Source organism: Ascaphus truei, chromosome 5 (genome assembly GCF_040206685.1).
Source record: "Ascaphus truei isolate aAscTru1 chromosome 5, aAscTru1.hap1, whole genome shotgun sequence".
Taxonomy (NCBI): Eukaryota; Metazoa; Chordata; class Amphibia; order Anura; family Ascaphidae; genus Ascaphus; species Ascaphus truei.
This window is the reverse complement of record NC_134487.1, coordinates 230,338,718-231,492,150: the sequence shown is the minus strand read 5'-3', so window position 1 is coordinate 231,492,150 and position 1,153,433 is coordinate 230,338,718.

Below are 1,153,433 nucleotides of genomic sequence, written 5' to 3'. Positions count from 1 at the left end.
ACCGGGTCAATGGTTCTGGCCGTATACTGGGGGGACGGGGACGACTCCCATTGTCCCCTGACTATACCGGGGATACGCTTATCACAATGCCTTTCTGGTCTGTGCTGAAGCAGGGCATTCTGGCAGCCAAGTGGCTTGACCTTTATTAGTGAGCCTGGTTACCCCCTCTCGGAACCACAGACTTAGAAATCGCCAGCTCATATACAGTGCATAAAATATATTTATATATATATACCCTTATACACCATTTTAATAAAAAATATCACAAAATTCTTCTAAGTCCCTCGGGAAGAGTGAAAGACGCGCACGTTCATTTTCAGAGCTCCTAGACCTTCCTATAAGAAGTTAGCCAAAAAGTAGCTTCGAAAAACGCTTAGGTTAAGTTTCAGAGTTGCTTCTAATGTACCAAAGCTGGACTTAGACATAATTTCACTCTCACAACATTATGGCTGGTTGGAGACAGTCCGAACCACAAGTACCGGGTCCATGGTTCTGGCCGTATACTGGGGGGACGGGGACGACTCCCATTAACCTCTGACTATACCGGGGATACGCTTATCACAATGCCTTTCTGGTCTGTGCTGAAGCAGGGCATTCTGGCAGCCAAGTGGCTTGACCTTTATTAGTGAGCCTGGTTACCCCCTCTCGGAACCACAGACTTAGAAATCGCCAGCTCATATACAGTGCATAAAATATATTTATATATATACCCTTATACACCATTTTAATAAAAAATATCACAAAATTCTTCTAAGTCCCTAGGGAAGAGTGAAAGACGCGTACGTTCATTTTCAGAGCTCCTAGACCTTCCTATAAGAAGTTAGCCAAAAAGTAGCTTCGAAAAACGCTTAGGTTAAGTTTCAGAGTTGCTTCTAATGTACCAAAGCTGGACTTAGACATAATTTCACTCTCACAACATTATGGCTGGTTGGAGACAGTCCGAACCACAAGTACCGGGTCCATAGTTCTGGCCGTATACTGGGGGGACGGGGACGACTCCCATTAACCCCTGACTATACCGGGGATACGCTTATCACAATGCCTTTCTGGTCTGTGCTGAAGCAGGGCATTCTGGCAGCCAAGTGGCTTGACCTTTATTAGTGAGCCTGGTTACCCCCTCTCGGAACCACAGACTTAGAAATCGCCAGCTCATATACAGTGCATAAAATATATTTATATATATACCCTTATACACCATTTTAATAAAAAAATATCACAAAATTCTTCTAAGTCCCTCGGGAAGAGTGAAAGACGCGCACGTTCATTTTCAGAGCTCCTAGACCTTCCTATAAGAAGTTAGCCAAAAAGTAGCTTCGAAAAACGCTTAGGTTAAGTTTCAGAGTTGCTTCTAATGTACCAAAGCTGGACTTAGACATAATTTCACTCTCACCACATTATGGCTGGTTGGAGACAGTCCGAACCACAAGTACCGGGTCAATGGTTCTGGCCGTATACTGGGGGGACGGGGACGACTCCCATTGTCCCCTGACTATACCGGGGATACGCTTATCACAATGCCTTTCTGGTCTGTGCTGAAGCAGGGCATTCTGGCAGCCAAGTGGCTTGACCTTTATTAGTGAGCCTGGTTACCCCCTCTCGGAACCACAGACTTAGAAATCGCCAGCTCATATACAGTGCATAAAATATATTTATATATATATACCCTTATACACCATTTTAATAAAAAATATCACAAAATTCTTCTAAGTCCCTCGGGAAGAGTGAAAGACGCGCACGTTCATTTTCAGAGCTCCTAGACCTTCCTATAAGAAGTTAGCCAAAAAGTAGCTTCGAAAAACGCTTAGGTTAAGTTTCAGAGTTGCTTCTAATGTACCAAAGCTGGACTTAGACATAATTTCACTCTCACAACATTATGGCTGGTTGGAGACAGTCCGAACCACAAGTACCGGGTCCATGGTTCTGGCCGTATACTGGGGGGACGGGGACGACTCCCATTAACCTCTGACTATACCGGGGATACGCTTATCACAATGCCTTTCTGGTCTGTGCTGAAGCAGGGCATTCTGGCAGCCAAGTGGCTTGACCTTTATTAGTGAGCCTGGTTACCCCCTCTCGGAACCACAGACTTAGAAATCGCCAGCTCATATACAGTGCATAAAATATATTTATATATATACCCTTATACACCATTTTAATAAAAAATATCACAAAATTCTTCTAAGTCCCTAGGGAAGAGTGAAAGACGCGTACGTTCATTTTCAGAGCTCCTAGACCTTCCTATAAGAAGTTAGCCAAAAAGTAGCTTCGAAAAACGCTTAGGTTAAGTTTCAGAGTTGCTTCTAATGTACCAAAGCTGGACTTAGACATAATTTCACTCTCACAACATTATGGCTGGTTGGAGACAGTCCGAACCACAAGTACCGGGTCCATAGTTCTGGCCGTATACTGGGGGGACGGGGACGACTCCCATTAACCCCTGACTATACCGGGGATACGCTTATCACAATGCCTTTCTGGTCTGTGCTGAAGCAGGGCATTCTGGCAGCCAAGTGGCTTGACCTTTATTAGTGAGCCTGGTTACCCCCTCTCGGAACCACAGACTTAGAAATCGCCAGCTCATATACAGTGCATAAAATATATTTATATATATACCCTTATACACCATTTTAATAAAAAAATATCACAAAATTCTTCTAAGTCCCTCGGGAAGAGTGAAAGACGCGCACGTTCATTTTCAGAGCTCCTAGACCTTCCTATAAGAAGTTAGCCAAAAAGTAGCTTCGAAAAACGCTTAGGTTAAGTTTCAGAGTTGCTTCTAATGTACCAAAGCTGGACTTAGACATAATTTCACTCTCACCACATTATGGCTGGTTGGAGACAGTCCGAACCACAAGTACCGGGTCAATGGTTCTGGCCGTATACTGGGGGGACGGGGACGACTCCCATTGTCCCCTGACTATACCGGGGATACGCTTATCACAATGCCTTTCTGGTCTGTGCTGAAGCAGGGCATTCTGGCAGCCAAGTGGCTTGACCTTTATTAGTGAGCCTGGTTACCCCCTCTCGGAACCACAGACTTAGAAATCGCCAGCTCATATACAGTGCATAAAATATATTTATATATATATACCCTTATACACCATTTTAATAAAAAATATCACAAAATTCTTCTAAGTCCCTCGGGAAGAGTGAAAGACGCGCACGTTCATTTTCAGAGCTCCTAGACCTTCCTATAAGAAGTTAGCCAAAAAGTAGCTTCGAAAAACGCTTAGGTTAAGTTTCAGAGTTGCTTCTAATGTACCAAAGCTGGACTTAGACATAATTTCACTCTCACAACATTATGGCTGGTTGGAGACAGTCCGAACCACAAGTACCGGGTCCATGGTTCTGGCCGTATACTGGGGGGACGGGGACGACTCCCATTAACCTCTGACTATACCGGGGATACGCTTATCACAATGCCTTTCTGGTCTGTGCTGAAGCAGGGCATTCTGGCAGCCAAGTGGCTTGACCTTTATTAGTGAGCCTGGTTACCCCCTCTCGGAACCACAGACTTAGAAATCGCCAGCTCATATACAGTGCATAAAATATATTTATATATATACCCTTATACACCATTTTAATAAAAAATATCACAAAATTCTTCTAAGTCCCTAGGGAAGAGTGAAAGACGCGTACGTTCATTTTCAGAGCTCCTAGACCTTCCTATAAGAAGTTAGCCAAAAAGTAGCTTCGAAAAACGCTTAGGTTAAGTTTCAGAGTTGCTTCTAATGTACCAAAGCTGGACTTAGACATAATTTCACTCTCACAACATTATGGCTGGTTGGAGACAGTCCGAACCACAAGTACCGGGTCCATAGTTCTGGCCGTATACTGGGGGGACGGGGACGACTCCCATTAACCCCTGACTATACCGGGGATACGCTTATCACAATGCCTTTCTGGTCTGTGCTGAAGCAGGGCATTCTGGCAGCCAAGTGGCTTGACCTTTATTAGTGAGCCTGGTTACCCCCTCTCGGAACCACAGACTTAGAAATCGCCAGCTCATATACAGTGCATAAAATATATTTATATATATACCCTTATACACCATTTTAATAAAAAATATCACAAAATTCTTCTAAGTCCCTCGGGAAGAGTGAAAGACGCGCACGTTCATTTTCAGAGCTCCTAGACCTTCCTATAAGAAGTTAGCCAAAAAGTAGCTTCGAAAAACGCTTAGGTTAAGTTTCAGAGTTGCTTCTAATGTACCAAAGCTGGACTTAGACATAATTTCACTCTCACAACATTATGGCTGGTTGGAGACAGTCCGAACCACAAGTACCGGGTCCATGGTTCTGGCCGTATACTGGGGGGACGGGGACGACTCCCATTAACCTCTGACTATACCGGGGATACGCTTATCACAATGCCTTTCTGGTCTGTGCTGAAGCAGGGCATTCTGGCAGCCAAGTGGCTTGACCTTTATTAGTGAGCCTGGTTACCCCCTCTCGGAACCACAGACTTAGAAATCGCCAGCTCATATACAGTGCATAAAATATATTTATATATATACCCTTATACACCATTTTAATAAAAAATATCACAAAATTCTTCTAAGTCCCTAGGGAAGAGTGAAAGACGCGTACGTTCATTTTCAGAGCTCCTAGACCTTCCTATAAGAAGTTAGCCAAAAAGTAGCTTCGAAAAACGCTTAGGTTAAGTTTCAGAGTTGCTTCTAATGTACCAAAGCTGGACTTAGACATAATTTCACTCTCACAACATTATGGCTGGTTGGAGACAGTCCGAACCACAAGTACCGGGTCCATGGTTCTGGCCGTATACTGGGGGGACGGGGACGACTCCCATTAACCTCTGACTATACCGGGGATACGCTTATCACAATGCCTTTCTGGTCTGTGCTGAAGCAGGGCATTCTGGCAGCCAAGTGGCTTGACCTTTATTAGTGAGCCTGGTTACCCCCTCTCGGAACCACAGACTTAGAAATCGCCAGCTCATATACAGTGCATAAAATATATTTATATATATACCCTTATACACCATTTTAATAAAAAATATCACAAAATTCTTCTAAGTCCCTCGGGAAGAGTGAAAGACGCGCACGTTCATTTTCAGAGCTCCTAGACCTTCCTATAAGAAGTTAGCCAAAAAGTAGCTTCGAAAAACGCTTAGGTTAAGTTTCAGAGTTGCTTCTAATGTACCAAAGCTGGACTTAGACATAATTTCACTCTCACAACATTATGGCTGGTTGGAGACAGTCCGAACCACAAGTACCGGGTCCATGGTTCTGGCCGTATACTGGGGGGACGGGGACGACTCCCATTAACCTCTGACTATACCGGGGATACGCTTATCACAATGCCTTTCTGGTCTGTGCTGAAGCAGGGCATTCTGGCAGCCAAGTGGCTTGACCTTTATTAGTGAGCCTGGTTACCCCCTCTCGGAACCACAGACTTAGAAATCGCCAGCTCATATACAGTGCATAAAATATATTTATATATATACCCTTATACACCATTTTAATAAAAAATATCACAAAATTCTTCTAAGTCCCTAGGGAAGAGTGAAAGACGCGTACGTTCATTTTCAGAGCTCCTAGACCTTCCTATAAGAAGTTAGCCAAAAAGTAGCTTCGAAAAACGCTTAGGTTAAGTTTCAGAGTTGCTTCTAATGTACCAAAGCTGGACTTAGACATAATTTCACTCTCACAACATTATGGCTGGTTGGAGACAGTCCGAACCACAAGTACCGGGTCCATGGTTCTGGCCGTATACTGGGGGGACGGGGACGACTCCCATTAACCTCTGACTATACCGGGGATACGCTTATCACAATGCCTTTCTGGTCTGTGCTGAAGCAGGGCATTCTGGCAGCCAAGTGGCTTGACCTTTATTAGTGAGCCTGGTTACCCCCTCTCGGAACCACAGACTTAGAAATCGCCAGCTCATATACAGTGCATAAAATATATTTATATATATACCCTTATACACCATTTTAATAAAAAATATCACAAAATTCTTCTAAGTCCCTAGGGAAGAGTGAAAGACGCGTACGTTCATTTTCAGAGCTCCTAGACCTTCCTATAAGAAGTTAGCCAAAAAGTAGCTTCGAAAAACGCTTAGGTTAAGTTTCAGAGTTGCTTCTAATGTACCAAAGCTGGACTTAGACATAATTTCACTCTCACAACATTATGGCTGGTTGGAGACAGTCCGAACCACAAGTACCGGGTCCATAGTTCTGGCCGTATACTGGGGGGACGGGGACGACTCCCATTAACCCCTGACTATACCGGGGATACGCTTATCACAATGCCTTTCTGGTCTGTGCTGAAGCAGGGCATTCTGGCAGCCAAGTGGCTTGACCTTTATTAGTGAGCCTGGTTACCCCCTCTCGGAACCACAGACTTAGAAATCGCCAGCTCATATACAGTGCATAAAATATATTTATATATATACCCTTATACACCATTTTAATAAAAAATATCACAAAATTCTTCTAAGTCCCTCGGGAAGAGTGAAAGACGCGCACGTTCATTTTCAGAGCTCCTAGACCTTCCTATAAGAAGTTAGCCAAAAAGTAGCTTCGAAAAACGCTTAGGTTAAGTTTCAGAGTTGCTTCTAATGTACCAAAGCTGGACTTAGACATAATTTCACTCTCACAACATTATGGCTGGTTGGAGACAGTCCGAACCACAAGTACCGGGTCCATGGTTCTGGCCGTATACTGGGGGGACGGGGACGACTCCCATTAACCCCTGACTATACCGGGGATACGCTTATCACAATGCCTTTCTGGTCTGTGCTGAAGCAGGGCATTCTGGCAGCCAAGTGGCTTGACCTTTATTAGTGAGCCTGGTTACCCCCTCTCGGAACCACAGACTTAGAAATCGCCAGCTCATATACAGTGCATAAAATATATTTATATATATACCCTTATACACCATTTTAATAAAAAATATCACAAAATTCTTCTAAGTCCCTCGGGAAGATGAAAGACGCGCACGTTCATTTTCAGAGCTCCTAGACCTTCCTATAAGAAGTTAGCCAAAAAGTAGCTTCGAAAAACGCTTAGGTTAAGTTTCAGAGTTGCTTCTAATGTACCAAAGCTGGACTTAGACATAATTTCACTCTCACAACATTATGGCTGGTTGGAGACAGTCCGAACCACAAGTACCGGGTCCATGGTTCTGGCCGTATACTGGGGGGACGGGGACGACTCCCATTAACCCCTGACTATACCGGGGATACGCTTATCACAATGCCTTTCTGGTCTGTGCTGAAGCAGGGCATTCTGGCAGCCAAGTGGCTTGACCTTTATTAGTGAGCCTGGTTACCCCCTCTCGGAACCACAGACTTAGAAATCGCCAGCTCATATACAGTGCATAAAATATATTTATATATATACCCTTATACACCATTTTAATAAAAAATATCACAAAATTCTTCTAAGTCCCTCGGGAAGAGTGAAAGACGCGCACGTTCATTTTCAGAGCTCCTAGACCTTCCTATAAGAAGTTAGCCAAAAAGTAGCTTCGAAAAACGCTTAGGTTAAGTTTCAGAGTTGCTTCTAATGTACCAAAGCTGGACTTAGACATAATTTCACTCTCACAACATTATGGCTGGTTGGAGACAGTCCGAACCACAAGTACCGGGTCCATGGTTCTGGCCGTATACTGGGGGGACGGGGACGACTCCCATTAACCCCTGACTATACCGGGGATACGCTTATCACAATGCCTTTCTGGTCTGTGCTGAAGCAGGGCATTCTGGCAGCCAAGTGGCTTGACCTTTATTAGTGAGCCTGGTTACCCCCTCTCGGAACCACAGACTTAGAAATCGCCAGCTCATATACAGTGCATAAAATATATTTATATATATACCCTTATACACCATTTTAATAAAAAAATATCACAAAATTCTTCTAAGTCCCTCGGGAAGAGTGAAAGACGCGCACGTTCATTTTCAGAGCTCCTAGACCTTCCTATAAGAAGTTAGCCAAAAAGTAGCTTCGAAAAACGCTTAGGTTAAGTTTCAGAGTTGCTTCTAATGTACCAAAGCTGGACTTAGACATAATTTCACTCTCACCACATTATGGCTGGTTGGAGACAGTCCGAACCACAAGTACCGGGTCAATGGTTCTGGCCGTATACTGGGGGGACGGGGACGACTCCCATTGTCCCCTGACTATACCGGGGATACGCTTATCACAATGCCTTTCTGGTCTGTGCTGAAGCAGGGCATTCTGGCAGCCAAGTGGCTTGACCTTTATTAGTGAGCCTGGTTACCCCCTCTCGGAACCACAGACTTAGAAATCGCCAGCTCATATACAGTGCATAAAATATATTTATATATATATACCCTTATACACCATTTTAATAAAAAATATCACAAAATTCTTCTAAGTCCCTCGGGAAGAGTGAAAGACGCGCACGTTCATTTTCAGAGCTCCTAGACCTTCCTATAAGAAGTTAGCCAAAAAGTAGCTTCGAAAAACGCTTAGGTTAAGTTTCAGAGTTGCTTCTAATGTACCAAAGCTGGACTTAGACATAATTTCACTCTCACAACATTATGGCTGGTTGGAGACAGTCCGAACCACAAGTACCGGGTCCATGGTTCTGGCCGTATACTGGGGGGACGGGGACGACTCCCATTAACCTCTGACTATACCGGGGATACGCTTATCACAATGCCTTTCTGGTCTGTGCTGAAGCAGGGCATTCTGGCAGCCAAGTGGCTTGACCTTTATTAGTGAGCCTGGTTACCCCCTCTCGGAACCACAGACTTAGAAATCGCCAGCTCATATACAGTGCATAAAATATATTTATATATATATACCCTTATACACCATTTTAATAAAAAATATCACAAAATTCTTCTAAGTCCCTAGGGAAGAGTGAAAGACGCGTACGTTCATTTTCAGAGCTCCTAGACCTTCCTATAAGAAGATAGCCAAAAAGTAGCTTCGAAAAACGCTTAGGTTAAGTTTCAGAGTTGCTTCTAATGTACCAAAGCTGGACTTAGACATAATTTCACTCTCACAACATTATGGCTGGTTGGAGACAGTCCGAACCACAAGTACCGGGTCCATAGTTCTGGCCGTATACTGGGGGGACGGGGACGACTCCCATTAACCCCTGACTATACCGGGGATACGCTTATCACAATGCCTTTCTGGTCTGTGCTGAAGCAGGGCATTCTGGCAGCCAAGTGGCTTGACCTTTATTAGTGAGCCTGGTTACCCCCTCTCGGAACCACAGACTTAGAAATCGCCAGCTCATATACAGTGCATAAAATATATTTATATATATACCCTTATACACCATTTTAATAAAAAATATCACAAAATTCTTCTAAGTCCCTCGGGAAGAGTGAAAGACGCGCACGTTCATTTTCAGAGCTCCTAGACCTTCCTATAAGAAGTTAGCCAAAAAGTAGCTTCGAAAAACGCTTAGGTTAAGTTTCAGAGTTGCTTCTAATGTACCAAAGCTGGACTTAGACATAATTTCACTCTCACAACATTATGGCTGGTTGGAGACAGTCCGAACCACAAGTACCGGGTCCATGGTTCTGGCCGTATACTGGGGGGACGGGGACGACTCCCATTAACCCCTGACTATACCGGGGATACGCTTATCACAATGCCTTTCTGGTCTGTGCTGAAGCAGGGCATTCTGGCAGCCAAGTGGCTTGACCTTTATTAGTGAGCCTGGTTACCCCCTCTCGGAACCACAGACTTAGAAATCGCCAGCTCATATACAGTGCATAAAATATATTTATATATATACCCTTATACACCATTTTAATAAAAAATATCACAAAATTCTTCTAAGTCCCTCGGGAAGATGAAAGACGCGCACGTTCATTTTCAGAGCTCCTAGACCTTCCTATAAGAAGTTAGCCAAAAAGTAGCTTCGAAAAACGCTTAGGTTAAGTTTCAGAGTTGCTTCTAATGTACCAAAGCTGGACTTAGACATAATTTCACTCTCACAACATTATGGCTGGTTGGAGACAGTCCGAACCACAAGTACCGGGTCCATGGTTCTGGCCGTATACGGGGGGGACGGGGATGACTCCCATTAACCCCTGACTATACCGGGGATACGCTTATCACAATGCCTTTCTGGTCTGTGCTGAAGCAGGGCATTCTGGCAGCCAAGTGGCTTGACCTTTATTAGTGAGCCTGGTTACCCCCTCTCGGAACCACAGACTTAGAAATCGCCAGCTCATATACAGTGCATAAAATATATTTATATATATACCCTTATACACCATTTTAATAAAAAAATATCACAAAATTCTTCTAAGTCCCTCGGGAAGAGTGAAAGACGCGCACGTTCATTTTCAGAGCTCCTAGACCTTCCTATAAGAAGTTAGCCAAAAAGTAGCTTCGAAAAACGCTTAGGTTAAGTTTCAGAGTTGCTTCTAATGTACCAAAGCTGGACTTAGACATAATTTCACTCTCACCACATTATGGCTGGTTGGAGACAGTCCGAACCACAAGTACCGGGTCAATGGTTCTGGCCGTATACTGGGGGGACGGGGACGACTCCCATTGTCCCCTGACTATACCGGGGATACGCTTATCACAATGCCTTTCTGGTCTGTGCTGAAGCAGGGCATTCTGGCAGCCAAGTGGCTTGACCTTTATTAGTGAGCCTGGTTACCCCCTCTCGGAACCACAGACTTAGAAATCGCCAGCTCATATACAGTGCATAAAATATATTTATATATATATACCCTTATACACCATTTTAATAAAAAATATCACAAAATTCTTCTAAGTCCCTCGGGAAGAGTGAAAGACGCGCACGTTCATTTTCAGAGCTCCTAGACCTTCCTATAAGAAGTTAGCCAAAAAGTAGCTTCGAAAAACGCTTAGGTTAAGTTTCAGAGTTGCTTCTAATGTACCAAAGCTGGACTTAGACATAATTTCACTCTCACAACATTATGGCTGGTTGGAGACAGTCCGAACCACAAGTACCGGGTCCATGGTTCTGGCCGTATACTGGGGGGACGGGGACGACTCCCATTAACCTCTGACTATACCGGGGATACGCTTATCACAATGCCTTTCTGGTCTGTGCTGAAGCAGGGCATTCTGGCAGCCAAGTGGCTTGACCTTTATTAGTGAGCCTGGTTACCCCCTCTCGGAACCACAGACTTAGAAATCGCCAGCTCATATACAGTGCATAAAATATATTTATATATATACCCTTATACACCATTTTAATAAAAAATATCACAAAATTCTTCTAAGTCCCTAGGGAAGAGTGAAAGACGCGTACGTTCATTTTCAGAGCTCCTAGACCTTCCTATAAGAAGTTAGTCAAAAAGTATCTTCGAAAAACGCTTAGGTTAAGTTTCAGAGTTGCTTCTAATGTACCAAAGCTGGACTTAGACATAATTTCACTCTCACAACATTATGGCTGGTTGGAGACAGTCCGAACCACAAGTACCGGGTCCATAGTTCTGGCCGTATACTGGGGGGACGGGGACGACTCCCATTAACCCCTGACTATACCGGGGATACGCTTATCACAATGCCTTTCTGGTCTGTGCTGAAGCAGGGCATTCTGGCAGCCAAGTGGCTTGACCTTTATTAGTGAGCCTGGTTACCCCCTCTCGGAACCACAGACTTAGAAATCGCCAGCTCATATACAGTGCATAAAATATATTTATATATATACCCTTATACACCATTTTAATAAAAAATATCACAAAATTCTTCTAAGTCCCTCGGGAAGAGTGAAAGACGCGCACGTTCATTTTCAGAGCTCCTAGACCTTCCTATAAGAAGTTAGCCAAAAAGTAGCTTCGAAAAACGCTTAGGTTAAGTTTCAGAGTTGCTTCTAATGTACCAAAGCTGGACTTAGACATAATTTCACTCTCACAACATTATGGCTGGTTGGAGACAGTCCGAACCACAAGTACCGGGTCCATGGTTCTGGCCGTATACTGGGGGGACGGGGACGACTCCCATTAACCCCTGACTATACCGGGGATACGCTTATCACAATGCCTTTCTGGTCTGTGCTGAAGCAGGGCATTCTGGCAGCCAAGTGGCTTGACCTTTATTAGTGAGCCTGGTTACCCCCTCTCGGAACCACAGACTTAGAAATCGCCAGCTCATATACAGTGCATAAAATATATTTATATATATACCCTTATACACCATTTTAATAAAAAATATCACAAAATTCTTCTAAGTCCCTCGGGAAGAGTGAAAGACGCGCACGTTCATTTTCAGAGCTCCTAGACCTTCCTATAAGAAGTTAGCCAAAAAGTAGCTTCGAAAAACGCTTAGGTTAAGTTTCAGAGTTGCTTCTAATGTACCAAAGCTGGACTTAGACATAATTTCACTCTCACAACATTATGGCTGGTTGGAGACAGTCCGAACCACAAGTACCGGGTCCATGGTTCTGGCCGTATACTGGGGGGACGGGGACGACTCCCATTAACCCCTGACTATACCGGGGATACGCTTATCACAATGCCTTTCTGGTCTGTGCTGAAGCAGGGCATTCTGGCAGCCAAGTGGCTTGACCTTTATTAGTGAGCCTGGTTACCCCCTCTCGGAACCACAGACTTAGAAATCGCCAGCTCATATACAGTGCATAAAATATATTTATATATATACCCTTATACACCATTTTAATAAAAAATATCACAAAATTCTTCTAAGTCCCTCTGGAAGAGTGAAAGACGCGCACGTTCATTTTCAGAGCTCCTAGACCTTCCTATAAGAAGTTAGCCAAAAAGTAGCTTCGAAAAACGCTTAGGTTAAGTTTCAGAGTTGCTTCTAATGTACCAAAGCAGGACTTAGACATAATTTCACTCTCACAACATTATGGCTGGTTGGAGAGAGTCCGAACCACAAGTACCGGGTCCATGGTTCTGGCCGTATACTGGGGGGACGGGGACGACTCCAATTAACCCCTGACTATACCGGGGATACGCTTATCACAATGCCTTTCTGGTCTGTGCTGAAGCAGGGCATTCTGGCAGCCAAGTGGCTTGACCTTTATTAGTGAGCCTGGTTACCCCCTCTCGGAACCACAGACTTAGAAATCGCCAGCTCATATACAGTGCATAAAATATATTTATATATATATACCCTTATACACCATTTTAATAAAAAATATCACAAAATTCTTCTAAGTCCCTCGGGAAGAGTGAAAGACGCGCACGTTCATTTTCAGAGCTCCTAGACCTTCCTATAAGAAGTTAGCCAAAAAGTAGCTTCGAAAAACGCTTAGGTTAAGTTTCAGAGTTGCTTCTAATGTACCAAAGCTGGACTTAGACATAATTTCACTCTCACAACATTATGGCTGGTTGGAGACAGTCCGAACCACAAGTACCGGGTCCATGGTTCTGGCCGTATACTGGGGGGACGGGGACGACTCCCATTAACCTCTGACTATACCGGGGATACGCTTATCACAATGCCTTTCTGGTCTGTGCTGAAGCAGGGCATTCTGGCAGCCAAGTGGCTTGACCTTTATTAGTGAGCCTGGTTACCCCCTCTCGGAACCACAGACTTAGAAATCGCCAGCTCATATACAGTGCATAAAATATATTTATATATATACCCTTATACACCATTTTAATAAAAAATATCACAAAATTCTTCTAAGTCCCTAGGGAAGAGTGAAAGAAGCGTACGTTCATTTTCAGAGCTCCTAGACCTTCCTATAAGAAGTTAGCCAAAAAGTAGCTTCGAAAAACGCTTAGGTTAAGTTTCAGAGTTGCTTCTAATGTACCAAAGCTGGACTTAGACATAATTTCACTCTCACAACATTATGGCTGGTTGGAGACAGTCCGAACCACAAGTACCGGGTCCATAGTTCTGGCCGTATACTGGGGGGACGGGGACGACTCCCATTAACCCCTGACTATACCGGGGATACGCTTATCACAATGCCTTTCTGGTCTGTGCTGAAGCAGGGCATTCTGGCAGCCAAGTGGCTTGACCTTTATTAGTGAGCCTGGTTACCCCCTCTCGGAACCACAGACTTAGAAATCGCCAGCTCATATACAGTGCATAAAATATATTTATATATATACCCTTATACACCATTTTAATAAAAAATATCACAAAATTCTTCTAAGTCCCTCGGGAAGATGAAAGACGCGCACGTTCATTTTCAGAGCTCCTAGACCTTCCTATAAGAAGTTAGACAAAAAGTAGCTTCGAAAAACGCTTAGGTTAAGTTTCAGAGTTGCTTCTAATGTACCAAAGCTGGACTTAGACATAATTTCACTCTCACAACATTATGGCTGGTTGGAGACAGTCCGAACCACAAGTACCGGGTCCATGGTTCTGGCCGTATACTGGGGGGACGGGGACGACTCCCATTGTCCCCTGACTATACCGGGGATACGCTTATCACAATGCCTTTCTGGTCTGTGCTGAAGCAGGGCATTCTGGCAGCCAAGTGGCTTGACCTTTATTAGTGAGCCTGGTTACCCCCTCTCGGAACCACAGACTTAGAAATCGCCAGCTCATATACAGTGCATAAAATATATATATATATATATATACCCTTATACACCATTTTAATAAAAAATATCACAAAATTCTTCTAAGTCCCTAGGGAAGAGTGAAAGACGCGTACGTTCATTTTCAGAGCTCCTAGACCTTCCTATAAGAAGTTAGTCAAAAAGTAGCTTCGAAAAACGCTTAGGTTAAGTTTCAGAGTTGCTTCTAATGTACCAAAGCTGGACTTAGACATAATTTCACTCTCACAACATTATGGCTGGTTGGAGACAGTCCGAACCACAAGTACCGGGTCCATAGTTCTGGCCGTATACTGGGGGGACGGGGACGACTCCCATTAACCCCTGACTATACCGGGGATACGCTTATCACAATGCCTTTCTGGTCTGTGCTGAAGCAGGGCATTCTGGCAGCCAAGTGGCTTGACCTTTATTAGTGAGCCTGGTTACCCCCTCTCGGAACCACAGACTTAGAAATCGCCAGCTCATATACAGTGCATAAAATATATTTATATATATACCCTTATACACCATTTTAATAAAAAATATCACAAAATTCTTCTAAGTCCCTCGGGAAGAGTGAAAGACGCGCACGTTCATTTTCAGAGCTCCTAGACCTTCCTATAAGAAGTTAGCCAAAAAGTAGCTTCGAAAAACGCTTAGGTTAAGTTTCAGAGTTGCTTCTAATGTACCAAAGCTGGACTTAGACATAATTTCACTCTCACAACATTATGGCTGGTTGGAGACAGTCCGAACCACAAGTACCGGGTCCATGGTTCTGGCCGTATACTGGGGGGACGGGGACGACTCCCATTAACCCCTGACTATACCGGGGATACGCTTATCACAATGCCTTTCTGGTCTGTGCTGAAGCAGGGCATTCTGGCAGCCAAGTGGCTTGACCTTTATTAGTGAGCCTGGTTACCCCCTCTCGGAACCACAGACTTAGAAATCGCCAGCTCATATACAGTGCATAAAATATATTTATATATATACCCTTATACACCATTTTAATAAAAAATATCACAAAATTCTTCTAAGTCCCTCGGGAAGAGTGAAAGACGCGCACGTTCATTTTCAGAGCTCCTAGACCTTCCTATAAGAAGTTAGCCAAAAAGTAGCTTCGAAAAACGCTTAGGTTAAGTTTCAGAGTTGCTTCTAATGTACCAAAGCAGGACTTAGACATAATTTCACTCTCACAACATTATGGCTGGTTTTAGAGAGTCCGAACCACAAGTACCGGGTCCATGGTTCTGGCCGTATACTGGGGGGACGGGGACGACTCCAATTAACCCCTGACTATACCGGGGATACGCTTATCACAATGCCTTTCTGGTCTGTGCTGAAGCAGGGCATTCTGGCAGCCAAGTGGCTTGACCTTTATTAGTGAGCCTGGTTACCCCCTCTCGGAACCACAGACTTAGAAATCGCCAGCTCATATACAGTGCATAAAATATATTTATATATATATACCCTTATACACCATTTTAATAAAAAATATCACAAAATTCTTCTAAGTCCCTCGGGAAGAGTGAAAGACGCGCACGTTCATTTTCAGAGCTCCTAGACCTTCCTATAAGAAGTTAGCCAAAAAGTAGCTTCGAAAAACGCTTAGGTTAAGTTTCAGAGTTGCTTCTAATGTACCAAAGCTGGACTTAGACATAATTTCACTCTCACAACATTATGGCTGGTTGGAGACAGTCCGAACCACAAGTACCGGGTCCATGGTTCTGGCCGTATACTGGGGGGACGGGGACGACTCCCATTAACCTCTGACTATACCGGGGATACGCTTATCACAATGCCTTTCTGGTCTGTGCTGAAGCAGGGCATTCTGGCAGCCAAGTGGCTTGACCTTTATTAGTGAGCCTGGTTACCCCCTCTCGGAACCACAGACTTAGAAATCGCCAGCTCATATACAGTGCATAAAATATATTTATATATATACCCTTATACACCATTTTAATAAAAAATATCACAAAATTCTTCTAAGTCCCTCGGGAAGAGTGAAAGACGCGTACGTTCATTTTCAGAGCTCCTAGACCTTCCTATAAGAAGTTAGCCAAAAAGTAGCTTCGAAAAACGCTTAGGTTAAGTTTCAGAGTTGCTTCTAATGTACCAAAGCTGGACTTAGACATAATTTCACTCTCACAACATTATGGCTGGTTGGAGACAGTCCGAACCACAAGTACCGGGTCCATAGTTCTGGCCGTATACTGGGGGGACGGGGACGACTCCCATTAACCCCTGACTATACCGGGGATACGCTTATCACAATGCCTTTCTGGTCTGTGCTGAAGCAGGGCATTCTGGCAGCCAAGTGGCTTGACCTTTATTAGTGAGCCTGGTTACCCCCTCTCGGAACCACAGACTTAGAAATCGCCAGCTCATATACAGTGCATAAAATATATTTATATATATATACCCTTATACACCATTTTAATAAAAAATATCACAAAATTCTTCTAAGTCCCTCGGGAAGAGTGAAAGACGCGCACGTTCATTTTCAGAGCTCCTAGACCTTCCTATAAGAAGTTAGCCAAAAAGTAGCTTCGAAAAACGCTTAGGTTAAGTTTCAGAGTTGCTTCTAATGTACCAAAGCTGGACTTAGACATAATTTCACTCTCACAACATTATGGCTGGTTGGAGACAGTCCGAACCACAAGTACCGGGTCCATGGTTCTGGCCGTATACTGGGGGGACGGGGACGACTCCCATTAACCTCTGACTATACCGGGGATACGCTTATCACAATGCCTTTCTGGTCTGTGCTGAAGCAGGGCATTCTGGCAGCCAAGTGGCTTGACCTTTATTAGTGAGCCTGGTTACCCCCTCTCGGAACCACAGACTTAGAAATCGCCAGCTCATATACAGTGCATAAAATATATTTATATATATACCCTTATACACCATTTTAATAAAAAATATCACAAAATTCTTCTAAGTCCCTCGGGAAGAGTGAAAGACGCGTACGTTCATTTTCAGAGCTCCTAGACCTTCCTATAAGAAGTTAGCCAAAAAGTAGCTTCGAAAAACGCTTAGGTTAAGTTTCAGAGTTGCTTCTAATGTACCAAAGCTGGACTTAGACATAATTTCACTCTCACAACATTATGGCTGGTTGGAGACAGTCCGAACCACAAGTACCGGGTCCATAGTTCTGGCCGTATACTGGGGGGACGGGGACGACTCCCATTAACCCCTGACTATACCGGGGATACGCTTATCACAATGCCTTTCTGGTCTGTGCTGAAGCAGGGCATTCTGGCAGCCAAGTGGCTTGACCTTTATTAGTGAGCCTGGTTACCCCCTCTCGGAACCACAGACTTAGAAATCGCCAGCTCATATACAGTGCATAAAATATATTTATATATATACCCTTATACACCATTTTAATAAAAAATATCACAAAATTCTTCTAAGTCCCTCGGGAAGAGTGAAAGACGCGCACGTTCATTTTCAGAGCTCCTAGACCTTCCTATAAGAAGTTAGCCAAAAAGTAGCTTCGAAAAACGCTTAGGTTAAGTTTCAGAGTTGCTTCTAATGTACCAAAGCTGGACTTAGACATAATTTCACTCTCACAACATTATGGCTGGTTGGAGACAGTCCGAACCACAAGTACCGGGTCCATGGTTCTGGCCGTATACTGGGGGGACGGGGACGACTCCCATTAACCCCTGACTATACCGGGGATACGCTTATCACAATGCCTTTCTGGTCTGTGCTGAAGCAGGGCATTCTGGCAGCCAAGTGGCTTGACCTTTATTAGTGAGCCTGGTTACCCCCTCTCGGAACCACAGACTTAGAAATCGCCAGCTCATATACAGTGCATAAAATATATTTATATATATACCCTTATACACCATTTTAATAAAAAATATCACAAAATTCTTCTAAGTCCCTCGGGAACAGTGAAAGACGCGCACTTTCATTTTCAGAGCTCCTAGACCTTCCTATAAGAAGTTAGCCAAAAAGTAGCTTCGAAAAACGCTTAGGTTAAGTTTCAGAGTTGCTTCTAATGTACCAAAGCAGGACTTAGACATAATTTCACTCTCACAACATTATGGCTGGTTGGAGACAGTCCGAACCACAAGTACCGGGTCCATGGTTCTGGCCGTATACTGGGGGGACGGGGACGACTCCCATTAACCCCTGACTATACCGGGGATACGCTTATCACAATGCCTTTCTGGTCTGTGCTGAAGCAGGGCATTCTGGCAGCCAAGTGGCTTGACCTTTATTAGTGAGCCTGGTTACCCCCTCTCGGAACCACAGACTTAGAAATCGCCAGCTCATATACAGTGCATAAAATATATTTATATATATACCCTTATACACCATTTTAATAAAAAATATCACAAAATTCTTCTAAGTCCCTCTGGAAGAGTGAAAGACGCGCACGTTCATTTTCAGAGCTCCTAGACCTTCCTATAAGAAGTTAGCCAAAAAGTAGCTTCGAAAAACGCTTAGGTTAAGTTTCAGAGTTGCTTCTAATGTACCAAAGCAGGACTTAGACATAATTTCACTCTCACAACATTATGGCTGGTTTTAGAGAGTCCGAACCACAAGTACCGGGTCCATGGTTCTGGCCGTATACTGGGGGGACGGGGGGGACTCCAATTAACCCCTGACTATACCGGGGATACGCTTATCACAATGCCTTTCTGGTCTGTGCTGAAGCAGGGCATTCTGGCAGCCAAGTGGCTTGACCTTTATTAGTGAGCCTGGTTACCCCCTCTCGGAACCACAGACTTAGAAATCGCCAGCTCATATACAGTGCATAAAATATATTTATATATATATACCCTTATACACCATTTTAATAAAAAATATCACAAAATTCTTCTAAGTCCCTCGGGAAGAGTGAAAGACGCGCACGTTCATTTTCAGAGCTCCTAGACCTTCCTATAAGAAGTTAGCCAAAAAGTAGCTTCGAAAAACGCTTAGGTTAAGTTTCAGAGTTGCTTCTAATGTACCAAAGCTGGACTTAGACATAATTTCACTCTCACAACATTATGGCTGGTTGGAGACAGTCCGAACCACAAGTACCGGGTCCATGGTTCTGGCCGTATACTGGGGGGACGGGGACGACTCCCATTAACCTCTGACTATACCGGGGATACGCTTATCACAATGCCTTTCTGGTCTGTGCTGAAGCAGGGCATTCTGGCAGCCAAGTGGCTTGACCTTTATTAGTGAGCCTGGTTACCCCCTCTCGGAACCACAGACTTAGAAATCGCCAGCTCATATACAGTGCATAAAATATATTTATATATATACCCTTATACACCATTTTAATAAAAAATATCACAAAATTCTTCTAAGTCCCTCGGGAAGAGTGAAAGACGCGTACGTTCATTTTCAGAGCTCCTAGACCTTCCTATAAGAAGTTAGCCAAAAAGTAGCTTCGAAAAACGCTTAGGTTAAGTTTCAGAGTTGCTTCTAATGTACCAAAGCTGGACTTAGACATAATTTCACTCTCACAACATTATGGCTGGTTGGAGACAGTCCGAACCACAAGTACCGGGTCCATGGTTCTGGCCGTATACTGGGGGGACGGGGACGACTCCCATTAACCCCTGACTATACCGGGGATACGCTTATCACAATGCCTTTCTGGTCTGTGCTGAAGCAGGGCATTCTGGCAGCCAACCCTTGACCTTTATTAGTGAGCCTGGTTACCCCCTCTCGGAACCACAGACTTAGAAATCGCCAGCTCATATACAGTGCATAAAATATATTTATATATATACCCTTATACACCATTTTAATAAAAAATATCACAAAATTCTTCTAAGTCCCTCTGGAAGAGTGAAAGACGCGCACGTTCATTTCCAGAGCTCCTAGACCTTCCTATAAGAAGTTAGCCAAAAAGTAGCTTCGAAAAACGCTTAGGTTAAGTTTCAGAGTTGCTTCTAATGTACCAAAGCAGGACTTAGACATAATTTCACTCTCACAACATTATGGCTGGTTTTAGAGAGTCCGAACCACAAGTACCGGGTCCATGGTTCTGGCCGTATACTGGGGGGACGGGGACGACTCCAATTAACCCCTGACTATACCGGGGATACGCTTATCACAATGCCTTTCTGGTCTGTGCTGAAGCAGGGCATTCTGGCAGCCAAGTGGCTTGACCTTTATTAGTGAGCCTGGTTACCCCCTCTCGGAACCACAGACTTAGAAATCGCCAGCTCATATACAGTGCATAAAATATATTTATATATATATACCCTTATACACCATTTTAATAAAAAATATCACAAAATTCTTCTAAGTCCCTCGGGAAGAGTGAAAGACGCGCACGTTCATTTTCAGAGCTCCTAGACCTTCCTATAAGAAGTTAGCCAAAAAGTAGCTTCGAAAAACGCTTAGGTTAAGTTTCAGAGTTGCTTCTAATGTACCAAAGCTGGACTTAGACATAATTTCACTCTCACAACATTATGGCTGGTTGGAGACAGTCCGAACCACAAGTACCGGGTCCATGGTTCTGGCCGTATACTGGGGGGACGGGGACGACTCCCATTAACCTCTGACTATACCGGGGATACGCTTATCACAATGCCTTTCTGGTCTGTGCTGAAGCAGGGCATTCTGGCAGCCAAGTGGCTTGACCTTTATTAGTGAGCCTGGTTACCCCCTCTCGGAACCACAGACTTAGAAATCGCCAGCTCATATACAGTGCATAAAATATATTTATATATATACCCTTATACACCATTTTAATAAAAAATATCACAAAATTCTTCTAAGTCCCTCGGGAAGAGTGAAAGACGCGTACGTTCATTTTCAGAGCTCCTAGACCTTCCTATAAGAAGTTAGCCAAAAAGTAGCTTCGAAAAACGCTTAGGTTAAGTTTCAGAGTTGCTTCTAATGTACCAAAGCTGGACTTAGACATAATTTCACTCTCACAACATTATGGCTGGTTGGAGACAGTCCGAACCACAAGTACCGGGTCCATAGTTCTGGCCGTATACTGGGGGGACGGGGACGACTCCCATTAACCCCTGACTATACCGGGGATACGCTTATCACAATGCCTTTCTGGTCTGTGCTGAAGCAGGGCATTCTGGCAGCCAAGTGGCTTGACCTTTATTAGTGAGCCTGGTTACCCCCTCTCGGAACCACAGACTTAGAAATCGCCAGCTCATATACAGTGCATAAAATATATTTATATATATACCCTTATACACCATTTTAATAAAAAATATCACAAAATTCTTCTAAGTCCCTCGGGAAGAGTGAAAGACGCGCACGTTCATTTTCAGAGCTCCTAGACCTTCCTATAAGAAGTTAGCCAAAAAGTAGCTTCGAAAAACGCTTAGGTTAAGTTTCAGAGTTGCTTCTAATGTACCAAAGCTGGACTTAGACATAATTTCACTCTCACAACATTATGGCTGGTTGGAGACAGTCCGAACCACAAGTACCGGGTCCATGGTTCTGGCCGTATACTGGGGGGACGGGGACGACTCCCATTAACCTCTGACTATACCGGGGATACGCTTATCACAATGCCTTTCTGGTCTGTGCTGAAGCAGGGCATTCTGGCAGCCAAGTGGCTTGACCTTTATTAGTGAGCCTGGTTACCCCCTCTCGGAACCACAGACTTAGAAATCGCCAGCTCATATACAGTGCATAAAATATATTTATATATATACCCTTATACACCATTTTAATAAAAAATATCACAAAATTCTTCTAAGTCCCTCGGGAAGAGTGAAAGACGCGTACGTTCATTTTCAGAGCTCCTAGACCTTCCTATAAGAAGTTAGCCAAAAAGTAGCTTCGAAAAACGCTTAGGTTAAGTTTCAGAGTTGCTTCTAATGTACCAAAGCTGGACTTAGACATAATTTCACTCTCACAACATTATGGCTGGTTGGAGACAGTCCGAACCACAAGTACCGGGTCCATAGTTCTGGCCGTATACTGGGGGGACGGGGACGACTCCCATTAACCCCTGACTATACCGGGGATACGCTTATCACAATGCCTTTCTGGTCTGTGCTGAAGCAGGGCATTCTGGCAGCCAAGTGGCTTGACCTTTATTAGTGAGCCTGGTTACCCCCTCTCGGAACCACAGACTTAGAAATCGCCAGCTCATATACAGTGCATAAAATATATTTATATATATACCCTTATACACCATTTTAATAAAAAATATCACAAAATTCTTCTAAGTCCCTCGGGAAGAGTGAAAGACGCGCACGTTCATTTTCAGAGCTCCTAGACCTTCCTATAAGAAGTTAGCCAAAAAGTAGCTTCGAAAAACGCTTAGGTTAAGTTTCAGAGTTGCTTCTAATGTACCAAAGCTGGACTTAGACATAATTTCACTCTCACAACATTATGGCTGGTTGGAGACAGTCCGAACCACAAGTACCGGGTCCATGGTTCTGGCCGTATACTGGGGGGACGGGGACGACTCCCATTAACCCCTGACTATACCGGGGATACGCTTATCACAATGCCTTTCTGGTCTGTGCTGAAGCAGGGCATTCTGGCAGCCAAGTGGCTTGACCTTTATTAGTGAGCCTGGTTACCCCCTCTCGGAACCACAGACTTAGAAATCGCCAGCTCATATACAGTGCATAAAATATATTTATATATATACCCTTATACACCATTTAAAAAAAAATATCACAAAATTCTTCTAAGTCCCTCGGGAAGAGTGAAAGACGCGCACGTTCATTTTCAGAGCTCCTAGACCTTCCTATAAGAAGTTAGCCAAAAAGTAGCTTCGAAAAACGCTTAGGTTAAGTTTCAGAGTTGCTTCTAATGTACCAAAGCAGGACTTAGACATAATTTCACTCTCACAACATTATGGCTGGTTGGAGACAGTCCGAACCACAAGTACCGGGTCCATGGTTCTGGCCGTATACTGGGGGGACGGGGACGACTCCCATTAACCCCTGACTATACCGGGGATACGCTTATCACAATGCCTTTCTGGTCTGTGCTGAAGCAGGGCATTCTGGCAGCCAAGTGGCTTGACCTTTATTAGTGAGCCTGGTTACCCCCTCTCGGAACCACAGACTTAGAAATCGCCAGCTCATATACAGTGCATAAAATATATTTATATATATACCCTTATACACCATTTTAATAAAAAATATCACAAAATTCTTCTAAGTCCCTCGGGAAGAGTGAAAGACGCGCACGTTCATTTTCAGAGCTCCTAGACCTTCCTATAAGAAGTTAGCCAAAAAGTAGCTTCGAAAAACGCTTAGGTTAAGTTTCAGAGTTGCTTCTAATGTACCAAAGCTGGACTTAGACATAATTTCACTCTCACAACATTATGGCTGGTTGGAGACAGTCCGAACCAGAAGTACCGGGTCCATGGTTCTGGCCGTATACTGGGGGGACGGGGACGACTCCCATTAACCCCTGACTATACCGGGGATACGCTTATCACAATGCCTTTCTGGTCTGTGCTGAAGCAGGGCATTCTGGCAGCCAAGTGGCTTGACCTTTATTAGTGAGCCTGGTTACCCCCTCTCGGAACCACAGACTTAGAAATCGCCAGCTCATATACAGTGCATAAAATATATTTATATATATACCCTTATACACCATTTTAATAAAAAATATCACAAAATTCTTCTAAGTCCCTCGGGAAGAGTGAAAGACGCGCACGTTCATTGTCAGAGCTCCTAGACCTTCCTATAAGAAGTTAGCCAAAAAGTAGCTTCGAAAAACGCTTAGGTTAAGTTTCAGAGTTGCTTCTAATGTACCAAAGCTGGACTTAGACATAATTTCACTCTCACAACATTATGGCTGGTTGGAGACAGTCCGAACCACAAGTACCGGGTCCATGGTTCTGGCCGTATACTGGGGGGACGGGGACGACTCCCATTAACCCCTGACTATACCGGGGATACGCTTATCACAATGTCTTTCTGGTCTGTGCTGAAGCAGGGCATTCTGGCAGCCAAGTGGCTTGACCTTTATTAGTGAGCCTGGTTACCCCCTCTCGGAACCACAGACTTAGAAATCGCCAGCTCATATACAGTGCATAAAATATATTTATATATATACCCTTATACACCATTTTAATAAAAAATATCACAAAATTCTTCTAAGTCCCTCGGGAAGAGTGAAAGACGCGCACGTTCATTTTCAGAGCTCCTAGACCTTCCTATAAGAAGTTAGCCAAAAAGTAGCTTCGAAAAACGCTTAGGTTAAGTTTCAGAGTTGCTTCTAATGTACCAAAGCTGGACTTAGACATAATTTCACTCTCACAACATTATGGCTGGTTGGAGACAGTCCGAACCACAAGTACCGGGTCCATGGTTCTGGCCGTATACTGGGGGGACGGGGACGACTCCCATTAACCCCTGACAATACCGGGGATACGCTTATCACAATGCCTTTCTGGTCTGTGCTGAAGCAGGGCATTCTGGCAGCCAAGTGGCTTGACCTTTATTAGTGAGCCTGGTTACCCCCTCTCGGAACCACAGACTTAGAAATCGCCAGCTCATATACAGTGCATAAAATATATTTATATATATATAACCTTATACACCATTTTAATAAAAAATATCACAAAATTCTTCTAAGTCCCTCTGGAAGAGTGAAAGACGCGCACGTTCATTTTCAGAGCTCCTAGACCTTCCTATAAGAAGTTAGCCAAAAAGTAGCTTCGAAAAACGCTTAGGTTAAGTTTCAGAGTTGCTTCTAATGTACCAAAGCTGGACTTAGACATAATTTCACTCTCACAACATTATGGCTGGTTGGAGACAGTCCGAACCACAAGTACCGGGTCCATGGTTCTGGCCGTATACTGGGGGGACGGGGACGACTCCCATTAACCCCTGACAATACCGGGGATACGCTTATCACAATGCCTTTCTGGTCTGTGCTGAAGCAGGGCATTCTGGCAGCCAAGTGGCTTGACCTTTATTAGTGAGCCTGGTTACCCCCTCTCGGAACCACAGACTTAGAAATCGCCAGCTCATATACAGTGCATAAAATATATTTATATATATATAACCTTATACACCATTTTAATAAAAAATATCACAAAATTCTTCTAAGTCCCTCTGGAAGAGTGAAAGACGCGCACGTTCATTTTCAGAGCTCCTAGACCTTCCTATAAGAAGTTAGCCAAAAAGTAGCTTCGAAAAACGCTTAGGTTAAGTTTCAGAGTTGCTTCTAATGTACCAAAGCTGGACTTAGACATAATTTCACTCTCACAACATTATGGCTGGTTGGAGACAGTCCGAACCACAAGTACCGGGTCCATGGTTCTGGCCGTATACTGGGGGGACGGGGACGACTCCCATTAACCCCTGACTATACCGGGGATACGCTTATCACAATGCCTTTCTGGTCTGTGCTGAAGCAGGGCATTCTGGCAGCCAAGTGGCTTGACCTTTATTAGTGAGCCTGGTTACCCCCTCTCGGAACCACAGACTTAGAAATCGCCAGCTCATATACAGTGCATAAAATATATTTATATATATAACCTTATACACCATTTTAATAAAAAATATCACAAAATTCTTCTAAGTCCCTCTGGAAGAGTGAAAGACGCGCACGTTCATTTTCAGAGCTCCTAGACCTTCCTATAAGAAGTTAGCCAAAAAGTAGCTTCGAAAAACGCTTAGGTTAAGTTTCAGAGTTGCTTCTAATGTACCAAAGCTGGACTTAGACATAATTTCACTCTCACAACATTATGGCTGGTTGGAGACAGTCCGAACCACAAGTACCGGGTCCATGGTTCTGGCCGTATACTGGGGGGGCGGGGACGACTCCCATTAACCCCTGACTATACCGGGGATACGCTTATCACAATGCCTTTCTGGTCTGTGCTGAAGCAGGGCATTCTGGCAGCCAAGTGGCTTGACCTTTATTAGTGAGCCTGGTTACCCCCTCTCGGAACCACAGACTTAGAAATCGCCAGCTCATATACAGTGCATAAAATATATTTATATATATACCCTTATACACCATTTTAATAAAAAATATCACAAAATTCTTCTAAGTCCCTCGGGAAGAGTGAAAGACGCGCACGTTCATTTTCAGAGCTCCTAGACCTTCCTATAAGAAGTTAGCCAAAAAGTAGCTTCGAAAAACGCTTAGGTTAAGTTTCAGAGTTGCTTCTAATGTACCAAAGCTGGACTTAGACATAATTTCACTCTCACAACATTATGGCTGGTTGGAGACAGTCCGAACCACAAGTACAGGGTCCATGGTTCTGGCCGTATACTGGGGGGACGGGGACGACTCCCATTAACCCCTGACTATACCGGGGATACGCTTATCACAATGTCTTTCTGGTCTGTGCTGAAGCAGGGCATTCTGGCAGCCAAGTGGCTTGACCTTTATTAGTGAGCCTGGTTACCCCCTCTCGGAACCACAGACTTAGAAATCGCCAGCTCATATACAGTACAGTGCATAAAATATATTTATATATATACCCTTATACACCATTTTAATAAAAAATATCACAAAATTCTTCTAAGTCCCTCGGGAAGAGTGAAAGACGCGCACGTTCATTTTCAGAGCTCCTAGACCTTCCTATAAGAAGTTAGCCAAAAAGTAGCTTCGAAAAACGCTTAGGTTAAGTTTCAGAGTTGCTTCTAATGTACCAAAGCTGGACTTAGACATAATTTCACTCTCACAACATTATGGCTGGTTGGAGACAGTCCGAACCACAAGTACCGGGTCCATGGTTCTGGCCGTATACTGGGGGGACGGGGACGACTCCCATTAACCCCTGACTATACCGGGGATACGCTTATCACAATGCCTTTCTGGTCTGTGCTGAAGCAGGGCATTCTGGCAGCCAAGTGGCTTGACCTTTATTAGTGAGCCTGGTTACCCCCTCTCGGAACCACAGACTTAGAAATCGCCAGCTCATATACAGTGCATAAAATATATTTATATATATAACCTTATACACCATTTTAATAAAAAATATCACAAAATTCTTCTAAGTCCCTCTGGAAGAGTGAAAGACGCGCACGTTCATTTTCAGAGCTCCTAGACCTTCCTATAAGAAGTTAGCCAAAAAGTAGCTTCGAAAAACGCTTAGGTTAAGTTTCAGAGTTGCTTCTAATGTACCAAAGCTGGACTTAGACATAATTTCACTCTCACAACATTATGGCTGGTTGGAGACAGTCCGAACCACAAGTACCGGGTCCATGGTTCTGGCCGTATACTGGGGGGACGGGGACGACTCCCATTAACCCCTGACTATACCGGGGATACGCTTATCACAATGCCTTTCTGGTCTGTGCTGAAGCAGGGCATTCTGGCAGCCAAGTGGCTTGACCTTTATTAGTGAGCCTGGTTACCCCCTCTCGGAACCACAGACTTAGAAATCGCCAGCTCATATACAGTGCATAAAATATATTTATATATATAACCTTATACACCATTTTAATAAAAAATATCACAAAATTCTTCTAAGTCCCTCTGGAAGAGTGAAAGACGCGCACGTTCATTTTCAGAGCTCCTAGACCTTCCTATAAGAAGTTAGCCAAAAAGTAGCTTCGAAAAACGCTTAGGTTAAGTTTCAGAGTTGCTTCTAATGTACCAAAGCTGGACTTAGACATAATTTCACTCTCACAACATTATGGCTGGTTGGAGACAGTCCGAACCACAAGTACCGGGTCCATGGTTCTGGCCGTATACTGGGGGGACGGGGACGACTCCCATTAACCCCTGACTATACCGGGGATACGCTTATCACAATGCCTTTCTGGTCTGTGCTGAAGCAGGGCATTCTGGCAGCCAAGTGGCTTGACCTTTATTAGTGAGCCTGGTTACCCCCTCTCGGAACCACAGACTTAGAAATCGCCAGCTCATATACAGTGCATAAAATATATTTATATATATAACCTTATACACCATTTTAATAAAAAATATCACAAAATTCTTCTAAGTCCCTCTGGAAGAGTGAAAGACGCGCACGTTCATTTTCAGAGCTCCTAGACCTTCCTATAAGAAGTTAGCCAAAAAGTAGCTTCGAAAAACGCTTAGGTTAAGTTTCAGAGTTGCTTCTAATGTACCAAAGCTGGACTTAGACATAATTTCACTCTCACAACATTATGGCTGGTTGGAGACAGTCCGAACCACAAGTACCGGGTCCATGGTTCTGGCCGTATACTGGGGGGGCGGGGACGACTCCCATTAACCCCTGACTATACCGGGGATACGCTTATCACAATGCCTTTCTGGTCTGTGCTGAAGCAGGGCATTCTGGCAGCCAAGTGGCTTGACCTTTATTAGTGAGCCTGGTTACCCCCTCTCGGAACCACAGACTTAGAAATCGCCAGCTCATATACAGTGCATAAAATATATTTATATATATACCCTTATACACCATTTTAATAAAAAATATCACAAAATTCTTCTAAGTCCCTCGGGAAGAGTGAAAGACGCGCACGTTCATTTTCAGAGCTCCTAGACCTTCCTATAAGAAGTTAGCCAAAAAGTAGCTTCGAAAAACGCTTAGGTTAAGTTTCAGAGTTGCTTCTAATGTACCAAAGCTGGACTTAGACATAATTTCACTCTCACAACATTATGGCTGGTTGGAGACAGTCCGAACCACAAGTACCGGGTCCATGGTTCTGGCCGTATACTGGGGGGGCGGGGACGACTCCCATTAACCCCTGACTATACCGGGGATACGCTTATCACAATGCCTTTCTGGTCTGTGCTGAAGCAGGGCATTCTGGCAGCCAAGTGGCTTGACCTTTATTAGTGAGCCTGGTTACCCCCTCTCGGAACCACAGACTTAGAAATCGCCAGCTCATATACAGTGCATAAAATATATTTATATATATAACCTTATACACCATTTTAATAAAAAATATCACAAAATTCTTCTAAGTCCCTCGGAAGAGTGAAAGACGCGCACGTTCATTTTCAGAGCTCCTAGACCTTCCTATAAGAAGTTAGCCAAAAAGTAGCTTCGAAAAACGCTTAGGTTAAGTTTCAGAGTTGCTTCTAATGTACCAAAACTGGACTTAGACATAATTTCACTCTCACAACATTATGGCTGGTTGGAGACAGTCCGAACCACAAGTACCGGGTCCATGGTTCTGGCCGTTTACTGGGGGGACGGTGGGGACTCCCATTAACCCCTGACTATACCGGGGATACGCTTATCACAATGCCTTTCTGGTCTGTGCTGAAGCAGGGCATTCTGGCAGCCAAGTGGCTTGACCTTTATTAGTGAGCCTGGTTACCCCCTCTCGGAACCACAGACTTAGAAATCGCCAGCTCATATACAGTGCATAAAATATATTTATATATATAACCTTATACACCATTTTAATAAAAAATATCACAAAATTCTTCTACAGTAAGTCCCTCTGGAAGAGTGAAAGACGCGCACGTTCATTTTCAAAGCTCCTAGACCTTCCTATAAGAAGTTAGCCAAAAAGTAGCTTCGAAAAACGCTTAGGTTAAGTTTCAGAGTTGCTTCTAATGTACCAAAGCTGGACTTAGACATAATTTCACTCTCACAACATTATGGCTGGTTGGAGACAGTCCGAACCACAAGTACCGGGTCCATGGTTCTGGCCGTATACTGGGGGGACGGGGACGACTCCCATTAACCCCTGACTATACCGGGGATACGCTTATCACAATGTCTTTCTGGTCTGTGCTGAAGCAGGGCATTCTGGCAGCCAAGTGGCTTGACCTTTATTAGTGAGCCTGGTTACCCCCTCTCGGAACCACAGACTTAGAAATCGCCAGCTCATATACAGTGCATAAAATATATTTATATATATACCCTTATACACCATTTTAATAAAAAATATCACAAAATTCTTCTAAGTCCCTCGGGAAGAGTGAAAGACGCGCACGTTCATTTTCAGAGCTCCTAGACCTTCCTACTGTATAAGAAGTTAGCCAAAAAGTAGCTTCGAAAAACGCTTAGGTTAAGTTTCAGAGTTGCTTCTAATGTACCAAAGCTGGACTTAGACATAATTTCACTCTCACAACATTATGGCTGGTTGGAGACAGTCCGAACCACAAGTACCGGGTCCATGGTTCTGGCCGTATACTGGGGGGACGGGGACGACTCCCATTAACCCCTGACTATACCGGGGATACGCTTATCACAATGCCTTTCTGGTCTGTGCTGAAGCAGGGCATTCTGGCAGCCAAGTGGCTTGACCTTTATTAGTGAGCCTGGTTACCCCCTCTCGGAACCACAGACTTAGAAATCGCCAGCTCATATACAGTGCATAAAATATATTTATATATATACCCTTATACACCATTTTAATAAAAAATATCACAAAATTCTTCTAAGTCCCTCTGGAAGAGTGAAAGACGCGCACGTTCATTTTCAGAGCTCCTAGACCTTCCTATAAGAAGTTAGCCAAAAAGTAGCTTCGAAAAACGCTTAGGTTAAGTTTCAGAGTTGCTTCTAATGTACCAAAGCTGGACTTAGACATAATTTCACTCTCACAACATTATGGCTGGTTGGAGACAGTCCGAACCACAAGTACCGGGTCCATGGTTCTGGCCGTATACTGGGGGGACGGGGACGACTCCCATTAACCCCTGACTATACCGGGGATACGCTTATCACAATGCCTTTCTGGTCTGTGCTGAAGCAGGGCATTCTGGCAGCCAAGTGGCTTGACCTTTATTAGTGAGCCTGGTTACCCCCTCTCGGAACCACAGACTTAGAAATCGCCAGCTCATATACAGTGCATAAAATATATTTATATATATAACCTTATACACCATTTTAATAAAAAATATCACAAAATTCTTCTAAGTCCCTCTGGAAGAGTGAAAGACGCGCACGTTCATTTTCAGAGCTCCTAGACCTTCCTATAAGAAGTTAGCCAAAAAGTAGCTTCGAAAAACGCTTAGGTTAAGTTTCAGAGTTGCTTCTAATGTACCAAAGCTGGACTTAGACATAATTTCACTCTCACAACATTATGGCTGGTTGGAGACAGTCCGAACCACAAGTACCGGGTCCATGGTTCTGGCCGTATACTGGGGGGACGGGGACGACTCCCATTAACCCCTGACTATACCGGGGATACGCTTATCACAATGCCTTTCTGGTCTGTGCTGAAGCAGGGCATTCTGGCAGCCAAGTGGCTTGACCTTTATTAGTGAGCCTGGTTACCCCCTCTCGGAACCACAGACTTAGAAATCGCCAGCTCATATACAGTGCATAAAATATATTTATATATACTGTATAACCTTATACACCATTTTAATAAAAAATATCACAAAATTCTTCTAAGTCCCTCTGGAAGAGTGAAAGACGCGCACGTTCATTTTCAGAGCTCCTAGACCTTCCTATAAGAAGTTAGCCAAAAAGTAGCTTCGAAAAACGCTTAGGTTAAGTTTCAGAGTTGCTTCTAATGTACCAAAGCTGGACTTAGACATAATTTCACTCTCACAACATTATGGCTGGTTGGAGACAGTCCGAACCACAAGTACCGGGTCCATGGTTCTGGCCGTATACTGGGGGGGCGGGGACGACTCCCATTAACCCCTGACTATACCGGGGATACGCTTATCACAATGCCTTTCTGGTCTGTGCTGAAGCAGGGCATTCTGGCAGCCAAGTGGCTTGACCTTTATTAGTGAGCCTGGTTACCCCCTCTCGGAACCACAGACTTAGAAATCGCCAGCTCATATACAGTGCATAAAATATATTTATATATATACCCTTATACACCATTTTAATAAAAAATATCACAAAATTCTTCTAAGTCCCTCGGGAAGAGTGAAAGACGCGCACGTTCATTTTCAGAGCTCCTAGACCTTCCTATAAGAAGTTAGCCAAAAAGTAGCTTCGAAAAACGCTTAGGTTAAGTTTCAGAGTTGCTTCTAATGTACCAAAGCTGGACTTAGACATAATTTCACTCTCACAACATTATGGCTGGTTGGAGACAGTCCGAACCACAAGTACCGGGTCCATGGTTCTGGCCGTATACTGGGGGGACGGGGACGACTCCCATTAACCCCTGACTATACCGGGGATACGCTTATCACAATGCCTTTCTGGTCTGTGCTGAAGCAGGGCATTCTGGCAGCCAAGTGGCTTGACCTTTATTAGTGAGCCTGGTTACCCCCTCTCGGAACCACAGACTTAGAAATCGCCAGCTCATATACAGTGCATAAAATATATTTATATATATAACCTTATACACCATTTTAATAAAAAATATCACAAAATTCTTCTAAGTCCCTCGGAAGAGTGAAAGACGCGCACGTTCATTTTCAGAGCTCCTAGACCTTCCTATAAGAAGTTAGCCAAAAAGTAGCTTCGAAAAACGCTTAGGTTAAGTTTCAGAGTTGCTTCTAATGTACCAAAACTGGACTTAGACATGATTTCACTCTCACAACATTATGGCTGGTTGGAGACAGTCCGAACCACAAGTACCGGGTCCATGGTTCTGGCCGTTTACTGGGGGGACGGTGGGGACTCCCATTAACCCCTGACTATACCGGGGATACGCTTATCACAATGCCTTTCTGGTCTGTGCTGAAGCAGGGCATTCTGGCAGCCAATTGGCTTGACCTTTATTAGTGAGCCTGGTTACCCCCTCTCGGAACCACAGACTTAGAAATCGCCAGCTCATATACAGTGCATAAAATATATTTATATATATAACCTTATACACCATTTTAATAAAAAATATCACAAAATTCTTCTAAGTCCCTCTGGAAGAGTGAAAGACGCGCACGTTCATTTTCAGAGCTCCTAGACCTTCCTATAAGAAGTTAGCCAAAAAGTAGCTTCGAAAAACGCTTAGGTTAAGTTTCAGAGTTGCTTCTAATGTACCAAAGCTGGACTTAGACATAATTTCACTCTCACAACATTATGGCTGGTTGGAGACAGTCCGAACCACAAGTACCGGGTCCATGGTTCTGGCCGTATACTGGGGGGACGGGGACGACTCCCATTAACCCCTGACTATACCGGGGATACGCTTATCACAATGCCTTTCTGGTCTGTGCTGAAGCAGGGCATTCTGGCAGCCAAGTGGCTTGACCTTTATTAGTGAGCCTGGTTACCCCCTCTCGGAACCACAGACTTAGAAATCGCCAGCTCATATACAGTGCATAAAATATATTTATATATATAACCTTATACACCATTTTAATAAAAAATATCACAAAATTCTTCTAAGTCCCACGGAAGAGTGAAAGACGCGCACGTTCATTTTCAGAGCTCCTAGACCTTCCTATAAGAAGTTAGCCAAAAAGTAGCTTCGAAAAACGCTTAGGTTAAGTTTCAGAGTTGCTTCTAATGTACCAAAACTGGACTTAGACATAATTTCACTCTCACAACATTATGGCTGGTTGGAGACAGTCCGAACCACAAGTACCGGGTCCATGGTTCTGGCCGTTTACTGGGGGGACGGTGGGGACTCCCATTAACCCCTGACTATACCGGGGATACGCTTATCACAATGCCTTTCTGGTCTGTGCTGAAGCAGGGCATTCTGGCAGCCAAGTGGCTTGACCTTTATTAGTGAGCCTGGTTACCCCCTCTCGGAACCACAGACTTAGAAATCGCCAGCTCATATACAGTGCATAAAATATATTTATATATATAACCTTATACACCATTTTAATAAAAAATATCACAAAATTCTTCTAAGTCCCTCTGGAAGAGTGAAAGACGCGCACGTTCATTTTCAAAGCTCCTAGACCTTCCTATAAGAAGTTAGCCAAAAAGTAGCTTCGAAAAACGCTTAGGTTAAGTTTCAGAGTTGCTTCTAATGTACCAAAGCTGGACTTAGACATAATTTCACTCTCACAACATTATGGCTGGTTGGAGACAGTCCGAACCACAAGTACCGGGTCCATGGTTCTGGCCGTATACTGGGGGGACGGGGACGACTCCCATTAACCCCTGACTATACCGGGGATACGCTTATCACAATGTCTTTCTGGTCTGTGCTGAAGCAGGGCATTCTGGCAGCCAAGTGGCTTGACCTTTATTAGTGAGCCTGGTTACCCCCTCTCGGAACCACAGACTTAGAAATCGCCAGCTCATATACAGTGCATAAAATATATTTATATATATACCCTTATACACCATTTTAATAAAAAATATCACAAAATTCTTCTAAGTCCCTCGGGAAGAGTGAAAGACGCGCACGTTCATTTTCAGAGCTTCTAGACCTTCCTATAAGAAGTTAGCCAAAAAGTAGCTTTGAAAAACGCTTAGGTTAAGTTTCAGAGTTGCTTCTAATGTACCAAAGCTGGACTTAGACATAATTTCACTCTCACAACATTATGGCTGGTTGGAGACAGTCCGAACCACAAGTACCGGGTCCATGGTTCTGGCCGTATACTGGGGGGACGGGGACGACTCCCATTAACCCCTGACTATACCGGGGATACGCTTATCACAATGCCTTTCTGGTCTGTGCTGAAGCAGGGCATTCTGGCAGCCAAGTGGCTTGACCTTTATTAGTGAGCCTGGTTACCCCCTCTCGGAACCACAGACTTAGAAATCGCCAGCTCATATACAGTGCATAAAATATATTTATATATATATACCCTTATACACCATTTTAATAAAAAATATCACAAAATTCTTCTAAGTCCCTCGGGAAGAGTGAAAGACGCGCACGTTCATTTTCAGAGCTCCTAGACCTTCCTATAAGAAGTTAGCCAAAAAGTAGCTTCGAAAAACGCTTAGGTTAAGTTTCAGAGTTGCTTCTAATGTACCAAAGCTGGACTTAGACATAATTTCACTCTCACAACATTATGGCTGGTTGGAGACAGTCCGAACCACAAGTACCGGGTCCATGGTTCTGGCCGTATACTGGGGGGACGGGGACGACTCCCATTAACCCCTGACTATACCGGGGATACGCTTATCACAATGCCTTTCTGGTCTGTGCTGAAGCAGGGCATTCTGGCAGCCAAGTGGCTTGACCTTTATTAGTGAGCCTGGTTACCCCCTCTCGGAACCACAGACTTAGAAATCGCCAGCTCATATACAGTGCATAAAATATATTTATATATATAACCTTATACACCATTTTAATAAAAAATATCACAAAATTCTTCTAAGTCCCTCTGGAAGAGTGAAAGACGCGCACGTTCATTTTCAGAGCTCCTAGACCTTCCTATAAGAAGTTAGCCAAAAAGTAGCTTCGAAAAACGCTTAGGTTAAGTTTCAGAGTTGCTTCTAATGTACCAAAGCTGGACTTAGACATAATTTCACTCTCACAACATTATGGCTGGTTGGAGACAGTCCGAACCACAAGTACCGGGTCCATGGTTCTGGCCGTATACTGGGGGGACGGGGACGACTCCCATTAACCCCTGACTATACCGGGGATACGCTTATCACAATGCCTTTCTGGTCTGTGCTGAAGCAGGGCATTCTGGCAGCCAAGTGGCTTGACCTTTATTAGTGAGCCTGGTTACCCCCTCTCGGAACCACAGACTTAGAAATCGCCAGCTCATATACAGTGCATAAAATATATTTATATATATAACCTTATACACCATTTTAATAAAAAATATCACAAAATTCTTCTACAGTAAGTCCCTCTGGAAGAGTGAAAGACGCGCACGTTCATTTTCAGAGCTCCTAGACCTTCCTATAAGAAGTTAGCCAAAAAGTAGCTTCGAAAAACGCTTAGGTTAAGTTTCAGAGTTGCTTCTAATGTACCAAAGCTGGACTTAGACATAATTTCACTCTCACAACATTATGGCTGGTTGGAGACAGTCCGAACCACAAGTACCGGGTCCATGGTTCTGGCCGTATACTGGGGGGACGGGGACGACTCCCATTAACCCCTGACTATACCGGGGATACGCTTATCACAATGCCTTTCTGGTCTGTGCTGAAGCAGGGCATTCTGGCAGCCAAGTGGCTTGACCTTTATTAGTGAGCCTGGTTACCCCCTCTCGGAACCACAGACTTAGAAATCGCCAGCTCATATACAGTGCATAAAATATATTTATATATATAACCTTATACACCATTTTAATAAAAAATATCACAAAATTCTTCTAAGTCCCTCTGGAAGAGTGAAAGACGCGCACGTTCATTTTCAGAGCTCCTAGACCTTCCTATAAGAAGTTAGCCAAAAAGTAGCTTCGAAAAACGCTTAGGTTAAGTTTCAGAGTTGCTTCTAATGTACCAAAGCTGGACTTAGACATAATTTCACTCTCACAACATTATGGCTGGTTGGAGACAGTCCGAACCACAAGTACCGGGTCCATGGTTCTGGCCGTATACTGGGGGGGCGGGGACGACTCCCATTAACCCCTGACTATACCGGGGATACGCTTATCACAATGCCTTTCTGGTCTGTGCTGAAGCAGGGCATTCTGGCAGCCAAGTGGCTTGACCTTTATTAGTGAGCCTGGTTACCCCCTCTCGGAACCACAGACTTAGAAATCGCCAGCTCATATACAGTGCATAAAATATATTTATATATATACCCTTATACACCATTTTAATAAAAAATATCACAAAATTCTTCTAAGTCCCTCGGGAAGAGTGAAAGACGCGCACGTTCATTTTCAGAGCTCCTAGACCTTCCTATAAGAAGTTAGCCAAAAAGTAGCTTCGAAAAACGCTTAGGTTAAGTTTCAGAGTTGCTTCTAATGTACCAAAGCTGGACTTAGACATAATTTCACTCTCACAACATTATGGCTGGTTGGAGACAGTCCGAACCACAAGTACCGGGTCCATGGTTCTGGCCGTATACTGGGGGGACGGGGACGACTCCCATTAACCCCTGACTATACCGGGGATACGCTTATCACAATGCCTTTCTGGTCTGTGCTGAAGCAGGGCATTCTGGCAGCCAAGTGGCTTGACCTTTATTAGTGAGCCTGGTTACCCCCTCTCGGAACCACAGACTTAGAAATCGCCAGCTCATATACAGTGCATAAAATATATTTATATATATAACCTTATACACCATTTTAATAAAAAATATCACAAAATTCTTCTAAGTCCCTCGGAAGAGTGAAAGACGCGCACGTTCATTTTCAGAGCTCCTAGACCTTCCTATAAGAAGTTAGCCAAAAAGTAGCTTCGAAAAACGCTTAGGTTAAGTTTCAGAGTTGCTTCTAATGTACCAAAACTGGACTTAGACATAATTTCACTCTCACAACATTATGGCTGGTTGGAGACAGTCCGAACCACAAGTACCGGGTCCATGGTTCTGGCCGTTTACTGGGGGGACGGTGGGGACTCCCATTAACCCCTGACTATACCGGGGATACGCTTATCACAATGCCTTTCTGGTCTGTGCTGAAGCAGGGCATTCTGGCAGCCAATTGGCTTGACCTTTATTAGTGAGCCTGGTTACCCCCTCTCGGAACCACAGACTTAGAAATCGCCAGCTCATATACAGTGCATAAAATATATTTATATATATAACCTTATACACCATTTTAATAAAAAATATCACAAAATTCTTCTAAGTCCCTCTGGAAGAGTGAAAGACGCGCACGTTCATTTTCAAAGCTCCTAGACCTTCCTATAAGAAGTTAGCCAAAAAGTAGCTTCGAAAAACGCTTAGGTTAAGTTTCAGAGTTGCTTCTAATGTACCAAAGCTGGACTTAGACATAATTTCACTCTCACAACATTATGGCTGGTTGGAGACAGTCCGAACCACAAGTACCGGGTCCATGGTTCTGGCCGTATACTGGGGGGACGGGGACGACTCCCATTAACCCCTGACTATACCGGGGATACGCTTATCACAATGCCTTTCTGGTCTGTGCTGAAGCAGGGCATTCTGGCAGCCAAGTGGCTTGACCTTTATTAGTGAGCCTGGTTACCCCCTCTCGGAACCACAGACTTAGAAATCGCCAGCTCATATACAGTGCATAAAATATATTTATATATATAACCTTATACACCATTTTAATAAAAAATATCACAAAATTCTTCTAAGTCCCTCGGAAGAGTGAAAGACGCGCACGTTCATTTTCAGAGCTCCTAGACCTTCCTATAAGAAGTTAGCCAAAAAGTAGCTTCGAAAAACGCTTAGGTTAAGTTTCAGAGTTGCTTCTAATGTACCAAAACTGGACTTAGACATAATTTCACTCTCACAACATTATGGCTGGTTGGAGACAGTCCGAACCACAAGTACCGGGTCCATGGTTCTGGCCGTTTACTGGGGGGACGGTGGGGACTCCCATTAACCCCTGACTATACCGGGGATACGCTTATCACAATGCCTTTCTGGTCTGTGCTGAAGCAGGGCATTCTGGCAGCCAATTGGCTTGACCTTTATTAGTGAGCCTGGTTACCCCCTCTCGGAACCACAGACTTAGAAATCGCCAGCTCATATACAGTGCATAAAATATATTTATATATATAACCTTATACACCATTTTAATAAAAAATATCACAAAATTCTTCTAAGTCCCTCTGGAAGAGTGAAAGACGCGCACGTTCATTTTCAAAGCTCCTAGACCTTCCTATAAGAAGTTAGCCAAAAAGTAGCTTCGAAAAACGCTTAGGTTAAGTTTCAGAGTTGCTTCTAATGTACCAAAGCTGGACTTAGACATAATTTCACTCTCACAACATTATGGCTGGTTGGAGACAGTCCGAACCACAAGTACCGGGTTCATGGTTCTGGCCGTATACTGGGGGGACGGGGACGACTCCCATTAACCCCTGACTATACCGGGGATACGCTTATCACAATGCCTTTCTGGTCTGTGCTGAAGCAGGGCATTCTGGCAGCCAAGTGGCTTGACCTTTATTAGTGAGCCTGGTTACCCCCTCTCGGAACCACAGACTTAGAAATCGCCAGCTCATATACAGTGCATAAAATATATTTATATATATAACCTTATACACCATTTTAATAAAAAATATCACAAAATTCTTCTAAGTCCCTCGGGAAGAGTGAAAGACGCGCACGTTCATTTTCAGAGCTCCTAGACCTTCCTATAAGAAGTTAGCCAAAAAGTAGCTTCGAAAAACGCTTAGGTTAAGTTTCAGAGTTGCTTCTAATGTACCAAAGCTGGACTTAGACATAATTTCACTCTCACAACATTATGGCTGGTTGGAGACAGTCCGAACCACAAGTACCGGGTCCATGGTTCTGGCCGTATACTGGGGGGACGGGGACGACTCCCATTAACCCCTGACTATACCGGGGATACGCTTATCACAATGCCTTTCTGGTCTGTGCTGAAGCAGGGCATTCTGGCAGCCAAGTGGCTTGACCTTTATTAGTGAGCCTGGTTACCCCCTCTCGGAACCACAGACTTAGAAATCGCCAGCTCATATACAGTGCATAAAATATATTTATATATATAACCTTATACACCATTTTAATAAAAAATATCACAAAATTCTTCTAAGTCCCTCTGGAAGAGTGAAAGACGCGCACGTTCATTTTCAGAGCTCCTAGACCTTCCTATAAGAAGTTAGCCAAAAAGTAGCTTCGAAAAACGCTTAGGTTAAGTTTCAGAGTTGCTTCTAATGTACCAAAGCTGGACTTAGACATAATTTCACTCTCACAACATTATGGCTGGTTGGAGACAGTCCGAACCACAAGTACCGGGTCCATGGTTCTGGCCGTATACTGGGGGGGCGGGGACGACTCCCATTAACCCCTGACTATACCGGGGATACGCTTATCACAATGCCTTTCTGGTCTGTGCTGAAGCAGGGCATTCTGGCAGCCAAGTGGCTTGACCTTTATTAGTGAGCCTGGTTACCCCCTCTCGGAACCACAGACTTAGAAATCGCCAGCTCATATACAGTGCATAAAATATATTTATATATATACCCTTATACACCATTTTAATAAAAAATATCACAAAATTCTTCTAAGTCCCTCTGGAAGAGTGAAAGACGCGCACGTTCATTTTCAGAGCTCCTAGACCTTCCTATAAGAAGTTAGCCAAAAAGTAGCTTCGAAAAACGCTTAGGTTAAGTTTCAGAGTTGCTTCTAATGTACCAAAGCTGGACTTAGACATAATTTCACTCTCACAACATTATGGCTGGTTGGAGACAGTCCGAACCACAAGTACCGGGTCCATGGTTCTGGCCGTATACTGGGGGGGCGGGGACGACTCCCATTAACCCCTGACTATACCGGGGATACGCTTATCACAATGCCTTTCTGGTCTGTGCTGAAGCAGGGCATTCTGGCAGCCAAGTGGCTTGACCTTTATTAGTGAGCCTGGTTACCCCCTCTCGGAACCACAGACTTAGAAATCGCCAGCTCATATACAGTGCATAAAATATATTTATATATATACCCTTATACACCATTTTAATAAAAAATATCACAAAATTCTTCTAAGTCCCTCGGGAAGAGTGAAAGACGCGCACGTTCATTTTCAGAGCTCCTAGACCTTCCTATAAGAAGTTAGCCAAAAAGTAGCTTCGAAAAACGCTTAGGTTAAGTTTCAGAGTTGCTTCTAATGTACCAAAGCTGGACTTAGACATAATTTCACTCTCACAACATTATGGCTGGTTGGAGACAGTCCGAACCACAAGTACCGGGTCCATGGTTCTGGCCGTATACTGGGGGGGCGGGGACGACTCCCATTAACCCCTGACTATACCGGGGATACGCTTATCACAATGCCTTTCTGGTCTGTGCTGAAGCAGGGCATTCTGGCAGCCAAGTGGCTTGACCTTTATTAGTGAGCCTGGTTACCCCCTCTCGGAACCACAGACTTAGAAATCGCCAGCTCATATACAGTGCATAAAATATATTTATAAATATAACCTTATACACCATTTTAATAAAAAATATCACAAAATTCTTCTAAGTCCCTCTGGAAGAGTGAAAGACGCGCACGTTCATTTTCAGAGCTCCTAGACCTTCCTATAAGAAGTTAGCCAAAAAGTAGCTTCGAAAAACGCTTAGGTTAAGTTTCAGAGTTGCTTCTAATGTACCAAAGCTGGACTTAGACATAATTTCACTCTCACAACATTATGGCTGGTTGGAGACAGTCCGAACCACAAGTACCGGGTCCATGGTTCTGGCCGTATACTGGGGGGGCGGGGACGACTCCCATTAACCCCTGACTATACCGGGGATACGCTTATCACAATGCCTTTCTGGTCTGTGCTGAAGCAGGGCATTCTGGCAGCCAAGTGGCTTGACCTTTATTAGTGAGCCTGGTTACCCCCTCTCGGAACCACAGACTTAGAAATCGCCAGCTCATATACAGTGCATAAAATATATTTATAAATATAACCTTATACACCATTTTAATAAAAAATATCACAAAATTCTTCTAAGTCCCTCTGGAAGAGTGAAAGACGCGCACGTTCATTTTCAGAGCTCCTAGACCTTCCTATAAGAAGTTAGCCAAAAAGTAGCTTCGAAAAACGCTTAGGTTAAGTTTCAGAGTTGCTTCTAATGTACCAAAGCTGGACTTAGACATAATTTCACTCTCACAACATTATGGCTGGTTGGAGACAGTCCGAACCACAAGTACCGGGTCCATGGTTCTGGCCGTATACTGGGGGGGCGGGGACGACTCCCATTAACCCCTGACTATACCGGGGATACGCTTATCACAATGCCTTTCTGGTCTGTGCTGAAGCAGGGCATTCTGGCAGCCAAGTGGCTTGACCTTTATTAGTGAGCCTGGTTACCCCCTCTCGGAACCACAGACTTAGAAATCGCCAGCTCATATACAGTGCATAAAATATATTTATATATATACCCTTATACACCATTTTAATAAAAAATATCACAAAATTCTTCTAAGTCCCTCGGGAAGAGTGAAAGACGCGCACGTTCATTTTCAGAGCTCCTAGACCTTCCTATAAGAAGTTAGCCAAAAAGTAGCTTCGAAAAACGCTTAGGTTAAGTTTCAGAGTTGCTTCTAATGTACCAAAGCTGGACTTAGACATAATTTCACTCTCACAACATTATGGCTGGTTGGAGACAGTCCGAACCACAAGTACCGGGTCCATGGTTCTGGCCGTATACTGGGGGGACGGGGACGACTCCCATTAACCCCTGACTATACCGGGGATACGCTTATCACAATGCCTTTCTGGTCTGTGCTGAAGCAGGGCATTCTGGCAGCCAAGTGGCTTGACCTTTATTAGTGAGCCTGGTTACCCCCTCTCGGAACCACAGACTTAGAAATCGCCAGCTCATATACAGTGCATAAAATATATTTATATATATAACCTTATACACCATTTTAATAAAAAATATCACAAAATTCTTCTAAGTCCCTCGGAAGAGTGAAAGACGCGCACGTTCATTTTCAGAGCTCCTAGACCTTCCTATAAGAAGTTAGCCAAAAAGTAGCTTCGAAAAACGCTTAGGTTAAGTTTCAGAGTTGCTTCTAATGTACCAAAACTGGACTTAGACATAATTTCACTCTCACAACATTATGGCTGGTTGGAGACAGTCCGAACCACAAGTACCGGGTCCATGGTTCTGGCCGTTTACTGGGGGGACGGTGGGGACTCCCATTAACCCCTGACTATACCGGGGATACGCTTATCACAATGCCTTTCTGGTCTGTGCTGAAGCAGGGCATTCTGGCAGCCAATTGGCTTGACCTTTATTAGTGAGCCTGGTTACCCCCTCTCGGAACCACAGACTTAGAAATCGCCAGCTCATATACAGTGCATAAAATATATTTATATATATAACCTTATACACCATTTTAATAAAAAATATCACAAAATTCTTCTAAGTCCCTCTGGAAGAGTGAAAGACGCGCACGTTCATTTTCAAAGCTCCTAGACCTTCCTATAAGAAGTTAGCCAAAAAGTAGCTTCGAAAAACGCTTAGGTTAAGTTTCAGAGTTGCTTCTAATGTACCAAAGCTGGACTTAGACATAATTTCACTCTCACAACATTATGGCTGGTTGGAGACAGTCCGAACCACAAGTACCGGGTCCATGGTTCTGGCCGTATACTGGGGGGACGGGGACGACTCCCATTAACCCCTGACTATACCGGGGATACGCTTATCACAATGCCTTTCTGGTCTGTGCTGAAGCAGGGCATTCTGGCAGCCAAGTGGCTTGACCTTTATTAGTGAGCCTGGTTACCCCCTCTCGGAACCACAGACTTAGAAATCGCCAGCTCATATACAGTGCATAAAATATATTTATATATATAACCTTATACACCATTTTAATAAAAAATATCACAAAATTCTTCTAAGTCCCTCGGAAGAGTGAAAGACGCGCACGTTCATTTTCAGAGCTCCTAGACCTTCCTATAAGAAGTTAGCCAAAAAGTAGCTTCGAAAAACGCTTAGGTTAAGTTTCAGAGTTGCTTCTAATGTACCAAAACTGGACTTAGACATAATTTCACTCTCACAACATTATGGCTGGTTGGAGACAGTCCGAACCACAAGTACCGGGTCCATGGTTCTGGCCGTTTACTGGGGGGACGGTGGGGACTCCCATTAACCCCTGACTATACCGGGGATACGCTTATCACAATGCCTTTCTGGTCTGTGCTGAAGCAGGGCATTCTGGCAGCCAATTGGCTTGACCTTTATTAGTGAGCCTGGTTACCCCCTCTCGGAACCACAGACTTAGAAATCGCCAGCTCATATACAGTGCATAAAATATATTTATATATATAACCTTATACACCATTTTAATAAAAAATATCACAAAATTCTTCTAAGTCCCTCTGGAAGAGTGAAAGACGCGCACGTTCATTTTCAAAGCTCCTAGACCTTCCTATAAGAAGTTAGCCAAAAAGTAGCTTCGAAAAACGCTTAGGTTAAGTTTCAGAGTTGCTTCTAATGTACCAAAGCTGGACTTAGACATAATTTCACTCTCACAACATTATGGCAGGTTGGAGACAGTCCGAACCACAAGTACCGGGTCCATGGTTCTGGCCGTATACTGGGGGGACGGGGACGACTCCCATTAACCCCTGACTATACCGGGGATACGCTTATCACAATGCCTTTCTGGTCTGTGCTGAAGCAGGGCATTCTGGCAGCCAAGTGGCTTGACCTTTATTAGTGAGCCTGGTTACCCCCTCTCGGAACCACAGACTTAGAAATCGCCAGCTCATATACAGTGCATAAAATATATTTATATATATAACCTTATACACCATTTTAATAAAAAATATCACAAAATTCTTCTAAGTCCCTCGGAAGAGTGAAAGACGCGCACGTTCATTTTCAGAGCTCCTAGACCTTCCTATAAGAAGTTAGCCAAAAAGTAGCTTCGAAAAACGCTTAGGTTAAGTTTCAGAGTTGCTTCTAATGTACCAAAACTGGACTTAGACATAATTTCACTCTCACAACATTATGGCTGGTTGGAGACAGTCCGAACCACAAGTACCGGGTCCATGGTTCTGGCCGTTTACTGGGGGGACGGTGGGGACTCCCATTAACCCCTGACTATACCGGGGATACGCTTATCACAATGCCTTTCTGGTCTGTGCTGAAGCAGGGCATTCTGGCAGCCAATTGGCTTGACCTTTATTAGTGAGCCTGGTTACCCCCTCTCGGAACCACAGACTTAGAAATCGCCAGCTCATATACAGTGCATAAAATATATTTATATATATAACCTTATACACCATTTTAATAAAAAATATCACAAAATTCTTCTAAGTCCCTCTGGAAGAGTGAAAGACGCGCACGTTCATTTTCAAAGCTCCTAGACCTTCCTATAAGAAGTTAGCCAAAAAGTAGCTTCGAAAAACGCTTAGGTTAAGTTTCAGAGTTGCTTCTAATGTACCAAAGCTGGACTTAGACATAATTTCACTCTCACAACATTATGGCTGGTTGGAGACAGTCCGAACCACAAGTACCGGGTCCATGGTTCTGGCCGTATACTGGGGGGACGGGGACGACTCCCATTAACCCCTGACTATACCGGGGATACGCTTATCACAATGCCTTTCTGGTCTGTGCTGAAGCAGGGCATTCTGGCAGCCAAGTGGCTTGACCTTTATTAGTGAGCCTGGTTACCCCCTCTCGGAACCACAGACTTAGAAATCGCCAGCTCATATACAGTGCATAAAATATATTTATATATATAACCTTATACACCATTTTAATAAAAAATATCACAAAATTCTTCTAAGTCCCTCGGGAAGAGTGAAAGACGCGCACGTTCATTTTCAGAGCTCCTAGACCTTCCTATAAGAAGTTAGCCAAAAAGTAGCTTCGAAAAACGCTTAGGTTAAGTTTCAGAGTTGCTTCTAATGTACCAAAGCTGGACTTAGACATAATTTCACTCTCACAACATTATGGCTGGTTGGAGACAGTCCGAACCACAAGTACCGGGTCCATGGTTCTGGCCGTATACTGGGGGGACGGGGACGACTCCCATTAACCCCTGACTATACCGGGGATACGCTTATCACAATGCCTTTCTGGTCTGTGCTGAAGCAGGGCATTCTGGCAGCCAAGTGGCTTGACCTTTATTAGTGAGCCTGGTTACCCCCTCTCGGAACCACAGACTTAGAAATCGCCAGCTCATATACAGTGCATAAAATATATTTATATATATAACCTTATACACCATTTTAATAAAAAATATCACAAAATTCTTCTAAGTCCCTCTGGAAGAGTGAAAGACGCGCACGTTCATTTTCAGAGCTCCTAGACCTTCCTATAAGAAGTTAGCCAAAAAGTAGCTTCGAAAAACGCTTAGGTTAAGTTTCAGAGTTGCTTCTAATGTACCAAAGCTGGACTTAGACATAATTTCACTCTCACAACATTATGGCTGGTTGGAGACAGTCCGAACCACAAGTACCGGGTCCATGGTTCTGGCCGTATACTGGGGGGGCGGGGACGACTCCCATTAACCCCTGACTATACCGGGGATACGCTTATCACAATGCCTTTCTGGTCTGTGCTGAAGCAGGGCATTCTGGCAGCCAAGTGGCTTGACCTTTATTAGTGAGCCTGGTTACCCCCTCTCGGAACCACAGACTTAGAAATCGCCAGCTCATATACAGTGCATAAAATATATTTATATATATACCCTTATACACCATTTTAATAAAAAATATCACAAAATTCTTCTAAGTCCCCCTGGAAGAGTGAAAGACGCGCACGTTCATTTTCAGAGCTCCTAGACCTTCCTATAAGAAGTTAGCCAAAATGTAGCTTCGAAAAACGCTTAGGTTAAGTTTCAGAGTTGCTTCTAATGTACCAAAGCTGGACTTAGACATAATTTCACTCTCACAACATTATGGCTGGTTGGAGACAGTCCGAACCACAAGTACCGGGTCCATGGTTCTGGCCGTATACTGGGGGGGCGGGGACGACTCCCATTAACCCCTGACTATACCGGGGATACGCTTATCACAATGCCTTTCTGGTCTGTGCTGAAGCAGGGCATTCTGGCAGCCAAGTGGCTTGACCTTTATTAGTGAGCCTGGTTACCCCCTCTCGGAACCACAGACTTAGAAATCGCCAGCTCATATACAGTGCATAAAATATATTTATATATATACCCTTATACACCATTTTAATAAAAAATATCACAAAATTCTTCTAAGTCCCTCGGGAAGAGTGAAAGACGCGCACGTTCATTTTCAGAGCTCCTAGACCTTCCTATAAGAAGTTAGCCAAAAAGTAGCTTCGAAAAACGCTTAGGTTAAGTTTCAGAGTTGCTTCTAATGTACCAAAGCTGGACTTAGACATAATTTCACTCTCACAACATTATGGCTGGTTGGAGACAGTCCGAACCACAAGTACCGGGTCCATGGTTCTGGCCGTATACTGGGGGGGCGGGGACGACTCCCATTAACCCCTGACTATACCGGGGATACGCTTATCACAATGCCTTTCTGGTCTGTGCTGAAGCAGGGCATTCTGGCAGCCAAGTGGCTTGACCTTTATTAGTGAGCCTGGTTACCCCCTCTCGGAACCACAGACTTAGAAATCGCCAGCTCATATACAGTGCATAAAATATATTTATAAATATAACCTTATACACCATTTTAATAAAAAATATCACAAAATTCTTCTAAGTCCCTCTGGAAGAGTGAAAGACGCGCACGTTCATTTTCAGAGCTCCTAGACCTTCCTATAAGAAGTTAGCCAAAAAGTAGCTTCGAAAAACGCTTAGGTTAAGTTTCAGAGTTGCTTCTAATGTACCAAAGCTGGACTTAGACATAATTTCACTCTCACAACATTATGGCTGGTTGGAGACAGTCCGAACCACAAGTACCGGGTCCATGGTTCTGGCCGTATACTGGGGGGACGGGGACGACTCCCATTAACCCCTGACTATACCGGGGATACGCTTATCACAATGCCTTTCTGGTCTGTGCTGAAGCAGGGCATTCTGGCAGCCAAGTGGCTTGACCTTTATTAGTGAGCCTGGTTACCCCCTCTCGGAACCACAGACTTAGAAATCGCCAGCTCATATACAGTGCATAAAATATATTTATATATATAACCTTATACACCATTTTAATAAAAAATATCACAAAATTCTTCTAAGTCCCTCTGGAAGAGTGAAAGACGCGCACGTTCATTTTCAGAGCTCCTAGACCTTCCTATAAGAAGTTAGCCAAAAAGTAGCTTCGAAAAACGCTTAGGTTAAGTTTCAGAGTTGCTTCTAATGTACCAAAGCTGGACTTAGACATAATTTCACTCTCACAACATTATGGCTGGTTGGAGACAGTCCGAACCACAAGTACCGGGTCCATGGTTCTGGCCGTATACTGGGGGGGCGGGGACGACTCCCATTAACCCCTGACTATACCGGGGATACGCTTATCACAATGCCTTTCTGGTCTGTGCTGAAGCAGGGCATTCTGGCAGCCAAGTGGCTTGACCTTTATTAGTGAGCCTGGTTACCCCCTCTCGGAACCACAGACTTAGAAATCGCCAGCTCATATACAGTGCATAAAATATATTTATATATATACCCTTATACACCATTTTAATAAAAAATATCACAAAATTCTTCTAAGTCCCTCGGGAAGAGTGAAAGACGCGCACGTTCATTTTCAGAGCTCCTAGACCTTCCTATAAGAAGTTTGCCAAAAAGTAGCTTCGAAAAACGCTTAGGTTAAGTTTCAGAGTTGCTTCTAATGTACCAAAGCTGGACTTAGACATAATTTCACTCTCACAACATTATGGCTGGTTGGAGACAGTCCGAACCACAAGTACCGGGTCCATGGTTCTGGCCGTATACTGGGGGGACGGGGACGACTCCCATTAACCCCTGACTATACCGGGGATACGCTTATCACAATGCCTTTCTGGTCTGTGCTGAAGCAGGGCATTCTGGCAGCCAAGTGGCTTGACCTTTATTAGTGAGCCTGGTTACCCCCTCTCGGAACCACAGACTTAGAAATCGCCAGCTCATATACAGTGCATAAAATATATTTATATATATAACCTTATACACCATTTTAATAAAAAATATCACAAAATTCTTCTAAGTCCCTCGGAAGAGTGAAAGACGCGCACGTTCATTTTCAGAGCTCCTAGACCTTCCTATAAGAAGTTAGCCAAAAAGTAGCTTCGAAAAACGCTTAGGTTAAGTTTCAGAGTTGCTTCTAATGTACCAAAACTGGACTTAGACATAATTTCACTCTCACAACATTATGGCTGGTTGGAGACAGTCCGAACCACAAGTACCGGGTCCATGGTTCTGGCCGTTTACTGGGGGGACGGGGGGGACTCCCATTAACCCCTGACTATACCGGGGATACGCTTATCACAATGCCTTTCTGGTCTGTGCTGAAGCAGGGCATTCTGGCAGCCAATTGGCTTGACCTTTATTAGTGAGCCTGGTTACCCCCTCTCGGAACCACAGACTTAGAAATCGCCAGCTCATATACAGTGCATAAAATATATTTATATATATAACCTTATACACCATTTTAATAAAAAATATCACAAAATTCTTCTAAGTCCCTCTGGAAGAGTGAAAGACGCGCACGTTCATTTTCAAAGCTCCTAGACCTTCCTATAAGAAGTTAGCCAAAAAGTAGCTTCGAAAAACGCTTAGGTTAAGTTTCAGAGTTGCTTCTAATGTACCAAAGCTGGACTTAGACATAATTTCACTCTCACAACATTATGGCTGGTTGGAGACAGTCCGAACCACAAGTACCGGGTCCATGGTTCTGGCCGTATACTGGGGGGACGGGGACGACTCCCATTAACCCCTGACTATACCGGGGATACGCTTATCACAATGCCTTTCTGGTCTGTGCTGAAGCAGGGCATTCTGGCAGCCAAGTGGCTTGACCTTTATTAGTGAGCCTGGTTACCCCCTCTCGGAACCACAGACTTAGAAATCGCCAGCTCATATACAGTGCATAAAATATATTTATATATATACCCTTATACACCATTTTAATAAAAAATATCACAAAATTCTTCTAAGTCCCTCTGGAAGAGTGAAAGACGCGCACGTTCATTTTCAGAGCTCCTAGACCTTCCTATAAGAAGTTAGCCAAAAAGTAGCTTCGAAAAACGCTTAGGTTAAGTTTCAGAGTTGCTTCTAATGTACCAAAGCTGGACTTAGACATAATTTCACTCTCACAACATTATGGCTGGTTGGAGACAGTCCGAAACACAAGTACCGGGTCCATGGTTCTGGCCGTATACTGGGGGGGCGGGGACGACTCCCATTAACCCCTGACTATACCGGGGATACGCTTATCACAATGCCTTTCTGGTCTGTGCTGAAGCAGGGCATTCTGGCAGCCAAGTGGCTTGACCTTTATTAGTGAGCCTGGTTACCCCCTCTCGGAACCACAGACTTAGAAATCGCCAGCTCATATACAGTGCATAAAATATATTTATATATATACCCTTATACACCATTTTAATAAAAAATATCACAAAATTCTTCTAAGTCCCTCGGGAAGAGTGAAAGACGCGCACGTTCATTTTCAGAGCTCCTAGACCTTCCTATAAGAAGTTAGCCAAAAAGTAGCTTCGAAAAACGCTTAGGTTAAGTTTCAGAGTTGCTTCTAATGTACCAAAGCTGGACTTAGACATAATTTCACTCTCACAACATTATGGCTGGTTGGATACAGTCCGAACCACAAGTACCGGGTCCATGGTTCTGGCCGTATACTGGGGGGACGGGGACGACTCCCATTAACCCCTGACTATACCGGGGATACGCTTATCACAATGCCTTTCTGGTCTGTGCTGAAGCAGGGCATTCTGGCAGCCAAGTGGCTTGACCTTTATTAGTGAGCCTGGTTACCCCCTCTCGGAACCACAGACTTAGAAATCGCCAGCTCATATACAGTGCATAAAATATATTTATATATATACCCTTATACACCATTTTAATAAAAAATATCACAAAATTCTTCTAAGTCCCTCGGGAAGAGTGAAAGACGCGCACGTTCATTTTCAGAGCTCCTAGACCTTCCTATAAGAAGTTAGCCAAAAAGTAGCTTCGAAAAACGCTTAGGTTTAGTTTCAGAGTTGCTTCTAATGTACCAAAGCTGGACTTAGACATAATTTCACTCTCACAACATTATGGCTGGTTGGAGACAGTCCGAACCACAAGTACCGGGTCCATGGTTCTGGCCGTATACTGGGGGGGCGGGGACGACTCCCATTAACCCCTGACTATACCGGGGATACGCTTATCACAATGCCTTTCTGGTCTGTGCTGAAGCAGGGCATTCTGGCAGCCAAGTGGCTTGACCTTTATTAGTGAGCCTGGTTACCCCCTCTCGGAACCACAGACTTAGAAATCGCCAGCTCATATACAGTGCATAAAATATATTTATATATATACCCTTATACACCATTTTAATAAAAAATATCACAAAATTCTTCTAAGTCCCTCGGGAAGAGTGAAAGACGCGCACGTTCATTTTCAGAGCTCCTAGACCTTCCTATAAGAAGTTAGCCAAAAAGTAGCTTCGAAAAACGCTTAGGTTAAGTTTCAGAGTTGCTTCTAATGTACCAAAGCTGGACTTAGACATAATTTCACTCTCACAACATTATGGCTGGTTGGATACAGTCCGAACCACAAGTACCGGGTCCATGGTTCTGGCCGTATACTGGGGGGACGGGGACGACTCCCATTAACCCCTGACTATACCGGGGATACGCTTATCACAATGCCTTTCTGGTCTGTGCTGAAGCAGGGCATTCTGGCAGCCAAGTGGCTTGACCTTTATTAGTGAGCCTGGTTACCCCCTCTCGGAACCACAGACTTAGAAATCGCCAGCTCATATACAGTGCATAAAATATATTTATATATATACCCTTATACACCATTTTAATAAAAAATATCACAAAATTCTTCTAAGTCCCTCGGGAAGAGTGAAAGACGCGCACGTTCATTTTCAGAGCTCCTAGACCTTCCTATAAGAAGTTAGCCAAAAAGTAGCTTCGAAAAACGCTTAGGTTAAGTTTCAGAGTTGCTTCTAATGTACCAAAGCTGGACTTAGACATAATTTCACTCTCACAACATTATGGCTGGTTGGAGACAGTCCGAACCACAAGTACCGGGTCCATGGTTCTGGCCGTATACTGGGGGGACGGGGACGACTCCCATTAACCCCTGACTATACCGGGGATACGCTTATCACAATGCCTTTCTGGTCTGTGCTGAAGCAGGGCATTCTGGCAGCCAAGTGGCTTGACCTTTATTAGTGAGCCTGGTTACCCCCTCTCGGAACCACAGACTTAGAAATCGCCAGCTCATATACAGAGCATAAAATATATTTATATATATACCCTTATACACCATTTTAATAAAAAATATCACAAAATTCTTCTAAGTCCCTCTGGAAGAGTGAAAGACGCGCACATTCATTTTCAGAGCTCCTAGACCTTCCTATAAGAAGTTAGCCAAAAAGCAGCTTCGAAAAACGCTTAGGTTAAGTTTCAGAGTTGCTTCTAATGTACCAAAGCTGGACTTAGACATAATTTCACTCTCACAACATTATGGCTGGTTGGAGACAGTCCGAACCACAAGTACCGGGTCCATGGTTCTGGCCGTATACTGGGGGGACGGGGACGACTCCCATTAACCCCTGACTATACCGGGGATACGCTTATCACAATGCCTTTCTGGTCTGTGCTGAAGCAGGGCATTCTGGCAGCCAAGTGGCTTGACCTTTATTAGTGAGCCTGGTTACCCCCTCTCGGAACCACAGACTTAGAAATCGCCAGCTCATATACTGTGCATAAAATATATTTATATATATACCCTTATACACCATTTTAATAAAAAATATCACAAAATTCTTCTAAGTCCCTCGGGAAGAGTGAAAGACGCGCACGTTCATTTTCAGAGCTCCTAGACCTTCCTATAAGAAGTTAGCCAAAAAGTAGCTTCGAAAAACGCTTAGGTTAAGTTTCAGAGTAGCTTCTAATGTGCCAAAGTAGGACTTAGACATAATTTCACTCTCACAACATTATGGCTGGTTGGAGACAGTCCGAACCACAAGTACCGGGTCCATGGTTCTGGCCGTATACTGGGGGGACGGGGACGACTCCCATTAACCCCTGACTATACCGGGGATACGCTTATCACAATGCCTTTCTGGTCTGTGCTGAAGCAGGGCATTCTGGCAGCCAAGTGGCTTGACCTTTATTAGTGAGCCTGGTTACCCCCTCTCGGAACCACAGACTTAGAAATCGCCAGCTCATATACAGTGCATAAAATATATTTATATATATACACTTATACACCATTTTAATAAAAAATATCACAAAATTCTTCTAAGTCCCTCGGGAAGAGTGATAGACGCGCACGTTCATTTTCAGAGCTCCTAGACCTTCCTATAAGAAGTTAGCCAAAAAGTAGCTTCGAAAAACGCTTAGGTTAAGTTTCAGAGTTGCTTCTAATGTACCAAAGTAGGACTTAGACATAATTTCACTCTCACAACATTATGGCTGGTTGGAGACAGTCCGAACCACAAGTACCGGGTCCATGGTTCTGGCCGTATACTGGGGGGACGGGGACGACTCCCATTAACCCCTGACTATACCGGGGATACGCTTATCACAATGCCTTTCTGGTCTGTGCTGAAGCAGGGCATTCTGGCAGCCAAGTGGCTTGACCTTTATTAGTGAGCCTGGTTACCCCCTCTCGGAACCACAGACTTAGAAATCGCCAGCTCATATACAGTGCATAAAATATATTTATATATATACCCTTATACACCATTTTAATAAAAAATATCACAAAATTCTTCTAAGTCCCTCGGGAAGAGTGATAGACGCGCACGTTCATTTTCAGAGCTCCTAGACCTTCCTATAAGAAGTTAGCCAAAAAGTAGCTTCGAAAAACGCTTAGGTTAAGTTTCAGAGTAGCTTCTAATGTGCCAAAGTAGGACTTAGACATAATTTCACTCTCACAACATTATGGCTGGTTGGAGACAGTCCGAACCACAAGTACCGGGTCCATGGTTCTGGCCGTATACTGGGGGGACGGGGACGACTCCCATTAACCCCTGACTATACCGGGGATACGCTTATCACAATGCCTTTCTGGTCTGTGCTGAAGCAGGGCATTCTGGCAGCCAAGTGGCTTGACCTTTATTAGTGAGCCTGGTTACCCCCTCTCGGAACCACAGACTTAGAAATCGCCAGCTCATATACAGTGCATAAAATATATTTATATATATACACTTATACACCATTTTAATAAAAAATATCACAAAATTCTTCTAAGTCCCTCGGGAAGAGTGATAGACGCGCACGTTCATTTTCAGAGCTCCTAGACCTTCCTATAAGAAGTTAGCCAAAAAGTAGCTTCGAAAAACGCTTAGGTTAAGTTTCAGAGTTGCTTCTAATGTACCAAAGTAGGACTTAGACATAATTTCACTCTCACAACATTATGGCTGGTTGGAGACAGTCCGAACCACAAGTACCGGGTCCATGGTTCTGGCCGTATACTGGGGGGACGGGGACGACTCCCATTAACCCCTGACTATACCGGGGATACGCTTATCACAATGCCTTTCTGGTCTGTGCTGAAGCAGGGCATTCTGGCAGCCAAGTGGCTTGACCTTTATTAGTGAGCCTGGTTACCCCCTCTCGGAACCACAGACTTAGAAATCGCCAGCTCATATACAGTGCATAAAATATATTTATATATATACCCTTATACACCATTTTAATAAAAAATATCACAAAATTCTTCTAAGTCCCTCGGGAAGAGTGATAGACGCGCACGTTCATTTTCAGAGCTCCTAGACCTTCCTATAAGAAGTTAGCCAAAAAGTAGCTTCGAAAAACGCTTAGGTTAAGTTTCAGAGTTGCTTCTAATGTACCAAAGCTGGACTTAGACATAATTTCACTCTCACAACATTATGGCTGGTTGGAGAGAGTCCGAACCACAAGTACCGGGTCCATGGTTCTGGCCGTATACTGGGGGGACGGGGACGACTCCAATTAACCCCTGACTATACCGGGGATACGCTTATCACAATGCCTTTCTGGTCTGTGCTGAAGCAGGGCATTCTGGCAGCCAAGTGGCTTGACCTTTATTAGTGAGCCTGGTTACCCCCTCTCGGAACCACAGACTTAGAAATCGCCAGCTCATATACAGTGCATAAAATATATTTATATATATACCCTTATACACCATTTTAATAAAAAATATCACAAAATTCTTCTAAGTCCCTCGGGAAGAGTGAAAGACGCGCACGTTCATTTTCAGAGCTCCTAGACCTTCCTATAAGAAGTTAGCCAAAAAGTAGCTTCGAAAAACGCTTAGGTTAAGTTTCAGAGTTGCTTCTAATGTACCAAAGCTGGACTTAGACATAATTTCACTCTCACAACATTATGGCTGGTTGGAGAGAGTCCGAACCACAAGTACCGGGTCCATGGTTCTGGCCGTATACTGGGGGGACGGGGACGACTCCAATTAACCCCTGACTATACCGGGGATACGCTTATCACAATGCCTTTCTGGTCTGTGCTGAAGCAGGGCATTCTGGCAGCCAAGTGGCTTGACCTTTATTAGTGAGCCTGGTTACCCCCTCTCGGAACCACAGACTTAGAAATCGCCAGCTCATATACAGTGCATAAAATATATTTATATATATACCCTTATACACCATTTTAATAAAAAATATCACAAAATTCTTCTAAGTCCCTCGGGAAGAGTGAAAGACGCGCACGTTCATTTTCAGAGCTCCTAGACCTTCCTATAAGAAGTTAGCCAAAAAGTAGCTTCGAAAAACGCTTAGGTTAAGTTTCAGAGTTGCTTCTAATGTACCAAAGCTGGACTTAGACATAATTTCACTCTCACAACATTATGGCTGGTTGGAGACAGTCCGAACCACAAGTACCGGGTCCATGGTTCTGGCCGTATACTGGGGGGACGGGGACGACTCCCATTAACCCCTGACTATACCGGGGATACGCTTATCACAATGCCTTTCTGGTCTGTGCTGAAGCAGGGCATTCTGGCAGCCAAGTGGCTTGACCTTTATTAGTGAGCCTGGTTACCCCCTCTCGGAACCACAGACTTAGAAATCGCCAGCTCATATACAGTGCATAAAATATATTTATATATATACCCTTATACACCATTTTAATAAAAAATATCACAAAATTCTTCTAAGTCCCTCTGGAAGAGTGAAAGACGCGCACGTTCATTTTCAGAGCTCCTAGACCTTCCTATAAGAAGTTAGCCAAAAAGCAGCTTCGAAAAACGCTTAGGTTAAGTTTCAGAGTTGCTTCTAATGTACCAAAGCTGGACTTAGACATAATTTCACTCTCACAACATTATGGCTGGTTGGAGACAGTCCGAACCACAAGTACCGGGTCCATGGTTCTGGCCGTATACTGGGGGGACGGGGACGACTCCCATTAACCCCTGACTATACCGGGGATACGCTTATCACAATGCCTTTCTGGTCTGTGCTGAAGCAGGGCATTCTGGCAGCCAAGTGGCTTGACCTTTATTAGTGAGCCTGGTTACCCCCTCTCGGAACCACAGACTTAGAAATCGCCAGCTCATATACTGTGCATAAAATATATTTATACAGTATATATACCCTTATACACCATTTTAATAAAAAATATCACAAAATTCTTCTAAGTCCCTCGGGAAGAGTGAAAGACGCGCACGTTCATTTTCAGAGCTCCTAGACCTTCCTATAAGAAGTTAGCCAAAAAGTAGCTTCGAAAAACGCTTAGGTTAAGTTTCAGAGTTGCTTCTAATGTACCAAAGTAGGACTTAGACATAATTTCACTCTCACAACATTATGGCTGGTTGGAGACAGTCCGAACCACAAGTACCGGGTCCATGGTTCTGGCCGTATACTGGGGGGACGGGGACGACTCCCATTAACCCCTGACTATACCGGGGATACGCTTATCACAATGCCTTTCTGGTCTGTGCTGAAGCAGGGCATTCTGGCAGCCAAATGGCTTGACCTTTATAAGTGAGCCTGGTTACCCCCTCTCGGAACCACAGACTTAGAAATCGCCAGCTCATATACAGTGCATAAAATATATTTATATATATACCCTTATACACCATTTTAATAAAAAATATCACAAAATTCTTCTAAGTCCCTCGGAAGAGTGAAAGACGCGCACATTCATTTTCAGAGCTCCTAGACCTTCCTATAAGAAGTTAGCCAAAAAGTAGCTTCGAAAAACGCTTAGGTTAAGTTTCAGAGTTGCTTCTAATGTACCAAAGCTGGACTTAGACATAATTTCACTCTCACAACATTATGGCTGGTTGGAGACAGTCCGAACCACAAGTACCGGGTCCATGGTTCTGGCCGTATACTGGGGGGACGGGGACGACTCCCATTAACCCCTGACTATACCGGGGATACGCTTATCACAATGCCTTTCTGGTCTGTGCTGAAGCAGGGCATTCTGGCAGCCAAGTGGCTTGACCTTTATTAGTGAGCCTGGTTACCCCCTCTCGGAACCACAGACTTAGAAATCGCCAGCTCATATACTGTGCATAAAATATATTTATATATATACCCTTATACACCATTTTAATAAAAAATATCACAAAATTCTTCTAAGTCCCTCGGGAAGAGTGAAAGACGCGCACGTTCATTTTCAGAGCTCCTAGACCTTCCTATAAGAAGTTAGCCAAAAAGTAGCTTCGAAAAACGCTTAGGTTAAGTTTCAGAGTTGCTTCTAATGTACCAAAGTAGGACTTAGACATAATTTCACTCTCACAACATTATGGCTGGTTGGAGACAGTCCGAACCACAAGTACCGGGTCCATGGTTCTGGCCGTATACTGGGGGGGCGGGGACGACTCCCATTAACCCCTGACTATACCGGGGATACGCTTATCACAATGCCTTTCTGGTCTGTGCTGAAGCAGGGCATTCTGGCAGCCAAGTGGCTTGACCTTTATTAGTGAGCCTGGTTACCCCCTCTCGGAACCACAGACTTAGAAATCGCCAGCTCATATACTGTGCATAAAATATATTTATATATATACCCTTATACACCATTTTAATAAAAAATATCACAAAATTCTTCTAAGTCCCTCGGGAAGAGTGAAAGACGCGCACGTTCATTTTCAGAGCTCCTAGACCTTCCTATAAGAAGTTAGCCAAAAAGTAGCTTCGAAAAACGCTTAGGTTAAGTTTCAGAGTTGCTTCTAATGTACCAAAGTAGGACTTAGACATAATTTCACTCTCACAACATTATGGCTGGTTGGAGACAGTCCGAACCACAAGTACCGGGTCCATGGTTCTGGCCGTATACTGGGGGGGCGGGGACGACTCCCATTAACCCCTGACTATACCGGGGATACGCTTATCACAATGCCTTTCTGGTCTGTGCTGAAGCAGGGCATTCTGGCAGCCAAGTGGCTTGACCTTTATTAGTGAGCCTGGTTACCCCCTCTCGGAACCACAGACTTAGAAATCGCCAGCTCATATACAGTGCATAAAATATATTTATATATATACCCTTATACACCATTTTAATAAAAAATATCACAAAATTCTTCTAAGTCCCTCTGGAAGAGTGAAAGACGCGCACGTTCATTTTCAGAGCTCCTAGACCTTCCTATAAGAAGTTAGCCAAAAAGCAGCTTCGAAAAACGCTTAGGTTAAGTTTCAGAGTTGCTTCTAATGTACCAAAGCTGGACTTAGACATAATTTCACTCTCACAACATTATGGCTGGTTGGAGACAGTCCGAACCACAAGTACCGGGTCCATGGTTCTGGCCGTATACTGGGGGGACGGGGACGACTCCCATTAACCCCTGACTATACCGGGGATACGCTTATCACAATGCCTTTCTGGTCTGTGCTGAAGCAGGGCATTCTGGCAGCCAAGTGGCTTGACCTTTATTAGTGAGCCTGGTTACCCCCTCTCGGAACCACAGACTTAGAAATCGCCAGCTCATATACAGTGCATAAAATATATTTATATATATATACCCTTATACACCATTTTAATAAAAAATATCACAAAATTCTTCTAAGTCCCTCGGGAAGAGTGAAAGACGCGCACGTTCATTTTCAGAGCTCCTAGACCTTCCTATAAGAAGTTAGCCAAAAAGTAGCTTCGAAAAACGCTTAGGTTAAGTTTCAGAGTTGCTTCTAATGTACCAAAGTAGGACTTAGACATAATTTCACTCTCACAACATTATGGCTGGTTGGAGACAGTCCGAACCACAAGTACCGGGTCCATGGTTCTGGCCGTATACTGGGGGGGCGGGGACGACTCCCATTAACCCCTGACTATACCGGGGATACGCTTATCACAATGCCTTTCTGGTCTGTGCTGAAGCAGGGCATTCTGGCAGCCAAGTGGCTTGACCTTTATTAGTGAGCCTGGTTACCCCCTCTCGGAACCACAGACTTAGAAATCGCCAGCTCATATACAGTGCATAAAATATATTTATATATATACCCTTATACACCATTTTAATAAAAAATATCACAAAATTCTTCTAAGTCCCTCTGGAAGAGTGAAAGACGCGCACGTTCATTTTCAGAGCTCCTAGACCTTCCTATAAGAAGTTAGCCAAAAAGCAGCTTCGAAAAACGCTTAGGTTAAGTTTCAGAGTTGCTTCTAATGTACCAAAGCTGGACTTAGACATAATTTCACTCTCACAACATTATGGCTGGTTGGAGACAGTCCGAACCACAAGTACCGGGTCCATGGTTCTGGCCGTATACTGGGGGGACGGGGACGACTCCCATTAACCCCTGACTATACCGGGGATACGCTTATCACAATGCCTTTCTGGTCTGTGCTGAAGCAGGGCATTCTGGCAGCCAAGTGGCTTGACCTTTATTAGTGAGCCTGGTTACCCCCTCTCGGAACCACAGACTTAGAAATCGCCAGCTCATATACAGTGCATAAAATATATTTATATATATATACCCTTATACACCATTTTAATAAAAAATATCACAAAATTCTTCTAAGTCCCTCGGGAAGAGTGAAAGACGCGCACGTTCATTTTCAGAGCTTCTAGACCTTCCTATAAGAAGTTAGCCAAAAAGTAGCTTCGAAAAACGCTTAGGTTAAGTTTCAGAGTTGCTTCTAATGTACCAAAGCAGGACTTAGACATAATTTCACTCTCACAACATTATGGCTGGTTGGAGACAGTCCGAACCACAAGTACCGGGTCCATGGTTCTGGCCGTATACTGGGGGGACGGGGACGACTCCCATTAACCCCTGACTATACCGGGGATACGCTTATCACAATGCCTTTCTGGTCTGTGCTGAAGCAGGGCATTCTGGCAGCCAAATGGCTTGACCTTTATTAGTGAGCCTGGTTACCCCCTCTCGGAACCACAGACTTAGAAATCGCCAGCTCATATACAGTGCATAAAATATATTTATATATATACCCTTATACACCATTTTAATAAAAAATATCACAAAATTCTTCTAAGTCCCTCGGAAGAGTGAAAGACGCGCACGTTCATTTTCAGAGCTCCTAGACCTTCCTATAAGAAGTTAGCCAAAAAGTAGCTTCGAAAAACGCTTAGGTTAAGTTTCAGAGTTGCTTCTAATGTACCAAAGCTGGACTTAGACATAATTTCACTCTCACAACATTATGGCTGGTTGGAGACAGTCCGAACCACAAGTACCGGGTCCATGGTTCTGGCCGTATACTGGGGGGACGGGGACGACTCCCATTAACCCCTGACTATACCGGGGATACGCTTATCACAATGCCTTTCTGGTCTGTGCTGAAGCAGGGCATTCTGGCAGCCAAGTGGCTTGACCTTTATTAGTGAGCCTGGTTACCCCCTCTCGGAACCACAGACTTAGAAATCGCCAGCTCATATACTGTGCATAAAATATATTTATATATATACCCTTATACACCATTTTAATAAAAAATATCACAAAATTCTTCTAAGTCCCTCGGGAAGAGTGAAAGACGCGCACGTTCATTTTCAGAGCTCCTAGACCTTCCTATAAGAAGTTAGCCAAAAAGTAGCTTCGAAAAACGCTTAGGTTAAGTTTCAGAGTTGCTTCTAATGTACCAAAGTAGGACTTAGACATAATTTCACTCTCACAACATTATGGCTGGTTGGAGACAGTCCGAACCACAAGTACCGGGTCCATGGTTCTGGCCGTATACTGGGGGGGCGGGGACGACTCCCATTAACCCCTGACTATACCGGGGATACGCTTATCACAATGCCTTTCTGGTCTGTGCTGAAGCAGGGCATTCTGGCAGCCAAGTGGCTTGACCTTTATTAGTGAGCCTGGTTACCCCCTCTCGGAACCACAGACTTAGAAATCGCCAGCTCATATACAGTGCATAAAATATATTTATATATATACCCTTATACACCATTTTAATAAAAAATATCACAAAATTCTTCTAAGTCCCTCTGGAAGAGTGAAAGACGCGCACGTTCATTTTCAGAGCTCCTAGACCTTCCTATAAGAAGTTAGCCAAAAAGCAGCTTCGAAAAACGCTTAGGTTAAGTTTCAGAGTTGCTTCTAATGTACCAAAGCTGGACTTAGACATAATTTCACTCTCACAACATTATGGCTGGTTGGAGACAGTCCGAACCACAAGTACCGGGTCCATGGTTCTGGCCGTATACTGGGGGGACGGGGACGACTCCCATTAACCCCTGACTATACCGGGGATACGCTTATCACAATGCCTTTCTGGTCTGTGCTGAAGCAGGGCATTCTGGCAGCCAAGTGGCTTGACCTTTATTAGTGAGCCTGGTTACCCCCTCTCGGAACCACAGACTTAGAAATCGCCAGCTCATATACAGTGCATAAAATATATTTATATATATATACCCTTATACACCATTTTAATAAAAAATATCACAAAATTCTTCTAAGTCCCTCGGGAAGAGTGAAAGACGCGCACGTTCATTTTCAGAGCTCCTAGACCTTCCTATAAGAAGTTAGCCAAAAAGTAGCTTCGAAAAACGCTTAGGTTAAGTTTCAGAGTTGCTTCTAATGTACCAAAGTAGGACTTAGACATAATTTCACTCTCACAACATTATGGCTGGTTGGAGACAGTCCGAACCACAAGTACCGGGTCCATGGTTCTGGCCGTATACTGGGGGGGCGGGGACGACTCCCATTAACCCCTGACTATACCGGGGATACGCTTATCACAATGCCTTTCTGGTCTGTGCTGAAGCAGGGCATTCTGGCAGCCAAGTGGCTTGACCTTTATTAGTGAGCCTGGTTACCCCCTCTCGGAACCACAGACTTAGAAATCGCCAGCTCATATACAGTGCATAAAATATATTTATATATATACCCTTATACACCATTTTAATAAAAAATATCACAAAATTCTTCTAAGTCCCTCTGGAAGAGTGAAAGACGCGCACGTTCATTTTCAGAGCTCCTAGACCTTCCTATAAGAAGTTAGCCAAAAAGCAGCTTCGAAAAACGCTTAGGTTAAGTTTCAGAGTTGCTTCTAATGTACCAAAGCTGGACTTAGACATAATTTCACTCTCACAACATTATGGCTGGTTGGAGACAGTCCGAACCACAAGTACCGGGTCCATGGTTCTGGCCGTATACTGGGGGGACGGGGACGACTCCCATTAACCCCTGACTATACCGGGGATACGCTTATCACAATGCCTTTCTGGTCTGTGCTGAAGCAGGGCATTCTGGCAGCCAAGTGGCTTGACCTTTATTAGTGAGCCTGGTTACCCCCTCTCGGAACCACAGACTTAGAAATCGCCAGCTCATATACAGTGCATAAAATATATTTATATATATATACCCTTATACACCATTTTAATAAAAAATATCACAAAATTCTTCTAAGTCCCTCGGGAAGAGTGAAAGACGCGCACGTTCATTTTCAGAGCTTCTAGACCTTCCTATAAGAAGTTAGCCAAAAAGTAGCTTCGAAAAACGCTTAGGTTAAGTTTCAGAGTTGCTTCTAATGTACCAAAGCAGGACTTAGACATAATTTCACTCTCACAACATTATGGCTGGTTGGAGACAGTCCGAACCACAAGTACCGGGTCCATGGTTCTGGCCGTATACTGGGGGGACGGGGACGACTCCCATTAACCCCTGACTATACCGGGGATACGCTTATCACAATGCCTTTCTGGTCTGTGCTGAAGCAGGGCATTCTGGCAGCCAAATGGCTTGACCTTTATTAGTGAGCCTGGTTACCCCCTCTCGGAACCACAGACTTAGAAATCGCCAGCTCATATACAGTGCATAAAATATATTTATATATATACCCTTATACACCATTTTAATAAAAAATATCACAAAATTCTTCTAAGTCCCTCGGAAGAGTGAAAGACGCGCACGTTCATTTTCAGAGCTCCTAGACCTTCCTATAAGAAGTTAGCCAAAAAGTAGCTTCGAAAAACGCTTAGGTTAAGTTTCAGAGTTGCTTCTAATGTACCAAAGCTGGACTTAGACATAATTTCACTCTCACAACATTATGGCTGGTTGGAGACAGTCCGAACCACAAGTACCGGGTCCATGGTTCTGGCCGTATACTGGGGGGACGGGGACGACTCCCATTAACCCCTGACTATACCGGGGATACGCTTATCACAATGCCTTTCTGGTCTGTGCTGAAGCAGGGCATTCTGGCAGCCAAGTGGCTTGACCTTTATTAGTGAGCCTGGTTACCCCCTCTCGGAACCACAGACTTAGAAATCGCCAGCTCATATACTGTGCATAAAATATATTTATATATATACCCTTATACACCATTTTAATAAAAAATATCACAAAATTCTTCTAAGTCCCTCTGGAAGAGTGAAAGACGCGCACGTTCATTTTCAGAGCTCCTAGACCTTCCTATAAGAAGTTAGCCAAAAAGTAGCTTCGGAAAACGCTTAGGTTAAGTTTCAGAGTTGCTTCTAATGTACCAAAGCTGGACTTAGACATAATTTCACTCTCACAACATTATGGCTGGTTGGAGACAGTCCGAACCACAAGTACCGGGTCCATGGTTCTGGCCGTATACTGGGGGGACGGGGACGACTCCCATTAACCCCTGACTATACCGGGGATACGCTTATCACAATGCCTTTCTGGTCTGTGCTGAAGCAGGGCATTCTGGCAGCCAAGTGGCTTGACCTTTATTAGTGAGCCTGGTTACCCCCTCTCGGAACCACAGACTTAGAAATCGCCAGCTCATATACAGTGCATAAAATATATTTATATATATACCCTTATACACCATTTTAATAAAAAATATCACAAAATTCTTCTAAGTCCCTCTGGAAGAGTGATAGACGCGCACGTTCATTTTCAGAGCTCCTAGACCTTCCTATAAGAAGTTAGCCAAAAAGCAGCTTCGAAAAACGCTTAGGTTAAGTTTCAGAGTTGCTTCTAATGTACCAAAGCTGGACTAAGACATAATTTCACTCTCACAACATTATGGCTGGTTGGAGACAGTCCGAACCACAAGTACCGGGTCCATGGTTCTGGCCGTATACTGGGGGGACGGGGACGACTCCCATTAACCCCTGACTATACCGGGGATACGCTTATCACAATGCCTTTCTGGTCTGTGCTGAAGCAGGGCATTCTGGCAGCCAAGTGGCTTGACCTTTATTAGTGAGCCTGGTTACCCCCTCTCGGAACCACAGACTTAGAAATCGCCAGCTCATATACTGTGCATAAAATATATTTATATATATACCCTTATACACCATTTTAATAAAAAATATCACAAAATTCTTCTAAGTCCCTCTGGAAGAGTGAAAGACGCGCACGTTCATTTTCAGAGCTCCTAGACCTTCCTATAAGAAGTTAGCCAAAAAGTAGCTTCGGAAAACGCTTAGGTTAAGTTTCAGAGTTGCTTCTAATGTACCAAAGCTGGACTTAGACATAATTTCACTCTCACAACATTATGGCTGGTTGGAGACAGTCCGAACCACAAGTACCGGGTCCATGGTTCTGGCCGTATACTGGGGGGACGGGGACGACTCCCATTAACCCCTGACTACACCGGAGATACGCTTATCACAATGCCTTTCTGGTCTGTGCTGAAGCAGGGCATTCTGGCAGCCAAGTGGCTTGACCTTTATTAGTGAGCCTGGTTACCCCCTCTCGGAACCACAGACTTAGAAATCGCCAGCTCATATACTGTGCATAAAATATATTTATATATATACCCTTATACACCATTTTAATAAAAAATATCACAAAATTCTTCTAAGTCCCTCTGGAAGAGTGAAAGACGCGCACGTTCATTTTCAGAGCTCCTAGACCTTCCTATAAGAAGTTAGCCAAAAAGTAGCTTCGGAAAACGCTTAGGTTAAGTTTCAGAGTTGCTTCTAATGTACCAAAGCTGGACTTAGACATAATTTCACTCTCACAACATTATGGCTGGTTGGAGACAGTCCGAACCACAAGTACCGGGTCCATGGTTCTGGCCGTATACTGGGGGGACGGGGACGACTCCCATTAACCCCTGACTATACCGGGGATAAGCTTATCACAATGCCTTTCTGGTCTGTGCTGAAGCAGGGCATTCTGGCAGCCAAGTGGCTTGACCTTTATTAGTGAGCCTGGTTACCCCCTCTCGGAACCACAGACTTAGAAATCGCCAGCTCATATACAGTGCATAAAATATATTTATATATATACCCTTATACACCATTTTAATAAAAAATATCACAAAATTCTTCTAAGTCCCTCTGGAAGAGTGATAGACGCGCACGTTCATTTTCAGAGCTCCTAGACCTTCCTATAAGAAGTTAGCCAAAAAGCAGCTTCGAAAAACGCTTAGGTTAAGTTTCAGAGTTGCTTCTAATGTACCAAAGCTGGACTAAGACATAATTTCACTCTCACAACATTATGGCTGGTTGGAGACAGTCCGAACCACAAGTACCGGGTCCATGGTTCTGGCCGTATACTGGGGGGACGGGGACGACTCCCATTAACCCCTGACTATACCGGGGATACGCTTATCACAATGCCTTTCTGGTCTGTGCTGAAGCAGGGCATTCTGGCAGCCAAGTGGCTTGACCTTTATTAGTGAGCCTGGTTACCCCCTCTCGGAACCACAGACTTAGAAATCGCCAGCTCATATACTGTGCATAAAATATATTTATATATATACCCTTATACACCATTTTAATAAAAAATATCACAAAATTCTTCTAAGTCCCTCTGGAAGAGTGAAAGACGCGCACGTTCATTTTCAGAGCTCCTAGACCTTCCTATAAGAAGTTAGCCAAAAAGTAGCTTCGGAAAACGCTTAGGTTAAGTTTCAGAGTTGCTTCTAATGTACCAAAGCTGGACTTAGACATAATTTCACTCTCACAACATTATGGCTGGTTGGAGACAGTCCGAACCACAAGTACCGGGTCCATGGTTCTGGCCGTATACTGGGGGGACGGGGACGACTCCCATTAACCCCTGACTACACCGGGGATACGCTTATCACAATGCCTTTCTGGTCTGTGCTGAAGCAGGGCATTCTGGCAGCCAAGTGGCTTGACCTTTATTAGTGAGCCTGGTTACCCCCTCTCGGAACCACAGACTTAGAAATCGCCAGCTCATATACTGTGCATAAAATATATTTATATATATACCCTTATACACCATTTTAATAAAAAATATCACAAAATTCTTCTAAGTCCCTCTGGAAGAGTGAAAGACGCGCACGTTCATTTTCAGAGCTCCTAGACCTTCCTATAAGAAGTTAGCCAAAAAGTAGCTTCGGAAAACGCTTAGGTTAAGTTTCAGAGTTGCTTCTAATGTACCAAAGCTGGACTTAGACATAATTTCACTCTCACAACATTATGGCTGGTTGGAGACAGTCCGAACCACAAGTACCGGGTCCATGGTTCTGGCCGTATACTGGGGGGACGGGGACGACTCCCATTAACCCCTGACTATACCGGGGATACGCTTATCACAATGCCTTTCTGGTCTGTGCTGAAGCAGGGCATTCTGGCAGCCAAGTGGCTTGACCTTTATTAGTGAGCCTGGTTACCCCCTCTCGGAACCACAGACTTAGAAATCGCCAGCTCATATACAGTGCATAAAATATATTTATATATATACCCTTATACACCATTTTAATAAAAAATATCTCAAAATTCTTCTAAGTCCCTCTGGAAGAGTGATAGACGCGCACGTTCATTTTCAGAGCTCCTAGACCTTCCTATAAGAAGTTAGCCAAAAAGCAGCTTCGAAAAACGCTTAGGTTAAGTTTCAGAGTTGCTTCTAATGTACCAAAGCTGGACTAAGACATAATTTCACTCTCACAACATTATGGCTGGTTGGAGACAGTCCGAACCACAAGTACCGGGTCCATGGTTCTGGCCGTATACTGGGGGGACGGGGACGTCTCCCATTAACCCCTGACTATACCGGGGATACGCTTATCACAATGCCTTTCTGGTCTGTGCTGAAGCAGGGCATTCTGGCAGCCAAGTGGCTTGACCTTTATTAGTGAGCCTGGTTACCCCCTCTCGGAACCACAGACTTAGAAATCGCCAGCTCATATACTGTGCATAAAATATATTTATATATATACCCTTATACACCATTTTAATAAAAAATATCACAAAATTCTTCTAAGTCCCTCTGGAAGAGTGAAAGACGCGCACGTTCATTTTCAGAGCTCCTAGACCTTCCTATAAGAAGTTAGCCAAAAAGTAGCTTCGGAAAACGCTTAGGTTAAGTTTCAGAGTTGCTTCTAATGTACCAAAGCTGGACTTAGACATAATTTCACTCTCACAACATTATGGCTGGTTGGAGACAGTCCGAACCACAAGTACCGGGTCCATGGTTCTGGCCGTATACTGGGGGGACGGGGACGACTCCCATTAACCTCTGACTATACCGGGGATACGCTTATCACAATGCCTTTCTGGTCTGTGCTGAAGCAGGGCATTCTGGCAGCCAAGTGGCTTGACCTTTATTAGTGAGCCTGGTTACCCCCTCTCGGAACCACAGACTTAGAAATCGCCAGCTCATATACAGTGCATAAAATATATTTATATATATACCCTTATACACCATTTTAATAAAAAATATCACAAAATTCTTCTAAGTCCCTCTGGAAGAGTGAAAGACGCGCACGTTCATTTTCAGAGCTCCTAGACCTTCCTATAAGAAGTTAGCCAAAAAGCAGCTTCGAAAAACGCTTAGGTTAAGTTTCAGAGTTGCTTCTAATGTACCAAAGCTGGACTTAGACATAATTTCACTCTCACAACATTATGGCTGGTTGGAGACAGTCCGAACCACAAGTACCGGGTCCATGGTTCTGGCCGTATACTGGGGGGACGGGGACGACTCCCATTTACCTCTGACTATACCGGGGATACGCTTATCACAATGCCTTTCTGGTCTGTGCTGAAGCAGGGTATTCTGGCAGCCAAGTGGCTTGACCTTTATTAGTGAGCCTGGTTACCCCCTCTCGGAACCACAGACTTAGAAATCGCCAGCTCATATACAGTGCATAAAATATATTTATATATATACCCTTATACACCATTTTAATAAAAAATATCACAAAATTCTTCTAAGTCCCTCTGGAAGAGAGAAAGACGCGCACGTTCATTTTCAGAGCTCCTAGACCTTCCTATAAGAAGTTAGCCAAAAAGTAGCTTCGAAAAACGCTTAGGTTAAGTTTCAGAGTTGCTTCTAATGTACCAAAGCTGGACTTAGACATAATTTCACTCTCACAACATTATGGCTGGTTGGAGACAGTCCGAACCACAAGTACCGGGTCCATGGTTCTGGCCGTATACTGGGGGGACGGGGACGACTCCCATTAACCCCTGACTACACCGGGGATACGCTTATCACAATGCCTTTCTGGTCTGTGCTGAAGCAGGGCATTCTGGCAGCCAAGTGGCTTGACCTTTATTAGTGAGCCTGGTTACCCCCTCTCGGAACCACAGACTTAGAAATCGCCAGCTCATATACTGTGCATAAAATATATTTATATATATACCCTTATACACCATTTTAATAAAAAATATCACAAAATTCTTCTAAGTCCCTCTGGAAGAGTGAAAGACGCGCACGTTCATTTTCAGAGCTCCTAGACCTTCCTATAAGAAGTTAGCCAAAAAGTAGCTTCGGAAAACGCTTAGGTTAAGTTTCAGAGTTGCTTCTAATGTACCAAAGCTGGACTTAGACATAATTTCACTCTCACAACATTATGGCTGGTTGGAGACAGTCCGAACCACAAGTACCGGGTCCATGGTTCTGGCCGTATACTGGGGGGACGGGGACGACTCCCATTAACCCCTGACTATACCGGGGATACGCTTATCACAATGCCTTTCTGGTCTGTGCTGAAGCAGGGCATTCTGGCAGCCAAGTGGCTTGACCTTTATTAGTGAGCCTGGTTACCCCCTCTCGGAACCACAGACTTAGAAATCGCCAGCTCATATACAGTGCATAAAATATATTTATATATATACCCTTATACACCATTTTAATAAAAAATATCACAAAATTCTTCTAAGTCCCTCTGGAAGAGTGATAGACGCGCACGTTCATTTTCAGAGCTCCTAGACCTTCCTATAAGAAGTTAGCCAAAAAGCAGCTTCGAAAAACGCTTAGGTTAAGTTTCAGAGTTGCTTCTAATGTACCAAAGCTGGACTAAGACATAATTTCACTCTCACAACATTATGGCTGGTTGGAGACAGTCCGAACCACAAGTACCGGGTCCATGGTTCTGGCCGTATACTGGGGGGACGGGGACGTCTCCCATTAACCCCTGACTATACCGGGGATACGCTTATCACAATGCCTTTCTGGTCTGTGCTGAAGCAGGGCATTCTGGCAGCCAAGTGGCTTGACCTTTATTAGTGAGCCTGGTTACCCCCTCTCGGAACCACAGACTTAGAAATCGCCAGCTCATATACTGTGCATAAAATATATTTATATATATACCCTTATACACCATTTTAATAAAAAATATCACAAAATTCTTCTAAGTCCCTCTGGAAGAGTGAAAGACGCGCACGTTCATTTTCAGAGCTCCTAGACCTTCCTATAAGAAGTTAGCCAAAAAGTAGCTTCGGAAAACGCTTAGGTTAAGTTTCAGAGTTGCTTCTAATGTACCAAAGCTGGACTTAGACATAATTTCACTCTCACAACATTATGGCTGGTTGGAGACAGTCCGAACCACAAGTACCGGGTCCATGGTTCTGGCCGTATACTGGGGGGACGGGGACGACTCCCATTAACCTCTGACTATACCGGGGATACGCTTATCACAATGCCTTTCTGGTCTGTGCTGAAGCAGGGCATTCTGGCAGCCAAGTGGCTTGACCTTTATTAGTGAGCCTGGTTACCCCCTCTCGGAACCACAGACTTAGAAATCGCCAGCTCATATACAGTGCATAAAATATATTTATATATATACCCTTATACACCATTTTAATAAAAAATATCACAAAATTCTTCTAAGTCCCTCTGGAAGAGTGAAAGACGCGCACGTTCATTTTCAGAGCTCCTAGACCTTCCTATAAGAAGTTAGCCAAAAAGCAGCTTCGAAAAACGCTTAGGTTAAGTTTCAGAGTTGCTTCTAATGTACCAAAGCTGGACTTAGACATAATTTCACTCTCACAACATTATGGCTGGTTGGAGAGAGTCCGAACCACAAGTACCGGGTCCATGGTTCTGGCCGTATACTGGGGGGACGGGGACGACTCCCATTTACCTCTGACTATACCGGGGATACGCTTATCACAATGCCTTTCTGGTCTGTGCTGAAGCAGGGTATTCTGGCAGCCAAGTGGCTTGACCTTTATTAGTGAGCCTGGTTACCCCCTCTCGGAACCACAGACTTAGAAATCGCCAGCTCATATACAGTGCATAAAATATATTTATATATATACCCTTATACACCATTTTAATAAAAAATATCACAAAATTCTTCTAAGTCTCTCGGGAAGAGTGAAAGACGCGCACGTTCATTTTCAGAGCTCCTAGACCTTCCTATAAGAGGTTAGCCAAAAAGTAGTTTCGAAAAACGCTTAGGTTAAGTTTCAGAGTTGCTTCTAATGTACCAAAGCTGGACTTAGACATAATTTCACTCTCACAACATTATGGCTGGTTGGAGAGAGTCCGAACCACAAGTACCGGGTCCATGGTTCTGGCCGTATACTGGGGGGACGGGGACGACTCCAATTAACCCCTGACTATACCGGGGATACGCTTATCACAATGCCTTTCTGGTCTGTGCTGAAGCAGGGCATTCTGGCAGCCAAGTGGCTTGACCTTTATTAGTGAGCCTGGTTACCCCCTCTCGGAACCACAGACTTAGAAATCGCCAGCTCATATACTGTGCATAAAATATATTTATATATATACCCTTATACACCATTTTAATAAAAAATATCACAAAATTCTTCTAAGTCCCTCGGGAAGAGTCAAAGACGCGCACGTTCATTTTCAGAGCTCCTAGACCTTCCTATAAGAAGTTAGCCAAAAAGTAGCTTCGGAAAACGCTTAGGTTAAGTTTCAGAGTTGCTTCTAATGTACCAAAGCTGGACTTAGACATAATTTCACTCTCACAACATTATGGCTGGTTGGAGACAGTCCGAACCACAAGTACCGGGTCCATGGTTCTGGCCGTATACTGGGGGGACGGGGACGACTCCCATTAACCCCTGACTATACCGGGGATACGCTTATCACAATGCCTTTCTGGTCTGTGCTGAAGCAGGGCATTCTGGCAGCCAAGTGGCTTGACCTTTATTAGTGAGCCTGGTTACCCCCTCTCGGAACCACAGACTTAGAAATCGCCAGCTCATATACAGTGCATAAAATATATTTATATATATACCCTTATACACCATTTTAATAAAAAATATCACAAAATTCTTCTAAGTCCCTCTGGAAGAGTGAAAGACGCGCACGTTCATTTTCAGAGCTCCTAGACCTTCCTATAAGAAGTTAGCCAAAAAGCAGCTTCGAAAAACGCTTAGGTTAAGTTTCAGAGTTGCTTCTAATGTACCAAAGCTGGACTTAGACATAATTTCACTCTCACAACATTATGGCTGGTTGGAGACAGTCCGAACCACAAGTACCGGGTCCATGGTTCTGGCCGTATACTGGGGGGACGGGGACGACTCCCATTAACCCCTGACTATACCGGGGATACGCTTATCACAATGCCTTTCTGGTCTGTGCTGAAGCAGGGCATTCTGGCAGCCAAGTGGCTTGACCTTTATTAGTGAGCCTGGTTACCCCCTCTCGGAACCACAGACTTAGAAATCGCCAGCTCATATACTGTGCATAAAATATATTTATATATATACCCTTATACACCATTTTAATAAAAAATATCACAAAATTCTTCTAAGTCCCTCTGGAAGAGTGAAAGACGCGCACGTTCATTTTCAGAGCTCCTAGACCTTCCTATAAGAAGTTAGCCAAAAAGTAGCTTCGGAAAACGCTTAGGTTAAGTTTCAGAGTTGCTTCTAATGTACCAAAGCTGGACTTAGACATAATTTCACTCTCACCACATTATGGCTGGTTGGAGACAGTCCGAACAACAAGTACCGGGTCCATGGTTCTGGCCGTATACTGGGGGGATGGGGACGACTCCCATTAACCCCTGACTATACCGGGGATACGCTTATCACAATGCCTTTCTGGTCTGTGCTGAAGCAGGGCATTCTGGCAGCCAAGTGGCTTGACCTTTATTAGTGAGCCTGGTTACCCCCTCTCGGAACCACAGACTTAGAAATCGCAAGCTCATATACAGTGCATAAAATATATTTATATATATACCCTTATACACCATTTTAATAAAAAATATCACAAAATTCTTCTAAGTCCCTCTGGAAGAGAGAAAGACGCGCACGTTCATTTTCAGAGCTCCTAGACCTTCCTATAAGAAGTTAGCCAAAAAGTAGCTTCGAAAAACGCTTAGGTTAAGTTTCAGAGTTGCTTCTAATGTACCAAAGCTGGACTTAGACATAATTTCACTCTCACAACATTATGGCTGGTTGGAGACAGTCCGAACCACAAGTACCGGGTCCATGGTTCTGGCCGTATACTGGGGGGACGGGGACGACTCCCATTAACCCCTGACTACACCGGGGATACGCTTATCACAATGCCTTTCTGGTCTGTGCTGAAGCAGGGCATTCTGGCAGCCAAGTGGCTTGACCTTTATTAGTGAGCCTGGTTACCCCCTCTCGGAACCACAGACTTAGAAATCGCCAGCTCATATACTGTGCATAAAATATATTTATATATATACCCTTATACACCATTTTAATAAAAAATATCACAAAATTCTTCTAAGTCCCTCTGGAAGAGTGAAAGACGCGCACGTTCATTTTCAGAGCTCCTAGACCTTCCTATAAGAAGTTAGCCAAAAAGTAGCTTCGGAAAACGCTTAGGTTAAGTTTCAGAGTTGCTTCTAATGTACCAAAGCTGGACTTAGACATAATTTCACTCTCACAACATTATGGCTGGTTGGAGACAGTCCGAACCACAAGTACCGGGTCCATGGTTCTGGCCGTATACTGGGGGGACGGGGACGACTCCCATTAACCCCTGACTATACCGGGGATACGCTTATCACAATGCCTTTCTGGTCTGTGCTGAAGCAGGGCATTCTGGCAGCCAAGTGGCTTGACCTTTATTAGTGAGCCTGGTTACCCCCTCTCGGAACCACAGACTTAGAAATCGCCAGCTCATATACAGTGCATAAAATATATTTATATATATACCCTTATACACCATTTTAATAAAAAATATCACAAAATTCTTCTAAGTCCCTCTGGAAGAGTGATAGACGCGCACGTTCATTTTCAGAGCTCCTAGACCTTCCTATAAGAAGTTAGCCAAAAAGCAGCTTCGAAAAACGCTTAGGTTAAGTTTCAGAGTTGCTTCTAATGTACCAAAGCTGGACTAAGACATAATTTCACTCTCACAACATTATGGCTGGTTGGAGACAGTCCGAACCACAAGTACCGGGTCCATGGTTCTGGCCGTATACTGGGGGGACGGGGACGTCTCCCATTAACCCCTGACTATACCGGGGATACGCTTATCACAATGCCTTTCTGGTCTGTGCTGAAGCAGGGCATTCTGGCAGCCAAGTGGCTTGACCTTTATTAGTGAGCCTGGTTACCCCCTCTCGGAACCACAGACTTAGAAATCGCCAGCTCATATACTGTGCATAAAATATATTTATATATATACCCTTATACACCATTTTAATAAAAAATATCACAAAATTCTTCTAAGTCCCTCTGGAAGAGTGAAAGACGCGCACGTTCATTTTCAGAGCTCCTAGACCTTCCTATAAGAAGTTAGCCAAAAAGTAGCTTCGGAAAACGCTTAGGTTAAGTTTCAGAGTTGCTTCTAATGTACCAAAGCTGGACTTAGACATAATTTCACTCTCACAACATTATGGCTGGTTGGAGACAGTCCGAACCACAAGTACCGGGTCCATGGTTCTGGCCGTATACTGGGGGGACGGGGACGACTCCCATTAACCTCTGACTATACCGGGGATACGCTTATCACAATGCCTTTCTGGTCTGTGCTGAAGCAGGGCATTCTGGCAGCCAAGTGGCTTGACCTTTATTAGTGAGCCTGGTTACCCCCTCTCGGAACCACAGACTTAGAAATCGCCAGCTCATATACAGTGCATAAAATATATTTATATATATACCCTTATACACCATTTTAATAAAAAATATCACAAAATTCTTCTAAGTCCCTCTGGAAGAGTGAAAGACGCGCACGTTCATTTTCAGAGCTCCTAGACCTTCCTATAAGAAGTTAGCCAAAAAGCAGCTTCGAAAAACGCTTAGGTTAAGTTTCAGAGTTGCTTCTAATGTACCAAAGCTGGACTTAGACATAATTTCACTCTCACAACATTATGGCTGGTTGGAGAGAGTCCGAACCACAAGTACCGGGTCCATGGTTCTGGCCGTATACTGGGGGGACGGGGACGACTCCCATTTACCTCTGACTATACCGGGGATACGCTTATCACAATGCCTTTCTGGTCTGTGCTGAAGCAGGGTATTCTGGCAGCCAAGTGGCTTGACCTTTATTAGTGAGCCTGGTTACCCCCTCTCGGAACCACAGACTTAGAAATCGCCAGCTCATATACAGTGCATAAAATATATTTATATATATACCCTTATACACCATTTTAATAAAAAATATCACAAAATTCTTCTAAGTCTCTCGGGAAGAGTGAAAGACGCGCACGTTCATTTTCAGAGCTCCTAGACCTTCCTATAAGAGGTTAGCCAAAAAGTAGTTTCGAAAAACGCTTAGGTTAAGTTTCAGAGTTGCTTCTAATGTACCAAAGCTGGACTTAGACATAATTTCACTCTCACAACATTATGGCTGGTTGGAGAGAGTCCGAACCACAAGTACCGGGTCCATGGTTCTGGCCGTATACTGGGGGGACGGGGACGACTCCAATTAACCCCTGACTATACCGGGGATACGCTTATCACAATGCCTTTCTGGTCTGTGCTGAAGCAGGGCATTCTGGCAGCCAAGTGGCTTGACCTTTATTAGTGAGCCTGGTTACCCCCTCTCGGAACCACAGACTTAGAAATCGCCAGCTCATATACTGTGCATAAAATATATTTATATATATACCCTTATACACCATTTTAATAAAAAATATCACAAAATTCTTCTAAGTCCCTCGGGAAGAGTCAAAGACGCGCACGTTCATTTTCAGAGCTCCTAGACCTTCCTATAAGAAGTTAGCCAAAAAGTAGCTTCGGAAAACGCTTAGGTTAAGTTTCAGAGTTGCTTCTAATGTACCAAAGCTGGACTTAGACATAATTTCACTCTCACAACATTATGGCTGGTTGGAGACAGTCCGAACCACAAGTACCGGGTCCATGGTTCTGGCCGTATACTGGGGGGACGGGGACGACTCCCATTAACCCCTGACTATACCGGGGATACGCTTATCACAATGCCTTTCTGGTCTGTGCTGAAGCAGGGCATTCTGGCAGCCAAGTGGCTTGACCTTTATTAGTGAGCCTGGTTACCCCCTCTCGGAACCACAGACTTAGAAATCGCCAGCTCATATACAGTGCATAAAATATATTTATATATATACCCTTATACACCATTTTAATAAAAAATATCACAAAATTCTTCTAAGTCCCTCTGGAAGAGTGAAAGACGCGCACGTTCATTTTCAGAGCTCCTAGACCTTCCTATAAGAAGTTAGCCAAAAAGCAGCTTCGAAAAACGCTTAGGTTAAGTTTCAGAGTTGCTTCTAATGTACCAAAGCTGGACTTAGACATAATTTCACTCTCACAACATTATGGCTGGTTGGAGACAGTCCGAACCACAAGTACCGGGTCCATGGTTCTGGCCGTATACTGGGGGGACGGGGACGACTCCCATTAACCCCTGACTATACCGGGGATACGCTTATCACAATGCCTTTCTGGTCTGTGCTGAAGCAGGGCATTCTGGCAGCCAAGTGGCTTGACCTTTATTAGTGAGCCTGGTTACCCCCTCTCGGAACCACAGACTTAGAAATCGCCAGCTCATATACTGTGCATAAAATATATTTATATATATACCCTTATACACCATTTTAATAAAAAATATCACAAAATTCTTCTAAGTCCCTCTGGAAGAGTGAAAGACGCGCACGTTCATTTTCAGAGCTCCTAGACCTTCCTATAAGAAGTTAGCCAAAAAGTAGCTTCGGAAAACGCTTAGGTTAAGTTTCAGAGTTGCTTCTAATGTACCAAAGCTGGACTTAGACATAATTTCACTCTCACAACATTATGGCTGGTTGGAGACAGTCCGAACCACAAGTACCGGGTCCATGGTTCTGGCCGTATACTGGGGGGACGGGGACGACTCCCATTTACCTCTGACTATACCGGGGATACGCTTATCACAATGCCTTTCTGGTCTGTGCTGAAGCAGGGCATTCTGGCAGCCAAGTGGCTTGACCTTTATTAGTGAGCCTGGTTACCCCCTCTCGGAACCACAGACTTAGAAATCGCCAGCTCATATACTGTGCATAAAATATATTTATATATATACCCTTATAAACCATTTTAATAAAAAATATCACAAAATTCTTCTAAGTCCCTCGGGAAGAGTCAAAGACGCGCACGTTCATTTTCAGAGCTCCTAGACCTTCCTATAAGAAGTTAGCCAAAAAGTAGCTTCGGAAAACGCTTAGGTTAAGTTTCAGAGTTGCTTCTAATGTACCAAAGCTGGACTTAGACATAATTTCACTCTCACAACATTATGGCTGGTTGGAGACAGTCCGAACCACAAGTACCGGGTCCATGGTTCTGGCCGTATACTGGGGGGACGGGGACGACTCCCATTAACCCCTGACTATACCGGGGATACGCTTATCACAATGCCTTTCTGGTCTGTGCTGAAGCAGGGCATTCTGGCAGCCAAGTGGCTTGACCTTTATTAGTGAGCCTGGTTACCCCCTCTCGGAACCACAGACTTAGAAATCGCCAGCTCATATACAGTGCATAAAATATATTTATATATATACCCTTATACACCATTTTAATAAAAAATATCACAAAATTCTTCTAAGTCCCTCTGGAAGAGTGAAAGACGCGCACGTTCATTTTCAGAGCTCCTAGACCTTCCTATAAGAAGTTAGCCAAAAAGCAGCTTCGAAAAACGCTTAGGTTAAGTTTCAGAGTTGCTTCTAATGTACCAAAGCTGGACATAGACATAATTTCACTCTCACAACATTATGGCTGGTTGGAGACAGTCCGAACCACAAGTACCGGGTCCATGGTTCTGGCCGTATACTGGGGGGACGGGGACGACTCCCATTAACCCCTGACTATACCGGGGATACGCTTATCACAATGCCTTTCTGGTCTGTGCTGAAGCAGGGCATTCTGGCAGCCAAGTGGCTTGACCTTTATTAGTGAGCCTGGTTACCCCCTCTCGGAACCACAGACTTAGAAATCGCCAGCTCATATACTGTGCATAAAATATATTTATATATATACCCTTATACACCATTTTAATAAAAAATATCACAAAATTCTTCTAAGTACCACGGGAAGAGTCAAAGACGCGCACGTTCATTTTCAGAGCTCCTAGACCTTCCTATAAGAAGTTAGCCAAAAAGCAGCTTCGAAAAACGCTTAGGTTAAGTTTCAGAGTTGCTTCTAATGTACCAAAGCTGGACTTAGACATAATTTCACTCTCACAACATTATGGCTGGTTGGAGAGAGTCCGAACCACAAGTACCGGGTCCATGGTTCTGGCCGTATACTGGGGGGACGGGGACGACTCCCATTTACCTCTGACTATACCGGGGATACGCTTATCACAATGCCTTTCTGGTCTGTGCTGAAGCAGGGCATTCTGGCAGCCAAGTGGCTTGACCTTTATTAGTGAGCCTGGTTACCCCCTCTCGGAACCACAGACTTAGAAATCGCCAGCTCATATACAGTGCATAAAATATATTTATATATATACCCTTATACACCATTTTAATAAAAAATATAACAAAATTCTTCTAAGTCCCTCGGGAAGAGTGAAAGACGCGCACGTTCATTTTCAGAGCTCCTAGACCTTCCTATAAGAAGTTAGCCAAAAAGCAGCTTCGAAAAACGCTTAGGTTAAGTTTCAGAGTTGCTTCTAATGTACCAAAGCTGGACTTAGACATAATTTCACTCTCACAACATTATGGCTGGTTGGAGACAGTCCGAACCACAAGTACCGGGTCCATGGTTCTGGCCGTATACTGGGGGGACGGGGACGACTCCCATTAACCCCTGACTATACCGGGGATACGCTTATCACAATGCCTTTCTGGTCTGTGCTGAAGCAGGGCATTCTGGCAGCCAAGTGGCTTGACCTTTATTAGTGAGCCTGGTTACCCCCTCTCGGAACCACAGACTTAGAAATCGCCAGCTCATATACTGTGCATAAAATATATTTATATATATACCCTTATACACCATTTTAATAAAAAATATCACAAAATTCTTCTAAGTCCCTCTGGAAGAGTGAAAGACGCGCACGTTCATTTTCAGAGCTCCTAGACCTTCCTATAAGAAGTTAGCCAAAAAGTAGCTTCGGAAAACGCTTAGGTTAAGTTTCAGAGTTGCTTCTAATGTACCAAAGCTGGACTTAGACATAATTTCACTCTCACAACATTATGGCTGGTTGGAGAGAGTCCGAACCACAAGTACCGGGTCCATGGTTCTGGCCGTATACTGGGGGGACGGGGACGACTCCCATTTACCTCTGACTATACCGGGGATACGCTTATCACAATGCCTTTCTGGTCTGTGCTGAAGCAGGGCATTCTGGCAGCCAAGTGGCTTGACCTTTATTAGTGAGCCTGGTTACCCCCTCTCGGAACCACAGACTTAGAAATCGCCAGCTCATATACAGTGCATAAAATATATTTATATATATACCCTTATACACCATTTTAATAAAAAATATAACAAAATTCTTCTAAGTCCCTCGGGAAGAGTGAAAGACGCGCACGTTCATTTTCAGAGCTCCTAGACCTTCCTATAAGAAGTTAGCCAAAAAGCAGCTTCGAAAAACGCTTAGGTTAAGTTTCAGAGTTGCTTCTAATGTACCAAAGCTGGACTTAGACATAATTTCACTCTCACAACATTATGGCTGGTTGGAGACAGTCCGAACCACAAGTACCGGGTCCATGGTTCTGGCCGTATACTGGGGGGACGGGGACGACTCCCATTAACCCCTGACTATACCGGGGATACGCTTATCACAATGCCTTTCTGGTCTGTGCTGAAGCAGGGCATTCTGGCAGCCAAGTGGCTTGACCTTTATTAGTGAGCCTGGTTACCCCCTCTCGGAACCACAGACTTAGAAATCGCCAGCTCATATACTGTGCATAAAATATATTTATATATATACCCTTATACACCATTTTAATAAAAAATATCACAAAATTCTTCTAAGTCCCTCTGGAAGAGTGAAAGACGCGCACGTTCATTTTCAGAGCTCCTAGACCTTCCTATAAGAAGTTAGCCAAAAAGTAGCTTCGGAAAACGCTTAGGTTAAGTTTCAGAGTTGCTTCTAATGTACCAAAGCTGGACTTAGACATAATTTCACTCTCACAACATTATGGCTGGTTGGAGACAGTCCGAACCACAAGTACCGGGTCCATGGTTCTGGCCGTATACTGGGGGGACGGGGACGACTCCCATTAACCTCTGACTATACCGGGGATACGCTTATCACAATGCCTTTCTGGTCTGTGCTGAAGCAGGGCATTCTGGCAGCCAAGTGGCTTGACCTTTATTAGTGAGCCTGGTTACCCCCTCTCGGAACCACAGACTTAGAAATCGCCAGCTCATATACAGTGCATAAAATATATTTATATATATACCCTTATACACCATTTTAATAAAAAATATCACAAAATTCTTCTAAGTCCCTCTGGAAGAGTGAAAGACGCGCACGTTCATTTTCAGAGCTCCTAGACCTTCCTATAAGAAGTTAGCCAAAAAGCAGCTTCGAAAAACGCTTAGGTTAAGTTTCAGAGTTGCTTCTAATGTACCAAAGCTGGACTTAGACATAATTTCACTCTCACAACATTATGGCTGGTTGGAGACAGTCCGAACCACAAGTACCGGGTCCATGGTTCTGGCCGTATACTGGGGGGACGGGGACGACTCCCATTAACCCCTGACTATACCGGGGATACGCTTATCACAATGCCTTTCTGGTCTGTGCTGAAGCAGGGCATTCTGGCAGCCAAGTGGCTTGACCTTTATTAGTGAGCCTGGTTACCCCCTCTCGGAACCACAGACTTAGAAATCGCCAGCTCATATACTGTGCATAAAATATATTTATATATATACCCTTATACACCATTTTAATAAAAAATATCACAAAATTCTTCTAAGTCCCTCTGGAAGAGTGAAAGACGCGCACGTTCATTTTCAGAGCTCCTAGACCTTCCTATAAGAAGTTAGCCAAAAAGTAGCTTCGGAAAACGCTTAGGTTAAGTTTCAGAGTTGCTTCTAATGTACCAAAGCTGGACTTAGACATAATTTCACTCTCACAACATTATGGCTGGTTGGAGACAGTCCGAACCACAAGTACCGGGTCCATGGTTCTGGCCGTATACTGGGGGGACGGGGACGACTCCCATTAACCTCTGACTATACCGGGGATACGCTTATCACAATGCCTTTCTGGTCTGTGCTGAAGCAGGGCATTCTGGCAGCCAAGTGGCTTGACCTTTATTAGTGAGCCTGGTTACCCCCTCTCGGAACCACAGACTTAGAAATCGCCAGCTCATATACAGTGCATAAAATATATTTATATATATACCCTTATACACCATTTTAATAAAAAATATCACAAAATTCTTCTAAGTCCCTCTGGAAGAGTGAAAGACGCGCACGTTCATTTTCAGAGCTCCTAGACCTTCCTATAAGAAGTTAGCCAAAAAGCAGCTTCGAAAAACGCTTAGGTTAAGTTTCAGAGTTGCTTCTAATGTACCAAAGCTGGACTTAGACATAATTTCACTCTCACAACATTATGGCTGGTTGGAGAGAGTCCGAACCACAAGTACCGGGTCCATGGTTCTGGCCGTATACTGGGGGGACGGGGACGACTCCCATTAACCCCTGACTATACCGGGGATACGCTTATCACAATGCCTTTCTGGTCTGTGCTGAAGCAGGGCATTCTGGCAGCCAAGTGGCTTGACCTTTATTAGTGAGCCTGGTTACCCCCTCTCGGAACCACAGACTTAGAAATCGCCAGCTCATATACTGTGCATAAAATATTTTTATATATATACCCTTATACACCATTTTAATAAAAAATATCACAAAATTCTTCTAAGTCCCACGGGAAGAGTGAAAGACGCGCACGTTCATTTTCAGAGCTCCTAGACCTTCCTATAAGAAGTTAGCCAAAAAGTAGCTTCGGAAAACGCTTAGGTTAAGTTTCAGAGTTGCTTCTAATGTACCAAAGCTGGACTTAGACATAATTTCACTCTCACAACATTATGGCTGGTTGGAGACAGTCCGAACCACAAGTACCGGGTCCATGGTTCTGGCCGTATACTGGGGGGACGGGGACGACTCCCATTAACCTCTGACTATACCGGGGATACGCTTATCACAATGCCTTTCTGGTCTGTGCTGAAGCAGGGCATTCTGGCAGCCAAGTGGCTTGACCTTTATTAGTGAGCCTGGTTACCCCCTCTCGGAACCACAGACTTAGAAATCGCCAGCTCATATACAGTGCATAAAATATATTTATATATATACCCTTATACACCATTTTAATAAAAAATATCACAAAATTCTTCTAAGTCCCTCTGGAAGAGTGAAAGACGCGCACGTTCATTTTCAGAGCTCCTAGAACTTCCTATAAGAAGTTAGCCAAAAAGCAGCTTCGAAAAACGCTTAGGTTAAGTTTCAGAGTTGCTTCTAATGTACCAAAGCTGGACTTAGACATAATTTCACTCTCACAACATTATGGCTGGTTGGAGACAGTCCGAACCACAAGTACCGGGTCCATGGTTCTGGCCGTATACTGGGGGGACGGGGACGACTCCCATTAACCCCTGACTATACCGGGGATACGCTTATCACAATGCCTTTCTGGTCTGTGCTGAAGCAGGGCATTCTGGCAGCCAAGTGGCTTGACCTTTATTAGTGAGCCTGGTTACCCCCTCTCGGAACCACAGACTTAGAAATCGCCAGCTCATATACTGTGCATAAAATATATTTATATATATACCCTTATACACCATTTTAATAAAAAATATCACAAAATTCTTCTAAGTCCCACGGGAAGAGTCAAAGACGCGCACGTTCATTTTCAGAGCTCCTAGACCTTCCTATAAGAAGTTAGCCAAAAAGTAGCTTCGAAAAACGCTTAGGTTAAGTTTCAGAGTTGCTTCTAATGTACGAAAGTAGGACTTAGACATAATTTCACTCTCACAACATTATGGCTGGTTGGAGACAGTCCGAACCACAAGTACCGGGTCCATGGTTCTGGCCGTATACTGGGGGAACGGGGACGACTCCCATTAACCTCTGACTATACCGGGGATACGCTTATCACAATGCCTTTCTGGACTGTGCTGAAGCAGGGCATTCTGGCAGCCAAGTGGCTTGACCTTTATTAGTGAGCCTGGTTACCCCCTCTCGGAACCACAGACTTAGAAATCGCCAGCTCATATACAGTGCATAAAATATATTTATATATATACCCTTATACACCATTTTAATAAAAAATATCACAAAATTCTTCTAAGTCCCTCTGGAAGAGAGAAAGACGCGCACGTTCATTTTCAGAGCTCCTAGACCTTCCTATAAGAAGTTAGCCAAAAAGTAGCTTCGAAAAACGCTTAGGTTAAGTTTCAGAGTTGCTTCTAATGTACCAAAGCTGGACTTAGACATAATTTCACTCTCACAACATTATGGCTGGTTGGAGAGAGTCCGAACCACAAGTACCGGGTCCATGGTTCTGGCCGTATACTGGGGGGACGGGGACGACTCCAATTAACCCCTGACTATACCGGGGATACGCTTATCACAATGCCTTTCTGGTCTGTGCTGAAGCAGGGCATTCTGGCAGCCAAGTGGCTTGACCTTTATTAGTGAGCCTGGTTACCCCCTCTCGGAACCACAGACTTAGAAATCGCCAGCTCATATACTGTGCATAAAATATATTTATATATATACCCTTATACACCATTTTAATAAAAAATATCACAAAATTCTTCTAAGTCCCTCTGGAAGAGAGAAAGACGCGCACGTTCATTTTCAGAGCTCCTAGACCTTCCTATAAGAAGTTAGCCAAAAAGCAGCTTCGAAAAACGCTTAGGTTAAGTTTCAGAGTTGCTTCTAATGTACCAAAGCTGGACTTAGACATAATTTCACTCTCACAACATTATGGCTGGTTGGAGACAGTCCGAACCACAAGTACCGGGTCCATGGTTCTGGCCGTATACTGGGGGGACGGGGACGACTCCCATTAACCCCTGACTATACCGGGGATACGCTTATCACAATGCCTTTCTGGTCTGTGCTGAAGCAGGGCATTCTGGCAGCCAAGTGGCTTGACCTTTATTAGTGAGCCTGGTTACCCCCTCTCGGAACCACAGACTTAGAAATCGCCAGCTCATATACAGTGCATAAAATATATTTATATATATACCCTTATACACCATTTTAATAAAAAATATCACAAAATTCTTCTAAGTCCCTCTGGAAGAGTGAAAGACGCGCACGTTCATTTTCAGAGCTCATAGACCTTCCTATAAGAAGTTAGCCAAAAAGCAGCTTCGAAAAACGCTTAGGTTAAGTTTCAGAGTTGCTTCTAATGTACCAAAGCTGGACTTAGACATAATTTCACTCTCACAACATTATGGCTGGTTGGAGACAGTCCGAACCACAAGTACCGGGTCCATGGTTCTGGCCGTATACTGGGGGGACGGGGACGACTCCCATTAACCCCTGACTATACCGGGGATACGCTTATCACAATGCCTTTCTGGTCTGTGCTGAAGCAGGGCATTCTGGCAGCCAAGTGGCTTGACCTTTATTAGTGAGCCTGGTTACCCCCTCTCGGAACCACAGACTTAGAAATCGCCAGCTCATATACAGTGCATAAAATATATTTATATATATACCCTTATACACCATTTTAATAAAAAATATCACAAAATTCTTCTAAGTCCCTCGGGAAGAGTGAAAGACGCGCACGTTCATTTTCAGAGCTCCTAGACCTTCCTATAAGAAGTTAGCCAAAAAGTAGCTTCGAAAAACGCTTAGGTTAAGTTTCAGAGTTGCTTCTAATGTACCAAAGCTGGACTTAGACATAATTTCACTCTCACAACATTATGGCTGGTTGGAGACAGTCCGAACCACAAGTACCGGGTCCATGGTTCTGGCCGTATACTGGGGGGACGGGGACGACTCCCATTAACCCCTGACTATACCGGGGATACGCTTATCACAATGCCTTTCTGGTCTGTGCTGAAGCAGGGCATTCTGGCAGCCAAGTGGCTTGACCTTTATTAGTGAGCCTGGTTACCCCCTCTCGGAACCACAGACTTAGAAATCGCCAGCTCATATACAGTGCATAAAATATATTTATATATATACCCTTATACACCATTTTAATAAAAAATATCACAAAATTCTTCTAAGTCCCTCGGGAAGAGTGAAAGACGCGCACGTTCATTTTCAGAGCTCCTAGACCTTCCTATAAGAAGTTAGCCAAAAAGTAGCTTCGAAAAACGCTTAGGTTAAGTTTCAGAGTTGCTTCTAATGTACCAAAGCTGGACTTAGACATAATTTCACTCTCACAACATTATGGCTGGTTGGAGACAGTACGAACCACAAGTACTGGGTCCATGGTTCTGGCCGTATACTGGGGGGACGGGGACGACTCCCATTAACCCCTGACTATACCGGGGATACGCTTATCACAATGCCTTTCTGGTCTGTGCTGAAGCAGGGCATTCTGGCAGCCAAGTGGCTTGACCTTTATTAGTGAGCCTGGTTACCCCCTCTCGGAACCACAGACTTAGAAATCGCCAGCTCATATACAGTGCATAAAATATATTTATATATATACCCTTATACACCATTTTAATAAAAAATATCACAAAATTCTTCTAAGTCCCTCGGGAAGAGTGAAAGACGCGCACGTTCATTTTCAGAGCTCCTAGACCTTCCTATAAGAAGTTAGCCAAAAAGTAGCTTCGAAAAACGCTTAGGTTAAGTTTCAGAGTTGCTTCTAATGTACCAAAGCTGGACTTAGACATAATTTCACTCTCACAACATTATGGCTGGTTGGAGACAGTCCGAACCACAAGTACCGGGTCCATGGTTCTGGCCGTATACTGGGGGGGCGGGGACGACTCCCATTAACCCCTGACTATACCGGGGATACGCTTATCACAATGCCTTTCTGGTCTGTGCTGAAGCAGGGCATTCTGGCAGCCAAGTGGCTTGACCTTTATTAGTGAGCCTGGTTACCCCCTCTCGGAACCACAGACTTAGAAATCGCCAGCTCATATACAGTGCATAAAATATATTTATATATATACCCTTATACACCATTTTAATAAAAAATATCACAAAATTCTTCTAAGTCCCTCGGGAAGAGTGAAAGACGCGCACGTTCATTTTCAGAGCTCCTAGACCTTCCTATAAGAAGTTAGCCAAAAAGTAGCTTCGAAAAACGCTTAGGTTAAGTTTCAGAGTTGCTTCTAATGTACCAAAGCTGGACTTAGACATAATTTCACTCTCACAACATTATGGCTGGTTGGAGACAGTACGAACCACAAGTACTGGGTCCATGGTTCTGGCCGTATACTGGGGGGACGGGGACGACTCCCATTAACCCCTGACTATACCGGGGATACGCTTATCACAATGCCTTTCTGGTCTGTGCTGAAGCAGGGCATTCTGGCAGCCAAGTGGCTTGACCTTTATTAGTGAGCCTGGTTACCCCCTCTCGGAACCACAGACTTAGAAATCGCCAGCTCATATACAGTGCATAAAATATATTTATATATATACCCTTATACACCATTTTAATAAAAAATATCACAAAATTCTTCTAAGTCCCTCGGGAAGAGTGAAAGACGCGCACGTTCATTTTCAGAGCTCCTAGACCTTCCTATAAGAAGTTAGCCAAAAAGTAGCTTCGAAAAACGCTTAGGTTAAGTTTCAGAGTTGCTTCTAATGTACCAAAGCTGGACTTAGACATAATTTCACTCTCACAACATTATGGCTGGTTGGAGACAGTCCGAACCACAAGTACCGGGTCCATGGTTCTGGCCGTATACTGGGGGGGCGGGGACGACTCCCATTAACCCCTGACTATACCGGGGATACGCTTATCACAATGCCTTTCTGGTCTGTGCTGAAGCAGGGCATTCTGGCAGCCAAGTGGCTTGACCTTTATTAGTGAGCCTGGTTACCCCCTCTCGGAACCACAGACTTAGAAATCGCCAGCTCATATACAGTGCATAAAATATATTTATATATATACCCTTATACACCATTTAAAAAAAAAATATCACAAAATTCTTCTAAGTCCCTCGGGAAGAGTGAAAGACGCGCACGTTCATTTTCAGAGCTCCTAGACCTTCCTATAAGAAGTTAGCCAAAAAGTAGCTTCGAAAAACGCTTAGGTTAAGTTTCAGAGTTGCTTCTAATGTACCAAAGTAGGACTTAGACATAATTTCACTCTCACAACATTATGGCTGGTTGGAGACAGTCCGAACCACAAGTACCGGGTCCATGGTTCTGGCCGTATACTGGGGGGACGGGGACGACTCCCATTAACCCCTGACTATACCGGGGATACGCTTATCACAATGCCTTTCTGGTCTGTGCTGAAGCAGGGCATTCTGGCAGCCAAGTGGCTTGACCTTTATTAGTGAGCCTGGTTACCCCCTCTCGGAACCACAGACTTAGAAATCGCCAGCTCATATACAGTGCATAAAATATATTTATATATATACCCTTATACACCATTTTAATAAAAAATATCACAAAATTCTTCTAAGTCCCTCGGGAAGAGTGAAAGACGCGCACGTTCATTTTCAGAGCTCCTAGACCTTCCTATAAGAAGTTAGCCAAAAAGTAGCTTCGAAAAACGCTTAGGTTAAGTTTCAGAGTTGCTTCTAATGTACCAAAGCTGGACTTAGACATAATTTCACTCTCACAACATTATGGCTGGTTGGAGACAGTACGAACCACAAGTACTGGGTCCATGGTTCTGGCCGTATACTGGGGGGACGGGGACGACTCCCATTAACCCCTGACTATACCGGGGATACGCTTATCACAATGCCTTTCTGGTCTGTGCTGAAGCAGGGCATTCTGGCAGCCAAGTGGCTTGACCTTTATTAGTGAGCCTGGTTACCCCCTCTCGGAACCACAGACTTAGAAATCGCCAGCTCATATACAGTGCATAAAATATATTTATATATATACCCGTATACACCATTTTAATAAAAAATATCACAAAATTCTTCTAAGTCCCTCGGGAAGAGTGAAAGACGCGCACGTTCATTTTCAGAGCTCCTAGACCTTCCTATAAGAAGTTAGCCAAAAAGTAGCTTCGAAAAACGCTTAGGTTAAGTTTCAGAGTTGCTTCTAATGTACCAAAGCTGGACTTAGACATAATTTCACTCTCACAACATTATGGCTGGTTGGAGACAGTCCGAACCACAAGTACCGGGTCCATGGTTCTGGCCGTATACTGGGGGGGCGGGGACGACTCCCATTAACCCCTGACTATACCGGGGATACGCTTATCACAATGCCTTTCTGGTCTGTGCTGAAGCAGGGCATTCTGGCAGCCAAGTAGCTTGACCTTTATTAGTGAGCCTGGTTACCCCCTCTCGGAACCACAGACTTAGAAATCGCCAGCTCATATACAGTGCATAAAATATATTTATATATATACCCTTATACACCATTTAAAAAAAAAATATCACAAAATTCTTCTAAGTCCCTCGGGAAGAGTGAAAGACGCGCACGTTCATTTTCAGAGCTCCTAGACCTTCCTATAAGAAGTTAGCCAAAAAGTAGCTTCGAAAAACGCTTAGGTTAAGTTTCAGAGTTGCTTCTAATGTACCAAAGCTGGACTTAGACATAATTTCACTCTCACAACATTATGGCTGGTTGGAGAGAGTCCGAACCACAAGTACCGGGTCCATGGTTCTGGCCGTATACTGGGGGGACGGGGACGACTCCAATTAACCCCTGACTATACCGGGGATACGCTTATCACAATGCCTTTCTGGTCTGTGCTGATGCAGGGCATTCTGGCAGCCAAGTGGCTTGACCTTTATTAGTGAGCCTGGTTACCCCCTCTCGGAACCACAGACTTAGAAATCGCCAGCTCATATACAGTGCATAAAATATATTTATATATATACCCTTATACACCATTTTAATAAAAAATATCACAAAATTCTTCTAAGTCCCTCGGGAAGAGTGAAAGACGCGCACGTTCATTTTCAGAGCTCCTAGACCTTCCTATAAGAAGTTAGCCAAAAAGTAGCTTCGAAAAACGCTTAGGTTAAGTTTCAGAGTTGCTTCTAATGTACCAAAGCTGGACTTAGACATAATTTCACTCCCCCAACATTATGGCTGGTTGGAGACAGTCCGAACCACAAGTACCGGGTCCATGGTTCTGGCCGTATACTGGGGGGACGGGGACGACTCCCATTAACCCCTGACTATACCGGGGATACGCTTATCACAATGCCTTTCTGGTCTGTGCTGAAGCAGGGCATTCTGGCAGCCAAGTGGCTTGACCTTTATTAGTGAGCCTGGTTACCCCCTCTCGGAACCACAGACTTAGAAATCGCCAGCTCATATACAGTGCATAAAATATATTTATATATATAACCTTATACACCATTTTAATAAAAAATATCACAAAATTCTTCTAAGTCCCTCTGGAAGAGTGAAAGACGCGCACGTTCATTTTCAGAGCTCCTAGACCTTCCTATAAGAAGTTAGCCAAAAAGTAGCTTCGAAAAACGCTTAGGTTAAGTTTCAGAGTTGCTTCTAATGTACCAAAGCTGGACTTAGACATAATTTCACTCTCACAACATTATGGCTGGTTGGAGACAGTCCGAACCACAAGTACCGGGTCCATGGTTCTGGCCGTATACTGGGGGGACGGGGACGACTCCCATTAACCCCTGACTATACCGGGGATACGCTTATCACAATGCCTTTCTGGTCTGTGCTGAAGCAGGGCATTCTGGCAGCCAAGTGGCTTGACCTTTATTAGTGAGCCTGGTTACCCCCTCTCGGAACCACAGACTTAGAAATCGCCAGCTCATATACAGTGCATAAAATATATTTATATATATACCCTTATACACCATTTTAATAAAAAATATCACAAAATTCTTCTAAGTCCCTCGGGAAGAGTGAAAGACGCGCACGTTCATTTTCAGAGCTCCTAGACCTTCCTATAAGAAGTTAGCCAAAAAGTAGCTTCGAAAAACGCTTAGGTTAAGTTTCAGAGTTGCTTCTAATGTACCAAAGCTGGACTTAGACATAATTTCACTCTCACAACATTATGGCTGGTTGGAGACAGTACGAACCACAAGTACTGGGTCCATGGTTCTGGCCGTATACTGGGGGGACGGGGACGACTCCCATTAACCCCTGACTATACCGGGGATACGCTTATCACAATGCCTTTCTGGTCTGTGCTGAAGCAGGGCATTCTGGCAGCCAAGTGGCTTGACCTTTATTAGTGAGCCTGGTTACCCCCTCTCGGAACCACAGACTTAGAAATCGCCAGCTCATATACAGTGCATAAAATATATTTATATATATACCCGTATACACCATTTTAATAAAAAATATCACAAAATTCTTCTAAGTCCCTCGGGAAGAGTGAAAGACGCGCACGTTCATTTTCAGAGCTCCTAGACCTTCCTATAAGAAGTTAGCCAAAAAGTAGCTTCGAAAAACGCTTAGGTTAAGTTTCAGAGTTGCTTCTAATGTACCAAAGCTGGACTTAGACATAATTTCACTCTCACAACATTATGGCTGGTTGGAGACAGTACGAACCACAAGTACTGGGTCCATGGTTCTGGCCGTATACTGGGGGGACGGGGACGACTCCCATTAACCCCTGACTATACCGGGGATACGCTTATCACAATGCCTTTCTGGTCTGTGCTGAAGCAGGGCATTCTGGCAGCCAAGTGGCTTGACCTTTATTAGTGAGCCTGGTTACCCCCTCTCGGAACCACAGACTTAGAAATCGCCAGCTCATATACAGTGCATAAAATATATTTATATATATACTCGTATACACCATTTTAATAAAAAATATCACAAAATTCTTCTAAGTCCCTCGGGAAGAGTGAAAGACGCGCACGTTCATTTTCAGAGCTCCTAGACCTTCCTATAAGAAGTTAGCCAAAAAGTAGCTTCGAAAAACGCTTAGGTTAAGTTTCAGAGTTGCTTCTAATGTACCAAAGCTGGACTTAGACATAATTTCACTCTCACAACATTATGGCTGGTTGGAGACAGTCCGAACCACAAGTACCGGGTCCATGGTTCTGGCCGTATACTGGGGGGGCGGGGACGACTCCCATTAACCCCTGACTATACCGGGGATACGCTTATCACAATGCCTTTCTGGTCTGTGCTGAAGCAGGGCATTCTGGCAGCCAAGTGGCTTGACCTTTATTAGTGAGCCTGGTTACCCCCTCTCGGAACCACAGACTTAGAAATCGCCAGCTCATATACAGTGCATAAAATATATTTATATATATACCCTTATACACCATTTAAAAAAAAAATATCACAAAATTCTTCTAAGTCCCTCGGGAAGAGTGAAAGACGCGCACGTTCATTTTCAGAGCTCCTAGACCTTCCTATAAGAAGTTAGCCAAAAAGTAGCTTCGAAAAACGCTTAGGTTAAGTTTCAGAGTTGCTTCTAATGTACCAAAGCTGGACTTAGACATAATTTCACTCTCACAACATTATGGCTGGTTGGAGAGAGTCCGAACCACAAGTACCGGGTCCATGGTTCTGGCCGTATACTGGGGGGACGGGGACGACTCCAATTAACCCCTGACTATACCGGGGATACGCTTATCACAATGCCTTTCTGGTCTGTGCTGAAGCAGGGCATTCTGGCAGCCAAGTGGCTTGACCTTTATTAGTGAGCCTGGTTACCCCCTCTCGGAACCACAGACTTAGAAATCGCCAGCTCATATACAGTGCATAAAATATATTTATATATATACCCTTATACACCATTTTAATAAAAAATATCACAAAATTCTTCTAAGTCCCTCGGGAAGAGTGAAAGACGCGCACGTTCATTTTCAGAGCTCCTAGACCTTCCTATAAGAAGTTAGCCAAAAAGTAGCTTCGAAAAACGCTTAGGTTAAGTTTCAGAGTTGCTTCTAATGTACCAAAGCTGGACTTAGACATAATTTCACTCCCCCAACATTATGGCTGGTTGGAGACAGTCCGAACCACAAGTACCGGGTCCATGGTTCTGGCCGTATACTGGGGGGACGGGGACGACTCCCATTAACCCCTGACTATACCGGGGATACGCTTATCACAATGCCTTTCTGGTCTGTGCTGAAGCAGGGCATTCTGGCAGCCAAGTGGCTTGACCTTTATTAGTGAGCCTGGTTACCCCCTCTCGGAACCACAGACTTAGAAATCGCCAGCTCATATACAGTGCATAAAATATATTTATATATATAACCTTATACACCATTTTAATAAAAAATATCACAAAATTCTTCTAAGTCCCTCTGGAAGAGTGAAAGACGCGCACGTTCATTTTCAGAGCTCCTAGACCTTCCTATAAGAAGTTAGCCAAAAAGTAGCTTCGAAAAACGCTTAGGTTAAGTTTCAGAGTTGCTTCTAATGTACCAAAGCTGGACTTAGACATAATTTCACTCTCACAACATTATGGCTGGTTGGAGACAGTCCGAACCACAAGTACCGGGTCCATGGTTCTGGCCGTATACTGGGGGGACGGGGACGACTCCCATTAACCCCTGACTATACCGGGGATACGCTTATCACAATGCCTTTCTGGTCTGTGCTGAAGCAGGGCATTCTGGCAGCCAAGTGGCTTGACCTTTATTAGTGAGCCTGGTTACCCCCTCTCGGAACCACAGACTTAGAAATCGCCAGCTCATATACAGTGCATAAAATATATTTATATATATACCCTTATACACCATTTTAATAAAAAATATCACAAAATTCTTCTAAGTCCCTCGGGAAGAGTGAAAGACGCGCACGTTCATTTTCAGAGCTCCTAGACCTTCCTATAAGAAGTTAGCCAAAAAGTAGCTTCGAAAAACGCTTAGGTTAAGTTTCAGAGTTGCTTCTAATGTACCAAAGCTGGACTTAGACATAATTTCACTCTCACAACATTATGGCTGGTTGGAGACAGTCCGAACCACAAGTACTGGGTCCATGGTTCTGGCCGTATACTGGGGGGACGGGGACGACTCCCATTAACCCCTGACTATACCGGGGATACGCTTATCACAATGCCTTTCTGGTCTGTGCTGAAGCAGGGCATTCTGGCAGCCAAGTGGCTTGACCTTTATTAGTGAGCCTGGTTACCCCCTCTCGGAACCACAGACTTAGAAATCGCCAGCTCATATACCGTGCATAAAATATATTTATATATATACCCTTATACACCATTTTAATAAAAAATATCACAAAATTCTTCTAAGTCCCTCGGCAAGAGTGAAAGACGCGCACGTTCATTTTCAGAGCTCCTAGACCTTCCTATAAGAAGTTAGCCAAAAAGTAGCTTCGAAAAACGCTTAGGTTAAGTTTCAGAGTTGCTTCTAATGTACCAAAGCTGGACTTAGACATAATTTCACTCTCACAACATTATGGCTGGTTGGAGACAGTCCGAACCACAAGTACTGGGTCCATGGTTCTGGCCGTATACTGGGGGGACGGGGACGACTCCCATTAACCCCTGACTATACCGGGGATACGCTTATCACAATGCCTTTCTGGTCTGTGCTGAAGCAGGGCATTCTGGCAGCCAAGTGGCTTGACCTTTATTAGTGAGCCTGGTTACCCCCTCTCGGAACCACAGACTTAGAAATCGCCAGCTCATATACAGTGCATAAAATATATTTATATATATACCCTTATACACCATTTTAATAAAAAATATCACAAAATTCTTCTAAGTCCCTCGGGAAGAGTGAAAGACGCGCACGTTCATTTTCAGAGCTCCTAGACCTTCCTATAAGAAGTTAGCCAAAAAGTAGCTTCGAAAAACGCTTAGGTTAAGTTTCAGAGTTGCTTCTAATGTACCAAAGCTGGACTTAGACATAATTTCACTCTCACAACATTATGGCTGGTTGGAGACAGTCCGAACCACAAGTACCGGGTCCATGGTTCTGGCCGTATACTGGGGGGACGGGGACGACTCCCATTAACCCCTGACTATACCGGGGATACGCTTATCACAATGCCTTTCTGGTCTGTGCTGAAGCAGGGCATTCTGGCAGCCAAGTGGCTTGACCTTTATTAGTGAGCCTGGTTACCCCCTCTCGGAACCACAGACTTAGAAATCGCCAGCTCATATACAGTGCATAAAATATATTTATATATATACCCTTATACACCATTTTAATAAAAAATATCACAAAATTCTTCTAAGTCCCTCGGGAAGAGTGAAAGACGCGCACGTTCATTTTCAGAGCTCCTAGACCTTCCTATAAGAAGTTAGCCAAAAAGTAGCTTCGAAAAACGCTTAGGTTAAGTTTCAGAGTTGCTTCTAATGTACCAAAGCTGGACTTAGACATAATTTCACTCTCACAACATTATGGCTGGTTGGAGACAGTCCGAACCACAAGTACCGGGTCCATGGTTCTGGCCGTATACTGGGGGGACGGGGACGACTCCCATTAACCCCTGACTATACCGGGGATACGCTTATCACAATGCCTTTCTGGTCTGTGCTGAAGCAGGGCATTCTGGCAGCCAAGTGGCTTGACCTTTATTAGTGAGCCTGGTTACCCCCTCTCGGAACCACAGACTTAGAAATCGCCAGCTCATATACAGTGCATAAAATATATTTATATATATACCCTTATACACCATTTTAATAAAAAATATCACAAAATTCTTCTAAGTCCCTCGGGAAGAGTGAAAGACGCGCACGTTCATTTTCAGAGCTCCTAGACCTTCCTATAAGAAGTTAGCCAAAAAGTAGCTTCGAAAAACGCTTAGGTTAAGTTTCAGAGTTGCTTCTAATGTACCAAAGCTGGACTTAGACATAATTTCACTCTCACAACATTATGGCTGGTTGGAGACAGTCCGAACCACAAGTACCGGGTCCATGGTTCTGGCCGTATACTGGGGGGACGGGGACGACTCCCATTAACCCCTGACTATACCGGGGATACGCTTATCACAATGCCTTTCTGGTCTGTGCTGAAGCAGGGCATTCTGGCAGCCAAGTGGCTTGACCTTTATTAGTGAGCCTGGTTACCCCCTCTCGGAACCACAGACTTAGAAATCGCCAGCTCATATACAGTGCATAAAATATATTTATATATATAACCTTATACACCATTTTAATAAAAAATATCACAAAATTCTTCTAAGTCCCTCTGGAAGAGTGAAAGACGCGCACGTTCATTTTCAGAGCTCCTAGACCTTCCTATAAGAAGTTAGCCAAAAAGTAGCTTCGAAAAACGCTTAGGTTAAGTTTCAGAGTTGCTTCTAATGTACCAAAGCTGGACTTAGACATAATTTTACTCTCACAACATTATGGCTGGTTGGAGACAGTCCGAACCACAAGTACTGGGTCCATGGTTCTGGCCGTATACTGGGGGGACGGGGACGACTCCCATTAACCCCTGACTATACCGGGGATACGCTTATCACAATGCCTTTCTGGTCTGTGCTGAAGCAGGGCATTCTGGCAGCCAAGTGGCTTGACCTTTATTAGTGAGCCTGGTTACCCCCTCTCGGAACCACAGACTTAGAAATCGCCAGCTCATATACAGTGCATAAAATATATTTATATATATACCCTTATACACCATTTTAATAAAAAATATCACAAAATTCTTCTAAGTCCCTCGGGAAGAGTGAAAGACGCGCACGTTCATTTTCAGAGCTCCTAGACCTTCCTATAAGAAGTTAGCCAAAAAGTAGCTTCGAAAAACGCTTAGGTTAAGTTTCAGAGTTGCTTCTAATGTACCAAAGCTGGACTTAGACATAATTTTACTCTCACAACATTATGGCTGGTTGGAGACAGTCCGAACCACAAGTACTGGGTCCATGGTTCTGGCCGTATACTGGGGGGACGGGGACGACTCCCATTAACCCCTGACTATACCGGGGATACGCTTATCACAATGCCTTTCTGGTCTGTGCTGAAGCAGGGCATTCTGGCAGCCAAGTGGCTTGACCTTTATTAGTGAGCCTGGTTACCCCCTCTCGGAACCACAGACTTAGAAATCGCCAGCTCATATACAGTGCATAAAATATATTTATATATATACCCTTATACACCATTTTAATAAAAAATATCACAAAATTCTTCTAAGTCCCTCGGGAAGAGTGAAAGACGCGCACGTTCATTTTCAGAGCTCCTAGACCTTCCTATAAGAAGTTAGCCAAAAAGTAGCTTCGAAAAACGCTTAGGTTAAGTTTCAGAGTTGCTTCTAATGTACCAAAGCTGGACTTAGACATAATTTCACTCTCACAACATTATGGCTGGTTGGAGACAGTCCGAACCACAAGTACCGGGTCCATGGTTCTGGCCGTATACTGGGGGGACGGGGACGACTCCCATTAACCCCTGACTATACCGGGGATACGCTTATCACAATGCCTTTCTGGTCTGTGCTGAAGCAGGGCATTCTGGCAGCCAAGTGGCTTGACCTTTATTAGTGAGCCTGGTTACCCCCTCTCGGAACCACAGACTTAGAAATCGCCAGCTCATATACAGTGCATAAAATATATTTATATATATAACCTTATACACCATTTTAATAAAAAATATCACAAAATTCTTCTAAGTCCCTCTGGAAGAGTGAAAGACGCGCACGTTCATTTTCAGAGCTCCTAGACCTTCCTATAAGAAGTTAGCCAAAAAGTAGCTTCGAAAAACGCTTAGGTTAAGTTTCAGAGTTGCTTCTAATGTACCAAAGCTGGACTTAGACATAATTTCACTCTCACAACATTATGGCTGGTTGGAGACAGTCCGAACCACAAGTACTGGGTCCATGGTTCTGGCCGTATACTGGGGGGACGGGGACGACTCCCATTAACCCCTGACTATACCGGGGATACGCTTATCACAATGCCTTTCTGGTCTGTGCTGAAGCAGGGCATTCTGGCAGCCAAGTGGCTTGACCTTTATTAGTGAGCCTGGTTACCCCCTCTCGGAACCACAGACTTAGAAATCGCCAGCTCATATACAGTGCATAAAATATATTTATATATATACCCTTATACACCATTTTAATAAAAAATATCACAAAATTCTTCTAAGTCCCTCGGGAAGAGTGAAAGACGCGCACGTTCATTTTCAGAGCTCCTAGACCTTCCTATAAGAAGTTAGCCAAAAAGTAGCTTCGAAAAACGCTTAGGTTAAGTTTCAGAGTTGCTTCTAATGTACCAAAGCTGGACTTAGACATAATTTCACTCTCACAACATTATGGCTGGTTGGAGACAGTCCGAACCACAAGTACCGGGTCCATGGTTCTGGCCGTATACTGGGGGGGCGGGGACGACTCCCATTAACCCCTGACTATACCGGGGATACGCTTATCACAATGCCTTTCTGGTCTGTGCTGAAGCAGGGCATTCTGGAAGCCAAGTGGCTTGACCTTTATTAGTGAGCCTGGTTACCCCCTCTCGGAACCACAGACTTAGAAATCGCCAGCTCATATACAGTGCATAAAATATATTTATATATATACCCTTATACACCATTTTAATAAAAAATATCACAAAATTCTTCTAAGTCCCTCGGGAAGAGTGAAAGACGCGCACGTTCATTTTCAGAGCTCCTAGACCTTCCTATAAGAAGTTAGCCAAAAAGTAGCTTCGAAAAACGCTTAGGTTAAGTTTCAGAGTTGCTTCTAATGTACCAAAGCTGGACTTAGACATAATTTCACTCTCACAACATTATGGCTGGTTGGAGACAGTCCGAACCACAAGTACCGGGTCCATGGTTCTGGCCGTATACTGGGGGGACGGGGACGACTCCCATTAACCCCTGACTATACCGGGGATACGCTTATCACAATGCCTTTCTGGTCTGTGCTGAAGCAGGGCATTCTGGCAGCCAAGTGGCTTGACCTTTATTAGTGAGCCTGGTTACCCCCTCTCGGAACCACAGACTTAGAAATCGCCAGCTCATATACAGTGCATAAAATATATTTATATATATACCCTTATACACCATTTTAATAAAAAATATCACAAAATTCTTCTAAGTCCCTCGGGAAGAGTGAAAGACGCGCACGTTCATTTTCAGAGCTCCTAGACCTTCCTATAAGAAGTTAGCCAAAAAGTAGCTTCGAAAAACGCTTAGGTTAAGTTTCAGAGTTGCTTCTAATGTACCAAAGCTGGACTTAGACATAATTTCACTCTCACAACATTATGGCTGGTTGGAGACAGTCCGAACCACAAGTACCGGGTCCATGGTTCTGGCCGTATACTGGGGGGACGGGGACGACTCCCATTAAACCCTGACTACACCGGGGATACGCTTATCACAATGCCTTTCTGGTCTGTGCTGATGCAGGGCATTCTGGCAGCCAAGTGGCTTGACCTTTATTAGTGAGCCTGGTTACCCCCTCTCGGAACCACAGACTTAGAAATCGCCAGCTCATATACAGTGCATAAAATATATTTATATATATACCCTTATACACCATTTTAATAAAAAATATCACAAAATTCTTCTAAGTCCCTCGGGAAGAGTAAAAGACGCGCACGTTCATTTTCAGAGCTCCTAGACCTTCCTATAAGAAGTTAGCCAAAAAGTAGCTTCGAAAAACGCTTAGGTTAAGTTTCAGAGTTGCTTCTAATGTACCAAAGCTGGACTTAGACATAATTTCACTCTCACAACATTATGGCTGGTTGGAGACAGTCCGAACCACAAGTACCGGGTCCATGGTTCTGGCCGTATACTGGGGGGACGGGGACGACTCCCATTAACCCCTGACTATACCGGGGATACGCTTATCACAATGCCTTTCTGGTCTGTGCTGAAGCAGGGCATTCTGGCAGCCAAGTGGCTTGACCTTTATTAGTGAGCCTGGTTACCCCCTCTCGGAACCACAGACTTAGAAATCGCCAGCTCATATACAGTGCATAAAATATATTTATATATATACCCTTATACACCATTTTAATAAAAAATATCACAAAATTCTTCTAAGTCCCTCGGGAAGAGTGAAAGACGCGCACGTTCATTTTCAGAGCTCCTAGACCTTCCTATAAGAAGTTAGCCAAAAAGTAGCTTCGAAAAACGCTTAGGTTAAGTTTCAGAGTTGCTTCTAATGTACCAAAGCTGGACTTAGACATAATTTCACTCTCACAACATTATGGCTGGTTGGAGACAGTCCGAACCACAAGTACCGGGTCCATGGTTCTGGCCGTATACTGGGGGGACGGGGACGACTCCCATTAACCCCTGACTATACCGGGGATACGCTTATCACAATGCCTTTCTGGTCTGTGCTGAAGCAGGGCATTCTGGCAGCCAAGTGGCTTGACCTTTATTAGTGAGCCTGGTTACCCCCTCTCGGAACCACAGACTTAGAAATCGCCAGCTCATATACAGTGCATAAAATATATTTATATATATAACCTTATACACCATTTTAATAAAAAATATCACAAAATTCTTCTAAGTCCCTCTGGAAGAGTGAAAGACGCGCACGTTCATTTTCAGAGCTCCTAGACCTTCCTATAAGAAGTTAGCCAAAAAGTAGCTTCGAAAAACGCTTAGGTTAAGTTTCAGAGTTGCTTCTAATGTACCAAAGCTGGACTTAGACATAATTTCACTCTCACAACATTATGGCTGGTTGGAGACAGTCCGAACCACAAGTACCGGGTCCATGGTTCTGGCCGTATACTGGGGGGACGGGGACGACTCCCATTAACCCCTGACTATACCGGGGATACGCTTATCACAATGCCTTTCTGGTCTGTGCTGAAGCAGGGCATTCTGGCAGCCAAGTGGCTTGACCTTTATTAGTGAGCCTGGTTACCCCCTCTCGGAACCACAGACTTAGAAATCGCCAGCTCATATACAGTGCATAAAATATATTTATATATATACCCTTATACACCATTTTAATAAAAAATATCACAAAATTCTTCTAAGTCCCTCGGGAAGAGTGAAAGACGCGCACGTTCATTTTCAGAGCTCCTAGACCTTCCTATAAGAAGTTAGCCAAAAAGTAGCTTCGAAAAACGCTTAGGTTAAGTTTCAGAGTTGCTTCTAATGTACCAAAGCTGGACTTAGACATAATTTCACTCTCACAACATTATGGCTGGTTGGAGACAGTCCGAACCACAAGTACCGGGTCCATGGTTCTGGCCGTATACTGGGGGGACGGGGACGACTCCCATTAACCCCTGACTATACCGGGGATACGCTTATCACAATGCCTTTCTGGTCTGTGCTGAAGCAGGGCATTCTGGCAGCCAAGTGGCTTGACCTTTATTAGTGAGCCTGGTTACCCCCTCTCGGAACCACAGACTTAGAAATCGCCAGCTCATATACAGTGCATAAAATATATTTATATATATAACCTTATACACCATTTTAATAAAAAATATCACAAAATTCTTCTAAGTCCCTCTGGAAGAGTGAAAGACGCGCACGTTCATTTTCAGAGCTCCTAGACCTTCCTATAAGAAGTTAGCCAAAAAGTAGCTTCGAAAAACGCTTAGGTTAAGTTTCAGAGTTGCTTCTAATGTACCAAAGCTGGACTTAGACATAATTTCACTCTCACAACATTATGGCTGGTTGGAGACAGTCCGAACCACAAGTACCGGGTCCATGGTTCTGGCCGTATACTGGGGGGACGGGGACGACTCCCATTAACCCCTGACTATACCGGGGATACGCTTATCACAATGCCTTTCTGGTCTGTGCTGAAGCAGGGCATTCTGGCAGCCAAGTGGCTTGACCTTTATTAGTGAGCCTGGTTACCCCCTCTCGGAACCACAGACTTAGAAATCGCCAGCTCATATACAGTGCATAAAATATATTTATATATATACCCTTATACACCATTTTAATAAAAAATATCACAAAATTCTTCTAAGTCCCTCGGGAAGAGTGAAAGACGCGCACGTTCATTTTCAGAGCTCCTAGACCTTCCTATAAGAAGTTAGCCAAAAAGTAGCTTCGAAAAACGCTTAGGTTAAGTTTCAGAGTTGCTTCTAATGTACCAAAGCTGAACTTAGACATAATTTCACTCTCACAACATTATGGCTGGTTGGAGACAGTCCGAACCACAAGTACCGGGTCCATGGTTCTGGCCGTATACTGGGGGGACGGGGACGACTCCCATTAACCCCTGACTATACCGGGGATACGCTTATCACAATGCCTTTCTGGTCTGTGCTGAAGCAGGGCATTCTGGCAGCCAAGTGGCTTGACCTTTATTAGTGAGCCTGGTTACCCCCTCTCGGAACCACAGACTTAGAAATCGCCAGCTCATATACAGTGCATAAAATATATTTATATATATAACCTTATACACCATTTTAATAAAAAATATCACAAAATTCTTCTAAGTCCCTCTGGAAGAGTGAAAGACGCGCACGTTCATTTTCAGAGCTCCTAGACCTTCCTATAAGAAGTTACCCAAAAAGTAGCTTCGAAAAACGCTTAGGTTAAGTTTCAGAGTTGCTTCTAATGTACCAAAGCTGGACTTAGACATAATTTCACTCTCACAACATTATGGCTGGTTGGAGACAGTCCGAACCACAAGTACCGGGTCCATGGTTCTGGCCGTATACTGGGGGGACGGGGACGACTCCCATTAACCCCTGACTATACCGGGGATACGCTTATCACAATGCCTTTCTGGTCTGTGCTGAAGCAGGGCATTCTGGCAGCCAAGTGGCTTGACCTTTATTAGTGAGCCTGGTTACCCCCTCTCGGAACCACAGACTTAGAAATCGCCAGCTCATATACAGTGCATAAAATATATTTATATATATACCCTTATACACCATTTTAATAAAAAATATCACAAAATTCTTCTAAGTCCCTCGGGAAGAGTGAAAGACGCGCACGTTCATTTTCAGAGCTCCTAGACCTTCCTATAAGAAGTTAGCCAAAAAGTAGCTTCGAAAAACGCTTAGGTTAAGTTTCAGAGTTGCTTCTAATGTACCAAAGCTGGACTTAGACATAATTTTACTCTCACAACATTATGGCTGGTTGGAGACAGTCCGAACCACAAGTACTGGGTCCATGGTTCTGGCCGTATACTGGGGGGACGGGGACGACTCCCATTAACCCCTGACTATACCGGGGATACGCTTATCACAATGCCTTTCTGGTCTGTGCTGAAGCAGGGCATTCTGGCAGCCAAGTGGCTTGACCTTTATTAGTGAGCCTGGTTACCCCCTCTCGGAACCACAGACTTAGAAATCGCCAGCTCATATACAGTGCATAAAATATATTTATATATATACCCTTATACACCATTTTAATAAAAAATATCACAAAATTCTTCTAAGTCCCTCGGGAAGAGTGAAAGACGCGCACGTTCATTTTCAGAGCTCCTAGACCTTCCTATAAGAAGTTAGCCAAAAAGTAGCTTCGAAAAACGCTTAGGTTAAGTTTCAGAGTTGCTTCTAATGTACCAAAGCTGGACTTAGACATAATTTTACTCTCACAACATTATGGCTGGTTGGAGACAGTCCGAACCACAAGTACTGGGTCCATGGTTCTGGCCGTATACTGGGGGGACGGGGACGACTCCCATTAACCCCTGACTATACCGGGGATACGCTTATCACAATGCCTTTCTGGTCTGTGCTGAAGCAGGGCATTCTGGCAGCCAAGTGGCTTGACCTTTATTAGTGAGCCTGGTTACCCCCTCTCGGAACCACAGACTTAGAAATCGCCAGCTCATATACAGTGCATAAAATATATTTATATATATACCCTTATACACCATTTTAATAAAAAATATCACAAAATTCTTCTAAGTCCCTCGGGAAGAGTGAAAGACGCGCACGTTCATTTTCAGAGCTCCTAGACCTTCCTATAAGAAGTTAGCCAAAAAGTAGCTTCGAAAAACGCTTAGGTTAAGTTTCAGAGTTGCTTCTAATGTACCAAAGCTGGACTTAGACATAATTTCACTCTCACAACATTATGGCTGGTTGGAGACAGTCCGAACCACAAGTACCGGGTCCATGGTTCTGGCCGTATACTGGGGGGACGGGGACGACTCCCATTAACCCCTGACTATACCGGGGATACGCTTATCACAATGCCTTTCTGGTCTGTGCTGAAGCAGGGCATTCTGGCAGCCAAGTGGCTTGACCTTTATTAGTGAGCCTGGTTACCCCCTCTCGGAACCACAGACTTAGAAATCGCCAGCTCATATACAGTGCATAAAATATATTTATATATATAACCTTATACACCATTTTAATAAAAAATATCACAAAATTCTTCTAAGTCCCTCTGGAAGAGTGAAAGACGCGCACGTTCATTTTCAGAGCTCCTAGACCTTCCTATAAGAAGTTAGCCAAAAAGTAGCTTCGAAAAACGCTTAGGTTAAGTTTCAGAGTTGCTTCTAATGTACCAAAGCTGGACTTAGACATAATTTCACTCTCACAACATTATGGCTGGTTGGAGACAGTCCGAACCACAAGTACTGGGTCCATGGTTCTGGCCGTATACTGGGGGGACGGGGACGACTCCCATTAACCCCTGACTATACCGGGGATACGCTTATCACAATGCCTTTCTGGTCTGTGCTGAAGCAGGGCATTCTGGCAGCCAAGTGGCTTGACCTTTATTAGTGAGCCTGGTTACCCCCTCTCGGAACCACAGACTTAGAAATCGCCAGCTCATATACAGTGCATAAAATATATTTATATATATACCCTTATACACCATTTTAATAAAAAATATCACAAAATTCTTCTAAGTCCCTCGGGAAGAGTGAAAGACGCGCACGTTCATTTTCAGAGCTCCTAGACCTTCCTATAAGAAGTTAGCCAAAAAGTAGCTTCGAAAAACGCTTAGGTTAAGTTTCAGAGTTGCTTCTAATGTACCAAAGCTGGACTTAGACATAATTTCACTCTCACAACATTATGGCTGGTTGGAGACAGTCCGTACCACAAGTACCGGGTCCATGGTTCTGGCCGTATACTGGGGGGGCGGGGACGACTCCCATTAACCCCTGACTATACCGGGGATACGCTTATCACAATGCCTTTCTGGTCTGTGCTGAAGCAGGGCATTCTGGAAGCCAAGTGGCTTGACCTTTATTAGTGAGCCTGGTTACCCCCTCTCGGAACCACAGACTTAGAAATCGCCAGCTCATATACAGTGCATAAAATATATTTATATATATACCCTTATACACCATTTTAATAAAAAATATCACAAAATTCTTCTAAGTCCCTCTGGAAGAGTGAAAGACGCGCACGTTCATTTTCAGAGCTCCTAGACCTTCCTATAAGAAGTTAGCCAAAAAGTAGCTTCGAAAAACGCTTAGGTTAAGTTTCAGAGTTGCTTCTAATGTACCAAAGCTGGACTTAGACATAATTTCACTCTCACAACATTATGGCTGGTTGGAGACAGTCCGAACCACAAGTACCGGGTCCATGGTTCTGGCCGTATACTGGGGGGACGGGGACGACTCCCATTAACCCCTGACTATACCGGGGATACGCTTATCACAATGCCTTTCTGGTCTGTGCTGAAGCAGGGCATTCTGGCAGCCAAGTGGCTTGACCTTTATTAGTGAGCCTGGTTACCCCCTCTCGGAACCACAGACTTAGAAATCGCCAGCTCATATACAGTGCATAAAATATATTTATATATATACCCTTATACACCATTTTAATAAAAAATATCACAAAATTCTTCTAAGTCCCTCGGGAAGAGTGAAAGACGCGCACGTTCATTTTCAGAGCTCCTAGACCTTCCTATAAGAAGTTAGCCAAAAAGTAGCTTCGAAAAACGCTTAGGTTAAGTTTCAGAGTTGCTTCTAATGTACCAAAGCTGGACTTAGACATAATTTCACTCTCACAACATTATGGCTGGTTGGAGACAGTCCGAACCACAAGTACCGGGTCCATGGTTCTGGCCGTATACTGGGGGGACGGGGACGACTCCCATTAAACCCTGACTACACCGGGGATACGCTTATCACAATGCCTTTCTGGTCTGTGCTGAAGCAGGGCATTCTGGCAGCCAAGTGGCTTGACCTTTATTAGTGAGCCTGGTTACCCCCTCTCGGAACCACAGACTTAGAAATCGCCAGCTCATATACAGTGCATAAAATATATTTATATATATACCCTTATACACCATTTTAATAAAAAATATCACAAAATTCTTCTAAGTCCCTCGGGAAGAGTAAAAGACGCGCACGTTCATTTTCAGAGCTCCTAGACCTTCCTATAAGAAGTTAGCCAAAAAGTAGCTTCGAAAAACGCTTAGGTTAAGTTTCAGAGTTGCTTCTAATGTACCAAAGCTGGACTTAGACATAATTTCACTCTCACAACATTATGGCTGGTTGGAGACAGTCCGAACCACAAGTACCGGGTCCATGGTTCTGGCCGTATACTGGGGGGACGGGGACGACTCCCATTAACCCCTGACTATACCGGGGATACGCTTATCACAATGCCTTTCTGGTCTGTGCTGAAGCAGGGCATTCTGGCAGCCAAGTGGCTTGACCTTTATTAGTGAGCCTGGTTACCCCCTCTCGGAACCACAGACTTAGAAATCGCCAGCTCATATACAGTGCATAAAATATATTTATATATATACCCTTATACACCATTTTAATAAAAAATATCACAAAATTCTTCTAAGTCCCTCGGGAAGAGTGAAAGACGCGCACGTTCATTTTCAGAGCTCCTAGACCTTCCTATAAGAAGTTAGCCAAAAAGTAGCTTCGAAAAACGCTTAGGTTAAGTTTCAGAGTTGCTTCTAATGTACCAAAGCTGGACTTAGACATAATTTCACTCTCACAACATTATGGCTGGTTGGAGACAGTCCGAACCACAAGTACCGGGTCCATGGTTCTGGCCGTATACTGGGGGGACGGGGACGACTCCCATTAACCCCTGACTATACCGGGGATACGCTTATCACAATGCCTTTCTGGTCTGTGCTGAAGCAGGGCATTCTGGCAGCCAAGTGGCTTGACCTTTATTAGTGAGCCTGGTTACCCCCTCTCGGAACCACAGACTTAGAAATCGCCAGCTCATATACAGTGCATAAAATATATTTATATATATAACCTTATACACCATTTTAATAAAAAATATCACAAAATTCTTCTAAGTCCCTCTGGAAGAGTGAAAGACGCGCACGTTCATTTTCAGAGCTCCTAGACCTTCCTATAAGAAGTTAGCCAAAAAGTAGCTTCGAAAAACGCTTAGGTTAAGTTTCAGAGTTGCTTCTAATGTACCAAAGCTGGACTTAGACATAATTTCACTCTCACAACATTATGGCTGGTTGGAGACAGTCCGAACCACAAGTACCGGGTCCATGGTTCTGGCCGTATACTGGGGGGACGGGGACGACTCCCATTAACCCCTGACTATACCGGGGATACGCTTATCACAATGCCTTTCTGGTCTGTGCTGAAGCAGGGCATTCTGGCAGCCAAGTGGCTTGACCTTTATTAGTGAGCCTGGTTACCCCCTCTCGGAACCACAGACTTAGAAATCGCCAGCTCATATACAGTGCATAAAATATATTTATATATATACCCTTATACACCATTTTAATAAAAAATATCACAAAATTCTTCTAAGTCCCTCGGGAAGAGTGAAAGACGCGCACGTTCATTTTCAGAGCTCCTAGACCTTCCTATAAGAAGTTAGCCAAAAAGTAGCTTCGAAAAACGCTTAGGTTAAGTTTCAGAGTTGCTTCTAATGTACCAAAGCTGAACTTAGACATAATTTCACTCTCACAACATTATGGCTGGTTGGAGACAGTCCGAACCACAAGTACCGGGTCCATGGTTCTGGCCGTATACTGGGGGGACGGGGACGACTCCCATTAACCCCTGACTATACCGGGGATACGCTTATCACAATGCCTTTCTGGTCTGTGCTGAAGCAGGGCATTCTGGCAGCCAAGTGGCTTGACCTTTATTAGTGAGCCTGGTTACCCCCTCTCGGAACCACAGACTTAGAAATCGCCAGCTCATATACAGTGCATAAAATATATTTATATATATAACCTTATACACCATTTTAATAAAAAATATCACAAAATTCTTCTAAGTCCCTCTGGAAGAGTGAAAGACGCGCACGTTCATTTTCAGAGCTCCTAGACCTTCCTATAAGAAGTTACCCAAAAAGTAGCTTCGAAAAACGCTTAGGTTAAGTTTCAGAGTTGCTTCTAATGTACCAAAGCTGGACTTAGACATAATTTCACTCTCACAACATTATGGCTGGTTGGAGACAGTCCGAACCACAAGTACCGGGTCCATGGTTCTGGCCGTATACTGGGGGGACGGGGACGACTCCCATTAACCCCTGACTATACCGGGGATACGCTTATCACAATGCCTTTCTGGTCTGTGCTGAAGCAGGGCATTCTGGCAGCCAAGTGGCTTGACCTTTATTAGTGAGCCTGGTTACCCCCTCTCGGAACCACAGACTTAGAAATCGCCAGCTCATATACAGTGCATAAAATATATTTATATATATACCCTTATACACCATTTTAATAAAAAATATCACAAAATTCTTCTAAGTCCCTCGGGAAGAGTGAAAGACGCGCACGTTCATTTTCAGAGCTCCTAGACCTTCCTATAAGAAGTTAGCCAAAAAGTAGCTTCGAAAAACGCTTAGGTTAAGTTTCAGAGTTGCTTCTAATGTACCAAAGCTGGACTTAGACATAATTTTACTCTCACAACATTATGGCTGGTTGGAGACAGTCCGAACCACAAGTACTGGGTCCATGGTTCTGGCCGTATACTGGGGGGACGGGGACGACTCCCATTAACCCCTGACTATACCGGGGATACGCTTATCACAATGCCTTTCTGGTCTGTGCTGAAGCAGGGCATTCTGGCAGCCAAGTGGCTTGACCTTTATTAGTGAGCCTGGTTACCCCCTCTCGGAACCACAGACTTAGAAATCGCCAGCTCATATACAGTGCATAAAATATATTTATATATATACCCTTATACACCATTTTAATAAAAAATATCACAAAATTCTTCTAAGTCCCTCGGGAAGAGTGAAAGACGCGCACGTTCATTTTCAGAGCTCCTAGACCTTCCTATAAGAAGTTAGCCAAAAAGTAGCTTCGAAAAACGCTTAGGTTAAGTTTCAGAGTTGCTTCTAATGTACCAAAGCTGGACTTAGACATAATTTTACTCTCACAACATTATGGCTGGTTGGAGACAGTCCGAACCACAAGTACTGGGTCCATGGTTCTGGCCGTATACTGGGGGGACGGGGACGACTCCCATTAACCCCTGACTATACCGGGGATACGCTTATCACAATGCCTTTCTGGTCTGTGCTGAAGCAGGGCATTCTGGCAGCCAAGTGGCTTGACCTTTATTAGTGCGCCTGGTTACCCCCTCTCGGAACCACAGACTTAGAAATCGCCAGCTCATATACAGTGCATAAAATATATTTATATATATACCCTTATACACCATTTTAATAAAAAATATCACAAAATTCTTCTAAGTCCCTCGGGAAGAGTGAAAGACGCGCACGTTCATTTTCAGAGCTCCTAGACCTTCCTATAAGAAGTTAGCCAAAAAGTAGCTTCGAAAAACGCTTAGGTTAAGTTTCAGAGTTGCTTCTAATGTACCAAAGCTGGACTTAGACATAATTTCACTCTCACAACATTATGGCTGGTTGGAGACAGTCCGAACCACAAGTACCGGGTCCATGGTTCTGGCCGTATACTGGGGGGACGGGGACGACTCCCATTAACCCCTGACTATACCGGGGATACGCTTATCACAATGCCTTTCTGGTCTGTGCTGAAGCAGGGCATTCTGGCAGCCAAGTGGCTTGACCTTTATTAGTGAGCCTGGTTACCCCCTCTCGGAACCACAGACTTAGAAATCGCCAGCTCATATACAGTGCATAAAATATATTTATATATATAACCTTATACACCATTTTAATAAAAAATATCACAAAATTCTTCTAAGTCCCTCTGGAAGAGTGAAAGACGCGCACGTTCATTTTCAGAGCTCCTAGACCTTCCTATAAGAAGTTAGCCAAAAAGTAGCTTCGAAAAACGCTTAGGTTAAGTTTCAGAGTTGCTTCTAATGTACCAAAGCTGGACTTAGACATAATTTCACTCTCACAACATTATGGCTGGTTGGAGACAGTCCGAACCACAAGTACTGGGTCCATGGTTCTGGCCGTATACTGGGGGGACGGGGACGACTCCCATTAACCCCTGACTATACCGGGGATACGCTTATCACAATGCCTTTCTGGTCTGTGCTGAAGCAGGGCATTCTGGCAGCCAAGTGGCTTGACCTTTATTAGTGAGCCTGGTTACCCCCTCTCGGAACCACAGACTTAGAAATCGCCAGCTCATATACAGTGCATAAAATATATTTATATATATACCCTTATACACCATTTTAATAAAAAATATCACAAAATTCTTCTAAGTCCCTCGGGAAGAGTGAAAGACGCGCACGTTCATTTTCAGAGCTCCTAGACCTTCCTATAAGAAGTTAGCCAAAAAGTAGCTTCGAAAAACGCTTAGGTTAAGTTTCAGAGTTGCTTCTAATGTACCAAAGCTGGACTTAGACATAATTTCACTCTCACAACATTATGGCTGGTTGGAGACAGTCCGAACCACAAGTACCGGGTCCATGGTTCTGGCCGTATACTGGGGGGGCGGGGACGACTCCCATTAACCCCTGACTATACCGGGGATACGCTTATCACAATGCCTTTCTGGTCTGTGCTGAAGCAGGGCATTCTGGAAGCCAAGTGGCTTGACCTTTATTAGTGAGCCTGGTTACCCCCTCTCGGAACCACAGACTTAGAAATCGCCAGCTCATATACAGTGCATAAAATATATTTATATATATACCCTTATACACCATTTTAATAAAAAATATCACAAAATTCTTCTAAGTCCCTCGGGAAGAGTGAAAGACGCGCACGTTCATTTTCAGAGCTCCTAGACCTTCCTATAAGAAGTTAGCCAAAAAGTAGCTTCGAAAAACGCTTAGGTTAAGTTTCAGAGTTGCTTCTAATGTACCAAAGCTGGACTTAGACATAATTTCACTCTCACAACATTATGGCTGGTTGGAGACAGTCCGAACCACAAGTACCGGGTCCATGGTTCTGGCCGTATACTGGGGGGACGGGGACGACTCCCATTAACCCCTGACTATACCGGGGATACGCTTATCACAATGCCTTTCTGGTCTGTGCTGAAGCAGGGCATTCTGGCAGCCAAGTGGCTTGACCTTTATTAGTGAGCCTGGTTAACCCCTCTCGGAACCACAGACTTAGAAATCGCCAGCTCATATACAGTGCATAAAATATATTTATATATATAACCTTATACACCATTTTAATAAAAAATATCACAAAATTCTTCTAAGTCCCTCTGGAAGAGTGAAAGACGCGCACGTTCATTTTCAGAGCTCCTAGACCTACCTATAAGAAGTTAGCCAAAAAGTAGCTTCGAAAAACGCTTAGGTTAAGTTTCAGAGTTGCTTCTAATGTACCAAAGCTGGACTTAGACATAATTTCACTCTCACAACATTATGGCTGGTTGGAGACAGTCCGAACCACAAGTACTGGGTCCATGGTTCTGGCCGTATACTGGGGGGACGGGGACGACTCCCATTAACCCCTGACTATACCGGGGATACGCTTATCACAATGCCTTTCTGGTCTGTGCTGAAGCAGGGCATTCTGGCAGCCAAGTGGCTTGACCTTTATTAGTGAGCCTGGTTACCCCCTCTCGGAACCACAGACTTAGAAATCGCCAGCTCATATACAGTGCATAAAATATATTTATATATATACCCTTATACACCATTTTAATAAAAAATATCACAAAATTCTTCTAAGTCCCTCGGGAAGAGTGAAAGACGCGCACGTTCATTTTCAGAGCTCCTAGACCTTCCTATAAGAAGTTAGCCAAAAAGTAGCTTCGAAAAACGCTTAGGTTAAGTTTCAGAGTTGCTTCTAATGTACCAAAGCTGGACTTAGACATAATTTCACTCTCACAACATTATGGCTGGTTGGAGACAGTCCGAACCACAAGTACCGGGTCCATGGTTCTGGCCGTATACTGGGGGGACGGGGACGACTCCCATTAACCCCTGACTATACCGGGGATACGCTTATCACAATGCCTTTCTGGTCTGTGCTGAAGCAGGGCATTCTGGCAGCCAAGTGGCTTGACCTTTATTAGTGAGCCTGGTTAACCCCTCTCGGAACCACAGACTTAGAAATCGCCAGCTCATATACAGTGCATAAAATATATTTATATATATAACCTTATACACCATTTTAATAAAAAATATCACAAAATTCTTCTAAGTCCCTCTGGAAGAGTGAAAGACGCGCACGTTCATTTTCAGAGCTCCTAGACCTACCTATAAGAAGTTAGCCAAAAAGTAGCTTCGAAAAACGCTTAGGTTAAGTTTCAGAGTTGCTTCTAATGTACCAAAGCTGGACTTAGACATAATTTCACTCTCACAACATTATGGCTGGTTGGAGACAGTCCGAACCACAAGTACTGGGTCCATGGTTCTGGCCGTATACTGGGGGGACGGGGACGACTCCCATTAACCCCTGACTATACCGGGGATACGCTTATCACAATGCCTTTCTGGTCTGTGCTGAAGCAGGGCATTCTGGCAGCCAAGTGGCTTGACCTTTATTAGTGAGCCTGGTTACCCCCTCTCGGAACCACAGACTTAGAAATCGCCAGCTCATATACAGTGCATAAAATATATTTATATATATACCCTTATACACCATTTTAATAAAAAATATCACAAAATTCTTCTAAGTCCCTCGGGAAGAGTGAAAGACGCGCACGTTCATTTTCAGAGCTCCTAGACCTTCCTATAAGAAGTTAGCCAAAAAGTAGCTTCGAAAAACGCTTAGGTTAAGTTTCAGAGTTGCTTCTAATGTACCAAAGCTGGACTTAGACATAATTTCACTCTCACAACATTATGGCTGGTTGGAGACAGTCCGAACCACAAGTACCGGGTCCATGGTTCTGGCCGTATACTGGGGGGGCGGGGACGACTCCCATTAACCCCTGACTATACCGGGGATACGCTTATCACAATGCCTTTCTGGTCTGTGCTGAAGCAGGGCATTCTGGAAGCCAAGTGGCTTGACCTTTATTAGTGAGCCTGGTTACCCCCTCTCGGAACCACAGACTTAGAAATCGCCAGCTCATATACAGTGCATAAAATATATTTATATATATACCCTTATACACCATTTTAATAAAAAATATCACAAAATTCTTCTAAGTCCCTCGGGAAGAGTGAAAGACGCGCACGTTCATTTTCAGAGCTCCTAGACCTTCCTATAAGAAGTTAGCCAAAAAGTAGCTTCGAAAAACGCTTAGGTTAAGTTTCAGAGTTGCTTCTAATGTACCAAAGCTGGACTTAGACATAATTTCACTCTCACAACATTATGGCTGGTTGGAGACAGTCCGAACCACAAGTACCGGGTCCATGGTTCTGGCCGTATACTGGGGGGACGGGGACGACTCCCATTAACCCCTGACTATACCGGGGATACGCTTATCACAATGCCTTTCTGGTCTGTGCTGAAGCAGGGCATTCTGGCAGCCAAGTGGCTTGACCTTTATTAGTGAGCCTGGTTAACCCCTCTCGGAACCACAGACTTAGAAATCGCCAGCTCATATACAGTGCATAAAATATATTTATATATATAACCTTATACACCATTTTAATAAAAAATATCACAAAATTCTTCTAAGTCCCTCTGGAAGAGTGAAAGACGCGCACGTTCATTTTCAGAGCTCCTAGACCTACCTATAAGAAGTTAGCCAAAAAGTAGCTTCGAAAAACGCTTAGGTTAAGTTTCAGAGTTGCTTCTAATGTACCAAAGCTGGACTTAGACATAATTTCACTCTCACAACATTATGGCTGGTTGGAGACAGTCCGAACCACAAGTACCGGGTCCATGGTTCTGGCCGTATACTGGGGGGGCGGGGACGACTCCCATTAACCCCTGACTATACCGGGGATACGCTTATCACAATGCCTTTCTGGTCTGTGCTGAAGCAGGGCATTCTGGAAGCCAAGTGGCTTGACCTTTATTAGTGAGCCTGGTTACCCCCTCTCGGAACCACAGACTTAGAAATCGCCAGCTCATATACAGTGCATAAAATATATTTATATATATACCCTTATACACCATTTTAATAAAAAATATCACAAAATTCTTCTAAGTCCCTCGGGAAGAGTGAAAGACGCGCACGTTCATTTTCAGAGCTCCTAGACCTTCCTATAAGAAGTTAGCCAAAAAGTAGCTTCGAAAAACGCTTAGGTTAAGTTTCAGAGTTGCTTCTAATGTACCAAAGCTGGACTTAGACATAATTTCACTCTCACAACATTATGGCTGGTTGGAGACAGTCCGAACCACAAGTACCGGGTCCATGGTTCTGGCCGTATACTGGGGGGACGGGGACGACTCCCATTAACCCCTGACTATACCGGGGATACGCTTATCACAATGCCTTTCTGGTCTGTGCTGAAGCAGGGCATTCTGGCAGCCAAGTGGCTTGACCTTTATTAGTGAGCCTGGTTAACCCCTCTCGGAACCACAGACTTAGAAATCGCCAGCTCATATACAGTGCATAAAATATATTTATATATATAACCTTATACACCATTTTAATAAAAAATATCACAAAATTCTTCTAAGTCCCTCTGGAAGAGTGAAAGACGCGCACGTTCATTTTCAGAGCTCCTAGACCTACCTATAAGAAGTTAGCCAAAAAGTAGCTTCGAAAAACGCTTAGGTTAAGTTTCAGAGTTGCTTCTAATGTACCAAAGCTGGACTTAGACATAATTTCACTCTCACAACATTATGGCTGGTTGGAGACAGTCCGAACCACAAGTACTGGGTCCATGGTTCTGGCCGTATACTGGGGGGACGGGGACGACTCCCATTAACCCCTGACTATACCGGGGATACGCTTATCACAATGCCTTTCTGGTCTGTGCTGAAGCAGGGCATTCTGGCAGCCAAGTGGCTTGACCTTTATTAGTGAGCCTGGTTACCCCCTCTCGGAACCACAGACTTAGAAATCGCCAGCTCATATACAGTGCATAAAATATATTTATATATATACCCTTATACACCATTTTAATAAAAAATATCACAAAATTCTTCTAAGTCCCTCGGGAAGAGTGAAAGACGCGCACGTTCATTTTCAGAGCTCCTAGACCTTCCTATAAGAAGTTAGCCAAAAAGTAGCTTCGAAAAACGCTTAGGTTAAGTTTCAGAGTTGCTTCTAATGTACCAAAGCTGGACTTAGACATAATTTCACTCTCACAACATTATGGCTGGTTGGAGACAGTCCGAACCACAAGTACCGGGTCCATGGTTCTGGCCGTATACTGGGGGGGCGGGGACGACTCCCATTAACCCCTGACTATACCGGGGATACGCTTATCACAATGCCTTTCTGGTCTGTGCTGAAGCAGGGCATTCTGGAAGCCAAGTGGCTTGACCTTTATTAGTGAGCCTGGTTACCCCCTCTCGGAACCACAGACTTAGAAATCGCCAGCTCATATACAGTGCATAAAATATATTTATATATATACCCTTATACACCATTTTAATAAAAAATATCACAAAATTCTTCTAAGTCCCTCGGGAAGAGTGAAAGACGCGCACGTTCATTTTCAGAGCTCCTAGACCTTCCTATAAGAAGTTAGCCAAAAAGTAGCTTCGAAAAACGCTTAGGTTAAGTTTCAGAGTTGCTTCTAATGTACCAAAGCTGGACTTAGACATAATTTCACTCTCACAACATTATGGCTGGTTGGAGACAGTCCGAACCACAAGTACCGGGTCCATGGTTCTGGCCGTATACTGGGGGGACGGGGACGACTCCCATTAACCCCTGACTATACCGGGGATACGCTTATCACAATGCCTTTCTGGTCTGTGCTGAAGCAGGGCATTCTGGCAGCCAAGTGGCTTGACCTTTATTAGTGAGCCTGGTTAACCCCTCTCGGAACCACAGACTTAGAAATCGCCAGCTCATATACAGTGCATAAAATATATTTATATATATAACCTTATACACCATTTTAATAAAAAATATCACAAAATTCTTCTAAGTCCCTCTGGAAGAGTGAAAGACGCGCACGTTCATTTTCAGAGCTCCTAGACCTACCTATAAGAAGTTAGCCAAAAAGTAGCTTCGAAAAACGCTTAGGTTAAGTTTCAGAGTTGCTTCTAATGTACCAAAGCTGGACTTAGACATAATTTCACTCTCACAACATTATGGCTGGTTGGAGACAGTCCGAACCACAAGTACTGGGTCCATGGTTCTGGCCGTATACTGGGGGGACGGGGACGACTCCCATTAACCCCTGACTATACCGGGGATACGCTTATCACAATGCCTTTCTGGTCTGTGCTGAAGCAGGGCATTCTGGCAGCCAAGTGGCTTGACCTTTATTAGTGAGCCTGGTTACCCCCTCTCGGAACCACAGACTTAGAAATCGCCAGCTCATATACAGTGCATAAAATATATTTATATATATACCCTTATACACCATTTTAATAAAAAATATCACAAAATTCTTCTAAGTCCCTCGGGAAGAGTGAAAGACGCGCACGTTCATTTTCAGAGCTCCTAGACCTTCCTATAAGAAGTTAGCCAAAAAGTAGCTTCGAAAAACGCTTAGGTTAAGTTTCAGAGTTGCTTCTAATGTACCAAAGCTGGACTTAGACATAATTTCACTCTCACAACATTATGGCTGGTTGGAGACAGTCCGAACCACAAGTACCGGGTCCATGGTTCTGGCCGTATACTGGGGGGGCGGGGACGACTCCCATTAACCCCTGACTATACCGGGGATACGCTTATCACAATGCCTTTCTGGTCTGTGCTGAAGCAGGGCATTCTGGAAGCCAAGTGGCTTGACCTTTATTAGTGAGCCTGGTTACCCCCTCTCGGAACCACAGACTTAGAAATCGCCAGCTCATATACAGTGCATAAAATATATTTATATATATACCCTTATACACCATTTTAATAAAAAATATCACAAAATTCTTCTAAGTCCCTCGGGAAGAGTGAAAGACGCGCACGTTCATTTTCAGAGCTCCTAGACCTTCCTATAAGAAGTTAGCCAAAAAGTAGCTTCGAAAAACGCTTAGGTTAAGTTTCAGAGTTGCTTCTAATGTACCAAAGCTGGACTTAGACATAATTTCACTCTCACAACATTATGGCTGGTTGGAGACAGTCCGAACCACAAGTACCGGGTCCATGGTTCTGGCCGTATACTGGGGGGACGGGGACGACTCCCATTAACCCCTGACTATACCGGGGATACGCTTATCACAATGCCTTTCTGGTCTGTGCTGAAGCAGGGCATTCTGGCAGCCAAGTGGCTTGACCTTTATTAGTGAGCCTGGTTACCCCCTCTCGGAACCACAGACTTAGAAATCGCCAGCTCATATACAGTGCATAAAATATATTTATATATATACCCTTATACACCATTTTAATAAAAAATATCACAAAATTCTTCTAAGTCCCTCGGGAAGAGTGAAAGACGCGCACGTTCATTTTCAGAGCTCCTAGACCTTCCTATAAGAAGTTAGCCAAAAAGTAGCTTCGAAAAACGCTTAGGTTAAGTTTCAGAGTTGCTTCTAATGTACCAAAGCTGGACTTAGACATAATTTCACTCTCACAACATTATGGCTGGTTGGAGACAGTCCGAACCACAAGTACCGGGTCCATGGTTCTGGCCGTATACTGGGGGGGCGGGGACGACTCCCATTAACCCCTGACTATACCGGGGATACGCTTATCACAATGCCTTTCTGGTCTGTGCTGAAGCAGGGCATTCTGGAAGCCAAGTGGCTTGACCTTTATTAGTGAGCCTGGTTACCCCCTCTCGGAACCACAGACTTAGAAATCGCCAGCTCATATACAGTGCATAAAATATATTTATATATATACCCTTATACACCATTTTAATAAAAAATATCACAAAATTCTTCTAAGTCCCTCGGGAAGAGTGAAAGACGCGCACGTTCATTTTCAGAGCTCCTAGACCTTCCTATAAGAAGTTAGCCAAAAAGTAGCTTCGAAAAACGCTTAGGTTAAGTTTCAGAGTTGCTTCTAATGTACCAAAGCTGGACTTAGACATAATTTCACTCTCACAACATTATGGCTGGTTGGAGACAGTCCGAACCACAAGTACCGGGTCCATGGTTCTGGCCGTATACTGGGGGGACGGGGACGACTCCCATTAACCCCTGACTATACCGGGGATACGCTTATCACAATGCCTTCCTGGTCTGTGCTGAAGCAGGGCATTCTGGCAGCCAAGTGGCTTGACCTTTATTAGTGAGCCTGGTTAACCCCTCTCGGAACCACAGACTTAGAAATCGCCAGCTCATATACAGTGCATAAAATATATTTATATATATAACCTTATACACCATTTTAATAAAAAATATCACAAAATTCTTCTAAGTCCCTCTGGAAGAGTGAAAGACGCGCACGTTCATTTTCAGAGCTCCTAGACCTACCTATAAGAAGTTAGCCAAAAAGTAGCTTCGAAAAACGCTTAGGTTAAGTTTCAGAGTTGCTTCTAATGTACCAAAGCTGGACTTAGACATAATTTCACTCTCACAACATTATGGCTGGTTGGAGACAGTCCGAACCACAAGTACTGGGTCCATGGTTCTGGCCGTATACTGGGGGGACGGGGACGACTCCCATTAACCCCTGACTATACCGGGGATACGCTTATCACAATGCCTTTCTGGTCTGTGCTGAAGCAGGGCATTCTGGCAGCCAAGTGGCTTGACCTTTATTAGTGAGCCTGGTTACCCCCTCTCGGAACCACAGACTTAGAAATCGCCAGCTCATATACAGTGCATAAAATATATTTATATATATACCCTTATACACCATTTTAATAAAAAATATCACAAAATTCTTCTAAGTCCCTCGGGAAGAGTGAAAGACGCGCACGTTCATTTTCAGAGCTCCTAGACCTTCCTATAAGAAGTTAGCCAAAAAGTAGCTTCGAAAAACGCTTAGGTTAAGTTTCAGAGTTGCTTCTAATGTACCAAAGCTGGACTTAGACATAATTTCACTCTCACAACATTATGGCTGGTTGGAGACAGTCCGAACCACAAGTACCGGGTCCATGGTTCTGGCCGTATACTGGGGGGGCGGGGACGACTCCCATTAACCCCTGACTATACCGGGGATACGCTTATCACAATGCCTTTCTGGTCTGTGCTGAAGCAGGGCATTCTGGAAGCCAAGTGGCTTGACCTTTATTAGTGAGCCTGGTTACCCCCTCTCGGAACCACAGACTTAGAAATCGCCAGCTCATATACAGTGCATAAAATATATTTATATATATACCCTTATACACCATTTTAATAAAAAATATCACAAAATTCTTCTAAGTCCCTCGGGAAGAGTGAAAGACGCGCACGTTCATTTTCAGAGCTCCTAGACCTTCCTATAAGAAGTTAGCCAAAAAGTAGCTTCGAAAAACGCTTAGGTTAAGTTTCAGAGTTGCTTCTAATGTACCAAAGCTGGACTTAGACATAATTTCACTCTCACAACATTATGGCTGGTTGGAGACAGTCCGAACCACAAGTACTGGGTCCATGGTTCTGGCCGTATACTGGGGGGACGGGGACGACTCCCATTAACCCCTGACTATACCGGGGATACGCTTATCACAATGCCTTTCTGGTCTGTGCTGAAGCAGGGCATTCTGGCAGCCAAGTGGCTTGACCTTTATTAGTGAGCCTGGTTACCCCCTCTCGGAACCACAGACTTAGAAATCGCCAGCTCATATACAGTGCATAAAATATATTTATATATATACCCTTATACACCATTTTAATAAAAAATATCACAAAATTCTTCTAAGTCCCTCGGGAAGAGTGAAAGACGCGCACGTTCATTTTCAGAGCTCCTAGACCTTCCTATAAGAAGTTAGCCAAAAAGTAGCTTCGAAAAACGCTTAGGTTAAGTTTCAGAGTTGCTTCTAATGTACCAAAGCTGGACTTAGACATAATTTCACTCTCACAACATTATGGCTGGTTGGAGACAGTCCGAACCACAAGTACCGGGTCCATGGTTCTGGCCGTATACTGGGGGGGCGGGGACGACTCCCATTAACCCCTGACTATACCGGGGATACGCTTATCACAATGCCTTTCTGGTCTGTGCTGAAGCAGGGCATTCTGGAAGCCAAGTGGCTTGACCTTTATTAGTGAGCCTGGTTACCCCCTCTCGGAACCACAGACTTAGAAATCGCCAGCTCATATACAGTGCATAAAATATATTTATATATATACCCTTATACACCATTTTAATAAAAAATATCACAAAATTCTTCTAAGTCCCTCGGGAAGAGTGAAAGACGCGCACGTTCATTTTCAGAGCTCCTAGACCTTCCTATAAGAAGTTAGCCAAAAAGTAGCTTCGAAAAACGCTTAGGTTAAGTTTCAGAGTTGCTTCTAATGTACCAAAGCTGGACTTAGACATAATTTCACTCTCACAACATTATGGCTGGTTGGAGACAGTCCGAACCACAAGTACCGGGTCCATGGTTCTGGCCGTATACTGGGGGGACGGGGACGACTCCCATTAACCCCTGACTATACCGGGGATACGCTTATCACAATGCCTTTCTGGTCTGTGCTGAAGCAGGGCATTCTGGCAGCCAAGTGGCTTGACCTTTATTAGTGAGCCTGGTTACCCCCTCTCGGAACCACAGACTTAGAAATCGCCAGCTCATATACAGTGCATAAAATATATTTATATATATACCCTTATACACCATTTTAATAAAAAATATCACAAAATTCTTCTAAGTCCCTCGGGAAGAGTGAAAGACGCGCACGTTCATTTTCAAAGCTCCTAGACCTTCCTATAAGAAGTTAGCCAAAAAGTAGCTTCGAAAAACGCTTAGGTTAAGTTTCAGAGTTGCTTCTAATGTACCAAAGCTGGACTTAGACATAATTTCACTCTCACAACATTATGGCTGGTTGGAGACAGTCCGAACCACAAGTACCGGGTCCATGGTTCTGGCCGTATACTTGGGGGACGGGGACGACTCCCATTAACCCCTGACTATACCGGGGATACGCTTATCACAATGCCTTTCTGGTCTGTGCTGAAGCAGGGCATTCTGGCAGCCAAGTGGCTTGACCTTTATTAGTGAGCCTGGTTACCCCCTCTCGGAACCACAGACTTAGAAATCGCCAGCTCATATACAGTGCATAAAATATATTTATATATATACCCTTATACACCATTTTAATAAAAAATATCACAAAATTCTTCTAAGTCCCTCGGGAAGAGTGAAAGACGCGCACGTTCATTTTCAGAGCTCCTAGACCTTCCTATAAGAAGTTAGCCAAAAAGTAGCTTCGAAAAACGCTTAGGTTAAGTTTCAGAGTTGCTTCTAATGTACCAAAGCTGGACTTAGACATAATTTCACTCTCACAACATTATGGCTGGTTGGAGACAGTCCGAACCACAAGTACCGGGTCCATGGTTCTGGCCGTATACTTGGGGGACGGGGACGACTCCCATTAACCCCTGACTATACCGGGGATACGCTTATCACAATGCCTTTCTGGTCTGTGCTGAAGCAGGGCATTCTGGCAGCCAAGTGGCTTGACCTTTATTAGTGAGCCTGGTTACCCCCTCTCGGAACCACAGACTTAGAAATCGCCAGCTCATATACAGTGCATAAAATATATTTATATATATACCCTTATACACCATTTTAATAAAAAATATCACAAAATTCTTCTAAGTCCCTCGGGAAGAGTGAAAGACGCGCACGTTCATTTTCAGAGTTCCTAGACCTTCCTATAAGAAGTTAGCCAAAAAGTAGCTTCGAAAAACGCTTAGGTTAAGTTTCAGAGTTGCTTCTAATGTACCAAAGCTGGACTTAGACATAATTTCACTCTCACAACATTATGGCTGGTTGGAGACAGTCCGAACCACAAGTACCGGGTCCATGGTTCTGGCCGTATACTGGGGGGACGGGGACGACTCCCATTAACCCCTGACTATACCGGGGATACGCTTATCACAATGCCTTTCTGGTCTGTGCTGAAGCAGGCCATTCTGGCAGCCAAGTGGCTTGACCTTTATTAGTGAGCCTGGTTACCCCCTCTCGGAACCACAGACTTAGAAATCGCCAGCTCATATACAGTGCATAAAATATATTTATATATATACCCTTATACACCATTTTAATAAAAAATATCACAAAATTCTTCTAAGTCCCTCGGGAAGAGTGAAAGACGCGCACGTTCATTTTCAGAGCTCCTAGACCTTCCTATAAGAAGTTAGCCAAAAAGTAGCTTCGAAAAACGCTTAGGTTAAGTTTCAGAGTTGCTTCTAATGTACCAAAGCTGGACTTAGACATAATTTCACTCTCACAACATTATGGCTGGTTGGAGACAGTCCGAACCACAAGTACCGGGTCCATGGTTCTGGCCGTATACTGGGGGGACGGGGACGACTCCCATTAACCCCTGACTATACCGGGGATACGCTTATCACAATGCCTTTCTGGTCTGTGCTGAAGCAGGGCATTCTGGCAGCCAAGTGGCTTGACCTTTATTAGTGAGCCTGGTTACCCCCTCTCGGAACCACAGACTTAGAAATCGCCAGCTCATATACAGTGCATAAAATATATTTATATATATAACCTTATACACCATTTTAATAAAAAATATCACAAAATTCTTCTAAGTCCCTCTGGAAGAGTGAAAGACGCGCACGTTCATTTTCAGAGCTCCTAGACCTTCCTATAAGAAGTTAGCCAAAAAGTAGCTTCGAAAAACGCTTAGGTTAAGTTTCAGAGTTGCTTCTAATGTACCAAAGCTGGACTTAGACATAATTTCACTCTCACAACATTATGGCTGGTTGGAGACAGTCCGAACCACAAGTACCGGGTCCATGGTTCTGGCCGTATACTGGGGGGACGGGGACGACTCCCATTAACCCCTGACTATACCGGGGATACGCTTATCACAATGCCTTTCTGGTCTGTGCTGAAGCAGGGCATTCTGGCAGGCAAGTGGCTTGACCTTTATTAGTGAGCCTGGTTACCCCCTCTCGGAACCACAGACTTAGAAATCGCCAGCTCATATACAGTGCATAAAATATATTTATATATATACCCTTATACACCATTTTAATAAAAAATATCACAAAATTCTTCTAAGTCCCTCGGGAAGAGTGAAAGACGCGCACGTTCATTTTCAGAGCTCCTAGACCTTCCTATAAGAAGTTAGCCAAAAAGTAGCTTCGAAAAACGCTTAGGTTAAGTTTCAGAGTTGCTTCTAATGTACCAAAGCTGGACTTAGACATAATTTCACTCTCACAACATTATGGCTGGTTGGAGACAGTCCGAACCACAAGTACCGGGTCCATGGTTCTGGCCGTATACTGGGGGGACGGGGACGACTCCCATTAACCCCTGACTATACCGGGGATACGCTTATCACAATGCCTTTCTGGTCTGTGCTGAAGCAGGGCATTCTGGCAGCCAAGTGGCTTGACCTTTATTAGTGAGCCTGGTTACCCCCTCTCGGAACCACAGACTTAGAAATCGCCAGCTCATATACAGTGCATAAAATATATTTATATATATACCCTTATACACCATTTTAATAAAAAATATCACAAAATTCTTCTAAGTCCCTCGGGAAGAGTGATAGACGCGCACGTTCATTTTCAGAGCTCCTAGACCTTCCTATAAGAAGTTAGCCAAAAAGTAGCTTCGAAAAACGCGTAGGTTAAGTTTCAGAGTTGCTTCTAATGTACCAAAGCTGGACTTAGACATAATTTCACTCTCACAACATTATGGCTGGTTGGAGACAGTCCGAACCACAAGTACTGGGTCCATGGTTCTGGCCGTATACTGGGGGGACGGGGACGACTCCCATTAACCCCTGACTATACCGGGGATACGCTTATCACAATGCCTTTCTGGTCTGTGCTGAAGCAGGGCATTCTGGCAGCCAAGTGGCTTGACCTTTATTAGTGAGCCTGGTTACCCCCTCTCGGAACCACAGACTTAGAAATCGCCAGCTCATATACAGTGCATAAAATATATTTATATATATACCCTTATACACCATTTTAATAACAAATATCACAAAATTCTTCTAAGTCCCTCGGGAAGAGTGAAAGACGCGCACGTTCATTTTCAGAGCTCCTAGACCTTCCTATAAGAAGTTAGCCAAAAAGTAGCTTCGAAAAACGCTTAGGTTAAGTTTCAGAGTTGCTTCTAATGTACCAAAGCTGGACTTAGACATAATTTCACTCTCACAACATTATGGCTGGTTGGAGACAGTCCGAACCACAAGTACCGGGTCCATGGTTCTGGCCGTATACTGGGGGGACGGGGACGACTCCCATTAACCCCTGACTATACCGGGGATACGCTTATCACAATGCCTTTCTGGTCTGTGCTGAAGCAGGGCATTCTGGCAGGCAAGTGGCTTGACCTTTATTAGTGAGCCTGGTTACCCCCTCTCGGAACCACAGACTTAGAAATCGCCAGCTCATATACAGTGCATAAAATATATTTATATATATACCCTTATACACCATTTTAATAAAAAATATCACAAAATTCTTCTAAGTCCCTCGGGAAGAGTGAAAGACGCGCACGTTCATTTTCAGAGCTCCTAGACCTTCCTATAAGAAGTTAGCCAAAAAGTAGCTTCGAAAAACGCTTAGGTTAAGTTTCAGAGTTGCTTCTAATGTACCAAAGCTGGACTTAGACATAATTTCACTCTCACAACATTATGGCTGGTTGGAGACAGTCCGAACCACAAGTACCGGGTCCATGGTTCTGGCCGTATACTGGGGGGACGGGGACGACTCCCATTAACCCCTGACTATACCGGGGATACGCTTATCACAATGCCTTTCTGGTCTGTGCTGAAGCAGGGCATTCTGGCAGCCAAGTGGCTTGACCTTTATTAGTGAGCCTGGTTACCCCCTCTCGGAACCACAGACTTAGAAATCGCCAGCTCATATACAGTGCATAAAATATATTTATATATATACCCTTATACACCATTTTAATAAAAAATATCACAAAATTCTTCTAAGTCCCTCGGGAAGAGTGATAGACGCGCACGTTCATTTTCAGAGCTCCTAGACCTTCCTATAAGAAGTTAGCCAAAAAGTAGCTTCGAAAAACGCGTAGGTTAAGTTTCAGAGTTGCTTCTAATGTACCAAAGCTGGACTTAGACATAATTTCACTCTCACAACATTATGGCTGGTTGGAGACAGTCCGAACCACAAGTACTGGGTCCATGGTTCTGGCCGTATACTGGGGGGACGGGGACGACTCCCATTAACCCCTGACTATACCGGGGATACGCTTATCACAATGCCTTTCTGGTCTGTGCTGAAGCAGGGCATTCTGGCAGCCAAGTGGCTTGACCTTTATTAGTGAGCCTGGTTACCCCCTCTCGGAACCACAGACTTAGAAATCGCCAGCTCATATACAGTGCATAAAATATATTTATATATATACCCTTATACACCATTTTAATAAAAAATATCACAAAATTCTTCTAAGTCCCTCGGGAAGAGTGAAAGACGCGCACGTTCATTTTCAGAGCTCCTAGACCTTCCTATAAGAAGTTAGCCAAAAAGTAGCTTCGAAAAACGCTTAGGTTAAGTTTCAGAGTTGCTTCTAATGTACCAAAGCTGGACTTAGACATAATTTCACTCTCACAACATTATGGCTGGTTGGAGACAGTCCGAACCACAAGTACCGGGTCCATGGTTCTGGCCGTATACTGGGGGGACGGGGACGACTCCCATTAACCCCTGACTATACCGGGGATACGCTTATCACAATGCCTTTCTGGTCTGTGCTGAAGCAGGGCATTCTGGCAGCCAAGTGGCTTGACCTTTATTAGTGAGCCTGGTTACCCCCTCTCGGAACCACAGACTTAGAAATCGCCAGCTCATATACAGTGCATAAAATATATTTATATATATACCCTTATACACCATTTTAATAAAAAATATCACAAAATTCTTCTAAGTCCCTCGGGAAGAGTGAAAGACGCGCACGTTCATTTTCAGAGCTCCTAGACCTTCCTATAAGAAGTTAGCCAAAAAGTAGCTTCGAAAAACGCTTAGGTTAAGTTTCAGAGTTGCTTCTAATGTACCAAAGCTGGACTTAGACATAATTTCACTCTCACAACATTATGGCTGGTTGGAGACAGTCCGAACCACAAGTACCGGGTCCATTGTTCTGGCCGTATACTGGGGGGGCGGGGACGACTCCCATTAACCCCTGACTATACCGGGGATACGCTTATCACAATGCCTTTCTGGTCTGTGCTGAAGCAGGGCATTCTGGAAGCCAAGTGGCTTGACCTTTATTAGTGAGCCTGGTTACCCCCTCTCGGAACCACAGACTTAGAAATCGCCAGCTCATATACAGTGCATAAAATATATTTATATATATACCCTTATACACCATTTTAATAAAAAATATCACAAAATTCTTCTAAGTCCCTCGGGAAGAGTGAAAGACGCGCACGTTCATTTTCAGAGCTCCTAGACCTTCCTATAAGAAGTTAGCCAAAAAGTAGCTTCGAAAAACGCTTAGGTTAAGTTTCAGAGTTGCTTCTAATGTACCAAAGCTGGACTTAGACATAATTTCACTCTCACAACATTATGGCTGGTTGGAGACAGTCCGAACCACAAGTACCGGGTCCATGGTTCTGGCCGTATACTGGGGGGGCGGGGACGACTCCCATTAACCCCTGACTATACCGGGGATACGCTTATCACAATGCCTTTCTGGTCTGTGCTGAAGCAGGGCATTCTGGAAGCCAAGTGGCTTGACCTTTATTAGTGAGCCTGGTTACCCCCTCTCGGAACCACAGACTTAGAAATCGCCAGCTCATATACAGTGCATAAAATATATTTATATATATACCCTTATACACCATTTTAATAAAAAATATCACAAAATTCTTCTAAGTCCCTCGGGAAGAGTGAAAGACGCGCACGTTCATTTTCAGAGCTCCTAGACCTTCCTATAAGAAGTTAGCCAAAAAGTAGCTTCGAAAAACGCTTAGGTTAAGTTTCAGAGTTGCTTCTAATGTACCAAAGCTGGACTTAGACATAATTTCACTCTCACAACATTATGGCTGGTTGGAGACAGTCCGAACCACAAGTACCGGGTCCATGGTTCTGGCCGTATACTGGGGGGACGGGGACGACTCCCATTAACCCCTGACTATACCGGGGATACGCTTATCACAATGCCTTTCTGGTCTGTGCTGAAGCAGGGCATTCTGGAAGCCAAGTGGCTTGACCTTTATTAGTGAGCCTGGTTACCCCCTCTCGGAACCACAGACTTAGAAATCGCCAGCTCATATACAGTGCATAAAATATATTTATATATATACCCTTATACACCATTTTAATAAAAAATATCACAAAATTCTTCTAAGTCCCTCGGGAAGAGTGAAAGACGCGCACGTTCATTTTCAGAGCTCCTAGACCTTCCTATAAGAAGTTAGCCAAAAAGTAGCTTCGAAAAACGCTTAGGTTAAGTTTCAGAGTTGCTTCTAATGTACCAAAGCTGGACTTAGACATAATTTCACTCTCACAACATTATGGCTGGTTGGAGACAGTCCGAACCACAAGTACCGGGTCCATGGTTCTGGCCGTATACTGGGGGGACGGGGACGACTCCCATTAACCCCTGACTATACCGGGGATACGCTTATCACAATGCCTTTCTGGTCTGTGCTGAAGCAGGGCATTCTGGCAGCCAAGTGGCTTGACCTTTATTAGTGAGCCTGGTTACCCCCTCTCGGAACCACAGACTTAGAAATCGCCAGCTCATATACAGTGCATAAAATATATTTATATATATACCCTTATACACCATTTTAATAAAAAATATCACAAAATTCTTCTAAGTCCCTCGGGAAGAGTGAAAGACGCGCACGTTCATTTTCAGAGCTCCTAGACCTTCCTATAAGAAGTTAGCCAAAAAGTAGCTTCGAAAAACGCTTAGGTTAAGTTTCAGAGTTGCTTCTAATGTACCAAAGCTGGACTTAGACATAATTTCACTCTCACAACATTATGGCTGGTTGGAGACAGTCCGAACCACAAGTACCGGGTCCATGGTTCTGGCCGTATACTGGGGGGACGGGGACGACTCCCATTAACCCCTGACTATACCGGGGATACGCTTATCACAATGCCTTTCTGGTCTGTGCTGAAGCAGGGCATTCTGGCAGCCAAGTGGCTTGACCTTTATTAGTGAGCCTGGTTACCCCCTCTCGGAACCACAGACTTAGAAATCGCCAGCTCATATACAGTGCATAAAATATATTTATATATATAACCTTATACACCATTTTAATAAAAAATATCACAAAATTCTTCTAAGTCCCTCTGGAAGAGTGAAAGACGCGCACGTTCATTTTCAGAGCTCCTAGACCTTCCTATAAGAAGTTAGCCAAAAAGTAGCTTCGAAAAACGCTTAGGTTAAGTTTCAGAGTTGCTTCTAATGTACCAAAGCTGGACTTAGACATAATTTCACTCTCACAACATTATGGCTGGTTGGAGACAGTCCGAACCACAAGTACTGGGTCCATGGTTCTGGCCGTATACTGGGGGGACGGGGACGACTCCCATTAACCCCTGACTATACCGGGGATACGCTTATCACAATGCCTTTCTGGTCTGTGCTGAAGCAGGGCATTCTGGCAGCCAAGTGGCTTGACCTTTATTAGTGAGCCTGGTTACCCCCTCTCGGAACCACAGACTTAGAAATCGCCAGCTCATATACAGTGCATAAAATATATTTATATATATACCCTTATACACCATTTTAATAAAAAATATCACAAAATTCTTCTAAGTCCCTCGGGAAGAGTGAAAGACGCGCACGTTCATTTTCAGAGCTCCTAGACCTTCCTATAAGAAGTTAGCCAAAAAGTAGCTTCGAAAAACGCTTAGGTTAAGTTTCAGAGTTGCTTCTAATGTACCAAAGCTGGACTTAGACATAATTTCACTCTCACAACATTATGGCTGGTTGGAGACAGTCCGAACCACAAGTACCGGGTCCATGGTTCTGGCCGTATACTGGGGGTGCGGGGACGACTCCCATTAACCCCTGACTATACCGGGGATACGCTTATCACAATGCCTTTCTGGTCTGTGCTGAAGCAGGGCATTCTGGAAGCCAAGTGGCTTGAACTTTATTAGTGAGCCTGGTTACCCCCTCTCGGAACCACAGACTTAGAAATCGCCAGCTCATATACAGTGCATAAAATATATTTATATATATACCCTTATACACCATTTTAATAAAAAATATCACAAAATTCTTCTAAGTCCCTCGGGAAGAGTGAAAGACGCGCACGTTCATTTTCAGAGCTCCTAGACCTTCCTATAAGAAGTTAGCCAAAAAGTAGCTTCGAAAAACGCTTAGGTTAAGTTTCAGAGTTGCTTCTAATGTACCAAAGCTGGACTTAGACATAATTTCACTCTCACAACATTATGGCTGGTTGGAGACAGTCCGAACCACAAGTACCGGGTCCATGGTTCTGGCCGTATACTGGGGGGACGGGGACGGCTCCCATTAACCCCTGACTATACCGGGGATACGCTTATCACAATGCCTTTCTGGTCTGTGCTGAAGCAGGGCATTCTGGCAGCCAAGTGGCTTGACCTTTATTAGTGAGCCTGGTTACCCCCTCTCGGAACCACAGACTTAGAAATCGCCAGCTCATATACAGTGCATAAAATATATTTATATATATAACCTTATACACCATTTTAATAAAAAATATCACAAAATTCTTCTAAGTCCCTCTGGAAGAGTGAAAGACGCGCACGTTCATTTTCAGAGCTCCTAGACCTTCCTATCAGAAGTTAGCCAAAAAGTAGCTTCGAAAAACGCTTAGGTTAAGTTTCAGAGTTGCTTCTAATGTACCAAAGCTGGACTTAGACATAATTTCACTCTCACAACATTATGGCTGGTTGGAGACAGTCCGAACCACAAGTACCGGGTCCATGGTTCTGGCCGTATACTGGGGGGACGGGGACGACTCCCATTAACCCCTGACTATACCGGGGATACGCTTATCACAATGCCTTTCTGGTCTGTGCTGAAGCAGGGCATTCTGGCAGCCAAGTGGCTTGACCTTTATTAGTGAGCCTGGTTACCCCCTCTCGGAACCACAGACTTAGAAATCGCCAGCTCATATACAGTGCATAAAATATATTTATATATATACCCTTATACACCATTTTAATAAAAAATATCACAAAATTCTTCTAAGTCCCTCGGGAAGAGTGAAAGACGCGCACGTTCATTTTTAGAGCTCCTAGACCTTCCTATAAGAAGTTAGCCAAAAAGTAGCTTCGAAAAACGCTTAGGTTAAGTTTCAGAGTTGCTTCTAATGTACCAAAGCTGGACTTAGACATAATTTCACTCTCACAACATTATGGCTGGTTGGAGACAGTCCGAACCACAAGTACTGGGTCCATGGTTCTGGCCGTATACTGGGGGGACGGGGACGACTCCCATTAACCCCTGACTATACCGGGGATACGCTTATCACAATGCCTTTCTGGTCTGTGCTGAAGCAGGGCATTCTGGCAGGCAAGTGGCTTGACCTTTATTAGTGAGCCTGGTTACCCCCTCTCGGAACCACAGACTTAGAAATCGCCAGCTCATATACAGTGCATAAAATATATTTATATATATACCCTTATACACCATTTTAATAAAAAATATCACAAAATTCTTCTAAGTCCCTCGGGAAGAGTGAAAGACGCGCACGTTCATTTTCAGAGCTCCTAGACCTTCCTATAAAAGTTAGCCAAAAAGTAGCTTCGAAAAACGCTTAGGTTAAGTTTCAGAGTTGCTTCTAATGTACCAAAGCTGGACTTAGACATAATTTCACTCTCACAACATTATGGCTGGTTGGAGACAGTCCGAACCACAAGTACCGGGTCCATGGTTCTGGCCGTATACTGGGGGGACGGGGACGACTCCCATTAACCCCTGACTATACCGGGGATACGCTTATCACAATGCCTTTCTGGTCTGTGCTGAAGCAGGGCATTCTGGCAGCCAAGTGGCTTGACCTTTATTAGTGAGCCTGGTTACCCCCTCTCGGAACCACAGACTTAGAAATCGCCAGCTCATATACAGTGCATAAAATATATTTATATATATAACCTTATACACCATTTTAATAAAAAATATCACAAAATTCTTCTAAGTCCCTCTGGAAGAGTGAAAGACGCGCACGTTCATTTTCAGAGCTCCTAGACCTTCCTATAAGAAGTTAGCCAAAAAGTAGCTTCGAAAAACGCTTAGGTTAAGTTTCAGAGTTGCTTCTAATGTACCAAAGCTGGACTTAGACATAATTTCACTCTCACAACATTATGGCTGGTTGGAGACAGTCCGAACCACAAGTACCGGGTCCATGGTTCTGGCCGTATACTGGGGGGACGGGGACGACTCCCATTAACCCCTGACTATACCGGGGATACGCTTATCACAATGCCTTTCTGGTCTGTGCTGAAGCAGGGCATTCTGGCAGCCAAGTGGCTTGACCTTTATTAGTGAGCCTGGTTACCCCCTCTCGGAACCACAGACTTAGAAATCGCCAGCTCATATACAGTGCATAAAATATATTTATATATATACCCTTATACACCATTTTAATAAAAAATATCACAAAATTCTTCTAAGTCCCTCGGGAAGAGTGAAAGACGCGCACGTTCATTTTCAGAGCTCCTAGACCTTCCTATAAGAAGTTAGCCAAAAAGTAGCTTCGAAAAACGCTTAGGTTAAGTTTCAGAGTTGCTTCTAATGTACCAAAGCTGGACTTAGACATAATTTCACTCTCACAACATTATGGCTGGTTGGAGACAGTCCGAACCACAAGTACCGGGTCCATGGTTCTGGCCGTATACTGGGGGGACGGGGACGACTCCCATTAACCCCTGACTATACCGGGGATACGCTTATCACAATGCCTTTCTGGTCTGTGCTGAAGCAGGGCATTCTGGCAGCCAAGTGGCTTGACCTTTATTAGTGAGCCTGGTTACCCCCTCTCGGAACCACAGACTTAGAAATCGCCAGCTCATATACAGTGCATAAAATATATTTATATATATAACCTTATACACCATTTTAATAAAAAATATCACAAAATTCTTCTAAGTCCCTCTGGAAGAGTGAAAGACGCGCACGTTCATTTTCAGAGCTCCTAGACCTTCCTATAAGAAGTTAGCCAAAAAGTAGCTTCGAAAGACGCTTAGGTTAAGTTTCAGAGTTGCTTCTAATGTACCAAAGCTGGACTTAGACATAATTTCACTCTCACAACATTATGGCTGGTTGGAGACAGTCCGAACCACAAGTACCGGGTCCATGGTTCTGGCCGTATACTGGGGGGACGGGGACGACTCCCATTAACCCCTGACTATACCGGGGATACGCTTATCACAATGCCTTTCTGGTCTGTGCTGAAGCAGGGCATTCTGGCAGCCAAGTGGCTTGACCTTTATTAGTGAGCCTGGTTACCCCCTCTCGGAACCACAGACTTAGAAATCGCCAGCTCATATACAGTGCATAAAATATATTTATATATATACCCTTATACACCATTTTAATAAAAAATATCACAAAATTCTTCTAAGTCCCTCGGGAAGAGTGAAAGACGCGCACGTTCATTTTTAGAGCTTCTAGACCTTCCTATAAGAAGTTAGCCAAAAAGTAGCTTCGAAAAACGCTTAGGTTAAGTTTCAGAGTTGCTTCTAATGTACCAAAGCTGGACTTAGACATAATTTCACTCTCACAACATTATGGCTGGTTGGAGACAGTCCGAACCACAAGTACTGGGTCCATGGTTCTGGCCGTATACTGGGGGGACGGGGACGACTCCCATTAACCCCTGACTATACCGGGGATACGCTTATCACAATGCCTTTCTGGTCTGTGCTGAAGCAGGGCATTCTGGCAGGCAAGTGGCTTGACCTTTATTAGTGAGCCTGGTTACCCCCTCTCGGAACCACAGACTTAGAAATCGCCAGCTCATATACAGTGCATAAAATATATTTATATATATACCCTTATACACCATTTTAATAAAAAATATCACAAAATTCTTCTAAGTCCCTCGGGAAGAGTGAAAGACGCGCACGTTCATTTTCAGAGCTCCTAGACCTTCCTATAAGAAGTTAGCCAAAAAGTAGCTTCGAAAAACGCTTAGGTTAAGTTTCAGAGTTGCTTCTAATGTACCAAAGCTGGACTTAGACATAATTTCACTCTCACAACATTATGGCTGGTTGGAGACAGTCCGAACCACAAGTACCGGGTCCATGGTTCTGGCCGTATACTGGGGGGACGGGGACGACTCCCATTAACCCCTGACTATACCGGGGATACGCTTATCACAATGCCTTTCTGGTCTGTGCTGAAGCAGGGCATTCTGGCAGCCAAGTGGCTTGACCTTTATTAGTGAGCCTGGTTACCCCCTCTCGGAACCACAGACTTAGAAATCGCCAGCTCATATACAGTGCATAAAATATATTTATATATATAACCTTATACACCATTTTAATAAAAAATATCACAAAATTCTTCTAAGTCCCTCTGGAAGAGTGAAAGACGCGCACGTTCATTTTCAGAGCTCCTAGACCTTCCTATAAGAAGTTAGCCAAAAAGTAGCTTCGAAAAACGCTTAGGTTAAGTTTCAGAGTTGCTTCTAATGTACCAAAGCTGGACTTAGACATAATTTCACTCTCACAACATTATGGCTGGTTGGAGACAGTCCGAACCACAAGTACCGGGTCCATGGTTCTGGCCGTATACTGGGGGGACGGGGACGACTCCCATTAACCCCTGACTATACCGGGGATACGCTTATCACAATGCCTTTCTGGTCTGTGCTGAAGCAGGGCATTCTGGCAGCCAAGTGGCTTGACCTTTATTAGTGAGCCTGGTTACCCCCTCTCGGAACCACAGACTTAGAAATCGCCAGCTCATATACAGTGCATAAAATATATTTATATATATACCCTTATACACCATTTTAATAAAAAATATCACAAAATTCTTCTAAGTCCCTCGGGAAGAGTGAAAGACGCGCACGTTCATTTTCAGAGCTCCTAGACCTTCCTATAAGAAGTTAGCCAAAAAGTAGCTTCGAAAAACGCTTAGGTTAAGTTTCAGAGTTGCTTCTAATGTACCAAAGCTGGACTTAGACATAATTTCACTCTCACAACATTATGGCTGGTTGGAGACAGTCCGAACCACAAGTACCGGGTCCATGGTTCTGGCCGTATACTGGGGGGACGGGGACGACTCCCATTAACCCCTGACTATACCGGGGATACGCTTATCACAATGCCTTTCTGGTCTGTGCTGAAGCAGGGCATTCTGGCAGCCAAGTGGCTTGACCTTTATTAGTGAGCCTGGTTACCCCCTCTCGGAACCACAGACTTAGAAATCGCCAGCTCATATACAGTGCATAAAATATATTTATATATATAACCTTATACACCATTTTAATAAAAAATATCACAAAATTCTTCTAAGTCCCTCTGGAAGAGTGAAAGACGCGCACGTTCATTTTCAGAGCTCCTAGACCTTCCTATAAGAAGTTAGCCAAAAAGTAGCTTCGAAAAACGCTTAGGTTAAGTTTCAGAGTTGCTTCTAATGTACCAAAGCTGGACTTAGACATAATTTCACTCTCACAACATTATGGCTGGTTGGAGACAGTCCGAACCACAAGTACCGGGTCCATGGTTCTGGCCGTATACTGGGGGGACGGGGACGACTCCCATTAACCCCTGACTATACCGGGGATACGCTTATCACAATGCCTTTCTGGTCTGTGCTGAAGCAGGGCATTCTGGCAGCCAAGTGGCTTGACCTTTATTAGTGAGCCTGGTTACCCCCTCTCGGAACCACAGACTTAGAAATCGCCAGCTCATATACAGTGCATAAAATATATTTATATATATACCCTTATACACCATTTTAATAAAAAATATCACAAAATTCTTCTAAGTCCCTCGGGAAGAGTGAAAGACGCGCACGTTCATTTTTAGAGCTCCTAGACCTTCCTATAAGAAGTTAGCCAAAAAGTAGCTTCGAAAAACGCTTAGGTTAAGTTTCAGAGTTGCTTCTAATGTACCAAAGCTGGACTTAGACATAATTTCACTCTCACAACATTATGGCTGGTTGGAGACAGTCCGAACCACAAGTACTGGGTCCATGGTTCTGGCCGTATACTGGGGGGACGGGGACGACTCCCATTAACCCCTGACTATACCGGGGATACGCTTATCACAATGCCTTTCTGGTCTGTGCTGAAGCAGGGCATTCTGGCAGGCAAGTGGCTTGACCTTTATTAGTGAGCCTGGTTACCCCCTCTCGGAACCACAGACTTAGAAATCGCCAGCTCATATACAGTGCATAAAATATATTTATATATATACCCTTATACACCATTTTAATAAAAAATATCACAAAATTCTTCTAAGTCCCTCGGGAAGAGTGAAAGACGCGCACGTTCATTTTCAGAGCTCCTAGACCTTCCTATAAGAAGTTAGCCAAAAAGTAGCTTCGAAAAACGCTTAGGTTAAGTTTCAGAGTTGCTTCTAATGTACCAAAGCTGGACTTAGACATAATTTCACTCTCACAACATTATGGCTGGTTGGAGACAGTCCGAACCACAAGTACCGGGTCCATGGTTCTGGCCGTATACTGGGGGGACGGGGACGACTCCCATTAACCCCTGACTATACCGGGGATACGCTTATCACAATGCCTTTCTGGTCTGTGCTGAAGCAGGGCATTCTGGCAGCCAAGTGGCTTGACCTTTATTAGTGAGCCTGGTTACCCCCTCTCGGAACCACAGACTTAGAAATCGCCAGCTCATATACAGTGCATAAAATATATTTATATATATAACCTTATACACCATTTTAATAAAAAATATCACAAAATTCTTCTAAGTCCCTCTGGAAGAGTGAAAGACGCGCACGTTCATTTTCAGAGCTCCTAGACCTTCCTATAAGAAGTTAGCCAAAAAGTAGCTTCGAAAAACGCTTAGGTTAAGTTTCAGAGTTGCTTCTAATGTACCAAAGCTGGACTAAGACATAATTTCACTCTCACAACATTATGGCTGGTTGGAGACAGTCCGAACCACAAGTACCGGGTCCATGGTTCTGGCCGTATACTGGGGGGACGGGGACGACTCCCATTAACCCCTGACTATACCGGGGATACGCTTATCACAATGCCTTTCTGGTCTGTGCTGAAGCAGGGCATTCTGGCAGCCAAGTGGCTTGACCTTTATTAGTGAGCCTGGTTACCCCCTCTCGGAACCACAGACTTAGAAATCGCCAGCTCATATACAGTGCATAAAATATATTTATATATATACCCTTATACACCATTTTAATAAAAAATATCACAAAATTCTTCTAAGTCCCTCGGGAAGAGTGAAAGACGCGCACGTTCATTTTCAGAGCTCCTAGACCTTCCTATAAGAAGTTAGCCAAAAAGTAGCTTCGAAAAACGCTTAGGTTAAGTTTCAGAGTTGCTTCTAATGTACCAAAGCTGGACTTAGACATAATTTCACTCTCACAACATTATGGCTGGTTGGAGACAGTCCGAACCACAAGTACCGGGTCCATGGTTCTGGCCGTATACTGGGGGGACGGGGACGACTCCCATTAACCCCTGACTATACCGGGGATACGCTTATCACAATGCCTTTCTGGTCTGTGCTGAAGCAGGGCATTCTGGCAGCCAAGTGGCTTGACCTTTATTAGTGAGCCTGGTTACCCCCTCTCGGAACCACAGACTTAGAAATCGCCAGCTCATATACAGTGCATAAAATATATTTATATATATAACCTTATACACCATTTTAATAAAAAATATCACAAAATTCTTCTAAGTCCCTCTGGAAGAGTGAAAGACGCGCACGTTCATTTTCAGAGCTCCTAGACCTTCCTATAAGAAGTTAGCCAAAAAGTAGCTTCGAAAAACGCTTAGGTTAAGTTTCAGAGTTGCTTCTAATGTACCAAAGCTGGACTTAGACATAATTTCACTCTCACAACATTATGGCTGGTTGGAGACAGTCCGAACCACAAGTACCGGGTCCATGGTTCTGGCCGTATACTGGGGGGACGGGGACGACTCCCATTAACCCCTGACTATACCGGGGATACGCTTATCACAATGCCTTTCTGGTCTGTGCTGAAGCAGGGCATTCTGGCAGCCAAGTGGCTTGACCTTTATTAGTGAGCCTGGTTACCCCCTCTCGGAACCACAGACTTAGAAATCGCCAGCTCATATACAGTGCATAAAATATATTTATATATATACCCTTATACACCATTTTAATAAAAAATATCACAAAATTCTTCTAAGTCCCTCGGGAAGAGTGAAAGACGCGCACGTTCATTTTTAGAGCTCCTAGACCTTCCTATAAGAAGTTAGCCAAAAAGTAGCTTCGAAAAACGCTTAGGTTAAGTTTCAGAGTTGCTTCTAATGTACCAAAGCTGGACTTAGACATAATTTCACTCTCACAACATTATGGCTGGTTGGAGACAGTCCGAACCACAAGTACTGGGTCCATGGTTCTGGCCGTATACTGGGGGGACGGGGACGACTCCCATTAACCCCTGACTATACCGGGGATACGCTTATCACAATGCCTTTCTGGTCTGTGCTGAAGCAGGGCATTCTGGCAGGCAAGTGGCTTGACCTTTATTAGTGAGCCTGGTTACCCCCTCTCGGAACCACAGACTTAGAAATCGCCAGCTCATATACAGTGCATAAAATATATTTATATATATACCCTTATACACCATTTTAATAAAAAATATCACAAAATTCTTCTAAGTCCCTCGGGAAGAGTGAAAGACGCGCACGTTCATTTTCAGAGCTCCTAGACCTTCCTATAAGAAGTTAGCCAAAAAGTAGCTTCGAAAAACGCTTAGGTTAAGTTTCAGAGTTGCTTCTAATGTACCAAAGCTGGACTTAGACATAATTTCACTCTCACAACATTATGGCTGGTTGGAGACAGTCCGAACCACAAGTACCGGGTCCATGGTTCTGGCCGTATACTGGGGGGACGGGGACGACTCCCATTAACCCCTGACTATACCGGGGATACGCTTATCACAATGCCTTTCTGGTCTGTGCTGAAGCAGGGCATTCTGGCAGCCAAGTGGCTTGACCTTTATTAGTGAGCCTGGTTACCCCCTCTCGGAACCACAGACTTAGAAATCGCCAGCTCATATACAGTGCATAAAATATATTTATATATATAACCTTATACACCATTTTAATAAAAAATATCACAAAATTCTTCTAAGTCCCTCTGGAAGAGTGAAAGACGCGCACGTTCATTTTCAGAGCTCCTAGACCTTCCTATAAGAAGTTAGCCAAAAAGTAGCTTCGAAAAACGCTTAGGTTAAGTTTCAGAGTTGCTTCTAATGTACCAAAGCTGGACTAAGACATAATTTCACTCTCACAACATTATGGCTGGTTGGAGACAGTCCGAACCACAAGTACCGGGTCCATGGTTCTGGCCGTATACTGGGGGGACGGGGACGACTCCCATTAACCCCTGACTATACCGGGGATACGCTTATCACAATGCCTTTCTGGTCTGTGCTGAAGCAGGGCATTCTGGCAGCCAAGTGGCTTGACCTTTATTAGTGAGCCTGGTTACCCCCTCTCGGAACCACAGACTTAGAAATCGCCAGCTCATATACAGTGCATAAAATATATTTATATATATACCCTTATACACCATTTTAATAAAAAATATCACAAAATTCTTCTAAGTCCCTCGGGAAGAGTGAAAGACGCGCACGTTCATTTTCAGAGCTCCTAGACCTTCCTATAAGAAGTTAGCCAAAAAGTAGCTTCGAAAAACGCTTAGGTTAAGTTTCAGAGTTGCTTCTAATGTACCAAAGCTGGACTTAGACATAATTTCACTCTCACAACATTATGGCTGGTTGGAGACAGTCCGAACCACAAGTACCGGGTCCATGGTTCTGGCCGTATACTGGGGGGACGGGGACGACTCCCATTAACCCCTGACTATACCGGGGATACGCTTATCACAATGCCTTTCTGGTCTGTGCTGAAGCAGGGCATTCTGGCAGCCAAGTGGCTTGACCTTTATTAGTGAGCCTGGTTACCCCCTCTCGGAACCACAGACTTAGAAATCGCCAGCTCATATACAGTGCATAAAATATATTTATATATATAACCTTATACACCATTTTAATAAAAAATATCACAAAATTCTTCTAAGTCCCTCTGGAAGAGTGAAAGACGCGCACGTTCATTTTCAGAGCTCCTAGACCTTCCTATAAGAAGTTAGCCAAAAAGTAGCTTCGAAAAACGCTTAGGTTAAGTTTCAGAGTTGCTTCTAATGTACCAAAGCTGGACTTAGACATAATTTCACTCTCACAACATTATGGCTGGTTGGAGACAGTCCGAACCACAAGTACCGGGTCCATGGTTCTGGCCGTATACTGGGGGGACGGGGACGACTCCCATTAACCCCTGACTATACCGGGGATACGCTTATCACAATGCCTTTCTGGTCTGTGCTGAAGCAGGGCATTCTGGCAGCCAAGTGGCTTGACCTTTATTAGTGAGCCTGGTTACCCCCTCTCGGAACCACAGACTTAGAAATCGCCAGCTCATATACAGTGCATAAAATATATTTATATATATACCCTTATACACCATTTTAATAAAAAATATCACAAAATTCTTCTAAGTCCCTCGGGAAGAGTGAAAGACGCGCACGTTCATTTTTAGAGCTCCTAGACCTTCCTATAAGAAGTTAGCCAAAAAGTAGCTTCGAAAAACGCTTAGGTTAAGTTTCAGAGTTGCTTCTAATGTACCAAAGCTGGACTTAGACATAATTTCACTCTCACAACATTATGGCTGGTTGGAGACAGTCCGAACCACAAGTACTGGGTCCATGGTTCTGGCCGTATACTGGGGGGACGGGGACGACTCCCATTAACCCCTGACTATACCGGGGATACGCTTATCACAATGCCTTTCTGGTCTGTGCTGAAGCAGGGCATTCTGGCAGGCAAGTGGCTTGACCTTTATTAGTGAGCCTGGTTACCCCCTCTCGGAACCACAGACTTAGAAATCGCCAGCTCATATACAGTGCATAAAATATATTTATATATATACCCTTATACACCATTTTAATAAAAAATATCACAAAATTCTTCTAAGTCCCTCGGGAAGAGTGAAAGACGCGCACGTTCATTTTCAGAGCTCCTAGACCTTCCTATAAGAAGTTAGCCAAAAAGTAGCTTCGAAAAACGCTTAGGTTAAGTTTCAGAGTTGCTTCTAATGTACCAAAGCTGGACTTAGACATAATTTCACTCTCACAACATTATGGCTGGTTGGAGACAGTCCGAACCACAAGTACCGGGTCCATGGTTCTGGCCGTATACTGGGGGGACGGGGACGACTCCCATTAACCCCTGACTATACCGGGGATACGCTTATCACAATGCCTTTCTGGTCTGTGCTGAAGCAGGGCATTCTGGCAGCCAAGTGGCTTGACCTTTATTAGTGAGCCTGGTTACCCCCTCTCGGAACCACAGACTTAGAAATCGCCAGCTCATATACAGTGCATAAAATATATTTATATATATAACCTTATACACCATTTTAATAAAAAATATCACAAAATTCTTCTAAGTCCCTCTGGAAGAGTGAAAGACGCGCACGTTCATTTTCAGAGCTCCTAGACCTTCCTATAAGAAGTTAGCCAAAAAGTAGCTTCGAAAAACGCTTAGGTTAAGTTTCAGAGTTGCTTCTAATGTACCAAAGCTGGACTAAGACATAATTTCACTCTCACAACATTATGGCTGGTTGGAGACAGTCCGAACCACAAGTACCGGGTCCATGGTTCTGGCCGTATACTGGGGGGACGGGGACGACTCCCATTAACCCCTGACTATACCGGGGATACGCTTATCACAATGCCTTTCTGGTCTGTGCTGAAGCAGGGCATTCTGGCAGCCAAGTGGCTTGACCTTTATTAGTGAGCCTGGTTACCCCCTCTCGGAACCACAGACTTAGAAATCGCCAGCTCATATACAGTGCATAAAATATATTTATATATATACCATTATACACCATTTTAATAAAAAATATCACAAAATTCTTCTAAGTCCCTCGGGAAGAGTGAAAGACGCGCACGTTCATTTTCAGAGCTCCTAGACCTTCCTATAAGAAGTTAGCCAAAAAGTAGCTTCGAAAAACGCTTAGGTTAAGTTTCAGAGTTGCTTCTAATGTACCAAAGCTGGACTTAGACATAATTTCACTCTCACAACATTATGGCTGGTTGGAGACAGTCCGAACCACAAGTACCGGGTCCATGGTTCTAGCCGTATACTGGGGGGACGGGGACGACTCCCATTAACCCCTGACTATACCGGGGATACGCTTATCACAATGCCTTTCTGGTCTGTGCTGAAGCAGGGCATTCTGGCAGCCAAGTGGCTTGACCTTTATTAGTGAGCCTGGTTACCCCCTCTCGGAACCACAGACTTAGAAATCGCCAGCTCATATACAGTGCATAAAATATATTTATATATATAACCTTATACACCATTTTAATAAAAAATATCACAAAATTCTTCTAAGTCCCTCTGGAAGAGTGAAAGACGCGCACGTTCATTTTCAGAGCTCCTAGACCTTCCTATAAGAAGTTAGCCAAAAAGTAGCTTCGAAAAACGCTTAGGTTAAGTTTCAGAGTTGCTTCTAATGTACCAAAGCTGGACTTAGACATAATTTCACTCTCACAACATTATGGCTGGTTGGAGACAGTCCGAACCACAAGTACCGGGTCCATGGTTCTGGCCGTATACTGGGGGGACGGGGACGACTCCCATTAACCCCTGACTATACCGGGGATACGCTTATCACAATGCCTTTCTGGTCTGTGCTGAAGCAGGGCATTCTGGCAGCCAAGTGGCTTGACCTTTATTAGTGAGCCTGGTTACCCCCTCTCGGAACCACAGACTTAGAAATCGCCAGCTCATATACAGTGCATAAAATATATTTATATATATACCCTTATACACCATTTTAATAAAAAATATCACAAAATTCTTCTAAGTCCCTCGGGAAGAGTGAAAGACGCGCACGTTCATTTTTAGAGCTCCTAGACCTTCCTATAAGAAGTTAGCCAAAAAGTAGCTTCGAAAAACGCTTAGGTTAAGTTTCAGAGTTGCTTCTAATGTACCAAAGCTGGACTTAGACATAATTTCACTCTCACAACATTATGGCTGGTTGGAGACAGTCCGAACCACAAGTATTGGGTCCATGGTTCTGGCCGTATACTGGGGGGACGGGGACGACTCCCATTAACCCCTGACTATACCGGGGATACGCTTATCACAATGCCTTTCTGGTCTGTGCTGAAGCAGGGCATTCTGGCAGGCAAGTGGCTTGACCATTATTAGTGAGCCTGGTTACCCCCTCTCGGAACCACAGACTTAGAAATCGCCAGCTCATATACAGTGCATAAAATATATTTATATATATACCCTTATACACCATTTTAATAAAAAATATCACAAAATTCTTCTAAGTCCCTCGGGAAGAGTGAAAGACGCGCACGTTCATTTTCAGAGCTCCTAGACCTTCCTATAAGAAGTTAGCCAAAAAGTAGCTTCGAAAAACGCTTAGGTTAAGTTTCAGAGTTGCTTCTAATGTACCAAAGCTGGACTTAGACATAATTTCACTCTCACAACATTATGGCTGGTTGGAGACAGTCCGAACCACAAGTACCGGGTCCATGGTTCTGGCCGTATACTGGGGGGACGGGGACGACTCCCATTAACCCCTGACTATACCGGGGATACGCTTATCACAATGCCTTTCTGGTCTGTGCTGAAGCAGGGCATTCTGGCAGCCAAGTGGCTTGACCTTTATTAGTGAGCCTGGTTACCCCCTCTCGGAACCACAGACTTAGAAATCGCCAGCTCATATACAGTGCATAAAATATATTTATATATATAACCTTATACACCATTTTAATAAAAAATATCACAAAATTCTTCTAAGTCCCTCTGGAAGAGTGAAAGACGCGCACGTTCATTTTCAGAGCTCCTAGACCTTCCTATAAGAAGTTAGCCAAAAAGTAGCTTCGAAAAACGCTTAGGTTAAGTTTCAGAGTTGCTTCTAATGTACCAAAGCTGGACTAAGACATAATTTCACTCTCACAACATTATGGCTGGTTGGAGACAGTCCGAACCACAAGTACCGGGTCCATGGTTCTGGCCGTATACTGGGGGGACGGGGACGACTCCCATTAACCCCTGACTATACCGGGGATACGCTTATCACAATGCCTTTCTGGTCTGTGCTGAAGCAGGGCATTCTGGCAGCCAAGTGGCTTGACCTTTATTAGTGAGCCTGGTTACCCCCTCTCGGAACCACAGACTTAGAAATCGCCAGCTCATATACAGTGCATAAAATATATTTATATATATACCCTTATACACCATTTTAATAAAAAATATCACAAAATTCTTCTAAGTCCCTCGGGAAGAGTGAAAGACGCGCACGTTCATTTTCAGAGCTCCTAGACCTTCCTATAAGAAGTTAGCCAAAAAGTAGCTTCGAAAAACGCTTAGGTTAAGTTTCAGAGTTGCTTCTAATGTACCAAAGCTGGACTTAGACATAATTTCACTCTCACAACATTATGGCTGGTTGGAGACAGTCCGAACCACAAGTACTGGGTCCATGGTTCTGGCCGTATACTGGGGGGACGGGGACGACTCCCATTAACCCCTGACTATACCGGGGATACGCTTATCACAATGCCTTTCTGGTCTGTGCTGAAGCAGGGCATTCTGGCAGGCAAGTGGCTTGACCTTTATTAGTGAGCCTGGTTACCCCCTCTCGGAACCACAGACTTAGAAATCGCCAGCTCATATACAGTGCATAAAATATATTTATATATATACCCTTATACACCATTTTAATAAAAAATATCACAAAATTCTTCTAAGTCCCTCGGGAAGAGTGAAAGACGCGCACGTTCATTTTCAGAGCTCCTAGACCTTCCTATAAGAAGTTAGCCAAAAAGTAGCTTCGAAAAACGCTTAGGTTAAGTTTCAGAGTTGCTTCTAATGTACCAAAGCTGGACTTAGACATAATTTCACTCTCACAACATTATGGCTGGTTGGAGACAGTCCGAACCACAAGTACCGGGTCCATGGTTCTGGCCGTATACTGGGGGGACGGGGACGACTCCCATTAACCCCTGACTATACCGGGGATACGCTTATCACAATGCCTTTCTGGTCTGTGCTGAAGCAGGGCATTCTGGCAGCCAAGTGGCTTGACCTTTATTAGTGAGCCTGGTTACCCCCTCTCGGAACCACAGACTTAGAAATCGCCAGCTCATATACAGTGCATAAAATATATTTATATATATAACCTTATACACCATTTTAATAAAAAATATCACAAAATTCTTCTAAGTCCCTCTGGAAGAGTGAAAGACGCGCACGTTCATTTTCAGAGCTCCTAGACCTTCCTATAAGAAGTTAGCCAAAAAGTAGCTTCGAAAAACGCTTAGGTTAAGTTTCAGAGTTGCTTCTAATGTACCAAAGCTGGACTAAGACATAATTTCACTCTCACAACATTATGGCTGGTTGGAGACAGTCCGAACCACAAGTACCGGGTCCATGGTTCTGGCCGTATACTGGGGGGACGGGGACGACTCCCATTAACCCCTGACTATACCGGGGATACGCTTATCACAATGCCTTTCTGGTCTGTGCTGAAGCAGGGCATTCTGGCAGCCAAATGGCTTGACCTTTATTAGTGAGCCTGGTTACCCCCTCTCGGAACCACAGACTTAGAAATCGCCAGCTCATATACAGTGCATAAAATATATTTATATATATACCCTTATACACCATTTTAATAAAAAATATCACAAAATTCTTCTAAGTCCCTCGGGAAGAGTGAAAGACGCGCACGTTCATTTTCAGAGCTCCTAGACCTTCCTATAAGAAGTTAGCCAAAAAGTAGCTTCGAAAAACGCTTAGGTTAAGTTTCAGAGTTGCTTCTAATGTACCAAAGCTGGACTTAGACATAATTTCACTCTCACAACATTATGGCTGGTTGGAGACAGTCCGAACCACAAGTACTGGGTCCATGGTTCTGGCCGTATACTGGGGGGACGGGGACGACTCCCATTAACCCCTGACTATACCGGGGATACGCTTATCACAATGCCTTTCTGGTCTGTGCTGAAGCAGGGCATTCTGGCAGCCAAGTGGCTTGACCTTTATTAGTGAGCCTGGTTACCCCCTCTCGGTTACCACAGACTTAGAAATCGCCAGCTCATATACAGTGCATAAAATATATTTATATATATACCCTTATACACCATTTTAATAAAAAATATCACAAAATTCTTCTAAGTCCCTCGGGAAGAGTGAAAGACGCGCACGTTCATTTTCAGAGCTCCTAGACCTTCCTATAAGAAATTAGCCAAAAAGTAGCTTCGAAAAACGCTTAGGTTAAGTTTCAGAGTTGCTTCTAATGTACCAAAGCTGGACTTAGACATAATTTCACTCTCACAACATTATGGCTGGTTGGAGAGAGTCCGAACCACAAGTACCGGGTCCATGGTTCTGGCCGTATACTGGGGGGACGGGGATGACTCCAATTAACCCCTGACTATACCGGGGATACGCTTATCACAATGCCTTTCTGGTCTGTGCTGAAGCAGGGCATTCTGGCAGCCAAGTGGCTTGACCTTTATTAGTGAGCCTGGTTACACCCTCTCGGAACCACAGACTTAGAAATCGCCAGCTCATATACAGTGCATAAAATATATTTATATATATACCCTTATACACCATTTTAATAAAAAATATCACAAAATTCTTCTAAGTCCCTCGGGAAGAGTGAAAGACGCGCACGTTCATTTTCAGAGCTCCTAGACCTTCCTATAAGAAGTTAGCCAAAAAGTAGCTTCGAAAAACGCTTAGGTTAAGTTTCAGAGTTGCTTCTAATGTACCAAAGCTGGACTTAGACATAATTTCACTCTCACAACATTATGGCTGGTTGGAGACAGTCCGAACCACAAGTACCGGGTCCATGGTTCTGGCCGTATACTGGGGGGACGGGGACGACTCCCATTAACCCCTGACTATACCGGGGATACGCTTATCACAATGCCTTTCTGGTCTGTGCTGAAGCAGGGCATTCTGGCAGCCAAATGGCTTGACCTTTATTAGTGAGCCTGGTTACCCCCTCTCGGAACCACAGACTTAGAAATCGCCAGCTCATATACAGTGCATAAAATATATTTATATATATACCCTTATACACCATTTTAATAAAAAATATCACAAAATTCTTCTAAGTCCCTCGGGAAGAGTGAAAGACGCGCACGTTCATTTTCAGAGCTCCTAGACCTTCCTATAAGAAGTTAGCCAAAAAGCAGCTTCGAAAAACGCTTAGGTTAAGTTTCAGAGTTGCTTCTAATGTACCAAAGCTGGACTTAGACATAATTTCACTCTCACAACATTATGGCTGGTTGGAGACAGTCCGAACCACAAGTACCGGGTCCATGGTTCTGGCCGTATACTGGGGGGACGGGGACGACTCCCATTAACCCCTGACTATACCGGGGATACGCTTATCACAATGCCTTTCTGGTCTGTGCTGAAGCAGGGCATTCTGGCAGCCAAGTGGCTTGACCTTTATTAGTGAGCCTGGTTACCCCCTCTCGGAACCACAGACTTAGAAATCGCCAGCTCATATACAGTGCATAAAATATATTTATATATATACCCTTATACACCATTTTAATAAAAAAATATCACAAAATGCTTCTAAGTACCTCGGGAAGAGTGAAAGACGCGCACGTTCATTTTCAGAGCTCCTAGACCTTCCTATAAGAAGTTAGCCAAAAAGTAGCTTCGAAAAACGCTTAGGTTAAGTTTCAGAGTTGCTTCTAATGTACCAAAGCTGGACTTAGACATAATTTCACTCTCACAACATTATGGCTGGTTGGAGACAGTCCGAACCACAAGTACGGGTCCATGGTTCTGGCCGTATACTGGGGGGACGGGGACGACTCCCATTAACCCCTGACTATACCGGGGATACGCTTATCACAATGCCTTTCTGGTCTGTGCTGAAGCAGGGCATTCTGGCAGCCAAGTGGCTTGACCTTTATTAGTGAGCCTGGTTACCCCCTCTCGGAACCACAGACTTAGAAATCGCCAGCTCATATACAGTGCATAAAATATATTTATATATATACCCTTATACACCATTTTAATAAAAAATATCACAAAATTCTTCTAAGTCCCTCTGGAAGAGTGAAAGACGCGCATGTTCATTTTCAGAGCTCCTAGACCTTCCTATAAGAAGTTAGCCAAAAAGCAGCTTCGAAAAACGCTTAGGTTAAGTTTCAGAGTTGCTTCTAATGTACCAAAGCTGGACTTAGACATAATTTCACTCTCACAACATTATGGCTGGTTGGAGACAGTCCGAACCACAAGTACCGGGTCCATGGTTCTGGCCGTATACTGGGGGGACGGGGACGACTCCCATTAACCCCTGACTATACCGGGGATACGCTTATCACAATGCCTTTCTGGTGTGTGCTGAAGCAGGGCATTCTGGCAGCCAAGTGGCTTGACCTTTATTAGTGAGCCTGGTTACCCCCTCTCGGAACCACAGACTTAGAAATCGCCAGCTCATATACAGTGCATAAAATATATTTATATATATACCCTTATACACCATTTTAATAAAAAATATCACAAAAATCTTCTAAGTCCCTCGGGAAGAGTGAAAGACGCGCACGTTCATTTTGAAAGCTCCTAGACCTTCCTATAAGAAGTTAGCCAAAAAGTAGCTTCGAAAAACGCTTAGGTTAAGTTTCAGAGTTGCTTCTAATGTACCAAAGCTGGACTTAGACATAATTTCACTCTCACAACATTATGGCTGGTTGGAGACAGTCTGAACCACAAGTACCGGGTCCATGGTTCTGGCCGTATACTGGGGGGACGGGGACGACTCCAATTAACCCCTGACTATACCGGGGATACGCTTATCACAATGCCTTTCTGGTCTGTGCTGAAGCAGGGCATTCTGGCAGCCAAGTGGCTTGACCTTTATTAGTGAGCCTGGTTACCCCCTCTCGGAACCACAGACTTAGAAATCGCCAGCTCATATACAGTGCATAAAATATATTTATATATATACCCTTATACACCATTTTAATAAAAAATATCACAAAATTCTTCTAAGTCCCTCGGGAAGAGTGAAAGACGCGCACGTTCATTTTCAGAGCTCCTAGACCTTCCTATAAGAAGTTAGCCAAAAAGTAGCTTCGAAAAACGCTTAGGTTAAGTTTCAGAGTTGCTTCTAATGTACCAAAGCTGGACTTAGACATAATTTCACTCTCACAACATTATGGCTGGTTGGAGACAGTCTGAACCACAAGTACCGGGTCCATGGTTCTGGCCGTATACTGGGGGGACGGGGACGACTCCAATTAACCCCTGACTATACCGGGGATACGCTTATCACAATGCCTTTCTGGTCTGTGCTGAAGCAGGGCATTCTGGCAGCCAAGTGGCTTGACCTTTATTAGTGAGCCTGGTTACCCCCTCTCGGAACCACAGACTTAGAAATCGCCAGCTCATATACAGTGCATAAAATATATTTATATATATAACCTTATACACCATTTTAATAAAAAATATCACAAAATTCTTCTAAGTCCCTCTGGAAGAGTGAAAGACGCGCACGTTCATTTTCAGAGCTCCTAGACCTTCCTATAAGAAGTTAGCCAAAAAGTAGCTTCGAAAAACGCTTAGGTTAAGTTTCAGAGTTGCTTCTAATGTACCAAAGCTGGACTTAGACATAATTTCACTCTCACAACATTATGGCTGGTTGGAGACAGTCCGAACCACAAGTACCGGGTCCATGGTTCTGGCCGTATACTGGGGGGACGGGGACGACTCCCATTAACCCCTAACTATACCGGGGATACGCTTATCACAATGCCTTTCTGGTCTGTGCTGAAGCAGGGCATTCTGGCAGCCAAGTGGCTTGACCTTTATTAGTGAGCCTGGTTACCCCCTCTCGGAACCACAGACTTAGAAATCGCCAGCTCATATACAGTGCATAAAATATATTTATATATATATACCCTTATACACCATTTTAATAAAAAATATCATAAAATTCTTCTAAGTCCCTCTGGAAGAGTGAAAGACGCGCATGTTCATTTTCAGAGCTCCTAGACCTTCCTATAAGAAGTTAGCCAAAAAGCAGCTTCGAAAAACGCTTAGGTTAAGTTTCAGAGTTGCTTCTAATGTACCAAAGCTGGACTTAGACATAATTTCACTCTCACAACATTATGGCTGGTTGGAGACAGTCCGAACCACAAGTACCGGGTCCATGGTTCTGGCCGTATACTGGGGGGACGGGGACGACTCCCATTAACCCCTGACTATACCGGGGATACGCTTATCACAATGCCTTTCTGGTCTGTGCTGAAGCAGGGCATTCTGGCAGCCAAGTGGCTTGACCTTTATTAGTGAGCCTGGTTACCCCCTCTCGGAACCACAGACTTAGAAATCGCCAGCTCATATACAGTGCATAAAATATATTTATATATATACCCTTATACACCATTTTAATAAAAAATATCACAAAATTCTTCTAAGTCCCTCGGGAAGAGTGAAAGACGCGCACGTTCATTTTCAGAGCTCCTAGACCTTCCTATAAGAAGTTAGCCAAAAAGTAGCTTCGAAAAACGCTTAGGTTAAGTTTCAGAGTTGCTTCTAATGTACCAAAGCTGGACTTAGACATAATTTCACTCTCACAACATTATGGCTGGTTGGAGACAGTCCGAACCACAAGTACCGGGTCCATGGTTCTGGCCGTATACTGGGGGGACGGGGACGACTCCCATTAACCCCTGACTATACCGGGGATACGCTTATCACAATGCCTTTCTGGTCTGTGCTGAAGCAGGGCATTCTGGCAGCCAAGTGGCTTGACCTTTATTAGTGAGCCTGGTTACCCCCTCTCGGAACCACAGACTTAGAAATAGCCAGCTCATATACAGTGCATAAAATATATTTATATATATACCCTTATACACCATTTTAATAAAAAATATCACAAAATTCTTCTAAGTCCCTCGGGAAGAGTGAAAGACGCGCACGTTCATTTTGAAAGCTCCTAGACCTTCCTATAAGAAGTTAGCCAAAAAGTAGCTTCGAAAAACGCTTAGGTTAAGTTTCAGAGTTGCTTCTAATGTACCAAAGCTGGACTTAGACATAATTTCACTCTCACAACATTATGGCTGGTTGGAGACAGTCTGAACCACAAGTACCGGGTCCATGGTTCTGGCCGTATACTGGGGGGACGGGGACGACTCCAATTAACCCCTGACTATACCGGGGATACGCTTATCACAATGCCTTTCTGGTCTGTGCTGAAGCAGGGCATTCTGGCAGCCAAGTGGCTTGACCTTTATTAGTGAGCCTGGTTACCCCCTATCGGAACCACAGACTTAGAAATCGCCAGCTCATATACAGTGCATAAAATATATTTATATATATAACCTTATACACCATTTTAATAAAAAATATCACAAAATTCTTCTAAGTCCCTCTGGAAGAGTGAAAGACGCGCACGTTCATTTTCAGAGCTCTTAGACCTTCCTATAAGAAGTTAGCCAAAAAGTAGCTTCGAAAAACGCTTAGGTTAAGTTTCAGAGTTGCTTCTAATGTACCAAAGCTGGACTTAGACATAATTTCACTCTCACAACATTATGGCTGGTTGGAGACAGTCCGAACCACAAGTACCGGGTCCATGGTTCTGGCCGTATAATGGGGGGGCGGGGACGACTCCCATTAACCCCTGACTATACCGGGGATACGCTTATCACAATGCCTTTCTGGTCTGTGCTGAAGCAGGGTATTCTGGCAGCCAAGTGGCTTGACCTTTATTAGTGAGCCTGGTTACCCCCTCTCGGAACCACAGACTTAGAAATCGCCAGCTCATATACAGTGCATAAAATATATTTATATATATACCCTTATACACCATTTTAATAAAAAATATCACAAAATTCTTCTAAGTCCCTCTGGAAGAGTGAAAGACGCGCATGTTCATTTTCAGAGCTCCTAGACCTTCCTATAAGAAGTTAGCCAAAAAGCAGCTTCGAAAAACGCTTAGGTTAAGTTTCAGAGTTGCTTCTAATGTACCAAAGCTGGACTTAGACATAATTTCACTCTCACAACATTATGGCTGGTTGGAGACAGTCTGAACCACAAGTACCGGGTCCATGGTTCTGGCCGTATACTGGGGGGACGGGGACGACTCCAATTAACCCCTGACTATACCGGGGATACGCTTATCACAATGCCTTTCTGGTCTGTGCTGAAGCAGGGCATTCTGGCAGCCAAGTGGCTTGACCTTTATTAGTGAGCCTGGTTACCCCCTCTCGGAACCACAGACTTAGAAATCGCCAGCTCATATACAGTGCATAAAATATATTTATATATATAACCTTATACACCATTTTAATAAAAAATATCACAAAATTCTTCTAAGTCCCTCTGGAAGAGTGAAAGACGCGCACGTTCATTTTCAGAGCTCCTAGACCTTCCTATAAGAAGTTAGCCAAAAAGTAGCTTCGAAAAACGCTTAGGTTAAGTTTCAGAGTTGCTTCTAATGTACCAAAGCTGGACTTAGACATAATTTCACTCTCACAACATTATGGCTGGTTGGAGACAGTCCGAACCACAAGTACCGGGTCCATGGTTCTGGCCGTATACTGGGGGGACGGGGACGACTCCCATTAACCCCTAACTATACCGGGGATACGCTTATCACAATGCCTTTCTGGTCTGTGCTGAAGCAGGGCATTCTGGCAGCCAAGTGGCTTGACCTTTATTAGTGAGCCTGGTTACCCCCTCTCGGAACCACAGACTTAGAAATCGCCAGCTCATATACAGTGCATAAAATATATTTATATATATACCCTTATACACCATTTTAATAAAAAATATCATAAAATTCTTCTAAGTCCCTCTGGAAGAGTGAAAGACGCGCATGTTCATTTTCAGAGCTCCTAGACCTTCCTATAAGAAGTTAGCCAAAAAGCAGCTTCGAAAAACGCTTAGGTTAAGTTTCAGAGTTGCTTCTAATGTACCAAAGCTGGACTTAGACATAATTTCACTCTCACAACATTATGGCTGGTTGGAGACAGTCTGAACCACAAGTACCGGGTCCATGGTTCTGGCCGTATACTGGGGGGACGGGGACGACTCCAATTAACCCCTGACTATACCGGGGATACGCTTATCACAATGCCTTTCTGGTCTGTGCTGAAGCAGGGCATTCTGGCAGCCAAGTGGCTTGACCTTTATTAGTGAGCCTGGTTACCCCCTCTCGGAACCACAGACTTAGAAATCGCCAGCTCATATACAGTGCATAAAATATATTTATATATATACCCTTATACACCATTTTAATAAAAAATATCACAAAATTCTTCTAAGTCCCTCGGGAAGAGTGAAAGACGCGCACGTTCATTTTCAGAGCTCCTAGACCTTCCTATAAGAAGTTAGCCAAAAAGTAGCTTCGAAAAACGCTTAGGTTAAGTTTCAGAGTTGCTTCTAATGTACCAAAGCTGGACTTAGACATAATTTCACTCTCACAACATTATGGCTGGTTGGAGACAGTCTGAACCACAAGTACCGGGTCCATGGTTCTGGCCGTATACTGGGGGGACGGGGACGACTCCAATTAACCCCTGACTATACCGGGGATACGCTTATCACAATGCCTTTCTGGTCTGTGCTGAAGCAGGGCATTCTGGCAGCCAAGTGGCTTGACCTTTATTAGTGAGCCTGGTTACCCCCTCTCGGAACCACAGACTTAGAAATCGCCAGCTCATATACAGTGCATAAAATATATTTATATATATAACCTTATACACCATTTTAATAAAAAATATCACAAAATTCTTCTAAGTCCCTCTGGAAGAGTGAAAGACGCGCACGTTCATTTTCAGAGCTCCTAGACCTTCCTATAAGAAGTTAGCCAAAAAGTAGCTTCGAAAAACGCTTAGGTTAAGTTTCAGAGTTGCTTCTAATGTACCAAAGCTGGACTTAGACATAATTTCACTCTCACAACATTATGGCTGGTTGGAGACAGTCCGAACCACAAGTACCGGGTCCATGGTTCTGGCCGTATACTGGGGGGACGGGGACGACTCCCATTAACCCCTAACTATACCGGGGATACGCTTATCACAATGCCTTTCTGGTCTGTGCTGAAGCAGGGCATTCTGGCAGCCAAGTGGCTTGACCTTTATTAGTGAGCCTGGTTACCCCCTCTCGGAACCACAGACTTAGAAATCGCCAGCTCATATACAGTGCATAAAATATATTTATATATATACCCTTATACACCATTTTAATAAAAAATATCATAAAATTCTTCTAAGTCCCTCTGGAAGAGTGAAAGACGCGCATGTTCATTTTCAGAGCTCCTAGACCTTCCTATAAGAAGTTAGCCAAAAAGCAGCTTCGAAAAACGCTTAGGTTAAGTTTCAGAGTTGCTTCTAATGTACCAAAGCTGGACTTAGACATAATTTCACTCTCACAACATTATGGCTGGTTGGAGACAGTCCGAACCACAAGTACCGGGTCCATGGTTCTGGCCGTATACTGGGGGGACGGGGACGACTCCCATTAACCCCTGACTATACCGGGGATACGCTTATCACAATGCCTTTCTGGTCTGTGCTGAAGCAGGGCATTCTGGCAGCCAAGTGGCTTGACCTTTATTAGTGAGCCTGGTTACCCCCTCTCGGAACCACAGACTTAGAAATCGCCAGCTCATATACAGTGCATAAAATATATTTATATATATACCCTTATACACCATTTTAATAAAAAATATCACAAAATTCTTCTAAGTCCCTCGGGAAGAGTGAAAGACGCGCACGTTCATTTTCAGAGCTCCTAGACCTTCCTATAAGAAGTTAGCCAAAAAGTAGCTTCGAAAAACGCTTAGGTTAAGTTTCAGAGTTGCTTCTAATGTACCAAAGCTGGACTTAGACATAATTTCACTCTCACAACATTATGGCTGGTTGGAGACAGTCCGAACCACAAGTACCGGGTCCATGGTTCTGGCCGTATACTGGGGGGACGGGGACGACTCCCATTAACCCCTGACTATACCGGGGATACGCTTATCACAATGCCTTTCTGGTCTGTGCTGAAGCAGGGCATTCTGGCAGCCAAGTGGCTTGACCTTTATTAGTGAGCCTGGTTACCCCCTCTCGGAACCACAGACTTAGAAATAGCCAGCTCATATACAGTGCATAAAATATATTTATATATATACCCTTATACACCATTTTAATAAAAAATATCACAAAATTCTTCTAAGTCCCTCGGGAAGAGTGAAAGACGCGCACGTTCATTTTGAAAGCTCCTAGACCTTCCTATAAGAAGTTAGCCAAAAAGTAGCTTCGAAAAACGCTTAGGTTAAGTTTCAGAGTTGCTTCTAATGTACCAAAGCTGGACTTAGACATAATTTCACTCTCACAACATTATGGCTGGTTGGAGACAGTCTGAACCACAAGTACCGGGTCCATGGTTCTGGCCGTATACTGGGGGGACGGGGACGACTCCAATTAACCCCTGACTATACCGGGGATACGCTTATCACAATGCCTTTCTGGTCTGTGCTGAAGCAGGGCATTCTGGCAGCCAAGTGGCTTGACCTTTATTAGTGAGCCTGGTTACCCCCTATCGGAACCACAGACTTAGAAATCGCCAGCTCATATACAGTGCATAAAATATATTTATATATATAACCTTATACACCATTTTAATAAAAAATATCACAAAATTCTTCTAAGTCCCTCTGGAAGAGTGAAAGACGCGCACGTTCATTTTCAGAGCTCTTAGACCTTCCTATAAGAAGTTAGCCAAAAAGTAGCTTCGAAAAACGCTTAGGTTAAGTTTCAGAGTTGCTTCTAATGTACCAAAGCTGGACTTAGACATAATTTCACTCTCACAACATTATGGCTGGTTGGAGACAGTCCGAACCACAAGTACCGGGTCCATGGTTCTGGCCGTATAATGGGGGGGCGGGGACGACTCCCATTAACCCCTGACTATACCGGGGATACGCTTATCACAATGCCTTTCTGGTCTGTGCTGAAGCAGGGTATTCTGGCAGCCAAGTGGCTTGACCTTTATTAGTGAGCCTGGTTACCCCCTCTCGGAACCACAGACTTAGAAATCGCCAGCTCATATACAGTGCATAAAATATATTTATATATATACCCTTATACACCATTTTAATAAAAAATATCACAAAATTCTTCTAAGTCCCTCTGGAAGAGTGAAAGACGCGCATGTTCATTTTCAGAGCTCCTAGACCTTCCTATAAGAAGTTAGCCAAAAAGCAGCTTCGAAAAACGCTTAGGTTAAGTTTCAGAGTTGCTTCTAATGTACCAAAGCTGGACTTAGACATAATTTCACTCTCACAACATTATGGCTGGTTGGAGACAGTCTGAACCACAAGTACCGGGTCCATGGTTCTGGCCGTATACTGGGGGGACGGGGACGACTCCAATTAACCCCTGACTATACCGGGGATACGCTTATCACAATGCCTTTCTGGTCTGTGCTGAAGCAGGGCATTCTGGCAGCCAAGTGGCTTGACCTTTATTAGTGAGCCTGGTTACCCCCTCTCGGAACCACAGACTTAGAAATCGCCAGCTCATATACAGTGCATAAAATATATTTATATATATAACCTTATACACCATTTTAATAAAAAATATCACAAAATTCTTCTAAGTCCCTCTGGAAGAGTGAAAGACGCGCACGTTCATTTTCAGAGCTCCTAGACCTTCCTATAAGAAGTTAGCCAAAAAGTAGCTTCGAAAAACGCTTAGGTTAAGTTTCAGAGTTGCTTCTAATGTACCAAAGCTGGACTTAGACATAATTTCACTCTCACAACATTATGGCTGGTTGGAGACAGTCCGAACCACAAGTACCGGGTCCATGGTTCTGGCCGTATACTGGGGGGACGGGGACGACTCCCATTAACCCCTAACTATACCGGGGATACGCTTATCACAATGCCTTTCTGGTCTGTGCTGAAGCAGGGCATTCTGGCAGCCAAGTGGCTTGACCTTTATTAGTGAGCCTGGTTACCCCCTCTCGGAACCACAGACTTAGAAATCGCCAGCTCATATACAGTGCATAAAATATATTTATATATATACCCTTATACACCATTTTAATAAAAAATATCATAAAATTCTTCTAAGTCCCTCTGGAAGAGTGAAAGACGCGCATGTTCATTTTCAGAGCTCCTAGACCTTCCTATAAGAAGTTAGCCAAAAAGCAGCTTCGAAAAACGCTTAGGTTAAGTTTCAGAGTTGCTTCTAATGTACCAAAGCTGGACTTAGACATAATTTCACTCTCACAACATTATGGCTGGTTGGAGACAGTCCGAACCACAAGTACCGGGTCCATGGTTCTGGCCGTATACTGGGGGGACGGGGACGACTCCCATTAACCCCTGACTATACCGGGGATACGCTTATCACAATGCCTTTCTGGTCTGTGCTGAAGCAGGGCATTCTGGCAGCCAAGTGGCTTGACCTTTATTAGTGAGCCTGGTTACCCCCTCTCGGAACCACAGACTTAGAAATCGCCAGCTCATATACAGTGCATAAAATATATTTATATATATACCCTTATACACCATTTTAATAAAAAATATCACAAAATTCTTCTAAGTCCCTCGGGAAGAGTGAAAGACGCGCACGTTCATTTTCAGAGCTCCTAGACCTTCCTATAAGAAGTTAGCCAAAAAGTAGCTTCGAAAAACGCTTAGGTTAAGTTTCAGAGTTGCTTCTAATGTACCAAAGCTGGACTTAGACATAATTTCACTCTCACAACATTATGGCTGGTTGGAGACAGTCCGAACCACAAGTACCGGGTCCATGGTTCTGGCCGTATACTGGGGGGACGGGGACGACTCCCATTAACCCCTGACTATACCGGGGATACGCTTATCACAATGCCTTTCTGGTCTGTGCTGAAGCAGGGCATTCTGGCAGCCAAGTGGCTTGACCTTTATTAGTGAGCCTGGTTACCCCCTCTCGGAACCACAGACTTAGAAATCGCCAGCTCATATACAGTGCATAAAATATATTTATATATATAACCTTATACACCATTTTAATAAAAAATATCACAAAATTCTTCTAAGTCCCTCTGGAAGAGTGAAAGACGCGCACGTTCATTTTCAGAGCTCCTAGACCTTCCTATAAGAAGTTAGCCAAAAAGTAGCTTCGAAAAACGCTTAGGTTAAGTTTCAGAGTTGCTTCTAATGTACCAAAGCTGGACTTAGACATAATTTCACTCTCACAACATTATGGCTGGTTGGAGACAGTCCGAACCACAAGTACCGGGTCCATGGTTCTGGCCGTATACTGGGGGGACGGGGACGACTCCCATTAACCCCTAACTATACCGGGGATACGCTTATCACAATGCCTTTCTGGTCTGTGCTGAAGCAGGGCATTCTGGCAGCCAAGTGGCTTGACCTTTATTAGTGAGCCTGGTTACCCCCTCTCGGAACCACAGACTTAGAAATCGCCAGCTCATATACAGTGCATAAAATATATTTATATATATACCCTTATACACCATTTTAATAAAAAATATCATAAAATTCTTCTAAGTCCCTCTGGAAGAGTGAAAGACGCGCATGTTCATTTTCAGAGCTCCTAGACCTTCCTATAAGAAGTTAGCCAAAAAGCAGCTTCGAAAAACGCTTAGGTTAAGTTTCAGAGTTGCTTCTAATGTACCAAAGCTGGACTTAGACATAATTTCACTCTCACAACATTATGGCTGGTTGGAGACAGTCCGAACCACAAGTACCGGGTCCATGGTTCTGGCCGTATACTGGGGGGACGGGGACGACTCCCATTAACCCCTGACTATACCGGGGATACGCTTATCACAATGCCTTTCTGGTCTGTGCTGAAGCAGGGCATTCTGGCAGCCAAGTGGCTTGACCTTTATTAGTGAGCCTGGTTACCCCCTCTCGGAACCACAGACTTAGAAATCGCCAGCTCATATACAGTGCATAAAATATATTTATATATATACCCTTATACACCATTTTAATAAAAAATATCACAAAATTCTTCTAAGTCCCTCGGGAAGAGTGAAAGACGCGCACGTTCATTTTCAGAGCTCCTAGACCTTCCTATAAGAAGTTAGCCAAAAAGCAGCTTCGAAAAACGCTTAGGTTAAGTTTCAGAGTTGCTTCTAATGTACCAAAGCTGGACTTAGACATAATTTCACTCTCACAACATTATGGCTGGTTGGAGACAGTCCGAACCACAAGTACCGGGTCCATGGTTCTGGCCGTATACTGGGGGGACGGGGACGACTCCCATTAACCCCTGACTATACCGGGGATACGCTTATCACAATGCCTTTCTGGTCTGTGCTGAAGCAGGGCATTCTGGCAGCCAAGTGGCTTGACCTTTATTAGTGAGCCTGGTTACCCCCTCTCGGAACCACAGACTTAGAAATCGCCAGCTCATATACAGTGCATAAAATATATTTATATATATACCCTTATACACCATTTTAATAAAAAATATCACAAAATTCTTCTAAGTCCCTCGGGAAGAGTGAAAGACGCGCACGTTCATTTTCAGAGCTCCTAGACCTTCCTATAAGAAGTTAGCCAAAAAGTAGCTTCGAAAAACGCTTAGGTTAAGTTTCAGAGTTGCTTCTAATGTACCAAAGCTGGACTTAGACATAATTTCACTCTCACAACATTATGGCTGGTTGGAGACAGTCCGAACCACAAGTACCGGGTCCATGGTTCTGGCCGTATACTGGGGGGACGGGGACGACTCCCATTAACCCCTGACTATACCGGGGATACGCTTATCACAATGCCTTTCTGGTCTGTGCTGAAGCAGGGCATTCTGGCAGCCAAGTGGCTTGACCTTTATTAGTGAGCCTGGTTACCCCCTCTCGGAACCACAGACTTAGAAATCGCCAGCTCATATACAGTGCATAAAATATATTTATATATATAACCTTATACACCATTTTAATAAAAAATATCACAAAATTCTTCTAAGTCCCTCTGGAAGAGTGAAAGACGCGCACGTTCATTTTCAGAGCTCCTAGACCTTCCTATAAGAAGTTAGCCAAAAAGTAGCTTCGAAAAACGCTTAGGTTAAGTTTCAGAGTTGCTTCTAATGTACCAAAGCTGGACTTAGACATAATTTCACTCTCACAACATTATGGCTGGTTGGAGACAGTCCGAACCACAAGTACCGGGTCCATGGTTCTGGCCGTATACTGGGGGGACGGGGACGACTCCCATTAACCCCTAACTATACCGGGGATACGCTTATCACAATGCCTTTCTGGTCTGTGCTGAAGCAGGGCATTCTGGCAGCCAAGTGGCTTGACCTTTATTAGTGAGCCTGGTTACCCCCTCTCGGAACCACAGACTTAGAAATCGCCAGCTCATATACAGTGCATAAAATATATTTATATATATACCCTTATACACCATTTTAATAAAAAATATCATAAAATTCTTCTAAGTCCCTCTGGAAGAGTGAAAGACGCGCATGTTCATTTTCAGAGCTCCTAGACCTTCCTATAAGAAGTTAGCCAAAAAGCAGCTTCGAAAAACGCTTAGGTTAAGTTTCAGAGTTGCTTCTAATGTACCAAAGCTGGACTTAGACATAATTTCACTCTCACAACATTATGGCTGGTTGGAGACAGTCCGAACCACAAGTACCGGGTCCATGGTTCTGGCCGTATACTGGGGGGACGGGGACGACTCCCATTAACCCCTGACTATACCGGGGATACGCTTATCACAATGCCTTTCTGGTCTGTGCTGAAGCAGGGCATTCTGGCAGCCAAGTGGCTTGACCTTTATTAGTGAGCCTGGTTACCCCCTCTCGGAACCACAGACTTAGAAATCGCCAGCTCATATACAGTGCATAAAATATATTTATATATATACCCTTATACACCATTTTAATAAAAAATATCACAAAATTCTTCTAAGTCCCTCGGGAAGAGTGAAAGACGCGCACGTTCATTTTCAGAGCTCCTAGACCTTCCTATAAGAAGTTAGCCAAAAAGTAGCTTCGAAAAACGCTTAGGTTAAGTTTCAGAGTTGCTTCTAATGTACCAAAGCTGGACTTAGACATAATTTCACTCTCACAACATTATGGCTGGTTGGAGACAGTCCGAACCACAAGTACCGGGTCCATGGTTCTGGCCGTATACTGGGGGGACGGGGACGACTCCCATTAACCCCTGACTATACCGGGGATACGCTTATCACAATGCCTTTCTGGTCTGTGCTGAAGCAGGGCATTCTGGCAGCCAAGTGGCTTGACCTTTATTAGTGAGCCTGGTTACCCCCTCTCGGAACCACAGACTTAGAAATAGCCAGCTCATATACAGTGCATAAAATATATTTATATATATACCCTTATACACCATTTTAATAAAACATATCACAAAATTCTTCTAAGTCCCTCGGGAAGAGTGAAAGACGCGCACGTTCATTTTGAAAGCTCCTAGACCTTCCTATAAGAAGTTAGCCAAAAAGTAGCTTCGAAAAACGCTTAGGTTAAGTTTCAGAGTTGCTTCTAATGTACCAAAGCTGGACTTAGACATAATTTCACTCTCACAACATTATGGCTGGTTGGAGACAGTCTGAACCACAAGTACCGGGTCCATGGTTCTGGCCGTATACTGGGGGGACGGGGACGACTCCAATTAACCCCTGACTATACCGGGGATACGCTTATCACAATGCCTTTCTGGTCTGTGCTGAAGCAGGGCATTCTGGCAGCCAAGTGGCTTGACCTTTATTAGTGAGCCTGGTTACCCCCTATCGGAACCACAGACTTAGAAATCGCCAGCTCATATACAGTGCATAAAATATATTTATATATATAACCTTATACACCATTTTAATAAAAAATATCACAAAATTCTTCTAAGTCCCTCTGGAAGAGTGAAAGACGCGCACGTTCATTTTCAGAGCTCTTAGACCTTCCTATAAGAAGTTAGCCAAAAAGTAGCTTCGAAAAACGCTTAGGTTAAGTTTCAGAGTTGCTTCTAATGTACCAAAGCTGGACTTAGACATAATTTCACTCTCACAACATTATGGCTGGTTGGAGACAGTCCGAACCACAAGTACCGGGTCCATGGTTCTGGCCGTATAATGGGGGGGCGGGGACGACTCCCATTAACCCCTGACTATACCGGGGATACGCTTATCACAATGCCTTTCTGGTCTGTGCTGAAGCAGGGTATTCTGGCAGCCAAGTGGCTTGACCTTTATTAGTGAGCCTGGTTACCCCCTCTCGGAACCACAGACTTAGAAATCGCCAGCTCATATACAGTGCATAAAATATATTTATATATATACCCTTATACACCATTTTAATAAAAAATATCACAAAATTCTTCTAAGTCCCTCTGGAAGAGTGAAAGACGCGCATGTTCATTTTCAGAGCTCCTAGACCTTCCTATAAGAAGTTAGCCAAAAAGCAGCTTCGAAAAACGCTTAGGTTAAGTTTCAGAGTTGCTTCTAATGTACCAAAGCTGGACTTAGACATAATTTCACTCTCACAACATTATGGCTGGTTGGAGACAGTCCGAACCACAAGTACCGGGTCCATGGTTCTGGCCGTATACTGGGGGGACGGGGACGACTCCCATTAACCCCTGACTATACCGGGGATACGCTTATCACAATGCCTTTCTGGTCTGTGCTGAAGCAGGGCATTCTGGCAGCCAAGTGGCTTGACCTTTATTAGTGAGCCTGGTTACCCCCTCTCGGAACCACAGACTTAGAAATCGCCAGCTCATATACAGTGCATAAAATATATTTATATATATACCCTTATACACCATTTTAATAAAAAATATCACAAAATTCTTCTAAGTCCCTCGGGAAGAGTGAAAGACGCGCACGTTCATTTTCAGAGCTCCTAGACCTTCCTATAAGAAGTTAGCCAAAAAGTAGCTTCGAAAAACGCTTAGGTTAAGTTTCAGAGTTGCTTCTAATGTACCAAAGCTGGACTTAGACATAATTTCACTCTCACAACATTATGGCTGGTTGGAGACAGTCCGAACCACAAGTACCGGGTCCATGGTTCTGGCCGTATACTGGGGGGACGGGGACGACTCCCATTAACCCCTGACTATACCGGGGATACGCTTATCACAATGCCTTTCTGGTCTGTGCTGAAGCAGGGCATTCTGGCAGCCAAGTGGCTTGACCTTTATTAGTGAGCCTGGTTACCCCCTCTCGGAACCACAGACTTAGAAATAGCCAGCTCATATACAGTGCATAAAATATATTTATATATATACCCTTATACACCATTTTAATAAAAAATATCACAAAATTCTTCTAAGTCCCTCGGGAAGAGTGAAAGACGCGCACGTTCATTTTGAAAGCTCCTAGACCTTCCTATAAGAAGTTAGCCAAAAAGTAGCTTCGAAAAACGCTTAGGTTAAGTTTCAGAGTTGCTTCTAATGTACCAAAGCTGGACTTAGACATAATTTCACTCTCACAACATTATGGCTGGTTGGAGACAGTCTGAACCACAAGTACCGGGTCCATGGTTCTGGCCGTATACTGGGGGGACGGGGACGACTCCAATTAACCCCTGACTATACCGGGGATACGCTTATCACAATGCCTTTCTGGTCTGTGCTGAAGCAGGGCATTCTGGCAGCCAAGTGGCTTGACCTTTATTAGTGAGCCTGGTTACCCCCTATCGGAACCACAGACTTAGAAATCGCCAGCTCATATACAGTGCATAAAATATATTTATATATATAACCTTATACACCATTTTAATAAAAAATATCACAAAATTCTTCTAAGTCCCTCTGGAAGAGTGAAAGACGCGCACGTTCATTTTCAGAGCTCTTAGACCTTCCTATAAGAAGTTAGCCAAAAAGTAGCTTCGAAAAACGCTTAGGTTAAGTTTCAGAGTTGCTTCTAATGTACCAAAGCTGGACTTAGACATAATCTCACTCTCACAACATTATGGCTGGTTGGAGACAGTCCGAACCACAAGTACCGGGTCCATGGTTCTGGCCGTATAATGGGGGGGCGGGGACGACTCCCATTAACCCCTGACTATACCGGGGATACGCTTATCACAATGCCTTTCTGGTCTGTGCTGAAGCAGGGTATTCTGGCAGCCAAGTGGCTTGACCTTTATTAGTGAGCCTGGTTACCCCCTCTCGGAACCACAGACTTAGAAATCGCCAGCTCATATACAGTGCATAAAATATATTTATATATACCCTTATACACCATTTTAATAAAAAATATCACAAAATTCTTCTAAGTCCCTCTGGAAGAGTGAAAGACGCGCATGTTCATTTTCAGAGCTCCTAGACCTTCCTATAAGAAGTTAGCCAAAAAGCAGCTTCGAAAAACGCTTAGGTTAAGTTTCAGAGTTGCTTCTAATGTACCAAAGCTGGACTTAGACATAATTTCACTCTCACAACATTATGGCTGGTTGGAGACAGTCCGAACCACAAGTACCGGGTCCATGGTTCTGGCCGTATACTGGGGGGACGGGGACGACTCCCATTAACCCCTGACTATACCGGGGATACGCTTATCACAATGCCTTTCTGGTCTGTGCTGAAGCAGGGCATTCTGGCAGCCAAGTGGCTTGACCTTTATTAGTGAGCCTGGTTACCCCCTCTCGGAACCACAGACTTAGAAATCGCCAGCTCATATACAGTGCATAAAATATATTTATATATATACCCTTATACACCATTTTAATAAAAAATATCACAAAATTCTTCTAAGTCCCTCGGGAAGAGTGAAAGACGCGCACGTTCATTTTCAGAGCTCCTAGACCTTCCTATAAGAAGTTAGCCAAAAAGTAGCTTCGAAAAACGCTTAGGTTAAGTTTCAGAGTTGCTTCTAATGTACCAAAGCTGGACTTAGACATAATTTCACTCTCACAACATTATGGCTGGTTGGAGACAGTCCGAACCACAAGTACCGGGTCCATGGTTCTGGCCGTATACTGGGGGGACGGGGACGACTCCCATTAACCCCTGACTATACCGGGGATACGCTTATCACAATGCCTTTCTGGTCTGTGCTGAAGCAGGGCATTCTGGCAGCCAAGTGGCTTGACCTTTATTAGTGAGCCTGGTTACCCCCTCTCGGAACCACAGACTTAGAAATAGCCAGCTCATATACAGTGCATAAAATATATTTATATATATACCCTTATACACCATTTTAATAAAAAATATCACAAAATTCTTCTAAGTCCCTCGGGAAGAGTGAAAGACGCGCACGTTCATTTTGAAAGCTCCTAGACCTTCCTATAAGAAGTTAGCCAAAAAGTAGCTTCGAAAAACGCTTAGGTTAAGTTTCAGAGTTGCTTCTAATGTACCAAAGCTGGACTTAGACATAATTTCACTCTCACAACATTATGGCTGGTTGGAGACAGTCTGAACCACAAGTACCGGGTCCATGGTTCTGGCCGTATACTGGGGGGACGGGGACGACTCCAATTAACCCCTGACTATACCGGGGATACGCTTATCACAATGCCTTTCTGGTCTGTGCTGAAGCAGGGCATTCTGGCAGCCAAGTGGCTTGACCTTTATTAGTGAGCCTGGTTACCCCCTATCGGAACCACAGACTTAGAAATCGCCAGCTCATATACAGTGCATAAAATATATTTATATATATAACCTTATACACCATTTTAATAAAAAATATCACAAAATTCTTCTAAGTCCCTCTGGAAGAGTGAAAGACGCGCACGTTCATTTTCAGAGCTCTTAGACCTTCCTATAAGAAGTTAGCCAAAAAGTAGCTTCGAAAAACGCTTAGGTTAAGTTTCAGAGTTGCTTCTAATGTACCAAAGCTGGACTTAGACATAATTTCACTCTCACAACATTATGGCTGGTTGGAGACAGTCCGAACCACAAGTACCGGGTCCATGGTTCTGGCCGTATAATGGGGGGGCGGGGACGACTCCCATTAACCCCTGACTATACCGGGGATACGCTTATCACAATGCCTTTCTGGTCTGTGCTGAAGCAGGGTATTCTGGCAGCCAAGTGGCTTGACCTTTATTAGTTAGCCTGGTTACCCCCTCTCGGAACCACAGACTTAGAAATCGCCAGCTCATATACAGTGCATAAAATATATTTATATATATACCCTTATACACCATTTTAATAAAAAATATCACAAAATTCTTCTAAGTTCCTCGGGAAGAGTGAAAGACGCGCACGTTCATTTTCAGAGCTCCTAGACCTTCCTATAAGAAGTTAGCCAAAAAGTAGCTTCGAAAAACGCTTAGGTTAAGTTTCAGAGTTGCTTCTAATGTACCAAAGCTGGACTTAGACATAATTTCACTCTCACAACATTATGGCTGGTTGGAGACAGTCCGAACCACAAGTACCGGGTCCATGGTTCTGGCCGTATTCTGGGGGGGCGGGGACGACTCCCATTAACCCCTGACTATACCGGGGATACGCTTATCACAATGCCTTTCTGGTCTGTGCTGAAGCAGGGCATTCTGGAAGCCAAGTGGCTTGACCTTTATTAGTTAGCCTGGTTACCCCCTCTCGGAACCACAGACTTAGAAATCGCCAGCTCATATACAGTGCATAAAATATATTTATATATATACCCTTATACACCATTTTAATAAAAAATATCACAAAATTCTTCTAAGTCCCTCGGGAAGAGTGAAAGACGCGCACGTTCATTTTCAGAGCTCCTAAACCTTCCTATAAGAAGTTAGCCAAAAAGTAGCTTCGAAAAACGCTTAGGTTAAGTTTCAGAGTTGCTTCTAATGTACCAAAGCTGGACTTAGACATAATTTCACTCTCACAACATTATGGCTGGTTGGAGACAGTCCGAACCACAAGTACCGGGTCCATGGTTCTGGCCGTATACTGGGGGGATGGGGACGACTCCCATTAACCCCTGACTATACCGGGGATACGCTTATCACAATGCCTTTCTGGTCTGTGCTGAAGCAGGGTATTCTGGCAGCCAAGTGGCTTGACCTTTATTAGTTAGCCTGGTTACCCCCTCTCGGAACCACAGACTTAGAAATCGCCAGCTCATATACAGTGCATAAAATATATTTATATATATACCCTTATACACCATTTTAATAAAAAATATCACAAAATTCTTCTAAGTTCCTCGGGAAGAGTGAAAGACGCGCACGTTCATTTTCAGAGCTCCTAGACCTTCCTATAAGAAGTTAGCCAAAAAGTAGCTTCGAAAAACGCTTAGGTTAAGTTTCAGAGTTGCTTCTAATGTACCAAAGCTGGACTTAGACATAATTTCACTCTCACAACATTATGGCTGGTTGGAGACAGTCCGAACCACAAGTACCGGGTCCATGGTTCTGGCCGTATACTGGGGGGGCGGGGACGACTCCCATTAACCCCTGACTATACCGGGGATACGCTTATCACAATGCCTTTCTGGTCTGTGCTGAAGCAGGGCATTCTGGAAGCCAAGTGGCTTGACCTTTATTAGTTAGCCTGGTTACCCCCTCTCGGAACCACAGACTTAGAAATCGCCAGCTCATATACAGTGCATAAAATATATTTATATATATACCCTTATACACCATTTTAATAAAAAATATCACAAAATTCTTCTAAGTTCCTCGGGAAGAGTGAAAGACGCGCACGTTCATTTTCAGAGCTCCTAGACCTTCCTATAAGAAGTTAGCCAAAAAGTAGCTTCGAAAAACGCTTAGGTTAAGTTTCAGAGTTGCTTCTAATGTACCAAAGCTGGACTTAGACATAATTTCACTCTCACAACATTATGGCTGGTTGGAGACAGTCCGAACCACAAGTACCGGGTCCATGGTTCTGGCCGTATACTGGGGGGGCGGGGACGACTCCCATTAACCCCTGACTATACCGGGGATACGCTTATCACAATGCCTTTCTGGTCTGTGCTGAAGCAGGGCATTCTGGAAGCCAAGTGGCTTGACCTTTATTAGTTAGCCTGGTTACCCCCTCTCGGAACCACAGACTTAGAAATCGCCAGCTCATATACAGTGCATAAAATATATTTATATATATACCCTTATACACCATTTTAATAAAAAATATCACAAAATTCTTCTAAGTCCCTCGGGAAGAGTGAAAGACGCGCACGTTCATTTTCAGAGCTCCTAAACCTTCCTATAAGAAGTTAGCCAAAAAGTAGCTTCGAAAAACGCTTAGGTTAAGTTTCAGAGTTGCTTCTAATGTACCAAAGCTGGACTTAGACATAATTTCACTCTCACAACATTATGGCTGGTTGGAGACAGTCCGAACCACAAGTACCGGGTCCATGGTTCTGGCCGTATACTGGGGGGATGGGGACGACTCCCATTAACCCCTGACTATACCGGGGATACGCTTATCACAATGCCTTTCTGGTCTGTGCTGAAGCAGGGTATTCTGGCAGCCAAGTGGCTTGACCTTTATTAGTTAGCCTGGTTACCCCCTCTCGGAACCACAGACTTAGAAATCGCCAGCTCATATACAGTGCATAAAATATATTTATATATATACCCTTATACACCATTTTAATAAAAAATATCACAAAATTCTTCTAAGTTCCTCGGGAAGAGTGAAAGACGCGCACGTTCATTTTCAGAGCTCCTAGACCTTCCTATAAGAAGTTAGCCAAAAAGTAGCTTCGAAAAACGCTTAGGTTAAGTTTCAGAGTTGCTTCTAATGTACCAAAGCTGGACTTAGACATAATTTCACTCTCACAACATTATGGCTGGTTGGAGACAGTCCGAACCACAAGTACCGGGTCCATGGTTCTGGCCGTATACTGGGGGGGCGGGGACGACTCCCATTAACCCCTGACTATACCGGGGATACGCTTATCACAATGCCTTTCTGGTCTGTGCTGAAGCAGGGCATTCTGGAAGCCAAGTGGCTTGACCTTTATTAGTTAGCCTGGTTACCCCCTCTCGGAACCACAGACTTAGAAATCGCCAGCTCATATACAGTGCATAAAATATATTTATATATATACCCTTATACACCATTTTAATAAAAAATATCACAAAATTCTTCTAAGTCCCTCGGGAAGAGTGAAAGACGCGCACGTTCATTTTCAGAGCTCCTAAACCTTCCTATAAGAAGTTAGCCAAAAAGTAGCTTCGAAAAACGCTTAGGTTAAGTTTCAGAGTTGCTTCTAATGTACCAAAGCTGGACTTAGACATAATTTCACTCTCACAACATTATGGCTGGTTGGAGACAGTCCGAACCACAAGTACCGGGTCCATGGTTCTGGCCGTATACTGGGGGGATGGGGACGACTCCCATTAACCCCTGACTATACCGGGGATACGCTTATCACAATGCCTTTCTGGTCTGTGCTGAAGCAGGGCATTCTGGCAGCCAAGTGGCTTGACCTTTATTAGTGAGCCTGGTTACCCCCTCTCGGAACCACAGACTTAGAAATCGCCAGCTCATATACAGTGCATAAAATATATTTATATATATACCCTTATACACCATTTTAATAAAAAATATCACAAAATTCTTCTAAGTCCCTCTGGAAGAGTGAAAGACGCGCATGTTCATTTTCAGAGCTCATAGACCTTCCTATAAGAAGTTAGCCAAAAAGCAGCTTCGAAAAACGCTTAGGTTAAGTTTCAGAGTTGCTTCTAATGTACCAAAGCTGGACTTAGACATAATTTCACTCTCACAACATTATGGCTGGTTGGAGACAGTCCGAACCACAAGTACCGGGTCCATGGTTCTGGCCGTATACTGGGGGGACGGGGACGACTCCCATTAACCCCTGACTATACCGGGGATACGCTTATCACAATGCCTTTCTGGTCTGTGCTGAAGCAGGGCATTCTGGCAGCCAAGTGGCTTGACCTTTATTAGTGAGCCTGGTTACCCCCTATCGGAACCACAGACTTAGAAATCGCCAGCTCATATACAGTGCATAAAATATATTTATATATATAACCTTATACACCATTTTAATAAAAAATATCACAAAATTCTTCTAAGTCCCTCTGGAAGAGTGAAAGACGCGCACGTTCATTTTCAGAGCTCTTAGACCTTCCTATAAGAAGTTAGCCAAAAAGTAGCTTCGAAAAACGCTTAGGTTAAGTTTCAGAGTTGCTTCTAATGTACCAAAGCTGGACTTAGACATAATTTCACTCTCACAACATTATGGCTGGTTGGAGACAGTCCGAACCACAAGTACCGGGTCCATGGTTCTGGCCGTATAATGGGGGGGCGGGGACGACTCCCATTAACCCCTGACTATACCGGGGATACGCTTATCACAATGCCTTTCTGGTCTGTGCTGAAGCAGGGTATTCTGGCAGCCAAGTGGCTTGACCTTTATTAGTTAGCCTGGTTACCCCCTCTCGGAACCACAGACTTAGAAATCGCCAGCTCATATACAGTGCATAAAATATATTTATATATATACCCTTATACACCATTTTAATAAAAAATATCACAAAATTCTTCTAAGTTCCTCGGGAAGAGTGAAAGACGCGCACGTTCATTTTCAGAGCTCCTAGACCTTCCTATAAGAAGTTAGCCAAAAAGTAGCTTCGAAAAACGCTTAGGTTAAGTTTCAGAGTTGCTTCTAATGTACCAAAGCTGGACTTAGACATAATTTCACTCTCACAACATTATGGCTGGTTGGAGACAGTCCGAACCACAAGTACCGGGTCCATGGTTCTGGCCGTATACTGGGGGGGCGGGGACGACTCCCATTAACCCCTGACTATACCGGGGATACGCTTATCACAATGCCTTTCTGGTCTGTGCTGAAGCAGGGCATTCTGGAAGCCAAGTGGCTTGACCTTTATTAGTTAGCCTGGTTACCCCCTCTCGGAACCACAGACTTAGAAATCGCCAGCTCATATACAGTGCATAAAATATATTTATATATATACCCTTATACACCATTTTAATAAAAAATATCACAAAATTCTTCTAAGTCCCTCGGGAAGAGTGAAAGACGCGCACGTTCATTTTCAGAGCTCCTAAACCTTCCTATAAGAAGTTAGCCAAAAAGTAGCTTCGAAAAACGCTTAGGTTAAGTTTCAGAGTTGCTTCTAATGTACCAAAGCTGGACTTAGACATAATTTCACTCTCACAACATTATGGCTGGTTGGAGACAGTCCGAACCACAAGTACCGGGTCCATGGTTCTGGCCGTATACTGGGGGGATGGGGACGACTCCCATTAACCCCTGACTATACCGGGGATACGCTTATCACAATGCCTTTCTGGTCTGTGCTGAAGCAGGGTATTCTGGCAGCCAAGTGGCTTGACCTTTATTAGTTAGCCTGGTTACCCCCTCTCGGAACCACAGACTTAGAAATCGCCAGCTCATATACAGTGCATAAAATATATTTATATATATACCCTTATACACCATTTTAATAAAAAATATCACAAAATTCTTCTAAGTTCCTCGGGAAGAGTGAAAGACGCGCACGTTCATTTTCAGAGCTCCTAGACCTTCCTATAAGAAGTTAGCCAAAAAGTAGCTTCGAAAAACGCTTAGGTTAAGTTTCAGAGTTGCTTCTAATGTACCAAAGCTGGACTTAGACATAATTTCACTCTCACAACATTATGGCTGGTTGGAGACAGTCCGAACCACAAGTACCGGGTCCATGGTTCTGGCCGTATACTGGGGGGGCGGGGACGACTCCCATTAACCCCTGACTATACCGGGGATACGCTTATCACAATGCCTTTCTGGTCTGTGCTGAAGCAGGGCATTCTGGAAGCCAAGTGGCTTGACCTTTATTAGTTAGCCTGGTTACCCCCTCTCGGAACCACAGACTTAGAAATCGCCAGCTCATATACAGTGCATAAAATATATTTATATATATACCCTTATACACCATTTTAATAAAAAATATCACAAAATTCTTCTAAGTTCCTCGGGAAGAGTGAAAGACGCGCACGTTCATTTTCAGAGCTCCTAGACCTTCCTATAAGAAGTTAGCCAAAAAGTAGCTTCGAAAAACGCTTAGGTTAAGTTTCAGAGTTGCTTCTAATGTACCAAAGCTGGACTTAGACATAATTTCACTCTCACAACATTATGGCTGGTTGGAGACAGTCCGAACCACAAGTACCGGGTCCATGGTTCTGGCCGTATACTGGGGGGGCGGGGACGACTCCCATTAACCCCTGACTATACCGGGGATACGCTTATCACAATGCCTTTCTGGTCTGTGCTGAAGCAGGGCATTCTGGAAGCCAAGTGGCTTGACCTTTATTAGTTAGCCTGGTTACCCCCTCTCGGAACCACAGACTTAGAAATCGCCAGCTCATATACAGTGCATAAAATATATTTATATATATACCCTTATACACCATTTTAATAAAAAATATCACAAAATTCTTCTAAGTCCCTCGGGAAGAGTGAAAGACGCGCACGTTCATTTTCAGAGCTCCTAAACCTTCCTATAAGAAGTTAGCCAAAAAGTAGCTTCGAAAAACGCTTAGGTTAAGTTTCAGAGTTGCTTCTAATGTACCAAAGCTGGACTTAGACATAATTTCACTCTCACAACATTATGGCTGGTTGGAGACAGTCCGAACCACAAGTACCGGGTCCATGGTTCTGGCCGTATACTGGGGGGATGGGGACGACTCCCATTAACCCCTGACTATACCGGGGATACGCTTATCACAATGCCTTTCTGGTCTGTGCTGAAGCAGGGTATTCTGGCAGCCAAGTGGCTTGACCTTTATTAGTTAGCCTGGTTACCCCCTCTCGGAACCACAGACTTAGAAATCGCCAGCTCATATACAGTGCATAAAATATATTTATATATATACCCTTATACACCATTTTAATAAAAAATATCACAAAATTCTTCTAAGTTCCTCGGGAAGAGTGAAAGACGCGCACGTTCATTTTCAGAGCTCCTAGACCTTCCTATAAGAAGTTAGCCAAAAAGTAGCTTCGAAAAACGCTTAGGTTAAGTTTCAGAGTTGCTTCTAATGTACCAAAGCTGGACTTAGACATAATTTCACTCTCACAACATTATGGCTGGTTGGAGACAGTCCGAACCACAAGTACCGGGTCCATGGTTCTGGCCGTATACTGGGGGGGCGGGGACGACTCCCATTAACCCCTGACTATACCGGGGATACGCTTATCACAATGCCTTTCTGGTCTGTGCTGAAGCAGGGCATTCTGGAAGCCAAGTGGCTTGACCTTTATTAGTTAGCCTGGTTACCCCCTCTCGGAACCACAGACTTAGAAATCGCCAGCTCATATACAGTGCATAAAATATATTTATATATATACCCTTATACACCATTTTAATAAAAAATATCACAAAATTCTTCTAAGTCCCTCGGGAAGAGTGAAAGACGCGCACGTTCATTTTCAGAGCTCCTAAACCTTCCTATAAGAAGTTAGCCAAAAAGTAGCTTCGAAAAACGCTTAGGTTAAGTTTCAGAGTTGCTTCTAATGTACCAAAGCTGGACTTAGACATAATTTCACTCTCACAACATTATGGCTGGTTGGAGACAGTCCGAACCACAAGTACCGGGTCCATGGTTCTGGCCGTATACTGGGGGGATGGGGACGACTCCCATTAACCCCTGACTATACCGGGGATACGCTTATCACAATGCCTTTCTGGTCTGTGCTGAAGCAGGGCATTCTGGCAGCCAAGTGGCTTGACCTTTATTAGTGAGCCTGGTTACCCCCTCTCGGAACCACAGACTTAGAAATCGCCAGCTCATATACAGTGCATAAAATATATTTATATATATACCCTTATACACCATTTTAATAAAAAATATCACAAAATTCTTCTAAGTCCCTCTGGAAGAGTGAAAGACGCGCATGTTCATTTTCAGAGCTCATAGACCTTCCTATAAGAAGTTAGCCAAAAAGCAGCTTCGAAAAACGCTTAGGTTAAGTTTCAGAGTTGCTTCTAATGTACCAAAGCTGGACTTAGACATAATTTCACTCTCACAACATTATGGCTGGTTGGAGACAGTCCGAACCACAAGTACCGGGTCCATGGTTCTGGCCGTATACTGGGGGGACGGGGACGACTCCCATTAACCCCTGACTATACCGGGGATACGCTTATCACAATGCCTTTCTGGTCTGTGCTGAAGCAGGGCATTCTGGCAGCCAAGTGGCTTGACCTTTATTAGTGAGCCTGGTTACCCCCTCTCGGAACCACAGACTTAGAAATCGCCAGCTCATATACAGTGCATAAAATATATTTATATATATACCCTTATACACCATTTTAATAAAAAATATCACAAAATTCTTCTAAGTCCCTCGGGAAGAGTGAAAGACGCGCACGTTCATTTTCAGAGCTCCTAGACCTTCCTATAAGAAGTTAGCCAAAAAGTAGCTTCGAAAAACGCTTAGGTTAAGTTTCAGAGTTGCTTCTAATGTACCAAAGCTGGACTTAGACATAATTTCACTCTCACAACATTATGGCTGGTTGGAGACAGTCCGAACCACAAGTACCGGGTCCATGGTTCTGGCCGTATACTGGGGGGACGGGGACGACTCCCATTAACCCCTAACTATACCGGGGATACGCTTATCACAATGACTTTCTGGTCTGTGCTGAAGCAGGGCATTCTGGCAGCCAAGTGGCTTGACCTTTATTAGTGAGCCTGGTTACCCCCTCTCGGAACCACAGACTTAGAAATCGCCAGCTCATATACAGTGCATAAAATATATTTATATATATACCCTTATACACCATTTTAATAAAAAATATCACAAAATTCTTCTAAGTCCCTCTGGAAGAGTGAAAGACGCGCACGTTCATTTTCAGAGCTCCTAGACCTTCCTATAAGAAGTTAGCCAAAAAGCAGCTTCGAAAAACGCTTAGGTTAAGTTTCAGAGTTGCTTCTAATGTACCAAAGCTGGACTTAGACATAATTTCACTCTCACAACATTATGGCTGGTTGGAGACAGTCCGAACCACAAGTACCGGGTCCATGGTTCTGGCCGTATACTGGGGGGACGGGGACGACTCCCATTAACCCCTGACTATACCGGGGATACGCTTATCACAATGCCTTTCTGGTCTGTGCTGAAGCAGGGCATTCTGGCAGCCAAGTGGCTTGACCTTTATTAGTGAGCCTGGTTACCCCCTCTCGGAACCACAGACTTAGAAATCGCCAGCTCATATACAGTGCATAAAATATATTTATATATATACCCTTATACACCATTTTAATAAAAAATATCACAAAATTCTTCTAAGTCCCTCGGGAAGAGTGAAAGACGCGCACGTTCATTTTCAGAGCTCCTAGACCTTCCTATAAGAAGTTAGCCAAAAAGTAGCTTCGAAAAACGCTTAGGTTAAGTTTCAGAGTTGCTTCTAATGTACCAAAGCTGGACTTAGACATAATTTCACTCTCACAACATTATGGCTGGTTGGAGACAGTCCGAACCACAAGTACCGGGTCCATGGTTCTGGCCGTATACTGGGGGGACGGGGACGACTCCCATTAACCCCTAACTATACCGGGGATACGCTTATCACAATGACTTTCTGGTCTGTGCTGAAGCAGGGCATTCTGGCAGCCAAGTGGCTTGACCTTTATTAGTGAGCCTGGTTACCCCCTCTCGGAACCACAGACTTAGAAATCGCCAGCTCATATACAGTGCATAAAATATATTTATATATATACCCTTATACACCATTTTAATAAAAAATATCACAAAATTCTTCTAAGTCCCTCTGGAAGAGTGAAAGACGCGCACGTTCATTTTCAGAGCTCCTAGACCTTCCTATAAGAAGTTAGCCAAAAAGCAGCTTCGAAAAACGCTTAGGTTAAGTTTCAGAGTTGCTTCTAATGTACCAAAGCTGGACTTAGACATAATTTCACTCTCACAACATTATGGCTGGTTGGAGACAGTCCGAACCACAAGTACCGGGTCCATGGTTCTGGCCGTATACTGGGGGGGCGGGGACGACTCCCATTAACCCCTGACTATACCGGGGATACGCTTATCACAATGCCTTTCTGGTCTGTGCTGAAGCAGGGCATTCTGGCAGCCAAGTGGCTTGACCTTTATTAGTTAGCCTGGTTACCCCCTCTCGGAACCACAGACTTAGAAATCGCCAGCTCATATACAGTGCATAAAATATATTTATATATATACCCTTATACACCATTTTAATAAAAAATATCACAAAATTCTTCTAAGTCCCTCGGGAAGAGTGAAAGACGCGCACGTTCATTTTCAGAACTCCTAAACCTTCCTATAAGAAGTTAGCCAAAAAGTAGCTTCGAAAAACGCTTAGGTTAAGTTTCAGAGTTGCTTCTAATGTACCAAAGCTGGACTTAGACATAATTTCACTCTCACAACATTATGGCTGGTTGGAGACAGTCCGAACCACAAGTACCGGGTCCATGGTTCTGGCCGTATACTGGGGGGATGGGGACGACTCCCATTAACCCCTGACTATACCGGGGATACGCTTATCACAATGCCTTTCTGGTCTGTGCTGAAGCAGGGCATTCTGGCAGCCAAGTGGCTTGACCTTTATTAGTGAGCCTGGTTACCCCCTCTCGGAACCACAGACTTAGAAATCGCCAGCTCATATACAGTGCATAAAATATATTTATATATATACCCTTATACACCATTTTAATAAAAAATATCACAAAATTCTTCTAAGTCCCTCTGGAAGAGTGAAAGACGCGCATGTTCATTTTCAGAGCTCCTAGACCTTCCTATAAGAAGTTAGCCAAAAAGCAGCTTCGAAAAACGCTTAGGTTAAGTTTCAGAGTTGCTTCTAATGTACCAAAGCTGGACTTAGACATAATTTCACTCTCACAACATTATGGCTGGTTGGAGACAGTCCGAACCACAAGTACCGGGTCCATGGTTCTGGCCGTATACTGGGGGGACGGGGACGACTCCCATTAACCCCTGACTATACCGGGGATACGCTTATCACAATGCCTTTCTGGTCTGTGCTGAAGCAGGGCATTCTGGTAGCCAAGTGGCTTGACCTTTATTAGTGAGCCTGGTTACCCCCTCTCGGAACCACAGACTTAGAAATCGCCAGCTCATATACAGTGCATAAAATATATTTATATATATACCCTTATACACCATTTTAATAAAAAATATCACAAAATTCTTCTAAGTCCCTCGGGAAGAGGGAAAGACGCGCACGTTCATTTTCAGAGCTCCTAGACCTTCCTATAAGAAGTTAGCCAAAAAGTAGCTTCGAAAAACGCTTAGGTTAAATTTCAGAGTTGCTTCTAATGTACCAAAGCTGGACTTAGACATAATTTCACTCTCACAACATTATGGCTGGTTGGAGACAGTCCGAACCACAAGTACCGGGTCCATGGTTCTGGCCGTATACTGGGGGGACGGGGACGACTCCCATTAACCCCTGACTATACCGGGGATACGCTTATCACAATGCCTTTCTGGTCTGTGCTGAAGCAGGGCATTCTGGCAGCCAAGTGGCTTGACCTTTATTAGTGAGCATGGTTACCCCCTCTCGGAACCACAGACTTAGAAATCGCCAGCTCATATACAGTGCATAAAATATATTTATATATATACCCTTATACACCATTTTAATAAAAAATATCACAAAATTCTTCTAAGTCCCTCGGGAAGAGTGAAAGACGCGCACGTTCATTTTCAGAGCTCTTAGACCTTCCTATAAGAAGTTAGCCAAAAAGCAGCTTCGAATAACGCTTAGGTTAAGTTTCAGAGTTGCTTCTAATGTACCAAAGCTGGACTTAGACATAATTTCACTCTCACAACATTATGGCTGGTTGGAGACAGTCCGAACCACAAGTACCGGGTCCATGGTTCTGGCCGTATACTGGGGGGATGGGGACGACTCCCATTAACCCCTGACTATACCGGGGATACGCTTATCACAATGCCTTTCTGGTCTGTGCTGAAGCAGGGCATTCTGGCAGCCAAGTGGCTTGACCTTTATTAGTGAGCCTGGTTACCCCCTCTCGGAACCACAGACTTAGAAATCGCCAGCTCATATACAGTGCATAAAATATATTTATATATATACCCTTATACACCATTTTAATAAAAAATATCACAAAATTCTTCTAAGTCCCTCTGGAAGAGTGAAAGACGCGCATGTTCATTTTCAGAGCTCCTAGACCTTCCTATAAGAAGTTAGCCAAAAAGCAGCTTCGAAAAACGCTTAGGTTAAGTTTCAGAGTTGCTTCTAATGTACCAAAGCTGGACTTAGACATAATTTCACTCTCACAACATTATGGCTGGTTGGAGACAGTCCGAACCACAAGTACCGGGTCCATGGTTCTGGCCGTATACTGGGGGGACGGGGACGACTCCCATTAACCCCTGACTATACCGGGGATACGCTTATCACAATGCCTTTCTGGTCTGTGCTGAAGCAGGGCATTCTGGCAGCCAAGTGGCTTGACCTTTATTAGTGAGCCTGGTTACCCCCTCTCGGAACCACAGACTTAGAAATCGCCAGCTCATATACAGTGCATAAAATATATTTATATATATACCCTTATACACCATTTTAATAAAAAATATCACAAAATTCTTCTAAGTCCCTCGGGAAGAGGGAAAGACGCGCACGTTCATTTTCAGAGCTCCTAGACCTTCCTATAAGAAGTTAGCCAAAAAGTAGCTTCGAAAAACGCTTAGGTTAAGTTTCAGAGTTGCTTCTAATGTACCAAAGCTGGACTTAGACATAATTTCACTCTCACAACATTATGGCTGGTTGGAGACAGTCCGAACCACAAGTACCGGGTCCATGGTTCTGGCCGTATACTGGGGGGACGGGGACGACTCCCATTAACCCCTGACTATACCGGGGATACGCTTATCACAATGCCTTTCTGGTCTGTGCTGAAGCAGGGCATTCTGGCAGCCAAGTGGCTTGACCTTTATTAGTGAGCATGGTTACCCCCTCTCGGAACCACAGACTTAGAAATCGCCAGCTCATATACAGTGCATAAAATATATTTATATATATACCCTTATACACCATTTTAATAAAAAATATCACAAAATTCTTCTAAGTCCCTCGGGAAGAGTGAAAGACGCGCACGTTCATTTTCAGAGCTCTTAGACCTTCCTATAAGAAGTTAGCCAAAAAGCAGCTTCGAATAACGCTTAGGTTAAGTTTCAGAGTTGCTTCTAATGTACCAAAGCTGGACTTAGACATAATTTCACTCTCACAACATTATGGCTGGTTGGAGACAGTCCGAACCACAAGTACCGGGTCCATGGTTCTGGCCGTATACTGGGGGGAAGGGGACGACTCCCATTAACCCCTAACTATACCGGGGATACGCTTATCACAATGACTTTCTGGTCTGTGCTGAAGCAGGGCATTCTGGCAGCCAAGTGGCTTGACCTTTATTAGTGAGCCTGGTTACCCCCTCTCGGAACCACAGACTTAGAAATCGCCAGCTCATATACAGTGCATAAAATATATTTATATATATACCCTTATACACCATTTTAATAAAAAATATCACAAAATTCTTCTAAGTCCCTCTGGAAGAGTGAAAGACGCGCACGTTCATTTTCAGAGCTCCTAGACCTTCCTATAAGAAGTTAGCCAAAAAGCAGCTTCGAAAAACGCTTAGGTTAAGTTTCAGAGTTGCTTCTAATGTACCAAAGCTGGACTTAGACATAATTTCACTCTCACAACATTATGGCTGGTTGGAGACAGTCCGAACCACAAGTACCGGGTCCATGGTTCTGGCCGTATACTGGGGGGGCGGGGACGACTCCCATTAACCCCTGACTATACCGGGGATACGCTTATCACAATGCCTTTCTGGTCTGTGCTGAAGCAGGGCATTCTGGCAGCCAAGTGGCTTGACCTTTATTAGTTAGCCTGGTTACCCCCTCTCGGAACCACAGACTTAGAAATCGCCAGCTCATATACAGTGCATAAAATATATTTATATATATACCCTTATACACCATTTTAATAAAAAATATCACAAAATTCTTCTAAGTCCCTCGGGAAGAGTGAAAGACGCGCACGTTCATTTTCAGAGCTCCTAAACCTTCCTATAAGAAGTTAGCCAAAAAGTAGCTTCGAAAAACGCTTAGGTTAAGTTTCAGAGTTGCTTCTAATGTACCAAAGCTGGACTTAGACATAATTTCACTCTCACAACATTATGGCTGGTTGGAGACAGTCCGAACCACAAGTACCGGGTCCATGGTTCTGGCCGTATAATGGGGGGGCGGGGACGACTCCCATTAACCCCTGACTATACCGGGGATACGCTTATCACAATGCCTTTCTGGTCTGTGCTGAAGCAGGGCATTCTGGCAGCCAAGTGGCTTGACCTTTATTAGTTAGCCTGGTTACCCCCTCTCGGAACCACAGACTTAGAAATCGCCAGCTCATATACAGTGCATAAAATATATTTATATATATACCCTTATACACCATTTTAATAAAAAATATCACAAAATTCTTCTAAGTCCCTCGGGAAGAGTGAAAGACGCGCACGTTCATTTTCAGAGCTCCTAGACCTTCCTATAAGAAGTTAGCCAAAAAGTAGCTTCGAAAAACGCTTAGGTTAAGTTTCAGAGTTGCTTCTAATGTACCAAAGCTGGACTTAGACATAATTTCACTCTCACAACATTATGGCTGGTTGGAGACAGTCCGAACCACAAGTACCGGGTCCATGGTTCTGGCCGTATACTGGGGGGACGGGGACGACTCCCATTAACCCCTGACTATACCGGGGATACGCTTATCACAATGCCTTTCTGGTCTGTGCTGAAGCAGGGCATTCTGGCAGCCAAGTGGCTTGACCTTTATTAGTGAGCATGGTTACCCCCTCTCGGAACCACAGACTTAGAAATCGCCAGCTCATATACAGTGCATAAAATATATTTATATATATACCCTTATACACCATTTTAATAAAAAATATCACAAAATTCTTCTAAGTCCCTCGGGAAGAGTGAAAGACGCGCACGTTCATTTTCAGAGCTCCTAGACCTTCCTATAAGAAGTTAGCCAAAAAGTAGCTTCGAAAAACGCTTAGGTTAAGTTTCAGAGTTGCTTCTAATGTACCAAAGCTGGACTTAGACATAATTTCACTCTCACAACATTATGGCTGGTTGGAGACAGTCCGAACCACAAGTACCGGGTCCATGGTTCTGGCCGTATACTGGGGGGAAGGGGACGACTCCCATTAACCCCTAACTATACCGGGGATACGCTTATCACAATGACTTTCTGGTCTGTGCTGAAGCAGGGCATTCTGGCAGCCAAGTGGCTTGACCTTTATTAGTGAGCCTGGTTACCCCCTCTCGGAACCACAGACTTAGAAATCGCCAGCTCATATACAGTGCATAAAATATATTTATATATATACCCTTATACACCATTTTAATAAAAAATATCACAAAATTCTTCTAAGTCCCTCTGGAAGAGTGAAAGACGCGCACGTTCATTTTCAGAGCTCCTAGACCTTCCTATAAGAAGTTAGCCAAAAAGCAGCTTCGAAAAACGCTTAGGTTAAGTTTCAGAGTTGCTTCTAATGTACCAAAGCTGGACTTAGACATAATTTCACTCTCACAACATTATGGCTGGTTGGAGACAGTCCGAACCACAAGTACCGGGTCCATGGTTCTGGCCGTATACTGGGGGGGCGGGGACGACTCCCATTAACCCCTGACTATACCGGGGATACGCTTATCACAATGCCTTTCTGGTCTGTGCTGAAGCAGGGCATTCTGGCAGCCAAGTGGCTTGACCTTTATTAGTTAGCCTGGTTACCCCCTCTCGGAACCACAGACTTAGAAATCGCCAGCTCATATACAGTGCATAAAATATATTTATATATATACCCTTATACACCATTTTAATAAAAAATATCACAAAATTCTTCTAAGTCCCTCGGGAAGAGTGAAAGACGCGCACGTTCATTTTCAGAGCTCCTAAACCTTCCTATAAGAAGTTAGCCAAAAAGTAGCTTCGAAAAACGCTTAGGTTAAGTTTCAGAGTTGCTTCTAATGTACCAAAGCTGGACTTAGACATAATTTCACTCTCACAACATTATGGCTGGTTGGAGACAGTCCGAACCACAAGTACCGGGTCCATGGTTCTGGCCGTATAATGGGGGGGCGGGGACGACTCCCATTAACCCCTGACTATACCGGGGATACGCTTATCACAATGCCTTTCTGGTCTGTGCTGAAGCAGGGCATTCTGGCAGCCAAGTGGCTTGACCTTTATTAGTTAGCCTGGTTACCCCCTCTCGGAACCACAGACTTAGAAATCGCCAGCTCATATACAGTGCATAAAATATATTTATATATATACCCTTATACACCATTTTAATAAAAAATATCACAAAATTCTTCTAAGTCCCTCGGGAAGAGTGAAAGACGCGCATGTTCATTTTCAGAGCTCCTAGACCTTCCTATAAGAAGTTAGCCAAAAAGTAGCTTCGAAAAACGCTTAGGTTAAGTTTCAGAGTTGCTTCTAATGTACCAAAGCTGGACTTAGACATAATTTCACTCTCACAACATTATGGCTGGTTGGAGACAGTCCGAACCACAAGTACCGGGTCCATGGTTCTGGCCGTATACTGGGGGGACGGGGACGACTCCCATTAACCCCTAACTATACCGGGGATACGCTTATCACAATGCCTTTCTGGTCTGTGCTGAAGCAGGGCATTCTGGCAGCCAAGTGGCTTGACCTTTATTAGTGAGCCTGGTTACCCCCTCTCGGAACCACAGACTTAGAAATCGCCAGCTCATATACAGTGCATAAAATATATTTATATATATACCCTTATACACCATTTTAATAAAAAATATCACAAAATTCTTCTAAGTCCCTCTGGAAGAGTGAAAGACGCGCACGTTCATTTTCAGAGCTCCTAGACCTTCCTATAAGAAGTTAGCCAAAAAGCAGCTTCGAAAAACGCTTAGGTTAAGTTTCAGAGTTGCTTCTAATGTACCAAAGCTGGACTTAGACATAATTTCACTCTCACAACATTATGGCTGGTTGGAGACAGTCCGAACCACAAGTACCGGGTCCATGGTTCTGGCCGTATACTGGGGGGGCGGGGACGTCTCCCATTAATCCCTGACTATACCGGGGATACGCTTATCACAATGCCTTTCTGGTCTGTGCTGAAGCAGGGCATTCTGGCAGCCAAGTGGCTTGACCTTTATTAGTTAGCCTGGTTACCCCCTCTCGGAACCACAGACTTAGAAATCGCCAGCTCATATACAGTGCATAAAATATATTTATATATATACCCTTATACACCATTTTAATAAAAAATATCACAAAATTCTTCTAAGTCCCTCGGGAAGAGTGAAAGACGCGCACGTTCATTTTCAGAGCTCCTAAACCTTCCTATAAGAAGTTAGCCAAAAAGTAGCTTCGAAAAACGCTTAGGTTAAGTTTCAGAGTTGCTTCTAATGTACCAAAGCTGGACTTAGACATAATTTCACTCTCACAACATTATGGCTGGTTGGAGACAGTCCGAACCACAAGTACCGGGTCCATGGTTCTGGCCGTATACTGGGGGGGCGGGGACGACTCCCATTAACCCCTGACTATACCGGGGATACGCTTATCACAATGCCTTTCTGGTCTGTGCTGAAGCAGGGCATTCTGGCAGCCAAGTGGCTTGACCTTTATTAGTTAGCCTGGTTACCCCCTCTCGGAACCACAGACTTAGAAATCGCCAGCTCATATACAGTGCATAAAATATATTTATATATATACCCTTATACACCATTTTAATAAAAAATATCACAAAATTCTTCTAAGTCCCTCGGGAAGAGTGAAAGACGCGCACGTTCATTTTCAGAGCTCCTAAACCTTCCTATAAGAAGTTAGCCAAAAAGTAGCTTCGAAAAACGCTTAGGTTAAGTTTCAGAGTTGCTTCTAATGTACCAAAGCTGGACTTAGACATAATTTCACTCTCACAACATTATGGCTGGTTGGAGACAGTCCGAACCACAAGTACCGGGTCCATGGTTCTGGCCGTATAATGGGGGGGCGGGGACGACTCCCATTAACCCCTGACTATACCGGGGATACGCTTATCACAATGCCTTTCTGGTCTGTGCTGAAGCAGGGCATTCTGGCAGCCAAGTGGCTTGACCTTTATTAGTTAGCCTGGTTACCCCCTCTCGGAACCACAGACTTAGAAATCGCCAGCTCATATACAGTGCATAAAATATATTTATATATATACCCTTATACACCATTTTAATAAAAAATATCACAAAATTCTTCTAAGTCCCTCGGGAAGAGTGAAAGACGCGCACGTTCATTTTCAGAGCTCCTAGACCTTCCTATAAGAAGTTAGCCAAAAAGTAGCTTCGAAAAACGCTTAGGTTAAGTTTCAGAGTTGCTTCTAATGTACCAAAGCTGGACTTAGACATAATTTCACTCTCACAACATTATGGCTGGTTGGAGACAGTCCGAACCACAAGTACCGGGTCCATGGTTCTGGCCGTATACTGGGGGGGCGGGGACGACTCCCATTAATCCCTGACTATACCGGGGATACGCTTATCACAATGCCTTTCTGGTCTGTGCTGAAGCAGGGCATTCTGGCAGCCAAGTGGCTTGACCTTTATTAGTTAGCCTGGTTACCCCCTCTCGGAACCACAGACTTAGAAATCGCCAGCTCATATACAGTGCATAAAATATATTTATATATATACCCTTATACACCATTTTAATAAAAAATATCACAAAATTCTTCTAAGTCCCTCGGGAAGAGTGAAAGACGCGCACGTTCATTTTCAGAGCTCCTAGACCTTCCTATAAGAAGTTAGCCAAAAAGTAGCTTCGAAAAACGCTTAGGTTAAGTTTCAGAGTTGCTTCTAATGTACCAAAGCTGGACTTAGACATAATTTCACTCTCACAACATTATGGCTGGTTGGAGACAGTCCGAACCACAAGTACCGGGTCCATGGTTCTGGCCGTATACTGGGGGGAAGGGGACGACTCCCATTAACCCCTAACTATACCGGGGATACGCTTATCACAATGACTTTCTGGTCTGTGCTGAAGCAGGGCATTCTGGCAGCCAAGTGGCTTGACCTTTATTAGTGAGCCTGGTTACCCCCTCTCGGAACCACAGACTTAGAAATCGCCAGCTCATATACAGTGCATAAAATATATTTATATATATACCCTTATACACCATTTTAATAAAAAATATCACAAAATTCTTCTAAGTCCCTCTGGAAGAGTGAAAGACGCGCACGTTCATTTTCAGAGCTCCTAGACCTTCCTATAAGAAGTTAGCCAAAAAGCAGCTTCGAAAAACGCTTAGGTTAAGTTTCAGAGTTGCTTCTAATGTACCAAAGCTGGACTTAGACATAATTTCACTCTCACAACATTATGGCTGGTTGGAGACATTCCGAACCACAAGTACCGGGTCCATGGTTCTGGCCGTATACTGGGGGGGCGGGGACGACTCCCATTAACCCCTGACTATACCGGGGATACGCTTATCACAATGCCTTTCTGGTCTGTGCTGAAGCAGGGCATTCTGGCAGCCAAGTGGCTTGACCTTTATTAGTTAGCCTGGTTACCCCCTCTCGGAACCACAGACTTAGAAATCGCCAGCTCATATACAGTGCATAAAATATATTTATATATATACCCTTATACACCATTTTAATAAAAAATATCACAAAATTCTTCTAAGTCCCTCGGGAAGAGTGAAAGACGCGCACGTTCATTTTCAGAGCTCCTAAACCTTCCTATAAGAAGTTAGCCAAAAAGTAGCTTCGAAAAACGCTTAGGTTAAGTTTCAGAGTTGCTTCTAATGTACCAAAGCTGGACTTAGACATAATTTCACTCTCACAACATTATGGCTGGTTGGAGACAGTCCGAACCACAAGTACCGGGTCCATGGTTCTGGCCGTATAATGGGGGGGCGGGGACGACTCCCATTAACCCCTGACTATACCGGGGATACGCTTATCACAATGCCTTTCTGGTCTGTGCTGAAGCAGGGCATTCTGGCAGCCAAGTGGCTTGACCTTTATTAGTTAGCCTGGTTACCCCCTCTCGGAACCACAGACTTAGAAATCGCCAGCTCATATACAGTGCATAAAATATATTTATATATATACCCTTATACACCATTTTAATAAAAAATATCACAAAATTCTTCTAAGTCCCTCGGGAAGAGTGAAAGACGCGCACGTTCATTTTCAGAGCTCCTAGACCTTCCTATAAGAAGTTAGCCAAAAAGTAGCTTCGAAAAAAGCTTAGGTTAAGTTTCAGAGTTGCTTCTAATGTACCAAAGCTGGACTTAGACATAATTTCACTCTCACAACATTATGGCTGGTTGGAGACAGTCCGAACCACAAGTACCGGGTCCATGGTTCTGGCCGTATACTGGGGGGACGGGGACGACTCCCATTAACCCCTGACTATACCGGGGATACGCTTATCACAATGCATTTCTGGTCTGTGCTGAAGGAGGGCATTCTGGCAGCCAAGTGGCTTGACCTTTATTAGTGAGCCTGGTTACCCCCTCTCGGAACCACAGACTTAGAAATCGTCAGCTCATATACAGTGCATAAAATATATTTATATATATACCCTTATAAACCATTTTAATAAAAAATATCACAAAATTATTCTAAGTCCCTCGGGAAGAGTGAAAGACGCGCACGTTCAGTTTCAGAGCTCCTAGACCTTCCTATAAGAAGTTAGCCATAAAGTAGCTTCGAAAAACGCTTAGGTTAAGTTTCAGAGTTGCTTCTAATGTACCAAAGCTGGACTTAGACATAATTTCACTCTCACAACATTATGGCTGGTTGGAGACAGTCCGAACCACAAGTACCGGGTCCATGGTTCTGGCCGTATACTGGGGGGACGGGGACGACTCCCATTAACCCCTGACTATACCGGGGATACGCTTATCACAATGCCTTTCTGGTCTGTGCTGAAGGAGGGCATTCTGGCAGCCAAGTGGCTTGACCTTTATTAGTGAGCCTGGTTACCCCCTCACGGAACCACAGACTTAGAAATCGCCAGCTCATTTACAGTGCATAAAATATATTTATATATATACCCTTATACACCATTTTAATAAAAAATATCACAAAATTCTTCTAAGTCCCTCGGGAAGAGTGAAAGACGCGCACGTTCATTTTCAGAGCTCCTAGACCTTCCTATAAGAAGTTAGCCAAAAAGTAGCTTCGAAAAACGCTTAGGTTAAGTTTCAGAGTTGCTTCTAATGTACCAAAGCTGGACTTAGACATAATTTCACTCACAACTTTATGGCTGGTTGGAGACAGTCCGAACCACAAGTACCGGGTCCATGGTTCTGGCCGTATACTGGGGGGACGGGGACGACTCCCATTAACCCCTGACTATACCGGGGATACGCTTATCACAATGCCTTTCTGGTCTGTGCTGAAGGAGGGCATTCTGGCAGCCAAGTGGCTTGACCTTTATTAGTGAGCCTGGTTACCCCCTCACGGAACCACAGACTTAGAAATCGCCAGCTCATTTACAGTGCATAAAATATATTTATATATATACCCTTATACACCATTTTAATAAAAAATATCACAAAATTCTTCTAAGTCCCTCGGGAAGAGTGAAAGACGCGCACGTTCATTTTCAGAGCTCCTAGACCTTCCTATAAGAAGTTAGCCAAAAAGTAGCTTCGAAAAACGCTTAGGTTAAGTTTCAGAGTTGCTTCTAATGTACCAAAGCTGGACTTAGACATAATTTCACTCACAACTTTATGGCTGGTTGGAGACAGTCCGAACCACAAGTACCGGGTCCATGGTTCTGGCCGTATACTGGGGGGACGGGGACGACTCCCATTAACCCCTGACTATACCGGGGATACGCTTATCACAATGCCTTTCTGGTCTGTGCTGAAGGAAAGCATTCTGGCAGCCAAGTGGCTTGACCTTTATTAGTGAGCCTGGTTACCCCTCTCGGAACCACAGACTTAGAAATCGCCAGCTCATATACAGTGCATAAAATATATTTATATATATACCCTTATACACCATTTTAATAAAAAATATCACAAAATTCTTCTAAGTCCCTCGGGAAGAGTGAAAGACGCGCACGTTCATTTTCAGAGCTCCTAGACCTTCCTATAAGAAGTTAGCCAAAAAGTAGCTTCGAAAAACGCTTAGGTTAAGTTTCAGAGTTGCTTCTAATGTACCAAAGCTGGACTTAGACATAATTTCACTCTCACAACATTATGGCTGGTTGGAGACAGTCCGAACCACAAGTACCGGGTCCATGGTTCTGGCCGTATACTGGGGGGACGGGGACGACTCCCATGAACCCCTGACTATACCGGGGATACGCTTATCACAATGCCTTTCTGGTCTGTGCTGAAGGAGGGCATTCTGGCAGCCAAGTGGCTTGACCTTTATTAGTGAGCCTGGTTACCCCCTCTCGGAACCACAGACTTAGAAATCGCCAGCTCATATACAGTGCATAAAATATATTTATATATATACCCTTATACACCATTTTAATAAAAAATATCACAAAATACTTCTAAGTCCCTCGGGAAGAGTGAAAGACGTGCACGTTCATTTTCAGAGCTCCTAGACCTTCCTATAAGAAGTTAGCCAAAAAGTAGCTTCGAAAAAAGCTTAGGTTAAGTTTCAGAGTTGCTTCTAATGTACCAAAGCTGGACTTAGACATAATTTCACTCTCACAACATTATGGCTGGTTGGAGACAGTCCGAACCACAAGTACCGGGTCCATGGTTCTGGCCGTATACTGGGGGGACGGGGACGACTCCCATTAACCCCTGACTATACCGGGGATACGCTTATCACAATGCCTTTCTGGTCTGTGCTGAAGGAGGGCATTCTGGCAGCCAAGTGGCTTGACCTTTATTAGTGAGCCTGGTTACCCCCTCTCGGAACCACAGACTTAGAAATCGTCAGCTCATATACAGTGCATAAAATATATTTATATATATACCCTTATAAACCATTTTAATAAAAAATATCACAAAATTATTCTAAGTCCCTCGGGAAGAGTGAAAGACGCGCACGTTCATTTTCAGAGCTCCTAGACCTTCCTATAAGAAGTTAGCCAAAAAGTAGCTTCGAAAAACGCTTAGGTTAAGTTTCAGAGTTGCTTCTAATGTACCAAAGCTGGACTTAGACATAATTTCACTCTCACAACATTATGGCTGGTTGGAGACAGTCCGAACCACAAGTACCGGGTCCATGGTTCTGGCCGTATACTGGGTGGACGGGGACGACTCCCATTAACCCCTGACTATACCGGGGATACGCTTATCACAATGCCTTTCTGGTCTGTGCTGAAGGAGGGCATTCTGGCAGCCAAGTGGCTTGACCTTTATTAGTGAGCCTGGTTACCCCCTCACGGAACCACAGACTTAGAAATCGCCAGCTCATTTACAGTGCATAAAATATATTTATATATATACCCTTATACACCATTTTAATAAAAAATATCACAAAATTCTTCTAAGTCCCTCGGGAAGAGTGAAAGACGCGCACGTTCATTTTCAGAGCTCCTAGACCTTCCTATAAGAAGTTAGCCAAAAAGTAGCTTCGAAAAACGCTTAGGTTAAGTTTCAGAGTTGCTTCTAATGTACCAAAGCTGGACTTAGACATAATTTCACTCACAACTTTATGGCTGGTTGGAGACAGTCCGAACCACAAGTACCGGGTCCATGGTTCTGGCCGTATACTGGGGGGACGGGGACGACTCCCATTAACCCCTGACTATACCGGGGATACGCTTATCACAATGCCTTTCTGGTCTGTGCTGAAGGAAAGCATTCTGGCAGCCAAGTGGCTTGACCTTTATTAGTGAGCCTGGTTACCCCCTCTCGGAACCACAGATTTAGAAATCGCCAGCTCATATACAGTGCATAAAATATATTTATATATATACCCTTATACACCATTTTAATAAAAAATATCACAAAATTCTTCTAAGTCCCTCGGGAAGAGTGAAAGACGCGCACGTTCATTTTCAGAGCTCCTAGACCTTCCTATAAGAAGTTAGCCAAAAAGTAGCTTCGAAAAACGCTTAGGTTAAGTTTCAGAGTTGCTTCTAATGTACCAAAGCTGGACTTAGACATAATTTAACTCTCACAACATTATGGCTGGTTGGAGACAGTCCGAACCACAAGTACCGGGTCCATGGTTCTGGCCGTATACTGGGGGGACGGGGACGACTCCCATTAACCCCTGACTATACCGGGGATACACTTATCACAATGCCTTTCTGGTCTGTGCTGAAGCAGGGCATTCTGGCAGCCAAGTGGCATGACCTTTATTAGTGAGCCTGGTTACCCCCTCACGGAACCACAGACTTAGAAATCGCCAGCTCATTTACAGTGCATAAAATATATTTATATATATACCCTTATACACCATTTTAATAAAAAATATCACAAAATTCTTCTAAGTCCCTCGGGAAGAGTGAAAGACGCGCACGTTCATTTTCAGAGCTCCTAGACCTTCCTATAAGAAGTTAGCCAAAAAGTAGCTTCGAAAAACGCTTAGGTTAAGTTTCAGAGTTGCTTCTAATGTACCAAAGCTGGACTTAGACATAATTTCACTCACAACTTTATGGCTGGTTGGAGACAGTCCGAACCACAAGTACCGGGTCCATGGTTCTGGCCGTATACTGGGGGGACGGGGACGACTCCCATTAACCCCTGACTATACCGGGGATACGCTTATCACAATGCCTTTCTGGTCTGTGCTGAAGGAGGGCATTCTGGCAGCCAAGTGGCTTGACCTTTATTAGTGAGCCTGGTTACCCCCTCACGGAACCACAGACTTAGAAATCGCCAGCTCATTTACAGTGCATAAAATATATTTATATATATACCCTTATACACCATTTTAATAAAAAATATCACAAAATTCTTCTAAGTCCCTCGGGAAGAGTGAAAGACGCGCACGTTCATTTTCAGAGCTCCTAGACCTTCCTATAAGAAGTTAGCCAAAAAGTAGCTTCGAAAAACGCTTAGGTTAAGTTTCAGAGTTGCTTCTAATGTACCAAAGCTGGACTTAGACATAATTTCACTCACAACTTTATGGCTGGTTGGAGACAGTCCGAACCACAAGTACCGGGTCCATGGTTCTGGCCGTATACTGGGGGGACGGGGACGACTCCCATTAACCCCTGACTATACCGGGGATACGCTTATCACAATGCCTTTCTGGTCTGTGCTGAAGGAAAGCATTCTGGCAGCCAAGTGGCTTGACCTTTATTAGTGAGCCTGGTTACCCCCTCTCGGAACCACAGACTTAGAAATCGCCAGCTCATATACAGTGCATAAAATATATTTATATATATACCCTTATACACCATTTTAATAAAAAATATCACAAAATTCTTCTAAGTCCCTCGGGAAGAGTGAAAGACGCGCACGTTCATTTTCAGAGCTCCTAGACCTTCCTATAAGAAGTTAGCCAAAAAGTAGCTTCGAAAAACGCTTAGGTTAAGTTTCAGAGTTGCTTCTAATGTACCAAAGCTGGACTTAGACATAATTTAACTCTCACAACATTATGGCTGGTTGGAGACAGTCCGAACCACAAGTACCGGGTCCATGGTTCTGGCCGTATACTGGGGGGACGGGGACGACTCCCATTAACCCCTGACTATACCGGGGATACACTTATCACAATGCCTTTCTGGTCTGTGCTGAAGCAGGGCATTCTGGCAGCCAAGTGGCATGACCTTTATTAGTGAGCCTGGTTACCCCCTCTCGGAACCACAGACTTAGAAATTGCCAGCTCATATACAGTGCATAAAATATATTTATATATATACCTTTATACACCATTTTAATAAAAAATATCACAAAATTATTCTAAGTCCCTCGGGAAGATTGAAAGACGCGCACGTTCATTTTCAGAGCTCCTAGACCTTCCTATAAGAAGTTAGCCAAAAAGTAGCTTCGAAAAAAGCTTAGGTTAAGTTTCAGAGTTGCTTCTAATGTACCAAAGCTGGACTTAGACATAATTTCACTCTCACAACATTATGGCTGGTTGGAGACAGTCCGAACCACAAGTACCGGGTCCATGGTTCTGGCCGTATACTGGGGGGACGGGGACGACTCCCATTAACCCCTGACTATACCGGGGATACGCTTATCACAATGCCTTTCTGGTCTGTGCTGAAGGAGGGCATTCTGGCAGCCAAGTGGCATGACCTTTATTAGTGAGCCTGGTTACCCCCTCTCGGAACCACAGACTTAGAAATCGCCAGCTCATATACAGTGCATAAAATATATTTATATATATACCTTTATACACCATTTTAATAAAAAATATCACAAAATTATTCTAAGTCCCTCGGGAAGATTGAAAGACGCGCACGTTCATTTTCAGAGCTCCTAGACCTTCCTATAAGAAGTTAGCCAAAAAGTAGCTTCGAAAAAAGCTTAGGTTAAGTTTCAGAGTTGCTTCTAATGTACCAAAGCTGGACTTAGACATAATTTCACTCTCACAACATTATGGCTGGTTGGAGACAGTCCGAACCACAAGTACCGGGTCCATGGTTCTGGCCGTATACTGGGGGGACGGGGACGACTCCCATTAACCCCTGACTATACCGGGGATACGCTTATCACAATGCCTTTCTGGTCTGTGCTGAAGGAGGGAATTCTGGCAGCCAAGTGGCTTGACCTTTATTAGTGAGCCTGGTTACCCCCTCTCGGAACCACAGACTTAGAAATCGTCAGCTCATATACAGTGCATAAAATATATTTATATATATACCCTTATACACCATTTTAATAAAAAATATCACAAAATTATTCTAAGTCCCTCGGGAAGAGTGAAAGACGCGCACGTTCATTTTCAGAGCTCCTAGACCTTCCTATAAGAAGTTAGCCATAAAGTAGCTTCGAAAAACGCTTAGGTTAAGTTTCAGAGTTGCTTCTAATGTACCAAAGCTGGACTTAGACATAATTTCACTCTCACAACATTATGGCTGGTTGGAGACAGTCCGAACCACAAGTACCGGGTCCATGGTTCTGGCCGTATACTGGGGGGACGGGGACGACTCCCATTAACCCCTGACTATACCGGGGATACGCTTATCACAATGCCTTTCTGGTCTGTGCTGAAGGAGGGCATTCTGGCAGCCAAGTGGCTTGACCTTTATTAGTGAGCCTGGTTACCCCCTCACGGAACCACAGACTTAGAAATCGCCAGCTCATTTACAGTGCATAAAATATATTTATATATATACCCTTATACACCATTTTAATAAAAAATATCACAAAATTCTTCTAAGTCCCTCGGGAAGAGTGAAAGACGCGCACGTTCATTTTCAGAGCTCCTAGACCTTCCTATAAGAAGTTAGCCAAAAAGTAGCTTCGAAAAACGCTTAGGTTAAGTTTCAGAGTTGCTTCTAATGTACCAAAGCTGGACTTAGAAATAATTTCACTCACAACTTTATGGCTGGTTGGAGACAGTCCGAACCACAAGTACCGGGTCCATGGTTCTGGCCGTATACTGGGGGACGGGGACGACTCCCATTAACCCCTGACTATACCGGGGATACGCTTATCACAATGCCTTTCTGGTCTGTGCTGAAGCAGGGCATTCTGGCAGCCAAGTGGCTTGACCTTTATTAGTGAGCCTGGTTACCCCCTCTCGGAACCACAGACTTAGAAATCGCCAGCTCATATACAGTGCATAAAATATATTTATATATATACCCTTATACACCATTTTAATAAAAAATATCACAAAATTCTTCTAAGTCCCTCGGGAAGAGTGAAAGACGCGCACGTTCATTTTCAGAGCTCCTAAACCTTCCTATAAGAAGTTAGCCAAAAAGTAGCTTCGAAAAAAGCTTAGGTTAAGTTTCAGAGTTGCTTCTAATGTACCAAAGCTGGACTTAGACATAATTTCACTCTCACAACATTATGGCTGGTTGGAGACAGTCCGAACCACAAGTACCGGGTCCATGGTTCTGGCCGTATACTGGGGGGACGGGGACGACTCCCATTAACCCCTGACTATACCGGGGATACGCTTATCACAATGCTTTTCTGGTCTGTGCTGAAGGAGGGCATTCTGGCAGCCAAGTTGCTTGACCTTTATTAGTGAGCCTGGTTAACCCCTCTCGGAACCACAGACTTAGAAATCGCCAGCTCATATACAGTGCATAAAATATATTTATATATATACCCTTATAGACCATTTTAATAAAAATTATCACAAAATTCTTCTAAGTCCCTCGGGAAGAGTGAAAGACGCGCACGTTCATTTTCAGAGCTCCTAGACCTTCCTATAAGAAGTTAGCCAAAAAGTAGCTTCGAAAAACGCTTAGGTTAAGTTTCAGAGTTGCTTCTAATGTACCAAAGCTGGACTTAGACATAATTTCACTCTCACAACATTATGGCTGGTTGGAGACAGTCCGAACCACAAGTACCGGGTCCATGGTTCTGGCCGTATACTGGGGGGACGGGGACGACTCCCATTAACCCCTGACTATACCGGGGATACGCTTATCACAATGCCTTTCTGGTCTGTGCTGAAGGAGGGCATTCTGGCAGCCAAGTGGCTTGACCTTTATTAGTGAGCCTGGTTACCCCCTCTCGGAACCACAGACTTAGAAATCGCCAGCTCATATACAGTGCATAAAATATATTTATATATATACCCTTAAACACCATTTTAATAAAAAATATCACAAAATTCTTCTAAGTCCCTCGGGAAGAGTGAAAGACGCGCTCGTTCATTTTCAGAGCTCCTAGACCTTCCTACTGTATAAGAAGTTAGCCAAAACGTAGCTTCGAAAAACGCTTAGGTTAAGTTTCAGAGTTGCTTCTAATGTACCAAAGCTGGACTTAGACATAATTTCACTCACAACATTATGGCTATTTGGAGACAGTCCGAACCACAAGTACCGGGTCCATGGTTCTGGCCGTATACTGGGGGGACGGGGACGACTCCCATTAACCCCTGACTATACCGGGGATACGCTTATCACAATGCCTTTCTGGTCTGTGCTGAAGGAAAGCATTCTGGCAGCCAAGTGGCTTGACCTTTATTAGTGAGCCTGGTTACCCCCTCTCGGAACCACAGATTTAGAAATCGCCAGCTCATATACAGTGCATAAAATATATTTATATATATACCCTTATACACCATTTTAATAAAAAATATCACAAAATTCTTCTAAGTCCCTCGGGAAGAGTGAAAGACGCGCACGTTCATTTTCAGAGCTCCTAGACCTTCCTATAAGAAGTTAGCCAAAAAGTAGCTTCGAAAAACGCTTAGGTTAAGTTTCAGAGTTGCTTCTAATGTACCAAAGCTGGACTTAGACATAATTTAACTCTCACAACATTATGGCTGGTTGGAGACAGTCCGAACCACAAGTACCGGGTCCATGGTTCTGGCCGTATACTGGGGGGACGGGGACGACTCCCATTAACCCCTGACTATACCGGGGATACACTTATCACAATGCCTTTCTGGTCTGTGCTGAAGCAGGGCATTCTGGCAGCCAAGTGGCATGACCTTTATTAGTGAGCCTGGTTACCCCCTCACGGAACCACAGACTTAGAAATCGCCAGCTCATTTACAGTGCATAAAATATATTTATATATATACCCTTATACACCATTTTAATAAAAAATATCACAAAATTCTTCTAAGTCCCTCGGGAAGAGTGAAAGACGCGCACGTTCATTTTCAGAGCTCCTAGACCTTCCTATAAGAAGTTAGCCAAAAAGTAGCTTCGAAAAACGCTTAGGTTAAGTTTCAGAGTTGCTTCTAATGTACCAAAGCTGGACTTAGACATAATTTCACTCACAACTTTATGGCTGGTTGGAGACAGTCCGAACCACAAGTACCGGGTCCATGGTTCTGGCCGTATACTGGGGGGACGGGGACGACTCCCATTAACCCCTGACTATACCGGGGATACGCTTATCACAATGCCTTTCTGGTCTGTGCTGAAGGAGGGCATTCTGGCAGCCAAGTGGCTTGACCTTTATTAGTGAGCCTGGTTACCCCCTCACGGAACCACAGACTTAGAAATCGCCAGCTCATTTACAGTGCATAAAATATATTTATATATATACCCTTATACACCATTTTAATAAAAAATATCACAAAATTCTTCTAAGTCCCTCGGGAAGAGTGAAAGACGCGCACGTTCATTTTCAGAGCTCCTAGACCTTCCTATAAGAAGTTAGCCAAAAAGTAGCTTCGAAAAACGCTTAGGTTAAGTTTCAGAGTTGCTTCTAATGTACCAAAGCTGGACTTAGACATAATTTCACTCACAACTTTATGGCTGGTTGGAGACAGTCCGAACCACAAGTACCGGGTCCATGGTTCTGGCCGTATACTGGGGGGACGGGGACGACTCCCATTAACCCCTGACTATACCGGGGATACGCTTATCACAATGCCTTTCTGGTCTGTGCTGAAGGAAAGCATTCTGGCAGCCAAGTGGCTTGACCTTTATTAGTGAGCCTGGTTACCCCCTCTCGGAACCACAGACTTAGAAATCGCCAGCTCATATACAGTGCATAAAATATATTTATATATATACCCTTATACACCATTTTAATAAAAAATATCACAAAATTCTTCTAAGTCCCTCGGGAAGAGTGAAAGACGCGCACGTTCATTTTCAGAGCTCCTAGACCTTCCTATAAGAAGTTAGCCAAAAAGTAGCTTCGAAAAACGCTTAGGTTAAGTTTCAGAGTTGCTTCTAATGTACCAAAGCTGGACTTAGACATAATTTAACTCTCACAACATTATGGCTGGTTGGAGACAGTCCGAACCACAAGTACCGGGTCCATGGTTCTGGCCGTATACTGGGGGGACGGGGACGACTCCCATTAACCCCTGACTATACCGGGGATACACTTATCACAATGCCTTTCTGGTCTGTGCTGAAGCAGGGCATTCTGGCAGCCAAGTGGCATGACCTTTATTAGTGAGCCTGGTTACCCCCTCTCGGAACCACAGACTTAGAAATTGCCAGCTCATATACAGTGCATAAAATATATTTATATATATACCTTTATACACCATTTTAATAAAAAATATCACAAAATTATTCTAAGTCCCTCGGGAAGATTGAAAGACGCGCACGTTCATTTTCAGAGCTCCTAGACCTTCCTATAAGAAGTTAGCCAAAAAGTAGCTTCGAAAAAAGCTTAGGTTAAGTTTCAGAGTTGCTTCTAATGTACCAAAGCTGGACTTAGACATAATTTCACTCTCACAACATTATGGCTGGTTGGAGACAGTCCGAACCACAAGTACCGGGTCCATGGTTCTGGCCGTATACTGGGGGGACGGGGACGACTCCCATTAACCCCTGACTATACCGGGGATACGCTTATCACAATGCCTTTCTGGTCTGTGCTGAAGGAGGGCATTCTGGCAGCCAAGTGGCATGACCTTTATTAGTGAGCCTGGTTACCCCCTCTCGGAACCACAGACTTAGAAATCGCCAGCTCATATACAGTGCATAAAATATATTTATATATATACCTTTATACACCATTTTAATAAAAAATATCACAAAATTATTCTAAGTCCCTCGGGAAGATTGAAAGACGCGCACGTTCATTTTCAGAGCTCCTAGACCTTCCTATAAGAAGTTAGCCAAAAAGTAGCTTCGAAAAAAGCTTAGGTTAAGTTTCAGAGTTGCTTCTAATGTACCAAAGCTGGACTTAGACATAATTTCACTCTCACAACATTATGGCTGGTTGGAGACAGTCCGAACCACAAGTACCGGGTCCATGGTTCTGGCCGTATACTGGGGGGACGGGGACGACTCCCATTAACCCCTGACTATACCGGGGATACGCTTATCACAATGCCTTTCTGGTCTGTGCTGAAGGAGGGAATTCTGGCAGCCAAGTGGCTTGACCTTTATTAGTGAGCCTGGTTACCCCCTCTCGGAACCACAGACTTAGAAATCGTCAGCTCATATACAGTGCATAAAATATATTTATATATATACCCTTATACACCATTTTAATAAAAAATATCACAAAATTATTCTAAGTCCCTCGGGAAGAGTGAAAGACGCGCACGTTCATTTTCAGAGCTCCTAGACCTTCCTATAAGAAGTTAGCCATAAAGTAGCTTCGAAAAACGCTTAGGTTAAGTTTCAGAGTTGCTTCTAATGTACCAAAGCTGGACTTAGACATAATTTCACTCTCACAACATTATGGCTGGTTGGAGACAGTCCGAACCACAAGTACCGGGTCCATGGTTCTGGCCGTATACTGGGGGGACGGGGACGACTCCCATTAACCCCTGACTATACCGGGGATACGCTTATCACAATGCCTTTCTGGTCTGTGCTGAAGGAGGTCATTCTGGCAGCCAAGTGGCTTGACCTTTATTAGTGAGCCTGGTTACCCCCTCACGGAACCACAGACTTAGAAATCGCCAGCTCATTTACAGTGCATAAAATATATTTATATATATACCCTTATACACCATTTTAATAAAAAATATCACAAAATTCTTCTAAGTCCCTCGGGAAGAGTGAAAGACGCGCACGTTCATTTTCAGAGCTCCTAGACCTTCCTATAAGAAGTTAGCCAAAAAGTAGCTTCGAAAAACGCTTAGGTTAAGTTTCAGAGTTGCTTCTAATGTACCAAAGCTGGACTTAGAAATAATTTCACTCACAACTTTATGGCTGGTTGGAGACAGTCCGAACCACAAGTACCGGGTCCATGGTTCTGGCCGTATACTGGGGGACGGGGACGACTCCCATTAACCCCTGACTATACCGGGGATACGCTTATCACAATGCCTTTCTGGTCTGTGCTGAAGCAGGGCATTCTGGCAGCCAAGTGGCTTGACCTTTATTAGTGAGCCTGGTTACCCCCTCTCGGAACCACAGACTTAGAAATCGCCAGCTCATATACAGTGCATAAAATATATTTATATATATACCCTTATACACCATTTTAATAAAAAATATCACAAAATTCTTCTAAGTCCCTCGGGAAGAGTGAAAGACGCGCACGTTCATTTTCAGAGCTCCTAAACCTTCCTATAAGAAGTTAGCCAAAAAGTAGCTTCGAAAAAAGCTTAGGTTAAGTTTCAGAGTTGCTTCTAATGTACCAAAGCTGGACTTAGACATAATTTCACTCTCACAACATTATGGCTGGTTGGAGACAGTCCGAACCACAAGTACCGGGTCCATGGTTCTGGCCGTATACTGGGGGGACGGGGACGACTCCCATTAACCCCTGACTATACCGGGGATACGCTTATCACAATGCTTTTCTGGTCTGTGCTGAAGGAGGGCATTCTGGCAGCCAAGTTGCTTGACCTTTATTAGTGAGCCTGGTTAACCCCTCTCGGAACCACAGACTTAGAAATCGCCAGCTCATATACAGTGCATAAAATATATTTATATATATACCCTTATAGACCATTTTAATAAAAATTATCACAAAATTCTTCTAAGTTCCTCGGGAAGAGTGAAAGACGCGCACGTTCATTTTCAGAGCTCCTAGACCTTCCTATAAGAAGTTAGCCAAAAAGTAGCTTCGAAAAACGCTTAGGTTAAGTTTCAGAGTTGCTTCTAATGTACCAAAGCTGGACTTAGACATAATTTCACTCTCACAACATTATGGCTGGTTGGAGACAGTCCGAACCACAAGTACCGGGTCCATGGTTCTGGCCGTATACTGGGGGGACGGGGACGACTCCCATTAACCCCTGACTATACCGGGGATACACTTATCACAATGCCTTTCTGGTCTGTGCTGAAGCAGGGCATTCTGGCAGCCAAGTGGCATGACCTTTATTAGTGAGCCTGGTTACCCCCTCACGGAACCACAGACTTAGAAATCGCCAGCTCATTTACAGTGCATAAAATATATTTATATATATACCCTTATACACCATTTTAATAAAAAATATCACAAAATTCTTCTAAGTCCCTCGGGAAGAGTGAAAGACGCGCACGTTCATTTTCAGAGCTCCTAGACCTTCCTATAAGAAGTTAGCCAAAAAGTAGCTTCGAAAAACGCTTAGGTTAAGTTTCAGAGTTGCTTCTAATGTACCAAAGCTGGACTTAGACATAATTTCACTCACAACTTTATGGCTGGTTGGAGACAGTCCGAACCACAAGTACCGGGTCCATGGTTCTGGCCGTATACTGGGGGGACGGGGACGACTCCCATTAACCCCTGACTATACCGGGGATACGCTTATCACAATGCCTTTCTGGTCTGTGCTGAAGGAGGGCATTCTGGCAGCCAAGTGGCTTGACCTTTATTAGTGAGCCTGGTTACCCCCTCACGGAACCACAGACTTAGAAATCGCCAGCTCATTTACAGTGCATAAAATATATTTATATATATACCCTTATACACCATTTTAATAAAAAATATCACAAAATTCTTCTAAGTCCCTCGGGAAGAGTGAAAGACGCGCACGTTCATTTTCAGAGCTCCTAGACCTTCCTATAAGAAGTTAGCCAAAAAGTAGCTTCGAAAAACGCTTAGGTTAAGTTTCAGAGTTGCTTCTAATGTACCAAAGCTGGACTTAGACATAATTTCACTCACAACTTTATGGCTGGTTGGAGACAGTCCGAACCACAAGTACCGGGTCCATGGTTCTGGCCGTATACTGGGGGGACGGGGACGACTCCCATTAACCCCTGACTATACCGGGGATACGCTTATCACAATGCCTTTATGGTCTGTGCTGAAGGAAAGCATTCTGGCAGCCAAGTGGCTTGACCTTTATTAGTGAGCCTGGTTACCCCCTCTCGGAACCACAGACTTAGAAATCGCCAGCTCATATACAGTGCATAAAATATATTTATATATATACCCTTATACACCATTTTAATAAAAAATATCACAAAATTCTTCTAAGTCCCTCGGGAAGAGTGAAAGACACGCACGTTCATTTTCAGAGCTCCTAGACCTTCCTATAAGAAGTTAGCCAAAAAGTAGCTTCGAAAAACGCTTAGGTTAAGTTTCAGAGTTGCTTCTAATGTACCAAAGCTGGACTTAGACATAATTTAACTCTCACAACATTATGGCTGGTTGGAGACAGTCCGAACCACAAGTACCGGGTCCATGGTTCTGGCCGTATACTGGGGGGACGGGGACGACTCCCATTAACCCCTGACTATACCGGGGATACACTTATCACAATGCCTTTCTGGTCTGTGCTGAAGCAGGGCATTCTGGCAGCCAAGTGGCATGACCTTTATTAGTGAGCCTGGTTACCCCCTCTCGGAACCACAGACTTAGAAATTGCCAGCTCATATACAGTGCATAAAATATATTTATATATATACCTTTATACACCATTTTAATAAAAAATATCACAAAATTATTCTAAGTCCCTCGGGAAGATTGAAAGACGCGCACGTTCATTTTCAGAGCTCCTAGACCTTCCTATAAGAAGTTAGCCAAAAAGTAGCTTCGAAAAAAGCTTAGGTTAAGTTTCAGAGTTGCTTCTAATGTACCAAAGCTGGACTTAGACATAATTTCACTCTCACAACATTATGGCTGGTTGGAGACAGTCCGAACCACAAGTACCGGGTCCATGGTTCTGGCCGTATACTGGGGGGACGGGGACGACTCCCATTAACCCCTGACTATACCGGGGATACGCTTATCACAATGCCTTTCTGGTCTGTGCTGAAGGAGGGCATTCTGGCAGCCAAGTGGCATGACCTTTATTAGTGAGCCTGGTTACCCCCTCTCGGAACCACAGACTTAGAAATCGCCAGCTCATATACAGTGCATAAAATATATTTATATATATACCTTTATACACCATTTTAATAAAAAATATCACAAAATTATTCTAAGTCCCTCGGGAAGATTGAAAGACGCGCACGTTCATTTTCAGAGCTCCTAGACCTTCCTATAAGAAGTTAGCCAAAAAGTAGCTTCGAAAAAAGCTTAGGTTAAGTTTCAGAGTTGCTTCTAATGTACCAAAGCTGGACTTAGACATAATTTCACTCTCACAACATTATGGCTGGTTGGAGACAGTCCGAACCACAAGTACCGGGTCCATGGTTCTGGCCGTATACTGGGGGGACGGGGACGACTCCCATTAACCCCTGACTATACCGGGGATACGCTTATCACAATGCCTTTCTGGTCTGTGCTGAAGGAGGGAATTCTGGCAGCCAAGTGGCTTGACCTTTATTAGTGAGCCTGGTTACCCCCTCTCGGAACCACAGACTTAGAAATCGTCAGCTCATATACAGTGCATAAAATATATTTATATATATACCCTTATACACCATTTTAATAAAAAATATCACAAAATTATTCTAAGTCCCTCGGGAAGAGTGAAAGACGCGCACGTTCATTTTCAGAGCTCCTAGACCTTCCTATAAGAAGTTAGCCATAAAGTAGCTTCGAAAAACGCTTAGGTTAAGTTTCAGAGTTGCTTCTAATGTACCAAAGCTGGACTTAGACATAATTTCACTCTCACAACATTATGGCTGGTTGGAGACAGTCCGAACCACAAGTACCGGGTCCATGGTTCTGGCCGTATACTGGGGGGACGGGGACGACTCCCATTAACCCCTGACTATACCGGGGATACGCTTATCACAATGCCTTTCTGGTCTGTGCTGAAGGAGGTCATTCTGGCAGCCAAGTGGCTTGACCTTTATTAGTGAGCCTGGTTACCCCCTCACGGAACCACAGACTTAGAAATCGCCAGCTCATTTACAGTGCATAAAATATATTTATATATATACCCTTATACACCATTTTAATAAAAAATATCACAAAATTCTTCTAAGTCCCTCGGGAAGAGTGAAAGACGCGCACGTTCATTTTCAGAGCTCCTAGACCTTCCTATAAGAAGTTAGCCAAAAAGTAGCTTCGAAAAACGCTTAGGTTAAGTTTCAGAGTTGCTTCTAATGTACCAAAGCTGGACTTAGAAATAATTTCACTCACAACTTTATGGCTGGTTGGAGACAGTCCGAACCACAAGTACCGGGTCCATGGTTCTGGCCGTATACTGGGGGACGGGGACGACTCCCATTAACCCCTGACTATACCGGGGATACGCTTATCACAATGCCTTTCTGGTCTGTGCTGAAGCAGGGCATTCTGGCAGCCAAGTGGCTTGACCTTTATTAGTGAGCCTGGTTACCCCCTCTCGGAACCACAGACTTAGAAATCGCCAGCTCATATACAGTGCATAAAATATATTTATATATATACCCTTATACACCATTTTAATAAAAAATATCACAAAATTCTTCTAAGTCCCTCGGGAAGAGTGAAAGACACGCACGTTCATTTTCAGAGCTCCTAAACCTTCCTATAAGAAGTTAGCCAAAAAGTAGCTTCGAAAAAAGCTTAGGTTAAGTTTCAGAGTTGCTTCTAATGTACCAAAGCTGGACTTAGACATAATTTCACTCTCACAACATTATGGCTGGTTGGAGACAGTCCGAACCACAAGTACCGGGTCCATGGTTCTGGCCGTATACTGGGGGGACGGGGACGACTCCCATTAACCCCTGACTATACCGGGGATACGCTTATCACAATGCTTTTCTGGTCTGTGCTGAAGGAGGGCATTCTGGCAGCCAAGTTGCTTGACCTTTATTAGTGAGCCTGGTTAACCCCTCTCGGAACCACAGACTTAGAAATCGCCAGCTCATATACAGTGCATAAAATATATTTATATATATACCCTTATAGACCATTTTAATAAAAATTATCACAAAATTCTTCTAAGTTCCTCGGGAAGAGTGAAAGACGCGCACGTTCATTTTCAGAGCTCCTAGACCTTCCTATAAGAAGTTAGCCAAAAAGTAGCTTCGAAAAAAGCTTAGGTTAAGTTTCAGAGTTGCTTCTAATGTACCAAAGCTGGACTTAGACATAATTTCACTCTCACAACATTATGGCTGGTTGGAGACAGTCCGAACCACAAGTACCGGGTCCATGGTTCTGGCCGTATACTGGGGGGACGGGGACGACTCCCATTAACCCCTGACTATACCGGGGATACGCTTATCACAATGCCTTTCTGGTCTGTGCTGAAGGAGGGCATTCTGGCAGCCAAGTGGCTTGACCTTTATTAGTGAGCCTGGTTACCCCCTCTCGGAACCACAGACTTAGAAATCGCCAGCTCATATACAGTGCATAAAATATATTTATATATATACCCTTAAACACCATTTTAATAAAAAATATCACAAAATTCTTCTAAGTCCCTCGGGAAGAGTGAAAGACGCGCTCGTTCATTTTCAGAGCTCCTAGACCTTCCTACTGTATAAGAAGTTAGCCAAAACGTAGCTTCGAAAAACGCTTAGGTTAAGTTTCAGAGTTGCTTCTAATGTACCAAAGCTGGACTTAGACATAATTTCACTCACAACATTATGGCTATTTGGAGACAGTCCGAACCACAAGTACCGGGTCCATGGTTCTGGCCGTATACTGGGGGGACGGGGACGACTCCCATTAACCCCTGACTATACCGGGGATACGCTTATCACAATGCCTTTCTGGTCTGTGCTGAAGGAAAGCATTCTGGCAGCCAAGTGGCTTGACCTTTATTAGTGAGCCTGGTTACCCCCTCTCGGAACCACAGACTTAGAAATCGCCAGCTCATATACAGTGCATAAAATATATTTATATATATACCCTTATACACCATTTTAATAAAAAATATCACAAAATTCTTCTAAGTCCCTCGGGAAGAGTGAAAGACGCGCACGTTCATTTTCAGAGCTCCTAGACCTTCCTATAAGAAGTTAGCCAAAAAGTAGCTTCGAAAAACGCTTAGGTTAAGTTTCAGAGTTGCTTCTAATGTACCAAAGCTGGACTTAGACATAATTTAACTCTCACAACATTATGGCTGGTTGGAGACAGTCCGAACCACAAGTACCGGGTCCATGGTTCTGGCCGTATACTGGGGGGACGGGGACGACTCCCATTAACCCCTGACTATACCGGGGATACACTTATCACAATGCCTTTCTGGTCTGTGCTGAAGCAGGGCATTCTGGCAGCCAAGTGGCATGACCTTTATTAGTGAGCCTGGTTACCCCCTCTCGGAACCACAGACTTAGAAATTGCCAGCTCATATACAGTGCATAAAATATATTTATATATATACCTTTATACACCATTTTAATAAAAAATATCACAAAATTATTCTAAGTCCCTCGGGAAGATTGAAAGACGCGCACGTTCATTTTCAGAGCTCCTAGACCTTCCTATAAGAAGTTAGCCAAAAAGTAGCTTCGAAAAAAGCTTAGGTTAAGTTTCAGAGTTGCTTCTAATGTACCAAAGCTGGACTTAGACATAATTTCACTCTCACAACATTATGGCTGGTTGGAGACAGTCCGAACCACAAGTACCGGGTCCATGGTTCTGGCCGTATACTGGGGGGACGGGGACGACTCCCATTAACCCCTGACTATACCGGGGATACGCTTATCACAATGCCTTTCTGGTCTGTGCTGAAGGAGGGCATTCTGGCAGCCAAGTGGCATGACCTTTATTAGTGAGCCTGGTTACCCCCTCTCGGAACCACAGACTTAGAAATCGCCAGCTCATATACAGTGCATAAAATATATTTATATATATACCTTTATACACCATTTTAATAAAAAATATCACAAAATTATTCTAAGTCCCTCGGGAAGATTGAAAGACGCGCACGTTCATTTTCAGAGCTCCTAGACCTTCCTATAAGAAGTTAGCCAAAAAGTAGCTTCGAAAAAAGCTTAGGTTAAGTTTCAGAGTTGCTTCTAATGTACCAAAGCTGGACTTAGACATAATTTCACTCTCACAACATTATGGCTGGTTGGAGACAGTCCGAACCACAAGTACCGGGTCCATGGTTCTGGCCGTATACTGGGGGGACGGGGACGACTCCCATTAACCCCTGACTATACCGGGGATACGCTTATCACAATGCCTTTCTGGTCTGTGCTGAAGGAGGGAATTCTGGCAGCCAAGTGGCTTGACCTTTATTAGTGAGCCTGGTTACCCCCTCTCGGAACCACAGACTTAGAAATCGTCAGCTCATATACAGTGCATAAAATATATTTATATATATACCCTTATACACCATTTTAATAAAAAATATCACAAAATTATTCTAAGTCCCTCGGGAAGAGTGAAAGACGCGCACGTTCATTTTCAGAGCTCCTAGACCTTCCTATAAGAAGTTAGCCATAAAGTAGCTTCGAAAAACGCTTAGGTTAAGTTTCAGAGTTGCTTCTAATGTACCAAAGCTGGACTTAGACATAATTTCACTCTCACAACATTATGGCTGGTTGGAGACAGTCCGAACCACAAGTACCGGGTCCATGGTTCTGGCCGTATACTGGGGGGACGGGGACGACTCCCATTAACCCCTGACTATACCGGGGATACGCTTATCACAATGCCTTTCTGGTCTGTGCTGAAGGAGGGCATTCTGGCAGCCAAGTGGCTTGACCTTTATTAGTGAGCCTGGTTACCCCCTCACGGAACCACAGACTTAGAAATCGCCAGCTCATTTACAGTGCATAAAATATATTTATATATATACCCTTATACACCATTTTAATAAAAAATATCACAAAATTCTTCTAAGTCCCTCGGGAAGAGTGAAAGACGCGCACGTTCATTTTCAGAGCTCCTAGACCTTCCTATAAGAAGTTAGCCAAAAAGTAGCTTCGAAAAACGCTTAGGTTAAGTTTCAGAGTTGCTTCTAATGTACCAAAGCTGGACTTAGACATAATTTCACTCTCACAACATTATGGCTGGTTGGAGACAGTCCGAACCACAAGTACCGGGTCCATGGTTCTGGCCGTATACTGGGGGGACGGGGACGACTCCCATTAACCCCTGACTATACCGGGGATACGCTTATCACAATGCTTTTCTGGTCTGTGCTGAAGGAGGGCATTCTGGCAGCCAAGTTGCTTGACCTTTATTAGTGAGCCTGGTTAACCCCTCTCGGAACCACAGACTTAGAAATCGCCAGCTCATATACAGTGCATAAAATATATTTATATATATACCCTTATAGACCATTTTAATAAAAATTATCACAAAATTCTTCTAAGTCCCTCGGGAAGAGTGAAAGACGCGCACGTTCATTTTCAGAGCTCCTAGACCTTCCTACTGTATAAGAAGTTAGCCAAAACGTAGCTTCGAAAAACGCTTAGGTTAAGTTTCAGAGTTGCTTCTAATGTACCAAAGCTGGACTTAGACATAATTTCACTCACAACATTATGGCTATTTGGAGACAGTCCGAACCACAAGTACCGGGTCCATGGTTCTGGCCGTATACTGGGGGGACGGGGACGACTCCCATTAACCCCTGACTACACCGGGGATACGCTTATCACAATGCCTTTCTGGTCTGTGCTGAAGGAGGGCATTCTGGCAGCCAAGTGGCTTGACCTTTATTAGTGAGCCTGGTTACCCCCTCTCGGAACCACAGACTTAGAAATCGCCAGCTCATATACAGTGCATAAAATATATTTATATATATACCCTTATACACCATTTTAATAAAAATTATCACAAAATTCTTCTAAGTCCCTCGGGAAGAGTGAAAGACGCGCTCGTTCATTTTCAGAGCTCCTAGACCTTCCTACTGTATAAGAAGTTAGCCAAAACGTAGCTTCAACAAACGCTTAGGTTAAGTTTCAGAGTTGCTTCTAATGTACCAAAGCTGGACTTAGACATAATTTCACTCTCACAACATTATGGCTGGTTGGAGACAGTCCGAACCACAAGTACCGGGTAGATGGTTCTGGCCGTATACTGGGGGGAAGGGGACGACTCCCATTAACCCCTGACTATACCGTGGATACGCTTATCACAATGCCTTTCTGGTCTGTGCTGAAGGAGGGCATTCTGGCAGCCAAGTGGCTTGACCTTTATTAGTGAGCCTGGTTACCCCCTCTCGGAACCACAGACTTAGAAATCGCCAGCTCATATACAGTGCATAAAATATATTTATATATATACCCTTATACACCATTTTAATAAAAAATATCACAAAATTCTTCTAAGTCCCTCGGGAAGAGTGAGAGACGCGCACGTTTATTTTCAGAGCTCCTAGACCTTCCTATAAGAAGTTAGCCAAAAAGTAGCTTCGAAAAAAGCTTAGGTTAAGTTTCAGAGTTGCTTCTAATGTACCAAAGCTGGACTTAGACATAATTTCACTCACAACATTATGGCTATTTGGAGACAGTCCGAACCACAAGTACCGGGTCCATGGTTCTGGCCGTATACTGGGGGGACGGGGACGACTCCCATTAACCCCTGACTATACCGGGGATACGCTTATCACAATGCCTTTCTGGTCTGTGCTGAAGCAAGGCATTCTGGCAGCCAAGTGGCTTGACCTTTATTAGTGAGCCTGGTTACCCTCTCTCGGAACCACAGACTTAGAAATCGCCAGCTCATATACAGTGCATAAAATATATTTATATATATACCCTTATACACCATTTTAATAAAAATTATCACAAAATTCTTCTAAGTCCCTCGGGAAGAGTGAAAGACGCGCACGTTCATTTTCAGAGCTCCTAGACCTTCCTACTGTATAAGAAGTTAGCCAAAAAGTAGCTTCGAAAAACGCTTAGGTTAAGTTTCAGAGTTGCTTCTAATGTACCAAAGCTGGACTTAGACATAATTTCACTCACAACATTATGGCTGGTTGGAGACAGTCCGAACCACAAGTACCGGGTCCATGGTTCTGGCCGTATACTGGGGGGACGGGGACGACTCCCATTAACCCCTGACTATACCGGGGATACGCTTATCACAATGCCTTTCTGGTCTGTGCTGAAGCAGGGCATTCTGGCAGCCAAGTGGCTTGACCTTTATTAGTGAGCCTGGTTACCCCCTCTCGGAACCACAGACTTAGAAATCGCCAGGTCATATACAGTGCATAAAATATATTTATATATATATACCCTTATACACCATTTTAATAAAAATTATCACAAAATTCTTCTAAGTCCCTCGGGAAGAGTGAAAGACGCGCACGTTCATTTTCAGATTTCCTAGACCTTCCTATAAGAAGTTAGCCAAAAAGTAGTTTCGAAAAACGCTTAGGTTAAGTTTCAGAGTTGCTTCTAATGTACCAAAGCTGGACTTAGACATAATTTCACTCTCACAACATTATGGCTGGTTGGAGACAGTCCGAACCACAAGTACCGGGTCCATGGTTCTGGCCGTATACTGGGGGGACGGGGACGACTCCCATTAACCCCTGACTATACCGGGGATACGCTTATCACAATGCCTTTCTGGTCTGTGCTGAAGCAGGGCATTCTGGCAGCCAAGTGGCTTGACCTTTATTAGTGAGCCTGGTTACCCCCTCTCGGAACCACAGACTTAGAAATCGCCAGCTCATATACAGTGCAAAAATATATTTATATATATATATACCCTTATACTGTACACCATTTTAATAAAAATTATCACAAAATTCTTCTAAGTCCCTCGGGAAGAGTGAAAGACGCGCACGTTCATTTTCAGAGCTCCTAGACCTTCCTATAAGAAGTTAGCCAAAAAGTAGCTTCGAAAAACGCTTAGGTTAAGTTTCAGAGTTGCTTCTAATGTACCAAAGCTGTACTTAGACATAATTTCACTCTCACAACATTATGGCTGGTTGGAGACAGTCCGAACCACAAGTACCGGGTCCATGGTTCTGGCCGTATACTGGGGGGACGGGGACGACTCCCATTAACCCCTGACTATACCGGGGATACGCTTATCACAATGCCTTTCTGGTCTGTGCTGAAGGAGGGCATTCTGGCAGCCAAGTGGCTTGACCTTTATTAGTGAGCCTGGTTACCCCCTCTCGGAACCACAGACTTAGAAATCGCCAGCTCATATACAGTGAATAAAATATATTTATATATATATATATATATACCCTTATACACCATTTTAATAAAAATTATCACAAAATTCTTCTAAGTCCCTCGGGAAGAGTGAAAGACGCGCACGTTCATTTTCAGAGCTCCTAGACCTTCCTATAAGAAGTTAGCCAAAAAGTAGCTTCGAAAAACGCTTACAGTAGGTTAAGTTTCAGATTTGCTTCTAATGTACCAAAGCTGGACTTAGACATAATTTCACTCACAACATTATGGCTGGTTGGAGACAGTCCGAACCACAAGTACCGGGTCCATGGTTCTGGCCGTATACTGGGGGGACGGGGACGACTCCCATTAACCCCTGACTATACCGGGGATACGCTTATCACAATGCCTTTCTGGTCTGTGCTGAAGGAGGGCATTCTGGCAGCCAAGTGGCTTGACCTTTATTAGTGAGCCTGGTTACCCCCTCTCGGAACCACAGACATAGAAATCGCCAGCTCATATACAGTGCATAAAATATATTTATATATATACCCTTATACACCATTTTAATAAAAAATATCACAAAATTCTTCTAAGTCCCTCGGGAAGAGTGAAAGACGCGCACGTTCATTTTCAGAGCTCCTAGACCTTCCTATAAGAAGTTAGCCAAAAAGTAGCTTCGAAAAACGCTTAGGTTAAGTTTCAGAGTTGCTTCTAATGTACCAAAGCTGGACTTAGACATAATTTCACTCACAACATTATGGCTGGTTGGAGACAGTCCGAACCACAAGTACCGGGTCCATGGTTCTGGCCGTATACTGGGGGGACGGGGACAACTCCCATTAACCCCTGACTATGCCGGGGATACGCTTATCACAATGCCTTTCTGGTCTGTGCTGAAGCAGGGCATTCTGGCAGCCAAGTGGCTTGACCTTTATTAGTGAGCCTGGTTACCCCCTCTCGGAACCACAGACTTAGAAATCGCCAGCTCATATACAGTGCATAAAATATATTTATATATATACCCTTATACACCATTTTAATAAAAAATATCACAAAATTCTTCTAAGTCCCTCGGGAAGAGTGAAAGACGCGCACGTTCATTTTCAGAGCTCCTAGACCTTCCTATAAGAAGTTAGCCAAAAAGTAGCTTCGAAAAACGCTTAGGTTAAGTTTCAGAGTTGCTTCTAATGTACCAAAGCTGGACTTAGACATAATTTCACTCTCACAACATTATGGCTGGTTGGAGACAGTCCGAACCACAAGTACCGGGTCCATGGTTCTGGCCGTATACTGGGGGGAAGGGGACGACTCCCATTAACCCCTGACTATACCGGGGATACGCTTATCACAATGCCTTTCTGGTCTGTGCTGAAGGAGGGCATTCTGGCAGCCAAGTGGCTTGACCTTTATTAGTGAGCCTGGTTACCCCCTCTAGGAACCACAGACTTAGAAATCGCCAGCTCATATACAGTGCATAAAATATATTTATATATATACCCTTATACACCATTTTAATAAAAAATATCACAAAAGTCTTCTAAGTCCCTCGGGAAGAGTGAAAGACGCGCACGTTCATTTTCAGAGCTCCTAGACCTTCCTATAAGAAGTTAGCCAAAAAGTAGCTTCGATAAACGCTTAGGTTAAGTTTCAGATTTGCTTCTAATGTACCAAAGCTGGACTTAGACATAATTTCACTCACAACATTATGGCTGGTTGGAGACAGTCCGAACCACAAGTACCGGGTCCATGGTTCTGGCCGTATACTGGGGGGACGGGGACGACTCCCATTAACCCCTGACTATACCGGGGATACGCTTATCACAATGCCTTTCTGGTCTGTGCTGAAGCAGGGCATTCTGGCAGCCAAGTGGCTTGACCTTTATTAGTGAGCCTGGTTACCCCCTCTCGGAACCACAGACTTAGAAATCGCCAGGTCATATACAGTGCATAAAATATATTTATATATATATACCCTTATACACCATTTTAATAAAAATTATCACAAAATTCTTCTACGTCCCTCGGGAAGAGTGAAAGACGTGCACGTTCATTTTCAGAGCTCCTAGACCTTCCTATAAGAAGTTAGCCAAAAAGTAGTTTCGAAAAACGCTTAGGTTAAGTTTCAGAGTTGCTTCTAATGTACCAAAGCTGGACTTAGACATAATTTCACTCTCACAACATTATGGCTGGTTGGAGACAGTCCGAACCACAAGTACCGGGTCCATGGTTCTGGCCGTATACTGGGGGGACGGGGACGACTCCCATTAACCCCTGACTATACCGGGGATACGCTTATCACAATGCCTTTCTGGTCTGTGCTGAAGCAGGGCATTCTGGCAGCCAAGTGGCTTGACCTTTATTAGTGAGCCTGGTTACCCCCTCTCGGAACCACAGACTTAGAAATCGCCAGCTCATATACAGTGCATAAAATATATTTATATATATACCCTTATACACCATTTTAATAAAAAATATCACAAAATTCTTCTAAGTCCCTCGGGAAGAGTGAAAGACGCGCACGTTCATTTTCAGAGCTCCTAGACCTTCCTATAAGAAGTTAGCCAAAAAGTAGCTTCGAAAAACGCTTAGGTTAAGTTTCAGATTTGCTTCTAATGTACCAAAGCTGGACTTAGACATAATTTCACTCACAACATTATGGCTGGTTGGAGACAGTCCGAACCACAAGTACCGGGTCCATGGTTCTGGCCGTATACTGGGGGGATGGGGACGACTCCCATTAACCCCTGACTATACCGGGGATACGCTTATCACAATGCCTTTCTGGTCTGTGCTGAAGCAGGGCATTCTGGCAGCCAAGTGGCTTGACCTTTATTAGTGAGCCTGGTTACCCCCTCTCGGAACCACAGACTTAGAATCGCCAGCTCATATACAGTGCATAAAATATATTTATATATATACCCTTATACACCATTTTAATAAAAAATATCACAAAATTCTTCTAAGTCCCTCGGGAAGAGTGAAAGACGCGCACGTTCATTTTCAGAGCTCCTAGACCTTCCTATAAGAAGTTAGCCAAAAAGTAGTTTCGAAAAACGCTTAGGTTAAGTTTCAGAGTTGCTTTTAATGTACCAAAGCTGGACTTAGACATAATTTCACTCTCACAACATTATGGCTGGTTGGAGACAGTCCGAACCACAAGTACCGGGTCCATGGTTCTGGCCGTATACTGGGGGGACGGGGACGACTCCCATTAACCCCTGACTATACCGGGGATACGCTTATCACAATGCCTTTCTGGTCTGTGCTGAAGCAGGGCATTCTGGCAGCCAAGTGGCTTGACCTTTATTAGTGAGCCTGGTTACCCCCTCTCGGAACCACAGACTTAGAAATCGCCAGCTCATATACAGTGCAAAAATATATTTATATATATATATACCCTTATACTGTACACCATTTTAATAAAAATTATCACAAAATTCTTCTAAGTCCCTCGAGAAGAGTGAAAGACGCGCACGTTCATTTTCAGAGCTCCTAGACCTTCCTATAAGAAGTTAGCCAAAAAGTAGCTTCGAAAAACGCTTAGGTTAAGTTTCAGAGTTGCTTCTAATGTACCAAAGCTGTACTTAGACATAATTTCACTCTCACAACATTATGGCTGGTTGGAGACAGTCCGAACCACAAGTACCGGGTCCATGGTTCTGGTCGTATACTGGGGGGACGGGGACGACTCCCATTAACCCCTGACTATACCGGGGATACGCTTATCACAATGCCTTTCTGGTCTGTGCTGAAGGAGGGCATTCTGGCAGCCAAGTGGCTTGACCTTTATTAGTGAGCCTGGTTACCCCCTCTCGGAACCACAGACTTAGAAATCGCCAGCTCATATACAGTGAATAAAATATATTTATATATATATATATACCCTTATACACCATTTTAATAAAAATTATCACAAAATTCTTCTAAGTCCCTCGGGAAGAGTGAAAGACGCGCACGTTCATTTTCAGAGCTCCTAGACCTTCCTATAAGAAGTTAGCCAAAAAGTAGCTTCGAAAAACGCTTACAGTAGGTTAAGTTTCAGATTTGCTTCTAATGTACCAAAGCTGGACTTAGACATAATTTCACTCACAACATTATGGCTGGTTGGAGACAGTCCGAACCACAAGTACCGGGTCCATGGTTCTGGCCGTATACTGGGGGGACGGGGACGACTCCCATTAACCCCTGACTATACCGGGGATACGGTTATCACAATGCCTTTCTGGTCTGTGCTGAAGGAGGGCATTCTGGCAGCCAAGTGGCTTGACCTTTATTAGTGAGCCTGGTTACCCCCTCTCGGAACCACAGACATAGAAATCGCCAGCTCATATACAGTGCATAAAATATATTTATATATATACCCTTATACACCATTTTAATAAAAAATATCACAAAATTCTTCTAAGTCCCTCGGGAAGAGTGAAAGACGCGCACGTTCATTTTCAGAGCTCCTAGACCTTCCTATAAGAAGTTAGCCAAAAAGTAGCTTCGAAAAACGCTTAGGTTAAGTTTCAGATTTGCTTCTAATGTACCAAAGCTGGACTTAGACATAATTTCACTCACAACATTATGGCTGGTTGGAGACAGTCCGAACCACAAGTACCGGGTCCATGGTTCTGGCCGTATACTGGGGGGACGGGGACGACTCCCATTAACCCCTGACTATACCGGGGATACGCTTATCACAATGCCTTTCTGGTCTGTGCTGAAGGAGGGCATTCTGGCAGCCAAGTGGCTTGACCTTTATTAGTGAGCCTGGTTACCCCCTCTCGGAACCACAGACTTAGAAATCGCCAGCTCATATACAGTGCATAAAATATATTTATATATATACCCTTATACACCATTTTAATAAAAAATATCACAAAATTCTTCTAAGTCCCTCGGGAAGAGTGAAAGACGCGCACGTTCATTTTCAGAGCTCCTAGACCTTCCTATAAGAAGTTAGCCAAAAAGTAGCTTCGAAAAACGCTTAGGTTAAGTTTCAGAGTTGCTTCTAATGTACCAAAGCTGGACTTAGACATAATTTCACTCTCACAACATTATGGCTGGTTGGAGACAGTCCGAACCACAAGTACCGGGTCCATGGTTCTGGCCGTATACTGGGGGGACGGGGACGACTCTCATTAACCCCTGACTATACCGGGGATACGCTTATCACAATGCCTTTCTGGTCTGTGCTGAAGGAGGGCATTCTGGCAGCCAAGTGGCTTGACCTTTATTAGTGAGCCTGGTTACCCCCTCTCGGAACCACAGACTTAGAAATCGCCAGCTCATATACAGTGCATAAAATATATTTATATATATACCCTTATACACCATTTTAATAAAAAATACCACAAAATTCTTCTAAGTCCCTCGGGAAGAGTGAAAGACGCGCTCGTTCATTTTCAGAGCTCCTAGACCTTCCTACTGTATAAGAAGTTAGCCAAAAAGTAGCTTCGAAAAACGCTTAGGTTAAGTTTCAGAGTTGCTTCTAATGTACCAAAGCTGGACTTAGACATAATTTCACTCACAACATTATGGCTGGTTGGAGACAGTCCGAACCACAAGTACCGGGTCCATGGTTCTGGCCGTATACTGGGGGGACGGGGACAACTCCCATTAACCCCTGACTATGCCGGGGATACGCTTATCACAATGCCTTTCTGGTCTGTGCTGAAGCAGGGCATTCTGGCAGCCAAGTGGCTTGACCTTTATTAGTGAGCCTGGTTACCCCCTCTCGGAACCACAGACTTAGAAATCGCCAGCTCATATACAGTGCATAAAATATATTTATATATATACCCTTATTCACCATTTTAATAAAAAATATCACAAAATTCTTCTAAGTCCCTCGGGAAGAGTGAAAGACGCGCACGTTCATTTTCAGAGCTCCTAGACCTTCCTATAAGAAGTTAGCCAAAAAGTAGCTTCGAAAAACGCTTAGGTTAAGTTTCAGAGTTGCTTCTAATGTACCAAAGCTGGACTTAGACATAATTTCACTCTCACAACATTATGGCTGGTTGGAGACAGTCCGAACCACAAGTACCGGGTCCATGGTTCTGGCCGTATACTGGGGGGAAGGGGACGACTCCCATTAACCCCTGACTATACCGGGGATACGCTTATCACAATGCCTTTCTGGTCTGTGCTGAAGGAGGGCATTCTGGCAGCCAAGTGGCTTGACCTTTATTAGTGAGCCTGGTTACCCCCTCTAGGAACCACAGACTTAGAAATCGCCAGCTCATATACAGTGCATAAAATATATTTATATATATACCCTTATACACCATTTTAATAAAAAATATCACAAAATACTTCTAAGTCCCTCGGGAAGAGTGAAAGACGCGCACGTTCATTTTCAGAGCTCCTAGACCTTCCTTTAAGAAGTTAGCCAAAAAGTAGCTTCGAAAAACGCTTAGGTTAAGTTTCAGATTTGCTTCTAATGTACCAAAGCTGGACTTAGACATAATTTCACTCACAACATTATGGCTGGTTGGAGACAGTCCGAACCACAAGTACCGGGTCCATGGTTCTGGCCGTATACTGGGGGGACGGGGACGACTCCCATTAACCCCTGACTATACCGGGGATACGCTTATCACAATGCCTTTCTGGTCTGTGCTGAAGCAGGGCATTCTGGCAGCCAAGTGGCTTGACCTTTATTAGTGAGCCTGGTTACCCCCTCTCGGAACCACAGACTTAGAAATCGCCAGGTCATATACAGTGCATAAAATATATTTATATATATATATACCCTTATACACCATTTTAATAAAAATTATCACAAAATTCTTCTAAGTCCCTCGGGAAGAGTGAAAGACGCGCACGTTCATTTTCAGAGCTCCTAGACCTTCCTATAAGAAGTTAGCCAAAAAGTAGCTTCGAAAAACGCTTAGGTTAAGTTTCAGATTTGCTTCTAATGTACCAAAGCTGGACTTAGACATAATTTCACTCACAACATTATGGCTGGTTGGAGACAGTCCGAACCACAAGTACCGGGTCCATGGTTCTGGCCGTATACTGGGGGGACGGGGACGACTCCCATTAACCCCTGACTATACCGGGGATACGCTTATCACAATGCCTTTCTGGTCTGTGCTGAAGCAGGGCATTCTGGCAGCCAAGTGGCTTGACCTTTATTAGTGAGCCTGGTTACCCCCTCTCGGAACCACAGACTTAGAAATCGCCAGCTCATATACAGTGCATAAAATATATTTATATATATATACCCTTATACACCATTTTAATAAAAAATATCACAAAATTCTTCTAAGTCCCTCGGGAAGAGTCAAAGACGCGCACGTTCATTTTCAGAGCTCCTAGACCTTCCTATAAGAAGTTAGCCAAAAAGTAGTTTCGAAAAACGCTTAGGTTAAGTTTCAGAGTTGCTTTTAATGTACCAAAGCTGGACTTAGACATAATTTCACTCTCACAACATTATGGCTGGTTGGAGACAGTCCGAACCACAAGTACCGGGTCCATGGTTCTGGCCGTATACTGGGGGGACGGGGACGACTCCCATTAACCCCTGACTATACCGGGGATACGCTTATCACAATGCCTTTCTGGTCTGTGCTGAAGCAGGGCATTCTGGCAGCCAAGTGGCTTGACCTTTATTAGTGAGCCTGGTTACCCCCTCTCGGAACCACAGACTTAGAAATCGCCAGCTCATATACAGTGCATAAAATATATTTATATATATATATACCCTTATACACCATTTTAATAAAAATTATCACAAAATTCTTCTAAGTCCCTCGGGAAGAGTGAAAGACGCGCACGTTCATTTTCAGAGCTCCTAGACCTTCCTATAAGAAGTTAGCCAAAAAGTAGCTTCGAAAAACGCTTAGGTTAAGTTTCAGAGTTGCTTCTAATGTACCAAAGCTGTACTTAGACATAATTTCACTCTCACAACATTATGGCTGGTTGGAGACAGTCCGAACCACAAGTACCGGGTCCATGGTTCTGGCCGTATACTGGGGGGACGGGGACGACTCCCATTAACCCCTGACTATACCGGGGATACGCTTATCACAATGCCTTTCTGGTCTGTGCTGAAGGAGGGCATTCTGGCAGCCAAGTGGCTTGACCTTTATTAGTGAGCCTGGTTACCCCCTCTCGGAACCACAGACTTAGAAATCGCCAGCTCATATACAGTGCATAAAATATATTTATATATATACCCTTATACACCATTTTAATAAAAAATATCACAAAATTCTTCTAAGTCCCTCGGGAAGAGTGAAAGACGCGCACGTTCATTTTCAGAGCTCCTAGACCTTCCTACTGTATAAGAAGTTAGCCAAAAAGTAGCTTCGAAAAACGCTTAGGTTAAGTTTCAGAGTTGCTTCTAATGTACCAAAGCTGGACTTAGACATAATTTCACTCACAACATTATGGCTGGTTGGAGACAGTCCGAACCACAAGTACCGGGTCCATGGTTCTGGCCGTATACTGGGGGGACGGGGACAACTCCCATTAACCCCTGACTATGCCGGGGATACGCTTATCACAATGCCTTTCTGGTCTGTGCTGAAGCAGGGCATTCTGGCAGCCAAGTGGCTTGACCTTTATTAGTGAGCCTGGTTACCCCCTCTCGGAACCACAGACTTAGAAATCGCCAGCTCATATACAGTGCATAAAATATATTTATATATATACCCTTATTCACCATTTTAATAAAAAATATCACAAAATTCTTCTAAGTCCCTCGGGAAGAGTGAAAGACGCGCACGTTCATTTTCAGAGCTCCTAGACCTTCCTATAAGAAGTTAGCCAAAAAGTAGCTTCGAAAAACGCTTAGGTTAAGTTTCAGAGTTGCTTCTAATGTACCAAAGCTGGACTTAGACATAATTTCACTCTCACAACATTATGGCTGGTTGGAGACAGTCCGAACCACAAGTACCGGGTCCATGGTTCTGGCCGTATACTGGGGGGAAGGGGACGACTCCCATTAACCCCTGACTATACCGGGGATACGCTTATCACAATGCCTTTCTGGTCTGTGCTGAAGGAGGGCATTCTGGCAGCCAAGTGGCTTGACCTTTATTAGTGAGCCTGGTTACCCCCTCTAGGAACCACAGACTTAGAAATCGCCAGCTCATATACAGTGCATAAAATATATTTATATATATACCCTTATACACCATTTTAATAAAAAATATCACAAAATTCTTCTAAGTCCCTCGGGAAGAGTGAAAGACGCGCACGTTCATTTTCAGAGCTCCTAGACCTTCCTATAAGAAGTTAGCCAAAAAGTAGCTTCGAAAAACGCTTAGGTTAAGTTTCAGATTTGCTTCTAATGTACCAAAGCTGGACTTAGACATAATTTCACTCACAACATTATGGCTGGTTGGAGACAGTCCGAACCACAAGTACCGGGTCCATGGTTCTGGCCGTATACTGGGGGGACGGGGACGACTCCCATTAACCCCTGACTATACCGGGGTTACGCTTATCACAATGCCTTTCTGGTCTGTGCTGAAGCAGGGCATTCTGGCAGCCAAGTGGCTTGACCTTTATTAGTGAGCCTGGTTACCCCCTCTCGGAACCACAGACTTAGAAATCGCCAGGTCATATACAGTGCATAAAATATATTTATATATATATATACCCTTATACACCATTTTAATAAAAATTATCACAAAATTCTTCTAAGTCCCTCGGGAAGAGTGAAAGACGCGCACGTTCATTTTCAGAGCTCCTAGACCTTCCTATAAGAAGTTAGCCAAAAAGTAGCTTCGAAAAACGCTTAGGTTAAGTTTCAGATTTGCTTCTAATGTACCAAAGCTGGACTTAGACATAATTTCACTCACAACATTATGGCTGGTTGGAGACAGTCCGAACCACAAGTACCGGGTCCATGGTTCTGGCCGTATACTGGGGGGACGGGGACGACTCCCATTAACCCCTGACTATACCGGGGATACGCTTATCACAATGCCTTTCTGGTCTGTGCTGAAGCAGGGCATTCTGGCAGCCAAGTGGCTTGACCTTTATTAGTGAGCCTGGTTACCCCCTCTCGGAACCACAGACTTAGAAATCGCCAGCTCATATACAGTGCATAAAATATATTTATATATATATACCCTTATACACCATTTTAATAAAAAATATCACAAAATTCTTCTAAGTCCCTCGGGAAGAGTCAAAGACGCGCACGTTCATTTTCAGAGCTCCTAGACCTTCCTATAAGAAGTTAGCCAAAAAGTAGTTTCGAAAAACGCTTAGGTTAAGTTTCAGAGTTGCTTTTAATGTACCAAAGCTGGACTTAGACATAATTTCACTCTCACAACATTATGGCTGGTTGGAGACAGTCCGAACCACAAGTACCGGGTCCATGGTTCTGGCCGTATACTGGGGGGACGGGGACGACTCCCATTAACCCCTGACTATACCGGGGATACGCTTATCACAATGCCTTTCTGGTCTGTGCTGAAGCAGGGCATTCTGGCAGCCAAGTGGCTTGACCTTTATTAGTGAGCCTGGTTACCCCCTCTCGGAACCACAGACTTAGAAATCGCCAGCTCATATACAGTGCATAAAATATATTTATATATATATATACCCTTATACACCATTTTAATAAAAATTATCACAAAATTCTTCTAAGTCCCTCGGGAAGAGTGAAAGACGCGCACGTTCATTTTCAGAGCTCCTAGACCTTCCTATAAGAAGTTAGCCAAAAAGTAGCTTCGAAAAACGCTTAGGTTAAGTTTCAGAGTTGCTTCTAATGTACCAAAGCTGTACTTAGACATAATTTCACTCTCACAACATTATGGCTGGTTGGAGACAGTCCGAACCACAAGTACCGGGTCCATGGTTCTGGCCGTATACTGGGGGGACGGGGACGACTCCCATTAACCCCTGACTATACCGGGGATACGCTTATCACAATGCCTTTCTGGTCTGTGCTGAAGGAGGGCATTCTGGCAGCCAAGTGGCTTGACCTTTATTAGTGAGCCTGGTTACCCCCTCTCGGAACCACAGACTTAGAAATCGCCAGCTCATATACAGTGAATAAAATATATTTATATAGATATATATACCCTTATACACCATTTTAATAAAAATTATCACAAAATTCTTCTAAGTCCCTCGGGAAGAGTGAAAGACGCGCACGTTCATTTTCAGAGCTCCTAGACCTTCCTATAAGAAGTTAGCCAAAAAGTAGCTTCGAAAAACGCTTAGGTTAAGTTTCAGATTTGCTTCTAATGTACCAAAGCTGGACTTAGACATAATTTCACTCACAACATTATGGCTGGTTGGAGACAGTCCGAACCACAAGTACCGGGTCCATGGTTCTGGCCGTATACTGGGGGGACGGGGACGACTCCCATTAACCCCTGACTATACCGGGGATACGCTTATCACAATGCCTTTCTGGTCTGTGCTGAAGGAGGGCATTCTGGCAGCCAAGTGGCTTGACCTTTATTAGTGAGCCTGGTTACCCCCTCTCGGAACCACAGACATAGAAATCGCCAGCTCATATACAGTGCATAAAATATATTTATATATATACCCTTATACACCATTTTAATAAAAAATATCACAAAATTCTTCTAAGTCCCTCGGGAAGAGTGAAAGACGCGCACGTTCATTTTCAGAGCTCCTAGACCTTCCTATAAGAAGTTAGCCAAAAAGTAGCTTCGAAAAACGCTTAGGTTAAGTTTCAGATTTGCTTCTAATGTACCAAAGCTGGACTTAGACATAATTTCACTCACAACATTATGGCTGGTTGGAGACAGTCCGAACCACAAGTACCGGGTCCATGGTTCTGGCCGTATACTGGGGGGACGTGGACGACTCCCATTAACCCCTGACTATACCGGGGATACGCTTATCACAATGCCTTTCTGGTCTGTGCTGAAGGAGGGCATTCTGGCAGCCAAGTGGCTTGACCTTTATTAGTGAGCCTGGTTACCCCCTCTCGGAACCACAGACTTAGAAATCGCCAGCTCATATACAGTGCATAAAATATATTTATATATATACCCTTATACACCATTTTAATAAAAAATATCACAAAATTCTTCTAAGTCCCTCGGGAAGAGTGAAAGACGCGCACGTTCATTTTCAGAGCTCCTAGACCTTCCTATAAGAAGTTAGCCAAAAAGTAGCTTCGAAAAACGCTTAGGTTAAGTTTCAGAGTTGCTTCTAATGTACCAAAGCTGGACTTAGACATAATTTCACTCTCACAACATTATGGCTGGTTGGAGACAGTCCGAACCACAAGTACCGGGTCCATGGTTCTGGCCGTATACTGGGGGGACGGGGACGACTCCCATTAACCCCTGACTATACCGGGGATACGCTTATCACAATGCCTTTCTGGTCTGTGCTGAAGGAGGGCATTCTGGCAGCCAAGTGGCTTGACCTTTATTAGTGAGCCTGGTTACCCCCTCTCGGAACCACAGACTTAGAAATCGCCAGCTCATATACAGTGCATAAAATATATTTATATATATACCCTTATACACCATTTTAATAAAAAATATCACAAAATTCTTCTAAGTCCCTCGGGAAGAGTGAAAGACGCGCTCGTTCATTTTCAGAGCTCCTAGACCTTCCTACTGTATAAGAAGTTAGCCAAAAAGTAGCTTCGAAAAACGCTTAGGTTAAGTTTCAGAGTTGCTTCTAATGTACCAAAGCTGGACTTAGACATAATTTCACTCACAACATTATGGCTGGTTGGAGACAGTCCGAACCACAAGTACCGGGTCCATGGTTCTGGCCGTATACTGGGGGGACGGGGACAACTCCCATTAACCCCTGACTATACCGGGGATACGCTTATCACAATGCCTTTCTGGTCTGTGCTGAAGCAGGGCATTCTGGCAGCCAAGTGGCTTGACCTTTATTAGTGAGCCTGGTTACCCCCTCTCGGAACCACAGACTTAGAAATCGCCAGCTCATATACAGTGCATAAAATATATTTATATATATATACCCTTATACACCATTTTAATAAAAAATATCACAAAATTCTTCTAAGTCCCTCGGGAAGAGTGAAAGACGCGCACGTTCATTTTCAGAGCTCCTAGACCTTCCTATAAGAAGTTAGCCAAAAAGTAGCTTCGAAAAACGCTTAGGTTAAGTTTCAGAGTTGCTTCTAATGTACCAAAGCTGGACTTAGACATAATTTCACTCTCACAACATTATGGCTGGTTGGAGACAGTCCGAACCACAAGTACCGGGTCCATGGTTCTGGCCGTATACTGGGGGGAAGGGGACGACTCCCATTAACCCCTGACTATACCGGGGATACGCTTATCACAATGCCTTTCTGGTCTGTGCTGAAGGAGGGCATTCTGGCAGCCAAGTGGCTTGACCTTTATTAGTGAGCCTGGTTACCCCCTCTAGGAACCACAGACTTAGAAATCGCCAGCTCATATACAGTGCATAAAATATATTTATATATATACCCTTATACACCATTTTAATAAAAAATATCACAAAATTCTTCTAAGTCCCTCGGGAAGAGTGAAAGACGCGCACGTTCATTTTCAGAGCTCCTAGACCTTCCTATAAGAAGTTAGCCAAAAAGTAGCTTCGAAAAACGCTTAGGTTAAGTTTCAGAGTTGCTTCTAATGTACCAAAGCTGTACTTAGACATAATTTCACTCTCACAACATTATGGCTGGTTGGAGACAGTCCGAACCACAAGTACCGGGTCCATGGTTCTGGCCGTATACTGGGGGGACGGGGACGACTCCCATTAACCCCTGACTATACCGGGGATACGCTTATCACAATGCCTTTCTGGTCTGTGCTGAAGGAGGGCATTCTGGCAGCCAAGTGGCTTGACCTTTATTAGTGAGCCTGGTTACCCCCTCTCGGAACCACAGACTTAGAAATCGCCAGCTCATATACAGTGAATAAAATATATTTATATAGATATATATACCCTTATACACCATTTTAATAAAAATTATCACAAAATTCTTCTAAGTCCCTCGGGAAGAGTGAAAGACGCGCACGTTCATTTTCAGAGCTCCTAGACCTTCCTATAAGAAGTTAGCCAAAAAGTAGCTTCGAAAAACGCTTAGGTTAAGTTTCAGATTTGCTTCTAATGTACCAAAGCTGGACTTAGACATAATTTCACTCACAACATTATGGCTGGTTGGAGACAGTCCGAACCACAAGTACCGGGTCCATGGTTCTGGCCGTATACTGGGGGGACGGGGACGACTACCATTAACCCCTGACTATACCGGGGATACGCTTATCACAATGCCTTTCTGGTCTGTGCTGAAGGAGGGCATTCTGGCAGCCAAGTGGCTTGACCTTTATTAGTGAGCCTGGTTACCCCCTCTCGGAACCACAGACATAGAAATCGCCAGCTCATATACAGTGCATAAAATATATTTATATATATACCCTTATACACCATTTTAATAAAAAATATCACAAAATTCTTCTAAGTCCCTCGGGAAGAGTGAAAGACGCGCACGTTCATTTTCAGAGCTCCTAGACCTTCCTATAAGAAGTTAGCCAAAAAGTAGCTTCGAAAAACGCTTAGGTTAAGTTTCAGATTTGCTTCTAATGTACCAAAGCTGGACTTAGACATAATTTCACTCACAACATTATGGCTGGTTGGAGACAGTCCGAACCACAAGTACCGGGTCCATGGTTCTGGCCGTATACTGGGGGGACGTGGACGACTCCCATTAACCCCTGACTATACCGGGGATACGCTTATCACAATGCCTTTCTGGTCTGTGCTGAAGGAGGGCATTCTGGCAGCCAAGTGGCTTGACCTTTATTAGTGAGCCTGGTTACCCCCTCTCGGAACCACAGACTTAGAAATCGCCAGCTCATATACAGTGCATAAAATATATTTATATATATACCCTTATACACCATTTTAATAAAAAATATCACAAAATTCTTCTAAGTCCCTCGGGAAGAGTGAAAGACGCGCACGTTCATTTTCAGAGCTCCTAGACCTTCCTATAAGAAGTTAGCCAAAAAGTAGCTTCGAAAAACGCTTAGGTTAAGTTTCAGAGTTGCTTCTAATGTACCAAAGCTGGACTTAGACATAATTTCACTCTCACAACATTATGGCTGGTTGGAGACAGTCCGAACCACAAGTACCGGGTCCATGGTTCTGGCCGTATACTGGGGGGACGGGGACGACTCCCATTAACCCCTGACTATACCGGGGATACGCTTATCACAATGCCTTTCTGGTCTGTGCTGAAGGAGGGCATTCTGGCAGCCAAGTGGCTTGACCTTTATTAGTGAGCCTGGTTACCCCCTCTCGGAACCACAGACTTAGAAATCGCCAGCTCATATACAGTGCATAAAATATATTTATATATATACCCTTATACACCATTTTAATAAAAAATATCACAAAATTCTTCTAAGTCCCTCGGGAAGAGTGAAAGACGCGCTCGTTCATTTTCAGAGCTCCTAGACCTTCCTACTGTATAAGAAGTTAGCCAAAAAGTAGCTTCGAAAAACGCTTAGGTTAAGTTTCAGAGTTGCTTCTAATGTACCAAAGCTGGACTTAGACATAATTTCACTCACAACATTATGGCTGGTTGGAGACAGTCCGAACCACAAGTACCGGGTCCATGGTTCTGGCCGTATACTGGGGGGACGGGGACAACTCCCATTAACCCCTGACTATACCGGGGATACGCTTATCACAATGCCTTTCTGGTCTGTGCTGAAGCAGGGCATTCTGGCAGCCAAGTGGCTTGACCTTTATTAGTGATCCTGGTTACCCCCTCTCGGAACCACAGACTTAGAAATCGCCAGCTCATATACAGTGCATAAAATATATTTATATATATACCCTTATACACCATTTTAATAAAAAATATCACAAAATTCTTCTAAGTCCCTCGGGAAGAGTGAAAGACGCGCACGTTCATTTTCAGAGCTCCTAGACCTTCCTATAAGAAGTTAGCCAAAAAGTAGCTTCGAAAAACGCTTAGGTTAAGTTTCAGAGTTGCTTCTAATGTACCAAAGCTGGACTTAGACATAATTTCACTCTCACAACATTATGGCTGGTTGGAGACAGTCCGAACCACAAGTACCGGGTCCATGGTTCTGGCCGTATAATGGGGGGGCGGGGACGACTCCCATTAACCCCTGACTATACCGGGGATACGCTTATCACAATGCCTTTCTGGTCTGTGCTGAAGCAGGGCATTCTGGCAGCCAAGTGGCTTGACCTTTATTAGTGAGCCTGGTTACCCCCTCTCGGAACCACAGACTTAGAAATCGCCAGCTCATATACAGTGCATAAAATATATTTATATATATACCCTTATACACCATTTTAATAAAAAATATCACAAAATTCTTCTAAGTCCCTCGGGAAGAGTGAAAGACGCGCTCGTTCATTTTCAGAGCTCCTAGACCTTCCTACTGTATAAGAAGTTAGCCAAAAAGTAGCTTCGAAAAACGCTTAGGTTAAGTTTCAGAGTTGCTTCTAATGTACCAAAGCTGGACTTAGACATAATTTCACTCACAACATTATGGCTGGTTGGAGACAGTCCGAACCACAAGTACCGGGTCCATGGTTCTGGCCGTATACTGGGGGGACGGGGACAACTCCCATTAACCCCTGACTATACCGGGGATACGCTTATCACAATGCCTTTCTGGTCTGTGCTGAAGCAGGGCATTCTGGCAGCCAAGTGGCTTGACCTTTATTAGTGAGCCTGGTTACCCCCTCTCGGAACCACAGACTTAGAAATCGCCAGCTCATATACAGTGCATAAAATATATTTATATATATATACCCTTATACACCATTTTAATAAAAAATATCACAAAATTCTTCTAAGTCCCTCGGGAAGAGTGAAAGACGCGCACGTTCATTTTCAGAGCTCCTAGACCTTCCTATAAGAAGTTAGCCAAAAAGTAGCTTCGAAAAACGCTTAGGTTAAGTTTCAGAGTTGCTTCTAATGTACCAAAGCTGGACTTAGACATAATTTCACTCTCACAACATTATGGCTGGTTGGAGACAGTCCGAACCACAAGTACCGGGTCCATGGTTCTGGCCGTATACTGGGGGGAAGGGGACGACTCCCATTAACCCCTGACTATACCGGGGATACGCTTATCACAATGCCTTTCTGGTCTGTGCTGAAGGAGGGCATTCTGGCAGCCAAGTGGCTTGACCTTTATTAGTGAGCCTGGTTACCCCCTCTAGGAACCACAGACTTAGAAATCGCCAGCTCATATACAGTGCATAAAATATATTTATATATATACCCTTATACACCATTTTAATAAAAAATATCACAAAATTCTTCTAAGTCCCTCGGGAAGAGTGAAAGACGCGCACGTTCATTTTCAGAGCTCCTAGACCTTCCTATAAGAAGTTAGCCAAAAAGTAGCTTCGAAAAACGCTTAGGTTAAGTTTCAGATTTGCTTCTAATGTACCAAAGCTGGACTTAGACATAATTTCACTCACAACATTATGGCTGGTTGGAGACAGTCCGAACCACAAGTACCGGGTCCATGGTTCTGGCCGTAAACTGGGGGGACGGGGACGACTCCCATTAACCCCTGACTATACCGGGGATACGCTTATCACAATGCCTTTCTGGTCTGTGCTGAAGCAGGGCATTCTGGCAGCCAAGTGGCTTGACCTTTATTAGTGAGCCTGGTTACCCCCTCTCGGAACCACAGACTTAGAAATCGCCAGGTCATATACAGTGCATAAAATATATTTATATATATATACCCTTATATACCATTTTAATAAAAATTATCACAAAATTCTTCTAAGTCCCTCGGGAAGAGTGAAAGACGTGCACGTTCATTTTCAGAGCTCCTAGACCTTCCTATAAGAAGTTAGCCAAAAAGTAGTTTCGAAAAACGCTTAGGTTAAGTTTCAGAGTTGCTTCTAATGTACCAAAGCTGGACTTAGACATAATTTCACTCTCACAACATTATGGCTGGTTGGAGACAGTCCGAACCACAAGTACCGGGTCCATGGTTCTGGCCGTATACTGGGGGGATGGGGACGACTCCCATTAACCCCTGACTATACCGGGGATACGCTTATCACAATGCCTTTCTGGTCTGTGCTGAAGCAGGGCATTCTGGCAGCCAAGTGGCTTGACCTTTATTAGTGAGCCTGGTTACCCCCTCTCGGAACCACAGACTTAGAAATCGCCAGCTCATATACAGTGCATAAAATATATTTATATATATATACCCTTATACACCATTTTAATAAAAATTATCACAAAATTCTTCTAAGTCCCTCGGGAAGAGTGAAAGACGCGCTCGTTCATTTTCAGAGCTCCTAGACCTTCCTACTGTATAAGAAGTTAGCCAAAAAGTAGCTTCGAAAAACGCTTAGGTTAAGTTTCAGAGTTGCTTCTAATGTACCAAAGCTGGACTTAGACATAATTTCACTCACAACATTATGGCTGGTTGGAGACAGTCCGAACCACAAGTACCGGGTCCATGGTTCTGGCCGTATACTGGGGGGACGGGGACAACTCCCATTAACCCCTGACTATACCGGGGATACGCTTATCACAATGCCTTTCTGGTCTGTGCTGAAGCAGGGCATTCTGGCAGCCAAGTGGCTTGACCTTTATTAGTGAGCCTGGTTACCCCCTCTCGGAACCACAGACTTAGAAATCGCCAGCTCATATACAGTGCATAAAATATATTTATATATATACCCTTATACACCATTTTAATAAAAAATATCACAAAATTCTTCTAAGTCCCTCGGGAAGAGTGAAAGACGCGCACGTTCATTTTCAGAGCTCCTAGACCTTCCTATAAGAAGTTAGCCAAAAAGTAGCTTCGAAAAACGCTTAGGTTAAGTTTCAGAGTTGCTTCTAATGTACCAAAGCTGGACTTAGACATAATTTCACTCTCACAACATTATGGCTGGTTGGAGACAGTCCGAACCACAAGTACCGGGTCCATGGTTCTGGCCGTAAACTGGGGGGACGGGGACGACTCCCATTAACCCCTGACTATACCGGGGATACGCTTATCACAATGCCTTTCTGGTCTGTGCTGAAGCAGGGCATTCTGGCAGCCAAGTGGCTTGACCTTTATTAGTGAGCCTGGTTACCCCCTCTCGGAACCACAGACTTAGAAATCGCCAGGTCATATACAGTGCATAAAATATATTTATATATATATACCCTTATATACCATTTTAATAAAAATTATCACAAAATTCTTCTAAGTCCCTCGGGAAGAGTGAAAGACGCGCTCGTTCATTTTCAGAGCTCCTAGACCTTCCTACTGTATAAGAAGTTAGCCAAAAAGTAGCTTCGAAAAACGCTTAGGTTAAGTTTCAGAGTTGCTTCTAATGTACCAAAGCTGGACTTAGACATAATTTCACTCACAACATTATGGCTGGTTGGAGACAGTCCGAACCACAAGTACCGGGTCCATGGTTCTGGCCGTATACTGGGGGGACGGGGACAACTCCCATTAACCCCTGACTATACCGGGGATACGCTTATCACAATGCCTTTCTGGTCTGTGCTGAAGCAGGGCATTCTGGCAGCCAAGTGGCTTGACCTTTATTAGTGAGCCTGGTTACCCCCTCTCGGAACCACAGACTTAGAAATCGCCAGCTCATATACAGTGCATAAAATATATTTATATATATACCCTTATACACCATTTTAATAAAAAATATCACAAAATTCTTCTAAGTCCCTCGGGAAGAGTGAAAGACGCGCACGTTCATTTTCAGAGCTCCTAGACCTTCCTATAAGAAGTTAGCCAAAAAGTAGCTTCGAAAAACGCTTAGGTTAAGTTTCAGAGTTGCTTCTAATGTACCAAAGCTGGACTTAGACATAATTTCACTCTCACAACATTATGGCTGGTTGGAGACAGTCCGAACCACAAGTACCGGGTCCATGGTTCTGGCCGTATACTGGGGGGAAGGGGACGACTCCCATTAACCCCTGACTATACCGGGGATACGCTTATCACAATGCCTTTCTGGTCTGTGCTGAAGGAGGGCATTCTGGCAGCCAAGTGGCTTGACCTTTATTAGTGAGCCTGGTTACCCCCTCTAGGAACCACAGACTTAGAAATCGCCAGCTCATATACAGTGCATAAAATATATTTATATATATACCCTTATACACCATTTTAATAAAAAATATCACAAAATTCTTCTAAGTCCCTCGGGAAGAGTGAAAGACGCGCACGTTCATTTTCAGAGCTCCTAGACCTTCCTATAAGAAGTTAGCCAAAAAGTAGCTTCGAAAAACGCTTAGGTTAAGTTTCAGATTTGCTTCTAATGTACCAAAGCTGGACTTAGACATAATTTCACTCACAACATTATGGCTGGTTGGAGACAGTCCGAACCACAAGTACCGGGTCCATGGTTCTGGCCGTAAACTGGGGGGACGGGGACGACTCCCATTAACCCCTGACTATACCGGGGATACGCTTATCACAATGCCTTTCTGGTCTGTGCTGAAGCAGGGCATTCTGGCAGCCAAGTGGCTTGACCTTTATTAGTGAGCCTGGTTACCCCCTCTCGGAACCACAGACTTAGAAATCGCCAGGTCATATACAGTGCATAAAATATATTTATATATATATACCCTTATATACCATTTTAATAAAAATTATCACAAAATTCTTCTAAGTCCCTCGGGAAGAGTGAAAGACGTGCACGTTCATTTTCAGAGCTCCTAGACCTTCCTATAAGAAGTTAGCCAAAAAGTAGTTTCGAAAAACGCTTAGGTTAAGTTTCAGAGATGCTTCTAATGTACCAAAGCTGGACTTAGACATAATTTCACTCTCACAACATTATGGCTGGTTGGAGACAGTCCGAACCACAAGTACCGGGTCCATGGTTCTGGCCGTATACTGGGGGGATGGGGACGACTCCCATTAACCCCTGACTATACCGGGGATACGCTTATCACAATGCCTTTCTGGTCTGTGCTGAAGCAGGGCATTCTGGCAGCCAAGTGGCTTGACCTTTATTAGTGAGCCTGGTTACCCCCTCTCGGAACCACAGACTTAGAAATCGCCAGCTCATATACAGTGCATAAAATATATTTATACAGTATATATATACCCTTATACACCATTTTAATAAAAATTATCACAAAATTCTTCTAAGTCCCTCGGGAAGAGTGAAAGACGCGCTCGTTCATTTTCAGAGCTCCTAGACCTTCCTACTGTATAAGAAGTTAGCCAAAAAGTAGCTTCGAAAAACGCTTAGGTTAAGTTTCAGAGTTGCTTCTAATGTACCAAAGCTGGACTTAGACATAATTTCACTCACAACATTATGGCTGGTTGGAGACAGTCCGAACCACAAGTACCGGGTCCATGGTTCTGGCCGTATACTGGGGGGACGTGGACAACTCCCATTAACCCCTGACTATACCGGGGATACGCTTATCACAATGCCTTTCTGGTCTGTGCTGAAGCAGGGCATTCTGGCAGCCAAGTGGCTTGACCTTTATTAGTGAGCCTGGTTACCCCCTCTCGGAACCACAGACTTAGAAATCGCCAGCTCATATACAGTGCATAAAATATATTTATATATATACCCTTATACACCATTTTAATAAAAAATATCACAAAATTCTTCTAAGTCCCTCGGGAAGAGTGAAAGACGCGCACGTTCATTTTCAGAGCTCCTAGACCTTCCTATAAGAAGTTAGCCAAAAAGTAGCTTCGAAAAACGCTTAGGTTAAGTTTCAGAGTTGCTTCTAATGTACCAAAGCTGGACTTAGACATAATTTCACTCTCACAACATTATGGCTGGTTGGAGACAGTCCGAACCACAAGTACCGGGTCCATGGTTCTGGCCGTATACTGGGGGGAAGGGGACGACTCCCATTAACCCCTGACTATACCGGGGATACGCTTATCACAATGCCTTTCTGGTCTGTGCTGAAGGAGGGCATTCTGGCAGCCAAGTGGCTTGACCTTTATTAGTGAGCCTGGTTACCCCCTCTAGGCACCACAGACTTAGAAATCGCCAGCTCATATACAGTGCATAAAATATATTTATATATATATACCCTTATACACCATTTTAATAAAAAATATCACAAAATTCTTCTAAGTCCCTCGGGAAGAGTGAAAGACGCGCACGTTCATTTTCAGAGCTCCTAGACCTTCCTATAAGAAGTTAGCCAAAAAGTAGCTTCGAAAAACGCTTAGGTTAAGTTTCAGATTTGCTTCTAATGTACCAAAGCTGGACTTAGACATAATTTCACTCACAACATTATGGCTGGTTGGAGACAGTCCGAACCACAAGTACCGGGTCCATGGTTCTGGCCGTAAACTGGGGGGACGGGGACGACTCCAATTAACCCCTGACTATACCGGGGATACGCTTATCACAATGCCTTTCTGGTCTGTGCTGAAGCAGGGCATTCTGGCAGCCAAGTGGCTTGACCTTTATTAGTGAGCCTGGTTACCCCCTCTCGGAACCACAGACTTAGAAATCGCCAGGTCATATACAGTGCATAAAATATATTTATATATATATACCCTTATATACCATTTTAATAAAAATTATCACAAAATTCTTCTAAGTCCCTCGGGAAGAGTGAAAGACGTGCACGTTCATTTTCAGAGCTCCTAGACCTTCCTATAAGAAGTTAGCCAAAAAGTAGTTTCGAAAAACGCTTAGGTTAAGTTTCAGAGTTGCTTCTAATGTACCAAAGCTGGACTTAGACATAATTTCACTCTCACAACATTATGGCTGGTTGGAGACAGTCCGAACCACAAGTACCGGGTCCATGGTTCTGGCCGTATACTGGGGGGATGGGGACGACTCCCATTAACCCCTGACTATACCGGGGATACGCTTATCACAATGCCTTTCTGGTCTGTGCTGAAGCAGGGCATTCTGGCAGCCAAGTGGCTTGACCTTTATTAGTGAGCCTGGTTACCCCCTCTCGGAACCACAGACTTAGAAATCGCCAGCTCATATACAGTGCATAAAATATATTTATATATATATACCCTTATACACCATTTTAATAAAAATTATCACAAAATTCTTCTAAGTCCCTCGGGAAGAGTGAAAGACGCGCTCGTTCATTTTCAGAGCTCCTAGACCTTCCTACTGTATAAGAAGTTAGCCAAAAAGTAGCTTCGAAAAACGCTTAGGTTAAGTTTCAGAGTTGCTTCTAATGTACCAAAGCTGGACTTAGACATAATTTCACTCACAACATTATGGCTGGTTGGAGACAGTCCGAACCACAAGTACCGGGTCCATGGTTCTGGCCGTATACTGGGGGGACGGGGACAACTCCCATTAACCCCTGACTATACCGGGGATACGCTTATCACAATGCCTTTCTGGTCTGTGCTGAAGCAGGGCATTCTGGCAGCCAAGTGGCTTGACCTTTATTAGTGAGCCTGGTTACCCCCTCTCGGAACCACAGACTTAGAAATCGCCAGCTCATATACAGTGCATAAAATATATTTATATATATACCCTTATACACCATTTTAATAAAAAATATCACAAAATTCTTCTAAGTCCCTCGGGAAGAGTGAAAGACGCGCACGTTCATTTTCAGAGCTCCTAGACCTTCCTATAAGAAGTTAGCCAAAAAGTAGCTTCGAAAAACGCTTAGGTTAAGTTTCAGAGTTGCTTCTAATGTACCAAAGCTGGACTTAGACATAATTTCACTCTCACAACATTATGGCTGGTTGGAGACAGTCCGAACCACAAGTACCGGGTCCATGGTTCTGGCCGTATACTGGGGGGAAGGGGACGACTCCCATTAACCCCTGACTATACCGGGGATACGCTTATCACAATGCCTTTCTGGTCTGTGCTGAAGGAGGGCATTCTGGCAGCCAAGTGGCTTGACCTTTATTAGTGAGCCTGGTTACCCCCTCTAGGAACCACAGACTTAGAAATCGCCAGCTCATATACAGTGCATAAAATATATTTATATATATACCCTTATACACCATTTTAATAAAAAATATCACAAAATTCTTCTAAGTCCCTCGGGAAGAGTGAAAGACGCGCACGTTCATTTTCAGAGCTCCTAGACCTTCCTATAAGAAGTTAGCCAAAAAGTAGCTTCGAAAAACGCTTAGGTTAAGTTTCAGATTTGCTTCTAATGTACCAAAGCTGGACTTAGACATAATTTCACTCACAACATTATGGCTGGTTGGAGACAGTCCGAACCACAAGTACCGGGTCCATGGTTCTGGCCGTATACTGGGGGGACGGGGACGACTCCCATTAACCCCTGACTATACCGGGGATACGCTTATCACAATGCCTTTCTGGTCTGTGCTGAAGCAGGGCATTCTGGCAGCCAAGTGGCTTGACCTTTATTAGTGAGCCTGGTTACCCCCTCTCGGAACCACAGACTTAGAAATCGCCAGGTCATATACAGTGCATAAAATATATTTATATATATATACCCTTATATACCATTTTAATAAAAATTATCACAAAATTCTTCTAAGTCCCTCGGGAAGAGTGAAAGACGTGCACGTTCATTTTCAGAGCTCCTAGACCTTCCTATAAGAAGTTAGCCAAAAAGTAGTTTCGAAAAACGCTTAGGTTAAGTTTCAGAGTTGCTTCTAATGTACCAAAGCTGGACTTAGACATAATTTCACTCTCACAACATTATGGCTGGTTGGAGACAGTCCGAACCACAAGTACCGGGTCCATGATTCTGGCCGTATACTGGGGGGATGGGGACGACTCCCATTAACCCCTGACTATACCGGGGATACGCTTATCACAATGCCTTTCTGGTCTGTGCTGAAGCAGGGCATTCTGGCAGCCAAGTGGCTTGACCTTTATTAGTGAGCCTGGTTACCCCCTCTCGGAACCACAGACTTAGAAATCGCCAGCTCATATACAGTGCATAAAATATATTTATATATATATACCCTTATACACCATTTTAATAAAAATTATCACAAAATTCTTCTAAGTCCCTCGGGAAGAGTGAAAGACGCGCACGTTCATTTTCAGAGCTCCTAGACCTTCCTATAAGAAGTTAGCCAAAAAGTAGTTTCGAAAAACGCTTAGGTTAAGTTTCAGAGTTGCTTCTAATGTACCAAAGCTGGACTTAGACATAATTTCACTCTCACAACATTATGGCTGGTTGGAGACAGTCCGAACCACAAGTACCGGGTCCATGGTTCTGGCCGTATACTGGGGGGATGGGGACGACTCCCATTAACCCCTGACTATACCGGGGATACGCTTATCACAATGCCTTTCTGGTCTGTGCTGAAGCAGGGCATTCTGGCAGCCAAGTGGCTTGACCTTTATTAGTGAGCCTGGTTACCCCCTCTCGGAACCACAGACTTAGAAATCGCCAGCTCATATACAGTGCATAAAATATATTTATATATATATACCCTTATACACCATTTTAATAAAAATTATCACAAAATTCTTCTAAGTCCCTCGGGAAGAGTGAAAGACGCGCACGTTCATTTTCAGAGCTCCTAGACCTTCCTATAAGAAGTTAGCCAAAAAGTAGCTTCGAAAAACGCTTAGGTTAAGTTTCAGATTTGCTTCTAATGTACCAAAGCTGGACTTAGACATAATTTCACTCACAACATTATGGCTGGTTGGAGACAGTCCGAACCACAAGTACCGGGTCCATGGTTCTGGCCGTATACTGGGGGGACGGGGACGACTCCCATTAACCCCTGACTATACCGGAGATACGCTTATCACAATGCCTTTCTGGTCTGTGCTGAAGCAGGGCATTCTGGCAGCCAAGTGGCTTGACCTTTATTAGTGAGCCTGGTTACCCCCTCTCGGAACCACAGACTTAGAAATCGCCAGCTCATATACAGGGCATAAAATATATTTATATATATACCCTTATACACCATTTTAATAAAAAATATCACAAAATTCTTCTAAGTCCCTCGGGAAGAGTGAAAGACGCGCACGTTCATTTTCAGAGCTCCTAGACCTTCCTATAAGAAGTTAGCCAAAAAGTAGCTTCGAAAAACGCTTAGGTTAAGTTTCAGATTTGCTTCTAATGTACCAAAGCTGGACTTAGACATAATTTCACTCACAACATTATGGCTGGTTGGAGACAGTCCGAACCACAAGTACCGGGTCCATGGTTCTGGCCGTATACTGGGGGGACGGGGACGACTCCCATTAACCCCTGACTATACCGGGGATACGCTTATCACAATGCCTTTCTGGTCTGTGCTGAAGCAGGGCATTCTGGCAGCCAAGTGGCTTGACCTTTATTAGTGAGCCTGGTTACCCCCTCTCGGAACCACAGACTTAGAAATCGCCAGGTCATATACAGTGCATAAAATATATTTATATATATATACCCTTATATACCATTTTAATAAAAATTATCACAAAATTCTTCTAAGTCCCTCGGGAAGAGTGAAAGACGTGCACGTTCATTTTCAGAGCTCCTAGACCTTCCTATAAGAAGTTAGCCAAAAAGTAGTTTCGAAAAACGCTTAGGTTAAGTTTCAGAGTTGCTTCTAATGTACCAAAGCTGGACTTAGACATAATTTCACTCTCACAACATTATGGCTGGTTGGAGACAGTCCGAACCACAAGTACCGGGTCCATGATTCTGGCCGTATACTGGGGGGATGGGGACGACTCCCATTAACCCCTGACTATACCGGGGATACGCTTATCACAATGCCTTTCTGGTCTGTGCTGAAGCAGGGCATTCTGGCAGCCAAGTGGCTTGACCTTTATTAGTGAGCCTGGTTACCCCCTCTCGGAACCACAGACTTAGAAATCGCCAGCTCATATACAGTGCATAAAATATATTTATATATATATACCCTTATACACCATTTTAATAAAAATTATCACAAAATTCTTCTAAGTCCCTCGGGAAGAGTGAAAGACGCGCACGTTCATTTTCAGAGCTCCTAGACCTTCCTATAAGAAGTTAGCCAAAAAGTAGTTTCGAAAAACGCTTAGGTTAAGTTTCAGAGTTGCTTCTAATGTACCAAAGCTGGACTTAGACATAATTTCACTCTCACAACATTATGGCTGGTTGGAGACAGTCCGAACCACAAGTACCGGGTCCATGGTTCTGGCCGTATACTGGGGGGATGGGGACGACTCCCATTAACCCCTGACTATACCGGGGATACGCTTATCACAATGCCTTTCTGGTCTGTGCTGAAGCAGGGCATTCTGGCAGCCAAGTGGCTTGACCTTTATTAGTGAGCCTGGTTACCCCCTCTCGGAACCACAGACTTAGAAATCGCCAGCTCATATACAGTGCATAAAATATATTTATATATATATACCCTTATACACCATTTTAATAAAAATTATCACAAAATTCTTCTAAGTCCCTCGGGAAGAGTGAAAGACGCGCACGTTCATTTTCAGAGCTCCTAGACCTTCCTATAAGAAGTTAGCCAAAAAGTAGCTTCGAAAAACGCTTAGGTTAAGTTTCAGATTTGCTTCTAATGTACCAAAGCTGGACTTAGACATAATTTCACTCACAACATTATGGCTGGTTGGAGACAGTCCGAACCACAAGTACCGGGTCCATGGTTCTGGCCGTATACTGGGGGGACGGGGACGACTCCCATTAACCCCTGACTATACCGGGGATACGCTTATCACAATGCCTTTCTGGTCTGTGCTGAAGCAGGGCATTCTGGCAGCCAAGTGGCTTGACCTTTATTAGTGAGCCTGGTTACCCCCTCTCGGAACCACAGACTTAGAAATCGCCAGCTCATATACAGTGCATAAAATATATTTATATATATACCCTTATACACCATTTTAATAAAAAATATCACAAAATTCTTCTAAGTCCCTCGGGAAGAGTGAAAGACGCGCACGTTCATTTTCAGAGCTCCTAGACCTTCCTATAAGAAGTTAGCCAAAAAGTAGCTTTGAAAAACGCTTAGGTTAAGTTTCAGAGTTGCTTCTAATGTACCAAAGCTGGACTTAGACATAATTTCACTCTCACAACATTATGGCTGGTTGGAGACAGTCCGACCCACAAGTACAGGGTCCATGGTTCTGGCCGTATACTGGGGGGACGGGGACGACTCCCATTAACCCCTGACTATACCGGGGATACGCTTATCACTATGCCTTTCTGGTCTGTGCTGAAGCAGGCCATTCTGGCAGCCAAGTGTTTTGACCTTTATTAGTGAGCCTGGTTACCCCCTCTCGGAACCACAGACTTAGAAATCGCCAGCTCATATACAGTGCATTAAATATATTTATATATATACCCTTATACACCATTTTAATAAAAAATATCACAAAATTCTTCTAATTCCCTCGGGAAGAGTGAAAGACGCGCACGTTCATTTTCAGAGCTCCTAGACCTTCCTATAAGAAGTTAGCCAAAAAGTAGCTTCGAAAAACGCTTAGGTTAAGTTTCAGAGTTGCTTCTAATGTACCAAAGCTGGACTTAGACATAATTTCACTCTCATAACATTATGGCTGGTTGGAGACAGTCCGAACGACAAGTACCGGGTCCATGGTTCTGGCCGTATACTGGGGGGAAGGGGACGACTCCCATTAACCCCTGACTATACCGGGGATACGCTTATCACAATGCCTTTCTGGTCTGTGCTGAAGGAGGGCATTCTGGCAGCCAAGTGGCTTGACCTTTATTAGTGAGCCTGGTTACCCCCTCTCGGAACCACAGACTTAGAAATCGCCAGCTCATATACAGTGCATAAAATATATTTATATATATACCCTTATACACCATTTCAATAAAAAATATCACAAAATTCTTCTAAGTCCCTCGGGAAGAGTGAAAGACGCGCACGTTCATTTTCAGAGCTCCTAGACCTTCCTATAAGAAGTTAGCCAAAAAGTAGCTTCGAAAAACGCTTAGGTTAAGTTTCAGAGTTGCTTCTAATGTACCAAAGCTGGACTTAGACATAATTTCACTCTCACAACATTATGGCTGGTTGGAGACAGTCCGACCCACAAGTACAGGGTCCATGGTTCTGGCCGTATACTGGGGGGACGGGGACGACTCCCATTAACCCCTGACTATACCTGGGATACGCTTATCACAATGCCTTTCTTATCTGTGCTGAAGCAGGCCATTCTGGCAGCCAAGTGGCTTGACCTTTATTAGTGAGCCTGGTTACCCCGTCTCGGAACCACAGACATAGAAATCGCCAGCTCATATACAGTGCATAAAATATATTTATATATATACACTTATACACCATTTTAATAAAAAATATCACAAAATTCTTCTAAGTCCCTCGGGAAGAGTGAAAGATGCGCTCGTTCATTTTCAGAGCTCCTAGACCTTCCTACTGTATAAGAAGTTAGCCAAAAAGTAGCTTCGAAAAACGCTTAGGTTAAGTTTCCGAGTTGCTTCTAATGTACCAAAGCTGGACTTAGACATAATTTCACTCACAACATTATGGCTGGTTGGAGACAGTCCGAACCACAAGTACCGGGTCCATGGTTCTGGCCGTATACTGGGGGGACGGGGACTACTCCCATTAACCCCTGACTATACCGGGGATACGCTTATCACAATGCCTTTCTGGTCTGTGCTGAAGCAGGGCATTCTGGCAGCCAAGTGGCTTGACCTTTATTAGTGAGCCTGGTTACCCCCTCTCGGAACCACAGACTTAGAAATCGCCAGGTCATATACAGTGCATAAAATATATTTATATATATATACCCTTATACACCATTTTAATAAAAATTATCACAAAATTCTTCTAAGTCCCTCGGGAAGAGTGAAAGACGCGCACGTTGATTTTCAGAGCTCCTAGACCTTCCTATAAGAAGTTAGCCAAAAAGTAGTTTCGAAAAACGCTTAGGTTAAGTTTCAGAGTTGCTTCTAATGTACCAAAGCTGGACTTAGACATACAGTAATTTCACTCTCACAACATTATGGCTGGTTGGAGACAGTCCGAACCACAAGTACCGGGTCCATGGTTCTGGCCGTATACTGGGGGGATGGGGACGACTCCCATTAACCCCTGACTATACCGGGGATACGCTTATCACAATGCCTTTCTGGTCTGTGCTGAAGCAGGGCATTCTGGCAGCCAAGTGGCTTGACCTTTATTAGTGAGCCTGATTACCCCCTCTCGGAACCACAGACTTAGAAATCGCCAGGTCATATACAGTGCATAAAATATATTTATATATATACCCTTATACACCATTTTAATAAAAATTATCACAAAATTCTTCTAAGTCCCTCGGGAAGAGTGAAAGACGCGCACGTTCATTTTCAGAGCTCCTAGACCTTCCTATAAGAAGTTAGCCAAAAAGTAGCTTCGAAAAACGCTTAGGTTAAGTTTCAGATTTGCTTCTAATGTACCAAAGCTGGACTTAGACATAATTTCACTCACAACATTATGGCTTATTGGAGACAGTCCGAACCACAAGTACCGGGTCCATGGTTCTGGCCGTATACTGGGGGGACGGGGACGACTCCCATTAACCCCTGACTATACCGGGGATACGCTTATCACAATGCCTTTCTGGTCTGTGCTGAAGCAGGGCATTCTGGCAGCCAAGTGGCTTGACCTTTATTAGTGAGCCTGGTTACCCCCTCTCGGAACCACAGACTTAGAAATCGCCAGCTCATATACAGTGCATAAAATATATTTATATATGTAGCCATGTGTAAGATTGGTGTACATATCTCTTTCTCATGCTGGCAGTAAACCTGGTAAGTATGCAGGAATGCCAGTAGTTATCATGGAGGTTTGCCCTCACACCCTGGTGAGGTGTCATATGTCCCCAAAGGAAGTGACAACATGCATTGTGCCCCCACTTAGTGGTACAGAGCAGGTTTGTTCTCTGGGGGGTGATATAAGACACAGCACTGCCTAAAGTTAGGAGTTCAGTTCCTGTTGTTGTGCTGCTCTGTTCACTGAGAGGCACCTGAAGGTTTGCAACATTGTTGCAGTGTCTCCTGCTAGCTGTGAGTCAGTAAGCATACGCAGCAGAGTAAGGAGACGCAGCAGAGTTAGAGGAGCTGGCAGAGTTAGAGGAGCTGGCAGAGTTAGAGGAGCTGACAGACAGAGCAGCTCAAAAGAGAGACAAAGCAGCTCAGGAGAGGAGATTACAGCAGCCAGAGAAGCTGGGGAATCTCTCTCTGAGAGTAAAGGTGGAAAGCAGCTCTATTAGGGACAAGGGACCTTCCTAAGAGAGTGCTGCAAAGAGATGAGTGGCTGAGCTGTTATCTGTGAGGGGCAGCTTGCCCATACCACCATGCAAATAAAGATGCCCTTGTTAAAGATACCTCCACTGGGTGAGTGTGAAGTTACTCAGCAGTGGATGGCACCACCAAGAAGGAGTTCCTCACCAGGACCATCTCCCTGCGGAAGCACAGATCCTGATGAGGTGGAGGCGCTGCACATGAAGTAAGTTGGACTCGCACCCACTACCTCAGCTACCTGTCCTGATGACATCCCCTAATAACACCCAGCGGGAGACTCAAGAGTCCTGTTACTTGCAGGTGCACCACCACACACGCCTTGTAATGGGGGACTGGTTAGACTACACGGGCCAATATGAGATTGGGTGGGTCAGGCCAGAGGGAGCACCCGTTACAATTGGAGGCGCTGCTGAGAGACCTGTTAACAGGACAGGCTTTTGCTAGGCACACATTAGGAAACAGGGAGAGTGTCTGCTGCCACTTTGTGCTGCGTGGGACGGAGCCAGGGGTAGTCAGGGAGATGCTGGATATGCATGCCGCAAAGACGCCTTGGGATCCGTTAGGGGTTAGTGAGTCTGGAGCCGGGGGCTATTGCTGTTCTAGTCGCCTTGAGGTAGCGCTAGCGGGGGACGCCTGAAGGGGTAAACTGGTAACTGAGAGCAGGAATTCTGGAAGGGTCCGCACTAGGCTAGCCAAAAGTAGGTCGACGCCCAAAGTACTATATGGAAGAGCCAGAGTATTCTAGTCTCCATTCCAGATCACTTACCAAGGAGCACAGACTGGAGGAAAGCGTTACAGTAGACACAGAAAGAGTGAGCCTAGCCTGAGGTAGTGCAAACACGAGTCAGATCTACATTAGGTACACAAGGTGGTGCACAAGGCATTTTATTGCATCGGTGTGGCAGCTGCCCCGCAGAGAGAAGCTCCATGTGCGATAACAGAAATTATAACAGAGAAAAGAATGGCGACCGCAAGAATGGAGGCTCTCTCAAGCAGTGAGTCACACCAAAGATGGCGGCTCCCGCCAAGTCGGGAGAGCACCAGGACTGTGCAAGAAATTGTTGCAGAGTATTGTCCGGGTTGGGTGTGGGTGCCAAAACCTGAAACCCGCCCCTGCACTGTGAGTAGTTCAGCACAGAGTCAGAACCACTCCTTGGTAGAAAGTGTCCCTTCTCGAGAGAGCCCCGTCAGAATGGAGGATCTGCAGAGCGCAGAAGGTCCAGGATGGCAGGGGGCAGAGAGAACCGTCAGAATGGAGGATCTGCACAGAGTAGAAGGTCCAGGATGGCAGGGGGCAGAGAGAACCGTCAGAATGGAGGATCTGCAGAGCGCAGAAGGTCCAGGAAGGCGGGTAACCGAGGAACATGCATATGACCTGTGCGTGGAAGAAGAACAAGCTACAGAAGAGACTTCTGTGAGCCTGTTGGAGACTGGCGTGACAGCCGTGGCTGCGCCGGGTTTGTCCTGTCTATGCTCTCGGGAAAGTACCCTCGAGACTAGTGAGGACGACAGTGTTGCTAGATGGGAGGAACGAAATGGACTTTGTTATCATTCAATATACAAACAGCCACACGCTACCTCAAATGTGATGAAGAAAGATAATACGACCCAAAATGGCGGTTCCCGCGTTCCCGGGACACCGCGTGGGCCAGCTGCAGAAAGTCTTGCAACTTTGCAGTTTGCTAATTGTTGGCCAGGATTGGCGCCAACGAGAAAACTCCACCCCGTTGGGGAGTTTGGCGCGAAAGCTGGAGCCGCGCCCTCATGGACTATGACTGACTACGCCCCTGTGCTGGGTCAGCCTACAAGTCTACGAGACCCTCCTCTAGAGTCCACCAGGGGGAGTGAGCACATTGAACTGCCCGTAGCAACTTCTGTTTCCCCTAAGAACGAAACAGAATGCAGCAAAGCACAACCTCAGCTACAAGGGGCATGGCGGGCCAAAAGAGTGACTTACCCCTTTCTTTTGTGCCCGTGTATACATAAAAGGAGGAGGGGTGATAGGATCTTTGCCAGTTATTCATTGCCTAAAGGATTCCGGGAAGTATCCAATGACGGAATCACCAGCTTGAGGTGTGAGGACTCTGATTGTGTATCTCTGGGAAAAGAACTTGTTTGGGGAGCTACTTTCTTTGCAAAAGGAGCAATCCTGCTTGTGTCTAGCTGTTATCTGCCTAAGCGTGAGGAGTTCCAAGCTCCGATGACAGAGACGGGTCCAGATCCGGTTCCAATACCGGAACCCCAGATGATGGAACCATTCCTGACGGAATCAACGAAGGGTAAGGTGACTGCCCAGGGAGAAGGGGGATCGCTACCACTGGTACCGGCGGAGCAGGACCGCTTCAGGCCGATGGCCATCAGCGAATGCGAAGCGCCCCGATGCTGTTCCCCTGCGGAGATGTCCCTATCCCCATCCTGTACTACTGAAGACAGTAGTCAACCAGCTGTGGTGATGCGCCAGCCGGCGGACCACACAAGTGAAGCTGAAGATAAAGAGACATTTATCCCATCGGCTGCGGACCATGATGTAGGCCCGTGTGCCCTACAACAGCCAGTCTGGCCTACCACAGAGGAACCTCCTAACCCCCCACAGGTGCCGGTGGTGGCAACGGCGGAGAAAGGCCTAGCCCAGGCCCAAACGGAGCGGGGAGCAGAACCATCACTTCCGGTGGCGGATGTCGTTCTGGAGGAAGAGGTTCCGGTTGGGAACCCAACGCAAGATGGCGGCGAGTCCAGCGAGATGGCCGTGTCCTCTCGGCCAAGCAGCTGTACCTGGTTGCCTGGGTCCGAGAAGAGCCAGCAGGCCCTGCGGAAGCCTGGGAGTAAGGAGGCGAGTGAACCGGAGTGCCAGTCCGATGGTACTGGGCAAGGTAGCGAGAAGTTGCGGGTCGTAGCCCCGCGTATGCCGGCGGTGTTTCCCTATGCCCAACCCCAGGCCATAGTTAAAACCCCTGCCCCTGTCACTTTTTCCTATGGGTCCCAGCCTAGCCAAGGGTTGTCTGGGGAGTCCCGAGCCACTTTGGAAGAATGGACTGGGGAAAATCTGGACTGGGGTGACTGTTTTGTCTCCGATGAGGGGTCGGGGAGGGAAATGTCTATGCAACGAATGTTATACTGCACTAATGATGACAATCGTACTGTTGGGGTGGGATGTGATCCTAAGAGCATTGGGTCAAACTTTGGGTCTCCAGGAACATTGGGAGTTTCATCTGGGGATTTGGGTAATGTTGCTCATATGGTGCCTATTGCCCGGAGAGCCCCCTATGTGCCTTCACTGTCAGGAAGAGTTATTAGGGATCGCCAAAAGTTGGTACGTAATTTTCATCGTCCCTGGGAGAACGAACTTATGTTTGAAATGGGTTCCCTTGATTCAGAAAATTGGGATCCTGGCGGGTTAGATGAGACGTGGTGTAGTCAAGAGGGGGTAGTCTACATCTCCCAGAGAGGCCTTAGGGAGGTGTATGGGCATGATCCTCTCAGTCCACTAGCATCCAGGCCAGAGTTATGGGCTGATGGTGGGTGTACAGTATGTCCCCTAGAGTGTTACAGCATTGATGCTCTAAGCCCAGTGGACCATGTTCTGCGCAAGCCACCTTAAGAGGGTAGAGTAGTCCCAGTAATGGATACTCCAGCATGGGGTAATCCTAGTTGTTATACATCTAAAGTTAGGATGTATCTGTTATTGTATGATGAAAAGATATGTACTGTAATGTGTTGTTATGTTTTGCAGTGCTACCTGAAGGAAGGTTCCGCAAATTTAGATCCCAGCCGGGACGTTGGGGTTCCACCAGGGGGAGAATGTAGCCATGTGTAAGATTGGTGTACATATCTCTTTCTCATGCTGGCAGTAAACCTGGTAAGTATGCAGGAATGCCAGTAGTTATCATGGAGGTTTGCCCTCACACCCTGGTGAGGTGTCATATGTCCCCAAAGGAAGTGACAACATGCATTGTGCCCCCACTTAGTGGTACAGAGCAGGTTTGTTCTCTGGGGGGTGATATAAGACACAGCACTGCCTAAAGTTAGGAGTTCAGTTCCTGTTGTTGTGCTGCTCTGTTCACTGAGAGGCACCTGAAGGTTTGCAACATTGTTGCAGTGTCTCCTGCTAGCTGTGAGTCAGTAAGCATACGCAGCAGAGTAAGGAGACGCAGCAGAGTTAGAGGAGCTGGCAGAGTTAGAGGAGCTGGCAGAGTTAGAGGAGCTGACAGACAGAGCAGCTCAAAAGAGAGACAAAGCAGCTCAGGAGAGGAGATTACAGCAGCCAGAGAAGCTGGGGAATCTCTCTCTGAGAGTAAAGGTGGAAAGCAGCTCTATTAGGGACAAGGGACCTTCCTAAGAGAGTGCTGCAAAGAGATGAGTGGCTGAGCTGTTATCTGTGAGGGGCAGCTTGCCCATACCACCATGCAAATAAAGATGCCCTTGTTAAAGATACCTCCACTGGGTGAGTGTGAAGTTACTCAGCAGTGGATGGCACCACCAAGAAGGAGTTCCTCACCAGGACCATCTCCCTGCGGAAGCACAGATCCTGATGAGGTGGAGGCGCTGCACATGAAGTAAGTTGGACTCGCACCCACTACCTCAGCTACCTGTCCTGATGACATCCCCTAATAACACCCAGCGGGAGACTCAAGAGTCCTGTTACTTGCAGGTGCACCACCACACACGCCTTGTAATGGGGGACTGGTTAGACTACACGGGCCAATATGAGATTGGGTGGGTCAGGCCAGAGGGAGCACCCGTTACATATATATACCCTTATACACCATTTTAATAAAAAATATCACAAAATTCTTCTAAGTCCCTCGGGAAGAGTGAAAGACGCGCACGTTCATTTTCAGAGCTCCTAGACCTTCCTATAAGAAGTTAGCCAAAAAGTAGTTTCGAAAAACGCTTAGGTTAAGTTTCAGAGTTGCTTCTAATGTACCAAAGCTGGACTTAGACATAATTTCACTCTCACAACATTATGGCTGGTTGGAGACAGTCCGAACCACAAGTACCGGGTCCATGGTTCTGGCCGTATACTGGGGGGACGGGGACGACTCCCATTAACCCCTGACTATACCGGGGATACGCTTATCACAATGCCTTTCTGGTCTGTGCTGAAGCAGGGCATTCTGGCAGCCAAGTGGCTTGACCTTTATTAGTGAGCCTGGTTACCCCCTCTCGGAACCACAGACTTAGAAATCGCCAGCTCATATACAGTGCATAAAATATATTTATATATATATACCCTTATACACCATTTTAATAAAAATTATCACAAAATTCTTCTAAGTCCCTCGGGAAGAGTGAAAGACGCGCACGTTCATTTTCAGAGCTCCTAGACCTTCCTATAAGAAGTTAGCCAAAAAGTAGTTTCGAAAAACGCTTAGGTTAAGTTTCAGAGTTGCTTCTAATGTACCAAAGCTGGACTTAGACATAATTTCACTCACAACATTATGGCTGGTTGGAGACAGTCCGAACCACAAGTACCGGGTCCATGGTTCTGGCCGTATACTGGGGGGACGGGGACGACTCCCATTAACCCCTGACTATACCGGGGATACGCTTATCACAATGCCTTTCTGGTCTGTGCTGAAGGAGGGCATTCTGGCAGCCAAGTGGCTTGACCTTTATTAGTGAGCCTGGTTACCCCCTCTCGAAACCACAGACTTAGAAATCGCCAGCTCATATACAGTGCATAAAATATATTTATATATATACCCTTATACACCATTTTAATAAAAAATATCACAAAATTCTTCTAAGTCCCTCGGGAAGAGTGAAAGACGCGCACGTTCATTTTCAGAGCTCCTAGACCTTCCTATAAGAAGTTAGCCAAAAAGTAGCTTCGAAAAACGCTTAGGTTAAGTTTCAGAGTTGCTTCTAATGTACCAAAGCTGGACTTAGACATAATTTCACTCACAACATTATGGCTGGTTGGAGACAGTCCGAACCACAAGTACCGGGTCCATGGTTCTGGCCGTATACTGGGGGGACGGGGACGACTCCCATTAACCCCTGACTATACCGGGGATACGCTTATCACAATGCCTTTCTGGTCTGTGCTGAAGCAGGGCATTCTGGCAGCCAAGTGGCTTGACCTTTATTAGTGAGCCTGGTTACCCCCTCTCGGAACCACAGACTTAGAAATCGCCAGCTCATATACAGTGCATAAAATATATTTATATATATATACCCTTATACACCATTTTAATAAAAATTATCACAAAATTCTTCTAAGTCCCTCGGGAAGAGTGAAAGACGCGCACGTTCATTTTCAGAGCTCCTAGACCTTCCTATAAGAAGTTAGCCAAAAAGTAGCTTCGAAAAACGCTTAGGTTAAGTTTCAGAGTTGCTTCTAATGTACCAAAGCTGGACTTTGACATAATTTCACTCACAACATTATGGCTGGTTGGAGACAGTCCGAACCACAAGTACCGTGTCCATGGTTCTGGCCGTATACTGGGGGGACGGGGACGACTCCCATTAACCTCTGACTATACCGGGGATACGCTTATCACAATGCCTTTCTGGTCTGTGCTGAAGCAGGGCATTCTGGCAGCCAAGTGGCTTGACCTTTATTAGTGAGCCTGGTTACCCCCTCTCGAAACCACAGACTTAGAAATCGCCAGCTCATATACAGTGCATAAAATATATTTATATATATACCCTTATACACCATTTTAATAAAAAATATCACAAAATTCTTCTAAGTCCCTCGGGAAGAGTGAAAGACGCGCACGTTCATTTTCAGAGCTCCTAGACATTCCTATAAGAAGTTAGCCAAAAAGTAGCTTCGAAAAACGCGTAGGTTAAGTTTCAGAGTTGCTTCTAATGTACCAAAGCTGGACTTAGACATAATTTCACTCTCACAACATTATGGCTGGTTGGAGACAGTCCGAACCACAAGTACCGGGTCCATGGTTCTGGCCGTATACTGGGGGGATGGGGACGACTCCCATTAACCCCTGACTATACCGGGGATACGCTTATCACATTGCCTTTCTGGTCTGTGCTGAAGGAGGGCATTCTGGCAGCCAAGTGGCTTGACCTTTATTAGTGAGCCTGGTTACCCCCTCTCGGAACCACAGACTTAGAAATCGCCAGCTCATATACAGTGCATAAAATATATTTATATATATACCCTTATACACCATTTTAATAAAAAATATCACAAAATTCTTCTAAGTCCCTCGGGAAGAGTGAAAGACGCGCACGTTCATTTTCAGAGCTCCTAGACCTTCCTATAAGAAGTTAGCCAAAAAGTAGCTTCGAAAAACGCTTAGGTTAAGTTTCAGAGTTGCTTCTAATGTACCAAAGCTGGACTTAGACATAATTTCACTCACAACATTATGGCTGGTTGGAGACAGTCCGAACCACAAGTACCGGGTCCATGGTTCTGGCCGTATACTGGGGGGACGGGGACGACTCCCATTAACCCCTGACTATACCGGGGATACGCTTATCACAATGCCTTTCTGGTCTGTGCTGAAGCAGGGCATTCTGGCAGCCAAGTGGCTTGACCTTTATTAGTGAGCCTGGTTACCCCCTCTCGGAACCACAGACTTAGAAATCGCCAGCTCATATACAGTGCATAAAATATATTTATATATATACCCTTATACACCATTTTAATAAAAAATATCACAAAATTCTTCTAAGTCCCTCGGGAAGAGTGAAAGACGCGCACGTTCATTTTCAGAGCTCCTAGACATTCCTATAAGAAGTTAGCCAAAAAGTAGCTTCGAAAGACGCTTAGGTTAAGTTTCAGAGTTGCTTCTAATGTACCAAAGCTGGACTTAGACATAATTTCACTCACAACATTATGGCTGGTTGGAGACAGTCCGAACCACAAGTACCGGGTCCATGGTTCTGGCCGTATACTGGGGGGACGGGGACGACTCCCATTAACCCCTGACTATACCGGGGATACGCTTATCACAATGCCTTTCTGGTCTGTGCTGAAGCAGGGCATTCTGGCAGCCAAGTGGCTTGACCTTTATTAGTGAGCCTGGTTACCCCCTCTCGAAACCACAGACTTAGAAATCGCCAGCTCATATACAGTGCATAAAATATATTTATATATATACCCTTATACACCATTTTAATAAAAAATATCACAAAATTCTTCTAAGTCCCTCGGGAAGAGTGAAAGACGCGCACGTTCATTTTCAGAGCTCCTAGACATTCCTATAAGAAGTTAGCCAAAAAGTAGCTTCGAAAGACGCTTAGGTTAAGTTTCAGAGTTGCTTCTAATGTACCAAAGCTGGACTTAGACATAATTTCACTCTCACAACATTATGGCTGGTTGGAGACAGTCCGAACCACAAGTACCGGGTCCATGGTTCTGGCCGTATACTGGGGGGATGGGGACGACTCCCATTAACCCCTGACTATACCGGGGATACGCTTATCACAATGCCTTTCTGGTCTGTGCTGAAGGAGGGCATTCTGGCAGCCAAGTGGCTTGACCTTTATTAGTGAGCCTGGTTACCCCCTCTCGGAACCACAGACTTAGAAATCGCCAGCTCATATACAGTGCATAAAATATATTTATATATATACCCTTATACACCATTTTAATAAAAATTATCACAAAATTCTTCTAAGTCCCTCGGGAAGAGTGAAAGACGCGCACGTTCATTTTCAGAGCTCCTAGACCTTCCTATAAGAAGTTAGCCAAAAAGTAGCTTCGAAAAACGCTTAGGTTAAGTTTCAGAGTTGCTTCTAATGTACCAAAGCTGGACTTTGACATAATTTCACTCACAACATTATGGCTGGTTGGAGACAGTCCGAACCACAAGTACCGGGTCCATGGTTCTGGCCGTATACTGGGGGGACGGGGACGACTCCCATTAACCTCTGACTATACCGGGGATACGCTTATCACAATGCCTTTCTGGTCTGTGCTGAAGCAGGGCATTCTGGCAGCCAAGTGGCTTGACCTTTATTAGTGAGCCTGGTTACCCCCTCTCGAAACCACAGACTTATAAATCGCCAGCTCATATACAGTGCATAAAATATATTTATATATATACCCTTATACACCATTTTAATAAAAAATATCACAAAATTCTTCTAAGTCCCTCGGGAAGAGTGAAAGACGCGCACGTTCATTTTCAGAGCTCCTAGACATTCCTATAAGAAGTTAGCCAAAAAGTAGCTTCGAAAGACGCGTAGGTTAAGTTTCAGAGTTGCTTCTAATGTACCAAAGCTGGACTTTGACATAATTTCACTCACAACATTATGGCTGGTTGGAGACAGTCCGAACCACAAGTACCGGGTCCATGGTTCTGGCCGTATACTGGGGGGACGGGGACGACTCCCATTAACCTCTGACTATACCGGGGATACGCTTATCACAATGCCTTTCTGGTCTGTGCTGAAGCAGGGCATTCTGGCAGCCAAGTGGCTTGACCTTTATTAGTGAGCCTGGTTACCCCCTCTCGAAACCACAGACTTAGAAATCGCCAGCTCATATACAGTGCATAAAATATATTTATATATATACCCTTATACACCATTTTAATAAAAAATATCACAAAATTCTTCTAAGTCCCTCGGGAAGAGTGAAAGACGCGCACGTTCATTTTCAGAGCTCCTAGACCTTCCTATAAGAAGTTAGCCAAAAAGTAGCTTCGAAAAACGCTTAGGTTAAGTTTCAGAGTTGCTTCTAATGTACCAAAGCTGGACTTAGACATAATTTCACTCACAACATTATGGCTTGTTGGAGACAGTCCGAACCACAAGTACCGGGTCCATGGTTCTGGCCGTATACTGGGGGGACGGGGACGACTCCCATTAACCCCTGACTATACCGGGGATACGCTTATCACAATGCCTTTCTGGTCTGTGCTGAAGCAGGGCATTCTGGCAGCCAAGTGGCTTGACCTTTATTAGTGAGCCTGGTTACCCCCTCTCGGAACCACAGACTTAGAAATCGCCAGCTCATATACAGTGCATAAAATATATTTATATATATACCCTTATACACCATTTTAATAAAAAATATCACAAAATTCTTCTAAGTCCCTCGGGAAGAGTGAAAGACGCGCACGTTCATTTTCAGAGCTCCTAGACCTTCCTATAAGAAGTTAGCCAAAAAGTAGCTTCGAAAAACGCTTAGGTTAAGTTTCAGAGTTGCTTCTAATGTACCAAAGCTGGACTTAGACATAATTTCACTCTCACAACATTATGGCTGGTTGGAGACAGTCCGAACCACAAGTACCGGGTCCATGGTTCTGGCCGTATACTGGGGGGAAGGGGACGACTCCCATTAACCCCTGACTATACCGGGGATACGCTTATCACAATGCCTTTCTGGTCTGTGCTGAAGGAGGGCATTCTGGCAGCCAAGTGGCTTGACCTTTATTAGTGAGCCTGGTTACCCCCTCTCGGAACCACAGACTTAGAAATCGCCAGCTCATATACAGTGCATAAAATATATTTATATATATACCCTTATACACCATTTTAATAAAAAATTATCACAAAATTCTTCTAAGTCCCTCGGGAAGAGTGAAAGACGCGCACGTTCATTTTCAGAGCTCCTAGACCTTCCTATAAGAAGTTAGCCAAAAAGTAGCTTCGAAAAACGCTTAGGTTAAGTTTCAGAGTTGCTTCTAATGTACCAAAGCTGGACTTAGACATAATTTCACTCTCACAACATTATGGCTTTTTGGAGACATTCCGAACCACAAGTACCGGGTCCATGGTTCTGGCCGTATACTGGGGGGACGGGGACGACTCCCATTAACCTCTGACTAGACCGGGGATACGCTTATCACAATGCCTTTCTGGTCTGTGCTGAAGCAGGGCATTCTGGCTGCCAAGTGGCTTGACCTTTATTAGTGAGCCTGGTTACCCCCTCTCGGAACCACAGACTTAGAAATCGCCAGCTCATATACAGTGCATAAAATATATTTATATATATACCCTTATACACCATTTTAATAAAAAATATCACAAAATTCTTCTAAGTCCCTCGGGAAGAGTGAAACACGCGCACGTTCATTTTCAGAGCTCCTAGACCTTCCTATAAGAAGTTAGCCAAAAAGTAGCTTCGAAAAACGCTTAGGTTAAGTTTCAGAGTTGCTTCTAATGTACCAAAGCTGGACTTAGACATAATTTCACTCACAACATTATGGCTGGTTGGAGACAGTCCGAACCACAAGTACCGGGTCCATGGTTCTGGCCGTATACTGGGGGGACGGGGACGACTCCCATTAACCCCTGACTATACCGGGGATACGCTTATCACAATGCCTTTCTGGTCTGTGCTGAAGCAGGGCATTCTGGCAGCCAAGTGGCTTGACCTTTATTAGTGAGCCTGGTTACCCCCTCTCGGAACCACAGACTTAGAAATCGCCAGCTCATATACAGTGCATAAAATATATTTATATATATACCCTTATACACCATTTTAATAAAAAATATCACAAAATTCTTCTAAGTCCCTCGGGAAGAGTGAAAGACGCGCACGTTCATTTTCAGAGCTCCTAGACCTTCCTATAAGAAGTTAGCCAAAAAGTAGCTTCGAAAAACGCTTAGGTTAAGTTTCAGAGTTGCTTCTAATGTACCAAAGCTGGACTTAGACATAATTTCACTCTCACAACATTATGGCTGGTTGGAGACAGTCCGAACCACAAGTACCGGGTCCATGGTTCTGGCCGTATACTGGGGGGAAGGGGACGACTCCCATTAACCCCTGACTATACCGGGGATACGCTTATCACAATGCCTTTCTGGTCTGTGCTGAAGGAGGGCATTCTGGCAGCCAAGTGGCTTGACCTTTATTAGTGAGCCTGGTTACCCCCTCTCGGAACCACAGACTTAGAAATCGCCAGCTCATATACAGTGCATAAAATATATTTATATATATACCCTTATACACCATTTTAATAAAAAATTATCACAAAATTCTTCTAAGTCCCTCGGGAAGAGTGAAAGACGCGCACGTTCATTTTCAGAGCTCCTAGACCTTCCTATAAGAAGTTAGCCAAAAAGTAGCTTCGAAAAACGCTTAGGTTAAGTTTCAGAGTTGCTTCTAATGTACCAAAGCTGGACTTAGACATAATTTCACTCTCACAACATTATGGCTTTTTGGAGACATTCCGAACCACAAGTACCGGGTCCATGGTTCTGGCCGTATACTGGGGGGACGGGGACGACTCCCATTAACCTCTGACTAGACCGGGGATACGCTTATCACAATGCCTTTCTGGTCTGTGCTGAAGCAGGGCATTCTGGCTGCCAAGTGGCTTGACCTTTATTAGTGAGCCTGGTTACCCCCTCTCGGAACCACAGACTTAGAAATCGCCAGCTCATATACAGTGCATAAAATATATTTATATATATACCCTTATTCACCATTTTAATAAAAAATATCACAAAATTCTTCTAAGTCCCTCGGGAAGAGTGAAAGACGCGCACGTTCATTTTCAGAGCTCCTAGACCTTCCTATAAGAAGTTAGCCAAAAAGTAGCTTCGAAAAACGCTTAGGTTAAGTTTCAGAGTTGCTTCTAATGTACCAAAGCTGGACTTAGACATAATTTCACTCACAACATTATGGCTGGTTGGAGACAGTCCGAACCACAAGTACCGGGTCCATGGTTCTGGCCGTATACTGGGGGGACGGGGACGACTCCCATTAACCCCTGACTATACCGGGGATACGCTTATCACAATGCCTTTCTGGTCTGTGCTGAAGCAGGGCATTCTGGCAGCCAAGTGGCTTGACCTTTATTAGTGAGCCTGGTTACCCCCTCTCGGAACCACAGACTTAGAAATCGCCAGCTCATATACAGTGCATAAAATATATTTATATATATACCCTTATACACCATTTTAATAAAAAATATCACAAAATTCTTCTAAGTCCCTCGGGAAGAGTGAAAGACGCGCACGTTCATTTTCAGAGCTCCAAGACCTTCCTATAAGAAGTTAGCCAAAAAGTAGCTTCGAAAAACGCTTAGGTTAAGTTTCAGAGTTGCTTCTAATGTACCAAAGCTGGACTTAGACATAATTTCACTCTCACAACATTATGGCTGGTTGGAGACAGTCCGAACCACAAGTACCGGGTCCATGGTTCTGGCTGTATACTGGGGGGAAGGGGACGACTCCCATTAACCCCTGACTATACCGGGGATACGCTTATCACAATGCCTTTCTGGTCTGTGCTGAAGGAGGGCATTCTGGCAGCCAAGTGGCTTGACCTTTATTAGTGAGCCTGGTTACTCCCTCTCGGAACCACAGACTTAGAAATCGCCAGCTCATATACAGTGCATAAAATATATTTATATATATACCCTTATACACCATTTTAATAAAAAATATCACAAAATTCTTCTAAGTCCCTCGGGAAGAGTGAAAGACGCGCACGTTCATTTTCAGAGCTCCTAGACCTTCCTATAAGAAGTTAGCCAAAAAGTAGCTTCGAAAAACGCTTAGGTTAAGTTTCAGAGTTGCTTCTAATGTACCAAAGCTGGACTTAGACATAATTTCACTCACAACATTATGGCTGGTTGGAGACAGTCCGAACCACAAGTACCGGGTCCATGGTTCTGGCCGTATACTGGGGGGACGGGGACGACTCCCATTAACCCCTGACTATACCGGGGATACGCTTATCACAATGCCTTTCTGGTCTGTGCTGAAGCAGGGCATTCTGGCAGCCAAGTGGCTTGACCTTTATTAGTGAGCCTGGTTACCCCCTCTCGGAACCACAGACTTAGAAATCGCCAGCTCATATACAGTGCATAAAATATATTTATATATATACCCTTATACACCATTTTAATAAAAAATATCACAAAATTCTTCTAAGTCCCTCGGGAAGAGTGAAAGACGCGCATGTTCATTTTCAGAGCTCCTAGACCTTCCTATAAGAAGTTAGCCAAAAAGTAGCTTCGAAAAACGCTTAGGTTAAGTTTCAGAGTTGCTTCTAATGTACCAAAGCTGGACTTAGACATAATTTCACTCTCACAACATTATGGCTGGTTGGAGACAGTCCGAACGACAAGTACCGGGTCCATGGTTCTGGCCGTATACTGGGGGGAAGGGGACGACTCCCATTAACCCCTGACTATACCGGGGATACGCTTATCACAATGCCTTTCTGGTCTGTGCTGAAGGAGGGCATTCTGGCAGCCAAGTGGCTTGACCTTTATTAGTGAGCCTGGTTACCCCCTCTCGGAACCACAGACTTAGAAATCGCCAGCTCATATACAGTGCATAAAATATATTTATATATATATACCCTTATACACCATTTTAATAAAAAATATCACAAAATTCTTCTAAGTCCCTCGGGAAGAGTGAAAGACGCGCACGTTCATTTTCAGAGCTCCTAGACCTTCCTATAAGAAGTTAGCCAAAAAGTAGCTTCGAAAAACGCTTAGGTTAAGTTTCAGAGTTGCTTCTAATGTACCAAAGCTGGACTTAGACATAATTTCACTCTCACAACATTATGGCTGGTTGGGGACAGTCCGAACCACAAGTACCGGGTCCATGGTTCTGGCCGTATACTGGGGGGAAGGGGACGACTCCCATTAACCCCTGACTATACCGGGGATACGCTTATCACAATGCCTTTCTGGTCTGTGCTGAAGGAGGGCATTCTGGCAGCCAAGTGGCTTGACCTTTATTAGTGAGCCTGGTTACCCCCTCTCGGAACCACAGACTTAGAAATCGCCAGCTCATATACAGTGCATAAAATATATTTATATACAGTATATACCCTTATACACCATTTTAATAAAAAATTATCACAAAATTCTTCTAAGTCCCTCGGGAATAGTGAAAGACGTGCACGTTCATTTTCAGAGCTCCTAGACCTTCCTATAAGAAGTTAGCCAAAAAGTAGCTTCGAAAAACGCTTAGGTTAAGTTTCAGAGTTGCTTCTAATGTACCAAAGCTGGACTTAGACATAATTTCACTCACAACATTATGGCTGGTTGGAGACAGTCCGAACCACAAGTACCGGGTCCATGGTTCTGGCCGTATACTGGGGGGACGGGGACGACTCCCATTAACCCCTGACTATACCGGGGATACGCTTATCACAATGCCTTTCTTGTCTGTGCTGAAGCAGGGCATTCTGGCAGCCAAGTGGCTTGACCTTTATTAGTGAGCCTGGTTACCCCCTCTCGGAACCACAGACTTAGAAATCGCCAGCTCATATACAGTGCATAAAATATATTTATATATATATACCCTTATACACCATTTTAATAAAAATTATCACAAAATTCTTCTAAGTCCCTCGGGAAGAGTGAAAGACGCGCACGTTCATTTTCAGAGCTCCTAGACCTTCCTATAAGAAGTTAGCCAAAAAGTAGCTTCGAAAAACGCTTAGGTTAAGTTTCAGAGTTGCTTCTAATGTACCAAAGCTGGACTTAGACATAATTTCACTCACAACATTATGGCTGGTTGGAGACAGTCCGAACCACAAGTACCGGGTCCATGGTTCTGGCCGTATACTGGGGGGACGGGGACGACTCCCATTAACCCCTGACTATACCGGGGATACGCTTATCACAATGCCTTTCTTGTCTGTGCTGAAGCAGGGCATTCTGGCAGCCAAGTGGCTTGACCTTTATTAGTGAGCCTGGTACCCCCTCTCGGAACCACAGACTTAGAAATCGCCAGCTCATATACAGTGCATAAAATATATTTATATATATATACCCTTATACACCATTTTAATAAAAATTATCACAAAATTCTTCTAAGTCCCTCGGGAAGAGTGAAAGACGCGCACGTTCATTTTCAGAGCTCCTAGACCTTCCTATAAGAAGTTAGCCAAAAAGTAGCTTCGAAAAACGCTTAGGTTAAGTTTCAGAGTTGCTTCTAATGTACCAAAGCTGGACTTAGACATAATTTCACTCACAACATTATGGCTGGTTGGAGACAGTCCGAACCACAAGTACCGGGTCCATGGTTCTGGCCGTATACTGGGGGGACGGGGACGACTCCCATTAACCTCTGACTAGACCGGGGATACGCTTATCACAATGCCTTTCTGGTCTGTGCTGAAGCAGGGCATTCTGGCAGCCAAGTGGCTTGACCTTTATTAGTGAGCCTGGTTACCCCCTCTCGGAACCACAGACTTAGAAATCGCCAGCTCATATACAGTGCATAAAATATATTTATATATATACCCTTATACACCATTTTAATAAAAAATATCACAAAATTCTTCTAAGTCCCTCGGGAAGAGTGAAAGACGCGCACGTTCATTTTCAGAGCTCCTAGACCTTCCTATAAGAAGTTAGCCAAAAAGTAGCTTCGAAAAACGCTTAGGTTAAGTTTGAGAGTTGCTTCTAATGTACCAAAGCTGGACTTAGACATAATTTCACTCACAACATTATGGCTGGTTGGAGACAGTCCGAACCACAAGTACCGGGTCCATGGTTCTGGCCGTATACTGGGGGGACGGGGACGACTCCCATTAACCCCTGACTATACCGGGGATACGCTTATCACAATGCCTTTCTGGTCTGTGCTGAAGCAGGGCATTCTGGCAGCCAAGTGGCTTGACCTTTATTAGTGAGCCTGGTTACCCCCTCTCGGAACCACAGACTTAGAAATCGCCAGCTCATATACAGTGCATAAAATATATTTATATATATATACCCTTATACACCATTTTAATAAAAATTATCACAAAATTCTTCTAAGTCCCTCGGGAAGAGTGAAAGACGCGCACGTTCATTTTCAGAGCTCCTAGACCTTCCTATAAGAAGTTAGCCAAAAAGTAGCTTCGAAAAACGCTTAGGTTAAGTTTCAGAGTTGCTTCTAATGTACCAAAGCTGGACTTAGACATAATTTCACTCTCACAACATTATGGCTGGTTGGAGACAGTCCGACCCACAAGTACAGGGTCCATGGTTCTGGCCGTATACTGGGGGGACGGGGACGACTCCCATTAACCCCTGACTATACCGGGGATACGCTTATCACAATGCCTTTCTGGTCTGTGCTGAAGCAGGGCATTCTGGCAGCCAAGTGGTTTGACCTTTATTAGTGAGCCTGGTTACCCCCTCTCGGAACCACAGACTTAGAAATCGCCAGCTCATAAACAGTGCATAAAATATATTTATATATATATACCCTTATACACCATTTTAATAAAAATTATCACAAAATTCTTCTAAGTCCCTCGGGAAGAGTGAAAGACGCGCAAGTTCATTTTCAGAGCTCCTAGACCTTCCTATAAGAAGTTAGCCAAAAAGTAGTTTCGAAAAACGCTTAGGTTAAGTTTCAGAGTTGCTTCTAATGTACCAAAGCTGGACTTAGACATAATTTCACTCTCACAACATTATGGCTGGTTGGAGACAGTCCGACCCACAAGTACAGGGTCCATGGTTCTGGCCGTATACTGGGGGGACGGGGACGACTCCCATTAACCCCTGACTATACCGGGGATACGCTTATCACAATGCCTTTCTGGTCTGTGCTGAAGCAGGCCATTCTGGCAGCCAAGTGGCTTGACCTTTATTAGTGAGCCTGGTTACCCCCTCTCGGAACCACAGACTTAGAAATCGCCAGCTCATATACAGTGCATAAAATATATTTATATATATACCCTTATACACCATTTTAATAAAAAATATCACAAAATTCTTCTAAGTCCCTCGGGAAGAGTGAAAGACGCGCATGTTCATTTTCAGAGCTCCTAGACCTTCCTATAAGAAGTTAGCCAAAAAGTAGCTTCGAAAAACGCTTAGGTTAAGTTTCAGAGTTGCTTCTAATGTACCAAAGCTGGACTTAGACATAATTTCACTCTCACAACATTATGGCTGGTTGGAGACAGTCCGAACGACAAGTACCGGGTCCATGGTTCTGGCCGTATACTGGGGGGAAGGGGACGACTCCCATTAACCCCTGACTATACCGGGGATACGCTTATCACAATGCCTTTCTGGTCTGTGCTGAAGGAGGGCATTCTGGCAGCCAAGTGGCTTGACCTTTATTAGTGAGCCTGGTTACTCCCTCTCGGAACCACAGACTTAGAAATCGCCAGCTCATATACAGTGCATCAAATATATTTATATATATACCCTTATACACCATTTTAATAAAAAATATCACAAAATTCTTCTAAGTCCCTCGGGAAGAGTGAAAGACGCGCACGTTCATTTTCAGAGCTCCTAGACCTTCCTATAAGAAGTTAGCCAAAAAGTAGCTTCGAAAAACGCTTAGGTTAAGTTTCAGAGTTGCTTCTAATGTACCAAAGCTGGACTTAGACATAATTTCACTCTCACAACATTATGGCTGGTTGGAGACAGTCCGACCCACAAGTACAGGGTCCATGGTTCTGGCCGTATACTGGGGGGACGGGGACGACTCCCATTAACCCCTGACTATACCGGGGATACGCTTATCACAATGCCTTTCTGGTCTGTGCTGAAGCAGGCCATTCTGGCAGCCAAGTGGCTTGACCTTTATTAGTGAGCCTGGTTACCCCCTCTCGGAACCACAGACTTAGAAATCGCCAGCTCATATACAGTGCATAAAATATATTTATATATATACCCTTATACACCATTTTAATAAAAAATATCACAAAATTCTTCTAAGTCCCTCGGGAAGAGTGAAAGACGCGCATGTTCATTTTCAGAGCTCCTAGACCTTCCTATAAGAAGTTAGCCAAAAAGTAGCTTCGAAAAACGCTTAGGTTAAGTTTCAGAGTTGCTTCTAATGTACCAAAGCTGGACTTAGACATAATTTCACTCTCACAACATTATGGCTGGTTGGAGACAGTCCGAACGACAAGTACCGGGTCCATGGTTCTGGCCGTATACTGGGGGGAAGGGGACGACTCCCATTAACCCCTGACTATACCGGGGATACGCTTATCACAATGCCTTTCTGGTCTGTGCTGAAGGAGGGCATTCTGGCAGCCAAGTGGCTTGACCTTTATTAGTGAGCCTGGTTACCCCCTCTCGGAACCACAGACTTAGAAATCGCCAGCTCATATACAGTGCATAAAATATATTTATATATATACCCTTATACACCATTTTAATAAAAAATATCACAAAATTCTTCTAAGTCCCTCGGGAAGAGTGAAAGACGCGCACGTTCATTTTCAGAGCTCCTAGACCTTCCTATAAGAAGTTAGCCAAAAAGTAGCTTCGAAAAACGCTTAGGTTAAGTTTCAGAGTTGCTTCTAATGTACCAAAGCTGGACTTAGACATAATTTCACTCACAACATTATGGCTGGTTGGAGACAGTCCGAACCACAAGTACCGGGTCCATGGTTCTGGCCGTATACTGGGGGGACGGGGACGACTCCCATTAACCCCTGACTATACCGGGGATACGCTTATCACAATACCTTTCTGGTCTGTGCTGAAGCAGGGCATTCTGGCAGCCAAGTGGCTTGACCTTTATTAGTGAGCCTGGTTACCCCCTCTCGGAACCACAGACTTAGAAATCGCCAGCTCATATACAGTGCATAAAACATATTTATATATATACCCTTATACACCATTTTTATAAAAAATATCACAAAATTCTTCTAAGTCCCTCGGGAAGAGTGAAAGACGCGCACGTTCATTTTCAGAGCTCCTAGACCTTCCTATAAGAAGTTAGCCAAAAAGTAGCTTCGAAAAACGCTTAGGTTAAGTTTCAGAGTTGCTTCTAATGTACCAAAGCTGGACTTAGACATAATTTCACTCTCACAACATTATGGCTGGTTGGAGACAGTCCGACCCACAAGTACAGGGTCCATGGTTCTGGCCGTATACTGGGGGGACGGGGACGACTCCCATTAACCCCTGACTATACCGGGGATACGCTTATCACAATGCCTTTCTGGTCTGTGCTGAAGCAGGGCATTCTGGCAGCCAAGTGGCTTGACCTTTATTAGTGAGCCTGGTTACCCCCTCTCGGAACCACAGACTTAGAAATCGCCAGCTCATAAACAGTGCATAAAATATATTTATATATATATACCCTTATACACCATTTTAATAAAAATTATCACAAAATTCTTCTAAGTCCCTCGGGAAGAGTGAAAGACGTGCACGTTCATTTTAAGAGCTCCTAGACCTTCCTATAAGAAGTTAGCCAAAAAGTAGCTTCGAAAAACGCTTAGGTTAAGTTTCAGAGTTGCTTCTAATGTACCAAAGCTGGACTTAGACATAATTTCACTCTCACAACATTATGGCTGGTTGGAGACAGTCCGACCCACAAGTACAGGGTCCATGGTTCTGGCCGTATACTGGGGGGACGGGGACGACTCCCATTAACCCCTGACTATACCGGGGATACGCTTATCACAATGCCTTTCTGGTCTGTGCTGAAGCAGGCCATTCTGGCAGCCAAGTGGCTTGACCTTTATTAGTGAGCCTGGTTACCCCCTCTCGGAACCACAGACTTAGAAATCGCCAGCTCATATACAGTGCATAAAATATATTTATATATATACCCTTATACACCATTTTAATAAAAATTATCACAAAATTCTTCTAAGTCCCTCGGGAAGAGTGAAAGACGCGCACGTTCATTTTCAGAGCTCCTAGACCTTCCTATAAGAAGTTAGCCAAAAAGTAGCTTCGAAAAACGCTTAGGTTAAGTTTCAGAGTTGCTTCTAATGTACCAAAGCTGGACTTAGACATAATTTCACTCTCACAACATTATGGCTGGTTGGAGACAGTCCGAATCACAAGTACAGGGTCCATGGTTCTGGCCGTATACTGGGGGGACGGGGACGACTCCCATTAACCCCTGACTATACCGGGGATACGCTTATCACAATGCCTTTCTGGTCTGTGCTGAAGCAGGCCATTCTGGCAGCCAAGTGGCTTGACCTTTATTAGTGAGCCTGGTTATCCCCTCTCGGAACCACAGACTTAGAAATCGCCAGCTCATATACAGTGCATAAAATATATTTATATATATACCCTTATACACCATTTTAATAAAAAATATCACAAAATTCTTCTAAGTCCCTCGGGAAGAGTGAAAGACGCGCACGTTCATTTTCAGAGCTCCTAGACCTTCCTATAAGAAGTTAGCCAAAATGTAGCTTCGAAAAACGCTTAGGTTAAGTTTCAGAGTTGCTTCTAATGTACCAAAGCTGGACTTAGACATAATTTCACTCTCACAACATTATGGCTGGTTGGAGACAGTCCGACCCACAAGTACCGGGTCCATGGTTCTGGCCGTATACTGGGGGGACGGGGACGACTCCCATTAACCCCTGACTATACCGGGGATACGCTTATCACAATGCCTTTCTGGTCTGTGCTGAAGCAGGCCATTCTGGCAGCCAAGTGGCTTGACCTTTATTAGTGAGCCTGGTTACCCCCTCTCGGAACCACAGACTTAGAAATCGCCAGCTCATATACAGTGCATCAAATATATTTATATATATACCCTTATACACCATTTTAATAAAAAATATCACAAAATTCTTCTAAGTCCCTCGGGAAGAGTGAAAGACGCGCACGTTCATTTTCAGAGCTCCTAGACCTTCGTATAAGAAGTTAGCCAAAAAGTAGCTTCGAAAAACGCTTAGGTTAAGTTTCAGAGTTGCTTCTAATGTACCAAAGCTGGACTTAGACATAATTTCACTCTCACAACATTATGGCTGGTTGGAGACAGTCCGACCCACAAGTACAGGGTCCATGGTTCTGGCCGTATACTGGGGGGACGGGGACGACTCCCATTAACCCCTGACTATACCGGGGATACGCTTATCACAATGCCTTTCTGGTCTGTGCTGAAGCAGGCCATTCTGGCAGCCAAGTGGCTTGACCTTTATTAGTGAGCCTGGTTACCCCCTCTCGGAACCACAGACTTAGAAATCGCCAGCTCATATACAGTGCATAAAATATATTTATATATATACCCTTATACACCATTTTAATAAAAATTATCACAAAATTCTTCTACAGTAAGTCCCTCGGGAAGAGTGAAAGACGCGCACGTTCATTTTCAGAGCTCCTAGACCTTCCTATAAGAAGTTAGCCAAAAAGTAGCTTCGAAAAACGCTTAGGTTAAGTTTCAGAGTTGCTTCTAATGTACCAAAGCTGGACTTAGACATAATTTCACTCTCACAACATTATGGCTGGTTGGAGACAGTCCGAATCACAAGTACAGGGTCCATGGTTCTGGCCGTATACTGGGGGGACGGGGACGACTCCCATTAACCCCTGACTATACCGGGGATACGCTTATCACAATGCCTTTCTGGTCTGTGCTGAAGCAGGCCATTCTGGCAGCCAAGTGGCTTGACCTTTATTAGTGAGCCTGGTTATCCCCTCTCGGAACCACAGACTTAGAAATCGCCAGCTCATATACAGTGCATAAAATATATTTATATATATACCCTTATACACCATTTTAATAAAAAATATCACAAAATTCTTCTAAGTCCCTCGGGAAGAGTGAAAGACGCGCACGTTCATTTTCAGAGCTCCTAGACCTTCCTATAAGAAGTTAGCCAAAATGTAGCTTCGAAAAACGCTTAGGTTAAGTTTCAGAGTTGCTTCTAATGTACCAAAGCTGGACTTAGACATAATTTCACTCTCACAACATTATGGCTGGTTGGAGACAGTCCGACCCACAAGTACCGGGTCCATGGTTCTGGCCGTATACTGGGGGGACGGGGACGACTCCCATTAACCCCTGACTATACCGGGGATACGCTTATCACAATGCCTTTCTGGTCTGTGCTGAAGCAGGCCATTCTGGCAGCCAAGTGGCTTGACCTTTATTAGTGAGCCTGGTTACCCCCTCTCGGAACCACAGACTTAGAAATCGCCAGCTCATATACAGTGCATCAAATATATTTATATATATACCCTTATACACCATTTTAATAAAAAATATCACAAAATTCTTCTAAGTCCCTCGGGAAGAGTGAAAGACGCGCACGTTCATTTTCAGAGCTCCTAGACCTTCCTATAAGAAGTTAGCCAAAAAGTAGCTTCGAAAAACGCTTAGGTTAAGTTTCAGAGTTGCTTCTAATGTACCAAAGCTGGACTTAGACATAATTTCACTCTCACAACATTATGGCTGGTTGGAGACAGTCCGACCCACAAGTACAGGGTCCATGGTTCTGGCCGTATACTGGGGGGACGGGGACGACTCCCATTAACCCCTGACTATACCGGGGATACGCTTATCACAATGCCTTTCTGGTCTGTGCTGAAGCAGGCCATTCTGGCAGCCAAGTGGCTTGACCTTTATTAGTGAGCCTGGTTACCCCCTCTCGGAACCACAGACTTAGAAATCGCCAGCTCATATACAGTGCATAAAATATATTTATATATATACCCTTATACACCATTTTAATAAAAAATATCACAAAATTCTTCTAAGTCCCTCGGGAAGAGTGAAAGACGCGCATGTTCATTTTCAGAGCTCCTAGACCTTCCTATAAGAAGTTAGCCAAAAAGTAGCTTCGAAAAACGCTTAGGTTAAGTTTCAGAGTTGCTTCTAATGTACCAAAGCTGGACTTAGACATAATTTCACTCTCACAACATTATGGCTGGTTGGAGACAGTCCGAACGACAAGTACCGGGTCCATGGTTCTGGCCGTATACTGGGGGGAAGGGGACGACTCCCATTAACCCCTGACTATACCGGGGATACGCTTATCACAATGCTTTTCTGGTCTGTGCTGAAGGAGGGCATTCTGGCAGCCAAGTGGCTTGACCTTTATTAGTGAGCCTGGTTACCCCCTCTCGGAACCACAGACTTAGAAATCGCCAGCTCATATACAGTGCATAAAATATATTTATATATATACCCTTATACACCATTTTAATAAAAAATATCACAAAATTCTTCTAAGTCCCTCGGGAAGAGTGAAAGACGCGCACGTTCATTTTCAGAGCTCCTAGACCTTCCTATAAGAAGTTAGCCAAAAAGTAGCTTCGAAAAACGCTTAGGTTAAGTTTCAGAGTTGCTTCTAATGTACCAAAGCTGGACTTAGACATAATTTCACTCACAACATTATGGCTGGTTGGAGACAGTCCGAACCACAAGTACCGGGTCCATGGTTCTGGCCGTATACTGGGGGGACGGGGACGACTCCCATTAACCCCTGACTATACCGGGGATACGCTTATCACAATACCTTTCTGGTCTGTGCTGAAGCAGGGCATTCTGGCAGCCAAGTGGCTTGACCTTTATTAGTGAGCCTGGTTACCCCCTCTCGGAACCACAGACTTAGAAATCGCCAGCTCATATACAGTGCATAAAACATATTTATATATATACCCTTATACACCATTTTTATAAAAAATATCACAAAATTCTTCTAAGTCCCTCGGGAAGAGTGAAAGACGCGCACGTTCATTTTCAGAGCTCCTAGACCTTCCTATAAGAAGTTAGCCAAAAAGTAGCTTCGAAAAACGCTTAGGTTAAGTTTCAGAGTTGCTTCTAATGTACCAAAGCTGGACTTAGACATAATTTCACTCTCACAACATTATGGCTGGTTGGAGACAGTCCGACCCACAAGTACAGGGTCCATGGTTCTGGCCGTATACTGGGGGGACGGGGACGACTCCCATTAACCCCTGACTATACCGGGGATACGCTTATCACAATGCCTTTCTGGTCTGTGCTGAAGCAGGGCATTCTGGCAGCCAAGTGGCTTGACCTTTATTAGTGAGCCTGGTTACCCCCTCTCGGAACCACAGACTTAGAAATCGCCAGCTCATAAACAGTGCATAAAATATATTTATATATATATACCCTTATACACCATTTTAATAAAAATTATCACAAAATTCTTCTAAGTCCCTCGGGAAGAGTGAAAGACGTGCACGTTCATTTTAAGAGCTCCTAGACCTTCCTATAAGAAGTTAGCCAAAAATTAGCTTCGAAAAACGCTTAGGTTAAGTTTCAGAGTTGCTTCTAATGTACCAAAGCTGGACTTAGACATAATTTCACTCTCACAACATTATGGCTGGTTGGAGACAGTCCGACCCACAAGTACAGGGTCCATGGTTCTGGCCGTATACTGGGGGGACGGGGACGACTCCCATTAACCCCTGACTATACCGGGGATACGCTTATCACAATGCCTTTCTGGTCTGTGCTGAAGCAGGCCATTCTGGCAGCCAAGTGGCTTGACCTTTATTAGTGAGCCTGGTTACCCCCTCTCGGAACCACAGACTTAGAAATCGCCAGCTCATATACAGTGCATAAAATATATTTATATATATACCCTTATACACCATTTTAATAAAAATTATCACAAAATTCTTCTAAGTCCCTCGGGAAGAGTGAAAGACGCGCACGTTCATTTTCAGAGCTCCTAGACCTTCCTATAAGAAGTTAGCCAAAAAGTAGCTTCGAAAAACGCTTAGGTTAAGTTTCAGAGTTGCTTCTAATGTACCAAAGCTGGACTTAGACATAATTTCACTCTCACAACATTATGGCTGGTTGGAGACAGTCCGACCCACAAGTACCGGGTCCATGGTTCTGGCCGTATACTGGGGGGACGGGGACGACTCCCATTAACCCCTGACTATACCGGGGATACGCTTATCACAATGCCTTTCTGGTCTGTGCTGAAGCAGGCCATTCTGGCAGCCAAGTGGCTTGACCTTTATTAGTGAGCCTGGTTACCCCCTCTCGGAACCACAGACTTAGAAATCGCCAGCTCATATACAGTGCATAAAATATATTTATATATATACCCTTATACACCATTTTAATAAAAAATATCACAAAATTCTTCTAAGTCCCTCGGGAAGAGTGAAAGACGCGCACGTTCATTTTCAGAGCTCCTAGACCTTCCTATAAGAAGTTAGCCAAAAAGTAGCTTCGAAAAACGCTTAGGTTAAGTTTCAGAGTTGCTTCTAATGTACCAAAGCTGGACTTAGACATAATTTCACTCTCACAACATTATGGCTGGTTGGAGACAGTCCGAACGACAAGTACCGGGTCCATGGTTCTGGCCGTATACTGGGGGGAAGGGGACGACTCCCATTAACCCCTGACTATACCGGGGATACGCTTATCACAATGCCTTTCTGGTCTGTGCTGAAGGAGGGCATTCTGGCAGCCAAGTGGCTTGACCTTTATTAGTGAGCCTGGTTACCCCCTCTCGGAACCACAGACTTAGAAATCGCCAGCTCATATACAGTGCATAAAATATATTTATATATATACCCTTATACACCATTTTAATAAAAAATATCACAAAATTCTTCTAAGTCCCTCGGGAAGAGTGAAAGACGCGCATGTTCATTTTCAGAGCTCCTAGACCTTCCTATAAGAAGTTAGCCAAAAAGTAGCTTCGAAAAATGCTTAGGTTAAGTTTCAGAGTTGCTTCTAATGTACCAAAGCTGGACTTAGACATAATTTCACTCTCACAACATTATGGCTGGTTGGAGACAGTCCGAACGACAAGTACCGGGTCCATGGTTCTGGCCGTATACTGGGGGGAAGGGGACGACTCCCATTAACCCCTGACTATACCGGGGATACGCTTATCACAATGCCTTTCTGGTCTGTGCTGAAGGAGGGCATTCTGGCAGCCAAGTGGCTTGACCTTTATTAGTGAGCCTGGTTACCCCCTCTCGGAACCACAGACTTAGAAATCGCCAGCGCATATACAGTGCATAAAATATATTTATATATATACCCTTATACACCATTTTAATAAAAAATATCACAAAATTCTTCTAAGTCCCTCGGGAAGAGTGAAAGACGCGCACGTTCATTTTCAGAGCTCCTAGACCTTCCTATAAGAAGTTAGCCAAAAAGTAGCTTCGAAAAACGCTTAGGTTAAGTTTCAGAGTTGCTTCTAATGTACCAAAGCTGGACTTAGACATAATTTCACTCACAACATTATGGCTGGTTGGAGACAGTCCGAACCACAAGTACCGGGTCCATGGTTCTGGCCGTATACTGGGGGGACGGGGACGACTCCCATTAACCCCTGACTATACCGGGGATACGCTTATCACAATGCCTTTCTGGTCTGTGCTGAAGCAGGGCATTCTGGCAGCCAAGTGGCTTGACCTTTATTAGTGAGCCTGGTTACCCCCTCTCGGAACCACAGACTTAGAAATCGCCAGCTCATAAACAGTGCATAAAATATATTTATATATATATACCCTTATACACCATTTTAATAAAAATTATCACAAAATTCTTCTAAGTCCCTCGGGAAGAGTGAAAGACGTGCACGTTCATTTTCAGAGCTCCTAGACCTTCCTATAAGAAGTTAGCCAAAAAGTAGCTTCGAAAAACGCTTAGGTTAAGTTTCAGAGTTGCTTCTAATGTACCAAAGCTGGACTTAGACATAATTTCACTCTCACAACATTATGGCTGGTTGGAGACAGTCCGACCCACAAGTACAGGGTCCATGGTTCTGGCCGTATACTGGGGGGACGGGGACGACTCCCATTAACCCCTGACTATACCGGGGATACGCTTATCACAATGCCTTTCTGGTCTGTGCTGAAGCAGGCCATTCTGGCAGCCAAGTGGCTTGACCTTTATTAGTGAGCCTGGTTACCCCCTCTCGGAACCACAGACTTAGAAATCGCCAGCTCATATACAGTGCATAAAATATATTTATATATATACCCTTATACACCATTTTAATAAAAAATATCACAAAATTCTTCTAAGTCCCTCGGGAAGAGTGAAAGACGCGCACGTTCATTTTCAGAGCTCCTAGACCTTCCTATAAGAAGTTAGCCAAAAAGTAGCTTCGAAAAACGCTTAGGTTAAGTTTCAGAGTTGCTTCTAATGTACCAAAGCTGGACTTAGACATAATTTCACTCTCACAACATTATGGCTGGTTGGAGACAGTCCGAACGACAAGTACCGGGTCCATGGTTCTGGCCGTATACTGGGGGGAAGGGGACGACTCCCATTAACCCCTGACTATACCGGGGATACGCTTATCACAATGCCTTTCTGGTCTGTGCTGAAGGAGGGCATTCTGGCAGCCAAGTGGCTTGACCTTTATTAGTGAGCCTGGTTAACCCCTCTCGGAACCACAGACTTAGAAATCGCCAGCTCATATACAGTGCATAAAATATATTTATATATATACCCTTATACACCATTTTAATAAAAAATATCACAAAATTCTTCTAAGTCCCTCGGGAAGAGTGAAAGACGCGCATGTTCATTTTCAGAGCTCCTAGACCTTCCTATAAGAAGTTAGCCAAAAAGTAGCTTCGAAAAACGCTTAGGTTAAGTTTCAGAATTGCTTCTAATGTACCAAAGCTGGACTTAGACATAATTTCACTCTCACAACATTATGGCTGGTTGGAGACAGTCCGAACCACAAGTACCGGGTCCATGGTTCTGGCCGTATACTGGGGGGACGGGGACGACTCCCATTAACCCCTGACTATACCGGGGATACGCTTATCACAATGCCTTTCTGGTCTGTGCTGAAGCAGGGCATTCTGGCAGCCAAGTGGCTTGACCTTTATTAGTGAGCCTGGTTACCCCCTCTCGGAACCACAGACTTAGAAATCGCCAGCTCATATACAGTGCATAAAATATATTTATATATATACCCTTATACACCATTTTAATAAAAAATATCACAAAATTCTTCTAAGTCCCTCGGGAAGAGTGAAAGACGCGCACGTTCATTTTCAGAGCTCCTAGACCTTCCTATAAGAAGTTAGCCAAAAAGTAGCTTCGAAAAACGCTTAGGTTAAGTTTCAGAGTTGCTTCTAATGTACCAAAGCTGGACTTAGACATAATTTCACTCACAACATTATGGCTGGTTGGAGACAGTCCGAACCACAAGTACCGGGTCCATGGTTCTGGCCGTTTACTGGGGGGACGGGGACGACTCCCATTAACCCCTGACTATACCGGGGATACGCTTATCACAATGCCTTTCTGGTCTGTGCTGAAGCAGGGCATTCTGGCAGCCAAGTGGCTTGACCTTTATTAGTGAGCCTGGTTACCCCCTCTCGGAACCACAGACTTAGAAATCGCCAGCTCATATACAGTGCATAAAATATATTTATATATATATACCCTTATACACCATTTTAATAAAAATTATCACAAAATTCTTCTAAGTCCCTCGGGAAGAGTGAAAGACGCGCACGTTCATTTTCAGAGCTCCTAGACCTTCCTATAAGAAGTTAGCCAAAAAGTAGCTTCGAAAAACGCTTAGGTTAAGTTTCAGAGTTGCTTCTAATGTACCAAAGCTGGACTTAGACATAATTTCACTCACAACATTATGGCTGGTTGGAGACAGTCCGAACCACAAATACCGGGTCCATGGTTCTTGCCGTATACTGGGGGGACGGGGACGACTCCCATTAACCTCTGACTATACCGGGGATACGCTTATCACAATGCCTTTCTGGTCTGTGCTGAAGGAGGGCATTCTGGCAGCCAAGTGGCTTGACCTTTATTAGTGAGCCTGGTTACCCCCTCTCGGAACCACAGACTTAGAAATCGCCAGCTCATATACAGTGCATAAAATATATTTATATATATACCCTTATACACCATTTTAATAAAAAATATCACAAAATTCTTCTAAGTCCCTCGGGAAGAGTGAAAGACGCGCACGTTCATTTTCAGAGCTCCTAGACCTTCCTATAAGAAGTTAGCCAAAAAGTAGCTTCGAAAAACGCTTAGGTTAAGTTTCAGAGTTGCTTCTAATGTACCAAAGCTGGACTTAGACATAATTTCACTCTCACAACATTATGGCTGGTTGGAGACAGTCCGACCCACAAGTACAGGGTCCATGGTTCTGGCCGTATACTGGGGGGAAGGGGACGACTCCCATTAACCCCTGACTATACCGGGGATACGCTTATCACAATGCCTTTTTGGTCTGCGCTGAAGGAGGGCATTCTGGCAGCCAAGTGGCTTGACCTTTATTAGTGAGCCTGGTTACCCCCTCTCGGAACCACAGACTTAGAAATCGCCAGCTCATATACAGTGCATAAAATATATTTATACATATACCCTTATACACCATTTTAATAAAAATATCACAAAATTCTTCTAAGTCCCTCGGGAAGAGTGAAAGACGCGCATGTTCATTTTCAGAGCTCCTAGACCTTCCTATAAGAAGTTAGCCAAAAAGTAGCTTCGAAAAACGCTTAGGTTAAGTTTCAGAGTTGCTTCTAATGTACCAAAGCTGGACTTAGACATAATTTCACTCTCACAACATTATGGCTGGTTGGAGACAGTCCGACCCACAAGTACAGGGTCCATGGTTCTGGCCGTATACTGGGGGGACGGGGACGACTCCCATTAACCCCTGACTATACCGGGGATACGCTTATCACAATGCCTTTCTGGTCTGTGCTGAAGCAGGGCATTCTGGCAGCCAAGTGGCTTGACCTTTATTAGTGAGCCTGGTTACCCCCTCTCGGAACCACAGACTTAGAAATCGCCAGCTCATAAACAGTGCATAAAATATATTTATATATATATACCCTTATACACCATTTTAATAAAAATTATCACAAAATTCTTCTAAGTCCCTCGGGAAGAGTGAAAGACGCGCACGTTCATTTTCAGAGCTCCTAGACCTTCCTATAAGAAGTTAGCCAAAAAGTAGCTTCGAAAAACGCTTAGGTTAAGTTTCAGAGTTGCTTCTAATGTACCAAAGCTGGACTTAGACATAATTTCACTCTCACAACATTATGGCTGGTTGGAGACAGTCCGACATACAAGTACAGGGTCCATGGTTCTGGCCGTATACTGGGGGGACGGGGACGACTCCCATTAACCCCTGACTATACCGGGGATACGCTTATCACAATGCCTTTCTGGTCTGTGCTGAAGCAGGCCATTCTGGCAGCCAAGTGGCTTGACCTTTATTAGTGAGCCTGGTTACCCCCTCTCGGAACCACAGACTTAGAAATCGCCAGCTCATATACAGTGCATAAAATATATTTATATATATACCCTTATACACCATTTTAATAAAAAATATCACAAAATTCTTCTAAGTCCCTCGGGAAGAGTGAAAGACGCGCACGTTCATTTTCAGAGCTCCTAGACCTTCCTATAAGAAGTTAGCCAAAAAGTAGCTTCGAAAAACGCTTAGGTTAAGTTTCAGAGTTGCTTCTAATGTACCAAAGCTGGACTTAGACATAATTTCACTCTCACAACATTATGGTTGGTTGGAGACAGTCCGAACGACAAGTACCGGGTCCATGGTTCTGGCCGTATACTGGGGGGAAGGGGACGACTCCCATTAACCCCTGACTATACCGGGGATACGCTTATCACAATGCCTTTCTGGTCTGTGCTGAAGGAGGGCATTCTGGCAGCCAAGTGGCTTGACCTTTATTAGTGAGCCTGGTTACCCCCTCTCGGAACCACAGACTTAGAAATCGCCAGCTCATATACAGTGCATAAAATATATTTATATATATACCCTTATACACCATTTTAATAAAAAATATCACAAAATTCTTCTAAGTCCCTCGGGAAGAGTGAAAGACGCGCATGTTCATTTTCAGCTCAGAGCTCCTAGACCTTCCTATAAGAAGTTAGGCAAAAAGTAGCTTCGAAAAACGCTTAGGTTAAGTTTCAGAGTTGCTTCTAATGTACCAAAGCTGGACTTAGACATAATTTCACTCTCACAACATTATGGCTGGTTGGAGACAGTCCGAACGACAAGTACCGGGTCCATGGTTCTGGCCGTATACTGGGGGGAAGGGGACGACTCCCATTAACCCCTGACTATACCGGGGATACGCTTATCACAATGCCTTTCTGGTCTGTGCTGAAGGAGGGCATTCTGGCAGCCAAGTGGCTTGACCTTTATTAGTGAGCCTGGTTACCCCCTCTTGGAACCACATACTTAGAAATCGCCAGCTCATATACAGTGCATAAAATATATTTACAGTATATATATACCCTTATACACCATTTTAATAAAAAATATCACAAAATTCTTCTAAGTCCCTCGGGAAGAGTGAAAGACGCGCACGTTCATTTTCAGAGCTCCTAGACCTTCCTATAAGAAGTTAGCCAAAAAGTAGCTTCGAAAAACGCTTAGGTTAAGTTTCAGAGTTGCTTCTAATGTACCAAAGCTGGACTTAGACATAATTTCACTCACAACATTATGGCTGGTTGGAGACAGTCCGAACCACAAGTACCGGGTCCATGGTTCTGGCCGTATACTGGGGGGACGGGGACGACTCCCATTAACCCCTGATTATACCGGGGATACGCTTATCACAATGCCTTTCTGATCTGTGCTGAAGCAGGGCATTCTGGCAGCCAAGTGGCTTGACCTTTATTAGTGAGCCTGGTTACCCCCTCTCGGAACCACAGACTTAGAAATCGCCAGCTCATATACAGTGCATAAAATATATTTATATATATACCCTTATACACCATTTTAATAAAAAATATCACAAAATTCTTCTAAGTCCCTCGGGAAGAGTGAAAGACGCGCATGTTCATTTTCAGAGCTCCTAGACCTTCCTATAAGAAGTTAGCCAAAAAGTAGCTTCGAAAAACGCTTAGGTTAAGTTTCAGAGTTGCTTCTAATGTACCAAAGCTGGACTTAGACATAATTTCACTCTCACAACATTATGGCTGGTTGGAGACAGTCCGAACGACAAGTACCGGGTCCATGGTTCTGGCCGTATACTGGGGGGAAGGGGACGACTCCCATTAACCCCTGACTATACCGGGGATACGCTTATCACAATGCCTTTCTGGTCTGTGCTGAAGGAGGGCATTCTGGCAGCCAAGTGGCTTGACCTTTATTAGTGAGCCTGGTTACCCCCTCTCGGAACCACAGACTTAGAAATCGCCAGCTCATATACAGTGCATAAAATATATTTATATATATACCCTTATACACCATTTTAATAAAAAATATCACAAAATTCTTCTAAGTCCCTCGGGAAGAGTGAAAGACGCGCACGTTCATTTTCAGAGCTCCTAGACCTTCCTACAGTATAAGAAGTTAGCCAAAAAGTAGCTTCGAAAAACGCTTAGGTTAAGTTTCAGAGTTGCTTATAATGTACCAAAGCTGGACTTAGACATAATTTCACTCACAACATTATGGCTGGTTGGAGACAGTCCGAACCACAAGTACCGGGTCCATGGTTCTGGCCGTATACTGGGGGGACGGGGACGACTCCCATTAACCCCTGACTATACCGGGGATACGCTTATCACAATGCCTTTCTGGTCTGTGCTGAAGCAGGGCATTCTGGCAGCCAAGTGGCTTGACCTTTATTAGTGAGCCTGGTTACCCCCTCTCGGAACCACAGACTTAGAAATCGCCAGCTCATATACAGTGCATAAAATATATTTATATATATACCCTTATACACCATTTTAATAAAAAATATCACAAAATTCTTCTAAGTCCCTCGGGAAGAGTGAAAGACGCGCACGTTCATTTTCAGAGCTCCTAGACCTTCCTATAAGAAGTTAGCCAAAAAGTAGCTTCGAAAAACGCTTAGGTTAAGTTTCAGAGTTGCTTCTAATGTACCAAAGCTGGACTTAGACATAATTTCACTCACAACATTATGGCTGGTTGGAGACAGTCCGAACCACAAGTACCGGGTCCATGGTTCTGGCCGTATACTGGGGGGACGGGGACGACTCCCATTAACCCCTGACTATACCGGGGATACGCTTATCACAATGCCTTTCTGGTCTGTGCTGAAGCAGGGCATTCTGGCAGCCAAGTGGCTTGACCTTTATTAGTGAGCCTGGTTACCCCCTCTCGGAACCACAGACTTAGAAATCGCCAGCTCATATACAGTGCATAAAATATATTTATATATATATACCCTTATACACCATTTTAATAAAAATTATCACAAAATTCTTCTAAGTCCCTCGGGAAGAGTGAAAGACGCGCACGTTCATTTTCAGAGCTCCTAGACCTTCCTATAAGAAGTTAGCCAAAAAGTAGCTTCGAAAAACGCTTAGGTTAAGTTTCAGAGTTGCTTCTAATGTACCAAAGCTGGACTTAGACATAATTTCACTCACAACATTATGGCTAGTTGGAGACAGTCCGAACCACAAGTACCGGGTCCATGGTTCTGGCCGTATACAGGGGGGACGGGGACGACTCCCATTAACCTCTGACTATACCGGGGATACGCTTATCACAATGCCTTTCTGGTCTGTGCTGAAGCAGGGCATTCTGGCAGCCAAGTGGCTTGACCTTTATTAGTGAGCCTGGTTACCCCCTCTCGGAACCACAGACTTAGAAATCGCCAGCTCATATACAGTGCATAAAATATATTTATATATATACCCTTATACACCATTTTAATAAAAAATATCACAAAATTCTTCTAAGTCCCTCGGGAAGAGTGAAAGACGCGCACGTTCATTTTCAGAGCTCCTAGACCTTCCTATAAGAAGTTAGCCAAAAAGTAGCTTCGAAAAACGCTTAGGTTAAGTTTCAGAGTTGCTTCTAATGTACCAAAGCTGGACTTAGACATAATTTCACTCTCACAACATTATGGCTGGTTGGAGACAGTCCGAATCACAAGTACCGGGTCCATGGTTCTGGCCGTATACTGGGGGGAAGGGGACGACTCCCATTAACCCCTGACTATACCGGGGATACGCTTATCACAATGTCTTTCTGGTCTGTGCTGAAGCAGGGCATTCTGGCAGCCAAGTGGCTTGACCTTTATTAGTGAGCCTGGTTACCCCCTCTCGGAACCACAGACTTAGAAATCGCCAGCTCATATACAGTGCATAAAATATATTTATATATATATACCCTTATACACCATTTTAATAAAAATTATCACAAAATTCTTCTAAGTCCCTCGGGAAGAGTGAAAGACGCGCACGTTCATTTTCAGAGCTCCTAGACCTTCCTATAAGAAGTTAGCCAAAAAGTAGCTTCGAAAAACGCTTAGGTTAAGTTTCAGAGTTGCTTCTAATGTACCAAAGCTGGACTTAGACATAATTTCACTCACAACATTATGGCTAGTTGGAGACAGTCCGAACCACAAGTACCGGGTCCATGGTTCTGGCCGTATACTGGGGGGACGGGGACGACTCCCATTAACCTCTGACTATACCGGGGATACGCTTATCACAATGCCTTTCTGGTCTGTGCTGAAGCAGGGCATTCTGGCAGCCAAGTGGCTTGACCTTTATTAGTGAGCCTGGTTACCCCCTCTCGGAACCACAGACTTAGAAATCGCCAGCTCATATACAGTGCATAAAATATATTTATATATATACCCTTATACACCATTTTAATAAAAAATATCACAAAATTCTTCTAAGTCCCTCGGGAAGAGTGAAAGACGCGCACGTTCATTTTCAGAGCTCCTAGACCTTCCTATAAGAAGTTAGCCAAAAAGTAGCTTCGAAAAACGCTTAGGTTAAGTTTCAGAGTTGCTTCTAATGTACCAAAGCTGGACTTAGACATAATTTCACTCACAACATTATGGCTGGTTGGAGACAGTCCGAACTCAAGTACCGGGTCCATGGTTCTGGCCGTATACTGGGGGGACGGGGACGACTCCCATTAACCCCTGACTATACCGGGGATACGCTTATCACAATGCCTTTCTGGTCTGTGCTGAAGCAGGGCATTCTGGCAGCCAAGTGGCTTGACCTTTATTAGTGAGCCTGGTTACCCCCTCTCGGAACCACAGACTTAGAAATCGCCAGCTCATATACAGTGCATAAAATATATTTATATATATATACCCTTATACACCATTTTAATAAAAATTATCACAAAATTCTTCTAAGTCCCTCGGGAAGAGTGAAAGACGCGCACGTTCATTTTCAGAGCTCCTAGACCTTCCTATAAGAAGTTAGCCAAAAAGTAGCTTCGAAAAACGCTTAGGTTAAGTTTCAGAGTTGCTTCTAATGTACCAAAGCTGGACTTAGACATAATTTCACTCACAACATTATGGCTGGTTGGAGACAGTCCGAACCACAAATACCGGGTCCATGGTTCTGGCCGTATACTGGGGGGAAGGGGACGACTCCCATTAACCCCTGACTATACCGGGGATACGCTTATCACAATGCCTTTCTGGTCTGTGCTGAAGGAGGGCATTCTGGCAGCCAAGTGGCTTGACCTTTATTAGTGAGCCTGGTTACCCCCTCTCGGAACCACAGACTTAGAAATCGCCAGCTCATATACAGTGCATAAAATATATTTATATATATACCCTTATACACCATTTTAATAAAAAATATCACAAAATTCTTCTAAGTCCCTCGGGAAGAGTGAAAGACGCGCACGTTCATTTTCAGAGCTCCTAGACCTTCCTATAAGAAGTTAGCCAAAAAGTAGCTTCGAAAAACGCTTAGGTTAAGTTTCAGAGTTGCTTCTAATGTACCAAAGCTGGACTTAGACATAATTTCACTCTCACAACATTATGGCTGGTTGGAGACAGTCCGAACGACAAGTACCGGGTCCATGGTTCTGGCCGTATACTGGGGGGAAGGGGACGACTCCCATTAACCCCTGACTATACCGGGGATACGCTTATCACAATGCCTTTCTGGTCTGTGCTGAAGGAGGGCATTCTGGCAGCCAAGTGGCTTGACCTTTATTAGTGAGCCTGGTTACCCCCTCTCGGAACCACAGACTTAGAAATCGCCAGCTCATATACAGTGCATAAAATATATTTATACATATACCCTTATACACCATTTTAATAAAAATATCACAAAATTCTTCTAAGTCCCTCGGGAAGAGTGAAAGACGCGCATGTTCTATTTCAGAGCTCCTAGACCTTCCTATAAGAATTTAGCCAAAAAGTAGCTTCGAAAAACGCTTAGGTTAAGTTTCAGAGTTGCTTCTTGTGTACCAAAGCTGGACTTAGACATAATTTCACTCTCACAACATTATGGCTGGTTGGAGACAGTCCGACCCACAAGTACAGGGTCCATGGTTCTGGCCGTATACTGGGGGGACGGGGACGACTCCCATTAACCCCTGACTATACCGGGGATACGCTTATCACAATGCCTTTCTGGTCTGTGCTGAAGCAGGGCATTCTGGCAGCCAAGTGGCTTGACCTTTATTAGTGAGCCTGGTTACCCCCTCTCGGAACCACAGACTTAGAAATCGCCAGCTCATAAACAGTGCATAAAATATATTTATATATATATATACCCTTATACACCATTTTAATAAAAATTATCACAAAATTCTTCTAAGTCCCTCGGGAAGAGTGAAAGACGCGCACGTTCATTTTCAGAGCTCCTAGACCTTCCTATAAGAAGTTAGCCAAAAAGTAGCTTCGAAAAACGCTTAGGTTAAGTTTCAGAGTTGCTTCTAATGTACCAAAGCTGGACTTAGACATCATTTCACTCTCACAACATTATGGCTGGTTGGAGACAGTCCGACCCACAAGTACAGGGTCCATGGTTCTGGCCGTATACTGGGGGGACGGGGACGACTCCCATTAACCCCTGACTATACCGGGGATACGCTTATCACAATGCCTTTCTGGTCTGTGCTGAAGCAGGCCATTCTGGCAGCCAAGTGGCTTGACCTTTATTAGTGAGCCTGGTTACCCCCTCTCGGAACCACAGACTTAGAAATCGCCAGCTCATATACAGTGCATAAAATATATTTATATATATACCCTTATACACCATTTTAATAAAAAATATCACAAAATTCTTCTAAGTCCCTCGGGAAGAGTGAAAGACGCGCACGTTCATTTTCAGAGCTCCTAGACCTTCCTATAAGAAGTTAGCCAAAAAGTAGCTTCGAAAAACGCTTAGGTTAAGTTTCAGAGTTGCTTCTAATGTACCAAAGCTGGACTTAGACATAATTTCACTCTCACAACATTATGGCTGGTTGGAGACAGTCCGAACGACAAGTACCGGGTCCATGGTTCTGGCCGTATACTGGGGGGAAGGGGACGACTCCCATTAACCCCTGACTATACCGGGGATACGCTTATCACAATGCCTTTCTGGTCTGTGCTGAAGGAGGGCATTCTGGCAGCCAAGTGGCTTGACCTTTATTAATGAGCCTGGTTACCCCCTCTCGGAACCACAGACTTAGAAATCGCCAGCTCATATACAGTGCATAAAATATATTTATATATATACCCTTATACACCATTTTAATAAAAAATATCACAAAATTCTTCTAAGTCCCTCGGGAAGAGTGAAAGACGCGCACGTTCATTTTCAGAGCTCCTAGACCTTCCTATAAGAAGTTAGCCAAAAAGTAGCTTCGAAAAACGCTTAGGTTAAGTTTCAGAGTTGCTTCTAATGTACCAAAGCTGGACTTAGACATAATTTCACTCTCACAACATTATGGCTGGTTGGAGACAGTCCGAACGACAAGTACCGGGTCCATGGTTCTGGCCGTATACTGGGGGGAAGGGGACGACTCCCATTAACCCCTGACTATACCGGGGATACGCTTATCACAATGCCTTTCTGGTCTGTGCTGAAGGAGGGCATTCTGGCAGCCAAGTGGCTTGACCTTTATTAATGAGCCTGGTTACCCCCTCTCGGAACCACAGACTTAGAAATCGCCAGCTCATATACAGTGCATAAAATATATTTATATATATACCCTTATACACCATTTTAATAAAAAATATCACAAAATTCTTCTAAGTCCCTCGGGAAGAGTGAAAGACGCGCATGTTCATTTTGAGAGCTCCTAGACCTTCCTATAAGAAGTTAGGCAAAAAGTAGCTTCGAAAAACGCTTAGGTTAAGTTTCAGAGTTGCTTCTAATGTACCAAAGCTGGACTTAGACATAATTTCACTCTCACAACATTATGGCTGGTTGGAGACAGTCCGATCGACAAGTACCGGGTCCATGGTTCTGGCCGTATACTGGGGGGAAGGGGACGACTCCCATTAACCCCTGACTATACCGGGGATACGCTTATCACAATGCCTTTCTGGTCTGTGCTGAAGGAGGGCATTCTGGCAGCCAAGTGGCTTGACCTTTATTAGTGAGCCTGGTTACCCCCTCTTGGAACCACAGACTTAGAAATCGCCAACTCATATACAGTGCATAAAATATATTTACAGTATATATATATACCCTTATACACCATTTTAATAAAAATTATCACAAAATTCTTCTAAGTCCCTCGGGAAGAGTGAAAGACGCGCACGTTCATTTTCAGAGCTCCTAGACCTTCCTATAAGAAGTTAGCCAAAAAGTAGCTTCGAAAAACGCTTAGGTTAAGTTTCAGAGTTGCTTCTAATGTACCAAAGCTGGACTTAGACATAATTTCACTCACAACATTATGGCTGGTTGCAGACAGTCCGAACCACAAGTACCGGGTCCATGGTTCTGGCCGTATACTGGGGGGACGGGGACGACTCCCATTAACCTCTGACTATACCGGGGATACGCTTATCACAATGCCTTTCTGGTCTGTGCTGAAGCAGGGCATTCTGGCAGCCAAGTGGCTTGACCTTTATTAGTGAGCCTGGTTACCCCCTCTCGGAACCACAGACTTAGAAATCGCCAGCTCATATACAGTGCATAAAATATATTTATATATATACCCTTATACACCATTTTAATAAAAAATATCACAAAATTCTTCTAAGTCCCTCGGGAAGAGTGAAAGACGCGCACGTTCATTTTCAGAGCTCCTAGACCTTCCTATAAGAAGTTAGCCAAAAAGTAGCTTCGAAAAACGCTTAGGTTAAGTTTCAGAGTTGCTTCTAATGTACCAAAGCTGGACTTAGACATAATTTCACTCTCACAACATTATGGCTGGTTGGAGACAGTCCGAACGACAAGTACCGGGTCCATGGTTCTGGCCGTATACTGGGGGGAAGGGGACGACTCCCATTAACCCCTGACTATACCGGGGATACGCTTATCACAATGCCTTTCTGGTCTGTGCTGAAGGAGGGCATTCTGGCAGCCAAGTGGCTTGACCTTTATTAGTGAGCCTGGTTACCCCCTCTCGGAACCACAGACTTAGAAATCGCCAGCTCATATACAGTGCATAAAATATATTTATATATATACCCTTATACACCATTTTAATAAAAAATATCACAAAATTATTCTAAGTCCCTCGGGAAGAGTGAAAGACGCGCATGTTCATTTTCAGAGCTCCTAGACCTTCCTATAAGAAGTTAGGCAAAAAGTAGCTTCGAAAAACGCTTAGGTTAAGTTTCAGAGTTGCTTCTAATGTACCAAAGCTGGACTTAGACATAATTTCACTCTCACAACATTATGGCTGGTTGGAGACAGTCCGATCGACAAGTACCGGGTCCATGGTTCTGGCCGTATACTGGGGGGAAGGGGACGACTCCCATTAACCCCTGACTATACCGGGGATACGCTTATCACAATGCCTTTCTGGTCTGTGCTGAAGCAGGGCATTCTGGCAGCCAAGTGGCTTGACCTTTATTAGTGAGCCTGGTTACCCCCTCTCGGAACCACAGACTTAGAAATCGCCAGCTCATATACAGTGCATAAAATATATTTATATATATACCCTTATACACCATTTTAATAAAAATATCACAAAATTCTTTCTTAGTCCCTCGGGAAGAGTGAAAGACGCGCATGTTCATTTTCAGAGCTCCTAGACCTTCCTATAAGAAGTTAGCCAAAAAGTAGCTTCGAAAAACGCTTAGGTTAAGTTTCAGAGTTGCTTCTAATGTACCAAAGCTGGACTTAGACATAATTTCACTCTCACAACATTATGGCTGGTTGGAGACAGTCCGACCCACAAGTACAGGGTCCATGGTTCTGGCCGTATACTGGGGGGACGGGGACGACTCCCATTAACCCCTGACTATACCGGGGATACGCTTATCACAATGCCTTTCTGGTCTGTGCTGAAGCAGGGCATTCTGGCAGCCAAGTGGCTTGACCTTTATTAGTGAGCCTGGTTACCCCCTCTCGGAACCACAGACTTAGAAATCGCAAGCTCATAAACAGTGCATAAAATATATTTATATATATATACCCTTATACACCATTTTAATAAAAATTATCACAAAATTCTTCTAAGTCCCTCGGGAAGAGTGAAAGACGCGCACGTTCATTTTCAGATCTCCTAGACCTTCCTATAAGAAGTTAGCCAAAAAGTAGCTTCGAAAAACGCTTAGGTTAAGTTTCAGAGTTGCTTCTAATGTACCAAAGCTGGACTTAGACATAATTTCACTCACAACATTATGGCTGGTTGCAGACAGTCCGAACCACAAGTACCGGGTCCATGGTTCTGGCCGTATACTGGGGGGACGGGGACGACTCCCATTAACCTCTGACTATACCGGGGATACGCTTATCACAATGCCTTTCTGGTCTGTGCTGAAGCAGGGCATTCTGGCAGCCAAGTGGCTTGACCTTTATTAGTGAGCCTGGTTACCCCCTCTCGGAACCACAGACTTAGAAATCGCCAGCTCATATACAGTGCATAAAATATATTTATATATATACCCTTATACACCATTTTAATAAAAAATATCACAAAATTCTTCTAAGTCCCTCGGGAAGAGTGAAAGACGCGCATGTTCATTTTCAGAGCTCCTAGACCTTCCTATAAGAAGTTAGCCAAAAAGTAGCTTCGAAAAACGCTTAGGTTAAGTTTCAGAGTTGCTTCTAATGTACCAAAGCTGGACTTAGACATAATTTCACTCTCACAACATTATGGCTGGTTGGAGACAGTCCGAACGACAAGTACCGGGTCCATGGTTCTGGCCGTATACTGGGGGGAAGGGGACGACTCCCATTAACCCCTGACTATACCGGGGATACGCTTATCACAATGCCTTTCTGGTCTGTGCTGAAGGAGGGCATTCTGGCAGCCAAGTGGCTTGACCTTTATTAGTGAGCCTGGTTACCCCCTCTCGGAACCACAGACTTAGAAATCGCCAGCTCATATACAGTGCATAAAATATATTTATATATATACCCTTATACACCATTTTAATAAAAATATCACAAAATTCTTTCTTAGTCCCTCGGGAAGAGTGAAAGACGCGCATGTTCATTTTCAGAGCTCCTAGACCTTCCTATAAGAAGTTAGCCAAAAAGTAGCTTCGAAAAACGCTTAGGTTAAGTTTCAGAGTTGCTTCTAATGTACCAAAGCTGGACTTAGACATAATTTCACTCTCACAACATTATGGCTGGTTGGAGACAGTCCGACCCACAAGTACAGGGTCCATGGTTCTGGCCGTATACTGGGGGGACGGGGACGACTCCCATTAACCCCTGACTATACCGGGGATACGCTTATCACAATGCCTTTCTGGTCTGTGCTGAAGCAGGGCATTCTGGCAGCCAAGTGGCTTGACCTTTATTAGTGAGCCTGGTTACCCCCTCTCGGAACCACAGACTTAGAAATCGCAAGCTCATAAACAGTGCATAAAATATATTTATATATATATACCCTTATACACCATTTTAATAAAAATTATCACAAAATTCTTCTAAGTCCCTCGGGAAGAGTGAAAGACGCGCACGTTCATTTTCAGAGCTCCTAGACCTTCCTATAAGAAGTTAGCCAAAAAGTAGCTTCGAAAAACGCTTAGGTTAAGTTTCAGAGTTGCTTCTAATGTACCAAAGCTGGACTTAGACATAATTTCACTCTCACAACCTTATGGCTGGTTGGAGACAGTCCGACCCACAAGTACAGGGTCCATGGTTCTGGCCGTATACTGGGGGGACGGGGACGACTCCCATTAACCCCTGACTATACCGGGGATACGCTTATCACAATGCATTTCTGGTCTGTGCTGAAGCAGGCCATTCTGGCAGCCAAGTGGCTTGACCTTTATTAGTGAGCCTGGTTACCCCCTCTCGGAACCACAGACTTAGAAATCGCCAGCTCATATACAGTGCATAAAATATATTTATATATATACCCTTATACACCATTTTAATAAAAATATCACAAAATTCTTTCTTAGTCCCTCGGGAAGAGTGAAAGACGCGCATGTTCATTTTCAGAGCTCCTAGACCTTCCTATAAGAAGTTAGCCAAAAAGTAGCTTCGAAAAACGCTTAGGTTAAGTTTCAGAGTTGCTTCTAATGTACCAAAGCTGGACTTAGACATAATTTCACTCTCACAACATTATGGCTGGTTGGAGACAGTCCGACCCACAAGTACAGGGTCCATGGTTCTGGCCGTATACTGGGGGGACGGGGACGACTCCCATTAACCCCTGACTATACCGGGGATACGCTTATCACAATGCCTTTCTGGTCTGTGCTGAAGCAGGGCATTCTGGCAGCCAAGTGGCTTGACCTTTATTAGTGAGCCTGGTTACCCCCTCTCGGAACCACAGACTTAGAAATCGCAAGCTCATAAACAGTGCATAAAATATATTTATATATATATACCCTTATACACCATTTTAATAAAAATTATCACAAAATTCTTCTAAGTCCCTCGGGAAGAGTGAAAGACGCGCACGTTCATTTTCAGAGCTCCTAGACCTTCCTATAAGAAGTTAGCCAAAAAGTAGCTTCGAAAAACGCTTAGGTTAAGTTTCAGAGTTGCTTCTAATGTACCAAAGCTGGACTTAGACATAATTTCACTCTCACAACCTTATGGCTGGTTGGAGACAGTCCGACCCACAAGTACAGGGTCCATGGTTCTGGCCGTATACTGGGGGGACGGGGACGACTCCCATTAACCCCTGACTATACCGGGGATACGCTTATCACAATGCATTTCTGGTCTGTGCTGAAGCAGGCCATTCTGGCAGCCAAGTGGCTTGACCTTTATTAGTGAGCCTGGTTACCCCCTCTCGGAACCACAGACTTAGAAATCGCCAGCTCATATACAGTGCATAAAATATATTTATATATATACCCTTATACACCATTTTAATAAAAAATATCACAAAATTCTTCTAAGTCCCTCGGGAAGAGTGAAAGACGCGCACGTTCATTTTCAGAGCTCCTAGACCTTCCTATAAGAAGTTAGCCAAAAAGTAGCTTCGAAAAACGCTTAGGTTAAGTTTCAGAGTTGCTTCTAATGTACCAAAGCTGGACTTAGACATAATTTCACTCTCACAACATTATGGCTGGTTGGAGACAGTCCGACCCACAAGTACAGGGTCCATGGTTCTGGCCGTATACTGGGGGGACGGGGACGACTCCCATTAACCCCTGACTATACCGGGGATACGCTTATCACAATGCCTTTCTGGTCTGTGCTGAAGCAGGGCATTCTGGCAGCCAAGTGGCTTGACCTTTATTAGTGAGCCTGGTTACCCCCTCTCGGAACCACAGACTTAGAAATCGCCAGCTCATAAACAGTGCATAAAATATATTTATATATATATACCCTTATACACCATTTTAATAAAAATTATCACAAAATTCTTCTAAGTCCCTCGGGAAGAGTGAAAGACGCGCACGTTCATTTTCAGAGCTCCTAGACCTTCCTATAAGAAGTTAGCCAAAAAGTAGCTTCGAAAAACGCTTAGGTTAAGTTTCAGAGTTGCTTCTAATGTACCAAAGCTGGATTTAGACATAATTTCACTCTCACAACATTATGGCTGGTTGGAGACAGTCCGAACGACAAGTACCGGGTCCATGGTTCTGGCCGTATACTGGGGGGAAGGGGACGACTCCCATTAACCCCTGACTATACCGGGGATACGCTTATCACAATGCCTTTCTGGTCTGTGCTGAAGGAGGGCATTCTGGCAGCCAAGTGGCTTGACCTTTATTAGTGAGCCTGGTTACCCCCTCTCGGAACCACAGACTTAGAAATCGCCAGCTCATATACAGTGCATAAAATATATTTATACATATACCCTTATACACCATTTTAATAAAAATATCACAAAATTCTTCTAAGTCCCTCGGGAAGAGTGAAAGACGCGCATGTTCATTTTCAGAGCTCCTAGACCTTCCTATAAGAAGTTAGCCAAAAAGTAGCTTCGAAAAACGCTTAGGTTAAGTTTCAGAGTTGCTTCTAATGTACCAAAGCTGGACTTAGACATAATTTCACTCTCACAACATTATGGCTGGTTGGAGACAGTCCGACCCACAAGTACAGGGTCCATGGTTCTGGCCGTATACTGGGGGGACGGGGACGACTCCCATTAACCCCTGACTATACCGGGGATACGCTTATCACAATGCCTTTCTGGTCTGTGCTGAAGCAGGGCATTCTGGCAGCCAAGTGGCTTGACCTTTATTAGTGAGCCTGGTTACCCCCTCTCGGAACCACAGACTTAGAAATCGCCAGCTCATAAACAGTGCATAAAATATATTTATATATATATACCCTTATACACCATTTTAATAAAAATTATCACAAAATTCTTCTAAGTCCCTCGGGAAGAGTGAAAGACGCGCACGTTCATTTTCAGAGCTCATAGACCTTCCTATAAGAAGTTAGCCAAAAAGTAGCTTCGAAAAACGCTTAGGTTAAGTTTCAGAGTTGCTTCTAATGTACCAAAGCTGGACTTAGACATAATTTCACTCTCACAACATTATGGCTGGTTGGAGACAGTCCGACCCACAAGTACAGGGTCCATGGTTCTGGCCGTATACTGGGGGGACGGGGGGGACTCCCATTAACCCCTGACTATACCGGGGATACGCTTATCACAATGCCTTTCTGGTCTGTGCTGAAGCAGGCCATTCTGGCAGCCAAGTGGCTTGACCTTTATTAGTGAGCCTGGTTACCCCCTCTCGGAACCACAGACTTAGAAATCGCCAGCTCATATACAGTGCATAAAATATATTTATATATATACCCTTATACACCATTTTAATAAAAAATATCACAAAATTCTTCTAAGTCCCTCGGGAAGAGTGAAAGACGCGCACGTTCATTTTCAGAGCTCCTAGACCTTCCTATAAGAAGTTAGCCAAAAAGTAGCTTCGAAAAACGCTTAGGTTAAGTTTCAGAGTTGCTTCTAATGTACCAAAGCTGGACTTAGACATAATTTCACTCTCACAACATTATGGCTGGTTGGAGACAGTCCGAACGACAAGTACCGGGTCCATGGTTCTGGCCGTATACTGGGGGGAAGGGGACGACTCCCATTAACCCCTGACTATACCGGGGATACGCTTATCACAATGCCTTTCTGGTCTGTGCTGAAGGAGGGCATTCTGGCAGCCAAGTGGCTTGACCTTTATTAGTGAGCCTGGTTACCCCCTCTCGGAACCACAGACTTAGAAATCGCCAGCTCATATACAGTGCATAAAATATATTTATATATATACCCTTATACACCATTTTAATAAAAAATATCACAAAATTATTCTAAGTCCCTCGGGAAGAGTGAAAGACGCGCATGTTCATTTTCAGAGCTCCTAGACCTTCCTATAAGAAGTTAGCCAAAAAGTAGCTTCGAAAAACGCTTAGGTTAAGTTTCAGAGTTGCTTCTAATGTACCAAAGCTGGACTTAGACATAATTTCACTCTCACAACATTATGGCTGGTTGGAGACAGTCCGAACGACAAGTACCGGGTCCATGGTTCTGGCCGTATACTGGGGGGAAGGGGACGACTCCCATTAACCCCTGACTATACCGGGGATACGCTTATCACAATGGCTTTCTGGTCTGTGCTGAAGCAGGGCATTCTGGCAGCCAAGTGGCTTGACCTTTATTAGTGAGCCTGGTTACCCCCTCTCGGAACCACAGACTTAGAAATCGCCAGCTCATATACAGTGCATAAAATATATTTATATATATATACCCTTATACACCATTTTAATAAAAATTATCACAAAATTCTTCTAAGTCCCTCGGGAAGAGTGAAAGACGCGCACGTTCATTTTCAGAGCTCCTAGACCTTCCTATAAGAAGTTAGCCAAAAAGTAGCTTCGAAAAACGCTTAGGTTAAGTTTCAGAGTTGCTTCTAATGTACCAAAGCTGGACTTAGACATAATTTCACTCACAACATTATGGCTGGTTGCAGACAGTCCGAACCACAAGTACCGGGTCCATGGTTCTGGCCGTATACTGGGGGGACGGGGACGACTCCCATTAACCTCTGACTATACCGGGGATACGCTTATCACAATGCCTTTCTGGTCTGTGCTGAAGCAGGGCATTCTGGCAGCCAAGTGGCTTGACCTTTATTAGTGAGCCTGGTTACCCCCTCTCGGAACCACAGACTTAGAAATCGCCAGCTCATAAACAGTGCATAAAATATATTTATATATATACCCTTATACACCATTTTAATAAAAAATATCACAAAATTCTTCTAAGTCCCTCGGGAAGAGTGAAAGACGCGCATGTTCATTTTCAGAGCTCCTAGACCTTCCTATAAGAAGTTAGCCAAAAAGTAGCTTCGAAAAACGCTTAGGTTAAGTTTCAGAGTTGCTTCTAATGTACCAAAGCTGGACTTAGACATAATTTCACTCTCACAACATTATGGCTGGTTGGAGACAGTCCGAACGACAAGTACCGGGTCCATGGTTCTGGCCGTATACTGGGGGGAAGGGGACGACTCCCATTAACCCCTGACTATACCGGGGATACGCTTATCACAATGCCTTTCTGGTCTGTGCTGAAGGAGGGCATTCTGGCAGCCAAGTGGCTTGACCTTTATTAGTGAGCCTGGTTACCCCCTCTCGGAACCACAGACTTAGAAATCGCCAGCTCATATACAGTGCATAAAATATATTTATATATATACCCTTATACACCATTTTAATAAAAAAATATCACAAAATTCTTCTAAGTCCCTCGGGAAGAGTGAAAGACGCGCACGTTCATTTTCAGAGCTCCTAGAACTTCCTATAAGAAGTTAGCCAAAAAGTAGCTTCGAAAAACGCTTAGGTTAAGTTTCAGAGTTGCTTCTAATGTACCAAAGCTGGACTTAGACATAATTTCACTCTCACAACATTATGGCTGGTTGGAGACAGTCCGACCCACAAGTACAGGGTCCATGGTTCTGGCCGTATACTGGGGGGACGGGGACGACTCCCATTAACCCCTGACTATACCGGGGATACGCTTATCACAATGCCTTTCTGGTCTGTGCTGAAGCAGGCCATTCTGGCAGCCAAGTGGCTTGACCTTTATTAGTGAGCCTGGTTACCCCCTCTCGGAACCACAGACTTAGAAATCGCCAGCTCATATACAGTGCATAAAATATATTTATATATATACCCTTATACACCATTTTAATAAAAAATATCACAAAATTCTTCTAAGTCCCTCGGGAAGAGTGAAAGACGCGCATGTTCATTTTCAGAGCTCCTAGACCTTCCTATAAGAAGTTAGCCAAAAAGTAGCTTCGAAAAACGCTTAGGTTAAGTTTCAGAGTTGCTTCTATTGTACCAAAGCTGGACTTAGACATAATTTCACTCTCACAACATTATGGCTGGTTGGAGACAGTCCGAACGACAAGTACCGGGTCCATGGTTCTGGCCGTATACTGGGGGGAAGGGGACGACTCCCATTAACCCCTGACTATACCGGGGATACGCTTATCACAATGCCTTTCTGGTCTGTGCTGAAGGAGGGCATTCTGGCAGCCAAGTGGCTTGACCTTTATTAGTGAGCCTGGTTACCCCCTCTCGGAACCACAGACTTAGAAATCGCCAGCTCATATACAGTGCATAAAATATATTTATATATATACCCTTATACACCATTTTAATAAAAAATATCACAAAATTCTTCTAAGTCCCTCGGGAAGAGTGAAAGACGCGCACGTTCATTTTCAGAGCTCCTAGACCTTCCTATAAGAAGTTAGCCAAAAAGTAGCTTCGAAAAACGCTTAGGTTAAGTTTCAGAGTTGCTTCTAATGTACCAAAGCTGGACTTAGACATAATTTCACTCTCACAACATTATGGCTGGTTGGAGACAGTCCGAACGACAAGTACCGGGTCCATGGTTCTGGCCGTATACTGGGGGGAAGGGGACGACTCCCATTAACCCCTGACTATACCGGGGATACGCTTATCACAATGCCTTTCTGGTCTGTGCTGAAGGAGGGCATTCTGGCAGCCAAGTGGCTTGACCTTTATTAGTGAGCCTGGTTACCCCCTCTCGGAACCACAGACTTAGAAATCGCCAGCTCATATACAGTGCATAAAATATATTTATATATATACCCTTATACACCATTTTAATAAAAAATATCACAAAATTCTTCTAAGTCCCTCGGGAAGAGTGAAAGACGCGCACGTTCATTTTCAGAGCTCCTAGACCTTCCTATAAGAAGTTAGCCAGAAAGTAGCTTCGAAAAACGCTTAGGTTAAGTTTCAGAGTTGCTTCTAATGTACCAAAGCTGGACTTAGACATAATTTCACTCTCACAACATTATGGCTGGTTGGAGACAGTCCGAACCACAAGTACCGGGTCCATGGTTCTGGCCGTATACTGGGGGGACGGGGACGACTCCCATTAACCCCTGACTATACCGGGGATACGCTTATCACAATGCCTTTCTGGTCTGTGCTGAAGGAGGGCATTCTGGCAGCCAAGTGGCTTGACCTTTATTAGTGAGCCTGGTTACCCCCTCTCGGAACCACAGACTTAGAAATCGCCAGCTCATATACAGTGCATAAAATATATTTATATATATACCCTTATACACCATTTTAATAAAAAATATCACAAAATTCTTCTAAGTCCCTCGGGAAGAGTGAAAGACGCGCACGTTCATTTTCAGAGCTCCTAGACCTTCCTATAAGAAGTTAGCCAAAAAGTAGCTTCGAAAAACGCTTAGGTTAAGTTTCAGAGTTGCTTCTAATGTACCAAAGCTGGACTTAGACATAATTTCACTCTCACAACATTATGGCTGGTTGGAGACAGTCCGAACGAAAAGTACCGGGTCCATGGTTCTGGCCGTATACTGGGGGGAAGGGGACGACTCCCATTAACCCCTGACTATACCGGGGATACGCTTATCACAATGCCTTTCTGGTCTGTGCTGAAGGAGGGCATTCTGGCAGCCAAGTGGCTTGACCTTTATTAGTGAGCCTGGTTACCCCGTCTCGGAACCACAGACTTAGAAATCGCCAGCTCATATACAGTGCATAAAATATATTTATATATATACACTTATACACCATTTTAATAAAAAATATCACAAAATTCTTCTAAGTCCCTCGGGAAGAGTGAAAGACGCGCACGTTCATTTTCAGAGCTCCTAGACCTTCCTATAAGAAGTTAGCCAAAAAGTAGCTTCGAAAAACGCTTAGGTTAAGTTTCAGAGTTGCTTCTAATGTACCAAAGCTGGACTTAGACATAATTTCACTCTCACAACATTATGGCTGGTTGGAGACAGTCCGAACGAAAAGTACCGGGTCCATGGTTCTGGCCGTATACTGGGGGGAAGGGGACGACTCCCATTAACCCCTGACTATACCGGGGATACGCTTATCACAATGCCTTTCTGGTCTGTGCTGAAGGAGGGCATTCTGGCAGCCAAGTGGCTTGACCTTTATTAGTGAGCCTGGTTACCCCGTCTCGGAACCACAGACTTAGAAATCGCCAGCTCATATACAGTGCATAAAATATATTTATATATATACACTTATACACCATTTTAATAAAAAATATCACAAAATTCTTCTAAGTCCCTCGGGAAGAGTGAAAGACGCGCACGTTCATTTTCAGAGCTCCTAGACCTTCCTATAAGAAGTTAGCCAGAAAGTAGCTTCGAAAAACGCTTAGGTTAAGTTTCAGAGTTGCTTCTAATGTACCAAAGCTGGACTTAGACATAATTTCACTCTCACAACATTATGGCTGGTTGGAGACAGTCCGACCCACAAGTACCGGGTCCATGGTTCTGGCCGTATACTGGGGGGACGGGGACGACTCCCATTAATCCCTGACTATACCGGGGATACGCTTATCACAATGCCTTTCTGGTCTGTGCTGAAGGAGGGCATTCTGGCAGCCAAGTGGCTTGACCTTTATTAGTGAGCCTGGTTACCCCCTCTCGGAACCACAGACTTAGAAATCGCCAGCTCATATACAGTGCATAAAATATATTTATACTGTATATATACCCTTATACACCATTTTAATAAAAAATATCACAAAATTCTTCTAAGTCCCTCGGGAAGAGTGAAAGACGCGCACGTTCATTTTCAGAGCTCCTAGACCTTCCTATAAGAAGTTAGCCAAAAAGTAGCTTCGAAAAACGCTTAGGTTAAGTTTCAGAGTTGCTTCTAATGTACTGTACCAAAGCTGGACTTAGACATAATTTCACTCTCACAACATTATGGCTGGTTGGAGACAGTCCGAACGAAAAGTACCGGGTCCATGGTTCTGGCCGTATACTGGGGGGAAGGGGACGACTCCCATTAACCCCTGACTATACCGGGGATACGCTTATCACAATGCCTTTCTGGTCTGTGCTGAAGGAGGGCATTCTGGCAGCCAAGTGGCTTGACCTTTATTAGTGAGCCTGGTTACCCCCTCTCGGAACCACAGACTTAGAAATCGCCAGCTCATATACAGTGCATAAAATATATTTATATATATACCCTTATACACCATTTTAATAAAAAATATCACAAAATTCTTCTAAGTCCCTCGGGAAGAGTGAAAGACGCGCACGTTCATTTTCAGAGCTCCTAGACCTTCCTATAAGAAGTTAGCCAAAAAGTAGCTTCGAAAAACGCTTAGGTTAAGTTTCAGAGTTGCTTCTAATGTACCAAAGCTGGACTTAGACATAATTTCACTCTCACAACATTATGGCTGGTTGGAGACAGTCCGAACGAAAAGTACCGGGTCCATGGTTCTGGCCGTATACTGGGGGGAAGGGGACGACTCCCATTAACCCCTGACTATACCGGGGATACGCTTATCACAATGCCTTTCTGGTCTGTGCTGAAGGAGGGCATTCTGGCAGCCAAGTGGCTTGACCTTTATTAGTGAGCCTGGTTACCCCCTCTCGGAACCACAGACTTAGAAATCGCCAGCTCATATACAGTGCATAAAATATATTTATATATATACCCTTATACACCATTTTAATAAAAAATATCACAAAATTCTTCTAAGTCCCTCGGGAAGAGTGAAAGACGCGCACGTTCATTTTCAGAGCTCCTAGACCTTCCTATAAGAAGTTAGCCAAAAAGTAGCTTCGAAAAACGCTTAGGTTAAGTTTCAGAGTTGCTTCTAATGTACCAAAGCTGGACTTAGACATAATTTCACTCTCACAACATTATGGCTGGTTGGAGACAGTCCGAACGAAAAGTACCGGGTCCATGGTTCTGGCCGTATACTGGGGGGAAGGGGACGACTCCCATTAACCCCTGACTATACCGGGGATACGCTTATCACAATGCCTTTCTGGTCTGTGCTGAAGGAGGGCATTCTGGCAGCCAAGTGGCTTGACCTTTATTAGTGAGCCTGGTTACCCCGTCTCGGAACCACAGACTTAGAAATCGCCAGCTCATATACAGTGCATAAAATATATTTATATATATACACTTATACACCATTTTAATAAAAAATATCACAAAATTCTTCTAAGTCCCTCGGGAAGAGTGAAAGACGCGCACGTTCATTTTCAGAGCTCCTAGACCTTCCTATAAGAAGTTAGCCAGAAAGTAGCTTCGAAAAACGCTTAGGTTAAGTTTCAGAGTTGCTTCTAATGTACCAAAGCTGGACTTAGACATAATTTCACTCTCACAACATTATGGCTGGTTGGAGACAGTCCGACCCACAAGTACCGGGTCCATGGTTCTGGCCGTATACTGGGGGGACGGGGACGACTCCCATTAATCCCTGACTATACCGGGGATACGCTTATCACAATGCCTTTCTGGTCTGTGCTGAAGGAGGGCATTCTGGCAGCCAAGTGGCTTGACCTTTATTAGTGAGCCTGGTTACCCCCTCTCGGAACCACAGACTTAGAAATCGCCAGCTCATATACAGTGCATAAAATATATTTATACTGTATATATACCCTTATACACCATTTTAATAAAAAATATCACAAAATTCTTCTAAGTCCCTCGGGAAGAGTGAAAGACGCGCACGTTCATTTTCAGAGCTCCTAGACCTTCCTATAAGAAGTTAGCCAAAAAGTAGCTTCGAAAAACGCTTAGGTTAAGTTTCAGAGTTGCTTCTAATGTACTGTACCAAAGCTGGACTTAGACATAATTTCACTCTCACAACATTATGGCTGGTTGGAGACAGTCCGAACGAAAAGTACCGGGTCCATGGTTCTGGCCGTATACTGGGGGGAAGGGGACGACTCCCATTAACCCCTGACTATACCGGGGATACGCTTATCACAATGCCTTTCTGGTCTGTGCTGAAGGAGGGCATTCTGGCAGCCAAGTGGCTTGACCTTTATTAGTGAGCCTGGTTACCCCCTCTCGGAACCACAGACTTAGAAATCGCCAGCTCATATACAGTGCATAAAATATATTTATATATATACCCTTATACACCATTTTAATAAAAAATATCACAAAATTCTTCTAAGTCCCTCGGGAAGAGTGAAAGACGCGCACGTTCATTTTCAGAGCTCCTAGACCTTCCTATAAGAAGTTAGCCAAAAAGTAGCTTCGAAAAACGCTTAGGTTAAGTTTCAGAGTTGCTTCTAATGTACCAAAGCTGGACTTAGACATAATTTCACTCTCACAACATTATGGCTGGTTGGAGACAGTCCGAACGAAAAGTACCGGGTCCATGGTTCTGGCCGTATACTGGGGGGACGGGGACGACTCCCATTAATCCCTGACTATACCGGGGATACGCTTATCACAATGCCTTTCTGGTCTGTGCTGAAGGAGGGCATTCTGGCAGCCAAGTGGCTTGACCTTTATTAGTGAGCCTGGTTACCCCCTCTCGGAACCACAGACTTAGAAATCGCCAGCTCATATACAGTGCATAAAATATATTTATACTGTATATATACCCTTATACACCATTTTAATAAAAAATATCACAAAATTCTTCTAAGTCCCTCGGGAAGAGTGAAAGACGCGCACGTTCATTTTCAGAGCTCCTAGACCTTCCTATAAGAAGTTAGCCAAAAAGTAGCTTCGAAAAACGCTTAGGTTAAGTTTCAGAGTTGCTTCTAATGTACTGTACCAAAGCTGGACTTAGACATAATTTCACTCTCACAACATTATGGCTGGTTGGAGACAGTCCGAACGAAAAGTACCGGGTCCATGGTTCTGGCCGTATACTGGGGGGAAGGGGACGACTCCCATTAACCCCTGACTATACCGGGGATACGCTTATCACAATGCCTTTCTGGTCTGTGCTGAAGGAGGGCATTCTGGCAGCCAAGTGGCTTGACCTTTATTAGTGAGCCTGGTTACCCCCTCTCGGAACCACAGACTTAGAAATCGCCAGCTCATATACAGTGCATAAAATATATTTATATATATACCCTTATACACCATTTTAATAAAAAATATCACAAAATTCTTCTAAGTCCCTCGGGAAGAGTGAAAGACGCGCACGTTCATTTTCAGAGCTCCTAGACCTTCCTATAAGAAGTTAGCCAAAAAGTAGCTTCGAAAAACGCTTAGGTTAAGTTTCAGAGTTGCTTCTAATGTACCAAAGCTGGACTTAGACATAATTTCACTCTCACAACATTATGGCTGGTTGGAGACAGTCCGAACGAAAAGTACCGGGTCCATGGTTCTGGCCGTATACTGGGGGGAAGGGGACGACTCCCATTAACCCCTGACTATACCGGGGATACGCTTATCACAATGCCTTTCTGGTCTGTGCTGAAGGAGGGCATTCTGGCAGCCAAGTGGCTTGACCTTTATTAGTGAGCCTGGTTACCCCCTCTCGGAACCACAGACTTAGAAATCGCCAGCTCATATACAGTGCATAAAATATATTTATATATATACCCTTATACACCATTTTAATAAAAAATATCACAAAATTCTTCTAAGTCCCTCGGGAAGAGTGAAAGACGCGCACGTTCATTTTCAGAGCTCCTAGACCTTCCTATAAGAAGTTAGCCAAAAAGTAGCTTCGAAAAACGCTTAGGTTAAGTTTCAGAGTTGCTTCTAATGTACCAAAGCTGGACTTAGACATAATTTCACTCTCACAACATTATGGCTGGTTGGAGACAGTCCGAACGAAAAGTACCGGGTCCATGGTTCTGGCCGTATACTGGGGGGAAGGGGACGACTCCCATTAACCCCTGACTATACCGGGGATACGCTTATCACAATGCCTTTCTGGTCTGTGCTGAAGGAGGGCATTCTGGCAGCCAAGTGGCTTGACCTTTATTAGTGAGCCTGGTTACCCCGTCTCGGAACCACAGACTTAGAAATCGCCAGCTCATATACAGTGCATAAAATATATTTATATATATACACTTATACACCATTTTAATAAAAAATATCACAAAATTCTTCTAAGTCCCTCGGGAAGAGTGAAAGACGCGCACGTTCATTTTCAGAGCTCCTAGACCTTCCTATAAGAAGTTAGCCAGAAAGTAGCTTCGAAAAACGCTTAGGTTAAGTTTCAGAGTTGCTTCTAATGTACCAAAGCTGGACTTAGACATAATTTCACTCTCACAACATTATGGCTGGTTGGAGACAGTCCGACCCACAAGTACCGGGTCCATGGTTCTGGCCGTATACTGGGGGGACGGGGACGACTCCCATTAATCCCTGACTATACCGGGGATACGCTTATCACAATGCCTTTCTGGTCTGTGCTGAAGGAGGGCATTCTGGCAGCCAAGTGGCTTGACCTTTATTAGTGAGCCTGGTTACCCCCTCTCGGAACCACAGACTTAGAAATCGCCAGCTCATATACAGTGCATAAAATATATTTATACTGTATATATACCCTTATACACCATTTTAATAAAAAATATCACAAAATTCTTCTAAGTCCCTCGGGAAGAGTGAAAGACGCGCACGTTCATTTTCAGAGCTCCTAGACCTTCCTATAAGAAGTTAGCCAAAAAGTAGCTTCGAAAAACGCTTAGGTTAAGTTTCAGAGTTGCTTCTAATGTACTGTACCAAAGCTGGACTTAGACATAATTTCACTCTCACAACATTATGGCTGGTTGGAGACAGTCCGAACGAAAAGTACCGGGTCCATGGTTCTGGCCGTATACTGGGGGGAAGGGGACGACTCCCATTAACCCCTGACTATACCGGGGATACGCTTATCACAATGCCTTTCTGGTCTGTGCTGAAGGAGGGCATTCTGGCAGCCAAGTGGCTTGACCTTTATTAGTGAGCCTGGTTACCCCCTCTCGGAACCACAGACTTAGAAATCGCCAGCTCATATACAGTGCATAAAATATATTTATATATATACCCTTATACACCATTTTAATAAAAAATATCACAAAATTCTTCTAAGTCCCTCGGGAAGAGTGAAAGACGCGCACGTTCATTTTCAGAGCTCCTAGACCTTCCTATAAGAAGTTAGCCAAAAAGTAGCTTCGAAAAACGCTTAGGTTAAGTTTCAGAGTTGCTTCTAATGTACCAAAGCTGGACTTAGACATAATTTCACTCTCACAACATTATGGCTGGTTGGAGACAGTCCGAACGAAAAGTACCGGGTCCATGGTTCTGGCCGTATACTGGGGGGAAGGGGACGACTCCCATTAACCCCTGACTATACCGGGGATACGCTTATCACAATGCCTTTCTGGTCTGTGCTGAAGGAGGGCATTCTGGCAGCCAAGTGGCTTGACCTTTATTAGTGAGCCTGGTTACCCCCTCTCGGAACCACAGACTTAGAAATCGCCAGCTCATATACAGTGCATAAAATATATTTATATATATACCCTTATACACCATTTTAATAAAAAATATCACAAAATTCTTCTAAGTCCCTCGGGAAGAGTGAAAGACGCGCACGTTCATTTTCAGAGCTCCTAGACCTTCCTATAAGAAGTTAGCCAAAAAGTAGCTTCGAAAAACGCTTAGGTTAAGTTTCAGAGTTGCTTCTAATGTACCAAAGCTGGACTTAGACATAATTTCACTCTCACAACATTATGGCTGGTTGGAGACAGTCCGAACGAAAAGTACCGGGTCCATGGTTCTGGCCGTATACTGGGGGGAAGGGGACGACTCCCATTAACCCCTGACTATACCGGGGATACGCTTATCACAATGCCTTTCTGGTCTGTGCTGAAGGAGGGCATTCTGGCAGCCAAGTGGCTTGACCTTTATTAGTGAGCCTGGTTACCCCCTCTCGGAACCACAGACTTAGAAATCGCCAGCTCATATACAGTGCATAAAATATATTTATATATATACCCTTATACACCATTTTAATAAAAAATATCACAAAATTCTTCTAAGTCCCTCGGGAAGAGTGAAAGACGCGCACGTTCATTTTCAGAGCTCCTAGACCTTCCTATAAGAAGTTAGCCAAAAAGTAGCTTCGAAAAACGCTTAGGTTAAGTTTCAGAGTTGCTTCTAATGTACCAAAGCTGGACTTAGACATAATTTCACTCTCAGAACATTATGGCTGGTTGGAGACAGTCCGACCCACAAGTACAGGGTCCATGGTTCTGGCCGTATACTGGGGGGACGGGGACGACTCCCATTAACCCCTGGCTATACCGGGGATACGCTTATCACAATGCCTTTCTGGTCTGTGCTGAAGCAGGCCATTCTGGCAGCCAAGTGGCTTGACCTTTATTAGTGAGCCTGGTTACCCCCTCTCGGAACCACAGACTTAGAAATCGCCAGCTCATATACAGTGCATAAAATATATTTATATATATACCCTTATACACCATTTTAATAAAAAATATCACAAAATTCTTCTAAGTCCCTCGGGAAGAGTGAAAGACGCGCACGTTCATTTTCAGAGCTCCTAGACCTTCCTATAAGAAGTTAGCCAAAAAGTAGCTTCGAAAAACGCTTAGGTTAAGTTTCAGAGTTGCTTCTAATGTACCAAAGCTGGACTTAGACATCATTTCACTCTCACAACATTATGGCTGGTTGGAGACAGTCCGAACGAAAAGTACCGGGTCCATGGTTCTGGCCGTATACTGGGGGGAAGGGGACGACTCCCATTAACACCTGACTATACCGGGGATACGCTTATCACAATGCCTTTCTGGTCTGTGCTGAAGGAGGGCATTCTGGCAGCCAAGTGGCTTGACCTTTATTAGTGAGCCTGGTTACCCCCTCTCGGAACCACAGACTTAGAAATCGCCAGCTCATATACAGTGCATAAAATATATTTATATATATACCCTTATACACCATTTTAATAAAAAATATCACAAAATTCTTCTAAGTCCCTCGGGAAGAGTGAAAGACGCGCACGTTCATTTTCAGAGCTCCTAGACCTTCCTATAAGAAGTTAGCCAAAAAGTAGCTTCGAAAAACGCTTAGGTTAAGTTTCAGAGTTGCTTCTAATGTACCAAAGCTGGACTTAGACATAATTTCACTCTCACAACATTATGGCTGGTTGGAGACAGTCCGAACGAAAAGTACCGGGTCCATGGTTCTGGCCGTATACTGGGGGGAAGGGGACGACTCCCATTAACCCCTGACTATACCGGGGATACGCTTATCACAATGCCTTTCTGGTCTGTGCTGAAGGAGGGCATTCTGGCAGCCAAGTGGCTTGACCTTTATTAGTGAGCCTGGTTACCCCCTCTCGGAACCACAGACTTAGAAATCGCCAGCTCATATACAGTGCATAAAATATATTTATATATATACCCTTATACACCATTTTAATAAAAAATATCACAAAATTCTTCTAAGTCCCTCGGGAAGAGTGAAAGACGCGCACGTTCATTTTCAGAGCTCCTAGACCTTCCTATAAGAAGTTAGCCAAAAAGTAGCTTCGAAAAACGCTTAGGTTAAGTTTCAGAGTTGCTTCTAATGTACCAAAGCTGGACTTAGACATAATTTCACTCTCACAACATTATGGCTGGTTGGAGACAGTCCGACCCACAAGTACAGGGTCCATGGTTCTGGCCGTATACTGGGGGGACGGGGACGACTCCCATTAACCCCTGACTATACCGGGGATACGCTTATCACAATGCCTTTCTGGTCTGTGCTGAAGGAGGGCATTCTGGCAGCCAAGTGGCTTGACCTTTATTAGTGAGCCTGGTTACCCCCTCTCGGTACCACAGACTTAGAAATCGCCAGCTCATATACAGTGCATAAAATATATTTATATATATACCCTTATACACCATTTTAATAAAAAATATCACAAAATTCTTCTAAGTCCCTCGGGAAGAGTGAAAGACGCGCATGTTCATTTTCAGAGCTCCTAGACCTTCCTATAAGAAGTTAGCCAAAAAGTAGCTTCGAAAAACGCTTAGGTTAAGTTTCAGAGTTGCTTCTAATGTACCAAAGCTGGACTTAGACATAATTTCACTCTCACAACATTATGGCTGGTTGGAGACAGTCCGAACGAAAAGTACCGGGTCCATGGTTCTGGCCGTATACTGAGGGGAAGGGGACGACTCCCATTAACCCCTGACTATACCGGGGATACGCTTATCACAATGCCTTTCTGGTCTGTGCTGAAGGAGGGCATTCTGGCAGCCAAGTGGCTTGACCTTTATTAGTGAGCCTGGTTACCCCCTCTCGGAACCACAGACTTAGAAATCGCCAGCTCATATACAGTGCATAAAATATATTTATATATATACCCTTATACACCATTTTAATAAAAAATATCACAAAATTCTTCTAAGTCCCTCGGGAAGAGTGAAAGACGCGCACGTTCATTTTCAGAGCTCCTAGACCTTCCTATAAGAAGTTAGCCAAAAAGTAGCTTCGAAAAACGCTTAGGTTAAGTTTCAGAGTTGCTTCTAATGTACCAAAGCTGGACTTAGACATAATTTCACTCTCACAACATTATGGCTGGTTGGAGACAGTCCGACCCACAAGTACAGGGTCCATGGTTCTGGCCGTATACTGGGGGGACGGGGACGACTCCCATTAACCCCTGACTATACCGGGGATACGCTTATCACAATGCCTTTCTGGTCTGTGCTGAAGCAGGCCATTCTGGCAGCCAAGTGGCTTGACCTTTATTAGTGAGCCTGGTTACCCCCTCTCGGAACCACAGACTTAGAAATCGCCAGCTCATATACTGTGCATAAAATATATTTATATATATACCCTTATACACCATTTTAATAAAAAATATCACAAAATTCTTCTAAGTCCCTCGGGAAGAGTGAAAGACGCGCACGTTCATTTTCAGAGCTCCTAGACCTTCCTATAAGAAGTTAGCCAAAAAGTAGCTTCGAAAAACGCTTAGGTTAAGTTTCAGAGTTGCTTCTAATGTACCAAAGCTGGACTTAGACATAATTTCACTCTCACAACATTATGGCTGGTTGGAGACAGTCCGAACGAAAAGTACCGGGTCCATGGTTCTGGCCGTATACTGGGGGGAAGGGGACGACTCCCATTAACCCCTGATTATACCGGGGATACGCTTATCACAATGCCTTTCTGGTCTGTGCTGAACGAGGGCATTCTGGCAGCCAAGTGGCTTGACCTTTATTAGTGAGCCTGGTTACCCCCTCTCGGAACCACAGACTTAGAAATCGCCAGCTCATATACAGTGCATAAAATATATTTATATATATACCCTTATACACCATTTTAATAAAAAATATCACAAAATTCTTCTAAGTCCCTCGGGAAGAGTGAAAGACGCGCACGTTCATTTTCAGAGCTCCTAGACCTTCCTATAAGAAGTTAGCCAGAAAGTAGCTTCGAAAAACGCTTAGGTTAAGTTTCAGAGTTGCTTCTAATGTACCAAAGCTGGACTTAGACATAATTTCACTCTCACAACATTATGGCTGGTTGGAGACAGTCCGACCCACAAGTACCGGGTCCATGGTTCTGGCCGTATACTGGGGGGACGGGGACGACTCCCATTAACCCCTGACTATACCGGGGATACGCTTATCACAATGCCTTTCTGGTCTGTGCTGAAGCAGGCCATTCTGGCAGCCAAGTGGCTTGACCTTTATTAGTGAGCCTGGTTACCCCCTCTCGGAACCACAGACTTAGAAATCGCCAGCTCATATACAGTGCATAAAATATATTTATATATATACACTTATACACCATTTTAATAAAAAATATCACAAAATTCTTCTAAGTCCCTCGGGAAGAGTGAAAGACGCGCACGTTCATTTTCAGAGCTCCTAGACCTTCCTATAAGAAGTTAGCCAAAAAGTAGCTTCGAAAAACGCTTAGGTTAAGTTTCAGAGTTGCTTCTAATGTACCAAAGCTGGACTTAGACATAATTTCACTCTCACAACATTATGGCTGGTTGGAGACAGTCCGAACGACAAGTACCGGGTCCATGGTTCTGGCCGTATACTGGGGGGAAGGGGACGACTCCCATTAACCCCTGACTATACCGGGGATACGCTTATCACAATGCCTTTCTGGTCTGTGCTGAAGGAGAGCATTCTGGCAGCCAAGTGGCTTGACCTTTATTAGTGAGCCTGGTTACCCCCTCTCGGAACCACAGACTTAGAAATCGCCAGCTCATATACAGTGCATAAAATATATTTATATATATACCCTTATACACCATTTTAATAAAAAATATCACAAAATTCTTCTAAGTCCCTCGGGAAGAGTGAAAGACGCGCACGTTCATTTTCAGAGCTCCTAGCCCTTCCTATAAGAAGTTAGCTAAAAAGTAATTTCGAAAAACGCTTAGGTTAAGTTTCAGAGTTGCTTCTAATGTACCAAAGCTGGACTTAGACATAATTTCACTCTCACAACATTATGGTTGGTTGGAGACAGTCCGAACCACAAGTACCGGGTCCATGGTTCTGGCCGTATACTGGGGGGACGGGGACGACTCCCATTAATCCCTGACTATACCGGGGATACGCTTATCACAATGCCTTTCTGGTCTGTGCTGAAGCAGGGCATTCTGGCAGCCAAGTGGCTTGACCTTTATTAGTGAGCCTGGTTACCCCCTCTCGGAACCACAGACTAAGAAATCGCCAGCTCATATACAGTGCATAAAATATATTTATATATATACCCTTATACACCATTTTAATAAAAAATATCACAAAATTCTTCTAAGTCCCTCGGGAAGAGTGAAAGACGCGCACATTTATTTTCAGAGCTCCTAGACCTTCCTATAAGAAGTTAGCCAAAAAGTAGCTTCGAAAAAGCTTAGGTTAAGTTTCAGAGTTGCTTCTAATGTACCAAAGCTGGACTTAGACATAATTTCACTCTCACAACATTATGGCTGGTTGGAGACAGTCCGACCCACAAGTACCGGGTCCATGGTTCTGGCCGTATACTGGGGGGACGGGGACGACTCCCATTAACCCCTGACTATACCGGGGATACGCTTATCACAATGCCTTTCTGGTCTGTGCTGAAGCAGGCCATTCTGGCAGCCAAGTGGCTTGACCTTTATTAGTGAGCCTGGTTACCCCCTCTCGGAACCACAGACTTAGAAATCGCCAGCTCATATACAGTGCATAAAATATATTTATATATATACCCTTATACACCATTTTAATAAAAAATATCACAAAATTCTTCTAAGTCCCTCGGGAAGAGTGAAAGACGCGCACGTTCATTTTCAGAGCTCCTAGACCTTCCTATAAGAAGTTAGCCAACAAGTAGCTTCGAAAAACGCTTAGGTTAAGTTTCAGAGTTGTTTCTAATGTACCAAAGCTGGACTTAGACATAATTTCACTCTCACAACATTATGGCTGGTTGGAGACAGTCCGAACCACAAGTACCTGGTCCATGGTTCTGGCCGTATACTGGGGGGAAGGGGACGACTCCCATTAACCCCTGACTATACCGGGGATACGCTTATCACAATGCCTTTCTGGTCTGTGCTGAAGGAGGGCATTCTGGCAGCCAAGTGGCTTGACCTTTATTAGTGAGCCTGGTTACCCCCTCTCGGAACCACAGACTTAGAAATCGCCAGCTCATATACAGTGCATAAAATATATTTATATATATACCCTTATACACCATTTTAATAAAAAATATCACAAAATTTCTTCTAAGTCCCTCGGGAAGAGTGAAAGACGCGCACGTTTATTTTCAGAGCTCCTAGACCTTCCTATAAGAAGTTAGCCAAAATGTAGCTTCGAAAAAAGCTTAGGTTAAGTTTCAGAGTTGCTTCTAATGTACCAAAGCTGGACTTAGACATAATTTCACTCTCACAACATTATGGCTGGTTGGAGAGAGTCCGAACCACAAGTACCGGGTCCATGGTTCTGGCCGTATACTGGGGGGACGGGGACGACTCCCATTAACCCCTGACTATACCGGGGATACGCTTATCACAATGCCTTTCTGGTCTGTGCTGAAGGAGGGCATTCTGGCAGCCAAGTGGCTTGACCTTTATTAGTGAGCCTGGTTACCCCCTCTCGGAACCACAGACTTAGAAATCGCCAGCTCATATACAGTGCATAAAATATATTTATATATATACCCTTATACACCATTTTAATAAAAATTATCACAAAATTCTTCTAAGTCCCTCGGGAAGAGTGAAAGACGCGCTCGTTCATTTTCAGAGCTCCTAGACCTTCCTATTGTATAAGAAGTTAGCCAAAAAGTAGCTTCGAAAAACGCTTAGGTTAAGTTTCAGAGTTGCTTCTAATGTACCAAAGCTGGACTTAGACATAATTTCACTCACAACATTATGGCTGGTTGGAGACAGTCCGTACCACAAGTACCGGGTCCATGGTTCTGGCCGTATACTGGGGGGACGGGGACGACTCCCATTAACCCCTGACTATACCGGGGATACGCTTATCCCAATGCCTTTCTGGTCTGTGCTGAAGCAGTGCATTCTGGCAGCCAAGTGGCTTGACCTTTATTAGTGAGCCTGGTTACCCCCTCTCGGAACCACAGACTTAGAAATCGCCAGCTCATATACAGTGCATAAAATATATTTATATATATACCCTTATACACCATTTTAATAAAAAATATCACAAAATTCTTCTAAGTCCCTCGGGAAGAGTGAAAGACGCGCACGTTCATTTTCAGAGCTCCTAGACCTTCCTATAAGAAGTTAGCCAAAAAGTAGCTTCGAAAAACGCTTAGGTTAAGTTTCAGAGTTGCTTCTAATGTACCAAAGCTGGACTTAGACATAATTTCACTCTCACAACATTATGGCTGGTTGGAGACAGTCCGAACCACAAGTACCGGGTCCATGGTTCTGGCCGTATACTGGGGGGACGGGGACGACTCCCATTAACCCCTAACTATACCGGGGATACGCTTATCACAATGACTTTCTGGTCTGTGCTGAAGCAGGGCATTCTGGCAGCCAAGTGGCTTGACCTTTATTAGTGAGCCTGGTTACCCCCTCTCGGAACCACAGACTTAGAAATCGCCAGCTCATATACAGTGCATAAAATATATTTATATATATACCCTTATACACCATTTTAATAAAAAATATCACAAAATTCTTCTAAGTCCCTCTGGAAGAGTGAAAGACGCGCACGTTCATTTTCAGAGCTCCTAGACCTTCCTATAAGAAGTTAGCCAAAAAGCAGCTTCGAAAAACGCTTAGGTTAAGTTTCAGAGTTGCTTCTAATGTACCAAAGCTGGACTTAGACATAATTTCACTCTCACAACATTATGGCTGGTTGGAGACAGTCCGAACCACAAGTACCGGGTCCATGGTTCTGGCCGTATACTGGGGGGGCGGGGACGACTCCCATTAACCCCTGACTATACCGGGGATACGCTTATCACAATGCCTTTCTGGTCTGTGCTGAAGCAGGGCATTCTGGCAGCCAAGTGGCTTGACCTTTATTAGTTAGCCTGGTTACCCCCTCTCGGAACCACAGACTTAGAAATCGCCAGCTCATATACAGTGCATAAAATATATTTATATATATACCCTTATACACCATTTTAATAAAAAATATCACAAAATTCTTCTAAGTCCCTCGGGAAGAGTGAAAGACGCGCACGTTCATTTTCAGAGCTCCTAGACCTTCCTATAAGAAGTTAGCCAAAAAGTAGCTTCGAAAAACGCTTAGGTTAAGTTTCAGAGTTGCTTCTAATGTACCAAAGCTGGACTTAGACATAATTTCACTCTCACAACATTATGGCTGGTTGGAGACAGTCCGAACCACAAGTACCGGGTCCATGGTTCTGGCCGTATACTGGGGGGACGGGGACGACTCCCATTAACCCCTAACTATACCGGGGATACGCTTATCACAATGACTTTCTGGTCTGTGCTGAAGCAGGGCATTCTGGCAGCCAAGTGGCTTGACCTTTATTAGTGAGCCTGGTTACCCCCTCTCGGAACCACAGACTTAGAAATCGCCAGCTCATATACAGTGCATAAAATATATTTATATATATACCCTTATACACCATTTTAATAAAAAATATCACAAAATTCTTCTAAGTCCCTCTGGAAGAGTGAAAGACGCGCACGTTCATTTTCAGAGCTCCTAGACCTTCCTATAAGAAGTTAGCCAAAAAGCAGCTTCGAAAAACGCTTAGGTTAAGTTTCAGAGTTGCTTCTAATGTACCAAAGCTGGACTTAGACATAATTTCACTCTCACAACATTATGGCTGGTTGGAGACAGTCCGAACCACAAGTACCGGGTCCATGGTTCTGGCCGTATACTGGGGGGGCGGGGACGACTCCCATTAACCCCTGACTATACCGGGGATACGCTTATCACAATGCCTTTCTGGTCTGTGCTGAAGCAGGGCATTCTGGCAGCCAAGTGGCTTGACCTTTATTAGTTAGCCTGGTTACCCCCTCTCGGAACCACAGACTTAGAAATCGCCAGCTCATATACAGTGCATAAAATATATTTATATATATACCCTTATACACCATTTTAATAAAAAATATCACAAAATTCTTCTAAGTCCCTCGGGAAGAGTGAAAGACGCGCACGTTCATTTTCAGAGCTCCTAAACCTTCCTATAAGAAGTTAGCCAAAAAGTAGCTTCGAAAAACGCTTAGGTTAAGTTTCAGAGTTGCTTCTAATGTACCAAAGCTGGACTTAGACATAATTTCACTCTCACAACATTATGGCTGGTTGGAGACAGTCCGAACCACAAGTACCGGGTCCATGGTTCTGGCCGTATACTGGGGGGATGGGGACGACTCCCATTAACCCCTGACTATACCGGGGATACGCTTATCACAATGCCTTTCTGGTCTGTGCTGAAGCAGGGCATTCTGGCAGCCAAGTGGCTTGACCTTTATTAGTGAGCCTGGTTACCCCCTCTCGGAACCACAGACTTAGAAATCGCCAGCTCATATACAGTGCATAAAATATATTTATATATATACCCTTATACACCATTTTAATAAAAAATATCACAAAATTCTTCTAAGTCCCTCGGGAAGAGTGAAAGACGCGCACGTTCATTTTCAGAGCTCCTAGACCTTCCTATAAGAAGTTAGCCAAAAAGTAGCTTCGAAAAACGCTTAGGTTAAGTTTCAGAGTTGCTTCTAATGTACCAAAGCTGGACTTAGACATAATTTCACTCTCACAACATTATGGCTGGTTGGAGACAGTCCGAACCACAAGTACCGGGTCCATGGTTCTGGCCGTATACTGGGGGGACGGGGACGACTCCCATTAACCCCTAACTATACCGGGGATACGCTTATCACAATGACTTTCTGGTCTGTGCTGAAGCAGGGCATTCTGGCAGCCAAGTGGCTTGACCTTTATTAGTGAGCCTGGTTACCCCCTCTCGGAACCACAGACTTAGAAATCGCCAGCTCATATACAGTGCATAAAATATATTTATATATATACCCTTATACACCATTTTAATAAAAAATATCACAAAATTCTTCTAAGTCCCTCTGGAAGAGTGAAAGACGCGCACGTTCATTTTCAGAGCTCCTAGACCTTCCTATAAGAAGTTAGCCAAAAAGCAGCTTCGAAAAACGCTTAGGTTAAGTTTCAGAGTTGCTTCTAATGTACCAAAGCTGGACTTAGACATAATTTCACTCTCACAACATTATGGCTGGTTGGAGACAGTCCGAACCACAAGTACCGGGTCCATGGTTCTGGCCGTATACTGGGGGGGCGGGGACGACTCCCATTAACCCCTGACTATACCGGGGATACGCTTATCACAATGCCTTTCTGGTCTGTGCTGAAGCAGGGCATTCTGGCAGCCAAGTGGCTTGACCTTTATTAGTTAGCCTGGTTACCCCCTCTCGGAACCACAGACTTAGAAATCGCCAGCTCATATACAGTGCATAAAATATATTTATATATATACCCTTATACACCATTTTAATAAAAAATATCACAAAATTCTTCTAAGTCCCTCGGGAAGAGTGAAAGACGCGCACGTTCATTTTCAGAGCTCCTAAACCTTCCTATAAGAAGTTAGCCAAAAAGTAGCTTCGAAAAACGCTTAGGTTAAGTTTCAGTGTTGCTTCTAATGTACCAAAGCTGGACTTAGACATAATTTCACTCTCACAACATTATGGCTGGTTGGAGACAGTCCGAACCACAAGTACCGGGTCCATGGTTCTGGCCGTATACTGGGGGGATGGGGACGACTCCCATTAACCCCTGACTATACCGGGGATACGCTTATCACAATGCCTTTCTGGTCTGTGCTGAAGCAGGGCATTCTGGCAGCCAAGTGGCTTGACCTTTATTAGTGAGCCTAGTTACCCCCTCTCGGAACCACAGACTTAGAAATCGCCAGCTCATATACAGTGCATAAAATATATTTATATATATACCCTTATACACCATTTTAATAAAAAATATCACAAAATTCTTCTAAGTCCCTCGGGAAGAGTGAAAGACGCGCACGTTCATTTTCAGAGCTCCTAGACCTTCCTATAAGAAGTTAGCCAAAAAGCAGCTTCGAAAAACGCTTAGGTTAAGTTTCAGAGTTGCTTCTAATGTACCAAAGCTGGACTTAGACATAATTTCACTCTCACAACATTATGGCTGGTTGGAGACAGTCCGAACCACAAGTACCGGGTCCATGGTTCTGGCCGTATACTGGGGGGACGGGGACGACTCCCATTAACCCCTGACTATACCGGGGATACGCTTATCACAATGCCTTTCTGGTCTGTGCTGAAGCAGGGCATTCTGGCAGCCAAGTGGCTTGACCTTTATTAGTGAGCCTGGTTACCCCCTCTCGGAACCACAGACTTAGAAATCGCCAGCTCATATACAGTGCATAAAATATATTTATATATATACCCTTATACACCATTTTAATAAAAAATATCACAAAATTCTTCTAAGTCCCTCGGGAAGAGTAAAAGACGCGCACGTTCATTTTCAGAGCTCCTAGACCTTCCTATAAGAAGTTAGCCAAAAAGTAGCTTCGAAAAACGCTTAGGTTAAGTTTCAGAGTTGCTTCTAATGTACCAAAGCTGGACTTAGACATAATTTCACTCTCACAACATTATGGCTGGTTGGAGACAGTCCGAACCACAAGTACCGGGTCCATGGTTCTGGCCGTATACTGGGGGGGCGGGGACGACTCCCATTAACCCCTGACTATACCGGGGATACGCTTATCACAATGCCTTTCTGGTCTGTGCTGAAGCAGGGCATTCTGGCAGCCAAGTGGCTTGACCTTTATTAGTTAGCCTGGTTACCCCCTCTCGGAACCACAGACTTAGAAATCGCCAGCTCATATACCGTGCATAAAATATATTTATATATATACCCTTATACACCATTTTAATAAAAAATATCACAAAATTCTTCTAAGTCCCTCGGGAAGAGTGAAAGACGCGCACGTTCATTTTCAGAACTCCTAAACCTTCCTATAAGAAGTTAGCCAAAAAGTAGCTTCGAAAAACGCTTAGGTTAAGTTTCAGAGTTGCTTCTAATGTACCAAACCTGGACTTAGACATAATTTCACTCTCACAACATTATGGCTGGTTGGAGACAGTCCGAACCACAAGTACCGGGTCCATGGTTCTGGCCGTATACTGGGGGGATGGGGACGACTCCCATTAACCCCTGACTATACCGGGGATACGCTTATCACAATGCCTTTCTGGTCTGTGCTGAAGCAGGGCATTCTGGCAGCCAAGTGGCTTGACCTTTATTAGTGAGCCTGGTTACCCCCTCTCGGAACCACAGACTTAGAAATCGCCAGCTCATATACAGTGCATAAAATATATTTATATATATATACCCTTATACACCATTTTAATAAAAAATATCACAAAATTCTTCTAAGTCCCTCTGGAAGAGTGAAAGACGCGCATGTTCATTTTCAGAGCTCCTAGACCTTCCTATAAGAAGTTAGCCAAAAAGCAGCTTCGAAAAACGCTTAGGTTAAGTTTCAGAGTTGCTTCTAATGTACCAAAGCTGGACTTAGACATAATTTCACTCTCACAACATTATGGCTGGTTGGAGACAGTCCGAACCACAAGTACCGGGTCCATGGTTCTGGCCGTATACTGGGGGGACGGGGACGACTCCCATTAACCCCTGACTATACCGGGGATACGCTTATCACAATGCCTTTCTGGTCTGTGCTGAAGCAGGGCATTCTGGCAGCCAAGTGGCTTGACCTTTATTAGTGAGCCTGGTTACCCCCTCTCGGAACCACAGACTTAGAAATCGCCAGCTCATATACAGTGCATAAAATATATTTATATATATACCCTTATACACCATTTTAATAAAAAATATCACAAAATTCTTCTAAGTCCCTCGGGAAGAGTGAAAGACGCGCACGTTCATTTTCAGAGCTCCTAGACCTTCCTATAAGAAGTTAGCCAAAAAGTAGCTTCGAAAAACGCTTAGGTTAAGTTTCAGAGTTGCTTCTAATGTACCAAAGCTGGACTTAGACATAATTTCACTCTCACAACATTATGGCTGGTTGGAGACAGTCCGAACCACAAGTACCGGGTCCATGGTTCTGGCCGTATACTGGGGGGACGGGGACGACTCCCATTAACCCCTGACTATACCGGGGATACGCTTATCACAATGCCTTTCTGGTCTGTGCTGAAGCAGGGCATTCTGGCAGCCAAGTGGCTTGACCTTTATTAGTGAGCATGGTTACCCCCTCTCGGAACCACAGACTTAGAAATCGCCAGCTCATATACAGTGCATAAAATATATTTATATATATACCCTTATACACCATTTTAATAAAAAATATCACAAAATTCTTCTAAGTCCCTCGGGAAGAGTGAAAGACGCGCACGTTCATTTTCAGAGCTCTTAGACCTTCCTATAAGAAGTTAGCCAAAAAGCAGCTTCGAAAAACGCTTAGGTTAAGTTTCAGAGTTGCTTCTAATGTACCAAAGCTGGACTTAGACATAATTTCACTCTCACAACATTATGGCTGGTTGGAGACAGTCCGAACCACAAGTACCGGGTCCATGGTTCTGGCCGTAAACTGGGGGGACGGGGACGACTCCCATTAACCCCTGACTATACCGGGGATACGCTTATCACAATGCCTTTCTGGTCTGTGCTGAAGCAGGGCATTCTGGCAGCCAAGTGGCTTGACCTTTATTAGTGAGCCTGGTTACCCCCTCTCGGAACCACAGACTTAGAAATCGCCAGCTCATATACAGTGCATAAAATATATTTATATATATACCCTTATACACCATTTTAATAAAAAATATCACAAAATTCTTCTAAGTCCCTCGGGAAGAGTGAAAGACGCGCACGTTCATTTTCAGAGCTCCTAGACCTTCCTATAAGAAGTTAGCCAAAAAGTAGCTTCGAAAAACGCTTAGGTTAAGTTTCAGAGTTGCTTCTAATGTACCAAAGCTGGACTTAGACATAATTTCACTCTCACAACATTATGGCTGGTTGGAGACAGTCCGAACCACAAGTACCGGGTCCATGGTTCTGGCCGTATACTGGGGGGAAGGGGACGACTCCCATTAACCCCTAACTATACCGGGGATACGCTTATCACAATGACTTTCTGGTCTGTGCTGAAGCAGGGCATTCTGGCAGCCAAGTGGCTTGACCTTTATTAGTGAGCCTGGTTACCCCCTCTCGGAACCACAGACTTAGAAATCGCCAGCTCATATACAGTGCATAAAATATATTTATATATATACCCTTATACACCATTTTAATAAAAAATATCACAAAATTCTTCTAAGTCCCTCTGGAAGAGTGAAAGACGCGCACGTTCATTTTCAGAGCTCCTAGACCTTCCTATAAGAAGTTAGCCAAAAAGTAATTTCGAAAAACGCTTAGGTTAAGTTTCAGAGTTGCTTCTAATGTACCAAAGCTGGACTTAGACATAATTTCACTCTCACAACATTATGGTTGGTTGGAGACAGTCCGAACCACAAGTACCGGGTCCATGGTTCTGGCCGTATACTGGGGGGACGGGGACGACTCCCATTAATCCCTGACTATACCGGGGATACGCTTATCACAATGCCTTTCTGGTCTGTGCTGAAGCAGGGCATTCTGGCAGCCAAGTGGCTTGACCTTTATTAGTGAGCCTGGTTACCCCCTCTCGGAACCACAGACTAAGAAATCGCCAGCTCATATACAGTGCATAAAATATATTTATATATATACCCTTATACACCATTTTAATAAAAAATATCACAAAATTCTTCTAAGTCCCTCGGGAAGAGTGAAAGACGCGCACATTTATTTTCAGAGCTCCTAGACCTTCCTATAAGAAGTTAGCCAAAAAGTAGCTTCGAAAAAGCTTAGGTTAAGTTTCAGAGTTGCTTCTAATGTACCAAAGCTGGACTTAGACATAATTTCACTCTCACAACATTATGGCTGGTTGGAGACAGTCCGACCCACAAGTACCGGGTCCATGGTTCTGGCCGTATACTGGGGGGACGGGGACGACTCCCATTAACCCCTGACTATACCGGGGATACGCTTATCACAATGCCTTTCTGGTCTGTGCTGAAGCAGGCCATTCTGGCAGCCAAGTGGCTTGACCTTTATTAGTGAGCCTGGTTACCCCCTCTCGGAACCACAGACTTAGAAATCGCCAGCTCATATACAGTGCATAAAATATATTTATATATATACCCTTATACACCATTTTAATAAAAAATATCACAAAATTCTTCTAAGTCCCTCGGGAAGAGTGAAAGACGCGCACGTTCATTTTCAGAGCTCCTAGACCTTCCTATAAGAAGTTAGCCAACAAGTAGCTTCGAAAAACGCTTAGGTTAAGTTTCAGAGTTGTTTCTAATGTACCAAAGCTGGACTTAGACATAATTTCACTCTCACAACATTATGGCTGGTTGGAGACAGTCCGAACCACAAGTACCTGGTCCATGGTTCTGGCCGTATACTGGGGGGAAGGGGACGACTCCCATTAACCCCTGACTATACCGGGGATACGCTTATCACAATGCCTTTCTGGTCTGTGCTGAAGGAGGGCATTCTGGCAGCCAAGTGGCTTGACCTTTATTAGTGAGCCTGGTTACCCCCTCTCGGAACCACAGACTTAGAAATCGCCAGCTCATATACAGTGCATAAAATATATTTATATATATACCCTTATACACCATTTTAATAAAAAATATCACAAAATTCTTCTAAGTCCCTCGGGAAGAGTGAAAGACGCGCACGTTTATTTTCAGAGCTCCTAGACCTTCCTATAAGAAGTTAGCCAAAATGTAGCTTCGAAAAAAGCTTAGGTTAAGTTTCAGAGTTGCTTCTAATGTACCAAAGCTGGACTTAGACATAATTTCACTCTCACAACATTATGGCTGGTTGGAGAGAGTCCGAACCACAAGTACCGGGTCCATGGTTCTGGCCGTATACTGGGGGGACGGGGACGACTCCCATTAACCCCTGACTATACCGGGGATACGCTTATCACAATGCCTTTCTGGTCTGTGCTGAAGGAGGGCATTCTGGCAGCCAAGTGGCTTGACCTTTATTAGTGAGCCTGGTTACCCCCTCTCGGAACCACAGACTTAGAAATCGCCAGCTCATATACAGTGCATAAAATATATTTATATATATACCCTTATACACCATTTTAATAAAAATTATCACAAAATTCTTCTAAGTCCCTCGGGAAGAGTGAAAGACGCGCTCGTTCATTTTCAGAGCTCCTAGACCTTCCTATTGTATAAGAAGTTAGCCAAAAAGTAGCTTCGAAAAACGCTTAGGTTAAGTTTCAGAGTTGCTTCTAATGTACCAAAGCTGGACTTAGACATAATTTCACTCACAACATTATGGCTGGTTGGAGACAGTCCGTACCACAAGTACCGGGTCCATGGTTCTGGCCGTATACTGGGGGGACGGGGACGACTCCCATTAACCCCTGACTATACCGGGGATACGCTTATCCCAATGCCTTTCTGGTCTGTGCTGAAGCAGTGCATTCTGGCAGCCAAGTGGCTTGACCTTTATTAGTGAGCCTGGTTACCCCCTCTCGGAACCACAGACTTAGAAATCGCCAGCTCATATACAGTGCATAAAATATATTTATATATATACCCTTATACACCATTTTAATAAAAAATATCACAAAATTCTTCTAAGTCCCTCGGGAAGAGTGAAAGACGCGCACGTTCATTTTCAGAGCTCCTAGACCTTCCTATAAGAAGTTAGCCAAAAAGTAGCTTCGAAAAACGCTTAGGTTAAGTTTCAGAGTTGCTTCTAATGTACCAAAGCTGGACTTAGACATAATTTCACTCTCACAACATTATGGCTGGTTGGAGACAGTCCGAACCACAAGTACCGGGTCCATGGTTCTGGCCGTATACTGGGGGGACGGGGACGACTCCCATTAACCCCTAACTATACCGGGGATACGCTTATCACAATGACTTTCTGGTCTGTGCTGAAGCAGGGCATTCTGGCAGCCAAGTGGCTTGACCTTTATTAGTGAGCCTGGTTACCCCCTCTCGGAACCACAGACTTAGAAATCGCCAGCTCATATACAGTGCATAAAATATATTTATATATATACCCTTATACACCATTTTAATAAAAAATATCACAAAATTCTTCTAAGTCCCTCTGGAAGAGTGAAAGACGCGCACGTTCATTTTCAGAGCTCCTAGACCTTCCTATAAGAAGTTAGCCAAAAAGCAGCTTCGAAAAACGCTTAGGTTAAGTTTCAGAGTTGCTTCTAATGTACCAAAGCTGGACTTAGACATAATTTCACTCTCACAACATTATGGCTGGTTGGAGACAGTCCGAACCACAAGTACCGGGTCCATGGTTCTGGCCGTATACTGGGGGGGCGGGGACGACTCCCATTAACCCCTGACTATACCGGGGATACGCTTATCACAATGCCTTTCTGGTCTGTGCTGAAGCAGGGCATTCTGGCAGCCAAGTGGCTTGACCTTTATTAGTTAGCCTGGTTACCCCCTCTCGGAACCACAGACTTAGAAATCGCCAGCTCATATACAGTGCATAAAATATATTTATATATATACCCTTATACACCATTTTAATAAAAAATATCACAAAATTCTTCTAAGTCCCTCGGGAAGAGTGAAAGACGCGCACGTTCATTTTCAGAGCTCCTAGACCTTCCTATAAGAAGTTAGCCAAAAAGTAGCTTCGAAAAACGCTTAGGTTAAGTTTCAGAGTTGCTTCTAATGTACCAAAGCTGGACTTAGACATAATTTCACTCTCACAACATTATGGCTGGTTGGAGACAGTCCGAACCACAAGTACCGGGTCCATGGTTCTGGCCGTATACTGGGGGGACGGGGACGACTCCCATTAACCCCTAACTATACCGGGGATACGCTTATCACAATGACTTTCTGGTCTGTGCTGAAGCAGGGCATTCTGGCAGCCAAGTGGCTTGACCTTTATTAGTGAGCCTGGTTACCCCCTCTCGGAACCACAGACTTAGAAATCGCCAGCTCATATACAGTGCATAAAATATATTTATATATATACCCTTATACACCATTTTAATAAAAAATATCACAAAATTCTTCTAAGTCCCTCTGGAAGAGTGAAAGACGCGCACGTTCATTTTCAGAGCTCCTAGACCTTCCTATAAGAAGTTAGCCAAAAAGCAGCTTCGAAAAACGCTTAGGTTAAGTTTCAGAGTTGCTTCTAATGTACCAAAGCTGGACTTAGACATAATTTCACTCTCACAACATTATGGCTGGTTGGAGACAGTCCGAACCACAAGTACCGGGTCCATGGTTCTGGCCGTATACTGGGGGGGCGGGGACGACTCCCATTAACCCCTGACTATACCGGGGATACGCTTATCACAATGCCTTTCTGGTCTGTGCTGAAGCAGGGCATTCTGGCAGCCAAGTAGCTTGACCTTTATTAGTTAGCCTGGTTACCCCCTCTCGGAACCACAGACTTAGAAATCGCCAGCTCATATACAGTGCATAAAATATATTTATATATATACCCTTATACACCATTTTAATAAAAAATATCACAAAATTCTTCTAAGTCCCTCGGGAAGAGTGAAAGACGCGCACGTTCATTTTCAGAGCTCCTAAACCTTCCTATAAGAAGTTAGCCAAAAAGTAGCTTCGAAAAACGCTTAGGTTAAGTTTCAGAGTTGCTTCTAATGTACCAAAGCTGGACTTAGACATAATTTCACTCTCACAACATTATGGCTGGTTGGAGACAGTCCGAACCACAAGTACCGGGTCCATGGTTCTGGCCGTATACTGGGGGGATGGGGACGACTCCCATTAACCCCTGACTATACCGGGGATACGCTTATCACAATGCCTTTCTGGTCTGTGCTGAAGCAGGGCATTCTGGCAGCCAAGTGGCTTGACCTTTATTAGTGAGCCTGGTTACCCCCTCTCGGAACCACAGACTTAGAAATCGCCAGCTCATATACAGTGCATAAAATATATTTATATATATACCCTTATACACCATTTTAATAAAAAATATCACAAAATTCTTCTAAGTCCCTCGGGAAGAGTGAAAGACGCGCACGTTCATTTTCAGAGCTCCTAGACCTTCCTATAAGAAGTTAGCCAAAAAGTAGCTTCGAAAAACGCTTAGGTTAAGTTTCAGAGTTGCTTCTAATGTACCAAAGCTGGACTTAGACATAATTTCACTCTCACAACATTATGGCTGGTTGGAGACAGTCCGAACCACAAGTACCGGGTCCATGGTTCTGGCCGTATACTGGGGGGACGGGGACGACTCCCATTAACCCCTAACTATACCGGGGATACGCTTATCACAATGACTTTCTGGTCTGTGCTGAAGCAGGGCATTCTGGCAGCCAAGTGGCTTGACCTTTATTAGTGAGCCTGGTTACCCCCTCTCGGAACCACAGACTTAGAAATCGCCAGCTCATATACAGTGCATAAAATATATTTATATATATACCCTTATACACCATTTTAATAAAAAATATCACAAAATTCTTCTAAGTCCCTCTGGAAGAGTGAAAGACGCGCACGTTCATTTTCAGAGCTCCTAGACCTTCCTATAAGAAGTTAGCCAAAAAGCAGCTTCGAAAAACGCTTAGGTTAAGTTTCAGAGTTGCTTCTAATGTACCAAAGCTGGACTTAGACATAATTTCACTCTCACAACATTATGGCTGGTTGGAGACAGTCCGAACCACAAGTACCGGGTCCATGGTTCTGGCCGTATACTGGGGGGGCGGGGACGACTCCCATTAACCCCTGACTATACCGGGGATACGCTTATCACAATGCCTTTCTGGTCTGTGCTGAAGCAGGGCATTCTGGCAGCCAAGTGGCTTGACCTTTATTAGTTAGCCTGGTTACCCCCTCTCGGAACCACAGACTTAGAAATCGCCAGCTCATATACAGTGCATAAAATATATTTATATATATACCCTTATACACCATTTTAATAAAAAATATCACAAAATTCTTCTAAGTCCCTCGGGAAGAGTGAAAGACGCGCACGTTCATTTTCAGAGCTCCTAAACCTTCCTATAAGAAGTTAGCCAAAAAGTAGCTTCGAAAAACGCTTAGGTTAAGTTTCAGAGTTGCTTCTAATGTACCAAAGCTGGACTTAGACATAATTTCACTCTCACAACATTATGGCTGGTTGGAGACAGTCCGAACCACAAGTACCGGGTCCATGGTTCTGGCCGTATACTGGGGGGATGGGGACGACTCCCATTAACCCCTGACTATACCGGGGATACGCTTATCACAATGCCTTTCTGGTCTGTGCTGAAGCAGGGCATTCTGGCAGCCAAGTGGCTTGACCTTTATTAGTGAGCCTGGTTACCCCCTCTCGGAACCACAGACTTAGAAATCGCCAGCTCATATACAGTGCATAAAATATATTTATATATATACCCTTATACACCATTTTAATAAAAAATATCACAAAATTCTTCTAAGTCCCTCGGGAAGAGTGAAAGACGCGCACGTTCATTTTCAGAGCTCCTAGACCTTCCTATAAGAAGTTAGCCAAAAAGTAGCTTCGAAAAACGCTTAGGTTAAGTTTCAGAGTTGCTTCTAATGTACCAAAGCTGGACTTAGACATAATTTCACTCTCACAACATTATGGCTGGTTGGAGACAGTCCGAACCACAAGTACCGGGTCCATGGTTCTGGCCGTATACTGGGGGGACGGGGACGACTCCCATTAACCCCTAACTATACCGGGGATACGCTTATCACAATGACTTTCTGGTCTGTGCTGAAGCAGGGCATTCTGGCAGCCAAGTGGCTTGACCTTTATTAGTGAGCCTGGTTACCCCCTCTCGGAACCACAGACTTAGAAATCGCCAGCTCATATACAGTGCATAAAATATATTTATATATATACCCTTATACACCATTTTAATAAAAAATATCACAAAATTCTTCTAAGTCCCTCTGGAAGAGTGAAAGACGCGCACGTTCATTTTCAGAGCTCCTAGACCTTCCTATAAGAAGTTAGCCAAAAAGCAGCTTCGAAAAACGCTTAGGTTAAGTTTCAGAGTTGCTTCTAATGTACCAAAGCTGGACTTAGACATAATTTCACTCTCACAACATTATGGCTGGTTGGAGACAGTCCGAACCACAAGTACCGGGTCCATGGTTCTGGCCGTATACTGGGGGGGCGGGGACGACTCCCATTAACCCCTGACTATACCGGGGATACGCTTATCACAATGCCTTTCTGGTCTGTGCTGAAGCAGGGCATTCTGGCAGCCAAGTGGCTTGACCTTTATTAGTTAGCCTGGTTACCCCCTCTCGGAACCACAGACTTAGAAATCGCCAGCTCATATACAGTGCATAAAATATATTTATATATATACCCTTATACACCATTTTAATAAAAAATATCACAAAATTCTTCTAAGTCCCTCGGGAAGAGTGAAAGACGCGCACGTTCATTTTCAGAGCTCCTAAACCTTCCTATAAGAAGTTAGCCAAAAAGTAGCTTCGAAAAACGCTTAGGTTAAGTTTCAGTGTTGCTTCTAATGTACCAAAGCTGGACTTAGACATAATTTCACTCTCACAACATTATGGCTGGTTGGAGACAGTCCGAACCACAAGTACCGGGTCCATGGTTCTGGCCGTATACTGGGGGGATGGGGACGACTCCCATTAACCCCTGACTATACCGGGGATACGCTTATCACAATGCCTTTCTGGTCTGTGCTGAAGCAGGGCATTCTGGCAGCCAAGTGGCTTGACCTTTATTAGTGAGCCTAGTTACCCCCTCTCGGAACCACAGACTTAGAAATCGCCAGCTCATATACAGTGCATAAAATATATTTATATATATACCCTTATACACCATTTTAATAAAAAATATCACAAAATTCTTCTAAGTCCCTCGGGAAGAGTGAAAGACGCGCACGTTCATTTTCAGAGCTCCTAGACCTTCCTATAAGAAGTTAGCCAAAAAGCAGCTTCGAAAAACGCTTAGGTTAAGTTTCAGAGTTGCTTCTAATGTACCAAAGCTGGACTTAGACATAATTTCACTCTCACAACATTATGGCTGGTTGGAGACAGTCCGAACCACAAGTACCGGGTCCATGGTTCTGGCCGTATACTGGGGGGACGGGGACGACTCCCATTAACCCCTGACTATACCGGGGATACGCTTATCACAATGCCTTTCTGGTCTGTGCTGAAGCAGGGCATTCTGGCAGCCAAGTGGCTTGACCTTTATTAGTGAGCCTGGTTACCCCCTCTCGGAACCACAGACTTAGAAATCGCCAGCTCATATACAGTGCATAAAATATATTTATATATATACCCTTATACACCATTTTAATAAAAAATATCACAAAATTCTTCTAAGTCCCTCGGGAAGAGTAAAAGACGCGCACGTTCATTTTCAGAGCTCCTAGACCTTCCTATAAGAAGTTAGCCAAAAAGTAGCTTCGAAAAACGCTTAGGTTAAGTTTCAGAGTTGCTTCTAATGTACCAAAGCTGGACTTAGACATAATTTCACTCTCACAACATTATGGCTGGTTGGAGACAGTCCGAACCACAAGTACCGGGTCCATGGTTCTGGCCGTATACTGGGGGGGCGGGGACGACTCCCATTAACCCCTGACTATACCGGGGATACGCTTATCACAATGCCTTTCTGGTCTGTGCTGAAGCAGGGCATTCTGGCAGCCAAGTGGCTTGACCTTTATTAGTTAGCCTGGTTACCCCCTCTCGGAACCACAGACTTAGAAATCGCCAGCTCATATACCGTGCATAAAATATATTTATATATATACCCTTATACACCATTTTAATAAAAAATATCACAAAATTCTTCTAAGTCCCTCGGGAAGAGTGAAAGACGCGCACGTTCATTTTCAGAACTCCTAAACCTTCCTATAAGAAGTTAGCCAAAAAGTAGCTTCGAAAAACGCTTAGGTTAAGTTTCAGAGTTGCTTCTAATGTACCAAACCTGGACTTAGACATAATTTCACTCTCACAACATTATGGCTGGTTGGAGACAGTCCGAACCACAAGTACCGGGTCCATGGTTCTGGCCGTATACTGGGGGGATGGGGACGACTCCCATTAACCCCTGACTATACCGGGGATACGCTTATCACAATGCCTTTCTGGTCTGTGCTGAAGCAGGGCATTCTGGCAGCCAAGTGGCTTGACCTTTATTAGTGAGCCTGGTTACCCCCTCTCGGAACCACAGACTTAGAAATCGCCAGCTCATATACAGTGCATAAAATATATTTATATATATATACCCTTATACACCATTTTAATAAAAAATATCACAAAATTCTTCTAAGTCCCTCTGGAAGAGTGAAAGACGCGCATGTTCATTTTCAGAGCTCCTAGACCTTCCTATAAGAAGTTAGCCAAAAAGCAGCTTCGAAAAACGCTTAGGTTAAGTTTCAGAGTTGCTTCTAATGTACCAAAGCTGGACTTAGACATAATTTCACTCTCACAACATTATGGCTGGTTGGAGACAGTCCGAACCACAAGTACCGGGTCCATGGTTCTGGCCGTATACTGGGGGGACGGGGACGACTCCCATTAACCCCTGACTATACCGGGGATACGCTTATCACAATGCCTTTCTGGTCTGTGCTGAAGCAGGGCATTCTGGCAGCCAAGTGGCTTGACCTTTATTAGTGAGCCTGGTTACCCCCTCTCGGAACCACAGACTTAGAAATCGCCAGCTCATATACAGTGCATAAAATATATTTATATATATACCCTTATACACCATTTTAATAAAAAATATCACAAAATTCTTCTAAGTCCCTCGGGAAGAGTGAAAGACGCGCACGTTCATTTTCAGAGCTCCTAGACCTTCCTATAAGAAGTTAGCCAAAAAGTAGCTTCGAAAAACGCTTAGGTTAAGTTTCAGAGTTGCTTCTAATGTACCAAAGCTGGACTTAGACATAATTTCACTCTCACAACATTATGGCTGGTTGGAGACAGTCCGAACCACAAGTACCGGGTCCATGGTTCTGGCCGTATACTGGGGGGACGGGGACGACTCCCATTAACCCCTGACTATACCGGGGATACGCTTATCACAATGCCTTTCTGGTCTGTGCTGAAGCAGGGCATTCTGGCAGCCAAGTGGCTTGACCTTTATTAGTGAGCATGGTTACCCCCTCTCGGAACCACAGACTTAGAAATCGCCAGCTCATATACAGTGCATAAAATATATTTATATATATACCCTTATACACCATTTTAATAAAAAATATCACAAAATTCTTCTAAGTCCCTCGGGAAGAGTGAAAGACGCGCACGTTCATTTTCAGAGCTCTTAGACCTTCCTATAAGAAGTTAGCCAAAAAGCAGCTTCGAAAAACGCTTAGGTTAAGTTTCAGAGTTGCTTCTAATGTACCAAAGCTGGACTTAGACATAATTTCACTCTCACAACATTATGGCTGGTTGGAGACAGTCCGAACCACAAGTACCGGGTCCATGGTTCTGGCCGTAAACTGGGGGGACGGGGACGACTCCCATTAACCCCTGACTATACCGGGGATACGCTTATCACAATGCCTTTCTGGTCTGTGCTGAAGCAGGGCATTCTGGCAGCCAAGTGGCTTGACCTTTATTAGTGAGCCTGGTTACCCCCTCTCGGAACCACAGACTTAGAAATCGCCAGCTCATATACAGTGCATAAAATATATTTATATATATACCCTTATACACCATTTTAATAAAAAATATCACAAAATTCTTCTAAGTCCCTCGGGAAGAGTGAAAGACGCGCACGTTCATTTTCAGAGCTCCTAGACCTTCCTATAAGAAGTTAGCCAAAAAGTAGCTTCGAAAAACGCTTAGGTTAAGTTTCAGAGTTGCTTCTAATGTACCAAAGCTGGACTTAGACATAATTTCACTCTCACAACATTATGGCTGGTTGGAGACAGTCCGAACCACAAGTACCGGGTCCATGGTTCTGGCCGTATACTGGGGGGAAGGGGACGACTCCCATTAACCCCTAACTATACCGGGGATACGCTTATCACAATGACTTTCTGGTCTGTGCTGAAGCAGGGCATTCTGGCAGCCAAGTGGCTTGACCTTTATTAGTGAGCCTGGTTACCCCCTCTCGGAACCACAGACTTAGAAATCGCCAGCTCATATACAGTGCATAAAATATATTTATATATATACCCTTATACACCATTTTAATAAAAAATATCACAAAATTCTTCTAAGTCCCTCTGGAAGAGTGAAAGACGCGCACGTTCATTTTCAGAGCTCCTAGACCTTCCTATAAGAAGTTAGCCAAAAAGCAGCTTCGAAAAACGCTTAGGTTAAGTTTCAGAGTTGCTTCTAATGTACCAAAGCTGGACTTAGACATAATTTCACTCTCACAACATTATGGCTGGTTGGAGACAGTCCGAACCACAAGTACCGGGTCCATGGTTCTGGCCGTATACTGGGGGGGCGGGGACGACTCCCATTAACCCCTGACTATAGCGGGGATACGCTTATCACAATGCCTTTCTGGTCTGTGCTGAAGCAGGGCATTCTGGCAGCCAAGTGGCTTGACCTTTATTAGTTAGCCTGGTTACCCCCTCTCGGAACCACAGACTTAGAAATCGCCAGCTCATATACAGTGCATAAAATATATTTATATATATACCCTTATACACCATTTTAATAAAAAATATCACAAAATTCTTCTAAGTCCCTCGGGAAGAGTGAAAGACGCGCACGTTCATTTTCAGAGCTCCTAAACCTTCCTATAAGAAGTTAGCCAAAAAGTAGCTTCGAAAAACGCTTAGGTTAAGTTTCAGAGTTGCTTCTAATGTACCAAAGCTGGACTTAGACATAATTTCACTCTCACAACATTATGGCTGGTTGGAGACAGTCCGAACCACAAGTACCGGGTCCATGGTTCTGGCCGTATACTGGGGGGGCGGGGACGACTCCCATTAACCCCTGACTATACCGGGGATACGCTTATCACAATGCCTTTCTGGTCTGTGCTGAAGCAGGGCATTCTGGCAGCCAAGTGGCTTGACCTTTATTAGTTAGCCTGGTTACCCCCTCTCGGAACCACAGACTTAGAAATCGCCAGCTCATATACAGTGCATAAAATATATTTATATATATACCCTTATACACCATTTTAATAAAAAATATCACAAAATTCTTCTAAGTCCCTCGGGAAGAGTGAAAGACGCGCACGTTCATTTTCAGAGCTCCTAAACCTTCCTATAAGAAGTTAGCCAAAAAGTAGCTTCGAAAAACGCTTAGGTTAAGTTTCAGAGTTGCTTCTAATGTACCAAAGCTGGACTTAGACATAATTTCACTCTCACAACATTATGGCTGGTTGGAGACAGTCCGAACCACAAGTACCGGGTCCATGGTTCTGGCCGTATACTGGGGGGATGGGGACGACTCCCATTAACCCCTGACTATACCGGGGATACGCTTATCACAATGCCTTTCTGGTCTGTGCTGAAGCAGGGCATTCTGGCAGCCAAGTGGCTTGACCTTTATTAGTGAGCCTGGTTACCCCCTCTCGGAACCACAGACTTAGAAATCGCCAGCTCATATACAGTGCATAAAATATATTTATATATATACCCTTATACACCATTTTAATAAAAAATATCACAAAATTCTTCTAAGTCCCTCGGGAAGAGTGAAAGACGCGCACGTTCATTTTCAGAGCACTTAGACCTTCCTATAAGAAGTTAGCCAAAAAGCAGCTTCGAAAAACGCTTAGGTTAAGTTTCAGAGTTGCTTCTAATGTACCAAAGCTGGACTTAGACATAATTTCACTCTCACAACATTATGGCTGGTTGGAGACAGTCCGAACCACAAGTACCGGGTCCATGGTTCTGGCCGTAAACTGGGGGGACGGGGACGACTCCCATTAACCCCTGACTATACCGGGGATACGCTTATCACAATGCCTTTCTGGTCTGTGCTGAAGCAGGGCATTCTGGCAGCCAAGTGGCTTGACCTTTATTAGTGAGCATGGTTACCCCCTCTCGGAACCACAGACTTAGAAATCGCCAGCTCATATACAGTGCATAAAATATATTTATATATATACCCTTATACACCATTTTAATAAAAAATATCACAAAATTCTTCTAAGTCCCTCGGGAAGAGTGAAAGACGCGCACGTTCATTTTCAGAGCTCTTAGACCTTCCTATAAGAAGTTAGCCAAAAAGCAGCTTCGAAAAACGCTTAGGTTAAGTTTCAGAGTTGCTTCTAATGTACCAAAGCTGGACTTAGACATAATTTCACTCTCACAACATTATGGCTGGTTGGAGACAGTCCGAACCACAAGTACCGGGTCCATGGTTCTGGCCGTAAACTGGGGGGACGGGGACGACTCCCATTAACCCCTGACTATACCGGGGATACGCTTATCACAATGCCTTTCTGGTCTGTGCTGAAGCAGGGCATTCTGGCAGCCAAGTGGCTTGACCTTTATTAGTGAGCCTGGTTACCCCCTCTCGGAACCACAGACTTAGAAATCGCCAGCTCATATACAGTGCATAAAATATATTTATATATATACCCTTATACACCATTTTAATAAAAAATATCACAAAATTCTTCTAAGTCCCTCGGGAAGAGTGAAAGACGCGCACGTTCATTTTCAGAGCTCCTAGACCTTCCTATAAGAAGTTAGCCAAAAAGTAGCTTCGAAAAACGCTTAGGTTAAGTTTCAGAGTTGCTTCTAATGTACCAAAGCTGGACTTAGACATAATTTCACTCTCACAACATTATGGCTGGTTGGAGACAGTCCGAACCACAAGTACCGGGTCCATGGTTCTGGCCGTATACTGGGGGGAAGGGGACGACTCCCATTAACCCCTAACTATACCGGGGATACGCTTATCACAATGACTTTCTGGTCTGTGCTGAAGCAGGGCATTCTGGCAGCCAAGTGGCTTGACCTTTATTAGTGAGCCTGGTTACCCCCTCTCGGAACCACAGACTTAGAAATCGCCAGCTCATATACAGTGCATAAAATATATTTATATATATACCCTTATACACCATTTTAATAAAAAATATCACAAAATTCTTCTAAGTCCCTCTGGAAGAGTGAAAGACGCGCACGTTCATTTTCAGAGCTCCTAGACCTTCCTATAAGAAGTTAGCCAAAAAGCAGCTTCGAAAAACGCTTAGGTTAAGTTTCAGAGTTGCTTCTAATGTACCAAAGCTGGACTTAGACATAATTTCACTCTCACAACATTATGGCTGGTTGGAGACAGTCCGAACCACAAGTACCGGGTCCATGGTTCTGGCCGTATACTGGGGGGGCGGGGACGACTCCCATTAACCCCTGACTATAGCGGGGATACGCTTATCACAATGCCTTTCTGGTCTGTGCTGAAGCAGGGCATTCTGGCAGCCAAGTGGCTTGACCTTTATTAGTTAGCCTGGTTACCCCCTCTCGGAACCACAGACTTAGAAATCGCCAGCTCATATACAGTGCATAAAATATATTTATATATATACCCTTATACACCATTTTAATAAAAAATATCACAAAATTCTTCTAAGTCCCTCGGGAAGAGTGAAAGACGCGCACGTTCATTTTCAGAGCTCCTAAACCTTCCTATAAGAAGTTAGCCAAAAAGTAGCTTCGAAAAACGCTTAGGTTAAGTTTCAGAGTTGCTTCTAATGTACCAAAGCTGGACTTAGACATAATTTCACTCTCACAACATTATGGCTGGTTGGAGACAGTCCGAACCACAAGTACCGGGTCCATGGTTCTGGCCGTATACTGGGGGGGCGGGGACGACTCCCATTAACCCCTGACTATACCGGGGATACGCTTATCACAATGCCTTTCTGGTCTGTGCTGAAGCAGGGCATTCTGGCAGCCAAGTGGCTTGACCTTTATTAGTTAGCCTGGTTACCCCCTCTCGGAACCACAGACTTAGAAATCGCCAGCTCATATACAGTGCATAAAATATATTTATATATATACCCTTATACACCATTTTAATAAAAAATATCACAAAATTCTTCTAAGTCCCTCGGGAAGAGTGAAAGACGCGCACGTTCATTTTCAGAGCTCCTAAACCTTCCTATAAGAAGTTAGCCAAAAAGTAGCTTCGAAAAACGCTTAGGTTAAGTTTCAGAGTTGCTTCTAATGTACCAAAGCTGGACTTAGACATAATTTCACTCTCACAACATTATGGCTGGTTGGAGACAGTCCGAACCACAAGTACCGGGTCCATGGTTCTGGCCGTATACTGGGGGGATGGGGACGACTCCCATTAACCCCTGACTATACCGGGGATACGCTTATCACAATGCCTTTCTGGTCTGTGCTGAAGCAGGGCATTCTGGCAGCCAAGTGGCTTGACCTTTATTAGTGAGCCTGGTTACCCCCTCTCGGAACCACAGACTTAGAAATCGCCAGCTCATATACAGTGCATAAAATATATTTATATATATACCCTTATACACCATTTTAATAAAAAATATCACAAAATTCTTCTAAGTCCCTCGGGAAGAGTGAAAGACGCGCACGTTCATTTTCAGAGCACTTAGACCTTCCTATAAGAAGTTAGCCAAAAAGCAGCTTCGAAAAACGCTTAGGTTAAGTTTCAGAGTTGCTTCTAATGTACCAAAGCTGGACTTAGACATAATTTCACTCTCACAACATTATGGCTGGTTGGAGACAGTCCGAACCACAAGTACCGGGTCCATGGTTCTGGCCGTAAACTGGGGGGACGGGGACGACTCCCATTAACCCCTGACTATACCGGGGATACGCTTATCACAATGCCTTTCTGGTCTGTGCTGAAGCAGGGCATTCTGGCAGCCAAGTGGCTTGACCTTTATTAGTGAGCCTGGTTACCCCCTCTTGGAACCACAGACTTAGAAATCGCCAGCTCATATACAGTGCATAAAATATATTTATATACTGTATATACCCTTATACACCATTTTAATAAAAAATATCACAAAATTCTTCTAAGTCCCTCGGGAAGAGTGAAAGACGCGCACGTTCATTTTCAGAGCTCCTAGACCTTCCTATAAGAAGTTAGCCAAAAAGTAGCTTCGAAAAACGCTTAGGTTAAGTTTCAGAGTTGCTTCTAATGTACCAAAGCTGGACTTAGACATAATTTCACTCTCACAACATTATGGCTGGTTGGAGACAGTCCGAACCACAAGTACCGGGTCCATGGTTCTGGCCGTATACTGGGGGGAAGGGGACGACTCCCATTAACCCCTAACTATACCGGGGATACGCTTATCACAATGACTTTCTGGTCTGTGCTGAAGCAGGGCATTCTGGCAGCCAAGTGGCTTGACCTTTATTAGTGAGCCTGGTTACCCCCTCTCGGAACCACAGACTTAGAAATCGCCAGCTCATATACAGTGCATAAAATATATTTATATATATACCCTTATACACCATTTTAATAAAAAATATCACAAAATTCTTCTAAGTCCCTCTGGAAGAGTGAAAGACGCGCACGTTCATTTTCAGAGCTCCTAGACCTTCCTATAAGAAGTTAGCCAAAAAGCAGCTTCGAAAAACGCTTAGGTTAAGTTTCAGAGTTGCTTCTAATGTACCAAAGCTGGACTTAGACATAATTTCACTCTCACAACATTATGGCTGGTTGGAGACAGTCCGAACCACAAGTACCGGGTCCATGGTTCTGGCCGTATACTGGGGGGGCGGGGACGACTCCCATTAACCCCTGACTATACCGGGGATACGCTTATCACAATGCCTTTCTGGTCTGTGCTGAAGCAGGGCATTCTGGCAGCCAAGTGGCTTGACCTTTATTAGTTAGCCTGGTTACCCCCTCTCGGAACCACAGACTTAGAAATCGCCAGCTCATATACAGTGCATAAAATATATTTATATATATACCCTTATACACCATTTTAATAAAAAATATCACAAAATTCTTCTAAGTCCCTCGGGAAGAGTGAAAGACGCGCACGTTCATTTTCAGAGCTCCTAGACCTTCCTATAAGAAGTTAGCCAAAAAGTAGCTTCGAAAAACGCTTAGGTTAAGTTTCAGAGTTGCTTCTAATGTACCAAAGCTGGACTTAGACATAATTTCACTCTCACAACATTATGGCTGGTTGGAGACAGTCCGAACCACAAGTACCGGGTCCATGGTTCTGGCCGTATACTGGGGGGACGGGGACGACTCCCATTAACCCCTAACTATACCGGGGATACGCTTATCACAATGACTTTCTGGTCTGTGCTGAAGCAGGGCATTCTGGCAGCCAAGTGGCTTGACCTTTATTAGTGAGCCTGGTTACCCCCTCTCGGAACCACAGACTTAGAAATCGCCAGCTCATATACAGTGCATAAAATATATTTATATATATACCCTTATACACCATTTTAATAAAAAATATCACAAAATTCTTCTAAGTCCCTCTGGAAGAGTGAAAGACGCGCACGTTCATTTTCAGAGCTCCTAGACCTTCCTATAAGAAGTTAGCCAAAAAGCAGCTTCGAAAAACGCTTAGGTTAAGTTTCAGAGTTGCTTCTAATGTACCAAAGCTGGACTTAGACATAATTTCACTCTCACAACATTATGGCTGGTTGGAGACAGTCCGAACCACAAGTACCGGGTCCATGGTTCTGGCCGTATACTGGGGGGGCGGGGACGACTCCCATTAACCCCTGACTATACCGGGGATACGCTTATCACAATGCCTTTCTGGTCTGTGCTGAAGCAGGGCATTCTGGCAGCCAAGTGGCTTGACCTTTATTAGTTAGCCTGGTTACCCCCTCTCGGAACCACAGACTTAGAAATCGCCAGCTCATATACAGTGCATAAAATATATTTATATATATACCCTTATACACCATTTTAATAAAAAATATCACAAAATTCTTCTAAGTCCCTCGGGAAGAGTGAAAGACGCGCACGTTCATTTTCAGAGCTCCTAAACCTTCCTATAAGAAGTTAGCCAAAAAGTAGCTTCGAAAAACGCTTAGGTTAAGTTTCAGAGTTGCTTCTAATGTACCAAAGCTGGACTTAGACATAATTTCACTCTCACAACATTATGGCTGGTTGGAGACAGTCCGAACCACAAGTACCGGGTCCATGGTTCTGGCCGTATACTGGGGGGATGGGGACGACTCCCATTAACCCCTGACTATACCGGGGATACGCTTATCACAATGCCTTTCTGGTCTGTGCTGAAGCAGGGCATTCTGGCAGCCAAGTGGCTTGACCTTTATTAGTGAGCCTGGTTACCCCCTCTCGGAACCACAGACTTAGAAATCGCCAGCTCATATACAGTGCATAAAATATATTTATATATATACCCTTATACACCATTTTAATAAAAAATATCACAAAATTCTTCTAAGTCCCTCGGGAAGAGTGAAAGACGCGCACGTTCATTTTCAGAGCACTTAGACCTTCCTATAAGAAGTTAGCCAAAAAGCAGCTTCGAAAAACGCTTAGGTTAAGTTTCAGAGTTGCTTCTAATGTACCAAAGCTGGACTTAGACATAATTTCACTCTCACAACATTATGGCTGGTTGGAGACAGTCCGAACCACAAGTACCGGGTCCATGGTTCTGGCCGTAAACTGGGGGGACGGGGACGACTCCCATTAACCCCTGACTATACCGGGGATACGCTTATCACAATGCCTTTCTGGTCTGTGCTGAAGCAGGGCATTCTGGCAGCCAAGTGGCTTGACCTTTATTAGTGAGCCTGGTTACCCCCTCTTGGAACCACAGACTTAGAAATCGCCAGCTCATATACAGTGCATAAAATATATTTATATACTGTATATACCCTTATACACCATTTTAATAAAAAATATCACAAAATTCTTCTAAGTCCCTCGGGAAGAGTGAAAGACGCGCACGTTCATTTTCAGAGCTCCTAGACCTTCCTATAAGAAGTTAGCCAAAAAGTAGCTTCGAAAAACGCTTAGGTTAAGTTTCAGAGTTGCTTCTAATGTACCAAAGCTGGACTTAGACATAATTTCACTCTCACAACATTATGGCTGGTTGGAGACAGTCCGAACCACAAGTACCGGGTCCATGGTTCTGGCCGTATACTGGGGGGAAGGGGACGACTCCCATTAACCCCTAACTATACCGGGGATACGCTTATCACAATGACTTTCTGGTCTGTGCTGAAGCAGGGCATTCTGGCAGCCAAGTGGCTTGACCTTTATTAGTGAGCCTGGTTACCCCCTCTCGGAACCACAGACTTAGAAATCGCCAGCTCATATACAGTGCATAAAATATATTTATATATATACCCTTATACACCATTTTAATAAAAAATATCACAAAATTCTTCTAAGTCCCTCTGGAAGAGTGAAAGACGCGCACGTTCATTTTCAGAGCTCCTAGACCTTCCTATAAGAAGTTAGCCAAAAAGCAGCTTCGAAAAACGCTTAGGTTAAGTTTCAGAGTTGCTTCTAATGTACCAAAGCTGGACTTAGACATAATTTCACTCTCACAACATTATGGCTGGTTGGAGACAGTCCGAACCACAAGTACCGGGTCCATGGTTCTGGCCGTATACTGGGGGGGCGGGGACGACTCCCATTAACCCCTGACTATACCGGGGATACGCTTATCACAATGCCTTTCTGGTCTGTGCTGAAGCAGGGCATTCTGGCAGCCAAGTGGCTTGACCTTTATTAGTTAGCCTGGTTACCCCCTCTCGGAACCACAGACTTAGAAATCGCCAGCTCATATACAGTGCATAAAATATATTTATATATATACCCTTATACACCATTTTAATAAAAAATATCACAAAATTCTTCTAAGTCCCTCGGGAAGAGTGAAAGACGCGCACGTTCATTTTCAGAGCTCCTAGACCTTCCTATAAGAAGTTAGCCAAAAAGTAGCTTCGAAAAACGCTTAGGTTAAGTTTCAGAGTTGCTTCTAATGTACCAAAGCTGGACTTAGACATAATTTCACTCTCACAACATTATGGCTGGTTGGAGACAGTCCGAACCACAAGTACCGGGTCCATGGTTCTGGCCGTATACTGGGGGGACGGGGACGACTCCCATTAACCCCTAACTATACCGGGGATACGCTTATCACAATGACTTTCTGGTCTGTGCTGAAGCAGGGCATTCTGGCAGCCAAGTGGCTTGACCTTTATTAGTGAGCCTGGTTACCCCCTCTCGGAACCACAGACTTAGAAATCGCCAGCTCATATACAGTGCATAAAATATATTTATATATATACCCTTATACACCATTTTAATAAAAAATATCACAAAATTCTTCTAAGTCCCTCTGGAAGAGTGAAAGACGCGCACGTTCATTTTCAGAGCTCCTAGACCTTCCTATAAGAAGTTAGCCAAAAAGCAGCTTCGAAAAACGCTTAGGTTAAGTTTCAGAGTTGCTTCTAATGTACCAAAGCTGGACTTAGACATAATTTCACTCTCACAACATTATGGCTGGTTGGAGACAGTCCGAACCACAAGTACCGGGTCCATGGTTCTGGCCGTATACTGGGGGGGCGGGGACGACTCCCATTAACCCCTGACTATACCGGGGATACGCTTATCACAATGCCTTTCTGGTCTGTGCTGAAGCAGGGCATTCTGGCAGCCAAGTGGCTTGACCTTTATTAGTTAGCCTGGTTACCCCCTCTCGGAACCACAGACTTAGAAATCGCCAGCTCATATACAGTGCATAAAATATATTTATATATATACCCTTATACACCATTTTAATAAAAAATATCACAAAATTCTTCTAAGTCCCTCGGGAAGAGTGAAAGACGCGCACGTTCATTTTCAGAGCTCCTAAACCTTCCTATAAGAAGTTAGCCAAAAAGTAGCTTCGAAAAACGCTTAGGTTAAGTTTCAGAGTTGCTTCTAATGTACCAAAGCTGGACTTAGACATAATTTCACTCTCACAACATTATGGCTGGTTGGAGACAGTCCGAACCACAAGTACCGGGTCCATGGTTCTGGCCGTATACTGGGGGGATGGGGACGACTCCCATTAACCCCTGACTATACCGGGGATACGCTTATCACAATGCCTTTCTGGTCTGTGCTGAAGCAGGGCATTCTGGCAGCCAAGTGGCTTGACCTTTATTAGTGAGCCTAGTTACCCCCTCTCGGAACCACAGACTTAGAAATCGCCAGCTCATATACAGTGCATAAAATATATTTATATATATACCCTTATACACCATTTTAATAAAAAATATCACAAAATTCTTCTAAGTCCCTCTGGAAGAGTGAAAGACGCGCATGTTCATTTTCAGAGCTCCTAGACCTTCCTATAAGAAGTTAGCCAAAAAGCAGCTTCGAAAAACGCTTAGGTTAAGTTTCAGAGTTGCTTCTAATGTACCAAAGCTGGACTTAGACATAATTTCACTCTCACAACATTATGGCTGGTTGGAGACAGTCCGAACCACAAGTACCGGGTCCATGGTTCTGGCCGTATACTGGGGGGACGGGGACGACTCCCATTAACCCCTGACTATACCGGGGATACGCTTATCACAATGCCTTTCTGGTCTGTGCTGAAGCAGGGCATTCTGGCAGCCAAGTGGCTTGACCTTTATTAGTGAGCCTGGTTACCCCCTCTCGGAACCACAGACTTAGAAATCGCCAGCTCATATACAGTGCATAAAATATATTTATATATATACCCTTATACACCATTTTAATAAAAAATATCACAAAATTCTTCTAAGTCCCTCGCGAAGAGTGAAAGACGCGCACGTTCATTTTCAGAGCTCCTAGACCTTCCTATAAGAAGTTAGCCAAAAAGTAGCTTCGAAAAACGCTTAGGTTAAGTTTCAGAGTTGCTTCTAATGTACCAAAGCTGGACTTAGACATAATTTCACTCTCACAACATTATGGCTGGTTGGAGACAGTCCGAACCACAAGTACCGGGTCCATGGTTCTGGCCGTATACTGGGGGGATGGGGACGACTCCCATTAACCCCTGACTATACCGGGGATACGCTTATCACAATGCCTTTCTGGTCTGTGCTGAAGCAGGGCATTCTGGCAGCCAAGTGGCTTGACCTTTATTAGTGAGCCTGGTTACCCCCTCTCGGAACCACAGACTTAGAAATCGCCAGCTCATATACAGTGCATAAAATATATTTATATATATACCCTTATACACCATTTTAATAAAAAATATCACAAAATTCTTCTAAGTCCCTCTGGAAGAGTGAAAGACGCGCATGTTCATTTTCAGAGCTCCTAGACCTTCCTATAAGAAGTTAGCCAAAAAGCAGCTTCGAAAAACGCTTAGGTTAAGTTTCAGAGTTGCTTCTAATGTACCAAAGCTGGACTTAGACATAATTTCACTCTCACAACATTATGGCTGGTTGGAGACAGTCCGAACCACAAGTACCGGGTCCATGGTTCTGGCCGTATACTGGGGGGGCGGGGACGACTCCCATTAACCCCTGACTATACCGGGGATACGCTTATCACAATGCCTTTCTGGTCTGTGCTGAAGCAGGGCATTCTGGCAGCCAAGTGGCTTGACCTTTATTAGTTAGCCTGGTTACCCCCTCTCGGAACCACAGACTTAGAAATCGCCAGCTCATATACAGTGCATAAAATATATTTATATATATACCCTTATACACCATTTTAATAAAAAATATCACAAAATTCTTCTAAGTCCCTCGGGAAGAGTGAAAGACGCGCACGTTCATTTTCAGAGCTCCTAGACCTTCCTATAAGAAGTTAGCCAAAAAGTAGCTTCGAAAAACGCTTAGGTTAAGTTTCAGAGTTGCTTCTAATGTACCAAAGCTGGACTTAGACATAATTTCACTCTCACAACATTATGGCTGGTTGGAGACAGTCCGAACCACAAGTACCGGGTCCATGGTTCTGGCCTTATACTGGGGGGACGGGGACGACTCCCATTAACCCCTAACTATACCGGGGATACGCTTATCACAATGACTTTCTGGTCTGTGCTGAAGCAGGGCATTCTGGCAGCCAAGTGGCTTGACCTTTATTAGTGAGCCTGGTTACCCCCTCTCGGAACCACAGACTTAGAAATCGCCAGCTCATATACAGTGCATAAAATATATTTATATATATACCCTTATACACCATTTTAATAAAAAATATCACAAAATTCTTCTAAGTCCCTCTGGAAGAGTGAAAGACGCGCACGTTCATTTTCAGAGCTCCTAGACCTTCCTATAAGAAGTTAGCCAAAAAGCAGCTTCGAAAAACGCTTAGGTTAAGTTTCAGAGTTGCTTCTAATGTACCAAAGCTGGACTTAGACATAATTTCACTCTCACAACATTATGGCTGGTTGGAGACAGTCCGAACCACAAGTACCGGGTCCATGGTTCTGGCCGTATACTGGGGGGGCGGGGACGACTCCCATTAACCCCTGACTATACCGGGGATACGCTTATCACAATGCCTTTCTGGTCTGTGCTGAAGCAGGGCATTCTGGCAGCCAAGTGGCTTGACCTTTATTAGTTAGCCTGGTTACCCCCTCTCGGAACCACAGACTTAGAAATCGCCAGCTCATATACAGTGCATAAAATATATTTATATATATACCCTTATACACCATTTTAATAAAAAATATCACAAAATTCTTCTAAGTCCCTCGGGAAGAGTGAAAGACGCGCACGTTCATTTTCAGAGCTCCTAAACCTTCCTATAAGAAGTTAGCCAAAAAGTAGCTTCGAAAAACGCTTAGGTTAAGTTTCAGAGTTGCTTCTAATGTACCAAAGCTGGACTTAGACATAATTTCACTCTCACAACATTATGGCTGGTTGGAGACAGTCCGAACCACAAGTACCGGGTCCATGGTTCTGGCCGTATACTGGGGGGATGGGGACGACTCCCATTAACCCCTGACTATACCGGGGATACGCTTATCACAATGCCTTTCTGGTCTGTGCTGAAGCAGGGCATTCTGGCAGCCAAGTGGCTTGACCTTTATTAGTGAGCCTAGTTACCCCCTCTCGGAACCACAGACTTAGAAATCGCCAGCTCATATACAGTGCATAAAATATATTTATATATATACCCTTATACACCATTTTAATAAAAAATATCACAAAATTCTTCTAAGTCCCTCTGGAAGAGTGAAAGACGCGCATGTTCATTTTAAGAGCTCCTAGACCTTCCTATAAGAAGTTAGCCAAAAAGCAGCTTCGAAAAACGCTTAGGTTAAGTTTCAGAGTTGCTTCTAATGTACCAAAGCTGGACTTAGACATAATTTCACTCTCACAACATTATGGCTGGTTGGAGACAGTCCGAACCACAAGTACCGGGTCCATGGTTCTGGCCGTATACTGGGGGGACGGGGACGACTCCCATTAACCCCTGACTATACCGGGGATACGCTTATCACAATGCCTTTCTGGTCTGTGCTGAAGCAGGGCATTCTGGCAGCCAAGTGGCTTGACCTTTATTAGTGAGCCTGGTTACCCCCTCTCGGAACCACAGACTTAGAAATCGCCAGCTCATATACAGTGCATAAAATATATTTATATATATACCCTTATACACCATTTTAATAAAAAATATCACAAAATTCTTCTAAGTCCCTCGCGAAGAGTGAAAGACGCGCACGTTCATTTTCAGAGCTCCTAGACCTTCCTATAAGAAGTTAGCCAAAAAGTAGCTTCGAAAAACGCTTAGGTTAAGTTTCAGAGTTGCTTCTAATGTACCAAAGCTGGACTTAGACATAATTTCACTCTCACAACATTATGGCTGGTTGGAGACAGTCCGAACCACAAGTACCGGGTCCATGGTTCTGGCCGTATACTGGGGGGGCGGGGACGACTCCCATTAACCCCTGACTATACCGGGGATACGCTTATCACAATGCCTTTCTGGTCTGTGCTGAAGCAGGGCATTCTGGCAGCCAAGTGGCTTGACCTTTATTAGTTAGCCTGGTTACCCCCTCTCGGAACCACAGACTTAGAAATCGCCAGCTCATATACAGTGCATAAAATATATTTATATATATACCCTTATACACCATTTTAATAAAAAATATCACAAAATTCTTCTAAGTCCCTCGGGAAGAGTGAAAGACGCGCACGTTCATTTTCAGAACTCCTAAACCTTCCTATAAGAAGTTAGCCAAAAAGTAGCTTCGAAAAACGCTTAGGTTAAGTTTCAGAGTTGCTTCTAATGTACCAAAGCTGGACTTAGACATAATTTCACTCTCACAACATTATGGCTGGTTGGAGACAGTCCGAACCACAAGTACCGGGTCCATGGTTCTGGCCGTATACTGGGGGGGCGGGGACGACTCCCATTAACCCCTGACTATACCGGGGATACGCTTATCACAATGCCTTTCTGGTCTGTGCTGAAGCAGGGCATTCTGGAAGCCAAGTGGCTTGACCTTTATTAGTTAGCCTGGTTACCCCCTCTCGGAACCACAGACTTAGAAATCGCCAGCTCATATACAGTGCATAAAATATATTTATATATATACCCTTATACACCATTTTAATAAAAAATATCACAAAATTCTTCTAAGTCCCTCGGGAAGAGTGAAAGACGCGCACGTTCATTTTCAGAGCTCCTAAACCTTCCTATAAGAAGTTAGCCAAAAAGTAGCTTCGAAAAACGCTTAGGTTAAGTTTCAGAGTTGCTTCTAATGTACCAAAGCTGGACTTAGACATAATTTCACTCTCACAACATTATGGCTGGTTGGAGACAGTCCGAACCACAAGTACCGGGTCCATGGTTCTGGCCGTATACTGGGGGGACGGGGACGACTCCCATTAACCCCTGACTATACCGGGGATACGCTTATCACAATGCCTTTCTGGTCTGTGCTGAAGCAGGGCATTCTGGCAGCCAAGTGGCTTGACCTTTATTAGTGAGCCTGGTTACCCCCTCTCGGAACCACAGACTTAGAAATCGCCAGCTCATATACAGTGCATAAAATATATTTATATATATATACCCTTATACACCATTTTAATAAAAAATATCACAAAATTCTTCTAAGTCCCTCGGGAAGAGTGAAAGACGCGCACGTTCATTTTCAGAGCTCCTAGACCTTCCTATAAGAAGTTAGCCAAAAAGTAGCTTCGAAAAACGCTTAGGTTAAGTTTCAGAGTTGCTTCTAATGTACCAAAGCTGGACTTAGACATAATTTCACTCTCACAACATTATGGCTGGTTGGAGACAGTCCGAACCACAAGTACCGGGTCCATGGTTCTGGCCGTATACTGGGGGGACGGGGACGACTCCCATTAACCCCTGACTATACCGGGGATACGCTTATCACAATGCCTTTCTGGTCTGTGCTGAAGCAGGGCATTCTGGCAGCCAAGTGGCTTGACCTTTATTAGTGAGCCTGGTTACCCCCTCTCGGAACCACAGACTTAGAAATCGCCAGCTCATATACAGTGCATAAAATATATTTATATATATACCCTTATACACCATTTTAATAAAAAATATCACAAAATTCTTCTAAGTCCCTCGCGAAGAGTGAAAGACGCGCACGTTCATTTTCAGAGCTCCTAGACCTTCCTATAAGAAGTTAGCCAAAAAGTAGCTTCGAAAAACGCTTAGGTTAAGTTTCAGAGTTGCTTCTAATGTACCAAAGCTGGACTTAGACATAATTTCACTCTCACAACATTATGGCTGGTTGGAGACAGTCCGAACCACAAGTACCGGGTCCATGGTTCTGGCCGTATACTGGGGGGGCGGGGACGACTCCCATTAACCCCTGACTATACCGGGGATACGCTTATCACAATGCCTTTCTGGTCTGTGCTGAAGCAGGGCATTCTGGCAGCCAAGTGGCTTGACCTTTATTAGTTAGCCTGGTTACCCCCTCTCGGAACCACAGACTTAGAAATCGCCAGCTCATATACAGTGCATAAAATATATTTATATATATACCCTTATACACCATTTTAATAAAAAATATCACAAAATTCTTCTAAGTCCCTCGGGAAGAGTGAAAGACGCGCACGTTCATTTTCAGAACTCCTAAACCTTCCTATAAGAAGTTAGCCAAAAAGTAGCTTCGAAAAACGCTTAGGTTAAGTTTCAGAGTTGCTTCTAATGTACCAAAGCTGGACTTAGACATAATTTCACTCTCACAACATTATGGCTGGTTGGAGACAGTCCGAACCACAAGTACCGGGTCCATGGTTCTGGCCGTATACTGGGGGGGCGGGGACGACTCCCATTAACCCCTGACTATACCGGGGATACGCTTATCACAATGCCTTTCTGGTCTGTGCTGAAGCAGGGCATTCTGGAAGCCAAGTGGCTTGACCTTTATTAGTTAGCCTGGTTACCCCCTCTCGGAACCACAGACTTAGAAATCGCCAGCTCATATACAGTGCATAAAATATATTTATATATATACCCTTATACACCATTTTAATAAAAAATATCACAAAATTCTTCTAAGTCCCTCGGGAAGAGTGAAAGACGCGCACGTTCATTTTCAGAGCTCCTAAACCTTCCTATAAGAAGTTAGCCAAAAAGTAGCTTCGAAAAACGCTTAGGTTAAGTTTCAGAGTTGCTTCTAATGTACCAAAGCTGGACTTAGACATAATTTCACTCTCACAACATTATGGCTGGTTGGAGACAGTCCGAACCACAAGTACCGGGTCCATGGTTCTGGCCGTATACTGGGGGGATGGGGACGACTCCCATTAACCCCTGACTATACCGGGGATACGCTTATCACAATGCCTTTCTGGTCTGTGCTGAAGCAGGGCATTCTGGCAGCCAAGTGGCTTGACCTTTATTAGTGAGCCTGGTTACCCCCTCTCGGAACCACAGACTTAGAAATCGCCAGCTCATATACAGTGCATAAAATATATTTATATATATACCCTTATACACCATTTTAATAAAAAATATCACAAAATTCTTCTAAGTCCCTCTGGAAGAGTGAAAGACGCGCACGTTCATTTTCAGAGCTCCTAGACCTTCCTATAAGAAGTTAGCCAAAAAGCAGCTTCGAAAAACGCTTAGGTTAAGTTTCAGAGTTGCTTCTAATGTACCAAAGCTGGACTTAGACATAATTTCACTCTCACAACATTATGGCTGGTTGGAGACAGTCCGAACCACAAGTACCGGGTCCATGGTTCTGGCCGTATACTTGGGGGGCGGGGACGACTCCCATTAACCCCTGACTATACCGGGGATACGCTTATCACAATGCCTTTCTGGTCTGTGCTGAAGCAGGGCATTCTGGCAGCCAAGTGGCTTGACCTTTATTAGTTAGCCTGGTTACCCCCTCTCGGAACCACAGACTTAGAAATCGCCAGCTCATATACAGTGCATAAAATATATTTATATATATACCCTTATACACCATTTTAATAAAAAATATCACAAAATTCTTCTAAGTCCCTCGGGAAGAGTGAAAGACGCGCACGTTCATTTTCAGAGCTCCTAAACCTTCCTATAAGAAGTTAGCCAAAAAGTAGCTTCGAAAAACGCTTAGGTTAAGTTTCAGAGTTGCTTCTAATGTACCAAAGCTGGACTTAGACATAATTTCACTCTCACAACATTATGGCTGGTTGGAGACAGTCCGAACCACAAGTACCGGGTCCATGGTTCTGGCCGTATACTGGGGGGATGGGGACGACTCCCATTAACCCCTGACTATACCGGGGATACGCTTATCACAATGCCTTTCTGGTCTGTGCTGAAGCAGGGCATTCTGGCAGCCAAGTGGCTTGACCTTTATTAGTGAGCCTAGTTACCCCCTCTCGGAACCACAGACTTAGAAATCGCCAGCTCATATACAGTGCATAAAATATATTTATATATATACCCTTATACACCATTTTAATAAAAAATATCACAAAATTCTTCTAAGTCCCTCTGGAAGAGTGAAAGACGCGCATGTTCATTTTCAGAGCTCCTAGACCTTCCTATAAGAAGTTAGCCAAAAAGCAGCTTCGAAAAACGCTTAGGTTAAGTTTCAGAGTTGCTTCTAATGTACCAAAGCTGGACTTAGACATAATTTCACTCTCACAACATTATGGCTGGTTGGAGACAGTCCGAACCACAAGTACCGGGTCCATGGTTCTGGCCGTATACTGGGGGGACGGGGACGACTCCCATTAACTCCTGACTATACCGGGGATACGCTTATCACAATGCCTTTCTGGTCTGTGCTGAAGCAGGGCATTCTGGCAGCCAAGTGGCTTGACCTTTATTAGTGAGCCTGGTTACCCCCTCTCGGAACCACAGACTTAGAAATCGCCAGCTCATATACAGTGCATAAAATATATTTATATATATACCCTTATACACCATTTTAATAAAAAATATCACAAAATTCTTCTAAGTCCCTCGGGAAGAGTGAAAGACGCGCACGTTCATTTTCAGAGCTCCTAGACCTTCCTATAAGAAGTTAGCCAAAAAGTAGCTTCGAAAAACGCTTAGGTTAAGTTTCAGAGTTGCTTCTAATGTACCAAAGCTGGACTTAGACATAATTTCACTCTCACCACATTATGGCTGGTTGGAGACAGTCCGAACCACAAGTACCGGGTCCATGGTTCTGGCCGTATACTGGGGGGGCGGGGACGACTCCCATTAACCCCTGACTATACCGGGGATACGCTTATCACAATGCCTTTCTGGTCTGTGCTGAAGCAGGGCATTCTGGCAGCCAAGTGGCTTGACCTTTATTAGTTAGCCTGGTTACCCCCTCTCGGAACCACAGACTTAGAAATCGCCAGCTCATATACAGTGCATAAAATATATTTATATATATACCCTTATACACCATTTTAATAAAAAATATCACAAAATTCTTCTAAGTCCCTCGGGAAGAGTGAAAGACGCGCACGTTCATTTTCAGAACTCCTAAACCTTCCTATAAGAAGTTAGCCAAAAAGTAGCTTCGAAAAACGCTTAGGTTAAGTTTCAGAGTTGCTTCTAATGTACCAAAGCTGGACTTAGACATAATTTCACTCTCACAACATTATGGCTGGTTGGAGACAGTCCGAACCACAAGTACCGGGTCCATGGTTCTGGCCGTATACTGGGGGGATGGGGACGACTCCCATTAACCCCTGACTATACCGGGGATACGCTTATCACAATGCCTTTCTGGTCTGTGCTGAAGCAGGGCATTCTGGCAGCCAAGTGGCTTGACCTTTATTAGTGAGCCTGGTTACCCCCTCTCGGAACCACAGACTTAGAAATCGCCAGCTCATATACAGTGCATAAAATATATTTATATATATATACCCTTATACACCATTTTAATAAAAAATATCACAAAATTCTTCTAAGTCCCTCTGGAAGAGTGAAAGACGCGCATGTTCATTTTCAGAGCTCCTAGACCTTCCTATAAGAAGTTAGCCAAAAAGCAGCTTCGAAAAACGCTTAGGTTAAGTTTCAGAGTTGCTTCTAATGTACCAAAGCTGGACTTAGACATAATTTCACTCTCACAACATTATGGCTGGTTGGAGACAGTCCGAACCACAAGTACCGGGTCCATGGTTCTGGCCGTATACTGGGGGGACGGGGACGACTTCCATTAACCCCTGACTATACCGGGGATACGCTTATCACAATGCCTTTCTGGTCTGTGCTGAAGCAGGGCATTCTGGCAGCCAAGTGGCTTGACCTTTATTAGTGAGCCTGGTTACCCCCTCTCGGAACCACAGACTTAGAAATCGCCAGCTCATATACAGTGCATAAAATATATTTATATATATACCCTTATACACCATTTTAATAAAAAATATCACAAAATTCTTCTAAGTCCCTCGGGAAGAGTGAAAGACGCGCACGTTCATTTTCAGAGCTCCTAGACCTTCCTATAAGAAGTTAGCCAAAAAGTAGCTTCGAAAAACGCTTAGGTTAAGTTTCAGAGTTGCTTCTAATGTACCAAAGCTGGACTTAGACATAATTTCACTCTCACAACATTATGGCTGGTTGGAGACAGTCCGAACCACAAGTACCGGGTCCATGGTTCTGGCCGTAAACTGGGGGGACGGGGACGACTCCCATTAACCCCTGACTATACCGGGGATACGCTTATCACAATGCCTTTCTGGTCTGTGCTGAAGCAGGGCATTCTGGCAGCCAAGTGGCTTGACCTTTATTAGTGAGCCTGGTTACCCCCTCTCGGAACCACAGACTTAGAAATCGCCAGCTCATATACAGTGCATAAAATATATTTATATATATACCCTTATACACCATTTTAATAAAAAATATCACAAAATTCTTCTAAGTCCCTCGGGAAGAGTGAAAGACGCGCACGTTCATTTTCAGAGCTCCTAGACCTTCCTATAAGAAGTTAGCCAAAAAGTAGCTTCGAAAAACGCTTAGGTTAAGTTTCAGAGTTGCTTCTAATGTACCAAAGCTGGACTTAGACATAATTTCACTCTCACAACATTATGGCTGGTTGGAGACAGTCCGAACCACAAGTACCGGGTCCATGGTTCTGGCCGTATACTGGGGGGAAGGGGACGACTCCCATTAACCCCTAACTATACCGGGGATACGCTTATCACAATGACTTTCTGGTCTGTGCTGAAGCAGGGCATTCTGGCAGCCAAGTGGCTTGACCTTTATTAGTGAGCCTGGTTACCCCCTCTCGGAACCACAGACTTAGAAATCGCCAGCTCATATACAGTGCATAAAATATATTTATATATATACCCTTATACACCATTTTAATAAAAAATATCACAAAATTCTTCTAAGTCCCTCTGGAAGAGTGAAAGACGCGCACGTTCATTTTCAGAGCTCCTAGACCTTCCTATAAGAAGTTAGCCAAAAAGCAGCTTCGAAAAACGCTTAGGTTAAGTTTCAGAGTTGCTTCTAATGTACCAAAGCTGGACTTAGACATAATTTCACTCTCACAACATTATGGCTGGTTGGAGACAGTCCGAACCACAAGTACCGGGTCCATGGTTCTGGCCGTATAATGGGGGGGCGGGGACGACTCCCATTAACCCCTGACTATACCGGGGATACGCTTATCACAATGCCTTTCTGGTCTGTGCTGAAGCAGGGCATTCTGGCAGCCAAGTGGCTTGACCTTTATTAGTTAGCCTGGTTACCCCCTCTCGGAACCACAGACTTAGAAATCGCCAGCTCATATACAGTGCATAAAATATATTTATATATATACCCTTATACACCATTTTAATAAAAAATATCACAAAATTCTTCTAAGTCCCTCTGGAAGAGTGAAAGACGCGCACGTTCATTTTCAGAGCTCCTAGACCTTCCTATAAGAAGTTAGCCAAAAAGCAGCTTCGAAAAACGCTTAGGTTAAGTTTCAGAGTTGCTTCTAATGTACCAAAGCTGGACTTAGACATAATTTCACTCTCACAACATTATGGCTGGTTGGAGACAGTCCGAACCACAAGTACCGGGTCCATGGTTCTGGCCGTAAACTGGGGGGACGGGGACGACTCCCATTAACCCCTGACTATACCGGGGATACGCTTATCACAATGCCTTTCTGGTCTGTGCTGAAGCAGGGCATTCTGGCAGCCAAGTGGCTTGACCTTTATTAGTGAGCCTGGTTACCCCCTCTCGGAACCACAGACTTAGAAATCGCCAGCTCATATACAGTGCATAAAATATATTTATATATATACCCTTATACACCATTTTAATAAAAAATATCACAAAATTCTTCTAAGTCCCTCGGGAAGAGTGAAAGACGCGCACGTTCATTTTCAGAGCTCCTAGACCTTCCTATAAGAAGTTAGCCAAAAAGTAGCTTCGAAAAACGCTTAGGTTAAGTTTCAGAGTTGCTTCTAATGTACCAAAGCTGGACTTAGACATAATTTCACTCTCACAACATTATGGCTGGTTGGAGACAGTCCGAACCACAAGTACCGGGTCCATGGTTCTGGCCGTATACTGGGGGGAAGGGGACGACTCCCATTAACCCCTAACTATACCGGGGATACGCTTATCACAATGACTTTCTGGTCTGTGCTGAAGCAGGGCATTCTGGCAGCCAAGTGGCTTGACCTTTATTAGTGAGCCTGGTTACCCCCTCTCGGAACCACAGACTTAGAAATCGCCAGCTCATATACAGTGCATAAAATATATTTATATATATACCCTTATACACCATTTTAATAAAAAATGTCACAAAATTCTTCTAAGTCCCTCTGGAAGAGTGAAAGACGCGCACGTTCATTTTCAGAGCTCCTAGACCTTCCTATAAGAAGTTAGCCAAAAAGCAGCTTCGAAAAACGCTTAGGTTAAGTTTCAGAGTTGCTTCTAATGTACCAAAGCTGGACTTAGACATAATTTCACTCTCACAACATTATGGCTGGTTGGAGACAGTCCGAACCACAAGTACCGGGTCCATGGTTCTGGCCGTATAATGGGGGGGCGGGGACGACTCCCATTAACCCCTGACTATACCGGGGATACGCTTATCACAATGCCTTTCTGGTCTGTGCTGAAGCAGGGCATTCTGGCAGCCAAGTGGCTTGACCTTTATTAGTTAGCCTGGTTACCCCCTCTCGGAACCACAGACTTAGAAATCGCCAGCTCATATACAGTGCATAAAATATATTTATATATATACCCTTATACACCATTTTAATAAAAAATATCACAAAATTCTTCTAAGTCCCTCGGGAAGAGTGAAAGACGCGCACGTTCATTTTCAGAGCTCCTAGACCTTCCTATAAGAAGTTAGCCAAAAAGTAGCTTCGAAAAACGCTTAGGTTAAGTTTCAGAGTTGCTTCTAATGTACCAAAGCTGGACTTAGACATAATTTCACTCTCACAACATTATGGCTGGTTGGAGACAGTCCGAACCACAAGTACCGGGTCCATGGTTCTGGCCGTATACTGGGGGGACGGGGACGACTCCCATTAACCCCTAACTATACCGGGGATACGCTTATCACAATGCCTTTCTGGTCTGTGCTGAAGCAGGGCATTCTGGCAGCCAAGTGGCTTGACCTTTATTAGTGAGCCTGGTTACCCCCTCTCGGAACCACAGACTTAGAAATCGCCAGCTCATATACAGTGCATAAAATATATTTATATATATACCCTTATACACCATTTTAATAAAAAATATCACAAAATTCTTCTAAGTCCCTCTGGAAGAGTGAAAGACGCGCACGTTCATTTTCAGAGCTCCTAGACCTTCCTATAAGAAGTTAGCCAAAAAGCAGCTTCGAAAAACGCTTAGGTTAAGTTTCAGAGTTGCTTCTAATGTACCAAAGCTGGACTTAGACATAATTTCACTCTCACAACATTATGGCTGGTTGGAGACAGTCCGAACCACAAGTACCGGGTCCATGGTTCTGGCCGTATACTGGGGGGGCGGGGACGACTCCCATTAACCCCTGACTATACCGGGGATACGCTTATCACAATGCCTTTCTGGTCTGTGCTGAAGCAGGGCATTCTGGCAGCCAAGTGGCTTGACCTTTATTAGTTAGCCTGGTTACCCCCTCTCGGAACCACAGACTTAGAAATCGCCAGCTCATATACAGTGCATAAAATATATTTATATATATACCCTTATACACCATTTTAATAAAAAATATCACAAAATTCTTCTAAGTCCCTCGGGAAGAGTGAAAGACGCGCACGTTCATTTTCAGAGCTCCTAAACCTTCCTATAAGAAGTTAGCCAAAAAGTAGCTTCGAAAAACGCTTAGGTTAAGTTTCAGAGTTGCTTCTAATGTACCAAAGCTGGACTTAGACATAATTTCACTCTCACAACATTATGGCTGGTTGGAGACAGTCCGAACCACAAGTACCGGGTCCATGGTTCTGGCCGTATACTGGGGGGACGGGGACGACTCCCATTAACCCCTAACTATACCGGGGATACGCTTATCACAATGCCTTTCTGGTCTGTGCTGAAGCAGGGCATTCTGGCAGCCAAGTGGCTTGACCTTTATTAGTGAGCCTGGTTACCCCCTCTCGGAACCACAGACTTAGAAATCGCCAGCTCATATACAGTGCATAAAATATATTTATATATATACCCTTATACACCATTTTAATAAAAAATATCACAAAATTCTTCTAAGTCCCTCTGGAAGAGTGAAAGACGCGCACGTTCATTTTCAGAGCTCCTAGACCTTCCTATAAGAAGTTAGCCAAAAAGCAGCTTCGAAAAACGCTTAGGTTAAGTTTCAGAGTTGCTTCTAATGTACCAAAGCTGGACTTAGACATAATTTCACTCTCACAACATTATGGCTGGTTGGAGACAGTCCGAACCACAAGTACCGGGTCCATGGTTCTGGCCGTATACTGGGGGGGCGGGGACGACTCCCATTAACCCCTGACTATAGCGGGGATACGCTTATCACAATGCCTTTCTGGTCTGTGCTGAAGCAGGGCATTCTGGCAGCCAAGTGGCTTGACCTTTATTAGTTAGCCTGGTTACCCCCTCTCGGAACCACAGACTTAGAAATCGCCAGCTCATATACAGTGCATAAAATATATTTATATATATACCCTTATACACCATTTTAATAAAAAATATCACAAAATTCTTCTAAGTCCCTCGGGAAGAGTGAAAGACGCGCACGTTCATTTTCAGAGCTCCTAAACCTTCCTATAAGAAGTTAGCCAAAAAGTAGCTTCGAAAAACGCTTAGGTTAAGTTTCAGAGTTGCTTCTAATGTACCAAAGCTGGACTTAGACATAATTTCACTCTCACAACATTATGGCTGGTTGGAGACAGTCCGAACCACAAGTACCGGGTCCATGGTTCTGGCCGTATACTGGGGGGATGGGGACGACTCCCATTAACCCCTGACTATACCGGGGATACGCTTATCACAATGCCTTTCTGGTCTGTGCTGAAGCAGGGCATTCTGGCAGCCAAGTGGCTTGACCTTTATTAGTGAGCCTGGTTACCCCCTCTCGGAACCACAGACTTAGAAATCGCCAGCTCATATACAGTGCATAAAATATATTTATATATATACCCTTATACACCATTTTAATAAAAAATATCACAAAATTCTTCTAAGTCCCTCGGGAAGAGTGAAAGACGCGCACGTTCATTTTCAGAGCTCCTAGACCTTCCTATAAGAAGTTAGCCAAAAAGTAGCTTCGAAAAACGCTTAGGTTAAGTTTCAGAGTTGCTTCTAATGTACCAAAGCTGGACTTAGACATAATTTCACTCTCACAACATTATGGCTGGTTGGAGACAGTCCGAACCACAAGTACCGGGTCCATGGTTCTGGCCGTATACTGGGGGGACGGGGACGACTCCCATTAACCCCTAACTATACCGGGGATACGCTTATCACAATGCCTTTCTGGTCTGTGCTGAAGCAGGGCATTCTGGCAGCCAAGTGGCTTGACCTTTATTAGTGAGCCTGGTTACCCCCTCTCGGAACCACAGACTTAGAAATCGCCAGCTCATATACAGTGCATAAAATATATTTATATATATACCCTTATACACCATTTTAATAAAAAATATCACAAAATTCTTCTAAGTCCCTCTGGAAGAGTGAAAGACGCGCACGTTCATTTTCAGAGCTCCTAGACCTTCCTATAAGAAGTTAGCCAAAAAGCAGCTTCGAAAAACGCTTAGGTTAAGTTTCAGAGTTGCTTCTAATGTACCAAAGCTGGACTTAGACATAATTTCACTCTCACAACATTATGGCTGGTTGGAGACAGTCCGAACCACAAGTACCGGGTCCATGGTTCTGGCCGTATACTGGGGGGGCGGGGACGACTCCCATTAACCCCTGACTATACCGGGGATACGCTTATCACAATGCCTTTCTGGTCTGTGCTTAAGCAGGGCATTCTGGCAGCCAAGTGGCTTGACCTTTATTAGTTAGCCTGGTTACCCCCTCTCGGAACCACAGACTTAGAAATCGCCAGCTCATATACAGTGCATAAAATATATTTATATATATACCCTTATACACCATTTTAATAAAAAATATCACAAAATTCTTCTAAGTCCCTCGGGAAGAGTGAAAGACGCGCACGTTCATTTTCAGAGCTCCTAAACCTTCCTACAGTATAAGAAGTTAGCCAAAAAGTAGCTTCGAAAAACGCTTAGGTTAAGTTTCAGAGTTGCTTCTAATGTACCAAAGCTGGACTTAGACATAATTTCACTCTCACAACATTATGGCTGGTTGGAGACAGTCCGAACCACAAGTACCGGGTCCATGGTTCTGGCCGTATACTGGGGGGATGGGGACGACTCCCATTAACCCCTGACTATACCGGGGATACGCTTATCACAATGCCTTTCTGGTCTGTGCTGAAGCAGGGCATTCTGGCAGCCAAGTGGCTTGACCTTTATTAGTGAGCCTGGTTACCCCCTCTCGGAACCACAGACTTAGAAATCGCCAGCTCATATACAGTGCATAAAATATATTTATATATATACCCTTATACACCATTTTAAAAAAAAATATCACAAAATTCTTCTAAGTCCCTCTGGAAGAGTGAAAGACGCGCATGTTCATTTTCAGAGCTCCTAGACCTTCCTATAAGAAGTTAGCCAAAAAGCAGCTTCGAAAAACGCTTAGGTTAAGTTTCAGAGTTGCTTCTAATGTACCAAAGCTGGACTTAGACATAATTTCACTCTCAACCCATTATGGCTGGTTGGAGACAGTCCGAACCACAAGTACCGGGTCCATGGTTCTGGCCGTATACTGGGGGGACGGGGACGACTCCCATTAACCCCTGACTATACCGGGGATACGCTTATCACAATGCCTTTCTGGTCTGTGCTGAAGCAGGGCATTCTGGCAGCCAAGTGGCTTGACCTTTATTAGTGAGCCTGGTTACCCCCTCTCGGAATCACAGACTTAGAAATCGCCAGCTCATATACAGTGCATAAAATATATTTATATATATACCCTTATACACCATTTTAATAAAAAATATCACAAAATTCTTCTAAGTCCCTCGGGAAGAGTGAAAGACGCGCACGTTCATTTTCAGAGCTCCTAGACCTTCCTATAAGAAGTTAGCCAAAAAGTAGCTTCGAAAAACGCTTAGGTTAAGTTTCAGAGTTGCTTCTAATGTACCAAAGCTGGACTTAGACATAATTTCACTCTCACAACATTATGGCTGGTTGGAGACAGTCCGAACCACAAGTACCGGGTCCATGGTTCTGGCCGTATACTGGGGGGACGGGGACGACTCCCATTAACCCCTAACTATACCGGGGATACGCTTATCACAATGCCTTTCTGGTCTGTGCTGAAGCAGGGCATTCTGGCAGCCAAGTGGCTTGACCTTTATTAGTGAGCCTGGTTACCCCCTCTCGGAACCACAGACTTAGAAATCGCCAGCTCATATACAGTGCATAAAATATATTTATATATATACCCTTATACACCATTTTAATAAAAAATATCACAAAATTCTTCTAAGTCCCTCTGGAAGAGTGAAAGACGCGCACGTTCATTTTCAGAGCTCCTAGACCTTCCTATAAGAAGTTAGCCAAAAAGCAGCTTCGAAAAACGCTTAGGTTAAGTTTCAGAGTTGCTTCTAATGTACCAAAGCTGGACTTAGACATAATTTCACTCTCACAACATTATGGCTGGTTGGAGACAGTCCGAACCACAAGTACCGGGTCCATGGTTCTGGCCGTATACTGTGGGGGCGGGGACGACTCCCATTAACCCCTGACTATACCGGGGATACGCTTATCACAATGCCTTTCTGGTCTGTGCTTAAGCAGGGCATTCTGGCAGCCAAGTGGCTTGACCTTTATTAGTGAGCCTGGTTACCCCCTCTCGGAACCACAGACTTAGAAATCGCCAGCTCATATACAGTGCATAAAATATATTTATATATATACCCTTATACACCATTTTAAAAAAAAATATCACAAAATTCTTCTAAGTCCCTCTGGAAGAGTGAAAGACGCGCATGTTCATTTTCAGAGCTCCTAGACCTTCCTATAAGAAGTTAGCCAAAAAGCAGCTTCGAAAAACGCTTAGGTTAAGTTTCAGAGTTGCTTCTAATGTACCAAAGCTGGACTTAGACATAATTTCACTCTCACAACATTATGGCTGGTTGGAGACAGTCCGAACCACAAGTACCGGGTCCATGGTTCTGGCCGTATACTGGGGGGACGGGGACGACTCCCATTAACCCCTGACTATACCGGGGATACGCTTATCACAATGCCTTTCTGGTCTGTGCTGAAGCAGGGCATTCTGGCAGCCAAGTGGCTTGACCTTTATTAGTGAGCCTGGTTACCCCCTCTCGGAACCACAGACTTAGAAATCGCCAGCTCATATACAGTGCATAAAATATATTTATATATATACCCTTATACACCATTTTAATAAAAAATATCACAAAATTCTTCTAAGTCCCTCGGGAAGAGTGAAAGACGCGCACGTTCATTTTCAGAGCTCCTAAACCTTCCTATAAGAAGTTAGCCAAAAAGTAGCTTCGAAAAACGCTTAGTTTAAGTTTCAGAGTTGCTTCTAATGTACCAAAGCTGGACTTAGACATAATTTCACTCTCACAACATTATGGCTGGTTGGAGACAGTCCGAACCACAAGTACCGGGTCCATGGTTCTGGCCGTATAATGGGGGGGCGGGGACGACTCCCATTAACCCCTGACTATACCGGGGATACGCTTATCACAATGCCTTTCTGGTCTGTGCTGAAGCAGGGCATTCTGGCAGCCAAGTGGCTTGACCTTTATTAGTGAGCCTGGTTACCCCCTCTCGGAACCACAGACTTAGAAATCGCCAGCTCATATACAGTGCATAAAATATATTTATATATATACCCTTATACACCATTTTAATAAAAAATATCACAAAATTCTTCTAAGTCCCTCTGGAAGAGTGAAAGACGCGCACGTTCATTTTCAGAGCTCCTAGACCTTCCTATAAGAAGTTAGCCAAAAAGCAGCTTCGAAAAACGCTTAGGTTAAGTTTCAGAGTTGCTTCTAATGTACCAAAGCTGGACTTAGACATAATTTCACTCTCACAACATTATGGCTGGTTGGAGACAGTCCGAACCACAAGTACCGGGTCCATGGTTCTGGCCGTATACTGGGGGGGCGGGGACGACTCCCATTAACCCCTGACTATACCGGGGATACGCTTATCACAATGCCTTTCTGGTCTGTGCTGAAGCAGGGCATTCTGGCAGCCAAGTGGCTTGACCTTTATTAGTTAGCCTGGTTACCCCCTCTCGGAACCACAGACTTAGAAATCGCCAGCTCATATACAGTGCATAAAATATATTTATATATATACCCTTATACACCATTTTAATAAAAAATATCACAAAATTCTTCTAAGTCCCTCTGAAAGAGTGAAAGACGCGCACGTTCATTTTCAGAGCTCCTAGACCTTCCTATAAGAAGTTAGCCAAAAAGCAGCTTCGAAAAACGCTTAGGTTAAGTTTCAGAGTTGCTTCTAATGTACCAAAGCTGGACTTAGACATAATTTCACTCTCACAACATTATGGCTGGTTGGAGACAGTCCGAACCACAAGTACCGGGTCCATGGTTCTGGCCGTATACTGGGGGGGCGGGGACGACTCCCATTAACCCCTGACTATACCGGGGATACGCTTATCACAATGCCTTTCTGGTCTGTGCTGAAGCAGGGCATTCTGGCAGCCAAGTGGCTTGACCTTTATTAGTTAGCCTGGTTACCCCCTCTCGGAACCACAGACTTAGAAATCGCCAGCTCATATACAGTGCATAAAATATATTTATATATATACCCTTATACACCATTTTAATAAAAAATATCACAAAATTCTTCTAAGTCCCTCGGGAAGAGTGAAAGACGCGCACGTTCATTTTCAGAGCTCCTAAACCTTCCTATAAGAAGTTAGCCAAAAAGTAGCTTCGAAAAACGCTTAGGTTAAGTTTCAGAGTTGCTTCTAATGTACCAAAGCTGGACTTAGACATAATTTCACTCTCACAACATTATGGCTGGTTGGAGACAGTCCGAACCACAAGTACCGGGTCCATGGTTCTGGCCGTATACTGGGAGGATGGGGACGACTCCCATTAACCCCTGACTATACCGGGGATACGCTTATCACAATGCCTTTCTGGTCTGTGCTGAAGCAGGGCATTCTGGCAGCCAAGTGGCTTGACCTTTATTAGTGAGCCTGGTTACCCCCTCTCGGAACCACAGACTTAGAAATCGCCAGCTCATATACAGTGCATAAAATATATTTATATATATACCCTTATACACCATTTTAATAAAAAATATCACAAAATTCTTCTAAGTCCCTCGGGAAGAGTGAAAGACGCGCATGTTCATTTTCAGAGCTCCTAGACCTTCCTATAAGAAGTTAGCCAAAAAGCAGCTTCGAAAAACGCTTAGGTTAAGTTTCAGAGTTGCTTCTAATGTACCAAAGCTGGACTTAGACATAATTTCACTCTCACAACATTATGGCTGGTTGGAGACAGTCCGAACCACAAGTACCGGGTCCATGGTTCTGGCCGTATACTGGGGGGACGGGGACGACTCCCATTAACCCCTGACTATACCGGGGATACGCTTATCACAATGCCTTTCTGGTCTGTGCTGAAGCAGGGCATTCTGGCAGCCAAGTGGCTTGACCTTTATTAGTGAGCCTGGTTACCCCCTCTCGGAATCACAGACTTAGAAATCGCCAGCTCATATACAGTGCATAAAATATATTTATATATATACCCTTATACACCATTTTAATAAAAAATATCACAAAATTCTTCTAAGTCCCTCGGGAAGAGTGAAAGACGCGCACGTTCATTTTCAGAGCTCCTAGACCTTCCTATAAGAAGTTAGCCAAAAAGTAGCTTCGAAAAACGCTTAGGTTAAGTTTCAGAGTTGCTTCTAATGTACCAAAGCTGGACTTAGACATAATTTCACTCTCACAACATTATGGCTGGTTGGAGACAGTCCGAACCACAAGTACCGGGTCCATGGTTCTGGCCGTATACTGGGGGGACGGGGACGACTCCCATTAACCCCTAACTATACCGGGGATACGCTTATCACAATGCCTTTCTGGTCTGTGCTGAAGCAGGGCATTCTGGCAGCCAAGTGGCTTGACCTTTATTAGTGAGCCTGGTTACCCCCTCTCGGAACCACAGACTTAGAAATCGCCAGCTCATATACAGTGCATAAAATATATTTATATATATACCCTTATACACCATTTTAATAAAAAATATCACAAAATTCTTCTAAGTCCCTCTGGAAGAGTGAAAGACGCGCACGTTCATTTTCAGAGCTCCTAGACCTTCCTATAAGAAGTTAGCCAAAAAGCAGCTTCGAAAAACGCTTAGGTTAAGTTTCAGAGTTGCTTCTAATGTACCAAAGCTGGACTTAGACATAATTTCACTCTCACAACATTATGGCTGGTTGGAGACAGTCCGAACCACAAGTACCGGGTCCATGGTTCTGGCCGTATACTGTGGGGGCGGGGACGACTCCCATTAACCCCTGACTATACCGGGGATACGCTTATCACAATGCCTTTCTGGTCTGTGCTTAAGCAGGGCATTCTGGCAGCCAAGTGGCTTGACCTTTATTAGTGAGCCTGGTTACCCCCTCTCGGAACCACAGACTTAGAAATCGCCAGCTCATATACAGTGCATAAAATATATTTATATATATACCCTTATACACCATTTTAAAAAAAAATATCACAAAATTCTTCTAAGTCCCTCTGGAAGAGTGAAAGACGCGCACGTTCATTTTCAGAGCTCCTAGACCTTCCTATAAGAAGTTAGCCAAAAAGTAGCTTCGAAAAACGCTTAGGTTAAGTTTCAGAGTTGCTTCTAATGTACCAAAGCTGGACTTAGACATAATTTCACTCTCACAACATTATGGCTGGTTGGAGACAGTCCGAACCACAAGTACCGGGTCCATGGTTCTGGCCGTATAATGGGGGGGCGGGGACGACTCCCATTAACCCCTGACTATACCGGGGATACGCTTATCACAATGCCTTTCTGGTCTGTGCTGAAGCAGGGCATTCTGGCAGCCAAGTGGCTTGACCTTTATTAGTGAGCCTGGTTACCCCCTCTCGGAACCACAGACTTAGAAATCGCCAGCTCATATACAGTGCATAAAATATATTTATATATATACCCTTATACACCATTTTAATAAAAAATATCACAAAATTCTTCTAAGTCCCTCTGGAAGAGTGAAAGACGCGCACGTTCATTTTCAGAGCTCCTAGACCTTCCTATAAGAAGTTAGCCAAAAAGCAGCTTCGAAAAACGCTTAGGTTAAGTTTCAGAGTTGCTTCTAATGTACCAAAGCTGGACTTAGACATAATTTCACTCTCACAACATTATGGCTGGTTGGAGACAGTCCGAACCACAAGTACCGGGTCCATGGTTCTGGCCGTATACTGGGGGGGCGGGGACGACTCCCATTAACCCCTGACTATACCGGGGATACGCTTATCACAATGCCTTTCTGGTCTGTGCTGAAGCAGGGCATTCTGGCAGCCAAGTGGCTTGACCTTTATTAGTTAGCCTGGTTACCCCCTCTCGGAACCACAGACTTAGAAATCGCCAGCTCATATACAGTGCATAAAATATATTTATATATATACCCTTATACACCATTTTAATAAAAAATATCACAAAATTCTTCTAAGTCCCTCTGGAAGAGTGAAAGACGCGCACGTTCATTTTCAGAGCTCCTAGACCTTCCTATAAGAAGTTAGCCAAAAAGCAGCTTCGAAAAACGCTTAGGTTAAGTTTCAGAGTTGCTTCTAATGTACCAAAGCTGGACTTAGACATAATTTCACTCTCACAACATTATGGCTGGTTGGAGACAGTCCGAACCACAAGTACCGGGTCCATGGTTCTGGCCGTATACTGGGGGGGCGGGGACGACTCCCATTAACCCCTGACTATACCGGGGATACGCTTATCACAATGCCTTTCTGGTCTGTGCTGAAGCAGGGCATTCTGGCAGCCAAGTGGCTTGACCTTTATTAGTTAGCCTGGTTACCCCCTCTCGGAACCACAGACTTAGAAATCGCCAGCTCATATACAGTGCATAAAATATATTTATATATATACCCTTATACACCATTTTAAAAAAAAATATCACAAAATTCTTCTAAGTCCCTCTGGAAGAGTGAAAGACGCGCATGTTCATTTTCAGAGCTCCTAGACCTTCCTATAAGAAGTTAGCCAAAAAGCAGCTTCGAAAAACGCTTAGGTTAAGTTTCAGAGTTGCTTCTAATGTACCAAAGCTGGACTTAGACATAATTTCACTCTCACAACATTATGGCTGGTTGGAGACAGTCCGAACCACAAGTACCGGGTCCATGGTTCTGGCCGTATACTGGGGGGACGGGGACGACTCCCATTAACCCCTGACTATACCGGGGATACGCTTATCACAATGCCTTTCTGGTCTGTGCTGAAGCAGGGCATTCTGGCAGCCAAGTGGCTTGACCTTTATTAGTGAGCCTGGTTACCCCCTCTCGGAACCACAGACTTAGAAATCGCCAGCTCATATACAGTGCATAAAATATATTTATATATATACCCTTATACACCATTTTAATAAAAAATATCACAAAATTCTTCTAAGTCCCTCGGGAAGAGTGAAAGACGCGCACGTTCATTTTCAGAGCTCCTAAACCTTCCTATAAGAAGTTAGCCAAAAAGTAGCTTCGAAAAACGCTTAGTTTAAGTTTCAGAGTTGCTTCTAATGTACCAAAGCTGGACTTAGACATAATTTCACTCTCACAACATTATGGCTGGTTGGAGACAGTCCGAACCACAAGTACCGGGTCCATGGTTCTGGCCGTATAATGGGGGGGCGGGGACGACTCCCATTAACCCCTGACTATACCGGGGATACGCTTATCACAATGCCTTTCTGGTCTGTGCTGAAGCAGGGCATTCTGGCAGCCAAGTGGCTTGACCTTTATTAGTGAGCCTGGTTACCCCCTCTCGGAACCACAGACTTAGAAATCGCCAGCTCATATACAGTGCATAAAATATATTTATATATATACCCTTATACACCATTTTAATAAAAAATATCACAAAATTCTTCTAAGTCCCTCTGGAAGAGTGAAAGACGCGCACGTTCATTTTCAGAGCTCCTAGACCTTCCTATAAGAAGTTAGCCAAAAAGCAGCTTCGAAAAACGCTTAGGTTAAGTTTCAGAGTTGCTTCTAATGTACCAAAGCTGGACTTAGACATAATTTCACTCTCACAACATTATGGCTGGTTGGAGACAGTCCGAACCACAAGTACCGGGTCCATGGTTCTGGCCGTATACTGGGGGGGCGGGGACGACTCCCATTAACCCCTGACTATACCGGGGATACGCTTATCACAATGCCTTTCTGGTCTGTGCTGAAGCAGGGCATTCTGGCAGCCAAGTGGCTTGACCTTTATTAGTTAGCCTGGTTACCCCCTCTCGGAACCACAGACTTAGAAATCGCCAGCTCATATACAGTGCATAAAATATATTTATATATATACCCTTATACACCATTTTAATAAAAAATATCACAAAATTCTTCTAAGTCCCTATGAAAGAGTGAAAGACGCGCACGTTCATTTTCAGAGCTCCTAGACCTTCCTATAAGAAGTTAGCCAAAAAGCAGCTTCGAAAAACGCTTAGGTTAAGTTTCAGAGTTGCTTCTAATGTACCAAAGCTGGACTTAGACATAATTTCACTCTCACAACATTATGGCTGGTTGGAGACAGTCCGAACCACAAGTACCGGGTCCATGGTTCTGGCCGTATACTGGGGGGGCGGGGACGACTCCCATTAACCCCTGACTATACCGGGGATACGCTTATCACAATGCCTTTCTGGTCTGTGCTGAAGCAGGGCATTCTGGCAGCCAAGTGGCTTGACCTTTATTAGTTAGCCTGGTTACCCCCTCTCGGAACCACAGACTTAGAAATCGCCAGCTCATATACAGTGCATAAAATATATTTATATATATACCCTTATACACCATTTTAATAAAAAATATCACAATATTCTTCTAAGTCCCTCGGGAAGAGTGAAAGACGCGCACGTTCATTTTCAGAGCTCCTAAACCTTCCTATAAGAAGTTAGCCAAAAAGTAGCTTCGAAAAACGCTTAGGTTAAGTTTCAGAGTTGCTTCTAATGTACCAAAGCTGGACTTAGACATAATTTCACTCTCACAACATTATGGCTGGTTGGAGACAGTCCGAACCACAAGTACCGGGTCCATGGTTCTGGCCGTATACTGGGAGGATGGGGACGACTCCCATTAACCCCTGACTATACCGGGGATACGCTTATCACAATGCCTTTCTGGTCTGTGCTGAAGCAGGGCATTCTGGCAGCCAAGTGGCTTGACCTTTATTAGTGAGCCTGGTTACCCCCTCTCGGAACCACAGACTTAGAAATCGCCAGCTCATATACAGTGCATAAAATATATTTATATATATACCCTTATACACCATTTTAATAAAAAATATCACAAAATTCTTCTAAGTCCCTCGGGAAGAGTGAAAGACGCGCATGTTCATTTTCAGAGCTCCTAGACCTTCCTATAAGAAGTTAGCCAAAAAGCAGCTTCGAAAAACGCTTAGGTTAAGTTTCAGAGTTGCTTCTAATGTACCAAAGCTGGACTTAGACATAATTTCACTCTCACAACATTATGGCTGGTTGGAGACAGTCCGAACCACAAGTACCGGGTCCATGGTTCTGGCCGTATACTGGGGGGACGGGGACGACTCCCATTAACCCCTGACTATACCGGGGATACGCTTATCACAATGCCTTTCTGGTCTGTGCTGAAGCAGGGCATTCTGGCAGCCAAGTGGCTTGACCTTTATTAGTGAGCCTGGTTACCCCCTCTCGGAATCACAGACTTAGAAATCGCCAGCTCATATACAGTGCATAAAATATATTTATATATATACCCTTATACACCATTTTAATAAAAAATATCACAAAATTCTTCTAAGTCCCTCGGGAAGAGTGAAAGACGCGCACGTTCATTTTCAGAGCTCCTAGACCTTCCTATAAGAAGTTAGCCAAAAAGTAGCTTCGAAAAACGCTTAGGTTAAGTTTCAGAGTTGCTTCTAATGTACCAAAGCTGGACTTAGACATAATTTCACTCTCACAACATTATGGCTGGTTGGAGACAGTCCGAACCACAAGTACCGGGTCCATGGTTCTGGCCGTATACTGGGGGGACGGGGACGACTCCCATTAACCCCTAACTATACCGGGGATACGCTTATCACAATGCCTTTCTGGTCTGTGCTGAAGCAGGGCATTCTGGCAGCCAAGTGGCTTGACCTTTATTAGTGAGCCTGGTTACCCCCTCTCGGAACCACAGACTTAGAAATCGCCAGCTCATATACAGTGCATAAAATATATTTATATATATACCCTTATACACCATTTTAATAAAAAATATCACAAAATTCTTCTAAGTCCCTCTGGAAGAGTGAAAGACGCGCACGTTCATTTTCAGAGCTCCTAGACCTTCCTATAAGAAGTTAGCCAAAAAGCAGCTTCGAAAAACGCTTAGGTTAAGTTTCAGAGTTGCTTCTAATGTACCAAAGCTGGACTTAGACATAATTTCACTCTCACAACATTATGGCTGGTTGGAGACAGTCCGAACCACAAGTACCGGGTCCATGGTTCTGGCCGTATACTGTGGGGGCGGGGACGACTCCCATTAACCCCTGACTATACCGGGGATACGCTTATCACAATGCCTTTCTGGTCTGTGCTTAAGCAGGGCATTCTGGCAGCCAAGTGGCTTGACCTTTATTAGTGAGCCTGGTTACCCCCTCTCGGAACCACAGACTTAGAAATCGCCAGCTCATATACAGTGCATAAAATATATTTATATATATACCCTTATACACCATTTTAAAAAAAAATATCACAAAATTCTTCTAAGTCCCTCTGGAAGAGTGAAAGACGCGCACGTTCATTTTCAGAGCTCCTAGACCTTCCTATAAGAAGTTAGCCAAAAAGTAGCTTCGAAAAACGCTTAGGTTAAGTTTCAGAGTTGCTTCTAATGTACCAAAGCTGGACTTAGACATAATTTCACTCTCACAACATTATGGCTGGTTGGAGACAGTCCGAACCACAAGTACCGGGTCCATGGTTCTGGCCGTATAATGGGGGGGCGGGGACGACTCCCATTAACCCCTGACTATACCGGGGATACGCTTATCACAATGCCTTTCTGGTCTGTGCTGAAGCAGGGCATTCTGGCAGCCAAGTGGCTTGACCTTTATTAGTGAGCCTGGTTACCCCCTCTCGGAACCACAGACTTAGAAATCGCCAGCTCATATACAGTGCATAAAATATATTTATATATATACCCTTATACACCATTTTAATAAAAAATATCACAAAATTCTTCTAAGTCCCTCTGGAAGAGTGAAAGACGCGCACGTTCATTTTCAGAGCTCCTAGACCTTCCTATAAGAAGTTAGCCAAAAAGCAGCTTCGAAAAACGCTTAGGTTAAGTTTCAGAGTTGCTTCTAATGTACCAAAGCTGGACTTAGACATAATTTCACTCTCACAACATTATGGCTGGTTGGAGACAGTCCGAACCACAAGTACCGGGTCCATGGTTCTGGCCGTATACTGGGGGGGCGGGGACGACTCCCATTAACCCCTGACTATACCGGGGATACGCTTATCACAATGCCTTTCTGGTCTGTGCTGAAGCAGGGCATTCTGGCAGCCAAGTGGCTTGACCTTTATTAGTTAGCCTGGTTACCCCCTCTCGGAACCACAGACTTAGAAATCGCCAGCTCATATACAGTGCATAAAATATATTTATATATATACCCTTATACACCATTTTAATAAAAAATATCACAAAATTCTTCTAAGTCCCTCTGGAAGAGTGAAAGACGCGCACGTTCATTTTCAGAGCTCCTAGACCTTCCTATAAGAAGTTAGCCAAAAAGCAGCTTCGAAAAACGCTTAGGTTAAGTTTCAGAGTTGCTTCTAATGTACCAAAGCTGGACTTAGACATAATTTCACTCTCACAACATTATGGCTGGTTGGAGACAGTCCGAACCACAAGTACCGGGTCCATGGTTCTGGCCGTATACTGGGGGGGCGGGGACGACTCCCATTAACCCCTGACTATACCGGGGATACGCTTATCACAATGCCTTTCTGGTCTGTGCTGAAGCAGGGCATTCTGGCAGCCAAGTGGCTTGACCTTTATTAGTTAGCCTGGTTACCCCCTCTCGGAACCACAGACTTAGAAATCGCCAGCTCATATACAGTGCATAAAATATATTTATATATATACCCTTATACACCATTTTAATAAAAAATATCACAAAATTCTTCTAAGTCCCTCGGGAAGAGTGAAAGACGCGCACGTTCATTTTCAGAGCTCCTAAACCTTCCTATAAGAAGTTAGCCAAAAAGTAGCTTCGAAAAACGCTTAGGTTAAGTTTCAGAGTTGCTTCTAATGTACCAAAGCTGGACTTAGACATAATTTCACTCTCACAACATTATGGCTGGTTGGAGACAGTCCGAACCACAAGTACCGGGTCCATGGTTCTGGCCGTATACTGGGAGGATGGGGACGACTCCCATTAACCCCTGACTATACCGGGGATACGCTTATCACAATGCCTTTCTGGTCTGTGCTGAAGCAGGGCATTCTGGCAGCCAAGTGGCTTGACCTTTATTAGTGAGCCTGGTTACCCCCTCTCGGAACCACAGACTTAGAAATCGCCAGCTCATATACAGTGCATAAAATATATTTATATATATACCCTTATACACCATTTTAATAAAAAATATCACAAAATTCTTCTAAGTCCCTCGGGAAGAGTGAAAGACGCGCATGTTCATTTTCAGAGCTCCTAGACCTTCCTATAAGAAGTTAGCCAAAAAGTAGCTTCGAAAAACGCTTAGGTTAAGTTTCAGAGTTGCTTCTAATGTACCAAAGCTGGACTTAGACATAATTTCACTCTCACAACATTATGGCTGGTTGGAGACAGTCCGAACCACAAGTACCGGGTCCATGGTTCTGGCCGTATACTGGGAGGATGGGGACGACTCCCATTAACCCCTGACTATACCGGGGATACGCTTATCACAATGCCTTTCTGGTCTGTGCTGAAGCAGGGCATTCTGGCAGCCAAGTGGCTTGACCTTTATTAGTGAGCCTGGTTACCCCCTCTCGGAACCACAGACTTAGAAATCGCCAGCTCATATACAGTGCATAAAATATATTTATATATATACCCTTATACACCATTTTAATAAAAAATATCACAAAATTCTTCTAAGTCCCTCTGGAAGAGTGAAAGACGCGCACGTTCATTTTCAGAGCTCCTAGACCTTCCTATAAGAAGTTAGCCAAAAAGCAGCTTCGAAAAACGCTTAGGTTAAGTTTCAGAGTTGCTTCTAATGTACCAAAGCTGGACTTAGACATAATTTCACTCTCACAACATTATGGCTGGTTGGAGACAGTCCGAACCACAAGTACCGGGTCCATGGTTCTGGCCGTATACTGGGGGGGCGGGGACGACTCCCATTAACCCCTGACTATACCGGGGATACGCTTATCACAATGCCTTTCTGGTCTGTGCTGAAGCAGGGCATTCTGGCAGCCAAGTGGCTTGACCTTTATTAGTTAGCCTGGTTACCCCCTCTCGGAACCACAGACTTAGAAATCGCCAGCTCATATACAGTGCATAAAATATATTTATATATATACCCTTATACACCATTTTAATAAAAAATATCACAAAATTCTTCTAAGTCCCTCTGGAAGAGTGAAAGACGCGCACGTTCATTTTCAGAGCTCCTAGACCTTCCTATAAGAAGTTAGCCAAAAAGCAGCTTCGAAAAACGCTTAGGTTAAGTTTCAGAGTTGCTTCTAATGTACCAAAGCTGGACTTAGACATAATTTCACTCTCACAACATTATGGCTGGTTGGAGACAGTCCGAACCACAAGTACCGGGTCCATGGTTCTGGCCGTATACTGGGGGGGCGGGGACGACTCCCATTAACCCCTGACTATACCGGGGATACGCTTATCACAATGCCTTTCTGGTCTGTGCTGAAGCAGGGCATTCTGGCAGCCAAGTGGCTTGACCTTTATTAGTTAGCCTGGTTACCCCCTCTCGGAACCACAGACTTAGAAATCGCCAGCTCATATACAGTGCATAAAATATATTTATATATATACCCTTATACACCATTTTAATAAAAAATATCACAAAATTCTTCTAAGTCCCTCGGGAAGAGTGAAAGACGCGCACGTTCATTTTCAGAGCTCCTAAACCTTCCTATAAGAAGTTAGCCAAAAAGTAGCTTCGAAAAACGCTTAGGTTAAGTTTCAGAGTTGCTTCTAATGTACCAAAGCTGGACTTAGACATAATTTCACTCTCACAACATTATGGCTGGTTGGAGACAGTCCGAACCACAAGTACCGGGTCCATGGTTCTGGCCGTATACTGGGAGGATGGGGACGACTCCCATTAACCCCTGACTATACCGGGGATACGCTTATCACAATGCCTTTCTGGTCTGTGCTGAAGCAGGGCATTCTGGCAGCCAAGTGGCTTGACCTTTATTAGTGAGCCTGGTTACCCCCTCTCGGAACCACAGACTTAGAAATCGCCAGCTCATATACAGTGCATAAAATATATTTATATATATACCCTTATACACCATTTTAATAAAAAATATCACAAAATTCTTCTAAGTCCCTCGGGAAGAGTGAAAGACGCGCATGTTCATTTTCAGAGCTCCTAGACCTTCCTATAAGAAGTTAGCCAAAAAGCAGCTTCGAAAAACGCTTAGGTTAAGTTTCAGAGTTGCTTCTAATGTACCAAAGCTGGACTTAGACATAATTTCACTCTCACAACATTATGGCTGGTTGGAGACAGTCCGAACCACAAGTACCGGGTCCATGGTTCTGGCCGTATACTGGGGGGGCGGGGACGACTCCCATTAACCCCTGACTATACCGGGGATACGCTTATCACAATGCCTTTCTGGTCTGTGCTGAAGCAGGGCATTCTGGCAGCCAAGTGGCTTGACCTTTATTAGTTAGCCTGGTTACCCCCTCTCGGAACCACAGACTTAGAAATCGCCAGCTCATATACAGTGCATAAAATATATTTATATATATACCCTTATACACCATTTTAATAAAAAATATCACAAAATTCTTCTAAGTCCCTCGGGAAGAGTGAAAGACGCGCACGTTCATTTTCAGAGCTCCTAAACCTTCCTATAAGAAGTTAGCCAAAAAGTAACTTCGAAAAACGCTTAGGTTAAGTTTCAGAGTTGCTTCTAATGTACCAAAGCTGGACTTAGACATAATTTCACTCTCACAACATTATGGCTGGTTGGAGACAGTCCGAACCACAAGTACCGGGTCCATGGTTCTGGCCGTATACTGGGAGGATGGGGACGACTCCCATTAACCCCTGACTATACCGGGGATACGCTTATCACAATGCCTTTCTGGTCTGTGCTGAAGCAGGGCATTCTGGCAGCCAAGTGGCTTGACCTTTATTAGTGAGCCTGGTTACCCCCTCTCGGAACCACAGACTTAGAAATCGCCAGCTCATATACAGTGCATAAAATATATTTATATATATACCCTTATACACCATTTTAATAAAAAATATCACAAAATTCTTCTAAGTCCCTCGGGAAGAGTGAAAGACGCGCATGTTCATTTTCAGAGCTCCTAGACCTTCCTATAAGAAGTTAGCCAAAAAGCAGCTTCGAAAAACGCTTAGGTTAAGTTTCAGAGTTGCTTCTAATGTACCAAAGCTGGACTTAGACATAATTTCACTCTCACAACATTATGGCTGGTTGGAGACAGTCCGAACCACAAGTACCGGGTCCATGGTTCTGGCCGTATACTGGGGGGACGGGGACGACTCCCATTAACCCCTGACTATACCGGGGATACGCTTATCACAATGCCTTTCTGGTCTGTGCTGAAGCAGGGCATTCTGGCAGCCAAGTGGCTTGACCTTTATTAGTGAGCCTGGTTACCCCCTCTCGGAATCACAGACTTAGAAATCGCCAGCTCATATACAGTGCATAAAATATATTTATATATATACCCTTATACACCATTTTAATAAAAAATATCACAAAATTCTTCTAAGTCCCTCGGGAAGAGTGAAAGACGCGCACGTTCATTTTCAGAGCTCCTAGACCTTCCTATAAGAAGTTAGCCAAAAAGTAGCTTCGAAAAACGCTTAGGTTAAGTTTCAGAGTTGCTTCTAATGTACCAAAGCTGGACTTAGACATAATTTCACTCTCACAACATTATGGCTGGTTGGAGACAGTCCGAACCACAAGTACCGGGTCCATGGTTCTGGCCGTATACTGGGGGGACGGGGACGACTCCCATTAACCCCTAACTATACCGGGGATACGCTTATCACAATGCCTTTCTGGTCTGTGCTGAAGCAGGGCATTCTGGCAGCCAAGTGGCTTGACCTTTATTAGTGAGCCTGGTTACCCCCTCTCGGAACCACAGACTTAGAAATCGCCAGCTCATATACAGTGCATAAAATATATTTATATATATCCCCTTATACACCATTTTAATAAAAAATATCACAAAATTCTTCTAAGTCCCTCTGGAAGAGTGAAAGACGCGCACGTTCATTTTCAGAGCTCCTAGACCTTCCTATAAGAAGTTAGCCAAAAAGCAGCTTCGAAAAACGCTTAGGTTAAGTTTCAGAGTTGCTTCTAATGTACCAAAGCTGGACTTAGACATAATTTCACTCTCACAACATTATGGCTGGTTGGAGACAGTCCGAACCACAAGTACCGGGTCCATGGTTCTGGCCGTATACTGGGGGGACGGGGACGACTCCCATTAACCCCTGACTATACCGGGGATACGCTTATCACAATGCCTTTCTGGTCTGTGCTGAAGCAGGGCATTCTGGCAGCCAAGTGGCTTGACCTTTATTAGTGAGCCTGGTTACCCCCTCTCGGAACCACAGACTTAGAAATCGCCAGCTCATATACAGTGCATAAAATATATTTATATATATACCCTTATACACCATTTTAATAAAAAATATCACAAAATTCTTCTAAGTCCCTCGGGAAGAGTGAAAGACGCGCACGTTCATTTTCAGAGCTCCTAAACCTTCCTATAAGAAGTTAGCCAAAAAGTAGCTTCGAAAAACGCTTAGGTTAAGTTTCAGAGTTGCTTCTAATGTACCAAAGCTGGACTTAGACATAATTTCACTCTCACAACATTATGGCTGGTTGGAGACAGTCCGAACCACAAGTACCGGGTCCATGGTTCTGGCCGTATAATGGGGGGGCGGGGACGACTCCCATTAACCCCTGACTATACCGGGGATACGCTTATCACAATGCCTTTCTGGTCTGTGCTGAAGCAGGGCATTCTGGCAGCCAAGTGGCTTGACCTTTATTAGTGAGCCTGGTTACCCCCTCTCGGAACCACAGACTTAGAAATCGCCAGCTCATATACAGTGCATAAAATATATTTATATATATACCCTTATACACCATTTTAATAAAAAATATCACAAAATTCTTCTAAGTCCCTCTGGAAGAGTGAAAGACGCGCACGTTCATTTTCAGAGCTCCTAGACCTTCCTATAAGAAGTTAGCCAAAAAGCAGCTTCGAAAAACGCGTAGGTTAAGTTTCAGAGTTGCTTCTAATGTACCAAAGCTGGACTTAGACATAATTTCACTCTCACAACATTATGGCTGGTTGGAGACAGTCCGAACCACAAGTACCGGGTCCATGGTTCTGGCCGTATACTGGGGGGGCGGGGACGACTCCCATTAACCCCTGACTATACCGGGGATACGCTTATCACAATGCCTTTCTGGTCTGTGCTGAAGCAGGGCATTCTGGCAGCCAAGTGGCTTGACCTTTATTAGTGAGCCTGGTTACCCCCTCTCGGAACCACAGACTTAGAAATCGCCAGCTCATATACAGTGCATAAAATATATTTATATATATACCCTTATACACCATTTTAATAAAAAATATCACAAAATTCTTCTAAGTCCCTCGGGAAGAGTGAAAGACGCGCACGTTCATTTTCAGAGCTCCTAAACCTTCCTATAAGAAGTTAGCCAAAAAGTAGCTTCGAAAAACGCTTAGGTTAAGTTTCAGAGTTGCTTCTAATGTACCAAAGCTGGACTTAGACATAATTTCACTCTCACAACATTATGGCTGGTTGGAGACAGTCCGAACCACAAGTACCGGGTCCATGGTTCTGGCCGTATAATGGGGGGGCGGGGACGACTCCCATTAACCCCTGACTATACCGGGGATACGCTTATCACAATGCCTTTCTGGTCTGTGCTGAAGCAGGGCATTCTGGCAGCCAAGTGGCTTGACCTTTATTAGTGAGCCTGGTTACCCCCTCTCGGAACCACAGACTTAGAAATCGCCAGCTCATATACAGTGCATAAAATATATTTATATATATACCCTTATACACCATTTTAATAAAAAATATCACAAAATTCTTCTAAGTCCCTCTGGAAGAGTGAAAGACGCGCACGTTCATTTTCAGAGCTCCTAGACCTTCCTATAAGAAGTTAGCCAAAAAGCAGCTTCGAAAAACGCGTAGGTTAAGTTTCAGAGTTGCTTCTAATGTACCAAAGCTGGACTTAGACATAATTTCACTCTCACAACATTATGGCTGGTTGGAGACAGTCCGAACCACAAGTACCGGGTCCATGGTTCTGGCCGTATACTGGGGGGGCGGGGACGACTCCCATTAACCCCTGACTATACCGGGGATACGCTTATCACAATGCCTTTCTGGTCTGTGCTGAAGCAGGGCATTCTGGCAGCCAAGTGGCTTGACCTTTATTAGTGAGCCTGGTTACCCCCTCTCGGAACCACAGACTTAGAAATCGCCAGCTCATATACAGTGCATAAAATATATTTATATATATACCCTTATACACCATTTTAATAAAAAATATCACAAAATTCTTCTAAGTCCCTCGGGAAGAGTGAAAGACGCGCACGTTCATTTTCAGAGCTCCTAGACCTTCCTATAAGAAGTTAGCCAAAAAGTAGCTTCGAAAAACGCTTAGGTTAAGTTTCAGAGTTGCTTCTAATGTACCAAAGCTGGACTTAGACATAATTTCACTCTCACAACATTATGGCTGGTTGGAGACAGTCCGAACCACAAGTACCGGGTCCATGGTTCTGGCCGTATACTGGGGGGACGGGGACGACTCCCATTAACCCCTGACTATACCGGGGATACGCTTATCACAATGCCTTTCTGGTCTGTGCTGAAGCAGGGCATTCTGGCAGCCAAGTGGCTTGAACTTTATTAGTGAGCCTGGTTACCCCCTCTCGGAACCACAGACTTAGAAATCGCCAGCTCATATACAGTGCATAAAATATATTTAAAAATATACCCTTATACACCATTTTAATAAAAAATATCACAAAATTCTTCTAAGTCCCTCTGGAAGAGTGAAAGACGCGCACGTTCATTTTGAAAGCTCCTAGACCTTCCTATAAGAAGTTAGCCAAAAAGTAGCTTCGAAAAACGCTTAGGTTAAGTTTCAGAGTTGCTTCTAATGTACCAAAGCTGGACTTAGACATAATTTCACTCTCACAACATTATGGCTGGTTGGAGACAGTCTGAACCACAAGTACCGGGTCCATGGTTCTGGCCGTATACTGGGGGGACGGGGACGACTCCCATTAACCCCTGACTATACCGGGGATACGCTTATCACAATGCCTTTCTGGTCTGTGCTGAAGCAGGGCATTCTGGCAGCCAAGTGGCTTGACCTTTATTAGTGAGCCTGGTTACCCCCTCTCGGAACCACAGACTTAGAAATCGCCAGCTCATATACAGTGCATAAAATATATTTATATATATACCCTTATACACCATTTTAATAAAAAATATCACAAAATTCTTCTAAGTCCCTCGGGAAGAGTGAAAGACGCGCACGTTCATTTTCAGAGCTCCTAGACCTTCCTATAAGAAGTTAGCCAAAAAGTAGCTTCGAAAAACGCTTAGGTTAAGTTTCAGAGTTGCTTCTAATGTACCAAAGCTGGACTTAGACATAATTTCACTCTCACAACATTATGGCTGGTTGGAGACAGTCCGAACCACAAGTACCGGGTCCATGGTTCTGGCCGTATAATGGGGGGGCGGGGACGACTCCCATTAACCCCTGACTATACCGGGGATACGCTTATCACAATGCCTTTCTGGTCTGTGCTGAAGCAGGGCATTCTGGCAGCCAAGTGGCTTGACCTTTATTAGTGAGCCTGGTTACCCCCTCTCGGAACCACAGACTTAGAAATCGCCAGCTCATATACAGTGCATAAAATATATTTATATATATACCCTTATACACCATTTTAATAAAAAATATCACAAAATTCTTCTAAGTCCCTCTGGAAGAGTGAAAGACGCGCACGTTCATTTTCAGAGCTCCTAGACCTTCCTATAAGAAGTTAGCCAAAAAGCAGCTTCGAAAAACGCGTAGGTTAAGTTTCAGAGTTGCTTCTAATGTACCAAAGCTGGACTTAGACATAATTTCACTCTCACAACATTATGGCTGGTTGGAGACAGTCCGAACCACAAGTACCGGGTCCATGGTTCTGGCCGTATACTGGGGGGGCGGGGACGACTCCCATTAACCCCTGACTATACCGGGGATACGCTTATCACAATGCCTTTCTGGTCTGTGCTGAAGCAGGGCATTCTGGCAGCCAAGTGGCTTGACCTTTATTAGTGAGCCTGGTTACCCCCTCTCGGAACCACAGACTTAGAAATCGCCAGCTCATATACAGTGCATAAAATATATTTATATATATACCCTTATACACCATTTTAATAAAAAATATCACAAAATTCTTCTAAGTCCCTCGGGAAGAGTGAAAGACGCGCACGTTCATTTTCAGAGCTCCTAGACCTTCCTATAAGAAGTTAGCCAAAAAGTAGCTTCGAAAAACGCTTAGGTTAAGTTTCAGAGTTGCTTCTAATGTACCAAAGCTGGACTTAGACATAATTTCACTCTCACAACATTATGGCTGGTTGGAGACAGTCCGAACCACAAGTACCGGGTCCATGGTTCTGGCCGTATACTGGGGGGACGGGGACGACTCCCATTAACCCCTGACTATACCGGGGATACGCTTATCACAATGCCTTTCTGGTCTGTGCTGAAGCAGGGCATTCTGGCAGCCAAGTGGCTTGAACTTTATTAGTGAGCCTGGTTACCCCCTCTCGGAACCACAGACTTAGAAATCGCCAGCTCATATACAGTGCATAAAATATATTTAAAAATATACCCTTATACACCATTTTAATAAAAAATATCACAAAATTCTTCTAAGTCCCTCTGGAAGAGTGAAAGACGCGCACGTTCATTTTGAAAGCTCCTAGACCTTCCTATAAGAAGTTAGCCAAAAAGTAGCTTCGAAAAACGCTTAGGTTAAGTTTCAGAGTTGCTTCTAATGTACCAAAGCTGGACTTAGACATAATTTCACTCTCACAACATTATGGCTGGTTGGAGACAGTCTGAACCACAAGTACCGGGTCCATGGTTCTGGCCGTATACTGGGGGGACGGGGACGACTCCCATTAACCCCTGACTATACCGGGGATACGCTTATCACAATGCCTTTCTGGTCTGTGCTGAAGCAGGGCATTCTGGCAGCCAAGTGGCTTGACCTTTATTAGTGAGCCTGGTTACCCCCTCTCGGAACCACAGACTTAGAAATCGCCAGCTCATATACAGTGCATAAAATATATTTATATATATACCCTTATACACCATTTTAATAAAAAATATCACAAAATTCTTCTAAGTCCCTCGGGAAGAGTGAAAGACGCGCACGTTCATTTTCAGAGCTCCTAGACCTTCCTATAAGAAGTTAGCCAAAAAGTAGCTTCGAAAAACGCTTAGGTTAAGTTTCAGAGTTGCTTCTAATGTACCAAAGCTGGACTTAGACATAATTTCACTCTCACAACATTATGGCTGGTTGGAGACAGTCCGAACCACAAGTACCGGGTCCATGGTTCTGGCCGTATACTGGGGGGACGGGGACGACTCCCATTAACCCCTGACTATACCGGGGATACGCTTATCACAATGCCTTTCTGGTCTGTGCTGAAGCAGGGCATTCTGGCAGCCAAGTGGCTTGACCTTTATTAGTGAGCCTGGTTACCCCCTCTCGGAACCACAGACTTAGAAATCGCCAGCTCATATACAGTGCATAAAATATATTTATATATATACCCTTATACACCATTTTAATAAAAAATATCACAAAATTCTTCTAAGTCCCTCGGGAAGAGTGAAAGACGCGCACGTTCATTTTGAAAGCTCCTAGACCTTCCTATAAGAAGTTAGCCAAAAAGTAGCTTCGAAAAACGCTTAGGTTAAGTTTCAGAGTTGCTTCTAATGTACCAAAGCTGGACTTAGACATAATTTCACTCTCACAACATTATGGCTGGTTGGAGACAGTCTGAACCACAAGTACCGGGTCCATGGTTCTGGCCGTATACTGGGGGGACGGGGACGACTCCCATTAACCCCTGACTATACCGGGGATACGCTTATCACAATGCCTTTCTGGTCTGTGCTGAAGCAGGGCATTCTGGCAGCCAAGTGGCTTGACCTTTATTAGTGAGCCTGGTTACCCCCTCTCGGAACCACAGACTTAGAAATCGCCAGCTCATATACAGTGCATAAAATATATTTATATATATAACCTTATACACCATTTTAATAAAAAATATCACAAAATTCTTCTAAGTCCCTCGGGAAGAGTGAAAGACGCGCACGTTCATTTTCAGAGCTCCTAGACCTTCCTATAAGAAGTTAGCCAAAAAGTAGCTTCGAAAAACGCTTAGGTTAAGTTTCAGAGTTGCTTCTAATGTACCAAAGCTGGACTTAGACATAATTTCACTCTCACAACATTATGGCTGGTTGGAGACAGTCTGAACCACAAGTACCGGGTCCATGGTTCTGGCCGTATACTGGGGGGACGGGGACGACTCCCATTAACCCCTAACTATACCGGGGATACGCTTATCACAATGCCTTTCTGGTCTGTGCTGAAGCAGGGCATTCTGGCAGCCAAGTGGCTTGACCTTTATTAGTGAGCCTGGTTACCCCCTCTCGGAACCACAGACTTAGAAATCGCCAGCTCATATACAGTGCATAAAATATATTTATATATATACCCTTATACACCATTTTAATAAAAAATATCACAAAATTCTTCTAAGTCCCTCTGGAAGAGTGAAAGACGCGCACGTTCATTTTCAGAGCTCCTACACCTTCCTATAAGAAGTTAGCCAAAAAGCAGCTTCGAAAAACGCTTAGGTTAAGTTTCAGAGTTGCTTCTAATGTACCAAAGCTGGACTTAGACATAATTTCACTCTCACAACATTATGGCTGGTTGGAGACAGTCCGAACCACAAGTACCGGGTCCATGGTTCTGGCCGTATACTGGGGGGGCGGGGACGACTCCCATTAACCCCTGACTATACCGGGGATACGCTTATCACAATGCCTTTCTGGTCTGTGCTGAAGCAGGGCATTCTGGCAGCCAAGTGGCTTGACCTTTATTAGTTAGCCTGGTTACCCCCTCTCGGAACCACAGACTTAGAAATCGCCAGCTCATATACAGTGCATAAAATATATTTATATATATACCCTTATACACCATTTTAATAAAAAATATTACAAAATTCTTCTAAGTCCCTCGGGAAGAGTGAAAGACGCGCACGTTCATTTTCAGAGCTCCTAAACCTTCCTATAAGAAGTTAGCCAAAAAGTAGCTTCGAAAAACGCTTAGGTTAAGTTTCAGAGTTGCTTCTAATGTACCAAAGCTGGACTTAGACATAATTTCACTCTCACAACATTATGGCTGGTTGGAGACAGTCCGAACCACAAGTACCGGGTCCATGGTTCTGGCCGTATACTGGGGGGATGGGGACGACTCCCATTAACCCCTGACTATACCGGGGATACGCTTATCACAATGCCTTTCTGGTCTGTGCTGAAGCAGGGCATTCTGGCAGCCAAGTGGCTTGACCTTTATTAGTGAGCCTGGTTACCCCCTCTCGGAACCACAGACTTAGAAATCGCCAGCTCATATACAGTGCATAAAATATATTTATATATATACCCTTATACACCATTTTAATAAAAAATATCACAAAATTCTTCTAAGTCCCTCGGGAAGAGTGAAAGACGCGCACGTTCATTTTGAAAGCTCCTAGACCTTCCTATAAGAAGTTAGCCAAAAAGTAGCTTCGAAAAACGCTTAGGTTAAGTTTCAGAGTTGCTTCTAATGTACCAAAGCTGGACTTAGACATAATTTCACTCTCACAACATTATGGCTGGTTGGAGACAGTCTGAACCACAAGTACCGGGTCCATGGTTCTGGCCGTATACTGGGGGGACGGGGACGACTCCCATTAACCCCTGACTATACCGGGGATACGCTTATCACAATGCCTTTCTGGTCTGTGCTGAAGCAGGGCATTCTGGCAGCCAAGTGGCTTGACCTTTATTAGTGAGCCTGGTTACCCCCTCTCGGAACCACAGACTTAGAAATCGCCAGCTCATATACAGTGCATAAAATATATTTATATATATACCCTTATACACCATTTTAATAAAAAATATCACAAAATTCTTCTAAGTCCCTCGGGAAGAGTGAAAGACGCGCACGTTCATTTTCAGAGCTCCTAGACCTTCCTATAAGAAGTTAGCCAAAAAGTAGCTTCGAAAAACGCTTAGGTTAAGTTTCAGAGTTGCTTCTAATGTACCAAAGCTGGACTTAGACATAATTTCACTCTCACAACATTATGGCTGGTTGGAGACAGTCCGAACCACAAGTACCGGGTCCATGGTTCTGGCCGTATACTGGGGGGACGGGGACGACTCCCATTAACCCCTGACTATACCGGGGATACGCTTATCACAATGCCTTTCTGGTCTGTGCTGAAGCAGGGCATTCTGGCAGCCAAGTGGCTTGACCTTTATTAGTGAGCCTGGTTACCCCCTCTCGGAACCACAGACTTAGAAATCGCCAGCTCATATACAGTGCATAAAATATATTTATATATATACCCTTATACACCATTTTAATAAAAAATATCACAAAATTCTTCTAAGTCCCTCGGGAAGAGTGAAAGACGCGCACGTTCATTTTGAAAGCTCCTAGACCTTCCTATAAGAAGTTAGCCAAAAAGTAGCTTCGAAAAACGCTTAGGTTAAGTTTCAGAGTTGCTTCTAATGTACCAAAGCTGGACTTAGACATAATTTCACTCTCACAACATTATGGCTGGTTGGAGACAGTCTGAACCACAAGTACCGGGTCCATGGTTCTGGCCGTATACTGGGGGGACGGGGACGACTCCCATTAACCCCTGACTATACCGGGGATACGCTTATCACAATGCCTTTCTGGTCTGTGCTGAAGCAGGGCATTCTGGCAGCCAAGTGGCTTGACCTTTATTAGTGAGCCTGGTTACCCCCTCTCGGAACCACAGACTTAGAAATCGCCAGCTCATATACAGTGCATAAAATATATTTATATATATAACCTTATACACCATTTTAATAAAAAATATCACAAAATTCTTCTAAGTCCCTCGGGAAGAGTGAAAGACGCGCACGTTCATTTTCAGAGCTCCTAGACCTTCCTATAAGAAGTTAGCCAAAAAGTAGCTTCGAAAAACGCTTAGGTTAAGTTTCAGAGTTGCTTCTAATGTACCAAAGCTGGACTTAGACATAATTTCACTCTCACAACATTATGGCTGGTTGGAGACAGTCTGAACCACAAGTACCGGGTCCATGGTTCTGGCCGTATACTGGGGGGACGGGGACGACTCCCATTAACCCCTAACTATACCGGGGATACGCTTATCACAATGCCTTTCTGGTCTGTGCTGAAGCAGGGCATTCTGGCAGCCAAGTGGCTTGACCTTTATTAGTGAGCCTGGTTACCCCCTCTCGGAACCACAGACTTAGAAATCGCCAGCTCATATACAGTGCATAAAATATATTTATATATATACCCTTATACACCATTTTAATAAAAAATATCACAAAATTCTTCTAAGTCCCTCTGGAAGAGTGAAAGACGCGCACGTTCATTTTCAGAGCTCCTACACCTTCCTATAAGAAGTTAGCCAAAAAGCAGCTTCGAAAAACGCTTAGGTTAAGTTTCAGAGTTGCTTCTAATGTACCAAAGCTGGACTTAGACATAATTTCACTCTCACAACATTATGGCTGGTTGGAGACAGTCCGAACCACAAGTACCGGGTCCATGGTTCTGGCCGTATACTGGGGGGGCGGGGACGACTCCCATTAACCCCTGACTATACCGGGGATACGCTTATCACAATGCCTTTCTGGTCTGTGCTGAAGCAGGGCATTCTGGCAGCCAAGTGGCTTGACCTTTATTAGTTAGCCTGGTTACCCCCTCTCGGAACCACAGACTTAGAAATCGCCAGCTCATATACAGTGCATAAAATATATTTATATATATACCCTTATACACCATTTTAATAAAAAATATTACAAAATTCTTCTAAGTCCCTCGGGAAGAGTGAAAGACGCGCACGTTCATTTTCAGAGCTCCTAAACCTTCCTATAAGAAGTTAGCCAAAAAGTAGCTTCGAAAAACGCTTAGGTTAAGTTTCAGAGTTGCTTCTAATGTACCAAAGCTGGACTTAGACATAATTTCACTCTCACAACATTATGGCTGGTTGGAGACAGTCCGAACCACAAGTACCGGGTCCATGGTTCTGGCCGTATACTGGGGGGATGGGGACGACTCCCATTAACCCCTGACTATACCGGGGATACGCTTATCACAATGCCTTTCTGGTCTGTGCTGAAGCAGGGCATTCTGGCAGCCAAGTGGCTTGACCTTTATTAGTGAGCCTGGTTACCCCCTCTCGGAACCACAGACTTAGAAATCGCCAGCTCATATACAGTGCATAAAATATATTTATATATATACCCTTATACACCATTTTAATAAAAAATATCACAAAATTCTTCTAAGTCCCTCGGGAAGAGTGAAAGACGCGCACGTTCATTTTCAGAGCTCCTAGACCTTCCTATAAGAAGTTAGCCAAAAAGTAGCTTCGAAAAACGCTTAGGTTAAGTTTCAGAGTTGCTTCTAATGTACCAAAGCTGGACTTAGACATAATTTCACTCTCACAACATTATGGCTGGTTGGAGACAGTCCGAACCACAAGTACCGGGTCCATGGTTCTGGCCGTATACTGGGGGGACGGGGACGACTCCTATTAACCCCTGACTATACCGGGGATACTCTTATCACAATGCCTTTCTGGTCTGTGCTGAAGCAGGGCATTCTGGCAGCCAAGTGGCTTGACCTTTATTAGTGAGCCTGGTTACCCCCTCTCGGAACCACTGACTTAGAAATCGCCAGCTCATATACTGTACAGTGCATAAAATATATTTATATATATACCCTTATACACCATTTTAATAAAAAATATCACAAAATTCTTCTAAGTCCCTTGGGAAGAGTGAAAGACGCGCACGTTCATTTTGAAAGCTCCTAGACCTTCCTATAAGAAGTTAGCCAAAAAGTAGCTTCGAAAAACGCTTAGGTTAAGTTTCAGAGTTGCTTCTAATGTACCAAAGCTGGACTTAGACATAATTTCACTCTCACAACATTATGGCTGGTTGGAGACAGTCTGAACCACAAGTACCGGGTCCATGGTTCTGGCCGTATACTGGGGGGACGGGGACGACTCCCATTAACCCCTAACTATACCGGGGATACGCTTATCACAATGCCTTTCTGGTCTGTGCTGAAGCAGGGCATTCTGGCAGCCAAGTGGCTTGACCTTTATTAGTGAGCCTGGTTACCCCCTCTCGGAACCACAGACTTAGAAATCGCCAGCTCATATACAGTGCATAAAATATATTTATATATATACCCTTATACACCATTTTAATAAAAAATATCACAAAATTCTTCTAAGTCCCTCTGGAAGAGTGAAAGACGCGCACGTTCATTTTCAGAGCTCCTACACCTTCCTATAAGAAGTTAGCCAAAAAGTAGCTTCGAAAAACGCTTAGGTTAAGTTTCAGAGTTGCTCCTAATGTACCAAAGCTGGACTTAGACATAATTTCACTCTCACAACATTATGGCTGGTTGGAGACAGTCCGAACCACAAGTACCGGGTCCATGGTTCTGGCCGTATACTGGGGGGGCGGGGACGACTCCCATTAACCCCTGACTATACCGGGGATACGCTTATCACAATGCCTTTCTGGTCTGTGCTGAAGCAGGGCATTCTGGCAGCCAAGTGGCTTGACCTTTATTAGTTAGCCTGGTTACCCCCTCTCGGAACCACAGACTTAGAAATCGCCAGCTCATATACAGTGCATAAAATATATTTATATATATACCCTTATACACCATTTTAATAAAAAATATCACAAAATTCTTCTAAGTCCCTCGGGAAGAGTGAAAGACGCGCACGTTCATTTTCAGAGCTCCTAAACCTTCCTATAAGAAGTTAGCCAAAAAGTAGCTTCGAAAAACGCTTAGGTTAAGTTTCAGAGTTGCTTCTAATGTACCAAAGCTGGACTTAGACATAATTTCACTCTCACAACATTATGGCTGGTTGGAGACAGTCCGAACCACAAGTACCGGGTCCATGGTTCTGGCCGTATACTGGGGGGATGGGGACGACTCCCATTAACCCCTGACTATACCGGGGATACGCTTATCACAATGCCTTTCTGATCTGTGCTGAAGCAGGGCATTCTGGCAGCCAAGTGGCTTGACCTTTATTAGTGAGCCTGGTTACCCCCTCTCGGAACCACAGACTTAGAAATCGCCAGCTCATATACAGTGCATAAAATATATTTATATATATACCCTTATACACCATTTTAATAAAAAATATCACAAAATTCTTCTAAGTCCCTTGGGAAGAGTGAAAGACGCGCACGTTCATTTTGAAAGCTCCTAGACCTTCCTATAAGAAGTTAGCCAAAAAGTAGCTTCGAAAAACGCTTAGGTTAAGTTTCAGAGTTGCTTCTAATGTACCAAAGCTGGACTTAGACATAATTTCACTCTCACAACATTATGGCTGGTTGGAGACAGTCTGAACCACAAGTACCGGGTCCATGGTTCTGGCCGTATACTGGGGGGACGGGGACGACTCCCATTAACCCCTAACTATACCGGGGATACGCTTATCACAATGCCTTTCTGGTCTGTGCTGAAGCAGGGCATTCTGGCAGCCAAGTGGCTTGACCTTTATTAGTGAGCCTGGTTACCCCCTCTCGGAACCACAGACTTAGAAATCGCCAGCTCATATACAGTGCATAAAATATATTTATATATATACCCTTATACACCATTTTAATAAAAAATATCACAAAATTCTTCTAAGTCCCTCTGGAAGAGTGAAAGACGCGCACGTTCATTTTCAGAGCTCCTACACCTTCCTATAAGAAGTTAGCCAAAAAGCAGCTTCGAAAAACGCTTAGGTTAAGTTTCAGAGTTGCTCCTAATGTACCAAAGCTGGACTTAGACATAATTTCACTCTCACAACATTATGGCTGGTTGGAGACAGTCCGAACCACAAGTACCGGGTCCATGGTTCTGGCCGTATACTGGGGGGGCGGGGACGACTCCCATTAACCCCTGACTATACCGGGGATACGCTTATCACAATGCCTTTCTGGTCTGTGCTGAAGCAGGGCATTCTGGCAGCCAAGTGGCTTGACCTTTATTAGTTAGCCTGGTTACCCCCTCTCGGAACCACAGACTTAGAAATCGCCAGCTCATATACAGTGCATAAAATATATTTATATATATACCCTTATACACCATTTTAATAAAAAATATCACAAAATTCTTCTAAGTCCCTCGGGAAGAGTGAAAGACGCGCACGTTCATTTTCAGAGCTCCTAAACCTTCCTATAAGAAGTTAGCCAAAAAGTAGCTTCGAAAAACGCTTAGGTTAAGTTTCAGAGTTGCTTCTAATGTACCAAAGCTGGACTTAGACATAATTTCACTCTCACAACATTATGGCTGGTTGGAGACAGTCCGAACCACAAGTACCGGGTCCATGGTTCTGGCCGTATACTGGGGGGATGGGGACGACTCCCATTAACCCCTGACTATACCGGGGATACGCTTATCACAATGCCTTTCTGATCTGTGCTGAAGCAGGGCATTCTGGCAGCCAAGTGGCTTGACCTTTATTAGTGAGCCTGGTTACCCCCTCTCGGAACCACAGACTTAGAAATCGCCAGCTCATATACAGTGCATAAAATATATTTATATATATACCCTTATACACCATTTTAATAAAAAATATCACAAAATTCTTCTAAGTCCGCTCGGGAAGAGTGAAAGACGCGCACGTTCATTTTCAGAGCTCCTAGACCTTCCTATAAGAAGTTAGCCAAAAAGTAGCTTCGAAAAACGCTTAGGTTAAGTTTCAGAGTTGCTTCTAATGTACCAAAGCTGGACTTAGACATAATTTCACTCTCACAACATTATGGCTGGTTGGAGACAGTCCGAACCACAAGTACCGGGTCCATGGTTCTGGCCGTATACTGGGGGGGCGGGGACGACTCCCATTAACCCCTGACTATACCGGGGATACGCTTATCACAATGCCTTTCTGGTCTGTGCTGAAGCAGGGCATTCTGGCAGCCAAGTGGCTTGACCTTTATTAGTTAGCCTGGTTACCCCCTCTCGGAACCACAGACTTAGAAATCGCCAGCTCATATACAGTGCATAAAATATATTTATATATATACCCTTATACACCATTTTAATAAAAAATATTACAAAATTCTTCTAAGTCCCTCGGGAAGAGTGAAAGACGCGCACGTTCATTTTCAGAGCTCCTAAACCTTCCTATAAGAAGTTAGCCAAAAAGTAGCTTCGAAAAACGCTTAGGTTAAGTTTCAGAGTTGCTTCTAATGTACCAAAGCTGGACTTAGACATAATTTCACTCTCACAACATTATGGCTGGTTGGAGACAGTCCGAACCACAAGTACCGGGTCCATGGTTCTGGCCGTATACTGGGGGGATGGGGACGACTCCCATTAACCCCTGACTATACCGGGGATACGCTTATCACAATGCCTTTCTGGTCTGTGCTGAAGCAGGGCATTCTGGCAGCCAAGTGGCTTGACCTTTATTAGTGAGCCTGGTTACCCCCTCTCGGAACCACAGACTTAGAAATCGCCAGCTCATATACAGTGCATAAAATATATTTATATATATACCCTTATACACCATTTTAATAAAAAATATCACAAAATTCTTCTAAGTCCCTCGGGAAGAGTGAAAGACGCGCACGTTCATTTTCAGAGCTCCTAGACCTTCCTATAAGAAGTTAGCCAAAAAGTAGCTTCGAAAAACGCTTAGGTTAAGTTTCAGAGTTGCTTCTAATGTACCAAAGCTGGACTTAGACATAATTTCACTCTCACAACATTATGGCTGGTTGGAGACAGTCCGAACCACAAGTACCGGGTCCATGGTTCTGGCCGTATACTGGGGGGACGGGGACGACTCCTATTAACCCCTGACTATACCGGGGATACTCTTATCACAATGCCTTTCTGGTCTGTGCTGAAGCAGGGCATTCTGGCAGCCAAGTGGCTTGACCTTTATTAGTGAGCCTGGTTACCCCCTCTCGGAACCACTGACTTAGAAATCGCCAGCTCATATACTGTACAGTGCATAAAATATATTTATATATATACCCTTATACACCATTTTAATAAAAAATATCACAAAATTCTTCTAAGTCCCTTGGGAAGAGTGAAAGACGCGCACGTTCATTTTGAAAGCTCCTAGACCTTCCTATAAGAAGTTAGCCAAAAAGTAGCTTCGAAAAACGCTTAGGTTAAGTTTCAGAGTTGCTTCTAATGTACCAAAGCTGGACTTAGACATAATTTCACTCTCACAACATTATGGCTGGTTGGAGACAGTCTGAACCACAAGTACCGGGTCCATGGTTCTGGCCGTATACTGGGGGGACGGGGACGACTCCCATTAACCCCTGACTATACCGGGGATACGCTTATCACAATGCCTTTCTGGTCTGTGCTGAAGGAGGGCATTCTGGCAGCCAAGTGGCTTGACCTTTATTAGTGAGCCTGGTTACCCCCTCTCGGAACCACAGACTTAGAAATCGCCAGCTCATATACAGTGCATAAAATATATTTATATATATATACCCTTATACACCATTTTAATAAAAAATATCACAAAATAATTCTAAGTACCTCGGGAAGAGTGAAAGACACGCACGTTCATTTTCAGAGCTCCTAGACCTTCCTATAAGAAGTTAGCCAAAAAGTAGCTTCGAAAAACGCTTAGGTTAAGTTTCAGAGTTGCTTCTAATGTACCAAAGCTGGACTTAGACATAATTTCACTGTCACAACATTATGGCTGGTTGGAGACAGTCCGAACCACCAGTACCGGATCCATGGTTCTGGCCGTATACTGGGGGGACGGGGACGACTCCCATTAACCCCTGACTAAACCGGGGATACGCTTATCACAATGCCTTTCTGGTCTGTGCTGAAGGAGGGCATTCTGGCAGCCAAGTGGCTTGACTTTTATTAGTGAGCCTGGTTACCCCCTCTCGGAACCACAGACTTAGAAATCGCCAGCTCATATACAGTGCATAAAATATATTTATATATATACCCTTATACACCATTTTAATAAAAAATATCACAAAATTCTTCTAAGTCCCTCGGGAAGAGTGAAAGACGCGCACGTTCATTTTCAGAGCTCCTAGACCTTCCTATAAGAAGTTAGCCAAAAAGTTGCTTCGAAAAACGCTTAGGTTAAGTTTCAGAGTTGCTTCTAATGTACCAAAGCTGGACTTAGACATAATTTCACTCTCACAACATTATGGCTGGTTGGAGACAGTCCGAACCACAAGTACCGGGTCCATGGTTCTGGCCGTATACTGGGGGGACGGGGACGACTCCCATTAACCCCTGACTATACCGGGGATACGCTTATCACAATGCCTTTCTGGTCTGTGCTGAAGGAGGGCATTCTGGCAGCCAAGTGGCTTGACCTTTATTAGTGAGCCTGGTTACCCCCTCTCGGAACAACAGACTTAGAAATCGCCAGCTCATATACAGTGCATAAAATATATTTATATATACCCTTATACACCATTTTAATAAAAAAAATCACAAAATTCTTCTAAGTCCCTCGGGAAGAGTGAAAGACGCGCACGTTCATTTTCAGAGCTCCTAGACCTTCCTATAAGAAGTTAGCCAAAAAGTAGCTTCGAAAAACGCTTAGGTTAAGTTTCAGAGTTGCTTCTAATGTACCAAAGCTGGACTTAGATATAATTTCACTCTCACAACATTATGGCTGGTTGGAGAGGGTCCGAACCACAAGTACCGGGTCCATGGTTCTGGCCGTATACTGGGGGGACGGGGACGACTCCCATTAACCCCTGACTATACCGGGGATACGCTTATCACAATGCCTTTCTGGTCTGTGCTGAAGCAGGGCATTCTGGCAGCCAAGTGGCTTGACCTTTATTAGTGAGCCTGGTTACCCCCTCTCGGAACCACAGACTTAGAAATCGCCAGCTCATATACAGTGCATAAAATATATTTATATATATACCCTTATACACCATTTTAATAAAAAATATCACAAAATAATTCTAAGTACCTCGGGAAGAGTGAAAGACACGCACGTTCATTTTCAGAGCTCCTAGACCTTCCTATAAGAAGTTAGCCAAAAAGTAGCTTCGAAAAACGCTTAGGTTAAGTTTCAGAGTTGCTTCTAATGTACCAAAGCTGGACTTAGACATAATTTCACTGTCACAACATTATGGCTGGTTGGAGACAGTCCGAACCACCAGTACCGGGTCCATGGTTCTGGCCGTATACTGGGGGGACGGGGACGACTCCCATTAACCCCTGACTAAACCGGGGATACGCTTATCACAATGCCTTTCTGGTCTGTGCTGAAGCAGGGCATTCTGGCAGCCAAGTGGCTTGACCTTTATTAGTGAGCCTGGTTACCCCCTCTCGGAACCACAGACTTAGAAATCGCCAGCTCATATACAGTGCATAAAATATATTTATATATATACCCTTATACACCATTTTAATAAAAAATATCACAAAATTCTTCTAAGTCCCTCGGGAAGAGTGAAAGACGCGCACGTTCATTTTCAGAGCTCCTAAACCTTCCTATAAGAAGTTAGCCAAAAAGTAGCTTCGAAAAACGCTTAGGTTAAGTTTCAGAGTTGCTTCTAATGTACCAAAGCTGGACTTAGACATAATTTCACTCTCACAACATTATGGCTGGTTGGAGACAGTCCGAACCACAAGTACCGGGTCCATGGTTCTGGCCGTATAATGGGGGGGCGGGGACGACTCCCATTAACCCCTGACTATACCGGGGATACGCTTATCACAATGCCTTTCTGGTCTGTGCTGAAGCAGGGCATTCTGGCAGCCAAGTGGCTTGACCTTTATTAGTGAGCCTGGTTACCCCCTCTCGGAACCACAGACTTAGAAATCGCCAGCTCATATACAGTGCATAAAATATATTTATATATATACCCTTATACACCATTTTAATAAAAAATATCACAAAATTCTTCTAAGTCCCTCTGGAAGAGTGAAAGACGCGCACGTTCATTTTCAGAGCTCCTAGACCTTCCTATAAGAAGTTAGCCAAAAAGCAGCTTCGAAAAACGCGTAGGTTAAGTTTCAGAGTTGCTTCTAATGTACCAAAGCTGGACTTAGACATAATTTCACTCTCACAACATTATGGCTGGTTGGAGACAGTCCGAACCACAAGTACCGGGTCCATGGTTCTGGCCGTATACTGGGGGGGCGGGGACGACTCCCATTAACCCCTGACTATACCGGGGATACGCTTATCACAATGCCTTTCTGGTCTGTGCTGAAGCAGGGCATTCTGGCAGCCAAGTGGCTTGACCTTTATTAGTGAGCCTGGTTACCCCCTCTCGGAACCACAGACTTAGAAATCGCCAGCTCATATACAGTGCATAAAATATATTTATATATATACCCTTATACACCATTTTAATAAAAAATATCACAAAATTCTTCTAAGTCCCTCGGGAAGAGTGAAAGACGCGCACGTTCATTTTCAGAGCTCCTAAACCTTCCTATAAGAAGTTAGCCAAAAAGTAGCTTCGAAAAACGCTTAGGTTAAGTTTCAGAGTTGCTTCTAATGTACCAAAGCTGGACTTAGACATAATTTCACTCTCACAACATTATGGCTGGTTGGAGACAGTCCGAACCACAAGTACCGGGTCCATGGTTCTGGCCGTATAATGGGGGGGCGGGGACGACTCCCATTAACCCCTGACTATACCGGGGATACGCTTATCACAATGCCTTTCTGGTCTGTGCTGAAGCAGGGCATTCTGGCAGCCAAGTGGCTTGACCTTTATTAGTGAGCCTGGTTAACCCCTCTCGGAACCACAGACTTAGAAATCGCCAGCTCATATACAGTGCATAAAATATATTTATATATATACCCTTATACACCATTTTAATAAAAAATATCACAAAATTCTTCTAAGTCCCTCTGGAAGAGTGAAAGACGCGCACGTTCATTTTCAGAGCTCCTAGACCTTCCTATAAGAAGTTAGCCAAAAAGCAGCTTCGAAAAACGCGTAGGTTAAGTTTCAGAGTTGCTTCTAATGTACCAAAGCTGGACTTAGACATAATTTCACTCTCACAACATTATGGCTGGTTGGAGACAGTCCGAACCACAAGTACCGGGTCCATGGTTCTGGCCGTATACTGGGGGGGCGGGGACGACTCCCATTAACCCCTGACTATACCGGGGATACGCTTATCACAATGCCTTTCTGGTCTGTGCTGAAGCAGGGCATTCTGGCAGCCAAGTGGCTTGACCTTTATTAGTGAGCCTGGTTACCCCCTCTCGGAACCACAGACTTAGAAATCGCCAGCTCATATACAGTGCATAAAATATATTTATATATATACCCTTATACACCATTTTAATAAAAAATATCACAAAATTCTTCTAAGTCCCTCGGGAAGAGTGAAAGACGCGCACGTTCATTTTCAGAGCTCCTAGACCTTCCTATAAGAAGTTAGCCAAAAAGTAGCTTCGAAAAACGCTTAGGTTAAGTTTCAGAGTTGCTTCTAATGTACCAAAGCTGGACTTAGACATAATTTCACTCTCACAACATTATGGCTGGTTGGAGACAGTCCGAACCACAAGTACCGGGTCCATGGTTCTGGCCGTATACTGGGGGGACGGGGACGACTCCCATTAACCCCTGACTATACCGGGGATACGCTTATCACAATGCCTTTCTGGTCTGTGCTGAAGCAGGGCATTCTGGCAGCCAAGTGGCTTGAACTTTATTAGTGAGCCTGGTTACCCCCTCTCGGAACCACAGACTTAGAAATCGCCAGCTCATATACAGTGCATAAAATATATTTAAAAATATACCCTTATACACCATTTTAATAAAAAATATCACAAAATTCTTCTAAGTCCCTCTGGAAGAGTGAAAGACGCGCACGTTCATTTTGAAAGCTCCTAGACCTTCCTATAAGAAGTTAGCCAAAAAGTAGCTTCGAAAAACGCTTAGGTTAAGTTTCAGAGTTGCTTCTAATGTACCAAAGCTGGACTTAGACATAATTTCACTCTCACAACATTATGGCTGGTTGGAGACAGTCTGAACCACAAGTACCGGGTCCATGGTTCTGGCCGTATACTGGGGGGACGGGGACGACTCCCATTAACCCCTGACTATACCGGGGATACGCTTATCACAATGCCTTTCTGGTCTGTGCTGAAGCAGGGCATTCTGGCAGCCAAGTGGCTTGACCTTTATTAGTGAGCCTGGTTACCCCCTCTCGGAACCACAGACTTAGAAATCGCCAGCTCATATACAGTGCATAAAATATATTTATATATATACCCTTATACACCATTTTAATAAAAAATATCACAAAATTCTTCTAAGTCCCTCGGGAAGAGTGAAAGACGCGCACGTTCATTTTCAGAGCTCCTAGACCTTCCTATAAGAAGTTAGCCAAAAAGTAGCTTCGAAAAACGCTTAGGTTAAGTTTCAGAGTTGCTTCTAATGTACCAAAGCTGGACTTAGACATAATTTCACTCTCACAACATTATGGCTGGTTGGAGACAGTCCGAACCACAAGTACCGGGTCCATGGTTCTGGCCGTATAATGGGGGGGCGGGGACGACTCCCATTAACCCCTGACTATACCGGGGATACGCTTATCACAATGCCTTTCTGGTCTGTGCTGAAGCAGGGCATTCTGGCAGCCAAGTGGCTTGACCTTTATTAGTGAGCCTGGTTACCCCCTCTCGGAACCACAGACTTAGAAATCGCCAGCTCATATACAGTGCATAAAATATATTTATATATATACCCTTATACACCATTTTAATAAAAAATATCACAAAATTCTTCTAAGTCCCTCTGGAAGAGTGAAAGACGCGCACGTTCATTTTCAGAGCTCCTAGACCTTCCTATAAGAAGTTAGCCAAAAAGCAGCTTCGAAAAACGCGTAGGTTAAGTTTCAGAGTTGCTTCTAATGTACCAAAGCTGGACTTAGACATAATTTCACTCTCACAACATTATGGCTGGTTGGAGACAGTCCGAACCACAAGTACCGGGTCCATGGTTCTGGCCGTATACTGGGGGGGCGGGGACGACTCCCATTAACCCCTGACTATACCGGGGATACGCTTATCACAATGCCTTTCTGGTCTGTGCTGAAGCAGGGCATTCTGGCAGCCAAGTGGCTTGACCTTTATTAGTGAGCCTGGTTACCCCCTCTCGGAACCACAGACTTAGAAATCGCCAGCTCATATACAGTGCATAAAATATATTTATATATATACCCTTATACACCATTTTAATAAAAAATATCACAAAATTCTTCTAAGTCCCTCGGGAAGAGTGAAAGACGCGCACGTTCATTTTCAGAGCTCCTAGACCTTCCTATAAGAAGTTAGCCAAAAAGTAGCTTCGAAAAACGCTTAGGTTAAGTTTCAGAGTTGCTTCTAATGTACCAAAGCTGGACTTAGACATAATTTCACTCTCACAACATTATGGCTGGTTGGAGACAGTCCGAACCACAAGTACCGGGTCCATGGTTCTGGCCGTATACTGGGGGGACGGGGACGACTCCCATTAACCCCTGACTATACCGGGGATACGCTTATCACAATGCCTTTCTGGTCTGTGCTGAAGCAGGGCATTCTGGCAGCCAAGTGGCTTGAACTTTATTAGTGAGCCTGGTTACCCCCTCTCGGAACCACAGACTTAGAAATCGCCAGCTCATATACAGTGCATAAAATATATTTAAAAATATACCCTTATACACCATTTTAATAAAAAATATCACAAAATTCTTCTAAGTCCCTCTGGAAGAGTGAAAGACGCGCACGTTCATTTTGAAAGCTCCTAGACCTTCCTATAAGAAGTTAGCCAAAAAGTAGCTTCGAAAAACGCTTAGGTTAAGTTTCAGAGTTGCTTCTAATGTACCAAAGCTGGACTTAGACATAATTTCACTCTCACAACATTATGGCTGGTTGGAGACAGTCTGAACCACAAGTACCGGGTCCATGGTTCTGGCCGTATACTGGGGGGACGGGGACGACTCCCATTAACCCCTGACTATACCGGGGATACGCTTATCACAATGCCTTTCTGGTCTGTGCTGAAGCAGGGCATTCTGGCAGCCAAGTGGCTTGACCTTTATTAGTGAGCCTGGTTACCCCCTCTCGGAACCACAGACTTAGAAATCGCCAGCTCATATACAGTGCATAAAATATATTTATATATATACCCTTATACACCATTTTAATAAAAAATATCACAAAATTCTTCTAAGTCCCTCGGGAAGAGTGAAAGACGCGCACGTTCATTTTCAGAGCTCCTAGACCTTCCTATAAGAAGTTAGCCAAAAAGTAGCTTCGAAAAACGCTTAGGTTAAGTTTCAGAGTTGCTTCTAATGTACCAAAGCTGGACTTAGACATAATTTCACTCTCACAACATTATGGCTGGTTGGAGACAGTCCGAACCACAAGTACCGGGTCCATGGTTCTGGCCGTATACTGGGGGGACGGGGACGACTCCCATTAACCCCTGACTATACCGGGGATACGCTTATCACAATGCCTTTCTGGTCTGTGCTGAAGCAGGGCATTCTGGCAGCCAAGTGGCTTGACCTTTATTAGTGAGCCTGGTTACCCCCTCTCGGAACCACAGACTTAGAAATCGCCAGCTCATATACAGTGCATAAAATATATTTATATATATACCCTTAAACACCATTTTAATAAAAAATATCACAAAATTCTTCTAAGTCCCTCGGGAAGAGTGAAAGACGCGCACGTTCATTTTGAAAGCTCCTAGACCTTCCTATAAGAAGTTAGCCAAAAAGTAGCTTCGAAAAACGCTTAGGTTAAGTTTCAGAGTTGCTTCTAATGTACCAAAGCTGGACTTAGACATAATTTCACTCTCACAACATTATGGCTGGTTGGAGACAGTCTGAACCACAAGTACCGGGTCCATGGTTCTGGCCGTATACTGGGGGGACGGGGACGACTCCCATTAACCCCTGACTATACCGGGGATACGCTTATCACAATGCCTTTCTGGTCTGTGCTGAAGCAGGGCATTCTGGCAGCCAAGTGGCTTGACCTTTATTAGTGAGCCTGGTTACCCCCTCTCGGAACCACAGACTTAGAAATCGCCAGCTCATATACAGTGCATAAAATATATTTATATATATAACCTTATACACCATTTTAATAAAAAATATCACAAAATTCTTCTAAGTCCCTCGGGAAGAGTGAAAGACGCGCACGTTCATTTTCAGAGCTCCTAGACCTTCCTATAAGAAGTTAGCCAAAAAGTAGCTTCGAAAAACGCTTAGGTTAAGTTTCAGAGTTGCTTCTAATGTACCAAAGCTGGACTTAGACATAATTTCACTCTCACAACATTATGGCTGGTTGGAGACAGTCTGAACCACAAGTACCGGGTCCATGGTTCTGGCCGTATACTGGGGGGACGGGGACGACTCCCATTAACCCCTAACTATACCGGGGATACGCTTATCACAATGCCTTTCTGGTCTGTGCTGAAGCAGGGCATTCTGGCAGCCAAGTGGCTTGACCTTTATTAGTGAGCCTGGTTACCCCCTCTCGGAACCACAGACTTAGAAATCGCCAGCTCATATACAGTGCATAAAATATATTTATATATATACCCTTATACACCATTTTAATAAAAAATATCACAAAATTCTTCTAAGTCCCTCTGGAAGAGTGAAAGACGCGCACGTTCATTTTCAGAGCTCCTACACCTTCCTATAAGAAGTTAGCCAAAAAGCAGCTTCGAAAAACGCTTAGGTTAAGTTTCAGAGTTGCTTCTAATGTACCAAAGCTGGACTTAGACATAATTTCACTCTCACAACATTATGGCTGGTTGGAGACAGTCCGAACCACAAGTACCGGGTCCATGGTTCTGGCCGTATACTGGGGGGGCGGGGACGACTCCCATTAACCCCTGACTATACCGGGGATACGCTTATCACAATGCCTTTCTGGTCTGTGCTGAAGCAGGGCATTCTGGCAGCCAAGTGGCTTGACCTTTATTAGTTAGCCTGGTTACCCCCTCTCGGAACCACAGACTTAGAAATCGCCAGCTCATATACAGTGCATAAAATATATTTATATATATACCCTTATACACCATTTTAATAAAAAATATTACAAAATTCTTCTAAGTCCCTCGGGAAGAGTGAAAGACGCGCACGTTCATTTTCAGAGCTCCTAAACCTTCCTATAAGAAGTTAGCCAAAAAGTAGCTTCGAAAAACGCTTAGGTTAAGTTTCAGAGTTGCTTCTAATGTACCAAAGCTGGACTTAGACATAATTTCACTCTCACAACATTATGGCTGGTTGGAGACAGTCCGAACCACAAGTACCGGGTCCATGGTTCTGGCCGTATACTGGGGGGATGGGGACGACTCCCATTAACCCCTGACTATACCGGGGATACGCTTATCACAATGCCTTTCTGGTCTGTGCTGAAGCAGGGCATTCTGGCAGCCAAGTGGCTTGACCTTTATTAGTGAGCCTGGTTACCCCCTCTCGGAACCACAGACTTAGAAATCGCCAGCTCATATACAGTGCATAAAATATATTTATATATATACCCTTATACACCATTTTAATAAAAAATATCACAAAATTCTTCTAAGTCCCTCGGGAAGAGTGAAAGACGCGCACGTTCATTTTGAAAGCTCCTAGACCTTCCTATAAGAAGTTAGCCAAAAAGTAGCTTCGAAAAACGCTTAGGTTAAGTTTCAGAGTTGCTTCTAATGTACCAAAGCTGGACTTAGACATAATTTCACTCTCACAACATTATGGCTGGTTGGAGACAGTCTGAACCACAAGTACCGGGTCCATGGTTCTGGCCGTATACTGGGGGGACGGGGACGACTCCCATTAACCCCTGACTATACCGGGGATACGCTTATCACAATGCCTTTCTGGTCTGTGCTGAAGCAGGGCATTCTGGCAGCCAAGTGGCTTGACCTTTATTAGTGAGCCTGGTTACCCCCTCTCGGAACCACAGACTTAGAAATCGCCAGCTCATATACAGTGCATAAAATATATTTATATATATACCCTTATACACCATTTTAATAAAAAATATCACAAAATTCTTCTAAGTCCCTCGGGAAGAGTGAAAGACGCGCACGTTCATTTTCAGAGCTCCTAGACCTTCCTATAAGAAGTTAGCCAAAAAGTAGCTTCGAAAAACGCTTAGGTTAAGTTTCAGAGTTGCTTCTAATGTACCAAAGCTGGACTTAGACATAATTTCACTCTCACAACATTATGGCTGGTTGGAGACAGTCCGAACCACAAGTACCGGGTCCATGGTTCTGGCCGTATACTGGGGGGACGGGGACGACTCCCATTAACCCCTGACTATACCGGGGATACGCTTATCACAATGCCTTTCTGGTCTGTGCTGAAGCAGGGCATTCTGGCAGCCAAGTGGCTTGACCTTTATTAGTGAGCCTGGTTACCCCCTCTCGGAACCACAGACTTAGAAATCGCCAGCTCATATACAGTGCATAAAATATATTTATATATATACCCTTATACACCATTTTAATAAAAAATATCACAAAATTCTTCTAAGTCCCTCGGGAAGAGTGAAAGACGCGCACGTTCATTTTGAAAGCTCCTAGACCTTCCTATAAGAAGTTAGCCAAAAAGTAGCTTCGAAAAACGCTTAGGTTAAGTTTCAGAGTTGCTTCTAATGTACCAAAGCTGGACTTAGACATAATTTCACTCTCACAACATTATGGCTGGTTGGAGACAGTCTGAACCACAAGTACCGGGTCCATGGTTCTGGCCGTATACTGGGGGGACGGGGACGACTCCCATTAACCCCTGACTATACCGGGGATACGCTTATCACAATGCCTTTCTGGTCTGTGCTGAAGCAGGGCATTCTGGCAGCCAAGTGGCTTGACCTTTATTAGTGAGCCTGGTTACCCCCTCTCGGAACCACAGACTTAGAAATCGCCAGCTCATATACAGTGCATAAAATATATTTATATATATAACCTTATACACCATTTTAATAAAAAATATCACAAAATTCTTCTAAGTCCCTCGGGAAGAGTGAAAGACGCGCACGTTCATTTTCAGAGCTCCTAGACCTTCCTATAAGAAGTTAGCCAAAAAGTAGCTTCGAAAAACGCTTAGGTTAAGTTTCAGAGTTGCTTCTAATGTACCAAAGCTGGACTTAGACATAATTTCACTCTCACAACATTATGGCTGGTTGGAGACAGTCTGAACCACAAGTACCGGGTCCATGGTTCTGGCCGTATACTGGGGGGACGGGGACGACTCCCATTAACCCCTAACTATACCGGGGATACGCTTATCACAATGCCTTTCTGGTCTGTGCTGAAGCAGGGCATTCTGGCAGCCAAGTGGCTTGACCTTTATTAGTGAGCCTGGTTACCCCCTCTCGGAACCACAGACTTAGAAATCGCCAGCTCATATACAGTGCATAAAATATATTTATATATATACCCTTATACACCATTTTAATAAAAAATATCACAAAATTCTTCTAAGTCCCTCTGGAAGAGTGAAAGACGCGCACGTTCATTTTCAGAGCTCCTACACCTTCCTATAAGAAGTTAGCCAAAAAGCAGCTTCGAAAAACGCTTAGGTTAAGTTTCAGAGTTGCTTCTAATGTACCAAAGCTGGACTTAGACATAATTTCACTCTCACAACATTATGGCTGGTTGGAGACAGTCCGAACCACAAGTACCGGGTCCATGGTTCTGGCCGTATACTGGGGGGGCGGGGACGACTCCCATTAACCCCTGACTATACCGGGGATACGCTTATCACAATGCCTTTCTGGTCTGTGCTGAAGCAGGGCATTCTGGCAGCCAAGTGGCTTGACCTTTATTAGTTAGCCTGGTTACCCCCTCTCGGAACCACAGACTTAGAAATCGCCAGCTCATATACAGTGCATAAAATATATTTATATATATACCCTTATACACCATTTTAATAAAAAATATTACAAAATTCTTCTAAGTCCCTCGGGAAGAGTGAAAGACGCGCACGTTCATTTTCAGAGCTCCTAAACCTTCCTATAAGAAGTTAGCCAAAAAGTAGCTTCGAAAAACGCTTAGGTTAAGTTTCAGAGTTGCTTCTAATGTACCAAAGCTGGACTTAGACATAATTTCACTCTCACAACATTATGGCTGGTTGGAGACAGTCCGAACCACAAGTACCGGGTCCATGGTTCTGGCCGTATACTGGGGGGATGGGGACGACTCCCATTAACCCCTGACTATACCGGGGATACGCTTATCACAATGCCTTTCTGGTCTGTGCTGAAGCAGGGCATTCTGGCAGCCAAGTGGCTTGACCTTTATTAGTGAGCCTGGTTACCCCCTCTCGGAACCACAGACTTAGAAATCGCCAGCTCATATACAGTGCATAAAATATATTTATATATATACCCTTATACACCATTTTAATAAAAAATATCACAAAATTCTTCTAAGTCCCTCGGGAAGAGTGAAAGACGCGCACGTTCATTTTCAGAGCTCCTAGACCTTCCTATAAGAAGTTAGCCAAAAAGTAGCTTCGAAAAACGCTTAGGTTAAGTTTCAGAGTTGCTTCTAATGTACCAAAGCTGGACTTAGACATAATTTCACTCTCACAACATTATGGCTGGTTGGAGACAGTCCGAACCACAAGTACCGGGTCCATGGTTCTGGCCGTATACTGGGGGGACGGGGACGACTCCTATTAACCCCTGACTATACCGGGGATACTCTTATCACAATGCCTTTCTGGTCTGTGCTGAAGCAGGGCATTCTGGCAGCCAAGTGGCTTGACCTTTATTAGTGAGCCTGGTTACCCCCTCTCGGAACCACTGACTTAGAAATCGCCAGCTCATATACTGTACAGTGCATAAAATATATTTATATATATACCCTTATACACCATTTTAATAAAAAATATCACAAAATTCTTCTAAGTCCCTTGGGAAGAGTGAAAGACGCGCACGTTCATTTTGAAAGCTCCTAGACCTTCCTATAAGAAGTTAGCCAAAAAGTAGCTTCGAAAAACGCTTAGGTTAAGTTTCAGAGTTGCTTCTAATGTACCAAAGCTGGACTTAGACATAATTTCACTCTCACAACATTATGGCTGGTTGGAGACAGTCTGAACCACAAGTACCGGGTCCATGGTTCTGGCCGTATACTGGGGGGACGGGGACGACTCCCATTAACCCCTAACTATACCGGGGATACGCTTATCACAATGCCTTTCTGGTCTGTGCTGAAGCAGGGCATTCTGGCAGCCAAGTGGCTTGACCTTTATTAGTGAGCCTGGTTACCCCCTCTCGGAACCACAGACTTAGAAATCGCCAGCTCATATACAGTGCATAAAATATATTTATATATATACCCTTATACACCATTTTAATAAAAAATATCACAAAATTCTTCTAAGTCCCTCTGGAAGAGTGAAAGACGCGCACGTTCATTTTCAGAGCTCCTACACCTTCCTATAAGAAGTTAGCCAAAAAGTAGCTTCGAAAAACGCTTAGGTTAAGTTTCAGAGTTGCTCCTAATGTACCAAAGCTGGACTTAGACATAATTTCACTCTCACAACATTATGGCTGGTTGGAGACAGTCCGAACCACAAGTACCGGGTCCATGGTTCTGGCCGTATACTGGGGGGGCGGGGACGACTCCCATTAACCCCTGACTATACCGGGGATACGCTTATCACAATGCCTTTCTGGTCTGTGCTGAAGCAGGGCATTCTGGCAGCCAAGTGGCTTGACCTTTATTAGTTAGCCTGGTTACCCCCTCTCGGAACCACAGACTTAGAAATCGCCAGCTCATATACAGTGCATAAAATATATTTATATATATACCCTTATACACCATTTTAATAAAAAATATCACAAAATTCTTCTAAGTCCCTCGGGAAGAGTGAAAGACGCGCACGTTCATTTTCAGAGCTCCTAAACCTTCCTATAAGAAGTTAGCCAAAAAGTAGCTTCGAAAAACGCTTAGGTTAAGTTTCAGAGTTGCTTCTAATGTACCAAAGCTGGACTTAGACATAATTTCACTCTCACAACATTATGGCTGGTTGGAGACAGTCCGAACCACAAGTACCGGGTCCATGGTTCTGGCCGTATACTGGGGGGATGGGGACGACTCCCATTAACCCCTGACTATACCGGGGATACGCTTATCACAATGCCTTTCTGATCTGTGCTGAAGCAGGGCATTCTGGCAGCCAAGTGGCTTGACCTTTATTAGTGAGCCTGGTTACCCCCTCTCGGAACCACAGACTTAGAAATCGCCAGCTCATATACAGTGCATAAAATATATTTATATATATACCCTTATACACCATTTTAATAAAAAATATCACAAAATTCTTCTAAGTCCCTTGGGAAGAGTGAAAGACGCGCACGTTCATTTTGAAAGCTCCTAGACCTTCCTATAAGAAGTTAGCCAAAAAGTAGCTTCGAAAAACGCTTAGGTTAAGTTTCAGAGTTGCTTCTAATGTACCAAAGCTGGACTTAGACATAATTTCACTCTCACAACATTATGGCTGGTTGGAGACAGTCTGAACCACAAGTACCGGGTCCATGGTTCTGGCCGTATACTGGGGGGACGGGGACGACTCCCATTAACCCCTAACTATACCGGGGATACGCTTATCACAATGCCTTTCTGGTCTGTGCTGAAGCAGGGCATTCTGGCAGCCAAGTGGCTTGACCTTTATTAGTGAGCCTGGTTACCCCCTCTCGGAACCACAGACTTAGAAATCGCCAGCTCATATACAGTGCATAAAATATATTTATATATATACCCTTATACACCATTTTAATAAAAAATATCACAAAATTCTTCTAAGTCCCTCTGGAAGAGTGAAAGACGCGCACGTTCATTTTCAGAGCTCCTACACCTTCCTATAAGAAGTTAGCCAAAAAGCAGCTTCGAAAAACGCTTAGGTTAAGTTTCAGAGTTGCTCCTAATGTACCAAAGCTGGACTTAGACATAATTTCACTCTCACAACATTATGGCTGGTTGGAGACAGTCCGAACCACAAGTACCGGGTCCATGGTTCTGGCCGTATACTGGGGGGGCGGGGACGACTCCCATTAACCCCTGACTATACCGGGGATACGCTTATCACAATGCCTTTCTGGTCTGTGCTGAAGCAGGGCATTCTGGCAGCCAAGTGGCTTGACCTTTATTAGTTAGCCTGGTTACCCCCTCTCGGAACCACAGACTTAGAAATCGCCAGCTCATATACAGTGCATAAAATATATTTATATATATACCCTTATACACCATTTTAATAAAAAATATCACAAAATTCTTCTAAGTCCCTCGGGAAGAGTGAAAGACGCGCACGTTCATTTTCAGAGCTCCTAAACCTTCCTATAAGAAGTTAGCCAAAAAGTAGCTTCGAAAAACGCTTAGGTTAAGTTTCAGAGTTGCTTCTAATGTACCAAAGCTGGACTTAGACATAATTTCACTCTCACAACATTATGGCTGGTTGGAGACAGTCCGAACCACAAGTACCGGGTCCATGGTTCTGGCCGTATACTGGGGGGATGGGGACGACTCCCATTAACCCCTGACTATACCGGGGATACGCTTATCACAATGCCTTTCTGATCTGTGCTGAAGCAGGGCATTCTGGCAGCCAAGTGGCTTGACCTTTATTAGTGAGCCTGGTTACCCCCTCTCGGAACCACAGACTTAGAAATCGCCAGCTCATATACAGTGCATAAAATATATTTATATATATACCCTTATACACCATTTTAATAAAAAATATCACAAAATTCTTCTAAGTCCGCTCGGGAAGAGTGAAAGACGCGCACGTTCATTTTCAGAGCTCCTAGACCTTCCTATAAGAAGTTAGCCAAAAAGTAGCTTCGAAAAACGCTTAGGTTAAGTTTCAGAGTTGCTTCTAATGTACCAAAGCTGGACTTAGACATAATTTCACTCTCACAACATTATGGCTGGTTGGAGACAGTCCGAACCACAAGTACCGGGTCCATGGTTCTGGCCGTATACTGGGGGGACGGGGACGACTCCCATTAACCCCTGACTATACCGGGGATACTCTTATCACAATGCCTTTCTGGTCTGTGCTGAAGCAGGGCATTCTGGCAGCCAAGTGGCTTGACCTTTATTAGTGAGCCTGGTTACCCCCTCTCGGAACCACAGACTTAGAAATCGCCAGCTCATATACAGTGCATAAAATATATTTATATATATACCCTTATACACCATTTTAATAAAAAATATCACAAAATTCTTCTAAGTCCCTTGGGAAGAGTGAAAGACGCGCACGTTCATTTTGAAAGCTCCTAGACCTTCCTATAAGAAGTTAGCCAAAAAGTAGCTTCGAAAAACGCTTAGGTTAAGTTTCAGAGTTGCTTCTAATGTACCAAAGCTGGACTTAGACATAATTTCACTCTCACAACATTATGGCTGGTTGGAGACAGTCTGAACCACAAGTACCGGGTCCATGGTTCTGGCCGTATACTGGGGGGACGGGGACGACTCCAATTAACCCCTGACTATACCGGGGATACGCTTATCACAATGCCTTTCTGGTCTGTGCTGAAGCAGGGCATTCTGGCAGCCAAGTGGCTTGACCTTTATTAGTGAGCCTGGTTACCCCCTCTCGGAACCACAGACTTAGAAATCGCCAGCTCATATACAGTGCATAAAATATATTTATATATATAACCTTATACACCATTTTAATAAAAAATATCACAAAATTCTTCTAAGTCCCTCTGGAAGAGTGAAAGACGCGCACGTTCATTTTCAGAGCTCTTAGACCTTCCTATAAGAAGTTAGCCAAAAAGTAGCTTCGAAAAACGCTTAGGTTAAGTTTCAGAGTTGCTTCTAATGTACCAAAGCTGGACTTAGACATAATTTCACTCTCACAACATTATGGCTGGTTGGAGACAGTCCGAACCACAAGTACCGGGTCCATGGTTCTGGCCGTATACTGGGGGGGCGGGGACGACTCCCATTAACCCATGACTATACCGGGGATACGCTTATCACAATGCCTTTCTGGTCTGTGCTGAAGCAGGGCATTCTGGCAGCCAAGTGGCTTGACCTTTATTAGTTATCCTGGTTACCCCCTCTCGGAACCACAGACTTAGAAATCGCCAGCTCATATACAGTGCATAAAATATATTTATATATATACCCTTATACACCATTTTAATAAAAAATATCACAAAATTCTTCTAAGTCCCTCGGGAAGAGTGAAAGACGCGCACGTTCATTTTCAGAGCTCCTAGACCTTCCTATAAGAAGTTAGCCAAAAAGTAGCTTCGAAAAACGCTTAGGTTAAGTTTCAGAGTTGCTTCTAATGTACCAAAGCTGGACTTAGACATAATTTCACTCTCACAACATTATGGCTGGTTGGAGACAGTCCGAACCACAAGTACCGGGTCCATGGTTCTGGCCGTATACTGGGGGGACGGGGACGACTCCCATTAACCCCTAACTATACCGGGGATACGCTTATCACAATGCCTTTCTGGTCTGTGCTGAAGCAGGGCATTCTGGCAGCCAAGTGGCTTGACCTTTATTAGTGAGCCTGGTTACCCCCTCTCGGAACCACAGACTTAGAAATCGCCAGCTCATATACAGTGCATAAAATATATTTATATATATACCCTTATACACCATTTTAATAAAAAATATCACAAAATTCTTCTAAGTCCCTCTGGAAGAGTGAAAGACGCGCACGTTCATTTTCAGAGCTCCTAGACCTTCCTTTAAGAAGTTAGCCAAAAAGCAGCTTCGAAAAACGCTTAGGTTAAGTTTCAGAGTTGCTTCTAATGTACCAAAGCTGGACTTAGACATAATTTCACTCTCACAACATTATGGCTGGTTGGAGACAGTCCGAACCACAAGTACCGGGTCCATGGTTCTGGCCGTATACTGGGGGGACGGGGACGACTCCCATTAACCCCTGACTATACCGGGGATACGCTTATCACAATGCCTTTCTGGTCTGTGCTGAAGCAGGGCATTCTGGCAGCCAAGTGGCTTGACCTTTATTAGTGAGCCTGGTTACCCCCTCTCGGAACCACAGACTTAGAAATCGCCAGCTCATATACAGTGCATAAAATATATTTATATATATACCCTTATACACCATTTTAATAAAAAATATCACAAAATTCTTCTAAGTCCCTCGGGAAGAGTGAAAGACGCGCACGTTCATTTTCAGAGCTCCTAGACCTTCCTATAAGAAGTTAGCCAAAAAGTAGCTTCGAAAAACGCTTAGGTTAAGTTTCAGAGTTGCTTCTAATGTACCAAAGCTGGACTTAGACATAATTTCACTCTCACAACATTATGGCTGGTTGGAGAGAGTCCGAACCACAAGTACCGGGTCCATGGTTCTGGCCGTATACTGGGGGGACGGGGACTACTCCCATTAACCCCTGACTATACCGGGGATACGCTTATCACAATGCCTTTCTGGTCTGTGCTGAAGCAGGGCATTCTGGCAGCCAAGTGGCTTGACCTTTATTAGTGAGCCTGGTTACCCCCTCTCGGAACCACAGACTTAGAAATCGCCAGCTCATATACAGTGCATAAAATATATTTATATATATAACCTTATACACCATTTTAATAAAAAATATCACAAAATTCTTCTAAGTCCCTCTGGAAGAGTGAAAGACGCGCATGTTCATTTTCAGAGCTCCTAGACCTTCCTATAAGAAGTTAGCCAAAAAGTAGCTTCGAAAAACGCTTAGGTTAAGTTTCAGAGTTGCTTCTAATGTACCAAAGCTGGACTTAGACATAATTTCACTCTCACAACATTATGGCTGGTTGGAGACAGTCCGAACCACAAGTACCGGGTCCATGGTTCTGGCCGTATACTGGGGGGACGGGGACGACTCCCATTAACCCCTGACTATACCGGGGATACGCTTATCACAATGCCTTTCTGGTCTGTGCTGAAGCAGGGCATTCTGGCAGCCAAGTGGCTTGACCTTTATTAGTGAGCCTGGTTACCCCCTCTCGGAACCACAGACTTAGAAATCGCCAGCTCATATACAGTGCATAAAATATATTTATATATATACCCTTATACACCATTTTAATAAAAAATATCACAAAATTCTTCTAAGTCCCTCGGGAAGAGTGAAAGACGCGCACGTTCATTTTCAGAGCTCCTAGACCTTCCTATAAGAAGTTAGCCAAAAAGTAGCTTCGAAAAACGCTTAGGTTAAGTTTCAGAGTTGCTTCTAATGTACCAAAGCTGGACTTAGACATAATTTCACTCTCACAACATTATGGCTGGTTGGAGACAGTCCGAACCACAAGTACCGGGTCCATGGTTCTGGCCGTATACTGGGGGGACGGGGACGACTCCCATTAACCCCTGACTATACCGGGGATACGCTTATCACAATGCCTTTCTGGTCTGTGCTGAAGCAGGGCATTCTGGCAGCCAAGTGGCTTGACCTTTATTAGTGAGCCTGGTTACCCCCTCTCGGAACCACAGACTTAGAAATCGCCAGCTCATATACAGTGCATAAAATATATTTATATATATAACCTTATACACCATTTTAATAAAAAATATCACAAAATTCTTCTAAGTCCCTCTGGAAGAGTGAAAGACGCGCACGTTCATTTTCAGAGCTCTTAGACCTTCCTATAAGAAGTTAGCCAAAAAGTAGCTTCGAAAAACGCTTAGGTTAAGTTTCAGAGTTGCTTCTAATGTACCAAAGCTGGACTTAGACATAATTTCACTCTCACAACATTATGGCTGGTTGGAGACAGTCCGAACCACAAGTACCGGGTCCATGGTTCTGGCCGTATACTGGGGGGGCGGGGACGACTCCCATTAACCCATGACTATACCGGGGATACGCTTATCACAATGCCTTTCTGGTCTGTGCTGAAGCAGGGCATTCTGGCAGCCAAGTGGCTTGACCTTTATTAGTTATCCTGGTTACCCCCTCTCGGAACCACAGACTTAGAAATCGCCAGCTCATATACAGTGCATAAAATATATTTATATATATACCCTTATACACCATTTTAATAAAAAATATCACAAAATTCTTCTAAGTCCCTCGGGAAGAGTGAAAGACGCGCACGTTCATTTTCAGAGCTCCTAGACCTTCCTATAAGAAGTTAGCCAAAAAGTAGCTTCGAAAAACGCTTAGGTTAAGTTTCAGAGTTGCTTCTAATGTACCAAAGCTGGACTTAGACATAATTTCACTCTCACAACATTATGGCTGGTTGGAGACAGTCCGAACCACAAGTACCGGGTCCATGGTTCTGGCCGTATACTGGGGGGACGGGGACGACTCCCATTAACCCCTAACTATACCGGGGATACGCTTATCACAATGCCTTTCTGGTCTGTGCTGAAGCAGGGCATTCTGGCAGCCAAGTGGCTTGACCTTTATTAGTGAGCCTGGTTACCCCCTCTCGGAACCACAGACTTAGAAATCGCCAGCTCATATACAGTGCATAAAATATATTTATATATATACCCTTATACACCATTTTAATAAAAAATATCACAAAATTCTTCTAAGTCCCTCTGGAAGAGTGAAAGACGCGCACGTTCATTTTCAGAGCTCCTAGACCTTCCTTTAAGAAGTTAGCCAAAAAGCAGCTTCGAAAAACGCTTAGGTTAAGTTTCAGAGTTGCTTCTAATGTACCAAAGCTGGACTTAGACATAATTTCACTCTCACAACATTATGGCTGGTTGGAGACAGTCCGAACCACAAGTACCGGGTCCATGGTTCTGGCCGTATACTGGGGGGACGGGGACGACTCCCATTAACCCCTGACTATACCGGGGATACGCTTATCACAATGCCTTTCTGGTCTGTGCTGAAGCAGGGCATTCTGGCAGCCAAGTGGCTTGACCTTTATTAGTGAGCCTGGTTACCCCCTCTCGGAACCACAGACTTAGAAATCGCCAGCTCATATACAGTGCATAAAATATATTTATATATATACCCTTATACACCATTTTAATAAAAAATATCACAAAATTCTTCTAAGTCCCTCGGGAAGAGTGAAAGACGCGCACGTTCATTTTCAGAGCTCCTAGACCTTCCTATAAGAAGTTAGCCAAAAAGTAGCTTCGAAAAACGCTTAGGTTAAGTTTCAGAGTTGCTTCTAATGTACCAAAGCTGGACTTAGACATAATTTCACTCTCACAACATTATGGCTGGTTGGAGAGAGTCCGAACCACAAGTACCGGGTCCATGGTTCTGGCCGTATACTGGGGGGACGGGGACTACTCCCATTAACCCCTGACTATACCGGGGATACGCTTATCACAATGCCTTTCTGGTCTGTGCTGAAGCAGGGCATTCTGGCAGCCAAGTGGCTTGACCTTTATTAGTGAGCCTGGTTACCCCCTCTCGGAACCACAGACTTAGAAATCGCCAGCTCATATACAGTGCATAAAATATATTTATATATATAACCTTATACACCATTTTAATAAAAAATATCACAAAATTCTTCTAAGTCCCTCTGGAAGAGTGAAAGACGCGCACGTTCATTTTCAGAGCTCCTAGACCTTCCTTTAAGAAGTTAGCCAAAAAGCAGCTTCGAAAAACGCTTAGGTTAAGTTTCAGAGTTGCTTCTAATGTACCAAAGCTGGACTTAGACATAATTTCACTCTCACAACATTATGGCTGGTTGGAGACAGTCCGAACCACAAGTACCGGGTCCATGGTTCTGGCCGTATACTGGGGGGACGGGGACGACTCCCATTAACCCCTGACTATACCGGGGATACGCTTATCACAATGCCTTTCTGGTCTGTGCTGAAGCAGGGCATTCTGGCAGCCAAGTGGCTTGACCTTTATTAGTGAGCCTGGTTACCCCCTCTCGGAACCACAGACTTAGAAATCGCCAGCTCATATACAGTGCATAAAATATATTTATATATATACCCTTATACACCATTTTAATAAAAAATATCACAAAATTCTTCTAAGTCCCTCGGGAAGAGTGAAAGACGCGCACGTTCATTTTCAGAGCTCCTAGACCTTCCTATAAGAAGTTAGCCAAAAAGTAGCTTCGAAAAACGCTTAGGTTAAGTTTCAGAGTTGCTTCTAATGTACCAAAGCTGGACTTAGACATAATTTCACTCTCACAACATTATGGCTGGTTGGAGAGAGTCCGAACCACAAGTACCGGGTCCATGGTTCTGGCCGTATACTGGGGGGACGGGGACTACTCCCATTAACCCCTGACTATACCGGGGATACGCTTATCACAATGCCTTTCTGGTCTGTGCTGAAGCAGGGCATTCTGGCAGCCAAGTGGCTTGACCTTTATTAGTGAGCCTGGTTACCCCCTCTCGGAACCACAGACTTAGAAATCGCCAGCTCATATACAGTGCATAAAATATATTTATATATATAACCTTATACACCATTTTAATAAAAAATATCACAAAATTCTTCTAAGTCCCTCTGGAAGAGTGAAAGACGCGCATGTTCATTTTCAGAGCTCCTAGACCTTCCTATAAGAAGTTAGCCAAAAAGTAGCTTCGAAAAACGCTTAGGTTAAGTTTCAGAGTTGCTTCTAATGTACCAAAGCTGGACTTAGACATAATTTCACTCTCACAACATTATGGCTGGTTGGAGACAGTCCGAACCACAAGTACCGGGTCCATGGTTCTGGCCGTATACTGGGGGGACGGGGACGACTCCCATTAACCCCTGACTATACCGGGGATACGCTTATCACAATGCCTTTCTGGTCTGTGCTGAAGCAGGGCATTCTGGCAGCCAAGTGGCTTGACCTTTATTAGTGAGCCTGGTTACCCCCTCTCGGAACCACAGACTTAGAAATCGCCAGCTCATATACAGTGCATAAAATATATTTATATATATACCCTTATACACCATTTTAATAAAAAATATCACAAAATTCTTCTAAGTCCCTCTGGAAGAGTGAAAGACGCGCACGTTCATTTTCAGAGCTCCTAGACCTTCCTATAAGAAGTTAGCCAAAAAGCAGCTTCGAAAAACGCTTAGGTTAAGTTTCAGAGTTGCTTCTAATGTACCAAAGCTGGACTTAGACATAATTTCACTCTCACAACATTATGGCTGGTTGGAGACAGTCCGAACCACAAGTACCGGGTCCATGGTTCTGGCCGTATACTGGGGGGGCGGGGACGACTCCCATTAACCCCTGACTATACCGGGGATACGCTTATCACAATGCCTTTCTGGTCTGTGCTGAAGCAGGGCATTCTGGCAGCCAAGTGGCTTGACCTATATTAGTTAGCCTGGTTACCCCCTCTCGGAACCACAGACTTAGAAATCGCCAGCTCATATACAGTGCATAAAATATATTTATATATATACCCTTATACACCATTTTAATAAAAAATATCACAAAATTCTTCTAAGTCCCTCGGGAAGAGTGAAAGACGCGCACGTTCATTTTCAGAGCTCCTAAACCTTCCTATAAGAAGTTAGCCAAAAAGTAGCTTCGAAAAACGCTTAGGTTAAGTTTCAGAGTTGCTTCTAATGTACCAAAGCTGGACTTAGACATAATTTCACTCTCACAACATTATGGCTGTTTGGAGACAGTCCGAACCACAAGTACCGGGTCCATGGTTCTGGCCGTATACTGGGGGGACGGGGACGACTCCCATTAACCCCTGACTATACCGGGGATACGCTTATCACAATGCCTTTCTGGTCTGTGCTGAAGCAGGGCATTCTGGCAGCCAAGTGGCTTGACCTTTATTAGTGAGCCTGGTTACCCCCTCTCGGAACCACAGACTTAGAAATCGCCAGCTCATATACAGTGCATAAAATATATTTATATATATACCCTTATACACCATTTTAATAAAAAATATCACAAAATTCTTCTAAGTCCCTCTGGAAGAGTGAAAGACGCGCACGTTCATTTTCAGAGCTCCTAGACCTTCCTATAAGAAGTTAGCCAAAAAGCAGCTTCGAAAAACGCTTAGGTTAAGTTTCAGAGTTGCTTCTAATGTACCAAAGCTGGACTTAGACATAATTTCACTCTCACAACATTATGGCTGGTTGGAGACAGTCCGAACCACAAGTACCGGGTCCATGGTTCTGGCCGTATACTGGGGGGGCGGGGACGACTCCCATTAACCCCTGACTATACCGGGGATACGCTTATCACAATGCCTTTCTGGTCTGTGCTGAAGCAGGGCATTCTGGCAGCCAAGTGGCTTGACCTATATTAGTTAGCCTGGTTACCCCCTCTCGGAACCACAGACTTAGAAATCGCCAGCTCATATACAGTGCATAAAATATATTTATATATATACCCTTATACACCATTTTAATAAAAAATATCACAAAATTCTTCTAAGTCCCTCGGGAAGAGTGAAAGACGCGCACGTTCATTTTCAGAGCTCCTAAACCTTCCTATAAGAAGTTAGCCAAAAAGTAGCTTCGAAAAACGCTTAGGTTAAGTTTCAGAGTTGCTTCTAATGTACCAAAGCTGGACTTAGACATAATTTCACTCTCACAACATTATGGCTGGTTGGAGACAGTCCGAACCACAAGTACCGGGTCCATGGTTCTGGCCGTATACTGGGGGGATGGGGACGACTCCCATTAACCCCTGACTATACCGGGGATACGCTTATCACAATGCCTTTCTGGTCTGTGCTGAAGCAGGGCATTCTGGCAGCCAAGTGGCTTGACCTTTATTAGTGAGCCTGGTTACCCCCTCTCGGAACCACAGACTTAGAAATCGCCAGCTCATATACAGTGCATAAAATATATTTATATATATACCCTTATACACCATTTTAATAAAAAATATCACAAAATTCTTCTAAGTCCCTCGGGAAGAGTGAAAGACGCGCACGTTCATTTTCAGAGCTCCTAGACCTTCCTATAAGAAGTTAGCCAAAAAGTAGCTTCGAAAAACGCTTAGGTTAAGTTTCAGAGTTGCTTCTAATGTACCAAAGCTGGACTTAGACATAATTTCACTCTCACAACATTATGGCTGGTTGGAGACAGTCCGAACCACAAGTACCGGGTCCATGGTTCTGGCCGTATACTGGGGGGACGGGGACGACTCCCATTAACCCCTGACTATACCGGGGATACGCTTATCACAATGCCTTTCTGGTCTGTGCTGAAGCAGGGCATTCTGGCAGCCAAGTGGCTTGACCTTTATTAGTGAGCCTGGTTACCCCCTCTCGGAACCACAGACTTAGAAATCGCCAGCTCATATACAGTGCATAAAATATATTTATATATATACCCTTATACACCATTTTAATAAAAAATATCACAAAATTCTTCTAAGTCCCTCGGGAAGAGTGAAAGACGCGCACGTTCATTTTGAAAGCTCCTAGACCTTCCTATAAGAAGTTAGCCAAAAAGTAGCTTCGAAAAACGCTTAGGTTAAGTTTCAGAGTTGCTTCTAATGTACCAAAGCTGGACTTAGACATAATTTCACTCTCACAACATTATGGCTGGTTGGAGACAGTCTGAACCACAAGTACCGGGTCCATGGTTCTGGCCGTATACTGGGGGGACGGGGACGACTCCAATTAACCCCTGACTATACCGGGGATACGCTTATCACAATGCCTTTCTGGTCTGTGCTGAAGCAGGGCATTCTGGCAGCCAAGTGGCTTGACCTTTATTAGTGAGCCTGGTTACCCCCTCTCGGAACCACAGACTTAGAAATCGCCAGCTCATATACAGTGCATAAAATATATTTATATATATACCCTTATACACCATTTTAATAAAAAATATCACAAAATTCTTCTAAGTCCCTCTGGAAGAGTGAAAGACGCGCACGTTCATTTTCAGAGCTCCTAGACCTTCCTATAAGAAGTTAGCCAAAAAGCAGCTTCGAAAAACGCTTAGGTTAAGTTTCAGAGTTGCTTCTAATGTACCAAAGCTGGACTTAGACATAATTTCACTCTCACAACATTATGGCTGGTTGGAGACAGTCCGAACCACAAGTACCGGGTCCATGGTTCTGGCCGTATACTGGGGGGATGGGGACGACTCCCATTAACCCCTGACTATACCGGGGATACGCTTATCACAATGCCTTTCTGGTCTGTGCTGAAGCAGGGCATTCTGGCAGCCAAGTGGCTTGACCTTTATTAGTGAGCCTGGTTACCCCCTCTCGGAACCACAGACTTAGAAATCGCCAGCTCATATACAGTGCATAAAATATATTTATATATATACCCTTATACACCATTTTAATAAAAAATATCACAAAATTCTTCTAAGTCCCTCGGGAAGAGTGAAAGACGCGCACGTTCATTTTCAGAGCTCCTAGACCTTCCTATAAGAAGTTAGCCAAAAAGTAGCTTCGAAAAACGCTTAGGTTAAGTTTCAGAGTTGCTTCTAATGTACCAAAGCTGGACTTAGACATAATTTCACTCTCACAACATTATGGCTGGTTGGAGACAGTCCGAACCACAAGTACCGGGTCCATGGTTCTGGCCGTATACTGGGGGGACGGGGACGACTCCCATTAACCCCTGACTATACCGGGGATACGCTTATCACAATGCCTTTCTGGTCTGTGCTGAAGCAGGGCATTCTGGCAGCCAAGTGGCTTGACCTTTATTAGTGAGCCTGGTTACCCCCTCTCGGAACCACAGACTTAGAAATCGCCAGCTCATATACAGTGCATAAAATATATTTATATATATACCCTTATACACCATTTTAATAAAAAATATCACAAAATTCTTCTAAGTCCCTCGGGAAGAGTGAAAGACGCGCACGTTCATTTTGAAAGCTCCTAGACCTTCCTATAAAAAGTTAGCCAAAAAGTAGCTTCGAAAAACGCTTAGGTTAAGTTTCAGAGTTGCTTCTAATGTACCAAAGCTGGACTTAGACATAATTTCACTCTCACAACATTATGGCTGGTTGGAGACAGTCCGAACCACAAGTACCGGGTCCATGGTTCTGGCCGTATACTGGGGGGACGGGGACGACTCCCATTAACCCCTGACTATACCGGGGATACGCTTATCACAATGCCTTTCTGGTCTGTGCTGAAGCAGGGCATTCTGGCAGCCAAGTGGCTTGACCTTTATTAGTGAGCCTGGTTACCCCCTCTCGGAACCACAGACTTAGAAATCGCCAGCTCATATACAGTGCATAAAATATATTTATATATATACCCTTATACACCATTTTAATAAAAAATATCACAAAATTCTTCTAAGTCCCTCGGGAAGAGAGAAAGACGCGCACGTTCATTTTGAAAGCTCCTAGACCTTCCTATAAGAAGTTAGCCAAAAAGTAGCTTCGAAAAACGCTTAGGTTAAGTTTCAGAGTTGCTTCTAATGTACCAAAGCTGGACTTAGACATAATTTCACTCTCACAACATTATGGCTGGTTGGAGACAGTCTGAACCACAAGTACCGGGTCCATGGTTCTGGCCGTATACTGGGGGGACGGGGACGACTCCAATTAACCCCTGACTATACCGGGGATACGCTTATCACAATGCCTTTCTGGTCTGTGCTGAAGCAGGGCATTCTGGCAGCCAAGTGGCTTGACCTTTATTAGTGAGCCTGGTTACCCCCTCTCGGAACCACAGACTTAGAAATCGCCAGCTCATATACAGTGCATAAAATATATTTATATATATACCCTTATACACCATTTTAATAAAAAATATCACAAAATTCTTCTAAGTCCCTCTGGAAGAGTGAAAGACGCGCACGTTCATTTTCAGAGCTCCTAGACCTTCCTATAAGAAGTTAGCCAAAAAGCAGCTTCGAAAAACGCTTAGGTTAAGTTTCAGAGTTGCTTCTAATGTACCAAAGCTGGACTTAGACATAATTTCACTCTCACAACATTATGGCTGGTTGGAGACAGTCCGAACCACAAGTACCGGGTCCATGGTTCTGGCCGTATACTGGGGGGATGGGGACGACTCCCATTAACCCCTGACTATACCGGGGATACGCTTATCACAATGCCTTTCTGGTCTGTGCTGAAGCAGGGCATTCTGGCAGCCAAGTGGCTTGACCTTTATTAGTGAGCCTGGTTACCCCCTCTCGGAACCACAGACTTAGAAATCGCCAGCTCATATACAGTGCATAAAATATATTTATATATATACCCTTATACACCATTTTAATAAAAAATATCACAAAATTCTTCTAAGTCCCTCGGGAAGAGTGAAAGACGCGCACGTTCATTTTCAGAGCTCCTAGACCTTCCTATAAGAAGTTAGCCAAAAAGTAGCTTCGAAAAACGCTTAGGTTAAGTTTCAGAGTTGCTTCTAATGTACCAAAGCTGGACTTAGACATAATTTCACTCTCACAACATTATGGCTGGTTGGAGACAGTCCGAACCACAAGTACCGGGTCCATGGTTCTGGCCGTATACTGGGGGGACGGGGACGACTCCCATTAACCCCTGACTATACCGGGGATACGCTTATCACAATGCCTTTCTGGTCTGTGCTGAAGCAGGGCATTCTGGCAGCCAAGTGGCTTGACCTTTATTAGTGAGCCTGGTTACCCCCTCTCGGAACCACAGACTTAGAAATCGCCAGCTCATATACAGTGCATAAAATATATTTATATATATACCCTTATACACCATTTTAATAAAAAATATCACAAAATTCTTCTAAGTCCCTCGGGAAGAGTGAAAGACGCGCACGTTCATTTTGAAAGCTCCTAGACCTTCCTATAAGAAGTTAGCCAAAAAGTAGCTTCGAAAAACGCTTAGGTTAAGTTTCAGAGTTGCTTCTAATATACCAAAGCTGGACTTAGACATAATTTCACTCTCACAACATTATGGCTGCTTGGAGACAGTCCGAACAACAAGTACCGGGTCCATGGTTCTGGCCGTATACTGGGGGAACGGGGACGAACGACTCCCATTAACCCCTGACTATACCGGGGATACGCTTATCACAATGCCTTTCTGGTTTGTGCTTAAGGAGGGCATTCTGGCAGCCAAGTGGCTTGACCTTTATTAGTGAGCCTGGTTACCCCCTCTCGGAACCACAGACTTAGAAATCGCCAGCTCATATACAGTGCATAAAATATATTTATATATATACCCTTATACACCATTTTAATAAAAAATATCACAAAATTCTTCTAAGTCCCTCGGGAAGAATGAAAGACGCGCACGTTCATTTTCAGAGCTCCTAGACCTTCCTATAAGAAGTTAGCTTAAAAGTAGCTTCGAAAAACGCTTAGGTTAAGTTTCAGAGTTGCTTCTAATGTACCAAAGCTGGACTTAGACATAATTTCACTCTCACAACATTATGGCTGGTTGGAGACAGTCCGAACCACAAGTACCGGGTCCATGGTTCTGGCCGTATACTGGGGGGACGGGGACGAACGACTCCCATTAACCCCTGACTATACCGGGGATACGCTTATCACAATGCCTTTCTGGTTTGTGCTGAAGGAGGGCATTCTGGCAGCCAAGTGGCTTGACCTTTATTAGTGAGCCTGGTTACCCCCTCTCGGAACCACAGACTTAGAAATCGCCAGCTCATATACAGTGCATAAAATATATATATATATATACCCTTATACACCATTTTAATAAAAAATATCACAAAATTCTTCTAAGTCCCTCGGGAAGAGTGAAAGACGCGCACGTTCATTTTCAGAGCTCCTAGACCTTCCTATAAGAAGTTAGCCAAAAAGTAGCTTCGAAAAACGCTTAGGTTAAGTTTCAGAGTTGCTTCTAATGTACCAAAGCTGGACTTAGACATAATTTCACTCTCACAACATTATGGCTGGTTGGAGAGAGTCCGAACCACAAGTACCGGGTCCATGGTTCTGGCCGTATACTGGGGGGACGGGGACGACTCCAATTAACCCCTGACTATACCGGGGATACGCTTATCACAATGCCTTTCTGGTCTGTGCTGAAGCAGGGCATTCTGGCAGCCAAGTGGCTTGACCTTTATTAGTGAGCCTGGTTACCCCCTCTCGGAACCACAGACTTAGAAATCGCCAGCTCATATACAGTGCATAAAATATATTTATATATATACCCTTATACACCATTTTAATAAAAAATATCACAAAATTCTTCTAAGTCCCTCTGGAAGAGTGAAAGACGCGCACGTCCATTTTCAGATCTCCTAGACCTTCCTATAAGAAGTTAGCTTAAAAGTAGCGTCGAAAAACGCTTAGGTTAAGTTTCAGAGTTGCTTCTAATGTACCAAAGCTGCACTTAGACATAATTTCACTCTCACAACATTATGGCTGGTTGGAGACAGTCCGAACCACAAGTACCGGGTCCATGGTTCTGGCCGTATACTGGGGGGACGGGGACGAACGACTCCCATTAACCCCTGACTATACCGGGGATACGCTTATCACAATGCCTTTCTGGTCTGTGCTGAAGGAGGGCATTCTGGCAGCCAAGTGGCTTGACCTTTATTAGTGAGCCTGGTTACCCCCTCTCGGAACCACAGACTTAGAAATCGCCAGCTCATATACAGTGCATAAAATATATTTATATATATACCCTTATACACCATTTTAATAAAAAATATCACAAAATTCTTCTAAGTCCCTCGGGAAGAGTGAAAGACCCGCACGTCCATTTTCAGATCTCCTAGACCTTCCTATAAGAAGTTAGCTTAAAAGTAGCTTCGAAAAACGCTTAGGTAAAGTTTCAGAGTTGCTGCTAATGTACCAAAGCTGGACTTAGACATAATTTCACTCTCACAACATTATGGCTGCTTGGAGACAGTCCGAACCACAAGTACCGGGTCCATGGTTCTGGCCGTATACTGGGGGGACGGGGACGAACGACTCCCATTAACCCCTGACTATACCGGGGATACGCTTATCACAATGCCTTTCTGGTCTGTGCTGAAGGAGGGCATTCTGGCAGCCAAGTGGCTTGACCTTTATTAGTGAGCCTGGTTACCCCCTCTCGGAACCACAGACTTAGAAATCGCCAGCTCATATACACTGGCGACACACTTTATTCGAGCTCGGCTAGTCCCACGAATTCGGGTATACCCGGGTGTATTGAGGTTTGTGACTGTTTTCTGCCCAAGTGCATTGGGTTATTTTCCAGGCAGGGATTGAAGCATTTTATTCCCGCTGGCTGCAATACTGCACAGTATATATATATATACTGCATTACAATTCATAAATTTATGCCATCTGGTAGACACGCGAAGCATTGCAGCCTATTAAATCCTAATCATTATAATTTAACAGATCAGCCGCCCGTCAGCCAGGCATGAACCCAGGCTGGGAAGGCAAACGCAACGGGGCTTGTCAGAGGTGAGGAGCGGCGCATTCCAGGTATCTGCCAGGTACATACTGGGTATTTGCTCGAATAAAGTGTGTCGGTGAAGTACAGTGCATAAAATATATTTATATATATACCCTTATACACCATTTTAATAAAAAATATCACAAAATTCTTCGAAGTCCCTCGGGAAGAGTGAAAGACGCGCACGTTCATTTTCAGAGCTCCTAGACCTTCCTATAAGAAGTTAGCCAAAAAGTAGCTTCGAAAAACGCTTAGGTTAAGTTTCAGAGTTGCTTCTAATGTACCAAAGCTGGACTTATACATAATTTCACTCTCACAACATTATGGCTGGTTGGAGAGAGTCCGAACCACAAGTACCGGGTCCATGGTTCTGGCCGTATACTGGGGGGACGGGGACGACTCCAATTAACCCCTGACTATACCGGGGATACGCTTATCACAATGCCTTTCTGGTCTGTGCTGAAGCAGGGCATTCTGGCAGCCAAGTGGCTTGACCTTTATTAGTGAGCCTGGTTACCCCCTCTCGGAACCACAGACTTAGAAATCGCCAGCTCATATACAGTGCATAAAATATATTTATATATATACCCTTATACACCATTTTAATAAAAAATATCACAACATTCTTCTAAGTCCCTCGGGAAGAGTGAAAGACGCGCACGTTCATTTTCAGAGCTCCTAGACCTTCCTATAAGAAGTTAGCCAAAAAGTAGCTTCGAAAAACGCTTAGGTTAAGTTTCAGAGTTGCTTCTAATGTACCAAAGCTGGACTTAGACATAATTTCACTCTCACAACATTATGGCTGGTTGGAGACAGTCCGAACCACAAGTACCGGGTCCATGGTTCTGGCCGTATACTGGGGGGACGGGGACGACTCCAATTAACCCCTGACTATACCGGGGATACGCTTATCACAATGCCTTTCTGGTCTGTGCTGAAGCAGGGCATTCTGGCAGCCAAGTGGCTTGACCTTTATTAGTGAGCCTGGTTACCCCCTCTCGGAACCACAGACTTAGAAATCGCCAGCTCATATACAGTGCATAAAATATATTTATATATATACCCTTATACACCATTTTAATAAAAAATATCACAAAATTCTTCTAAGTCCCTCGGGAAGAGTGAAAGACCCGCACGTCCATTTTCAGATCTCCTAGACCTTCCTATAAGAAGTTAGCTTAAAAGTAGCTTCGAAAAACGCTTAGGTAAAGTTTCAGAGTTGCTTCTAATGTACCAAAGCTGGACTTATACATAATTTCACTCTCACAACATTATGGCTGCTTGGAGAGAGTCCGAACCACAAGTACCGGGTCCATGGTTCTGGCCGTATACTGGGGGGACGGGGACGAACGACTCCCATTAACCCCTGACTATACCGGGGATACGCTTATCACAATGCCTTTCTGGTCTGTGCTGAAGGAGGGCATTCTGGCAGCCAAGTGGCTTGACCTTTATTAGTGAGCCTGGTTACCCCCTCTCGGAACCACAGACTTAGAAATCGCCAGCTCATATACAGTGCATAAAATATATTTATATATATACCCTTATACACCATTTTAATAAAAAATATCACAAAATTCTTCGAAGTCCCTCGGGAAGAGTGAAAGACGCGCACGTTCATTTTCAGAGCTCCTAGACCTTCCTATAAGAAGTTAGCCAAAAAGTAGCTTCGAAAAACGCTTAGGTTAAGTTTCAGAGTTGCTTCTAATGTACCAAAGCTGGACTTATACATAATTTCACTCTCACAACATTATGGCTGGTTGGAGAGAGTCCGAACCACAAGTACCGGGTCCATGGTTCTGGCCGTATACTGGGGGGACGGGGACGACTCCAATTAACCCCTGACTATACCGGGGATACGCTTATCACAATGCCTTTCTGGTCTGTGCTGAAGCAGGGCATTCTGGCAGCCAAGTGGCTTGACCTTTATTAGTGAGCCTGGTTACCCCCTCTCGGAACCACAGACTTAGAAATCGCCAGCTCATATACAGTGCATAAAATATATTTATATATATACCCTTATACACCATTTTAATAAAAAATATCACAAAATTCTTCTAAGTCCCTCGGGAAGAGTGAAAGACGCGCACGTTCATTTTCAGAGCTCCTAGACCTTCCTATAAGAAGTTAGCCAAAAAGTAGCTTCGAAAAACGCTTAGGTTAAGTTTCAGAGTTGCTTCTAATGTACCAAAGCTGGACTTAGACATAATTTCACTCTCACAACATTATGGCTGGTTGGAGACAGTCCGAACCACAAGTACCGGGTCCATGGTTCTGGCCGTATACTGGGGGGACGGGGACGACTCCCATTAACCCCTGACTATACCGGGGATACGCTTATCACAATGCCTTTCTGGTCTGTGCTGAAGCAGGGCATTCTGGCAGCCAAGTGGCTTGACCTTTATTAGTGAGCCTGGTTACCCCCTCTCGGAACAACAGACTTAGAAATCGCCAGCTCATATACAGTGCATAAAATATATTTATATATATACCCTTATACACCATTTTAATAAAAAATATCACACAATTCTTCTAAGTCCCTCGGGAAGAGTGAAAGACGCGCACGTTCATTTTCAGAGCTCCTAGACCTTCCTATAAGAAGTTAGTTAAAAAGTAGCATCGAAAAACGCTTAGGTTAAGTTTCAGAATTGCTTCTAATGTACCAAAGCTGGACTTAGACATAATTTCACTCTCACAACATTATGGCTGGTTGGAGAGAGTCCGAACCACAAGTACCGGGTCCATGGTTCTGGCCGTATACTGGGGGGACGGGGACGAACGACTCCCATTAACCCCTGACTATACCGGGGATACGCTTATCACAATGCCTTTCTGGTTTGTGCTGAAGGAGGGCATTCTGGCAGCCAAGTGGCTTGACCTTTATTAGTGAGCCTGGTTACCCCCTCTCGGAACCACAGACTTAGAAATCGCCAGCTCATATACAGTGCATAAAATATATATATATATATACCCTTATACACCATTTTAATAAAAAATATCACAAAATTCTTCTAAGTCCCTCGGGAAGAGTGAAAGACGCGCACGTTCATTTTCAGAGCTCCTAGACCTTCCTATAAGAAGTTAGCCAAAAAGTAGCTTCGAAAAACGCTTAGGTTAAGTTTCAGAGTTGCTTCTAATGTACCAAAGCTGGACTTAGACATAATTTCACTCTCACAACATTATGGCTGGTTGGAGAGAGTCCGAACCACAAGTACCGGGTCCATGGTTCTGGCCGTATACTGGGGGGACGGGGACGACTCCAATTAACCCCTGACTATACCGGGGATACGCTTATCACAATGCCTTTCTGGTCTGTGCTGAAGCAGGGCATTCTGGCAGCCAAGTGGCTTGACCTTTATTAGTGAGCCTGGTTACCCCCTCTCGGAACCACAGACTTAGAAATCGCCAGCTCATATACAGTGCATAAAATATATTTATATATATACCCTTATACACCATTTTAATAAAAAATATCACAAAATTCTTCTAAGTCCCTCTGGAAGAGTGAAAGACGCGCACGTCCATTTTCAGATCTCCTAGACCTTCCTATAAGAAGTTAGCTTAAAAGTAGCGTCGAAAAACACTAAGGTTAAGTTTCAGAGTTGCTTCTAATGTACCAAAGCTGCACTTAGACATAATTTCACTCTCACAACATTATGGCTGGTTGGAGACAGTCCGAACCACAAGTACCGGGTCCATGGTTCTGGCCGTATACTGGGGGGACGGGGACGAACGACTCCCATTAACCCCTGACTATACCGGGGATACGCTTATCACAATGCCTTTCTGGTCTGTGCTGAAGGAGGGCATTCTGGCAGCCAAGTGGCTTGACCTTTATTAGTGAGCCTGGTTACCCCCTCTCGGAACCACAGACTTAGAAATCGCCAGCTCATATACAGTGCATAAAATATATTTATATATATACCCTTATACACCATTTTAATAAAAAATATCACAAAATTCTTCTAAGTCCCTCGGGAAGAGTGAAAGACGCGCACGTTCATTTTCAGAGCTCCTAGACCTTCCTACTGTATAAGAAGTTAGCCAAAAAGTAGCTTCGAAAAACGCTTAGGTTAAGTTTCAGAGTTGCTTCTAATGTACCAAAGCTGGACTTAGACATAATTTCACTCTCACAACATTATGGCTGGTTGGAGACAGTCCGAACCACAAGTACCGGGTCCATGGTTCTGGCCGTATACTGGGGGGACGGGGACGACTCCCATTAAACCCCTGACTATACCGGGGATACGCTTATCACAATGCCTTTCTGGTCTGTGCTGAAGGAGGGCATTCTGGCAGCCAAGTGGCTTGACCTTTATTAGTGAGCCTGGTTACCCCCTCTCGGAACCACAGACTTAGAAATCGCCAGCTCATATACAGTGCATAAAATATATTTATATATATACCCTTATACACCATTTTAATAAAAAATATCACAAAATTCTTCGAAGTCCCTCGGGAAGAGTGAAAGACGCGCACGTTCATTTTCAGAGCTCCTAGACCTTCCTATAAGAAGTTAGCCAAAAAGTAGCTTCGAAAAACGCTTAGGTTAAGTTTCAGAGTTGCTTCTAATGTACCAAAGCTGCACTTAGACATAATTTCACTCTCACAACATTATGGCTGGTTGGAGAGAGTCCGAACCACAAGTACCGGGTCCATGGTTCTGGCCGTATACTGGGGGGACGGGGACGACTCCAATTAACCCCTGACTATACCGGGGATACGCTTATCACAATGCCTTTCTGGTCTGTGCTGAAGGAGGGCATTCTGGCAGCCAAGTGGCTTGACCTTTATTAGTGAGCCTGGTTACCCCCTCTCGGAACCACAGACTTAGAAATCGCCAGCTCATATACAGTGCATAAAATATATTTATATATATACCCTTATACACCATTTTAATAAAAAATATCACAAAATTCTTCTAAGTCCCTCGGGAAGAGTGAAAGACCCGCACGTCCATTTTCAGATCTCCTAGACCTTCCTATAAGAAGTTAGCTTAAAAGTAGCTTCGAAAAACGCTTAGGTAAAGTTTCAGAGTTGCTGCTAATGTACCAAAGCTGGACTTAGACATAATTTCACTCTCACAACATTATGGCTGCTTGGAGACAGTCCGAACCACAAGTACCGGGTCCATGGTTCTGGCCGTATACTGGGGGGGACGGGGACGACTCCCATTAACCCCTGACTATACCGGGGATACGCTTATCACAATGCCTTTCTGGTCTGTGCTGAAGCAGGGCATTCTGGCAGCCAAGTGGCTTGACCTTTATTAGTGAGCCTGGTTACCCCCTCTCGGAACCACAGACTTAGAAATCGCCAGCTCATATACAGTGCATAAAATATATTTATATATATACCCTTATACAACATTTTAATAAAAAATATCACACAATTCTTCTAAGTCCCTCGAGAAGAGTGAAAGACGCGCACGTTCATTTTCAGAGCTCCTAGACCTTCCTATAAGAAGTTAGCCAAAAAGTAGCATCGAAAAACGCTTAGGTTAAGTTTCAGAATTGCTTCTAATGTACCAAAGCTGGAATTATAAATAATTTCACTCTCACAACATTATGGCTGGTTGGAGAGAGTCCGAACCACAAGTACCGGGTCCATGGTTCTGGCCGTATACTGGGGGGACGGGGACGACTCCAATTAACCCCTGACTATACCGGGGATACGCTTTTCACAATGCCTTTCTGGTCTGTGCTGAAGGAGGGCATTCTGGCAGCCAAGTGGCTTGACCTTTATTAGTGAGCCTGGTTACCTCCTCTCGGAACCACAGACTTAGAAATCGCCAGCTCATATACAGTGCATAAAATATATTTATATATATACCCTTATACACCATTTTAATAAAAAATATCACAAAATTCTTCTAAGTCCCTCGGGAAGAGTGAAAGACGCGCACGTTCATTTTCAGAGCTCCTAGACCTTCCTATAAGAAGTTAGCCAAAAAGTAGCTTCGAAAAACGCTTAGGTTAAGTTTCAGAGTTGCTTCTAATGTACCAAAGCTGGACTTAGACATAATTTCACTCTCACAACATTATGGCTGCTTGGAGACAGTCCGAACCACAAGTACCGGGTCCATGGTTCTGGCCGTATACTGGGGGGACGGGGATGACTCCCATTAACCCCTGACTATACCGGGGATACGCTTATCACAATGCCTTTCTGGTCTGTGCTGAAGCAGGGCATTCTGGCAGCCAAGTGGCTTGACCTTTATTAGTGAGCCTGGTTACCCCCTCTCGGAACCACAGACTTAGAAATCGCCAGCTCATATACAGTGCATAAAATATATTTATATATATACCCTTATACACCATTTTAATAAAAAATATCACACAATTCTTCTAAGTCCCTCGAGAAGAGTGAAAGACGCGCACGTTCATTTTCAGAGCTCCTAGACCTTCCTATAAGAAGTTAGCCAAAAAGTAGCATCGAAAAACGCTTAGGTTAAGTTTCAGAATTGCTTCTAATGTACCAAAGCTGGAATTATAAATAATTTCACTCTCACAACATTATGGCTGGTTGGAGAGAGTCCGAACCACAAGTACCGGGTCCATGGTTCTGGCCGTATACTGGGGGGACGGGGACGACTCCAATTAACCCCTGACTATACCGGGGATACGCTTATCACAATGCCTTTCTGGTCTGTGCTGAAGGAGGGCATTCTGGCAGCCAAGTGGCTTGACCTTTATTAGTGAGCCTGGTTACCTCCTCTCGGAACCACAGACTTAGAAATCGCCAGCTCATATACAGTGCATAAAATATATTTATATATATACCCTTATACACCATTTTAATAAAAAATATCACACAATTCTTCTAAGTCCCTCGAGAAGAGTGAAAGACGCGCACGTTCATTTTCAGAGCTCCTAGACCTTCCTATAAGAAGTTAGCCAAAAAGTAGCTTCGAAAAACGCTTAGGTTAAGTTTCAGAGTTGCTTCTAATGTACCAAAGCTGGACTTAGACATAATTTCACTCTCACAACATTATGGCTGGTTGGAGAGAGTCCGAACCACAAGTACCGGGTCCATGGTTCTGGCCGTATACTGGGGGGACGGGGACGACTCCAATTAACCCCTGACTATACCGGGGATACGCTTATCACAATGCCTTTCTGGTCTGTGCTGAAGGAGGGCATTCTGGCAGCCAAGTGGCTTGACCTTTATTAGTGAGCCTGGTTACCCCCTCTCGGAACCACAGACTTAGAAATCGCCAGCTCATATACAGTGCATAAAATATATTTATATATATACCCTTATACACCATTTTAATAAAAAATATCACAAAATTCTTCTAAGTCCCTCGGGAAGAGTGAAAGACCCGCACGTCCATTTTCAGATCTCCTAGACCTTCCTATAAGAAGTTAGCTTAAAAGTAGCTTCGAAAAACGCTTAGGTAAAGTTTCAGAGTTGCTGCTAATGTACCAAAGCTGGACTTAGACATAATTTCACTCTCACAACATTATGGCTGCTTGGAGACAGTCCGAACCACAAGTACCGGGTCCATGGTTCTGGCCGTATACTGGGGGGGACGGGGACGACTCCCATTAACCCCTGACTATACCGGGGATACGCTTATCACAATGCCTTTCTGGTCTGTGCTGAAGCAGGGCATTCTGGCAGCCAAGTGGCTTGACCTTTATTAGTGAGCCTGGTTACCCCCTCTCGGAACCACAGACTTAGAAATCGCCAGCTCATATACAGTGCATAAAATATATTTATATATATACCCTTATACAACATTTTAATAAAAAATATCACACAATTCTTCTAAGTCCCTCGAGAAGAGTGAAAGACGCGCACGTTCATTTTCAGAGCTCCTAGACCTTCCTATAAGAAGTTAGCCAAAAAGTAGCATCGAAAAACGCTTAGGTTAAGTTTCAGAATTGCTTCTAATGTACCAAAGCTGGAATTATAAATAATTTCACTCTCACAACATTATGGCTGGTTGGAGAGAGTCCGAACCACAAGTACCGGGTCCATGGTTCTGGCCGTATACTGGGGGGACGGGGACGACTCCAATTAACCCCTGACTATACCGGGGATACGCTTTTCACAATGCCTTTCTGGTCTGTGCTGAAGGAGGGCATTCTGGCAGCCAAGTGGCTTGACCTTTATTAGTGAGCCTGGTTACCTCCTCTCGGAACCACAGACTTAGAAATCGCCAGCTCATATACAGTGCATAAAATATATTTATATATATACCCTTATACACCATTTTAATAAAAAATATCACAAAATTCTTCTAAGTCCCTCGGGAAGAGTGAAAGACGCGCACGTTCATTTTCAGAGCTCCTAGACCTTCCTATAAGAAGTTAGCCAAAAAGTAGCTTCGAAAAACGCTTAGGTTAAGTTTCAGAGTTGCTTCTAATGTACCAAAGCTGGACTTAGACATAATTTCACTCTCACAACATTATGGCTGCTTGGAGACAGTCCGAACCACAAGTACCGGGTCCATGGTTCTGGCCGTATACTGGGGGGACGGGGATGACTCCCATTAACCCCTGACTATACCGGGGATACGCTTATCACAATGCCTTTCTGGTCTGTGCTGAAGCAGGGCATTCTGGCAGCCAAGTGGCTTGACCTTTATTAGTGAGCCTGGTTACCCCCTCTCGGAACCACAGACTTAGAAATCGCCAGCTCATATACAGTGCATAAAATATATTTATATATATACCCTTATACACCATTTTAATAAAAAATATCACACAATTCTTCTAAGTCCCTCGAGAAGAGTGAAAGACGCGCACGTTCATTTTCAGAGCTCCTAGACCTTCCTATAAGAAGTTAGCCAAAAAGTAGCATCGAAAAACGCTTAGGTTAAGTTTCAGAATTGCTTCTAATGTACCAAAGCTGGAATTATAAATAATTTCACTCTCACAACATTATGGCTGGTTGGAGAGAGTCCGAACCACAAGTACCGGGTCCATGGTTCTGGCCGTATACTGGGGGGACGGGGACGACTCCAATTAACCCCTGACTATACCGGGGATACGCTTATCACAATGCCTTTCTGGTCTGTGCTGAAGGAGGGCATTCTGGCAGCCAAGTGGCTTGACCTTTATTAGTGAGCCTGGTTACCTCCTCTCGGAACCACAGACTTAGAAATCGCCAGCTCATATACAGTGCATAAAATATATTTATATATATACCCTTATACACCATTTTAATAAAAAATATCACACAATTCTTCTAAGTCCCTCGAGAAGAATGAAAGACGCGCACGTTCATTTTCAGAGCTCCTAGACCTTCCTATAAGAAGTTAGCCAAAAAGTAGCATCGAAAAACGCTTAGGTTAAGTTTCAGAATTGCTTCTAATGTACCAAAGCTGGAATTATAAATAATTTCACTCTCACAACATTATGGCTGGTTGGAGAGAGTCCGAACCACAAGTACCGGGTCCATGGTTCTGGCCGTATACTGGGGGGACGGGGACGACTCCAATTAACCCCTGACTATACCGGGGATACGCTTATCACAATGCCTTTCTGGTCTGTGCTGAAGGAGGGCATTCTGGCAGCCAAGTGGCTTGACCTTTATTAGTGAGCCTGGTTACCTCCTCTCGGAACCACAGACTTAGAAATCGCCAGCTCATATACAGTGCATAAAATATATTTATATATATACCCTTATACACCATTTTAATAAAAAATATCACAAAATTCTTCTAAGTCCCTCGGGAAGAGTGAAAGACGCGCACGTTCATTTTTAGAGCTCCTAGACCTTCCTATAAGAAGTTAGCCAAAAAGTAGCTTCGAAAAACGCTTAGGTTAAGTTTCAGAGTTGCTTCTAATGTACCAAAGCTGGACTTAGACATAATTTCACTCTCACAACATTATGGCTGGTTGGAGAGAGTCCGAACCACAAGTACCGGGTCCATGGTTCTGGCCGTATACTGGGGGGACGGGGACGACTCCAATTAACCCCTGACTATACCGGGGATACGCTTATCACAATGCCTTTCTGGTCTGTGCTGAAGCAGGGCATTCTGGCAGCCAAGTGGCTTGACCTTTATTAGTGAGCCTGGTTACCCCCTCTCGGAACCACAGACTTAGAAATCGCCAGCTCATATACAGTGCATAAAATCTATTTATATATATACCCTTATACACCATTTTAATAAAAAATATCACAAAATTCTTCTAAGTCCCTCGGGAAGAGTGAAAGACCCGCACGTCCATTTTCAGATCTCCTAGACCTTCCTATAAGAAGTTAGCTTAAAAGTAGCTTCGAAAAACGCTTAGGTAAAGTTTCAGAGTTGCTGCTAATGTACCAAAGCTGGACTTAGACATAATTTCACTCTCACAACATTATGGCTGCTTGGAGACAGTCCGAACCACAAGTACCGGGTCCATGGTTCTGGCCGTATACTGGGGGGACGGGGACGACTCCCATTAACCCCTGACTATACCGGGGATACGCTTATCACAATGCCTTTCTGGTCTGTGCTGAAGGAGGGCATTCTGGCAGCCAAGTGGCTTGACCTTTATTAGTGAGCCTGGTTACCCCCTCTCGGAACCACAGACTTAGAAATCGCCAGCTCATATACAGTGCATAAAATATATTTATATATATACCCTTATACACCATTTTAATAAAAAATATCACAAAATTCTTCGAAGTCCCTCGGGAAGAGTGAAAGACGCGCACGTTCATTTTCAGAGCTCCTAGACCTTCCTATAAGAAGTTAGCCAAAAAGTAGCTTCGAAAAACGCTTAGGTTAAGTTTCAGAGTTGCTTCTAATGTACCAAAGCTGGACTTATACATAATTTCACTCTCACAACATTATGGCTGGTTGGAGAGAGTCCGAACCACAAGTACCGGGTCCATGGTTCTGGCCGTATACTGGGGGGACGGGGACGACTCCAATTAACCCCTGACTATACCGGGTATACGCTTATCACAATGCCTTTCTGGTCTGTGCTGAAGCAGGGCATTCTGGCAGCCAAGTGGCTTGACCTTTATTAGTGAGCCTGGTTACCCCCTCTCGGAACCACAGACTTAGAAATCGCCAGCTCATATACAGTGCATAAAATATATTTATATATATACCCTTATACACCATTTTAATAAAAAATATCACAAAATTCTTCGAAGTCCCTCGGGAAGAGTGAAAGACGCGCACGTTCATTTTCAGAGCTCCTAGACCTTCCTATAAGAAGTTAGCCAAAAAGTAGCTTCGAAAAACGCTTAGGTTAAGTTTCAGAGTTGCTTCTAATGTACCAAAGCTGGACTTAGACATAATTTCACTCTCACAACATTATGGCTGGTTGGAGACAGTCCGAACCACAAGTACCGGGTCCATGGTTCTGGCCGTATACTGGGGGGACGGGGACGACTCCCATTAACCCCTGACTATACCGGGGATACGCTTATCACAATGCCTTTCTGGTCTGTGCTGAAGCAGGGCATTCTGGCAGCCAAGTGGCTTGACCTTTAATAGTGAGCCTGGTTACCCCCTCTCGGAACCACAGACTTAGAAATCGCCAGCTCATATACAGTGCATAAAATATATTTATATATATACCCTTATACACCATTTTAATAAAAAATATCACACAATTCTTCTAAGTCCCTCGGGAAGAGTGAAAGACGCGCACGTTCATTTTCAGAGCTCCTAGACCTTCCTATAAGAAGTTTCAGCACAGACCAGAAAGGCATTGTGATAAGCGTATCACCGGTATAGTCAGGGGTTAATTGGAGTCGTCCCCGTCCCCCCAGTATACGGCCAGAACCATGGACCCGGTACTTGTGGTTCGGACTCTCTCCAACCAGCCATAATGTTGTGAGAGTGAAATTATGTCTAAGTCCAACTTTGGTACATTAGAAGCAACTCTGAAACTTAACCTAAGCGTTTTTCGAAGCTACTTTTTGGCTAACTTCTTATAGGAAGGTCTAGGAGCTCTGAAAATGAACGTGCGCGTCTTTCACTCTTCCCGAGGGACTTAGAAGAATTTTGTGATATTTTTTATTAAAATGGTGTATAAGGGTATATATATAAATATATTTTATGCACTGTATATGAGCTGGCGATTTCTAAGTCTGTGGTTCCGAGAGGGGGTAACCAGGCTCACTAATAAAGGTCAAGCCACTTGGCTGCCAGAATGCCCTCCTTCAGCACAGACCAGAAAGGCATTGTGATAAGCGTATCCCCGGTATAGTCAGGGGTTAATGGGAGTCGTCCCCGTCACCCCAGTATACGGCCAGAACCATGGACCCGGTACTTGTGGTTCGGACTGTCTCCAACCAGCCATAATGTTGTGAGAGTGAAATTATGTCTAAGTCCAGCTTTGGTACATTAGAAGCAACTCTGAAACTTAACCTAAGCGTTTTTCGAAGCTACTTTTTGGCTAACTTCTTATAGGAAGGTCTAGGAGCTCTGAAAATGAACGTGCGCGTCTTTCACTCTTCCCGAGGGACTTAGAAGAATTTTGTGATATTTTTTATTAAAATGGTGTATAAGGGTATATATATATAAATATATTTTATGCACTGTATATGAGCTGGCGATTTCTAAGTCTGTGGTTCCGAGAGGGGGTAACCAGGCTCACTAATAAAGGTCAAGCCACTTGGCTGCCAGAATGCCCTGCTTCAGCACAGACCAGAAAGGCATTGTGATAAGCGTATCCCCGGTATAGTCAGGGGTTAATGGGAGTCGTCCCCGTCCCCCCAGTATACGGCCAGAACCATGGACCCGGTACTTGTGGTTCGGACTGTGTCCAACCAGCCATAATGTTGTGAGAGTGAAATTATGTGTAAGTCCAGCTTTGGTACATTAGAAGCAACTCTGAAACTTAACCTAAGCGTTTTTCGAAGCTACTTTTTGGCTAACTTCTTATAGGAAGGTCTAGGAGCTCTGAAAATGAACGTGCGCGTCTTTCACTCTTCCCGAGGGACTTAGAAGAATTTTGTGATATTTTTTATTAAAATGGTGTATAAGGGTATATATATAAATATATTTTATGCACTGTATATGAGCTGGCGATTTCTAAGTCTGTGGTTCCGAGAGGGGGTAACCAGGCTCACTAATAAAGGTCAAGCCACTTGGCTGCCAGAATGCCCTCCTTCAGCACAGACCAGAAAGGCATTGTGATAAGCGTATCCCCGGTATAGTCAGGGGTTAATGGGAGTCGTCCCCGTCCCCCCAGTATACGGCCAGAACCATGGACCCGGTACTTGTGGTTCGGACTGTCTCCAGCCAGCCATAATGTTGTGAGATTGAAATAATGTATAAGTGCAGCTTTGGTACAATAGAAGCAACTCTGAAACTTAACCTAAGCGTTTTTCGATGCTACTTTTTGGCTAACTTCTTATAGGAAGGTCTAGGAGCTCTGAAAATGAACGTGCACGTCTTTCACTTTTCCCTAGGGACTTAGAAGAATTTTGTGATATTTTTTATTAAAATGGTGTATAAGGGTATATATATAAATATATTTTATGCACTGTATATGAGCTGGCGATTTCTAAGTCTGTGGTTCCGAGAGGGGGTAACCAGGCTCACTAATAAAGGTCAAGCCACTTGGCTGCCAGAATGCCCTGCTTCAGCACAGACCAGAAAGGCATTGTGATAAGCGTATCACCGGTATAGTCAGGGGTTAATTGGAGTCGTCCCCGTCCCCCCAGTATACGGCCAGAACCATGGACCCGGTACTTGTGGTTCGGACTGTCTCCAACCAGCCATAATGTTGTGAGAGTGAAATTATGTCTAAGTCCAGCTTTGGTACATTAGAAGCAACTCTGAAACTTAACCTAAGCGTTTTTCGAAGCTACTTTTTGGCTAACTTCTTATAGGAAGGTCTAGGAGCTCTGAAAATGAACGTGCGCGTCTTTCCCTCTTCCAGAGGGACTTAGAAGAATTTTGTGATATTTTTTATTAAAATGGTGTATAAGGGTATATATATAAATATATTTTATGCACTGTATATGAGCTGGCGATTTCTAAGTCTGTGGTTCCGAGAGGGGGTAACCAGGCTCACTAATAAAGGTCAAGCCACTTGGCTGCCAGAATGCCCTCCTTCAGCACAGACCAGAAAGGCATTGTGATAAACGTATCCCCGGTATAGTCAGGGGTTAATGGGAGTCGTCCCCGTCCCCCCAGTATACGGCCAGAACCATGGACCCGGTACTTGTGGTACGGACTGTCTCAAACCAGCCATAATGTTGTGAGAGTGAAATTATGTCTAAGTGCAGCTTTGGTACATTAGAAGCAACTCTGAAACTTAACCTAAGCGTTTTTCGAAGCTACTTTTTGGCTAACTTCTTATAGGAAGGTCTAGGAGCTCTGAAAATGAACGTGCACGTCTTTCACTTTTCCCTAGGGACTTAGAAGAATTTTGTGATATTTTTTATTAAAATGGTGTATAAGGGTATATATATAAATATATTTTATGCACTGTATATGAGCTGGCGATTTCTAAGTCTGTGGTTCCGAGAGGGGGTAACCAGGCTCACTAATAAAGGTCAAGCCACTTGGCTGCCAGAATGCCCTCCTTCAGCACAGACCAGAAAGGCATTGTGATAAGCGTATCCCCGGTATAGTCAGGGGTTAATGGGAGTCATCCCCGTCCCCCCAGTATACGGCCAGAACCATGGACCCGGTACTTGTGGTTCGGACTGTCTCCAGCCAGCCATAATGTTGTGAGAGTGAAATAATGTATAAGTGCAGCTTTGGTACATTAGAAGCAACTCTGAAACTTAACCTAAGCGTTTTTCGAAGCTACTTTTTGGCTAACTTCTTATAGGAAGGTCTAGGAGCTCTGAAAATGAACGTGCACGTCTTTCACTTTTCCCTAGGGACTTAGAAGAATTTTGTGATATTTTTTATTAAAATGGTGTATAAGGGTATATATATAAATATATTTTATGCACTGTATATGAGCTGGCGATTTCTAAGTCTGTGGTTCCGAGAGGGGGTAACCAGGCTCACTAATAAAGGTCAAGCCACTTGGCTGCCAGAATGCCCTGCTTCAGCACAGACCAGAAAGGCATTGTGATAAGCGTATCACCGGTATAGTCAGGGGTTAATTGGAGTCGTCCCCGTCCCCCCAGTATACGGCCAGAACCATGGACCCGGTACTTGTGGTTCGGACTGTCTCCAACCAGCCATAATGTTGTGAGAGTGAAATTATGTCTAAGTCCAGCTTTGGTACATTAGAAGCAACTCTGAAACTTAACCTAAGCGTTTTTCGAAGCTACTTTTTGGCTAACTTCTTATAGGAAGGTCTAGGAGCTCTGAAAATGAACGTGCGCGTCTTTCCCTCTTCCAGAGGGACTTAGAAGAATTTTGTGATATTTTTTATTAAAATGGTGTATAAGGGTATATATATAAATATATTTTATGCACTGTATATGAGCTGGCGATTTCTAAGTCTGTGGTTCCGAGAGGGGGTAACCAGGCTCACTAATAAAGGTCAAGCCACTTGGCTGCCAGAATGCCCTCCTTCAGCACAGACCAGAAAGGCATTGTGATAAACGTATCCCCGGTATAGTCAGGGGTTAATGGGAGTCGTCCCCGTCCCCCCAGTATACGGCCAGAACCATGGACCCGGTACTTGTGGTTCGGACTGTCTCCAACCAGCCATAATGTTGTGAGAGTGAAATTATGTCTAAGTCCAGCTTTGGTACATTAGAAGCAACTCTGAAACTTAACCTAAGCGTTTTTCGAAGCTACTTTTAAGCTAACTTCTTATAAGAAGGTCTAGGAGATCTGAAAATGGACGTGCGCGTCTTTCACTCTTCCCGAGGGACTTAGAAGAATTTTGTGATATTTTTTATTAAAATGGTGTATAAGGGTATATATATAAATATATTTTATGCACTGTATATGAGCTGGCGATTTCTAAGTCTGTGGTTCCGAGAGGGGGTAACCAGGCTCACTAATAAAGGTCAAGCCACTTGGCTGCCAGAATGCCCTGCTTCAGCACAGACCAGAAAGGCATTGTGATAAGCGTATCACCGGTATAGTCAGGGGTTAATTGGAGTCGTCCCCGTCCCCCCAGTATACGGCCAGAACCATGGACCCGGTACTTGTGGTTCGGACTGTCTCAAACCAGCCATAATGTTGTGAGAGTGAAATTATGTCTAAGTGCAGCTTTGGTACATTAGAAGCAACTCTGAAACTTAACCTAAGCGTTTTTCGAAGCTACTTTTTGGCTAACTTCTTATAGGAAGGTCTAGGAGCTCTAAAAATGAACGTGCACGTCTTTTACTCTTCCCTAGGGACTTAGAAGAATTTTGTGATATTTTTTATTAAAATGGTGTATAAGGGTATATATATAAATATATTTTATGCACTGTATATGAGCTGGCGATTTCTACGTCTGTGGTTCCGAGAGGGGGTAACCAGGCTCACTAATAAAGGTCAAGCCACTTGGCTGCCAGAATGCCCTGCTTCAGCACAGACCAGAAAGGCATTGTGATAAGCGTATCACCGGTATAGTCAGGGGTTAATTGGAGTCGTCCCCGTCCCCCCAGTATACGGCCAGAACCATGGACCCGGTACTTGTGGTACGGACTGTCTCAAACCAGCCATAATGTTGTGAGAGTGAAATTATGTCTAAGTGCAGCTTTGGTACATTAGAAGCAACTCTGAAACTTAACCTAAGCGTTTTTCGAAGCTACTTTTTGGCTAACTTCTTATAGGAAGGTCTAGGAGCTCTGAAAATGAACGTGCACGTCTTTCACTTTTCCCTAGGGACTTAGAAGAATTTTGTGATATTTTTTATTAAAATGGTGTATAAGGGTATATATATATAAATATATTTTATGCACTGTATATGAGCTGGCGATTTCTAAGTCTGTGGTTCCGAGAGGGGGTAACCAGGCTCACTAATAAAGGTCAAGCCACTTGGCTGCCAGAATGCCCTCCTTCAGCACAGACCAGAAAGGCATTGTGATAAACGTATCCCCGGTATAGTCAGGGGTTAATGGGAGTCGTCCCCGTCCCCCCAGTATACGGCCAGAACCATGGACCCGGTACTTGTGGTTCGGACTGTCTCCAACCAGCCATAATGTTGTGAGAGTGAAATTATGTCTAAGTCCAGCTTTGGTACATTAGAAGCAACTCTGAAACTTAACCTAAGCGTTTTTCGAAGCTACTTTTAAGCTAACTTCTTATAAGAAGGTCTAGGAGATCTGAAAATGGACGTGCGCGTCTTTCACTCTTCCCGAGGGACTTAGAAGAATTTTGTGATATTTTTTATTAAAATGGTGTATAAGGGTATATATATAAATATATTTTATGCACTGTATATGAGCTGGCGATTTCTAAGTCTGTGGTTCCGAGAGGGGGTAACCAGGCTCACTAATAAAGGTCAAGCCACTTGGCTGCCAGAATGCCCTGCTTCAGCACAGACCAGAAAGGCATTGTGATAAGCGTATCACCGGTATAGTCAGGGGTTAATTGGAGTCGTCCCCGTCCCCCCAGTATACGGCCAGAACCATGGACCCGGTACTTGTGGTTCGGACTGTCTCAAACCAGCCATAATGTTGTGAGAGTGAAATTATGTCTAAGTGCAGCTTTGGTACATTAGAAGCAACTCTGAAACTTAACCTAAGCGTTTTTCGAAGCTACTTTTTGGCTAACTTCTTATAGGAAGGTCTAGGAGCTCTAAAAATGAACGTGCACGTCTTTTACTCTTCCCTAGGGACTTAGAAGAATTTTGTGATATTTTTTATTAAAATGGTGTATAAGGGTATATATATAAATATATTTTATGCACTGTATATGAGCTGGCGATTTCTACGTCTGTGGTTCCGAGAGGGGGTAACCAGGCTCACTAATAAAGGTCAAGCCACTTGGCTGCCAGAATGCCCTGCTTCAGCACAGACCAGAAAGGCATTGTGATAAGCGTATCACCGGTATAGTCAGGGGTTAATTGGAGTCGTCCCCGTCCCCCCAGTATACGGCCAGAACCATGGACCCGGTACTTGTGGTACGGACTGTCTCAAACCAGCCATAATGTTGTGAGAGTGAAATTATGTCTAAGTGCAGCTTTGGTACATTAGAAGCAACTCTGAAACTTAACCTAAGCGTTTTTCGAAGCTACTTTTTGGCTAACTTCTTATAGGAAGGTCTAGGAGCTCTGAAAATGAACGTGCACGTCTTTCACTTTTCCCTAGGGACTTAGAAGAATTTTGTGATATTTTTTATTAAAATGGTGTATAAGGGTATATATATATAAATATATTTTATGCACTGTATATGAGCTGGCGATTTCTAAGTCTGTGGTTCCGAGAGGGGGTAACCAGGCTCACTAATAAAGGTCAAGCCACTTGGCTGCCAGAATGCCCTCCTTCAGCACAGACCAGAAAGGCATTGTGATAAACGTATCCCCGGTATAGTCAGGGGTTAATGGGAGTCGTCCCCGTCCCCCCAGTATACGGCCAGAACCATGGACCCGGTACTTGTGGTTCGGACTGTCTCCAACCAGCCATAATGTTGTGAGAGTGAAATTATGTCTAAGTCCAGCTTTGGTACATTAGAAGCAACTCTGAAACTTAACCTAAGCGTTTTTCGAAGCTACTTTTAAGCTAACTTCTTATAGGAAGGTCTAGGAGCTCTGAAAATGAACGTGCACGTCTTTCACTCTTCCCTAGGGACTTAGAAGAATTTTGGGATATTTTTTATTAAAATGGTGTATAAGGGTATATATATAAATATATTTTATGCACTGTATATGAGCTGGCGATTTCTAAGTCTGTGGTTCCGAGAGGGGGTAACCAGGCTCACTAATAAAGGTCAAGCCACTTGGCTGCCAGAATGCCCTGCTTCAGCACAGACCAGAATGGCATTGTGATAAGCGTATCACCGGTATAGTCAGGGGTTAATTGGAGTCGTCCCCGTCCCCCCAGTATACGGCCAGAACCATGGACCCGGTACTTGTGGTACGGACTGTCTCAAACCAGCCATAATGTTGTGAGAGTGAAATTATGTCTAAGTGCAGCTTTGGTACATTAGAAGCAACTCTGAAACTTAACCTAAGCGTTTTTCGAAGCTACTTTTTGGCTAACTTCTTATAGGAAGGTCTAGGAGCTCTGAAAATGAACGTGCACGTCTTTCACTTTTCCCTAGGGACTTAGAAGAATTTTGTGATATTTTTTATTAAAATGGTGTATAAGGGTATATATATAAATATATTTTATGCACTGTATATGAGCTGGCGATTTCTAAGTCTGTGGTTCCGAGAGGGGGTAACCAGGCTCACTAATAAAGGTCAAGCCACTTGGCTGCCAGAATGCCCTGCTTCAGCACAGACCAGAAAGGCATTGTGATAAGCGTATCACCGGTATAGTCAGGGGTTAATTGGAGTCGTCCCCGTCCCCCCAGTATACGGCCAGAACCATGGACCCGGTACTTGTGGTTCGGACTGTCTCCAACCAGCCATAATGTTGTGAGAGTGAAATTATGTCTAAGTCCAGCTTTGGTACATTAGAAGCAACTCTGAAACTTAACTTAAGCGTTTTTCGAAGCTACTTTTTGGCTAACTTCTTATAGGAAGGTCTAGGAGCTCTGAAAATGAACGTGCGCGTCTTTCACTCTTCCCGAGGGACTTAGAAGAATTTTGTGATATTTTTTATTAAAATGGTGTATAAGGGTATATATATAAATATATTTTATGCACTGTATATGAGCTGGCGATTTCTAAGTCTGTGGTTCCGAGAGGGGGTAACCAGGCTCACTAATAAAGGTCAAGCCACTTGGCTGCCAGAATGCCCTCCTTCAGCACAGACCAGAAAGGCATTGTGATAAACGTATCCCCGGTATAGTCAGGGGTTAATGGGAGTCGTCCCCGTCCCCCCAGTATACGGCCAGAACCATGGACCCGGTACTTGTGGTTCGGACTGTCTCCAACCAGCCATAATGTTGTGAGAGTGAAATTATGTCTAAGTCCAGCTTTGGTACATTAGAAGCAACTCTGAAACTTAACCTAAGCGTTTTTCGAAGCTACTTTTAAGCTAACTTCTTATAGGAAGGTCTAGGAGATCTGAAAATGGACGTGCGCGTCTTTCACTCTTCCCGAGGGACTTAGAAGAATTTTGTGATATTTTTTATTAAAATGGTGTATAAGGGTATATATATAAATATATTTTATGCACTGTATATGAGCTGGCGATTTCTAAGTCTGTTGTTCCGAGAGGGGGTAACAAGGCTCACTAATAAAGGTCAAGCCACTTGACTGCCAGAATGCCCTCCTTCAGCACAGACCAGAAAGGCATTGTGATAAGCGTATCCCCAGTATAGTCAGGGGTTAATGGGAGTCGTCCCCGTCCCCCCAGTATACGGCCAGAACCATGGACCCGGTACTTGTGGTTCGGACTGTCTCCAACCAGCCATAATGTCGTGAGAGTGAAATTATGTCTAAGTCCAGCTTTGGTACATTAGAAGCAACTCTGAAACTTAACCTAAGTGTTTTTCGAAGCTACTTTTTGGCTAACTTCTTATAGGAAGGTCTAGGAGCTCTGAAAATGAACGTGCGCGTCTTTCACTCTTCCCGAGGAACTTAGAAGAATTTTGTGATATTTTTTATTAAAATGGTGTATAAGGGTATATATATAAATATATTTTATGCACTGTATATGAGCTGGCGATTTCTAAGTCTGTGGTTCCGAGAGGGGGTAACCAGGCTCACTAATAAAGGTCAAGCCACTTGGCTGCCAGAATGCCCTCCTTCAGCACAGACCAGAAAGGCATTGTGATAAACGTATCCCCGGTATAGTCAGGGGTTAATGGGAGTCGTCCCCGTCCCCCCAGTATACGGCCAGAACCATGGACCCGGTACTTGTGGTTCGGACTGTCTCCAACCAGCCATAATGTTGTGAGAGTGAAATTATGTCTAAGTCCAGCTTTGGTACATTAGAAGCAACTCTGAAACTTAACCTAAGCGTTTTTCGAAGCTACTTTTAAGCTAACTTCTTATAAGAAGGTCTAGGAGATCTGAAAATGGACGTGCGCGTCTTTCACTCTTCCCGAGGGACTTAGATGAATTTTGTGATATTTTTTATTAAAATGGTGTATAAGGGTATATATATAAATATATTTTATGCACTGTATATGAGCTGGCGATTTCTAAGTCTGTGGTTCCGAGAGGGGGTAACCAGGCTCACTAATAAAGGTCAAGCCACTTGGCTGCCAGAATGCCCTGCTTCAGCACAGACCAGAAAGGCATTGTGATAAGCGTATCCCCAGTATAGTCAGGGGTTAATGGGAGTCGTCCCCGTCCCCCCAGTATACGGCCAGAACCATGGACCCGGTACTTGTGGTTCGGACTGTCTCCAACCAGCCATAATGTTGTGAGAGTGAAATTATGTCTAAGTCCAGCTTTGGTACATTAGAAGCAACTCTGAAACTTAACCTAAGCGTTTTTCGAAGCTACTTTTTGGCTAACTTCTTATAGGAAGGTCTAGGAGCTCTGAAAATGAACGTGCGCGTCTTTCCCTCTTCCAGAGGGACTTAGAAGAATTTTGTGATATTTTTTATTAAAATGGTGTATAAGGGTATATATATAAATATATTTTATGCACTGTATATGAGCTGGCGATTTCTAAGTCTGTGGTTCCGAGAGGGGGTAACCAGGCTCACTAATAAAGGTCAAGCCACTTGGCTGCCAGAATGCCCTCCTTCAGCACAGACCAGAAAGGCATTGTGATAAACGTATCCCCGGTATAGTCAGGGGTTAATGGGAGTCGTCCCCGTCCCCCCAGTATACGGCCAGAACCATGGACCCGGTACTTGTGGTTCGGACTGTCTCCAACCAGCCATAATGTTGTGAGAGTGAAATTATGTCTAAGTCCAGCTTTGGTACATTAGAAGCAACTCTGAAACTTAACCTAAGCGTTTTTCGAAGCTACTTTTAAGCTAACTTCTTATAAGAAGGTCTAGGAGATCTGAAAATGGACGTGCGCGTCTTTCACTCTTCCCGAGGGACTTAGAAGAATTTTGTGATATTTTTTATTAAAATGGTGTATAAGGGTATATATATAAATATATTTTATGCACTGTATATGAGCTGGCGATTTCTAAGTCTGTGGTTCCGAGAGGGGGTAACCAGGCTCACTAATAAAGGTCAAGCCACTTGGCTGCCAGAATGCCCTGCTTCAGCACAGACCAGAAAGGCATTGTGATAAGCGTATCACCGGTATAGTCAGGGGTTAATTGGAGTCGTCCCCGTCCCCCCAGTATACGGCCAGAACCATGGACCCGGTACTTGTGGTTCGGACTGTCTCAAACCAGCCATAATGTTGTGAGAGTGAAATTATGTCTAAGTGCAGCTTTGGTACATTAGAAGCAACTCTGAAACTTAACCTAAGCGTTTTTCGAAGCTACTTTTTGGCTAACTTCTTATAGGAAGGTCTAGGAGCTCTAAAAATGAACGTGCACGTCTTTTACTCTTCCCTAGGGACTTAGAAGAATTTTGTGATATTTTTTATTAAAATGGTGTATAAGGGTATATATATAAATATATTTTATGCACTGTATATGAGCTGGCGATTTCTACGTCTGTGGTTCCGAGAGGGGGTAACCAGGCTCACTAATAAAGGTCAAGCCACTTGGCTGCCAGAATGCCCTGCTTCAGCACAGACCAGAAAGGCATTGTGATAAGCGTATCACCGGTATAGTCAGGGGTTAATTGGAGTCGTCCCCGTCCCCCCAGTATACGGCCAGAACCATGGACCCGGTACTTGTGGTACGGACTGTCTCAAACCAGCCATAATGTTGTGAGAGTGAAATTATGTCTAAGTGCAGCTTTGGTACATTAGAAGCAACTCTGAAACTTAACCTAAGCGTTTTTCGAAGCTACTTTTTGGCTAACTTCTTATAGGAAGGTCTAGGAGCTCTGAAAATGAACGTGCACGTCTTTCACTTTTCCCTAGGGACTTAGAAGAATTTTGTGATATTTTTTATTAAAATGGTGTATAAGGGTATATATATATAAATATATTTTATGCACTGTATATGAGCTGGCGATTTCTAAGTCTGTGGTTCCGAGAGGGGGTAACCAGGCTCACTAATAAAGGTCAAGCCACTTGGCTGCCAGAATGCCCTCCTTCAGCACAGACCAGAAAGGCATTGTGATAAACGTATCCCCGGTATAGTCAGGGGTTAATGGGAGTCGTCCCCGTCCCCCCAGTATACGGCCAGAACCATGGACCCGGTACTTGTGGTTCGGACTGTCTCCAACCAGCCATAATGTTGTGAGAGTGAAATTATGTCTAAGTCCAGCTTTGGTACATTAGAAGCAACTCTGAAACTTAACCTAAGCGTTTTTCGAAGCTACTTTTAAGCTAACTTCTTATAAGAAGGTCTAGGAGATCTGAAAATGGACGTGCGCGTCTTTCACTCTTCCCGAGGGACTTAGAAGAATTTTGTGATATTTTTTATTAAAATGGTGTATAAGGGTATATATATAAATATATTTTATGCACTGTATATGAGCTGGCGATTTCTAAGTCTGTGGTTCCGAGAGGGGGTAACCAGGCTCACTAATAAAGGTCAAGCCACTTGGCTGCCAGAATGCCCTGCTTCAGCACAGACCAGAAAGGCATTGTGATAAGCGTATCACCGGTATAGTCAGGGGTTAATTGGAGTCGTCCCCGTCCCCCCAGTATACGGCCAGAACCATGGACCCGGTACTTGTGGTTCGGACTGTCTCAAACCAGCCATAATGTTGTGAGAGTGAAATTATGTCTAAGTGCAGCTTTGGTACATTAGAAGCAACTCTGAAACTTAACCTAAGCGTTTTTCGAAGCTACTTTTTGGCTAACTTCTTATAGGAAGGTCTAGGAGCTCTAAAAATGAACGTGCAAGTCTTTTACTCTTCCCTAGGGACTTAGAAGAATTTTGTGATATTTTTTATTAAAATGGTGTATAAGGGTATATATAAAAATATATTTTATGCACTGTATATGAGCTGGCGATTTCTACGTCTGTGGTTCCGAGAGGGGGTAACCAGGCTCACTAATAAAGGTCAAGCCACTTGGCTGCCAGAATGCCCTGCTTCAGCACAGACCAGAAAGGCATTGTGATAAGCGTATCACCGGTATAGTCAGGGGTTAATTGGAGTCGTCCCCGTCCCCCCAGTATACGGCCAGAACCATGGACCCGGTACTTGTGGTACGGACTGTCTCAAACCAGCCATAATGTTGTGAGAGTGAAATTATGTCTAAGTGCAGCTTTGGTACATTAGAAGCAACTCTGAAACTTAACCTAAGCGTTTTTCGAAGCTACTTTTTGGCTAACTTCTTATAGGAAGGTCTAGGAGCTCTGAAAATGAACGTGCACGTCTTTCACTTTTCCCTAGGGACTTAGAAGAATTTTGTGATATTTTTTATTAAAATGGTGTATAAGGGTATATATATATAAATATATTTTATGCACTGTATATGAGCTGGCGATTTCTAAGTCTGTGGTTCCGAGAGGGGGTAACCAGGCTCACTAATAAAGGTCAAGCCACTTGGCTGCCAGAATGCCCTCCTTCAGCACAGACCAGAAAGGCATTGTGATAAACGTATCCCCGGTATAGTCAGGGGTTAATGGGAGTCGTCCCCGTCCCCCCAGTATACGGCCAGAACCATGGACCCGGTACTTGTGGTTCGGACTGTCTCCAACCAGCCATAATGTTGTGAGAGTGAAATTATGTCTAAGTCCAGCTTTGGTACATTAGAAGCAACTCTGAAACTTAACCTAAGCGTTTTTCGAAGCTACTTTTAAGCTAACTTCTTATAGGAAGGTCTAGGAGCTCTGAAAATGAACGTGCACGTCTTTCACTCTACCCTAGGGACTTAGAAGAATTTTGGGATATTTTTTATTAAAATGGTGTATAAGGGTATATATATAAATATATTTTATGCACTGTATATGAGCTGGCGATTTCTAAGTCTGTGGTTCCGAGAGGGGGTAACCAGGCTCACTAATAAAGGTCAAGCCACTTGGCTGCCAGAATGCCCTGCTTCAGCACAGACCAGAAAGGCATTGTGATAAGCGTATCACCGGTATAGTCAGGGGTTAATTGGAGTCGTCCCCGTCCCCCCAGTATACGGCCAGAACCATGGACCCGGTACTTGTGGTACGGACTGTCTCAAACCAGCCATAATGTTGTGAGAGTGAAATTATGTCTAAGTGCAGCTTTGGTACATTAGAAGCAACTCTGAAACTTAACCTAAGCGTTTTTCGAAGCTACTTTTTGGCTAACTTCTTATAGGAAGGTCTAGGAGCTCTGAAAATGAACGTGCACGTCTTTCACTTTTCCCTAGGGACTTAGAAGAATTTTGTGATATTTTTTATTAAAATGGTGTATAAGGGTATATATATAAATATATTTTATGCACTGTATATGAGCTGGCGATTTCTAAGTCTGTGGTTCCGAGAGGGGGTAACCAGGCTCACTAATAAAGGTCAAGCCACTTGGCTGCCAGAATGCCCTGCTTCAGCACAGACCAGAAAGGCATTGTGATAAGCGTATCACCGGTATAGTCAGGGGTTAATTGGAGTCGTCCCCGTCCCCCCAGTATACGGCCAGAACCATGGACCCGGTACTTGTGGTTCGGACTGTCTCCAACCAGCCATAATGTTGTGAGAGTGAAATTATGTCTAAGTCCAGCTTTGGTACATTAGAAGCAACTCTGAAACTTAACTTAAGCGTTTTTCGAAGCTACTTTTTGGCTAACTTCTTATAGGAAGGTCTAGGAGCTCTGAAAATGAACGTGCGCGTCTTTCACTCTTCCCGAGGGACTTAGAAGAATTTTGTGATATTTTTTATTAAAATGGTGTATAAGGGTATATATATAAATATATTTTATGCACTGTATATGAGCTGGCGATTTCTAAGTCTGTGGTTCCGAGAGGGGGTAACCAGGCTCACTAATAAAGGTCAAGCCACTTGGCTGCCAGAATGCCCTCCTTCAGCACAGACCAGAAAGGCATTGTGATAAACGTATCCCCGGTATAGTCAGGGGTTAATGGGAGTCGTCCCCGTCCCCCCAGTATACGGCCAGAACCATGGACCCGGTACTTGTGGTTCGGACTGTCTCCAACCAGCCATAATGTTGTGAGAGTGAAATTATGTCTAAGTCCAGCTTTGGTACATTAGAAGCAACTCTGAAACTTAACCTAAGCGTTTTTCGAAGCTACTTTTAAGCTAACTTCTTATAGGAAGGTCTAGGAGATCTGAAAATGGACGTGCGCGTCTTTCACTCTTCCCGAGGGACTTAGAAGAATTTTGTGATATTTTTTATTAAAATGGTGTATAAGGGTATATATATAAATATATTTTATGCACTGTATATGAGCTGGCGATTTCTAAGTCTGTTGTTCCGAGAGGGGGTAACAAGGCTCACTAATAAAGGTCAAGCCACTTGACTGCCAGAATGCCCTCCTTCAGCACAGACCAGAAAGGCATTGTGATAAGCGTATCCCCAGTATAGTCAGGGGTTAATGGGAGTCGTCCCCGTCCCCCCAGTATACGGCCAGAACCATGGACCCGGTACTTGTGGTTCGGACTGTCTCCAACCAGCCATAATGTCGTGAGAGTGAAATTATGTCTAAGTCCAGCTTTGGTACATTAGAAGCAACTCTGAAACTTAACCTAAGTGTTTTTCGAAGCTACTTTTTGGCTAACTTCTTATAGGAAGGTCTAGGAGCTCTGAAAATGAACGTGCGCGTCTTTCACTCTTCCCGAGGAACTTAGAAGAATTTTGTGATATTTTTTATTAAAATGGTGTATAAGGGTATATATATAAATATATTTTATGCACTGTATATGAGCTGGCGATTTCTAAGTCTGTGGTTCCGAGAGGGGGTAACCAGGCTCACTAATAAAGGTCAAGCCACTTGGCTGCCAGAATGCCCTCCTTCAGCACAGACCAGAAAGGCATTGTGATAAACGTATCCCCGGTATAGTCAGGGGTTAATGGGAGTCGTCCCCGTCCCCCCAGTATACGGCCAGAACCATGGACCCGGTACTTGTGGTTCGGACTGTCTCCAACCAGCCATAATGTTGTGAGAGTGAAATTATGTCTAAGTCCAGCTTTGGTACATTAGAAGCAACTCTGAAACTTAACCTAAGCGTTTTTCGAAGCTACTTTTAAGCTAACTTCTTATAAGAAGGTCTAGGAGATCTGAAAATGGACGTGCGCGTCTTTCACTCTTCCCGAGGGACTTAGATGAATTTTGTGATATTTTTTATTAAAATGGTGTATAAGGGTATATATATAAATATATTTTATGCACTGTATATGAGCTGGCGATTTCTAAGTCTGTGGTTCCGAGAGGGGGTAACCAGGCTCACTAATAAAGGTCAAGCCACTTGGCTGCCAGAATGCCCTGCTTCAGCACAGACCAGAAAGGCATTGTGATAAGCGTATCCCCAGTATAGTCAGGGGTTAATGGGAGTCGTCCCCGTCCCCCCAGTATACGGCCAGAACCATGGACCCGGTACTTGTGGTTCGGACTGTCTCCAACCAGCCATAATGTTGTGAGAGTGAAATTATGTCTAAGTCCAGCTTTGGTACATTAGAAGCAACTCTGAAACTTAACCTAAGCGTTTTTCGAAGCTACTTTTTGGCTAACTTCTTATAGGAAGGTCTAGGAGCTCTGAAAATGAACGTGCGCGTCTTTCACTCTTCCCGAGGGACTTAGAAGAATTTTGTGATATTTTTTATTAAAATGGTGTATAAGGGTATATATATAAATATATTTTATGCACTGTATATGAGCTGGCGATTTCTAAGTCTGTGGTTCCGAGAGGGGGTAACCAGGCTCACTAATAAAGGTCAAGCCACTTGGCTGCCAGAATGCCCTCCTTCAGCACAGACCAGAAAGGCATTGTGATAAACGTATCCCCGGTATAGTCAGGGGTTAATGGGAGTCGTCCCCGTCCCCCCAGTATACGGCCAGAACCATGGACCCGGTACTTGTGGTTCGGACTGTCTCCAACCAGCCATAATGTTGTGAGAGTGAAATTATGTCTAAGTCCAGCTTTGGTACATTAGAAGCAACTCTGAAACTTAACCTAAGCGTTTTTCGAAGCTACTTTTAAGCTAACTTCTTATAAGAAGGTCTAGGAGATCTGAAAATGGACGTGCGCGTCTTTCACTCTTCCCGAGGGACTTAGAAGAATTTTGTGATATTTTTTATTAAAATGGTGTATAAGGGTATATATATAAATATATTTTATGCACTGTATATGAGCTGGCGATTTCTAAGTCTGTGGTTCCGAGAGGGGGTAACCAGGCTCACTAATAAAGGTCAAGCCACTTGGCTGCCAGAATGCCCTGCTTCAGCACAGACCAGAAAGGCATTGTGATAAGCGTATCCCCAGTATAGTCAGGGGTTAATGGGAGTCGTCCCCGTCCCCCCAGTATACGGCCAGAACCATGGACCCGGCACTTGTGGTTCGGACTGTCTCCAACCAGCCATAATGTTGTGAGAGTGAAATTATGTCTAAGTCCAGCTTTGGTACATTAGAAGCAACTCTGAAACTTAACCTAAGCGTTTTTCGAAGCTACTTTTAAGCTAACTTCTTATAAGAAGGTCTAGGAGATCTGAAAATGGACGTGCGCGTCTTTCACTCTTCCCGAGGGACTTAGAAGAATTTTGTGATATTTTTTATTAAAATGGTGTATAAGGGTATATATATAAATATATTTTATGCACTGTATATGAGCTGGCGATTTCTAAGTCTGTGGTTCCGAGAGGGGGTAACCAGGCTCACTAATAAAGGTCAAGCCACTTGGCTGCCAGAATGCCCTGCTTCAGCACAGACCAGAAAGGCATTGTGATAAGCGTATCCCCAGTATAGTCAGGGGTTAATGGGAGTCGTCCCCGTCCCCCCAGTATACGGCCAGAACCATGGACCCGGCACTTGTGGTTCGGACTGTCTCCAACCAGCCATAATGTTGTGAGAGTGAAATTATGTCTAAGTCCAGCTTTGGTACATTAGAAGCAACTCTGAAACTTAACCTAAGCGTTTTTCGAAGCTACTTTTAAGCTAACTTCTTATAAGAAGGTCTAGGAGATCTGAAAATGGACGTGCGCGTCTTTCACTCTTCCCGAGGGACTTAGAAGAATTTTGTGATATTTTTTATTAAAATGGTGTATAAGGGTATATATATAAATATATTTTATGCACTGTATATGAGCTGGCGATTTCTAAGTCTGTGGTTCCGAGAGGGGGTAACCAGGCTCACTAATAAAGGTCAAGCCACTTGGCTGACAGAATGCCCTCCTTCAGCACAGACCAGAAAGGCATTGTGATAAGCGTATCCCCGGTATAGTCAGGGGTTAATGGGAGTCGTCCCCGTCCCCCCAGTATACGGCCAGAACCATGGACCCGGTACTTGTGGTTCGGACTGTCTCCAAGCAGCCATAATGTTGTGAGAGTGAAATTATGTCTAAGTCCAGCTTTGGTACATTAGAAGCAACTCTGAAACTTAACCTAAGCGTTTTTCGAAGCTACTTTTTGGCTAACTTCTTATAGGAAGGTCTAGGAGCTCTGAAAATGAACGTGCGCGTCTTTCACTCTTCCCGAGGGACTTAGAAGAATTTTGTGATATTTTTTATTAAAATGGTGTATAAGGGTATATATATAAATATATTTTATGCACTGTATATGAGCTGGCGATTTCTAAGTCTGTGGTTCCGAGAGGGGGTAACCAGGCTCACTAATAAAGGTCAAGCCACTTGGCTGCCAGAATGCCCTGCTTCAGCACAGACCAGTAAGTCATTGTGATAAGCGTATCCCCGGTATAGTCAGGGGTTAATTGGAGTCGTCCCCGTCCCTCCAGTATACGGCCAGAACCATGGACCCGGTACTTGTGGTTCGGACTGTCTCCATCCAGCCATAATGTTGTGAGAGTGAAATTATGTCTAAGTGCAGCTTTGGTACATTAGAAGCAACTCTGAAACTTAACCTAAGCGTTTTTCGAAGCTACTTTTAAGCTAACTTCTTATAGGAAGGTCTAGGAGATCTGAAAATGGACGTGCGCGTCTTTCACTCTTCCCGAGGGACTTAGAAGAATTTTGTGATATTTTTTATTAAAATGGTGTATAAGGGTATATATATAAATATATTTTATGCACTGTATATGAGCTGGCGATTTCTAAGTCTGTGGTTCCGAGAGGAGGTAACCAGGCTCACTAATAAAGGTCAAGCCACTTGGCTGCCAGAATGCCCTCTTTCAGCACAGACCAGAAAGGCATTGTGATAAGCGTATCCCCGGTATAGTCAGGGGTTAATGGGAGTCGTCCCCGTCCCCCCAGTATACGGCCAGAACCATGGACCCGGTACTTGTGGTTCGGACTGTCTCCAACCAGCCATAATGTTGTGAGAGTGAAATTATGTCTAAGTCCAGCTTTGGTACATTAGAAGCAACTCTGAAACTTAACCTAAGCGTTTTTCGAAGCTACTTTTTGGCTAACTTCTTATAGGAAGGTCTAGGAGCTCTGAAAATGAACGTGCGCGTCTTTCACTCTTCCCGAGGGACTTAGAAGAATTTTGTGATATTTTTTATTAAAATGGTGTATAAGGGTATATATATAAATATATTTTATGCACTGTATATGAGCTGGCGATTTCTAAGTCTGTGGTTCCGAGAGGGGGTAACCAGGCTCACTAATAAAGGTCAAGCCACTTGGCTGCCAGAATGCCCTGCTTCAGCACAGACCAGTAAGTCATTGTGATAAGCGTATCCCCGGTATAGTCAGGGGTTAATTGGAGTCGTCCCCGTCCCTCCAGTATACGGCCAGAACCATGGACCCGGTACTTGTGGTTCGGACTGTCTCCATCCAGCCATAATGTTGTGAGAGTGAAATTATGTCTAAGTGCAGCTTTGGTACATTAGAAGCAACTCTGAAACTTAACCTAAGCGTTTTTCGAAGCTACTTTTAAGCTAACTTCTTATAGGAAGGTCTAGGAGATCTGAAAATGGACGTGCGCGTCTTTCACTCTTCCCGAGGGACTTAGAAGAATTTTGTGATATTTTTTATTAAAATGGTGTATAAGGGTATATATATAAATATATTTTATGCACTGTATATGAGCTGGCGATTTCTAAGTCTGTGGTTCCGAGAGGAGGTAACCAGGCTCACTAATAAAGGTCAAGCCACTTGGCTGCCAGAATGCCCTCTTTCAGCACAGACCAGAAAGGCATTGTGATAAGCGTATCCCCGGTATAGTCAGGGGTTAATGGGAGTCGTCCCCGTCCCCCCAGTATACGGCCAGAACCATGGACCCGGTACTTGTGGTTCGGACTGTCTCCAACCAGCCATAATGTTGTGAGAGTGAAATTATGTCTAAGTCCAGCTTTGGTACATTAGAAGCAACTCTGAAACTTAACCTAAGCGTTTTTCGAAGCTACTTTTTGGCTAACTTCTTATAGGAAGGTCTAGGAGCTCTGAAAATGAACGTGCGCGTCTTTCACTCTTCCCGAGGGACTTAGAAGAATGTTGTGATGTTTTTTATTAAAATGGTGTATAAGGGTATATATATAAATATATTTTATGCACTGTATATGAGCTGGCGATTTCTAAGTCTGTGGTTCCGAGAAGGGGTAACCAGGCTCACTAATAAAGGTCAAGCCACTTGGCTGCCAGAATGCCCTGCTTCAGCACAGACCAGAAAGGCATTGTGATAAGCGTATCCCCGGTATAGTCAGGGGTTAATTGGAGTCGTCCCCGTCCCCCCAGTATACGGCCAGAACCATGGACCCGGTACTTGTGGTTCGGACTCTCTCCAACCAGCCATAATGTTGTGAGAGTGAAATTATGTCTAAGTCCAGCTTTGGTACATTAGAAGCAACTCTGAAACTTAACCTAAGCGTATTTCGAAGCTACTTTTTGGCTAACTTCTTATAGGAAGGTCTAGGAGCTCTGAAAATGAACGTGCGCGTCTTTCACTCTTCCCGAGGGACTTAGAAGAATTTTGTGATATTTTTTATTAAAATGTTGTATAAGGGTATATATATAAATATATTTTATGCACTGTATATGAGCTGGCGATTTCTAAGTCTGTGGTTCCGAGAGGGGGTAACCAGGCTCACTAATAAAGGTCAAGCCACTTGGCTGCCAGAATGCCTTGCTTCAGCACAGACCAGTAAGTCATTGTGATAAGCGTATCCCCGGTATAGTCAGGGGTTAATTGGAGTCGTCCCCGTCCCCCCAGTATACGGCCAGAACCATGGACCCGGTACTTGTGGTTCGGACTCTCTCCAACCAGCCATAATGTTGTGAGAGTGAAATTATGTCTAAGTCCAGCTTTGGTACATTAGAAGCAACTCTGAAACTTAACCTAAGCGTTTTTCGATGCCACTTTTTGGCTAACTTCTTATAGGAAGGTCTAGGAGCTCTGAAAATGAACGTGCGCGTCTTTCACTCTTCCCGAGGGACTTAGAAGAATTTTGTGATATTTTTTATTAAAATGGTGTATAAGGGTATATATATAAATATATTTTATGCACTGTATATGAGCTGGCGATTTCTAAGTCTGTGGTTCCGAGAGGGGGTAACCAGGCTCACTAATAAAGGTCAAGCCACTTGGCTGCCAGAATGCCCTCCTTCAGCACAGACCAGAAAGGCATTGTGATAAGCGTATCCCCGGTATAGTCAGGGGTTAATGGGAGTCGTCCCCGTCCCCCCAGTATACGGCCAGAACCATGGACCCGGTACTTGTGGTTCGGACTGTCTCCAAGCAGCCATAATGTTGTGAGAGTGAAATTATGTCTAAGTCCAGCTTTGGTACATTAGAAGCAACTCTGAAACGTAACCTAAGCGTTTTTCGAAGCTACTTTTTGGCTAACTTCTTATAGGAAGGTCTAGGAGCTCTGAAAATGAACGTGCGCGTCTTTCACTCTTCCCGAGGGACTTAGAAGAATTTTGTGATATTTTTTATTAAAATGGTGTATAAGGGTATATATATAAATATATTTTATGCACTGTATATGAGCTGGCGATTTCTAAGTCTGTGGTTCCGAGAGGGGGTAACCAGGCTCACTAATAAAGGTCAAGCCACTTGGCTGCCAGAATGCCCTGCTTCAGCACAGACCAGTAAGTCATTGTGATAAGCGTATCCCCGGTATAGTCAGGGGTTAATTGGAGTCGTCCCCGTCCCTCCAGTATACGGCCAGAACCATGGACCCGGTACTTGTGGTTCGGACTGTCTCCATCCAGCCATAATGTTGTGAGAGTGAAATTATGTCTAAGTGCAGCTTTGGTACATTAGAAGCAACTCTGAAACTTAACCTAAGCGTTTTTCGAAGCTACTTTTAAGCTAACTTCTTATAGGAAGGTCTAGGAGATCTGAAAATGGACGTGCGCGTCTTTCACTCTTCCCGAGGAAATTAGAAGAATTTTGTGATATTTTTTATTAAAATGTTGTATAAGGGTATATATATAAATATATTTTATGCACTGTATATGAGCTGGCGATTTCTAAGTCTGTGGTTCCGAGAGGGGGTAACCAGGCTCACTAATAAAGGTCAAGCCACTTGGCTGGCAGAATGCCCTCCTTCAGCACAGACCAGAAAGGCATTGTGATAAGCGTATCCCCGGTATAGTCAGGGGTTAATGGGAGTCGTCCCCGTCCCCCCAGTATACGGCCAGAACCATGGACCCGGTACTTGTGGTTCGGACTGTCTCCAACCAGCCATAATGTTGTGAGAGTGAAATTATGTGTAAGTCCAGCTTTGGTACATTAGAAGCAATTCTGAAACTTAACCTAAGCGTTTTTCGAAGATACTTTTTGGCTAACTTCTAATAGGAAGGTCTAGGAGCTCTGAAAATGAACGTGCGCGTCTTTCACGCTTCCCGAGGGACTTAGAAGAATTTTGTGATATTTTTTATTAAAATGGTGTATAAGGGTATATATATAAATATATTTTATGCACTGTATATGAGCTGGCGATTTCTAAGTCTGTGGTTCCGAGAGGAGGTAACCAGGCTCACTAATAAAGGTCAAGCCACTTGGCTGCCAGAATGCCCTCCTTCAGCACAGACCAGAAAGGCATTGTGATAAGCGTATCCCCGGTATAGTCAGGGGTTAATGGGAGTCGTCCCCGTCCCCCCAGTATACGGCCAGAACCATGGACCCGGTACTTGTGGTTCGGACTGTCTCCAACCAGCCATAATGTTGTGAGAGTGAAATTATGTCTAAGTCCAGCTTTGGAACATTAGAAGCAACTCTGAAACTTAACCTAAGCGTTTTTCGAAGCTACTTTTTGGCTAACTTCTTATAGGAAGGTCTAGGAGCTCTGAAAATGAAAGTGCTCGTCTTTCACTCTTCCCGAGGGACTTAGAAGAATTTTGTGATATTTTTTATTAAAATGGTGTATAAGGGTATATATATAAATATATTTTATGCACTGTATATGAGCTGGCGATTTCTAAGTCTGTGGTTCCGAGAGGGGGTAACCAGGCTCACTAATAAAGGTCATGCCACTTGGCTGCCAGAATGCCCTCCTTCAGCACAGACCAGAAAGGCATTGTGATAAGCGTATCCCCGGTATAGTCAGGGGTTAATGGGAGTCGTCCCCGTCCCCCCAGTATACGGCCAGAACCATGGACCCGGTACTTGTGGTTCGGACTGTCTCCAACCAGCCATAATGTTGTGAGAGTGAAATTATGTCTAAGTCCAGCTTTGGTACATTAGAAGCAACTCTGGAACTTAACCTAAGCGTTTTTCGAAGATACTTTTTGGCTAACTTCTAATAGGAAGGTCTAGGAGCTCTGAAAATGAACGTGCGCGTCTTTCACTCTTCCCGAGGGACTTAGAATAATTTTGTGATATTTTTTATTAAAATGGTGTATAAGGGTATATATATAAATATATTTTATGCACTGTATATGAGCTGGCGATTTCTAAGTCTGTGGTTCCGAGAGGAGGTAACCAGGCTCACTAATAAAGGTCAAGCCACTTGGCTGCCAGAATGCCCTCCTTCAGCACAGACCAGAAAGGCATTGTGATAAGCGTATCCCCGGTATAGTCAGGGGTTAATGGGAGTCGTCCCCGTCCCCCCAGTATACGGCCAGAACCATGGACCCGGTACTTGTGGTTCGGACTGTCTCCAACCAGCCATAATGTTGTGAGAGTGAAATTATGTCTAAGTCCAGCTTTGGTACATTAGAAGCAACTCTGAAACTTAACCTAAGCGTTATTCGAAGCTACTTTTTGGCTAACTTCTTATAGGAAGGTCTAGGAGCTCTGAAAATGAACGTGCGCGTCTTTCACTCTTCCCGAGGGACTTAGAAGAATTTTTGTGATATTTTTTATTAAAATGGTGTATAAGGGTATACAGTATATATAAATATATTTTATGCACTGTATATGAGCTGGCGATTTCTAAGTCTGTGGTTCCGAGAGGGGGTAACCAGGCTCACTAATAAAGGTCAAGCCATTTGGCTGCCAGAATGCCCTGCTTCAGCACAGACCAGAAAGGCATTGTGATAAGCGTATCCCCGGTATAGTCAGGGGTTAATGGGAGTCGTCCCCGTCCCCCCAGTATACGGCCAGAACCATGGACCCGGTACTTGTGGTTCGGACTCTCTCCAACCAGCCATAATGTTGTGAGAGTGAAATTATGTCTAAGTCCAGCTTTGGTACATTAGAAGCAACTCTGAAACTTAACCTACGCGTTTTTCGAAGCTACTTTTTGGCTAACTTCTTATAGGAAGGTCTAGGAGCTCTGAAAATGAACGTGCGCGTCTTTCACTCTTCCCGAGGGACTTAGAAGAATTTTGTGATATTTTTTATTAAAATGGTGTATAAGGGTATATATATAAATATATTTTATGCACTGTATATGAGCTGGCGATTTCTTAGTCTGTGGTTCCGAGAGGGGGTAACCAGGCTCACTAATAAAGGTCAAGCCACTTGGCTGCCAGAATGCCCTACTTCAGCACAGACCAGAAAGGCATTGTGATAAGCGTATCCCCGGTATAGTCAGGGGTTAATTGGAGTCGTCCCCGTCCCCCCAGTATACGGCCAGAACCATGGACCCGGTACTTGTGGTTCGGACTCTCTCCAACCAGCCATAATGTTGTGAGAGTGAAATTATGTCTAAGTCCAGCTTTTGAACATTAGAAGCAACTCTGAAACTTAACCTAAGCGTTTTTCGAAGCTACTTTTAAGCTAACTTCTTATAGGAAGGTCTAGGAGATCTGAAAATGGACGTGCGCGTGTTTCACTCTTCCCGAGGGACTTAGAAGAATTTTGTGATATTTTTTATTAAAATGGTGTATAAGGGTATATATCTTATACTATATTAGTGAAAGCACTGTATGTTTGCCTGCCTGCCTGCATGCCTGCCTGCTGGATGTCCGGTGTCCCTAGCGGCAATCTCATTGGTCCCTTGGCCCGCCCGCCCCCGCACACCTCTCATTGGCCTCACACACTCACACCACCCCCTTGGCCCGCCCCCCACACCTCTCATTGGCCTGAGGCGGAGTGACGGGCCAAAGGTCCAAAAAAATAAATAAAACACACACACACACACACACACACACACACACACACACACACACACACACACACACACACACACACACACACACACACACACACACACACACACACACACACCTCTCTCCCCTCTCCAAATCACCTCTTCCCCCTCCCCAGCGGCATCACCTCTTCCCCCTCCCCAGCGGCATCACCTCTTCCCCCTCCCCAGCGGCATCACCTCTTCCCCCTCCCCAGCGGCATCACCTCTCCCCCCTCACCGCTCCAAATCACCTCTCCCCGCTCCAAATCACCTCTCCCCCCTCCCCGCTCCAAATCACCTCGCCCCCCTCCCCGCTCCAAATCACCTCGCTTCCCGCAGCTGCCACGCGGCGCGTAAGATGGCGGACCCCCTTCCTCCCTCGCGGCGCCGAGTCAGACGGTGGCGGCGCCCGGAAGTACAGGTAGGTGTCGCTCCCCACCTCGGGCGCCAAACGGAACTGAGAAAGGGCGCATCAACTGAGGTGTGTGTGTGTGTGTGTGTGTGTGTGTGTGTGTGTGTGTGTGTGTGTGTGTGTGTGTGTGTGTGTGTGTGTGTCACTGTCCACTGCCCCCCCTCCTATCCACTGCCCCCCCCTCCTGTCCACTGCCCCCCCCCTCCTGTCCACTGCCCCCCCCCTCCTGTCCACTGCCCCCCCCCTCCTGTCCACTGCCCCCCCCTCCTGTCCACTGCCCCCCCCTCCTGTCCACTGCCCCCCCCCTCCTGTCCACTGCCCCCCCCCTCCTGTCCACTGCCCCCCCTCCTGTCCACTGCCCCCCCCTCCTGTCCACTGCCCCCTCCCTCCTGTCCACTGCCCCCCCCCTCCTGTCCACTGCCCCCCCCCTCCTGTCCACTGCCCCCCCCTCCTGTCCACTGCCCCCCCCTCCTGTCCACTGCCCCCCCCCTCCTGTCCACTGCCCCCCCCTCCTGTCCACTGCCCCCCCCTCCTGTCCACTGCCCCCCCTCCTGTCCACTGCCCCCCCCTCCTGTCCACTGCCCCCCCCTCCTGTCCACTGCCCCCCCCTCCTGTCCACTGCCCCCCCCTCCTGTCCACTGCCCCCCCCTCCTGTCCACTGCCCCCCCCTCCTGTCCACTGCCCCCTCCCTCCTGTCCACTGCCCCCCCCCCTCCTGTCCACTGCCCCCCCCCCTCCTGTCCACTGCCCCCCCCCCTCCTGTCCACTGCCCCCCCCCTCCTGTCCACTGCCCCCCCCTCCTGTCCACTGCCCCCCCCCCTCCTGTCCACTGCCCCCCCCCCTCCTGTCCACTGCCCCCCCCCTCCTGTCCACTGCCCCCCCCCCTCCTGTCCACTGCCCCCCCCCTCCTGTCCACTGCCCCCCCCCCTCCTGTCCACTGCCCCCCCCCCTCCTGTCCACTGCCCCCTCCCTCCTGTCCACTGCCCCCTCCCTCCTGTCCACTGCCCCCTCCCTCCTGTCCACTGCCCCCTCCCTCCTGTCCACTGCCCCCTCCCTCCTGTCCACTGCCCCCCCCCTCCTGTCCACTGCCCCCCCCCCTCCTGTCCACTGCCCCCCCCCTCCTGTCCACTGCCCCCCCCCTCCTGTCCACTGCCCCCCCCCTCCTGTCCACTGCCCCCCCCCTCCTGTCCACTGCCCCCCCCCCTCCTGTCCACTGCAGGAAATGCAGGGGGAGGAATCCATGCCTTTGAGGCGCCCCCCCCCTCCCTTTGACGCCCCCCCCCCCCTCCCTTTGACGCCCCCCCCCCCCCCTCCCTTTGACGCCCCCCCCCCTCCCTTTGACGCCCCCCCCCCCTCCCTTTGACGCCCCCCCCCCCTCCCTTTGACGCCCCTCCCTTTGACGCCCCCCCCCCTCCCTTTGACGCCCCCCCCCCCTCCCTTTGACGCCCCCCCCCCTCCCTTTGACGCCCCCCCCCTCCCTTTGACGCCCCCCCCCCTCCCTTTGACGCCCCCCCCCTCCCTTTGACGCCCCCCCCCTCCCTTTGACGCCCCCCCCCTCCCTTTGACGCCCCCCCCCTCCCTTTGACGCCCCCCCCCCTCCCTTTGACGCCCCCCCCCTCCCTTTGACGCCCCCCCCCCTCCCTTTGACGCCCCCCCCCTCCCTTTGACGCCCCCCCCCTCCCTTTGACGCCCCCCCCCTCCCTTTGACGCCCCCCCCCCTCCCTTTGACGCCCCCCCCCCTCCCTTTGACGCCCCCCCCTGCCTTTGACGCCCCCCCCTGCCTTTGACGCCCCGCGCGCACACACTGACTGACTGCCGCACGCACGCACACACTGACTGACGCGCACACAAAGCCTGACTGACGCACGCACAAACTGACTGAGGCACACACTGACTGTGTGTGCGTCAGTCAGTCTGTGTGTGTTTGTGTTTCTGCCTCAGACTCACTGACGCGCGAGCAAACACACAGTGACTGACGCACACACGCTACATGAAGCTGTAAAGGAGGGAGGGAGGGGGGGGGACTGGATTGATGTGAATGGGGGACAAACAGAGAGAGGGGGGAGGAGAGAGAGGAACGGGAACATTACATCCCGGGCAACGCCGGGTCTCTCAGCTAGTATAAATATATTTTATGCACTGTATATGAGCTGGCGATTTCTAAGTCTGTGGTTCCGAGAGGGGGTAACCAGGTTCACTAATAAAGGTCAAGCCACTTGGCTGCCAGAATGCCCTGCTTCAGCACAGACCAGAAAGGCATTGTGATAAGCGTATCCCCGGTATAGTCAGGGGTTAATGGGAGTCGTCCCCGTCCCCCCAGTATACGGCCAGAACCATGGACCCGGTACTTGTGGTTCGGACTCTCTCCAACCAGCCATAATGTTGTGAGAGTGAAATTATGTCTAAGTCCAGCTTTGGTACATTAGAAGCAACTCTGAAACTTAACCTAAGCGTTTTTCGAAGCTACTTTTTGGCTAACTTCTTATAGGAAGGTCTAGGAGCTCTGAAAATGAACGTGCGCGTCTTTCACTCTTCCCGAGGGACTTAGAAGAATTTTGTGATATTTTTTATTAAAATGGTGTATAAGGGTATATATATAAATATATTTTATGCACTGTATATGAGCTGGCGATTTCTAAGTCTGTGGTTCCGAGAGGGGGTAACCAGGCTCACTAATAAAGGTCAAGCCACTTGGCTGCCAGAATGCCCTGCTTCAGCACAGACCAGAAAGGCATTGTGATAAGCGTATCCCCGGTATAGTCAGGGGTTAATGGGAGTCGTCCCCGTCCCCCCAGTATACGGCCAGAACCATGGACCCGGTACTTGTGGTTCGGACTCTCTCCAACCAGCCATAATGTTGTGAGAGTGAAATTATGTCTAAGTCCAGCTTTGGTACATTAGAAGCAACTCTGAAACTTAACCTACGCGTTTTTCGAAGCTACTTTTTGGCTAACTTCTTATAGGAAGGTCTAGGAGCTCTGAAAATGAACGTGCGCGTCTTTCACTCTTCCCGAGGGACTTAGAAGAATTTTGTGATATTTTTTATTAAAATGGTGTATAAGGGTATATATATAAATATATTTTATGCACTGTATATGAGCTGGCGATTTCTTAGTCTGTGGTTCCGAGAGGGGGTAACCAGGCTCACTAATAAAGGTCAAGCCACTTGGCTGCCAGAATGCCCTACTTCAGCACAGACCAGAAAGGCATTGTGATAAGCGTATCCCCGGTATAGTCAGGGGTTAATTGGAGTCGTCCCCGTCCCCCCAGTATACGGCCAGAACCATGGACCCGGTACTTGTGGTTCGGACTCTCTCCAACCAGCCATAATGTTGTGAGAGTGAAATTATGTCTAAGTCCAGCTTTTGAACATTAGAAGCAACTCTGAAACTTAACCTAAGCGTTTTTCGATGCTACTTTTTGGCTAACTTCTTATAGGAAGGTCTAGGAGCTCTGAAAATGAACGTGCGCGTCTTTCACTCTTCCCGAGGGACTTAGAAGAATTTTGTGATATTTTTTATTAAAATGGTGTATAAGGGTATATATACTGTATATATAAATATATTTTATGCACTGTATATGAGCTGGCGATTTCTAAGTCTGTGGTTCCGAGAGGGGGTAACCAGGTTCACTAATAAAGGTCAAGCCACTTGGCTGCCAGAATGCCCTGCTTCAGCACAGACCAGAAAGGCATTGTGATAAGCGTATCCCCGGTATAGTCAGGGGTTAATGGGAGTCGTCCCCGTCCCCCCAGTATACGGCCAGAACCATGGACCCGGTACTTGTGGTTCGGACTCTCTCCAACCAGCCATAATGTTGTGAGAGTGAAATTATGTCTAAGTCCAGCTTTGGTACATTAGAAGCAACTCTGAAACTTAACCTAAGCGTTTTTCGAAGCTACTTTTTGGCTAACTTCTTATAGGAAGGTCTAGGAGCTCTGAAAATGAACGTGCGCGTCTTTCACTCTTCCCGAGGGACTTAGAAGAATTTTGTGATATTTTTTATTAAAATGGTGTATAAGGGTATATATATAAATATATTTTATGCACTGTATATGAGCTGGCGATTTCTAAGTCTGTGGTTCCGAGAGGGGGTAACCAGGCTCACTAATAAAGGTCAAGCCACTTGGCTGCCAGAATGCCCTGCTTCAGCACAGACCAGAAAGGCATTGTGATAAGCGTATCCCCGGTATAGTCAGGGGTTAATGGGAGTCGTCCCCGTCCCCCCAGTATACGGCCAGAACCATGGACCCGGTACTTGTGGTTCGGACTCTCTCCAACCAGCCATAATGTTGTGAGAGTGAAATTATGTCTAAGTCCAGCTTTGGTACATTAGAAGCAACTCTGAAACTTAACCTACGCGTTTTTCGAAGCTACTTTTTGGCTAACTTCTTATAGGAAGGTCTAGGAGCTCTGAAAATGAACGTGCGCGTCTTTCACTCTTCCCGAGGGACTTAGAAGAATTTTGTGATATTTTTTATTAAAATGGTGTATAAGGGTATATATATAAATATATTTTATGCACTGTATATGAGCTGGCGATTTCTAAGTCTGTGGTTCCGAGAGGGGGTAACCAGGCTCACTAATAAAGGTCAAGCCACTTGGCTGCCAGAATGCCCTGCTTCAGCACAGACCAGAAAGGCATTGTGATAAGCGTATCCCCGGTATAGTCAGGGGTTAATGGGAGTCGTCCCCGTCCCCCCAGTATACGGCCAGAACCATGGACCCGGTACTTGTGGTTCGGACTCTCTCCAACCAGCCATAATGTTGTGAGAGTGAAATTATGTCTAAGTCCAGCTTTGGTACATTAGAAGCAACTCTGAAACTTAACCTACGCGTTTTTCGAAGCTACTTTTTGGCTAACTTCTTATAGGAAGGTCTAGGAGCTCTGAAAATGAACGTGCGCGTCTTTCACTCTTCCCGAGGGACTTAGAAGAATTTTGTGATATTTTTTATTAAAATGGTGTATAAGGGTATATATATAAATATATTTTATGCACTGTATATGAGCTGGCGATTTCTTAGTCTGTGGTTCCGAGAGGGGGTAACCAGGCTCACTAATAAAGGTCAAGCCACTTGGCTGCCAGAATGCCCTACTTCAGCACAGACCAGAAAGGCATTGTGATAAGCGTATCCCCGGTATAGTCAGGGGTTAATTGGAGTCGTCCCCGTCCCCCCAGTATACGGCCAGAACCATGGACCCGGTACTTGTGGTTCGGACTCTCTCCAACCAGCCATAATGTTGTGAGAGTGAAATTATGTCTAAGTCCAGCTTTTGAACATTAGAAGCAACTCTGAAACTTAACCTAAGCGTTTTTCGATGCTACTTTTTGGCTAACTTCTTATAGGAAGGTCTAGGAGCTCTGAAAATGAACGTGCGCGTCTTTCACTCTTCCCGAGGGACTTAGAAGAATTTTGTGATATTTTTTATTAAAATGGTGTATAAGGGTATATATACTGTATATATAAATATATTTTATGCACTGTATATGAGCTGGCGATTTCTAAGTCTGTGGTTCCGAGAGGGGGTAACCAGGCTCACTAATAAAGGTCAAGCCACTTGGCTGCCAGAATGCCCTGCTTCAGCACAGACCAGAAAGGCATTGTGATAAGCGTATATCCGGTATAGTCAGGGGTTAATGGGAGTCGTCCCCGTCCCCCCAGTATACGGCCAGAACCATGGACCCGGTACTTGTGGTTCGGACTCTCTCCAACCAGCCATAATGTTGTGAGAGTGAAATTATGTCTAAGTCCAGCTTTGGTACATTAGAAGCAACTCTTAAACTTAACCTAAGCGTTTTTCGAAGCTACTTTTTGGCTAACTTCTTATAGGAAGGTGTAGGAGCTCTGAAAATGAACGTGCGCGTCTTTCACTCTTCCCGAGGGACTTAGAAGAATTTTGTGATATTTTTTATTAAAATGGTGTATAAGGGTATATATATAAATATATTTTATGCACTGTATATGAGCTGGCGATTTCTAAGTCTGTGGTTCCGAGAGGGGGTAACCAGGCTCACTAATAAAGGTCAAGCCACTTGGCTGCCAGAATGCCCTGCTTCAGCACAGACCAGAAAGGCATTGTGATAAGCGTATCCCCGGTATAGTCAGGGGTTAATGGGAGTCGTCCCCGTCCCCCCAGTATACGGCCAGAACCATGGACCCGGTACTTGTGGTTCGGACTCTCTCCAACCAGCCATAATGTTGTGAGAGTGAAATTATGTCTAAGTCCAGCTTTGGTACATTAGAAGCAACTCTGAAACTTAACCTACGCGTTTTTCGAAGCTACTTTTTGGCTAACTTCTTATAGGAAGGTCTAGGAGCTCTGAAAATGAACGTGCGCGTCTTTCACTCTTCCCGAGGGACTTAGAAGAATTTTGTGATATTTTTTATTAAAATGGTGTATAAGGGTATATATATAAATATATTTTATGCACTGTATATGAGCTGGCGATTTCTAAGTCTGTGGTTCCGAGAGGGGGTAACCAGGCTCACTAATAAAGGTCAAGCCACTTGGCTGCCAGAATGCCCTGCTTCAGCACAGACCAGAAAGGCATTGTGATAAGCGTATCCCCGGTATAGTCAGGGGTTAATGGGAGTCGTCCCCGTCCCCCCAGTATACGGCCAGAACCATGGACCCGGTACTTGTGGTTCGGACTCTCTCCAACCAGCCATAATGTTGTGAGAGTGAAATTATGTCTAAGTCCAGCTTTGGTACATTAGAAGCAACTCTGAAACTTAACCTACGCGTTTTTCGAAGCTACTTTTTGGCTAACTTCTTATAGGAAGGTCTAGGAGCTCTGAAAATGAACGTGCGCGTCTTTCACTCTTCCCGAGGGACTTAGAAGAATTTTGTGATATTTTTTATTAAAATGGTGTATAAGGGTATATATATAAATATATTTTATGCACTGTATATGAGCTGGCGATTTCTTAGTCTGTGGTTCCGAGAGGGGGTAACCAGGCTCACTAATAAAGGTCAAGCCACTTGGCTGCCAGAATGCCCTACTTCAGCACAGACCAGAAAGGCATTGTGATAAGCGTATCCCCGGTATAGTCAGGGGTTAATTGGAGTCGTCCCCGTCCCCCCAGTATACGGCCAGAACCATGGACCCGGTACTTGTGGTTCGGACTCTCTCCAACCAGCCATAATGTTGTGAGAGTGAAATTATGTCTAAGTCCAGCTTTTGAACATTAGAAGCAACTCTGAAACTTAACCTAAGCGTTTTTCGATGCTACTTTTTGGCTAACTTCTTATAGGAAGGTCTAGGAGCTCTGAAAATGAACGTGCGCGTCTTTCACTCTTCCCGAGGGACTTAGAAGAATTTTGTGATATTTTTTATTAAAATGGTGTATAAGGGTATATATACTGTATATATAAATATATTTTATGCACTGTATATGAGCTGGCGATTTCTAAGTCTGTGGTTCCGAGAGGGGGTAACCAGGTTCACTAATAAAGGTCAAGCCACTTGGCTGCCAGAATGCCCTGCTTCAGCACAGACCAGAAAGGCATTGTGATAAGCGTATCCCCGGTATAGTCAGGGGTTAATGGGAGTCGTCCCCGTCCCCCCAGTATACGGCCAGAACCATGGACCCGGTACTTGTGGTTCGGACTCTCTCCAACCAGCCATAATGTTGTGAGAGTGAAATTATGTCTAAGTCCAGCTTTGGTACATTAGAAGCAACTCTGAAACTTAACCTAAGCGTTTTTCGAAGCTACTTTTTGGCTAACTTCTTATAGGAAGGTCTAGGAGCTCTGAAAATGAACGTGCGCGTCTTTCACTCTTCCCGAGGGACTTAGAAGAATTTTGTGATATTTTTTATTAAAATGGTGTATAAGGGTATATATATAAATATATTTTATGCACTGTATATGAGCTGGCGATTTCTAAGTCTGTGGTTCCGAGAGGGGGTAACCAGGCTCACTAATAAAGGTCAAGCCACTTGGCTGCCAGAATGCCCTGCTTCAGCACAGACCAGAAAGGCATTGTGATAAGCGTATCCCCGGTATAGTCAGGGGTTAATGGGAGTCGTCCCCGTCCCCCCAGTATACGGCCAGAACCATGGACCCGGTACTTGTGGTTCGGACTCTCTCCAACCAGCCATAATGTTGTGAGAGTGAAATTATGTCTAAGTCCAGCTTTGGTACATTAGAAGCAACTCTGAAACTTAACCTACGCGTTTTTCGAAGCTACTTTTTGGCTAACTTCTTATAGGAAGGTCTAGGAGCTCTGAAAATGAACGTGCGCGTCTTTCACTCTTCCCGAGGGACTTAGAAGAATTTTGTGATATTTTTTATTAAAATGGTGTATAAGGGTATATATATAAATATATTTTATGCACTGTATATGAGCTGGCGATTTCTTAGTCTGTGGTTCCGAGAGGGGGTAACCAGGCTCACTAATAAAGGTCAAGCCACTTGGCTGCCAGAATGCCCTACTTCAGCACAGACCAGAAAGGCATTGTGATAAGCGTATCCCCGGTATAGTCAGGGGTTAATTGGAGTCGTCCCCGTCCCCCCAGTATACGGCCAGAACCATGGACCCGGTACTTGTGGTTCGGACTCTCTCCAACCAGCCATAATGTTGTGAGAGTGAAATTATGTCTAAGTCCAGCTTTTGAACATTAGAAGCAACTCTGAAACTTAACCTAAGCGTTTTTCGATGCTACTTTTTGGCTAACTTCTTATAGGAAGGTCTAGGAGCTCTGAAAATGAACGTGCGCGTCTTTCACTCTTCCCGAGGGACTTAGAAGAATTTTGTGATATTTTTTATTAAAATGGTGTATAAGGGTATATATACTGTATATATAAATATATTTTATGCACTGTATATGAGCTGGCGATTTCTAAGTCTGTGGTTCCGAGAGGGGGTAACCAGGCTCACTAATAAAGGTCAAGCCACTTGGCTGCCAGAATGCCCTGCTTCAGCACAGACCAGAAAGGCATTGTGATAAGCGTATATCCGGTATAGTCAGGGGTTAATGGGAGTCGTCCCCGTCCCCCCAGTATACGGCCAGAACCATGGACCCGGTACTTGTGGTTCGGACTCTCTCCAACCAGCCATAATGTTGTGAGAGTGAAATTATGTCTAAGTCCAGCTTTGGTACATTAGAAGCAACTCTTAAACTTAACCTAAGCGTTTTTCGAAGCTACTTTTTGGCTAACTTCTTATAGGAAGGTGTAGGAGCTCTGAAAATGAACGTGCGCGTCTTTCACTCTTCCCGAGGGACTTAGAAGAATTTTGTGATATTTTTTATTAAAATGGTGTATAAGGGTATATATATAAATATATTTTATGCACTGTATATGAGCTGGCGATTTCTAAGTCTGTGGTTCCGAGAGGGGGTAACCAGGCTCACTAATAAAGGTCAAGCCACTTGGCTGCCAGAATGCCCTGCTTCAGCACAGACCAGAAAGGCATTGTGATAAGCGTATCCCCGGTATAGTCAGGGGTTAATGGGAGTCGTCCCCGTCCCCCCAGTATACGGCCAGAACCATGGACCCGGTACTTGTGGTTCGGACTCTCTCCAACCAGCCATAATGTTGTGAGAGTGAAATTATGTCTAAGTCCAGCTTTGGTACATTAGAAGCAACTCTGAAACTTAACCTACGCGTTTTTCGAAGCTACTTTTTGGCTAACTTCTTATAGGAAGGTCTAGGAGCTCTGAAAATGAACGTGCGCGTCTTTCACTCTTCCCGAGGGACTTAGAAGAATTTTGTGATATTTTTTATTAAAATGGTGTATAAGGGTATATATATAAATATATTTTATGCACTGTATATGAGCTGGCGATTTCTAAGTCTGTGGTTCCGAGAGGAGGTAACCAGGCTCACTAATAAAGGTCAAGCCACTTGGCTGCCTGAATGCCCTCCTTCAGCACAGACCAGAAAGGTATTGTGATAAGCGTATCCCCGGTATAGTCAGGGGTTAATGGGAGTCGTCCCCGTCCCCCCAGTATACGGCCAGAACCATGGACCCGGTACTTGTGGTTCGGACTCTCTCCAACCAGCCATAATGTTGTGAGAGTGAAATTATGTCTAAGTCCAGCTTTGGAACATTAGAAGCAACTCTGAAACTTAACCTAAGCGTTTTTCGATGCTACTTTTTGGCTAACTTCTTATAGGAAGGTCTAGGAGCTCTGAAAATGAACGTGCGCGTCTTTCACTCTTCCCGAGGGACTTAGAAGAATTTTGTAATATTTTTTATTAAAATGGTGTATAAGGGTATATATAAAAATATATTTTATGCACTGTATATGAGCTGGCGATTTCTAAGTCTGTGGTTCCGAGAGGAGGTAACCAGGCTCACTAATAAAGGTCAAGCCACTTGGCTGCCAGAATGCCCTCCTTCAGCACAGACCAGAAAGGCATTGTGATAAGCGTATCCCCGGTATAGTCAGGGGTTAATGGGAGTCGTCCCCGTCCCCCCAGTATACGGCCAGAACCATGGACCCGGTACTTGTGGTTCGGACTGTCTCCAACCAGCCATAATGTTGTGAGTGTGAAATTATGTCTAAGTCCAGCTTTGGTACATTAGAAGCAACTCTGAAACTTAACCTAAGCGTTTTTCGAAGCTACTTTTTGGCTAACTTCTTATAGGAAGGTCTAGGAGCTCTGAAAATGAACGTGCGCGTCTTTCACTCTTCCCGAGGGACTTAGAAGAATGTTGTGATATTTTTTATTAAAATGGTGTATAAGGGTATATATATAAATATATTTTATGCACTGTATATGAGCTGGCGATTTCTAAGTCTGTGGTTCCGAGAGGGGGTAACCAGGCTCACTAATAAAGGTCAAGCCACTTGGCTGCCAGAATGCCCTGCTTCAGCACAGACCAGAAAGGCATTGTGATAAGCGTATATCCGGTATAGTCAGGGGTTAATGGGAGTCGTCCCCGTCCCCCCAGTATACGGCCAGAACCATGGACCCGGTACTTGTGGTTCGGACTGTCTCCAACCAGCCATAATGTTGTGAGAGTGAAATGATGTCTAAGTCCAGCTTTGGTACATTAGAAGCAACTCTGAAACTTAACCTAAGCGTTTTTCGAAGCTACTTTTTGGCTAACTTCTTATAGGAAGGTCTAGGAGCTCTGAAAATGAACGTGCGCGTCTTTCACTCTTCCCGAGGGACTTAGAAGAATTTTGTGATATTTTTTTATTAAAATGGTGTATAAGGGTATATATATAAATATATTTTATGCACTGTATATGAGCTGGCGATTTCTAAGTCTGTGGTTCCGAGAGGGGGTAACCAGGCTCACTAATAAAGGTCAAGCCACTTGGCTGCCAGAATGCCCTGCTTCAGCACAGACCAGAAAGGCATTGTGATAAGCGTATCCCCGGTATAGTCAGGGGTTAATTGGAGTCGTCCCCGTCCCCCCAGTATACGGCCAGAACCATGGACCCGGTACTTGTGGTTCGGACTCTCTCCAACCAGCCATAATGTTGTGAGAGTGAAATTATGTCTAAGTCCAGCTTTGGTACATTAGAAGCAACTCTGAAACTTAACCTAAGCGTTTTTCGAAGCTACTTTTTGGCTAACTTCTTATAGGAAGGTCTAGGAGCTCTGAAAATGAACGTGCGCGTCTTTCACTCTTCACGAGGGACTTAGAAAAATTTTGTGATATTTTTTATTAAAATGGTGTATAAGGGTATATATATAAATATATTTTATGCACTGTATATGAGCTGGCGATTTCTAAGTCTGTGTTTCCGAGAGGGGGTAACCAGGCTCACTAATAAAGGTCAAGCCACTTGGCTGCCAGAATGCCCTGCTTCAGCACAGAACAGAAAGGCATTGTGATAAGCGTATCCCCGGTATAGTCAGGGGTTAATGGGAGTCGTCCCCGTCCCCCCAGTATACGGCCAGAACCATGGACCCGGTACTTGTGGTTCGGACTCTCTCCAACCAGCCATAATGTTGTGAGAGTGAAATTATGTCTAAGTCCAGCTTTGGTACATTAGAAGCAACTCTGAAACTTAACCTAAGCGTTTTTCGAAGCTACTTTTTGGCTAACTTCTTATAGGAAGGTCTAGGAGCACTGAAAATGAACGTGCGCGTCTTTCACTCTTCCCGAGGGACTTAGAAGAATTTTGTAATATTTTTTATTAAAATGGTGTATAAGGGTATATATAAAAATATATTTTATGCACTGTATATGAGCTGGCGATTTCTAAGTCTGTGGTTCCGAGAGGAGGTAACCAGGCTCACTAATAAAGGTCAAGCCACTTGGCTGCCAGAATGCCCTCCTTCAGCACAGACCAGAAAGGCATTGTGATAAGCGTATCCCCGGTATAGTCAGGGGTTAATGGGAGTCGTCCCCGTCCCCCCAGTATACGGCCAGAACCATGGACCCGGTACTTGTGGTTCGGACTGTCTCCAACCAGCCATAATGTTGTGAGTGTGAAATTATGTCTAAGTCCAGCTTTGGTACATTAGAAGCAACTCTGAAACTTAACCTAAGCGTTTTTCGAAGCTACTTTTTGGCTAACTTCTTATAGGAAGGTCTAGGAGCTCTGAAAATGAACGTGCGCGTCTTTCACTCTTCCCGAGGGACTTAGAAGAATGTTGTGATATTTTTTATTAAAATGGTGTATAAGGGTATATATATAAATATATTTTATGCACTGTATATGAGCTGGCGATTTCTAAGTCTGTGGTTCCGAGAGGGGGTAACCAGGCTCACTAATAAAGGTCAAGCCACTTGGCTGCCAGAATGCCCTGCTTCAGCACAGACCAGAAAGGCATTGTGATAAGCGTATATCCGGTATAGTCAGGGGTTAATGGGAGTCGTCCCCGTCCCCCCAGTATACGGCCAGAACCATGGACCCGGTACTTGTGGTTCGGACTGTCTCCAACCAGCCATAATGTTGTGAGAGTGAAATGATGTCTAAGTCCAGCTTTGGTACATTAGAAGCAACTCTGAAACTTAACCTAAGCGTTTTTCGAAGCTACTTTTTGGCTAACTTCTTATAGGAAGGTCTAGGAGCTCTGAAAATGAACGTGCGCGTCTTTCACTCTTCCCGAGGGACTTAGAAGAATTTTGTGATATTTTTTTATTAAAATGGTGTATAAGGGTATATATATAAATATATTTTATGCACTGTATATGAGCTGGCGATTTCTAAGTCTGTGGTTCCGAGAGGGGGTAACCAGGCTCACTAATAAAGGTCAAGCCACTTGGCTGCCAGAATGCCCTGCTTCAGCACAGACCAGAAAGGCATTGTGATAAGCGTATCCCCGGTATAGTCAGGGGTTAATTGGAGTCGTCCCCGTCCCCCCAGTATACGGCCAGAACCATGGACCCGGTACTTGTGGTTCGGACTCTCTCCAACCAGCCATAATGTTGTGAGAGTGAAATTATGTCTAAGTCCAGCTTTGGTACATTAGAAGCAACTCTGAAACTTAACCTAAGCGTTTTTCGAAGCTACTTTTTGGCTAACTTCTTATAGGAAGGTCTAGGAGCTCTGAAAATGAACGTGCGCGTCTTTCACTCTTCACGAGGGACTTAGAAAAATTTTGTGATATTTTTTATTAAAATGGTGTATAAGGGTATATATATAAATATATTTTATGCACTGTATATGAGCTGGCGATTTCTAAGTCTGTGTTTCCGAGAGGGGGTAACCAGGCTCACTAATAAAGGTCAAGCCACTTGGCTGCCAGAATGCCCTGCTTCAGCACAGAACAGAAAGGCATTGTGATAAGCGTATCCCCGGTATAGTCAGGGGTTAATGGGAGTCGTCCCCGTCCCCCCAGTATACGGCCAGAACCATGGACCCGGTACTTGTGGTTCGGACTCTCTCCAACCAGCCATAATGTTGTGAGAGTGAAATTATGTCTAAGTCCAGCTTTGGTACATTAGAAGCAACTCTGAAACTTAACCTAAGCGTTTTTCGAAGCTACTTTTTGGCTAACTTCTTATAGGAAGGTCTAGGAGCTCTGAAAATGAACGTGCGCGTCTTTCACTCTTCCCGAGGGACTTAGAAGAATTTTGTGATATTTTTTTATTAAAATGGTGTATAAGGGTATATATATAAATATATTTTATGCACTGTATATGAGCTGGCGATTTCTAAGTCTGTGGTTCCGAGAGGGGGTAACCAGGCTCACTAATAAAGGTCAAGCCACTTGGCTGCCAGAATGCCCTGCTTCAGCACAGACCAGAAAGGCATTGTGATAAGCGTATCCCCGGTATAGTCAGGGGTTAATTGGAGTCGTCCCCGTCCCCCCAGTATACGGCCAGAACCATGGACCCGGTACTTGTGGTTCGGACTCTCTCCAACCAGCCATAATGTTGTGAGAGTGAAATTATGTCTAAGTCCAGCTTTGGTACATTAGAAGCAACTCTGAAACTTAACCTAAGCGTTTTTCGAAGCTACTTTTTGGCTAACTTCTTATAGGAAGGTCTAGGAGCTCTGAAAATGAACGTGCGCGTCTTTCACTCTTCACGAGGGACTTAGAAAAATTTTGTGATATTTTTTATTAAAATGGTGTATAAGGGTATATATATAAATATATTTTATGCACTGTATATGAGCTGGCGATTTCTAAGTCTGTGTTTCCGAGAGGGGGTAACCAGGCTCACTAATAAAGGTCAAGCCACTTGGCTGCCAGAATGCCCTGCTTCAGCACAGAACAGAAAGGCATTGTGATAAGCGTATCCCCGGTATAGTCAGGGGTTAATGGGAGTCGTCCCCGTCCCCCCAGTATACGGCCAGAACCATGGACCCGGTACTTGTGGTTCGGACTCTCTCCAACCAGCCATAATGTTGTGAGAGTGAAATTATGTCTAAGTCCAGCTTTGGTACATTAGAAGCAACTCTGAAACTTAACCTAAGCGTTTTTCGAAGCTACTTTTTGGTTAACTTCTTATAGGAAGGTCTAGGAGCACTGAAAATGAACGTGCGCGTCTTTCACTCTTCCCGAGGGACTTAGAAGAATTTTGTAATATTTTTTATTAAAATGGTGTATAAGGGTATATATAAAAATATATTTTATGCACTGTATATGAGCTGGCGATTTCTAAGTCTGTGGTTCCGAGAGGAGGTAACCAGGCTCACTAATAAAGGTCAAGCCACTTGGCTGCCAGAATGCCCTCCTTCAGCACAGACCAGAAAGGCATTGTGATAAGCGTATCCCCGGTATAGTCAGGGGTTAATGGGAGTCGTCCCCGTCCCCCCAGTATACGGCCAGAACCATGGACCCGGTACTTGTGGTTCGGACTGTCTCCAACCAGCCATAATGTTGTGAGTGTGAAATTATGTCTAAGTCCAGCTTTGGTACATTAGAAGCAACTCTGAAACTTAACCTAAGCGTTTTTCGAAGCTACTTTTTGGCTAACTTCTTATAGGAAGGTCTAGGAGCTCTGAAAATGAACGTGCGCGTCTTTCACTCTTCCCGAGGGACTTAGAAGAATGTTGTGATATTTTTTATTAAAATGGTGTATAAGGGTATATATATAAATATATTTTATGCACTGTATATGAGCTGGCGATTTCTAAGTCTGTGGTTCCGAGAGGGGGTAACCAGGCTCACTAATAAAGGTCAAGCCACTTGGCTGCCAGAATGCCCTGCTTCAGCACAGACCAGAAAGGCATTGTGATAAGCGTATCCCCGGTATAGTCAGGGGTTAATTGGAGTCGTCCCCGTCCCCCCAGTATACGGCCAGAACCATGGACCCGGTACTTGTGGTTCGGACTCTCTCCAACCAGCCATAATGTTGTGAGAGTGAAATTATGTCTAAGTCCAGCTTTGGTACATTAGAAGCAACTCTGAAACTTAACCTAAGCGTTTTTCGAAGCTACTTTTTGGCTAACTTCTTATAGGAAGGTCTAGGAGCTCTGAAAATGAACGTGCGCGTCTTTCACTCTTCCCGAGGGACTTAGAAGAATTTTGTAATATTTTTTATTAAAATGGTGTATAAGGGTATATATATAAATATATTTTATGCACTGTATATGAGCTGGCGATTTCTAAGTCTGTGGTTCCGAGAGGAGGTAACCAGGCTCACTAATAAAGGTCAAGCCACTTGGCTGCCAGAATGCCCTCCTTCAGCACAGACCAGAAAGGCATTGTGATAAGCGTATCCCCGGTATAGTCAGGGGTTAATGGGAGTCGTCCCCGTCCCCCCAGTATACGGCCAGAACCATGGACCCGGTACTTGTGGTTCGGACTGTCTCCAACCAGCCATAATGTTGTGAGTGTGAAATTATGTCTAAGTCCAGCTTTGGTACATTAGAAGCAACTCTGAAACTTAACCTAAGCGTTTTTCGAAGCTACTTTTTGGCTAACTTCTTATAGGAAGGTCTAGGAGCTCTGAAAATGAACGTGCGCGTCTTTCACTCTTCCCGAGGGACTTAGAAGAATGTTGTGATATTTTTTATTAAAATGGTGTATAAGGGTATATATATAAATATATTTTATGCACTGTATATGAGCTGGCGATTTCTAAGTCTGTGGTTCCGAGAGGGGGTAACCAGGCTCACTAATAAAGGTCAAGCCACTTGGCTGCCAGAATGCCCTGCTTCAGCACAGACCAGAAAGGCATTGTGATAAACGTATCCCCGGTATAGTCAGGGGTTAATGGGAGTCGTCCCCGTCCCCCCAGTATACGGCCAGAACCATGGACCCGGTACTTGTGGTTCGGACTGTCTCCAACAAGCCATAATGTTGTGAGAGTGAAATTATGTCTAAGTCCAGCTTTGGTACATTAGAAGCAACTCTGAAACTTAACCTAAGCGTTATTCGAAGCTACTTTTTGGCTAACTTCTTATAGGAAGGTCTAGGAGCTCTGAAAATGAACGTGCGCGTCTTTCACTCTTCCCGAGGGACTTAGAAGAATTTTTGTGATATTTTTTATTAAAATGGTGTATAAGGGTATATATATAAATATATTTTATGCACTGTATATGAGCTGGCGATTTCTAAGTCTGTGGTTCCGAGAGGGGGTAACCAGGCTCACTAATAAAGGTCAAGCCACTTGGCTGCCAGAATGCCCTGCTTCAGCACAGACCAGAAAGGCATTGTGATAAGCGTATCCCCGGTATAGTCAGGGGTTAATGGGAGTCGTCCCCGTCCCCCCAGTATACGGCCAGAACCATGGACCCGGTACTTGTGGTTCGGACTGTCTCCAAGCAGCCATAATGTTGTGAGAGTGAAATTATGTCTAAGTCCAGCTTTGGTACATTAGAAGCAACTCTGAAACTTAACCTAAGCGTTTTTCGAAGCTACTTTTTGGCTAACTTCTTATAGGAAGGTCTAGGAGCTCTGAAAATGAACGTGCGCGTCTTTCACTCTTCCCGAGGGACTTCGAAGAATTTTGTGATATTTTTTATTAAAATGGTGTATAAGGGTATATATATATAAATATATTTTATGCACTGTATATGAGCTGGCGATTTCTAAGTCTGTGGTTCCGAGAGGGGGTAACCAGGCTCACTAATAAAGGTCAAGCCACTTGGCTGCCAGAATGCCCTGCTTCAGCACAGACCAGAAAGGCATTGTGATAAGCGTATCCCCGGTATAGTCAGGGGTTAATGGGAGTCGTCCCCGTCCCCCCAGTATACGGCCAGAACCATGGACCCGGTACTTGTGGTTCGGACTCTCTCCAACCAGCCATAATGTTGTGAGAGTGAAATTATGTCTAAGTCCAGCTTTGGTACATTAGAAGCAACTCTGAAACTTAACCTACGCGTTTTTCGAAGCTACTTTTTGGCTAACTTCTTATAGGAAGGTCTAGGAGCTCTGAAAATGAACGTGCGCGTCTTTCACTCTTCCCGAGGGACTTAGAAGAATTTTGTGATATTTTTTATTAAAATGGTGTATAAGGGTATATATATAAATATATTTTATGCACTGTATATGAGCTGGCGATTTCTTAGTCTGTGGTTCCGAGAGGGGGTAACCAGGCTCACTAATAAAGGTCAAGCCACTTGGCTGCCAGAATGCCCTACTTCAGCACAGACCAGAAAGGCATTGTGATAAGCGTATCCCCGGTATAGTCAGGGGTTAATTGGAGTCGTCCCCGTCCCCCCAGTATACGGCCAGAACCATGGACCCGGTACTTGTGGTTCGGACTCTCTCCAACCAGCCATAATGTTGTGAGAGTGAAATTATGTCTAAGTCCAGCTTTTGAACATTAGAAGCAACTCTGAAACTTAACCTAAGCGTTTTTCGATGCTACTTTTTGGCTAACTTCTTATAGGAAGGTCTAGGAGCTCTGAAAATGAACGTGCGCGTCTTTCACTCTTCCCGAGGGACTTAGAAGAATTTTGTGATATTTTTTATTAAAATGGTGTATAAGGGTATATATATATAAATATATTTTATGCACTGTATATGAGCTGGCGATTTCTAAGTCTGTGGTTCCGAGAGGGGGTAACCAGGCTCACTAATAAAGGTCAAGCCACTTGGCTGCCAGAATGCCCTGCTTCAGCACAGACCAGAAAGGCATTGTGATAAGCGTATATCCGGTATAGTCAGGGGTTAATGGGAGTCGTCCCCGTCCCCCCAGTATACGGCCAGAACCATGGACCCGGTACTTGTGGTTCGGACTCTCTCCAACCAGCCATAATGTTGTGAGAGTGAAATTATGTCTAAGTCCAGCTTTGGAACATTAGAAGCAACTCTGAAACTTAACCTAAGCGTTTTTCGATGCTACTTTTTGGCTAACTTCTTATAGGAAGGTCTAGGAGCTCTGAAAATGAACGTGCGCGTCTTTCACTCTTCCCGAGGGACTTAGAAGAATTTTGTGATATTTTTTATTAAAATGGTGTATAAGGGTATATATATATAAATATATTTTATGCACTGTATATGAGCTGGCGATTTCTAAGTCTGTGGTTCCGAGAGGGGGTAACCAGGCTCACTAATAAAGGTCAAGCCACTTGGCTGCCAGAATGCCCTGCTTCAGCACAGACCAGAAAGGCATTGTGATAAGCGTATATCCGGTATAGTCAGGGGTTAATGGGAGTCGTCCCCGTCCCCCCAGTATACGGCCAGAACCATGGACCCGGTACTTGTGGTTCGGACTGTCTCCAACCAGCCATAATGTTGTGAGAGTGAAATTATGTCTAAGTCCAGCTTTGGTACATTAGAAGCAACTCTGAAACTTAACCTAAGCGTTTTTCGAAGCTACTTTTTGGCTAACTTCTTATAGGAAGGTCTAGGAGCTCTGAAAATGAACGTGCGCGTCTTTCACTCTTCCCGAGGGACTTAGAAGAATTTTGTGATATTTTTTATTAAAATGGTGTATAAGGGTATATATATAAATATATTTTATGCACTGTATATGAGCTGGCGATTTCTAAGTCTGTGGTTCCGAGAGGGGGTAACCAGGCTCACTAATAAAGGTCAAGCCACTTGGCTGCCAGAATGCCCTGCTTCAGCACAGACCAGAAAGGCATTGTGATAAGCGTATCCCCGGTATAGTCAGGGGTTAATGGGAGTCGTCCCCGTCCCCCCAGTATACGGCCAGAACCATGGACCCGGTACTTGTGGTTCGGACTCTCTCCAACCAGCCATAATGTTGTGAGAGTGAAATTATGTCTAAGTCCAGCTTTGGTACATTAGAAGCAACTCTGAAACTTAACCTAAGCGTTTTTCGAAGCTACTTTTTGGTTAACTTCTTATAGGAAGGTCTAGGAGCTCTGAAAATGAACGTGCGCGTCTTTCACTCTTCCTGAGGGACTTAGAAGAATTTTGTAATATTTTTTATTAAAATGGTGTATAAGGGTATATATAAAAATATATTTTATGCACTGTATATGAGCTGGCGATTTCTAAGTCTGTGGTTCCGAGAGGAGGTAACCAGGCTCACTAATAAAGGTCAAGCCACTTGGCTGCCAGAATGCCCTCCTTCAGCACAGACCAGAAAGGCATTGTGATAAGCGTATCCCCGGTATAGTCAGGGGTTAATGGGAGTCGTCCCCGTCCCCCCAGTATACGGCCAGAACCATGGACCCGGTACTTGTGGTTCGGACTGTCTCCAACCAGCCATAATGTTGTGAGTGTGAAATTATGTCTAAGTCCAGCTTTGGTACATTAGAAGCAACTCTGAAACTTAACCTAAGCGTTTTTCGAAGCTACTTTTTGGCTAACTTCTTATAGGAAGGTCTAGGAGCTCTGAAAATGAACGTGCGCGTCTTTCACTCTTCCCGAGGGACTTAGAAGAATGTTGTGATATTTTTTATTACAATGGTGTATAAGGGTATATATATAAATATATTTTATGCACTGTATATGAGCTGGCGATTTCTAAGTCTGTGGTTCCAAGAGGGGGTAACCAGGCTCACTAATAAAGGTCAAGCCACTTGGCTGCCAGAATGCCCTGCTTCAGCACAGACCAGAAAGGCATTGTGATAAGCGTATCCCCGGTATAGTCAGGGGTTAATTGGAGTCGTCCCCGTCCCCCCAGTATACGGCCAGAACCATGGACCCGGTACTTGTGGTTCGGACTCTCTCCAACCAGCCATAATGTTGTGAGAGTGAAATTATGTCTAAGTCCAGCTTTGGTACATTAGAAGCAACTCTGAAACTTAACCTAAGCGTTTTTCGAAGCTACTTTTTGGCTAACTTCTTATAGGAAGGTCTAGGAGCTCTGAAAATGAACGTGCGCGTCTTTCACTCTTCCCGAGGGACTTAGAAGAATTTTGTAATATTTTTTATTAAAATGGTGTATAAGGGTATATATATAAATATATTTTATGCACTGTATATGAGCTGGCGATTTCTAAGTCTGTGGTTCCGAGAGGAGGTAACCAGGCTCACTAATAAAGGTCAAGCCACTTGGCTGCCAGAATGCCCTCCTTCAGCACAGACCAGAAAGGCATTGTGATAAGCGTATCCCCGGTATAGTCAGGGGTTAATGGGAGTCGTCCCCGTCCCCCCAGTATACGGCCAGAACCATGGACCCGGTACTTGTGGTTCGGACTGTCTCCAACCAGCCATAATGTTGTGAGTGTGAAATTATGTCTAAGTCCAGCTTTGGTACATTAGAAGCAACTCTGAAACTTAACCTAAGCGTTTTTCGAAGCTACTTTTTGGCTAACTTCTTATAGGAAGGTCTAGGAGCTCTGAAAATGAACGTGCGCGTCTTTCACTCTTCCCGAGGGACTTAGAAGAATGTTGTGATATTTTTTATTAAAATGGTGTATAAGGGTATATATATAAATATATTTTATGCACTGTATATGAGCTGGCGATTTCTAAGTCTGTGGTTCCGAGAGGGGGTAACCAGGCTCACTAATAAAGGTCAAGCCACTTGGCTGCCAGAATGCCCTGCTTCAGCACAGACCAGAAAGGCATTGTGATAAGCGTATCCCCGGTATAGTCAGGGGTTAATTGGAGTCGTCCCCGTCCCCCCAGTATACGGCCAGAACCATGGACCCGGTACTTGTGGTTCGGACTCTCTCCAACCAGCCATAATGTTGTGAGAGTGAAATTATGTCTAAGTCCAGCTTTGGTACATTAGAAGCAATTCTGAAACTTAAGCCACTTGACCTTTATTAGTGAGCCTGGTTACCCCCTCTCGGAACCACAGACTTAGAAATCGCCAGCTCATATACAGTGCATAAAATATATTTATATATATACCCTTATACACCATTTTAATAAAAAATATCACAAAATTCTTCTAAGTCCCTCGGGAAGAGTGAAAGACGCGCACGTTCATTTTCAGAGCTCCTAGACCTTCCTATAAGAAGTTAGCCAAAAAGTAGCTTCGAAAAACGCTTAGGTTAAGTTTCAGAGTTGCTTCTAATGTACCAAAGCTGGACTTAGACATAATTTCACTCTCACAACATTATGGCTGGTTGGAGACAGTCCGAACCACAAGTACCGGGTCCATGGTTCTGGCCGTATACTGGGGGGACGGGGACGACTCCAATTAACCCCTGACTATACCGGTGATACGCTTATCACAATGCCTTTCTGGTCTGTGCTGAAGCAGGGCATTCTGGCAGCCAAGTGGCTTGACCTTTATTAGTGAGCCTGGTTACCCCCTCTCGGAACCACAGACTTAGAAATCGCCAGCTCATATACAGTGCATAAAATATATTTATATATATACCCTTATACACCATTTTAATAAAAAATATCACAAAATTCTTCTAAGTCCCTCGGGAAGAGTGAAAGACGCGCACATCCATTTTCAGATCTCCTAGACCTTCCTATAAGAAGTTAGCTTAAAAGTAGCTTCGAAAAACGCTTAGGTTAAGTTTCAGAGTTGCTTCTAATGTACCAAAGCTGGACTTAGACATAATTTCACTCTCACAACATTATGGCTGGTTGGAGACAGTCCGAACCACAAGTACTGGGTCCATGGTTCTGGCCGTATACTGGGGGGACGGGGACGACTCCCATTAACCCCTGACTATACCGGGGATACGCTTATCACAATGCCTTTCTGGTCTGTGCTGAAGGAGGGCATTCTGGCAGCCAAGTGGCTTGACCTTTATTAGTGAGCCTGGTTACCCCCTCTCGGAACCACAGACTTAGAAATCGCCAGCTCATATACAGTGCATAAAATATATTTATATATATACCCTTATACACCATTTTAATAAAAAATATCACAAAATTCTTCTAAGTCCCTCGGGAAGAGTGAAAGACGCGCACGTTCATTTTCAGAGCTCCTAGACCTTCCTATAAGAAGTTAGCCAAAAAGTAGCTTCGAAAAACGCTTAGGTTAAGTTTCAGAGTTGCTTCTAATGTACCAAAGCTGGACTTAGACATAATTTCACTCTCACAACATTATGGCTGGTTGGAGACAGTCCGAACCACAAGTACCGGGTCCATGGTTCTGGCCGTATACTGGGGGGACGGGGACGACTCCCATTAACCCCTGACTATACCGGGGATACGCTTATCACAATGCCTTTCTGGTCTGTGCTGAAGCAGGGCATTCTGGCAGCCAAGTGTCTTGACCTTTATTAGTGAGCCTGGTTACCCCCTCTCGGAACCACAGACTTAGAAATCGCCAGCTCACATACAGTGCATAAAATATATTTATATATATACCCTTATACACCATTTTAATAAAAAATATCACAAAATTCTTCTAAGTCCCTCTGGAAGAGTGAAAGACGCGTACGTTCATTTTCAGAGCTCCTAGACCTTCCTATAAGAAGTTAGCCAAACAGTAGCTTCGAAAAACGCTTAGGTTAAGTTTCAGAGTTGCTTCTAATGTACCAAAGCTGGACTTAGACATAATTTCACTCTCACAACATTATGGCTGGTTGGAGACAGTCCGAACCACAAGTACCGGGTCCATGGTTCTGGCCGTATACTGGGGGGACGGGGACGACTCCCATTAACCCCTGACTATACCGGGGATACGCTTATCACAATGCCTTTCTGGTATGTGCTGAAAGAGGGCATTCTGGCAGCCAAGTGGCTTGACCTTTATTAGTGAGCCTGGTTACCCCCTCTCGGAACCACAGACTTTGAAATCGCCAGCTCATATACAGTGCATAAAATATATTTATATATATACCCTTATACACCATTTTAATAAAAAATATCACAAAATTATTCTAAGTCCCTCGGGAAGAGTGAAAGACGCGCACGTCCATTTTCAGATCTCCTAGACCTTCCTATAAGAAGTTAGCTTAAAAGTAGCTTCGAAAAACGCTTAGGTTAAGTTTCAGAGTTGCTTCTAATGTACCAAAGCTGGACTTAGACATAATTTCACTCTCACAACATTATGGCTGGTTAGAGACAGTCCGAACCACAAGTACCGGGTCCATGGTTCTTGCCGTATACTGGGGGGACGGGGACGACTCCCATTAACCCCTGACTATACCGGGGATACGCTTATCACAATGCCTTTCTGGTCTGTGCTGAAAGAGGGCATTCTGGCAGCCAAGTGGCTTGACCTTTTTTAGTGAGCCTGGTTACCCCCTCTCGGAACCACAGACTTAGAAATCGCCAGCTCATATACAGTGCATAAAATATATTTATATATATACCCTTATACACCATTTTAATAAAAAATATCACAAAACTCTTCTAAGTCACTCGGGAAGAGTGAAAGACGCGCACGTCCATTTTCAGATCTCCTAGACCTTCCTATAAGAAGTTAGCTTAAAAGTAGCTTCGAAAAACGCTTACTGTAGGTTAAGTTTCAGAGTTGCTTCTAATGTACCAAAGCTGGACTTAGACATAATTTCACTCTCACAACATTATGGCTGGTTGGAGACAGTCCGAACCACAAGTACCGGGTCCATGGTTCTGGCCGTATACTGGGGGGACGGGGACGACTCCCATTAACCCCTGACTATACCGGGGATACGTTTATCACAATGCCTTTCTGGTCTGTGCTGAAGGAGGGCATTCTGGCAGCCAAGTGGCTTGACCTTTATTAGTGAGCCTGGTTACCCCCTCTCGGAACCACAGACTTAGAAATCGCCAGCTCATATACAGTGCATAAAATATATTTATATATATACCCTTATACACCATTTTAATAAAAAATATCACAAAATTCTTCTAAGTCCCTCGGGAAGAGTGAAAGACGCGCACGTTCATTTTCAGAGCTCCTAGACCTTCCTATAAGAAGTTAGCCAAAAAGTAGCTTCGAAAAACGCTTAGGTTAAGTTTCAGAGTTGCTTCTAATGTACCAAAGCTGGACTTAGACATAATTTCACTCTCACAACATTATGGCTGGTTGGAGACAGTCCGAACCACAAGTACCGGGTCCATGGTTCTGGCCGTATACTGGGGGGACGGGGACGACTCCCATTAACCCCTGACTATACCGGGGATACGCTTATCACAATGCCTTTCTGGTCTGTGCTGAAGCAGGGCATTCTGGCAGCCAAGTGGCTTGACCTTTATTAGTGAGCCTGGTTACCCCCTCTCGGAACCACAGACTTTGAAATCGCCAGCTCATATACAGTGCATAAAATATATTTATATATATACCCTTATACACCATTTTAATAAAAAATATCACAAAATTCTTCTAAGTCCCTCGGGAAGAGTGAAAGACGCGCACGTCCATTTTCAGATCTCCTAGACCTTCCTATAAGAAGTTAGCTTAAAAGTAGCTTCGAAAAACGCTTAGGTTAAGTTTCAGAGTTGCTTCTAATGTACCAAAGCTGGACTTAGACATAATTTCACTCTCACAACATTATGGCTGGTTGGAGACAGTCCGAACCACAAGTACCGGGTCCATGGTTCTGGCCGTATACTGGGGGGACGGGGACGACTCCCATTAACCCCTGACTATACCGGGGATACGCTTATCACAATGCCTTTCTGGTCTGTGCTGAAGGAGGGCATTCTGGCAGCCAAGTGGCTTGACCTTTATTAGTGAGCCTGGTTACCCCCTCTCGGAACCACAGACTTAGAAATCGCCAGCTCATATACAGTGCATAAAATATATTTATATATATACCCTTATACACCATTTTAATAAAAAATATCACAAAATTCTTCTAAGTCCCTCGGGAAGAGTGAAACACGCGCACGTCCATTTTCAGATCTCCTAGACCTTCCTATAAGAAGTTAGCTTAAAAGTAGCTTCGAAAAACGCTTAGGTTAAGTTTCAGAGTTGCTTCTAATGTACCAAAGCTGGACTTAGACATAATTTCACTCTCACAACATTATGGCTGGTTGGAGACAGTCCGAACCACAAGTACCGGGTCCATGGTTCTGGCCGTATACTGGGGGGACGGGGACGACTCCAATTAACCCCTGACTATACCGGTGACACGCTTATCACAATGCCTTTCTGGTCTGTGCTGAAGCAGGGCATTCTGGCAGCCAAGTGGCTTGACCTTTATTAGTGAGCCTGGTTACCCCCTCTCGGAACCACAGACTTTGAAATCGCCAGCTCATATACAGTGCATAAAATATATTTATATATATACCCTTATACACCATTTTAATAAAAAATATCACAAAATTCTTCTAAGTCCCTCGGGAAGAGTGAAAGACGCGCACGTCCATTTTCAGATCTCCTAGACCTTCCTATAAGAAGTTAGCTTAAAAGTAGCTTCGAAAAACGCTTAGGTTAAGTTTCAGAGTTGCTTCTAATGTACCAAAGCTGGACTTAGACATAATTTCACTCTCACAACATTATGGCTGGTTGGAGACAGTCCGAACCACAAGTACCGGGTCCATGGTTCTGGCCGTATACTGGGGGGACGGGGACGACTCCCATTAACCCCTGACTATACCGGGGATACGCTTATCACAATGCCTTTCTGGTCTGTGCTGAAAGAGGGCATTCTGGCAGCCAAGTGGCTTGACCTTTTTTAGTGAGCCTGGTTACCCCCTCTCGGAACCACAGACTTAGAAATCGCCAGCTCATATACAGTGCATAAAATATATTTATATATATACCCTTATACACCATTTTAATAAAAAATATCACAAAATTCTTCTAAGTCACTCGGGAAGAGTGAAAGACGCGCACGTCCATTTTCAGATCTCCTAGACCTTCCTATAAGAAGTTAGCTTAAAAGTAGCTTCGAAAAACGCTTACTGTAGGTTAAGTTTCAGAGTTGCTTCTAATGTACCAAAGCTGGACTTAGACATAATTTCACTCTCACAACATTATGGCTGGTTGGAGACAGTCCGAACCACAAGTACCGGGTCCATGGTTCTGGCCGTATACTGGGGGGACGGGGACGACTCCCATTAACCCCTGACTATACCGGGGATACGTTTATCACAATGCCTTTCTGGTCTGTGCTGAAGGAGGGCATTCTGGCAGCCAAGTGGCTTGACCTTTATTAGTGAGCCTGGTTACCCCCTCTCGGAACCACAGACTTAGAAATCGCCAGCTCATATACAGTGCATAAAATATATTTATATATATACCCTTATACACCATTTTAATAAAAAATATCACAAAATTCTTCTAAGTCCCTCGGGAAGAGTGAAAGACGCGCACGTTCATTTTCAGAGCTCCTAGACCTTCCTATAAGAAGTTAGCCAAAAAGTAGCTTCGAAAAACGCTTAGGTTAAGTTTCAGAGTTGCTTCTAATGTACCAAAGCTGGACTTAGACATAATTTCACTCTCACAACATTATGGCTGGTTGGAGACAGTCCGAACCACAAGTACCGGGTCCATGGTTCTGGCCGTATACTGGGGGGACGGGGACGACTCCAATTAACCCCTGACTATACCGGTGACACGCTTATCACAATGCCTTTCTGGTCTGTGCTGAAGCAGGGCATTCTGGCAGCCAAGTGGCTTGACCTTTATTAGTGAGCCTGGTTACCCCCTCTCGGAACCACAGACTTTGAAATCGCCAGCTCATATACAGTGCATAAAATATATTTATATATATACCCTTATACACCATTTTAATAAAAAATATCACAAAATTCTTCTAAGTCCCTCGGGAAGAGTGAAACACGCGCACGTCCATTTTCAGATCTCCTAGACCTTCCTATAAGAAGTTAGCTTAAAAGTAGCTTCGAAAAACGCTTAGGTTAAGTTTCAGAGTTGCTTCTAATGTACCAAAGCTGGACTTAGACATAATTTCACTCTCACAACATTATGGCTGGTTGGAGACAGTCCGAACCACAAGTACCGGGTCCATGGTTCTGGCCGTATACTGGGGGGACGGGGACGACTCCCATTAAACCCTGACTATACCGGGGATACGCTTATCACAATGCCTTTCTGGTCTGTGCTGAAGGAGGGCATTCTGGCAGCCAAGTGGCTTGACCTTTATTAGTGAGCCTGGTTACCCCCTCTCGGAACCACAGACTTAGAAATCGCCAGCTCATATACAGTACAGTGCATAAAATATATTATATATATACCCTTATACACCATTTTAATAAAAAATATCACAAAATTCTTCTAAGTCCCTCGGGAAGAGTGAAAGACGCGCACGTCCATTTTCAGATCTCCTAGACCTTCCTATAAGAAGTTAGCTTAAAAGTAGCTTCGAAAAACGCTTAGGTTAAGTTTCAGAGTTGCTTCTAATGTACCAAAGCTGGACTTAGACATAATTTCACTCTCACAACATTATGGCTGGTTGGAGACAGTCCGAACCACAAGTACCGGGTCCATGGTTCTGGCCGTATACTGGGGGGACGGGGACGACTCCCATTAACCCCTGACTATACCGGGGATACGTTTATCACAATGCCTTTCTGGTCTGTGCTGAAGGAGGGCATTCTGGCAGCCAAGTGGCTTGACCTTTATTAGTGAGCCTGGTTACCCCCTCTCGGAACCACAGACTTAGAAATCGCCAGCTCATATACAGTGCATAAAATATATTTATATATATACCCTTATACACCATTTTAATAAAAAATATCACAAAATTCTTCTAAGTCCCTCGGGAAGAGTGAAAGACGCGCACGTTCATTTTCAGAGCTCCTAGACCTTCCTATAAGAAGTTAGCCAAAAAGTAGCTTCGAAAAACGCTTAGGTTAAGTTTCAGAGTTGCTTCTAATGTACCAAAGCTGGACTTAGACATAATTTCACTCTCACAACATTATGGCTGGTTGGAGACAGTCCGAACCACAAGTACCGGGTCCATAGTTCTGGCCGTATACTGGGGGGACGGGGACGACTCCAATTAACCCCTGACTATACCGGTGATACGCTTATCACAATGCCTTTCTGGTCTGTGCTGAAGCAGGGTATTCTGGCAGCCAAGTGGCTTGACCTTTATTAGTGAGCCTGGTTACCCCCTCTCGGAACCACAGACTTAGAAATCGCCAGCTCATATACAGTGCATTAAATATATTTATATATATACCCTTATACACCATTTTAATAAAAAATATCACAAAATTCTTCTAAGTCCCTCGGGAAGAGTGAAAGACGCGCACGTTCATTTTCAGAGCTCCTAGACCTTCCTATAAGAAGTTCGCCAAAAAGTAGCTTCGAAAAACGCTTAGGTTAAGTTTCAGAGTTGCTTCTAATGTACCAAAGCTGGACTTAGACATAATTTCACTCTCACAACATTATGGCTGGTTGGAGACAGTCCGAACCACAAGTACCGGGTCCATGGTTCTGGCCGTATACTGGGGGGACGGGGACGACTCCCATTAACCCCTGACTATACCGGGGATACGTTTATCACAATGCCTTTCTGGTCTGTGCTGAAGGAGGGCATTCTGGCAGCCAAGTGGCTTGACCTTTATTAGTGAGCCTGGTTACCCCCTCTCGGAACCACAGACTTAGAAATCGCCAGCTCATATACAGTGCATAAAATATATTTATATATATACCCTTATACACCATTTTAATAAAAAATATCACAAAATTCTTCTAAGTCCCTCGGGAAGAGTGAAAGACGCGCACGTTCATTTTCAGAGCTCCTAGACCTTCCTATAAGAAGTTAGCCAAAAAGTAGCTTCGAAAAACGCTTAGGTTAAGTTTCAGAGTTGCTTCTAATGTACCAAAGCTGGACTTAGACATAATTTCACTCTCACAACATTATGGCTGGTTGGAGACAGTCCGAACCACAAGTACCGGGTCCATGGTTCTGGCCGTATACTGGGGGGACGGGGACGACTCCAATTAACCCCTGACTATACCGGTGATACGCTTATCACAATGCCTTTCTGGTCTGTGCTGAAGCAGGGCATTCTGGCAGCCAAGTGGCTTGACCTTTATTAGTGAGCCTGGTTACCCCCTCTCGGAACCACAGACTTAGAAATCGCCAGCTCATATACAGTGCATTAAATATATTTATATATATACCCTTATACACCATTTTAATAAAAAATATCACAAAATTCTTCTAAGTCCCTCGGGAAGAGTGAAAGACGCGCACGTCCATTTTCAGATCTCCTAGACCTTCCTATAAGAAGTTAGCTTAAAAGTAGCTTCGAAAAACGCTTAGGTTAAGTTTCAGAGTTGCTTCTAATGTACCAAAGCTGGACTTAGACATAATTTCACTCTCACAACATTATGGCTGGTTGGAGACAGTCCGAACCACAAGTACCGGGTCCATGGTTCTGGCCGTATACTGGGGGGACGGGGACGACTCCAATTAACCCCTGACTATACCGGTGATACGCTTATCACAATGCCTTTCTGGTCTGTGCTGAAGCAGGGCATTCTGGCAGCCAAGTGGCTTGACCTTTATTAGTGAGCCTGGTTACCCCCTCTCGGAACCACAGACTTAGAAATCGCCAGCTCATATACAGTGCATTAAATATATTTATATATATACCCTTATACACCATTTTAATAAAAAATATCACAAAATTCTTCTAAGTCCCTCGGGAAGAGTGAAAGACGCGCACGTCCATTTTCAGATCTCCTAGACCTTCCTATAAGAAGTTAGCTTAAAAGTAGCTTCGAAAAACGCTTAGGTTAAGTTTCAGAGTTGCTTCTAATGTACCAAAGCTGGACTTAGACATAATTTCACTCTCACAACATTATGGCTGGTTGGAGACAGTCCGAACCACAAGTACCGGGTCCATGGTTCTGGCCGTATACTGGGGGGACGGGGACGACTCCAATTAACCCCTGACTATACCGGTGATACGCTTATCACAATGCCTTTCTGGTCTGTGCTGAAGCAGGGCATTCTGGCAGCCAAGTGGCTTGACCTTTATTAGTGAGCCTGGTTACCCCCTCTCGGAACCACAGACTTAGAAATCGCCAGCTCATATACAGTGCATTAAATATATTTATATATATACCCTTATACACCATTTTAATAAAAAATATCACAAAATTCTTCTAAGTCCCTCGGGAAGAGTGAAAGACGCGCACGTCCATTTTCAGATCTCCTAGACCTTCCTATAAGAAGTTAGCTTAAAAGTAGCTTCGAAAAACGCTTAGGTTAAGTTTCAGAGTTGCTTCTAATGTACCAAAGCTGGACTTAGACATAATTTCACTCTCACAACATTATGGCTGGTTGGAGACAGTCCGAACCACAAGTACCGGGTCCATGGTTCTGGCCGTATACTGGGGGTACGGGGACGACTCCCATTAACCCCTGACTATACCGGGGATACGCTTATCACAATGCCTTTCTGGTCTGTGCTGAAGCAGGGCATTCTGGCAGCCAAGTGGCTTGACCTTTATTAGTGAGCCTGGTTACCCCCTCTCGGAACCACAGACTTAGAAATCGCCAGCTCATATACAGTGCATAAAATATATTTATATATATACCCTTATACACCATTTTAATAAAAAATATCACAAAATTCTTCTAAGTCCCTCGGGAAGAGTGAAAGACGCGCACGTTCATTTTCAGAGCTCCTAGACCTTCCTATAAGAAGTTAGCCAAAAAGTAGCTTCGAAAAACGCTTAGGTTAAGTTTCAGAGTTGCTTCTAATGTACCAAAGCTGGACTTAGACATAATTTCACTCTCACAACATTATGGCTGGTTGGAGACAGTCCGAACCACAAGTACCGGGTCCATGGTTCTGGCCGTATACTGGGGGGATGGGGACGACTCCCATTAACCCCTGACTATACCGGTGATACGCTTATCACAATGCCTTTCTGGTCTGTTTTGAAGCAGGGCATTCTGGCAGCCAAGTGGCTTGACCTTTACTAGTGAGCCTGGTTACCCCCTCTCGGAACCACAGACTTAGAAATCGCCAGCTCATATACAGTGCATAAAATATATTTATATATATACCCTTATACACCATTTTAATAAAAAATATCACAAAATTCTTCTAAGTCCCTCGGGAAGAGTGAAAGACGCGCACGTTCATTTTCAGAGCTCCTAGACCTTCCTATAAGAAGTTAGCCAAAAAGTAGCTTCGAAAAACGCTTAGGTTAAGTTTCAGAGTTGCTTCTAATGTACCAAAGCTGGACTTAGACATAATTTCACTCTCACAACATTATGGCTGGTTGGAGACAGTCCGAACCACAAGTACCGGGTCCATGGTTCTGGCCGTATACTGGGGGGACGGGGACGACTCCAATTAACCCCTGACTATACCGGTGATACGCTTATCACAATGCCTTTCTTGTCTGTGCTGAAGCAGGGCATTCTGGCAGCCAAGTGGCTTGACCTTTATTAGTGAGCCTGGTTACCCCCTCTCGGAACCACAGACTTAGAAATCGCCAGCTCATATACAGTGCATAAAATATATTTATATATATACCCTTATACACCATTTTAATAAAAAATATCACAAAATTCTTCTAAGTCCCTCGGGAAGAGTGAAAGACGCGCACGTTCATTTTCAGAGCTTCTAGACCTTCCTATAAGAAGTTAGCCAAAAAGTAGCTTCGAAAAACGCTTAGGTTAAGTTTCAGAGTTGCTTCTAATGTACCAAAGCTGGACTTAGACATAATTTCACTCTCACAACATTATGGCTGGTTGGAGACAGTCCGAACCACAAGTACCGGGTCCATGGTTCTGGCCGTATACTGGGGGGACGGGGACGACTCCCATTAACCCCTGACTATACCGGGGATACGCTTATCACAATGCCTTTCTGGTCTGTGCTGAAGGAGGGCATTCTGGCAGCCAAGTGGCTTGACCTTTATTAGTGAGCCTGGTTACCCCCTCTCGGAACCACAGACTTAGAAATCGCCAGCTCATATACAGTGCATAAAATATATTTATATATATACCCTTATACACCATTTTAATAAAAAATATCACAAAATTCTTCTAAGTCCCTCGGGAAGAGTGAAAGACGCGCACGTTCATTTTCAGAGCTCCTAGACCTTCCTATAAGAAGTTAGCCAAAAAGTAGCTTCGAAAAACGCTTAGGTTAAGTTTCAGAGTTGCTTCTAATGTACCAAAGCTGGACTTAGACATAATTTCACTCTCACAACATTATGGCTGGTTGGAGACAGTCCGAACCACAAGTACCGGGTCCATGGTTCTGGCCGTATACTGGGGGGACGGGGACGACTCCAATTAACCCCTGACTATACCGGTGATACGCTTATCACAATGCCTTTCTGGTCTGTGCTGAAGCAGGGCATTCTGGCAGCCAAGTGGCTTGACCTTTATTAGTGAGCCTGGTTACCCCCTCTCGGAACCACAGACTTAGAAATCGCCAGCTCATATACAGTGCATTAAATATATTTATATATATACCCTTATACACCATTTTAATAAAAAATATCACAAAATTCTTCTACTGTAAGTCCCTCGGGAAGAGTGAAAGACGCGCACGTCCATTTTCAGAGCTCCTAGACCTTCCTATAAGAAGTTAGCTTAAAAGTAGCTTCGAAAAACGCTTAGGTTAAGTTTCAGAGTTGCTTCTAATGTACCAAAGCTGGACTTAGACATAATTTCACTCTCACAACATTATGGCTGGTTGGAGACAGTCCGAACCACAAGTACCGGGTCCATGGTTCTGGCCGTATACTGGGGGGATGGGGACGACTCCCATTAACCCCTGACTATACCGGTGATACGCTTATCACAATGCCTTTCTGGTCTGTGCTGAAGCAGGGCATTCTGGCAGCCAAGTGGCTTGACCTTTATTAGTGAGCCTGGTTACCCCCTCTCGGAACCACAGACTTAGAAATCGCCAGCTCATATACAGTGCATAAAATATATTTATATATATACCCTTATACACCATTTTAATAAAAAATATCACAAAATTCTTCTAAGTCCCTCGGGAAGAGTGAAAGACGCGCACGTTCATTTTCAGAGCTCCTAGACCTTCCTATAAGAAGTTAGCCAAAAAGTAGCTTCGAAAAACGCTTAGGTTAAGTTTCAGAGTTGCTTCTAATGTACCAAAGCTGGACTTACACATAATTTCACTCTCACAACATTATGGCTGGTTGGACACAGTCCGAACCACAAGTACCGGGTCCATGGTTCTGGCCGTATACTGGGGGGACGGGGACGACTCCAATTAACCCCTGACTATACCGGTGATACGCTTATCACAATGCCTTTCTGGTCTGTGCTGAAGCAGGGCATTCTGGCAGCCAAGTGGCTTGACCTTTATTAGTGAGCCTGGTTACCCCCTCTCGGAACCACAGACTTAGAAATCGCCAGCTCATATACAGTGCATTAAATATATTTATATATATACCCTTATACACCATTTTAATAAAAAATATCCCAAAATTCTTCTAAGTCCCTCGGGAAGAGTGAAAGACGCGCACGTCCATTTTTAGAGCTCCTAGACCTTCCTATAAGAAGTTAGCTTAAAAGTAGCTTCGAAAAACGCTTAGGTTAAGTTTCAGAGTTGCTTCTAATGTACCAAAGCTGGACTTAGACATAATTTCACTCTCACAACATTATGGCTGGTTGGAGACAGTCCGAACCACAAGTACCGGGTCCATGGTTCTGGCCGTATACTGGGGGGATGGGGACGACTCCCATTAACCCCTGACTATACCGGTGATACGCTTATCACAATGCCTTTCTGGTCTGTGCTGAAGCAGGGCATTCTGGCAGCCAAGTGGCTTGACCTTTATTAGTGAGCCTGGTTACCCCCTCTCGGAACCACAGACTTAGAAATCGCCAGCTCATATACAGTGCATAAAATATATTTATATATATACCCTTATACACCATTTTAATAAAAAATATCACAAAATTCTTCTAAGTCCATCGGGAAGAGTGAAAGACGCGCACGTTCATTTTCAGAGCTCCTAGACCTTCCTATAAGAAGTTAGCCAAAAAGTAGCTTCGAAAAACGCTTAGGTTAAGTTTCAGAGTTGCTTCTAATGTACCAAAGCTGGACTTAGACATAATTTCACTCTCACAACATTATGGCTGGTTGGAGACAGTCCGAACCACAAGTACCGGGTCCATGGTTCTGGCCGTATACTGGGGGGACGGGGACGACTCCAATTAACCCCTGACTATACCGGTGATACGCTTATCACAATGCCTTTCTGGTCTGTGCTGAAGCAGGGCATTCTGGCAGCCAAGTGGCTTGACCTTTATTAGTGAGCCTGGTTACCCCCTCTCGGAACCACAGACTTAGAAATCGCCAGCTCATATACAGTGCATTAAATATATTTATATATATACCCTTATACACCATTTTAATAAAAAATATCACAAAATTCTTCTAAGTCCCTCGGGAAGAGTGAAAGACGCGCACGTCCATTTTCAGATCTCCTAGACCTTCCTATAAGAAGTTAGCTTAAAAGTAGCTTCGAAAAACGCTTAGGTTAAGTTTCAGAGTTGCTTCTAATGTACCAAAGCTGGACTTAGACATAATTTCACTCTCACAACATTATGGCTGGTTGGAGACAGTCCGAACCACAAGTACCGGGTCCATGGTTCTGGCCGTATACTGGGGGGATGGGGACGACTCCCATTAACCCCTGACTATACCGGTGATACGCTTATCACAATGCCTTTCTGGTCTGTGCTGAAGCAGGGCATTCTGGCAGCCAAGTGGCTTGACCTTTATTAGTGAGCCTGGTTACCCCCTCTCGGAACCACAGACTTAGAAATCGCCAGCTCATATACAGTGCATAAAATATATTTATATATATACCCTTATACACCATTTTAATAAAAAATATCACAAAATTATTCTAAGTCCCTCGGGAAGAGTGAAAGACGCGCACGTTCATTTTCAGAGCTCCTAGACCTTCCTATAAGAAGTTCGCCAAAAAGTAGCTTCGAAAAACGCTTAGGTTAAGTTTCAGAGTTGCTTCTAATGTACCAAAGCTGGACTTAGACATAATTTCACTCTCACAACATTATGGCTGGTTGGAGACAGTCCGAACCACAAGTACCGGGTCCATGGTTCTGGCCGTATACTGGGGGGACGGGGACGACTCCCATTAACCCCTGACTATACCGGGGATACGTTTATCACAATGCCTTTCTGGTCTGTGCTGAAGGAGGGCATTCTGGCAGCCAAGTGGCTTGACCTTTATTAGTGAGCCTGGTTACCCCCTCTCGGAACCACAGACTTAGAAATCGCCAGCTCATATACAGTGCATAAAATATATTTATATATATACCCTTATACACCATTTTAATAAAAAATATCACAAAATTCTTCTAAGTCCCTCGGGAAGAGTGAAAGACGCGCACGTTCATTTTCAGAGCTCCTAGACCTTCCTATAAGAAGTTAGCCAAAAAGTAGCTTCGAAAAACGCTTAGGTTAAGTTTCAGAGTTGCTTCTAATGTACCAAAGCTGGACTTAGACATAATTTCACTCTCACAACATTATGGCTGGTTGGAGACAGTCCGAACCACAAGTACCGGGTCCATGGTTCTGGCCGTATACTGGGGGGACGGGGACGACTCCAATTAACCCCTGACTATACCGGTGATACGCTTATCACAATGCCTTTCTGGTCTGTGCTGAAGCAGGGCATTCTGGCAGCCAAGTGGCTTGACCTTTATTAGTGAGCCTGGTTACCCCCTCTCGGAACCACAGACTTAGAAATCGCCAGCTCATATACAGTGCATTAAATATATTTATATATATACCCTTATACACCATTTTAATAAAAAATATCACAAAATTCTTCTAAGTCCCTCGGGAAGAGTGAAAGACGCGCACGTTCATTTTCAGAGCTCCTAGACCTTCCTATAAGAAGTTAGCCAAAAAGTAGCTTCGAAAAACGCTTAGGTTAAGTTTCAGAGTTGCTTCTAATGTACCAAAGCTGGACTTAGACATAATTTCACTCTCACAACATTATGGCTGGTTGGAGACAGTCCGAACCACAAGTACCGGGTCCATGGTTCTGGCAGTATACTGGGGGGACGGGGACGACTCCCATTAACCCCTGACTATACCGGGGATACGCTTATCACAATGCCTTTCTGGTCTGTGCTGAAGGAGGGCATTCTGGCAGCCAAGTGGCTTGACCTTTATTAGTGAGCCTGGTTACCCCCTCTCGGAACCACAGACTTAGAAATCGCCAGCTCATATACAGTGCATAAAATATATTTATATATATACCCTTATACACCATTTTAATAAAAAATATCACAAAATTCTTCTAAGTCCCTCGGGAAGAGTGAAAGACGCGCACGTTCATTTTCAGAGCTCCTAGACCTTCCTATAAGAAGTTAGCCAAAAAGTAGCTTCGAAAAACGCTTAGGTTAAGTTTCAGAGTTGCTTCTAATGTACCAAAGCTGGACTTAGACATAATTTCACTCTCACAACATTATGGCTGGTTGGAGACAGTCCGAACCACAAGTACCGGGTCCATGGTTCTGGCCGTATACTGGGGGGACGGGGACGACTCCAATTAACCCCTGACTATACCGGTGATACGCTTATCACAATGCCTTTCTGGTCTGTGCTGAAGCAGGGCATTCTGGCAGCCAAGTGGCTTGACCTTTATTAGTGAGCCTGGTTACCCCCTCTCGGAACCACAGACTTAGAAATCGCCAGCTCATATACAGTGCATTAAATATATTTATATATATACCCTTATACACCATTTTAATAAAAAATATCACAAAATTCTTCTAAGTCCCTCGGGAAGAGTGAAAGACGCGCACGTCCATTTTCAGATCTCCTAGACCTTCCTATAAGAAGTTAGCTTAAAAGTAGCTTCGAAAAACGCTTAGGTTAAGTTTCAGAGTTGCTTCTAATGTACCAAAGCTGGACTTAGACATAATTTCACTCTCACAACATTATGGCTGGTTGGAGACAGTCCGAACCACAAGTACCGGGTCCATGGTTCTGGCCGTATACTGGGGGGATGGGGACGACTCCCATTAACCCCTGACTATACCGGTGATACGCTTATCACAATGCCTTTCTGGTCTGTGCTGAAGCAGGGCATTCTGGCAGCCAAGTGGCTTGACCTTTATTAGTGAGCCTGGTTACCCCCTCTCGGAACCACAGACTTAGAAATCGCCAGCTCATATACAGTGCATAAAATATATTTATATATATACCCTTATACACCATTTTAATAAAAAATATCACAAAATTCTTCTAAGTCCCTCGGGAAGAGTGAAAGACGCGCACGTTCATTTTCAGAGCTCCTAGACCTTCCTATAAGAAGTTAGCCAAAAAGTAGCTTCGAAAAACGCTTAGGTTAAGTTTCAGAGTTGCTTCTAATGTACCAAAGCTGGACTTAGACATAATTTCACTCTCACAACATTATGGCTGGTTGGAGACAGTCCGAACCACAAGTACCGGGTCCATGGTTCTGGCAGTATACTGGGGGGACGGGGACGACTCCCATTAACCCCTGACTATACCGGGGATACGCTTATCACAATGCCTTTCTGGTCTGTGCTGAAGGAGGGCATTCTGGCAGCCAAGTGGCTTGACCTTTATTAGTGAGCCTGGTTACCCCCTCTCGGAACCACAGACTTAGAAATCGCCAGCTCATATACAGTGCATAAAATATATTTATATATATACCCTTATACACCATTTTAATAAAAAATATCACAAAATTCTTCTAAGTCCCTCGGGAAGAGTGAAAGACGCGCACGTTCATTTTCAGAGCTCCTAGACCTTCCTATAAGAAGTTCGCCAAAAAGTAGCTTCGAAAAACGCTTAGGTTAAGTTTCAGAGTTGCTTCTAATGTACCAAAGCTGGACTTAGACATAATTTCACTCTCACAACATTATGGCTGGTTGGAGACAGTCCGAACCACAAGTACCGGGTCCATGGTTCTGGCCGTATACTGGGGGGACGGGGACGACTCCCATTAACCCCTGACTATACCGGGGATACGTTTATCACAATGCCTTTCTGGTCTGTGCTGAAGGAGGGCATTCTGGCAGCCAAGTGGCTTGACCTTTATTAGTGAGCCTGGTTACCCCCTCTCGGAACCACAGACTTAGAAATCGCCAGCTCATATACAGTGCATAAAATATATTTATATATATACCCTTATACACCATTTTAATAAAAAATATCACAAAATTCTTCTAAGTCCCTCGGGAAGAGTGAAAGACGCGCACGTTCATTTTCAGAGCTCCTAGACCTTCCTATAAGAAGTTAGCCAAAAAGTAGCTTCGAAAAACGCTTAGGTTAAGTTTCAGAGTTGCTTCTAATGTACCAAAGCTGGACTTAGACATAATTTCACTCTCACAACATTATGGCTGGTTGGAGACAGTCCGAACCACAAGTACCGGGTCCATGGTTCTGGCCGTATACTGGGGGGACGGGGACGACTCCAATTAACCCCTGACTATACCGGTGATACGCTTATCACAATGCCTTTCTGGTCTGTGCTGAAGCAGGGCATTCTGGCAGCCAAGTGGCTTGACCTTTATTAGTGAGCCTGGTTACCCCCTCTCGGAACCACAGACTTAGAAATCGCCAGCTCATATACAGTGCATTAAATATATTTATATATATACCCTTATACAGCATTTTAATAAAAAATATCACAAAATTCTTCTAAGTCCCTCGGGAAGAGTGAAAGACGCGCACGTCCATTTTCAGATCTCCTAGACCTTCCTATAAGAAGTTAGCTTAAAAGTAGCTTCGAAAAACGCTTAGGTTAAGTTTCAGAGTTGCTTCTAATGTACCAAAGCTGGACTTAGACATAATTTCACTCTCACAACATTATGGCTGGTTGGAGACAGTCCGAACCACAAGTACCGGGTCCATGGTTCTGGCCGTATACTGGGGGGATGGGGACGACTCCCATTAACCCCTGACTATACCGGTGATACGCTTATCACAATGCCTTTCTGGTCTGTGCTGAAGCAGGGCATTCTGGCAGCCAAGTGGCTTGACCTTTATTAGTGAGCCTGTTTACCCCCTCTCGGAACCACAGACTTAGAAATCGCCAGCTCATATACAGTGCATAAAATATATTTATATATATATACCCTTATACACCATTTTAATAAAAAATATCACAAAATTCTTCTAAGTCCCTCGGGAAGAGTGAAAGACGCGCACGTTCATTTTCAGAGCTCCTAGACCTTCCTATAAGAAGTTAGCCAAAAAGTAGCTTCGAAAAACGCTTAGGTTAAGTTTCAGAGTTGCTTCTAATGTACCAAAGCTGGACTTAGACATAATTTCACTCTCACAACATTATGGCTGGTTGGAGACAGTCCGAACCACAAGTACCGGGTCCATGGTTCTGGCCGTATACTGGGGGGACGGGGACGACTCCAATTAACCCCTGACTATACCGGTGATACGCTTATCACAATGCCTTTCTGGTCTGTGCTGAAGCAGGGCATTCTGGCAGCCAAGTGGCTTGACCTTTATTAGTGAGCCTGGTTACCCCCTCTCGGAACCACAGACTTAGAAATCGCCAGCTCATATACAGTGCATAAAATATATTTATATATATACCCTTATACACCATTTTAATAAAAAATATCACAAAATTCTTCTAAGTCCCTCGGGAAGAGTGAAAGACGCGCACGTTCATTTTCAGAGCTCCTAGACCTTCCTATAAGAAGTTCGCCAAAAAGTAGCTTCGAAAAACGCTTAGGTTAAGTTTCAGAGTTGCTTCTAATGTACCAAAGCTGGACTTAGACATAATTTCACTCTCACAACATTATGGCTGGTTGGAGACAGTCCGAACCACAAGTACCGGGTCCATGGTTCTGGCCGTATACTGGGGGGACGGGGACGACTCCCATTAACCCCTGACTATACCGGGGATACGTTTATCACAATGCCTTTCTGGTCTGTGCTGAAGGAGGGCATTCTGGCAGCCAAGTGGCTTGACCTTTATTAGTGAGCCTGGTTACCCCCTCTCGGAACCACAGACTTAGAAATCGCCAGCTCATATACAGTGCATAAAATATATTTATATATATACCCTTATACACCATTTTAATAAAAAATATCACAAAATTCTTCTAAGTCCCTCGGGAAGAGTGAAAGACGCGCACGTTCATTTTCAGAGCTCCTAGACCTTCCTATAAGAAGTTAGCCAAAAAGTAGCTTCGAAAAACGCTTAGGTTAAGTTTCAGAGTTGCTTCTAATGTACCAAAGCTGGACTTAGACATAATTTCACTCTCACAACATTATGGCTGGTTGGAGACAGTCCGAACCACAAGTACCGGGTCCATGGTTCTGGCCGTATACTGGGGGGACGGGGACGACTCCAATTAACCCCTGACTATACCGGTGATACGCTTATCACAATGCCTTTCTGGTCTGTGCTGAAGCAGGGCATTCTGGCAGCCAAGTGGCTTGACCTTTATTAGTGAGCCTGGTTACCCCCTCTCGGAACCACAGACTTAGAAATCGCCAGCTCATATACAGTGCATTAAATATATTTATATATATACCCTTATACACCATTTTAATAAAAAATATCACAAAATTCTTCTAAGTCCCTCGGGAAGAGTGAAAGACGCGCACGTCCATTTTCAGATCTCCTAGACCTTCCTATAAGAAGTTAGCTTAAAAGTAGCTTCGAAAAACGCTTAGGTTAAGTTTCAGAGTTGCTTCTAATGTACCAAAGCTGGACTTAGACATAATTTCACTCTCACAACATTATGGCTGGTTGGAGACAGTCCGAACCACAAGTACCGGGTCCATGGTTCTGGCCGTATACTGGGGGGATGGGGACGACTCCCATTAACCCCTGACTATACCGGTGATACGCTTATCACAATGCCTTTCTGGTCTGTGCTGAAGCAGGGCATTCTGGCAGCCAAGTGGCTTGACCTTTATTAGTGAGCCTGGTTACCCCCTCTCGGAACCACAGACTTAGAAATCGCCAGCTCATATACAGTGCATAAAATATATTTATATATATACCCTTATACACCATTTTAATAAAAAATATCACAAAATTCTTCTAAGTCCCTCGGGAAGAGTGAAAGACGCGCACGTTCATTTTCAGAGCTCCTAGACCTTCCTATAAGAAGTTAGCCAAAAAGTAGCTTCGAAAAACGCTTAGGTTAAGTTTCAGAGTTGCTTCTAATGTACCAAAGCTGGACTTAGACATAATTTCACTCTCACAACATTATGGCTGGTTGGAGACAGTCCGAACCACAAGTACCGGGTCCATGGTTCTGGCAGTATACTGGGGGGACGGGGACGACTCCCATTAACCCCTGACTATACCGGGGATACGCTTATCACAATGCCTTTCTGGTCTGTGCTGAAGGAGGGCATTCTGGCAGCCAAGTGGCTTGACCTTTATTAGTGAGCCTGGTTACCCCCTCTCGGAACCACAGACTTAGAAATCGCCAGCTCATATACAGTGCATAAAATATATTTATATATATACCCTTATACACCATTTTAATAAAAAATATCACAAAATTCTTCTAAGTCCCTCGGGAAGAGTGAAAGACGCGCACGTTCATTTTCAGAGCTCCTAGACCTTCCTATAAGAAGTTCGCCAAAAAGTAGCTTCGAAAAACGCTTAGGTTAAGTTTCAGAGTTGCTTCTAATGTACCAAAGCTGGACTTAGACATAATTTCACTCTCACAACATTATGGCTGGTTGGAGACAGTCCGAACCACAAGTACCGGGTCCATGGTTCTGGCCGTATACTGGGGGGACGGGGACGACTCCAATTAACCCCTGACTATACCGGTGATACGCTTATCACAATGCCTTTCTGGTCTGTGCTGAAGCAGGGCATTCTGGCAGCCAAGTGGCTTGACCTTTATTAGTGAGCCTGTTTACCCCCTCTCGGAACCACAGACTTAGAAATCGCCAGCTCATATACAGTGCATAAAATATATTTATATATATACCCTTATACACCATTTTAATAAAAAATATCACAAAATTCTTCTAAGTCCCTCGGGAAGAGTGAAAGACGCGCACGTTCATTTTCAGAGCTCCTAGACCTTCCTATAAGAAGTTAGCCAAAAAGTAGCTTCGAAAAACGCTTAGGTTAAGTTTCAGAGTTGCTTCTAATGTACCAAAGCTGGACTTAGACATAATTTCACTCTCACAACATTATGGCTGCTTGGAGACAGTCCGAACCACAAGTACCGGGTCCATGGTTCTGGCCGTATACTGGGGGGACGGGGACGAACGACTCCCATTAACCCCTGACTATACCGGGGATACGCTTATCACAATGCCTTTCTGGTCTGTGCTGAAGGAGGGCATTCTGGCAGCCAAGTGGCTTGACCTTTATTAGTGAGCCTGGTTACCCCCTCTCGGAACCACAGACTTAGAAATCGCCAGCTCATATACAGTGCATAAAATATATTTATATATATACCCTTATACACCATTTTAATAAAAAATATCACAAAATTCTTCTAAGTCCCTCGGGAAGAGTGAAAGACGCGCACCTTCATTTTCAGAGCTCCTAGACCTTCCTATAAGAAGTTAGCCAAAAAGTAGCTTCGAAAAACGCTTAGGTTAAGTTTCAGAGTTGCTTCTAATATACCAAAGCTGGACTTAGACATAATTTCACTCTCACAACATTATGGCTGGTTGGAGACAGTCCGAACAACAAGTACCGGGTCCATGGTTCTGGCCGTATACTGGGGGAACGGGGACGAACGACTCCCATTAACCCCTGACTATACCGGGGATACGCTTATCACAATGCCTTTCTGGTTTGTTCTTAAGGAGGGCATTCTGGCAGCCAAGTGGCTTGACCTTTATTAGTGAGCCTGGTTACCCCCTCTCGGAACCACAGACTTAGAAATCGCCAGCTCATATACAGTGCATAAAATATATTTATATATATACCCTTATACACCATTTTAATAAAAAATATCACAAAATTCTTCTAAGTCCCTCGGGAAGAGTGAAAGACGCGCACCTTCATTTTCAGAGCTCCTAGACCTTCCTATAAGAAGTTAGCCAAAAAGTAGCTTCGAAAAACGCTTAGGTTAAGTTTCAGAGTTTCTTCTAATGTACCAAAGCTGGACTTAGACATAATTTCACTCACAACATTATGGCTGGTTGGAGACAGTCCGAACCACAAGTACCGGGTCCATGGTTCTGGCCGTATACTGGGGGGACGGGGACGACTCCAATTAACCCCTGACTATACCGGTGATACGCTTATCACAATGCCTTTCTGGTCTGTGCTGAAGCAGGGCATTCTGGCAGCCAAGTGGCTTGACCTTTATTAGTGAGCCTGGTTACCCCCTCTCGGAACCACAGACTTAGAAATCGCCAGCTCATATACAGTGCATTAAATATATTTATATATATACCCTTATACACCATTTTAATAAAAAATATCACAAAATTCTTCTAAGTCCCTCGGGAAGAGTGAAAGACGCGCACGTCCATTTTCAGATCTCCTAGACCTTCCTATAAGAAGTTAGCTTAAAAGTAGCTTCGAAAAACGCTTAGGTTAAGTTTCAGAGTTGCTTCTAATGTACCAAAGCTGGACTTAGACATAATTTCACTCTCACAACATTATGGCTGGTTGGAGACAGTCCGAACCACAAGTACCGGGTCCATGGTTCTGGCCGTATACTGGGGGGATGGGGACGACTCCCATTAACCCCTGACTATACCGGTGATACGCTTATCACAATGCCTTTCTGGTCTGTGCTGAAGCAGGGCATTCTGGCAGCCAAGTGGCTTGACCTTTATTAGTGAGCCTGGTTACCCCCTCTCGGAACCACAGACTTAGAAATCGCCAGCTCATATACAGTGCATAAAATATATTTATATATATACCCTTATACACCATTTTAATAAAAAATATCACAAAATTCTTCTAAGTCCCTCGGGAAGAGTGAAAGACGCGCACGTTCATTTTCAGAGCTCCTAGACCTTCCTATAAGAAGTTAGCCAAAAAGTAGCTTCGAAAAACGCTTAGGTTAAGTTTCAGAGTTGCTTCTAATGTACCAAAGCTGGACTTAGACATAATTTCACTCTCACAACATTATGGCTGCTTGGAGACAGTCCGAACCACAAGTACCGGGTCCATGGTTCTGGCCGTATACTGGGGGAACGGGGACGAACGACTCCCATTAACCCCTGACTATACCGGGGATACGCTTATCACAATGCCTTTCTGGTTTGTGCTTAAGGAGGGCATTCTGGCAGCCAAGTGGCTTGACCTTTATTAGTGAGCCTGGTTACCCCCTCTCGGAACCACAGACTTAGAAATCGCCAGCTCATATACAGTGCATAAAATATATTTATATATATACCCTTATACACCATTTTAATAAAAAATATCACAAAATTCTTCTAAGTCCCTCGGGAAGAGTGAAAGACGCGCACCTTCATTTTCAGAGCTCCTAGACCTTCCTATAAGAAGTTAGCCAAAAAGTAGCTTCGAAAAACGCTTAGGTTAAGTTTCAGAGTTTCTTCTAATGTACCAAAGCTGGACTTAGACAATTTCACTCTCACAACATTATGGCTGGTTGGAGACAGTCCGAACCACAAGTACCGGGTCCATGGTTCTGGCCGTATACTGGGGGGACGGGGACGACTCCAATTAACCCCTGACTATACCGGGGATACGCTTATCACAATGCCTTTCTGGTCTGTGCTGAAGCAGGGCATTCTGGCAGCCAAGTGGCTTGACCTTTATTAGTGAGCCTGGTTACCCCCTCTCGGAACCACAGACTTAGAAATCGCCAGCTCATATACAGTGCATTAAATATATTTATATATATACCCTTATACACCATTTTAATAAAAAATATCACAAAATTCTTCTAAGTCCCTCGGGAAGAGTGATAGACGCGCACCTTCATTTTCAGAGCTCCTAGACCTTCCTATAAGAAGTTAGCCAAAAAGTAGCTTCGAAAAACGCTTAGGTTAAGTTTCAGAGTTTCTTCTAATGTACCAAAGCTGGACTTAGACATAATTTCACTCTCACAACATTATGGCTGGTTGGAGACAGTCCGAACCACAAGTACCGGGTCCATGGTTCTGGCCGTATACTGGGGGGACGGGGACGACTCCAATTAACCCCTGACTATACCGGTGATACGCTTATCACAATGCCTTTCTGGTCTGTGCTGAAGCAGGGCATTCTGGCAGCCAAGTGGCTTGACCTTTATTAGTGAGCCTGGTTACCCCCTCTCGGAACCACAGACTTAGAAATCGCCAGCTCATATACAGTGCATAAAATATATTTATATATATACCCTTATACACCATTTTAATAAAAAATATCACAAAATTCTTCTAAGTCCCTCGGGAAGAGTGAAAGACGCGCACCTTCATTTTCAGAGCTCCTAGACCTTCCTATAAGAAGTTAGCCAAAAAGTAGCTTCGAAAAACGCTTAGGTTAAGTTTCAGAGTTTCTTCTAATGTACCAAAGCTGGACTTAGACATAATTTCACTCTCACAACATTATGGCTGGTTGGAGACAGTCCGAACCACAAGTACCGGGTCCATGGTTCTGGCCGTATACTGGGGGGATGGGGACGACTCCCATTAACCCCTGACTATACCGGTGATACGCTTATCACAATGCCTTTCTGGTCTGTGCTGAAGCAGGGCATTCTGGCAGCCAAGTGGCTTGACCTTTATTAGTGAGCCTGGTTACCCCCTCTCGGAACCACAGACTTAGAAATCGCCAGCTCATATACAGTGCATAAAATATATTTATATATATACCCTTATACACCATTTTAATAAAAAATATCACAAAATTCTTCTAAGTCCCTCGGGAAGAGTGAAAGACGCGCACGTTCATTTTCAGAGCTCCTAGACCTTCCTATAAGAAGTTAGCCAAAAAGTAGCTTCGAAAAACGCTTAGGTTAAGTTTCAGAGTTGCTTCTAATGTACCAAAGCTGGACTTAGACATAATTTCACTCTCACAACATTATGGCTGGTTGGAGACAGTCCGAACCACAAGTACCGGGTCCATGGTTCTGGCAGTATACTGGGGGGACGGGGACGACTCCCATTAACCCCTGACTATACCGGGGATACGCTTATCACAATGCCTTTCTGGTCTGTGCTGAAGGAGGGCATTCTGGCAGCCAAGTGGCTTGACCTTTATTAGTGAGCCTGGTTACCCCCTCTCGGAACCACAGACTTAGAAATCGCCAGCTCATATACAGTGCATAAAATATATTTATATATATACCCTTATACACCATTTTAATAAAAAATATCACAAAATTCTTCTAAGTCCCTCGGGAAGAGTGAAAGACGCGCACGTTCATTTTCAGAGCTCCTAGACCTTCCTATAAGAAGTTCGCCAAAAAGTAGCTTCGAAAAACGCTTAGGTTAAGTTTCAGAGTTGCTTCTAATGTACCAAAGCTGGACTTAGACATAATTTCACTCTCACAACATTATGGCTGGTTGGAGACAGTCCGAACCACAAGTACCGGGTCCATGGTTCTGGCCGTATACTGGGGGGACGGGGACGACTCCCATTAACCCCTGACTATACCGGGGATACGTTTATCACAATGCCTTTCTGGTCTGTGCTGAAGGAGGGCATTCTGGCAGCCAAGTGGCTTGACCTTTATTAGTGAGCCTGGTTACCCCCTCTCGGAACCACAGACTTAGAAATCGCCAGCTCATATACAGTGCATAAAATATATTTATATATATACCCTTATACACCATTTTAATAAAAAATATCACAAAATTCTTCTAAGTCCCTCGGGAAGAGTGAAAGACGCGCACGTTCATTTTCAGAGCTCCTAGACCTTCCTATAAGAAGTTAGCCAAAAAGTAGCTTCGAAAAACGCTTAGGTTAAGTTTCAGAGTTGCTTCTAATGTACCAAAGCTGGACTTAGACATAATTTCACTCTCACAACATTATGGCTGGTTGGAGACAGTCCGAACCACAAGTACCGGGTCCATGGTTCTGGCCGTATACTGGGGGGACGGGGACGACTCCAATTAACCCCTGACTATACCGGTGATACGCTTATCACAATGCCTTTCTGGTCTGTGCTGAAGCAGGGCATTCTGGCAGCCAAGTGGCTTGACCTTTATTAGTGAGCCTGGTTACCCCCTCTCGGAACCACAGACTTAGAAATCGCCAGCTCATATACAGTGCATTAAATATATTTATATATATACCCTTATACACCATTTTAATAAAAAATATCACAAAATTCTTCTAAGTCCCTCGGGAAGAGTGAAAGACGCGCACGTCCATTTTCAGATCTCCTAGACCTTCCTATAAGAAGTTAGCTTAAAAGTAGCTTCGAAAAACGCTTAGGTTAAGTTTCAGAGTTGCTTCTAATGTACCAAAGCTGGACTTAGACATAATTTCACTCTCACAACATTATGGCTGGTTGGAGACAGTCCGAACCACAAGTACCGGGTCCATGGTTCTGGCCGTATACTGGGGGGATTGGGACGACTCCCATTAACCCCTGACTATACCGGTGATACGCTTATCACAATGCCTTTCTGGTCTGTGCTGAAGAAGGGCATTCTGGCAGCCAAGTGGCTTGACCTTTATTAGTGAGCCTGGTTACCCCCTCTCGGAACCACAGACTTAGAAATCGCCAGCTCATATACAGTGCATAAAATATATTTATATATATACCCTTATACACCATTTTAATAAAAAATATCACAAAATTCTTCTAAGTCCCTCGGGAAGAGTGAAAGACGCGCACGTTCATTTTCAGAGCTCCTAGACCTTCCTATAAGAAGTTAGCCAAAAAGTAGCTTCGAAAAACGCTTAGGTTAAGTTTCAGAGTTGCTTCTAATGTACCAAAGCTGGACTTAGACATAATTTCACTCTCACAACATTATGGCTGGTTGGAGACAGTCCGAACCACAAGTACCGGGTCCATGGTTCTGGCCGTATACTGGGGGGACGGGGACGACTCCAATTAACCCCTGACTATACCGGGGATACGCTTATCACAATGCCTTTCTGGTCTGTGCTGAAGCAGGGCATTCTGGCAGCCAAGTGGCTTGACCTTTATTAGTGAGCCTGGTTACCCCCTCTCGGAACCACAGACTTAGAAATCGCCAGCTCATATACAGTGCATAAAATATATTTATATATATACCCTTATACACCATTTTAATAAAAAATATCACAAAATTCTTCTAAGTCCCTCGGGAAGAGTGAAAGACGCGCACCTTCATTTTCAGAGCTCCTTGATCTTCCTATAAGAAGTTAGCCAAAAAGTAGCTTCGAAAAACGCTTAGGTTAAGTTTCAGAGTTGCTTCTAATGTACCAAAGCTGGACTTAGACATAATTTCACTCTCACAACATTATGGCTGGTTGGAGACAGTCCGAACCACAAGTACCGGGTCCATGGTTCTGGCAGTATACTGGGGGGACGGGGACGACTCCCATTAACCCCTGACTATACCGGGGATACGCTTATCACAATGCCTTTCTGGTCTGTGCTGAAGGAGGGCATTCTGGCAGCCAAGTGGCTTGACCTTTATTAGTGAGCCTGGTTACCCCCTCTCGGAACCACAGACTTAGAAATCGCCAGCTCATATACAGTGCATAAAATATATTTATATATATACCCTTATACACCATTTTAATAAAAAATATCACAAAATTCTTCTAAGTCCCTCGGGAAGAGTGAAAGACGCGCACGTTCATTTTCAGAGCTCCTAGACCTTCCTATAAGAAGTTCGCCAAAAAGTAGCTTCGAAAAACGCTTAGGTTAAGTTTCAGAGTTGCTTCTAATGTACCAAAGCTGGACTTAGACATAATTTCACTCTCACAACATTATGGCTGGTTGGAGACAGTCCGAACCACAAGTACCGGGTCCATGGTTCTGGCCGTATACTGGGGGGACGGGGACGACTCCCATTAACCCCTGACTATACCGGGGATACGTTTATCACAATGCCTTTCTGGTCTGTGCTGAAGGAGGGCATTCTGGCAGCCAAGTGGCTTGACCTTTATTAGTGAGCCTGGTTACCCCCTCTCGGAACCACAGACTTAGAAATCGCCAGCTCATATACAGTGCATAAAATATATTTATATATATACCCTTATACACCATTTTAATAAAAAATATCACAAAATTCTTCTAAGTCCCTCGGGAAGAGTGAAAGACGCGCACGTTCATTTTCAGAGCTCCTAGACCTTCCTATAAGAAGTTAGCCAAAAAGTAGCTTCGAAAAACGCTTAGGTTAAGTTTCAGAGTTGCTTCTAATGTACCAAAGCTGGACTTAGACATAATTTCACTCTCACAACATTATGGCTGGTTGGAGACAGTCCGAACCACAAGTACCGGGTCCATGGTTCTGGCCGTATACTGGGGGGACGGGGACGACTCCAATTAACCCCTGACTATACCGGTGATACGCTTATCACAATGCCTTTCTGGTCTGTGCTGAAGCAGGGCATTCTGGCAGCCAAGTGGCTTGACCTTTATTAGTGAGCCTGGTTACCCCCTCTCGGAACCACAGACTTAGAAATCGCCAGCTCATATACAGTGCATTAAATATATTTATATATATACCCTTATACACCATTTTAATAAAAAATATCACAAAATTCTTCTAAGTCCCTCGGGAAGAGTGAAAGACGCGCACGTCCATTTTCAGATCTCCTAGACCTTCCTATAAGAAGTTAGCTTAAAAGTAGCTTCGAAAAACGCTTAGGTTAAGTTTCAGAGTTGCTTCTAATGTACCAAAGCTGGACTTAGACATAATTTCACTCTCACAACATTATGGCTGGTTGGAGACAGTCCGAACCACAAGTACCGGGTCCATGGTTCTGGCCGTATACTGGGGGGATGGGGACGACTCCCATTAACCCCTGACTATACCGGTGATACGCTTATCACAATGCCTTTCTGGTCTGTGCTGAAGAAGGGCATTCTGGCAGCCAAGTGGCTTGACCTTTATTAGTGAGCCTGGTTACCCCCTCTCGGAACCACAGACTTAGAAATCGCCAGCTCATATACAGTGCATAAAATATATTTATATATATACCCTTATACACCATTTTAATAAAAAATATCACAAAATTCTTCTAAGTCCCTCGGGAAGAGTGAAAGACGCGCACGTTCATTTTCAGAGCTCCTAGACCTTCCTATAAGAAGTTAGCCAAAAAGTAGCTTCGAAAAACGCTTAGGTTAAGTTTCAGAGTTGCTTCTAATGTACCAAAGCTGGACTTAGACATAATTTCACTCTCACAACATTATGGCTGGTTGGAGACAGTCCGAACCACAAGTACCGGGTCCATGGTTCTGGCCGTATACTGGGGGGACGGGGACGACTCCAATTAACCCCTGACTATACCGGGGATACGCTTATCACAATGCCTTTCTGGTCTGTCCTGAAGCAGGGCATTCTGGCAGCCAAGTGGCTTGACCTTTATTAGTGAGCCTGGTTACCCCCTCTCGGAACCACAGACTTAGAAATCGCCAGCTCATATACAGTGCATAAAATATATTTATATATATACCCTTATACACCATTTTAATAAAAAATATCACAAAATTCTTCTAAGTCCCTCGGGAAGAGTGAAAGACGCGCACCTTCATTTTCAGAGCTCCTAGACCTTCCTATAAGAAGTTAGCCAAAAAGTAGCTTCGAAAAACGCTTAGGTTAAGTTTCAGAGTTGCTTCTAATGTACCAAAGCTGGACTTAGACATAATTTCACTCTCACAACATTATGGCTGCTTGGAGACAGTCCGAACCACAAGTACCGGGTCCATGGTTCTGGCAGTATACTGGGGGGACGGGGACGACTCCCATTAACCCCTGACTATACCGGGGATACGCTTATCACAATGCCTTTCTGGTCTGTGCTGAAGGAGGGCATTCTGGCAGCCAAGTGGCTTGACCTTTATTAGTGAGCCTGGTTACCCCCTCTCGGAACCACAGACTTAGAAATCGCCAGCTCATATACAGTGCATAAAATATATTTATATATATACCCTTATACACCATTTTAATAAAAAATATCACAAAATTCTTCTAAGTCCCTCGGGAAGAGTGAAAGACGCGCACGTTCATTTTCAGAGCTCCTAGACCTTCCTATAAGAAGTTCGCCAAAAAGTAGCTTCGAAAAACGCTTAGGTTAAGTTTCAGAGTTGCTTCTAATGTACCAAAGCTGGACTTAGACATAATTTCACTCTCACAACATTATGGCTGGTTGGAGACAGTCCGAACCACAAGTACCGGGTCCATGGTTCTGGCCGTATACTGGGGGGACGGGGACGACTCCCATTAACCCCTGACTATACCGGGGATACGTTTATCACAATGCCTTTCTGGTCTGTGCTGAAGGAGGGCATTCTGGCAGCCAAGTGGCTTGACCTTTATTAGTGAGCCTGGTTACCCCCTCTCGGAACCACAGACTTAGAAATCGCCAGCTCATATACAGTGCATAAAATATATTTATATATATACCCTTATACACCATTTTAATAAAAAATATCACAAAATTCTTCTAAGTCCCTCGGGAAGAGTGAAAGACGCGCACGTTCATTTTCAGAGCTCCTAGACCTTCCTATAAGAAGTTAGCCAAAAAGTAGCTTCGAAAAACGCTTAGGTTAAGTTTCAGAGTTGCTTCTAATGTACCAAAGCTGGACTTAGACATAATTTCACTCTCACAACATTATGGCTGGTTGGAGACAGTCCGAACCACAAGTACCGGGTCCATGTTTCTGGCCGTATACTGGGGGGACGGGGACGACTCCAATTAACCCCTGACTATACCGGTGATACGCTTATCACAATGCCTTTCTGGTCTGTGCTGAAGCAGGGCATTCTGGCAGCCAAGTGGCTTGACCTTTATTAGTGAGCCTGGTTACCCCCTCTCGGAACCACAGACTTAGAAATCGCCAGCTCATATACAGTGCATTAAATATATTTATATATATACCCTTATACACCATTTTAATAAAAAATATCACAAAATTCTTCTAAGTCCCTCGGGAAGAGTGAAAGACGCGCACGTCCATTTTCAGATCTCCTAGACCTTCCTATAAGAAGTTAGCTTAAAAGTAGCTTCGAAAAACGCTTAGGTTAAGTTTCAGAGTTGCTTCTAATGTACCAAAGCTGGACTTAGACATAATTTCACTCTCACAACATTATGGCTGGTTGGAGACAGTCCGAACCACAAGTACCGGGTCCATGGTTCTGGCCGTATACTGGGGGGATGGGGACGACTCCCATTAACCCCTGACTATACCGGTGATACGCTTATCACAATGCCTTTCTGGTCTGTGCTGAAGAAGGGCATTCTGGCAGCCAAGTGGCTTGACCTTTATTAGTGAGCCTGGTTACCCCCTCTCGGAACCACAGACTTAGAAATCGCCAGCTCATATACAGTGCATAAAATATATTTATATATATACCCTTATACACCATTTTAATAAAAAATATCACAAAATTCTTCTAAGTCCCTCGGGAAGAGTGAAAGACGCGCACGTTCATTTTCAGAGCTCCTAGACCTTCCTATAAGAAGTTAGCCAAAAAGTAGCTTCGAAAAACGCTTAGGTTAAGTTTCAGAGTTGCTTCTAATGTACCAAAGCTGCACTTAGACATAATTTCACTCTCACAACATTATGGCTGGTTGGAGACAGTCCGAACCACAAGTACCGGGTCCATGGTTCTGGCCGTATACTGGGGGGACGGGGACGACTCCAATTAACCCCTGACTATACCGGGGATACGCTTATCACAATGCCTTTCTGGTTTGTGCTGAAGGAGGGCATTCTGGCAGCCAAGTGGCTTGACCTTTATTAGTGAGCCTGGTTACCCCCTCTCGGAACCACAGACTTAGAAATCGCCAGCTCATATACAGTGCATAAAATATATTTATATATATACCCTTATACACCATTTTAATAAAAAATATCACAAAATTCTTCTAAGTCCCTCGGGAAGAGTGAAAGACGCGCACGTTCATTTTCAGAGCTCCTAGACCTTCCTATAAGAAGTTAGCCAAAAAGTAGCTTCGAAAAACGCTTAGGTTAAGTTTCAGAGTTGCTTCTAATATACCAAAGCTGGACTTAGACATAATTTCACTCTCACAACATTATGGCTGCTTGGAGACAGTCCGAACCACAAGTACCGGGTCCATGGTTCTGGCCGTATACTGGGGGGACGGGGACGACTCCCATTAACCCCTGACTATACCGGGGATACGCTTATCACAATGCCTTTCTGGTCTGTGCTGAAGGAGGGCATTCTGGCAGCCAAGTGGCTTGACCTTTATTAGTGAGCCTGGTTACCCCCTCTCGGAACCACAGACTTAGAAATCGCCAGCTCATATACAGTGCATAAAATATATTTATATATATACCCTTATACACCATTTTAATAAAAAATATCACAAAATTCTTCTAAGTCCCTCGGGAAGAGTGAAAGACGCGCACGTTCATTTTCAGATCTCCTAGACCTTCCTATAAGAAGTTAGCTTAAAAGTAGCTTCGAAAAACGCTTAGGTTAAGTTTCAGAGTTGCTTCTAATGTACCAAAGCTGGACTTAGACATAATTTCACTCTCACAACATTATGGCTGGTTGGAGACAGTCCGAACCACAAGTACCGGGTCCATGGTTCTGGCCGTATACTGGGGGGACGGGGACGAACGACTCCCATTAACCCCTGACTATACCGGGGATACGCTTATCACAATGCCTTTCTGGTTTGTGCTGAAGGAGGGCATTCTGGCAGCCAAGTGGCTTGACCTTTATTAGTGAGCCTGGTTACCCCCTCTCGGAACCACAGACTTAGAAATCGCCAGCTCATATACAGTGCATAAAATATATATATATATATATACCCTTATACACCATTTTAATAAAAAATATCACAAAAATCTTCTAAGTCCCTCGGGAAGAGTGAAAGACGCGCACGTTCATTTTCAGAGCTCCTAGACCTTCCTATAAGAAGTTAGCCAAAAAGTAGCTTCGAAAAACGCTTAGGTTAAGTTTCAGAGTTGCTTCTAATGTACCAAAGGTGGACTTAGACATAATTTCACTCTCACAACATTATGGCTGGTTGGAGAGAGTCCGAACCACAAGTACCGGGTCCATGGTTCTGGCCGTATACTGGGGGGACGGGGACGACTCCAATTAACCCCTGACTATACCGGGGATACGCTTATCACAATGCCTTTCTGGTCTGTGCTGAAGCAGGGCATTCTGGCAGCCAAGTGGCTTGACCTTTATTAGTGAGCCTGGTTACCCCCTCTCGGAACCACAGACTTAGAAATCGCCAGCTCATATACAGTGCATAAAATATATTTATATATATACCCTTATACACCATTTTAATAAAAAATATCACAAAATTCTTCTAAGTCCCTCTGGAAGAGTGAAAGACGCGCACGTCCATTTTCAGATCTCCTAGACCTTCCTATAAGAAGTTAGCTTAAAAGTAGCGTCGAAAAACGCTTAGGTTAAGTTTCAGAGTTGCTTCTAATGTACCAAAGCTGCACTTAGACATAATTTCACTCTCACAACATTATGGCTGGTTGGAGACAGTCCGAACCACAAGTACCGGGTCCATGGTTCTGGCCGTATACTGGGGGGACGGGGACGAACGACTCCCATTAACCCCTGACTATACCGGGGATACGCTTATCACAATGCCTTTCTGGTTTGTGCTGAAGGAGGGCATTCTGGCAGCCAAGTGGCTTGACCTTTATTAGTGAGCCTGGTTACCCCCTCTCGGAACCACAGACTTAGAAATCGCCAGCTCATATACAGTGCATAAAATATATTTATATATATACCCTTATACACCATTTTAATAAAAAATATCACAAAATTCTTCTAAGTCCCTCGGGAAGAGTGAAAGACGCGCACGTTCATTTTCACAGCTCCTAGACCTTCCTATAAGAAGTTAGCCAAAAAGTAGCTTCGAAAAACGCTTAGGTTAAGTTTCAGAGTTTCTTCTAATATACCAAAGCTGGACTTAGACATAATTTCACTCTCACAACATTATGGCTGCTTGGAGACAGTCCGAACCACAAGTACCGGGTCCATGGTTCTGGCCGTATACTGGGGGGACGGGGACGAGTCCCATTAACCCCTGACTATACCGGGGATACGCTTATCACAATGCCTTTCTGGTCTGTGCTGAAGGAGGGCATTCTGGCAGCCAAGTGGCTTGACCTTTATTAGTGAGCCTGGTTACCCCCTCTCGGAACCACAGACTTAGAAATCGCCAGCTCATATACAGTGCATAAAATATATTTATATATATACCCTTATACACCATTTTAATAAAAAATATCACAAAATTCTTCTAAGTCCCTCGGGAAGAGTGAAAGACGCGCACGTTCATTTTCAGAGCTCCTAGACCTTCCTATAAGAAGTTAGCCAAAAAGTAGCTTCGAAAAACGCTTAGGTTAAGTTTCAGAGTTGCTTCTAATGTACCAAAGCTGGACTTAGACATAATTTCACTCTCACAACATTATGGCTGGTTGGAGACAGTCCGAACCACAAGTACCGGGTCCATGGTTCTGGCCGTATACTGGGGGGACGGGGACGACTCCCATTAAACCCCTGACTATACCGGGGATACGCTTATCACAATGCCTTTCTGGTCTGTGCTGAAGGAGGGCATTCTGGCAGCCAAGTGGCTTGACCTTTATTAGTGAGCCTGGTTACCCCCTCTCGGAACCACAGACTTAGAAATCGCCAGCTCATATACAGTGCATAAAATATATTTATATATATACCCTTATACACCATTTTAATAAAAAATATCACAAAATTCTTCGAAGTCCCTCGGGAAGAGTAAAAGACGCGCACGTTCATTTTCAGAGCTCCTAGACCTTCCTATAAGAAGTTAGCCAAAAAGTAGCTTCGAAAAACGCTTAGGTTAAGTTTCAGAGTTGCTTCTAATGTACCAAAGCTGGACTTATACATAATTTCACTCTCACAACATTATGGCTGGTTGGAGAGAGTCCGAACCACAAGTACCGGGTCCATGGTTCTGGCCGTATACTGGGGGGATGGGGACGACTCCAATTAACCCCTGACTATACCGGGGATACGCTTATCACAATGCCTTTCTGGTCTGTGCTGAAGCAGGGCATTCTGGCAGCCAAGTGGCTTGACCTTTATTAGTGAGCCTGGTTACCCCCTCTCGGAACCACAGACTTAGAAATCGCCAGCTCATATACAGTGCATAAAATATATTTATATATATACCCTTATACACCATTTTAATAAAAAATATCACAAAATTCTTCTAAGTCCCTCGGGAAGAGTGAAAGACGCGCACGTTCATTTTCAGAGCTCCTAGACCTTCCTATAAGAAGTTAGCCAAAAAGTAGCTTCGAAAAACGCTTAGGTTAAGTTTCAGAGTTGCTTCTAATGTACCAAAGCTGGACTTAGACATAATTTCACACTCACAACATTATGGCTGGTTGGAGACAGTCCGAACCACAAGTACCGGGTCCATGGTTCTGGCCGTATACTGGGGGGATGGGGACGACTCCCATTAACCCCTGACTATACCGGGGATACGCTTATCACAATGCCTTTCTGGTCTGTGCTGAAGGAGGGCATTCTGGCAGCCAAGTGGCTTGACCTTTATTAGTGAGCCTGGTTACCTCCTCTCGGAACCACAGACTTAGAAATCGCCAGCTCATATACAGTGCATAAAATATATTTATATATATACCCTTATACACCATTTTAATAAAAAATATCACAAAATTCTTCTAAGTCCCTCGGGAAGAGTGAAAGACGCGCACGTTCATTTTCAGAGCTCCTAGACCTTCCTATAAGAAGTTAGCCAAAAAGTAGCTTCGAAAAACGCTTAGGTTAAGTTTCAGAGTTGCTTCTAATGTACCAAAGCTGGACTTAGACATAATTTCACTCTCACAACATTATGGCTGGTTGGAGAGAGTCCGAACCACAAGTACCGGGTCCATGGTTCTGGCCGTATACTGGGGGGACGGGGACGACTCCAATTAACCCCTGACTATACCGGGGATACGCTTATCACAATGCCTTTCTGGTCTGTGCTGAAGCAGGGCATTCTGGCAGCCAAGTGGCTTGACCTTTATTAGTGAGCCTGGTTACCCCCTCTCGGAACCACAGACTTAGAAATCGCCAGCTCATATACAGTGCATAAAATATATTTATATATATACCCTTATACACCATTTTAATAAAAAATATCACAAAATTCTTCTAAGTCCCTCGGGAAGAGTGAAAGACGCGCACGTTCATTTTCAGAGCTCCTAGACCTTCCTATAAGAAGTTAGCCAAAAAGTAGCTTCGAAAAACGCTTAGGTTAAGTTTCAGAGTTGCTTCTAATGTACCAAAGCTGGACTTAGACATAATTTCACTCTCACAACATTATGGCTGGTTGGAGACAGTCCGAACCACAAGTACCGGGTCCATGGTTCTGGCCGTATACTGGGGGGACGGGGACGACTCCCATTAACCCCTGACTATACCGGGGATACGCTTATCACAATGCCTTTCTGGTCTGTGCTGAAGGAGGGCATTCTGGCAGCCAAGTGGCTTGACCTTTATTAGTGAGCCTGGTTACCCCCTCTCGGAACCACAGACTTAGAAATCGCCAGCTCATATACAGTGCATAAAATATATTTATATATATACCCTTATACACCATTTTAATAAAAAATATCACAAAATTCTTCGAAGTCCCTCGGGAAGAGTGAAAGACGCGCACGTTCATTTTCAGAGCTCCTAGACCTTCCTATAAGAAGTTAGCCAAAAAGTAGCTTCGAAAAACGCTTAGGTTAAGTTTCAGAGTTGCTTCTAATGTACCAAAGCTGGACTTAGACATAATTTCACTCTCACAACATTATGGCTGGTTGGAGAGAGTCCGAACCACAAGTACCGGGTCCATGGTTCTGGCCGTATACTGGGGGGACGGGGACGACTCCAATTAACCCCTGACTATACCGGGGATACGCTTATCACAATGCCTTTCTGGTCTGTGCTGAAGCAGGGCATTCTGGCAGCCAAGTGGCTTGACCTTTATTAGTGAGCCTGGTTACCCCCTCTCGGAACCACAGACTTAGAAATCGCCAGCTCATATACAGTGCATAAAATATATTTATATATATACCCTTATACACCATTTTAATAAAAAATATCACAAAATTCTTCTAAGTCCCTCGGGAAGAGTGAAAGACGCGCACGTTCATTTTCAGATCTCCTAGACCTTCCTATAAGAAGTTAGCTTAAAAGTAGCTTCGAAAAACGCTTAGGTTAAGTTTCAGAGTTGCTTCTAATGTACCAAAGCTGGACTTAGACATAATTTCACTCTCACAACATTATGGCTGGTTGGAGACAGTCCGAACCACAAGTACCGGGTCCATGGTTCTGGCCGTATACTGGGGGGACGGGGACGACTCCCATTAACCCCTGACTATACCGGGGATACGCTTATCACAATGCCTTTCTGGTCTGTGCTGAAGCAGGGCATTCTGGCAGCCAAGTGGCTTGACCTTTATTAGTGAGCCTGGTTACCCCCTCTCGGAACCACAGACTTAGAAATCGCCAGCTCATATACAGTGCATAAAATATATTTATATATATACCCTTATACACCATTTTAATAAAAAATATCACAACATTCTTCTAAGTCCCTCGGGAAGAGTGAAAGACGCGCACGTTCATTTTCAGAGCTCCTAGACCTTCCTATAAGAAGTTAGCCAAAAAGTAGCTTCGAAAAACGCTTAGGTTAAGTTTCAGAGTTGCTTCTAATGTACCAAAGCTGGACTTAGACATAATTTCACACTCACAACATTATGGCTGGTTGGAGACAGTCCGAACCACAAGTACCGGGTCCATGGTTCTGGCCGTATACTGGGGGGACGGGGACGACTCCCATTAACCCCTGACTATACCGGGGATACGCTTATCACAATGCCTTTCTGGTCTGTGCTGAAGGAGGGCATTCTGGCAGCCAAGTGGCTTGACCTTTATTAGTGAGCCTGGTTACCTCCTCTCGGAACCACAGACTTAGAAATCGCCAGCTCATATACAGTGCATAAAATATATTTATATATATATATACCCTTATACACCATTTTAATAAAAAAATATTACAAAATTCTTCTAAGTCCCTCGGGAAGAGTGAAAGACGCGCACGTTCATTTTCAGAGCTCCTAGACCTTCCTATAAGAAGTTAGCCAAAAAGTAGCTTCGAAAAACGCTTAGGTTAAGTTTCAGAGTTGCTTCTAATGTACCAAAGCTGGACTTAGACATAATTTCACTCTCACAACATTATGGCTGGTTGGAGAGAGTCCGAACCACAAGTACCGGGTCCATGGTTCTGGCCGTATACTGGGGGGACGGGGACGACTCCCATTAACCCCTGACTATACCGGGGATACGCTTATCACAATGCCTTTCTGGTCTGTGCTGAAGTAGGGCATTCTGGCAGCCAAGTGGCTTGACCTTTATTAGTGAGCCTGGTTACCCCCTCTCGGAACCACAGACTAAGAAATCGCCAGCTCATATACAGTGCATAAAATATATTTATATATATACCCTTATACACCATTTTAATAAAAAATATCACAAAATTCTTCTAAGTCCCTCGGGAAGAGTGAAAGACGCGCACGTTCATTTTCAGAGCTCCTAGACCTTCCTATAAGAAGTTAGCCAAAAAGTAGCTTCGAAAAACGCTTAGGTTAAGTTTCAGAGTTGCTTCTAATGTACCAAAGCTGGACTTAGACATAATTTCACTCTCACAACATTATGGCTGGTTGGAGACAGTCCGAACCACAAGTACCGGGTCCATGGTTCTGGCCGTATACTGGGGGGACGGGGACGACTCCCATTAACCCCTGACTATACCGGGGATACGCTTATCACAATGCCTTTCTGGTCTGTGCTGAAGCAGGGCATTCTGGCAGCCAAGTGGCTTGACCTTTATTAGTGAGCCTGGTTACCCCCTCTCGGAACCACAGACTTAGAAATCGCCAGCTCATATACAGTGCATAAAATATATTTATATATATACCCTTATACACCATTTTAATAAAAAATATCACAACATTCTTCTAAGTCCCTCGGGAAGAGTGAAAGACGCGCACGTTCATTTTCAGAGCTCCTAGACCTTCCTATAAGAAGTTAGCCAAAAAGTAGCTTCGAAAAACGCTTAGGTTAAGTTTCAGAGTTGCTTCTAATGTACCAAAGCTGGACTTAGACATAATTTCACACTCACAACATTATGGCTGGTTGGAGACAGTCCGAACCACAAGTACCGGGTCCATGGTTCTGGCCGTATACTGGGGGGACGGGGACGACTCCCATTAACCCCTGACTATACCGGGGATACGCTTATCACAATGCCTTTCTGGTCTGTGCTGAAGGAGGGCATTCTGGCAGCCAAGTGGCTTGACCTTTATTAGTGAGCCTGGTTACCTCCTCTCGGAACCACAGACTTAGAAATCGCCAGCTCATATACAGTGCATAAAATATATTTATATATATATATATACCCTTATACACCATTTTAATAAAAAAATATTACAAAATTCTTCTAAGTCCCTCGGGAAGAGTGAAAGACGCGCACGTTCATTTTCAGAGCTCCTAGACCTTCCTATAAGAAGTTAGCCAAAAAGTAGCTTCGAAAAACGCTTAGGTTAAGTTTCAGAGTTGCTTCTAATGTACCAAAGCTGGACTTAGACATAATTTCACTCTCACAACATTATGGCTGGTTGGAGAGAGTCCGAACCACAAGTACCGGGTCCATGGTTCTGGCCGTATACTGGGGGGACGGGGACGACTCCCATTAACCCCTGACTATACCGGGGATACGCTTATCACAATGCCTTTCTGGTCTGTGCTGAAGCAGGGCATTCTGGCAGCCAAGTGGCTTGACCTTTATTAGTGAGCCTGGTTACCCCCTCTCGGAACCACAGACTTAGAAATCGCCAGCTCATATACAGTGCATAAAATATATTTATATATATACCCTTATACACCATTTTAATAAAAAATATCACAACATTCTTCTAAGTCCCTCGGGAAGAGTGAAAGACGCGCACGTTCATTTTCAGAGCTCCTAGACCTTCCTATAAGAAGTTAGCCAAAAAGTAGCTTCGAAAAACGCTTAGGTTAAGTTTCAGAGTTGCTTCTAATGTACCAAAGCTGGACTTAGACATAATTTCACTCTCACAACATTATGGCTGGTTGGAGAGAGTCCGAACCACAAGTACCGGGTCCATGGTTCTGGCCGTATACTGGGGGGACGGGGACGACTCCCATTAACCCCTGACTATACCGGGGATACGCTTATCACAATGCCTTTCTGGTCTGTGCTGAAGTAGGGCATTCTGGCAGCCAAGTGGCTTGACCTTTATTAGTGAGCCTGGTTACCCCCTATCGGAACCACAGACTTAGAAATCGCCAGCTCATATACAGTGCATAAAATATATTTATATATATATATACCCTTATACACCATTTTAATAAAAAATATCACAAAATTCTTCTAAGTCCCTCGGGAAGAGTGAAAGACGCGCACGTTCATTTTCAGAGCTCCTAGACCTTCCTATTAGAAGTTAGCCAAAAAGTATCTTCGAAAAACGCTTAGGTTAAGTTCCAGAGTTGCTTCTAATGTACCAAAGCTGGACTTAGACATAATTTCACTCTCACAACATTATGGCTGGTTGGAGAGAGTCCGAACCACAAGTACCGGGTCCATGGTTCTGGCCGTATACTGGGGGGACGGGGACGACTCCCATTAACCCCTGACTATACCGGGGATACGCTTATCACAATGCCTTTCTGGTCTGTGCTGAAGCAGGGCATTCTGGCAGCCAAGTGGCTTGACCTTTATTAGTGAGCCTGGTTACCCCCTCTCGGAACCACAGACTTAGAAATCGCCAGCTCATATACAGTGCATAAAATATATTTATATATATACCCTTATACACCATTTTAATAAAAAATATCACAAAATTCTTCTAAGTCCCTCGGGAAGAGTTAAAGACGCGCACGTTCATTTTCAGAGCTCCTAGACCTTCCTATAAGAAGTTAGCCAAAAAGTAGCTTCGAAAAACGCTTAGGTTAAGTTTCAGAGTTGCTTCTAATGTACCAAAGCTGGACTTAGACATAATTTCACTCTCACAACATTATGGCTGGTTGGAGACAGTCCGAACCACAAGTACCGGGTCCATGGTTCTGGCCGTATACTGGGGGGACGGGGACGACTCCCATTAACCCCTGACTATACCGGATATACGCTTATCACAATGCCTTTCTGGTCTGTGCTGAAGCAGGGCATTCTGGCAGCCAAGTGGCTTGACCTTTATTAGTGAGCCTGGTTACCCCCTCTCGGAACCACAGACTTAGAAATCGCCAGCTCATATACAGTGCATAAAATATATTTATATATATATACCCTTATACACCATTTTAATAAAAAATATCACAAAATTCTTCTAAGTCCCTCTGGAAGAGTGAAAGACGCGCACGTTCATTTTCAGAGCTCCTAGACCTTCCTATAAGAAGTTAGCCAAAAAGTAGCATCGAAAAACGCTTAGGTTAAGTTTCAGAGTTGCTTCTAATGTTCCAAAGCTGGACTTAGACATAATTTCACTCTCACAACATTATGGCTGGTTGGAGAGAGTCCGAACCACAAGTACCGGGTCCATGGTTCTGGCCGTATACTGGGGGGACGGGGACGACTCCAATTAACCCCTGACTATACCGGGGATACGCTTATCACAATGCCTTTCTGGTCTGTGCTGAAGTAGGGCATTCTGGCAGCCAAGTGGCTTGACCTTTATTAGTGAGCCTGGTTACCCCCTCTCGGAACCACAGACTAAGAAATCGCCAGCTCATATACAGTGCATAAAATATATTTATATATATACCCTTATACACCATTTTAATAAAAAATATCACAAAATTCTTCTAAGTCCCTCGGGAAGAGTGAAAGATGCGCACGTTCATTTTCAGAGCTCCTAGACCTTCCTATAAGAAGTTAGCCAAAAAGTAGCTTCGAAAAACGCTTAGGTTAAGTTTCAGAGTTGCTTCTAATGTACCAAAGCTGGACTTAGACATAATTTCACTCTCACAACATTATGGCTGGTTGGAGACAGTCCGAACCACAAGTACCGGGTCCATGGTTCTGGCCGTATACTGGGGGGACGGGGACGACTCCAATTAACCCCTGACTATACCGGGGATACGCTTATCACAATGCCTTTCTGGTCTGTGCTGACGTAGGGCATTCTGGCAGCCAAGTGGCTTGACCTTTATTAGTGAGCCTGGTTACCCCCTCTCGGAACCACAGACTAAGAAATCGCCAGCTCATATACAGTGCATAAAATATATTTATATATATACCCTTATACACCATTTTAATAAAAAATATCACAAAATTCTTCTAAGTCCCTCGGGAAGAGTGAAAGACGCGCACGTTCATTTTCAGAGCTCCTAGACCTTCCTATAAGAAGTTAGCCAAAAAGTAGCTTCGAAAAACGCTTAGGTTAAGTTTCAGAGTTGCTTCTAATGTACCAAAGCTGGACTTAGACATAATTTCACTCTCACAACATTATGGCTGGTTGGGGACAGTCCGAACCACAAGTACCGGGTCCATGGTTCTGGGCGTATACTGGGGGGACGGGGACGACTCCCATTAACCCCTGACTATACCGGGGATACGCTTATCACAATACCTTTCTGGTCTGTGCTGAAGGAGGGCATTCTGGCAGCCAAGTGGCTTGACCTTTATTAGTGAGCCTGGTTACCTCCTCTCGGAACCACAGACTTAGAAATCGCCAGCTCATATACAGTGCATAAAATATATTTATATATATACCCTTATACACCATTTTAATAAAAAATATCACAAAATTCTTCTAAGTCCCTCGGGAAGAGTGAAAGACGCGCACGTTCATTTTCAGAGCTCCTAGACCTTCCTATAAGAAGTTAGCCAAAAAGTAGCATCGAAAAACGCGTAGGTTAAGTTTCAGAGTTGCTTCTAATGTACCAAAGCTGGACTTAGACATAATTTCACTCTCACAACATTATGGCTGGTTGGAGAGAGTCCGAACCACAAGTACCGGGTCCATGGTTCTGGCCGTATACTGGGGGGACGGGGACGACTCCCATTAACCCCTGACTATACCGGGGATACGCTTATCACAATGCCTTTCTGGTCTGTGCTGAAGCAGGGCATTCTGGCAGCCAAGTGGCTTGACCTTTATTAGTGAGCCTGGTTACCCCCTCTCGGAACCACAGACTTAGAAATCGCCAGCTCATATACAGTGCATAAAATATATTTATATATATACCCTTATACACCATTTTAATAAAAAATATCACAAAATTCTTCTAAGTCCCTCGGGAAGAGTTAAAGACGCGCACGTTCATTTTCAGAGCTCCTAGACCTTCCTATAAGAAGTTAGCCAAAAAGTAGCTTCGAAAAACGCTTAGGTAAAGTTTCAGAGTTGCTTCTAATGTACCAAAGCTGGACTTAGACATAATTTCACTCTCACAACATTATGGCTGGTTGGAGAGAGTCCGAACCACAAGTACCGGGTCCATGGTTCTGGCCGTATACTGGGGGGACGGGGATGACTCCCATTAACCCCTGACTATACCGGGGATACGCTTATCACAATGCCTTTCTGGTCTGTGCTGAAGCAGGGCATTCTGGCAGCCAAGTGGCTTGACCTTTATTAGTGAGCCTGGTTACCCCCTCTCGGAACCACAGACTTAGAAATCGCCAGCTCATATACAGTGCATAAAATATATTTATATATATACCCTTATACACCATTTTAATAAAAAATATCACAAAATTCTTCTAAGTCCCTCGGGAAGAGTGAAAGACGCGCACGTTCATTTTCAGAGCTCCTAGACCTTCCTATAAGAAGTTAGCCAAAAAGTAGCTTCGAAAAACGCTTAGGTTAAGTTTCAGAGTTGCTTCTAATGTACCAAAGCTGGACTTATACATAATTTCACTCACAACATTATGGCTGGTTGGAGAGAGTCCGAACCACAAGTACCGGGTCCATGGTTCTGGCCGTATACTGGGGGGACGGGGACGACTCCAATTAACCCCTGACTATACCGGGGATACGCTTATCACAATGCCTTTCTGGTCTGTGCTGAAGCAGGGCATTCTGGCAGCCAAGTGGCTTGACCTTTATTAGTGAGCCTGGTTACCCCCTCTCGGAACCACAGACTTAGAAATCGCCAGCTCATATACAGTGCATAAAATATATTTATATATATACCCTTATACACCATTTTAATAAAAAATATCACAACATTCTTCTAAGTCCCTCGGGAAGAGTGAAAGACGCGCACGTTCATTTTCAGAGCTCCTAGACCTTCCTATAAGAAGTTAGCCAAAAAGTAGCTTCGAAAAACGCTTAGGTTAAGTTTCAGAGTTGCTTCTAATGTACCAAAGCTGCACTTAGACATAATTTCACTCTCACAACATTATGGCTGGTTGGAGACACTCCGAACCACAAGTACCGGGTCCATGGTTCTGGCCGTATACTGGGGGGACGGGGACGACTCCCATTAACCCCTGACTATACCGGGGATACGCTTATCACAATGCCTTTCTGGTCTGTGCTGAAGGAGGGCATTCTGGCAGCCAAGTGGCTTGACCTTTATTAGTGAGCCTGGTTACCTCCTCTCGGAACCACAGACTTAGAAATCGCCAGCTCATATACAGTGCATAAAATATATTTATATATATACCCTTATACACCATTTTAATAAAAAATATCACAAAATTCTTCTAAGTCCCTAGGGAAGAGTGAAAGACGCGCACGTTCATTTTCAGAGCTCCTAGACCTTCCTATAAGAAGTTAGCCAAAAAGTAGCTTCGAAAAACGCGTAGGTTAAGTTTCAGAGTTGCTTCTAATGTACCAAAGCTGGACTTAGACATAATTTCACTCTCACAACATTATGGCTGGTTGGAGAGAGTCCATGTACCGGGTCCATGGTTCTGGCCGTATACTGGGGGGACGGGGATGACTCCCATTAACCCCTGACTATACCGGGGATACGCTTATCACAATGCCTTTCTGGTCTGTGCTGAAGCAGGGCATTCTGGCAGCCAAGTGGCTTGACCTTTATTAGTGAGCCTGGTTACCCCCTCTCGGAACCACAGACTTAGAAATCGCCAGCTCATATACAGTGCATAAAATATATTTATATATATACCCTTATACACCATTTTAATAAAAAATATCACAAAATTCTTCTAAGTCCCTCGGGAAGAGTGAAAGACGCGCACGTTCATTTTCAGAGCTCCTAGACCTTCCTATAAGAAGTTAGCCAAAAAGTAACTTCGAAAAACGCGTAGGTTAAGTTTCAGAGTTGCTTCTAATGTACCAAAGCTGGACTTAGACATAATTTCACTCTCACAACATTATGGCTGGTTGGAGAGAGTCCGAACCACAAGTACCGGGTCCATGGTTCTGGCCGTATACTGGGGGGATGGGGACGACTCCCATTAACCCCTGACTATACCGGGGATACGCTTATCACAATGCCTTTCTGGTCTGTGCTGAAGCAGGGCATTCTGGCAGCCAAGTGGCTTGACCTTTATTAGTGAGCCTGGTTACCCCCTCTCGGAACCACAGACTTAGAAATCGCCAGCTCATATACAGTGCATAAAATATATTTATATATATACCCTTATACACCATTTTAATAAAAAATATCACAAAATTCTTCTAAGTCCCTCGGGAAGAGTGAAAGACGCGCACGTTCATTTTCAGAGCTCCTAGACCTTCCTATAAGAAGTTAGCCAAAAAGTAGCTTCGAAAAACGCTTAGGTTAAGTTTCAGAGTTGCTTCTAATGTACCAAAGCTGGACTTAGACATAATTTCACTCTCACAACATTATGGCTGGTTGGAGACAGTCCGAACCACAAGTACCGGGTCCATGGTTCTGGCCGTATACTGGGGGGACGGGGACGACTCCCATTAACCCCTGACTATACCGGGGATACGCTTATCACAATGCCTTTCTGATCTGTGCTGAAGGAGGGCATTCTGGCAGCCAAGTGGCTTGACCTTTATTAGTGAGCCTGGTTACCCCCTCTCGGAACCACAGACTTAGAAATCGCCAGCTCATATACAGTGCATAAAATATATTTATATATATACCCTTATACACCATTTTAATAAAAAATATCACAAAATTCTTCTAAGTCCCTCGGGAAGAGTGAAAGACGAGCACGTTCATTTTCAGAGCTCCTAGACCTTCCTATAAGAAGTTAGCCAAAAAGTAGCTTCGAAAAACGCTTAGGTTAAGTTTCAGAGTTGCTTCTAATGTACCAAAGCTGGACTTAGACATAATTTCACTCTCACAACATTATGGCTGGTTGGAGAGAGTCCGAACCACAAGTACCGGGTCCATGGTTCTGGCCGTATACTGGGGGGACGGGGACGACTCCAATTAACCCCTGACTATACCGGGGATACGCTTATCACAATGCCTTTCTGGTCTGTGCTGAAGCAGGGCATTCTGGCAGCCAAGTGGCTTGACCTTTATTAGTGAGCCTGGTTACCCCCTCTCGGAACCACAGACTTAGAAATCGCCAGCTCATATACAGTGCATAAAATATATTTATATATATACCCTTATACAACATTTTAATAAAAAATATCACAAAATTCTTCTAAGTCCCTCGGGAAGAGTGAAAGACGCGCACGTCCATTTTCAGATCTCCTAGACCTTCCTATAAGAAGTTAGCTTAAAAGTAGCTTCGAAAAACGCTTAGGTTAAGTTTCAGAGTTGCTTCTAATGTACCAAAGCTGCACTTAGACATAATTTCACTCTCACAACATTATGGCTGGATGGAGACAGTCCGAACCACAAGTACCGGGTCCATGGTTCTGGCCGTATACTGGAGGGACGGGGACGACTCCAATTAACCCCTGACTATACCGGGGATACGCTTATCACAATGACTTACTGGTCTGTGCTGAAGCAGGGCATTCTGGCAGCCAAGTGGCTTGACCTTTATTAGTGAGCCTGGTTACCCCCTCTCGGAACCACAGACTTAGAAATCGCCAGCTCATATACAGTGCATAAAATATATTTATATATATACCCTTATACACCATTTTAATAAAAAATATCACAAAATTCTTCTAAGTCCCTCGGGAAGAGTGAAAGACGCGCACGTTCATTTTCAGAGCTCCTAGACCTTCCTATAAGAAGTTAGCCAAAAAGTAGCTTCGAAAAACGCTTAGGTTAAGTTTCAGAGTTGCTTCTAATGTACCAAAGCTGGACTTAGACATAATTTCACTCTCACAACATTATGGCTGCTTGGAGACAGTCCGAACCACAAGTACCGGGTCCATGGTTCTGGCCGTATACTGGGGGGACGGGGACGACTCCCATTAACCCCTGACTATACCGGGGATACGCTTATCACAATGCCTTTCTGGTCTGTGCTGAAGGAGGGCATTCTGGCAGCCAAGTGGCTTGACCTTTATTAGTGAGCCTGGTTACCCCTCTCGGAACCACAGACTTAGAAATCGCCAGCTCATATACAGTGCATAAAATATATTTATATATATACCCTTATACACCATTTTAATAAAAAACATCACAACATTCTTCTAAGTCCCTCGGGAAGAGTGAAAGACGCGCACGTTCATTTTCAGAGCTCCTAGACCTTCCTATAAGAAGTTAGCCAAAAAGTTGCTTCGAAAAACGCTTAGGTTAAGTTTCAGAGTTGCTTCTAATGTACCAAAGCTGGACTTAGACATAATTTCACTCTCACAACATTATGGCTGGTTGGAGACAGTCCGAACCACAAGTACCGGGTCCATGGTTCTGGCCGTATACTGGGGGGACGGGGACGACTCCCATTAACCCCTGACTATACCGGGGATACGCTTATCACAATGCCTTTCTGGTCTGTGCTGAAGGAGAGGATTCTGGCAGCCAAGTGGCTTGACCTTTATTAGTGAGCCTGGTTACCTCCTCTCGGAACCACAGACTTAGAAATCGCCAGCTCATATACAGTGCATAAAATATATTTATATATATACCCTTATACACCATTTTAATAAAAAATATCACAAAATTCTTCTAAGTCCCTCGGGAAGAGTGAAAGACGCGCACGTTCATTTTCAGAGCTCCTAGACCTTCCTATAAGAAGTTAGCCAAAAAGTAGCTTCGAAAAACGCTTAGGTTAAGTTTCAGAGTTGCTTCTAATGTACCAAAGCTGGACTTAGACATAATTTCACTCTCACAACATTATGGCTGCTTGGAGACAGTCCGAACCACAAGTACCGGGTCCATGGTTCTGGCCGTATACTGGGGGGACGGGGACGACTCCCATTAACCCCTGACTATACCGGGGATACGCTTATCACAATGCCTTTCTGGTCTGTGCTGAAGGAGGGCATTCTGGCAGCCAAGTGGCTTGACCTTTATTAGTGAGCCTGGTTACCCCCTCTCGGAACCACAGACTTAGAAATCGCCAGCTCATATACAGTGCATAAAATATATTTATATATATACCCTTATACACCATTTTAATAAAAAACATCACAACATTCTTCTAAGTCCCTCGGGAAGAGTGAAAGACGCGCACGTTCATTTTCAGAGCTCCTAGACCTTCCTATAAGAAGTTAGCCAAAAAGTAGCTTCGAAAAACGCTTAGGTTAAGTTTCAGAGTTGCTTCTAATGTACCAAAGCTGGACTTAGACATAATTTCACTCTCACAACATTATGGCTGGTTGGAGACAGTCCGAACCACAAGTACCGGGTCCATGGTTCTGGCCGTATACTGGGGGGACGGGGACGACTCCAATTAACCCCTGACTATACCGGTGATACACTTATCACAATGCCTTTCTGGTCTGTGCTGAAGGAGGGCATTCTGGCAGCCAAGTGGCTTGACCTTTATTAGTGAGCCTGGTTACCCCCTCTCGGAACCACAGACTTAGAAATCGCCAGCTCATATACAGTGCATAAAATATATTTATATATATACCCTTATACACCATTTTAATAAAAAATATCACAAAATTCTTCTAAGTCCCTCGGGAAGAGTGAAAGACGCGCACGTCCATTTTCAGATCTCCTAGACCTTCTTATAAGAAGTTAGCTTAAAAGTAGCTTCGAAAAACGCTTAGGTTAAGTTTCAGAGTTGCTTCTAATGTACCAAAGCTGGACTTAGACATAATTTCACTCTCACAACATTATGGCTGGTTGGAGACAGTCCGAACCACAAGTGCCGGGTCCATGGTTCTGGCCGTATACTGGGGGGACGGGGACGACTCCCATTAACCCCTGACTATACCGGGGATACGTTTATCACAATGCCTTTCTGGTCTGTGCTGAAGGAGGGCATTCTGGCAGCCAAGTGGCTTGACCTTTATTAGTGAGCCTGGTTACCCCCTCTCGGAACCACAGACTTAGAAATCGCCAGCTCATATACAGTGCATAAAATATATTTATATATATACCCTTATACACCATTTTAATAAAAAATATCACAAAATTCTTCTAAGTTCCTCGGGAAGAGTGAAAGACGCGCACGTTCATTTTCAGAGCTCCTAGACCTTCCTATAAGAAGTTAGCCAAAAAGTAGCTTCGAAAAACGCTTAGGTTAAGTTTCAGAGTTGCTTCTAATGTACCAAAGCTGGACTTAGACATAATTTCACTCTCACAACATTATGGCTGGTTGGAGAGAGTCCGAACCACAAGTACCGGGTCCATGGTTCTGGCCGTATACTGGGGGGACGGGGACGACTCCAATTAACCCCTGACTATACCGGGGATACGCTTATCACAATGCCTTTCTGGTCTGTGCTGAAGCAGGGCATTCTGGCAGCCAAGTGGCTTGACCTTTATTAGTGAGCCTGGTTACCCCTTCTCGGAACCACAGACTTAGAAATCGCCAGCTCATATACAGTGCATAAAATATATTTATATATATACCCTTATACACCATTTTAATAAAAAATATCACAACATACTTCTAAGTCCCTCGGGAAGAGTGAAAGACGCGCACGTTCATTTTCAGAGCTCCTAGACCTTCCTATAAGAAGTTAGCCAAAAAGTTGCTTCGAAAAACGCTTAGGTTAAGTTTCAGAGTTGCTTCTAATGTACCAAAGCTGGACTTAGACATAATTTCACTCTCACAACATTATGGCTGGTTGGAGACAGTCCGAACCACAAGTACCGGGTCCATGGTTCTGGCCGTATACTGGGGGGACGGGGACGACTCCCATTAACCCCTGACTATACCGGGGATACGCTTATCACAATGCCTTTCTGGTCTGTGCTGAAGGAGAGGATTCTGGCAGCCAAGTGGCTTGACCTTTATTAGTGAGCCTGGTTACCTCCTCTCGGAACCACAGACTTAGAAATCGCCAGCTCATATACAGTGCATAAAATATATTTATATATATACCCTTATACACCATTTTAATAAAAAATATCACAAAATTCTTCTAAGTCCCTCGGGAAGAGTGAAAGACGCGCACGTTCATTTTCAGAGCTCCTAGACCTTCCTATAAGAAGTTAGCCAAAAAGTAGCTTCGAAAAACGCTTAGGTTAAGTTTCAGAGTTGCTTCTAATGTACCAAAGCTGGACTTAGACATAATTTCACTCTCACAACATTATGGCTGGTTGGAGACAGTCCGAACCACAAGTACCGGGTCCATGGTTCTGGCCGTATACTGGGGGGACGGGGACGACTCCAATTAACCCCTGACTATACCGGTGATACGCTTATCACAATGCCTTTCTGGTCTGTGCTGAAGGAGGGCATTCTGGCAGCCAAGTGGCTTGACCTTTATTAGTGAGCCTGGTTACCCCCTCTCGGAACCACAGACTTAGAAATCGCCAGCTCATATACAGTGCATAAAATATATTTATATATATACCCTTATACACCATTTTAATAAAAAATATCACAAAATTCTTCTAAGTCCCTCGGGAAGAGTGAAAGACGCGCACGTCCATTTTCAGATCTCCTAGACCTTCTTATAAGAAGTTAGCTTAAAAGTAGCTTCGAAAAACGCTTAGGTTAAGTTTCAGAGTTGCTTCTAATGTACCAAAGCTGGACTTAGACATAATTTCACTCTCACAACATTATGGCTGGTTGGAGACAGTCCGAACCACAAGTACCGGGTCCATGGTTCTGGCCGTATACTGGGGGGACGGGGACGACTCCAATTAACCCCTGACTATACCGGTGATACGCTTATCACAATGCCTTTCTGGTCTGTGCTGAAGGAGGGCATTCTGGCAGCCAAGTGGCTTGACCTTTATTAGTGAGCCTGGTTACCCCCTCTCGGAACCACAGACTTAGAAATCGCCAGCTCATATACAGTGCATAAAATATATTTATATATATACCCTTATACACCATTTTAATAAAAAATATCACAAAATTCTTCTAAGTTCCTCGGGAAGAGTGAAAGACGCGCACGTTCATTTTCAGAGCTCCTAGACCTTCCTATAAGAAGTTAGCCAAAAAGTAGCTTCGAAAAACGCTTAGGTTAAGTTTCAGAGTTGCTTCTAATGTACCAAAGCTGGACTTAGACATAATTTCACTCTCACAACATTATGGCTGGTTGGAGAGAGTCCGAACCACAAGTACCGGGTCCATGGTTCTGGCCGTATACTGGGGGGACGGGGACGACTCCAATTAACCCCTGACTATACCGGGGATACGCTTATCACAATGCCTTTCTGGTCTGTGCTGAAGCAGGGCATTCTGGCAGCCAAGTGGCTTGACCTTTATTAGTGAGCCTGGTTACCCCTTCTCGGAACCACAGACTTAGAAATCGCCAGCTCATATACAGTGCATAAAATATATTTATATATATACCCTTATACACCATTTTAATAAAAAATATCACAACATACTTCTAAGTCCCTCGGGAAGAGTGAAAGACGCGCACGTTCATTTTCAGAGCTCCTAGACCTTCCTATAAGAAGTTAGCCAAAAAGTAGCTTCGAAAAACGCTTAGGTTAAGTTTCAGAGTTGCTTCTAATGTACCAAAGCTGGACTTAGACATAATTTCACTCTCACAACATTATGGCTGGTTGGAGACAGTCCGAACCACAAGTACCGGGTCCATGGTTCTGGCCGTATACTGGGGGGACGGGGACGACTCCAATTAACCCCTGACTATACCGGTGATACGCTTATCACAATGCCTTTCTGGTCTGTGCTGAAGGAGGGCATTCTGGCAGCCAAGTGGCTTGACCTTTATTAGTGAGCCTGGTTACCCCCTCTCGGAACCACAGACTTAGAAATCGCCAGCTCATATACAGTGCATAAAATATATTTATATATATACCCTTATACACCATTTTAATAAAAAATATCACAAAATTCTTCTAAGTCCCTCGGGAAGAGTGAAAGACGCGCACGTCCATTTTCAGATCTCCTAGACCTTCTTATAAGAAGTTAGCTTAAAAGTAGCTTCGAAAAACGCTTAGGTTAAGTTTCAGAGTTGCTTCTAATGTACCAAAGCTGGACTTAGACATAATTTCACTCTCACAACATTATGGCTGGTTGGAGACAGTCCGAACCACAAGTGCCGGGTCCATGGTTCTGGCCGTATACTGGGGGGACGGGGACGACTCCCATTAACCCCTGACTATACCGGGGATACGTTTATCACAATGCCTTTCTGGTCTGTGCTGAAGGAGGGCATTCTGGCAGCCAAGTGGCTTGACCTTTATTAGTGAGCCTGGTTACCCCCTCTCGGAACCACAGACTTAGAAATCGCCAGCTCATATACAGTGCATAAAATATATTTATATATATACCCTTATACACCATTTTAATAAAAAATATCACAAAATTCTTCTAAGTTCCTCGGGAAGAGTGAAAGACGCGCACGTTCATTTTCAGAGCTCCTAGACCTTCCTATAAGAAGTTAGCCAAAAAGTAGCTTCGAAAAACGCTTAGGTTAAGTTTCAGAGTTGCTTCTAATGTACCAAAGCTGGACTTAGACATAATTTCACTCTCACAACATTATGGCTGGTTGGAGAGAGTCCGAACCACAAGTACCGGGTCCATGGTTCTGGCCGTATACTGGGGGGACGGGGACGACTCCAATTAACCCCTGACTATACCGGGGATACGCTTATCACAATGCCTTTCTGGTCTGTGCTGAAGCAGGGCATTCTGGCAGCCAAGTGGCTTGACCTTTATTAGTGAGCCTGGTTACCCCTTCTCGGAACCACAGACTTAGAAATCGCCAGCTCATATACAGTGCATAAAATATATTTATATATATACCCTTATACACCATTTTAATAAAAAATATCACAACATACTTCTAAGTCCCTCGGGAAGAGTGAAAGACGCGCACGTTCATTTTCAGAGCTCCTAGACCTTCCTATAAGAAGTTAGCCAAAAAGTAGCTTCGAAAAACGCTTAGGTTAAGTTTCAGAGTTGCTTCTAATGTACCAAAGCTGGACTTAGACATAATTTCACTCTCACAACATTATGGCTGGTTGGAGACAGTCCGAACCACAAGTACCGGGTCCATGGTTCTGGCCGTATACTGGGGGGACGGGGACGACTCCAATTAACCCCTGACTATACCGGTGATACGCTTATCACAATGCCTTTCTGGTCTGTGCTGAAGGAGGGCATTCTGGCAGCCAAGTGGCTTGACCTTTATTAGTGAGCCTGGTTACCCCCTCTCGGAACCACAGACTTAGAAATCGCCAGCTCATATACAGTGCATAAAATATATTTATATATATACCCTTATACACCATTTTAATAAAAAATATCACAAAATTCTTCTAAGTCCATCGGGAAGAGTGAAAGACGCGCACGTCCATTTTCAGATCTCCTAGACCTTCTTATAAGAAGTTAGCTTAAAAGTAGCTTCGAAAAACGCTTAGGTTAAGTTTCAGAGTTGCTTCTAATGTACCAAAGCTGGACTTAGACATAATTTCACTCTCACAACATTATGGCTGGTTGGAGACAGTCCGAACCACAAGTGCCGGGTCCATGGTTCTGGCCGTATACTGGGGGGATGGGGACGACTCCCATTAACCCCTGACTATACCGGGGATACGTTTATCACAATGCCTTTCTGGTCTGTGCTGAAGGAGGGCATTCTGGCAGCCAAGTGGCTTGACCTTTATTAGTGAGCCTGGTTACCCCCTCTCGGAACCACAGACTTAGAAATCGCCAGCTCATATACAGTGCATAAAATATATTTATATATATACCCTTATACACCATTTTAATAAAAAATATCACAAAATTCTTCTAAGTTCCTCGGGAAGAGTGAAAGACGCGCACGTTCATTTTCAGAGCTCCTAGACCTTCCTATAAGAAGTTAGCCAAAAAGTAGCTTCGAAAAACGCTTAGGTTAAGTTTCAGAGTTGCTTCTAATGTACCAAAGCTGGACTTAGACATAATTTCACTCTCACAACATTATGGCTGTTTGGAGACAGTCCGAACCACAAGTACCGGGTCCATGGTTCTGGCCGTATACTGGGGGGACGGGGACGACTCCAATTAACCCCTGACTATACCGGTGATACGCTTATCACAATGCCTTTCTGGTCTGTGCTGAAGCAGGGCATTCTGGCAGCCAAGTGGCTTGACCTTTATTAGTGAGCCTGGTTACCCCCTCTCGGAACCACAGACTTAGAAATCGCCAGCTCATATACAGTGCATAAAATATATTTATATATATACCCTTATACACCATTTTAATAAAAAATATCACAAAATTCTTCTAAGTCCCTCGGGAAGAGTGAAAGACGCGCACGTCAATTTTCAGATCTCCTAGACCTTCTTATAAGAAGTTAGCTTAAAAGTAGCTTCGAAAAACGCTTAGGTTAAGTTTCAGAGTTGCTTCTAATGTACCAAAGCTGGACTTAGACATAATTTCACTCTCACAACATTATGGCTGGTTGGAGACAGTCCGAACCACAAGTACCGGGTCCATGGTTCTGGCCGTATACTGGGGGGACGGGGACGACTCCCATTAACCCCTGACTATACCGGGGATACGTTTATCACAATGCCTTTCTGGTCTGTGCTGAAGGAGGGCATTCTGGCAGCCAAGTGGCTTGACCTTTATTAGTGAGCCTGGTTACCCCCTCTCGGAACCACAGACTTAGAAATCGCCAGCTCATATACAGTGCATAAAATATCTTTATATATATACCCTTATACACCATTTTAATAAAAAATATCACAAAATTCTTCTAAGTCCCTCGGGAAGAGTGAAAGACGCGCACGTTCATTTTCAGAGCTCCTAGACCTTCCTATAAGAAGTTAGCCAAAAAGTAGCTTCGAAAAACGCTTAGGTTAAGTTTCAGAGTTGCTTCTAATGTACCAAAGCTGGACTTAGACATAATTTCACTCTCACAACATTATGGCTGGTTGGAGACAGTCCGAACCACAAGTACCGGGTCCATGGTTCTGGCCGTATACTGGGGGGACGGGGACGACTCCCATTAACCCCTGACTATACTGGGGATACGCTTATCACAATGCCTTTCTGGTCTGTGCTGAAGGAGGGCATTCTGGCAGCCAAGTGGCTTGACCTTTATTAGTGAGCCTGGTTACCCCCTCTCGGAACCACAGACTTAGAAATCGCCAGCTCATATACAGTGCATAAAATATATTTATATATATACCCTTATACACCATTTTAATAAAAAATATCACAAAATTCTTCTAAGTTCCTCGGGAAGAGTGAAAGACTTGCACGTTCATTTTCAGAGCTCCTAGACCTTCCTATAAGAAGTTAGCCAAAAAGTAGCTTCGAAAAACGCTTAGGTTAAGTTTCAGAGTTGCTTCTAATGTACCAAAGCTGGACTTAGACATAATTTCACTCTCACAACATTATGGCTGGTTGGAGAGAGTCCGAACCACAAGTACCGGGTCCATGGTTCTGGCCGTATACTGGGGGGACGGGGACGACTCCCATTAACCCCTGACTATACTGGGGATACGCTTATCACAATGCCTTTCTGGTCTGTGCTGAAGGAGGGCATTCTGGCAGCCAAGTGGCTTGACCTTTATTAGTGAGCCTGGTTACCCCCTCTCGGAACAACAGACTTAGAAATCGCCAGCTCATATACAGTGCATAAAATATATTTATATATATACCCTTATACACCATTTTAATAAAAAATATCACAAAATTCTTCTAAGTCCCTCGGGAAGAGTGAAAGACGCGCACGTCCATTTTCAGATCTCCTAGACCTTCCTATAAGAAGTTAGCTTAAAAGTAGCTTCGAAAAACGCTTAGGTTAAGTTTCAGAGTTGCTTCTAATGTACCAAAGCTGGACTTAGACATAATTTCACTCTCACAACATTATGGCTGGTTGGAGACAGTCCGAACCACAAGTACCGGGTCCATGGTTCTGGCCGTATACTGGGGGGACGGGGACGACTCCCATTAACCCCTGACTATACCGGGGATACGTTTATCACAATGCCTTTCTGGTCTGTGCTGAAGGAGGGCATTCTGGCAGCCAAGTGGCTTGACCTTTATTAGTGAGCCTGGTTACCCCCTCTCGGAACCACAGACTTAGAAATCGCCAGCTCATATACAGTGCATAAAATATATTTATATATATATACCCTTATACACCATTTTAATAAAAAATATCACAAAATTCTTCTAAGTCCCTCGGGAAGAGTGAAAGACGCGCACGTTCATTTTCAGAGCTCCTAGACCTTCCTATAAGAAGTTAGCCAAAAAGTAGCTTCGAAAAACGCTTAGGTTAAGTTTCAGAGTTGCTTCTAATGTACCAAAGCTGGACTTAGACATAATTTCACTCTCACAACATTATGGCTGGTTGGAGACAGTCCGAACCACAAGTACCGGGTCCATGGTTCTGGCCGTATACTGGGGGGACGGGGACGACTCCAATTAACCCCTGACTATACCGGTGATACGCTTATCACAATGCCTTTCTGGTCTGTGCTGAAGCAGGGCATTCTGGCAGATAAGTGGCTTGACCTTTATTAGTGAGCCTGGTTACCCCCTCTCGGAACCACAGACTTAGAAATCGCCAGCTCATATACAGTGCATAAAATATATTTATATATATACCCTTATACACCATTTTAATAAAAAATATCACAAAATTCTTCTAAGTCCCTAGGAAAAAGTGAAAGACGTGCACATTCATTTTCAGAGCTCCTAGACCTTCCTATAAGAAGTTAGCCAAAAAGTAGCTTCGAAAAACGCTTAGGTTAAGTTTCAGAGTTGCTTCTAATGTACCAAAGCTGCACTTAGACATAATTTCACTCTCACAACATTATGGCTGGTTTGAGACAGTCCGAACCACAAGTACCGGGTCCATGGTTCTGGCCGTATACTGGGGGGACGGGGACGACTCCAATTAACCCCTGACTATACCGGTGATACGCTTATCACAATGCCTTTCTGGTCTGTGCTGAAGCAGGTCATTCTGGCAGCCAAGTGGCTTGACCTTTATTAGTGAGCCTGGTTACCCCCTCTCGGAACCACAGACTTAGAAATCGCCAGCTCATATACAGTGCATAAAATATATTTATATATATACCCTTATACACCATTTTAATAAAAAATATCACAAAATTCTTCTAAGTCCCTAGGGAAGAGTGAAAGACGTGCACGTTCATTTTCAGAGCTCCTAGACCTTCCTATAAGAAGTTAGCCAAAAAGTAGCTTCGAAAAACGCTTAGGTTAAGTTTCAGAGTTGCTTCTAATGTACCAAAGCTGCACTTAGACATAATTTCACTCTCACAAAATTATGGCTGGTTTGAGACAGTCCGAACCACAAGTACCGGGTCCATGGTTCTGGCCGTATACTGGGGGGACGGGGACGACTCCAATTAACCCCTGACTATACCGGTGATACGCTTATCACAATGCCTTTCTGGTCTGTGCTGAAGCAGGGCATTCTGGCAGCCAAGTGGCTTGACCTTTATTAGTGAGCCTGGTTACCCCCTCTCGGAACCACAGACTTAGAAATCGCCAGCTCATATACAGTGCATAAAATATATTTATATATATACCCTTATACACCATTTTAATAAAAAATATCACAAAATTCTTCTAAGTTCCTCGGGAAGAGTGAAAGACGCGCACGTTCATTTTCAGAGCTCCTAGATCTTCCTATAAGAAGTTAGCCAAAAAGTAGCTTCGAAAAACGCTTAGGTTAAGTTTCAGAGTTGCTTCTAATGTACCAAAGCTGGACTTAGACATAATTTCACTCACAACATTATGGCTGGTTGGAGACAGTCCGAACCACAAGTACCGGGTCCATGGTTCTGGCCGTATACTGGGGGGACGGGGACGACTCCCATTAACCCCTGACTATACTGGGGATACGCTTATCACAATGCCTTTCTGGTCTGTGCTGAAGGAGGGCATTCTGGCAGCCAAGTGGCTTGACCTTTATTAGTGAGCCTGGTTACCCCCTCTCGGAACCACAGACTTAGAAATCGCCAGCTCATATACAGTGCATAAAATATATTTATATATATACCCTTATACACCATTTTAATAAAAAATATCACAAAATTCTTCTAAGTCCCTCGGGAAGAGTGAAAGACGCGCACGTCCATTTTCAGATCTCCTAGACCTTCCTATAAGAAGTTAGCTTAAAAGTAGCTTCGAAAAACGCTTAGGTTAAGTTTCAGAGTTGCTTCTAATGTACCAAAGCTGGACTTAGACATAATTTCACTCTCACAACATTATGGCTGGTTGGAGACAGTCCGATCCACAAGTACCGGGTCCATGGTTCTGGCCGTATACTGGGGGGACGGGGACGACTCCCATTAACCCCTGACTATACCGGGGATACGTTTATCACAATGCCTTTCTGGTCTGTGCTGAAGGAGGGCATTCTGGCAGCCAAGTGGCTTGACCTTTATTAGTGAGCCTGGTTACCCCCTCTCGGAAGCACAGACTTAGAAATCGCCAGCTCATATACAGTGCATAAAATATATTTATATATATACCCTTATACACCATTTTAATAAAAAATATCACAAAATTCTTCTAAGTCCCTCTGGAAGAGTGAAAGACGCGCACGTTCATTTTCAGAGCTCCTAGACCTTCCTATAAGAAGTTAGCCAAAAAGTAGCTTCGAAAAACGCTTAGGTTAAGTTTCAGAGTTGCTTCTAATGTACTGTACCAAAGCTGCACTTAGACATAATTTCACTCTCACAACATTATGGCTGGTTGGAGACAGTCCGAACCACAAGTACCGGGTCCATGGTTCTGGCCGTATACTGGGGGGACGGGGACGACTCCCATTAACCCCTGACTATACCGGGGATACGCTTATCACAATGCCTTTCTGGTCTGTGCTGAAGGAGGGCATTCTGGCAGCCAAGTGGCTTGACCTTTATTAGTGAGCCTGGTTACCCCCTCTCGGAACCACAGACTTAGAAATCGCCAGCTCATATACAGTGCATAAAATATATTTATATATATACCCTTATACACCATTTTAATAAAAAATATCACAAAATTCTTCTAAGTCCCTCGGGAAGAGTGAAAGACGCGCACGTTCATTTTCAGAGCTCCTAGACCTTCCTATAAGAAGTTAGCCAAAAAGTAGCTTCGAAAAACGCTTAGGTTAAGTTTCAGAGTTGCTTCTAATGTACCAAAGCTGGACTTAGACATAATTTCACTCTCACAACATTATGGCTGGTTGGAGACAGTCCGAACCACAAGTACCGGGTCCATGGTTCTGGCCGTATACTGGGGGGACGGGGACGACTCCCATTAACCCCTGACTATACCGGGGATACGCTTATCACAATGCCTTTCTGGTCTGTGCTGAAGCAGGGCATTCTGGCAGCCAAGTGGCTTGACCTTTATTAGTGAGCCTGGTTACCCCCTCTCGGAACCACAGACTTAGAAATCGCCAGCTCATATACAGTGCATAAAATATATTTATATATATACCCTTATACACCATTTTAATAAAAAATATCACAAAATTCTTCTAAGTCCCTCGGGAAGAGTGAAAGACGCGCACGTTCATTTTCAGAGCTCCTAGACCTTCCTATAAGAAGTTAGCCAAAAAGTAGCTTCGAAAAACGCTTAGGTTAAGTTTCAGAGTTGCTTCTAATGTACCAAAGCTGGACTTAGACATAATTTCACTCTCACAACATTATGGCTGGTTGGAGACAGTCCGAACCACAAGTACCGGGTCCATGGTTCTGGCCGTATACTGGGGGGACGGGGACGACTCCCATTAACCCCTGACTATACCGGGGATACGCTTATCACAATGCCTTTCTGGTCTGTGCTGAAGCAGGGCATTCTGGCAGCCAAGTGTCTTGACCTTTATTAGTGAGCCTGGTTACCCCCTCTCGGAACCACAGACTTAGAAATCGCCAGCTCATATACAGTGCATAAAATATATTTATATATATACCCTTATACACCATTTTAATAAAAAATATCACAAAATTCTTCTAAGTCCCTCGGGAAGATTGAAAGACGCGCACGTTCATTTTCAGAGCTCCTAGACCTTCCTATAAGAAGTTAGCCAAAAAGTAGCTTCGAAAAACGCTTAGGTTAAGTTTCAGAGTTGCTTCTAATGTACCAAAGCTGGACTTAGACATAATTTCACTCTCACAACATTATGGCTGGTTTGAGACAGTCCGAACCACAAGTACCGGGTCCATGGTTCTGGCCGTATACTGGGGGGACGGGGACGACTCCAATTAACCCCTGACTATACCGGTGATACGCTTATCACAATGCCTTTCTGGTCTGTGCTGAAGCAGGGCATTCTGGCAGCCAAGTGGCTTGACCTTTATTAGTGAGCCTGGTTACCCCCTCTCGGAACCACAGACTTAGAAATCGCCAGCTCATATACAGTGCATAAAATATATTTATATATATACCCTTATACACCATTTTAATAAAAAATATCACAAAATTCTTCTAAGTCCCTAGGGAAGAGTGAAAGACGTGCACGTTCATTTTCAGAGCTCCTAGACCTTCCTATAAGAAGTTAGCCAAAAAGTAGCTTCGAAAAACGCTTAGGTTAAGTTTCAGAGTTGCTTCTAATGTACCAAAGCTGCACTTAGACATAATTTCACTCTCACAAAATTATGGCTGGTTTGAGACAGTCCGAACCACAAGTACCGGGTCCATGGTTCTGGCCGTATACTGGGGGGACGGGGACGACTCCAATTAACCCCTGACTATACCGGTGATACGCTTATCACAATGCCTTTCTGGTCTGTGCTGAAGCAGGGCATTCTGGCAGCCAAGTGGCTTGACCTTTATTAGTGAGCCTGGTTACCCCCTCTCGGAACCACAGACTTAGAAATCGCCAGCTCATATACAGTGCATAAAATATATTTATATATATACCCTTATACACCATTTTAATAAAAAATATCACAAAATTCTTCTAAGTTCCTCGGGAAGAGTGAAAGACGCGCACGTTCATTTTCAGAGCTCCTAGACCTTCCTATAAGAAGTTAGCCAAAAAGTAGCTTCGAAAAACGCTTAGGTTAAGTTTCAGAGTTGCTTCTAATGTACCAAAGCTGGACTTAGACATAATTTCACTCACAACATTATGGCTGGTTGGAGACAGTCCGAACCACAAGTACCGGGTCCATGGTTCTGGCCGTATACTGGGGGGACGGGGACGACTCCCATTAACCCCTGACTATTCTGGGGATACGCTTATCACAATGCCTTTCTGGTCTGTGCTGAAGGAGGGCATTCTGGCAGCCAAGTGGCTTGACCTTTATTAGTGAGCCTGGTTACCCCCTCTCGGAACCACAGACTTAGAAATCGCCAGCTCATATACAGTGCATAAAATATATTTATATATATACCCTTATACACCATTTTAATAAAAAATATCACAAAATTCTTCTAAGTCCCTCGGGAAGAGTGAAAGACGCGCACGTCCATTTTCAGATCTCCTAGACCTTCCTATAAGAAGTTAGCTTAAAAGTAGCTTCGAAAAACGCTTAGGTTAAGTTTCAGAGTTGCTTCTAATGTACCAAAGCTGGACTTAGACATAATTTCACTCTCACAACATTATGGCTGGTTGGAGACAGTCCGATCCACAAGTACCGGGTCCATGGTTCTGGCCGTATACTGGGGGGACGGGGACGACTCCCATTAACCCCTGACTATACCGGGGATACGTTTATCACAATGCCTTTCTGGTCTGTGCTGAAGGAGGGCATTCTGGCAGCCAAGTGGCTTGACCTTTATTAGTGAGCCTGGTTACCCCCTCTCGGAACCACAGACTTAGAAATCGCCAGCTCATATACAGTGCATAAAATATATTTATATATATACCCTTATACACCATTTTAATAAAAAATATCACAAAATTCTTCTAAGTCCCTCTGGAAGAGTGAAAGACGCGCACGTTCATTTTCAGAGCTCCTAGACCTTCCTATAAGAAGTTAGCCAAAAAGTAGCTTCGAAAAACGCTTAGGTTAAGTTTCAGAGTTGCTTCTAATGTACTGTACCAAAGGTGCACTTAGACATAATTTCACTCTCACAACATTATGGCTGGTTGGAGACAGTCCGAACCACAAGTACCGGGTCCATGGTTCTGGCCGTATACTGGGGGGACGGGGACGACTCCCATTAACCCCTGACTATACCGGGGATACGCTTATCACAATGCCTTTCTGGTCTGTGCTGAAGGAGGGCATTCTGGCAGCCAAGTGGCTTGACCTTTATTAGTGAGCCTGGTTACCCCCTCTCGGAACCACAGACTTAGAAATCGCCAGCTCATATACAGTGCATAAAATATATTTATATATATACCCTTATACACCATTTTAATAAAAAATATCACAAAATTCTTCTAAGTCCCTCGGGAAGAGTGAAAGACGCGCACGTTCATTTTCAGAGCTCCTAGACCTTCCTATAAGAAGTTAGCCAAAAAGTAGCTTCGAAAAACGCTTAGGTTAAGTTTCAGAGTTGCTTCTAATGTACCAAAGCTGGACTTAGACATAATTTCACTCTCACAACATTATGGCTGGTTGGAGACAGTCCGAACCACAAGTACCGGGTCCATGGTTCTGGCCGTATACTGGGGGGACGGGGACGACTCCCATTAACCCCTGACTATACCGGGGATACGCTTATCACAATGCCTTTCTGGTCTGTGCTGAAGCAGGGCATTCTGGCAGCCAAGTGGCTTGACCTTTATTAGTGAGCCTGGTTACCCCCTCTCGGAACCACAGACTTAGAAATCGCCAGCTCATATACAGTGCATAAAATATATTTATATATATACCCTTATACACCATTTTAATAAAAAATATCACAAAATTCTTCTAAGTCCCTCGGGAAGAGTGAAAGACGCGCACGTTCATTTTCAGAGCTCCTAGACCTTCCTATAAGAAGTTAGCCAAAAAGTAGCTTCGAAAAACGCTTAGGTTAAGTTTCAGAGTTGCTTCTAATGTACCAAAGCTGGACTTAGACATAATTTCACTCTCACAACATTATGGCTGGTTGGAGACAGTCCGAACCACAAGTACCGGGTCCATGGTTCTGGCCGTATACTGGGGGGACGGGGACGACTCCCATTAACCCCTGACTATACCGGGGATACGCTTATCACAATGCCTTTCTGGTCTGTGCTGAAGCAGGGCATTCTGGCAGCCAAGTGTCTTGACCTTTATTAGTGAGCCTGGTTACCCCCTCTCGGAACCACAGACTTAGAAATCGCCAGCTCATATACAGTGCATAAAATATATTTATATATATACCCTTATACACCATTTTAATAAAAAATATCACAAAATTCTTCTAAGTCCCTCGGGAAGATTGAAAGACGCGCACGTTCATTTTCAGAGCTCCTAGACCTTCCTATAAGAAGTTAGCCAAAAAGTAGCTTCGAAAAACGCTTAGGTTAAGTTTCAGAGTTGCTTCTAATGTACCAAAGCTGGACTTAGACATAATTTCACTCTCACAACATTATGGCTGGTTTGAGACAGTCCGAACCACAAGTACCGGGTCCATGGTTCTGGCCGTATACTGGGGGGACGGGGACGACTCCAATTAACCCCTGACTATACCGGTGATACGCTTATCACAATGCCTTTCTGGTCTGTGCTGAAGCAGGGCATTCTGGCAGCCAAGTGGCTTGACCTTTATTAGTGAGCCTGGTTACCCCCTCTCGGAACCACAGACTTAGAAATCGCCAGCTCATATACAGTGCATAAAATATATTTATATATATACCCTTATACACCATTTTAATAAAAAATATCACAAAATTCTTCTAAGTCCCTCGGGAAGAGTGAAAGACGCGCACGTTCATTTTCAGAGCTCCTAGACCTTCCTATAAGAAGTTAGCCAAAAAGTAGCTTCGAAAAACGCTTAGGTTAAGTTTCAGAGTTGCTTCTAATGTACCAAAGCTGGACTTAGACATAATTTCACTCTCACAACATTATGGCTGGTTGGAGACAGTCCGAACCACAAGTACCGGGTCCATGGTTCTGGCCGTATACTGGGGGGACGGGGATGACTCCCATTAACCCCTGACTATACCGGGGATACGCTTATCACAATGCCTTTCTGGTCTGTGCTGAAGCAGGGCATTCTGGCAGCCAAGTGTCTTGACCTTTATTAGTGAGCCTGGTTACCCCCTCTCGGAACCACAGACTTAGAAATCGCCAGCTCATATACAGTGCATAAAATATATTTATATATATACCCTTATACACCATTTTAATAAAAAATATCACAAAATTCTTCTAAGTCCCTCTGGAAGAGTGAAAGACGCGTACGTTCATTTTCAGAGCTCGTAGACCTTCCTATAAGAAGTTAGCCAAACAGTAGCTTCGAAAAACGCTTAGGTTAAGTTTCAGAGTTGCTTCTAATGTACCAAAGCTGGACTTAGACATAATTTCACTCTCACAACATTATGGCTGGTTGGAGACAGTCCGAACCACAAGTACCGGGTCCATGGTTCTGGCCGTATACTGGGGGGACGGGGACGACTCCAATTAACCCCTGACTATACCGGTGATACGCTTATCACAATGCCTTTCTGGTCTGTGCTGAAGCAGGGCATTCTGGCAGCCAAGTGGCTTGACCTTTATTAGTGAGCCTGGTTACCCCCTCTCGGAACCACAGACTTAGAAATCGCCAGCTCATATACAGTGCATAAAATATATTTATATATATACCCTTATACACCATTATAATAAAAAATATCACAAAATTCTTCTAAGTCCCTAGGGAAGAGTGAAAGACGTGCACGTTCATTTTCAGAGCTCCTAGACCTTCCTATAAGAAGTTAGCCAAAAAGTAGCTTCGAAAAACGCTTAGGTTAAGTTTCAGAGTTGCTTCTAATGTACCAAAGCTGGACTTAGACATAATTTCACTCTCACAACATTATGGCTGGTTGGAGACAGTCCGAACCACAAGTACCGGGTCCATGGTTCTGGCCGTATACTGGGGGGACGGGGACGACTCCCATTAACCCCTGACTATACCGGGGATACGCTTATCACAATGCCTTTCTGGTCTGTGCTGAAGGAGGGCATTCTGGCAGCCAAGTGGCTTGACCTTTATTAGTGAGCCTGGTTACCCCCTCTCGGAACCACAGACTTAGAAATCGCCAGCTCATATACAGTGCATAAAATATATTTATATATATACCCTTATACACCATTTTAATAAAAAATATCACAAAATTCTTCTAAGTCCCTCGGGAAGAGTGAAAGACGCGCACGTCCATTTTCAGATCTCCTAGACCTTCCTATAAGAAGTTAGCTTAAAAGTAGCTTCGAAAAACGCTTACTGTAGGTTAAGTTTCAGAGTTGCTTCTAATGTACCAAAGCTGGACTTAGACATAATTTCACTCTCACAACATTATGGCTGGTTGGAGACAGTCCGAACCACAAGTACCGGGTCCATGGTTCTGGCCGTATACTGGGGGGACGGGGACGACTCCCATTAACCCCTGACTATACCGGGGATACGTTTATCACAATGCCTTTCTGGTCTGTGCTGAAGGAGGGCATTCTGGCAGCCAAGTGGCTTGACCTTTATTAGTGAGCCTGGTTACCCCCTCTCGGAACCACAGACTTAGAAATCGCCAGCTCATATACAGTGCATAAAATATATTTATATATATACCCTTATACACCATTTTAATAAAAAATATCACAAAATTCTTCTAAGTCCCTCGGGAAGAGTGAAAGACGCGCACGTTCATTTTCAGAGCTCCTAGACCTTCCTATAAGAAGTTAGCCAAAAAGTAGCTTCGAAAAACGCTTAGGTTAAGTTTCAGAGTTGCTTCTAATGTACCAAAGCTGGACTTAGACATAATTTCACTCTCACAACATTATGGCTGGTTGGAGACAGTCCGAACCACAAGTACCGGGTCCATGGTTCTGGCCGTATACTGGGGGGACGGGGACGACTCCCATTAACCCCTGACTATACCGGGGATACGCTTATCACAATGCCTTTCTGGTCTGTGCTGAAGGAGGGCATTCTGGCAGCCAAGTGGCTTGACCTTTATTAGTGAGCCTGGTTACCCCCTCTCGGAACCACAGACTTAGAAATCGCCAGCTCATATACAGTGCATAAAATATATTTATATATATACCCTTATACACCATTTTAATAAAAAATATCACAAAATTCTTCTAAGTCCCTCGGGAAGAGTGAAAGACGCGCACGTCCATTTTCAGATCTCCTAGACCTTCCTATAAGAAGTTAGCTTAAAAGTAGCTTCGAAAAACGCTTAGGTTAAGTTTCAGAGTTGCTTCTAATGTATCAAAGCTGGACTTAGACATAATTTCACTCTCACAACATTATGGCTGGTTGGAGACAGTCCGAACCACAAGTACCGGGTCCATGGTTCTGGCCGTATACTGGGGGGACGGGGACGACTCCATTTAACCCCTGACTATACCGGTGATACGCTTATCACAATGCCTTTCTGGTCTGTGCTGAAGCAGGGCATTCTGGCAGCCAAGTGGCTTGACCTTTATTAGTGAGCCTGGTTACCCCCTCTCGGAACCACAGACTTAGAAATTGCCAGCTCATATACAGTGCATAAAATATATTTATATATATACCCTTATACACCATTTTAATAAAAAATATCACAAAATTCTTCTAAGTACCTCGGGAAGAGTGAAAGACGCGCACGTCCATTTTCAGATCTCCTAGACCTTCCTATAAGAAGTTAGCTTAAAAGTAGCTTCGAAAAACGCTTAGGTTAAGTTTCAGAGTTGCTTCTAATGTACCAAAGCTGGACTTAGACATAATTTCACTCTCACAACATTATGGCTGGTTGGAGACAGTCCGAACCACAAGTACCGGGTCCATGGTTCTGGCCGTATACTGGGGGGACGGGGACGACTCCCATTAACCCCTGACTATACCGGGGATACGCTTATCACAATGCCTTTCTGGTCTGTGCTGAAGGAGGGCATTCTGGCAGCCAAGTGGCTTGACCTTTATTAGTGAGCCTGGTTACCCCCTCTCGGAACCACAGACTTAGAAATCGCCAGCTCATATACAGTGCATAAAATATATTTATATATATACCCTTATACACCATTTTAATAAAAAATATCACAAAATTCTTCTAAGTCCCTCGGGAAGAGTGAAAGACGCGCACGTTCATTTTCAGAGCTCCTAGACCTTCCTATAAGAAGTTAGCCAAAAAGTAGCTTCGAAAAACGCTTAGGTTAAGTTTCAGAGTTGCTTCTAATGTACCAAAGCTGGACTTAGACATAATTTCACTCTCACAACATTATGGCTGGTTGGAGACAGTCCGAACCACAAGTACCGGGTCCATGGTTCTGGCCGTATACTGGGGGGACGGGGATGACTCCAATTAACCCCTGACTATACCGGTGATACGCTTATCACAATGCCTTTCTGGTCTGTGCTGAAGCAGGGCATTCTGGCAGCCAAGTGGCTTGACCTTTATTAGTGAGCCTGGTTACCCCCAGTCGGAACCACAGACTTAGAAATCGCCAGCTCATATACAGTGCATAAAATATATTTATATATATACCCTTATACACCATTTTAATAAAAAATATCACAAAATTCTTCTAAGTCCCTCGGGAAGAGTGAAAGACGCGCACGTTCATTTTCAGAGCTCCTAGACCTTCCTATAAGAAGTTAACCAAAAAGTAGCTTCGAAAAACGCTTAGGTTAAGTTTCAGAGTTGCTTCTAATGTACCAAAGCTGGACTTAGACATAATTTCACTCTCACAACATTATGGCTGGTTGGAGACAGTCCGAACCACAAGTACCGGGTCCATGGTTCTGGCCGTATACTGGGGGGACGGGGACGACTCCCATTAACCCCTGACTATACTGGGGATACGCTTATCACAATGCCTTTCTGGTCTGTGCTGAAGGAGGGCATTCTGGCAGCCAAGTGGCTTGACCTTTATTAGTGAGCCTGGTTACCCCCTCTCGGAACCACAGACTTAGAAATCGCCAGCTCATATACAGTGCATAAAATATATTTATATATATACCCTTATACACCATTTTAATAAAAAATATCACAAAATTCTTCTAAGTCCCTCGGGAAGAGTGAAAGACGCGCACGTCCATTTTCAGATCTCCTAGACCTTCCTATAAGAAGTTAGCTTAAAAGTAGCTTCGAAAAACGCTTAGGTTAAGTTTCAGAGTTGCTTCTAATGTACCAAAGCTGGACTTAGACATAATTTAACTCTCACAACATTATGGCTGGTTGGAGACAGTCCGAACCACAAGTACCGGGTCCATGGTTCTGGCCGTTTACTGGGGGGACGGGGACGACTCCCATTAACCCCTGACTATACCGGGGATACGTTTATCACAATGCCTTTCTGGTCTGTGCTGAAGGAGGGCATTCTGGCAGCCAAGTGGCTTGACCTTTATTAGTGAGCCTGGTTACCCCCTCTCGGAACCACAGACTTAGAAATCGCCAGCTCATATACAGTGCATAAAATATATTTATATATATACCCTTATACACCATTTTAATAAAAAATATCACAAAATTCTTCTAAGTCCCTCGGGAAGAGTGAAAGACGCGCACGTTCATTTTCAGAGCTCCTAGACCTTCCTATAAGAAGTTAGCCAAAAAGTAGCTTCGAAAAACGCTTAGGTTAAGTTTCAGAGTTGCTTCTAATGTACCAAAGCTGGACTTAGACATAATTTCACTCTCACAACATTATGGCTGGTTGGAGACAGTCCGAACCACAAGTACCGGGTCCATGGTTCTGGCCGTATACTGGGGGGACGGGGATGACTCCCATTAACCCCTGACAATACCGGGGATACGCTTATCACAATGCGTTTCTGGTCTGTGCTGAAGCAGGGCATTCTGGCAGCCAAGTGGCTTGACCTTTATTAGTGAGCCTGGTTACCCCCTCTCGGAACCACATACTTAGAAATCGCCAGCTCATATACAGTGCATAAAATATATTTATATATATACCCTTATACACCATTTTAATAAAAAATATCACAAAATTCTTCTAAGTCCCTCGGGAAGAGTGAAAGAAGCGCACGTTCATTTTCAGAGCTCCTAGACCTTCCTATAAGAAGTTAGCCAAAAAGTAGCTTCGAAAAACGCTTAGGTTAAGTTTCAGAGTTGCTTCTAATGTACCAAAGCTGGACTTAGACATAATTTCACTCTCACAACATTATGGCTGGTTGGAGACAGTCCGAACCACAAGTACCGGGTCCATGGTTCTGGCCGTATACTGGGGGGACGGGGACGACTCCCATTAACCCCTGACTATACCGGGGATACGCTTATCACAATGCCTTTCTGGTCTGTGCTGAAGCAGGGCATTCTGGCAGCCAAGTGGCTTGACCTTTATTAGTGAGCCTGGTTACCCCCTCTCAGAACCACAGACTTAGAAATCGCCAGCTCATATACAGTGCATAAAATATATTTATATATATACCTTTATACACCATTTTAATAAAAAATATCACAAAATTCTTCTAAGTCCCTCGGGAAGAGTGAAAGACGTGCACGTTCATTTTCAGAGCTCCTAGACCTTCCTATAAGAAGTTAGCCAAAAAGTAGCTTCGAAAAACGCTTAGGTTAAGTTTCAGAGTTGCTTCTAATGTACCAAAGCTGGACTTAGACATAATTTCACTCTCACAACATTATGGCTGGTTGGAGACAGTCCGAACCACAAGTACCGGGTCCATGGTTCTGGCCGTATACTGGGGGGACGGGGACGACTCCCATTAACCCCTGACTATACCGGGGATACGTTTATCACAATGCCTTTCTGGTCTGTGCTGAAGGAGGGCATTCTGGCAGCCAAGTGGCTTGACCTTTATTAGTGAGCCTGGTTACCCCCTCTCGGAACCACAGACTTAGAAATCGCCAGCTCATATACAGTGCATAAAATATATTTATATATATACCCTTATACACCATTTTAATAAAAAATATCACAAAATTCTTCTAAGTCCCTCGGGAAGAGTGAAAGACGCGCACGTTTATTTTCAGAGCTCCTAGACCTTCCTATAAGAAGTTAGCCAAAAAGTAGCTTCGAAAAACGCTTAGGTTAAGTTTCAGAGTTGCTTCTAATGTACCAAAGCTGGACTTAGACATAATTTCACTCTCACAACATTATGGCTGGTTGGAGACAGTCCGAACCACAAGTACCGGGTCCATGGTTCTGGCCGTATACTGGGGGGACGGGGACGACTCCCATTAACCCCTGACTATACCGGGGATACGCTTATCACAATGCCTTTCTGGTCTGTGCTGAAGGAGGGCATTCTGGCAGCCAAGTGGCTTGACCTTTATTAGTGAGCCTGGTTACCCCCTCTCGGAACCACAGACTTAGAAATCGCCAGCTCATATACAGTGCATAAAATATATTTATATATATACCCTTATACACCATTTTAATAAAAAATATCACAAAATTCTTCTAAGTCCCTCGGGAAGAGTGAAAGACGCGCACGTCCATTTTCAGATCTCCTAGACCTTCCTATAAGAAGTTAGCTTAAAAGTAGCTTCGAAAAACGCTTAGGTTAAGTTTCAGAGTTGCTTCTAATGTATCAAAGCTGGACTTAGACATAATTTCACTCTCACAACATTATGGCTGGTTGGAGACAGTCCGAACCACAAGTACCGGGTCCATGGTTCTGGCCGTATACTGGGGGGACGGGGACGACTCCATTTAACCCCTGACTATACCGGTGATACGCTTATCACAATGCCTTTCTGGTCTGTGCTGAAGCAGGGCATTCTGGCAGCCAAGTGGCTTGACCTTTATTAGTGAGCCTGGTTACCCCCTCTCGGAACCACAGACTTAGAAATTGCCAGCTCATATACAGTGCATAAAATATATTTATATATATACCCTTATACACCAATTTAATAAAAAATATCACAAAATTCTTCTAAGTACCTCGGGAAGAGTGAAAGACGCGCACGTCCATTTTCAGATCTCCTAGACCTTCCTATAAGAAGTTAGCTTAAAAGTAGCTTCGAAAAACGCTTAGGTTAAGTTTCAGAGTTGCTTCTAATGTACCAAAGCTGGACTTAGACATAATTTCACTCTCACAACATTATGGCTGGTTGGAGACAGTCCGAACCACAAGTACCGGGTCCATGGTTCTGGCCGTATACTGGGGGGACGGGGACGACTCCCATTAACCCCTGACTATACCGGGGATACGCTTATCACAATGCCTTTCTGGTCTGTGCTGAAGGAGGGCATTCTGGCAGCCAAGTGGCTTGACCTTTATTAGTGAGCCTGGTTACCCCCTCTCGGAACCACAGACTTAGAAATCGCCAGCTCATATACAGTGCATAAAATATATTTATATATATACCCTTATACACCATTTTAATAAAAAATATCACAAAATTCTTCTAAGTCCCTCGGGAAGAGTGAAAGACGCGCACGTTCATTTTCAGAGCTCCTAGACCTTCCTATAAGAAGTTAGCCAAAAAGTAGCTTCGAAAAACGCTTAGGTTAAGTTTCAGAGTTGCTTCTAATGTACCAAAGCTGGACTTAGACATAATTTCACTCTCACAACATTATGGCTGGTTGGAGACAGTCCGAACCACAAGTACCGGGTCCATGGTTCTGGCCGTATACTGGGGGGACGGGGATGACTCCAATTAACCCCTGACTATACCGGTGATACGCTTATCACAATGCCTTTCTGGTCTGTGCTGAAGCAGGGCATTCTGGCAGCCAAGTGGCTTGACCTTTATTAGTGAGCCTGGTTACCCCCAGTCGGAACCACAGACTTAGAAATCGCCAGCTCATATACAGTGCATAAAATATATTTATATATATACCCTTATACACCATTTTAATAAAAAATATCACAAAATTCTTCTAAGTCCCTCGGGAAGAGTGAAAGACGCGCACGTTCATTTTCAGAGCTCCTAGACCTTCCTATAAGAAGTTAACCAAAAAGTAGCTTCGAAAAACGCTTAGGTTAAGTTTCAGAGTTGCTTCTAATGTACCAAAGCTGGACTTAGACATAATTTCACTCTCACAACATTATGGCTGGTTGGAGACAGTCCGAACCACAAGTACCGGGTCCATGGTTCTGGCCGTATACTGGGGGGACGGGGACGACTCCCATTAACCCCTGACTATACCGGGGATACGCTTATCACAATGCCTTTCTGGTCTGTGCTGAAGGAGGGCATTCTGGCAGCCAAGTGGCTTGACCTTTATTAGTGAGCCTGGTTACCCCCTCTCGGAACCACAGACTTAGAAATCGCCAGCTCATATACAGTGCATAAAATATATTTATATATATACCCTTATACACCATTTTAATAAAAAATATCACAAAATTCTTCTAAGTCCCTCGGGAAGAGTGAAAGACGCGCACGTCCATTTTCAGATCTCCTAGACCTTCCTATAAGAAGTTAGCTTAAAAGTAGCTTCGAAAAACGCTTAGGTTAAGTTTCAGAGTTGCTTCTAATGTACCAAAGCTGGACTTAGACATAATTTAACTCTCACAACATTATGGCTGGTTGGAGACAGTCCGAACCACAAGTACCGGGTCCATGGTTCTGGCCGTTTACTGGGGGGACGGGGACGACTCCCATTAACCCCTGACTATACCGGGGATACGTTTATCACAATGCCTTTCTGGTCTGTGCTGAAGGAGGGCATTCTGGCAGCCAAGTGGCTTGACCTTTATTAGTGAGCCTGGTTACCCCCTCTCGGAACCACAGACTTAGAAATCGCCAGCTCATATACAGTGCATAAAATATATTTATATATATACCCTTATACACCATTTTAATAAAAAATATCACAAAATTCTTCTAAGTCCCTCGGGAAGAGTGAAAGACGCGCACGTTCATTTTCAGAGCTCCTAGACCTTCCTATAAGAAGTTAGCCAAAAAGTAGCTTCGAAAAACGCTTAGGTTAAGTTTCAGAGTTGCTTCTAATGTACCAAAGCTGGACTTAGACATAATTTCACTCTCACAACATTATGGCTGGTTGGAGACAGTCCGAACCACAAGTACCGGGTCCATGGTTCTGGCCGTATACTGGGGGGACGGGGATGACTCCCATTAACCCCTGACAATACCGGGGATACGCTTATCACAATGCGTTTCTGGTCTGTGCTGAAGCAGGGCATTCTGGCAGCCAAGTGGCTTGACCTTTATTAGTGAGCCTGGTTACCCCCTCTCGGAACCACATACTTAGAAATCGCCAGCTCATATACAGTGCATAAAATATATTTATATATATACCCTTATACACCATTTTAATAAAAAATATCACAAAATTCTTCTAAGTCCCTCGGGAAGAGTGAAAGACGCGCACGTTCATTTTCAGAGCTCCTAGACCTTCCTATAAGAAGTTAGCCAAAAAGTAGCTTCGAAAAACGCTTAGGTTAAGTTTCAGAGTTGCTTCTAATGTACCAAAGCTGGACTTAGACATAATTTCACTCTCACAACATTATGGCTGGTTGGAGACAGTCCGAACCACAAGTACCGGGTCCATGGTTCTGGCCGTATACTGGGGGGACGGGGACGACTCCCATTAACCCCTGACTATACCGGGGATACGCTTATCACAATGCCTTTCTGGTCTGTGCTGAAGCAGGGCATTCTGGCAGCCAAGTGGCTTGACCTTTATTAGTGAGCCTGGTTACCCCCTCTCAGAACCACAGACTTAGAAATCGCCAGCTCATATACAGTGCATAAAATATATTTATATATATACCTTTATACACCATTTTAATAAAAAATATCACAAAATTCTTCTAAGTCCCTCGGGAAGAGTGAAAGACGTGCACGTTCATTTTCAGAGCTCCTAGACCTTCCTATAAGAAGTTAGCCAAAAAGTAGCTTCGAAAAACGCTTAGGTTAAGTTTCAGAGTTGCTTCTAATGTACCAAAGCTGGACTTAGACATAATTTCACTCTCACAACATTATGGCTGGTTGGAGACAGTCCGAACCACAAGTACCGGGTCCATGGTTCTGGCCGTATACTGGGGGGACGGGGATGACTCCCATTAACCCCTGACTATACCGGGGATACGCTTATCACAATGCCTTTCTGGTCTGTGCTGAAGCAGGGCATTCTGGCAGCCAAGTGGCTTGACCTTTATTAGTGAGCCTGGTTACCCCCTCTCGGAACCACATACTTAGAAATCGCCAGCTCATATACAGTGCATAAAATATATTTATATATATACCCTTATACACCATTTTAATAAAAAATATCACAAAATTCTTCTAAGTCCCTCGGGAAGAGTGAAAGACGCGCACGTTCATTTTCAGAGCTCCTAGACCTTCCTATAAGAAGTTAGCCAAAAAGTAGCTTCGAAAAACGCTTAGGTTAAGTTTCAGAGTTGCTTCTAATGTACCAAAGCTGGACTTAGACATAATTTCACTCTCACAACATTATGGCTGGTTGGAGACAGTCCGAACCACAAGTACCGGGTCCATGGTTCTGGCCGTATACTGGGGGGAAGGGGACGACTCCCATTAACCCCTGACTATACCGGGGATACGCTTATCACAATGCCTTTCTGGTCTGTGCTGAAGCAGGGCATTCTGGCAGCCAAGTGGCTTGACCTTTATTAGTGAGCCTGGTTACCCCCTCTCGGAACCACAGACTTAGAAATCGCCAGCTCATATACAGTGCATAAAATATATTTATATATATACCCTTATACACCATTTTAATAAAAAATATCACAAAATTCTTCTACTGTAAGTCCCTCGGGAAGAGTGAAAGACGTGCACATTCATTTTCAGAGCTCCTAGACCTTCCTATAAGAAGTTAGCCAAAAAGTAGCTTCGAAAAACGCTTAGGTTAAGTTTCAGAGTTGCTTCTAATGTACCAAAGCTGGACTTAGACATAATTTCACTCTCACAACATTATGGCTGGTTGGAGACAGTCCGAACCACAAGTACCGGGTCCATGGTTCTGGCCGTATACTGGGGGGACGGGGACGACTCCCATTAACCCCTGACTATACCGGGGATACGCTTATCACAATGCCTTTCTGGTCTGTGCTGAAGCAGGGCATTCTGGCAGCCAAGTGGCTTGACCTTTATTAGTGAGCCTGGTTACCCCCTCTCGGAACCACAGACTTAGAAATCGCCAGCTCATATACAGTGCATAAAATATATTTATATATATACCCTTATACACCATTTTAATAAAAAATATCACAAAATTCTTCTAAGTCCCTCGGGAAGAGTGAAAGACGTGCACGTTCATTTTCAGAGCTCCTAGACCTTCCTATAAGAAGTTAGCCAAAAAGTAGCTTCGAAAAACGCTTAGGTTAAGTTTCAGAGTTGCTTCTAATGTACCAAAGCTGGACTTAGACATAATTTCACTCTCACAACATTATGGCTGGTTGGAGACAGTCCGAACCACAAGTACCGGGTCCATGGTTCTGGCCGTATACTGGGGGGACGGGGTTGACTCCCATTAACCCCTGACTATACCGGGGATACGCTTAACACAATGCCTTTCTGGTCTGTGCTGAAGCAGGGCATTCTGGCAGCCAAGTGGCTTGACCTTTATTAGTGAGCCTGGTTACCCCCTCTCGGAACCACATACTTAGAAATCGCCAGCTCATATACAGTGCATAAAATATATTTATATATATACCCTTATACACCATTTTAATAAAAAATATCACAAAATTCTTCTAAGTCCCTCGGGAAGAGTGAAAGACGCGCACGTTCATTTTCAGAGCTCCTAGACCTTCCTATAAGAAGTTAGCCAAAAAGTAGCTTCGAAAAACGCTTAGGTTAAGTTTCAGAGTTGCTTCTAATGTACCAAAGCTGGACTTAGACATAATTTCACTCTCACAACATTATGGCTGGTTGGAGACAGTCCGAACCACAAGTACCGGGTCCATGGTTCTGGCCGTATACTGGGGGGACGGGGACGACTCCCATTAACCCCTGACAATACCGGGGATACGCTTATCACAATGCCTTTCTGGTCTGTGCTGAAGCAGGGCATTCTAGCAGCCAAGTGGCTTGACCTTTATTAGTGAGCCTGGTTACCCCCTCTCGGAACCACATACTTAGAAATCGCCAGCTCATATACAGTGCATAAAATATATTTATATATATACCCTTATACACCATTTTAATAAAAAATATCACAAAATTCTTCTAAGTCCCTCGGGAAGAGTGAAAGACGCGCACGTTCATTTTCAGAGCTCCTAGACCTTCCTATAAGAAGTTAGCCAAAAAGTAGCTTCGAAAAACGCTTAGGTTAAGTTTCAGAGTTGCTTCTAATGTACCAAAGCTGGACTTAGACATAATTTCACTCTCACAACATTATGGCTGGTTGGAGACAGTCCGAACCACAAGTACCGGGTCCATGGTTCTGGCCGTATACTGGGGGGACGGGGATGACTCCCATTAACCCCTGACTATACCGGGGATACGCTTATCACAATGCCTTTCTGGTCTGTGCTGAAGCAGGGCATTCTGGCAGCCAAGTGGCTTGACCTTTATTAGTGAGCCTGGTTACACCCTCTCGGAACCACATACTTAGAAATCGCCAGCTCATATACAGTGCATAAAATATATTTATATATATACCCTTATACACCATTTTAATAAAAAATATCACAAAATTCTTCTAAGTCCCTCGGGAAGATTGAAAGACGCGCACGTTCATTTTCAGAGCTCCTAGACCTTCCTATAAGAAGTTAGCCAAAAAGTAGCTTCGAAAAACGCTTAGGTTAAGTTTCAGAGTTGCTTCTAATGTACCAAAGCTGGACTTAGACATAATTTCACTCTCACAACATTATGGCTGGTTGGAGACAGTCCGAACCACAAGTACCGGGTCCATGGTTCTGGCCGTATACTGGGGGGACGGGGACGACTCCCATTAACCCCTGACTATACCGGGGATACGCTTATCACAATGCCTTTCTGGTCTGTGCTGAAGCAGGGCATTCTAGCAGCCAAGTGGCTTGACCTTTATTAGTGAGCCTGGTTACCCCCTCTCGGAACCACAGACTTAGAAATCGCCAGCTCATATACAGTGCATAAAATATATTTATATATATACCCTTATACACCATTTTAATAAAAAATATCACAAAATTCTTCTAAGTCCCTCGGGAAGAGTGAAAGACGCGCACGTTCATTTTCAGAGCTCCTAGACCTTCCTATAAGAAGTTAGCCAAAAAGTAGCTTCGAAAAACGCTTAGGTTAAGTTTCAGAGTTGCTTCTAATGTACCAAAGCTGGACTTAGACATAATTTCACTCTCACAACATTATGGCTGGTTGGAGACAGTCCGAACCACAAGTACCGGGTCCATGGTTCTGGCCGTATACTGGGGGGACGGGGACGACTCCAATTAACCCCTGACTATACCGGTGATACGCTTATCACAATGCCTTTCTGGTCTGTGCTGAAGCAGGGCATTCTGGCAGCCAAGTGGCTTGACCTTTATTAGTGAGCCTGGTTACCCCCTCTCGGAACCACAGACTTAGAAATCGCCAGCTCATATACAGTGCATTAAATATATTTATATATATACCCTTATACACCATTTTAATAAAAAATATCACAAAATTCTTCTAAGTCCCTCGGGAAGAGTGAAAGACGCGCACGTTCATTTTCAGAGCTCCTAGACCTTCCTATAAGAAGTTAGCCAAAAAGTAGCTTCGAAAAACGCTTAGGTTAAGTTTCAGAGTTGCTTCTAATGTACCAAAGCTGGACTTAGACATAATTTCACTCTCACAACATTATGGCTGGTTGGAGACAGTCCGAACCACAAGTACCGGGTCCATGGTTCTGGCCGTATACTGGGGGGACGGGGATGACTCCCATTAACCCCTGACTATACCGGGGATACGCTTATCACAATGCCTTTCTGGTCTGTGCTGAAGCAGGGCATTCTGGCAGCCAAGTGGCTTGACCTTTATTAGTGAGCCTGGTTACACCCTCTCGGAACCACATACTTAGAAATCGCCAGCTCATATACAGTGCATAAAATATATTTATATATATACCCTTATACACCATTTTAATAAAAAATATCACAAAATTCTTCTAAGTCCCTCGGGAAGAGTGAAAGACGCGCACGTTCATTTTCAGAGCTCCTAGACCTTCCTATAAGAAGTTAGCCAAAAAGTAGCTTCGAAAAACGCTTAGGTTAAGTTTCAGAGTTGCTTCTAATGTACCAAAGCTGGACTTAGACATAATTTCACTCTCACAACATTATGGCTGGTTGGAGACAGTCCGAACCACAAGTACCGGGTCCATGGTTCTGGCCGTATACTGGGGGGACGGGGACGACTCCCATTAACCCCTGACTATACCGGGGATACGCTTATCACAATGCCTTTCTGGTCTGTGCTGAAGCAGGGCATTCTAGCAGCCAAGTGGCTTGACCTTTATTAGTGAGCCTGGTTACCCCCTCTCGGAACCACAGACTTAGAAATCGCCAGCTCATATACAGTGCATAAAATATATTTATATATATACCCTTATACACCATTTTAATAAAAAATATCACAAAATTCTTCTAAGTCCCTCGGGAAGAGTGAAAGACGTGCACTTTCATTTTCAGAGCTCCTAGACCTTCCTATAAGAAGTTAGCCAAAAAGTAGCTTCGAAAAACGCTTAGGTTAAGTTTCAGAGTTGCTTCTAATGTACCAAAGCTGGACTTAGACATAATTTCACTCTCACAACATTATGGCTGGTTGGAGAGAGTCCGAACCACAAGTACCGGGTCCATGGTTCTGGCCGTATACTGGGGGGACGGGGATGACTCCCATTAACCCCTGACAATACCGGGGATACGCTTATCACAATGCGTTTCTGGTCTGTGCTGATGCAGGGCATTCTGGCAGCCAAGTGGCTTGACCTTTATTAGTGAGCCTGGTTACCCCCTCTCGGAACCACAGACTTAGAAATCGCCAGCTCATATACAGTGCATAAAATATATTTATATATATACCCTTATACACCATTTTAATAAAAAATATCACAAAATTCTTCTAAGTCCCTCGGGAAGAGTGAAAGACGCGCATGTTCATTTTCAGAGCTCCTAGACCTTCCTATAAGAAGTTAGCCAAAAAGTAGCTTCGAAAAACGCTTAGGTTAAGTTTCAGAGTTGCTTCTAATGTACCAAAGCTGGACTTAGACATAATTTCACTCTCACAACATTATGGCTGGTTGGAGACAGTCCGAACCACAAGTACCGGGTCCATGGTTCTGGCCGTATACTGGGGGGACGGGGACGACTCCCATTAACCCCTGACTATACCGGGGATACGCTTATCACAATGCCTTTCTGGTCTGTGCTGAAGCAGGGCATTCTGGCAGCCAAGTGGCTTGACCTTTATTAGTGAGCCTGGTTACCCCCTCTCGGAACCACAGACTTAGAAATCGCCAGCTCATATACAGTGCATAAAATATATTTATATATATACCCTTATACACCATTTTAATAAAAAATATCACAAAATTCTTCTAAGTCCCTCGGGAAGAGTGAAAGACGCGCACGTTCATTTTCAGAGCTCCTAGACCTTCCTATAAGAAGTTAGCCAAAAAGTAGCTTCGAAAAACGCTTAGGTTAAGTTTCAGAGTTGCTTCTAATGTACCAAAGCTGGACTTAGACATAATTTCACTCTCACAACATTATGGCTGGTTGGAGACAGTCCGAACCACAAGTACCGGGTCCATGGTTCTGGCCGTATACTGGGGGGACGGGGACGACTCCCATTAACCCCTGACTATACCGGGGATACGCTTATCACAATGCCTTTCTGGTCTGTGCTGAAGCAGGGCATTCTGGCAGCCAAGTGGCTTGACCTTTATTAGTGAGCCTGGTTACCCCCTCTCGGAACCACAGACTTAGAAATCGCCAGCTCATATACAGTGCATAAAATATATTTATATATATACCCTTATACACCATTTTAATAAAAAATATCACAAAATTCTTCTAAGTGCCTCGGGAAGAGTGAAAGACACGCACGTTCATTTTCAGAGCTCCTAGACCTTCCTATAAGAAGTTAGCCAAAAAGTAGCTTCGAAAAACGCTTAGGTTAAGTTTCAGAGTTGCTTCTAATGTACCAAAGCTGGACTTACACATAATTTCACTCTCACAACATTATGGCTGGTTGGACACAGTCCAAACCACAAGTACCGGGTCCATGGTTCTGGCCGTATACTGGGGGGACGGGGACGACTCCCATTAACCCCTGACTATACCGGGGATACGCTTATCACAATGCCTTTCTGGTCTGTGCTGAAGCAGGGCATTCTGGCAGCCAAGTGGCTTGACCTTTATTAGTGAGCCTGGTTACCCCCTCTCGGAACCACAGACTTAGAAATCGCCAGCTCATATACAGTGCATAAAATATATTTATATATATACCCTTATACACCATTTTAATAAAAAATATCACAAAATTCTTCTAAGTCCCTCGGGAAGAGTGAAAGACGCGCACGTTCATTTTCAGAGCTCCTAGACCTTCCTATAAGAAGTTAGCCAAAAAGTAGCTTCGAAAAACGCTTAGGTTAAGTTTCAGAGTTGCTTCTAATGTACCAAAGCTGGACTTAGACATAATTTCACTCTCACAACATTATGGCTGGTTGGAGACAGTCCGAACCACAAGTACCGGGTCCATGGTTCTGGCCGTATACTGGGGGGACGGGGACGACTCCCATTAACCCCTGACTATACCGGGGATACGCTTATCACAATGCCTTTCTGGTCTGTGCTGAAGCAGGGCATTCTGGCAGCCAAGTGGCTTGACCTTTATTAGTGAGCCTGGTTACCCCCTCTCGGAACCACAGACTTAGAAATCGCCAGCTCATATACAGTGCATAAAATATATTTATATATATACCCTTATACACCATTTTAATAAAAAATATCACAAAATTCTTCTAAGTGCCTCGGGAAGAGTGAAAGACACGCACGTTCATTTTCAGAGCTCCTAGACCTTCCTATAAGAAGTTAGCCAAAAAGTAGCTTCGAAAAACGCTTAGGTTAAGTTTCAGAGTTGCTTCTAATGTACCAAAGCTGGACTTACACATAATTTCACTCTCACAACATTATGGCTGGTTGGACACAGTCCAAACCACAAGTACCGGGTCCATGGTTCTGGCCGTATACTGGGGGGACGGGGACGACTCCCATTAACCCCTGACTATACCGGGGATACGCTTATCACAATGCCTTTCTGGTCTGTGCTGAAGCAGGGCATTCTGGCAGCCAAGTGGCTTGACCTTTATTAGTGAGCCTGGTTACCCCCTCTCAGAACCACAGACTTAGAAATCGCCAGCTCATATACAGTGCATAAAATATATTTATATATATACCTTTATACACCATTTTAATAAAAAATATCACAAAATTCTTCTAAGTCCCTCGGGAAGAGTGAAAGACGTGCACGTTCATTTTCAGAGCTCCTAGACCTTCCTATAAGAAGTTAGCCAAAAAGTAGCTTCGAAAAACGCTTAGGTTAAGTTTCAGAGTTGCTTCTAATGTACCAAAGCTGGACTTAGACATAATTTCACTCTCACAACATTATGGCTGGTTGGAGACAGTCCGAACCACAAGTACCGGGTCCATGGTTCTGGCCGTATACTGGGGGGACGGGGATGACTCCCATTAACCCCTGACTATACCGGGGATACGCTTATCACAATGCCTTTCTGGTCTGTGCTGAAGCAGGGCATTCTGGCAGCCAAGTGGCTTGACCTTTATTAGTGAGCCTGGTTACCCCCTCTCGGAACCACATACTTAGAAATCGCCAGCTCATATACAGTGCATAAAATATATTTATATATATACCCTTATACACCATTTTAATAAAAAATATCACAAAATTCTTCTAAGTCCCTCGGGAAGAGTGAAAGACGCGCACGTTCATTTTCAGAGCTCCTAGACCTTCCTATAAGAAGTTAGCCAAAAAGTAGCTTCGAAAAACGCTTAGGTTAAGTTTCAGAGTTGCTTCTAATGTACCAAAGCTGGACTTAGACATAATTTCACTCTCACAACATTATGGCTGGTTGGAGACAGTCCGAACCACAAGTACCGGGTCCATGGTTCTGGCCGTATACTGGGGGGACGGGGACGACTCCCATTAACCCCTGACTATACCGGGGATACGCTTATCACAATGCCTTTCTGGTCTGTGCTGAAGCAGGGCATTCTGGCAGCCAAGTGGCTTGACCTTTATTAGTGAGCCTGGTTACCCCCTCTCGGAACCACAGACTTAGAAATCGCCAGCTCATATACAGTGCATAAAATATATTTATATATATACCCTTATACACCATTTTAATAAAAAATATCACAAAATTCTTCTAAGTCCCTCGGGAAGAGTGAAAGACGTGCACGTTCATTTTCAGAGCTCCTAGACCTTCCTATAAGAAGTTAGCCAAAAAGTAGCTTCGAAAAACGCTTAGGTTAAGTTTCAGAGTTGCTTCTAATGTACCAAAGCTGGACTTAGACATAATTTCACTCTCACAACATTATGGCTGGTTGGAGACAGTCCGAACCACAAGTACCGGGTCCATGGTTCTGGCCGTATACTGGGGGGACGGGGACGACTCCCATTAACCCCTGACTATACCGGGGATACGCTTATCACAATGCCTTTCTGGTCTGTGCTGAAGCAGGGCATTCTGGCAGCCAAGTGGCTTGACCTTTATTAGTGAGCCTGGTTACCCCCTCTCGGAACCACAGACTTAGAAATCGCCAGCTCATATACAGTGCATAAAATATATTTATATATATACCCTTATACACCATTTTAATAAAAAATATCACAAAATTCTTCTAAGTCCCTCGGGAAGAGTGAAAGACGCGCATGTTCATTTTCAGAGCTCCTAGACCTTCCTATAAGAAGTTAGCCAAAAAGTAGCTTCGAAAAACGCTTAGGTTAAGTTTCAGAGTTGCTTCTAATGTACCAAAGCTGGACTTAGACATAATTTCACTCTCACAACATTATGGCTGGTTGGAGACAGTCCGAACCACAAGTACCGGGTCCATGGTTCTGGCCGTATACTGGGGGGACGGGGACGACTCCCATTAACCCCTGACTATACCGGGGATACGCTTATCACAATGCCTTTCTGGTCTGTGCTGAAGCAGGGCATTCTGGCAGCCAAGTGGCTTGACCTTTATTAGTGAGCCTGGTTACCCCCTCTCGGAACCACAGACTTAGAAATCGCCAGCTCATATACAGTGCATAAAATATATTTATATATATACCCTTATACACCATTTTAATAAAAAATATCACAAAATTCTTCTAAGTCCCTCGGGAAGAGTGAAAGACGCGCACGTTCATTTTCAGAGCTCCTAGACCTTCCTATAAGAAGTTAGCCAAAAAGTAGCTTCGAAAAACGCTTAGGTTAAGTTTCAGAGTTGCTTCTAATGTACCAAAGCTGGACTTAGACATAATTTCACTCTCACAACATTATGGCTGGTTGGAGAGAGTCCGAACCACAAGTACCGGGTCCATGGTTCTGGCCGTATACTGGGGGGACGGGGACGACTCCCATTAACCCCTGACTATACCGGGGATACGCTTATCACAATGCCTTTCTGGTCTGTGCTGAAGCAGGGAATTCTGGCAGCCAAGTGGCTTGACCTTTATTAGTGAGCCTGGTTACCCCCTCTCGGAACCACAGACTTAGAAATCGCCAGCTCATATACAGTGCATAAAATATATTTATATATATACCCTTATACACCATTTTAATAAAAAATATCACAACATTCTTCTAAGTCCCTCGGGAAGAGTGAAAGACGCGCACGTTCATTTTCAGAGCTCCTAGACCTTCCTATAAGAAGTTAGCCAAAAAGTAGCTTCGAAAAACGCTTAGGTTAAGTTTCAGAGTTGCTTCTAATGTACCAAAGCTGGACTTAGACATAATTTCACTCTCACAACATTATGGCTGGTTGGAGACAGTCCGAACCACAAGTACCGGGTCCATGGTTCTGGCCGTATACTGGGGGGACGGGGACGACTCCCATTAACCCCTGACTATACCGGGGATACGCTTATCACAATGCCTTTCTGGTCTGTGCTGAAGCAGGGCATTCTGGCAGCCAAGTGGCTTGACCTTTATTAGTGAGCCTGGTTACCCCCTCTCGGAACCACAGACTTAGAAATCGCCAGCTCATATACAGTGCATAAAATATATTTATATATATACCCTTATACACCATTTTAATAAAAAATATCACAAAATTCTTCTAAGTGCCTCGGGAAGAGAGAAAGACACGCACGTTCATTTTCAGAGCTCCTAGACCTTCCTATAAGAAGTTAGCCAAAAAGTAGCTTCGAAAAACGCTTAGGTTAAGTTTCAGAGTTGCTTCTAATGTACCAAAGCTGGACTTACACATAATTTCACTCTCACAACATTATGGCTGGTTGGACACAGTCCAAACCACAAGTACCGGGTCCATGGTTCTGGCCGTATACTGGGGGGACGGGGACGACTCCCATTAACCCCTGACTATACCGGGGATACGCTTATCACAATGCCTTTCTGGTCTGTGCTGAAGCAGGGCATTCTGGCAGCCAAGTGGCTTGACCTTTATTAGTGAGCCTGGTTACCCCCTCTCAGAACCACAGACTTAGAAATCGCCAGCTCATATACAGTGCATAAAATATATTTATATATATACCCTTATACACCATTTTAATAAAAAATATCACAAAATTCTTCTAAGTCCCTCGGGAAGAGTGAAAGACGTGCACGTTCATTTTCAGAGCTCCTAGACCTTCCTATAAGAAGTTAGCCAAAAAGTAGCTTCGAAAAACGCTTAGGTTAAGTTTCAGAGTTGCTTCTAATGTACCAAAGCTGGACTTAGACATAATTTCACTCTCACAACATTATGGCTGGTTGGAGACAGTCCGAACCACAAGTACCGGGTCCATGGTTCTGGCCGTATACTGGGGGGACGGGGATGACTCCCATTAACCCCTGACTATACCGGGGATACGCTTATCACAATGCCTTTCTGGTCTGTGCTGAAGCAGGGCATTCTGGCAGCCAAGTGGCTTGACCTTTATTAGTGAGCCTGGTTACCCCCTCTCGGAACCACATACTTAGAAATCGCCAGCTCATATACAGTGCATAAAATATATTTATATATATACCCTTATACACCATTTTAATAAAAAATATCACAAAATTCTTCTAAGTCCCTCGGGAAGAGTGAAAGACGCGCACGTTCATTTTCAGAGCGCCTAGACCTTCCTATAAGAAGTTAGCCAAAAAGTAGCTTCGAAAAACGCTTAGGTTAAGTTTCAGAGTTGCTTCTAATGTACCAAAGCTGGACTTAGACATAATTTCACTCTCACAACATTATGGCTGGTTGGAGAGAGTCCGAACCACAAGTACCGGGTCCATGGTTCTGGCCGTATACTGGGGGGACGGGGACGACTCCCATTAACCCCTGACTATACCGGGGATACGCTTATCACAATGCCTTTCTGGTCTGTGCTGAAGCAGGGAATTCTGGCAGCCAAGTGGCTTGACCTTTATTAGTGAGCCTGGTTACCCCCTCTCGGAACCACAGACTTAGAAATCGCCAGCTCATATACAGTGCATAAAATATATTTATATATATACCCTTATACACCATTTTAATAAAAAATATCACAACATTCTTCTAAGTCCCTCGGGAAGAGTGAAAGACGCGCACGTTCATTTTCAGAGCTCCTAGACCTTCCTATAAGAAGTTAGCCAAAAAGTAGCTTCGAAAAACGCTTAGGTTAAGTTTCAGAGTTGCTTCTAATGTACCAAAGCTGGACTTAGACATAATTTCACTCTCACAACATTATGGCTGGTTGGAGACAGTCCGAACCACAAGTACCGGGTCCATGGTTCTGGCCGTATACTGGGGGGACGGGGACGACTCCCATTAACCCCTGACTATACCGGGGATACGCTTATCACAATGCCTTTCTGGTCTGTGCTGAAGCAGGGCATTCTGGCAGCCAAGTGGCTTGACCTTTATTAGTGAGCCTGGTTACCCCCTCTCGGAACAACAGACTTAGAAATCGCCAGCTCATATACAGTGCATAAAATATATTTATATATATACCCTTATACACCATTTTAATAAAAAATATCACAAAATTCTTCTAAGTCCCTCGGGAAGAGTGAAAGACGTGCACGTTCATTTTCAGAGCTCCTAGACCTTCCTATAAGAAGTTAGCCAAAAAGTAGCTTCGAAAAACGCTTAGGTTAAGTTTCAGAGTTGCTTCTAATGTACCAAAGCTGGACTTAGACATAATTTCACTCTCACAACATTATGGCTGGTTGGAGACAGTCCGAACCACAAGTACCGGGTCCATGGTTCTGGCCGTATACTGGGGGGACGGGGATGACTCCCATTAACCCCTGACTATACCGGGGATACGCTTATCACAATGCCTTTCTGGTCTGTGCTGAAGCAGGGCATTCTGGCAGCCAAGTGGCTTGACCTTTATTAGTGAGCCTGGTTACCCCCTCTCGGAACCACATACTTAGAAATCGCCAGCTCATATACAGTGCATAAAATATATTTATATATATACCCTTATACACCATTTTAATAAAAAATATCACAAAATTCTTCTAAGTCCCTCGGGAAGAGTGAAAGACGCGCACGTTCATTTTCAGAGCGCCTAGACCTTCCTATAAGAAGTTAGCCAAAAAGTAGCTTCGAAAAACGCTTAGGTTAAGTTTCAGAGTTGCTTCTAATGTACCAAAGCTGGACTTAGACATAATTTCACTCTCACAACATTATGGCTGGTTGGAGACAGTCCGAACCACAAGTACCGGGTCCATGGTTCTGGCCGTATACTGGGGGGACGGGGACGACTCCCATTAACCCCTGACTATACCGGGGATACGCTTATCACAATGCCTTTCTGGTCTGTGCTGAAGCAGGGTATTCTGGCAGCCAAGTGGCTTGACCTTTATTAGTGAGCCTGGTTACCCCCTCTCGGAACCACAGACTTAGAAATCGCCAGCTCATATACAGTGCATAAAATATATTTATATATATACCCTTATACACCATTTTAATAAAAAATATCACAAAATTCTTCTAAGTCCCTCGGGAAGAATGAAAGACGTGCACGTTCATTTTCAGAGCTCCTAGACCTTCCTATAAGAAGTTAGCCAAAAAGTAGCTTCGAAAAACGCTTAGGTTAAGTTTCAGAGTTGCTTCTAATGTACCAAAGCTGGACTTAGACATAATTTCACTCTCACAACATTATGGCTGGTTGGAGACAGTCCAAACCACAAGTACCGGGTCCATGGTTCTGGCCGTATACTGGGGGGACGGGGACGACTCCCATTAACCCCTGACTATACCGGGGATACGCTTATCACAATGCCTTTCTGGTCTGTGCTGAAGCAGGGCATTCTGGCAGCCAAGTGGCTTGACCTTTATTAGTGAGCCTGGTTACCCCCTCTCAGAACCACAGACTTAGAAATCGCCAGCTCATATACAGTGCATAAAATATATTTATATATATACCCTTATACACCATTTTAATAAAAAATATCACAAAATTCTTCTAAGTCCCTCGGGAAGAGTGAAAGACGTGCACGTTCATTTTCAGAGCTCCTAGACCTTCCTATAAGAAGTTAGCCAAAAAGTAGCTTCGAAAAACGCTTAGGTTAAGTTTCAGAGTTGCTTCTAATGTACCAAAGCTGGACTTAGACATAATTTCACTCTCACAACATTATGGCTGGTTGGAGACAGTCCGAACCACAAGTACCGGGTCCATGGTTCTGGCCGTATACTGGGGGGACGGGGATGACTCCCATTAACCCCTGACTATACCGGGGATACGCTTATCACAATGCCTTTCTGGTCTGTGCTGAAGCAGGGCATTCTGGCAGCCAAGTGGCTTGACCTTTATTAGTGAGCCTGGTTACCCCCTCTCGGAACCACATACTTAGAAATCGCCAGCTCATATACAGTGCATAAAATATATTTATATATATACCCTTATACACCATTTTAATAAAAATATCACAAAATTCTTCTAAGTCCCTCGGAAAGAGTGAAAGACGCGCACGTTCATTTTCAGAGCTCCTAGACCTTCCTATAAGAAGTTAGCCAAAAAGTAGCTTCGAAAAACGCTTAGGTTAAGTTTCAGAGTTGCTTCTAATGTACCAAAGCTGGACTTAGACATAATTTCACTCTCACAACATTATGGCTGGTTGGAGACAGTCCGAACCACAAGTACCGGGTCCATGGTTCTGGCCGTATACTGGGGGGACGGGGACGACTCCCATTAACCCCTGACTATACCGGGGATACGCTTATCACAATGCCTTTCTGGTCTGTGCTGAAGCAGGGCATTCTGGCAGCCAAGTGGCTTGACCTTTATTAGTGAGCCTGGTTACCCCCTCTCGGAACCACAGACTTAGAAATCGCCAGCTCATATACAGTGCATAAAATAAATTTATATATATACCCTTATACACCATTTTAATAAAAAATATCACAAAATTCTTCTAAGTCCCTCGGGAAGAGTGAAAGACGTGCACGTTCATTTTCAGAGCTCCTAGACCTTCCTATAAGAAGTTAGCCAAAAAGTAGCTTCGAAAAACGCTTAGGTTAAGTTTCAGAGTAGCTTCTAATGTACCAAAGCTGGACTTAGACATAATTTCACTCTCACAACATTATGGCTGGTTGGAGACAGTCCGAACCACAAGTACCGGGTCCATGGTTCTGGCCGTATACTGGGGGGACGGGGATGACTCCCATTAACCCCTGACTATACCGGGGATACGCTTATCACAATGCCTTTCTGGTCTGTGCTGAAGCAGGGCATTCTGGCAGCCAAGTGGCTTGACCTTTATTAGTGAGCCTGGTTACCCCCTCTCGGAACCACATACTTAGAAATCGCCAGCTCATATACAGTGCATAAAATATATTTATATATATTCCCTTATACACCATTTTAATAAAAAATATCACAAAATTCTTCTAAGTCCCTCGGGAAGAGTGAAAGACGCGCACGTTCATTTTCAGAGCTCCTAGACCTTCCTATAAGAAGTTAGCCAAAAAGTAGCTTCGAAAAACGCTTAGGTTAAGTTTCAGAGTTGCTTCTAATGTACCAAAGCTGGACTTAGACATAATTTCACTCTCACAACATTATGGCTGGTTGGAGACAGTCCGAACCACAAGTACCGGGTCCATGGTTCTGGCCGTATACTGGGGGGACGGGGACGACTCCCATTAACCCCTGACTATACCGGGGATACGCTTATCACAATGCCTTTCTGGTCTGTGCTGAAGCAGGGCATTCTGGCAGCCAAGTGGCTTGACCTTTATTAGTGAGCCTGGTTACCCCCTCTCGGAACCACAGACTTAGAAATCGCCAGCTCATATACAGTGCATAAAATATATTTATATATATATACCCTTATACACCATTTTAATAAAAAATATCACAAAATTCTTCTAAGTCCCTCGGGAAGAGTGAAAGACGTGCACTTTCATTTTCAGAGCTCCTAGACCTTCCTATAAGAAGTTAGCCAAAAAGTAGCTTCGAAAAACGCTTAAGTTAAGTTTCAGTGTTGCTTCTAATGTACCAAAGCTGGACTTAGACATAATTTCACTCTCACAACATTATGGCTGGTTGGAGAGAGTCCGAACCACAAGTACCGGGTCCATGGTTCTGGCCGTATACTGGGGGGACGGGGATGACTCCCATTAACCCCTGACAATACCGGGGATACGCTTATCACAATGCGTTTCTGGTCTGTGCTGAAGCAGGGCATTCTGGCAGCCAAGTGGCTTGACCTTTATTAGTGAGCCTGGTTACGCATGTTCATTTTCAGAGCTCCTAGACCTTCCTATAAGAAGTTAGCCAAAAAGTAGCTTCGAAAAACGCTTTGGTTAAGTTTCAGAGTTGCTTCTAATGTACCAAAGCTGGACTTAGACATAATTTCACTCTCACAACATTATGGCTGGTTGGAGACAGTCCGAACCACAAGTACCGGGTCCATGGTTCTGGCCGTATACTGGGGGGACGGGGACGACTCCCATTAACCCCTGACTATACCGGGGATACGCTTATCACAATGCCTTTCTGGTCTGTGCTGAAGCAGGGCATTCTGGCAGCCAAGTGGCTTGACCTTTATTAGTGAGCCTGGTTACCCCCTCTCGGAACCACAGACTTAGAAATCGCCAGCTCATATACAGTGCATAAAATATATTTATATATATACCCTTATACACCATTTTAATAAAAAATATCGCAAAATTCTTCTAAGTCCCTCGGGAAGAGTAAAAGACGCGCACGTTCATTTTCAGAGCTCCTAGACCTTCCTATAAGAAGTTAGCCAAAAAGTAGCTTCGAAAAACGCTTAGGTTAAGTTTCAGAGTTGCTTCTAATGTACCAAAGCTGGACTTACACATAATTTCACTCTCACAACATTATGGCTGGTTGGAGACAGTCCGAACCACAAGTACCGGGTCCATGGTTCTGGCCGTATACTGGGGGGACGGGGACGACTCCCATTAACCCCTGACTATACCGGGGATACGCTTATCACAATGCCTTTCTGGTCTGTGCTGAAGCAGGGCATTCTGGCAGCCAAGTGGCTTGACCTTTATTAGTGAGCCTGGTTACCCCCTCTCGGAACCACAGACTTAGAAATCGCCAGCTCATATACAGTGCATAAAATATATTTATATATATACCCTTATACACCATTTTAATAAAAAAGATCACAAAATTCTTCTAAGTCCCTCGGGAAGAGTGAAAGACACGCACGTTCATTTTCAGAGCTCCTAGACCTTCCTATAAGAAGTTAGCCAAAAAGTAGCTTCGAAAAACGCTTAGGTTAAGTTTCAGAGTTGCTTCTAATGTACCAAAGCTGGACTTACACATAATTTCACTCTCACAACATTATGGCTGGTTGGACATAGTCCGAACCACAAGTACCGGGTCCATGGTTCTGGCCGTATACTGGGGGGACGGGGACGACTCCCATTAACCCCTGACTATACCGGGGATACGCTTATCACAATGCCTTTCTGGTCTGTGCTGAAGCAGGGCATTCTGGCAGCCAAGTGGCTTGACCTTTATTAGTGAGCCTGGTTACCCCCTCTCGGAACCACAGACTTAGAAATCGCCAGCTCATATACAGTGCATAAAATATATTTATATATATATACCCTTATACACCATTTTAATAAAAAATATCACAAAATTCTTCTAAGTCCCTCGGGAAGAGTGAAAGACGCGCACGTTCATTTTCAGAGCTCCTAGACCTTCCTATAAGAAGTTAGCCAAAAAGTAGCTTCGAAAAACGCTTACTGTAGGTTAAGTTTCAGAGTTGCTTCTAATGTACCAAAGCTGGACTTACACATAATTTCACTCTCACAACATTATGGCTGGTTGGACACAGTCCGAACCACAAGTACCGGGTCCATGGTTCTGGCCGTATACTGGGGGGACGGGGACGACTCCCATTAACCCCTGACTATACCGGGGATACGCTTATCACAATGCCTTTCTGGTCTGTGCTGAAGCAGGGCATTCTGGCAGCCAAGTGGCTTGACCTTTATTAGTGAGCCTGGTTACCCCCTCTCGGAACCACAGACTTAGAAATCGCCAGCTCATATACAGTGCATAAAATATATTTATATATATACCCTTATACACCATTTTAATAAAAAATATCACAAAATTCTTCTAAGTCCCTCGGGAAGAGTGAAAGACGTGCACGTTCATTTTCAGAGCTCCTAGACCTTCCTATAAGAAGTTAGCCAAAAAGTAGCTTCGAAAAACGCTTAGGTTAAGTTTCAGAGTTGCTTCTAATGTACCAAAGCTGGACTTACACATAATTTCACTCTCACAACATTATGGCTGGTTGGACACAGTCCGAACCACAAGTACCGGGTCCATGGTTCTGGCCGTATACTGGGGGGACGGGGACGACTCCCATTAACCCCTGACTATACCGGGGATAAGCTTATCACAATGCCTTTCTGGTCTGTGCTGAAGCAGGGCATTCTGGCAGCCAAGTGGCTTGACCTTTATTAGTGAGCCTGGTTACCCCCTCTCGGAACCACAGACTTAGAAATCGCCAGCTCATATACAGTGCATAAAATATATTTATATATATACCCTTATACACCATTTTAATAAAAAATATCACAAAAGTCTTCTAAGTCCCTCGGGAAGAGTGAAAGACGCGCACGTTCATTTTCAGAGCTCCTAGACCTTCCTATAAGAAGTTAGCCAAAAAGTAGCTTCGAAAAACGCTTAGGTTAAGTTTCAGAGTTGCTTCTAATGTACCAAAGCTGGACTTAGACATAATTTCACTCTCACAACATTATGGCTGGTTGGAGACAGTCCGAACCACAAGTACCGGGTCCATGGTTCTGGCCATATACTGGGGGGACGGGGACGACTCCCATTAACCCCTGACTATACCGGGGATAAGCTTATCACAATGCCTTTCTGGTCTGTGCTGAAGCAGGGCATTCTGGCAGCCAAGTGGCTTGACCTTTATTAGTGAGCCTGGTTACCCCCTCTCGGAACCACAGACTTAGAAATCGCCAGCTCATATACAGTGCATAAAATATATTTATATATATACCCTTATACACCATTTTAATAAAAAATATCACAAAAGTCTTCTAAGTCCCTCGGGAAGAGTGAAAGACGCGCACGTTCATTTTCAGAGCTCCTAGACCTTCCTATAAGAAGTTAGCCAAAAAGTAGCTTCGAAAAACGCTTACTGTAGGTTAAGTTTCAGAGTTGCTTCTAATGTACCAAAGCTGGACTTACACATAATTTCACTCTCACAACATTATGGCTGGTTGGACACAGTCCGAACCACAAGTACCGGGTCCATGGTTCTGGCCGTATACTGGGGGGGCGGGGACGACTCCCATTAACCCCTGACTATACCGGGGATACGCTTATCACAATGCCTTTCTGGTCTGTGCTGAAGCAGGGCATTCTGGCAGCCAAGTGGCTTGACCTTTATTAGTGAGCCTGGTTACCCCCTCTCGGAACCACAGACTTAGAAATCGCCAGCTCATATACAGTGCATAAAATATATTTATATATATACCCTTATACACCATTTTAATAAAAAATATCACAAAATTCTTCTAAGTCCCTCGGGAAGAGTGAAAGACGCGCACGTTCATTTTCAGAGCTCCTAGACCTTCCTATAAGAAGTTAGCCAAAAAGTAGCTTCGAAAAACGCTTAGGTTAAGTTTCAGAGTTGCTTCTAATGTACCAAAGCTGGACATAGACATAATTTCACTCTCACAACATTATGGCTGGTTGGAGACAGTCCGAACCACAAGTACCGGGTCCATGGTTCTGGCCGTATACTGGGGGGACGGGGACGACTCCCATTAACCCCTGACTATACCGGGGATACGCTTATCACAATGCCTTTCTGGTCTGTGCTGAAGCAGGGCATTCTGGCAGCCAAGTGGCTTGACCTTTATTAGTGAGCCTGGTTACCCCCTCTCGGAACCACAGACTTAGAAATCGCCAGCTCATATACAGTGCATAAAATATATTTATATATATACCCTTATACACCATTTTAATTAAAAATATCACAAAATTCTTCTAAGTCCCTCGGGAAGAGTGAAAGACGCGCACGTTCATTTTCAGAGCTCCTAGACCTTCCTATAAGAAGTTCGCCAAAAAGTAGCTTCGAAAAACGCTTAGGTTAAGTTTCAGAGTTGCTTCTAATGTACCAAAGCTGGACTTAGACATAATTTCACTCTCACAACATTATGGCTGGTTGGAGACAGTCCGAACCACAAGTACCGGGTCCATGGTTCTGGCCGTATACTGGGGGGACGGGGACGACTCCCATTAACCCCTGACTATACCGGGGATACGCTTATCACAATGCCTTTCTGGTCTGTGCTGAAGCAGGGCATTCTGGCAGCCAAGTGGCTTGACCTTTATTAGTGAGCCTGGTTACCCCCTCTCGGAACCACAGACTTAGAAATCGCCAGCTCATATACAGTGCATAAAATATATTTATATATATACCCTTATACACCATTTTAATAAAAAATATCACAAAATTCTTCTAAGTCCCTCGGGAAGAGTGAAAGACACGCACGTTCATTTTCAGAGCTCCTAGACCTTTCTATAAGAAGTTAGCCAAAAAGTAGCTTCGAAAAACGCTTAGGTTAAGTTTCAGAGTTGCTTCTAATGTACCAAAGCTGGACTTACACATAATTTCACTCTCACAACATTATGGCTGGTTGGACACAGTCCGAACCACAAGTACCGGGTCCATGGTTCTGGCCGTATACTGGGGGGACGGGGACGACTCCCATTAACCCCTGACTATACCGGGGATACGCTTATCACAATGCCTTTCTGGTCTGTGCTGAAGCAGGGCATTCTGGCAGCCAAGTGGCTTGACCTTTATTAGTGAGCCTGGTTACCCCCTCTCGGAACCACAGACTTAGAAATCGCCAGCTCATATACAGTGCATAAAATATATTTATATATATACCCTTATACACCATTTTAATAAAAAATATCACAAAATTCTTCTAAGTCCCTCGGGAAGAGTGAAAGACGTGCACGTTCATTTTCAGAGCTCCTAGACCTTCCTATAAGAAGTTAGCCAAAAAGTAGCTTCGAAAAACGCTTACTGTAGGTTAAGTTTCAGAGTTGCTTCTAATGTACCAAAGCTGGACTTACACATAATTTCACTCTCACAACATTATGGCTGGTTGGACACAGTCCGAACCACAAGTACCGGGTCCATGGTTCTGGCCGTATACTGGGGGGACGGGGACGACTCCCATTAACCCCTGACTATACCGGGGATACGCTTATCACAATGCCTTTCTGGTCTGTGCTGAAGCAGGGCATTCTGGCAGCCAAGTGGCTTGACCTTTATTAGTGAGCCTGGTTACCCCCTCTCGGAACCACAGACTTAGAAATCGCCAGCTCATATACAGTGCATAAAATATATTTATATATATACCCTTATACACCATTTTAATAAAAAATATCACAAAATTCTTCGAAGTCCCTCGGGAAGAGTGAAAGACGTGCACGTTCATTTTCAGAGCTCCTAGACCTTCCTATAAGAAGTTAGCCAAAAAGTAGCTTCGAAAAACGCTTAGGTTAAGTTTCAGAGTTGCTTCTAATGTACCAAAGCTGGACTTACACATAATTTCACTCACAACATTATGGCTGGTTGGAGACAGTCCGAACCACAAGTACCGGGTCCATGGTTCTGGCCGTATACTGGGGGGACGGGGACGACTCCCATTAACCCCTGACTATACCGGGGATAAGCTTATCACAATGCCTTTCTGGTCTGTGCTGAAGCAGGGCATTCTGGCAGCCAAGTGGCTTGACCTTTATTAGTGAGCCTGGTTACCCCCTCTCGGAACCACAGACTTAGAAATCGCCAGCTCATATACAGTGCATAAAATATATTTATATATATACCCTTATACACCATTTTAATAAAAAATATCACAAAAGTCTTCTAAGTCCCTCGGGAAGAGTGAAAGACGCGCACGTTCATTTTCAGAGCTCCTAGACCTTCCTATAAGAAGTTAGCCAAAAAGTAGCTTCGAAAAACGCTTAGGTTAAGTTTCAGAGTTGCTTCTAATGTACCAAAGCTGGACTTAGACATAATTTCACTCTCACAACATTATGGCTGGTTGGAGACAGTCCGAACCACAAGTACCGGGTCCATGGTTCTGGCCATATACTGGGGGGACGGGGACGACTCCCATTAACCCTTGACTATACCGGGGATACGCTTATCACAATGCCTTTCTGGTCTGTGCTGAAGCAGGGCATTCTGGCAGCCAAGTGGCTTGACCTTTATTAGTGAGCCTGGTTACCCCCTCTCGGAACCACAGACTTAGAAATCGCCAGCTCATATACAGTGCATAAAATATATTTATATATATACCCTTATACACCATTTTAATAAAAAATATCACAAAATTCTTCTAAGTCCCTCGGGAAGAGAGAAAGACACGCACGTTCATTTTCAGAGCTCCTAGACCTTCCTATAAGAAGTTAGCCAAAAAGTAGCTTCGAAAAACGCTTAGGTTTAGTTTCAGAGTTGCTTCTAATGTACCAAAGCTGGACTTACACATAATTTCACTCTCACAACATTATGGCTGGTTGGACATAGACCGAACCACAAGTACCGGGTCCATGGTTCTGGCCGTATACTGGGGGGACGGGGACGACTCCCATTAACCCCTGACTATACCGGGGATACGCTTATCACAATGCCTTTCTGGTCTGTGCTGAAGCAGGGCATTCTGGCAGCCAAGTGGCTTGACCTTTATTAGTGAGCCTGGTTACCCCCTCTCGGAACCACAGACTTAGAAATCGCCAGCTCATATACAGTGCATAAAATATATTTATATATATACCCTTATACACCATTTTAATAAAAAATATCACAAAATTCTTCTAAGTCCCTCGGGAAGAGTGAAAGACGCGCACGTTCATTTTTAGAGCTCCTAGACCTTCCTATAAGAAGTTAGCCAAAAAGTAGCTTCGAAAAACGCTTAGGTTAAGTTTCAGAGTTGCTTCTAATGTACCAAAGCTGGACTTAGACATAATTTCACTCTCACAACATTATGGCTGGTTGGAGACAGTCCGAACCACAAGTACCGGGTCCATGGTTCTGGCCGTATACTGGGGGGACGGGGACGACTCCCATTAACCCCTGACTATACCGGGGATACGCTTATCACAATGCCTTTCTGGTCTGTGCTGAAGCAGGGCATTCTGGCAGCCAAGTGGCTTGACCTTTATTAGTGAGCCTGGTTACCCATTCTGGCAGCCAAGTGGCTTGACCTTTATTAGTGAGCCTGGTTACCCCCTCTCGGAACCACAGACTTAGAAATCGCCAGCTCATATACAGTGCATAAAATATATTTATATATATACCCTTATACACCATTTTAATAAAAAATATCACAAAATTCTTCTAAGTCCCTCGGGAAGAGTGAAAGACGCGCACGTTCATTTTCAGAGCTCCTAGACCTTCCTATAAGAAGTTAGCCAAAAAGTAGCTTCGAAAAACGCTTAGGTTAAGTTTCAGAGTTGCTTCTAATGTACCAAAGCTGGACTTAGACATAATTTCACTCTCACAACATTATGGCTGGTTGGAGACAGTCCGAACCACAAGTACCGGGTCCATGGTTCTGGCCGTATACTGGGGGGACGGGGACGACTCCCATTAACCCCTGACTATACCGGGGGATACGCTTATCACAATGCCTTTCCGGTCTGTGCTGAAGCAGGGCATTCTGGCAGCCAAGTGGCTTGACCTTTATTAGTGAGCCTGGTTACCCCCTCTCGGAACCACAGACTTAGAAATCGCCAGCTCATATACAGTGCATAAAATATATTTATATATATACCCTTATACACCATTTTAATAAAAAATATCACAAAATTCTTCTAAGTCCCTCGGGAAGAGAGAAAGACACGCACGTTCATTTTCAGAGCTCCTAGACCTTCCTATAAGAAGTTAGCCAAAAAGTAGCTTCGAAAAACGCTTAGGTTAAGTTTCAGAGTTGCTTCTAATGTACCAAAGCTGGACTTACACATAATTTCACTCTCACAACATTATGGCTGGTTGGACATAGACCGAACCACAAGTACCGGGTCCATGGTTCTGGCCGTATACTGGGGGGACGGGGACGACTCCCATTAACCCCTGACTATACCGGGGATACGCTTATCACAATGCCTTTCTGGTCTGTGCTGAAGCAGGGCATTCTGGCAGCCAAGTGGCTTGACCTTTATTAGTGAGCCTGGTTACCCCCTCTCGGAACCACAGACTTAGAAATCGCCAGCTCATATACAGTGCATAAAATATATTTATATATATACCCTTATACACCATTTTAATAAAAAAATATCACAAAATTCTTCTAAGTCCCTCGGGAAGAGTGAAAGACGCGCACGTTCATTTTCAGAGCTCCTAGACCTTCCTATAAGAAGTTAGCCAAAAAGTAGCTTCGAAAAACGCTTAGGTTAAGTTTCAGAGTTGCTTCTAATGTACCAAAGCTGGACTTACACATAATTTCACTCTCACAACATTATGGCTGGTTGGACACAGTCCGAACCACAAGTACCGGGTCCATGGTTCTGGCCGTATACTGGGGGGACGGGGACGACTCCCATTAACCCCTGACTATACCGGGGATACGCTTATCACAATGCCTTTCTGGTCTGTGCTGAAGCAGGGCATTCTGGCAGCCAAGTGGCTTGACCTTTATTAGTGAGCCTGGTTACCCCCTCTCGGAACCACAGACTTAGAAATCGCCAGCTCATATACAGTGCATAAAATATATTTATATATATACCCTTATACACCATTTTAATAAAAAATATCACAAAATTCTTCTAAGTCCCTCGGGAAGAGTGAAAGACGCGCACGTTCATTTTTAGAGCTCCTAGACCTTCCTATAAGAAGTTAGCCAAAAAGTAGCTTCGAAAAACGCTTAGGTTAAGTTTCAGAGTTGCTTCTAATGTACCAAAGCTGGACTTAGACATAATTTCACTCTCACAACATTATGGCTGGTTGGAGACAGTCCGAACCACAAGTACCGGGTCCATGGTTCTGGCCGTATACTGGGGGGACGGGGACGACTCCCATTAACCCCTGACTATACCGGGGATACGCTTATCACAATGCCTTTCTGGTCTGTGCTGAAGCAGGGCATTCTGGCAGCCAAGTGGCTTGACCTTTATTAGTGAGCCTGGTTACCCATTCTGGCAGCCAAGTGGCTTGACCTTTATTAGTGAGCCTGGTTACCCCCTCTCGGAACCACAGACTTAGAAATCGCCAGCTCATATACAGTGCATAAAATATATTTATATATATACCCTTATACACCATTTTAATAAAAAATATCACAAAATTCTTCTAAGTCCCTCGGGAAGAGTGAAAGACGCGCACGTTCATTTTCAGAGCTCCTAGACCTTCCTATAAGAAGTTAGCCAAAAAGTAGCTTCGAAAAACGCTTAGGTTAAGTTTCAGAGTTGCTTCTAATGTACCAAAGCTGGACTTAGACATAATTTCACTCTCACAACATTATGGCTGGTTGGAGACAGTCCGAACCACAAGTACCGGGTCCATGTTTCTGGCCGTATACTGGGGGGACGGGGACGACTCCCATTAACCCCTGACTATACCGGGGGATACGCTTATCACAATGCCTTTCTGGTCTGTGCTGAAGCAGGGCATTCTGGCAGCCAAGTGGCTTGACCTTTATTAGTGAGCCTGGTTACCCCCTCTCGGTACCACAGACTTAGAAATCGCCAGCTCATATACAGTGCATAAAATATATTTATATATATACCCTTATACACCATTTTAATAAAAAATATCACAAAATTCTTCTAAGTCCCTCGGGAAGAGTGAAAGACGCGCACGTTCATTTTCAGAGCTCCTAGACCTTCCTATAAGAAGTTAGCCAAAAAGTAGCTTCGAAAAACGCTTAGGTTAAGTTTCAGAGTTGCTTCTAATGTACCAAAGCTGGACTTAGACATAATTTCACTCTCACAACATTATGGCTGGTTGGAGACAGTCCGAACCACAAGTACCGGGTCCATGGTTCTGGCCGTATACTGGGGGGACGGGGACGACTCCCATTAACCCCTGACTATACCGGGGATACGCTTATCACAATGCCTTTCTGGTCTGTGCTGAAGCAGGGCATTCTGGCAGCCAAGTGGCTTGACCTTTATTAGTGAGCCTGGTTACCCCCTCTCGGAACCACAGACTTAGAAATCGCCAGCTCATATACAGTGCATAAAATATATTTATATATATACCCTTATACACCATTTTAATAAAAAATATCACAAAATTCTTCTAAGTCCCTCGGGAAGAGTGAAAGACGCGCACGTTCATTTTCAGAGCTCCTAGACCTTCCTATAAGAAGTTAGCCAAAAAGTAGCTTCGAAAAACGCTTAGGTTAAGTTTCAGAGTTGCTTCTAATGTACCAAAGCTGGACTTACACATAATTTCACTCTCACAACATTATGGCTGGTTGGACACAGTCCGAACCACAAGTACCGGGTCCATGGTTCTGGCCGTATACTGGGGGGACGGGGACGACTCCCATTAACCCCTGACTATACCGGGGGATACGCTTATCACAATGCCTTTCTGGTCTGTGCTGAAGCAGGGCATTCTGGCAGCCAAGTGGCTTGACCTTTATTAGTGAGCCTGGTTACCCCCTCTCGGAACCACAGACTTAGAAATCGCCAACTCATATACAGTGCATAAAATATATTTATATATATACCCTTATACACCATTTTAATAAAAAATATCACAAAATTCTTCTAAGTCCCTCGGGAAGAGTGAAAGACACGCACGTTCATTTTCAGAGCTCCTAGACCTTCCTATAAGAAGTTAGCCAAAAAGTAGCTTCGAAAAACGCTTAGGTTAAGTTTCAGAGTTGCTTCTAATGTACCAAAGCTGGACTTACACATAATTTCACTCTCACAACATTATGGCTGGTTGGACATAGTCCGAACCACAAGTACCGGGTCCATGGTTCTGGCCGTATACTGGGGGGACGGGGACGACTCCCATTAACCCCTGACTATACCGGGGATACGCTTATCACAATGCCTTTCTGGTCTGTGCTGAAGCAGGGCATTCTGGCAGCCAAGTGGCTTGACCTTTATTAGTGAGCCTGGTTACCCCCTCTCGGAACCACAGACTTAGAAATCGCCAGCTCATATACAGTGCATAAAATATATTTATATATATACCCTTATACACCATTTTAATAAAAAATATCACAAAATTCTTCTAAGTCCCTCGGGAAGAGTGAAAGACGCGCACGTTCATTTTCAGAGCTCCTAGACCTTCCTATAAGAAGTTAGCCAAAAAGTAGCTTCGAAAAACGCTTAGGTTAAGTTTCAGAGTTGCTTCTAATGTACCAAAGCTGGACTTACACATAATTTCACTCTCACAACATTATGGCTGGTTGGAGACAGTCCGAACCACAAGTACCGGGTCCATGGTTCTGGCCATATACTGGGGGGACGGGGACGACTCCCATTAACCCTTGACTATACCGGGGATACGCTTATCACAATGCCTTTCTGGTCTGTGCTGAAGCAGGGCATTCTGGCAGCCAAGTGGCTTGACCTTTATTAGTGAGCCTGGTTACCCCCTCTCGGAACCACAGACTTAGAAATCGCCAGCTCATATACAGTGCATAAAATATATTTATATATATACCCTTATACACCATTTTAATAAAAAATATCACAAAATTCTTCTAAGTCCCTCGGGAAGAGAGAAAGACACGCACGTTCATTTTCAGAGCTCCTAGACCTTCCTATAAGAAGTTAGCCAAAAAGTAGCTTCGAAAAACGCTTAGGTTTAGTTTCAGAGTTGCTTCTAATGTACCAAAGCTGGACTTACACATAATTTCACTCTCACAACATTATGGCTGGTTGGACATAGACCGAACCACAAGTACCGGGTCCATGGTTCTGGCCGTATACTGGGGGGACGGGGACGACTCCCATTAACCCCTGACTATACCGGGGATACGCTTATCACAATGCCTTTCTGGTCTGTGCTGAAGCAGGGCATTCTGGCAGCCAAGTGGCTTGACCTTTATTAGTGAGCCTGGTTACCCCCTCTCGGAACCACAGACTTAGAAATCGCCAGCTCATATACAGTGCATAAAATATATTTATATATATACCCTTATACACCATTTTAATAAAAAATATCACAAAATTCTTCTAAGTCCCTCGGGAAGAGTGAAAGACGCGCACGTTCATTTTTAGAGCTCCTAGACCTTCCTATAAGAAGTTAGCCAAAAAGTAGCTTCGAAAAACGCTTAGGTTAAGTTTCAGAGTTGCTTCTAATGTACCAAAGCTGGACTTAGACATAATTTCACTCTCACAACATTATGGCTGGTTGGAGACAGTCCGAACCACAAGTACCGGGTCCATGGTTCTGGCCGTATACTGGGGGGACGGGGACGACTCCCATTAACCCCTGACTATACCGGGGATACGCTTATCACAATGCCTTTCTGGTCTGTGCTGAAGCAGGGCATTCTGGCAGCCAAGTGGCTTGACCTTTATTAGTGAGCCTGGTTACCCATTCTGGCAGCCAAGTGGCTTGACCTTTATTAGTGAGCCTGGTTACCCCCTCTCGGAACCACAGACTTAGAAATCGCCAGCTCATATACAGTGCATAAAATATATTTATATATATACCCTTATACACCATTTTAATAAAAAATATCACAAAATTCTTCTAAGTCCCTCGGGAAGAGTGAAAGACGCGCACGTTCATTTTCAGAGCTCCTAGACCTTCCTATAAGAAGTTAGCCAAAAAGTAGCTTCGAAAAACGCTTAGGTTAAGTTTCAGAGTTGCTTCTAATGTACCAAAGCTGGACTTAGACATAATTTCACTCTCACAACATTATGGCTGGTTGGAGACAGTCCGAACCACAAGTACCGGGTCCATGTTTCTGGCCGTATACTGGGGGGACGGGGACGACTCCCATTAACCCCTGACTATACCGGGGGATACGCTTATCACAATGCCTTTCTGGTCTGTGCTGAAGCAGGGCATTCTGGCAGCCAAGTGGCTTGACCTTTATTAGTGAGCCTGGTTACCCCCTCTCGGAACCACAGACTTAGAAATCGCCAACTCATATACAGTGCATAAAATATATTTATATATATACCCTTATACACCATTTTAATAAAAAATATCACAAAATTCTTCCAAGTCCCTCGGGAAGAGTGAAAGACACGCACGTTCATTTTCAGAGCTCCTAGACCTTCCTATAAGAAGTTAGCCAAAAAGTAGCTTCGAAAAACGCTTAGGTTAAGTTTCAGAGTTGCTTCTAATGTACCAAAGCTGGACTTACACATAATTTCACTCTCACAACATTATGGCTGGTTGGACATAGTCCGAACCACAAGTACCGGGTCCATGGTTCTGGCCGTATACTGGGGGGACGGGGACGACTCCCATTAACCCCTGACTATACCGGGGATACGCTTATCACAATGCCTTTCTGGTCTGTGCTGAAGCAGGGCATTCTGGCAGCCAAGTGGCTTGACCTTTATTAGTGAGCCTGGTTACCCCCTCTCGGTACCACAGACTTAGAAATCGCCAGCTCATATACAGTGCATAAAATATATTTATATATATACCCTTATACACCATTTTAATAAAAAATATCACAAAATTCTTCTAAGTCCCTCGGGAAGAGTGAAAGACGCGCACGTTCATTTTTAGAGCTCCTAGACCTTCCTATAAGAAGTTAGCCAAAAAGTAGCTTCGAAAAACGCTTAGGTTAAGTTTCAGAGTTGCTTCTAATGTACCAAAGCTGGACTTAGACATAATTTCACTCTCACAACATTATGGTTGGTTGGAGACAGTCCGAACCACAAGTACCGGGTCCATGGTTCTGGCCGTATACTGGGGGGACGGGGACGACTCCCATTAACCCCTGACTATACCGGGGATACGCTTATCACAATGCCTTTCTGGTCTGTGCTGAAGCAGGGCATTCTGGCAGCCAAGTGGCTTGACCTTTATTAGTGAGCCTGGTTACCCCCTCTCGGAACCACAGACTTAGAAATCGCCAGCTCATATACAGTGCATAAAATATATTTATATATATACCCTTATACACCATTTTAATAAAAAATATCACAAAATTCTTCTAAGTCCCTCGGGAAGAGTGAAAGACGCGCACGTTCATTTTCAGAGCTCCTAGACCTTCCTATAAGAAGTTAGCCAAAAAGTAGCTTCGAAAAACGCTTAGGTTAAGTTTCAGAGTTGCTTCTAATGTACCAAAGCTGGACTTACACATAATTTCACTCTCACAACATTATGGCTGGTTGGACATAGTCCGAACCACAAGTACCGGGTCCATGGTTCTGGCCGTATACTGGGGGGACGGGGACGACTCCCATTAACCCCTGACTATACCGGGGATACGCTTATCACAATGCCTTTCTGGTCTGTGCTGAAGCAGGGCATTCTGGCAGCCAAGTGGCTTGACCTTTATTAGTGAGCCTGGTTACCCCCTCTCGGTACCACAGACTTAGAAATCGCCAGCTCATATACAGTGCATAAAATATATTTATATATATACCCTTATACACCATTTTAATAAAAAATATCACAAAATTCTTCTAAGTCCCTCGGGAAGAGTGAAAGACGCGCACGTTCATTTTCAGAGCTCCTAGACCTTCCTATAAGAAGTTAGCTAAAAAGTAGCTTCGAAAAACGCTTAGGTTAAGTTTCAGAGTTGCTTCTAATGTACCAAAGCTGGACTTAGACATAATTTCACTCTCACAACATTATGGCTGGTTGGAGACAGTCCGAACCACAAGTACCGGGTCCATGGTTCTGGCCGTATACTGGGGGGACGGGGACGACTCCCATTAACCCCTGACTATACCGGGGATACGCTTATCACAATGCCTTTCTGGTCTGTGCTGAAGCAGGGCATTCTGGCAGCCAAGTGGCTTGACCTTTATTAGTGAGCCTGGTTACCCCCTCTCGGAACCACAGACTTAGAAATCGCCAGCTCATATACAGTGCATAAAATATATTTATATATATACCCTTATACACCATTTTAATAAAAAATATCACAAAATTCTTCTAAGTCCCTCGGGAAGAGTGAAAGACGCGCACGTTCATTTTCAGAGCTCCTAGACCTTCCTATAAGAAGTTAGCCAAAAAGTAGCTTCGAAAAACGCTTAGGTTAAGTTTCAGAGTTGCTTCTAATGTACCAAAGCTGGACTTACACATAATTTCACTCTCACAACATTATGGCTGGTTGGACACAGTCCGAACCACAAGTACCGGGTCCATGGTTCTGGCCGTATACTGGGGGGACGGGGACGACTCCCATTAACCCCTGACTATACCGGGGGATACGCTTATCACAATGCCTTTCTGGTCTGTGCTGAAGCAGGGCATTCTGGCAGCCAAGTGGCTTGACCTTTATTAGTGAGCCTGGTTACCCCCTCTCGGAACCACAGACTTAGAAATCGCCAACTCATATACAGTGCATAAAATATATTTATATATATACCCTTATACACCATTTTAATAAAAAATATCACAAAATTCTTCTAAGTCCCTCGGGAAGAGTGAAAGACACGCACGTTCATTTTCAGAGCTCCTAGACCTTCCTATAAGAAGTTAGCCAAAAAGTAGCTTCGAAAAACACTTAGGTTAAGTTTCAGAGTTGCTTCTAATGTACCAAAGCTGGACTTACACATAATTTCACTCTCACAACATTATGGCTGGTTGGACATAGTCCGAACCACAAGTACCGGGTCCATGGTTCTGGCCGTATACTGGGGGGACGGGGACGACTCCCATTAACCCCTGACTATACCGGGGATACGCTTATCACAATGCCTTTCTGGTCTGTGCTGAAGCAGGGCATTCTGGCAGCCAAGTGGCTTGACCTTTATTAGTGAGCCTGGTTACCCCCTCTCGGAACCACAGACTTAGAAATCGCCAGCTCATATACAGTGCATAAAATATATTTATATATATACCCTTATACACCATTTTAATAAAAAATATCACAAAATTCTTCTAAGTCCCTCGGGAAGAGTGAAAGACGCGCACGTTCATTTTCAGAGCTACTAGACCTTCCTATAAGAAGTTAGCCAAAAAGTAGCTTCGAAAAACGCTTAGGTTAAGTTTCAGAGTTGCTTCTAATGTACCAAAGCTGGACTTACACATAATTTCACTCTCACAACATTATGGCTGGTTGGAGACAGTCCGAACCACAAGTACCGGGTCCATGGTTCTGGCCGTATACTGGGGGGACGGGGACGACTCCCATTAACCCCTGACTATACCGGGGATAAGCTTATCACAATGCCTTTCTGGTCTGTGCTGAAGCAGGGCATTCTGGCAGCCAAGTGGCTTGACCTTTATTAGTGAGCCTGGTTACCCCCTCTCGGAACCACAGACTTAGAAATCGCCAGCTCATATACAGTGCATAAAATATATTTATATATATACCCTTATACACCATTTTAATAAAAAATATCACAAAAGTCTTCTAAGTCCCTCGGGAAGAGTGAAAGACGCGCACGTTCATTTTCAGAGCTCCTAGACCTTCCTATAAGAAGTTAGCCAAAAAGTAGCTTCGAAAAACGCTTAGGTTAAGTTTCAGAGTTGCTTCTAATGTACCAAAGCTGGACTTAGACATAATTTCACTCTCACAACATTATGGCTGGTTGGAGACAGTCCGAACCACAAGTACCGGGTCCATGGTTCTGGACATATACTGGGGGGACGGGGACGACTCCCATAAACCCTTGAATATACCGGGGATACGCTTATCACAATGCCTTTCTGGTCTGTGCTGAAGCAGGGCATTCTGGCAGCCAAGTGGCTTGACCTTTATTAGTGAGCCTGGTTACCCCCTCTCGGAACCACAGACTTAGAAATCGCCAGCTCATATACAGTGCATAAAATATATTTATATATATACCCTTATACACCATTTTAATAAAAAAATATCACAAAATTCTTCTAAGTCCCTCGGGAAGAGAGAAAGACACGCACGTTCATTTTCAGAGCTCCTAGACCTTCCTATAAGAAATTAGCCAAAAAGTAGCTTCGAAAAAAGCTTAGTTTTAGTTTCAGAGTTGCTTCTAATGTACCAAAGCTGGACTTACACATAATTTCACTCTCACAACATTATGGCTGGTTGGACATAGACCGAACCACAAGTACCGGGTCCATGGTTCTGGCCGTATACTGGGGGGACGGGGACGACTCCCATTAACCCCTGACTATACCGGGGATACGCTTATCACAATGCCTTTCTGGTCTGTGCTGAAGCAGGGCATTCTGGCAGCCAAGTGGCTTGACCTTTATTAGTGAGCCTGGTTACCCCCTCTCGGAACCACAGACTTAGAAATCGCCAGCTCATATACAGTGCATAAAATATATTTATATATATACCCTTATACACCATTTTAATAAAAAATATCACAAAATTCTTCTAAGTCCCTCGGGAAGAGTGAAAGACGCGCACGTTCATTTTCAGAGCTCCTAGACCTTCCTATAAGAAGTTAGCCAAAAAGTAGCTTCGAAAAACGCTTAGGTTAAGTTTCAGAGTTGCTTCTAATGTACCAAAGCTGGACTTACACATAATTTCACTCTCACAACATTATGGCTGGTTGGACACAGTCCAAACCACAAGTACCGGGTCCATGGTTCTGGCCGTATACTGGGGGGACGGGGACGACTCCCATTAACCCCTGACTATACCGGGGATACGCTTATCACAATGCCTTTCTGGTCTGTGCTGAAGCAGGGCATTCTGGCAGCCAAGTGGCTTGACCTTTATTAGTGAGCCTGGTTACCCCCTCTCGGAACCACAGACTTAGAAATCGCCAGCTCATATACAGTGCATAAAATATATTTATATATATACCCTTATACACCATTTTAATAAAAAATATCACAAAATTCTTCTAAGTCCCTCGGGAAGAGTGAAAGACGCGCACGTTCATTTTTAGAGCTCCTAGACCTTCCTATAAGAAGTTAGCCAAAAAGTAGCTTTGAAAAACGCTTAGGTTAAGTTTCAGAGTTGCTTCTAATGTACCAAAGCTGGACTTAGACATAATTTCACTCTCACAACATTATGGCTGGTTGGAGACAGTCCGAACCACAAGTACCGGGTCCATGGTTCTGGCCGTATACTGGGGGGACGGGGACGACTCCCATTAACCCCTGACTATACCGGGGATACGCTTATCACAATGCCTTTCTGGTCTGTGCTGAAGCAGGGCATTCTGGCAGCCAAGTGGCTTGACCTTTATTAGTGAGCCTGGTTACCCCCTCTCGGAACCACAGACTTAGAAATCGCCAGCTCATATACAGTGCATAAAATATATTTATATATATACCCTTATACACCATTTTAATAAAAAATATCACAAAATTCTTCTAAGTCCCTCGGGAAGAGTGAAAGACGCGCACGTTCATTTTCAGAGCTCCTAGACCTTCCTATAAGAAGTTAGCCAAAAAGTAGCTTCGAAAAACGCTTAGGTTAAGTTTCAGAGTTGCTTCTAATGTACCAAAGCTGGACTTACACATAATTTCACTCTCACAACATTATGGCTGGTTGGACATAGTCCGAACCACAAGTACCGGGTCCATGGTTCTGGCCGTATACTGGGGGGACGGGGACGACTCCCATTAACCCCTGACTATACCGGGGATACGCTTATCACAATGCCTTTCTGGTCTGTGCTGAAGCAGGGCATTCTGGCAGCCAAGTGGCTTGACCTTTATTAGTGAGCCTGGTTACCCCCTCTCGGTACCACAGACTTAGAAATCGCCAGCTCATATACAGTGCATAAAATATATTTATATATATACCCTTATACACCATTTTAATAAAAAATATCACAAAATTCTTCTAAGTCCCTCGGGAAGAGTGAAAGACGCGCACGTTCATTTTCAGAGCTCCTAGACCTTCCTATAAGAAGTTAGCTAAAAAGTAGCTTCGAAAAACGCTTAGGTTAAGTTTCAGAGTTGCTTCTAATGTACCAAAGCTGGACTTAGACATAATTTCACTCTCACAACATTATGGCTGGTTGGAGACAGTCCGAACCACAAGTACCGGGTCCATGGTTCTGGCCGTATACTGGGGGGACGGGGACGACTCCCATTAACCCCTGACTATACCGGGGATACGCTTATCACAATGCCTTTCTGGTCTGTGCTGAAGCAGGGCATTCTGGCAGCCAAGTGGCTTGACCTTTATTAGTGAGCCTGGTTACCCCCTCTCGGAACCACAGACTTAGAAATCGCCAGCTCATATACAGTGCATAAAATATATTTATATATATACCCTTATACACCATTTTAATAAAAAATATCACAAAATTCTTCTAAGTCCCTCGGGAAGAGTGAAAGACGCGCACGTTCATTTTCAGAGCTCCTAGACCTTCCTATAAGAAGTTAGCCAAAAAGTAGCTTCGAAAAACGCTTAGGTTAAGTTTCAGAGTTGCTTCTAATGTACCAAAGCTGGACTTACACATAATTTCACTCTCACAACATTATGGCTGGTTGGACACAGTCCGAACCACAAGTACCGGGTCCATGGTTCTGGCCGTATACTGGGGGGACGGGGACGACTCCCATTAACCCCTGACTATACCGGGGGATACGCTTATCACAATGCCTTTCTGGTCTGTGCTGAAGCAGGGCATTCTGGCAGCCAAGTGGCTTGACCTTTATTAGTGAGCCTGGTTACCCCCTCTCGGAACCACAGACTTAGAAATCGCCAACTCATATACAGTGCATAAAATATATTTATATATATACCCTTATACACCATTTTAATAAAAAATATCACAAAATTCTTCTAAGTCCCTCGGGAAGAGTGAAAGACACGCACGTTCATTTTCAGAGCTCCTAGACCTTCCTATAAGAAGTTAGCCAAAAAGTAGCTTCGAAAAACACTTAGGTTAAGTTTCAGAGTTGCTTCTAATGTACCAAAGCTGGACTTACACATAATTTCACTCTCACAACATTATGGCTGGTTGGACATAGTCCGAACCACAAGTACCGGGTCCATGGTTCTGGCCGTATACTGGGGGGACGGGGACGACTCCCATTAACCCCTGACTATACCGGGGATACGCTTATCACAATGCCTTTCTGGTCTGTGCTGAAGCAGGGCATTCTGGCAGCCAAGTGGCTTGACCTTTATTAGTGAGCCTGGTTACCCCCTCTCGGAACCACAGACTTAGAAATCGCCAGCTCATATACAGTGCATAAAATATATTTATATATATACCCTTATACACCATTTTAATAAAAAATATCACAAAATTCTTCTAAGTCCCTCGGGAAGAGTGAAAGACGCGCACGTTCATTTTCAGAGCTACTAGACCTTCCTATAAGAAGTTAGCCAAAAAGTAGCTTCGAAAAACGCTTAGGTTAAGTTTCAGAGTTGCTTCTAATGTACCAAAGCTGGACTTACACATAATTTCACTCTCACAACATTATGGCTGGTTGGAGACAGTCCGAACCACAAGTACCGGGTCCATGGTTCTGGCCGTATACTGGGGGGACGGGGACGACTCCCATTAACCCCTGACTATACCGGGGATAAGCTTATCACAATGCCTTTCTGGTCTGTGCTGAAGCAGGGCATTCTGGCAGCCAAGTGGCTTGACCTTTATTAGTGAGCCTGGTTACCCCCTCTCGGAACCACAGACTTAGAAATCGCCAGCTCATATACAGTGCATAAAATATATTTATATATATACCCTTATACACCATTTTAATAAAAAATATCACAAAAGTCTTCTAAGTCCCTCGGGAAGAGTGAAAGACGCGCACGTTCATTTTCAGAGCTCCTAGACCTTCCTATAAGAAGTTAGCCAAAAAGTAGCTTCGAAAAACGCTTAGGTTAAGTTTCAGAGTTGCTTCTAATGTACCAAAGCTGGACTTAGACATAATTTCACTCTCACAACATTATGGCTGGTTGGAGACAGTCCGAACCACAAGTACCGGGTCCATGGTTCTGGACATATACTGGGGGGACGGGGACGACTCCCATAAACCCTTGAATATACCGGGGATACGCTTATCACAATGCCTTTCTGGTCTGTGCTGAAGCAGGGCATTCTGGCAGCCAAGTGGCTTGACCTTTATTAGTGAGCCTGGTTACCCCCTCTCGGAACCACAGACTTAGAAATCGCCAGCTCATATACAGTGCATAAAATATATTTATATATATACCCTTATACACCATTTTAATAAAAAAATATCACAAAATTCTTCTAAGTCCCTCGGGAAGAGAGAAAGACACGCACGTTCATTTTCAGAGCTCCTAGACCTTCCTATAAGAAATTAGCCAAAAAGTAGCTTCGAAAAAAGCTTAGTTTTAGTTTCAGAGTTGCTTCTAATGTACCAAAGCTGGACTTACACATAATTTCACTCTCACAACATTATGGCTGGTTGGACATAGACCGAACCACAAGTACCGGGTCCATGGTTCTGGCCGTATACTGGGGGGACGGGGACGACTCCCATTAACCCCTGACTATACCGGGGATACGCTTATCACAATGCCTTTCTGGTCTGTGCTGAAGCAGGGCATTCTGGCAGCCAAGTGGCTTGACCTTTATTAGTGAGCCTGGTTACCCCCTCTCGGAACCACAGACTTAGAAATCGCCAGCTCATATACAGTGCATAAAATATATTTATATATATACCCTTATACACCATTTTAATAAAAAATATCACAAAATTCTTCTAAGTCCCTCGGGAAGAGTGAAAGACGCGCACGTTCATTTTCAGAGCTCCTAGACCTTCCTATAAGAAGTTAGCCAAAAAGTAGCTTCGAAAAACGCTTAGGTTAAGTTTCAGAGTTGCTTCTAATGTACCAAAGCTGGACTTACACATAATTTCACTCTCACAACATTATGGCTGGTTGGACACAGTCCAAACCACAAGTACCGGGTCCATGGTTCTGGCCGTATACTGGGGGGACGGGGACGACTCCCATTAACCCCTGACTATACCGGGGATACGCTTATCACAATGCCTTTCTGGTCTGTGCTGAAGCAGGGCATTCTGGCAGCCAAGTGGCTTGACCTTTATTAGTGAGCCTGGTTACCCCCTCTCGGAACCACAGACTTAGAAATCGCCAGCTCATATACAGTGCATAAAATATATTTATATATATACCCTTATACACCATTTTAATAAAAAATATCACAAAATTCTTCTAAGTCCCTCGGGAAGAGTGAAAGACGCGCACGTTCATTTTTAGAGCTCCTAGACCTTCCTATAAGAAGTTAGCCAAAAAGTAGCTTTGAAAAACGCTTAGGTTAAGTTTCAGAGTTGCTTCTAATGTACCAAAGCTGGACTTAGACATAATTTCACTCTCACAACATTATGGCTGGTTGGAGACAGTCCGAACCACAAGTACCGGGTCCATGGTTCTGGCCGTATACTGGGGGGACGGGGACGACTCCCATTAACCCCTGACTATACCGGGGATACGCTTATCACAATGCCTTTCTGGTCTGTGCTGAAGCAGGGCATTCTGGCAGCCAAGTGGCTTGACCTTTATTAGTGAGCCTGGTTACCCCCTCTCGGAACCACAGACTTAGAAATCGCCAGCTCATATACAGTGCATAAAATATATTTATATATATACCCTTATACACCATTTTAATAAAAAATATCACAAAATTCTTCTAAGTCCCTCGGGAAGAGTGAAAGACGCGCACGTTCATTTTCAGAGCTCCTAGACCTTCCTATAAGAAGTTAGCCAAAAAGTAGCTTCGAAAAACGCTTAGGTTAAGTTTCAGAGTTGCTTCTAATGTACCAAAGCTGGACTTACACATAATTTCACTCTCACAACATTATGGCTGGTTGGACACAGTCCGAACCACAAGTACCGGGTCCATGGTTCTGGCCGTATACTGGGGGGACGGGGACGACTCCCATTAACCCCTGACTATACCGGGGATACGCTTATCACAATGCCTTTCTGGTCTGTGCTGAAGCAGGGCATTCTGGCAGCCAAGTGGCTTGACCTTTATTAGTGAGCCTGGTTACCCCCTCTCGGAACCACAGACTTAGAAATCGCCAGCTCATATACAGTGCATAAAATATATTTATATATATACCCTTATACACCATTTTAATAAAAAATATCACAAAATTCTTCTAAGTCCCTCGGGAAGAGTGAAAGACGCGCACGTTCATTTTTAGAGCTCCTAGACCTTCCTATAAGAAGTTAGCCAAAAAGTAGCTTCGAAAAACGCTTAGGTTAAGTTTCAGAGTTGCTTCTAATGTACCAAAGCTGGACTTAGACATAATTTCACTCTCACAACATTATGGCTGGTTGGAGACAGTCCGAACCACAAGTACCGGGTCCATGGTTCTGGCCGTATACTGGGGGGACGGGGACGACTCCCATTAACCCCTGACTATACCGGGGATACGCTTATCACAATGCCTTTCTGGTCTGTGCTGAAGCAGGGCATTCTGGCAGCCAAGTGGCTTGACCTTTATTAGTGAGCCTGGTTACCCCCTCTCGGAACCACAGACTTAGAAATCGCCAGCTCATATACAGTGCATAAAATATATTTATATATATACCCTTATACACCATTTTAATAAAAAATATCACAAAATTCTTCTAAGTCCCTCGGGAAGAGTGAAAGACACGCACGTTCATTTTCAGAGCTCCTAGACCTTCCTATAAGAAGTTAGCCAAAAAGTAGCTTCGAAAAACGCTTAGGTTAAGTTTCAGAGTTGCTTCTAATGTACCAAAGCTGGACTTACACATAATTTCACTCTCACAACATTATGGCTGGATGGACATAGTCCGAACCACAAGTACCGGGTCCATGGTTCTGGCCGTATACTGGGGGGATGGGGACGACTCCCTTTAACCCCTGACTATACCGGGGATACGCTTATCACAATGCCTTTCTGGTCTGTGCTGAAGCAGGGCATTCTGGCAGCCAAGTGGCTTGACCTTTATTAGTGAGCCTGGTTACCCCCTCTCGGAACCACAGACTTAGAAATCGCCAGCTCATATACAGTGCATAAAATATATTTATATATATACCCTTATACACCATTTTAATAAAAAATATCACAAAATTCTTCTAAGTCCCTCGGGAAGAGTGAAAGACGTGCACGTTCATTTTCAGAGCTCCTAGACCTTCCTATAAGAAGTTAGCCAAAAAGTAGCTTCGAAAAACGCTTAGGTTAAGTTTCAGAGTTGCTTCTAATGTACCAAAGCTGGACTTAGACATAATTTCACTCTCACAACTTTATGGCTGGTTGGAGACAGTCCGAACCACAAGTACCGGGTCCATGGTTCTGGCCGTATACTGGGGGGACGGGGACGACTCCCATTAACCCCTGACTATACCGGGGATACGCTTATCACAATGCCTTTCTGGTCTGTGCTGAAGCAGGGCATTCTGGCAGCCAAGTGGCTTGACCTTTATTAGTGAGCCTGGTTACCCCCTCTCGGAACCACAGACTTAGAAATCGCCAGCTCATATACAGTGCATAAAATATATTTATATATATACCCTTATACACCATTTTAATAAAAAATATCACAACATTCTTCTAAGTCCCTCGGGAAGAGTGAAAGACGCGCACGTTAATTTTCAGAGCTCCTAGACCTTCCTATAAGAAGTTAGCCAAAAAGTAGCTTCGAAAAACGCTTAGGTTAAGTTTCAGAGTTGCTTCTAATGTACCAAAGCTGGACTTAGACATAATTTCACTCTCACAACATTATGGCTGGTTGGAGACAGTCCGAACCACAAGTACCGGGTCCATGGTTCTGGCCGTATACTGGGGGGACGGGGACGACTCCCATTAACCCCTGACTATACCGGGGATACGCTTATCACAATGCCTTTCTGGTCTGTGCTGAAGCAGGGCATTCTGGCAGCCAAGTGGCTTGACCTTTATTAGTGAGCCTGGTTACCCCCTCTCGGAACCACAGACTTAGAAATCGCCAGCTCATATACAGTGCATAAAATATATTTATATATATACCCTTATACACCATTTTAATAAAAAATATCACAAAATTCTTCTAAGTCCCTCGGGAAGAGTGAAAGACGCGCACGTTCATTTTTAGAGCTCCTAGACCTTCCTATAAGAAGTTAGCCAAAAAGTAGCTTCGAAAAACGCTTAGGTTAAGTTTCAGAGTTGCTTCTAATGTACCAAAGCTGGACTTAGACATAATTTCACTCTCACAACATTATGGCTGGTTGGAGACAGTCCGAACCACAAGTACCGGGTCCATGGTTCTGGCCGTATACTGGGGGGACGGGGACGACTCCCATTAACCCCTGACTATACCGGGGATACGCTTATCACAATGCCTTTCTGGTCTGTGCTGAAGCAGGGCATTCTGGCAGCCAAGTGGCTTGACCTTTATTAGTGAGCCTGGTTACCCCCTCTCGGAACCACAGACTTAGAAATCGCCAGCTCATATACAGTGCATAAAATATATTTATATATATACCCTTATACACCATTTTAATAAAAAATATCACAAAATTCTTCTAAGTCCCTCGGGAAGAGTGAAAGACACGCACATTCATTTTCAGAGCTCCTAGACCTTCCTATAAGAAGTTAGCCAAAAAGTAGCTTCGAAAAACGCTTAGGTTAAGTTTCAGAGTTGCTTCTAATGTACCAAAGCTGGACTTACACATAATTTCACTCTCACAACATTATGGCTGGATGGACATAGTCCGAACCACAAGTACCGGGTCCATGGTTCTGGCCGTATACTGGGGGGATGGGGACGACTCCCTTTAACCCCTGACTATACCGGGGATACGCTTATCACAATGCCTTTCTGGTCTGTGCTGAAGCAGGGCATTCTGGCAGCCAAGTGGCTTGACCTTTATTAGTGAGCCTGGTTACCCCCTCTCGGAACCACAGACTTAGAAATCGCCAGCTCATATACAGTGCATAAAATATATTTATATATATACCCTTATACACCATTTTAATAAAAAATATCACAAAATTCTTCTAAGTCCCTCGGGAAGAGAGAAAGACGTGCACGTTCATTTTCAGAGCTCCTAGACCTTCCTATAAGAAGTTAGCCAAAAAGTAGCTTCGAAAAACGCTTAGGTTAAGTTTCAGAGTTGCTTCTAATGTACCAAAGCTGGACTTAGACATAATTTCACTCTCACAACATTATGGCTGGTTGGAGACAGTCCGAACCACAAGTACCGGGTCCATGGTTCTGGCCGTATACTGGGGGGACGGGGACGACTCCCATTAACCCCTGACTATACCGGGGATACGCTTATCACAATGCCTTTCTGGTCTGTGCTGAAGCAGGGCATTCTGGCAGCCAAGTGGCTTGACCTTTATTAGTGAGCCTGGTTACCCCCTCTCGGAACCACAGACTTAGAAATCGCCAGCTCATATACAGTGCATAAAATATATTTATATATATACCCTTATACACCATTTTAATAAAAAATATCACAACATTCTTCTAAGTCCCTCGGGAAGAGTGAAAGACGCGCACGTTAATTTTCAGAGCTCCTAGACCTTCCTATAAGAAGTTAGCCAAAAAGTAGCTTCGAAAAACGCTTAGGTTAAGTTTCAGAGTTGCTTCTAATGTACCAAAGCTGGACTTAGACATAATTTCACTCTCACAACATTATGGCTGGTTGGAGACAGTCCGAACCACAAGTACCGGGTCCATGGTTCTGGCCGTATACTGGGGGGACGGGGACGACTCCCATTAACCCCTGACTATACCGGGGATACGCTTATCACAATGCCTTTCTGGTCTGTGCTGAAGCAGGGCATTCTGGCAGCCAAGTGGCTTGACCTTTATTAGTGAGCCTGGTTACCCCCTCTCGGAACCACAGACTTAGAAATCGCCAGCTCATATACAGTGCATAAAATATATTTATATATATACCCTTATACACCATTTTAATAAAAAATATCACAACATTCTTCTAAGTCCCTCGGGAAGAGTGAAAGACGCGCACGTTAATTTTCAGAGCTCCTAGACCTTCCTATAAGAAGTTAGCCAAAAAGTAGCTTCGAAAAACGCTTAGGTTAAGTTTCAGAGTTGCTTCTAATGTACCAAAGCTGGACTTAGACATAATTTCACTCTCACAACATTATGGCTGGTTGGAGACAGTCCGAACCACAAGTACCGGGTCCATGGTTCTGGCCGTATACTGGGGGGACGGGGACGACTCCCATTAACCCCTGACTATACCGGGGATACGCTTATCACAATGCCTTTCTGGTCTGTGCTGAAGCAGGGCATTCTGGCAGCCAAGTGGCTTGACCTTTATTAGTGAGCCTGGTTACCCCCTCTCGGAACCACAGACTTAGAAATCGCCAGCTCATATACAGTGCATAAAATATATTTATATATATACCCTTATACACCATTTTAATAAAAAATATCACAAAATTCTTCTAAGTCCCTCGGGAAGAGTGAAAGACGCGCACGTTCATTTTCAGAGCTCCTAGACCTTCCTATAAGAAGTTAGCCAAAAAGTAGCTTCGAAAAACGCTTAGGTTAAGTTTCAGAGTTGCTTCTAATGTACCAAAGCTGGACTTAGACATAATTTCACTCTCACAACATTATGGCTGGTTGGAGATAGTCCGAACCACAAGTACCGGGTCCATGGTTCTGGCCGTATACTGGGGGGACGGGGACGACTCCAATTAACCCCTGACTATACCGGGGATACGCTTATCACAATGCCTTTCTGGTCTGTGCTGAAGCAGGGCATTCTGGCAGCCAAGTGGCTTGACCTTTATTAGTGAGCCTGGTTACCCCCTCTCGGAACCACAGACTTAGAAATCGCCAGCTCATATACAGTGCATAAAATATATTTATATATATACCCTTATACACCATTTTAATAAAAAATATCACAAAATTCTTCTAAGTCCCTCGGGAAGAGTGAAAGACGCGCACGTTCATTTTCAGAGCTCCTAGACCTTCCTATAAGAAGTTAGCCAAAAAGTAGCTTCGAAAAACGCTTAGGTTAAGTTTCAGAGTTGCTTCTAATGTACCAAAGCTGGACTTAGACATAATTTCACTCTCACAACATTATGGCTGCTTGGAGACAGTCCGAACCACAAGTACCGGGTCCATGGTTCTGGCCGTATACTGGGGGGACGGCGACGACTCCCATTAACCCCTGACTATACCGGGGATACGCTTATCACAATGCCTTTCTGGTCTGTGCTGAAGCAGGGCATTCTGGCAGCCAAGTGGCTTGACCTTTATTAGTGAGCCTGGTTACCCCCTCTCGGAATCACAGACTTAGAAATCGCCAGCTCATATACAGTGCATAAAATATATTTATATATATACCCTTATACACCATTTTTATAAAAAATATCACAAAATTCTTCTAAGTCCCTCGGGAAGAGTGAAAGACGCGCACGTTCATTTTCAGAGCTCCTAGACCTTCCTATAAGAAGTTAGCCAAAAAGTAGCTTCGAAAAACGCTTAGGTTAAGTTTCAGAGTTGCTTCTAATGTACCAAAGCTGGACTTAGACATAATTTCACTCTCACAACATTATGGCTGGTTGGAGACAGTCCGAACCACAAGTACCGGGTCCATGGTTCTGGCCGTATACTGGGGGGACGGCGACGACTCCCATTAACCCCTGACTATACCGGGGATACGCTTATCACAATGCCTTTCTGGTCTGTGCTGAAGCAGGGCATTCTGGCAGCCAAGTGGCTTGACCTTTATTAGTGAGCCTGGTTACCCCCTCTCGGAACCACAGACTTAGAAATCGCCAGCTCATATACAGTGCATAAAATATATTTATATATATACCCTTATACACCATTTTAATAAAAAATATCACAAAATTCTTCTAAGTCCCTCGGGAAGAGTGAAAGACGCGCACGTTCATTTTCAGAGCTCCTAGACCTTCCTATAAGAAGTTAGCCAAAAAGTAGCTTCGAAAAACGCTTAGGTTAAGTTTCAGAGTTGCTTCTAATGTACCAAAGCTGGACTTAGACATAATTTCACTCTCACAACATTATGGCTGGTTGGAGACAGTCCGAACCACAAGTACCGGGTCCATGGTTCTGGCCGTATACTGGGGGGACGGGGACGACTCCCATTAACCCCTGACTATACCGGGGATACGCTTATCACAATGCCTTTCTGGTCTGTGCTGAAGCAGGGCATTCTGGCAGCCAAGTGGCTTGACCTTTATTAGTGAGCCTGGTTACCCCCTCTCGGAACCACAGACTTAGAAATCGCCAGCTCATATACAGTGCATAAAATATATTTATATATATACCCTTATACACCATTTTAATAAAAAATATCACAAAATTCTTCTAAGTCTCTCGGGAAGAGTGAAAGACGTGCACGTTCATTTTCAGAGCTCCTAGACCTTCCTATAAGAAGTTAGCCAAAAAGTAGCTTCGAAAAACGTTTAGGTTAAGTTTCAGAGTTGCTTCTAATGTACCAAAGCTGGACTTAGACATAATTTCACTCTCACAACATTATGGCTGGTTGGAGAGAGTCCGAACCACAAGTACCGGGTCCATGGTTCTGGCCGTATACTGGGGGGACGGCGACGACTCCCATTAACCCCTGACTATACCGGGGATACGCTTATCACAATGCCTTTCTGGTCTGTGCTGAAGCAGGGCATTCTGGCAGCCAAGTGGCTTGACCTTTATTAGTGAGCCTGGTTATCCCCTCTCGGAACCACAGACTTAGAAATCGCCAGCTCATATACAGTGCATAAAATATATTTATATATATACCCTTATACACCATTTTAATAAAAAATATCACAAAATTCTTCTAAGTCCCTCGGGAAGAGTGAAAGACGAGCACGTTCATTTTCAGAGCTCCTAGACCTTCCTATAAGAAGTTAGCCAAAAAGTAGCTTCGAAAAACGCTTAGGTTAAGTTTCAGAGTTGCTTCTAATGTACCAAAGCTGGACTTAGACATAATTTCACTCTCACAACATTATGGCTGGTTGGAGACAGTCCGAACCACAAGTACCGGGTCCATGGTTCTGGCCGTATACTGGGGGGACGGGGACGACTCCCATTAACCCCTGACTATACCGGGGATACGCTTATCACAATGCCTTTCTGGTCTGTGCTGAAGCAGGGCATTCTGGCAGCCAAGTGGCTTGACCTTTATTAGTGAGCCTGGTTACCCACTCTCGGAACCACAGACTTAGAAATCGCCAGCTCATATACAGTGCATAAAATATATTTATATATATACCCTTATACACCATTTTAATAAAAAATATCACAAAATTCTTCTAAGTCCCTCGGGAAGAGTGAAAGACGCGCACGTTCATTTTCAGAGCTCCTAGACCTTCCTATAAGAAGTTAGCCAAAAAGTATCTTCGAAAAACGCTTAGGTTAAGTTTCAGAGTTGCTTCTAATGTACCAAAGCTGGACTTAGACATAATTTCACTCTCACAACATTATGGCTGGTTGGAGACAGTCCGAACTACAAGTACCGGGTCCATGGTTCTGGCCGTATACTGGGGGGACGGGGACGACTCCCATTAACCCCTGACTATACCGGGGATACGCTTATCACAATGCCTTTCTGGTCTGTGCTGAAGGAGGGCATTCTGGCAGCCAAGTGGCTTGACCTTTATTAGTGAGCCTGGTTACCCCCTCTCGGAACCACAGACTTAGAAATCGCCAGCTCATATACAGTGCATAAAATATATTTATATATATACCCTTATACACCATTTTAATAAAAAATATCACAAAATTCTTCTAAGTCCCTCGGGAAGAGTGAAAGACGCGCACGTTCATTTTCAGAGCTCCTAGACCTTCCTATAAGAAGTTAGCCAAAAAGTAGCTTCGAAAAACGCTTAGGTTAAGTTTCAGAGTTGCTTCTAATGTACCAAAGCTGGACTTAGACATAATTTCACTCTCACAACATTATGGCTGGTTGGAGACAGTCCGAACCACAAGTACCGGGTCCATGGTTCTGGCCGTATACTGGGGGGACGGGGACGACTCCAATTAACCCCTGACTATACCGGGGATACGCTTATCACAATGCCTTTCTGGTCTGTGCTGAAGCAGGGCATTCTGGCAGCCAAGTAACTTGACCTTTATTAGTGAGCCTGGTTACCCCCTCTCGGAACCACAGACTTAGAAATCGCCAGCTCATATACAGTGCATAAAATATATTTATATATATACCCTTATACACCATTTTAATAAAAAATATCACAAAATTCTTCTAAGTCCCTCGGGAAGAGTGAAAGACGCGCACGTTCATTTTCAGAGCTCTTAGACCTTCCTATAAGAAGTTAGCCAAATAGTAGCTTCGAAAAACGCTTAGGTTAAGTTTCAGAGTTGCTTCTAATGTACCAAAGCTGGACTTAGACATAATTTCACTCTCACAACATTATGGCTGGTTGGAGACAGTCCGAACCACAAGTACCGGGTCCATGGTTCTGGCCGTATACTGGGGGGACGGGGACGACTCCCATTAACCCCTGACTATACCGGGGATACGCTTATCACAATGCCTTTCTGGTCTGTGCTGAAGGAGGGCATTCTGGCAGCCAAGTGGCTTGACCTTTATTAGTGAGCCTGGTTACCCCCTTTCGGAACCACAGACTTAGAAATCGCCAGCTCATATACAGTGCATAAAATATATTTATATATATACCCTTATACACCATTTTAATAAAAAATATCACAAAATTCTTCTAAGTCCCTCGGGAAGAGTGAAAGACGCGCACGTTCATTTTCAGAGCTCCTAGACCTTCCTATAAGAAGTTAGCCAAAAAGTAGCTTCGAAAAACGCTTAGGTTAAGTTTCAGAGTTGCTTCTAATGTACCAAAGCTGGACTTAGACATAATTTCACTCTCACAACATTATGGCTGGTTGGAGACAGTCCGAACCACAAGTACCGGGTCCATGGTTCTGGCCGTATACTGGGGGGACGGGGACGACTCCCATTAACCCCTGACTATACCGGGGATACGCTTATCACAATGCCTTTCTGGTCTGTGCTGAAGCAGGGCATTCTGGCAGCCAAGTGGCTTGACCTTTATTAGTGAGCCTGGTTACCCCCTCTCGGAACCACAGACTTAGAAATCGCCAGCTCATATACAGTGCATAAAATATATTTATATATATACCCTTATACACCATTTTAATAAAAAATATCACAAAATTCTTCTAAGTCCCTCGGGAAGAGTGAAAGACGCGCACGTTCATTTTCAGAGCTCCTAGACCTTCCTATAAGAAGTTAGCCAAAAAGTAGCTTCGAAAAACGCTTAGGTTAAGTTTCAGAGTTGCTTCTAATGTACCAAAGCTGGACTTAGACATAATTTCACTCTCACAACATTATGGCTGGTTGGAGACAGTCCGAACCACAAGTACCGGGTCCATGGTTCTGGCCGTATACTGGGGGGACGGGGACGACTCCCATTAACCCCTGACTATACCGGGGATACGCTTATCACAATGCCTTTCTGGTCTGTGCTGAAGCAGGGCATTCTGGCAGCCAAGTGGCTTGACCTTTATTAGTGAGCCTGGTTACCCCCTCTCGGAACCACAGACTTAGAAATCGCCAGCTCATATACAGTGCATAAAATATATTTATATATATACCCTTATACACCATTTTAATAAAAAATATCACAAAATTCTTCTAAGTCCCTCGGGAAGAGTGAAAGACGCGCACGTTCATTTTCACAGCTCCTAGACCTTCCTATAAGAAGTTAGCCAAAAAGTAGCTTCGAAAAACGCTTAGGTTAAGTTTCAGAGTTGCTTCTAATGTACCAAAGCTGGACTTAGACATAATTTCACTCTCACAACATTATGGCTGGTTGGAGACAGTCCGAACCACAAGTACCGGGTCCATGGTTCTGGCCGTATACTGGGGGGACGGGGACGACTCCCATTAACCCCTGACTATACCGGGGATACGCTTATCACAATGCCTTTCTGGTCTGTGCTGAAGGAGGGCATTCTGGCAGCCAAGTGGCTTGACCTTTATTAGTGAGCCTGGTTACCCCCTCTCGGAACCACAGACTTAGAAATCGCCAGCTCATATACAGTGCATAAAATATATTTATATATATACCCTTATACACCATTTTAATAAAAAATATCACAAAATTCTTCTAAGTACCTCGGGAAGAGTGAAAGACACGCACGTTCATTTTCAGAGCTCCTAGACCTTCCTATAAGAAGTTAGCCAAAAAGTAGCTTCGAAAAACGCTTAGGTTAAGTTTCAGAGTTGCTTCTAATGTACCAAAGCTGGACTTAGACATAATTTCACTCTCACAACATTATGGCTGGTTGGAGACAGTCCGAACTACAAGTACCGGGTCCATGGTTCTGGCCGTATACTGGGGGGACGGGGACGACTCCCATTAACCCCTGACTATACCGGGGATACGCTTATCACAATGCCTTTCTGGTCTGTGCTGAAGCAGGGCATTCTGGCAGCCAAGTGGCTTGACCTTTATTAGTGAGCCTGGTTACCCCCTCTCGGAACCACAGACTTAGAAATCGCCAGCTCATATACAGTGCATAAAATATATTTATATATATACCCTTATACACCATTTTAATAAAAAATATCACAAAATTCTTCTAAGTACCTCGGGAAGAGTGAAAGACACGCACGTTCATTTTCAGAGCTCCTAGACCTTCCTATAAGAAGTTAGCCAAAAAGTAGCTTCGAAAAACGCTTAGGTTAAGTTTCAGAGTTGCTTCTAATGTACCAAAGCTGGACTTAGACATAATTTCACTGTCACAACATTATGGCTGGTTGGAGACAGTCCGAACCACCAGTACCGGGTCCATGGTTCTGGCCGTATACTGGGGGGACGGGGACGACTCCCATTAACCCCTGACTATACCGGGGATACGCTTATCACAATGCCTTTCTGGTCTGTGCTGAAGGAGGGCATTCTGGCAGCCAAGTGGCTTGACTTTTATTAGTGAGCCTGGTTACCCCCTCTCGGAACCACAGACTTAGAAATCGCCAGCTCATATACAGTGCATAAAATATATTTATATATATACCCTTATACACCATTTTAATAAAAAATATCACAAAATTCTTCTAAGTACCTCGGGAAGAGTGAAAGACACGCACGTTCATTTTCAGAGCTCCTAGACCTTCCTATAAGAAGTTAGCCAAAAAGTAGCTTCGAAAAACGCTTAGGTTAAGTTTCAGAGTTGCTTCTAATGTACCAAAGCTGGACTTAGACATAATTTCACTGTCACAACATTATGGATGGTTGGAGACAGTCCGAACCACCAGTACCGGGTCCATGGTTCTGGCCGTATACTGGGGGGACGGGGACGACTCCCATTAACCCCTGACTATACCGGGGATACGCTTATCACAATGCCTTTCTGGTCTGTGCTGAAGGAGGGCATTCTGGCAGCCAAGTGGCTTGACTTTTATTAGTGAGCCTGGTTACCCCCTCTCGGAACCACAGACTTAGAAATCGCCAGCTCATATACAGTGCATAAAATATATTTATATATATACCCTTATACACCATTTTAATAAAAAATATCACAAAATTCTTCTAAGTCCCTCGGGAAGAGTGAAAGACGCGCACGTTCATTTTCAGGGCTCCTAGACCTTCCTATAAGAAGTTAGCCAAAAAGTAGCTTCGAAAAACGCTTAGGTTAAGTTTCAGAGTTGCTTCTAATGTACCAAAGCTGGACTTAGACATAATTTCACTCTCACAACATTATGGCTGGTTGGAGAGAGTCCGAACCACAAGTACCGGGTCCATGGTTCTGGCCGTATACTGGGGGGACGGGGACGACTCCCATTAACCCCTGACTATACCGGGGATACGCTTATCACAATGCCTTTCTGGTCTGTGCTGAAGCAGGGCATTCTGGCAGCCAAGTGGCTTGACCTTTATTAGTGAGCCTGGTTACCCCCTCTCGGAACCACAGACTTAGAAATCGCCAGCTCATATACAGTGCATAAAATATATTTATATATATACCCTTATACACCATTTTAATAAAAAATAACACAAAATTCTTCTAAGTCCCTCGGGAAGAGTGAAAGACGTGCACGTTCATTTTCAGAGCTCCTAGACCTTCCTATAAGAAGTTAGCCAAAAAGTAGCTTCGAAAAACGCTTAGGTTAAGTTTCAGAGTTGCTTCTAATGTACCAAAGCTGGACTTAGACATAATTTCACTCTCACAACATTATGGCTGGTTGGAGACAGTCCGAACTACAAGTACCGGGTCCATGGTTCTGGCCGTATACTGGGGGGACGGGGACGACTCCCATTAACCCCTGACTATACCGGGGATACGCTTATCACAATGCCTTTCTGGTCTGTGCTGAAGCAGGGCATTCTGGCAGCCAAGTGGCTTGACCTTTATTAGTGAGCCTGGTTACCCCCTCTCGGAACCACAGACTTAGAAATCGCCAGCTCATATACAGTGCATAAAATATATTTATATATATACCCTTATACACCATTTTAATAAAAAATATCACAAAATTCTTCTAAGTACCTCGGGAAGAGTGAAAGACACGCACGTTCATTTTCAGAGCTCCTAGACCTTCCTATAAGAAGTTAGCCAAAAAGTAGCTTCGAAAAACGCTTAGGTTAAGTTTCAGAGTTGCTTCTAATGTACCAAAGCTGGACTTAGACATAATTTCACTGTCACAACATTATGGCTGGTTGGAGACAGTCCGAACCACCAGTACCGGGTCCATGGTTCTGGCCGTATACTGGGGGGACGGGGACGACTCCCATTAACCCCTGACTATACCGGGGATACGCTTATCACAATGCCTTTCTGGTCTGTGCTGAAGGAGGGCATTCTGGCAGCCAAGTGGCTTGACTTTTATTAGTGAGCCTGGTTACCCCCTCTCGGAACCACAGACTTAGAAATCGCCAGCTCATATACAGTGCATAAAATATATTTATATATATACCCTTATACACCATTTTAATAAAAAATATCACAAAATTCTTCTAAGTACCTCGGGAAGAGTGAAAGACACGCACGTTCATTTTCAGAGCTCCTAGACCTTCCTATAAGAAGTTAGCCAAAAAGTAGCTTCGAAAAACGCTTAGGTTAAGTTTCAGAGTTGCTTCTAATGTACCAAAGCTGGACTTAGACATAATTTCACTGTCACAACATTATGGCTGGTTGGAGACAGTCCGAACCACCAGTACCGGGTCCATGGTTCTGGCCGTATACTGGGGGGACGGGGACGACTCCCATTAACCCCTGACTATACCGGGGATACGCTTATCACAATGCCTTTCTGGTCTGTGCTGAAGGAGGGCATTCTGGCAGCCAAGTGGCTTGACTTTTATTAGTGAGCCTGGTTACCCCCTCTCGGAACCACAGACTTAGAAATCGCCAGCTCATATACAGTGCATAAAATATATTTATATATATACCCTTATACACCATTTTAATAAAAAATATCACAAAATTCTTCTAAGTCCCTCGGGAAGAGTGAAAGACGCGCACGTTCATTTTCAGGGCTCCTAGACCTTCCTATAAGAAGTTAGCCAAAAAGTAGCTTCGAAAAACGCTTAGGTTAAGTTTCAGAGTTGCTTCTAATGTACCAAAGCTGGACTTAGACATAATTTCACTCTCACAACATTATGGCTGGTTGGAGAGAGTCCGAACCACAAGTACCGGGTCCATGGTTCTGGCCGTATACTGGGGGGACGGGGACGACTCCCATTAACCCCTGACTATACCGGGGATACGCTTATCACAATGCCTTTCTGGTCTGTGCTGAAGCAGGGCATTCTGGCAGCCAAGTGGCTTGACCTTTATTAGTGAGCCTGGTTACCCCCTCTCGGAACCACAGACTTAGAAATCGCCAGCTCATATACAGTGCATAAAATATATTTATATATATACCCTTATACACCATTTTAATAAAAAATAACACAAAATTCTTCTAAGTCCCTCGGGAAGAGTGAAAGACGTGCACGTTCATTTTCAGAGCTCCTAGACCTTCCTATAAGAAGTTAGCCAAAAAGTAGCTTCGAAAAACGTTTAGGTTAAGTTTCAGAGTTGCTTCTAATGTACCAAAGCTGGACTTAGACATAATTTCACTCTCACAACATTATGGCTGGTTGGAGAGAGTCCGAACCACAAGTATCGGGTCCATGGTTCTGGCCGTATACTGGGGGGACGGGGACGACTCCAATTAACCCCTGACTATACCGGGGATACGCTTATCACAATGCCTTTCTGGTCTGTGCTGAAGCAGGGCATTCTGGCAGCCAAGTGGCTTGACCTTTATTAGTGAGCCTGGTTACCCCCTCTCGGAACCACAGACTTAGAAATCGCCAGCTCATATACAGTGCATAAAATATATTTATATATATACCCTTATACACCATTTTAATAAAAAATATCACAAAATTCTTCTAAGTCCCTCGGGAAGAGTGAAAGACGTGCACGTTCATATTCAGAGCTCCTAGACCTTCCTACAGTATAAGAAGTTAGCCAAAAAGTAGCTTCGAAAAACGTTTAGGTTAAGTTTCAGAGTTGCTTCTAATGTACCAAAGCTGGACTTAGACATAATTTCACTCTCACAACATTATGGCTGGTTGGAGACAGTCCGAACCACAAGTACCGGGTCCATGGTTCTGGCCGTATACTGGGGGGACGGGGACGACTCCCATTAACCCCTGACTATACCGGGGATACGCTTATCACAATGCCTTTCTGGTCTGTGCTGAAGGAGGGCATTCTGGCAGCCAAGTGGCTTGACCTTTATTAGTGAGCCTGGTTACCCCCTCTCGGAACCACAGACTTAGAAATCGCCAGCTCATATACAGTGCATAAAATATATTTATATATATACCCTTATACACCATTTTAATAAAAAATATCACAAAATTCTTCTAAGTACCTCGGGAAGAGTGAAAGACACGCACGTTCATTTTCAGAGCTCCTAGACCTTCCTATAAGAAGTTAGCCAAAAAGTAGCTTCGAAAAACGCTTAGGTTAAGTTTCAGAGTTGCTTCTAATGTACCAAAGCTGGACTTAGACATAATTTCACTGTCACAACATTATGGCTGGTTGGAGACAGTCCGAACCACCAGTACCGGGTCCATGGTTCTGGCCGTATACTGGGGGGACGGGGACGACTCCCATTAACCCCTGACTATACCGGGGATACGCTTATCACAATGCCTTTCTGGTCTGTGCTGAAGGAGGGCATTCTGGCAGCCAAGTGGCTTGACTTTTATTAGTGAGCCTGGTTACCCCCTCTCGGAACCACAGACTTAGAAATCGCCAGCTCATATACAGTGCATAAAATATATTTATATATATACCCTTATACACCATTTTAATAAAAAATATCACAAAATTCTTCTAAGTACCTCGGGAAGAGTGAAAGACACGCACGTTCATTTTCAGAGCTCCTAGACCTTCCTATAAGAAGTTAGCCAAAAAGTAGCTTCGAAAAACGCTTAGGTTAAGTTTCAGAGTTGCTTCTAATGTACCAAAGCTGGACTTAGACATAATTTCACTGTCACAACATTATGGCTGGTTGGAGACAGTCCGAACCACCAGTACCGGGTCCATGGTTCTGGCCGTATACTGGGGGGACGGGGACGACTCCCATTAACCCCTGACTATACCGGGGATACGCTTATCACAATGCCTTTCTGGTCTGTGCTGAAGGAGGGCATTCTGGCAGCCAAGTGGCTTGACTTTTATTAGTGAGCCTGGTTACCCCCTCTCGGAACCACAGACTTAGAAATCGCCAGCTCATATACAGTGCATAAAATATATTTATATATATACCCTTATACACCATTTTAATAAAAAATATCACAAAATTCTTCTAAGTCCCTCGGGAAGAGTGAAAGACGCGCACGTTCATTTTCAGGGCTCCTAGACCTTCCTATAAGAAGTTAGCCAAAAAGTAGCTTCGAAAAACGCTTAGGTTAAGTTTCAGAGTTGCTTCTAATGTACCAAAGCTGGACTTAGACATAATTTCACTCTCACAACATTATGGCTGGTTGGAGAGAGTCCGAACCACAAGTACCGGGTCCATGGTTCTGGCCGTATACTGGGGGGACGGGGACGACTCCCATTAACCCCTGACTATACCGGGGATACGCTTATCACAATGCCTTTCTGGTCTGTGCTGAAGCAGGGCATTCTGGCAGCCAAGTGGCTTGACCTTTATTAGTGAGCCTGGTTACCCCCTCTCGGAACCACAGACTTAGAAATCGCCAGCTCATATACAGTGCATAAAATATATTTATATATATACCCTTATACACCATTTTAATAAAAAATAACACAAAATTCTTCTAAGTCCCTCGGGAAGAGTGAAAGACGTGCACGTTCATTTTCAGAGCTCCTAGACCTTCCTATAAGAAGTTAGCCAAAAAGTAGCTTCGAAAAACGCTTAGGTTAAGTTTCAGAGTTGCTTCTAATGTACCAAAGCTGGACTTAGACATAATTTCACTCTCACAACATTATGGCTGGTTGGAGACAGTCCGAACTACAAGTACCGGGTCCATGGTTCTGGCCGTATACTGGGGGGACGGGGACGACTCCCATTAACCCCTGACTATACCGGGGATACGCTTATCACAATGCCTTTCTGGTCTGTGCTGAAGCAGGGCATTCTGGCAGCCAAGTGGCTTGACCTTTATTAGTGAGCCTGGTTACCCCCTCTCGGAACCACAGACTTAGAAATCGCCAGCTCATATACAGTGCATAAAATATATTTATATATATACCCTTATACACCATTTTAATAAAAAATATCACAAAATTCTTCTAAGTACCTCGGGAAGAGTGAAAGACACGCACGTTCATTTTCAGAGCTCCTAGACCTTCCTATAAGAAGTTAGCCAAAAAGTAGCTTCGAAAAACGCTTAGGTTAAGTTTCAGAGTTGCTTCTAATGTACCAAAGCTGGACTTAGACATAATTTCACTGTCACAACATTATGGCTGGTTGGAGACAGTCCGAACCACCAGTACCGGGTCCATGGTTCTGGCCGTATACTGGGGGGACGGGGACGACTCCCATTAACCCCTGACTATACCGGGGATACGCTTATCACAATGCCTTTCTGGTCTGTGCTGAAGGAGGGCATTCTGGCAGCCAAGTGGCTTGACTTTTATTAGTGAGCCTGGTTACCCCCTCTCGGAACCACAGACTTAGAAATCGCCAGCTCATATACAGTGCATAAAATATATTTATATATATACCCTTATACACCATTTTAATAAAAAATATCACAAAATTCTTCTAAGTACCTCGGGAAGAGTGAAAGACACGCACGTTCATTTTCAGAGCTCCTAGACCTTCCTATAAGAAGTTAGCCAAAAAGTAGCTTCGAAAAACGCTTAGGTTAAGTTTCAGAGTTGCTTCTAATGTACCAAAGCTGGACTTAGACATAATTTCACTGTCACAACATTATGGCTGGTTGGAGACAGTCCGAACCACCAGTACCGGGTCCATGGTTCTGGCCGTATACTGGGGGGACGGGGACGACTCCCATTAACCCCTGACTATACCGGGGATACGCTTATCACAATGCCTTTCTGGTCTGTGCTGAAGGAGGGCATTCTGGCAGCCAAGTGGCTTGACTTTTATTAGTGAGCCTGGTTACCCCCTCTCGGAACCACAGACTTAGAAATCGCCAGCTCATATACAGTGCATAAAATATATTTATATATATACCCTTATACACCATTTTAATAAAAAATAACACAAAATTCTTCTAAGTCCCTCGGGAAGAGTGAAAGACGTGCACGTTCATTTTCAGAGCTCCTAGACCTTCCTATAAGAAGTTAGCCAAAAAGTAGCTTCGAAAAACGCTTAGGTTAAGTTTCAGAGTTGCTTCTAATGTACCAAAGCTGGACTTAGACATAATTTCACTCTCACAACATTATGGCTGGTTGGAGACAGTCCGAACTACAAGTACCGGGTCCATGGTTCTGGCCGTATACTGGGGGGACGGGGACGACTCCCATTAACCCCTGACTATACCGGGGATACGCTTATCACAATGCCTTTCTGGTCTGTGCTGAAGCAGGGCATTCTGGCAGCCAAGTGGCTTGACCTTTATTAGTGAGCCTGGTTACCCCCTCTCGGAACCACAGACTTAGAAATCGCCAGCTCATATACAGTGCATAAAATATATTTATATATATACCCTTATACACCATTTTAATAAAAAATATCACAAAATTCTTCTAAGTACCTCGGGAAGAGTGAAAGACACGCACGTTCATTTTCAGAGCTCCTAGACCTTCCTATAAGAAGTTAGCCAAAAAGTAGCTTCGAAAAACGCTTAGGTTAAGTTTCAGAGTTGCTTCTAATGTACCAAAGCTGGACTTAGACATAATTTCACTCTCACAACATTATGGCTGGTTGGAGACAGTCCGAACCACAAGTACCGGGTCCATGGTTCTGGCCGTATACTGGGGGGACGGGGACGACTCCCATTAACCCCTGACTATACCGGGGATACGCTTATCACAATGCCTTTCTGGTCTGTGCTGAAGGAGGGCATTCTGGCAGCCAAGTGGCTTGACTTTTATTAGTGAGCCTGGTTACCCCCTCTCGGAACCACAGACTTAGAAATCGCCAGCTCATATACAGTGCATAAAATATATTTATATATATACCCTTATACACCATTTTAATAAAAAATATCACAAAATTCTTCTAAGTACCTCGGGAAGAGTGAAAGACACGCACGTTCATTTTCAGAGCTCCTAGACCTTCCTATAAGAAGTTAGCCAAAAAGTAGCTTCGAAAAACGCTTAGGTTAAGTTTCAGAGTTGCTTCTAATGTACCAAAGCTGGACTTAGACATAATTTCACTGTCACAACATTATGGCTGGTTGGAGACAGTCCGAACCACCAGTACCGGGTCCATGGTTCTGGCCGTATACTGGGGGGACGGGGACGACTCCCATTAACCCCTGACTATACCGGGGATACGCTTATCACAATGCCTTTCTGGTCTGTGCTGAAGGAGGGCATTCTGGCAGCCAAGTGGCTTGACTTTTATTAGTGAGCCTGGTTACCCCCTCTCGGAACCACAGACTTAGAAATCGCCAGCTCATATACAGTGCATAAAATATATTTATATATATACCCTTATACACCATTTTAATAAAAAATATCACAAAATTCTTCTATGTCCCTCGGGAAGAGTGAAAGACGCGCACGTTCATTTTCAGGGCTCCTAGACCTTCCTATAAGAAGTTAGCCAAAAAGTAGCTTCGAAAAACGCTTAGGTTAAGTTTCAGAGTTGCTTCTAATGTACCAAAGCTGGACTTAGACATAATTTCACTCTCACAACATTATGGCTGGTTGGAGAGAGTCCGAACCACAAGTACCGGGTCCATGGTTCTGGCCGTATACTGGGGGGACGGGGACGACTCCCATTAACCCCTGACTATACCGGGGATACGCTTATCACAATGCCTTTCTGGTCTGTGCTGAAGCAGGGCATTCTGGCAGCCAAGTGGCTTGACCTTTATTAGTGAGCCTGGTTACCCCCTCTCGGAACCACAGACTTAGAAATCGCCAGCTCATATACAGTGCATAAAATATATTTATATATATACCCTTATACACCATTTTAATAAAAAATAACACAAAATTCTTCTAAGTCCCTCGGGAAGAGTGAAAGACGTGCACGTTCATTTTCAGAGCTCCTAGACCTTCCTATAAGAAGTTAGCCAAAAAGTAGCTTCGAAAAACGTTTAGGTTAAGTTTCAGAGTTGCTTCTAATGTACCAAAGCTGGACTTAGACATAATTTCACTCTCACAACATTATGGCTGGTTGGAGAGAGTCCGAACCACAAGTATCGGGTCCATGGTTCTGGCCGTATACTGGGGGGACGGGGACGACTCCAATTAACCCCTGACTATACCAGGGATACGCTTATCACAATGCCTTTCTGGTCTGTGCTGAAGCAGGGCATTCTGGCAGCCAAGTGGCTTGACCTTTATTAGTGAGCCTGGTTACCCCCTCTCGGAACCACAGACTTAGAAATCGCCAGCTCATATACAGTGCATAAAATATATTTATATATATACCCTTATACACCATTTTAATAAAAAATATCACAAAATTCTTCTAAGTCCCTCGGGAAGAGTGAAAGACGTGCACGTTCATATTCAGAGCTCCTAGACCTTCCTACAGTATAAGAAGTTAGCCAAAAAGTAGCTTCGAAAAACGTTTAGGTTAAGTTTCAGAGTTGCTTCTAATGTACCAAAGCTGGACTTAGACATAATTTCACTCTCACAACATTATGGCTGGTTGGAGAGAGTCCGAACCACAAGTACCGGGTCCATGGTTCTGGCCGTATACTGGGGGGACGGGGACGACTCCAATTAACCCCTGACTATACCGGGGATACGCTTATCACAATGCCTTTCTGGTCTGTGCTGAAGCAGGGCATTCTGGCAGCCAAGTGGCTTGACCTTATTAGTGAGCCTGGTTACCCCCTCTCGGAACCACAGACTTAGAAATCGCCAGCTCATATACAGTGCATAAAATATATTTATATATATACCCTTATACACCATTTTAATAAAAAATATCACAAAATTCTTCTAAGTCCCTCGGGAAGAGTGAAAGACGCGCACGTTCATTTTCAGAGCTCCTAGACCTTCCTATAAGAAGTTAGCCAAAAAGTAGCTTCGAAAAACGCTTAGGTTAAGTTTCAGAGTTGCTTCTAATGTACCAAAGCTGGACTTAGACATAATTTCACTCTCACAACATTATGGCTGGTTGGAGACAGTCCGAACTACAAGTACCGGGTCCATGGTTCTGGCCGTATACTGGGGGGACGGGGACGACTCCCATTAACCCCTGACTATACCGGGGATACGCTTATCACAATGCCTTTCTGGTCTGTGCTGAAGCAGGGCATTCTGGCAGCCAAGTGGCTTGACCTTTATTAGTGAGCCTGGTTACCCCCTCTCGGAACCACAGACTTAGAAATCGCCAGCTCATATACAGTGCATAAAATATATTTATATATATACCCTTATACACCATTTTAATAAAAAATATCACAAAATTCTTCTAAGTCCCTCGGGAAGAGTGAAAGACGCGCACGTTCATTTTCAGAGCTCCTAGACCTTCCTATAAGAAGTTAGCCAAAAAGTAGCTTCGAAAAACGCTTAGGTTAAGTTTCAGAGTTGCTTCTAATGTACCAAAGCTGGACTTAGACATAATTTCACTCTCACAACATTATGGCTGGTTGGAGACAGTCCGAACTACAAGTACCGGGTCCATGGTTCTGGCCGTATACTGGGGGGACGGGGACGACTCCCATTAACCCCTGACTATACCGGGGATACGCTTATCACAATGCCTTTCTGGTCTGTGCTGAAGCAGGGCATTCTGGCAGCCAAGTGGCTTGACCTTTATTAGTGAGCCTGGTTACCCCCTCTCGGAACCACAGACTTAGAAATCGCCAGCTCATATACAGTGCATAAAATATATTTATATATATACCCTTATACACCATTTTAATAAAAAATATCACAAAATTCTTCTAAGTCCCTCGGGAAGAGTGAAAGACGTGCACGTTCTTTTTCAGAGCTCCTAGACCTTCCTATAAGAAGTTAGCCAAAAAGTAGCTTCGAAAAACGTTTAGGTTAAGTTTCAGAGTTGCTTCTAATGTACCAAAGCTGGACTTAGACATAATTTCACTCTCACAACATTATGGCTGGTTGGAGAGAGTCCGAACCACAAGTACCGGGTCCATGGTTCTGGCCGTATACTGGGGGGACGGGGACGACTCCAATTAACCCCTGACTATACCGGGGATACGCTTATCACAATGCCTTTCTGGTCTGTGCTGAAGCAGGGCATTCTGGCAGCCAAGTGGCTTGACCTTTATTAGTGAGCCTGGTTACCCCCTCTCGGAACCACAGACTTAGAAATCGCCAGCTCATATACAGTGCATAAAATATATTTATATATATACCCTTATACACCATTTTAATAAAAAATATCACAAAATTCTTCTAAGTCCCTCGGGAAGAGTGAAAGACGCGCACGTTCATTTTCAGAGCTCCTAGACCTTCCTATAAGAAGTTAGCCAAAAAGTAGCTTCGAAAAACGCTTAGGTTAAGTTTCAGAGTTGCTTCTAATGTACCAAAGCTGGACTTAGACATAATTTCACTCTCACAACATTATGGCTGGTTGGAGACAGTCCGAACTACAAGTACCGGGTCCATGGTTCTGGCCGTATACTGGGGGGACGGGGACGACTCCCATTAACCCCTGACTATACCGGGGATACGCTTATCACAATGCCTTTCTGGTCTGTGCTGAAGCAGGGCATTCTGGCAGCCAAGTGGCTTGACCTTTATTAGTGAGCCTGGTTACCCCCTCTCGGAACCACAGACTTAGAAATCGCCAGCTCATATACAGTGCATAAAATATATTTATATATATACCCTTATACACCATTTTAATAAAAAATATCACAAAATTCTTCTAAGTCCCTCGGGAAGAGTGAAAGACGTGCACGTTCTTTTTCAGAGCTCCTAGACCTTCCTATAAGAAGTTAGCCAAAAAGTAGCTTCGAAAAACGTTTAGGTTAAGTTTCAGAGTTGCTTCTAATGTACCAAAGCTGGACTTAGACATAATTTCACTCTCACAACATTATGGCTGGTTGGAGAGAGTCCGAACCACAAGTACCGGGTCCATGGTTCTGGCCGTATACTGGGGGGACGGGGACGACTCCAATTAACCCCTGACTATACCGGGGATACGCTTATCACAATGCCTTTCTGGTCTGTGCTGAAGCAGGGCATTCTGGCAGCCAAGTGGCTTGACCTTTATTAGTGAGCCTGGTTACCCCCTCTCGGAACCACAGACTTAGAAATCGCCAGCTCATATACAGTGCATAAAATATATTTATATATATACCCTTATACACCATTTTAATAAAAAATATCACAAAATTCTTCTAAGTCCCTCGGGAAGAGTGAAAGAAGCGCACGTTAATTTTCAGAGCTCCTAGACCTTCCTATAAGAAGTTAGCCAAAAAGTAGCTTCGAATAACACTTAGGTTAAGTTTCAGAGTTGCTTCTAATGTACCAAAGCTGTACTTAGACATAATTTCACTCTCACAACATTATGGCTGCTTGGAGACAGTCCGAACCACAAGTACCGGGTCCATGGTTCTGGCCGTATACTGGGGGGACGGGGACGACTCCCATTAACCCCTGACTATACCGGGGATACGCTTATCACAATGCCTTTCTGGTCTGTGCTGAAGGAGGGCATTCTGGCAGCCAAGTGGCTTGACCTTTATTAGTGAGCCTGGTTACCCCCTCTCGGAACCACAGACTTAGAAATCGCCAGCTCATATACAGTGCATAAAATATATTTATATATATACCCTTATACACCATTTTAATAAAAAATATCACAAAATTCTTCTAAGTCCCTCGGGAAGAGTGAAAGACGCGCACGTTCATTTTCAGAGCTCCTAGACCTTCCTATAAGAAGTTAGCCAAAAAGTAGCTTCGAAAAACGCTTAGGTTAAGTTTCAGAGTTGCTTCTAATGTACCAAAGCTGGACTTAGACATAATTTCACTCTCACAACATTATGGCTGGTTGGAGAGAGTCCGAACCACAAGTACCGGGTCCATGGTTCTGGCCGTATACTGGGGGGACGGGGACGACTCCCATTAACCCCTGACTATACCGGGGATACGCTTATCACAATGCCTTTCTGGTCTGTGCTGAAGCAGGGCATTCTGGCAGCCAAGTGGCTTGACCTATATTAGTGAGCCTGGTTACCCCCTCTCGGAACCACAGACTTAGAAATCGCCAGCTCATATACAGTGCATAAAATATATTTATATATATACCCTTATACACCATTTTAATAAAAAATATCACAAAATTCTTCTAAGTCCCTCGGGAAGAGTGAAAGACGCGCACGTTCATTTTCAGAGCTCCTAGACCTTCCTATAAGAAGTTAGCCAAAAAGTAGCTTCGAAAAACGCTTAGGTTAAGTTTCAGAGTTGCTTCTAATGTACCAAAGCTGGACTTAGACATAATTTCACTCTCACAACATTATGGCTGGTTGGAGACAGTCCGAACCACAAGTACCGGGTCCATGGTTCTGGCCGTATACTGGGGGGACGGGGACGACTCCAATTAACCCCTGACTATACCGGGGATACGCTTATCACAATGCCTTTCTGGTCTGTGCTGAAGCAGGGCATTCTGGCAGCCAAGTGGCTTGACCTTTATTAGTGAGCCTGGTTACCCCCTCTCGGAACCACAGACTTAGAAATCGCCAGCTCATATACAGTGCATAAAATATATTTATATATATACCCTTATACACCATTTTAATAAAAAATATCACAAAATTCTTCTAAGTCCCTCGGGAAGAGTGAAAGACGCGCACGTTCATTTTCAGAGCTCCTAGACCTTCCTATAAGAAGTTAGCCAAAAAGTAGCTTCGAAAAACGCTTAGGTTAAGTTTCAGAGTTGCTTCTAATGTACCAAAGCTGGACTTAGACATAATTTCACTCTCACAACATTATGGCTGGTTGGAGACAGTCCGAACCACAAGTACCGGGTCCATGGTTCTGGCCGTATACTGGGGGGACGGGGACGACTCCCATTAATCCCTGACTATACCGGGGATACGCTTATCACAATGCCTTTCTGGTCTGTGCTGAAGCAGGGCATTCTGGCAGCCAAGTGGCTTGACCTTTATTAGTGAGCCTGGTTACCCCCTCTCGGAACCACAGACTTAGAAATCGCCAGCTCATATACAGTGCATAAAATATATTTATATATATACCCTTATACACCATTTTAATAAAAAATATCACAAAATTCTTCTAAGTCCCTCGGGAAGAGTGAAAGACGCGCACGTTCATTTTCAGAGCTCTTAGACCTTCCTATAAGAAGTTAGCCAAAAAGTAGCTTCGAAAAACGCTTAGGTTAAGTTTCAGAGTTGCTTCTAATGTACCAAAGCTGGACTTAGACATAATTTCACTCTCACAACATTATGGCTGGTTGGAGACAGTCCGAACCACAAGTACCGGGTCCATGGTTCTGGCCGTATACTGGGGGGACGGGGACGACTCCCATTAACCCCTGACTATACCGGGGATACGCTTATCACAATGCCTTTCTGGTCTGTGCTGAAGGAGGGCATTCTGGCAGCCAAGTGGCTTGACCTTTATTAGTGAGCCTGGTTACCCCCTCTCGGAACCACAGACTTAGAAATCGCCAGCTCATATACAGTGCATAAAATATATTTATATATATACCCTTATACACCATTTTAATAAAAAATATCACAAAATTCTTCTAAGTCCCTCGGGAAGAGTGAAAGACGCGCACGTTCATTTTCAGAGCTCCTAGACCTTCCTATAAGAAGTTAGCCAAAAAATAGCTTCGAAAAACGCTTAGGTTAAGTTTCAGAGTTGCTTCTAATGTACCAAAGCTGGACTTAGACATAATTTCACTCTCACAACATTATGGCTGGTTGGAGACAGTCCGAACCACAAGTACCGGGTCCATGGTTCTGGCCGTATACTGGGGGGACGGGGACGACTCCCATTAACCCCTGACTATACCGGGGATACGTTTATCACAATGCCTTTCTGGTCTGTGCTGAAGCAGGGCATTCTGGCAGCCAAGTGGCTTGACCTTTATTAGTGAGCCTGGTTACCCCCTCTCGGAACCACAGACTTAGAAATCGCCAGCTCATATACAGTGCATAAAATATATTTATATATATACCCTTATACACCATTTTAATAAAAAATATCACAAAATTCTTCTAAGTCCCTCGGGAAGAGTGAAAGACGCGCACGTTCATTTTCACAGCTCCTAGACCTTCCTATAAGAAGTTAGCCAAAAAGTAGCTTCGAAAAACGCTTAGGTTAAGTTTCAGAGTTGCTTCTAATGTACCAAAGCTGGACTTAGACATAATTTCACTCTCACAACATTATGGCTGGTTGGAGACAGTCCGAACCACAAGTACCGGGTCCATGGTTCTGGCCGTATACTGGGGGGACGGGGACGACTCCCATTAATTCCTGACTATACCGGGGATACAATTATCACAATGCCTTTCTGGTCTGTGCTGAAGCAGGGCATTCTGGCAGCCAAGTGGCTTGACCTTTATTAGTGAGCCTGGTTACCCCCTCTCGGAACCAATGACTTAGAAATCGCCAGCTCATATACAGTGCATAAAATATATTTATATATATACCCTTATACACCATTTTAATAAAAAATATCACAAAATTCTTCTAAGTCCCTCGGGAAGAGTGAAAGACGCGCACGTTGATTTTCAGAGCTCCTAGACCTTCCTATAAGAAGTTAGCCAAAAAGTAGCTTCGAAAAACGCTTAGGTTAAGTTTCAGAGTTGCTTCTAATGTACCAAAGCTGGACTTAGACATAATTTCACTCTCACAACATTATGGCTGGTTGGAGAGAGTCCGAACCACAAGTACCGGGTCCATGGTTCTGGCCGTATACTGGGGGGACGGGGACGACTCCAATTAACCCCTGACTATACCGGGGATACGCTTATCACAATGCCTTTCTGGTCTGTGCTGAAGCAGGGCATTCTGGCAGCCAAGTGGCTTGACCTTTATTAGTGAGCCTGGTTACCCCCTCTCGGAACCACAGACTTAGAAATCGCCAGCTCATATACAGTGCATAAAATATATTTATATATATACCCTTATACACCATTTTAATAAAAAATATCACAAAATTCTTCTAAGTCCCTCGGGAAGAGTGAAAGAAGCGCACGTTAATTTTCAGAGCTCCTAGACCTTCCTATAAGAAGTTAGCCAAAAAGTAGCTTCGAAAAACACTTAGGTTAAGTTTCAGAGTTGCTTCTAATGTACCAAAGCTGGACTTAGACATAATTTCACTCTCACAACATTATGGCTGGTTGGAGACAGTCCGAACCACAAGTACCGGGTCCATGGTTCTGGCTGTATACTGGGGGGACGGGGACGACTCCCATTAACCCCTGACTATACCGGGGATACGCTTATCACAATGCCTTTCTGGTCTGTGCTGAAGGAGGGCATTCTGGCAGCCAAGTGGCTTGACCTTTATTAGTGAGCCTGGTTACCCCCTCTCGGAACCACAGACTTAGAAATCGCCAGCTCATATACAGTGCATAAAATATATTTATATATATACCCTTATACACCATTTTAATAAAAAATATCACAAAATTCTTCTAAGTCCCTCGGGAAGAGTGAAAGACGCGCACGTTCATTTTCACAGCTCCTAGACCTTCCTATAAGAAGTTAGCCAAAAAGTAGCTTCGAAAAACGCTTAGGTTAAGTTTCAGAGTTGCTTCTAATGTACCAAAGCTGGACTTAGACATAATTTCACTCTCACAACATTATGGCTGGTTGGAGACAGTCCGAACCACAAGTACCGGGTCCATGGTTCTGGCCGTATACTGGGGGGACGGGGACGACTCCCATTAACCCCTGACTATACCGGGGATACGCTTATCACAATGCCTTTCTGGTCTGTGCTGAAGGAGGGCATTCTGGCAGCCAAGTGGCTTGACCTTTATTAGTGAGCCTGGTTACCCCCTCTCGGAACCACAGACTTAGAAATCGCCAGCTCATATACAGTGCATAAAATATATTTATATATATACCCTTATACACCATTTTAATAAAAAATATCACAAAATTCTTCTAAGTACCTCGGGAAGAGTGAAAGACACGCACGTTCATTTTCAGAGCTCCTAGACCTTCCTATAAGAAGTTAGCCAAAAAGTAGCTTCGAAAAACGCTTAGGTTAAGCTTCAGAGTTGCTTCTAATGTACCAAAGCTGGACTTAGACATAATTTCACTGTCACAACATTATGGCTGGATGGAGACAGTCCGAACCACCAGTACCGGGTCCATGGTTCTGGCCGTATACTGGGGGGACGGGGACGACTCCCATTAACCCCTGACTATACCGGGGATACGCTTATCACAATGCCTTTCTGGTCTGTGCTGAAGGAGGGCATTCTGGCAGCCAAGTGGCTTGACCTTTATTAGTGAGCCTGGTTACCCCCTCTCGGAACCACAGACTTAGAAATCGCCAGCTCATATACAGTGCATAAAATATATTTATATATATACCCTTATACACCATTTTAATAAAAAATATCACAAAATTCTTCTAAGTCCCTCGGGAAGAGTGAAAGACGTGCACGTTCATTTTCAGAGCTCCTAGACCTTCCTACTGTATAAGAAGTTAGCCAAAAAGTAGCTTCGAAAAACGTTTAGGTTAAGTTTCAGAGTTGCTTCTAATGTACCAAAGCTGGACTTAGACATAATTTCACTCTCACAACATTATGGCTGGTTGGAGAGAGTCCGAACCACAAGTACCGGGTCCATGGTTCTGGCCGTATACTGGGGGGACGGGGACGACTCCAATTAACCCCTGACTATACCGGGGATACGCTTATCACAATGCCTTTCTGGTCTGTGCTGAAGCAGGGCATTCTGGCAGCCAAGTGGCTTGACCTTTATTAGTGAGCCTGGTTACCCCCTCTCGGAACCACAGACTTAGAAATCGCCAGCTCATATACAGTGCATAAAATATATTTATATATATACCCTTATACACCATTTTAATAAAAAATATCACAAAATTCTTCTAAGTCCCTCGGGAAGAGTGAAAGACGCGCACGTTCATTTTCAGAGCTCCTAGACCTTCCTATAAGAAGTTAGCCAAAAAGTAGCTTCGAAAAACGCTTAGGTTAAGTTTCAGAGTTGCTTCTAATGTACCAAAGCTGGACTTAGACATAATTTCACTCTCACAACATTATGGCTGGTTGGAGACAGTCCGAACTACAAGTACCGGGTCCATGGTTCTGGCCGTATACTGGGGGGACGGGGACGACTCCCATTAACCCCTGACTATACCGGGGATACGCTTATCACAATGCCTTTCTGGTCTGTGCTGAAGCAGGGCATTCTGGCAGCCAAGTGGCTTGACCTTTATTAGTGAGCCTGGTTACCCCCTCTCGGAACCACAGACTTAGAAATCGCCAGCTCATATACAGTGCATAAAATATATTTATATATATACCCTTATACACCATTTTAATAAAAAATATCACAAAATTCTTCTACACTGGCGACACACTTTATTCGAGCTTGGCTAGTCCCACGAATTCGGGTATACCCGGGTGTATTGAGGTTTGTGACTGTTTTCTGCCCGAGTGCATTGAGTTATTTTCCAAGCAGGGATTGAAGCATTTTATTCCCGCTGGCTGCAATACTGCACAGTATATATATATAAACTGCATTACAATTCATGAATTTATGCCATCTGGTAGACACGCGAAGCATTGCAGCCTATTAAATCCTAATCATTATCATTTAACAGATCAGCCGCCCATCAGCCAGGCATGAACCCAGGCTGGGAAGGCAAATGCAACAGGGCTTGTCAGAGGTTAGGAGTGGCGCATTCCAGGTATCTGCCAGGTACATACCGGGTATTTGCTCGAATAAAGTGTGTCGGTGCAGTAAGTCCCTCGGGAAGAGTGAAAGACGTGCACGTTCATTTTCAGAGCTCCTAGACCTTCCTACAGTATAAGAAGTTAGCCAAAAAGTAGCTTCGAAAAACGTTTAGGTTAAGTTTAAGAGTTGCTTCTAATGTACCAAAGCTGGACTTAGACATAATTTCACTCTCACAACATTATGGCTGGTTGGAGAGAGTCCGAACCACAAGTACCGGGTCCATGGTTCTGGCCGTATACTGGGGGGACGGGGACGACTCCAATTAACCCCTGACTATACCGGGGATACGCTTATCACAATGCCTTTCTGGTCTGTGCTGAAGCAGGGCATTCTGGCAGCCAAGTGGCTTGACCTTTATTAGTGAGCCTGGTTACCCCCTCTCGGAACCACAGACTTAGAAATCGCCAGCTCATATACAGTGCATAAAATATATTTATATACTGTATATACCCTTATACACCATTTTAATAAAAAATATCACAAAATTCTTCTAAGTCCCTCGGGAAGAGTGAAAGACGCGCACGTTCATTTTCAGAGCTCCTAGACCTTCCTATAAGAAGTTAGCCAAAAAGTAGCTTCGAAAAACGCTTAGGTTAAGTTTCAGAGTTGCTTCTAATGTACCAAAGCTGGACTTAGACATAATTTCACTCTCACAACATTATGGCTGGTTGGAGACAGTCCGAACTACAAGTACCGGGTCCATGGTTCTGGCCGTATACTGGGGGGACGGGGACGACTCCCATTAACCCCTGACTATACCGGGGATACGCTTATCACAATGCCTTTCTGGTCTGTGCTGAAGCAGGGCATTCTGGCAGCCAAGTGGCTTGACCTTTATTAGTGAGCCTGGTTACCCCCTCTCGGAACCACAGACTTAGAAATCGCCAGCTCATATACAGTGCATAAAATATATTTATATATATACCCTTATACACCATTTTAATAAAAAATATCACAAAATTCTTCTAAGTCCCTCGGGAAGAGTGAAAGACGTGCACGTTCTTTTTCAGATCTCCTAGACCTTCCTATAAGAAGTTAGCCAAAAAGTAGCTTCGAAAAACGTTTAGGTTAAGTTTCAGAGTTGCTTCTAATGTACCAAAGCTGGACTTAGACATAATTTCACTCTCACAACATTATGGCTGGTTGGAGAGAGTCCGAACCACAAGTACCGGGTCCATGGTTCTGGCCGTATACTGGGGGGACGGGGACGACTCCAATTAACACCTGACTATACCGGGGATACGCTTATCACAATGCCTTTCTGGTCTGTGCTGAAGCAGGGCATTCTGGCAGCCAAGTGGCTTGACCTTTATTAGTGAGCCTGGTTACCCCCTCTCGGAACCACAGACTTAGAAATCGCCAGCTCATATACAGTGCATAAAATATATTTATATATATACCCTTATACACCATTTTAATAAAAAATATCACAAAATTCTTCTAAGTCCCTCGGGAAGAGTGAAAGAAGCGCACGTTAATTTTCAGAGCTCCTAGACCTTCCTATAAGAAGTTAGCCAAAAAGTAGCTTCGAAAAACACTTAGGTTAAGTTTCAGAGTTGCTTCTAATGTACCAAAGCTGGACTTAGACATAATTTCACTCTCACAACATTATGGCTGGTTGGAGACAGTCCGAACGACAAGTACCGGGTCCATGGTTCTGGCCGTATACTGGGGGGACGGGGACGACTCCCATTAACCCCTGACTATACCGGGGATACGCTTATCACAATGCCTTTCTGGTCTGTGCTGAAGCAGGGCATTCTGGCAGCCAAGTGGCTTGACCTTTATTAGTGAGCCTGGTTACCCCCTCTCGGAACCACAGACTTAGAAATCGCCAGCTCATATACAGTGCATAAAATATATTTATATATATACCCTTATACACCATTTTAATAAAAAATATCACAAAATTCTTCTAAGTCCCTCGGGAAGAGTGAAAGACGTGCACGTTCATTTTCAGAGCTCCTAGACCTTCCTACAGTATAAGAAGTTAGCCAAAAAGTAGCTTCGAAAAACGTTTAGGTTAAGTTTCAGAGTTGCTTCTAATGTACCAAAGCTGGACTTAGACATAATTTCACTCTCACAACATTATGGCTGGTTGGAGAGAGTCCGAACCACAAGTACCGGGTCCATGGTTCTGGCCGTATACTGGGGGGACGGGGACGACTCCAATTAACCCCTGACTATACCGGGGAAACGCTTATCACAATGCCTTTCTGGTCTGTGCTGAAGCAGGGCATTCTGGCAGCCAAGTGGCTTGACCTTTATTAGTGAGCCTGGTTACCCCCTCTCGGAACCACAGACTTAGAAATCGCCAGCTCATATACAGTGCATAAAATATATTTATATACTGTATATACCCTTATACACCATTTTAATAAAAAATATCACAAAATTCTTCTAAGTCCCTCGGGAAGAGTGAAAGACGCGCACGTTCATTTTCAGAGCTCCTAGACCTTCCTATAAGAAGTTAGCCAAAAAGTAGCTTCGAAAAACGCTTAGGTTAAGTTTCAGAGTTGCTTCTAATGTACCAAAGCTGGACTTAGACATAATTTCACTCTCACAACATTATGGCTGGTTGGAGACAGTCCGAACTACAAGTACCGGGTCCATGGTTCTGGCCGTATACTGGGGGGACGGGGACGACTCCCATTAACCCCTGACTATACCGGGGATACGCTTATCACAATGCCTTTCTGGTCTGTGCTGAAGCAGGGCATTCTGGCAGCCAAGTGGCTTGACCTTTATTAGTGAGCCTGGTTACCCCCTCTCGGAACCACAGACTTAGAAATCGCCAGCTCATATACAGTGCATAAAATATATTTATATATATACCCTTATACACCATTTTAATAAAAAATATCACAAAATTCTTCTAAGTCCCTCGGGAAGAGTGAAAGACGTGCACGTTCTTTTTCAGATCTCCTAGACCTTCCTATAAGAAGTTAGCCAAAAAGTAGCTTCGAAAAACGTTTAGGTTAAGTTTCAGAGTTGCTTCTAATGTACCAAAGCTGGACTTAGACATAATTTCACTCTCACAACATTATGGCTGGTTGGAGAGAGTCCGAACCACAAGTACCGGGTCCATGGTTCTGGCCGTATACTGGGGGGACGGGGACGACTCCAATTAACACCTGACTATACCGGGGATACGCTTATCACAATGCCTTTCTGGTCTGTGCTGAAGCAGGGCATTCTGGCAGCCAAGTGGCTTGACCTTTATTAGTGAGCCTGGTTACCCCCTCTCGGAACCACAGACTTAGAAATCGCCAGCTCATATACAGTGCATAAAATATATTTATATATATACCCTTATACACCATTTTAATAAAAAATATCACAAAATTCTTCTAAGTCCCTCGGGAAGAGTGAAAGAAGCGCACGTTAATTTTCAGAGCTCCTAGACCTTCCTATAAGAAGTTAGCCAAAAAGTAGCTTCGAAAAACACTTAGGTTAAGTTTCAGAGTTGCTTCTAATGTACCAAAGCTGGACTTAGACATAATTTCACTCTCACAACATTATGGCTGCTTGGAGACAGTCCGAACCACAAGTACCGGGTCCATGGTTCTGGCCGTATACTGGGGGGACGGGGACGACTCCCATTAACCCCTGACTATACCGGGGATACGCTTATCACAATGCCTTTCTGGTCTGTGCTGAAGGAGGGCATTCTGGCAGCCAAGTGGCTTGACCTTTATTAGTGAGCCTGGTTACCCCCTCTCGGAACCACAGACTTAGAAATCGCCAGCTCATATACAGTGCATAAAATATATTTATATATATACCCTTATACACCATTTTAATAAAAAATATCACAAAATTCTTCTAAGTCCCTCGGGAAGAGTGAAAGACGCGCACGTTCATTTTCAGAGCTCCTAGACCTTCCTATAAGAAGTTAGCCAAAAAGTAGCTTCGAAAAACGCTTAGGTTAAGTTTCAGAGTTGCTTCTAATGTACCAAAGCTGGACTTAGACATAATTTCACTCTCACAACATTATGGCTGGTTGGAGACAGTCCGAACCACAAGTACCGGGTCCATGGTTCTGGCCGTATACTGGGGGGACGGGGACGACTCCCATTAACCCCTGACTATACCGGGGATACGCTTATCACAATGCCTTTCTGGTCTGTGCTGAAGCAGGGCATTCTGGCAGCCAAGTGGCTTGACCTTTATTAGTGAGCCTGGTTACCCCCTCTCGGAACCACAGACTTAGAAATCGCCAGCTCATATACAGTGCATAAAATATATTTATATATATACCCTTATACACCATTTTAATAAAAAATATCACAAAATTCTTCTAAGTCCCTCGGGAAGAGTGAAAGACGCGCACGTTCATTTTCAGAGCTCCTAGACCTTCCTATAAGAAGTTAGCCAAAAAGTAGCTTCGAAAAACGCTTAGGTTAAGTTTCAGAGTTGCTTCTAATGTACCAAAGCTGGACTTAGACATAATTTCACTCTCACAACATTATGGCTGGTTGGAGACAGTCCGAACCACAAGTACCGGGTCCATGGTTCTGGCCGTATACTGGGGGGACGGGGACGACTCCAATTAACCCCTGACTATACCGGGGATACGCTTATCACAATGCCTTTCTGGTCTGTGCTGAAGCAGGGCATTCTGGCAGCCAAGTGGCTTGACCTTTATTAGTGAGCCTGGTTACCCCCTCTCGGAACCACAGACTTAGAAATCGCCAGCTCATATACAGTGCATAAAATATATTTATATATATACCCTTATACACCATTTTAATAAAAAATATCACAAAATTCTTCTAAGTCCCTCGGGAAGAGTGAAAGACGCGCACGTTCATTTTCAGAGCTCCTAGACCTTCCTATAAGAAGTTAGCCAAAAAGTAGCTTCGAAAAACGCTTAGGTTAAGTTTCAGAGTTGCTTCTAATGTACCAAAGCTGGACTTAGACATAATTTCACTCTCACAACATTATGGCTGGTTGGAGACAGTCCGAACCACAAGTACCGGGTCCATGGTTCTGGCCGTATACTGGGGGGACGGGGACGACTACCATTAACCCCTGACTATACCGGGGATACGCTTATCACAATGCCTTTCTGGTCTGTGCTGAAGGAGGGCATTCTGGCAGCCAAGTGGCTTGACCTTTATTAGTGAGCCTGGTTACCCCCTCTCGGAACCACAGACTTAGAAATCGCCAGCTCATATACAGTGCATACAATATATTTATATATATACCCTTATACACCATTTTAATAAAAAATATCACAAAATTCTTCTAAGTCCCTCGGGAAGAGTGAAAGACGCGCACGTTCATTTTCACAGCTCCTAGACCTTCCTATAAGAAGTTAGCCAAAAAGTAGCTTCGAAAAACGCTTAGGTTAAGTTTCAGAGTTGCTTCTAATGTACCAAAGCTGGACTTAGACATAATTTCACTCTCACAACATTATGGCTGGTTGGAGACAGTCCGAACCACAAGTACCGGGTCCATGGTTCTGGCCGTATACTGGGGGGACGGGGACGACTCCCATTAACCCCTGACTCTACCGGGGATACGCTTATCACAATGCCTTTCTGGTCTGTGCTGAAGGAGGGCATTCTGGCAGCCAAGTGGCTTGACCTTTATTAGTGAGCCTGGTTACCCCCTCTCGGAACCACAGACTTAGAAATCGCCAGCTCATATACAGTGCATAAAATATATTTATATATATACCCTTATACACCATTTTAATAAAAAATATCACAAAATTCTTCTAAGTCCCTCGAGAACAGTGAAAGACGCGCACGTTCATTTTCAGAGTTCCTAGACCTTCCTATAAGAAGTTAGCCAAAAAGTAGCTTCGAAAAACGCTAAGGTTAAGTTTCAGAGTTGCTTCTAATGTACCAAAGCTGGACTTTGACATAATTTCACTCTCACAACATTATGGCTGGTTGGAGACAGTCCGAACCACAAGTACCGGGTCCATGGTTCTGGCCGTATACTGGGGGGACGGGGACGACTCCCATTAACCCCTGACTATACCGGGGATACGCTTATCACAATGCCTTTCTGGTCTGTGCTGAAGGAGGGCATTCTGGCAGCCAAGTGGCTTGACCTTTATTAGTGAGCCTGGTTACCCCCTCTCGGAACCACAGACTTAAAAATCGTCAGCTCATATACAGTGCATAAAATATATTTATATATATACCCTTATACACCATTTTAATAAAAAATATCACAAAATTCTTCTAAGTCCCTCGGGAAGAGTGAAAGACGCGCACGTTCATTTTCAGAGCTCCTAGACCTTCCTATAAGAAGTTAGCCAAAAAGTAGCTTCGAAAAACGCTTAGGTTAAGTTTCAGAGTTGCTTCTAATGTACCAAAGCTGGACTTAGACATAATTTCACTCTCAATCATTATGGCTGGTTGGAGACAGTCCGAACCACAAGTACCGGGTCCATGGTTCTGGCCGTATACTGGGGGGACGGGGACGACTCCCATTAACCCCTGACTATACCGGGTATACGCTTATCACAATGCCTTTCTGGTCTGTGCTGAAGCAGGGCATTCTGGCAGCCAAGTGGCTTGACCTTTATTAGTGAGCCTGGTTACCCCCTCTCGGAACCACAGACTTAGAAATCGCCAGCTCATATACAGTGCATAAAATATATTTATATATATACCCTTATACACCATTTTAATAAAAAATATCACAAAATTCTTCTAAGTCCCTCGGGAAGAGTGAAAAACGCGCACGTTCATTTTCAGAGCTCCTAGACCTTCCTATAAGAAGTTAGCCAAAAAGTAGCTTCGAAAAACGCTTAGGTTAAGTTTCAGAGTTGCTTCTAATGTACCAAAGCTGGACTTAGACATAATTTCACTCTCACAACATTATGGCTGGTTGGAGACAGTCCGAACCACAAGTACCGGGTCCATGGTTCTGTCCGTATACTGGGGGGACGGGGACGACTCCCATTAACCCCTGACTATACCGGGGATACGCTTATCACAATGCCTTTCTGGTCTGTGCTGAAGGAGGGCATTCTGGCAGCCAAGTGGCTTGACCTTTATTAGTGAGCCTGGTTACCCCCTCTCGGAACCACAGACTTAGAAATCGCCAGCTCATATACAGTGCATAAAATATATTTATATATATACCCTTATACACCATTTTAATAAAAAATATCACAAAATTCTTCTAAGTACCTCGGGAAGAGTGAAAGACACGCACGTTCATTTTCAGAGCTCCTAGACCTTCCTATAAGAAGTTAGCCAAAAAGTAGCTTCGAAAAACGCTTAGGTTAAGTTTCAGAGTTGCTTCTAATGTACCAAAGCTGGACTTAGACATAATTTCACTGTCACAACATTATGGCTGGTTGGAGACAGTCCGAACCACCAGTACCGGGTCCATGGTTCCGGCCGTATACTGGGGGGACGGGGACGACTCCCATTAACCCCTGACTATACCGGGGATACGCTTATCACAATGCCTTTCTGGTCTGTGCTGAAGGAGGGCATTCTGGCAGCCAAGTGGCTTGACTTTTATTAGTGAGCCTGGTTACCCCCTCTCGGAACCACAGACTTAGAAATCGCCAGCTCATATACAGTGCATAAAATATATTTATATATATACCCTTATACACCATTTTAATAAAAAATATCACAAATTCTACTAAGTCCCTCGGGAAGAGTGAAAGACGCGCACGTTCATTTTCAGAGCTCCTAGACCTTCCTACTGTATAAGAAGTTAGCCAAAAAGTAGCTTCGAAAAACGCTTAGGTTAAGTTTCAGAGTTGCTTCTAATGTACCAAAGCTGGACTTAGACACAATTTCACTCTCACAACATTATGGCTGGTTGGAGACAGTCCGAACCACAAGTACCGGGTCCATGGTTCTGGCCGTATACTGGGGGGACGGGGACGACTCCCATTAACCCCTGACTATACCGGGGATACGCTTAACACAATGCCTTTCTGGTCTGTGCTGAAGCAGGGCATTCTGGCAGCCAAGTGGCTTGACCTTTATTAGTGAGCCTGGTTACCCCCTCTCGGAACCACAGACTTAGAAATCGCCAGCTCATATACAGTGCATAAAATATATTTATATATATACCCTTATACACCATTTTAATAAAAAATATCACAAAATTCTTCTAAGTCCCTCGGGAAGAGTGAAAGACGCGCACGTTCATTTTCAGAGCTCCTAGACCTTCCTATAAGAAGTTAGCCAAAAAGTAGCTTCGAAAAACGCTTAGGTTAAGTTTCAGAGTTGCTTCTAATGTACCAAAGCTGGACTTAGACATAATTTCACTCTCACAACATTATGGCTGGTTGGAGACAGTCCGAACCACAAGTACCGGGTCCATGGTTCTGGCCGTATACTGGGGGGACGGGGACGACTCCCATTAACCCCTGACTATACCGGGGATACGCTTATCACAATGCCTTTCTGGTCTGTGCTGAAGGAGGGCATTCTGGCAGCCAAGTGGCTTGACCTTTATTAGTGAGCCTGGTTACCCCCTCTCGGAACCACAGACTTAGAAATCGCCAGCTCATATACAGTGCATAAAATATATTTATATATATACCCTTATACACCATTTTAATAAAAAATATCACAAAATTCTTCTAAGTCCCTCGGGAAGAGTGAAAGACGCGCACGTTCATTTTCAGTGCTCCTAGACCTTCCTATAAGAAGTTAGCCAAAAAGTAGCTTCGAAAAACGCTTAGGTTAAGTTTCAGAGTTGCTTCTAATGTACCAAAGCTGGACTTAGACATAATTTCACTCTCACAACATTATGGCTGGTTGGAGACAGTCCGAACCACAAGTACCGGGTCCATGGTTCTGGCCGTATACTGGGGGGACGGGGACGACTCCCATTAACCCCTGACTATACCGGGGATACGCTTATCACAATGCCTTTCTGGTCTGTGCTGAAGGAGGGCATTCTGGCAGCCAAGTGGCTTGACCTTTATTAGTGAGCCTGGTTACCCCCTCTCGGAACCACAGACTTAGAAATCGCCAGCTCATATACAGTGCATAAAATATATTTATATATATACCCTTATACACCATTTTAATAAAAAATATCACAAAATTCTTCTAAGTACCTCGGGAAGAGTGAAAGACACGCACGTTCATTTTCAGAGCTCCTAGACCTTCCTATAAGAAGTTAGCCAAAAAGTAGCTTCGAAAAACGCTTAGGTTAAGTTTCAGAGTTGCTTCTAATGTACCAAAGCTGGACTTAGACATAATTTCACTCTCACAACATTATGGCTGGTTGGAGACAGTCCGAACCACCAGTACCGGGTCCATGGTTCTGGCCGTATACTGGGGGGACGGGGACGACTCCCATTAACCCCTGACTATACCGGGGATACGCTTATCACAATGCCTTTCTGGTCTGTGCTGAAGGAGGGCATTCTGGCAGCCAAGTGGCTTGACTTTTATTAGTGAGCCTGGTTACCCCCTCTCGGAACCACAGACTTAGAAATCGCCAGCTCATATACAGTGCATAAAATATATTTATATATATACCCTTATACACCATTTTAATAAAAAATATCACAAAATTCTTCTAAGTCCCTCGGGAAGAGTGAAAGACGCGCACGTTCATTTTCAGATCTTCTAGACCTTCCTATAAGAAGTTAGCCAAAAAGTAGCTTCGAAAAACGCTTAGGTTAAGTTTCAGAGTTGCTTCTAATGTACCAAAGCTGGACTTAGACATAATTTCACTCTCAATCATTATGGCTGGTTGGAGACAGTCCGAACCACAAGAACCGGGTCCATGGTTCTGGCCGTATACTGGGGGGACGGGGACGACTCCCATTAACCCCTGACTATACCGGGGATACGCTTATCACAATGCCTTTCTGGTCTATGCTGAAGGAGGGCATTCTGGCAGCCAAGTGGCTTGACCTTTATTAGTGAGCCTGGTTACCCCCTCTCGGAACCACAGACTTAGAAATCGCCAGCTCATATACAGTGCATAAAATATATTTATATATATACCCTTATACACCATTTTAATAAAAAATATCACAAAATTCTTCTAAGTCCCTCGGGAAGAGTGAAAGACGCGCACGTTCATTTTCAGAGCTCCTAGACCTTCCTATAAGAAGTTAGCCAAAAAGTAGCTTCGAAAAACGCTTAGGTTAAGTTTCAGAGTTGCTTCTAATGTACCAAAGCTGGACTTAGACATAATTTCACTCTCAATCATTATGGCTGGTTGGAGACAGTCCGAACCACAAGTACCGGGTCCATGGTTCTGGCCGTATACTGGGGGGACGGGGACGACTCCCATTAACCCCTGACTATACCGGGGATACGCTTATCACAATGCCTTTCTGGTCTGTGCTGAAGCAGGGCATTCTGGCAGCCAAGTGGCTTGACCTTTATTAGTGAGCCTGGTTACCCCCTCTCGGAACCACAGACTTAGAAATCGCCAGCTCATATACAGTGCATAAAATATATTTATATATATACCCTTATACACCATTTTAATAAAAAATATCACAAAATTCTTCTAAGTCCCTCGGGAAGAGTGAAAGACACGCACGTTCATTTTCAGAGCTCCTAGACCTTCCTATAAGAAGTTAGCCAAAAAGTAGCTTCGAAAAACGCTTAGGTTAAGTTTCAGAGTTGCTTCTAATGTACCAAAGCTGGACTTAGACATAATTTCACTCTCACAACATTATGGCTGGTTGGAGACAGTCCGAACCACAAGTACCGGGTCCATGGTTCTGGCCGTATACTGGGGGGACGGGGACGACTCCCATTAACCCCTGACTATACCGGGGATACGCTTATCACAATGCCTTTCTGGTCTGTGCTGAAGGAGGGCATTCTGGCAGCCAAGTGGCTTGACCTTTATTAGTGAGCCTGGTTACCCCCTCTCGGAACCACAGACTTAGAAATCGCCAGCTCATATACAGTGCATAAAATATATTTATATATATACCCTTATACACCATTTTAATTAAAAATTTCACAAAATTCTTCTAAGTACCTCGGGAAGAGTGAAAGACACGCACGTTCATTTTCAGAGCTCCTAGACCTTCCTATAAGAAGTTAGCCAAAAAGTAGCTTCGAAAAACGCTTAGGTTAAGTTTCAGAGTTGCTTCTAATGTACCAAAGCTGGACTTAGACATAATTTCACTGTCACAACATTATGGCTGGTTGGAGACAGTCCGAACCACCAGTACCGGGTCCATGGTTCCGGCCGTATACTGGGGGGACGGGGACGACTCCCATTAACCCCTGACTATACCGGGGATACGCTTATCACAATGCCTTTCTGGTCTGTGCTGAAGGAGGGCATTCTGGCAGCCAAGTGGCTTGACTTTTATTAGTGAGCCTGGTTACCCCCTCTCGGAACCACAGACTTAGAAATCGCCAGCTCATATACAGTGCATAAAATATATTTATATATATACCCTTATACACCATTTTAATAAAAAATATCACAAAATTCTTCTAAGTCCCTCGGGAAGAGTGAAAGACGCGCACGTTCATTTTCAGAGCTCCTAGACCTTCCTATAAGAAGTTAGCCAAAAAGTAGCTTCGAAAAACGCTTAGGTTAAGTTTCAGAGTTGCTTCTAATGTACAAAAGCTGGACTTAGACATAATTTCACTCTCAATCATTATGGCTGGTTGGAGACAGTCCGAACCACAAGTACCGGGTCCATGGTTCTGGCCGTATACTGGGGGGACGGGGACGACTCCCATTAACCCCTGACTATACCGGGGATACGCTTATCACAATGCCTTTCTGGTCTGTGCTGAAGCAGGGCATTCTGGCAGCCAAGTGGCTTGACATTTATTAGTGAGCCTGGTTACCCCCTCTCGGAACCACAGACTTAGAAATCGCCAGCTCATATACAGTGCATAAAATATATTTATATATATACCCTTATACACCATTTTAATAAAAAATATCACAAATTCTTCTAAGTCCCTCGGGAAGAGTGAAAGACGCGCACGTTCATTTTCAGAGCTCCTAGACCTTCCTATAAGAAGTTAGCCAAAAAGTAGCTTCGAAAAACGCTTAGGTTAAGTTTCAGAGTTGCTTCTAATGTACCAAAGCTGGACTTAGACATAATTTCACTCTCAATCATTATGGCTGGTTGGAGACAGTCCGAACCACAAGTACCGGGTCCATGGTTCTGGCCGTATACTGGGGGGACGGGGACGACTCCCATTAACCCCTGACTATACCGGGGATACGCTTATCACAATGCCTTTCTGGTCTGTGCTGAAGCAGGGCATTCTGGCAGCCAAGTGGCTTGACCTTTATTAGTGAGCCTGGTTACCCCCTCTCGGAACCACAGACTTAGAAATCGCCAGCTCATATACAGTGCATAAAATATATTTATATATATACCCTTATACACCATTTTAATAAAAAATATCACAAAATTCTTCTAAGTCCCTCGGGAAGAGTGAAAGACACGCACGTTCATTTTCAGAGCTCCTAGACCTTCCTATAAGAAGTTAGCCAAAAAGTAGCTTCGAAAAACGCTTAGGTTAAGTTTCAGAGTTGCTTCTAATGTACCAAAGCTGGACTTAGACATAATTTCACTCTCACAACATTATGGCTGGTTGGAGACAGTCCGAACCACAAGTACCGGGTCCATGGTTCTGGCCGTATACTGGGGGGACGGGGACGACTCCCATTAACCCCTGACTATACCGGGGATACGCTTATCACAATGCCTTTCTGGTCTGTGCTGAAGGAGGGCATTCTGGCAGCCAAGTGGCTTGACCTTTATTAGTGAGCCTGGTTACCCCCTCTCGGAACCACAGACTTAGAAATCGCCAGCTCATATACAGTGCATAAAATATATTTATATATATACCCTTATACACCATTTTAATTAAAAATTTCACAAAATTCTTCTAAGTACCTCGGGAAGAGTGAAAGACACGCACGTTCATTTTCAGAGCTCCTAGACCTTCCTATAAGAAGTTAGCCAAAAAGTAGCTTCGAAAAACGCTTAGGTTAAGTTTCAGAGTTGCTTCTAATGTACCAAAGCTGGACTTAGACATAATTTCACTGTCACAACATTATGGCTGGTTGGAGACAGTCCGAACCACCAGTACCGGGTCCATGGTTCCGGCCGTATACTGGGGGGACGGGGACGACTCCCATTAACCCCTGACTATACCGGGGATACGCTTATCACAATGCCTTTCTGGTCTGTGCTGAAGGAGGGCATTCTGGCAGCCAAGTGGCTTGACTTTTATTAGTGAGCCTGGTTACCCCCTCTCGGAACCACAGACTTAGAAATCGCCAGCTCATATACAGTGCATAAAATATATTTATATATATACCCTTATACACCATTTTAATAAAAAATATCACAAATTCTTCTAAGTCCCTCGGGAAGAGTGAAAGACGCGCACGTTCATTTTCAGAGCTCCTAAACCTTCCTATAAGAAGTTAGCCAAAAAGTAGCTTCGAAAAACGCTTAGGTTAAGTTTCAGAGTTGCTTCTAATGTACCAAAGCTGGACTTAGACATAATTTCACTCTCACAACATTATGGCTGGTTGGAGACAGTCCGAACCACAAGTACCGGGTCCATGGTTCTGGCCGTATACTGGGGGGACGGGGACGACTCCCATTAACCCCTGACTATACCGGGGATACGCTTAACACAATGCCTTTCTGGTCTGTGCTGAAGCAGGGCATTCTGGCAGCCAAGTGGCTTGACCTTTATTAGTGAGCCTGGTTACCCCCTCTCGGAACCACAGACTTAGAAATCGCCAGCTCATATACAGTGCATAAAATATATTTATATATATACCCTTATACACCATTTTAATAAAAAATATCACAAAATTCTTCTAAGTCCCTCGGGAAGAGTGAAAGACGCGCACGTTCATTTTCAGAGCTCCTAGACCTTCCTATAAGAAGTTAGCCAAAAAGTAGCTTCGAAAAACGCTTAGGTTAAGTTTCAGAGTTGCTTCTAATGTACCAAAGCTGGACTTAGACATAATTTCACTGTCACAACATTATGGCTGGTTGGAGACAGTCCGAACCACAAGTACCGGGTCTATGGTTCTGGCCGTATACTGGGGGGACGGGGACGACTCCCATTAACCCCTGACTATACCGGGGATACGCTTATCACAATGCCTTTCTGGTCTGTGCTGAAGGAGGGCATTCTGGCAGCCAAGTGGCTTGACCTTTATTAGTGAGCCTGGTTACCCCCTCTCGGAACCACAGACTTAGAAATCGCCAGCTCATATACAGTGCATAAAATATATTTATATATATACCCTTATACACCATTTTAATAAAAAATATCACAAAATTCTTCTAAGTACCTCGGGAAGAGTGAAAGACACGCATGTTCATTTTCAGATCTCCTAGACCTTCCTATAAGAAGTTAGCCAAAAAGTAGCTTCGAAAAACGCTTAGGTTAAGTTTCAGAGTTGCTTCTAATGTACCAAAGCTGGACTTAGACATAATTTCACTGTCACAACATTATGGCTGGTTGGAGACAGTCCGAACCACCAGTACCAGGTCCATGGTTCTGGCCGTATACTGGGGGGACGGGGACGACTCCCATTAACCCCTGACTATACCGGGGATACGCTTATCACAATGCCTTTCTGGTCTGTGCTGAAGGAGGGCATTCTGGCAGCCAAGTGGCTTGACTTTTATTAGTGAGCCTGGTTACCCCCTCTCGGAACCACAGACTTAGAAATCGCCAGCTCATATACAGTGCATAAAATATATTTATATATATACCCTTATACACCATTTTAATAAAAAATATCACAAAATTCTTCTAAGTCCCTCGAGAACAGTGAAAGACACGCACGTTCATTTTAAGAGCTTTTAGACCTTCCTATAAGAAGTTAGCCAAAAAGTAGCTTCGAAAAACGCTAAGGTTAAGTTTCAGAGTTGCTTCTAATGTACCAAAGCTGGACTTAGACATAATTTCACTCTCACAACATTATGGCTGGTTGGAGACAGTCCGAACCACAAGTACCGGGTCCATGGTTCTGGCCGTATACTGGGGGGACGGGGACGACTCCCATTAACCCCTGACTATACCGGGGATACGCTTATCACAATGCCTTTCTGGTCTGTGCTGAAGGAGGGCATTCTGGCAGCCAAGTGGCTTGACCTTTATTAGTGAGCCTGGTTACCCCCTCTCGGAACCACAGACTTAGAAATCGCCAGCTCATATACAGTGCATAAAATATATTTATATATATACCCTTATACACCATTTTAATAAAAAATATCACAAAATTCTTCTAAGTCCCTCGGGAAGAGTGAAAGACGCGCACGTTCATTTTCAGAGCTCCTAGACCTTCCTATAAGAAGTTAGCCAAAAAGTAGCTTCGAAAAACGCTTAGGTTAAGTTTCAGAGTTGCTTCTAATGTACCAAAGCTGGACTTAGACATAATTTCACTCTCAATCATTATGGCTGGTTGGAGACAGTCCGAACCACAAGTACCGGGTCCATGGTTCTGGCCGTATACTGGGGGGACGGGGACGACTCCCATTAACCCCTGACTATACCGGGGATACGCTTATCACAATGCCTTTCTGGTCTGTGCTGAAGGAGGGCATTCTGGCAGCCAAGTGGCTTGACCTTTATTAGTGAGCCTGGTTACCCCCTCTCGGAACCACAGACTTAGAAATCGCCAGCTCATATACAGTGCATAAAATATATTTATATATATACCCTTATACACCATTTTAATTAAAAATATCACAAAATTCTTCTAAGTACCTCGGGAAGAGTGAAAGACACGCACGTTCATTTTCAGAGCTCCTAGACCTTCCTATAAGAAGTTAGCCAAAAAGTAGCTTCGAAAAACGCTTAGGTTAAGTTTCAGAGTTGCTTCTAATGTACCAAAGCTGGACTTAGACATAATTTCACTGTCACAACATTATGGCTGGTTGGAGACAGTCCGAACCACCAGTACCGGGTCCATGGTTCCGGCCGTATACTGGGGGGACGGGGACGACTCCCATTAACCCCTGACTATACCGGGGATACGCTTATCACAATGCCTTTCTGGTCTGTGCTGAAGGAGGGCATTCTGGCAGCCAAGTGGCTTGACTTTTATTAGTGAGCCTGGTTACCCCCTCTCGGAACCACAGACTTAGAAATCGCCAGCTCATATACAGTGCATAAAATATATTTATATATATACCCTTATACACCATTTTAATAAAAAATATCACAAAATTCTTCTAAGTCCCTCGGGAAGAGTGAAAGACGCGCACGTTCATTTTCAGAGCTCCTAGACCTTCCTATAAGAAGTTAGCCAAAAAGTAGCTTCGAAAAACGCTTAGGTTAAGTTTCAGAGTTGCTTCTAATGTACAAAAGCTGGACTTAGACATAATTTCACTCTCAATCATTATGGCTGGTTGGAGACAGTCCGAACCACAAGTACCGGGTCCATGGTTCTGGCCGTATACTGGGGGGACGGGGACGACTCCCATTAACCCCTGACTATACCGGGGATACGCTTATCACAATGCCTTTCTGGTCTGTGCTGAAGCAGGGCATTCTGGCAGCCAAGTGGCTTGACCTTTATTAGTGAGCCTGGTTACCCCCTCTAGGAACCACAGACTTAGAAATCGCCAGCTCATATACAGTGCATAAAATATATTTATATATATACCCTTATACACCATTTTAATAAAAAATATCACAAATTCTTCTAAGTCCCTCGGGAAGAGTGAAAGACGCGCACGTTCATTTTCAGAGCTCCTAAACCTTCCTATAAGAAGTTAGCCAAAAAGTAGCTTCGAAAAACGCTTAGGTTAAGTTTCAGAGTTGCTTCTAATGTACCAAAGCTGGACTTAGACATAATTTCACTCTCACAACATTATGGCTGGTTGGAGACAGTCCGAACCACAAGTACCGGGTCCATGGTTCTGGCCGTATACTGGGGGGACGGGGACGACTCCCATTAACCCCTGACTATACCGGGGATACGCTTATCACAATGCCTTTCTGGTCTGTGCTGAAGGAGGGCATTCTGGCAGCCAAGTGGCTTGACCTTTATTAGTGAGCCTGGTTACCCCCTCTCGGAACCACAGACTTAGAAATCGCCAGCTCATATACAGTGCATAAAATATATTTATATATATACCCTTATACACCATTTTAATAAAAAATATCACAAAATTCTTCTAAGTACCTCGGGAAGAGTGAAAGACACGCACGTTCATTTTCAGAGCTCCTAGACCTTCCTATAAGAAGTTAGCCAAAAAGTAGCTTCGAAAAACGCTTAGGTTAAGTTTCAGAGTTGCTTCTAATGTACCAAAGCTGGACTTAGACATAATTTCACTGTCACAACATTATGGCTGGTTGGAGACAGTCCGAACCACAAGTACCGGGTCCATGGTTCTGGCCGTATACTGGGGGGACGGGGACGACTCCCATTAACCCCTGACTATACCGGGGATACGCTTATCACAATGCCATTCTGGTCTGTGCTGAAGGAGGGCATTCTGGCAGCCAAGTGGCTTGACCTTTATTAGTGAGCCTGGTTACCCCCTCTCGGAACCACAGACTTAGAAATCGCCAGCTCATATACAGTGCATAAAATATATTTATATATATACCCTTATACACCATTTTAATAAAAAATATCACAAAATTCTTCTAAGTCCCTCGGGAAGAGTGAAAGACGCGCACGTTCATTTTCAGAGCTCCTAGACCTTCCTATAAGAAGTTAGCCAAAAAGTAGCTTCGAAAAACGCTTAGGTTAAGTTTCAGAGTTGCTTCTAATGTACCAAAGCTGGACTTAGACATAATTTCACTCTCACAACATTATGGCTGGTTGGAGACAGTCCGAACCACAAGTACCGGGTCCATGGTTCTGGCAGTATACTGGGGGGACGGGGACGACTCCCATTAACCCCTGATTATACCGGGGATACGCTTATCACAATGCCTTTCTGGTCTGTGCTGAAGCAGGGCATTCTGGCAGCCAAGTGGCTTGACCTTTATTAGTGAGCCTGGTTACCCCCTCTCGGAACCACAGACTTAGAAATCGCCAGCTCATATACAGTGCATAAAATATATTTATATATATACCCTTATACACCATTTTAATAAAAAATATCACAAAATTCTTCTAAGTCCCTCGGGAAGAGTGAAAGACGCGCACGTTCATTTTCAGAGCTCCTAGACCTTCCTATAAGAAGTTAGCCAAAAAGTAGCTTCGAAAAACGCTTAGGTTAAGTTTCAGAGTTGCTTCTAATGTACCAAAGCTGGACTTAGACATAATTTCACTCTCACAACATTATGGCTGGTTGGAGACAGTCCGAACCACAAGTACCGGGTCCATGGTTCTGGCCGTATACTGGGGGGACGGGGACGACTCCCATTAACCCCTGACTATACCGGGGATACGCTTATCACAATGCCTTTCTGGTCTGTGCTGAAGCAGGGCATTCTGGCAGCCAAGTGGCTTGACCTTTATTAGTGAGCCTGGTTACCCCCTCTCGGAACCACAGACTTAGAAATCGCCAGCTCATATACAGTGCATAAAATATATTTATATATATATACCCTTATACACCATTTTAATAAAAAATATCACAAAATTCTTCTAAGTCCCTCGGGAAGAGTGAAAGACGCGCACGTTCATTTTCAGAGCTCCTAGACCTTCCTATAAGAAGTTAGCCAAAAAGTAGCTTCGAAAAACGCTTAGGTTAAGTTTCAGAGTTGCTTCTAATGTACCAAAGCTGGACTTAGACATAATTTCACTGTCACAACATTATGGCTGGTTGGAGACAGTCCGAACCACCAGTACCGGGTCCATGGTTCTGGCCGTATACTGGGGGGACGGGGACGACTCCCATTAACCCCTGACTATACCGGGGATACGCTTAACACAATGCCTTTCTGGTCTGTGCTGAAGCAGGGCATTCTGGCAGCCAAGTGGCTTGACCTTTATTAGTGAGCCTGGTTACCCCCTCTCGGAACCACAGACTTAGAAATCGCCAGCTCATATACAGTGCATAAAATATATTTATATATATACCCTTATACACCATTTTAATAAAAAATATCACAAAATTCTTCTAAGTCCCTCGGGAAGAGTGAAAGACGCGCACGTTCATTTTCAGAGCTCCTAGACCTTCCTATAAGAAGTTAGCCAAAAAGTAGCTTCGAAAAACGCTTAGGTTAAGTTTCAGAGTTGCTTCTAATGTACCAAAGCTGGACTTAGACATAATTTCACTCTCACAACATTATGGCTGGTTGGAGACAGTCCGAACCACAAGTACCGGGTCCATGGTTCTGGCCGTATACTGGGGGGACGGGGACGACTCCCATTAACCCCTGACTATACCGGGGATACGCTTATCACAATGCCTTTCTGGTCTGTGCTGAAGGAGGGCATTCTGGCAGCCAAGTGGCTTGACCTTTATTAGTGAGCCTGGTTACCCCCTCTCGGAACCACAGACTTAGAAATCGCCAGCTCATATACAGTGCATAAAATATATTTATATATATACCCTTATACACCATTTTAATAAAAAATATCACAAAATTCTTCTAAGTCCCTCGGGAAGAGTGAAAGACGCGCACGTTCATTTTCAGAGCTCCTAGACCTTCCTATAAGAAGTTAGCCAAAAAGTAGCTTCGAAAAACGCTTAGGTTAAGTTTCAGAGTTGCTTCTAATGTACCAAAGCTGGACTTAGACATAATTTCACTCTCACAACATTATGGCTGGTTGGAGACAGTCCGAACCACAAGTACCGGGTCCATGGTTCTGGCCGTATACTGGGGGGACGGGGACGACTCCCATTAACCCCTGACTATACCGGGGATACGCTTATCACAATGCCTTTCTGGTCTGTGCTGAAGGAGGGCATTCTGGCAGCCAAGTGACTTGACCTTTATTAGTGAGCCTGGTTACCCCCTCTCGGAACCACAGACTTAGAAATCGCCAGCTCATATACAGTGCATAAAATATATTTATATATATACCCTTATACACCATTTTAATAAAAAATATCACAAAATTCTTCTAAGTACCTCGGGAAGAGTGAAAGACACGCACGTTCATTTTCAGAGCTCCTAGACCTTCCTATAAGAAGTTAGCCAAAAAGTAGCTTCGAAAAACGCTTAGGTTAAGTTTCAGAGTTGCTTCTAATGTACCAAAGCTGGATTTAGACATAATTTCACTGTCACAACATTATGGCTGGTTGGAGACAGTCCGAACCACCAGTACCGGGTCCATGGTTCTGGCCGTATACTGGGGGGACGGGGACGACTCCCATTAACCCCTGACTATACCGGGGATACGCTTATCACAATGCCTTTCTGGTCTGTGCTGAAGGAGGGCATTCTGGCAGCCAAGTGGCTTGACTTTTATTAGTGAGCCTGGTTACCCCCTCTCGGAACCACAGACTTAGAAATCGCCAGCTCATATACAGTGCATAAAATATATTTATATATATACCCTTATACACCATTTTAATAAAAAATATCACAAAATTCTTCTAAGTCCCTCGGGAAGAGTGAAAGACGCGCACGTTCATTTTCAGATCTCCTAGACCTTCCTATAAGAAGTTAGCCAAAAAGTAGCTTCGAAAAACGCTTAGGTTAAGTTTCAGAGTTGCTTCTAATGTACCAAAGCTGGACTTAGACATAATTTCACTGTCACAACATTATGGCTGGTTGGAGACAGTCCGAACCACCAGTACCGGGTCCATGGTTCTGGCCGTATACAGGGGGGACGGGGACGACTCCCATTAACCCCTGACTATACCGGGGATACGCTTATCACAATGCCTTTCTGGTCTGTGCTGAAGGAGGGCATTCTGGCAGCCAAGTGGCTTGACTTTTATTAGTGAGCCTGGTTACCCCCTCTCGGAACCACAGACTTAGAAATCGCCAGCTCATATACAGTGCATAAAATATATTTATATATATATACCCTTATACACCATTTTAATAAAAAATATCACAAAATTCTTCTAAGTCCCTCGGGAAGAGTGAAAGACGCGCACGTTCATTTTCAGATCTCCTAGACCTTCCTATAAGAAGTTAGCCAAAAAGTAGCTTCGAAAAACGCTTAGGTTAAGTTTCAGAGTTGCTTCTAATGTACCAAAGCTGGACTTAGACATAATTTCACTCTCACAACATTATGGCTGGTTGGAGACAGTCCGAACCACAAGTACCGGGTCCATGGTTCTGGCCGTATACTGGGGGGACGGGGACGACTCCCATTAACCCCTGACTATACCGGGGATACGCTTATCACAATGCCTTTCTGGTCTGTGCTGAAGGAGGGCATTCTGGCAGCCAAGTGGCTTGACCTTTATTAGTGAGCCTGGTTACCCCCTCTCGGAACCACAGACTTAGAAATCGCCAGCTCATATACAGTGCATAAAATATATTTATATATATACCCTTATACACCATTTTAATAAAAAATATCACAAAATTCTTCTAAGTCCCTCGGGAAGAGTGAAAGACGCGCACGTTCATTTTCAGATCTCCTAGACCTTCCTATAAGAAGTTAGCCAAAAAGTAGCTTCGAAAAACGCTTAGGTTAAGTTTCAGAGTTGCTTCTAATGTACCAAAGCTGGACTTAGACATAATTTCACTGTCACAACATTATGGCTGGTTGGAGACAGTCCGAACCACCAGTACCGGGTCCATGGTTCTGGCCGTATACAGGGGGGACGGGGACGACTCCCATTAACCCCTGACTATACCGGGGATACGCTTATCACAATGCCTTTCTGGTCTGTGCTGAAGGAGGGCATTCTGGCAGCCAAGTGGCTTGACTTTTATTAGTGAGCCTGGTTACCCCCTCTCGGAACCACAGACTTAGAAATCGCCAGCTCATATACAGTGCATAAAATATATTTATATATATACCCTTATACACCATTTTAATAAAAAATATCACAAAATTCTTCTAAGTCCCTCGGGAAGAGTGAAAGACGCGCACGTTCATTTTCAGAGCTCCTAGACCTTCCTATAAGAAGTTAGCCAAAAAGTAGCTTCGAAAAACGCTTAGGTTAAGTTTCAGAGTTGCTTCTAATGTACCAAAGCTGGACTTAGACATAATTTCACTCTCACAACATTATGGCTGGTTGGAGACAGTCCGAACCACAAGTACCGGGTCCATGGTTCTGGCCGTATACTGGGGGGACGGGGACGACTCCCATTAACCCCTGACTATACCGGGGATACGCTTATCACAATGCCTTTCTGGTTTGTGCTGAAGGAGGGCATTCTGGCAGCCAAGTGGCTTGACCTTTATTAGTGAGCCTGGTTACCCCCTCTCGGAACCACAGACTTAGAAATCGCCAGCTCATATACAGTGCATAAAATATATTTATATATATACCCTTATACACCATTTTAATAAAAAATATCACAAAATTCTTCTAAGTCCCTCGGGAAGAGTGAAAGACGCGCACGTTCATTTTCAGAGCTCCTAGACCTTCCTATAAGAAGTTAGCCAAAAAGTAGCTTCGAAAAACGCTTAGGTTAAGTTTCAGAGTTGCTTCTAATGTACCAAAGCTGGACTTAGACATAATTTCACTCTCACAACATTATGGCTGGTTGGAGACAGTCCGAACCACAAGTACCGGGTCCATGGTTCTGGCCGTATACTGGGGGGACGGGGACGACTCCCATTAACCCCTGACTATACCGGGGATACGCTTATCACAATGCCTTTCTGGTCTGTGCTGAAGCAGGGCATTCTGGCAGCCAAGTGGCTTGACCTTTATTAGTGAGCCTGGTTACCCCCTCTCGGAACCACAGACTTAGAAATCGCCAGCTCATATACAGTGCATAAAATATATTTATATATATACCCTTATACACCATTTTAATAAAAAATATCACAAAATTCTTCTAAGTCCCTCGGGAAGAGTGAAAGACGCGCACGTTCATTTTCAGAGCTCCTAGACCTTCCTATAAGAAGTTAGCCAAAAAGTAGCTTCGAAAAACGCTTAGGTTAAGTTTCAGAGTTGCTTCTAATGTACCAAAGCTGGACTTAGACATAATTTCACTCTCACAACATTATGGCTGGTTGGAGACAGTCCGAACCACAAGTACCGGGTCCATGGTTCTGGCCGTATACTGGGGGGACGGGGACGACTCCCATTAACCCCTGACTATACCGGGGATACGCTTATCACAATGCCTTTCTGGTCTGTGCTGAAGGAGGGCATTCTGGCAGCCAAGTGGCTTGACCTTTATTAGTGAGCCTGGTTACCCCCTCTCGGAACCACAGACTTAGAAATCGCCAGCTCATATACAGTGCATAAAATATATTTATATATATACCCTTATACACCATTTTAATAAAAAATATCACAAAATTCTTCTAAGTCCCTCGGGAAGAGTGAAAGACGCGCACGTTCATTTTCAGAGCTCCTAGACCTTCCTATAAGAAGTTAGCCAAAAAGTAGCTTCGAAAAACGCTTAGGTTAAGTTTCAGAGTTGCTTCTAATGTACCAAAGCTGGACTTAGACATAATTTCACTCTCACAACATTATGGCTGGTTGGAGACAGTCCGAACCACAAGTACCGGGTCCATGGTTCTGGCCGTATACTGGGGGGACGGGGACGACTCCCATTAACCCCTGACTATACCGGGGATACGCTTATCACAATGCCTTTCTGGTCTGTGCTGAAGGAGGGCATTCTGGCAGCCAAGTGACTTGACCTTTATTAGTGAGCCTGGTTACCCCCTCTCGGAACCACAGACTTAGAAATCGCCAGCTCATATACAGTGCATAAAATATATTTATATATATACCCTTATACACCATTTTAATAAAAAATATCACAAAATTCTTCTAAGTACCTCGGGAAGAGTGAAAGACACGCACGTTCATTTTCAGAGCTCCTAGACCTTCCTATAAGAAGTTAGCCAAAAAGTAGCTTCGAAAAACGCTTAGGTTAAGTTTCAGAGTTGCTTCTAATGTACCAAAGCTGGACTTAGACATAATTTCACTGTCACAACATTATGGCTGGTTGGAGACAGTCCGAACCACCAGTACCGGGTCCATGGTTCTGGCCGTATACTGGGGGGACGGGGACGACTCCCATTAACCCCTGACTATACCGGGGATACGCTTATCACAATGCCTTTCTGGTCTGTGCTGAAGGAGGGCATTCTGGCAGCCAAGTGGCTTGACTTTTATTAGTGAGCCTGGTTACCCCCTCTCGGAACCACAGACTTAGAAATCGCCAGCTCATATACAGTGCATAAAATATATTTATATATATACCCTTATACACCATTTTAATAAAAAATATCACAAAATTCTTCTAAGTCCCTCGGGAAGAGTGAAAGACGCGCACGTTCATTTTCAGATCTCCTAGACCTTCCTATAAGAAGTTAGCCAAAAAGTAGCTTCGAAAAACGCTTAGGTTAAGTTTCAGAGTTGCTTCTAATGTACCAAAGCTGGACTTAGACATTATTTCACTGTCACAACATTATGGCTGGTTGGAGACAGTCCGAACCACCAGTACCGGGTCCATGGTTCTGGCCGTATACAGGGGGGACGGGGACGACTCCCATTAACCCCTGACTATACCGGGGATACGCTTATCACAATGCCTTTCTGGTCTGTGCTGAAGGAGGGCATTCTGGCAGCCAAGTGGCTTGACTTTTATTAGTGAGCCTGGTTACCCCCTCTCGGAACCACAGACTTAGAAATCGCCAGCTCATATACAGTGCATAAAATATATTTATATATATACCCTTATACACCATTTTAATAAAAAATATCACAAAATTCTTCTAAGTCCCTCGGGAAGAGTGAAAGACGCGCACGTTCATTTTCAGATCTCCTAGACCTTCCTATAAGAAGTTAGCCAAAAAGTAGCTTCGAAAAACGCTTAGGTTAAGTTTCAGAGTTGCTTCTAATGTACCAAAGCTGGACTTAGACATAATTTCACTCTCACAACATTATGGCTGGTTGGAGACAGTCCGAACCACAAGTACCGGGTCCATGGTTCTGGCCGTATACTGGGGGGACGGGGACGACTCCCATTAACCCCTGACTATACCGGGGATACGCTTATCACAATGCCTTTCTGGTCTGTGCTGAAGGAGGGCATTCTGGCAGCCAAGTGGCTTGACCTTTATTAGTGAGCCTGGTTACCCCCTCTCGGAACCACAGACTTAGAAATCGCCAGCTCATATACAGTGCATAAAATATATTTATATATATACCCTTATACACCATTTTAATAAAAAATATCACAAAATTCTTCTAAGTCCCTCGGGAAGAGTGAAAGACGCGCACGTTCATTTTCAGAGCTCCTAGACCTTCCTATAAGAAGTTAGCCAAAAAGTAGCTTCGAAAAACGCTTAGGTTAAGTTTCAGAGTTGCTTCTAATGTACCAAAGCTGGACTTAGACATAATTTCACTCTCACAACATTATGGCTGGTTGGAGACAGTCCGAACCACAAGTACCGGGTCCATGGTTCTGGCCGTATACTGGGGGGACGGGGACGACTCCCATTAACCCCTGATTATACCGGGGATACGCTTATCACAATGCCTTTCTGGTCTGTGCTGAAGCAGGGCATTCTGGCAGCCAAGTGGCTTGACCTTTATTAGTGAGCCTGGTTACCCCCTCTCGGAACCACAGACTTAGAAATCGCCAGCTCATATACAGTGCATAAAATATATTTATATATATACCCTTATACACCATTTTAATAAAAAATATCACAAAATTCTTCTAAGTCCCTCGGGAAGAGTGAAAGACGCGCACGTTCATTTTCAGAGCTCCTAGACCTTCCTATAAGAAGTTAGCCAAAAAGTAGCTTCGAAAAACGCTTAGGTTAAGTTTCAGAGTTGCTTCTAATGTACCAAAGCTGGACTTAGACATAATTTCACTCTCACAACATTATGGCTGGTTGGAGACAGTCCGAACCACAAGTACCGGGTCCATGGTTCTGGCCGTATACTGGGGGGACGGGGACGACTCCCATTAACCCCTGACTATACCGGGGATACGCTTATCACAATGCCTTTCTGGTCTGTGCTGAAGCAGGGCATTCTGGCAGCCAAGTGGCTTGACCTTTATTAGTGAGCCTGGTTACCCCCTCTCGGAACCACAGACTTAGAAATCGCCAGCTCATATACAGTGCATAAAATATATTTATATATATACCCTTATACACCATTTTAATAAAAAATATCACAAAATTCTTCTAAGTCCCTCGGGAAGAGTGAAAGACGCGCACGTTCATTTTCAGAGCTCCTAGACCTTCCTATAAGAAGTTAGCCAAAAAGTAGCTTCGAAAAACGCTTAGGTTAAGTTTCAGAGTTGCTTCTAATGTACCAAAGCTGGACTTAGACATAATTTCACTCTCACAACATTATGGCTGGTTGGAGACAGTCCGAACCACAAGTACCGGGTCCATGGTTCTGGCCGTATACTGGGGGGACGGGGACGACTCCCATTAACCCCTGACTATACCGGGGATACGCTTATCACAATGCCTTTCTGGTCTGTGCTGAAGCAGGGCATTCTGGCAGCCAAGTGGCTTGACCTTTATTAGTGAGCCTGGTTACCCCCTCTCGGAACCACAGACTTAGAAATCGCCAGCTCATATACAGTGCATAAAATATATTTATATATATACCCTTATACACCATTTTAATAAAAAATATCACAAAATTCTTCTAAGTCCCTCGGGAAGAGTGAAAGACGCGCACGTTCATTTTCAGAGCTCCTAGACCTTCCTATAAGAAGTTAGCCAAAAAGTAGCTTCGAAAAACGCTTAGGTTAAGTTTCAGAGTTGCTTCTAATGTACCAAAGCTGGACTTAGACATAATTTCACTCTCACAACATTATGGCTGGTTGGAGACAGTCCGAACCACAAGTACCGGGTCCATGGTTCTGGCCGTATACTGGGGGGACGGGGACGACTCCCATTAACCCCTGACTATACCGGGGATACGCTTATCACAATGCCTTTCTGGTCTGTGCTGAAGGAGGGCATTCTGGCAGCCAAGTGGCTTGACCTTTATTAGTGAGCCTGGTTACCCCCTCTCGGAACCACAGACTTAGAAATCGCCAGCTCATATACAGTGCATAAAATATATTTATATATATACCCTTATACACCATTTTAATAAAAAATATCACAAAATTATTCTAAGTACCTCGGGAAGAGTGAAAGACACGCACGTTCATTTTCAGAGCTCCTAGACCTTCCTATAAGAAGTTAGCCAAAAAGTAGCTTCGAAAAACGCTTAGGTTAAGTTTCAGAGTTGCTTCTAATGTACCAAAGCTGGACTTAGACATAATTTCACTGTCACAACATTATGGCTGGTTGGAGACAGTCCGAACCACCAGTACCGGGTCCATGGTTCTGGCCGTATACTGGGGGGACGGGGACGACTCCCATTAACCCCTGACTAAACCGGGGATACGCTTATCACAATGCCTTTCTGGTCTGTGCTGAAGGAGGGCATTCTGGCAGCCAAGTGGCTTGACTTTTATTAGTGAGCCTGGTTACCCCCTCTCGGAACCACAGACTTAGAAATCGCCAGCTCATATACAGTGCATAAAATATATTTATATATATACCCTTATACACCATTTTAATAAAAAATATCACAAAATTCTTCTAAGTCCCTCGGGAAGAGTGAAAGACGCGCACATTCATTTTCAGAGCTCCTAGACCTTCCTATAAGAAGTTAGCCAAAAAGTAGCTTCGAAAAACGCTTAGGTTAAGTTTCAGAGTTGCTTCTAATGTACCAAAGCTGGACTTAGACATAATTTCACTCTCACTACATTATGGCTGGTTGGAGACAGTCCGAACCACAAGTACCGGGTCCATGGTTCTGGCCGTATACTGGGGGGACGGGGACGACTCCCATTAACCCCTGACTATACCGGTGATACGCTTATCACAATGCCTTTCTGGTCTGTGCTGAAGCAGGGCATTCTGGCAGCCAAGTGGCTTGACCTTTATTAGTGAGCCTGGTTACCCCCTCTCGGAACCACAGACTTAGAAATCGCCAGCTCATATACAGTGCATAAAATATATTTATATATATACCCTTATACACCATTTTAATAAAAAATATCACAAAATTATTCTAAGTACCTCGGGAAGAGTGAAAGACACGCACGTTCATTTTCAGAGCTCCTAGACCTTCCTATAAGAAGTTAGCCAAAAAGTAGCTTCGAAAAACGCTTAGGTTAAGTTTCAGAGTTGCTTCTAATGTACCAAAGCTGGACTTAGACATAATTTCACTGTCACAACATTATGGCTGGTTGGAGACAGTCCGAACCACCAGTACCGGGTCCATGGTTCTGGCCGTATACTGGGGGGACGGGGACGACTCCCATTAACCCCTGACTAAACCGGGGATACGCTTATCACAATGCCTTTCTGGTCTGTGCTGAAGGAGGGCATTCTGGCAGCCAAGTGGCTTGACTTTTATTAGTGAGCCTGGTTACCCCCTCTCGGAACCACAGACTTAGAAATCGCCAGCTCATATACAGTGCATAAAATATATTTATATATATACCCTTATACACCATTTTAATAAAAAATATCACAAAATTCTTCTAAGTCCCTCGGGAAGAGTGAAAGACGCGCACGTTCATTTTCAGAGCTCCTAGACCTTCCTATAAGAAGTTAGCCAAAAAGTAGCTTCGAAAAACGCTTAGGTTAAGTTTCAGAGTTGCTTCTAATGTACCAAAGCTGGACTTAGACATAATTTCACTCTCACAACATTATGGCTGGTTGGAGACAGTCCGAACCACAAGTACCGGGTCCATGGTTCTGGCCGTATACTGGGGGGACGGGGACGACTCCCATTAACCCCTGACTATACCGGGGATACGCTTATCACAATGCCTTTCTGGTCTGTGCTGAAGCAGGGCATTCTGGCAGCCAAGTGGCTTGACCTTTATTAGTGAGCCTGGTTACCCCCTCTCGGAACCACAGACTTAGAAATCGCCAGCTCATATACAGTGCATAAAATATATTTATATATATACCCTTATACACCATTTTAATAAAAAATATCACAAAATTCTTCTAAGTCCCTCGGGAAGAGTGAAAGACGCGCACGTTCATTTTCAGAGCTCCTAGACCTTCCTATAAGAAGTTAGCCAAAAAGTAGCTTCGAAAAACGCTTAGGTTAAGTTTCAGAGTTGCTTCTAATGTACCAAAGCTGGACTTAGACATAATTTCACTCTCACAACATTATGGCTGGTTGGAGACAGTCCGAACCACAAGTACCGGGTCCATGGTTCTGGCCGTATACTGGGGGGACGGGGACGACTCCCATTAACCCCTGACTATACCGGGGATACGCTTATCACAATGCCTTTCTGGTCTGTGCTGAAGGAGGGCATTCTGGCAGCCAAGTGGCTTGACCTTTATTAGTGAGCCTGGTTACCCCCTCTCGGAACCACAGACTTAGAAATCGCCAGCTCATATACAGTGCATAAAATATATTTATATATATATACCCTTATACACCATTTTAATAAAAAATATCACAAAATAATTCTAAGTACCTCGGGAAGAGTGAAAGACACGCACGTTCATTTTCAGAGCTCCTAGACCTTCCTATAAGAAGCTAGCCAAAAAGTAGCTTCGAAAAACGCTTAGGTTAAGTTTCAGAGTTGCTTCTAATGTACCAAAGCTGGACTTAGACATAATTTCACTGTCACAACATTATGGCTGGTTGGAGACAGTCCGAACCACCAGTACCGGGTCCATGGTTCTGGCCGTATACTGGGGGGACGGGGACGACTCCCATTAACCCCTGACTAAACCGGGGATACGCTTATCACAATGCCTTTCTGGTCTGTGCTGAAGGAGGGCATTCTGGCAGCCAAGTGGCTTGACTTTTATTAGTGAGCCTGGTTACCCCCTCTCGGAACCACAGACTTAGAAATCGCCAGCTCATATACAGTGCATAAAATATATTTATATATATACCCTTATACACCATTTTAATAAAAAATATCACAAAATTCTTCTAAGTCCCTCGGGAAGAGTGAAAAACGCGCACGTTCATTTTCAGAGCTCCTAGACCTTCCTATAAGAAGTTAGCCAAAAAGTTGCTTCGAAAAACGCTTAGGTTAAGTTTCAGAGTTGCTTCTAATGTACCAAAGCTGGACTTAGACATAATTTCACTCTCACAACATTATGGCTGGTTGGAGACAGTCCGAACCACAAGTACCGGGTCCATGGTTCTGGCCGTATACTGGGGGGACGGGGACGACTCCCATTAACCCCTGACTATACCGGGGATACGCTTATCACAATGCCTTTCTGGTCTGTGCTGAAGGAGGGCATTCTGGCAGCCAAGTGGCTTGACCTTTATTAGTGAGCCTGGTTACCCCCTCTCGGAACCACAGACTTAGAAATCGCCAGCTCAAATACAGTGCATAAAATATATTTATATATATACCCTTATACACCATTTTAATAAAAAATATCACAAAATTCTTCTAAGTCCCTCGGGAAGAGTGAAAGACGCGCACGTTCATTTTCAGAGCTCCTAGACCTTCCTATAAGAAGTTAGCCAAAAAGTTGCTTCGAAAAACGCTTAGGTTAAGTTTCAGAGTTGCTTCTAATGTACCAAAGCTGGACTTAGACATAATTTCACTCTCACAACATTATGGCTGGTTGGAGACAGTCCGAACCACAAGTACCGGGTCCATGGTTCTGGCCGTATACTGGGGGGACGGGGACGACTCCCATTAACCCCTGACTATACCGGGGATACGCTTATCACAATGCCTTTCTGGTCTGTGCTGAAGGAGGGCATTCTGGCAGCCAAGTGGCTTGACCTTTATTAGTGAGCCTGGTTACCCCCTCTCGGAACAACAGACTTAGAAATCGCCAGCTCATATACAGTGCATAAAATATATTTATATATATACCCTTATACACCATTTTAATAAAAAATATCACAAAATTCTTCTAAGTCCCTCGGGAAGAGTGAAAGACGCGCACGTTCATTTTCAGAGCTCCTAGACCTTCCTATAAGAAGTTAGCCAAAAAGTAGCTTCGAAAAACGCTTAGGTTAAGTTTCAGAGTTGCTTCTAATGTACCAAAGCTGGACTTAGACATAATTTCACTCTCACAACATTATGGCTGGTTGGAGACAGTCCGAACCACAAGTACCGGGTCCATGGTTCTGGCCGTATACTGGGGGGACGGGGACGACTCCCATTAACCCCTGACTATACCGGGGATACGCTTATCACAATGCCTTTCTGGTCTGTGCTGAAGCAGGGCATTCTGGCAGCCAAGTGGCTTGACCTTTATTAGTGAGCCTGGTTACCCCCTCTCGGAACCACAGACATAGAAATCGCCAGCTCATATACAGTGCATAAAATATATTTATATATACCCTTATACACCATTTTAATAAAAAAAATCACAAAATTCTTCTAAGTCCCTCGGGAAGAGTGAAAGACGCGCACGTTCATTTTCAGAGCTCCTAGACCTTCCTATAAGAAGTTAGCCAAAAAGTAGCTTCGAAAAACGCTTAGGTTAAGTTTCAGAGTTGCTTCTAATGTACCAAAGCTGGACTTAGATATAATTTCACTCTCACAACATTATGGCTGGTTGGAGAGGGTCCGAACCACAAGTACCGGGTCCATGGTTCTGGCCGTATACTGGGGGGACGGGGACGACTCCCATTAACCCCTGACTATACCGGGGATACGCTTATCACAATGCCTTTCTGGTCTGTGCTGAAGCAGGGCATTCTGGCAGCCAAGTGGCTTGACCTTTATTAGTGAGCCTGGTTACCCCCTCTCGGAACCACAGACTTAGAAATCGCCAGCTCATATACAGTGCATAAAATATATTTATATATATACCCTTATACACCATTTTAATAAAAAATATCACAAAATTCTTCTAAGTCCCTCGGGAAGAGTGAAAGACGCGCACGTTCATTTTCAGAGCTCCTAGACCTTCCTATAAGAAGTTAGCCAAAAAGTAGCTTCGAAAAACGCTTAGGTTAAGTTTCAGAGTTGCTTCTAATGTACCAAAGCTGGACTTAGACATAATTTCACTCTCACAACATTATGGCTGGTTGGAGACAGTCCGAACCACAAGTACCGGGTCCATGGTTCTGGCCGTATACTGGGGGGACGGGGACGACTCCCATTAACCCCTGACTATACCGGGGATACGCTTATCACAATGCCTTTCTGGTCTGTGCTGAAGGAGGGCATTCTGGCAGCCAAGTGGCTTGACCTTTATTAGTGAGCCTGGTTACCCCCTCTCGGAACCACAGACATAGAAATCGCCAGCTCATATACAGTGCATAAAATATATTTATATATATACCCTTATACACCATTTTAATAAAAAATATCACAAAATTCTTCTAAGTCCCTCGGGAAGAGTGAAAGACGCGCACGTTCATTTTCAGAGCTCCTAGACCTTCCTATAAGAAGTTAGCCAAAAAGTTGCTTCGAAAAACGCTTAGGTTAAGTTTCAGAGTTGCTTCTAATGTACCAAAGCTGGACTTAGACATAATTTCACTCTCACAACATTATGGCTGGTTGGAGACAGTCCGAACCACAAGTACCGGGTCCATGGTTCTGGCCGTATACTGGGGGGACGGGGACGACTCCCATTAACCCCTGACTATACCGGGGATACGCTTATCACAATGCCTTTCTGGTCTGTGCTGAAGCAGGGCATTCTGGCAGCCAAGTGGCTTGACCTTTATTAGTGAGCCTGGTTACCCCCTCTCGGAACCACAGACATAGAAATCGCCAGCTCATATACAGTGCATAAAATATATTTATATATACCCTTATACACCATTTTAATAAAAAAAATCACAAAATTCTTCTAAGTCCCTCGGGAAGAGTGAAAGACGCGCACGTTCATTTTCAGAGCTCCTAGACCTTCCTATAAGAAGTTAGCCAAAAAGTAGCTTCGAAAAACGCTTAGGTTAAGTTTCAGAGTTGCTTCTAATGTACCAAAGCTGGACTTAGATATAATTTCACTCTCACAACATTATGGCTGGTTGGAGAGGGTCCGAACCACAAGTACCGGGTCCATGGTTCTGGCCGTATACTGGGGGGACGGGGACGACTCCCATTAACCCCTGACTATACCGGGGATACGCTTATCACAATGCCTTTCTGGTCTGTGCTGAAGCAGGGCATTCTGGCAGCCAAGTGGCTTGACCTTTATTAGTGAGCCTGGTTACCCCCTCTCGGAACCACAGACTTAGAAATCGCCAGCTCATATACAGTGCATAAAATATATTTATATATATACCCTTATACACCATTTTAATAAAAAATATCACAAAATTCTTCTAAGTCCCTCGGGAAGAGTGAAAGACGCGCACGTTCATTTTCAGAGCTCCTAGACCTTCCTATAAGAAGTTAGCCAAAAAGTAGCTTCGAAAAACGCTTAGGTTAAGTTTCAGAGTTGCTTCTAATGTACCAAAGCTGGACTTAGACATAATTTCACTCTCACAACATTATGGCTGGTTGGAGACAGTCCGAACCACAAGTACCGGGTCCATGGTTCTGGCCGTATACTGGGGGGACGGGGACGACTCCCATTAACCCCTGACTATACCGGGGATACGCTTATCACAATGCCTTTCTGGTCTGTGCTGAAGGAGGGCATTCTGGCAGCCAAGTGGCTTGACCTTTATTAGTGAGCCTGGTTACCCCCTCTCGGAACCACAGACATAGAAATCGCCAGCTCATATACAGTGCATAAAATATATTTATATATATACCCTTATACACCATTTTAATAAAAAATATCACAAAATTCTTCTAAGTCCCTCGGGAAGAGTGAAAGACGCGCACGTTCATTTTCAGAGCTCCTAGACCTTCCTATAAGAAGTTAGCCAAAAAGTTGCTTCGAAAAACGCTTAGGTTAAGTTTCAGAGTTGCTTCTAATGTACCAAAGCTGGACTTAGACATAATTTCACTCTCACAACATTATGGCTGGTTGGAGACAGTCCGAACCACAAGTACCGGGTCCATGGTTCTGGCCGTATACTGGGGGGACGGGGACGACTCCCATTAACCCCTGACTATACCGGGGATACGCTTATCACAATGCCTTTCTGGTCTGTGCTGAAGGAGGGCATTCTGGCAGCCAAGTGGCTTGACCTTTATTAGTGAGCCTGGTTACCCCCTCTCGGAACCACAGACTTAGAAATCGCCAGCTCAAATACAGTGCATAAAATATATTTATATATATACCCTTATACACCATTTTAATAAAAAATTTCACAAAATTCTTCTAAGTCCCTCGGGAAGAGTGAAAGACGCGCACGTTCATTTTCAGAGCTCCTAGACCTTCCTATAAGAAGTTAGCCAAAAAGTTGCTTCGAAAAACGCTTAGGTTAAGTTTCAGAGTTGCTTCTAATGTACCAAAGCTGGACTTAGACATAATTTCACTCTCACAACATTATGGCTGGTTGGAGACAGTCCGAACCACAAGTACCGGGTCCATGGTTCTGGCCGTATACTGGGGGGACGGGGACGACTCCCATTAACCCCTGACTATACCGGGGATACGCTTATCACAATGCCTTTCTGGTCTGTGCTGAAGGAGGGCATTCTGGCAGCCAAGTGGCTTGACCTTTATTAGTGAGCCTGGTTACCCCCTCTCGGAACAACAGACTTAGAAATCGCCAGCTCATATACAGTGCATAAAATATATTTATATATATACCCTTATACACCATTTTAATAAAAAATATCACAAAATTCTTCTAAGTCCCTCGGGAAGAGTGAAAGACGCGCACGTTCATTTTCAGAGCTCCTAGACCTTCCTATAAGAAGTTAGCCAAAAAGTAGCTTCGAAAAACGCTTAGGTTAAGTTTCAGAGTTGCTTCTAATGTACCAAAGCTGGACTTAGACATAATTTCACTCTCACAACATTATGGCTGGTTGGAGACAGTCCGAACCACAAGTACCGGGTCCATGGTTCTGGCCGTATACTGGGGGGACGGGGACGACTCCCATTAACCCCTGACTATACCGGGGATACGCTTATCACAATGCCTTTCTGGTCTGTGCTGAAGCAGGGCATTCTGGCAGCCAAGTGGCTTGACCTTTATTAGTGAGCCTGGTTACCCCCTCTCGGAACCACAGACATAGAAATCGCCAGCTCATATACAGTGCATAAAATATATTTATATATACCCTTATACACCATTTTAATAAAAAAAATCACAAAATTCTTCTAAGTCCCTCGGGAAGAGTGAAAGACGCGCACGTTCATTTTCAGAGCTCCTAGACCTTCCTATAAGAAGTTAGCCAAAAAGTAGCTTCGAAAAACGCTTAGGTTAAGTTTCAGAGTTGCTTCTAATGTACCAAAGCTGGACTTAGATATAATTTCACTCTCACAACATTATGGCTGGTTGGAGAGGGTCCGAACCACAAGTACCGGGTCCATGGTTCTGGCCGTATACTGGGGGGACGGGGACGACTCCCATTAACCCCTGACTATACCGGGGATACGCTTATCACAATGCCTTTCTGGTCTGTGCTGAAGCAGGGCATTCTGGCAGCCAAGTGGCTTGACCTTTATTAGTGAGCCTGGTTACCCCCTCTCGGAACCACAGACTTAGAAATCGCCAGCTCATATACAGTGCATAAAATATATTTATATATATACCCTTATACACCATTTTAATAAAAAATATCACAAAATTCTTCTAAGTCCCTCGGGAAGAGTGAAAGACGCGCACGTTCATTTTCAGAGCTCCTAGACCTTCCTATAAGAAGTTAGCCAAAAAGTAGCTTCGAAAAACGCTTAGGTTAAGTTTCAGAGTTGCTTCTAATGTACCAAAGCTGGACTTAGACATAATTTCACTCTCACAACATTATGGCTGGTTGGAGACAGTCCGAACCACAAGTACCGGGTCCATGGTTCTGGCCGTATACTGGGGGGACGGGGACGACTCCCATTAACCCCTGACTATACCGGGGATACGCTTATCACAATGCCTTTCTGGTCTGTGCTGAAGGAGGGCATTCTGGCAGCCAAGTGGCTTGACCTTTATTAGTGAGCCTGGTTACCCCCTCTCGGAACCACAGACATAGAAATCGCCAGCTCATATACAGTGCATAAAATATATTTATATATATACCCTTATACACCATTTTAATAAAAAATATCACAAAATTCTTCTAAGTCCCTCGGGAAGAGTGAAAGACGCGCACGTTCATTTTCAGAGCTCCTAGACCTTCCTATAAGAAGTTAGCCAAAAAGTTGCTTCGAAAAACGCTTAGGTTAAGTTTCAGAGTTGCTTCTAATGTACCAAAGCTGGACTTAGACATAATTTCACTCTCACAACATTATGGCTGGTTGGAGACAGTCCGAACCACAAGTACCGGGTCCATGGTTCTGGCCGTATACTGGGGGGACGGGGACGACTCCCATTAACCCCTGACTATACCGGGGATACGCTTATCACAATGCCTTTCTGGTCTGTGCTGAAGCAGGGCATTCTGGCAGCCAAGTGGCTTGACCTTTATTAGTGAGCCTGGTTACCCCCTCTCGGAACCACAGACATAGAAATCGCCAGCTCATATACAGTGCATAAAATATATTTATATATACCCTTATACACCATTTTAATAAAAAAAATCACAAAATTCTTCTAAGTCCCTCGGGAAGAGTGAAAGACGCGCACGTTCATTTTCAGAGCTCCTAGACCTTCCTATAAGAAGTTAGCCAAAAAGTAGCTTCGAAAAACGCTTAGGTTAAGTTTCAGAGTTGCTTCTAATGTACCAAAGCTGGACTTAGATATAATTTCACTCTCACAACATTATGGCTGGTTGGAGAGGGTCCGAACCACAAGTACCGGGTCCATGGTTCTGGCCGTATACTGGGGGGACGGGGACGACTCCCATTAACCCCTGACTATACCGGGGATACGCTTATCACAATGCCTTTCTGGTCTGTGCTGAAGCAGGGCATTCTGGCAGCCAAGTGGCTTGACCTTTATTAGTGAGCCTGGTTACCCCCTCTCGGAACCACAGACTTAGAAATCGCCAGCTCATATACAGTGCATAAAATATATTTATATATATACCCTTATACACCATTTTAATAAAAAATATCACAAAATTCTTCTAAGTCCCTCGGGAAGAGTGAAAGACGCGCACGTTCATTTTCAGAGCTCCTAGACCTTCCTATAAGAAGTTAGCCAAAAAGTAGCTTCGAAAAACGCTTAGGTTAAGTTTCAGAGTTGCTTCTAATGTACCAAAGCTGGACTTAGACATAATTTCACTCTCACAACATTATGGCTGGTTGGAGACAGTCCGAACCACAAGTACCGGGTCCATGGTTCTGGCCGTATACTGGGGGGACGGGGACGACTCCCATTAACCCCTGACTATACCGGGGATACGCTTATCACAATGCCTTTCTGGTCTGTGCTGAAGGAGGGCATTCTGGCAGCCAAGTGGCTTGACCTTTATTAGTGAGCCTGGTTACCCCCTCTCGGAACCACAGACATAGAAATCGCCAGCTCATATACAGTGCATAAAATATATTTATATATATACCCTTATACACCATTTTAATAAAAAATATCACAAAATTCTTCTAAGTCCCTCGGGAAGAGTGAAAGACGCGCACGTTCATTTTCAGAGCTCCTAGACCTTCCTATAAGAAGTTAGCCAAAAAGTTGCTTCGAAAAACGCTTAGGTTAAGTTTCAGAGTTGCTTCTAATGTACCAAAGCTGGACTTAGACATAATTTCACTCTCACAACATTATGGCTGGTTGGAGACAGTCCGAACCACAAGTACCGGGTCCATGGTTCTGGCCGTATACTGGGGGGACGGGGACGACTCCCATTAACCCCTGACTATACCGGGGATACGCTTATCACAATGCCTTTCTGGTCTGTGCTGAAGGAGGGCATTCTGGCAGCCAAGTGCTTGACCTTTATTAGTGAGCCTGGTTACCCCCTCTCGGAACCACAGACTTAGAAATCGCCAGCTCAAATACAGTGCATAAAATATATTTATATATATACCCTTATACACCATTTTAATAAAAAATTTCACAAAATTCTTCTAAGTCCCTCGGGAAGAGTGAAAGACGCGCACGTTCATTTTCAGAGCTCCTAGACCTTCCTATAAGAAGTTAGCCAAAAAGTTGCTTCGAAAAACGCTTAGGTTAAGTTTCAGAGTTGCTTCTAATGTACCAAAGCTGGACTTAGACATAATTTCACTCTCACAACATTATGGCTGGTTGGAGACAGTCCGAACCACAAGTACCGGGTCCATGGTTCTGGCCGTATACTGGGGGGACGGGGACGACTCCCATTAACCCCTGACTATACCGGGGATACGCTTATCACAATGCCTTTCTGGTCTGTGCTGAAGGAGGGCATTCTGGCAGCCAAGTGGCTTGACCTTTATTAGTGAGCCTGGTTACCCCCTCTCGGAACAACAGACTTAGAAATCGCCAGCTCATATACAGTGCATAAAATATATTTATATATATACCCTTATACACCATTTTAATAAAAAATATCACAAAATTCTTCTAAGTCCCTCGGGAAGAGTGAAAGACGCGCACGTTCATTTTCAGAGCTCCTAGACCTTCCTATAAGAAGTTAGCCAAAAAGTACAGTAGCTTCGAAAAACGCTTAGGTTAAGTTTCAGAGTTGCTTCTAATGTACCAAAGCTGGACTTAGACATAATTTCACTCTCACAACATTATGGCTGGTTGGAGACAGTCCGAACCACAAGTACCGGGTCCATGGTTCTGGCCGTATACTGGGGGGACGGGGACGACTCCCATTAACCCCTGACTATACCGGGGATACGCTTATCACAATGCCTTTCTGGTCTGTGCTGAAGCAGGGCATTCTGGCAGCCAAGTGGCTTGACCTTTATTAGTGAGCCTGGTTACCCCCTCTCGGAACCACAGACATAGAAATCGCCAGCTCATATACAGTGCATAAAATATATTTATATATACCCTTATACACCATTTTAATAAAAAAAATCACAAAATTCTTCTAAGTCCCTCGGGAAGAGTGAAAGACGCGCACGTTCATTTTCAGAGCTCCTAGACCTTCCTATAAGAAGTTAGCCAAAAAGTAGCTTCGAAAAACGCTTAGGTTAAGTTTCAGAGTTGCTTCTAATGTACCAAAGCTGGACTTAGATATAATTTCACTCTCACAACATTATGGCTGGTTGGAGAGGGTCCGAACCACAAGTACCGGGTCCATGGTTCTGGCCGTATACTGGGGGGACGGGGACGACTCCCATTAACCCCTGACTATACCGGGGATACGCTTATCACAATGCCTTTCTGGTCTGTGCTGAAGCAGGGCATTCTGGCAGCCAAGTGGCTTGACCTTTATTAGTGAGCCTGGTTACCCCCTCTCGGAACCACAGACTTAGAAATCGCCAGCTCATATACAGTGCATAAAATATATTTATATATATACCCTTATACACCATTTTAATAAAAAATATCACAAAATTCTTCTAAGTCCCTCGGGAAGAGTGAAAGACGCGCACGTTCATTTTCAGAGCTCCTAGACCTTCCTATAAGAAGTTAGCCAAAAAGTAGCTTCGAAAAACGCTTAGGTTAAGTTTCAGAGTTGCTTCTAATGTACCAAAGCTGGACTTAGACATAATTTCACTCTCACAACATTATGGCTGGTTGGAGACAGTCCGAACCACAAGTACCGGGTCCATGGTTCTGGCCGTATACTGGGGGGACGGGGACGACTCCCATTAACCCCTGACTATACCGGGGATACGCTTATCACAATGCCTTTCTGGTCTGTGCTGAAGGAGGGCATTCTGGCAGCCAAGTGGCTTGACCTTTATTAGTGAGCCTGGTTACCCCCTCTCGGAACCACAGACATAGAAATCGCCAGCTCATATACAGTGCATAAAATATATTTATATATATACCCTTATACACCATTTTAATAAAAAATATCACAAAATTCTTCTAAGTCCCTCGGGAAGAGTGAAAGACGCGCACGTTCATTTTCAGAGCTCCTAGACCTTCCTATAAGAAGTTAGCCAAAAAGTTGCTTCGAAAAACGCTTAGGTTAAGTTTCAGAGTTGCTTCTAATGTACCAAAGCTGGACTTAGACATAATTTCACTCTCACAACATTATGGCTGGTTGGAGACAGTCCGAACCACAAGTACCGGGTCCATGGTTCTGGCCGTATACTGGGGGGACGGGGACGACTCCCATTAACCCCTGACTATACCGGGGATACGCTTATCACAATGCCTTTCTGGTCTGTGCTGAAGGAGGGCATTCTGGCAGCCAAGTGGCTTGACCTTTATTAGTGAGCCTGGTTACCCCCTCTCGGAACCACAGACATAGAAATCGCCAGCTCATATACAGTGCATAAAATATATTTATATATATACCCTTATACACCATTTTAATAAAAAATATCACAAAATTCTTCTAAGTCCCTCGGGAAGAGTGAAAGACGCGCACGTTCATTTTCAGAGCTCCTAGACCTTCCTATAAGAAGTTAGCCAAAAAGTTGCTTCGAAAAACGCTTAGGTTAAGTTTCAGAGTTGCTTCTAATGTACCAAAGCTGGACTTAGACATAATTTCACTCTCACAACATTATGGCTGGTTGGAGACAGTCCGAACCACAAGTACCGGGTCCATGGTTCTGGCCGTATACTGGGGGGACGGGGACGACTCCCATTAACCCCTGACTATACCGGGGATACGCTTATCACAATGCCTTTCTGGTCTGTGCTGAAGGAGGGCATTCTGGCAGCCAAGTGGCTTGACCTTTATTAGTGAGCCTGGTTACCCCCTCTCGGAACCACAGACTTAGAAATCGCCAGCTCAAATACAGTGCATAAAATATATTTATATATATACCCTTATACACCATTTTAATAAAAAATATCACAAAATTCTTCTAAGTCCCTCGGGAAGAGTGAAAGACGCGCACGTTCATTTTCAGAGCTCCTAGACCTTCCTATAAGAAGTTAGCCAAAAAGTTGCTTCGAAAAACGCTTAGGTTAAGTTTCAGAGTTGCTTCTAATGTACCAAAGCTGGACTTAGACATAATTTCACTCTCACAACATTATGGCTGGTTGGAGACAGTCCGAACCACAAGTACCGGGTCCATGGTTCTGGCCGTATACTGGGGGGACGGGGACGACTCCCATTAACCCCTGACTATACCGGGGATACGCTTATCACAATGCCTTTCTGGTCTGTGCTGAAGGAGGGCATTCTGGCAGCCAAGTGGCTTGACCTTTATTAGTGAGCCTGGTTACCCCCTCTCGGAACAACAGACTTAGAAATCGCCAGCTCATATACAGTGCATAAAATATATTTATATATATACCCTTATACACCATTTTAATAAAAAATATCACAAAATTCTTCTAAGTCCCTCGGGAAGAGTGAAAGACGCGCACGTTCATTTTCAGAGCTCCTAGACCTTCCTATAAGAAGTTAGCCAAAAAGTACAGTAGCTTCGAAAAACGCTTAGGTTAAGTTTCAGAGTTGCTTCTAATGTACCAAAGCTGGACTTAGACATAATTTCACTCTCACAACATTATGGCTGGTTGGAGACAGTCCGAACCACAAGTACCGGGTCCATGGTTCTGGCCGTATACTGGGGGGACGGGGACGACTCCCATTAACCCCTGACTATACCGGGGATACGCTTATCACAATGCCTTTCTGGTCTGTGCTGAAGCAGGGCATTCTGGCAGCCAAGTGGCTTGACCTTTATTAGTGAGCCTGGTTACCCCCTCTCGGAACCACAGACATAGAAATCGCCAGCTCATATACAGTGCATAAAATATATTTATATATACCCTTATACACCATTTTAATAAAAAAAATCACAAAATTCTTCTAAGTCCCTCGGGAAGAGTGAAAGACGCGCACGTTCATTTTCAGAGCTCCTAGACCTTCCTATAAGAAGTTAGCCAAAAAGTAGCTTCGAAAAACGCTTAGGTTAAGTTTCAGAGTTGCTTCTAATGTACCAAAGCTGGACTTAGATATAATTTCACTCTCACAACATTATGGCTGGTTGGAGAGGGTCCGAACCACAAGTACCGGGTCCATGGTTCTGGCCGTATACTGGGGGGACGGGGACGACTCCCATTAACCCCTGACTATACCGGGGATACGCTTATCACAATGCCTTTCTGGTCTGTGCTGAAGCAGGGCATTCTGGCAGCCAAGTGGCTTGACCTTTATTAGTGAGCCTGGTTACCCCCTCTCGGAACCACAGACTTAGAAATCGCCAGCTCATATACAGTGCATAAAATATATTTATATATATACCCTTATACACCATTTTAATAAAAAATATCACAAAATTCTTCTAAGTCCCTCGGGAAGAGTGAAAGACGCGCACGTTCATTTTCAGAGCTCCTAGACCTTCCTATAAGAAGTTAGCCAAAAAGTAGCTACGAAAAACGCTTAGGTTAAGTTTCAGAGTTGCTTCTAATGTACCAAAGCTGGACTTAGACATAATTTCACTCTCACAACATTATGGCTGGTTGGAGACAGTCCGAACCACAAGTACCGGGTCCATGGTTCTGGCCGTATACTGGGGGGACGGGGACGACTCCCATTAACCCCTGACTATACCGGGGATACGCTTATCACAATGCCTTTCTGGTCTGTGCTGAAGGAGGGCATTCTGGCAGCCAAGTGGCTTGACCTTTATTAGTGAGCCTGGTTACCCCCTCTCGGAACCACAGACATAGAAATCGCCAGCTCATATACAGTGCATAAAATATATTTATATATATACCCTTATACACCATTTTAATAAAAAATATCACAAAATTCTTCTAAGTCCCTCGGGAAGAGTGAAAGACGCGCACGTTCATTTTCAGAGCTCCTAGACCTTCCTATAAGAAGTTAGCCAAAAAGTTGCTTCGAAAAACGCTTAGGTTAAGTTTCAGAGTTGCTTCTAATGTACCAAAGCTGGACTTAGACATAATTTCACTCTCACAACATTATGGCTGGTTGGAGACAGTCCGAACCACAAGTACCGGGTCCATGGTTCTGGCCGTATACTGGGGGGACGGGGACGACTCCCATTAACCCCTGACTATACCGGGGATACGCTTATCACAATGCCTTTCTGGTCTGTGCTGAAGGAGGGCATTCTGGCAGCCAAGTGGCTTGACCTTTATTAGTGAGCCTGGTTACCCCCTCTCGGAACAACAGACTTAGAAATCGCCAGCTCATATACAGTGCATAAAATATATTTATATATATACCCTTATACACCATTTTAATAAAAAATATCACAAAATTCTTCTAAGTCCCTCGGGAAGAGTGAAAGACGCGCACGTTCATTTTCAGAGCTCCTAGACCTTCCTATAAGAAGTTAGCCAAAAAGTAGCTTCGAAAAACGCTTAGGTTAAGTTTCAGAGTTGCTTCTAATGTACCAAAGCTGGACTTAGACATAATTTCACTCTCACAACATTATGGCTGGTTGGAGACAGTCCGAACCACAAGTACCGGGTCCATGGTTCTGGCCGTATACTGGGGGGACGGGGACGACTCCCATTAACCCCTGACTATACCGGGGATACGCTTATCACAATGCCTTTCTGGTCTGTGCTGAAGGAGGGCATTCTGGCAGCCAAGTGGCTTGACCTTTATTAGTGAGCCTGGTTACCCCCTCTCTTAACCACAGACTTAGAAATCGCCAGCTCATATACAGTGCATAAAATATATTTATATATATACCCTTATACACCATTTTAATAAAAAATATCACAAAATTCTTCTAAGTCCCTCGGGAAGAGTGAAAGACGCGCACGTTCATTTTCAGAGCTCCTAGACCTTCCTATAAGAAGTTAGCCAAAAAGTAGCTTCGAAAAACGCTTAGGTTAAGTTTCAGAGTTGCTTCTAATGTACCAAAGCTGGACTTAGACATAATTTCACTCTCACAACATTATGGCTGGTTGGAGACAGTCCGAACCACAAGTACCGGGTCCATGGTTCTGGCCGTATACTGGGGGGACGGGGACGACTCCCAATAACCCCTGACTATACCGGGGATACGCTTATCACAATGCCTTTCTGGTCTGTGCTGAAGGAGGGCATTCTGGCAGCCAAGTGACTTGACCTTTATTAGTGAGCCTGGTTAACCCCTCTCGGAACCACAGACTTAGAAATCGCCAGCTCATATACAGTGCATAAAATATATTTATATATATACCCTTATACACCATTTTAATAAAAAATATCACAAAATTCTTCTAAGTACATCGGGAAGAGTGAAAGACACGCACGTTCATTTTCAGAGCTCCTAGACCTTCCTATAAGAAGTTAGCCAAAAAGTAGCTTCGAAAAACGCTTAGGTTAAGTTTCAGAGTTGCTTCTAATGTACCAAAGCTGGACTTAGACATAATTTCACTGTCACAACATTATGGCTGGTTGGAGACAGTCCGAACCACCAGTACCGGGTCCATGGTTCTGGCCGTATACTGGGGGGACGGGGACGACTCCCATTAACCCCTGACTATACCGGGGATACGCTTATCACAATGCCTTTCTGGTCTGTGCTGAAGGAGGGCATTCTGGCAGCCAAGTGGCTTGACTTTTATTAGTGAGCCTGGTTACCCCCTCTCGGAACCACAGACTTAGAAATCGCCAGCTCATATACAGTGCATAAAATATATTTATATATATACCCTTATACACCATTTTAATAAAAAATATCACAAAATTCTTCTAAGTCCCTCGGGAAGAGTGAAAGACGCGCACGTTCATTTTCAGATCTCCTAGACCTTCCTATAAGAAGTTAGCCAAAAAGTAGCTTCGAAAAACGCTTAGGTTAAGTTTCAGAGTTGCTTCTAATGTACCAAAGCTGGACTTAGACATAATTTCACTGTCACAACATTATGGCTGGTTGGAGACAGTCCGAACCACCAGTACCGGGTCCATGGTTCTGGCCGTATACAGGGGGGACGGGGACGACTCCCATTAACCCCTGACTATACCGGGGATACGCTTATCACAATGCCTTTCTGGTCTGTGCTGAAGCAGGGCATTCTGGCAGCCAAGTGGCTTGACTTTTATTAGTGAGCCTGGTTACCCCCTCTCGGAACCACAGACTTAGAAATCGCCAGCTCATATACAGTGCATAAAATATATTTATATATATACCCTTATACACCATTTTAATAAAAAATATCACAAAATTCTTCTAAGTCCCTCGGGAAGAGTGAAAGACGCGCACGTTCATTTTCAGATCTCCTAGACCTTCCTATAAGAAGTTAGCCAAAAAGTAGCTTCGAAAAACGCTTAGGTTAAGTTTCAGAGTTGCTTCTAATGTACCAAAGCTGGACTTAGACATAATTTCACTCTCACAACATTATGGCTGGTTGGAGACAGTCCGAAACACAAGTACCGGGTCCATGGTTCTGGCCGTATACTGGGGGGACGGGGACGACTCCCATTAACCCCTGACTATACCGGGGATACGCTTATCACAATGCCTTTCTGGTCTGTGCTGAAGGAGGGCATTCTGGCAGCCAAGTGGCTTGACCTTTATTAGTGAGCCTGGTTACCCCCTCTCGGAACCACAGACTTAGAAATCGCCAGCTCATATACAGTGCATAAAATATATTTATATATATACCCTTATACACCATTTTAATAAAAAATATCACAAAATTCTTCTAAGTCCCTCGGGAAGAGTGAAAGACGCGCACGTTCATTTTCAGAGCTCCTAGACCTTCCTATAAGAAGTTAGCCAAAAAGTAGCTTCGAAAAACGCTTAGGTTAAGTTTCAGAGTTGCTTCTAATGTACCAAAGCTGGACTTAGACATAATTTCACTCTCACAACATTATGGCTGGTTGGAGACAGTCCGAACCACAAGTACCGGGTCCATGGTTCTGGCCGTATACTGGGGGGACGGGGACGACTCCCATTAACCCCTGACTATACCGGGGATACGCTTATCACAATGCCTTTCTGGTCTGTGCTGAAGGAGGGCATTCTGGCAGCCAAGTGGCTTGACCTTTATTAGTGAGCCTGGTTACCCCCTCTCGGAACCACAGACTTAGAAATCGCCAGCTCATATACAGTGCATAAAATATATTTATATATATACCCTTATACACCATTTTAATAAAAAATATCACAAAATTATTCTAAGTACCTCGGGAAGAGTGAAAGACACGCACGTTCATTTTCAGAGCTCCTAGACCTTCCTATAAGAAGTTAGCCAAAAAGTAGCTTCGAAAAACGCTTAGGTTAAGTTTCAGAGTTGCTTCTAATGTACCAAAGCTGGACTTAGACATAATTTCACTGTCACAACATTATGGCTGGTTGGAGACAGTCCGAACCACCAGTACCGGGTCCATGGTTCTGGCCGTATACTGGGGGGACGGGGACGACTCCCATTAACCCCTGACTAAACCGGGGATACGCTTATCACAATGCCTTTCTGGTCTGTGCTGAAGGAGGGCATTCTGGCAGCCAAGTGGCTTGACTTTTATTAGTGAGCCTGGTTACCCCCTCTCGGAACCACAGACTTAGAAATCGCCAGCTCATATACAGTGCATAAAATATATTTATATATATACCCTTATACACCATTTTAATAAAAAATATCACAAAATTCTTCTAAGTCCCTCGGGAAGAGTGAAAGACGCGCACGTTCATTTTCAGAGCTCCTAGACCTTCCTATAAGAAGTTAGCCAAAAAGTAGCTTCGAAAAACGCTTAGGTTAAGTTTCAGAGTTGCTTCTAATGTACCAAAGCTGGACTTAGACATAATTTCACTCTCACAACATTATGGCTGGTTGGAGACAGTCCGAACCACAAGTACCGGGTCCATGGTTCTGGCCGTATACTGGGGGGACGGGGACGACTCCCATTAACCCCTGACTATACCGGGGATACGCTTATCACAATGCCTTTCTGGTCTGTGCTGAAGCAGGGCATTCTGGCAGCCAAGTGGCTTGACCTTTATTAGTGAGCCTGGTTACCCCCTCTCGGAACCACAGACTTAGAAATCGCCAGCTCATATACAGTGCATAAAATATATTTATATATATACCCTTATACACCATTTTAATAAAAAATATCACAAAATTCTTCTAAGTCCCTCGGGAAGAGTGAAAGACGCGCACGTTCATTTTCAGAGCTCCTAGACCTTCCTATAAGAAGTTAGCCAAAAAGTAGCTTCGAAAAACGCTTAGGTTAAGTTTCAGAGTTGCTTCTAATGTACCAAAGCTGGACTTAGACATAATTTCACTCTCACAACATTATGGCTGGTTGGAGACAGTCCGAACCACAAGTACCGGGTCCATGGTTCTGGCCGTATACTGGGGGGACGGGGACGACTCCCATTAACCCCTGACTATACCGGGGATACGCTTATCACAATGCCTTTCTGGTCTGTGCTGAAGGAGGGCATTCTGGCAGCCAAGTGGCTTGACCTTTATTAGTGAGCCTGGTTACCCCCTCTCGGAACCACAGACTTAGAAATCGCCAGCTCATATACAGTGCATAAAATATATTTATATATATACCCTTATACACCATTTTAATAAAAAATATCACAAAATTCTTCTAAGTCCCTCGGGAAGAGTGAAAGACGCGCACGTTCATTTTCAGAGCTCCTAGACCTTCCTATAAGAAGTTAGCCAAAAAGTAGCTTCGAAAAACGCTTAGGTTAAGTTTCATAGTTGCTTCTAATGTACCAAAGCTGGACTTAGACATAATTTCACTCTCACAACATTATGGCTGGTTGGAGACAGTCCGAACCACAAGTACCGGGTCCATGGTTCTGGCCGTATACTGGGGGGACGGGGACGACTCCCATTAACCCCTGACTATACCGGGGATACGCTTATCACAATGCCTTTCTGGTCTGTGCTGAAGGAGGGCATTCTGGCAGCCAAGTGGCTTGACCTTTATTAGTGAGCCTGGTTACCCCCTCTCGGAACCACAGACTTAGAAATCGCCAGCTCATATACAGTGCATAAAATATATTTATATATATATACCCTTATACACCATTTTAATAAAAAATATCACAAAATAATTCTAAGTACCTCGGGAAGAGTGAAAGACACGCACGTTCATTTTCAGAGCTCCTAGACCTTCCTATAAGAAGTTAGCCAAAAAGTAGCTTCGAAAAACGCTTAGGTTAAGTTTCAGAGTTGCTTCTAATGTACCAAAGCTGGACTTAGACATAATTTCACTGTCACAACATTATGGCTGGTTGGAGACAGTCCGAACCACCAGTACCGGGTCCATGGTTCTGGCCGTATACTGGGGGGACGGGGACGACTCCCATTAACCCCTGACTATACCGGGGATACGCTTATCACAATGCCTTTCTGGTCTGTGCTGAAGGAGGGCATTCTGGCAGCCAAGTGGCTTGACCTTTATTAGTGAGCCTGGTTACCCCCTCTCGGAACCACAGACTTAGAAATCGCCAGCTCATATACAGTGCATAAAATATATTTATATATATACCCTTATACACCATTTTAATAAAAAATATCACAAAATTCTTCTAAGTCCCTCGGGAAGAGTGAAAGACGCGCACGTTCATTTTCAGAGCTCCTAGACCTTCCTATAAGAAGTTAGCCAAAAAGTAGCTTCGAAAAACGCTTAGGTTAAGTTTCAGAGTTGCTTCTAATGTACCAAAGCTGGACTTAGACATAATTTCACTCTCACAACATTATGGCTGGTTGGAGACAGTCCGAACCACAAGTACCGGGTCCATGGTTCTGGCCGTATACTGGGGGGACGGGGACGACTCCCATTAACCCCTGACTATACCGGGGATACGCTTATCACAATGCCTTTCTGGTCTGTGCTGAAGGAGGGCATTCTGGCAGCCAAGTGGCTTGACCTTTATTAGTGAGCCTGGTTACCCCCTCTCGGAACCACAGACTTAGAAATCGCCAGCTCATATACAGTGCATAAAATATATTTATATATATACCCTTATACACCATTTTAATAAAAAATATCACAAAATTATTCTAAGTACCTCGGGAAGAGTGAAAGACACGCACGTTCATTTTCAGAGCTCCTAGACCTTCCTATAAGAAGTTAGCCAAAAAGTAGCTTCGAAAAACGCTTAGGTTAAGTTTCAGAGTTGCTTCTAATGTACCAAAGCTGGACTTAGACATAATTTCACTGTCACAACATTATGGCTGGTTGGAGACAGTCCGAACCACCAGTACCGGGTCCATGGTTCTGGCCGTATACTGGGGGGACGGGGACGACTCCCATTAACCCCTGACTAAACCGGGGATACGCTTATCACAATGCCTTTCTGGTCTGTGCTGAAGGAGGGCATTCTGGCAGCCAAGTGGCTTGACTTTTATTAGTGAGCCTGGTTACCCCCTCTCGGAACCACAGACTTAGAAATCGCCAGCTCATATACAGTGCATAAAATATATTTATATATATACCCTTATACACCATTTTAATAAAAAATATCACAAAATTCTTCTAAGTCCCTCGGGAAGAGTGAAAGACGCGCACGTTCATTTTCAGAGCTCCTAGACCTTCCTATAAGAAGTTAGCCAAAAAGTAGCTTCGAAAAACGCTTAGGTTAAGTTTCAGAGTTGCTTCTAATGTACCAAAGCTGGACTTAGACATAATTTCACTCTCACAACATTATGGCTGGTTGGAGACAGTCCGAACCACAAGTACCGGGTCCATGGTTCTGGCCGTATACTGGGGGGACGGGGACGACTCCCATTAACCCCTGACTATACCGGGGATACGCTTATCACAATGCCTTTCTGGTCTGTGCTGAAGCAGGGCATTCTGGCAGCCAAGTGGCTTGACCTTTATTAGTGAGCCTGGTTACCCCCTCTCGGAACCACAGACTTAGAAATCGCCAGCTCATATACAGTGCATAAAATATATTTATATATATACCCTTATACACCATTTTAATAAAAAATATCACAAAATTCTTCTAAGTCCCTCGGGAAGAGTGAAAGACGCGCACGTTCATTTTCAGAGCTCCTAGACCTTCCTATAAGAAGTTAGCCAAAAAGTAGCTTCGAAAAACGCTTAGGTTAAGTTTCAGAGTTGCTTCTAATGTACCAAAGCTGGACTTAGACATAATTTCACTCTCACAACATTATGGCTGGTTGGAGACAGTCCGAACCACAAGTACCGGGTCCATGGTTCTGGCCGTATACTGGGGGGACGGGGACGACTCCCATTAACCCCTGACTATACCGGGGATACGCTTATCACAATGCCTTTCTGGTCTGTGCTGAAGGAGGGCATTCTGGCAGCCAAGTGGCTTGACCTTTATTAGTGAGCCTGGTTACCCCCTCTCGGAACCACAGACTTAGAAATCGCCAGCTCATATACAGTGCATAAAATATATTTATATATATACCCTTATACACCATTTTAATAAAAAATATCACAAAATTATTCTAAGTACCTCGGGAAGAGTGAAAGACACGAACGTTCATTTTCAGAGCTCCTAGACCTTCCTATAAGAAGTTAGCCAAAAAGTAGCTTCGAAAAACGCTTAGGTTAAGTTTCAGAGTTGCTTCTAATGTACCAAAGCTGGACTTAGACATAATTTCACTGTCACAACATTATGGCTGGTTGGAGACAGTCCGAACCACCAGTACCGGGTCCATGGTTCTGGCCGTATACTGGGGGGACGGGGACGACTCCCATTAACCCCTGACTAAACCGGGGATACGCTTATCACAATGCCTTTCTGGTCTGTGCTGAAGGAGGGCATTCTGGCAGCCAAGTGGCTTGACTTTTATTAGTGAGCCTGGTTACCCCCTCTCGGAACCACAGACTTAGAAATCGCCAGCTCATATACAGTGCATAAAATATATTTATATATATACCCTTATACACCATTTTAATAAAAAATATCACAAAATTCTTCTAAGTCCCTCGGGAAGAGTGAAAGACGCGCACGTTCATTTTCAGAGCTCCTAGACCTTCCTATAAGAAGTTAGCCAAAAAGTAGCTTCGAAAAACGCTTAGGTTAAGTTTCAGAGTTGCTTCTAATGTACCAAAGCTGGACTTAGACATAATTTCACTCTCACAACATTATGGCTGGTTGGAGACAGTCCGAACCACAAGTACCGGGTCCATGGTTCTGGCCGTATACTGGGGGGACGGGGACGACTCCCATTAACCCCTGACTATACCGGGGATACGCTTATCACAATGCCTTTCTGGTCTGTGCTGAAGGAGGGCATTCTGGCAGCCAAGTGGCTTGACCTTTATTAGTGAGCCTGGTTACCCCCTCTCGGAACCACAGACTTAGAAATCGCCAGCTCATATACAGTGCATAAAATATATTTATATATATACCCTTATACACCATTTTAATCAAAAATATCACAAAATTCTTCTAAGTCCCTCGGGAAGAGTGAAAGACGCGCACGTTCATTTTCAGAGCTCCTAGACCTTCCTATAAGAAGTTAGCCAAAAAGTAGCTTCGAAAAACGCTTAGGTTAAGTTTCAGAGTTGCTTCTAATGTACCAAAGCTGGACTTAGACATAATTTCACTCTCACAACATTATGGCTGGTTGGAGACAGTCCGAACCACAAGTACCGGGTCCATGGTTCTGGCCGTATACTGGGGGGACGGGGACGACTCCCATTAACCCCTGACTATACCGGGGATACGCTTATCACAATGCCTTTCTGGTCTGTGCTGAAGGAGGGCATTCTGGCAGCCAAGTGGCTTGACCTTTATTAGTGAGCCTGGTTACCCCCTCTCGGAACCACAGACTTAGAAATCGCCAGCTCATATACAGTGCATAAAATATATTTATATATATACCCTTATACACCATTTTAATAAAAAATATCACAAAATTATTCTAAGTACCTCGGGAAGAGTGAAAGACACGCACGTTCATTTTCAGAGCTCCTAGACCTTCCTATAAGAAGTTAGCCAAAAAGTAGCTTCGAAAAACGCTTAGGTTAAGTTTCAGAGTTGCTTCTAATGTACCAAAGCTGGACTTAGACATAATTTCACTGTCACAACATTATGGCTGGTTGGAGACAGTCCGAACCACCAGTACCGGGTCCATGGTTCTGGCCGTATACTGGGGGGACGGGGACGACTCCCATTAACCCCTGACTATACCGGGGATACGCTTATCACAATGCCTTTCTGGTCTGTGCTGAAGCAGGGCATTCTGGCAGCCAAGTGGCTTGACCTTTATTAGTGAGCCTGGTTACCCCCTCTCGGAACCACAGACATAGAAATCGCCAGCTCATATACAGTGCATAAAATATATTTATATATACCCTTATACACCATTTTAATAAAAAAAATCACAAAATTCTTCTAAGTCCCTCGGGAAGAGTGAAAGACGCGCACGTTCATTTTCAGAGCTCCTAGACCTTCCTATAAGAAGTTAGCCAAAAAGTAGCTTCGAAAAACGCTTAGGTTAAGTTTCAGAGTTGCTTCTAATGTACCAAAGCTGGACTTAGATATAATTTCACTCTCACAACATTATGGCTGGTTGGAGAGGGTCCGAACCACAAGTACCGGGTCCATGGTTCTGGCCGTATACTGGGGGGACGGGGACGACTCCCATTAACCCCTGACTATACCGGGGATACGCTTATCACAATGCCTTTCTGGTCTGTGCTGAAGCAGGGCATTCTGGCAGCCAAGTGGCTTGACCTTTATTAGTGAGCCTGGTTACCCCCTCTCGGAACCACAGACTTAGAAATCGCCAGCTCATATACAGTGCATAAAATATATTTATATATATACCCTTATACACCATTTTAATAAAAAATATCACAAAATTCTTCTAAGTCCCTCGGGAAGAGTGAAAGACGCGCACGTTCATTTTCAGAGCTCCTAGACCTTCCTATAAGAAGTTAGCCAAAAAGTAGCTTCGAAAAACGCTTAGGTTAAGTTTCAGAGTTGCTTCTAATGTACCAAAGCTGGACTTAGACATAATTTCACTCTCACAACATTATGGCTGGTTGGAGACAGTCCGAACCACAAGTACCGGGTCCATGGTTCTGGCCGTATACTGGGGGGACGGGGACGACTCCCATTAACCCCTGACTATACCGGGGATACGCTTATCACAATGCCTTTCTGGTCTGTGCTGAAGGAGGGCATTCTGGCAGCCAAGTGGCTTGACCTTTATTAGTGAGCCTGGTTACCCCCTCTCGGAACCACAGACTTAGAAATCGCCAGCTCATATACAGTGCATAAAATATATTTATATATATACCCTTATACACCATTTTAATAAAAAATATCACAAAATTATTCTAAGTACCTCGGGAAGAGTGAAAGACACGAACGTTCATTTTCAGAGCTCCTAGACCTTCCTATAAGAAGTTAGCCAAAAAGTAGCTTCGAAAAACGCTTAGGTTAAGTTTCAGAGTTGCTTCTAATGTACCAAAGCTGGACTTAGACATAATTTCACTGTCACAACATTATGGCTGGTTGGAGACAGTCCGAACCACCAGTACCGGGTCCATGGTTCTGGCCGTATACTGGGGGGACGGGGACGACTCCCATTAACCCCTGACTAAACCGGGGATACGCTTATCACAATGCCTTTCTGGTCTGTGCTGAAGGAGGGCATTCTGGCAGCCAAGTGGCTTGACTTTTATTAGTGAGCCTGGTTACCCCCTCTCGGAACCACAGACTTAGAAATCGCCAGCTCATATACAGTGCATAAAATATATTTATATATATACCCTTATACACCATTTTAATAAAAAATATCACAAAATTCTTCTAAGTCCCTCGGGAAGAGTGAAAGACGCGCACGTTCATTTTCAGAGCTCCTAGACCTTCCTATAAGAAGTTAGCCAAAAAGTAGCTTCGAAAAACGCTTAGGTTAAGTTTCAGAGTTGCTTCTAATGTACCAAAGCTGGACTTAGACATAATTTCACTCTCACAACATTATGGCTGGTTGGAGACAGTCCGAACCACAAGTACCGGGTCCATGGTTCTGGCCGTATACTGGGGGGACGGGGACGACTCCCATTAACCCCTGACTATACCGGGGATACGCTTATCACAATGCCTTTCTGGTCTGTGCTGAAGGAGGGCATTCTGGCAGCCAAGTGGCTTGACCTTTATTAGTGAGCCTGGTTACCCCCTCTCGGAACCACAGACTTAGAAATCACCAGCTCATATACAGTGCATAAAATATATTTATATATATACCCTTATACACCATTTTAATAAAAAATATCACAAAATTCTTCTAAGTCCCTCGGGAAGAGTGAAAGACGCGCACGTTCATTTTCAGAGCTCCTAGACCTTCCTATAAGAAGTTAGCCAAAAAGTAGCTTCGAAAAACGCTTAGGTTAAGTTTCATAGTTGCTTCTAATGTACCAAAGCTGGACTTAGACATAATTTCACTCTCACAACATTATGGCTGGTTGGAGACAGTCCGAACCACAAGTACCGGGTCCATGGTTCTGGCCGTATACTGGGGGGACGGGGACGACTCCCATTAACCCCTGACTATACCGGGGATACGCTTATCACAATGCCTTTCTGGTCTGTGCTGAAGGAGGGCATTCTGGCAGCCAAGTGGCTTGACCTTTATTAGTGAGCCTGGTTACCCCCTCTCGGAACCACAGACTTAGAAATCGCCAGCTCATATACAGTGCATAAAATATATTTATATATATATACCCTTATACACCATTTTAATAAAAAATATCACAAAATAATTCTAAGTACCTCGGGAAGAGTGAAAGACACGCACGTTCATTTTCAGAGCTCCTAGACCTTCCTATAAGAAGTTAGCCAAAAAGTAGCTTCGAAAAACGCTTAGGTTAAGTTTCAGAGTTGCTTCTAATGTACCAAAGCTGGACTTAGACATAATTTCACTGTCACAACATTATGGCTGGTTGGAGACAGTCCGAACCACCAGTACCGGGTCCATGGTTCTGGCCGTATACTGGGGGGACGGGGACGACTCCCATTAACCCCTGACTAAACCGGGGATACGCTTATCACAATGCCTTTCTGGTCTGTGCTGAAGGAGGGCATTCTGGCAGCCAAGTGGCTTGACTTTTATTAGTGAGCCTGGTTACCCCCTCTCGGAACCACAGACTTAGAAATCGCCAGCTCATATACAGTGCATAAAATATATTTATATATATACCCTTATACACCATTTTAATAAAAAATATCACAAAATTCTTCTAAGTCCCTCGGGAAGAGTGAAAGACGCGCACGTTCATTTTCAGAGCTCCTAGACCTTCCTATAAGAAGTTAGCCAAAAAGTTGCTTCGAAAAACGCTTAGGTTAAGTTTCAGAGTTGCTTCTAATGTACCAAAGCTGGACTTACTGTAGACATAATTTCACTCTCACAACATTAAGGCTGGTTGGAGACAGTCCGAACCACAAGTACCGGGTCCATGGTTCTGGCCGTATACTGGGGGGACGGGGACGACTCCCATTAACCCCTGACTATACCGGGGATACGCTTATCACAATGCCTTTCTGGTCTGTGCTGAAGGAGGGCATTCTGGCAGCCAAGTGGCTTGACCTTTATTAGTGAGCCTGGTTACCCCCTCTCGGAACAACAGACTTAGAAATCGCCAGCTCATATACAGTGCATAAAATATATTTATATATATACCCTTATACACCATTTTAATAAAAAATATCACAAAATTCTTCTAAGTCCCTCGGGAAGAGTGAAAGACGCGCACGTTCATTTTCAGAGCTCCTAGACCTTCCTATAAGAAGTTAGCCAAAAAGTAGCTTCGAAAAACGCTTAGGTTAAGTTTCAGAGTTGCTTCTAATGTACCAAAGCTGGACTTAGACATAATTTCACTCTCACAACATTATGGCTGGTTGGAGACAGTCCGAACCACAAGTACCGGGTCCATGGTTCTGGCCGTATACTGGGGGGACGGGGACGACTCCCATTAACCCCTGACTATACCGGGGATACGCTTATCACAATGCCTTTCTGGTCTGTGCTGAAGCAGGGCATTCTGGCAGCCAAGTGGCTTGACCTTTATTAGTGAGCCTGGTTACCCCCTCTCGGAACCACAGACATAGAAATCGCCAGCTCATATACAGTGCATAAAATATATTTATATATACCCTTATACACCATTTTAATAAAAAAAATCACAAAATTCTTCTAAGTCCCTCGGGAAGAGTGAAAGACGCGCACGTTCATTTTCAGAGCTCCTAGACCTTCCTATAAGAAGTTAGCCAAAAAGTAGCTTCGAAAAACGCTTAGGTTAAGTTTCAGAGTTGCTTCTAATGTACCAAAGCTGGACTTAGATATAATTTCACTCTCACAACATTATGGCTGGTTGGAGAGGGTCCGAACCACAAGTACCGGGTCCATGGTTCTGGCCGTATACTGGGGGGACGGGGACGACTCCCATTAACCCCTGACTATACCGGGGATACGCTTATCACAATGCCTTTCTGGTCTGTGCTGAAGCAGGGCATTCTGGCAGCCAAGTGGCTTGACCTTTATTAGTGAGCCTGGTTACCCCCTCTCGGAACCACAGACTTAGAAATCGCCAGCTCATATACAGTGCATAAAATATATTTATATATATACCCTTATACACCATTTTAATAAAAAATATCACAAAATTCTTCTAAGTCCCTCGGGAAGAGTGAAAGACGCGCACGTTCATTTTCAGAGCTCCTAGACCTTCCTATAAGAAGTTAGCCAAAAAGTAGCTTCGAAAAACGCTTAGGTTAAGTTTCAGAGTTGCTTCTAATGTACCAAAGCTGGACTTAGACATAATTTCACTCTCACAACATTATGGCTGGTTGGAGACAGTCCGAACCACAAGTACCGGGTCCATGGTTCTGGCCGTATACTGGGGGGACGGGGACGACTCCCATTAACCCCTGACTATACCGGGGATACGCTTATCACAATGCCTTTCTGGTCTGTGCTGAAGGAGGGCATTCTGGCAGCCAAGTGGCTTGACCTTTATTAGTGAGCCTGGTTACCCCCTCTCGGAACCACAGACTTAGAAATCGCCAGCTCATATACAGTGCATAAAATATATTTATATATATACCCTTATACACCATTTTAATAAAAAATATCACAAAATTATTCTAAGTACCTCGGGAAGAGTGAAAGACACGCACGTTCATTTTCAGAGCTCCTAGACCTTCCTATAAGAAGTTAGCCAAAAAGTAGCTTCGAAAAACGCTTAGGTTAAGTTTCAGAGTTGCTTCTAATGTACCAAAGCTGGACTTAGACATAATTTCACTGTCACAACATTATGGCTGGTTGGAGACAGTCCGAACCACCAGTACCGGGTCCATGGTTCTGGCCGTATACTGGGGGGACGGGGACGACTCCCATTAACCCCTGACTAAACCGGGGATACGCTTATCACAATGCCTTTCTGGTCTGTGCTGAAGGAGGGCATTCTGGCAGCCAAGTGGCTTGACTTTTATTAGTGAGCCTGGTTACCCCCTCTCGGAACCACAGACTTAGAAATCGCCAGCTCATATACAGTGCATAAAATATATTTATATATATACCCTTATACACCATTTTAATAAAAAATATCACAAAATTCTTCTAAGTCCCTCGGGAAGAGTGAAAGACGCGCACGTTCATTTTCAGAGCTCCTAGACCTTCCTATAAGAAGTTAGCCAAAAAGTAGCTTCGAAAAACGCTTAGGTTAAGTTTCAGAGTTGCTTCTAATGTACCAAAGCTGGACTTAGACATAATTTCACTCTCACAACATTATGGCTGGTTGGAGACAGTCCGAACCACAAGTACCGGGTCCATGGTTCTGGCCGTATACTGGGGGGACGGGGACGACTCCCATTAACCCCTGACTATACCGGGGATACGCTTATCACAATGCCTTTCTGGTCTGTGCTGAAGGAGGGCATTCTGGCAGCCAAGTGGCTTGACCTTTATTAGTGAGCCTGGTTACCCCCTCTCGGAACCACAGACTTAGAAATCGCCAGCTCATATACAGTGCATAAAATATATTTATATATATATACCCTTATACACCATTTTAATAAAAAATATCACAAAATAATTCTAAGTACCTCGGGAAGAGTGAAAGACACGCACGTTCATTTTCAGAGCTCCTAGACCTTCCTATAAGAAGTTAGCCAAAAAGTAGCTTCGAAAAACGCTTAGGTTAAGTTTCAGAGTTGCTTCTAATGTACCAAAGCTGGACTTAGACATAATTTCACTGTCACAACATTATGGCTGGTTGGAGACAGTCCGAACCACCAGTACCGGATCCATGGTTCTGGCCGTATACTGGGGGGACGGGGACGACTCCCATTAACCCCTGACTAAACCGGGGATACGCTTATCACAATGCCTTTCTGGTCTGTGCTGAAGGAGGGCATTCTGGCAGCCAAGTGGCTTGACTTTTATTAGTGAGCCTGGTTACCCCCTCTCGGAACCACAGACTTAGAAATCGCCAGCTCATATACAGTGCATAAAATATATTTATATATATACCCTTATACACCATTTTAATAAAAAATATCACAAAATTCTTCTAAGTCCCTCGGGAAGAGTGAAAGACGCGCACGTTCATTTTCAGAGCTCCTAGACCTTCCTATAAGAAGTTAGCCAAAAAGTTGCTTCGAAAAACGCTTAGGTTAAGTTTCAGAGTTGCTTCTAATGTACCAAAGCTGGACTTAGACATAATTTCACTCTCACAACATTATGGCTGGTTGGAGACAGTCCGAACCACAAGTACCGGGTCCATGGTTCTGGCCGTATACTGGGGGGACGGGGACGACTCCCATTAACCCCTGACTATACCGGGGATACGCTTATCACAATGCCTTTCTGGTCTGTGCTGAAGGAGGGCATTCTGGCAGCCAAGTGGCTTGACCTTTATTAGTGAGCCTGGTTACCCCCTCTCGGAACAACAGACTTAGAAATCGCCAGCTCATATACAGTGCATAAAATATATTTATATATACCCTTATACACCATTTTAATAAAAAAAATCACAAAATTCTTCTAAGTCCCTCGGGAAGAGTGAAAGACGCGCACGTTCATTTTCAGAGCTCCTAGACCTTCCTATAAGAAGTTAGCCAAAAAGTAGCTTCGAAAAACGCTTAGGTTAAGTTTCAGAGTTGCTTCTAATGTACCAAAGCTGGACTTAGATATAATTTCACTCTCACAACATTATGGCTGGTTGGAGAGGGTCCGAACCACAAGTACCGGGTCCATGGTTCTGGCCGTATACTGGGGGGACGGGGACGACTCCCATTAACCCCTGACTATACCGGGGATACGCTTATCACAATGCCTTTCTGGTCTGTGCTGAAGCAGGGCATTCTGGCAGCCAAGTGGCTTGACCTTTATTAGTGAGCCTGGTTACCCCCTCTCGGAACCACAGACTTAGAAATCGCCAGCTCATATACAGTGCATAAAATATATTTATATATATACCCTTATACACCATTTTAATAAAAAATATCACAAAATAATTCTAAGTACCTCGGGAAGAGTGAAAGACACGCACGTTCATTTTCAGAGCTCCTAGACCTTCCTATAAGAAGTTAGCCAAAAAGTAGCTTCGAAAAACGCTTAGGTTAAGTTTCAGAGTTGCTTCTAATGTACCAAAGCTGGACTTAGACATAATTTCACTGTCACAACATTATGGCTGGTTGGAGACAGTCCGAACCACCAGTACCGGGTCCATGGTTCTGGCCGTATACTGGGGGGACGGGGACGACTCCCATTAACCCCTGACTAAACCGGGGATACGCTTATCACAATGCCTTTCTGGTCTGTGCTGAAGGAGGGCATTCTGGCAGCCAAGTGGCTTGACTTTTATTAGTGAGCCTGGTTACCCCCTCTCGGAACCACAGACTTAGAAATCGCCAGCTCATATACAGTGCATAAAATATATTTATATATATACCCTTATACACCATTTTAATAAAAAATATCACAAAATTCTTCTAAGTCCCTCGGGAAGAGTGAAAGACGCGCACGTTCATTTTCAGAGCTCCTAGACCTTCCTATAAGAAGTTAGCCAAAAAGTTGCTTCGAAAAACGCTTAGGTTAAGTTTCAGAGTTGCTTCTAATGTACCAAAGCTAGACTTAGACATAATTTCACTCTCACAACATTATGGCTGGTTGGAGACAGTCCGAACCACAAGTACCGGGTCCATGGTTCTGGCCGTATACTGGGGGGACGGGGACGACTCCCATTAACCCCTGACTATACCGGGGATACGCTTATCACAATGCCTTTCTGGTCTGTGCTGAAGGAGGGCATTCTGGCAGCCAAGTGGCTTGACCTTTATTAGTGAGCCTGGTTACCCCCTCTCGGAACAACAGACTTAGAAATCGCCAGCTCATATACAGTGCATAAAATATATTTATATATATACCCTTATACACCATTTTAATAAAAAATATCACAAAATTCTTCTAAGTCCCTCGGGAAGAGTGAAAGACGCGCACGTTCATTTTCAGAGCTCCTAGACCTTCCTATAAGAAGTTAGCCAAAAAGTAGCTTCGAAAAACGCTTAGGTTAAGTTTCAGAGTTGCTTCTAATGTACCAAAGCTGGACTTAGATATAATTTCACTCTCACAACATTATGGCTGGTTGGAGACAGTCCGAACCACAAGTACCGGGTCCATGGTTCTGGCCGTATACTGGGGGGACGGGGACGACTCCCATTAACCCCTGACTATACCGGGGATACGCTTATCACAATGCCTTTCTGGTCTGTGCTGAAGGAGGGCATTCTGGCAGCCAAGTGGCTTGACCTTTATTAGTGAGCCTGGTTACCCCCTCTCGGAACAACAGACTTAGAAATCGCCAGCTCATATACAGTGCATAAAATATATTTATATATATACCCTTATACACCATTTTAATAAAAAATATCACAAAATTCTTCTAAGTCCCTCGGGAAGAGTGAAAGACGCGCACGTTCATTTTCAGAGCTCCTAGACCTTCCTATAAGAAGTTAGCCAAAAAGTAGCTTCGAAAAACGCTTAGGTTAAGTTTCAGAGTTGCTTCTAATGTACCAAAGCTGGACTTAGATATAATTTCACTCTCACAACATTATGGCTGGTTGGAGACAGTCCGAACCACAAGTACCGGGTCCATGGTTCTGGCCGTATACTGGGGGGACGGGGACGACTCCCATTAACCCCTGACTATACCGGGGATACGCTTATCACAATGCCTTTCTGGTCTGTGCTGAAGCAGGGCATTCTGGCAGCCAAGTGGCTTGACCTTTATTAGTGAGCCTGGTTACCCCCTCTCGGAACCACAGACTTAGAAATCGCCAGCTCATATACAGTGCATAAAATATATTTATATATATACCCTTATACACCATTTTAATAAAAAATATCACAAAATTCTTCTAAGTCCCTCGGGAAGAGTGAAAGACGCGCACGTTCATTTTCAGAGCTCCTAGACCTTCCTATAAGAAGTTAGCCAAAAAGTTGCTTCGAAAAACGCTTAGGTTAAGTTTCAGAGTTGCTTCTAATGTACCAAAGCTGGACTTAGACATAATTTCACTCTCACAACATTATGGCTGGTTGGAGACAGTCCGAACCACAAGTACCGGGTCCATGGTTCTGGCCGTATACTGGGGGGACGGGGACGACTCCCATTAACCCCTGACTATACCGGGGATACGCTTATCACAATGCCTTTCTGGTCTGTGCTGAAGGAGGGCATTCTGGCAGCCAAGTGGCTTGACCTTTATTAGTGAGCCTGGTTACCCCCTCTCGGAACAACAGACTTAGAAATCGCCAGCTCATATACAGTGCATAAAATATATTTATATATATACCCTTATACACCATTTTAATAAAAAATATCACAAAATTCTTCTAAGTCCCTCGGGAAGAGTGAAAGACGCGCACGTTCATTTTCAGAGCTCCTAGACCTTCCTATAAGAAGTTAGCCAAAAAGTAGCTTCGAAAAACGCTTAGGTTAAGTTTCAGAGTTGCTTCTAATGTACCAAAGCTGGACTTAGATATAATTTCACTCTCACAACATTATGGCTGGTTGGAGAGGGTCCGAACCACAAGTACCGGGTCCATGGTTCTGGCCGTATACTGGGGGGACGGGGACGACTCCCATTAACCCCTGACTATACCGGGGATACGCTTATCACAATGCCTTTCTGGTCTGTGCTGAAGCAGGGCATTCTGGCAGCCAAGTGGCTTGACCTTTATTAGTGAGCCTGGTTACCCCCTCTCGGAACCACAGACTTAGAAATCGCCAGCTCATATACAGTGCATAAAATATATTTATATATATACCCTTATACACCATTTTAATAAAAAATATCACAAAATTCTTCTAAGTCCCTCGGGAAGAGTGAAAGACGCGCACGTTCATTTTCAGAGCTCCTAGACCTTCCTATAAGAAGTTAGCCAAAAAGTAGCTTCGAAAAACGCTTAGGTTAAGTTTCAGAGTTGCTTCTAATGTACCAAAGCTGGACTTAGACATAATTTCACTCTCACAACATTATGGCTGGTTGGAGACAGTCCGAACCACAAGTACCGGGTCCATGGTTCTGGCCGTATACTGGGGGGACGGGGACGACTCCCATTAACCCCTGACTATACCGGGGATACGCTTATCACAATGCCTTTCTGGTCTGTGCTGAAGGAGGGCATTCTGGCAGCCAAGTGGCTTGACCTTTATTAGTGAGCCTGGTTACCCCCTCTCGGAACCACAGACTTAGAAATCGCCAGCTCATATACAGTGCATAAAATATATTTATATATATACCCTTATACACCATTTTAATAAAAAATATCACAAAATTCTTCTAAGTCCCTCGGGAAGAGTGAAAGACGCGCACGTTCATTTTCAGAGCTCCTAGACCTTCCTATAAGATGTTAGCCAAAAAGTAGCTTCGAAAAACGCTTAGGTTAAGTTTCAGAGTTGCTTCTAATGTACCAAAGCTGGACTTAGACATAATTTCACTCTCACAACATTATGGCTGGTTGGAGACAGTCCGAACCACAAGTACCGGGTCCATGGTTCTGGCCGTATACTGGGGGGACGGGGACGACTCCCATTAACCCCTGACTATACCGGGGATACGATTATCACAATGCCTTTCTGGTCTGTGCTGAAGCAGGGCATTCTGGCAGCCAAGTGGCTTGACCTTTATTAGTGAGCCTGGTTACCCCCTCTCGGAACCACAGACTTAGAAATCGCCAGCTCATATACAGTGCATAAAATATATTTATATATATACCCTTATACACCATTTTAATAAAAAATATCACAAAATTATTCTAAGTACCTCGGGAAGAGTGAAAGACACGCACGTTCATTTTCAGAGCTCCTAGACCTTCCTATAAGAAGTTAGCCAAAAAGTAGCTTCGAAAAACGCTTAGGTTAAGTTTCAGAGTTGCTTCTAATGTACCAAAGCTGGACTTAGACATAATTTCACTGTCACAACATTATGGCTGGTTGGAGACAGTCCGAACCACAAGTACCGGGTCCATGGTTCTGGCCGTATACTGGGGGGACGGGGACGACTCCCATTAACCCCTGACTATACCGGGGATACGCTTATCACAATGCCTTTCTGGTCTGTGCTGAAGCAGGGCATTCTGGCAGCCAAGTGGCTTGACCTTTATTAGTGAGCCTGGTTACCCCCTCTCGGAACCACAGACTTAGAAATCGCCAGCTCATATACAGTGCATAAAATATATTTATATATATACCCTTATACACCATTTTAATAAAAAATATCACAAAATTCTTCTAAGTCCCTCGGGAAGAGTGAAAGACGTGCACGTTCATTTTCAGAGCTCCTAGACCTTCCTATAAGAAGTTAGCCAAAAAGTAGCTTCGAAAAACGCTTAGGTTAAGTTTCAGAGTTGCTTCTAATGTACCAAAGCTGGACTTAGACATTATTTCACTCTCACAACATTATGGCTGCTTGGAGACAGTCCGAACCACAAGTACCGGGTCCATGGTTCTGGCCGTACACTGGGGGGACGGGGACGACTCCCATTAACCCCTGACTATACCGGGGATACGCTTATCACAATGCCTTTCTGGTCTGTGCTGAAGGAGGGCATTCTGGCAGCCAAGTGGCTTGACCTTTATTAGTGAGCCTGGTTACCCCCTCTCGGAACCACAGACTTAGAAATCGCCAGCTCATATACAGTGCATAAAATATATTTATATATATACCCTTATACACCATTTTAATAAAAAATATCACAAAATTCTTCTAAGTCCCTCGGGAAGAGTGAAAGACGCGCACGTTCATTTTCAGAGCTCCTAGACCTTCCTATAAGAAGTTAGCCAAAAAGTAGCTTCGAAAAACGCTTAGGTTAAGTTTCAGAGTTGCTTCTAATGTACCAAAGCTGGACTTAGACATAATTTCACTCTCACAACATTATGGCTGGTTGGAGACAGTCCGAACCACAAGTACCGGGTCCATGGTTCTGGCCGTATACTGGGGGGACGGGGACGACTCCCATTAACCCCTGATTATACCGGGGATACGCTTATCACAATGCCTTTCTGGTCTGTGCTGAAGCAGGGCATTCTGGCAGCCAAGTGCTTGACCTTTATTAGTGAGCCTGGTTACCCCCTCTCGGAACCACAGACTTAGAAATCGCCAGCTCATATACAGTGCATAAAATATATTTATATATATACCCTTATACACCATTTTAATCAAAAATATCACAAAATTCTTCTAAGTCCCTCGGGAAGAGTGAAAGACGCGCACGTTCATTTTCAGAGCTCCTAGACCTTCCTATAAGAAGTTAGCCAAAAAGTAGCTTCGAAAAACGCTTAGGTTAAGTTTCAGAGTTGCTTCTAATGTACCAAAGCTGGACTTAGACATAATTTCACTCTCACAACATTATGGCTGGTTGGAGACAGTCCGAACCACAAGTACCGGGTCCATGGTTCTGGCCGTATACTGGGGGGACGGGGACGACTCCCATTAACCCCTGACTATACCGGGGATACGCTTATCACAATGCCTTTCTGGTCTGTGCTGAAGGAGGGCATTCTGGCAGCCAAGTGGCTTGACCTTTATTAGTGAGCCTGGTTACCCCCTCTCGGAACCACAGACTTAGAAATCGCCAGCTCATATACAGTGCATAAAATTAATTTATATATATACCCTTATACACCATTTTAATAAAAAATATCACAAAATTCTTCTAAGTACCTCGGGAAGAGTGAAAGACACGCACGTTCATTTTCAGAGCTCCTAGACCTTCCTATAAGAAGTTAGCCAAAAAGTAGCTTCGAAAAACGCTTAGGTTAAGTTTCAGAGTTGCTTCTAATGTACCAAAGCTGGACTTAGACATAATTTCACTCTCACAACATTATGGCTGGTTGGAGACAGTCCGAACCACAAGTACCGGGTCCATGGTTCTGGCCGTATACTGGGGGGACGGGGACGACTCCCATTAACCCCTGACTATACCGGGGATACGCTTATCACAATGCCTTTCTGGTCTGTGCTGAAGGAGGGCATTCTGGCAGCCAAGTTGCTTGACCTTTATTAGTGAGCCTGGTTACCCCCTCTCGGAACCACAGACTTAGAAATCGCCAGCTCATATACAGTGCATAAAATATATTTATATATATACCCTTATACACCATTTTAATAAAAAATATCACAAAATTTTTCTAAGTCCCTCGGGAAGAGTGAAAGACGCGCACGTTCATTTTCAGAGCTCCTAGACCTTCCTATAAGAAGTTAGCCAAAAAGTAGCTTCGAAAAACGCTTAGGTTAAGTTTCAGAGTTGCTTCTAATGTACCAAAGCTGGACTTAGACATAATTTCACTCTCACAACATTATGGCTGGTTGGAGACAGTCCGAAACACAAGTACCGGGTCCATGGTTCTGGCCGTATACGGAGGGGACGGGGACGACTCCCATTAACCCCTGATTATACCGGGGATACGCTTATCACAATGCCTTTCTGGTCTGTGCTGAAGCAGGGCATTCTGGCAGCCAAGTGGCTTGACCTTTATTAGTGAGCCTGGTTACCCCCTCTCGGAACCACAGACTTAGAAATCGCCAGCTCATATACAGTGCATAAAATATATTTATATATATACCCTTATACACCATTTTAATAAAAAATATCACAAAATTCTTCTAAGTACCTCGGGAAGAGTGAAAGACACGCACGTTCATTTTCAGAGCTCCTAGACCTTCCTATAAGAAGTTAGCCAAAAAGTAGCTTCGAAAAACGCTTAGGTTAAGTTTCAGAGTTGCTTCTAATGTACCAAAGCTGGACTTAGACATAATTTCACTCTCACAACATTATGGCTGGTTGGAGACAGTCCGAACCACAAGTACCGGGTCCATGGTTCTGGCCGTATACTGGGGGGACGGGGACGACTCCCATTAACCCCTGACTATACCGGGGATACGCTTATCACAATGCCTTTCTGGTCTGTGCTGAAGGAGGGCATTCTGGCAGCCAAGTGGCTTGACCTTTATTAGTGAGCCTGGTTACCCCCTCTCGGAACCACAGACTTAGAAATCGCCAGCTCATATACAGTGCATAAAATATATTTATATATATACCCTTATACACCATTTTAATAAAAAATATCACAAAATTTTTCTAAGTCCCTCGGGAAGAGTGAAAGACGCGCACGTTCATTTTCAGAGCTCCTAGACCTTCCTATAAGAAGTTAGCCAAAAAGTAGCTTCGAAAAACGCTTAGGTTAAGTTTCAGAGTTGCTTCTAATGTACCAAAGCTGGACTTAGACATAATTTCACTCTCACAACATTATGGCTGGTTGGAGACAGTCCGAAACACAAGTACCGGGTCCATGGTTCTGGCCGTATACTGGGGGGACGGGGACGACTCCCATTAACCCCTGACTATACCGGGGATACGCTTATCACAATGCCTTTCTGGTCTGTGCTGAAGGAGGGCATTCTGGCAGCCAAGTGGCTTGACCTTTATTAGTGAGCCTGGTTACCCCCTCTGGGAACCACAGACTTAGAAATCGCCAGCTCATATACAGTGCATAAAATATATTTATATATATACCCTTATACACCATTTTAATAAAAAATATCACAAAATTTTTCTAAGTCCCTCGGGAAGAGTGAAAGACGCGTACGTTCATTTTCAGAGCTCCTAGACCTTCCTATAAGAAGTTAGCCAAAAAGTAGCTTCGAAAAACGCTTAGGTTAAGTTTCAGAGTTGCTTCTAATGTACCAAAGCTGGACTTAGACATAATTTCACTCTCACAACATTATGGCTGGTTGGAGACAGTCCGAACCACAAGTACCGGGTCCATGGTTCTGGCCGTATACTGGGGGGACGGGGACGACTCCCATTAACCCCTGACTATACCGGGGATACGCTTATCACAATGCCTTTCTGGTCTGTGCTGAAGCAGGGCATTCTGGCAGCCAAGTGGCTTGACCTTTATTAGTGAGCCTGGTTACCCCCTCTCGGAACCACAGACTTAGAAATCGCCAGCTCATATACAGTGCATAAAATATATTTATATATATACCCTTATACACCATTTTAATAAAAAATATCACAAAATTTTTCTAAGTCCCTCGGGAAGAGTGAAAGACGCGTACGTTCATTTTCAGAGCTCCTAGACCTTCCTATAAGAAGTTAGCCAAAAAGTAGCTTCGAAAAACGCTTAGGTTAAGTTTCAGAGTTGCTTCTAATGTACCAAAGCTGGACTTAGACATAATTTCACTCTCACAACATTATGGCTGGTTGGAGACAGTCCGAACCACAAGTACCGGGTCCATGGTTCTGGCCGTATACTGGGGGGACGGGGACGACTCCCATTAACCCCTGACTATACCAGGGATACGCTTATCACAATGCCTTTCTGGTCTGTGCAGAAGCAGGGCATTCTGGCAGCCAAGTGGCTTGACCTTTATTAGTGAGCCTGGTTACCCCCTCTCGGAACCACAGACTTAGAAATCGCCAGCTCATATACAGTGCATAAAATATATTTATATATATACCCTTATACACCATTTTAATAAAAAATATCACAAAATTCTTCTAAGTCCCTCGGGAAGAGTGAAAGACGCGCACGTTCATTTTCAGAGCTCCTAGACCTTCCTATAAGAAGTTAGCCAAAAAGTAGCTTCGAAAAACGCTTAGGTTAAGTTTCAGAGTTGCTTCTAATGTACCAAAGCTGGACTTAGACATAATTTCACTCTCACAACATTATGGCTGGTTGGAGACAGTCCGAACCACAAGTACCGGGTCCATGGTTCTGGCCGTATACTGGGGGGACGGGGACGACTCCCATTAACCCCTGACTATACCGGGGATACGCTTATCACAATGCCTTTCTGGTCTGTGCTGAAGGAGGGCATTCTGGCAGCCAAGTGGCTTGACCTTTATTAGTGAGCCTGGTTACCCCCTCTCGGAACCACAGACTTAGAAATCGCCAGCTCATATACAGTGCATAAAATATATTTATATATATACCCTTATACACCATTTTAATAAAAAATATCACAAAATTTTTCTAAGTCCCTCGGGAAGAGTGAAAGACGCGCACGTTCATTTTCAGAGCTCCTAGACCTTCCTATAAGAAGTTAGCCAAAAAGTAGCTTCGAAAAACGCTTAGGTTAAGTTTCAGAGTTGCTTCTAATGTTCCAAAGCTGGACTTAGACATAATTTCACTCTCACAACATTATGGCTGGTTGGAGACAGTCCGAACCACAAGTACCGGGTCCATGGTTCTGGCCGTATACTGGGGGGACGGGGACAACTCCCATTAACCCCTGATTATACCGGGGATACGCTTATCACAATGCCTTTCTGGTCTGTGCTGAAGCAGGGCATTCTGGCAGCCAAGTGGCTTGACCTTTATTAGTGAGCCTGGTTACCCCCTCTCGGAACCACAGACTTAGAAATCGCCAGCTCATATACAGTGCATAAAATATATTTATATATATACCCTTATACACCATTTTAATAAAAAATATCACAAAATTCTTCTAAGTCCCTCGGGAAGAGTGAAAGACGCGCACGTTCATTTTCAGAGCTCCTAGACCTTCCTATAAGAAGTTAGCCAAAAAGTAGCTTCGAAAAACGCTTAGGTTAAGTTTCAGAGTTGCTTCTAATGTACCAAAGCTGGACTTAGACATAATTTCACTCTCACAACATTATGGCTGGTTGGAGACAGTCCGAACCACAAGTACCGGGTCCATGGTTCTGGCCGTATACTGGGGGGACGGGGACGACTCCCATTAACCCCTGACTATACCAGGGATACGCTTATCACAATGCCTTTCTGGTCTGTGCAGAAGCAGGGCATTCTGGCAGCCAAGTGGCTTGACCTTTATTAGTGAGCCTGGTTACCCCCTCTCGGAACCACAGACTTAGAAATCGCCAGCTCATATACAGTGCATAAAATATATTTATATATATACCCTTATACACCATTTTAATAAAAAATATCACAAAATTCTTCTAAGTCCCTCGGGAAGAGTGAAAGACGCGCACGTTCATTTTCAGAGCTCCTAGACCTTCCTATAAGAAGTTAGCCAAAAAGTAGCTTCGAAAAACGCTTAGGTTAAGTTTCAGAGTTGCTTCTAATGTACCAAAGCTGGACTTAGACATAATTTCACTCTCACAACATTATGGCTGGTTGGAGACAGTCCGAACCACAAGTACCGGGTCCATGGTTCTGGCCGTATACTGGGGGGACGGGGACGACTCCCATTAACCCCTGACTATACCGGGGATACGCTTATCACAATGCCTTTCTGGTCTGTGCTGAAGGAGGGCATTCTGGCAGCCAAGTGGCTTGACCTTTATTAGTGAGCCTGGTTACCCCCTCTCGGAACCACAGACTTAGAAATCGCCAGCTCATATACAGTGCATAAAATATATTTATATATATACCCTTATACACCATTTTAATAAAAAATATCACAAAATTATTCTAAGTCCCTCGGGAAGAGTGAAAGACGCGCACGTTCATTTTCAGAGCTCCTAGACCTTCCTATAAGAAGTTAGCCAAAAAGTAGCTTCGAAAAACGCTTAGGTTAAGTTTCAGAGTTGCTTCTAATGTACCAAAGCTGGACTTAGACATAATTTCACTCTCACAACATTATGGCTGGTTGGAGACAGTCCGAACCACAAGTACCGGGTCCATGGTTCTGGCCGTATACTGGGGGGACGGGGACGACTCCCATTAACCCCTGACTATACCGGGGATACGCTTATCACAATGCCTTTCTGGTCTGTGCTGAAGGAGGGCATTCTGGCAGCCAAGTGGCTTGACCTTTATTAGTGAGCCTGGTTACCCCCTCTCGGAACCACAGACTTAGAAATCGCCAGCTCATATACAGTGCATAAAATATATTTATATATATACCCTTATACACCATTTTAATAAAAAATATCACAAAATTCTTCTAAGTACCTCGGGAAGAGTGAAAGACACGCACGTTCATTTTCAGAGCTCCTAGACCTTCCTATAAGAAGTTAGCCAAAAAGTAGCTTCGAAAAACGCTTAGGTTAAGTTTCAGAGTTGCTTCTAATGTACCAAAGCTGGACTTAGACATAATTTCACTCTCACAACATTATGGCTGGTTGGAGACAGTCCGAACCACCAGTACCGGGTCCATGGTTCTGGGCGTATACTGGGGGGACGGGGACGACTCCCATTAACCCCTGACTATACCGGGGATACGCTTATCACAATGCCTTTCTGGTCTGTGCTGAAGGAGGGCATTCTGGCAGCCAAGTGACTTGACTTTTATTAGTGAGCCTGGTTACCCCCTCTCGGAACCACAGACTTAGAAATCGCCAGCTCATATACAGTGCATAAAATATATTTATATATATACCCTTATACACCATTTTAATAAAAAATATCACAAAATTCTTCTAAGTCCCTCGGGAAGAGTGAAAGACGCGCACGTTCATTTTCAGAGCTCCTAGACCTTCCTATAAGAAGTTAGCCAAAAAGTAGCTTCGAAAAACGCTTAGGTTAAGTTTCAGAGTTGCTTCTAATGTACCAAAGCTGGACTTAGACATAATTTCACTCTCACAACATTATGGCTGGTTGGAGACAGTCCGAACCACAAGTACCGGGTCCATGGTTTTGGCCGTATACTGGGGGGACGGGGACGACTCCCATTAACCCCTGACTATACCGGGGATACGCTTATCACAATGCCTTTCTGGTCTGTGCTGAAGCAGGGCATTCTGGCAGCCAAGTGGCTTGACCTTTATTAGTGAGCCTGGTTACCCCCTCTCGGAACCACAGACTTAGAAATCGCCAGCTCATATACAGTGCATAAAATATATTTATATATATACCCTTATACACCATTTTAATAAAAAATATCACAAAATTCTTCTAAGTCCCTCGGGAAGAGTGAAAGACGCGCACGTTCATTTTCAGAGCTCCTAGACCTTCCTATAAGAAGTTAGCCAAAAAGTAGCTTCGAAAAACGCTTAGGTTAAGTTTCAGAGTTGCTTCTAATGTACCAAAGCTGGACTTAGACATAATTTCACTCTCACAACATTATGGCTGGTTGGAGACAGTCCGAACCACAAGTACCGGGTCCATGGTTCTGGCCGTATACTGGGGGGACGGGGACGACTCCCATTAACCCCTGACTATACCGGGGATACGCTTATCACAATGCCTTTCTGGTCTGTGCTGAAGCAGGGCATTCTGGCAGCCAAGTGGCTTGACCTTTATTAGTGAGCCTGGTTACCCCCTCTCGGAACCACAGACTTAGAAATCGCCAGCTCATATACAGTGCATAAAATATATTTATATATATACCCTTATACACCATTTTAATAAAAAATATCACAAAATTCTTCTAAGTCCCTCGGGAAGAGTAAAAGACGCGCACGTTCATTTTCAGAGCTCCTAGACCTTCCTATAAGAAGTTAGCCAAAAAGTAGCTTCGAAAAACGCTTAGGTTAAGTTTCAGAGTTGCTTCTAATGTACCAAAGCTGGACTTAGACATAATTTCACTCTCACAACATTATGGCTGGTTGGAGACAGTCCGAACCACAAGTACCGGGTCCATGGTTTTGGCCGTATACTGGGGGGACGGGGACGACTCCCATTAACCCCTGACTATACCGGGGATACGCTTATCACAATGCCTTTCTGGTCTGTGCTGAAGCAGGGCATTCTGGCAGCCAAGTGGCTTGACCTTTATTAGTGAGCCTGGTTACCCCCTCTCGGAACCACAGACTTAGAAATCGCCAGCTCATATACAGTGCATAAAATATATTTATATATATACCCTTATACACCATTTTAATAAAAAATATCACAAAATTCTTCTAAGTCCCTCGGGAAGAGTGAAAGACGCGCACGTTCATTTTCAGAGCTCCTAGACCTTCCTATAAGAAGTTAGCCAAAAAGTAGCTTCGAAAAACGCTTAGGTTAAGTTTCAGAGTTGCTTCTAATGTACCAAAGCTGGACTTAGACATAATTTCACTCTCACAACATTATGGCTGGTTGGAGACAGTCCGAACCACAAGTACCGGGTCCATGGTTCTGGCCGTATACTGGGGGGACGGGGACGACTCCCATTAACCCCTGACTATACCGGGGATACGCTTATCACAATGCCTTTCTGGTCTGTGCTGAAGGAGGGCATTCTGGCAGCCAAGTGGCTTGACCTTTATTAGTGAGCCTGGTTACCCCCTCTCGGAACCACAGACTTAGAAATCGCCAGCTCATATACAGTGCATAAAATATATTTATATATATACCCTTATACACCATTTTAATAAAAAATATCACAAAATTCTTCTAAGTACCTCGGGAAGAGTGAAAGACACGCACGTTCATTTTCAGAGCTCCTAGACCTTCCTATAAGAAGTTAGCCAAAAAGTAGCTTCGAAAAACGCTTAGGTTAAGTTTCAGAGTTGCTTCTAATGTACCAAAGCTGGACTTAGACATAATTTCACTCTCACAACATTATGGCTGGTTGGAGACAGTCCGAATCACCAGTACCGGGTCCATGGTTCTGGCCGTATACTGGGGGGACGGGGACGACTCCCATTAACCCCTGACTATACCGGGGATACGCTTATCACAATGCCTTTCTGGTCTGTGCTGAAGGAGGGCATTCTGGCAGCCAAGTGGCTTGACTTTTATTAGTGAGCCTGGTTACCCCCTCTCGGAACCACAGACTTAGAAATCGCCAGCTCATATACAGTGCATAACATATATTTATATATATACCCTTATACACCATTTTAATAAAAAATATCACAAAATTCTTCTAAGTCCCTCGGGAAGAGTGAAAGACGCGCACGTTCATTTTCAGAGCTCCTAGACCTTCCTATAAGAAGTTAGCCAAAAAGTAGCTTCGAAAAACGCTTAGGTTAAGTTTCAGAGTTGCTTCTAATGTTCCAAAGCTGGACTTAGACATAATTTCACTCTCACAACATTATGGCTGGTTGGAGACAGTCCGAACCACAAGTACCGGGTCCATGGTTCTGGCCGTATACTGGGGGGACGGGGACGACTCCCATTAACCCCTGACTATACCGGGGATACGCTTATCACAATGCCTTTCTGGTCTGTGCTGAAGGAGGGCATTCTGGCAGCCAAGTGGCTTGACCTTTATTAGTGAGCCTGTGTTACCCCCTCTCGGAACCACAGACTTAGAAATCGCCAGCTCATATACAGTGCATAAAATATATTTATATATATACCCTTATACACCATTTTAATAAAAAATATCACAAAATTCTTCTTAGTACCTCGGGAAGAGTGAAAGACACGCACGTTCATTTTCAGAGCTCCTAGACCTTCCTATAAGAAGTTAGCCAAAAAGTAGCTTCGAAAAACGCTTAGGTTAAGTTTCAGAGTTGCTTCTAATGTACCAAAGCTGGACTTAGACATAATTTCACTCTCACAACATTATGGCTGGTTGGAGACAGTCCGAACCACCAGTACCGGGTCCATGGTTCTGGCCGTATACTGGGGGGACGGGGACGACTCCCATTAACCCCTGACTATACCGGGGATACGCTTATCACAATGCCTTTCTGGTCTGTGCTGAAGGAGGGCATTCTGGCAGCCAAGTGGCTTGACTTTTATTAGTGAGCCTGGTTACCCCCTCTCGGAACCACAGACTTAGAAATCGCCAGCTCATATACAGTGCATAAAATATATTTATATATATACCCTTATACACCATTTTAATAAAAAATATCACAAAATTCTTCTAAGTCCCTCGGGAAGAGTGAAAGACGCGCACGTTCATTTTCAGAGCTCCTAGACCTTCCTATAAGAAGTTAGCTTAAAAGTAGCTTCGAAAAACGCTAAGGTTAAGTTTCAGAGTTGCTTCTAATGTACCAAAGCTGCACTTAGACATAATTTCACTCTCACAACATTATGGCTGGTTGGAGAGAGTCCGAACCACAAGTACCGGGTCCATGGTTCTGGCCGTATACTGGGGGGACGGGGACGACTCCCATTAACCCCTGACTATACCGGGGATACGCTTATCACAATGCCTTTCTGGTCTGTGCTGAAGCAGGGCATTCTGGCAGCCAAGTGGCTTGACCTTTATTAGTGAGCCTGGTTACCCCCTCTCGGAACCACAGACTTAGAAATCGCCAGCTCATATACAGTGCATAAAATATATTTATATATATATACCCTTATACACCATTTTAATAAAAATTATCACAAAATTCTTCTAAGTCCCTCGGGAAGAGTTAAAGACGCGCACGTTCATTTTCAGAGCTCCTAGACCTTCCTATAAGAAGTTAGCCAAAAAGTAGCTTCGAAAAACGCTTAGGTTAAGTTTCAGAGTTGCTTCTAATGTACCAAAGCTGGACTTAGACATAATTTCACTCTCACAACATTATGGCTGGTTGGAGACAGTCCGAACCACCAGTACCGGGTCCATGGTTCTGGCCGTATACTGGGGGGACGGGGACGACTCCCATTAACCCCTGACTATACCGGGGATACGCTTATCACAATGCCTTTCTGGTCTGTGCTGAAGGAGGGCATTCTGGCAGCCAAGTGGCTTGACTTTTATTAGTGAGCCTGGTTACCCCCTCTCGGAACCACAGACTTAGAAATCGCCAGCTCATATACAGTGCATAAAATATATTTATATATATATACCCTTATACACCATTTTAATAAAAAATATCACAAAATTCTTCTAAGTCCCTCGGGAAGAGTGAAAGACGCGCACGTTCATTTTCAGAGCTCCTAGACCTTCCTATAAGAAGTTAGCTTAAAAGTAGCTTCGAAAAACGCTTAGGTTAAGTTTCAGAGTTGCTTCTAATGTACCAAAGCTGCACTTAGACATAATTTCACTCTCACAACATTATGGCTGGTTGGAGAGAGTCCGAACCACAAGTACCGGGTCCATGGTTCTGGCCGTATACTGGGGGGACGGGGACGACTCCCATTAACCCCTGACTATACCGGGGATACGCTTATCACAATGCCTTTCTGGTCTGTGCTGAAGCAGGGCATTCTGGCAGCCAAGTGGCTTGACCTTTATTAGTGAGCCTGGTTACCCCCTCTCGGAACCACAGACTTAGAAATCGCCAGCTCATATACAGTGCATAAAATATATTTATATATATACCCTTATACACCATTTTAATAAAAAATATCACAAAATTCTTCTAAGTCCCTCGGGAAGAGTGAAAGACGTGCACGTTCATTTTCAGAGCTCCTAGACCTTCCTATAAGAAGTTAGCTTAAAAGTAGCTTCGAAAAACGCTTAGGTTAAGTTTCAGAGTTGCTTCTAATGTACCAAAGCTGCACTTAGACATAATTTCACTCTCACAACATTATGGCTGGTTGGAGAGAGTCCGAACCACAAGTACCGGGTCCATGGTTCTGGCCGTATACTGGGGGGACGGGGACGACTCCAATAAACCCCTGACTATACCGGGGATACGCTTATCACAATGCCTTTCTGGTCTGTGCTGAAGCAGGGCATTCTGGCAGCCAAGTGGCTTGACCTTTATTAGTGAGCCTGGTTACCCCCTCTCGGAACCACAGACTTAGAAATCGCCAGCTCATATACAGTGCATAAAATATATTTATATATATACCCTTATACACCATTTTAATAAAAAATATCACAAAATTCTTCTAAGTCCCTCGGGAAGAGTGAAAGACGCGCACGTTCATTTTCAGAGCTCCTAGACCTTCCTATAAGAAGTTAGCCAAAAAGTAGCTTCGAAAAACGCTTAGGTTAAGTTTCAGAGTTGCTTCTAATGTACCAAAGCTGGACTTAGACATAATTTCACTCTCACAACATTATGGCTGGTTGGAGACAGTCCGAACCACCAGTACCGGGTCCATGGTTCTGGCCGTATACTGGGGGGACGGGGACGACTCCCATTAACCCCTGACTATACCGGGGATACGCTTATCACAATGCCTTTCTGGTCTGTGCTGAAGGAGGGCATTCTGGCAGCCAAGTAGCTTGACTTTTATTAGTGAGCCTGGTTACCCCCTCTCGGAACCACAGACTTAGAAATCGCCAGCTCATATACAGTGCATAAAATATATTTATATATATACCCTTATACACCATTTTAATAAAAAATATCACAAAATTCTTCTAAGTCCCTCGGGAAGAGTGAAAGACGCGCACCTTCATTTTCAGAGCTCCTAGACCTTCCTATAAGAAGTTAGCCAAAAAGTATCTTCGAAAAACGCTTAGGTTAAGTTTCAGAGTTGCTTCTAATGTACCAAAGCTGGACTTAGACATAATTTCACTCTCACAACATTATGGCTGGTTGGAGACAGTCCGAACCACAAGTACCGGGTCCATGGTTCTGGCCGTATACTGGGGGGACGGGGACGACTCCCATTAACCCCTGACAATACCGGGGATACGCTTATCACAATGCCTTTCTGGTCTGTGCTGAAGGAGGGCATTCTGGCAGCCAAGTGGCTTGACCTTTATTAGTGAGCCTGGTTACCCCCTCTCGGAACCACAGACTTAGAAATCGCCAGCTCATATACAGTGCATAAAATATATTTATATATATACCCTTATACACCATTTTAATAAAAAATATCACAAAATTCTTCTAAGTACCTCGGGAAGAGTGAAAGACACGCACGTTCATTTTCAGAGCTCCTAGACCTTCCTATAAGAAGTTAGCCAAAAAGTAGCTTCGAAAAACGCTTAGGTTAAGTTTCAGAGTTGCTTCTAATGTACCAAAGCTGGACTTAGACATAATTTCACTCTCACAACATTATGGCTGGTTGGAGACAGTCCGAACCACCAGTACCGGGTCCATGGTTCTGGCCGTATACTGGGGGGACGGGGACGACTCCCATTAACCCCTGACTATACCGGGGATACGCTTATCACAATGCCTTTCTGGTCTGTGCTGAAGGAGGGCATTCTGGCAGCCAAGTGGCTTGACTTTTATTAGTGAGCCTGGTTACCCCCTCTCGGAACCACAGACTTAGAAATCGCCAGCTCATATACAGTGCATAAAATATATTTATATATATACCCTTATACACCATTTTAATAAAAAATATCACAAAATTCTTCTATGTCCCTCGGGAAGAGTGAAAGACGCGCACGTTCATTTTCAGAGCTCCTAGACCTTCCTATAAGAAGTTAGCCAAAAAGTAGCTTCGAAAAACGCTTAGGTTAAGTTTCACAGTTGCTTCTAATGTACCAAAGCTGGACTTAGACATAATTTCACTCTCACAACATTATGGCTGGTTGGAGACAGTCCGAACCACAAGTACCGGGTCCATGGTTCTGGCCGTATACTGGGGGGACGGGGACGACTCCCATTAACCCCTGACTATACCGGGGATACGCTTATCACAATGCCTTTCTGGTCTGTGCTGAAGCAGGGCATTCTGGCAGCCAAGTGGCTTGACCTTTATTAGTGAGCCTGGTTACCCCCTCTCGGAACCACAGACTTAGAAATCGCCAGCTCATATACAGTGCATAAAATATATTTATATATATACCCTTATACACCATTTTAATAAAAAATATCACAAAATTCTTCTAAGTCCCTCGGGAAGAGTAACAGACGCGCACGTTCATTTTCAGAGCTCCTAGACCTTCCTATAAGAAGTTAGCCAAAAAGTAGCTTCGAAAAACGCTTAGGTTAAGTTTCAGAGTTGCTTCTAATGTACCAAAGCTGGACTTAGACATAATTTCACTCTCACAACATTATGGCTGGTTGGAGACAGTACGAACCACAAGTACCGGGTCCATGGTTCTGGCCGTATACTGGGGGGACGGGGACGACTCCCATTAACCCCTGACTATACCGGGGATACGCTTATCACAATGCCTTTCTGGTCTGTGCTGAAGCAGGGCATTCTGGCAGCCAAGTGGCTTGACCTTTATTAGTGAGCCTGGTTACCCCCTCTCGGAACCACAGACTTAGAAATCGCCAGCTCATATACAGTGCATAAAATATATTTATATATATACCCTTATACACCATTTTAATAAAAAATATCACAAAATTCTTCTAAGTCCCTCGGGAAGAGTGAAAGACGCGCACGTTCATTTTCAGAGCTCCTAGACCTTCCTATAAGAAGTTAGCCAAAAAGTAGCTTCGAAAAACGCTTAGGTTAAGTTTCAGAGTTGCTTCTAATGTACCAAAGCTGGACTTAGACATAATTTCACTCTCACAACATTATGGCTGGTTGGAGACAGTCCGAACCACAAGTACCGGGTCCATGGTTCTGGCCGTATACTGGGGGGACGGGGACGACTCCCATTAACCCCTGACTATACCGGGGATACGCTTATCACAATGCCTTTCTGGTCTGTGCTGAAGGAGGGCATTCTGGCAGCCAAGTGGCTTGACCTTTATTAGTGAGCCTGGTTACCCCCTCTCGGAACCACAGACTTAGAAATCGCCAGCTCATATACAGTGCATAAAATATATTTATATATATACCCTTATACACCATTTTAATAAAAAATATCACAAAATTCTTCTAAGTACCTCGGGAAGAGTGAAAGACACGCACGTTCATTTTCAGAGCTCCTAGACCTTCCTATAAGAAGTTAGCCAAAAAGTAGCTTCGAAAAACGCTTAGGTTAAGTTTCAGAGTTGCTTCTAATGTACCAAAGCTGGACTTAGACATAATTTCACTCTCACAACATTATGGCTGGTTGGAGACAGTCCGAATCACCAGTACCGGGTCCATGGTTCTGGCCGTATACTGGGGGGACGGGGACGACTCCCATTAACCCCTGACTATACCGGGGATACGCTTATCACAATGCCTTTCTGGTCTGTGCTGAAGGAGGGCATTCTGGCAGCCAAGTGGCTTGACCTTTATTAGTGAGCCTGGTTACCCCCTCTCGGAACCACAGACTTAGAAATCGCCAGCTCATATACAGTGCATAAAATATATTTATATATATACCCTTATACACCATTTTAATAAAAAATATCACAAAATTCTTCTAAGTCCCTCGGGAAGAGTGAAAGACGCGCACGTTCATTTTCAGAGCTCCTAGACCTTCCTATAAGAAGTTAGCCAAAAAGTAGCTTCGAAAAACGCTTAGGTTAAGTTTCAGAGTTGCTTCTAATGTTCCAAAGCTGGACTTAGACATAATTTCACTCTCACAACATTATGGCTGGTTGGAGACAGTCCGAACCACAAGTACCGGGTCCATGGTTCTGGCCGTATACTGGGGGGACGGGGACGACTCCCATTAACCCCTGACAATACCGGGGATACGCTTATCACAATGCCTTTCTGGTCTGTGCTGAAGGAGGGCATTCTGGCAGCCAAGTGGCTTGACTTTTATTAGTGAGCCTGGTTACCCCCTCTCGGAACCACAGACTTAGAAATCGCCAGCTCATATACAGTGCATAAAATATATTTATATATATACCCTTATACACCATTTTAATAAAAAATATCACAAAATTCTTCTAAGTCCCTCGGGAAGAGTGAAAGACGCGCACGTTCATTTTCAGAGCTCCTAGACCTTCCTATAAGAAGTTAGCCAAAAAGTAGCTGCGAAAAACGCTTAGGTTAAGTTTCAGAGTTGCTTCTAATGTACCAAAGCTGGACTTAGACATAATTTCACTCTCACAACATTATGGCTGGTTGGAGACAGTCCGAACCACAAGTACCGGGTCCATGGTTCTGGCCGTATACTGGGGGGACGGGGACGACTCCCATTAACCCCTGACTATACCGGGGATACGCTTATCACAATGCCTTTCTGGTCTGTGCTGAAGCAGGGCATTCTGGCAGCCAAGTGGCTTGACCTTTATTAGTGAGCCTGGTTACCCCCTCTCGGAACCACAGACTTAGAAATCGCCAGCTCATATACAGTGCATAAAATATATTTATATATATACCCTTATACACCATTTTAATAAAAAATATCACAAAATTCTTCTAAGTCCCTCGGGAAGAGTAAAAGACGCGCACGTTCATTTTCAGAGCTCCTAGACCTTCCTATAAGAAGTTAGCCAAAAAGTAGCTTCGAAAAACGCTTAGGTTAAGTTTCAGAGTTGCTTCTAATGTACCAAAGCTGGACTTAGACATAATTTCACTCTCACAACATTATGGCTGGTTGGAGACAGTCCGAACCACAAGTACCGGGTCCATGGTTCTGGCCGTATACTGGGGGGACGGGGACGACTCCCATTAACCCCTGACTATACCGGGGATACGCTTATCACAATGCCTTTCTGGTCTGTGCTGAAGCAGGGCATTCTGGCAGCCAAGTGGCTTGACCTTTATTAGTGAGCCTGGTTACCCCCTCTCGGAACCACAGACTTAGAAATCGCCAGCTCATATACAGTGCATAAAATATATTTATATATATACCCTTATACACCATTTTAATAAAAAATATCACAAAATTCTTCTAAGTCCCTCGGGAAGAGTGAAAGACGCGCACGTTCATTTTCAGAGCTCCTAGACCTTCCTATAAGAAGTTAGCCAAAAAGTAGCTTCGAAAAACGCTTAGGTTAAGTTTCAGAGTTGCTTCTAATGTACCAAAGCTGGACTTAGACATAATTTCACTCTCACAACATTATGGCTGGTTGGAGACAGTCCGAACCACAAGTACCGGGTCCATGGTTCTGGCCGTATACTGGGGGGACGGGGACGACTCCCATTAACCCCTGACTATACCGGGGATACGCTTATCACAATGCCTTTCTGGTCTGTGCTGAAGCAGGGCATTCTGGCAGCCAAGTGGCTTGACCTTTATTAGTGAGCCTGGTTACCCCCTCTCGGAACCACAGACTTAGAAATCGCCAGCTCATATACAGTGCATAAAATATATTTATATATATACCCTTATACACCATTTTAATAAAAAATATCACAAAATTCTTCTAAGTACCTCGGGAAGAGTGAAAGACACGCACGTTCATTTTCAGAGCTCCTAGACCTTCCTATAAGAAGTTAGCCAAAAAGTAGCTTCGAAAAACGCTTAGGTTAAGTTTCAGAGTTGCTTCTAATGTACCAAAGCTGGACTTAGACATAATTTCACTCTCACAACATTATGGCTGGTTGGAGACAGTCCGAACCACCAGTACCGGGTCCATGGTTCTGGCCGTATACTGGGGGGACGGGGACGACTCCCATTAACCCCTGACTATACCGGGGATACGCTTATCACAATGCCTTTCTGGTCTGTGCTGAAGGAGGGCATTCTGGCAGCCAAGTGGCTTGACTTTTATTAGTGAGCCTGGTTACCCCCTCTCGGAACCACAGACTTAGAAATCGCCAGCTCATATACAGTGCATAAAATATATTTATATATATACCCTTATACACCATTTTAATAAAAAATATCACAAAATTCTTCTAAGTCCCTCGGGAAGAGTGAAAGACGCGCACGTTCATTTTCAGAGCTCCTAGACCTTCCTATAAGAAGTTAGCCAAAAAGTAGCTGCGAAAAACGCTTAGGTTAAGTTTCAGAGTTGCTTCTAATGTACCAAAGCTGGACTTAGACATAATTTCACTCTCACAACATTATGGCTGGTTGGAGACAGTCCGAACCACAAGTACCGGGTCCATGGTTCTGGCCGTATACTGGGGGGACGGGGACGACTCCCATTAACCCCTGACTATACCGGGGATACGCTTATCACAATGCCTTTCTGGTCTGTGCTGAAGCAGGGCATTCTGGCAGCCAAGTGGCTTGACCTTTATTAGTGAGCCTGGTTACCCCCTCTCGGAACCACAGACTTAGAAATCGCCAGCTCATATACAGTGCATAAAATATATTTATATATATACCCTTATACACCATTTTAATAAAAAATATCACAAAATTCTTCTAAGTCCCTCGGGAAGAGTAAAAGACGCGCACGTTCATTTTCAGAGCTCCTAGACCTTCCTATAAGAAGTTAGCCAAAAAGTAGCTTCGAAAAACGCTTAGGTTAAGTTTCAGAGTTGCTTCTAATGTACCAAAGCTGGACTTAGACATAATTTCACTCTCACAACATTATGGCTGGTTGGAGACAGTCCGAACCACAAGTACCGGGTCCATGGTTCTGGCCGTATACTGGGGGGACGGGGACGACTCCCATTAACCCCTGACTATACCGGGGATACGCTTATCACAATGCCTTTCTGGTCTGTGCTGAAGCAGGGCATTCTGGCAGCCAAGTGGCTTGACCTTTATTAGTGAGCCTGGTTACCCCCTCTCGGAACCACAGACTTAGAAATCGCCAGCTCATATACAGTGCATAAAATATATTTATATATATACCCTTATACACCATTTTAATAAAAAATATCACAAAATTCTTCTAAGTCCCTCGGGAAGAGTGAAAGACGCGCACGTTCATTTTCAGAGCTCCTAGACCTTCCTATAAGAAGTTAGCCAAAAAGTAGCTTCGAAAAACGCTTAGGTTAAGTTTCAGAGTTGCTTCTAATGTACCAAAGCTGGACTTAGACATAATTTCACTCTCACAACATTATGGCTGGTTGGAGACAGTCCGAACCACAAGTACCGGGTCCATGGTTCTGGCCGTATACTGGGGGGACGGGGACGACTCCCATTAACCCCTGACTATACCGGGGATACGCTTATCACAATGCCTTTCTGGTCTGTGCTGAAGCAGGGCATTCTGGCAGCCAAGTGGCTTGACCTTTATTAGTGAGCCTGGTTACCCCCTCTCGGAACCACAGACTTAGAAATCGCCAGCTCATATACAGTGCATAAAATATATTTATATATATACCCTTATACACCATTTTAATAAAAAAATATCACAAAATTCTTCTAAGTCCCTCGGGAAGAGTGAAAGACGCGCACGTTCATTTTCAGAGCTCCTAGACCTTCCTATAAGAAGTTAGCCAAAAAGTAGCTTCGAAAAACGCTTAGGTTAAGTTTCAGAGTTGCTTCTAATGTACCAAAGCTGGACTTAGACATAATTTCACTCTCACCACATTATGGCTGGTTGGAGACAGTCCGAACCACAAGTACCGGGTCAATGGTTCTGGCCGTATACTGGGGGGACGGGGACGACTCCCATTGTCCCCTGACTATACCGGGGATACGCTTATCACAATGCCTTTCTGGTCTGTGCTGAAGCAGGGCATTCTGGCAGCCAAGTGGCTTGACCTTTATTAGTGAGCCTGGTTACCCCCTCTCGGAACCACAGACTTAGAAATCGCCAGCTCATATACAGTGCATAAAATATATTTATATATATATACCCTTATACACCATTTTAATAAAAAATATCACAAAATTCTTCTAAGTCCCTCGGGAAGAGTGAAAGACGCGCACGTTCATTTTCAGAGCTCCTAGACCTTCCTATAAGAAGTTAGCCAAAAAGTAGCTTCGAAAAACGCTTAGGTTAAGTTTCAGAGTTGCTTCTAATGTACCAAAGCTGGACTTAGACATAATTTCACTCTCACAACATTATGGCTGGTTGGAGACAGTCCGAACCACAAGTACCGGGTCCATGGTTCTGGCCGTATACTGGGGGGACGGGGACGACTCCCATTAACCTCTGACTATACCGGGGATACGCTTATCACAATGCCTTTCTGGTCTGTGCTGAAGCAGGGCATTCTGGCAGCCAAGTGGCTTGACCTTTATTAGTGAGCCTGGTTACCCCCTCTCGGAACCACAGACTTAGAAATCGCCAGCTCATATACAGTGCATAAAATATATTTATATATATATACCCTTATACACCATTTTAATAAAAAATATCACAAAATTCTTCTAAGTCCCTAGGGAAGAGTGAAAGACGCGTACGTTCATTTTCAGAGCTCCTAGACCTTCCTATAAGAAGATAGCCAAAAAGTAGCTTCGAAAAACGCTTAGGTTAAGTTTCAGAGTTGCTTCTAATGTACCAAAGCTGGACTTAGACATAATTTCACTCTCACAACATTATGGCTGGTTGGAGACAGTCCGAACCACAAGTACCGGGTCCATAGTTCTGGCCGTATACTGGGGGGACGGGGACGACTCCCATTAACCCCTGACTATACCGGGGATACGCTTATCACAATGCCTTTCTGGTCTGTGCTGAAGCAGGGCATTCTGGCAGCCAAGTGGCTTGACCTTTATTAGTGAGCCTGGTTACCCCCTCTCGGAACCACAGACTTAGAAATCGCCAGCTCATATACAGTGCATAAAATATATTTATATATATACCCTTATACACCATTTTAATAAAAAATATCACAAAATTCTTCTAAGTCCCTCGGGAAGAGTGAAAGACGCGCACGTTCATTTTCAGAGCTCCTAGACCTTCCTATAAGAAGTTAGTCAAAAAGTATCTTCGAAAAACGCTTAGGTTAAGTTTCAGAGTTGCTTCTAATGTACCAAAGCTGGACTTAGACATAATTTCACTCTCACAACATTATGGCTGGTTGGAGACAGTCCGAACCACAAGTACCGGGTCCATAGTTCTGGCCGTATACTGGGGGGACGGGGACGACTCCCATTAACCCCTGACTATACCGGGGATACGCTTATCACAATGCCTTTCTGGTCTGTGCTGAAGCAGGGCATTCTGGCAGCCAAGTGGCTTGACCTTTATTAGTGAGCCTGGTTACCCCCTCTCGGAACCACAGACTTAGAAATCGCCAGCTCATATACAGTGCATAAAATATATTTATATATATACCCTTATACACCATTTTAATAAAAAATATCACAAAATTCTTCTAAGTCCCTCGGGAAGAGTGAAAGACGCGCACGTTCATTTTCAGAGCTCCTAGACCTTCCTATAAGAAGTTAGCCAAAAAGTAGCTTCGAAAAACGCTTAGGTTAAGTTTCAGAGTTGCTTCTAATGTACCAAAGCTGGACTTAGACATAATTTCACTCTCACAACATTATGGCTGGTTGGAGACAGTCCGAACCACAAGTACCGGGTCCATGGTTCTGGCCGTATACTGGGGGGACGGGGACGACTCCCATTAACCCCTGACTATACCGGGGATACGCTTATCACAATGCCTTTCTGGTCTGTGCTGAAGCAGGGCATTCTGGCAGCCAAGTGGCTTGACCTTTATTAGTGAGCCTGGTTACCCCCTCTCGGAACCACAGACTTAGAAATCGCCAGCTCATATACAGTGCATAAAATATATTTATATATATACCCTTATACACCATTTTAATAAAAAATATCACAAAATTCTTCTAAGTCCCTCGGGAAGAGTGAAAGACGCGCACGTTCATTTTCAGAGCTCCTAGACCTTCCTATAAGAAGTTAGCCAAAAAGTAGCTTCGAAAAACGCTTAGGTTAAGTTTCAGAGTTGCTTCTAATGTACCAAAGCTGGACTTAGACATAATTTCACTCTCACAACATTATGGCTGGTTGGAGACAGTCCGAACCACAAGTACCGGGTCCATGGTTCTGGCCGTATACTGGGGGGACGGGGACGACTCCCATTAACCCCTGACTATACCGGGGATACGCTTATCACAATGCCTTTCTGGTCTGTGCTGAAGCAGGGCATTCTGGCAGCCAAGTGGCTTGACCTTTATTAGTGAGCCTGGTTACCCCCTCTCGGAACCACAGACTTAGAAATCGCCAGCTCATATACAGTGCATAAAATATATTTATATATATACCCTTATACACCATTTTAATAAAAAATATCACAAAATTCTTCTAAGTCCCTCGGGAAGATGAAAGACGCGCACGTTCATTTTCAGAGCTCCTAGACCTTCCTATAAGAAGTTAGCCAAAAAGTAGCTTCGAAAAACGCTTAGGTTAAGTTTCAGAGTTGCTTCTAATGTACCAAAGCTGGACTTAGACATAATTTCACTCTCACAACATTATGGCTGGTTGGAGACAGTCCGAACCACAAGTACCGGGTCCATGGTTCTGGCCGTATACGGGGGGGACGGGGATGACTCCCATTAACCCCTGACTATACCGGGGATACGCTTATCACAATGCCTTTCTGGTCTGTGCTGAAGCAGGGCATTCTGGCAGCCAAGTGGCTTGACCTTTATTAGTGAGCCTGGTTACCCCCTCTCGGAACCACAGACTTAGAAATCGCCAGCTCATATACAGTGCATAAAATATATTTATATATATACCCTTATACACCATTTTAATAAAAAAATATCACAAAATTCTTCTAAGTCCCTCGGGAAGAGTGAAAGACGCGCACGTTCATTTTCAGAGCTCCTAGACCTTCCTATAAGAAGTTAGCCAAAAAGTAGCTTCGAAAAACGCTTAGGTTAAGTTTCAGAGTTGCTTCTAATGTACCAAAGCTGGACTTAGACATAATTTCACTCTCACCACATTATGGCTGGTTGGAGACAGTCCGAACCACAAGTACCGGGTCAATGGTTCTGGCCGTATACTGGGGGGACGGGGACGACTCCCATTGTCCCCTGACTATACCGGGGATACGCTTATCACAATGCCTTTCTGGTCTGTGCTGAAGCAGGGCATTCTGGCAGCCAAGTGGCTTGACCTTTATTAGTGAGCCTGGTTACCCCCTCTCGGAACCACAGACTTAGAAATCGCCAGCTCATATACAGTGCATAAAATATATTTATATATATATACCCTTATACACCATTTTAATAAAAAATATCACAAAATTCTTCTAAGTCCCTCGGGAAGAGTGAAAGACGCGCACGTTCATTTTCAGAGCTCCTAGACCTTCCTATAAGAAGTTAGCCAAAAAGTAGCTTCGAAAAACGCTTAGGTTAAGTTTCAGAGTTGCTTCTAATGTACCAAAGCTGGACTTAGACATAATTTCACTCTCACAACATTATGGCTGGTTGGAGACAGTCCGAACCACAAGTACCGGGTCCATGGTTCTGGCCGTATACTGGGGGGACGGGGACGACTCCCATTAACCTCTGACTATACCGGGGATACGCTTATCACAATGCCTTTCTGGTCTGTGCTGAAGCAGGGCATTCTGGCAGCCAAGTGGCTTGACCTTTATTAGTGAGCCTGGTTACCCCCTCTCGGAACCACAGACTTAGAAATCGCCAGCTCATATACAGTGCATAAAATATATTTATATATATACCCTTATACACCATTTTAATAAAAAATATCACAAAATTCTTCTAAGTCCCTAGGGAAGAGTGAAAGACGCGTACGTTCATTTTCAGAGCTCCTAGACCTTCCTATAAGAAGTTAGTCAAAAAGTATCTTCGAAAAACGCTTAGGTTAAGTTTCAGAGTTGCTTCTAATGTACCAAAGCTGGACTTAGACATAATTTCACTCTCACAACATTATGGCTGGTTGGAGACAGTCCGAACCACAAGTACCGGGTCCATAGTTCTGGCCGTATACTGGGGGGACGGGGACGACTCCCATTAACCCCTGACTATACCGGGGATACGCTTATCACAATGCCTTTCTGGTCTGTGCTGAAGCAGGGCATTCTGGCAGCCAAGTGGCTTGACCTTTATTAGTGAGCCTGGTTACCCCCTCTCGGAACCACAGACTTAGAAATCGCCAGCTCATATACAGTGCATAAAATATATTTATATATATACCCTTATACACCATTTTAATAAAAAATATCACAAAATTCTTCTAAGTCCCTCGGGAAGAGTGAAAGACGCGCACGTTCATTTTCAGAGCTCCTAGACCTTCCTATAAGAAGTTAGCCAAAAAGTAGCTTCGAAAAACGCTTAGGTTAAGTTTCAGAGTTGCTTCTAATGTACCAAAGCTGGACTTAGACATAATTTCACTCTCACAACATTATGGCTGGTTGGAGACAGTCCGAACCACAAGTACCGGGTCCATGGTTCTGGCCGTATACTGGGGGGACGGGGACGACTCCCATTAACCCCTGACTATACCGGGGATACGCTTATCACAATGCCTTTCTGGTCTGTGCTGAAGCAGGGCATTCTGGCAGCCAAGTGGCTTGACCTTTATTAGTGAGCCTGGTTACCCCCTCTCGGAACCACAGACTTAGAAATCGCCAGCTCATATACAGTGCATAAAATATATTTATATATATACCCTTATACACCATTTTAATAAAAAATATCACAAAATTCTTCTAAGTCCCTCGGGAAGAGTGAAAGACGCGCACGTTCATTTTCAGAGCTCCTAGACCTTCCTATAAGAAGTTAGCCAAAAAGTATCTTCGAAAAACGCTTAGGTTAAGTTTCAGAGTTGCTTCTAATGTACCAAAGCTGGACTTAGACATAATTTCACTCTCACAACATTATGGCTGGTTGGAGACAGTCCGAACCACAAGTACCGGGTCCATGGTTCTGGCCGTATACTGGGGGGACGGGGACGACTCCCATTAACCCCTGACTATACCGGGGATACGCTTATCACAATGCCTTTCTGGTCTGTGCTGAAGCAGGGCATTCTGGCAGCCAAGTGGCTTGACCTTTATTAGTGAGCCTGGTTACCCCCTCTCGGAACCACAGACTTAGAAATCGCCAGCTCATATACAGTGCATAAAATATATTTATATATATACCCTTATACACCATTTTAATAAAAAATATCACAAAATTCTTCTAAGTCCCTCTGGAAGAGTGAAAGACGCGCACGTTCATTTTCAGAGCTCCTAGACCTTCCTATAAGAAGTTAGCCAAAAAGTAGCTTCGAAAAACGCTTAGGTTAAGTTTCAGAGTTGCTTCTAATGTACCAAAGCAGGACTTAGACATAATTTCACTCTCACAACATTATGGCTGGTTGGAGAGAGTCCGAACCACAAGTACCGGGTCCATGGTTCTGGCCGTATACTGGGGGGACGGGGACGACTCCAATTAACCCCTGACTATACCGGGGATACGCTTATCACAATGCCTTTCTGGTCTGTGCTGAAGCAGGGCATTCTGGCAGCCAAGTGGCTTGACCTTTATTAGTGAGCCTGGTTACCCCCTCTCGGAACCACAGACTTAGAAATCGCCAGCTCATATACAGTGCATAAAATATATTTATATATATATACCCTTATACACCATTTTAATAAAAAATATCACAAAATTCTTCTAAGTCCCTCGGGAAGAGTGAAAGACGCGCACGTTCATTTTCAGAGCTCCTAGACCTTCCTATAAGAAGTTAGCCAAAAAGTAGCTTCGAAAAACGCTTAGGTTAAGTTTCAGAGTTGCTTCTAATGTACCAAAGCTGGACTTAGACATAATTTCACTCTCACAACATTATGGCTGGTTGGAGACAGTCCGAACCACAAGTACCGGGTCCATGGTTCTGGCCGTATACTGGGGGGACGGGGACGACTCCCATTAACCTCTGACTATACCGGGGATACGCTTATCACAATGCCTTTCTGGTCTGTGCTGAAGCAGGGCATTCTGGCAGCCAAGTGGCTTGACCTTTATTAGTGAGCCTGGTTACCCCCTCTCGGAACCACAGACTTAGAAATCGCCAGCTCATATACAGTGCATAAAATATATTTATATATATACCCTTATACACCATTTTAATAAAAAATATCACAAAATTCTTCTAAGTCCCTAGGGAAGAGTGAAAGACGCGTACGTTCATTTTCAGAGCTCCTAGACCTTCCTATAAGAAGTTAGCCAAAAAGTAGCTTCGAAAAACGCTTAGGTTAAGTTTCAGAGTTGCTTCTAATGTACCAAAGCTGGACTTAGACATAATTTCACTCTCACAACATTATGGCTGGTTGGAGACAGTCCGAACCACAAGTACCGGGTCCATAGTTCTGGCCGTATACTGGGGGGACGGGGACGACTCCCATTAACCCCTGACTATACCGGGGATACGCTTATCACAATGCCTTTCTGGTCTGTGCTGAAGCAGGGCATTCTGGCAGCCAAGTGGCTTGACCTTTATTAGTGAGCCTGGTTACCCCCTCTCGGAACCACAGACTTAGAAATCGCCAGCTCATATACAGTGCATAAAATATATTTATATATATACCCTTATACACCATTTTAATAAAAAATATCACAAAATTCTTCTAAGTCCCTCGGGAAGATGAAAGACGCGCACGTTCATTTTCAGAGCTCCTAGACCTTCCTATAAGAAGTTAGACAAAAAGTAGCTTCGAAAAACGCTTAGGTTAAGTTTCAGAGTTGCTTCTAATGTACCAAAGCTGGACTTAGACATAATTTCACTCTCACAACATTATGGCTGGTTGGAGACAGTCCGAACCACCAGTACCGGGTCCATGGTTCTGGCCGTATACTGGGGGGACGGGGACGACTCCCATTGTCCCCTGACTATACCGGGGATACGCTTATCACAATGCCTTTCTGGTCTGTGCTGAAGCAGGGCATTCTGGCAGCCAAGTGGCTTGACCTTTATTAGTGAGCCTGGTTACCCCCTCTCGGAACCACAGACTTAGAAATCGCCAGCTCATATACAGTGCATAAAATATATATATATATATATATACCCTTATACACCATTTTAATAAAAAATATCACAAAATTCTTCTAAGTCCCTAGGGAAGAGTGAAAGACGCGTACGTTCATTTTCAGAGCTCCTAGACCTTCCTATAAGAAGTTAGTCAAAAAGTAGCTTCGAAAAACGCTTAGGTTAAGTTTCAGAGTTGCTTCTAATGTACCAAAGCTGGACTTAGACATAATTTCACTCTCACAACATTATGGCTGGTTGGAGACAGTCCGAACCACAAGTACCGGGTCCATAGTTCTGGCCGTATACTGGGGGGACGGGGACGACTCCCATTAACCCCTGACTATACCGGGGATACGCTTATCACAATGCCTTTCTGGTCTGTGCTGAAGCAGGGCATTCTGGCAGCCAAGTGGCTTGACCTTTATTAGTGAGCCTGGTTACCCCCTCTCGGAACCACAGACTTAGAAATCGCCAGCTCATATACAGTGCATAAAATATATTTATATATATACCCTTATACACCATTTTAATAAAAAATATCACAAAATTCTTCTAAGTCCCTCGGGAAGAGTGAAAGACGCGCACGTTCATTTTCAGAGCTCCTAGACCTTCCTATAAGAAGTTAGCCAAAAAGTAGCTTCGAAAAACGCTTAGGTTAAGTTTCAGAGTTGCTTCTAATGTACCAAAGCTGGACTTAGACATAATTTCACTCTCACAACATTATGGCTGGTTGGAGACAGTCCGAACCACAAGTACCGGGTCCATGGTTCTGGCCGTATACTGGGGGGACGGGGACGACTCCCATTAACCCCTGACTATACCGGGGATACGCTTATCACAATGCCTTTCTGGTCTGTGCTGAAGCAGGGCATTCTGGCAGCCAAGTGGCTTGACCTTTATTAGTGAGCCTGGTTACCCCCTCTCGGAACCACAGACTTAGAAATCGCCAGCTCATATACAGTGCATAAAATATATTTATATATATACCCTTATACACCATTTTAATAAAAAATATCACAAAATTCTTCTAAGTCCCTCGGGAAGAGTGAAAGACGCGCACGTTCATTTTCAGAGCTCCTAGACCTTCCTATAAGAAGTTAGCCAAAAAGTAGCTTCGAAAAACGCTTAGGTTAAGTTTCAGAGTTGCTTCTAATGTACCAAAGCAGGACTTAGACATAATTTCACTCTCACAACATTATGGCTGGTTTTAGAGAGTCCGAACCACAAGTACCGGGTCCATGGTTCTGGCCGTATACTGGGGGGACGGGGACGACTCCAATTAACCCCTGACTATACCGGGGATACGCTTATCACAATGCCTTTCTGGTCTGTGCTGAAGCAGGGCATTCTGGCAGCCAAGTGGCTTGACCTTTATTAGTGAGCCTGGTTACCCCCTCTCGGAACCACAGACTTAGAAATCGCCAGCTCATATACAGTGCATAAAATATATTTATATATATATACCCTTATACACCATTTTAATAAAAAATATCACAAAATTCTTCTAAGTCCCTCGGGAAGAGTGAAAGACGCGCACGTTCATTTTCAGAGCTCCTAGACCTTCCTATAAGAAGTTAGCCAAAAAGTAGCTTCGAAAAACGCTTAGGTTAAGTTTCAGAGTTGCTTCTAATGTACCAAAGCTGGACTTAGACATAATTTCACTCTCACAACATTATGGCTGGTTGGAGACAGTCCGAACCACAAGTACCGGGTCCATGGTTCTGGCCGTATACTGGGGGGACGGGGACGACTCCCATTAACCTCTGACTATACCGGGGATACGCTTATCACAATGCCTTTCTGGTCTGTGCTGAAGCAGGGCATTCTGGCAGCCAAGTGGCTTGACCTTTATTAGTGAGCCTGGTTACCCCCTCTCGGAACCACAGACTTAGAAATCGCCAGCTCATATACAGTGCATAAAATATATTTATATATATACCCTTATACACCATTTTAATAAAAAATATCACAAAATTCTTCTAAGTCCCTCGGGAAGAGTGAAAGACGCGTACGTTCATTTTCAGAGCTCCTAGACCTTCCTATAAGAAGTTAGCCAAAAAGTAGCTTCGAAAAACGCTTAGGTTAAGTTTCAGAGTTGCTTCTAATGTACCAAAGCTGGACTTAGACATAATTTCACTCTCACAACATTATGGCTGGTTGGAGACAGTCCGAACCACAAGTACCGGGTCCATAGTTCTGGCCGTATACTGGGGGGACGGGGACGACTCCCATTAACCCCTGACTATACCGGGGATACGCTTATCACAATGCCTTTCTGGTCTGTGCTGAAGCAGGGCATTCTGGCAGCCAAGTGGCTTGACCTTTATTAGTGAGCCTGGTTACCCCCTCTCGGAACCACAGACTTAGAAATCGCCAGCTCATATACAGTGCATAAAATATATTTATATATATATACCCTTATACACCATTTTAATAAAAAATATCACAAAATTCTTCTAAGTCCCTCGGGAAGAGTGAAAGACGCGCACGTTCATTTTCAGAGCTCCTAGACCTTCCTATAAGAAGTTAGCCAAAAAGTAGCTTCGAAAAACGCTTAGGTTAAGTTTCAGAGTTGCTTCTAATGTACCAAAGCTGGACTTAGACATAATTTCACTCTCACAACATTATGGCTGGTTGGAGACAGTCCGAACCACAAGTACCGGGTCCATGGTTCTGGCCGTATACTGGGGGGACGGGGACGACTCCCATTAACCTCTGACTATACCGGGGATACGCTTATCACAATGCCTTTCTGGTCTGTGCTGAAGCAGGGCATTCTGGCAGCCAAGTGGCTTGACCTTTATTAGTGAGCCTGGTTACCCCCTCTCGGAACCACAGACTTAGAAATCGCCAGCTCATATACAGTGCATAAAATATATTTATATATATACCCTTATACACCATTTTAATAAAAAATATCACAAAATTCTTCTAAGTCCCTCGGGAAGAGTGAAAGACGCGTACGTTCATTTTCAGAGCTCCTAGACCTTCCTATAAGAAGTTAGCCAAAAAGTAGCTTCGAAAAACGCTTAGGTTAAGTTTCAGAGTTGCTTCTAATGTACCAAAGCTGGACTTAGACATAATTTCACTCTCACAACATTATGGCTGGTTGGAGACAGTCCGAACCACAAGTACCGGGTCCATAGTTCTGGCCGTATACTGGGGGGACGGGGACGACTCCCATTAACCCCTGACTATACCGGGGATACGCTTATCACAATGCCTTTCTGGTCTGTGCTGAAGCAGGGCATTCTGGCAGCCAAGTGGCTTGACCTTTATTAGTGAGCCTGGTTACCCCCTCTCGGAACCACAGACTTAGAAATCGCCAGCTCATATACAGTGCATAAAATATATTTATATATATATACCCTTATACACCATTTTAATAAAAAATATCACAAAATTCTTCTAAGTCCCTCGGGAAGAGTGAAAGACGCGCACGTTCATTTTCAGAGCTCCTAGACCTTCCTATAAGAAGTTAGCCAAAAAGTAGCTTCGAAAAACGCTTAGGTTAAGTTTCAGAGTTGCTTCTAATGTACCAAAGCTGGACTTAGACATAATTTCACTCTCACAACATTATGGCTGGTTGGAGACAGTCCGAACCACAAGTACCGGGTCCATGGTTCTGGCCGTATACTGGGGGGACGGGGACGACTCCCATTAACCTCTGACTATACCGGGGATACGCTTATCACAATGCCTTTCTGGTCTGTGCTGAAGCAGGGCATTCTGGCAGCCAAGTGGCTTGACCTTTATTAGTGAGCCTGGTTACCCCCTCTCGGAACCACAGACTTAGAAATCGCCAGCTCATATACAGTGCATAAAATATATTTATATATATACCCTTATACACCATTTTAATAAAAAATATCACAAAATTCTTCTAAGTCCCTCGGGAAGAGTGAAAGACGCGTACGTTCATTTTCAGAGCTCCTAGACCTTCCTATAAGAAGTTAGCCAAAAAGTAGCTTCGAAAAACGCTTAGGTTAAGTTTCAGAGTTGCTTCTAATGTACCAAAGCTGGACTTAGACATAATTTCACTCTCACAACATTATGGCTGGTTGGAGACAGTCCGAACCACAAGTACCGGGTCCATAGTTCTGGCCGTATACTGGGGGGACGGGGACGACTCCCATTAACCCCTGACTATACCGGGGATACGCTTATCACAATGCCTTTCTGGTCTGTGCTGAAGCAGGGCATTCTGGCAGCCAAGTGGCTTGACCTTTATTAGTGAGCCTGGTTACCCCCTCTCGGAACCACAGACTTAGAAATCGCCAGCTCATATACAGTGCATAAAATATATTTATATATATACCCTTATACACCATTTTAATAAAAAATATCACAAAATTCTTCTAAGTCCCTCGGGAAGAGTGAAAGACGCGCACGTTCATTTTCAGAGCTCCTAGACCTTCCTATAAGAAGTTAGCCAAAAAGTAGCTTCGAAAAACGCTTAGGTTAAGTTTCAGAGTTGCTTCTAATGTACCAAAGCTGGACTTAGACATAATTTCACTCTCACAACATTATGGCTGGTTGGAGACAGTCCGAACCACAAGTACCGGGTCCATGGTTCTGGCCGTATACTGGGGGGACGGGGACGACTCCCATTAACCCCTGACTATACCGGGGATACGCTTATCACAATGCCTTTCTGGTCTGTGCTGAAGCAGGGCATTCTGGCAGCCAAGTGGCTTGACCTTTATTAGTGAGCCTGGTTACCCCCTCTCGGAACCACAGACTTAGAAATCGCCAGCTCATATACAGTGCATAAAATATATTTATATATATACCCTTATACACCATTTTAATAAAAAATATCACAAAATTCTTCTAAGTCCCTCGGGAACAGTGAAAGACGCGCACGTTCATTTTCAGAGCTCCTAGACCTTCCTATAAGAAGTTAGCCAAAAAGTAGCTTCGAAAAACGCTTAGGTTAAGTTTCAGAGTTGCTTCTAATGTACCAAAGCAGGACTTAGACATAATTTCACTCTCACAACATTATGGCTGGTTGGAGACAGTCCGAACCACAAGTACCGGGTCCATGGTTCTGGCCGTATACTGGGGGGACGGGGACGACTCCCATTAACCCCTGACTATACCGGGGATACGCTTATCACAATGCCTTTCTGGTCTGTGCTGAAGCAGGGCATTCTGGCAGCCAAGTGGCTTGACCTTTATTAGTGAGCCTGGTTACCCCCTCTCGGAACCACAGACTTAGAAATCGCCAGCTCATATACAGTGCATAAAATATATTTATATATATACCCTTATACACCATTTTAATAAAAAATATCACAAAATTCTTCTAAGTCCCTCGGGAAGAGTGAAAGACGCGTACGTTCATTTTCAGAGCTCCTAGACCTTCCTATAAGAAGTTAGCTAAAAAGTAGCTTCGAAAAACGCTTAGGTTAAGTTTCAGAGTTGCTTCTAATGTACCAAAGCTGGACTTAGACATAATTTCACTCTCACAACATTATGGCTGGTTGGAGACAGTCCGAACCACCAGTACCGGGTCCATGGTTCTGGCCGTATACTGGGGGGACGGGGACGACTCCCATTAACCCCTGACTATACCGGGGATACGCTTATCACAATGCCTTTCTGGTCTGTGCTGAAGGAGGGCATTCTGGCAGCCAAGTAGCTTGACTTTTATTAGTGAGCCTGGTTACCCCCTCTCGGAACCACAGACTTAGAAATCGCCAGCTCATATACAGTGCATAAAATATATTTATATATATACCCTTATACACCATTTTAATAAAAAATATCACAAAATTCTTCTAAGTCCCTCGGGAAGAGTGAAAGACGCGCACGTTCATTTTCAGAGCTCCTAGACCTTCCTATAAGAAGTTAGCCAAAAAGTAGCTTCGAAAAACGCTTAGGTTAAGTTTCAGAGTTGCTTCTAATGTACCAAAGCTGGACTTAGACATAATTTCACTCTCACAACATTATGGCTGGTTGGAGACAGTCCGAACCACAAGTACCGGGTCCATGGTTCTGGCCGTATACTGGGGGGACGGGGACGACTCCCATTAACCTCTGACTATACCGGGGATACGCTTATCACAATGCCTTTCTGGTCTGTGCTGAAGCAGGGCATTCTGGCAGCCAAGTGGCTTGACCTTTATTAGTGAGCCTGGTTACCCCCTCTCGGAACCACAGACTTAGAAATCGCCAGCTCATATACAGTGCATAAAATATATTTATATATATACCCTTATACACCATTTTAATAAAAAATATCACAAAATTCTTCTAAGTCCCTCGGGAAGAGTGAAAGACGCGTACGTTCATTTTCAGAGCTCCTAGACCTTCCTATAAGAAGTTAGCCAAAAAGTAGCTTCGAAAAACGCTTAGGTTAAGTTTCAGAGTTGCTTCTAATGTACCAAAGCTGGACTTAGACATAATTTCACTCTCACAACATTATGGCTGGTTGGAGACAGTCCGAACCACAAGTACCGGGTCCATAGTTCTGGCCGTATACTGGGGGGACGGGGACGACTCCCATTAACCCCTGACTATACCGGGGATACGCTTATCACAATGCCTTTCTGGTCTGTGCTGAAGCAGGGCATTCTGGCAGCCAAGTGGCTTGACCTTTATTAGTGAGCCTGGTTACCCCCTCTCGGAACCACAGACTTAGAAATCGCCAGCTCATATACAGTGCATAAAATATATTTATATATATACCCTTATACACCATTTTAATAAAAAATATCACAAAATTCTTCTAAGTCCCTCGGGAAGAGTGAAAGACGCGCACGTTCATTTTCAGAGCTCCTAGACCTTCCTATAAGAAGTTAGCCAAAAAGTAGCTTCGAAAAACGCTTAGGTTAAGTTTCAGAGTTGCTTCTAATGTACCAAAGCTGGACTTAGACATAATTTCACTCTCACAACATTATGGCTGGTTGGAGACAGTCCGAACCACAAGTACCGGGTCCATGGTTCTGGCCGTATACTGGGGGGACGGGGACGACTCCCATTAACCCCTGACTATACCGGGGATACGCTTATCACAATGCCTTTCTGGTCTGTGCTGAAGCAGGGCATTCTGGCAGCCAAGTGGCTTGACCTTTATTAGTGAGCCTGGTTACCCCCTCTCGGAACCACAGACTTAGAAATCGCCAGCTCATATACAGTGCATAAAATATATTTATATATATACCCTTATACACCATTTTAATAAAAAATATCACAAAATTCTTCTAAGTCCCTCGGGAACAGTGAAAGACGCGCACGTTCATTTTCAGAGCTCCTAGACCTTCCTATAAGAAGTTAGCCAAAAAGTAGCTTCGAAAAACGCTTAGGTTAAGTTTCAGAGTTGCTTCTAATGTACCAAAGCAGGACTTAGACATAATTTCACTCTCACAACATTATGGCTGGTTGGAGACAGTCCGAACCACAAGTACCGGGTCCATGGTTCTGGCCGTATACTGGGGGGACGGGGACGACTCCCATTAACCCCTGACTATACCGGGGATACGCTTATCACAATGCCTTTCTGGTCTGTGCTGAAGCAGGGCATTCTGGCAGCCAAGTGGCTTGACCTTTATTAGTGAGCCTGGTTACCCCCTCTCGGAACCACAGACTTAGAAATCGCCAGCTCATATACAGTGCATAAAATATATTTATATATATACCCTTATACACCATTTTAATAAAAAATATCACAAAATTCTTCTAAGTCCCTCGGGAAGAGTGAAAGACGCGTACGTTCATTTTCAGAGCTCCTAGACCTTCCTATAAGAAGTTAGCCAAAAAGTATCTTCGAAAAACGCTTAGGTTAAGTTTCAGAGTTGCTTCTAATGTACCAAAGCTGGACTTAGACATAATTTCACTCTCACAACATTATGGCTGGTTGGAGACAGTCCGAACCACAAGTACCGGGTCCATGGTTCTGGCCGTATACTGGGGGGACGGGGACGACTCCCATTAACCCCTGACAATACCGGGGATACGCTTATCACAATGCCTTTCTGGTCTGTGCTGAAGGAGGGCATTCTGGCAGCCAAGTGGCTTGACCTTTATTAGTGAGCCTGGTTACCCCCTCTCGGAACCACAGACTTAGAAATCGCCAGCTCATATACAGTGCATAAAATATATTTATATATATACCCTTATACACCATTTTAATAAAAAATATCACAAAATTCTTCTAAGTACCTCGGGAAGAGTGAAAGACACGCACGTTCATTTTCAGAGCTCCTAGACCTTCCTATAAGAAGTTAGCCAAAAAGTAGCTTCGAAAAACGCTTAGGTTAAGTTTCAGAGTTGCTTCTAATGTACCAAAGCTGGACTTAGACATAATTTCACTCTCACAACATTATGGCTGGTTGGAGACAGTCCGAACCACCAGTACCGGGTCCATGGTTCTGGCCGTATACTGGGGGGACGGGGACGACTCCCATTAACCCCTGACTATACCGGGGATACGCTTATCACAATGCCTTTCTGGTCTGTGCTGAAGGAGGGCATTCTGGCAGCCAAGTGGCTTGACTTTTATTAGTGAGCCTGGTTACCCCCTCTCGGAACCACAGACTTAGAAATCGCCAGCTCATATACAGTGCATAAAATATATTTATATATATACCCTTATACACCATTTTAATAAAAAATATCACAAAATTCTTCTAAGTCCCTCGGGAAGAGTGAAAGACGCGCACGTTCATTTTCAGAGCTCCTAGACCTTCCTATAAGAAGTTAGCCAAAAAGTAGCTTCGAAAAACGCTTAGGTTAAGTTTCACAGTTGCTTCTAATGTACCAAAGCTGGACTTAGACATAATTTCACTCTCACAACATTATGGCTGGTTGGAGACAGTCCGAACCACAAGTACCGGGTCCATGGTTCTGGCCGTATACTGGGGGTACGGGGACGACTCCCATTAACCCCTGACTATACCGGGGATACGCTTATCACAATGCCTTTCTGGTCTGTGCTGAAGCAGGGCATTCTGGCAGCCAAGTGGCTTGACCTTTATTAGTGAGCCTGGTTACCCCCTCTCGGAACCACAGACTTAGAAATCGCCAGCTCATATACAGTGCATAAAATATATTTATATATATACCCTTATACACCATTTTAATAAAAAATATCACAAAATTCTTCTAAGTCCCTCGGGAAGAGTAACAGACGCGCACGTTCATTTTCAGAGCTCCTAGACCTTCCTATAAGAAGTTAGCCAAAAAGTAGCTTCGAAAAACGCTTAGGTTAAGTTTCAGAGTTGCTTCTAATGTACCAAAGCTGGACTTAGACATAATTTCACTCTCACAACATTATGGCTGGTTGGAGACAGTCCGAACCACAAGTACCGGGTCCATGGTTCTGGCCGTATACTGGGGGGACGGGGACGACTCCCATTAACCCCTGACTATACCGGGGATACGCTTATCACAATGCCTTTCTGGTCTGTGCTGAAGGAGGGCATTCTGGCAGCCAAGTGGCTTGACCTTTATTAGTGAGCCTGGTTACCCCCTCTCGGAACCACAGACTTAGAAATCGCCAGCTCATATACAGTGCATAAAATATATTTATATATATACCCTTATACACCATTTTAATAAAAAATATCACAAAATTCTTCTAAGTACCTCGGGAAGAGTGAAAGACACGCACGTTCATTTTCAGAGCTCCTAGACCTTCCTATAAGAAGTTAGCCAAAAAGTAGCTTCGAAAAACGCTTAGGTTAAGTTTCAGAGTTGCTTCTAATGTACCAAAGCTGGACTTAGACATAATTTCACTCTCACAACATTATGGCTGGTTGGAGACAGTCCGAATCACCAGTACCGGGTCCATGGTTCTGGCCGTATACTGGGGGGACGGGGACGACTCCCATTAACCCCTGACTATACCGGGGATACGCTTATCACAATGCCTTTCTGGTCTGTGCTGAAGGAGGGCATTCTGGCAGCCAAGTGGCTTGACTTTTATTAGTGAGCCTGGTTACCCCCTCTCGGAACCACAGACTTAGAAATCGCCAGCTCATATACAGTGCATAAAATATATTTATATATATACCCTTATACACCATTTTAATAAAAAATATCACAAAATTCTTCTAAGTCCCTCGGGAAGAGTGAAAGACGCGCACGTTCATTTTCAGAGCTCCTAGACCTTCCTATAAGAAGTTAGCCAAAAAGTAGCTTCGAAAAACGCTTAGGTTAAGTTTCAGAGTTGCTTCTAATGTTCCAAAGCTGGACTTAGACATAATTTCACTCTCACAACATTATGGCTGGTTGGAGACAGTCCGAACCACAAGTACCGGGTCCATGGTTCTGGCCGTATACTGGGGGGACGGGGACGACTCCCATTAACCCCTGACAATACCGGGGATACGCTTATCACAATGCCTTTCTGGTCTGTGCTGAAGGAGGGCATTCTGGCAGCCAAGTGGCTTGACCTTTATTAGTGAGCCTGGTTACCCCCTCTCGGAACCACAGACTTAGAAATCGCCAGCTCATATACAGTGCATAAAATATATATATATATATATATACCCTTATACACCATTTTAATAAAAAATATCACAAAATTCTTCTAAGTCCCTAGGGAAGAGTGAAAGACGCGTACGTTCATTTTCAGAGCTCCTAGACCTTCCTATAAGAAGTTAGTCAAAAAGTAGCTTCGAAAAACGCTTAGGTTAAGTTTCAGAGTTGCTTCTAATGTACCAAAGCTGGACTTAGACATAATTTCACTCTCACAACATTATGGCTGGTTGGAGACAGTCCGAACCACAAGTACCGGGTCCATAGTTCTGGCCGTATACTGGGGGGACGGGGACGACTCCCATTAACCCCTGACTATACCGGGGATACGCTTATCACAATGCCTTTCTGGTCTGTGCTGAAGCAGGGCATTCTGGCAGCCAAGTGGCTTGACCTTTATTAGTGAGCCTGGTTACCCCCTCTCGGAACCACAGACTTAGAAATCGCCAGCTCATATACAGTGCATAAAATATATTTATATATATACCCTTATACACCATTTTAATAAAAAATATCACAAAATTCTTCTAAGTCCCTCGGGAAGAGTGAAAGACGCGCACGTTCATTTTCAGAGCTCCTAGACCTTCCTATAAGAAGTTAGCCAAAAAGTAGCTTCGAAAAACGCTTAGGTTAAGTTTCAGAGTTGCTTCTAATGTACCAAAGCTGGACTTAGACATAATTTCACTCTCACAACATTATGGCTGGTTGGAGACAGTCCGAACCACAAGTACCGGGTCCATGGTTCTGGCCGTATACTGGGGGGACGGGGACGACTCCCATTAACCCCTGACTATACCGGGGATACGCTTATCACAATGCCTTTCTGGTCTGTGCTGAAGCAGGGCATTCTGGCAGCCAAGTGGCTTGACCTTTATTAGTGAGCCTGGTTACCCCCTCTCGGAACCACAGACTTAGAAATCGCCAGCTCATATACAGTGCATAAAATATATTTATATATATACCCTTATACACCATTTTAATAAAAAATATCACAAAATTCTTCTAAGTCCCTCGGGAAGAGTGAAAGACGCGCACGTTCATTTTCAGAGCTCCTAGACCTTCCTATAAGAAGTTAGCCAAAAAGTAGCTTCGAAAAACGCTTAGGTTAAGTTTCAGAGTTGCTTCTAATGTACCAAAGCAGGACTTAGACATAATTTCACTCTCACAACATTATGGCTGGTTTTAGAGAGTCCGAACCACAAGTACCGGGTCCATGGTTCTGGCCGTATACTGGGGGGACGGGGACGACTCCAATTAACCCCTGACTATACCGGGGATACGCTTATCACAATGCCTTTCTGGTCTGTGCTGAAGCAGGGCATTCTGGCAGCCAAGTGGCTTGACCTTTATTAGTGAGCCTGGTTACCCCCTCTCGGAACCACAGACTTAGAAATCGCCAGCTCATATACAGTGCATAAAATATATTTATATATATATACCCTTATACACCATTTTAATAAAAAATATCACAAAATTCTTCTAAGTCCCTCGGGAAGAGTGAAAGACGCGCACGTTCATTTTCAGAGCTCCTAGACCTTCCTATAAGAAGTTAGCCAAAAAGTAGCTTCGAAAAACGCTTAGGTTAAGTTTCAGAGTTGCTTCTAATGTACCAAAGCTGGACTTAGACATAATTTCACTCTCACAACATTATGGCTGGTTGGAGACAGTCCGAACCACAAGTACCGGGTCCATGGTTCTGGCCGTATACTGGGGGGACGGGGACGACTCCCATTAACCTCTGACTATACCGGGGATACGCTTATCACAATGCCTTTCTGGTCTGTGCTGAAGCAGGGCATTCTGGCAGCCAAGTGGCTTGACCTTTATTAGTGAGCCTGGTTACCCCCTCTCGGAACCACAGACTTAGAAATCGCCAGCTCATATACAGTGCATAAAATATATTTATATATATACCCTTATACACCATTTTAATAAAAAATATCACAAAATTCTTCTAAGTCCCTCGGGAAGAGTGAAAGACGCGTACGTTCATTTTCAGAGCTCCTAGACCTTCCTATAAGAAGTTAGCCAAAAAGTAGCTTCGAAAAACGCTTAGGTTAAGTTTCAGAGTTGCTTCTAATGTACCAAAGCTGGACTTAGACATAATTTCACTCTCACAACATTATGGCTGGTTGGAGACAGTCCGAACCACAAGTACCGGGTCCATAGTTCTGGCCGTATACTGGGGGGACGGGGACGACTCCCATTAACCCCTGACTATACCGGGGATACGCTTATCACAATGCCTTTCTGGTCTGTGCTGAAGCAGGGCATTCTGGCAGCCAAGTGGCTTGACCTTTATTAGTGAGCCTGGTTACCCCCTCTCGGAACCACAGACTTAGAAATCGCCAGCTCATATACAGTGCATAAAATATATTTATATATATATACCCTTATACACCATTTTAATAAAAAATATCACAAAATTCTTCTAAGTCCCTCGGGAAGAGTGAAAGACGCGCACGTTCATTTTCAGAGCTCCTAGACCTTCCTATAAGAAGTTAGCCAAAAAGTAGCTTCGAAAAACGCTTAGGTTAAGTTTCAGAGTTGCTTCTAATGTACCAAAGCTGGACTTAGACATAATTTCACTCTCACAACATTATGGCTGGTTGGAGACAGTCCGAACCACAAGTACCGGGTCCATGGTTCTGGCCGTATACTGGGGGGACGGGGACGACTCCCATTAACCTCTGACTATACCGGGGATACGCTTATCACAATGCCTTTCTGGTCTGTGCTGAAGCAGGGCATTCTGGCAGCCAAGTGGCTTGACCTTTATTAGTGAGCCTGGTTACCCCCTCTCGGAACCACAGACTTAGAAATCGCCAGCTCATATACAGTGCATAAAATATATTTATATATATACCCTTATACACCATTTTAATAAAAAATATCACAAAATTCTTCTAAGTCCCTCGGGAAGAGTGAAAGACGCGTACGTTCATTTTCAGAGCTCCTAGACCTTCCTATAAGAAGTTAGCCAAAAAGTAGCTTCGAAAAACGCTTAGGTTAAGTTTCAGAGTTGCTTCTAATGTACCAAAGCTGGACTTAGACATAATTTCACTCTCACAACATTATGGCTGGTTGGAGACAGTCCGAACCACAAGTACCGGGTCCATAGTTCTGGCCGTATACTGGGGGGACGGGGACGACTCCCATTAACCCCTGACTATACCGGGGATACGCTTATCACAATGCCTTTCTGGTCTGTGCTGAAGCAGGGCATTCTGGCAGCCAAGTGGCTTGACCTTTATTAGTGAGCCTGGTTACCCCCTCTCGGAACCACAGACTTAGAAATCGCCAGCTCATATACAGTGCATAAAATATATTTATATATATATACCCTTATACACCATTTTAATAAAAAATATCACAAAATTCTTCTAAGTCCCTCGGGAAGAGTGAAAGACGCGCACGTTCATTTTCAGAGCTCCTAGACCTTCCTATAAGAAGTTAGCCAAAAAGTAGCTTCGAAAAACGCTTAGGTTAAGTTTCAGAGTTGCTTCTAATGTACCAAAGCTGGACTTAGACATAATTTCACTCTCACAACATTATGGCTGGTTGGAGACAGTCCGAACCACAAGTACCGGGTCCATGGTTCTGGCCGTATACTGGGGGGACGGGGACGACTCCCATTAACCTCTGACTATACCGGGGATACGCTTATCACAATGCCTTTCTGGTCTGTGCTGAAGCAGGGCATTCTGGCAGCCAAGTGGCTTGACCTTTATTAGTGAGCCTGGTTACCCCCTCTCGGAACCACAGACTTAGAAATCGCCAGCTCATATACAGTGCATAAAATATATTTATATATATACCCTTATACACCATTTTAATAAAAAATATCACAAAATTCTTCTAAGTCCCTCGGGAAGAGTGAAAGACGCGTACGTTCATTTTCAGAGCTCCTAGACCTTCCTATAAGAAGTTAGCCAAAAAGTAGCTTCGAAAAACGCTTAGGTTAAGTTTCAGAGTTGCTTCTAATGTACCAAAGCTGGACTTAGACATAATTTCACTCTCACAACATTATGGCTGGTTGGAGACAGTCCGAACCACAAGTACCGGGTCCATAGTTCTGGCCGTATACTGGGGGGACGGGGACGACTCCCATTAACCCCTGACTATACCGGGGATACGCTTATCACAATGCCTTTCTGGTCTGTGCTGAAGCAGGGCATTCTGGCAGCCAAGTGGCTTGACCTTTATTAGTGAGCCTGGTTACCCCCTCTCGGAACCACAGACTTAGAAATCGCCAGCTCATATACAGTGCATAAAATATATTTATATATATACCCTTATACACCATTTTAATAAAAAATATCACAAAATTCTTCTAAGTCCCTCGGGAAGAGTGAAAGACGCGCACGTTCATTTTCAGAGCTCCTAGACCTTCCTATAAGAAGTTAGCCAAAAAGTAGCTTCGAAAAACGCTTAGGTTAAGTTTCAGAGTTGCTTCTAATGTACCAAAGCTGGACTTAGACATAATTTCACTCTCACAACATTATGGCTGGTTGGAGACAGTCCGAACCACAAGTACAGGGTCCATGGTTCTGGCCGTATACTGGGGGGACGGGGACGACTCCCATTAACCCCTGACTATACCGGGGATACGCTTATCACAATGCCTTTCTGGTCTGTGCTGAAGCAGGGCATTCTGGCAGCCAAGTGGCTTGACCTTTATTAGTGAGCCTGGTTACCCCCTCTCGGAACCACAGACTTAGAAATCGCCAGCTCATATACAGTGCATAAAATATATTTATATATATACCCTTATACACCATTTTAATAAAAAATATCACAAAATTCTTCTAAGTCCCTCGGGAACAGTGAAAGACGCGCACGTTCATTTTCAGAGCTCCTAGACCTTCCTATAAGAAGTTAGCCAAAAAGTAGCTTCGAAAAACGCTTAGGTTAAGTTTCAGAGTTGCTTCTAATGTACCAAAGCAGGACTTAGACATAATTTCACTCTCACAACATTATGGCTGGTTGGAGACAGTCCGAACCACAAGTACCGGGTCCATGGTTCTGGCCGTATACTGGGGGGACGGGGACGACTCCCATTAACCCCTGACTATACCGGGGATACGCTTATCACAATGCCTTTCTGGTCTGTGCTGAAGCAGGGCATTCTGGCAGCCAAGTGGCTTGACCTTTATTAGTGAGCCTGGTTACCCCCTCTCGGAACCACAGACTTAGAAATCGCCAGCTCATATACAGTGCATAAAATATATTTATATATATACCCTTATACACCATTTTAATAAAAAATATCACAAAATTCTTCTAAGTCCCTCGGGAAGAGTGAAAGACGCGTACGTTCATTTTCAGAGCTCCTAGACCTTCCTATAAGAAGTTAGCTAAAAAGTAGCTTCGAAAAACGCTTAGGTTAAGTTTCAGAGTTGCTTCTAATGTACCAAAGCTGGACTTAGACATAATTTCACTCTCACAACATTATGGCTGGTTGGAGACAGTCCGAACCACCAGTACCGGGTCCATGGTTCTGGCCGTATACTGGGGGGACGGGGACGACTCCCATTAACCCCTGACTATACCGGGGATACGCTTATCACAATGCCTTTCTGGTCTGTGCTGAAGGAGGGCATTCTGGCAGCCAAGTAGCTTGACTTTTATTAGTGAGCCTGGTTACCCCCTCTCGGAACCACAGACTTAGAAATCGCCAGCTCATATACAGTGCATAAAATATATTTATATATATACCCTTATACACCATTTTAATAAAAAATATCACAAAATTCTTCTAAGTCCCTCGGGAAGAGTGAAAGACGCGCACCTTCATTTTCAGAGCTCCTAGACCTTCCTATAAGAAGTTAGCCAAAAAGTATCTTCGAAAAACGCTTAGGTTAAGTTTCAGAGTTGCTTCTAATGTACCAAAGCTGGACTTAGACATAATTTCACTCTCACAACATTATGGCTGGTTGGAGACAGTCCGAACCACAAGTACCGGGTCCATGGTTCTGGCCGTATACTGGGGGGACGGGGACGACTCCCATTAACCCCTGACAATACCGGGGATACGCTTATCACAATGCCTTTCTGGTCTGTGCTGAAGGAGGGCATTCTGGCAGCCAAGTGGCTTGACCTTTATTAGTGAGCCTGGTTACCCCCTCTCGGAACCACAGACTTAGAAATCGCCAGCTCATATACAGTGCATAAAATATATTTATATATATACCCTTATACACCATTTTAATAAAAAATATCACAAAATTCTTCTAAGTACCTCGGGAAGAGTGAAAGACACGCACGTTCATTTTCAGAGCTCCTAGACCTTCCTATAAGAAGTTAGCCAAAAAGTAGCTTCGAAAAACGCTTAGGTTAAGTTTCAGAGTTGCTTCTAATGTAGCAAAGCTGGACTTAGACATAATTTCACTCTCACAACATTATGGCTGGTTGGAGACAGTCCGAACCACCAGTACCGGGTCCATGGTTCTGGCCGTATACTGGGGGGACGGGGACGACTCCCATTAACCCCTGACTATACCGGGGATACGCTTATCACAATGCCTTTCTGGTCTGTGCTGAAGGAGGGCATTCTGGCAGCCAAGTGGCTTGACTTTTATTAGTGAGCCTGGTTACCCCCTCTCGGAACCACAGACTTAGAAATCGCCAGCTCATATACAGTGCATAAAATATATTTATATATATACCCTTATACACCATTTTAATAAAAAATATCACAAAATTCTTCTAAGTCCCTCGGGAAGAGTGAAAGACGCGCACGTTCATTTTCAGAGCTCCTAGACCTTCCTATAAGAAGTTAGCCAAAAAGTAGCTTCGAAAAACGCTTAGGTTAAGTTTCACAGTTGCTTCTAATGTACCAAAGCTGGACTTAGACATAATTTCACTCTCACAACATTATGGCTGGTTGGAGACAGTCCGAACCACAAGTACCGGGTCCATGGTTCTGGCCGTATACTGGGGGTACGGGGACGACTCCCATTAACCCCTGACTATACCGGGGATACGCTTATCACAATGCCTTTCTGGTCTGTGCTGAAGCAGGGCATTCTGGCAGCCAAGTGGCTTGACCTTTATTAGTGAGCCTGGTTACCCCCTCTCGGAACCACAGACTTAGAAATCGCCAGCTCATATACAGTGCATAAAATATATTTATATATATACCCTTATACACCATTTTAATAAAAAATATCACAAAATTCTTCTAAGTCCCTCGGGAAGAGTAACAGACGCGCACGTTCATTTTCAGAGCTCCTAGACCTTCCTATAAGAAGTTAGCCAAAAAGTAGCTTCGAAAAACGCTTAGGTTAAGTTTCAGAGTTGCTTCTAATGTACCAAAGCTGGACTTAGACATAATTTCACTCTCACAACATTATGGCTGGTTGGAGACAGTCCGAACCACAAGTACCGGGTCCATGGTTCTGGCCGTATACTGGGGGGACGGGGACGACTCCCATTAACCCCTGACTATACCGGGGATACGCTTATCACAATGCCTTTCTGGTCTGTGCTGAAGCAGGGCATTCTGGCAGCCAAGTGGCTTGACCTTTATTAGTGAGCCTGGTTACCCCCTCTCGGAACCACAGACTTAGAAATCGCCAGCTCATATACAGTGCATAAAATATATTTATATATATACCCTTATACACCATTTTAATAAAAAATATCACAAAATTCTTCTAAGTCCCTCGGGAAGAGTGAAAGACGCGCACGTTCATTTTCAGAGCTCCTAGACCTTCCTATAAGAAGTTAGCCAAAAAGTAGCTTCGAAAAACGCTTAGGTTAAGTTTCAGAGTTGCTTCTAATGTACCAAAGCTGGACTTAGACATAATTTCACTCTCACAACATTATGGCTGGTTGGAGACAGTCCGAACCACAAGTACCGGGTCCATGGTTCTGGCCGTATACTGGGGGGACGGGGACGACTCCCATTAACCCCTGACTATACCGGGGATACGCTTATCACAATGCCTTTCTGGTCTGTGCTGAAGGAGGGCATTCTGGCAGCCAAGTGGCTTGACCTTTATTAGTGAGCCTGGTTACCCCCTCTCGGAACCACAGACTTAGAAATCGCCAGCTCATATACAGTGCATAAAATATATTTATATATATACCCTTATACACCATTTTAATAAAAAATATCACAAAATTCTTCTAAGTACCTCGGGAAGAGTGAAAGACACGCACGTTCATTTTCAGAGCTCCTAGACCTTCCTATAAGAAGTTAGCCAAAAAGTAGCTTCGAAAAACGCTTAGGTTAAGTTTCAGAGTTGCTTCTAATGTACCAAAGCTGGACTTAGACATAATTTCACTCTCACAACATTATGGCTGGTTGGAGACAGTCCGAATCACCAGTACCGGGTCCATGGTTCTGGCCGTATACTGGGGGGACGGGGACGACTCCCATTAACCCCTGACTATACCGGGGATACGCTTATCACAATGCCTTTCTGGTCTGTGCTGAAGGAGGGCATTCTGGCAGCCAAGTGGCTTGACTTTTATTAGTGAGCCTGGTTACCCCCTCTCGGAACCACAGACTTAGAAATCGCCAGCTCATATACAGTGCATAAAATATATTTATATATATACCCTTATACACCATTTTAATAAAAAATATCACAAAATTCTTCTAAGTCCCTCGGGAAGAGTGAAAGACGCGCACGTTCATTTTCAGAGCTCCTAGACCTTCCTATAAGAAGTTAGCCAAAAAGTAGCTTCGAAAAACGCTTAGGTTAAGTTTCAGAGTTGCTTCTAATGTTCCAAAGCTGGACTTAGACATAATTTCACTCTCACAACATTATGGCTGGTTGGAGACAGTCCGAACCACAAGTACCGGGTCCATGGTTCTGGCCGTATACTGGGGGGACGGGGACGACTCCCATTAACCCCTGACAATACCGGGGATACGCTTATCACAATGCCTTTCTGGTCTGTGCTGAAGGAGGGCATTCTGGCAGCCAAGTGGCTTGACCTTTATTAGTGAGCCTGGTTACCCCCTCTCGGAACCACAGACTTAGAAATCGCCAGCTCATATACAGTGCATAAAATATATTTATATATATACCCTTATACACCATTTTAATAAAAAATATCACAAAATTCTTCTAAGTACCTCGGGAAGAGTGAAAGACACGCACGTTCATTTTCAGAGCTCCTAGACCTTCCTATAAGAAGTTAGCCAAAAAGTAGCTTCGAAAAACGCTTAGGTTAAGTTTCAGAGTTGCTTCTAATGTACCAAAGCTGGACTTAGACATAATTTCACTCTCACAACATTATGGCTGGTTGGAGACAGTCCGAACCACCAGTACTGGGTCCATGGTTCTGGCCGTATACTGGGGGGACGGGGACGACTCCCATTAACCCCTGACTATACCGGGGATACGCTTATCACAATGCCTTTCTGGTCTGTGCTGAAGGAGGGCATTCTGGCAGCCAAGTGGCTTGACTTTTATTAGTGAGCCTGGTTACCCCCTCTCGGAACCACAGACTTAGAAATCGCCAGCTCATATACAGTGCATAAAATATATTTATATATATACCCTTATACACCATTTTAATAAAAAATATCACAAAATTCTTCTAAGTCCCTCGGGAAGAGTGAAAGACGCGCACGTTCATTTTCAGAGCTCCTAGACCTTCCTATAAGAAGTTAGCCAAAAAGTAGCTGCGAAAAACGCTTAGGTTAAGTTTCAGAGTTGCTTCTAATGTACCAAAGCTGGACTTAGACATAATTTCACTCTCACAACATTATGGCTGGTTGGAGACAGTCCGAACCACAAGTACCGGGTCCATGGTTCTGGCCGTATACTGGGGGGACGGGGACGACTCCCATTAACCCCTGACTATACCGGGGATACGCTTATCACAATGCCTTTCTGGTCTGTGCTGAAGCAGGGCATTCTGGCAGCCAAGTGGCTTGACCTTTATTAGTGAGCCTGGTTACCCCCTCTCGGAACCACAGACTTAGAAATCGCCAGCTCATATACAGTGCATAAAATATATTTATATATATACCCTTATACACCATTTTAATAAAAAATATCACAAAATTCTTCTAAGTCCCTCGGGAAGAGTAAAAGACGCGCACGTTCATTTTCAGAGCTCCTAGACCTTCCTATAAGAAGTTAGCCAAAAAGTAGCTTCGAAAAACGCTTAGGTTAAGTTTCAGAGTTGCTTCTAATGTACCAAAGCTGGACTTAGACATAATTTCACTCTCACAACATTATGGCTGGTTGGAGACAGTCCGAACCACAAGTACCGGGTCCATGGTTCTGGCCGTATACTGGGGGGACGGGGACGACTCCCATTAACCCCTGACTATACCGGGGATACGCTTATCACAATGCCTTTCTGGTCTGTGCTGAAGCAGGGCATTCTGGCAGCCAAGTGGCTTGACCTTTATTAGTGAGCCTGGTTACCCCCTCTCGGAACCACAGACTTAGAAATCGCCAGCTCATATACAGTGCATAAAATATATTTATATATATACCCTTATACACCATTTTAATAAAAAATATCACAAAATTCTTCTAAGTCCCTCGGGAAGAGTGAAAGACGCGCACGTTCATTTTCAGAGCTCCTAGACCTTCCTATAAGAAGTTAGCCAAAAAGTAGCTTCGAAAAACGCTTAGGTTAAGTTTCAGAGTTGCTTCTAATGTACCAAAGCTGGACTTAGACATAATTTCACTCTCACAACATTATGGCTGGTTGGAGACAGTCCGAACCACAAGTACCGGGTCCATGGTTCTGGCCGTATACTGGGGGGACGGGGACGACTCCCATTAACCCCTGACTATACCGGGGATACGCTTATCACAATGCCTTTCTGGTCTGTGCTGAAGGAGGGCATTCTGGCAGCCAAGTGGCTTGACCTTTATTAGTGAGCCTGGTTACCCCCTCTCGGAACCACAGACTTAGAAATCGCCAGCTCATATACAGTGCATAAAATATATTTATATATATACCCTTATACACCATTTTAATAAAAAATATCACAAAATTCTTCTAAGTACCTCGGGAAGAGTGAAAGACACGCACGTTCATTTTCAGAGCTCCTAGACCTTCCTATAAGAAGTTAGCCAAAAAGTAGCTTCGAAAAACGCTTAGGTTAAGTTTCAGAGTTGCTTCTAATGTACCAAAGCTGGACTTAGACATAATTTCACTCTCACAACATTATGGCTGGTTGGAGACAGTCCGAATCACCAGTACCGGGTCCATGGTTCTGGCCGTATACTGGGGGGACGGGGACGACTCCCATTAACCCCTGACTATACCGGGGATACGCTTATCACAATGCCTTTCTGGTCTGTGCTGAAGGAGGGCATTCTGGCAGCCAAGTGGCTTGACTTTTATTAGTGAGCCTGGTTACCCCCTCTCGGAACCACAGACTTAGAAATCGCCAGCTCATATACAGTGCATAAAATATATTTATATATATACCCTTATACACCATTTTAATAAAAAATATCACAAAATTCTTCTAAGTCCCTCGGGAAGAGTGAAAGACGCGCACGTTCATTTTCAGAGCTCCTAGACCTTCCTATAAGAAGTTAGCCAAAAAGTAGCTTCGAAAAACGCTTAGGTTAAGTTTCAGAGTTGCTTCTAATGTTCCAAAGCTGGACTTAGACATAATTTCACTCTCACAACATTATGGCTGGTTGGAGACAGTCCGAACCACAAGTACCGGGTCCATGGTTCTGGCCGTATACTGGGGGGACGGGGACGACTCCCATTAACCCCTGACTATACCGGGGATACGCTTATCACAATGCCTTTCTGGTCTGTGCTGAAGGAGGGCATTCTGGCAGCCAAGTGGCTTGACCTTTATTAGTGAGCCTGGTTACCCCCTCTCGGAACCACAGACTTAGAAATCGCCAGCTCATATACAGTGCATAAAATATATTTATATATATACCCTTATACACCATTTTAATAAAAAATATCACAAAATTCTTCTAAGTACCTCGGGAAGAGTGAAAGACACGCACGTTCATTTTCAGAGCTCCTAGACCTTCCTATAAGAAGTTAGCTTAAAAGTAGCTTCGAAAAACGCTTAGGTTAAGTTTCAGAGTTGCTTCTAATGTACCAAAGCTGCACTTAGACATAATTTCACTCTCACAACATTATGGCTGGTTGGAGAGAGTCCGAACCACAAGTACCGGGTCCATGGTTCTGGCCGTATACTGGGGGGACGGGGACGACTCCCATTAACCCCTGACTATACCGGGGATACGCTTATCACAATGCCTTTCTGGTCTGTGCTGAAGCAGGGCATTCTGGCAGCCAAGTGGCTTGACCTTTATTAGTGAGCCTGGTTACCCCCTCTCGGAACCACAGACTTAGAAATCGCCAGCTCATATACAGTGCATAAAATATATTTATATATATACCCTTATACACCATTTTAATAAAAAATATCACAAAATTCTTCTAAGTACCTCGGGAAGAGTGAAAGACACGCACGTTCATTTTCAGAGCTCCTAGACCTTCCTATAAGAAGTTAGCCAAAAAGTAGCTTCGAAAAACGCTTAGGTTAAGTTTCAGAGTTGCTTCTAATGTACCAAAGCTGGACTTAGACATAATTTCACTCTCACAACATTATGGCTGGTTGGAGACAGTCCGAATCACCAGTACCGGGTCCATGGTTCTGGCCGTATACTGGGGGGACGGGGACGACTCCCATTAACCCCTGACTATACCGGGGATACGCTTATCACAATGCCTTTCTGGTCTGTGCTGAAGGAGGGCATTCTGGCAGCCAAGTGGCTTGACCTTTATTAGTGAGCCTGGTTACCCCCTCTCGGAACCACAGACTTAGAAATCGCCAGCTCATATACAGTGCATAAAATATATTTATATATATACCCTTATACACCATTTTAATAAAAAATATCACAAAATTCTTCTAAGTCCCTCGGGAAGAGTGAAAGACGCGCACGTTCATTTTCAGAGCTCCTAGACCTTCCTATAAGAAGTTAGCCAAAAAGTAGCTTCGAAAAACGCTTAGGTTAAGTTTCAGAGTTGCTTCTAATGTACCAAAGCTGGACTTAGACATAATTTCACTCTCACAACATTATGGCTGGTTGGAGACAGTCCGAACCACAAGTACCGGGTCCATGGTTCTGGCCGTATACTGGGGGGACGGGGACGACTCCCATTAACCCCTGACTATACCGGGGATACGCTTATCACAATGCCTTTCTGGTCTGTGCTGAAGGAGGGCATTCTGGCAGCCAAGTGGCTTGACCTTTATTAGTGAGCCTGGTTACCCCCTCTCGGAACCACAGACTTAGAAATCGCCAGCTCATATACAGTGCATAAAATATATTTATATATATACCCTTATACACCATTTTAATAAAAAATATCACAAAATTCTTCTAAGTACCTCGGGAAGAGTGAAAGACACGCACGTTCATTTTCAGAGCTCCTAGACCTTCCTATAAGAAGTTAGCCAAAAAGTAGCTTCGAAAAACGCTTAGGTTAAGTTTCAGAGTTGCTTCTAATGTACCAAAGCTGGACTTAGACATAATTTCACTCTCACAACATTATGGCTGGTTGGAGACAGTCCGAATCACCAGTACCGGGTCCATGGTTCTGGCCGTATACTGGGGGGACGGGGACGACTCCCATTAACCCCTGACTATACCGGGGATACGCTTATCACAATGCCTTTCTGGTCTGTGCTGAAGGAGGGCATTCTGGCAGCCAAGTGGCTTGACTTTTATTAGTGAGCCTGGTTACCCCCTCTCGGAACCACAGACTTAGAAATCGCCAGCTCATATACAGTGCATAAAATATATTTATATATATACCCTTATACACCATTTTAATAAAAAATATCACAAAATTCTTCTAAGTCCCTCGGGAAGAGTGAAAGACGCGCACGTTCATTTTCAGAGCTCCTAGACCTTCCTATAAGAAGTTAGCCAAAAAGTAGCTTCGAAAAACGCTTAGGTTAAGTTTCAGAGTTGCTTCTAATGTTCCAAAGCTGGACTTAGACATAATTTCACTCTCACAACATTATGGCTGGTTGGAGACAGTCCGAACCACAAGTACCGGGTCCATGGTTCTGGCCGTATACTGGGGGGACGGGGACGACTCCCATTAACCCCTGACTATACCGGGGATACGCTTATCACAATGCCTTTCTGGTCTGTGCTGAAGGAGGGCATTCTGGCAGCCAAGTGGCTTGACCTTTATTAGTGAGCCTGGTTACCCCCTCTCGGAACCACAGACTTAGAAATCGCCAGCTCATATACAGTGCATAAAATATATTTATATATATACCCTTATACACCATTTTAATAAAAAATATCACAAAATTCTTCTAAGTACCTCGGGAAGAGTGAAAGACACGCACGTTCATTTTCAGAGCTCCTAGACCTTCCTATAAGAAGTTAGCTTAAAAGTAGCTTCGAAAAACGCTTAGGTTAAGTTTCAGAGTTGCTTCTAATGTACCAAAGCTGCACTTAGACATAATTTCACTCTCACAACATTATGGCTGGTTGGAGAGAGTCCGAACCACAAGTACCGGGTCCATGGTTCTGGCCGTATACTGGGGGGACGGGGACGACTCCCATTAACCCCTGACTATACCGGGGATACGCTTATCACAATGCCTTTCTGGTCTGTGCTGAAGCAGGGCATTCTGGCAGCCAAGTGGCTTGACCTTTATTAGTGAGCCTGGTTACCCCCTCTCGGAACCACAGACTTAGAAATCGCCAGCTCATATACAGTGCATAAAATATATTTATATATATACCCTTATACACCATTTTAATAAAAAATATCACAAAATTCTTCTAAGTACCTCGGGAAGAGTTAAAGACACGCACGTTCATTTTCAGAGCTCCTAGACCTTCCTATAAGAAGTTAGCCAAAAAGTAGCTTCGAAAAACGCTTAGGTTAAGTTTCAGAGTTGCTTCTAATGTACCAAAGCTGGACTTAGACATAATTTCACTCTCACAACATTATGGCTGGTTGGAGACAGTCCGAACCACCAGTACCGGGTCCATGGTTCTGGCCGTATACTGGGGGGACGGGGACGACTCCCATTAACCCCTGACTATACCGGGGATACGCTTATCACAATGCCTTTCTGGTCTGTGCTGAAGGAGGGCATTCTGGCAGCCAAGTGGCTTGACTTTTATTAGTGAGCCTGGTTACCCCCTCTCGGAACCACAGACTTAGAAATCGCCAGCTCATATACAGTGCATAAAATATATTTATATATATACCCTTATACACCATTTTAATAAAAAATATCACAAAATTCTTCTAAGTCCCTCGGGAAGAGTGAAAGACGCGCACGTTCATTTTCAGAGCTCCTAGACCTTCCTATAAGAAGTTAGCTTAAAAGTAGCTTCGAAAAACGCTTAGGTTAAGTTTCAGAGTTGCTTCTAATGTACCAAAGCTGCACTTAGACATAATTTCACTCTCACAACATTATGGCTGGTTGGAGAGAGTCCGAACCACAAGTACCGGGTCCATGGTTCTGGCCGTATACTGGGGGGACGGGGACGACTCCCATTAACCCCTGACTATACCGGGGATACGCTTATCACAATGCCTTTCTGGTCTGTGCTGAAGCAGGGCATTCTGGCAGCCAAGTGGCTTGACCTTTATTAGTGAGCCTGGTTACCCCCTCTCGGAACCACAGACTTAGAAATCGCCAGCTCATATACAGTGCATAAAATATATTTATATATATATACCCTTATACACCATTTTAATAAAAATTATCACAAAATTCTTCTAAGTCCCTCGGGAAGAGTTAAAGACGCGCACGTTCATTTTCAGAGCTCCTAGACCTTCCTATAAGAAGTTAGCCAAAAAGTAGCTTCGAAAAACGCTTAGGTTAAGTTTCAGAGTTGCTTCTAATGTACCAAAGCTGGACTTAGACATAATTTCACTCTCACAACATTATGGCTGGTTGGAGACAGTCCGAACCACCAGTACCGGGTCCATGGTTCTGGCCGTATACTGGGGGGACGGGGACGACTCCCATTAACCCCTGACTATACCGGGGATACGCTTATCACAATGCCTTTCTGGTCTGTGCTGAAGGAGGGCATTCTGGCAGCCAAGTGGCTTGACTTTTATTAGTGAGCCTGGTTACCCCCTCTCGGAACCACAGACTTAGAAATCGCCAGCTCATATACAGTGCATAAAATATATTTATATATATACCCTTATACACCATTTTAATAAAAAATATCACAAAATTCTTCTAAGTCCCTCGGGAAGAGTGAAAGACGCGCACGTTCATTTTCAGAGCTCCTAGACCTTCCTATAAGAAGTTAGCTTAAAAGTAGCTTCGAAAAACGCTTAGGTTAAGTTTCAGAGTTGCTTCTAATGTACCAAAGCTGCACTTAGACATAATTTCACTCTCACAACATTATGGCTGGTTGGAGAGAGTCCGAACCACAAGTACCGGGTCCATGGTTCTGGCCGTATACTGGGGGGACGGGGACGACTCCCATTAACCCCTGACTATACCGGGGATACGCTTATCACAATGCCTTTCTGGTCTGTGCTGAAGCAGGGCATTCTGGCAGCCAAGTGGCTTGACCTTTATTAGTGAGCCTGGTTACCCCCTCTCGGAACCACAGACTTAGAAATCGCCAGCTCATATACAGTGCATAAAATATATTTATATATATACCCTTATACACCATTTTAATAAAAAATATCACAAAATTCTTCTAAGTCCCTCGGGAAGAGTGAAAGACGTGCACGTTCATTTTCAGAGCTCCTAGACCTTCCTATAAGAAGTTAGCTTAAAAGTAGCTTCGAAAAACGCTTAGGTTAAGTTTCAGAGTTGCTTCTAATGTACCAAAGCTGCACTTAGACATAATTTCACTCTCACAACATTATGGCTGGTTGGAGAGAGTCCGAACCACAAGTACCGGGTCCATGGTTCTGGCCGTATACTGGGGGGACGGGGACGACTACAATTAACCCCTGACTATACCGGGGATACGCTTATCACAATGCCTTTCTGGTCTGTGCTGAAGCAGGGCATTCTGGCAGCCAAGTGGCTTGACCTTTATTAGTGAGCCTGGTTACCCCCTCTCGGAACCACAGACTTAGAAATCGCCAGCTCATATACAGTGCATAAAATATATTTATATATATACCCTTATACACCATTTTAATAAAAAATATCACAAAATTCTTCTAAGTCCCTCGGGAAGAGTGAAAGACGCGCACGTTCATTTTCAGAGCTCCTAGACCTTCCTATAAGAAGTTAGCCAAAAAGTAGCTTCGAAAAACGCTTAGGTTAAGTTTCAGAGTTGCTTCTAATGTACCAAAGCTGGACTTAGACATAATTTCACTCTCACAACATTATGGCTGGTTGGAGACAGTCCGAACCACAAGTACCGGGTCCATGGTTCTGGCCGTATACTGGGGGGACGGGGACGACTCCCATTAACCCCTGACTATACCGGGGATACGCTTATCACAATGCCTTTCTGGTGTGTGCTGAAGGAGGGCATTCTGGCAGCCAAGTGGCTTGACCTTTATTAGTGAGCCTGGTTACCCCCTCTCGGAACCACAGACTTAGAAATCGCCAGCTCATATACAGTGCATAAAATATATTTATATATATACCCTTATACACCATTTTAATAAAAAATATCACAAAATTCTTCTAAGTCCCTCGGGAAGAGTGAAAGACGCGCACGTTCATTTTCAGAGCTCCTAGACCTTCCTATAAGAAGTTAGCCAAAAAGTAGCTTCGAAAAACGCTTAGGTTAAGTTTCAGAGTTGCTTCTAATGTACCAAAGCTGGACTTAGACATAATTTCACTCTCACAACATTATGGCTGGTTGGAGACAGTCCGAACCACAAGAACCGGGTCCATGGTTCTGGCCGTATACTGGGGGGACGGGGACGACTCCCATTAACCCCTGACTATACCGGGGATACGCTTATCACAATGCCTTTCTGGTCTGTGCTGAAGCAGGGCATTCTGGCAGCCAAGTGGCTTGACCTTTATTAGTGAGCCTGGTTACCCCCTCTCGGAACCACAGACTTAGAAATCGCCAGCTCATATACAGTGCATAAAATATATTTATATATATACCCTTATACACCATTTTAATAAAAAATATCACAAAATTCTTCTAAGTCCCTCGGGAAGAGTGAAAGACGCGCACGTTCATTTTCAGAGCTCCTAGACCTTCCTATAAGAAGTTAGCTTAAAAGTAGCTTCGAAAAACGCTTAGGTTAAGTTTCAGAGTTGCTTCTAATGTACCAAAGCTGCACTTAAACATAATTTCACTCTCACAACATTATGGCTGGTTGGAGAGAGTCCGAACCACAAGTACCGGGTCCATGGTTCTGGCCGTATACTGGGGGGACGGGGACGACTCCCATTAACCCCTGACTATACCGGGGATACGCTTATCACAATGCCTTTCTGGTCTGTGCTGAAGCAGGGCATTCTGGCAGCCAAGTGGCTTGACCTTTATTAGTGAGCCTGGTTACCCCCTCTCGGAACCACAGACTTAGAAATCGCCAGCTCATATACAGTGCATAAAATATATTTATATATATACCCTTATACACCATTTTAATAAAAAATATCACAAAATTCTTCTAAGTCCCTCGGGAAGAGTGAAAGACGTGCACGTTCATTTTCAGAGCTCCTAGACCTTCCTATAAGAAGTTAGCTTAAAAGTAGCTTCGAAAAACGCTTAGGTTAAGTTTCAGAGTTGCTTCTAATGTACCAAAGCTGCACTTAGACATAATTTCACTCTCACAACATTATGGCTGGTTGGAGAGAGTCCGAACCACAAGTACCGGGTCCATGGTTCTGGCCGTATACTGGGGGGACGGGGACGACTACAATTAACCCCTGACTATACCGGGGATACGCTTATCACAATGCCTTTCTGGTCTGTGCTGAAGCAGGGCATTCTGGCAGCCAAGTGGCTTGACCTTTATTAGTGAGCCTGGTTACCCCCTCTCGGAACCACAGACTTAGAAATCGCCAGCTCATATACAGTGCATAAAATATATTTATATATATACCCTTATACACCATTTTAATAAAAAATATCACAAAATTCTTCTAAGTCCCTCGGGAAGAGTGAAAGACGCGCACGTTCATTTTCAGAGCTCCTAGACCTTCCTATAAGAAGTTAGCCAAAAAGTAGCTTCGAAAAACGCTTAGGTTAAGTTTCAGAGTTGCTTCTAATGTACCAAAGCTGGACTTAGACATAATTTCACTCTCACAACATTATGGCTGGTTGGAGACAGTCCGAACCACAAGTACCGGGTCCATGGTTCTGGCCGTATACTGGGGTGACGGGGACGACTCCCATTAACCCCTGACTATACCGGGGATACGCTTATCACAATGCCTTTCTGGTGTGTGCTGAAGGAGGGCATTCTGGCAGCCAAGTGGCTTGACCTTTATTAGTGAGCCTGGTTACCCCCTCTCGGAACCACAGACTTAGAAATCGCCAGCTCATATACAGTGCATAAAATATATTTATATATATACCCTTATACACCATTTTAATAAAAAATATCACAAAATTCTTCTAAGTCCCTCGGGAAGAGTGAAAGACGCGCACGTTCATTTTCAGAGCTCCTAGACCTTCCTATAAGAAGTTAGCCAAAAAGTAGCTTCGAAAAACGCTTACAGTAGGTTAAGTTTCAGAGTTGCTTCTAATGTACCAAAGCTGGACTTAGACATAATTTCACTCTCACAACATTATGGCTGGTTGGAGACAGTCCGAACCACAAGAACCGGGTCCATGGTTCTGGCCGTATACTGGGGGGACGGGGACGACTCCCATTAACCCCTGACTATACCGGGGATACGCTTATCACAATGCCTTTCTGGTCTGTGCTGAAGCAGGGCATTCTGGCAGCCAAGTGGCTTGACCTTTATTAGTGAGCCTGGTTACCCCCTCTCGGAACCACAGACTTAGAAATCGCCAGCTCATATACAGTGCATAAAATATATTTATATATATACCCTTATACACCATTTTAATAAAAAATATCACAAAATTCTTCTAAGTCCCTCGGAAAGAGTGAAAGACGCGCACGTTCATTTTCAGAGCTCCTAGACCTTCCTATAAGAAGTTAGCCAAAAAGTAGCTTCGAAAAACGCTTAGGTTAAGTTTCAGAGTTGCTTCTAATGTACCAAAGCTGGACTTAGACATAATTTCACTCTCACAACATTATGGCTGGTTGGAGACAGTCCGAACCACAAGTACCGGGTCCATGGTTCTGGCCGTATACTGGGGGGACGGGGACGACTCCCATTAACCCCTGACTATACCGGGGATACGCTTATCACAATGCCTTTCTGGTCTGTGCTGAAGGAGGGCATTCTGGCAGCCAAGTGGCTTGACCTTTATTAGTGAGCCTGGTTACCCCCTCTCGGAACCACAGACTTAGAAATCGCCAGCTCATATACAGTGCATAAAATATATTTATATATATATACCCTTATACACCATTTTAATAAAAAATATCACAAAATTCTTCTAAGTCCCTCGGGAAGAGTGAAAGACGCGCACGTTCATTTTCAGAGCTCCTAGACCTTCCTATAAGAAGTTAGCCAAAAAGTAGCTTCGAAAAACGCTTAGGTTAAGTTTCAGAGTTGCTTCTAATGTACCAAAGCTGGACTTAGACATAATTTCACTCTCACAACATTATGGCTGGTTGGAGAGAGTCCGAACCACAAGTACCGGGTCCATGGTTCTGGCCGTATACTGGGGGGACGGGGACGACTCCCATTAACCCCTGACTATACCGGGGATACGCTTATCACAATGCCTTTCTGGTCTGTGCTGAAGGAGGGCATTCTGGCAGCCAAGTGGCTTGACCTTTATTAGTGAGCCTGGTTACCCCCTCTCGGAACCACAGACTTAGAAATCGCCAGCTCATATACAGTGCATAAAATATATTTATATATATACCCTTATACACCATTTTAATAAAAAATATCACAAAATTCTTCTAAGTACCTCGGGAAGAGTGAAAGACACGCACGTTCATTTTCAGAGCTCCTAGACCTTCCTATAAGAAGTTAGCCAAAAAGTAGCTTCGAAAAACGCTTAGGTTAAGTTTCAGAGTTGCTTCTAATGTACCAAAGCTGGACTTAGACATAATTTCACTCTCACAACATTATGGCTGGTTGGAGACAGTCCGAACCACCAGTACCGGGTCCATGGTTCTGGCCGTATACTGGGGGGACGGGGACGACTCCCATTAACCCCTGACTATACCGGGGATACGCTTATCACAATGCCTTTCTGGTCTGTGCTGAAGGAGGGCATTCTGGCAGCCAAGTGGCTTGACTTTTATTAGTGAGCCTGGTACCCCCTCTCGGAACCACAGACTTAGAAATCGCCAGCTCATATACAGTGCATAAAATATATTTATATATATACCCTTATACACCATTTTAATAAAAAATATCACAAAATTCTTCTAAGTACCTCGGGAAGAGTGAAAGACACGCACGTTCATTTTCAGAGCTCCTAGACCTTCCTATAAGAAGTTAGCCAAAAAGTAGCTTCGAAAAACGCTTAGGTTAAGTTTCAGAGTTGCTTCTAATGTACCAAAGATGGACTTAGACATAATTTCACTCTCACAACATTATGGCTGGTTGGAGACAGTCCGAACCACCAGTACCGGGTCCATGGTTCTGGCCGTATACTGGGGGGACGGGGACGACTCCCATTAACCCCTGACTATACCGGGGATACGCTTATCACAATGCCTTTCTGGTCTGTGCTGAAGGAGGGCATTCTGGCAGCCAAGTGGCTTGACCTTTATTAGTGAGCCTGGTTACCCCCTCTCGGAACCACAGACTTAGAAATCGCCAGCTCATATACAGTGCATAAAATATATTTATATATATGCCCTTATACACCATTTTAATAAAAAATATCACAAAATTCTTCTAAGTCCCTCGGGAAGAGTGAAAGACGCGCACGTTCATTTTCAGAGCTCCTAGACCTTCCTATAAGAAGTTAGCCAAAAAGTAGCTTCGAAAAACGCTTAGGTTAAGTTTCAGAGTTGCTTCTAATGTACCAAAGCTGGACTTAGACATAATTTCACTCTCACAACATTATGGCTGGTTGGAGACAGTCCGAACCACCAGTACCGGGTCCATGGTTCTGGCCGTATACTGGGGGGACGGGGACGACTCCCATTAACCCCTGACTATACCGGAGATACGCTTATCACAATGCCTTTCTGGTCTGTGCTGAAGGAGGGCATTCTGGCAGCCAAGTGGCTTGACTTTTATTAGTGAGCCTGGTACCCCCTCTCGGAACCACAGACTTAGAAATCGCCAGCTCATATACAGTGCATAAAATATATTTATATATATACCCTTATACACCATTTTAATAAAAAATATCACAAAATTCTTCTAAGTACCTCGGGAAGAGTGAAAGACACGCACGTTCATTTTCAGAGCTCCTAGACCTTCCTATAAGAAGTTAGCCAAAAAGTAGCTTCGAAAAACGCTTAGGTTAAGTTTCAGAGTTGCTTCTAATGTACCAAAGATGGACTTAGACATAATTTCACTCTCACAACATTATGGCTGGTTGGAGACAGTCCGAACCACCAGTACCGGGTCCATGGTTCTGGCCGTATACTGGGGGGACGGGGACGACTCCCATTAACCCCTGACTATACCGGGGATACGCTTATCACAATGCCTTTCTGGTCTGTGCTGAAGGAGGGCATTCTGGCAGCCAAGTGGCTTGACCTTTATTAGTGAGCCTGGTTACCCCCTCTCGGAACCACAGACTTAGAAATCGCCAGCTCATATACAGTGCATAAAATATATTTATATATATACCCTTATACACCATTTTAATAAAAAATATCACAAAATTCTTCTAAGTCCCTCGGGAAGAGTGAAAGACGCGCACGTTCATTTTCAGAGCTCCTAGACCTTCCTATAAGAAGTTAGCCAAAAAGTAGCTTCGAAAAACGCTTAGGTTAAGTTTCAGAGTTGCTTCTAATGTACCAAAGCTGGACTTAGACATAATTTCACTCTCACAACATTATGGCTGGTTGGAGAGAGTCCGAACCACAAGTACCGGGTCCATGGTTCTGGCCGTATACTGGGGGGACGGGGACGACTCCCATTAACCCCTGACTATACCGGGGATACGCTTATCACAATGCCTTTCTGGTCTGTGCTGAAGGAGGGCATTCTGGCAGCCAAGTGGCTTGACCTTTATTAGTGAGCCTGGTTACCCCCTCTCGGAACCACAGACTTAGAAATCGCCAGCTCATATACAGTGCATAAAATATATTTATATATATACCCTTATACACCATTTTAATAAAAAATATCACAAAATTCTTCTAAGTACCTCGGGAAGAGTGAAAGACACGCACGTTCATTTTCAGAGCTCCTAGACCTTCCTATAAGAAGTTAGCCAAAAAGTAGCTTCGAAAAACGCTTAGGTTAAGTTTCAGAGTTGCTTCTAATGTACCAAAGCTGGACTTAGACATAATTTCACTCTCACAACATTATGGCTGGTTGGAGACAGTCCGAACCACCAGTACCGGGTCCATGGTTCTGGCCGTATACTGGGGGGACGGGGACGACTCCCATTAACCCCTGACTATACCGGGGATACGCTTATCACAATGCCTTTCTGGTCTGTGCTGAAGGAGGGCATTCTGGCAGCCAAGTGGCTTGACCTTTATTAGTGAGCCTGGTTACCCCCTCTCGGAACCACAGACTTAGAAATCGCCAGCTCATATACAGTGCATAAAATATATTTATATATATGCCCTTATACACCATTTTAATAAAAAATATCACAAAATTCTTCTAAGTCCCTCGGGAAGAGTGAAAGACGCGCACGTTCATTTTCAGAGCTCCTAGACCTTCCTATAAGAAGTTAGCCAAAAAGTAGCTTCGAAAAACGCTTAGGTTAAGTTTCAGAGTTGCTTCTAATGTACCAAAGCTGGACTTAGACATAATTTCACTCTCACAACATTATGGCTGGTTGGAGACAGTCCGAACCACCAGTACCGGGTCCATGGTTCTGGCCGTATACTGGGGGGACGGGGACGACTCCCATTAACCCCTGACTATACCGGGGATACGCTTATCACAATGCCTTTCTGGTCTGTGCTGAAGCAGGGCATTCTGGCAGCCAAGTGGCTTGACCTTTATTAGTGAGCCTGGTTACCCCCTCTCGGAACCACAGACTTAGAAATCGCCAGCTCATATACAGTGCATAAAATATATTTATATATATACCCTTATACACCATTTTAATAAAAAATATCACAAAATTCTTCTAAGTCCCTCGGGAAGAGTGAAAGACGCGCACGTTCATTTTCAGAGCTCCTAGACCTTCCTATAAGAAGTTAGCCAAAAAGTAGCTTCGAAAAACGCTTAGGTTAAGTTTCAGAGTTGCTTCTAATGTACCAAAGCTGGACTTAGACATAATTTCACTCTCACAACATTATGGCTGGTTGGAGACAGTCCGAACCACAAGTACCGGGTCCATGGTTCTGGCCGTATACTGGGGTGACGGGGACGACTCCCATTAACCCCTGACTATACCGGGGATACGCTTATCACAATGCCTTTCTGGTGTGTGCTGAAGGAGGGCATTCTGGCAGCCAAGTGGCTTGACCTTTATTAGTGAGCCTGGTTACCCCCTCTCGGAACCACAGACTTAGAAATCGCCAGCTCATATACAGTGCATAAAATATATTTATATATATACCCTTATACACCATTTTAATAAAAAATATCACAAAATTCTTCTAAGTCCCTCGGGAAGAGTGAAAGACGCGCACGTTCATTTTCAGAGCTCCTAGACCTTCCTATAAGAAGTTAGCCAAAAAGTAGCTTCGAAAAACGCTTAGGTTAAGTTTCAGAGTTGCTTCTAATGTACCAAAGCTGGACTTAGACATAATTTCACTCTCACAACATTATGGCTGGTTGGAGACAGTCCGAACCACAAGTACCGGGTCCATGGTTCTGGCCGTATACTGGGGGGACGGGGACGACTCCCATTAACCCCTGACTATACCGGGGATACGCTTATCACAATGCCTTTCTGGTCTGTGCTGAAGCAGGGCATTCTGGCAGCCAAGTGGCTTGACCTTTATTAGTGAGCCTGGTTAACCCCTCTCGGAACCACAGACTTAGAAATCGCCAGCTCATATACAGTGCATAAAATATATTTATATATATAACCTTATACACCATTTTAATAAAAAATATCACAAAATTCTTCTAAGTCCCTCTGGAAGAGTGAAAGACGCGCACGTTCATTTTCAGAGCTCCTAGACCTACCTATAAGAAGTTAGCCAAAAAGTAGCTTCGAAAAACGCTTAGGTTAAGTTTCAGAGTTGCTTCTAATGTACCAAAGCTGGACTTAGACATAATTTCACTCTCACAACATTATGGCTGGTTGGAGACAGTCCGAACCACAAGTACTGGGTCCATGGTTCTGGCCGTATACTGGGGGGACGGGGACGACTCCCATTAACCCCTGACTATACCGGGGATACGCTTATCACAATGCCTTTCTGGTCTGTGCTGAAGCAGGGCATTCTGGCAGCCAAGTGGCTTGACCTTTATTAGTGAGCCTGGTTACCCCCTCTCGGAACCACAGACTTAGAAATCGCCAGCTCATATACAGTGCATAAAATATATTTATATATATACCCTTATACACCATTTTAATAAAAAATATCACAAAATTCTTCTAAGTCCCTCGGGAAGAGTGAAAGACGCGCACGTTCATTTTCAGAGCTCCTAGACCTTCCTATAAGAAGTTAGCCAAAAAGTAGCTTCGAAAAACGCTTAGGTTAAGTTTCAGAGTTGCTTCTAATGTACCAAAGCTGGACTTAGACATAATTTCACTCTCACAACATTATGGCTGGTTGGAGACAGTCCGAACCACAAGTACCGGGTCCATGGTTCTGGCCGTATACTGGGGGGACGGGGACGACTCCCATTAACCCCTGACTATACCGGGGATACGCTTATCACAATGCCTTTCTGGTCTGTGCTGAAGCAGGGCATTCTGGCAGCCAAGTGGCTTGACCTTTATTAGTGAGCCTGGTTACCCCCTCTCGGAACCACAGACTTAGAAATCGCCAGCTCATATACAGTGCATAAAATATATTTATATATATACCCTTATACACCATTTTAATAAAAAATATCACAAAATTCTTCTAAGTCCCTCGGGAAGAGTGAAAGACGCGCACGTTCATTTTCAGAGCTCCTAGACCTTCCTATAAGAAGTTAGCCAAAAAGTAGCTTCGAAAAACGCTTAGGTTAAGTTTCAGAGTTGCTTCTAATGTACCAAAGCTGGACTTAGACATAATTTCACTCTCACAACATTATGGCTGGTTGGAGACAGTCCGAACCACAAGTACCGGGTCCATGGTTCTGGCCGTATACTGGGGGGGCGGGGACGACTCCCATTAACCCCTGACTATACCGGGGATACGCTTATCACAATGCCTTTCTGGTCTGTGCTGAAGCAGGGCATTCTGGAAGCCAAGTGGCTTGACCTTTATTAGTGAGCCTGGTTACCCCCTCTCGGAACCACAGACTTAGAAATCGCCAGCTCATATACAGTGCATAAAATATATTTATATATATACCCTTATACACCATTTTAATAAAAAATATCACAAAATTCTTCTAAGTCCCTCGGGAAGAGTGAAAGACGCGCACGTTCATTTTCAGAGCTCCTAGACCTTCCTATAAGAAGTTAGCCAAAAAGTAGCTTCGAAAAACGCTTAGGTTAAGTTTCAGAGTTGCTTCTAATGTACCAAAGCTGGACTTAGACATAATTTCACTCTCACAACATTATGGCTGGTTGGAGACAGTCCGAACCACAAGTACCGGGTCCATGGTTCTGGCCGTATACTGGGGGGACGGGGACGACTCCCATTAACCCCTGACTATACCGGGGATACGCTTATCACAATGCCTTTCTGGTCTGTGCTGAAGCAGGGCATTCTGGCAGCCAAGTGGCTTGACCTTTATTAGTGAGCCTGGTTAACCCCTCTCGGAACCACAGACTTAGAAATCGCCAGCTCATATACAGTGCATAAAATATATTTATATATATAACCTTATACACCATTTTAATAAAAAATATCACAAAATTCTTCTAAGTCCCTCTGGAAGAGTGAAAGACGCGCACGTTCATTTTCAGAGCTCCTAGACCTACCTATAAGAAGTTAGCCAAAAAGTAGCTTCGAAAAACGCTTAGGTTAAGTTTCAGAGTTGCTTCTAATGTACCAAAGCTGGACTTAGACATAATTTCACTCTCACAACATTATGGCTGGTTGGAGACAGTCCGAACCACAAGTACTGGGTCCATGGTTCTGGCCGTATACTGGGGGGACGGGGACGACTCCCATTAACCCCTGACTATACCGGGGATACGCTTATCACAATGCCTTTCTGGTCTGTGCTGAAGCAGGGCATTCTGGCAGCCAAGTGGCTTGACCTTTATTAGTGAGCCTGGTTACCCCCTCTCGGAACCACAGACTTAGAAATCGCCAGCTCATATACAGTGCATAAAATATATTTATATATATACCCTTATACACCATTTTAATAAAAAATATCACAAAATTCTTCTAAGTCCCTCGGGAAGAGTGAAAGACGCGCACGTTCATTTTCAGAGCTCCTAGACCTTCCTATAAGAAGTTAGCCAAAAAGTAGCTTCGAAAAACGCTTAGGTTAAGTTTCAGAGTTGCTTCTAATGTACCAAAGCTGGACTTAGACATAATTTCACTCTCACAACATTATGGCTGGTTGGAGACAGTCCGAACCACAAGTACCGGGTCCATGGTTCTGGCCGTATACTGGGGGGGCGGGGACGACTCCCATTAACCCCTGACTATACCGGGGATACGCTTATCACAATGCCTTTCTGGTCTGTGCTGAAGCAGGGCATTCTGGAAGCCAAGTGGCTTGACCTTTATTAGTGAGCCTGGTTACCCCCTCTCGGAACCACAGACTTAGAAATCGCCAGCTCATATACAGTGCATAAAATATATTTATATATATACCCTTATACACCATTTTAATAAAAAATATCACAAAATTCTTCTAAGTCCCTCGGGAAGAGTGAAAGACGCGCACGTTCATTTTCAGAGCTCCTAGACCTTCCTATAAGAAGTTAGCCAAAAAGTAGCTTCGAAAAACGCTTAGGTTAAGTTTCAGAGTTGCTTCTAATGTACCAAAGCTGGACTTAGACATAATTTCACTCTCACAACATTATGGCTGGTTGGAGACAGTCCGAACCACAAGTACCGGGTCCATGGTTCTGGCCGTATACTGGGGGGACGGGGACGACTCCCATTAACCCCTGACTATACCGGGGATACGCTTATCACAATGCCTTTCTGGTCTGTGCTGAAGCAGGGCATTCTGGCAGCCAAGTGGCTTGACCTTTATTAGTGAGCCTGGTTACCCCCTCTCGGAACCACAGACTTAGAAATCGCCAGCTCATATACAGTGCATAAAATATATTTATATATATACCCTTATACACCATTTTAATAAAAAATATCACAAAATTCTTCTAAGTCCCTCGGGAAGAGTGAAAGACGCGCACGTTCATTTTCAGAGCTCCTAGACCTTCCTATAAGAAGTTAGCCAAAAAGTAGCTTCGAAAAACGCTTAGGTTAAGTTTCAGAGTTGCTTCTAATGTACCAAAGCTGGACTTAGACATAATTTCACTCTCACAACATTATGGCTGGTTGGAGACAGTCCGAACCACAAGTACCGGGTCCATGGTTCTGGCCGTATACTGGGGGGGCGGGGACGACTCCCATTAACCCCTGACTATACCGGGGATTCGCTTATCACAATGCCTTTCTGGTCTGTGCTGAAGCAGGGCATTCTGGAAGCCAAGTGGCTTGACCTTTATTAGTGAGCCTGGTTACCCCCTCTCGGAACCACAGACTTAGAAATCGCCAGCTCATATACAGTGCATAAAATATATTTATATATATACCCTTATACACCATTTTAATAAAAAATATCACAAAATTCTTCTAAGTCCCTCGGGAAGAGTGAAAGACGCGCACGTTCATTTTCAGAGCTCCTAGACCTTCCTATAAGAAGTTAGCCAAAAAGTAGCTTCGAAAAACGCTTAGGTTAAGTTTCAGAGTTGCTTCTAATGTACCAAAGCTGGACTTAGACATAATTTCACTCTCACAACATTATGGCTGGTTGGAGACAGTCCGAACCACAAGTACCGGGTCCATGGTTCTGGCCGTATACTGGGGGGACGGGGACGACTCCCATTAACCCCTGACTATACCGGGGATACGCTTATCACAATGCCTTTCTGGTCTGTGCTGAAGCAGGGCATTCTGGCAGCCAAGTGGCTTGACCTTTATTAGTGAGCCTGGTTACCCCCTCTCGGAACCACAGACTTAGAAATCGCCAGCTCATATACAGTGCATAAAATATATTTATATATATACCCTTATACACCATTTTAATAAAAAATATCACAAAATTCTTCTAAGTCCCTCGGGAAGAGTGAAAGACGCGCACGTTCATTTTCAAAGCTCCTAGACCTTCCTATAAGAAGTTAGCCAAAAAGTAGCTTCGAAAAACGCTTAGGTTAAGTTTCAGAGTTGCTTCTAATGTACCAAAGCTGGACTTAGACATAATTTCACTCTCACAACATTATGGCTGGTTGGAGACAGTCCGAACCACAAGTACCGGGTCCATGGTTCTGGCCGTATACTTGGGGGACGGGGACGACTCCCATTAACCCCTGACTATACCGGGGATACGCTTATCACAATGCCTTTCTGGTCTGTGCTGAAGCAGGGCATTCTGGCAGCCAAGTGGCTTGACCTTTATTAGTGAGCCTGGTTACCCCCTCTCGGAACCACAGACTTAGAAATCGCCAGCTCATATACAGTGCATAAAATATATTTATATATATACCCTTATACACCATTTTAATAAAAAATATCACAAAATTCTTCTAAGTCCCTCGGGAAGAGTGAAAGACGCGCACGTTCATTTTCAGAGCTCCTAGACCTTCCTATAAGAAGTTAGCCAAAAAGTAGCTTCGAAAAACGCTTAGGTTAAGTTTCAGAGTTGCTTCTAATGTACCAAAGCTGGACTTAGACATAATTTCACTCTCACAACATTATGGCTGGTTGGAGACAGTCCGAACCACAAGTACCGGGTCCATGGTTCTGGCCGTATACTGGGGGGACGGGGACGACTCCCATTAACCCCTGACTATACCGGGGATACGCTTATCACAATGCCTTTCTGGTCTGTGCTGAAGCAGGCCATTCTGGCAGCCAAGTGGCTTGACCTTTATTAGTGAGCCTGGTTACCCCCTCTCGGAACCACAGACTTAGAAATCGCCAGCTCATATACAGTGCATAAAATATATTTATATATATACCCTTATACACCATTTTAATAAAAAATATCACAAAATTCTTCTAAGTCCCTCGGGAAGAGTGAAAGACGCGCACGTTCATTTTCAGAGCTCCTAGACCTTCCTATAAGAAGTTAGCCAAAAAGTAGCTTCGAAAAACGCTTAGGTTAAGTTTCAGAGTTGCTTCTAATGTACCAAAGCTGGACTTAGACATAATTTCACTCTCACAACATTATGGCTGGTTGGAGACAGTCCGAACCACAAGTACCGGGTCCATGGTTCTGGCCGTATACTGGGGGGACGGGGACGACTCCCATTAACCCCTGACTATACCGGGGATACGCTTATCACAATGCCTTTCTGGTCTGTGCTGAAGCAGGGCATTCTGGCAGCCAAGTGGCTTGACCTTTATTAGTGAGCCTGGTTACCCCCTCTCGGAACCACAGACTTAGAAATCGCCAGCTCATATACAGTGCATAAAATATATTTATATATATAACCTTATACACCATTTTAATAAAAAATATCACAAAATTCTTCTAAGTCCCTCTGGAAGAGTGAAAGACGCGCACGTTCATTTTCAGAGCTCCTAGACCTTCCTATAAGAAGTTAGCCAAAAAGTAGCTTCGAAAAACGCTTAGGTTAAGTTTCAGAGTTGCTTCTAATGTACCAAAGCTGGACTTAGACATAATTTCACTCTCACAACATTATGGCTGGTTGGAGACAGTCCGAACCACAAGTACCGGGTCCATGGTTCTGGCCGTATACTGGGGGGACGGGGACGACTCCCATTAACCCCTGACTATACCGGGGATACGCTTATCACAATGCCTTTCTGGTCTGTGCTGAAGCAGGGCATTCTGGCAGGCAAGTGGCTTGACCTTTATTAGTGAGCCTGGTTACCCCCTCTCGGAACCACAGACTTAGAAATCGCCAGCTCATATACAGTGCATAAAATATATTTATATATATACCCTTATACACCATTTTAATAAAAAATATCACAAAATTCTTCTAAGTCCCTCGGGAAGAGTGAAAGACGCGCACGTTCATTTTCAGAGCTCCTAGACCTTCCTATAAGAAGTTAGCCAAAAAGTAGCTTCGAAAAACGCTTAGGTTAAGTTTCAGAGTTGCTTCTAATGTACCAAAGCTGGACTTAGACATAATTTCACTCTCACAACATTATGGCTGGTTGGAGACAGTCCGAACCACAAGTACCGGGTCCATGGTTCTGGCCGTATACTGGGGGGACGGGGACGACTCCCATTAACCCCTGACTATACCGGGGATACGCTTATCACAATGCCTTTCTGGTCTGTGCTGAAGCAGGGCATTCTGGCAGCCAAGTGGCTTGACCTTTATTAGTGAGCCTGGTTACCCCCTCTCGGAACCACAGACTTAGAAATCGCCAGCTCATATACAGTGCATAAAATATATTTATATATATACCCTTATACACCATTTTAATAAAAAATATCACAAAATTCTTCTAAGTCCCTCGGGAAGAGTGATAGACGCGCACGTTCATTTTCAGAGCTCCTAGACCTTCCTATAAGAAGTTAGCCAAAAAGTAGCTTCGAAAAACGCGTAGGTTAAGTTTCAGAGTTGCTTCTAATGTACCAAAGCTGGACTTAGACATAATTTCACTCTCACAACATTATGGCTGGTTGGAGACAGTCCGAACCACAAGTACTGGGTCCATGGTTCTGGCCGTATACTGGGGGGACGGGGACGACTCCCATTAACCCCTGACTATACCGGGGATACGCTTATCACAATGCCTTTCTGGTCTGTGCTGAAGCAGGGCATTCTGGCAGGCAAGTGGCTTGACCTTTATTAGTGAGCCTGGTTACCCCCTCTCGGAACCACAGACTTAGAAATCGCCAGCTCATATACAGTGCATAAAATATATTTATATATATACCCTTATACACCATTTTAATAAAAAATATCACAAAATTCTTCTAAGTCCCTCGGGAAGAGTGAAAGACGCGCACGTTCATTTTCAGAGCTCCTAGACCTTCCTATAAGAAGTTAGCCAAAAAGTAGCTTCGAAAAACGCTTAGGTTAAGTTTCAGAGTTGCTTCTAATGTACCAAAGCTGGACTTAGACATAATTTCACTCTCACAACATTATGGCTGGTTGGAGACAGTCCGAACCACAAGTACCGGGTCCATGGTTCTGGCCGTATACTGGGGGGACGGGGACGACTCCCATTAACCCCTGACTATACCGGGGATACGCTTATCACAATGCCTTTCTGGTCTGTGCTGAAGCAGGGCATTCTGGCAGCCAAGTGGCTTGACCTTTATTAGTGAGCCTGGTTACCCCCTCTCGGAACCACAGACTTAGAAATCGCCAGCTCATATACAGTGCATAAAATATATTTATATATATACCCTTATACACCATTTTAATAAAAAATATCACAAAATTCTTCTAAGTCCCTCGGGAAGAGTGATAGACGCGCACGTTCATTTTCAGAGCTCCTAGACCTTCCTATAAGAAGTTAGCCAAAAAGTAGCTTCGAAAAACGCGTAGGTTAAGTTTCAGAGTTGCTTCTAATGTACCAAAGCTGGACTTAGACATAATTTCACTCTCACAACATTATGGCTGGTTGGAGACAGTCCGAACCACAAGTACTGGGTCCATGGTTCTGGCCGTATACTGGGGGGACGGGGACGACTCCCATTAACCCCTGACTATACCGGGGATACGCTTATCACAATGCCTTTCTGGTCTGTGCTGAAGCAGGGCATTCTGGCAGCCAAGTGGCTTGACCTTTATTAGTGAGCCTGGTTACCCCCTCTCGGAACCACAGACTTAGAAATCGCCAGCTCATATACAGTGCATAAAATATATTTATATATATACCCTTATACACCATTTTAATAAAAAATATCACAAAATTCTTCTAAGTCCCTCGGGAAGAGTGAAAGACGCGCACGTTCATTTTCAGAGCTCCTAGACCTTCCTATAAGAAGTTAGCCAAAAAGTAGCTTCGAAAAACGCTTAGGTTAAGTTTCAGAGTTGCTTCTAATGTACCAAAGCTGGACTTAGACATAATTTCACTCTCACAACATTATGGCTGGTTGGAGACAGTCCGAACCACAAGTACCGGGTCCATGGTTCTGGCCGTATACTGGGGGGACGGGGACGACTCCCATTAACCCCTGACTATACCGGGGATACGCTTATCACAATGCCTTTCTGGTCTGTGCTGAAGCAGGGCATTCTGGCAGCCAAGTGGCTTGACCTTTATTAGTGAGCCTGGTTACCCCCTCTCGGAACCACAGACTTAGAAATCGCCAGCTCATATACAGTGCATAAAATATATTTATATATATACCCTTATACACCATTTTAATAAAAAATATCACAAAATTCTTCTAAGTCCCTCGGGAAGAGTGAAAGACGCGCACGTTCATTTTCAGAGCTCCTAGACCTTCCTATAAGAAGTTAGCCAAAAAGTAGCTTCGAAAAACGCTTAGGTTAAGTTTCAGAGTTGCTTCTAATGTACCAAAGCTGGACTTAGACATAATTTCACTCTCACAACATTATGGCTGGTTGGAGACAGTCCGAACCACAAGTACCGGGTCCATTGTTCTGGCCGTATACTGGGGGGGCGGGGACGACTCCCATTAACCCCTGACTATACCGGGGATACGCTTATCACAATGCCTTTCTGGTCTGTGCTGAAGCAGGGCATTCTGGAAGCCAAGTGGCTTGACCTTTATTAGTGAGCCTGGTTACCCCCTCTCGGAACCACAGACTTAGAAATCGCCAGCTCATATACAGTGCATAAAATATATTTATATATATACCCTTATACACCATTTTAATAAAAAATATCACAAAATTCTTCTAAGTCCCTCGGGAAGAGTGAAAGACGCGCACGTTCATTTTCAGAGCTCCTAGACCTTCCTATAAGAAGTTAGCCAAAAAGTAGCTTCGAAAAACGCTTAGGTTAAGTTTCAGAGTTGCTTCTAATGTACCAAAGCTGGACTTAGACATAATTTCACTCTCACAACATTATGGCTGGTTGGAGACAGTCCGAACCACAAGTACCGGGTCCATGGTTCTGGCCGTATACTGGGGGGACGGGGACGACTCCCATTAACCCCTGACTATACCGGGGATACGCTTATCACAATGCCTTTCTGGTCTGTGCTGAAGCAGGGCATTCTGGCAGCCAAGTGGCTTGACCTTTATTAGTGAGCCTGGTTACCCCCTCTCGGAACCACAGACTTAGAAATCGCCAGCTCATATACAGTGCATAAAATATATTTATATATATACCCTTATACACCATTTTAATAAAAAATATCACAAAATTCTTCTAAGTCCCTCGGGAAGAGTGAAAGACGCGCACGTTCATTTTCAGAGCTCCTAGACCTTCCTATAAGAAGTTAGCCAAAAAGTAGCTTCGAAAAACGCTTAGGTTAAGTTTCAGAGTTGCTTCTAATGTACCAAAGCTGGACTTAGACATAATTTCACTCTCACAACATTATGGCTGGTTGGAGACAGTCCGAACCACAAGTACCGGGTCCATGGTTCTGGCCGTATACTGGGGGGACGGGGACGACTCCCATTAACCCCTGACTATACCGGGGATACGCTTATCACAATGCCTTTCTGGTCTGTGCTGAAGCAGGGCATTCTGGCAGCCAAGTGGCTTGACCTTTATTAGTGAGCCTGGTTACCCCCTCTCGGAACCACAGACTTAGAAATCGCCAGCTCATATACAGTGCATAAAATATATTTATATATATAACCTTATACACCATTTTAATAAAAAATATCACAAAATTCTTCTAAGTCCCTCTGGAAGAGTGAAAGACGCGCACGTTCATTTTCAGAGCTCCTAGACCTTCCTATAAGAAGTTAGCCAAAAAGTAGCTTCGAAAAACGCTTAGGTTAAGTTTCAGAGTTGCTTCTAATGTACCAAAGCTGGACTTAGACATAATTTCACTCTCACAACATTATGGCTGGTTGGAGACAGTCCGAACCACAAGTACTGGGTCCATGGTTCTGGCCGTATACTGGGGGGACGGGGACGACTCCCATTAACCCCTGACTATACCGGGGATACGCTTATCACAATGCCTTTCTGGTCTGTGCTGAAGCAGGGCATTCTGGCAGCCAAGTGGCTTGACCTTTATTAGTGAGCCTGGTTACCCCCTCTCGGAACCACAGACTTAGAAATCGCCAGCTCATATACAGTGCATAAAATATATTTATATATATACCCTTATACACCATTTTAATAAAAAATATCACAAAATTCTTCTAAGTCCCTCGGGAAGAGTGAAAGACGCGCACGTTCATTTTCAGAGCTCCTAGACCTTCCTATAAGAAGTTAGCCAAAAAGTAGCTTCGAAAAACGCTTAGGTTAAGTTTCAGAGTTGCTTCTAATGTACCAAAGCTGGACTTAGACATAATTTCACTCTCACAACATTATGGCTGGTTGGAGACAGTCCGAACCACAAGTACCGGGTCCATGGTTCTGGCCGTATACTGGGGGTGCGGGGACGACTCCCATTAACCCCTGACTATACCGGGGATACGCTTATCACAATGCCTTTCTGGTCTGTGCTGAAGCAGGGCATTCTGGAAGCCAAGTGGCTTGAACTTTATTAGTGAGCCTGGTTACCCCCTCTCGGAACCACAGACTTAGAAATCGCCAGCTCATATACAGTGCATAAAATATATTTATATATATACCCTTATACACCATTTTAATAAAAAATATCACAAAATTCTTCTAAGTCCCTCGGGAAGAGTGAAAGACGCGCACGTTCATTTTCAGAGCTCCTAGACCTTCCTATAAGAAGTTAGCCAAAAAGTAGCTTCGAAAAACGCTTAGGTTAAGTTTCAGAGTTGCTTCTAATGTACCAAAGCTGGACTTAGACATAATTTCACTCTCACAACATTATGGCTGGTTGGAGACAGTCCGAACCACAAGTACCGGGTCCATGGTTCTGGCCGTATACTGGGGGGACGGGGACGGCTCCCATTAACCCCTGACTATACCGGGGATACGCTTATCACAATGCCTTTCTGGTCTGTGCTGAAGCAGGGCATTCTGGCAGCCAAGTGGCTTGACCTTTATTAGTGAGCCTGGTTACCCCCTCTCGGAACCACAGACTTAGAAATCGCCAGCTCATATACAGTGCATAAAATATATTTATATATATAACCTTATACACCATTTTAATAAAAAATATCACAAAATTCTTCTAAGTCCCTCTGGAAGAGTGAAAGACGCGCACGTTCATTTTCAGAGCTCCTAGACCTTCCTATCAGAAGTTAGCCAAAAAGTAGCTTCGAAAAACGCTTAGGTTAAGTTTCAGAGTTGCTTCTAATGTACCAAAGCTGGACTTAGACATAATTTCACTCTCACAACATTATGGCTGGTTGGAGACAGTCCGAACCACAAGTACCGGGTCCATGGTTCTGGCCGTATACTGGGGGGACGGGGACGACTCCCATTAACCCCTGACTATACCGGGGATACGCTTATCACAATGCCTTTCTGGTCTGTGCTGAAGCAGGGCATTCTGGCAGCCAAGTGGCTTGACCTTTATTAGTGAGCCTGGTTACCCCCTCTCGGAACCACAGACTTAGAAATCGCCAGCTCATATACAGTGCATAAAATATATTTATATATATACCCTTATACACCATTTTAATAAAAAATATCACAAAATTCTTCTAAGTCCCTCGGGAAGAGTGAAAGACGCGCACGTTCATTTTTAGAGCTCCTAGACCTTCCTATAAGAAGTTAGCCAAAAAGTAGCTTCGAAAAACGCTTAGGTTAAGTTTCAGAGTTGCTTCTAATGTACCAAAGCTGGACTTAGACATAATTTCACTCTCACAACATTATGGCTGGTTGGAGACAGTCCGAACCACAAGTACTGGGTCCATGGTTCTGGCCGTATACTGGGGGGACGGGGACGACTCCCATTAACCCCTGACTATACCGGGGATACGCTTATCACAATGCCTTTCTGGTCTGTGCTGAAGCAGGGCATTCTGGCAGGCAAGTGGCTTGACCTTTATTAGTGAGCCTGGTTACCCCCTCTCGGAACCACAGACTTAGAAATCGCCAGCTCATATACAGTGCATAAAATATATTTATATATATACCCTTATACACCATTTTAATAAAAAATATCACAAAATTCTTCTAAGTCCCTCGGGAAGAGTGAAAGACGCGCACGTTCATTTTCAGAGCTCCTAGACCTTCCTATAAAAGTTAGCCAAAAAGTAGCTTCGAAAAACGCTTAGGTTAAGTTTCAGAGTTGCTTCTAATGTACCAAAGCTGGACTTAGACATAATTTCACTCTCACAACATTATGGCTGGTTGGAGACAGTCCGAACCACAAGTACCGGGTCCATGGTTCTGGCCGTATACTGGGGGGACGGGGACGACTCCCATTAACCCCTGACTATACCGGGGATACGCTTATCACAATGCCTTTCTGGTCTGTGCTGAAGCAGGGCATTCTGGCAGCCAAGTGGCTTGACCTTTATTAGTGAGCCTGGTTACCCCCTCTCGGAACCACAGACTTAGAAATCGCCAGCTCATATACAGTGCATAAAATATATTTATATATATAACCTTATACACCATTTTAATAAAAAATATCACAAAATTCTTCTAAGTCCCTCTGGAAGAGTGAAAGACGCGCACGTTCATTTTCAGAGCTCCTAGACCTTCCTATAAGAAGTTAGCCAAAAAGTAGCTTCGAAAAACGCTTAGGTTAAGTTTCAGAGTTGCTTCTAATGTACCAAAGCTGGACTTAGACATAATTTCACTCTCACAACATTATGGCCGGTTGGAGACAGTCCGAACCACAAGTACCGGGTCCATGGTTCTGGCCGTATACTGGGGGGACGGGGACGACTCCCATTAACCCCTGACTATACCGGGGATACGCTTATCACAATGCCTTTCTGGTCTGTGCTGAAGCAGGGCATTCTGGCAGCCAAGTGGCTTGACCTTTATTAGTGAGCCTGGTTACCCCCTCTCGGAACCACAGACTTAGAAATCGCCAGCTCATATACAGTGCATAAAATATATTTATATATATACCCTTATACACCATTTTAATAAAAAATATCACAAAATTCTTCTAAGTCCCTCGGGAAGAGTGAAAGACGCGCACGTTCATTTTCAGAGCTCCTAGACCTTCCTATAAGAAGTTAGCCAAAAAGTAGCTTCGAAAAACGCTTAGGTTAAGTTTCAGAGTTGCTTCTAATGTACCAAAGCTGGACTTAGACATAATTTCACTCTCACAACATTATGGCTGGTTGGAGACAGTCCGAACCACAAGTACCGGGTCCATGGTTCTGGCCGTATACTGGGGGGACGGGGACGACTCCCATTAACCCCTGACTATACCGGGGATACGCTTATCACAATGCCTTTCTGGTCTGTGCTGAAGCAGGGCATTCTGGCAGCCAAGTGGCTTGACCTTTATTAGTGAGCCTGGTTACCCCCTCTCGGAACCACAGACTTAGAAATCGCCAGCTCATATACAGTGCATAAAATATATTTATATATATAACCTTATACACCATTTTAATAAAAAATATCACAAAATTCTTCTAAGTCCCTCTGGAAGAGTGAAAGACGCGCACATTCATTTTCAGAGCTCCTAGACCTTCCTATAAGAAGTTAGCCAAAAAGTAGCTTCGAAAAACGCTTAGGTTAAGTTTCAGAGTTGCTTCTAATGTACCAAAGCTGGACTTAGACATAATTTCACTCTCACAACATTATGGCTGGTTGGAGACAGTCCGAACCACAAGTACTGGGTCCATGGTTCTGGCCGTATACTGGGGGGACGGGGACGACTCCCATTAACCCCTGACTATACCGGGGATACGCTTATCACAATGCCTTTCTGGTCTGTGCTGAAGCAGGGCATTCTGGCAGGCAAGTGGCTTGACCTTTATTAGTGAGCCTGGTTACCCCCTCTCGGAACCACAGACTTAGAAATCGCCAGCTCATATACAGTGCATAAAATATATTTATATATATACCCTTATACACCATTTTAATAAAAAATATCACAAAATTCTTCTAAGTCCCTCGGGAAGAGTGAAAGACGCGCACGTTCATTTTCAGAGCTCCTAGACCTTCCTATAAAAGTTAGCCAAAAAGTAGCTTCGAAAAACGCTTAGGTTAAGTTTCAGAGTTGCTTCTAATGTACCAAAGCTGGACTTAGACATAATTTCACTCTCACAACATTATGGCTGGTTGGAGACAGTCCGAACCACAAGTACCGGGTCCATGGTTCTGGCCGTATACTGGGGGGACGGGGACGACTCCCATTAACCCCTGACTATACCGGGGATACGCTTATCACAATGCCTTTCTGGTCTGTGCTGAAGCAGGGCATTCTGGCAGCCAAGTGGCTTGACCTTTATTAGTGAGCCTGGTTACCCCCTCTCGGAACCACAGACTTAGAAATCGCCAGCTCATATACAGTGCATAAAATATATTTATATATATAACCTTATACACCATTTTAATAAAAAATATCACAAAATTCTTCTAAGTCCCTCTGGAAGAGTGAAAGACGCGCACGTTCATTTTCAGAGCTCCTAGACCTTCCTATAAGAAGTTAGCCAAAAAGTAGCTTCGAAAAACGCTTAGGTTAAGTTTCAGAGTTGCTTCTAATGTACCAAAGCTGGACTTAGACATAATTTCACTCTCACAACATTATGGCTGGTTGGAGACAGTCCGAACCACAAGTACCGGGTCCATGGTTCTGGCCGTATACTGGGGGGACGGGGACGACTCCCATTAACCCCTGACTATACCGGGGATACGCTTATCACAATGCCTTTCTGGTCTGTGCTGAAGCAGGGCATTCTGGCAGCCAAGTGGCTTGACCTTTATTAGTGAGCCTGGTTACCCCCTCTCGGAACCACAGACTTAGAAATCGCCAGCTCATATACAGTGCATAAAATATATTTATATATATAACCTTATACACCATTTTAATAAAAAATATCACAAAATTCTTCTAAGTCCCTCTGGAAGAGTGAAAGACGCGCACATTCATTTTCAGAGCTCCTAGACCTTCCTATAAGAAGTTAGCCAAAAAGTAGCTTCGAAAAACGCTTAGGTTAAGTTTCAGAGTTGCTTCTAATGTACCAAAGCTGGACTTAGACATAATTTCACTCTCACAACATTATGGCTGGTTGGAGACAGTCCGAACCACAAGTACCGGGTCCATGGTTCTGGCCGTATACTGGGGGGACGGGGACGACTCCCATTAACCCCTGACTATACCGGGGATACGCTTATCACAATGCCTTTCTGGTCTGTGCTGAAGCAGGGCATTCTGGCAGCCAAGTGGCTTGACCTTTATTAGTGAGCCTGGTTACCCCCTCTCGGAACCACAGACTTAGAAATCGCCAGCTCATATACAGTGCATAAAATATATTTATATATATACCCTTATACACCATTTTAATAAAAAATATCACAAAATTCTTCTAAGTCCCTCGGGAAGAGTGAAAGACGCGCACGTTCATTTTTAGAGCTCCTAGACCTTCCTATAAGAAGTTAGCCAAAAAGTAGCTTCGAAAAACGCTTAGGTTAAGTTTCAGAGTTGCTTCTAATGTACCAAAGCTGGACTTAGACATAATTTCACTCTCACAACATTATGGCTGGTTGGAGACAGTCCGAACCACAAGTACTGGGTCCATGGTTCTGGCCGTATACTGGGGGGACGGGGACGACTCCCATTAACCCCTGACTATACCGGGGATACGCTTATCACAATGCCTTTCTGGTCTGTGCTGAAGCAGGGCATTCTGGCAGGCAAGTGGCTTGACCTTTATTAGTGAGCCTGGTTACCCCCTCTCGGAACCACAGACTTAGAAATCGCCAGCTCATATACAGTGCATAAAATATATTTATATATATACCCTTATACACCATTTTAATAAAAAATATCACAAAATTCTTCTAAGTCCCTCGGGAAGAGTGAAAGACGCGCACGTTCATTTTCAGAGCTCCTAGACCTTCCTATAAGAAGTTAGCCAAAAAGTAGCTTCGAAAAACGCTTAGGTTAAGTTTCAGAGTTGCTTCTAATGTACCAAAGCTGGACTTAGACATAATTTCACTCTCACAACATTATGGCTGGTTGGAGACAGTCCGAACCACAAGTACCGGGTCCATGGTTCTGGCCGTATACTGGGGGGACGGGGACGACTCCCATTAACCCCTGACTATACCGGGGATACGCTTATCACAATGCCTTTCTGGTCTGTGCTGAAGCAGGGCATTCTGGCAGCCAAGTGGCTTGACCTTTATTAGTGAGCCTGGTTACCCCCTCTCGGAACCACAGACTTAGAAATCGCCAGCTCATATACAGTGCATAAAATATATTTATATATATAACCTTATACACCATTTTAATAAAAAATATCACAAAATTCTTCTAAGTCCCTCTGGAAGAGTGAAAGACGCGCACGTTCATTTTCAGAGCTCCTAGACCTTCCTATAAGAAGTTAGCCAAAAAGTAGCTTCGAAAAACGCTTAGGTTAAGTTTCAGAGTTGCTTCTAATGTACCAAAGCTGGACTTAGACATAATTTCACTCTCACAACATTATGGCTGGTTGGAGACAGTCCGAACCACAAGTACCGGGTCCATGGTTCTGGCCGTATACTGGGGGGACGGGGACGACTCCCATTAACCCCTGACTATACCGGGGATACGCTTATCACAATGCCTTTCTGGTCTGTGCTGAAGCAGGGCATTCTGGCAGCCAAGTGGCTTGACCTTTATTAGTGAGCCTGGTTACCCCCTCTCGGAACCACAGACTTAGAAATCGCCAGCTCATATACAGTGCATAAAATATATTTATATATATACCCTTATACACCATTTTAATAAAAAATATCACAAAATTCTTCTAAGTCCCTCGGGAAGAGTGAAAGACGCGCACGTTCATTTTCAGAGCTCCTAGACCTTCCTATAAGAAGTTAGCCAAAAAGTAGCTTCGAAAAACGCTTAGGTTAAGTTTCAGAGTTGCTTCTAATGTACCAAAGCTGGACTTAGACATAATTTCACTCTCACAACATTATGGCTGGTTGGAGACAGTCCGAACCACAAGTACCGGGTCCATGGTTCTGGCCGTATACTGGGGGGGACGGGGACGACTCCCATTAACCCCTGACTATACCGGGGATACGCTTATCACAATGCCTTTCTGGTCTGTGCTGAAGCAGGGCATTCTGGCAGCCAAGTGGCTTGACCTTTATTAGTGAGCCTGGTTACCCCCTCTCGGAACCACAGACTTAGAAATCGCCAGCTCATATACAGTGCATAAAATATATTTATATATATAACCTTATACACCATTTTAATAAAAAATATCACAAAATTCTTCTAAGTCCCTCTGGAAGAGTGAAAGACGCGCACGTTCATTTTCAGAGCTCCTAGACCTTCCTATAAGAAGTTAGCCAAAAAGTAGCTTCGAAAAACGCTTAGGTTAAGTTTCAGAGTTGCTTCTAATGTACCAAAGCTGGACTTAGACATAATTTCACTCTCACAACATTATGGCTGGTTGGAGACAGTCCGAACCACAAGTACCGGGTCCATGGTTCTGGCCGTATACTGGGGGGACGGGGACGACTCCCATTAACCCCTGACTATACCGGGGATACGCTTATCACAATGCCTTTCTGGTCTGTGCTGAAGCAGGGCATTCTGGCAGCCAAGTGGCTTGACCTTTATTAGTGAGCCTGGTTACCCCCTCTCGGAACCACAGACTTAGAAATCGCCAGCTCATATACAGTGCATAAAATATATTTATATATATACCCTTATACACCATTTTAATAAAAAATATCACAAAATTCTTCTAAGTCCCTCGGGAAGAGTGAAAGACGCGCACGTTCATTTTTAGAGCTCCTAGACCTTCCTATAAGAAGTTAGCCAAAAAGTAGCTTCGAAAAACGCTTAGGTTAAGTTTCAGAGTTGCTTCTAATGTACCAAAGCTGGACTTAGACATAATTTCACTCTCACAACATTATGGCTGGTTGGAGACAGTCCGAACCACAAGTACTGGGTCCATGGTTCTGGCCGTATACTGGGGGGACGGGGACGACTCCCATTAACCCCTGACTATACCGGGGATACGCTTATCACAATGCCTTTCTGGTCTGTGCTGAAGCAGGGCATTCTGGCAGGCAAGTGGCTTGACCTTTATTAGTGAGCCTGGTTACCCCCTCTCGGAACCACAGACTTAGAAATCGCCAGCTCATATACAGTGCATAAAATATATTTATATATATACCCTTATACACCATTTTAATAAAAAATATCACAAAATTCTTCTAAGTCCCTCGGGAAGAGTGAAAGACGCGCACGTTCATTTTCAGAGCTCCTAGACCTTCCTATAAGAAGTTAGCCAAAAAGTAGCTTCGAAAAACGCTTAGGTTAAGTTTCAGAGTTGCTTCTAATGTACCAAAGCTGGACTTAGACATAATTTCACTCTCACAACATTATGGCTGGTTGGAGACAGTCCGAACCACAAGTACCGGGTCCATGGTTCTGGCCGTATACTGGGGGGACGGGGACGACTCCCATTAACCCCTGACTATACCGGGGATACGCTTATCACAATGCCTTTCTGGTCTGTGCTGAAGCAGGGCATTCTGGCAGCCAAGTGGCTTGACCTTTATTAGTGAGCCTGGTTACCCCCTCTCGGAACCACAGACTTAGAAATCGCCAGCTCATATACAGTGCATAAAATATATTTATATATATAACCTTATACACCATTTTAATAAAAAATATCACAAAATTCTTCTAAGTCCCTCTGGAAGAGTGAAAGACGCGCACGTTCATTTTCAGAGCTCCTAGACCTTCCTATAAGAAGTTAGCCAAAAAGTAGCTTCGAAAAACGCTTAGGTTAAGTTTCAGAGTTGCTTCTAATGTACCAAAGCTGGACTAAGACATAATTTCACTCTCACAACATTATGGCTGGTTGGAGACAGTCCGAACCACAAGTACCGGGTCCATGGTTCTGGCCGTATACTGGGGGGACGGGGACGACTCCCATTAACCCCTGACTATACCGGGGATACGCTTATCACAATGCCTTTCTGGTCTGTGCTGAAGCAGGGCATTCTGGCAGCCAAGTGGCTTGACCTTTATTAGTGAGCCTGGTTACCCCCTCTCGGAACCACAGACTTAGAAATCGCCAGCTCATATACAGTGCATAAAATATATTTATATATATACCATTATACACCATTTTAATAAAAAATATCACAAAATTCTTCTAAGTCCCTCGGGAAGAGTGAAAGACGCGCACGTTCATTTTCAGAGCTCCTAGACCTTCCTATAAGAAGTTAGCCAAAAAGTAGCTTCGAAAAACGCTTAGGTTAAGTTTCAGAGTTGCTTCTAATGTACCAAAGCTGGACTTAGACATAATTTCACTCTCACAACATTATGGCTGGTTGGAGACAGTCCGAACCACAAGTACCGGGTCCATGGTTCTAGCCGTATACTGGGGGGACGGGGACGACTCCCATTAACCCCTGACTATACCGGGGATACGCTTATCACAATGCCTTTCTGGTCTGTGCTGAAGCAGGGCATTCTGGCAGCCAAGTGGCTTGACCTTTATTAGTGAGCCTGGTTACCCCCTCTCGGAACCACAGACTTAGAAATCGCCAGCTCATATACAGTGCATAAAATATATTTATATATATAACCTTATACACCATTTTAATAAAAAATATCACAAAATTCTTCTAAGTCCCTCTGGAAGAGTGAAAGACGCGCACGTTCATTTTCAGAGCTCCTAGACCTTCCTATAAGAAGTTAGCCAAAAAGTAGCTTCGAAAAACGCTTAGGTTAAGTTTCAGAGTTGCTTCTAATGTACCAAAGCTGGACTTAGACATAATTTCACTCTCACAACATTATGGCTGGTTGGAGACAGTCCGAACCACAAGTACCGGGTCCATGGTTCTGGCCGTATACTGGGGGGACGGGGACGACTCCCATTAACCCCTGACTATACCGGGGATACGCTTATCACAATGCCTTTCTGGTCTGTGCTGAAGCAGGGCATTCTGGCAGCCAAGTGGCTTGACCTTTATTAGTGAGCCTGGTTACCCCCTCTCGGAACCACAGACTTAGAAATCGCCAGCTCATATACAGTGCATAAAATATATTTATATATATACCCTTATACACCATTTTAATAAAAAATATCACAAAATTCTTCTAAGTCCCTCGGGAAGAGTGAAAGACGCGCACGTTCATTTTTAGAGCTCCTAGACCTTCCTATAAGAAGTTAGCCAAAAAGTAGCTTCGAAAAACGCTTAGGTTAAGTTTCAGAGTTGCTTCTAATGTACCAAAGCTGGACTTAGACATAATTTCACTCTCACAACATTATGGCTGGTTGGAGACAGTCCGAACCACAAGTATTGGGTCCATGGTTCTGGCCGTATACTGGGGGGACGGGGACGACTCCCATTAACCCCTGACTATACCGGGGATACGCTTATCACAATGCCTTTCTGGTCTGTGCTGAAGCAGGGCATTCTGGCAGGCAAGTGGCTTGACCATTATTAGTGAGCCTGGTTACCCCCTCTCGGAACCACAGACTTAGAAATCGCCAGCTCATATACAGTGCATAAAATATATTTATATATATACCCTTATACACCATTTTAATAAAAAATATCACAAAATTCTTCTAAGTCCCTCGGGAAGAGTGAAAGACGCGCACGTTCATTTTCAGAGCTCCTAGACCTTCCTATAAGAAGTTAGCCAAAAAGTAGCTTCGAAAAACGCTTAGGTTAAGTTTCAGAGTTGCTTCTAATGTACCAAAGCTGGACTAAGACATAATTTCACTCTCACAACATTATGGCTGGTTGGAGACAGTCCGAACCACAAGTACCGGGTCCATGGTTCTGGCCGTATACTGGGGGGACGGGGACGACTCCCATTAACCCCTGACTATACCGGGGATACGCTTATCACAATGCCTTTCTGGTCTGTGCTGAAGCAGGGCATTCTGGCAGCCAAGTGGCTTGACCTTTATTAGTGAGCCTGGTTACCCCCTCTCGGAACCACAGACTTAGAAATCGCCAGCTCATATACAGTGCATAAAATATATTTATATATATAACCTTATACACCATTTTAATAAAAAATATCACAAAATTCTTCTAAGTCCCTCTGGAAGAGTGAAAGACGCGCACGTTCATTTTCAGAGCTCCTAGACCTTCCTATAAGAAGTTAGCCAAAAAGTAGCTTCGAAAAACGCTTAGGTTAAGTTTCAGAGTTGCTTCTAATGTACCAAAGCTGGACTAAGACATAATTTCACTCTCACAACATTATGGCTGGTTGGAGACAGTCCGAACCACAAGTACCGGGTCCATGGTTCTGGCCGTATACTGGGGGGACGGGGACGACTCCCATTAACCCCTGACTATACCGGGGATACGCTTATCACAATGCCTTTCTGGTCTGTGCTGAAGCAGGGCATTCTGGCAGCCAAGTGGCTTGACCTTTATTAGTGAGCCTGGTTACCCCCTCTCGGAACCACAGACTTAGAAATCGCCAGCTCATATACAGTGCATAAAATATATTTATATATATACCCTTATACACCATTTTAATAAAAAATATCACAAAATTCTTCTAAGTCCCTCGGGAAGAGTGAAAGACGCGCACGTTCATTTTCAGAGCTCCTAGACCTTCCTATAAGAAGTTAGCCAAAAAGTAGCTTCGAAAAACGCTTAGGTTAAGTTTCAGAGTTGCTTCTAATGTACCAAAGCTGGACTTAGACATAATTTCACTCTCACAACATTATGGCTGGTTGGAGACAGTCCGAACCACAAGTACTGGGTCCATGGTTCTGGCCGTATACTGGGGGGACGGGGACGACTCCCATTAACCCCTGACTATACCGGGGATACGCTTATCACAATGCCTTTCTGGTCTGTGCTGAAGCAGGGCATTCTGGCAGGCAAGTGGCTTGACCTTTATTAGTGAGCCTGGTTACCCCCTCTCGGAACCACAGACTTAGAAATCGCCAGCTCATATACAGTGCATAAAATATATTTATATATATACCCTTATACACCATTTTAATAAAAAATATCACAAAATTCTTCTAAGTCCCTCGGGAAGAGTGAAAGACGCGCACGTTCATTTTCAGAGCTCCTAGACCTTCCTATAAGAAGTTAGCCAAAAAGTAGCTTCGAAAAACGCTTAGGTTAAGTTTCAGAGTTGCTTCTAATGTACCAAAGCTGGACTTAGACATAATTTCACTCTCACAACATTATGGCTGGTTGGAGACAGTCCGAACCACAAGTACCGGGTCCATGGTTCTGGCCGTATACTGGGGGGACGGGGACGACTCCCATTAACCCCTGACTATACCGGGGATACGCTTATCACAATGCCTTTCTGGTCTGTGCTGAAGCAGGGCATTCTGGCAGCCAAGTGGCTTGACCTTTATTAGTGAGCCTGGTTACCCCCTCTCGGAACCACAGACTTAGAAATCGCCAGCTCATATACAGTGCATAAAATATATTTATATATATAACCTTATACACCATTTTAATAAAAAATATCACAAAATTCTTCTAAGTCCCTCTGGAAGAGTGAAAGACGCGCACGTTCATTTTCAGAGCTCCTAGACCTTCCTATAAGAAGTTAGCCAAAAAGTAGCTTCGAAAAACGCTTAGGTTAAGTTTCAGAGTTGCTTCTAATGTACCAAAGCTGGACTAAGACATAATTTCACTCTCACAACATTATGGCTGGTTGGAGACAGTCCGAACCACAAGTACCGGGTCCATGGTTCTGGCCGTATACTGGGGGGACGGGGACGACTCCCATTAACCCCTGACTATACCGGGGATACGCTTATCACAATGCCTTTCTGGTCTGTGCTGAAGCAGGGCATTCTGGCAGCCAAATGGCTTGACCTTTATTAGTGAGCCTGGTTACCCCCTCTCGGAACCACAGACTTAGAAATCGCCAGCTCATATACAGTGCATAAAATATATTTATATATATACCCTTATACACCATTTTAATAAAAAATATCACAAAATTCTTCTAAGTCCCTCGGGAAGAGTGAAAGACGCGCACGTTCATTTTCAGAGCTCCTAGACCTTCCTATAAGAAGTTAGCCAAAAAGTAGCTTCGAAAAACGCTTAGGTTAAGTTTCAGAGTTGCTTCTAATGTACCAAAGCTGGACTTAGACATAATTTCACTCTCACAACATTATGGCTGGTTGGAGACAGTCCGAACCACAAGTACTGGGTCCATGGTTCTGGCCGTATACTGGGGGGACGGGGACGACTCCCATTAACCCCTGACTATACCGGGGATACGCTTATCACAATGCCTTTCTGGTCTGTGCTGAAGCAGGGCATTCTGGCAGCCAAGTGGCTTGACCTTTATTAGTGAGCCTGGTTACCCCCTCTCGGTTACCACAGACTTAGAAATCGCCAGCTCATATACAGTGCATAAAATATATTTATATATATACCCTTATACACCATTTTAAAAAAAAATATCACAAAATTCTTCTAAGTCCCTCGGGAAGAGTGAAAGACGCGCACGTTCATTTTCAGAGCTCCTAGACCTTCCTATAAGAAATTAGCCAAAAAGTAGCTTCGAAAAACGCTTAGGTTAAGTTTCAGAGTTGCTTCTAATGTACCAAAGCTGGACTTAGACATAATTTCACTCTCACAACATTATGGCTGGTTGGAGAGAGTCCGAACCACAAGTACCGGGTCCATGGTTCTGGCCGTATACTGGGGGGACGGGGATGACTCCAATTAACCCCTGACTATACCGGGGATACGCTTATCACAATGCCTTTCTGGTCTGTGCTGAAGCAGGGCATTCTGGCAGCCAAGTGGCTTGACCTTTATTAGTGAGCCTGGTTACACCCTCTCGGAACCACAGACTTAGAAATCGCCAGCTCATATACAGTGCATAAAATATATTTATATATATACCCTTATACACCATTTTAATAAAAAATATCACAAAATTCTTCTAAGTCCCTCGGGAAGAGTGAAAGACGCGCACGTTCATTTTCAGAGCTCCTAGACCTTCCTATAAGAAGTTAGCCAAAAAGTAGCTTCGAAAAACGCTTAGGTTAAGTTTCAGAGTTGCTTCTAATGTACCAAAGCTGGACTTAGACATAATTTCACTCTCACAACATTATGGCTGGTTGGAGACAGTCCGAACCACAAGTACCGGGTCCATGGTTCTGGCCGTATACTGGGGGGACGGGGACGACTCCCATTAACCCCTGACTATACCGGGGATACGCTTATCACAATGCCTTTCTGGTCTGTGCTGAAGCAGGGCATTCTGGCAGCCAAATGGCTTGACCTTTATTAGTGAGCCTGGTTACCCCCTCTCGGAACCACAGACTTAGAAATCGCCAGCTCATATACAGTGCATAAAATATATTTATATATATACCCTTATACACCATTTTAATAAAAAATATCACAAAATTCTTCTAAGTCCCTCGGGAAGAGTGAAAGACGCGCACGTTCATTTTCAGAGCTCCTAGACCTTCCTATAAGAAGTTAGCCAAAAAGTAGCTTCGAAAAACGCTTAGGTTAAGTTTCAGAGTTGCTTCTAATGTACCAAAGCTGGACTTAGACATAATTTCACTCTCACAACATTATGGCTGGTTGGAGACAGTCCGAACCACAAGTACGGGTCCATGGTTCTGGCCGTATACTGGGGGGACGGGGACGACTCCCATTAACCCCTGACTATACCGGGGATACGCTTATCACAATGCCTTTCTGGTCTGTGCTGAAGCAGGGCATTCTGGCAGCCAAGTGGCTTGACCTTTATTAGTGAGCCTGGTTACCCCCTCTCGGAACCACAGACTTAGAAATCGCCAGCTCATATACAGTGCATAAAATATATTTATATATATACCCTTATACACCATTTTAATAAAAAATATCACAAAATTCTTCTAAGTCCCTCTGGAAGAGTGAAAGACGCGCATGTTCATTTTCAGAGCTCCTAGACCTTCCTATAAGAAGTTAGCCAAAAAGCAGCTTCGAAAAACGCTTAGGTTAAGTTTCAGAGTTGCTTCTAATGTACCAAAGCTGGACTTAGACATAATTTCACTCTCACAACATTATGGCTGGTTGGAGACAGTCCGAACCACAAGTACCGGGTCCATGGTTCTGGCCGTATACTGGGGGGACGGGGACGACTCCCATTAACCCCTGACTATACCGGGGATACGCTTATCACAATGCCTTTCTGGTGTGTGCTGAAGCAGGGCATTCTGGCAGCCAAGTGGCTTGACCTTTATTAGTGAGCCTGGTTACCCCCTCTCGGAACCACAGACTTAGAAATCGCCAGCTCATATACAGTGCATAAAATATATTTATATATATACCCTTATACACCATTTTAATAAAAAATATCACAAAATTCTTCTAAGTCCCTCGGGAAGAGTGAAAGACGCGCACGTTCATTTTGAAAGCTCCTAGACCTTCCTATAAGAAGTTAGCCAAAAAGTAGCTTCGAAAAACGCTTAGGTTAAGTTTCAGAGTTGCTTCTAATGTACCAAAGCTGGACTTAGACATAATTTCACTCTCACAACATTATGGCTGGTTGGAGACAGTCTGAACCACAAGTACCGGGTCCATGGTTCTGGCCGTATACTGGGGGGACGGGGACGACTCCAATTAACCCCTGACTATACCGGGGATACGCTTATCACAATGCCTTTCTGGTCTGTGCTGAAGCAGGGCATTCTGGCAGCCAAGTGGCTTGACCTTTATTAGTGAGCCTGGTTACCCCCTCTCGGAACCACAGACTTAGAAATCGCCAGCTCATATACAGTGCATAAAATATATTTATATATATACCCTTATACACCATTTTAATAAAAAATATCACAAAATTCTTCTAAGTCCCTCGGGAAGAGTGAAAGACGCGCACGTTCATTTTCAGAGCTCCTAGACCTTCCTATAAGAAGTTAGCCAAAAAGTAGCTTCGAAAAACGCTTAGGTTAAGTTTCAGAGTTGCTTCTAATGTACCAAAGCTGGACTTAGACATAATTTCACTCTCACAACATTATGGCTGGTTGGAGACAGTCTGAACCACAAGTACCGGGTCCATGGTTCTGGCCGTATACTGGGGGGACGGGGACGACTCCAATTAACCCCTGACTATACCGGGGATACGCTTATCACAATGCCTTTCTGGTCTGTGCTGAAGCAGGGCATTCTGGCAGCCAAGTGGCTTGACCTTTATTAGTGAGCCTGGTTACCCCCTCTCGGAACCACAGACTTAGAAATCGCCAGCTCATATACAGTGCATAAAATATATTTATATATATAACCTTATACACCATTTTAATAAAAAATATCACAAAATTCTTCTAAGTCCCTCTGGAAGAGTGAAAGACGCGCACGTTCATTTTCAGAGCTCCTAGACCTTCCTATAAGAAGTTAGCCAAAAAGTAGCTTCGAAAAACGCTTAGGTTAAGTTTCAGAGTTGCTTCTAATGTACCAAAGCTGGACTTAGACATAATTTCACTCTCACAACATTATGGCTGGTTGGAGACAGTCCGAACCACAAGTACCGGGTCCATGGTTCTGGCCGTATACTGGGGGGACGGGGACGACTCCCATTAACCCCTAACTATACCGGGGATACGCTTATCACAATGCCTTTCTGGTCTGTGCTGAAGCAGGGCATTCTGGCAGCCAAGTGGCTTGACCTTTATTAGTGAGCCTGGTTACCCCCTCTCGGAACCACAGACTTAGAAATCGCCAGCTCATATACAGTGCATAAAATATATTTATATATATACCCTTATACACCATTTTAATAAAAAATATCATAAAATTCTTCTAAGTCCCTCTGGAAGAGTGAAAGACGCGCATGTTCATTTTCAGAGCTCCTAGACCTTCCTATAAGAAGTTAGCCAAAAAGCAGCTTCGAAAAACGCTTAGGTTAAGTTTCAGAGTTGCTTCTAATGTACCAAAGCTGGACTTAGACATAATTTCACTCTCACAACATTATGGCTGGTTGGAGACAGTCCGAACCACAAGTACCGGGTCCATGGTTCTGGCCGTATACTGGGGGGACGGGGACGACTCCCATTAACCCCTGACTATACCGGGGATACGCTTATCACAATGCCTTTCTGGTCTGTGCTGAAGCAGGGCATTCTGGCAGCCAAGTGGCTTGACCTTTATTAGTGAGCCTGGTTACCCCCTCTCGGAACCACAGACTTAGAAATCGCCAGCTCATATACAGTGCATAAAATATATTTATATATATACCCTTATACACCATTTTAATAAAAAATATCACAAAATTCTTCTAAGTCCCTCGGGAAGAGTGAAAGACGCGCACGTTCATTTTCAGAGCTCCTAGACCTTCCTATAAGAAGTTAGCCAAAAAGTAGCTTCGAAAAACGCTTAGGTTAAGTTTCAGAGTTGCTTCTAATGTACCAAAGCTGGACTTAGACATAATTTCACTCTCACAACATTATGGCTGGTTGGAGACAGTCCGAACCACAAGTACCGGGTCCATGGTTCTGGCCGTATACTGGGGGGACGGGGACGACTCCCATTAACCCCTGACTATACCGGGGATACGCTTATCACAATGCCTTTCTGGTCTGTGCTGAAGCAGGGCATTCTGGCAGCCAAGTGGCTTGACCTTTATTAGTGAGCCTGGTTACCCCCTCTCGGAACCACAGACTTAGAAATAGCCAGCTCATATACAGTGCATAAAATATATTTATATATATACCCTTATACACCATTTTAATAAAAAATATCACAAAATTCTTCTAAGTCCCTCGGGAAGAGTGAAAGACGCGCACGTTCATTTTGAAAGCTCCTAGACCTTCCTATAAGAAGTTAGCCAAAAAGTAGCTTCGAAAAACGCTTAGGTTAAGTTTCAGAGTTGCTTCTAATGTACCAAAGCTGGACTTAGACATAATTTCACTCTCACAACATTATGGCTGGTTGGAGACAGTCTGAACCACAAGTACCGGGTCCATGGTTCTGGCCGTATACTGGGGGGACGGGGACGACTCCAATTAACCCCTGACTATACCGGGGATACGCTTATCACAATGCCTTTCTGGTCTGTGCTGAAGCAGGGCATTCTGGCAGCCAAGTGGCTTGACCTTTATTAGTGAGCCTGGTTACCCCCTATCGGAACCACAGACTTAGAAATCGCCAGCTCATATACAGTGCATAAAATATATTTATATATATAACCTTATACACCATTTTAATAAAAAATATCACAAAATTCTTCTAAGTCCCTCTGGAAGAGTGAAAGACGCGCACGTTCATTTTCAGAGCTCTTAGACCTTCCTATAAGAAGTTAGCCAAAAAGTAGCTTCGAAAAACGCTTAGGTTAAGTTTCAGAGTTGCTTCTAATGTACCAAAGCTGGACTTAGACATAATTTCACTCTCACAACATTATGGCTGGTTGGAGACAGTCCGAACCACAAGTACCGGGTCCATGGTTCTGGCCGTATAATGGGGGGGCGGGGACGACTCCCATTAACCCCTGACTATACCGGGGATACGCTTATCACAATGCCTTTCTGGTCTGTGCTGAAGCAGGGTATTCTGGCAGCCAAGTGGCTTGACCTTTATTAGTGAGCCTGGTTACCCCCTCTCGGAACCACAGACTTAGAAATCGCCAGCTCATATACAGTGCATAAAATATATTTATATATATACCCTTATACACCATTTTAATAAAAAATATCACAAAATTCTTCTAAGTCCCTCTGGAAGAGTGAAAGACGCGCATGTTCATTTTCAGAGCTCCTAGACCTTCCTATAAGAAGTTAGCCAAAAAGCAGCTTCGAAAAACGCTTAGGTTAAGTTTCAGAGTTGCTTCTAATGTACCAAAGCTGGACTTAGACATAATTTCACTCTCACAACATTATGGCTGGTTGGAGACAGTCTGAACCACAAGTACCGGGTCCATGGTTCTGGCCGTATACTGGGGGGACGGGGACGACTCCAATTAACCCCTGACTATACCGGGGATACGCTTATCACAATGCCTTTCTGGTCTGTGCTGAAGCAGGGCATTCTGGCAGCCAAGTGGCTTGACCTTTATTAGTGAGCCTGGTTACCCCCTCTCGGAACCACAGACTTAGAAATCGCCAGCTCATATACAGTGCATAAAATATATTTATATATATAACCTTATACACCATTTTAATAAAAAATATCACAAAATTCTTCTAAGTCCCTCTGGAAGAGTGAAAGACGCGCACGTTCATTTTCAGAGCTCCTAGACCTTCCTATAAGAAGTTAGCCAAAAAGTAGCTTCGAAAAACGCTTAGGTTAAGTTTCAGAGTTGCTTCTAATGTACCAAAGCTGGACTTAGACATAATTTCACTCTCACAACATTATGGCTGGTTGGAGACAGTCCGAACCACAAGTACCGGGTCCATGGTTCTGGCCGTATACTGGGGGGACGGGGACGACTCCCATTAACCCCTAACTATACCGGGGATACGCTTATCACAATGCCTTTCTGGTCTGTGCTGAAGCAGGGCATTCTGGCAGCCAAGTGGCTTGACCTTTATTAGTGAGCCTGGTTACCCCCTCTCGGAACCACAGACTTAGAAATCGCCAGCTCATATACAGTGCATAAAATATATTTATATATATACCCTTATACACCATTTTAATAAAAAATATCATAAAATTCTTCTAAGTCCCTCTGGAAGAGTGAAAGACGCGCATGTTCATTTTCAGAGCTCCTAGACCTTCCTATAAGAAGTTAGCCAAAAAGCAGCTTCGAAAAACGCTTAGGTTAAGTTTCAGAGTTGCTTCTAATGTACCAAAGCTGGACTTAGACATAATTTCACTCTCACAACATTATGGCTGGTTGGAGACAGTCCGAACCACAAGTACCGGGTCCATGGTTCTGGCCGTATACTGGGGGGACGGGGACGACTCCCATTAACCCCTGACTATACCGGGGATACGCTTATCACAATGCCTTTCTGGTCTGTGCTGAAGCAGGGCATTCTGGCAGCCAAGTGGCTTGACCTTTATTAGTGAGCCTGGTTACCCCCTCTCGGAACCACAGACTTAGAAATCGCCAGCTCATATACAGTGCATAAAATATATTTATATATATACCCTTATACACCATTTTAATAAAAAATATCACAAAATTCTTCTAAGTCCCTCGGGAAGAGTGAAAGACGCGCACGTTCATTTTCAGAGCTCCTAGACCTTCCTATAAGAAGTTAGCCAAAAAGTAGCTTCGAAAAACGCTTAGGTTAAGTTTCAGAGTTGCTTCTAATGTACCAAAGCTGGACTTAGACATAATTTCACTCTCACAACATTATGGCTGGTTGGAGACAGTCCGAACCACAAGTACCGGGTCCATGGTTCTGGCCGTATACTGGGGGGACGGGGACGACTCCCATTAACCCCTGACTATACCGGGGATACGCTTATCACAATGCCTTTCTGGTCTGTGCTGAAGCAGGGCATTCTGGCAGCCAAGTGGCTTGACCTTTATTAGTGAGCCTGGTTACCCCCTCTCGGAACCACAGACTTAGAAATCGCCAGCTCATATACAGTGCATAAAATATATTTATATATATAACCTTATACACCATTTTAATAAAAAATATCACAAAATTCTTCTAAGTCCCTCTGGAAGAGTGAAAGACGCGCACGTTCATTTTCAGAGCTCCTAGACCTTCCTATAAGAAGTTAGCCAAAAAGTAGCTTCGAAAAACGCTTAGGTTAAGTTTCAGAGTTGCTTCTAATGTACCAAAGCTGGACTTAGACATAATTTCACTCTCACAACATTATGGCTGGTTGGAGACAGTCCGAACCACAAGTACCGGGTCCATGGTTCTGGCCGTATACTGGGGGGACGGGGACGACTCCCATTAACCCCTAACTATACCGGGGATACGCTTATCACAATGCCTTTCTGGTCTGTGCTGAAGCAGGGCATTCTGGCAGCCAAGTGGCTTGACCTTTATTAGTGAGCCTGGTTACCCCCTCTCGGAACCACAGACTTAGAAATCGCCAGCTCATATACAGTGCATAAAATATATTTATATATATACCCTTATACACCATTTTAATAAAAAATATCATAAAATTCTTCTAAGTCCCTCTGGAAGAGTGAAAGACGCGCATGTTCATTTTCAGAGCTCCTAGACCTTCCTATAAGAAGTTAGCCAAAAAGCAGCTTCGAAAAACGCTTAGGTTAAGTTTCAGAGTTGCTTCTAATGTACCAAAGCTGGACTTAGACATAATTTCACTCTCACAACATTATGGCTGGTTGGAGACAGTCCGAACCACAAGTACCGGGTCCATGGTTCTGGCCGTATACTGGGGGGACGGGGACGACTCCCATTAACCCCTGACTATACCGGGGATACGCTTATCACAATGCCTTTCTGGTCTGTGCTGAAGCAGGGCATTCTGGCAGCCAAGTGGCTTGACCTTTATTAGTGAGCCTGGTTACCCCCTCTCGGAACCACAGACTTAGAAATCGCCAGCTCATATACAGTGCATAAAATATATTTATATATATACCCTTATACACCATTTTAATAAAAAATATCACAAAATTCTTCTAAGTCCCTCGGGAAGAGTGAAAGACGCGCACGTTCATTTTCAGAGCTCCTAGACCTTCCTATAAGAAGTTAGCCAAAAAGTAGCTTCGAAAAACGCTTAGGTTAAGTTTCAGAGTTGCTTCTAATGTACCAAAGCTGGACTTAGACATAATTTCACTCTCACAACATTATGGCTGGTTGGAGACAGTCCGAACCACAAGTACCGGGTCCATGGTTCTGGCCGTATACTGGGGGGACGGGGACGACTCCCATTAACCCCTGACTATACCGGGGATACGCTTATCACAATGCCTTTCTGGTCTGTGCTGAAGCAGGGCATTCTGGCAGCCAAGTGGCTTGACCTTTATTAGTGAGCCTGGTTACCCCCTCTCGGAACCACAGACTTAGAAATAGCCAGCTCATATACAGTGCATAAAATATATTTATATATATACCCTTATACACCATTTTAATAAAAAATATCACAAAATTCTTCTAAGTCCCTCGGGAAGAGTGAAAGACGCGCACGTTCATTTTGAAAGCTCCTAGACCTTCCTATAAGAAGTTAGCCAAAAAGTAGCTTCGAAAAACGCTTAGGTTAAGTTTCAGAGTTGCTTCTAATGTACCAAAGCTGGACTTAGACATAATTTCACTCTCACAACATTATGGCTGGTTGGAGACAGTCTGAAACACAAGTACCGGGTCCATGGTTCTGGCCGTATACTGGGGGGACGGGGACGACTCCAATTAACCCCTGACTATACCGGGGATACGCTTATCACAATGCCTTTCTGGTCTGTGCTGAAGCAGGGCATTCTGGCAGCCAAGTGGCTTGACCTTTATTAGTGAGCCTGGTTACCCCCTATCGGAACCACAGACTTAGAAATCGCCAGCTCATATACAGTGCATAAAATATATTTATATATATAACCTTATACACCATTTTAATAAAAAATATCACAAAATTCTTCTAAGTCCCTCTGGAAGAGTGAAAGACGCGCACGTTCATTTTCAGAGCTCTTAGACCTTCCTATAAGAAGTTAGCCAAAAAGTAGCTTCGAAAAACGCTTAGGTTAAGTTTCAGAGTTGCTTCTAATGTACCAAAGCTGGACTTAGACATAATTTCACTCTCACAACATTATGGCTGGTTGGAGACAGTCCGAACCACAAGTACCGGGTCCATGGTTCTGGCCGTATAATGGGGGGGCGGGGACGACTCCCATTAACCCCTGACTATACCGGGGATACGCTTATCACAATGCCTTTCTGGTCTGTGCTGAAGCAGGGTATTCTGGCAGCCAAGTGGCTTGACCTTTATTAGTGAGCCTGGTTACCCCCTCTCGGAACCACAGACTTAGAAATCGCCAGCTCATATACAGTGCATAAAATATATTTATATATATACCCTTATACACCATTTTAATAAAAAATATCACAAAATTCTTCTAAGTCCCTCTGGAAGAGTGAAAGACGCGCATGTTCATTTTCAGAGCTCCTAGACCTTCCTATAAGAAGTTAGCCAAAAAGCAGCTTCGAAAAACGCTTAGGTTAAGTTTCAGAGTTGCTTCTAATGTACCAAAGCTGGACTTAGACATAATTTCACTCTCACAACATTATGGCTGGTTGGAGACAGTCCGAACCACAAGTACCGGGTCCATGGTTCTGGCCGTATACTGGGGGGACGGGGACGACTCCCATTAACCCCTGACTATACCGGGGATACGCTTATCACAATGCCTTTCTGGTCTGTGCTGAAGCAGGGCATTCTGGCAGCCAAGTGGCTTGACCTTTATTAGTGAGCCTGGTTACCCCCTCTCGGAACCACAGACTTAGAAATCGCCAGCTCATATACAGTGCATAAAATATATTTATATATATACCCTTATACACCATTTTAATAAAAAATATCACAAAATTCTTCTAAGTCCCTCGGGAAGAGTGAAAGACGCGCACGTTCATTTTCAGAGCTCCTAGACCTTCCTATAAGAAGTTAGCCAAAAAGTAGCTTCGAAAAACGCTTAGGTTAAGTTTCAGAGTTGCTTCTAATGTACCAAAGCTGGACTTAGACATAATTTCACTCTCACAACATTATGGCTGGTTGGAGACAGTCCGAACCACAAGTACCGGGTCCATGGTTCTGGCCGTATACTGGGGGGACGGGGACGACTCCCATTAACCCCTGACTATACCGGGGATACGCTTATCACAATGCCTTTCTGGTCTGTGCTGAAGCAGGGCATTCTGGCAGCCAAGTGGCTTGACCTTTATTAGTGAGCCTGGTTACCCCCTCTCGGAACCACAGACTTAGAAATAGCCAGCTCATATACAGTGCATAAAATATATTTATATATATACCCTTATACACCATTTTAATAAAAAATATCACAAAATTCTTCTAAGTCCCTCGGGAAGAGTGAAAGACGCGCACGTTCATTTTGAAAGCTCCTAGACCTTCCTATAAGAAGTTAGCCAAAAAGTAGCTTCGAAAAACGCTTAGGTTAAGTTTCAGAGTTGCTTCTAATGTACCAAAGCTGGACTTAGACATAATTTCACTCTCACAACATTATGGCTGGTTGGAGACAGTCCGAACCACAAGTACCGGGTCCATGGTTCTGGCCGTATAATGGGGGGGCGGGGACGACTCCCATTAACCCCTGACTATACCGGGGATACGCTTATCACAATGCCTTTCTGGTCTGTGCTGAAGCAGGGTATTCTGGCAGCCAAGTGGCTTGACCTTTATTAGTGAGCCTGGTTACCCCCTCTCGGAACCACAGACTTAGAAATCGCCAGCTCATATACAGTGCATAAAATATATTTATATATACCCTTATACACCATTTTAATAAAAAATATCACAAAATTCTTCTAAGTCCCTCTGGAAGAGTGAAAGACGCGCATGTTCATTTTCAGAGCTCCTAGACCTTCCTATAAGAAGTTAGCCAAAAAGCAGCTTCGAAAAACGCTTAGGTTAAGTTTCAGAGTTGCTTCTAATGTACCAAAGCTGGACTTAGACATAATTTCACTCTCACAACATTATGGCTGGTTGGAGACAGTCCGAACCACAAGTACCGGGTCCATGGTTCTGGCCGTATACTGGGGGGACGGGGACGACTCCCATTAACCCCTGACTATACCGGGGATACGCTTATCACAATGCCTTTCTGGTCTGTGCTGAAGCAGGGCATTCTGGCAGCCAAGTGGCTTGACCTTTATTAGTGAGCCTGGTTACCCCCTCTCGGAACCACAGACTTAGAAATCGCCAGCTCATATACAGTGCATAAAATATATTTATATATATACCCTTATACACCATTTTAATAAAAAATATCACAAAATTCTTCTAAGTCCCTCGGGAAGAGTGAAAGACGCGCACGTTCATTTTCAGAGCTCCTAGACCTTCCTATAAGAAGTTAGCCAAAAAGTAGCTTCGAAAAACGCTTAGGTTAAGTTTCAGAGTTGCTTCTAATGTACCAAAGCTGGACTTAGACATAATTTCACTCTCACAACATTATGGCTGGTTGGAGACAGTCCGAACCACAAGTACCGGGTCCATGGTTCTGGCCGTATACTGGGGGGACGGGGACGACTCCCATTAACCCCTGACTATACCGGGGATACGCTTATCACAATGCCTTTCTGGTCTGTGCTGAAGCAGGGCATTCTGGCAGCCAAGTGGCTTGACCTTTATTAGTGAGCCTGGTTACCCCCTCTCGGAACCACAGACTTAGAAATAGCCAGCTCATATACAGTGCATAAAATATATTTATATATATACCCTTATACACCATTTTAATAAAAAATATCACAAAATTCTTCTAAGTCCCTCGGGAAGAGTGAAAGACGCGCACGTTCATTTTGAAAGCTCCTAGACCTTCCTATAAGAAGTTAGCCAAAAAGTAGCTTCGAAAAACGCTTAGGTTAAGTTTCAGAGTTGCTTCTAATGTACCAAAGCTGGACTTAGACATAATTTCACTCTCACAACATTATGGCTGGTTGGAGACAGTCTGAACCACAAGTACCGGGTCCATGGTTCTGGCCGTATACTGGGGGGACGGGGACGACTCCAATTAACCCCTGACTATACCGGGGATACGCTTATCACAATGCCTTTCTGGTCTGTGCTGAAGCAGGGCATTCTGGCAGCCAAGTGGCTTGACCTTTATTAGTGAGCCTGGTTACCCCCTATCGGAACCACAGACTTAGAAATCGCCAGCTCATATACAGTGCATAAAATATATTTATATATATAACCTTATACACCATTTTAATAAAAAATATCACAAAATTCTTCTAAGTCCCTCTGGAAGAGTGAAAGACGCGCACGTTCATTTTCAGAGCTCTTAGACCTTCCTATAAGAAGTTAGCCAAAAAGTAGCTTCGAAAAACGCTTAGGTTAAGTTTCAGAGTTGCTTCTAATGTACCAAAGCTGGACTTAGACATAATTTCACTCTCACAACATTATGGCTGGTTGGAGACAGTCCGAACCACAAGTACCGGGTCCATGGTTCTGGCCGTATAATGGGGGGGCGGGGACGACTCCCATTAACCCCTGACTATACCGGGGATACGCTTATCACAATGCCTTTCTGGTCTGTGCTGAAGCAGGGTATTCTGGCAGCCAAGTGGCTTGACCTTTATTAGTTAGCCTGGTTACCCCCTCTCGGAACCACAGACTTAGAAATCGCCAGCTCATATACAGTGCATAAAATATATTTATATATATACCCTTATACACCATTTTAATAAAAAATATCACAAAATTCTTCTAAGTTCCTCGGGAAGAGTGAAAGACGCGCACGTTCATTTTCAGAGCTCCTAGACCTTCCTATAAGAAGTTAGCCAAAAAGTAGCTTCGAAAAACGCTTAGGTTAAGTTTCAGAGTTGCTTCTAATGTACCAAAGCTGGACTTAGACATAATTTCACTCTCACAACATTATGGCTGGTTGGAGACAGTCCGAACCACAAGTACCGGGTCCATGGTTCTGGCCGTATACTGGGGGGGCGGGGACGACTCCCATTAACCCCTGACTATACCGGGGATACGCTTATCACAATGCCTTTCTGGTCTGTGCTGAAGCAGGGCATTCTGGAAGCCAAGTGGCTTGACCTTTATTAGTTAGCCTGGTTACCCCCTCTCGGAACCACAGACTTAGAAATCGCCAGCTCATATACAGTGCATAAAATATATTTATATATATACCCTTATACACCATTTTAATAAAAAATATCACAAAATTCTTCTAAGTCCCTCGGGAAGAGTGAAAGACGCGCACGTTCATTTTCAGAGCTCCTAAACCTTCCTATAAGAAGTTAGCCAAAAAGTAGCTTCGAAAAACGCTTAGGTTAAGTTTCAGAGTTGCTTCTAATGTACCAAAGCTGGACTTAGACATAATTTCACTCTCACAACATTATGGCTGGTTGGAGACAGTCCGAACCACAAGTACCGGGTCCATGGTTCTGGCCGTATACTGGGGGGATGGGGACGACTCCCATTAACCCCTGACTATACCGGGGATACGCTTATCACAATGCCTTTCTGGTCTGTGCTGAAGCAGGGTATTCTGGCAGCCAAGTGGCTTGACCTTTATTAGTTAGCCTGGTTACCCCCTCTCGGAACCACAGACTTAGAAATCGCCAGCTCATATACAGTGCATAAAATATATTTATATATATACCCTTATACACCATTTTAATAAAAAATATCACAAAATTCTTCTAAGTCCCTCGGGAAGAGTGAAAGACGCGCACGTTCATTTTCAGAGCTCCTAAACCTTCCTATAAGAAGTTAGCCAAAAAGTAGCTTCGAAAAACGCTTAGGTTAAGTTTCAGAGTTGCTTCTAATGTACCAAAGCTGGACTTAGACATAATTTCACTCTCACAACATTATGGCTGGTTGGAGACAGTCCGAACCACAAGTACCGGGTCCATGGTTCTGGCCGTATACTGGGGGATGGGGACGACTCCCATTAACCCCTGACTATACCGGGGATACGCTTATCACAATGCCTTTCTGGTCTGTGCTGAAGCAGGGTATTCTGGCAGCCAAGTGGCTTGACCTTTATTAGTTAGCCTGGTTACCCCCTCTCGGAACCACAGACTTAGAAATCGCCAGCTCATATACAGTGCATAAAATATATTTATATATATACCCTTATACACCATTTTAATAAAAAATATCACAAAATTCTTCTAAGTTCCTCGGGAAGAGTGAAAGACGCGCACGTTCATTTTCAGAGCTCCTAGACCTTCCTATAAGAAGTTAGCCAAAAAGTAGCTTCGAAAAACGCTTAGGTTAAGTTTCAGAGTTGCTTCTAATGTACCAAAGCTGGACTTAGACATAATTTCACTCTCACAACATTATGGCTGGTTGGAGACAGTCCGAACCACAAGTACCGGGTCCATGGTTCTGGCCGTATACTGGGGGGGCGGGGACGACTCCCATTAACCCCTGACTATACCGGGGATACGCTTATCACAATGCCTTTCTGGTCTGTGCTGAAGCAGGGCATTCTGGAAGCCAAGTGGCTTGACCTTTATTAGTTAGCCTGGTTACCCCCTCTCGGAACCACAGACTTAGAAATCGCCAGCTCATATACAGTGCATAAAATATATTTATATATATACCCTTATACACCATTTTAATAAAAAATATCACAAAATTCTTCTAAGTTCCTCGGGAAGAGTGAAAGACGCGCACGTTCATTTTCAGAGCTCCTAGACCTTCCTATAAGAAGTTAGCCAAAAAGTAGCTTCGAAAAACGCTTAGGTTAAGTTTCAGAGTTGCTTCTAATGTACCAAAGCTGGACTTAGACATAATTTCACTCTCACAACATTATGGCTGGTTGGAGACAGTCCGAACCACAAGTACCGGGTCCATGGTTCTGGCCGTATACTGGGGGGGCGGGGACGACTCCCATTAACCCCTGACTATACCGGGGATACGCTTATCACAATGCCTTTCTGGTCTGTGCTGAAGCAGGGCATTCTGGAAGCCAAGTGGCTTGACCTTTATTAGTTAGCCTGGTTACCCCCTCTCGGAACCACAGACTTAGAAATCGCCAGCTCATATACAGTGCATAAAATATATTTATATATATACCCTTATACACCATTTTAATAAAAAATATCACAAAATTCTTCTAAGTCCCTCGGGAAGAGTGAAAGACGCGCACGTTCATTTTCAGAGCTCCTAAACCTTCCTATAAGAAGTTAGCCAAAAAGTAGCTTCGAAAAACGCTTAGGTTAAGTTTCAGAGTTGCTTCTAATGTACCAAAGCTGGACTTAGACATAATTTCACTCTCACAACATTATGGCTGGTTGGAGACAGTCCGAACCACAAGTACCGGGTCCATGGTTCTGGCCGTATACTGGGGGGATGGGGACGACTCCCATTAACCCCTGACTATACCGGGGATACGCTTATCACAATGCCTTTCTGGTCTGTGCTGAAGCAGGGCATTCTGGCAGCCAAGTGGCTTGACCTTTATTAGTGAGCCTGGTTACCCCCTCTCGGAACCACAGACTTAGAAATCGCCAGCTCATATACAGTGCATAAAATATATTTATATATATACCCTTATACACCATTTTAATAAAAAATATCACAAAATTCTTCTAAGTCCCTCTGGAAGAGTGAAAGACGCACATGTTCATTTTCAGAGCTCATAGACCTTCCTATAAGAAGTTAGCCAAAAAGCAGCTTCGAAAAACGCTTAGGTTAAGTTTCAGAGTTGCTTCTAATGTACCAAAGCTGGACTTAGACATAATTTCACTCTCACAACATTATGGCTGGTTGGAGACAGTCCGAACCACAAGTACCGGGTCCATGGTTCTGGCCGTATACTGGGGGGACGGGGACGACTCCCATTAACCCCTGACTATACCGGGGATACGCTTATCACAATGCCTTTCTGGTCTGTGCTGAAGCAGGGCATTCTGGCAGCCAAGTGGCTTGACCTTTATTAGTGAGCCTGGTTACCCCCTCTCGGAACCACAGACTTAGAAATCGCCAGCTCATATACAGTGCATAAAATATATTTATATATATACCCTTATACACCATTTTAATAAAAAATATCACAAAATTCTTCTAAGTCCCTCGGGAAGAGTGAAAGACGCGCACGTTCATTTTCAGAGCTCCTAGACCTTCCTATAAGAAGTTAGCCAAAAAGTAGCTTCGAAAAACGCTTAGGTTAAGTTTCAGAGTTGCTTCTAATGTACCAAAGCTGGACTTAGACATAATTTCACTCTCACAACATTATGGCTGGTTGGAGACAGTCCGAACCACAAGTACCGGGTCCATGGTTCTGGCCGTATACTGGGGGGACGGGGACGACTCCCATTAACCCCTAACTATACCGGGGATACGCTTATCACAATGACTTTCTGGTCTGTGCTGAAGCAGGGCATTCTGGCAGCCAAGTGGCTTGACCTTTATTAGTGAGCCTGGTTACCCCCTCTCGGAACCACAGACTTAGAAATCGCCAGCTCATATACAGTGCATAAAATATATTTATATATATACCCTTATACACCATTTTAATAAAAAATATCACAAAATTCTTCTAAGTCCCTCTGGAAGAGTGAAAGACGCGCACGTTCATTTTCAGAGCTCCTAGACCTTCCTATAAGAAGTTAGCCAAAAAGCAGCTTCGAAAAACGCTTAGGTTAAGTTTCAGAGTTGCTTCTAATGTACCAAAGCTGGACTTAGACATAATTTCACTCTCACAACATTATGGCTGGTTGGAGACAGTCCGAACCACAAGTACCGGGTCCATGGTTCTGGCCGTATACTGGGGGGGCGGGGACGACTCCCATTAACCCCTGACTATACCGGGGATACGCTTATCACAATGCCTTTCTGGTCTGTGCTGAAGCAGGGCATTCTGGCAGCCAAGTGGCTTGACCTTTATTAGTTAGCCTGGTTACCCCCTCTCGGAACCACAGACTTAGAAATCGCCAGCTCATATACAGTGCATAAAATATATTTATATATATACCCTTATACACCATTTTAATAAAAAATATCACAAAATTCTTCTAAGTTCCTCGGGAAGAGTGAAAGACGCGCACGTTCATTTTCAGAGCTCCTAGACCTTCCTATAAGAAGTTAGCCAAAAAGTAGCTTCGAAAAACGCTTAGGTTAAGTTTCAGAGTTGCTTCTAATGTACCAAAGCTGGACTTAGACATAATTTCACTCTCACAACATTATGGCTGGTTGGAGACAGTCCGAACCACAAGTACCGGGTCCATGGTTCTGGCCGTATACTGGGGGGGCGGGGACGACTCCCATTAACCCCTGACTATACCGGGGATACGCTTATCACAATGCCTTTCTGGTCTGTGCTGAAGCAGGGCATTCTGGAAGCCAAGTGGCTTGACCTTTATTAGTTAGCCTGGTTACCCCCTCTCGGAACCACAGACTTAGAAATCGCCAGCTCATATACAGTGCATAAAATATATTTATATATATACCCTTATACACCATTTTAATAAAAAATATCACAAAATTCTTCTAAGTCCCTCGGGAAGAGTGAAAGACGCGCACGTTCATTTTCAGAGCTCCTAAACCTTCCTATAAGAAGTTAGCCAAAAAGTAGCTTCGAAAAACGCTTAGGTTAAGTTTCAGAGTTGCTTCTAATGTACCAAAGCTGGACTTAGACATAATTTCACTCTCACAACATTATGGCTGGTTGGAGACAGTCCGAACCACAAGTACCGGGTCCATGGTTCTGGCCGTATACTGGGGGGATGGGGACGACTCCCATTAACCCCTGACTATACCGGGGATACGCTTATCACAATGCCTTTCTGGTCTGTGCTGAAGCAGGGCATTCTGGCAGCCAAGTGGCTTGACCTTTATTAGTGAGCCTGGTTACCCCCTCTCGGAACCACAGACTTAGAAATCGCCAGCTCATATACAGTGCATAAAATATATTTATATATATACCCTTATACACCATTTTAATAAAAAATATCACAAAATTCTTCTAAGTCCCTCTGGAAGAGTGAAAGACGCGCATGTTCATTTTCAGAGCTCATAGACCTTCCTATAAGAAGTTAGCCAAAAAGCAGCTTCGAAAAACGCTTAGGTTAAGTTTCAGAGTTGCTTCTAATGTACCAAAGCTGGACTTAGACATAATTTCACTCTCACAACATTATGGCTGGTTGGAGACAGTCCGAACCACAAGTACCGGGTCCATGGTTCTGGCCGTATACTGGGGGGACGGGGACGACTCCCATTAACCCCTGACTATACCGGGGATACGCTTATCACAATGCCTTTCTGGTCTGTGCTGAAGCAGGGCATTCTGGCAGCCAAGTGGCTTGACCTTTATTAGTGAGCCTGGTTACCCCCTCTCGGAACCACAGACTTAGAAATCGCCAGCTCATATACAGTGCATAAAATATATTTATATATATACCCTTATACACCATTTTAATAAAAAATATCACAAAATTCTTCTAAGTCCCTCGGGAAGAGTGAAAGACGCGCACGTTCATTTTCAGAGCTCCTAGACCTTCCTATAAGAAGTTAGCCAAAAAGTAGCTTCGAAAAACGCTTAGGTTAAGTTTCAGAGTTGCTTCTAATGTACCAAAGCTGGACTTAGACATAATTTCACTCTCACAACATTATGGCTGGTTGGAGACAGTCCGAACCACAAGTACCGGGTCCATGGTTCTGGCCGTATACTGGGGGGACGGGGACGACTCCCATTAACCCCTAACTATACCGGGGATACGCTTATCACAATGACTTTCTGGTCTGTGCTGAAGCAGGGCATTCTGGCAGCCAAGTGGCTTGACCTTTATTAGTGAGCCTGGTTACCCCCTCTCGGAACCACAGACTTAGAAATCGCCAGCTCATATACAGTGCATAAAATATATTTATATATATACCCTTATACACCATTTTAATAAAAAATATCACAAAATTCTTCTAAGTCCCTCTGGAAGAGTGAAAGACGCGCACGTTCATTTTCAGAGCTCCTAGACCTTCCTATAAGAAGTTAGCCAAAAAGCAGCTTCGAAAAACGCTTAGGTTAAGTTTCAGAGTTGCTTCTAATGTACCAAAGCTGGACTTAGACATAATTTCACTCTCACAACATTATGGCTGGTTGGAGACAGTCCGAACCACAAGTACCGGGTCCATGGTTCTGGCCGTATACTGGGGGGGCGGGGACGACTCCCATTAACCCCTGACTATACCGGGGATACGCTTATCACAATGCCTTTCTGGTCTGTGCTGAAGCAGGGCATTCTGGCAGCCAAGTGGCTTGACCTTTATTAGTTAGCCTGGTTACCCCCTCTCGGAACCACAGACTTAGAAATCGCCAGCTCATATACAGTGCATAAAATATATTTATATATATACCCTTATACACCATTTTAATAAAAAATATCACAAAATTCTTCTAAGTCCCTCGGGAAGAGTGAAAGACGCGCACGTTCATTTTCAGAACTCCTAAACCTTCCTATAAGAAGTTAGCCAAAAAGTAGCTTCGAAAAACGCTTAGGTTAAGTTTCAGAGTTGCTTCTAATGTACCAAAGCTGGACTTAGACATAATTTCACTCTCACAACATTATGGCTGGTTGGAGACAGTCCGAACCACAAGTACCGGGTCCATGGTTCTGGCCGTATACTGGGGGGATGGGGACGACTCCCATTAACCCCTGACTATACCGGGGATACGCTTATCACAATGCCTTTCTGGTCTGTGCTGAAGCAGGGCATTCTGGCAGCCAAGTGGCTTGACCTTTATTAGTGAGCCTGGTTACCCCCTCTCGGAACCACAGACTTAGAAATCGCCAGCTCATATACAGTGCATAAAATATATTTATATATATACCCTTATACACCATTTTAATAAAAAATATCACAAAATTCTTCTAAGTCCCTCTGGAAGAGTGAAAGACGCGCATGTTCATTTTCAGAGCTCCTAGACCTTCCTATAAGAAGTTAGCCAAAAAGCAGCTTCGAAAAACGCTTAGGTTAAGTTTCAGAGTTGCTTCTAATGTACCAAAGCTGGACTTAGACATAATTTCACTCTCACAACATTATGGCTGGTTGGAGACAGTCCGAACCACAAGTACCGGGTCCATGGTTCTGGCCGTATACTGGGGGGACGGGGACGACTCCCATTAACCCCTGACTATACCGGGGATACGCTTATCACAATGCCTTTCTGGTCTGTGCTGAAGCAGGGCATTCTGGCAGCCAAGTGGCTTGACCTTTATTAGTGAGCCTGGTTACCCCCTCTCGGAACCACAGACTTAGAAATCGCCAGCTCATATACAGTGCATAAAATATATTTATATATATACCCTTATACACCATTTTAATAAAAAATATCACAAAATTCTTCTAAGTCCCTCGGGAAGAGGGAAAGACGCGCACGTTCATTTTCAGAGCTCCTAGACCTTCCTATAAGAAGTTAACCAAAAAGTAGCTTCGAAAAACGCTTAGGTTAAATTTCAGAGTTGCTTCTAATGTACCAAAGCTGGACTTAGACATAATTTCACTCTCACAACATTATGGCTGGTTGGAGACAGTCCGAACCACAAGTACCGGGTCCATGGTTCTGGCCGTATACTGGGGGGACGGGGACGACTCCCATTAACCCCTGACTATACCGGGGATACGCTTATCACAATGCCTTTCTGGTCTGTGCTGAAGCAGGGCATTCTGGCAGCCAAGTGGCTTGACCTTTATTAGTGAGCATGGTTACCCCCTCTCGGAACCACAGACTTAGAAATCGCCAGCTCATATACAGTGCATAAAATATATTTATATATATACCCTTATACACCATTTTAATAAAAAATATCACAAAATTCTTCTAAGTCCCTCGGGAAGAGTGAAAGACGCGCACGTTCATTTTCAGAGCTCTTAGACCTTCCTATAAGAAGTTAGCCAAAAAGCAGCTTCGAATAACGCTTAGGTTAAGTTTCAGAGTTGCTTCTAATGTACCAAAGCTGGACTTAGACATAATTTCACTCTCACAACATTATGGCTGGTTGGAGACAGTCCGAACCACAAGTACCGGGTCCATGGTTCTGGCCGTATACTGGGGGGATGGGGACGACTCCCATTAACCCCTGACTATACCGGGGATACGCTTATCACAATGCCTTTCTGGTCTGTGCTGAAGCAGGGCATTCTGGCAGCCAAGTGGCTTGACCTTTATTAGTGAGCCTGGTTACCCCCTCTCGGAACCACAGACTTAGAAATCGCCAGCTCATATACAGTGCATAAAATATATTTATATATATACCCTTATACACCATTTTAATAAAAAATATCACAAAATTCTTCTAAGTCCCTCTGGAAGAGTGAAAGACGCGCATGTTCATTTTCAGAGCTCCTAGACCTTCCTATAAGAAGTTAGCCAAAAAGCAGCTTCGAAAAACGCTTAGGTTAAGTTTCAGAGTTGCTTCTAATGTACCAAAGCTGGACTTAGACATAATTTCACTCTCACAACATTATGGCTGGTTGGAGACAGTCCGAACCACAAGTACCGGGTCCATGGTTCTGGCCGTATACTGGGGGGACGGGGACGACTCCCATTAACCCCTGACTATACCGGGGATACGCTTATCACAATGCCTTTCTGGTCTGTGCTGAAGCAGGGCATTCTGGCAGCCAAGTGGCTTGACCTTTATTAGTGAGCCTGGTTACCCCCTCTCGGAACCACAGACTTAGAAATCGCCAGCTCATATACAGTGCATAAAATATATTTATATATATACCCTTATACACCATTTTAATAAAAAATATCACAAAATTCTTCTAAGTCCCTCGGGAAGAGGGAAAGACGCGCACGTTCATTTTCAGAGCTCCTAGACCTTCCTATAAGAAGTTAGCCAAAAAGTAGCTTCGAAAAACGCTTAGGTTAAGTTTCAGAGTTGCTTCTAATGTACCAAAGCTGGACTTAGACATAATTTCACTCTCACAACATTATGGCTGGTTGGAGACAGTCCGAACCACAAGTACCGGGTCCATGGTTCTGGCCGTATACTGGGGGGACGGGGACGACTCCCATTAACCCCTGACTATACCGGGGATACGCTTATCACAATGCCTTTCTGGTCTGTGCTGAAGCAGGGCATTCTGGCAGCCAAGTGGCTTGACCTTTATTAGTGAGCATGGTTACCCCCTCTCGGAACCACAGACTTAGAAATCGCCAGCTCATATACAGTGCATAAAATATATTTATATATATACCCTTATACACCATTTTAATAAAAAATATCACAAAATTCTTCTAAGTCCCTCGGGAAGAGTGAAAGACGCGCACGTTCATTTTCAGAGCTCTTAGACCTTCCTATAAGAAGTTAGCCAAAAAGCAGCTTCGAATAACGCTTAGGTTAAGTTTCAGAGTTGCTTCTAATGTACCAAAGCTGGACTTAGACATAATTTCACTCTCACAACATTATGGCTGGTTGGAGACAGTCCGAACCACAAGTACCGGGTCCATGGTTCTGGCCGTATACTGGGGGGAAGGGGACGACTCCCATTAACCCCTAACTATACCGGGGATACGCTTATCACAATGACTTTCTGGTCTGTGCTGAAGCAGGGCATTCTGGCAGCCAAGTGGCTTGACCTTTATTAGTGAGCCTGGTTACCCCCTCTCGGAACCACAGACTTAGAAATCGCCAGCTCATATACAGTGCATAAAATATATTTATATATATACCCTTATACACCATTTTAATAAAAAATATCACAAAATTCTTCTAAGTCCCTCTGGAAGAGTGAAAGACGCGCACGTTCATTTTCAGAGCTCCTAGACCTTCCTATAAGAAGTTAGCCAAAAAGCAGCTTCGAAAAACGCTTAGGTTAAGTTTCAGAGTTGCTTCTAATGTACCAAAGCTGGACTTAGACATAATTTCACTCTCACAACATTATGGCTGGTTGGAGACAGTCCGAACCACAAGTACCGGGTCCATGGTTCTGGCCGTATACTGGGGGGGCGGGGACGACTCCCATTAACCCCTGACTATACCGGGGATACGCTTATCACAATGCCTTTCTGGTCTGTGCTGAAGCAGGGCATTCTGGCAGCCAAGTGGCTTGACCTTTATTAGTTAGCCTGGTTACCCCCTCTCGGAACCACAGACTTAGAAATCGCCAGCTCATATACAGTGCATAAAATATATTTATATATATACCCTTATACACCATTTTAATAAAAAATATCACAAAATTCTTCTAAGTCCCTCGGGAAGAGTGAAAGACGCGCACGTTCATTTTCAGAGCTCCTAAACCTTCCTATAAGAAGTTAGCCAAAAAGTAGCTTCGAAAAACGCTTAGGTTAAGTTTCAGAGTTGCTTCTAATGTACCAAAGCTGGACTTAGACATAATTTCACTCTCACAACATTATGGCTGGTTGGAGACAGTCCGAACCACAAGTACCGGGTCCATGGTTCTGGCCGTATAATGGGGGGGCGGGGACGACTCCCATTAACCCCTGACTATACCGGGGATACGCTTATCACAATGCCTTTCTGGTCTGTGCTGAAGCAGGGCATTCTGGCAGCCAAGTGGCTTGACCTTTATTAGTTAGCCTGGTTACCCCCTCTCGGAACCACAGACTTAGAAATCGCCAGCTCATATACAGTGCATAAAATATATTTATATATATACCCTTATACACCATTTTAATAAAAAATATCACAAAATTCTTCTAAGTCCCTCGGGAAGAGTGAAAGACGCGCACGTTCATTTTCAGAGCTCCTAGACCTTCCTATAAGAAGTTAGCCAAAAAGTAGCTTCGAAAAACGCTTAGGTTAAGTTTCAGAGTTGCTTCTAATGTACCAAAGCTGGACTTAGACATAATTTCACTCTCACAACATTATGGCTGGTTGGAGACAGTCCGAACCACAAGTACCGGGTCCATGGTTCTGGCCGTATACTGGGGGGACGGGGACGACTCCCATTAACCCCTGACTATACCGGGGATACGCTTATCACAATGCCTTTCTGGTCTGTGCTGAAGCAGGGCATTCTGGCAGCCAAGTGGCTTGACCTTTATTAGTGAGCATGGTTACCCCCTCTCGGAACCACAGACTTAGAAATCGCCAGCTCATATACAGTGCATAAAATATATTTATATATATACCCTTATACACCATTTTAATAAAAAATATCACAAAATTCTTCTAAGTCCCTCGGGAAGAGTGAAAGACGCGCACGTTCATTTTCAGAGCTCTTAGACCTTCCTATAAGAAGTTAGCCAAAAAGCAGCTTCGAATAACGCTTAGGTTAAGTTTCAGAGTTGCTTCTAATGTACCAAAGCTGGACTTAGACATAATTTCACTCTCACAACATTATGGCTGGTTGGAGACAGTCCGAACCACAAGTACCGGGTCCATGGTTCTGGCCGTAAACTGGGGGGACGGGGACGACTCCCATTAACCCCTGACTATACCGGGGATACGCTTATCACAATGCCTTTCTGGTCTGTGCTGAAGCAGGGCATTCTGGCAGCCAAGTGGCTTGACCTTTATTAGTGAGCCTGGTTACCCCCTCTCGGAACCACAGACTTAGAAATCGCCAGCTCATATACAGTGCATAAAATATATTTATATATATACCCTTATACACCATTTTAATAAAAAATATCACAAAATTCTTCTAAGTCCCTCGGGAAGAGTGAAAGACGCGCACGTTCATTTTCAGAGCTCCTAGACCTTCCTATAAGAAGTTAGCCAAAAAGTAGCTTCGAAAAACGCTTAGGTTAAGTTTCAGAGTTGCTTCTAATGTACCAAAGCTGGACTTAGGCATAATTTCACTCTCACAACATTATGGCTGGTTGGAGACAGTCCGAACCACAAGTACCGGGTCCATGGTTCTGGCCGTATACTGGGGGGAAGGGGACGACTCCCATTAACCCCTAACTATACCGGGGATACGCTTATCACAATGACTTTCTGGTCTGTGCTGAAGCAGGGCATTCTGGCAGCCAAGTGGCTTGACCTTTATTAGTGAGCCTGGTTACCCCCTCTCGGAACCACAGACTTAGAAATCGCCAGCTCATATACAGTGCATAAAATATATTTATATATATACCCTTATACACCATTTTAATAAAAAATATCACAAAATTCTTCTAAGTCCCTCTGGAAGAGTGAAAGACGCGCACGTTCATTTTCAGAGCTCCTAGACCTTCCTATAAGAAGTTAGCCAAAAAGCAGCTTCGAAAAACGCTTAGGTTAAGTTTCAGAGTTGCTTCTAATGTACCAAAGCTGGACTTAGACATAATTTCACTCTCACAACATTATGGCTGGTTGGAGACAGTCCGAACCACAAGTACCGGGTCCATGGTTCTGGCCGTATACTGGGGGGGCGGGGACGACTCCCATTAACCCCTGACTATACCGGGGATACGCTTATCACAATGCCTTTCTGGTCTGTGCTGAAGCAGGGCATTCTGGCAGCCAAGTGGCTTGACCTTTATTAGTTAGCCTGGTTACCCCCTCTCGGAACCACAGACTTAGAAATCGCCAGCTCATATACAGTGCATAAAATATATTTATATATATACCCTTATACACCATTTTAATAAAAAATATCACAAAATTCTTCTAAGTCCCTCGGGAAGAGTGAAAGACGCGCACGTTCATTTTCAGAGCTCCTAAACCTTCCTATAAGAAGTTAGCCAAAAAGTAGCTTCGAAAAACGCTTAGGTTAAGTTTCAGAGTTGCTTCTAATGTACCAAAGCTGGACTTAGACATAATTTCACTCTCACAACATTATGGCTGGTTGGAGACAGTCCGAACCACAAGTACCGGGTCCATGGTTCTGGCCGTATAATGGGGGGGCGGGGACGACTCCCATTAACCCCTGACTATACCGGGGATACGCTTATCACAATGCCTTTCTGGTCTGTGCTGAAGCAGGGCATTCTGGCAGCCAAGTGGCTTGACCTTTATTAGTTAGCCTGGTTACCCCCTCTCGGAACCACAGACTTAGAAATCGCCAGCTCATATACAGTGCATAAAATATATTTATATATATACCCTTATACACCATTTTAATAAAAAATATCACAAAATTCTTCTAAGTCCCTCGGGAAGAGTGAAAGACGCGCACGTTCATTTTCAGAGCTCCTAGACCTTCCTATAAGAAGTTAGCCAAAAAGTAGCTTCGAAAAACGCTTAGGTTAAGTTTCAGAGTTGCTTCTAATGTACCAAAGCTGGACTTAGACATAATTTCACTCTCACAACATTATGGCTGGTTGGAGACAGTCCGAACCACAAGTACCGGGTCCATGGTTCTGGCCGTATACTGGGGGGACGGGGACGACTCCCATTAACCCCTAACTATACCGGGGATACGCTTATCACAATGCCTTTCTGGTCTGTGCTGAAGCAGGGCATTCTGGCAGCCAAGTGGCTTGACCTTTATTAGTGAGCCTGGTTACCCCCTCTCGGAACCACAGACTTAGAAATCGCCAGCTCATATACAGTGCATAAAATATATTTATATATATACCCTTATACACCATTTTAATAAAAAATATCACAAAATTCTTCTAAGTCCCTCTGGAAGAGTGAAAGACGCGCATGTTCATTTTCAGAGCTCCTAGACCTTCCTATAAGAAGTTAGCCAAAAAGCAGCTTCGAAAAACGCTTAGGTTAAGTTTCAGAGTTGCTTCTAATGTACCAAAGCTGGACTTAGACATAATTTCACTCTCACAACATTATGGCTGGTTGGAGACAGTCCGAACCACAAGTACCGGGTCCATGGTTCTGGCCGTATACTGGGGGGACGGGGACGACTCCCATTAACCCCTGACTATACCGGGGATACGCTTATCACAATGCCTTTCTGGTCTGTGCTGAAGCAGGGCATTCTGGCAGCCAAGTGGCTTGACCTTTATTAGTGAGCCTGGTTACCCCCTCTCGGAACCACAGACTTAGAAATCGCCAGCTCATATACAGTGCATAAAATATATTTATATATATACCCTTATACACCATTTTAATAAAAAATATCACAAAATTCTTCTAAGTCCCTCGGGAAGAGGGAAAGACGCGCACGTTCATTTTCAGAGCTCCTAGACCTTCCTATAAGAAGTTAGCCAAAAAGTAGCTTCGAAAAACGCTTAGGTTAAGTTTCAGAGTTGCTTCTAATGTACCAAAGCTGGACTTAGACATAATTTCACTCTCACAACATTATGGCTGGTTGGAGACAGTCCGAACCACAAGTACCGGGTCCATGGTTCTGGCCGTATACTGGGGGGACGGGGACGACTCCCATTAACCCCTGACTATACCGGGGATACGCTTATCACAATGCCTTTCTGGTCTGTGCTGAAGCAGGGCATTCTGGCAGCCAAGTGGCTTGACCTTTATTAGTGAGCATGGTTACCCCCTCTCGGAACCACAGACTTAGAAATCGCCAGCTCATATACAGTGCATAAAATATATTTATATATATACCCTTATACACCATTTTAATAAAAAATATCACAAAATTCTTCTAAGTCCCTCGGGAAGAGTGAAAGACGCGCACGTTCATTTTCAGAGCTCTTAGACCTTCCTATAAGAAGTTAGCCAAAAAGCAGCTTCGAATAACGCTTAGGTTAAGTTTCAGAGTTGCTTCTAATGTACCAAAGCTGGACTTAGACATAATTTCACTCTCACAACATTATGGCTGGTTGGAGACAGTCCGAACCACAAGTACCGGGTCCATGGTTCTGGCCGTATACTGGGGGGAAGGGGACGACTCCCATTAACCCCTAACTATACCGGGGATACGCTTATCACAATGACTTTCTGGTCTGTGCTGAAGCAGGGCATTCTGGCAGCCAAGTGGCTTGACCTTTATTAGTGAGCCTGGTTACCCCCTCTCGGAACCACAGACTTAGAAATCGCCAGCTCATATACAGTGCATAAAATATATTTATATATATACCCTTATACACCATTTTAATAAAAAATATCACAAAATTCTTCTAAGTCCCTCTGGAAGAGTGAAAGACGCGCACGTTCATTTTCAGAGCTCCTAGACCTTCCTATAAGAAGTTAGCCAAAAAGCAGCTTCGAAAAACGCTTAGGTTAAGTTTCAGAGTTGCTTCTAATGTACCAAAGCTGGACTTAGACATAATTTCACTCTCACAACATTATGGCTGGTTGGAGACAGTCCGAACCACAAGTACCGGGTCCATGGTTCTGGCCGTATACTGGGGGGGCGGGGACGACTCCCATTAACCCCTGACTATACCGGGGATACGCTTATCACAATGCCTTTCTGGTCTGTGCTGAAGCAGGGCATTCTGGCAGCCAAGTGGCTTGACCTTTATTAGTTAGCCTGGTTACCCCCTCTCGGAACCACAGACTTAGAAATCGCCAGCTCATATACAGTGCATAAAATATATTTATATATATACCCTTATACACCATTTTAATAAAAAATATCACAAAATTCTTCTAAGTCCCTCGGGAAGAGTGAAAGACGCGCACGTTCATTTTCAGAGCTCCTAAACCTTCCTATAAGAAGTTAGCCAAAAAGTAGCTTCGAAAAACGCTTAGGTTAAGTTTCAGAGTTGCTTCTAATGTACCAAAGCTGGACTTAGACATAATTTCACTCTCACAACATTATGGCTGGTTGGAGACAGTCCGAACCACAAGTACCGGGTCCATGGTTCTGGCCGTATAATGGGGGGGCGGGGACGACTCCCATTAACCCCTGACTATACCGGGGATACGCTTATCACAATGCCTTTCTGGTCTGTGCTGAAGCAGGGCATTCTGGCAGCCAAGTGGCTTGACCTTTATTAGTTAGCCTGGTTACCCCCTCTCGGAACCACAGACTTAGAAATCGCCAGCTCATATACAGTGCATAAAATATATTTATATATATACCCTTATACACCATTTTAATAAAAAATATCACAAAATTCTTCTAAGTCCCTCGGGAAGAGTGAAAGACGCGCACGTTCATTTTCAGAGCTCCTAGACCTTCCTATAAGAAGTTAGCCAAAAAGTAGCTTCGAAAAACGCTTAGGTTAAGTTTCAGAGTTGCTTCTAATGTACCAAAGCTGGACTTAGACATAATTTCACTCTCACAACATTATGGCTGGTTGGAGACAGTCCGAACCACAAGTACCGGGTCCATGGTTCTGGCCGTATACTGGGGGGACGGGGACGACTCCCATTAACCCCTGACTATACCGGGGATACGCTTATCACAATGCCTTTCTGGTCTGTGCTGAAGCAGGGCATTCTGGCAGCCAAGTGGCTTGACCTTTATTAGTGAGCATGGTTACCCCCTCTCGGAACCACAGACTTAGAAATCGCCAGCTCATATACAGTGCATAAAATATATTTATATATATACCCTTATACACCATTTTAATAAAAAATATCACAAAATTATTTTAAGTCCCTCGGGAAGAGTGAAAGACGCGCACGTTCATTTTCAGAGCTCTTAGACCTTCCTATAAGAAGTTAGCCAAAAAGCAGCTTCGAATAACGCTTAGGTTAAGTTTCAGAGTTGCTTCTAATGTACCAAAGCTGGACTTAGACATAATTTCACTCTCACAACATTATGGCTGGTTGGAGACAGTCCGAACCACAAGTACCGGGTCCATGGTTCTGGCCGTAAACTGGGGGGACGGGGACGACTCCCATTAACCCCTGACTATACCGGGGATACGCTTATCACAATGCCTTTCTGGTCTGTGCTGAAGCAGGGCATTCTGGCAGCCAAGTGGCTTGACCTTTATTAGTGAGCCTGGTTACCCCCTCTCGGAACCACAGACTTAGAAATCGCCAGCTCATATACAGTGCATAAAATATATTTATATATATACCCTTATACACCATTTTAATAAAAAATATCACAAAATTCTTCTAAGTCCCTCGGGAAGAGTGAAAGACGCGCACGTTCATTTTCAGAGCTCCTAGACCTTCCTATAAGAAGTTAGCCAAAAAGTAGCTTCGAAAAACGCTTAGGTTAAGTTTCAGAGTTGCTTCTAATGTACCAAAGCTGGACTTAGGCATAATTTCACTCTCACAACATTATGGCTGGTTGGAGACAGTCCGAACCACAAGTACCGGGTCCATGGTTCTGGCCGTATACTGGGGGGAAGGGGACGACTCCCATTAACCCCTAACTATACCGGGGATACGCTTATCACAATGACTTTCTGGTCTGTGCTGAAGCAGGGCATTCTGGCAGCCAAGTGGCTTGACCTTTATTAGTGAGCCTGGTTACCCCCTCTCGGAACCACAGACTTAGAAATCGCCAGCTCATATACAGTGCATAAAATATATTTATATATATACCCTTATACACCATTTTAATAAAAAATATCACAAAATTCTTCTAAGTCCCTCTGGAAGAGTGAAAGACGCGCACGTTCATTTTCAGAGCTCCTAGACCTTCCTATAAGAAGTTAGCCAAAAAGCAGCTTCGAAAAACGCTTAGGTTAAGTTTCAGAGTTGCTTCTAATGTACCAAAGCTGGACTTAGACATAATTTCACTCTCACAACATTATGGCTGGTTGGAGACAGTCCGAACCACAAGTACCGGGTCCATGGTTCTGGCCGTATACTGGGGGGGCGGGGACGACTCCCATTAACCCCTGACTATACCGGGGATACGCTTATCACAATGCCTTTCTGGTCTGTGCTGAAGCAGGGCATTCTGGCAGCCAAGTGGCTTGACCTTTATTAGTTAGCCTGGTTACCCCCTCTCGGAACCACAGACTTAGAAATCGCCAGCTCATATACAGTGCATAAAATATATTTATATATATACCCTTATACACCATTTTAATAAAAAATATCACAAAATTCTTCTAAGTCCCTCGGGAAGAGTGAAAGACGCGCACGTTCATTTTCAGAGCTCCTAAACCTTCCTATAAGAAGTTAGCCAAAAAGTAGCTTCGAAAAACGCTTAGGTTAAGTTTCAGAGTTGCTTCTAATGTACCAAAGCTGGACTTAGACATAATTTCACTCTCACAACATTATGGCTGGTTGGAGACAGTCCGAACCACAAGTACCGGGTCCATGGTTCTGGCCGTATAATGGGGGGGCGGGGACGACTCCCATTAACCCCTGACTATACCGGGGATACGCTTATCACAATGCCTTTCTGGTCTGTGCTGAAGCAGGGCATTCTGGCAGCCAAGTGGCTTGACCTTTATTAGTTAGCCTGGTTACCCCCTCTCGGAACCACAGACTTAGAAATCGCCAGCTCATATACAGTGCATAAAATATATTTATATATATACCCTTATACACCATTTTAATAAAAAATATCACAAAATTCTTCTAAGTCCCTCGGGAAGAGTGAAAGACGCGCACGTTCATTTTCAGAGCTCCTAGACCTTCCTATAAGAAGTTAGCCAAAAAGTAGCTTCGAAAAACGCTTAGGTTAAGTTTCAGAGTTGCTTCTAATGTACCAAAGCTGGACTTAGACATAATTTCACTCTCACAACATTATGGCTGGTTGGAGACAGTCCGAACCACAAGTACCGGGTCCATGGTTCTGGCCGTATACTGGGGGGACGGGGACGACTCCCATTAACCCCTAACTATACCGGGGATACGCTTATCACAATGCCTTTCTGGTCTGTGCTGAAGCAGGGCATTCTGGCAGCCAAGTGGCTTGACCTTTATTAGTGAGCCTGGTTACCCCCTCTCGGAACCACAGACTTAGAAATCGCCAGCTCATATACAGTGCATAAAATATATTTATATATATACCCTTATACACCATTTTAATAAAAAATATCACAAAATTCTTCTAAGTCCCTCTGGAAGAGTGAAAGACGCGCACGTTCATTTTCAGAGCTCCTAGACCTTCCTATAAGAAGTTAGCCAAAAAGCAGCTTCGAAAAACGCTTAGGTTAAGTTTCAGAGTTGCTTCTAATGTACCAAAGCTGGACTTAGACATAATTTCACTCTCACAACATTATGGCTGGTTGGAGACAGTCCGAACCACAAGTACCGGGTCCATGGTTCTGGCCGTATACTGGGGGGGCGGGGACGTCTCCCATTAATCCCTGACTATACCGGGGATACGCTTATCACAATGCCTTTCTGGTCTGTGCTGAAGCAGGGCATTCTGGCAGCCAAGTGGCTTGACCTTTATTAGTTAGCCTGGTTACCCCCTCTCGGAACCACAGACTTAGAAATCGCCAGCTCATATACAGTGCATAAAATATATTTATATATATACCCTTATACACCATTTTAATAAAAAATATCACAAAATTCTTCTAAGTCCCTCGGGAAGAGTGAAAGACGCGCACGTTCATTTTCAGAGCTCCTAAACCTTCCTATAAGAAGTTAGCCAAAAAGTAGCTTCGAAAAACGCTTAGGTTAAGTTTCAGAGTTGCTTCTAATGTACCAAAGCTGGACTTAGACATAATTTCACTCTCACAACATTATGGCTGGTTGGAGACAGTCCGAACCACAAGTACCGGGTCCATGGTTCTGGCCGTATACTGGGGGGGCGGGGACGACTCCCATTAACCCCTGACTATACCGGGGATACGCTTATCACAATGCCTTTCTGGTCTGTGCTGAAGCAGGGCATTCTGGCAGCCAAGTGGCTTGACCTTTATTAGTTAGCCTGGTTACCCCCTCTCGGAACCACAGACTTAGAAATCGCCAGCTCATATACAGTGCATAAAATATATTTATATATATACCCTTATACACCATTTTAATAAAAAATATCACAAAATTCTTCTAAGTCCCTCGGGAAGAGTGAAAGACGCGCACGTTCATTTTCAGAGCTCCTAAACCTTCCTATAAGAAGTTAGCCAAAAAGTAGCTTCGAAAAACGCTTAGGTTAAGTTTCAGAGTTGCTTCTAATGTACCAAAGCTGGACTTAGACATAATTTCACTCTCACAACATTATGGCTGGTTGGAGACAGTCCGAACCACAAGTACCGGGTCCATGGTTCTGGCCGTATAATGGGGGGGCGGGGACGACTCCCATTAACCCCTGACTATACCGGGGATACGCTTATCACAATGCCTTTCTGGTCTGTGCTGAAGCAGGGCATTCTGGCAGCCAAGTGGCTTGACCTTTATTAGTTAGCCTGGTTACCCCCTCTCGGAACCACAGACTTAGAAATCGCCAGCTCATATACAGTGCATAAAATATATTTATATATATACCCTTATACACCATTTTAATAAAAAATATCACAAAATTCTTCTAAGTCCCTCGGGAAGAGTGAAAGACGCGCACGTTCATTTTCAGAGCTCCTAGACCTTCCTATAAGAAGTTAGCCAAAAAGTAGCTTCGAAAAACGCTTAGGTTAAGTTTCAGAGTTGCTTCTAATGTACCAAAGCTGGACTTAGACATAATTTCACTCTCACAACATTATGGCTGGTTGGAGACAGTCCGAACCACAAGTACCGGGTCCATGGTTCTGGCCGTATACTGGGGGGGCGGGGACGACTCCCATTAATCCCTGACTATACCGGGGATACGCTTATCACAATGCCTTTCTGGTCTGTGCTGAAGCAGGGCATTCTGGCAGCCAAGTGGCTTGACCTTTATTAGTTAGCCTGGTTACCCCCTCTCGGAACCACAGACTTAGAAATCGCCAGCTCATATACAGTGCATAAAATATATTTATATATATACCCTTATACACCATTTTAATAAAAAATATCACAAAATTCTTCTAAGTCCCTCGGGAAGAGTGAAAGACGCGCACGTTCATTTTCAGAGCTCCTAGACCTTCCTATAAGAAGTTAGCCAAAAAGTAGCTTCGAAAAACGCTTAGGTTAAGTTTCAGAGTTGCTTCTAATGTACCAAAGCTGGACTTAGACATAATTTCACTCTCACAACATTATGGCTGGTTGGAGACAGTCCGAACCACAAGTACCGGGTCCATGGTTCTGGCCGTATACTGGGGGGAAGGGGACGACTCCCATTAACCCCTAACTATACCGGGGATACGCTTATCACAATGACTTTCTGGTCTGTGCTGAAGCAGGGCATTCTGGCAGCCAAGTGGCTTGACCTTTATTAGTGAGCCTGGTTACCCCCTCTCGGAACCACAGACTTAGAAATCGCCAGCTCATATACAGTGCATAAAATATATTTATATATATACCCTTATACACCATTTTAATAAAAAATATCACAAAATTCTTCTAAGTCCCTCTGGAAGAGTGAAAGACGCGCACGTTCATTTTCAGAGCTCCTAGACCTTCCTATAAGAAGTTAGCCAAAAAGCAGCTTCGAAAAACGCTTAGGTTAAGTTTCAGAGTTGCTTCTAATGTACCAAAGCTGGACTTAGACATAATTTCACTCTCACAACATTATGGCTGGTTGGAGACAGTCCGAACCACAAGTACCGGGTCCATGGTTCTGGCCGTATACTGGGGGGGCGGGGACGACTCCCATTAACCCCTGACTATACCGGGGATACGCTTATCACAATGCCTTTCTGGTCTGTGCTGAAGCAGGGCATTCTGGCAGCCAAGTGGCTTGACCTTTATTAGTTAGCCTGGTTACCCCCTCTCGGAACCACAGACTTAGAAATCGCCAGCTCATATACAGTGCATAAAATATATTTATATATATACCCTTATACACCATTTTAATAAAAAATATCACAAAATTCTTCTAAGTCCCTCGGGAAGAGTGAAAGACGCGCACGTTCATTTTCAGAGCTCCTAAACCTTCCTATAAGAAGTTAGCCAAAAAGTAGCTTCGAAAAACGCTTAGGTTAAGTTTCAGAGTTGCTTCTAATGTACCAAAGCTGGACTTAGACATAATTTCACTCTCACAACATTATGGCTGGTTGGAGACAGTCCGAACCACAAGTACCGGGTCCATGGTTCTGGCCGTATAATGGGGGGGCGGGGACGACTCCCATTAACCCCTGACTATACCGGGGATACGCTTATCACAATGCCTTTCTGGTCTGTGCTGAAGCAGGGCATTCTGGCAGCCAAGTGGCTTGACCTTTATTAGTTAGCCTGGTTACCCCCTCTCGGAACCACAGACTTAGAAATCGCCAGCTCATATACAGTGCATAAAATATATTTATATATATACCCTTATACACCATTTTAATAAAAAATATCACAAAATTCTTCTAAGTCCCTCGGGAAGAGTGAAAGACGCGCACGTTCATTTTCAGAGCTCCTAGACCTTCCTATAAGAAGTTAGCCAAAAAGTAGCTTCGAAAAACGCTTAGGTTAAGTTTCAGAGTTGCTTCTAATGTACCAAAGCTGGACTTAGACATAATTTCACTCTCACAACATTATGGCTGGTTGGAGACAGTCCGAACCACAAGTACCGGGTCCATGGTTCTGGCCGTATACTGGGGGGACGGGGACGACTCCCATTAACCCCTAACTATACCGGGGATACGCTTATCACAATGCCTTTCTGGTCTGTGCTGAAGCAGGGCATTCTGGCAGCCAAGTGGCTTGACCTTTATTAGTGAGCCTGGTTACCCCCTCTCGGAACCACAGACTTAGAAATCGCCAGCTCATATACAGTGCATAAAATATATTTATATATATACCCTTATACACCATTTTAATAAAAAATATCACAAAATTCTTCTAAGTCCCTCTGGAAGAGTGAAAGACGCGCACGTTCATTTTCAGAGCTCCTAGACCTTCCTATAAGAAGTTAGCCAAAAAGCAGCTTCGAAAAACGCTTAGGTTAAGTTTCAGAGTTGCTTCTAATGTACCAAAGCTGGACTTAGACATAATTTCACTCTCACAACATTATGGCTGGTTGGAGACAGTCCGAACCACAAGTACCGGGTCCATGGTTCTGGCCGTATACTGGGGGGGCGGGGACGTCTCCCATTAATCCCTGACTATACCGGGGATACGCTTATCACAATGCCTTTCTGGTCTGTGCTGAAGCAGGGCATTCTGGCAGCCAAGTGGCTTGACCTTTATTAGTTAGCCTGGTTACCCCCTCTCGGAACCACAGACTTAGAAATCGCCAGCTCATATACAGTGCATAAAATATATTTATATATATACCCTTATACACCATTTTAATAAAAAATATCACAAAATTCTTCTAAGTCCCTCGGGAAGAGTGAAAGACGCGCACGTTCATTTTCAGAGCTCCTAAACCTTCCTATAAGAAGTTAGCCAAAAAGTAGCTTCGAAAAACGCTTAGGTTAAGTTTCAGAGTTGCTTCTAATGTACCAAAGCTGGACTTAGACATAATTTCACTCTCACAACATTATGGCTGGTTGGAGACAGTCCGAACCACAAGTACCGGGTCCATGGTTCTGGCCGTATACTGGGGGGGCGGGGACGACTCCCATTAACCCCTGACTATACCGGGGATACGCTTATCACAATGCCTTTCTGGTCTGTGCTGAAGCAGGGCATTCTGGCAGCCAAGTGGCTTGACCTTTATTAGTTAGCCTGGTTACCCCCTCTCGGAACCACAGACTTAGAAATCGCCAGCTCATATACAGTGCATAAAATATATTTATATATATACCCTTATACACCATTTTAATAAAAAATATCACAAAATTCTTCTAAGTCCCTCGGGAAGAGTGAAAGACGCGCACGTTCATTTTCAGAGCTCCTAAACCTTCCTATAAGAAGTTAGCCAAAAAGTAGCTTCGAAAAACGCTTAGGTTAAGTTTCAGAGTTGCTTCTAATGTACCAAAGCTGGACTTAGACATAATTTCACTCTCACAACATTATGGCTGGTTGGAGACAGTCCGAACCACAAGTACCGGGTCCATGGTTCTGGCCGTATAATGGGGGGGCGGGGACGACTCCCATTAACCCCTGACTATACCGGGGATACGCTTATCACAATGCCTTTCTGGTCTGTGCTGAAGCAGGGCATTCTGGCAGCCAAGTGGCTTGACCTTTATTAGTTAGCCTGGTTACCCCCTCTCGGAACCACAGACTTAGAAATCGCCAGCTCATATACAGTGCATAAAATATATTTATATATATACCCTTATACACCATTTTAATAAAAAATATCACAAAATTCTTCTAAGTCCCTCGGGAAGAGTGAAAGACGCGCACGTTCATTTTCAGAGCTCCTAGACCTTCCTATAAGAAGTTAGCCAAAAAGTAGCTTCGAAAAACGCTTAGGTTAAGTTTCAGAGTTGCTTCTAATGTACCAAAGCTGGACTTAGACATAATTTCACTCTCACAACATTATGGCTGGTTGGAGACAGTCCGAACCACAAGTACCGGGTCCATGGTTCTGGCCGTATACTGGGGGGGCGGGGACGACTCCCATTAATCCCTGACTATACCGGGGATACGCTTATCACAATGCCTTTCTGGTCTGTGCTGAAGCAGGGCATTCTGGCAGCCAAGTGGCTTGACCTTTATTAGTTAGCCTGGTTACCCCCTCTCGGAACCACAGACTTAGAAATCGCCAGCTCATATACAGTGCATAAAATATATTTATATATATACCCTTATACACCATTTTAATAAAAAATATCACAAAATTCTTCTAAGTCCCTCGGGAAGAGTGAAAGACGCGCACGTTCATTTTCAGAGCTCCTAAACCTTCCTATAAGAAGTTAGCCAAAAAGTAGCTTCGAAAAACGCTTAGGTTAAGTTTCAGAGTTGCTTCTAATGTACCAAAGCTGGACTTAGACATAATTTCACTCTCACAACATTATGGCTGGTTGGAGACAGTCCGAACCACAAGTACCGGGTCCATGGTTCTGGCCGTATACTGGGGGGACGGGGACGACTCCCATTAACCCCTAACTACACCGGGGATACGCTTATCACAATGACTTTCTGGTCTGTGCTGAAGCAGGGCATTCTGGCAGCCAAGTGGCTTGACCTTTATTAGTGAGCCTGGTTACCCCCTCTCGGAACCACAGACTTAGAAATCGCCAGCTCATATACAGTGCATAAAATATATTTATATATATACCCTTATACACCATTTTAATAAAAAATATCACAAAATTCTTCTAAGTCCCTCTGGAAGAGTGAAAGACGCGCACGTTCATTTTCAGAGCTCCTAGACCTTCCTATAAGAAGTTAGCCAAAAAGCAGCTTCGAAAAACGCTTAGGTTAAGTTTCAGAGTTGCTTCTAATGTACCAAAGCTGGACTTAGACATAATTTCACTCTCACAACATTATGGCTGGTTGGAGACAGTCCGAACCACAAGTACCGGGTCCATGGTTCTGGCCGTATACTGGGGGGGCGGGGACGACTCCCATTAACCCCTGACTATACCGGGGATACGCTTATCACAATGCCTTTCTGGTCTGTGCTGAAGCAGGGCATTCTGGCAGCCAAGTGGCTTGACCTTTATTAGTTAGCCTGGTTACCCCCTCTCGGAACCACAGACTTAGAAATCGCCAGCTCATATACAGTGCATAAAATATATTTATATATATACCCTTATACACCATTTTAATAAAAAATATCACAAAATTCTTCTAAGTCCCTCGGGAAGAGTGAAAGACGCGCACGTTCATTTTCAGAGCTCCTAAACCTTCCTATAAGAAGTTAGCCAAAAAGTAGCTTCGAAAAACGCTTAGGTTAAGTTTCAGAGTTGCTTCTAATGTACCAAAGCTGGACTTAGACATAATTTCACTCTCACAACATTATGGCTGGTTGGAGACAGTCCGAACCACAAGTACCGGGTCCATGGTTCTGGCCGTATAATGGGGGGGCGGGGACGACTCCCATTAACCCCTGACTATACCGGGGATACGCTTATCACAATGCCTTTCTGGTCTGTGCTGAAGCAGGGCATTCTGGCAGCCAAGTGGCTTGACCTTTATTAGTTAGCCTGGTTACCCCCTCTCGGAACCACAGACTTAGAAATCGCCAGCTCATATACAGTGCATAAAATATATTTATATATATACCCTTATACACCATTTTAATAAAAAATATCACAAAATTCTTCTAAGTCCCTCGGGAAGAGTGAAAGACGCGCACGTTCATTTTCAGAGCTCCTAAACCTTCCTATAAGAAGTTAGCCAAAAAGTAGCTTCGAAAAACGCTTAGGTTAAGTTTCAGAGTTGCTTCTAATGTACCAAAGCTGGACTTAGACATAATTTCACTCTCACAACATTATGGCTGGTTGGAGACAGTCCGAACCACAAGTACCGGGTCCATGGTTCTGGCCGTATACTGGGGGGGCGGGGACGACTCCCATTAACCCCTGACTATACCGGGGATACGCTTATCACAATGCCTTTCTGGTCTGTGCTGAAGCAGGGCATTCTGGCAGCCAAGTGGCTTGACCTTTATTAGTTAGCCTGGTTACCCCCTCTCGGAACCACAGACTTAGAAATCGCCAGCTCATATACAGTGCATAAAATATATTTATATATATACCCTTATACACCATTTTAATAAAAAATATCACAAAATTCTTCTAAGTCCCTCGGGAAGAGTGAAAGACGCGCACGTTCATTTTCAGAGCTCCTAAACCTTCCTATAAGAAGTTAGCCAAAAAGTAGCTTCGAAAAACGCTTAGGTTAAGTTTCAGAGTTGCTTCTAATGTACCAAAGCTGGACTTAGACATAATTTCACTCTCACAACATTATGGCTGGTTGGAGACAGTCCGAACCACAAGTACCGGGTCCATGGTTCTGGCCGTATAATGGGGGGGCGGGGACGACTCCCATTAACCCCTGACTATACCGGGGATACGCTTATCACAATGCCTTTCTGGTCTGTGCTGAAGCAGGGCATTCTGGCAGCCAAGTGGCTTGACCTTTATTAGTTAGCCTGGTTACCCCCTCTCGGAACCACAGACTTAGAAATCGCCAGCTCATATACAGTGCATAAAATATATTTATATATATACCCTTATACACCATTTTAATAAAAAATATCACAAAATTCTTCTAAGTCCCTCGGGAAGAGTGAAAGACGCGCACGTTCATTTTCAGAGCTCCTAGACCTTCCTATAAGAAGTTAGCCAAAAAGTAGCTTCGAAAAACGCTTAGGTTAAGTTTCAGAGTTGCTTCTAATGTACCAAAGCTGGACTTAGACATAATTTCACTCTCACAACATTATGGCTGGTTGGAGACAGTCCGAACCACAAGTACCGGGTCCATGGTTCTGGCCGTATACTGGGGGGGCGGGGACGACTCCCATTAATCCCTGACTATACCGGGGATACGCTTATCACAATGCCTTTCTGGTCTGTGCTGAAGCAGGGCATTCTGGCAGCCAAGTGGCTTGACCTTTATTAGTTAGCCTGGTTACCCCCTCTCGGAACCACAGACTTAGAAATCGCCAGCTCATATACAGTGCATAAAATATATTTATATATATACCCTTATACACCATTTTAATAAAAAATATCACAAAATTCTTCTAAGTCCCTCGGGAAGAGTGAAAGACGCGCACGTTCATTTTCAGAGCTCCTAAACCTTCCTATAAGAAGTTAGCCAAAAAGTAGCTTCGAAAAACGCTTAGGTTAAGTTTCAGAGTTGCTTCTAATGTACCAAAGCTGGACTTAGACATAATTTCACTCTCACAACATTATGGCTGGTTGGAGACAGTCCGAACCACAAGTACCGGGTCCATGGTTCTGGCCGTATACTGGGGGGACGGGGACGACTCCCATTAACCCCTAACTACACCGGGGATACGCTTATCACAATGACTTTCTGGTCTGTGCTGAAGCAGGGCATTCTGGCAGCCAAGTGGCTTGACCTTTATTAGTGAGCCTGGTTACCCCCTCTCGGAACCACAGACTTAGAAATCGCCAGCTCATATACAGTGCATAAAATATATTTATATATATACCCTTATACACCATTTTAATAAAAAATATCACAAAATTCTTCTAAGTCCCTCTGGAAGAGTGAAAGACGCGCACGTTCATTTTCAGAGCTCCTAGACCTTCCTATAAGAAGTTAGCCAAAAAGCAGCTTCGAAAAACGCTTAGGTTAAGTTTCAGAGTTGCTTCTAATGTACCAAAGCTGGACTTAGACATAATTTCACTCTCACAACATTATGGCTGGTTGGAGACAGTCCGAACCACAAGTACCGGGTCCATGGTTCTGGCCGTATACTGGGGGGGCGGGGACGACTCCCATTAACCCCTGACTATACCGGGGATACGCTTATCACAATGCCTTTCTGGTCTGTGCTGAAGCAGGGCATTCTGGCAGCCAAGTGGCTTGACCTTTATTAGTTAGCCTGGTTACCCCCTCTCGGAACCACAGACTTAGAAATCGCCAGCTCATATACAGTGCATAAAATATATTTATATATATACCCTTATACACCATTTTAATAAAAAATATCACAAAATTCTTCTAAGTCCCTCGGGAAGAGTGAAAGACGCGCACGTTCATTTTCAGAGCTCCTAAACCTTCCTATAAGAAGTTAGCCAAAAAGTAGCTTCGAAAAACGCTTAGGTTAAGTTTCAGAGTTGCTTCTAATGTACCAAAGCTGGACTTAGACATAATTTCACTCTCACAACATTATGGCTGGTTGGAGACAGTCCGAACCACAAGTACCGGGTCCATGGTTCTGGCCGTATAATGGGGGGGCGGGGACGACTCCCATTAACCCCTGACTATACCGGGGATACGCTTATCACAATGCCTTTCTGGTCTGTGCTGAAGCAGGGCATTCTGGCAGCCAAGTGGCTTGACCTTTATTAGTTAGCCTGGTTACCCCCTCTCGGAACCACAGACTTAGAAATCGCCAGCTCATATACAGTGCATAAAATATATTTATATATATACCCTTATACACCATTTTAATAAAAAATATCACAAAATTCTTCTAAGTCCCTCGGGAAGAGTGAAAGACGCGCACGTTCATTTTCAGAGCTCCTAGACCTTCCTATAAGAAGTTAGCCAAAAAGTAGCTTCGAAAAACGCTTAGGTTAAGTTTCAGAGTTGCTTCTAATGTACCAAAGCTGGACTTAGACATAATTTCACTCTCACAACATTATGGCTGGTTGGAGACAGTCCGAACCACAAGTACCGGGTCCATGGTTCTGGCCGTATACTGGGGGGACGGGGACGACTCCCATTAACCCCTAACTATACCGGGGATACGCTTATCACAATGCCTTTCTGGTCTGTGCTGAAGCAGGGCATTCTGGCAGCCAAGTGGCTTGACCTTTATTAGTGAGCCTGGTTACCCCCTCTCGGAACCACAGACTTAGAAATCGCCAGCTCATATACAGTGCATAAAATATATTTATATATATACCCTTATACACCATTTTAATAAAAAATATCACAAAATTCTTCTAAGTCCCTCTGGAAGAGTGAAAGACGCGCACGTTCATTTTCAGAGCTCCTAGACCTTCCTATAAGAAGTTAGCCAAAAAGCAGCTTCGAAAAACGCTTAGGTTAAGTTTCAGAGTTGCTTCTAATGTACCAAAGCTGGACTTAGACATAATTTCACTCTCACAACATTATGGCTGGTTGGAGACAGTCCGAACCACAAGTACCGGGTCCATGGTTCTGGCCGTATACTGGGGGGGCGGGGACGTCTCCCATTAATCCCTGACTATACCGGGGATACGCTTATCACAATGCCTTTCTGGTCTGTGCTGAAGCAGGGCATTCTGGCAGCCAAGTGGCTTGACCTTTATTAGTTAGCCTGGTTACCCCCTCTCGGAACCACAGACTTAGAAATCGCCAGCTCATATACAGTGCATAAAATATATTTATATATATACCCTTATACACCATTTTAATAAAAAATATCACAAAATTCTTCTAAGTCCCTCGGGAAGAGTGAAAGACGCGCACGTTCATTTTCAGAGCTCCTAAACCTTCCTATAAGAAGTTAGCCAAAAAGTAGCTTCGAAAAACGCTTAGGTTAAGTTTCAGAGTTGCTTCTAATGTACCAAAGCTGGACTTAGACATAATTTCACTCTCACAACATTATGGCTGGTTGGAGACAGTCCGAACCACAAGTACCGGGTCCATGGTTCTGGCCGTATACTGGGGGGGCGGGGACGACTCCCATTAACCCCTGACTATACCGGGGATACGCTTATCACAATGCCTTTCTGGTCTGTGCTGAAGCAGGGCATTCTGGCAGCCAAGTGGCTTGACCTTTATTAGTTAGCCTGGTTACCCCCTCTCGGAACCACAGACTTAGAAATCGCCAGCTCATATACAGTGCATAAAATATATTTATATATATACCCTTATACACCATTTTAATAAAAAATATCACAAAATTCTTCTAAGTCCCTCGGGAAGAGTGAAAGACGCGCACGTTCATTTTCAGAGCTCCTAAACCTTCCTATAAGAAGTTAGCCAAAAAGTAGCTTCGAAAAACGCTTAGGTTAAGTTTCAGAGTTGCTTCTAATGTACCAAAGCTGGACTTAGACATAATTTCACTCTCACAACATTATGGCTGGTTGGAGACAGTCCGAACCACAAGTACCGGGTCCATGGTTCTGGCCGTATAATGGGGGGGCGGGGACGACTCCCATTAACCCCTGACTATACCGGGGATACGCTTATCACAATGCCTTTCTGGTCTGTGCTGAAGCAGGGCATTCTGGCAGCTAAGTGGCTTGACCTTTATTAGTTAGCCTGGTTACCCCCTCTCGGAACCACAGACTTAGAAATCGCCAGCTCATATACAGTGCATAAAATATATTTATATATATACCCTTATACACCATTTTAATAAAAAATATCACAAAATTCTTCTAAGTCCCTCGGGAAGAGTGAAAGACGCGCACGTTCATTTTCAGAGCTCCTAGACCTTCCTATAAGAAGTTAGCCAAAAAGTAGCTTCGAAAAACGCTTAGGTTAAGTTTCAGAGTTGCTTCTAATGTACCAAAGCTGGACTTAGACATAATTTCACTCTCACAACATTATGGCTGGTTGGAGACAGTCCGAACCACAAGTACCGGGTCCATGGTTCTGGCCGTATACTGGGGGGGCGGGGACGACTCCCATTAATCCCTGACTATACCGGGGATACGCTTATCACAATGCCTTTCTGGTCTGTGCTGAAGCAGGGCATTCTGGCAGCCAAGTGGCTTGACCTTTATTAGTTAGCCTGGTTACCCCCTCTCGGAACCACAGACTTAGAAATCGCCAGCTCATATACAGTGCATAAAATATATTTATATATATACCCTTATACACCATTTTAATAAAAAATATCACAAAATTCTTCTAAGTCCCTCGGGAAGAGTGAAAGACGCGCACGTTCATTTTCAGAGCTCCTAAACCTTCCTATAAGAAGTTAGCCAAAAAGTAGCTTCGAAAAACGCTTAGGTTAAGTTTCAGAGTTGCTTCTAATGTACCAAAGCTGGACTTAGACATAATTTCACTCTCACAACATTATGGCTGGTTGGAGACAGTCCGAACCACAAGTACCGGGTCCATGGTTCTGGCCGTATACTGGGGGGACGGGGACGACTCCCATTAACCCCTAACTACACCGGGGATACGCTTATCACAATGACTTTCTGGTCTGTGCTGAAGCAGGGCATTCTGGCAGCCAAGTGGCTTGACCTTTATTAGTGAGCCTGGTTACCCCCTCTCGGAACCACAGACTTAGAAATCGCCAGCTCATATACAGTGCATAAAATATATTTATATATATACCCTTATACACCATTTTAATAAAAAATATCACAAAATTCTTCTAAGTCCCTCTGGAAGAGTGAAAGACGCGCACGTTCATTTTCAGAGCTCCTAGACCTTCCTATAAGAAGTTAGCCAAAAAGCAGCTTCGAAAAACGCTTAGGTTAAGTTTCAGAGTTGCTTCTAATGTACCAAAGCTGGACTTAGACATAATTTCACTCTCACAACATTATGGCTGGTTGGAGACAGTCCGAACCACAAGTACCGGGTCCATGGTTCTGGCCGTATACTGGGGGGGCGGGGACGACTCCCATTAACCCCTGACTATACCGGGGATACGCTTATCACAATGCCTTTCTGGTCTGTGCTGAAGCAGGGCATTCTGGCAGCCAAGTGGCTTGACCTTTATTAGTTAGCCTGGTTACCCCCTCTCGGAACCACAGACTTAGAAATCGCCAGCTCATATACAGTGCATAAAATATATTTATATATATACCCTTATACACCATTTTAATAAAAAATATCACAAAATTCTTCTAAGTCCCTCGGGAAGAGTGAAAGACGCGCACGTTCATTTTCAGAGCTCCTAAACCTTCCTATAAGAAGTTAGCCAAAAAGTAGCTTCGAAAAACGCTTAGGTTAAGTTTCAGAGTTGCTTCTAATGTACCAAAGCTGGACTTAGACATAATTTCACTCTCACAACATTATGGCTGGTTGGAGACAGTCCGAACCACAAGTACCGGGTCCATGGTTCTGGCCGTATAATGGGGGGGCGGGGACGACTCCCATTAACCCCTGACTATACCGGGGATACGCTTATCACAATGCCTTTCTGGTCTGTGCTGAAGCAGGGCATTCTGGCAGCCAAGTGGCTTGACCTTTATTAGTTAGCCTGGTTACCCCCTCTCGGAACCACAGACTTAGAAATCGCCAGCTCATATACAGTGCATAAAATATATTTATATATATACCCTTATACACCATTTTAATAAAAAATATCACAAAATTCTTCTAAGTCCCTCGGGAAGAGTGAAAGACGCGCACGTTCATTTTCAGAGCTCCTAAACCTTCCTATAAGAAGTTAGCCAAAAAGTAGCTTCGAAAAACGCTTAGGTTAAGTTTCAGAGTTGCTTCTAATGTACCAAAGCTGGACTTAGACATAATTTCACTCTCACAACATTATGGCTGGTTGGAGACAGTCCGAACCACAAGTACCGGGTCCATGGTTCTGGCCGTATACTGGGGGGGCGGGGACGACTCCCATTAACCCCTGACTATACCGGGGATACGCTTATCACAATGCCTTTCTGGTCTGTGCTGAAGCAGGGCATTCTGGCAGCCAAGTGGCTTGACCTTTATTAGTTAGCCTGGTTACCCCCTCTCGGAACCACAGACTTAGAAATCGCCAGCTCATATACAGTGCATAAAATATATTTATATATATACCCTTATACACCATTTTAATAAAAAATATCACAAAATTCTTCTAAGTCCCTCGGGAAGAGTGAAAGACGCGCACGTTCATTTTCAGAGCTCCTAAACCTTCCTATAAGAAGTTAGCCAAAAAGTAGCTTCGAAAAACGCTTAGGTTAAGTTTCAGAGTTGCTTCTAATGTACCAAAGCTGGACTTAGACATAATTTCACTCTCACAACATTATGGCTGGTTGGAGACAGTCCGAACCACAAGTACCGGGTCCATGGTTCTGGCCGTATAATGGGGGGGCGGGGACGACTCCCATTAACCCCTGACTATACCGGGGATACGCTTATCACAATGCCTTTCTGGTCTGTGCTGAAGCAGGGCATTCTGGCAGCCAAGTGGCTTGACCTTTATTAGTTAGCCTGGTTACCCCCTCTCGGAACCACAGACTTAGAAATCGCCAGCTCATATACAGTGCATAAAATATATTTATATATATACCCTTATACACCATTTTAATAAAAAATATCACAAAATTCTTCTAAGTCCCTCGGGAAGAGTGAAAGACGCGCACGTTCATTTTCAGAGCTCCTAGACCTTCCTATAAGAAGTTAGCCAAAAAGTAGCTTCGAAAAACGCTTAGGTTAAGTTTCAGAGTTGCTTCTAATGTACCAAAGCTGGACTTAGACATAATTTCACTCTCACAACATTATGGCTGGTTGGAGACAGTCCGAACCACAAGTACCGGGTCCATGGTTCTGGCCGTATACTGGGGGGGCGGGGACGACTCCCATTAAACCCTGACTATACCGGGGATACGCTTATCACAATGCCTTTCTGGTCTGTGCAGAAGCAGGGCATTCTGGCAGCAAAGTGGCTTGACCTTTATTAGTTAGCCTGGTTACCCCCTCTCGGAACCACAGACTTAGAAATCGCCAGCTCATATACAGTGCATAAAATATATTTATATATATACCCTTATACACCATTTTAATAAAAAATATCACAAAATTCTTCTAAGTCCCTCGGGAAGAGTGAAAGACGCGCACGTTCATTTTCAGAGCTCCTAAACCTTCCTATAAGAAGTTAGCCAAAAAGTAGCTTCGAAAAACGCTTAGGTTAAGTTTCAGAGTTGCTTCTAATGTACCAAAGCTGGACTTAGACATAATTTCACTCTCACAACATTATGGCTGGTTGGAGACAGTCCGAACCACAAGTACCGGGTCCATGGTTCTGGCCGTATACTGGGGGGACGGGGACGACTCCCATTAACCCCTAACTACACCGGGGATACGCTTATCACAATGACTTTCTGGTCTGTGCTGAAGCAGGGCATTCTGGCAGCCAAGTGGCTTGACCTTTATTAGTGAGCCTGGTTACCCCCTCTCGGAACCACAGACTTAGAAATCGCCAGCTCATATACAGTGCATAAAATATATTTATATATATACCCTTATACACCATTTTAATAAAAAATATCACAAAATTCTTCTAAGTCCCTCTGGAAGAGTGAAAGACGCGCACGTTCATTTTCAGAGCTCCTAGACCTTCCTATAAGAAGTTAGCCAAAAAGCAGCTTCGAAAAACGCTTAGGTTAAGTTTCAGAGTTGCTTCTAATGTACCAAAGCTGGACTTAGACATAATTTCACTCTCACAACATTATGGCTGGTTGGAGACAGTCCGAACCACAAGTACCGGGTCCATGGTTCTGGCCGTATACTGGGGGGGCGGGGACGACTCCCATTAACCCCTGACTATACCGGGGATACGCTTATCACAATGCCTTTCTGGTCTGTGCTGAAGCAGGGCATTCTGGCAGCCAAGTGGCTTGACCTTTATTAGTTAGCCTGGTTACCCCCTCTCGGAACCACAGACTTAGAAATCGCCAGCTCATATACAGTGCATAAAATATATTTATATATATACCCTTATACACCATTTTAATAAAAAATATCACAAAATTCTTCTAAGTCCCTCGGGAAGAGTGAAAGACGCGCACGTTCATTTTCAGAGCTCCTAAACCTTCCTATAAGAAGTTAGCCAAAAAGCAGCTTCGAAAAACGCTTAGGTTAAGTTTCAGAGTTGCTTCTAATGTACCAAAGCTGGACTTAGACATAATTTCACTCTCACAACATTATGGCTGGTTGGAGACAGTCCGAACCACAAGTACCGGGTCCATGGTTCTGGCCGTATACTGGGGGGGCGGGGACGTCTCCCATTAATCCCTGACTATACCGGGGATACGCTTATCACAATGCCTTTCTGGTCTGTGCTGAAGCAGGGCATTCTGGCAGCCAAGTGGCTTGACCTTTATTAGTTAGCCTGGTTACCCCCTCTCGGAACCACAGACTTAGAAATCGCCAGCTCATATACAGTGCATAAAATATATTTATATATATACCCTTATACACCATTTTAATAAAAAATATCACAAAATTCTTCTAAGTCCCTCGGGAAGAGTGAAAGACGCGCACGTTCATTTTCAGAGCTCCTAAACCTTCCTATAAGAAGTTAGCCAAAAAGTAGCTTCGAAAAACGCTTAGGTTAAGTTTCAGAGTTGCTTCTAATGTACCAAAGCTGGACTTAGACATAATTTCACTCTCACAACATTATGGCTGGTTGGAGACAGTCCGAACCACAAGTACCGGGTCCATGGTTCTGGCCGTATACTGGGGGGGCGGGGACGACTCCCATTAACCCCTGACTATACCGGGGATACGCTTATCACAATGCCTTTCTGGTCTGTGCTGAAGCAGGGCATTCTGGCAGCCAAGTGGCTTGACCTTTATTAGTTAGCCTGGTTACCCCCTCTCGGAACCACAGACTTAGAAATCGCCAGCTCATATACAGTGCATAAAATATATTTATATATATACCCTTATACACCATTTTAATAAAAAATATCACAAAATTCTTCTAAGTCCCTCGGGAAGAGTGAAAGACGCGCACGTTCATTTTCAGAGCTCCTAAACCTTCCTATAAGAAGTTAGCCAAAAAGTAGCTTCGAAAAACGCTTAGGTTAAGTTTCAGAGTTGCTTCTAATGTACCAAAGCTGGACTTAGACATAATTTCACTCTCACAACATTATGGCTGGTTGGAGACAGTCCGAACCACAAGTACCGGGTCCATGGTTCTGGCCGTATAATGGGGGGGCGGGGACGACTCCCATTAACCCCTGACTATACCGGGGATACGCTTATCACAATGCCTTTCTGGTCTGTGCTGAAGCAGGGCATTCTGGCAGCCAAGTGGCTTGACCTTTATTAGTTAGCCTGGTTACCCCCTCTCGGAACCACAGACTTAGAAATCGCCAGCTCATATACAGTGCATAAAATATATTTATATATATACCCTTATACACCATTTTAATAAAAAATATCACAAAATTCTTCTAAGTCCCTCGGGAAGAGTGAAAGACGCGCACGTTCATTTTCAGAGCTCCTAGACCTTCCTATAAGAAGTTAGCCAAAAAGTAGCTTCGAAAAACGCTTAGGTTAAGTTTCAGAGTTGCTTCTAATGTACCAAAGCTGGACTTAGACATAATTTCACTCTCACAACATTATGGCTGGTTGGAGACAGTCCGAACCACAAGTACCGGGTCCATGGTTCTGGCCGTATACTGGGGGGGCGGGGACGACTCCCATTAATCCCTGACTATACCGGGGATACGCTTATCACAATGCCTTTCTGGTCTGTGCTGAAGCAGGGCATTCTGGCAGCCAAGTGGCTTGACCTTTATTAGTTAGCCTGGTTACCCCCTCTCGGAACCACAGACTTAGAAATCGCCAGCTCATATACAGTGCATAAAATATATTTATATATATACCCTTATACACCATTTTAATAAAAAATATCACAAAATTCTTCTAAGTCCCTCGGGAAGAGTGAAAGACGCGCACGTTCATTTTCAGAGCTCCTAAACCTTCCTATAAGAAGTTAGCCAAAAAGTAGCTTCGAAAAACGCTTAGGTTAAGTTTCAGAGTTGCTTCTAATGTACCAAAGCTGGACTTAGACATAATTTCACTCTCACAACATTATGGCTGGTTGGAGACAGTCCGAACCACAAGTACCGGGTCCATGGTTCTGGCCGTATACTGGGGGGACGGGGACGACTCCCATTAACCCCTAACTACACCGGGGATACGCTTATCACAATGACTTTCTGGTCTGTGCTGAAGCAGGGCATTCTGGCAGCCAAGTGGCTTGACCTTTATTAGTGAGCCTGGTTACCCCCTCTCGGAACCACAGACTTAGAAATCGCCAGCTCATATACAGTGCATAAAATATATTTATATATATACCCTTATACACCATTTTAATAAAAAATATCACAAAATTCTTCTAAGTCCCTCTGGAAGAGTGAAAGACGCGCACGTTCATTTTCAGAGCTCCTAGACCTTCCTATAAGAAGTTAGCCAAAAAGCAGCTTCGAAAAACGCTTAGGTTAAGTTTCAGAGTTGCTTCTAATGTACCAAAGCTGGACTTAGACATAATTTCACTCTCACAACATTATGGCTGGTTGGAGACAGTCCGAACCACAAGTACCGGGTCCATGGTTCTGGCCGTATACTGGGGGGGCGGGGACGACTCCCATTAACCCCTGACTATACCGGGGATACGCTTATCACAATGCCTTTCTGGTCTGTGCTGAAGCAGGGCATTCTGGCAGCCAAGTGGCTTGACCTTTATTAGTTAGCCTGGTTACCCCCTCTCGGAACCACAGACTTAGAAATCGCCAGCTCATATACAGTGCATAAAATATATTTATATATATACCCTTATACACCATTTTAATAAAAAATATCACAAAATTCTTCTAAGTCCCTCGGGAAGAGTGAAAGACGCGCACGTTCATTTTCAGAGCTCCTAAACCTTCCTATAAGAAGTTAGCCAAAAAGTAGCTTCGAAAAACGCTTAGGTTAAGTTTCAGAGTTGCTTCTAATGTACCAAAGCTGGACTTAGACATAATTTCACTCTCACAACATTATGGCTGGTTGGAGACAGTCCGAACCACAAGTACCGGGTCCATGGTTCTGGCCGTATAATGGGGGGGCGGGGACGACTCCCATTAACCCCTGACTATACCGGGGATACGCTTATCACAATGCCTTTCTGGTCTGTGCTGAAGCAGGGCATTCTGGCAGCCAAGTGGCTTGACCTTTATTAGTTAGCCTGGTTACCCCCTCTCGGAACCACAGACTTAGAAATCGCCAGCTCATATACAGTGCATAAAATATATTTATATATATACCCTTATACACCATTTTAATAAAAAATATCACAAAATTCTTCTAAGTCCCTCGGGAAGAGTGAAAGACGCGCACGTTCATTTTCAGAGCTCCTAAACCTTCCTATAAGAAGTTAGCCAAAAAGTAGCTTCGAAAAACGCTTAGGTTAAGTTTCAGAGTTGCTTCTAATGTACCAAAGCTGGACTTAGACATAATTTCACTCTCACAACATTATGGCTGGTTGGAGACAGTCCGAACCACAAGTACCGGGTCCATGGTTCTGGCCGTATACTGGGGGGGCGGGGACGACTCCCATTAACCCCTGACTATACCGGGGATACGCTTATCACAATGCCTTTCTGGTCTGTGCTGAAGCAGGGCATTCTGGCAGCCAAGTGGCTTGACCTTTATTAGTTAGCCTGGTTACCCCCTCTCGGAACCACAGACTTAGAAATCGCCAGCTCATATACAGTGCATAAAATATATTTATATATATACCCTTATACACCATTTTAATAAAAAATATCACAAAATTCTTCTAAGTCCCTCGGGAAGAGTGAAAGACGCGCACGTTCATTTTCAGAGCTCCTAAACCTTCCTATAAGAAGTTAGCCAAAAAGTAGCTTCGAAAAACGCTTAGGTTAAGTTTCAGAGTTGCTTCTAATGTACCAAAGCTGGACTTAGACATAATTTCACTCTCACAACATTATGGCTGGTTGGAGACAGTCCGAACCACAAGTACCGGGTCCATGGTTCTGGCCGTATAATGGGGGGGCGGGGACGACTCCCATTAACCCCTGACTATACCGGGGATACGCTTATCACAATGCCTTTCTGGTCTGTGCTGAAGCAGGGCATTCTGGCAGCCAAGTGGCTTGACCTTTATTAGTTAGCCTGGTTACCCCCTCTCGGAACCACAGACTTAGAAATCGCCAGCTCATATACAGTGCATAAAATATATTTATATATATACCCTTATACACCATTTTAATAAAAAATATCACAAAATTCTTCTAAGTCCCTCGGGAAGAGTGAAAGACGCGCACGTTCATTTTCAGAGCTCCTAGACCTTCCTATAAGAAGTTAGCCAAAAAGTAGCTTCGAAAAACGCTTAGGTTAAGTTTCAGAGTTGCTTCTAATGTACCAAAGCTGGACTTAGACATAATTTCACTCTCACAACATTATGGCTGGTTGGAGACAGTCCGAACCACAAGTACCGGGTCCATGGTTCTGGCCGTATACTGGGGGGGCGGGGACGACTCCCATTAATCCCTGACTATACCGGGGATACGCTTATCACAATGCCTTTCTGGTCTGTGCTGAAGCAGGGCATTCTGGCAGCCAAGTGGCTTGACCTTTATTAGTTAGCCTGGTTACCCCCTCTCGGAACCACAGACTTAGAAATCGCCAGCTCATATACAGTGCATAAAATATATTTATATATATACCCTTATACACCATTTTAATAAAAAATATCACAAAATTCTTCTAAGTCCCTCGGGAAGAGTGGAAGACGCGCACGTTCATTTTCAGAGCTCCTAAACCTTCCTATAAGAAGTTAGCGAAAAAGTACTGTAGCTTCGAAAAACGCTTAGGTTAAGTTTCAGAGTTGCTTCTAATGTACCAAAGCTGGACTTAGACATAATTTCACTCTCACAACATTATGGCTGGTTGGAGACAGTCCGAACCACAAGTACCGGGTCCATGGTTCTGGCCGTATACTGGGGGGACGGGGACGACTCCCATTAACCCCTAACTACACCGGGGATACGCTTATCACAATGACTTTCTGGTCTGTGCTGAAGCAGGGCATTCTGGCAGCCAAGTGGCTTGACCTTTATTAGTGAGCCTGGTTACCCCCTCTCGGAACCACAGACTTAGAAATCGCCAGCTCATATACAGTGCATAAAATATATTTATATATATACCCTTATACACCATTTTAATAAAAAATATCACAAAATTCTTCTAAGTCCCTCTGGAAGAGTGAAAGACGCGCACGTTCATTTTCAGAGCTCCTAGACCTTCCTATAAGAAGTTAGCCAAAAAGCAGCTTCGAAAAACGCTTAGGTTAAGTTTCAGAGTTGCTTCTAATGTACCAAAGCTGGACTTAGACATAATTTCACTCTCACAACATTATGGCTGGTTGGAGACAGTCCGAACCACAAGTACCGGGTCCATGGTTCTGGCCGTATACTGGGGGGGCGGGGACGACTCCCATTAACCCCTGACTATACCGGGGATACGCTTATCACAATGCCTTTCTGGTCTGTGCTGAAGCAGGGCATTCTGGCAGCCAAGTGGCTTGACCTTTATTAGTTAGCCTGGTTACCCCCTCTCGGAACCACAGACTTAGAAATCGCCAGCTCATATACAGTGCATAAAATATATTTATATATATACCCTTATACACCATTTTAATAAAAAATATCACAAAATTCTTCTAAGTCCCTCGGGAAGAGTGAAAGACGCGCACGTTCATTTTCAGAGCTCCTAAACCTTCCTATAAGAAGTTAGCCAAAAAGTAGCTTCGAAAAACGCTTAGGTTAAGTTTCAGAGTTGCTTCTAATGTACCAAAGCTGGACTTAGACATAATTTCACTCTCACAACATTATGGCTGGTTGGAGACAGTCCGAACCACAAGTACCGGGTCCATGGTTCTGGCCGTATAATGGGGGGGCGGGGACGACTCCCATTAACCCCTGACTATACCGGGGATACGCTTATCACAATGCCTTTCTGGTCTGTGCTGAAGCAGGGCATTCTGGCAGCCAAGTGGCTTGACCTTTATTAGTTAGCCTGGTTACCCCCTCTCGGAACCACAGACTTAGAAATCGCCAGCTCATATACAGTGCATAAAATATATTTATATATATACCCTTATACACCATTTTAATAAAAAATATCACAAAATTCTTCTAAGTCCCTCGGGAAGAGTGAAAGACGCGCACGTTCATTTTCAGAGCTCCTAGACCTTCCTATAAGAAGTTAGCCAAAAAGTAGCTTCGAAAAACGCTTAGGTTAAGTTTCAGAGTTGCTTCTAATGTACCAAAGCTGGACTTAGACATAATTTCACTCTCACAACATTATGGCTGGTTGGAGACAGTCCGAACCACAAGTACCGGGTCCATGGTTCTGGCCGTATACTGGGGGGGCGGGGACGACTCCCATTAATCCCTGACTATACCGGGGATTAGCTTATCACAATGCCTTTCTGGTCTGTGCTGAAGCAGGGCATTCTGGCAGCCAAGTGGCTTGACCTTTATTAGTTAGCCTGGTTACCCCCTCTCGGAACCACAGACTTAGAAATCGCCAGCTCATATACAGTGCATAAAATATATTTATATATATACCCTTATACACCATTTTAATAAAAAATATCACAAAATTCTTCTAAGTCCCTCGGGAAGAGTGAAAGACGCGCACGTTCATTTTCAGAGCTCCTAAACCTTCCTATAAGAAGTTAGCCAAAAAGTAGCTTCGAAAAACGCTTAGGTTAAGTTTCAGAGTTGCTTCTAATGTACCAAAGCTGGACTTAGACATAATTTCACTCTCACAACATTATGGCTGGTTGGAGACAGTCCGAACCACAAGTACCGGGTCCATGGTTCTGGCCGTATACTGGGGGGACGGGGACGACTCCCATTAACCCCTAACTATACCGGGGATACGCTTATCACAATGACTTTCTGGTCTGTGCTGAAGCAGGGCATTCTGGCAGCCAAGTGGCTTGACCTTTATTAGTGAGCCTGGTTACCCCCTCTCGGAACCACAGACTTAGAAATCGCCAGCTCATATACAGTGCATAAAATATATTTATATATATACCCTTATACACCATTTTAATAAAAAATATCACAAAATTCTTCTAAGTCCCTCTGGAAGAGTGAAAGACGCGCACGTTCATTTTCAGAGCTCCTAGACCTTCCTATAAGAAGTTAGCCAAAAAGCAGCTTCGAAAAACGCTTAGGTTAAGTTTCAGAGTTGCTTCTAATGTACCAAAGCTGGACTTAGACATAATTTCACTCTCACAACATTATGGCTGGTTGGAGACAGTCCGAACCACAAGTACCGGGTCCATGGTTCTGGCCGTATACTGGGGGGGCGGGGACGACTCCCATTAACCCCTGACTATACCGGGGATACGCTTATCACAATGCCTTTCTGGTCTGTGCTGAAGCAGGGCATTCTGGCAGCCAAGTGGCTTGACCTTTATTAGTTAGCCTGGTTACCCCCTCTCGGAACCACAGACTTAGAAATCGCCAGCTCATATACAGTGCATAAAATATATTTATATATATACCCTTATACACCATTTTAATAAAAAATATCACAAAATTCTTCTAAGTCCCTCGGGAAGAGTGAAAGACGCGCACGTTCATTTTCAGAGCTCCTAAACCTTCCTATAAGAAGTTAGCCAAAAAGTAGCTTCGAAAAACGCTTAGGTTAAGTTTCAGAGTTGCTTCTAATGTACCAAAGCTGGACTTAGACATAATTTCACTCTCACAACATTATGGCTGGTTGGAGACAGTCCGAACCACAAGTACCGGGTCCATGGTTCTGGCCGTATAATGGGGGGGCGGGGACGACTCCCATTAACCCCTGACTATACCGGGGATACGCTTATCACAATGCCTTTCTGGTCTGTGCTGAAGCAGGGCATTCTGGCAGCCAAGTGGCTTGACCTTTATTAGTTAGCCTGGTTACCCCCTCTCGGAACCACAGACTTAGAAATCGCCAGCTCATATACAGTGCATAAAATATATTTATATATATACCCTTATACACCATTTTAATAAAAAATATCACAAAATTCTTCTAAGTCCCTCGGGAAGAGTGAAAGACGCGCACGTTCATTTTCAGAGCTCCTAGACCTTCCTATAAGAAGTTAGCCAAAAAGTAGCTTCGAAAAACGCTTAGGTTAAGTTTCAGAGTTGCTTCTAATGTACCAAAGCTGGACTTAGACATAATTTCACTCTCACAACATTATGGCTGGTTGGAGACAGTCCGAACCACAAGTACCGGGTCCATGGTTCTGGCCGTATACTGGGGGGACGGGGACGACTCCCATTAACCCCTAACTATACCGGGGATACGCTTATCACAATGCCTTTCTGGTCTGTGCTGAAGCAGGGCATTCTGGCAGCCAAGTGGCTTGACCTTTATTAGTGAGCCTGGTTACCCCCTCTCGGAACCACAGACTTAGAAATCGCCAGCTCATATACAGTGCATAAAATATATTTATATATATACCCTTATACACCATTTTAATAAAAAATATCACAAAATTCTTCTAAGTCCCTCTGGAAGAGTGAAAGACGCGCACGTTCATTTTCAGAGCTCCTAGACCTTCCTATAAGAAGTTAGCCAAAAAGCAGCTTCGAAAAACGCTTAGGTTAAGTTTCAGAGTTGCTTCTAATGTACCAAAGCTGGACTTAGACATAATTTCACTCTCACAACATTATGGCTGGTTGGAGACAGTCCGAACCACAAGTACCGGGTCCATGGTTCTGGCCGTATACTGGGGGGGCGGGGACGACTCCCATTAACCCCTGACTATACCGGGGATACGCTTATCACAATGCCTTTCTGGTCTGTGCTGAAGCAGGGCATTCTGGCAGCCAAGTGGCTTGACCTTTATTAGTTAGCCTGGTTACCCCCTCTCGGAACCACAGACTTAGAAATCGCCAGCTCATATACAGTGCATAAAATATATTTATATATATACCCTTATACACCATTTTAATAAAAAATATCACAAAATTCTTCTAAGTCCCTCTGGAAGAGTGAAAGACGCGCACGTTCATTTTCAGAGCTCCTAGACCTTCCTATAAGAAGTTAGCCAAAAAGCAGCTTCGAAAAACGCTTAGGTTAAGTTTCAGAGTTGCTTCTAATGTACCAAAGCTGGACTTAGACATAATTTCACTCTCACAACATTATGGCTGGTTGGAGACAGTCCGAACCACAAGTACCGGGTCCATGGTTCTGGCCGTATACTGGGGGGGCGGGGACGACTCCCATTAACCCCTGACTATACCGGGGATACGCTTATCACAATGCCTTTCTGGTCTGTGCTGAAGCAGGGCATTCTGGCAGCCAAGTGGCTTGACCTTTATTAGTTAGCCTGGTTACCCCCTCTCGGAACCACAGACTTAGAAATCGCCAGCTCATATACAGTGCATAAAATATATTTATATATATACCCTTATACACCATTTTAATAAAAAATATCACAAAATTCTTCTAAGTCCCTCGGGAAGAGTGAAAGACGCGCACGTTCATTTTCAGAGCTCCTAAACCTTCCTATAAGAAGTTAGCCAAAAAGTAGCTTCGAAAAACGCTTAGGTTAAGTTTCAGAGTTGCTTCTAATGTACCAAAGCTGGACTTAGACATAATTTCACTCTCACAACATTATGGCTGGTTGGAGACAGTCCGAACCACAAGTACCGGGTCCATGGTTCTGGCCGTATAATGGGGGGGCGGGGACGACTCCCATTAACCCCTGACTATACCGGGGATACGCTTATCACAATGCCTTTCTGGTCTGTGCTGAAGCAGGGCATTCTGGCAGCCAAGTGGCTTGACCTTTATTAGTTAGCCTGGTTACCCCCTCTCGGAACCACAGACTTAGAAATCGCCAGCTCATATACAGTGCATAAAATATATTTATATATATACCCTTATACACCATTTTAATAAAAAATATCACAAAATTCTTCTAAGTCCCTCGGGAAGAGTGAAAGACGCGCACGTTCATTTTCAGAGCTCCTAGACCTTCCTATAAGAAGTTAGCCAAAAAGTAGCTTCGAAAAACGCTTAGGTTAAGTTTCAGAGTTGCTTCTAATGTACCAAAGCTGGACTTAGACATAATTTCACTCTCACAACATTATGGCTGGTTGGAGACAGTCCGAACCACAAGTACCGGGTCCATGGTTCTGGCCGTATACTGGGGGGACGGGGACGACTCCCATTAACCCCTAACTATACCGGGGATACGCTTATCACAATGCCTTTCTGGTCTGTGCTGAAGCAGGGCATTCTGGCAGCCAAGTGGCTTGACCTTTATTAGTGAGCCTGGTTACCCCCTCTCGGAACCACAGACTTAGAAATCGCCAGCTCATATACAGTGCATAAAATATATTTATATATATACCCTTATACACCATTTTAATAAAAAATATCACAAAATTCTTCTAAGTCCCTCTGGAAGAGTGAAAGACGCGCACGTTCATTTTCAGAGCTCCTAGACCTTCCTATAAGAAGTTAGCCAAAAAGCAGCTTCGAAAAACGCTTAGGTTAAGTTTCAGAGTTGCTTCTAATGTACCAAAGCTGGACTTAGACATAATTTCACTCTCACAACATTATGGCTGGTTGGAGACAGTCCGAACCACAAGTACCGGGTCCATGGTTCTGGCCGTATACTGGGGGGGCGGGGACGACTCCCATTAACCCCTGACTATACCGGGGATACGCTTATCACAATGCCTTTCTGGTCTGTGCTGAAGCAGGGCATTCTGGCAGCCAAGTGGCTTGACCTTTATTAGTTAGCCTGGTTACCCCCTCTCGGAACCACAGACTTAGAAATCGCCAGCTCATATACAGTGCATAAAATATATTTATATATATACCCTTATACACCATTTTAATAAAAAATATCACAAAATTCTTCTAAGTCCCTCGGGAAGAGTGAAAGACGCGCACGTTCATTTTCAGAGCTCCTAAACCTTCCTATAAGAAGTTAGCCAAAAAGTAGCTTCGAAAAACGCTTAGGTTAAGTTTCAGAGTTGCTTCTAATGTACCAAAGCTGGACTTAGACATAATTTCACTCTCACAACATTATGGCTGGTTGGAGACAGTCCGAACCACAAGTACCGGGTCCATGGTTCTGGCCGTATACTGGGGGGATGGGGACGACTCCCATTAACCCCTGACTATACCGGGGATACGCTTATCACAATGCCTTTCTGGTCTGTGCTGAAGCAGGGCATTCTGGCAGCCAAGTGGCTTGACCTTTATTAGTGAGCCTGGTTACCCCCTCTCGGAACCACAGCCTTAGAAATCGCCAGCTCATATACAGTGCATAAAATATATTTATATATATACCCTTATACACCATTTTAATAAAAATTATCACAAAATTCTTCTAAGTCCCTCGGGAAGAGTGAAAGACGCGCACGTTCATTTTCAGAGCTCCTAGACCTTCCTATAAGAAGTTAGCCAAAAAGTAGCTTCGAAAAACGCTTAGGTTAAGTTTCAGAGTTGCTTCTAATGTACCAAAGCTGGACTTAGACATAATTTCACTCTCACAACATTATGGCTGGTTGGAGACAGTCCGAACCACAAGTACCGGGTCCATGGTTCTGGCCGTATACTGGGGGGACGGGGACGACTCCCATTAACCCCTAACTATACCGGGGATACGCTTATCACAATGCCTTTCTGGTCTGTGCTGAAGCAGGGCATTCTGGCAGCCAAGTGGCTTGACCTTTATTAGTGAGCCTGGTTACCCCCTCTCGGAACCACAGACTTAGAAATCGCCAGCTCATATACAGTGCATAAAATATATTTATATATATACCCTTATACACCATTTTAATAAAAAATATCACAAAATTCTTCTAAGTCCCTCTGGAAGAGTGAAAGACGCGCACGTTCATTTTCAGAGCTCCTAGACCTTCCTATAAGAAGTTAGCCAAAAAGCAGCTTCGAAAAACGCTTAGGTTAAGTTTCAGAGTTGCTTCTAATGTACCAAAGCTGGACTTAGACATAATTTCACTCTCACAACATTATGGCTGGTTGGAGACAGTCCGAACCACAAGTACCGGGTCCATGGTTCTGGCCGTATACTGGGGGGGCGGGGACGACTCCCATTAACCCCTGACTATACCGGGGATACGCTTATCACAATGCCTTTCTGGTCTGTGCTGAAGCAGGGCATTCTGGCAGCCAAGTGGCTTGACCTTTATTAGTTAGCCTGGTTACCCCCTCTCGGAACCACAGACTTAGAAATCGCCAGCTCATATACAGTGCATAAAATATATTTATATATATACCCTTATACACCATTTTAATAAAAAATATCACAAAATTCTTCTAAGTCCCTCGGGAAGAGTGAAAGACGCGCACGTTCATTTTCAGAGCTCCTAAACCTTCCTATAAGAAGTTAGCCAAAAAGTAGCTTCGAAAAACGCTTAGGTTAAGTTTCAGAGTTGCTTCTAATGTACCAAAGCTGGACTTAGACATAATTTCACTCTCACAACATTATGGCTGGTTGGAGACAGTCCGAACCACAAGTACCGGGTCCATGGTTCTGGCCGTATACTGGGGGTATGGGGACGACTCCCATTAACCCCTGACTATACCGGGGATACGCTTATCACAATGCCTTTCTGGTCTGTGCTGAAGCAGGGCATTCTGGCAGCCAAGTGGCTTGACCTTTATTAGTGAGCCTGGTTACCCCCTCTCGGAACCACAGACTTAGAAATCGCCAGCTCATATACAGTGCATAAAATATATTTATATATATACCCTTATACACCATTTTAAAAAAAAATATCACAAAATTCTTCTAAGTCCCTCTGGAAGAGTGAAAGACGCGCATGTTCATTTTCAGAGCTCCTAGACCTTCCTATAAGAAGTTAGCCAAAAAGCAGCTTCGAAAAACGCTTAGGTTAAGTTTCAGAGTTGCTTCTAATGTACCAAAGCTGGACTTAGACATAATTTCACTCTCACAACATTATGGCTGGTTGGAGACAGTCCGAACCACAAGTACCGGGTCCATGGTTCTGGCCGTATACTGGGGGGACGGGGACGACTCCCATTAACCCCTGACTATACCGGGGATACGCTTATCACAATGCCTTTCTGGTCTGTGCTGAAGCAGGGCATTCTGGCAGCCAAGTGGCTTGACCTTTATTAGTGAGCCTGGTTACCCCCTCTCGGAACCACAGACTTAGAAATCGCCAGCTCATATACAGTGCATAAAATATATTTATATATATACCCTTATACACCATTTTAATAAAAAATATCACAAAATTCTTCTAAGTCCCTCGGGAAGAGTGAAAGACGCGCACGTTCATTTTCAGAGCTCCTAGACCTTCCTATAAGAAGTTAGCCAAAAAGCAGCTTCGAAAAACGCTTAGGTTAAGTTTCAGAGTTGCTTCTAATGTACCAAAGCTGGACTTAGACATAATTTCACTCTCACAACATTATGGCTGGTTGGAGACAGTCCGAACCACAAGTACCGGGTCCATGGTTCTGGCCGTATACTGGGGGGGCGGGGACGACTCCCATTAACCCCTGACTATACCGGGGATACGCTTATCACAATGCCTTTCTGGTCTGTGCTGAAGCAGGGCATTCTGGCAGCCAAGTGGCTTGACCTTTATTAGTTAGCCTGGTTACCCCCTCTCGGAACCACAGACTTAGAAATCGCCAGCTCATATACAGTGCATAAAATATATTTATATATATACCCTTATACACCATTTTAATAAAAAATATCACAAAATTCTTCTAAGTCCCTCGGGAAGAGTGAAAGACGCGCACGTTCATTTTCAGAGCTCCTAAACCTTCCTATAAGAAGTTAGCCAAAAAGTAGCTTCGAAAAACGCTTAGGTTAAGTTTCAGAGTTGCTTCTAATGTACCAAAGCTGGACTTAGACATAATTTCACTCTCACAACATTATGGCTGGTTGGAGACAGTCCGAACCACAAGTACCGGGTCCATGGTTCTGGCCGTATACTGAGAGGATGGGGACGACTCCCATTAACCCCTGACTATACCGGGGATACGCTTATCACAATGCCTTTCTGGTCTGTGCTGAAGCAGGGCATTCTGGCAGCCAAGTGGCTTGACCTTTATTAGTGAGCCTGGTTACCCCCTCTCGGAACCACAGACTTAGAAATCGCCAGCTCATATACAGTGCATAAAATATATTTATATATATACCCTTATACACCATTTTAATAAAAAATATCACAAAATTCTTCTAAGTCCCTCGGGAAGAGTGAAAGACGCGCATGTTCATTTTCAGAGCTCCTAGACCTTCCTATAAGAAGTTAGCCAAAAAGCAGCTTCGAAAAACGCTTAGGTTAAGTTTCAGAGTTGCTTCTAATGTACCAAAGCTGGACTTAGACATAATTTCACTCTCACAACATTATGGCTGGTTGGAGACATTCCGAACCACAAGTACCGGGTCCATGGTTCTGGCCGTATACTGGGGGGACAGGGACGACTCCCATTAACCCCTGACTATACCGGGGATACGCTTATCACAATGCCTTTCTGGTCTGTGCTGAAGCAGGGCATTCTGGCAGCCAAGTGGCTTGACCTTTATTAGTTAGCCTGGTTACCCCCTCTCGGAACCACAGACTTAGAAATCGCCAGCTCATATACAGTGCATAAAATATATTTATATATATACCCTTATACACCATTTTAATAAAAAATATCACAAAATTCTTCTAAGTCCCTCGGGAAGAGTGAAAGACGCGCACGTTCATTTTCAGAGCTCCTAAACCTTCCTATAAGAAGTTAGCCAAAAAGTAGCTTCGAAAAACGCTTAGGTTAAGTTTCAGAGTTGCTTCTAATGTACCAAAGCTGGACTTAGACATAATTTCACTCTCACAACATTATGGCTGGTTGGAGACAGTCCGAACCACAAGTACCGGGTCCATGGTTCTGGCCGTATACTGGGAGGATGGGGACGACTCCCATTAACCCCTGACTATACCGGGGATACGCTTATCACAATGCCTTTCTGGTCTGTGCTGAAGCAGGGCATTCTGGCAGCCAAGTGGCTTGACCTTTATTAGTGAGCCTGGTTACCCCCTCTCGGAACCACAGACTTAGAAATCGCCAGCTCATATACAGTGCATAAAATATATTTATATATATACCCTTATACACCATTTTAATAAAAAATATCACAAAATTCTTCTAAGTCCCTCGGGAAGAGTGAAAGACGCGCATGTTCATTTTCAGAGCTCCTAGACCTTCCTATAAGAAGTTATCAAAAAAGCAGCTTCGAAAAACGCTTAGGTTAAGTTTCAGAGTTGCTTCTAATGTACCAAAGCTGGACTTAGACATAATTTCACTCTCACAACATTATGGCTGGTTGGAGACAGTCCGAACCACAAGTACCGGGTCCATGGTTCTGGCCGTATACTGGGGGGACAGGGACGACTCCCATTAACCCCTGACTATACCGGGGATACGCTTATCACAATGCCTTTCTGGTCTGTGCTGAAGCAGGGCATTCTGGCAGCCAAGTGGCTTGACCTTTATTAGTGAGCCTGGTTACCCCCTCTCGGAACCACAGACTTAGAAATCGCCAGCTCATATACAGTGCATAAAATATATTTATATATATACCCTTATACACCATTTTAATAAAAAATATCACAAAATTCTTCTAAGTCCCTCGGGAAGAGTGAAAGACGCGCACGTTCATTTTCAGAGCTCCTAGACCTTCCTATAAGAAGTTAGCCAAAAAGTAGCTTCGAAAAACGCTTAGGTTAAGTTTCAGAGTTGCTTCTAATGTACCAAAGCTGGACTTAGACATAATTTCACTCTCACAACATTATGGCTGGTTGGAGACAGTCCGAACCACAAGTACCGGGTCCATGGTTCTGGCCGTATACTGGGGGGACGGGGACGACTCCCATTAACCCCTGACTATACCGGGGATACGCTTATCACAATGCCTTTCTGGTCTGTGCTGAAGCAGGGCATTCTGGCAGCCAAGTGGCTTGAACTTTATTAGTGAGCCTGGTTACCCCCTCTCGGAACCACAGACTTAGAAATCGCCAGCTCATATACAGTGCATAAAATATATTTAAAAATATACCCTTATACACCATTTTAATAAAAAATATCACAAAATTCTTCTAAGTCCCTCTGGAAGAGTGAAAGACGCGCACGTTCATTTTGAAAGCTCCTAGACCTTCCTATAAGAAGTTAGCCAAAAAGTAGCTTCGAAAAACGCTTAGGTTAAGTTTCAGAGTTGCTTCTAATGTACCAAAGCTGGACTTAGACATAATTTCACTCTCACAACATTATGGCTGGTTGGAGACAGTCTGAACCACAAGTACCGGGTCCATGGTTCTGGCCGTATACTGGGGGGACGGGGACGACTCCCATTAACCCCTGACTATACCGGGGATACGCTTATCACAATGCCTTTCTGGTCTGTGCTGAAGCAGGGCATTCTGGCAGCCAAGTGGCTTGACCTTTATTAGTGAGCCTGGTTACCCCCTCTCGGAACCACAGACTTAGAAATCGCCAGCTCATATACAGTGCATAAAATATATTTATATATATACCCTTATACACCATTTTAATAAAAAATATCACAAAATTCTTCTAAGTCCCTCGGGAAGAGTGAAAGACGCGCACGTTCATTTTCAGAGCTCCTAGACCTTCCTATAAGAAGTTAGCCAAAAAGTAGCTTCGAAAAACGCTTAGGTTAAGTTTCAGAGTTGCTTCTAATGTACCAAAGCTGGACTTAGACATAATTTCACTCTCACAACATTATGGCTGGTTGGAGACAGTCCGAACCACAAGTACCGGGTCCATGGTTCTGGCCGTATACTGGGGGGACGGGGACGACTCCCATTAACCCCTGACTATACCGGGGATACGCTTATCACAATGCCTTTCTGGTCTGTGCTGAAGCAGGGCATTCTGGCAGCCAAGTGGCTTGACCTTTATTAGTGAGCCTGGTTACCCCCTCTCGGAACCACAGACTTAGAAATCGCCAGCTCATATACAGTGCATAAAATATATTTATATATATACCCTTATACACCATTTTAATAAAAAATATCACAAAATTCTTCTAAGTCCCTCGGGAAGAGTGAAAGACGCGCACGTTCATTTTGAAAGCTCCTAGACCTTCCTATAAGAAGTTAGCCAAAAAGTAGCTTCGAAAAACGCTTAGGTTAAGTTTCAGAGTTGCTTCTAATGTACCAAAGCTGGACTTAGACATAATTTCACTCTCACAACATTATGGCTGGTTGGAGACAGTCTGAACCACAAGTACCGGGTCCATGGTTCTGGCCGTATACTGGGGGGACGGGGACGACTCCCATTAACCCCTGACTATACCGGGGATACGCTTATCACAATGCCTTTCTGGTCTGTGCTGAAGCAGGGCATTCTGGCAGCCAAGTGGCTTGACCTTTATTAGTGAGCCTGGTTACCCCCTCTCGGAACCACAGACTTAGAAATCGCCAGCTCATATACAGTGCATAAAATATATTTATATATATAACCTTATACACCATTTTAATAAAAAATATCACAAAATTCTTCTAAGTCCCTCGGGAAGAGTGAAAGACGCGCACGTTCATTTTCAGAGCTCCTAGACCTTCCTATAAGAAGTTAGCCAAAAAGTAGCTTCGAAAAACGCTTAGGTTAAGTTTCAGAGTTGCTTCTAATGTACCAAAGCTGGACTTAGACATAATTTCACTCTCACAACATTATGGCTGGTTGGAGACAGTCCGAACCACAAGTACCGGGTCCATGGTTCTGGCCGTATACTGGGGGGACGGGGACGACTCCCATTAACCCCTAACTATACCGGGGATACGCTTATCACAATGCCTTTCTGGTCTGTGCTGAAGCAGGGCATTCTGGCAGCCAAGTGGCTTGACCTTTATTAGTGAGCCTGGTTACCCCCTCTCGGAACCACAGACTTAGAAATCGCCAGCTCATATACAGTGCATAAAATATATTTATATATATACCCTTATACACCATTTTAATAAAAAATATCACAAAATTCTTCTAAGTCCCTCTGGAAGAGTGAAAGACGCGCACGTTCATTTTCAGAGCTCCTACACCTTCCTATAAGAAGTTAGCCAAAAAGCAGCTTCGAAAAACGCTTAGGTTAAGTTTCAGAGTTGCTTCTAATGTACCAAAGCTGGACTTAGACATAATTTCACTCTCACAACATTATGGCTGGTTGGAGACAGTCTGAACCACAAGTACCGGGTCCATGGTTCTGGCCGTATACTGGGGGGACGGGGCGACTCCCATTAACCCCTGACTATACCGGGGATACGCTTATCACAATGCCTTTCTGGTCTGTGCTGAAGCAGGGCATTCTGGCAGCCAAGTGGCTTGACCTTTATTAGTGAGCCTGGTTACCCCCTCTCGGAACCACAGACTTAGAAATCGCCAGCTCATATACAGTGCATAAAATATATTTATATATATAACCTTATACACCATTTTAATAAAAAATATCACAAAATTCTTCTAAGTCCCTCGGGAAGAGTGAAAGACGCGCACGTTCATTTTCAGAGCTCCTAGACCTTCCTATAAGAAGTTAGCCAAAAAGTAGCTTCGAAAAACGCTTAGGTTAAGTTTCAGAGTTGCTTCTAATGTACCAAAGCTGGACTTAGACATAATTTCACTCTCACAACATTATGGCTGGTTGGAGACAGTCCGAACCACAAGTACCGGGTCCATGGTTCTGGCCGTATACTGGGGGGACGGGGACGACTCCCATTAACCCCTAACTATACCGGGGATACGCTTATCACAATGCCTTTCTGGTCTGTGCTGAAGCAGGGCATTCTGGCAGCCAAGTGGCTTGACCTTTATTAGTGAGCCTGGTTACCCCCTCTCGGAACCACAGACTTAGAAATCGCCAGCTCATATACAGTGCATAAAATATATTTATATATATACCCTTATACACCATTTTAATAAAAAATATCACAAAATTCTTCTAAGTCCCTCTGGAAGAGTGAAAGACGCGCACGTTCATTTTCAGAGCTCCTACACCTTCTTATAAGAAGTTAGCCAAAAAGCAGCTTCGAAAAACGCTTAGGTTAAGTTTCAGAGTTGCTTCTAATGTACCAAAGCTGGACTTAGACATAATTTCACTCTCACAACATTATGGCTGGTTGGAGACAGTCCGAACCACAAGTACCGGGTCCATGGTTCTGGCCGTATACTGGGGGGGCGGGGACGACTCCCATTAACCCCTGACTATACCGGGGATACGCTTATCACAATGCCTTTCTGGTCTGTGCTGAAGCAGGGCATTCTGGCAGCCAAGTGGCTTGACCTTTATTAGTTAGCCTGGTTACCCCCTCTCGGAACCACAGACTTAGAAATCGCCAGCTCATATACAGTGCATAAAATATATTTATATATATACCCTTATACACCATTTTAATAAAAAATATCACAAAATTCTTCTAAGTCCCTCGGGAAGAGTGAAAGACGCGCACGTTCATTTTCAGAGCTCCTAAACCTTCCTATAAGAAGTTAGCCAAAAAGTAGCTTCGAAAAACGCTTAGGTTAAGTTTCAGAGTTGCTTCTAATGTACCAAAGCTGGACTTAGACATAATTTCACTCTCACAACATTATGGCTGGTTGGAGACAGTCCGAACCACAAGTACCGGGTCCATGGTTCTGGCCGTATACTGGGGGGATGGGGACGACTCCCATTAACCCCTGACTATACCGGGGATACGCTTATCACAATGCCTTTCTGGTCTGTGCTGAAGCAGGGCATTCTGGCAGCCAAGTGGCTTGACCTTTATTAGTGAGCCTGGTTACCCCCTCTCGGAACCACAGACTTAGAAATCGCCAGCTCATATACAGTGCATAAAATATATTTATATATATACCCTTATACACCATTTTAATAAAAAATATCACAAAATTCTTCTAAGTCCCTCGGGAAGAGTGAAAGACGCGCACGTTCATTTTCAGAGCTCCTAGACCTTCCTATAAGAAGTTAGCCAAAAAGTAGCTTCGAAAAACGCTTAGGTTAAGTTTCAGAGTTGCTTCTAATGTACCAAAGCTGGACTTAGACATAATTTCACTCTCACAACATTATGGCTGGTTGGAGACAGTCTGAACCACAAGTACCGGGTCCATGGTTCTGGCCGTATACTGGGGGGACGGGGACGACTCCCATTAACCCCTGACTATACCGGGGATACGCTTATCACAATGCCTTTCTGGTCTGTGCTGAAGCAGGGCATTCTGGCAGCCAAGTGGCTTGACCTTTATTAGTGAGCCTGGTTACCCCCTCTCGGAACCACAGACTTAGAAATCGCCAGCTCATATACAGTGCATAAAATATATTTATATATATAACCTTATACACCATTTTAATAAAAAATATCACAAAATTCTTCTAAGTCCCTCGGGAAGAGTGAAAGACGCGCACGTTCATTTTCAGAGCTCCTAGACCTTCCTATAAGAAGTTAGCCAAAAAGTAGCTTCGAAAAACGCTTAGGTTAAGTTTCAGAGTTGCTTCTAATGTACCAAAGCTGGACTTAGACATAATTTCACTCTCACAACATTATGGCTGGTTGGAGACAGTCTGAACCACAAGTACCGGGTCCATGGTTCTGGCCGTATACTGGGGGGACGGGGACGACTCCCATTAACCCCTGACTATACCGGGGATACGCTTATCACAATGCCTTTCTGGTCTGTGCTGAAGCAGGGCATTCTGGCAGCCAAGTGGCTTGACCTTTATTAGTGAGCCTGGTTACCCCCTCTCGGAACCACAGACTTAGAAATCGCCAGCTCATATACAGTGCATAAAATATATTTATATATATAACCTTATACACCATTTTAATAAAAAATATCACAAAATTCTTCTAAGTCCCTCGGGAAGAGTGAAAGACGCGCACGTTCATTTTCAGAGCTCCTAGACCTTCCTATAAGAAGTTAGCCAAAAAGTAGCTTCGAAAAACGCTTAGGTTAAGTTTCAGAGTTGCTTCTAATGTACCAAAGCTGGACTTAGACATAATTTCACTCTCACAACATTATGGCTGGTTGGAGACAGTCCGAACCACAAGTACCGGGTCCATGGTTCTGGCCGTATACTGGGGGGACGGGGACGACTCCCATTAACCCCTAACTATACCGGGGATACGCTTATCACAATGCCTTTCTGGTCTGTGCTGAAGCAGGGCATTCTGGCAGCCAAGTGGCTTGACCTTTATTAGTGAGCCTGGTTACCCCCTCTCGGAACCACAGACTTAGAAATCGCCAGCTCATATACAGTGCATAAAATATATTTATATATATACCCTTATACACCATTTTAATAAAAAATATCACAAAATTCTTCTAAGTCCCTCTGGAAGAGTGAAAGACGCGCACGTTCATTTTCAGAGCTCCTACACCTTCTTATAAGAAGTTAGCCAAAAAGCAGCTTCGAAAAACGCTTAGGTTAAGTTTCAGAGTTGCTTCTAATGTACCAAAGCTGGACTTAGACATAATTTCACTCTCACAACATTATGGCTGGTTGGAGACAGTCCGAACCACAAGTACCGGGTCCATGGTTCTGGCCGTATACTGGGGGGGCGGGGACGACTCCCATTAACCCCTGACTATACCGGGGATACGCTTATCACAATGCCTTTCTGGTCTGTGCTGAAGCAGGGCATTCTGGCAGCCAAGTGGCTTGACCTTTATTAGTTAGCCTGGTTACCCCCTCTCGGAACCACAGACTTAGAAATCGCCAGCTCATATACAGTGCATAAAATATATTTATATATATACCCTTATACACCATTTTAATAAAAAATATCACAAAATTCTTCTAAGTCCCTCGGGAAGAGTGAAAGACGCGCACGTTCATTTTCAGAGCTCCTAAACCTTCCTATAAGAAGTTAGCCAAAAAGTAGCTTCGAAAAACGCTTAGGTTAAGTTTCAGAGTTGCTTCTAATGTACCAAAGCTGGACTTAGACATAATTTCACTCTCACAACATTATGGCTGGTTGGAGACAGTCCGAACCACAAGTACCGGGTCCATGGTTCTGGCCGTATACTGGGGGGATGGGGACGACTCCCATTAACCCCTGACTATACCGGGGATACGCTTATCACAATGCCTTTCTGGTCTGTGCTGAAGCAGGGCATTCTGGCAGCCAAGTGGCTTGACCTTTATTAGTGAGCCTGGTTACCCCCTCTCGGAACCACAGACTTAGAAATCGCCAGCTCATATACAGTGCATAAAATATATTTATATATATACCCTTATACACCATTTTAATAAAAAATATCACAAAATTCTTCTAAGTCCCTCAAGAAGAGTGAAAGACGCGCACGTTCATTTTCAGAGCTCCTAGACCTTCCTATAAGAAGTTAGCCAAAAAGTAGCTTCGAAAAACGCTTAGGTTAAGTTTCAGAGTTGCTTCTAATGTACCAAAGCTGGACTTAGACATAATTTCACTCTCACAACATTATGGCTGGTTGGAGACAGTCCGAACCACAAGTACCGGGTCCATGGTTCTGGCCGTATACTGGGGGGACGGGGACGACTCCCATTAACCCCTGACTATACCGGGGATACTCTTATCACAATGCCTTTCTGGTCTGTGCTGAAGCAGGGCATTCTGGCAGCCAAGTGGCTTGACCTTTATTAGTGAGCCTGGTTACCCCCTCTCGGAACCACAGACTTAGAAATCGCCAGCTCATATACAGTGCATAAAATATATTTATATATATAACCTTATACACCATTTTAATAAAAAATATCACAAAATTCTTCTAAGTCCCTCGGGAAGAGTGAAAGACGCGCACGTTCATTTTCAGAGCTCCTAGACCTTCCTATAAGAAGTTAGCCAAAAAGTAGCTTCGAAAAACGCTTAGGTTAAGTTTCAGAGTTGCTTCTAATGTACCAAAGCTGGACTTAGACATAATTTCACTCTCACAACATTATGGCTGGTTGGAGACAGTCCGAACCACAAGTACCGGGTCCATGGTTCTGGCCGTATACTGGGGGGACGGGGACGACTCCCATTAACCCCTAACTATACCGGGGATACGCTTATCACAATGCCTTTCTGGTCTGTGCTGAAGCAGGGCATTCTGGCAGCCAAGTGGCTTGACCTTTATTAGTGAGCCTGGTTACCCCCTCTCGGAACCACAGACTTAGAAATCGCCAGCTCATATACAGTGCATAAAATATATTTATATATATACCCTTATACACCATTTTAATAAAAAATATCACAAAATTCTTCTAAGTCCCTCTGGAAGAGTGAAAGACGCGCACGTTCATTTTCAGAGCTCCTACACCTTCCTATAAGAAGTTAGCCAAAAAGCAGCTTCGAAAAACGCTTAGGTTAAGTTTCAGAGTTGCTTCTAATGTACCAAAGCTGGACTTAGACATAATTTCACTCTCACAACATTATGGCTGGTTGGAGACAGTCCGAACCACAAGTACCGGGTCCATGGTTCTGGCCGTATACTGGGGGGGCGGGGACGACTCCCATTAACCCCTGACTATACCGGGGATACGCTTATCACAATGCCTTTCTGGTCTGTGCTGAAGCAGGGCATTCTGGCAGCCAAGTGGCTTGACCTTTATTAGTTAGCCTGGTTACCCCCTCTCGGAACCACAGACTTAGAAATCGCCAGCTCATATACAGTGCATAAAATATATTTATATATATACCCTTATACACCATTTTAATAAAAAATATCACAAAATTCTTCTAAGTCCCTCGGGAAGAGTGAAAGACGCGCACGTTCATTTTCAGAGCTCCTAGACCTTCCTATAAGAAGTTAGCCAAAAAGTAGCTTCGAAAAACGCTTAGGTTAAGTTTCAGAGTTGCTTCTAATGTACCAAAGATGGACTTAGACATAATTTCACTCTCACAACATTATGGCTGGTTGGAGACAGTCCGAACCACAAGTACCGGGTCCATGGTTCTGGCCGTATACTGGGGGGACGGGGACGACTCCCATTAACCCCTAACTATACCGGGGATACGCTTATCACAATGCCTTTCTGGTCTGTGCTGAAGCAGGGCATTCTGGCAGCCAAGTGGCTTGACCTTTATTAGTGAGCCTGGTTACCCCCTCTCGGAACCACAGACTTAGAAATCGCCAGCTCATATACAGTGCATAAAATATATTTATATATATACCCTTATACACCATTTTAATAAAAAATATCACAAAATTCTTCTAAGTCCCTCTGGAAGAGTGAAAGACGCGCACGTTCATTTTCAGAGCTCCTAGACCTTCCTTTAAGAAGTTAGCCAAAAAGCAGCTTCGAAAAACGCTTAGGTTAAGTTTCAGAGTTGCTTCTAATGTACCAAAGCTGGACTTAGACATAATTTCACTCTCACAACATTATGGCTGGTTGGAGACAGTCCGAACCACAAGTACCGGGTCCATGGTTCTGGCCGTATACTGGGGGGACGGGGACGACTCCCATTAACCCCTGACTATACCGGGGATACGCTTATCACAATGCCTTTCTGGTCTGTGCTGAAGCAGGGCATTCTGGCAGCCAAGTGGCTTGACCTTTATTAGTGAGCCTGGTTACCCCCTCTCGGAACCACAGACTTAGAAATCGCCAGCTCATATACAGTGCATAAAATATATTTATATATATACCCTTATACACCATTTTAATAAAAAATATCACAAAATTCTTCTAAGTCCCTCGGGAAGAGTGAAAGACGCGCACGTTCATTTTCAGAGCTCCTAGACCTTCCTATAAGAAGTTAGCCAAAAAGTAGCTTCGAAAAACGCTTAGGTTAAGTTTCAGAGTTGCTTCTAATGTACCAAAGCTGGACTTAGACATAATTTCACTCTCACAACATTATGGCTGGTTGGAGAGAGTCCGAACCACAAGTACCGGGTCCATGGTTCTGGCCGTATACTGGGGGGACGGGGACTACTCCCATTAACCCCTGACTATACCGGGGATACGCTTATCACAATGCCTTTCTGGTCTGTGCTGAAGCAGGGCATTCTGGCAGCCAAGTGGCTTGACCTTTATTAGTGAGCCTGGTTACCCCCTCTCGGAACCACAGACTTAGAAATCGCCAGCTCATATACAGTGCATAAAATATATTTATATATATAACCTTATACACCATTTTAATAAAAAATATCACAAAATTCTTCTAAGTCCCTCTGGAAGAGTGAAAGACGCGCATGTTCATTTTCAGAGCTCCTAGACCTTCCTATAAGAAGTTAGCCAAAAAGTAGCTTCGAAAAACGCTTAGGTTAAGTTTCAGAGTTGCTTCTAATGTACCAAAGCTGGACTTAGACATAATTTCACTCTCACAACATTATGGCTGGTTGGAGACAGTCCGAACCACAAGTACCGGGTCCATGGTTCTGGCCGTATACTGGGGGGACGGGGACGACTCCCATTAACCCCTGACTATACCGGGGATACGCTTATCACAATGCCTTTCTGGTCTGTGCTGAAGCAGGGCATTCTGGCAGCCAAGTGGCTTGACCTTTATTAGTGAGCCTGGTTACCCCCTCTCGGAACCACAGACTTAGAAATCGCCAGCTCATATACAGTGCATAAAATATATTTATATATATACCCTTATACACCATTTTAATAAAAAATATCACAAAATTCTTCTAAGTCCCTCGGGAAGAGTGAAAGACGCGCACGTTCATTTTCAGAGCTCCTAGACCTTCCTATAAGAAGTTAGCCAAAAAGTAGCTTCGAAAAACGCTTAGGTTAAGTTTCAGAGTTGCTTCTAATGTACCAAAGCTGGACTTAGACATAATTTCACTCTCACAACATTATGGCTGGTTGGAGAGAGTCCGAACCACAAGTACCGGGTCCATGGTTCTGGCCGTATACTGGGGGGACGGGGACTACTCCCATTAACCCCTGACTATACCGGGGATACGCTTATCACAATGCCTTTCTGGTCTGTGCTGAAGCAGGGCATTCTGGCAGCCAAGTGGCTTGACCTTTATTAGTGAGCCTGGTTACCCCCTCTCGGAACCACAGACTTAGAAATCGCCAGCTCATATACAGTGCATAAAATATATTTATATATATAACCTTATACACCATTTTAATAAAAAATATCACAAAATTCTTCTAAGTCCCTCTGGAAGAGTGAAAGACGCGCATGTTCATTTTCAGAGCTCCTAGACCTTCCTATAAGAAGTTAGCCAAAAAGTAGCTTCGAAAAACGCTTAGGTTAAGTTTTAGAGTTGCTTCTAATGAACCAAAGCTGGACTTAGACATAATTTCACTCTCACAACATTATGGCTGGTTGGAGACAGTCCGAACCACAAGTACCGGGTCCATGGTTCTGGCCGTATACTGGGGGGACGGGGACGACTCCCATTAACCCCTGACTATACCGGGGATACGCTTATCACAATGCCTTTCTGGTCTGTGCTGAAGCAGGGCATTCTGGCAGCCAAGTGGCTTGACCTTTATTAGTGAGCCTGGTTACCCCCTCTCGGAACCACAGACTTAGAAATTGCCAGCTCATATACAGTGCATAAAATATATTTATATATATACCCTTATACACCATTTTAATAAAAAATATCACAAAATTCTTCTAAGTCCCTCGGGAAGAGTGAAAGACGCGCACGTTCATTTTCAGAGCTCCTAGACCTTCCTATAAGAAGTTAGCCAAAAAGTAGCTTCGAAAAACGCTTAGGTTAAGTTTCAGAGTTGCTTCTAATGTACCAAAGCTGGACTTAGACATAATTTCACTCTCACAACATTATGGCTGGTTGGAGAGAGTCCGAACCACAAGTACCGGGTCCATGGTTCTGGCCGTATACTGGGGGGACGGGGACGACTCCCATTTACCTCTGACTATACCGGGGATACGCTTATCACAATGCCTTTCTGGTCTGTGCTGAAGCAGGGTATTCTGGCAGCCAAGTGGCTTGACCTTTATTAGTGAGCCTGGTTACCCCCTCTCGGAACCACAGACTTAGAAATCGCCAGCTCATATACAGTGCATAAAATATATTTATATATATACCCTTATACACCATTTTAATAAAAAATATCACAAAATTCTTCTAAGTCTCTCGGGAAGAGTGAAAGACGCGCACGTTCATTTTCAGAGCTCCTAGACCTTCCTATAAGAGGTTAGCCAAAAAGTAGTTTCGAAAAACGCTTAGGTTAAGTTTCAGAGTTGCTTCTAATGTACCAAAGCTGGACTTAGACATAATTTCACTCTCACAACATTATGGCTGGTTGGAGAGAGTCCGAACCACAAGTACCGGGTCCATGGTTCTGGCCGTATACTGGGGGGACGGGGACGACTCCAATTAACCCCTGACTATACCGGGGATACGCTTATCACAATGCCTTTCTGGTCTGTGCTGAAGCAGGGCATTCTGGCAGCCAAGTGGCTTGACCTTTATTAGTGAGCCTGGTTACCCCCTCTCGGAACCACAGACTTAGAAATCGCCAGCTCATATACTGTGCATAAAATATATTTATATATATACCCTTATACACCATTTTAATAAAAAATATCACAAAATTCTTCTAAGTCCCTCGGGAAGAGTCAAAGACGCGCACGTTCATTTTCAGAGCTCCTAGACCTTCCTATAAGAAGTTAGCCAAAAAGTAGCTTCGGAAAACGCTTAGGTTAAGTTTCAGAGTTGCTTCTAATGTACCAAAGCTGGACTTAGACATAATTTCACTCTCACAACATTATGGCTGGTTGGAGACAGTCCGAACCACAAGTACCGGGTCCATGGTTCTGGCCGTATACTGGGGGGACGGGGACGACTCCCATTAACCCCTGACTATACCGGGGATACGCTTATCACAATGCCTTTCTGGTCTGTGCTGAAGCAGGGCATTCTGGCAGCCAAGTGGCTTGACCTTTATTAGTGAGCCTGGTTACCCCCTCTCGGAACCACAGACTTAGAAATCGCCAGCTCATATACAGTGCATAAAATATATTTATATATATACCCTTATACACCATTTTAATAAAAAATATCACAAAATTCTTCTAAGTCCCTCTGGAAGAGTGAAAGACGCGCACGTTCATTTTCAGAGCTCCTAGACCTTCCTATAAGAAGTTAGCCAAAAAGCAGCTTCGAAAAACGCTTAGGTTAAGTTTCAGAGTTGCTTCTAATGTACCAAAGCTGGACTTAGACATAATTTCACTCTCACAACATTATGGCTGGTTGGAGACAGTCCGAACCACAAGTACCGGGTCCATGGTTCTGGCCGTATACTGGGGGGACGGGGACGACTCCCATTAACCCCTGACTATACCGGGGATACGCTTATCACAATGCCTTTCTGGTCTGTGCTGAAGCAGGGCATTCTGGCAGCCAAGTGGCTTGACCTTTATTAGTGAGCCTGGTTACCCCCTCTCGGAACCACAGACTTAGAAATCGCCAGCTCATATACAGTGCATAAAATATATTTATATATATACCCTTATACACCATTTTAATAAAAAATATCACAAAATTCTTCTAAGTCCCTCTGGAAGAGTGAAAGACGCGCACGTTCATTTTCAGAGCTCCTAGACCTTCCTATAAGAAGTTAGCCAAAAAGCAGCTTCGAAAAACGCTTAGGTTAAGTTTCAGAGTTGCTTCTAATGTACCAAAGCTGGACTTAGACATAATTTCACTCTCACAACATTATGGCTGGTTGGAGACAGTCCGAACCACAAGTACCGGGTCCATGGTTCTGGCCGTATACTGGGGGGACGGGGACGACTCCCATTAACCCCTGACTATACCGGGGATACGCTTATCACAATGCCTTTCTGGTCTGTGCTGAAGCAGGGCATTCTGGCAGCCAAGTGGCTTGACCTTTATTAGTGAGCCTGGTTACCCCCTCTCGGAACCACAGACTTAGAAATCGCCAGCTCATATACTGTGCATAAAATATATTTATATATATACCCTTATACACCATTTTAATAAAAAATATCACAAAATTCTTCTAAGTCCCTCTGGAAGAGTGAAAGACGCGCACGTTCATTTTCAGAGCTCCTAGACCTTCCTATAAGAAGTTAGCCAAAAAGTAGCTTCGGAAAACGCTTAGGTTAAGTTTCAGAGTTGCTTCTAATGTACCAAAGCTGGACTTAGACATAATTTCACTCTCACAACATTATGGCTGGTTGGAGACAGTCCGAACCACAAGTACCGGGTCCATGGTTCTGGCCGTATACTGGGGGGACGGGGACGACTCCCATTTACCTCTGACTATACCGGGGATACGCTTATCACAATGCCTTTCTGGTCTGTGCTGAAGCAGGGCATTCTGGCAGCCAAGTGGCTTGACCTTTATTAGTGAGCCTGGTTACCCCCTCTCGGAACCACAGACTTAGAAATCGCCAGCTCATATACTGTGCATAAAATATATTTATATATATACCCTTATACACCATTTTAATAAAAAATATCACAAAATTCTTCTAAGTCCCTCGGGAAGAGTCAAAGACGCGCACGTTCATTTTCAGAGCTCCTAGACCTTCCTATAAGAAGTTAGCCAAAAAGTAGCTTCGGAAAACGCTTAGGTTAAGTTTCAGAGTTGCTTCTAATGTACCAAAGCTGGACTTAGACATAATTTCACTCTCACAACATTATGGCTGGTTGGAGACAGTCCGAACCACAAGTACCGGGTCCATGGTTCTGGCCGTATACTGGGGGGACGGGGACGACTCCCATTAACCCCTGACTATACCGGGGATACGCTTATCACAATGCCTTTCTGGTCTGTGCTGAAGCAGGGCATTCTGGCAGCCAAGTGGCTTGACCTTTATTAGTGAGCCTGGTTACCCCCTCTCGGAACCACAGACTTAGAAATCGCCAGCTCATATACTGTGCATAAAATATATTTATATATATACCCTTATACACCATTTTAATAAAAAATATCACAAAATTCTTCTAAGTACCACGGGAAGAGTCAAAGACGCGCACGTTCATTTTCAGAGCTCCTAGACCTTCCTATAAGAAGTTAGCCAAAAAGCAGCTTCGAAAAACGCTTAGGTTAAGTTTCAGAGTTGCTTCTAATGTACCAAAGCTGGACTTAGACATAATTTCACTCTCACAACATTATGGCTGGTTGGAGAGAGTCCGAACCACAAGTACCGGGTCCATGGTTCTGGCCGTATACTGGGGGGACGGGGACGACTCCCATTTACCTCTGACTATACCGGGGATACGCTTATCACAATGCCTTTCTGGTCTGTGCTGAAGCAGGGCATTCTGGCAGCCAAGTGGCTTGACCTTTATTAGTGAGCCTGGTTACCCCCTCTCGGAACCACAGACTTAGAAATCGCCAGCTCATATACAGTGCATAAAATATATTTATATATATACCCTTATACACCATTTTAATAAAAAATATAACAAAATTCTTCTAAGTCCCTCTGGAAGAGAGAAAGACGCGCACGTTCATTTTCAGAGCTCCTAGACCTTCCTATAAGAAGTTAGCCAAAAAGTAGCTTCGAAAAACGCTTAGGTTAAGTTTCAGAGTTGCTTCTAATGTACCAAAGCTGGACTTAGACATAATTTCACTCTCACAACATTATGGCTGGTTGGAGAGAGTCCGAACCACAAGTACCGGGTCCATGGTTCTGGCCGTATACTGGGGGGACGGGGACGACTCCAATTAACCCCTGACTATACCGGGGATACGCTTATCACAATGCCTTTCTGGTCTGTGCTGAAGCAGGGCATTCTGGCAGCCAAGTGGCTTGACCTTTATTAGTGAGCCTGGTTACCCCCTCTCGGAACCACAGACTTAGAAATCGCCAGCTCATATACTGTGCATAAAATATATTTATATATATACCTTTATACACCATTTTAATAAAAAATATCACAAAATTCTTCTAAGTCCCTCGGGAAGAGTCAAAGACGCGCACGTTCATTTTCAGAGCTCCTAGACCTTCCTATAAGAAGTTAGCCAAAAAGTAGCTTCGGAAAACGCTTAGGTTAAGTTTCAGAGTTGCTTCTAATGTACCAAAGCTGGACTTAGACATAATTTCACTCTCACAACATTATGGCTGGTTGGAGACAGTCCGAACCACAAGTACCGGGTCCATGGTTCTGGCCGTATACTGGGGGGACGGGGACGACTCCCATTAACCCCTGACTATACCGGGGATACGCTTATCACAATGCCTTTCTGGTCTGTGCTGAAGCAGGGCATTCTGGCAGCCAAGTGGCTTGACCTTTATTAGTGAGCCTGGTTACCCCCTCTCGGAACCACAGACTTAGAAATCGCCAGCTCATATACAGTGCATAAAATATATTTATATATATACCCTTATACACCATTTTAATAAAAAATATCACAAAATTCTTCTAAGTCCCTCGGGAAGAGTGAAAGACGCGCACGTTCATTTTCAGAGCTCCTAGACCTTCCTATAAGAAGTTAGCCAAAAAGCAGCTTCGAAAAACGCTTAGGTTAAGTTTCAGAGTTGCTTCTAATGTACCAAAGCTGGACTTAGACATAATTTCACTCTCACAACATTATGGCTGGTTGGAGACAGTCCGAACCACAAGTACCGGGTCCATGGTTCTGGCCGTATACTGGGGGGACGGGGACGACTCCCATTAACCCCTGACTATACCGGGGATACGCTTATCACAATGCCTTTCTGGTCTGTGCTGAAGCAGGGCATTCTGGCAGCCAAGTGGCTTGACCTTTATTAGTGAGCCTGGTTACCCCCTCTCGGAACCACAGACTTAGAAATCGCCAGCTCATATACTGTGCATAAAATATATTTATATATATACCCTTATACACCATTTTAATAAAAAATATCACAAAATTCTTCTAAGTCCCTCTGGAAGAGTGAAAGACGCGCACGTTCATTTTCAGAGCTCCTAGACCTTCCTATAAGAAGTTAGCCAAAAAGTAGCTTCGGAAAACGCTTAGGTTAAGTTTCAGAGTTGCTTCTAATGTACCAAAGCTGGACTTAGACATAATTTCACTCTCACAACATTATGGCTGGTTGGAGACAGTCCGAACCACAAGTACCGGGTCCATGGTTCTGGCCGTATACTGGGGGGACGGGGACGACTCCCATTAACCTCTGACTATACCGGGGATACGCTTATCACAATGCCTTTCTGGTCTGTGCTGAAGCAGGGCATTCTGGCAGCCAAGTGGCTTGACCTTTATTAGTGAGCCTGGTTACCCCCTCTCGGAACCACAGACTTAGAAATCGCCAGCTCATATACAGTGCATAAAATATATTTATATATATACCCTTATACACCATTTTAATAAAAAATATCACAAAATTCTTCTAAGTCCCTCTGGAAGAGTGAAAGACGCGCACGTTCATTTTCAGAGCTCCTAGACCTTCCTATAAGAAGTTAGCCAAAAAGCAGCTTCGAAAAACGCTTAGGTTAAGTTTCAGAGTTGCTTCTAATGTACCAAAGCTGGACTTAGACATAATTTCACTCTCACAACATTATGGCTGGTTGGAGACAGTCCGAACCACAAGTACCGGGTCCATGGTTCTGGCCGTATACTGGGGGGACGGGGACGACTCCCATTAACCCCTGACTATACCGGGGATACGCTTATCACAATGCCTTTCTGGTCTGTGCTGAAGCAGGGCATTCTGGCAGCCAAGTGGCTTGACCTTTATTAGTGAGCCTGGTTACCCCCTCTCGGAACCACAGACTTAGAAATCGCCAGCTCATATACTGTGCATAAAATATATTTATATATATACCCTTATACACCATTTTAATAAAAAATATCACAAAATTCTTCTAAGTCCCTCTGGAAGAGTGAAAGACGCGCACGTTCATTTTCAGAGCTCCTAGACCTTCCTATAAGAAGTTAGCCAAAAAGTAGCTTCGGAAAACGCTTAGGTTAAGTTTCAGAGTTGCTTCTAATGTACCAAAGCTGGACTTAGACATAATTTCACTCTCACAACATTATGGCTGGTTGGAGACAGTCCGAACCACAAGTACCGGGTCCATGGTTCTGGCCGTATACTGGGGGGACGGGGACGACTCCCATTAACCTCTGACTATACCGGGGATACGCTTATCACAATGCCTTTCTGGTCTGTGCTGAAGCAGGGCATTCTGGCAGCCAAGTGGCTTGACCTTTATTAGTGAGCCTGGTTACCCCCTCTCGGAACCACAGACTTAGAAATCGCCAGCTCATATACAGTGCATAAAATATATTTATATATATACCCTTATACACCATTTTAATAAAAAATATCACAAAATTCTTCTAAGTCCCTCTGGAAGAGTGAAAGACGCGCACGTTCATTTTCAGAGCTCCTAGACCTTCCTATAAGAAGTTAGCCAAAAAGCAGCTTCGAAAAACGCTTAGGTTAAGTTTCAGAGTTGCTTCTAATGTACCAAAGCTGGACTTAGACATAATTTCACTCTCACAACATTATGGCTGGTTGGAGAGAGTCCGAACCACAAGTACCGGGTCCATGGTTCTGGCCGTATACTGGGGGGACGGGGACGACTCCCATTAACCCCTGACTATACCGGGGATACGCTTATCACAATGCCTTTCTGGTCTGTGCTGAAGCAGGGCATTCTGGCAGCCAAGTGGCTTGACCTTTATTAGTGAGCCTGGTTACCCCCTCTCGGAACCACAGACTTAGAAATCGCCAGCTCATATACTGTGCATAAAATATATTTATATATATACCCTTATACACCATTTTAATAAAAAATATCACAAAATTCTTCTAAGTCCCACGGGAAGAGTGAAAGACGCGCACGTTCATTTTCAGAGCTCCTAGACCTTCCTATAAGAAGTTAGCCAAAAAGTAGCTTCGGAAAACGCTTAGGTTAAGTTTCAGAGTTGCTTCTAATGTACCAAAGCTGGACTTAGACATAATTTCACTCTCACAACATTATGGCTGGTTGGAGACAGTCCGAACCACAAGTACCGGGTCCATGGTTCTGGCCGTATACTGGGGGGACGGGGACGACTCCCATTAACCTCTGACTATACCGGGGATACGCTTATCACAATGCCTTTCTGGTCTGTGCTGAAGCAGGGCATTCTGGCAGCCAAGTGGCTTGACCTTTATTAGTGAGCCTGGTTACCCCCTCTCGGAACCACAGACTTAGAAATCGCCAGCTCATATACAGTGCATAAAATATATTTATATATATACCCTTATACACCATTTTAATAAAAAATATCACAAAATTCTTCTAAGTCCCTCTGGAAGAGTGAAAGACGCGCACGTTCATTTTCAGAGCTCCTAGAACTTCCTATAAGAAGTTAGCCAAAAAGCAGCTTCGAAAAACGCTTAGGTTAAGTTTCAGAGTTGCTTCTAATGTACCAAAGCTGGACTTAGACATAATTTCACTCTCACAACATTATGGCTGGTTGGAGACAGTCCGAACCACAAGTACCGGGTCCATGGTTCTGGCCGTATACTGGGGGGACGGGGACGACTCCCATTAACCCCTGACTATACCGGGGATACGCTTATCACAATGCCTTTCTGGTCTGTGCTGAAGCAGGGCATTCTGGCAGCCAAGTGGCTTGACCTTTATTAGTGAGCCTGGTTACCCCCTCTCGGAACCACAGACTTAGAAATCGCCAGCTCATATACTGTGCATAAAATATATTTATATATATACCCTTATACACCATTTTAATAAAAAATATCACAAAATTCTTCTAAGTCCCACGGGAAGAGTCAAAGACGCGCACGTTCATTTTCAGAGCTCCTAGACCTTCCTATAAGAAGTTAGCCAAAAAGTAGCTTCGAAAAACGCTTAGGTTAAGTTTCAGAGTTGCTTCTAATGTACGAAAGTAGGACTTAGACATAATTTCACTCTCACAACATTATGGCTGGTTGGAGACAGTCCGAACCACAAGTACCGGGTCCATGGTTCTGGCCGTATACTGGGGGAACGGGGACGACTCCCATTAACCTCTGACTATACCGGGGATACGCTTATCACAATGCCTTTCTGGTCTGTGCTGAAGCAGGGCATTCTGGCAGCCAAGTGGCTTGACCTTTATTAGTGAGCCTGGTTACCCCCTCTCGGAACCACAGACTTAGAAATCGCCAGCTCATATACAGTGCATAAAATATATTTATATATATACCCTTATACACCATTTTAATAAAAAATATCACAAAATTCTTCTAAGTCCCTCTGGAAGAGAGAAAGACGCGCACGTTCATTTTCAGAGCTCCTAGACCTTCCTATAAGAAGTTAGCCAAAAAGTAGCTTCGAAAAACGCTTAGGTTAAGTTTCAGAGTTGCTTCTAATGTACCAAAGCTGGACTTAGACATAATTTCACTCTCACAACATTATGGCTGGTTGGAGAGAGTCCGAACCACAAGTACCGGGTCCATGGTTCTGGCCGTATACTGGGGGGACGGGAACGACTCCAATTAACCCCTGACTATACCGGGGATACGCTTATCACAATGCCTTTCTGGTCTGTGCTGAAGCAGGGCATTCTGGCAGCCAAGTGGCTTGACCTTTATTAGTGAGCCTGGTTACCCCCTCTCGGAACCACAGACTTAGAAATCGCCAGCTCATATACTGTGCATAAAATATATTTATATATATACCCTTATACACCATTTTAATAAAAAATATCACAAAATTCTTCTAAGTCCCTCTGGAAGAGAGAAAGACGCGCACGTTCATTTTCAGAGCTCCTAGACCTTCCTATAAGAAGTTAGCCAAAAAGCAGCTTCGAAAAACGCTTAGGTTAAGTTTCAGAGTTGCTTCTAATGTACCAAAGCTGGACTTAGACATAATTTCACTCTCACAACATTATGGCTGGTTGGAGACAGTCCGAACCACAAGTACCGGGTCCATGGTTCTGGCCGTATACTGGGGGGACGGGGACGACTCCCATTAACCCCTGACTATACCGGGGATACGCTTATCACAATGCCTTTCTGGTCTGTGCTGAAGCAGGGCATTCTGGCAGCCAAGTGGCTTGACCTTTATTAGTGAGCCTGGTTACCCCCTCTCGGAACCACAGACTTAGAAATCGCCAGCTCATATACAGTGCATAAAATATATTTATATATATACCCTTATACACCATTTTAATAAAAAATATCACAAAATTCTTCTAAGTCCCTCGGGAAGAGTGAAAGACGCGCACGTTCATCTTCAGAGCTCCTAGACCTTCCTATAAGAAGTTAGCCAAAAAGCAGCTTCGAAAAACGCTTAGGTTAAGTTTCAGAGTTGCTTCTAATGTACCAAAGCTGGACTTAGACATAATTTCACTCTCACAACATTATGGCTGGTTGGAGACAGTCCGAACCACAAGTACCGGGTCCATGGTTCTGGCCGTATACTGGGGGGACGGGGACGACTCCCATTAACCCCTGACTATACCGGGGATACGCTTATCACAATGCCTTTCTGGTCTGTGCTGAAGCAGGGCATTCTGGCAGCCAAGTGGCTTGACCTTTATTAGTGAGCCTGGTTACCCCCTCTCGGAACCACAGACTTAGAAATCGCCAGCTCATATACAGTGCATAAAATATATTTATATATATACCCTTATACACCATTTTAATAAAAAATATCACAAAATTCTTCTAAGTCCCTCGGGAAGAGTGAAAGACGCGCACGTTCATTTTCAGAGCTCCTAGACCTTCCTATAAGAAGTTAGCCAAAAAGTTGCTTCGAAAAACGCTTAGGTTAAGTTTCAGAGTTGCTTCTAATGTACCAAAGCTGGACTTAGACATAATTTCACTCTCACAACATTATGGCTGGTTGGAGACAGTCCGAACCACAAGTACCGGGTCCATGGTTCTGGCCGTATACTGGGGGGACGGGGACGACTCCCATTAACCCCTGACTATACCGGGGATACGCTTATCACAATGCCTTTCTGGTCTGTGCTGAAGCAGGGCATTCTGGCAGCCAAGTGGCTTGACCTTTATTAGTGAGCCTGGTTACCCCCTCTCGGAACCACAGACTTAGAAATCGCCAGCTCATATACAGTGCATAAAATATATTTATATATATACCCTTATACACCATTTTAATAAAAAATATCACAAAATTCTTCTAAGTCCCTCTGGAAGAGTGAAAAACGCGCACGTTCATTTTCAGAGCTTATAGACCTTCCTATAAGAAGTTAGCCAAAAAGCAGCTTCGAAAAACGCTTAGGTTAAGTTTCAGAGTTGCTTCTAATGTACCAAAGCTGGACTTAGACATAATTTCACTCTCACAACATTATGGCTGGTTGGAGACAGTCCGAACCACAAGTACCGGGTCCATGGTTCTGGCCGTATACTGGGGGGACGGGGACGACTCCCATTAACCCCTGACTATACCGGGGATACGCTTATCACAATGCCTTTCTGGTCTGTGCTGAAGCAGGGCATTCTGGCAGCCAAATGGCTTGACCTTTATTAGTGAGCCTGGTTACCCCCTCTCGGAACCACAGACTTAGAAATCGCCAGCTCATATACAGTGCATAAAATATATTTATATATATACCCTTATACACCATTTTAATAAAAAATATCACAAAATTCTTCTAAGTCCCTCGGGAAGAGTGAAAGACGCGCACGTTCATTTTCAGAGCTCCTAGACCTTCCTATAAGAAGTTAGCCAAAAAGTAGCTTCGAAAAACGCTTAGGTTAAGTTTCAGAGTTGCTTCTAATGTACCAAAGCTGGACTTAGACATAATTTCACTCTCACAACATTATGGCTGGTTGGAGACAGTACGAACCACAAGTACTGGGTCCATGGTTCTGGCCGTATACTGGGGGGACGGGGACGACTCCCATTAACCCCTGACTATACCGGGGATACGCTTATCACAATGCCTTTCTGGTCTGTGCTGAAGCAGGGCATTCTGGCAGCCAAGTGGCTTGACCTTTATTAGTGAGCCTGGTTACCCCCTCTCGGAACCACAGACTTAGAAATCGCCAGCTCATATACAGTGCATAAAATATATTTATATATATACCCTTATACACCATTTTAATAAAAAATATCACAAAATTCTTCTAAGTCCCTCGGGAAGAGTGAAAGACGCGCACGTTCATTTTCAGAGCTCCTAGACCTTCCTATAAGAAGTTAGCCAAAAAGTAGCTTCGAAAAACGCTTAGGTTAAGTTTCAGAGTTGCTTCTAATGTACCAAAGCTGGACTTAGACATAATTTCACTCTCACAACATTATGGCTGGTTGGAGACAGTCCGAACCACAAGTACCGGGTCCATGGTTCTGGCCGTATACTGGGGAGGCGGGGACGACTCCCATTAACCCCTGACTATACCGGGGATACGCTTATCACAATGCCTTTCTGGTCTGTGCTGAAGCAGGGCATTCTGGCAGCCAAGTGGCTTGACCTTTATTAGTGAGCCTGGTTACCCCCTCTCGGAACCACAGACTTAGAAATCGCCAGCTCATATACAGTGCATAAAATATATTTATATATATACCCTAATACACCATTTTAATAAAAAATATCACAAAATTCTTCTAAGTCCCTCGGGAAGAGTGAAAGACGCGCACGTTCATTTTCAGAGCTCCTAGACCTTCCTATAAGAAGTTAGCCAAAAAGTAGCTTCGAAAAACGCTTAGGTTAAGTTTCAGAGTTGCTTCTAATGTACCAAAGCTGGACTTAGACATAATTTCACTCTCACAACATTATGGCTGGTTGGAGACAGTACGAACCACAAGTACTGGGTCCATGGTTCTGGCCGTATACTGGGGGGACGGGGACGACTCCCATTAACCCCTGACTATACCGGGGATACGCTTATCACAATGCCTTTCTGGTCTGTGCTGAAGCAGGGCATTCTGGCAGCCAAGTGGCTTGACCTTTATTAGTGAGCCTGGTTACCCCCTCTCGGAACCACAGACTTAGAAATCGCCAGCTCATATACAGTGCATAAAATATATTTATATATATACCCTTATACACCATTTTAATAAAAAATATCACAAAATTCTTCTAAGTCCCTCGGGAAGAGTGAAAGACGCGCACGTTCATTTTCAGAGCTCCTAGACCTTCCTATAAGAAGTTAGCCAAAAAGTAGCTTCGAAAAACGCTTAGGTTAAGTTTCAGAGTTGCTTCTAATGTACCAAAGCTGGACTTAGACATAATTTCACTCTCACAACATTATGGCTGGTTGGAGACAGTCCGAACCACAAGTACCGGGTCCATGGTTCTGGCCGTATACTGGGGGGGCGGGGACGACTCCCATTAACCCCTGACTATACCGGGGATACGCTTATCACAATGCCTTTCTGGTCTGTGCTGAAGCAGGGCATTCTGGCAGCCAAGTGGCTTGACCTTTATTAGTGAGCCTGGTTACCCCCTCTCGGAACCACAGACTTAGAAATCGCCAGCTCATATACAGTGCATAAAATATATTTATATATATACCCTTATACACCATTTAAAAAAAAAATATCACAAAATTCTTCTAAGTCCCTCGGGAAGAGTGAAAGACGCGCACGTTCATTTTCAGAGCTCCTAGACCTTCCTATAAGAAGTTAGCCAAAAAGTAGCTTCGAAAAACGCTTAGGTTAAGTTTCAGAGTTGCTTCTAATGTACCAAAGTAGGACTTAGACATAATTTCACTCTCACAACATTATGGCTGGTTGGAGACAGTCCGAACCACAAGTACCGGGTCCATGGTTCTGGCCGTATACTGGGGGGACGGGGACGACTCCCATTAACCCCTGACTATACCGGGGATACGCTTATCACAATGCCTTTCTGGTCTGTGCTGAAGCAGGGCATTCTGGCAGCCAAGTGGCTTGACCTTTATTAGTGAGCCTGGTTACCCCCTCTCGGAACCACAGACTTAGAAATCGCCAGCTCATATACAGTGCATAAAATATATTTATATATATACCCTTATACACCATTTTAATAAAAAATATCACAAAATTCTTCTAAGTCCCTCGGGAAGAGTGAAAGACGCGCACGTTCATTTTCAGAGCTCCTAGACCTTCCTATAAGAAGTTAGCCAAAAAGTAGCTTCGAAAAACGCTTAGGTTAAGTTTCAGAGTTGCTTCTAATGTACCAAAGCTGGACTTAGACATAATTTCACTCTCACAACATTATGGCTGGTTGGAGACAGTACGAACCACAAGTACTGGGTCCATGGTTCTGGCCGTATACTGGGGGGACGGGGACGACTCCCATTAACCCCTGACTATACCGGGGATACGCTTATCACAATGCCTTTCTGGTCTGTGCTGAAGCAGGGCATTCTGGCAGCCAAGTGGCTTGACCTTTATTAGTGAGCCTGGTTACCCCCTCTCGGAACCACAGACTTAGAAATCGCCAGCTCATATACAGTGCATAAAATATATTTATATATATACCCGTATACACCATTTTAATAAAAAATATCACAAAATTCTTCTAAGTCCCTCGGGAAGAGTGAAAGACGCGCACGTTCATTTTCAGAGCTCCTAGACCTTCCTATAAGAAGTTAGCCAAAAAGTAGCTTCGAAAAACGCTTAGGTTAAGTTTCAGAGTTGCTTCTAATGTACCAAAGCTGGACTTAGACATAATTTCACTCTCACAACATTATGGCTGGTTGGAGACAGTCCGAACCACAAGTACCGGGTCCATGGTTCTGGCCGTATACTGGGGGGGCGGGGACGACTCCCATTAACCCCTGACTATACCGGGGATACGCTTATCACAATGCCTTTCTGGTCTGTGCTGAAGCAGGGCATTCTGGCAGCCAAGTAGCTTGACCTTTATTAGTGAGCCTGGTTACCCCCTCTCGGAACCACAGACTTAGAAATCGCCAGCTCATATACAGTGCATAAAATATATTTATATATATACCCTTATACACCATTTAAAAAAAAAATATCACAAAATTCTTCTAAGTCCCTCGGGAAGAGTGAAAGACGCGCACGTTCATTTTCAGAGCTCCTAGACCTTCCTATAAGAAGTTAGCCAAAAAGTAGCTTCGAAAAACGCTTAGGTTAAGTTTCAGAGTTGCTTCTAATGTACCAAAGCTGGACTTAGACATAATTTCACTCTCACAACATTATGGCTGGTTGGAGAGAGTCCGAACCACAAGTACCGGGTCCATGGTTCTGGCCGTATACTGGGGGGACGGGGACGACTCCAATTAACCCCTGACTATACCGGGGATACGCTTATCACAATGCCTTTCTGGTCTGTGCTGATGCAGGGCATTCTGGCAGCCAAGTGGCTTGACCTTTATTAGTGAGCCTGGTTACCCCCTCTCGGAACCACAGACTTAGAAATCGCCAGCTCATATACAGTGCATAAAATATATTTATATATATACCCTTATACACCATTTTAATAAAAAATATCACAAAATTCTTCTAAGTCCCTCGGGAAGAGTGAAAGACGCGCACGTTCATTTTCAGAGCTCCTAGACCTTCCTATAAGAAGTTAGCCAAAAAGTAGCTTCGAAAAACGCTTAGGTTAAGTTTCAGAGTTGCTTCTAATGTACCAAAGCTGGACTTAGACATAATTTCACTCCCCCAACATTATGGCTGGTTGGAGACAGTCCGAACCACAAGTACCGGGTCCATGGTTCTGGCCGTATACTGGGGGGACGGGGACGACTCCCATTAACCCCTGACTATACCGGGGATACGCTTATCACAATGCCTTTCTGGTCTGTGCTGAAGCAGGGCATTCTGGCAGCCAAGTGGCTTGACCTTTATTAGTGAGCCTGGTTACCCCCTCTCGGAACCACAGACTTAGAAATCGCCAGCTCATATACAGTGCATAAAATATATTTATATATATAACCTTATACACCATTTTAATAAAAAATATCACAAAATTCTTCTAAGTCCCTCTGGAAGAGTGAAAGACGCGCACGTTCATTTTCAGAGCTCCTAGACCTTCCTATAAGAAGTTAGCCAAAAAGTAGCTTCGAAAAACGCTTAGGTTAAGTTTCAGAGTTGCTTCTAATGTACCAAAGCTGGACTTAGACATAATTTCACTCTCACAACATTATGGCTGGTTGGAGACAGTCCGAACCACAAGTACCGGGTCCATGGTTCTGGCCGTATACTGGGGGGACGGGGACGACTCCCATTAACCCCTGACTATACCGGGGATACGCTTATCACAATGCCTTTCTGGTCTGTGCTGAAGCAGGGCATTCTGGCAGCCAAGTGGCTTGACCTTTATTAGTGAGCCTGGTTACCCCCTCTCGGAACCACAGACTTAGAAATCGCCAGCTCATATACAGTGCATAAAATATATTTATATATATACCCTTATACACCATTTTAATAAAAAATATCACAAAATTCTTCTAAGTCCCTCGGGAAGAGTGAAAGACGCGCACGTTCATTTTCAGAGCTCCTAGACCTTCCTATAAGAAGTTAGCCAAAAAGTAGCTTCGAAAAACGCTTAGGTTAAGTTTCAGAGTTGCTTCTAATGTACCAAAGCTGGACTTAGACATAATTTCACTCCCCCAACATTATGGCTGGTTGGAGACAGTCCGAACCACAAGTACCGGGTCCATGGTTCTGGCCGTATACTGGGGGGACGGGGACGACTCCCATTAACCCCTGACTATACCGGGGATACGCTTATCACAATGCCTTTCTGGTCTGTGCTGAAGCAGGGCATTCTGGCAGCCAAGTGGCTTGACCTTTATTAGTGAGCCTGGTTACCCCCTCTCGGAACCACAGACTTAGAAATCGCCAGCTCATATACAGTGCATAAAATATATTTATATATATAACCTTATACACCATTTTAATAAAAAATATCACAAAATTCTTCTAAGTCCCTCTGGAAGAGTGAAAGACGCGCACGTTCATTTTCAGAGCTCCTAGACCTTCCTATAAGAAGTTAGCCAAAAAGTAGCTTCGAAAAACGCTTAGGTTAAGTTTCAGAGTTGCTTCTAATGTACCAAAGCTGGACTTAGACATAATTTCACTCTCACAACATTATGGCTGGTTGGAGACAGTACGAACCACAAGTACTGGGTCCATGGTTCTGGCCGTATACTGGGGGGACGGGGACGACTCCCATTAACCCCTGACTATACCGGGGATACGCTTATCACAATGCCTTTCTGGTCTGTGCTGAAGCAGGGCATTCTGGCAGCCAAGTGGCTTGACCTTTATTAGTGAGCCTGGTTACCCCCTCTCGGAACCACAGACTTAGAAATCGCCAGCTCATATACAGTGCATAAAATATATTTATATATATACCCGTATACACCATTTTAATAAAAAATATCACAAAATTCTTCTAAGTCCCTCGGGAAGAGTGAAAGACGCGCACGTTCATTTTCAGAGCTCCTAGACCTTCCTATAAGAAGTTAGCCAAAAAGTAGCTTCGAAAAACGCTTAGGTTAAGTTTCAGAGTTGCTTCTAATGTACCAAAGCTGGACTTAGACATAATTTCACTCTCACAACATTATGGCTGGTTGGAGACAGTACGAACCACAAGTACTGGGTCCATGGTTCTGGCCGTATACTGGGGGGACGGGGACGACTCCCATTAACCCCTGACTATACCGGGGATACGCTTATCACAATGCCTTTCTGGTCTGTGCTGAAGCAGGGCATTCTGGCAGCCAAGTGGCTTGACCTTTATTAGTGAGCCTGGTTACCCCCTCTCGGAACCACAGACTTAGAAATCGCCAGCTCATATACAGTGCATAAAATATATTTATATATATACCCGTATACACCATTTTAATAAAAAATATCACAAAATTCTTCTAAGTCCCTCGGGAAGAGTGAAAGACGCGCACGTTCATTTTCAGAGCTCCTAGACCTTCCTATAAGAAGTTAGCCAAAAAGTAGCTTCGAAAAACGCTTAGGTTAAGTTTCAGAGTTGCTTCTAATGTACCAAAGCTGGACTTAGACATAATTTCACTCTCACAACATTATGGCTGGTTGGAGACAGTACGAACCACAAGTACTGGGTCCATGGTTCTGGCCGTATACTGGGGGGACGGGGACGACTCCCATTAACCCCTGACTATACCGGGGATACGCTTATCACAATGCCTTTCTGGTCTGTGCTGAAGCAGGGCATTCTGGCAGCCAAGTGGCTTGACCTTTATTAGTGAGCCTGGTTACCCCCTCTCGGAACCACAGACTTAGAAATCGCCAGCTCATATACAGTGCATAAAATATATTTATATATATACTCGTATACACCATTTTAATAAAAAATATCACAAAATTCTTCTAAGTCCCTCGGGAAGAGTGAAAGACGCGCACGTTCATTTTCAGAGCTCCTAGACCTTCCTATAAGAAGTTAGCCAAAAAGTAGCTTCGAAAAACGCTTAGGTTAAGTTTCAGAGTTGCTTCTAATGTACCAAAGCTGGACTTAGACATAATTTCACTCTCACAACATTATGGCTGGTTGGAGACAGTCCGAACCACAAGTACCGGGTCCATGGTTCTGGCCGTATACTGGGGGGGCGGGGACGACTCCCATTAACCCCTGACTATACCGGGGATACGCTTATCACAATGCCTTTCTGGTCTGTGCTGAAGCAGGGCATTCTGGCAGCCAAGTGGCTTGACCTTTATTAGTGAGCCTGGTTACCCCCTCTCGGAACCACAGACTTAGAAATCGCCAGCTCATATACAGTGCATAAAATATATTTATATATATACCCTTATACACCATTTAAAAAAAAAATATCACAAAATTCTTCTAAGTCCCTCGGGAAGAGTGAAAGACGCGCACGTTCATTTTCAGAGCTCCTAGACCTTCCTATAAGAAGTTAGCCAAAAAGTAGCTTCGAAAAACGCTTAGGTTAAGTTTCAGAGTTGCTTCTAATGTACCAAAGCTGGACTTAGACATAATTTCACTCTCACAACATTATGGCTGGTTGGAGAGAGTCCGAACCACAAGTACCGGGTCCATGGTTCTGGCCGTATACTGGGGGGACGGGGACGACTCCAATTAACCCCTGACTATACCGGGGATACGCTTATCACAATGCCTTTCTGGTCTGTGCTGAAGCAGGGCATTCTGGCAGCCAAGTGGCTTGACCTTTATTAGTGAGCCTGGTTACCCCCTCTCGGAACCACAGACTTAGAAATCGCCAGCTCATATACAGTGCATAAAATATATTTATATATATACCCTTATACACCATTTTAATAAAAAATATCACAAAATTCTTCTAAGTCCCTCGGGAAGAGTGAAAGACGCGCACGTTCATTTTCAGAGCTCCTAGACCTTCCTATAAGAAGTTAGCCAAAAAGTAGCTTCGAAAAACGCTTAGGTTAAGTTTCAGAGTTGCTTCTAATGTACCAAAGCTGGACTTAGACATAATTTCACTCCCCCAACATTATGGCTGGTTGGAGACAGTCCGAACCACAAGTACCGGGTCCATGGTTCTGGCCGTATACTGGGGGGACGGGGACGACTCCCATTAACCCCTGACTATACCGGGGATACGCTTATCACAATGCCTTTCTGGTCTGTGCTGAAGCAGGGCATTCTGGCAGCCAAGTGGCTTGACCTTTATTAGTGAGCCTGGTTACCCCCTCTCGGAACCACAGACTTAGAAATCGCCAGCTCATATACAGTGCATAAAATATATTTATATATATAACCTTATACACCATTTTAATAAAAAATATCACAAAATTCTTCTAAGTCCCTCTGGAAGAGTGAAAGACGCGCACGTTCATTTTCAGAGCTCCTAGACCTTCCTATAAGAAGTTAGCCAAAAAGTAGCTTCGAAAAACGCTTAGGTTAAGTTTCAGAGTTGCTTCTAATGTACCAAAGCTGGACTTAGACATAATTTCACTCTCACAACATTATGGCTGGTTGGAGACAGTCCGAACCACAAGTACCGGGTCCATGGTTCTGGCCGTATACTGGGGGGACGGGGACGACTCCCATTAACCCCTGACTATACCGGGGATACGCTTATCACAATGCCTTTCTGGTCTGTGCTGAAGCAGGGCATTCTGGCAGCCAAGTGGCTTGACCTTTATTAGTGAGCCTGGTTACCCCCTCTCGGAACCACAGACTTAGAAATCGCCAGCTCATATACAGTGCATAAAATATATTTATATATATACCCTTATACACCATTTTAATAAAAAATATCACAAAATTCTTCTAAGTCCCTCGGGAAGAGTGAAAGACGCGCACGTTCATTTTCAGAGCTCCTAGACCTTCCTATAAGAAGTTAGCCAAAAAGTAGCTTCGAAAAACGCTTAGGTTAAGTTTCAGAGTTGCTTCTAATGTACCAAAGCTGGACTTAGACATAATTTCACTCTCACAACATTATGGCTGGTTGGAGACAGTCCGAACCACAAGTACTGGGTCCATGGTTCTGGCCGTATACTGGGGGGACGGGGACGACTCCCATTAACCCCTGACTATACCGGGGATACGCTTATCACAATGCCTTTCTGGTCTGTGCTGAAGCAGGGCATTCTGGCAGCCAAGTGGCTTGACCTTTATTAGTGAGCCTGGTTACCCCCTCTCGGAACCACAGACTTAGAAATCGCCAGCTCATATACCGTGCATAAAATATATTTATATATATACCCTTATACACCATTTTAATAAAAAATATCACAAAATTCTTCTAAGTCCCTCGGCAAGAGTGAAAGACGCGCACGTTCATTTTCAGAGCTCCTAGACCTTCCTATAAGAAGTTAGCCAAAAAGTAGCTTCGAAAAACGCTTAGGTTAAGTTTCAGAGTTGCTTCTAATGTACCAAAGCTGGACTTAGACATAATTTCACTCTCACAACATTATGGCTGGTTGGAGACAGTCCGAACCACAAGTACTGGGTCCATGGTTCTGGCCGTATACTGGGGGGACGGGGACGACTCCCATTAACCCCTGACTATACCGGGGATACGCTTATCACAATGCCTTTCTGGTCTGTGCTGAAGCAGGGCATTCTGGCAGCCAAGTGGCTTGACCTTTATTAGTGAGCCTGGTTACCCCCTCTCGGAACCACAGACTTAGAAATCGCCAGCTCATATACAGTGCATAAAATATATTTATATATATAACCTTATACACCATTTTAATAAAAAATATCACAAAATTCTTCTAAGTCCCTCTGGAAGAGTGAAAGACGCGCACGTTCATTTTCAGAGCTCCTAGACCTTCCTATAAGAAGTTAGCCAAAAAGTAGCTTCGAAAAACGCTTAGGTTAAGTTTCAGAGTTGCTTCTAATGTACCAAAGCTGGACTTAGACATAATTTCACTCTCACAACATTATGGCTGGTTGGAGACAGTCCGAACCACAAGTACCGGGTCCATGGTTCTGGCCGTATACTGGGGGGACGGGGACGACTCCCATTAACCCCTGACTATACCGGGGATACGCTTATCACAATGCCTTTCTGGTCTGTGCTGAAGCAGGGCATTCTGGCAGCCAAGTGGCTTGACCTTTATTAGTGAGCCTGGTTACCCCCTCTCGGAACCACAGACTTAGAAATCGCCAGCTCATATACAGTGCATAAAATATATTTATATATATACCCTTATACACCATTTTAATAAAAAATATCACAAAATTCTTCTAAGTCCCTCGGGAAGAGTGAAAGACGCGCACGTTCATTTTCAGAGCTCCTAGACCTTCCTATAAGAAGTTAGCCAAAAAGTAGCTTCGAAAAACGCTTAGGTTAAGTTTCAGAGTTGCTTCTAATGTACCAAAGCTGGACTTAGACATAATTTCACTCTCACAACATTATGGCTGGTTGGAGACAGTCCGAACCACAAGTACTGGGTCCATGGTTCTGGCCGTATACTGGGGGGACGGGGACGACTCCCATTAACCCCTGACTATACCGGGGATACGCTTATCACAATGCCTTTCTGGTCTGTGCTGAAGCAGGGCATTCTGGCAGCCAAGTGGCTTGACCTTTATTAGTGAGCCTGGTTACCCCCTCTCGGAACCACAGACTTAGAAATCGCCAGCTCATATACCGTGCATAAAATATATTTATATATATACCCTTATACACCATTTTAATAAAAAATATCACAAAATTCTTCTAAGTCCCTCGGCAAGAGTGAAAGACGCGCACGTTCATTTTCAGAGCTCCTAGACCTTCCTATAAGAAGTTAGCCAAAAAGTAGCTTCGAAAAACGCTTAGGTTAAGTTTCAGAGTTGCTTCTAATGTACCAAAGCTGGACTTAGACATAATTTCACTCTCACAACATTATGGCTGGTTGGAGACAGTCCGAACCACAAGTACTGGGTCCATGGTTCTGGCCGTATACTGGGGGGACGGGGACGACTCCCATTAACCCCTGACTATACCGGGGATACGCTTATCACAATGCCTTTCTGGTCTGTGCTGAAGCAGGGCATTCTGGCAGCCAAGTGGCTTGACCTTTATTAGTGAGCCTGGTTACCCCCTCTCGGAACCACAGACTTAGAAATCGCCAGCTCATATACAGTGCATAAAATATATTTATATATATACCCTTATACACCATTTTAATAAAAAATATCACAAAATTCTTCTAAGTCCCTCGGGAAGAGTGAAAGACGCGCACGTTCATTTTCAGAGCTCCTAGACCTTCCTATAAGAAGTTAGCCAAAAAGTAGCTTCGAAAAACGCTTAGGTTAAGTTTCAGAGTTGCTTCTAATGTACCAAAGCTGGACTTAGACATAATTTCACTCTCACAACATTATGGCTGGTTGGAGACAGTCCGAACCACAAGTACCGGGTCCATGGTTCTGGCCGTATACTGGGGGTTCGGGGACGACTCCCATTAACCCCTGACTATACCGGGGATACGCTTATCACAATGCCTTTCTGGTCTGTGCTGAAGCAGGGCATTCTGGCAGCCAAGTGGCTTGACCTTTATTAGTGAGCCTGGTTACCCCCTCTCGGAACCACAGACTTAGAAATCGCCAGCTCATATACAGTGCATAAAATATATTTATATATATACCCTTATACACCATTTTAATAAAAAATATCACAAAATTCTTCTAAGTCCCTCGGGAAGAGTGAAAGACGCGCACGTTCATTTTCAGAGCTCCTAGACCTTCCTATAAGAAGTTAGCCAAAAAGTAGCTTCGAAAAACGCTTAGGTTAAGTTTCAGAGTTGCTTCTAATGTACCAAAGCTGGACTTAGACATAATTTCACTCTCACAACATTATGGCTGGTTGGAGACAGTCCGAACCACAAGTACCGGGTCCATGGTTCTGGCCGTATACTGGGGGGACGGGGACGACTCCCATTAACCCCTGACTATACCGGGGATACGCTTATCACAATGCCTTTCTGGTCTGTGCTGAAGCAGGGCATTCTGGCAGCCAAGTGGCTTGACCTTTATTAGTGAGCCTGGTTACCCCCTCTCGGAACCACAGACTTAGAAATCGCCAGCTCATATACAGTGCATAAAATATATTTATATATATACCCTTATACACCATTTTAATAAAAAATATCACAAAATTCTTCTAAGTCCCTCGGGAAGAGTGAAAGACGCGCACGTTCATTTTCAGAGCTCCTAGACCTTCCTATAAGAAGTTAGCCAAAAAGTAGCTTCGAAAAACGCTTAGGTTAAGTTTCAGAGTTGCTTCTAATGTACCAAAGCTGGACTTAGACATAATTTCACTCTCACAACATTATGGCTGGTTGGAGACAGTCCGAACCACAAGTACCGGGTCCATGGTTCTGGCCGTATACTGGGGGGACGGGGACGACTCCCATTAACCCCTGACTATACCGGGGATACGCTTATCACAATGCCTTTCTGGTCTGTGCTGAAGCAGGGCATTCTGGCAGCCAAGTGGCTTGACCTTTATTAGTGAGCCTGGTTACCCCCTCTCGGAACCACAGACTTAGAAATCGCCAGCTCATATACAGTGCATAAAATATATTTATATATATAACCTTATACACCATTTTAATAAAAAATATCACAAAATTCTTCTAAGTCCCTCTGGAAGAGTGAAAGACGCGCACGTTCATTTTCAGAGCTCCTAGACCTTCCTATAAGAAGTTAGCCAAAAAGTAGCTTCGAAAAACGCTTAGGTTAAGTTTCAGAGTTGCTTCTAATGTACCAAAGCTGGACTTAGACATAATTTCACTCTCACAACATTATGGCTGGTTGGAGACAGTCCGAACCACAAGTACCGGGTCCATGGTTCTGGCCGTATACTGGGGGGACGGGGACGACTCCCATTAACCCCTGACTATACCGGGGATACGCTTATCACAATGCCTTTCTGGTCTGTGCTGAAGCAGGGCATTCTGGCAGCCAAGTGGCTTGACCTTTATTAGTGAGCCTGGTTACCCCCTCTCGGAACCACAGACTTAGAAATCGCCAGCTCATATACAGTGCATAAAATATATTTATATATATACCCTTATACACCATTTTAATAAAAAATATCACAAAATTCTTCTAAGTCCCTCGGGAAGAGTGAAAGACGCGCACGTTCATTTTCAGAGCTCCTAGACCTTCCTATAAGAAGTTAGCCAAAAAGTAGCTTCGAAAAACGCTTAGGTTAAGTTTCAGAGTTGCTTCTAATGTACCAAAGCTGAACTTAGACATAATTTCACTCTCACAACATTATGGCTGGTTGGAGACAGTCCGAACCACAAGTACCGGGTCCATGGTTCTGGCCGTATACTGGGGGGACGGGGACGACTCCCATTAACCCCTGACTATACCGGGGATACGCTTATCACAATGCCTTTCTGGTCTGTGCTGAAGCAGGGCATTCTGGCAGCCAAGTGGCTTGACCTTTATTAGTGAGCCTGGTTACCCCCTCTCGGAACCACAGACTTAGAAATCGCCAGCTCATATACAGTGCATAAAATATATTTATATATATAACCTTATACACCATTTTAATAAAAAATATCACAAAATTCTTCTAAGTCCCTCTGGAAGAGTGAAAGACGCGCACGTTCATTTTCAGAGCTCCTAGACCTTCCTATAAGAAGTTACCCAAAAAGTAGCTTCGAAAAACGCTTAGGTTAAGTTTCAGAGTTGCTTCTAATGTACCAAAGCTGGACTTAGACATAATTTCACTCTCACAACATTATGGCTGGTTGGAGACAGTCCGAACCACAAGTACCGGGTCCATGGTTCTGGCCGTATACTGGGGGGACGGGGACGACTCCCATTAACCCCTGACTATACCGGGGATACGCTTATCACAATGCCTTTCTGGTCTGTGCTGAAGCAGGGCATTCTGGCAGCCAAGTGGCTTGACCTTTATTAGTGAGCCTGGTTACCCCCTCTCGGAACCACAGACTTAGAAATCGCCAGCTCATATACAGTGCATAAAATATATTTATATATATACCCTTATACACCATTTTAATAAAAAATATCACAAAATTCTTCTAAGTCCCTCGGGAAGAGTGAAAGACGCGCACGTTCATTTTCAGAGCTCCTAGACCTTCCTATAAGAAGTTAGCCAAAAAGTAGCTTCGAAAAACGCTTAGGTTAAGTTTCAGAGTTGCTTCTAATGTACCAAAGCTGGACTTAGACATAATTTTACTCTCACAACATTATGGCTGGTTGGAGACAGTCCGAACCACAAGTACTGGGTCCATGGTTCTGGCCGTATACTGGGGGGACGGGGACGACTCCCATTAACCCCTGACTATACCGGGGATACGCTTATCACAATGCCTTTCTGGTCTGTGCTGAAGCAGGGCATTCTGGCAGCCAAGTGGCTTGACCTTTATTAGTGAGCCTGGTTACCCCCTCTCGGAACCACAGACTTAGAAATCGCCAGCTCATATACAGTGCATAAAATATATTTATATATATACCCTTATACACCATTTTAATAAAAAATATCACAAAATTCTTCTAAGTCCCTCGGGAAGAGTGAAAGACGCGCACGTTCATTTTCAGAGCTCCTAGACCTTCCTATAAGAAGTTAGCCAAAAAGTAGCTTCGAAAAACGCTTAGGTTAAGTTTCAGAGTTGCTTCTAATGTACCAAAGCTGGACTTAGACATAATTTTACTCTCACAACATTATGGCTGGTTGGAGACAGTCCGAACCACAAGTACTGGGTCCATGGTTCTGGCCGTATACTGGGGGGACGGGGACGACTCCCATTAACCCCTGACTATACCGGGGATACGCTTATCACAATGCCTTTCTGGTCTGTGCTGAAGCAGGGCATTCTGGCAGCCAAGTGGCTTGACCTTTATTAGTGAGCCTGGTTACCCCCTCTCGGAACCACAGACTTAGAAATCGCCAGCTCATATACAGTGCATAAAATATATTTATATATATACCCTTATACACCATTTTAATAAAAAATATCACAAAATTCTTCTAAGTCCCTCGGGAAGAGTGAAAGACGCGCACGTTCATTTTCAGAGCTCCTAGACCTTCCTATAAGAAGTTAGCCAAAAAGTAGCTTCGAAAAACGCTTAGGTTAAGTTTCAGAGTTGCTTCTAATGTACCAAAGCTGGACTTAGACATAATTTCACTCTCACAACATTATGGCTGGTTGGAGACAGTCCGAACCACAAGTACCAGGTCCATGGTTCTGGCCGTATACTGGGGGGACGGGGACGACTCCCATTAACCCCTGACTATACCGGGGATACGCTTATCACAATGCCTTTCTGGTCTGTGCTGAAGCAGGGCATTCTGGCAGCCAAGTGGCTTGACCTTTATTAGTGAGCCTGGTTACCCCCTCTCGGAACCACAGACTTAGAAATCGCCAGCTCATATACAGTGCATAAAATATATTTATATATATAACCTTATACACCATTTTAATAAAAAATATCACAAAATTCTTCTAAGTCCCTCTGGAAGAGTGAAAGACGCGCACGTTCATTTTCAGAGCTCCTAGACCTTCCTATAAGAAGTTAGCCAAAAAGTAGCTTCGAAAAACGCTTAGGTTAAGTTTCAGAGTTGCTTCTAATGTACCAAAGCTGGACTTAGACATAATTTCACTCTCACAACATTATGGCTGGTTGGAGACAGTCCGAACCACAAGTACTGGGTCCATGGTTCTGGCCGTATACTGGGGGACGGGGACGACTCCCATTAACCCCTGACTATACCGGGGATACGCTTATCACAATGCCTTTCTGGTCTGTGCTGAAGCAGGGCATTCTGGCAGCCAAGTGGCTTGACCTTTATTAGTGAGCCTGGTTACCCCCTCTCGGAACCACAGACTTAGAAATCGCCAGCTCATATACAGTGCATAAAATATATTTATATATATACCCTTATACACCATTTTAATAAAAAATATCACAAAATTCTTCTAAGTCCCTCGGGAAGAGTGAAAGACGCGCACGTTCATTTTCAGAGCTCCTAGACCTTCCTATAAGAAGTTAGCCAAAAAGTAGCTTCGAAAAACGCTTAGGTTAAGTTTCAGAGTTGCTTCTAATGTACCAAAGCTGGACTTAGACATAATTTCACTCTCACAACATTATGGCTGGTTGGAGACAGTCCGAACCACAAGTACCGGGTCCATGGTTCTGGCCGTATACTGGGGGGGCGGGGACGACTCCCATTAACCCCTGACTATACCGGGGATACGCTTATCACAATGCCTTTCTGGTCTGTGCTGAAGCAGGGCATTCTGGAAGCCAAGTGGCTTGACCTTTATTAGTGAGCCTGGTTACCCCCTCTCGGAACCACAGACTTAGAAATCGCCAGCTCATATACAGTGCATAAAATATATTTATATATATACCCTTATACACCATTTTAATAAAAAATATCACAAAATTCTTCTAAGTCCCTCGGGAAGAGTGAAAGACGCGCACGTTCATTTTCAGAGCTCCTAGACCTTCCTATAAGAAGTTAGCCAAAAAGTAGCTTCGAAAAACGCTTAGGTTAAGTTTCAGAGTTGCTTCTAATGTACCAAAGCTGGACTTAGACATAATTTCACTCTCACAACATTATGGCTGGTTGGAGACAGTCCGAACCACAAGTACCGGGTCCATGGTTCTGGCCGTATACTGGGGGGACGGGGACGACTCCCATTAACCCCTGACTATACCGGGGATACGCTTATCACAATGCCTTTCTGGTCTGTGCTGAAGCAGGGCATTCTGGCAGCCAAGTGGCTTGACCTTTATTAGTGAGCCTGGTTACCCCCTCTCGGAACCACAGACTTAGAAATCGCCAGCTCATATACAGTGCATAAAATATATTTATATATATACCCTTATACACCATTTTAATAAAAAATATCACAAAATTCTTCTAAGTCCCTCGGGAAGAGTGAAAGACGCGCACGTTCATTTTCAGAGCTCCTAGACCTTCCTATAAGAAGTTAGCCAAAAAGTAGCTTCGAAAAACGCTTAGGTTAAGTTTCAGAGTTGCTTCTAATGTACCAAAGCTGGACTTAGACATAATTTCACTCTCACAACATTATGGCTGGTTGGAGACAGTCCGAACCACAAGTACCGGGTCCATGGTTCTGGCCGTATACTGGGGGGACGGGGACGACTCCCATTAACCCCTGACTATACCGGGGATACGCTTATCACAATGCCTTTCTGGTCTGTGCTGAAGCAGGGCATTCTGGCAGCCAAGTGGCTTGACCTTTATTAGTGAGCCTGGTTACCCCCTCTCGGAACCACAGACTTAGAAATCGCCAGCTCATATACAGTGCATAAAATATATTTATATATATACCCTTATACACCATTTTAATAAAAAATATCACAAAATTCTTCTAAGTCCCTCGGGAAGAGTAAAAGACGCGCACGTTCATTTTCAGAGCTCCTAGACCTTCCTATAAGAAGTTAGCCAAAAAGTAGCTTCGAAAAACGCTTAGGTTAAGTTTCAGAGTTGCTTCTAATGTACCAAAGCTGGACTTAGACATAATTTCACTCTCACAACATTATGGCTGGTTGGAGACAGTCCGAACCACAAGTACCGGGTCCATGGTTCTGGCCGTATACTGGGGGGACGGGGACGACTCCCATTAACCCCTGACTATACCGGGGATACGCTTATCACAATGCCTTTCTGGTCTGTGCTGAAGCAGGGCATTCTGGCAGCCAAGTGGCTTGACCTTTATTAGTGAGCCTGGTTACCCCCTCTCGGAACCACAGACTTAGAAATCGCCAGCTCATATACAGTGCATAAAATATATTTATATATATACCCTTATACACCATTTTAATAAAAAATATCACAAAATTCTTCTAAGTCCCTCGGGAAGAGTGAAAGACGCGCACGTTCATTTTCAGAGCTCCTAGACCTTCCTATAAGAAGTTAGCCAAAAAGTAGCTTCGAAAAACGCTTAGGTTAAGTTTCAGAGTTGCTTCTAATGTACCAAAGCTGGACTTAGACATAATTTCACTCTCACAACATTATGGCTGGTTGGAGACAGTCCGAACCACAAGTACCGGGTCCATGGTTCTGGCCGTATACTGGGGGGACGGGGACGACTCCCATTAACCCCTGACTATACCGGGGATACGCTTATCACAATGCCTTTCTGGTCTGTGCTGAAGCAGGGCATTCTGGCAGCCAAGTGGCTTGACCTTTATTAGTGAGCCTGGTTACCCCCTCTCGGAACCACAGACTTAGAAATCGCCAGCTCATATACAGTGCATAAAATATATTTATATATATAACCTTATACACCATTTTAATAAAAAATATCACAAAATTCTTCTAAGTCCCTCTGGAAGAGTGAAAGACGCGCACGTTCATTTTCAGAGCTCCTAGACCTTCCTATAAGAAGTTAGCCAAAAAGTAGCTTCGAAAAACGCTTAGGTTAAGTTTCAGAGTTGCTTCTAATGTACCAAAGCTGGACTTAGACATAATTTCACTCTCACAACATTATGGCTGGTTGGAGACAGTCCGAACCACAAGTACCGGGTCCATGGTTCTGGCCGTATACTGGGGGGACGGGGACGACTCCCATTAACCCCTGACTATACCGGGGATACGCTTATCACAATGCCTTTCTGGTCTGTGCTGAAGCAGGGCATTCTGGCAGCCAAGTGGCTTGACCTTTATTAGTGAGCCTGGTTACCCCCTCTCGGAACCACAGACTTAGAAATCGCCAGCTCATATACAGTGCATAAAATATATTTATATATATACCCTTATACACCATTTTAATAAAAAATATCACAAAATTCTTCTAAGTCCCTCGGGAAGAGTGAAAGACGCGCACGTTCATTTTCAGAGCTCCTAGACCTTCCTATAAGAAGTTAGCCAAAAAGTAGCTTCGAAAAACGCTTAGGTTAAGTTTCAGAGTTGCTTCTAATGTACCAAAGCTGAACTTAGACATAATTTCACTCTCACAACATTATGGCTGGTTGGAGACAGTCCGAACCACAAGTACCGGGTCCATGGTTCTGGCCGTATACTGGGGGGACGGGGACGACTCCCATTAACCCCTGACTATACCGGGGATACGCTTATCACAATGCCTTTCTGGTCTGTGCTGAAGCAGGGCATTCTGGCAGCCAAGTGGCTTGACCTTTATTAGTGAGCCTGGTTACCCCCTCTCGGAACCACAGACTTAGAAATCGCCAGCTCATATACAGTGCATAAAATATATTTATATATATAACCTTATACACCATTTTAATAAAAAATATCACAAAATTCTTCTAAGTCCCTCTGGAAGAGTGAAAGACGCGCACGTTCATTTTCAGAGCTCCTAGACCTTCCTATAAGAAGTTACCCAAAAAGTAGCTTCGAAAAACGCTTAGGTTAAGTTTCAGAGTTGCTTCTAATGTACCAAAGCTGGACTTAGACATAATTTCACTCTCACAACATTATGGCTGGTTGGAGACAGTCCGAACCACAAGTACCGGGTCCATGGTTCTGGCCGTATACTGGGGGGACGGGGACGACTCCCATTAACCCCTGACTATACCGGGGATACGCTTATCACAATGCCTTTCTGGTCTGTGCTGAAGCAGGGCATTCTGGCAGCCAAGTGGCTTGACCTTTATTAGTGAGCCTGGTTACCCCCTCTCGGAACCACAGACTTAGAAATCGCCAGCTCATATACAGTGCATAAAATATATTTATATATATAACCTTATACACCATTTTAATAAAAAATATCACAAAATTCTTCTAAGTCCCTCGGGAAGAGTGAAAGACGCGCACGTTCATTTTCAGAGCTCCTAGACCTTCCTATAAGAAGTTAGCCAAAAAGTAGCTTCGAAAAACGCTTAGGTTAAGTTTCAGAGTTGCTTCTAATGTACCAAAGCTGGACTTAGACATAATTTTACTCTCACAACATTATGGCTGGTTGGAGACAGTCCGAACCACAAGTACTGGGTCCATGGTTCTGGCCGTATACTGGGGGGACGGGGACGACTCCCATTAACCCCTGACTATACCGGGGATACGCTTATCACAATGCCTTTCTGGTCTGTGCTGAAGCAGGGCATTCTGGCAGCCAAGTGGCTTGACCTTTATTAGTGAGCCTGGTTACCCCCTCTCGGAACCACAGACTTAGAAATCGCCAGCTCATATACAGTGCATAAAATATATTTATATATATACCCTTATACACCATTTTAATAAAAAATATCACAAAATTCTTCTAAGTCCCTCGGGAAGAGTGAAAGACGCGCACGTTCATTTTCAGAGCTCCTAGACCTTCCTATAAGAAGTTAGCCAAAAAGTAGCTTCGAAAAACGCTTAGGTTAAGTTTCAGAGTTGCTTCTAATGTACCAAAGCTGGACTTAGACATAATTTTACTCTCACAACATTATGGCTGGTTGGAGACAGTCCGAACCACAAGTACTGGGTCCATGGTTCTGGCCGTATACTGGGGGGACGGGGACGACTCCCATTAACCCCTGACTATACCGGGGATACGCTTATCACAATGCCTTTCTGGTCTGTGCTGAAGCAGGGCATTCTGGCAGCCAAGTGGCTTGACCTTTATTAGTGCGCCTGGTTACCCCCTCTCGGAACCACAGACTTAGAAATCGCCAGCTCATATACAGTGCATAAAATATATTTATATATATACCCTTATACACCATTTTAATAAAAAATATCACAAAATTCTTCTAAGTCCCTCGGGAAGAGTGAAAGACGCGCACGTTCATTTTCAGAGCTCCTAGACCTTCCTATAAGAAGTTAGCCAAAAAGTAGCTTCGAAAAACGCTTAGGTTAAGTTTCAGAGTTGCTTCTAATGTACCAAAGCTGGACTTAGACATAATTTCACTCTCACAACATTATGGCTGGTTGGAGACAGTCCGAACCACAAGTACCGGGTCCATGGTTCTGGCCGTATACTGGGGGGACGGGGACGACTCCCATTAACCCCTGACTATACCGGGGATACGCTTATCACAATGCCTTTCTGGTCTGTGCTGAAGCAGGGCATTCTGGCAGCCAAGTGGCTTGACCTTTATTAGTGAGCCTGGTTACCCCCTCTCGGAACCACAGACTTAGAAATCGCCAGCTCATATACAGTGCATAAAATATATTTATATATATAACCTTATACACCATTTTAATAAAAAATATCACAAAATTCTTCTAAGTCCCTCTGGAAGAGTGAAAGACGCGCACGTTCATTTTCAGAGCTCCTAGACCTTCCTATAAGAAGTTAGCCAAAAAGTAGCTTCGAAAAACGCTTAGGTTAAGTTTCAGAGTTGCTTCTAATGTACCAAAGCTGGACTTAGACATAATTTCACTCTCACAACATTATGGCTGGTTGGAGACAGTCCGAACCACAAGTACTGGGTCCATGGTTCTGGCCGTATACTGGGGGGACGGGGACGACTCCCATTAACCCCTGACTATACCGGGGATACGCTTATCACAATGCCTTTCTGGTCTGTGCTGAAGCAGGGCATTCTGGCAGCCAAGTGGCTTGACCTTTATTAGTGAGCCTGGTTACCCCCTCTCGGAACCACAGACTTAGAAATCGCCAGCTCATATACAGTGCATAAAATATATTTATATATATACCCTTATACACCATTTTAATAAAAAATATCACAAAATTCTTCTAAGTCCCTCGGGAAGAGTGAAAGACGCGCACGTTCATTTTCAGAGCTCCTAGACCTTCCTATAAGAAGTTAGCCAAAAAGTAGCTTCGAAAAACGCTTAGGTTAAGTTTCAGAGTTGCTTCTAATGTACCAAAGCTGGACTTAGACATAATTTCACTCTCACAACATTATGGCTGGTTGGAGACAGTCCGAACCACAAGTACCGGGTCCATGGTTCTGGCCGTATACTGGGGGGGCGGGGACGACTCCCATTAACCCCTGACTATACCGGGGATACGCTTATCACAATGCCTTTCTGGTCTGTGCTGAAGCAGGGCATTCTGGAAGCCAAGTGGCTTGACCTTTATTAGTGAGCCTGGTTACCCCCTCTCGGAACCACAGACTTAGAAATCGCCAGCTCATATACAGTGCATAAAATATATTTATATATATACCCTTATACACCATTTTAATAAAAAATATCACAAAATTCTTCTAAGTCCCTCGGGAAGAGTGAAAGACGCGCACGTTCATTTTCAGAGCTCCTAGACCTTCCTATAAGAAGTTAGCCAAAAAGTAGCTTCGAAAAACGCTTAGGTTAAGTTTCAGAGTTGCTTCTAATGTACCAAAGCTGGACTTAGACATAATTTCACTCTCACAACATTATGGCTGGTTGGAGACAGTCCGAACCACAAGTACCGGGTCCATGGTTCTGGCCGTATACTGGGGGGACGGGGACGACTCCCATTAACCCCTGACTATACCGGGGATACGCTTATCACAATGCCTTTCTGGTCTGTGCTGAAGCAGGGCATTCTGGCAGCCAAGTGGCTTGACCTTTATTAGTGAGCCTGGTTAACCCCTCTCGGAACCACAGACTTAGAAATCGCCAGCTCATATACAGTGCATAAAATATATTTATATATATAACCTTATACACCATTTTAATAAAAAATATCACAAAATTCTTCTAAGTCCCTCTGGAAGAGTGAAAGACGCGCACGTTCATTTTCAGAGCTCCTAGACCTACCTATAAGAAGTTAGCCAAAAAGTAGCTTCGAAAAACGCTTAGGTTAAGTTTCAGAGTTGCTTCTAATGTACCAAAGCTGGACTTAGACATAATTTCACTCTCACAACATTATGGCTGGTTGGAGACAGTCCGAACCACAAGTACTGGGTCCATGGTTCTGGCCGTATACTGGGGGGACGGGGACGACTCCCATTAACCCCTGACTATACCGGGGATACGCTTATCACAATGCCTTTCTGGTCTGTGCTGAAGCAGGGCATTCTGGCAGCCAAGTGGCTTGACCTTTATTAGTGAGCCTGGTTACCCCCTCTCGGAACCACAGACTTAGAAATCGCCAGCTCATATACAGTGCATAAAATATATTTATATATATACCCTTATACACCATTTTAATAAAAAATATCACAAAATTCTTCTAAGTCCCTCGGGAAGAGTGAAAGACGCGCACGTTCATTTTCAGAGCTCCTAGACCTTCCTATAAGAAGTTAGCCAAAAAGTAGCTTCGAAAAACGCTTAGGTTAAGTTTCAGAGTTGCTTCTAATGTACCAAAGCTGGACTTAGACATAATTTCACTCTCACAACATTATGGCTGGTTGGAGACAGTCCGAACCACAAGTACCGGGTCCATGGTTCTGGCCGTATACTGGGGGGGCGGGGACGACTCCCATTAACCCCTGACTATACCGGGGATACGCTTATCACAATGCCTTTCTGGTCTGTGCTGAAGCAGGGCATTCTGGAAGCCAAGTGGCTTGACCTTTATTAGTGAGCCTGGTTACCCCCTCTCGGAACCACAGACTTAGAAATCGCCAGCTCATATACAGTGCATAAAATATATTTATATATATACCCTTATACACCATTTTAATAAAAAATATCACAAAATTCTTCTAAGTCCCTCGGGAAGAGTGAAAGACGCGCACGTTCATTTTCAGAGCTCCTAGACCTTCCTATAAGAAGTTAGCCAAAAAGTAGCTTCGAAAAACGCTTAGGTTAAGTTTCAGAGTTGCTTCTAATGTACCAAAGCTGGACTTAGACATAATTTCACTCTCACAACATTATGGCTGGTTGGAGACAGTCCGAACCACAAGTACCGGGTCCATGGTTCTGGCCGTATACTGGGGGGACGGGGACGACTCCCATTAACCCCTGACTATACCGGGGATACGCTTATCACAATGCCTTTCTGGTCTGTGCTGAAGCAGGGCATTCTGGCAGCCAAGTGGCTTGACCTTTATTAGTGAGCCTGGTTAACCCCTCTCGGAACCACAGACTTAGAAATCGCCAGCTCATATACAGTGCATAAAATATATTTATATATATAACCTTATACACCATTTTAATAAAAAATATCACAAAATTCTTCTAAGTCCCTCTGGAAGAGTGAAAGACGCGCACGTTCATTTTCAGAGCTCCTAGACCTACCTATAAGAAGTTAGCCAAAAAGTAGCTTCGAAAAACGCTTAGGTTAAGTTTCAGAGTTGCTTCTAATGTACCAAAGCTGGACTTAGACATAATTTCACTCTCACAACATTATGGCTGGTTGGAGACAGTCCGAACCACAAGTACTGGGTCCATGGTTCTGGCCGTATACTGGGGGGGCGGGGACGACTCCCATTAACCCCTGACTATACCGGGGATACGCTTATCACAATGCCTTTCTGGTCTGTGCTGAAGCAGGGCATTCTGGCAGCCAAGTGGCTTGACCTTTATTAGTGAGCCTGGTTACCCCCTCTCGGAACCACAGACTTAGAAATCGCCAGCTCATATACAGTGCATAAAATATATTTATATATATACCCTTATACACCATTTTAATAAAAAATATCACAAAATTCTTCTAAGTCCCTCGGGAAGAGTGAAAGACGCGCACGTTCATTTTCAGAGCTCCTAGACCTTCCTATAAGAAGTTAGCCAAAAAGTAGCTTCGAAAAACGCTTAGGTTAAGTTTCAGAGTTGCTTCTAATGTACCAAAGCTGGACTTAGACATAATTTCACTCTCACAACATTATGGCTGGTTGGAGACAGTCCGAACCACAAGTACCGGGTCCATGGTTCTGGCCGTATACTGGGGGGGCGGGGACGACTCCCATTAACCCCTGACTATACCGGGGATACGCTTATCACAATGCCTTTCTGGTCTGTGCTGAAGCAGGGCATTCTGGAAGCCAAGTGGCTTGACCTTTATTAGTGAGCCTGGTTACCCCCTCTCGGAACCACAGACTTAGAAATCGCCAGCTCATATACAGTGCATAAAATATATTTATATATATACCCTTATACACCATTTTAATAAAAAATATCACAAAATTCTTCTAAGTCCCTCGGGAAGAGTGAAAGACGCGCACGTTCATTTTCAGAGCTCCTAGACCTTCCTATAAGAAGTTAGCCAAAAAGTAGCTTCGAAAAACGCTTAGGTTAAGTTTCAGAGTTGCTTCTAATGTACCAAAGCTGGACTTAGACATAATTTCACTCTCACAACATTATGGCTGGTTGGAGACAGTCAGAACCACAAGTACCGGGTCCATGGTTCTGGCCGTATACTGGGGGGACGGGGACGACTCCCATTAACCCCTGACTATACCGGGGATACGCTTATCACAATGCCTTTCTGGTCTGTGCTGAAGCAGGGCATTCTGGCAGCCAAGTGGCTTGACCTTTATTAGTGAGCCTGGTTAACCCCTCTCGGAACCACAGACTTAGAAATCGCCAGCTCATATACAGTGCATAAAATATATTTATATATATAACCTTATACACCATTTTAATAAAAAATATCACAAAATTCTTCTAAGTCCCTCTGGAAGAGTGAAAGACGCGCACGTTCATTTTCAGAGCTCCTAGACCTACCTATAAGAAGTTAGCCAAAAAGTAGCTTCGAAAAACGCTTAGGTTAAGTTTCAGAGTTGCTTCTAATGTACCAAAGCTGGACTTAGACATAATTTCACTCTCACAACATTATGGCTGGTTGGAGACAGTCCGAACCACAAGTACCGGGTCCATGGTTCTGGCCGTATACTGGGGGGGCGGGGACGACTCCCATTAACCCCTGACTATACCGGGGATACGCTTATCACAATGCCTTTCTGGTCTGTGCTGAAGCAGGGCATTCTGGAAGCCAAGTGGCTTGACCTTTATTAGTGAGCCTGGTTACCCCCTCTCGGAACCACAGACTTAGAAATCGCCAGCTCATATACAGTGCATAAAATATATTTATATATATACCCTTATACACCATTTTAATAAAAAATATCACAAAATTCTTCTAAGTCCCTCGGGAAGAGTGAAAGACGCGCACGTTCATTTTCAGAGCTCCTAGACCTTCCTATAAGAAGTTAGCCAAAAAGTAGCTTCGAAAAACGCTTAGGTTAAGTTTCAGAGTTGCTTCTAATGTACCAAAGCTGGACTTAGACATAATTTCACTCTCACAACATTATGGCTGGTTGGAGACAGTCCGAACCACAAGTACCGGGTCCATGGTTCTGGCCGTATACTGGGGGGACGGGGACGACTCCCATTAACCCCTGACTATACCGGGGATACGCTTATCACAATGCCTTTCTGGTCTGTGCTGAAGCAGGGCATTCTGGCAGCCAAGTGGCTTGACCTTTATTAGTGAGCCTGGTTAACCCCTCTCGGAACCACAGACTTAGAAATCGCCAGCTCATATACAGTGCATAAAATATATTTATATATATAACCTTATACACCATTTTAATAAAAAATATCACAAAATTCTTCTAAGTCCCTCTGGAAGAGTGAAAGACGCGCACGTTCATTTTCAGAGCTCCTAGACCTACCTATAAGAAGTTAGCCAAAAAGTAGCTTCGAAAAACGCTTAGGTTAAGTTTCAGAGTTGCTTCTAATGTACCAAAGCTGGACTTAGACATAATTTCACTCTCACAACATTATGGCTGGTTGGAGACAGTCCGAACCACAAGTACTGGGTCCATGGTTCTGGCCGTATACTGGGGGGACGGGGACGACTCCCATTAACCCCTGACTATACCGGGGATACGCTTATCACAATGCCTTTCTGGTCTGTGCTGAAGCAGGGCATTCTGGCAGCCAAGTGGCTTGACCTTTATTAGTGAGCCTGGTTACCCCCTCTCGGAACCACAGACTTAGAAATCGCCAGCTCATATACAGTGCATAAAATATATTTATATATATACCCTTATACACCATTTTAATAAAAAATATCACAAAATTCTTCTAAGTCCCTCGGGAAGAGTGAAAGACGCGCACGTTCATTTTCAGAGCTCCTAGACCTTCCTATAAGAAGTTAGCCAAAAAGTAGCTTCGAAAAACGCTTAGGTTAAGTTTCAGAGTTGCTTCTAATGTACCAAAGCTGGACTTAGACATAATTTCACTCTCACAACATTATGGCTGGTTGGAGACAGTCCGAACCACAAGTACCGGGTCCATGGTTCTGGCCGTATACTGGGGGGGCGGGGACGACTCCCATTAACCCCTGACTATACCGGGGATACGCTTATCACAATGCCTTTCTGGTCTGTGCTGAAGCAGGGCATTCTGGAAGCCAAGTGGCTTGACCTTTATTAGTGAGCCTGGTTACCCCCTCTCGGAACCACAGACTTAGAAATCGCCAGCTCATATACAGTGCATAAAATATATTTATATATATACCCTTATACACCATTTTAATAAAAAATATCACAAAATTCTTCTAAGTCCCTCGGGAAGAGTGAAAGACGCGCACGTTCATTTTCAGAGCTCCTAGACCTTCCTATAAGAAGTTAGCCAAAAAGTAGCTTCGAAAAACGCTTAGGTTAAGTTTCAGAGTTGCTTCTAATGTACCAAAGCTGGACTTAGACATAATTTCACTCTCACAACATTATGGCTGGTTGGAGACAGTCCGAACCACAAGTACCGGGTCCATGGTTCTGGCCGTATACTGGGGGGACGGGGACGACTCCCATTAACCCCTGACTATACCGGGGATACGCTTATCACAATGCCTTTCTGGTCTGTGCTGAAGCAGGGCATTCTGGCAGCCAAGTGGCTTGACCTTTATTAGTGAGCCTGGTTAACCCCTCTCGGAACCACAGACTTAGAAATCGCCAGCTCATATACAGTGCATAAAATATATTTATATATATAACCTTATACACCATTTTAATAAAAAATATCACAAAATTCTTCTAAGTCCCTCTGGAAGAGTGAAAGACGCGCACGTTCATTTTCAGAGCTCCTAGACCTACCTATAAGAAGTTAGCCAAAAAGTAGCTTCGAAAAACGCTTAGGTTAAGTTTCAGAGTTGCTTCTAATGTACCAAAGCTGGACTTAGACATAATTTCACTCTCACAACATTATGGCTGGTTGGAGACAGTCCGAACCACAAGTACTGGGTCCATGGTTCTGGCCGTATACTGGGGGGACGGGGACGACTCCCATTAACCCCTGACTATACCGGGGATACGCTTATCACAATGCCTTTCTGGTCTGTGCTGAAGCAGGGCATTCTGGCAGCCAAGTGGCTTGACCTTTATTAGTGAGCCTGGTTACCCCCTCTCGGAACCACAGACTTAGAAATCGCCAGCTCATATACAGTGCATAAAATATATTTATATATATACCCTTATACACCATTTTAATAAAAAATATCACAAAATTCTTCTAAGTCCCTCGGGAAGAGTGAAAGACGCGCACGTTCATTTTCAGAGCTCCTAGACCTTCCTATAAGAAGTTAGCCAAAAAGTAGCTTCGAAAAACGCTTAGGTTAAGTTTCAGAGTTGCTTCTAATGTACCAAAGCTGGACTTAGACATAATTTCACTCTCACAACATTATGGCTGGTTGGAGACAGTCCGAACCACAAGTACCGGGTCCATGGTTCTGGCCGTATACTGGGGGGGCGGGGACGACTCCCATTAACCCCTGACTATACCGGGGATACGCTTATCACAATGCCTTTCTGGTCTGTGCTGAAGCAGGGCATTCTGGAAGCCAAGTGGCTTGACCTTTATTAGTGAGCCTGGTTACCCCCTCTCGGAACCACAGACTTAGAAATCGCCAGCTCATATACAGTGCATAAAATATATTTATATATATACCCTTATACACCATTTTAATAAAAAATATCACAAAATTCTTCTAAGTCCCTCGGGAAGAGTGAAAGACGCGCACGTTCATTTTCAGAGCTCCTAGACCTTCCTATAAGAAGTTAGCCAAAAAGTAGCTTCGAAAAACGCTTAGGTTAAGTTTCAGAGTTGCTTCTAATGTACCAAAGCTGGACTTAGACATAATTTCACTCTCACAACATTATGGCTGGTTGGAGACAGTCCGAACCACAAGTACCGGGTCCATGGTTCTGGCCGTATACTGGGGGGACGGGGACGACTCCCATTAACCCCTGACTATACCGGGGATACGCTTATCACAATGCCTTTCTGGTCTGTGCTGAAGCAGGGCATTCTGGCAGCCAAGTGGCTTGACCTTTATTAGTGAGCCTGGTTACCCCCTCTCGGAACCACAGACTTAGAAATCGCCAGCTCATATACAGTGCATAAAATATATTTATATATATACCCTTATACACCATTTTAATAAAAAATATCACAAAATTCTTCTAAGTCCCTCGGGAAGAGTGAAAGACGCGCACGTTCATTTTCAGAGCTCCTAGACCTTCCTATAAGAAGTTAGCCAAAAAGTAGCTTCGAAAAACGCTTAGGTTAAGTTTCAGAGTTGCTTCTAATGTACCAAAGCTGGACTTAGACATAATTTCACTCTCACAACATTATGGCTGGTTGGAGACAGTCCGAACCACAAGTACCGGGTCCATGGTTCTGGCCGTATACTGGGGGGGCGGGGACGACTCCCATTAACCCCTGACTATACCGGGGATACGCTTATCACAATGCCTTTCTGGTCTGTGCTGAAGCAGGGCATTCTGGAAGCCAAGTGGCTTGACCTTTATTAGTGAGCCTGGTTACCCCCTCTCGGAACCACAGACTTAGAAATCGCCAGCTCATATACAGTGCATAAAATATATTTATATATATACCCTTATACACCATTTTAATAAAAAATATCACAAAATTCTTCTAAGTCCCTCGGGAAGAGTGAAAGACGCGCACGTTCATTTTCAGAGCTCCTAGACCTTCCTATAAGAAGTTAGCCAAAAAGTAGCTTCGAAAAACGCTTAGGTTAAGTTTCAGAGTTGCTTCTAATGTACCAAAGCTGGACTTAGACATAATTTCACTCTCACAACATTATGGCTGGTTGGAGACAGTCCGAACCACAAGTACCGGGTCCATGGTTCTGGCCGTATACTGGGGGGACGGGGACGACTCCCATTAACCCCTGACTATACCGGGGATACGCTTATCACAATGCCTTTCTGGTCTGTGCTGAAGCAGGGCATTCTGGCAGCCAAGTGGCTTGACCTTTATTAGTGAGCCTGGTTAACCCCTCTCGGAACCACAGACTTAGAAATCGCCAGCTCATATACAGTGCATAAAATATATTTATATATATAACCTTATACACCATTTTAATAAAAAATATCACAAAATTCTTCTAAGTCCCTCTGGAAGAGTGAAAGACGCGCACGTTCATTTTCAGAGCTCCTAGACCTACCTATAAGAAGTTAGCCAAAAAGTAGCTTCGAAAAACGCTTAGGTTAAGTTTCAGAGTTGCTTCTAATGTACCAAAGCTGGACTTAGACATAATTTCACTCTCACAACATTATGGCTGGTTGGAGACAGTCCGAACCACAAGTACTGGGTCCATGGTTCTGGCCGTATACTGGGGGGACGGGGACGACTCCCATTAACCCCTGACTATACCGGGGATACGCTTATCACAATGCCTTTCTGGTCTGTGCTGAAGCAGGGCATTCTGGCAGCCAAGTGGCTTGACCTTTATTAGTGAGCCTGGTTACCCCCTCTCGGAACCACAGACTTAGAAATCGCCAGCTCATATACAGTGCATAAAATATATTTATATATATACCCTTATACACCATTTTAATAAAAAATATCACAAAATTCTTCTAAGTCCCTCGGGAAGAGTGAAAGACGCGCACGTTCATTTTCAGAGCTCCTAGACCTTCCTATAAGAAGTTAGCCAAAAAGTAGCTTCGAAAAACGCTTAGGTTAAGTTTCAGAGTTGCTTCTAATGTACCAAAGCTGGACTTAGACATAATTTCACTCTCACAACATTATGGCTGGTTGGAGACAGTCCGAACCACAAGTACCGGGTCCATGGTTCTGGCCGTATACTGGGGGGGCGGGGACGACTCCCATTAACCCCTGACTATACCGGGGATACGCTTATCACAATGCCTTTCTGGTCTGTGCTGAAGCAGGGCATTCTGGAAGCCAAGTGGCTTGACCTTTATTAGTGAGCCTGGTTACCCCCTCTCGGAACCACAGACTTAGAAATCGCCAGCTCATATACAGTGCATAAAATATATTTATATATATACCCTTATACACCATTTTAATAAAAAATATCACAAAATTCTTCTAAGTCCCTCGGGAAGAGTGAAAGACGCGCACGTTCATTTTCAGAGCTCCTAGACCTTCCTATAAGAAGTTAGCCAAAAAGTAGCTTCGAAAAACGCTTAGGTTAAGTTTCAGAGTTGCTTCTAATGTACCAAAGCTGGACTTAGACATAATTTCACTCTCACAACATTATGGCTGGTTGGAGACAGTCCGAACCACAAGTACCGGGTCCATGGTTCTGGCCGTATACTGGGGGGACGGGGACGACTCCCATTAACCCCTGACTATACCGGGGATACGCTTATCACAATGCCTTTCTGGTCTGTGCTGAAGCAGGGCATTCTGGCAGCCAAGTGGCTTGACCTTTATTAGTGAGCCTGGTTACCCCCTCTCGGAACCACAGACTTAGAAATCGCCAGCTCATATACAGTGCATAAAATATATTTATATATATACCCTTATACACCATTTTAATAAAAAATATCACAAAATTCTTCTAAGTCCCTCGGGAAGAGTGAAAGACGCGCACGTTCATTTTCAGAGCTCCTAGACCTTCCTATAAGAAGTTAGCCAAAAAGTAGCTTCGAAAAACGCTTAGGTTAAGTTTCAGAGTTGCTTCTAATGTACCAAAGCTGGACTTAGACATAATTTCACTCTCACAACATTATGGCTGGTTGGAGACAGTCCGAACCACAAGTACCGGGTCCATGGTTCTGGCCGTATACTGGGGGGGCGGGGACGACTCCCATTAACCCCTGACTATACCGGGGATACGCTTATCACAATGCCTTTCTGGTCTGTGCTGAAGCAGGGCATTCTGGAAGCCAAGTGGCTTGACCTTTATTAGTGAGCCTGGTTACCCCCTCTCGGAACCACAGACTTAGAAATCGCCAGCTCATATACAGTGCATAAAATATATTTATATATATACCCTTATACACCATTTTAATAAAAAATATCACAAAATTCTTCTAAGTCCCTCGGGAAGAGTGAAAGACGCGCACGTTCATTTTCAGAGCTCCTAGACCTTCCTATAAGAAGTTAGCCAAAAAGTAGCTTCGAAAAACGCTTAGGTTAAGTTTCAGAGTTGCTTCTAATGTACCAAAGCTGGACTTAGACATAATTTCACTCTCACAACATTATGGCTGGTTGGAGACAGTCCGAACCACAAGTACCGGGTCCATGGTTCTGGCCGTATACTGGGGGGACGGGGACGACTCCCATTAACCCCTGACTATACCGGGGATACGCTTATCACAATGCCTTTCTGGTCTGTGCTGAAGCAGGGCATTCTGGCAGCCAAGTGGCTTGACCTTTATTAGTGAGCCTGGTTACCCCCTCTCGGAACCACAGACTTAGAAATCGCCAGCTCATATACAGTGCATAAAATATATTTATATATATACCCTTATACACCATTTTAATAAAAAATATCACAAAATTCTTCTAAGTCCCTCGGGAAGAGTGAAAGACGCGCACGTTCATTTTCAAAGCTCCTAGACCTTCCTATAAGAAGTTAGCCAAAAAGTAGCTTCGAAAAACGCTTAGGTTAAGTTTCAGAGTTGCTTCTAATGTACCAAAGCTGGACTTAGACATAATTTCACTCTCACAACATTATGGCTGGTTGGAGACAGTCCGAACCACAAGTACCGGGTCCATGGTTCTGGCCGTATACTTGGGGGACGGGGACGACTCCCATTAACCCCTGACTATACCGGGGATACGCTTATCACAATGCCTTTCTGGTCTGTGCTGAAGCAGGGCATTCTGGCAGCCAAGTGGCTTGACCTTTATTAGTGAGCCTGGTTACCCCCTCTCGGAACCACAGACTTAGAAATCGCCAGCTCATATACAGTGCATAAAATATATTTATATATATACCCTTATACACCATTTTAATAAAAAATATCACAAAATTCTTCTAAGTCCCTCGGGAAGAGTGAAAGACGCGCACGTTCATTTTCAGAGCTCCTAGACCTTCCTATAAGAAGTTAGCCAAAAAGTAGCTTCGAAAAACGCTTAGGTTAAGTTTCAGAGTTGCTTCTAATGTACCAAAGCTGGACTTAGACATAATTTCACTCTCACAACATTATGGCTGGTTGGAGACAGTCCGAACCACAAGTACCGGGTCCATGGTTCTGGCCGTATACTGGGGGGACGGGGACGACTCCCATTAACCCCTGACTATACCGGGGATACGCTTATCACAATGCCTTTCTGGTCTGTGCTGAAGCAGGCCATTCTGGCAGCCAAGTGGCTTGACCTTTATTAGTGAGCCTGGTTACCCCCTCTCGGAACCACAGACTTAGAAATCGCCAGCTCATATACAGTGCATAAAATATATTTATATATATACCCTTATACACCATTTTAATAAAAAATATCACAAAATTCTTCTAAGTCCCTCGGGAAGAGTGAAAGACGCGCACGTTCATTTTCAGAGCTCCTAGACCTTCCTATAAGAAGTTAGCCAAAAAGTAGCTTCGAAAAACGCTTAGGTTAAGTTTCAGAGTTGCTTCTAATGTACCAAAGCTGGACTTAGACATAATTTCACTCTCACAACATTATGGCTGGTTGGAGACAGTCCGAACCACAAGTACCGGGTCCATGGTTCTGGCCGTATACTGGGGGGACGGGGACGACTCCCATTAACCCCTGACTATACCGGGGATACGCTTATCACAATGCCATTCTGGTCTGTGCTGAAGCAGGGCATTCTGGCAGCCAAGTGGCTTGACCTTTATTAGTGAGCCTGGTTACCCCCTCTCGGAACCACAGACTTAGAAATCGCCAGCTCATATACAGTGCATAAAATATATTTATATATATAACCTTATACACCATTTTAATAAAAAATATCACAAAATTCTTCTAAGTCCCTCTGGAAGAGTGAAAGACGCGCACGTTCATTTTCAGAGCTCCTAGACCTTCCTATAAGAAGTTAGCCAAAAAGTAGCTTCGAAAAACGCTTAGGTTAAGTTTCAGAGTTGCTTCTAATGTACCAAAGCTGGACTTAGACATAATTTCACTCTCACAACATTATGGCTGGTTGGAGACAGTCCGAACCACAAGTACCGGGTCCATGGTTCTGGCCGTATACTGGGGGGACGGGGACGACTCCCATTAACCCCTGACTATACCGGGGATACGCTTATCACAATGCCTTTCTGGTCTGTGCTGAAGCAGGGCATTCTGGCAGGCAAGTGGCTTGACCTTTATTAGTGAGCCTGGTTACCCCCTCTCGGAACCACAGACTTAGAAATCGCCAGCTCATATACAGTGCATAAAATATATTTATATATATACCCTTATACACCATTTTAATAAAAAATATCACAAAATTCTTCTAAGTCCCTCGGGAAGAGTGAAAGACGCGCACGTTCATTTTCAGAGCTCCTAGACCTTCCTATAAGAAGTTAGCCAAAAAGTAGCTTCGAAAAACGCTTAGGTTAAGTTTCAGAGTTGCTTCTAATGTACCAAAGCTGGACTTAGACATAATTTCACTCTCACAACATTATGGCTGGTTGGAGACAGTCCGAACCACAAGTACCGGGTCCATGGTTCTGGCCGTATACTGGGGGGACGGGGACGACTCCCATTAACCCCTGACTATACCGGGGATACGCTTATCACAATGCCTTTCTGGTCTGTGCTGAAGCAGGGCATTCTGGCAGCCAAGTGGCTTGACCTTTATTAGTGAGCCTGGTTACCCCCTCTCGGAACCACAGACTTAGAAATCGCCAGCTCATATACAGTGCATAAAATATATTTATATATATACCCTTATACACCATTTTAATAAAAAATATCACAAAATTCTTCTAAGTCCCTCGGGAAGAGTGATAGACGCGCACGTTCATTTTCAGAGCTCCTAGACCTTCCTATAAGAAGTTAGCCAAAAAGTAGCTTCGAAAAACGCGTAGGTTAAGTTTCAGAGTTGCTTCTAATGTACCAAAGCTGGACTTAGACATAATTTCACTCTCACAACATTATGGCTGGTTGGAGACAGTCCGAACCACAAGTACTGGGTCCATGGTTCTGGCCGTATACTGGGGGGACGGGGACGACTCCCATTAACCCCTGACTATACCGGGGATACGCTTATCACAATGCCTTTCTGGTCTGTGCTGAAGCAGGGCATTCTGGCAGCCAAGTGGCTTGACCTTTATTAGTGAGCCTGGTTACCCCCTCTCGGAACCACAGACTTAGAAATCGCCAGCTCATATACAGTGCATAAAATATATTTATATATATACCCTTATACACCATTTTAATAACAAATATCACAAAATTCTTCTAAGTCCCTCGGGAAGAGTGAAAGACGCGCACGTTCATTTTCAGAGCTCCTAGACCTTCCTATAAGAAGTTAGCCAAAAAGTAGCTTCGAAAAACGCTTAGGTTAAGTTTCAGAGTTGCTTCTAATGTACCAAAGCTGGACTTAGACATAATTTCACTCTCACAACATTATGGCTGGTTGGAGACAGTCCGAACCACAAGTACCGGGTCCATGGTTCTGGCCGTATACTGGGGGGACGGGGACGACTCCCATTAACCCCTGACTATACCGGGGATACGCTTATCACAATGCCTTTCTGGTCTGTGCTGAAGCAGGGCATTCTGGCAGGCAAGTGGCTTGACCTTTATTAGTGAGCCTGGTTACCCCCTCTCGGAACCACAGACTTAGAAATCGCCAGCTCATATACAGTGCATAAAATATATTTATATATATACCCTTATACACCATTTTAATAAAAAATATCACAAAATTCTTCTAAGTCCCTCGGGAAGAGTGAAAGACGCGCACGTTCATTTTCAGAGCTCCTAGACCTTCCTATAAGAAGTTAGCCAAAAAGTAGCTTCGAAAAACGCTTAGGTTAAGTTTCAGAGTTGCTTCTAATGTACCAAAGCTGGACTTAGACATAATTTCACTCTCACAACATTATGGCTGGTTGGAGACAGTCCGAACCACAAGTACCGGGTCCATGGTTCTGGCCGTATACTGGGGGGACGGGGACGACTCCCATTAACCCCTGACTATACCGGGGATACGCTTATCACAATGCCTTTCTGGTCTGTGCTGAAGCAGGGCATTCTGGCAGCCAAGTGGCTTGACCTTTATTAGTGAGCCTGGTTACCCCCTCTCGGAACCACAGACTTAGAAATCGCCAGCTCATATACAGTGCATAAAATATATTTATATATATACCCTTATACACCATTTTAATAAAAAATATCACAAAATTCTTCTAAGTCCCTCGGGAAGAGTGATAGACGCGCACGTTCATTTTCAGAGCTCCTAGACCTTCCTATAAGAAGTTAGCCAAAAAGTAGCTTCGAAAAACGCGTAGGTTAAGTTTCAGAGTTGCTTCTAATGTACCAAAGCTGGACTTAGACATAATTTCACTCTCACAACATTATGGCTGGTTGGAGACAGTCCGAACCACAAGTACTGGGTCCATGGTTCTGGCCGTATACTGGGGGGACGGGGACGACTCCCATTAACCCCTGACTATACCGGGGATACGCTTATCACAATGCCTTTCTGGTCTGTGCTGAAGCAGGGCATTCTGGCAGCCAAGTGGCTTGACCTTTATTAGTGAGCCTGGTTACCCCCTCTCGGAACCACAGACTTAGAAATCGCCAGCTCATATACAGTGCATAAAATATATTTATATATATACCCTTATACACCATTTTAATAAAAAATATCACAAAATTCTTCTAAGTCCCTCGGGAAGAGTGAAAGACGCGCACGTTCATTTTCAGAGCTCCTAGACCTTCCTATAAGAAGTTAGCCAAAAAGTAGCTTCGAAAAACGCTTAGGTTAAGTTTCAGAGTTGCTTCTAATGTACCAAAGCTGGACTTAGACATAATTTCACTCTCACAACATTATGGCTGGTTGGAGACAGTCCGAACCACAAGTACCGGGTCCATGGTTCTGGCCGTATACTGGGGGGACGGGGACGACTCCCATTAACCCCTGACTATACCGGGGATACGCTTATCACAATGCCTTTCTGGTCTGTGCTGAAGCAGGGCATTCTGGCAGCCAAGTGGCTTGACCTTTATTAGTGAGCCTGGTTACCCCCTCTCGGAACCACAGACTTAGAAATCGCCAGCTCATATACAGTGCATAAAATATATTTATATATATACCCTTATACACCATTTTAATAAAAAATATCACAAAATTCTTCTAAGTCCCTCGGGAAGAGTGAAAGACGCGCACGTTCATTTTCAGAGCTCCTAGACCTTCCTATAAGAAGTTAGCCAAAAAGTAGCTTCGAAAAACGCTTAGGTTAAGTTTCAGAGTTGCTTCTAATGTACCAAAGCTGGACTTAGACATAATTTCACTCTCACAACATTATGGCTGGTTGGAGACAGTCCGAACCACAAGTACCGGGTCCATTGTTCTGGCCGTATACTGGGGGGGCGGGGACGACTCCCATTAACCCCTGACTATACCGGGGATACGCTTATCACAATGCCTTTCTGGTCTGTGCTGAAGCAGGGCATTCTGGAAGCCAAGTGGCTTGACCTTTATTAGTGAGCCTGGTTACCCCCTCTCGGAACCACAGACTTAGAAATCGCCAGCTCATATACAGTGCATAAAATATATTTATATATATACCCTTATACACCATTTTAATAAAAAATATCACAAAATTCTTCTAAGTCCCTCGGGAAGAGTGAAAGACGCGCACGTTCATTTTCAGAGCTCCTAGACCTTCCTATAAGAAGTTAGCCAAAAAGTAGCTTCGAAAAACGCTTAGGTTAAGTTTCAGAGTTGCTTCTAATGTACCAAAGCTGGACTTAGACATAATTTCACTCTCACAACATTATGGCTGGTTGGAGACAGTCCGAACCACAAGTACCGGGTCCATGGTTCTGGCCGTATACTGGGGGGACGGGGACGACTCCCATTAACCCCTGACTATACCGGGGATACGCTTATCACAATGCCTTTCTGGTCTGTGCTGAAGCAGGGCATTCTGGCAGCCAAGTGGCTTGACCTTTATTAGTGAGCCTGGTTACCCCCTCTCGGAACCACAGACTTAGAAATCGCCAGCTCATATACAGTGCATAAAATATATTTATATATATAACCTTATACACCATTTTAATAAAAAATATCACAAAATTCTTCTAAGTCCCTCTGGAAGAGTGAAAGACGCGCACGTTCATTTTCAGAGCTCCTAGACCTTCCTATAAGAAGTTAGCCAAAAAGTAGCTTCGAAAAACGCTTAGGTTAAGTTTCAGAGTTGCTTCTAATGTACCAAAGCTGGACTTAGACATAATTTCACTCTCACAACATTATGGCTGGTTGGAGACAGTCCGAACCACAAGTACTGGGTCCATGGTTCTGGCCGTATACTGGGGGGACGGGGACGACTCCCATTAACCCCTGACTATACCGGGGATACGCTTATCACAATGCCTTTCTGGTCTGTGCTGAAGCAGGGCATTCTGGCAGCCAAGTGGCTTGACCTTTATTAGTGAGCCTGGTTACCCCCTCTCGGAACCACAGACTTAGAAATCGCCAGCTCATATACAGTGCATAAAATATATTTATATATATACCCTTATACACCATTTTAATAAAAAATATCACAAAATTCTTCTAAGTCCCTCGGGAAGAGTGAAAGACGCGCACGTTCATTTTCAGAGCTCCTAGACCTTCCTATAAGAAGTTAGCCAAAAAGTAGCTTCGAAAAACGCTTAGGTTAAGTTTCAGAGTTGCTTCTAATGTACCAAAGCTGGACTTAGACATAATTTCACTCTCACAACATTATGGCTGGTTGGAGACAGTCCGAACCACAAGTACCGGGTCCATGGTTCTGGCCGTATACTGGGGGTGCGGGGACGACTCCCATTAACCCCTGACTATACCGGGGATACGCTTATCACAATGCCTTTCTGGTCTGTGCTGAAGCAGGGCATTCTGGAAGCCAAGTGGCTTGAACTTTATTAGTGAGCCTGGTTACCCCCTCTCGGAACCACAGACTTAGAAATCGCCAGCTCATATACAGTGCATAAAATATATTTATATATATACCCTTATACACCATTTTAATAAAAAATATCACAAAATTCTTCTAAGTCCCTCGGGAAGAGTGAAAGACGCGCACGTTCATTTTCAGAGCTCCTAGACCTTCCTATAAGAAGTTAGCCAAAAAGTAGCTTCGAAAAACGCTTAGGTTAAGTTTCAGAGTTGCTTCTAATGTACCAAAGCTGGACTTAGACATAATTTCACTCTCACAACATTATGGCTGGTTGGAGACAGTCCGAACCACAAGTACCGGGTCCATGGTTCTGGCCGTATACTGGGGGGACGGGGACGGCTCCCATTAACCCCTGACTATACCGGGGATACGCTTATCACAATGCCTTTCTGGTCTGTGCTGAAGCAGGGCATTCTGGCAGCCAAGTGGCTTGACCTTTATTAGTGAGCCTGGTTACCCCCTCTCGGAACCACAGACTTAGAAATCGCCAGCTCATATACAGTGCATAAAATATATTTATATATATAACCTTATACACCATTTTAATAAAAAATATCACAAAATTCTTCTAAGTCCCTCTGGAAGAGTGAAAGACGCGCACGTTCATTTTCAGAGCTCCTAGACCTTCCTATCAGAAGTTAGCCAAAAAGTAGCTTCGAAAAACGCTTAGGTTAAGTTTCAGAGTTGCTTCTAATGTACCAAAGCTGGACTTAGACATAATTTCACTCTCACAACATTATGGCTGGTTGGAGACAGTCCGAACCACAAGTACCGGGTCCATGGTTCTGGCCGTATACTGGGGGGACGGGGACGACTCCCATTAACCCCTGACTATACCGGGGATACGCTTATCACAATGCCTTTCTGGTCTGTGCTGAAGCAGGGCATTCTGGCAGCCAAGTGGCTTGACCTTTATTAGTGAGCCTGGTTACCCCCTCTCGGAACCACAGACTTAGAAATCGCCAGCTCATATACAGTGCATAAAATATATTTATATATATACCCTTATACACCATTTTAATAAAAAATATCACAAAATTCTTCTAAGTCCCTCGGGAAGAGTGAAAGACGCGCACGTTCATTTTTAGAGCTCCTAGACCTTCCTATAAGAAGTTAGCCAAAAAGTAGCTTCGAAAAACGCTTAGGTTAAGTTTCAGAGTTGCTTCTAATGTACCAAAGCTGGACTTAGACATAATTTCACTCTCACAACATTATGGCTGGTTGGAGACAGTCCGAACCACAAGTACTGGGTCCATGGTTCTGGCCGTATACTGGGGGGACGGGGACGACTCCCATTAACCCCTGACTATACCGGGGATACGCTTATCACAATGCCTTTCTGGTCTGTGCTGAAGCAGGGCATTCTGGCAGGCAAGTGGCTTGACCTTTATTAGTGAGCCTGGTTACCCCCTCTCGGAACCACAGACTTAGAAATCGCCAGCTCATATACAGTGCATAAAATATATTTATATATATACCCTTATACACCATTTTAATAAAAAATATCACAAAATTCTTCTAAGTCCCTCGGGAAGAGTGAAAGACGCGCACGTTCATTTTCAGAGCTCCTAGACCTTCCTATAAAAGTTAGCCAAAAAGTAGCTTCGAAAAACGCTTAGGTTAAGTTTCAGAGTTGCTTCTAATGTACCAAAGCTGGACTTAGACATAATTTCACTCTCACAACATTATGGCTGGTTGGAGACAGTCCGAACCACAAGTACCGGGTCCATGGTTCTGGCCGTATACTGGGGGGACGGGGACGACTCCCATTAACCCCTGACTATACCGGGGATACGCTTATCACAATGCCTTTCTGGTCTGTGCTGAAGCAGGGCATTCTGGCAGCCAAGTGGCTTGACCTTTATTAGTGAGCCTGGTTACCCCCTCTCGGAACCACAGACTTAGAAATCGCCAGCTCATATACAGTGCATAAAATATATTTATATATATAACCTTATACACCATTTTAATAAAAAATATCACAAAATTCTTCTAAGTCCCTCTGGAAGAGTGAAAGACGCGCACGTTCATTTTCAGAGCTCCTAGACCTTCCTATAAGAAGTTAGCCAAAAAGTAGCTTCGAAAAACGCTTAGGTTAAGTTTCAGAGTTGCTTCTAATGTACCAAAGCTGGACTTAGACATAATTTCACTCTCACAACATTATGGCTGGTTGGAGACAGTCCGAACCACAAGTACCGGGTCCATGGTTCTGGCCGTATACTGGGGGGACGGGGACGACTCCCATTAACCCCTGACTATACCGGGGATACGCTTATCACAATGCCTTTCTGGTCTGTGCTGAAGCAGGGCATTCTGGCAGCCAAGTGGCTTGACCTTTATTAGTGAGCCTGGTTACCCCCTCTCGGAACCACAGACTTAGAAATCGCCAGCTCATATACAGTGCATAAAATATATTTATATATATACCCTTATACACCATTTTAATAAAAAATATCACAAAATTCTTCTAAGTCCCTCGGGAAGAGTGAAAGACGCGCACGTTCATTTTCAGAGCTCCTAGACCTTCCTATAAGAAGTTAGCCAAAAAGTAGCTTCGAAAAACGCTTAGGTTAAGTTTCAGAGTTGCTTCTAATGTACCAAAGCTGGACTTAGACATAATTTCACTCTCACAACATTATGGCTGGTTGGAGACAGTCCGAACCACAAGTACCGGGTCCATGGTTCTGGCCGTATACTGGGGGGACGGGGACGACTCCCATTAACCCCTGACTATACCGGGGATACGCTTATCACAATGCCTTTCTGGTCTGTGCTGAAGCAGGGCATTCTGGCAGCCAAGTGGCTTGACCTTTATTAGTGAGCCTGGTTACCCCCTCTCGGAACCACAGACTTAGAAATCGCCAGCTCATATACAGTGCATAAAATATATTTATATATATAACCTTATACACCATTTTAATAAAAAATATCACAAAATTCTTCTAAGTCCCTCTGGAAGAGTGAAAGACGCGCACGTTCATTTTCAGAGCTCCTAGACCTTCCTATAAGAAGTTAGCCAAAAAGTAGCTTCGAAAAACGCTTAGGTTAAGTTTCAGAGTTGCTTCTAATGTACCAAAGCTGGACTTAGACATAATTTCACTCTCACAACATTATGGCTGGTTGGAGACAGTCCGAACCACAAGTACCGGGTCCATGGTTCTGGCCGTATACTGGGGGGACGGGGACGACTCCCATTAACCCCTGACTATACCGGGGATACGCTTATCACAATGCCTTTCTGGTCTGTGCTGAAGCAGGGCATTCTGGCAGCCAAGTGGCTTGACCTTTATTAGTGAGCCTGGTTACCCCCTCTCGGAACCACAGACTTAGAAATCGCCAGCTCATATACAGTGCATAAAATATATTTATATATATACCCTTATACACCATTTTAATAAAAAATATCACAAAATTCTTCTAAGTCCCTCGGGAAGAGTGAAAGACGCGCACGTTCATTTTTAGAGCTTCTAGACCTTCCTATAAGAAGTTAGCCAAAAAGTAGCTTCGAAAAACGCTTAGGTTAAGTTTCAGAGTTGCTTCTAATGTACCAAAGCTGGACTTAGACATAATTTCACTCTCACAACATTATGGCTGGTTGGAGACAGTCCGAACCACAAGTACTGGGTCCATGGTTCTGGCCGTATACTGGGGGGACGGGGACGACTCCCATTAACCCCTGACTATACCGGGGATACGCTTATCACAATGCCTTTCTGGTCTGTGCTGAAGCAGGGCATTCTGGCAGGCAAGTGGCTTGACCTTTATTAGTGAGCCTGGTTACCCCCTCTCGGAACCACAGACTTAGAAATCGCCAGCTCATATACAGTGCATAAAATATATTTATATATATACCCTTATACACCATTTTAATAAAAAATATCACAAAATTCTTCTAAGTCCCTCGGGAAGAGTGAAAGACGCGCACGTTCATTTTCAGAGCTCCTAGACCTTCCTATAAGAAGTTAGCCAAAAAGTAGCTTCGAAAAACGCTTAGGTTAAGTTTCAGAGTTGCTTCTAATGTACCAAAGCTGGACTTAGACATAATTTCACTCTCACAACATTATGGCTGGTTGGAGACAGTCCGAACCACAAGTACCGGGTCCATGGTTCTGGCCGTATACTGGGGGGACGGGGACGACTCCCATTAACCCCTGACTATACCGGGGATACGCTTATCACAATGCCTTTCTGGTCTGTGCTGAAGCAGGGCATTCTGGCAGCCAAGTGGCTTGACCTTTATTAGTGAGCCTGGTTACCCCCTCTCGGAACCACAGACTTAGAAATCGCCAGCTCATATACAGTGCATAAAATATATTTATATATATAACCTTATACACCATTTTAATAAAAAATATCACAAAATTCTTCTAAGTCCCTCTGGAAGAGTGAAAGACGCGCACGTTCATTTTCAGAGCTCCTAGACCTTCCTATAAGAAGTTAGCCAAAAAGTAGCTTCGAAAAACGCTTAGGTTAAGTTTCAGAGTTGCTTCTAATGTACCAAAGCTGGACTTAGACATAATTTCACTCTCACAACATTATGGCTGGTTGGAGACAGTCCGAACCACAAGTACCGGGTCCATGGTTCTGGCCGTATACTGGGGGGACGGGGACGACTCCCATTAACCCCTGACTATACCGGGGATACGCTTATCACAATGCCTTTCTGGTCTGTGCTGAAGCAGGGCATTCTGGCAGCCAAGTGGCTTGACCTTTATTAGTGAGCCTGGTTACCCCCTCTCGGAACCACAGACTTAGAAATCGCCAGCTCATATACAGTGCATAAAATATATTTATATATATACCCTTATACACCATTTTAATAAAAAATATCACAAAATTCTTCTAAGTCCCTCGGGAAGAGTGAAAGACGCGCACGTTCATTTTCAGAGCTCCTAGACCTTCCTATAAGAAGTTAGCCAAAAAGTAGCTTCGAAAAACGCTTAGGTTAAGTTTCAGAGTTGCTTCTAATGTACCAAAGCTGGACTTAGACATAATTTCACTCTCACAACATTATGGCTGGTTGGAGACAGTCCGAACCACAAGTACCGGGTCCATGGTTCTGGCCGTATACTGGGGGGACGGGGACGACTCCCATTAACCCCTGACTATACCGGGGATACGCTTATCACAATGCCTTTCTGGTCTGTGCTGAAGCAGGGCATTCTGGCAGCCAAGTGGCTTGACCTTTATTAGTGAGCCTGGTTACCCCCTCTCGGAACCACAGACTTAGAAATCGCCAGCTCATATACAGTGCATAAAATATATTTATATATATAACCTTATACACCATTTTAATAAAAAATATCACAAAATTCTTCTAAGTCCCTCTGGAAGAGTGAAAGACGCGCACGTTCATTTTCAGAGCTCCTAGACCTTCCTATAAGAAGTTAGCCAAAAAGTAGCTTCGAAAAACGCTTAGGTTAAGTTTCAGAGTTGCTTCTAATGTACCAAAGCTGGACTTAGACATAATTTCACTCTCACAACATTATGGCTGGTTGGAGACAGTCCGAACCACAAGTACCGGGTCCATGGTTCTGGCCGTATACTGGGGGGACGGGGACGACTCCCATTAACCCCTGACTATACCGGGGATACGCTTATCACAATGCCTTTCTGGTCTGTGCTGAAGCAGGGCATTCTGGCAGCCAAGTGGCTTGACCTTTATTAGTGAGCCTGGTTACCCCCTCTCGGAACCACAGACTTAGAAATCGCCAGCTCATATACAGTGCATAAAATATATTTATATATATACCCTTATACACCATTTTAATAAAAAATATCACAAAATTCTTCTAAGTCCCTCGGGAAGAGTGAAAGACGCGCACGTTCATTTTTAGAGCTCCTAGACCTTCCTATAAGAAGTTAGCCAAAAAGTAGCTTCGAAAAACGCTTAGGTTAAGTTTCAGAGTTGCTTCTAATGTACCAAAGCTGGACTTAGACATAATTTCACTCTCACAACATTATGGCTGGTTGGAGACAGTCCGAACCACAAGTACTGGGTCCATGGTTCTGGCCGTATACTGGGGGGACGGGGACGACTCCCATTAACCCCTGACTATACCGGGGATACGCTTATCACAATGCCTTTCTGGTCTGTGCTGAAGCAGGGCATTCTGGCAGGCAAGTGGCTTGACCTTTATTAGTGAGCCTGGTTACCCCCTCTCGGAACCACAGACTTAGAAATCGCCAGCTCATATACAGTGCATAAAATATATTTATATATATACCCTTATACACCATTTTAATAAAAAATATCACAAAATTCTTCTAAGTCCCTCGGGAAGAGTGAAAGACGCGCACGTTCATTTTCAGAGCTCCTAGACCTTCCTATAAGAAGTTAGCCAAAAAGTAGCTTCGAAAAACGCTTAGGTTAAGTTTCAGAGTTGCTTCTAATGTACCAAAGCTGGACTTAGACATAATTTCACTCTCACAACATTATGGCTGGTTGGAGACAGTCCGAACCACAAGTACCGGGTCCATGGTTCTGGCCGTATACTGGGGGGACGGGGACGACTCCCATTAACCCCTGACTATACCGGGGATACGCTTATCACAATGCCTTTCTGGTCTGTGCTGAAGCAGGGCATTCTGGCAGCCAAGTGGCTTGACCTTTATTAGTGAGCCTGGTTACCCCCTCTCGGAACCACAGACTTAGAAATCGCCAGCTCATATACAGTGCATAAAATATATTTATATATATAACCTTATACACCATTTTAATAAAAAATATCACAAAATTCTTCTAAGTCCCTCTGGAAGAGTGAAAGACGCGCACGTTCATTTTCAGAGCTCCTAGACCTTCCTATAAGAAGTTAGCCAAAAAGTAGCTTCGAAAAACGCTTAGGTTAAGTTTCAGAGTTGCTTCTAATGTACCAAAGCTGGACTAAGACATAATTTCACTCTCACAACATTATGGCTGGTTGGAGACAGTCCGAACCACAAGTACCGGGTCCATGGTTCTGGCCGTATACTGGGGGGACGGGGACGACTCCCATTAACCCCTGACTATACCGGGGATACGCTTATCACAATGCCTTTCTGGTCTGTGCTGAAGCAGGGCATTCTGGCAGGCAAGTGGCTTGACCTTTATTAGTGAGCCTGGTTACCCCCTCTCGGAACCACAGACTTAGAAATCGCCAGCTCATATACAGTGCATAAAATATATTTATATATATACCCTTATACACCATTTTAATAAAAAATATCACAAAATTCTTCTAAGTCCCTCGGGAAGAGTGAAAGACGCGCACGTTCATTTTCAGAGCTCCTAGACCTTCCTATAAAAGTTAGCCAAAAAGTAGCTTCGAAAAACGCTTAGGTTAAGTTTCAGAGTTGCTTCTAATGTACCAAAGCTGGACTTAGACATAATTTCACTCTCACAACATTATGGCTGGTTGGAGACAGTCCGAACCACAAGTACCGGGTCCATGGTTCTGGCCGTATACTGGGGGGACGGGGACGACTCCCATTAACCCCTGACTATACCGGGGATACGCTTATCACAATGCCTTTCTGGTCTGTGCTGAAGCAGGGCATTCTGGCAGCCAAGTGGCTTGACCTTTATTAGTGAGCCTGGTTACCCCCTCTCGGAACCACAGACTTAGAAATCGCCAGCTCATATACAGTGCATAAAATATATTTATATATATAACCTTATACACCATTTTAATAAAAAATATCACAAAATTCTTCTAAGTCCCTCTGGAAGAGTGAAAGACGCGCACGTTCATTTTCAGAGCTCCTAGACCTTCCTATAAGAAGTTAGCCAAAAAGTAGCTTCGAAAAACGCTTAGGTTAAGTTTCAGAGTTGCTTCTAATGTACCAAAGCTGGACTTAGACATAATTTCACTCTCACAACATTATGGCTGGTTGGAGACAGTCCGAACCACAAGTACCGGGTCCATGGTTCTGGCCGTATACTGGGGGGACGGGGACGACTCCCATTAACCCCTGACTATACCGGGGATACGCTTATCACAATGCCTTTCTGGTCTGTGCTGAAGCAGGGCATTCTGGCAGCCAAGTGGCTTGACCTTTATTAGTGAGCCTGGTTACCCCCTCTCGGAACCACAGACTTAGAAATCGCCAGCTCATATACAGTGCATAAAATATATTTATATATATACCCTTATACACCATTTTAATAAAAAATATCACAAAATTCTTCTAAGTCCCTCGGGAAGAGTGAAAGACGCGCACGTTCATTTTCAGAGCTCCTAGACCTTCCTATAAGAAGTTAGCCAAAAAGTAGCTTCGAAAAACGCTTAGGTTAAGTTTCAGAGTTGCTTCTAATGTACCAAAGCTGGACTTAGACATAATTTCACTCTCACAACATTATGGCTGGTTGGAGACAGTCCGAACCACAAGTACCGGGTCCATGGTTCTGGCCGTATACTGGGGGGACGGGGACGACTCCCATTAACCCCTGACTATACCGGGGATACGCTTATCACAATGCCTTTCTGGTCTGTGCTGAAGCAGGGCATTCTGGCAGCCAAGTGGCTTGACCTTTATTAGTGAGCCTGGTTACCCCCTCTCGGAACCACAGACTTAGAAATCGCCAGCTCATATACAGTGCATAAAATATATTTATATATATAACCTTATACACCATTTTAATAAAAAATATCACAAAATTCTTCTAAGTCCCTCTGGAAGAGTGAAAGACGCGCACGTTCATTTTCAGAGCTCCTAGACCTTCCTATAAGAAGTTAGCCAAAAAGTAGCTTCGAAAAACGCTTAGGTTAAGTTTCAGAGTTGCTTCTAATGTACCAAAGCTGGACTTAGACATAATTTCACTCTCACAACATTATGGCTGGTTGGAGACAGTCCGAACCACAAGTACCGGGTCCATGGTTCTGGCCGTATACTGGGGGGACGGGGACGACTCCCATTAACCCCTGACTATACCGGGGATACGCTTATCACAATGCCTTTCTGGTCTGTGCTGAAGCAGGGCATTCTGGCAGCCAAGTGGCTTGACCTTTATTAGTGAGCCTGGTTACCCCCTCTCGGAACCACAGACTTAGAAATCGCCAGCTCATATACAGTGCATAAAATATATTTATATATATACCCTTATACACCATTTTAATAAAAAATATCACAAAATTCTTCTAAGTCCCTCGGGAAGAGTGAAAGACGCGCACGTTCATTTTTAGAGCTTCTAGACCTTCCTATAAGAAGTTAGCCAAAAAGTAGCTTCGAAAAACGCTTAGGTTAAGTTTCAGAGTTGCTTCTAATGTACCAAAGCTGGACTTAGACATAATTTCACTCTCACAACATTATGGCTGGTTGGAGACAGTCCGAACCACAAGTACTGGGTCCATGGTTCTGGCCGTATACTGGGGGGACGGGGACGACTCCCATTAACCCCTGACTATACCGGGGATACGCTTATCACAATGCCTTTCTGGTCTGTGCTGAAGCAGGGCATTCTGGCAGGCAAGTGGCTTGACCTTTATTAGTGAGCCTGGTTACCCCCTCTCGGAACCACAGACTTAGAAATCGCCAGCTCATATACAGTGCATAAAATATATTTATATATATACCCTTATACACCATTTTAATAAAAAATATCACAAAATTCTTCTAAGTCCCTCGGGAAGAGTGAAAGACGCGCACGTTCATTTTCAGAGCTCCTAGACCTTCCTATAAGAAGTTAGCCAAAAAGTAGCTTCGAAAAACGCTTAGGTTAAGTTTCAGAGTTGCTTCTAATGTACCAAAGCTGGACTTAGACATAATTTCACTCTCACAACATTATGGCTGGTTGGAGACAGTCCGAACCACAAGTACCGGGTCCATGGTTCTGGCCGTATACTGGGGGGACGGGGACGACTCCCATTAACCCCTGACTATACCGGGGATACGCTTATCACAATGCCTTTCTGGTCTGTGCTGAAGCAGGGCATTCTGGCAGCCAAGTGGCTTGACCTTTATTAGTGAGCCTGGTTACCCCCTCTCGGAACCACAGACTTAGAAATCGCCAGCTCATATACAGTGCATAAAATATATTTATATATATAACCTTATACACCATTTTAATAAAAAATATCACAAAATTCTTCTAAGTCCCTCTGGAAGAGTGAAAGACGCGCACGTTCATTTTCAGAGCTCCTAGACCTTCCTATAAGAAGTTAGCCAAAAAGTAGCTTCGAAAAACGCTTAGGTTAAGTTTCAGAGTTGCTTCTAATGTACCAAAGCTGGACTTAGACATAATTTCACTCTCACAACATTATGGCTGGTTGGAGACAGTCCGAACCACAAGTACCGGGTCCATGGTTCTGGCCGTATACTGGGGGGACGGGGACGACTCCCATTAACCCCTGACTATACCGGGGATACGCTTATCACAATGCCTTTCTGGTCTGTGCTGAAGCAGGGCATTCTGGCAGCCAAGTGGCTTGACCTTTATTAGTGAGCCTGGTTACCCCCTCTCGGAACCACAGACTTAGAAATCGCCAGCTCATATACAGTGCATAAAATATATTTATATATATACCCTTATACACCATTTTAATAAAAAATATCACAAAATTCTTCTAAGTCCCTCGGGAAGAGTGAAAGACGCGCACGTTCATTTTCAGAGCTCCTAGACCTTCCTATAAGAAGTTAGCCAAAAAGTAGCTTCGAAAAACGCTTAGGTTAAGTTTCAGAGTTGCTTCTAATGTACCAAAGCTGGACTTAGACATAATTTCACTCTCACAACATTATGGCTGGTTGGAGACAGTCCGAACCACAAGTACCGGGTCCATGGTTCTGGCCGTATACTGGGGGGACGGGGACGACTCCCATTAACCCCTGACTATACCGGGGATACGCTTATCACAATGCCTTTCTGGTCTGTGCTGAAGCAGGGCATTCTGGCAGCCAAGTGGCTTGACCTTTATTAGTGAGCCTGGTTACCCCCTCTCGGAACCACAGACTTAGAAATCGCCAGCTCATATACAGTGCATAAAATATATTTATATATATAACCTTATACACCATTTTAATAAAAAATATCACAAAATTCTTCTAAGTCCCTCTGGAAGAGTGAAAGACGCGCACGTTCATTTTCAGAGCTCCTAGACCTTCCTATAAGAAGTTAGCCAAAAAGTAGCTTCGAAAAACGCTTAGGTTAAGTTTCAGAGTTGCTTCTAATGTACCAAAGCTGGACTTAGACATAATTTCACTCTCACAACATTATGGCTGGTTGGAGACAGTCCGAACCACAAGTACCGGGTCCATGGTTCTGGCCGTATACTGGGGGGACGGGGACGACTCCCATTAACCCCTGACTATACCGGGGATACGCTTATCACAATGCCTTTCTGGTCTGTGCTGAAGCAGGGCATTCTGGCAGCCAAGTGGCTTGACCTTTATTAGTGAGCCTGGTTACCCCCTCTCGGAACCACAGACTTAGAAATCGCCAGCTCATATACAGTGCATAAAATATATTTATATATATACCCTTATACACCATTTTAATAAAAAATATCACAAAATTCTTCTAAGTCCCTCGGGAAGAGTGAAAGACGCGCACGTTCATTTTTAGAGCTCCTAGACCTTCCTATAAGAAGTTAGCCAAAAAGTAGCTTCGAAAAACGCTTAGGTTAAGTTTCAGAGTTGCTTCTAATGTACCAAAGCTGGACTTAGACATAATTTCACTCTCACAACATTATGGCTGGTTGGAGACAGTCCGAACCACAAGTACTGGGTCCATGGTTCTGGCCGTATACTGGGGGGACGGGGACGACTCCCATTAACCCCTGACTATACCGGGGATACGCTTATCACAATGCCTTTCTGGTCTGTGCTGAAGCAGGGCATTCTGGCAGGCAAGTGGCTTGACCTTTATTAGTGAGCCTGGTTACCCCCTCTCGGAACCACAGACTTAGAAATCGCCAGCTCATATACAGTGCATAAAATATATTTATATATATACCCTTATACACCATTTTAATAAAAAATATCACAAAATTCTTCTAAGTCCCTCGGGAAGAGTGAAAGACGCGCACGTTCATTTTCAGAGCTCCTAGACCTTCCTATAAGAAGTTAGCCAAAAAGTAGCTTCGAAAAACGCTTAGGTTAAGTTTCAGAGTTGCTTCTAATGTACCAAAGCTGGACTTAGACATAATTTCACTCTCACAACATTATGGCTGGTTGGAGACAGTCCGAACCACAAGTACCGGGTCCATGGTTCTGGCCGTATACTGGGGGGACGGGGACGACTCCCATTAACCCCTGACTATACCGGGGATACGCTTATCACAATGCCTTTCTGGTCTGTGCTGAAGCAGGGCATTCTGGCAGCCAAGTGGCTTGACCTTTATTAGTGAGCCTGGTTACCCCCTCTCGGAACCACAGACTTAGAAATCGCCAGCTCATATACAGTGCATAAAATATATTTATATATATAACCTTATACACCATTTTAATAAAAAATATCACAAAATTCTTCTAAGTCCCTCTGGAAGAGTGAAAGACGCGCACGTTCATTTTCAGAGCTCCTAGACCTTCCTATAAGAAGTTAGCCAAAAAGTAGCTTCGAAAAACGCTTAGGTTAAGTTTCAGAGTTGCTTCTAATGTACCAAAGCTGGACTAAGACATAATTTCACTCTCACAACATTATGGCTGGTTGGAGACAGTCCGAACCACAAGTACCGGGTCCATGGTTCTGGCCGTATACTGGGGGGACGGGGACGACTCCCATTAACCCCTGACTATACCGGGGATACGCTTATCACAATGCCTTTCTGGTCTGTGCTGAAGCAGGGCATTCTGGCAGCCAAGTGGCTTGACCTTTATTAGTGAGCCTGGTTACCCCCTCTCGGAACCACAGACTTAGAAATCGCCAGCTCATATACAGTGCATAAAATATATTTATATATATACCATTATACACCATTTTAATAAAAAATATCACAAAATTCTTCTAAGTCCCTCGGGAAGAGTGAAAGACGCGCACGTTCATTTTCAGAGCTCCTAGACCTTCCTATAAGAAGTTAGCCAAAAAGTAGCTTCGAAAAACGCTTAGGTTAAGTTTCAGAGTTGCTTCTAATGTACCAAAGCTGGACTTAGACATAATTTCACTCTCACAACATTATGGCTGGTTGGAGACAGTCCGAACCACAAGTACCGGGTCCATGGTTCTAGCCGTATACTGGGGGGACGGGGACGACTCCCATTAACCCCTGACTATACCGGGGATACGCTTATCACAATGCCTTTCTGGTCTGTGCTGAAGCAGGGCATTCTGGCAGCCAAGTGGCTTGACCTTTATTAGTGAGCCTGGTTACCCCCTCTCGGAACCACAGACTTAGAAATCGCCAGCTCATATACAGTGCATAAAATATATTTATATATATAACCTTATACACCATTTTAATAAAAAATATCACAAAATTCTTCTAAGTCCCTCTGGAAGAGTGAAAGACGCGCACGTTCATTTTCAGAGCTCCTAGACCTTCCTATAAGAAGTTAGCCAAAAAGTAGCTTCGAAAAACGCTTAGGTTAAGTTTCAGAGTTGCTTCTAATGTACCAAAGCTGGACTTAGACATAATTTCACTCTCACAACATTATGGCTGGTTGGAGACAGTCCGAACCACAAGTACCGGGTCCATGGTTCTGGCCGTATACTGGGGGGACGGGGACGACTCCCATTAACCCCTGACTATACCGGGGATACGCTTATCACAATGCCTTTCTGGTCTGTGCTGAAGCAGGGCATTCTGGCAGCCAAGTGGCTTGACCTTTATTAGTGAGCCTGGTTACCCCCTCTCGGAACCACAGACTTAGAAATCGCCAGCTCATATACAGTGCATAAAATATATTTATATATATACCCTTATACACCATTTTAATAAAAAATATCACAAAATTCTTCTAAGTCCCTCGGGAAGAGTGAAAGACGCGCACGTTCATTTTTAGAGCTCCTAGACCTTCCTATAAGAAGTTAGCCAAAAAGTAGCTTCGAAAAACGCTTAGGTTAAGTTTCAGAGTTGCTTCTAATGTACCAAAGCTGGACTTAGACATAATTTCACTCTCACAACATTATGGCTGGTTGGAGACAGTCCGAACCACAAGTATTGGGTCCATGGTTCTGGCCGTATACTGGGGGGACGGGGACGACTCCCATTAACCCCTGACTATACCGGGGATACGCTTATCACAATGCCTTTCTGGTCTGTGCTGAAGCAGGGCATTCTGGCAGGCAAGTGGCTTGACCATTATTAGTGAGCCTGGTTACCCCCTCTCGGAACCACAGACTTAGAAATCGCCAGCTCATATACAGTGCATAAAATATATTTATATATATACCCTTATACACCATTTTAATAAAAAATATCACAAAATTCTTCTAAGTCCCTCGGGAAGAGTGAAAGACGCGCACGTTCATTTTCAGAGCTCCTAGACCTTCCTATAAGAAGTTAGCCAAAAAGTAGCTTCGAAAAACGCTTAGGTTAAGTTTCAGAGTTGCTTCTAATGTACCAAAGCTGGACTTAGACATAATTTCACTCTCACAACATTATGGCTGGTTGGAGACAGTCCGAACCACAAGTACCGGGTCCATGGTTCTGGCCGTATACTGGGGGGACGGGGACGACTCCCATTAACCCCTGACTATACCGGGGATACGCTTATCACAATGCCTTTCTGGTCTGTGCTGAAGCAGGGCATTCTGGCAGCCAAGTGGCTTGACCTTTATTAGTGAGCCTGGTTACCCCCTCTCGGAACCACAGACTTAGAAATCGCCAGCTCATATACAGTGCATAAAATATATTTATATATATAACCTTATACACCATTTTAATAAAAAATATCACAAAATTCTTCTAAGTCCCTCTGGAAGAGTGAAAGACGCGCACGTTCATTTTCAGAGCTCCTAGACCTTCCTATAAGAAGTTAGCCAAAAAGTAGCTTCGAAAAACGCTTAGGTTAAGTTTCAGAGTTGCTTCTAATGTACCAAAGCTGGACTAAGACATAATTTCACTCTCACAACATTATGGCTGGTTGGAGACAGTCCGAACCACAAGTACCGGGTCCATGGTTCTGGCCGTATACTGGGGGGACGGGGACGACTCCCATTAACCCCTGACTATACCGGGGATACGCTTATCACAATGCCTTTCTGGTCTGTGCTGAAGCAGGGCATTCTGGCAGCCAAGTGGCTTGACCTTTATTAGTGAGCCTGGTTACCCCCTCTCGGAACCACAGACTTAGAAATCGCCAGCTCATATACAGTGCATAAAATATATTTATATATATACCCTTATACACCATTTTAATAAAAAATATCACAAAATTCTTCTAAGTCCCTCGGGAAGAGTGAAAGACGCGCACGTTCATTTTCAGAGCTCCTAGACCTTCCTATAAGAAGTTAGCCAAAAAGTAGCTTCGAAAAACGCTTAGGTTAAGTTTCAGAGTTGCTTCTAATGTACCAAAGCTGGACTTAGACATAATTTCACTCTCACAACATTATGGCTGGTTGGAGACAGTCCGAACCACAAGTACCGGGTCCATGGTTCTGGCCGTATACTGGGGGGACGGGGACGACTCCCATTAACCCCTGACTATACCGGGGATACGCTTATCACAATGCCTTTCTGGTCTGTGCTGAAGCAGGGCATTCTGGCAGCCAAGTGGCTTGACCTTTATTAGTGAGCCTGGTTACCCCCTCTCGGAACCACAGACTTAGAAATCGCCAGCTCATATACAGTGCATAAAATATATTTATATATATAACCTTATACACCATTTTAATAAAAAATATCACAAAATTCTTCTAAGTCCCTCTGGAAGAGTGAAAGACGCGCACGTTCATTTTCAGAGCTCCTAGACCTTCCTATAAGAAGTTAGCCAAAAAGTAGCTTCGAAAAACGCTTAGGTTAAGTTTCAGAGTTGCTTCTAATGTACCAAAGCTGGACTTAGACATAATTTCACTCTCACAACATTATGGCTGGTTGGAGACAGTCCGAACCACAAGTACCGGGTCCATGGTTCTGGCCGTATACTGGGGGGACGGGGACGACTCCCATTAACCCCTGACTATACCGGGGATACGCTTATCACAATGCCTTTCTGGTCTGTGCTGAAGCAGGGCATTCTGGCAGCCAAGTGGCTTGACCTTTATTAGTGAGCCTGGTTACCCCCTCTCGGAACCACAGACTTAGAAATCGCCAGCTCATATACAGTGCATAAAATATATTTATATATATAACCTTATACACCATTTTAATAAAAAATATCACAAAATTCTTCTAAGTCCCTCTGGAAGAGTGAAAGACGCGCACGTTCATTTTCAGAGCTCCTAGACCTTCCTATAAGAAGTTAGCCAAAAAGTAGCTTCGAAAAACGCTTAGGTTAAGTTTCAGAGTTGCTTCTAATGTACCAAAGCTGGACTAAGACATAATTTCACTCTCACAACATTATGGCTGGTTGGAGACAGTCCGAACCACAAGTACCGGGTCCATGGTTCTGGCCGTATACTGGGGGGACGGGGACGACTCCCATTAACCCCTGACTATACCGGGGATACGCTTATCACAATGCCTTTCTGGTCTGTGCTGAAGCAGGGCATTCTGGCAGCCAAGTGGCTTGACCTTTATTAGTGAGCCTGGTTACCCCCTCTCGGAACCACAGACTTAGAAATCGCCAGCTCATATACAGTGCATAAAATATATTTATATATATACCCTTATACACCATTTTAATAAAAAATATCACAAAATTCTTCTAAGTCCCTCGGGAAGAGTGAAAGACGCGCACGTTCATTTTCAGAGCTCCTAGACCTTCCTATAAGAAGTTAGCCAAAAAGTAGCTTCGAAAAACGCTTAGGTTAAGTTTCAGAGTTGCTTCTAATGTACCAAAGCTGGACTTAGACATAATTTCACTCTCACAACATTATGGCTGGTTGGAGACAGTCCGAACCACAAGTACCGGGTCCATGGTTCTGGCCGTATACTGGGGGGACGGGGACGACTCCCATTAACCCCTGACTATACCGGGGATACGCTTATCACAATGCCTTTCTGGTCTGTGCTGAAGCAGGGCATTCTGGCAGCCAAGTGGCTTGACCTTTATTAGTGAGCCTGGTTACCCCCTCTCGGAACCACAGACTTAGAAATCGCCAGCTCATATACAGTGCATAAAATATATTTATATATATAACCTTATACACCATTTTAATAAAAAATATCACAAAATTCTTCTAAGTCCCTCTGGAAGAGTGAAAGACGCGCACGTTCATTTTCAGAGCTCCTAGACCTTCCTATAAGAAGTTAGCCAAAAAGTAGCTTCGAAAAACGCTTAGGTTAAGTTTCAGAGTTGCTTCTAATGTACCAAAGCTGGACTTAGACATAATTTCACTCTCACAACATTATGGCTGGTTGGAGACAGTCCGAACCACAAGTACCGGGTCCATGGTTCTGGCCGTATACTGGGGGGACGGGGACGACTCCCATTAACCCCTGACTATACCGGGGATACGCTTATCACAATGCCTTTCTGGTCTGTGCTGAAGCAGGGCATTCTGGCAGCCAAGTGGCTTGACCTTTATTAGTGAGCCTGGTTACCCCCTCTCGGAACCACAGACTTAGAAATCGCCAGCTCATATACAGTGCATAAAATATATTTATATATATACCCTTATACACCATTTTAATAAAAAATATCACAAAATTCTTCTAAGTCCCTCGGGAAGAGTGAAAGACGCGCACGTTCATTTTCAGAGCTCCTAGACCTTCCTATAAGAAGTTAGCCAAAAAGTAGCTTCGAAAAACGCTTAGGTTAAGTTTCAGAGTTGCTTCTAATGTACCAAAGCTGGACTTAGACATAATTTCACTCTCACAACATTATGGCTGGTTGGAGACAGTCCGAACCACAAGTACCGGGTCCATGGTTCTGGCCGTATACTGGGGGGACGGGGACGACTCCCATTAACCCCTGACTATACCGGGGATACGCTTATCACAATGCCTTTCTGGTCTGTGCTGAAGCAGGGCATTCTGGCAGCCAAGTGGCTTGACCTTTATTAGTGAGCCTGGTTACCCCCTCTCGGAACCACAGACTTAGAAATCGCCAGCTCATATACAGTGCATAAAATATATTTATATATATAACCTTATACACCATTTTAATAAAAAATATCACAAAATTCTTCTAAGTCCCTCTGGAAGAGTGAAAGACGCGCACGTTCATTTTCAGAGCTCCTAGACCTTCCTATAAGAAGTTAGCCAAAAAGTAGCTTCGAAAAACGCTTAGGTTAAGTTTCAGAGTTGCTTCTAATGTACCAAAGCTGGACTTAGACATAATTTCACTCTCACAACATTATGGCTGGTTGGAGACAGTCCGAACCACAAGTACCGGGTCCATGGTTCTGGCCGTATACTGGGGGGACGGGGACGACTCCCATTAACCCCTGACTATACCGGGGATACGCTTATCACAATGCCTTTCTGGTCTGTGCTGAAGCAGGGCATTCTGGCAGCCAAGTGGCTTGACCTTTATTAGTGAGCCTGGTTACCCCCTCTCGGAACCACAGACTTAGAAATCGCCAGCTCATATACAGTGCATAAAATATATTTATATATATACCCTTATACACCATTTTAATAAAAAATATCACAAAATTCTTCTAAGTCCCTCGGGAAGAGTGAAAGACGCGCACGTTCATTTTTAGAGCTCCTAGACCTTCCTATAAGAAGTTAGCCAAAAAGTAGCTTCGAAAAACGCTTAGGTTAAGTTTCAGAGTTGCTTCTAATGTACCAAAGCTGGACTTAGACATAATTTCACTCTCACAACATTATGGCTGGTTGGAGACAGTCCGAACCACAAGTACTGGGTCCATGGTTCTGGCCGTATACTGGGGGGACGGGGACGACTCCCATTAACCCCTGACTATACCGGGGATACGCTTATCACAATGCCTTTCTGGTCTGTGCTGAAGCAGGGCATTCTGGCAGGCAAGTGGCTTGACCTTTATTAGTGAGCCTGGTTACCCCCTCTCGGAACCACAGACTTAGAAATCGCCAGCTCATATACAGTGCATAAAATATATTTATATATATACCCTTATACACCATTTTAATAAAAAATATCACAAAATTCTTCTAAGTCCCTCGGGAAGAGTGAAAGACGCGCACGTTCATTTTCAGAGCCCCTAGACCTTCCTATAAGAAGTTAGCCAAAAAGTAGCTTCGAAAAACGCTTAGGTTAAGTTTCAGAGTTGCTTCTAATGTACCAAAGCTGGACTTAGACATAATTTCACTCTCACAACATTATGGCTGGTTGGAGACAGTCCGAACCACAAGTACCGGGTCCATGGTTCTGGCCGTATACTGGGGGGACGGGGACGACTCCCATTAACCCCTGACTATACCGGGGATACGCTTATCACAATGCCTTTCTGGTCTGTGCTGAAGCAGGGCATTCTGGCAGCCAAGTGGCTTGACCTTTATTAGTGAGCCTGGTTACCCCCTCTCGGAACCACAGACTTAGAAATCGCCAGCTCATATACAGTGCATAAAATATATTTATATATATAACCTTATACACCATTTTAATAAAAAATATCACAAAATTCTTCTAAGTCCCTCTGGAAGAGTGAAAGACGCGCACGTTCATTTTCAGAGCTCCTAGACCTTCCTATAAGAAGTTAGCCAAAAAGTAGCTTCGAAAAACGCTTAGGTTAAGTTTCAGAGTTGCTTCTAATGTACCAAAGCTGGACTAAGACATAATTTCACTCTCACAACATTATGGCTGGTTGGAGACAGTCCGAACCACAAGTACCGGGTCCATGGTTCTGGCCGTATACTGGGGGGACGGGGACGACTCCCATTAACCCCTGACTATACCGGGGATACGCTTATCACAATGCCTTTCTGGTCTGTGCTGAAGCAGGGCATTCTGGCAGCCAAGTGGCTTGACCTTTATTAGTGAGCCTGGTTACCCCCTCTCGGAACCACAGACTTAGAAATCGCCAGCTCATATACAGTGCATAAAATATATTTATATATATACCATTATACACCATTTTAATAAAAAATATCACAAAATTCTTCTAAGTCCCTCGGGAAGAGTGAAAGACGCGCACGTTCATTTTCAGAGCTCCTAGACCTTCCTATAAGAAGTTAGCCAAAAAGTAGCTTCGAAAAACGCTTAGGTTAAGTTTCAGAGTTGCTTCTAATGTACCAAAGCTGGACTTAGACATAATTTCACTCTCACAACATTATGGCTGGTTGGAGACAGTCCGAACCACAAGTACCGGGTCCATGGTTCTAGCCGTATACTGGGGGGACGGGGACGACTCCCATTAACCCCTGACTATACCGGGGATACGCTTATCACAATGCCTTTCTGGTCTGTGCTGAAGCAGGGCATTCTGGCAGCCAAGTGGCTTGACCTTTATTAGTGAGCCTGGTTACCCCCTCTCGGAACCACAGACTTAGAAATCGCCAGCTCATATACAGTGCATAAAATATATTTATATATATAACCTTATACACCATTTTAATAAAAAATATCACAAAATTCTTCTAAGTCCCTCTGGAAGAGTGAAAGACGCGCACGTTCATTTTCAGAGCTCCTAGACCTTCCTATAAGAAGTTAGCCAAAAAGTAGCTTCGAAAAACGCTTAGGTTAAGTTTCAGAGTTGCTTCTAATGTACCAAAGCTGGACTTAGACATAATTTCACTCTCACAACATTATGGCTGGTTGGAGACAGTCCGAACCACAAGTACCGGGTCCATGGTTCTGGCCGTATACTGGGGGGACGGGGACGACTCCCATTAACCCCTGACTATACCGGGGATACGCTTATCACAATGCCTTTCTGGTCTGTGCTGAAGCAGGGCATTCTGGCAGCCAAGTGGCTTGACCTTTATTAGTGAGCCTGGTTACCCCCTCTCGGAACCACAGACTTAGAAATCGCCAGCTCATATACAGTGCATAAAATATATTTATATATATACCCTTATACACCATTTTAATAAAAAATATCACAAAATTCTTCTAAGTCCCTCGGGAAGAGTGAAAGACGCGCACGTTCATTTTTAGAGCTCCTAGACCTTCCTATAAGAAGTTAGCCAAAAAGTAGCTTCGAAAAACGCTTAGGTTAAGTTTCAGAGTTGCTTCTAATGTACCAAAGCTGGACTTAGACATAATTTCACTCTCACAACATTATGGCTGGTTGGAGACAGTCCGAACCACAAGTATTGGGTCCATGGTTCTGGCCGTATACTGGGGGGACGGGGACGACTCCCATTAACCCCTGACTATACCGGGGATACGCTTATCACAATGCCTTTCTGGTCTGTGCTGAAGCAGGGCATTCTGGCAGGCAAGTGGCTTGACCATTATTAGTGAGCCTGGTTACCCCCTCTCGGAACCACAGACTTAGAAATCGCCAGCTCATATACAGTGCATAAAATATATTTATATATATACCCTTATACACCATTTTAATAAAAAATATCACAAAATTCTTCTAAGTCCCTCGGGAAGAGTGAAAGACGCGCACGTTCATTTTCAGAGCTCCTAGACCTTCCTATAAGAAGTTAGCCAAAAAGTAGCTTCGAAAAACGCTTAGGTTAAGTTTCAGAGTTGCTTCTAATGTACCAAAGCTGGACTTAGACATAATTTCACTCTCACAACATTATGGCTGGTTGGAGACAGTCCGAACCACAAGTACCGGGTCCATGGTTCTGGCCGTATACTGGGGGGACGGGGACGACTCCCATTAACCCCTGACTATACCGGGGATACGCTTATCACAATGCCTTTCTGGTCTGTGCTGAAGCAGGGCATTCTGGCAGCCAAGTGGCTTGACCTTTATTAGTGAGCCTGGTTACCCCCTCTCGGAACCACAGACTTAGAAATCGCCAGCTCATATACAGTGCATAAAATATATTTATATATATAACCTTATACACCATTTTAATAAAAAATATCACAAAATTCTTCTAAGTCCCTCTGGAAGAGTGAAAGACGCGCACGTTCATTTTCAGAGCTCCTAGACCTTCCTATAAGAAGTTAGCCAAAAAGTAGCTTCGAAAAACGCTTAGGTTAAGTTTCAGAGTTGCTTCTAATGTACCAAAGCTGGACTAAGACATAATTTCACTCTCACAACATTATGGCTGGTTGGAGACAGTCCGAACCACAAGTACCGGGTCCATGGTTCTGGCCGTATACTGGGGGGACGGGGACGACTCCCATTAACCCCTGACTATACCGGGGATACGCTTATCACAATGCCTTTCTGGTCTGTGCTGAAGCAGGGCATTCTGGCAGCCAAGTGGCTTGACCTTTATTAGTGAGCCTGGTTACCCCCTCTCGGAACCACAGACTTAGAAATCGCCAGCTCATATACAGTGCATAAAATATATTTATATATATACCCTTATACACCATTTTAATAAAAAATATCACAAAATTCTTCTAAGTCCCTCGGGAAGAGTGAAAGACGCGCACGTTCATTTTCAGAGCTCCTAGACCTTCCTATAAGAAGTTAGCCAAAAAGTAGCTTCGAAAAACGCTTAGGTTAAGTTTCAGAGTTGCTTCTAATGTACCAAAGCTGGACTTAGACATAATTTCACTCTCACAACATTATGGCTGGTTGGAGACAGTCCGAACCACAAGTACTGGGTCCATGGTTCTGGCCGTATACTGGGGGGACGGGGACGACTCCCATTAACCCCTGACTATACCGGGGATACGCTTATCACAATGCCTTTCTGGTCTGTGCTGAAGCAGGGCATTCTGGCAGGCAAGTGGCTTGACCTTTATTAGTGAGCCTGGTTACCCCCTCTCGGAACCACAGACTTAGAAATCGCCAGCTCATATACAGTGCATAAAATATATTTATATATATACCCTTATACACCATTTTAATAAAAAATATCACAAAATTCTTCTAAGTCCCTCGGGAAGAGTGAAAGACGCGCACGTTCATTTTCAGAGCTCCTAGACCTTCCTATAAGAAGTTAGCCAAAAAGTAGCTTCGAAAAACGCTTAGGTTAAGTTTCAGAGTTGCTTCTAATGTACCAAAGCTGGACTTAGACATAATTTCACTCTCACAACATTATGGCTGGTTGGAGACAGTCCGAACCACAAGTACCGGGTCCATGGTTCTGGCCGTATACTGGGGGGACGGGGACGACTCCCATTAACCCCTGACTATACCGGGGATACGCTTATCACAATGCCTTTCTGGTCTGTGCTGAAGCAGGGCATTCTGGCAGCCAAGTGGCTTGACCTTTATTAGTGAGCCTGGTTACCCCCTCTCGGAACCACAGACTTAGAAATCGCCAGCTCATATACAGTGCATAAAATATATTTATATATATAACCTTATACACCATTTTAATAAAAAATATCACAAAATTCTTCTAAGTCCCTCTGGAAGAGTGAAAGACGCGCACGTTCATTTTCAGAGCTCCTAGACCTTCCTATAAGAAGTTAGCCAAAAAGTAGCTTCGAAAAACGCTTAGGTTAAGTTTCAGAGTTGCTTCTAATGTACCAAAGCTGGACTAAGACATAATTTCACTCTCACAACATTATGGCTGGTTGGAGACAGTCCGAACCACAAGTACCGGGTCCATGGTTCTGGCCGTATACTGGGGGGACGGGGACGACTCCCATTAACCCCTGACTATACCGGGGATACGCTTATCACAATGCCTTTCTGGTCTGTGCTGAAGCAGGGCATTCTGGCAGCCAAATGGCTTGACCTTTATTAGTGAGCCTGGTTACCCCCTCTCGGAACCACAGACTTAGAAATCGCCAGCTCATATACAGTGCATAAAATATATTTATATATATACCCTTATACACCATTTTAATAAAAAATATCACAAAATTCTTCTAAGTCCCTCGGGAAGAGTGAAAGACGCGCACGTTCATTTTCAGAGCTCCTAGACCTTCCTATAAGAAGTTAGCCAAAAAGTAGCTTCGAAAAACGCTTAGGTTAAGTTTCAGAGTTGCTTCTAATGTACCAAAGCTGGACTTAGACATAATTTCACTCTCACAACATTATGGCTGGTTGGAGACAGTCCGAACCACAAGTACTGGGTCCATGGTTCTGGCCGTATACTGGGGGGACGGGGACGACTCCCATTAACCCCTGACTATACCGGGGATACGCTTATCACAATGCCTTTCTGGTCTGTGCTGAAGCAGGGCATTCTGGCAGCCAAGTGGCTTGACCTTTATTAGTGAGCCTGGTTACCCCCTCTCGGTTACCACAGACTTAGAAATCGCCAGCTCATATACAGTGCATAAAATATATTTATATATATACCCTTATACACCATTTTAATAAAAAATATCACAAAATTCTTCTAAGTCCCTCGGGAAGAGTGAAAGACGCGCACGTTCATTTTCAGAGCTCCTAGACCTTCCTATAAGAAATTAGCCAAAAAGTAGCTTCGAAAAACGCTTAGGTTAAGTTTCAGAGTTGCTTCTAATGTACCAAAGCTGGACTTAGACATAATTTCACTCTCACAACATTATGGCTGGTTGGAGAGAGTCCGAACCACAAGTACCGGGTCCATGGTTCTGGCCGTATACTGGGGGGACGGGGATGACTCCAATTAACCCCTGACTATACCGGGGATACGCTTATCACAATGCCTTTCTGGTCTGTGCTGAAGCAGGGCATTCTGGCAGCCAAGTGGCTTGACCTTTATTAGTGAGCCTGGTTACACCCTCTCGGAACCACAGACTTAGAAATCGCCAGCTCATATACAGTGCATAAAATATATTTATATATATACCCTTATACACCATTTTAATAAAAAATATCACAAAATTCTTCTAAGTCCCTCGGGAAGAGTGAAAGACGCGCACGTTCATTTTCAGAGCTCCTAGACCTTCCTATAAGAAGTTAGCCAAAAAGTAGCTTCGAAAAACGCTTAGGTTAAGTTTCAGAGTTGCTTCTAATGTACCAAAGCTGGACTTAGACATAATTTCACTCTCACAACATTATGGCTGGTTGGAGACAGTCCGAACCACAAGTACCGGGTCCATGGTTCTGGCCGTATACTGGGGGGACGGGGACGACTCCCATTAACCCCTGACTATACCGGGGATACGCTTATCACAATGCCTTTCTGGTCTGTGCTGAAGCAGGGCATTCTGGCAGCCAAATGGCTTGACCTTTATTAGTGAGCCTGGTTACCCCCTCTCGGAACCACAGACTTAGAAATCGCCAGCTCATATACAGTGCATAAAATATATTTATATATATACCCTTATACACCATTTTAATAAAAAATATCACAAAATTCTTCTAAGTCCCTCGGGAAGAGTGAAAGACGCGCACGTTCATTTTCAGAGCTCCTAGACCTTCCTATAAGAAGTTAGCCAAAAAGCAGCTTCGAAAAACGCTTAGGTTAAGTTTCAGAGTTGCTTCTAATGTACCAAAGCTGGACTTAGACATAATTTCACTCTCACAACATTATGGCTGGTTGGAGACAGTCCGAACCACAAGTACCGGGTCCATGGTTCTGGCCGTATACTGGGGGGACGGGGACGACTCCCATTAACCCCTGACTATACCGGGGATACGCTTATCACAATGCCTTTCTGGTCTGTGCTGAAGCAGGGCATTCTGGCAGCCAAGTGGCTTGACCTTTATTAGTGAGCCTGGTTACCCCCTCTCGGAACCACAGACTTAGAAATCGCCAGCTCATATACAGTGCATAAAATATATTTATATATATACCCTTATACACCATTTTAATAAAAAAATATCACAAAATGCTTCTAAGTACCTCGGGAAGAGTGAAAGACGCGCACGTTCATTTTCAGAGCTCCTAGACCTTCCTATAAGAAGTTAGCCAAAAAGTAGCTTCGAAAAACGCTTAGGTTAAGTTTCAGAGTTGCTTCTAATGTACCAAAGCTGGACTTAGACATAATTTCACTCTCACAACATTATGGCTGGTTGGAGACAGTCCGAACCACAAGTACGGGTCCATGGTTCTGGCCGTATACTGGGGGGACGGGGACGACTCCCATTAACCCCTGACTATACCGGGGATACGCTTATCACAATGCCTTTCTGGTCTGTGCTGAAGCAGGGCATTCTGGCAGCCAAGTGGCTTGACCTTTATTAGTGAGCCTGGTTACCCCCTCTCGGAACCACAGACTTAGAAATCGCCAGCTCATATACAGTGCATAAAATATATTTATATATATACCCTTATACACCATTTTAATAAAAAATATCACAAAATTCTTCTAAGTCCCTCTGGAAGAGTGAAAGACGCGCATGTTCATTTTCAGAGCTCCTAGACCTTCCTATAAGAAGTTAGCCAAAAAGCAGCTTCGAAAAACGCTTAGGTTAAGTTTCAGAGTTGCTTCTAATGTACCAAAGCTGGACTTAGACATAATTTCACTCTCACAACATTATGGCTGGTTGGAGACAGTCCGAACCACAAGTACCGGGTCCATGGTTCTGGCCGTATACTGGGGGGACGGGGACGACTCCCATTAACCCCTGACTATACCGGGGATACGCTTATCACAATGCCTTTCTGGTGTGTGCTGAAGCAGGGCATTCTGGCAGCCAAGTGGCTTGACCTTTATTAGTGAGCCTGGTTACCCCCTCTCGGAACCACAGACTTAGAAATCGCCAGCTCATATACAGTGCATAAAATATATTTATATATATACCCTTATACACCATTTTAATAAAAAATATCACAAAATTCTTCTAAGTCCCTCGGGAAGAGTGAAAGACGCGCACGTTCATTTTGAAAGCTCCTAGACCTTCCTATAAGAAGTTAGCCAAAAAGTAGCTTCGAAAAACGCTTAGGTTAAGTTTCAGAGTTGCTTCTAATGTACCAAAGCTGGACTTAGACATAATTTCACTCTCACAACATTATGGCTGGTTGGAGACAGTCTGAACCACAAGTACCGGGTCCATGGTTCTGGCCGTATACTGGGGGGACGGGGACGACTCCAATTAACCCCTGACTATACCGGGGATACGCTTATCACAATGCCTTTCTGGTCTGTGCTGAAGCAGGGCATTCTGGCAGCCAAGTGGCTTGACCTTTATTAGTGAGCCTGGTTACCCCCTCTCGGAACCACAGACTTAGAAATCGCCAGCTCATATACAGTGCATAAAATATATTTATATATATACCCTTATACACCATTTTAATAAAAAATATCACAAAATTCTTCTAAGTCCCTCGGGAAGAGTGAAAGACGCGCACGTTCATTTTCAGAGCTCCTAGACCTTCCTATAAGAAGTTAGCCAAAAAGTAGCTTCGAAAAACGCTTAGGTTAAGTTTCAGAGTTGCTTCTAATGTACCAAAGCTGGACTTAGACATAATTTCACTCTCACAACATTATGGCTGGTTGGAGACAGTCTGAACCACAAGTACCGGGTCCATGGTTCTGGCCGTATACTGGGGGGACGGGGACGACTCCAATTAACCCCTGACTATACCGGGGATACGCTTATCACAATGCCTTTCTGGTCTGTGCTGAAGCAGGGCATTCTGGCAGCCAAGTGGCTTGACCTTTATTAGTGAGCCTGGTTACCCCCTCTCGGAACCACAGACTTAGAAATCGCCAGCTCATATACAGTGCATAAAATATATTTATATATATAACCTTATACACCATTTTAATAAAAAATATCACAAAATTCTTCTAAGTCCCTCTGGAAGAGTGAAAGACGCGCACGTTCATTTTCAGAGCTCCTAGACCTTCCTATAAGAAGTTAGCCAAAAAGTAGCTTCGAAAAACGCTTAGGTTAAGTTTCAGAGTTGCTTCTAATGTACCAAAGCTGGACTTAGACATAATTTCACTCTCACAACATTATGGCTGGTTGGAGACAGTCCGAACCACAAGTACCGGGTCCATGGTTCTGGCCGTATACTGGGGGGACGGGGACGACTCCCATTAACCCCTAACTATACCGGGGATACGCTTATCACAATGCCTTTCTGGTCTGTGCTGAAGCAGGGCATTCTGGCAGCCAAGTGGCTTGACCTTTATTAGTGAGCCTGGTTACCCCCTCTCGGAACCACAGACTTAGAAATCGCCAGCTCATATACAGTGCATAAAATATATTTATATATATACCCTTATACACCATTTTAATAAAAAATATCATAAAATTCTTCTAAGTCCCTCTGGAAGAGTGAAAGACGCGCATGTTCATTTTCAGAGCTCCTAGACCTTCCTATAAGAAGTTAGCCAAAAAGCAGCTTCGAAAAACGCTTAGGTTAAGTTTCAGAGTTGCTTCTAATGTACCAAAGCTGGACTTAGACATAATTTCACTCTCACAACATTATGGCTGGTTGGAGACAGTCCGAACCACAAGTACCGGGTCCATGGTTCTGGCCGTATACTGGGGGGACGGGGACGACTCCCATTAACCCCTGACTATACCGGGGATACGCTTATCACAATGCCTTTCTGGTCTGTGCTGAAGCAGGGCATTCTGGCAGCCAAGTGGCTTACCTTTATTAGTGAGCCTGGTTACCCCCTCTCGGAACCACAGACTTAGAAATCGCCAGCTCATATACAGTGCATAAAATATATTTATATATATACCCTTATACACCATTTTAATAAAAAATATCACAAAATTCTTCTAAGTCCCTCGGGAAGAGTGAAAGACGCGCACGTTCATTTTCAGAGCTCCTAGACCTTCCTATAAGAAGTTAGCCAAAAAGTAGCTTCGAAAAACGCTTAGGTTAAGTTTCAGAGTTGCTTCTAATGTACCAAAGCTGGACTTAGACATAATTTCACTCTCACAACATTATGGCTGGTTGGAGACAGTCCGAACCACAAGTACCGGGTCCATGGTTCTGGCCGTATACTGGGGGGACGGGGACGACTCCCATTAACCCCTGACTATACCGGGGATACGCTTATCACAATGCCTTTCTGGTCTGTGCTGAAGCAGGGCATTCTGGCAGCCAAGTGGCTTGACCTTTATTAGTGAGCCTGGTTACCCCCTCTCGGAACCACAGACTTAGAAATAGCCAGCTCATATACAGTGCATAAAATATATTTATATATATACCCTTATACACCATTTTAATAAAAAATATCACAAAATTCTTCTAAGTCCCTCGGGAAGAGTGAAAGACGCGCACGTTCATTTTGAAAGCTCCTAGACCTTCCTATAAGAAGTTAGCCAAAAAGTAGCTTCGAAAAACGCTTAGGTTAAGTTTCAGAGTTGCTTCTAATGTACCAAAGCTGGACTTAGACATAATTTCACTCTCACAACATTATGGCTGGTTGGAGACTGTCTGAACCACAAGTACCGGGTCCATGGTTCTGGCCGTATACTGGGGGGACGGGGACGACTCCAATTAACCCCTGACTATACCGGGGATACGCTTATCACAATGCCTTTCTGGTCTGTGCTGAAGCAGGGCATTCTGGCAGCCAAGTGGCTTGACCTTTATTAGTGAGCCTGGTTACCCCCTCTCGGAACCACAGACTTAGAAATCGCCAGCTCATATACAGTGCATAAAATATATTTATATATATAACCTTATACACCATTTTAATAAAAAATATCACAAAATTCTTCTAAGTCCCTCTGGAAGAGTGAAAGACGCGCACGTTCATTTTCAGAGCTCCTAGACCTTCCTATAAGAAGTTAGCCAAAAAGTAGCTTCGAAAAACGCTTAGGTTAAGTTTCAGAGTTGCTTCTAATGTACCAAAGCTGGACTTAGACATAATTTCACTCTCACAACATTATGGCTGGTTGGAGACAGTCCGAACCACAAGTACCGGGTCCATGGTTCTGGCCGTATACTGGGGGGACGGGGACGACTCCCATTAACCCCTAACTATACCGGGGATACGCTTATCACAATGCCTTTCTGGTCTGTGCTGAAGCAGGGCATTCTGGCAGCCAAGTGGCTTGACCTTTATTAGTGAGCCTGGTTACCCCCTCTCGGAACCACAGACTTAGAAATCGCCAGCTCATATACAGTGCATAAAATATATTTATATATATACCCTTATACACCATTTTAATAAAAAATATCATAAAATTCTTCTAAGTCCCTCTGGAAGAGTGAAAGACGCGCATGTTCATTTTCAGAGCTCCTAGACCTTCCTATAAGAAGTTAGCCAAAAAGCAGCTTCGAAAAACGCTTAGGTTAAGTTTCAGAGTTGCTTCTAATGTACCAAAGCTGGACTTAGACATAATTTCACTCTCACAACATTATGGCTGGTTGGAGACAGTCCGAACCACAAGTACCGGGTCCATGGTTCTGGCCGTATACTGGGGGGACGGGGACGACTCCCATTAACCCCTGACTATACCGGGGATACGCTTATCACAATGCCTTTCTGGTCTGTGCTGAAGCAGGGCATTCTGGCAGCCAAGTGGCTTGACCTTTATTAGTGAGCCTGGTTACCCCCTCTCGGAACCACAGACTTAGAAATCGCCAGCTCATATACAGTGCATAAAATATATTTATATATATACCCTTATACACCATTTTAATAAAAAATATCACAAAATTCTTCTAAGTCCCTCGGGAAGAGTGAAAGACGCGCACGTTCATTTTCAGAGCTCCTAGACCTTCCTATAAGAAGTTAGCCAAAAAGTAGCTTCGAAAAACGCTTAGGTTAAGTTTCAGAGTTGCTTCTAATGTACCAAAGCTGGACTTAGACATAATTTCACTCTCACAACATTATGGCTGGTTGGAGACAGTCCGAACCACAAGTACCGGGTCCATGGTTCTGGCCGTATACTGGGGGGACGGGGACGACTCCCATTAACCCCTGACTATACCGGGGATACGCTTATCACAATGCCTTTCTGGTCTGTGCTGAAGCAGGGCATTCTGGCAGCCAAGTGGCTTGACCTTTATTAGTGAGCCTGGTTACCCCCTCTCGGAACCACAGACTTAGAAATAGCCAGCTCATATACAGTGCATAAAATATATTTATATATATACCCTTATACACCATTTTAATAAAAAATATCACAAAATTCTTCTAAGTCCCTCGGGAAGAGTGAAAGACGCGCACGTTCATTTTGAAAGCTCCTAGACCTTCCTATAAGAAGTTAGCCAAAAAGTAGCTTCGAAAAACGCTTAGGTTAAGTTTCAGAGTTGCTTCTAATGTACCAAAGCTGGACTTAGACATAATTTCACTCTCACAACATTATGGCTGGTTGGAGACAGTCTGAACCACAAGTACCGGGTCCATGGTTCTGGCCGTATACTGGGGGGACGGGGACGACTCCAATTAACCCCTGACTATACCGGGGATACGCTTATCACAATGCCTTTCTGGTCTGTGCTGAAGCAGGGCATTCTGGCAGCCAAGTGGCTTGACCTTTATTAGTGAGCCTGGTTACCCCCTCTCGGAACCACAGACTTAGAAATCGCCAGCTCATATACAGTGCATAAAATATATTTATATATATAACCTTATACACCATTTTAATAAAAAATATCACAAAATTCTTCTAAGTCCCTCTGGAAGAGTGAAAGACGCGCACGTTCATTTTCAGAGCTCTTAGACCTTCCTATAAGAAGTTAGCCAAAAAGTAGCTTCGAAAAACGCTTAGGTTAAGTTTCAGAGTTGCTTCTAATGTACCAAAGCTGGACTTAGACATAATTTCACTCTCACAACATTATGGCTGGTTGGAGACAGTCCGAACCACAAGTACCGGGTCCATGGTTCTGGCCGTATAATGGGGGGGCGGGGACGACTCCCATTAACCCCTGACTATACCGGGGATACGCTTATCACAATGCCTTTCTGGTCTGTGCTGAAGCAGGGTATTCTGGCAGCCAAGTGGCTTGACCTTTATTAGTGAGCCTGGTTACCCCCTCTCGGAACCACAGACTTAGAAATCGCCAGCTCATATACAGTGCATAAAATATATTTATATATATACCCTTATACACCATTTTAATAAAAAATATCACAAAATTCTTCTAAGTCCCTCTGGAAGAGTGAAAGACGCGCATGTTCATTTTCAGAGCTCCTAGACCTTCCTATAAGAAGTTAGCCAAAAAGCAGCTTCGAAAAACGCTTAGGTTAAGTTTCAGAGTTGCTTCTAATGTACCAAAGCTGGACTTAGACATAATTTCACTCTCACAACATTATGGCTGGTTGGAGACAGTCTGAACCACAAGTACCGGGTCCATGGTTCTGGCCGTATACTGGGGGGACGGGGACGACTCCAATTAACCCCTGACTATACCGGGGATACGCTTATCACAATGCCTTTCTGGTCTGTGCTGAAGCAGGGCATTCTGGCAGCCAAGTGGCTTGACCTTTATTAGTGAGCCTGGTTACCCCCTCTCGGAACCACAGACTTAGAAATCGCCAGCTCATATACAGTGCATAAAATATATTTATATATATAACCTTATACACCATTTTAATAAAAAATATCACAAAATTCTTCTAAGTCCCTCTGGAAGAGTGAAAGACGCGCACGTTCATTTTCAGAGCTCCTAGACCTTCCTATAAGAAGTTAGCCAAAAAGTAGCTTCGAAAAACGCTTAGGTTAAGTTTCAGAGTTGCTTCTAATGTACCAAAGCTGGACTTAGACATAATTTCACTCTCACAACATTATGGCTGGTTGGAGACAGTCCGAACCACAAGTACCGGGTCCATGGTTCTGGCCGTATACTGGGGGGACGGGGACGACTCCCATTAACCCCTAACTATACCGGGGATACGCTTATCACAATGCCTTTCTGGTCTGTGCTGAAGCAGGGCATTCTGGCAGCCAAGTGGCTTGACCTTTATTAGTGAGCCTGGTTACCCCCTCTCGGAACCACAGACTTAGAAATCGCCAGCTCATATACAGTGCATAAAATATATTTATATATATACCCTTATACACCATTTTAATAAAAAATATCATAAAATTCTTCTAAGTCCCTCTGGAAGAGTGAAAGACGCGCATGTTCATTTTCAGAGCTCCTAGACCTTCCTATAAGAAGTTAGCCAAAAAGCAGCTTCGAAAAACGCTTAGGTTAAGTTTCAGAGTTGCTTCTAATGTACCAAAGCTGGACTTAGACATAATTTCACTCTCACAACATTATGGCTGGTTGGAGACAGTCCGAACCACAAGTACCGGGTCCATGGTTCTGGCCGTATACTGGGGGGACGGGGACGACTCCCATTAACCCCTGACTATACCGGGGATACGCTTATCACAATGCCTTTCTGGTCTGTGCTGAAGCAGGGCATTCTGGCAGCCAAGTGGCTTGACCTTTATTAGTGAGCCTGGTTACCCCCTCTCGGAACCACAGACTTAGAAATCGCCAGCTCATATACAGTGCATAAAATATATTTATATATATACCCTTATACACCATTTTAATAAAAAATATCACAAAATTCTTCTAAGTCCCTCGGGAAGAGTGAAAGACGCGCACGTTCATTTTCAGAGCTCCTAGACCTTCCTATAAGAAGTTAGCCAAAAAGTAGCTTCGAAAAACGCTTAGGTTAAGTTTCAGAGTTGCTTCTAATGTACCAAAGCTGGACTTAGACATAATTTCACTCTCACAACATTATGGCTGGTTGGAGACAGTCCGAACCACAAGTACCGGGTCCATGGTTCTGGCCGTATACTGGGGGGACGGGGACGACTCCCATTAACCCCTGACTATACCGGGGATACGCTTATCACAATGCCTTTCTGGTCTGTGCTGAAGCAGGGCATTCTGGCAGCCAAGTGGCTTGACCTTTATTAGTGAGCCTGGTTACCCCCTCTCGGAACCACAGACTTAGAAATCGCCAGCTCATATACAGTGCATAAAATATATTTATATATATAACCTTATACACCATTTTAATAAAAAATATCACAAAATTCTTCTAAGTCCCTCTGGAAGAGTGAAAGACGCGCACGTTCATTTTCAGAGCTCCTAGACCTTCCTATAAGAAGTTAGCCAAAAAGTAGCTTCGAAAAACGCTTAGGTTAAGTTTCAGAGTTGCTTCTAATGTACCAAAGCTGGACTTAGACATAATTTCACTCTCACAACATTATGGCTGGTTGGAGACAGTCCGAACCACAAGTACCGGGTCCATGGTTCTGGCCGTATACTGGGGGGACGGGGACGACTCCCATTAACCCCTGACTATACCGGGGATACGCTTATCACAATGCCTTTCTGGTCTGTGCTGAAGCAGGGCATTCTGGCAGCCAAGTGGCTTGACCTTTATTAGTGAGCCTGGTTACCCCCTCTCGGAACCACAGACTTAGAAATCGCCAGCTCATATACAGTGCATAAAATATATTTATATATATACCCTTATACACCATTTTAATAAAAAATATCACAAAATTCTTCTAAGTCCCTCGGGAAGAGTGAAAGACGCGCACGTTCATTTTCAGAGCTCCTAGACCTTCCTATAAGAAGTTAGCCAAAAAGTAGCTTCGAAAAACGCTTAGGTTAAGTTTCAGAGTTGCTTCTAATGTACCAAAGCTGGACTTAGACATAATTTCACTCTCACAACATTATGGCTGGTTGGAGACAGTCCGAACCACAAGTACCGGGTCCATGGTTCTGGCCGTATACTGGGGGGACGGGGACGACTCCCATTAACCCCTGACTATACCGGGGATACGCTTATCACAATGCCTTTCTGGTCTGTGCTGAAGCAGGGCATTCTGGCAGCCAAGTGGCTTGACCTTTATTATTGAGCCTGGTTACCCCCTCTCGGAACCACAGACTTAGAAATAGCCAGCTCATATACAGTGCATAAAATATATTTATATATATACCCTTATACACCATTTTAATAAAACATATCACAAAATTCTTCTAAGTCCCTCGGGAAGAGTGAAAGACGCGCACGTTCATTTTGAAAGCTCCTAGACCTTCCTATAAGAAGTTAGCCAAAAAGTAGCTTCGAAAAACGCTTAGGTTAAGTTTCAGAGTTGCTTCTAATGTACCAAAGCTGGACTTAGACATAATTTCACTCTCACAACATTATGGCTGGTTGGAGACAGTCTGAACCACAAGTACCGGGTCCATGGTTCTGGCCGTATACTGGGGGGACGGGGACGACTCCAATTAACCCCTGACTATACCGGGGATACGCTTATCACAATGCCTTTCTGGTCTGTGCTGAAGCAGGGCATTCTGGCAGCCAAGTGGCTTGACCTTTATTAGTGAGCCTGGTTACCCCCTATCGGAACCACAGACTTAGAAATCGCCAGCTCATATACAGTGCATAAAATATATTTATATATATAACCTTATACACCATTTTAATAAAAAATATCACAAAATTCTTCTAAGTCCCTCTGGAAGAGTGAAAGACGCGCACGTTCATTTTCAGAGCTCTTAGACCTTCCTATAAGAAGTTAGCCAAAAAGTAGCTTCGAAAAACGCTTAGGTTAAGTTTCAGAGTTGCTTCTAATGTACCAAAGCTGGACTTAGACATAATTTCACTCTCACAACATTATGGCTGGTTGGAGACAGTCCGAACCACAAGTACCGGGTCCATGGTTCTGGCCGTATAATGGGGGGGCGGGGACGACTCCCATTAACCCCTGACTATACCGGGGATACGCTTATCACAATGCCTTTCTGGTCTGTGCTGAAGCAGGGTATTCTGGCAGCCAAGTGGCTTGACCTTTATTAGTGAGCCTGGTTACCCCCTCTCGGAACCACAGACTTAGAAATCGCCAGCTCATATACAGTGCATAAAATATATTTATATATATACCCTTATACACCATTTTAATAAAAAATATCACAAAATTCTTCTAAGTCCCTCTGGAAGAGTGAAAGACGCGCATGTTCATTTTCAGAGCTCCTAGACCTTCCTATAAGAAGTTAGCCAAAAAGCAGCTTCGAAAAACGCTTAGGTTAAGTTTCAGAGTTGCTTCTAATGTACCAAAGCTGGACTTAGACATAATTTCACTCTCACAACATTATGGCTGGTTGGAGACAGTCCGAACCACAAGTACCGGGTCCATGGTTCTGGCCGTATACTGGGGGGACGGGGACGACTCCCATTAACCCCTGACTATACCGGGGATACGCTTATCACAATGCCTTTCTGGTCTGTGCTGAAGCAGGGCATTCTGGCAGCCAAGTGGCTTGACCTTTATTAGTGAGCCTGGTTACCCCCTCTCGGAACCACAGACTTAGAAATCGCCAGCTCATATACAGTGCATAAAATATATTTATATATATACCCTTATACACCATTTTAATAAAAAATATCACAAAATTCTTCTAAGTCCCTCGGGAAGAGTGAAAGACGCGCACGTTCATTTTCAGAGCTCCTAGACCTTCCTATAAGAAGTTAGCCAAAAAGTAGCTTCGAAAAACGCTTAGGTTAAGTTTCAGAGTTGCTTCTAATGTACCAAAGCTGGACTTAGACATAATTTCACTCTCACAACATTATGGCTGGTTGGAGACAGTCCGAACCACAAGTACCGGGTCCATGGTTCTGGCCGTATACTGGGGGGACGGGGACGACTCCCATTAACCCCTGACTATACCGGGGATACGCTTATCACAATGCCTTTCTGGTCTGTGCTGAAGCAGGGCATTCTGGCAGCCAAGTGGCTTGACCTTTATTAGTGAGCCTGGTTACCCCCTCTCGGAACCACAGACTTAGAAATAGCCAGCTCATATACAGTGCATAAAATATATTTATATATATACCCTTATACACCATTTTAATAAAAAATATCACAAAATTCTTCTAAGTCCCTCGGGAAGAGTGAAAGACGCGCACGTTCATTTTGAAAGCTCCTAGACCTTCCTATAAGAAGTTAGCCAAAAAGTAGCTTCGAAAAACGCTTAGGTTAAGTTTCAGAGTTGCTTCTAATGTACCAAAGCTGGACTTAGACATAATTTCACTCTCACAACATTATGGCTGGTTGGAGACAGTCTGAACCACAAGTACCGGGTCCATGGTTCTGGCCGTATACTGGGGGGACGGGGACGACTCCAATTAACCCCTGACTATACCGGGGATACGCTTATCACAATGCCTTTCTGGTCTGTGCTGAAGCAGGGCATTCTGGCAGCCAAGTGGCTTGACCTTTATTAGTGAGCCTGGTTACCCCCTATCGGAACCACAGACTTAGAAATCGCCAGCTCATATACAGTGCATAAAATATATTTATATATATAACCTTATACACCATTTTAATAAAAAATATCACAAAATTCTTCTAAGTCCCTCTGGAAGAGTGAAAGACGCGCACGTTCATTTTCAGAGCTCTTAGACCTTCCTATAAGAAGTTAGCCAAAAAGTAGCTTCGAAAAACGCTTAGGTTAAGTTTCAGAGTTGCTTCTAATGTACCAAAGCTGGACTTAGACATAATTTCACTCTCACAACATTATGGCTGGTTGGAGACAGTCCGAACCACAAGTACCGGGTCCATGGTTCTGGCCGTATAATGGGGGGGCGGGGACGACTCCCATTAACCCCTGACTATACCGGGGATACGCTTATCACAATGCCTTTCTGGTCTGTGCTGAAGCAGGGTATTCTGGCAGCCAAGTGGCTTGACCTTTATTAGTGAGCCTGGTTACCCCCTCTCGGAACCACAGACTTAGAAATCGCCAGCTCATATACAGTGCATAAAATATATTTATATATACCCTTATACACCATTTTAATAAAAAATATCACAAAATTCTTCTAAGTCCCTCTGGAAGAGTGAAAGACGCGCATGTTCATTTTCAGAGCTCCTAGACCTTCCTATAAGAAGTTAGCCAAAAAGCAGCTTCGAAAAACGCTTAGGTTAAGTTTCAGAGTTGCTTCTAATGTACCAAAGCTGGACTTAGACATAATTTCACTCTCACAACATTATGGCTGGTTGGAGACAGTCCGAACCACAAGTACCGGGTCCATGGTTCTGGCCGTATACTGGGGGGACGGGGACGACTCCCATTAACCCCTGACTATACCGGGGATACGCTTATCACAATGCCTTTCTGGTCTGTGCTGAAGCAGGGCATTCTGGCAGCCAAGTGGCTTGACCTTTATTAGTGAGCCTGGTTACCCCCTCTCGGAACCACAGACTTAGAAATCGCCAGCTCATATACAGTGCATAAAATATATTTATATATATACCCTTATACACCATTTTAATAAAAAATATCACAAAATTCTTCTAAGTCCCTCGGGAAGAGTGAAAGACGCGCACGTTCATTTTCAGAGCTCCTAGACCTTCCTATAAGAAGTTAGCCAAAAAGTAGCTTCGAAAAACGCTTAGGTTAAGTTTCAGAGTTGCTTCTAATGTACCAAAGCTGGACTTAGACATAATTTCACTCTCACAACATTATGGCTGGTTGGAGACAGTCCGAACCACAAGTACCGGGTCCATGGTTCTGGCCGTATACTGGGGGGACGGGGACGACTCCAATTAACCCCTGACTATACCGGGGATACGCTTATCACAATGCCTTTCTGGTCTGTGCTGAAGCAGGGCATTCTGGCAGCCAAGTGGCTTGACCTTTATTAGTGAGCCTGGTTACCCCCTATCGGAACCACAGACTTAGAAATCGCCAGCTCATATACAGTGCATAAAATATATTTATATATATAACCTTATACACCATTTTAATAAAAAATATCACAAAATTCTTCTAAGTCCCTCTGGAAGAGTGAAAGACGCGCACGTTCATTTTCAGAGCTGTTAGACCTTCCTATAAGAAGTTAGCCAAAAAGTAGCTTCGAAAAACGCTTAGGTTAAGTTTCAGAGTTGCTTCTAATGTACCAAAGCTGGACTTAGACATAATTTCACTCTCACAACATTATGGCTGGTTGGAGACAGTCCGAACCACAAGTACCGGGTCCATGGTTCTGGCCGTATAATGGGGGGGCGGGGACGACTCCCATTAACCCCTGACTATACCGGGGATACGCTTATCACAATGCCTTTCTGGTCTGTGCTGAAGCAGGGTATTCTGGCAGCCAAGTGGCTTGACCTTTATTAGTGAGCCTGGTTACCCCCTCTCGGAACCACAGACTTAGAAATCGCCAGCTCATATACAGTGCATAAAATATATTTATATATACCCTTATACACCATTTTAATAAAAAATATCACAAAATTCTTCTAAGTCCCTCTGGAAGAGTGAAAGACGCGCATGTTCATTTTCAGAGCTCCTAGACCTTCCTATAAGAAGTTAGCCAAAAAGCAGCTTCGAAAAACGCTTAGGTTAAGTTTCAGAGTTGCTTCTAATGTACCAAAGCTGGACTTAGACATAATTTCACTCTCACAACATTATGGCTGGTTGGAGACAGTCCGAACCACAAGTACCGGGTCCATGGTTCTGGCCGTATACTGGGGGGACGGGGACGACTCCCATTAACCCCTGACTATACCGGGGATACGCTTATCACAATGCCTTTCTGGTCTGTGCTGAAGCAGGGCATTCTGGCAGCCAAGTGGCTTGACCTTTATTAGTGAGCCTGGTTACCCCCTCTCGGAACCACAGACTTAGAAATCGCCAGCTCATATACAGTGCATAAAATATATTTATATATATACCCTTATACACCATTTTAATAAAAAATATCACAAAATTCTTCTAAGTCCCTCGGGAAGAGTGAAAGACGCGCACGTTCATTTTCAGAGCTCCTAGACCTTCCTATAAGAAGTTAGCCAAAAAGTAGCTTCGAAAAACGCTTAGGTTAAGTTTCAGAGTTGCTTCTAATGTACCAAAGCTGGACTTAGACATAATTTCACTCTCACAACATTATGGCTGGTTGGAGACAGTCCGAACCACAAGTACCGGGTCCATGGTTCTGGCCGTATACTGGGGGGACGGGGACGACTCCCATTAACCCCTGACTATACCGGGGATACGCTTATCACAATGCCTTTCTGGTCTGTGCTGAAGCAGGGCATTCTGGCAGCCAAGTGGCTTGACCTTTATTAGTGAGCCTGGTTACCCCCTCTCGGAACCACAGACTTAGAAATAGCCAGCTCATATACAGTGCATAAAATATATTTATATATATACCCTTATACACCATTTTAATAAAAAATATCACAAAATTCTTCTAAGTCCCTCGGGAAGAGTGAAAGACGCGCACGTTCATTTTGAAAGCTCCTAGACCTTCCTATAAGAAGTTAGCCAAAAAGTAGCTTCGAAAAACGCTTAGGTTAAGTTTCAGAGTTGCTTCTAATGTACCAAAGCTGGACTTAGACATAATTTCACTCTCACAACATTATGGCTGGTTGGAGACAGTCTGAACCACAAGTACCGGGTCCATGGTTCTGGCCGTATACTGGGGGGACGGGGACGACTCCAATTAACCCCTGACTATACCGGGGATACGCTTATCACAATGCCTTTCTGGTCTGTGCTGAAGCAGGGCATTCTGGCAGCCAAGTGGCTTGACCTTTATTAGTGAGCCTGGTTACCCCCTATCGGAACCACAGACTTAGAAATCGCCAGCTCATATACAGTGCATAAAATATATTTATATATATAACCTTATACACCATTTTAATAAAAAATATCACAAAATTCTTCTAAGTCCCTCTGGAAGAGTGAAAGACGCGCACGTTCATTTTCAGAGCTCTTAGACCTTCCTATAAGAAGTTAGCCAAAAAGTAGCTTCGAAAAACGCTTAGGTTAAGTTTCAGAGTTGCTTCTAATGTACCAAAGCTGGACTTAGACATAATTTCACTCTCACAACATTATGGCTGGTTGGAGACAGTCCGAACCACAAGTACCGGGTCCATGGTTCTGGCCGTATAATGGGGGGGCGGGGACGACTCCCATTAACCCCTGACTATACCGGGGATACGCTTATCACAATGCCTTTCTGGTCTGTGCTGAAGCAGGGTATTCTGGCAGCCAAGTGGCTTGACCTTTATTAGTTAGCCTGGTTACCCCCTCTCGGAACCACAGACTTAGAAATCGCCAGCTCATATACAGTGCATAAAATATATTTATATATATACCCTTATACACCATTTTAATAAAAAATATCACAAAATTCTTCTAAGTTCCTCGGGAAGAGTGAAAGACGCGCACGTTCATTTTCAGAGCTCCTAGACCTTCCTATAAGAAGTTAGCCAAAAAGTAGCTTCGAAAAACGCTTAGGTTAAGTTTCAGAGTTGCTTCTAATGTACCAAAGCTGGACTTAGACATAATTTCACTCTCACAACATTATGGCTGGTTGGAGACAGTCCGAACCACAAGTACCGGGTCCATGGTTCTGGCCGTATAATGGGGGGGCGGGGACGACTCCCATTAACCCCTGACTATACCGGGGATACGCTTATCACAATGCCTTTCTGGTCTGTGCTGAAGCAGGGTATTCTGGCAGCCAAGTGGCTTGACCTTTATTAGTGAGCCTGGTTACCCCCTCTCGGAACCACAGACTTAGAAATCGCCAGCTCATATACAGTGCATAAAATATATTTATATATACCCTTATACACCATTTTAATAAAAAATATCACAAAATTCTTCTAAGTCCCTCTGGAAGAGTGAAAGACGCGCATGTTCATTTTCAGAGCTCCTAGACCTTCCTATAAGAAGTTAGCCAAAAAGCAGCTTCGAAAAACGCTTAGGTTAAGTTTCAGAGTTGCTTCTAATGTACCAAAGCTGGACTTAGACATAATTTCACTCTCACAACATTATGGCTGGTTGGAGACAGTCCGAACCACAAGTACCGGGTCCATGGTTCTGGCCGTATACTGGGGGGACGGGGACGACTCCCATTAACCCCTGACTATACCGGGGATACGCTTATCACAATGCCTTTCTGGTCTGTGCTGAAGCAGGGCATTCTGGCAGCCAAGTGGCTTGACCTTTATTAGTGAGCCTGGTTACCCCCTCTCGGAACCACAGACTTAGAAATCGCCAGCTCATATACAGTGCATAAAATATATTTATATATATACCCTTATACACCATTTTAATAAAAAATATCACAAAATTCTTCTAAGTCCCTCGGGAAGAGTGAAAGACGCGCACGTTCATTTTCAGAGCTCCTAGACCTTCCTATAAGAAGTTAGCCAAAAAGTAGCTTCGAAAAACGCTTAGGTTAAGTTTCAGAGTTGCTTCTAATGTACCAAAGCTGGACTTAGACATAATTTCACTCTCACAACATTATGGCTGGTTGGAGACAGTCCGAACCACAAGTACCGGGTCCATGGTTCTGGCCGTATACTGGGGGGACGGGGACGACTCCCATTAACCCCTGACTATACCGGGGATACGCTTATCACAATGCCTTTCTGGTCTGTGCTGAAGCAGGGCATTCTGGCAGCCAAGTGGCTTGACCTTTATTAGTGAGCCTGGTTACCCCCTCTCGGAACCACAGACTTAGAAATAGCCAGCTCATATACAGTGCATAAAATATATTTATATATATACCCTTATACACCATTTTAATAAAAAATATCACAAAATTCTTCTAAGTCCCTCGGGAAGAGTGAAAGACGCGCACGTTCATTTTGAAAGCTCCTAGACCTTCCTATAAGAAGTTAGCCAAAAAGTAGCTTCGAAAAACGCTTAGGTTAAGTTTCAGAGTTGCTTCTAATGTACCAAAGCTGGACTTAGACATAATTTCACTCTCACAACATTATGGCTGGTTGGAGACAGTCTGAACCACAAGTACCGGGTCCATGGTTCTGGCCGTATACTGGGGGGACGGGGACGACTCCAATTAACCCCTGACTATACCGGGGATACGCTTATCACAATGCCTTTCTGGTCTGTGCTGAAGCAGGGCATTCTGGCAGCCAAGTGGCTTGACCTTTATTAGTGAGCCTGGTTACCCCCTATCGGAACCACAGACTTAGAAATCGCCAGCTCATATACAGTGCATAAAATATATTTATATATATAACCTTATACACCATTTTAATAAAAAATATCACAAAATTCTTCTAAGTCCCTCTGGAAGAGTGAAAGACGCGCACGTTCATTTTCAGAGCTCTTAGACCTTCCTATAAGAAGTTAGCCAAAAAGTAGCTTCGAAAAACGCTTAGGTTAAGTTTCAGAGTTGCTTCTAATGTACCAAAGCTGGACTTAGACATAATTTCACTCTCACAACATTATGGCTGGTTGGAGACAGTCCGAACCACAAGTACCGGGTCCATGGTTCTGGCCGTATAATGGGGGGGCGGGGACGACTCCCATTAACCCCTGACTATACCGGGGATACGCTTATCACAATGCCTTTCTGGTCTGTGCTGAAGCAGGGTATTCTGGCAGCCAAGTGGCTTGACCTTTATTAGTTAGCCTGGTTACCCCCTCTCGGAACCACAGACTTAGAAATCGCCAGCTCATATACAGTGCATAAAATATATTTATATATATACCCTTATACACCATTTTAATAAAAAATATCACAAAATTCTTCTAAGTTCCTCGGGAAGAGTGAAAGACGCGCACGTTCATTTTCAGAGCTCCTAGACCTTCCTATAAGAAGTTAGCCAAAAAGTAGCTTCGAAAAACGCTTAGGTTAAGTTTCAGAGTTGCTTCTAATGTACCAAAGCTGGACTTAGACATAATTTCACTCTCACAACATTATGGCTGGTTGGAGACAGTCCGAACCACAAGTACCGGGTCCATGGTTCTGGCCGTATACTGGGGGGGCGGGGACGACTCCCATTAACCCCTGACTATACCGGGGATACGCTTATCACAATGCCTTTCTGGTCTGTGCTGAAGCAGGGCATTCTGGAAGCCAAGTGGCTTGACCTTTATTAGTTAGCCTGGTTACCCCCTCTCGGAACCACAGACTTAGAAATCGCCAGCTCATATACAGTGCATAAAATATATTTATATATATACCCTTATACACCATTTTAATAAAAAATATCACAAAATTCTTCTAAGTCCCTCGGGAAGAGTGAAAGACGCGCACGTTCATTTTCAGAGCTCCTAAACCTTCCTATAAGAAGTTAGCCAAAAAGTAGCTTCGAAAAACGCTTAGGTTAAGTTTCAGAGTTGCTTCTAATGTACCAAAGCTGGACTTAGACATAATTTCACTCTCACAACATTATGGCTGGTTGGAGACAGTCCGAACCACAAGTACCGGGTCCATGGTTCTGGCCGTATACTGGGGGGATGGGGACGACTCCCATTAACCCCTGACTATACCGGGGATACGCTTATCACAATGCCTTTCTGGTCTGTGCTGAAGCAGGGTATTCTGGCAGCCAAGTGGCTTGACCTTTATTAGTTAGCCTGGTTACCCCCTCTCGGAACCACAGACTTAGAAATCGCCAGCTCATATACAGTGCATAAAATATATTTATATATATACCCTTATACACCATTTTAATAAAAAATATCACAAAATTCTTCTAAGTTCCTCGGGAAGAGTGAAAGACGCGCACGTTCATTTTCAGAGCTCCTAGACCTTCCTATAAGAAGTTAGCCAAAAAGTAGCTTCGAAAAACGCTTAGGTTAAGTTTCAGAGTTGCTTCTAATGTACCAAAGCTGGACTTAGACATAATTTCACTCTCACAACATTATGGCTGGTTGGAGACAGTCCGAACCACAAGTACCGGGTCCATGGTTCTGGCCGTATACTGGGGGGGCGGGGACGACTCCCATTAACCCCTGACTATACCGGGGATACGCTTATCACAATGCCTTTCTGGTCTGTGCTGAAGCAGGGCATTCTGGAAGCCAAGTGGCTTGACCTTTATTAGTTAGCCTGGTTACCCCCTCTCGGAACCACAGACTTAGAAATCGCCAGCTCATATACAGTGCATAAAATATATTTATATATATACCCTTATACACCATTTTAATAAAAAATATCACAAAATTCTTCTAAGTTCCTCGGGAAGAGTGAAAGACGCGCACGTTCATTTTCAGAGCTCCTAGACCTTCCTATAAGAAGTTAGCCAAAAAGTAGCTTCGAAAAACGCTTAGGTTAAGTTTCAGAGTTGCTTCTAATGTACCAAAGCTGGACTTAGACATAATTTCACTCTCACAACATTATGGCTGGTTGGAGACAGTCCGAACCACAAGTACCGGGTCCATGGTTCTGGCCGTATACTGGGGGGGCGGGGACGACTCCCATTAACCCCTGACTATACCGGGGATACGCTTATCACAATGCCTTTATGGTCTATGCTGAAGCAGGGCATTCTGGAAGCCAAGTGGCTTGACCTTTATTAGTTAGCCTGGTTACCCCCTCTCGGAACCACAGACTTAGAAATCGCCAGCTCATATACAGTGCATAAAATATATTTATATATATACCCTTATACACCATTTTAATAAAAAATATCACAAAATTCTTCTAAGTCCCTCTGGAAGAGTGAAAGACGCGCACGTTCATTTTCAGAGCTGTTAGACCTTCCTATAAGAAGTTAGCCAAAAAGTAGCTTCGAAAAACGCTTAGGTTAAGTTTCAGAGTTGCTTCTAATGTACCAAAGCTGGACTTAGACATAATTTCACTCTCACAACATTATGGCTGGTTGGAGACAGTCCGAACCACAAGTACCGGGTCCATGGTTCTGGCCGTATAATGGGGGGGCGGGGACGACTCCCATTAACCCCTGACTATACCGGGGATACGCTTATCACAATGCCTTTCTGGTCTGTGCTGAAGCAGGGTATTCTGGCAGCCAAGTGGCTTGACCTTTATTAGTGAGCCTGGTTACCCCCTCTCGGAACCACAGACTTAGAAATCGCCAGCTCATATACAGTGCATAAAATATATTTATATATACCCTTATACACCATTTTAATAAAAAATATCACAAAATTCTTCTAAGTCCCTCTGGAAGAGTGAAAGACGCGCATGTTCATTTTCAGAGCTCCTAGACCTTCCTATAAGAAGTTAGCCAAAAAGCAGCTTCGAAAAACGCTTAGGTTAAGTTTCAGAGTTGCTTCTAATGTACCAAAGCTGGACTTAGACATAATTTCACTCTCACAACATTATGGCTGGTTGGAGACAGTCCGAACCACAAGTACCGGGTCCATGGTTCTGGCCGTATACTGGGGGGACGGGGACGACTCCCATTAACCCCTGACTATACCGGGGATACGCTTATCACAATGCCTTTCTGGTCTGTGCTGAAGCAGGGCATTCTGGCAGCCAAGTGGCTTGACCTTTATTAGTGAGCCTGGTTACCCCCTCTCGGAACCACAGACTTAGAAATCGCCAGCTCATATACAGTGCATAAAATATATTTATATATATACCCTTATACACCATTTTAATAAAAAATATCACAAAATTCTTCTAAGTCCCTCGGGAAGAGTGAAAGACGCGCACGTTCATTTTCAGAGCTCCTAGACCTTCCTATAAGAAGTTAGCCAAAAAGTAGCTTCGAAAAACGCTTAGGTTAAGTTTCAGAGTTGCTTCTAATGTACCAAAGCTGGACTTAGACATAATTTCACTCTCACAACATTATGGCTGGTTGGAGACAGTCCGAACCACAAGTACCGGGTCCATGGTTCTGGCCGTATACTGGGGGGACGGGGACGACTCCCATTAACCCCTGACTATACCGGGGATACGCTTATCACAATGCCTTTCTGGTCTGTGCTGAAGCAGGGCATTCTGGCAGCCAAGTGGCTTGACCTTTATTAGTTAGCCTGGTTACCCCCTCTCGGAACCACAGACTTAGAAATCGCCAGCTCATATACAGTGCATAAAATATATTTATATATATACCCTTATACACCATTTTAATAAAAAATATCACAAAATTCTTCTAAGTTCCTCGGGAAGAGTGAAAGACGCGCACGTTCATTTTCAGAGCTCCTAGACCTTCCTATAAGAAGTTAGCCAAAAAGTAGCTTCGAAAAACGCTTAGGTTAAGTTTCAGAGTTGCTTCTAATGTACCAAAGCTGGACTTAGACATAATTTCACTCTCACAACATTATGGCTGGTTGGAGACAGTCCGAACCACAAGTACCGGGTCCATGGTTCTGGCCGTATACTGGGGGGGCGGGGACGACTCCCATTAACCCCTGACTATACCGGGGATACGCTTATCACAATGCCTTTCTGGTCTGTGCTGAAGCAGGGCATTCTGGAAGCCAAGTGGCTTGACCTTTATTAGTTAGCCTGGTTACCCCCTCTCGGAACCACAGACTTAGAAATCGCCAGCTCATATACAGTGCATAAAATATATTTATATATATACCCTTATACACCATTTTAATAAAAAATATCACAAAATTCTTCTAAGTCCCTCGGGAAGAGTGAAAGACGCGCACGTTCATTTTCAGAGCTCCTAAACCTTCCTATAAGAAGTTAGCCAAAAAGTAGCTTCGAAAAACGCTTAGGTTAAGTTTCAGAGTTGCTTCTAATGTACCAAAGCTGGACTTAGACATAATTTCACTCTCACAACATTATGGCTGGTTGGAGACAGTCCGAACCACAAGTACCGGGTCCATGGTTCTGGCCGTATACTGGGGGGATGGGGACGACTCCCATTGACCCCTGACTATACCGGGGATACGCTTATCACAATGCCTTTCTGGTCTGTGCTGAAGCAGGGTATTCTGGCAGCCAAGTGGCTTGACCTTTATTAGTTAGCCTGGTTACCCCCTCTCGGAACCACAGACTTAGAAATCGCCAGCTCATATACAGTGCATAAAATATATTTATATATATACCCTTATACACCATTTTAATAAAAAATATCACAAAATTCTTCTAAGTTCCTCGGGAAGAGTGAAAGACGCGCACGTTCATTTTCAGAGCTCCTAGACCTTCCTATAAGAAGTTAGCCAAAAAGTAGCTTCGAAAAACGCTTAGGTTAAGTTTCAGAGTTGCTTCTAATGTACCAAAGCTGGACTTAGACATAATTTCACTCTCACAACATTATGGCTGGTTGGAGACAGTCCGAACCACAAGTACCGGGTCCATGGTTCTGGCCGTATACTGGGGGGGCGGGGACGACTCCCATTAACCCCTGACTATACCGGGGATACGCTTATCACAATGCCTTTCTGGTCTGTGCTGAAGCAGGGCATTCTGGAAGCCAAGTGGCTTGACCTTTATTAGTTAGCCTGGTTACCCCCTCTCGGAACCACAGACTTAGAAATCGCCAGCTCATATACAGTGCATAAAATATATTTATATATATACCCTTATACACCATTTTAATAAAAAATATCACAAAATTCTTCTAAGTTCCTCGGGAAGAGTGAAAGACGCGCACGTTCATTTTCAGAGCTCCTAGACCTTCCTATAAGAAGTTAGCCAAAAAGTAGCTTCGAAAAACGCTTAGGTTAAGTTTCAGAGTTGCTTCTAATGTACCAAAGCTGGACTTAGACATAATTTCACTCTCACAACATTATGGCTGGTTGGAGACAGTCCGAACCACAAGTACCGGGTCCATGGTTCTGGCCGTATACTGGGGGGGCGGGGACGACTCCCATTAACCCCTGACTATACCGGGGATACGCTTATCACAATGCCTTTCTGGTCTGTGCTGAAGCAGGGCATTCTGGAAGCCAAGTGGCTTGACCTTTATTAGTTAGCCTGGTTACCCCCTCTCGGAACCACAGACTTAGAAATCGCCAGCTCATATACAGTGCATAAAATATATTTATATATATACCCTTATACACCATTTTAATAAAAAATATCACAAAATTCTTCTAAGTCCGTCGGGAAGAGTGAAAGACGCGCACGTTCATTTTCAGAGCTCCTAAACCTTCCTATAAGAAGTTAGCCAAAAAGTAGCTTCGAAAAACGCTTAGGTTAAGTTTCAGAGTTGCTTCTAATGTACCAAAGCTGGACTTAGACATAATTTCACTCTCACAACATTATGGCTGGTTGGAGACAGTCCGAACCACAAGTACCGGGTCCATGGTTCTGGCCGTATACTGGGGGGATGGGGACGACTCCCATTAACCCCTGACTATACCGGGGATACGCTTATCACAATGCCTTTCTGGTCTGTGCTGAAGCAGGGTATTCTGGCAGCCAAGTGGCTTGACCTTTATTAGTTAGCCTGGTTACCCCCTCTCGGAACCACAGACTTAGAAATCGCCAGCTCATATACAGTGCATAAAATATATTTATATATATACCCTTATACACCATTTTAATAAAAAATATCACAAAATTCTTCTAAGTTCCTCGGGAAGAGTGAAAGACGCGCACGTTCATTTTCAGAGCTCCTAGACCTTCCTATAAGAAGTTAGCCAAAAAGTAGCTTCGAAAAACGCTTAGGTTAAGTTTCAGAGTTGCTTCTAATGTACCAAAGCTGGACTTAGACATAATTTCACTCTCACAACATTATGGCTGGTTGGAGACAGTCCGAACCACAAGTACCGGGTCCATGGTTCTGGCCGTATACTGGGGGGGCGGGGACGACTCCCATTAACCCCTGACTATACCGGGGATACGCTTATCACAATGCCTTTCTGGTCTGTGCTGAAGCAGGGCATTCTGGAAGCCAAGTGGCTTGACCTTTATTAGTTAGCCTGGTTACCCCCTCTCGGAACCACAGACTTAGAAATCGCCAGCTCATATACAGTGCATAAAATATATTTATATATATACCCTTATACACCATTTTAATAAAAAATATCACAAAATTCTTCTAAGTCCCTCGGGAAGAGTGAAAGACGCGCACGTTCATTTTCAGAGCTCCTAAACCTTCCTATAAGAAGTTAGCCAAAAAGTAGCTTCGAAAAACGCTTAGGTTAAGTTTCAGAGTTGCTTCTAATGTACCAAAGCTGGACTTAGACATAATTTCACTCTCACAACATTATGGCTGGTTGGAGACAGTCCGAACCACAAGTACCGGGTCCATGGTTCTGGCCGTATACTGGGGGGATGGGGACGACTCCCATTAACCCCTGACTATACCGGGGATACGCTTATCACAATGCCTTTCTGGTCTGTGCTGAAGCAGGGCATTCTGGCAGCCAAGTGGCTTGACCTTTATTAGTGAGCCTGGTTACCCCCTCTCGGAACCACAGACTTAGAAATCGCCAGCTCATATACAGTGCATAAAATATATTTATATATATACCCTTATACACCATTTTAATAAAAAATATCACAAAATTCTTCTAAGTCCCTCTGGAAGAGTGAAAGACGCGCATGTTCATTTTCAGAGCTCATAGACCTTCCTATAAGAAGTTAGCCAAAAAGCAGCTTCGAAAAACGCTTAGGTTAAGTTTCAGAGTTGCTTCTAATGTACCAAAGCTGGACTTAGACATAATTTCACTCTCACAACATTATGGCTGGTTGGAGACAGTCCGAACCACAAGTACCGGGTCCATGGTTCTGGCCGTATACTGGGGGGACGGGGACGACTCCCATTAACCCCTGACTATACCGGGGATACGCTTATCACAATGCCTTTCTGGTCTGTGCTGAAGCAGGGCATTCTGGCAGCCAAGTGGCTTGACCTTTATTAGTGAGCCTGGTTACCCCCTCTCGGAACCACAGACTTAGAAATCGCCAGCTCATATACAGTGCATAAAATATATTTATATATATACCCTTATACACCATTTTAATAAAAAATATCACAAAATTCTTCTAAGTCCCTCGGGAAGAGTGAAAGACGCGCACGTTCATTTTCAGAGCTCCTAGACCTTCCTATAAGAAGTTAGCCAAAAAGTAGCTTCGAAAAACGCTTAGGTTAAGTTTCAGAGTTGCTTCTAATGTACCAAAGCTGGACTTAGACATAATTTCACTCTCACAACATTATGGCTGGTTGGAGACAGTCCGAACCACAAGTACCGGGTCCATGGTTCTGGCCGTATACTGGGGGGACGGGGACGACTCCCATTAACCCCTAACTATACCGGGGATACGCTTATCACAATGACTTTCTGGTCTGTGCTGAAGCAGGGCATTCTGGCAGCCAAGTGGCTTGACCTTTATTAGTGAGCCTGGTTACCCCCTCTCGGAACCACAGACTTAGAAATCGCCAGCTCATATACAGTGCATAAAATATATTTATATATATACCCTTATACACCATTTTAATAAAAAATATCACAAAATTCTTCTAAGTCCCTCTGGAAGAGTGAAAGACGCGCACGTTCATTTTCAGAGCTCCTAGACCTTCCTATAAGAAGTTAGCCAAAAAGCAGCTTCGAAAAACGCTTAGGTTAAGTTTCAGAGTTGCTTCTAATGTACCAAAGCTGGACTTAGACATAATTTCACTCTCACAACATTATGGCTGGTTGGAGACAGTCCGAACCACAAGTACCGGGTCCATGGTTCTGGCCGTATACTGGGGGGGCGGGGACGACTCCCATTAACCCCTGACTATACCGGGGATACGCTTATCACAATGCCTTTCTGGTCTGTGCTGAAGCAGGGCATTCTGGCAGCCAAGTGGCTTGACCTTTATTAGTTAGCCTGGTTACCCCCTCTCGGAACCACAGACTTAGAAATCGCCAGCTCATATACAGTGCATAAAATATATTTATATATATACCCTTATACACCATTTTAATAAAAAATATCACAAAATTCTTCTAAGTCCCTCGGGAAGAGTGAAAGACGCGCACGTTCATTTTCAGAACTCCTAAACCTTCCTATAAGAAGTTAGCCAAAAAGTAGCTTCGAAAAACGCTTAGGTTAAGTTTCAGAGTTGCTTCTAATGTACCAAAGCTGGACTTAGACATAATTTCACTCTCACAACATTATGGCTGGTTGGAGACAGTCCGAACCACAAGTACCGGGTCCATGGTTCTGGCCGTATACTGGGGGGATGGGGACGACTCCCATTAACCCCTGACTATACCGGGGATACGCTTATCACAATGCCTTTCTGGTCTGTGCTGAAGCAGGGCATTCTGGCAGCCAAGTGGCTTGACCTTTATTAGTGAGCCTGGTTACCCCCTCTCGGAACCACAGACTTAGAAATCGCCAGCTCATATACAGTGCATAAAATATATTTATATATATACCCTTATACACCATTTTAATAAAAAATATCACAAAATTCTTCTAAGTCCCTCTGGAAGAGTGAAAGACGCGCATGTTCATTTTCAGAGCTCCTAGACCTTCCTATAAGAAGTTAGCCAAAAAGCAGCTTCGAAAAACGCTTAGGTTAAGTTTCAGAGTTGCTTCTAATGTACCAAAGCTGGACTTAGACATAATTTCACTCTCACAACATTATGGCTGGTTGGAGACAGTCCGAACCACAAGTACCGGGTCCATGGTTCTGGCCGTATACTGGGGGGACGGGGACGACTCCCATTAACCCCTGACTATACCGGGGATACGCTTATCACAATGCCTTTCTGGTCTGTGCTGAAGCAGGGCATTCTGGCAGCCAAGTGGCTTGACCTTTATTAGTGAGCCTGGTTACCCCCTCTCGGAACCACAGACTTAGAAATCGCCAGCTCATATACAGTGCATAAAATATATTTATATATATACCCTTATACACCATTTTAATAAAAAATATCACAAAATTCTTCTAAGTCCCTCGGGAAGAGGGAAAGACGCGCACGTTCATTTTCAGAGCTCCTAGACCTTCCTATAAGAAGTTAGCCAAAAAGTAGCTTCGAAAAACGCTTAGGTTAAATTTCAGAGTTGCTTCTAATGTACCAAAGCTGGACTTAGACATAATTTCACTCTCACAACATTATGGCTGGTTGGAGACAGTCCGAACCACAAGTACCGGGTCCATGGTTCTGGCCGTATACTGGGGGGACGGGGACGACTCCCATTAACCCCTGACTATACCGGGGATACGCTTATCACAATGCCTTTCTGGTCTGTGCTGAAGCAGGGCATTCTGGCAGCCAAGTGGCTTGACCTTTATTAGTGAGCATGGTTACCCCCTCTCGGAACCACAGACTTAGAAATCGCCAGCTCATATACAGTGCATAAAATATATTTATATATATACCCTTATACACCATTTTAATAAAAAATATCACAAAATTCTTCTAAGTCCCTCGGGAAGAGTGAAAGACGCGCACGTTCATTTTCAGAGCTCTTAGACCTTCCTATAAGAAGTTAGCCAAAAAGCAGCTTCGAATAACGCTTAGGTTAAGTTTCAGAGTTGCTTCTAATGTACCAAAGCTGGACTTAGACATAATTTCACTCTCACAACATTATGGCTGGTTGGAGACAGTCCGAACCACAAGTACCGGGTCCATGGTTCTGGCCGTATACTGGGGGGATGGGGACGACTCCCATTAACCCCTGACTATACCGGGGATACGCTTATCACAATGCCTTTCTGGTCTGTGCTGAAGCAGGGCATTCTGGCAGCCAAGTGGCTTGACCTTTATTAGTGAGCCTGGTTACCCCCTCTCGGAACCACAGACTTAGAAATCGCCAGCTCATATACAGTGCATAAAATATATTTATATATATACCCTTATACACCATTTTAATAAAAAATATCACAAAATTCTTCTAAGTCCCTCTGGAAGAGTGAAAGACGCGCATGTTCATTTTCAGAGCTCCTAGACCTTCCTATAAGAAGTTAGCCAAAAAGCAGCTTCGAAAAACGCTTAGGTTAAGTTTCAGAGTTGCTTCTAATGTACCAAAGCTGGACTTAGACATAATTTCACTCTCACAACATTATGGCTGGTTGGAGACAGTCCGAACCACAAGTACCGGGTCCATGGTTCTGGCCGTATACTGGGGGGACGGGGACGACTCCCATTAACCCCTGACTATACCGGGGATACGCTTATCACAATGCCTTTCTGGTCTGTGCTGAAGCAGGGCATTCTGGCAGCCAAGTGGCTTGACCTTTATTAGTGAGCCTGGTTACCCCCTCTCGGAACCACAGACTTAGAAATCGCCAGCTCATATACAGTGCATAAAATATATTTATATATATACCCTTATACACCATTTTAATAAAAAATATCACAAAATTCTTCTAAGTCCCTCGGGAAGAGGGAAAGACGCGCACGTTCATTTTCAGAGCTCCTAGACCTTCCTATAAGAAGTTAGCCAAAAAGTAGCTTCGAAAAACGCTTAGGTTAAGTTTCAGAGTTGCTTCTAATGTACCAAAGCTGGACTTAGACATAATTTCACTCTCACAACATTATGGCTGGTTGGAGACAGTCCGAACCACAAGTACCGGGTCCATGGTTCTGGCCGTATACTGGGGGGACGGGGACGACTCCCATTAACCCCTGACTATACCGGGGATACGCTTATCACAATGCCTTTCTGGTCTGTGCTGAAGCAGGGCATTCTGGCAGCCAAGTGGCTTGACCTTTATTAGTGAGCATGGTTACCCCCTCTCGGAACCACAGACTTAGAAATCGCCAGCTCATATACAGTGCATAAAATATATTTATATATATACCCTTATACACCATTTTAATAAAAAATATCACAAAATTCTTCTAAGTCCCTCGGGAAGAGTGAAAGACGCGCACGTTCATTTTCAGAGCTCTTAGACCTTCCTATAAGAAGTTAGCCAAAAAGCAGCTTCGAATAACGCTTAGGTTAAGTTTCAGAGTTGCTTCTAATGTACCAAAGCTGGACTTAGACATAATTTCACTCTCACAACATTATGGCTGGTTGGAGACAGTCCGAACCACAAGTACCGGGTCCATGGTTCTGGCCGTATACTGGGGGGAAGGGGACGACTCCCATTAACCCCTAACTATACCGGGGATACGCTTATCACAATGACTTTCTGGTCTGTGCTGAAGCAGGGCATTCTGGCAGCCAAGTGGCTTGACCTTTATTAGTGAGCCTGGTTACCCCCTCTCGGAACCACAGACTTAGAAATCGCCAGCTCATATACAGTGCATAAAATATATTTATATATATACCCTTATACACCATTTTAATAAAAAATATCACAAAATTCTTCTAAGTCCCTCTGGAAGAGTGAAAGACGCGCACGTTCATTTTCAGAGCTCCTAGACCTTCCTATAAGAAGTTAGCCAAAAAGCAGCTTCGAAAAACGCTTAGGTTAAGTTTCAGAGTTGCTTCTAATGTACCAAAGCTGGACTTAGACATAATTTCACTCTCACAACATTATGGCTGGTTGGAGACAGTCCGAACCACAAGTACCGGGTCCATGGTTCTGGCCGTATACTGGGGGGGCGGGGACGACTCCCATTAACCCCTGACTATACCGGGGATACGCTTATCACAATGCCTTTCTGGTCTGTGCTGAAGCAGGGCATTCTGGCAGCCAAGTGGCTTGACCTTTATTAGTTAGCCTGGTTACCCCCTCTCGGAACCACAGACTTAGAAATCGCCAGCTCATATACAGTGCATAAAATATATTTATATATATACCCTTATACACCATTTTAATAAAAAATATCACAAAATTCTTCTAAGTCCCTCGGGAAGAGTGAAAGACGCGCACGTTCATTTTCAGAGCTCCTAAACCTTCCTATAAGAAGTTAGCCAAAAAGTAGCTTCGAAAAACGCTTAGGTTAAGTTTCAGAGTTGCTTCTAATGTACCAAAGCTGGACTTAGACATAATTTCACTCTCACAACATTATGGCTGGTTGGAGACAGTCCGAACCACAAGTACCGGGTCCATGGTTCTGGCCGTATAATGGGGGGGCGGGGACGACTCCCATTAACCCCTGACTATACCGGGGATACGCTTATCACAATGCCTTTCTGGTCTGTGCTGAAGCAGGGCATTCTGGCAGCCAAGTGGCTTGACCTTTATTAGTTAGCCTGGTTACCCCCTCTCGGAACCACAGACTTAGAAATCGCCAGCTCATATACAGTGCATAAAATATATTTATATATATACCCTTATACACCATTTTAATAAAAAATATCACAAAATTCTTCTAAGTCCCTCGGGAAGAGTGAAAGACGCGCACGTTCATTTTCAGAGCTCCTAGACCTTCCTATAAGAAGTTAGCCAAAAAGTAGCTTCGAAAAACGCTTAGGTTAAGTTTCAGAGTTGCTTCTAATGTACCAAAGCTGGACTTAGACATAATTTCACTCTCACAACATTATGGCTGGTTGGAGACAGTCCGAACCACAAGTACCGGGTCCATGGTTCTGGCCGTATACTGGGGGGACGGGGACGACTCCCATTAACCCCTGACTATACCGGGGATACGCTTATCACAATGCCTTTCTGGTCTGTGCTGAAGCAGGGCATTCTGGCAGCCAAGTGGCTTGACCTTTATTAGTGAGCATGGTTACCCCCTCTCGGAACCACAGACTTAGAAATCGCCAGCTCATATACAGTGCATAAAATATATTTATATATATACCCTTATACACCATTTTAATAAAAAATATCACAAAATTCTTCTAAGTCCCTCGGGAAGAGTGAAAGACGCGCACGTTCATTTTCAGAGCTCTTAGACCTTCCTATAAGAAGTTAGCCAAAAAGCAGCTTCGAATAACGCTTAGGTTAAGTTTCAGAGTTGCTTCTAATGTACCAAAGCTGGACTTAGACATAATTTCACTCTCACAACATTATGGCTGGTTGGAGACAGTCCGAACCACAAGTACCGGGTCCATGGTTCTGGCCGTAAACTGGGGGGACGGGGACGACTCCCATTAACCCCTGACTATACCGGGGATACGCTTATCACAATGCCTTTCTGGTCTGTGCTGAAGCAGGGCATTCTGGCAGCCAAGTGGCTTGACCTTTATTAGTGAGCCTGGTTACCCCCTCTCGGAACCACAGACTTAGAAATCGCCAGCTCATATACAGTGCATAAAATATATTTATATATACCCTTATACACCATTTTAATAAAAAATATCACAAAATTCTTCTAAGTCCCTCGGGAAGAGTGAAAGACGCGCACGTTCATTTTCAGAGCTCCTAGACCTTCCTATAAGAAGTTAGCCAAAAAGTAGCTTCGAAAAACGCTTAGGTTAAGTTTCAGAGTTGCTTCTAATGTACCAAAGCTGGACTTAGACATAATTTCACTCTCACAACATTATGGCTGGTTGGAGACAGTCCGAACCACAAGTACCGGGTCCATGGTTCTGGCCGTATACTGGGGGGAAGGGGACGACTCCCATTAACCCCTAACTATACCGGGGATACGCTTATCACAATGACTTTCTGGTCTGTGCTGAAGCAGGGCATTCTGGCAGCCAAGTGGCTTGACCTTTATTAGTGAGCCTGGTTACCCCCTCTCGGAACCACAGACTTAGAAATCGCCAGCTCATATACAGTGCATAAAATATATTTATATATATACCCTTATACACCATTTTAATAAAAAATATCACAAAATTCTTCTAAGTCCCTCTGGAAGAGTGAAAGACGCGCACGTTCATTTTCAGAGCTCCTAGACCTTCCTATAAGAAGTTAGCCAAAAAGCAGCTTCGAAAAACGCTTAGGTTAAGTTTCAGAGTTGCTTCTAATGTACCAAAGCTGGACTTAGACATAATTTCACTCTCACAACATTATGGCTGGTTGGAGACAGTCCGAACCACAAGTACCGGGTCCATGGTTCTGGCCGTATACTGGGGGGGCGGGGACGACTCCCATTAACCCCTGACTATACCGGGGATACGCTTATCACAATGCCTTTCTGGTCTGTGCTGAAGCAGGGCATTCTGGCAGCCAAGTGGCTTGACCTTTATTAGTTAGCCTGGTTACCCCCTCTCGGAACCACAGACTTAGAAATCGCCAGCTCATATACAGTGCATAAAATATATTTATATATATACCCTTATACACCATTTTAATAAAAAATATCACAAAATTCTTCTAAGTCCCTCGGGAAGAGTGAAAGACGCGCACGTTCATTTTCAGAGCTCCTAAACCTTCCTATAAGAAGTTAGCCAAAAAGTAGCTTCGAAAAACGCTTAGGTTAAGTTTCAGAGTTGCTTCTAATGTACCAAAGCTGGACTTAGACATAATTTCACTCTCACAACATTATGGCTGGTTGGAGACAGTCCGAACCACAAGTACCGGGTCCATGGTTCTGGCCGTATAATGGGGGGGCGGGGACGACTCCCATTAACCCCTGACTATACCGGGGATACGCTTATCACAATGCCTTTCTGGTCTGTGCTGAAGCAGGGCATTCTGGCAGCCAAGTGGCTTGACCTTTATTAGTTAGCCTGGTTACCCCCTCTCGGAACCACAGACTTAGAAATCGCCAGCTCATATACAGTGCATAAAATATATTTATATATATACCCTTATACACCATTTTAATAAAAAATATCACAAAATTCTTCTAAGTCCCTCTGGAAGAGTGAAAGACGCGCACGTTCATTTTCAGAGCTCCTAGACCTTCCTATAAGAAGTTAGCCAAAAAGTAGCTTCGAAAAACGCTTAGGTTAAGTTTCAGAGTTGCTTCTAATGTACCAAAGCTGGACTTAGACATAATTTCACTCTCACAACATTATGGCTGGTTGGAGACAGTCCGAACCACAAGTACCGGGTCCATGGTTCTGGCCGTATACTGGGGGGACGGGGACGACTCCCATTAACCCCTAACTATACCGGGGATACGCTTATCACAATGCCTTTCTGGTCTGTGCTGAAGCAGGGCATTCTGGCAGCCAAGTGGCTTGACCTTTATTAGTGAGCCTGGTTACCCCCTCTCGGAACCACAGACTTAGAAATCGCCAGCTCATATACAGTGCATAAAATATATTTATATATATACCCTTATACACCATTTTAATAAAAAATATCACAAAATTCTTCTAAGTCCCTCTGGAAGAGTGAAAGACGCGCACGTTCATTTTCAGAGCTCCTAGACCTTCCTATAAGAAGTTAGCCAAAAAGCAGCTTCGAAAAACGCTTAGGTTAAGTTTCAGAGTTGCTTCTAATGTACCAAAGCTGGACTTAGACATAATTTCACTCTCACAACATTATGGCTGGTTGGAGACAGTCCGAACCACAAGTACCGGGTCCATGGTTCTGGCCGTATACTGGGGGGGCGGGGACGTCTCCCATTAATCCCTGACTATACCGGGGATACGCTTATCACAATGCCTTTCTGGTCTGTGCTGAAGCAGGGCATTCTGGCAGCCAAGTGGCTTGACCTTTATTAGTTAGCCTGGTTACCCCCTCTCGGAACCACAGACTTAGAAATCGCCAGCTCATATACAGTGCATAAAATATATTTATATATATACCCTTATACACCATTTTAATAAAAAATATCACAAAATTCTTCTAAGTCCCTCGGGAAGAGTGAAAGACGCGCACGTTCATTTTCAGAGCTCCTAAACCTTCCTATAAGAAGTTAGCCAAAAAGTAGCTTCGAAAAACGCTTAGGTTAAGTTTCAGAGTTGCTTCTAATGTACCAAAGCTGGACTTAGACATAATTTCACTCTCACAACATTATGGCTGGTTGGAGACAGTCCGAACCACAAGTACCGGGTCCATGGTTCTGGCCGTATACTGGGGGGGCGGGGACGACTCCCATTAACCCCTGACTATACCGGGGATACGCTTATCACAATGCCTTTCTGGTCTGTGCTGAAGCAGGGCATTCTGGCAGCCAAGTGGCTTGACCTTTATTAGTTAGCCTGGTTACCCCCTCTCGGAACCACAGACTTAGAAATCGCCAGCTCATATACAGTGCATAAAATATATTTATATATATACCCTTATACACCATTTTAATAAAAAATATCACAAAATTCTTCTAAGTCCCTCGGGAAGAGTGAAAGACGCGCACGTTCATTTTCAGAGCTCCTAAACCTTCCTATAAGAAGTTAGCCAAAAAGTAGCTTCGAAAAACGCTTAGGTTAAGTTTCAGAGTTGCTTCTAATGTACCAAAGCTGGACTTAGACATAATTTCACTCTCACAACATTATGGCTGGTTGGAGACAGTCCGAACCACAAGTACCGGGTCCATGGTTCTGGCCGTATAATGGGGGGGCGGGGACGACTCCCATTAACCCCTGACTATACCGGGGATACGCTTATCACAATGCCTTTCTGGTCTGTGCTGAAGCAGGGCATTCTGGCAGCCAAGTGGCTTGACCTTTATTAGTTAGCCTGGTTACCCCCTCTCGGAACCACAGACTTAGAAATCGCCAGCTCATATACAGTGCATAAAATATATTTATATATATACCCTTATACACCATTTTAATAAAAAATATCACAAAATTCTTCTAAGTCCCTCGGGAAGAGTGAAAGACGCGCACGTTCATTTTCAGAGCTCCTAGACCTTCCTATAAGAAGTTAGCCAAAAAGTAGCTTCGAAAAACGCTTAGGTTAAGTTTCAGAGTTGCTTCTAATGTACCAAAGCTGGACTTAGACATAATTTCACTCTCACAACATTATGGCTGGTTGGAGACAGTCCGAACCACAAGTACCGGGTCCATGGTTCTGGCCGTATACTGGGGGGGCGGGGACGACTCCCATTAATCCCTGACTATACCGGGGATACGCTTATCACAATGCCTTTCTGGTCTGTGCTGAAGCAGGGCATTCTGGCAGCCAAGTGGCTTGACCTTTATTAGTTAGCCTGGTTACCCCCTCTCGGAACCACAGACTTAGAAATCGCCAGCTCATATACAGTGCATAAAATATATTTATATATATACCCTTATACACCATTTTAATAAAAAATATCACAAAATTCTTCTAAGTCCCTCGGGAAGAGTGAAAGACGCGCACGTTCATTTTCAGAGCTCCTAGACCTTCCTATAAGAAGTTAGCCAAAAAGTAGCTTCGAAAAACGCTTAGGTTAAGTTTCAGAGTTGCTTCTAATGTACCAAAGCTGGACTTAGACATAATTTCACTCTCACAACATTATGGCTGGTTGGAGACAGTCCGAACCACAAGTACCGGGTCCATGGTTCTGGCCGTATACTGGGGGGAAGGGGACGACTCCCATTAACCCCTAACTATACCGGGGATACGCTTATCACAATGACTTTCTGGTCTGTGCTGAAGCAGGGCATTCTGGCAGCCAAGTGGCTTGACCTTTATTAGTGAGCCTGGTTACCCCCTCTCGGAACCACAGACTTAGAAATCGCCAGCTCATATACAGTGCATAAAATATATTTATATATATACCCTTATACACCATTTTAATAAAAAATATCACAAAATTCTTCTAAGTCCCTCTGGAAGAGTGAAAGACGCGCACGTTCATTTTCAGAGCTCCTAGACCTTCCTATAAGAAGTTAGCCAAAAAGCAGCTTCGAAAAACGCTTAGGTTAAGTTTCAGAGTTGCTTCTAATGTACCAAAGCTGGACTTAGACATAATTTCACTCTCACAACATTATGGCTGGTTGGAGACATTCCGAACCACAAGTACCGGGTCCATGGTTCTGGCCGTATACTGGGGGGGCGGGGACGACTCCCATTAACCCCTGACTATACCGGGGATACGCTTATCACAATGCCTTTCTGGTCTGTGCTGAAGCAGGGCATTCTGGCAGCCAAGTGGCTTGACCTTTATTAGTTAGCCTGGTTACCCCCTCTCGGAACCACAGACTTAGAAATCGCCAGCTCATATACAGTGCATAAAATATATTTATATATATACCCTTATACACCATTTTAATAAAAAATATCACAAAATTCTTCTAAGTCCCTCGGGAAGAGTGAAAGACGCGCACGTTCATTTTCAGAGCTCCTAAACCTTCCTATAAGAAGTTAGCCAAAAAGTAGCTTCGAAAAACGCTTAGGTTAAGTTTCAGAGTTGCTTCTAATGTACCAAAGCTGGACTTAGACATAATTTCACTCTCACAACATTATGGCTGGTTGGAGACAGTCCGAACCACAAGTACCGGGTCCATGGTTCTGGCCGTATAATGGGGGGGCGGGGACGACTCCCATTAACCCCTGACTATACCGGGGATACGCTTATCACAATGCCTTTCTGGTCTGTGCTGAAGCAGGGCATTCTGGCAGCCAAGTGGCTTGACCTTTATTAGTTAGCCTGGTTACCCCCTCTCGGAACCACAGACTTAGAAATCGCCAGCTCATATACAGTGCATAAAATATATTTATATATATACCCTTATACACCATTTTAATAAAAAATATCACAAAATTCTTCTAAGTCCCTCGGGAAGAGTGAAAGACGCGCACGTTCATTTTCAGAGCTCCTAGACCTTCCTATAAGAAGTTAGCCAAAAAGTAGCTTCGAAAAACGCTTAGGTTAAGTTTCAGAGTTGCTTCTAATGTACCAAAGCTGGACTTAGACATAATTTCACTCTCACAACATTATGGCTGGTTGGAGACAATCCGAACCACAAGTACCGGGTCCATGGTTCTGGCCGTATACTGGGGGGACGGGGACGACTCCCATTAACCCCTAACTATACCGGGGATACGCTTATCACAATGCCTTTCTGGTCTGTGCTGAAGCAGGGCATTCTGGCAGCCAAGTGGCTTGACCTTTATTAGTGAGCCTGGTTACCCCCTCTCGGAACCACAGACTTAGAAATCGCCAGCTCATATACAGTGCATAAAATATATTTATATATATACCCTTATACACCATTTTAATAAAAAATATCACAAAATTCTTCTAAGTCCCTCTGGAAGAGTGAAAGACGCGCACGTTCATTTTCAGAGCTCCTAGACCTTCCTATAAGAAGTTAGCCAAAAAGCAGCTTCGAAAAACGCTTAGGTTAAGTTTCAGAGTTGCTTCTAATGTACCAAAGCTGGACTTAGACATAATTTCACTCTCACAACATTATGGCTGGTTGGAGACAGTCCGAACCACAAGTACCGGGTCCATGGTTCTGGCCGTATACTGGGGGGGCGGGGACGTCTCCCATTAATCCCTGACTATACCGGGGATACGCTTATCACAATGCCTTTCTGGTCTGTGCTGAAGCAGGGCATTCTGGCAGCCAAGTGGCTTGACCTTTATTAGTTAGCCTGGTTACCCCCTCTCGGAACCACAGACTTAGAAATCGCCAGCTCATATACAGTGCATAAAATATATTTATATATATACCCTTATACACCATTTTAATAAAAAATATCACAAAATTCTTCTAAGTCCCTCGGGAAGAGTGAAAGACGCGCACGTTCATTTTCAGAGCTCCTAAACCTTCCTATAAGAAGTTAGCCAAAAAGTAGCTTCGAAAAACGCTTAGGTTAAGTTTCAGAGTTGCTTCTAATGTACCAAAGCTGGACTTAGACATAATTTCACTCTCACAACATTATGGCTGGTTGGAGACAGTCCGAACCACAAGTACCGGGTCCATGGTTCTGGCCGTATAATGGGGGGGCGGGGACGACTCCCATTAACCCCTGACTATACCGGGGATACGCTTATCACAATGCCTTTCTGGTCTGTGCTGAAGCAGGGCATTCTGGCAGCCAAGTGGCTTGACCTTTATTAGTTAGCCTGGTTACCCCCTCTCGGAACCACAGACTTAGAAATCGCCAGCTCATATACAGTGCATAAAATATATTTATATATATACCCTTATACACCATTTTAATAAAAAATATCACAAAATTCTTCTAAGTCCCTCGGGAAGAGTGAAAGACGCGCACGTTCATTTTCAGAGCTCCTAGACCTTCCTATAAGAAGTTAGCCAAAAAGTAGCTTCGAAAAACGCTTAGGTTAAGTTTCAGAGTTGCTTCTAATGTACCAAAGCTGGACTTAGACATAATTTCACTCTCACAACATTATGGCTGGTTGGAGACAGTCCGAACCACAAGTACCGGGTCCATGGTTCTGGCCGTATACTGGGGGGAAGGGGACGACTCCCATTAACCCCTAACTATACCGGGGATACGCTTATCACAATGACTTTCTGGTCTGTGCTGAAGCAGGGCATTCTGGCAGCCAAGTGGCTTGACCTTTATTAGTGAGCCTGGTTACCCCCTCTCGGAACCACAGACTTAGAAATCGCCAGCTCATATACAGTGCATAAAATATATTTATATATATACCCTTATACACCATTTTAATAAAAAATATCACAAAATTCTTCTAAGTCCCTCTGGAAGAGTGAAAGACGCGCACGTTCATTTTCAGAGCTCCTAGACCTTCCTATAAGAAGTTAGCCAAAAAGCAGCTTCGAAAAACGCTTAGGTTAAGTTTCAGAGTTGCTTCTAATGTACCAAAGCTGGACTTAGACATAATTTCACTCTCACAACATTATGGCTGGTTGGAGACATTCCGAACCACAAGTACCGGGTCCATGGTTCTGGCCGTATACTGGGGGGGCGGGGACGACTCCCATTAACCCCTGACTATACCGGGGATACGCTTATCACAATGCCTTTCTGGTCTGTGCTGAAGCAGGGCATTCTGGCAGCCAAGTGGCTTGACCTTTATTAGTTAGCCTGGTTACCCCCTCTCGGAACCACAGACTTAGAAATCGCCAGCTCATATACAGTGCATAAAATATATTTATATATATACCCTTATACACCATTTTAATAAAAAATATCACAAAATTCTTCTAAGTCCCTCGGGAAGAGTGAAAGACGCGCACGTTCATTTTCAGAGCTCCTAAACCTTCCTATAAGAAGTTAGCCAAAAAGTAGCTTCGAAAAACGCTTAGGTTAAGTTTCAGAGTTGCTTCTAATGTACCAAAGCTGGACTTAGACATAATTTCACTCTCACAACATTATGGCTGGTTGGAGACAGTCCGAACCACAAGTACCGGGTCCATGGTTCTGGCCGTATAATGGGGGGGCGGGGACGACTCCCATTAACCCCTGACTATACCGGGGATACGCTTATCACAATGCCTTTCTGGTCTGTGCTGAAGCAGGGCATTCTGGCAGCCAAGTGGCTTGACCTTTATTAGTTAGCCTGGTTACCCCCTCTCGGAACCACAGACTTAGAAATCGCCAGCTCATATACAGTGCATAAAATATATTTATATATATACCCTTATACACCATTTTAATAAAAAATATCACAAAATTCTTCTAAGTCCCTCGGGAAGAGTGAAAGACGCGCACGTTCATTTTCAGAGCTCCTAGACCTTCCTATAAGAAGTTAGCCAAAAAGTAGCTTCGAAAAACGCTTAGGTTAAGTTTCAGAGTTGCTTCTAATGTACCAAAGCTGGACTTAGACATAATTTCACTCTCACAACATTATGGCTGGTTGGAGACAATCCGAACCACAAGTACCGGGTCCATGGTTCTGGCCGTATACTGGGGGGACGGGGACGACTCCCATTAACCCCTAACTATACCGGGGATACGCTTATCACAATGCCTTTCTGGTCTGTGCTGAAGCAGGGCATTCTGGCAGCCAAGTGGCTTGACCTTTATTAGTGAGCCTGGTTACCCCCTCTCGGAACCACAGACTTAGAAATCGCCAGCTCATATACAGTGCATAAAATATATTTATATATATACCCTTATACACCATTTTAATAAAAAATATCACAAAATTCTTCTAAGTCCCTCTGGAAGAGTGAAAGACGCGCACGTTCATTTTCAGAGCTCCTAGACCTTCCTATAAGAAGTTAGCCAAAAAGCAGCTTCGAAAAACGCTTAGGTTAAGTTTCAGAGTTGCTTCTAATGTACCAAAGCTGGACTTAGACATAATTTCACTCTCACAACATTATGGCTGGTTGGAGACAGTCCGAACCACAAGTACCGGGTCCATGGTTCTGGCCGTATACTGGGGGGGCGGGGACGTCTCCCATTAATCCCTGACTATACCGGGGATACGCTTATCACAATGCCTTTCTGGTCTGTGCTGAAGCAGGGCATTCTGGCAGCCAAGTGGCTTGACCTTTATTAGTTAGCCTGGTTACCCCCTCTCGGAACCACAGACTTAGAAATCGCCAGCTCATATACAGTGCATAAAATATATTTATATATATACCCTTATACACCATTTTAATAAAAAATATCACAAAATTCTTCTAAGTCCCTCGGGAAGAGTGAAAGACGCGCACGTTCATTTTCAGAGCTCCTAAACCTTCCTATAAGAAGTTAGCCAAAAAGTAGCTTCGAAAAACGCTTAGGTTAAGTTTCAGAGTTGCTTCTAATGTACCAAAGCTGGACTTAGACATAATTTCACTCTCACAACATTATGGCTGGTTGGAGACAGTCCGAACCACAAGTACCGGGTCCATGGTTCTGGCCGTATACTGGGGGGGCGGGGACGACTCCCATTAACCCCTGACTATACCGGGGATACGCTTATCACAATGCCTTTCTGGTCTGTGCTGAAGCAGGGCATTCTGGCAGCCAAGTGGCTTGACCTTTATTAGTTAGCCTGGTTACCCCCTCTCGGAACCACAGACTTAGAAATCGCCAGCTCATATACAGTGCATAAAATATATTTATATATATACCCTTATACACCATTTTAATAAAAAATATCACAAAATTCTTCTAAGTCCCTCGGGAAGAGTGAAAGACGCGCACGTTCATTTTCAGAGCTCCTAAACCTTCCTATAAGAAGTTAGCCAAAAAGTAGCTTCGAAAAACGCTTAGGTTAAGTTTCAGAGTTGCTTCTAATGTACCAAAGCTGGACTTAGACATAATTTCACTCTCACAACATTATGGCTGGTTGGAGACAGTCCGAACCACAAGTACCGGGTCCATGGTTCTGGCCGTATAATGGGGGGGCGGGGACGACTCCCATTAACCCCTGACTATACCGGGGATACGCTTATCACAATGCCTTTCTGGTCTGTGCTGAAGCAGGGCATTCTGGCAGCCAAGTGGCTTGACCTTTATTAGTTAGCCTGGTTACCCCCTCTCGGAACCACAGACTTAGAAATCGCCAGCTCATATACAGTGCATAAAATATATTTATATATATACCCTTATACACCATTTTAATAAAAAATATCACAAAATTCTTCTAAGTCCCTCGGGAAGAGTGAAAGACGCGCACGTTCATTTTCAGAGCTCCTAGACCTTCCTATAAGAAGTTAGCCAAAAAGTAGCTTCGAAAAACGCTTAGGTTAAGTTTCAGAGTTGCTTCTAATGTACCAAAGCTGGACTTAGACATAATTTCACTCTCACAACATTATGGCTGGTTGGAGACAGTCCGAACCACAAGTACCGGGTCCATGGTTCTGGCCGTATACTGGGGGGGCGGGGACGACTCCCATTAATCCCTGACTATACCGGGGATACGCTTATCACAATGCCTTTCTGGTCTGTGCTGAAGCAGGGCATTCTGGCAGCCAAGTGGCTTGACCTTTATTAGTTAGCCTGGTTACCCCCTCTCGGAACCACAGACTTAGAAATCGCCAGCTCATATACAGTGCATAAAATATATTTATATATATACCCTTATACACCATTTTAATAAAAAATATCACAAAATTCTTCTAAGTCCCTCGGGAAGAGTGAAAGACGCGCACGTTCATTTTCAGAGCTCCTAAACCTTCCTATAAGAAGTTAGCCAAAAAGTAGCTTCGAAAAACGCTTAGGTTAAGTTTCAGAGTTGCTTCTAATGTACCAAAGCTGGACTTAGACATAATTTCACTCTCACAACATTATGGCTGGTTGGAGACAGTCCGAACCACAAGTACCGGGTCCATGGTTCTGGCCGTATACTGGGGGGACGGGGACGACTCCCATTAACCCCTAACTACACCGGGGATACGCTTATCACAATGACTTTCTGGTCTGTGCTGAAGCAGGGCATTCTGGCAGCCAAGTGGCTTGACCTTTATTAGTGAGCCTGGTTACCCCCTCTCGGAACCACAGACTTAGAAATCGCCAGCTCATATACAGTGCATAAAATATATTTATATATATACCCTTATACACCATTTTAATAAAAAATATCACAAAATTCTTCTAAGTCCCTCTGGAAGAGTGAAAGACGCGCACGTTCATTTTCAGAGCTCCTAGACCTTCCTATAAGAAGTTAGCCAAAAAGCAGCTTCGAAAAACGCTTAGGTTAAGTTTCAGAGTTGCTTCTAATGTACCAAAGCTGGACTTAGACATAATTTCACTCTCACAACATTATGGCTGGTTGGAGACAGTCCGAACCACAAGTACCGGGTCCATGGTTCTGGCCGTATACTGGGGGGGCGGGGACGACTCCCATTAACCCCTGACTATACCGGGGATACGCTTATCACAATGCCTTTCTGGTCTGTGCTGAAGCAGGGCATTCTGGCAGCCAAGTGGCTTGACCTTTATTAGTTAGCCTGGTTACCCCCTCTCGGAACCACAGACTTAGAAATCGCCAGCTCATATACAGTGCATAAAATATATTTATATATATACCCTTATACACCATTTTAATAAAAAATATCACAAAATTCTTCTAAGTCCCTCGGGAAGAGTGAAAGACGCGCACGTTCATTTTCAGAGCTCCTAAACCTTCCTATAAGAAGTTAGCCAAAAAGTAGCTTCGAAAAACGCTTAGGTTAAGTTTCAGAGTTGCTTCTAATGTACCAAAGCTGGACTTAGACATAATTTCACTCTCACAACATTATGGCTGGTTGGAGACAGTCCGAACCACAAGTACCGGGTCCATGGTTCTGGCCGTATAATGGGGGGGCGGGGACGACTCCCATTAACCCCTGACTATACCGGGGATACGCTTATCACAATGCCTTTCTGGTCTGTGCTGAAGCAGGGCATTCTGGCAGCCAAGTGGCTTGACCTTTATTAGTTAGCCTGGTTACCCCCTCTCGGAACCACAGACTTAGAAATCGCCAGCTCATATACAGTGCATAAAATATATTTATATATATACCCTTATACACCATTTTAATAAAAAATATCACAAAATTCTTCTAAGTCCCTCGGGAAGAGTGAAAGACGCGCACGTTCATTTTCAGAGCTCCTAGACCTTCCTATAAGAAGTTAGCCAAAAAGTAGCTTCGAAAAACGCTTAGGTTAAGTTTCAGAGTTGCTTCTAATGTACCAAAGCTGGACTTAGACATAATTTCACTCTCACAACATTATGGCTGGTTGGAGACAGTCCGAACCACAAGTACCGGGTCCATGGTTCTGGCCGTATACTGGGGGGGCGGGGACGACTCCCATTAATCCCTGACTATACCGGGGATTAGCTTATCACAATGCCTTTCTGGTCTGTGCTGAAGCAGGGCATTCTGGCAGCCAAGTGGCTTGACCTTTATTAGTTAGCCTGGTTACCCCCTCTCGGAACCACAGACTTAGAAATCGCCAGCTCATATACAGTGCATAAAATATATTTATATATATACCCTTATACACCATTTTAATAAAAAATATCACAAAATTCTTCTAAGTCCCTCGGGAAGAGTGAAAGACGCGCACGTTCATTTTCAGAGCTCCTAAACCTTCCTATAAGAAGTTAGCCAAAAAGTAGCTTCGAAAAACGCTTAGGTTAAGTTTCAGAGTTGCTTCTAATGTACCAAAGCTGGACTTAGACATAATTTCACTCTCACAACATTATGGCTGGTTGGAGACAGTCCGAACCACAAGTACCGGGTCCATGGTTCTGGCCGTATACTGGGGGGACGGGGACGACTCCCATTAACCCCTAACTATACCGGGGATACGCTTATCACAATGACTTTCTGGTCTGTGCTGAAGCAGGGCATTCTGGCAGCCAAGTGGCTTGACCTTTATTAGTGAGCCTGGTTACCCCCTCTCGGAACCACAGACTTAGAAATCGCCAGCTCATATACAGTGCATAAAATATATTTATATATATACCCTTATACACCATTTTAATAAAAAATATCACAAAATTCTTCTAAGTCCCTCTGGAAGAGTGAAAGACGCGCACGTTCATTTTCAGAGCTCCTAGACCTTCCTATAAGAAGTTAGCCAAAAAGCAGCTTCGAAAAACGCTTAGGTTAAGTTTCAGAGTTGCTTCTAATGTACCAAAGCTGGACTTAGACATAATTTCACTCTCACAACATTATGGCTGGTTGGAGACAGTCCGAACCACAAGTACCGGGTCCATGGTTCTGGCCGTATACTGGGGGGGCGGGGACGACTCCCATTAACCCCTGACTATACCGGGGATACGCTTATCACAATGCCTTTCTGGTCTGTGCTGAAGCAGGGCATTCTGGCAGCCAAGTGGCTTGACCTTTATTAGTTAGCCTGGTTACCCCCTCTCGGAACCACAGACTTAGAAATCGCCAGCTCATATACAGTGCATAAAATATATTTATATATATACCCTTATACACCATTTTAATAAAAAATATCACAAAATTCTTCTAAGTCCCTCGGGAAGAGTGAAAGACGCGCACGTTCATTTTCAGAGCTCCTAAACCTTCCTATAAGAAGTTAGCCAAAAAGTAGCTTCGAAAAACGCTTAGGTTAAGTTTCAGAGTTGCTTCTAATGTACCAAAGCTGGACTTAGACATAATTTCACTCTCACAACATTATGGCTGGTTGGAGACAGTCCGAACCACAAGTACCGGGTCCATGGTTCTGGCCGTATAATGGGGGGGCGGGGACGACTCCCATTAACCCCTGACTATACCGGGGATACGCTTATCACAATGCCTTTCTGGTCTGTGCTGAAGCAGGGCATTCTGGCAGCCAAGTGGCTTGACCTTTATTAGTTAGCCTGGTTACCCCCTCTCGGAACCACAGACTTAGAAATCGCCAGCTCATATACAGTGCATAAAATATATTTATATATATACCCTTATACACCATTTTAATAAAAAATATCACAAAATTCTTCTAAGTCCCTCGGGAAGAGTGAAAGACGCGCACGTTCATTTTCAGAGCTCCTAGACCTTCCTATAAGAAGTTAGCCAAAAAGTAGCTTCGAAAAACGCTTAGGTTAAGTTTCAGAGTTGCTTCTAATGTACCAAAGCTGGACTTAGACATAATTTCACTCTCACAACATTATGGCTGGTTGGAGACAGTCCGAACCACAAGTACCGGGTCCATGGTTCTGGCCGTATACTGGGGGGACGGGGACGACTCCCATTAACCCCTAACTATACCGGGGATACGCTTATCACAATGCCTTTCTGGTCTGTGCTGAAGCAGGGCATTCTGGCAGCCAAGTGGCTTGACCTTTATTAGTGAGCCTGGTTACCCCCTCTCGGAACCACAGACTTAGAAATCGCCAGCTCATATACAGTGCATAAAATATATTTATATATATACCCTTATACACCATTTTAATAAAAAATATCACAAAATTCTTCTAAGTCCCTCTGGAAGAGTGAAAGACGCGCACGTTCATTTTCAGAGCTCCTAGACCTTCCTATAAGAAGTTAGCCAAAAAGCAGCTTCGAAAAACGCTTAGGTTAAGTTTCAGAGTTGCTTCTAATGTACCAAAGCTGGACTTAGACATAATTTCACTCTCACAACATTATGGCTGGTTGGAGACAGTCCGAACCACAAGTACCGGGTCCATGGTTCTGGCCGTATACTGGGGGGGCGGGGACGACTCCCATTAACCCCTGACTATACCGGGGATACGCTTATCACAATGCCTTTCTGGTTTGTGCTGAAGCAGGGCATTCTGGCAGCCAAGTGGCTTGACCTTTATTAGTTAGCCTGGTTACCCCCTCTCGGAACCACAGACTTAGAAATCGCCAGCTCATATACAGTGCATAAAATATATTTATATATATACCCTTATACACCATTTTAATAAAAAATATCACAAAATTCTTCTAAGTCCCTCGGGAAGAGTGAAAGACGCGTACGTTCATTTTCAGAGCTCCTAAACCTTCCTATAAGAAGTTAGCCAAAAAGTAGCTTCGAAAAACGCTTAGGTTAAGTTTCAGAGTTGCTTCTAATGTACCAAAGCTGGACTTAGACATAATTTCACTCTCACAACATTATGGCTGGTTGGAGACAGTCCGAACCACAAGTACCGGGTCCATGGTTCTGGCCGTATACTGGGGGGATGGGGACGACTCCCATTAACCCCTGACTATACCGGGGATACGCTTATCACAATGCCTTTCTGGTCTGTGCTGAAGCAGGGCATTCTGGCAGCCAAGTGGCTTGACCTTTATTAGTGAGCCTGGTTACCCCCTCTCGGAACCACAGCCTTAGAAATCGCCAGCTCATATACAGTGCATAAAATATATTTATATATATACCCTTATACACCATTTTAATAAAAATTATCACAAAATTCTTCTAAGTCCCTCGGGAAGAGTGAAAGACGCGCACGTTCATTTTCAGAGCTCCTAGACCTTCCTATAAGAAGTTAGCCAAAAAGTAGCTTCGAAAAACGCTTAGGTTAAGTTTCAGAGTTGCTTCTAATGTACCAAAGCTGGACTTAGACATAATTTCACTCTCACAACATTATGGCTGGTTGGAGACAGTCCGAACCACAAGTACCGGGTCCATGGTTCTGGCCGTATACTGGGGGGACGGGGACGACTCCCATTAACCCCTAACTATACCGGGGATACGCTTATCACAATGCCTTTCTGGTCTGTGCTGAAGCAGGGCATTCTGGCAGCCAAGTGGCTTGACCTTTATTAGTGAGCCTGGTTACCCCCTCTCGGAACCACAGACTTAGAAATCGCCAGCTCATATACAGTGCATAAAATATATTTATATATATACCCTTATACACCATTTTAATAAAAAATATCACAAAATTCTTCTAAGTCCCTCTGGAAGAGTGAAAGACGCGCACGTTCATTTTCAGAGCTCCTAGACCTTCCTATAAGAAGTTAGCCAAAAAGCAGCTTCGAAAAACGCTTAGGTTAAGTTTCAGAGTTGCTTCTAATGTACCAAAGCTGGACTTAGACATAATTTCACTCTCACAACATTATGGCTGGTTGGAGACAGTCCGAACCACAAGTACCGGGTCCATGGTTCTGGCCGTATACTGGGGGGGCGGGGACGACTCCCATTAACCCCTGACTATACCGGGGATACGCTTATCACAATGCCTTTCTGGTCTGTGCTGAAGCAGGGCATTCTGGCAGCCAAGTGGCTTGACCTTTATTAGTTAGCCTGGTTACCCCCTCTCGGAACCACAGACTTAGAAATCGCCAGCTCATATACAGTGCATAAAATATATTTATATATATACCCTTATACACCATTTTAATAAAAAATATCACAAAATTCTTCTAAGTCCCTCGGGAAGAGTGAAAGACGCGCACGTTCATTTTCAGAGCTCCTAAACCTTCCTATAAGAAGTTAGCCAAAAAGTAGCTTCGAAAAACGCTTAGGTTAAGTTTCAGAGTTGCTTCTAATGTACCAAAGCTGGACTTAGACATAATTTCACTCTCACAACATTATGGCTGGTTGGAGACAGTCCGAACCACAAGTACCGGGTCCATGGTTCTGGCCGTATACTGGGGGTATGGGGACGACTCCCATTAACCCCTGACTATACCGGGGATACGCTTATCACAATGCCTTTCTGGTCTGTGCTGAAGCAGGGCATTCTGGCAGCCAAGTGGCTTGACCTTTATTAGTGAGCCTGGTTACCCCCTCTCGGAACCACAGACTTAGAAATCGCCAGCTCATATACAGTGCATAAAATATATTTATATATATACCCTTATACACCATTTTAAAAAAAAATATCACAAAATTCTTCTAAGTCCCTCTGGAAGAGTGAAAGACGCGCATGTTCATTTTCAGAGCTCCTAGACCTTCCTATAAGAAGTTAGCCAAAAAGCAGCTTCGAAAAACGCTTAGGTTAAGTTTCAGAGTTGCTTCTAATGTACCAAAGCTGGACTTAGACATAATTTCACTCTCACAACATTATGGCTGGTTGGAGACAGTCCGAACCACAAGTACCGGGTCCATGGTTCTGGCCGTATACTGGGGGGACGGGGACGACTCCCATTAACCCCTGACTATACCGGGGATACGCTTATCACAATGCCTTTCTGGTCTGTGCTGAAGCAGGGCATTCTGGCAGCCAAGTGGCTTGACCTTTATTAGTGAGCCTGGTTACCCCCTCTCGGAACCACAGACTTAGAAATCGCCAGCTCATATACAGTGCATAAAATATATTTATATATATACCCTTATACACCATTTTAATAAAAAATATCACAAAATTCTTCTAAGTCCCTCGGGAAGAGTGAAAGACGCGCACGTTCATTTTCAGAGCTCCTAGACCTTCCTATAAGAAGTTAGCCAAAAAGCAGCTTCGAAAAACGCTTAGGTTAAGTTTCAGAGTTGCTTCTAATGTACCAAAGCTGGACTTAGACATAATTTCACTCTCACAACATTATGGCTGGTTGGAGACAGTCCGAACCACAAGTACCGGGTCCATGGTTCTGGCCGTATACTGGGGGGGCGGGGACGACTCCCATTAACCCCTGACTATACCGGGGATACGCTTATCACAATGCCTTTCTGGTCTGTGCTGAAGCAGGGCATTCTGGCAGCCAAGTGGCTTGACCTTTATTAGTTAGCCTGGTTACCCCCTCTCGGAACCACAGACTTAGAAATCGCCAGCTCATATACAGTGCATAAAATATATTTATATATACAGTATACCCTTATACACCATTTTAATAAAAAATATCACAAAATTCTTCTAAGTCCCTCGGGAAGAGTGAAAGACGCGCACGTTCATTTTCAGAGCTCCTAAACCTTCCTATAAGAAGTTAGCCAAAAAGTAGCTTCGAAAAACGCTTAGGTTAAGTTTCAGAGTTGCTTCTAATGTACCAAAGCTGGACTTAGACATAATTTCACTCTCACAACATTATGGCTGGTTGGAGACAGTCCGAACCACAAGTACCGGGTCCATGGTTCTGGCCGTATACTGAGAGGATGGGGACGACTCCCATTAACCCCTGACTATACCGGGGATACGCTTATCACAATGCCTTTCTGGTCTGTGCTGAAGCAGGGCATTCTGGCAGCCAAGTGGCTTGACCTTTATTAGTGAGCCTGGTTACCCCCTCTCGGAACCACAGACTTAGAAATCGCCAGCTCATATACAGTGCATAAAATATATTTATATATATACCCTTATACACCATTTTAATAAAAAATATCACAAAATTCTTCTAAGTCCCTCGGGAAGAGTGAAAGACGCGCATGTTCATTTTCAGAGCTCCTAGACCTTCCTATAAGAAGTTAGCCAAAAAGCAGCTTCGAAAAACGCTTAGGTTAAGTTTCAGAGTTGCTTCTAATGTACCAAAGCTGGACTTAGACATAATTTCACTCTCACAACATTATGGCTGGTTGGAGACAGTCCGAACCACAAGTACCGGGTCCATGGTTCTGGCCGTATACTGGGGGGACAGGGACGACTCCCATTAACCCCTGACTATACCGGGGATACGCTTATCACAATGCCTTTCTGGTCTGTGCTGAAGCAGGGCATTCTGGCAGCCAAGTGGCTTGACCTTTATTAGTTAGCCTGGTTACCCCCTCTCGGAACCACAGACTTAGAAATCGCCAGCTCATATACAGTGCATAAAATATATTTATATATATACCCTTATACACCATTTTAATAAAAAATATCACAAAATTCTTCTAAGTCCCTCGGGAAGAGTGAAAGACGCGCACGTTCATTTTCAGAGCTCCTAAACCTTCCTATAAGAAGTTAGCCAAAAAGTAGCTTCGAAAAACGCTTAGGTTAAGTTTCAGAGTTGCTTCTAATGTACCAAAGCTGGACTTAGACATAATTTCACTCTCACAACATTATGGCTGGTTGGAGACAGTCCGAACCACAAGTACCGGGTCCATGGTTCTGGCCGTATACTGGGAGGATGGGGACGACTCCCATTAACCCCTGACTATACCGGGGATACGCTTATCACAATGCCTTTCTGGTCTGTGCTGAAGCAGGGCATTCTGGCAGCCAAGTGGCTTGACCTTTATTAGTGAGCCTGGTTACCCCCTCTCGGAACCACAGACTTAGAAATCGCCAGCTCATATACAGTGCATAAAATATATTTATATATATACCCTTATACACCATTTTAATAAAAAATATCACAAAATTCTTCTAAGTCCCTCGGGAAGAGTGAAAGACGCGCATGTTCATTTTCAGAGCTCCTAGACCTTCCTATAAGAAGTTAGCCAAAAAGCAGCTTCGAAAAACGCTTAGGTTAAGTTTCAGAGTTGCTTCTAATGTACCAAAGCTGGACTTAGACATAATTTCACTCTCACAACATTATGGCTGGTTGGAGACAGTCCGAACCACAAGTACCGGGTCCATGGTTCTGGCCGTATACTGGGGGGACAGGGACGACTCCCATTAACCCCTGACTATACCGGGGATACGCTTATCACAATGCCTTTCTGGTCTGTGCTGAAGCAGGGCATTCTGGCAGCCAAGTGGCTTGACCTTTATTAGTGAGCCTGGTTACCCCCTCTCGGAACCACAGACTTAGAAATCGCCAGCTCATATACAGTGCATAAAATATATTTATATATATACCCTTATACACCATTTTAATAAAAAATATCACAAAATTCTTCTAAGTCCCTCGGGAAGAGTGAAAGACGCGCACGTTCATTTTCAGAGCTCCTAGACCTTCCTATAAGAAGTTAGCCAAAAAGTAGCTTCGAAAAACGCTTAGGTTAAGTTTCAGAGTTGCTTCTAATGTACCAAAGCTGGACTTAGACATAATTTCACTCTCACAACATTATGGCTGGTTGGAGACAGTCCGAACCACAAGTACCGGGTCCATGGTTCTGGCCGTATACTGGGGGGACGGGGACGACTCCCATTAACCCCTGACTATACCGGGGATACGCTTATCACAATGCCTTTCTGGTCTGTGCTGAAGCAGGGCATTCTGGCAGCCAAGTGGCTTGAACTTTATTAGTGAGCCTGGTTACCCCCTCTCGGAACCACAGACTTAGAAATCGCCAGCTCATATACAGTGCATAAAATATATTTAAAAATATACCCTTATACACCATTTTAATAAAAAATATCACAAAATTCTTCTAAGTCCCTCTGGAAGAGTGAAAGACGCGCACGTTCATTTTGAAAGCTCCTAGACCTTCCTATAAGAAGTTAGCCAAAAAGTAGCTTCGAAAAACGCTTAGGTTAAGTTTCAGAGTTGCTTCTAATGTACCAAAGCTGGACTTAGACATAATTTCACTCTCACAACATTATGGCTGGTTGGAGACAGTCTGAACCACAAGTACCGGGTCCATGGTTCTGGCCGTATACTGGGGGGACGGGGACGACTCCCATTAACCCCTGACTATACCGGGGATACGCTTATCACAATGCCTTTCTGGTCTGTGCTGAAGCAGGGCATTCTGGCAGCCAAGTGGCTTGACCTTTATTAGTGAGCCTGGTTACCCCCTCTCGGAACCACAGACTTAGAAATCGCCAGCTCATATACAGTGCATAAAATATATTTATATATATACCCTTATACACCATTTTAATAAAAAATATCACAAAATTCTTCTAAGTCCCTCGGGAAGAGTGAAAGACGCGCACGTTCATTTTCAGAGCTCCTAGACCTTCCTATAAGAAGTTAGCCAAAAAGTAGCTTCGAAAAACGCTTAGGTTAAGTTTCAGAGTTGCTTCTAATGTACCAAAGCTGGACTTAGACATAATTTCACTCTCACAACATTATGGCTGGTTGGAGACAGTCCGAACCACAAGTACCGGGTCCATGGTTCTGGCCGTATACTGGGGGGACGGGGACGACTCCCATTAACCCCTGACTATACCGGGGATACGCTTATCACAATGCCTTTCTGGTCTGTGCTGAAGCAGGGCATTCTGGCAGCCAAGTGGCTTGACCTTTATTAGTGAGCCTGGTTACCCCCTCTCGGAACCACAGACTTAGAAATCGCCAGCTCATATACAGTGCATAAAATATATTTATATATATACCCTTATACACCATTTTAATAAAAAATATCACAAAATTCTTCTAAGTCCCTCGGGAAGAGTGAAAGACGCGCACGTTCATTTTGAAAGCTCCTAGACCTTCCTATAAGAAGTTAGCCAAAAAGTAGCTTCGAAAAACGCTTAGGTTAAGTTTCAGAGTTGCTTCTAATGTACCAAAGCTGGACTTAGACATAATTTCACTCTCATAACATTATGGCTGGTTGGAGACAGTCTGAACCACAAGTACCGGGTCCATGGTTCTGGCCGTATACTGGGGGGACGGGGACGACTCCCATTAACCCCTGACTATACCGGGGATACGCTTATCACAATGCCTTTCTGGTCTGTGCTGAAGCAGGGCATTCTGGCAGCCAAGTGGCTTGACCTTTATTAGTGAGCCTGGTTACCCCCTCTCGGAACCACAGACTTAGAAATCGCCAGCTCATATACAGTGCATAAAATATATTTATATATATAACCTTATACACCATTTTAATAAAAAATATCACAAAATTCTTCTAAGTCCCTCGGGAAGAGTGAAAGACGCGCACGTTCATTTTCAGAGCTCCTAGACCTTCCTATAAGAAGTTAGCCAAAAAGTAGCTTCGAAAAACGCTTAGGTTAAGTTTCAGAGTTGCTTCTAATGTACCAAAGCTGGACTTAGACATAATTTCACTCTCACAACATTATGGCTGGTTGGAGACAGTCCGAACCACAAGTACCGGGTCCATGGTTCTGGCCGTATACTGGGGGGACGGGGACGACTCCCATTAACCCCTAACTATACCGGGGATACGCTTATCACAATGCCTTTCTGGTCTGTGCTGAAGCAGGGCATTCTGGCAGCCAAGTGGCTTGACCTTTATTAGTGAGCCTGGTTACCCCCTCTCGGAACCACAGACTTAGAAATCGCCAGCTCATATACAGTGCATAAAATATATTTATATATATACCCTTATACACCATTTTAATAAAAAATATCACAAAATTCTTCTAAGTCCCTCTGGAAGAGTGAAAGACGCGCACGTTCATTTTCAGAGCTCCTACACCTTCCTATAAGAAGTTAGCCAAAAAGCAGCTTCGAAAAACGCTTAGGTTAAGTTTCAGAGTTGCTTCTAATGTACCAAAGCTGGACTTAGACATAATTTCACTCTCACAACATTATGGCTGGTTGGAGACAGTCTGAACCACAAGTACCGGGTCCATGGTTCTGGCCGTATACTGGGGGGACGGGGACGACTCCCATTAACCCCTGACTATACCGGGGATACGCTTATCACAATGCCTTTCTGGTCTGTGCTGAAGCAGGGCATTCTGGCAGCCAAGTGGCTTGACCTTTATTAGTGAGCCTGGTTACCCCCTCTCGGAACCACAGACTTAGAAATCGCCAGCTCATATACAGTGCATAAAATATATTTATATATATAACCTTATACACCATTTTAATAAAAAATATCACAAAATTCTTCTAAGTCCCTCGGGAAGAGTGAAAGACGCGCACGTTCATTTTCAGAGCTCCTAGACCTTCCTATAAGAAGTTAGCCAAAAAGTAGCTTCGAAAAACGCTTAGGTTAAGTTTCAGAGTTGCTTCTAATGTACCAAAGCTGGACTTAGACATAATTTCACTCTCACAACATTATGGCTGGTTGGAGACAGTCCGAACCACAAGTACCGGGTCCATGGTTCTGGCCGTATACTGGGGGGACGGGGACGACTCCCATTAACCCCTAACTATACCGGGGATACGCTTATCACAATGCCTTTCTGGTCTGTGCTGAAGCAGGGCATTCTGGCAGCCAAGTGGCTTGACCTTTATTAGTGAGCCTGGTTACCCCCTCTCGGAACCACAGACTTAGAAATCGCCAGCTCATATACAGTGCATAAAATATATTTATATATATACCCTTATACACCATTTTAATAAAAAATATCACAAAATTCTTCTAAGTCCCTCTGGAAGAGTGAAAGACGCGCACGTTCATTTTCAGAGCTCCTACACCTTCTTATAAGAAGTTAGCCAAAAAGCAGCTTCGAAAAACGCTTAGGTTAAGTTTCAGAGTTGCTTCTAATGTACCAAAGCTGGACTTAGACATAATTTCACTCTCACAACATTATGGCTGGTTGGAGACAGTCCGAACCACAAGTACCGGGTCCATGGTTCTGGCCGTATACTGGGGGGGCGGGGACGACTCCCATTAACCCCTGACTATACCGGGGATACGCTTATCACAATGCCTTTCTGGTCTGTGCTGAAGCAGGGCATTCTGGCAGCCAAGTGGCTTGACCTTTATTAGTTAGCCTGGTTACCCCCTCTCGGAACCACAGACTTAGAAATCGCCAGCTCATATACAGTGCATAAAATATATTTATATATATACCCTTATACACCATTTTAATAAAAAATATCACAAAATTCTTCTAAGTCCCTCGGGAAGAGTGAAAGACGCGCACGTTCATTTTCAGAGCTCCTAAACCTTCCTATAAGAAGTTAGCCAAAAAGTAGCTTCGAAAAACGCTTAGGTTAAGTTTCAGAGTTGCTTCTAATGTACCAAAGCTGGACTTAGACATAATTTCACTCTCACAACATTATGGCTGGTTGGAGACAGTCCGAACCACAAGTACCGGGTCCATGGTTCTGGCCGTATACTGGGGGGATGGGGACGACTCCCATTAACCCCTGACTATACCGGGGATACGCTTATCACAATGCCTTTCTGGTCTGTGCTGAAGCAGGGCATTCTGGCAGCCAAGTGGCTTGACCTTTATTAGTGAGCCTGGTTACCCCCTCTCGGAACCACAGACTTAGAAATCGCCAGCTCATATACAGTGCATAAAATATATTTATATATATACCCTTATACACCATTTTAATAAAAAATATCACAAAATTCTTCTAAGTCCCTCGGGAAGAGTGAAAGACGCGCACGTTCATTTTCAGAGCTCCTAGACCTTCCTATAAGAAGTTAGCCAAAAAGTAGCTTCGAAAAACGCTTAGGTTAAGTTTCAGAGTTGCTTCTAATGTACCAAAGCTGGACTTAGACATAATTTCACTCTCACAACATTATGGCTGGTTGGAGACAGTCTGAACCACAAGTACCGGGTCCATGGTTCTGGCCGTATACTGGGGGGACGGGGACGACTCCCATTAACCCCTGACTATACCGGGGATACGCTTATCACAATGCCTTTCTGGTCTGTGCTGAAGCAGGGCATTCTGGCAGCCAAGTGGCTTGACCTTTATTAGTGAGCCTGGTTACCCCCTCTCGGAACCACAGACTTAGAAATCGCCAGCTCATATACAGTGCATAAAATATATTTATATATATAACCTTATTCACCATTTTAATAAAAAATATCACAAAATTCTTCTAAGTCCCTCGGGAAGAGTGAAAGACGCGCACGTTCATTTTCAGAGCTCCTAGACCTTCCTATAAGAAGTTAGCCAAAAAGTAGCTTCGAAAAACGCTTAGGTTAAGTTTCAGAGTTGCTTCTAATGTACCAAAGCTGGACTTAGACATAATTTCACTCTCACAACATTATGGCTGGTTGGAGACAGTCCGAACCACAAGTACCGGGTCCATGGTTCTGGCCGTATACTGGGGGGGCGGGGACGACTCCCATTAACCCCTGACTATACCGGGGATACGCTTATCACAATGCCTTTCTGGTCTGTGCTGAAGCAGGGCATTCTGGCAGCCAAGTGGCTTGACCTTTATTAGTTAGCCTGGTTACCCCCTCTCGGAACCACAGACTTAGAAATCGCCAGCTCATATACAGTGCATAAAATATATTTATATATATACCCTTATACACCATTTTAATAAAAAATATCACAAAATTCTTCTAAGTCCCTCGGGAAGAGTGAAAGACGCGCACGTTCATTTTCAGAGCTCCTAAACCTTCCTATAAGAAGTTAGCCAAAAAGTAGCTTCGAAAAACGCTTAGGTTAAGTTTCAGAGTTGCTTCTAATGTACCAAAGCTGGACTTAGACATAATTTCACTCTCACAACATTATGGCTGGTTGGAGACAGTCCGAACCACAAGTACCGGGTCCATGGTTCTGGCCGTATACTGGGGGGATGGGGACGACTCCCATTAACCCCTGACTATACCGGGGATACGCTTATCACAATGCCTTTCTGGTCTGTGCTGAAGCAGGGCATTCTGGCAGCCAAGTGGCTTGACCTTTATTAGTGAGCCTGGTTACCCCCTCTCGGAACCACAGACTTAGAAATCGCCAGCTCATATACAGTGCATAAAATATATTTATATATATACCCTTATACACCATTTTAATAAAAAATATCACAAAATTCTTCTAAGTCCCTCGGGAAGAGTGAAAGACGCGCACGTTCATTTTCAGAGCTCCTAGACCTTCCTATAAGAAGTTAGCCAAAAAGTAGCTTCGAAAAACGCTTAGGTTAAGTTTCAGAGTTGCTTCTAATGTACCAAAGCTGGACTTAGACATAATTTCACTCTCACAACATTATGGCTGGTTGGAGACAGTCTGAACCACAAGTACCGGGTCCATGGTTCTGGCCGTATACTGGGGGGACGGGGACGACTCCCATTAACCCCTGACTATACCGGGGATACGCTTATCACAATGCCTTTCTGGTCTGTGCTGAAGCAGGGCATTCTGGCAGCCAAGTGGCTTGACCTTTATTAGTGAGCCTGGTTACCCCCTCTCGGAACCACAGACTTAGAAATCGCCAGCTCATATACAGTGCATAAAATATATTTATATATATAACCTTATTCACCATTTTAATAAAAAATATCACAAAATTCTTCTAAGTCCCTCGGGAAGAGTGAAAGACGCGCACGTTCATTTTCAGAGCTCCTAGACCTTCCTATAAGAAGTTAGCCAAAAAGTAGCTTCGAAAAACGCTTAGGTTAAGTTTCAGAGTTGCTTCTAATGTACCAAAGCTGGACTTAGACATAATTTCACTCTCACAACATTATGGCTGGTTGGAGACAGTCCGAACCACAAGTACCGGGTCCATGGTTCTGGCCGTATACTGGGGGGGCGGGGACGACTCCCATTAACCCCTGACTATACCGGGGATACGCTTATCACAATGCCTTTCTGGTCTGTGCTGAAGCAGGGCATTCTGGCAGCCAAGTGGCTTGACCTTTATTAGTTAGCCTGGTTACCCCCTCTCGGAACCACAGACTTAGAAATCGCCAGCTCATATACAGTGCATAAAATATATTTATATATATACCCTTATACACCATTTTAATAAAAAATATCACAAAATTCTTCTAAGTCCCTCGGGAAGAGTGAAAGACGCGCACGTTCATTTTCAGAGCTCCTAAACCTTCCTATAAGAAGTTAGCCAAAAAGTAGCTTCGAAAAACGCTTAGGTTAAGTTTCAGAGTTGCTTCTAATGTACCAAAGCTAGACTTAGACATAATTTCACTCTCACAACATTATGGCTGGTTGGAGACAGTCCGAACCACAAGTACCGGGTCCATGGTTCTGGCCGTATACTGGGGGGATGGGGACGACTCCCATTAACCCCTGACTATACCGGGGATACGCTTATCACAATGCCTTTCTGGTCTGTGCTGAAGCAGGGCATTCTGGCAGCCAAGTGGCTTGACCTTTATTAGTGAGCCTGGTTACCCCCTCTCGGAACCACAGACTTAGAAATCGCCAGCTCATATACAGTGCATAAAATATATTTATATATATACCCTTATACACCATTTTAATAAAAAATATCACAAAATTCTTCTAAGTCCCTCGGGAAGAGTGAAAGACGCGCACGTTCATTTTGAAAGCTCCTAGACCTTCCTATAAGAAGTTAGCCAAAAAGTAGCTTCGAAAAACGCTTAGGTTAAGTTTCAGAGTTGCTTCTAATGTACCAAAGCTGGACTTAGACATAATTTCACTCTCATAACATTATGGCTGGTTGGAGACAGTCTGAACCACAAGTACCGGGTCCATGGTTCTGGCCGTATACTGGGGGGACGGGGACGACTCCCATTAACCCCTGACTATACCGGGGATACGCTTATCACAATGCCTTTCTGGTCTGTGCTGAAGCAGGGCATTCTGGCAGCCAAGTGGCTTGACCTTTATTAGTGAGCCTGGTTACCCCCTCTCGGAACCACAGACTTAGAAATCGCCAGCTCATATACAGTGCATAAAATATATTTATATATATAACCTTATACACCATTTTAATAAAAAATATCACAAAATTCTTCTAAGTCCCTCGGGAAGAGTGAAAGACGCGCACGTTCATTTTCAGAGCTCCTAGACCTTCCTATAAGAAGTTAGCCAAAAAGTAGCTTCGAAAAACGCTTAGGTTAAGTTTCAGAGTTGCTTCTAATGTACCAAAGCTGGACTTAGACATAATTTCACTCTCACAACATTATGGCTGGTTGGAGACAGTCCGAACCACAAGTACCGGGTCCATGGTTCTGGCCGTATACTGGGGGGACGGGGACGACTCCCATTAACCCCTAACTATACCGGGGATACGCTTATCACAATGCCTTTCTGGTCTGTGCTGAAGCAGGGCATTCTGGCAGCCAAGTGGCTTGACCTTTATTAGTGAGCCTGGTTACCCCCTCTCGGAACCACAGACTTAGAAATCGCCAGCTCATATACAGTGCATAAAATATATTTATATATATACCCTTATACACCATTTTAATAAAAAATATCACAAAATTCTTCTAAGTCCCTCTGGAAGAGTGAAAGACGCGCACGTTCATTTTCAGAGCTCCTACACCTTCCTATAAGAAGTTAGCCAAAAAGCAGCTTCGAAAAACGCTTAGGTTAAGTTTCAGAGTTGCTTCTAATGTACCAAAGCTGGACTTAGACATAATTTCACTCTCACAACATTATGGCTGGTTGGAGACAGTCTGAACCACAAGTACCGGGTCCATGGTTCTGGCCGTATACTGGGGGGACGGGGACGACTCCCATTAACCCCTGACTATACCGGGGATACGCTTATCACAATGCCTTTCTGGTCTGTGCTGAAGCAGGGCATTCTGGCAGCCAAGTGGCTTGACCTTTATTAGTGAGCCTGGTTACCCCCTCTCGGAACCACAGACTTAGAAATCGCCAGCTCATATACAGTGCATAAAATATATTTATATATATAACCTTATACACCATTTTAATAAAAAATATCACAAAATTCTTCTAAGTCCCTCGGGAAGAGTGAAAGACGCGCACGTTCATTTTCAGAGCTCCTAGACCTTCCTATAAGAAGTTAGCCAAAAAGTAGCTTCGAAAAACGCTTAGGTTAAGTTTCAGAGTTGCTTCTAATGTACCAAAGCTGGACTTAGACATAATTTCACTCTCACAACATTATGGCTGGTTGGAGACAGTCCGAACCACAAGTACCGGGTCCATGGTTCTGGCCGTATACTGGGGGGACGGGGACGACTCCCATTAACCCCTAACTATACCGGGGATACGCTTATCACAATGCCTTTCTGGTCTGTGCTGAAGCAGGGCATTCTGGCAGCCAAGTGGCTTGACCTTTATTAGTGAGCCTGGTTACCCCCTCTCGGAACCACAGACTTAGAAATCGCCAGCTCATATACAGTGCATAAAATATATTTATATATATACCCTTATACACCATTTTAATAAAAAATATCACAAAATTCTTCTAAGTCCCTCTGGAAGAGTGAAAGACGCGCACGTTCATTTTCAGAGCTCCTACACCTTCTTATAAGAAGTTAGCCAAAAAGCAGCTTCGAAAAACGCTTAGGTTAAGTTTCAGAGTTGCTTCTAATGTACCAAAGCTGGACTTAGACATAATTTCACTCTCACAACATTATGGCTGGTTGGAGACAGTCCGAACCACAAGTACCGGGTCCATGGTTCTGGCCGTATACTGGGGGGGCGGGGACGACTCCCATTAACCCCTGACTATACCGGGGATACGCTTATCACAATGCCTTTCTGGTCTGTGCTGAAGCAGGGCATTCTGGCAGCCAAGTGGCTTGACCTTTATTAGTTAGCCTGGTTACCCCCTCTCGGAACCACAGACTTAGAAATCGCCAGCTCATATACAGTGCATAAAATATATTTATATATATACCCTTATACACCATTTTAATAAAAAATATCACAAAATTCTTCTAAGTCCCTCGGGAAGAGTGAAAGACGCGCACGTTCATTTTCAGAGCTCCTAAACCTTCCTATAAGAAGTTAGCCAAAAAGTAGCTTCGAAAAACGCTTAGGTTAAGTTTCAGAGTTGCTTCTAATGTACCAAAGCTGGACTTAGACATAATTTCACTCTCACAACATTATGGCTGGTTGGAGACAGTCCGAACCACAAGTACCGGGTCCATGGTTCTGGCCGTATACTGGGGGGATGGGGACGACTCCCATTAACCCCTGACTATACCGGGGATACGCTTATCACAATGCCTTTCTGGTCTGTGCTGAAGCAGGGCATTCTGGCAGCCAAGTGGCTTGACCTTTATTAGTGAGCCTGGTTACCCCCTCTCGGAACCACAGACTTAGAAATCGCCAGCTCATATACAGTGCATAAAATATATTTATATATATACCCTTATACACCATTTTAATAAAAAATATCACAAAATTCTTCTAAGTCCCTCGGGAAGAGTGAAAGACGCGCACGTTCATTTTCAGAGCTCCTAGACCTTCCTATAAGAAGTTAGCCAAAAAGTAGCTTCGAAAAACGCTTAGGTTAAGTTTCAGAGTTGCTTCTAATGTACCAAAGCTGGACTTAGACATAATTTCACTCTCACAACATTATGGCTGGTTGGAGACAGTCTGAACCACAAGTACCGGGTCCATGGTTCTGGCCGTATACTGGGGGGACGGGGACGACTCCCATTAACCCCTGACTATACCGGGGATACGCTTATCACAATGCCTTTCTGGTCTGTGCTGAAGCAGGGCATTCTGGCAGCCAAGTGGCTTGACCTTTATTAGTGAGCCTGGTTACCCCCTCTCGGAACCACAGACTTAGAAATCGCCAGCTCATATACAGTGCATAAAATATATTTATATATATAACCTTATTCACCATTTTAATAAAAAATATCACAAAATTCTTCTAAGTCCCTCGGGAAGAGTGAAAGACGCGCACGTTCATTTTCAGAGCTCCTAGACCTTCCTATAAGAAGTTAGCCAAAAAGTAGCTTCGAAAAACGCTTAGGTTAAGTTTCAGAGTTGCTTCTAATGTACCAAAGCTGGACTTAGACATAATTTCACTCTCACAACATTATGGCTGGTTGGAGACAGTCCGAACCACAAGTACCGGGTCCATGGTTCTGGCCGTATACTGGGGGGGCGGGGACGACTCCCATTAACCCCTGACTATACCGGGGATACGCTTATCACAATGCCTTTCTGGTCTGTGCTGAAGCAGGGCATTCTGGCAGCCAAGTGGCTTGACCTTTATTAGTTAGCCTGGTTACCCCCTCTCGGAACCACAGACTTAGAAATCGCCAGCTCATATACAGTGCATAAAATATATTTATATATATACCCTTATACACCATTTTAATAAAAAATATCACAAAATTCTTCTAAGTCCCTCGGGAAGAGTGAAAGACGCGCACGTTCATTTTCAGAGCTCCTAAACCTTCCTATAAGAAGTTAGCCAAAAAGTAGCTTCGAAAAACGCTTAGGTTAAGTTTCAGAGTTGCTTCTAATGTACCAAAGCTGGACTTAGACATAATTTCACTCTCACAACATTATGGCTGGTTGGAGACAGTCCGAACCACAAGTACCGGGTCCATGGTTCTGGCCGTATACTGGGGGGATGGGGACGACTCCCATTAACCCCTGACTATACCGGGGATACGCTTATCACAATGCCTTTCTGGTCTGTGCTGAAGCAGGGCATTCTGGCAGCCAAGTGGCTTGACCTTTATTAGTGAGCCTGGTTACCCCCTCTCGGAACCACAGACTTAGAAATCGCCAGCTCATATACAGTGCATAAAATATATTTATATATATACCCTTATACACCATTTTAATAAAAAATATCACAAAATTCTTCTAAGTCCCTCGGGAAGAGTGAAAGACGCGCACGTTCATTTTCAGAGCTCCTAGACCTTCCTATAAGAAGTTAGCCAAAAAGTAGCTTCGAAAAACGCTTAGGTTAAGTTTCAGAGTTGCTTCTAATGTACCAAAGCTGGACTTAGACATAATTTCACTCTCACAACATTATGGCTGGTTGGAGACAGTCTGAACCACAAGTACCGGGTCCATGGTTCTGGCCGTATACTGGGGGGACGGGGACGACTCCCATTAACCCCTGACTATACCGGGGATACGCTTATCACAATGCCTTTCTGGTCTGTGCTGAAGCAGGGCATTCTGGCAGCCAAGTGGCTTGACCTTTATTAGTGAGCCTGGTTACCCCCTCTCGGAACCACAGACTTAGAAATCGCCAGCTCATATACAGTGCATAAAATATATTTATATATATAACCTTATTCACCATTTTAATAAAAAATATCACAAAATTCTTCTAAGTCCCTCGGGAAGAGTGAAAGACGCGCACGTTCATTTTCAGAGCTCCTAGACCTTCCTATAAGAAGTTAGCCAAAAAGTAGCTTCGAAAAACGCTTAGGTTAAGTTTCAGAGTTGCTTCTAATGTACCAAAGCTGGACTTAGACATAATTTCACTCTCACAACATTATGGCTGGTTGGAGACAGTCCGAACCACAAGTACCGGGTCCATGGTTCTGGCCGTATACTGGGGGGGCGGGGACGACTCCCATTAACCCCTGACTATACCGGGGATACGCTTATCACAATGCCTTTCTGGTCTGTGCTGAAGCAGGGCATTCTGGCAGCCAAGTGGCTTGACCTTTATTAGTTAGCCTGGTTACCCCCTCTCGGAACCACAGACTTAGAAATCGCCAGCTCATATACAGTGCATAAAATATATTTATATATATACCCTTATACACCATTTTAATAAAAAATATCACAAAATTCTTCTAAGTCCCTCGGGAAGAGTGAAAGACGCGCACGTTCATTTTCAGAGCTCCTAAACCTTCCTATAAGAAGTTAGCCAAAAAGTAGCTTCGAAAAACGCTTAGGTTAAGTTTCAGAGTTGCTTCTAATGTACCAAAGCTAGACTTAGACATAATTTCACTCTCACAACATTATGGCTGGTTGGAGACAGTCCGAACCACAAGTACCGGGTCCATGGTTCTGGCCGTATACTGGGGGGATGGGGACGACTCCCATTAACCCCTGACTATACCGGGGATACGCTTATCACAATGCCTTTCTGGTCTGTGCTGAAGCAGGGCATTCTGGCAGCCAAGTGGCTTGACCTTTATTAGTGAGCCTGGTTACCCCCTCTCGGAACCACAGACTTAGAAATCGCCAGCTCATATACAGTGCATAAAATATATTTATATATATACCCTTATACACCATTTTAATAAAAAATATCACAAAATTCTTCTAAGTCCCTCAAGAAGAGTGAAAGACGCGCACGTTCATTTTCAGAGCTCCTAGACCTTCCTATAAGAAGTTAGCCAAAAAGTAGCTTCGAAAAACGCTTAGGTTAAGTTTCAGAGTTGCTTCTAATGTACCAAAGCTGGACTTAGACATAATTTCACTCTCACAACATTATGGCTGGTTGGAGACAGTCCGAACCACAAGTACCGGGTCCATGGTTCTGGCCGTATACTGGGGGGACGGGGACGACTCCCATTAACCCCTGACTATACCGGGGATACTCTTATCACAATGCCTTTCTGGTCTGTGCTGAAGCAGGGCATTCTGGCAGCCAAGTGGCTTGACCTTTATTAGTGAGCCTGGTTACCCCCTCTCGGAACCACAGACTTAGAAATCGCCAGCTCATATACAGTGCATAAAATATATTTATATATATAACCTTATACACCATTTTAATAAAAAATATCACAAAATTCTTCTAAGTCCCTCGGGAAGAGTGAAAGACGCGCACGTTCATTTTCAGAGCTCCTAGACCTTCCTATAAGAAGTTAGCCAAAAAGTAGCTTCGAAAAACGCTTAGGTTAAGTTTCAGAGTTGCTTCTAATGTACCAAAGCTGGACTTAGACATAATTTCACTCTCACAACATTATGGCTGGTTGGAGACAGTCCGAACCACAAGTACCGGGTCCATGGTTCTGGCCGTATACTGGGGGGGCGGGGACGACTCCCATTAACCCCTGACTATACCGGGGATACGCTTATCACAATGCCTTTCTGGTCTGTGCTGAAGCAGGGCATTCTGGCAGCCAAGTGGCTTGACCTTTATTAGTTAGCCTGGTTACCCCCTCTCGGAACCACAGACTTAGAAATCGCCAGCTCATATACAGTGCATAAAATATATTTATATATATACCCTTATACACCATTTTAATAAAAAATATCACAAAATTCTTCTAAGTCCCTCGGGAAGAGTGAAAGACGCGCACGTTCATTTTCAGAGCTCCTAAACCTTCCTATAAGAAGTTAGCCAAAAAGTAGCTTCGAAAAACGCTTAGGTTAAGTTTCAGAGTTGCTTCTAATGTACCAAAGCTAGACTTAGACATAATTTCACTCTCACAACATTATGGCTGGTTGGAGACAGTCCGAACCACAAGTACCGGGTCCATGGTTCTGGCCGTATACTGGGGGGATGGGGACGACTCCCATTAACCCCTGACTATACCGGGGATACGCTTATCACAATGCCTTTCTGGTCTGTGCTGAAGCAGGGCATTCTGGCAGCCAAGTGGCTTGACCTTTATTAGTGAGCCTGGTTACCCCCTCTCGGAACCACAGACTTAGAAATCGCCAGCTCATATACAGTGCATAAAATATATTTATATATATACCCTTATACACCATTTTAATAAAAAATATCACAAAATTCTTCTAAGTCCCTCAAGAAGAGTGAAAGACGCGCACGTTCATTTTCAGAGCTCCTAGACCTTCCTATAAGAAGTTAGCCAAAAAGTAGCTTCGAAAAACGCTTAGGTTAAGTTTCAGAGTTGCTTCTAATGTACCAAAGCTGGACTTAGACATAATTTCACTCTCACAACATTATGGCTGGTTGGAGACAGTCCGAACCACAAGTACCGGGTCCATGGTTCTGGCCGTATACTGGGGGGACGGGGACGACTCCCATTAACCCCTGACTATACCGGGGATACTCTTATCACAATGCCTTTCTGGTCTGTGCTGAAGCAGGGCATTCTGGCAGCCAAGTGGCTTGACCTTTATTAGTGAGCCTGGTTACCCCCTCTCGGAACCACAGACTTAGAAATCGCCAGCTCATATACAGTGCATAAAATATATTTATATATATAACCTTATACACCATTTTAATAAAAAATATCACAAAATTCTTCTAAGTCCCTCGGGAAGAGTGAAAGACGCGCACGTTCATTTTCAGAGCTCCTAGACCTTCCTATAAGAAGTTAGCCAAAAAGTAGCTTCGAAAAACGCTTAGGTTAAGTTTCAGAGTTGCTTCTAATGTACCAAAGCTGGACTTAGACATAATTTCACTCTCACAACATTATGGCTGGTTGGAGACAGTCCGAACCACAAGTACCGGGTCCATGGTTCTGGCCGTATACTGGGGGGACGGGGACGACTCCCATTAACCCCTAACTATACCGGGGATACGCTTATCACAATGCCTTTCTGGTCTGTGCTGAAGCAGGGCATTCTGGCAGCCAAGTGGCTTGACCTTTATTAGTGAGCCTGGTTACCCCCTCTCGGAACCACAGACTTAGAAATCGCCAGCTCATATACAGTGCATAAAATATATTTATATATATACCCTTATACACCATTTTAATAAAAAATATCACAAAATTCTTCTAAGTCCCTCGGGAAGAGTGAAAGACGCGCACGTTCATTTTCAGAGCTCCTAAACCTTCCTATAAGAAGTTAGCCAAAAAGTAGCTTCGAAAAACGCTTAGGTTAAGTTTCAGAGTTGCTTCTAATGTACCAAAGCTGGACTTAGACATAATTTCACTCTCACAACATTATGGCTGGTTGGAGACAGTCCGAACCACAAGTACCGGGTCCATGGTTCTGGCCGTATACTGGGGGGATGGGGACGACTCCCATTAACCCCTGACTATACCGGGGATACGCTTATCACAATGCCTTTCTGGTCTGTGCTGAAGCAGGGCATTCTGGCAGCCAAGTGGCTTGACCTTTATTAGTGAGCCTGGTTACCCCCTCTCGGAACCACAGACTTAGAAATCGCCAGCTCATATACAGTGCATAAAATATATTTATATATATACCCTTATACACCATTTTAATAAAAAATATCACAAAATTCTTCTAAGTCCCTCAAGAAGAGTGAAAGACGCGCACGTTCATTTTCAGAGCTCCTAGACCTTCCTATAAGAAGTTAGCCAAAAAGTAGCTTCGAAAAACGCTTAGGTTAAGTTTCAGAGTTGCTTCTAATGTACCAAAGCTGGACTTAGACATAATTTCACTCTCACAACATTATGGCTGGTTGGAGACAGTCCGAACCACAAGTACCGGGTCCATGGTTCTGGCCGTATACTGGGGGGACGGGGACGACTCCCATTAACCCCTGACTATACCGGGGATACTCTTATCACAATGCCTTTCTGGTCTGTGCTGAAGCAGGGCATTCTGGCAGCCAAGTGGCTTGACCTTTATTAGTGAGCCTGGTTACCCCCTCTCGGAACCACAGACTTAGAAATCGCCAGCTCATATACAGTGCATAAAATATATTTATATATATAACCTTATACACCATTTTAATAAAAAATATCACAAAATTCTTCTAAGTCCCTCGGGAAGAGTGAAAGACGCGCACGTTCATTTTCAGAGCTCCTAGACCTTCCTATAAGAAGTTAGCCAAAAAGTAGCTTCGAAAAACGCTTAGGTTAAGTTTCAGAGTTGCTTCTAATGTACCAAAGCTGGACTTAGACATAATTTCACTCTCACAACATTATGGCTGGTTGGAGACAGTCCGAACCACAAGTACCGGGTCCATGGTTCTGGCCGTATACTGGGGGGACGGGGACGACTCCCATTAACCCCTAACTATACCGGGGATACGCTTATCACAATGCCTTTCTGGTCTGTGCTGAAGCAGGGCATTCTGGCAGCCAAGTGGCTTGACCTTTATTAGTGAGCCTGGTTACCCCCTCTCGGAACCACAGACTTAGAAATCGCCAGCTCATATACAGTGCATAAAATATATTTATATATATACCCTTATACACCATTTTAATAAAAAATATCACAAAATTCTTCTAAGTCCCTCTGGAAGAGTGAAAGACGCGCACGTTCATTTTCAGAGCTCCTACACCTTCCTATAAGAAGTTAGCCAAAAAGCAGCTTCGAAAAACGCTTAGGTTAAGTTTCAGAGTTGCTTCTAATGTACCAAAGCTGGACTTAGACATAATTTCACTCTCACAACATTATGGCTGGTTGGAGACAGTCCGAACCACAAGTACCGGGTCCATGGTTCTGGCCGTATACTGGGGGGGCGGGGACGACTCCCATTAACCCCTGACTATACCGGGGATACGCTTATCACAATGCCTTTCTGGTCTGTGCTGAAGCAGGGCATTCTGGCAGCCAAGTGGCTTGACCTTTATTAGTTAGCCTGGTTACCCCCTCTCGGAACCACAGACTTAGAAATCGCCAGCTCATATACAGTGCATAAAATATATTTATATATATACCCTTATACACCATTTTAATAAAAAATATCACAAAATTCTTCTAAGTCCCTCGGGAAGAGTGAAAGACGCGCACGTTCATTTTCAGAGCTCCTAAACCTTCCTATAAGAAGTTAGCCAAAAAGTAGCTTCGAAAAACGCTTAGGTTAAGTTTCAGAGTTGCTTCTAATGTACCAAAGCTGGACTTAGACATAATTTCACTCTCACAACATTATGGCTGGTTGGAGACAGTCTGAACCACAAGTACCGGGTCCATGGTTCTGGCCGTATACTGGGGGGACGGGGACGACTCCAATTAACCCCTGACTATACCGGGGATACGCTTATCACAATGCCTTTCTGGTCTGTGCTGAAGCAGGGCATTCTGGCAGCCAAGTGGCTTGACCTTTATTAGTGAGCCTGGTTACCCCCTCTCGGAACCACAGACTTAGAAATCGCCAGCTCATATACAGTGCATAAAATATATTTATATATATAACCTTATACACCATTTTAATAAAAAATATCACAAAATTCTTCTAAGTCCCTCTGGAAGAGTGAAAGACGCGCACGTTCATTTTCAGAGCTCTTAGACCTTCCTATAAGAAGTTAGCCAAAAAGTAGCTTCGAAAAACGCTTAGGTTAAGTTTCAGAGTTGCTTCTAATGTACCAAAGCTGGACTTAGACATAATTTCACTCTCACAACATTATGGCTGGTTGGAGACAGTCCGAACCACAAGTACCGGGTCCATGGTTCTGGCCGTATACTGGGGGGGCGGGGACGACTCCCATTAACCCCTGACTATACCGGGGATACGCTTATCACAATGCCTTTCTGGTCTGTGCTGAAGCAGGGCATTCTGGCAGCCAAGTGGCTTGACCTTTATTAGTTAGCCTGGTTACCCCCTCTCGGAACCACAGACTTAGAAATCGCCAGCTCATATACAGTGCATAAAATATATTTATATATATACCCTTATACACCATTTTAATAAAAAATATCACAAAATTCTTCTAAGTCCCTCGGGAAGAGTGAAAGACGCGCACGTTCATTTTCAGAGCTCCTAGACCTTCCTATAAGAAGTTAGCCAAAAAGTAGCTTCGAAAAACGCTTAGGTTAAGTTTCAGAGTTGCTTCTAATGTACCAAAGCTGGACTTAGACATAATTTCACTCTCACAACATTATGGCTGGTTGGAGACAGTCCGAACCACAAGTACCGGGTCCATGGTTCTGGCCGTATACTGGGGGGACGGGGACGACTCCCATTAACCCCTAACTATACCGGGGATACGCTTATCACAATGCCTTTCTGGTCTGTGCTGAAGCAGGGCATTCTGGCAGCCAAGTGGCTTGACCTTTATTAGTGAGCCTGGTTACCCCCTCTCGGAACCACAGACTTAGAAATCGCCAGCTCATATACAGTGCATAAAATATATTTATATATATACCCTTATACACCATTTTAATAAAAAATATCACAAAATTCTTCTAAGTCCCTCTGGAAGAGTGAAAGACGCGCACGTTCATTTTCAGAGCTCCTAGACCTTCCTTTAAGAAGTTAGCCAAAAAGCAGCTTCGAAAAACGCTTAGGTTAAGTTTCAGAGTTGCTTCTAATGTACCAAAGCTGGACTTAGACATAATTTCACTCTCACAACATTATGGCTGGTTGGAGACAGTCCGAACCACAAGTACCGGGTCCATGGTTCTGGCCGTATACTGGGGGGACGGGGACGACTCCCATTAACCCCTGACTATACCGGGGATACGCTTATCACAATGCCTTTCTGGTCTGTGCTGAAGCAGGGCATTCTGGCAGCCAAGTGGCTTGACCTTTATTAGTGAGCCTGGTTACCCCCTCTCGGAACCACAGACTTAGAAATCGCCAGCTCATATACAGTGCATAAAATATATTTATATATATACCCTTATACACCATTTTAATAAAAAATATCACAAAATTCTTCTAAGTCCCTCGGGAAGAGTGAAAGACGCGCACGTTCATTTTCAGAGCTCCTAGACCTTCCTATAAGAAGTTAGCCAAAAAGTAGCTTCGAAAAACGCTTAGGTTAAGTTTCAGAGTTGCTTCTAATGTACCAAAGCTGGACTTAGACATAATTTCACTCTCACAACATTATGGCTGGTTGGAGAGAGTCCGAACCACAAGTACCGGGTCCATGGTTCTGGCCGTATACTGGGGGGACGGGGACTACTCCCATTAACCCCTGACTATACCGGGGATACGCTTATCACAATGCCTTTCTGGTCTGTGCTGAAGCAGGGCATTCTGGCAGCCAAGTGGCTTGACCTTTATTAGTGAGCCTGGTTACCCCCTCTCGGAACCACAGACTTAGAAATCGCCAGCTCATATACAGTGCATAAAATATATTTATATATATAACCTTATACACCATTTTAATAAAAAATATCACAAAATTCTTCTAAGTCCCTCTGGAAGAGTGAAAGACGCGCATGTTCATTTTCAGAGCTCCTAGACCTTCCTATAAGAAGTTAGCCAAAAAGTAGCTTCGAAAAACGCTTAGGTTAAGTTTCAGAGTTGCTTCTAATGTACCAAAGCTGGACTTAGACATAATTTCACTCTCACAACATTATGGCTGGTTGGAGAGAGTCCGAACCACAAGTACCGGGTCCATGGTTCTGGCCGTATACTGGGGGGACGGGGACTACTCCCATTAACCCCTGACTATACCGGGGATACGCTTATCACAATGCCTTTCTGGTCTGTGCTGAAGCAGGGCATTCTGGCAGCCAAGTGGCTTGACCTTTATTAGTGAGCCTGGTTACCCCCTCTCGGAACCACAGACTTAGAAATCGCCAGCTCATATACAGTGCATAAAATATATTTATATATATAACCTTATACACCATTTTAATAAAAAATATCACAAAATTCTTCTAAGTCCCTCTGGAAGAGTGAAAGACGCGCATGTTCATTTTCAGAGCTCCTAGACCTTCCTATAAGAAGTTAGCCAAAAAGTAGCTTCGAAAAACGCTTAGGTTAAGTTTTAGAGTTGCTTCTAATGAACCAAAGCTGGACTTAGACATAATTTCACTCTCACAACATTATGGCTGGTTGGAGACAGTCCGAACCACAAGTACCGGGTCCATGGTTCTGGCCGTATACTGGGGGGACGGGGACGACTCCCATTAACCCCTGACTATACCGGGGATACGCTTATCACAATGCCTTTCTGGTCTGTGCTGAAGCAGGGCATTCTGGCAGCCAAGTGGCTTGACCTTTATTAGTGAGCCTGGTTACCCCCTCTCGGAACCACAGACTTAGAAATTGCCAGCTCATATACAGTGCATAAAATATATTTATATATATACCCTTATACACCATTTTAATAAAAAATATCACAAAATTCTTCTAAGTCCCTCGGGAAGAGTGAAAGACGCGCACGTTCATTTTCAGAGCTCCTAGACCTTCCTATAAGAAGTTAGCCAAAAAGTAGCTTCGAAAAACGCTTAGGTTAAGTTTCAGAGTTGCTTCTAATGTACCAAAGCTGGACTTAGACATAATTTCACTCTCACAACATTATGGCTGGTTGGAGACAGTCCGAACCACAAGTACCGGGTCCATGGTTCTGGCCGTATACTGGGGGGACGGGGACGACTCCCATTAACCCCTGACTATACCGGGGATACGCTTATCACAATGCCTTTCTGGTCTGTGCTGAAGCAGGGCATTCTGGCAGCCAAGTGGCTTGACCTTTATTAGTGAGCCTGGTTACCCCCTCTCGGAACCACAGACTTAGAAATCGCCAGCTCATATACAGTGCATAAAATATATTTATATATATACCCTTATACACCATTTTAATAAAAAATATCACAAAATTCTTCTAAGTCCCTCGGGAAGAGTGAAAGACGCGCACGTTCATTTTCAGAGCTCCTAGACCTTCCTATAAGAAGTTAGCCAAAAAGTAGCTTCGAAAAACGCTTAGGTTAAGTTTCAGAGTTGCTTCTAATGTACCAAAGCTGGACTTAGACATAATTTCACTCTCACAACATTATGGCTGGTTGGAGACAGTCCGAACCACAAGTACCGGGTCCATGGTTCTGGCCGTATACTGGGGGGGCGGGGACGACTCCCATTAACCCCTGACTATACCGGGGATACGCTTATCACAATGCCTTTCTGGTCTGTGCTGAAGCAGGGCATTCTGGCAGCCAAGTGGCTTGACCTTTATTAGTGAGCCTGGTTACCCCCTCTCGGAACCACAGACTTAGAAATCGCCAGCTCATATACAGTGCATAAAATATATTTATATATATACCCTTATACACCATTTTAATAAAAAATATCACAAAATTCTTCTAAGTCCCTCTGGAAGAGTGAAAGACGCGCATGTTCATTTTCAAAGCTCCTAGACCTTCCTATAAGAAGTTAGCCAAAAAGCAGCTTCGAAAAACGCTTAGGTTAAGTTTCGGAGTTGCTTCTAATGTACCAAAGCTGGACTTAGACATAATTTCACTCTCACAACATTATGGCTGGTTGGAGACAGTCCGAACCACAAGTACCGGGTCCATGGTTCTGGCCGTATACTGGGGGGACGGGGACGACTCCCATTAACCCCTGACTATACCGGGGATACGCTTATCACAATGCCTTTCTGGTCTGTGCTGAAGCAGGGCATTCTGGCAGCCAAGTGGCTTGACCTTTATTAGTGAGCCTGGTTACCCCCTCTCGGAACCACAGACTTAGAAATCGCCAGCTCATATACAGTGCATAAAATATATTTATATATATACCCTTATACACCATTTTAATAAAAAATATCACAAAATTCTTCTAAGTCCCTCTGGAAGAGTGAAAGACGCGCACGTTCATTTTCAGAGCTCCTAGACCTTCCTATAAGAAGTTAGCCAAAAAGCAGCTTCGAAAAACGCTTAGGTTAAGTTTCAGAGTTGCTTCTAATGTACCAAAGCTGGACTTAGACATAATTTCACTCTCACAACATTATGGCTGGTTGGAGACAGTCCGAACCACAAGTACCGGGTCCATGGTTCTGGCCGTATACTGGGGGGGCGGGGACGACTCCCATTAACCCCTGACTATACCGGGGATACGCTTATCACAATGCCTTTCTGGTCTGTGCTGAAGCAGGGCATTCTGGCAGCCAAGTGGCTTGACCTTTATTAGTTAGCCTGGTTACCCCCTCTCGGAACCACAGACTTAGAAATCGCCAGCTCATATACAGTGCATAAAATATATTTATATATATACCCTTATACACCATTTTAATAAAAAATATCACAAAATTCTTCTAAGTCCCTCGGGAAGAGTGAAAGACGCGCACGTTCATTTTCAGAGCTCCTAGACCTTCCTATAAGAAGTTAGCCAAAAAGTAGCTTCGAAAAACGCTTAGGTTAAGTTTCAGAGTTGCTTCTAATGTACCAAAGCTGGACTTAGACATAATTTCACTCTCACAACATTATGGCTGGTTGGAGACAGTCCGAACCACAAGTACCGGGTCCATGGTTCTGGCCGTATACTGGGGGGACGGGGACTACTCCCATTAACCCCTGACTATACCGGGGATACGCTTATCACAATGCCTTTCTGGTCTGTGCTGAAGCAGGGCATTCTGGCAGCCAAGTGGCTTGACCTTTATTAGTGAGCCTGGTTACCCCCTCTCGGAACCACAGACTTAGAAATCGCCAGCTCATATACAGTGCATAAAATATATTTATATATATAACCTTATACACCATTTTAATAAAAAATATCACAAAATTCTTCTAAGTCCCTCTGGAAGAGTGAAAGACGCGCATGTTCATTTTCAGAGCTCCTAGACCTTCCTATAAGAAGTTAGCCAAAAAGTAGCTTCGAAAAACGCTTAGGTTAAGTTTCAGAGTTGCTTCTAATGTACCAAAGCTGGACTTAGACATAATTTCACTCTCACAACATTATGGCTGGTTGGAGAGAGTCCGAACCACAAGTACCGGGTCCATGGTTCTGGCCGTATACTGGGGGGACGGGGACTACTCCCATTAACCCCTGACTATACCGGGGATACGCTTATCACAATGCCTTTCTGGTCTGTGCTGAAGCAGGGCATTCTGGCAGCCAAGTGGCTTGACCTTTATTAGTGAGCCTGGTTACCCCCTCTCGGAACCACAGACTTAGAAATCGCCAGCTCATATACAGTGCATAAAATATATTTATATATATAACCTTATACACCATTTTAATAAAAAATATCACAAAATTCTTCTAAGTCCCTCTGGAAGAGTGAAAGACGCGCATGTTCATTTTCAGAGCTCCTAGACCTTCCTATAAGAAGTTAGCCAAAAAGTAGCTTCGAAAAACGCTTAGGTTAAGTTTTAGAGTTGCTTCTAATGAACCAAAGCTGGACTTAGACATAATTTCACTCTCACAACATTATGGCTGGTTGGAGACAGTCCGAACCACAAGTACCGGGTCCATGGTTCTGGCCGTATACTGGGGGGACGGGGACGACTCCCATTAACCCCTGACTATACCGGGGATACGCTTATCACAATGCCTTTCTGGTCTGTGCTGAAGCAGGGCATTCTGGCAGCCAAGTGGCTTGACCTTTATTAGTGAGCCTGGTTACCCCCTCTCGGAACCACAGACTTAGAAATTGCCAGCTCATATACAGTGCATAAAATATATTTATATATATACCCTTATACACCATTTTAATAAAAAATATCACAAAATTCTTCTAAGTCCCTCGGGAAGAGTGAAAGACGCGCACGTTCATTTTCAGAGCTCCTAGACCTTCCTATAAGAAGTTAGCCAAAAAGTAGCTTCGAAAAACGCTTAGGTTAAGTTTCAGAGTTGCTTCTAATGTACCAAAGCTGGACTTAGACATAATTTCACTCTCACAACATTATGGCTGGTTGGAGACAGTCCGAACCACAAGTACCGGGTCCATGGTTCTGGCCGTATACTGGGGGGACGGGGACGACTCCCATTAACCCCTGACTATACCGGGGATACGCTTATCACAATGCCTTTCTGGTCTGTGCTGAAGCAGGGCATTCTGGCAGCCAAGTGGCTTGACCTTTATTAGTGAGCCTGGTTACCCCCTCTCGGAACCACAGACTTAGAAATCGCCAGCTCATATACAGTGCATAAAATATATTTATATATATACCCTTATACACCATTTTAATAAAAAATATCACAAAATTCTTCTAAGTCCCTCGGGAAGAGTGAAAGACGCGCACGTTCATTTTCAGAGCTCCTAGACCTTCCTATAAGAAGTTAGCCAAAAAGTAGCTTCGAAAAACGCTTAGGTTAAGTTTCAGAGTTGCTTCTAATGTACCAAAGCTGGACTTAGACATAATTTCACTCTCACAACATTATGGCTGGTTGGAGACAGTCCGAACCACAAGTACCGGGTCCATGGTTCTGGCCGTATACTGGGGGGGCGGGGACGACTCCCATTAACCCCTGACTATACCGGGGATACGCTTATCACAATGCCTTTCTGGTCTGTGCTGAAGCAGGGCATTCTGGCAGCCAAGTGGCTTGACCTTTATTAGTGAGCCTGGTTACCCCCTCTCGGAACCACAGACTTAGAAATCGCCAGCTCATATACAGTGCATAAAATATATTTATATATATACCCTTATACACCATTTTAATAAAAAATATCACAAAATTCTTCTAAGTCCCTCTGGAAGAGTGAAAGACGCGCATGTTCATTTTCAAAGCTCCTAGACCTTCCTATAAGAAGTTAGCCAAAAAGCAGCTTCGAAAAACGCTTAGGTTAAGTTTCGGAGTTGCTTCTAATGTACCAAAGCTGGACTTAGACATAATTTCACTCTCACAACATTATGGCTGGTTGGAGACAGTCCGAACCACAAGTACCGGGTCCATGGTTCTGGCCGTATACTGGGGGGACGGGGACGACTCCCATTAACCCCTGACTATACCGGGGATACGCTTATCACAATGCCTTTCTGGTCTGTGCTGAAGCAGGGCATTCTGGCAGCCAAGTGGCTTGACCTTTATTAGTGAGCCTGGTTACCCCCTCTCGGAACCACAGACTTAGAAATCGCCAGCTCATATACAGTGCATAAAATATATTTATATATATACCCTTATACACCATTTTAATAAAAAATATCACAAAATTCTTCTAAGTCCCTCTGGAAGAGTGAAAGACGCGCACGTTCATTTTCAGAGCTCCTAGACCTTCCTATAAGAAGTTAGCCAAAAAGCAGCTTCGAAAAACGCTTAGGTTAAGTTTCAGAGTTGCTTCTAATGTACCAAAGCTGGACTTAGACATAATTTCACTCTCACAACATTATGGCTGGTTGGAGACAGTCCGAACCACAAGTACCGGGTCCATGGTTCTGGCCGTATACTGGGGGGGCGGGGACGACTCCCATTAACCCCTGACTATACCGGGGATACGCTTATCACAATGCCTTTCTGGTCTGTGCTGAAGCAGGGCATTCTGGCAGCCAAGTGGCTTGACCTTTATTAGTTAGCCTGGTTACCCCCTCTCGGAACCACAGACTTAGAAATCGCCAGCTCATATACAGTGCATAAAATATATTTATATATATACCCTTATACACCATTTTAATAAAAAATATCACAAAATTCTTCTAAGTCCCTCGGGAAGAGTGAAAGACGCGCACGTTCATTTTCAGAGCTCCTAAACCTTCCTATAAGAAGTTAGCCAAAAAGTAGCTTCGAAAAACGCTTAGGTTAAGTTTCAGAGTTGCTTCTAATGTACCAAAGCTGGACTTAGACATAATTTCACTCTCACAACATTATGGCTGGTTGGAGACAGTCCGAACCACAAGTACCGGGTCCATGGTTCTGGCCGTATACTGGGGGGACGGGGACGACTCCCATTAACCCCTAACTATACCGGGGATACGCTTATCACAATGCCTTTCTGGTCTGTGCTGAAGCAGGGCATTCTGGCAGCCAAGTGGCTTGACCTTTATTAGTGAGCCTGGTTACCCCCTCTCGGAACCACAGACTTAGAAATCGCCAGCTCATATACAGTGCATAAAATATATTTATATATATACCCTTATACACCATTTTAATAAAAAATATCACAAAATTCTTCTAAGTCCCTCAGGAAGAGTGAAAGACGCGCACGTTCATTTTCAGAGCTCCTAGACCTTCCTATAAGAAGTTAGCCAAAAAGTAGCTTCGAAAAACGCTTAGGTTAAGTTTCAGAGTTGCTTCTAATGTACCAAAGCTGGACTTAGACATAATTTCACTCTCACAACATTATGGCTGGTTGGAGACAGTCCGAACCACAAGTACCGGGTCCATGGTTCTGGCCGTATACTGGGGGGACGGGGACGACTCCCATTAACCCCTAACTATACCGGGGATACGCTTATCACAATGCCTTTCTGGTCTGTGCTGAAGCAGGGCATTCTGGCAGCCAAGTGGCTTGACCTTTATTAGTGAGCCTGGTTACCCCCTCTCGGAACCACAGACTTAGAAATCGCCAGCTCATATACAGTGCATAAAATATATTTATATATATACCCTTATACACCATTTTAATAAAAAATATCACAAAATTCTTCTAAGTCCCTCTGGAAGAGTGAAAGACGCGCACGTTCATTTTCAGAGCTCCTAGACCTTCCTATAAGAAGTTAGCCAAAAAGCAGCTTCGAAAAATGCTTAGGTTAAGTTTCAGAGTTGCTTCTAATGTACCAAAGCTGGACTTAGACATAATTTCACTTTCACAACATTATGGCTGGTTGGAGACAGTCCGAACCACAAGTACCGGGTCCATGGTTCTGGCCGTATACTGGGGGGACGGGGACGACTCCCATTAACCCCTGACTATACCGGGGATACGCTTATCACAATGCCTTTCTGGTCTGTGCTGAAGCAGGGCATTCTGGCAGCCAAGTGGCTTGACCTTTATTAGTGAGCCTGGTTACCCCCTCTCGGAACCACAGACTTAGAAATCGCCAGCTCATATACAGTGCATAAAATATATTTATATATATACCCTTATACACCATTTTAATAAAAAATATCACAAAATTCTTCTAAGTCCCTCGGGAAGAGTGAAAGACGCGCACGTTCATTTTCAGAGCTCCTAGACCTTCCTATAAGAAGTTAGCCAAAAAGTAGCTTCGAAAAACGCTTAGGTTAAGTTTCAGAGTTGCTTCTAATGTACCAAAGCTGGACTTAGACATAATTTCACTCTCACAACATTATGGCTGGTTGGAGACAGTCCGAACCACAAGTACCGGGTCCATGGTTCTGGCCGTATACTGGGGGGACGGGGACGACTCCCATTAACCCCTAACTATACCGGGGATACGCTTATCACAATGCCTTTCTGGTCTGTGCTGAAGCAGGGCATTCTGGCAGCCAAGTGGCTTGACCTTTATTAGTGAGCCTGGTTACCCCCTCTCGGAACCACAGACTTAGAAATCGCCAGCTCATATACAGTGCATAAAATATATTTATATATATACCCTTATACACCATTTTAATAAAAAATATCACAAAATTCTTCTAAGTCCCTCGGGAAGAGTGAAAGACGCGCACGTTCATTTTCAGAGCTCCTAGACCTTCCTATAAGAAGTTAGCCAAAAAGTAGCTTCGAAAAACGCTTAGGTTAAGTTTCAGAGTTGCTTCTAATGTACCAAAGCTGGACTTAGACATAATTTCACTCTCACAACATTATGGCTGGTTGGAGACAGTCCGAACCACAAGTACCGGGTCCATGGTTCTGGCCGTATACTGGGGGGACGGGGACGACTCCCATTAACCCCTAACTATACCGGGGATACGCTTATCACAATGCCTTTCTGGTCTGTGCTGAAGCAGGGCATTCTGGCAGCCAAGTGGCTTGACCTTTATTAGTGAGCCTGGTTACCCCCTCTCGGAACCACAGACTTAGAAATCGCCAGCTCATATACAGTGCATAAAATATATTTATATATATACCCTTATACACCATTTTAATAAAAAATATCACAAAATTCTTCTAAGTCCCTCAGGAAGAGTGAAAGACGCGCACGTTCATTTTCAGAGCTCCTAGACCTTCCTATAAGAAGTTAGCCAAAAAGTAGCTTCGAAAAACGCTTAGGTTAAGTTTCAGAGTTGCTTCTAATGTACCAAAGCTGGACTTAGACATAATTTCACTCTCACAACATTATGGCTGGTTGGAGACAGTCCGAACCACAAGTACCGGGTCCATGGTTCTGGCCGTATACTGGGGGGACGGGGACGACTCCCATTAACCCCTAACTATACCGGGGATACGCTTATCACAATGCCTTTCTGGTCTGTGCTGAAGCAGGGCATTCTGGCAGCCAAGTGGCTTGACCTTTATTAGTGAGCCTGGTTACCCCCTCTCGGAACCACAGACTTAGAAATCGCCAGCTCATATACAGTGCATAAAATATATTTATATATATACCCTTATACACCATTTTAATAAAAAATATCACAAAATTCTTCTAAGTCCCTCTGGAAGAGTGAAAGACGCGCACGTTCATTTTCAGAGCTCCTAGACCTTCCTATAAGAAGTTAGCCAAAAAGCAGCTTCGAAAAATGCTTAGGTTAAGTTTCAGAGTTGCTTCTAATGTACCAAAGCTGGACTTAGACATAATTTCACTTTCACAACATTATGGCTGGTTGGAGACAGTCCGAACCACAAGTACCGGGTCCATGGTTCTGGCCGTATACTGGGGGGACGGGGACGACTCCCATTAACCCCTGACTATACCGGGGATACGCTTATCACAATGCCTTTCTGGTCTGTGCTGAAGCAGGGCATTCTGGCAGCCAAGTGGCTTGACCTTTATTAGTGAGCCTGGTTACCCCCTCTCGGAACCACAGACTTAGAAATCGCCAGCTCATATACAGTGCATAAAATATATTTATATATATACCCTTATACACCATTTTAATAAAAAATATCACAAAATTCTTCTAAGTCCCTCGGGAAGAGTGAAAGACGCGCACGTTCATTTTCAGAGCTCCTAGACCTTCCTATAAGAAGTTAGCCAAAAAGTAGCTTCGAAAAACGCTTAGGTTAAGTTTCAGAGTTGCTTCTAATGTACCAAAGCTGGACTTAGACATAATTTCACTCTCACAACATTATGGCTGGTTGGAGACAGTCCGAACCACAAGTACCGGGTCCATGGTTCTGGCCGTATACTGGGGGGGCGGGGACGACTCCCATTAACCCCTGACTATACCGGGGATACGCTTATCACAATGCCTTTCTGGTCTGTGCTGAAGCAGGGCATTCTGGCAGCCAAGTGGCTTGACCTTTATTAGTGAGCCTGGTTACCCCCTCTCGGAACCACAGACTTAGAAATCGCCAGCTCATATACAGTGCATAAAATATATTTATATATATACCCTTATACACCATTTTAATAAAAAATATCACAAAATTCTTCTAAGTCCCTCTGGAAGAGTGAAAGACGCGCATGTTCATTTTCAAAGCTCCTAGACCTTCCTATAAGAAGTTAGCCAAAAAGCAGCTTCGAAAAACGCTTAGGTTAAGTTTCGGAGTTGCTTCTAATGTACCAAAGCTGGACTTAGACATAATTTCACTCTCACAACATTATGGCTGGTTGGAGACAGTCCGAACCACAAGTACCGGGTCCATGGTTCTGGCCGTATACTGGGGGGACGGGGACGACTCCCATTAACCCCTGACTATACCGGGGATACGCTTATCACAATGCCTTTCTGGTCTGTGCTGAAGCAGGGCATTCTGGCAGCCAAGTGGCTTGACCTTTATTAGTGAGCCTGGTTACCCCCTCTCGGAACCACAGACTTAGAAATCGCCAGCTCATATACAGTGCATAAAATATATTTATATATATACCCTTATACACCATTTTAATAAAAAATATCACAAAATTCTTCTAAGTCCCTCTGGAAGAGTGAAAGACGCGCACGTTCATTTTCAGAGCTCCTAGACCTTCCTATAAGAAGTTAGCCAAAAAGCAGCTTCGAAAAACGCTTAGGTTAAGTTTCAGAGTTGCTTCTAATGTACCAAAGCTGGACTTAGACATAATTTCACTCTCACAACATTATGGCTGGTTGGAGACAGTCCGAACCACAAGTACCGGGTCCATGGTTCTGGCCGTATACTGGGGGGGCGGGGACGACTCCCATTAACCCCTGACTATACCGGGGATACGCTTATCACAATGCCTTTCTGGTCTGTGCTGAAGCAGGGCATTCTGGCAGCCAAGTGGCTTGACCTTTATTAGTTAGCCTGGTTACCCCCTCTCGGAACCACAGACTTAGAAATCGCCAGCTCATATACAGTGCATAAAATATATTTATATATATACCCTTATACACCATTTTAATAAAAAATATCACAAAATTCTTCTAAGTCCCTCGGGAAGAGTGAAAGACGCGCACGTTCATTTTCAGAGCTCCTAAACCTTCCTATAAGAAGTTAGCCAAAAAGTAGCTTCGAAAAACGCTTAGGTTAAGTTTCAGAGTTGCTTCTAATGTACCAAAGCTGGACTTAGACATAATTTCACTCTCACAACATTATGGCTGGTTGGAGACAGTCCGAACCACAAGTACCGGGTCCATGGTTCTGGCCGTATACTGGGGGGACGGGGACGACTCCCATTAACCCCTAACTATACCGGGGATACGCTTATCACAATGCCTTTCTGGTCTGTGCTGAAGCAGGGCATTCTGGCAGCCAAGTGGCTTGACCTTTATTAGTGAGCCTGGTTACCCCCTCTCGGAACCACAGACTTAGAAATCGCCAGCTCATATACAGTGCATAAAATATATTTATATATATACCCTTATACACCATTTTAATAAAAAATATCACAAAATTCTTCTAAGTCCCTCTGGAAGAGTGAAAGACGCGCACGTTCATTTTCAGAGCTCCTAGACCTTCCTATAAGAAGTTAGCCAAAAAGCAGCTTCGAAAAACGCTTAGGTTAAGTTTCAGAGTTGCTTCTAATGTACCAAAGCTGGACTTAGACATAATTTCACTCTCACAACATTATGGCTGGTTGGAGACAGTCCGAACCACAAGTACCGGGTCCATGGTTCTGGCCGTATACTGGGGGGGCGGGGACGACTCCCATTAACCCCTGACTATACCGGGGATACGCTTATCACAATGCCTTTCTGGTCTGTGCTGAAGCAGGGCATTCTGGCAGCCAAGTGGCTTGACCTTTATTAGTTAGCCTGGTTACCCCCTCTCGGAACCACAGACTTAGAAATCGCCAGCTCATATACAGTGCATAAAATATATTTATATATATACCCTTATACACCATTTTAATAAAAAATATCACAAAATTCTTCTAAGTCCCTCGGGAAGAGTGAAAGACGCGCACGTTCATTTTCAGAGCTCCTAAACCTTCCTATAAGAAGTTAGCCAAAAAGTAGCTTCGAAAAACGCTTAGGTTAAGTTTCAGAGTTGCTTCTAATGTACCAAAGCTGGACTTAGACATAATTTCACTCTCACAACATTATGGCTGGTTGGAGACAGTCCGAACCACAAGTACCGGGTCCATGGTTCTGGCCGTATACTGGGGGGATGGGGACGACTCCCATTAACCCCTGACTATACCGGGGATACGCTTATCACAATGCCTTTCTGGTCTGTGCTGAAGCAGGGCATTCTGGCAGCCAAGTGGCTTGACCTTTATTAGTGAGCCTGGTTACCCCCTCTCGGAACCACAGACTTAGAAATCGCCAGCTCATATACAGTGCATAAAATATATTTATATATATACCCTTATACACCATTTTAATAAAAAATATCACAAAATTCTTCTAAGTCCCTCAGGAAGAGTGAAAGACGCGCACGTTCATTTTCAGAGCTCCTAGACCTTCCTATAAGAAGTTAGCCAAAAAGTAGCTTCGAAAAACGCTTAGGTTAAGTTTCAGAGTTGCTTCTAATGTACCAAAGCTGGACTTAGACATAATTTCACTCTCACAACATTATGGCTGGTTGGAGACAGTCCGAACCACAAGTACCGGGTCCATGGTTCTGGCCGTATACTGGGGGGACGGGGACGACTCCCATTAACCCCTAACTATACCGGGGATACGCTTATCACAATGCCTTTCTGGTCTGTGCTGAAGCAGGGCATTCTGGCAGCCAAGTGGCTTGACCTTTATTAGTGAGCCTGGTTACCCCCTCTCGGAACCACAGACTTAGAAATCGCCAGCTCATATACAGTGCATAAAATATATTTATATATATACCCTTATACACCATTTTAATAAAAAATATCACAAAATTCTTCTAAGTCCCTCTGGAAGAGTGAAAGACGCGCACGTTCATTTTCAGAGCTCCTAGACCTTCCTATAAGAAGTTAGCCAAAAAGCAGCTTCGAAAAATGCTTAGGTTAAGTTTCAGAGTTGCTTCTAATGTACCAAAGCTGGACTTAGACATAATTTCACTCTCACAACATTATGGCTGGTTGGAGACAGTCCGAACCACAAGTACCGGGTCCATGGTTCTGGCCGTATACTGGGGGGGCGGGGACGACTCCCATTAACCCCTGACTATACCGGGGATACGCTTATCACAATGCCTTTCTGGTCTGTGCTGAAGCAGGGCATTCTGGCAGCCAAGTGGCTTGACCTTTATTAGTGAGCCTGGTTACCCCCTCTCGGAACCACAGACTTAGAAATCGCCAGCTCATATACAGTGCATAAAATATATTTATATATATAACCTTATACACCATTTTAATAAAAAATATCACAAAATTCTTCTAAGTCCCTCTGGAAGAGTGAAAGACGCGCATGTTCATTTTCAGAGCTCCTAGACCTTCCTATAAGAAGTTAGCCAAAAAGTAGCTTCGAAAAACGCTTAGGTTAAGTTTCAGAGTTGCTTCTAATGTACCAAAGCTGGACTTAGACATAATTTCACTCTCACAACATTATGGCTGGTTGGAGAGAGTCCGAACCACAAGTACCGGGTCCATGGTTCTGGCCGTATACTGGGGGGACGGGGACTACTCCCATTAACCCCTGACTATACCGGGGATACGCTTATCACAATGCCTTTCTGGTCTGTGCTGAAGCAGGGCATTCTGGCAGCCAAGTGGCTTGACCTTTATTAGTGAGCCTGGTTACCCCCTCTCGGAACCACAGACTTAGAAATCGCCAGCTCATATACAGTGCATAAAATATATTTATATATATAACCTTATACACCATTTTAATAAAAAATATCACAAAATTCTTCTAAGTCCCTCTGGAAGAGTGAAAGACGCGCATGTTCATTTTCAGAGCTCCTAGACCTTCCTATAAGAAGTTAGCCAAAAAGTAGCTTCGAAAAACGCTTAGGTTAAGTTTTAGAGTTGCTTCTAATGAACCAAAGCTGGACTTAGACATAATTTCACTCTCACAACATTATGGCTGGTTGGAGACAGTCCGAACCACAAGTACCGGGTCCATGGTTCTGGCCGTATACTGGGGGGACGGGGACGACTCCCATTAACCCCTGACTATACCGGGGATACGCTTATCACAATGCCTTTCTGGTCTGTGCTGAAGCAGGGCATTCTGGCAGCCAAGTGGCTTGACCTTTATTAGTGAGCCTGGTTACCCCCTCTCGGAACCACAGACTTAGAAATTGCCAGCTCATATACAGTGCATAAAATATATTTATATATATACCCTTATACACCATTTTAATAAAAAATATCACAAAATTCTTCTAAGTCCCTCGGGAAGAGTGAAAGACGCGCACGTTCATTTTCAGAGCTCCTAGACCTTCCTATAAGAAGTTAGCCAAAAAGTAGCTTCGAAAAACGCTTAGGTTAAGTTTCAGAGTTGCTTCTAATGTACCAAAGCTGGACTTAGACATAATTTCACTCTCACAACATTATGGCTGGTTGGAGACAGTCCGAACCACAAGTACCGGGTCCATGGTTCTGGCCGTATACTGGGGGGGCGGGGACGACTCCCATTAACCCCTGACTATACCGGGGATACGCTTATCACAATGCCTTTCTGGTCTGTGCTGAAGCAGGGCATTCTGGCAGCCAAGTGGCTTGACCTTTATTAGTGAGCCTGGTTACCCCCTCTCGGAACCACAGACTTAGAAATCGCCAGCTCATATACAGTGCATAAAATATATTTATATATATACCCTTATACACCATTTTAATAAAAAATATCACAAAATTCTTCTAAGTCCCTCTGGAAGAGTGAAAGACGCGCATGTTCATTTTCAAAGCTCCTAGACCTTCCTATAAGAAGTTAGCCAAAAAGCAGCTTCGAAAAACGCTTAGGTTAAGTTTCGGAGTTGCTTCTAATGTACCAAAGCTGGACTTAGACATAATTTCACTCTCACAACATTATGGCTGGTTGGAGACAGTCCGAACCACAAGTACCGGGTCCATGGTTCTGGCCGTATACTGGGGGGACGGGGACGACTCCCATTAACCCCTGACTATACCGGGGATACGCTTATCACAATGCCTTTCTGGTCTGTGCTGAAGCAGGGCATTCTGGCAGCCAAGTGGCTTGACCTTTATTAGTGAGCCTGGTTACCCCCTCTCGGAACCACAGACTTAGAAATCGCCAGCTCATATACAGTGCATAAAATATATTTATATATATACCCTTATACACCATTTTAATAAAAAATATCACAAAATTCTTCTAAGTCCCTCTGGAAGAGTGAAAGACGCGCACGTTCATTTTCAGAGCTCCTAGACCTTCCTATAAGAAGTTAGCCAAAAAGCAGCTTCGAAAAACGCTTAGGTTAAGTTTCAGAGTTGCTTCTAATGTACCAAAGCTGGACTTAGACATAATTTCACTCTCACAACATTATGGCTGGTTGGAGACAGTCCGAACCACAAGTACCGGGTCCATGGTTCTGGCCGTATACTGGGGGGGCGGGGACGACTCCCATTAACCCCTGACTATACCGGGGATACGCTTATCACAATGCCTTTCTGGTCTGTGCTGAAGCAGGGCATTCTGGCAGCCAAGTGGCTTGACCTTTATTAGTTAGCCTGGTTACCCCCTCTCGGAACCACAGACTTAGAAATCGCCAGCTCATATACAGTGCATAAAATATATTTATATATATACCCTTATACACCATTTTAATAAAAAATATCACAAAATTCTTCTAAGTCCCTCGGGAAGAGTGAAAGACGCGCACGTTCATTTTCAGAGCTCCTAAACCTTCCTATAAGAAGTTAGCCAAAAAGTAGCTTCGAAAAACGCTTAGGTTAAGTTTCAGAGTTGCTTCTAATGTACCAAAGCTGGACTTAGACATAATTTCACTCTCACAACATTATGGCTGGTTGGAGACAGTCCGAACCACAAGTACCGGGTCCATGGTTCTGGCCGTATACTGGGGGGACGGGGACGACTCCCATTAACCCCTAACTATACCGGGGATACGCTTATCACAATGCCTTTCTGGTCTGTGCTGAAGCAGGGCATTCTGGCAGCCAAGTGGCTTGACCTTTATTAGTGAGCCTGGTTACCCCCTCTCGGAACCACAGACTTAGAAATCGCCAGCTCATATACAGTGCATAAAATATATTTATATATATACCCTTATACACCATTTTAATAAAAAATATCACAAAATTCTTCTAAGTCCCTCTGGAAGAGTGAAAGACGCGCACGTTCATTTTCAGAGCTCCTAGACCTTCCTATAAGAAGTTAGCCAAAAAGCAGCTTCGAAAAACGCTTAGGTTAAGTTTCAGAGTTGCTTCTAATGTACCAAAGCTGGACTTAGACATAATTTCACTCTCACAACATTATGGCTGGTTGGAGACAGTCCGAACCACAAGTACCGGGTCCATGGTTCTGGCCGTATACTGGGGGGGCGGGGACGACTCCCATTAACCCCTGACTATACCGGGGATACGCTTATCACAATGCCTTTCTGGTCTGTGCTGAAGCAGGGCATTCTGGCAGCCAAGTGGCTTGACCTTTATTAGTTAGCCTGGTTACCCCCTCTCGGAACCACAGACTTAGAAATCGCCAGCTCATATACAGTGCATAAAATATATTTATATATATACCCTTATACACCATTTTAATAAAAAATATCACAAAATTCTTCTAAGTCCCTCGGGAAGAGTGAAAGACGCGCACGTTCATTTTCAGAGCTCCTAAACCTTCCTATAAGAAGTTAGCCAAAAAGTAGCTTCGAAAAACGCTTAGGTTAAGTTTCAGAGTTGCTTCTAATGTACCAAAGCTGGACTTAGACATAATTTCACTCTCACAACATTATGGCTGGTTGGAGACAGTCCGAACCACAAGTACCGGGTCCATGGTTCTGGCCGTATACTGGGGGGATGGGGACGACTCCCATTAACCCCTGACTATACCGGGGATACGCTTATCACAATGCCTTTCTGGTCTGTGCTGAAGCAGGGCATTCTGGCAGCCAAGTGGCTTGACCTTTATTAGTGAGCCTGGTTACCCCCTCTCGGAACCACAGACTTAGAAATCGCCAGCTCATATACAGTGCATAAAATATATTTATATATATACCCTTATACACCATTTTAATAAAAAATATCACAAAATTCTTCTAAGTCCCTCAGGAAGAGTGAAAGACGCGCACGTTCATTTTCAGAGCTCCTAGACCTTCCTATAAGAAGTTAGCCAAAAAGTAGCTTCGAAAAACGCTTAGGTTAAGTTTCAGAGTTGCTTCTAATGTACCAAAGCTGGACTTAGACATAATTTCACTCTCACAACATTATGGCTGGTTGGAGACAGTCCGAACCACAAGTACCGGGTCCATGGTTCTGGCCGTATACTGGGGGGACGGGGACGACTCCCATTAACCCCTAACTATACCGGGGATACGCTTATCACAATGCCTTTCTGGTCTGTGCTGAAGCAGGGCATTCTGGCAGCCAAGTGGCTTGACCTTTATTAGTGAGCCTGGTTACCCCCTCTCGGAACCACAGACTTAGAAATCGCCAGCTCATATACAGTGCATAAAATATATTTATATATATACCCTTATACACCATTTTAATAAAAAATATCACAAAATTCTTCTAAGTCCCTCTGGAAGAGTGAAAGACGCGCACGTTCATTTTCAGAGCTCCTAGACCTTCCTATAAGAAGTTAGCCAAAAAGCAGCTTCGAAAAATGCTTAGGTTAAGTTTCAGAGTTGCTTCTAATGTACCAAAGCTGGACTTAGACATAATTTCACTCTCACAACATTATGGCTGGTTGGAGACAGTCCGAACCACAAGTACCGGGTCCATGGTTCTGGCCGTATACTGGGGGGACGGGGACGACTCCCATTAACCCCTGACTATACCGGGGATACGCTTATCACAATGCCTTTCTGGTCTGTGCTGAAGCAGGGCATTCTGGCAGCCAAGTGGCTTGACCTTTATTAGTGAGCCTGGTTACCCCCTCTCGGAACCACAGACTTAGAAATCGCCAGCTCATATACAGTGCATAAAATATATTTATATATATACCCTTATACACCATTTTAATAAAAAATATCACAAAATTCTTCTAAGTCCCTCGGGAAGAGTGAAAGACGCGCACGTTCATTTTCAGAGCTCCTAGACCTTCCTATAAGAAGTTAGCCAAAAAGTAGCTTCGAAAAACGCTTAGGTTAAGTTTCAGAGTTGCTTCTAATGTACCAAAGCTGGACTTAGACATAATTTCACTCTCACAACATTATGGCTGGTTGGAGACAGTCCGAACCACAAGTACCGGGTCCATGGTTCTGGCCGTATACTGGGGGGGCGGGGACGACTCCCATTAACCCCTGACTATACCGGGGATACGCTTATCACAATGCCTTTCTGGTCTGTGCTGAAGCAGGGCATTCTGGCAGCCAAGTGGCTTGACCTTTATTAGTGAGCCTGGTTACCCCCTCTCGGAACCACAGACTTAGAAATCGCCAGCTCATATACAGTGCATAAAATATATTTATATATATACCCTTATACACCATTTTAATAAAAAATATCACAAAATTCTTCTAAGTCCCTCTGGAAGAGTGAAAGACGCGCATGTTCATTTTCAAAGCTCCTAGACCTTCCTATAAGAAGTTAGCCAAAAAGCAGCTTCGAAAAACGCTTAGGTTAAGTTTCGGAGTTGCTTCTAATGTACCAAAGCTGGACTTAGACATAATTTCACTCTCACAACATTATGGCTGGTTGGAGACAGTCCGAACCACAAGTACCGGGTCCATGGTTCTGGCCGTATACTGGGGGGACGGGGACGACTCCCATTAACCCCTGACTATACCGGGGATACGCTTATCACAATGCCTTTCTGGTCTGTGCTGAAGCAGGGCATTCTGGCAGCCAAGTGGCTTGACCTTTATTAGTGAGCCTGGTTACCCCCTCTCGGAACCACAGACTTAGAAATCGCCAGCTCATATACAGTGCATAAAATATATTTATATATATACCCTTATACACCATTTTAATAAAAAATATCACAAAATTCTTCTAAGTCCCTCTGGAAGAGTGAAAGACGCGCACATTCATTTTCAGAGCTCCTAGACCTTCCTATAAGAAGTTAGCCAAAAAGCAGCTTCGAAAAACGCTTAGGTTAAGTTTCAGAGTTGCTTCTAATGTACCAAAGCTGGACTTAGACATAATTTCACTCTCACAACATTATGGCTGGTTGGAGACAGTCCGAACCACAAGTACCGGGTCCATGGTTCTGGCCGTATACTGGGGGGGCGGGGACGACTCCCATTAACCCCTGACTATACCGGGGATACGCTTATCACAATGCCTTTCTGGTCTGTGCTGAAGCAGGGCATTCTGGCAGCCAAGTGGCTTGACCTTTATTAGTTAGCCTGGTTACCCCCTCTCGGAACCACAGACTTAGAAATCGCCAGCTCATATACAGTGCATAAAATATATTTATATATATACCCTTATACACCATTTTAATAAAAAATATCACAAAATTCTTCTAAGTCCCTCGGGAAGAGTGAAAGACGCGCACGTTCATTTTCAGAGCTCCTAAACCTTCCTATAAGAAGTTAGCCAAAAAGTAGCTTCGAAAAACGCTTAGGTTAAGTTTCAGAGTTGCTTCTAATGTACCAAAGCTGGACTTAGACATAATTTCACTCTCACAACATTATGGCTGGTTGGAGACAGTCCGAACCACAAGTACCGGGTCCATGGTTCTGGCCGTATACTGGGGGGACGGGGACGACTCCCATTAACCCCTAACTATACCGGGGATACGCTTATCACAATGCCTTTCTGGTCTGTGCTGAAGCAGGGCATTCTGGCAGCCAAGTGGCTTGACCTTTATTAGTGAGCCTGGTTACCCCCTCTCGGAACCACAGACTTAGAAATCGCCAGCTCATATACAGTGCATAAAATATATTTATATATATACCCTTATACACCATTTTAATAAAAAATATCACAAAATTCTTCTAAGTCCCTCTGGAAGAGTGAAAGACGCGCACGTTCATTTTCAGAGCTCCTAGACCTTCCTATAAGAAGTTAGCCAAAAAGCAGCTTCGAAAAACGCTTAGGTTAAGTTTCAGAGTTGCTTCTAATGTACCAAAGCTGGACTTAGACATAATTTCACTCTCACAACATTATGGCTGGTTGGAGACAGTCCGAACCACAAGTACCGGGTCCATGGTTCTGGCCGTATACTGGGGGGGCGGGGACGACTCCCATTAACCCCTGACTATACCGGGGATACGCTTATCACAATGCCTTTCTGGTCTGTGCTGAAGCAGGGCATTCTGGCAGCCAAGTGGCTTGACCTTTATTAGTTAGCCTGGTTACCCCCTCTCGGAACCACAGACTTAGAAATCGCCAGCTCATATACAGTGCATAAAATATATTTATATATATACCCTTATACACCATTTTAATAAAAAATATCACAAAATTCTTCTAAGTCCCTCGGGAAGAGTGAAAGACGCGCACGTTCATTTTCAGAGCTCCTAAACCTTCCTATAAGAAGTTAGCCAAAAAGTAGCTTCGAAAAACGCTTAGGTTAAGTTTCAGAGTTGCTTCTAATGTACCAAAGCTGGACTTAGACATAATTTCACTCTCACAACATTATGGCTGGTTGGAGACAGTCCGAACCACAAGTACCGGGTCCATGGTTCTGGCCGTATACTGGGGGGATGGGGACGACTCCCATTAACCCCTGACTATACCGGGGATACGCTTATCACAATGCCTTTCTGGTCTGTGCTGAAGCAGGGCATTCTGGCAGCCAAGTGGCTTGACCTTTATTAGTGAGCCTGGTTACCCCCTCTCGGAACCACAGACTTAGAAATCGCCAGCTCATATACAGTGCATAAAATATATTTATATATATACCCTTATACACCATTTTAATAAAAAATATCACAAAATTCTTCTAAGTCCCTCAGGAAGAGTGAAAGACGCGCACGTTCATTTTCAGAGCTCCTAGACCTTCCTATAAGAAGTTAGCCAAAAAGTAGCTTCGAAAAACGCTTAGGTTAAGTTTCAGAGTTGCTTCTAATGTACCAAAGCTGGACTTAGACATAATTTCACTCTCACAACATTATGGCTGGTTGGAGACAGTCCGAACCACAAGTACCGGGTCCATGGTTCTGGCCGTATACTGGGGGGACGGGGACGACTCCCATTAACCCCTAACTATACCGGGGATACGCTTATCACAATGCCTTTCTGGTCTGTGCTGAAGCAGGGCATTCTGGCAGCCAAGTGGCTTGACCTTTATTAGTGAGCCTGGTTACCCCCTCTCGGAACCACAGACTTAGAAATCGCCAGCTCATATACAGTGCATAAAATATATTTATATATATACCCTTATACACCATTTTAATAAAAAATATCACAAAATTCTTCTAAGTCCCTCTGGAAGAGTGAAAGACGCGCACGTTCATTTTCAGAGCTCCTAGACCTTCCTATAAGAAGTTAGCCAAAAAGCAGCTTCGAAAAATGCTTAGGTTAAGTTTCAGAGTTGCTTCTAATGTACCAAAGCTGGACTTAGACATAATTTCACTCTCACAACATTATGGCTGGTTGGAGACAGTCCGAACCACAAGTACCGGGTCCATGGTTCTGGCCGTATACTGGGGGGGCGGGGACGACTCCCATTAACCCCTGACTATACCGGGGATACGCTTATCACAATGCCTTTCTGGTCTGTGCTTAAGCAGGGCATTCTGGCAGCCAAGTGGCTTGACCTTTATTAGTTAGCCTGGTTACCCCCTCTCGGAACCACAGACTTAGAAATCGCCAGCTCATATACAGTGCATAAAATATATTTATATATATACCCTTATACACCATTTTAATAAAAAATATCACAAAATTCTTCTAAGTCCCTCGGGAAGAGTGAAAGACGCGCACGTTCATTTTCAGAGCTCCTAAACCTTCCTATAAGAAGTTAGCCAAAAAGTAGCTTCGAAAAACGCTTAGGTTAAGTTTCAGAGTTGCTTCTAATGTACCAAAGCTGGACTTAGACATAATTTCACTCTCACAACATTATGGCTGGTTGGAGACAGTCCGAACCACAAGTACCGGGTCCATGGTTCTGGCCGTATACTGGGGGGACGGGGACTACTCCCATTAACCCCTGACTATACCGGGGATACGCTTATCACAATGCCTTTCTGGTCTGTGCTGAAGCAGGGCATTCTGGCAGCCAAGTGGCTTGACCTTTATTAGTGAGCCTGGTTACCCCCTCTCGGAACCACAGACTTAGAAATCGCCAGCTCATATACAGTGCATAAAATATATTTATATATATAACCTTATACACCATTTTAATAAAAAATATCACAAAATTCTTCTAAGTCCCTCTGGAAGAGTGAAAGACGCGCATGTTCATTTTCAGAGCTCCTAGACCTTCCTATAAGAAGTTAGCCAAAAAGTAGCTTCGAAAAACGCTTAGGTTAAGTTTCAGAGTTGCTTCTAATGTACCAAAGCTGGACTTAGACATAATTTCACTCTCACAACATTATGGCTGGTTGGAGAGAGTCCGAACCACAAGTACCGGGTCCATGGTTCTGGCCGTATACTGGGGGGACGGGGACTACTCCCATTAACCCCTGACTATACCGGGGATACGCTTATCACAATGCCTTTCTGGTCTGTGCTGAAGCAGGGCATTCTGGCAGCCAAGTGGCTTGACCTTTATTAGTGAGCCTGGTTACCCCCTCTCGGAACCACAGACTTAGAAATCGCCAGCTCATATACAGTGCATAAAATATATTTATATATATAACCTTATACACCATTTTAATAAAAAATATCACAAAATTCTTCTAAGTCCCTCTGGAAGAGTGAAAGACGCGCATGTTCATTTTCAGAGCTCCTAGACCTTCCTATAAGAAGTTAGCCAAAAGTAGCTTCGAAAAACGCTTAGGTTAAGTTTCAGAGTTGCTTCTAATGTACCAAAGCTGGACTTAGACATAATTTCACTCTCACAACATTATGGCTGGTTGGAGACAGTCCGAACCACAAGTACCGGGTCCATGGTTCTGGCCGTATACTGGGGGGACGGGGACGACTCCCATTAACCCCTGACTATACCGGGGATACGCTTATCACAATGCCTTTCTGGTCTGTGCTGAAGCAGGGCATTCTGGCAGCCAAGTGGCTTGACCTTTATTAGTGAGCCTGGTTACCCCCTCTCGGAACCACAGACTTAGAAATCGCCAGCTCATATACAGTGCATAAAATATATTTATATATATACCCTTATACACCATTTTAATAAAAAATATCACAAAATTCTTCTAAGTCCCTCGGGAAGAGTGAAAGACGCGCACGTTCATTTTCAGAGCTCCTAGACCTTCCTATAAGAAGTTAGCCAAAAAGTAGCTTCGAAAAACGCTTAGGTTAAGTTTCAGAGTTGCTTCTAATGTACCAAAGCTGGACTTAGACATAATTTCACTCTCACAACATTATGGCTGGTTGGAGACAGTCCGAACCACAAGTACCGGGTCCATGGTTCTGGCCGTATACTGGGGGGGCGGGGACGACTCCCATTAACCCCTGACTATACCGGGGATACGCTTATCACAATGCCTTTCTGGTCTGTGCTGAAGCAGGGCATTCTGGCAGCCAAGTGGCTTGACCTTTATTAGTGAGCCTGGTTACCCCCTCTCGGAACCACAGACTTAGAAATCGCCAGCTCATATACAGTGCATAAAATATATTTATATATATACCCTTATACACCATTTTAATAAAAAATATCACAAAATTCTTCTAAGTCCCTCTGGAAGAGTGAAAGACGCGCATGTTCATTTTCAAAGCTCCTAGACCTTCCTATAAGAAGTTAGCCAAAAAGCAGCTTCGAAAAACGCTTAGGTTAAGTTTCAGAGTTGCTTCTAATGTACCAAAGCTGGACTTAGACATAATTTCACTCTCACAACATTATGGCTGGTTGGAGACAGTCCGAACCACAAGTACCGGGTCCATGGTTCTGGCCGTATACTGGGGGGACGGGGACGACTCCCATTAACCCCTGACTATACCGGGGATACGCTTATCACAATGCCTTTCTGGTCTGTGCTGAAGCAGGGCATTCTGGCAGCCAAGTGGCTTGACCTTTATTAGTGAGCCTGGTTACCCCCTCTCGGAACCACAGACTTAGAAATCGCCAGCTCATATACAGTGCATAAAATATATTTATATATATACCCTTATACACCATTTTAATAAAAAATATCACAAAATTCTTCTAAGTCCCTCGGGAAGAGTGAAAGACGCGCACGTTCATTTTCAGAGCTCCTAGACCTTCCTATAAGAAGTTAGCCAAAAAGTAGCTTCGAAAAACGCTTAGGTTAAGTTTCGGAGTTGCTTCTAATGTACCAAAGCTGGACTTAGACATAATTTCACTCTCACAACATTATGGCTGGTTGGAGACAGTCCGAACCACAAGTACCGGGTCCATGGTTCTGGCCGTATACTGGGGGGACTCCCATTAACCCCTGACTATACCGGGGATACGCTTATCACAATGCCTTTCTGGTCTGTGCTGAAGCAGGGCATTCTGGCAGCCAAGTGGCTTGACCTTTATTAGTGAGCCTGGTTACCCCCTCTCGGAACCACAGACTTAGAAATCGCCAGCTCATATACAGTGCATAAAATATATTTATATATATACCCTTATACACCATTTTAATAAAAAATATCACAAAATTCTTCTAAGTCCCTCGGGAAGAGTGAAAGACGCGCACGTTCATTTTGAAAGCTCCTAGACCTTCCTATAAGAAGTTAGCCAAAAAGTAGCTTCGAAAAACGCTTAGGTTAAGTTTCAGAGTTGCTTCTAATGTACCAAAGCTGGACTTAGACATAATTTCACTCTCACAACATTATGGCTGGTTGGAGACAGTCCGAACCACAAGTACCGGGTCCATGGTTCTGGCCGTATACTGGGGGGACGGGGACGACTCCCATTAACCCCTGACTATACCGGGGATACGCTTATCACAATGCCTTTCTGGTCTGTGCTGAAGCAGGGCATTCTGGCAGCCAAGTGGCTTGACCTTTATTAGTGAGCCTGGTTACCCCCTCTCGGAACCACAGACTTAGAAATCGCCAGCTCATATACAGTGCATAAAATATATTTATATATATACCCTTATACACCATTTTAATAAAAAATATCACAAAATTCTTCTAAGTCCCTCGGGAAGAGTGAAAGACGCGCACGTTCATTTTCAGAGCTCCTAGACCTTCCTATAAGAAGTTAGCCAAAAAGTAGCTTCGAAAAACGCTTAGGTTAAGTTTCAGAGTTGCTTCTAATGTACCAAAGCTGGACTTAGACATAATTTCACTCTCACAACATTATGGCTGGTTGGAGACAGTCCGAACCACAAGTACCGGGTCCATGGTTCTGGCCGTATACTGGAGGGACGGGGACGACTCCCATTAACCCCTGACTATACCGGGGATACGCTTATCACAATGCCTTTCTGGTCTGTGCTGAAGCAGGGCATTCTGGCAGCCAAGTGGCTTGACCTTTATTAGTGAGCCTGGTTACCCCCTCTCGGAACCACAGACTTAGAAATCGCCAGCTCATATACAGTGCATAAAATATATTTATATATATACCCTTATACACCATTTTAATAAAAAATATCACAAAATTCTTCTAAGTCCCTCGGGAAGAGTGAAAGACGCGCACGTTCATTTTGAAAGCTCCTAGACCTTCCTATAAGAAGTTAGCCAAAAAGTAGCTTCGAAAAACGCTTAGGTTAAGTTTCAGAGTTGCTTCTAATGTACCAAAGCTGGACTTAGACATAATTTCACTCTCACAACATTATGGCTGGTTGGAGACAGTCTGAACCACAAGTACCGGGTCCATGGTTCTGGCCGTATACTGGGGGGACGGGGACGACTCCAATTAACCCCTGACTATACCGGGGATACGCTTATCACAATGCCTTTCTGGTCTGTGCTGAAGCAGGGCATTCTGGCAGCCAAGTGGCTTGACCTTTATTAGTGAGCCTGGTTACCCCCTCTCGGAACCACAGACTTAGAAATCGCCAGCTCATATACAGTGCATAAAATATATTTATATATATAACCTTATACACCATTTTAATAAAAAATATCACAAAATTCTTCTAAGTCCCTCTGGAAGAGTGAAAGACGCGCACGTTCATTTTCAGAGCTCTTAGACCTTCCTATAAGAAGTTAGCCAAAAAGTAGCTTCGAAAAACGCTTAGGTTAAGTTTCAGAGTTGCTTCTAATGTACCAAAGCTGGACTTAGACATAATTTCACTCTCACAACATTATGGCTGGTTGGAGACAGTCCGAACCACAAGTACCGGGTCCATGGTTCTGGCCGTATAATGGGGGGGCGGGGACGACTCCCATTAACCCCTGACTATACCGGGGATACGCTTATCACAATGCCTTTCTGGTCTGTGCTGAAGCAGGGTATTCTGGCAGCCAAGTGGCTTGACCTTTATTAGTTAGCCTGGTTACCCCCTCTCGGAACCACAGATTTAGAAATCGCCAGCTCATATACAGTGCATAAAATATATTTATATATATACCCTTATACACCATTTTAATAAAAAATATCACAAAATTCTTCTAAGTCCCTCGGGAAAAGTGAAAGACGCGCACGTTCATTTTCAGAGCTGCTAGACCTTCCTATAAGAAGTTAGCCAAAAAGTAGCTTCGAAAAACGCTTAGGTTAAGTTTCAGAGTTGCTTCTAATGTACCAAAGCTGGACTTAGACATAATTTCACTCTCACAACATTATGGCTGGTTGGAGACAGTCCGAACCACAAGTACCGGGTCCATGGTTCTGGCCGTATACTGGGGGGACGGGGACGACTCCCATTAACCCCTAACTATACCGGGGATACGCTTATCACAATGACTTTCTGGTCTGTGCTGAAGCAGGGCATTCTGGCAGCCAAGTGGCTTGACCTTTATTAGTGAGCCTGTTTACCCCCTCTCGGAACCACAGACTTAGAAATCGCCAGCTCATATACAGTGCATAAAATATATTTATATATATACCCTTATACACCATTTTAATAAAAAATATCACAAAATTCTTCTAAGTCCCTCTGGAAGAGTGAAAGACGCGCACGTTCATTTTCAGAGCTCCTAGACCTTCCTATAAGAAGTTAGCCAAAAAGCAGCTTCGAAAAACGCTTAGGTTAAGTTTCAGAGTTGCTTCTAAAGTACCAAAGCTGGACTTAGACATAATTTCACTCTCACAACATTATGGCTGGTTGGAGACAGTCCGAACCACAAGTACCGGGTCCATGGTTCTGGCTGTATACTGGAGGGACGGGGACGACTCCCATTAACCCCTGACTATACCGGGGATACGCTTATCACAATGCCTTTCTGGTCTGTGCTGAAGCAGGGCATTCTGGCAGCCAAGTGGCTTGACCTTTATTAGTGAGCCTGGTTACCCCCTCTCGGAACCACAGACTTAGAAATCGCCAGCTCATATACAGTGCATAAAATATATTTATATATATAACCTTATACACCATTTTAATAAAAAATATCACAAAATTCTTCTAAGTCCCTCTGGAAGAGTGAAAGACGCGCACGTTCATTTTCAGAGCTCTTAGACCTTCCTATAAGAAGTTAGCCAAAAAGTAGCTTCGAAAAACGCTTAGGTTAAGTTTCAGAGTTGCTTCTAATGTACCAAAGCTGGACTTAGACATAATTTCACTCTCACAACATTATGGCTGGTTGGAGACAGTCTGAACCACAAGTACCGGGTCCATGGTTCTGGCCGTATACTGGGGGGACGGGGACGACTCCAATTAACCCCTGACTATACCGGGGATACGCTTATCACAATGCCTTTCTGGTCTGTGCTGAAGCAGGGCATTCTGGCAGCCAAGTGGCTTGACCTTTATTAGTGAGCCTGGTTACCCCCTCTCGGAACCACAGACTTAGAAATCGCCAGCTCATATACAGTGCATAAAATATATTTATATATATAACCTTATACACCATTTTAATAAAAAATATCACAAAATTCTTCTAAGTCCCTCTGGAAGAGTGAAAGACGCGCACGTTCATTTTCAGAGCTCTTAGACCTTCCTATAAGAAGTTAGCCAAAAAGTAGCTTCGAAAAACGCTTAGGTTAAGTTTCAGAGTTGCTTCTAATGTACCAAAGCTGGACTTAGACATAATTTCACTCTCACAACATTATGGCTGGTTGGAGACAGTCCGAACCACAAGTTCCGGGTCCATGGTTCTGGCCGTATAATGGGGGGGCGGGGACGACTCCCATTAACCCCTGACTATACCGGGGATACGCTTATCACAATGCCTTTCTGGTCTGTGCTGAAGCAGGGTATTCTGGCAGCCAAGTGGCTTGACCTTTATTAGTTAGCCTGGTTACCCCCTCTCGGAACCACAGATTTAGAAATCGCCAGCTCATATACAGTGCATAAAATATATTTATATATATACCCTTATACACCATTTTAATAAAAAATATCACAAAATTCTTCTAAGTCCCTCGGGAAGAGTGAAAGACGCGCACGTTCATTTTCAGAGCTCCTAGACCTTCCTATAAGAAGTTAGCCAAAAAGTAGCTTCGAAAAACGCTTAGGTTAAGTTTCAGAGTTGCTTCTAATGTACCAAAGCTGGACTTAGACATAATTTCACTCTCACAACATTATGGCTGGTTGGAGACAGTCCGAACCACAAGTACCGGGTCCATGGTTCTGGCCGTATACTGGGGGGACGGGGACGACTCCCATTAACCCCTGACTATACCGGGGATACGCTTATCACAATGCCTTTCTGGTCTGTGCTGAAGCAGGGCATTCTGGCAGCCAAGTGGCTTGACCTTTATTAGTGAGCCTGGTTACCCCCTCTCGGAACCACAGACTTAGAAATCGCCAGCTCATATACAGTGCATAAAATATATTTATATATATACCCTTATACACCATTTTAATAAAAAATATCACAAAATTCTTCTAAGTCCCTCGGGAAGAGTGAAAGACGCGCACGTTCATTTTCAGAGCTCCTAGACCTTCCTATAAGAAGTTAGCCAAAAAGTAGCTTCGAAAAACGCTTAGGTTAAGTTTCAGAGTTGCTTCTAATGTACCAAAGCTGGACTTAGACATAATTTCACTCTCACAACATTATGGCTGGTTGGAGACAGTCCGAACCACAAGTACCGGGTCCATGGTTCTGGCCGTATACTGGGGGGACGGGGACGACTCCCATTAACCCCTAACTATACCGGGGATACGCTTATCACAATGACTTTCTGGTCTGTGCTGAAGCAGGGCATTCTGGCAGCCAAGTGGCTTGACCTTTATTAGTGAGCCTGGTTACCCCCTCTCGGAACCACAGACTTAGAAATCGCCAGCTCATATACAGTGCATAAAATATATTTATATATATACCCTTATACACCATTTTAATAAAAAATATCACAAAATTCTTCTAAGTCCCTCTGGAAGAGTGAAAGACGCGCACGTTCATTTTCAGAGCTCCTAGACCTTCCTATAAGAAGTTAGCCAAAAAGCAGCTTCGAAAAACGCTTAGGTTAAGTTTCAGAGTTGCTTCTAATGTACCAAAGCTGGACTTAGACATAATTTCACTCTCACAACATTATGGCTGGTTGGAGACAGTCCGAACCACAAGTACCGGGTCCATGGTTCTGGCCGTATACTGGGGGGGCGGGGACGACTCCCATTAACCCCTGACTATACCGGGGATACGCTTATCACAATGCCTTTCTGGTCTGTGCTGAAGCAGGGCATTCTGGCAGCCAAGTGGCTTGACCTTTATTAGTTAGCCTGGTTACCCCCTCTCGGAACCACAGACTTAGAAATCGCCAGCTCATATACAGTGCATAAAATATATTTATATATATACCCTTATACACCATTTTAATAAAAAATATCACAAAATTCTTCTAAGTCCCTCGGGAAGAGTGAAAGACGCGCACGTTCATTTTCAGAACTCCTAAACCTTCCTATAAGAAGTTAGCCAAAAAGTAGCTTCGAAAAACGCTTAGGTTAAGTTTCAGAGTTGCTTCTAATGTACCAAAGCTGGACTTAGACATAATTTCACTCTCACAACATTATGGCTGGTTGGAGACAGTCCGAACCACAAGTACCGGGTCCATGGTTCTGGCCGTATACTGGGGGGATGAGGACGACTCCCATTAACCCCTGACTATACCGGGGATACGCTTATCACAATGCCTTTCTGGTCTGTGCTGAAGCAGGGCATTCTGGCAGCCAAGTGGCTTGACCTTTATTAGTGAGCCTGGTTACCCCCTCTCGGAACCACAGACTTAGAAATCGCCAGCTCATATACAGTGCATAAAATATATTTATATATATACCCTTATACACCATTTTAATAAAAAATATCACAAAATTCTTCTAAGTCCCTCTGGAAGAGTGAAAGACGCGCATGTTCATTTTCAGAGCTCCTAGACCTTCCTATAAGAAGTTAGCCAAAAAGCAGCTTCGAAAAACGCTTAGGTTAAGTTTCAGAGTTGCTTCTAATGTACCAAAGCTGGACTTAGACATAATTTCACTCTCACAACATTATGGCTGGTTGGAGACAGTCCGAACCACAAGTACCGGGTCCATGGTTCTGGCCGTATAATGGGGGGGCGGGGACGACTCCCATTAACCACTGACTATACCGGGGATACGCTTATCACAATGCCTTTCTGGTCTGTGCTGAAGCAGGGTATTCTGGCAGCCAAGTGGCTTGACCTTTATTAGTTAGCCTGGTTACCCCCTCTCGGAACCACAGACTTAGAAATCGCCAGCTCATATACAGTGCATAAAATATATTTATATATATACCCTTATACACCATTTTAATAAAAAATATCACAAAATTCTTCTAAGTCCCTCGGGAAGAGTTAAAGACGCGCACGTTCATTTTCAGAGCTCCTAGACCTTCCTATAAGAAGTTAGCCAAAAAGAAGCTTCGAAAAACGCTTAGGTTAAGTTTCAGAGTTGCTTCTAATGTACCAAAGCTGGACTTAGACATAATTTCACTCTCACAACATTATGGCTGGTTGGAGACAGTCCGAACCACAAGTACCGGGTCCATGGTTCTGGCCGTATACTGGGGGGACGGGGACGACTCCCATTAACCCCTAACTATACCGGGGATACGCTTATCACAATGACTTTCTGGTCTGTGCTGAAGCAGGGCATTCTGGCAGCCAAGTGGCTTGACCTTTATTAGTGAGCCTGGTTACCCCCTCTCGGAACCACAGACTTAGAAATCGCCAGCTCATATACAGTGCATAAAATATATTTATATATATACCCTTATACACCATTTTAATAAAAAATATCACAAAATTCTTCTAAGTCCCTCTGGAAGAGTGAAAGACGCGCACGTTCATTTTCAGAGCTCCTAGACCTTCCTATAAGAAGTTAGCCAAAAAGCAGCTTCGAAAAACGCTTAGGTTAAGTTTCAGAGTTGCTTCTAATGTACCAAAGCTGGACTTAGACATAATTTCACTCTCACAACATTATGGCTGGTTGGAGACAGTCCGAACCACAAGTACCGGGTCCATGGTTCTGGCCGTATACTGGGGGGACGGGGACGACTCCCATTAACCCCTAACTATACCGGGGATACGCTTATCACAATGACTTTCTGGTCTGTGCTGAAGCAGGGCATTCTGGCAGCCAAGTGGCTTGACCTTTATTAGTGAGCCTGGTTACCCCCTCTCGGAACCACAGACTTAGAAATCGCCAGCTCATATACAGTGCATAAAATATATTTATATATATACCCTTATACACCATTTTAATAAAAAATATCACAAAATTCTTCTAAGTCCCTCTGGAAGAGTGAAAGACGCGCACGTTCATTTTCAGAGCTCCTAGACCTTCCTATAAGAAGTTAGCCAAAAAGCAGCTTCGAAAAACGCTTAGGTTAAGTTTCAGAGTTGCTTCTAATGTACCAAAGCTGGACTTAGACATAATTTCACTCTCACAACATTATGGCTGGTTGGAGACAGTCCGAACCACAAGTACCGGGTCCATGGTTCTGGCCGTATACTGGGGGGGCGGGGACGACTCCCATTAACCCCTGACTATACCGGGGATACGCTTATCACAATGCCTTTCTGGTCTGTGCTGAAGCAGGGCATTCTGGCAGCCAAGTGGCTTGACCTTTATTAGTTAGCCTGGTTACCCCCTCTCGGAACCACAGACTTAGAAATCGCCAGCTCATATACAGTGCATAAAATATATTTATATATATACCCTTATACACCATTTTAATAAAAAATATCACAAAATTCTTCTAAGTCCCTCGGGAAGAGTGAAAGACGCGCACGTTCATTTTCAGAGCTCCTAGACCTTCCTATAAGAAGTTAGCCAAAAAGTAGCTTCGAAAAACGCTTAGGTTAAGTTTCAGAGTTGCTTCTAATGTACCAAAGCTGGACTTAGGCATAATTTCACTCTCACAACATTATGGCTGGTTGGAGACAGTCCGAACCACAAGTACCGGGTCCATGGTTCTGGCCGTATACTGGGGGGACGGGGACGACTCCCATTAACCCCTAACTATACCGGGGATACGCTTATCACAATGACTTTCTGGTCTGTGCTGAAGCAGGGCATTCTGGCAGCCAAGTGGCTTGACCTTTATTAGTGAGCCTGGTTACCCCCTCTCGGAACCACAGACTTAGAAATCGCCAGCTCATATACAGTGCATAAAATATATTTATATATATACCCTTATACACCATTTTAATAAAAAATATCACAAAATTCTTCTAAGTCCCTCTGGAAGAGTGAAAGACGCGCACGTTCATTTTCAGAGCTCCTAGACCTTCCTATAAGAAGTTAGCCAAAAAGCAGCTTCGAAAAACGCTTAGGTTAAGTTTCAGAGTTGCTTCTAATGTACCAAAGCTGGACTTAGACATAATTTCACTCTCACAACATTATGGCTGGTTGGAGACAGTCCGAACCACAAGTACCGGGTCCATGGTTCTGGCCGTATACTGGGGGGGCGGGGACGACTCCCATTAACCCCTGACTATACCGGGGATACGCTTATCACAATGCCTTTCTGGTCTGTGCTGAAGCAGGGCATTCTGGCAGCCAAGTGGCTTGACCTTTATTAGTTAGCCTGGTTACCCCCTCTCGGAACCACAGACTTAGAAATCGCCAGCTCATATACAGTGCATAAAATATATTTATATATATACCCTTATACACCATTTTAATAAAAAATATCACAAAATTCTTCTAAGTCCCTCGGGAAGAGTGAAAGACGCGCACGTTCATTTTCAGAGCTCCTAAACCTTCCTATAAGAAGTTAGCCAAAAAGTAGCTTCGAAAAACGTTTAGGTTAAGTTTCAGAGTTGCTTCTAATGTTCCAAAGCTGGACTTAGACATAATTTCACTCTCACAACATTATGGCTGGTTGGAGACAGTCCGAACCACAAGTACCGGGTCCATGGTTCTGGCCGTATACTGGGGGGATGGGGACGACTCCCATTAACCCCTGACTATACCGGGGATACGCTTATCACAATGCCTTTCTGGTCTGTGCTGAAGCAGGGCATTCTGGCAGCCAAGTGGCTTGACCTTTATTAGTGAGCCTGGTTACCCCCTCTCGGAACCACAGACTTAGAAATCGCCAGCTCATATACAGTGCATAAAATATATTTATATATATACCCTTATACACCATTTTAATAAAAAATATCACAAAATTCTTCTAAGTCCCTCGGGAAGAGTGAAAGACGCGCACGTTCATTTTCAGAGCTCCTAGACCTTCCTATAAGAAGTTAGCCAAAAAGTAGCTTCGAAAAACGCTTAGGTTAAGTTTCAGAGTTGCTTCTAATGTACCAAAGCTGGACTTAGACATAATTTCACTCTCACAACATTATGGCTGGTTGGAGACAGTCCGAACCACAAGTTCCGGGTCCATGGTTCTGGCCGTATAATGGGGGGGCGGGGACGACTCCCATTAACCCCTGACTATACCGGGGATACGCTTATCACAATGCCTTTCTGGTCTGTGCTGAAGCAGGGTATTCTGGCAGCCAAGTGGCTTGACCTTTATTAGTTAGCCTGGTTACCCCCTCTCGGAACCACAGATTTAGAAATCGCCAGCTCATATACAGTGCATAAAATATATTTATATATATACCCTTATACACCATTTTAATAAAAAATATCACAAAATTCTTCTAAGTCCCTCGGGAAGAGTGAAAGACGCGCACGTTCATTTTCAGAGCTCCTAGACCTTCCTATAAGAAGTTAGCCAAAAAGTAGCTTCGAAAAACGCTTAGGTTAAGTTTCAGAGTTGCTTCTAATGTACCAAAGCTGGACTTAGACATAATTTCACTCTCACAACATTATGGCTGGTTGGAGACAGTCCGAACCACAAGTACCGGGTCCATGGTTCTGGCCGTATACTGGGGGGACGGGGACGACTCCCATTAACCCCTGACTATACCGGGGATACGCTTATCACAATGCCTTTCTGGTCTGTGCTGAAGCAGGGCATTCTGGCAGCCAAGTGGCTTGACCTTTATTAGTGAGCCTGGTTACCCCCTCTCGGAACCACAGACTTAGAAATCGCCAGCTCATATACAGTGCATAAAATATATTTATATATATACCCTTATACACCATTTTAATAAAAAATATCACAAAATTCTTCTAAGTCCCTCGGGAAGAGTGAAAGACGCGCACGTCCATTTTCAGATCTCCTAGACCTTCCTATAAGAAGTTAGCTTAAAAGTAGCTTCGAAAAACGCTTAGGTTAAGTTTCAGAGTTGCTTCTAATGTACCAAAGCTGGACTTAGACATAATTTCACTCTCACAACATTATGGCTGGTTGGAGACAGTCCGAACCACAAGTACCGGGTCCATGGTTCTGGCCGTATACTGGGGGGATGGGGACGACTCCCATTAACCCCTGACTATACCGGTGATACGCTTATCACAATGCCTTTCTGGTCTGTGCTGAAGCAGGGCATTCTGGCAGCCAAGTGGCTTGACCTTTATTAGTGAGCCTGGTTACCCCCTCTCGGAACCACAGACTTAGAAATCGCCAGCTCATATACAGTGCATAAAATATATTTATATATATACCCTTATACACCATTTTAATAAAAAATATCACAAAATTCTTCTAAGTCCCTCTGGAAGAGTGAAAGACGCGCACGTTCATTTTCAGAGCTCCTAGACCTTCCTATAAGAAGTTAGCCAAAAAGCAGCTTCGAAAAACGCTTAGGTTAAGTTTCAGAGTTGCTTCTAATGTACCAAAGCTGGACTTAGACATAATTTCACTCTCACAACATTATGGCTGGTTGGAGACAGTCCGAACCACAAGTACCGGGTCCATGGTTCTGGCCGTATACTGGGGGGGCGGGGACGACTCCCATTAACCCCTGACTATACCGGGGATACGCTTATCACAATGCCTTTCTGGTCTGTGCTGAAGCAGGGCATTCTGGCAGCCAAGTGGCTTGACCTTTATTAGTTAGCCTGGTTACCCCCTCTCGGAACCACAGACTTAGAAATCGCCAGCTCATATACAGTGCATAAAATATATTTATATATATACCCTTATACACCATTTTAATAAAAAATATCACAAAATTCTTCTAAGTCCCTCGGGAAGAGTGAAAGACGCGCACGTTCATTTTCAGAACTCCTAAACCTTCCTATAAGAAGTTAGCCAAAAAGTAGCTTCGAAAAACGCTTAGGTTAAGTTTCAGAGTTGCTTCTAATGTACCAAAGCTGGACTTAGACATAATTTCACTCTCACAACATTATGGCTGGTTGGAGACAGTCCGAACCACAAGTACCGGGTCCATGGTTCTGGCCGTATACTGGGGGGATGAGGACGACTCCCATTAACCCCTGACTATACCGGGGATACGCTTATCACAATGCCTTTCTGGTCTGTGCTGAAGCAGGGCATTCTGGCAGCCAAGTGGCTTGACCTTTATTAGTGAGCCTGGTTACCCCCTCTCGGAACCACAGACTTAGAAATCGCCAGCTCATATACAGTGCATAAAATATATTTATATATATACCCTTATACACCATTTTAATAAAAAATATCACAAAATTCTTCTAAGTCCCTCTGGAAGAGTGAAAGACGCGCATGTTCATTTTCAGAGCTCCTAGACCTTCCTATAAGAAGTTAGCCAAAAAGCAGCTTCGAAAAACGCTTAGGTTAAGTTTCAGAGTTGCTTCTAATGTACCAAAGCTGGACTTAGACATAATTTCACTCTCACAACATTATGGCTGGTTGGAGACAGTCCGAACCACAAGTACCGGGTCCATGGTTCTGGCCGTATAATGGGGGGGCGGGGACGACTCCCATTAACCACTGACTATACCGGGGATACGCTTATCACAATGCCTTTCTGGTCTGTGCTGAAGCAGGGTATTCTGGCAGCCAAGTGGCTTGACCTTTATTAGTTAGCCTGGTTACCCCCTCTCGGAACCACAGACTTAGAAATCGCCAGCTCATATACAGTGCATAAAATATATTTATATATATACCCTTATACACCATTTTAATAAAAAATATCACAAAATTCTTCTAAGTCCCTCGGGAAGAGTTAAAGACGCGCACGTTCATTTTCAGAGCTCCTAGACCTTCCTATAAGAAGTTAGCCAAAAAGTAGCTTCGAAAAACGCTTAGGTTAAGTTTCAGAGTTGCTTCTAATGTACCAAAGCTGGACTTAGACATAATTTCACTCTCACAACATTATGGCTGGTTGGAGACAGTCCGAACCACAAGTACCGGGTCCATGGTTCTGGCCGTATACTGGGGGGACGGGGACGACTCCCATTAACCCCTAACTATACCGGGGATACGCTTATCACAATGACTTTCTGGTCTGTGCTGAAGCAGGGCATTCTGGCAGCCAAGTGGCTTGACCTTTATTAGTGAGCCTGGTTACCCCCTCTCGGAACCACAGACTTAGAAATCGCCAGCTCATATACAGTGCATAAAATATATTTATATATATACCCTTATACACCATTTTAATAAAAAATATCACAAAATTCTTCTAAGTCCCTCTGGAAGAGTGAAAGACGCGCACGTTCATTTTCAGAGCTCCTAGACCTTCCTATAAGAAGTTAGCCAAAAAGCAGCTTCGAAAAACGCTTAGGTTAAGTTTCAGAGTTGCTTCTAATGTACCAAAGCTGGACTTAGACATAATTTCACTCTCACAACATTATGGCTGGTTGGAGACAGTCCGAACCACAAGTACCGGGTCCATGGTTCTGGCCGTATACTGGGGGGGCGGGGACGACTCCCATTAACCCCTGACTATACCGGGGATACGCTTATCACAATGCCTTTCTGGTCTGTGCTGAAGCAGGGCATTCTGGCAGCCAAGTGGCTTGACCTTTATTAGTTAGCCTGGTTACCCCCTCTCGGAACCACAGACTTAGAAATCGCCAGCTCATATACAGTGCATAAAATATATTTATATATATACCCTTATACACCATTTTAATAAAAAATATCACAAAATTCTTCTAAGTCCCTCGGGAAGAGTGAAAGACGCGCACGTTCATTTTCAGAGCTCCTAGACCTTCCTATAAGAAGTTAGCCAAAAAGTAGCTTCGAAAAACGCTTAGGTTAAGTTTCAGAGTTGCTTCTAATGTACCAAAGCTGGACTTAGGCATAATTTCACTCTCACAACATTATGGCTGGTTGGAGACAGTCCGAACCACAAGTACCGGGTCCATGGTTCTGGCCGTATACTGGGGGGACGGGGACGACTCCCATTAACCCCTAACTATACCGGGGATACGCTTATCACAATGACTTTCTGGTCTGTGCTGAAGCAGGGCATTCTGGCAGCCAAGTGGCTTGACCTTTATTAGTGAGCCTGGTTACCCCCTCTCGGAACCACAGACTTAGAAATCGCCAGCTCATATACAGTGCATAAAATATATTTATATATATACCCTTATACACCATTTTAATAAAAAATATCACAAAATTCTTCTAAGTCCCTCTGGAAGAGTGAAAGACGCGCACGTTCATTTTCAGAGCTCCTAGACCTTCCTATAAGAAGTTAGCCAAAAAGCAGCTTCGAAAAACGCTTAGGTTAAGTTTCAGAGTTGCTTCTAATGTACCAAAGCTGGACTTAGACATAATTTCACTCTCACAACATTATGGCTGGTTGGAGACAGTCCGAACCACAAGTACCGGGTCCATGGTTCTGGCCGTATACTGGGGGGGCGGGGACGACTCCCATTAACCCCTGACTATACCGGGGATACGCTTATCACAATGCCTTTCTGGTCTGTGCTGAAGCAGGGCATTCTGGCAGCCAAGTGGCTTGACCTTTATTAGTTAGCCTGGTTACCCCCTCTCGGAACCACAGACTTAGAAATCGCCAGCTCATATACAGTGCATAAAATATATTTATATATATACCCTTATACACCATTTTAATAAAAAATATCACAAAATTCTTCTAAGTCCCTCGGGAAGAGTGAAAGACGCGCACGTTCATTTTCAGAGCTCCTAAACCTTCCTATAAGAAGTTAGCCAAAAAGTAGCTTCGAAAAACGTTTAGGTTAAGTTTCAGAGTTGCTTCTAATGTACCAAAGCTGGACTTAGACATAATTTCACTCTCACAACATTATGGCTGGTTGGAGACAGTCCGAACCACAAGTACCGGGTCCATGGTTCTGGCCGTATACTGGGGGGATGGGGACGACTCCCATTAACCCCTGACTATACCGGGGATACGCTTATCACAATGCCTTTCTGGTCTGTGCTGAAGCAGGGCATTCTGGCAGCCAAGTGGCTTGACCTTTATTAGTGAGCCTGGTTACCCCCTCTCGGAACCACAGACTTAGAAATCGCCAGCTCATATACAGTGCATAAAATATATTTATATATATACCCTTATACACCATTTTAATAAAAAATATCACAAAATTCTTCTAAGTCCCTCGGGAAGAGTGAAAGACGCGCACGTTCATTTTCAGAGCTCCTAGACCTTCCTATAAGAAGTTAGCCAAAAAGTAGCTTCGAAAAACGCTTAGGTTAAGTTTCAGAGTTGCTTCTAATGTACCAAAGCTGGACTTAGACATAATTTCACTCTCACAACATTATGGCTGGTTGGAGACAGTCCGAACCACAAGTACCGGGTCCATGGTTCTGGCCGTATACTGGGGGGACGGGGACGACTCCCATTAACCCCTAACTATACCGGGGATACGCTTATCACAATGACTTTCTGGTCTGTGCTGAAGCAGGGCATTCTGGCAGCCAAGTGGCTTGACCTTTATTAGTGAGCCTGGTTACCCCCTCTCGGAACCACAGACTTAGAAATCGCCAGCTCATATACAGTGCATAAAATATATTTATATATATACCCTTATACACCATTTTAATAAAAAATATCACAAAATTCTTCTAAGTCCCTCTGGAAGAGTGAAAGACGCGCACGTTCATTTTCAGAGCTCCTAGACCTTCCTATAAGAAGTTAGCCAAAAAGCAGCTTCGAAAAACGCTTAGGTTAAGTTTCAGAGTTGCTTCTAATGTACCAAAGCTGGACTTAGACATAATTTCACTCTCACAACATTATGGCTGGTTGGAGACAGTCCGAACCACAAGTACCGGGTCCATGGTTCTGGCCGTATACTGGGGGGGCGGGGACGACTCCCATTAACCCCTGACTATACCGGGGATACGCTTATCACAATGCCTTTCTGGTCTGTGCTGAAGCAGGGCATTCTGGCAGCCAAGTGGCTTGACCTTTATTAGTTAGCCTGGTTACCCCCTCTCGGAACCACAGACTTAGAAATCGCCAGCTCATATACAGTGCATAAAATATATTTATATATATACCCTTATACACCATTTTAATAAAAAATATCACAAAATTCTTCTAAGTCCCTCGGGAAGAGTGAAAGACGCGCACGTTCATTTTCAGAGCTCCTAAACCTTCCTATAAGAAGTTAGCCACAAAGTAGCTTCGAAAAACGCTTAGGTTAAGTTTCAGAGTTGCTTCTAATGTACCAAAGCTGGACTTAGACATAATTTCACTCTCACAACATTATGGCTGGTTGGAGACAGTCCGAACCACAAGTACCGGGTCCATGGTTCTGGCCGTATACTGGGGGGATGGGGACGACTCCCATTAACCCCTGACTATACCGGGGATACGCTTATCACAATGCCTTTCTGGTCTGTGCTGAAGCAGGGCATTCTGGCAGCCAAGTGGCTTGACCTTTATTAGTGAGCCTGGTTACCCCCTCTCGGAACCACAGACTTAGAAATCGCCAGCTCATATACAGTGCATAAAATATATTTATATATATACCCTTATACACCATTTTAATAAAAAATATCACAAAATTCTTCTAAGTCCCTCTGGAAGAGTGAAAGACGCGCATGTTCATTTTCAGAGCTCCTAGACCTTCCTATAAGAAGTTAGCCAAAAAGCAGCTTCGAAAAACGCTTAGGTTAAGTTTCAGAGTTGCTTCTAATGTACCAAAGCTGGACTTAGACATAATTTCACTCTCACAACATTATGGCTGGTTGGAGACAGTCCGAACCACAAGTACCGGGTCCATGGTTCTGGCCGTATACTGGATGGGCGGGGACGACTCCCATTAACCCCTGACTATACCGGGGATACGCTTATCACAATGCCTTTCTGGTCTGTGCTGAAGCAGGGCATTCTGGCAGCCAAGTGGCTTGACCTTTATTAGTTAGCCTGGTTACCCCCTCTCGGAACCACAGACTTAGAAATCGCCAGCTCATATACAGTGCATAAAATATATTTATATATATACCCTTATACACCATTTTAATAAAAAATATCACAAAATTCTTCTAAGTCCCTCGGGAAGAGTGAAAGACGCGCACGTTCATTTTCAGATCTCCTAGACCTTCCTATAAGAAGTTAGCCAAAAAGTAGCTTCGAAAAACGCTTAGGTTAAGTTTCAGAGTTGCTTCTAATGTACCAAAGCTGGACTTAGACATAATTTCACTCTCACAACATTATGGCTGGTTGGAGACAGTCCGAACCACAAGTACCGGGTCCATGGTTCTGGCCGTATACTGGGGGGACGGGGACGACTCCCATTAACCCCTAACTATACCGGGGATACGCTTATCACAATGACTTTCTGGTCTGTGCTGAAGCAGGGCATTCTGGCAGCCAAGTGGCTTGACCTTTATTAGTGAGCCTGGTTACCCCCTCTCGGAACCACAGACTTAGAAATCGCCAGCTCATATACAGTGCATAAAATATATTTATATATATACCCTTATACACCATTTTAATAAAAAATATCACAAAATTCTTCTAAGTCCCTCTGGAAGAGTGAAAGACGCGCACGTTCATTTTCAGAGCTCCTAGACCTTCCTATAAGAAGTTAGCCAAAAAGCAGCTTCGAAAAACGCTTAGGTTAAGTTTCAGAGTTGCTTCTAATGTACCAAAGCTGGACTTAGACATAATTTCACTCTCACAACATTATGGCTGGTTGGAGACAGTCCGAACCACAAGTACCGGGTCCATGGTTCTGGCCGTATACTGGGGGGGCGGGGACGACTCCCATTAACCCCTGACTATACCGGGGATACGCTTATCACAATGCCTTTCTGGTCTGTGCTGAAGCAGGGCATTCTGGCAGCCAAGTGGCTTGACCTTTATTAGTTAGCCTGGTTACCCCCTCTCGGAACCACAGACTTAGAAATCGCCAGCTCATATACAGTGCATAAAATATATTTATATATATACCCTTATACACCATTTTAATAAAAAATATCACAAAATTCTTCTAAGTCCCTCGGGAAGAGTGAAAGACGCGCACGTTCATTTTCAGAGCTCCTAAACCTTCCTATAAGAAGTTAGCCAAAAAGTAGCTTCGAAAAACGCTTAGGTTAAGTTTCAGAGTTGCTTCTAATGTACCAAAGCTGGACTTAGACATAATTTCACTCTCACAACATTATGGCTGGTTGGAGACAGTCCGAACCACAAGTACCGGGTCCATGGTTCTGGCCGTATACTGGGGGGATGGGGACGACTCCCATTAACCCCTGACTATACCGGGGATACGCTTATCACAATGCCTTTCTGGTCTGTGCTGAAGCAGGGCATTCTGGCAGCCAAGTGGCTTGACCTTTATTAGTGAGCCTAGTTACCCCCTCTCGGAACCACAGACTTAGAAATCGCCAGCTCATATACAGTGCATAAAATATATTTATATATATACCCTTATACACCATTTTAATAAAAAATATCACAAAATTCTTCTAAGTCCCTCTGGAAGAGTGAAAGACGCGCATGTTCATTTTCAGAGCTCCTAGACCTTCCTATAAGAAGTTAGCCAAAAAGCAGCTTCGAAAAACGCTTAGGTTAAGTTTCAGAGTTGCTTCTAATGTACCAAAGCTGGACTTAGACATAATTTCACTCTCACAACATTATGGCTGGTTGGAGACAGTCCGAACCACAAGTACCGGGTCCATGGTTCTGGCCGTATACTGGGGGGACGGGGACGACTCCCATTAACCCCTGACTATACCGGGGATACGCTTATCACAATGCCTTTCTGGTCTGTGCTGAAGCAGGGCATTCTGGCAGCCAAGTGGCTTGACCTTTATTAGTGAGCCTGGTTACCCCCTCTCGGAACCACAGACTTAGAAATCGCCAGCTCATATACAGTGCATAAAATATATTTATATATATACCCTTATACACCATTTTAATAAAAAATATCACAAAATTCTTCTAAGTCCCTCGGGAAGAGTGAAAGACGCGCACGTTCATTTTCAGAGCTCCTAGACCTTCCTATAAGAAGTTAGCCAAAAAGTAGCTTCGAAAAACGCTTAGGTTAAGTTTCAGAGTTGCTTCTAATGTACCAAAGCTGGACTTAGACATAATTTCACTCTCACAACATTATGGCTGGTTGGAGACAGTCCGAACCACAAGTACCGGGTCCATGGTTCTGGCCGTATACTGGGGGGGCGGGGACGACTCCCATTAACCCCTGACTATACCGGGGATACGCTTATCACAATGCCTTTCTGGTCTGTGCTGAAGCAGGGCATTCTGGCAGCCAAGTGGCTTGACCTTTATTAGTGAGCCTGGTTACCCCCTCTCGGAACCACAGACTTAGAAATCGCCAGCTCATATACAGTGCATAAAATATATTTATATATATACCCTTATACACCATTTTAATAAAAAATATCACAAAATTCTTCTAAGTCCCTCGGGAAGAGTGAAAGACGCGCACGTTCATTTTCAGAGCTCCTAGACCTTCCTATAAGAAGTTAGCCAAAAAGTAGCTTCGAAAAACGCTTAGGTTAAGTTTCAGAGTTGCTTCTAATGTACCAAAGCTGGACTTAGACATAATTTCACTCTCACAACATTATGGCTGGTTGGAGACAGTCCGAACCACAAGTACCGGGTCCATGGTTCTGGCCGTATACTGGGGGGGCGGGGACGACTCCCATTAACCCCTGACTATACCGGGGATACGCTTATCACAATGCCTTTCTGGTCTGTGCTGAAGCAGGGCATTCTGGCAGCCAAGTGGCTTGACCTTTATTAGTGAGCCTGGTTACCCCCTCTCGGAACCACAGACTTAGAAATCGCCAGCTCATATACAGTGCATAAAATATATTTATATATATATACCCTTATACACCATTTTAATAAAAAATATCACAAAATTCTTCTAAGTCCCTCTGGAAGAGTGAAAGACGCGCATGTTCATTTTCAGAGCTCCTAGACCTTCCTATAAGAAGTTAGCCAAAAAGCAGCTTCGAAAAACGCTTAGGTTAAGTTTCAGAGTTGCTTCTAATGTACCAAAGCTGGACTTAGACATAATTTCACTCTCACAACATTATGGCTGGTTGGAGACAGTCCGAACCACAAGTACCGGGTCCATGGTTCTGGCCGTATACTGGGGGGACGGGGACTACTCCCATTAACCCCTGACTATACCGGGGATACGCTTATCACAATGCCTTTCTGGTCTGTGCTGAAGCAGGGCATTCTGGCAGCCAAGTGGCTTGACCTTTATTAGTGAGCCTGGTTACCCCCTCTCGGAACCACAGACTTAGAAATCGCCAGCTCATATACAGTGCATAAAATATATTTATATATATACCCTTATACACCATTTTAATAAAAAATATCACAAAATTCTTTTAAGTCCCTCGGGAAGAGTGAAAGACGCGCACGTTCATTTTCAGAGCTCCTAGACCTTCCTATAAGAAGTTAGCCAAAAAGTAGCTTCGAAAAACGCTTAGGTTAAGTTTCAGAGTTGCTTCTAATGTACCAAAGCTGGACTTAGACATAATTTCACTCTCACAACATTATGGCTGGTTGGAGACAGTCCGAACCACAAGTACCGGGTCCATGGTTCTGGCCGTATACTGGGGGGACGGGGACGACTCCCATTAACCCCTGACTATACCGGGGATACGCTTATCACAATGCCTTTCTGGTCTGTGCTGAAGCAGGGCATTCTGGCAGCCAAGTGGCTTGACCTTTATTAGTGAGCATGGTTACCCCCTCTCGGAACCACAGACTTAGAAATCGCCAGCTCATATACAGTGCATAAAATATATTTATATATATACCCTTATACACCATTTTAATAAAAAATATCACAAAATTCTTCTAAGTCCCTCGGGAAGAGTGAAAGACGCGCACATTCATTTTCAGAGCTCTTAGACCTTCCTATAAGAAGTTAGCCAAAAAGCAGCTTCGAAAAACGCTTAGGTTAAGTTTCAGAGTTGCTTCTAATGTACCAAAGCTGGACTTAGACATAATTTCACTCTCACAACATTATGGCTGGTTGGAGACAGTCCGAACCACAAGTACCGGGTCCATGGTTCTGGCCGTAAACTGGGGGGACGGGGACGACTCCCATTAACCCCTGACTATACCGGGGATACGCTTATCACAATGCCTTTCTGGTCTGTGCTGAAGCAGGGCATTCTGGCAGCCAAGTGGCTTGACCTTTATTAGTGAGCCTGGTTACCCCCTCTCGGAACCACAGACTTAGAAATCGCCAGCTCATATACAGTGCATAAAATATATTTATATATATACCCTTATACACCATTTTAATAAAAAATATCACAAAATTCTTCTAAGTCCCTCGGGAAGAGTGAAAGACGCGCACGTTCATTTTCAGAGCTCCTAGACCTTCCTATAAGAAGTTAGCCAAAAAGTAGCTTCGAAAAACGCTTAGGTTAAGTTTCAGAGTTGCTTCTAATGTACCAAAGCTGGACTTAGACATAATTTCACTCTCACAACATTATGGCTGGTTGGAGACAGTCCGAACCACAAGTACCGGGTCCATGGTTCTGGCCGTAAACTGGGGGGACGGGGACGACTCCCATTAACCCCTGACTATACCGGGGATACGCTTATCACAATGCCTTTCTGGTCTGTGCTGAAGCAGGGCATTCTGGCAGCCAAGTGGCTTGACCTTTATTAGTGAGCCTGGTTACCCCCTCTCGGAACCACAGACTTAGAAATCGCCAGCTCATATACAGTGCATAAAATATATTTATATATATACCCTTATACACCATTTTAATAAAAAATATCACAAAATTCTTCTAAGTCCCTCTGGAAGAGTGAAAGACGCGCACGTTCATTTTCAGAGCTCCTAGACCTTCCTATAAGAAGTTAGCCAAAAAGCAGCTTCGAAAAACGCTTAGGTTAAGTTTCAGAGTTGCTTCTAATGTACCAAAGCTGGACTTAGACATAATTTCACTCTCACAACATTATGGCTGGTTGGAGACAGTCCGAACCACAAGTACCGGGTCCATGGTTCTGGCCGTATAATGGGGGGGCGGGGACGACTCCCATTAACCCCTGACTATACCGGGGATACGCTTATCACAATGCCTTTCTGGTCTGTGCTGAAGCAGGGCATTCTGGCAGCCAAGTGGCTTGACCTTTATTAGTGAGCCTGGTTACCCCCTCTCGGAACCACAGACTTAGAAATCGCCAGCTCATATACAGTGCATAAAATATATTTATATATATACCCTTATACACCATTTTAATAAAAAATATCACAAAATTCTTCTAAGTCCCTCTGGAAGAGTGAAAGACGCGCACGTTCATTTTCAGAGCTCCTAGACCTTCCTATAAGAAGTTAGCCAAAAAGCAGCTTCGAAAAACGCTTAGGTTAAGTTTCAGAGTTGCTTCTAATGTACCAAAGCTGGACTTAGACATAATTTCACTCTCACAACATTATGGCTGGTTGGAGACAGTCCGAACCACAAGTACCGGGTCCATGGTTCTGGCCGTATACTGGGGGGGCGGGGACGACTCCCATTAACCCCTGACTATACCGGGGATACGCTTATCACAATGCCTTTCTGGTCTGTGCTGAAGCAGGGCATTCTGGCAGCCAAGTGGCTTGACCTTTATTAGTTAGCCTGGTTACCCCCTCTCGGAACCACAGACTTAGAAATCGCCAGCTCATATACAGTGCATAAAATATATTTATATATATACCCTTATACACCATTTTAATAAAAAATATCACAAAATTCTTCTAAGTCCCTCGGGAAGAGTGAAAGACGCGCACGTTCATTTTCAGAGCTCCTAAACCTTCCTATAAGAAGTTAGCCAAAAAGTAGCTTCGAAAAACGCTTAGGTTAAGTTTCAGAGTTGCTTCTAATGTACCAAAGCTGGACAGACATAATTTCACTCTCACAACATTATGGCTGGTTGGAGACAGTCCGAACCACAAGTACCGGGTCCATGGTTCTGGCCGTATACTGGGGGGACGGGGACGACTCCCATTAACCCCTGACTATACCGGGGATACGCTTATCACAATGCCTTTCTGGTCTGTGCTGAAGCAGGGCATTCTGGCAGCCAAGTGGCTTGACCTTTATTAGTGAGCATGGTTACCCCCTCTCGGAACCACAGACTTAGAAATCGCCAGCTCATATACAGTGCATAAAATATATTTATATATATACCCTTATACACCATTTTAATAAAAAATATCACAAAATTCTTCTAAGTCCCTCGGGAAGAGTGAAAGACGCGCACATTCATTTTCAGAGCTCTTAGACCTTCCTATAAGAAGTTAGCCAAAAAGCAGCTTCGAAAAACGCTTAGGTTAAGTTTCAGAGTTGCTTCTAATGTACCAAAGCTGGACTTAGACATAATTTCACTCTCACAACATTATGGCTGGTTGGAGACAGTCCGAACCACAAGTACCGGGTCCATGGTTCTGGCCGTAAACTGGGGGGACGGGGACGACTCCCATTAACCCCTGACTATACCGGGGATACGCTTATCACAATGCCTTTCTGGTCTGTGCTGAAGCAGGGCATTCTGGCAGCCAAGTGGCTTGACCTTTATTAGTGAGCCTGGTTACCCCCTCTCGGAACCACAGACTTAGAAATCGCCAGCTCATATACAGTGCATAAAATATATTTATATATATACCCTTATACACCATTTTAATAAAAAATATCACAAAATTCTTCTAAGTCCCTCGGGAAGAGTGAAAGACGCGCACGTTCATTTTCAGAGCTCCTAGACCTTCCTATAAGAAGTTAGCCAAAAAGTAGCTTCGAAAAACGCTTAGGTTAAGTTTCAGAGTTGCTTCTAATGTACCAAAGCTGGACTTAGACATAATTTCACTCTCACAACATTATGGCTGGTTGGAGACAGTCCGAACCACAAGTACCGGGTCCATGGTTCTGGCCGTAAACTGGGGGGACGGGGACGACTCCCATTAACCCCTGACTATACCGGGGATACGCTTATCACAATGCCTTTCTGGTCTGTGCTGAAGCAGGGCATTCTGGCAGCCAAGTGGCTTGACCTTTATTAGTGAGCCTGGTTACCCCCTCTCGGAACCACAGACTTAGAAATCGCCAGCTCATATACAGTGCATAAAATATATTTATATATATACCCTTATACACCATTTTAATAAAAAATATCACAAAATTCTTCTAAGTCCCTCTGGAAGAGTGAAAGACGCGCACGTTCATTTTCAGAGCTCCTAGACCTTCCTATAAGAAGTTAGCCAAAAAGCAGCTTCGAAAAACGCTTAGGTTAAGTTTCAGAGTTGCTTCTAATGTACCAAAGCTGGACTTAGACATAATTTCACTCTCACAACATTATGGCTGGTTGGAGACAGTCCGAACCACAAGTACCGGGTCCATGGTTCTGGCCGTATAATGGGGGGGCGGGGACGACTCCCATTAACCCCTGACTATACCGGGGATACGCTTATCACAATGCCTTTCTGGTCTGTGCTGAAGCAGGGCATTCTGGCAGCCAAGTGGCTTGACCTTTATTAGTGAGCCTGGTTACCCCCTCTCGGAACCACAGACTTAGAAATCGCCAGCTCATATACAGTGCATAAAATATATTTATATATATACCCTTATACACCATTTTAATAAAAAATATCACAAAATTCTTCTAAGTCCCTCTGGAAGAGTGAAAGACGCGCACGTTCATTTTCAGAGCTCCTAGACCTTCCTATAAGAAGTTAGCCAAAAAGCAGCTTCGAAAAACGCTTAGGTTAAGTTTCAGAGTTGCTTCTAATGTACCAAAGCTGGACTTAGACATAATTTCACTCTCACAACATTATGGCTGGTTGGAGACAGTCCGAACCACAAGTACCGGGTCCATGGTTCTGGCCGTATACTGGGGGGGCGGGGACGACTCCCATTAACCCCTGACTATACCGGGGATACGCTTATCACAATGCCTTTCTGGTCTGTGCTGAAGCAGGGCATTCTGGCAGCCAAGTGGCTTGACCTTTATTAGTTAGCCTGGTTACCCCCTCTCGGAACCACAGACTTAGAAATCGCCAGCTCATATACAGTGCATAAAATATATTTATATATATACCCTTATACACCATTTTAATAAAAAATATCACAAAATTCTTCTAAGTCCCTCGGGAAGAGTGAAAGACGCGCACGTTCATTTTCAGAGCTCCTAAACCTTCCTATAAGAAGTTAGCCAAAAAGTAGCTTCGAAAAACGCTTAGGTTAAGTTTCAGAGTTGCTTCTAATGTACCAAAGCTGGACAGACATAATTTCACTCTCACAACATTATGGCTGGTTGGAGACAGTCCGAACCACAAGTACCGGGTCCATGGTTCTGGCCGTATACTGGGGGGACGGGGACGACTCCCATTAACCCCTAACTATACCGGGGATACGCTTATCACAATGCCTTTCTGGTCTGTGCTGAAGCAGGGCATTCTGGCAGCCAAGTGGCTTGACCTTTATTAGTGAGCCTGGTTACCCCCTCTCGGAACCACAGACTTAGAAATCGCCAGCTCATATACAGTGCATAAAATATATTTATATATATACCCTTATACACCATTTTAATAAAAAATATCACAAAATTCTTCTAAGTCCCTCTGGAAGAGTGAAAGACGCGCACGTTCATTTTCAGAGCTCCTAGACCTTCCTATAAGAAGTTAGCCAAAAAGCAGCTTCGAAAAACGCTTAGGTTAAGTTTCAGAGTTGCTTCTAATGTACCAAAGCTGGACTTAGACATAATTTCACTCTCACAACATTATGGCTGGTTGGAGACAGTCCGAACCACAAGTACCGGGTCCATGGTTCTGGCCGTATACTGGGGGGGCGGGGACGACTCCCATTAACCCCTGACTATAGCGGGGATACGCTTATCACAATGCCTTTCTGGTCTGTGCTGAAGCAGGGCATTCTGGCAGCCAAGTGGCTTGACCTTTATTAGTTAGCCTGGTTACCCCCTCTCGGAACCACAGACTTAGAAATCGCCAGCTCATATACAGTGCATAAAATATATTTATATATATACCCTTATACACCATTTTAATAAAAAATATCACAAAATTCTTCTAAGTCCCTCGGGAAGAGTGAAAGACGCGCACGTTCATTTTCAGAGCTCCTAAACCTTCCTATAAGAAGTTAGCCAAAAAGTAGCTTCGAAAAACGCTTAGGTTAAGTTTCAGAGTTGCTTCTAATGTACCAAAGCTGGACTTAGACATAATTTCACTCTCACAACATTATGGCTGGTTGGAGACAGTCCGAACCACAAGTACCGGGTCCATGGTTCTGGCCGTATAATGGGGGGGCGGGGACGACTCCCATTAACCCCTGACTATACCGGGGATACGCTTATCACAATGCCTTTCTGGTCTGTGCTGAAGCAGGGCATTCTGGCAGCCAAGTGGCTTGACCTTTATTAGTTAGCCTGGTTACCCCCTCTCGGAACCACAGACTTAGAAATCGCCAGCTCATATACAGTGCATAAAATATATTTATATATATACCCTTATACACCATTTTAATAAAAAATATCACAAAATTCTTCTAAGTCCCTCGGGAAGAGTGAAAGACGCGCACGTTCATTTTCAGAGCTCCTAGACCTTCCTATAAGAAGTTAGCCAAAAAGTAGCTTCGAAAAACGCTTAGGTTAAGTTTCAGAGTTGCTTCTAATGTACCAAAGCTGGACTTAGACATAATTTCACTCTCACAACATTATGGCTGGTTGGAGACAGTCCGAACCACAAGTACCGGGTCCATGGTTCTGGCCGTATACTGGGGGGACGGGGACGACTCCCATTAACCCCTAACTATACCGGGGATACGCTTATCACAATGCCTTTCTGGTCTGTGCTGAAGCAGGGCATTCTGGCAGCCAAGTGGCTTGACCTTTATTAGTGAGCCTGGTTACCCCCTCTCGGAACCACAGACTTAGAAATCGCCAGCTCATATACAGTGCATAAAATATATTTATATATATACCCTTATACACCATTTTAATAAAAAATATCACAAAATTCTTCTAAGTCCCTCTGGAAGAGTGAAAGACGCGCACGTTCATTTTCAGAGCTCCTAGACCTTCCTATAAGAAGTTAGCCAAAAAGCAGCTTCGAAAAACGCTTAGGTTAAGTTTCAGAGTTGCTTCTAATGTACCAAAGCTGGACTTAGACATAATTTCACTCTCACAACATTATGGCTGGTTGGAGACAGTCCGAACCACAAGTACCGGGTCCATGGTTCTGGCCGTATACTGGGGGGGCGGGGACGACTCCCATTAACCCCTGACTATACCGGGGATACGCTTATCACAATGCCTTTCTGGTCTGTGCTGAAGCAGGGCATTCTGGCAGCCAAGTGGCTTGACCTTTATTAGTTAGCCTGGTTACCCCCTCTCGGAACCACAGACTTAGAAATCGCCAGCTCATATACAGTGCATAAAATATATTTATATATATACCCTTATACACCATTTTAATAAAAAATATCACAAAATTCTTCTAAGTCCCTCGGGAAGAGTGAAAGACGCGCACGTTCATTTTCAGAGCTCCTAAACCTTCCTATAAGAAGTTAGCCAAAAAGTAGCTTCGAAAAACGCTTAGGTTAAGTTTCAGAGTTGCTTCTAATGTACCAAAGCTGGACTTAGACATAATTTCACTCTCACAACATTATGGCTGGTTGGAGACAGTCCGAACCACAAGTACCGGGTCCATGGTTCTGGCCGTATACTGGGGGGACGGGGACGACTCCCATTAACCCCTAACTATACCGGGGATACGCTTATCACAATGCCTTTCTGGTCTGTGCTGAAGCAGGGCATTCTGGCAGCCAAGTGGCTTGACCTTTATTAGTGAGCCTGGTTACCCCCTCTCGGAACCACAGACTTAGAAATCGCCAGCTCATATACAGTGCATAAAATATATTTATATATATACCCTTATACACCATTTTAATAAAAAATATCACAAAATTCTTCTAAGTCCCTCTGGAAGAGTGAAAGACGCGCACGTTCATTTTCAGAGCTCCTAGACCTTCCTATAAGAAGTTAGCCAAAAAGCAGCTTCGAAAAACGCTTAGGTTAAGTTTCAGAGTTGCTTCTAATGTACCAAAGCTGGACTTAGACATAATTTCACTCTCACAACATTATGGCTGGTTGGAGACAGTCCGAACCACAAGTACCGGGTCCATGGTTCTGGCCGTATACTGGGGGGGCGGGGACGACTCCCATTAACCCCTGACTATAGCGGGGATACGCTTATCACAATGCCTTTCTGGTCTGTGCTGAAGCAGGGCATTCTGGCAGCCAAGTGGCTTGACCTTTATTAGTTAGCCTGGTTACCCCCTCTCGGAACCACAGACTTAGAAATCGCCAGCTCATATACAGTGCATAAAATATATTTATATATATACCCTTATACACCATTTTAATAAAAAATATCACAAAATTCTTCTAAGTCCCTCGGGAAGAGTGAAAGACGCGCACGTTCATTTTCAGAGCTCCTAAACCTTCCTATAAGAAGTTAGCCAAAAAGTAGCTTCGAAAAACGCTTAGGTTAAGTTTCAGAGTTGCTTCTAATGTACCAAAGCTGGACTTAGACATAATTTCACTCTCACAACATTATGGCTGGTTGGAGACAGTCCGAACCACAAGTACCGGGTCCATGGTTCTGGCCGTATACTGGGGGGATGGGGACGACTCCCATTAACCCCTGACTATACCGGGGATACGCTTATCACAATGCCTTTCTGGTCTGTGCTGAAGCAGGGCATTCTGGCAGCCAAGTGGCTTGACCTTTATTAGTGAGCCTGGTTACCCCCTCTCGGAACCACAGACTTAGAAATCGCCAGCTCATATACAGTGCATAAAATATATTTATATATATACCCTTATACACCATTTTAATAAAAAATATCACAAAATTCTTCTAAGTCCCTCTGGAAGAGTGAAAGACGCGCACGTTCATTTTCAGAGCTCCTAGACCTTCCTATAAGAAGTTAGCCAAAAAGCAGCTTCGAAAAACGCTTAGGTTAAGTTTCAGAGTTGCTTCTAATGTACCAAAGCTGGACTTAGACATAATTTCACTCTCACAACATTATGGCTGGTTGGAGACAGTCCGAACCACAAGTACCGGGTCCATGGTTCTGGCCGTATACTGGGGGGGCGGGGACGACTCCCATTAACCCCTGACTATACCGGGGATACGCTTATCACAATGCCTTTCTGGTCTGTGCTTAAGCAGGGCATTCTGGCAGCCAAGTGGCTTGACCTTTATTAGTTAGCCTGGTTACCCCCTCTCGGAACCACAGACTTAGAAATCGCCAGCTCATATACAGTGCATAAAATATATTTATATATATACCCTTATACACCATTTTAATAAAAAATATCACAAAATTCTTCTAAGTCCCTCGGGAAGAGTGAAAGACGCGCACGTTCATTTTCAGAGCTCCTAAACCTTCCTATAAGAAGTTAGCCAAAAAGTAGCTTCGAAAAACGCTTAGGTTAAGTTTCAGAGTTGCTTCTAATGTACCAAAGCTGGACTTAGACATAATTTCACTCTCACAACATTATGGCTGGTTGGAGACAGTCCGAACCACAAGTACCGGGTCCATGGTTCTGGCCGTATACTGGGGGGATGGGGACGACTCCCATTAACCCCTGACTATACCGGGGATACGCTTATCACAATGCCTTTCTGGTCTGTGCTGAAGCAGGGCATTCTGGCAGCCAAGTGGCTTGACCTTTATTAGTGAGCCTGGTTACCCCCTCTCGGAACCACAGACTTAGAAATCGCCAGCTCATATACAGTGCATAAAATATATTTATATATATACCCTTATACACCATTTTAAAAAAAAATATCACAAAATTCTTCTAAGTCCCTCTGGAAGAGTGAAAGACGCGCATGTTCATTTTCAGAGCTCCTAGACCTTCCTATAAGAAGTTAGCCAAAAAGCAGCTTCGAAAAACGCTTAGGTTAAGTTTCAGAGTTGCTTCTAATGTACCAAAGCTGGACTTAGACATAATTTCACTCTCACAACATTATGGCTGGTTGGAGACAGTCCGAACCACAAGTACCGGGTCCATGGTTCTGGCCGTATACTGGGGGGACGGGGACGACTCCCATTAACCCCTGACTATGCCGGGGATACGCTTATCACAATGCCTTTCTGGTCTGTGCTGAAGCAGGGCATTCTGGCAGCCAAGTGGCTTGACCTTTATTAGTGAGCCTGGTTACCCCCTCTCGGAATCACAGACTTAGAAATCGCCAGCTCATATACAGTGCATAAAATATATTTATATATATACCCTTATACACCATTTTAATAAAAAATATCACAAAATTCTTCTAAGTCCCTCGGGAAGAGTGAAAGACGCGCACGTTCATTTTCAGAGCTCCTAGACCTTCCTATAAGAAGTTAGCCAAAAAGTAGCTTCGAAAAACGCTTAGGTTAAGTTTCAGAGTTGCTTCTAATGTACCAAAGCTGGACTTAGACATAATTTCACTCTCACAACATTATGGCTGGTTGGAGACAGTCCGAACCACAAGTACCGGGTCCATGGTTCTGGCCGTATACTGGGGGGACGGGGACGACTCCCATTAACCCCTAACTATACCGGGGATACGCTTATCACAATGCCTTTCTGGTCTGTGCTGAAGCAGGGCATTCTGGCAGCCAAGTGGCTTGACCTTTATTAGTGAGCCTGGTTACCCCCTCTCGGAACCACAGACTTAGAAATCGCCAGCTCATATACAGTGCATAAAATATATTTATATATATACCCTTATACACCATTTTAATAAAAAATATCACAAAATTCTTCTAAGTCACTCTGGAAGAGTGAAAGACGCGCACGTTCATTTTCAGAGCTCCTAGACCTTCCTATAAGAAGTTAGCCAAAAAGCAGCTTTGAAAAACGCATAGGTTAAGTTTCAGAGTTGCTTCTAATGTACCAAAGCTGGACTTAGACATAATTTCACTCTCACAACATTATGGCTGGTTGGAGACAGTCCGAACCACAAGTACCGGGTCCATGGTTCTGGCCGTATACTGTGGGGGCGGGGACGACTCCCATTAACCCCTGACTATACCGGGGATACGCTTATCACAATGCCTTTCTGGTCTGTGCTTAAGCAGGGCATTCTGGCAGCCAAGTGGCTTGACCTTTATTAGCGAGCCTGGTTACCCCCTCTCGGAACCACAGACTTAGAAATCGCCAGCTCATATACAGTGCATAAAATATATTTATATATATACCCTTATACACCATTTTAAAAAAAAATATCACAAAATTCTTCTAAGTCCCTCTGGAAGAGTGAAAGACGCGCATGTTCATTTTCAGAGCTCCTAGACCTTCCTATAAGAAGTTAGCCAAAAAGCAGCTTCGAAAAACGCTTAGGTTAAGTTTCAGAGTTGCTTCTAATGTACCAAAGCTGGACTTAGACATAATTTCACTCTCACAACATTATGGCTGGTTGGAGACAGTCCGAACCACAAGTACCGGGTCCATGGTTCTGGCCGTATACTGGGGGGACGGGGACGACTCCCATTAACCCCTGACTATACCGGGGATACGCTTATCACAATGCCTTTCTGGTCTGTGCTGAAGCAGGGCATTCTGGCAGCCAAGTGGCTTGACCTTTATTAGTGAGCCTGGTTACCCCCTCTCGGAACCACAGACTTAGAAATCGCCAGCTCATATACAGTGCATAAAATATATTTATATATATACCCTTATACACCATTTTAATAAAAAATATCACAAAATTCTTCTAAGTCCCTCGGGAAGAGTGAAAGACGCGCACGTTCATTTTCAGAGCTCCTAAACCTTCCTATAAGAAGTTAGCCAAAAAGTAGCTTCGAAAAACGCTTAGGTTAAGTTTCAGAGTTGCTTCAAATGTACCAAAGCTGGACTTAGACATAATTTCACTCTCACAACATTATGGCTGGTTGGAGACAGTCCGAACCACAAGTACCGGGTCCATGGTTCTGGCCGTATAATGGGGGGGCGGGGACGACTCCCATTAACCCCTGACTATACCGGGGATACGCTTATCACAATGCCTTTCTGGTCTGTGCTGAAGCAGGGCATTCTGGCAGCCAAGTGGCTTGACCTTTATTAGTTAGCCTGGTTACCCCCTCTCGGAACCACAGACTTAGAAATCGCCAGCTCATATACAGTGCATAAAATATATTTATATATATACCCTTATACACCATTTTAATAAAAAATATCACAAAATTCTTCTAAGTCCCTCGGGAAGAGTGAAAGACGCGCACATTCATTTTCAGAGCTCCTAAACCTTCCTATAAGAAGTTAGCCAAAAAGTAGCTTCGAAAAACGCTTAGGTTAAGTTTCAGAGTTGCTTCTAATGTACCAAAGCTGGACTTAGACATAATTTCACTCTCACAACATTATGGCTGGTTGGAGACAGTCCGAACCACAAGTACCGGGTCCATGGTTCTGGCCGTATACTGGGAGGATGGGGACGACTCCCATTAACCCCTGACTATACCGGGGATACGCTTATCACAATGCCTTTCTGGTCTGTGCTGAAGCAGGGCATTCTGGCAGCCAAGTGGCTTGACCTTTATTAGTGAGCCTGGTTACCCCCTCTCGGAACCACAGACTTAGAAATCGCCAGCTCATATACAGTGCATAAAATATATTTATATATATACCCTTATACACCATTTTAATAAAAAATATCACAAAATTCTTCTAAGTCCCTCGGGAAGAGTGAAAGACGCGCATGTTCATTTTCAGAGCTCCTAGACCTTCCTATAAGAAGTTAGCCAAAAAGCAGCTTCGAAAAACGCTTAGGTTAAGTTTCAGAGTTGCTTCTAATGTACCAAAGCTGGACTTAGACATAATTTCACTCTCACAACATTATGGCTGGTTGGAGACAGTCCGAACCACAAGTACCGGGTCCATGGTTCTGGCCGTATACTGGGGGGACGGGGACGACTCCCATTAACCCCTGACTATACCGGGGATACGCTTATCACAATGCCTTTCTGGTCTGTGCTGAAGCAGGGCATTCTGGCAGCCAAGTGGCTTGACCTTTATTAGTGAGCCTGGTTACCCCCTCTCGGAACCACAGACTTAGAAATCGCCAGCTCATATACAGTGCATAAAATATATTTATATATATACCCTTATACACCATTTTAATAAAAAATATCACAAAATTCTTCTAAGTCCCTCGGGAAGAGTGAAAGACGCGCACGTTCATTTTCAGAGCTCCTAGACCTTCCTATAAGAAGTTAGCCAAAAAGTAGCTTCGAAAAACGTTTAGGTTAAGTTTCAGAGTTGCTTCTAATGTACCAAAGCTGGACTTAGACATAATTTCACTCTCACAACATTATGGCTGGTTGGAGACAGTCCGAACCACAAGTACCGGGTCCATGGTTCTGGCCGTATACTGGGGGGACGGGGACGACTCCCATTAACCCCTGACTATACCGGGGATACGCTTATCACAATGCCTTTCTGGTCTGTGCTGAAGCAGGGCATTCTGGCAGCCAAGTGGCTTGAACTTTATTAGTGAGCCTGGTTACCCCCTCTCGGAACCACAGACTTAGAAATCGCCAGCTCATATACAGTGCATAAAATATATTTAAAAATATACCCTTATACACCATTTTAATAAAAAATATCACAAAATTCTTCTAAGTCTCTCTGGAAGAGTGAAAGACGCGCACGTTCATTTTGAAAGCTCCTAGACCTTCCTATAAGAAGTTAGCCAAAAAGTAGCTTCGAAAAACGCTTAGGTTAAGTTTCAGAGTTGCTTCTAATGTACCAAAGCTGGACTTAGACATAATTTCACTCTCACAACATTATGGCTGGTTGGAGACAGTCTGAACCACAAGTACCGGGTCCATGGTTCTGGCCGTATACTGGGGGGACGGGGACGACTCCCATTAACCCCTGACTATACCGGGGATACGCTTATCACAATGCCTTTCTGGTCTGTGCTGAAGCAGGGCATTCTGGCAGCCAAGTGGCTTGACCTTTATTAGTGAGCCTGGTTACCCCCTCTCGGAACCACAGACTTAGAAATCGCCAGCTCATATACAGTGCATAAAATATATTTATATATATACCCTTATACACCATTTTAATAAAAAATATCACAAAATTCTTCTAAGTCCCTCGGGAAGAGTGAAAGACACGCACGTTCATTTTCAGAGCTCCTAGACCTTCCTATAAGAAGTTAGCCAAAAAGTAGCTTCGAAAAACGCTTAGGTTAAGTTTCAGAGTTGCTTCTAATGTACCAAAGCTGGACTTAGACATAATTTCACTCTCACAACATTATGGCTGGTTGGAGACAGTCCGAACCACAAGTACCGGGTCCATGGTTCTGGCCGTATACTGGGGGGACGGGGACGACTCCCATTAACCCCTGACTATACCGGGGATACGCTTATCACAATGCCTTTCTGGTCTGTGCTGAAGCAGGGCATTCTGGCAGCCAAGTGGCTTGACCTTTATTAGTGAGCCTGGTTACCCCCTCTCGGAACCACAGACTTAGAAATCGCCAGCTCATATACAGTGCATAAAATATATTTATATATATACCCTTATACACCATTTTAATAAAAAATATCACAAAATTCTTCTAAGTCCCTCGGGAAGAGTGAAAGACGCGCACGTTCATTTTCAGAGCTCCTAAACCTTCCTATAAGAAGTTAGCCAAAAAGTAGCTTCGAAAAACGCTTAGGTTAAGTTTCAGAGTTGCTTCTAATGTACCAAAGCTGGACTTAGACATAATTTCACTCTCACAACATTATGGCTGGTTGGAGACAGTCCGAACCACAAGTACCGGGTCCATGGTTCTGGCCGTATACTGGGGGGATGGGGACGACTCCCATTAACCCCTGACTATACCGGGGATACGCTTATCACAATGCCTTTCTGGTCTGTGCTGAAGCAGGGCATTCTGGCAGCCAAGTGGCTTGACCTTTATTAGTTAGCCTGGTTACCCCCTCTCGGAACCACAGACTTAGAAATCGCCAGCTCATATACAGTGCATAAAATATATTTATATATATACCCTTATACACCATTTTAAAAAAAAATATCACAAAATTCTTCTAAGTCCCTCTGGAAGAGTGAAAGACGCGCATGTTCATTTTCAGAGCTCCTAGACCTTCCTATAAGAAGTTAGCCAAAAAGCAGCTTCGAAAAACGCTTAGGTTAAGTTTCAGAGTTGCTTCTAATGTACCAAAGCTGGACTTAGACATAATTTCACTCTCACAACATTATGGCTGGTTGGAGACAGTCCGAACCACAAGTACCGGGTCCATGGTTCTGGCCGTATACTGGGGGGACGGGGACGACTCCCATTAACCCCTGACTATGCCGGGGATACGCTTATCACAATGCCTTTCTGGTCTGTGCTGAAGCAGGGCATTCTGGCAGCCAAGTGGCTTGACCTTTATTAGTGAGCCTGGTTACCCCCTCTCGGAATCACAGACTTAGAAATCGCCAGCTCATATACAGTGCATAAAATATATTTATATATATACCCTTATACACCATTTTAATAAAAAATATCACAAAATTCTTCTAAGTCCCTCGGGAAGAGTGAAAGACGCGCACGTTCATTTTCAGAGCTCCTAGACCTTCCTATAAGAAGTTAGCCAAAAAGTAGCTTCGAAAAACGCTTAGGTTAAGTTTCAGAGTTGCTTCTAATGTACCAAAGCTGGACTTAGACATAATTTCACTCTCACAACATTATGGCTGGTTGGAGACAGTCCGAACCACAAGTACCGGGTCCATGGTTCTGGCCGTATACTGGGGGGACGGGGACGACTCCCATTAACCCCTAACTATACCGGGGATACGCTTATCACAATGCCTTTCTGGTCTGTGCTGAAGCAGGGCATTCTGGCAGCCAAGTGGCTTGACCTTTATTAGTGAGCCTGGTTACCCCCTCTCGGAACCACAGACTTAGAAATCGCCAGCTCATATACAGTGCATAAAATATATTTATATATATACCCTTATACACCATTTTAATAAAAAATATCACAAAATTCTTCTAAGTCCCTCTGGAAGAGTGAAAGACGCGCACGTTCATTTTCAGAGCTCCTAGACCTTCCTATAAGAAGTTAGCCAAAAAGCAGCTTTGAAAAACGCTTAGGTTAAGTTTCAGAGTTGCTTCTAATGTACCAAAGCTGGACTTAGACATAATTTCACTCTCACAACATTATGGCTGGTTGGAGACAGTCCGAACCACAAGTACCGGGTCCATGGTTCTGGCCGTATACTGTGGGGGCGGGGACGACTCCCATTAACCCCTGACTATACCGGGGATACGCTTATCACAATGCCTTTCTGGTCTGTGCTTAAGCAGGGCATTCTGGCAGCCAAGTGGCTTGACCTTTATTAGCGAGCCTGGTTACCCCCTCTCGGAACCACAGACTTAGAAATCGCCAGCTCATATACAGTGCATAAAATATATTTATATATATACCCTTATACACCATTTTAAAAAAAAATATCACAAAATTCTTCTAAGTCCCTCTGGAAGAGTGAAAGACGCGCATGTTCATTTTCAGAGCTCCTAGACCTTCCTATAAGAAGTTAGCCAAAAAGCAGCTTCGAAAAACGCTTAGGTTAAGTTTCAGAGTTGCTTCTAATGTACCAAAGCTGGACTTAGACATAATTTCACTCTCACAACATTATGGCTGGTTGGAGACAGTCCGAACCACAAGTACCGGGTCCATGGTTCTGGCCGTATACTGGGGGGACGGGGACGACTCCCATTAACCCCTGACTATACCGGGGATACGCTTATCACAATGCCTTTCTGGTCTGTGCTGAAGCAGGGCATTCTGGCAGCCAAGTGGCTTGACCTTTATTAGTGAGCCTGGTTACCCCCTCTCGGAACCACAGACTTAGAAATCGCCAGCTCATATACAGTGCATAAAATATATTTATATATATACCCTTATACACCATTTTAATAAAAAATATCACAAAATTCTTCTAAGTCCCTCGGGAAGAGTGAAAGACGCGCACGTTCATTTTCAGAGCTCCTAAACCTTCCTATAAGAAGTTAGCCAAAAAGTAGCTTCGAAAAACGCTTAGGTTAAGTTTCAGAGTTGCTTCAAATGTACCAAAGCTGGACTTAGACATAATTTCACTCTCACAACATTATGGCTGGTTGGAGACAGTCCGAACCACAAGTACCGGGTCCATGGTTCTGGCCGTATAATGGGGGGGCGGGGACGACTCCCATTAACCCCTGACTATACCGGGGATACGCTTATCACAATGCCTTTCTGGTCTGTGCTGAAGCAGGGCATTCTGGCAGCCAAGTGGCTTGACCTTTATTAGTTAGCCTGGTTACCCCCTCTCGGAACCACAGACTTAGAAATCGCCAGCTCATATACAGTGCATAAAATATATTTATATATATACCCTTATACACCATTTTAATAAAAAATATCACAAAATTCTTCTAAGTCCCTCGGGAAGAGTGAAAGACGCGCACGTTCATTTTCAGAGCTCCTAAACCTTCCTATAAGAAGTTAGCCAAAAAGTAGCTTCGAAAAACGCTTAGGTTAAGTTTCAGAGTTGCTTCTAATGTACCAAAGCTGGACTTAGACATAATTTCACTCTCACAACATTATGGCTGGTTGGAGACAGTCCGAACCACAAGTACCGGGTCCATGGTTCTGGCCGTATACTGGGAGGATGGGGACGACTCCCATTAACCCCTGACTATACCGGGGATACGCTTATCACAATGCCTTTCTGGTCTGTGCTGAAGCAGGGCATTCTGGCAGCCAAGTGGCTTGACCTTTATTAGTGAGCCTGGTTACCCCCTCTCGGAACCACAGACTTAGAAATCGCCAGCTCATATACAGTGCATAAAATATATTTATATATATACCCTTATACACCATTTTAATAAAAAATATCACAAAATTCTTCTAAGTCCCTCGGGAAGAGTGAAAGACGCGCATGTTCATTTTCAGAGCTCCTAGACCTTCCTATAAGAAGTTAGCCAAAAAGCAGCTTCGAAAAACGCTTAGGTTAAGTTTCAGAGTTGCTTCTAATGTACCAAAGCTGGACTTAGACATAATTTCACTCTCACAACATTATGGCTGGTTGGAGACAGTCCGAACCACAAGTACCGGGTCCATGGTTCTGGCCGTATACTGGGGGGACGGGGACGACTCCCATTAACCCCTGACTATACCGGGGATACGCTTATCACAATGCCTTTCTGGTCTGTGCTGAAGCAGGGCATTCTGGCAGCCAAGTGGCTTGACCTTTATTAGTGAGCCTGGTTACCCCCTCTCGGAACCACAGACTTAGAAATCGCCAGCTCATATACAGTGCATAAAATATATTTATATATATACCCTTATACACCATTTTAATAAAAAATATCACAAAATTCTTCTAAGTCCCTCGGGAAGAGTGAAAGACGCGCACGTTCATTTTCAGAGCTCCTAGACCTTCCTATAAGAAGTTAGCCAAAAAGTAGCTTCGAAAAACGTTTAGGTTAAGTTTCAGAGTTGCTTCTAATGTACCAAAGCTGGACTTAGACATAATTTCACTCTCACAACATTATGGCTGGTTGGAGACAGTCCGAACCACAAGTACCGGGTCCATGGTTCTGGCCGTATACTGGGGGGACGGGGACGACTCCCATTAACCCCTGACTATACCGGGGATACGCTTATCACAATGCCTTTCTGGTCTGTGCTGAAGCAGGGCATTCTGGCAGCCAAGTGGCTTGAACTTTATTAGTGAGCCTGGTTACCCCCTCTCGGAACCACAGACTTAGAAATCGCCAGCTCATATACAGTGCATAAAATATATTTAAAAATATACCCTTATACACCATTTTAATAAAAAATATCACAAAATTCTTCTAAGTCTCTCTGGAAGAGTGAAAGACGCGCACGTTCATTTTGAAAGCTCCTAGACCTTCCTATAAGAAGTTAGCCAAAAAGTAGCTTCGAAAAACGCTTAGGTTAAGTTTCAGAGTTGCTTCTAATGTACCAAAGCTGGACTTAGACATAATTTCACTCTCACAACATTATGGCTGGTTGGAGACAGTCTGAACCACAAGTACCGGGTCCATGGTTCTGGCCGTATACTGGGGGGACGGGGACGACTCCCATTAACCCCTGACTATACCGGGGATACGCTTATCACAATGCCTTTCTGGTCTGTGCTGAAGCAGGGCATTCTGGCAGCCAAGTGGCTTGACCTTTATTAGTGAGCCTGGTTACCCCCTCTCGGAACCACAGACTTAGAAATCGCCAGCTCATATACAGTGCATAAAATATATTTATATATATACCCTTATACACCATTTTAATAAAAAATATCACAAAATTCTTCTAAGTCCCTCGGGAAGAGTGAAAGACGCGCACATTCATTTTCAGAGCTCCTAGACCTTCCTATAAGAAGTTAGCCAAAAAGTAGCTTCGAAAAACGCTTAGGTTAAGTTTCAGAGTTGCTTCTAATGTACCAAAGCTGGACTTAGACATAATTTCACTCTCACAACATTATGGCTGGTTGGAGACAGTCCGAACCACAAGTACCGGGTCCATGGTTCTGGCCGTATACTGGGGGGACGGGGACGACTCCCATTAACCCCTGACTATACCGGGGATACGCTTATCACAATGCCTTTCTGGTCTGTGCTGAAGCAGGGCATTCTGGCAGCCAAGTGGCTTGACCTTTATTAGTGAGCCTGGTTACCCCCTCTCGGAACCACAGACTTAGAAATCGCCAGCTCATATACAGTGCATAAAATATATTTATATATATACCCTTATACACCATTTTAATAAAAAATATCACAAAATTCTTCTAAGTCCCTCGGGAAGAGTGAAAGACGCGCACGTTCATTTTGAAAGCTCCTAGACCTTCCTATAAGAAGTTAGCCAAAAAGTAGCTTCGAAAAACGCTTAGGTTAAGTTTCAGAGTTGCTTCTAATGTACCAAAGCTGGACTTAGACATAATTTCACTCTCACAACATTATGGCTGGTTGGAGACAGTCTGAACCACAAGTACCGGGTCCATGGTTCTGGCCGTATACTGGGGGGACGGGGACGATTCCCATTAACCCCTGACTATACCGGGGATACGCTTATCACAATGCCTTTCTGGTCTGTGCTGAAGCAGGGCATTCTGGCAGCCAAGTGGCTTGACCTTTATTAGTGAGCCTGGTTACCCCCTCTCGGAACCACAGACTTAGAAATCGCCAGCTCATATACAGTGCATAAAATATATTTATATATATAACCTTATACACCATTTTAATAAAAAATATCACAAAATTCTTCTAAGTCCCTCTGGAAGAGTGAAAGACGCGCACATTCATTTTCAGAGCTCCTAGACCTTCCTATAAGAAGTTAGCCAAAAAGCAGCTTCGAAAAACGCTTAGGTTAAGTTTCAGAGTTGCTTCTAATGTACCAAAGCTGGACTTAGACATAATTTCACTCTCACAACATTATGGCTGGTTGGAGACAGTCCGAACCACAAGTACCGGGTCCATGGTTCTGGCCGTATACTGGGGGGGCGGGGACGACTCCCATTAACCCCTGACTATACCGGGGATACGCTTATCACAATGCCTTTCTGGTCTGTGCTGAAGCAGGGCATTCTGGCAGCCAAGTGGCTTGACCTTTATTAGTTAGCCTGGTTACCCCCTCTCGGAACCACAGACTTAGAAATCGCCAGCTCATATACAGTGCATAAAATATATTTATATATATACCCTTATACACCATTTTAATAAAAAATATCACAAAATTCTTCTAAGTCCCTCGGGAAGAGTGAAAGACGCGCACGTTCATTTTCAGAGCTCCTAAACCTTCCTATAAGAAGTTAGCCAAAAAGTAGCTTCGAAAAACGCTTAGGTTAAGTTTCAGAGTTGCTTCTAATGTACCAAAGCTGGACTTAGACATAATTTCACTCTCACAACATTATGGCTGGTTGGAGACAGTCCGAACCACAAGTACCGGGTCCATGGTTCTGGCCGTATACTGGGGGGATGGGGACGACTCCCATTAACCCCTGACTATACCGGGGATACGCTTATCACAATGCCTTTCTGGTCTGTGCTGAAGCAGGGCATTCTGGCAGCCAAGTGGCTTGACCTTTATTAGTGAGCCTGGTTACCCCCTCTCGGAACCACAGACTTAGAAATCGCCAGCTCATATACAGTGCATAAAATATATTTATATATATACCCTTATACACCATTTTAATAAAAAATATCACAAAATTCTTCTAAGTCCCTCGGGAAGAGTGAAAGACGCGCACGTTCATTTTCAGAGCTCCTAGACCTTCCTATAAGAAGTTAGCCAAAAAGTAGCTTCGAAAAACGCTTAGGTTAAGTTTCAGAGTTGCTTCTAATGTACCAAAGCTGGACTTAGACATAATTTCACTCTCACAACATTATGGCTGGTTGGAGACAGTCCGAACCACAAGTACCGGGTCCATGGTTCTGGCCGTATACTGGGGGGACGGGGACGACTCCCATTAACCCCTGACTATACCGGGGATACTCTTATCACAATGCCTTTCTGGTCTGTGCTGAAGCAGGGCATTCTGGCAGCCAAGTGGCTTGACCTTTATTAGTGAGCCTGGTTACCCCCTCTCGGAACCACAGACTTAGAAATCGCCAGCTCATATACAGTGCATAAAATATATTTATATATATACCCTTATACACCATTTTAATAAAAAATATCACAAAATTCTTCTAAGTCCCTTGGGAAGAGTGAAAGACGCGCACGTTCATTTTGAAAGCTCCTAGACCTTCCTATAAGAAGTTAGCCAAAAAGTAGCTTCGAAAAACGCTTAGGTTAAGTTTCAGAGTTGCTTCTAATGTACCAAAGCTGGACTTAGACATAATTTCACTCTCACAACATTATGGCTGGTTGGAGACAGTCTGAACCACAAGTACCGGGTCCATGGTTCTGGCCGTATACTGGGGGGACGGGGACGACTCCCATTAACCCCTAACTATACCGGGGATACGCTTATCACAATGCCTTTCTGGTCTGTGCTGAAGCAGGGCATTCTGGCAGCCAAGTGGCTTGACCTTTATTAGTGAGCCTGGTTACCCCCTCTCGGAACCACAGACTTAGAAATCGCCAGCTCATATACAGTGCATAAAATATATTTATATATATACCCTTATACACCATTTTAATAAAAAATATCACAAAATTCTTCTAAGTCCCTCTGGAAGAGTGAAAGACGCGCACGTTCATTTTCAGAGCTCCTACACCTTCCTATAAGAAGTTAGCCAAAAAGCAGCTTCGAAAAACGCTTAGGTTAAGTTTCAGAGTTGCTTCTAATGTACCAAAGCTGGACTTAGACATAATTTCACTCTCACAACATTATGGCTGGTTGGAGACAGTCCGAACCACAAGTACCGGGTCCATGGTTCTGGCCGTATACTGGGGGGGCGGGGACGACTCCCATTAACCCCTGACTATACCGGGGATACGCTTATCACAATGCCTTTCTGGTCTGTGCTGAAGCAGGGCATTCTGGCAGCCAAGTGGCTTGACCTTTATTAGTGAGCCTGGTTACCCCCTCTCGGAACCACAGACTTAGAAATCGCCAGCTCATATACAGTGCATAAAATATATTTATATATATACCCTTATACACCATTTTAATAAAAAATATCACAAAATTCTTCTAAGTCCCTCGGGAAGAGTGAAAGACGCGCACGTTCATTTTCAGAGCTCCTAAACCTTCCTATAAGAAGTTAGCCAAAAAGTAGCTTCGAAAAACGCTTAGGTTAAGTTTCAGAGTTGCTTCTAATGTACCAAAGCTGGACTTAGACATAATTTCACTCTCACAACATTATGGCTGGTTGGAGACAGTCCGAACCACAAGTACCGGGTCCATGGTTCTGGCCGTATACTGGGGGGATGGGGACGACTCCCATTAACCCCTGACTATACCGGGGATACGCTTATCACAATGCCTTTCTGGTCTGTGCTGAAGCAGGGCATTCTGGCAGCCAAGTGGCTTGACCTTTATTAGTGAGCCTGGTTACCCCCTCTCGGAACCACAGACTTAGAAATCGCCAGCTCATATACAGTGCATAAAATATATTTATATATATACCCTTATACACCATTTTAATAAAAAATATCACAAAATTCTTCTAAGTCCCTCGGGAAGAGTGAAAGACGCGCACGTTCATTTTCAGAGCTCCTAGACCTTCCTATAAGAAGTTAGCCAAAAAGTAGCTTCGAAAAACGCTTAGGTTAAGTTTCAGAGTTGCTTCTAATGTACCAAAGCTGGACTTAGACATAATTTCACTCTCACAACATTATGGCTGGTTGGAGACAGTCCGAACCACAAGTACCGGGTCCATGGTTCTGGCCGTATACTGGGGGGACGGGGACGACTCCCATTAACCCCTGACTATACCGGGGATACTCTTATCACAATGCCTTTCTGGTCTGTGCTGAAGCAGGGCATTCTGGCAGCCAAGTGGCTTGACCTTTATTAGTGAGCCTGGTTACCCCCTCTCGGAACCACAGACTTAGAAATCGCCAGCTCATATACAGTGCATAAAATATATTTATATATATACCCTTATACACCATTTTAATAAAAAATATCACAAAATTCTTCTAAGTCCCTTGGGAAGAGTGAAAGACGCGCACGTTCATTTTGAAAGCTCCTAGACCTTCCTATAAGAAGTTAGCCAAAAAGTAGCTTCGAAAAACGCTTAGGTTAAGTTTCAGAGTTGCTTCTAATGTACCAAAGCTGGACTTAGACATAATTTCACTCTCACAACATTATGGCTGGTTGGAGACAGTCTGAACCACAAGTACCGGGTCCATGGTTCTGGCCGTATACTGGGGGGACGGGGACGACTCCAATTAACCCCTGACTATACCGGGGATACGCTTATCACAATGCCTTTCTGGTCTGTGCTGAAGCAGGGCATTCTGGCAGCCAAGTGGCTTGACCTTTATTAGTGAGCCTGGTTACCCCCTCTCGGAACCACAGACTTAGAAATCGCCAGCTCATATACAGTGCATAAAATATATTTATATATATAACCTTATACACCATTTTAATAAAAAATATCACAAAATTCTTCTAAGTCCCTCTGGAAGAGTGAAAGACGCGCACGTTCATTTTCAGAGCTCTTAGACCTTCCTATAAGAAGTTAGCCAAAAAGTAGCTTCGAAAAACGCTTAGGTTAAGTTTCAGAGTTGCTTCTAATGTACCAAAGCTGGACTTAGACATAATTTCACTCTCACAACATTATGGCTGGTTGGAGACAGTCCGAACCACAAGTACCGGGTCCATGGTTCTGGCCGTATACTGGGGGGGCGGGGACGACTCCCATTAACCCATGACTATACCGGGGATACGCTTATCACAATGCCTTTCTGGTCTGTGCTGAAGCAGGGCATTCTGGCAGCCAAGTGGCTTGACCTTTATTAGTTAGCCTGGTTACCCCCTCTCGGAACCACAGACTTAGAAATCGCCAGCTCATATACAGTGCATAAAATATATTTATATATATACCCTTATACACCATTTTAATAAAAAATATCACAAAATTCTTCTAAGTCCCTCGGGAAGAGTGAAAGACGCGCACGTTCATTTTCAGAGCTCCTAGACCTTCCTATAAGAAGTTAGCCAAAAAGTAGCTTCGAAAAACGCTTAGGTTAAGTTTCAGAGTTGCTTCTAATGTACCAAAGCTGGACTTAGACATAATTTCACTCTCACAACATTATGGCTGGTTGGAGACAGTCCGAACCACAAGTACCGGGTCCATGGTTCTGGCCGTATACTGGGGGGACGGGGACGACTCCCATTAACCCCTAACTATACCGGGGATACGCTTATCACAATGCCTTTCTGGTCTGTGCTGAAGCAGGGCATTCTGGCAGCCAAGTGGCTTGACCTTTATTAGTGAGCCTGGTTACCCCCTCTCGGAACCACAGACTTAGAAATCGCCAGCTCATATACAGTGCATAAAATATATTTATATATATACCCTTATACACCATTTTAATAAAAAATATCACAAAATTCTTCTAAGTCCCTCTGGAAGAGTGAAAGACGCGCACGTTCATTTTCAGAGCTCCTAGACCTTCCTTTAAGAAGTTAGCCAAAAAGCAGCTTCGAAAAACGCTTAGGTTAAGTTTCAGAGTTGCTTCTAATGTACCAAAGCTGGACTTAGACATAATTTCACTCTCACAACATTATGGCTGGTTGGAGACAGTCTGAACCACAAGTACCGGGTCCATGGTTCTGGTCGTATACTGGGGGGACGGGGACGACTCCCATTAACCCCTGACTATACCGGGGATACGCTTATCACAATGCCTTTCTGGTCTGTGCTGAAGCAGGGCATTCTGGCAGCCAATTGGCTTGACCTTTATTAGTGAGCCTGGTTACCCCCTCTCGGAACCACAGAATTAGAAATCGCCAGCTCATATACAGTGCATAAAATATATTTATATATATACCCTTATACACCATTTTAATAAAAAATATCACAAAATTCTTCTAAGTCCCTCGGGAAGAGTGAAAGACGCGCACGTTCATTTTCAGAGCTCTTAGACCTTCCTATAAGAAGTTAGCCAAAAAGTAGCTTCGAAAAACGCTTAGGTTAAGTTTCAGAGTTGCTTCTAATGTACCAAAGCTGGACTTAGACATAATTTCACTCTCACAACATTATGGCTGGTTGGAGACAGTCCGAACCACAAGTACCGGGTCCATGGTTCTGGCCGTATACTGGGGGGGCGGGGACGACTCCCATTAACCCATGACTATACCGGGGATACGCTTATCACAATGCCTTTCTGGTCTGTGCTGAAGCAGGGCATTCTGGCAGCCAAGTGGCTTGACCTTTATTAGTTAGCCTGGTTACCCCCTCTCGGAACCACAGACTTAGAAATCGCCAGCTCATATACAGTGCATAAAATATATTTATATATATACCCTTATACACCATTTTAATAAAAAATATCACAAAATTCTTCTAAGTCCCTCGGGAAGAGTGAAAGACGCGCACGTTCATTTTCAGAGCTCCTAGACCTTCCTATAAGAAGTTAGCCAAAAAGTAGCTTCGAAAAACGCTTAGGTTAAGTTTCAGAGTTGCTTCTAATGTACCAAAGCTGGACTTAGACATAATTTCACTCTCACAACATTATGGCTGGTTGGAGACAGTCCGAACCACAAGTACCGGGTCCATGGTTCTGGCCGTATACTGGGGGGACGGGGACGACTCCCATTAACCCCTAACTATACCGGGGATACGCTTATCACAATGCCTTTCTGGTCTGTGCTGAAGCAGGGCATTCTGGCAGCCAAGTGGCTTGACCTTTATTAGTGAGCCTGGTTACCCCCTCTCGGAACCACAGACTTAGAAATCGCCAGCTCATATACAGTGCATAAAATATATTTATATATATACCCTTATACACCATTTTAATAAAAAATATCACAAAATTCTTCTAAGTCCCTCTGGAAGAGTGAAAGACGCGCACGTTCATTTTCAGAGCTCCTAGACCTTCCTTTAAGAAGTTAGCCAAAAAGCAGCTTCGAAAAACGCTTAGGTTAAGTTTCAGAGTTGCTTCTAATGTACCAAAGCTGGACTTAGACATAATTTCACTCTCACAACATTATGGCTGGTTGGAGACAGTCCGAACCACAAGTACCGGGTCCATGGTTCTGGCCGTATACTGGGGGGACGGGGACGACTCCCATTAACCCCTGACTATACCGGGGATACGCTTATCAAAATGCCTTTCTGGTCTGTGCTGAAGCAGGGCATTCTGGCAGCCAAGTGGCTTGACCTTTATTAGTGAGCCTGGTTACCCCCTCTCGGAACCACAGACTTAGAAATCGCCAGCTCATATACAGTGCATAAAATATATTTATATATATACCCTTATACACCATTTTAATAAAAAATATCACAAAATTCTTCTAAGTCCCTCGGGAAGAGTGAAAGACGCGCACGTTCATTTTCAGAGCTCCTAGACCTTCCTATAAGAAGTTAGCCAAAAAGTAGCTTCGAAAAACGCTTAGGTTAAGTTTCAGAGTTGCTTCTAATGTACCAAAGCTGGACTTAGACATAATTTCACTCTCACAACATTATGGCTGGTTGGAGAGAGTCCGAACCACAAGTACCGGGTCCATGGTTCTGGCCGTATACTGGGGGGACGGGGACTACTCCCATTAACCCCTGACTATACCGGGGATACGCTTATCACAATGCCTTTCTGGTCTGTGCTGAAGCAGGGCATTCTGGCAGCCAAGTGGCTTGACCTTTATTAGTGAGCCTGGTTACCCCCTCTCGGAACCACAGACTTAGAAATCGCCAGCTCATATACAGTGCATAAAATATATTTATATATATAACCTTATACACCATTTTAATAAAAAATATCACAAAATTCTTCTAAGTCCCTCTGGAAGAGTGAAAGACGCGCATGTTCATTTTCAGAGCTCCTAGACCTTCCTATAAGAAGTTAGCCAAAAAGTAGCTTCGAAAAACGCTTAGGTTAAGTTTCAGAGTTGCTTCTAATGTACCAAAGCTGGACTTAGACATAATTTCACTCTCACAACATTATGGCTGGTTGGAGACAGTCCGAACCACAAGTACCGGGTCCATGGTTCTGGCCGTATACTGGGGGGACGGGGACGACTCCCATTAACCCCTGACTATACCGGGGATACGCTTATCACAATGCCTTTCTGGTCTGTGCTGAAGCAGGGCATTCTGGCAGCCAAGTGGCTTGACCTTTATTAGTGAGCCTGGTTACCCCCTCTCGGAACCACAGACTTAGAAATCGCCAGCTCATATACAGTGCATAAAATATATTTATATATATAACCTTATACACCATTTTAATAAAAAATATCACAAAATTCTTCTAAGTCCCTCTGGAAGAGTGAAAGACGCGCATGTTCATTTTCAGAGCTCCTAGACCTTCCTATAAGAAGTTAGCCAAAAAGTAGCTTCGAAAAACGCTTAGGTTAAGTTTCAGAGTTGCTTCTAATGTACCAAAGCTGGACTTAGACATAATTTCACTCTCACAACATTATGGCTGGTTGGAGACAGTCCGAACCACAAGTACCGGGTCCATGGTTCTGGCCGTATACTGGGGGGACGGGGACGACTCCCATTAACCCCTGACTATACCGGGGATACGCTTATCACAATGCCTTTCTGGTCTGTGCTGAAGCAGGGCATTCTGGCAGCCAAGTGGCTTGACCTTTATTAGTGAGCCTGGTTACCCCCTCTCGGAACCACAGACTTAGAAATCGCCAGCTCATATACAGTGCATAAAATATATTTATATATATACCCTTATACACCATTTTAATAAAAAATATCACAAAATTCTTCTAAGTCCCTCGGGAAGAGTGAAAGACGCGCACGTTCATTTTCAGAGCTCCTAGACCTTCCTATAAGAAGTTAGCCAAAACGTAGCTTCGAAAAACGCTTAGGTTAAGTTTCAGAGTTGCTTCTAATGTACCAAAGCTGGACTTAGACATAATTTCACTCTCACAACATTATGGCTGGTTGGAGACAGTCCGAACCACAAGTACCGGGTCCATGGTTCTGGCCGTATACTGGGGGGACGGGGACGACTCCCATTAACCCCTGACTATACCGGGGATACGCTTATCACAATGCCTTTCTGGTCTGTGCTGAAGCAGGGCATTCTGGCAGCCAAGTGGCTTGACCTTTATTAGTGAGCCTGGTTACCCCCTCTCGGAACCACAGACTTAGAAATCGCCAGCTCATATACAGTGCATAAAATATATTTATATATATACCCTTATACACCATTTTAATAAAAAATATCACAAAATTCTTCTAAGTCCCTCTGGAAGAGTGAAAGACGCGCACGTTCATTTTCAGAGCTCCTAGACCTTCCTATAAGAAGTTAGCCAAAAAGCAGCTTCGAAAAACGCTTAGGTTAAGTTTCAGAGTTGCTTCTAATGTACCAAAGCTGGACTTAGACATAATTTCACTCTCACAACATTATAGCTGGTTGGAGACAGTCCGAACCACAAGTACCGGGTCCATGGTTCTGGCCGTATACTGGGGGGGCGGGGACGACTCCCATTAACCCCTGACTATACCGGGGATACGCTTATCACAATGCCTTTCTGGTCTGTGCTGAAGCAGGGCATTCTGGCAGCCAAGTGGCTTGACCTTTATTAGTTAGCCTGGTTACCCCCTCTCGGAACCACAGACTTAGAAATCGCCAGCTCATATACAGTGCATAAAATATATTTATATATATACCCTTATACACCATTTTAATAAAAAATATCACAAAATTCTTCTAAGTCCCTCGGGAAGAGTGAAAGACGCGCACGTTCATTTTCAGAGCTCCTAAACCTTCCTATAAGAAGTTAGCCAAAAAGTAGCTTCGAAAAACGCTTAGGTTAAGTTTCAGAGTTGCTTCTAATGTACCAAAGCTGGACTTAGACATAATTTCACTCTCACAACATTATGGCTGGTTGGAGACAGTCCGAACCACAAGTACCGGGTCCATGGTTCTGGCCGTATACTGGGGGGATGGGGACGACTCCCATTAACCCCTGACTATACCGGGGATACGCTTATCACAATGCCTTTCTGGTCTGTGCTGAAGCAGGGCATTCTGGCAGCCAAGTGGCTTGACCTTTATTAGTGAGCCTGGTTACCCCCTCTCGGAACCACAGACTTAGAAATCGCCAGCTCATATACAGTGCATAAAATATATTTATATATATACCCTTATACACCATTTTAATAAAAAATATCACAAAATTCTTCTAAGTCCCTCGGGAAGAGTGAAAGACGCGCACGTTCATTTTCAGAGCTCCTAGACCTTCCTATAAGAAGTTAGCCAAAAAGTAGCTTCGAAAAACGCTTAGGTTAAGTTTCAGAGTTGCTTCTAATGTACCAAAGCTGGACTTAGACATAATTTCACTCTCACAACATTATGGCTGGTTGGAGACAGTCCGAACCACAAGTACCGGGTCCATGGTTCTGGCCGTATACTGGGGGGACGGGGACGACTCCCATTAACCCCTGACTATACCGGGGATACGCTTATCACAATGCCTTTCTGGTCTGTGCTGAAGCAGGGCATTCTGGCAGCCAAGTGGCTTGACCTTTATTAGTGAGCCTGGTTACCCCCTCTCGGAACCACAGACTTAGAAATCGCCAGCTCATATACAGTGCATAAAATATATTTATATATATACCCTTATACACCATTTTAATAAAAAATATCACAAAATTCTTCTAAGTCCCTCGGGAAGAGTGAAAGACGCGCACGTTCATTTTGAAAGCTCCTAGACCTTCCTATAAGAAGTTAGCCAAAAAGTAGCTTCGAAAAACGCTTAGGTTAAGTTTCAGAGTTGCTTCTAATGTACCAAAGCTGGACTTAGACATAATTTCACTCTCACAACATTATGGCTGGTTGGAGACAGTCTGAACCACAAGTACCGGGTCCATGGTTCTGGCCGTATACTGGGGGGACGGGGACGACTCCAATTAACCCCTGACTATACCGGGGATACGCTTATCACAATGCCTTTCTGGTCTGTGCTGAAGCAGGGCATTCTGGCAGCCAAGTGCCTTGACCTTTATTAGTGAGCCTGGTTACCCCCTCTCGGAACCACAGACTTAGAAATCGCCAGCTCATATACAGTGCATAAAATATATTTATATATATACCCTTATACACCATTTTAATAAAAAATATCACAAAATTCTTCTAAGTCCCTCTGGAAGAGTGAAAGACGCGCACGTTCATTTTCAGAGCTCCTAGACCTTCCTATAAGAAGTTAGCCAAAAAGCAGCTTCGAAAAACGCTTAGGTTAAGTTTCAGAGTTGCTTCTAATGTACCAAAGCTGGACTTAGACATAATTTCACTCTCACAACATTATGGCTGGTTGGAGACAGTCCGAACCACAAGTACCGGGTCCATGGTTCTGGCCGTATACTGGGGGGACGGGGACGACTCCCATTAACCCCTGACTATACCGGGGATACGCTTATCACAATGCCTTTCTGGTCTGTGCTGAAGCAGGGCATTCTGGCAGCCAAGTGGCTTGACCTTTATTAGTGAGCCTGGTTACCCCCTCTCGGAACCACAGACTTAGAAATCGCCAGCTCATATACAGTGCATAAAATATATTTATATATATACCTTTATACACCATTTTAATAAAAAATATCACAAAATTCTTCTAAGTCCCTCGGGAAGAGTGAAAGACGTGCACGTTCATTTTCAGAGCTCCTAGACCTTCCTATAAGAAGTTAGCCAAAAAGTAGCTTCGAAAAACGCTTAGGTTAAGTTTCAGAGTTGCTTCTAATGTACCAAAGCTGGACTTAGACATAATTTCACTCTCACAACATTATGGCTGGTTGGAGACAGTCTGAACCACAAGTACCGGGTCCATGGTTCTGGCCGTATACTGGGGGGACGGGGACGACTCCAATTAACCCCTGACTATACCGGGGATACGCTTATCACAATGCCTTTCTGGTCTGTGCTGAAGCAGGGCATTCTGGCAGCCAAGTGCCTTGACCTTTATTAGTGAGCCTGGTTACCCCCTCTCGGAACCACAGACTTAGAAATCGCCAGCTCATATACAGTGCATAAAATATATTTATATATATACCCTTATACACCATTTTAATAAAAAATATCACAAAATTCTTCTAAGTCCCTCTGGAAGAGTGAAAGACGCGCACGTTCATTTTCAGAGCTCCTAGACCTTCCTATAAGAAGTTAGCCAAAAAGCAGCTTCGAAAAACGCTTAGGTTAAGTTTCAGAGTTGCTTCTAATGTACCAAAGCTGGACTTAGACATAATTTCACTCTCACAACATTATGGCTGGTTGGAGACAGTCCGAACCACAAGTACCGGGTCCATGGTTCTGGCCGTATACTGGGGGGACGGGGACGACTCCCATTAACCCCTGACTATACCGGGGATACGCTTATCACAATGCCTTTCTGGTCTGTGCTGAAGCAGGGCATTCTGGCAGCCAAGTGGCTTGACCTTTATTAGTGAGCCTGGTTACCCCCTCTCGGAACCACAGACTTAGAAATCGCCAGCTCATATACAGTGCATAAAATATATTTATATATATACCTTTATACACCATTTTAATAAAAAATATCACAAAATTCTTCTAAGTCCCTCGGGAAGAGTGAAAGACGTGCACGTTCATTTTCAGAGCTCCTAGACCTTCCTATAAGAAGTTAGCCAAAAAGTAGCTTCGAAAAAAGCTTAGGTTAAGTTTCAGAGTTGCTTCTAATGTACCAAAGCTGGACTTAGACATAATTTCACTCTCACAACATTATGGCTGGTTGGAGAGAGTCCGAACCACAAGTACCGGGTCCATGGTTCTGGCCGTATACTGGGGGGACGGGGACGACTCCCATTAACCCCTGACTATACCGGGGATACGCTTATCACAATGCCTTTCTGGTCTGTGCTGAAGCAGGGCATTCTGGCAGCCAAGTGGCTTGACCTTTATTAGTGAGCCTGGTTACCCCCTCTCGGAACCACAGACTTAGAAATCGCCAGCTCATATACAGTGCATAAAATATATTTATATATATAACCTTATACACCATTTTAATAAAAAATATCACAAAATTCTTCTAAGTCCCTCTGGAAGAGTGAAAGACGCGCATGTTCATTTTCAGAGCTCCTAGACCTTCCTATAAGAAGTTAGCCAAAAAGTAGCTTCGAAAAACGCTTAGGTTAAGTTTCAGAGTTGCTTCTAATGTACCAAAGCTGGACTTAGACATAATTTCACTCTCACAACATTATGGCTGGTTGGAGACAGTCCGAACCACAAGTACCGGGTCCATGGTTCTGGCCGTATACTGGGGGGATGGGGACGACTCCCATTAACCCCTGACTATACCGGGGATACGCTTATCACAATGCCTTTCTGGTCTGTGCTGAAGCAGGGCATTCTGGCAGCCAAGTGGCTTGACCTTTATTAGTGAGCCTGGTTACCCCCTCTCGGAACCACAGACTTAGAAATCGCCAGCTCATATACAGTGCTTAAAATATATTTATATATATACCCTTATACACCATTTTAATAAAAAATATCACAAAATTCTTCTAAGTCCCTCGGGAAGAGTGAAAGACGCGCACGTTCATTTTCAGAGCTCCTAGACCTTCCTATAAGAAGTTAGCCAAAAAGTAGCTTCGAAAAACGCTTAGGTTAAGTTTCAGAGTTGCTTCTAATGTACCAAAGCTGGACTTAGACATAATTTCACTCTCACAACATTATGGCTGGTTGGAGACAGTCCGAACCACAAGTACCGGGTCCATGGTTCTGGCCGTATACTGGGGGGACGGGGACGACTCCCATTAACCCCTGACTATACCGGGGATACGCTTATCACAATGCCTTTCTGGTCTGTGCTGAAGCAGGGCATTCTGGCAGCCAAGTGGCTTGACCTTTATTAGTGAGCCTGGTTACCCCCTCTCGGAACCACAGACTTAGAAATCGCCAGCTCATATACAGTGCATAAAATATATTTATATATATACCCTTATACACCATTTTAATAAAAAATATCACAAAATTCTTCTAAGTCCCTCGGGAAGAGTGAAAGACGCGCACGTTCATTTTGAAAGCTCCTAGACCTTCCTATAAGAAGTTAGCCAAAAAGTAGCTTCGAAAAACGCTTAGGTTAAGTTTCAGAGTTGCTTCTAATGTACCAAAGCTGGACTTAGACATAATTTCACTCTCACAACATTATGGCTGGTTGGAGACAGTCTGAACCACAAGTACCGGGTCCATGGTTCTGGCCGTATACTGGGGGGACGGGGACGACTCCAATTAACCCCTGACTATACCGGGGATACGCTTATCACAATGCCTTTCTGGTCTGTGCTGAAGCAGGGCATTCTGGCAGCCAAGTGCCTTGACCTTTATTAGTGAGCCTGGTTACCCCCTCTCGGAACCACAGACTTAGAAATCGCCAGCTCATATACAGTGCATAAAATATATTTATATATATACCCTTATACACCATTTTAATAAAAAATATCACAAAATTCTTCTAAGTCCCTCTGGAAGAGTGAAAGACGCGCACGTTCATTTTCAGAGCTCCTAGACCTTCCTATAAGAAGTTAGCCAAAAAGCAGCTTCGAAAAACGCTTAGGTTAAGTTTCAGAGTTGCTTCTAATGTACCAAAGCTGGACTTAGACATAATTTCACTCTCACAACATTATGGCTGGTTGGAGACAGTCCGAACCACAAGTACCGGGTCCATGGTTCTGGCCGTATACTGGGGGGACGGGGACGACTCCCATTAACCCCTGACTATACCGGGGATACGCTTATCACAATGCCTTTCTGGTCTGTGCTGAAGCAGGGCATTCTGGCAGCCAAGTGGCTTGACCTTTATTAGTGAGCCTGGTTACCCCCTCTCGGAACCACAGACTTAGAAATCGCCAGCTCATATACAGTGCATAAAATATATTTATATATATACCTTTATACACCATTTTAATAAAAAATATCACAAAATTCTTCTAAGTCCCTCGGGAAGAGTGAAAGACGTGCACGTTCATTTTCAGAGCTCCTAGACCTTCCTATAAGAAGTTAGCCAAAAAGTAGCTTCGAAAAACGCTTAGGTTAAGTTTCAGAGTTGCTTCTAATGTACCAAAGCTGGACTTAGACATAATTTCACTCTCACAACATTATGGCTGGTTGGAGAGAGTCCGAACCACAAGTACCGGGTCCATGGTTCTGGCCGTATACTGGGGGGACGGGGACGACTCCCATTAACCCCTGACTATACCGGGGATACGCTTATCACAATGCCTTTCTGGTCTGTGCTGAAGCAGGGCATTCTGGCAGCCAAGTGGCTTGACCTTTATTAGTGAGCCTGGTTACCCCCTCTCGGAACCACAGACTTAGAAATCGCCAGCTCATATACAGTGCATAAAATATATTTATATATATAACCTTATACACCATTTTAATAAAAAATATCACAAAATTCTTCTAAGTCCCTCTGGAAGAGTGAAAGACGCGCATGTTCATTTTCAGAGCTCCTAGACCTTCCTATAAGAAGTTAGCCAAAAAGTAGCTTCGAAAAACGCTTAGGTTAAGTTTCAGAGTTGCTTCTAATGTACCAAAGCTGGACTTAGACATAATTTCACTCTCACAACATTATGGCTGGTTGGAGACAGTCCGAACCACAAGTACCGGGTCCATGGTTCTGGCCGTATACTGGGGGGACGGGGACGACTCCCATTAACCCCTGACTATACCGGGGATACGCTTATCACAATGCCTTTCTGGTCTGTGCTGAAGCAGGGCATTCTGGCAGCCAAGTGGCTTGACCTTTATTAGTGAGCCTGGTTACCCCCTCTCGGAACCACAGACTTAGAAATCGCCAGCTCATATACAGTGCATAAAATATATTTATATATATACCCTTATACACCATTTTAATAAAAAATATCACAAAATTCTTCTAAGTCCCTCGGGAAGAGTGAAAGACGCGCACGTTCATTTTCAGAGCTCCTAGACCTTCCTATAAGAAGTTAGCCAAAAAGTAGCTTCGAAAAACGCTTAGGTTAAGTTTCAGAGTTGCTTCTAATGTACCAAAGCTGGACTTAGACATAATTTCACTCTCACAACATTATGGCTGGTTGGAGACAGTCCGAACCACAAGTACCGGGTCCATGGTTCTGGCCGTATACTGGGGGGACGGGGACGACTCCCATTAACCCCTGACTATACCGGGGATACGCTTATCACAATGCCTTTCTGGTCTGTGCTGAAGCAGGGCATTCTGGCAGCCAAGTGGCTTGACCTTTATTAGTGAGCCTGGTTACCCCCTCTCGGAACCACAGACTTAGAAATCGCCAGCTCATATACAGTGCATAAAATATATTTATATATATACCCTTATACACCATTTTAATAAAAAATATCACAAAATTCTTCTAAGTCCCTCGGGAAGAGTGAAAGACGCGCACGTTCATTTTCAGAGCTCCTAGACCTTCCTATAAGAAGTTAGCCAAAAAGTAGCTTCGAAAAACGCTTAGGTTAAGTTTCAGAGTTGCTTCTAATGTACCAAAGCTGGACTTAGACATAATTTCACTCTCACAACATTATGGCTGGTTGGAGAGAGTCCGAACCACAAGTACCGGGTCCATGGTTCTGGCCGTATACTGGGGGGACGGGGACGACTCCCATTAACCCCTGACTATACCGGGGATACGCTTATCACAATGCCTTTCTGGTCTGTGCTGAAGCAGGGCATTCTGGCAGCCAAGTGGCTTGACCTTTATTAGTGAGCCTGGTTACCCCCTCTCGGAACCACAGACTTAGAAATCGCCAGCTCATATACAGTGCATAAAATATATTTATATATATATACCCTTATACACCATTTTAATAAAAAATATCACAAAATTCTTCTAAGTCCCTCGGGAAGAGTGAAAGACGCGCACGTTCATTTTCAGAGCTCCTAGACCTTCCTATAAGAAGTTAGCCAAAAAGTAGCTTCGAAAAACGCTTAGGTTAAGTTTCAGAGTTGCTTCTAATGTACCAAAGCTGGACTTAGACATAATTTCACTCTCACAACATTATGGCTGGTTGGAGAGAGTCCGAACCACAAGTACCGGGTCCATGGTTCTGGCCGTATACTGGGGGGACGGGGACGACTCCAATTAACCCCTGACTATACCGGGGATACGCTTATCACAATGCCTTTCTGGTCTGTGCTGAAGCAGGGCATTCTGGCAGCCAAGTGGCTTGACCTTTATTAGTGAGCCTGGTTACCCCCTCTCGGAACCACAGACTTAGAAATCGCCAGCTCATATACAGTGCATAAAATATATTTATATATATATACCCTTATACACCATTTTAATAAAAAATATCACAAAATTCTTCTAAGTCCCTCGGGAAGAGTGAAAGACGCGCACGTTCATTTTCAGAGCTCCTAGACCTTCCTATAAGAAGTTAGCCAAAAAGTAGCTTCGAAAAACGCTTAGGTTAAGTTTCAGAGTTGCTTCTAATGTACCAAAGCTGGACTTAGACATAATTTCACTCTCACAACATTATGGCTGGTTGGAGAGAGTCCGAACCACAAGTACCGGGTCCATGGTTCTGGCCGTATACTGGGGGGACGGGGACGACTCCCATTAACCCCTGACTATACCGGGGATACGCTTATCACAATGCCTTTCTGGTCTGTGCTGAAGCAGGGCATTCTGGCAGCCAAGTGGCTTGACCTTTATTAGTGAGCCTGGTTACCCCCTCTCGGAACCACAGACTTAGAAATCGCCAGCTCATATACAGTGCATAAAATATATTTATATATATATACCCTTATACACCATTTTAATAAAAAATATCACAAAATTCTTCTAAGTCCCTCGGGAAGAGTGAAAGACGCGCACGTTCATTTTCAGAGCTCCTAGACCTTCCTATAAGAAGTTAGCCAAAAAGTAGCTTCGAAAAACGCTTAGGTTAAGTTTCAGAGTTGCTTCTAATGTACCAAAGCTGGACTTAGACATAATTTCACTCTCACAACATTATGGCTGGTTGGAGACAGTCCGAACCACAAGTACCGGGTCCATGGTTCTGGCCGTATACTGGGGGGACGGGGACGACTCCAATTAACCCCTGACTATACCGGGGATACGCTTATCACAATGCCTTTCTGGTCTGTGCTGAAGCAGGGCATTCTGGCAGCCAAGTTGCTTGACCTTTATTAGTGAGCCTGGTTACCCCCTCTCGGAACCACAGACTTAGAAATCGCCAGCTCATATACAGTGCATAAAATATATTTATATATATACCCTTATACACCATTTTAATAAAAAATATCACAAAATTCTTCTAAGTCCCTCGGGAAGAGTGAAAGACGCGCACGTTCATTTTCAGAGCTCCTAGACCTTCCTATAAGAAGTTAGCCAAAAAGTAGCTTCGAAAAACGCTTAGGTTAAGTTTCAGAGTTGCTTCTAATGTACCAAAGCTGGACTTAGACATAATTTCACTCTCACAACATGATGGCTGGTTGGAGAGAGTCCGAACCACAAGTACCGGGTCCATGGTTCTGGCCGTATACTGGGGGGACGGGGACGACTCCAATTAACCCCTGACTATACCGGGGATACGCTTATCACAATGCCTTTCTGGTCTGTGCTGAAGCAGGGCATTCTGGCAGCCAAGTTGCTTGACCTTTATTAGTGAGCCTGGTTACCCCCTCTCGGAACCACAGACTTAGAAATCGCCAGCTCATATACAGTGCATAAAATATATTTATATATATACCCTTATACACCATTTTAATAAAAAATATCACAAAATTCTTCTAAGTCCCTCGGGAAGAGTGAAAGACGCGCACGTTCATTTTCAGAGCTCCTAGACCTTCCTATAAGAAGTTAGCCAAAAAGTAGCTTCGAAAAACGCTTAGGTTAAGTTTCAGAGTTGCTTCTAATGTACCAAAGCTGGACTTAGACATAATTTCACTCTCACAACATGATGGCTGGTTGGAGAGAGTCCGAACCACAAGTACCGGGTCCATGGTTCTGGCCGTATACTGGGGGGACGGGGACGACTCCAATTAACCCCTGACTATACCGGGGATACGCTTATCACAATGCCTTTCTGGTCTGTGCTGAAGCAGGGCATTCTGGCAGCCAAGTGGCTTGACCTTTATTAGTGAGCCTGGTTACCCCCTCTCGGAACCACAGACTTAGAAATCGCCAGCTCATATACAGTGCATAAAATATATTTATATATATATACCCTTATACACCATTTTAATAAAAAATATCACAAAATTCTTCTAAGTCCCTCGGGAAGAGTGAAAGACGCGCACGTTCATTTTCAGAGCTCCTAGACCTTCCTATAAGAAGTTAGCCAAAAAGTAGCTTCGAAAAACGCTTAGGTTAAGTTTCAGAGTTGCTTCTAATGTACCAAAGCTGGACTTAGACATAATTTCACTCTCACAACATTATGGCTGGTTGGAGAGAGTCCGAACCACAAGTACCGGGTCCATGGTTCTGGCCGTATACTGGGGGGACGGGGACGACTCCCATTAACCCCTGACTATACCGGGGATACGCTTATCACAATGCCTTTCTGGTCTGTGCTGAAGCAGGGCATTCTGGCAGCCAAGTGGCTTGACCTTTATTAGTGAGCCTGGTTACCCCCTCTCGGAACCACAGACTTAGAAATCGCCAGCTCATATACAGTGCATAAAATATATTTATATATATATACCCTTATACACCATTTTAATAAAAAATATCACAAAATTCTTCTAAGTCCCTCGGGAAGAGTGAAAGACGCGCACGTTCATTTTCAGAGCTCCTAGACCTTCCTATAAGAAGTTAGCCAAAAAGTAGCTTCGAAAAACGCTTAGGTTAAGTTTCAGAGTTGCTTCTAATGTACCAAAGCTGGACTTAGACATAATTTCACTCTCACCACATTATGGCTGGTTGGAGACAGTCCGAACCACAAGTACCGGGTCCATGGTTCTGGCTGTATACTGGGGGGATGGGGACGACTCCCATTAACCCCTGACTATACCGGGGATACGCTTATCACAATGCCTTTCTGGTCTGTGCTGAAGCAGGGCATTCTGGCACCCAAGTGGCTTGACCTTTATTAGTGAGCCTGGTTACCCCCTCTCGGAACCACAGACTTAGAAATCGCCAGCTCATATACAGTGCATAAAATATATTTATATATATACCCTTATACACCATTTTAATAAAAAATATCACAAAATTCTTCTAAGTCCCTAGGGAAGAGTGAAAGACGCGCACGTTCATTTTCAGAGCTCCTAGACCTTCCTATAAGAAGTTAGCCAAAAAGTAGCTTCGAAAAACGCTTAGGTTAAGTTTCAGAGTTGCTTCTAATGTACCAAAGCTGGACTTAGACATAATTTCACTCTCACAACATTATGGCTGGTTGGAGAGAGTCCGAACCACAAGTACCGGGTCCATGGTTCTGGCCGTATACTGGGGGGACGGGGACGACTCCAATTAACCCCTGACTATACCGGGGATACGCTTATCACAATGCCTTTCTGGTCTGTGCTGAAGCAGGGCATTCTGGCAGCCAAGTTGCTTGACCTTTATTAGTGAGCCTGGTTACCCCCTCTCGGAACCACAGACTTAGAAATCGCCAGCTCATATACAGTGCATAAAATATATTTATATATATACCCTTATACACCATTTTAATAAAAAATATCACAAAATTCTTCTAAGTCCCTCGGGAAGAGTGAAAGACGCGCACGTTCATTTTCAGAGCTCCTAGACCTTCCTATAAGAAGTTAGCCAAAAAGTAGCTTCGAAAAACGCTTAGGTTAAGTTTCAGAGTTGCTTCTAATGTACCAAAGCTGGACTTAGACATAATTTCACTCTCACAACATGATGGCTGGTTGGAGAGAGTCCGAACCACAAGTACCGGGTCCATGGTTCTGGCCGTATACTGGGGGGACGGGGACGACTCCAATTAACCCCTGACTATACCGGGGATACGCTTATCACAATGCCTTTCTGGTCTGTGCTGAAGCAGGGCATTCTGGCAGCCAAGTTGCTTGACCTTTATTAGTGAGCCTGGTTACCCCCTCTCGGAACCACAGACTTAGAAATCGCCAGCTCATATACAGTGCATAAAATATATTTATATATATATACCCTTATACACCATTTTAATAAAAAATATCACAAAATTCTTCTAAGTCCCTCGGGAAGAGTGAAAAACGCGCACGTTCATTTTCAGAGCTCCTAGACCTTCCTATAAGAAGTTAGCCAAAAAGTAGCTTCGAAAACGCTTAGGTTAAGTTTCAGAGTTGCTTCTAATGTACCAAAGCTGGACTTAGACATAATTTCACTCTCACCACATGATGGCTGGTTGGAGACAGTCCGAACAACAAGTACCGGGTCCATGGTTCTGGCCGTATACTGGGGGGATGGGGACGACTCCCATTAACCCCTGACTATACCGGGGATACGCTTATCACAATGCCTTTCTGGTCTGTGCTGAAGCAGGGCATTCTGGCAGCCAAGTGGCTTGACCTTTATTAGTGAGCCTGGTTACCCCCTCTCGGAACCACAGACTTAGAAATCGCCAGCTCATATACAGTGCATAAAATATATTTATATATATACCCTTATACACCATTTTAATAAAAAATATCACAAAATTCTTCTAAGTCCCTCGGGAAGAGTGAAAGACGCGCACGTTCATTTTCAGAGCTCCTAGACCTTCCTATAAGAAGTTAGCCAAAAAGTAGCTTCGAAAAACGCTTAGGTTAAGTTTCAGAGTTGCTTCTAATGTACCAAAGCTGGACTTAGACATAATTTCACTCTCACAACATTATGGCTGGTTGGAGAGAGTCCGAACCACAAGTACCGGGTCCATGGTTCTGGCCGTATACTGGGGAGACGGGGACGACTCCAATTAACCCCTGACTATACCGGGGATACGCTTATCACAATGCCTTTCTGGTCTGTGCTGAAGCAGGGCATTCTGGCAGCCAAGTTGCTTGACCTTTATTAGTGAGCCTGGTTACCCCCTCTCGGAACCACAGACTTAGAAATCGCCAGCTCATATACAGTGCATAAAATATATTTATATATACAGTATACCCTTATACACCATTTTAATAAAAAATATCACAAAATTCTTCTAAGTCCCTCGGGAAGAGTGAAAGACGCGCACGTTCATTTTCAGAGCTCCTAGACCTTCCTATAAGAAGTTAGCCAAAAAGTAGCTTCGAAAAACGCTTAGGTTAAGTTTCAGAGTTGCTTCTAATGTACCAAAGCTGGACTTAGACATAATTTCACTCTCACCACATGATGGCTGGTTGGAGACAGTCCGAACAACAAGTACCGGGTCCATGGTTCTGGCCGTATACTGGGGGGATGGGGACGACTCCCATTAACCCCTGACTATACCGGGGATACGCTTATCACAATGCCTTTCTGGTCTGTGCTGAAGCAGGGCATTCTGGCAGCCAAGTGGCTTGACCTTTATTAGTGAGCCTGGTTACCCCCTCTCGGAACCACAGACTTAGAAATCGCCAGCTCATATACAGTGCATAAAATATATTTATATATATACCCTTATACACCATTTTAATAAAAAATATCACAAAATTCTTCTAAGTCCCTCGGGAAGAGTGAAAGACGCGCACGTTCATTTTCAGAGCTCCTAGACCTTCCTATAAGAAGTTAGCCAAAAAGTAGCTTCGAAAAACGCTTAGGTTAAGTTTCAGAGTTGCTTCTAATGTACCAAAGCTGGACTTAGACATAATTTCACTCTCACAACATTATGGCTGGTTGGAGAGAGTCCGAACCACAAGTACCGGGTCCATGGTTCTGGCCGTATACTGGGGGGACGGGGACGACTCCAATTAACCCCTGACTATACCGGGGATACGCTTATCACAATGCCTTTCTGGTCTGTGCTGAAGCAGGGCATTCTGGCAGCCAAGTTGCTTGACCTTTATTAGTGAGCCTGGTTACCCCCTCTCGGAACCACAGACTTAGAAATCGCCAGCTCATATACAGTGCATAAAATATATTTATATATATACCCTTATACACCATTTTAATAAAAAATATCACAAAATTCTTCTAAGTCCCTCGGGAAGAGTGAAAGACGCGCACGTTCATTTTCAGAGCTCCTAGACCTTCCTATAAGAAGTTAGCCAAAAAGTAGCTTCGAAAAACGCTTAGGTTAAGTTTCAGAGTTGCTTCTAATGTACCAAAGCTGGACGTAGACATAATTTCACTCTCACAACATGATGGCTGGTTGGAGAGAGTCCGAACCACAAGTACCGGGTCCATGGTTCTGGCCGTATACTGGGGGGACGGGGACGACTCCCATTAACCCCTGACTATACCGGGGATACGCTTATCACAATGCCTTTCTGGTCTGTGCTGAAGCAGGGCATTCTGGCACCCAAGTGGCTTGACCTTTATTAGTGAGCCTGGTTACCCCCTCTCGGAACCACAGACTTAGAAATCGCCAGCTCATATACAGTGCATAAAATATATTTATATATACAGTATACCCTTATACACCATTTTAATAAAAAATATCACAAAATTCTTCTAAGTCCCTCGGGAAGAGTGAAAGACGCGCACGTTCATTTTCAGAGCTCCTAGACCTTCCTATAAGAAGTTAGCCAAAAAGTAGCTTCGAAAAACGCTTAGGTTAAGTTTCAGAGTTGCTTCTAATGTACCAAAGCTGGACTTAGACATAATTTCACTCTCACCACATTATGGCTGGTTGGAGACAGTCCGAACAACAAGTACCGGGTCCATGGTTCTGGCCGTATACTGGGGGGATGGGGACGACTCCCATTAACCCCTGACTATACCGGGGATACGCTTATCACAATGCCTTTCTGGTCTGTGCTGAAGCAGGGCATTCTGGCAGCCAAGTGGCTTGACCTTTATTAGTGAGCCTGGTTACCCCCTCTCGGAACCACAGACTTAGAAATCGCCAGCTCATATACAGTGCATAAAATATATTTATATATATACCCTTATACACCATTTTAATAAAAAATATCACAAAATTCTTCTAAGTCCCTCGGGAAGAGTGAAAGACGCGCACGTTCATTTTCAGACCTCCTAGACCTTCCTATAAGAAGTTAGCCAAAAAGTAGCTTCGAAAAACGCTTAGGTTAAGTTTCAGAGTTGCTTCTAATGTACCAAAGCTGGACTTAGACATAATTTCACTCTCACAACATTATGGCTGGTTGGAGACATTCCGAACCACAAGTACCGGGTCCATGGTTCTGGCCGTATACTGGGGGGATGGGGACGACTCCTATTAACCCCTGACTATACCGGGGATACGCTTATCACAATGCCTTTCTGGTCTGTGCTGAAGCAGGGCATTCTGGCAGCCAAGTGGCTTGACCTTTATTAGTGAGCCTGGTTACCCCCTCTCGGAACCACAGACTTAGAAATCGCCAGCTCATATACAGTGCATAAAATATATTTATATATATACCCTTATACACCATTTTAATAAAAAATATCACAAAATTCTTCTTCTAAGTCCCTCGGGAAGAGAGAAAGACGCGCACGTTCATTTTCAGAGCTCCTAGACCTTCCTATAAGAAGTTAGCCAAAAAGTAGCTTCGAAAAACGCTTAGGTTAAGTTTCAGAGTTGCTTCTAATGTACCAAAGCTGGACTTAGACATAATTTCACTCTCACAACATTATGGCTGGTTGGAGAGAGTCCGAACCACAAGTACCGGGTCCATGGTTCTGGCCGTATACTGGGGGGACGGGGACGACTCCAATTAACCCCTGACTATACCGGGGATACGCTTATCACAATGCCTTTCTGGTCTGTGCTGAAGCAGGGCATTCTGGCAGCCAAGTTGCTTGACCTTTATTAGTGAGCCTGGTTACCCCCTCTCGGAACCACAGACTTAGAAATCGCCAGCTCATATACAGTGCATAAAATATATTTATATATATACCCTTATACACCATTTTAATAAAAAATATCACAAAATTCTTCTAAGTCCCTCGGGAAGAGTGAAAGACGCGCACGTTCATTTTCAGAGCTCCTAGACCTTCCTATAAGAAGTTAGCCAAAAAGTAGCTTCGAAAAACGCTTAGGTTAAGTTTCAGAGTTGCTTCTAATGTACCAAAGCTGGACGTAGACATAATTTCACTCTCACAACATGATGGCTGGTTGGAGAGAGTCCGAACCACAAGTACCGGGTCCATGGTTCTGGCCGTATACTGGGGGGACGGGGACGACTCCCATTAACCCCTGACTATACCGGGGATACGCTTATCACAATGCCTTTCTGGTCTGTGCTGAAGCAGGGCATTCTGGCACCCAAGTGGCTTGACCTTTATTAGTGAGCCTGGTTACCCCCTCTCGGAACCACAGACTTAGAAATCGCCAGCTCATATACAGTGCATAAAATATATTTATATATACAGTATACCCTTATACACCATTTTAATAAAAAATATCACAAAATTCTTCTAAGTCCCTCGGGAAGAGTGAAAGACGCGCACGTTCATTTTCAGAGCTCCTAGACCTTCCTATAAGAAGTTAGCCAAAAAGTAGCTTCGAAAAACGCTTAGGTTAAGTTTCAGAGTTGCTTCTAATGTACCAAAGCTGGACTTAGACATAATTTCACTCTCACCACATTATGGCTGGTTGGAGACAGTCCGAACAACAAGTACCGGGTCCATGGTTCTGGCCGTATACTGGGGGGATGGGGACGACTCCCATTAACCCCTGACTATACCGGGGATACGCTTATCACAATGCCTTTCTGGTCTGTGCTGAAGCAGGGCATTCTGGCAGCCAAGTGGCTTGACCTTTATTAGTGAGCCTGGTTACCCCCTCTCGGAACCACAGACTTAGAAATCGCCAGCTCATATACAGTGCATAAAATATATTTATATATATACCCTTATACACCATTTTAATAAAAAATATCACAAAATTCTTCTAAGTCCCTCGGGAAGAGTGAAAGACGCGCACGTTCATTTTCAGAGCTCCTAGACCTTCCTATAAGAAGTTAGCCAAAAAGTAGCTTCGAAAAACGCTTAGGTTAAGTTTCAGAGTTGCTTCTAATGTACCAAAGCTGGACTTAGACATAATTTCACTCTCACAACATTATGGCTGGTTGGAGACATTCCGAACCACAAGTACCGGGTCCATGGTTCTGGCCGTATACTGGGGGGATGGGGACGACTCCTATTAACCCCTGACTATACCGGGGATACGCTTATCACAATGCCTTTCTGGTCTGTGCTGAAGCAGGGCATTCTGGTAGCCAAGTGGCTTGACCTTTATTAGTGAGCCTGGTTACCCCCTCTCGGAACCACAGACTTAGAAATCGCCAGCTCATATACAGTGCATAAAATATATTTATATATATACCCTTATACACCATTTTAATAAAAAAATATCACAAAATTCTTCTAAGTCCCTCGGGAAGAGTGAAAGACGCGCACGTTCATTTTCAGAGCTCCTAGACCTTCCTATAAGAAGTTAGCCAAAAAGTAGCTTCGAAAAACGCTTAGGTTAAGTTTCAGAGTTGCTTCTAATGTACCAAAGCTGGACTTAGACATAATTTCACTCTCACAACATTATGGCTGGTTGGAGAGAGTCCGAACCTCAAGTACCGGGTCCATGGTTCTGGCCGTATACTGGGGGGACGGGGACGACTCCAATTAACCCCTGACTATACCGGGGATACGCTTATCACAATGCCTTTCTGGTCTGTGCTGAAGCAGGGCATTCTGGCAGCCAAGTTGCTTGACCTTTATTAGTGAGCCTGGTTACCCCCTCTCGGAACCACAGACTTAGAAATCGCCAGCTCATATACAGTGCATAAAATATATTTATATATATACCCTTATACACCATTTTAATAAAAAATATCACAAAATTCTTCTAAGTCCCTCGGGAAGAGTGAAAGACGCGCACGTTCATTTTCAGAGCTCCTAGACCTTCCTATAAGAAGTTAGCCAAAAAGTAGCTTCGAAAAACGCTTAGGTTAAGTTTCAGAGTTGCTTCTAATGTACCAAAGCTGGACTTAGACATAATTTCACTCTCACCACATTATGGCTGGTTGGAGACAGTCAGAACAACAAGTACCGGGTCCATGGTTCTGGCCGTATACTGGGGGGATGGGGGCGACTCCCATTAACTCCTGACTATACCGGGGATACGCTTATCACAATGCCTTTCTGGTCTGTGCTGAAGCAGGGCATTCTGGCAGCCAAGTGGCTTGACCTTTATTAGTGAGCCTGGTTACCCCCTCTCGGAACCACAGACTTAGAAATCGCCAGCTCATATACAGTGCATAAAATATATTTATATATATACCCTTATACACCATTTTAATAAAAAATATCACAAAATTCTTCTAAGTCCCTCGGGAAGAGTGAAAGACGCGCACGTTCATTTTCAGAGCTCCTAGACCTTCCTATAAGAAGTTAGCCAAAAAGTAGCTTCGAAAAACGCTTAGGTTAAGTTTCAGAGTTGCTTCTAATGTACCAAAGCTGGATTTAGACATAATTTCACTCTCACAACATTATGGCTGGTTGGAGACATTCCGAACCACAAGTACCGGGTCCATGGTTCTGGCCGTATACTGGGGGGATGGGGACGACTCCTATTAACCCCTGACTATACCGGGGATACGCTTATCACAATGCCTTTCTGGTCTGTGCTGAAGCAGGGCATTCTGGCAGCCAAGTGGCTTGACCTTTATTAGTGAGCCTGGTTACCCCCTCTCGGAACCACAGACTTAGAAATCGCCAGCTCATATACAGTGCATAAAATATATTTATATATATACCCTTATACACCATTTTAATAAAAAATATCACAAAATTCTTCTAAGTCCCTCGGAAAGAGTGAAAGACGCGCACGTTCATTTTCAGAGCTCCTAGACCTTCCTATAAGAAGTTAGCCAAAAAGTAGCTTCGAAAAACGCTTAGGTTAAGTTTCAGAGTTGCTTCTAATGTACCACAGCTGGACTTAGACATAATTTCACTCTCACAACATGATGGCTGGTTGGAGAGAGTCCGAACCACAAGTACCGGGTCCATGGTTCTGGCCGTATACTGGGGGGACGGGGACGACTCCCATTAACCCCTGACTATACCGGGGATACGCTTATCACAATGCCTTTCTGGTCTGTGCTGAAGCAGGGCATTCTGGCACCCAAGTGGCTTGACCTTTATTAGTGAGCCTGGTTACCCCCTCTCGGAACCACAGACTTAGAAATCGCCAGCTCATATACAGTGCATAAAATATATTTATATATACAGTATACCCTTATACACCATTTTAATAAAAAATATCACAAAATTCTTCTAAGTCCCTCGGGAAGAGTGAAAGACGCGCACGTTCATTTTCAGAGCTCCTAGACCTTCCTATAAGAAGTTAGCCAAAAAGTAGCTTCGAAAAACGCTTAGGTTAAGTTTCAGAGTTGCTTCTAATGTACCAAAGCTGGACTTAGACATAATTTCACTCTCACCACATTATGGCTGGTTGGAGACAGTCCGAACAACAAGTACCGGGTCCATGGTTCTGGCCGTATACTGGGGGGATGGGGACGACTCCCATTAACCCCTGACTATACCGGGGATACGCTTATCACAATGCCTTTCTGGTCTGTGCTGAAGCAGGGCATTCTGGCAGCCAAGTGGCTTGACCTTTATTAGTGAGCCTGGTTACCCCCTCTCGGAACCACAGACTTAGAAATCGCCAGCTCATATACAGTGCATAAAATATATTTATATATATACCCTTATACACCATTTTAATAAAAAATATCACAAAATTCTTCTAAGTCCCTCGGGAAGAGTGAAAGACGCGCACGTTCATTTTCAGAGCTCCTAGACCTTCCTATAAGAAGTTAGCCAAAAAGTAGCTTCGAAAAACGCTTAGGTTAAGTTTCAGAGTTGCTTCTAATGTACCAAAGCTGGACTTAGACATAATTTCACTCTCACAACATTATGGCTGGTTGGAGACATTCCGAACCACAAGTACCGGGTCCATGGTTCTGGCCGTATACTGGGGGGATGGGGACGACTCCTATTAACCCCTGACTATACCGGGGATACGCTTATCACAATGCCTTTCTGGTCTGTGCTGAAGCAGGGCATTCTGGCAGCCAAGTGGCTTGACCTTTATTAGTGAGCCTGGTTACCCCCTCTCGGAACCACAGACTTAGAAATCGCCAGCTCATATACAGTGCATAAAATATATTTATATATATACCCTTATACACCATTTTAATAAAAAATATCACAAAATTCTTCTAAGTCCCTCGGGAAGAGTGAAAGACGCGCACGTTCATTTTCAGAGCTCCTAGACCTTCCTATAAGAAGTTAGCCAAAAAGTAGCTTCGAAAAACGCTTAGGTTAAGTTTCAGAGTTGCTTCTAATGTACCAAAGCTGGATTTAGACATAATTTCACTCTCACAACATTATGGCTGGTTGGAGACATTCCGAACCACAAGTACCGGGTCCATGGTTCTGGCCGTATACTGGGGGGATGGGGACGACTCCTATTAACCCCTGACTATACCGGGGATACGCTTATCACAATGCCTTTCTGGTCTGTGCTGAAGCAGGGCATTCTGGCAGCCAAGTGGCTTGACCTTTATTAGTGAGCCTGGTTACCCCCTCTCGGAACCACAGACTTAGAAATCGCCAGCTCATATACAGTGCATAAAATATATTTATATATATACCCTTATACACCATTTTAATAAAAAATATCACAAAATTCTTCTAAGTCCCTCGGAAAGAGTGAAAGACGCGCACGTTCATTTTCAGAGCTCCTAGACCTTCCTATAAGAAGTTAGCCAAAAAGTAGCTTCGAAAAACGCTTAGGTTAAGTTTCAGAGTTGCTTCTAATGTACCACAGCTGGACTTAGACATAATTTCACTCTCACAACATGATGGCTGGTTGGAGAGAGTCCGAACCACAAGTACCGGGTCCATGGTTCTGGCCGTATACTGGGGGGACGGGGACGACTCCCATTAACCCCTGACTATACCGGGGATACGCTTATCACAATGCCTTTCTGGTCTGTGCTGAAGCAGGGCATTCTGGCACCCAAGTGGCTTGACCTTTATTAGTGAGCCTGGTTACCCCCTCTCGGAACCACAGACTTAGAAATCGCCAGCTCATATACAGTGCATAAAATATATTTATATATACAGTATACCCTTATACACCATTTTAATAAAAAATATCACAAAATTCTTCTAAGTCCCTCGGGAAGAGTGAAAGACGCGCACGTTCATTTTCAGAGCTCCTAGACCTTCCTATAAGAAGTTAGCCAAAAAGTAGCTTCGAAAAACGCTTAGGTTAAGTTTCAGAGTTGCTTCTAATGTACCAAAGCTGGACTTAGACATAATTTCACTCTCACCACATTATGGCTGGTTGGAGACAGTCCGAACAACAAGTACCGGGTCCATGGTTCTGGCCGTATACTGGGGGGATGGGGACGACTCCCATTAACCCCTGACTATACCGGGGATACGCTTATCACAATGCCTTTCTGGTCTGTGCTGAAGCAGGGCATTCTGGCAGCCAAGTGGCTTGACCTTTATTAGTGAGCCTGGTTACCCCCTCTCGGAACCACAGACTTAGAAATCGCCAGCTCATATACAGTGCATAAAATATATTTATATATATACCCTTATACACCATTTTAATAAAAAATATCACAAAATTCTTCTAAGTCCCTCGGGAAGAGTGAAAGACGCGCACGTTCATTTTCAGAGCTCCTAGACCTTCCTATAAGAAGTTAGCCAAAAAGTAGCTTCGAAAAACGCTTAGGTTAAGTTTCAGAGTTGCTTCTAATGTACCAAAGCTGGACTTAGACATAATTTCACTCTCACAACATTATGGCTGGTTGGAGACATTCCGAACCACAAGTACCGGGTCCATGGTTCTGGCCGTATACTGGGGGGATGGGGACGACTCCTATTAACCCCTGACTATACCGGGGATACGCTTATCACAATGCCTTTCTGGTCTGTGCTGAAGCAGGGCATTCTGGCAGCCAAGTGGCTTGACCTTTATTAGTGAGCCTGGTTACCCCCTCTCGGAACCACAGACTTAGAAATCGCCAGCTCATATACAGTGCATAAAATATATTTATATATATACCCTTATACACCATTTTAATAAAAAATATCACAAAATTCTTCTAAGTCCCTCGGGAAGAGTGAAAGACGCGCACGTTCATTTTCAGAGCTCCTAGACCTTCCTATAAGAAGTTAGCCAAAAAGTAGCTTCGAAAAACGCTTAGGTTAAGTTTCAGAGTTGCTTCTAATGTACCAAAGCTGGACTTAGACATAATTTCACTCTCACAACATGATGGCTGGTTGGAGAGAGTCCGAACCACAAGTACCGGGTCCATGGTTCTGGCCGTATACTGGGGGGACGGGGACGACTCCAATTAACCCCTGACTATACCGGGGATACGCTTATCACAATGCCTTTCTGGTCTGTGCTGAAGCAGGGCATTCTGGCAGCCAAGTGGCTTGACCTTTATTAGTGAGCCTGGTTACCCCCTCTCGGAACCACAGACTTAGAAATCGCCAGCTCATATACAGTGCATAAAATATATTTATATATATACCCTTATACACCATTTTAATAAAAAATATCACAAAATTCTTCTAAGTCCCTCGGGAAGAGTGAAAGACGCGCACGTTCATTTTCGAGCTCCTAGACCTTCCTATAAGAAGTTAGCCAAAAAGTAGCTTCGAAAAACGCTTAGGTTAAGTTTCAGAGTTGCTTCTAATGTACCAAAGCTGGACTTAGACATAATTTCACTCTCACCACATTATGGCTGGTTGGAGACAGTCCGAACAACAAGTACCGGGTCCATGGTTCTGGCCGTATACTGGGGGGATGGGGACGACTCCCATTAACCCCTGACTATACCGGGGATACGCTTATCACAATGCCTTTCTGGTCTGTGCTGAAGCAGGGCATTCTGGCAGCCAAGTGGCTTGACCTTTATTAGTGAGCCTGGTTACCCCCTCTCGGAACCACAGACTTAGAAATCGCCAGCTCATATACAGTGCATAAAATATATTTATATATATACCCTTATACACCATTTTAATAAAAAATATCACAAAATTCTTCTAAGTCCCTCGGGAAGAGTGAAAGACGCGCACGTTCATTTTCAGAGCTCCTAGACCTTCCTATAAGAAGTTAGCCAAAAAGTAGCTTCGAAAAACGCTTAGGTTAAGTTTCAGAGTTGCTTCTAATGTACCAAAGCTGGACTTAGACATAATTTCACTCTCACAACATTATGGCTGGTTGGAGACATTCCGAACCACAAGTACCGGGTCCATGGTTCTGGCCGTATACTGGGGGGATGGGGACGACTCCTATTAACCCCTGACTATACCGGGGATACGCTTATCACAATGCCTTTCTGGTCTGTGCTGAAGCAGGGCATTCTGGCAGCCAAGTGGCTTGACCTTTATTAGTGAGCCTGGTTACCCCCTCTCGGAACCACAGACTTAGAAATCGCCAGCTCATATACAGTGCATAAAATATATTTATATATATACCCTTATACACCATTTTAATAAAAAAGATCACAAAATTCTTCTAAGTCCCTCGGGAAGAGTGAAAGACGCGCACGTTCATTTTCAGAGCTCCTAGACCTTCCTATAAGAAGTTAGCCAAAAAGTAGCTTCGAAAAACGCTTAGGTTAAGTTTCAGAGTTGCTTCTAATGTACCAAAGCTGGACTTAGACATAATTTCACTCTCACAACATTATGGCTGGTTGGAGACATTCCGAACCACAAGTACCGGGTCCATGGTTCTGGCCGTATACTGGGGGGACGGGGACGACTCCAATTAACCCCTGACTATACCGGGGATACGCTTATCACAATGCCTTTCTGGTCTGTGCTGAAGCAGGGCATTCTGGCAGCCAAGTGGCTTGACCTTTATTAGTGAGCCTGGTTACCCCCTCTCGGAACCACAGACTTAGAAATCGCCAGCTCATATACAGTGCATAAAATATATTTATATATACAGTATACCCTTATACACCATTTTAATAAAAAATATCACAAAATTCTTCTAAGTCCCTCGGGAAGAGTGAAAGACGCGCACGTTCATTTTCAGAGCTCCTAGACCTTCCTATAAGAAGTTAGCCAAAAAGTAGCTTCGAAAAACGCTTAGGTTAAGTTTCAGAGTTGCTTCTAATGTACCAAAGCTGGACTTAGACATAATTTCACTCTCACCACATTATGGCTGGTTGGAGACAGTCCGAACAACAAGTACCGGGTCCATGGTTCTGGCCGTATACTGGGGGGATGGGGACGACTCCCATTAACCCCTGACTATACCGGGGATACGCTTATCACAATGCCTTTCTGGTCTGTGCTGAAGCAGGGCATTCTGGCAGCCAAGTGGCTTGACCTTTATTAGTGAGCCTGGTTACCCCCTCTCGGAACCACAGACTTAGAAATCGCCAGCTCATATACAGTGCATAAAATATATTTATATATATACCCTTATACACCATTTTAATAAAAAATATCACAAAATTCTTCTAAGTCCCTCGGGAAGAGTGAAAGACGCGCACGTTCATTTTCAGAGCTCCTAGACCTTCCTATAAGAAGTTAGCCAAAAAGTAGCTTCGAAAAACGCTTAGGTTAAGTTTCAGAGTTGCTTCTAATGTACCAAAGCTGGACTTAGACATAATTTCACTCTCACAACATTATGGCTGGTTGGAGAGAGTCCGAACCACAAGTACCGGGTCCATGGTTCTGGCCGTATACTGGGGGGACGGGGACGACTCCAATTAACCCCTGACTATACCGGGGATACGCTTATCACAATGCCTTTCTGGTCTGTGCTGAAGCAGGGCATTCTGGCAGCCAAGTGGCTTGACCTTTATTAGTGAGCCTGGTTACCCCCTCTCGGAACCACAGACTTAGAAATCGCCAGCTCATATACAGTGCATAAAATATATTTATATATATATATACCCTTATACACCATTTTAATAAAAAATATCACAAAATTCTTCTAAGTCCCTCGGGAAGAGTGAAAGACGCGCACGTTCATTTTCAGAGCTCCTAGACCTTCCTATAAGAAGTTAGCCAAAAAGTAGCTTCGAAAAACGCTTAGGTTAAGTTTCAGAGTTGCTTCTAATGTACCAAAGCTGGACTTAGACATAATTTCACTCTCACAACATTATGGCTGGTTGGAGAGAGTCCGAACCACAAGTACCGGGTCCATGGTTCTGGCCGTATACTGGGGGGACGGGGACGACTCCCATTAACCCCTGACTATACCGGGGATACGCTTATCACAATGCCTTTCTGGTCTGTGCTGAAGCAGGGCATTCTGGCACCCAAGTGGCTTGACCTTTATTAGTGAGCCTGGTTACCCCCTCTCGGAACCACAGACTTAGAAATCGCCAGCTCATATACAGTGCATAAAATATATTTATATATACAGTATACCCTTATACACCATTTTAATAAAAAATATCACAAAATTCTTCTAAGTCCCTCGGGAAGAGTGAAAGACGCGCACGTTCATTTTCAGAGCTCCTAGACCTTCCTATAAGAAGTTAGCCAAAAAGTAGCTTCGAAAAACGCTTAGGTTAAGTTTCAGAGTTGCTTCTAATGTACCAAAGCTGGACTTAGACATAATTTCACTCTCACAACATTATGGCTGGTTGGAGACATTCCGAACCACAAGTACCGGGTCCATGGTTCTGGCCGTATACTGGGGGGATGGGGACGACTCCCATTAACCCCTGACTATACCGGGGATACGCTTATCACAATGCCTTTCTGGTCTGTGCTGAAGCAGGGCATTCTGGCAGCCAAGTGGCTTGACCTTTATTAGTGAGCCTGGTTACCCCCTCTCGGAACCACAGACTTAGAAATCGCCAGCTCATATACAGTGCATAAAATATATTTATATATACAGTATACCCTTATACACCATTTTAATAAAAAATATCACAAAATTCTTCTAAGTCCCTCGGGAAGAGTGAAAGACGCGCACGTTCATTTTCAGAGCTCCTAGACCTTCCTATAAGAAGTTAGCCAAAAAGTAGCTTCGAAAAACGCTTAGGTTAAGTTTCAGAGTTGCTTCTAATGTACCAAAGCTGGACTTAGACATAATTTCACTCTCACCACATTATGGCTGGTTGGAGACAGTCCGAACAACAAGTACCGGGTCCATGGTTCTGGCCGTATACTGGGGGGATGGGGACGACTCCCATTAACCCCTGACTATACCGGGGATACGCTTATCACAATGCCTTTCTGGTCTGTGCTGAAGCAGGGCATTCTGGCAGCCAAGTGGCTTGACCTTTATTAGTGAGCCTGGTTACCCCCTCTCGGAACCACAGACTTAGAAATCGCCAGCTCATATACAGTGCATAAAATATATTTATATATATACCCTTATACACCATTTTAATAAAAAATATCACAAAATTCTTCTAAGTCCCTCGGGAAGAGTGAAAGACGCGCACGTTCATTTTCAGAGCTCCTAGACCTTCCTATAAGAAGTTAGCCAAAAAGTAGCTTCGAAAAACGCTTAGGTTAAGTTTCAGAGTTGCTTCTAATGTACCAAAGCTGGACTTAGACATAATTTCACTCTCACAACATGATGGCTGGTTGGAGAGAGTCCGAACCACAAGTACCGGGTCCATGGTTCTGGCCGTATACTGGGGGGACGGGGACGACTCCAATTAACCCCTGACTATACCGGGGATACGCTTATCACAATGCCTTTCTGGTCTGTGCTGAAGCAGGGCATTCTGGCAGCCAAGTGGCTTGACCTTTATTAGTGAGCCTGGTTACCCCCTCTCGGAACCACAGACTTAGAAATCGCCAGCTCATATACAGTGCATAAAATATATTTATATATATATATATACCCTTATACACCATTTTAATAAAAAATATCACAAAATTCTTCTAAGTCCCTCGGGAAGAGTGAAAGACGCGCACGTTCATTTTCAGAGCTCCTAGACCTTCCTATAAGAAGTTAGCCAAAAAGTAGCTTCGAAAAACGCTTAGGTTAAGTTTCAGAGTTGCTTCTAATGTACCAAAGCTGGACTTAGACATAATTTCACTCTCACAACATTATGGCTGGTTGGAGAGAGTCCGAACCACAAGTACCGGGTCCATGGTTCTGGCCGTATACTGGGGGGACGACTCCAATTAACCCCTGACTATACCGGGGATACGCTTATCACAATGCCTTTCTGGTCTGTGCTGAAGCAGGGCATTCTGGCAGCCAAGTTGCTTGACCTTTATTAGTGAGCCTGGTTACCCCCTCTCGGAACCACAGACTTAGAAATCGCCAGCTCATGTACAGTGCATAAAATATATTTATATATATACCCTTATACACCATTTTAATAAAAAATATCACAAAATTCTTCTAAGTCCCTCGGGAAGAGTGAAAGACGCGCACGTTCATTTTCAGAGCTCCTAGACCTTCCTATAAGAAGTTAGCCAAAAAGTAGCTTCGAAAAACGCTTAGGTTAAGTTTCAGAGTTGCTTCTAATGTTCCAAAGCTGGACTTAGACATAATTTCACTCTCACCACATTATGGCTGGTTGGAGACAGTCCGAACCACAAGTACCGGGTCCATGGTTCTGGCCGTATACTGGGGGGACGGGGACGACTCCCATTAACCCCTGACTATACCGGGGATACGCTTATCACAATGCCTTTCTGGTCTGTGCTGAAGCAGGGCATTCTGGCAGCCAAGTGGCTTGACCTTTATTAGTGAGCCTGGTTACCCCCTCTCGGAACCACAGACTTAGAAATCGCCAGCTCATATACAGTGCATAAAATATATTTATATATATACCCTTATACACCATTTTAATAAAAAATATCACAAAATTCTTCTAAGTCCCTCGGGAAGAGTGAAAGACGCGCACGTTCATTTTCAGAGCTCCTAGACCTTCCTATAAGAAGTTAGCCAAAAAGTAGCTTCGAAAAACGCTTAGGTTAAGTTTCAGAGTTGCTTCTAATGTACCAAAGCTGGACTTAGACATAATTTCACTCTCACCACATTATGGCTGGTTGGAGACAGTCCGAACCACAAGTACCGGGTCCATGGTTCTGGCCGTATACTGGGGGGACGGGGACGACTCCCATTAACCCCTGACTATACCGAGGATACGCTTATCACAATGCCTTTCTGGTCTGTGCTGAAGCAGGGCATTCTGGCAGCCAAGTGGCTTGACCTTTATTAGTGAGCCTGGTTACCCCCTCTCGGAACCACAGACTTAGAAATCGCCAGCTCATATACAGTGCATAAAATATATTTATATATATACCCTTATACACCATTTTAATAAAAAATATCACAAAATTCTTCTAAGTCCCTCGGGAAGAGTGAAAGACGCGCACGTTCATTTTCAGAGCTCCTAGACCTTCCTATAAGAAGTTAGCCAAAAAGTAGCTTCGAAAAACGCTTAGGTTAAGTTTCAGAGTTGCTTCTAATGTACCAAAGCTGGACTTAGACATAATTTCACTCTCACAACATTATGGCTGGTTGGAGACATTCCGAACCACAAGTACCGGGTCCATGGTTCTGGCCGTATACTGGGGGGATGGGGACGACTCCTATTAACCCCTGACTATACCGGGGATACGCTTATCACAATGCCTTTCTGGTCTGTGCTGAAGCAGGGCATTCTGGCAGCCAAGTTGCTTGACCTTTATTAGTGAGCCTGGTTACCCCCTCTCGGAACCACAGACTTAGAAATCGCCAGCTCATATACAGTGCATAAAATATATTTATATATATACCCTTATACACCATTTTAATAAAAAATATCACAAAATTCTTCTAAGTCCCTCGGGAAGAGTGAAAGACGCGCACGTTCATTTTCAGAGCTCCTAGACCTTCCTATAAGAAGTTAGCCAAAAAGTAGCTTCGAAAAACGCTTAGGTTAAGTTTCAGAGTTGCTTCTAATGTACCAAAGCTGGACTTAGACATAATTTCACTCTCACAACATTATGGCTGGTTGGAGACATTCCGAACCACAAGTACCGGGTCCATGGTTCTGGCCGTATACTGGGGGGATGGGGACGACTCCTATTAACCCCTGACTATACCGGGGATACGCTTATCACAATGCCTTTCTGGTCTGTGCTGAAGCAGGGCATTCTGGCAGCCAAGTTGCTTGACCTTTATTAGTGAGCCTGGTTACCCCCTCTCGGAACCACAGACTTAGAAATCGCCAGCTCATATACAGTGCATAAAATATATTTATATATATACCCTTATACACCATTTTAATAAAAAATATCACAAAATTCTTCTAAGTCCCTCGGGAAGAGTGAAAGACGCGCACGTTCATTTTCAGAGCTCCTAGACCTTCCTATAAGAAGTTAGCCAAAAAGTAGCTTCGAAAAACGCTTAGGTTAAGTTTCAGAGTTGCTTCTAATGTACCAAAGCTGGACTTAGACATAATTTCACTCTCACAACATGATGGCTGGTTGGAGAGAGTCCGAACCACAAGTACCGGGTCCATGGTTCTGGCCGTATACTGGGGGGACGGGGACGACTCCAATTAACCCCTGACTATACCGGGGATACGCTTATCACAATGCCTTTCTGGTCTGTGCTGAAGCAGGGCATTCTGGCAGCCAAGTGGCTTGACCTTTATTAGTGAGCCTGGTTACCCCCTCTCGGAACCACAGACTTAGAAATCGCCAGCTCATATACAGTGCATAAAATATATTTATATATATATATACCCTTATACACCATTTTAATAAAAAATATCACAAAATTCTTCTAAGTCCCTCGGGAAGAGTGAAAGACGCGCACGTTCATTTTCAGAGCTCCTAGACCTTCCTATAAGAAGTTAGCCAAAAAGTAGCTTCGAAAAACGCTTAGGTTAAGTTTCAGAGTTGCTTCTAATGTACCAAAGCTGGACTTAGACATAATTTCACTCTCACAACATTATGGCTGGTTGGAGAGAGTCCGAACCACAAGTACCGGGTCCATGGTTCTGGCCGTATACTGGGGGGATGGGGACGACTCCCATTAACCCCTGACTATACCGGGGATACGCTTATCACAATGCCTTTCTGGTCTGTGCTGAAGCAGGGCATTCTGGCACCCAAGTGGCTTGACCTTTATTAGTGAGCCTGGTTACCCCCTCTCGGAACCACAGACTTAGAAATCGCCAGCTCATATACAGTGCATAAAATATATTTATATATACAGTATACCCTTATACACCATTTTAATAAAAAATATCACAAAATTCTTCTAAGTCCCTCGGGAAGAGTGAAAGACGCGCACGTTCATTTTCAGAGCTCCTAGACCTTCCTATAAGAAGTTAGCCAAAAAGTAGCTTCGAAAAACGCTTAGGTTAAGTTTCAGAGTTGCTTCTAATGTACCAAAGCTGGACTTAGACATAATTTCACTCTCACCACATTATGGCTGGTTGGAGACAGTCCGAACAACAAGTACCGGGTCCATGGTTCTGGCCGTATACTGGGGGGATGGGGACGACTCCCATTAACCCCTGACTATACCGGGGATACGCTTATCACAATGCCTTTCTGGTCTGTGCTGAAGCAGGGCATTCTGGCAGCCAAGTGGCTTGACCTTTATTAGTGAGCCTGGTTACCCCCTCTCGGAACCACAGACTTAGAAATCGCCAGCTCATATACAGTGCATAAAATATATTTATATATATACCCTTATACACCATTTTAATAAAAAATATCACAAAATTCTTCTAAGTCCCTCGGGAAGAGTGAAAGACGCGCACGTTCATTTTCAGAGCTCCTAGACCTTCCTATAAGAAGTTAGCCAAAAAGTAGCTTCGAAAAACGCTTAGGTTAAGTTTCAGAGTTGCTTCTAATGTACCAAAGCTGGACTTAGACATAATTTCACTCTCACAACATTATGGCTGGTTGGAGAGAGTCCGAACCACAAGTACCGGGTCCATGGTTCTGGCCGTATACTGGGGGGACGACTCCAATTAACCCCTGACTATACCGGGGATACGCTTATCACAATGCCTTTATGGTCTGTGCTGAAGCAGGGCATTCTGGCAGCCAAGTTGCTTGACCTTTATTAGTGAGCCTGGTTACCCCCTCTCGGAACCACAGACTTAGAAATCGCCAGCTCATGTACAGTGCATAAAATATATTTATATATATACCCTTATACACCATTTTAATAAAAAATATCACAAAATTCTTCTAAGTCCCTCGGGAAGAGTGAAAGACGCGCACGTTCATTTTCAGAGCTCCTAGACCTTCCTATAAGAAGTTAGCCAAAAAGTAGCTTCGAAAAACGCTTAGGTTAAGTTTCAGAGTTGCTTCTAATGTTCCAAAGCTGGACTTAGACATAATTTCACTCTCACCACATTATGGCTGGTTGGAGACAGTCCGAACCACAAGTACCGGGTCCATGGTTCTGGCCGTATACTGGGGGGACGGGGACGACTCCCATTAACCCCTGACTATACCGGGGATACGCTTATCACAATGCCTTTCTGGTCTGTGCTGAAGCAGGGCATTCTGGCAGCCAAGTGGCTTGACCTTTATTAGTGAGCCTGGTTACCCCCTCTCGGAACCACAGACTTAGAAATCGCCAGCTCATATACAGTGCATAAAATATATTTATATATATACCCTTATACACCATTTTAATAAAAAATATCACAAAATTCTTCTAAGTCCCTCGGGAAGAGTGAAAGACGCGCACGTTCATTTTCAGAGCTCCTAGACCTTCCTATAAGAAGTTAGCCAAAAAGTAGCTTCGAAAAACGCTTAGGTTAAGTTTCAGAGTTGCTTCTAATGTACCAAAGCTGGACTTAGACATAATTTCACTCTCACCACATTATGGCTGGTTGGAGACAGTCCGAACCACAAGTACCGGGTCCATGGTTCTGGCCGTATACTGGGGGGACGGGGACGACTCCCATTAACCCCTGACTATACCGGGGATACGCTTATCACAATGCCTTTCTGGTCTGTGCTGAAGCAGGGCATTCTGGCAGCCAAGTGGCTTGACCTTTATTAGTGAGCCTGGTTACCCCCTCTCGGAACCACAGACTTAGAAATCGCCAGCTCATATACAGTGCATAAAATATATTTATATATATACCCTTATACACCATTTTAATAAAAAATATCACAAAATTCTTCTAAGTCCCTCGGGAAGAGTGAAAGACGCGCACGTTCATTTTCAGAGCTCCTAGACCTTCCTATAAGAAGTTAGCCAAAAAGTAGCTTCGAAAAACGCTTAGGTTAAGTTTCAGAGTTGCTTCTAATGTACCAAAGCTGGACTTAGACATAATTTCACTCTCACCACATTATGGCTGGTTGGAGACAGTCCGAACCACAAGTACCGGGTCCATGGTTCTGGCTGTATACTGGGGGGACGGGGACGACTCCCATTAACCCCTGACTATACCGAGGATACGCTTATCACAATGCCTTTCTGGTCTGTGCTGAAGCAGGGCATTCTGGCAGCCAAGTGGCTTGACCTTTATTAGTGAGCCTGGTTACCCCCTCTCGGAACCACAGACTTAGAAATCGCCAGCTCATATACAGTGCATAAAATATATTTATATATATACCCTTATACACCATTTTAATAAAAAATATCACAAAATTCTTCTAAGTCCCTCGGGAAGAGTGAAAGACGCGCACGTTCATTTTCAGAGCTCCTAGACCTTCCTATAAGAAGTTAGCCAAAAAGTAGCTTCGAAAAACGCTTAGGTTAAGTTTCAGAGTTGCTTCTAATGTACCAAAGCTGGACTTAGACATAATTTCACTCTCACCACATTATGGCTGGTTGGAGACAGTCCGAACCACAAGTACCGGGTCCATGGTTCTGGCTGTATACTGGGGGGACGGGGACGACTCCCATTAACCCCTGACTATACCGAGGATACGCTTATCACAATGCCTTTCTGGTCTGTGCTGAAGCAGGGCATTCTGGCAGCCAAGTGGCTTGACCTTTATTAGTGAGCCTGGTTACCCCCTCTCGGAACCACAGACTTAGAAATCGCCAGCTCATATACAGTGCATAAAATATATTTATATATATACCCTTATACACCATTTTAATAAAAAATATCACAAAATTCTTCTAAGTCCCTCGGGAAGAGTGAAAGACGCGCACGTTCATTTTCAGAGCTCCTAGACCTTCCTATAAGAAGTTAGCCAAAAAGTAGCTTCGAAAAACGCTTAGGTTAAGTTTCAGAGTTGCTTCTAATGTACCAAAGCTGGACTTAGACATAATTTCACTCTCACCACATTATGGCTGGTTGGAGACAGTCCGAACCACAAGTACCGGGTCCATGGTTCTGGCCGTATACTGGGGGGACGGGGACGACTCCCATTAACCCCTGACTATACCGGGGATACGCTTATCACAATGCCTTTCTGGTCTGTGCTGAAGCAGGGCATTCTGGCAGCCAAGTGGCTTGACCTTTATTAGTGAGCCTGGTTACCCCCTCTCGGAACCACAGACTTAGAAATCGCCAGCTCATATACAGTGCATAAAATATATTTATATATATACCCTTATACACCATTTTAATAAAAAATATCACAAAATTCTTCTAAGTCCCTCGGGAAGAGTGAAAGACGCGCACGTTCATTTTCAGAGCTCCTAGACCTTCCTATAAGAAGTTAGCCAAAAAGTAGCTTCGAAAAACGCTTAGGTTAAGTTTCAGAGTTGCTTCTAATGTACCAAAGCTGGACTTAGACATAATTTCACTCTCACCACATTATGGCTGGTTGGAGACAGTCCGAACCACAAGTACCGGGTCCATGGTTCTGGCTGTATACTGGGGGGACGGGGACGACTCCCATTAACCCCTGACTATACCGAGGATACGCTTATCACAATGCCTTTCTGGTCTGTGCTGAAGCAGGGCATTCTGGCAGCCAAGTGGCTTGACCTTTATTAGTGAGCCTGGTTACCCCCTCTCGGAACCACAGACTTAGAAATCGCCAGCTCATATACAGTGCATAAAATATATTTATATATATACCCTTATACACCATTTTAACAAAAAATATCACAAAATTCTTCTAAGTCCCTCGGGAAGAGTGAAAGACGCGCACGTTCATTTTCAGAGCTCCTAGACCTTCCTATAAGAAGTTAGCCAAAAAGTAGCTTCGAAAAACGCTTAGGTTAAGTTTCAGAGTTGCTTCTAATGTACCAAAGCTGGACTTAGACATAATTTCACTCTCACCACATTATGGCTGGTTGGAGACAGTCCGAACAACAAGTACCGGGTCCATGGTTCTGGCCGTATACTGGGGGGATGGGGACGACTCCCATTAACCCCTGACTATACCGGGGATACGCTTATCACAATGCCTTTCTGGTCTGTGCTGAAGCAGGGCATTCTGGCAGCCAAGTGGCTTGACCTTTATTAGTGAGCCTGGTTACCCCCTCTCGGAACCACAGACTTAGAAATCGCCAGCTCATATACAGTGCATAAAATATATTTATATATATACCCTTATACACCATTTTAATAAAAAATATCACAAAATTCTTCTAAGTCCCTCGGGAAGAGTGAAAGACGCGCACGTTCATTTTCAGAGCTCCTAGACCTTCCTATAAGAAGTTAGCCAAAAAGTAGCTTCGAAAAACGCTTAGGTTAAGTTTCAGAGTTGCTTCTAATGTACCAAAGCTGGACTTAGACATAATTTCACTCTCACAACATTATGGCTGGTTGGAGAGAGTCCGAACCACAAGTACCGGGTCCATGGTTCTGGCCGTATACTGGGGGGACGACTCCAATTAACCCCTGACTATACCGGGGATACGCTTATCACAATGCCTTTCTGGTCTGTGCTGAAGCAGGGCATTCTGGCAGCCAAGTTGCTTGACCTTTATTAGTGAGCCTGGTTACCCCCTCTCGGAACCACAGACTTAGAAATCGCCAGCTCATGTACAGTGCATAAAATATATTTATATATATACCCTTATACACCATTTTAATAAAAAATATCACAAAATTCTTCTAAGTCCCTCGGGAAGAGTGAAAGACGCGCACGTTCATTTTCAGAGCTCCTAGACCTTCCTATAAGAAGTTAGCCAAAAAGTAGCTTCGAAAAACGCTTAGGTTAAGTTTCAGAGTTGCTTCTAATGTTCCAAAGCTGGACTTAGACATAATTTCACTCTCACCACATTATGGCTGGTTGGAGACAGTCCGAACCACAAGTACCGGGTCCATGGTTCTGGCCGTATACTGGGGGGACGGGGACGACTCCCATTAACCCCTGACTATACCGGGGATACGCTTATCACAATGCCTTTCTGTTCTGTGCTGAAGCAGGGCATTCTGGCAGCCAAGTGGCTTGACCTTTATTAGTGAGCCTGGTTACCCCCTCTCGGAACCACAGACTTAGAAATCGCCAGCTCATATACAGTGCATAAAATATATTTATATATATACCCTTATACACCATTTTAATAAAAAATATCACAAAATTCTTCTAAGTCCCTCGGGAAGAGTGAAAGACGCGCACGTTCATTTTCAGAGCTCCTAGACCTTCCTATAAGAAGTTAGCCAAAAAGTAGCTTCGAAAAACGCTTAGGTTAAGTTTCAGAGTTGCTTCTAATGTACCAAAGCTGGACTTAGACATAATTTCACTCTCACAACATTATGGCTGGTTGGAGACAGTCCGAACCACAAGTACCGGGTCCATGGTTCTGGCCGTATACTGGGGGGACGACTCCAATTAACCCCTGACTATACCGGGGATACGCTTATCACAATGTCTTTCTGGTCTGTGCTGAAGCAGGGCATTCTGGCAGCCAAGTTGCTTGACCTTTATTAGTGAGCCTGGTTACCCCCTCTCGGAACCACAGACTTAGAAATCGCCAGCTCATGTACAGTGCATAAAATATATTTATATATATACCCTTATACACCATTTTAATAAAGAATATCACAAAATTCTTCTAAGTCCCTCGGGAAGAGTGAAAGACGCGCACGTTCATTTTCAGAGCTCCTAGACCTTCCTATAAGAAGTTAGCCAAAAAGTAGCTTCGTAAAACGCTTAGGTTAAGTTTCAGAGTTGCTTCTAATGTTCCAAAGCTGGACTTAGACATAATTTCACTCTCACCACATTATGGCTGGTTGGAGACAGTCCGAACCACAAGTACCGGGTCCATGGTTCTGGCCGTATACTGGGGGGACGGGGACGACTCCCATTAACCCCTGACTATACCGGGGATACGCTTATCACAATGCCTTTCTGGTCTGTGCTGAAGCAGGGCATTCTGGCAGCCAAGTGGCTTGACCTTTATTAGTGAGCCTGGTTACCCCCTCTCGGAACCACAGACTTAGAAATCGCCAGCTCATATACAGTGCATAAAATATATTTATATATATATATACCCTTATACACCATTTTAATAAAAATTATCACAAAATTCTTCTAAGTCCCTCGGGAAGAGTGAAAGACGCGCACGTTAATTTTCAGAGCTCCTAGACCTTCCTATAAGAAGTTAGCCAAAAAGTAGCATCGAAAAACGCTTAGGTTAAGTTTCAGAGTTGCTTCTAATGTACCAAAGCTGGACTTAGACATAATTTCACTCTCACCACATTATGGCTGGTTGGAGACAGTCCGAACCACAAGTACCGGGTCCATGGTTCTGGCCGTATACTGGGGGGACGGGGACGACTCCCATTAACCCCTGACTATACCGAGGATACGCTTATCACAATGCCTTTCTGGTCTGTGCTGAAGCAGGGCATTCTGGCAGCCAAGTGGCTTGACCTTTATTAGTGAGCCTGGTTACCCCCTCTCGGAACCACAGACTTAGAAATCGCCAGCTCATATACAGTGCATAAAATATATTTATATATATACCCTTATACACCATTTTAATAAAAAATATCACAAAATTCTTCTAAGTCCCTCGGGAAGAGTGAAAGACGCGCACGTTCATTTTCAGAGCTCCTAGACCTTCCTATAAGAAGTTAGCCAAAAAGTAGCTTCGAAAAAAGCTTAGGTTAAGTTTCAGAGTTGCTTCTAATGTACCAAAGCTGGACTTAGACATAATTTCACTCTCACAACATTATGGCTGGTTGGAGAGAGTCCGAACCACAAGTACCGGGTCCATGGTTCTGGCCGTATACTTGGGGGACGGGGACGACTCCAATTAACCCCTGACTATACCGGGGATACGCTTATCACAATGCCTTTCTGGTCTGTGCTGAAGCAGGGCATTCTGGCAGCCAAGTGGCTTGACCTTTATTAGTGAGCCTGGTTACCCCCTCTCGGAACCACAGACTTAGAAATCGCCAGCTCATATACAGTGCATAAAATATATTTATATATATACCCTTATACACCATTTTAACAAAAAATATCACAAAATTCTTCTAAGTCCCTCGGGAAGAGTGAAAGACGCGCACGTTCATTTTCAGAGCTCCTAGACCTTCCTATAAGAAGTTAGCCAAAAAGTAGCTTCGAAAAACGCTTAGGTTAAGTTTCAGAGTTGCTTCTAATGTACCAAAGCTGGACTTAGACATAATTTCACTCTCACAACATTATGGCTGGTTGGAGAGAGTCCGAACCACAAGTACCGGGTCCATGGTTCTGGCCGTATACTTGGGAGACGGGGACGACTCCAATTAACCCCTGACTATACCGGGGATACGCTTATCACAATGCCTTTCTGGTCTGTGCTGAAGCAGGGCATTCTGGCAGCCAAGTGGCTTGACCTTTATTAGTGAGCCTGGTTACCCCCTCTCGGAACCACAGACTTAGAAATCGCCAGCTCATATACAGTGCATAAAATATATTTATATATATACCCTTATACACCATTTTAATAAAAAATATCACAAAATTCTTCTAAGTCCCTCGAGAAGAGTGAAAGACGCGCACGTTCATTTTCAGAGCTCCTAGACCTTCCTATAAGAAGTTAGCCAAAAAGTAGCTTCGAAAAACGCTTAGGTTAAGTTTCAGAGTTGCTTCTAATGTACCAAAGCTGGACTTAGACATAATTTCACTCTCACAATATTATGGCTGGTTGGAGACAGTCCGAAACACAAGTACCGGGTCCATGGTTCTGGCCGTATACTGGGGGGATGGGGACGACTCCCATTAACCCCTGACTATACCGGGGATACGCTTATCACAATGCCTTTCTGGTCTGTGCTGAAGCAGGGCATTCTGGCAGCCAAGTGGCTTGACCTTTATTAGTGAGCCTGGTTACCCCCTCTCGGAACCACAGACTTAGAAATCGCCAGCTCATATACAGTGCATAAAATATATTTATATATATACCCTTATACACCATTTTAATAAAAAATATCACAAAATTCTTCTAAGTCCCTCGGGAAGAGTGAAAGACGCGCACGTTCATTTTCAGAGCTCCTAGACCTTCCTATAAGAAGTTAGCCAAAAAGTAGCTTCGAAAAACGCTTAGGTTAAGTTTCAGAGTTGCTTCTAATGTACCAAAGCTGGACTTAGACATAATTTCACTCTCACCACATTATGGCTGGTTGGAGACAGTCCGAACCACAAGTACCGGGTCCATGGTTCTGGCCGTATACTGGGGGGACGGGGACGACTCCCATTAACCCCTGACTATACCGAGGATACGCTTATCACAATGCCTTTCTGGTCTGTGCTGAAGCAGGGCATTCTGGCAGCCAAGTGGCTTGACCTTTATTAGTGAGCCTGGTTACCCCCTCTCGGAACCACAGACTTAGAAATCGCCAGCTCATATACAGTGCATAAAATATATTTATATATATACCCTTATACACCATTTTAATAAAAAATATCACAAAATTCTTCTAAGTCCCTCGGGAAGAGTGAAAGACGCGCACGTTCATTTTCAGAGCTCCTAGACCTTCCTATAAGAAGTTAGCCAAAAAGTAGCTTCGAAAAACGCTTAGGTTAAGTTTCAGAGTTGCTTCTAATGTACCAAAGCTGGACTTAGACATAATTTCACTCTCACAACATTATGGCTGGTTGGAGACAGTCCGAACCACAAGTACCGGGTCCATGGTTCTGGCCGTATACTGGGGGGACGACTCCAATTAACCCCTGACTATACCGGGGATACGCTTATCACAATGCCTTTCTGGTCTGTGCTGAAGCAGGGCATTCTGGCAGCCAAGTTGCTTGACCTTTATTAGTGAGCCTGGTTACCCCCTCTCGGAACCACAGACTTAGAAATCGCCAGCTCATGTACAGTGCATAAAATATATTTATATATATACCCTTATACACCATTTTAATAAAAAATATCACAAAATTCTTCTAAGTCCCTCGGGAAGAGTGAAAGACGCGCACGTTCATTTTCAGAGCTCCTAGACCTTCCTATAAGAAGTTAGCCAAAAAGTAGCTTCGAAAAACGCTTAGGTTAAGTTTCAGAGTTGCTTCTAATGTTCCAAAGCTGGACTTAGACATAATTTCACTCTCACCACATTATGGCTGGTTGGAGACAGTCCGAACCACAAGTACCGGGTCCATGGTTCTGGCCGTATACTGGGGGGACGGGGACGACTCCCATTAACCCCTGACTATACCGGGGATACGCTTATCACAATGCCTTTCTGGTCTGTGCTGAAGCAGGGCATTCTGGCAGCCAAGTGGCTTGACCTTTATTAGTGAGCCTGGTTACCCCCTCTCGGAACCACAGACTTAGAAATCGCCAGCTCATATACAGTGCATAAAATATATTTATATATATACCCTTATACACCATTTTAATAAAAAATATCACAAAATTCATCTAAGTCCCTCGGGAAGAGTGAAAGACGCGCACGTTCATTTTCAGAGCTCTTAGACCTTCCTATAAGAAGTTAGCCAAAAGTAGCTTCGAAAAACGCTTAGGTTAAGTTTGAGAGTTGCTTCTAATGTACCAAAGCTGGACTTAGACATAATTTCACTCTCACAACATTATGGCTGGTTGGAGACAGTCCGAACCACAAGTACCGGGTCCATGGTTCTGGCCGTATACTGGGGGGACAGGGACGACTCCCATTAACCCCTGACTATACCGGGGATACGCTTATCACAATGCCTTTCTGGTCTGTGCTGAAGCAGGGCATTCTGGCAGCCAAGTGGCTTGACCTTTATTAGTGAGCCTGGTTACCCCCTCTCGGAACCACAGACTTAGAAATCGCCAGCTCATATACAGTGCATAAAATATATTTATATATATACCCTTATACACCATTTTAATAAAAATTATCACAAAATTCTTCTAAGTCCCTCGGGAAGAGTGAAAGACGCGCACGTTCATTTTCAGAGCTCCTAGACCTTCCTATAAGAAGTTAGCCAAAAAGTATTTTCGAAAAACGCTTAGGTTAAGTTTCAGATGCTTCTAATGTACCAAAGCTGGACTTAGACATAATTTCACTCTCACAACATTATGGCTGGTTGGAGACATTCCGAACCACAAGTACCGGGTCCATGGTTCTGGGCGTATACTGGGGGGACGGGGGGGACTCCCATTAACCACTGACTATACCGGGGATACGCTTATCACAATGCCTTTCTGGTCTGTGCTGAAGCAGGGCATTCTGGCAGCCAAGTGGCTTGACCTTTATTAGTGAGCCTGGTTACCCCCTCTCGGAACCACAGACTTAGAAATCGCCAGCTCATATACAGTGCATAAAATATATTTATATATATACCCTTATACACCATTTTAATAAAAATTATCACAAAATTCTTCTAAGTCCCTCGGGAAGAGTGAAAGACGCGCACGTTCATTTTCAGAGCTTCTAGACCTTCCTATAAGAAGTTAGCCAAAAAGTAGCTTCGAAAAACGCTTAGGTTAAGTTTCAGAGTTGCTTCTAATGTACCATATCTGGACTTAGACATAATTTCACTCTCACAACATTATGGCTGGTTGGAGACAGTCCGACCCACAAGTACAGGGTCCATGGTTCTGGCCGTATACTGGGGGGACGGGGACGACTCCCATTAACCCCTGACTATACCGGGGATACGCTTATCACAATGCCTTTCTGGTCTGTGCTGAAGCAGGGCATTCTGGCAGCCAAGTGGCTTGACCTTTATTAGTGAGCCTGGTTACCCCCTCTCGGAACCACAGACTTAGAAATCGCCAGCTCATATACAGTGCATAAAATATATTTATATATATATACCCTTATACACCATTTTAATAAAAAATATCACAAAATTCTTCTAAGTCCCTCGGGAAGAGTGAAAGACGCGCACGTTCATTTTCAGAGCTCCTAGACCTTCCTATAAGAAGTTAGCCAAAAAGTAGCTTCGAAAAACGCTTAGGTTAAGTTTCAGAGTTGCTTCTAATGTACCAAAGCTGGACTTAGACATAATTTCACTCTCACCACATTATGGCTGGTTGGAGACAGTCCGAACCACAAGTACCGGGTCCATGGTTCTGGCCGTATACTGGGGGGACGGGGACGACTCCCATTAACCCCTGACTATACCGAGGATACGCTTATCACAATGCCTTTCTGGTCTGTGCTGAAGCAGGGCATTCTGGCAGCCAAGTGGCTTGACCTTTATTAGTGAGCCTGGTTACCCCCTCTCGGAACCACAGACTTAGAAATCGCCAGCTCATATACAGTGCATAAAATATATTTATATATATACCCTTATACACCATTTTAATAAAAAATATCACAAAATTCTTCTAAGTCCCTCGGGAAGAGTGAAAGACGCGCACGTTCATTTTCAGAGCTCCTAGACCTTCCTATAAGAAGTTAGCCAAAAAGTAGCTTCGAAAAACGCTTAGGTTAAGTTTCAGAGTTGCTTCTAATGTACCAAAGCTGGACTTAGACATAATTTCACTCTCACAACATTATGGCTGGTTGGAGACAGTCCGAACCACAAGTACCGGGTCCATGGTTCTGGCCGTATACTGGGGGGACGACTCCAATTAACCCCTGACTATACCGGGGATACGCTTATCACAATGCCTTTCTGGTCTGTGCTGAAGCAGGGCATTCTGGCAGCCAAGTTGCTTGACCTTTATTAGTGAGCCTGGTTACCCCCTCTCGGAACCACAGACTTAGAAATCGCCAGCTCATGTACAGTGCATAAAATATATTTATATATATACCCTTATACACCATTTTAATAAAAAATATCACAAAATTCTTCTAAGTCCCTCTGGAAGAGTGAAAGACGCGCACGTTCATTTTCAGAGCTCCTAGACCTTCCTATAAGAAGTTAGCCAAAAAGTAGCTTCGAAAAACGCTTAGGTTAAGTTTCAGAGTTGCTTCTAATGTTCCAAAGCTGGACTTAGACATAATTTCACTCTCACCACATTATGGCTGGTTGGAGACAGTCCGAACCACAAGTACCGGGTCCATGGTTCTGGCCGTATACTGGGGGGACGGGGACGACTCCCATTAACCCCTGACTATACCGGGGATACGCTTATCACAATGCCTTTCTGGTCTGTGCTGAAGCAGGGCATTCTGGCAGCCAAGTGGCTTGACCTTTATTAGTGAGCCTGGTTACCCCCTCTCGGAACCACAGACTTAGAAATCGCCAGCTCATATACAGTGCATAAAATATATTTATATATATATACCCTTATACACCATTTTAATAAAAAATATCACAAAATTCATCTAAGTCCCTCGGGAAGAGTGAAAGACGCGCACGTTCATTTTCAGAGCTCTTAGACCTTCCTATAAGAAGTTAGCCAAAAGTAGCTTCGAAAAACGCTTAGGTTAAGTTTGAGAGTTGCTTCTAATGTACCAAAGCTGGACTTAGACATAATTTCACTCTCACAACATTATGGCTGGTTGGAGACAGTCCGAACCACAAGTACCGGGTCCATGGTTCTGGCCGTATACTGGGGGGACAGGGACGACTCCCATTAACCCCTGACTATACCGGGGATACGCTTATCACAATGCCTTTCTGGTCTGTGCTGAAGCAGGGCATTCTGGCAGCCAAGTGGCTTGACCTTTATTAGTGAGCCTGGTTACCCCCTCTCGGAACCACAGACTTAGAAATCGCCAGCTCATATACAGTGCATAAAATATATTTATATATATACCCTTATACACCATTTTAATAAAAATTATCACAAAATTCTTCTAAGTCCCTCGGGAAGAGTGAAAGACGCGCACGTTCATTTTCAGAGCTCCTAGACCTTCCTATAAGAAGTTAGCCAAAAAGTATTTTCGAAAAACGCTTAGGTTAAGTTTCAGATGCTTCTAATGTACCAAAGCTGGACTTAGACATAATTTCACTCTCACAACATTATGGCTGGTTGGAGACATTCCGAACCACAAGTACCGGGTCCATGGTTCTGGGCGTATACTGGGGGGACGGGGGGGACTCCCATTAACCACTGACTATACCGGGGATACGCTTATCACAATGCCTTTCTGGTCTGTGCTGAAGCAGGGCATTCTGGCAGCCAAGTGGCTTGACCTTTATTAGTGAGCCTGGTTACCCCCTCTCGGAACCACAGACTTAGAAATCGCCAGCTCATATACAGTGCATAAAATATATTTATATATATACCCTTATACACCATTTTAATAAAAATTATCACAAAATTCTTCTAAGTCCCTCGGGAAGAGTGAAAGACGCGCACGTTCATTTTCAGAGCTTCTAGACCTTCCTATAAGAAGTTAGCCAAAAAGTAGCTTCGAAAAACGCTTAGGTTAAGTTTCAGAGTTGCTTCTAATGTACCATATCTGGACTTAGACATAATTTCACTCTCACAACATTATGGCTGGTTGGAGACAGTCCGACCCACAAGTACAGGGTCCATGGTTCTGGCCGTATACTGGGGGGACGGGGACGACTCCCATTAACCCCTGACTATACCGGGGATACGCTTATCACAATGCCTTTCTGGTCTGTGCTGAAGCAGGGCATTCTGGCAGCCAAGTGGCTTGACCTTTATTAGTGAGCCTGGTTACCCCCTCTCGGAACCACAGACTTAGAAATCGCCAGCTCATATACAGTGCATAAAATATATTTATATATATATACCCTTATACACCATTTTAATAAAAAATATCACAAAATTCTTCTAAGTCCCTCGGGAAGAGTGAAAGACGCGCACGTTCATTTTCAGAGCTCCTAGACCTTCCTATAAGAAGTTAGCCAAAAAGTAGCTTCGAAAAACGCTTAGGTTAAGTTTCAGAGTTGCTTCTAATGTACCAAAGCTGGACTAAGACATAATTTCACTCTCACAACATTATGGCTGGTTGGAGACAGTCCGAACCACAAGTACCGGGTCCATGGTTCTGGCCGTATACTGGGGGGACGGGGACGACTCCCATTAACCCCTGACAATACCGGGGATACGCTTATCACAATGCCTTTCTGGTCTGTGCTGAAGCAGGGCATTCTGGCAGCCAAGTGGCTTGACCTTTATTAGTGAGCCTGGTTACCCCCTCTCGGAACCACAGACTTAGAAATCGCCAGCTCATATACAGTGCATAAAATATATTTATATATATACCCTTATACACCATTTTAATAAAAAATATCACAAAATTCTTCTAAGTCCCTCGGGAAGAGTGAAAGACGCGCACGTTCATTTTCAGAGCTCCTAGACCTTCCTATAAGAAGTTAGCCAAAAAGTATTTTCGAAAAAAGCTTAGGTTAAGTTTCAGAGTTGCTTCTAATGTACCAAAGCTGGACTTAGACATAATTTCACTCTCACAACATTATGGCTGGTTGGAGACAGTCCGAACCACAAGTACCGGGTCCATGGTTCTGGCCGTATACTGGGGGGAAGGGGGCGACTCCCATTAACCCCTGACTTTACCGGGGATACGCTTATCACAATGCCTTTCTGGTCTGTGCTGAAGGAGGGCATTCTGGCAGCCAAGTGGCTTGACCTTTATTAGTGAGCCTGGTTACCCCCTCTCGGAACCACAGACTTAGAAATCGCCAGCTCATATACAGTGCATAAAATATATTTATATATATACCCTTATACACCATATTAATAAAAAAATATCACAAAATTCTTCTACAGTAAGTCCCTCGGGAAGAGTGAATGACGCGCACGTTCATTTTCAGAGCTCCTAGACCTTCCTATAAGAGGTTAGCCAAAAAGTAGTTTCGAAAAACGCTTAGGTTAAGTTTCAGAGTTGCTTCTAATGTACCAAAGCTGGACTTAGACATAATTTCACTCTCACAACATTATGGCTGGTTGGAGACAGTCCGAACCACAAGTACCGGGTCCATGGTTCTGGCCGTATACTGGGGGGAAGGGGGCGACTCCCATTAACCCCTGACTATACCGGGGATACGCTTATCACAATGCCTTTCTGGTCTGTGCTGAAGGAGGGCATTCTGGCAGCCAAGTGGCTTGACCTTTATTAGTGAGCCTGGTTACCCCCTCTCGGAACCACAGACTTAGAAATCGCCAGCTCATATACAGTGCATAAAATATATTTATATATATACCCTTATACACCATTTTAATAAAAATTATCACAAAATTCTTCTAAGTCCCTCGGGAAGAGTGAAAGACGCGCACGTTCATTTTCAGAGCTCCTAGACCTTCCTATAAGAAGTTAGCCAAAAAGTAGCTTCGAAAAACGCTTAGGTTAAGTTTCAGAGTTGCTTCTAATGTACCAAAGCTGGACTAAGACATAATTTCACTCTCACAACATTATGGCTGGTTGGAGACAGTCCGAACCACAAGTACCGGGTCCATGGTTCTGGCCGTATACTGGGGGGAAGGGGACGACTCCCATTAACCCCTGACTATACCGGGGATACGCTTATCACAATGCCTTTCTGGTCTGTGCTGAAGCAGGGCATTCTGGCAGCCAAGTGGGTTGACCTTTATTAGTGAGCCTGGTTACCCCCTCACGGAACCACAGACTTAGAAATCGCCAGCTCATATACAGTGCATAAAATATATTTATATATATACCCTTATACACCATTTTAATAAAAATTATCACAAAATTCTTCTAAGTCCCTCGGGAAGAGTGAAAGACGCGCACGTTCATTTTCAGAGCTCCTAGACCTTCCTATAAGAAGTTAGCCAAAAAGTAGCTTCGAAAAACGCTTAGGTTAAGTTTCAGAGTTGCTTCTAATGTACCAAAGCTGAACTTAGACATAATTTCACTCTCACAACATTATGGCTGGTTGGAGACAGTCCGAACCACAAGTACAGGGTCCATGGTTCTGGCCGTATACTGGGGGGAAGGGGGCGACTCCCATTAACCCCTGACTATACCGGGGATACGCTTATCACAATGCCTTTCTGGTCTGTGCTGAAGGAGGGCATTCTGGCAGCCAAGTGGCTTGACCTTTATTAGTGAGCCTGGTTACCCCCTCTCGGAACCACAGACTTAGAAATCGCCAGCTCATATACAGTGCATAAAATATATTTATATATATACCCTTATACACCATTTTAATAAAAAAATATCACAAAATTCTTCTAAGTCCCTCGGGAAGAGTGAAAGACGCGCAAGTTCATTTTCAGAGCTCCTAGACCTTCCTATAAGAGGTTAGCCAAAAAGTAGTTTCGAAAAACGCTTAGGTTAAGTTTCAGAGTTGCTTCTAATGTACGAAAGCTGGACTTAGACATAATTTCACTCTCACAACATTATGGCTGGTTGGAGACAGTCCGAACCACAAGTACCGGGTCCATGGTTCTGGGCGTATACTGGGGGGACGGGGACGACTCCCATTAACCCCTGACTATACCGGGAATAAGCTTATCACAATGCCTTTCTGGTCTGTGCTGAAGCAGGGCATTCTGGCAGCCAAGTGGCTTGACCTTTATTAGTGAGCCTGGTTACCCCCTCTCGGAACCACAGACTTAGAAATCGACAGCTCATATACAGTGCATAAAATATATTTATATATATACCCTTATACACCATTTTAATAAAAATTATCACAAAATTCTTCTAAGTCCCTCGGGAAGAGTGAAAGACGCGCACGTTCATTTTCAGAGCTCCTAGACCTTCCTATAAGAAGTTAGCCAAAAAGTAGCTTCGAAAAACGCTTAGGTTAAGTTTCAGAGTTGCTTCTAATGTACCAAAGCTGGACTTAGACATAATTTCACTCTCACAACATTATGGCTGGTTGGAGACAGTCCGAACCACAAGTACCGGGTCCATGGTTCTGGCCGTATACTGGGGGGAAGGGGACGACTCCCATTAACCCCTGACTATACCGGGGATACGCTTATCACAATGCCTTTCTGGTCTGTGCTGAAGGAGGGCATTCTGGCAGCCAAGTGGCTTGACCTTTATTAGTGAGCCTGGTTACCCCCTCTCGGAACCACAGACTTAGAAATCGCCAGCTCATATACAGTGCATAAAATATATTTATATATATACCCTTATACACCATTTTAATAAAAATTATCACAAAATTCTTCTAAGTCCCTCGGGAAGAGTGAAAGACGCGCACGTTCATTTTCAGAGCTCCTAGACCTTCCAATAAGAAGTTAGCCAAAAGGTAGCTTCGAAAAACGCTTAGGTTAAGTTTCAGAGTTGCTTCTAATGTACCAAAGCTGGACTTAGACATAATTTCACTCTCACAACATTATGGCTGGTTGGAGACAGTCCGAACCACAAGTACCGGGTCCATGGTTCTGGCCGTATACTGGGGGGACAGGGACGACTCCCATTAACCCCTGACTATACCGGGGATACGCTTATCACAATGCCTTTCTGGTCTGTGCTGAAGCAGGGCATTCTGGCAGCCAAGTGGCTTGACCTTTATTAGTGAGCCTGGTTACCCCCTCTCGGAACCACAGACTTAGAAATCGCCAGCTCATATACAGTGCATAAAATATATTTATATATATACCCTTATACACCATTTTAATAAAAATTATCACAAAATTCTTCTAAGTCCCTCGGGAAGAGTGAAAGACGCGCACGTTCATTTTCAGAGCTCCTAGACCTTCCTATAAGAAGTTAGCCAAAAAGTAGCTTCGAAAAACGCTTAGGTTAAGTTTCAGAGTTGCTTCTAATGTTCCAAAGCTGGACTTAGACATAATTTCACTCTCACCACATTATGGCTGGTTGGAGACAGTCCGAACCACAAGTACCGGGTCCATGGTTCTGGCCGTATACTGGGGGGACGGGGACGACTCCCATTAACCCCTGACTATACCGGGGATACGCTTATCACAATGCCTTTCTGTTCTGTGCTGAAGCAGGGCATTCTGGCAGCCAAGTGGCTTGACCTTTATTAGTGAGCCTGGTTACCCCCTCTCGGAACCACAGACTTAGAAATCGCCAGCTCATATACAGTGCATAAAATATATTTATATATATACCCTTATACACCATTTTAATAAAAAATATCACAAAATTCTTCTAAGTCCCTCGGGAAGAGTGAAAGACGCGCACGTTCATTTTCAGAGCTCCTAGACCTTCCTATAAGAAGTTAGCCAAAAAGTAGCTTCGAAAAACGCTTAGGTTAAGTTTCAGAGTTGCTTCTAATGTACCAAAGCTGGACTTAGACATAATTTCACTCTCACAACATTATGGCTGGTTGGAGACAGTCCAAACCACAAGTACCGGGTCCATGGTTCTGGCCGTATACTGGGGGGACGACTCCAATTAACCCCTGACTATACCGGGGATACGCTTATCACAATGTCTTTCTGGTCTGTGCTGAAGCAGGGCATTCTGGCAGCCAAGTTGCTTGACCTTTATTAGTGAGCCTGGTTACCCCCTCTCGGAACCACAGACTTAGAAATCGCCAGCTCATGTACAGTGCATAAAATATATTTATATATATACCCTTATACACCATTTTAATAAAGAATATCACAAAATTCTTCTAAGTCCCTCGGGAAGAGTGAAAGACGCGCACGTTCATTTTCAGAGCTCCTAGACCTTCCTATAAGAAGTTAGCCAAAAAGTAGCTTCGTAAAACGCTTAGGTTAAGTTTCAGAGTTGCTTCTAATGTTCCAAAGCTGGACTTAGACATAATTTCACTCTCACCACATTATGGCTGGTTGGAGACAGTCCGAACCACAAGTACCGGGTCCATGGTTCTGGCCGTATACTGGGGGGACGGGGACGACTCCCATTAATCCCTGACTATACCGGGGATACGCTTATCACAATGCCTTTCTGGTCTGTGCTGAAGCAGGGCATTCTGGCAGCCAAGTGGCTTGACCTTTATTAGTGAGCCTGGTTACCCCCTCTCGGAACCACAGACTTAGAAATCGCCAGCTCATATACAGTGCATAAAATATATTTATATATATATATACCCTTATACACCATTTTAATAAAAATTATCACAAAATTCTTCTAAGTCCCTCGGGAAGAGTGAAAGACGCGCACGTTAATTTTCAGAGCTCCTAGACCTTCCTATAAGAAGTTAGCCAAAAAGTAGCATCGAAAAACGCTTAGGTTAAGTTTCAGAGTTGCTTCTAATGTACCAAAGCTGGACTTAGACATAATTTCACTCTCACCACATTATGGCTGGTTGGAGACAGTCCGAACCACAAGTACCGGGTCCATGGTTCTGGCCGTATACTGGGGGGACGGGGACGACTCCCATTAACCCCTGACTATACCGAGGATACGCTTATCACAATGCCTTTCTGGTCTGTGCTGAAGCAGGGCATTCTGGCAGCCAAGTGGCTTGACCTTTATTAGTGAGCCTGGTTACCCCCTCTCGGAACCACAGACTTAGAAATCGCCAGCTCATATACAGTGCATAAAATATATTTATATATATACCCTTATACACCATTTTAATAAAAAATATCACAAAATTCTTCTAAGTCCCTCGGGAAGAGTGAAAGACGCGCACGTTCATTTTCAGAGCTCCTAGACCTTCCTATAAGAAGTTAGCCAAAAAGTAGCTTCGAAAAAAGCTTAGGTTAAGTTTCAGAGTTGCTTCTAATGTACCAAAGCTGGACTTAGACATAATTTCACTCTCACAACATTATGGCTGGTTGGAGAGAGTCCGAACCACAAGTACCGGGTCCATGGTTCTGGCCGTATACTTGGGGGACGGGGACGACTCCAATTAACCCCTGACTATACCGGGGATACGCTTATCACAATGCCTTTCTGGTCTGTGCTGAAGCAGGGCATTCTGGCAGCCAAGTGGCTTGACCTTTATTAGTGAGCCTGGTTACCCCCTCTCGGAACCACAGACTTAGAAATCGCCAGCTCATATACAGTGCATAAAATATATTTATATATATACCCTTATACACCATTTTAACAAAAAATATCACAAAATTCTTCTAAGTCCCTCGGGAAGAGTGAAAGACGCGCACGTTCATTTTCAGAGCTCCTAGACCTTCCTATAAGAAGTTAGCCAAAAAGTAGCTTCGAAAAACGCTTAGGTTAAGTTTCAGAGTTGCTTCTAATGTACCAAAGCTGGACTTAGACATAATTTCACTCTCACAACATTATGGCTGGTTGGAGAGAGTCCGAACCACAAGTACCGGGTCCATGGTTCTGGCCGTATACTTGGGAGACGGGGACGACTCCAATTAACCCCTGACTATACCGGGGATACGCTTATCACAATGCCTTTCTGGTCTGTGCTGAAGCAGGGCATTCTGGCAGCCAAGTGGCTTGACCTTTATTAGTGAGCCTGGTTACCCCCTCTCGGAACCACAGACTTAGAAATCGCCAGCTCATATACAGTGCATAAAATATATTTATATATATACCCTTATACACCATTTTAATAAAAAATATCACAAAATTCTTCTAAGTCCCTCGAGAAGAGTGAAAGACGCGCACGTTCATTTTCAGAGCTCCTAGACCTTCCTATAAGAAGTTAGCCAAAAAGTAGCTTCGAAAAACGCTTAGGTTAAGTTTCAGAGTTGCTTCTAATGTACCAAAGCTGGACTTAGACATAATTTCACTCTCACAATATTATGGCTGGTTGGAGACAGTCCGAAACACAAGTACCGGGTCCATGGTTCTGGCCGTATACTGGGGGGATGGGGACGACTCCCATTAACCCCTGACTATACCGGGGATACGCTTATCACAATGCCTTTCTGGTCTGTGCTGAAGCAGGGCATTCTGGCAGCCAAGTGGCTTGACCTTTATTAGTGAGCCTGGTTACCCCCTCTCGGAACCACAGACTTAGAAATCGCCAGCTCATATACAGTGCATAAAATATATTTATATATATACCCTTATACACCATTTTAATAAAAAATATCACAAAATTCTTCTAAGTCCCTCGGGAAGAGTGAAAGACGCGCACGTTCATTTTCAGAGCTCCTAGACCTTCCTATAAGAAGTTAGCCAAAAAGTAGCTTCGAAAAACGCTTAGGTTAAGTTTCAGAGTTGCTTCTAATGTACCAAAGCTGGACTTAGACATAATTTCACTCTCACCACATTATGGCTGGTTGGAGACAGTCCGAACCACAAGTACCGGGTCCATGGTTCTGGCCGTATACTGGGGGGACGGGGACGACTCCCATTAACCCCTGACTATACCGAGGATACGCTTATCACAATGCCTTTCTGGTCTGTGCTGAAGCAGGGCATTCTGGCAGCCAAGTGGCTTGACCTTTATTAGTGAGCCTGGTTACCCCCTCTCGGAACCACAGACTTAGAAATCGCCAGCTCATATACAGTGCATAAAATATATTTATATATATACCCTTATACACCATTTTAATAAAAAATATCACAAAATTCTTCTAAGTCCCTCGAGAAGAGTGAAAGACGCGCACGTTCATTTTCAGAGCTCCTAGACCTTCCTATAAGAAGTTAGCCAAAAAGTAGCTTCGAAAAACGCTTAGGTTAAGTTTCAGAGTTGCTTCTAATGTACCAAAGCTGGACTTAGACATAATTTCACTCTCACAATATTATGGCTGGTTGGAGACAGTCCGAAACACAAGTACCGGGTCCATGGTTCTGGCCGTATACTGGGGGGATGGGGACGACTCCCATTAACCCCTGACTATACCGGGGATACGCTTATCACAATGCCTTTCTGGTCTGTGCTGAAGCAGGGCATTCTGGCAGCCAAGTGGCTTGACCTTTATTAGTGAGCCTGGTTACCCCCTCTCGGAACCACAGACTTAGAAATCGCCAGCTCATATACAGTGCATAAAATATATTTATATATATACCCTTATACACCATTTTAATAAAAAATATCACAAAATTCTTCTAAGTCCCTCGGGAAGAGTGAAAGACGCGCACGTTCATTTTCAGAGCTCCTAGACCTTCCTATAAGAAGTTAGCCAAAAAGTAGCTTCGAAAAACGCTTAGGTTAAGTTTCAGAGTTGCTTCTAATGTACCAAAGCTGGACTTAGACATAATTTCACTCTCACCACATTATGGCTGGTTGGAGACAGTCCGAACCACAAGTACCGGGTCCATGGTTCTGGCCGTATACTGGGGGGACGGGGACGACTCCCATTAACCCCTGACTATACCGAGGATACGCTTATCACAATGCCTTTCTGGTCTGTGCTGAAGCAGGGCATTCTGGCAGCCAAGTGGCTTGACCTTTATTAGTGAGCCTGGTTACCCCCTCTCGGAACCACAGACTTAGAAATCGCCAGCTCATATACAGTGCATAAAATATATTTATATATATACCCTTATACACCATTTTAATAAAAAATATCACAAAATTCTTCTAAGTCCCTCGGGAAGAGTGAAAGACGCGCACGTTCATTTTCAGAGCTCCTAGACCTTCCTATAAGAAGTTAGCCAAAAAGTAGCTTCGAAAAACGCTTAGGTTAAGTTTCAGAGTTGCTTCTAATGTACCAAAGCTGGACTTAGACATAATTTCACTCTCACAACATTATGGCTGGTTGGAGACAGTCCGAACCACAAGTACCGGGTCCATGGTTCTGGCCGTATACTGGGGGGACGACTCCAATTAACCCCTGACTATACCGGGGATACGCTTATCACAATGCCTTTCTGGTCTGTGCTGAAGCAGGGCATTCTGGCAGCCAAGTTGCTTGACCTTTATTAGTGAGCCTGGTTACCCCCTCTCGGAACCACAGACTTAGAAATCGCCAGCTCATGTACAGTGCATAAAATATATTTATATATATACCCTTATACACCATTTTAATAAAAAATATCACAAAATTCTTCTAAGTCCCTCGGGAAGAGTGAAAGACGCGCACGTTCATTTTCAGAGCTCCTAGACCTTCCTATAAGAAGTTAGCCAAAAAGTAGCTTCGAAAAACGCTTAGGTTAAGTTTCAGAGTTGCTTCTAATGTTCCAAAGCTGGACTTAGACATAATTTCACTCTCACCACATTATGGCTGGTTGGAGACAGTCCGAACCACAAGTACCGGGTCCATGGTTCTGGCCGTATACTGGGGGGACGGGGACGACTCCCATTAACCCCTGACTATACCGGGGATACGCTTATCACAATGCCTTTCTGGTCTGTGCTGAAGCAGGGCATTCTGGCAGCCAAGTGGCTTGACCTTTATTAGTGAGCCTGGTTACCCCCTCTCGGAACCACAGACTTAGAAATCGCCAGCTCATATACAGTGCATAAAATATATTTATATATATACCCTTATACACCATTTTAATAAAAAATATCACAAAATTCATCTAAGTCCCTCGGGAAGAGTGAAAGACGCGCACGTTCATTTTCAGAGCTCTTAGACCTTCCTATAAGAAGTTAGCCAAAAGTAGCTTCGAAAAACGCTTAGGTTAAGTTTGAGAGTTGCTTCTAATGTACCAAAGCTGGACTTAGACATAATTTCACTCTCACAACATTATGGCTGGTTGGAGACAGTCCGAACCACAAGTACCGGGTCCATGGTTCTGGCCGTATACTGGGGGGACAGGGACGACTCCCATTAACCCCTGACTATACCGGGGATACGCTTATCACAATGCCTTTCTGGTCTGTGCTGAAGCAGGGCATTCTGGCAGCCAAGTGGCTTGACCTTTATTAGTGAGCCTGGTTACCCCCTCTCGGAACCACAGACTTAGAAATCGCCAGCTCATATACAGTGCATAAAATATATTTATATATATACCCTTATACACCATTTTAATAAAAATTATCACAAAATTCTTCTAAGTCCCTCGGGAAGAGTGAAAGACGCGCACGTTCATTTTCAGAGCTCCTAGACCTTCCTATAAGAAGTTAGCCAAAAAGTATTTTCGAAAAACGCTTAGGTTAAGTTTCAGATGCTTCTAATGTACCAAAGCTGGACTTAGACATAATTTCACTCTCACAACATTATGGCTGGTTGGAGACATTCCGAACCACAAGTACCGGGTCCATGGTTCTGGGCGTATACTGGGGGGACGGGGGGGACTCCCATTAACCACTGACTATACCGGGGATACGCTTATCACAATGCCTTTCTGGTCTGTGCTGAAGCAGGGCATTCTGGCAGCCAAGTGGCTTGACCTTTATTAGTGAGCCTGGTTACCCCCTCTCGGAACCACAGACTTAGAAATCGCCAGCTCATATACAGTGCATAAAATATATTTATATATATACCCTTATACACCATTTTAATAAAAATTATCACAAAATTCTTCTAAGTCCCTCGGGAAGAGTGAAAGACGCGCACGTTCATTTTCAGAGCTTCTAGACCTTCCTATAAGAAGTTAGCCAAAAAGTAGCTTCGAAAAACGCTTAGGTTAAGTTTCAGAGTTGCTTCTAATGTACCATATCTGGACTTAGACATAATTTCACTCTCACAACATTATGGCTGGTTGGAGACAGTCCGACCCACAAGTACAGGGTCCATGGTTCTGGCCGTATACTGGGGGGACGGGGACGACTCCCATTAACCCCTGACTATACCGGGGATACGCTTATCACAATGCCTTTCTGGTCTGTGCTGAAGCAGGGCATTCTGGCAGCCAAGTGGCTTGACCTTTATTAGTGAGCCTGGTTACCCCCTCTCGGAACCACAGACTTAGAAATCGCCAGCTCATATACAGTGCATAAAATATATTTATATATATATACCCTTATACACCATTTTAATAAAAAATATCACAAAATTCTTCTAAGTCCCTCGGGAAGAGTGAAAGACGCGCACGTTCATTTTCAGAGCTCCTAGACCTTCCTATAAGAAGTTAGCCAAAAAGTAGCTTCGAAAAACGCTTAGGTTAAGTTTCAGAGTTGCTTCTAATGTACCAAAGCTGGACTAAGACATAATTTCACTCTCACAACATTATGGCTGGTTGGAGACAGTCCGAACCACAAGTACCGGGTCCATGGTTCTGGCCGTATACTGGGGGGACGGGGACGACTCCCATTAACCCCTGACAATACCGGGGATACGCTTATCACAATGCCTTTCTGGTCTGTGCTGAAGCAGGGCATTCTGGCAGCCAAGTGGCTTGACCTTTATTAGTGAGCCTGGTTACCCCCTCTCGGAACCACAGACTTAGAAATCGCCAGCTCATATACAGTGCATAAAATATATTTATATATATACCCTTATACACCATTTTAATAAAAAATATCACAAAATTCTTCTAAGTCCCTCGGGAAGAGTGAAAGACGCGCACGTTCATTTTCAGAGCTCCTAGACCTTCCTATAAGAAGTTAGCCAAAAAGTATTTTCGAAAAAAGCTTAGGTTAAGTTTCAGAGTTGCTTCTAATGTACCAAAGCTGGACTTAGACATAATTTCACTCTCACAACATTATGGCTGGTTGGAGACAGTCCGAACCACAAGTACCGGGTCCATGGTTCTGGCCGTATACTGGGGGGAAGGGGGCGACTCCCATTAACCCCTGACTTTACCGGGGATACGCTTATCACAATGCCTTTCTGGTCTGTGCTGAAGGAGGGCATTCTGGCAGCCAAGTGGCTTGACCTTTATTAGTGAGCCTGGTTACCCCCTCTCGGAACCACAGACTTAGAAATCGCCAGCTCATATACAGTGCATAAAATATATTTATATATATACCCTTATACACCATATTAATAAAAAAATATCACAAAATTCTTCTACAGTAAGTCCCTCGGGAAGAGTGAATGACGCGCACGTTCATTTTCAGAGCTCCTAGACCTTCCTATAAGAGGTTAGCCAAAAAGTAGTTTCGAAAAACGCTTAGGTTAAGTTTCAGAGTTGCTTCTAATGTACCAAAGCTGGACTTAGACATAATTTCACTCTCACAACATTATGGCTGGTTGGAGACAGTCCGAACCACAAGTACCGGGTCCATGGTTCTGGGCGTATACTGGGGGGACGGGGACGACTCCCATTAACCCCTGACTATACCGGGGATACGCTTATCACAATGCCTTTCTGGTCTGTGCTGAAGCAGGGCATTCTGGCAGCCAAGTGGCTTGACCTTTATTAGTGAGCCTGGTTACCCCCTCTCGGAACCACAGACTTAGAAATCGCCAGCTCATATACAGTGCATAAAATATATTTATATATATACCCTTATACACCATTTTAATAAAAATTATCACAAAATTCTTCTAAGTCCCTCGGGAAGAGTGAAAGACGCGCACGTTCATTTTCAGAGCTCCTAGACCTTCCTATAAGAAGTTAGCCAAAAAGTAGCTTCGAAAAACGCTTAGGTTAAGTTTCAGAGTTGCTTCTAATGTACCAAAGCTGGACTAAGACATAATTTCACTCTCACAACATTATGGCTGGTTGGAGACAGTCCGAACCACAAGTACCGGGTCCATGGTTCTGGCCGTATACTGGGGGGAAGGGGACGACTCCCATTAACCCCTGACTATACCGGGGATACGCTTATCACAATGCCTTTCTGGTCTGTGCTGAAGCAGGGCATTCTGGCAGCCAAGTGGGTTGACCTTTATTAGTGAGCCTGGTTACCCCCTCACGGAACCACAGACTTAGAAATCGCCAGCTCATATACAGTGCATAAAATATATTTATATATATACCCTTATACACCATTTTAATAAAAATTATCACAAAATTCTTCTAAGTCCCTCGGGAAGAGTGAAAGACGCGCACGTTCATTTTCAGAGCTCCTAGACCTTCCTATAAGAAGTTAGCCAAAAAGTAGCTTCGAAAAACGCTTAGGTTAAGTTTCAGAGTTGCTTCTAATGTACCAAAGCTGAACTTAGACATAATTTCACTCTCACAACATTATGGCTGGTTGGAGACAGTCCGAACCACAAGTACAGGGTCCATGGTTCTGGCCGTATACTGGGGGGAAGGGGGCGACTCCCATTAACCCCTGACTATACCGGGGATACGCTTATCACAATGCCTTTCTGGTCTGTGCTGAAGGAGGGCATTCTGGCAGCCAAGTGGCTTGACCTTTATTAGTGAGCCTGGTTACCCCCTCTCGGAACCACAGACTTAGAAATCGCCAGCTCATATACAGTGCATAAAATATATTTATATATATACCCTTATACACCATTTTAATAAAAAAATATCACAAAATTCTTCTAAGTCCCTCGGGAAGAGTGAAAGACGCGCAAGTTCATTTTCAGAGCTCCTAGACCTTCCTATAAGAGGTTAGCCAAAAAGTAGTTTCGAAAAACGCTTAGGTTAAGTTTCAGAGTTGCTTCTAATGTACGAAAGCTGGACTTAGACATAATTTCACTCTCACAACATTATGGCTGGTTGGAGACAGTCCGAACCACAAGTACCGGGTCCATGGTTCTGGGCGTATACTGGGGGGACGGGGACGACTCCCATTAACCCCTGACTATACCGGGAATAAGCTTATCACAATGCCTTTCTGGTCTGTGCTGAAGCAGGGCATTCTGGCAGCCAAGTGGCTTGACCTTTATTAGTGAGCCTGGTTACCCCCTCTCGGAACCACAGACTTAGAAATCGACAGCTCATATACAGTGCATAAAATATATTTATATATATACCCTTATACACCATTTTAATAAAAATTATCACAAAATTCTTCTAAGTCCCTCGGGAAGAGTGAAAGACGCGAACGTTCATTTTCAGAGCTCCTAGACCTTCCTATAAGAAGTTAGCCAAAAAGTAGCTTCGAAAAACGCTTAGGTTAAGTTTCAGAGTTGCTTCTAATGTACCAAAGCTGGACTTAGACATAATTTCACTCTCACAACATTATGGCTGGTTGGAGACAGTCCGAACCACAAGTACCGGGTCCATGGTTCTGGCCGTATACTGGGGGGAAGGGGACGACTCCCATTAACCCCTGACTATACCGGGGATACGCTTATCACAATGCCTTTCTGGTCTGTGCTGAAGGAGGGCATTCTGGCAGCCAAGTGGCTTGACCTTTATTAGTGAGCCTGGTTACCCCCTCTCGGAACCACAGACTTAGAAATCGCCAGCTCATATACAGTGCATAAAATATATTTATATATATACCCTTATACACCATTTTAATAAAAATTATCACAAAATTCTTCTAAGTCCCTCGGGAAGAGTGAAAGACGCGCACGTTCATTTTCAGAGCTCCTAGACCTTCCAATAAGAAGTTAGCCAAAAGGTAGCTTCGAAAAACGCTTAGGTTAAGTTTCAGAGTTGCTTCTAATGTACCAAAGCTGGACTTAGACATAATTTCACTCTCACAACATTATGGCTGGTTGGAGACAGTCCGAACCACAAGTACCGGGTCCATGGTTCTGGCCGTATACTGGGGGGACAGGGACGACTCCCATTAACCCCTGACTATACCGGGGATACGCTTATCACAATGCCTTTCTGGTCTGTGCTGAAGCAGGGCATTCTGGCAGCCAAGTGGCTTGACCTTTATTAGTGAGCCTGGTTACCCCCTCTCGGAACCACAGACTTAGAAATCGCCAGCTCATATACAGTGCATAAAATATATTTATATATATACCCTTATACACCATTTTAATAAAAATTATCACAAAATTCTTCTAAGTCCCTCGGGAAGAGTGAAAGACGCGCACGTTCATTTTCAGAGCTCCTAGACCTTCCTATAAGAAGTTAGCCAAAAAGTAGCTTCGAAAAACGCTTAGGTTAAGTTTCAGAGTTGCTTCTAATGTACCAAAGCTGGACTTAGACATAATTTCACTCTCACAACATTATGGCTGGTTGGAGACAGTCCGAACCACAAGTACCGGGACCATGGTTCTGGCCGTATACTGGGGGGAAGGGGACGACTCCCATTAACCCCTGACTATACCGGGGATACGCTTATCACAATGCCTTTCTGGTCTGTGCTGAAGGATGGCATTCTGGCAGCCAGTGGCTTGACCTTTATTAGTGAGCCTGGTTACCCCCTCTCGGAACCACAGACTTAGAAATCGCCAGCTCATATACAGTGCATAAAATATATTTATATATATACCCTTATACACCATTTTAATAAAAAATATCACAAAATTCATCTAAGTCCCTCGGGAAGAGTGAAAGACACGCACGTTCATTTTCAGAGCTCCTAGACCTTCCTATAAGAAGTTAGCCAAAAAGTAGCTTCGAAAAACGCTTAGGTTAAGTTTCAGATGCTTCTAATGTACCAAAGCTGGACTTAGACATAATTTCACTCTCACAACATTATGGCTGGTTGGAGACATTCCGAACCACAAGTACCGGGTCCATGGTTCTGGGCGTATACTGGGGGGACGGGGGGGACTCCCATTAACCACTGACTATACCGGGGATACGCTTATCACAATGCCTTTCTGGTCTGTGCTGAAGCAGGGCATTCTGGCAGGCAAGTGGCTTGACCTTTATTAGTGAGCCTGGTTACCCCCTCTCGGAACCACAGACTTAGAAATCGCCAGCTCATATACAGTGCATAAAATATATTTATATATATACCCTTATACACCATTTTAATAAAAAATATCACAAAATTCTTCTATGTCCCTCGGGAAGAGTGAAAGACGCGCACGTTCATTTTCAGAGCTCCTAGACCTTCCTATAAGAAGTTAGCCAAAAAGTAGCTTCGAAAAACGCTTAGGTTAAGTTTCAGAGTTGCTTCTAATGTACCAAAGCTGGACTTAGACATAATTTCACTCTCACAACATTATGGCTGGTTGGAGACAGTCCGAACCACAAGTACCGGGTCCATGGTTCTGGCCGTATACTGGGGGGACGGGGACGACTCCCATTAACCCCTGACTATACCGGGGATACGCTTATCACAATGCCTTTCTGGTCTGTGCTGAAGCAGGGCATTCTGGCAGCCAAGTGGCTTGACCTTTATTAGTGAGCCTGGTTACCCCCTCTCGGAACCACAGACTTAGAAATCGCCAGCTCATATACAGTGCATAAAATATATTTATATATATACCCTTATACACCATTTTAATAAAAAATATCACAAAATTCTTCTAAGTCCCTCGAGAAGAGTGAAAGACGCGCACGTTCATTTTCAGTGCTCCTAGACCTTCCTATAAGAAGTTAGCCAAAAAGTATTTTCGAAAAACGCTTAGGTTAAGTTTCAGATGCTTCTAATGTACCAAAGCTGGACTTAGACATAATTTCACTCTCACAACATTATGGCTGGTTGGAGACATTCCGAACCACAAGTACCGGGTCCATGGTTCTGGGCGTATACTGGGGGGACGGGGGGGACTCCCATTAACCCCTGACTATACCGGGGATACGCTTATCACAATGCCTTTCTGGTCTGTGCTGAAGCAGGGCATTCTGGCAGCCAAGTGGCTTGACCTTTATTAGTGAGCCTGGTTACCCCCTCTCGGAACCACAGACTTAGAAATCGCCAGCTCATATACAGTGCATAAAATATATTTATATATATACCCTTATACTGTACACCATTTTAATAAAAATTATCACAAAATTCTTCTAAGTCCCTCGGGAAGAGTGAAAGACGCGCACGTTCATTTTCAGAGCTCCTAGACCTTCCTATAAGAAGTTAGCCAAAAAGTAGCTTCGAAAAACGCTTAGGTTAAGTTTCAGAGTTGCTTCTAACGTACCAAAGCTGGACTTAGACATAATTTCACTCTCACAACATTATGGCTGGTTGGAGACAGTCCGAACCACAAGTACCGGGTCCATGGTTCTGGCCGTATACTGGGGGGAAGGGGACGACTCCCATTAACCCCTGACTATACCGGGGATACGCTTATCACAATGCCTTTCTGGTCTGTGCTGAAGGATGGCATTCTGGCAGCCAAGTGGCTTGACCTTTATTAGTGAGCCTGGTTACCCCCTCTCGGAACCACAGACTTAGAAATCGCAAACTCATATACAGTGCATAAAATATATTTATATATATACCCTTATACACCATTTTAATAAAAAATATCACAAAATTCATCTAAGTCCCTCGGGAAGAGTGAAAGACGCGCACGTTCATTTTCAGAGCTCTTAGACCTTCCTATAAGAAGTTAGCCAAAAGTAGCTTCGAAAAACGCTTAGGTTAAGTTTCAGAGTTGCTTCTAATGTACCAAAGCTGGACTTAGACATAATTTCACTCTCACAACATTATGGCTGGTTGGAGACAGTCCGAACCACAAGTACCGGGTCCATGGTTCTGGCCGTATACTGGGGGGACAGGGACGACTCCCATTAACCCCTGACTATACCGGGGATACGCTTATCACAATGCCTTTCTGGTCTGTGCTGAAGCAGGGCATTCTGGCAGGCAAGTGGCTTGACCTTTATTAGTGAGCCTGGTTACCCCCTCTCGGAACCACAGACTTAGAAATCGCCAGCTCATATACAGTGCATAAAATATATTTATATATATACCCTTATACACCATTTTAATAAAAAATATCACAAAATTCTTCTAAGTCCCTCGGGAAGAGTGAAAGACGCGCACGTTCATTTTCAGAGCTCCTAGACCTTCCTATAAGAAGTTAGCCAAAAAGTAGCTTCGAAAAACGCTTAGGTTAAGTTTCAGAGTTGCTTCTAATGTACCAAAGCTGGACTTAGACATAATTTCACTCTCACAACATTATGGCTGGTTGGAGACAGTCCGAACCACAAGTACCGGGTCCATGGTTCTGGCCGTATACTGGGGGGACGGGGACGACTCCCATTAACCCCTGACTATACCGGGGATACGCTTATCACAATGCCTTTCTGGTCTGTGCTGAAGCAGGGCATTCTGGCAGCCAAGTGGGTTGACCTTTATTAGTGAGCCTGGTTACCCCCTCTCGGAACCACAGACTTAGAAATCGCCAGCTCATATACAGTGCATAAAATATATTTATATATATACCCTTATACACCATTTTAATAAAAAATATCACAAAATTCTTCTAAGTCCCTCGAGAAGAGTGAAAGACGCGTACGTTCATTTTCAGTGCTCCTAGACCTTCCTATAAGAAGTTAGCCAAAAAGTATTTTCGAAAAACGCTTAGGTTAAGTTTCAGATGCTTCTAATGTACCAAAGCTGGACTTAGACATAATTTCACTCTCACAACATTATGGCTGGTTGGAGACATTCCGAACCACAAGTACCGGGTCCATGGTTCTGGGCGTATACTGGGGGGACGGGGGGGACTCCCATTAACCACTGACTATACCGGGGATACGCTTATCACAATGCCTTTCTGGTCTGTGCTGAAGCAGGGCATTCTGGCAGCCAAGTGGCTTGACCTTTATTAGTGAGCCTGGTTACCCCCTCTCGGAACCACAGACTTAGAAATCGCCAGCTCATATACAGTGCATAAAATATATTTATATATATACCCTTATACACCATTTTAATAAAAATTATCACAAAATTCTTCTAAGTCCCTCGGGAAGAGTGAAAGACGCGCACGTTCATTTTCAGAGCTTCTAGACCTTCCTATAAGAAGTTAGCCAAAAAGTAGCTTCGAAAAACGCTTAGGTTAAGTTTCAGAGTTGCTTCTAATGTACCATATCTGGACTTAGACATAATTTCACTCTCACAACATTATGGCTGGTTGGAGACAGTCCGACCCACAAGTACAGGATCCATGGTTCTGGCCGTATACTGGGGGGACGGGGACGACTCCCATTAACCCCTGACTATACCGGGGATACGCTTATCACAATGCCTTTCTGGTCTGTGCTGAAGCAGGGCATTCTGGCAGCCAAGTGGCTTGACCTTTATTAGTGAGCCTGGTTACCCCCTCTCGGAACCACAGACTTAGAAATCGCCAGCTCATATACAGTGCATAAAATATATTTATATATATACCCTTATACACCATTTTAATAAAAAATATCACAAAATTCTTCTAAGTCCCTCGGGAAGAGTGAAAGACGCGCACGTTCATTTTCAGAGCTCCTAGACCTTCCTATAAGAAGTTAGCCAAAAAGTAGCTTCGAAAAACGCTTAGGTTAAGTTTCAGAGTTGCTTCTAATGTACCAAAGCTGGACTAAGACATAATTTCACTCTCACAACATTATGGCTGGTTGGAGACAGTCCGAACCACAAGTACCGGGTCCATGGTTCTGGCCGTATACTGGGGGGAAGGGGGCGACTCCCATTAACCCCTGACTATACCGGGGATACGCTTATCACAATGCCTTTCTGGTCTGTGCTGAAGCAGGGCATTCTGGCAGCCAAGTGGCTTGACCTTTATTAGTGAGCCTGGTTACCCCCTCTCGGAACCACAGACTTAGAAATCGCCAGCTCATATACAGTGCATAAAATATATTTATATATATACCCTTACAGTATACACCATTTTAATAAAAAATATCACAAAATTCTTCTAAGTCCCTCGGGAAGAGTGAAAGACGCGCACGTTCATTTTTAGAGCTCCTAGACCTTCCTATAAGAAGTTAGCCAAAAAGTATTTTCGAAAAACGCTTAGGTTAAGTTTCAGAGTTGCTTCTAATGTACCAAAGCTGGACTTAGACATAATTTCACTCTCACAACATTATGGCTGGTTGGAGACAGTCCGAACCACAAGTACCGGGTCCATGGTTCTGGCCGTATACTGGGGGGAAGGGGGCGACTCCCATTAACCCCTGACTTTACCGGGGATACGCTTATCACAATGCCTTTCTGGTCTGTGCTGAAGGAGGGCATTCTGGCAGCCAAGTGGCTTGACCTTTATTAGTGAGCCTGGAACCTCCCTCTCGGAACCACAGACTTAGAAATCGCCAGCTCATATACAGTGCATAAAATATATTTATATATATACCCTTATACACCATTTTAATAAAAAAATATCACAAAATTCTTCTACAGTAAGTCCCTTGGGAAGAGTGAAAGACGCGCACGTTCATTTTCAGAGCTCCTAGACCTTCCTATAAGAGGTTAGCCAAAAAGTAGTTTCGAAAAACGCTTAGGTTAAGTTTCAGAGTTGCTTCTAATGTACGAAAGCTGGACTTAGACATAATTTCACTCTCACAACATTATGGCTGGTTGGAGACAGTCCGAACCACAAGTACCGGGTCCATGGTTCTGGGCGTATACTGGGGGGACGGGGACGACTCCCATTAACCCCTGACTATACCGGGGATACGCTTATCACAATGCCTTTCTGGTCTGTGCTGAAGCAGGGCATTCTGGCAGCCAAGTGGCTTGACCTTTATTAGTGAGCCTGGTTACCCCCTCTCGGAACCACAGACTTAGAAATCGCCAGCTCATATACAGTGCATAAAATATATTTATATATATACCCTTATACACCATTTTAATAAAAATTATCACAAAATTCTTCTAAGTCCCTCGGGAAGAGTGAAAGACGCGCACGTTAATTTTCAGAGCTCCTAGACCTTCCTATAAGAAGTTAGCCAAAAAGTAGCTTCGAAAAACGCTTAGGTTAAGATTCAGAGTTGCTTCTAATGTACCAAAGCTGGACTTAGACATAATTTCACTCTCACAACATTATGGCTGGTTGGAGACAGTCCGAACCACAAGTACCGGGTCCATGGTTCTGGCCGTATACTGGGGGGAAGGGGACGACTCCCATTAACCCCTGACTATACCGGGGATACGCTTATCACAATGCCTTTCTGGTCTGTGCTGAAGCAGGGCATTCTGGCAGCCAAGTGGGTTGACCTTTATTAGTGAGCCTGGTTACCCCCTCACGGAACCACAGACTTAGAAATCGCCAGCTCATATACAGTGCATAAAATATATTTATATATATACCCTTATACACCATTTTAATAAAAATTATCACAACATTCTTCTAAGTCCCTCGGGAAGAGTGAAAGACGCGCACGTTCATTTTCAGAGCTCCTAGACCTTCCTATAAGAGGTTAGCCAAAAAGTAGTTTCGAAAAACGCTTAGGTTAAGTTTCAGAGTTGCTTCTAATGTACGAAAGCTGGACTTAGACATAATTTCACTCTCACAACATTATGGCTGGTTGGAGACAGTCCGAACCACAAGTACCGGGTCCATGGTTCTGGGCGTATACTGGGGGGACGGGGACGACTCCCATTAACCCCTGACTATACCGGGGATACGCTTATCACAATGCCTTTCTGGTCTGTGCTGAAGCAGGGCATTCTGGCAGCCAAGTGGCTTGACCTTTATTAGTGAGCCTGGTTACCCCCTCTCGGAACCACAGACTTAGAAATCGCCAGCTCATATACAGTGCATAAAATATATTTATATATATACCCTTATACACCATTTTAATAAAAATTATCACAAAATTCTTCTAAGTCCCTCGGGAAGAGTGAAAGACGCGCACGTTCATTTTCAGAGCTCCTAGACCTTCCTATAAGAAGTTAGCCAAAAAGTAGCTTCGAAAAACGCTTAGGTTAAGATTCAGAGTTGCTTCTAATGTACCAAAGCTGGACTTAGACATAATTTCACTCTCACAACATTATGGCTGGTTGGAGACAGTCCGAACCACAAGTACCGGGTCCATGGTTCTGGCCGTATACTGGGGGGAAGGGGACGACTCCCATTAACCCCTGACTATACCGGGGATACGCTTATCACAATGCCTTTCTGGTCTGTGCTGAAGCAGGGCATTCTGGCAGCCAAGTGGGTTGACCTTTATTAGTGAGCCTGGTTACCCCCTCACGGAACCACAGACTTAGAAATCGCCAGCTCATATACAGTGCATAAAATATATTTATATATATACCCTTATACACCATTTTAATAAAAAAATATCACAAAATTCTTCTACAGTAAGTCCCTTGGGAAGAGTGAAAGACGCGCACGTTCATTTTCAGAGCTCCTAGACCTTCCTATAAGAGGTTAGCCAAAAAGTAGTTTCGAAAAACGCTTAGGTTAAGTTTCAGAGTTGCTTCTAATGTACGAAAGCTGGACTTAGACATAATTTCACTCTCACAACATTATGGCTGGTTGGAGACAGTCCGAACCACAAGTACCGGGTCCATGGTTCTGGGCGTATACTGGGGGGACGGGGACGACTCCCATTAACCCCTGACTATACCGGGGATACGCTTATCACAATGCCTTTCTGGTCTGTGCTGAAGCAGGGCATTCTGGCAGCCAAGTGGCTTGACCTTTATTAGTGAGCCTGGTTACCCCCTCTCGGAACCACAGACTTAGAAATCGCCAGCTCATATACAGTGCATAAAATATATTTATATATATACCCTTATACACCATTTTAATAAAAATTATCACAAAATTCTTCTAAGTCCCTCGGGAAGAGTGAAAGACGCGCACGTTAATTTTCAGAGCTCCTAGACCTTCCTATAAGAAGTTAGCCAAAAAGTAGCTTCGAAAAACGCTTAGGTTAAGATTCAGAGTTGCTTCTAATGTACCAAAGCTGGACTTAGACATAATTTCACTCTCACAACATTATGGCTGGTTGGAGACAGTCCGAACCACAAGTACCGGGTCCATGGTTCTGGCCGTATACTGGGGGGAAGGGGACGACTCCCATTAACCCCTGACTATACCGGGGATACGCTTATCACAATGCCTTTCTGGTCTGTGCTGAAGCAGGGCATTCTGGCAGCCAAGTGGGTTGACCTTTATTAGTGAGCCTGGTTACCCCCTCACGGAACCACAGACTTAGAAATCGCCAGCTCATATACAGTGCATAAAATATATTTATATATATACCCTTATACACCATTTTAATAAAAATTATCACAACATTCTTCTAAGTCCCTCGGGAAGAGTGAAAGACGCGCACGTTCATTTTCAGAGCTCCTAGACCTTCCTATAAGAAGTTAGCCAAAAAGTAGCTTCGAAAAACGCTTAGGTTAAGTTTCAGAGTTGCTTCTAATGTACCAAAGCTGAACTTAGACATAATTTCACTCTCACAACATTATGGCTGGTTGGAGACAGTCCGAACCACAAGTACAGGGTCCATGGTTCTGGCCGTATACTGGGGGGAAGGGGGCGACTCCCATTAACCCCTGACTATACCGGGGATACGCTTATCACAATGCCTTTCTGGTCTGTGCTGAAGGAGGGCATTCTGGCAGCCAAGTGGCTTGACCTTTATTAGTGAGCCTGGTTACCCCCTCTCGGAACCACAGACTTAGAAATCGCCAGCTCATATACAGTGCATAAAATATATTTATATATATACCCTTATACACCATTTTAATAAAAAAATATCACAAAATTCTTCTAAGTCCCTCGGGAAGAGTGAAAGACGCGCACGTTCATTTTCAGAGCTCCTAGACCTTCCTATAAGAGGTTAGCCAAAAAGTAGTTTCGAAAAACGCTTAGGTTAAGTTTCAGAGTTGCTTCTAATGTACGAAAGCTGGACTTAGACATAATTTCACTCTCACAACATTATGGCTGGTTGGAGACAGTCCGAACCACAAGTACCGGGTCCATGGTTCTGGCCGTATACTGGGGGGAAGGGGACGACTCCCATTAACCCCTGACTATACCGGGGATACGCTTATCACAATGCCTTTCTGGTCTGTGCTGAAGCAGGGCATTCTGGCAGCCAAGTGGGTTGACCTTTATTAGTGAGCCTGGTTACCCCCTCACGGAACCACAGACTTAGAAATCGCCAGCTCATATACAGTGCATAAAATATATTTATATATATACCCTTATACACCATTTTAATAAAAATTATCACAACATTCTTCTAAGTCCCTCGGGAAGAGTGAAAGACGCGCACGTTCATTTTCAGAGCTCCTAGACCTTCCTATAAGAAGTTAGCCAAAAAGTAGCTTCGAAAAACGCTTAAGTTAAGATTCAGAGTTGCTTCTAATGTACCAAAGCTGAACTTAGACATAATTTCACTCTCACAATATTATGGCTGGTTGGAGACAGTCCGAACCACAAGTACAGGGTCCATGGTTCTGGCCGTATACTGGGGGGAAGGGGGCGACTCCCATTAACCCCTGACTATACCGGGGATACGCTTATCACAATGCCTTTCTGGTCTGTGCTGAAGGAGGGCATTCTGGCAGCCAAGTGGCTTGACCTTTATTAGTGAGCCTGGTTACCCCCTCTCGGAACCACAGACTTAGAAATCGCCAGCTCATATACAGTGCATAAAATATATTTATATATATACCCTTATACACCATTTTAATAAAAAAATATCACAAAATTCTTCTAAGTCCCTCGGGAAGAGTGAAAGACGCGCACGTTCATTTTCAGAGCTCCTAGACCTTCCTATAAGAGGTTAGCCAAAAAGTAGTTTCGAAAAACGCTTAGGTTAAGTTTCAGAGTTGCTTCTAATGTACGAAAGCTGGACTTAGACATAATTTCACTCTCACAACATTATGGCTGGTTGGAGACAGTCCGAACCACAAGTACCGGGTCCATGTTTCTGGGCGTATACTGGGGGGACGGGGACGACTCCCATTAACCCCTGACTATACCGGGGATACGCTTATCACAATGCCTTTCTGGTCTGTGCTGAAGCAGGGCATTCTGGCAGCCAAGTGGCTTGACCTTTACTAGTGAGCCTGGTTACCCCCTCTCGGAACCACAGACTTAGAAATCGCCAGCTCATATACAGTGCATAAAATATATTTATATATATACCCTTATACACCATTTTAATAAAAATTATCACAAAATTCTTCTAAGTCCCTCGGGAAGAGTGAAAGACGCGCACGTTCATTTTCAGAGCTCCTAGACCTTCCTATAAGAAGTTAGCCAAAAAGTAGCTTCGAAAAACGCTTAGGTTAAGTTTCAGAGTTGCTTCTAATGTACCAAAGCTGGACTTAGACATAATTTCACTCTCACAACATTATGGCTGGTTGGAGACAGTCCGAACCACAAGTACCGGGTCCATGGTTCTGGCCGTATACTGGGGGGAAGGGGACGACTCCCATTAACCCCTGACTATACCGGGGATACGCTTATCACAATGCCTTTCTGGTCTGTGCTGAAGGAGGGCATTCTGGCAGCCAAGTGGCTTGACCTTTATTAGTGAGCCTGGTTACCCCCTCTCGGAACCACAGACTTAGAAATCGCCAGCTCATATACAGTGCATAAAATATATTTATATATATACCCTTATACACCATTTTAATAAAAAATATCACAAAATTCTTCTAAGTCCCTCGGGAAGAGTGAAAGACGCGCACGTTAATTTTCAGAGCTCCTAGACCTTCCTATAAGAAGTTAGCCAAAAAGTATTTTCGAAAAACGCTTAGGTTAAGTTTCAGAGTTGCTTCTAATGTACCAAAGCTGGACTTAGACATAATTTCACTCTCACAACATTATGGCTGGTTGGAGACAGTCCGAACCACAAGTACCGGGTCCATGGTTCTGGCCGTATACTGGGGGGAAGGGGGCGACTCCCATTAACCCCTGACTTTACCGGGGATACGCTTATCACAATGCCTTTCTGGTCTGTGCTGAAGGAGGGCATTCTGGCAGCCAAGTGGCTTGACCTTTATTAGTGAGCCTGGAACCTCCCTCTCGGAACCACAGACTTAGAAATCGCCAGCTCATATACAGTGCATAAAATATATTTATATATATACCCTTATACACCATTTTAATAAAAAAATATCACAAAATTCTTCTACAGTAAGTCCCTCGGGAAGAGTGAAAGACGCGCACGTTCATTTTCAGAGCTCCTAGACCTTCCTATAAGAAGTTAGCCAAAAAGTAGCTTCGAAAAACGCTTAGGTTAAGTTTCAGAGTTGCTTCTAATGTACCAAAGCTGGACTTAGACATAATTTCACTCTCACAACATTATGGCTGGTTGGAGACAGTCCGAACCACAAGTACCGGGTCCATGGTTCTGGCCGTATACTGGGGGGAAGGGGACGACTCCCATTAACCCCTGACTATACCGGGGATACGCTTATCACAATGCCTTTCTGGTCTGTGCTGAAGGAGGGCATTCTGGCAGCCAAGTGGCTTGACCTTTATTAGTGAGCCTGGTTACCCCCTCTCGGAACCACAGACTTAGAAATCGCCAGCTCATATACAGTGCATAAAATATATTTATATATATACCCTTATACACCATTTTAATAAAAAAATATCACAAAATTCTTCTAAGTCCCTCGGGAAGAGTGAAAGACGCGCACGTTCATTTTCAGAGCTCCTAGACCTTCCTATAAGAGGTTAGCCAAAAAGTAGTTTCGAAAAACGCTTAGGTTAAGTTTCAGAGTTGCTTCTAATGTACGAAAGCTGGACTTAGACATAATTTCACTCTCACAACATTATGGCTGGTTGGAGACAGTCCGAACCACAAGTACCGGGTCCATGTTTCTGGGCGTATACTGGGGGGACGGGGACGACTCCCATTAACCCCTGACTATACCGGGGATACGCTTATCACAATGCCTTTCTGGTCTGTGCTGAAGCAGGGCATTCTGGCAGCCAAGTGGCTTGACCTTTACTAGTGAGCCTGGTTACCCCCTCTCGGAACCACAGACTTAGAAATCGCCAGCTCATATACAGTGCATAAAATATATTTATATATATACCCTTATACACCATTTTAATAAAAATTATCACAAAATTCTTCTAAGTCCCTCGGGAAGAGTGAAAGACGCGCACGTTCATTTTCAGAGCTCCTAGACCTTCCTATAAGAAGTTAGCCAAAAAGTAGCTTCGAAAAACGCTTAGGTTAAGTTTCAGAGTTGCTTCTAATGTACCAAAGCTGGACTTAGACATAATTTCACTCTCACAACATTATGGCTGGTTGGAGACAGTCCGAACCACAAGTACCGGGTCCATGGTTCTGGCCGTATACTGGGGGGAAGGGGACGACTCCCATTAACCCCTGACTATACCGGGGATACGCTTATCACAATGCCTTTCTGGTCTGTGCTGAAGGAGGGCATTCTGGCAGCCAAGTGGCTTGACCTTTATTAGTGAGCCTGGTTACCCCCTCTCGGAACCACAGACTTAGAAATCGCCAGCTCATATACAGTGCATAAAATATATTTATATATATACCCTTATACACCATTTTAATAAAAAATATCACAAAATTCTTCTAAGTCCCTCGGGAAGAGTGAAAGACGCGCACGTTAATTTTCAGAGCTCCTAGACCTTCCTATAAGAAGTTAGCCAAAAAGTATTTTCGAAAAACGCTTAGGTTAAGTTTCAGAGTTGCTTCTAATGTACCAAAGCTGGACTTAGACATAATTTCACTCTCACAACATTATGGCTGGTTGGAGACAGTCCGAACCACAAGTACCGGGTCCATGGTTCTGGCCGTATACTGGGGGGAAGGGGGCGACTCCCATTAACCCCTGACTTTACCGGGGATACGCTTATCACAATGCCTTTCTGGTCTGTGCTGAAGGAGGGCATTCTGGCAGCCAAGTGGCTTGACCTTTATTAGTGAGCCTGGAACCTCCCTCTCGGAACCACAGACTTAGAAATCGCCAGCTCATATACAGTGCATAAAATATATTTATATATATACCCTTATACACCATTTTAATAAAAAAATATCACAAAATTCTTCTACAGTAAGTCCCTCGGGAAGAGTGAAAGACGCGCACGTTCATTTTCAGAGCTCCTAGACCTTCCTATAAGAAGTTAGCCAAAAAGTAGCTTCGAAAAACGCTTAGGTTAAGTTTCAGAGTTGCTTCTAATGTACCAAAGCTGGACTTAGACATAATTTCACTCTCACAACATTATGGCTGGTTGGAGACAGTCCGAACCACAAGTACCGGGTCCATGGTTCTGGCCGTATACTGGGGGGAAGGGGACGACTCCCATTAACCCCTGACTATACCGGGGATACGCTTATCACAATGCCTTTCTGGTCTGTGCTGAAGGAGGGCATTCTGGCAGCCAAGTGGCTTGACCTTTATTAGTGAGCCTGGTTACCCCCTCTCGGAACCACAGACTTAGAAATCGCCAGCTCATATACAGTGCATAAAATATATTTATATATATACCCTTATACACCATTTTAATAAAAAATATCACAAAATTCTTCTAAGTCCCTCGGGAAGAGTGAAAGACGCGCACGTTAATTTTCAGAGCTCCTAGACCTTCCTATAAGAAGTTAGCCAAAAAGTAGCTTCGAAAAACGCTTAGGTTAAGTTTCAGAGTTGCTTCTAATGTACCAAAGCTGGACTTAGACATAATTTCACTCTCACAACATTATGGCTGGTTGGAGACAGTCCGACCCACAAGTACAGGGTCCATGGTTCTGGCCGTATACTGGGGGGACGGGGACGACTCCCATTAACCCCTGACTATACCGGGGATACGCTTATCACAATGCCTTTCTGGTCTGTGCTGAAGCAGGCCATTCTGGCAGCCAAGTGGCTTGACCTTTATTAGTGAGCCTGGTTATCCCCTCTCGGAACCACAGACTTAGAAATCGCCAGCTCATATACAGTGCATAAAATATATTTATATATATACCCTTATACACCATTTTAATAAAAAATATCACAAAATTCTTCTAAGTCCCTCAGGAAGAGTGAAAGACGCGCACGTTCATTTTCAGAGCTCCTAGACCTTCCTATAAGAGGTTAGCCAAAAAGTAGTTTCGAAAAACGCTTAGGTTAAGTTTCAGAGTTGCTTCTAATGTACCAAAGCTGGACTTAGACATAATTTCACTCTCACAACATTATGGCTGGTTGGAGACAGTCCGAACCACAAGTACCGGGTCCATGGTTCTGGCCGTATACTGGGGGGACGGGGGGGACTCCCATTAACCCCTGACTATACCGGGGATACGCTTATCACAATGACTTTCTGGTCTGTGCTGAAGCAGGCCATTCTGGCAGCCAAGTGGCTTGACCTTTATTAGTGAGCCTGGTTACCCCCTCTCGGAACCACAGACTTAGAAATCGCCAGCTCATATACAGTGCATAAAATATATTTATATATATACCCTTATACACCATTTTAATAAAAAATATCACAAAATTCTTCTAAGTCCCTCGGGAAGAGTGAAAGACGCGCACGTTCATTTTCAGAGCTCCTAGACCTTCCTATAAGAGGTTAGCCAAAAAGTAGTTTCGAAAAACGCTTAGGTTAAGTTTCAGAGTTGCTTCTAATGTACCAAAGCTGGACTTAGACATAATTTCACTCTCACAACATTATGGCTGGTTGGAGACAGTCCGAACCACAAGTACCGGGTCCATGGTTCTGGCCGTATACTGGGGGGAAGGTGACGACTCCCATTAACCCCTGACTATACCGGGGATACGCTTATCACAATGCCTTTCTGGTCTGTGCTGAAGGAGGGCATTCTGGCAGCCAAGTGGCTTGACCTTTATTAGTGAGCCTGGTTACCCCCTCTCGGAACCACAGACTTAGAAATCGCCAGCTCATATACAGTGCATAAAATATATTTATATATATACCCTTATACACCATTTTAATAAAAAATATCACAAAATTCTTCTAAGTCCCTCGGGAAGAGTGAAAGACGCGCACGTTAATTTTCAGAGCTCCTAGACCTTCCTATAAGAAGTTAGCCAAAAAGTATTTTCGAAAAACGCTTAGGTTAAGTTTCAGAGTTGCTTCTAATGTACCAAAGCTGGACTTAGACATAATTTCACTCTCACAACATTATGGCTGGTTGGAGACAGTCCGAACCACAAGTACCGGGTCCATGGTTCTGGCCATATACTGGGGGGAAGGGGGCGACTCCCATTAACCCCTGACTTTACCGGGGATACGCTTATCACAATGCCTTTCTGGTCTGTGCTGAAGGAGGGCATTCTGGCAGCCAAGTGGCTTGACCTTTATTAGTGAGCCTGGAACCTCCCTCTCGGAACCACAGACTTAGAAATCGCCAGCTCATATACAGTGCATAAAATATATTTATATATATACCCTTATACACCATTTTAATAAAAAAATATCACAAAATTCTTCTACAGTAAGTCCCTCGGGAAGAGTGAAAGACGCGCACGTTCATTTTCAGAGCTCCTAGACCTTCCTATAAGAGGTTAGCCAAAAAGTAGTTTCGAAAAACGCTTAGGTTAAGTTTCAGAGTTGCTTCTAATGTACGAAAGCTGGACTTAGACATAATTTCACTCTCACAACATTATGGCTGGTTGGAGACAGTCCGAACCACAAGTACCGGGTCCATGGTTCTGGGCGTATACTGGGGGGACGGGGTCGACTCCCATTAACCCCTGACTATACCGGGGATACGCTTATCACAATGCCTTTCTGGTCTGTGCTGAAGCAGGGCATTCTGGCAGCCAAGTGGCTTGACCTTTATTAGTGAGCCTGGTTACCCCCTCTCGGAACCACAGACTTAGAAATCGCCAGCTCATATACAGTGCATAAAATATATTTATATATATACCCTTATACACCATTTTAATAAAAATTATCACAAAATTCTTCTAAGTCCCTCGGGAAGAGTGAAAGACGCGCACGTTCATTTTCAGAGCTCCTAGACCTTCCTATAAGAAGTTAGCCAAAAAGTAGCTTCGAAAAACGCTTAGGTTAAGATTCAGAGTTGCTTCTAATGTACCAAAGCTGGACTTAGACATAATTTCACTCTCACAACATTATGGCTGGTTGGAGACAGTCCGAACCACAAGTACCGGGTCCATGTTTCTGGGCGTATACTGGGGGGACGGGGACGACTCCCATTAACCCCTGACTATACCGGGGATACGCTTATCACAATGCCTTTCTGGTCTGTGCTGAAGCAGGGCATTCTGGCAGCCAAGTGGCTTGACCTTTACTAGTGAGCCTGGTTACCCCCTCTCGGAACCACAGACTTAGAAATCGCCAGCTCATATACAGTGCATAAAATATATTTATATATATACCCTTATACACCATTTTAATAAAAATTATCACAAAATTCTTCTAAGTCCCTCGGGAAGAGTGAAAGACGCGCACGTTCATTTTCAGAGCTCCTAGACCTTCCTATAAGAAGTTAGCCAAAAAGTAGCTTCGAAAAACGCTTAGGTTAAGTTTCAGAGTTGCTTCTAATGTACCAAAGCTGGACTTAGACATAATTTCACTCTCACAACATTATGGCTGGTTGGAGACAGTCCGAACCACAAGTACCGGGTCCATGGTTCTGGCCGTATACTGGGGGGAAGGGGACGACTCCCATTAACCCCTGACTATACCGGGGATACGCTTATCACAATGCCTTTCTGGTCTGTGCTGAAGGAGGGCATTCTGGCAGCCAAGTGGCTTGACCTTTATTAGTGAGCCTGGTTACCCCCTCTCGGAACCACAGACTTAGAAATCGCCAGCTCATATACAGTGCATAAAATATATTTATATATATACCCTTATACACCATTTTAATAAAAAATATCACAAAATTCTTCTAAGTCCCTCAGGAAGAGTGAAAGACGCGCACGTTCATTTTCAGAGCTCCTAGACCTTCCTATAAGAAGTTAGCCAAAAAGTAGCTTCGAAAAACGCTTAGGTTACGTTTCAGAGTAGCTTCTAATGTACCAAAGCTGTACTTAGACATAATTTCACTCTCACAACATTATGGCTGGTTGGAGACAGTCCGACCCACAAGTACAGGGTCCATGGTTCTGCCGTATACTGGGGGGACGGGGACGACTCCCATTAACCCCTGACTATACCGGGGATACGCTTATCACAATGCCTTTCTGGTCTGTGCTGAAGGAGGGCATTCTGGCAGGCAAGTGGCTTGACCTTTATTAGTGAGCCTGGTTACCCCCTCTCGGAACCACAGACTTAGAAATCGCCAGCTCATATACAGTGCATAAAATATATTTATATATATACCCTTATACACCATTTTAATAAAAAATATCACAAAATTCTTCTAAGTCCCTCGGGAAGAGTGAAAGACGCGCACGTTCATTTTCAGAGCTCCTAGACCTTCCTATAAGAAGTTAGCCAAAAAGTAGCTTCGAAAAACGCTTAGGTTAAGTTTCAGAGTTGCTTCTAATGTACCAAAGCTGGACTTAGACATAATTTCACTCTCACAACATTATGGCTGGTTGGAGACAGTCCGAACCACAAGTACCGGGTCCATGGTTCTGGCCGTATACTGGGGGGAAGGGGGCGACTCCCATTAACCCCTGACTATACCGGGGATACGCTTATCACAATGCCTTTCTGGTCTGTGCTGAAGGAGGGCATTCTGGCAGCCAAGTGGCTTGACCTTTATTAGTGAGCCTGGTTACCCCCTCTCGGAACCACAGACTTAGAAATCGCCAGCTCATATACAGTGCATAAAATATATTTATATATATACCCTTATACACCATTTTAATAAAAAATATCACAAAATTCTTCTAAGTCCCTCGGGAAGAGTGAAAGACGCGCACGTTCATTTTCAGAGCTCCTAGACCTTCCTATAAGAGGTTAGCCAAAAAGTAGTTTCGAAAAACGCTTAGGTTAAGTTTCAGAGTTGCTTCTAATGTACCAAAGCTGGACTTAGACATAATTTCACTCTCACAACATTATGGCTGGTTGGAGACAGTCCGAACCACAAGTACCGGGTCCATGGTTCTGGCCGTATACTGGGGGGACGGGGGGGACTCCCATTAACCCCTGACTATACCGGGGATACGCTTATCACAATGCCTTTCTGGTCTGTGCTGAAGCAGGGCATTCTGGCAGCCAAGTGGCTTGACCTTTATTAGTGAGCCTGGTTACCCCCTCTCGGAACCACAGACTTAGAAATCGCCAGCTCATATACAGTGCATAAAATATATTTATATATATACCCTTATACACCATTTTAATAAAAAATATCACAAAATTCTTCTAAGTCCCTCGGGAAGAGTGAAAGACGCGCACGTTAATTTTCAGAGCTCCTAGACCTTCCTATAAGAAGTTAGCCAAAAAGTAGCTTCGAAAAACGCTTAGGTTAAGTTTCAGAGTTGCTTCTAATGTACCAAAGCTGGACTTAGACATAATTTCACTCTCACAACATTATGGCTGGTTGGAGACAGTCCGACCCACAAGTACAGGGTCCATGGTTCTGACCGTATACTGGGGGGACGGGGACGACTCCCATTAACCCCTGACTATACCGGGGATACGCTTATCACAATGCCTTTCTGGTCTGTGCTGAAGCAGGCCATTCTGGCAGCCAAGTGGCTTGACCTTTATTAGTGAGCCTGGTTATCCCCTCTCGGAACCACAGACTTAGAAATCGCCAGCTCATATACAGTGCATAAAATATATTTATATATATACCCTAATACACCATTTTAATAAAAAATATCACAAAATTCTTCTAAGTCCCTCAGGAAGAGTGAAAGACGCGCACGTTCATTTTCAGAGCTCCTAGACCTTCCTATAAGAAGTTAGCCAAAAAGTAGCTTCGAAAAACGCTTAGGTTAAGTTTCAGAGTTGCTTCTAATGTACCAAAGCTGGACTTAGACATAATTTCACTCTCACAACATTATGGCTGGTTGGAGACAGTCCGAACCACAAGTACCGGGTCCATGGTTCTGGCCGTATACTGGGGGGAAGGGGGCGACTCCCATTAACCCCTGACTATACCGGGGATACGCTTATCACAATGCCTTTCTGGTCTGTGCTGAAGGAGGGCATTCTGGCAGCCAAGTGGCTTGACCTTTATTAGTGAGCCTGGTTACCCCCTCTCGGAACCACAGACTTAGAAATCGCCAGCTCATATACAGTGCATAAAATATATTTATATATATACCCTTATACACCATTTTAATAAAAAATATCACAAAATTCTTCTAAGTCCCTCGGGAAGAGTGAAAGACGCGCACGTTCATTTTCAGAGCTCCTAGACCTTCCTATAAGAGGTTAGCCAAAAAGTAGTTTCGAAAAACGCTTAGGTTAAGTTTCAGAGTTGCTTCTAATGTACCAAAGCTGGACTTAGACATAATTTCACTCTCACAACATTATGGCTGGTTGGAGACAGTCCGAACCACAAGTACCGGGTCCATGGTTCTGGCCGTATACTGGGGGGAAGGGGACGACTCCCATTAACCCCTGACTATACCGGGGATACGCTTATCACAATGCCTTTCTGGTCTGTGCTGAAGGAGGGCATTCTGGCAGCCAAGTGGCTTGACCTTTATTAGTGAGCCTGGTTACCCCCTCTCGGAACCACAGACTTAGAAATCGCCAGCTCATATACAGTGCATAAAATATATTTATATATATACCCTTATACACCATTTTAATAAAAAATATCACAAAATTCATCTAAGTCCCTCGGGAAGAGTGAAAGACGCGCACGTTCATTTTTAGAGCTCCTAGACCTTCCTATAAGAAGTTAGCCAAAAAGTAGCTTCGAAAAACGCTTAGGTTACGTTTCAGAGTAGCTTCTAATGTACCAAAGCTGGACTTAGACATAATTTCACTCTCACAACATTATGGCTGGTTGGAGACAGTCCGACCCACAAGTACAGGGTCCATGGTTCTGCCGTATACTGGGGGGACGGGGACGACTCCCATTAACCCCTGACTATACCGGGGATACGCTTATCACAATGCCTTTCTGGTCTGTGCTGAAGGAGGGCATTCTGGCAGGCAAGTGGCTTGACCTTTATTAGTGAGCCTGGTTACCCCCTCTCGGAACCACAGACTTAGAAATCGCCAGCTCATATACAGTGCATAAAATATATTTATATATATACCCTTATACACCATTTTAATAAAAAATATCACAAAATTCTTCTAAGTCCCTCGGGAAGAGTGAAAGACGCGCACGTTCATTTTCAGAGCTCCTAGACCTTCCTATAAGAAGTTAGCCAAAAAGTAGCTTCGAAAAACGCTTAGGTTAAGTTTCAGAGTTGCTTCTAATGTACCAAAGCTGGACTTAGACATAATTTCACTCTCACAACATTATGGCTGGTTGGAGACAGTCCGAACCACAAGTACCGGGTCCATGGTTCTGGCCGTATACTGGGGGGAAGGGGGCGACTCCCATTAACCCCTGACTATACCGGGGATACGCTTATCACAATGCCTTTCTGGTCTGTGCTGAAGGAGGGCATTCTGGCAGCCAAGTGGCTTGACCTTTATTAGTGAGCCTGGTTACCCCCTCTCGGAACCACAGACTTAGAAATCGCCAGCTCATATACAGTGCATAAAATATATTTATATATATACCCTTATACACCATTTTAATAAAAAATATCACAAAATTCTTCTAAGTCCCTCGGGAAGAGTGAAAGACGCGCACGTTCATTTTCAGAGCTCCTAGACCTTCCTATAAGAGGTTAGCCAAAAAGTAGTTTCGAAAAACGCTTAGGTTAAGTTTCAGAGTTGCTTCTAATGTACCAAAGCTGGACTTAGACATAATTTCACTCTCACAACATTATGGCTGGTTGGAGACAGTCCGAACCACAAGTACCGGGTCCATGGTTCTGGCCGTATACTGGGGGGAAGGGGGCGACTCCCATTAACCCCTGACTATACCGGGGATACGCTTATCACAATGCCTTTCTGGTCTGTGCTGAAGGAGGGCATTCTGGCAGCCAAGTGGCTTGACCTTTATTAGTGAGCCTGGTTACCCCCTCTCGGAACCACAGACTTAGAAATCGCCAGCTCATATACAGTGCATAAAATATATTTATATATATACCCTTATACACCATTTTAATAAAAAATATCACAAAATTCTTCTAAGTCCCTCGGGAAGAGTGAAAGACGCGCACGTTCATTTTCAGAGCTCCTAGACCTTCCTATAAGAGGTTAGCCAAAAAGTAGTTTCGAAAAACGCTTAGGTTAAGTTTCAGAGTTGCTTCTAATGTACCAAAGCTGGACTTAGACATAATTTCACTCTCACAACATTATGGCTGGTTGGAGACAGTCCGAACCACAAGTACCGGGTCCATGGTTCTGGCCGTATACTGGGGGGAAGGGGACGACTCCCATTAACCCCTGACTATACCGGGGATACGCTTATCACAATGCCTTTCTGGTCTGTGCTGAAGGAGGGCATTCTGGCAGCCAAGTGGCTTGACCTTTATTAGTGAGCCTGGTTACCCCCTCTCGGAACCACAGACTTAGAAATCGCCAGCTCATATACAGTGCATAAAATATATTTATATATATACCCTTATACACCATTTTAATAAAAAATATCACAAAATTCATCTAAGTCCCTCGGGAAGAGTGAAAGACGCGCACGTTCATTTTTAGAGCTCCTAGACCTTCCTATAAGAAGTTAGCCAAAAAGTAGCTTCGAAAAACGCTTAGGTTACGTTTCAGAGTAGCTTCTAATGTACCAAAGCTGGACTTAGACATAATTTCACTCTCACAACATTATGGCTGGTTGGAGACAGTCCGACCCACAAGTACAGGGTCCATGGTTCTGCCGTATACTGGGGGGACGGGGACGACTCCCATTAACCCCTGACTATACCGGGGATACGCTTATCACAATGCCTTTCTGGTCTGTGCTGAAGGAGGGCATTCTGGCAGGCAAGTGGCTTGACCTTTATTAGTGAGCCTGGTTACCCCCTCTCGGAACCACAGACTTAGAAATCGCCAGCTCATATACAGTGCATAAAATATATTTATATATATACCCTTATACACCATTTTAATAAAAAATATCACAAAATTCTTCTAAGTCCCTCGGGAAGAGTGAAAGACGCGCACGTTCATTTTCAGAGCTCCTAGACCTTCCTATAAGAAGTTAGCCAAAAAGTAGCTTCGAAAAACGCTTAGGTTAAGTTTCAGAGTTGCTTCTAATGTACCAAAGCTGGACTTAGACATAATTTCACTCTCACAACATTATGGCTGGTTGGAGACAGTCCGAACCACAAGTACCGGGTCCATGGTTCTGGCCGTATACTGGGGGGAAGGGGGCGACTCCCATTAACCCCTGACTATACCGGGGATACGCTTATCACAATGCCTTTCTGGTCTGTGCTGAAGGAGGGCATTCTGGCAGCCAAGTGGCTTGACCTTTATTAGTGAGCCTGGTTACCCCCTCTCGGAACCACAGACTTAGAAATCGCCAGCTCATATACAGTGCATAAAATATATTTATATATATACCCTTATACACCATTTTAATAAAAAATATCACAAAATTCTTCTAAGTCCCTCGGGAAGAGTGAAAGACGCGCACGTTCATTTTCAGAGCTCCTAGACCTTCCTATAAGAGGTTAGCCAAAAAGTAGTTTCGAAAAACGCTTAGGTTAAGTTTCAGAGTTGCTTCTAATGTACCAAAGCTGGACTTAGACATAATTTCACTCTCACAACATTATGGCTGGTTGGAGACAGTCCGAACCACAAGTACCGGGTCCATGGTTCTGGCCGTATACTGGGGGGACGGGGGGGACTCCCATTAACCCCTGACTATACCGGGGATACGCTTATCACAATGCCTTTCTGGTCTGTGCTGAAGCAGGGCATTCTGGCAGCCAAGTGGCTTGACCTTTATTAGTGAGCCTGGTTACCCCCTCTCGGAACCACAGACTTAGAAATCGCCAGCTCATATACAGTGCATAAAATATATTTATATATATACCCTTATACACCATTTTAATAAAAAATATCACAAAATTCTTCTAAGTCCCTCGGGAAGAGTGAAAGACGCGCACGTTCATTTTCAGAGCTCCTAGACCTTCCTATAAGAAGTTAGCCAAAAAGTAGCTTCGAAAAACGCTTAGGTTAAGTTTCAGAGTTGCTTCTAATGTACCAAAGCTGGACTTAGACATAATTTCACTCTCACAACATTATGGCTGGTTGGAGACAGTCCGAACCACAAGTACAGGGTCCATGGTTCTGGCCGTATACTGGGGGGAAGGGGGCGACTCCCATTAACCCCTGACTATACCGGGGATACGCTTATCACAATGCCTTTCTGGTCTGTGCTGAAGGAGGGCATTCTGGCAGCCAAGTGGCTTGACCTTTATTAGTGAGCCTGGTTACCCCCTCTCGGAACCACAGACTTAGAAATCGCCAGCTCATATACAGTGCATAAAATATATTTATATATATACCCTTATACACCATTTTAATAAAAAATATCACAAAATTCTTCTAAGTCCCTCGGGAAGAGTGAAAGACGCGCACGTTCATTTTCAGAGCTCCTAGACCTTCCTATAAGAGGTTAGCCAAAAAGTAGTTTCGAAAAACGCTTAGGTTAAGTTTCAGAGTTGCTTCTAATGTACCAAAGCTGGACTTAGACATAATTTCACTCTCACAACATTATGGCTGGTTGGAGACAGTCCGAACCACAAGTACCGGGTCCATGGTTCTGGCCGTATACTGGGGGGACGGGGGGGACTCCCATTAACCCCTGACTATACCGGGGATACGCTTATCACAATGCCTTTCTGGTCTGTGCTGAAGCAGGGCATTCTGGCAGCCAAGTGGCTTGACCTTTATTAGTGAGCCTGGTTACCCCCTCTCGGAACCACAGACTTAGAAATCGCCAGCTCATATACAGTGCATAAAATATATTTATATATATACCCTTATACACCATTTTAATAAAAAATATCACAAAATTCTTCTAAGTCCCTCGGGAAGAGTGAAAGACGCGCACGTTCATTTTCAGAGCTCCTAGACCTTCCTATAAGAAGTTAGCCAAAAAGTAGCTTCGAAAAACGCTTAGGTTAAGTTTCAGAGTTGCTTCTAATGTACCAAAGCTGGACTTAGACATAATTTCACTCTCACAACATTATGGCTGGTTGGAGACAGTCCGACCCACAAGTACAGGGTCCATGGTTCTGGCCGTATACTGGGGGGACGGGGACGACTCCCATTAACCCCTGACTATACCGGGGATAAGCTTATCACAATGCCTTTCTGGTCTGTGCTGAAGCAGGCCATTCTGGCAGCCAAGTGGCTTGACCTTTATTAGTGAGCCTGGTTATCCCCTCTCGGAACCACAGACTTAGAAATCGCCAGCTCATATACAGTGCATAAAATATATTTATATATATACCCTTATACACCATTTTAATAAAAAATATCACAAAATTCTTCTAAGTCCCTCGGGAAGAGTGAAAGACGCGCACGTTCATTTTCAGAGCTCCTAGACCTTCCTATAAGAACTTAGCCAAAAAGTAGCTTCGAAAAACGCTTAGGTTAAGTTTCAGAGTTGCTTCTAATGTACCAAAGCTGGACTTAGACATAATTTCACTCTCACAACATTATGGCTGGTTGGAGACAGTCCGACCCACAAGTACAGGGTCCATGGTTCTGGCCGTATACTGGGGGGAAGGGGGCGACTCCCATTAACCCCTGACTATACCGGGGATACGCTTATCACAATGCCTTTCTGGTCTGTGCTGAAGGAGGGCATTCTGGCAGCCAAGTGGCTTGACCTTTATTAGTGAGCCTGGTTACCCCCTCTCGGAACCACAGACTTAGAAATCGCCAGCTCATATACAGTGCATAAAATATATTTATATATATATACCCTTATACACCATTTTAATAAAAAATATCACAAAATTCTTCTAAGTCCCTCGGGAAGAGTGAAAGACGCGCACGTTCATTTTCAGAGCTCCTAGACCTTCCTATAAGAGGTTAGCCAAAAAGTAGTTTCGAAAAACGCTTAGGTTAAGTTTCAGAGTTGCTTCTAATGTACCAAAGCTGGACTTAGACATAATTTCACTCTCACAACATTATGGCTGGTTGGAGACAGTCCGAACCACAAGTACCGGGTCCATGGTTCTGGCCGTATACTGGGGGGACGGGGGGGACTCCCATTAACCCCTGACTATACCGGGGATACGCTTATCACAATGCCTTTCTGGTCTGTGCTGAAGCAGGGCATTCTGGCAGCCAAGTGGCTTGACCTTTATTAGTGAGCCTGGTTACCCCCTCTCGGAACCACAGACTTAGAAATCGCCAGCTCATATACAGTGCATAAAATATATTTATATATATACCCTTATACACCATTTTAATAAAAAATATCACAAAATTCTTCTAAGTCCCTCGGGAAGAGTGAAAGACGCGCACGTTCATTTTCAGAGCTCCTAGACCTTCCTATAAGAAGTTAGCCAAAAAGTAGTTTCGAAAAACGCTTAGGTTAAGTTTCAGAGTTGCTTCTAATGTACCAAAGCTGGACTTAGACATAATTTCACTCTCACAACATTATGGCTGGTTGGAGACAGTCCGAACCACAAGTACCGGGTCCATGGTTCTCGGCGTATACTGGGGGGACGGGGACGACTCCCATTAACCCCTGACTATACCGGGGATACGCTTATCACAATGCCTTTCTGGTCTGTGCTGAAGCAGGGCATTCTGGCAGCCAAGTGGCTTGACCTTTATTAGTGAGCCTGGTTACCCCCTCTCGGAACCACAGACTTAGAAATCGCCAGCTCATATACAGTGCATAAAATATATTTATATATATACCCTTATACACCATTTTAATAAAAAATATCACAAAATTCTTCTAAGTCCCTCGGGAAGAGTGAAAGACGCGCACGTTCATTTTCAGAGCTCCTAGACCTTCCTATAAGAAGTTAGCCAAAAAGTAGCTTCGAAAAACGCTTAGGTTAAGTTTCAGAGTTGCTTCTAATGTACCAAAGCTGGACTTAGACATAATTTCACTCTCACAACATTATGGCTGGTTGGAGACAGTCCGACCCACAAGTACAGGGTCCATGGTTCTGGCCGTATACTGGGGGGACGGGGACGACTCCCATTAACCCCTGACTATACCGGGGATACGCTTATCACAATGCCTTTCTGGTCTGTGCTGAAGCAGGCCATTCTGGCAGCCAAGTGGCTTGACCTTTATTAGTGAGCCTGGTTATCCCCTCTCGGAACCACAGACTTAGAAATCGCCAGCTCATATACAGTGCATAAAATATATTTATATATATACCCTTATACACCATTTTAATAAAAAATATCACAAAATTCTTCTAAGTCCCTCGGGAAGAGTGAAAGACGCGCACGTTCATTTTCAGAGCTCCTAGACCTTCCTATAAGAGGTTAGCCAAAAAGTAGTTTCGAAAAACGCTTAGGTTAAGTTTCAGAGTTGCTTCTAATGTAACAAAGCTGGACTTAGACATAATTTCACTCTCACAACATTATGGCTGGTTGGAGACAGTCCGAACCACAAGTACCGGGTCCATGGTTCTCGGCGTATACTGGGGGGACGGGGACGACTCCCATTAACCCCTGACTATACCGGGGATACGCTTATCACAATGCCTTTCTGGTCTGTGCTGAAGCAGGGCATTCTGGCAGCCAAGTGGCTTGACCTTTATTAGTGAGCCTGGTTACCCCCTCTCGGAACCACAGACTTAGAAATCGCCAGCTCATATACAGTGCATAAAATATATTTATATATATACCCTTATACACCATTTTAATAAAAAATATCACAAAATTCTTCTAAGTCCCTCGGGAAGAGTGAAAGACGCGCACGTTCATTTTCAGAGCTCCTAGACCTTCCTATAAGAAGTTAGCCAAAAAGTAGCTTCGAAAAACGCTTAGGTTAAGTTTCAGAGTTGCTTCTAATGTACCAAAGCTGGACTTAGACATAATTTCACTCTCACAACATTATGGCTGGTTGGAGACAGTCCGAACCACAAGTACCGGGTCCATGGTTCTGGCCGTATACTGGGGGGAAGGGGGCGACTCCCATTAACCCCTGACTATACCGGGGATACGCTTATCACAATGCCTTTCTGGTCTGTGCTGAAGGAGGGCATTCTGGCAGCCAAGTGGCTTGACCTTTATTAGTGAGCCTGGTTACCACCTCTCGGAACCACAGACTTAGAAATCGCCAGCTCATATACAGTGCATAAAATATATTTATATATACAGTATACCCTTATACACCATTTTAATAAAAAATATCACAAAATTCTTCTAAGTCCCTCGGGAAGAGTGAAAGACGCGCACGTTCATTTTCAGAGCTCCTAGACCTTCCTATAAGAGGTTAGCCAAAAAGTAGTTTCGAAAAACGCTTAGGTTAAGTTTCAGAGTTGCTTCTAATGTACCAAAGCTGGACTTAGACATAATTTCACTCTCACAACATTATGGCTGGTTGGAGACAGTCCGAACCACAAGTACCGGGTCCATGGTTCTCGGCGTATACTGGGGGGACGGGGACGACTCCCATTAACCCCTGACTATACCGGGGATACGCTTATCACAATGCCTTTCTGGTCTGTGCTGAAGCAGGGCATTCTGGCAGCCAAGTGGCTTGACCTTTATTAGTGAGCCTGGTTACCCCCTCTCGGAACCACAGACTTAGAAATCGCCAGCTCATATACAGTGCATAAAATATATTTATATATATACCCTTATACACCATTTTAATAAAAAATATCACAAAATTCTTCTAAGTCCCTCGGGAAGAGTGAAAGACGCGCACGTTCATTTTCAGAGCTCCTAGACCTTCCTATAAGAAGTTAGCCAAAAAGTAGCTTCGAAAAACGCTTAGGTTAAGTTTCAGAGTTGCTTCTAATGTACCAAAGCTGGACTTAGACATAATTTCACTCTCACAACATTATGGCTGGTTGGAGACAGTCCGACCCACAAGTACAGGGTCCATGGTTCTGGCCGCATACTGGGGGGACGGGGACGACTCCCATTAACCCCTGACTATACCGGGGATACGCTTATCACAATGCCTTTCTGGTCTGTGCTGAAGCAGGCCATTCTGGCAGCCAAGTGGCTTGACCTTTATTAGTGAGCCTGGTTATCCCCTCTCGGAACCACAGACTTAGAAATCGCCAGCTCATATACAGTGCATAAAATATATTTATATATATACCCTTATACACCATTTTAATAAAAAATATCACAAAATTCTTCTAAGTCCCTCGGGAAGAGTGAAAGACGCGCACGTTCATTTTCAGAGCTCCTAGACCTTCCTATAAGAGGTTAGCCAAAAAGTAGTTTCGAAAAACGCTTAGGTTAAGTTTCAGAGTTGCTTCTAATGTAACAAAGCTGGACTTAGACATAATTTCACTCTCACAACATTATGGCTGGTTGGAGACAGTCCGAACCACAAGTACCGGGTCCATGGTTCTCGGCGTATACTGGGGGGACGGGGACAACTCCCATTAACCCCTGACTATACCGGGGATACGCTTATCACAATGCCTTTCTGGTCTGTGCTGAAGCAGGGCATTCTGGCAGCCAAGTGGCTTGACCTTTATTAGTGAGCCTGGTTACCCCCTCTCGGAACCACAGACTTAGAAATCGCCAGCTCATATACAGTGCATAAAATATATTTATATATATACCCTTATACACCATTTTAATAAAAAATATCACAAAATTCTTCTAAGTCCCTCGGGAAGAGTGAAAGACGCGCACGTTCATTTTCAGAGCTCCTAGACCTTCCTATAAGAAGTTAGCCAAAAAGTAGCTTCGAAAAACGCTTAGGTTAAGTTTCAGAGTTGCTTCTAATGTACCAAAGCTGGACTTAGACATAATTTCACTCTCACAACATTATGGCTGGTTGGAGACAGTCCGACCCACAAGTACAGGGTCCATGGTTCTGGCCGTATACTGGGGGGACGGGGACGACTCCCATTAACCCCTGACTATACCGGGGATACGCTTATCACAATGCCTTTCTGGTCTGTGCTGAAGCAGGCCATTCTGGCAGCCAAGTGGCTTGACCTTTATTAGTGAGCCTGGTTATCCCCTCTCGGAACCACAGACTTAGAAATCGCCAGCTCATATACAGTGCATAAAATATATTTATATATATACCCTTATACACCATTTTAATAAAAAATATCACAAAATTCTTCTAAGTCCCTCGGGAAGAGTGAAAGACGCGCACGTTCATTTTCAGAGCTCCTAGACCTTCCTATAAGAGGTTAGCCAAAAAGTAGTTTCGAAAAACGCTTAGGTTAAGTTTCAGAGTTGCTTCTAATGTACCAAAGCTGGACTTAGACATAATTTCACTCTCACAACATTATGGCTGGTTGGAGACAGTCCGAACCACAAGTACCGGGTCCATGGTTCTGGCCGTATACTGGAGGGACGGGGGGGACTCCCATTAACCCCTGACTATACCGGGGATACGCTTATCACAATGCCTTTCTGGTCTGTGCTGAAGCAGGGCATTCTGGCAGCCAAGTGGCTTGACCTTTATTAGTGAGCCTGGTTACCCCCTCTCGGAACCACAGACTTAGAAATCGCCAGCTCATATACAGTGCATAAAATATATTTATATATATACCCTTATACACCATTTTAATAAAAAATATCACAAAATTCTTCTAAGTCCCTCGGGAAGAGTGAAAGACGCGCACGTTCATTTTCAGAGCTCCTAGACCTTCCTATAAGAAGTTAGCCAAAAAGTAGTTTCGAAAAACGCTTAGGTTAAGTTTCAGAGTTGCTTCTAATGTACCAAAGCTGGACTTAGACATAATTTCACTCTCACAACATTATGGCTGGTTGGAGACAGTCCGAACCACAAGTACCGGGTCCATGGTTCTGGCCGTATACTGGGGGGACGGGGGGGACTCCCATTAACCCCTGACTATACCGGGGATACGCTTATCACAATGCCTTTCTGGTCTGTGCTGAAGCAGGGCATTCTGGCAGCCAAGTGGCTTGACCTTTATTAGTGAGCCTGGTTACCCCCTCTCGGAACCACAGACTTAGAAATCGCCAGCTCATATACAGTGCATAAAATATATTTATATATATACCCTTATACACCATTTTAATAAAAATTATCACAAAATTCTTCTAAGTCCCTCGGGAAGAGTGAAAGACGCGCACGTTCATTTTCAGAGCTCCTAGACCTTCCTATAAGAGGTTAGCCAAAAAGTAGTTTCGAAAAACGCTTAGGTTAAGTTTCAGAGTTGCTTCTAATGTACGAAAGCTGGACTTAGACATAATTTCACTCTCACAACATTATGGCTGGTTGGAGACAGTCCGAACCACAAGTACCGGGTCCATGGTTCTGGCCGTATACTGGGGGGACGGGGGGGACTCCCATTAACCCCTGACTATACCGGGGATACGCTTATCACAATGCCTTTCTGGTCTGTGCTGAAGCAGGGCATTCTGGCAGCCAAGTGGCTTGACCTTTATTAGTGAGCCTGGTTACCCCCTCTCGGAACCACAGACTTAGAAATCGCCAGCTCATATACAGTGCATAAAATATATTTATATATATACCCTTATACACCATTTTAATAAAAAATATCACAAAATTCTTCTAAGTCCCTCGGGAAGAGTGAAAGACGCGCACGTTCATTTTCAGAGCTCCTAGACCTTCCTATAAGAGGTTAGCCAAAAAGTAGTTTCGAAAAACGCTTAGGTTAAGTTTCAGAGTTGCTTCTAATGTACCAATGCTGGACTTAGACATAATTTCACTCTCACAACATTATGGCTGGTTGGAGACAGTCCGAACCACAAGTACCGGGTCCATGGTTCTGGCCGTATACTGGGGGGACGGGGGGGACTCCCATTAACCCCTGACTATACCGGGGATACGCTTATCACAATGCCTTTCTGGTCTGTGCTGAAGCAGGGCATTCTGGCAGCCAAGTGGCTTGACCTTTATTAGTGAGCCTGGTTACCCCCTCTCGGAACCACAGACTTAGAAATCGCCAGCTCATATACAGTGCATAAAATATATTTATATATATACCCTTATACACCATTTTAATAAAAATTATCACAAAATTCTTCTAAGTCCCTCGGGAAGAGTGAAAGACGCGCACGTTCATTTTCAGAGCTCCTAGACCTTCCTATAAGAGGTTAGCCAAAAAGTAGTTTCGAAAAACGCTTAGGTTAAGTTTCAGAGTTGCTTCTAATGTACGAAAGCTGGACTTAGACATAATTTCACTCTCACAACATTATGGCTGGTTGGAGACAGTCCGAACCACAAGTACCGGGTCCATGGTTCTGGCCGTATACTGGGGGGACGGGGGGGACTCCCATTAACCCCTGACTATACCGGGGATACGCTTATCACAATGCCTTTCTGGTCTGTGCTGAAGCAGGGCATTCTGGCAGCCAAGTGGCTTGACCTTTATTAGTGAGCCTGGTTACCCCCTCTCGGAACCACAGACTTAGAAATCGCCAGCTCATATACAGTGCATAAAATATATTTATATATATACCCTTATACACCATTTTAATAAAAAATATCACAAAATTCTTCTAAGTCCCTCGGGAAGAGTGAAAGACGCGCACGTTCATTTTCAGAGCTCCTAGACCTTCCTATAAGAGGTTAGCCAAAAAGTAGTTTCGAAAAACGCTTAGGTTAAGTTTCAGAGTTGCTTCTAATGTACCAATGCTGGACTTAGACATAATTTCACTCTCACAACATTATGGCTGGTTGGAGACAGTCCGAACCACAAGTACCGGGTCCATGGTTCTGGCCGTATACTGGGGGGACGGGGGGGACTCCCATTAACCCCTGACTATACCGGGGATACGCTTATCACAATGCCTTTCTGGTCTGTGCTGAAGCAGGGCATTCTGGCAGCCAAGTGGCTTGACCTTTATTAGTGAGCCTGGTTACCCCCTCTCGGAACCACAGACTTAGAAATCGCCAGCTCATATACAGTGCATAAAATATATTTATATATATACCCTTATACACCATTTTAATAAAAAAATATCACAAAATTCTTCTAAGTCCCTCGGGAAGAGTGAAAGACGTGCACGTTCATTTTCAGAGCTCCTAGACCTTCCTATAAGAGGTTAGCCAAAAAGTAGTTTCGAAAAACGCTTAGGTTAAGTTTCAGAGTTGCTTCTAATGTACGAAAGCTGGACTTAGACATAATTTCACTCTCACAACATTATGGCTGGTTGGAGACAGTCCGAACCACAAGTACCGGGTCCATGGTTCTGGGCGTATACTGGGGGGACGGGGACGACTCCCATTAACCCCTGACTATACCGGGGATACGCTTATCACAATGCCTTTCTGGTCTGTGCTGAAGCAGGGCATTCTGGCAGCCAAGTGGCTTGACCTTTATTAGTGAGCCTGGTTACCCCCTCTCGGAACCACAGACTTAGAAATCGCCAGCTCATATACAGTGCATAAAATATATTTATATATATACCCTTATACACCATTTTAATAAAAAATATCACAAAATTCTTCTAAGTCCCTCGGGAAGAGTGAAAGACGCGCACGTTCATTTTCAGAGCTCCTAGACCTTCCTATAAGAAGTTAGCCAAAAAGTAGCTTCGAAAAACGCTTAGGTTAAGTTTCAGAGTTGCTTCTAATGTACCAAAGCTGGACTTAGACATAATTTCACTCTCACAACATTATGGCTGGTTGGAGACAGTCCGAACCACAAGTACCGGGTCCATGGTTCTGGCCGTATACTGGGGGGAAGGGGACGACTCCCATTAACCCCTGACTATACCGGGGATACGCTTATCACAATGCCTTTCTGGTCTGTGCTGAAGGAGGGCATTCTGGCAGCCAAGTGGCTTGACCTTTATTAGTGAGCCTGGTTACCCCCTCTCGGAACCACAGACTTAGAAATCGCCAGCTCATATACAGTGCATAAAATATATTTATATATATACCCTTATACACCATTTTAATAAAAAATATCACAAAATTCTTCTAAGTCCCTCGGGAAGAGTGAAAGACGCGCACGTTCATTTTCAGAGCTCCTAGACCTTCCTATAAGAAGTTAGCCAAAAAGTAGCTTCGAAAAACGCTTAGGTTAAGTTTCAGAGTTGCTTCTAATGTACCAAAGCTGGACTTAGACATAATTTCACTCTCACAACATTATAGCTGGTTGGAGACAGTCCGACCCACAAGTACAGGGTCCATGGTTCTGGCCGTATACTGGGGGGACGGGGGGGACTCCCATTAACCCCTGACTATACCGGGGATACGCTTATCACAATGCCTTTCTGGTCTGTGCTGAAGCAGGGCATTCTGGCAGCCAAGTGGCTTGACCTTTATTAGTGAGCCTGGTTACCCCCTCTCGGAACCACAGACTTAGAAATCGCCAGCTCATATACAGTGCATAAAATATATTTATATATATACCCTTATACACCATTTTAATAAAAAATATCACAAAATTCTTCTAAGTCCCTCGGGAAGAGTGAAAGACGCGCACGTTCATTTTCAGAGCTCCTAGACCTTCCTATAAGAGGTTAGCCAAAAAGTAGCTTCGAAAAACGCTTAGGTTAAGTTTCAGAGTTGCTTCTAATGTACCAATGCTGGACTTAGACATAATTTCACTCTCACAACATTATGGCTGGTTGGAGACAGTCCGAACCACAAGTACCGGGTCCATGGTTCTGGCCGTATACTGGGGGGACGGGGGGGACTCCCATTAACCCCTGACTATACCGGGGATACGCTTATCACAATGCCTTTCTGGTCTGTGCTGAAGCAGGGCATTCTGGCAGCCAAGTGGCTTGACCTTTATTAGTGAGCCTGGTTACCCCCTCTCGGAACCACAGACTTAGAAATCGCAAGCTCATATACAGTGCATAAAATATATTTATATATATACCCTTATACACCATTTTAATAAAAAATATCACAAAATTCTTCTAAGTCCCTCGGGAAGAGTGAAAGACGCGCACGTTCATTTTCAGAGCTCCTAGACTTTCCTATAAGAGGTTAGCCAAAAAGTAGTTTCGAAAAACGCTTAGGTTAAGTTTCAGAGTTGCTTCTAATGTACGAAAGCTGGACTTAGACATAATTTCACTCTCACAACATTATGGCTGGTTGGAGACAGTCCGACCCACAAGTACAGGGTCCATGGTTCTGGCCGTATACTGGGGGGACGGGGACGACTCCCATTAACCCCTGACTATACCGGGGATACGCTTATCACAATGCCTTTCTGGTCTGTGCTGAAGCAGGCCATTCTGGCAGCCAAGTGGCTTGACCTTTATTAGTGAGCCTGGTTATCCCCTCTCGGAACCACAGACTTAGAAATCGCCAGCTCATATACAGTGCATAAAATGTATTTATATATATACCCTTATACACCATTTTAATAAAAAATATCACAACATTCTTCTAAGTCCCTCGGGAAGAGTGAAAGACGCGCACGTTCATTTTCAGAGCTCCTAGACCTTCCTATAAGAGGTTAGCCAAAAAGTAGTTTCGAAAAACGCTTAGGTTAAGTTTCAGAGTTGCTTCTAAGGTACCAAAGCTGGACTTAGACATAATTTCACTCTCACAACATTATGGCTGGTTGGAGACAGTCCGAACCACAAGTACCGGGTCCATGGTTCTGGCCGTATACTGGGGGGACGGGGGGGACTCCCATTAACCCCTGACTATACCGGGGATACGCTTATCACAATGCCTTTCTGGTCTGTGCTGAAGCAGGGCATTCTGGCAGCCAAGTGGCTTGACCTTTATTAGTGAGCCTGGTTACCCCCTCTCGGAACCACAGACTTAGAAATCGCCAGCTCATATACAGTGCATAAAATATATTTATATATATACCCTTATACACCATTTTAATAAAAAATATCACAAAATTCTTCTAAGTCCCTCGGGAAGAGTGAAAGACGCGCACGTTCATTTTCAGAGCTCCTAGACCTTCCTATAAGAAGTTAGCCAAAAAGTAGCTTCGAAAAACGCTTAGGTTAAGTTTCAGAGTTGCTTCTAAGGTACCAAAGCTGGACTTAGACATAATTTCACTCTCACAACATTATGGCTGGTTGGAGACAGTCCGAACCACAAGTACCGGGTCCATGGTTCTGGCCGTATACTGGGGGGACGGGGGGGACTCCCATTAACCCCTGACTATACCGGGGATACGCTTATCACAATGCCTTTCTGGTCTGTGCTGAAGCAGGGCATTCTGGCAGCCAAGTGGCTTGACCTTTATTAGTGAGCCTGGTTACCCCCTCTCGGAACCACAGACTTAGAAATCGCCAGCTCATATACAGTGCATAAAATATATTTATATATATACCCTTATACACCATTTTAATAAAAAATATCACAAAATTCTTCTAAGTCCCTCGGGAAGATTGAAAGACGCGCACGTTCATTTTCAGAGCTCCTAGACCTTCCTATAAGAGGTTAGCCAAAAAGTAGTTTCGAAAAACGCTTAGGTTAAGTTTCAGAGTTGCTTCAAATGTACCAAAGCTGGACTTAGACATAATTTCACTCTCACAACATTATGGCTGGTTGGAGACAGTCCGAACCACAAGTACCGGGTCCATGGTTCTGGCCGTATACTGGGGGGACGGGGGGGACTCCCATTAACCCCTGACTATACCGGGGATACGCTTATCACAATGCCTTTCTGGTCTGTGCTGAAGCAGGTCATTCTGGCAGCCAAGTGGCTTGACCTTTATTAGTGAGCCTGGTTACCCCCTCTCGGAACCACAGACTTAGAAATCGCCAGCTCATATACAGTGCATAAAATATATTTATATATATACCCTTATACTGTACACCATTTTAATAAAAAATATCACAAAATTCTTCTAAGTCCCTCGGGAAGAGTGAAAGACGCGCACGTTCATTTTCAGAGCTCCTAGACCTTCCTATAAGAGGTTAGCCAAAAAGTAGTTTCGAAAAACGCTTAGGTTAAGTTTCAGAGTTGCTTCTAATGTACGAAAGCTGGACTTAGACATAATTTCACTCTCACAACATTATGGCTGGTTGGAGACAGTCCGAACCACAAGTACCGGGTCCATGGTTCTGGCCGTATACTGGGGGGAAGGGGACGACTCCCATTAACCCCTGACTATACCGGGTATACGCTTATCACAATGCCTTTCTGGTCTGTGCTGAAGGAGGGCATTCTGGCAGCCAAGTGGCTTGACCTTTATTAGTGAGCCTGGTTACCCCCTCTCGGAACCACAGACTTAGAAATCGCCAGCTCATATACAGTGCATAAAATATATTTATATATATACCCTTATACACCATTTTAATAAAAAATATCACAAAATTCTTCTAAGTCCCTCGGGAAGAGTGAAAGACGCGCACGTTCATTTTCAGAGCTCCTAGACCTTCCTATAAGAAGTTAGCCAAAAAGTAGCTTCGAAAAACGCTTAGGTTAAGTTTCAGAGTTGCTTCTAATGTACCAAAGCTGGACTTAGACATAATTTCACTCTCACAACATTATAGCTGGTTGGAGACAGTCCAACCCACAAGTACAGGGTCCATGGTTCTGGCCGTATACTGGGGGGACGGGGACGACTCCCATTAACCCCTGACTATACCGGGGATACGCTTATCACAATGCCTTTCTGGTCTGTGCTGAAGCAGGCCATTCTGGCAGCCAAGTGGCTTGACCTTTATTAGTGAGCCTGGTTATCCCCTCTCGGAACAACAGACTTAGAAATCGCCAGCTCATATACAGTGCATAAAATATATTTATATATATACCCTTATACACCATTTTAATAAAAAATATCACAAAATTCTTCTAAGTTCCTCAGGAAGAGTGAAAGACGCGCACGTTCATTTTCAGAGCTCCTAGACCTTCCTATAAGAAGTTAGCCAAAACGTAGCTTCGAAAAACGCTTAGGTTAAGTTTCAGAGTGGCTTCTAATGTACCAAAGCTGGACTTAGACATAATTTCACTCTCACAACATTATGGCTGGTTGGAGACAGTCCGAACCACAAGTACCGGGTCCATGTTTCTGGCCGTATACTGGGGGGAAGGGGACTACTCCCATTAACCCCTGACTATACCGGGGTTACGCTTATCACAATGCCTTTCTGGTCTGTGCTGAAGGAGGGCATTCTGGCAGCCAAGTGGCTTGACCTTTATTAGTGAGCCTGGTTACCCCCTCTCGGAACCACAGACTTAGAAATCGCCAGCTCATATACAGTGCATAAAATATATTTATATATATACCCTTATACACCATTTTAATAAAAAATATCACAAAATTCTTCTAAGTCCCTCGGGAAGAGTGAAAGACGCGCACGTTCATTTTCAGAGCTCCTAGACCTTCCTATAAGAAGTTAGCCAAAAAGTAGCTTCGAAAAACGCTTAGGTTAAGTTTCAGAGTTGCTTCTAATGTACCAAAGCTGGACTTAGACATAATTTCACTCTCACAACATTATGGCTGGTTGGAGACAGTCCGAACCACAAGTACCGGGTCCATGGTTCTGGCCGTATACTGGGGGGAAGGGGACGACTCCCATTAACCCCTGACTATACCGGGGATACGCTTATCACAATGCCTTTCTGGTCTGTGCTGAAGGAGGGCATTCTGGCAGCCAAGTGGCTTGACCTTTATTAGTGAGCCTGGTTACCCCCTCTCGGAACCACAGACTTAGAAATCGCCAGCTCATATACAGTGCATAAAATATATTTATATATATACCCTTATACACCATTTTAATAAAAAATATCACAAAATTCTTCTAAGTCCCTCGGGAAGAGTGAAAGACGCGCACGTTCATTTTCAGAGCTCCTAGATCTTCCTATAAGAAGTTAGCCAAAAGGTAGCTTCAAAAAACGCTTAGGTTAAGTTTCAGAGTTGCTTCTAATGTACCAAAGCTGGACTTAGACATAATTTCACTCTCACAACATTATGGCTGGTTGGAGACAGTCCGAACCACAAGTACCGGGTCCATGGTTCTGGCCGTATACTGGGGGGACGGGGACGACTCCCATGAACCCCTGACTATACCGGGGATACGCTTATCACAATGCCTTTCTGGTCTGTGCTGAAGGAGGGCATTCTGGCAGCCAAGTGGCTTGACCTTTATTAGTGAGCCTGGTTACCCCCTCTCGGAACCACAGACTTAGAAATCGCCAGCTCATATACAGTGCATAAAATATATTTATATATATACCCTTATACACCATTTTAATAAAAAATATCACAAAATTCTTCTAAGTCCCTCGGGAAGAGTGAAAGACGCGCACGTTCATTTTCAGAGCTCCTAGACCTTCCTATAAGAAGTTAGCCAAAAAGTAGCTTCGAAAAACGCTTAGATTAAGTTTCAGAGTTGCTTCTAATGTACCAAAGCTGGACTTAGACATAATTTCACTCTCACAACATTATGGCTGGTTGGAGACAGTCCGACCCACAAGTACCGGGTCCATGGTTCTGGCCGTATACTGGGGGGACGGGGACGACTCCCATTAACCCCTGACTATACCGATGATACGCTTATCACAATGCCTTTCTGGTCTGTGCTGAAGCAGGCCATTCTGGCAGCCAAGTGGCTTGACCTTTATTAGTGAGCCTGGTTACCCCCTCTCGGAACCACAGACTTAGAAATCGCCAGCTCATATACAGTGCATAAAATATATTTATATATATACCCTTATACACCATTTTAATAAAAAATATCACAAAATTCTTCTACTGTAAGTCCCTCGGGAAGAGTGAAAGACGCGCACGTTCATTTTCAGAGCTCCTAGACCTTCCTATAAGAAGTTAGCCAAAAAGTAGCTTCGAAAAACGCTTAGGTTAAGTTTCAGAGTTGCTTCTAATGTACCAAAGCTGGACTTAGACATAATTTCACTCTCACAACATTATGGCTGGTTGGAGACAGTCCGACCCACAAGTACAGGGTCCATGGTTCTGGCCGTATACTGGGGGGACGGGGACGACTCCCATTAACCCCTGACTATACCGGGGATACGCTTATCACAATGCCTTTCTGGTCTGTGCTGAAGCAGGGCATTCTGGCAGCCAAGTGGCTTGACCTTTATTAGTGAGCCTGGTTACCCCCTCTCGGAACCACAGACTTAGAAATCGCCAGCTCATATACAGTGCATAAAATATATTTATATATATACGCTTATACACCATTTTAATAAAAAATATCACAAAATTATTCTAAGTCCCTCGGGAAGAGTGAAAGACGCGCACGTTCATTTTCAGAGCTCCTAGAACTTCCTATAAGAAGTTAGCCAAAAAGTATTTTTGAAAAACGCTTAGGTTAAGTTTCAGAGTTGCTTCTAATGCACCAAAGCTGGACTTAGACATAATTTCACTCTCACAACATTATGGCTGGTTGGAGACAGTCCGACCCACAAGTACAGGGTCCATGGTTCTGGCCGTATACTGGGGGGACGGGGACGACTCCCATTAACCCCTGACTATACCGGGGATACGCTTATCACAATGCCTTTCTGGTCTGTGCTGAAGCAGGGCATTCTGGCAGCCAAGTGGCTTGACCTTTATTAGTGAGCCTGGTTACCCCCTCTCGGAACCACAGACTTAGAAATCGCCAGCTCATATACAGTGCATAAAATATATTTATATATATACGCTTATACACCATTTTAATAAAAAATATCACAAAATTATTCTAAGTCCCTCGGGAAGAATGAAAGACGCGCACGTTCATTTTCAGAGCTCCTAGACCTTCCTATAAGAAGTTAGCCAAAAAGTAGCTTCGAAAAACGCTTAGGTTAAGTTTCAGAGTTGCTTCTAATGTACCAAAGCTGGACTTAGACATAATTTCACTCTCACAACATTATGGCTGGTTGGAGACAGTCCGACCCACAAGTACAGGGTCCATGGTTCTGGCCGTATACTGGGGGGACGGGGACGACTCCCATTAACCCCTGACTATACCGGGGATACGCTTATCACAATGCCTTTCTGGTCTGTGCTGAAGCAGGCCATTCTGGCAGCCAAGTGGCTTGACCTTTATTAGTGAGCCTGGTTACCCCCTCTCATAAACACAGACTTAGAAATCGCCAGCTCATATACAGTGCATAAAATATATTTATATATATACCCTTATACACCATTTTAATAAAAAATATCACAAAATTCTTCTACTATAAGTCCCTCGGCAAGAGTGAAAGACGCGCACGTTCATTTTCAGAGCTCCTAGACCTTCCTATAAGAAGTTAGCCAAAAAGTAGCTTCGAAAAACGCTTAGGTTAAGTTTCAGAGTTGCTTCTAATGTACCAAAGCTGGACTTAGACATAATTTCACTCTCACAACATTATGGCTGGTTGGAGACAGTCCGACCCACAAGTACAGGGTCCATGGTTCTGGCCGTATACTGGGGGGACGGGGACGACTCCCATTAACCCCTGACTATACCGGGGATACGCTTATCACAATGCCTTTCTGGTCTGTGCTGAAGGAGGGCATTCTGGCAGCCAAGTGGCTTGACCTTTATTAGTGAGCCTGGTTACCCCCTCTCGGAACCACAGACTTAGAAATCGCCAGCTCATATACAGTGCATAAAATATATTTATATATATACGCTTATACACCATTTTAATAAAAAATATCACAAAATTATTCTAAGTCCCTCGGGAAGAGTGAAAGACGCGCACGTTCATTTTCAGAGCTCCTAGAACTTCCTATAAGAAGTTAGCCAAAAAGTATTTTTGAAAAACGCTTAGGTTAAGTTTCAGAGTTGCTTCTAATGCACCAAAGCTGGACTTAGACATAATTTCACTCTCACAACATTATGGCTGGTTGGACACAGTCCGAACCACAAGTACCGGGTCCATGGTTCTGGCCGTATACTGGGGGGAAGGGGACGACTCCCATTAACCCCTGACTATACCGGGGATACGCTTATCACAATGCCTTTCTGGTCTGTGCTGAAGGAGGGCATTCTGGCAGCCAAGTGGCTTGACCTTTATTAGTGAGCCTGGTTACCCCCTCTCGGAACCACAGAATTAGAAATCGCCAGCTCATATACAGTGCATAAAATATATTTATATATATACCCTTATACACCATTTTAATAAAAATTATCACAAAATTCTTCTAAGTCCCTCGGGAAGAGTGAAAGACGCGCACGTTCATTTTCAGAGCTCCTAGACCTTCCTATAAGAAGTTAGTCAAAAAGTAGCTTCGAAAAACGCTTAGGTTAAGTTTCAAAGTTCCTCTAATGTACCAAAGCTGGACTTAGACATAATTTCACTCTCACAACATTATGGCTGGTTGGAGACAGTCCGAACCACAAGTACCGGGTCCATGGTTCTGGCCGTATACTGGGGGGAAGGGGACGACTCCCATTAACCCCTGACTATACCGGGGATTCGCTTATCACAATGCCTTTCTGGTCTGTGCTGAAGCAGGGCATTCTGGCAGCCAAGTGGCTTGACCTTTATTAGTGAGCCTGGTTACCCCCTCTCGGAACCACAGACTTAGAAATCGCCAGCTCATATACAGTGCATAAAATATATTTATATATATACCCTTATACACCATTTTAATAAAAAATATCACAAAATTCTTCTAAGTCCCTCGGGAAGAGTGAAAGACGCGCACGTTCATTTTCAGAGCTCCTAGACCTTCCTATAAGAAGTTAGCCAAAAAGTAGCTTCGAAAAACGCTTAGGTTAAGTTTCAGAGTTGCTTCTAATGTACCAAAGCTGGACTTAGACATAATTTCACTCTCACAACATTATGGCTGGTTGGAGACAGTCCGACCCACAAGTACAGGGTCCATGGTTCTGGCCGTATACTGGGGGGACGGGGACGACTCCCATTAACCCCTGACTATACCGGGGATACGCTTATCACAATGCCTTTCTGGTCTGTGCTGAAGCAGGGCATTCTGGCAGCCAAGTGGCTTGACCTTTATTAGTGAGCCTGGTTACCCCCTCTCGGAACCACAGACTTAGAAATCGCCAGCTCATATACAGTGCATAAAATATATTTATATAT